The sequence below is a fragment of the Heterodontus francisci genome, chromosome 7, assembly GCF_036365525.1.
Source record: "Heterodontus francisci isolate sHetFra1 chromosome 7, sHetFra1.hap1, whole genome shotgun sequence".
Classification (NCBI taxonomy): Eukaryota; Metazoa; Chordata; class Chondrichthyes; order Heterodontiformes; family Heterodontidae; genus Heterodontus; species Heterodontus francisci.
Window position 1 is genome coordinate 10788421 of NC_090377.1, and position 1106834 is coordinate 11895254.

General features: G+C 50.8%; 6 protein-coding genes and 1 long non-coding RNA gene across 11 annotated transcripts; 2 read left to right on the plus strand and 5 right to left on the minus strand.

The window, feature by feature from the left end:
- Nucleotides 1-562: 562 nt before the first annotated feature.
- stk11ip (serine/threonine kinase 11 interacting protein) lies at nucleotides 563-62849 on the minus strand. Its single transcript, XM_068034686.1, has 29 exons — nucleotides 62681-62849; nucleotides 60390-60456; nucleotides 59750-59806; nucleotides 58007-58209; nucleotides 54501-54575; nucleotides 53656-53751; nucleotides 51869-51976; nucleotides 43814-43885; nucleotides 43400-43529; nucleotides 41066-41169; nucleotides 40353-40442; nucleotides 35720-35761; nucleotides 30168-30323; nucleotides 29600-29681; nucleotides 25981-26373; nucleotides 19739-19923; nucleotides 17520-17663; nucleotides 15034-15220; nucleotides 13965-14143; nucleotides 11645-12068; nucleotides 10127-10242; nucleotides 9444-9584; nucleotides 8342-8488; nucleotides 7002-7047; nucleotides 6617-6678; nucleotides 6409-6454; nucleotides 4498-4591; nucleotides 4274-4338; nucleotides 563-711 (listed from the first exon to the last, which is right to left on the minus strand). Exons 1-29 carry the CDS (start codon nucleotides 62846-62848, stop codon nucleotides 563-565), a joined length of 3828 nt encoding a protein of 1275 aa, XP_067890787.1. The 5' UTR covers nucleotide 62849.
- Nucleotides 62850-92117: 29268 nt separating this feature from the next.
- LOC137371845 (anion exchange protein 3-like) lies at nucleotides 92118-654456 on the plus strand. Of its 3 annotated transcripts, XM_068034785.1 has the most exons (23): nucleotides 92118-92160; nucleotides 132375-132523; nucleotides 494472-494625; nucleotides 497247-497500; nucleotides 513630-513733; nucleotides 514827-515050; nucleotides 571747-571883; nucleotides 572572-572752; nucleotides 575774-575909; nucleotides 577281-577473; nucleotides 580242-580353; nucleotides 582367-582551; nucleotides 583309-583528; nucleotides 592824-593033; nucleotides 596027-596175; nucleotides 598593-598787; nucleotides 599750-599947; nucleotides 601613-601702; nucleotides 635353-635519; nucleotides 637871-638124; nucleotides 640465-640634; nucleotides 651497-651670; nucleotides 653165-654456. In XM_068034785.1, the coding sequence occupies exons 2-23, from the start codon at nucleotides 132470-132472 to the stop codon at nucleotides 653240-653242; spliced, it is 3639 nt and encodes a 1212-aa protein (XP_067890886.1). In that variant the 5' UTR covers nucleotides 92118-92160; nucleotides 132375-132469; the 3' UTR covers nucleotides 653243-654456. The 3 variants fall into 3 exon arrangements, with proteins under 3 accessions (XP_067890886.1, XP_067890888.1, XP_067890887.1); XM_068034787.1 differs by lacking the exon at nucleotides 640465-640634 and having other exon boundaries at nucleotides 653165-653257; XM_068034786.1 differs by lacking the exons at nucleotides 92118-92160; nucleotides 132375-132523 and adding an exon at nucleotides 470127-470188.
- Nucleotides 654457-688525: 34069 nt separating this feature from the next.
- LOC137371667 (uncharacterized) lies at nucleotides 688526-691782 on the plus strand. Its single transcript, XR_010975264.1, has 2 exons — nucleotides 688526-688665; nucleotides 691522-691782. It is a non-coding gene; the product is annotated as an uncharacterized lncRNA (long non-coding RNA).
- Nucleotides 691783-699038: 7256 nt separating this feature from the next.
- On the minus strand, nucleotides 699039-749367 carry catip (ciliogenesis associated TTC17 interacting protein). Its single transcript, XM_068034465.1, has 10 exons — nucleotides 749260-749367; nucleotides 733151-733470; nucleotides 730338-730523; nucleotides 716168-716223; nucleotides 713474-713560; nucleotides 711522-711689; nucleotides 707976-708100; nucleotides 706909-706985; nucleotides 704359-704447; nucleotides 699039-699282 (listed from the first exon to the last, which is right to left on the minus strand). Exons 2-10 carry the CDS (start codon nucleotides 733452-733454, stop codon nucleotides 699073-699075), a joined length of 1302 nt encoding a protein of 433 aa, XP_067890566.1. The 5' UTR covers nucleotides 733455-733470; nucleotides 749260-749367; the 3' UTR covers nucleotides 699039-699072.
- A 9350-nt stretch (nucleotides 749368-758717) lies between these two features.
- On the minus strand, nucleotides 758718-797518 carry pnkd (PNKD metallo-beta-lactamase domain containing). The gene is made up of 9 exons (XM_068034789.1): nucleotides 797364-797518; nucleotides 788929-789044; nucleotides 784910-785022; nucleotides 781236-781294; nucleotides 777542-777634; nucleotides 768790-768953; nucleotides 764081-764167; nucleotides 762871-762986; nucleotides 758718-759062 (listed from the first exon to the last, which is right to left on the minus strand). Exons 1-9 carry the CDS (start codon nucleotides 797516-797518, stop codon nucleotides 758889-758891), a joined length of 1077 nt encoding a protein of 358 aa, XP_067890890.1. The 3' UTR covers nucleotides 758718-758888.
- Nucleotides 797519-817009: 19491 nt separating this feature from the next.
- tmem198ab (transmembrane protein 198ab) lies at nucleotides 817010-969074 on the minus strand. Of its 3 annotated transcripts, none has more exons than XM_068034790.1 (7): nucleotides 968748-969074; nucleotides 930546-930712; nucleotides 888132-888208; nucleotides 843130-843366; nucleotides 840754-841329; nucleotides 835444-835601; nucleotides 817010-825305 (listed from the first exon to the last, which is right to left on the minus strand). In XM_068034790.1, the coding sequence occupies exons 2-7, from the start codon at nucleotides 930641-930643 to the stop codon at nucleotides 825159-825161; spliced, it is 1293 nt and encodes a 430-aa protein (XP_067890891.1). In that variant the 5' UTR covers nucleotides 930644-930712; nucleotides 968748-969074; the 3' UTR covers nucleotides 817010-825158. The 3 variants fall into 3 exon arrangements, with proteins under 3 accessions (XP_067890891.1, XP_067890893.1, XP_067890892.1); XM_068034792.1 differs by lacking the exon at nucleotides 968748-969074 and adding an exon at nucleotides 844169-844391 and having other exon boundaries at nucleotides 930546-930557; XM_068034791.1 differs by lacking the exons at nucleotides 930546-930712; nucleotides 968748-969074 and adding an exon at nucleotides 923878-923904.
- A 60038-nt stretch (nucleotides 969075-1029112) lies between these two features.
- LOC137371848 (desmin-like) lies at nucleotides 1029113-1063747 on the minus strand. Its single transcript, XM_068034793.1, has 9 exons — nucleotides 1063108-1063747; nucleotides 1046902-1046962; nucleotides 1045778-1045873; nucleotides 1040235-1040396; nucleotides 1037669-1037794; nucleotides 1034856-1035076; nucleotides 1033962-1034005; nucleotides 1033738-1033823; nucleotides 1029113-1031333 (listed from the first exon to the last, which is right to left on the minus strand). Exons 1-9 carry the CDS (start codon nucleotides 1063635-1063637, stop codon nucleotides 1031292-1031294), a joined length of 1368 nt encoding a protein of 455 aa, XP_067890894.1. The 5' UTR covers nucleotides 1063638-1063747; the 3' UTR covers nucleotides 1029113-1031291.
- Between the last annotated feature and the right edge of the window lie 43087 nt (nucleotides 1063748-1106834).

Below are 1106834 nucleotides of genomic sequence, written 5' to 3' on the forward strand. Positions count from 1 at the left end.
GGTTCAGTGGGTAGCATACTCACCACAAAATCTAGGCGGTTACTCCAGCGCAGCACTGCGGGAGCACTGCAACTGTTGGAGGTGCCGTCTTTCGGATGGCACATTAAAAAAAACATGGTGGACGCAAAAGACCCCATGACACTATTTTGAAGATGAGCAGGGGAGTCATCCCCGGTGTCCTGGCCAATATTTACCTCTCCAGCAACATCACAAACAGATCATCTGTCCGTACAAAACATACAAAGGAGTAGGAGTAGGCCCCTCGAGTCTGCTCCGCCATTCAACACGATCATGGACCAGCTGATTGTAACCTCGACTCCACATTCCCACCTACTCCCGACAACCTTTGCACCTTCTTTATCAAGAATCTATCTACCTCTGCCTTAAGAATATTTAAAGGCTCTGCTTCCCTTGGAAGAGTTCTAAAGACTCCCGACCCTCAGAAAAAATTTCTCCTCATCTCTGTCTTAAATGGGCGACCCTTTGATCACATTGCTGTTTGTGGAGATTGCTGTATGCGAATTGACTGCTGTGTTCCCTACATTACAACAGTGACTGCATTTCAAAAGTATTTCATTGCCTGTGAAGAGCTTTGGGATGTCCTGAGGTTGTGAAAGGCGCTACAGAAATGCAAGTTCCTTTCTTTCACTCCACTGAGGATGATTATGTTCTCAAGCTCCAGGGTGGGTTTGAATGCACCACCTTCAGACTCTGTCAGAGAATGAGGCAAACAAACAGCTGAACCAGACTGTGTTAAGAAATACCAGTTGACATGTTCCAGTTTACACATTCCTCCATCCCGCACAAATGAACAGATCCCCTCTCTTGGTCACAGTTAGGCTTGTTTATCTAGGAGATATGTTACAGATGTGACACCAGGGAATACAATGTGCCAAAATCTCTAAGTTAAAACCAACTGTTTGGCCTTTCTAGCTAACTTACTCATGGTGAACTACAAAATACAACTCTGGTGACAAAGGAATGAGGACCAGAAAAGTTTAAAAGAGCAGCAAAGCTTTGTGATAAAATATCTCCCCCTCCTTTGCAGTGGTGGAAAGAACCTTGTACTGGTGGAGACGCAAGTCTCAACCTTGAGGTCAGCTGTCTCATTAAAGACTGTTCCAGGCTGGATGCACCACTTATCTCCCTCCTCCAAATCTCTCACTTGGCAAAGATTTCATTCTCGATTGTTTAAAAACAAAGCTGTAATTACCAATGACCCTGCAAAACACACACATTTCAAATAGAGAGGTAGAGGAGGGGGAAAAAAACACCAATACACTTTCCAGTGACACTCGTCACTCCTGAATCCAAAACTAAAACGTAACACCGATTCATAGCTGGTGGAGGGTGAGGTCACAGAAAGCGCCACTGTTACCACACGCCTGTCCCCATACTGGGTAATTTTTTTTTAAATTCTTTCATGGGATGTGGGCATCACTAGCAAGGCCAACAGTTGCTGCCCTTTCCTAATTGCCCTCTAGCAACTGAGCGGCTTGCTAGGCCATTTCAGAAGGCAGTGCGTCTGGAGTCACACGTAGGTCAGACCAGGTAAGGACAGCAGATTTCCTTCCCTAAAAGGACATTAGTGAACCCGATGGGTTTTTATGACATAAAAACAAAGTGCTGGAAATTCTCAGCAGACCTGGCAGCAACAGGTTCTGATGAAAGGGCACAGACCTGAGACGTTAACTCTGTTTCTCTCTCCACAGATGCTGCCAGACCTGCTGAGTATTTCCAGCACTTTCCTATTTCAGATTTCCAGCATCTGCAGTATTTTGGTTTTATTATGAGTTTTCTATGACAAATCAACGATAGTTTCGTGGCATAATTACTAAGACTAGCTTTCAATTCCAAATCTTTCTTATTTAATTAAATTTATTAACTGAATTTAAATTCCACCAGCTGCCGTGCTGGGATCTGAACCAGTGTCCCAGATTAGCATGGGCCTCTGAATTACTTGTTCAATGACACTGACACTGTGCCATTGTCTCCCCTTTATATCTGCAGGACTAGAATACAAGGGAGTAGAAGTCATCTTTCAGCAATACAAAGCCCTGGACCACACCTGGAGTTACCGTGAGCCGTTCTGGGCACCACACCTTAGGGAGGATATATTGGCCTTGGAGAGAGTACAATGTAGATTTACCAAAATGATACCTGAACGCCAAGAGTTAAATTACCAGGAGAGATTGCACAAACTGGGGTTGTATGTCCCTGGAATTTAGAAAGTTAAGGGGTGATCTGATTGACATTTTCAAGATATTAAGGGGAACTGATAGTTTCTCTCTATCCACCCTATTTCCCCTGTTGGGGAGTCCAGGACTAGGGGGAAGAGTCTAAGAATTAGAGCCAGGCCTTTCAGGAATGAAATTAGAAAACACTTCTTCGCACAAAGGGTGGTAGAAGTTTGGAACATTCTTCCTCAAAACAGCAACTGAAACTAGATCAATTTTTAATTTTAAATCTGACTGATAGATTTTTGTTAACCAAGGTATTAAGGGATATGGGGCAAAGGTATATGGAGTTAGGTCACAGATCAGCCATGATCTCACTGAATGGCAGAATAGGCTTGAGGGGCTGAATGGCCTCCTCCTACGCCTATGTGTGCAAGGCATTTTCTACTGAAATCAGTGCATGCAATTGCACATCGGTAGCTAGTCAGCTATTTCTATTGGACACTTTTGTAACTTGAAAGGTTGTGAATGTTTGGTCACTAGGCAAGTGTAGGATTGGCCTCTCTTCCATTCCTGGCCCCTTCACCCCTGATGATAGAGAATGGGCATTCAGCTGCTGTACTGGAGACTATCTAGGCTGTAGAAGTCTAGTCTAGTATGAATCAGCACTCCTTCAGAGAAGGGGACCAAATAAAATGGAAGGTTTCCAAAGAGGGAGGTTTCTCCTGCTGGTTAGTCACTCTGGGCGTCACCGATTGCAGAATCCAATTTCCCGGCCTGTAATTCACTTTTTGCAGTTGCAGGGGTTCCTGGCCCAATTTCCTATTGCCTGCACACCGACACCCCATTCACATCAATGGAACAGTCAGATGGGAGAAAGTGGAACACAATGGGCCTCAGAGTGAGTAACAAAGCTGGCATTCCAGTAAAACCCACACTTCAGAACTTTGCAAACAAAGTACCTACAGGATTCTCAATTCACAAGTTAACACTTGATTGATCACGCAGAGTCTGTGGATTTCAATTCCAAGAGAAGCTTGCATCCACCGGGGCGTTTAAAGGGACAGTTTCAACATCATTCTTAACAGTTTAAATTTCCCTCCCCGTCCCCACTTCCCAGCCCCAACATTTTTTCTTGTGTTCAGTGAGAAGTCAGCTTACTTAACTGCAGAGTCTCTTCGCAGTTCACCTCTGGCTATACAATTGGCGGTGGGTTACGTTAACTGACACATGGCACCTTATTAACCCTTGAGTGGTGGAAAATCACGCAGCAGAACATGTAGCATGTCCACCATGTGCACTGGTCTCTTCACAACCACAACTCGCATTTATATAGCCTCTTTAGTGTAGCAAAAATGACCCAAGGTGCTTCACAGGAGCATTAACAACATCTGACACCGAGCCACATGGAGATATTGGGACAGGTGACCAAAAGCTTAGACAAAAAAGGTAGCTTTTCAGAAGCAGCTTAAAAGGAAGAAAGTGAGGTGGAGGGGTTTAGGGAGGGAATTCCAGAGTTTGGGGCCCAAGCTGCTGAAGGCATGGTCACGAATGGTGCAGCAATGGAAACTGGGGATGTGCAAGAGGCCAGAATTGGAGGAGCGGAGAGATCTCAGAGGGCTGGAGATTACGGAGATAGAGCGGGGAGAGGCCATGAAGGGACTTTAACACAAGGATGAGAATTTTAAAATCGTGGTCTTGCTGGGCCAGGCGCCAATGTAGGTCAATGAGCACAACGGGTGATGGGTAAATGGGAATTGGTGAGAGTTAGGATGAAAGCAACAGAGTTTCAGATGAGTTCAAGTTGATGGAGCATGCGAGGTGAGAGGCCAGCCAGGATAACACTGGCATTGTGAAGTTTAGAGGTAACAAAGCCATGTATTAAGGGTTCAATAGATGAACTGAGGCAGGGGTGGAGACAGGCAACATTATGGAGGTGGAAGCAAGTTGGAAGATATTATGTTACACAACCACAGAGCGTAGACTAAAACTCCTGCTCACGTTTAAGGATAAGGAGCTGAAAGATGGAAGAGTTGCAATACAGTAAAACCTACACCACTGTCAATGAGTTTCCTTTTTGAAAACCATTGGCTCACTTGGACTGGTGGGCTCATTTAAAATCAAGCAGTTGCTTTTAAGTTTAGCACACAGGATTAGATCCCTATAAGCACACAAACAATACTTGGCAATGTATATTCAATCCAGTAGCTGGGGTTAGATAAAGTTAGCAACAAAAATCTGCATACCATTCCAATTTGAGACGATGAAGTTTGTCCCTATGATCCAGAGAGGAAATTGGAAAAGAATGATTTTTCCTCACCAAGCAAAGTGCATGGACTTAATTGAACAGATCTTGTGGGTGCCACATGAGGCGATTTCAGATGACAGATTGTGTCTGAAGCTGGGGCTGTTCTCTTTAGAGAAGAGAAAATTAAGGGGAGATTTGATATTGGTGTTCAAAATCATGAAGGGTCTGGACAGAGAGAGAAAGCACTGGTGGAAGGACTGAGAAGGATACTGATTTAAGGTCATTGGCAAAAGAACCAGAGGCGACATTGAGGCAAAACCTTTTCACGCAGCAAGTGGTTCGGATCTGGAATGCACTGGCCGCGAGTGTGGTGGAGACAGATTCAATTGAGACTTTCAAAAGGGACTTGGATAACGGCCTGCAGAGAAAATATTTGCAGGGCTACAGGGAAAAGAGGAGGGAGTGGGACTCTTGCAGGGAACAAGCACAGACACAATGGGCCGAATGGCCTCCTTCAGTGCTGTAACCATTCTATGACAGACACAATGAGGGGTCTAACTGCTACAGCCCTGAGTCACACTATTGTAGAGAAAGATATTGGGCAGTCACAGTAAACTCCAGAGAGTAGGGGACACTAATGGAACAGATCAGTGACAATGAATCCAATGGAATATCTAGGACATACTTGAAATTTGTAACAACCACACGCAAACTGGGTTGAATGTTTAAACCAAGTCTTGTGACTTTTACTGCTCCTCATTGTATTGTTAAACACTGTCTGATGGTAATTACACAAGATTAGTTCTTATAGCTATAATCACCTGTAAAAGCACGACACCCTCACCCTCTCAGAACCACAGGTCATCATGCCCCACCCCACCAAAACCAGAACTCACCCTCCACTATAACTACACCCCCACGCCCCACAGTCACAACCAGAACTGCACACTCCCTCTACACTACACCAGGCAACACCACAACCACTAGACCCTTTGTCATCAACATCGCCACAGCCACCATTGCCCCTGCATTCATATAGCACCTTAAACTTAGAAAAGCAACACAAGGCTTTTCAGAGGAAGGAGGAAAAAGATACATGCTGAGCCAAAAGAGGTGAGTTTTATGGACAATGAGCTCAGAGAGGGCATAGGGTGGGAGGGGCGAGAAACTGGCATGGGTTCAGGGCTAGGGTTGGTCCGGGGTGGGGTGGGAATGGGGGATGGGGGAGGTTTGTCTTTGTGGAAAAGGGGAAGGCAAGATTAGCAGAGGCATGACGACCTTCTCAATCTAAGTGACAACAAATCAATGACCTCCTCTGTCCCGTTTCCCACAATACAACAGTGACTACACTTCAAAGGTACTTCATTGTGAAGTGTTTTGGGATAGCCAGGGGTTGAGAAAGGTCCCATGTAAATGCAAATCTTTCTTTGTAATTGAACGTGGTGGAGGGGGCAGGGGATTTTCTTGGTTGTCTGGGATGATCCTGGAGCACTGGGTGGTTTTGGCAGAGGAGAGATGAGCCCTGATGGTGCTTGATGTGGTCCAGCCAGATGTAGCAGTAGAAATGATTAAACCAGTTATGCAACAGATACCCTCAAGTCTGCACCCCAGGGACTCGAGGGTGAGGGCTGATATTGGGGGCCATACCAGGGGATACAACTAGAATGAATGAGAGGGGAATTACTAGGGGAGAAGGGCATCAAATGTGGAGGTAAGGTGGTGAGGCGGAAGCAAAATTGACTGCAGTCGAAGTTTAACAGTGATTAGGTGGTCAAAGACTAGGCGGCTCGTAGCTTGAAAGTCGAATTGCAAGTAGGTGAGAGCTTCTGTTCCCAGAGGCATGGCAATTTAGAGGACTAAATATCTCAAGATTGCCCCGGGATTATAAGGACACCTTTTCCTTTGAAGTTGAAACTGGTTTCCTTGAAGACGACATTGTCCATTTGCAGTGACTGAATTAACTAAATAATAATGTCGTGTTACCTCGCAGCAGCCGTGCAACTCCTAAATCACACTTTGTGATGAAGAGCTGTTAAAATCCAGGAGTTCAAATACGATCTCAACCACCACAGAAATCACTTTCTCCCACCTACCAAGTAGCATATATGCGCATTGTTTAAAAAGTGATTGTCCCAATCCATGTATCTTGACCGTAATAAAATAATAAGCTTGATCATTTTTGCAAACTGACCGGACAAACCGACCTGCCTGCTAGCTGGAGTGCCCGTGCGGCGTCCATATCAACCTTCACCACTTTAAAAATCACAAGTTTTCCCGACAAAGTCAAAAATTACTTCATTGGCTGTAAAGCATTCCAGGCCATCCAGAGGTCACAAAAGGCCTCACTAGAAAGATCTTTCTTTAAGACAAGATTTTCAGTTTTCATCACATCAGCGTGGGTGAACCATCACAATAGAGATCTTATCAGCAACGTTGCTGTTAAGCAGCTTTTGACAATAAAAAAAAACTGCAGCCTGCAGAATTTAAAAGACTCAGTTTATTCTAGATAAGTAAAAACAGGATAAAATCTCTCTCGCAAACTCAAACCAACACCTGTATCACGGGCATGCACTCACCTAAATGCATCTTGGCTTTGGAGGGATTCTCTCCCAACTTCATTTCCTGCATTACAACAGTGACTACATTTCAAAAAAAAAAGTACTGCATTGGCTGTAAAGTGTTGAGAGATTGGAGGTCATGAAAGGCGCTATATAAATGCAAGTCTTTTTCCTTTTTCATCTCCAGACCAGTGCTGGGGTGCAGGATTTCACAGGTTAGCACTAATCTTGGATATTGTATCAGTGTCCATATTTGATGCAAGCTGAAGCAATGAAGGTTGGCTATTTAAACTGGGCCTTGGACACAGTAGAGAAACCCTGACGTCCAATTTGGATCCTGTCTGCACTTGATCTTCCACACACGAGCAACTTCAGGAAGGAGGCTTTTAAATTGAAGGGTTTTATTTTTTATTTATTTATTTTTTATTTAGAGTTACAGCACTGACTCAGCCCACCGAGTCTGTGCTGAGCATCAACCACCCATTTATACTAATCCTACACTAATCCCATATTCCTACCACAACCCCACCTTCCCTATATTACCCTACCACCTACCTATACTAGGGGCAATTTACAATGGCCAATTTACCTATCAACCTGCAAATCTTTGGCTGTGGGAGGAAACCGGAGCACCCGGCGGAAACCCATGCGGTCACAGGGAGAACTTGCAAACTCCGCACAGGCAGTACCCAGGATTGAACCGGGGTCGCTGGAGCTGTGAGGCTGCGGTGCTAACCACTGCGCCGCTAAGGCAGCCTGCTGGTTAAGGAATCAGTGACGAGGGGCCTGCAACATAAAGTGGTCAGAGAGAGAGCGAGGAGACGGGTTATAGAAACTTCTTTATGCAGAACACTTTGTGCGAGAGTGCAGTTAAGGATGGAACTATTGGGAAGAGTGGATAAATGTTTTAATGAGTCAGGGCTTTGGAAGGACAGCAGGGCAGTGGGATGGGTTTCGGATGCTCTAGCATACAAGATGGGCTCAATGGCCTCCTTCCGTGCCTTAAGCATCTATGGAATCGCCAGATAGTGATCACAAGCTCACTGACTTTTCCTCAACCACCCCAGGAGATAATAGTGCCTATCGTATAATTATAGCGCCCCTATCAGATAATCTAAGGCAGGAAGTAGACGGCGGCCTCCCTGGGTTGGATGGTGCAGTACCACTGTTTGATATAGCTGCGCAGATACCAGGGACAAGGACCTGTTTCTCCTTTTCATCATTCCTGTGGGGAAGAAAAGCTGGGAAAGGAAGACTTGCATTTATATAGCACCTTTCCCGCCCTCAGGACAGCCAATGAAACACTTTCGAAGTGGCAGCCCTGTTGTAATGTAGGAAACACGGCAGCCAATTTGTACACAGCAAGCTCCCACAAACTGCAATGTGACAACGACCAGATAATCTGCTTGCTGGCGATCTTGGTTGACGAGTAAATATTGAGCCAGGACACCAGGAAGAGCTCCCCGGCCCTTCAAAATAGTGGCCTTTGGATCTTTCACATCCACCTGGGAGGGCAGATGGCACATCCCTTTAACATCTCACCCGAAAGGCGGCACCTCTGACAGTGCAGTGCTCCTCTGTACTGGCAGAAGTGTCAGCATCTGTTTTGTGTTCATGTCTATGGAGTGGACATTCTGATTCCTGCTGAACCACAGTAAACCAGATACCTGCATCTAGCTTTCCTCACAGGCATCCTCTATAACTAGAGTCCAACTGTTTACTAGACCACACCTTGTGTTTAGTTCTGGGCAGGAAGGATATATCGGCTTTTGAGGACGTGCAGTGTAGATTTACCAGAATGATACCTGGACACTAAGAGATAAGTTACAAAGTGAGATTACACAAACTAGGGTTATATACTTTGGAATTTAGAAGATTAGGGGGTGATTGATCAAGGTTTCCAAGACATTAAAAGGGTTCAGACAGGGTAGATAGAGAGGAAACTATTTCCGTTGGTTGGAGTCAGTGCCTGGCCTTTCATGAGCGAAATTAGGAAACACTTCTGCACACATAGGGGTGGATTTTAAGCGCCCGCCACTGGGAACGGCAGCAGGCGAGAAAAATGGCAGCCCGTGTGAGCCGCGCGCTGCCAGGCCACCACGGTCTACTGTGCGGTGGCTCATTTAAATTAGTCGGTCTGCCTGTCCCCCCCGCCAATCACATGGAGGGGGTGGGCTCTCCAACACCAGCAAGGGCATCAGCTGCCTATGTGCAGGCACTGGTGCCATTTTTAAAGGGCAGTCAGCCCTGCTGGCCAATTTAAATTTCTAAAGGGAACTGCACCCCCCCCCCCCACCGACCCCAACTGCTCATATCAAATTTCCATCGCCCTTTCCCCCTCCCCCACAACAAAAATAAAAGCTGTTTTTGGGTGGGGGGGGGGGGGGGGGGGGGGGCATTCACCTTTTAAATATGACCTCCCTCCGCCACAAAAAACGCAACAGAGTTCACTGGCCACACCTTCCCACCATCCTTGACACCAATGATGGAAGTTCGACCCTGTCCCCCGCCCTGCACTAAAAATCTCAGATTCCCTACTTCCCCAGATGGGAAAGTGAAGGCGTGGGAGTGCCAGCCGCCGCTCTGAAGATCGCGGCCTGACTGTTAGATTGCAGGTAAATTCATTTAAATTTATTCATTTACATTTTTAAATCCAGTCCCATTGCCCACCTGGGAGAGGCGGGGGGGAGGGGGGGGATGGGGGAAGAGGGAGGGGCCATGGAGCCACACCACTGCCGGGAAGATCGGGCTGGGCGCTCTTGGCATCGGGCTCCATGGCGGGCTGCTGCCAGAATGATTCTCTGGCCCCAACACCCCGCACCACTCCCCTCCCCCCCCCCAATGAGCCAGACATCAGGAGCCCTGTAAAATCCAGGCCAAAGGGGGTTAGAAATTTGGAACTCTCTTCCACAAACAATTGGTGACCGGTCAGTTGTTAAACCGCTAAATTTAACAGATTTTAGTTAATCAAAGGTATTAAGGGATAAGGGGGCAAAGGTGGGTATATGGACTTAGGTCACAGATCAACCATGATCTCACTGGATGGTGGACAGGCTGGAAGGGCTGAATGGCCACCTCCTGTTCCTGTGTTTCTCCCGCTGCGTCATTCCACTGTGTAAAGCTCCAGCCCCCAGATGCCTTACCTTGATGAAACACTGATACTCCTCCTTATCTTCACTGAAAACCTCAACATCGAGGAACAGCTTCAGCCTGTGGTCAATGGTCTGAAAATCTTCAATGGACAGATTGAACTCGGCTCCTGGAAGAGGCAAAAAGTAAACTGAGCCACAAAAACTGCAGCGAGGAAGAGAAAAAAAAAAAAATCAAGCAAGTGAGATTGTGAACAGGCGACATTAATACTGACAGGTTGTTCATTTGGGTCAAGGACTCGAGTGACAGGGGACGCAAGACAAAGTATTCGGAGTTAGAAGCACAAAGAAAAGTCAGGTGGAAGTTTATAAGTGGTCCCTCCACTACCTAAAATTAGCCTTGATGAAGGATCTTGAATGTAGTAAGACGTCCCAGGGTGCTTCACAATAGTGTTAACAAACTCTGACACCGAGCCGCATGGAGATATTAGGACAGGTGCCCAAAATGTCTATTCAAAGAAGGAAGTTTTAATGGGGCATCTGAAAAGGAGGAGAGGGGCGGAGAGGTTTAGGGAGGGAATTCCTCGGGTCCAGGCAGCTGAAGGCACAGCCACCAAATGGTGGAGGGTCGAAAGAAATGGGGATGCTTGGATCGGAGCTTTAACGTTGATTCATTCTCCACACATGCTGCCCGAAATGCTGAGAGTTTCCAGCACTTTCTGTTTCAATTTCAGATTTCCAACATCCGCAGAGTTTTGCCTGGTGTACAAAACCCTTTGTGCCACAGGGAAATTCTCAATAAATGTGTGGCAATGCAACTGGGATTTTTTAAAATTTTATTAAAGCTACACAGCCCTTCCTGCCCCTGGACACTGAAGCATACCAAGCCAATCAGGACAGTTAAGGTATTTTTTGCAGAACGAAGTGACTGAGGGATGTGGCAAGAAGTAGTGGAGGTAGGTGAAATGAATCGTGTTTATATAGCAGCTGCTTTCAAACACTTCAAAGCGTTGTGTGTAAAACGAATGACTTTGAAACAATGTGACTTTTGTCGGAAAGCAAATTCTGCAGCCATTTTTCACACAGCGAGACCCCACAACGGTGAATCCAATCGATTTTTGGTTGCGGGAGCCCGGGGAGAACTCCCACGCTCTTCTCCCAATACTGGCTGTGGGAGCTTTGAGGATCAAGCTGAACCACTGGAAGAGGGGGTTACTGGCAGGAGTGGGGGGGAAAAAGAGTGGTTTAGTATCTCATCCCAGCAACAGCGTTGAGATCAACAAGGGATGGATTTGTTGCTGCCAATTCAGGGATAGGGGTTTACAAAATCAGCCATGATGATGTTGAAAGGCAGAGCAGTCTCGAGGGGCAGTATGGCCTACCCCTGCTCCTATTTTATAAAACAAAATTTATAAAAATTTGCAGGGCTACAGGGAAAAAGCAGGGGAGTGGGACTAGCTGAGCTGCTCTTAGAGGGCTAGCAGAAATGACGGGCCGAATGGCCTCCTTCTGTGCTGCAACCATTCGATGATGCTGTTCCTTGTGTTGTCAAACACCTGCGACATTGCTAACCTTTACTGGGTGCCGAGGTATTGTCCCCGCATTCAGAGTGCGGTGAGCTTGGCGTCAGCGTGGATCCCACAGGAGTGCCGTAGCGGTAGCTCCAAGTCAGGCTGCCACTGTGCGAGGTGGGGCTTCCCCTCTGGCTGAAGCTGTTGCCATGCAAACCAGGACTGGAGCCGGCCCTGGGCACCTTGGACATGGACTGCTCCAAAGCCACCAGACGGGAGTCCACGTCCCCCAACGAGCTGTCTGACATCCGGCTCCCCTCCCTCACGCTGCTGCTGCAGCTCTGGTCGCACTCGAAGTAGAAACTGGCGCTTTTGCCGGTGGTGAAGGAGTAGTTTTCTGGCTCCATGCTCAATGCTCCGGCAGCTCCATCTCCTGATGCTCCTCGCTCAGCATCCAAACTCACTCCACTCGGGGATTCAATGCTCTGCGAAACAGAAACAAGACCAGCTGTATGTTTTAAAGCATTGAGCGGATAGAAACAGACCATTCGGCCCAACATTCCAGTGTTTATTCTCCACACGAGTCTCTTCCCACCCCTTCTTCATCTCACCTCAACATACCCTTCTATTCCTTTCTCCGTCCAGTTCCCCCTTAAATGTATCAATACTATTCACCTCAACCACTCCCTGTGGTAGCGAGTTCCACATTCTCACCACTCTCTGGGTAACGACGTTTCTCCGGAATTCCCGATTGGATTTATTAGTGACTGACATATTTATGGCCCCGAGTTCTAATCTCCCCTGCAAGTAGAAGCATCTTCACTCTCTACCCCAACAGGCCCTCTCATTATCTTAACAGACTATCAGGTAACCTCCTCAGCCTTTTTTACTAGAGAAAAGAGCCCCAGCCTGTTCAATCTTTCCCAAGAGGTATGGCCTCTCAGTTCTGGTATCTTTCCAGTAAAACATGTTTGCAGCTTCTCCAGTCCCTCTATACCCTTTGTATAATAATGGAGACCAGAACTGTGCACAGTACTCCAAGTGGGATCTATATCCAAGGTTCTATACTTCCAACACTAGCCTTTCGCCTCTGGGATATCGGATCATATTCCTGCCCAGGCTGATCGCATTTCAGTAGGACTTGGAACCTACGTGCAACGTGATTGATGCTGTGAGTCTATTCCCCCGAAGCATCCCCAAAATTTGGTCCTAAATCATAATCGCAGGCTACAGGAAGGTTAGTCGGGGAAATGTGAAGCTGTCACTCTAGGACAATAGAGAAAACTCTTCTGAGATCCACTGTCACAACACTTGCTGAATCTGAGCCAGACTGGTCAGGCAACAGCAGAACAGGAAGAGGAAGAGGCCATTCAGCCCCTCGAGCCTGCCCCACCATTCAGTGAGATCTGCATCTTAACTCCATCCAACAGCCTTGGCTCCATATCCTTTTATATCCTTGTCGGGCAAAAATCTATCAATCGCTGATTTAAAATGATAAATTGGGTTAGCATCTCCTGATTTTTGGAGGAGAGTTCCACTCTTTGTGAAGGGTTTCCTAATTTCTCTCCTGAATGGCCTGGCTCCGATTTTAAGGTTATGTTCCCTTGTCTTAGACCCTCCCACCAGTGGAAAAAGTTCCTCTCTACCCCTATAAATTCCTTTCAAAAATTCTCAAAACATCAATCTAATCGCCCCTTAACCTTTTACTTTCCAGGGAATACAAGCCGAGTTAATGTAATCACTTCTCAATCTAACCCATGGAGCCCAGGTAACATTCTGGGGAATCTGAAGCCACTGTCTGGGCACAGGGGCTCGGCTCGCAGTTTTCCTCCTTCTCTTGATCCACATGGAACCGTAGCATAGCGGAGCAGTAATCCAGAGGCCCAGACTAATGATCCAGAGACATGAGTTTGAATATCACCATGGGAGCTGGGGAATTTAAATTAAATTTAAAAAAATTTTATAAGTTAAATTTCAGTAATGGTGACCATGAAATTACCAGGTTGTTGGAAAAATCCATCTGGTTCACTACTGTCCTCCAGGGAAGGAAATCTGCCACCCTTACCCGGTCTGGCCTACATGTGATTCCAGACCCACAGCAATGTGGCTGACTCACAACTACCCTCTGAAAAGGCCGAGCAAGTCACTCAGTTGCATCAAACCACTACAGAAAAGTTGAAGAATAATCAATGTGGGTGTACGTACACCACGTGGACTGCACAAGTTCAAGACGGCAGCTCACCACCTACTCCAGGGCAATTAGGGATGGGCAATAAATGCTGGCCTGGCCAGCGACACCCACACCCCATGAACAAATGACAAAAAATTCTCTGACTCTCGCTCCTGATGACAGAATTCGGGATACATTCATCGTGGCTCACCTTCAAGCTCCCAACGGTGCTGCCATCCGTGAAAGCGTTCTTTAAAACGTCTGCTTTGAGGGCCTCATCCTCGGGCAGGACGGGCGTGCTGGTGCGTGTCTCCATCTCGGTCGGCAGCATGACCACTATTTCGCTCGCACACTTGGGGCAGGCGGGTGAGGCCTTCAAAGGTTCCTCGACTACGGAAGAAAACACTGTTCAGATCAGAGAGGATCAGGCAATTTTTGATCAAGTTGCTGCCGTGAATCTCCATGTCCCCTCCATGTTTTAAAGCTAACTCATTAACACAGGTGACTGATAACAATGACCCACTTTTATTTACGTAGAGCCTTTAATATGGAAAAACATCCCGAGGTGCTGCACGGGAGGATTACAACGCAAAGTTTAACACATCAGGAGATATTGAGACAGGTGGCCAAAAGCTTGATCAAAGAGGTGACATTTTACGAAGCGTCTTAAAAGGAGGAAAGAAAGACAGACGTTTAGGGGGGGAATTCCAGAGTTTACTGCCCAAGCAGCTGAAGGCATGGCCGCCAATGGTGGGGCAATTAAAGTCAGAGATTCACATCTGGTCCCTCACAACATCTCCAGTGCTTTATAAGTGAATCGCTGACTTTAATTGACTCACTGAGATGTTGTAAGGGACCAGATAAATTCAACTCTTTGCGAATACCATTCGAAGGCAGTGAGCTACCCCCACCTGTCGGCAGTACATGGTACTGCAACAGTGCAGCCTGCCTGAATGACCATTCCCCAGGAAGGGGGGGGGGGGGTGGGGGAGAGAGAGAGGGGGGGGTGGGGGAGAGAGAGAAGGGGGGGTGGGGGAGAGAGAGAAGGGGGGGGCGAAAAGAGGGGGAGAGAGAAGGAGGAAAGGAGAGACACACAAATATAGAGAGAGATAGAGGGGCAGGCACAGTATTTTACAGTGGGCACCCTCACATTCTCTCCTTTCTCCCTGCGACTGGGATCTGGGAACAAAGAACCACTCGGTGACATTAGGGATCATCCCGCATGGTACGGCTGCAGCCCCTCTAGGAGGGGAGAGGAAGGGTACCCTCATATTACTCACTCTGCAGGTAATCAGTGTCGTCCACTTGTCCCACACCCGAGCCCTCCGAGTGCAGCCGCCCAGCCTGGCCCTCCTGTGCGGGCATACTGAACTCGTGCTGGCATTTCAGGCACTGGAGTTTGGGGAAATCCTCTTGCATCGCCTGCTGATTGGCTTCCAGTGCGTTGCTCAGGATCTTAACCAACATCTGAAACAGCAAGAGATAAAATCCAGAAGGTTAAGAGATGGGAACCGGGCGAAGAGGCCGAGACAGGTGACCAAGGACCTCGATCAGTATAAACAATAAATTCATATTTGAGGGAAAAGAGTTCTACCTCAAGCAGAGAAGGTGAAGAGGAGATTTAATAGAGTTGCCCACAGTTATGAGGGGTTTGGTAGAGCAAATAAGGAGAAACTGTTCCTCGTGGCAGGAGGTTCGGTAATCAAAAGGACACAGATTTATGATAATTGGACTAAAGAGACAGAGGGAAGATATTGATGATCTGCAATGCACTGCCTGAAAGGGCTTTTTCTCTTCATTCATGGGACATAGTTATCACTGATAAAGGTCTTTATTTATTGCCCATCACCAATTGCCTTGAGCTCCTGCCTTGACAACTGAATGGCTTGCTAGGCCATTTCAGAGGGCAGTTAAGAATCAGCCACATTGCTGTGGGTCTGGAGTCACATACATGCCAGACCAGGTAAGGACAGCAGATGTCCTTCCCTCAAGGACATTAGTGAACCAGCTGGGTTTTTACAACAATCCAGTAGTTCCACAGTCATTAATACGGAGACCAGCTTTTCACTCCAGATTTTACTGAATTGAATTTAAATTCCCCAGCTGCCATGGTGGGATTTGAACTCATGTCTCTGGAGTATTAGTTCAGGCTTCAGGTTTACTGATCCAGCAATATAACCATTATAGCCCTTATACAAGGGCTGTGAAAGCACATTTAATATCAACTGCCAAAGGGGAACTGTATAAATATTTGACAAGGAACAATTTGCTGGGCTATGGAGAAGGAGCAAGGGTACGGGACTAACTGGATAGCTCTTTCAAAGAGATAGCATGGCATGATGGGCTGAAAGGATTCCTTCCTGACTGTATGATTATTTATAGAGAACTTTGGTGCTGTACCAGAACTGTGTCCCACTGAGAGTTAGCACCCTGAGGGGAGGAAGTTTTTTTTAAAAATCAATTGAATAGGTCAGACCCACTTTGCGTGCAAGCAGAGGCAGAAATTTATTTTGATGGCGTAGTGGTTATGTTGCTGGTCTACAAATCCAGAGAACGGGAGTTCAAATCCGACTGTGGCAACTTGGCTGTTGCATGCCAGCATGGACACGATGGGTCGAATGGCCTTCTTCTGTGCCATAATGATGCTGTTTCCTACATTGCAAAGTAGATATTTCAATATAAAGTGCTAACTGGCTGTAAAGTGTTTCTGGCCAGAGCAGCCTCCTAGGGCTTTTTTGTCCACGATCTGAGCAGCATTACATTGCTGTTTGTGGGAGCTTACTGTGAGCAAATTGGCTGCCATGTTTCCAATATTTCAAAATCAGTTGTAAAGCACGTTAAAAAAAAAATTCATTCACGGGATGAGGGCATTGCTGGCAAGGCTTGCATTCATTGCCCATTCCTAATTGCCCCTGAGAAAGTAGTGGCGAGCTGCCTTTTGAATAGACCTTATTGCTAGGGTAGTTAAGAGTCAACCACATTGCTGTGGGTCTGGAGCCACACATAGGCCAGACCGGGCAAGGACAGCAGATTTCCTTCCCTAAAAGGACATTTGTGAACGAGATGGGCTTTTAACAACAATCTGGTAGTTTCGTGGTCACCATACTGAGACTAGGTCTTTATTTCAGATTTTTTTTTTAATTAATTGAATTTAAATTCCCCAAGGATTCGAACTCATTAGTGCTATTGTGTCCACTTTGGGATGTCCAGAGGTGATGAAAGGTGCTATAGAAATGCAAGTTTGTTCTTTCTAGGAACACAGCAACAGGAGGAGACAGTTTAGTCTCTTGAGCCTGTTCCGCCATTCAATGAGATCATCCATATCCCTTAATATCTTTGGAGAACAAAAATCCATCAATCATTCTCTGATTTAAAATTTACAACTGACGCAGCATCCATTGCCATTTGTGGGAGAGAGTTCCAAACTTCTACCACCCTTTGTGTGAGGAAGTATTTCCTAATTTCACTCCTGAAAGGTCTGACTCTAATATTTAAGTCTCCGTCCCCTAGTCCGAGACTCCCCAACCAGTCGAAATAGTTTCTCTCCATCTACCCCATCTGTTCCCCTTAATATCTTGAAAACTTTGATCAAATCACCCCTTAACCTTCTAAATTCCAGGGAATACAACCCTAGTTTGTGTAATTTCCCCTCGTGATTTAACTCAAAGTCCAGGTATCATTCTGGTAAATCTACACTGCACTCTGTCCAAGGCCAATATAGCCTGCCTAAGGCTTGATGCTCGGAAACACACTTTTCCATACTCACCTCAGAAGCCTCCTGAGGGTTTTTGTCCAAGATCACGTACTTCCTCCTGCGTTTGTCCCTGCGGATGTAACTGAAGCAACACTCCACTGCGGGGAGAGCCCGGCCTCTACTCTGCCGAGAAAGGCAAGACTCAGAATTATTTTCCTGGAATAAAGAAGATCTTGTTATGAGGGGGTCTTGGCTTCCAGGAGAAAGAGCTGGGGGTGGGGCTAAAAACAGCACGCACCTCGTAAAAGCCGTCATGTGCAGGCGAATCTGGGAGGTTGTGCCCACTTATACAAGGAACCCCCCTTGCCCAAGAAATGGGCAAAAAACAGAAAGCAGGAGCCTCAGCAGGAGGTTCAATGTGGAGGCGGTGTATCTTCTGGGGAGGCAATGGACAAAGACTGGAAAGGTTCAGGGGTCAGGCGCTGAATCAGCCACTCAGATGGGTGAGCAACATTTAGCCTCAGCACTCTTTACCTTGGATTACCCTGGTTTTGGGGCAGAACGGGCTCATAAAAGGGAGAAATAGACCACGGTATTTGCACTCCTGAACGCTCCCCAACCAACTGCCTTCGTCTCCCCCCCACTCCCACCACATTAGCCACCCATATATCCAGGCTCCTCATCACCAAAACACTCCCTCCACCACCGACGCACAGTGGCAGCAATGTGTACCATCTGGAAGATGCACTGCAGAACTCGCCATGGCTCCTTAGACAGCACCTTCCAAACCCGTGACTTCTACCAACTAGAATGATAAGGGCAGCAGATGCATGGGAACACCACCACCTGCAAGTTTCCCTCCAAGTCACACCATCCTGACTTGGAACGATATCGCCGTTCCTTCACTGTCGCTGGGTCAAAATCCTGGAACTCCCTCTCTAACAGCACTGTGGGTGTACCCACCTCACATGGACTGCAGCGGTACAAGGCGGTTCACTACCACCTTTTCACGGGCAATCAGATGGGCAATAAATGCTGACCTAGCCAGCAATGCCTACAACCCAAGAATAAATAAAGAAAACAAAAATAAGCCCAGCTCAGTGTCAGAGATCCTCCCTTCCTCAATAATGGCTTGCCCAGCTTATACGTGGTACGTTACTGTACATAAGTTGGACATACAAGGGTGGGTGAGAGTGAGAAGTTACCTTTTCCCCAGTGCACTATACCAGAGGTAACACACGTGTCAGTGCGTGCCCACATACACATATACCCGTGACAGTGACAGACAGGACCCCTTTTCCCCCACTGTGCACTAGCCATCCTTTATGGTTGCTCTTGGCGAGATAGTGGGAGTGGACACCTGCGAGTCTCGATAGGAAGCTGCTCTCGGTCCTCAGCGCCACAGGCCTAAAAAGGGAACTAAATGTACAATTGAATACAAAATGCCAGCGTAGCCTCTCCTCGTCATCAGCAATGCCACAGCGAATCCGCCAGTGTTTTACTAAAATTGATCAACTTAAACAATCATTCTGTGCCTAGTCACTGGAAGACGGCAAAGTAGTCGAGTGCCAGGGTGCTCTTCACTGGAAGCCTGTGTTCGAGGAATGGAAAACATTTAACTTGGTGCAAGTGAGGCGTTACTTTAAGCAGCGTGTAGTGATAGAGGCCCCGTCTAATGCACTCCCACAAAGCAAGAACACACACGCACACACAGCAAGCAAACCCTGTGAAAAGAATGAAATATACTGCCAATGCAAACAAGAGGAGTTCACTATCAGGATCTACTCAGAATGAAAGTCCTGCAATTTCCTTGAAGTCTGTTTAGATTTATAGGGCAATAGGAGGAAAAAAGAGCAGATTAGTGACTCTTGGGGAAGTTACTGAGGGGTTGAGGGCACTGCCTGTGATCCCCAGAGAACGAGGAGGGAGATGAGGAGAATTATTTATTTATTTATTTTTTACACAGCATTTTATGATGACCTGGAATGCACTGTCTGAAAGGGAGGCAGAAGCAGATTCAATTGTAACTTTCAAAAGGAAATTAGATAGAAAGAAAAAAAAAAAAAATCGCAGGGTAACAGGTAAAGAACCGGGAGGAGAAAGTGGAACTAATGGCATAGCTCTTTCAAACAGCATATACAGGGACAATGAGCTGAACACTCTCCTCCTGTGCTGTACGAATCTACGTGCTACATGAGTTTCTAAGCCAAGATCCTGATGGAGACTCTCAAGTCTTCAACCATGACTGCCCCCAGCGTTAAGCCTGGTGGTCAGTCCAAACCTCAACTTACCTCCCAGAACTCCTCGGAGGTGTGGATGGAAGTCAGGCTGCTCAGCTCCAACCTCTCGAGGATGTCCGCATTCATCAGGTCCACCTCCAGGAGCCTGTCCTCTGTCACTCGCAGGAACATCCAGCTGTTTTCCAGTTCGGGCTCCTCCTCCACCAAACGCCCGACGATGAAGGGCTGGCAGACGTCTGCAGCACAGAGGACAGACTTTTTTTTAAAAATCCGTTTGTGGGATGTGGGCATCACTGGCATTTGTTGCCCATCCTCAAATACCCTTGACAACAGAGTGGCTTGCTAGGCCATTTCAGAGGGCAGTTAAGTGTCACATTGCTGTGGGTCTGGAGTCACATGTAGGCCAGACCAGGTAAGGATGGCAGATTTCCTTCCCTAAAAGAAAATTAGTGAACCAGATGGGTTTCTACAACAACCGACAATGGTCTCATGGTCACCATTAGCTTTTAATTCCAGATTTATTGAATTCAAATTTCATCTGCCGTGGTGGGATTCGAACCCAAGCCCACAGAGCATTCACCTGGGTTCTGGATTACTAGCCCAGTGACATTACCACTATGCCACCACCTTCCCTTTTACTTATACAGTGACTTCCACAACGTCAGGAGGTCCAAAGGCACTTTACAGCCAATGAAGTACTTTTGAAGTGTGGTCACTGTTGTAATGTAGGAACCATGACAGCCAATTTACGCACAGCAATCTCCCACCACAGCAACTTGATAAATGATCAGGTAATCTTTTTAGATGTTGGTTGAGGGATAAATGTTGGCCAATGCCCCCCTACTCCTCTGACAGCAGCCTCAGGTTGTCCAGAGGCTCAGTGCTCTATGAGATCCATGGAAAATGTGGGGTTAAACCACGCGAGCGTAGACAATGCCTTTCAAATCCTTCCATGGTCTCAGCCCCTTTCCACCGGTCACCTCTTCAGCCCTCCGAGATCTCTGCACTCGTCCAATTCTGGCGTCTTGTACATCCCAGATTTTAAATCCTTCCGCCACTGACAGCCGCAACCTTCACCTGGCTGGGCTCTGGAAATTCCTCTCTAAACACCTCTGCCTCTCTCTACTCCTTTAAGACGCTCTTTAAAAACCTTCGTCTTTGGCCAAGCCGTCCTAATATCCCCTTATGTGGCTCAGTGTCACATTTTATTTAATAATCTTTGAAATTCCTTGGGACATTTTACTGCGTTATTTATTTTTATTTTTTATTTTTATTTTTTTACAGATACAGCACTGAAACAGGCCCTTCGGCCCACCGAGTCTGTGCCGACCATCAACCACCCATTTATACTAATCCTACACTAATCCCATATTCCTACCACATCCTCACCTGTCCCTATATTCCCCTACCACCTACCTATACTAGGGGCAATTTATAATGGCCAATTTACCCATCAACCTGCAAGTCTTTTGGCTGTGGGAGAAAACCGGAGCACCCGGAGGAAACCCACGCAGACACAGGGAGAACTTGCAAACTCCACACAGGCAGTACCCAGAATTGAACCCGGGTCGCTGGAGCTGTGAGGCTGCGGTGCTAACCACTGCGCCATTGTGCCGTTAAAGATGCTATATAAATGAAAGTTCTTGTTGTTTCACCCCACCACCTCAGAACATCCCAAAGTGCATTAGTCAGATTTGTTTTGAAGTGTAGTCACTGTTCCGATCTAGGAAACGTGGCAGGCGGTTAGTGCACAGCAAGATCTTGCAAACTGAAAACGCAATAACTATCAAATAATCTAGTGCAGTGGGATATATTATGTCCACCTGAGGGGACAGATGGGGCCTTCGTCTAATGTCTCATCCGAAAGACTCCACTTCCAACAGTGCAGCACTCCCTCAGTACCGCAAGTGCCAGTCTGGGTTATGGGGCTCAAGTCTCTGGAATGGGATTTGAACCCACAACCTTCTGACTCCCAAGGCAAAATGCATGCATGCGGAAATAAGGACAGGTGAAGCATGGCGAGGCAGCGATGCCCTTTCATAGTCGAACAGCCCGACACTCACCATTAAGGGACTAAATTCAAAACCAGAACCTAAAAAGGTAATAATCTCTGGACTGCCACCTGAAACCCGAGCAAATTGGCATTGGGTAAATAAGATTAGAGTCTCAAAGACTGGTGTGGGAGAAATGAGTTTCAATTCATGGGGCACTGGCATCAGTACTGGGGCAAGTGGGAGCTGTACTGTTGGAACGGTCTTCACCTGAACTGTGCTAGACCAGTGTTCTGGTGAGTCGTGTAACTAGAGCAGTAGAGAGGGCTTTAAACTAGAAGAGGGAAGTGATCATTTGAGAGGAGATGTGGTAAATCAAAGGGAAACAAGATAACGGAACAGGGTAGTGATTTGGGTAATGAAAACCAGAGTGTGGAAGGAAGAGACAGAGCATATAAACTTAAGAATGTACTAGCAGATAAGGCCAAAGATTGCTGAATTGGTAAAAAGTGTGTTAAAGGCTCTGTATCTGAATGTGCACAGCATTCATAACAATTTAGGTGAATTGTTAGCACAAATAGAAATATGTCTGACCTGATAGCCATTGCAGAGACATGGTTGCAAGGTGACAAAGGCTAAGATTGGAATATTGAAGGGTATGACATTTTGAAAAGACAGGAAGATAGGAAAAAGGTGGTGGGGTAGCTCGGTTAATTAAGGATGTCAACAGTACTGTAGTGAGAGATGACCTTAGCTTGGAAGAACACGATGTAGAATTAGTATGGGTAGAGATAAGAAATAGGAAAGATAAGAGGTCACTTGTGGGAGATTATTGGCCCCCCAACAGTTGCTACACTGTAGATCGGAGTATACAGGAAGAAATGGGGCGTGTAAGAAAGGTACCACAATAGTCATGGGTGACTTAAATCTACATATAGATTGGGCGCATCAGATTGGCAAAGGTAGCCTGGAAAATGAGTTCATAGAGCATATTTGGGACAATATCTTATAGCAGTATGTTCTAGAGCCAGCTAGGGAGCAGGCTATTCTAGACCTGGTAATGTGCAATGAGACAGGATTAATCAATAACCTCATGGCAAGGAGTCTCTAGGCGACAGCAATCATAACATGATGAATTTCACGTTTAGTTTGAAAGGGAGAAGTGTAAGTCTAAGATTATTTTAAACCTAAAAGGTAATTACAAGGGTATGAAGGCAGGACTAAAGTGAACTGGGAAATTAGGTTAAAAGGTAGGACAGTCGAGATATAGTGGCAGACTTTTAAGGAGATACTTAATAACACTCAGCAAAGATTTATCCCAGTGAGAAAGATTCTTTGAGAAGGATGCATCATCCATGGCTGAATAAGGAAGTTAAGGATAGTATCAAACTGAAAGAAATACCGCACAAATTTGCAAAGATGAGTGGTAGATGAGAAGATTGGACAGATTTTAAGAACCACAAAGAATGATGAAAAAAAATAAAGAGGGCGAATGTAAAATATAAGAGAAAACTAGCTAGTAATATAAACAGATAGTAGGAGTTTCTACAAGTATTTAAATAGGAAAAGAGTAACTAAAGCTAGCATTGGTTTGTTAGCGTGTGTCTGGGAATTGATAATGGAAAACAAGGAAATGACAGAGGTGTTGAACTGTAGAAGAGTTAGAAAACCTCCCAAAGATACTTGAAAATCAAGAGGTGAAAGGGAGGAACTTAAAACAATCACCATCACCACGGAAAAGGTACTGCGAAAACTACTAGACCTAAAGGCTGACAAGTCCCCAGGACCAGATGGCCTGCATCCTATGGTATTAAAAGAAGTGGCTGCACAGATAGTAGAGGCTATGGTTAAGATCTTCCAACATTCCTTAGATTCTGGAAGGGTCCCAGAGGATTGGAAAATAGCAAATGTAACACCTTTATTCAGGAAAGGAGGGAGACAAAGCAGGAAACTATAGGCCAGTTACCCCAACATCTGTCATATGGAAATTACTAGAATCCATTATTAAGGATGGGATCAGACAGAGTCAAAATGGTTTTGTGAAAAGGAAATAATGTTTAACTAATTTATTAGCATTCTTTGAGGAAGTAACAAGCAAGGTGGATAAAGGGAAATCTGCAGATGTGCTGTACTTGGATTTCCAAAAGGCATTTGATAAGGTGCCACATCAAACGTTACTACACAAGATTGGAGCACATGGTGTAGAGGTATCATAGCTAACTAGTCCTTTATGCAGGCTAACAGGAAGCAGAGAGTAGGGATAAATGGGTCTTTTTCAGGTTGGCAAACTGTAACTAGTGGAGTGCCACAGGGATCAGTGTTGGTGCCTCAGCTATTTACAACTTACATCAATGACTTAGATGAAGGGACTGAATGTATGGTAGCTAAATTTGCCAGTGACACCAAGATTGGAATGTAGGTTGTCAAAAGGAGGTTGAGAGTCTACAAAGGGATTATAGATAGGCTAAGTGAGTTGGAAAAAAATTGGAGATAGAGTATAATGAGAGGGAAAATGTGAACTTGTTCACTTTGGCAGGTAGAATAGAAAAGCAGGATACTATTTATTTGGAGGGAGATTGCAGAACTCAGTGGTGCAGAGAGAACTCGCATAGCATGCGATTAGGAAGCAGAATGGAATGTTGGCATTTATTGCAAGGGGAATCGAGCATAAAAGTAAGCAAGTTTTACTGCAGCTGAACAAGACCTTGGTGAGACCACATCTGGAGTACGGCATACACAGTTTTGTTCTCCTTATTTGAAAAAGGATATAATTGTGTTAGTTCAGAGAAGGTTCACTTGACTCAATCCAGGAATGAAGGGCCTATCTTATGAAGAAAGGTTGAACAGGTTGGGCCTTTACCTGTTGGAGTTAAGAAGAATGAGAGGGGATCGTATTGAAACATATAAGATCCCAAGGAGACTTGATACAGTGGATACTGGGAAGATGTTTCCTCTTGTGGGGGAGACTAGAACTAGGAGAGACAGTTTAAGAATAAGAAGGTCTCCCTTTTAAGATGAGGAGGAGAATTTTTTTTTCTCAAAGGGTTGTTAGTCTGTGGAACTCAGATTTTTGATTGACAAGAGAGTCAAAGGTTATGGGGATGGGGGGTGCAGACAGGTAGGTGGAGTTGAGACCACAACCAGATCAGTTATGATCTTACTGAATGGCGAAACAGGCTCAAAGGGCCAAATGTCCTACTCCTGCTTCCAAGTCCTGTATTCCTATCAAGGCACAGACAAGAATGGGAATCCATGGAATTGTACTCTGGCAAATGTCAGTATCTGAAATATTGCCTGACCCAAGTCTTTGCCTTCCAGCTTGATAAAGGCAAGCTCGAGGAACAGCACCTCATCTTACCATTAGGCACTCTACAACCTTCTGGACTCAACATAGAGTTAAACAACTTCCAGAGCATGACTGCCTTTTTAAATTTTATTTTTTAAACCATGTGCATGTCTTAAACTTGTTTCTCATGTATTTGCTTTCGGACACAGCTGTTCATTATTCGTAGGTAAAAGAGCAGGTATTACACCTCCTGCGATTGCATGGGAAGGTGCCGTGGGAAGGGGATGAAGTGCCGGGGTAATGGAGGAGTGGACCAGGGTGCCGCGGAAGGAACAATCCCTTCGGAATGCTGACAGAGGAGGGGAGTGGAAGATGCGTTTGGTGGTGTCACCATGCTGGAGGTGGCGGAAATGGTGGAGGATGATCCACTGGATGTGGAGGCTGGTGGGGTGCAAGTGAGGACAAGGGGAATCCTGTCTCGGTTCTGGGAAGGAGGGGAAGGGGTGAGGGCAGAAGTGCGGGAAATGGGCCGGACACGGTTGAGGACCCTGTCAACCACATTGGGAGGGGAATCCTCGGTTGAGGAAAAGGGAAGATATATCAGAGGTGCTGTTGTGGAAGGTGGCATTATCATAGCAGATGCGTCGGAGACGGAGAAACTGGAAGAATGGAATGGAGTCCTTACAAGAGGCAGCGTGTGAAGAAGTATAGTCGAGGTAGCTGTGGGAGTCGGTGGGCTTATAATGAATATTAGTGAATAGATTATACTTTTCAGTCTATTTACTTAATCCTAGTCAGCTGTCCCCTCATATCTATGTAATTGGCTTTAAGTTTAAGATTCTTATTTTGGACTGGAGTATGTCGCTCTCAAACTTAGTATGGAATTCAATTGTATTATGGTCACTTTTTCCCAGATGACCATTTACTATGAGATTACTAATTAATTCTGTCTCATTACACAATACAAGATCTAAAAATAGCTTTGTTTCTGACACTTCGCACAGTGCTCTCTGTACCTCTCACAGGCTCTTCCACCGCTGCCTCCTCCTCCTCCCGCTTTTCCATGAGAGCCACAGAATCGTTCAAATAAGTCCCTTCTTCGGGGACGAGGTAGCTAGAGGAGACACATTCATCCCGATTGCCGCTGAGCGGGGCAATTAGAGTGACCTCATCCCCTGTAGTGGGGTCACCTGAATCCTCAGAGGCACCATCCAGGCTGTTGCTGCGCAGGAAGATGCTGGTGGAGCTGTCGGCTTCATCCTTGACAGAGACGTTGGCTGTTTCAGAGTACCCCACTTCCTCCTCCTTGGGGCTGTTCAAGTGATGCTGGTAACGGAGCCAGTCATGCCCAATCTGACCACGGAGTTCATCCATCCTCTTGATGTCCTCCTGATGTTGCAAGACAATGCCTGCAGAGTGAAGATAGGGATTTGAAAAATTGGGAACATGAAGTGGTTTTACAAATGGGAAAATTGGCCAACTTGCCTAGTCACTAAGTTATTTCTTTTTCCCTGTTATTTATTCCCAAAACCAGACATTCCTTTGAGAGTGAAGAGTCATAGGAACAGGAGTAGGCCATTCAGCCCCTCAAGCCTATTCTGCCATTCAATAAGTTCATGGCTGATGCATACAAATGTGAAAGGTAAAGACCCTCTACATTGCTTTCATTGATCTCACCAAAGCCTTTGACCTCGTCAGCAGACGTGGTCTCTTCAGACTACTAGAAAAGATCGGATGTCCACCAAAGCTACTAAGTATCATCACCTCATTCCATGACAATATGAAAGGCACAATTCAACATGGTGGCTCCTCATCAGAGCCCTTTCCTATCCTGAGTGGTGTGAAACAGGGCTGTGTTCTCGCACCCACACTTTTTGGGATTTTCTTCTCCCTGCTGCTTTCACATGCATTCAAGTCTTCAGAAGAAGGAATTTTCCTCCACACAAGATCAGGGGGCAGGTTGTTCAACCTTGCCCGTCTAAGAGCGAAGTCCAAAGTACGGAAAGTCCTCATCAGAGAACTCCTCTTTGCTGACGATGCTGCTTTAACATCTCACACTGAAGAATGCCTGCAGAGTCTCATCGACAGGTTTGCGTCTGCCTGCAATGAATTTGGCCTAACCATCAGCCTCAAGAAAACGAACATCATGGGGCAGGATGTCAGAAATGCTCCATCCATCAATATTGGCGACCACGCTCTGGAAGTGGTTCAAGAGTTCACCTACCTAGGCTCAACTATCACCAGTAACCTGTCTCTAGATGCAGAAATCAACAAGCGCATGGGTAAGGCTTCCACTGCTATGTTCAGACTGGCCAAGAGAGTGTGGGAAAATGGCGCACTGACACGGAACACAAAAGTCCGAGTGTATCAGGCCTGTGTCCTCAGTACCTTGCTCTACGGCAGCGAGGCCTGGACAACGTATGCCAGCCAAGAGCGACGTCTCAATTAATTCCATCTTCACTGCCTTCGGAGAATACTTGGCATCAGGTGGCAGGACTATATCTCCAACACAGAAGTCCTTGAAGCGGCCAACATCCCCAGCTTATACACACTACTGAGTCAGCGGCGCTTGAGATGGCTTGGCCATGTGAGCCGCATGGAAGATGGCAGGATCCCCAAAGACACATTGTACAGCGAGCTCGCCACTGGTATCAGACCCACCGGCCGTCCATGTCTCCGTTATAAAGACGTCTGCAAACGCGACATGAAATCGTGTGACATTGATCACAAGTCGTAGGAGTCAGTTGCCAGCATTCGCCAGAGCTGGCGGGCAGCCATAAAGACAGGGCTAAATTGTGGCGAGTCGAAGAGACTTAGTAGTTGGCAGGAAAAAAGACAGAGGCGCAAGGGGAGAGCCAACTGTGCAACAGCCCCAACAAACAAATTTCTCTGCAGCACCTGTGGAAGAGCCTGTCACTCCAGAATTGGCCTTTATAGCCACTCCAGGCGCTGCTTCACAAACCACTGACCACCTCCAGGCGCGTATCCATTGTCTCTCGAGATAAGGAGGCCCAAAAAAAGAAAGACCCTCTAGTCCATCTAGCCTGTCCCACACAGTTGCAATATCTTGTGTATCACAACATATACACCACCCCCCCCCCATTCCACACTGAGATCATTTGATCCCCTAGAAAAGAGGTGAAAAACCAGATAAAAACCCAGGCCAATTTTGATTGAAAAAATCCTGGAAATTCCTCCCCCACCCATCTGGGCAATCAAAAACTAGTTCAGGAGATCACTCTGGCTCTGAATTCCCAGCAGTACCCAGCTTTTAGAAGAGGTCTTGTCTGCCCTAACTAGAAATAGGTCCAGCTTTCGCCTGAAGGAATTCAGTGAGCCAGCATCCACTGCACGAGCTGGCTGCCTGTACCTTAACGATCTAGACCATCTCCAAGCTACAAGTGGTGAATGCGATGGAATACTCTCCACTTGCCTGGCTGAGTGCAGCTCTAACAACATTCAAAAGGTTTGACATTAGCCAGGATAAAGCAGCCACTTGATTGGAACCTTATCCACTACTGGCTCACAGTGGCTTCCCTCCTCACTGGTTGATTTTTAAATCCCATACCCCCCTTGGGACCTGAACCCTCCACGAGGGAGTCCTGCACTTTTTGAAGGTGCTGTCTTTTGCATTTGACCATTTCTACCCTGCCCCCATTCCCACAAAGGATCCAGATAAGGAGATTTTACATGAAACTCATTTAGGAACAGGCTGAATGCACAAGGCAGTAGGACTCCAAGCTGTGCACCTGATTACAGACTGGAGAGTCAAGGATTATTGAGGAAAGACTGGACAGCATCTGAGGTGATCTTAGAGGGATACAAGATAGTTAAGGTTATAGAAAAGATTAACTCGCTGGTGTAGAACTTGGGGACACAGGTAAAAACTACAGAAGGATACCAGGAAGTTCTTCCCACGCAACAATTTCCACCTTTAAGGTAGTAAAGCATCCCAAGTTTATGGAACCAAGGCAGCTAGATGGAGTTAAGATACAGATCAGCCATGATCTAATTGAATGGCGAACAGATTCAATGGGCTGAATGGCCTCCGCCCATTCCTATGCTTCAAAGGTACTTCACAGGAGTGTAATCAGATAAAATTTGACATCGAGGTACATCAGAGGATATTAGAACAGGTGACCAAAAGTTTGGTCAAAGGGGTAGGTTTTAAGCAGCATCTTAAAAGGAGGAGAGGGGGGCGAAAAGGCTCAGGGAGGGAATTCCAGAACTGAGAACCTAGATAACTGAAGGCCACCAATGGTGCAGCAATGAAAATTGCGGATGCACAAAATGATCAGCGTGTGGAACACAGTGGAGGTAAAAATTAAAAAAAACACGAACCATTCAAGGAGGGATCGATGCTACAATATGGGACCACTGGGTCTTTCTGTATGGATGAACATATTTGCATCAGCAGGGTGATGTGACATGGGAAGAGAGGAAGGAATAAACATTCAACTGATCAGGTGCAACATATTCACAAAGTGCCTCCTCCGAGCACCCAGTCTGCTAGTGAGCTACACTGTCGCCTTGCCCACCCCCATCACAATTCTAGCACTCAGAGGAACATTTCCAACACCGCATCTCTCAGTTTCCCCTCGATCGGATCCTGCCGCGGATCTGTGAAGTACTCACATGACGAGACCGGTGTGACGTGCGTGTCCGCGTCACTGTCACTTGGCTCCGAGATGCTGGCAGTCCGCACTTTTATCTTGCTCTGCAATGAGGGTGGGTTTGGTATTCAGAAACAAAAAAAGTGAAACTTTGTCATTTTGATTATACAGAACCTTGGGGCATTCAATCTGCAGCACAGAAACAGGCCATTCAGCTCAACTAGCCCATGCTTGTGTTTATGCTCCACATTAGCCTCCCCCCCCCACCTTTATCAACATATCCTTCTATTCCTTTCTCCCTCATATGTTTATCCAGCTTCTCCTTAAATGCATCTATATTATTCACCTCAACCACACTCTGCAAGCTAATTCCAGAGTCTCATCATTTTCTGGATAAAGAAGTTTCTCCTGAATTCCTTATTGTATTTATTAGTGACTATATTTATGACCTTGCTTTCTGCACTCCCAAGTGGAAACATCTTCTCTACATCTACCCTATCGACCCTTTTAATCATAAAGATATTGGTTAAGGGACACACCAGGTTGCTATATAAATGCAGGTCCTTTACGTATCAAGTTGAAGAGTTTACCTTTTTGCGAGTGATTGGACCTGCACTGCTGTCTGACAGATATACCAAATCACTGTGGTCACCAGCCAGCGAGGATTCCAGAACGTTCCTGAGCGTGCTGTTCCGAGCAGGGCGGCGCATTGAATATCCGATCAGCCGGCCAGACTTTGGGAGGTACTGCAAGGGTGGAAGTTATGATGCTGTTTAAGGATTACAGCAGACGTTGTGTGAACACCAACTTCTGAATATTTGGACACAGGCGCGCAAGTACTGCGGCTGCTACAGGATCCTGCATAACCCTACTGCGTCCTCGCGGTTCACCGTGCCACCCCAATGTGTCTCCTTGCAGATCACTGGCTCTGAACTCCACCAAACTGCCACCCCCAATCCCCATCCCAGCAACTGCCCATCACCCCAACCCCACCATCCTACTCCATCCTTCCCTGCCCAATGCAACCAGGTCCTTGCGAGGCACTGTGGACTCCCAGTGGGACCTCATACAGGCACATGTGTGAGGTACTAGGGGACCTGTGAAATTATACAATGCTTTACAGAGGGTGCAGGAAAGATTTGAGAATGGTTCCAGGGATGAGGGACTACAGTTAGGTGGCTAGATCAGAGAAGCTGGGGCTGTTTTCCTTGGAGAAGGTTGAAAGGAGATTTGATAGTTATTCAAAATCATGAGGGATCTGGACAGAGTAGAGAGAAACTGTTCCCATTGATGGAGGAATGTAGATTCAGGAGGACACAGATTTAAGGTGAATGGCAAGAAGAACTGAAGGTGACATGAGAAAACATTTTTTACGCAAGTAGTTAGGATCTGGCATGCACTGCCCGAGAATGGTGGAGGCAGATTGAATAGTGGCTTTCAAAAGGGAATTGGATAAGAATCTCAAGGGAAATAATTTGCAGGGCAGTGGGAAAAAGGCGGGGAGTGTGACTAGCTGAGCTGCTCTTAAGAGAGCCGCCACAGATACGATGGGCTGAATGGCTTGCTTCTGTGCTGTAACCATTCTATACAAGGAATTAGCACCTTTCAGAAAGGCAAGAGGGGGGTAGATTAAATCAGGTTCTGACATTGAGAGGGAGCTAAACCGTGTGGACATCAGTGTCTTTATCAATGTGCCCTGTTCACCCATTGCGTGAATGAACACTAGGTGCACCCTCAGGGTTTAAAAGATATGTATCTCACTTGTCTTTCAGTCAATTCAACTTTTTTTAATATAGTGATAACGATTAATTCTTTCCAGAAACCTGTTAAACTGTTGGGCCTTAATGAATGAATCGCACTCCCCCACCCCGTCTGAAAGGGAGAGCGCCAAGTGATTTTTGAAACATTGGAATGCTCTAAATCCGGGAATTACATTCCACAGTCCAGAACAAAGGGCTTAATCTTACAATAAGAGCCAGGCCATTCAAGGGTGATGTCATGAAGCACTTCACACAAAGGGTGTGGAAATCTGAAACTCTCTCCTTCAAAAAAAGGGTTCAACTGAAAATTTCCAGATAGATTTTTGTTACTCAAGGGTTTTAAGGGATATGGAACCAATGTGAATTTAGGCAACGATCTGCCATAATTTAATTTAATTTAATGGCCCATGTTCCACCCAGGGTAATGTAAATACACCTCCCCATCGTAACGCTGGGATTGAGGAGTCTGTCGGCAGCAACTCCATGGTACAGCTCTGTCAGTGTACATACACATATAGATTTGATATATTTATTGATTATATTCTTGGTTCTATTGACTGCCCCAGTGCTTATGAAGGCCAACACTGGGAATTTCCTCAGGGCTTCCCCTAATCCACTGCCATAACCACGGTAGGAATGGAGTTTCCATGCGTAACCCCTGCCAAGCGTGGTCTCGAGGTCAAGTGGAGTTAGATGGGTGGGGATGGTAATTAGAACAGGGCCCACGGACACAACACAATCCCCATTTTATCTACATACATTCTGTCCTTAATTTAAATTTGCATTACAAGATCCCATGACCAGTCAGAATGGAAACAGCTAATCTAAGATTGTTGTGTTAAGATTTCAGGTTAAACAACCCTTTGTCAGTATCTGTTTCTTTTCTGTCCCCCAGGAACAGACAGATTAGGTGGAGGACAGGAGATGATTTAATGACAGAAGAGACAACAGTGAAAGACTGAAGGGAGGCAACCAGAGAAATTAAATAAAAAGGCGTGGTCAGCCTGGAAGGAGGTGTGAATGGTCACAGCAAATAGCAGAGGGGAAGAGAAACATGGAAAATCTGGCAAGTGGAGTTGGCCAAAGCGGAGCAGGAGTGTGGATGAAGAATAAAGTAGATATCAGAGAGGTTCCGAAGAAGGGTCACTGACCCGAAACGTTAACTCTGCTTCTCTTTCCACAGATGCTGCCAGACCTGCTGAGTGATTCCAGCATTTCTTGTTTTTGTTTCAGATATCAGAGAGGGGTTGAGGGGAGAAGGGGTGTGTGGACCACTCCACCAGCCATGGGAATACTAACCCAAGCACCTATCCAGAACCTCCACAGTCCCAGGAACACCCCATCCTTATGAAAGGTCATAGATCTCAAATGTGAACCCTTCCTTTTTCAGCTCATTGAGGCAAGTGCTAACAGTCAGTCATTTATTCACTATCTCAAACTCACACTGAACCTGCCCTGGGAGTGTTTAATGGGGACAGTGCAGAGGGAGCTTTACTCTGTATCTAACACCTTTTTTTTTTAAAAAAAAAGGGTGGCCTTTATACCCCAGGCCCTTTTCTGTACTTTTGTCAAGGGGGCCTTTATTTCTCAGGCCCCCTGAGGCAGTGGTATCACTAGACTAGTAACCCAGAGACTCAGGTTACTGCTCTGGGGACATGGGTTCAAATTCCACCATGGCAGATGGGGAAATTTGAATCCAATTAATCTGTGAATTAAAAAGCTAGTCTAATGGTGACCATGAAACCATAGTCGATTGTTGTAAAAACCCATCTGGTTCACGAATGTCCTTTCGGGAAGGAAATCTGCCGTCCTTACCTGGTCTGCCCTACGTGTGCTTCCAGACCCACAACAATGCGGTTGACTCTTAAATGCCCTCTGAAATGGCCTAGCAAGCTGCTCAGTTCAAGGACAATTAGGGATGGGCAATAAGTGCAGGCCTAGCCAGCGACGCCCACATTCCACAAACCAATAATAAAAATTTAAGAGCAGATAAATAAACAAAACTCAAATTAAAAAGCAATTCTCGGCATCGATGATGCCCTCCAGCCCCTGCGGCGCCCACCGATCACAGAAAGCCTCAAGCGAACCAGCAGACACCGCATGCTCCTTCTCCAAGGACTCCCAGGCGCGAACTTAACCTCGGAAGAGGGGCAGGCAATCAGGGCGGACAGAAACCCCGACAGCCTGCAGCCTGGACCTGTGAATTGCCACCTTGGCTAGGCACAGGAGCAGACAGATGAGGAGATCCTCCTCACGGTCCACCCTCCTCGCCACTGGATGCCCAAAGATCAGGAGCGCGGGACTCAAGTGCAACCAAGTACGGGTCCGTGTTCCACGTACATATGGACTGTGTGAGGTTGATGCCCCCTTTGTCATAGAGTCGTACAGCATAGAAACAGGCCCTTCGGCCCACCGCGTCCATGCTAACCACAATGCCTATCTATACTAATCCCACCAGCCTGCATTAATTCCATATCCATCTATGCCTTGCTCATTCAAGTACCTGCCCAGATGCCTCTTAAATGTCGCTACTGTTCCTGCCTCCACCACCACCTCAGGCAGCTCATTCCAGATACCCACTATTCTGAAAAATTTACCCCTTGGATCCCCTTTAAACTTCCTTCCTCACCTTAAATCTATGCCCTCCAGTTTTAGCTACCCCGACCATGGGAAACAGACTGTCTATCTACCTATCTATGCCTCTTATAATTTTATATACCTCGATCATGTCCCCTCTCAGCCTCTTTCGCTCCATGGAAAACAGACCCAGCCTATCCAATCTCTCTTTATAACTCAAGCCCTCCAAACCAGGCAACATCCTAGTGAATTTTTTCTGCACCCTCTCTAGCTTAATCACATCTTCCCTGTAGTGCGGCGACCAGAACTGCACACAGTACTCCAAATGCGGCCTAACCAACGTTATGGACAACTGTAACATGATGTCCCAACTCTCGTACTCAATGCCTCGGCCGATGAAGGCAAGCATGCCATACGCCTTAAATATGCCTCCTTAACCACCCAGTCTACCTGTGTTGCCACTTTCAGGGAACTATGTACTTGCACCCCAAGGTCTCTCTGCTCAACAACACTCTCCAGGGCCCTGCCATTCACTGTATATGTCCTGCCCTGGTTTGACTTCGTAAAATGCATCACTTTGCACTTGTCTACGTTAAATTCCATTTGCCAATCCCTTGCCCACTTTCCCAGTTGATCTATATCCTGTTGTAACCTTAGACAACCTTCTTCACTGTCCACTATACCACCAATTTTGGTGTCATCTGCAAACTTACTAATCATGCCCCCTACATTCACATCCAAGTCATTAATATATATGACAAACAACAGAGGGCCCAGCACCGATCCCTGCGGCACACCACTGGTCACCGGCCTCCAATCTGAAAAACAACCCTCCACTACCACCCCCTGCATCCTATTCCCAAGCCAATTTTGTATCCAATTGGCTAGCTCACCCTGGATCCCATGTGTTCGAACCTTCTGGACCAGCCTAATATGCAGGACCTTGTCAAAGGCCTTGCTAAAGTCCATGTAGACAACGTCTATCACCCTGCCCTCGTCAATCCTCTTGGTCACCTCCTCAAAAAAGTTCAATCAAATTCGTGAGACATGATTTCCCACGCACAAAACCATGCTGACTATCCCTAATCAGACCTTGCCTTTCCAAATGCATATAAATCCTGTCTCTCAGAATCCCCTCCAATAACTTTCCCACCACTGATGTAAGGCTCACCGGCCTGTTGTTCCCTGGCTTACCCCTGCTGCCCTTCTCAAATAAAGGCACAACATTAGCTATCCTCCAGTCTTCCAGTACCTCACCCGTGGCTAACGATGATACAAAAATCTCTGCCAGGGCCTCAGCAATCTCCTCCCTTGCTTCCCATAGCATCCTAGGATACACCTGGTCAGGCCCTGGGGATTTGTCCACCATAAGGCGCTTCAAAACCTCCAACACCTCCTCCTTTGTAATGTTGATATGCTCCAGGATATCGCTGTTCCCTCCCGTACACTCATTAGCTTCCATGACCTTCTCCACGGTAAATACAGATGAGAAGTATTCATTTAAGACCTCGCCCATTTCCCGTGGCTCCATACATAGATTACCACACTTAAGGGGACCTACTCTCTCCCTAGCTACCCTTTTACTCTTAATATACTTATAGAATCTTTCAGGATTCTCCTTTATCTTATTGTGTATTTAAGGGGGCTGTACCTAACCCAGTGCTGTACCTGCCCTGGGAGTGTTTGATTGGACAGTGTAGAGGGAGATTTACTCTGTATTTAACTCTATAACCACACTCTTAAAGCATCCAATGGATGAGCAAAGGATCAATAATAAAAGCTTGTGTGTGAGCGGGGATACTTACTGCGAGTTCTGGCATAGTGAGTGGCTCTCCATCCAAAACCAGCTGTAAGGAAAGAAACAGATAAGAGTCACCATCAGTGTAATGATGCAATTGAAAGGGGTCAGTTTGAAACCACATTCTCTGCTTCACACACTGCCACTTTGTCCCCAAGGCACTGACTCCAACTGTATACAGCAGGTCCCATGGCACCCCTTTCTACCTAGACTAGCTGAGTGCAAGCAAAAAAAACTCGACAGGTATTGTGGAGGGGGGGGGGGTGGGGAAAGAGATGGCAGGAAGGGACATGTCAAAAATAAAGAGAGACAGACAGTGCATCAACTGAATGGGAATCAATCGCATTCTCTCCCGACAGGACTGAACAGCACTTGTCAGACTGTGTTACCGGTTTGCTATCAGATGCAGAAAATAAAACCAGGAAATCTGGAACTCTCTCCGCTCTTTCTCCTCCCCGGCAAAGGACGTGGACTACAGGAGGCCAATTGAAGCTTTCAAGTCTGAGGTTAACAGGTTGAAAGGTGACAGACCTGAAACATTAACGGTTTCTCCTTCCATAGATGCTTCCAGACCTACTGAGTATTGCCATCATTTTCTGTTTTTCTTTCAGACTTCCAGCATCTGGAATATTTTGCTTTTGTGTTGATAGACTTTTGTTGGGTAAGGGTTTTGAGGGATATGGAGCAAAGATGGGTAAATAGGGTTGAGATACATGTTAGCCACGGGCTAGCTGAATGGGGGAAGCAGACTCAAGGGGCTGAATGCCCTCCTCTTGTTCCTACAGGGAAGTTAACACCACTCTGAAAATTCAATGGGGTTGATGTCTAACTCCCCTCTGACCCAGTAGCAAACCACTCAGTTGCATCAAATTCCCACAAAGTTCACAGTGGCAACCCACCATCACCAGCTCAGGGGCAAATACCAGCATTGCCAGCAGCAAACTCACCTCAATAATGAATAATTTTTAAACAAGACCACAGGGACGTTTCTGCAATAATTGGGACACTGTCTCTCTCGCTGACGTCACTAACGCCTGCTCACAGAATCACAGAGCTAGATGGAAACGAAGGAAGCCAGTGTACCTCTTTGAAACAGCTATCCAATTAGTTCCACTTCCCCCCTGCTCTTTCCTCACAGCCCTGCAAATTTTTCCATTTCAGGTATTTAATCCAATTCTCTTTTGAAAAGTTAATATTGAATCTGCTTTCACCGCCCTTTCAGGCAACGCATTCCAGCTCAACATCCCGCTGTGTAAAAAAAAAAGTTCTCATGATGTACAACTCTGAGTTGGTGCAAAGGTGCAGGCTTTGCCCGACGTCAGTTTGTGAGCAGACGGCTGGCAACCAGACAGGTCAGCTCCCATTCCACCAAAAATGTGAGGTCATCCACTTTGGTAGGAGGAACAGATGTGCAGAGTATTTCTTAAACGGTAAAAGATTAGAAAGTGTAGACGTACAAAGGGACCTGGGTGTCCTTGTCAATAAGTCATTGAAAGCTAACATGCAGGTGCAGCAAGCAATTAAGGCGGCTAATGGTATGTTTGCCTTTATTGCAAGAGGATTTGAGTACAGAAGTAGTGAAGTCTTGCTTCAATTGTACAGAACCTTGGTTAGACAGCACCTTGAGTAGTGTGCAGTTTTGGTCCCCTTATCTTAGGAAGGATATTATTGCCATAGAGGGAGTGCAACGAAGGTTCATCAGACTTGCTCCTGGGATGGCGGGACTGTCCTATGGAGAGAGACTGGGGAAACTGGGTCTGTATTCTCTGGAGTTTTGAAGAATGAGAGGTGATCTCATTGAAACCTACAAAATACTGAAAGGGATAGACAGGGTAGATGCAGCTAAGATGGTTCCCCTGGTTGGGGAGTCTAGAACCTGGGGACACAATTTCAAAATAAAGGGGGAAACCACTTACGACAGAGATGAGCAGAAATTTCTTTACTCAGAGGGTTGCGAATCTTTGGAATTCTCTACCCCAGAGGGCTGTGGAAGCTCAGTCATTGAGTATGTTAATGAGGATAGTGTGGGGGGGGGAAAGGCATTGAAGTGGATGATCAGCCATGATTGTACTGAATGGCAGAGTAGCCTCGATGGGCTGAAAGGAATGCAGGAGTAGGCCAATGTTCCAGCAGACCCAAAATGGCAGTCAGCACAGTTACTGGAAAAACCCACTGCAAGGAGAGGTCTCACTTCATCGACACAGTGGCCTTACTGACTGAAGGAGACTGCAGTATGAAGGTAGTACGCTGTTATTCCAATAGTAACTGCTACATAAAACGTACAACACAGAAACAGGGCATTCAGCCCAACCAGTCCATGCTAGCTTTTAAGCTAAACTCGAGCCTCTTCCCATCCTTCCTCATCTAACTATCAACATATCCTTCTATTTCCTTCTCCCTCAGGTGTTTATCCAGCTTCCCCTTAAATGTATCTATACCACTCCCTGCGGTAGTGAGTTCAACATTCTCACCACTCTCTGGGTAAAGAAGTTTCTCCTGAATTCCCTGCTGGATTTACTGGTGGCTTTGTTACATCGATGGCCACAATAAAACAAATGCAAAATACTGCAAATGCCGGAAATCTGAAACAAAAACAGAAAATGCTGGAAATATTCAGGTTAGGCAGCTTCTGATGAAAGGTCACAACCTGAAATGTTAACTCTGTTTCTCTCTCCACAGATACTGCCAGACCTGACGATTTCCAGAACTTTCTGTTTTATGTTGTAATCATGGCCTCCAGTTTTCCTCCAATAGTCACTACTCTGAGAGAATATGCTTACCGGATGCACACGCCCAGTTTGTTTCACACCCCCAGCACATCCCAGGATCAAAACCCACAACAACCCGCTAAATCTAATTTCCACTTCAATCGCCACTGTGCTTGGATTATAAAGTGCAGGAATTTAGCAGCCGCTGTTCAAAAGGGAGCAGTTTCATATTTAAATGTGCTCCCCATCCCACCCCGAAACCCTGACACCATCAGAAACAGTAGCACCATGGAAAGCAGCCTGCAGGCAGGTGGAGCACTCAACCCACCCACACAGACATCACATTGCTCCCATGTACAGACCATCCTCCAACTCCAGGGGAAGAACAGCTAGAAGTTAAAGGCAGTGTCACAACTCTTGCTATTCTCATCCTCGTATTCTATTCCCTCCATGGCCTCACCCCTCCCTACCTCTGCAGCCTCCTCCTACAACCTTCCGACATCTCTACGCTCCTTCAATCCTGGCTTTTTGCACATCCCCGATTTTCATTGCTCCACCATTGGCGGCCGTGCTTTCAGCTGCTCAGGCCAAAAGCTCCGGAATTTCCTCTCCATCTCTCTCTCCTCAAAAATCATTGACCGAATTTTAGGTCACCTGTCCTCACAGCTTATGCAGTCGGTGTCAAAGCTGGTTAGATAATGCTCCTGTGAAGCACCTTGGGATGTTTTACTACATTAAAAGGTGCTATCTAACTGCAAGTTGTTAGTGGTTTTGCTATTGGGCACCAGTTGTGGTCACAGCAAAGAGCACAGTTTGGACGAGAGAGAATGAGGTAAAGCAGGAAAATGTGATTAGGCAATGTTAGACTTGCCAAAATCCCTTTGCTCCACCACATCACCTATTCACCCACCATAGAGGAAATAATCCAATTCGTCTTTCGCAGATCGAGAGTAGGCGACCTCACAATTCCTCTCAGTGAATGCCAGGAGTATTAACAAAATTGGACATTGAGCCACCTAACGCGATATTAGGACAGGTGATCAAAAGCTTGGTCAGAAGTAGGTTTTAAAGGAATGTCTTAAAAGGAAGAAGAAGTAGATGCATGGAGGTGTGTAGGGTGGTAATTCCATACATTAGGGCCCAGGCAGCTGAAGGCATGGCTGCCAATGGTGGAGCGATTAGAATCGGAGGTGTGCAGGAGGCCAGAATTAGATGAGCAGAGAGATCTCAGGGGGTTGTTGAGCTGGAAAAGATAACCGAGACTGTGGGGGGAGGTGGGGCGGGGGCGAGACTGTGGAGGGATTTAAACACAAGGATGAGAATTTTAAAATTGGAGGTTTTGCTTCATCCGGAGCCCCTGTCGGTCAGCAAGCACAGGGAATAATGGGTGGGCAGGACTCTGTGCAGGTTAGACATGGGCAGCAGAGTTTTGGATGACCTCAAGTGTTTGGAGGGTAGAATATGGGAGGCCAGCTAAGAGCTCGCTGAACAGTCAAGTCTAGAGGTAACAAAGGCACGGATAAGGATTTCAGCAAGAGATGAGCTGAGGCAAGGTCGGAGTTGGGAGATGTTACGGAGGTGAAAATAGGCGGTTTAAGTAATGGCGCGAAGGTGTGGTGGGAAACTCAGCTTAGGGTAGGAAGAATTGACCCCAGAGATGGCACTGAAATTGGCAGAAGGGCAAAATGTGAAACACTGCAGCAAATGAATCATTTCACCGGGCGCAGAAAAGGATCAGAACAGCACAAAAACATCAAAGGTGCAGAAAGTGTGTGGATTGGCAGATCCCAAAACCAGCTCCCAGCAGCATCACAGCATAAACCCCGCCCCCCCCCCACTGCCTCCTGAACCACCCCAGCCCCAGGAACAGGCCACTGAGCCACATTCAGAGTCCCCACCATACCATCTAACAAAGTTACCACGGATACTCACACGCATGAAGGCAGCTTTGGGGGAAAGGTGATAGATGGTGCAGGGTCGGTGGCCTTTCTGGTAATACACTGGGTTCCCTTCAAGGAAGAGCTGCAAGATAAGACACCACCTGTTACACACCTAGTCTGTAGTTTTGTGGGACCGGGGAGGTATCGGGAAGAGGCAAATTAATTTTACAACTTACAAAACATTGATACTGAGAAATATCAGCATTGGGGAATGAAACAGACACAGAGTAAAGCTCCCTCTACACTGTCCCATTGGATTTGGACTTTACTCTCAGAAGGGCACCACATGCTGTACAGTACTGCCATTTCTTCTCTGTCTGGAGCAGTTTAGGACCGATTATAATCTACACCATCACCAAAGTAACAGAGCTCTACTTGTACTCAGTTCACATAGCACTTACAGCAAATCCACAAGGCAGCCTTTCATCCCAGAAAATCAATGCCAACCCTGGAATTCGCTGGTATAGCAAACATCCACATAACCCCAACATAAGGAATCTCCCAACTCAGTTACACAGACTTTCGGCTAAAGCCCCCATTGAAATATGGATTCCGTCCGATCACCGGACCTCATTTGCAACAGACAAGGCTCAGTCCCTGTATTAAAAGCACGATGCAGGTGTGTGGTAGCTGCCCAAACTTACCACTTCCCAACTCCTCCCACCCACCCCTGCCATACCTTGCCAACCCCACACCCACACTCACCTCCTTAAGGCTGTGTAGCTGGGAGAGAGGAGCAAGCTGTGCATGCTCCGAGATCATGTTATAAGCCAGGTCCAGGTGCTTCAGGTGCGATAAATGTTCCACTCCTAGAAACAGAGAGAGATATCGGAAGACCAAAAGCAAGAAAAAGCTATAGCGCCTTTCACAACCTCAGGACATCCCAAAATGCTTTACAGCCAATGAACCACTTTTGAAGTGTAGTCACTATTGTAATGTAGGAAACACGGCAGCCAAAATGTGCAGAGCAAGCTCCCACAAAAAGCAATGTGATAATGACCAGATAATCTGTTGTTGTGACGTTGATTAATAAATATTAGCCAGGACATTGGGGGGGGGGGGGGGGGGGGGGAAACTCCCCCGCTTTTTTACGAAATAGCGCCATGGGATCTCTTATGTTCACCCAAGGGAGACAGAGCCTCAGTTTAACATCTCATCTGAAAGATGGCACCTCTGACAATGTCACACTCCCTCAGTACAGCACTGGAAGTCTCAGTCTAGATATCTCGAGTCTGAGGGGACATCCTAACCTTTTGACTCAGCAAGTGTACTACCACTGAATCATAGAATCATACAGCACATGAGGCAGCCATACAGTCCATTGTGCCTGTACCAGCTCTCTGAAAGAGCTGTCCAATTAGACCTGCTCCCCTGCTCTTTCCCCATAGCCCTACACATTTTTCCCCATTCAAATATACTTGTTAGCAAAATTAAAGCCTATGGAATTAAAGGGACAGTGGCAGCGTGGATATGAAATTGCCTGAGGGTCAGAAAGCAGAGAGTAACGGCTGGTTAACGGTTGTTTCAGAGAGGATGGAAGTCTGCACTGATGTCCCCTAGGGGTCAGTATTAGGACCATTGCTCATTTTAACGTATACTATATAAATAACCTGAACCGGGTAATGACACAAAACTTGGAAATGTAGTAAACAGTGACGAGGATAGCAAGAGATGTTAGGGGAGGCAGAGACAGGCTCGTGAAATGGGCAGAGACAGGCTCGTGAAATTTAATGTAGAGAAGTGTGCAGTGATTCTTTTTAGTGTACAGAACAAGGAGAGACAATATGAACTGAATGGTAACAATTTTAAAGGGGGAGCAGGAACAGAGACACAAGAACAAAGAACGAAGAACAGTACAGCACAGGAACAGGCCATTCGGCCCTCCAAGCCTGCGCCGATCTTGATGCCTGTCTAAACTAACACCTTCTGCACTTCCGGGGCCCATATTCCCTCTATTCCCTTCCTATTCATATATTTGTCAAGATGTCTCTTGGGGGAGTATGGATACAAATCTTTGAAGGAGAAAGGACACGTTGAGAAGGCTGTTTAAAAAAAGGCACACAGGTTCATTGGTTTTATTAACAGAGGAGTAGAGCACAAAAGCAAGGAAATTATGCTAAAACTTTATAAACCACTAGTTAGGCCCTAGCTGGAGAACTGTGTCCAATTGTGGTCATCACGCTTTAGGAACGATGTCAAGGCCTTGGAGAGGGTGCGTTGGAGATTTACTAGCATGGTACCAGGGATGAGAAAAAGAGTTCAGTTATGTGGGGGAGACTGTAGACGCTGGGATTGTTCTTCCTTAGAGCAGAGAAGGTAGAGATTTAATTGAGGCACTCAAAATCATGAACAGTCAATAAGAAACTGTTTTCACTGGCAGAAGGGTCAGTAACCAGAGGATAATTTTAAAGTAACTGGGAAAAGAACCAAAAGGGAAGATGAGAAAACTTTAAAAAAAATAAACGCGAGTTGTGATCTGGAATGCGCTGCCGAAAAGGGCGGCAGAAGCAGAATCAATAGTAACTTTCAAAAGGAAATTCGCTAAATAATTGAAATTGAAAAAAGTTACAGGGCAACGGTGAAAGAGCAAGTGATGTGGAACTAATTGGATAGCCCTTTCAAAGAGCTGGCACAGGGATGATGGGACAAATGGCTCTTTCTTTTCTGTATGATTCTATATAATCGAATTTCCCTTTGAAAATTTCCCTTCAATTTGTTTGTACCAACCTTTCATGCAGTGCATTTCCAGATCACAAATCGTGGCATAAAAAAACACCAATGTGACTTTAAAACCTCATGTTAAACCCGCTCTTAGTCTAAGTTCCCACATCAGGAGATATCTTCCTGTAGTATCCTGGCTGCTAGCAGGGGGCGCCATTGTGCCGTGCAAACCAACTTTGTGTGGCACAACTTTGGCAAGTAATGGCAAAGTTAGGGCATGACAGATTGAATTTATAACCCCCCTCCCCCCCACCCAATGCCATGAAAGCCCCTGCCTCGGGGATCTCGTCTCATCCAACACTGCAGTGCCAACCTTACCATTGATATTGTCCAATTCATTGTTGCGCAGGAGCAGGGTGACGAGCTGCACTCGGGAGCAGGAGCTGAAGATGGGTGCTTTCTCCAGAACATTGTAGCTCAAGTTGACGTATTCTAGTTCAGACAGGGGCTGGCGGAGGGGAGGGGAGAGTTAGAGAGAGCAGCATGATTTAGAAGAGAGCACAGATGGCGGCTGGGCTATTTGGCCAAGTGTAGCATCATGGACAGGTTTGATCGTATCTTCAACAAGCATCCACTTTCCAAGCAAGCGTTAGCAATCAGGACCCCATTACCACGCAATGCCCGCCTCACCCAACTTATAATCGTAAATGCAGCCCTCCCTTCAAATGGAACCCCCCAATGCCAGAGCTGCCCGTGTAGTGTGCAGTCCCCATGAGGAATGGTACCCCTCACCTTCAGATACTCCACACAGTCCCGGATTTGATTGTGACTCAGGTCCAGAATTCGTAGCACACTAAGCAGGGCCTGCCAGAAGTGGGGGAAGAAGAAACAGGACTCAGGTCTGAGAAATGGTTGGTACAGTAGAGAGATCATCGTGGGTTAATCAGCACCAGTCAAGCGAGTGCAATAGCATTGTAGTTATGTTACTGAACTCGTAATCCAGAGACGGGGACAATGATCTGGAAACACGAGTTCAAATCCGAGCATGGCAGTTAACTTAAATTCAGTTCATTAATTAAATAAATCGGGAATTAAAAGCCAGAATCAGTAATGGTGACCATGAAACTACTGGATTATCATAAAAACCCATCTGGTTCCCTAATGTTCTTTAGGGAAGGAAATCTGCTGTCCTTACCCGGTCTGGCCGACATGTGACTCCAGACCCGCAGCAATGTGGTTAACTCTTAACTGCCCTCTGAAATGGCCTCGCAAATCACTCAGCTGAATTCAAGAGGGTGACTCACCATCACTTTCTCAAGGACAATTAGGGATGGGCAATAAATCCCAGCCTTGCCGGTGATGCTCACATCCAATGAATTAATTAAAAAAATTAAAGTTACCCTTAGTACCTCATCAATGTTGGTGGAGGGGCGGGGCATCAGGGACATTCCTTTCAGCATTTCACTCTCAGGAACAAAAGTAGACCAATCAGCCCCTCAAACTCATTCCACCATTCACGTAGCCCTGGGAGCATTTGATGGGGACAGTGTAGAGGGAGCTTTACTCTGCATCTAACCCCGTGCTGTACCTGTCCCTGGGAGTGTTTCATGGGGACAGTGTAGAGGGAGCTTTACTCTGCATCTAACCCTGTGCTGTACCTGTGCCTGGGAGTGTTTGATGGGACAGTGTAGAGAGAGCTTTATTCTGGACTGAACCCCCTTTTTTGGGGGTTTTTGTCGTCAAGAGGGCCATTATTCCTCAGGCCTCCTTTAATTTATTTTAAAAATATGTATATAAAAACAGATAAGTAAAACAAAAACTCAAATTAAAATGTCATTCTCGGCGTCAACATTGCACTCCAGTCCCTGCAGTGCCCACCGGACGCGGAAGGCCTCAAGCGTACCGGCGGACACCGCATGCTCCTTCTCCAGGGACACCCGGGCACGAACGTAACCGCGGAAGAGGGGCAGGCAATCAGGGAGGAAGGACCCCCCCGACGGCCTGCAGCCTGGACCTGTGAATTGCCACCTTGGCCAGGCCCAGGAGAAGACAGACGAGGAGATCCTCCTCCCAGCCCACGCCCCTCCGTACCGGGTGCCCAAAGATCAGGAGCCTGGCACTGAAGTGCAGCCAAAACCTGAGGAGCAGCCCCTTCAAATACTTAGAGGGGCTGCAACCTCGCACACTCCATACATACTTGGAACACAGACTCATCCAGGCCGCAGAAAGTACAGCTGGCCTGGGAGTCCGTGAACCTACTTAGAAGTCTATTGCACGGGACTGCCCTGTGCAGCACCCTCCACCCCAGGTCCCCGATGTAAAGGGGGAGGACTCCTGCGTAGAGAGACCTCCATCGGGGTCTCCCTTCGCCACCAGATGGCAACGCGGACCACCAGGGCGTGTCCGGCCGGCTGACGAGGGCGAGGAAGTGGAGAGTGTGCAGGAGCAGCCCATACAGGAAACCCCTCCACCCTGATTGGAATGGCACGGAGGGCATTTCCAAGAGGCGGCTCGGGTTGTGCGGGACCGGCTCCCGAGGAGGGTTTCGGGGCCTGGGTCCAATTAGCAGTTATGGCCGAGCGGAGGTCAGCTCGGCCGGGACCGCTCCACGCTCCCGAGCCCCCTCACCACTCGCAGTGAGGGGCGTCCCAGGGGCTTCGGCTACTCTTCTGCCCATCGGTCCATCCCTGGAGCCGGCCGCCCAGACAGCTGAGGCGCTCACCTCCACCAGTGGTGGAGGCGCCCTGATTGGAGGCGACCATGTTCCAGACTCGGAATAGATCCCGGTAAAAGACAGGCAACTCCCTCAGAGAGGCGCGGCTAACGGACTCCACCGGGAGCTGCATGTCGTCTTGAAGGCAGTGACACTGGCAGAAAAAACATGTCACCAGCGCACACCATCTAGGAGGACGCTCGATGTACAGGTATCTCTGCAGGGTCCGAAGGTGGAGAGTTGCAGCCTGGGTGCGGACGCACACCAGCGACTGACCGCCCTCCTCGATCGGGAAACTCAGCTCTGCGGCAGAGACCCAGTGTTTCCTCTTGCCCCAGAAGAAATCGACGAGTTTCTTCTGGATCTTGTTGGCAAATGCAGAGGGCAGGGCCAAAGTGACCAACCGGTACCACAGCATCGAGGCCACCAGTTGGTTCATGACCAGCGCTCGGCCCCTGTAGGAAAGCACTCGAAGCAGTCCTGTCCAGCACCCCAGCCGAGCGGTGACTTTTGCCTCCAACTCCTGCCAGTTTGCCGGCCAGGCTTCCACAGCGGGGCTAAGGTGGACTCCCAGATAGAGGTGGTGCATGGTGCTCCATGCAAAAGGTGTCAACTCCTCCGGCAGGGAGTCCACCTGCCACTGACCCACCAGGAGACCGGAACATTTCTCCCAATTGATCTTCGCAGAGGACGCGGCAGAAAAGGTCTGCTGGCAGTCGTGCATCCTCTGCAAGTCAACGGGATCTGTGACCGCGAGGAGCACGTCATCAGTGTAAGCCGAGAGGATGACCCGCATGGCCGGCTCGCGCAGAGCCAATCGCATCAACCTCCTGCGAAGCAGCACAGGAATGGCTCCACGCAGATGGTATACACATGGCCAGACATGGGGCATCCCTGACGTACTCCTCTCCCAAAGCGAAGGGACGCCATCAAGGACCCGTTAACTTTAACCAGCCACTCTGCAGCGACGTATAGAAGTTGGACCTGGGACACAAAATTCGGCCTGGGTCCGAAAGCTTGCCGAATCCCAAAAAGGTATTCGTGACCCACTCTGTCGAACGCCTTCTCCTGATCGAGCGAGAGAAAGACTGACCAGTTCTCTGGGAAAGATGGATCAGGTCCTGGACCAGGTGGATGTTGTCCTGGATGGACCAGCCCAGGACCGTGTAGGACTGGTTGGGGTGGATCATGTGGGCCAGCACGGAGCCCAGGCGGGTAGACATAGCCCGGGCAAAGATCTTATAATCCGTGGTGAGGAGCTAGACCAGACGCCAGTTTTTAAGCAGGCGGAGATCGCCCCTCTTCGGCAGCAGGACAATGACCGCCCTGTGTGACGAGAGGGGCATCTCCCCGGTCGCCAGGCTTTCCCCCAGGACCCGCGCGTAATTGTCCCCCAGGATGTCCCAGAACGCCCTGAGGAACTCCATGGTCAGCCTGTCCAGCCCTGGGGATTTTCCCTTCGAGAGCTGGTGGAGGGCGCCAGTCAGCTCCGCCAACGTGAGCGGAGCCTCCAATCATTCGGCGCACTCCGGGCTGACCTGCGACAGGTCCTCCCACAAAACTCTGCACGCGTCCTCGCTGGACAGATCCAGAGAGAACAACGCACTGAAATAAGTACGGACCAGGAGACCCATTCCCTCCGGATATATGATGGAGGATCAGTCGTCGACCAGCAGTTCAACGAGCTGCTTACGGACCTCCCGCCATTTTTCAAGCAAGTAGAAGAAGGGTGAGGCACAGTCAAATCTTCCAGGATCTGGATCCGTGACCTCAGGTATGCGCCTCGGGACCCTATGAGCTGCAGTTCCCTCAGCACGCCCTTCTCTTTATACGCCTGCAACAGGGGCGGGTCCGCGACGGCATGACCAAGGCGGGACTCCAAGTCGAGTACCTCCCTCTCTAGATGCCCGATCTCGGCTTCCCGCCTCTTGGTCGAACCTTTCGTGTATTCCTGACAGAAGACATAGATGGGAGTTTTGCCCACATCCCATTATAGCCTCAACGAGGGAAAGCCCCCCCTGCTTCCTTCTCTAATCGGCCCAGAATCGAGGGAACGAGTCCCAGAATCGCTCGTCCTCCAGCAGCCAGTTGTTAAATTGCCAGCACGCGGACTCCACCCGCATGCAGAGCGGAATGAACTCTGCCCACACCAGGTGGTGGTCCGAGCACGGCACCAGCCGCATGGAGGCCGCCAACACGCGGGAGATGTACACCTGCGAAAAGTAGAGGCGGTCGATCCGGGACCACCCTCCTCCAGACCTCCATGTGAAGGCGCTGGAGTCAGGATGGAGATTCGGCCAGATGTCCACCAAGTTGAGGGAGCTGATCAGTTCCCTCAACTTCTCCACCGACGCTTAGCCGCGCTGGGGACCGGAGCGATCCCCCACCTCGAGGGTGCAGTTAAAATCCCTCCCCCCACAGAGGATGATGCACTCGCCACTATCGATGGAACTCAAGACAGCGGGCACTCCTTCAAAGAAGCGCGCTTGAAACACGCCGGGCCTGGGCGCGTACACGTTCACAAAGTGGAGCGGCACGCTATCCAGGCTAACGGCGAGGTGGAGCAAGTGGCTCGGCACTAGCTCCTTGACCCCCCAAGATCTCCGGCTGAAAAGTCGGGGCCAACAAGATAGCCACCCCGCTAGAAATAGGGTGATTCATGTAGACCCCACCCTGCCACTCCAGAAGCCAGGTGGCTTCGTCTCCCGGAACGGTGTGGGTTTCCTGCAGAAAGCTCACTGCATATCTCCCTTCCCCGAGCACTGAGAGATTGTGAAATCTGCAGTGAGACCCCCTGCTGCCGTTGATGTTGAGGCTGGCTATGGTTATCTTCATGTCAAAGGTAATTAAAACCCGTCACCAACATCTCACTGTGAGGAGGGAGCGGAAGTGCACCTGGTCTTCCACTCCCCCAGCAACCCATTGAGGAACACATTAAAACTGCGCCTCTCAACCAGTTTCACGCCCGTGCCCTTGCCTGCTTTCTTGAGGTTGGTACGGACGGACTAAATGATCAGCGCCAGACTCGACCAACATCCGAGGGCCAACTGAAGTTTATTGCGGCAACCCCTGCATGCCGTGAGGAAATCCCGGAGTTCCGCTGTGGGGATGAGAGACGAGACTCGGTGGGAGGCACGAGGGACTCCATCACCTCACTGGCGATGGAATCAAGGTCGTCCTCCATGCCCCACACCGAATCCCCATCCTCCTCCAGGTCGTCACCGCCAGCATCCGACACACCCACCACACACTGTGGGGCGGACATCCCAGCCGTACCAGCTGGTCCCACCTCCATCACGATCCCACCCCCAGGATCGATGGCAGAGGGGTCTTCTCTGGGTTCTAGAATGGAACTGGACACCACCCCCCTCCCCAGGCCAATGAGCGGTCCAGGGGAGATGGAAGTGCCCAACTCCAGAATTCAAACCGAAGCAGAGACCGGAGGTGGAGAGAGGATGCCATCTCCTGCTCCACCAGCTCCCAAAGACCCAGCAGTTGGGGCAGAATTTTCGATTATAACCAGGTCGGGTGTCTCCTGGTTGTTGGTAGCTTTTGGCTGGTTCGGCTCCACTCCCACTCCCAGACTGGGAGGCTTCTCCAGGAGCGTTCTCAGGCACCCCCACCACAAGCAGGGCTCCACTGGCTCCCACTGGAGGGGCCAGTTGTATAGGGGTCTTCCCCTCCCCTCCATCCCGAGGGGTAGGGAGCTCCTGCTCAGGCTTTACAGACTTGATGGTGATGGTGGCAGGGGGAACCTGGGGACCCAGAACAGGAGACAGCTCCCCTCTAACAGATGGACCCTGCACCTCAGGACCCTGTGTTATCTCTGTGGAGGGGTGCCTTCTCCTCTTTCTCTCACTAGGGCGCGGAGGCTCAGAGACCTCCATGTCATCAGATGCCTCCGCCTCCTTTTTTTTCTTAGTTACTCTGGGTCTGAGCCCAGCCCTGGGACAGGTGGATTCCCTGGGAACGGGATTGGGCTGAGCTCAGGCTCGGGTTGTGTCATGATGTCCAGGGGATTCGTCTCAGTGTTTATTTTTTCCCCGCACCTTCCTTCCACTTAGACGGGCAATCCCCTCCCCGGTGGAGGCTGCGAAAACCACAGCCTCCGGAACTGCCTGAGCGGTGTCTGTAGGATGTATAGGAGGAGTGGGAGGAGGTGCAGTGGCGCCACACTGGACCACCAAGGTGGAGTTGGTGGCCGGGAGGTTGGGGCAGCTCTTACAAACATGCCACATCCCCTTGCAGACATGGCACCACACCCCGTCCGAGGTCCAGAAGACGGGGTAGGCTGTCCCCTGGAACACTACATTAAAATGGGCCAAGACCTCTTCCCGCGCCAGCTGCATAAATAGCTGGCGGCGGAAGGAGCAGACATGTCGGAGGCTGTGCTCCCGAAGACTGAGCGGGATTGGGGTGATCCCCAACCTCACCTCCCCCAGATGGTGCAGGTGAGGGAGGAGCAGCTCACTGGAAATGAAAGACGGAACATTTGATATTATCCGCTGCGTGGTGGCCCCCAGAGGGTCCACCGGCAAGAAAGTCCCCCCCACAGTGAGCCCCTTATTCAGGGCCAGGGACACCGCCCGCTCGGTCTTCAGGAAGAACACAGCCTTCCCGTCCATTTTTGAGGCGGCCATAATGGCCGAGGGGCCGACAACCTCAGCCATTGCCTTTATGCAGGGCGGCACAGTGGAGCACTGGTTAGCACCGCAGCCTCACAGCTCCAGTGACCCGGGTTCGATTCTGGGTACTGCCTGTGTGGAGTTTGCAAGTTCTCCCTGTGACCGCATGGGTTTCTGCCAGGTGCTCCGGTTTCCTCCCACAGCCAAAGACTTTCAGGTTGATAGGTAAATTGGCCATTGTAAATTGCCCCTAGTGTAGGTAGGTAGATGGTAGGGGATGTGGTAGGGAATATGAGATTGATGTAGGATTAGTATAAATGGGCGGTTGTTGGTCGGCACAGGCTCGATGGGCCGAAGGGCCTGTTTCAGTGCTGTATCTATGACTCTATAGACATATTGGGTTGGGGATAGCTCTCTACCCCATGGCTCGATGTAATTAATTTAAAAGGCGACGGGGTCACACGGCGGCCACAGAGGCTACAGCCGCACAGGTCTGAGAGGGCCCCGCCACCGGTGATGATGGGTTCAGGAGCCAAACCCATCCCCAAATTGCAGGCGAACAAACAAAACAAAAAACAAACAAAAGTTTCCAAGAAAAAGCAACTAGGTTTGGCGAGAGGCTGAGGGTACAGGAAAGGGGAAAGACCGGCTGCAAGTGATGACTTTACTTTTTTACCTGAAGGGTAGTACTCTGAGCACTCTAACCACTCCTGGTCTTCTGCTTGTGTTTGTGGGAGGGGTCTTCACTTGGGTCAGCCAAAAGCTGCCCAGGCATTAGCTAGATCCTTCTGTCTCTATAGCCAGGGAGCTTCAGCTGACCCAGGCTGGGCAATTCGGGTGGGGAGGGAGCTTCCTTGTGTAGTCAAATGGAATTGCACAGCAACCTGTAGAATTGTACAGCCCCCACCCCTTGTTGTTCCGGCCTCTTCCACCTCCCACAACAGTCCAAATGAAATAAAAGTCTGGTGCTCGACACCCACCTCGAAATACAGCCTTATTCCAAAAGTCTCTTCCTCCTCTACAGCAAATGTTGTCCAAAAAATCTTGCAACTCTCTCCTCAGCTCTCCCTCTCCAGCAGCACCTCCAGCAACTGACTGCAGCACTGTCAGCTGCACCTCGTTGAGGCACTCAGCATTCCCAACCAGAGAGCAGCCAATCCCATTTTTTTTTTCTGTATCTAACCCCCCCCGTACTGTACCTGTCCTGGGAGTGCTTGATGGGGGACAGTGTAGAGGGAGCTTCACTCTGTATCTAACCCCGTGCTGTACCTACAGCCGAGACTGGCTCAAGTGAAACATTTGTTAAGATTGCAGAACATAAACTGCTTGAAGAGAGATTGTGAAGAAAAATGCAACTGTATTTACGAGCACTCCTAGTGCCTCACCAGCTGAAATCAGTCAACTCCACACAGACCAGGGGTCAAAACTGATCTGCATCACCATCCAACCCTTTAAATAGATGACGCAGGGACAGCCTCATAAGGAGGCAAGCTCAGCGAATCACCTTACCAGCGAGTTGTCCAGCGAGGTGATGAAGTTATTGCTGAAGTTCAGAGTGTGCAAATCCAGCCAGGGGAGGGCAGAGCTCAGATCTCCACCGCAGACAGAGATAATCTCCTGATCCAGAGACAGACAGACAGAGAGACACAGATTTAGGGCCCAACGGCTCATTCAATCAGCGTCACACCCTCCTAGAGATACTCACTCAGCCGAGAGGAATTCCCACAGGCACCTCAGCCTAAATCACCATTGCTCATGCATGTACCCAGTCAGCACTGCCGGACTAGCGTGGAGAGAATCACAGCAGAGTCTGATCCAGTCTTCACATGAAGCCTGCCCACACGCCCAAAGGAAAAGCAGGAGGCCATGCAGCCCCTCGACGCTGTTCCACAATTCAGTTAGTTCCTGGCTGATCTGCATCTCACCTCCATTTACACACCTTTGCTCTAATCCCCTGGATATCCTTACTCAAAGAACCTATCAATCTCAGTCTTGAAAGCTTCAACTAACCTGCCACCCCTACAGCAACCATAGCCTCTGTGAGGCGAGCACTCCAGATTTCCACTACACTTTGTGTGAAGAGGTGCTTCTTGGCATCAGCCCAGAATGGCCATGCTTAATTTTAAGGTTTGTCCCCCTTGTTCTGGACTCCCCCAACCAGAGGAATCTCCATCTAACCGATCAAATTCGGTTAGCATTTTAAGTATCTTAATGAAATCACCTCCCCAACTTCTAAACTCAAGGGAATAAAAACCAAGTCTATACAGATTGTCCTCATAAAATTAACCCTCTTAGGAGCAGAAGGAGGCCATTCAGCCCCTCAACACTATTGCACAATCAGATCATGGCAGATCCACATCTTAATCCATCGACCTGCCTTTGCTCCATATCCCTCAATACTGATGGAGAGCAACAACCCTTCCTGATTTCCATGCTTTGCACTCCCCTCCCCACCCACCGTTAGCTCAGAGGCAGAGGTCAACTGATGCAACCCTACCAGCACTCTGACTTAATTGACTCAAAGACTCCCCATTGAGGATGGGTCTTCCCCAGCTGGTCGGCTCACTACCACACGAGTGCTTTCCCCTGTTTGCTATTTATCGGTATCAGCTGGGTAGCACTCTTGCCTCTGAGCCAGAAGGTTGAGGGTTCAAGTCCCATGCCAGAGACTTGAGCTCGTAATCTAGGCTGACACACAGTGTGGCATTGCCAGAGGGCAGGGCCGCACTGTCGGAGGGCAGGCGCTGGGGAGGGGAGGGCCGCACTGTTTTTCCAGTTGAGACAGTGAACCCAATGCCCCGTGCACCCTCCCAGTTGGACCTAAAAGATTCCATGGCACAACTTTATAGCAAATAGAAGCAAAAGTTGGCCATTCACCATTTTGAGCCTGACTCTGCCATCCAACACGATCATGGTTGGATGCTGTATGGCCAGCACAGACACGATGGGCTGAAGGGCCTGTTTCTATGCTGTATAACTCCATGGACTTTATGGTTGATTTATTCCCAAGGGAGAAGAGAGAGGAATTCGCTATGTCCTGGCTAATATTTACCCCTCCTGTTTGCGGCAGCTTGCTGTGCACAAATTGGCTACCCTGTCTCTTACATCAGAAAAGTGACTACACGTCAAAAATACAGTATTTAACTGGCTCTCGCTTTGGGGGAATACTGAGAATGTGAAAGGCACTTTTTAATTGCAAGTTTGTTCTTTTTATAAAGTATTAAGTGTCACCCATTTGAGATGACTGATGGGTACACGTTCAACATGCTTATGTTTGATAGAGGATGTGGACTCACCTCAATGGTGTTGATGCAGCTCGAACAGACAAGGATTTCCAGCCGTGTGTAGACCCCCCGCAGCCCTTCCAAACAGTGAGGAGGGACCCTCTTCAGCTGGAACACCAAACAGCAGACACAGGTGAGGGCTTTGCCTCTTGAGCTACAGAAATGCAACAGTCTATTCCATCCACGCACTACCAGAACTCCTAGATCTGGTCAATATCAAGCAGTGCAACTTGCACATTGACAATATATCACTCAGATAGGGTACCTGTTGTAGTAGAGCATCCAACCCTACATCAGTGTGGAACCTCCATGATCCATGGCCACTTCAGAGATCAGATCCCACAGACAGATCCAGATGACCAGCATGAGAGCCAACCAGCCAGAGAGCACAGAAGAGCGAGTGCAAGATCAGGTCCCATAAATACACTGTATTTTATAAAATCTACCCCTTTGGCCAAGCGTCCCAGTAGATTTTTATCTCCTAGTGTCTGGTTTTTTTCTCTCCTGTTTCACCAAGTTAAAGGTTTTTTTGTTACATAATCGCAAGCATTTGCTGAAGTTTATTGTGGCTGAATACAATCCAGTCACACCTAATAGTCACACGCGCACATTTCCCACCAGGGATACCCATCAGGACCTACACATCAACCTCCGTCACCATCCCCAGCCCACGTCTCTTCCGCGCCCGCCCAGCCCTGGGAGGCTGAAGCTGAAGTCAGTTGCGCCTCCATCTCCAGCCGAGTACGGGTAACTGAATGACTGTCTAGTTCAGATGGACGTTTGCTTTCAGCAGCAGAGGTGAGGAGAGCTGCCCACCCACTAACCCAAATTGGAAGGGAACACAGTCATAGACGTACCTCTAAGAATCGGAGGGATTTGAAAGCAAAGATCCTCACAGGAGTCTGGAGTTTGGGTCCTGGGGGATGGACCAACTGCAACAAAAGAAATGGAGTTAGAGGCAGACAGACAGTCACACAGAGACCCCCCACTTCATTCCCTACCCCCACCACACACACACCCCTCCCTCCCACAGAGACCCCCCCCTTCATTCCCTACCCCCCCAGACACACACCCCCTCCCTCCCCCACAGAGACCCCCCCCTTCACCCCATCCCCCCAGACACACCCCCTCCCTCCCCCAGAGACCCCCCCTTCATCCCCTGCCCCCCCCCCAGACACACACACCCCTCCCTCCGAGACCCCCCTTCACGCCCTCCCCCCCCCCCCAGACACACACCCTCCCTCCCCCCCAGAGACCCCCCCTTCATCCCCTAGCCCCCCCCAGACACAGACCCCTCCCTCCCCCAGAGACCCCCTTCATCCCCTAGCCCCCCCCAGACACACACCCCCCCCTTCACCCACTGCTGCCCCAGACAGACCCCTCCCTCCCCCAGAAACCCCCTTCATCCCCTATCCCCCCAGACACACACCCCCACCCTCCCAGAGACTCCCCCTTCACCCCTTACCCGGCCAGACACACAGCCCCTCCCTCCCCCAGAGACCGCCCCTTCATCCCCTACCCCGCCAGACACACCCACTCCCTCCCAGAGACCCCCCCCTTCATCCCTTACCCTCCCCAGACAGATGCCCCACACACACACCCCTTCATCTCCTACGCACCCCACAGACACACAGATGCTCCACCCTCACACACAGACCCTCCTCCCCCCAACACTGAGTCCCCCTCCCTCCCCTCACCCCACACAGACACACATTCTGACCAAGGGGCCTACACCCGAAAAATGAACCCACTTCTCTTTCAGACGCTGCACATTTCTAGCATGTGAGAGCGCAAGAAATAGGAGGAGTAGGCCATCCGGCCCCTCGAGACTGTTACACCACTCAATAAGATCATGGCTGATTTGATAGTGACCATAACTCCACTTTCCTGCCTGTTCCCCATAACCCTTAACTCCCCTATTGTTCAAAAATCTGTCAACCTCAACCTTGAATATATTCAATGACCATGGCTCACTGGGGTAGAGAATTCCAAAGATTAACAACCCTCAGGGAAGAAATTCACATCTCCGTCTGGTGTCTCCCCTCAACCCATTTTATCTCGCATCTTTGGACAGAAACCATTTAATTTCTGCTTTACACTCTTCAAGGGTTCTACAGCTTGTCCTATTTGATTCAGTCTCCTTCCAGAGATTTAGTTGCTGGATTTTTTTTTTCCAAGCATGCATTTGCCTGAAGTCCGCATGCCAGTCCCAGAGGCAAGATAAAATTGGAGCCACTGCAAAGCCACTCTCAAACACAGGCAAATTAGGATTCCTGTACTTGGAGCTGAAAAGACTAAGAAACACCCCGGATCCATGGAAACGGTTAGCATGAGACAAAGGTCCTACAATTTCACTTGTTTTGTCACTTAGCCCCACTTAACTCCTGGATTGTTAGATTCTGCACTGGTTTCTGATTTTGATCAGTCATCATTTGTGAAGATGCATTCTACCATTTCAACCGGAATTATTCCTGCAATGGCCCATCCAGCCTTCCATCCCACCTCAATGGAGCACCACTTCCAGGTAAAACCGAGCAGAATCGGACAGGACCAAAGGTGTTATCTTTCAGAGGAAATGGGGAGCTGTCCCCAATGTCCTGGCTTTCAGATCAGGGCACTGTTTACCCTTTCAGGTGGACATAAAAGACTCCAAGGCACTCTTCAAAGAAGAGGAGATTTCTCCTCAGTGTCCTGGCCAATATTTAACCAGAAACCAAAATCACTTAGATTATGTGGTAATTATCATATTGCTAGATACTATAGAGGGAGCTTTACTCTGTATCCAACCCCGTGCTATACCTGTCCTGGGAGTGTTTTTTTTAAGAATTAGAACATTACAGCGCAGTACAGGCCCTTGGGCCCTCGATGTTGTGCCGACCTGTGAAACCATCTGACCTACACTATTCCATTTTCATCCATATGTCTATCCAATGACCACTTAAATGCCCTTAAAGTTGGCGAGTCTACTACTGTTGCAGGCAGGGCATTCCACGCCCTTACTACTCTCTGAGTAAAGAAACTACCTCTGACATCTGTCCTATATCTATCACCCCTCAACTTAAAGCTATGTCCCCTCGTGTTTGCCATCACCATCCGAGGAAAAAGACGCTCACTATCCACCCTATCTAACCCTCTGATTATCTTATATGTCTCTATTAAGTCACCTCTCCTCCTCCTTCTCTCCAACGAAAACAACCTCAAGTCCCTCAGCCTTTCCTCGTAAGACCTTCCCTCCATACCAGGCAACATCCTAGTAAATCTCCTCTGCACCCTTTCCATAACTTCCACATCCTTCCTATAATGCGGTGACCAGAACTGCACGCAATACTCCAGGTGCGGTCTCACCAGAGTTTTGTACAGCTGCAGCATGACCTCGTGGCTCCGAAACTCGATCCCCCTACTAATAAAAGCTAACACACCATATGCCTTCTTAACAGCCCTATTAACCTGGGTAGCAACCTTCAGGGATTTATGCACCTGGACACCAAGATCTCTCTGTTCATCTACACTACCAAGAATCTTCCCATTAGCCCAGTACTCTGCATTCCTGTTACTCCTTCCAAAGTGAATCACCTCACACTTTTCCACATTAAACTCCATTTGCCATCTCTCAGCCCAGCTCTGCAGCCTATCTATGTCCCTCTGTACCCTACAACATCCTTCGGCACTATCCACAACTCCACCGACCTTCGTGTCATCTGCAAATTTACTAACCCACCCTTCTACACCCTCTTCCAGGTCATTTATAAAAATGACAAACAGCAGTGGCCCCAAAACAGATCCTTGCGGTACACCACTAGTAACTAAACTCCAGGATGAACACTTGCCATCAACCACCACCCTCTGTCTTCTTTCAGCTAGCCAATTTCTGATCCAAAGCTCTAAATCACCTTCAACCCCATACTTCCGTATTTTCTGCAACAGCCTACCGTGGGGAACCTTATCAAACGCCTTACTGAAATCCATATACACCACATCCACTGCTTTACCCTCATCCACCTGTTTGGTCACCTTCTCGAAAAACTCATGTTTGATGGGGACAGTGTAGATGGGAGCTTTACTCTGTATCCAACCCCATGCTATACCTGTCCTGGGAGTGTTTGATAGGGGCAGTGTAGATGGGGGCTTTACTCTGTATCCAACCCCGTGCTATACCTGTCCTGGGAGTGTTTGATGGGGACAGTGTAGATGGGAGCTTTACTCTATCTATAAGAAACTGCACTCCATCCAAGTGGAACAGAAAGACAAAAGACATTCCCTGGTGCCAGAAAATATGGTGAATAACATTATCTATGGAAATTCAACCCGCAGTTTTAAATTGAGCCATGAACACACCCAAATTAAAGAGCAAAGCTCCACCAACCTTCAGTGAGATAGTTTTCTGTAGCACGTCGAAAAGGAACTGCACCTCTAGGACGGAGGCAGTGTCAGAGGGGTGAGAGGGCAGTGCAACGAATCCATGCTGGTACTTGCGTGCCAGGAGATGTTGCTCAAAGAGCTGATGGAGGAGCTGCAGGCCAATGGTCAACAGCGACAGAGTACTTGTCCCACTCAGCACAGAGTCACCTGGATGAAGGATGCCAGAGATTCAATCACACAAGTAAAGCTTCCCACCGTTAGCAGAACATCCCCATTAACCAACCTGGTGCCCCTCTGTTTCTTGAGGGGTAAAATCCCCTGCCCCCATTAGGAGGGGGCGGCCAACAGCAGGAGTAGGTCATGCAGTCCTTCAAGGCTGCTCCACCATTCACGAAGATCCTGGCTGATCATCTAACTCAAACTCTACTTTCCCACCCGATCCCCATATCCTCGACTCCCTTCGATTCCAATAATCTATCAATCTCAGTCTTGAATATAATCAACCATTGAGCCTCCACAGCTCTCTGGGGCAGAGAATTCCAAAGATTCATCTCAGTCTTAACTGGCGCAACCTGAACCTGAAACTATGTCTCCTAGTTCTGTCAATTGCACATTTCCTGTCCATTTTGAAGCACCAGAGGAGACAGTTTTACAATAATTGGCAACAGTACCAGAGGAGACAATTTTAACAAAATGATGATCATCTGGAATGCACTGCCTGAAAAGGCGGTGGAAGCAGATTCAATAGTAACTTTCAAAGGGGAATTGGATAAATATTTGAATGGGAAATATTTACAGGGCTATGGGACTAAATGGATAGCTCCTCCGAAGAGCTGGCACAGGCTTGATGGGCTGAATGGCCTCTTATGCTACATCATTTTATGATTCTAGGTTTCAGTCATGGCTCAGTGAATAGCACTCACTCCTCAGTCAGAAGGTCATGGGATCAAGCCACACTCCTGAAACTTGAGATCATAAACCAGGCTGACGCTCCCAGTGCAGTACTGAGGGATGGCAGCACTGTCAGAGGTGCCTTCTTTTGGATGACACGTTAAACCAAGGCCCCACCTTCCCCGTCAAGTGGAGACCAAAGATCCCATGGCACTATTTTGATGAAGTGCAGGAGAGAGTTCTCCCCGGTGTCTTGGCCAATATTTATCCCTCAACCAATTTCACTAAAGAGAGATTATCTGGTCATTATCACATTGCTGTTTGTGGGAGCTTGCTGTGCGCAAATTAGCTACCGTGCTTCCTATATTACAACAGTGACTTCATTTTAAAAGTATTTCATTGGCTGTTAAATGCTTTGGGACATCTTGAGGTGGTACAAGATGCTATTTAAATGTAAGCCTGTCTTTCAATAACCAAGATACATTCGCACCAATTGAAGTAAACACTATTTTTAAAAAAGGAACTCATGAGCTTGTGTGACCTAGAAAGACTTGCATGCATTTGCCATCTTTCATGACGCCAGGACGTCTCAAAGTGCTTTACAGCCAATGAAGTGCAGTCGCTGCTGCAATGTAGGAAACACGGCAGCCAATTTGTGCACAGCAAGTCAGGCCAGGAGTCCAATCGCATTTGCAGTACACCAGATACTGTTCCTATCCTTGCTGGCATTGCAGGAGTTCAGGCACAGGGGATGCACAGAGTGCTAACAGTTCACAATAAGAGCACAAGGCATTTAAGGAACAGGAAAAAGACCTTTAAACTCAACAAGCTTTTTGAGAGATCAATTCCCACCTACCTAGCTTCTTGCTAAGGTCCTTCTCTCCAGGAAATGCATTAATTATCTGCTGCAAACCTAGTAACACATTACACAATTTCATTACCCTTTGGGTTAAAAAAAAAGTTGTCCGATTTCCTTCTTTTTTGACCTTAACATCTTAGTTTCTAAACCAGCGTCCTCTAGCATTTCAACAATTGTCCGCAATGTGCTTATTTCATTAAACAGTCACCCTCGTATAATTTTGAAAACTTCAATCACCTGCTGTACCCCCTGGTCTCCATGGCTCAGTTATTTGCAATGCAGCCATCAAGGCAGCTTCAAATTTAAACGAAGCTCCTGACACAGGAACAGGAGGCCATTCAGCCCTTCGAGCCTGGTCTGTCTTTCCAATAGTTAACGATTGTTCTGTACCTCATTTACACACCTTAGTCCCACATCCCTAAACACACTCACCCAACAAAAAAAAAGTCCATCTGGGTCCTGAGAATTTCAACTGGGGGTGGGGAAAGAAAACAAGATATCTACTATCCTTTGTGTGAAGAACTGCTTCCTGATATCACTCCTGACGACCTGGGTTCTAATTTTAAGGTCGTGCCCCCTTGTTCTGGATTTGCCCACCTGAGGAAATAGCTTAACAATCCTATTGAATCTGACTTACCGTAGCTCCGGAGCAGTTTAGCCAAACTCTGCACAAACTCATCTTCCGCCGCTCTGGATGCCATTGTCTAGGAGACAAAGGAGGAAAACAGGTTAGGACACTACCACATTTTAGCCTACGAATATATTAAAATTGCTGCTCCAAAGGACAGTCTATGGGCACAGGATGAGGGGACCCAAACAAAGCACTGACTAGTTTCGCAAAACTGCTCAGTATTAAGTAGGCACCAACATCTTCCCCATCCCAAGCATTTATGATCAGTCAGACCATTCGCTTTTGACATTTAAAGACATCCACCTATAAATCCGATTCACTCCATGTGACATCAAGAAACGGCTGAAGGCACTGGATACTGCAAAGGCTATGGGCCCTGACAGCCTTCTGGCAATAGTACTGAAGACTTGTGCTCCAGAACTAGCCACACCCCTAGCCAAGCTGTTCCAGTCCAATAATCAATCCATACCAGGATATTACCCCCAATCCCATGTGCTCTAATTTTGTTTACTAACTTCCTGTTTGGGGCCTTATCAAAAGCATTCTGAAAATCTAAATACACCACATCCACTGGCTCTCCTTTATCTATGCTACAGGTAACATCCTCAAAAAACTCCAACAGGTTTGTCAAACATGATTTCCCTTTAATAAAAATATGATTGGGCAGAGCCAACATGGATTTAAGTGTCTAGTTATCACATCCTTTATAATAAATTCTAACATTTTCCCTACTACTGACATCATACTAACAGGTCTGAGGTTCCCTGCTTTTTCTCGCCCCTCTCTCTTAACTGGTGGGGTTACATTTTCTATATAAAACACAAATTTTTTTTTGCAGAAGTGGAAACGGGAAGTAGCAATTGGGAGATTGTGATGTCTAAAACCAAGCTCGTGATTGAACAGGACTTTGAGGCTGCACACATACTGGCTCAGTCTGGGAGAGTGGAGCCAGAGGGGAGTATATCCAGGTTGCAGTGAGGGCTGGAGATGATAGCTTCACTTTGCCCAGTAGTTAACTAGAGGAAGTTGTGACTCATCCAGGAACGGGCATCAAACAAAGCAGTGTGAGAGTACAGATGCAGCTGAGGGAGCCAGAGTTGGGATCAGTGACGCACAAGCAGAAAATGATGGCGTGTCAGGGAACAATGTCACTGAGGGACAGCATGTGGGCGAGGAAACGGGGGGCTGGAGCAAAGGATAGATTCTTGGCAGGCTGCGGAGAAGATGGTTTGCGGATAGGAACAGGGAGGGTGAACATGCACACTCGGATCAGCAGGTGAACATTACAGAGAGGTGGATATCACCTGTGAAGGACAGATACCACATGAATATCCAAATGCACAGTCTTATATTGAAGGCCCAGAGAATTTCATCCAAACACATTACATGCTCGAGGAATGAATTGGAATCTCAGAGCAGAGGAGGAGGTGGTCATTCGGCCCGTCGCACCCATGCCAGCTCTTTGAAAGACCTCACCAATAAGTCCCATTCCCCAAGATGGACCAAGAAGGAACAGCAGTCCTCCCAATTCAGCAAGTGGCTTTGCCACACAGACCAGGAAGGTTGCGAGGCTGGTGCCTGTTCCTAGCCGAGTTGGGGGCAGTGGAGAAGTAGGGATGAAGCAAACTTGGGACCTTTTCGGACTACATCAGGCAGTTACAACAGTGTATTGGCCCAGCAATCGGCAGTGTACAAGTACAGAATGCGGGGTACAATAACCCTGCAGACCCAACAACATGCATCCATATCGTGCCTCTAATGTAGGAAAACGGCCCAAGGAACTTCATAGGAATGCTAACAGAATTGGTCACACAAGGAGATATTAGGGCAGGTGAGCAAAAGCTTGGTCAAAGAGGTAGGTTTGAAGGAGCATTTTAAAAAGAGAGAGGGGGGTGGGTTTAGGGAGGGAACTTCTACACAACAGTGGAACAATGGAAATCAGGAAAGTTCAAGAGGCCACAGTTGGAGGAGCGCAGAGATCTCAAAGTTAAAGGGCTGGAGGAGGTTACAGAGATAGGGAGGCTGTGACATCACAGTGCAACAGACACTGGGAAGGCAGGAGGGGGAGGGGAGGGTGTGAGAAATTCAATTCATCTCAATGCCATCCAACAAACTTGAATTAAAGCTTTGAAGAGCTGTAGTTTTAAAAAAGTTGGGGGAAGGGGCAAGACAGAGAATTCATGGGACAATAGCCCACCCCAAAGATCTGTCTCAGTCAACATCTCACTGCTCTGAGCTGTACCAGCCAACAAAACCGAGAGGCTACAAGCAAAAACAAACAAGCAAGAGACACTTACAACTGCATACTGGCTGCCAGAGTAAACCGCTTTGCAAGGACGAATCTTTTGACTGGGGTACCGCTCAGCACTTTCAGTCTCTTCTAACCAAGCCACTTTCAGGGGTTTCTGAGTGAACAGACGCCAGGCCAGTTTGAAATACTGGCTGTACATCTTCACCGGATACATCCTCAGATGTTTCCTCTGGGTTTCAGTGTATGTGTGGGCAGACTCGCATGCCTCAATTCACAGTGAGGCTGCAGTCACTGCCCTATCAGGTGTTAATAGCACCAGTGTACATAGTAGAGGCCCCATGATTGCTAATACAATTAACCTGCCCAATCAAGGCAAATCCGCACCTCCAGAGTAGGGTGGGATGGTCGAAAGAGAACAAACCAGTTATCTTCACACTCGAGTTCTTGCAGGAAGCACGGAAGATTTAAGTATATCATAAACTCCCACCTCCGCTCAAGACACCCCTTATCAGAACAATCACAGTCCACCTCGGTCTAATCAGCCATTGTTCACAGACCAACAGCACATGCCTCACATCATGTGAGAGAGATGATTACTGCCGCATTATTTTAGACGCAGTGCAGTACTGAGGGATCGCTGCACTGTCAGAGGTGCCGTCTTTCACCTGAGATGTTAAATCGAGGCCCTTTCTGCCCTCTCGGGTGATCAAAAATTCCATGGCCGCTATATTGAAGAGAGCAGGGGAGTTCTCCCCTGTATGCAGGACAATATTTATCCTGCAAACATGACAAAAAAATAATGATCTGGTCATTATTACATTGCTGTTTGTGGGAACTTGCTGTGCGCAAATTGGCTGCTGTGTTTCCTACATCACAACAGTGATTACACTGAAATGCACTTAATTCGTTGTAAAACACTTTGGGATGTACTGAGCTCATTAAAGGCACTATATAAATGCAATCCTTTCTTTTTTTTAGAAATAGACGAGTCTCTGAAGCTCAGTGAGTCAATGCCTGACATGCACGCACACACACTGACAATGTTCCAGTATGGCACTGGAGCATCAGCCTAGATTTTTGGGATGTCCTGAAGTTGAGAGAGGTGCTATATAAATGCAAATCTTTCTTTCATTTAGATGTGATCCCTGATCCATGCAAAGTTTATAGTTGCCAATCTGGTTGGTCATGTCCCTGGAGGTTTTAATCGCATGAGCTCACACCTCAACTGCCCCATCCAGTCAAACAACATTGAGACTCGGGAATGGATTTGTAGGGGCAGGGGGGAGATTAAGGAAGGAAACCAGCTAGCATCACTGCTGCCCAGTGACCATTTGGCCCATCATACCTGTGCCAGCTCTTTTGTAGAGCCACCCAACTAGCCCTGCGCTTTTCTGATAGTCCAGTAAATTTTTCCCCTTCAAGTATTTATCCAATATCCTTTTGAAAGTTACTATCGAATCTGCTTCCACTGCCCTTTCAGACAGCGCATTCCAGATCACAACAACTCCGCTTAATTTTTTTTTCCCTCCTTGCCTCGGTTTCTTTTGTCAATTACCTTAAATCTGTGTCCTCTGCTACTGACCCTTCTGGCACTGGAAACAGTTTCTCTATTTACTTTATCAAAACTCTTCCTGATTTTCGACACATGTTGACATCAAGGGAGCATGAGGCTGATCTGAATTGCGATATCCCTGCTACCCAACCTCAAGAATAGCCACGCAAGTGCAGCATTCCTAAGCATCCAGGTCAAGTCTGCCATGAATATGCATCTTAACACTTGCCGACGTGTCTTGGCAAAGCCACACTGATCTCACGCACTGCGATTTGCCAGCAAAATGCCACTTTTTCGCAATGAAGCTCCCAGAGGTGAAAATGTCAATTTCTGAGAAGAGAGAGAGTCAGGTAACCCAGAGGTAGCAGTGCAAAACCTGCATACTGGACTCTCAGAAGCTCAATTTCAACAGCTCTCCTAGTCACCTGACCTCTGTCACTGTACAAAGCCCAATCACAAATGTAAACATTCCACAAACTGTACATGCAAAACCCACTCTGGGGTATACACAGAGCAGGAGACACACACAAGGAATCTCAACAATGTTGCAGCACTGCTCTCACTGGGGTCAAAGAGTGTGAATTGGCGGTTTTTGGAACTTGGCTCCAGTTCCAAGTCCTCGTTAAAATAAAAGGGTTGAATGGACTCCACTGCACAACCTCTGACCCAGACTAAAAGGGACAGACCCCACCATTTACAGCTATAATTTTTCCACCATCTCATCATAATAGAGCTGGAAACCACACTTTAGCAAAGGACAGCTCCCGGCCGGCAATTTAATCTCACCGTCCTTTCAGCTCGGAGGAAAAGGCCACCTCTCTGCATAAAAACAGCAAAGTTAACCTTTAATCCTAGGCCAAACTAGGTCTCATTAACCATTCACAGGCGACACCATGTCTTTACTTAAGAGAGATGCAACCCAATCTACACAGTACTGACAACACAAATTACCTCTCCTGAGGGCTCAGCAAGCAAAAGTACTGCCCAGCATGGTGGTGAGCCTCCTTCCATAGTCTGTGCTCATAGGAACAGGAGTAGGCCATTCAGCTCCTCAAACCCATTCCACCATTCAAGTGGCCAAGTCAGTCAAAGCTCAGTGGATAGCACTCTTACTGGAGTCAGAAGGTTGTGGGTTCAAGGCCCATTCAAGAGATATGGACAAAGAGGAAATCCAGGCTACCAGTCCCAGTGCAATACTGAGGGAGTGCAGCACTGCTGGAGGTGCCGTCTTTCAGATGAGACGTTAAACCGAGGCCCCGTCGGCTCTCAGGTGGATGCAAAAGATCCCATGGTACTATTTCAATGAAGAGCAGGGGAGTTCCCCCCAGTGTCCTGGGTAATATTTATCCCTCAAGAAACATCACCAGAAACTGATCTGGGTCATTCTCACATTGCTGTTTGTGGGAGCTTGCTGTGTGCAAATTGGCTGCTGTGTTTCCTACATTACAACACAAGAAATAGGAGAAGTGGACGATATAGCCCATCGAGCCTGCTCCAGCATTCAATACGATCACGGCTGATCTTGGGCTTCAATTCCACTTTCCTGCCCACTCCCCATATCCCTTGATTCCCTGCGAGACCAGAAATCTATCTATCCCAGCCTTAAATATATTCAATGATGGAACATCCACAGCCCTCTGGGGTAGAGAATGCCAAAGATTCACAACCCTTTGAGTGCAGTAATTTCTCATCTGAGTCCTAAATGATCAGCCTCTTATCCTGAGACTGTGTCCCCGTGTTCTAGATTCCCTGACCAGTGGGAACAATCTTCAGCTTCTACCCTATCAAGCCCTTTCAGAATTTTGTATGTTTTAATTAGATTGCCTCTCATTCTTCTAAACTCCAGAGAATATAGGCCCAATTTACTCAGCCTCTCATTATAGGACAACCCCCTCATCCCTGGGACCAATTTAGTAAATCTTCAGTGCACTGCCTCCAGTACAAGTATATTCTTTCTTAAATGTGGAGACCAAAACTGCACACAGTATTCCAGGTGCGGTCTCAGCAAAGCCAGGCACAATTTCACCAAGACTTCTTTATTCTTGTACAATCCCCTTGCAATAAAGGCCAACATGCCACTTGCCTTCCTAATAGCCTGCTGCACCTGCATGTTAACTTTGTGCGTTCCTTGCACGAGTTCCCCCAAGTCTCTCTGAACAACAATTACCAGTTGAACACCTTTTAAAAAATATTCTGCTTTTCTATTTTTACGACCAAAATGAACAACAGTACTTCATTGGCTGTAAAGCACTTTGGAACGTCCAAAGGTCATGAAAGCTGCTATAGAGATGCAAGTTTTTCTTTCTAGATCATGGTTAATCTTCAGTCAAAGTGTTTCAAGCTGGGACACCAAATAACCTTAGTAAATTTGGTTAGGGAGGTTCTGTCAGCCTTACTCATCACTACCCAATCATTCCAGTGGGAAGAGGCAAGAATGGAATTGGGTTCAAACGTGATGCTTCCTCTGGCCAAGCAGCCTGGCAATATTCACCGCAGTCTCCGCCAGCCCTACAACTCAGATTTCTGTGCTCCTCCAATTCTGTCCTCTTGCGCATCCCTGATTTTCATCGCTCCATGCATCGCAGCTGAAGGTCTAAACTCTGAAATTCCCTCCCGAAACCTCTCCACCTCTCTCTCCTTTAAGACGCTCCTTAAAACTTCTCTTTGACCTAGCTTTTAGTCACCTGCTAATACCTCATGTGGCTCGGTGCCAAATTTTGTCTGATAATATTCTTGTGAACATCTTCAGATGTTTTACTATGTTAAGGATGCGATATAAATGAAAGTTGTTTTGAGTTATAAAGACTCCCATAAAGAATGGTCACTTGGTACCAGAGGGTGAAGAGACCACACACAGATAACAGTCAGAACCTTTCGGAGGTCAGGCGGGTGATAAAGATTATTCTAATAAAATAAATCCACTTACTTGACAGTACAGATGATAAACAGCTCAAACAGTAGTTCTGCACACACCTGCTTGCAAGGAGTTATACCCTGGGGACTGCCCCAATATAGCTCCTCATACTCAGTTTCAGACTCCTAGTTCCTCTGAAGCTACACATGTCTGACACATACTTTCCTGCTGGTCCCTGGTACTTCCCCATTCAGATGGTACGGTTTCACAAACAGCTGGGCTGTTCCATAGGCAGTGAAAGGTGCTATACAAATGTTAGGATTGCAGAAAGAATAAAAACTAACATCTAAAGTCAGGTAAATGCATTTAAATGATGCAAGTGACGGTCTCCCCGACTGGCACTGTCCTGCGTGCCAATACGTGCTGTCTGCATACCCCAAGCTCCCGGGTTTGAGCCGGCTGCAGGGATTAGTGACGGGGAGAGGTGGACACTGGGATTGGGTGCAATACTGTAGGACTTGAGAGGGGAAAGGAAGCTTCCAGGTCAGCAGAGTTACAACTTATTTTCTCAAGCCAACTTTCCCCTCCTCCTCTCCCGAAGGCACTAACTGTACTGTACGGCAGTCTCACAGATACCAGCCACTCTCCAGCATTTCCTGACCAAATATCTCATGTGGCTTGGTGTCATATTTTATTCTATAACGATTGTGTGAAGTTTTATTACGTTAAAGGCACTCTATAAATACAAACTGTTATTGTTTCAGTTCCTGCTCCAAACTCTGTTCCCTAGCTACCGACTCCATCCTACTCCCTGGCATCAGTCTGAGATTAAGCCAGTCTGTTTGCAATCTTGGTGTAATATTTGACACCGAGATCAGCTTCCGACCACATATTCGAGCCATCACTAAGTCCGCCGATTTCCATCTGAGTCTTAGATAGAGAGAGTCAGATTCATGTACGGCACAGGAGGCGGCCATTTGGCCCGTCAAGGCTTTGCTGGCTCTCTGCAGAGCAATCCAGTCAGTCCCATTCTCCCACTCTGTCCTCGTAGCCCTGCAAGCTTATTTTCTTCAAGTGCCCATCCCATTTCCTTTTGAAATCTTCAATCCACTCCACTTTCATCACTCCCATAGACAGTGAGTTCCAGGTCATTACCACTCACTGTGCAAAAAAAAAGTTCTTGCTCACATCTCCCCCCTCCGTGTCTCTTGCCCAAAACCTTAAATCTGTGTCCCGAGTTCTTATACCTCAGCTAATGGGAACAGTGTGTCTTTGTCTTAATTTTCTAAGCCGATCATAATGTTGTACACCTCTATCAAATCTCCCCTCAATCTCCTTTGCTCTCAAGAGAACCCCAGCTTCTCCAACCTAACCTTGTAACTAAAATCCTCCATCCCTGGAACCATTCTAGTAAATCTCCTCTGCACCCTCTCAAGGGCCCTCACATCCTTCCATCGCTTCACACTTCTCTGCACTAAATCCCATTTTCCACTTGCCTGCCCATTTTGCTAACCTATTTATATCATGTCGCAGCTAATTTGTATCATCCTCACTGTCTGCCGCTCCTCCAAGTTTTATATCAGAAGCAAATTTTAAAATGTTAAACGTTCCAAGATCCAAGTCACTTACATACATCAAAGGCGGCAGTGGTCCTAGCACTGACCCTGAGGAACATCACTGGCTACCATCCTCCAGTCTGAAAAACATCCATTTACCATGACTCCCTCTAAACCTCCATCCCCCACCAGGATGGTTTGAGGGCTCTCCACTTCTTCCTTGACCAGAAGCCCAACCAGTCCCCATCCACCACCACCCTCCTCCGCCTGGCTGAACTTGTTCTCACATTGAACAACTTCTCCTTCAACTCCACTCACTTCCTTCAAGTAAAAGGTGTTGCTATGGGTACCCGCATGGGTCCTAGCTATGCCCGTCTTTTTGTGGGATGTGTCGAACATTTCTGGTTCCAGTCCTACTCAGGCCCCCACCCTCAACTCTTTTTCCGGTACATTGATGACTATATCGGTGCCATTTCCTGCTCCCGGCCGGAACTGGAAAACCTGAGCAACTTTGCTTCTAATTTCCACCCTTCTCTCACCTTCACATGGTCCATCTCCAACACTCCCTTCCTCGACTTCTCTGTCTCCATCTCTAGGGATAGGCTGTCTACTAATATTCATTATAAGCCACACAGCTACCTCAACTACACTTCTTCACACCCTGCCTCCTGTAAGGACTCCATTCCATTCTCCCAGTTTCTCCGTCTCCGACGCATCTGCTCTGATGATGCAACCTTCCATGGCAGTGCTTCTGATATGTCTTCCTTTTTCCTCAACTGAGGATTCCCCCCCACTGTGGTTGACAGGGTCCTCAACCGCGTCCGGCCCATTTCCCGCACCTCTACCATCACCCCTTCCCCTCCCTCCCAGAACTGCGACAGGGTTCCCCTTGTCCTCACTTTCTACCCCACCAGCCTCCAGATCCAAAGGATCATCCTCCGCCACATCCAGCGTGATGCCACTACCAAACGCATCTTCCCCTCCCTTCCCGTCAGCATTCCAAAGGGATCGTTCTCTCCGTGACACCCTCGTCCACTCCTCCATTACCCTCATCCCCTTCCCACGGGCACCTTCCCCTTCAATCGCAGGAGGTGTAATACCTGCCCATTTACCTCCTCTCTCCTCACTATCCAAGGCCCCAAACACTCTTTTCAGGTGAAGCAGCAATTTACTTGTACTTCTTTCAATGTAGTATACTGTATTCACTGCTCACAATGTGGTCTCCTCTACATTGAGTGACCGCTTTGCGGAACGCCGCTGCTCAGTCCGTAAGCATGACCCCAAGCTTCCGATTGCTTGCCATTTCAACACTCCCCCCACACCCCCCCCGGCTCTAATATCCTGGGATTGCTGCAGTGTTCCAGCGAACATCAACACAAGCTCGAGGAACAGCATCTCATTTCCCATTTAGGCACACTACAGCCGGCCGGACTGAACATTGAGTTCAATAATTTCACAGCATGACGGGCCCCTCCCCACCCCCCACTTAGTACGTTTCGTTACTTTTTCTTTTTTTCTAAAATTTTTTTTAAAAATGTTTGTACTTGGAGTGCTTTGTGCTTTACGGTCTATTCACACCCTCTCTGTACTAACGCTTTGTCTTTCAGCACACCATTAATATACCGTTTGCCTTTGTTCCAAGACCTTCTGGTCAGTTACTCTGTGACCTTGTCCTATCAACACCTTCTCCTTTGTTATCTCTTGCTCCACCCCACCCCCGCCCTACTTGCTTAAAATATTTTACCATTTTAATATGTCAGTTCTGATGAAGGGTCACTGACCTGAAACATTAACTCTGCTTCTCTCTCCACAGATGCGGCCAGACCTGCTGAGTATTTCCAGCATTTCTTATTTTTATTTACCATGACTCGCCTTTTTCTGTTCTTAAGCCAATTGTTTTTATCCAATTGGACACTGACCCTCCTATTCCATGAGCCTCAATTTTGTTAACCAGCCTTTTATGTAGTACTTTGTCAAACACTTCTTTATTTAGACAACATCCATTGCATTCGCTCCACCAACATTCTCTGTTACTTCTCCAAAATGTTCAATTAGTCAAGCACGATCTTCCTTTTACAAATCTACGCTGACTCTCCTTAATTAACTTGAACCTCTCCAAGCGTGTGTTGATTTTTTTCCCCTTTCTTGAATAACAGCGTCACATTTGCCACTTTCCAATCCTCGCCCCCATATCTAGGGAAGATTGAAAGATTATGGTGAGCCCTTGCACTATCTCCATCCCCACTTCCTTTAGCAACCTGGGTTGCAAGCCCTCTGGACCAGGTCACTTATCCACTCTAAAGCATAGTCAGCCTTTTTTTTTTTATTCATTCATGGGATGTGGGCGTCACTGGCCAGGCCAGCATTTATTGCCCATCCCTAATTGCCCTTGAGAAGGTGGTGGTGAGCTGCCTTCTTGAACCACTGCAGTCCATTTGGGGTAGGTACACCCACAGTGCTGTTAGGAAGGGAGTTCCAGGATTTTGACCCAGCGACATCCTGCCTCTCAATTTTCACCCAATCTATTACCTCCACCATCTCCACTTCTACTGATATTTTGTCAGCATCCTCTTCCTTAGTAAACACCGGTACAAAGTACTCATTCAATATTCTAGCCTTGTGCCTCTTAGCATGCATCACCCTGTTTGTCCATAATAGACTCCACCCCGCCTCTTACGACCCTCTTACTATTGACATGCTGGTGGAAGATTTTTGGGTTCCAATTTATGCCTCCATGCTATTCACATCCTCTCTTTGCCAGTCTTATTTTCCTTTTCACTTCCCCTCTCAACTTATTTTATTTGACCTGGTTCTCACTTGAAAAACTCACCTGACGCACATCACACATCCTCTTTTTTTGTTTCGTCATATTCTCTATCTCAAGATTAAGACTGGGGTTGATCGGGTAGACATAGAGATAGTTCCACTGTGGGGGGGGGGGGGGGGGGGGGGGGGTGGCGGAGACCAGAACTAGGGGCTATAAAAATGGAAGAGTCACTAATAAATCCAATAGAGAATTTAGGAGAAATCTCTTTAGCCAGAGAGTAGGCAAGTGTGGAACGCGCTGCCACAGGGAAGCAGAAATACATTCACGCAGAAAGTAGATAAACGTATGAGGGAGTAAGGAATAGACTTATGGCTAGACGAGTAGGGTGGGTGGAGATTCATGTGGATTATAAAGACAGACCAGTTGTGCTGAACGGCCTGTTTCTGTGCTGTAAATCCCTATGTAGGACTATGTAAATTGATTGGATCAGGAGCAGGAACCCTGACTGGCATTTTCTCCTCCCAATTCTAGGCACTGAAGCTATCTTCTGAAATGACTAACTGCACAGACTGAACTCTGAGTTCTTAGTTTCCACTCAGAAACACTGGTTCGTCATCAGACCTGGTTCTCTCATCGGAAGATCACTGATAATTCACGTGAAAAAACAGCAACATACTCATTCCAGAAGCACCAATAATAAATATTTTGTAACAGGCCTGCATCAGCTTCATAGCTCACACCTCAGCACAACACCCGACCATAGCTAGACAGCAGTACAGCAATAACCTGCATTTATCTAACACCTTTAAAACACAGTAAACATCCCAAGGTGCTTCACAGGAGCGTTAAACAAATCTTTGACACTGAGCCACATAAGGAGATATTAGAACAGGTGACCAAAAGCATGGTCAAGAGATAGGTTTTAAGGAGCGAGTTAAAGGAGGAACGAGATGATCAATGACTTCAAAGCGACGCTGGATGGCCACCTGACAAACAGACTTGCAGGGCTACAGGGATCGAGCCAGGGAATGGGACTAACTGCATAGCTCCATGGAGAGTCAGCATGGACTTGATGGGCCAAATGGCCTCCTTCTGTGCTGTAAATGACCGAGAGGTTTATGGAAGGAATTCAAGATCTGAAGAGCCCAGGCAGCTGAAGACAGAACTGTCAATGGAGGAAAATTCTTTGTCCTTTCATGGGATGTGAGCAATACTGGCAAGACCAGCATTTGCTGCGCATCCCTAATTACCCATGAGGTGGTGGTGGTGGTGGAGCCGCCTTCTTGAACCGCTGCAGTCCATGTGGTGCGGGTACACCCACTGTGCTGTCAGGGAAGGAGTTCCAGGTTTTTGACCCAGAGACAGTGAAGGAACGGCAATATAATTCCAAGTCAGGATGGTGTGTGACTTGGAGGGGAACTTGCAGGTGGTGTTCCCATTCATTTGCTGCCCTTGTTCTTCTAGGAGATAGAGGTTGAAAATTTGGAAGGTGCTGTCGACGGAGCCTTGGTGAGTTGCTGCAGTGCATCATGTAGATGGTACACACGGCTGCCACTGTGCGTTGGTGGTGGAAGGAGTGAATGTTGAATGTGGTGGGTGGGGTGCAGATCAAGCAGGCTGCTTTGTCCTGGATGGTGTCGAGAATTGAGAGTGTTGTTTAAGCTGCACTCACCCTGACTTGTGCCTTGTAGATGGTGGACAGGCTTTGGGGAGCCAGGAAGTGAGTTGCTCGCCACAGAATTCCCAATCCCTGACCTGCTCTTGTGGCCACAGTATTTAAATGGCTACTCCAGTTCAGTTTCTGGTCAATGGCAACCCCCAGGATGTTGATAGTGGGGATTCTGTGATGGTAATGCCATTGAATGTCAAAGGGAGATGGTTAGATTCTCTCTTGTTGGAGGTGGTCATTGCCTGGCACTTGTGTGGCACAAATGTTACTTGCCACTTAACGGCCCAAGCCTGAATGTTGTTCAGGGGATGTTGCAGAGGACAGAATTGTAGAAATGCAGATTATCCCAGAGTTGTAGAGTTGGCGGAGATTACAGAGATCGGGAGGGGTGAGGTCATGGAGGGATCAGAAAACAAGAAAATCTCAGAGAGGTGCAATAATAATAGGGTAATAATAGTAGGGGATTTCAACTTCCCCTATATTAGAGGGGATAGCATTAGTGCAAAAATGTTAAAGGGGGCAAAATTCTTCAAGTGCATTCAGGAGAGCTTTTTGAGTCAGCACGTGGAGAGTCCTACAAGAGGAGGGGTAGTACTGGACTTAATCCTAGAATGAAGCCAGACAAGTGGTAAGACCCTAGGGAGTACAGAGGGTCAGAGGGACCTTGGGGTGCTTGTCCATAGATCACTGAAGGCAGCAGCACAGGTAGATAAGGTGGTTAGGAAGGCATACCTGCCTTTATTGGCTGAGGCATAGAGTATAAGAGCCAGGAGGTTATGATGGAGCTGTATAAAACACTAGTTAGGCCACAGCTGGAATACTGTGTACAGTTCTGGTCACCACACTATAGGAAGGATGTGATTGCACTGGAGAGGGTGCAGAGGAGATTCACCAGGATGTTGCCTGGGCTGGAGAATTTCAGTTATGAAGATAGACTGGAAAGGCTGGGATTGTTATCCTTGGAGCAGAGAAGGCTGAGGGGGGACCTGATTGAGGTTTACAAAATTATGAGGGGCATTGATAGGATAGATAGGAAGAAACTTTTCCTCTTAGCGGAGGGGTCAATAACTAACCATAGATTTAAGATAATGGGCAGGAGGTTTAGAGGGGAGTCGATGAAGAATTTTTTCACCCAGAGGGTGGTTGGAATCTGGAACACACTGCCTGAAGAGGTTGTTGAGGCAGGAACCCTCTCAACATTTAAGAAGTATTTAGATGAGCACATGAAACACCATAGCATACAGGGCAACGGACCAAGTGCAAAGAAATGGGATTAGTTAGGACGGATGCTTGATGGCTGGTGCAGGCGCTTTGGGCCGAAGGGCCTGTTTCTGTGCTGTAAAACTCTATGACTCGAAGAACAAGAATCTTTTTTAAAAAGTGTTGCTGGACTGGGAGCCAATGACAGACAGGGAGCACAGGCGTGATAGATGTATGGGTGCGAGTTAGGAAATGGGCAACAGCAATTCTCCAAGCTAACAGATCACATTACCTATCTCCAGCATTGCAATACTTTTTCGCTCACACACAGAAGGAATAAAAAAAAATTATACACAAATACATCACATTGCTAAACCTTTAAACTCAATGCCAATCCTTGATCGATATAGAATTTAAACCAGAGAACCATCAGCTACCTGCAGTGGGCTCTATCTTCCCCCTGCACACACCCGCCCACATTACCTGCAGTGGGCTCCATCTTTCCACCCCCCACCCCACCACATTACCTGCTGTGGGCTCTATCTTCCCCCCCCACCCGCCCCCCCCATCCCATTACCTGCAGTGGGCTCTATCTTCCCCCCCACCGCCCCCCCCCCATCCCATTACCTGCAGTGGGCTCTATCTTCCCCCCCCACCACCCCCCCCCATCCCATTACCTGCAGTGGGCTCTATCTTCACCCCCACCCCCCCCCCCCCATCCCATTACCTGCAGTGGGCTCTATCTTCCCCCCCACCCACCCCCCCATCCCATTACCTGCAGTGGGCTCTATCTTCCCCCCCCCATCCCATTACCTGCAGTGGGCTCTAACTTCCCCCCCCCCCACATCCCATTACCTGCAGTGGGCTCTATCTTCCCCCCCACCGCCCCCCCCATCCCATTACCTGCAGTGGGCTCTATCTCCCCCCCCTCCCCCCATCCCATTACCTGCAGTGGGCTCTATCTCCCCCCCCACCCCCCATCCCATTACCTGCAGTGGGCTCTATCTCCCCCCCCCACCCCATTACCTGCAGTGGGCTCTATCTCCCCCCCACCCCCCATCCCATTACCTGCAGTGGGCTCTATCTCCCCCCCACCCCCCCCCCCATCCATGACCTGCAGTGGGCTCTATCTATCTTCCCCCCCCCACCCCATTACCTGCAGTGGGCTCTATCTTCCCCCCACCCCATTACCTGCAGCGGGCTCTATCTTCCCCCACCCCCCCCCCCCCCATCCCATTACCTGCAGCGGGCTCTATCTTACCCCCCACCCCCCCCCCCATCCCATTACCTGCAGTGGGCTCTATCTCTCCCCCCCCCCCCCCCATTACCTGCAGTTGGGCTCTATCTCCCCCCCCCCCCCCCCCATTACCTGCAGTGGGCTCTATCTCCCCCCCCCCCCCCCCCCATTACCTGCAGTGGGCTCTATCTCCCCCCCCCCCCCCCCCCATTACCTGCAGTGGGCTCTATCTCCCCCCCCCCCCCCCCATTACCTGCAGTGGGCTCTATCTCCCCCCCCCCCCCCCCCCATTACCTGCAGTGGGCTCTATCTATCTTCCCCCCCCCCACCCCATTACCTGCAGTGGCTCTATCTTCCCCCCCACCCCATTACCTGCAGCGGGCTCTATCTTCCCCCACCCCCCCCCCCCATCCCATTACCTGCAGCGGGCTCTATCTTAACCCCCACCCCCCCCCCCCCCCATCCATTACCTGCAGCGGGCTCTATCTTACCCCCCACCCCACCCCCCATCCCATTACCTGCAGCGGGCTCTATCTCCCCCCCCCCCCCCCCCCCCCATCCCATTACCTGCAGTGGGCTCTATCCTCCCCCCCCCATCCCATTACCTGCAGTGGGCTCTATCTCCCCCCCCCCCCCCCATCCCATTACCTGCAGTGGGCTCTATCTCCCCCCGCCCCCCCCCCATCCCATTACCTGCAGTGGGCTCTATCTCCCCCCTCCCCCCCCCATCCCATTACCTGCAGTGGGCTCTATCTCCCCCCCCCCCCCCCCATCCCATTACCTGCAGTGGGCTCTATCTCCCCCCCCCCCCCCCATCCCATTACCTGCAGTGGGCCTCTATCTCCCCCCCCCCCCCCCATCCCATTACCTGCAGTGGGCTCTATCTCCCCCCCCCCCCCATCCCATTACCTGCAGTGGGCTCTATCCCCCCCCCCCCCCCCATCCATTACCTGCAGTGGGCTCTATCTCCCCCCCCCCCCATTACCTGCAGTGGGCTCTATCTCCCCCCCCCCCCCATTACCTGCAGTGGGCTCTATCTCCCCCCCCCCCCCCCCCCATTACCTGCAGTACATTACCTGCAGTGGGCTCTATCTCCCCCCCCCCCCCCCCCATTACCTGCAGTGGGCTCTATCTCCCCCCCCCCCCCCCATTACCTGCAGTGGGCTCTATCTCCCCCCCCCCCCCCCCCATTACCTGCAGTGGGCTCTATCTCCCCCCCCCCCCCCCATTACCTGCAGTGGGCTCTATCTCCCCCCCCCCCCCCCCATTACCTGCAGTGGGCTCTATCTCCCCCCCCCCCCCCCATTACCTGCAGTGGGCTCTATCTCCCCCCCCCCCCCCCCCCCCCCCATTACCTGCAGTGGGCTCTATCTCCCCCCCCCCCCCCCCCCCCCCATTACCTGCAGTGGGCTCTATCTCCCCCCCCCCCCCCCCCATTACCTGCAGTGGGCTCTATCTCCCCCCCCCCCCCATTACCTGCAGTGGGCTCTATCTCCTCCCCCCCCCCCCCCCCCCCATTACCTGCAGTGGGCTCTATCTCCCCCCCCCCCCCCCATTACCTGCAGTGGGCTCTATCTCCCCCCCCCCCCCATTACCTGCAGTGGGCTCTATCTCCCCCCCCCCCCCCCCCCCATTACCTGCAGTGGGCTCTATCTCCCCCCCCATTACCTGCAGTGGGCTCTATCTCCCCCCCCCCCCCTCCCCCCCCCCCCATTACCTGCAGTGGGCTCTATCTCCCCCTCCCCCCCCCCCATTACCTGCAGTGGGCTCTATCACCCCCTCCCCCCCCCCCATTACCTGTAGTGGGCTCTATCTCCCCCCCCCCCCCCCCCATTACCTGCAGTGGGCTCTATCTCCCCCCCCCATTACCTGCAGTGGGCTCTATCTCCCCCCCCCATTACCTGCAGTGGGCTCTATCTCCCCCCCCCCCCCCTCACCTGCAGTGGGCTCTATCTCCCCCCTCCCCCCCCCCCATTACCTGCAGTGGGCTCTATCTCCCCCCTCCCCCCCCCCCCATTACCTGCAGTGGGCTCTATCTCCCCCCTCCCCCCCCCCCCCATTACCTGCAGTGGGCTCTATCTCCCCCCCCCCCCCCCCCCCCATTACCTGCAGTGGCTCTATCTCCCCCCCCCCCCCCCCATTACCTGCAGTGGGCTCTATCTCCCCCCCCCCCCCCCATTACCTGCAGTGGGCTCTATCTCCCCCCCCCCCCCCCCCCCCCCCATTACCTGCAGTGGGCTCTATCACCCCCCCCCCCCCCATTACCTGCAGTGGGCTCTATCTCCCCCCCCCATTACCTGCAGTGGGCTCTATCTCTTCCCTCCCCCCCCCCCCCCCCCCCATTACCTGCAGTGGGCTCTATCTCTTCCCCCCCCCCCCCCCCCCCCCCCATTACCTGCAGTGGGCTCTATCTCCCCCCCCCATTACCTGCAGTGGGCTCTATCTCCCCCCCCCATTACCTGCAGTGGGCTCTATCTCCCCCCCCCATTACCTGCAGTGGGCTCTATCTCCCCCCCCCCATTACCTGCAGTGGGCTCTATCTCCCCCCCCCATTACCTGCAGTGGGCTCTATCTCTCCCCCCCCCCCCCCCCCCATTACCTGCAGTGGGCTCTATCGCTTCCCCCCCCCCCCCCCCCATTACCTGCAGTGGGCTCTATCGCTTCCCCCCCCCCCCCCCCCCATTACCTGCAGTGGGCTCTATCTCCCCCCCCATTACCTGCAGTGGGCTCTATCTCCCCCCCCCCCCCATTACCTGCAGTGGGCTCTATCTCCCCCCCCCCCCATTACCTGCAGTGGGCTCTATCTCCCCCCCCCCCCCCCCCCCATTACCTGCAGTGGGCTCTATCTCCCCCCCCCCCCCCCCCATTACCTGCAGTGGGCTCTATCTCCCCCCCCCCCCCCCCATTACCTGCAGTGGGCTCTATCTCCCCCCCCCCCCCCCCCCCCATTACCTGCAGTGGGCTCTATCTCCCCCCCCCCCCCCCCCCCCATTACCTGCAGTGGGCTCTATCTCCCCCCCCCCCCCCCCCCCCATTACCTGCAGTGGGCTCTATCTCCCCCCCCCCCCCCCCCCCCCCATTACCTGCAGTGGGCTCTATCTCCCCCCCCCCCCCCCCCCCCCCATTACCTGCAGTGGGCTCTATCTCCCCCCCCCCCCCCATTACGTGCAGTGGGCTCTATCTCTCCCCCACCCCCCCCCCCCATTACCTGCAGTGGGCTCTATCTCCCCCCCCCCATTACCTGCAGTGGGCTCTATCTCTCCCCCACCCCCCCCCCCATTACCTGCAGTGGGCTCTATCTCCCCCCCCCATTACCTGCAGTGGGCTCTATCTTCCCCCCCCCCCCCCCCCCATTACCTGCAGTGGGCTCTATCTTCCCCCCCCCCCCCCCCCCCATTACCTGCAGTGGGCTCTATCTTCCCCCCCCCCCCCCCCCCATTACCTGCAGTGGGCTCTATCTTCCCCCCCCCCCCCCCCCCCCATTACCTGCAGTGGGCTCTATCTTCCCCCCCCCCCCCCCCCCCATTACCTGCAGTGGGCTCTATCTTCCCCCCCCCCCCCCCCCCATTACCTGCAGTGGGCTCTATCTTCCCCCCCCCCCCCCCCCCCATTACCTGCAGTGGGCTCTATCTTCCCCCCCCCCCCCCCCCATTACCTGCAGTGGGCTCTATCTCCCCCCCCCCCCCCCCCCCCATTACCTGCAGTGGGCTCTATCTCCCCCCCCCCCCCCCCCCCCCATTACCTGCAGTGGGCTCTATCTCCCCCCCCCCCCCAACCCCCCCATTACCTGCAGTGGGCTCTATCTTCCCCCCCCCCCCCCCCCCCCCACCCCCATTACCTGCAGTGGGCTCTATCTTCCCCCCCCCCCCCCACCCCATTACCTGCAGTGGGCTCTATCTTCCCCCCCCCCCCCATTACCTGCAGTGGGCTCTATCTTCCCCCCCCCCCCCCCCCATTACCTGCAGTGGGCTCTATCTTTCCCCCCCCCCCCCCATTACCTGCAGTGGGCTCTATCTTTCCCCCCCCCCCCCCCATTAACCTGCAGTGGGCTCTATCTCCCCCCCCCCCCCCCCCCATTACCTGCAGTGGGCTCTATCTCCCCCCCCCCCCCATTACCTGCAGTGGGCTCTATCTCCCCCCCCCCCCCCATTACCTGCAGTGGGCTCTATCTCTCCCCCCCCCCCCCCATTACCTGCAGTGGGCTCTATCTCTTCCCCCCCCCCGTTATCTGCAGTGGGCTGTATCTCTCCCCCCCCCCCCCCCCCCATTATCTGCAGTGGGCTCTATCTACCCCCCACCCCCCCCATTACCTGCAGTGGGCTCTATCTTTCCCCCCCCCCCCCCCCCCCATTACCTGCAGTGGGCTCTATCTCCCCCCCCCCCCCCCCATTACCTGCAGTGGGCTCTATCTCCCCCCCCCCCCCCATTACCTGCAGTGGGCTCTATCTCCCCCCCCCCCCCCATTACCTGCAGTGGGCTCTATCTCTTCCCCCCCCCCCCGTTATCTGCAGTGGGCTGTATCTCTCCCCCCCCCCCCCCCCCCCATTATCTGCAGTGGGCTCTATCTACCCCCCACCCCCCCCATTACCTGCAGTGGGCTCTATCCCCCCCCCCCCCCATTACCTGCAGTGGGCTCTATCTCCCCCCCCCATTACCTGCAGTGGGCTCTATCTCTCCCCCCGCCCCCCCCCCATTACCTGCAGTGGGCTCTATCTCTCCCCCCGCCCCCCCCCCCATTACCTGCAGTGGGCTCTATCTCTCCCCCCCCCCCCATTACCTGCAGTGGGCTCTATCTCTCCCCCCCCCCATTACCTGCAGTGGGCTCTATCTCTCCCCCCCCCCCATTACCTGCAGTGGGCTCTATCTCTCCCCCCCCCCATTACCTGCAGTGGGCTCTATCTCCCCCCCCATTACCTGCAGTGGGCTCTATCTCCCCCCCCCCATTACCTGCAGTGGGCTCTATCTCCCCCCCCCATTACCTGCAGTGGGCTCTATCTCCCCCCCCCCATTACCTGCAGTGGGCTCTATCTCCCCCCCCATTACCTGCAGTGGGCTCTATCTCCCCCCCCCATTATCTGCAGTGGGCACTATCTCTCTCCCCCCCCACCCCCCCCATTACCTGCAGTGGGCTCTATCTCTCTCCCCCCCCACCCCCCCCATTACCTGCAGTGGGCTCTATCTCTCTCCCCCCCCCCCCCCCCCCATTACCTGCAGTGGGCACTATCTCTCTCCCCCCCCCACCCCCCCCATTACCTGCAGTGGGCTCTATCTCCCCCCCCCCATTACCTGCAGTGGGCTCTATCTCCCCCCCCCATTACCTGCAGTGGGCTCTATCTTCCCCCCCCCCCCCCCCCCCCCCCATTACCTGCAGTGGGCTCTATCTTCCCCCCATTACCTGCAGTGAGCTCTATCTTCCCCCCCCCCCCCCCCCCCCCCATTACCTGCAGTGGGCTCTATCTTCCCCCCCCCCCCCCCATTACCTGCAGTGGGCTCTATCTTTCCCCCCCCCCCCCCCCCCCATTACCTGCAGTGGGCTCTATCTTTCCCCCCCCCCCCCCATTACCTGCAGTGGGCTCTATCTTCCCCCCCCCCCCCCCCATTACCTGCAGTGGGCTCTATCTTCCCCCCCCCCCCCCCCCCCCCCCCCCATTACCTGCAGTGGGCTCTATCTTCCCCCCCCCCCCCCCCCATTACCTGCAGTGGGCTCTATCTTCACCCCCCCCCCCCCCCCCCATTACCTGCAGTGGGCTCTATCTTCCCCCCCCCCCCCCATTACCTGCAGTGGGCTCTATCTCCCCCCCCCCCCCCCCCCATTACCTGCAGTGGGCTCTATCTTCCCCCCCCCCCCCCACCCATTACCTGCAGTGGGCTCTATCTTCCCCCCCCCCCCCACCCCCATTACCTGCAGTGGGCTCTATCTTCCCCCCCCCCCCCCCACCCCCATTACCTGCAGTGGGCTCTATCTTCCCCCCCCCCCCCCACCCCCATTACCTGCAGTGGGCTCTATCTTCCCCCCCCCCCCCATTACCTGCAGTGGGCTCTATCTTTCCCCCCCCCCCCCCATTACCTGCAGTGGGCTCTATCTTTCCCCCCCCCCCCCCATTACCTGCAGTGGGCTCTATCTCTTCCCCCCCCCCCCCATTACCTGCAGTGGGCTCTATCTCTTCCCCCCCCCCCCCCCCCCCATTACCTGCAGTGGGCTCTATCTCTTCCCCCCCCCCCCCCATTACCTGCAGTGGGCTCTATCTCTTCCCCCCCCCCCCCCCCCCCCCCCCCATTACCTGCAGTGGGCTCTATCTCTTCCCCCCCCCCCCCCCCCCCCCCCATTACCTGCAGTGGGCTCTATCTCCCCCCCCCCCCATTACCTGCAGTGGGCTCTATCTCCCCCCCCATTACCTGCAGTGGGCTCTATCTCCCCCCCCATTACCTGCAGTGGGCTCTATCTCTCCCCCCCCCCCCCCCCCATTACCTGCAGTGGGCTCTATCTCTCCCCCCATTACCTGCAGTGGGCTCTATCTCCCCCCCCCCCATTACCTGCAGTGGGCTCTATCTCCCCCCCCCCATTACCTGCAGTGGGCTCTATCTCCCCCCCCCCATTACCTGCAGTGGGCTCTATCTCCCCCCCCCCATTACCTGCAGTGGGCTCTATCTCCCCCCCCCCATTACCTGCAGTGGGCTCTATCTCCCCCCCCCCCATTACCTGCAGTGGGCTCTATCTCCCCCCCCCCATTACCTGCAGTGGGCTCTATCTCCCCCCCCCCCCATTACCTGCAGTGGGCTCTATCTCCCCCCCCCCCATTACCTGCAGTGGGCTCTATCTCCCCCCCCCCCATTACCTGCAGTGGGCTCTATCTCCCCCCCCATTACCTGCAGTGGGCTCTATCTCTCCCCCCCCCCCCCCCCATTACCTGCAGTGGGCTCTATCTCTCTTCCCCCCCCCCCCCCCCCCCCCATTACCTGCAGTGGGCTCTATCTCTCTTCCCCCCCCCCCCCCCCCCCCATTACCTGCAGTGGGCTCTATCTCTCTTCCCCCCCCCCCCCCCCCATTACCTGCAGTGGGCTCTATCTCTCCCCCCCCCCCCCCCCATTACCTGCAGTGGGCTCTATCTCTCCCCCCCCCCCCCCCATTACCTGCAGTGGGCTCTATCTCTCCCCCCCCCCCCATTACCTGCAGTGGGCTCTATCTCCCCCCCCATTACCTGCAGTGGGCTCTATCTCTCTTCCCCCCCCCCCCCCCCCATTACCTGCAGTGGGCTCTATCTCTCTTCCCCCCCCCCCCCCCCCATTACCTGCAGTGGGCTCTATCTCTCCCCCCCCCCCCATTACCTGCAGTGGGCTCTATCTCCCCCCCCATTACCTGCAGTGGGCTCTATCTCTCCCCCCCCCCCCCCATTACCTGCAGTGGGCTCTATCTCTCCCCCCCCCCCCCCCCCCCATTACCTGCAGTGGGCTCTATCTCTCCCCCCCCCCCCCCCCCCCCATTACCTGCAGTGGGCTCTATCTCTCCCCCCCCCCCCCCCCCCCATTACCTGCAGTGGGCTCTATCTCTCCCCCCCCCCCCCCCCCCATTACCTGCAGTGGGCTCTATCTCTCCCCCCCCCCCCCCCCCCATTACCTGCAGTGGGCTCTATCTCTCCCCCCCCCCCCCCCCCCCATTACCTGCAGTGGGCTCTATCTCTCCCCCCCCCCCCCCCCCCATTACCTGCAGTGGGCTCTATCTCTCCCCCCCCCCCCCCCATTACCTGCAGTGGGCTCTATCTCTCCCCCCCCCCCCCCCCCATTACCTGCAGTGGGCTCTATCTCTCTCCACCCCCCCCCCCATTACCTGCAGTGGGCTCTATCTCTCTCCACCCCCCCCCCATTACCTGCAGTGGGCTCTATCTCTCTCCACCCCCCCCCCCATTACCTGCAGTGGGCTCTATCTCTCCCCCCCCCCCCCCCCCATTACCTGCAGTGGGCTCTATCTCTCCCCCCCCCCCCCCCCCATTACCTGCAGTGGGCTCTATCTCTCCCCCCCCCCCCCCCCCCCATTACCTGCAGTGGGCTCTATCTCTCCCCCCCCCCCCCCCCCCATTACCTGCAGTGGGCTCTATCTCTCCCCCCCCCCCCCCCCATTACCTGCAGTGGGCTCTATCTCTCCCCCCCCCCCCCATTACCTGCAGTGGGCTCTATCTTCCCCCCCATTACCTGCAGTGGGCTCTATCTTCCCCCCCATTACCTGCAGTGGGCTCTATCTCTCCCCCCCCCCCCATTACCTGCAGTGGGCTCTATCTCTCCCCCCCCCCCATTACCTGCAGTGGGCTCTATCTCTCCCCCCCCCCATTACCTGCAGTGGGCTCTATCTTCCCCCCCATTACCTGCAGTGGGCTCTATCTCTCCCCCCCCCCCCATTACCTGCAGTGGGCTCTATCTCTCCCCCCCCCCCCATTACCTGCAGTGGGCTCTATCTCTCCCCCCCCCCCCATTACCTGCAGTGGGCTCTATCTCTCCCCCCCCCCCATTACCTGCAGTGGGCTCTATCTCTCCCCCCCCCCCCCCATTACCTGCAGTGGGCTCTATCTCTCCCCCCCCCCCCATTACCTGCAGTGGGCTCTATCTCTCCCCCCCCCCCATTACCTGCAGTGAGCTCTATCTCTCCCCCCCCCCCCCATTACCTGCAGTGGGCTCTATCTCTCCCCCCCCCCCCATTACCTGCAGTGGGCTCTATCTCTCCCCCCCCCCCCCATTACCTGCAGTGGGCTCTATCTCTCCCCCCCCCCCCATTACCTGCAGTGGGCTCTATCTCTCCCCCCCCCCCCCCATTACCTGCAGTGGGCTCTATCTCTCCCCCCCCCCCCCATTACCTGCAGTGGGCTCTATCTCTCCCCCCCCCCCCCCATTACCTGCAGTGGGCTCTATCTCTCCCCCCCCCCCCCCATTACCTGCAGTGGGCTCTATCTCTCCCCCCCCCCCCCCATTACCTGCAGTGGGCTCTATCTCTCCCCCCCCCCCCCCCATTACCTGCAGTGGGCTCTATCTCTCCCCCCCCCCCCCATTACCTGCAGTGGGCTCTATCTCTCCCCCCCCCCATTAACCTGCAGTGAGCTCTATCTCTCCCCCCCCCCCCCATTACCTGCAGTGGGCTCTATCTCTCCCCCCCCCCCATTACCTGCAGTGAGCTCTATCTCTCCCCCCCCCCCCCATTACCTGCAGTGGGCTCTATCTCTCCCCCCCCCCCCATTACCTGCAGTGGGATCTATCTCCCCCCCCCCCCATTACCTGCAGTGGGCTCTATCCCACTCTGCCGCTTCCTCCATCACCTGACGCCGCTTCCCTAAACATTGCTCAGAGGTCACGACCTCTGCAGATCCGGCCGTGATGACGTCACGACCGTTTAAAAGATTATTGATCCATCTGGGGAAATAATACCAAAAAGCGGGTTCGGACCATCTCACCCGCGGAAACGAACCACGAAAATTATATTTTTTCGTTATAATTCCGAGCAGCTTTATATTCCCAAACGCCATGGAGGTTCAGACTGCGAACAAGAGCATCCCCCCCCCACCCGTTCCCGCCTGCTATAGCGCCACTCACTGGCCTGGAGGACCCAATACAAAGCACAGCTCCACATCACCTGGTGCTGGTTCAAAGATATCTACTGGCTGGGTTGCATTATAATATCTCTGGTCTTGAAGTAGATATATTTTTATTACTTAGAATTGCATAGACCCACACCTGGAGTAGTGTGTGCAGTTTTGGACTCCTTAGCAAGGGAAGGACGTTGCCCGAGAGGGAGGGCAACAAAGGATGAATGGTCCTTGGGATGATGGGATTGTCCAACGAGGAGAGATTGAGTAGACTCGGCCTATATTGCCTGGAGTTTCGTAGAATGAGAAGTCGCACATAAAGTTCTTAAGCATCTTTACAGGATGGATGCTGAGAAAATATTTCCCCCGGCTGAAGAATCTAGAACACGGGGCCACAATCTCAGGATAAGCAGTTGGCCATTTGGGACTGAGACACGGAGAAATTTCTTCACTCAAAAGGTTGTAAACCTTAGTAATTCTCTACCCCAGAGCACCACAGTTATTCAGTATATTCAAGAAAGAGGTCGATAGAGTTTTGGATACAAAGGAAATTAAAGGATATGAGGATACGGGAAGGTGGAGTTGAGGCAGAAGATCAGCCATAGAAACATGGAAAATCGGAGCAGGAGTAGGCCATTCGGCCCTTCGAGCCTGCTCTGCCATTCATTATGATCATGGCTGATCATCCAACTCAGTAACCTGTTCCTGCTTTCACCCCTATACCCTTTGATCCCTTCAGACCCAAGAGCTATATCTAACTCCTTCTTGAAAACATACATTGTTTTGGCCTCAACTGCTTTCTGTGGTAGCGAATTCCACATCTTGTTGAATAGCAGAGCAGGCTTGAAGAGCCAAATGGCCAACACCAGCTCCCATTTCTTATGTTCTTACACAGCACAGAAACAGGCCATTCGGACAACTAGTGGTGGTGTTTATTCTCCACGTGTCTCTTCCATCGACCTCATCTCAGCCTTTCAGCATAATCTTTCTAGTTCCTTTTTCTCTCATGCGCTCGTCTAATTCCTTTATGAATCTGAATTTCTGAGGCCTAAGGCAATTGCCTGTCTTTAAATGCCAATTGGGGTTTGATTTCCCCTGAATTCCTTATTGGATTTCTTGCTGACTGTCTTAAATGGATGTCTTCTAGTTATGCTCCTCCCCACAAGTGGAAACATTCTCTCTGTGTCTACTCTAGCAAAACCTTTCATAACCTCTATTAGATCAGCCCCTCAACTATCTCTTTGTAAGAGGAAAGAACCGCAGCGTGTTCATTCCTTCCTGATAGGAATAACCTCTCAATTCTGGTCACATCTTTGTAAATCTCTTTTACACCCTCACCAGTGCCTCCAAATCATTTCTATAATTTGGCGACCGGAACTGTACATCGTATCCCAACTGTAGTCAAACCAACATTTGATACAAGTTTAACATAACTTCACTACTTTTCAATTCTATCCCTCTGAAATGAAACCCAAATGCTTGGTTTTTTTTTATGGCCTTATTAAACTGTGTGGCAACTTTTAGCAATTTGTGTATTTATATTCCCAGATCCCTTTGGTGTTCTATCCCATTCAAATTCATATTTTCCAGGTAATATGTGACCTCCTTATTTTTCTTAGCTTAAGGGTTAAAGATGGTTACTCAGACTAGTAAAAGGTGGGAAGTGGTGTTCCATAGGGATTGGTGCTGGAATCACTGTTGTTCACCATTCACATAAGCAGACGAGATATTAAACTGAGGTCCCATTGCCCACTCAAATGGACGTAAAAGATCCCATGGCCACTATTGGAAGAAGAGCAGGGGAGTTCTCCCCAGTGTCCTGGCCAACATTTATCCCTCAACCAACGCTAAAACAGATGATCTGTCATTATCACATTGCTGTTTGGATTTGTGTAACACTTTTCATAAACACAGGACGTCTCAAAGTGCTTAACAGCCAATGAAGCAGTGTTCACTGTTGTAATGTAGGAAATGTGGCAGCCAATTAGTGCACAGCAAGCTCCCACAAACAGCAATGAAGTCAATGACCTATTAAAATATTGCAGTGATGTCCATTGAAGGGTAAATATTGGCCAAGGTACCTTGCTCATCTTCAAATAGTGACATAGTCTTTTACAACACCTCAAAGGGCAGATTTGTCCTCTTCATTTAACTTCTTATTCAAAAGATAGCACCTCCAACAGTGTAGCGCTGCATTGAAAGTCAGCTGAGATTATGTGCTTGGAATGGGGGTTTGAACCCATGACTTTCTGACGCAAAAAATGCTATCCATCGAACCATTGAACATAAGAAATGGGAACTGGAGTAGGCCACTTGGCCCTTCAATCCTGTTCTGCCACTCTGTGAGATTATGACTGATCTTCTACTTCAACTCCACCTTCTCACACTATCCCCTTAATTCCCTTACTATCCAAAAATCCATCGATCTCAGTCTTGAATATACTCAATGACTGACCATCCACAGCTCTCTAGAGTAGAGAATTCCAAAGATCCACAACCCTTTTAGTGCAGAACTCTTTGAGCTAAAGCTGGCACCTTTAAATAGCTCTTCATTTGCTTTCTAACCCGTGCTATACCTGTTCCGTGTATCTATCTAAATCTTACTTGACCAGCAAGAAATAACCTACCCATTGGAGAAATGGGTTCAGGGCCACCTGGAGCAATGCTGGAAGTATCCTAGCCTCCAACAACAGGTTTACCCCTCCAGGTTCCACTCATGAGCAAGCCACTCACTGTGTTGACCTACATGGGCTCCCAGTCTGGCAACATCTCAATTTGAAACTCCTCATCTTTGCTTTCAAATTCCCCCCTCCCCATTGTCTCACCCTTTCCTAGTTCTGTAACGTCCACCAGCTCTACAGTCCTCGAGATTTCTGCACTCCTCAACTTCTGAGCTCTTGCTTTTTCCCGATTTTAATCGCTCCACCATTGGCAGCCTTGCCTTCAGCTTCTTGGGTCCTAAAGTCTGGAATTCCCTCCCTAATCCTCTCCTCCTCTCTACCTCTCTCTCTCCTCCTTTAATACCTCCTTAAAATCTACCTCTTTGACCAAGTCTTTGGTCACCTGTCCTATGTGGCTCTTTCTGTGGCTCTGTGTCGAAATTGAATGCAGAATGCAGAATACAGGCTTAAAGACAGGATTCTTGGTAGTGTGGAGGAACAGAGGGATCTTGGGGTCCATGTCCATAGATCGCTCAAAGTTGCTACCCAAGTTGATAGGGTTGTTAAGAAGGCGTATGGTGTGTTGGCTTTCATTAACAGGGGGATTGAGTTTAAGAGCCGCGAGGTTATGCTGCAGCTCTATAAGGCCCTGGTTCGACCACACATGGAATATTGTGTTCAGTTCTGGTCGCCTCATTATAGGAAGGATGTGGAAGCTTTAGAGAGGGTGCAGAGGAGATTTACCAGGATGCTGCCTGGACTGGAGGGCATGTCTTACGAAGAAAGATTGAGGGAGCTAGGGCTTTTCTCATTGGAGCGAAGAAGGATGAGAGGTGACTTGATAGAGGGGTACAAGATGATGAGAGGCACAGATAGAGTGAATAGCCAGAGACTTTTTCCCAGGGTGGAAAGGGCTATCACCAGGGGGCATAATTTTAAGGTGATCGGAGGAAGGTTTCGGGGAGATGTCAGAGGTAGGTTCTTGACACAGAGAGTGGTGGGTGCATGGAATGCACTGCCAGCGGTGGTAGTAGAAGCAGATACATTAGGGGCATTTAAGTGACTCTTGGATAGGTACATGGATGATAGTAGAATGAAGGGTAGGTAGTTAGTTTGATCTTAGAGTAGGTTAAAGGTTCGGCACAACATTGTGGGCCGAAGGGCCTGTACTGTGCTGTACTGTTCTATGTTCTATGTGTCAAATTTTGCTTGGTAATCGCTCCTGTGAAGCACCTTGGGACATTTTACTCGGTTAAAGGTGCTATATAAGTGCAAGTTGTTGTTGTTGTCCCAATTACCATTCTCCCTGCAAGGGGAATAATTGTTTAGTGGTTATCAAATAACTGATAAACACTTCTTCACACCCTGCCTCCTGTAAGGACTCCATTCAATTCTCCCAGTTTCTCTGTCTCCGATGCATCTGCTCTGATGATGCTACCTTCCATAACAGAGCTTCTGATATGTCTTCCCTTTTTCCTCACTGGACTCCCCCCCCACTGTGGGTGACAGGGCCCTCAACCATGTCTGGCCCATTTCCCGCACCTCTACCCTCAGCCCTTCCCCTCCCTCCCAGAACCGCGACAGAGTTCCCCTTGTCCTCACTTTCCACCCCACCAGCCTCCACATCCACAGGATCATCCTCCGCCATTTCCACCACATCCAGCGTGATGCCACTACCAAACGCATCTTCCCCTCCCTTCTGCTGTCAGCATTCCGAAGGGGTCGTTCCCTCCGCGACACCCTGGTCCACTCCTCCGTTACCCTCACCACCTCGTCCCCTTCCCACAGTACCTTCCCCTGCAATCGCAGGAGGTGTAATACCTGCCCATTTACCTCCTCTCTCCTCACTATCCCAGGCCCCAAACACTCCTTTCAGATGAAGCAGCAATTTACTTGTACTTCTTTCAATGTAGTATACTGTATTCGCTGCTCACAGTGTGGTCTCCTCTACATTGGGGAGACCAAACGCAGAGTGGGTGACCGCTTTGTGGAACATCTCCGCTCAGTCCGCAAGCAGGACCCTGAGCTTCCGGTTGCTTGCCATTTCAACACTCCCCCTTGCTCTGATGCTCACATCTCTGTCCTGGGATTGCTGCAGTGTTCCAGTGAACATCAACGCAAGCTCGAGGAGCAGCATCTCCTTTACCGATTAGGCAAGCTACAGCCTACCAGACTGAACATTGAGTTCAATAATTTCAGAGCATGACGGGCGTCCCATTTTATGTTTAGTTATTTTTTTCTCTTTTTCCTTTTCTTTTTTTCTTCTTCCTTTTTTATTTGGTTATTTTATTTTAGGTTTTTTTTAGCTTGTTTAGTTTGTTTTTACTGTGCATACACACTGTTTTGGTTTTAAAATTTTTTTAAATGTTGGTGCTTGGAGTGCTTTGTGCTTTACAGTCTATTTACACCCTCTCTGTACTAACGCTTTGTCTTTCAGCACACCATTAATATACGTTTGCCTTTGTTCCATAACCTTCTGGTCAGTTATTCTCTGTGACCTTGTCCTATCTACACCTTCTCTTTTGTTATCTCTTGCCCCACCCATGCTGTACTTGCTTAAAACCTTTTACATTTCCAGTTCTGATGAAGAGTCACTGACCTGAAAGGTTAACTCTGCTTCTCTCTCCACAGATGCTGCCAGACCTGCTGAGTATTTCCAGCATTTCTTGTTTTTATTATAACTGATAAATAATGGTTTGATTCAAACTTATTTACAATAATTTTTGGCCTTCCTGTCAGGAGTAGAGTTATTCCAGACTATCTGTTCCTGATTTTACAGTAATTCCCAGTCTCCCTGGGAACCAGTAGATTAATCTTTGATTTTACTATAATTCCCAGGACTGAATGGGCTATTCTCAGACTCTACATTTGGTTTTCTTGAAATTCCCAGATCAGAGTCGTTTATAATAAAAACAGAAAGTGCCGGAAATACTTAGCAGGTCAGTCAGCATCTGTGGAGAGAGACACAGTTAACATTTCCCAGTCGGATATGACTCATCTTCAGTGGTTTATTCCTAGATTCTATCCCTGATTTTACCACAATTCCCAGGGCAGAGTAGGTTATTCCCAGACTCTATCTCTGATTTTAGTGTAATTCCCAGGACAAAATGGATTATTCCCAGAATTTAACCCTGATTTTACAGGCATTTCCAGTACAGAGTGAGTTATTCCCAGATGCTATCTGCAATTTTACAAAAATTCACACGAATGTGTAGGTTATTCATAGAATTTATCCATGATTTTGCTGAAATTCCAAGGAAGGAATAGGCTATTCCCAGAATTTATCCCTGATTTTACTGAAATTTCCAGGGCAGAATGAGTTACTTCCAGACTCTATTGCTGATTTTACAGTAGTTCCCAGGACAGAGTGGGTTAATCCCCGAAATTATCCATGATTTTACAGTCATTCCCAGGACAGAGTGGGTTAATATCAGAATTTATCCATGATTTTACAAGTAGTTCTGAGGACAGAGTGGGTTAATCCCAGAATTTATCCTGATTTTACAGTAGTTCCCAGGACAGAGTGGGTTAATATCAGAATCTATCCATGATTTTACAGTCATTCCCAGGACAGAGTGGGTTAATATCAGAATTTATCCATGATTTTACAGTAGTTCTCAGGACAGAGTGGGTTAATCCCAGAATTTATCCTGATTTTACAGTAGTTCCCAGGACAGTGTGGGTTAATATCAGAATTTATCCATGATTTTACAAGTAGTTCCGAGGACAGAGTGGGTTAATCCCAGAATTTATCCTGATTTTACAGTAGTTCCCAGGACAGAGTGGGTTAATATCAGAATCTATCCATGATTTTACAGTAGTTCTCAGGACAGAGTGGGTTAATCCCAGAATTTATTCATGATTTTACAGTAGTTCTCAGGACAGAGTGGGTTAATATCAGAATTTATCCTGATTTTACAGTCATTCCCAGGACAGAGTGGGTTAATATCAGAATTTATCCTGATTTTACAGTCATTCCCAGGACAGAGTGGGTTAATATCAGAATTTATACTGATTTTACAGTAGTTCCCAGGACAGAGTGGGTTAATATCAGAATCTATCCATGATTTTACAGTCATTCCCAGGACAGAGCGGGTTAATATCAGAATTTATCCATGATTTTACAGTAGTTCCCAGGACAGAGTGGGTTAATCCCAGAATTTATCCATGATTTTACAGTAGTTCCCAGGACAGTGTGGGTTAATCCCAGAATTTATCCATGATTTTACAGTAGTTCCCAGGACAGTGTGGGTTAATATCAGAATTTATCTTGATTTTCCAGTAGCTCCCAGGTCAGAGTGGGTTATTCCCTGAACTATTCCCGGTTTTACAGTCATTTCGGGATGAGTGGGAGGCCACACACACACACACACGTGATGAGATGCTGCATTCGTTGCATGGCTCCGCTGCTCAGCCTGTTGTCCTGCCGGGGTCTCCTTGCAGCTCGAAGCTCGGTCAGTGACAGGTAGGTGAGAGCCAGCGGCCGGGGTGCGGGGGGGGGGAACCTGGGACTACAGGTGAGAAGCGCAGACACTGGGGCGGTCATGGTGGGAAGAACCTGTACATAAGCAGCCCGGCACAGTGCAGCCTGCAAAGAGCAGAGGCAGCTAGGGCGGATTAAGGGGAAATCCTGGAACCTGCATTAAACAGAAAACATGCAGGGGGCTGGGATGCAGATTGGAAAAAAAACACAGTTTGCAAATATCATTTTTTTAAAAATCCACACCAACTTTCCTTGCCTCCTGCAATCTCAAACATTGTAATATTTATTTGCATTTCTCCTATAAAATGTACCGTTGTTTTTTTTAAATTATTATTTTAATTATCAGTTCATTTGTTCACTGCTTCCATCAGGGCTCTCTCCCAGCTACCGGCAATTTTGTATTGCAATCGATTATGTACATTGAGTTCACTGAGATTTCTCTTAATTCCCAATCCTTTCGGGCTCCAGGTCGGCTTTCTAAAACCCGTCTTGCTGCCAGAAGCCTTTTTCCTGTTTTTGTTCATGCTTTTACATATTGGCAGACCGATTAAATTATAGAAACGCAGCCCAGCAAGAGGCCTTTCAGCCCATCATGCCTCTACTGGCTCTTTGAAAGAGCTTTCCAATTAGTCCCACTCCCCGTTCTTTCCCCAAAGCCCTGCAAATTTTTCCCTTTCATGTATTTATCCAATTCTCTTTTGAAAGTTACTACTGAATCTGCTTCCACCGTCCTTTCAGGCAGCGCGTTCCAGATCACAACAACTCGCTGTGTAAAAAAAAATTCTCATCTTGTGTCAACTTCCTTTGCTAATTATCTTAAATCTGTATCCTGTGGTCACTGACCCTCTTGCCAATTGAAACAGTTTCTCCTTATTTACTCTTTCTAAACCCTTCATGATTTTGAACACCTCGATTAAATCTTCTCTTAACCTTCTCTGCTCTAAAGAGAACAATCCCAGCTTCTCCAGTCTCTCCACATTAACTGAAGTTCCTCATCCCTGGAACCATTCCAGTAAATCTCCCCCGCACCATCTCCAAGGCCCTGACATCCTTCCGAAAGGCTGTTTTCCGTGCCTTCAGCTACCTAGGCCCTAAACACTAGAATTCCCTCCCTAAACCTTTCCGCCTCTCTCTGTTCCTTAAATCCCAACACTTCCCTGTTCTGATAACCCTTTATGTGACTTGGTGTTAAATTTTGTTTGATAACTCTCCTGCAAAGCACCTTGGGAAGTTTTGTGACTTTAAAGGCACAAAATAAATACAAATTGTTATAATAGCAAAATACTGCGGATGCTGGAAATCTGAAATAAAAACAAGAAATGCTGGAACCACTCAGCAGGTCTGGCAGCATCTGTGGAAAGAGAAGCAGAGTTAACGTTTCTGGTCAGTTCCGATTAAGGGTCACTGACCCGAAACGTTAACTCTGCTTCTCTTTCCACAGATGCTGCCAGACCTGCTGAGTGAATCCAGCATTTCTTGTTTTTAATACAAATTGTTGTTGTTGTAAACTGGCTGCTCTGGGTCTGTTGGCTTTAATTGTTAGTGATTGATGACATCATGTGCAATTGGAGTAAATAGAATCAAAATCAGGGAGTGAAGGAGGCAGCCACTTTTTACTGAGACAGGAAAACAATGCATATACTGGGTGCTGGAAACATTTACTGAACAGGTATGTGAAGGCAGACTGACCCCAAACTACCCGAATGAAATAATTAATTTACCATTAAACCAACCTCTTCTGATTTAGAAAGGAATTTTATTTAAAGAACGTTTCTTAATGGTTTCTTTGTTTGGTTGATTAGTGAGGGCGTGGTTTGGACAAGGAGAACAGATGGTTTAATGAGAGGACACAGATTTAAGGTGATTGGCAAAAGAACCAGAGGGGGAGATGAGAATCTTTTTTTTTACACAGTGAGTTGTTGTGATCTGGAATGCGCTGCCTGAAAGGGCGGTGGAAGCAGATTCAAGAGTAATTTTCAAAAGGAAATTGGAGTCATTGGGCTGAATTTACCTGGCTTATTGGAACCAGCTGGGTGGCGAGAGGGGAGCCCGACGTCATCCCATGTTGCCAGTGGCGGGAAGCCTGATGGCCAATTAAGGACCACTTCCCACTTCTACAAGCATTTTGCCAGTGTGAGGAGGGCCTGCCACTGTGTGGGGAGACTACCTGGCAAACCCTGAAGGCCTCCTAGCGGATTCTGGGGGGTGGAGGGAGGGGGGTCCCTCCTTGGTGGACGCTCCGTGACCCACAGAGGGGAGCCCCCCCACAGTGGCAATGGCCGCTCTGGCAGGAATGGCGCCGCTGATGCATCACAGCCCCTCCCCCACCCGATCACTAGGGCGGGCGCATGTGGGGCCGGGCCACTATCCTCAATTGGATGGCAACCCTGGAAGAAGCCTCTTAATTGGCTGCTGCCGGCAAGAAGCTGACCCATTACCCTGCTGCCCACTCAAGTGGAGTCGCCTCCCACTTTCGACCTGGTGCTGAGAATTCAAGAACCCCCCCAAAAATGCAGCCTATAGAATTATAGAATGGTTACAGCACAGAAGGAGGCCATTCAGCCTTTTGTGCCTGTACTGGCACTTTACAAGAACGACTCAGCCAATCCCCGTCCCCTGCCTTTTCCCTGTAGCCCTGCAAAATTTGGATAAATGCTTGAAAGAGAAAAAATTTGCAGGGCCATGGGGAGAGAGCAGGGGGAGTGTGACTAGTTGCATAGCACTTTCAAAGAGCCAGCACAGGCACGATGGGCTGACTGGCCTCCTTCTGTGCTGTAAGATTCTATGGTGAGTGGGGAGGGATATCAAGGAGTGTGTGTGTGTGTGTCCGCTACAAGCTCCCAGTTAGTTTAGTGATAAAAGGCCTCTCCGAATACATTGAAAGCAATAAAGCATGATTTCTAACATACCCACACAGAGCCTCGCCAGGAGATTTCGCTGGTTAAAGGCAGTGTGTGTATCCCACAGCCCCATGAGGCAGGAAGACTCCCGGTTTTGATTCCTGGTTGGTGTGTATCTCGGAAGACAAGGAGAGAGCTTTGTTGTACTGCCATCTAGTCAGAGAGAGGAATAAACAGTCAACACGAATCCTTCTTCGGTTGCTGTGGCTCCTGGATATCATATGCTTTCCTTTTTGGCCATGTCTCAGTGGGTAACACTCTTGCCTCTGTGTCAGAAAGTTATAGGTTCAAATCCCACTCCAGAGGCTTGAGTGTAGAATCCAGGCTGAAGCCCCCAGTGCAACACTGAGGGAGTGCTGCACTGTCAGAGGTGCCATCTTTCAGATGAGACATTGAACCGGGGTAAAGCCTGGCTACCCAACCTGAACCCGACTAGACCCGGCTACATGTGTCGGGTTCGGGTCTATATTCCGAGTCCAGCATTTGGGCTCGGGTCGGGTCGGGCTGGACACTGCTGCTTCTGGGAAGTCATGGGATCAGGCATACCCATGATTGCCCACAACTCCATCTGCAGGAATAGCCTGCTGCCGGAGCGGATGAAGGAGATTCATGGGTCAGGTCGGGCGTGTAAAAAAAAAAAAAATTAAAGGACTCGGGCTGGGTCGGGCTCAGGTCGGATGTGGTTCTGTCGGGCTCGGGTCCGGTTTCATTTGTAGACCTGAGCAGGCCTTTACTCCGCAGTGACTGGGCCAATATTTCACCCTCAAACAATAGCACTAAATAATAAAAAAAGGGTGTAAAGATAAGCCCAGCAGTTACAGGCCAGTCAGTTTAACTTCGGTGGTGGGGAAAATTCTAAAAGGAATAATTCGGGACAAAATTAATAGTCACATGGACAAATGCAGGTTAGTTAAAGAAAGCCAGCATGGATTTCTTAAAGGAAAATCATGTTTAACTAACTTGCTGGAGTTTTTTTGAAGAGGTAACAGAGAGGGTTGATGGAGACAGTGCAGTTGATGTGGTGTATATGGACTTTCAGAAGACATTTGATACAGTGCCACACAACAGACTTGTTAGCAAAGTTATAGCTCCTGGAATAAAAGGGACAGTAGCAACATGGATACAGAATGGGCTGTGTGACAGGAAACAGAGAGTAATGGTTAATGGATGGTTTTTTGGGCTGGAGGAAGGTTTGTAGTGGAGTTCCCCAGGGGTCAGTGTTGGGACCCTTGCTCTTCCTAATATATATTAATGACCTAGACCTTGGTGTACAAGGCACAATTTCAAAGTTTGCGGATGATACAAAACTTGGAAGCATTGTGAACTGTGAGGAGGATATAGACAAGTTGGTGGAATGGGCAGACAGGTGGCAGATGAATTTCAATGCAGAGAAATGTGAAGTGATTCTTTTTGGTAGGAAGAACATGAAGAGACAATATAAAATAAAGGGTACAATTCTAAAGTGGGTGCAGGAACAGAGGGACCTGGGGGTATATGTGCATAAGTCATTAAAGATGACAGGACAGGTTGAGACAGCGGTTAATAAAGTATACAGTGTCCTGCGCTTTATTAATAGAGGCACAGAGTACAAGAGCAAGGACGTTATGGTGAATTTGTATAAGGCACTAGTTCGGCCTCAGCTGGAGTATTGCGTCCAGTTCTGGGCACCGCACTTGAGGAAAGACGTGAGGACATTGGAGAGAGTACAGAAAAGATTCACGAGAATGGTTCCAGGAATGAGGAATTTCAGTTATGAAGATAGATTGGAGAAGTTGGGACTGTTTTCCTTGGAGAAGAGAAAGCTGAGAGGAGATTCAATAGATGTATTCAAAATCATGAGGGGTCTGGACAGAGTAGATGGAGAGAAACTGTTCCCACTGGTGAAAGGATTGAGAATGAGAGGGCACAGATTAAAAATATTTGGTAAGAGAAGCAGAAGTGGCATGAGGAGAAACTTTTTCACGCAGGGACTGGTCAAGGTCTGGAATCCGCTGCCTGAGAGTGTGGTGGAGGCAGGTTCAATTGAAGCATTCAAAAAGGGAATTAGACTGTTATATGCAAAGGAAGAATGTACAGGGTTACGGGGAGAAGGCAGGGGAGTGAAGCCACTAGTTGAATTGCTCTTTCAGAGAGCTGGTGCAGTAACAATGGGCTGAATGGCCTCCTTCTGCACTGTAACAATTCTGTAAGATTGACTGGTCATTGTCACATTGCTGTTTGTGGGAGCTTTCTGTGCACAAATTGGCTGCTGCATTTTCCTACATTACAACAGTGACTACCCTTCAAAAAAGAACTTCATTGGCTGTAAAGCACTTTGGGGGTGTCCTGAAGTCATGAAAGGCGCTACAGAAATGCAATTATTTTATTGTCTGTTTATCTTAACATTCAAGATATGATTGAATACCCAATGGGAATGGGAAGTGCCAGCCTGTTTGCCAGGAAGTTTGGGGTTGGTGTTGGGAGGAATGACTGTACTCCAGCATGAATCAGTACAGGCAGGAGAGAGAGAGGAAAGGACAAAAGCTGTTAAATGTAGATTGCATGTAGAATGGTGCATGGTTGGAGAAATGAAGTGGCCAACTTTTTTTTCTGCTGATTCCTATCCCTTCCTCACTCTTGGCTGGTGTAGAGTTTCCTGCACCTCATTCAAATGATTAGGCAGGGAGTATTGACTAGCTATTTGACTGTGGAGGCATCGTAGCTTAGGCCAGTCGTGTCATCAACCATCACTTGTGTATATTTACAATGGGATTCACTGGATGAGGCGTGCTGACTCTTCAAACCAGGCAGAGAGACTCCCAAGGTGGCAGGGAATTGCAGTCCCACAACTCACCAACTTTCCTCAGAGTTTGATGAACATCACTCTGTGAGAATTACATCAAAGTCGCTGGCCCGAGCCTGAAGTGTCGAGCTCTTTTGCCCCAACATGACTTGCTTTTCAAACTGACCAGCTCCCTTGTCCTGACCAGGCCTGACTCTAAAGCGTCAGGTCAGACTGAGTGCTCTAGTCTCTGGAGCAGGACTTGGACCCCCGACCTTCTGACTCAGAGATGGGAGTGCTACCCGCTGAGCCATGGCTGACAGCTGTCATGCTGGAACCCAAGTCTGCATAATTCAGTGGAACATGAGGTAATGAGCCCACTGTAGGGGAGCTGGGTGACGCAGTGTAATTGGGCATGTGTCTTCAAAGAGAGAGGATTTTAATCCCTTACTGTAACAATTAGTTCTTGGAGCCGTTTCTATGTTTGAAGCACTAATGTCACGCTGTTTATCTGAAAGCTGAGGCCAGCTGTCGACGGGGACAGACTGTCAGAATTTTGGCGTCGGCCTTTCTGATCAACTGGGATTATTATAATCCCATCAAATTCCCTTAATTTTCCTTTGTTTTGTTTCTTTGCCCACCTGATACCCACTCTGAAGATACGGAACGTTCTCTGGGAGCAGGACAGGAGAAAGGGGGCTGATTTTATTTAAGATATTGGCGAGAGGGAATGTGGGGGAGAACCAGTCCTGATCCAGAGGGAGCTGTGATCGTTGCTGAGGCCTCTGCCTGTGTGGAAGCCTAGACTCTCACCAGGCTGTTTTGCCACAAAGGGCATCACAGCCTGAGCCAGACTCACCTAACATTGGGGACAGGCAGGCGGTTCATATCATCCCGCAGGACGTTGATCAGGTGTGGGGGGGACCTCTGCTGATTTACTCCCCACTCCTCACGCCCCAGTGGTGTAAAAACTCCAGCCTGAGCAGCACTGGACCATTTGGGAATCAAGGAATCTGGGGATAGGGCAGGAAAGTGGATTTGAGGTAAAAAAAAAATCAGCCATGATCTTATTGCATGGTGGAGGAGGGTCAAAGGGCCAACTTGCCTATTCCAGCTCCTACTTGGAGTGATGGAGTCATAATGGCACAGAAGGAGGCCATTCAGCCCACCGTCCATGCTGGCTCTTTGTAGAGCAATCCAATCAGTCCCATTCCCCGGCTCTCTTTCCCCTAGCCCTGTGAGTTCCAGGTCATTACCACTTGCTGCGTTAAATAGTTCTTCCTCAAATCCCCCCCTGCATCTCCGGCCCAAAACCTTAAACCTGTGTCCCCTAGTCCTTGTACCATCAGTTACTGGGAACAGCTTTTCTTTGTCTACCTTATCCAAATCCCGTCATAATCTTGTACAATAATAATAATACATAATATAATCTTGTACACCTCTATTAAATCCCCCCCTCAATTTCCTTTGCTCCTAGGAGAACAACCCCAGCTTTTCCAACCTAACCTTGTAACCAAAATCCCTCATCCCTGGAACCATTCTGGTAAATCTCCTCTGCACCCTCTTGAGGACCCTCACATCCTCCAAAGGTGTGGACACAATACTCTAGTTGGGGCCTAACCAGAGCTTTATACAGATTCAGCATAACTTCCCTGCTTTTGTACTCAATGCCTCTATTTTTGAAACCCAAGATCCCATATGCTTTGCTAACCACTCAATATGTCCTGCCATCTTCAAAAATCAATACACGGGTCCCTCTGTCCCTGCACACTCTTGGAAAATGTGTGATTTAGTCGATATTGCCTCACCCTAACCCTTTTACCAAAATGCATCAACTCACATTTCTCTATTAAATTCTATCTGCCACCACTCTGCCCATTCTGCTAGCCTATCTACGTCCTGTTGCAGGCAGTTCCTATCATCCTCCCTGTTTGCCACTCCTCCACGTTTGGTACCATCAGGAAATTTTAAAATTTTACTCTGTATTCCAATATCCAAGTCATTTATATATATCAAAAAAGCAGTGGTCCTAGCACTGACCCTTGGGGAACACCACTGTCTACTATCCTCCAGTCTGAAAAAACAACCATTTACCATGACTTCCTGTTTTCTATCCTTGAGCCTTTTTTTATCCTGAGCCTCAATTTTGCTAGCCAGCCTTTTATGTGGTACTTTGTCAAACACTTTCTTTAAATCCATATAAACAACATCCACTGCATTCTCTTCACCAATCTTCTCTGTTTCTTCATCCAAAAAAACAATTAGATTAGGCAAGCTCAATCTGCCTTTTACAAACCCATGCTGGCTCTGCCCAATTATGCTTGCACTGTCAGTCCCATGTTTGATGTTCAGTGCCTACTTTAGTCGGTGGAACCCAGTGTGTAATTAATTACAGAGGAGCTGTTGGAGGGTGGGGCCCATGCTATGAACACCATCAAATTCACTGGGGGATCTAGAATTACAGAGAATCACATAGAATTTACAGCACAGAAACAGGCCATTCGGCCCAACTGGCCTAGGCTGGCATTTATGCCCCACACGAGCCTCCTCCCACCCTATCAGCATAACCTTCTATTCCTTTCTTCCTCATGTGTTTATCCAGCTTCCCCTTAAATGTATCTATACCATTCACCTCAGCCAGTCCCTGGGGTAGCGAGTTCCACATTCTCCCCACTCTCTGGGTAAAGAAGTTTCTTTTGAATTCTCTATTGGATTTATTAGTGACTATCTTATATTTATGACCCCAAGTTCTGGACTCCCCCACAGGTGGGAACATCTCAGCCTCACAGCTCCAGGGACCCGGGTTCAATTCTGGGTACTGCCTGAGCGGAGTTTGCAAGTTCTCCCTGTGACCGCGTGGGTTTCCGTCGGGTGCTCCGGTTTCCTCCCACCGCCAAAGACTTGTAGGTTGATAGGTAAATTGGCCATTGTAAATTGCCCCTAGTGTAGGTAGGTGGTAGGGAATATGGGATTACTGTAGGGTTAGTATAAATGGGTGGTTCTTGGTCGGCACAGACTCGGTGGGCCGAAGGGCCTGTTTCAGTGCTGTATCTCTAAATAAATAAGTAAATCTCCACATCTACTGTATCGTGTCCTTTCATAGATTTAATGACCTCAGTCGTGTCACCAATTTGGATGGGGTGGGGGCAGGGTGGGTTTGGGGTGGGAAGGGGTTGGGGTGGAAGTGGGGTAGGAAGGGAGTGGGGTGGGGAAGGAGCTCCCTGATTTCAACTTCAACGGATTTCCAACAGCAGCAATGTGGAGCCCACATCATGTTACTGTTCCTGCTTTCACCAAGATCCTCATAGACTGATGGGAGTTTCCATGTTGTCACTTTTGGGGGAATTATGTTCACATCATTTCTTCCCTTTCCTCTCCAACTCAGTGGTTTTGCCTAGAAAACAAATGAAAGAACTTGCATTTCTGTAGCGCCTGTCACAACTTCAGAATGTCCCAAAGTGCTTTACAGCTAATTTAGTACTTCTGAAATGTAATCATTGTTGTAATGTAGGAAACGCAGCAGCTAATTTGTGCACAGCAAGCTCCCACAAGCAGCAATGTGGTAATGACCCTGTAATTTTTTTTAAGTGATGTTGCTTGAGGGATAAATATTGGTGCAGGACAACAGTGAGAAACTCCCTTGGTCTTCTTCAAAATAGTGCCATGGGATCTTTTATGTCCACCCGAGGAGGCGGAAGGGGCTCGCAGTCTTATCCTAGATTACGTGCTAAAGCCACCGTATTGGAACGTGAAACCATGAATTCCGGTCTTGGAGGCAAGAGTGCTTCCCGCTGAGTCACGCCTGACATCACTAACAAACTGAAGTACAATTCTGTCTCTAACACAGATCAAAGAGATATTTCACATTCCAGTAATTTCACATTCCAGCAATTTCCAATCATAGGGAAAATGTTAGAAGCTACTATTAAAGACATTATGTCAGGGCAGTTAAAAAAAATTCAAGGTAATCAGGCAGAGTCAACATGGCTATGTGAAAGGGAATTCATGTTTATCCAATTTATTTGAGTTCTTTGAAGAAGTAACATGTGCTGTTGATAAAGGGGAACCGGTGGATGTACTGTACTTAGATTTCCAGAAGGCATTTGATAAGGTGCCACATCAAAGGTTATTGCAGAAAATAAGAGCTCGTGGTGTAGGGGGTAACATATTGGCATGGATAGAAGATTGGCTAGCTCACAGGTAAGAGAGTAGGCATAAATGGGTCATTTTTTGTTGGCAAGATGTAATGAGTGGTGTGCCACAGGGATCTGTACTGGGGTTCAACTTTATACAATTTATATAAATGACTTAGATGAAGGGACCAAAGGTATGGTTGCTAAAGTTGCTGATGGCACAAAGGGCGGCACAGTGGCGCAGTGGTTAGCACCGCAGCCTCACAGCTCCAGCGACCCGGGTTCAATTCTGGGTACTGTCTGTGTGGAGTTTGCAAGTTCTCCCTGTGTCTGCGTGGGTTTTCTCCAGGTGCTCCGGTTTCCTCCCACAATCTAAAAGACTTGCAGGTTGGTAGGTAAATTGGTCATTATAAATTGCCCCTAGTATAGGTAGGTGGTAGGGAAAATATAGGGACAGGTGGGGATGTGGTAGGAATATGGGATTAGTGTAGGATTAGTATAAAATGGGTGGTTGATGGTGGGCACAGACGCGGTGGGCTGAAGGGCCTGTTTCAGTGCTGTATCTCTAAACTAAACTAAAGATAGGTAGGAAAGTAAGTTGTGAGGAGGACATAAGGAGGCTACAAAGGGTTATAGATAGGTTAAGTGATCGGGCAAACATTTGGCAAATGGAATATAATGTGGGAAAGTGTGAAATTGTCTATTTTGGCAGGAAGAATAAAAAAGAAGCATATTATCTAAATGGTGAGAGATTGCAGAGCTGTGCGATGCAGAGGGATTTGGGTTTCCTAGTGCATGAATCCCAAAAGGTTAGTATGTAGGTACAGCATGTAATTAGGAAAGCTAATAGAATGTTATCAATTATTGCAAGAAGAATTGAATACAAAAGTAGGGAGGTTATGCTTCAATTATATGGAGCATTGGTGAGACCACATCTTGGGTACTGTGTATAGTTTTGGTCTCCTTATTTAAGGAAGGATGTAAATATGTTGGAAGCAGTTCACAGAAGGTTTACTAGACTAATACCTGGATTGGGCGGGTTGTCTTATGAGGAAAGATTGGACAGGCTTGGCTTGTATCTGCTGGCGTTTAGAAGAGTAAGAGGTGACGTGATTGAAACATATAAGATTCTGAAGGGTCTTGACAGGGTGGATGTGGAAAGGATGTTTCCTCTTGTAGGAAAATCTAAAACTAGGGGTCACTGTTTAAAAATAGGGGGTCGCCCATTTAAGACAGAGATGAGGAGAAATTTCTTCTCTTAGAGGGTCATGAGTCTTTGGAATTCTCTTCCTCAAAAGGTGATGCAAGCAGAGTCTTTCAATATTTTTGAGGCAGAAGTAGATAGATTCTTGTTAAGCAAGAGGGTTAAAGGTTATTGGGAATAGGCAGGAATGTGGAGTTGAGGTCACAATCAGATCAGCCATGATGTTTTGGAATGGTGGAGCAGGCTCGAAGGGCTGAGTGGCCTACTCCTGCTCCTAATTCATATGTTCGTATGTATTTATCGTCGTAAAAAAAAAAATGTCTGGTTCACGACTGTCCTTTAGAGAAGGAAATCTGCCATCCTTACCTGGCCTGGCTGACATGTGACTCCAGACCCACAGCAATGTGGTTGACTCTTAACTGCCCTCTGAAATGATCTAGCAAGCCACTGAGTTGTGGAGGGCAATTAGGGTTGGGCAACAAACGCTGGCCTTGCCAGTGATGCCCACATCCCATGAAAGATTTAAAAAAATCATTTTATATGTCTTTACATATATAATGTAGAGTTAAATGCGTCTTTGTTAGCAGTAGGTGAGACACAATGGCTCTTTAGCTCTGCGTCCTAAGGATAATCAATACACAAATCTGTCCAGAGATATCCACATTTGCCTAGGGAACCATCTAGCCTTGCTGGCTTCCTTAGTTTGATACTGTTGATTGTACTGAAATGCTAATTGTGTTGGACGAATACTTGATATCCTTTGAGATGTTTAATGCATACGAGTTTGCAGACTATCAGATGTAGAAAAATTCATAACCTCATAAGCTAATCCATTAAGGATGCTGCACTCTCGCCAAACTTCAAACTTACATTGCTCTGGGCCTTGGCGTGCGCGAGACCCAGAACTCTAAAGAGCATCTTTGATCTTTAGGTGATAAGATCTGCCTCTGGAGTGCCAGAAAAATGTGTAAGAGTTGTCAATCCTCCCTAAATCTTTAGTTCCTGGCTAAGAGGATATCCGTGGAGTAAATGATCACAAAACATTGCAACAGAGGCAAGATCAAACCCTAAAAGGACAGTTATAAACTCAGACTTCATATTGTTTATTACAAAGTTTATTTGCCATATCTTGCTGTATTTCCCTGCTTCTGTATAATTCTTTTACTTGTAAATAAACCTTACTGTCAGATTTAATCTTCACACAACAAACTAATATTGTAGCATTTACCACTTTTCAAAGTAGACCAGAGAGAGGGATGGGCACCGAACTTGGTCTCTGGTGCGTAATATCTCTGGTCCTCTTTCAGATGAGACGGTAAACCAAGATCCTATCTGTCCTTTCAGTTTGGTGTAAAAGATCCCAAAGAAGAGTATGCAGGTTGTCCTGGGTATCATCCCACAACAAACCTGCTTGAAAGTATCTGGCCATCACTTATTCTTGTTTGTGGGAGCTTGCTGTGTGCTAAGGGATATTTCCTACTTTACAATAGTGGCAAAATCTTTGCGGTTAAAAGTTCCAAACTCCTCCCATTTGCAATGGGTTGGATCTCCCAAACCTTTTCAAAATCGGTGTTTTCTGAGCACTTTTGACCTGGACGTTCATGAAAAAGGTGATTCTTGGTGATCCTGTTGGGCTTTTACTTCTCCACAAACTTCAACTTTCAAAACAGTTTCCAATCTTCGCAGGTTTCCGCTGTGTCAGGCTTCTGAGAGCAGGCGTTCCCTCTCTCTCTCTCTCTCTCTCTCTCTCGAGGCTGCCACCACTGGTTGCCTTCCTTCTTATAGCCTGTCTGCCTTCACAAAGTCTGTGAAATTTATCTGGATTCAAAAGTCAATAGTTTGTTGTTCTATTCAATATGAAAAGTCCAGAAATCTGGTTTCACAGAGCCACCTGGGCCTTCCGTTATTCCCAGATGTTAACAGCTGCCTGGTACATTTGCATCTTCAGAATCACTGACTCCTATCTTATAGCTCTGAGTTGTTTGCCTCCATTATACACTTTATTTAAATTCTGGACAGCGCATCAACAATTACATTGCTCTTTCCTGCTACATGTGCAATCTTTAGGGTAAATGGTTGTAACATTAAACTCCACCAAAATAATCTGACACTCTTGGTTTTGAACTTTTCTAGAAACGGTAATGGATTATGATCAATATAAACTGTTATTGTCCCCTTGGCCCAATGTCACCATATACTTCAAAATGTTGAAGGGCCAATACGAGACCTAAAGCCTCCTCTTCAATAGTGGAGTACGTCTTCTGGCATCACCGGTGAACACAGCTACTCTGACTTACATCAGTGGTGGGAAAGTTATTGGAAGGGATTCTGAGAGACAGGATTTATTTGCATCTGGAAAGGCAAGGTCTGATTAGGGATAGTCAGCATGGCTTTGTGCATGGGAAATCATGTCTCACGAATTTGAGTTTTTTGAAGAGGCGAACAAGAGGATTGACGAGGGCAGGGCGATGGACGTTGTCTACATGTACTTCAGCAAGGCCTTTGACAAGGTCCCGCATGATAGGCTGGTCCAGAAGGTTCGAACACATGGGATCCAGGGTGAGCTAGCAAATTGGATACAAAATTGACTTCGTGATAGGAGGCAGAGGGTGGTAGTGGAGGGTTGTTTTTCAGATTGGAGGCCAGGGACCAGTGGTGTGCCGCAGGGATCAGTGCTGGGCCCTCTGTTATATAAATGACTTGGATGTGAATGTAAGGGGCATGATTAGTAAGTTTGCAGATGACACCAAAATTGGTGGTATAGTGGACAGGGAAGAAGGTTGTCTAAGGTTACAACAGGATATATAGATCAACTGGGAAAGTGGACAAGTGTGAAGTGATGCATTTTGGGAAGTCAAACCAGGGCAGGACATATACAGTGAATGGCAGGGCCCTGGGGAGTGTTCTCGAACAGAGAGACCTTGGGGTGCAAGTACATAGTTCCCTGAAAGTGGCAACACAGGTGGACAGGGTGGTGAAGGAGGCATTTGGCATGCTTGCCTTCATCGGCCGAGGCATTGAGTAAAAGAGTTGGGACGTCATGTTGCAGTAGTACATAACGTTGGTTAGGCCGCATTTGGAATACTGTGTGCAGTTCTGGTCACCGCACTACAGGAAAGATGTGATTATGCTAGAGAGGGTGCAGAAAAGATTCACAAGGATGTTGCCTGGTTTGGAGGGCTTGAGTTCTAAAGAGAGATTGGATAGGCTGGGTCTGTTTTCCCTGGAGCGAAGGAGGCTGAGAGGGGACATGATAGAGGTATATAAAATTATGAGAGGCATAGATAGGGTAGATAGCCAGATTCTGTTTCCCATGGTAGGGGTGACTAAAACTAGAGGGCATATGAGCTGCCTGAGGAGGTGGTGGAGGCAGGAACAGTAGTGACATTTAAGAGGCATCTGGACAGGTACTTGAATGAGCAAGGCATAGAGGGATATGGAATTAATGCAGGCAGGTGGGATTAGTATAGATAGGCATTATGGTCGGCATGGACGCGGTGGGCCGAAGGGCCTGTTTCTATGCTGTACGACTCTATGACTCTAATTATATCGTTCTTTAGCATATATTGAACCTCCTCCATGACCTGAGCCAATTTATCAGAATTGAGGCAATAAGAGTTCTGTTTAATGGGTCTAGCTGCTCCTACACCAACCCATGAATAGTCAGAGGGGTTTGACCTGGCTTATCTACACATATGGTTTAAAACTCTTTTACTAGTTCAGCTATGTCCCTTTTATGCTGTTCAGAGAGATGATGTAGAACTGTATCTAAATTTTCTAACACCTCTGTGTTTGATGGTTTCACCGCAGGGAGTTTAATATGAGAGTTCTCAGTCTCTGCCCCTGCTTCTAGTTCATCAAAAGTAACACTATCCTTAACCTCCCCTTCTGTCATTTGACATACATTTACCGGCTGACAAGGTTCAGGTTCATTGTATCTTTTCAATGTATTCACGTGACATGCTGTTTGACCTTTTGGTTTGTCTGGGGTGCTAACCAGATAGTTCACCTCACCGAGTTTCCTCTTAATGAAGTAAGATCCACTGAACCTAGCTTTCAATGGTTCCCCAGGAAACAGCAAGAAAACTACTACCTTGTCTCCAAGGGATTGATCAAGAAGGGGAAAATAGAACACGAGAGCAAGCTTGCGGGGAACATAAAAACTGACTGTAAAAGTTTCTATAGGTATGTGAAGAGAAAAAGATTGGTGAAGGCAAATGTAGGTCCCTTACAGTCAGAACAGGGGAATTTATTATGGGGAATAAAGAAATGGCTGACCAACTAAATGCATACTTTGGTTTTGTCTTCACAAAGGAGGACACAAATATAATACCAGAAATGTTGGGGAACACAGGGCTTAGTGAGAGAGAGGAACTGAAGGAAATCAGTATTAGTAGAGAAATGGTGTTGGGGAAATTGATGGGATTGAAGGCCGATAGAATCGGACAGAGTCAGCATGGATTTATGAAAGGGAAATCATGCTTGACAAATCGATTAGAATTCTTCGAGGATGTAACTAGTAGAGTTGATGAGGGGGAGCCAGTGGATATGGTTTATTTAGACTTTCAGAAGGCTTTCGACAAAGTCTCATATTAGAGATTAGCATGTAAAATTAAAGCGCATGGGATTGGGGGTAGTGTATTGCGATGGATAGAAAATTGGTTGGCAGACAGGAAACCAAGAGTAGGGATAAATGGGTCCTTTTCCGAAGGGCAGGCAGTGACTAGTGGGGTACCGCAGGGATTGGTGCTAGGACCCCAGCTATTCACAACATACATTAATGATTTAGATGAGGGAACTAAGTGTAATTTCTCCAAATTTGCAGATGACACAAAACTGGGTGGGAGGGTGAGTAGTGAGGAGGATGCAGAGAGGCTTCAAGGTGATTTGGACAAGTTGAGTGAGTGGGCTAATGCATGGCAGATGCAGTATAATGTGGATAAATGTGAGGTTATCCACTTTGGTAGCAAAAACAGGAAGGCAGATTATTATCTGAATGGCTATAAACTGAGAGAGGGGAATATGCAACGAGACCTGGGTGTTCTCGTACACCAGTCGCTGAAGGTAAGCATGCAGGTGCAACAGGCGGTAAAAAAGGCAAATGGTATGTTGGCCTCCATAGCGAGAGGATTCGAGTACAGGAGCAGGGGTGTCTTGCTGCAATTATACAGGGCCTTGGTGAGGCCACACCTGGAATATTGTGTGCAGTTTTGGTCTCCTCATCTGAGGAAGGATGTTCTTGCTATAGAGGGAGTGCAGCGAAGGTTTACCAGACTGATTCCTGGGTTGGCGGGACAGACGTATAAGGAGAGATCGAGTCGGTTAGGATTATATTCACTGGAGTTCAGAAGAGTGAGGGGGGCTCTCATAGATATCTATAAAATTCTAACAGGACTTGACAGGGTAGATGTAGGAAGGATGTTCCCGATGGTGGAGAAGTCCAGAACCAGGGGTCATAGTCTAAGGATACGGGGTAAACCTTTCAGGACTGAGATGAGGAGAAATTTCTTTACCCAGAGAGTGGTGAGCCTGTGGAATTCGCTACCTCAGAAAGCAGTTGAGGCCAAAACACTGAATGTTTTCAAAAAGGAGTTAGATATAGCTCTTGGGATTAAAGGGATCAAAGGGTATGGGGCGAAAGCGGGAACATGTTACTGAGTTGGATGATCAGCCATGATCATAATGAATGCCGGAGCAGGCTCGAAGGGCCGAATGGCCTACTCCTGCTCCTATTTCCTACGTTTTCTATGTCTCCAGGCTGCAAACTGTGTGCCGTAGCTGTTCTATCCTCTTGGGTTTTCATCACTTACTGAGAAATCTTGAGATGTTTTCTGGCCATCTCACACGGTTTAATGAGTCTCTCTTAAAATTATTGAGGTTATTGAGAGGAGTTATGGGGAGGTAGTCACACCTCAGGTAAAAGAAGTAGGTAGATGGGTTACCGTCAGGGGAAGGAGAGGGAACCAGCAGGCAGTGCAGGGATCCCCTGTGGCCGTTTCCCTCAACAACAGGTATACCGTTTTGGGGGACGACTTACCAGGGGTAAGCAATGGGGTACAGGTATCTGGCACAGAGTCTGTCCCTGTTGCTCAGAAGGGAAGGGGGAAGAGGAGCAGAACATTAGTCATTGGGGACTCCATAGTTAGGGGAACAGATAGGAGGTTCTGTGGGAACGAGAGAGACTCACGGTTGGTATGTTGCCTCCCAGGTGCCAGGGTTCGTGATGTCTCGGATCGTGTTTTTGGGATACTTAAGGGGGAGGGGGAGCAGCCCCAAGTCGTGGTCCACATAGGCACCAACGACATAGGTAGGAAGAGAGATGGGGATTTAAGACAGAAATTCAGGGAGCTAGGGTGGAAGCTTAGAGCGAGAACAAACAGAGTTGTTATCTCTGGGTTGTTGCCCGTGCCACGTGATAGCGAAGCGAGGAATAGGGAGAGAGAGGAGTTGAACACGTGGCTGCAGGGATGGTGCAGGAGGGAGGGTTTTGGTTTCCTGGATAATTGGGGCTCTTTCTGGGGTAGGTGGGACATCTACAAACAGGATGGTCTTCACCTGAACCAGAGGGGTACCAATATCCTGGGGGGGAGATTTGCTAGTGCCCTTCGGGGGGGTTTAAACTAATTCAGCAGGGGAATGGGAACCTAAGTTGTAGTTCCAGTGTACAGGATGTTGAGAGTAGTGAGGTCAGGGATATGGTTACAAGGACGCAAGAGGGCACTGGCAAGCAAGAACCTGGTATAAAGTGTGTCTACTTCAACGCCAGGAGCATCCGGAATAAGGTGGGTGAGCTTGCAGCATGGGTTGGTACCTGGGATCTCGATGTAGTGGCCATTTCGGAGACATGGGTAGAGCAGGGGCAGGAATGGATGTTGCAGATTCCGGGATTTAGATGTTTCAGTAAGAACAGAGAAGATGGTAAAAGAGGGGGGGGGGTGTGGCATTGTTAATCAAGGAGAGTATTACAGCGACAGAAAGGACGTTTGTGGACTCGTCTACTGAGGTAGTATGGGCCGAGGTTAGAAACAGGAGAGGTGAGATTACCCTGTTGGGAGTCTTTTATAGACCTCCGAATAGTTCCAGAGATGTAGAGGAAAGGATAGCGAAGATGATTCTCGAAAGGGGCGAGAGTAACAGGGTAGTTGTTATGGAGGACTTTAACTTTCCAAATATCGACTGGAAATACTATAGTTCGAGTACTTTAGATGGGTCAGTTTTTGTCCAGTGTGTGCAGGAGGGTTTTCTGACACAGTATGTAGACAGGCCAACCAGGGGTGATGCCACATTGGATTTGGTACTGGGAAATGAACCCGGCCAGGTGTTAGATTTAGATGTAGGTGAGCACTTTGGTGATAGTGATCACAATTCGGTTAGGTTTACCTTAGCGATGGGCAGGGACAGGTATATACCGCAGGGCAAGAATTATAGCTGGGGGAAAGGAAATTATGATGCGATTAGGCAAGATTTAGGATGCGTAGGATGGGGAAGGAAACTGCAGGGGATGGGAACAATCGAAATGTGGAGCTTATTCAAGGAGCAGCTACTGTGTGTCCTTGATAAGTATGTACCTGTGAGGCAGGGAGGAAGTTGTCGAGCGAGGGAGCCGTGGTTTACTAAAGAAGTTGAAGCGCTTGTCAAGAGGAAGAAGAAGGCTTATGTTAGGATGAGACGTGAAGGCTCAGTTAGGGCGCTTGAGAGCTACAAGCTAGCCAGGAAGGATCTAAAGGGAGAGCTAAGAAGAGCAATGATAGGATCAGGGAAAACCCTAAGGCTTTCTATAGGTATATCAGGAATAAAAGAATGACTAGAGTTAGATTAGGGCCAATCAAGGATAGTAGTGGGAAGTTGTGTGTGGAATCAGAGGAGATAGGGGAAGTGTTAAATGAATATTTTGCGTCAGTATTTACAGTAGAGAAAGAAAATGTTGTTGAGAATACTGAGATTCAGGCTACTAGGCTAGATGGGATTGAGGTTCACAAGGAGGAGGTGTTATCAATTTTGGAAAGTGTGAAAATAGATAAGTCCCCTGGGCCAGATGGGATTTATCCTAGGATTCTCTGGGAAGCTAGGGAGGAGATTGCAGAGCCTTTGTCCTTGATCTTTATGTCGTCATTGTCGACAGGAATAGTTCCGGAAGACTGGAGGATAGCAAATGTTGTCCCCTTGTTCAAGAAGGGGAGTAGAGACAGCCCTGGTAATTATAGACCTGTGAGCCTTACTTCGGTTGTGGGTAAAATGTTGGAAAAGGTTATAAGAGACAGGATTTATAATCATCTTGAAAAGAATAAGTTCATTAGAGATAGTCAGCACGGTTTTGTGACGGGTAGGTTGTGCCTTACAAACCTTATTGAGTTTTTCGAGAAGGTGACCAAACAGGTGGATGAGGGTAAAGCAGTGGATGTGGTGTATATGGATTTCAGTAAGGCGTTTGATAAGGTTCCCCACGGTAGGCTATTGCAGAAAATACGGAAGTATGGGGTTGAAGGTGATTTAGAGCTTTGGATCAGAAATTGGCTAGCTGAAAGAAGACAGAGGGTGGTGGTTGATGGCAAATGTTCATCCTGGAGTTTAGTTACTAGTGGTGTACCGCAAGGATCTGTTTTGGGGCCACTGCTGTTTGTCATTTTTATAAATGACCTGGAAGAGGGTGTAGAAGGGTGGGTTAGTAAATTTGCAGATGACACTAAGGTCGGTGGAGTTGTGGATAGTGCCGAAGGATGTTGTAGGGTACAGAGGGACATAGATAGGCTGCAGAGCTGGGCTGAGAGATGGCAAATGGAGTTTAATGCGGAAAAGTGTGAGGTGATTCACTTTGGAAGGAGTAACAGGAATGCAGAGTACTGGGCTAATGGGAAGATTCTTGGTAGTGTAGATGAACAGAGAGATCTTGGTGTCCAGCTGCATAAATCCCTGAAGGTTGCTACCCAGGTTAATAGGGCTGTTACGAAGGCATATGGTGTGTTAGCTTTTATTAGTAGGGGGATCGAGTTTCGGAGCCACGAGGTCATGATGCAGCTGTACAAAACTCTGGTGAGACCGCACCTGGAGTATTGCGTGCAGTTCTGGTCACCGCATTATAGGAAGGATGTGGAAGCGATGGAAAGGGTGCAGAGGAGATTTACTAGGATGTTGCCTGGTATGGAGGGAAGGTCTTACGAGGAAAGGCTGAGGGACTTGAGGTTGTTTTCGTTGGAGAGAAGGAGGAGGAGAGGTGACTTAATAGAGGCATATAAGATAATCAGAGGGTTAGATAGGGTGGATAGTGAGCGTCTTTTTCCTCGGATGGTGATGGCAAACACGAGGGGACATAGCTTTAAGTTGAGGGGTGATAGATATAGGACAGATGTCAGAGGTAGTTTCTTTACTCAGAGAGTAGTAAGGGCGTGGAATGCCCTGCCTGCAGCAGTAGTAGATTTGCCAACTTTAAGGGCATTTAAGTGGTCATTGGATAGACATATGGATGAAAATGGAATAGTGTAGGTCAGATGGTTTCACAGGTCGGCGCAACATCGAGGGCCGAAGGGCCTGTACTGCGCTGTAATGTTCTTAAAAAAAAAAAAAAAAAAATTCTGACACATAATCTAAGAGTAGCTTCCTCTTCCTGTGCTAAACATCACTCCTTAATGAGTTTAAGGGGACCTCTAACCAAATGCCCATGGATCAATTGAAATGGACCGAAACCAATGGACAATTTTTTTAGTTTGTTTGGAGGATGTGGACTTCGCTGGCTTGGCCAGCATTTATTGCCCACCCTAATTCCTTTGGGAAGGTGGTGGTGAGCTGCCTTCATGAACCACTGCAGTCCATGTGGGGTAGGTACACCCGCAGTGCTGTTAGGAAGGGAGTTCCCCCAGGATTTTGACCGAGTGACAGTGAAGGAATGGTGATATAGTTCCAAGTCAGGGTAGTGTGTGGCTTGGAGGTGGTGGTGTTTCCATGCATCTGCTGCCCTTGTCCTTCTAGTTGGTAGAGGTCATGGGTTTGGAAGGTGCTATCTCAGGAGCCTTGGTGAGTTGTTGCAGTGCATCTTGTAGATGGTGCACGCTGCTGCCACTGTGCATCGGTGGTGGAGAGAGTGAATGTTTGTAGATGGGGTCCTAATCAAGTGGGCTGCTTTGTCCTGGATGGTGTCGAGCTTCTTGAGTGTTGTTGGAGCTGCACCCATCCAGGCAAGTGGAGAGTATTCCATCACATTCCTGACTTGTGTCTTCCAGATGGTGAACAGGCTTTGGGGAGTCAGGAGGTGAGTTACTCGCTGCAGGATTCCTAGCCTCTGACCTGCTCTTGTAGCCTTAGCATTTATGTGGCTGGTCCAGTTCAGTCTCTGGTCAATGGTGACCCCCAGGATGTTGATAGTGGGGGATTCAGCGATGGTAATGCCATTGAACATTAAGGAGAGATGGTTAGATTCTCTCTTGTTGTAGATGGTCATTGCCTGGCACTTGTGTGGTGCAAAAGTTGTGTCCCTGGTGGCAAATAATAAAAATGATATCCCCTTATCCCAATCATAAGGATACTCAAAACAATAAGCCTTTCTCATACATTTTAGGGTTTGTCGATACCTTTCCAAAGCAACGTGTGACTGTTTTGTGTTCCTGGAACCTCTGTGAACAGAGAACAAAGAACAGTACAGCACAGGAACAGGCCATTTGGCCCTCCAAGCCTGCGCCGATCTTGATGCCTGCCGAAACTAACACCTTCTGCACTTCCGGGGCCCATATCCCTCTATTCCCTTCCTATTCATATATTTGTCAAGATGTCTCTTAAACGTCACTATCGTATCTGCTTCCACCACCTCCCCCGGCAGCAAGTTCCAGGCACTCACCACCTTCTGTGTAAAAAAACTTGCCTCGCACATCCCCTCTAAACTTTGCCCCTCGCACCTTAAACCTATGTCCCCTAGTAACTGACTCTTCCACCCTGGGAAAAAGCTTCTGACTATCCACTCTGTCCATGCCGCTCATAACTTTGTAAACCTCTATCATGTCGCCCCTCCACCTCCGTCGTTCCAGTGAAAACAATCCAAGTTTTTCCAACCTCACCTCAGAGCTAATGCCCTCCAGACCAGGCAACATCCTGGTAAACCTCTTCTGTACCCTCTCCAAAGCCTCCACGTCCTTCTGGTAGTGTGGCCACCAGAATTGCACGCAATATTCTAAGTGTGGCCTAACTAAGGTTCTGTCCAGCTGCAGCATGACTTGCCAATGTGTTTGTATAGACTGTACAGAAGGACTGATCACGCAAGATGGGATCAGTAACGCAATATTGTGGGTTCTTTATTGATTACTGAGAGAGCGGCAATTACATTGAGATGGTAATTGTATAGGTGTATCCTCAAAATGACTAACACTCAGAATCACATGGTGCGTTACATCATAGCTCTTACATGACTAACCTGATCTTGTAGTCACACCTCTTAAAGGTGTACACACACAACATCCCTCTTTTTTTTCCAAAAGAAAAAGAGGAATGTATTTATAAATTTAACCACCTCCTTAATGCAAGTCGAAATTAACTAGATACATGTACAGAAAAGTATCAGGAGATAATACAAAAAAGACAATAAGAATATGTAAAAACATCAATCGTGAAAGTAGAAAGGTGGTTTGATAATTCTGGCAGAATTTGAAGTAGCAGTTTTCAGATACTGGAACCAATGTTTGTGAATTGGATTTCACAGAAGAAGAGTGACTCTGAGATCTAGTCTTCAATCTTGTATGTGTTGCAATGGAGTTTTCCATGGACTTGGGATAATGAACAGTTCTGATTTGACGATGCAGTGCAGCGCCAGTCGGTGTAGCTACTTTGTAAGAACGTGGCTCTGGTCTGACTTTGTATACTGTTGCAGAATTCCATGTACCAGTGATAGGGATTTGGATGGTAACCCGCTGGAAGTTCACTCCCAGTGTGATTGTCCTGCATTGGTCTAGAGGACCATCTCTGACGTCATGCACTGGATACAGTTCGCACTGGAGGCGCTGTATGTTGGATATAACAGGCTGTGCCTCATCCTCGTTCTCACCCTTGGGAATCTTGAAACCACAAGATGTTCATTAGTTGAAAAGAGCTTCTATCTTCTGACCACAATGTGGGCAGAACTGGAAAATCATTGAAAAACCAGGGGAACCACAGTTCACATTGCACGCCTTTGTTGCAAGGCTCCTGGTTAGCGTCTGAGGACTGGAGGGAGACGGTGCTTGATGTCTCCAGATGCCTTGGATGGTTATCAACGTTGGGTCACCACATGTTCACACTCCAGCAATAGCAGGCCCACTTGTTTGAACAACATAGAAGAGTTGGGGTATCCAATCAGAATCATTATAACGGCACTTAATCATAATGGATCCGAGCGAGACATGAGATTGTAAACAGTTTGCTGAACATTGGTCGAAGCTACCTTGGAATGTCATTTACCCGGATACAGGCGTTTTAAGATGTGTCGGGGTAAAATGTTTGCCTGGAGCAAGTGTGTACCCTCTTTTCCGAGAGAGGAAATACGAATGGATGCAAATGTTTCGAGTGGAGTAATCGAATCAATGTGCTCGGTAACATTGACAACATGGAATGTCTGTTCCGCTGGCTCACTCACGCTCCCACCCTGATCTCCAGGATCAGTAGTGTTAGCGTCACCCGAAACCTCCTGGATGCATCGGTCGGGTCGTGATGGAGAATTGTGAAGCTCGTCAAGGCACGAAGCTGTCCTGCGGTTCATCTGTTTGTGTTCAAGACTCTTGCCCACGGTGTCTGTCTCGGTTTTGCGACATTGCCACTTCCAGTGGCCCCTGACACCGCGTGCTTTGCATATGGATTTTAGTGCTGGACAGGTTTTAGATGAATGTAACAACCCACACCTTGTGCATAGTGACTTGGATTCGGAAACCCTATTCAATGCACTGATGGTCTTCGTAACACATAAAGATCGAAGGCTTTGTTGACCCACGATGATGGAGTCAAATTTGCGGAATCCTTCAATAAGGCGTCAACTGTGTAATCTTTTGGGTTTGTCCAAAAGATCCTTCTGGTAGAGTTCCATTAGTGTAGATGCAATCACAAGTTCAATGATGCGATCTGCCAGTTCGGTGTCAGTAAAATCAGACTCTCGGCCTTTAACTGGCAACGACTGACAAACTGGTCTAAGGATTTCCTCGGCTGCTGTCTGTAAGACAAGAATTCAAGTCGGTGCACTTGAAATTTGAGCGTGAGATGTAATTGGTCTTCCAGAGTGGATCAAATCTTTGTGGGATCCTTCTGCTCTTCATTAAGACCAGATGTGTAGAGACAATGTAGAGCAGGGTTTTATATTTTTATTTATTTAGAGATACTGCATTGAAACAGGCCTTTCGGCCCACCGAGTCTGTGCTGACCAAGAACCACCCATTTATACTAACCCTACAGTAATCCCATATTCCCTACCACCTACCTACACTAGGGGCAATTTACCTATCACCTGCAAGTCTTTGGCGGTGGGAGGAAACTGGAGCACCCGGCGAAAACCCACGCGGTCACAGGGAGAACTTGCAAACTCCGCACAGGCAGTACCCAGAACTGAATCCGGGTCCCTGGAGCTGTGAGGCTGCGGTGCTAACCACTGCGCCACTGTGCCGCCCAAAGGTTGTCCAACCTTTTCGGGCGGAGGGCTGCATTGCGATTTTTGCTCGGCCCAGGGGACCGGTGAGCAAATTTCGAAAGATAAAGGCATTAAGAATTTATCTTACTAATAAAAATAACAACAAATGAGCATTTTTGTAAAGGAATTTTAATTGAAAAGACTAATGAACTTACATTCACATCATGATGTTGAACACTGATTTAGTGAGATGCCTGGCATTGTTTTTGCTTGACAGGTCTTCAGTGTCTTCCCGCACACTTGATGTAGCGATGCAGAGTATTCCAGAGAGATGTCCACCTGTCAGGAGCTACAAGAAATAGGCTATACTGGGTTTTAAAAAATAACCAGATTTTATTCAACAATTCCTCCCTTCACCCACTGGGCACAAAGAGCAGAAACTCACCTCCCTCCACACATTCCCTGGAGCTCCCTTCCCCCCCCATTCGCCAACTTCTCGACTCTCCTCCCCCCACTCGCCGACTCCTCGACTCTCCTCCCCCCACTCGCCGACTCCTCGACTCCCCTCCCCCCGCATCCCCGACTCCTCGACTCCCCTCCCCTCACACCCCCGACTCCTCGACTCTCCTCCCCCCACACTCCCCAACTCCTCGAGCTGTCCTCCTCCCCCTACCCCTCCGACTCCTCGAGCTCACCTCTTCACTGCTGCCTCAATGAGTTCACCTGTCTTGCCCAACTCTTTTTATTGGCCAGTGCCCATGATTGACAGCACCAGGATTGACAAGCCAGAATGAAGCGCATGTCTTGATTGGTGGGCTGGATCGAAACCTTCGGCAGGCCAGAGTGTGGCCCGCGGGCCGTATGTTGGACAACCTTGATGTAGACCTTCATTACCAATAGCTATGCATGTCATTATTGCTTGCTTTTGTGGATCAGTAATGTCTAAGTCGTCGAAACAAAGCTTGACTCTCTGCTTGAAAAGACGAAACTCTGAAAGCAGGTCAGATGCTTTCCAATTAATTGAAGGGAAAGGTGTTGCCATGATTGCAATGACTCTGTGTTGTTGCACCTCCGGAAGAAAATAACAAAGACTTGCTGTACCACTTCTGAACAGATTTGGATGGTGTGGTGCTGTTGTTTGCTGTGGAGACTGTTGGTAGTACCACTAAGAACTGGCTTGGAGGTTGTGGTGCTGTTGCCGAATTCATGGACTTTTGGCTTAGCCCTGCCCATGAAAGGTGGATTTGGTGTGAAGAAAAACCGAAGGCCCAAATCGATAATGGTGCTGTTACCTTGAAAAATAGCAACAGCAATTGCTCCTCCTGAAACTGCAACCAAGGAATTCCCTCTGTTCAGTGTTTTGACTGTCGTCTGTTTCACTGTTCAGCAACAGATCGTGGGCACTGCACTTACTGAAAATATGACTATTTCGTGCTCGACCCGGTAGCCCACTGAACCATCCGCCAGACCCCGTAAAAGTAATGGCGTCTGTCACCTCAGTACAGCATTTGCTCGCCCAGACTGCCTCAGGTTGCTCCCATACTGACCTGGGAATCCCCATTTCAATCGGGTCAACCGGACTCTGCAGCCACCCGACCTCACAGCCCCGGACTGAAAATCACCTTACCCAGTTGCTGCTGACTGCACTGATTCGTAGGTAAGAAAGCTGGATGGGTTGGGGTGTTGGAGATCCAGATCATTGCTGAGTAGATTTGAGAGAAAAAAAAACGTGCAACTCCTGATCCTTCAAGAGTTTCAAAAAATGCTCTCTTCAGGATCGTAGTGCTTCAGAAATCTCACCGCTGCCAACATACTGCCCATTTTTTGAACCTCTGCGTTTGTATAGACCAGGATCGTCCAATATACGGCCAGAATCCGGCCTGTCAAAGGTTTCCATCTGGCCTGCCAATCTGCCTGTGGCTCAGCTCTGATTGAGGACTCCCTTGAATGTAGAGTGGAGGGTGTAATAAAATCTGGAATTAAAAGCTAGTCTAATGATGGCCATGAAACCATTGTCGATTGTTGTAAAAACCCATCTGGTTCACTAATGTCCTTTAGGGAAGGAAATCTGCCGTCCTTACCTGGTCTGGCCTACATATGACTCCAGACCCACAGCAATGTGGTTGACTCTTACATGCCCTATGAAATGGCCTAGCAAGCCACTCAGTTGGCAGCTCACCACCACCTTCTCAAGGGCAATTAGGGATGGGCAATAAATGCTGGCCTGGCCAGCCACGCCCACATCCCATTAATGAATTTTTTAAAAAGGTGGGACTTGTGTCTGATGGGCAGAGGGACCCCTGTCTGTGATTGGTCACTCCCCGTGACTGACAGGGGCTGCCCAGGCAACATCAGTGCTGATTGGTGGAATGTGACACAAGCACCCCGGGATCGGCTGCCCCTGTCGCTTCCACACGATTCTGTAAATGTCCTGTATCCTACACACTGGGCAGGTTCCCTCCTCCACTCACCTCAACTTAAATAATACAGGCATGGTAAGTATCCGGTTGTGGGAATGGCTGCTGCAGGGAACACTGAGCAGGGAACGGGAAACACTGAGTGGGGAAGACTGAGCGGGGAGTGGGGAGCACGGAGCAGGGCACATGGAAGACACAGTGGGGTGGAGACAAAGAGAGAGGGGAGAGAGAGAGGTGGGGGGAGAGAGACAGCAAGAGACGGGGGGGGGGCGGTGGAGAGAGAGAGACGTGGGGGGAGAGAGAGAGACGTGGGGGGAGAGAGAGAGACGTGGGGGGAGAGAGACAGAAAGATGGGGGAGAGAGGGACAGAGAGATGGGGGGGAGAGAGAGAGACAGAGAGATGGGGGGGAGAGAGAGAGACAGAGAGATGGGGGGGAGAGAGAGAGACAGAGAGATGGGGGGGGAGAGAGAGAGAGAGGGCAGAGAGAGGGGAGGGGAGAGGGACTGAGGGAAGAGACAGAGGGGGGAGAGAGAGAGACAGAGAGAGGGGGGAGAGAGACAGACAGAGAGAGAGAGAGAGAGGGGAATGAGAGGGTGGAAGAGAGATCAAGGTCTCTCCTGACAGATGGACATCTTTCCAGAATACTCTGCATCGCTACATCAAGTGTCCAGGCAGAGATTGACTACTCATGCAAGCTAAAACAATGCCAGGTATGTCATTAAATCAGTTTTCAATATAGTGACGAGAAAGTAAGTGAATTAATTAATCTTCTCATTTCAAGCTTCTTCACAAAAATGCACATTTTTGTTCTTTATTAGTAACATAAATTTTTAATGCCTACATCTTTCAAAATCTGCTCATGGCCCCCTGGGCCGAGCAAAAATCATAATGCGGCCCTCTACCCGAAAAGATTGATCACTCAAGATGGGATCAGTAATGTAATATTGTGGGTTCTTTATTGATTACTGACAGATCGGCAATTACATTGAGATGGGAACTGTACAGGTGTGTCTTCAAGACTGACAACACTCAGAATCAGAGGGTGTGTTACATCATAACTCTTACATGACTAACCTGATCTTGTAGCCACACCTCTTAAAGGTGTACACACACAACAGTGACTGCAGGTGATTAGTGGACAATTTGAGCTGTTTCACTTCAAAATTACTGACGACCTCTTAAAATACCCCTCACATGAAATTTGACCCCTGGTCTGAATTTCTTTTGGCAATCCATACATAGTGATAAACTGTATTAACCCCTCAATCATAACTTTAGCTGTGATCTTTCTCAAGGGTATTGCCCCGGAAACCCAGTGGACAAATCCATGATGATTCGGAGAAACTTGTGACCTGACTTAGTTGTGGGTAAGGGTCCGACACATTCCACAAGAGCCTTACTAAATGGTTTGTCAGAAGCAGGTATCAGTATCAGTGGAGCTGGCTGAATCAAAGGCCATGGCTTCCCAACTACCTGACATGCATGGCAAGTTCTGTAAAATTCAACCCCATTTTTATGCAAGCTTGGCCAATAAAAATACTGTCTTATTCTGGCCTAAGGTGCAGTGGTTAGCACCGCAGCTTCACAGCTCCAGCAACCCGGGTTCAATTCTGGGTACTGCCTGTGTGGAGTTTGCAAGTTCTCCCTGTGTCTGCATGGGTTTTCGCCGGGTGCTCCGGTTTCCTCCCACAGCCAAAAGACTTGCAGGTTGGTAGGTAAATTGGCCATTAGCAATTGCCCCTAGTATAGGTAGGTGGTAGGGAAATATAGGGACAGGTGGGGATGTGGCAGGAATATGGGATTAGTGTAGGATTAGTATAAATCCCCCGGTCAATAATGTTCTGTCCCGCCACAGTCTGCCTGCTTCAATGGGTGCTTAGAGCTCAGGGTCATTGCCCGAAAGGTGGACTGATACACCGCACCAAACAACATGAAAAAAGGAAAGAAGGTACCAGCCCTTCGCTTTGCAAGCTGGAACGTCAGAACTATGTGTCCTGGCCTATCGGAAGACCTTACACAAATCAACGATTCTCGGAAGACCGCCATCATTAACAAAGAGCTCAGTAGATTCAATGTGGACATTGCAGCACTTCAGGAGACTCGCCTCCCCGCGAGTGGCTCTCTAGCAGAGCAAGACTACACCTTCTTCTGGCAGGGCAGGGATCCTGAAGAACCAAGACAGCATGGAGTGGGCTTCGCCATCAGAAACTCCTTGCTCAGCATGATAGAGCCTCCCTCAAATGGCTCGGAACGCATACTGTCCATCCGACTGCTCACCGCCTCTGGTCCAGTACACCTACTCAACATCTATGCTCCAACACTCTGCTCCCCACCTGAAGCTAAACACCAGTTCTATGAACAACTCCATAACATCATTAGCAGCATCCCCAACACCGAACACCTATTCCTGCTGGGGGACTTTAATACCAGGGTTGGGGCCGACCATGACTCATGGCCCTCCTGCCTTGGGCGCTATGGCGTTGGAAGGATGAATGAGAACGGGCAGAGACTGCTTGAGTTGTGTACCTATCATAACCTCTGCATCACCAACTCATTCTTTCACACTAAACCCTGTCACCAGGTTTCATGGAGGCACCCAAGATCGCGTCGTTGGCACCAGCTAGACCTCATCGTCACAAGGCGAGCCGCCTTAAACAGCGTTCAAATCACACGCAGCTTCCACAGTGCGGACTGTGACACCGACCACTCCCTGATGTGCAGCAAGGTTAGACTCAGACCAAAGAAGTTGCATCATTCCAAGCAGAAGGGCCACCCGCGCATCAACACGAGCAGAATTTCTCACCCACAGCTGTTACAAAAATTTCTAAATTCACTTGTAACAGCCCTTCAAAACACTCCCACAGAGGATGCTGAGACCAAGTGGGCCCATATCAGAGACGCCATCTATGAGTCAGCTTTGACCACCTACAGCAAAAGTGCGAAGAGAAATGCAGACTGGTTTCAATCTCATAATGAAGAGCTGGAACCTGTCATAGCCGCTAAGCGCATTGCACTGTTGAACTACAAGAAAGCCCCCAGCGAGTTAACATCCGTAGCACTTAAAGCAGCCAGAAGCACTGCACAAAGAACAGCTAGGCGCTGCGCAAACGACTACTGGCAACACCTATGCAGTCATATTCAGCTGGCCTCAGACACCGGAAACATCAGAGGAATGTATGATGGCATGAAGAGAGCTCTTGGGCAGATCGCCCCCCCTCAAATCTAAATCGGGGGACATAATCACTGACCAACGCAAACAAATGGACCGCTGGGTTGAGCACTACCTAGAACTGTACTCCAGGGAGAATGCTGTCACTGAGACTGCCCTCAATGCAGCCCAGCCTCTACCAGTCATGGATGAGCTGGACATACAGCCAACCAAATCGGAACTCAGTGATGCCATTGATTCTCTAGCCAGCGGAAAAGCCCCTGGGAAGGACAGCATTACCCCTGAAATAATCAAGAGTGCCAAGCCTGCTATACTCTCAGCACTCCATGAACTGCTATGCCTGTGCTGGGACGAGGGAGCAGTACCCCAGGACATGCGCGATGCCAATATCATCACCCTCTATAAGAACAAGGGTGACTGCAACAACTACCGTGGAATCTCCCTGCTCAGCATAGTGGGGAAAGTCTTTGCTCGAGTCGCTCTGAACAGGCTCCAGAAGCTGGCCGAGCGCGTCTACCCTGAGGCTCAGTGTGGCTTTCGTGCAGAGAGATCGACCATTGACATGCTGTTCTCCCTTCGTCAGATACAGGAGAAATGCCGTGAACAACAAATGCCCCTCTACATTGCTTTCATTGATCTCACCAAAGCCTTTGACCTCGTCAGCAGACGTGGTCTCTTCAGACTACTAGAAAAGATTGGATGTCCACCAAAGCTACTAAGTATCATCACCTCATTCCATGACAATATGAAAGGCACAATTCAACATGGTGGCTCCTCATCAGAGCCCTTTCCTATCCTGAGTGGTGTGAAACAGGGCTGTGTTCTCGCACCCACACTTTTTGGGATTTTCTTCTCCCTGCTGCTTTCACATGCGTTCAAATCCTCTGAAGAAGGAATTTTCCTCCACACAAGATCAGGGGGCAGGTTGTTCAACCTTGCCCGTGTAATAGCGAAGTCCAAAGTACGGAAAGTCCTCATCAGAGAACTCCTCTTTGCTGACGATGCTGCTTTAACATCTCACACTGAAGAGTGCCTGCAGAGTCTCATCGACAGGTTTGCGTCTGCCTGCAATGAATTTGGCCTAACCATCAGCCTCAAGAAAACGAACATCATGGGGCAGGACGTCAGAAATGCTCCATCCATCAATATTGGCGACCACGCTCTGGAAGTGGTTCAAGAGTTCACCTACCTAGGCTCAACTATCACCAGTAACCTGTCTCTAGATGCAGAAATCAACAAGCGCATGGGAAAGGCTTCCACTGCTATGTCCAGACTGGCCAAGAGAGTGTGGGAAAATGGCGCACTGACACTGAACACAAAAGTCCGAGTGTATCAGGCCTGTGTCCTCAGTACCTTGCTCTATGGCAGCGAGGCCTGGACAACGTATGCCAGCCAAGAGCGACGTCTCAATTCATTCCATCTTCGCTGCCTCCGGAGAATACGTGGCATCAGGTGGCAGGACTATATCTCCAACACAGAAGTCCTTGAAGCGGCCAACACCCCCAGCTTATACACACTACTGAGTCAGCGGCGCTTGAGATGGCTTGGCCATGTGAGCCGCATGGAAGATGGCAGGAGCCCCAAAGACACATTGTACAGCGAGCTCGCCACTGGTATCAGACCCACCGGCCGTCCATGTCTCCGCTATAAAGACGTCTGCAAACGCGACATGAAATCGTGTGACATTGATCACAAGTCGTGGGAGTCAGTTGCCAGCATTCGCCAGAGCTGGCGGGCAGCCATAAAGACAGGGCTAAATTGTGGTGAGTCGAAGAGACTTAGTAGTTGGCAGGAAAAAAGACAGAGGCGCAAGGGGAGAGCCAACTGTGCAACAGCCCCGACAAACAAATTTCTCTGCAGCACCTGTGGAAGAGCCTGTCACTCCAGAATTGGCCTTTATAGCCACTCCAGGCGCTGCTTCACAAACCACTGACCACCTCCAGGCGCGTATCCATTGTCTCTCGAGATAAGGAGGCCCAAAAGAAAAGAAAAAAAGAAGTATAAATGGGTGGTTGATGGTCAGCACAGACTCAGTGGGCTGAAGGGCCTGTTTCAGTGCTGTACCTCTAAATAAAAAAAAAAATTAAAAATGACCTGTCACTGGGATCTCATGGGCAATTCTTAAAACCTCACTGCGGTACCCCGGGTGAATAGCAACCTGATGAACTATGGTCCAGTCTTCATCAGCGGGACTCTGGAGAAATCTCCACTTCCTCATCAGAATGTCATTCTTAATATAGTAACAGGAACATTTTCAGCTTCTGCCTCAGAACATGCTTTTTGAGACAAACCTCTTCAATCAGGGTCTGCTGCTGTGCCTCAATCACAGACACTCTGCTAAACAATTCACCATTGCTCACCCGAACCTTTTTCTACCACCATCCACAAACAAATCCTTGAAAAAATTCTCAACCGACCAAACACCCGAATTGTGCACCACAACAGCTAAATCCTTCTCATCATGTTTAATCTTATGAGCCTGGGATCTCGTCACTACATAATCTGGGAATATTCCAGGAAATTCCTCCTGCAAAACGTCAGTTTCAGCAACTTCAGCTGGCTTTTCCGAAACTACTGGAGACAGCAATACCTCATCCCCAGCTAAGTCATTCCCAAGCAACAAATCCACCCCTTCAATATGCATATCCGGGAAAATTCCCACTGTTACTGGACCGGATACTAAATCACATTGCAAATTAACGTTATACAATGGAATGGATAAATAACCCCCCTCAATACCCCACACCATGACTTTCACATTCATAGCACTATTTGGAGGAAGACTACATCCCTTGCTACCATTAATCTCTAAACAGCACAATCGGCATGCCTGCTTCATCTGACAAATATGGGGACACCGTACCCCGACAAAAAAATTCTACACCCTTCATGGTCCAGACTTAATTCATTAGCACACAGGGGAGAACATTTCTGGTCACTGTCCAACATCTCCAAAGCCACTGGCTTGTCAACAGGGGCACCTATTGGGCATCCATTTCAGGAAAGGCTTTCGGTAAACCTACTTGAGCCACTGACTTGCCTTTTAACTTCCAACATTCTAATTTTATATGCCGTCTTTTATTAAAAAAAACCACTTTTGTTCTTTTGACTCAACCCTAGTCTTCTGACTATCACTTTTACTACTCTCAGTGTTATCTGTATCCTTTCTCTCACTAAAACCGAACCTCCCCTCATTATCCAGCCTCCTATCCTTCCAGCTCCTCTGAAAGTTCCCAAACTGAGGCCTGTTAATACTGCTTTTGTGGGTCAATTCATTATTATCTGCTATTTCTGTGGCAATCCTTATTTTACCGACTTTGTTCTTCCAGGTGGGACCTTATTCCTGAATGGATATTATTTTAAAATTCTTCCATTAGGATTATTTCCCTAAGGCTTCCAAAGTCTTGTTCAACCTTCATGGACCAATACTAACGATCAAATATCATTTCCTTTCAAATTCCATAAATGTCTGACCCTATTTCTTTCTTTTTTAAATTTCTGAATTTTTGCCTGTAAACCTCTGGTACCAACTCATAAGCATTAGAACTGCAGTTTTAACCACTTCATAAGCACTTGACTCTTCCTCTGGATGTGTTGAATATACCTTTAATGCTTTTCCCACTTTTCTTTCCTTCTGCCATTGCAACTTCGTAGCAATTTTTTCAAAGGACACAACGTACATTTCACTGCTTCCTCACTGAATTTAAGCATTGAACAAATATTCTTTGCTGAATCAAAACCAGGAGTCAAATCGGATTCATCCTCAAACCTTCCTGTCACTCCCTGTCCACGTAATCTGTTTTTCTCTGGCCAGTGCAAACTTCCAGGTTTCTCTTTCTTTTTGAACTTTTTCTTTCTGTTCGCTTTCTCTTTCGAATTCAGTTTTTCTCATTTCAAATTGAAATTGTCTGTCCCTTTTCCTGTCTTCCTCTTTTTCCTCTTTCCTTTTCTTTCTCTAATCTCAGCTTCTCCAACTTGATTTTGGCTCGCTCCACTAGAACATTAATGGGAACAACCTCTTCTTTTACCATCTTCAAATGAGGAACCAATCCTTGGATTATCTCCACTTTCCTAGCCCCTGGACTTAGACGAACCCCCATCTGTGCTAATATCGTGACCGAATCGGCCTTTCTTAACAGCTGAGAGTCAAATCTTCTCTCTTAACAAAATCTGTTGCAGTAATGGTCCTCATGTTGATTTCCCACTGAACCCAGCTAAAAGAAATGTGAAATTTTGTTTGTTTAAAACTCTGGAAAATTCCAGTGAACCCATTTTACAGCATCTGAATTTGTATCCCAGATCCAAGTCCCCAATTTGTTACGACCTCAGTGAGACTGTTAACGTTAAAAATACGAGATATGAATCCCCAGATCATTTTAAAGAATTACACGACAAGGTTTCACATAGAGTCATAGAGTCATATATGACACAGAAGGAGGCCATTCGACCCATCGACTCCATGCCGGCTCTCCACAGAACTATACAGTCAGTCCCACCCCCTGGCTCGATCACCGTAATCCTGCAAGTCTATTTTTCTCAAGTGATCATCCAACTTCCTCTTGAAGTCATTGATTGTCTCTGCTTCCACCACCCTCGTGGGCAGCGAGTTCCACGTCATTACCACCCGCTGTGTAAAAAAAGTGCTTCCTCATATTCCCCCTGCATCTTTTGCCCAAAATTTTCAATCTGTGTCCCCTAGTCCTTGTACCATTAGTTAATGAGAACAGTTTCTCCTTGTCTAACTTATCTAAGCCAGTCATAATCTTGTACACTTCTGTTAAATCTCCCCTCAATCTCCTTTATGCTAAGGAGAACAAACACAGCTTTTCCAACCCAACCTTGTAACTAAAATCCCTCATCACTGGAACCATTTTGGTAAATCTCCTCTGCACCCTCTCAAGGATCCTCACATCCTTCCTAAAGTGTGGTGACCAGAACTGGACACAATGTTCCAGTTGGGACCTAACCAGAGCTTTATAAATGTTCAGCATAACTTCCTACTCAATACCTCTATTTATGAAGCCCAAGATCCTATATGCTTTACCAACCACTCTGTTCATGTTCTGCCACCTTCAAAGATCGATGCACATGCACCCCCAGGTCCCTCTGTACCTGCACATGCTTTAGAACTGTGTCATTAAGTATATATTGCCTCTCCCTATTCCTTCTGCCAAAATGCATCACCTCACACTTGTCAGTATTAAATTCCATCTGCCACCTCTCTGCCCATTCTGCCCACGTTTTAAGATTTATTATAACAACTAAACTAAAAGAAACCCCCCATTAACTACATAGTACTTTGTAAGTAGATGATACCCCAGATTACAAAGAAAAAGTATTGTCATTCACCATGGCAACGCTTCTGCCAATCAGAATTCACTTGCCAACCAATCAGCATTCTCTTCTCATGCAGTATAAGTTTTTGTTTTCCCTTACATTGGTTATTCTTGTGGTTGTCCTGATGAGTGCAAGATGAAAAGCTTTGACAACATGTCTCTCTTTTCAGCAAAGAAGTATTTTCTTTTAACTGCAACTTTTCTTTGCTTATTAAAATACTTGAAAACCTCACACCATACTTATTAGTTACACAGTCCTCTTTGATGGAAAATCTTTGCAGTTAAAAGTCCAAACTCCTCCAGTTGCAGTGGCTTGGATCTCAGACATTTTTCAAAATCAATGTCTTCTTCGTTCACTTCTATTAGCACTTTTGACCTAGAGCTCTGTGAATAAGGCGATTCCTGGTGATCCTGTTGGGCTTTTACTTCTCTGCAAACTTCAACTTTTAAAACAGGTTCCAGTCTTTGCAGCCTTTCTCTGTATCAGGCTTCCAAGAGCAGATATTCCCTCTCTCCCTCTCGAGGCTGCTGCCTCTCGTTGTCTTCCTTGCTGCCTGCTCTGAGGCTGCAACTACTGAGCTGCCTTTTTAACTGCCTGTCTGGCTTCAGAAAATCTGTTAAATTTATCTGGACTCAATAGCTTATTGCCTTGTTCCACTATGCAAAGTCCAGAAGTCTGGTTTCACAGAGTCATCTGGGCCTTTCATTGTTAACAGCTGCCTGGTACATTTGCATCTTTCGAATCATTGTGCTTGAAATTGAGTGGGAGGCAGGGGAGGTGGTGCTGCCCATCGCCTTCCCGCCCCTGCTGCAATAATATGGGTGGTGGAGGAGGTGGCAAATAGCCCACCCTCCCCAGACCAATTAAGGCCCATAAATAGCCAATCCATTGCCACTTGAGGGCCTCCTCCTGCCACCGCTGGTATCGGACTAGAAGCTCAGCATCTCAGGAAGCCACCCAGTAAAACCTTGCAGCCTCCTTGTGGGCTTGTGCCCCATGAAGGCACCCACCCACGGCGCAGACTGCCCTCACTGGAGCACCTCGCCACCTCCCCCTCTTCCCCCCGCCCCCCCCACCCAAAACCTCGACCGACCGCAGCCTACACTTCCCGTCTTGCCGGGGCCCAGTCAATAGTCTCCGGTGAGGCCCCCACTTAATTCTGGGGCCTCCTCCATTGCTGCTCCTCTCGCTCGGTGCGGTCCCAGCAGTAGTCAGCACTCACAGTGGTGCTGCTGGGACTGAAGGGCTGCCAGCCGAGTGATTGGCTGACAGCTCTTGGAGGCAGGACTTCCTGCCTCGGGTCAGAAGTCCTGCAAAAGGCCAATTAAGGGACAGGGCCGCTTGGTTTCCAGACCCGGCAGTGGCGGGCTTGCCCACGAATTTCTGGCCAGTGGGCGGGGCTTCATCCTGACATAAAAGTCCGACCCTTGTTTATTACCTGAATGTCTGCGAGGGTGTTCAGGTGTTACCTCTGCAGTCTCTGCATTTTCAGAAAAAGTCTTTGATTTGTGTTCTCTGCTGTCCTGCTAACCAAGAATTCTCTGTTGTCCTTTCACAGAATGTGAGGTCACCTGACTTTGCGGACTCCATCTTAAACTTTTAAAAATCATAGTTCTAAACCATAATCATGTTACAAACTCCAGCGTACATAACACCCTGAATAAACAGAGACTGTGTACAGTTACACAGTGAGAGACCCTGAATAAACAGTGACTCTGTACATTTACACAGTGAGTGACCCTCACCCTGAATAAACAGTGACTCTGTACAGTTACACAGTGAGTGACCCTCACCCTGAATAAACAGTGACTCTGTACAGTTACACAGTGAGTGACCCTCACCCTGAATAAACAGTGACTCTGTACAGTTACACAGTGAGTGACCCTCGCCCTGAATAAACAGTGACTCTGTACAGTTACACAGTGAGTGACCCTCGCCCTGAATAAATAGTGACTCTGCACAGTTACACAGTGAGTGACCCTCACCCTGAATAAACAGTGTCTCTGTACAGTTACACAGTGAGTGATCCTCACCCTGAATAAACAGTGACTCTGTACAGTTACACAGTGAGTGACCCTCGCCCTGAATAAACAGTGACTCTGTACAGTTACACAGTGAGAGACCCTGAATAAACAGTGACTCTGTACAGTTACACAGTGAGTGATCCTCACCCTGAATAAACAGTGACTCTGTACAGTTATACAGTGAGTGATCCTCACCCTGAATAAATAGTGACTCTGTACAGTTACACAGTGAGAGACCCTGAATAAACGGTGACTCTGTAGAGTTACACAGTGAGTGACCCTCACCCTGAATAAACAGTGACTCTGTACAGTTACACAGTGAGAGACCCTGAATAAACAGTGACTCTGTACAGTTACACAGTGAGTGACCCTCACCCTGAATAAACAGTGACTCTGTACAGTTACACAGTGAGAGACCCTGAATAAACAGTGACTCTGTACAGTTACACAGTGAGTGACCCTCACCCTGAATAAACAGTAACTCTGTCCAGTTACACAGTGAGTGACCCTCACCCTGAATAAACAGTAACTCTGTACAGTGACACAGTGAGTGACCCTCGCCCTGAATAAACAGTAACTCTGTCCAGTTACACAGTGAGTGACCCTCACCCTGTTGAATAATTAAGGAACCCATGTTGAATGATTAGTACAATTTTTGCACATTTTTGTTGTCAAGGGAATGTGGTGAACTGTGGCTCATTTTCGCAGCTATGTCACTCATAATTTAACAGACTGAAGCGTTTGAAAGCAGTTTACTGTGATGTTCCACGTGCTGTGGCACAGGCTTGGGTACAATTATATATTTATTCCATGAAAGCAGAGTCCCTTTCAGAGATCCTTAACCTGTATGATTAATTAACGTGCGAGTCTGATTTTGGGTGATAGGTACACAAGGTGCTCTTGTGTACAGGGTGACTCATTACCCAGGCAAGGGGCCAGCATCTTCATTGCCCAGGCTGCAAAAAAAACCCTTGTGTTGATTGGTACGTGAGCATTTGCAGGGTATTGCAATTATTTGTTATTGTCCATTAAACTCTCAGAAGGCTCAGTTCCAGCAGTCTCTAATAAAATAATGAAAGCAGCAATGTTATCTCTTACAGCTCTAACATGCAGAAGAAGGGAATTATTCATTCTTCCTTTGTCTCTGTCTGTCTCTCTCTCTTTCTCTGTTACTCTCACTCTCTCTGTCTCACTCCCCCATTATATACCCATGTCTCAGTGTTCTCTCTTTCTCTTTCTCAGCTGCTTTCACTCTCTCTGTCTCTCTACCTCTTTTTTTTAATTCTTTCATGGGATGTGGGCGTCGCTGGCCATGCCAGCATTTAATGCCCATCCCTAATTGCCCTTGAGAAGGTGGTGAGATTTTCTCTCTCTCTCTGTTTCTGTCATTCACACTTGGTCTGTCTCCCTGTCTCTGTCATCATCTGTCATTCTGTATCTCTCACTCTCTCTGTCTCCCTACCCCGTCTTATACCCATGTCTCAGTACTCTCTCACTCCCCCCCTCTGTCACTCCCCCATTACATATCCATGTCTCATTACTCTCTCACTCCCCCCCTCTGTCACTCCCCCATTATAAATCCATGTCTCAGTACGCTCTCTCTCTCTCTCTCCCCCATTATAAATCCATGTCACAGTACTCTCTCTCTCTCTTCCCCCACTGTCTGTCCCCCATTATATATCCATGTCTCATTACTCTCTCTCTCTCCTCCCTCTGTCTCTCCCCCATTATATATCCATGTCTCAGTACTCTCTCTCTCTCTTCCCCCTCTGTCTCTCCCCCATTATATATCCATGTCTCAGTACTCTGTCTTTCCCCCCTCCCCCGTTATAAATCCATGTCTCAGTACGCTCTCTCTCTCTCTCTCACCCCTCTGTCTCTCCCCCATTATATATCCATGTCTCAGTACTCTCTCTCTCTCTTCCCCCTCTGTCTCTCCCCCATTATATATCCATGTCTCAGTACTCTGTCTTTCCCCCCTCCCCCGTTATAAATCCATGTCTCAGTACGCTCTCTCTCTCTCTCTTCCCCCTCTGCCTGTCCCCGTTATATATCCATGTCTCATTACTCTCTCTATCTTCCCCCTCTGTTTGTCCCCCGTTATAAATCCATGTCTCAGTACTCTCTCTCTCTCTCACCCCTCTGTCTCTCCCCCATTATATATCCATGTCTCAGTACTCTATCTCTCTCTCTTCCCCCTCTGCCTGTCCCCGTTAAATATCCATGTCTCACTGCACTGTCTTTCCCCCCTCCCCCGTTATAAATCCATGTCTCAGTACGCTCTCTCTCTCTCTCTCTTCCCCCTCTGCCTGTCCCCGTTATATATCCATGTCTCATTACTCTCTCTATCTTCCCCCTCTGTTTGTCCCCCGTTATAAATCCATGTCTCAGTACTCTCTCTCTCTCTCACCCCTCTGTCTCTCCCCCATTATATATCCATGTCTCAGTACTCTATCTCTCTCTCTTCCCCCTCTGCCTGTCCCCGTTAAATATCCATGTCTCACTGCACTGTCTTTCCCCCCTCCCCCGTTATAAATCCATGTCTCAGTACGCTCTCTCTCTCTCTCTCTTCCCCCTCTGCCTGTCCCCGTTATATATCCATGTCTCATTACTCTCTCTCTCTTCCCCCTCTGTTTGTCCCCCGTTATAAATCCATGTCTCAGTACTCTCTCTCTCCTCTCAGGTTATGCCACCATTAAGGTTTGTGGTGAAGACAATAGTGAAGGAGAAGGGCTGACTGGGCAGTGCCCTGAGCTCCCTGTGCCGTCAGAGTGAACCATGGCAGCAGGTGGGAGCAGAGAACCAGCAGATGTTCCCTCGTGTTTACATCTGGTGAGTAATGACTGATGGCACAGGTAAGGAAAATATTAGGAGGAGACAGTATAGGGAGTGTTTGATGGGACAATGTAGAGGGAGCTTTACTCTGTATCTAACCCCAGTGCTGTACCTGTCCTGGGAGTATTTGATGGGGACAGTGTAGAGGGAGCTTTACTCTGTATCTAACCTGTGCTGTACCTGTCCTGGGGAGTATTTGATGGGGACAGTGCAGAGGGAGCTTTACTCTGTATCTAACCTGTGCTGTACCTGTCCTGGGAGTATTTGATGGGGACAGTGTAGAGGGAGCTTTACTCTGTATCTAACCCCCGTTTTTTTTTTTTCCTTTTTTTTTTATAAGGTGGCCTTTATACCCCAGGCCCCTTTTATATATTTCATGTCGAGGGGACCTTTATTCCTCAGGCCCTCTTTATAAACATACTTATATTTTTAAAATAACTTTATTAAAACCAGAAATAAACAAAAACTCAAATTAAAATGCCATTCTCGGCGTCGACAGTGCACTCCAGTCCCTGCGGTGCCCACCGGTCGCGGAAGGCCTCAAGTGTACCGGCGGACACCGCATGCTCCTTCTCCAGGGACACCTGGGCACGAACGTAACCGCAGATGAGGGGCAGGCAATCGGGGAGGATGGACCCCCCGATGGCCCGCAGCCTGGACCTGTGAATTGCCACCTTGGTCAGGCCCAGGAGCAGACCGACGTGCAGATCCCCCTCCCGGCCCACGCCCCTCCGCTCCGGGTGCACAAAGATTAGGAGCGTGGGACTGAAGTGCAGCCAGAACTTGAGCAGCCCCTTCAAATATTCAAAGAGGGGCTGCAACCTCGCACACTCCGTATATACGTGGAACACGGACTCGTCCAGGCTGCAGAAAGTACAGGCGGCCTGGCAGTCCGTGAACCTACTTAAAAGTCTATTGCACGGGACTGCCCCGTGCAACACGCTCCACCCCAGGTCCCTGATGTAAAGGGGGAAGACTCCCGCGTAGAGAGACCTCCATCGGGGTTTTCCCTCGCCGCCAGATGGGAACACGGACCGACAGGGCGTGTCCGGCCGGCTGACGAGGGTGAGGAAGTGGAGAGTGTGCAGGAGCAGCCCGTGCAGGAATCCCCTCCGCGCTGATTGGAATGGCACGGAGGGCATTTCCGAGAGGCGGCTCGGGTTGTGTGGGACCGGCTCCCGAGGAGGGTTTCAGGGCCTGGGTCCGATGAGCAGTTCCGGCCGAGCGGGGGTCAGCTCGCCACCCGCAGTGAGGGGCGTCCTGGGGGTTTCGGCTACTCCTCCGCCTGCCGGACTGTCCCCGGAGCCGGCCGCCGAGGCGCTCTCCTCCGCCGGCGGGGGAGCGCCCTGACTGGAGGCAACCATGTTCCAGACTCGGAATAGATCCCGGTAAAAGACAGGCAACTCCCTCAGAGAGGCGTGGCTAACAGACTCCACCGGGAGCTGCGTGTTGTCGTGAAGGCAGTGACAGTGGCGGAAAAAATACGTCGCCAGTGCACACCATCCAGGAGGACGCTCGACGGACAGGTATCTCTGCAGGGTCTGAAGGCGGAGAGTCGCAGCCTGGGTGCGGATGCACACCAGCGACTGGCCGCCCTCCTCAATCGGGAGACTCAGGACTGCGGCAGAGACCCAGTGTTTCAAAGAACAAAGAACAAAGATAATTACAGCACAGGAACAGGCCCTCCGGCCCTCCAAGCCTGCGCCGATCCAGATCCTCTCTCTAAACATGTCGCCTATTTTCTAAGGTTCTGTATCTCTTTTCTTCCTGCCCATTCATGTATCTGTCTAGATACATCTTAAAAGACGCCATCGTGCCCGCATCTACCACCTCCGCTGGCAACGCGTTCCAGGCACCCACCACCCTCTGCGTAAAGAACTTTCCACGCATATCCCCTCTAAACTTTTCCCCTCTCACTTTGAACTCGTGTCCCCTAGTAATTGAATCCCCCACTCTGGGAAAAAGCCTCTTGCTATCCACCCTGTCTATACCTCTCATGATTTTGTACACCTCAATCAGGTTCCCCCCTCAACCTCCGTCTTTCTAATGAAAATAATCCTAATCTACTCAACCTCTCTTCATAGCTAGCACCCTCCATACCAGGCAACATCCTGGTGAACCTCCTCTGCACCCTCTCCAAAGCATCCACATCCTTTTGGTAATGTGGCGACCAGAACTGCACGCAGTATTCCAAATGTGGCCGAACCAAAGTCTTATACAACTGTAACATGACCTGCCAACCCTTGTACTCAATACCCCGTCCGATGAAGGAAAGCATGTCGTATGCCTTCTTGACCACTCTATTTACCTGCGTTGCCACCTTCAGGGAACAGTGGACCTGAAAAGCCAAATCTCTCTGGACATCAATTTTCCCCAGGACTTTTCCATTTACTGTATAGTTCACTCTTGAATTGGATCTTCCAAAATGCATCACCTCGCATTTGCCCTGATTGAACTCCATCTGCCATTTCTCTGCCCAACTCTCCAATCTATCTATATTCTGCTGTATTCTCTGACAGTCCCCTTCACTATCTGCTACTCCACCAATCTTAGTGTCGTCTGCAAACTTGCTAATCAGTCCACCTATACTTTCCTCCAAATCATTAATGTATATCACAAACAACAGTGGTCCCAGCACGGATCCCTGTGGAACACCACTGGTCACACGTCTACATTTTGAGAAACTCCCTTCTACTGCTACTCTCTGTCTCCTGTTGCCCAGCCAGTTCTTTATCCATCTAGCTAGTACACCTTGGACCCCATGCGCCTTCACTTTCTCCATCAGCCTGCCATGGGGAACCTTATCAAACGCCTTACTGAAGTCCATGTATATGACATCGACAGCCCTTCCCTCATCAATCAACTTTGTCACTTCCTCAAAGAATTCTATTAAGTTGGTAAGACATGACCTTCCCTGCACAAAACCATGTTGCCTATCACTGATAAGCCCATTTTCTTCCAAATGGGAATAGATCCTATCCCTCAGTATCTTCTCCAGCAGCTTCCCTACCACTGATGTCAGGCTCACCGGTCTATAATTACCTGGATTTTCCCTGCTACCCTTCTTAAACAAGGGGACAACATTAGCAATTCTCCAGTCCTCCGGGACCTCACCCGTGTTTAAGGATGCTGCAAAGATATCTGTTAAGGCCCCAGCTATTTCCTCTCTCGCTTCCCTCAGTAACCTGGGATAGATCCCATCCGGACCTGGGGACTTGTCCACCTTAATGCCCTTTAGAATACCCAACACTTCCTCCCTCCTTATGCCGACTTGACCTGGTGTAATCAAACATCTGTTCCTAACCTCAACATCCGTCATGTCCTTCTCCTCGGTGAATACCGATGCAAAGTACTCGTTTAGAATCTCACCCATTTTCTCTGAGTCCAAGCATAACATTCCTCCTTTGTCCTTTAGTGGGCCAATCCTTTCTCTAGTTACCCTCTTTCTCCTTATATATGAATAAAAGGCTTTGGGATTTTCTTTAACCCTGTTTGCTAAAGATATTTCATGACCCCTTTTAGCCCTCTTAATTCCTCGTTTCAGATTGGTCCTACATTCCCGATATTCTTTCAAAGCTTCGTCTTTCATCAGCCGCCTACACCTTATGTATGCTTCCTTTTTCCTCTTAGCTAGTCTCACAATTTCACCTGTCATCCATGGTTCCCTAATCTTGCCATTTCTGTCCTTCATTTTCACAGGAACATGTCTCTCCTGCACGCTAATCAACCTCTCTTTAAAAGCCTCCCACATATCACATGTGGATTTACCTTCAAACAGCTGCTCCCAATCTACATTTCCCAGCTCCTGCCGAATTTTGGTATAGTTGGCCTTCCCCCAATTTAGCACTCTTCCTTTAGGACCACTCTCGTCTTTGTCCATGAGTATTTTAAAGCTTACGGAATTGTGATCACTATTCCCAAAGTAGTCCCCTACTGAAACTTCAACCACCTGGCCGGGCTCATTCCCCAACACCAGGTCCAGTATGGCCCCTTCCCGAGTTGGACTATTTACATACTGCTCTAGAAAACCCTCCTGGATGCTCCTTACAAATTCTGTTCCATCTAGATCTCTAACACTAAGTGAATCCCAGTCAATGTTGGGAAAATTAAAATCTCCTATCACCACCACCCTGTTGCTCCTACATCTTTCCATAATCTGTTTACATATTTGTAACTCTATCTCACGCTCGCTGTTGGGAGGCCTGTAGTACAGCCCCAACATTGTTACCGCACCCTTCCTATTTCTGAGTTCTGTCCATATTGCCTCACTGCTCGAGGCCTCCATAGTGCCCTCCTTCAGCACAGCTGTGATATCCTCTTTGACCAGTAATGCAACTCCTCCACCCCTTTTACCTCCCTCTCTATCCCGCCTGAAGCATCGATATCCTGGGATATTTAGTTGCCAATCATACCCTTCCCTCAACCAAGTCTCAGTAAACCAAGTTTCCTCTTGCCCCAGCCCCAGAAGAAATCGAAGAGTTTCTTCTGGATCTTGTTGGCAAATGCAGGGGGCGGGGCCAGAGTGACCAACTGGTACCACAACATGGAGGCCACCAGTTGGTTTATGACCAGCGCTCGGCCCCTGTAGGAAAGCACTCGGAGCAGTCCTGTCCAGCGCCCCAGCCGAGCGGTGACTTTTGCATCCAACTCCTGCCAGTTTGCCGGCCAGGCGTCCTCAGCGGGGCTAAGGTGGACTCCCAGATAGAGGAGGTGCGTGGTGCTCCACACTAAAGGTGTCATCTCCTCCGGCAGGGAGTCCACCCGCCACTGACCCACCAGGAGTCCGGAACATTTCTCCCAATTGATCCTCGCGGAGGACGTGGCAGAAAAGGTCTGCTGGCAGTCGCGCATCCTCCGCAAGTCAACGGGATCTGTGACGGCGAGGAGCACGTCGTCGGCGTAAGCCGAGAGGACGACCCACATGGCGGGCTCACACAGAGCCAATCCCGTCAACCTCCTGCGAAGCAGGTACAGGAAGGGCTCCACGCAGATGTTATACAATTGGCCGGACATGGGGCACCCCTGACGCACTCCTCTCCCAAAGCGAAGGGGCGCCGTCAAGGACCCGTTAACTTTGACTAGACTCTGCGGCGGCGTATAAACGTCCGACCCGGGCCACGAAATGTGGCCTGAGTCCGAAAGCGCGCAGAGTCCCGAAAATGTATTCGTGATCCACCCTGTCGAGCGCCTTCTCCTGATCGAGGGAGAGAAAGGCGACCGACTGACCAGTCCTCTGGGAAAGATGGATCAGGTCCCGGACCAGGTGGATGTTGTCCTGGATGGACCGGCCCGGGACCGTGTAGGACTGGTCGGGGTGGATCATGTGGGCCAGTACGGAGCCCAGGCGGGTAGACATAGCCCAGGCGGGTAGACATAGCCCGGGCAAAGATCTTATAATCCGTGCTGAGGAGGGAGGCCAGACGCCAGTTTTTAAGCAGGCAGAGATCGCCCCTCTTCGGCAGCAGGACGATGACCGCCCTGCACCACGAGAGGGGCATCTCCCCGGTCGCCAGGCTTTCCCCCAGGAGCCGCGCGTAATCGTACCCCAGGACGTCCCAGAACGCCCTGAGGAACTCCACGGTCAACCCATCCAGCCCTGGGGATTTGCCCCTTGAGAGCTGGTGGAGGGCGCCAGTCAGCTCCGCCAACGTGAGCGAAGCCTCCAATCCTTCGGCGCTCTCCGGGCTGACCTGCAGCAGGTCCTTCCACAAAACTCTTCGCGCATCCTCGCTGGACGGATCCGGAGAGAGCAACGCACTGTAATAAGTACGGACCAGGAGGCCCATTCTCTCCGGATCCGTGATGGAGGATCCGTCATCGGCCAGCAGCTCGATGAGCTGCTTACGGACCCCCCCGCCATTTTTCCAGCGAGTCGAAGAAGGGTGAGGGGCGGTCCAAATCTTCCAGGATCTGGATCCGCGACTTCACGTACGCGCCTCGGGACCCTATGAGCTGCAGGTCCCTCAGCGCGCCCTTCTTCTCTTTGTACGCCTGCCACAGGGCCGGGTCCACGACGGCATGACCGAGGCGGGACTCCAAGTCGAGCACCTCCCTCTCAAGGCGCCTGATCTCGGCTTGGTCGACCCCTTCGCGTACTCCTGACAGAAGACGCGGATGTGAGTCTTGCCCACATCCCACCATAGCCTCAAGGAGGGGAAGCCCCCCTGCTTCCTTCTCCAGTCGGCCCAGAATCGACAGAATGAGTCCTGAAATCGCTCGTCCTCCAACAGCCGGTTGTTAAAGTGCCAGTACGCGGACCCCGTCCGCGTGCGGAGCGAAGTGAACTCCGCCCACACCAGGCGGTGGTCCGAGCACGGCACCAGCCGCATGGAGGCTGCCGAGACACGGGAGACGTACGCCTGCGAAAAGTAGAGGCGGTCGATTCGGGACCCTCTTCCTCCAGACCTCCACGTGAAGGCGCTGGAGTCGGGATGGAGATTCCGCCAGAAGTCCCCCAAGTTAAGGGAGCTGATCAGTCCCCTCAACTTCTCCACCGACGCTTGGCCGCGCTGGGGACCGGAGCGATCCCCCACCTCGAGGGTGCAGTTAAAATCCCCCCCGAGGATGATGCACTCGCCGCTATCGATGGAGCTCAAGAGAGCGGACACTTCTTGAAAGAAGCGCGCTTGCAACGCGCCGGGCCTGGGCGCATACATGTTCACAAAGTGGAGCGGCACGCTACCCAGGCGAACGGCAAGGTGGAGCAAGCGGCCCGGCACTAGCTCCTTGACCCCCAAGATCTCCGGTTGAAAAGTCGGGGCCAACAAGATAGCCACCCCACTAGAAATAGGGTCTACTCATGTAGACCCCACCCTGCCACTCCAGGAGCCAGGTGGCTTCGTCTCCCGGAACGGTGTGGGTTTCCTGCACAAAGCTCACCGCGTATCTCCCTTCCCTGAGGACTGAGAGATTGTGAAATCTGCGGTGAGACCCCCCTGCTGCTGTTGATGTTGAGGCTGGCTATGGTTATCTTCATGTCAAAGGTACTTAAAACCCGTCACCAACACCTCACTGTGAGGAGGGAGTGGAAGTGCACCTGGCCCTCCACTCCCCCAGCAACCCATTGAGGAACACATTAAAATGGCGCCTCTCAACCAGTTTCACGCCCGAGCGCTTGCCCGCTTTAAGGGCGGCACGGACGGACTGGATGATCAGCGCCAAATTCGACCAACGGTCGAGGGTCAACTGAACTTTATTGCAGCAACCCCTGCAAACCGCGAGGAAATCCCGGAGTTCCGCCATGGGGATGAGAGGAGATTCGGTGGGAGGCACGATGGACTCCACCACCTCACTGGCGATGGAATCAAGGTCATCCTCCGTGCCCCACACCGAATCCCCATCCTCCTCCGGGTCGTCACCGCCAGCGGCCGACACATCCACCACACACGGTGGAGCGGACGTCCCGGCCACGCCAGCTGGTCCTGCCTCAGTCAAGATCCCACCCCCAGGATCGATGGCGGAGGAGTCGTCTCTGGGTTTTACTGTGAAACTGGAGCCTGTGGGCACCAGCAGTTCAGGACCCCCCTCCACCTCCGTCCTCAGGCCAATGAGTGGTCCATGAACAGACGTTCCCGACTCCGGAAATCCAGCCGGAGCCGAGACCGGAGGCGGAGAGAGGAGGCCATCTCCCGCTCCGTCAGCACCCACAGGCCCAGCAGATGGGGCAACATTCTCAGTTATAACTGGGTCGGGTGTCTCCTGGTTGGTGGTGGACTCCGGCTGGGAGGGCTGACTCTCTGGGGCGTCGCCCTCCCCTTCACTCACGGCACCCGACCCAGTAGCAGTGGCAGAATGGGCGGCGTCCCCAGGCTCCCCCACCACAAGCAGGGCCCCACTTCCTCCTTCAGGAGGGGCCTCATGCACCAGGGCCTTCCCCTCCCCTCCATCCTGAGGAATAGGGAGCTCCTGCCCGGACTTTGTAGCCTTGGTGGTGGCGGTAGGGGAAACCTGGGGACCCGAAACAGGAGACAGCTCCCCTCCAACAGATGGGCCCTGCTCCTCAGGGCCCCTCGTTACCTCTGTGGAGGGGTGCCCTCCTCTTTTTCCCACTAGGGCGCAGAGGCTCAGAGACCTCCATGTCATCAGACACCTCCGCCTCCTCCTTTTTGGTCACCCTGGGCCTGAGCCCAGCCCTGGGACAGGTGGATTCCACGAGAATGGGCTTTGGGCTGAGCTCAGGCTCGGGTTGTTTCAATGTGTCCAGGGGACGCGCCTCTTGATGTTTCTTTTGCCTCCGCGTTTTCCTTCCACTCGGATGGGCACTCCCCTCCCCACTGGAGGCTGTGAAAACCACTGAGCGGTGTCTGTTGGATGTGTGGGGGGAGTGGGAGGAGGTGGTGTGGAACCACTCTGGGCCGCCGAGGTGGAGCTGGCGGCCGGGAGGTTGGGGCAGTTCTTACGAACATGCCCCACCCCCTTGCAGACGTGGCACCGCGCCCCGTCCGAGGTCCAAAAGACACGGTAGGCCGTCCCCTGGAACTCCACATTAAATTGGCCTTCCAAGTCCTCCTCCCGCGCCAGCTGCATAAATAACTGGCGGCGGAAGGAGTAGATATGTTGGAGGCTGTGTTCCCGAAGACCAAGCCGGACTGGGGTGATCCCTGACCTCACCCCCCCCAGATGGTGTAGGTGGGGGAGGAGGAGCTCACTGGGAATGAAGGGTGGGACGTTTGATAACATTATCCGCTGCGCAGTGGCCCCCAGAGGGTCCACCAGCAGGAAAGTCCCACCCACAGTGAGCCCCTTACTCAGGGCCAGGGACACGGCCCGCTCAGTCTTTAGAAAAAACACAGTCTTCCCATACATCTTTGAGGCCGCAACAATGGCCGAGGGGCCGACAACCTCGGCCATTGCCTTCACACAGGCCTCAATGGACATGTTGGGGTGGGGATAGCTCTTCACCCCATGGCTGGATGTTATTAATTTAAAGGGTGATGGGGCCACGTGGGCAGCTGCAGAGGCTGCAGCTGCATAGGCTGTAGAGGGCCCCACCACCTGTGATGAAGGGCTTGCCATGGGTCTGAGAGCTAACCCACCCCAAATTGTAGGCTTGAAAATAACTTTATGCACAAAACAAACAAACAAACAAACAAACAACAGGTTAGGGGAGAAGCTGAGGGAATAGAGGAGAGGGAAAGACAGGCTGTAAGGGATGACTTTCTTTTCCTTTCTGGAGGTGGTGCACACAGCACACTTAAAACAGTCTCTGCCAGCACACTTGGTCTTACGGTCTTCTGGTTGGGGGAGGCGTCAACACCTGGGCCAGCTGAAGCTGCCCAGGCACTATTTATCCCCTTCTGTATATTAGCCAGGCAGCTTCAGCTGACCCAGGCTGGGCAATTGGGGTGGGGAGGGAGCTTCCCTGCAACTTTAGTGCAACTGCACAGCTCCCTGCAGAATTGTATAGCCCCCACCCCTTGTTCTTCTGGTCTCTTCCACCTCCCACAACAGTCCAAATGAAATAAGTCTGGTGCTCAACACCCACCTCCAAATACAGGCTTATTCCAAAAGTCTCTCCTCCTCTGCAGCAAATGTTGAAAGTTTTTGCAGTTCCCTCCTCAGTTCTCCCTCTCCAGCAGCACCTCCAGCAACTGACTGCAGCACTGTAAGCTGCACCTCGTGGAGGCACTCAGTATTCCCAATCACAGAGGAGCCAATCCCAGTGCTGTACCTGTCCTGGGAGTGTTTGATGGGGACAGTGTGGAGGGAGCTTTACTCTGTATCTAACCCCATGCTGTACCTGTCCTGGGAGTGTTTGATGGGGACAGTGTGGAGGGAGCTTTACTCTGTATCTAACCCCATGCTGTACCTGTCCTGGGAGTGTTTGATGGGACAGTGTAAAGAATCACAGAATTGTTATAGCACAGAAAGAGGCCATTCGGCCCCTCATGTCTGCACCAGCTCTTCAAAAGAGCATTTCACTTAGTGCAATTCACCTGCCTTCTCCCCATAACCCTGCACATTCTTCCTTTTCATATAAACTGTCTAATTCCCTTTTGAATGCTTCAATTGAACCTGCCTCCACCACGTTCTCAGGCAGCGCATTCCAGATCTTAACCACTTGCTGCCTGAAAAAGATTTTCCTCATACCACGTTTGCTTCTCTTACCAAATACTTTAAATCTGTGCCCTCTCGTTCTCGATCCTTTCACCAACGGGAACAGTTTCTCTCCATCTACTCTGTCCAGACACCTCATGATTTTGAATACATCTATCAAATCACCTTTCAGTCTTCTCTTCTCCAAGGAAAACAGTCCTAACTTCTCCAATCTATCTTCATAACGGACGTTCTTCATCCCTGGAACCATTCTCGTGAATCTTTTCTGTACTCTCTCCAATGCCCTCATGTCTTTCCTAAAGTGTGGCGCCCAAAACTGGATGCAATACTCCAGCTGAGGCAGAACTAGTGTCTTATACAAGTTTAACAAAACCTCCTTGCTCTTGTACTCTATGTCTCTATTAATAAAGCCCAGGATACTGTAATCTTTATTAACTGCTCTCTCAACCTGTCCCACCACGTTCAATGACTTCTGCACATATACACCCAGGTCCCTCTGCTCCTGCACCCCCTTTAGAATTGTACCCTTTATTTTATATTGTCTCTCCATGTTCTTCCTACCAAAATGAATCACTTCACATTTCTCTGCTTTGAACTTCATCTGCCACCTGTCTGCCCATTCCACCAACTTGTCTATGTCCTTTTGAAGTTCTACACTGTCCTCCTCACAGTTCACAATGCTTCCAAGTTTCGTATCATCTGCAAATTTTGAAATTGTGCCCTGTACACCAAGGTCTAGGTCATTAATATATATCAGGAAAAGCAAGGATCCCAACACTGACCCCCTGGGGAACTCCATTACAAACCTTCCTCCAGCCCGAAAAACATCCATTAACCGCTACTCTTTTTTTCCTGTCATTCAGCCAATTTCGTATCCATGTTGCTACCGTCCTGTTTATTCCATGAGCTATAACTTTGCTCACAAGTCTGTTGTGTGTCATTGTATCAAACACCTTTTGAAAGTCCATGTACACCACATCAACAGCATTGCCCTCATCAACCCTCTCTGTTACCTTCTCAAAAAACTCCAGCAAGTTAGTTAAACACGATTTTCCCTTAAGAAATCCATACTGGCTTTCCTTAATTAACCCGCATTTGTCCATGTGACTATTAATTTTGCCCTAAATTATTGTTTCCGGAGGTTTCCCACCACCATCACTTTCCACCGTATGCAGAACTGAGTTGGAGAGTGAGATGAACTCAGGGGTCTCCTGCACTACCTGCCTGTTTATTCTTGACTGTCTAGTGGTCACCCATTCCCTCTCTCCCTGCATACTCTTCAGCTGTGGGGTGACCATATCTATAAACGTGCTGTCCACAAAGCTCTCAACCTCACGGACGTGCCACAGTGATGCCAGCTGCTGCTCAAATTCCAAAACCTGGAGCTCAAGTTACTGCAACTGATGGCACTTCCTGCACATATATTTATCCAGGACAAGGGAAGTGTCCTGGAGTTCCTACATAGCACAGGATGTGCACTGTAGAGGAGAAAGCAGCCCTACCTTTCCTCTATCTGCTAGTTAATAAACCTTGCTTCTGCAATAAAACTTACTCTGCTCATAATACATCTCACTATTAATAAACCTTACCAATACTAGTGAACTTTACCACTATTAATAAACTTTACTAATAGTAATAAACTTCATTTAAAAATATATAATATATATACAATATAAGACTCACGAGCTAACTACTTGTTATTAATACTTAATATTTTTAACGTTTTTAAACTGCTAAATTAAAGAGGGAGCTTGACTGAATGGAGTGGGACCGAGGGGGAAGGGTGATTTTCTGTGAAAGAATATTCGTACACTGAGTCTGGGTGGAGTGACTTTCTTGCTCTGGATTTTTATTAAATTACATGGTATGATCATTGCTTAGCAGTACAGAACTTGAGTATTGCTGAAAAAAGAGACATGATGTCAAAGCTTTTTGTCTTGCACTCATCAGGACGGACGCAAGAATGCCAAATTTCAAAGGGAGCAACAATTTATACTGCATGAGGAAAGACAGTTGATTGGTTGGCAAGTCGACTCGGATTGGTTGAGGTATTGCCATGGTGAATGGACCAGGGAACTATTGTCCCCTCCGCTTTTGTTTGATTCAAAAAGGCCTAACGCCTGGCGGAGGGGATCAAACAGCACATCCCTGAAGCTGTTGGCAATAGGCAGAGTACAGACCGTACTCAACCAGCCCGAACTTGCAAAACTCAGAATACAATGTCTAACGTTAGATGTGATTCCATGATTGGACAGCACTAACCGAACAATCCCGAGTGTGATCAGAATTACACTGACAACCAATTTAAGATTATCACAAGAACACAAGAAATAGGAGCAGAAGTAGACCATTCGGCCCATCGAGCCTGCTCCGCCACTCAATAAGATCATGGCTGATCTTGGGCTTCAATTCCACTTTCCTGCCTGCTCCCCATATCCCTTGGTTCCCTGCGTGACCAAAAATCTAACTATCCCAGCCTTAAATGTATTCAGTGATGGAGCATCCACAACCCTCTGGGGTAGAGAATTCCAAAGATTCACAACACTTTGAGTGTAGTAATTTATCCTCATCTCAGTCCTGAATGATTGGCTCTTTATCCTGAGACTGTGTCCCCGTGTTCTAGATTCCCTGACCAGTGGGAACAATCTCTCAGCTTCTACCCTACAAGCCCTTTCAGAATCTTGTATTTCTCAATTAGATCACCTCTCATTCTTCAAAACTCCAGAGAATATAGACCCAATTTACTCAGCCTCTCATCACAGGACAACCCCCTCATCCCAGGGACCAATTTAGTAAATCTTCGCTGCACTGCCTCCAGTGCAATTATATCCTTTCTGTACTTAGCAAAGGTCTCAGTTTTATCCCCTTACGCCCCCACCTCAATGAATTTTGTGCTCGGCATGATGTTGAGCTGTTCCGTCGCCTCCGCCTCCGGGCTCATTTCTTTGACCAGGAGTCCTCCCCCTGACCAGCGGACCCATTCACCCGCCTCCAGCATTCTCCCTCTACCTGGACCCCTCCCCCTGGCCTCTTACCCGCTCTTGATCTCTTCATTGAAAACTGTCGGCGAGACATTGGTCATCTCAATTTCTCTGCCCCCCTCACTCACTCTAACCTGTCCCCCTCTGAACTTGAGGCACTCCATTCTCTCAGGTCTAACCCCGACATGGTCATCAAACCGGCAGACAAGGGTGGTGCTGTTGTTGTCTGGCGTACCGACCTCTACCTTGCAGAAGCTCAACGCCAACTCACAGACACTTCTTCCTACCTCCCTCTGGACCATGACCCCACCACCGAACATCAAGCCACTGTCCAAAGGACTGTCACTGACCTCATCTCCTCTGGATATCTTCCCTCTACAGCTTCCAACCTCATAGTCCCGCAACCCCGGACAGCCCGCTTCTCCCTCCTTCCCAAAATCCACAAACAGGACTGTCCCGGCAGACCCATTGTGTCAGCCTGCTCCTGCCCAACTGAACTTATTTCTTCCTATCTTGAATCTATCTTTTCTCCGCTGGTCCAGTCTCTTCCCACCTACATCCGTGACTCTTCTGACGCCCTACGTCATTTTGACAATTTCCAGTTTCCTGGTCCCAACCGCCTCCTCTTCACTATGGACGTCCAATCGCTCTACACTTCCATCCCACAGCAGGATGGTTTGAGGGCTCTCCGCTTCTTCCTTGAACAGAGGCCCAACTAGTCCCCATCCACCACCACCCTCCTCCGCCTGGCTGAACTTGTTCTGACGTTGAACAACTTCTCCTTCAACTCCGCTCACTTCCTTCAAGTAAAAGGTGTCGCTATGGGTACCCGCATGGGTCCTAGTTATGCCTGTCTTTTTGTGGGATATGTCGAGCATTCTTTGTTCCAGTCCTACTCAGGCCCCCTCCCCCAACTCTTTTTCCGGTACATTGATGACTGTATCGGTGCCGTTTCCTGCTCTCGCCCCGAACTGGAAAACTTTATCAACGTTGCTTCCAATTTCCACCCTTCTCTCACCTTTACATGGTCCATCTCTGACACTTCCCTTCCCTTCCTCGTCTTCTCTGTCTCCATCTCTGGGGATAGGTTGTCTACTAATTTTCATTATAAGCCCACCGAGTCCCACAGCTACCTCGACTACACTTCTTCACACCCTACCTCCTGTAAGGACTCCATTTTATTCTCCCAGTTTCTCCATCTCCAACGCATCTGCTCTGATGATGCTACCTTCCATGACAGCACTTCTGATATGACCTCCTTTTTCCTCAATCAAGGAATTCCCCCCACTGTTGTTGACAGGGCCCTCAACCGTGTCCGACCCATTCCCCGCACCTCTACCCTCACCCCTTCCCCTCCCTCCCAGAACCGTGACAGGGTTCCCCTTGTCCTCACTTACCACCCCACCAGCCTCCAATTCCAAAGGATCATCCTCCGCCATTTCCGCCACCTCCAGCGTGATGCCACTACCAAACGCATCTTCCTGTCCATTCCCCTGTCAGGATTCCGAAGGGATCGTTCCCTCCGCGACACCCTGGTCCACTCCTCCGTTACCCCCAACACCTCATCCCCGTCCCATGACACCTTCCCCTGCAATCGCAGGAGGTGTAATACCTGCCCATTTACCTCCTCTCTCCTCACTATCCCAGGCCCTAAACACTCCTTTCAGGTGAAGCAGCGATTTACTTGGACTTCTTTCAATTTAGTATACTGTATTCGCTGCTCACAATGTGGTCTCCTCTACATTGGGGAGACCAAACGCAGACTGGGTGACTGCTTTGCGGAACACGTCCGCTCAATCCGCAAGCAGGACCCCGAGCTTCCGGTTGCTTGCCATTTCAACACTCCCCCCTGCTTTCATGCTCACATCTCTGTCCTGGGCTTGCTGCAGTGTTCCAGTGAACATCAACGCCAGCTCGAGGAACAGCATCTCATTTACTGATTAGGCACACTACAGCCTGCCGGACTGAACATTGAGTTCAATAATTTCAGAGCATGACGGGCCCCCCATTTTACTTTTATTTTTAGTTATTTTTTCTTTTTTTCTTTTTTAAATTTTTTACAATTTTTTTTTGTTTATTTCATTTCATCTTAGTTTGTTCAGTTTGCTTACCCATTGTTTTTTTCATGTTTGTACTTGCTGCTGTTTAATCTTCAGTCCGTTAACACCCTATCTGTACTAATGCTTTGTCTTTCAACACACCATTAACATATTGTTTGCCTTTGCTCCACGACCTTCTGGTCAGCTATTCGGTGACCTTGTCCTATCGACACCTTCTCCTTTGTTATCTCTTGCCCCACCCCCGCCTCACTTGCTTATAACCTGTGACATTTCTAATATTTGTCAGTTCCGAAGAAGGGTCACTGACCCGATACGTTAACTCTGCTTCTCTCTCCACAGATGCTGCCAGACCTGCTGAGTATTTCTAGCATTTCTTGTTTTTATATCCTTAAATGTGGAGACCAAAACTGCACACAGTATTCCAGGTGCAGTCTCACCAAAACCCTGTACAATTTTAGTAAGACTTCTTTATTCCTGTACTCCAATCCCCTTGCAATAAAGGCCAACATGCCATTTGCCTTCCTCATAACCTGCTGTACCTGCATGTTAACTTTGTGCGTTCCTTGTACGAGTTCCCCCAAGTCTCTCTGAACATCAACACTTACCAGTTTCACACTTTTTAAAAAATATTTTGCTTTCCTAGTTTTACAACCAAAGTGAACAACTTCACACTTCCCTACATTATACTCCATTTGCCATCTTGTTGCCCACTCACTTAACCTGTCTATATCTCTTTGCAGCCTCTCTACATCCTCGCTGCAGCTTACCTTTCCACCGAGCTTTGTATCATCAGCAAACTTAGATACATTACTCTGTGTCTCTTCATCCAAGTCATTAATATGGAGTGTAAATAGCTGAGGCCCCATCACTAATCCTTGCGGCACCCCACTATTCACTGCCTGCCAACTTGAAACTGCCCTATTTATGCTCACTCTCTGCTTCCTGTCTGTTAACCAGTCCTCTATCCACGCTAATATATTACCCCCAATACCCTGAGCCCTTATCTTTTATTAATCGATTAATCTTTTATGTGGCACCTTATCGAATGCCTTTTGAAAATCCAGGTATACTACATCCACTGGTTCCCCTTTACCCTACTGGTTACATCTTCAAAAAACTCGAATAAATTTTGCAAAATTTATTAATCAGTCAGGCTCGCAATGTGGTAAACGTACGCTTGCTAGAAGCTACATATATTCATACACAGGGACCTGTCCTCCGCAGGCTAAAGGAACATGTCCAGCTGCTGCATCTTTTTTGAATTAAACTAAAGCGAGGGGATCAGTAGTTCCCTGGTGCAGTCTCCATGGCAATACCTCAACCAAGCAGAGTCAACTTGCCAACAAATCAGCACCCTTTTCTCGTGCAGTATAAATTGTTGCTCCCTTTGAAATTTGGCAGTCTTGCGTCAGTCCTGATGAGTGCAAGATGAGCAGCTTTGACATCATGTCTCTTTTCTCAGCAATACATTTTAGTAGGTGACTCACTGACCTTGTGTGTGTAGGGATTCGAAAGTAAATACAGCTTCCCAACACTCCCAAATATTCAGTAATCAGTCTGCCCACACTCGACACATCCCCTCACCTCATCAGCCCTTTCTCATTACCCTCAGATGCCTTACCAACTGCAAAACTGGGACAAAGAGGTAGCAACTAAACACTGCGCCTCTTTCCTCAATGGGAATGGTGCACAAGGGGTTAAAAATCAAATTCCCTCTTTTTCCTGATGACGGCATCTGTCAACACTCATTGCGATGGTGATGAACATGTCAGCAACTCAATAAATCCTGCTTCCCCTGCCCCCGGTCACACAGTGACAGGGCCACATTATCGAGGGGTCAGTCAGTCACACAGTGACAGGGCCGCACTATCGTGGGGACAGACAGTCACACAGTGACAGGGCCGCACTATCGAGGGGTCAGTCAGTCACACAGTGACAGGGCCGCACTATCGTGGGGACAGACAGTCACACAGTGACAGGACCGCACTATCGAGGGGTCAGTCAGTCACACAGTGACACGGCCACATTATCGAGAGGTGAGTCAGTCACATGGTGACAGGGCCGCACTATCGAGGGGTCAGTCAGTCACAGAGTGACAGGGCCGCACTATCGAGGGGTCAGTCACACAGTGACAGGGCCGCACTATCGAGGGGTCAGTCTGTCACACAGTGACAGGGCCGCACTATCGAGGGTCGGTCACACAGTGACAGGGCCGCACTATCGAGGGGTCAGTCAGTCAGTCACACAATGACAGGGCCGCACTATCGAGGGGTCAGTCAGTCACACAGTGACAGGGCCGCACTATCGAGGGGTCAGTCAGTCACACAGTGACAGGACCGCAGTATCGAGGGGTCAGTCAGTCACACAATGACAGGGCCGCACTATTGAGTGGTCAGTCACACAGTGACAGGGCCGCACCATCGAGGGGTCAGTCAATCACACAGTGACAGGGCCGCGCTATCGAGGGGTCAGTCAGTCACACAGTGACAGGGCCGCACTATCGAGGGGTCAGTCAGTCACACAGTGACAGGGCCGCACTATCGAGGGGTCAGTCAGTCACACAGTGACAGGGCCGCACTTTCGAGGGGTCAGTCCGTCACACAGTGACAGGGCCGCACTATCGAGGGGTCAGTCGCACAGTGACAGGGCCGCACTATCGAAGGGTCAGTCAGTCACACAGTGACATGGCCGCACTATCGAGGGGTCAGTCAGTCACACAGTGACAGGGCCGCACTATCGAGGGGTCAGTCAGTCACACAGTGACAGGGCCGCACAATCGAGGGGTCAGTCCGTCACACAGTGACAGGGCCGCACTATCGAGGGGTCAGTCGCACAGTGACAGGGCCGCACTATCGAGGGGTCAGTCAGTCACACAGTGACAGGGCCGCACTATCGAGGGGTCAGTCGGTCACTCAGTGACAGGGCCGCACTATCGAGGGGTCAGTCAGTCACACAGTGACAGGGCCGCACTATCGAGGGGTCAGTCGGTCACTCAGTGACAGGGCCGCACTATCGAGGGGTCAGTCAGTTACACAGTGACAGGGCCGCACTGAGGGGTCAGTCAGTTACACAGTGACAGGGCCGCACTGAGGGGTCAGTCAGTTACACAGTGACAGGGCCGCACTATCGAGGGGTCAGTCGCACAGTGACAGGGCCGCACTATCGAGGGATCAGTCAGTCACACAGTGACAGGGCCGCAGTATCGAGGGGTCAGTCAGTCACACAGTGACAGGTCCGCACTATCGAGTGGTCAGTCAGTCACACAGTGACAGGGCCGCAGTATTGAGCGGTCAGTCAGTCACACAGTGATAGGGCCGCAGTATCGAGGGGTCAGTCAGTCACACAGTGACAGGGATCGAGGGGTCACAGTCACACGGTGACAGGGCCACACTATCGAGGGGTCAGTCAGTCACACAGTGACAAGGCCACAATATCGAGGGGTCAGTCAGTCACACAGTGACAGGGCCGTACTATCGAGGGGTCAGTCAGTCACACAGTGACAAGGCCACAATATCAAGGGGTCAGTCAGTCACACAGTGACAGGGCCACACGATCGAGGGGTCAGTCAGTCACACAGTGACAAGGCCACAATATCTAGGGGTCAGTCAGTCACACAGTGACAGGGCCGCACTATCGAGGGGTCAGTCTGTCACACAGTGACAGGGCCGCACTATCGAGGGTCGGTCACACAGTGACAGGGCCGCACTATCGAGGGGTCAGTCAGTCACACAATGACAGGGCCGCACGATCGAGGGGTCAGTCAGTCACACAGTGACAGGGCCGCACTATCGAGGGGTCAGTCAGGCACACAATGACAGGGCTGCACTATCGAGTGGTCAGTCACACAGTGACAGGGCCGCACCATCGAGGGGTCAGTCAATCACACAGTGACAGGGCCGCGCTATCGAGGGGTCAGTCAGTCACACGGTGACAGGGCCGCACTATCGAGGGGTCAGTCAGTCACACAGTGACAGGGCCGCACTATCGAGGGGTCAGTCAGTCACACAGTGACAGGGCCGCACTTTCGAGGGGTCAGTCCGTCACACAGTGACAGGGCTGCACTATCGAGGGGTCAGTCGCACAGTGACAGGGCCGCACTATCGAAGGGTCAGTCAGTCACACAGTGACATGGCCGCACTATCGAGGGGTCAGTCAGTCACACAGTGACAGGGCCGCACTATCGAGGGGTCAGTCAGTCACACAGTGACAGGGCCGCACAATCGAGGGGTCAGTCCGTCACACAGTGACAGGGCCGCACTATCGAGGGGTCAGTCGCACAGTGACAGGGCCTCACTATCGAGGGGTCAGTCAGTCACACAGTGACAGGGCCGCACTATCGAGGGGTCAGTCAGTCACACAGTGACAGGGCCGCACTATCGAGTGGTCAGTCGGTCACTCAGTGACAGGGCCGCACTGAGGGGTCAGTCAGTTACACAGTGACAGGGCCGCACTGAGGGGTCAGTCAGTTACACAGTGACAGGCCCGCACTGAGGGGTCAGTCAGTTACACAGTGACAGGGCCGCACTATCGAGGGGTCAGTCGCACAGTGACAGGGCCGCACTATCGAGGGATCAGTCAGACACACAGTGACAGGGCCGCACTATCGAGGGGTCAGTCACACGGTGACTTGGTCACACGGTGACTTGGCCACACTATCGAGGGGTCAGTCAGTTACTCAGTGACAGGGCCGCGCTATCGAGGGGTCAGTCAGTCACACAGTGACACGGCCACATTATCGAGAGGTGAGTCAGTCACATGGTGACAGGGCTGCACTATCGAGGGGTCAGTCACACAGTGACAGGGCCGCACTATCGAGGGGTCAGTCAGTTACTCAGTGACAGGGCCGCACTATCGAAGGGTCAGTCAGTCACACAGTGACACGGCCACATTATCGAGAGGTGAGTCAGTCACATGGTGACAGGGCTGCACTATCGAGGGGTCAGTCACACAGTGACAGGGCCGCACTATCGAGGGGTCAGTCACACAGTGACAGGGCCGCACTATCGAGGGGTCAGTCAGTCACACAGTGACAGGGATCGAGGGGTCACAGTCACACGGTGACAGGGCCACACTATCGAGGGGTCAGTCAGTCACACAGTGACAAGGCCACAATATCGAGGGGTCAGTCAGTCACACAGTGACAGGGCCGCACTATCGAGGGGTCAGTCAGTCACACAGTGACAAGGCCACAATATCAAGGGGTCAGTCAGTCACACAGTGATAGGGCCACACGATCGAGGGGTCAGTCAGCCACACAGTGACAAGGCCACAATATCGAGGGGTCAGTCACACAGTGACAGGGCCGCACTATCGAGGGGTCAGTCAGTCACACAGTGACACGGCCACACTATCAAAGGGTCAGTCAGTCACACAGTGACAGGGCCGCACTATCGAGTGGTCAGTCAGTCACACAGTGTCAGGGCCGCACTATCGAGGGGACAGTCAGTCACATGGTGACAGGGCTGCACTATCGAGGGGTCAGTCGGTCACACAGTGACAGGGCCGCACTATCGAGGGGTCAGTCAGTCACAGTGTCAGGGCCGCACTATCGAGGGTCGGTCACACAGTGACAGGGCCGCACTATCGAGGGGTCAGTCACACAGTGACAGGGCCGCACTATCGAGGGGTCAGTCAGTCACACAGTAACAGGGCCGCACTATCGAAGGGTCAGTCAGTCACACAGTGATACGGCCGCACTAGTGAGGGGTCAGTCAGTCACACAGTGACACGGCCACACTGTCGAGGGGTCAGTCAGTCACACAGTAACAAGGCCGCACTATCAAGGGGTCAGTCAGTCACAGAGTGACAGGGCCGCACTATCGAGGGGTCAGTCACACAATGACAGGGCCGCACTATGGAGGGGTCAGTCAGTCACACAGTGACACGGCCGCACTCTCGAGGGGTCAGTCTGTCACTCAGTGACAGGGCCGCACTATCGAGGGGTCGGTCACACAGTGACAGGGCCGCACTATCGAGGGGTCAGTCAATCACACAGTGACAGGGCCGCGCCATCGAGGGGTCAGTCAGTCACACAGTGACAGGGCCGCACTATCGAGGGGTCAGTCAGTCACACAGTGACAGGGCTGCACTATCGAGGGGTCAGTCAGTCTCACAGTGACAGGGCCGCACTATCGAGGGGTCAGTCGCACAGTGACAGGGCCGCACTATCGAGGTGTCAATCAGTCACACAGTGACAGGGCCGCACAATCGAGGGGTCAGTCCGTCACACAGTGACAGGGCCGCACTATCGAGGGGTCAGTCACACAGTGACAGGGCCGAACTATTGAGGGGTCAGTCAGTCACACAGTGACAGGGCCGCAGTATCGAGGGGTCAGTCAGTCACACAGTGACGGGGCGCACTATCGAGGGGTCAGTCAGTTACACAGTGACAGGGCCGCACTGAGGGGCCAGTCAGTTACACAGTGACAGGGCCGCACTGAGGGGTTAGTCCGTCACACAGTGACAGGGCCGCACTGAGGGGTCAGTCCGTCACACAATGACAGGGCCGCACTATCGAGGGGTCAGTCACACGGTGACTTGGCCACACTATCAAGGGGTCAGTCAGTTACACAGTGACAGGGCCGCACTGAGGGGTCAGTCAGTTACACAGTGACAGGGCCGCACTGAGGGGTCAGTCAGACACACAGTGACAGGGCCGCACTATCGAGGGTCGGTCACACAGTGACAGGGCCGCACTATCGAGAGGTCAGTCAGTCACACAGTGACAGGGCCGCACTATCGAGGGGTCAGTCATTCACACAGTGACAGGGCCGCACTATCGAGGGGTCAGTCAGTCACACAGTGACAGGGCCGCACTATCGAGGGGTCAGTCAGTCACACAATGACAGGGCCGCACTATCGAGGGGTCAGTCAGTCACACAGTGACAGGCCCGCACTATCGAGGGGTCAGTCAGTCACACAGTGACAGGGCCGCACTATCGAGGGGTCAGTCAGTCACACAGTGACAGGGCCGCACTATCGAGGGGTCAGTCACACAGTGACAGGGCCGCACTATCGAGAGGTCGGTCAGTCACACAGTGACAGGGCCGCACTATCGAGGGATCAGTCACACAGTGACAGGCCCGCACTATCGAGGGGTCAGTCAGTCACACAGTGACAGGGCTGCACTATCGAGGGATCAGTCACACAGTGACAGGCCCGCACTATCGAGGGGTCAGTCAGTCACACTGTGACAGGGCTGCACTATCGAGGGATCAGTCACACAGTGACAGGCCCGCACTATCGAGGGGTCAGTCAGTCACACAGTGACAGGGCCGCACTATCGAGGGGTCAGTCAGCCACACAGTGACAGGGCCGCACTATCGAGTGGTCAGTCACACAGTGACAGGGCTGCACTATCGAGGGGTCAGTCAATCACACAGTGACAGGGCCGCGCTATCGAGGGGTCAGTCGCACAGTGACAGGGCCGCACTATCGAGGGGTCAGTCAGTCACACAGTGACAGGGCCGCACTGAGGGGTCAGTCAGTCACACAGTGACAGGGCCGCACTATGGAGGGTCGGTCACACAGTGACAGGGCCGCACTATCGAGAGGTCAGTCAGTCACACAGTGACAGGGCCGCACTATCGAGGGGTCAGTCGCACAGTGACAGGGCCGCACTATCGAGGTGTCAGTCAGTCACACAGTGACAGGGCCGCACTATCGAGGGGTCAGTCAGTCACACAGTGGACAGGGCCGCACTATCGAGGGTCGGTCACACAGTGACAGGGCCGCACTATCGAGGGGTCAGTCAGTCACACAATGACAGGGCCGCACTATCGAGGGGTCAGTCAGTCACGCAGTGACAGGGCCGCACTATCGAGGGGTCAGTCAGTCACACAGTGACAGGACCGCACTATCGAGGGGTCAGTCAGTCACACAATGACAGGGCTGCACTATCGAGTGGTCAGTCACACAGTGACAGGGCCGCACTATCGAGGGGTCAGTCAATCACACAGTGACAGGGCCGCGCTATCGAGGGGTCAGTCAGTCACACAGTGACAGGGCCGCACTATCGAGGGGTCAGTCAGTCACACAGTGACAGGGCCGCACTATCGAGGGGTCTGTCAGTCACACAGTGACAGGGCCGCACTATCGAGGGGTCTGTCAGTCACACAGTGACAGGGCCGCACAATCGAGGGGTCAGTCCGTCACACAGTGACAGGGCCGCACTATCGAGGGGTCAGTCGCACAGTGACAGGGCCGCACTATCGAGGGGTCAGTCCGTCACACAGTGACAGGGCCGCACTATCGAGGGGTCAGTCCGTCACACAGTGACAGGGCCTCACTATCGAGGGGTCAGTCAGTCACACAGTGACAGGGCCGCACTATCGAGGGGTCAGTCAATCACACAGTGACAGGGCCGCACTGAGGGGTCAGTCAGTTACACAGTGACAGGGCCGCACTGAGGGGTCAGTCAGTTACACAGTGACAGGGCCGCACTATCGAGGGGTCAGTCGCACAGTGACAGGGCCGCACTATCGAGGGATCAGTCAGTCACACAGTGACAGGGCCGCAGTATCGAGGGGTCAGTCAGTCACACAGTGACAGGTCCGCACTATCGAGTGGTCAGTCAGTCACACAGTGACAGGGCCGCAGTATTGAGCGGTCAGTCAGTCACACAGTGATAGGGCCGCAGTATCGAGGGGTCAGTCAGTCACACAGTGACAGGGATCGAGGGGTCACAGTCACACGGTGACAGGGCCACACTATCGAGGGGTCAGTCAGTCACACAGTGACAAGGCCACAATATCGAGGGGTCAGTCAGTCACACAGTGACAGGGCCGTACTATCGAGGGGTCAGTCAGTCACACAGTGACAAGGCCACAATATCAAGGGGTCAGTCAGTCACACAGTGACAGGGCCACACGATCGAGGGGTCAGTCAGTCACACAGTGACAAGGCCACAATATCTAGGGGTCAGTCAGTCACACAGTGACAGGGCCGCACTATCGAGGGGTCAGTCTGTCACACAGTGACAGGGCCGCACTATCGAGGGTCGGTCACACAGTGACAGGGCCGCACTATCGAGGGGTCAGTCAGTCACACAATGACAGGGCCGCACGATCGAGGGGTCAGTCAGTCACACAGTGACAGGGCCGCACTATCGAGGGGTCAGTCAGGCACACAGTGACAGGACCGCACTATCGAGGGGTCAGTCAGTCACACAATGACAGGGCTGCACTATCGAGTGGTCAGTCACACAGTGACAGGGCCGCACCATCGAGGGGTCAGTCAATCACACAGTGACTGGGCCGCGCTATCGAGGGGTCAGTCAGTCACACAGTGACAGGGCCGCACTATCGAGGGGTCAGTCAGTCACACAGTGACAGGGCCGCACTATCGAGGGGTCAGTCAGTCACACAGTGACAGGGCCGCACTTTCGAGGGGTCAGTCCGTCACACAGTGACAGGGCTGCACTATCGAGGGGTCAGTCGCACAGTGACAGGGCCGCACTATCGAAGGGTCAGTCAGTCACACAGTGACATGGCCGCACTATCGAGGGGTCAGTCAGTCACACAGTGACAGGGCCGCACTATCGAGGGGTCAGTCAGTCACACAGTGACAGGGCCGCACAATCGAGGGGTCAGTCCGTCACACAGTGACAGGGCCGCACTATCGAGGGGTCAGTCGCACAGTGACAGGGCCTCACTATCGAGGGGTCAGTCAGTCACACAGTGACAGGGCCGCACTATCGAGGGGTCAGTCAGTCACACAGTGACAGGGCCGCACTATCGAGTGGTCAGTCGGTCACTCAGTGACAGGGCCGCACTGAGGGGTCAGTCAGTTACACAGTGACAGGGCCGCACTGAGGGGTCAGTCAGTTACACAGTGACAGGCCCGCACTGAGGGGTCAGTCAGTTACACAGTGACAGGGCCGCACTATCGAGGGGTCAGTCGCACAGTGACAGGGCCGCACTATCGAGGGATCAGTCAGACACACAGTGACAGGGCCGCACTATCGAGGGGTCAGTCACACGGTGACTTGGTCACACGGTGACTTGGCCACACTATCGAGGGGTCAGTCAGTTACTCAGTGACAGGGCCGCGCTATCGAGGGGTCAGTCAGTCACACAGTGACACGGCCACATTATCGAGAGGTGAGTCAGTCACATGGTGACAGGGCTGCACTATCGAGGGGTCAGTCACACAGTGACAGGGCCGCACTATCGAGGGGTCAGTCAGTTACTCAGTGACAGGGCCGCACTATCGAAGGGTCAGTCAGTCACACAGTGACACGGCCACATTATCGAGAGGTGAGTCAGTCACATGGTGACAGGGCTGCACTATCGAGGGGTCAGTCACACAGTGACAGGGCCGCACTATCGAGGGGTCAGTCACACAGTGACAGGGCCGCACTATCGAGGGGTCAGTCAGTCACACAGTGACAGGGATCGAGGGGTCACAGTCACACGGTGACAGGGCCACACTATCGAGGGGTCAGTCAGTCACACAGTGACAAGGCCACAATATCGAGGGGTCAGTCAGTCACACAGTGACAGGGCCGCACTATCGAGGGGTCAGTCAGTCACACAGTGACAAGGCCACAATATCAAGGGGTCAGTCAGTCACACAGTGATAGGGCCACACGATCGAGGGGTCAGTCAGCCACACAGTGACAAGGCCACAATATCGAGGGGTCAGTCACACAGTGACAGGGCCGCACTATCGAGGGGTCAGTCAGTCACACAGTGACACGGCCACACTATCAAAGGGTCAGTCAGTCACACAGTGACAGGGCCGCACTATCGAGTGGTCAGTCAGTCACACAGTGTCAGGGCCGCACTATCGAGGGGACAGTCAGTCACATGGTGACAGGGCTGCACTATCGAGGGGTCAGTCGGTCACACAGTGACAGGGCCGCACTATCGAGGGGTCAGTCAGTCACAGTGTCAGGGCCGCACTATCGAGGGTCGGTCACACAGTGACAGGGCCGCACTATCGAGGGGTCAGTCACACAGTGACAGGGCCGCACTATCGAGGGGTCAGTCAGTCACACAGTAACAGGGCCGCACTATCGAAGGGTCAGTCAGTCACACAGTGATACGGCCGCACTAGTGAGGGGTCAGTCAGTCACACAGTGACACGGCCACACTGTCGAGGGGTCAGTCAGTCACACAGTAACAAGGCCGCACTATCAAGGGGTCAGTCAGTCACAGAGTGACAGGGCCGCACTATCGAGGGGTCAGTCACACAATGACAGGGCCGCACTATGGAGGGGTCAGTCAGTCACACAGTGACACGGCCGCACTCTCGAGGGGTCAGTCTGTCACTCAGTGACAGGGCCGCACTATCGAGGGGTCGGTCACACAGTGACAGGGCCGCACTATCGAGGGGTCAGTCAATCACACAGTGACAGGGCCGCGCCATCGAGGGGTCAGTCAGTCACACAGTGACAGGGCCGCACTATCGAGGGGTCAGTCAGTCACACAGTGACAGGGCTGCACTATCGAGGGGTCAGTCAGTCTCACAGTGACAGGGCCGCACTATCGAGGGGTCAGTCGCACAGTGACAGGGCCGCACTATCGAGGTGTCAATCAGTCACACAGTGACAGGGCCGCACAATCGAGGGGTCAGTCCGTCACACAGTGACAGGGCCGCACTATCGAGGGGTCAGTCACACAGTGACAGGGCCGAACTATTGAGGGGTCAGTCAGTCACACAGTGACAGGGCCGCAGTATCGAGGGGTCAGTCAGTCACACAGTGACGGGGCGCACTATCGAGGGGTCAGTCAGTTACACAGTGACAGGGCCACACTGAGGGGTCAGTCAGTTACACAGTGACAGGGCCGCACTGAGGGGCCAGTCAGTTACACAGTGACAGGGCCGCACTGAGGGGTTAGTCCGTCACACAGTGACAGGGCCGCACTGAGGGGTCAGTCCGTCACACAATGACAGGGCCGCACTATCGAGGGGTCAGTCACACGGTGACTTGGCCACACTATCAAGGGATCAGTCAGTTACACAGTGACAGGGCCGCACTGAGGGGTCAGTCAGTTACACAGTGACAGGGCCGCACTGAGTGGTCAGTCAGACACACAGTGACAGGGCCGCACTATCGAGGGTCGGTCACACAGTGACAGGGCCGCACTATCGAGAGATCAGTCAGTCACACAGTGACAGGGCCGCACTATCGAGGGGTCAGTCATTCACACAGTGACAGGGCCGCACTATCGAGGGGTCAGTCAGTCACACAGTGACAGGGCCGCACTATCGAGGGGTCAGTCAGTCACACAATGACAGGGCCGCACTATCGAGGGGTCAGTCAGTCACACAGTGACAGGGCCGCACTATCGAGGGGTCAGTCACACAGTGACAGGGCCGCACTATCGAGAGGTCGGTCAGTCACACAGTGACAGGGCCGCACTATCGAGGGATCAGTCACACAGTGACAGGCCCGCACTATCGAGGGGTCAGTCAGTCACACAGTGACAGGGCTGCACTATCGAGGGATCAGTCACACAGTGACAGGCCCGCACTATCGAGGGGTCAGTCAGTCACACTGTGACAGGGCTGCACTATCGAGGGATCAGTCACACAGTGACAGGCCCGCACTATCGAGGGGTCAGTCAGTCACACAGTGACAGGGCCGCACTATCGAGGGGTCAGTCAGTCACACAGTGACAGGGCCGCACTATCGAGGGGTCAGTCAGCCACACAGTGACAGGGCCGCACTATCGAGTGGTCAGTCACACAGTGACGGGCTGCACTATCGAGGGGTCAGTCAATCACACAGTGACAGGGCCGCGCTATCGAGGGGTCAGTCGCACAGTGACAGGGCCGCACTATCGAGGGGTCAGTCAGTCACACAGTGACAGGGCCGCACTGAGGGGTCAGTCAGTCACACAGTGACAGGGCCGCACTATGGAGGGTCGGTCACACAGTGACAGGGCCGCACTATCGAGAGGTCAGTCAGTCACACAGTGACAGGGCCGCACTATCGAGGGGTCAGTCGCACAGTGACAGGGCCGCACTATCGAGGTGTCAGTCAGTCACACAGTGACAGGGCCGCACTATCGAGGGGTCAGTCAGTCACACAGTGACAGGGCCGCACTATCGAGGGTCGGTCACACAGTGACAGGGCCGCACTATCGAGGGGTCAGTCAGTCACACAATGACAGGGCCGCACTATCGAGGGGTCAGTCAGTCACGCAGTGACAGGGCCGCACTATCGAGGGGTCAGTCAGTCACACAGTGACAGGACCGCACTATCGAGGGGTCAGTCAGTCACACAATGACAGGGCTGCACTATCGAGTGGTCAGTCACACAGTGACAGGGCCGCACTATCGAGGGGTCAGTCAATCACACAGTGACAGGGCCGCGCTATCGAGGGGTCAGTCAGTCACACAGTGACAGGGCCGCACTATCGAGGGGTCAGTCAGTCACACAGTGACAGGGCCGCACTATCGAGGGGTCTGTCAGTCACACAGTGACAGGGCCGCACTATCGAGGGGTCTGTCAGTCACACAGTGACAGGGCCGCACAATCGAGGGGTCAGTCCGTCACACAGTGACAGGGCCGCACTATCGAGGGGTCAGTCGCACAGTGACAGGGCCGCACTATCGAGGGGTCAGTCCGTCACACAGTGACAGGGCCGCACTATCGAGGGGTCAGTCCGTCACACAGTGACAGGGCCTCACTATCGAGGGGTCAGTCAGTCACACAGTGACAGGGCCGCACTATCGAGGGGTCAGTCAGTCACACAGTGACAGGGCCGCACTGAGGGGTCAGTCAGTCACACAGTGACAGGGCCGCACTGAGGGGTCAGTCAGTCACACAGTGACAGGGCCGCACTGAGGGGTCAGTCAGTCACACAGTGACAGGGCCGCACTGAGGGGTCAGTCAGTTCCACAGTGACAGGGCCGCACTGAGGGGTCAGTCAGTTACACAGTGACAGGGCCGCACTATCGAGAGGTCAGTCGCACAGTGACAGGGCCGCACTATCGAGGGGTCAGTCAGTCACACAGTGACAGGGCCGCACTATCGAGGGGTCAGTCACACGGTGACTTGGCCACACTATCGAGGGGTCAGTCAGTTACTCAGTGACAGGGCCGCGCTATCGAGGGGTCAGTCAGTCACACAGTGACAAGGCCACAATATCGAGGGGTCAGTCACACAGTGACAGGGCCGCACTATCGAGGGGTCTGTCAGTCACACAGTGACAGGGCCGCACAATCGAGGGGTCAGTCCGTCACACAGTGACAGGGCCGCACTATCGAGGGGTCAGTCGCACAGTGACAGGGCCGCACTATCGAGGGGTCAGTCCGTCACACAGTGACAGGGCCGCACTATCGAGGGGTCAGTCCGTCACACAGTGACAGGGCCTCACTATCGAGGGGTCAGTCAGTCACACAGTGACAGGGCCGCACTATCGAGGGGTCAGTCAGTCACACAGTGACAGGGCCGCACTGAGGGGTCAGTCAATCACACAGTGACAGGGCCGCACTGAGGGGTCAGTCAGTCACACAGTGACAGGGCCGCACTGAGGGGTCAGTGAGTCACACAGTGACAGGGCCGCACTGAGGGGTCAGTCAGTTCCACAGTGACAGGGCCGCACTGAGGGGTCAGTCAGTTACACAGTGACAGGGCCGCTCTATCGAGAGGTCAGTCGCACAGTGACAGGGCCGCACTATCGAGGGGTCAGTCAGTCACACAGTGACAGGGCCGCACTATCGAGGGGTCAGTCACACGGTGACTTGGCCACACTATCGAGGGGTCAGTCAGTTACTCAGTGACAGGGCCGCGCTATCGAGGGGTCAGTCAGTCACACAGTGACAAGGCCACAATATCGAGGGGTCAGTCACACAGTGACAGGGCCGCACTATCGAGGGGTCAGTCAGTCACACAGTGATAGGGCCACACGATCGAGGGGTCAGTCAGCCACACAGTGACAAGGCCACAATATCGAGGGGTCAGTCACACAGTGACAGGGCCGCACTATCGAGGGGTCAGTCACACAGTGACAGGGCCGCACTATCAAGGGGTCAGTCAGTCACACAGTGATAGGGCCACACGATCGAGGGGTCAGTCAGCCACACAGTGACAAGGCCACAATATCAAGGGGTCAGTCAGTCACACAGTGACAAGGCCACAATATCAAGGGGTCAGTCAGTCACACAGTGATAGGGCCACACGATCGAGGGGTCAGTCAGCCACACAGTGACAAGGCCACAATATCGAGGGGTCAGTCACACAGTGACAGGGCCGCACTATCGAGGGGTCAGTCACACAGTGACAGGGCCGCACTATCGAGGGGTTAGTCAGTCACACAGTGACACGGCCACATTATCGAGAGGTGAGTCAGTCACATGGTGACAGGGCTGCACTATCGAGGGGTCAGTCAGTCACACAGTGACAGGGCCGCAGTATCGAGGGGTCAGTCAGTCACACAGTGACAGGGATCGAGGGGTCACAGTCACACGGTGACAGGGCCACACTATCGAGGGGTCAGTCAGTCACACAGTGACAAGGCCACAATATCGAGGGGTCAGTCAGTCACACAGTGACATGGCCGCACTATCGAGGGGTCAGTCAGTCACACAGTGATAAGGCCACAATATCAAGGGGTCAGTCAGTCACACAGTGACAAGGCCACAATATCAAGGGGTCAGTCATTCACACAGTGATAGGGCCACACGATCGAGGGTTCAGTCAGCCACACAGTGACAAGGCCACAATATCAAGGGGTCAGTCAGTCACACAGTGACAAGGCCACAATATCAAGGGGTCAGTCAGTCACACAGTGATGGGGCGACACGATCGAGGGGTCAGTCAGCCACACAGTGACAAGGCCACAATATCAAGGGGTCAGTCAGTCACACAGTGATAGGGCCACACGATCGAGGGGTCAGTCAGCCACACAGTGACAGGGCCGCACTATCGAGGGTCGGTCACACAGTGACAGGGCCGCACTATCGAGGGGTCAGTCAGTCACACAATGACAGGGCCGCACTATCGAGGGGTCAGTCAGTCACACAGTGACAGGGCCGCACTATCGAGGGGTCAGTCAGTCACACAGTGACAGGACCGCACTATCGAGGGGTCAGTCAGTCACACAATGACAGGGCTGCACTATCGAGTGGTCAGTCACACAGTGACAGGGCCGCACCATCGAGGGGTCAGTCAATCACACAGTGACAGGGCCGCGCTATCGAGGGGTCAGTCAGTCACACGGTGACAGGGCCGCACTATCGAGGGGTCAGTCAGTCACACAGTGACAGGGCCGCACTATCGAGGGGTCAGTCAGTCACACAGTGACAGGGCCGCACTTTCGAGGGGTCAGTCCGTCACACAGTGACAGGGCTGCACTATCGAGGGGTCAGTCGCACAGTGACAGGGCCGCACTATCGAAGGGTCAGTCAGTCACACAGTGACATGGCCGCACTATCGAGGGGTCAGTCAGTCACACAGTGACAGGGCCGCACTATCGAGGGGTCAGTCAGTCACACAGTGACAGGGCCGCACAATCGAGGGGTCAGTCCGTCACACAGTGACAGGGCCGCACTATCGAGGGGTCAGTCGCACAGTGACAGGGCCTCACTATCGAGGGGTCAGTCAGTCACACAGTGACAGGGCCGCACTATCGAGGGGTCAGTCAGTCACACAGTGACAGGGCCGCACTATCGAGTGGTCAGTCGGTCACTCAGTGACAGGGCCGCACTATCGAGGGGTCAGTCAGTTACACAGTGACAGGGCCACACTGAGGGGTCAGTCAGTTACACAGTGACAGGGCCGCACTGAGGGGTCAGTCAGTTACACAGTGACAGGGCCGCACTGAGGGGTCAGTCAGTTACACAGTGACAGGCCCGCACTGAGGGGTCAGTCAGTTACACAGTGACAGGGCCGCACTATCGAGGGGTCAGTCGCACAGTGACAGGGCCGCATTATCGAGGGATCAGTCAGTCACACAGTGACAGGGCCGCACTATCGAGGGGTCAGTCACACGGTGACTTGGTCACACGGTGACTTGGCCACACTATCGAGGGGTCAGTCAGTTACTCAGTGACAGGGCCGCGCTATCGAGGGGTCAGTCAGTCACACAGTGACACGGCCACATTATCGAGAGGTGAGTCAGTCACATGGTGACAGGGCTGCACTATCGAGGGGTCAGTCACACAGTGACAGGGCCGCACTATCGAGGGGTCAGTCACACAGTGACAGGGCCGCACTATCGAGGGGTCAGTCAGTCACACAGTGACAGGGATCGAGGGGTCACAGTCACACGGTGACAGGGCCACACTATCGAGGGGTCAGTCAGTCACACAGTGACAAGGCCACAATATCGAGGGGTCAGTCAGTCACACAGTGACAGGGCCGCACTATCGAGGGGTCAGTCAGTCACACAGTGACAAGGCCACAATATCAAGGGGTCAGTCAGTCACACAGTGATAGGGCCACACGATCGAGGGGTCAGTCAGCCACACAGTGACAAGGCCACAATATCGAGGGGTCAGTCACACAGTGACAGGGCCGCACTATCGAGGGGTCAGTCAGTCACACAGTGACACGGCCACACTATCAAAGGGTCAGTCAGTCACACAGTGACAGGGCCGCACTATCGAGTGGTCAGTCAGTCACACAGTTATAGGGCCGCGCTATCGAGTGGTCAGTCAGTCACACAGTGTCAGGGCCGCACTATCGAGGGGACAGTCAGTCACACAGTGACAGGGCTGCACTATCGAGGGGTCAGTCAGTCACACGGTGACAGGGCTGCACTATCGAGGGGTCAGTCAGTCACAGTGTCAGGGCCGCACTATCGAGGGTCGGTCACACAGTGGCAGGGCCGCACTATCGAGGGGTCAGTCACACAGTGACAGGGCCGCACTATCGAGGGGTCAGTCAGTCACACAGTGATAGGGCCGCACTATCGAAGGGTCAGTCAGTCACACAGTGATACGGCCGCACTAGTGAGGGGTCAGTCAGTCACACAGTGACACGGCCACACTGTCGAGGGGTCAGTCAGTCACACAGTAACAAGGCCGCACTATCAAGGGGTCAGTCAGTCACAGAGTGACAGGGCCGCACTATCGAGGGGTCAGTCACACAGTGACAGGGCCGCACTATGGAGGGGTCAGTCAGTCACACAGTGACACGGCCGCACTCTCGAGGGGTCAGTCTGTCACACAGTGACAGGGCCGCGCCATCGAGGGGTCAGTCAGTCACACAGTGACAGGGCCGCACTATCGAGGGGTCAGTCAGTCACACAGTGACAGGGCCGCACTATCGAGGGGTCGGTCACACAGTGACAGGGCCGCACTATCGAGGGGTCAGTCAGTCACACAGTGACAGGGCCGCACTATCGAGGGGTCAGTCAGTCACACAGTGACAGGGCTGCACTATCGAGGGGTCAGTCAATCACACAGTGACAGGGCCGCGCCATCGAGGGGTCAGTCAGTCACACAGTGACAGGGCCGCACTATCGAGGGGTCAGTCAGTCACACAGTGACAGGGCTGCACTATCGAGGGGTCAGTCAGTCTCACAGTGACAGGGCCGCACTATCGAGGGGTCAGTCGCACAGTGACAGGGCCGCACTATCGAGGTGTCAATCAGTCACACAGTGACTGTGCCGCACAATCGAGGGGTCAGTCCGTCACACAGTGACAGGGCCGCACTATCGAGGGGTCAGTCACACAGTGACAGGGCCGAACTATTGAGGGGTCAGTCAGTCACACAGTGACAGGGCCGCAGTATCGAGGGGTCAGTCAGTCACACAGTGACGGGGCGCACTATCGAGGGGTCAGTCAGTTACACAGTGACAGGGCCACACTGAGGGGTCAGTCAGTTACACAGTGACAGGGCCGCACTGAGGGGCCAGTCAGTTACACAGTGACAGGGCCGCACTGAGGGGTTAGTCCGTCACACAGTGACAGGGCCGCACTGAGGGGTCAGTCCGTCACACAGTGACAGGGCCGCACTATCGAGGGGTCAGTCGCACAGTGACAGGGCCGCACTATCGAGGGGTCAGTCAGTCACACAGTGACAGGGCCGCACTATCGAGGGGTCAGTCACACGGTGACTTAGCCACACTATCAAGGGGTCAGTCAGTTACACAGTGACAGGGCCGCACTGAGGGGTCAGTCAGTTACACAGTGACAGGGCCGCACTGAGGGGTCAGTCAGACACACAGTGACAGGGCCGCACTATCGAGGGTCGGTCACACAGTGACAGGGCCGCACTATCGAGAGGTCAGTCAGTCACACAGTGACAGGGCCGCACTATCGAGGGGTCAGTCAGTCACACAGTGACAGGGCCGCACTATCGAGGGGTCAGTCAGTCACACAGTGACAGGGCCGCACTATCGAGAGGTCAGTCAGTCACACAGTGACAGGGCCGCACTATCGAGGGGTCAGTCAGTCACACAGTGACAGGCCCGCACTATCGAGGGGTCAGTCAGTCACACTGTGACAGGGCTGCACTATCGAGGGATCAGTCACACAGTGACAGGCCCGCACTATCGAGGGGTCAGTCAGTCACACAGTGACAGGGCCGCACTATCGAGGGTTCAGTCAGCCACACAGTGACAGGGCCGCACTATCGAGGGGTCAGTCAGTCACACAATGACAGGGCTGCACTATCGAGTGGTCAGTCACACAGTGACAGGGCCGCACTATCGAGGGGTCAGTCAATCACACAGTGACAGGGCCGCGCTATCGAGGGGTCAGTCGCACAGTGACAGGGCCGCACTATCGAGGGGTCAGTCAGTCACACAGTGACAGGGCCGCACTGAGGGGTCAGTCAGTCACACAGTGACAGGGCCGCACTATGGAGGGTCGGTCACACAGTGACAGGGCCGCACTATCGAGAGGTCAGTCAGTCACACAGTGACAGGGCCGCACTATCGAGGGGTCAGTCGCACAGTGACAGGGCCGCACTATCGAGGTGTCAGTCAGTCACACAGTGACAGGGCCGCACTATCGAGGGGTCAGTCAGTCACACAGTGACAGGGCCGCACTATCGAGGGTCGGTCACACAGTGACAGGGCCGCACTATCGAGGGGTCAGTCAGTCACACAATGACAGGGCCGCACTATCGAGGGGTCAGTCAGTCACGCAGTGACAGGGCCTCACTATCGAGGGGTCAGTCAGTCACACAGTGACAGGACCGCACTATCGAGGGGTCAGTCAGTCACACAATGACAGGGCTGCACTATCGAGTGGTCAGTCACACGGTGACAGGGCCGCACTATCGAGGGGTCAGTCAATCACACAGTGACAGGGCCGCGCTATCGAGGGGTCAGTCAGTCACACAGTGACAGGGCCGCACTATCGAGGGGTCAGTCAGTCACACAGTGACAGGGCCGCACTATCGAGGGGTCTGTCAGTCACACAGTGACAGGGCCGCACTATCGAGGGGTCTGTCAGTCACACAGTGACAGGGCCGCACAATCGAGGGTCAGTCCGTCACACAGTGACAGGGCCGCACTATCGAGGGGTCAGTCGCACAGTGACAGGGCCGCACTATCGAGGGGTCAGTCAGTCACACAGTGACAGGGCCGCACTATCGAGGGGTCAGTCCGTCACACAGTGACAGGGCCGCACTATCGAGGGGTCAGTCCGTCACACAGTGACAGGGCCTCACTATCGAGGGGTCAGTCAGTCACACAGTGACAGGGCCGCACTATCGAGGGGTCAGTCAGTCACACAGTGACAGGGCCGCACTGAGGGGTCAGTCAGTCACACAGTGACAGGGCCGCACTGAGGGGTCAGTCAGTCACACAGTGACAGGGCCGCACTGAGGGGTCAGTCAGTCACACAGTGACAGGGCCGCACTGAGGGGTCAGTCAGTTCCACAGTGACAGGGCCGCACTGAGGGGTCAGTCAGTTACACAGTGACAGGGCCGCACTATCGAGAGGTCAGTCGCACAGTGACAGGGCCGCACTATCGAGGGGTCAGTCAGTCACACAGTGACAGGGCCGCACTATCGAGGGGTCAGTCACACGGTGACTTGGCCACACTATCGAGGGGTCAGTCAGTTTCTCAGTGACAGGGCCGCGCAATCGAGGGGTCAGTCAGTCACACAGTGACAGGGCCGCACTATCGAGGGGTTAGTCAGTCACACAGTGACACGGCCACATTATCGAGAGGTGAGTCAGTCACATGGTGACAGGGCTGCACTATCGAGGGGTCAGTCACACAGTGACAGGGCCGCACTTTCGAGGGGTCAGTCACTCAGTGACAGGGCCGCACTATCGAGGGGTCAGTCAGTCACACAGTGACACGGCCACATTATCGAGAGGTGAGTCAGTCACACGGCGACAGGGCCGCAGTATCGAGGGGTCAGTCAGTCACACTGTGACAGGGCCGCAGTATCGAGGGGTCAGTCAGTCACACAGTGACAGGGCCGCAGTATCGAGGGGTCAGTCAGTCACACAGTGACAGGGATCGAGGGGTCACAGTCACACGGTGACAGGGCCACACTATCGAGGGGTCAGTCAGTCACACAGTGACAAGGCCACAATATCGAGGGGTCAGTCAGTCACACAGTGACATGGCCGCACTATCGAGGCGTCAGTCAGTCACACAGTGATAAGGCCACAATATGAAGGGGTCAGTCAGTCACACAGTGACAAGGCCACAATATCAAGGGGTCAGTCAGTCACACAGTGATAGGGCCACACGATCGAGGGGTCAGTCAGTCACACAGTGACAAGGCCACAATATCAAGGGGTCAGTCAGTCACACAGTGATGGGGCCACACGATCGAGGGGTCAGTCAGCCACACAGTGACAAGGCCACAATATCAAGGGGTCAGTCAGTCACACAGTGACAAGGCCGCACTATCGAGGGGTCAGTCAATCACACAGTGACAGGGCCACACGATCGAGGGGTCAGTCAGCCACACAGTGACAAGGCCACAATATCAAGGGGTCAGTCACACAGTGACAGGGCCGCAGTATCGAGGGGTCAGTCACCCAGTGACAGGGCCGCACTATCGAGGGGTCAGTCAATCACACAGTGACAGGGCCGCGCCATCGAGTGGTCAGTCAGTCACACAGTGACAGGGCCGCACTATCGAGGGGTCAGTCAGTCACACAGTGACAGGGCCGCACTATCGAGGGGTCAGTCAGTCACACAGTGACAGGGCCGCACTATCGAGGGGTCAGTCGCACAGTGACAGGGCCGCACTATCGAGGTGTCAGTCAGTCACACAGTGACAGGGCCGCACAATCGAGGGGTCAGTCCGTCACACAGTGACAGGGCCGCACTATCGATGGGTCAGTCACACAGTGACAGGGCCGAACTATTGAGGGGTCAGTCAGTCACACAGTGACAGGGCCGCAGTATCGAGGGGTCAGTCAGTCACACAGTGACGGGGCGCACTATCGAGGGGTCAGTCAGTTACACAGTGACAGGGCCACACTGAGGGGTCAGTCAGTTACACAGTGACAGGGCCGCACTGAGGGGCCAGTCAGTTACACAGTGACAGGGCCGCACTGAGGGGTTAGTCCGTCACACAGTGACAGGGCCGCACTATCGAGGGGTCAGTCAGTCACACAATGACAGGGCCGCACTATCGAGGGGTCAGTCAGTCACGCAGTGACAGGGCCGCACTATCGAGGGGTCAGTCAGTCACACAGTGACAGGACCGCACTATCGAGGGGTCAGTCAGTCACACAATGACAGGGCTGCACTATCGAGTGGTCAGTCACACAGTGACAGGGCCGCACTATCGAGGGGTCAGTCAATCACACAGTGACAGGGCCGCGCTATCGAGGGGTCAGTCAGTCACACAGTGACAGGGCCGCACTATCGAGGGGTCAGTCAGTCACACAGTGACAGGGCCGCACTATCGAGAGGTCAGTCGCACAGTGACAGGGCCGCACTATCGAGGGGTCAGTCAGTCACACAGTGACAGGGCCGCACTATCGAGGGGTCAGTCACACGGTGACTTGGCCACACTATCGAGGGGTCAGTCAGTTATTCAGTGACAGGGCCGCGCAATCGAGGGGTCAGTCAGTCACACAGTGACAGGGCCGCACTATCGAGGGGTTAGTCAGTCACTCAGTGACACGGCCACATTATCGAGAGGTGAGTCAGTCACATGGTGACAGGGCTGCACTATCGAGGGGTCAGTCACACAGTGACAGGGCCGCACTTTCGAGGGGTCAGTCACTCAGTGACAGGGCCGCACTATCGAGGGGTCAGTCAGTCACACAGTGACACGGCCACATTATCGAGAGGTGAGTCAGTCACACGGCGACAGGGCCGCAGTATCGAGGGGTCAGTCAGTCACACTGTGACAGGGCCGCAGTATCGAGGGGTCAGTCAGTCACACAGTGACAGGGCCGCAGTATCGAGGGGTCAGTCAGTCACACAGTGACAGGGATCGAGGGGTCACAGTCACACGGTGACAGGGCCACACTATCGAGGGGTCAGTCAGTCACACAGTGACAAGGCCACAATATCGAGGGGTCAGTCAGTCACACAGTGACATGGCCGCACTATCGAGGGGTCAGTCAGTCACACAGTGATAAGGCCACAATATCAAGGGGTCAGTCAGTCACACAGTGACAAGGCCACAATATCAAGGGGTCAGTCAGTCACACAGTGATAGGGCCACACGATCGAGGGGTCAGTCAGCCACACAGTGACAAGGCCACAATATCAAGGGGTCAGTCAGTCACACAGTGACAAGGCCACAATATCAAGGGGTCAGTCAGTCACACAGTGATAGGGCCACACGATCGAGGGGTCAGTCAGACACACAGTGACAAGGCCACAATATCGAGGGGTCAGTCACACAGTGACAGGGCCGCACTATCGAGGGGACAGTCACACAGTGACAGGGCCGCACTATCGAGGGGTCAGTCAATCACACAGTGACAGGGCCGCGCCATCGAGGGGTCAGTCAGTCACACAGTGACAGGGCCGCACTATCGAGGGGTCAGTCAGTCACACAGTGACAGGGCCGCACTATCGAGGGGTCAGTCAGTCACACAGTGACAGGGCCGCACTATCGAGAGGTCAGTCAATCACACAGTGACAGGGCCACACGATCGAGGGGTCAGTCAGCCACACAGTGACAAGGCCACAATATCGAGGGGTCAGTCACACAGTGACAGGGCCGCACTATCGAGGGGTCAGTCAATCACACAGTGACAGGGCCACACGATCGAGGGGTCAGTCAGCCACACAGTGACAAGGCCACAATATCGAGGGGTCAGTCACACAGTGCCAGGGCCGCGCCATCGAGGGGTCAGTCAGTCACACAGTGACAGGGCCGCACTATCGAGGGGTCAGTCAGTCACACAGTGACAGGGCCGCACTATCGAGGGGTCAGTCAGTCACACAGTGACAGGGCCGCACTATCGAGGGGTCAGTCGCACAGTGACAGGGCCGCACTATCGAGGTGTCAGTCAGTCACACAGTGACAGGGCCGCACAATCGAGGGGTCAGTCCGTCACACAGTGACAGGGCCGCACTATCGATGGGTCAGTCACACAGTGACAGGGCCGAACTATTGAGGGGTCAGTCAGTCACACAGTGACAGGGCCGCAGTATCGAGGGGTCAGTCAGTTACACAGTGACAGGGCCACACTGAGGGGTCAGTCAGTTACACAGTGACAGGGCCGCACTGAGGGGTCAGTCAGTTACACAGTGACAGGGCCGCACTGAGGGGCCAGTCAGTTACACAGTGACAGGGCCGCACTGAGGGGTTAGTCCGTCACACAGTGACAGGGCCGCACTATCGAGGGGTCAGTCAGTCACACAATGACAGGGCCGCACTATCGAGGGGTCAGTCAGTCACGCAGTGACAGGGCCGCACTATCGAGGGGTCAGTCAGTCAAACAGTGACAGGACCGCACTATCGAGGGGTCAGTCAGTCACACAATGACAGGGCTGCACTATCGAGTGGTCAGTCACACAGTGACAGGGCCGCACTATCGAGGGGTCAGTCAATCACACAGTGACAGGGCCGCGCTATCGAGGGGTCAGTCAGTCACACAGTGACAGGGCCGCACTATCGAGGGGTCAGTCAGTCACACAGTGACAGGGCCGCACTATCGAGGGGTCTGTCAGTCACACAGTGACAGGGCCGCACAATCGAGGGGTCAGTCCGTCACACAGTGACAGGGCCGCACTATCGAGGGGTCAGTCGCTCAGTGACAGGGCCGCACTATCGAGGGGTCAGTCAGTCACACAGTGACAGGGCCGCACTATCGAGGGGTCAGTCCGTCACACAGTGACAGGGCCGCACTATCGAGGGGTCAGTCCGTCACACAGTGACAGGGCCTCACTATCGAGGGGTCAGTCAGTCACACAGTGACAGGGCCGCACTATCGAGGGGTCAGTCAGTCACACAGTGACAGGGCCGCACTATCGAGGGGTCAGTCGGTCACACAGTGGCAGGGCCGCACTGAGGGGTCAGTCAGTTACACAGTGACAGGGCCGCACTGAGGGGTCAGTCAGTCACACAGTGACAGGGCCGCACTGAGGGGTCAGTCAGTCACACAGTGACAGGGCCGCACTGAGGGGTCAGTCAGTTACACAGTGACAGGGCCGCACTATCGAGAGGTCAGTCGCACAGTGACAGGGCCGCACTATCGAGAGGTGAGTCAGTCACATGGTGACAGGGCTGCACTATCGAGGGGTCAGTCACACAGTGACAGGGCCGCACTTTCGAGGGGTCAGTCACTCAGTGACAGGGCCGCACTATCGAGGGGTCAGTCAGTCACACAGTGACACGGCCACATTATCGAGAGGTGAGTCAGTCACACGGTGACAGGGCTGCACTATCGAGGGGTCAGTCAGTCACACTGTGACAGGGCCGCAGTATCGAGGGGTCAGTCAGTCACACAGTGACAGGGCCGCAGTATCGAGGGGTCAGTCAGTCACACAGTGACAGGGATCGAGGGGTCACAGTCACACGGTGACAGGGCCACACTATCGAGGGGTCAGTCAGTCACACAGTGACAAGGCCACAATATCGAGGGGTCAGTCAGTCACACAGTGACAGGGCCGCACTATCGAGGGGTCAGTCAGTCACACAGTGATAAGGCCACAATATCAAGGGGTCAGTCAGTCACACAGTGACAAGGCCACAATATCAAGGGGTCAGTCAGTCACACAGTGATAGGGCCACACGATCGAGGGGTCAGTCAGCCACACAGTGACAAGGCCACAATATCAAGGGGTCAGTCAGTCACACAGTGACAAGGCCACAATATCAAGGGGTCAGTCAGTCACACAGTGATAGGGCCACACGATCGAGGGGTCAGTCAGCCACACAGTGACAAGGCCACAATATCAAGGGGTCAGTCAGTCACACAGTGATAGGGCCACACGATCGAGGGGTCAGTCAGCCACACAGTGACAAGGCCACAATATCGAGGGGTCAGTCACACAGTGACAGGGCCGCACTATCGAGGGGTCAGTCAATCACACAGTGACAGGGCCGCGCCATCGAGGGGTCAGTCAGTCACACAGTGACAGGGCCGCACTATCGAGGGGTCAGTCAGTCACACAGTGACAGGGCCGCACTATCGAGGGGTCAGTCAGTCACACAGTGACAGGGCCGCACTATCAAGGGGTCAGTCGCACAGTGACAGGGCCACACGATCGAGGGGTCAGTCAGCCACACAGTGACAAGGCCACAATATCGAGGGGTCAGTCACACAGTGACAGGGCCGCACTATCGAGGGGTCAGTCACACAGTGACAGGGCCGCACTATCGAGGGGTCAGTCAATCACACAGTGACAGGGCCGCGCCATCGAGGGGTCAGTCAGTCACACAGTGACAGGGCCGCACTATCGAGGGGTCAGTCAGTCACACAGTGACAGGGCCGCACTTTCGAGGGGTCAGTCAGTCACACAGTGACAGGGCCGCACTATCGAGGGGTCAGTCGCACAGTGACAGGGCCGCACTATCGAGGTGTCAGTCAGTCACACCGTGACAGGGCCACACTGAGGGGTCAGTCAGTTACACAGTGATAGGGCCGCACTGAGGGGCCAGTCAGTTACACAGTGACAGGGCCGCACTGAGGGGTTAGTCCGTCACACAGTGACAGGGCCGCACTGAGGGGTCAGTCCGTCACACAGTGACAGGGCCGCACTATCGAGGGGTCAGTCGCACAGTGACAGGGCCGCACTATCGAGGGGTCAGTCAATCACACAGTGACAGGGCCGCACTATCGAGGGGTCAGTCCGTCACACAGTGACAGGGCCGCACTATCGATGGGTCAGTCACACAGTGACAGGGCCGAACTATTGAGGGGTCAGTCAGTCACACAGTGACAGGGCCGCAGTATCGAGGGGTCAGTCAGTCACACAGTGACGGGGCGCACTATCGAGGGGTCAGTCAGTTACACAGTGACAGGGCCACACTGAGGGGTCAGTCAGTTACACAGTGACAGGGCCGCACTGAGGGGCCAGTCAGTTACACAGTGACAGGGCCGCACTGAGGGGTTAGTCCGTCACACAGTGACAGGGCCGCACTATCGAGGGGTCAGTCAGTCACACAATGACAGGGCCGCACTATCGAGGGGTCAGTCAGTCACGCAGTGACAGGGCCGCACTATCGAGGGGTCAGTCAGTCACACAGTGACAGGACCGCACTATCGAGGGGTCAGTCAGTCACACAATGACAGGGCTGCACTATCGAGTGGTCAGTCACACAGTGACAGGGCCGCACTATCGAGGGGTCAGTCAATCACACAGTGACAGGGCCGCGCTATCGAGGGGTCAGTCAGTCACACAGTGACAGGGCCGCACTATCGAGGGGTCAGTCAGTCACACAGTGACAGGGCCGCACTATCGAGAGGTCAGTCGCACAGTGACAGGGCCGCACTATCGAGGGGTCAGTCAGTCACACAGTGACAGGGCCGCACTATCGAGGGGTCAGTCACACGGTGACTTGGCCACACTATCGAGGGGTCAGTCAGTTATTCAGTGACAGGGCCGCGCAATCGAGGGGTCAGTCAGTCACACAGTGACAGGGCCGCACTATCGAGGGGTTAGTCAGTCACACAGTGACACGGCCACATTATCGAGAGGTGAGTCAGTCACATGGTGACAGGGCTGCACTATCGAGGGGTCAGTCACACAGTGACAGGGCCGCACTTTCGAGGGGTCAGTCACTCAGTGACAGGGCCGCACTATCGAGGGGTCAGTCAGTCACACAGTGACACGGCCACATTATCGAGAGGTGAGTCAGTCACACGGCGACAGGGCCGCAGTATCGAGGGGTCAGTCAGTCACACTGTGACAGGGCCGCAGTATCGAGGGGTCAGTCAGTCACACAGTGACAGGGCCGCAGTATCGAGGGGTCAGTCAGTCACACAGTGACAGGGATCGAGGGGTCACAGTCACACGGTGACAGGGCCACACTATCGAGGGGTCAGTCAGTCACACAGTGACAAGGCCACAATATCGAGGGGTCAGTCAGTCACACAGTGACATGGCCGCACTATCGAGGGGTCAGTCAGTCACACAGTGATAAGGCCACAATATCAAGGGGTCAGTCAGTCACACAGTGACAAGGCCACAATATCAAGGGGTCAGTCAGTCACACAGTGATAGGGCCACACGATCGAGGGGTCAGTCAGCCACACAGTGACAAGGCCACAATATCAAGGGGTCAGTCAGTCACACAGTGACAAGGCCACAATACCAAGGGGTCAGTCAGTCACACAGTGATAGGGCCACACGATCGAGGGGTCAGTCAGCCACACAGTGACAAGGCCACAATATCGAGGGGTCAGTCACACAGTGACAGGGCCGCACTATCGAGGGGACAGTCACACAGTGACAGGGCCGCACTATCGAGGGGTCAGTCAATCACACAGTGACAGGGCCGCGCCATCGAGGGGTCAGTCAGTCACACAGTGACAGGGCCGCACTATCGAGGGGTCAGTCAGTCACACAGTGACAGGGCCGCACTATCGAGGGGTCAGTCAGTCACACAGTGACAGGGCCGCACTATCGAGAGGTCAGTCAATCACACAGTGACAGGGCCACACGATCGAGGGGTCAGTCAGCCACACAGTGACAAGGCCACAATATCGAGGGGTCAGTCACACAGTGACAGGGCCGCACTATCGAGGGGTCAGTCAATCACACAGTGACAGGGCCACACGATCGAGGGGTCAGTCAGCCACACAGTGACAAGGCCACAATATCGAGGGGTCAGTCACACAGTGACAGGGCCGCGCCATCGAGGGGTCAGTCAGTCACACAGTGACAGGGCCGCACTATCGAGGGGTCAGTCAGTCACACAGTGACAGGGCCGCACTATCGAGGGGTCAGTCAGTCACACAGTGACAGGGCCGCACTATCGAGGGGTCAGTCGCACAGTGACAGGGCCGCACTATCGAGGTGTCAGTCAGTCACACAGTGACAGGGCCGCACAATCGAGGGGTCAGTCCGTCACACAGTGACAGGGCCGCACTATCGAGGGGTCAGTCACACAGTGACAGGGCCGAACTATTGAGGGGTCAGTCAGTCACACAGTGACAGGGCCGCAGTATCGAGGGGTCAGTCAGTTACACAGTGACAGGGCCACACTGAGGGGTCAGTCAGTTACACAGTGACAGGGCCGCACTGAGGGGTCAGTCAGTTACACAGTGACAGGGCCGCACTGAGGGGCCAGTCAGTTACACAGTGACAGGGCCGCACTGAGGGGTTAGTCCGTCACACAGTGACAGGGCCGCACTATCGAGGGGTCAGTCAGTCACACAATGACAGGGCCGCACTATCGAGGGGTCAGTCAGTCACGCAGTGACAGGGCCGCACTATCGAGGGGTCAGTCAGTCACACAGTGACAGGACCGCACTATCGAGGGGTCAGTCAGTCACACAATGACAGGGCTGCACTATCGAGTGGTCAGTCACACAGTGACAGGGCCGCACTATCGAGGGGTCAGTCAATCACACAGTGACAGGGCCGCGCTATCGAGGGGTCAGTCAGTCACACAGTGACAGGGCCGCACTATCGAGGGGTCAGTCAGTCACACAGTGACAGGGCCGCACTATCGAGGGGTCTGTCAGTCACACAGTGACAGGGCCGCACAATCGAGGGGTCAGTCCGTCACACAGTGACAGGGCCGCACTATCGAGGGGTCAGTCGCTCAGTGACAGGGCCGCACTATCGAGGGGTCAGTCAGTCACACAGTGACAGGGCCGCACTATCGAGGGGTCAGTCCGTCACACAGTGACAGGGCCGCACTATCGAGGGGTCAGTCCGTCACACAGTGACAGGGCCTCACTATCGAGGGGTCAGTCAGTCACACAGTGACAGGGCCGCACTATCGAGGGGTCAGTCAGTCACACAGTGACAGGGCCGCACTATCGAGGGGTCAGTCGGTCACACAGTGGCAGGGCCGCACTGAGGGGTCAGTCAGTTACACAGTGACAGGGCCGCACTGAGGGGTCAGTCAGTCACACAGTGACAGGGCCGCACTGAGGGGTCAGTCAGTCACACAGTGACAGGGCCGCACTGAGGGGTCAGTCAGTTACACAGTGACAGGGCCGCACTATCGAGAGGTCAGTCGCACAGTGACAGGGCCGCACTATCGAGGGGTCAGTCAGTCACACAGTGACAGGGCCGCACTATCGAGGGGTCAGTCACACGGTGACTTGGCCACACTATCGAGGGGTCAGTCAGTTACTCAGTGACTGGGCCGCGCAATCGAGGGGTCAGTCAGTCACACAGTGACAGGGCCGCACTATCGAGGGGTTAGTCAGTCACTCAGTGACACGGCCACATTATCGAGAGGTGAGTCAGTCACATGGTGACAGGGCTGCACTATCGAGGGGTCAGTCACACAGTGACAGGGCCGCACTTTCGAGGGGTCAGTCACTCAGTGACAGGGCCGCACTATCGAGGGGTCAGTCAGTCACACAGTGACACGGCCACATTATCGAGAGGTGAGTCAGTCACACGGTGACAGGGCTGCACTATCGAGGGGTCAGTCAGTCACACTGTGACAGGGCCGCAGTATCGAGGGGTCAGTCAGTCACACAGTGACAGGGCCGCAGTATCGAGGGGTCAGTCAGTCACACAGTGACAGGGATCGAGGGGTCACAGTCACACGGTGACAGGGCCACACTATCGAGGGGTCAGTCAGTCACACAGTGACAAGGCCACAATATCGAGGGGTCAGTCAGTCACACAGTGACAGGGCTGCACTATCGAGGGGTCAGTCAGTCACACAGTGATAAGGCCACAATATCAAGGGGTCAGTCAGTCACACAGTGACAAGGCCACAATATCAAGGGGTCAGTCAGTCACACAGTGATAGGGCCACACGATCGAGGGGTCAGTCAGCCACACAGTGACAAGGCCACAATATCAAGGGGTCAGTCAGTCACACAGTGACAAGGCCACAATATCAAGGGGTCAGTCAGTCACACAGTGATAGGGCCACACGATCGAGGGGTCAGTCAGCCACACAGTGACAAGGCCACAATATCAAGGGGTCAGTCAGTCACACAGTGATAGGGCCACACGATCGAGGGGTCAGTCAGCCACACAGTGACAAGGCCACAATATCGAGGGGTCAGTCACACAGTGACAGGGCCGCACTATCGAGGGGTCAGTCAATCACACAGTGACAGGGCCGCGCCATCGAGGGGTCAGTCAGTCACACAGTGACAGGGCCGCACTATCGAGGGGTCAGTCAGTCACACAGTGACAGGGCCGCACTATCGAGGGGTCAGTCAGTCACACAGTGACAGGGCCGCACTATCAAGGGGTCAGTCGCACAGTGACAGGGCCACACGATCGAGGGGTCAGTCAGCCACACAGTGACAAGGCCACAATATCGAGGGGTCAGTCACACAGTGACAGGGCCGCACTATCGAGGGGTCAGTCACACAGTGACAGGGCCGCACTATCGAGGGGTCAGTCAATCACACAGTGACAGGGCCGCGCCATCGAGGGGTCAGTCAGTCACACAGTGACAGGGCCGCACTATCGAGGGGTCAGTCAGTCACACAGTGACAGGGCCGCACTTTCGAGGGGTCAGTCAGTCACACAGTGACAGGGCCGCACTATCGAGGGGTCAGTCGCACAGTGACAGGGCCGCACTATCGAGGTGTCAGTCAGTCACACCGTGACAGGGCCACACTGAGGGGTCAGTCAGTTACACAGTGATAGGGCCGCACTGAGGGGCCAGTCAGTTACACAGTGACAGGGCCGCACTGAGGGGTTAGTCCGTCACACAGTGACAGGGCCGCACTGAGGGGTCAGTCCGTCACACAGTGACAGGGCCGCACTATCGAGGGGTCAGTCGCACAGTGACAGGGCCGCACTATCGAGGGGTCAGTCAGTCACACAGACAGGGCCGCACTATCGAGGGGTCAGTCACACGGTGACTTGGCCACACTATCAAGGGGTCAGTCAGTTACACAGTGACAGGGCCGCACTGAGGGGTCAGTCAGTTACACAGTGACAGGGCCGCACTGAGGGGTCAGTCAGACACACAGTGACAGGGCCGCACTATCGAGGGTCGGTCACACAGTGACAGGGCCGCACTATCGAGAGGTCAGTCAGTCACACAGTGACAGGGCCGCACTATCGAGGGGTCAGTCAGTCACACAGTGACAGGGCCGCACTATCGAGGGGTCAGTCAGTCACACAGTGACAGGGCCGCACTATCGAGGGGTCAGTCAGTCACACAGTGACAGGGCCGCACTATCGAGGGGTCAGTCAGTCACACAGTGACAGGGCCGCACTATCGAGGGGTCAGTCAGTCACACAGTGACAGGGCCGCACTATCGAGGGGTCAGTCAGTCACACAGTGACAGGGCCGCACTATCGAGGGGTCAGTCAGTCACACAGTGACAGGGCCGCACTATCGAGGGGTCAGTCACACAGTGACAGGCCCGCACTATCGAGGGGTCAGTCAGTCACACAGTGACAGGGCCGCACTATCGAGGGGTCAGTCAGCCACACAGTGACAGGGCCGCACTATCGAGGGGTCAGTCAGTCACACAATGACAGGGCTGCACTATCGAGTGGTCAGTCACACAGTGACAGGGCCGCACTATCGAGGGGTCCGTCAATCACACAGTGACAGGGCCGCGCTATCGAGGGGTCAGTCGCACAGTGACAGGGCCGCACTATCGAGGGGTCAGTCAGTTACACAGTGACAGGGCCGCACTATCGAGAGGTCAGTCGCACAGTGACAGGGCCGTGCCATCGAGGGATCAGTCAGTCACACAGTGACAGGGCCGCGCTATCGAGGGGTCAGTCAGTCACACAGTGACAGGGCCGCACTATCGAGGGGTCAGTCAGTCACACAGTGACAGGGCCGCACAATCGAGGGGTCAGTCAGTCACACAGTGACAGGGCCGCACTATCGATGGGTCAGTCACACAGTGACAGGGCCGAACTATTGAGGGGTCAGTCAGTCACACAGTGACAGGGCCGCAGTATCGAGGGGTCAGTCAGTCACACAGTGACAGGGCCGCACTATCGAGGGGTCAGTCAGTCACACAGTGACAGGGCCGCACTATCGAGGGGTCAGTCAGTCACACAGTGATACGGCCGCACTCGTGAGGGGTCAGTCAGTCACAGAGTGACAGGGCCGCACTATCGAGGGGTCAGTCAGTCACACAGTGATACGGCCGCACTCGTGAGGGGTCAGTCAGTCACACAGTGACAGGGCCGCACTATCGAGGGGTCAGTCAGTCACACAGTGATACGGCCGCACTCGTGAGGGGTCAGTCAGTCACAGAGTGACAGGGCCGCACTATCGAGGGGTCAGTCACACAATGACAGGGCCGCACTATGGAGGGGTCAGTCAGTCACACAGTGACACGGCCGCACTCTCGAGGGGTCAGTCTGTCACACAGTGACAGGTCCGCACTATCGAGGGGTCGGTCACACAGTGACAGGGCCGCACTATCGAGGGGTCAGTCAATCACACAGTGACACGGCCGCACTATCGAGGGGTCAGTCACACAGTGACAGGGCCGAACTATTGAGGGGTCAGTCAGTCACACAGTGACAGGGCCGCAGTATCGAGGGGTCAGTCAGTCACACAGTGACGGGGCGCACTATCGAGGGGTCAGTCAGTTACACAGTGACAGGGCCACACTGAGGGGTCAGTCAGTTACACAGTGACAGGGCCGCACTGAGGGGCCAGTCAGTTACACAGTGACAGGGCCGCACTGAGGGGTTAGTCCGTCACACAGTGACAGGGCCGCACTGAGGGGTCAGTCCGTCACACAGTGACAGGGCCGCACTATCGAGGGGTCAGTCGCACAGTGACAGGGCCGCACTATCGAGGGGTCAGTCAGTCACACAGTGACAGGGCCGCACTATCGAGGGGTCAGTCACACGGTGACTTGGCCACACTATCAAGGGGTCAGTCAGTTACACAGTGACAGGGCCGCACTGAGGGGTCAGTCAGTTACACAGTGACAGGGCCGCACTGAGGGGTCAGTCAGACACACAGTGACAGGGCCGCACTATCGAGGGTCAGTCACACAGTGACAGGGCCGCACTATCGAGGGGTCAGTCAGTCACACAGTGACAGGGCCGCACTATCGAGGGGTCAGTCAGTCAAACAGTGACAGGGCCGCACTATCGAGGGGTCAGTCAGTCACACAGTGACAGGGCCGCACTATCGAGGGGTCAGTCAGTCACACAGTGACAGGGCCGCACTATCGAGGGGTCAGTCAGTCACACAGTGACAGGGCCGCACTATCGAGGGGTCAGTCACACAGTGACAGGGCCGCACTATCGAGAGGTCGGTCAGTCACACTGTGACAGGGCTGCACTATCGAGGGATCAGTCACACAGTGACCGGCCCGCACTATCGAGGGGTCAGTCAGTCACACAGTGACAGGGCCGCACTATCGAGGGGTCAGTCAGCCACACAGTGACAGGGCCGCACTATCGAGGGGTCAGTCAGTCACACAATGACAGGGCTGCACTATCGAGTGGTCAGTCACACAGTGACAGGGCCGCACTATCGAGGGGTCAGTCAATCACACAGTGACAGGGCCGCGCTATCGAGGGGTCAGTCGCACAGTGACAGGGCCGCACTATCGAGGGGTCAGTCAGTCACACAGTGACAGGGCCGCACTGAGGGGTCAGTCAGTCACACAGTGACAGGGCCGCACTATGGAGGGTCGGTCACACAGTGACAGGGCCGCACTATCGAGAGGTCAGTCAGTCACACAGTGACAGGGCCGCACTATCGAGGGGTCAGTCGCACAGTGACAGGGCCGCACTATCGAGGTGTCAGTCAGTCACACAGTGACAGGGCCGCACTATCGAGGGGTCAGTCAGTCACACAATGACAGGGCTGCACTATCGAGTGGTCAGTCACACAGTGACAGGGCCGCAATATCGAGGGGTCAGTCAATCACACAGTGACAGGGCCGCGCTATCGAGGGGTCAGTCGCACAGTGACAGGGCCGCACTATCGAGAGGTCAGTCAGTCACACAGTGACAGGGCCGCACTGAGGGGTCAGTCAGTGACACAGTGACAGGGCCGCACTATGGAGGGTCGGTCACACAGTGACAGGGCCGCACTATCGAGAGGTCAGTCAGTCACACAGTGACAGGGCCGCACTATCGAGGGGTCAGTCGCACAGTGACAGGGCCGCACTATCGAGGTGTCAGTCAGTCACACAGTGACAGGGCCGCACTATCGAGGGGTCAGTCAGTCACACAGTGACAGGGCCGCACTATCGAGAGGTCAGTCGCACAGTGACAGGGCCGCACTATCGAGGGGTCAGTCAGTCACACAGTGACAGGGCCGCACTATCGAAGGGTCAGTCAGTCACACAGTGACAGGGCCGCACTATGGAGGGTCGGTCACACAGTGACAGGGCCGCACTATCGAGAGGTCAGTCAGTCGCACAGTGACAGGGCCGCACTATCGAGGTGTCAGTCAGTCACACAGTGACAGGGCCGCACTATCGAGGGGTCAGTCAGTCACACAATGACAGGGCTGCACTATCGAGTGGTCAGTCACACAGTGACAGGGCCGCAATATCGAGGGGTCAGTCAATCACACAGTGACAGGGCCGCGCTATCGAGGGGTCAGTCGCACAGTGACAGGGCCGCACTATCGAGGGGTCAGTCAGTCACACAGTGACAGGGCTGCACTGAGGGGTCAGTCAGTCACACAGTGACAGGGCCGCACTATGGAGGGTCGGTCACACAGTGACAGGGCCGCACTATCGAGAGGTCAGTCAGTCACACAGTGACAGGGCCGCACTATCGAGGGGTCAGTCGCACAGTGACAGGGCCGCACTATCGAGGTGTCAGTCAGTCACACAGTGACAGGGCCGCACTATCGAGGGGTCAGTCAGTCACACAGTGACAGGGCCGCACTATCGAGAGGTCAGTCGCACAGTGACAGGGCCGCACTATCGAGGGGTCAGTCAGTCACACAGTGACAGGGCCGCACTATCGAGGGGTCAGTCACACGGTGACTTGGCCACACTATCGAGGGGTCAGTCAGTTACTCAGTGACAGGGCCGCGCAATCGAGGGGTCAGTCAGTCACACAGTGACAGGGCCGCACTATCGAGGGGTTAGTCAGTCACACAGTGACACGGCCACATTATCGAGAGGTGAGTCAGTCACATGGTGACAGGGCTGCACTATCGAGGGGTCAGTCACACAGTGACAGGGCCGCACTTTCGAGGGGTCAGTCACTCAGTGACAGGGACGCACTATCGAGGGGTCAGTCAGTCACACAGTGACACGGCCACATTATCGAGAGGTGAGTCAGTCACACGGCGACAGGGCCGCAGTATCGAGGGGTCAGTCAGTCACACTGTGACAGGGCCGCAGTATCGAGGGGTCAGTCAGTCACACAGTGACAGGGCCGCAGTATCGAGGGGTCAGTCAGTCACACAGTGACAGGGATCGAGGGGTCACAGTCACACGGTGACAGGGCCACACTATCGAGGGGTCAGTCAGTCACACAGTGACAAGGCCACAATATCGAGGGGTCAGTCAGTCACACAGTGACATGGCCGCACTATCGAGGGGTCAGTCAGTCACACAGTGATAAGGCCACAATATCAAGGGGTCAGTCAGTCACACAGTGACAAGGCCACAATATCAAGGGGTCAGTCAGTCACACAGTGATGGGGCCACACGATCGAGGGGTCAGTCAGCCACACAGTGACAAGGCCACAATATCAAGGGGTCAGTCAGTCACACAGTGATAGGGCCACACGATCGAGGGGTCAGTCAGCCACACAGTGATAAGGCCACAATATCAAGGGGTCAGTCAGTCACACAGTGACAAGGCCACAATATCAAGGGGTCAGTCAGTCACACAGTGATGGGGCCACACGATCGAGGGGTCAGTCAGCCACACAGTGACAAGGCCACAATATCAAGGGGTCAGTCAGTCACACAGTGATAGGGCCACACGATCGAGGGGTCAGTCAATCACACAGTGACAGGGCCGCACTATCGAGGGGTCAGTCAGTCACACAGTGACAGGGCCGCACTATCGAGAGGTCAGTCGCACAGTGACAGGGCCGCACTATCGAGGGGTCAGTCAGTCACACAGTGACAGGGCCGCACTATCGAGGGGTCAGTCAGTCACACAGTGACAGGGCCGCACTATGGAGGGTCGGTCACACAGTGACAGGGCCGCACTATCGAGAGGTCAGTCAGTCACACAGTGACAGGGCCGCACTATCGAGGGGTCAGTCGCACAGTGACAGGGCCGCACTATCGAGGTGTCAGTCAGTCACACAGTGACAGGGCCGCACTATCGAGGGGTCAGTCAGTCACACAATGACAGGGCTGCACTATCGAGTGGTCAGTCACACAGTGACAGGGCCGCAATATCGAGGGGTCAGTCAATCACACAGTGACAGGGCCGCGCTATCGAGGGGTCAGTCAGTCACACAGTGACAGGGCTGCACTGAGGGGTCAGTCAGTCACACAGTGACAGGGCCGCACTATGGAGGGTCGGTCACACAGTGACAGGGCCGCACTATCGAGAGGTCAGTCAGTCACACAGTGACAGGGCCGCACTATCGAGGGGTCAGTCGCACAGTGACAGGGCCGCACTATCGAGGTGTCAGTCAGTCACACAGTGACAGGGCCGCACTATCGAGGGGTCAGTCAGTCACACAGTGACAGGGCCGCACTATCGAGAGGTCAGTCGCACAGTGACAGGGCCGCACTATCGAGGGGTCAGTCAGTCACACAGTGACAGGGCCGCACTATCGAGGGGTCAGTCACACGGTGACTTGGCCACACTATCGAGGGGTCAGTCAGTTACTCAGTGACAGGGCCGCGCAATCGAGGGGTCAGTCAGTCACACAGTGACAGGGCCGCACTATCGAGGGGTTAGTCAGTCACACAGTGACACGGCCACATTATCGAGAGGTGAGTCAGTCACATGGTGACAGGGCTGCACTATCGAGGGGTCAGTCACACAGTGACAGGGCCGCACTTTCGAGGGGTCAGTCACTCAGTGACAGGGACGCACTATCGAGGGGTCAGTCAGTCACACAGTGACACGGCCACATTATCGAGAGGTGAGTCAGTCACACGGCGACAGGGCCGCAGTATCGACGGGTCAGTCAGTCACACTGTGACAGGGCCGCAGTATCGAGGGGTCAGTCAGTCACACAGTGACAGGGCCGCAGTATCGAGGGGTCAGTCAGTCACACAGTGACAGGGATCGAGGGGTCACAGTCACACGGTGACAGGGCCACACTATCGAGGGGTCAGTCAGTCACACAGTGACAAGGCCACAATATCGAGGGGTCAGTCAGTCACACAGTGACATGGCCGCACTATCGAGGGGTCAGTCAGTCACACAGTGATAAGGCCACAATATCAAGGGGTCAGTCAGTCACACAGTGACAAGGCCACAATATCAAGGGGTCAGTCAGTCACACAGTGATGGGGCCACACGATCGAGGGGTCAGTCAGCCACACAGTGACAAGGCCACAATATCAAGGGGTCAGTCAGTCACACAGTGATAGGGCCACACGATCGAGGGGTCAGTCAGCCACACAGTGATAAGGCCACAATATCAAGGGGTCAGTCAGTCACACAGTGACAAGGCCACAATATCAAGGGGTCAGTCAGTCACACAGTGATGGGGCCACACGATCGAGGGGTCAGTCAGCCACACAGTGACAAGGCCACAATATCAAGGGGTCAGTCAGTCACACAGTGATAGGGCCACACGATCGAGGGGTCAGTCAATCACACAGTGACAGGGCCGCGCCATCGAGGGGTCAGTCAGTCACACAGTGACAGGGCCGCACTATCGAGGGGTCAGTCAGTCACACAGTGACAGGGCCGCACTATCGAGGGGTCAGTCAGTCACACAGTGACAGGGCCGCACTATCGAGAGGTCAGTCAATCACACAGTGACAGGGCCACACGATCGAGGTGTCAGTCAGCCACACAGTGACAAGGCCACAATATCGAGGGGTCAGTCACACAGTGACAGGGCCGCACTATCGAGGGGTCAGTCAATCACACAGTGACAGGGCCACACGATCGAGGGGTCAGTCAGCCACACAGTGACAAGGCCACAATATCGAGGGGTCAGTCACACAGTGACAGGGCCGCACTATCGAGGGGTCAGTCACACAGTGACAGGGCCGCACTATCGAGGGGTCAGTCAATCACACAGTGACAGGGCCGCGCCATCGAGGGGTCAGTCAGTCACACAGTGACAGGGCCGCACTATCGAGGGGTCAGTCAGTCACACAGTGACAGGGCCGCACTATCGAGGGGTCAGTCAGTCACACAGTGACAGGGCTGCACTATCGAGGGGTCAGTCGCACAGTGACAGGGCCGCACTATCGAGGTGTCAGTCAGTCACACAGTGACAGGGCCGCACAATCGAGGGGTCAGTCCGTCACACAGTGACAGGGCCGCACTATCGATGGGTCAGTCACACAGTGACAGGGCCGAACTATTGAGGGGTCAGTCAGTCACACAGTGACAGGGCCGCAGTATCGAGGGGTCAGTCAGTCACACAGTGACGGGGCGCACTATCGAGGGGTCAGTCAGTTACACAGTGACAGGGCCACACTGAGGGGTCAGTCAGTTACACAGTGACAGGGCCGCACTGAGGGGTTAGTCCGTCACATAGTGACAGGGCCGCACTATCGAGGGGTCAGTCTGTCACACAATGACAGGGCCGCACTATCGAGGGGTCAGTCAGTCACGCAGTGACAGGGCCGCACTATCGAGGGGTCAGTCAGTCACACAGTGACAGGACCGCACTATCGAGGGGTCAGTCAGTCACACAATGACAGGGCTGCACTATCGAGTGGTCAGTCACACAGTGACAGGGCCGCACTATCGAGGGGTCAGTCAATCACACAGTGACAGGGCTGCGCTATCGAGGGGTCAGTCAGTCACACAGTGACAGGGCCGCACTATCGAGGGGTCAGTCAGTCACACAGTGACAGGGCCGCACTATCGAGGGGTCTGTCAGTCACACAGTGACAGGGCCGCACAATCGAGGGGTCAGTGAGTCACACAGTGACAGGGCCGCACTATCGAGGGGTCAGTCGCTCAGTGACAGGGCCGCACTATCGAGGGGTCAGTCAGTCACACAGTGACAGGGCCGCACTATCGAGGGGTCAGTCCGTCACACAGTGACAGGGCCGCACTATCGAGGGGTCAGTCCGTCACACAGTGACAGGGCCTCACTTTCGAGGGGTCAGTCAGTCACACAGTGACAGGGCCGCACTATCGAGGGGTCAGTCAGTCACACAGTGACAGGGCCGCACTATCGCGGGGTCAGTCGGTCACACAGTGGCAGGGCCGCACTGAGGGGTCAGTCAGTTACACAGTGACAGGGCCGCACTGAGGGGTCAGTCAGTCACACAGTGACAGGGCCGCACTGAGGGGTCAGTCAGTCACACAGTGACAGGGCCGCACTGAGGGGTCAGTCAGTTCCACAGTGACAGGGCCGCACTGAGGGGTCAGTCAGTTACACAGTGACAGGGCCGCACTATCGAGAGGTCAGTCGCACAGTGACAGGGCCGCACTATCGAGGGGTCAGTCAGTCACACAGTGACAGGGCCGCACTATCGAGGGGTCAGTCACACGGTGACTTGGCCACACTATCGAGGGGTCAGTCAGTTACTCAGTGACAGGGCCGCGCAATCGAGGGGTCAGTCAGTCACACAGTGACAGGGCCGCACTATCGAGGGGTTAGTCAGTCACTCAGTGACACGGCCACATTATCGAGAGGTGAGTCAGTCACATGGTGACAGGGCTGCACTATCGAGGGGTCAGTCACACAGTGACAGGGCCGCACTTTCGAGGGGTCAGTCACTCAGTGACAGGGCCGCACTATCGAGGGGTCAGTCAGTCACACAGTGACACGGCCACATTATCGAGAGGTGAGTCAGTCACACGGTGACAGGGCTGCACTATCGAGGGGTCAGTCAGTCGCACTGTGACAGGGCCGCAGTATCGAGGGGTCAGTCAGTCACACAGTGACAGGGCCGCAGTATCGAGGGGTCAGTCAGTCACACAGTGACAGGGATCGAGGGGTCACAGTCACACGGTGACAGGGCCACACTATCGAGGGGTCAGTCAGTCACACAGTGACAAGGCCACAATATCGAGGGGTCAGTCAGTCACACAGTGACAGGGCTGCACTATCGAGGGGTCAGTCAGTCACACAGTGATAAGGCCACAATATCAAGGGGTCAGTCAGTCACACAGTGACAAGGCCACAATATCAAGGGGTCAGTCAGTCACACAGTGATAGGGCCACACGATCGAGGGGTCAGTCAGCCACACAGTGACAAGGCCACAATATCAAGGGGTCAGTCAGTCACACAGTGACAAGGCCACAATATCAAGGGGTCAGTCAGTCACACAGTGATAGGGCCACACGATCGAGGGGTCAGTCAGCCACACAGTGACAAGGCCACAATATCAAGGGGTCAGTCAGTCACACAGTGATAGGGCCACACGATCGAGGGGTCAGTCAGCCACACAGTGACAAGGCCACAATATCGAGGGGTCAGTCACACAGTGACAGGGCCGCACTATCGAGGGGTCAGTCAATCACACAGTGACAGGGCCGCACTATCGAGGGGTCAGTCAATCACACAGTGACAGGGCCGCGCCATCGAGGGGTCAGTCAGTCACACAGTGACAGGGCCGCACTATCGAGGGGTCAGTCAGTCACACAGTGACAGGGCCGCACTATCGAGGGGTCAGTCAGTCACACAGTGACAGGGCCGCACTATCGAGGGGTCAGTCGCACAGTGACAGGGCCACACGATCGAGGGGTCAGTCAGCCACACAGTGACAAGGCCACAATATCGAGGGGTCAGTCACACAGTGACAGGGCCGCACTATCGAGGGGTCAGTCACACAGTGACAGGGCCGCACTATCGAGGGGTCAGTCAATCACACAGTGACAGGGCCGCGCCATCGAGGGGTCAGTCAGTCACACAGTGACAGGGCCGCACTATCGAGGGGTCAGTCAGTCACACAGTGACAGGGCCGCACTATCGAGGGGTCAGTCAGTCACACAGTGACAGGGCCGCACTATCGAGGGGTCAGTCGCACAGTGACAGGGCCGCACTATCGAGGTGTCAGTCAGTCACACCGTGACAGGGCCACACTGAGGGGTCAGTCAGTTACACAGTGATAGGGCCGCACTGAGGGGCCAGTCAGTTACACAGTGACAGGGCCGCACTGAGGGGTTAGTCCGTCACACAGTGACAGGGCCGCACTGAGGGGTCAGTCCGTCACACAGTGACAGGGCCGCACTATCGAGGGGTCAGTCGCACAGTGACAGGGCCGCACTATCGAGGGGTCAGTCAGTCACACAGACAGGGCCGCACTATCGAGGGGTCAGTCACACGGTGACTTGGCCACACTATCAAGGGGTCAGTCAGTTACACAGTGACAGGGCCGCACTGAGGGGTCAGTCAGTTACACAGTGACAGGGCCGCACTGAGGGGTCAGTCAGACACACAGTGACAGGGCCGCACTATCGAGGGTCGGTCACACAGTGACAGGGCCGCACTATCGAGAGGTCAGTCAGTCACACAGTGACAGGGCCGCACTATCGCGGGGTCAGTCAGTCACACAGTGACAGGGCCGCACTATCGAGGGGTCAGTCAGTCACACAGTGACAGGGCCGCACTATCGAGGGGTCAGTCAGTCACACAATGACAGGGCCGCACTATCGAGGGGTCAGTCAGTCACACAGTGACAGGGCCGCACTATCGAGGGGTCAGTCAGTCACACAGTGACAGGGCCGCACTATCGAGGGGTCAGTCAGTCACACAGTGACAGGGCCGCACTATCGAGGGGTCAGTCAGTCACACAGTGACAGGGCCGCACTATCGAGGGGTCAGTCACACAGTGACAGGCCCGCACTATCGAGGGGTCAGTCAGTCACACAGTGACAGGGCCGCACTATCGAGGGGTCAGTCAGCCACACAGTGACAGGGCCGCACTATCGAGGGGTCAGTCAGTCACACAATGACAGGGCTGCACTATCGAGTGGTCAGTCACACAGTGACAGGGCCGCACTATCGAGGGGTCCGTCAATCACACAGTGACAGGGCCGCGCTATCGAGGGGTCAGTCGCACAGTGACAGGGCCGCACTATCGAGGGGTCAGTCATTTACACAGTGACAGGGCCGCACTATCGAGAGGTCAGTCGCACAGTGACAGGGCCGCGCCATCGAGGGGTCAGTCAGTCACACAGTGACAGGGCCGCACTATCGAGGGGTCAGTCAGTCACACAGTGACAGGGCCGCACTATCGAGGGGTCAGTCAGTCACACAGTGACAGGGCCGCACTATCGAGGGGTCAGTCAGTCATACAGTGACAGGGCCGCACTATCGAGGGGTCAGTCGCACAGTGACAGGGCCGCACTATTGAGGTGTCAGTCAGTCACACAGTGACAGGGCCGCACAATCGAGGGGTCAGTCCGTCACACAGTGACAGGGCCGCACTATCGATGGGTCAGTCACACAGTGACAGGGCCGAACTATTGAGGGGTCAGTCAGTCACACAGTGACAGGGCCGCAGTATCGAGGGGTCAGTCAGTCACACAGTGACAGGGCCGCACTATCGAGGGGTCAGTCAGTCACACAGTGACAGGGCCGCACTATCGAGGGGTCAGTCAGTCACACAGTGATACGGCCGCACTCGTCAGGGGTCAGTCAGTCACAGAGTGACAGGGCCGCACTATCGAGGGGTCAGTCACACAATGACAGGGCCGCACTATGGAGGGGTCAGTCAGTCACACAGTGACACGGCCGCACTCTCGAGGGGTCAGTCTGTCACACAGTGACAGGTCAGCACTATCGAGGGGTCGGTCACACAGTGACAGGGCCGCACTATCGAGGGGTCAGTCAATCACACAGTGACAGGGCCGCGCCATCGAGGGGTCAGTCAGTCACACAGTGACAGGGCCGCACTATCGAGGGGTCAGTCAGTCACACAGTGACAGGGCCGCACTATCGAGGGGTCAGTCAGTCTCACAGTGACAGGGCCGCACTATCGAGGGGTCAGTCGCACAGTGACAGGGCCGCACTATCGAGGTGTCAATCAGTCACACAGTGACAGGGCCGCACAATCGAGGGGTCAGTCCGTCACACAGTGACAGGGCCGCACTATCGAGGTGTCAATCAGTCACACAGTGACAGGGCCGCACAATCGAGGGGTCAGTCCGTCACACAGTGACAGGGCCGAACTATTGAGGGGTCAGTCAGTCACACAGTGACAGGGCCGCAGTATCGAGGGGTCAGTCAGTCACACAGTGACGGGGCGCACTATCGAGGGGTCAGTCAGTTACACAGTGACAGGGCCACACTGAGGGGTCAGTCAGTTACACAGTGACAGGGCCGCTCTGAGGGGTCAGTCAGTTACACAGTGACAGGGCCGCACTGAGGGGTCAGTCAGACACACAGTGACAGGGCCGCACTATCGAGAGGTCAGTCAGTCACACAGTGACAGGGCCGCACTATCGCGGGGTCAGTCAGTCACACAGTGACAGGGCCGCACTATCGAGGGGTCAGTCAGTCACACAGTGACAGGGCCGCACTATCGAGGGGTCAGTCGCACAGTGACAGGGCCGCACTATCGAAGGGTCAGTCAGTCACACAGTGACAGGGCCGCACTATCGAGGGGTCAGTCAGTCACACAGTGACAGGGCCGCACTATCGAGGGGTCAGTCGCACAGTGACAGGGCCGCACTATCGAGGGGTCAGTCAGTCACACAGTGACAGGGCCGCACTATCGAGGGGTCAGTCAGTCACTCAGTGACAGGGCCGCACTATCGAGGGGTCAGTCAGTCACACAATGACAGGGCCGCACTATCGAGGGGTCAGTCAGTCACACAGTGACAGGGCCGCACTATCGAGGGGTCAGTCAGTCACACAGTGACAGGGCCGCACTATCGAGGGGTCAGTCAGTCACACAGTGACAGGGCCGCACTATCGAGGGGTCAGTCAGTCACACAGTGACAGGGCCGCACTATCGAGGGGTCAGTCACACAGTGACAGGCCCGCACTATCGAGGGGTCAGTCAGTCACACAGTGACAGGGCCGCACTATCGAGGGGTCAGTCAGCCACACAGTGACAGGGCCGCACTATCGAGGGGTCAGTCAGTCACACAATGACAGGGCTGCACTATCGAGTGGTCAGTCACACAGTGACAGGGCCGCACTATCGAGGGGTCCGTCAATCACACAGTGACAGGGCCGCGCTATCGAGGGGTCAGTCGCACAGTGACAGGGCCGCACTATCGAGGGGTCAGTCAGTTACACAGTGACAGGGCCGCACTATCGAGAGGTCAGTCGCACAGTGACAGGGCCGCGCCATCGAGGGGTCAGTCAGTCACACAGTGACAGGGCCGCACTATCGAGGGGTCAGTCAGTCACACAGTGACAGGGCCGCACTATCGAGGGGTCAGTCAGTCACACAGTGACAGGGCCGCACTATCGAGGGGTCAGTCAGTCACACAGTGACAGGGCCGCACTATCGAGGGGTCAGTCGCACAGTGACAGGGCCGCACTATCGAGGTGTCAGTCAGTCACACAGTGACAGGGCCGCACAATCGAGGGGTCAGTCCGTCACACAGTGACAGGGCCGCACTATCGATGGGTCAGTCACACAGTGACAGGGCCGAACTATTGAGGGGTCAGTCAGTCACACAGTGACAGGGCCGCAGTATCGAGGGGTCAGTCAGTCACACAGTGACAGGGCCGCACTATCGAGGGGTCAGTCAGTCACACAGTGACAGGGCCGCACTATCGAGGGGTCAGTCAGTCACACAGTGATACGGCCGCACTCGTGAGGGGTCAGTCAGTCACAGAGTGACAGGGCCGCACTATCGAGGGGTCAGTCACACAATGACAGGGCCGCACTATGGAGGGGTCAGTCAGTCACACAGTGACACGGCCGCACTCTCGAGGGGTCAGTCTGTCACACAGTGACAGGTCCGCACTATCGAGGGGTCGGTCACACAGTGACAGGGCCGCACTATCGAGGGGTCAGTCAATCACACAGTGACAGGGCCGCGCCATCGAGGGGTCAGTCAGTCACACAGTGACAGGGCCGCACTATCGAGGGGTCAGTCAGTCACACAGTGACAGGGCCGCACTATCGAGGGGTCAGTCAGTCTCACAGTGACAGGGCCGCACTATCGAGGGGTCAGTCGCACAGTGACAGGGCCGCACTATCGAGGTGTCAATCAGTCACACAGTGACAGGGCCGCACAATCGAGGGGTCAGTCCGTCACACAGTGACAGGGCCGCACTATCGAGGTGTCAATCAGTCACACAGTGACAGGGCCGCACAATCGAGGGGTCAGTCCGTCACACAGTGACAGGGCCGAACTATTGAGGGGTCAGTCAGTCACACAGTGACAGGGCCGCAGTATCGAGGGGTCAGTCAGTCACACAGTGACGGGGCGCACTATCGAGGGGTCAGTCAGTTACACAGTGACAGGGCCACACTGAGGGGTCAGTCAGTTACACAGTGACAGGGCCGCACTGAGGGGCCAGTCAGTTACACAGTGACAGGGCCGCACTGAGGGGTTAGTCCGTCACACAGTGACAGGGCCGCACTGAGGGGTCAGTCCGTCACACAGTGACAGGGCCGCACTATCGAGGGGTCAGTCGCACAGTGACAGGGCCGCACTATCGAGGGGTCAGTCAGTCACACAGTGACAGGGCCGCACTATCGAGGGGTCAGTCACACGGTGACTTGGCCACACTATCAAGGGGTCAGTCAGTTACACAGTGACAGGGCCGCACTGAGGGGTCAGTCAGTTACACAGTGACAGGGCCGCACTGAGGGGTCAGTCAGACACACAGTGACAGGGCCGCACTATCGAGGGTCAGTCACACAGTGACAGGGCCGCACTATCGAGGGGTCAGTCAGTCACACAGTGACAGGGCCGCACTATCGAGGGGTCAGTCAGTCAAACAGTGACAGGGCCGCACTATCGAGGGGTCAGTCAGTCACACAGTGACAGGGCCGCACTATCGAGGGGTCAGTCAGTCACACAGTGACAGGGCCGCACTATCGAGGGGTCAGTCAGTCACACAGTGACAGGGCCGCACTATCGAGGGGTCAGTCACACAGTGACAGGGCCGCACTATCGAGAGGTCGGTCAGTCACACTGTGACAGGGCTGCACTATCGAGGGATCAGTCACACAGTGACCGGCCCGCACTATCGAGGGGTCAGTCAGTCACACAGTGACAGGGCTGCACTATCGAGTGGTCAGTCAGCCACACAGTGTCTGGGCCGCACTATCGAGGGGTCAGTCAATCACACAGTGACAGGACCGCGCTATCGAGTGGTCAGTCACACAGTGACAGGGCCGCACTATCGAGGGGTCAGTCAGTCACACAGTGACAGGGCCGCACTATCGAGGGGTCTGTCAGTCACACAGTGACAGGGCCGCACAATCAAGGGGTCAGTCAGTCACACAGTGACAGGGCCGCACTGAGGGGTCAGTCAGTCACACAGTGACAGGGCCGCACTATGGAGGGTCGGTCACACAGTGACAGGGCCGCACTATCGAGAGGTCAGTCAGTCACACAGTGACAGGGCCGCACTATCGAGGGGTCAGTCGCACAGTGACAGGGCCGCACTATCGAGGTGTCAGTCAGTCACACAGTGACAGGGCCGCACTATCGAGGGGTCAGTCAGTCACACAGTGACAGGGCCGCACTATCGAGGGGTCAGTCGCACAGTGACAGGGCCGCACTATCGAGGGGTCAGTCAGTCACACAGTGACAGGGCCGCACTATCGATGGGTCAGTCCGTCACACAGTGACAGGGCCGCACTATCGATGGGTCAGTCCGTCACACAGTGACAGGGCCGCACTATCGATGGGTCAGTCCGTCACACAGTGACAGGGCCTCACTATCGAGGGGTCAGTCAGTCACACAGTGACAGGGCCTCACTATCGAGGGGTCAGTCAGTCACACAGTGACAGGGCCGCACTATCGAGGGGTCAGTCAGTCACACAGTGACAGGGCCGCACTATCGAGGGGTCAGTCGGTCACACAGTGACAGGGCCGCACTGAGGGGTCAGTCAGTTACACAGTGACAGGGCCGCACTGAGGGGTCAGTCAGTCACACAGTGACAGGGCCGCACTGAGGGGTCAGTCAGTCACACAGTGACAGGGCCGCACTGAGGGGTCAGTCAGTTCCACAGTGACAGGGCCGCACTATCGAGGGGTCAGTCAGTCACACAGTGACAGGGCCGCACTATCGAGGGGTCAGTCAGTCACACAGTGACAGGGCCGCACTATCGAGGGGTCAGTCGCACAGTGACAGGGCCGCACTATCGAGTTGTCAGTCAGTCACACAGTGACAGGGCCGCACAATCGAGGGGTCAGTCAGTCACACAGTGACAGGGCCGCACTATCGATGGGTCAGTCACACAGTGACAGGGCCGAACTATTGAGGGGTCAGTCAGTCACACAGTGACAGGGCCGCAGTATCGAGGGGTCAGTCAGTCACACAGTGACAGGGCCGCACTATCGAGGGGTCAGTCAGTCACACAGTGACAGGGCCGCTCTATCGAGGGGTCAGTCAGTCACACAGTGATACGGCCGCACTCGTGAGGGGTCAGTCAGTCACAGAGTGACAGGGCCGCACTATCGAGGGGTCAGTCACACAATGACAGGGCCGCACTATGGAGGGGTCAGTCAGTCACACAGTGACACGGCCGCACTCTCGAGGGGTCAGTCTGTCACACAGTGACAGGTCCGCACTATCGAGGGGTCGGTCACACAGTGACAGGGCCGCACTATCGAGGGGTCAGTCAATCACACAGTGACAGGGCCGCGCCATCGAGGGGTCAGTCAGTCACACAGTGACAGGGCCGCACTATCGAGGGGTCAGTCAGTCACACAGTGACAGGGCCGCACTATCGAGGGGTCAGTCAGTCTCACAGTGACAGGGCCGCACTATCGAGGGGTCAGTCGCACAGTGACAGGGCCGCACTATCGAGGTGTCAATCAGTTACAGAGTGACAGGGCCGCACAATCGAGGGGTCAGTCCGTCACACAGTGACAGGGCCGCACTATCGAGGGGTCAGTCACACAGTGACAGGGCCGAACTATTGAGGGGTCAGTCAGTCACACAGTGACGGGGCGCACTATCGAGGGGTCAGTCAGTTACACAGTGACAGGGCCACACTGAGGGGCCAGTCAGTTACACAGTGACAGGGCCGCACTGAGGGGTTAGTCCGTCACACAGTGACAGGGCCGCACTGAGGGGTCAGTCCGTCACACAGTGACAGGGCCGCACTATCGAGGGGTCAGTCGCACAGTGACAGGGCCGCACTATCGAGGGGTCAGTCAGTCACACAGTGACAGGGCCGCACTATCGAGGGGTCAGTCACACGGTGACTTGGCCACACTATCAAGGGGTCAGTCAGTTACACAGTGACAGGGCCGCACTGAGGGGTCAGTCAGTTACACAGTGACAGGGCCGCACTGAGGGGTCAGTCAGACACACAGTGACAGGGCCGCACTATCGAGGGTCAGTCACACAGTGACAGGGCCGCACTATCGAGGGGTCAGTCAGTCACACAGTGACAGGGCCGCACTATCGAGGGGTCAGTCAGTCAAACAGTGACAGGGCCGCACTATCGAGGGGTCAGTCAGTCACACAGTGACAGGGCCGCACTATCGAGGGGTCAGTCAGTCACACAGTGACAGGGCCGCACTATCGAGGGGTCAGTCAGTCACACAGTGACAGGGCCGCACTATCGAGGGGTCAGTCACACAGTGACAGGGCCGCACTATCGAGAGGTCGGTCAGTCACACTGTGACAGGGCTGCACTATCGAGGGATCAGTCACACAGTGACCGGCCCGCACTATCGAGGGGTCAGTCAGTCACACAGTGACAGGGCCGCACTATCGAGGGGTCAGTCAGCCACACAGTGACAGGGCCGCACTATCGAGGGGTCAGTCAGTCACACAATGACAGGGCTGCACTATCGAGTGGTCAGTCACACAGTGACAGGGCCGCACTATCGAGGGGTCAGTCAATCACACAGTGACAGGGCCGCGCTATCGAGGGGTCAGTCGCACAGTGACAGGGCCGCACTATCGAGGGGTCAGTCAGTCAAACAGTGACAGGGCCGCACTATCGAGGGGTCAGTCAGTCACACAGTGACAGGGCCGCACTATCGAGGGGTCAGTCAGTCACACAGTGACAGGGCCGCACTATCGAGGGGTCAGTCAGTCACACAGTGACAGGGCCGCACTATCGAGGGGTCAGTCACACAGTGACAGGGCCGCACTATCGAGAGGTCGGTCAGTCACACTGTGACAGGGCTGCACTATCGAGGGATCAGTCACACAGTGACCGGCCCGCACTATCGAGGGGTCAGTCAGTCACACAGTGACAGGGCCGCACTATCGAGGGGTCAGTCAGCCACACAGTGACAGGGCCGCATTATCGAGGGGTCAGTCAGTCACACAATGACAGGGCTGCACTATCGAGTGGTCAGTCACACAGTGACAGGGCCGCACTATCGAGGGGTCAGTCAATCACACAGTGACAGGGCCGCGCTATCGAGGGGTCAGTCGCACAGTGACAGGGCCGCACTATCGAGGGGTCAGTCAGTCACACAGTGACAGGGCCGCACTGAGGGGTCAGTCAGTCACACAGTGACAGGGCCGCACTATGGAGGGTCGGTCACACAGTGACAGGGCCGCACTATCGAGAGGTCAGTCAATCACACAGTGACAGGGCCGCACTATCGAGGGGTCAGTCGCACAGTGACAGGGCCGCACTATCGACGTGTCAGTCAGTCACACAGTGACAGGGCCGCACTATCGAGGGGTCAGTCAGTCACACAGTGACAGGGCCGCACTATCGAGGGTCGGTCACACAGTGACAGGGCCGCACTATCGAGGGGTCAGTCAGTCACACAATGACAGGGCCGCACTATCGAGGGGTCAGTCAGTCACGCAGTGACAGGGCCGCACTATCGAGGGGTCAGTCAGTCACACAGTGACAGGACCGCACTATCGAGGGGTCAGTCAGTCACACAATGACAGGGCTGCACTATCGAGTGGTCAGTCACACAGTGACAGGGCCGCACTATCGAGGGGTCAGTCAATCACACAGTGACAGGGCCGCGCTATCGAGGGGTCAGTCAGTCACACAGTGACAGGGCCGCACTATCGAGGGGTCAGTCAGTCACACAGTGACAGGGCCGCACTATCGAGGGGTCTGTCAGTCACACAGTGACAGGGCCGCACAATCGAGGGGTCAGTCCGTCACACAGTGACAGGGCCGCACTATCGAGGGGTCAGTCGCACAGTGACAGGGCCGCACTATCGAGGGGTCAGTCAGTCACACAGTGACAGGGCCGCACTATCGATGGGTCAGTCCGTCACACAGTGACAGGGCCGCACTATCGAGGGGTCAGTCCGTCACACAGTGACAGGGCCTCACTATCGAGGGGTCAGTCAGTCACACAGTGACAGGGCCGCACTATCGAGGGGTCAGTCAGTCACACAGTGACAGGGCCGCACTATCGAGGGGTCAGTCGGTCACACAGTGACAGGGCCGCACTGAGGGGTCAGTCAGTTACACAGTGACAGGGCCGCACTGAGGGGTCAGTCAGTCACACAGTGACAGGGCCGCACTGAGGGGTCAGTCAGTCACACAGTGACAGGGCCGCACTGAGGGGTCAGTCAGTTCCACAGTGACAGGGCCGCACTGAGGGGTCAGTCAGTTACACAGTGACAGGCCCGCACTATCGAGAGGTCAGTCGCACAGTGACAGGGCCGCACTATCGAGGGGTCAGTCAGTCACACAGTGACAGGGCCGCACTATCGAGGGGTCAGTCACACGGTGACTTGGCAACACTATCGAGGGGTCAGTCAGTTACTCAGTGACAGGGCCGCGCAATCGAGGGGTCAGTCAGTCACACAGTGACAGGGCCGCACTATCGAGGGGTTAGTCAGTCACACAGTGACACGGCCACATTATCGAGAGGTGAGTCAGTCACATGGTGACAGGGCTGCACTATCGGGGGTCAGTCACACAGTGACAGGGCCGCACTTTCGAGGGGTCAGTCACTCAGTGACAGGGCCGCACTATCGAGGGGTCAGTCAGTCACACAGTGACACGGCCACATTATCGAGAGGTGAGTCAGTCACACGGTGACAGGGCTGCACTATCGAGGGGTCAGTCAGTCACACTGTGACAGGGCTGCAGTATCGAGGGGTCAGTCAGTCACACAGTGACAGGGCCGCAGTATCGAGGGGTCAGTCAGTCACACTGTGACAGGGCTGCAGTATCGAGGGGTCAGTCAGTCACACAGTGACAGGGCCGCACTATCGAGGGGTCAGTCAGTCACACAGTGATACGGCCGCACTCGTGAGGGGTCAGTCAGTCACAGAGTGACAGGGCCGCACTATCGAGGGGTCAGTCACACAATGACACGGCCGCACTATGGAGGGGTCAGTCAGTCACACAGTGACAGGTCCGCACTATCGAGGGGTCGGTCACACAGTGACAGGGCCGCACTATCGAGGGGTCAGTCAATCACACAGTGACAGGGCCGCGCCATCGAGGGGTCAGTCAGTCACACAGTGACAGGGCCGCACTATCGAGGGGTCAGTCAGTCACACAGTGACAGGGCCGCACTATCGAGGGGTCAGTCAGTCTCACAGTGACAGGGCCGCACTATCGAGGGGTCAGTCGCACAGTGACAGGGCCGCACTATCGAGGTGTCAATCAGTCACACAGTGACAGGGCCGCACAATCGAGGGGTCAGTCAGTCACACAGTGACAGGGCCGCACTATCGAGGGGTCAGTCACACAGTGACAGGGCCGAACTATTGAGGGGTCAGTCAGTCACACAGTGACAGGGCCGCAGTATCGAGGGGTCAGTCAGTCACTCAGTGACAGGGCCGCACTATCGAGGGGTCAGTCAGTTACACAGTGACAGGGCCACACTGAGGGGTCAGTCAGTTACACAGTGACAGGGCCGCACTGAGGGGCCAGTCAGTTACACAGTGACAGGGCCGCACTGAGGGGTTAGTCCGTCACACAGTGACAGGGCCGCACTATCGAGGGGTCAGTCAGTTACACAGTGACAGGGCCACACTGAGGGGTCAGTCAGTCACACAGTGACAGGGCCGCACTATCGAGGGGTCAGTCAGTCTCACAGTGACAGGGCCGCACTATCGAGGGGTCAGTCGCACAGTGACAGGGCCGCACTATCGAGGTGTCAATCAGTCACACAGTGACAGGGCCGCACAATCGAGGGGTCAGTCAGTCACACAGTGACAGGGCCGCACTATCGAGGGGTCAGTCACACAGTGACAGGGCCGAACTATTGAGGGGTCAGTCAGTCACACAGTGACAGGGCCGCAGTATCGAGGGGTCAGTCAGTCACTCAGTGACAGGGCCGCACTATCGAGGGGTCAGTCAGTTACACAGTGACAGGGCCGCACTGAGGGGCCAGTCAGTTACACAGTGACAGGGCCGCACTGAGGGGTTAGTCCGTCACACAGTGACAGGGCCGCACTGAGGGGTCAGTCCGTCACACAGTGACAGGGCCGCACTATCGAGGGGTCAGTCGCACAGTGACAGGGCCGCACTATCGAGGGGTCAGTCAGTCACACAGTGACAGGGCCGCACTATCGAGGGGTCAGTCACACGGTGACTTGGCCACACTATCAAGGGGTCAGTCAGTTACACAGTGACAGGGCCGCACTGAGGGGTCAGTCAGTTACACAGTGACAGGGCCGCACTGAGGGGTCAGTCAGACACACAGTGACAGGGCCGCACTATCGAGGGTCAGTCACACAGTGACAGGGCCGCACTATCGAGGGGTCAGTCAGTCACACAGTGACAGGGCCGCACTATCGAGGGGTCAGTCAGTCAAACAGTGACAGGGCCGCACTATCGAGGGGTCAGTCAGTCACACAGTGACAGGGCCGCACTATCGAGGGGTCAGTCAGTCACACAGTGACAGGGCCGCACTATCGAGGGGTCAGTCAGTCACACAGTGACAGGTCCGCACTATCGAGGGGTCAGTCACACAGTGACAGGGCCGCACTATCGAGAGGTCGGTCAGTCACACTGTGACAGGGCTGCACTATCGAGGGATCAGTCACACAGTGACCGGCCCGCACTATCGAGGGGTCAGTCAGTCACACAGTGACAGGGCCGCACTATCGAGGGGTCAGTCAGCCACACAGTGACAGGGCCGCACTATCGAGGGGTCAGTCAGTCACACAATGACAGGGCTGCACTATCGAGTGGTCAGTCACACAGTGACAGGGCCGCACTATCGAGGGGTCAGTCAATCACACAGTGACAGGGCCGCGCTATCGAGGGGTCAGTCGCACAGTGACAGGGCCGCACTATCGAGGGGTCAGTCAGTCACTCAGTGACAGGGCCGCACTGAGGGGTCAGTCAGTCACACAGTGACAGGGCCGCACTATGGAGGGTCGGTCACACAGTGACAGGGCCGCACTATCGAGAGGTCAGTCAGTCACACAGTGACAGGGCCGCACTATCGAGGGGTCAGTCGCACAGTGACAGGGCCGCACTATCGAGGTGTCAGTCAGTCACACAGTGACAGGGCCGCACTATCGAGGGGTCAGTCAGTCACACAGTGACAGGGCCGCACTATCGAGGGTCGGTCACACAGTGACAGGGCCGCACTTTCGAGGGGTCAGTCAGTCACACAATGACAGGGCCGCACTATCGAGGGGTCAGTCAGTCACGCAGTGACAGGGCCGCACTATCGAGGGGTCAGTCAGTCACACAGTGACAGGACCGCACTATCGAGGGGTCAGTCAGTCACACAATGACAGGGCTGCACTATCGAGTGGTCAGTCACACAGTGACAGGGCCGCACTATCGAGGGGTCAGTCAATCACACAGTGACAGGGCCGCGCTATCGAGGGGTCAGTCAGTCACACAGTGACAGGGCCGCACTATCGAGGGGTCAGTCAGTCACACAGTGACAGGGCCGCACTATCGAGGGGTCTGTCAGTCACACAGTGACAGGGCCGCACAATCGAGGGGTCAGTCCGTCACACAGTGACAGGGCCGCACTATCGAGGGGTCAGTCGCACAGTGACAGGGCCGCACTATCGAGGGGTCAGTCAGTCACACAGTGACAGGGCCGCACTATCGATGGGTCAGTCCGTCACACAGTGACAGGGCCGCACTATCGAGGGGTCAGTCCGTCACACAGTGACAGGGCCTCACTATCGAGGGGTCAGTCAGTCACACAGTGACAGGGCCGCACTATCGAGGGGTCAGTCAGTCACACAGTGACAGGGCCGCACTATCGAGGGGTCAGTCGGTCACACAGTGACAGGGCCGCACTGAGGGGTCAGTCAGTTACACAGTGACAGGGCCGCACTGAGGGGTCAGTCAGTCACACAGTGACAGGGCCGCACTGAGGGGTCAGTCAGTTCCACAGTGACAGGGCCGCACTGAGGGGTCAGTCAGTTACACAGTGACAGGGCCGCACTATCGAGAGGTCAGTCGCACAGTGACAGGGCCGCACTATCGAGGGGTCAGTCGCACAGTGACAGGGCCGCACTATCGAGGTGTCAATCAGTCACACAGTGACAGGGCCGCACAATCGAGGGGTCAGTCCGTCACACAGTGACAGGGCCGCACTATCGAGGGGTCAGTCACACAGTGACAGGGCCGAACTATTGAGGGGTCAGTCAGTCACACAGTGACAGGGCCGCAGTATCGAGGGGTCAGTCAGTCACACAGTGACAGGGCCGCACTATCGAGGGGTCAGTCAGTTACACAGTGACAGGGCCACACTGAGGGGTCAGTCAGTTACACAGTGACAGGGCCGCACTGAGGGGCCAGTCAGTTACACAGTGACAGGGCCGCACTGAGGGGTTAGTCCGTCACACAGTGACAGGGCCGCACTGAGGGGTCAGTCCGTCACACAGTGACAGGGCCGCATTATCGAGGGGTCAGTCGCACAGTGTCAGCGCCGCACTATCGAGGGGTCAGTCAGTCACACAGTGACAGGGCCGCACTATCGAGGGGTCAGTCACACGGTGACTTGGCCACACTATCAAGGGGTCAGTCAGTTACACAGTGACAGGGCCGCACTGAGGGGTCAGTCAGTTACACAGTGACAGGGCCGCACTGAGGGGTCAGTCAGACACACAGTGACAGGGCCGCACTATCGAGGGTCAGTCACACAGTGACAGGGCCGCACTATCGAGGGGTCAGTCAGTCACACAGTGACAGGGCCGCACTATCGAGGGGTCAGTCAGTCAAACAGTGACAGGGCCGCACTATCGAGGGGTCAGTCAGTCACACAGTGACAGGGCCGCACTATCGAGGGGTCAGTCAGTCACACAGTGACAGGGCCGCACTATCGAGGGGTCAGTCAGTCACACAGTGACAGGGCCGCACTATCGAGGGGTCAGTCACACAGTGACAGGGCCGCACTATCGAGAGGTCGGTCAGTCACACTGTGACAGGGCTGCACTATCGAGGGATCAGTCACACAGTGACCGGCCCGCACTATCGAGGGGTCAGTCAGTCACACAGTGACAGGGCCGCACTATCGAGGGGTCAGTCAGCCACACAGTGACAGGGCCGCACTATCGAGGGGTCAGTCACACAATGACAGGGCTGCACTATCGAGTGGTCAGTCACACAGTGACAGGGCCGCACTATCGAGGGGTCAGTCAATCACACAGTGACAGGGCCGCGCTATCGAGGGGTCAGTCGCACAGTGACAGGGCCGCACTATCGAGGGGTCAGTCAGTCACACAGTGACAGGGCCGCACTATCGAGGGGTCAGTCAGTCACACAGTGACAGGGCCGCACTATCGAGGGTCGGTCACACAGTGACAGGGCCGCACTTTCGAGGGGTCAGTCAGTCACACAATGACAGGGCCGCACTATCGAGGGGTCAGTCAGTCACGCAGTGACAGGGCCGCACTATCGAGGGGTCAGTCAGTCACACAGTGACAGGACCGCACTATTGAGGGGTCAGTCAGTCACACAATGACAGGGCTGCACTATCGAGTGGTCAGTCACACAGTGACAGGGCCGCACTATCGAGGGGTCAGTCAATCACACAGTGACAGGGCCGCGCTATCGAGGGGTCAGTCAGTCACACAGTGACAGGGCCGCACTATCGAGGGGTCAGTCAGTCACACAGTGACAGGGCCGCACTATCGAGGGGTCTGTCAGTCACACAGTGACAGGGCCGCACAATCGAGGGGTCAGTCCGTCACACAGTGACAGGGCCGCACTATCGAGGGGTCAGTCGCACAGTGACAGGGCCGCACTATCGAGGGGTCAGTCAGTCACACAGTGACAGGGCCGCACTATCGATGGGTCAGTCCGTCACACAGTGACAGGGCCGCACTATCGAGGGGTCAGTCTGTCACACAGTGACAGGGCCTCACTATCGAGGGGTCAGTCAGTCACACAGTGACAGGGCCGCACTATCGAGGGGTCAGTCAGTCACACAGTGACAGGGCCGCACTATCGAGGGGTCAGTCGGTCACACAGTGACAGGGCCGCACTGAGGGGTCAGTCAGTTACACAGTGACAGGGCCGCACTGAGGGGTCAGTCAGTCACACAGTGACAGGGCCGCACTGAGGGGTCAGTCAGTTCCACAGTGACAGGGCCGCACTGAGGGGTCAGTCAGTTACACAGTGACAGGGCCGCACTATCGAGAGGTCAGTCGCACAGTGACAGGGCCGCACTATCGAGGGGTCAGTCAGTCACACAGTGACAGGGCCGCACTATCGAGGGGTCAGTCACACGGTGACTTGGCCACACTATCGAGGGGTCAGTCAGTTACTCAGTGACAGGCCCGCGCAATCGAGGGGTCAGTCAGTCACACAGTGACAGGGCCGCACTATCGAGGGGTCAGTCACACAGTGACAGGGCCGCACTTTCGAGGGGTCAGTCACTCAGTGACAGGGCCGCACTATCGAGGGGTCAGTCAGTCACACAGTGACACGGCCACATTATCGAGAGGTGAGTCAGTCACACGGTGACAGGGCTGCACTATCGAGGGGTCAGTCAGTCACACTGTGACAGGGCCGCAGTATCGAGGGGTCAGTCAGTCACACAGTGACAGGGCCGCAGTATCGAGGGGTCAGTCAGTCACACAGTGACAGGGATCGAGGGGTCACAGTCACACGGTGACAGGGCCACACTATCGAGGGGTCAGTCAGTCACACAGTGACAAGGCCACAATATCGAGGGGTCAGTCAGTCACACAGTGATAGGGCCACACGATCGAGGGGTCAGTCAGCCACACAGTGACAAGGCCACAATATCAAGGGGTCAGTCAGTCACACAGTGATAGGGCCACATGATCGAGGGGTCAGTCAGCCACACAGTGACAAGGCCACAATATCGAGGGGTCAGTCACACAGTGACAGGGCCGCACTATCGAGGGGTCAGTCACACAGTGACAGGGCCGCACTATCGAGGGGTCAGTCAATCACACAGTGACAGGGCCGCGCTATCGAGGGGTCAGTCAGTCACACAGTGACAGGGCCGCACTATCGAGGGGTCAGTCAGTCACACAGTGACAGGGCCGCACTCTCGAGGGGTTAGTCAGTCACACAGTGACAGGGCCGCACTATCGAGGGGTCAGTCGCACAGTGACAGGGCCGCACTATCGAGGTGTCAGTCAGTCACACAGTGACAGGGCCGCACAATCGAGGGGTCAGTCCGTCACACAGTGACAGGGCCGCACTATCGATGGGTCAGTCACACAGTGACAGGGCCGAACTATCGAGGGGTCAGTCAGTCACACAGTGACAGGGCCGCAGTATCGAGGGGTCAGTCAGTCACACAGTGACGGGGCGCACTATCGAGGGGTCAGTCAGTTACACAGTGACAGGGCCACACTGAGGGGTCAGTCAGTTACACAGTGACAGGGCCGCACTGAGGGGCCAGTCAGTTACACAGTGACAGGGCCGCACTGAGGGGTTAGTCCGTCACACAGTGACAGGGCCGCACTGAGGGGTCAGTCCGTCACACAGTGACAGGGCCGCACTATCGAGGGGTCAGTCGCACAGTGACAGGGCCGCACTATCGAGGGGTCAGTCAGTCACACAGACAGGGCCGCACTATCGAGGGGTCAGTCACACGGTGACTTGGCCACACTATCAAGGGGTCAGTCAGTTACACAGTGACAGGGCCGCACTGAGGGGTCAGTCAGTTACACAGTGACAGGGCCGCACTGAGGGGTCAGTCAGACACACAGTGACAGGGCTGCACTATCGAGGGTCGGTCACACAGTGACAGGGCCGCACTATCGAGAGGTCAGTCAGTCACACAGTGACAGGGCCGCACTATCGAGGGGTCAGTCAGTCACACAGTGACAGGGCCGCAGTATCGAGGGGTCAGTCAGTCACACAGTGACAGGGCCGCACTATCGAGGGGTCAGTCAGTCACACAATGACAGGGCCGCACTATCGAGGGGTCAGTCACACAGTGACAGGGCCGCACTATCGAGGGGTCAGTCAGTCACACAGTGACAGGGCTGCACTATCGAGGGGTCAGTCAGCCACACAGTGACAGGGCCGCACTATCGAGGGGTCAGTCAGTCACACAGTGACAGGGCCGCACTATCGAGGGGTCAGTCGGTCACACAGTGACAGGGCCGCACTGAGGGGTCAGTCAGTTACACAGTGACAGGGCCGCACTGAGGGGTCAGTCAGTCACACAGTGACAGGGCCGCACTGAGGGGTCAGTCAGTCACACAGTGACAGGGCCGCACTGAGGGGTCAGTCAGTTCCACATTGACAGGGCCGCACTGAGGGGTCAGTCAGTTACACAGTGACAGGGCTGCACTATCGAGAGGTCAGTCGCACAGTGACAGGGCCGCACTATCGAGGGGTCAGTCAGTCACACAGTGACAGGGCCGCACTATCGAGGGGTCAGTCACACGGTGACTTGGCCACACTATCGAGGGGTCAGTCAGTTACTCAGTGACAGGGCCGCGCAATCGAGGGGTCAGTCAGTCACACAGTGACAGGGCCGCACTATCGAGGGGTTAGTCAGTCACACAGTGACACGGCCACATTATCGAGAGGTGAGTCAGTCACATGGTGACAGGGCTGCACTATTGAGGGGTCAGTCACACAGTGACAGGGCCGCACTTTCGAGGGGTCAGTCACTCAGTGACAGGGCCGCACTATCGAGGGGTCAGTCAGTCACACAGTGACACGGCCACATTATCGAGAGGTGAGTCAGTCACACGGTGACAGGGCTGCACTATCGAGGGGTCAGTCAGTCACACTGTGACAGGGCCGCAGTATCGAGGGGTCAGTCAGTCACACAGTGACAGGGCCGCAGTATCGAGGGGTCAGTCAGTCACACAGTGACAGGGATCGAGGGGTCACAGTCACACGGTGACAGGGCCACACTATCGAGGGGTCAGTCAGTCACACAGTGACAAGGCCACAATATCGAGGGGTCAGTCAGTCACACAGTGATAGGGCCACACGATCGAGGGGTCAGTCAGCCACACAGTGACAAGGCCACAATATCAAGGGGTCAGTCAGTCACACAGTGATAGGGCCACACGATCGAGGTTTCAGTCAGCCACACAGTGACAAGGCCACAATATCGAGGGGTCAGTCACACAGTGACAGGGCCGCACTATCGAGGGGTCAGTCACACAGTGACAGGGCCGCACTATCGAGGGGTCAGTCAATCACACAGTGACAGGGCCGCGCTATCGAGGGGTCAGTCAGTTACACAGTGACAGGGCCGCACTATCGAGGGGTCAGTCAGTCACACAGTGACAGGGCCGCACTATCGAGGGGTTAGTCAGTCACACAGTGACAGGGCCGCACTATCGAGGGGTCAGTCGCACAGTGACAGGGCCGCACTATCGAGGTGTCAGTCAGTCACACAGTGACAGGGCCGCACAATCGAGGGGTCAGTCCGTCACACAGTGACAGGGCCGCACTATCGATGGGTCAGTCACACAGTGACAGGGCCGAACTATCGAGGGGTCAGTCAGTCACACAGTGACAGGGCCGCAGTATCGAGGGGTCAGTCAGTCACACAGTGACGGGGCGCACTATCGAGGGGTCAGTCAGTTACACAGTGACAGGGCCACACTGAGGGGTCAGTCAGTTACACAGTGACAGGGCCGCACTGAGGGGCCAGTCAGTTACACAGTGACAGGGCCGCACTGAGGGGTTAGTCCGTCACACAGTGACAGGGCCGCACTGAGGGGTCAGTCCGTCACACAGTGACAGGGCCGCACTACCGAGGGGTCAGTCGCACAGTGACAGGGCCGCACTATCGAGGGGTCAGTCAGTCACACAGACAGGGCCGCACTATCGAGGGATCAGTCACACGGTGACAGGGCCGCACTATCGAGGGGTCAGTCAGTTACACAGTGACAGGGCCGCACTGAGGGGTCAGTCAGTTACACAGTGACAGGGCCGCACTGAGGGGTCAGTCAGACACACAGTGACAGGGCCGCACTATCGAGGGTCGGTCACACAGTGACAGGGCCGCACTATCGAGGGGTCAGTCAGTCACACAGTGACAGGGCCGCACTATCGAGGGGTCAGTCAGTCACACAGTGACAGGGCCGCACTATCGAGGGGTCAGTCAGTCACACAATGACAGGGCCGCACTATCGAGGGGTCAGTCAGTCACACAGTGACAGGGCCGCACTATCGAGGGGTCAGTCAGTCACACAGTGACAGGGCCGCACTATCGAGGGGTCAGTCAGTCACACAGTGACAGGGCCGCACTATCGAGGGGTCAGTCACACAGTGACAGGCCCGCACTATCGAGGGGTCAGTCAGTCACACAGTGACAGGGCCGCACTATCGAGGGGTCATTCAGTCACACAATGACAGGGCTGCACTATCGAGTGGTCAGTCACACAGTGACAGGGCCGCACTATCGAGGGGTCAGTCAATCACACAGTGACAGGGCCGCGCTATCGAGGGGTCAGTCGCACAGTGACAGGGCCGCACTATCGAGGGGTCAGTCAGTCACACAGTGACAGGGCCGCACTGAGGGGTCAGTCAGTCACACAGTGACAGGGCCGCACTATGGAGGGTCGGTCACACAGTGACAGGGCCGCACTATCGAGAGGTCAGTCAGTCACACAGTGACAGGGCCGCACTATCGAGGGGTCAGTCGCACAGTGACAGGGCCGCACTCTCGAGGTGTCAGTCAGTCACACAGTGACAGGGCCGCACTATCGAGGGGTCAGTCAGTCACACAGTGACAGGGCCGCACTATCGAGGGTCGGTCACACAGTGACAGGGCCGCACTATCGAGGGGTCAGTCAGTCACAAAATGACAGGGCCGCACTATCGAGGGGTCAGTCAGTCACGCAGTGACAGGGCCGCACTATCGAGGGGTCAGTCAGTCACACAGTGACAGGACCGCACTATCGAGGGGTCAGTCAGTCACACAATGAAAGGGCTGCACTATCGAGTGGTCAGTCACACAGTGACAGGGCCGCACTATCGAGGGGTCAGTCAATCACACAGTGACAGGGCCGCGCTATCGAGGGGTCAGTCAATCACACAGTGACAGGGCCGCTCTATCGAGGGGTCAGTCAGTCACACAGTGACAGGGCCGCACAATCGAGGGGTCAGTCCGTCACACAGTGACAGGGCCGCACTATCGAGGGGTCAGTCGCACAGTTACAGGGCCGCACTATCGAGGGGTCAGTCAGTCACACAGTGACAGGGCCGCACTATTGAGGGGTCAGTCCGTCACACAGTGACAGGGCCGCACTATCGAGGGGTCAGTCCGTCACACAGTGACAGGGCCTCACTTTCGAGGGGTCAGTCAGTCACACAGTGACAGGGCCGCACTATCGAGGGGTCAGTCAGTCACACAGTGACAGGGCCGCACTATCGAGGGGTCAGTCGGTCACACAGTGACAGGGCCACACTGAGGGGTCAGTCAGTCACACAGTGACAGGGCCGCACTGAGGGGTCAGTCAGTTCCACAGTGACAGGGCCGCACTGAGGGGTCAGTCAGTTACACAGTGACAGGGCCGCACTATCGAGAGGTCAGTCGCACAGTGACAGGGCCGCACTATCGAGGGGTCAGTCAGTCACACAGTGACAGGGCCGCAGTATCGAGGGGTCAGTCAGTCACACAGTGACAGGGATCGAGGGGTCACAGTCACACGGTGACAGGGCCACACTATCGAGGGGTCAGTCAGTCACACAGTGACAAGGCCACAATATCGAGGGGTCAGTCAGTCACACAGTGACAGGGCCGCACTATCGAGGGGTCAGTCAGTCACACAGTGATAAGGCCACAATATCAAGGGGTCAGTCAGTCACACAGTGACTAGGCCACAATATCAAGGGGTCAGTCAGTCACAAAGTGTTAGGGCCACACGATCGAGGGGTCAGTCAGCCACGCAGTGATAAGGCCACAATATCAAGGGGTCAGTCAGTCACACAGTGACAAGGCCACAATATCAAGGGGTCAGTCAGTCACACAGTGATAGGGCCACACGATCGAGGGGTCAGTCAGCCACACAGTGACAAGGCCACAATATCAAGGGGTCAGTCAGTCACACAGTGATAGGGCCACACGATCGAGGGGTCAGTCAGCCACACAGTGACAAGGCCACAATATCGAGGGGTCAGTCACACAGTGACAGTGCCGCACTATCGAGGGGTCAGTCAGTCACACAGTGACAGGGCTGCACTATCGAGGGGTCAGTCAGTCACACAGTGACAGGGCCGCACTATCGAGGGGTCAGTCGGTCACACAGTGACAGGGCCGCACTGAGGGGTCAGTCAGTCACACAGTGACAGGGCCGCACTGAGGGGTCAGTCAGTCACACAGTGACAGGGCCGCACTGAGGGGTCAGTCAGTTCCACAGTGACAGGGCCGCACTGAGGGGTCAGTCAGTTACACAGTGACAGGGCCGCACTATCGAGAGGTCAGTCGCACAGTGACAGGGCCGCACTATCGAGGGGTCAGTCAGTCACACAGGGACAGGGCCGCACTATCGAGGGGTCAGTCACACGGTGACATGGCCACACTATCGAGGGGTCAGTCAGTTACTCAGTGACAGGGCCGCGCAATCGAGGGGTCAGTCAGTCACACAGTGACAGGGCCGCACTATCGAGGGGTTAGTCAGTCACACAGTGACACGGCCACATTATCGAGAGGTGAGTCAGTCACATGGTGACAGGGCTGCACTATCGAGGGGTCAGTCACACAGTGACAGGGCCGCACTATCGAGGGGTCAGTCAGTCACACAGTGACAGGGCCGCAGTATCGAGGGGTCAGTCAGTCACACAGTGACAGGGATCGAGGGGTCACAGTCACACGGTGACAGGGCCACACTATCGAGGGGTCAGTCAGTCACACAGTGACAAGGCCACAATATCGAGGGGTCTGTCAGTCACACAGTGACAGGGCCGCACTATCGAGGGGTCAGTCAGTCACACAGTGATAAGGCCACAATATCAAGGGGTCAGTCAGTCACACAGTGACAAGGCCACAATATCAAGGGCTCAGTCAGTCACACAGTGATAGGGCCACACGATCGAGGGGTCAGTCAGCCACTCAGTGACAAGGCCACAATATCAAGGGGTCAGTCAGTCACACAGTGACAAGGCCACAATATCAAGGGGTCAGTCAGTCACACAGTGATAGGGCCACACGATCGAGGGGTCATTCAGCCACACAGTGACAAGGCCACAATATCAAGGGGTCAGTCAGTCACACAGTGATAGGGCCACACGATCGAGGGGTCAGTCAGCCACACAGTGACAAGGCCACAATATCGAGGGGTCAGTCACACAGTGACAGGGCCGCACTATCGAGGGGTCAGTCACACAGTGACAGGGCCGCACTATCGAGGGGTCAGTCAATCACACAGTGACAGGGCCGCGCCATCGAGGGGTCAGTCAGTCACACAGTGACAGGGCCGCACTATCGAGGGGTCAGTCAGTCACACAGTGACAGGGCCGCACTATCGAGGGGTCAGTCAGTCACACAGTGACAGGGCCGCACTATCGAGGGGTCAGTCGCACAGTGACAGGGCCGCACTATCGAGGGGTCAGTCAATCACACAGTGACAGGGCCACACGATCGAGGGGTCAGTCAGGCACACAGTGACAAGGCCACAATATCGAGGGGTCAGTCACACAGTGACAGGGCCGCACTATCGAGGGGTCAGTCACACAGTGACAGGGCCGCACTATCGAGGGGTCAGTCAATCACACAGTGACAGGGCCGCGCCATCGAGGGGTCAGTCAGTCACACAGTGACAGGGCCGCACTATCGAGGGGTCAGTCAGTCACACAGTGACAGGGCCGCACTATCGAGGGGTCAGTCAGTCACACAGTGACAGGGCCGCACTATCGAGGGGTCAGTCGCACAGTGACAGGGCCGCACTATCGAGGTGTCAGTCAGTCACACAGTGACAGGGCCGCACAATCGAGGGGTCAGTTCGTCACACAGTGACAGGGCCGCACTATCGATGGGTCAGTCACACAGTGACAGGGCCGAACTATTGAGGGGTCAGTCAGTCACACAGTGACAGGGCCGCAGTATCGAGGGGTCAGTCAGTGACACAGTGACGGGGCGCACTATCGAGGGCTCAGTCAGTTACACAGTGACAGGGCCGCACTGAGGGGCCAGTCAGTTACACAGTGACAGGGCCGCACTGAGGGGTTAGTCCGTCACACAGTGACAGGGCCGCACTATCGAGGGGTCAGTCAGTCACACAATGACAGGGCCGCATTATCGAGGGGTCAGTCAGTCACGCAGTGACAGGGCCGCACTATCGAGGGGTCAGTCAGTCACACAGTGACAGGACCGCACTATCGAGGGGTCAGTCAGTCACACAATGACAGGGCTGCACTATCGAGTGGTCAGTCACACAGTGACAGGGCCGCACTATCGAGGGGTCAGTCAATCACACAGTGACAGGGCCGCGCTATCGAGGGGTCAGTCAGTCACACAGTGACAGGGCCGCACTATCGAGGGGTCAGTCAGTCACACAGTGACAGGGCCGCACTATCGAGGGGTCTGTCAGTCACACAGTGACAGGGCCGCACAATCGAGGGGTCAGTCCGTCACACAGTGACAGGGCCGCAGTATCGAGGGGTCAGTCGCACAGTGACAGGGCCGCACTATCGAGGGGTCAGTCAGTCACACAGTGACAGGGCCGCACTATCGAGGGGTCAGTCCGTCACACAGTGACAGGGCCGCACTATCGAGGGGTCAGTCCGTCACACAGTGACAGGGCCTCACTATCGAGGGGTCAGTCAGTCACACAGTGACAGGGCCGCACTATCGAGGGGTCAGTCAGTCACACAGTGACAGGGCCGCACTATCGAGGGGTCAGTCGGTCACACAGTGACAGGGCCGCACTGAGGGGTCAGTCAGTTACACAGTGACAGGGCCGCACTGAGGGGTCAGTCAGTCACACAGTGACAGGGCCGCACTGAGGGGTCAGTCAGTTCCACAGTGACAGGGCCGCACTGAGGGGTCAGTCAGTTACACAGTGACAGGGCCGCACTATCGAGGGGTCAGTCGCACAGTGACAGGGCCGCACTATCGAGGGGTCAGTCAGTCACACAGTGACACGGCCACATTATCGAGAGGTGAGTCAGTCACATGGTGACAGGGCTGCACTATCGAGGGGTCAGTCACACAGTGACAGGGCCGCAATTTCGAGGGGTCAGTCACTCAGTGACAGGGCCGCACTATCGAGGGGTCAGTCAGTCACACAGTGACACGGCCACATTATCGAGAGGTGAGTCAGTCACACGGTGACAGGGCTGCACTATCGAGGGGTCAGTCAGTCACACTGTGACAGGGCCGCAGTATCGAGGGGTCAGTCAGTCACACAGTGACAGGGATCGAGGGGTCACAGTCACACGGTGACAGGGCCACACTATCGAGGGGTCAGTCAGTCACACAGTGACAAGGCCACAATATCGAGGGGTCAGTCAGTCACACAGTGACAGGGCTGCACTATCGAGGGGTCAGTCAGTCACACAGTGATAAGGCCACAATATCAAGGGGTCAGTCAGTCACACAGTGACAAGGCCACAATATCAAAGGGTCAGTCAGTCACACAGTGATAGGGCCACACGATCGAGGGGTCAGTCAGCCACACAGTGACAAGGCCACAATATCAAGGGGTCAGTCAGTCACACAGTGACAAGGCCACAATATCAAGGGGTCAGTCAGTCACACAGTGATAGGGCCACACGATCGAGGGGTCAGTCAGCCACACAGTGACAAGGCCACAATATCAAGGGGTCAGTCAGTCACACAGTGATAGGGCCACACGATCGTGGGGTCAGTCAGCCACACAGTGACAAGGCCACAATATCGAGGGGTCAGTCTGTCACACAGTGACAGGGCCGCACTATCGAGGGACAGTCACACAGTGACAGGGCCGCACTATCGAGGGGTCAGTCAATCACACAGTGACAGGGCCGCGCCATCGAGGGGTCAGTCAGTCACACAGTGACAGGGCCGCACTATCGAGGGGTCAGTCAGTCACACAGTGACAGGGCCGCACTATCGAGGGGTCAGTCGCACAGTGACAGGGCCGCACTATCGAGGGGTCAGTCAATCACACAGTGACAGGGCCACACGATCGAGGGGTCAGTCAGCCACACAGTGACAAGGCCACAATATCGAGGGGTCAGTCACACAGTGACAGGGCCGCACTATCGAGGGGTCAGTCACACAGTGACAGGGCCGCACTATCGAGGGGTCAGTCAATCACACAGTGACAGAGCCGCACTATCGATGGGTCAGTCACACAGTGACAGGGCCGAACTATTGAGGGGTCAGTCAGTCACACAGTGACAGGGCCGCACTATTGAGGGGTCAGTCCGTCACACAGTGACAGGGCCGCACTATCGATGGGTCAGTCACACAGTGACAGGGCCGAACTATTGAGGGGTCAGTCAGTCACACAGTGACAGGGCCGCACAATCGAGGGGTCAGTCCGTCACACAGTGACAGGGCCGCACTATCGATGGGTCAGTCACACAGTGACAGGGCCGAACTATTGAGGGGTCAGTCAGTCACACAGTGACAGGGCTGCAGTATCGAGGGGTCAGTCAGTCACACAGTGACGTGGCGCACTATCGAGGGGTCAGTCAGTTACACAGTGACAGGGCCACACTGAGGGGTCAGTCAGTTACACAGTGACAGGGCCGCACTGAGGGGCCAGTCAGTTACACAGTGACAGGGCCGCACTGAGGGGTTAGTCCGTCACACAGTGACAGGGCCGCACTGAGGGGTCAGTCCGTCACACAGTGACAGGGCCGCACTATCGAGGGGTCAGTCACACAGTGACAGGGCCGCACTATCGAGGGGTCAGTCAGTCACACAGACAGGGCCGTACTATCGAGGGGTCAGTCACACGGTGACTTGGCCGCACTATCGAGGGGTCAGTCAGTTACACAGTGACAGGGCCGCACTGAGGGGTCAGTCAGTTACACAGTGACAGGGCCGCACTATCGAGGGGTCAGTCACACAGTGACAGGCCCGCACTATCGAGGGGTCAGTCAGTCACACAGTGACAGGGCCACAATATCGAGGGGTCAGTCACACAGTGACAGGGCCGCACTATCGAGGGGTCAGTCACACAGTGACAGGGCCGCACTATCGAGGGGTCAGTCAATCACACAGTGACAGGGCCGCGCCATCGAGGGGTCAGTCAGTCACACAGTGACAGGGCCGCACTATCGAGGGGTCAGTCAGTCACACAGTGACAGGGCCGCACTATCGAGGGGTCAGTCAGTCACACAGTGACAGGGCCGCACTATCGAGGGGTCAGTCGCACAGTGACAGGGCCGCACTATCGAGGGGTCAGTCAATCACACAGTGACAGGGCCACACGATCGAGGGGTCAGTCAGCCACACAGTGACAAGGCCACAATATCGAGGGGTCAGTCACACAGTGACAGGGCCGCACTATCGAGGGGTCAGTCACACAGTGACAGGGCCGCACTATCGAGGGGTCAGTCAATCACACAGTGACAGGGCCGCGCCATCGAGGGGTCAGTCAGTCACACAGTGACAGGGCCGCACTATCGAGGGGTCAGTCAGTCACACAGTGACAGGGCCGCACTATCGAGGGGTCAGTCAGTCACACAGTGACAGGTCCGCCCTATCGAGGGGTCAGTCGCACAGTGACAGGGCCGCACTATCGAGGTGTCAGTCAGTCACACAGTGACAGGGCCGCACAATCGAGGGGTCAGTTCGTCACACAGTGACAGGGCCGCACTATCGATGGGTCAGTCACACAGTGACAGGGCCGAACTATTGAGGGGTCAGTCAGTCACACAGTGACAGGGCCGCAGTATCGAGGGGTCAGTCAGTGACACAGTGACGGGGCGCACTATCGAGGGCTCAGTCAGTTACACAGTGACAGGGCCACACTGAGGGGTCATTCAGTTACACAGTGACAGGGCCGCACTGAGGGGCCAGTCAGTTACACAGTGACAGGGCCGCACTGAGGGGTTAGTCCGTCACACAGTGACAGGGCCGCACTATCGAGGGGTCAGTCAGTCACACAATGACAGGGCCGCATTATCGAGGGGTCAGTCAGTCACACAGTGACAGGACCGCACTATCGAGGGGTCAGTCAGTCACACAATGACAGGGCTGCACTATCGAGTGGTCAGTCACACAGTGACAGGGCCGCACTATCGAGGGGTCAGTCAATCACACAGTGACAGGGCCGCGCTATCGAGGGGTCAGTCAGTCACAAAGTGACAGGGCCGCACTATCGAGGGGTCAGTCAGTCACACAGTGACAGGGCCGCACTATCGAGGGGTCTGTCAGTCACATAGTGACAGGGCCGCACAATCGAGGGGTCAGTCCGTCACACAGTGACAGGGCCGCACTATCGAGGGGTCAGTCAGTCACACAGTGACAGGGCCACACTATCGAGGGGTCAGTCAGTCACACAGTGACAGGGCCGCACTATCGAGGGGTCAGTCGGTCACACAGTGACAGGGCCGCACTGAGGGGTCAGTCAGTTACACAGTGACAGGGCCGCACTGAGGGGTCAGTCAGTCACACAGTGACAGGGCCGCACTGAGGGGTCAGTCAGTCACACAGTGACAGGGCCGCACTGAGGGGTCAGTCAGTTCCACAGTGACAGGGCCGCACTGAGGGGTCAGTCAGTTACACAGTGACAGGGCCGCACTATCGAGGGGTCAGTCGCACAGTGACAGGGCCGCACTATCGAGGGGTTAGTCAGTCACACAGTGACAGGGCCGCACTATCGAGGGGTCAGTCGCACAGTGACAGGGCCGCACTATCGAGGGGTCAGTCAATCACACAGTGACAGGGCCACACGATCGAGGGGTCAGTCAGCCACACAGTGACAAGGCCACAATATCGAGGGGTCAGTCACACAGTGACAGGGCCGCACTATCGAGGGGTCAGTCACACAGTGACAGGGCCGCACTATCGAGGGGTCAGTCAATCACACAGTGACAGAGCCGCACTATCGATGGGTCAGTCACACAGTGACAGGGCCGAACTATTGAGGGGTCAGTCAGTCACACAGTGACAGGGCCGCACTATTGAGGGGTCAGTCCGTCACACAGTGACAGGGCCGCACTATCGATGGGTCAGTCACACAGTGACAGGGCCGAACTATTGAGGGGTCAGTCAGTCACACAGTGACAGGGCCGCACAATCGAGGGGTCAGTCCGTCACACAGTGACAGGGCCGCACTATCGATGGGTCAGTCACACAGTGACAGGGCCGAACTATTGAGGGGTCAGTCAGTCACACAGTGACAGGGCTGCAGTATCGAGGGGTCAGTCAGTCACACAGTGACGTGGCGCACTATCGAGGGGTCAGTCACACAGTGACAGGGCCGCACTATCGAGGGGTCAGTCAATCACACAGTGACAGGACCGCGCCATCGAGGGGTCAGTCAGTCACACAGTGACAGGGCCGCACTATCGAGGGGTCAGTCAGTCACACAGTGACAGGGCCGCACTATCGAGGGGTCAGTCAGTCACACAGTGACAGGGCCGCACTATCGAGGGGTCAGTCGCACAGTGACAGGGACGCACTATCGAGGGGTCAGTCAATCACACAGTGACAGGGCCACACGATCGAGGGGTCAGTCAGCCACACAGTGACAAGGCCACAATATCGAGGGGTCAGTCACACAGTGACAGGGCCGCACTATCGAGGGGTCAGTCACACAGTGACAGGGCCGCACTATCGAGGGGTCAGTCAATCACACAGTGACAGGGCCGCGCCATCGAGGGGTCAGTCAGTCACACAGTGACAGGGCCGCACTATCGAGGGGTCAGTCAGTCACACAGTGACAGGGCCGCACTATCGAGGGGTCAGTCAGTCACACAGTGACAGGTCCGCCCTATCGAGGGGTCAGTCGCACAGTGACAGGGCCGCACAATCGAGGGGTCAGTTCGTCACACAGTGACAGGGCCGCACTATCGATGGGTCAGTCACACAGTGACAGGGCCGAACTATTGAGGGGTCAGTCAGTCACACAGTGACAGGGCCGCAGTATCGAGGGGTCAGTCAATCACACAGTGACAGGGCCGCGCTATCGAGGGGTCAGTCAGTCACACAGTGACAGGGCCGCACTATCGAGGGGTCAGTCAGTCACACAGTGACAGAGCCGCACTATCGAGGGGTCAGTCACACAGTGACAGGGCCGAACTATTGAGGGGTCAGTCAGTCACACAGTGACAGGGCCGCACTATTGAGGGGTCAGTCCGTCACACAGTGACAGGGCCGCACTATCGATGGGTCAGTCACACAGTGACAGGGCCAAACTATTGAGGGGTCAGTCAGTCACACAGTGACAGGGCCGCACAATCGAGGGGTCAGTCCGTCACACAGTGACAGGGCCGCACTATCGATGGGTCAGTCACACAGTGACAGGGCCGAACTATTGAGGGGTCAGTCAGTCACACAGTGACAGGGCTGCAGTATCGAGGGGTCAGTCAGTCACACAGTGACGTGGCGCACTATCGAGGGGTCAGTCAGTTACACAGTGACAGGGCCACACTGAGGGGTCAGTCAGTTACACAGTGACAGGGCCGCACTGAGGGGCCAGTCAGTTACACAGTGACAGGGCCGCACTGAGGGGTTAGTCCGTCACACAGTGACAGGGCCGCACTGAGGGGTCAGTCCGTCACACAGTGACAGGGCCGCACTATCGAGGGGTCAGTCACACAGTGACAGGGCCGCACTATCGAGGGGTCAGTCAGTCACACAGACAGGGCCGTACTATCGAGGGGTCAGTCACACGGTGACTTGGCCACACTATCAAGGGGTCAGTCAGTTACACAGTGACAGGGCCGCACTGAGGGGTCAGTCAGTTACACAGTGACAGGGCCGCACTGAGGGGTCAGTCAGACACACAGTGACAGGGCCGCGCTATCGAGGGTCGGTCACACAGTGACAGGGCCGCACTATCGAGGGGTCAGTCAGTCACACAGTGACAGGGCCGCACTATCGAGAGGTCAGTCAGTCACACAGTGACAGGGCCGCACTATCGAGGGGTCAGTCAGTCACACAGTGACAGGGCCGCACTATCGAGGGGTCAGTCAGTCACACAGTGACAGGGCCGCACTATCGAGGGGTCAGTCAGTCACACAGTGACAGGGCCGCACTATCGAGGGGTCAGTCACACAGTGACAGGCCCGCACTATCGAGGGGTCAGTCAGTCACACAGTGACAGGGCCACAATATCGAGGGGTCAGTCACACAGTGACAGGGCCGCACTATCGAGGGGTCAGTCACACAGTGACAGGGCCGCACTATCGAGGGGTCAGTCAATCACACAGTGACAGGGCCGCGCCATCGAGGGGTCAGTCAGTCACACAGTGACAGGGCCGCACTATCGAGGGGTCAGTCAGTCACACAGTGACAGGGCCGCACTATCGAGTGGTCAGTCAGTCACACAGTGACAGGGCCGCACTATCGAGGGGTCAGTCGCACAGTGACAGGGCCGCACTATCGAGGGGTCAGTCAATCACACAGTGACAGGGCCACACGATCGAGGGGTCAGTCAGCCACACAGTGACAAGGCCACAATATCGAGGGGTCAGTCACACAGTGACAGGGCCGCACTATCGAGGGGTCAGTCACACAGTGACAGGGCCGCACTATCGAGGGGTCAGTCAATCACACAGTGACAGGGCCGCGCCATCGAGGGGTCAGTCAGTCACACAGTGACAGGGCCGCACTATCGAGGGGTCAGTCAGTCACACAGTGACAGGGCCGCACTATCGAGGGGTCAGTCAGTCACACAGTGACAGGTCCGCCCTATCGAGGGGTCAGTCGCACAGTGACAGGGCCGCACTATCGAGGTGTCAGTCAGTCACACAGTGACAGGGCCGCACAATCGAGGGGTCAGTTCGTCACACAGTGACAGGGCCGCACTATCGATGGGTCAGTCACACAGTGACAGGGCCGAACTATTGAGGGGTCAGTCAGTCACACAGTGACAGGGCCGCAGTAGCGAGGGGTCAGTCAGTGACACAGTGACGGGGCGCACTATCGAGGGCTCAGTCAGTTACACAGTGACAGGGCCACACTGAGGGGTCAGTCAGTTACACAGTGACAGGGCCGCACTGAGGGGCCAGTCAGTTACACAGTGACAGGGCCGCACTGAGGGGTTAGTCCGTCACACAGTGACAGGGCCGCACTATCGAGGGGTCAGTCAGTCACACAATGACAGGGCCGCATTATCGAGGGGTCAGTCAGTCACGCAGTGACAGGGCCGCACTATCGAGGGGTCAGTCAGTCACACAGTGACAGGACCGCACTATCGAGGGGTCAGTCAGTCACACAATGACAGGGCTGCACTATCGAGTGGTCAGTCACACAGTGACAGGGCCGCACTATCGAGGGGTCAGTCAATCACACAGTGACAGGGCCGCGCTATCGAGGGGTCAGTCAGTCACACAGTGACAGGGCCGCACTATCGAGGGGTCAGTCAGTCACACAGTGACAGGGCCGCACTATCGAGGGGTCTGTCAGTCACACAGTGACAGGGCCGCACAATCGAGGGGTCAGTCCGTCACACAGTGACAGGGCCGCACTATCGAGGGGTCAGTCGCACAGTGACAGGGCCGCACTATCGAGGGGTCAGTCAGTCACACAGTGACAGGGCCGCACTATCGAGGGGTCAGTCCGTCACACAGTGACAGGGCCGCACTATCGAGGGGTCAGTCCGTCACACAGTGACAGGGCCTCACTATCGAGGGGTCAGTCAGTCACACAGTGACAGGGCCGCACTATCGAGGGGTCAGTCAGTCACACAGTGACAGGGCCGCACTATCGAGGGGTCAGTCAGTCACACAGTGACAGGTCCGCCCTATCGAGGGGTCAGTCGCACAGTGACAGGGCCGCACTATCGAGGTGTCAGTCAGTCACACAGTGACAGGGCCGCACAATCGAGGGGTCAGTTCGTCACACAGTGACAGGGCCGCACTATCGATGGGTCAGTCACACAGTGACAGGGCCGAACTATTGAGGGGTCAGTCAGTCACACAGTGACAGGGCCGCAGTATCGAGGGGTCAGTCAGTGACACAGTGACGGGGCGCACTATCGAGGGCTCAGTCAGTTACACAGTGACAGGGCCACACTGAGGGGTCAGTCAGTTACACAGTGACAGGGCCGCACTGAGGGGCCAGTCAGTTACACAGTGACAGGGCCGCACTGAGGGGTTAGTCCGTCACACAGTGACAGGGCCGCACTATCGAGGGGTCAGTCAGTCACACAATGACAGGGCCGCATTATCGAGGGGTCAGTCAGTCACGCAGTGACAGGGCCGCACTATCGAGGGGTCAGTCAGTCACACAGTGACAGGACCGCACTATCGAGGGGTCAGTCAGTCACACAATGACAGGGCTGCACTATCGAGTGGTCAGTCACACAGTGACAGGGCCGCACTATCGAGGGGTCAGTCAATCACACAGTGACAGGGCCGCGCTATCGAGGGGTCAGTCAGTCACACAGTGACAGGGCCGCACTATCGAGGGGTCAGTCAGTCACACAGTGACAGAGCCGCACTATCGAGGGGTCAGTCACACAGTGACAGGGCCGAACTATTGAGGGGTCAGTCAGTCACACAGTGACAGGGCCGCACTATTGAGGGGTCAGTCCGTCACACAGTGACAGGGCCGCACTATCGATGGGTCAGTCACACAGTGACAGGGCCGAACTATTGAGGGGTCAGTCAGTCACACAGTGACAGGGCCGCACAATCGAGGGGTCAGTCCGTCACACAGTGACAGGGCCGCACTATCGATGGGTCAGTCACACAGTGACAGGGCCGAACTATTGAGGGGTCAGTCAGTCACACAGTGACAGGGCTGCAGTATCGAGGGGTCAGTCAGTCACACAGTGACGTGGCGCACTATCGAGGGGTCAGTCAGTTACACAGTGACAGGGCCACACTGAGGGGTCAGTCAGTTACACAGTGACAGGGCCGCACTGAGGGGCCAGTCAGTTACACAGTGACAGGGCCGCACTGAGGGGTTAGTCCGTCACACAGTGACAGGGCCGCACTGAGGGGTCAGTCCGTCACACAGTGACAGGGCCGCACTATCGAGGGGTCAGTCACACAGTGACAGGGCCGCACTATCGAGGGGTCAGTCAGTCACACAGACAGGGCCGTACTATCGAGGGGTCAGTCACACGGTGACTTGGCCACACTATCAAGGGGTCAGTCAGTTACACAGTGACAGGGCCGCACTGAGGGGTCAGTCAGTTACACAGTGACAGGGCCGCACTGAGGGGTCAGTCAGACACACAGTGACAGGGCCGCGCTATCGAGGGTCGGTCACACAGTGACAGGGCCGCACTATCGAGGGGTCAGTCAGTCACACAGTGACAGGGCCGCACTATCGAGAGGTCAGTCAGTCACACAGTGACAGGGCCGCACTATCGAGGGGTCAGTCAGTCACACAGTGACAGGGCCGCACTATCGAGGGGTCAGTCAGTCACACAGTGACAGGGCCGCACTATCGAGGGGTCAGTCAGTCACACAATGACAGGGCCGCACTATCGAGGGGTCAGTCAGTCACACAGTGACAGGGCCGCACTATCGAGGGGTCAGTCACACAGTGACAGGCCCGCACTATCGAGGGGTCAGTCAGTCACACAGTGACAGGGCCACAATATCGAGGGGTCAGTCACACAGTGACAGGGCCGCACTATCGAGGGGTCAGTCAGTCACACAATGACAGGGCCGCACTATCGAGGGGTCAGTCAGTCACACAGTGACAGGGCCGCACTATCGAGGGGTCAGTCAGTCACACAGTGACAGGGCCGCACTATCGAGGGGTCAGTCACACAGTGACAGGCCCGCACTATCGAGGGGTCAGTCAGTCACACAGTGACAGGGCCACAATATCGAGGGGTCAGTCACACAGTGACAGGGCCGCACTATCGAGGGGTCAGTCACACAGTGACAGGGCCGCACTATCGAGGGGTCAGTCAATCACACAGTGACAGGGCCGCGCCATCGAGGGGTCAGTCAGTCACACAGTGACAGGGCCGCACTATCGAGGGGTCAGTCAGTCACACAGTGACAGGGCCGCACTATCGAGGGGTCAGTCAGTCACACAGTGACAGGGCCGCACTATCGAGGGGTCAGTCGCACAGTGACAGGGCCGCACTATCGAGGGGTCAGTCAATCACACAGTGACAGGGCCACACGATCGAGGGGTCAGTCAGCCACACAGTGACAAGGCCACAATATCGAGGGGTCAGTCACACAGTGACAGGGCCGCACTATCGAGGGGTCAGTCACACAGTGACAGGGCCGCACTATCGAGGGGTCAGTCAATCACACAGTGACAGGGCCGCGCCATCGAGGGGTCAGTCAGTCACACAGTGACAGGGCCGCACTATCGAGGGGTCAGTCAGTCACACAGTGACAGGGCCGCACTATCGAGGGGTCAGTCAGTCACACAGTGACAGGTCCGCCCTATCGAGGGGTCAGTCGCACAGTGACAGGGCCGCACTATCGAGGTGTCAGTCAGTCACACAGTGACAGGGCCGCACAATCGAGGGGTCAGTTCGTCACACAGTGACAGGGCCGCACTATCGATGGGTCAGTCACACAGTGACAGGGCCGAACTATTGAGGGGTCAGTCAGTCACACAGTGACAGGGCCGCAGTATCGAGGGGTCAGTCAGTGACACAGTGACGGGGCGCACTATCGAGGGCTCAGTCAGTTACACAGTGACAGGGCCACACTGAGGGGTCAGTCAGTTACACAGTGACAGGGCCGCACTGAGGGGCCAGTCAGTTACACAGTGACAGGGCCGCACTGAGGGGTTAGTCCGTCACACAGTGACAGGGCCGCACTATCGAGGGGTCAGTCAGTCACACAATGACAGGGCCGCATTATCGAGGGGTCAGTCAGTCACGCAGTGACAGGGCCGCACTATCGAGGGGTCAGTCAGTCACACAGTGACAGGACCGCACTATCGAGGGGTCAGTCAGTCACACAATGACAGGGCTGCACTATCGAGTGGTCAGTCACACAGTGACAGGGCCGCACTATCGAGGGGTCAGTCAATCACACAGTGACAGGGCCGCGCTATCGAGGGGTCAGTCAGTCACACAGTGACAGGGCCGCACTATCGAGGGGTCAGTCAGTCACACAGTGACAGGGCCGCACTATCGAGGGGTCTGTCAGTCACACAGTGACAGGGCCGCACAATCGAGGGGTCAGTCCGTCACACAGTGACAGGGCCGCACTATCGAGGGGTCAGTCGCACAGTGACAGGGCCGCACTATCGAGGGGTCAGTCAGTCACACAGTGACAGGGCCGCACTATCGAGGGGTCAGTCCGTCACACAGTGACAGGGCCGCACTATCGAGGGGTCAGTCCGTCACACAGTGACAGGGCCTCACTATCGAGGGGTCAGTCAGTCACACAGTGACAGGGCCGCACTATCGAGGGGTCAGTCAGTCACACAGTGACAGGGCCGCACTATCGAGGGGTCAGTCGGTCACACAGTGACAGGGCCGCACTGAGGGGTCAGTCAGTTACACAGTGACAGGGCCGCACTGAGGGGTCAGTCAGTCACACAGTGACAGGGCCGCACTGAGGGGTCAGTCAGTCACACAGTGACAGGGCCGCACTGAGGGGTCAGTCAGTTCCACAGTGACAGGGCCGCACTGAGGGGTCAGTCAGTTACACAGTGACAGGGCCGCACTATCGAGGGGTCAGTCGCACAGTGACAGGGCCGCACTATCGAGGGGTCAGTCAGTCACATAGTGACAGGGCCGCACTATCGAGGGGTCAGTCACACGGTGACTTGGCCACACTATCGATGGGTCAGTCAGTTACTCAGTGACAGGGCCGCGCAATCGAGGGGTCAGTCAGTCACACAGTGACAGGGCCGCACTATCGAGGGGTTAGTCAGTCACACAGTGACACGGCCACATTATCGAGAGGTGAGTCAGTCACATGGTGACAGGGCTGCACTATCGAGGGGTCAGTCACACAGTGACAGGGCCGCACTTTCGAGGGGTCAGTCACTCAGTGACAGGGCCGCACTATCGAGGGGTCAGTCAGTCACACAGTGACACGGCCACATTATCGAGAGGTGAGTCAGTCACACGGTGACAGGGCTGCACTATCGAGGGGTCAGTCAGTCACACTGTGACAGGGCCGCAGTATCGAGGGGTCAGTCAGTCACACAGTGACAGGGCCGCAGTATCGAGGGGTCAGTCAGTCACACAGTGACAGGGATCGAGGGGTCACAGTCACACGGTGACAGGGCCACACTATCGAGGGGTCAGTCAGTCACACAGTGACAAGGCCACAATATCGAGGGGTCAGTCAGTCACACAGTGACAGGGCTGCACTATCGAGGGGTCAGTCAGTCACACAGTGATAAGGCCACAATATCAAGGGGTCAGTCAGTCACACAGTGACAAGGCCACAATATCAAAGGGTCAGTCAGTCACACAGTGACAAGGCCACAATATCAAGGGGTCAGTCAGTCACACAGTGACAAGGCCACAATATCAAGGGGTCAGTCAGTCACACAGTGATAGGGCCACACGATCGAGGGGTCAGTCAGCCACACAGTGACAAGGCCACAATATCAAGGGGTCAGTCAGTCACACAGTGATAGGGCCACACGATCGAGGGGTCAGTCAGCCACACAGTGACAAGGCCACAATATCGAGGGGTCAGTCACACAGTGACAGGGCCGCACTATCGAGGGGACAGTCACACAGTGACAGGGCCGCACTATCGAGGGGTCAGTCAATCACACAGTGACAGGGCCGCGCCATCGAGGGGTCAGTCAGTCACACAGTGACAGGGCCGCACTATCGAGGGGTCAGTCAGTCACACAGTGACAGGGCCGCACTATCGAGGGGTCAGTCGCACAGTGACAGGGCCGCACTATCGAGGGGTCAGTCAATCACACAGTGACAGGGCCACACGATCGAGGGGTCAGTCAGCTACACAGTGACAAGGCCACAATATCGAGGGGTCAGTCACACAGTGACAGGGCCGCACTATCGAGGGGTCAGTCACACAGTGACAGGGCCGCACTATAGAGGGGTCAGTCAATCACACAGTGACAGGGCCGCGCCATCGAGGGGTCAGTCAGTCACACAGTGACAGGGCCGCACTATCGAGGGGTCAGTCAGTCACACAGTGACAGGGCCGCACTATCGAGGGGTCAGTCAGTCACACAGTGACAGGGCCGCACTATCGAGTGGTCAGTCGCACAGTGACAGGGCCGCACTATCGAGGTGTCAGTCAGTCACACAGTGACAGGGCCGCACAATCGAGGGGTCAGTCCGTCACACAGTGACAGGGCCGCACTATCGATGGGTCAGTCACACAGTGACAGGGCCGAACTATTGAGGGGTCAGTCAGTCACACAGTGACAGGGCCGCACTATCGATGGGTCAGTCACACAGTGACAGGGCCGAACTATTGAGGGGTCAGTCAGTCACACAGTGACAGGGCCGCAGTATCGAGGGGTCAGTCAGTGACACAGTGACGGGGCGCACTATCGAGGGCTCAGTCAGTTACACAGTGACAGGGCCACACTGAGGGGTCAGTCAGTTACACAGTGACAGGGCCGCACTGAGGGGCCAGTCAGTTACACAGTGACAGGGCCGCACTGAGGGGTTAGTCCGTCACACAGTGACAGGGCCGCACTGAGGGGTCAGTCCGTCACACAGTGACAGGGCCGCACTATCGAGGGGTCAGTCACACAGTGACAGGGCCGCACTATCGAGGGGTCAGTCAGTCACACAGACAGGGCCGTACTATCGAGGGGTCAGTCACACGGTGACTTGGCCACACTATCAAGGGGTCAGTCAGTTACACAGTGACAGGGCCGCACTGAGGGGTCAGTCAGTTACACAGTGACAGGGCCGCACTGAGGGGTCAGTCAGACACACAGTGACAGGGCCGCGCTATCGAGGGTCGGTCACACAGTGACAGGGCCGCACTATCGAGGGGTCAGTCAGTCACACAGTGACAGGGCCGCACTATCGAGAGGTCAGTCAGTCACACAGTGACAGGGCCGCACTATCGAGGGGTCAGTCAGTCACACAGTGACAGGGCCGCACTATCGAGGGGTCAGTCAGTCACACAGTGACAGGGCCGCACTATCGAGGGGTCAGTCAGTCACACAATGACAGGGCCGCACTATCGAGGGGTCAGTCAGTCACACAGTGACAGGGCCGCACTATCGAGGGGTCAGTCACACAGTGACAGGCCCGCACTATCGAGGGGTCAGTCAGTCACACAGTGACAGGGCCACAATATCGAGGGGTCAGTCACACAGTGACAGGGCCGCACTATCGAGGGGTCAGTCAGTCACACAATGACAGGGCCGCACTATCGAGGGGTCAGTCAGTCACACAGTGACAGGGCCGCACTATCGAGGGGTCAGTCAGTCACACAGTGACAGGGCCGCACTATCGAGGGGTCAGTCACACAGTGACAGGCCCGCACTATCGAGGGGTCAGTCAGTCACACAGTGACAGGGCCACAATATCGAGGGGTCAGTCACACAGTGACAGGGCCGCACTATCGAGGGGTCAGTCACACAGTGACAGGGCCGCACTATCGAGGGGTCAGTCAATCACACAGTGACAGGGCCGCGCCATCGAGGGGTCAGTCAGTCACACAGTGACAGGGCCGCACTATCGAGGGGTCAGTCAGTCACACAGTGACAGGGCCGCACTATCGAGGGGTCAGTCAGTCACACAGTGACAGGGCCGCACTATCGAGGGGTCAGTCGCACAGTGACAGGGCCGCACTATCGAGGGGTCAGTCAATCACACAGTGACAGGGCCACACGATCGAGGGGTCAGTCAGCCACACAGTGACAAGGCCACAATATCGAGGGGTCAGTCACACAGTGACAGGGCCGCACTATCGAGGGGTCAGTCACACAGTGACAGGGCCGCACTATCGAGGGGTCAGTCAATCACACAGTGACAGGGCCGCGCCATCGAGGGGTCAGTCAGTCACACAGTGACAGGGCCGCACTATCGAGGGGTCAGTCAGTCACACAGTGACAGGGCCGCACTATCGAGGGGTCAGTCAGTCACACAGTGACAGGTCCGCCCTATCGAGGGGTCAGTCGCACAGTGACAGGGCCGCACTATCGAGGTGTCAGTCAGTCACACAGTGACAGGGCCGCACAATCGAGGGGTCAGTTCGTCACACAGTGACAGGGCCGCACTATCGATGGGTCAGTCACACAGTGACAGGGCCGAACTATTGAGGGGTCAGTCAGTCACACAGTGACAGGGCCGCAGTATCGAGGGGTCAGTCAGTGACACAGTGACGGGGCGCACTATCGAGGGCTCAGTCAGTTACACAGTGACAGGGCCGCACTGAGGGGCCAGTCAGTTACACAGTGACAGGGCCGCACTGAGGGGTTAGTCCGTCACACAGTGACAGGGCCGCACTATCGAGGGGTCAGTCAGTCACACAATGACAGGGCCGCATTATCGAGGGGTCAGTCAGTCACGCAGTGACAGGGCCGCACTATCGAGGGGTCAGTCAGTCACACAGTGACAGGACCGCACTATCGAGGGGTCAGTCAGTCACACAATGACAGGGCTGCACTATCGAGTGGTCAGTCACACAGTGACAGGGCCGCACTATCGAGGGGTCAGTCAATCACACAGTGACAGGGCCGCGCTATCGAGGGGTCAGTCAGTCACACAGTGACAGGGCCGCACTATCGAGGGGTCAGTCAGTCACACAGTGACAGGGCCGCACTATCGAGGGGTCTGTCAGTCACACAGTGACAGGGCCGCACAATCGAGGGGTCAGTCCGTCACACAGTGACAGGGCCGCACTATCGAGGGGTCAGTCGCACAGTGACAGGGCCGCACTATCGAGGGGTCAGTCAGTCACACAGTGACAGGGCCGCACTATCGAGGGGTCAGTCCGTCACACAGTGACAGGGCCGCACTATCGAGGGGTCAGTCCGTCACACAGTGACAGGGCCTCACTATCGAGGGGTCAGTCAGTCACACAGTGACAGGGCCGCACTATCGAGGGGTCAGTCAGTCACACAGTGACAGGGCCGCACTATCGAGGGGTCAGTCGGTCACACAGTGACAGGGCCGCACTGAGGGGTCAGTCAGTTACACAGTGACAGGGCCGCACTGAGGGGTCAGTCAGTCACACAGTGACAGGGCCGCACTGAGGGGTCAGTCAGTCACACAGTGACAGGGCCGCACTGAGGGGTCAGTCAGTTCCACAGTGACAGGGCCGCACTGAGGGGTCAGTCAGTTACACAGTGACAGGGCCGCACTATCGAGGGGTCAGTCGCACAGTGACAGGGCCGCACTATCGAGGGGTCAGTCAGTCACATAGTGACAGGGCCGCACTATCGAGGGGTCAGTCACACGGTGACTTGGCCACACTATCGATGGGTCAGTCAGTTACTCAGTGACAGGGCCGCGCAATCGAGGGGTCAGTCAGTCACACAGTGACAGGGCCGCACTATCGAGGGGTTAGTCAGTCACACAGTGACACGGCCACATTATCGAGAGGTGAGTCAGTCACATGGTGACAGGGCTGCACTATCGAGGGGTCAGTCACACAGTGACAGGGCCGCACTTTCGAGGGGTCAGTCACTCAGTGACAGGGCCGCACTATCGAGGGGTCAGTCAGTCACACAGTGACACGGCCACATTATCGAGAGGTGAGTCAGTCACACGGTGACAGGGCTGCACTATCGAGGGGTCAGTCAGTCACACTGTGACAGGGCCGCAGTATCGAGGGGTCAGTCAGTCACACAGTGACAGGGCCGCAGTATCGAGGGGTCAGTCAGTCACACAGTGACAGGGATCGAGGGGTCACAGTCACACGGTGACAGGGCCACACTATCGAGGGGTCAGTCAGTCACACAGTGACAAGGCCACAATATCGAGGGGTCAGTCAGTCACACAGTGACAGGGCTGCACTATCGAGGGGTCAGTCAGTCACACAGTGATAAGGCCACAATATCAAGGGGTCAGTCAGTCACACAGTGACAAGGCCACAATATCAAAGGGTCAGTCAGTCACACAGTGACAAGGCCACAATATCAAGGGGTCAGTCAGTCACACAGTGACAAGGCCACAATATCAAGGGGTCAGTCAGTCACACAGTGATAGGGCCACACGATCGAGGGGTCAGTCAGCCACACAGTGACAAGGCCACAATATCAAGGGGTCAGTCAGTCACACAGTGATAGGGCCACACGATCGAGGGGTCAGTCAGCCACACAGTGACAAGGCCACAATATCGAGGGGTCAGTCACACAGTGACAGGGCCGCACTATCGAGGGGACAGTCACACAGTGACAGGGCCGCACTATCGAGGGGTCAGTCAATCACACAGTGACAGGGCCGCGCCATCGAGGGGTCAGTCAGTCACACAGTGACAGGGCCGCACTATCGAGGGGTCAGTCAGTCACACAGTGACAGGGCCGCACTATCGAGGGGTCAGTCGCACAGTGACAGGGCCGCACTATCGAGGGGTCAGTCAATCACACAGTGACAGGGCCACACGATCGAGGGGTCAGTCAGCTACACAGTGACAAGGCCACAATATCGAGGGGTCAGTCACACAGTGACAGGGCCGCACTATCGAGGGGTCAGTCACACAGTGACAGGGCCGCACTATAGAGGGGTCAGTCAATCACACAGTGACAGGGCCGCGCCATCGAGGGGTCAGTCAGTCACACAGTGACAGGGCCGCACTATCGAGGGGTCAGTCAGTCACACAGTGACAGGGCCGCACTATCGAGGGGTCAGTCAGTCACACAGTGACAGGGCCGCACTATCGAGTGGTCAGTCGCACAGTGACAGGGCCGCACTATCGAGGTGTCAGTCAGTCACACAGTGACAGGGCCGCACAATCGAGGGGTCAGTCCGTCACACAGTGACAGGGCCGCACTATCGATGGGTCAGTCACACAGTGACAGGGCCGAACTATTGAGGGGTCAGTCAGTCACACAGTGACAGGGCTGCAGTATCGAGGGGTCAGTCAGTCACACAGTGACGTGGCGCACTATCGAGGGGTCAGTCAGTTACACAGTGACAGGGCCACACTGAGGGGTCAGTCAGTTACACAGTGACAGGGCCGCACTGAGGGGCCAGTCAGTTACACAGTGACAGGGCCGCACTGAGGGGTTAGTCCGTCACACAGTGACAGGGCCGCACTGAGGGGTCAGTCCGTCACACAGTGACAGGGCCGCACTATCGAGGGGTCAGTCACACAGTGACAGGGCCGCACTTTCGAGGGGTCAGTCAGTCACACAGACAGGGCCGTACTATCGAGGGGTCAGTCACACGGTGACTTGGCCACACTATCAAGGGGTCAGTCAGTTACACAGTGACAGGGCCGCACTGAGGGGTCAGTCAGTTACACAGTGACAGGGCCGCACTGAGGGGTCAGTCAGACACACAGTGACAGGGCCGCGCTATCGAGGGTCGGTCACACAGTGACAGGGCCGCACTATCGAGAGGTCAGTCAGTCACACAGTGACAGGGCTGCACTATCGAGGGGTCAGTCAGTCACACAGTGACAGGGCCGCACTATCGAGGGGTCAGTCAGTCACACAGTGACAGGGCCGCACTATCGAGGGGTCAGTCAGTCACACAATGACAGGGCCGCACTATCGAGGGGTCAGTCAGTCACACAGTGACAGGGCCGCACTATCGAGGGGTCAGTCAGTCACACAGTGACAGGGCCGCACTATCGAGGGGTCAGTCACACAGTGACAGGCCCGCACTATCGAGGGGTCAGTCAGTCACACAGTGACAGGGCCGCACTATCGAGGGGTCAGTCAGCCACACAGTGACAGGGCCGCACTATCGAGGGGTCAGTCAGTCACACAATGACAGGGCTGCACTCTCGAGTGGTCAGTCACACAGTGACAGGGCCGTACTATCGAGGGTCAGTCAATCACAGTGACAGGGCCGCGCTATCGAGGGGTCAGTCGCACAGTGACAGGGCCGCACTATCGAGGGGTCAGTCAGTTACACAGTGACAGGGCTGCACTATCGAGAGGTCAGTCGCACAGTGACAGGGCCGCACTATCGAGGGGTCAGTCAGTCACACAGTGACAGGGCCGCGCCATCGAGGGGTCAGTCAGTCACACAGTGACAGGGCCGCACTATCGATGGGTCAGTCAGTCACACAGTGACAGGGCCGCACTATCGAGGGGTCAGTCAGTCACACAGTGACAGGGCCGCACTATCGAGGGGTCAGTCAGTCACACAGTGACAGGGCCGCACTATCGAGGGGTCAGTCGCACAGTGACAGGGCCGCACTATCGAGGTGTCAGTCAGTCACACAGTGACAGGGCCGCACAATCGAGGGGTCAGTCCGTCACACAGTGACAGGGCCGCACTATCGATGGGTCAGTCACACAGTGACAGGGCCGAACTATTGAGGGGTCAGTCAGTCACACAGTGACAGGGCCGCAGTATCGAGGGGTCAGTCAGTCACACAGTGACAGGGCCGCACTGAGGGGTCAGTCAGTTACATAGTGACAGGGCCGCACTATCGAGAGGTCAGTCAGTCACACAGTGACAGGGCCGCACTGAGGGGTCAGTCAGTCACACAGTGACAGGGCCGCACTGAGGGGTCAGTCAGTTCCACAGTGACAGGGCCGCACTGAGGGGTCAGTCAGTTACACAGTGACGGGGCCGCACTATCGAGAGGTCAGTCGCACAGTGACAGGGCCGCACTATCGAGGGGTCAGTCAGTCACACAGTGACAGGGCCGCACTATCGAGGGGTCAGTCACACGGTGACTTGGCCACACTATCGAGGGGTCAGTCAGTTACTCAGTGACAGGGCCGCGCAATCGAGGGGTCAGTCAGTCACACAGTGACAGGGCCGCACTATCGAGGGGTTAGTCAGTCACACAGTGACACGGCCACATTATAGAGAGGTGAGTCAGTCACATGGTGACAGGGCTGCACTATCGAGGGGTCAGTCACACAGTGACAGGGCCGCACTTTCGAGGGGTCAGTCACTCAGTGACAGGGCCGCACTATCGAGGGGTCAGTTAGTCACAGAGTGACACGGCCACATTATCGAGAGGTGAGTCAGTCACACGGTGACAGGGCTGCACTATCGAGGGGGTCAGTCAGTCACACTGTGACAGGGCCGCAGTATCGAGGGGTCAGTCAGTCACACAGTGACAGGGCCGCAGTATCGAGGGGTCAGTCAGTCACACAGTGACAGGGATCGAGGGGTCACAGTCACACGGTGACAGGGCCACACTATCGAGGGGTCAGTCAGTCACACAGTGACAAGGCCACAATATCGAGGGGTCAGTCAGTCACACAGTGATAAGGCCACAATATCAAGGGGTCAGTCAGTCACACAGTGACAAGGCCACAATATCAAGGGGTCAGTCAGTCACACAGTGATAGGGCCACACGATCGAGGGGTCAGTCAGCCACACAGTGACAAGGCCACAATATCAAGGGGTCAGTCAGTCACACAGTGATAGGGCCACACGATCGAGGGGTCAGTCAGCCACACAGTGACAAGGCCACAATATCAAGGGGTCAGTCAGTCACACAGTGATAGGGCCACACGATCGAGGGGTCAGTCAGCCACACAGTGACAAGGCCACAATATCGAGGGGTCAGTCACACAGTGACAGGGCCGCACTATCGAGGGGTCAGTCACACAGTGACAGGGCCACACGATCGAGGGGTCAGTCAATCACACAGTGACAGGGCCGCGCCATCGAGGGGTCAGTCAGTCACACAGTGACAGGGCCGCACTATCGAGGGGTCAGTCAGTCACACAGTGACAGGGCCGCACTATCGAGGGGTCAGTCAGTCACACAGTGACAGGGCCGCACTATCGAGGGGTCAGTCAATCACACAGTGACAGGGCCGCGCCATCGAGGGGTCAGTCAGTCACACAGTGACAGGGCCGCACTATCGAGGGGTCAGTCAGTCACACAGTGACAGGGCCGCACTATCGAGGGGTCAGTCAGTCACACAGTGACAGGGCCGCACTATCGAGGGGTCAGTCGCACAGTGACAGGGCCGCACTATCGAGGGGTCAGTCAATCACACAGTGACAGGGCCACACGATCGAGGGGTCAGTCAGCCACACAGTGACAAGGCCACAATATCGAGGGGTCAGTCACACAGTGACAGGGCCGCACTATCGAGGGGTCAGTCACACAGTGACAGGGCCGCACTATCGAGGGGTCAGTCAGTCACACAGTGACAGGGCCGCACTATCGAGGGGTCCGTCAGTCACACAGTGACAGGGCCGCACTATCGAGGGGTCAGTCGCACAGTGACAGGGCCGCACTATCGAGGTATCAGTTAGTCACACAGTGACAGGGCCGAACTATTGAGGGGTCAGTCAGTCACACAGTGACAGGGCCGCAGTATCGAGGGGTCAGTCAGTCACACAGTGACGGGGCGCACTATCGAGGGGTCAGTCAGTTACACAGTGACAGGGCCACACTGAGGGGTTAGTCCGTCACACAGTGACAGGGCCGCACTGAGGGGTCAGTCCGTCACACAGTGACAGGGCCGCACTATCGAGGGGTCAGTCGCACAGTGACAGGGCCGCACTATCGAGGGGTCAGTCAGTCACACAGACAGGGCCGCACTATCGAGGGGTCAGTCACACGGTGACTTGGCCACACTATCAAGGGGTCAGTCAGTTACACAGTGACAGGGCCGCACTGAGGGGTCAGTCAGTTACACAGTGACAGGGCCGCACTGAGGGGTCAGTCAGACACACAGTGACAGGGCCGCACTATCGAGGGTCGGTCACACAGTGACAGGGCCGCACTATCGAGAGGTCAGTCAGTCACACAGTGACAGGGCCGCACTATCGAGGGGTCAGTCAGTCACACAGTGACAGGGCCGCACTATCGAGGGGTCAGTCAGTCACACAGTGACAGGGCCGCACTATCGACTGGTCAGTCGCACAGTGACAGGGCCGCACTATCGAGGGGTCAGTCAGTCACGCAGTGACAGGGCCGCACTATCGAGGGGTCAGTCAGTCACACAGTGACAGGGCCGCACTATCGAGGAGTCAGTCACACAGTGACAGGCCCGCACTATCGAGGGGTCGGTCAGTCACACAGTGACAGGGCCGCACTATCGAGGGGTCAGTCAGCCACACAGTGACAGGGCCGCAATATCGAGGGGTCAGTCAGTCACACAATGACAGGGCTGCACTCTCGAGTGGTCAGTCACACAGTGACAGGGCCGCACTATCGAGGGGTCAGTCAATCACACAGTGACAGGGCCGCGCTATCGAGGGGTCAGTCGCACAGTGACAGGGCCGCACTATCGAGGGGTCAGTCAGTTACACAGTGACAGGGCTGCACTATCGAGAGGTCAGTCGCACAGTGACAGGGCCGCGCCATCGAGGGGTCAGTCAGTCACACAGTGACAGGGCCGCACTATCGATGGGTCAGTCAGTCACACAGTGACAGGGCCGCACTATCGAGGGGTCAGTCAGTCACACAGTGACAGGGCCGCACTATCGAGGGGTCAGTCAGTCACACAGTGACAGGGCCGCACTATCGAGGGGTCAGTCGCACAGTGACAGGGCCGCACTATCGAGGTGTCAGTCAGTCACACAGTGACAGGGCCGCACAATCGAGGGGTCAGTCCGTCACACAGTGACAGGGCCGCACTATCGATGGGTCAGTCACACAGTGACAGGGCCGAACTATTGAGGGGTCAGTCAGTCACACAGTGACAGGGCCGCAGTATCGAGGGGTCAGTCAGTCACACAGTGACAGGGCCGCACTGAGGGGTCAGTCAGTTACATAGTGACAGGGCCGCACTATCGAGAGGTCAGTCAGTCACACAGTGACAGGGCCGCACTGAGGGGTCAGTCAGTCACACAGTGAAAGGGCCGCACTGAGGGGTCAGTCAGTTCCACAGTGACAGGGCCGCACTGAGGGGTCAGTCAGTTACACAGTGACAGGGCCGCACTATCGAGAGGTCAGTCGCACAGTGACAGGGCCGCACTATCGAGGGGTCAGTCAGTCACACAGTGACAGGGCCGCACTATCGAGGGGTCAGTCACACGGTGACTTGGCCACACTATCGAGGGGTCAGTCAGTTACTCAGTGACAGGGCCGCGCAATCGAGGGGTCAGTCAGTCACACAGTGACAGGGCCGCACTATCGAGGGGTTAGTCAGTCACACAGTGACACGGCCACATTATAGAGAGGTGAGTCAGTCACATGGTGACAGGGCTGCACTATCGAGGGGTCAGTCACACAGTGACAGGGCCGCACTTTCGAGGGGTCAGTCACTCATTGACAGGGCCGCACTATCGAGGGGTCAGTCAGTCACACAGTGACACGGCCACATTATCGAGAGGTGAGTCAGTCACACGGTGACAGGGCTGCACTATCGAGGGGTCAGTCAGTCACACTGTGACAGGGCCGCAGTATCGAGGGGTCAGTCAGTCACACAGTGACAGGGCCGCAGTATCGAGGGGTCAGTCAGTCACACAGTGACAGGGATCGAGGGGTCACAGTCACACGGTGACAGGGCCACACTATCGAGGGGTCAGTCAGTCACACAGTGACAAGGCCACAATATCGAGGGGTCAGTCAGTCACACAGTGATAAGGCCACAATATCAAGGGGTCAGTCAGTCACACAGTGACAAGGCCACAATATCAAGGGGTCAGTCAGTCACACAGTGATAGGGCCACACGATCGAGGGGTCAGTCAGCCACACAGTGACAAGGCCACAATATCAAGGGGTCAGTCAGTCACACAGTGACAAGGCCACAATATCAAGGGGTCAGTCAGTCTCACAGTGATAGGGCCACACGATCGAGGGGTCAGTCAGCCACACAGTGACAAGGCCACAATATCAAGGGGTCAGTCAGTCACACAGTGATAGGGCCACAATATCAAGGGGTCAGTCAGTCACACAGTGATAGGGCCACACGATCGAGGGGTCAGTCAGCCACACAGTGACAAGGCCACAATATCGAGGGGTCAGTCACACAGTGACAGGGCCGCACTATCGAGGGGTCAGTCACACAGTGACAGGGCCGCACTATCGAGGGGTCAGTCAATCACACAGTGACAGGGCCGCGCCATCGAGGGGTCAGTCAGTCACACAGTGACAGGGCCGCACTATCGAGGGGTCAGTCAGTCACACAGTGACAGGGCCGCACTATCGAGGGGTCAGTCAGTCACACAGTGACAGGGCCGCACTATCGAGGGGTCAGTCGCACAGTGACAGGGCCGCACTATCGAGGGGTCAGTCAATCACACAGTGACAGGGCCACACGATCGAGGGGTCAGTCAGCCACACAGTGACAAGGCCACAATATCGAGGGGTCAGTCACACAGTGACAGTGCCGCACTATCGAGGGGTCAGTCACACAGTGACAGGGCCGCACTATCGAGGGGTCAGTCAATCACACAGTGACAGGGCCGCGCCATCGAGGGGTCAGTCAGTCACACAGTGACAGGGCCGCACTATCGAGGGGTCAGTCAGTCACACAGTGACAGGGCCGCACTATCGAGGGGTCAGTCAGTCACACAGTGACAGGGCCGCACTATCGAGGGGTCAGTCGCACAGTGACAGGGCCGCACTATCGAGGTGTCAGTCAGTCACACAGTGACAGGGCCGCACAATCGAGGGGTCAGTCCGTCACACAGTGACAGGGCCGCACTATCGATGGGTCAGTCACACAGTGACAGGGCCGAACTATTGAGGGGTCAGTCAGTCACACAGTGACAGGGCCGCAGTATCGAGGGGTCAGTCAGTCACACAGTGACGGGGCGCACTATCGAGGGGTCAGTCAGTTACACAGTGACAGGGCCACACTGAGGGGTCAGTCAGTTACACAGTGACAGGGCCGCACTATCGAGGGGCCAGTCAGTTACACAGTGACAGGGCCGCACTGAGGGGTTAGTCCGTCACACAGTGACAGGGCCGCACTGAGGGGTCAGTCCGTCACACAGTGACAGGGCCGCACTATCGAGGGGTCAGTCGCACAGTGACAGGGCCGCACTATCGAGGGGTCAGTCAGTCACACAGACAGGGCCGCACTATCGAGGGGTCAGTCACACGGTGACTTGGCCACACTATCAAGGGGTCAGTCAGTTACACAGTGACAGGGACGCACTGAGGGGTCAGTCAGTTACACAGTGACAGGGCCGCACTGAGGGGTCAGTCAGACACACAGTGACAGGGCCGCACTATCGAGGGTCGGTCACACAGTGACAGGGCCGCACTATCGAGAGGTCAGTCAGTCACACAGTGACAGGGCCGCACTATCGAGGGGTCAGTCAGTCACACAGTGACAGGGCCGCACTATCGAGGGGTCAGTCAGTCACACAGTGACAGGGCCGCACTAGCGAGGGGTCAGTCAGTCACACAATGACAGGGCCGCACTATCGAGGGGTCAGTCAGTCACACAGTGACAGGGCCGCACTATCGAGGGGTCAGTCAGTCACACAGTGACAGGGCCGCACTATCGAGGGGTCAGTCACACAGTGACAGGCCCGCACTATCGAGGGGTCAGTCAGTCACACAGTGACAGGGCCGCAATATCGAGGGGTCAGTCAGCCACACAGTGACAGGGCCGCACTATCGAGGGGTCAGTCAGTCACACAATGACAGGGCTGCACTATCGAGTGGTCAGTCACACAGTGACAGGGCCGCACTATCGAGGGGTCAGTCAATCACACAGTGACAGGGCCGCGCTATCGAGGGGTCAGTCGCACAGTGACAGGGCCGCACTATCGAGGGGTCAGTCAGTTACACAGTGACAGGGCCGCACTATCGAGAGGTCAGTCGCACAGTGACAGGGCCGCGCCATCGAGGGGTCAGTCAGTCACACAGTGACAGGGCCGCACTATCGAGCCGTCAGTCAGTCACACAGTGACAGGGCCGCACTATCGAGGGGTCAGTCAGTCACACAGTGACAGGGCCGCACTATCGAGGGGTCAGTCAGTCACACAGTGACAGGGCCGCACTATCGAGGGGTCAGTCGCACAGTGACAGGGCCGCACTATCGAGGTGTCAGTCAGTCACACAGTGACAGGGCCGCACAATCGAGGGGTCAGTCCGTCACACAGTGACAGGGCCGCACTATCGATGGGTCAGTCACACAGTGACAGGGCCGAACTATTGAGGGGTCAGTCAGTCACACAGTGACAGGGCCGCAGTATCGAGGGGTCAGTCAGTCACACAGTGACAGGGCCGCACTATCGAAGGGTCAGTCAGTCACACAGTGATACGGCCGCACTAGTGAGGGGTCAGTCAGTCACACAGTGACACGGCCACACTGTCGAGGGGTCAGTCAGTCACACAGTAACAAGGCCGCACTATCAAGGGGTCAGTCAGTCACACAGTGACAGGGCCGCACTATCGAGGGGTCAGTCACACAATGACAGGGCCGCACTATGGAGGGGTCAGTCAGTCAAACAGTGACACGGCCGCACTCTCGAGGGGTCAGTCTGTCACACAGTGACAGGGCCGCACTATCGAGGGGTCGGTCACACAGTGACAGGGCCGCACTATCGAGGGGTCAGTCAATCACACAGTGACAGGGCCGCGCCATCGAGGGGTCAGTCAGTCACACAGTGACAGGGCCGCACTATCGAGGGGTCAGTCAGTCACACAGTGACAGGGCCGCACTATCGAGGGGTCAGTCAGTCTCACAGTGACAGGGCCGCACTATCGAGGGGTCAGTCGCACAGTGACAGGGCCGCACTATCGAGGTGTCAATCAGTCACACAGTGACAGGGCCGCACAATCGAGGGGTCAGTCCGTCACACAGTGACAGGGCCGCACTATCGAGGGGTCAGTCACACAGTGACAGGGCCGCAGTATCGAGGGGTCAGTCAGTCACACAGTGACGGGGCGCACTATCGAGGGGTCAGTCAGTTACACAGTGACAGGGCCACACTGAGGGGTCAGTCCGTCACACAGTGACAGGGCCGCACTGAGGGGTCAGTCCGTCACACAGTGACAGGGCCGCACTATCGAGGGGTCAGTCGCACAGTGACAGGGCCGCACTATCGAGGGGTCAGTCAGTCACACAGTGACAGGGCCGCACTATCGAGGGGTCAGTCACACGGTGACTTGGCCACACTATCAAGGGGTCAGTCAGTTACACAGTGACAGGGCCGCACTGAGGGGTCAATCAGTTACACAGTGATAGGGCCGCACTGAGGGGTCAGTCAGACACTCAGTGACAGGGCCGCACTATCGAGGGTCAGTCACACAGTGACAGGGCCGCACTATCGAGGGGTCAGTCAATCACACAGTGACAGGGCCGCACTATCGAGGGGTCAGTCAGTCACACAATGACAGGGCCGCACTATCGAGGGGTCAGTCAGTCACACAGTGACAGGGCCGCACTATCGAGGGGTCAGTCAGTCACACAGTGACAGGGCCGCACTATCGAGGGGTCAGTCAGTCACACAGTGACAGGGCCGCACTATCGAGGGGTCAGTCACACAGTGACAGGGCCGCACTATCGAGAGGTGGGTCAGTCACACTGTGACAGGGCTGCACTATCGAGGGATCAGTCACACAGTGACAGGCCCGCACTATCGAGGGGTCAGTCAGTCACACAGTGACAGGGCCGCACTATCGAGGGGTCAGTCAGCCACACAGTGACAGGGCCGCACTATCGAGGGGTCAGTCAGTCACCCAATGACAGGGCTGCACTATCGAGTGGTCAGTCACACAGTGACAGGGCCGCACTATCGAGGGGTCAGTCAATCACACAGTGACAGGGCCGCGCTATCGAGGGGTCAGTCGCACAGTGACAGGGCCGCACTATCGAGGGGTCAGTCAGTCACACAGTGACAGGGCCGCACTGAGGGGTCAGTCAGTCACACAGTGACAGGGCCGCACTATGGAGGGTCGGTCACACAGTGACAGGGCCGCACTATCGAGAGGTCAGTCAGTCACACAGTGACAGGGCCGCACTATCGAGGGGTCAGTCGCACAGTGACAGGGCCGCACTATCGAGGTGTCAGTCAGTCACACAGTGACAGGGCCGCACTATCGAGGGTCGGTCACACAGTGACAGGGACGCATTATCGAGGGGTCAGTCAGTCACACAATGACAGGGCCGCACCATCGAGGGGTCAGTCAGTCACGCAGTGACAGGGCCGCACTATCGAGGGGTCAGTCAGTCACACAGTGACAGGACCGCACTATCGAGGGGTCAGTCAGTCACACAATGACACGGCCACATTATCGAGAGGTGAGTCAGTCACACGGTGACAGGGCTGCACTATCGAGGGGTCAGTCAGTCACACAGTGACAGGGCCGCAGTATCGAGGGGTCAGTCAGTCACACAGTGACAGGGCCGCAGTATCGAGGGGTCAGTCAGTCACACAGTGACAGGGATCGAGGGGTCACAGTCACACGGTGACAGGGCCACACTATCGAGGGGTCAGTCAGTCACACAGTGACAGGGCCGCACTATCGAGGGGTCAGTCAGTCACACAGTGATAAGGCCACAATATCAAGGGGTCAGTCAGTCACACAGTGACAAGGCCACAATATCAAGGGGTCAGTCAGTCACACAGTGATAGGGCCACACGATCGAGGGGTCAGTCAGCCACACAGTGACAAGGCCACAATATCGAGGGGTCAGTCACACAGTGACAGGGCCGCACTATCGAGGGGTCAGTCAGCCACATGGTGACAGGGCCGTACTATCGAGGGGTCAGTCACACGGTGACAGGGCCACACTATCAAGGGGTCAGTCAGTCACACAGTTATAGGGCCGCGCTATCGAGTGGTCAGTCAGTCACACAGTGTCAGGGCCGCACTATCGAGGGGTCAGTCAGTTACACAGTGACAGGGCCACACTATCGAGGGGTCAGTCAGTCACACAGTGGCAGGGCCGCACTGAGGGGTCAGTCAGTTACACAGTGACAGGGCCGCACTGAGGGGTCAGTCAGTCACACAGTGACAGGGCCGCACTGAGGGGTCAGTCAGTTCCACAGTGACAGGGCCGCACTGAGGGGTCAGTCAGTTACACAGTGACAGGGCCGCACTATCGAGGGGTCAGTCGCACAGTGACAGGGCCGCACTATCGAGGGGTCAGTCAGTCACACAGTGACAGGGCCGCACTATCGAGGGGTCAGTCACACGGTGACTTGGTCACACGGTGACTTGGCCACACTATCGAGGGGTCAGTCAGTTACTCAGTGACAGGGCCGCGCTATCGAGGGGTCAGTCAGTCACACAGTGACAGGGCCGCACTATCGAGGGGTCAGTCAGTCACACAGTGACACGGCCACATTATCGAGAGGTGAGTCAGTCACATGGTGACAGGGCTGCACTATCGAGGGGTCAGTCACACAGTGACAGGGCCGCACTATCGAGGGGTCAGTCAGTCACACAGTGACACGGCCACATTATCGAGAGGTGCGTCAGTCACACGGTGACAGGGCTGCACTATCGAGGGGTCAGTCAGTCACACAGTGACAGGGCCGCAGTATCGAGTGGTCAGTCAGTCACACAGTGACAGGGCCGCAGTATCGAGGGGTCAGTCAGTCACACAGTGACAGGGATCGAGGGGTCACAGTCACACAGTGACAGGGCCACACTATCGAGGGGTCAGTCAGTGACACAGTAACAAGGCCGCACTATCAAGGGGTCAGTCAGTCACACAGTGACAGGGCCGCACTATCGAGGGGTCAGTCACACAATGACAGGGCCGCACTATGGAGGGGTCAGTCAGTCACACAGTGACACGGCCGCACTCTCGAGGGGTCAGTCTGTCACACAGTGACAGGGCCGCACTATCGAGGGGTCGGTCACACAGTGACAGGGCCGCAGTATCGAGGGGTCAGTCAGTCACACAGTGACAGGGCCGCAGTATCGAGGGGTCAGTCAGTCACACAGTGACAGGGATCGAGGGGTCACAGTCACACGGTGACAGGGCCACACTATCGAGGGGTCAGTCAGTCACACAGTAACAAGGCCGCACTATCAAGGGGTCAGTCAGTCACACAGTGACAGGGCCGCACTATCGAGGGGTCAGTCACACAATGACAGGGCCGCACTATGGAGGGGTCAGTCAGTCACACAGTGACACGGCCGCACTCTCGAGGGGTCTGTCACACAGTGACAGGGCCGCACTATGGAGGGGTCGGTCACACAGTGACAGGGCCGCACTATCGAGGGGTCAGTCAATCACACAGTGACAGGGCCGCGCTATCGAGGGGTCAGTCAGTCACACAGTGACAGGGCCGCACTATCGAGGGGTCAGTCAGTCACACAGTGACAGGGCCGCACTATCGAGGGGTCAGTCACACGGTGACTTGGCCACACTATCGAGGGGTCAGTCAGTTACTCAGTGACAGGGCCACGCTATCGAGGGGTCAGTCAGTCACACAGTGACAGGGCCGCACTATTGAGGGGTTAGTCAGTCACACAGTGACACGGCCACATTATCGAGAGGTGAGTCAGTCACATGGTGACAGGGCTGCACTATCGAGGGGTCAGTCACACAGTGACAGGGCCGCACTATCGAGGGGTCAGTCACTCAGTGACAGGGCCGCACTATCGAGGGGTCAGTCAGTCACACAGTGACACGGCCACATTATCGAGAGGTGAGTCAGTCACACGGTGACAGGGCTGCACTATCGAGGGGTTAGTCAGTCACACTGTGACAGGGCCGCAGTATTGAGGGGTCAGTCAGTCACACAGTGACAGGGCCGCAGTATCGAGGGGTCAGTCAGTCACACAGTGACAGGGATCGAGGGGTCACAGTCACACGGTGACAGGGCCACACTATCGAGGGGTCAGTCAGTCACACAGTGACAAGGCCACAATATCGAGGGGTCAGTCAGTCACACAGTGACAGGGCCGCACTATCGAGGGGTCAGTCAGTCACACAGTGATAAGGCCACAATATCAAGGGGTCAGTCAGTCACACAGTGACAAGGCCACAATATCAAGGGGTCAGTCAGTCACACAGTGATAGGGCCACACGATCGAGGGGTCAGTCAGCCACACAGTGATAAGGCCACAATATCAAGGGGTCAGTCAGTCACACAGTGACAAGGCCACAATATCAAGGGGTCAGTCAGTCACACAGTGATAGGGCCACACGATCGAGGGGTCAGTCAGCCACACAGTGACAAGGCCACAATATCAAGGGGTCAGTCAGTCACACAGTGATAGGGCCACACGATCGAGGGGTCAGTCAGCCACACAGTGACAAGGCCACAATATCGAGGGGTCAGTCACACAGTGACAGGGCCGCACTATCGAGGGGTCAGTCAGTCACACAGTGACAGGGCCGCACTATCGAGGGGTCAGTCGGTCACACAGTGACAGGGCCGCACTGAGGGGTCAGTCAGTCACACAGTGACAGGGCCGCACTGAGGGGTCAGTCAGTTCCACAGTGACAGGGCCGCACTGAGGAGTCAGTCAGTTACACAGTGACAGGGCAGCACTATCGAGGGGTCAGTCGCACAGTGACAGGGCCGCACTATCGAGGGGTCAGTCAGTCACACAGTGACAGGGCCGCACTATCGAGGGGTCTGTCAGTCGCACAGTGACAGGGCCGCACTATCGAGGGGTCAGTCAGTTACTCAGTGACAGGGCCGCGCTATCGAGGGGTCAGTCAGTCACACAGTGACACGGCCACATTATCGAGAGGTGAGTCAGTCACACGGTGACAGGGCTGCACTATCGAGGGGTCAGTCACTCAGTGACAGGGCCGCACTATCGAGGGGTCAGTCAGTCACACGGTGACAGGGCCACACTATCGAGGGGTCAGTCAGTCACACAGTGATAGGGCCACACGATCGAGGGGTCAGTCAGCCACACAGTGACAAGGCCACAATATCGAGGGGTCAGTCACACGGTGACAGGGCCACACTATCAAGGGGTCAGTCAGTCACACAGTGACACGGCCACACTATCAAAGGGTCAGTCAGTCACACAGTGGACAGGGCCGCACTATCAAGGGGTCAGTCAGTCACACAGTTATAGGGCCGCGCTATCGAGTGGTCAGTCAGTCACACAGTGTCAGGGCCGCACTATCGAGGGGTCAGTCAGTTACACAGTGACAGGGCCGCACTGAGGGGTCAGTCAGTCACACAGTGACAGGGCCGCACTGAGGGGTCAGTCAGTTACACAGTGACAGGGCCGCACTGAGGGGTCAGTCAGTCACACAGTGACAGGGCCGCACTGAGGGGTCAGTCAGTTCCACAGTGACAGGGCCGCACTGTGGGGTCAGTCAGTTACACAGTGACAGGGCCGCACTATCGAGGGGTCAGTCAGTCACACAGTGACAGGGCCGCACTATCGAGGGGTCAGTCACACGGTGACAGGGCCGCACTATAGAGGGGTCAGTCACTCACACAGTGACAGGGCCGCGCTATCGAGGGGTCAGTCAGTCACACAGTGACAGGGCCGCACTATCGAGGGGTCTGTCAGTCACACAGTGACAGGGCCGCACAATCGAGGGGTCAGTCCGTCACACAGTGACAGGGCCGCACTATCGAGGGGTCAGTCGCACAGTGACAGGGCCGCACTATCGAGGGGTCAGCCAGTCACACAGTGACAGGGCCGCACTATCGAGGGGTCAGTCCGTCACACAGTGACAGGGCCGCACTATCGAGGGGTCAGTCCGTCACACAGTGACAGGGCCTCACTATCGAGGGGTCAGTCAGTCACACAGTGACAGGGCCGCACTCTCGAGGGGTCAGTCAGTCACACAGTGACAGGGCCGCACTATCGAGGGGTCAGTCGGTCACACAGTGACAGGGCCGCACTGAGGGGTCAGTCAGTTCCACAGTGACAGGGCCGCACTGAGGGGTCAGTCAGTTACACAGTGACAGGGCCGCACTATCGAGGGGTCAGTCGCACAGTGACAGGGCCGCACTATCGAGGGGTCAGTCAGTCACACAGTGACAGGGCCGCACTATCGATGGGTCAGTCGCACAGTGACAGGGCCGCACTATCGAGGGGTCAGTCAGTCACACAGTGACAGGGCCACACTATCGAGGGGTCAGTCAGTTACTCAGTGACAGGGCCGCGCTATCGAGGGGTCATTCAGTCACACAGTGACAGGGCCGCACTATCGAGGGGTTAGTCAGTCACACAGTGACATGGCCACATTATCGAGAGGTGAGTCAGTCACATGGTGACAGGGCTGCACTATCGAGGGGTCAGTCACACAGTGACAGGGCAGCACTATCGAGGGGTCAGTCACACAGTGACAGGGCCGCGCTATCGAGGGGTCATTCAGTCACACGGTGACAGGGCTGCACTATCGAGGGGTCAGTCAGTCACACAGTGACACGGCCGCACTCTCGAGGGGTCAGTCTGTCACACAGTGACAGGGCCGCACTATCGAGGGGTCGGTCACACAGTGACAGGGCCGCAGTATCGAGGGGTCAGTCAGTCACACAGTGACAGGGCCGCAATATCGAGGGGTCAGTCAGTCACACAGTGACAGGGATCGAGGGGTCACAGTCACACGGTGACAGGGCCACACTATCGAGGGGTCAGTCAGTCACACAGTACCAAGGCCGCACTATCAAGGGGTCAGTCAGTCACACAGTGACAGGGCCGCACTATCGAGGGGTCAGTCACACAATGACAGGGCCGCACTATGGAAGGGTCAGTCAGTCACACAGTGACAGGGCCGCACTATCGAGGGGTCAGTCAGTCACACAGTGACAGGGCCGCACTATCGAGGGGTCAGTCAGTCACACAGTGACAGGGCCGCACTATCGAGGGGTCGGTCAATCACACAGTGACACGGCCGCACTCTCGAGGGGTCAGTCTGTCACACAGTGACAGGGCCGCACTATCGAGGGGTCGGTCACACAGTGACAGGGTCGCACTATCGAGGGGTCAGTCAATCACACAGTGACAGGGCCGTGCTATCGAGGGGTCAGTCAGTCACACAGTGACAGGGCCGCACTATCGAGGGGTCAGTCAGTCACACAGTGACAGGGCCGCACTATCGAGGGGTCAGTCAGTCACACAGTGACAGGGCCGCACTATCGAGGGGTCAGTCGCACAGTGACAGGGCCGCACTATCGAGGTGTCAGTCAGTCACACAGTGACAGGGCCGCACAATCGAGGGGTCAGTCCGTCACACAGTGACAGGGCCACACTATCGAGGGGTCAGTCACACAGTGACAGGGCCGAACTATCGAGGGGTCAGTCAGTCACACAGTGACAGGGCCGCAGTATCGAGGGGTCAGTCAGTCACACAGTGACGGGGCGCACTATCGAGGGGTCAGTCAGTTACACAGTGACAGGGCCACACTGAGGGGTCAGTCAGTTACACAGTGACAGGGCCGCACTGAGGGGTCAGTCAGTTACACAGTGACAGGGCCGCACTGAGGGGTCAGTCCGTCACACAGTGACAGGGCCGCACTGAGGGGTCAGTCCGTCACACACTGACAGGGCCGCACTATCGAGGGGTCAGTCGCACAGTGACAGCGCCGCACTATCGAGGGGTCAGTCAGTCACACAGTGACAGGGCCGCACTATCGAGGGGTCAGTCACACGGTGAATTGGCCACACTATCAAGGGGTCAGTCAGTCACACAGTGACGGGGCGCACTATCAAGGGGTCAGTCAGTTACACAGTGACAGGGCCGCACTGAGGGGTCCGTCAGTCACACAGTGACAGGGCTGCACTATCGAGGGTCGGTCACACAGTGACAGGGCCGCACTATCGAGAGTTCAGTCAGTCACACAGTGACAGGGCCGCACTATCGAGGGGTCAGTCAGTCACACAGTGACAGGTTCCGCACTATCGAGGGGTCAGTCAGTCACACAGTGACAGGGCCGCACTATCGAGGGGTCAGTCAGTCACACAATGACAGGGCCGCACTATCGAGGGGTCAGTCAGTCACACAGTGACAGGGCCGCACTATGGAAGGGTCAGTCAGTCACACAGTGACAGGGCTGCACTATCGAGGGGTCAGTCACACAGTGACAGGGCTGCACTATTGAGCGGTCAGTCAATCACACAGTGACAGGGCCGCGCTATCGAGGGGTCAGTCAGTCACACTGTGACAGGGCCGCGCTATCGAGGGGTCAGTCAGTCACACAGAGACAGGGCCGCACTGAGGGGTCAGTCAGTCACACAGTGACAGGGCCGCACTATGGAGGGTCGGTCACACAGTGACAGGGCCGCACTATCGAGATTTCAGTCAGTCACACAGTGACAGGGCCGCACTATCGAGGGGTCAGTCAGTCGCACAGTGACAGGGCCGCACTATCGAGGTGTCAGTCAGTCACACAGTGACACGGCCGCACTATCGAGGGGTCAGTCAGTCACACAGTGACAGGGCCGCACTATCGAGGGTCGGTCACACAGTGACGGGGCCGCACTATCGAGGGGTCAGTCAGTCACACAGTGACAGGGCCGCACTATCGAGGGGTCAGTCAGTCACACAGTGACAGGACTGCACTATCGAGGGGTCAGTCAGTCACACAATGACAGGGCTGCACTATCGAGTGGTCAGTCACACAGTGACAGGGCCGCACTATCGAGGGGTCAGTCAATCACACAGTGACAGGGCCGCGCTATCGAGGGGTCAGTCAGTCACACAGTGACAGGGCCGCACTATCGAGGGGTCAGTCAGTCACACAGTGACAGGGCCGCACTATCGAGGGGTCAGTCAGTCACACAGTGACAGGGCCGCACTATCGAGGGGTCTGTCAGTCACACAGTGACAGGGCCGCACAATCGAGGGGTCAGTCCGTCACACAGTGACAGGGCCGCACTATCGAGGGGTCAGTCACACAGTGACAGGGCCGCACTATCGAGAGGTGAGTCAGTCACACTGTGACAGGGCTGCACTATCGAGGGGTCAGTCACACAGTGACAGGCCCGCACTATCGAGGGGTCAGTCAGTCACACAGTGACAGGGCCGCACTATCGAGGGGTCAGTCAGCCACACAGTGACAGGGCCGCACTCTCGAGGGGTCAGTCAGCCACACAGTGACAGGGCCGCACTATCGAGGGGTCAGTCAATCACACAGTGACAGGGCCGCGCTATCGAGGGGTCAGTCAGTCACACAGTGACAGGGCCGCGCTATCGAGGGGTCAGTCAGTCACACAGAGACAGAGCCGCACTGAGGGATCAGTCAGTCACACAGTGACAGGGCCGCACGATGGAGGGTCGGTCACACAGTGACAGGGCCGCACTATCGAGAGGTCAGTCAGTCACACAGTGACAGGGCCGCACTATCGAGGGGTCAGTCGCACAGTGACAGGGCCGCACTATCGAGGTGTCAGTCAGTCACACAGTGACACGGCCGCACTATCGAGGGGTCAGTCAGTCACACAGTGACAGGGCCGCACTATCGAGGGTCGGTCACACAGTGACAGGGCCGCACTATCGAGGTGTCAGTCAGTCACACAATGACAGGGCCGCACGATCGAGGGGTCAGTCAGTCACACAGTGACAGGGCCGCACTATCGAGGGGTCAGTCAGTCACACAGTGACAGGACCGCACTATCGAGGGGTCAGTCATTCACACAATGACAGGGCTGCACTATCGAGTGGTCAGTCACACAGTGACAGGGCCGCACTATCGAGGGGTCAGTCAATCACACAGTGACAGGGCCGCGCTATCGAGGGGTCAGTCAGTCACACAGTGACAGGGCCGAACTATCGAGGGGTCAGTCAGTCACACAGTGACAGGGCCGCACTATCGAGGGGTCAGTCAGTCACACAGTGACAGGGCCGCACTATCGAGGGGTCAGTCAGTCACACAGTGACAGGGCCGCACTATCGAGGGGTCTCAGTCACACAGTGACAGGGCCGCACAATCGAGGGGTCAGTCCTTCACACAGTGACAGGGCCGCACCATCGAGGGGTCAGTCGCACAGTGACAGGGCCGCACTATCGAGGGGTCAGTCAGTCACACAGTGACAGGGCCGCACTATCGAGGGGTCAGTCAGTCACACAGTGACAGGGCCGCACTATCGAGGGGTCAGTCAGTCACACAGTGACAGGGCCGCACAATCGAGGGGTCAGTCCGTCACACAGTGACAGGGCCGCACTATCGAGGGGTCAGTCGCACAGTGACAGGGCCTCACTATCGAGGGGTCAGTCAGTCACACAGTGACAGGGCCGCACTATCTAGGGGTCAGTCAGTCACACAGTGACAAGGCCGCACTATCGAGGGGTCAGTCGGTCACACAGTGACAGGGCCGCACTATCGAGGGGTCAGTCAGTTACACAGTGACAGGGCCACACTGAGGGGTCAGTCAGTTACACAGTGACAGGGCCGCACTGAGGGGTCAGTCAGTCACACAGTGACAGGGCCGCACTGAGGGGTCAGTCAGTTCCACAGTGACAGGGCCGTACTGAGGGGTCAGTCAGTTACACAGTGACAGGGCCGCACTATCGAGGGGTCAGTCGCACAGTGACAGGGCCGCACTATCGAGGGGTCAGTCAGTCACACAGTGACAGGGCCGCACTCTCGAGGGGTCAGTCACACGGTGACTTGGCCACACTATCGAGGGGTCAGTCAGTTACTCAGTGACAGGGCCGCGCTATCGAGGGGTCAGTCCGTCACACAGTGACAGGGCCGCACTATCGAGGGGTCAGTCAGTCACACAGTGACACGGCCACATTATCGAGAGGTGAGTCAGTCACCTGGTGACAGGGCCGCACTATCGAGGGGTCAGTCACACAGTGACAGGGCCGCACTATCGAGGGGTCAGTCACACAGTGACAGGGCCGCACTATCGAGGGGTCAGTCAGTCACACAGTGACAGGGCCGCAGTATCGAGGGGTCAGTCAGTCACACAGTGACAGGGCCGCAGTATCGAGGGGTCAGTCAGTCACACAGTGACAGGGATCGAGGGGTCACAGTCACACGGTGACAGGGCCAGACTATCGAGGGGTCAGTCAGTCACACAGTGACTAGGCCACAATATCGAGGGGTCAGTCAGTCACACAGTGACAGGGCCGCACTATCGAGGGGTCAGTCAGTCACACAGTGACAGGGCCGCACTATCGAGGGGTCAGTCAGTCACACAGTGACAGGGCCGCACTATCGAGGGGTCAGTCAGTCACACAATGACAGGGCTGCACTATCGAGTGGTCAGTCACACAGTGCCAGGGCCGCACCATCGAGGGGTCAGTCAATCACACAGTGACAGGGCCGCGCTATCGAGGGGTCAGTCAGTCACACAGTGACAGGGCCGCACTATCGAGGGGTCAGTCAGTCACACAGTGACAGGGCCGCACTATCGAGGGGTCAGTCAGTCACACAGTGACAGGGCCGCACTATCGAGGGGTCTGTCAGTCACACAGTGACAGGGCCGCACAATCGAGGGGTCAGTCCGTCACACAGTGACAGGGCCGCACTATCGAGGGGTCAGTCACACAGTGACAGGGCCGCACTATCGAGAGGTCAGTCAGTCACACTGTGACAGGGCTGCACTATCGAGGGGTCAGTCACACAGTGACAGGCCCGCACTATCGAGGGGTCAGTCAGTCACACATTGACAGGGCCGCACTACCGAGGGGTCAGTCAGCCACACAGTGACAGGGCCGCACTATCGAGGGGTCAGTCAGCCACACAGTGACAGGGCCGCACTATCGAGGGGTCAGTCAATCACACAGTGACAGGGCCGCGCTATTGAGGGGTCAGTCAGTCACACAGTGACAGGGCCGCACTATCGAGGGGTCAGTCAGTCACACAGTGACAGGGCCGCACTATCGAGGGGTCTGTCAGTCACACAGTGACAGGGCCGCACAATCGAGGGGTCAGTCCGTCACACAGTGACAGGGCCGCACTATCGAGGGGTCAGTCACACAGTGACAGGGCCGCACTATCGAGAGGTGAGTCAGTCACACTGTGACAGGGCTGCACTATCGAGGGGTCAGTCACACAGTGACAGGCCCGCACTATCGAGGGGTCAGTCAGTCACACAGTGACAGGGCCGCACTATCGAGGGGTCAGTCAGCCACACAGTGACAGGGCCGCACTCTCGAGGGGTCAGTCAGCCACACAGTGACAGGGCCGCACTATCGAGGGGTCAGTCAATCACACAGTGACAGGGCCGCGCTATCGAGGGGTCAGTCAGTCACACAGTGACAGGGCCGCGCTATCGAGGGGTCAGTCAGTCACACAGAGACAGAGCCGCACTGAGGGATCAGTCAGTCACACAGTGACAGGGCCGCACGATGGAGGGTCGGTCACACAGTGACAGGGCCGCACTATCGAGAGGTCAGTCAGTCACACAGTGACAGGGCCGCACTATCGAGGGGTCAGTCGCACAGTGACAGGGCCGCACTATCGAGGTGTCAGTCAGTCACACAGTGACACGGCCGCACTATCGAGGGGTCAGTCAGTCACACAGTGACAGGGCCGCACTATCGAGGGTCGGTCACACAGTGACAGGGCCGCACTATCGAGGTGTCAGTCAGTCACACAATGACAGGGCCGCACGATCGAGGGGTCAGTCAGTCACACAGTGACAGGGCCGCACTATCGAGGGGTCAGTCAGTCACACAGTGACAGGACCGCACTATCGAGGGGTCAGTCATTCACACAATGACAGGGCTGCACTATCGAGTGGTCAGTCACACAGTGACAGGGCCGCACTATCGAGGGGTCAGTCAATCACACAGTGACAGGGCCGCGCTATCGAGGGGTCAGTCAGTCACACAGTGACAGGGCCGAACTATCGAGGGGTCAGTCAGTCACACAGTGACAGGGCCGCACTATCGAGGGGTCAGTCAGTCACACAGTGACAGGGCCGCACTATCGAGGGGTCAGTCAGTCACACAGTGACAGGGCCGCACTATCGAGGGGTCTCAGTCACACAGTGACAGGGCCGCACAATCGAGGGGTCAGTCCTTCACACAGTGACAGGGCCGCACCATCGAGGGGTCAGTCGCACAGTGACAGGGCCGCACTATCGAGGGGTCAGTCAGTCACACAGTGACAGGGCCGCACTATCGAGGGGTCAGTCAGTCACACAGTGACAGGGCCGCACTATCGAGGGGTCAGTCAGTCACACAGTGACAGGGCCGCACAATCGAGGGGTCAGTCCGTCACACAGTGACAGGGCCGCACTATCGAGGGGTCAGTCGCACAGTGACAGGGCCTCACTATCGAGGGGTCAGTCAGTCACACAGTGACAGGGCCGCACTATCTAGGGGTCAGTCAGTCACACAGTGACAAGGCCGCACTATCGAGGGGTCAGTCGGTCACACAGTGACAGGGCCGCACTATCGAGGGGTCAGTCAGTTACACAGTGACAGGGCCACACTGAGGGGTCAGTCAGTTACACAGTGACAGGGCCGCACTGAGGGGTCAGTCAGTCACACAGTGACAGGGCCGCACTGAGGGGTCAGTCAGTTCCACAGTGACAGGGCCGTACTGAGGGGTCAGTCAGTTACACAGTGACAGGGCCGCACTATCGAGGGGTCAGTCGCACAGTGACAGGGCCGCACTATCGAGGGGTCAGTCAGTCACACAGTGACAGGGCCGCACTCTCGAGGGGTCAGTCACACGGTGACTTGGCCACACTATCGAGGGGTCAGTCAGTTACTCAGTGACAGGGCCGCGCTATCGAGGGGTCAGTCCGTCACACAGTGACAGGGCCGCACTATCGAGGGGTCAGTCAGTCACACAGTGACACGGCCACATTATCGAGAGGTGAGTCAGTCACCTGGTGACAGGGCCGCACTATCGAGGGGTCAGTCACACAGTGACAGGGCCGCACTATCGAGGGGTCAGTCACACAGTGACAGGGCCGCACTATCGAGGGGTCAGTCAGTCACACAGTGACAGGGCCGCAGTATCGAGGGGTCAGTCAGTCACACAGTGACAGGGCCGCAGTATCGAGGGGTCAGTCAGTCACACAGTGACAGGGATCGAGGGGTCACAGTCACACGGTGACAGGGCCAGACTATCGAGGGGTCAGTCAGTCACACAGTGACAAGGCCACAATATCGAGGGGTCAGTCAGTCACACAGTGACAGGGCCGCACTATCGAGGGTCGGTCACACAGTGACAGGGCCGCACTATCGAGGGGTCAGTCAGTCACACAGTGACAGGGCCGCTCTATCGAGGGGTCAGTCAGTCACACAGTGACAGGGCCGCACTATCGAGGGGTCAGTCAGTCACACAATGACAGGGCTGCACTATCGAGTGGTCAGTCACACAGTGCCAGGGCCGCACCATCGAGGGGTCAGTCAATCACACAGTGACAGGGCCGCGCTATCGAGGGGTCAGTCAGTCACACAGTGACAGGGCCGCACTATCGAGGGGTCAGTCAGTCACACAGTGACAGGGCCGCACTATCGAGGGGTCAGTCAGTCACACAGTGACAGGGCCGCACTATCGAGGGGTCTGTCAGTCACACAGTGACAGGGCCGCACAATCGAGGGGTCAGTCCGTCACACAGTGACAGGGCCGCACTATCGAGGGGTCAGTCACACAGTGACAGGGCCGCACTATCGAGAGGTCAGTCAGTCACACTGTGACAGGGCTGCACTATCGAGGGGTCAGTCACACAGTGACAGGCCCGCACTATCGAGGGGTCAGTCAGTCACACATTGACAGGGCCGCACTACCGAGGGGTCAGTCAGCCACACAGTGACAGGGCCGCACTATCGAGGGGTCAGTCAGCCACACAGTGACAGGGCCGCACTATCGAGGGGTCAGTCAATCACACAGTGACAGGGCCGCGCTATTGAGGGGTCAGTCAGTCACACAGTGACAGGGCCGCGCTATCGAGGGGTCAGTCAGTCACACAGAGACAGAGCCGCACTGAGGGGTCAGTCAGTCACACAGTGACAGGGCCGCACGATGGAGGGTCGGTCACACAGTGACAGGGCCGCACTATCGAGAGGTCAGTCAGTCACACATTGACAGGGCCGCACTATCGAGGGGTCAGTCGCACAGTGACAGGGCCGCACTCTCGAGGTGTCAGTCAGTCACACAGTGACACGGCCGCACTATCGAGGGGTCAGTCAGTCGCACAGTGACAGGGCCGCACTATCGAGGGTCGGTCACACAGTGACAGGGCCGCACTATCGAGGTGTCAGTCAGTCACACAATGACAGGGCCGCACGATCGAGGGGTCAGTCAGTCACACAGTGACAGGGCCGCACTATCGAGGGGTCAGTCAGTCATACAGTGACAGGGCCGCACTATCGAGGGGTCAGTCAGTCACACAGTGACAGGGCCACACTATCGAGGGGTCTCAGTCACACAGTGACAGGGCCGCACAATCGAGGGGTCAGTCCTTCACACAGTGACAGGGCCGCACCATCGAGGGGTCAGTCGCACAGTGACAGGGCCGCACTATCGAGGGGTCAGTCAGTCACACAGTGACAGGGCCGCACTATCGAGGGGTCAGTCAGTCACACAGTGACAGGGCCGCACTATCGAGGGGTCAGTCAGTCACACAGTGACAGGGCCGCACTATCGAGGGGTCAGTCAGTCACACAGTGACAGGGCCGCACAATCGAGGGGTCAGTCCGTCACACAGTGACAGGGCCGCACTATCGAGGGGTCAGTCAGTCACACAGTGACAGGGCCGCACAATCGAGGGGTCAGTCAGTCACACAGTGACAGGGCCGCACTATCGAGGGGTCAGTCAGTCACACAGTGACAGGGCCGCACTATCGAGGGGTCAGTCAGTCACACAGTGACAGGGCCGCACTATCGAGGGGTCAGTCAGTCACACAATGACAGGGCTGCACTATCGAGTGGTCAGTCACACAGTGCCAGGGCCGCACCATCGAGGGGTCAGTCAATCACACAGTGACAGGGCCGCGCTATCGAGGGGTCAGTCAGTCACACAGTGACAGGGCCGCACTATCGAGGGGTCAGTCAGTCACACAGTGACAGGGCCGCACTATCGAGGGGTCAGTCAGTCACACAGTGACAGGGCCGCACTATCGAGGGGTCTGTCAGTCACACAGTGACAGGGCCGCACAATCGAGGGGTCAGTCCGTCACACAGTGACAGGGCCGCACTATCGAGGGGTCAGTCACACAGTGACAGGGCCGCACTATCGAGAGGTCAGTCAGTCACACTGTGACAGGGCTGCACTATCGAGGGGTCAGTCACACAGTGACAGGCCCGCACTATCGAGGGGTCAGTCAGTCACACATTGACAGGGCCGCACTACCGAGGGGTCAGTCAGCCACACAGTGACAGGGCCGCACTATCGAGGGGTCAGTCAGCCACACAGTGACAGGGCCGCACTATCGAGGGGTCAGTCAATCACACAGTGACAGGGCCGCGCTATTGAGGGGTCAGTCAGTCACACAGTGACAGGGCCGCACTATCGAGGGGTCAGTCAGTCACACAGTGACAGGGCCGCACTATCGAGGGGTCTGTCAGTCACACAGTGACAGGGCCGCACAATCGAGGGGTCAGTCCGTCACACAGTGACAGGGCCGCACTATCGAGGGGTCAGTCACACAGTGACAGGGCCGCACTATCGAGAGGTGAGTCAGTCACACTGTGACAGGGCTGCACTATCGAGGGGTCAGTCACACAGTGACAGGCCCGCACTATCGAGGGGTCAGTCAGTCACACAGTGACAGGGCCGCACTATCGAGGGGTCAGTCAGCCACACAGTGACAGGGCCGCACTCTCGAGGGGTCAGTCAGCCACACAGTGACAGGGCCGCACTATCGAGGGGTCAGTCAATCACACAGTGACAGGGCCGCGCTATCGAGGGGTCAGTCAGTCACACAGTGACAGGGCCGCGCTATCGAGGGGTCAGTCAGTCACACAGAGACAGAGCCGCACTGAGGGATCAGTCAGTCACACAGTGACAGGGCCGCACGATGGAGGGTCGGTCACACAGTGACAGGGCCGCACTATCGAGAGGTCAGTCAGTCACACAGTGACAGGGCCGCACTATCGAGGGGTCAGTCGCACAGTGACAGGGCCGCACTATCGAGGTGTCAGTCAGTCACACAGTGACACGGCCGCACTATCGAGGGGTCAGTCAGTCACACAGTGACAGGGCCGCACTATCGAGGGTCGGTCACACAGTGACAGGGCCGCACTATCGAGGTGTCAGTCAGTCACACAATGACAGGGCCGCACGATCGAGGGGTCAGTCAGTCACACAGTGACAGGGCCGCACTATCGAGGGGTCAGTCAGTCACACAGTGACAGGACCGCACTATCGAGGGGTCAGTCATTCACACAATGACAGGGCTGCACTATCGAGTGGTCAGTCACACAGTGACAGGGCCGCACTATCGAGGGGTCAGTCAATCACACAGTGACAGGGCCGCGCTATCGAGGGGTCAGTCAGTCACACAGTGACAGGGCCGAACTATCGAGGGGTCAGTCAGTCACACAGTGACAGGGCCGCACTATCGAGGGGTCAGTCAGTCACACAGTGACAGGGCCGCACTATCGAGGGGTCAGTCAGTCACACAGTGACAGGGCCGCACTATCGAGGGGTCTCAGTCACACAGTGACAGGGCCGCACAATCGAGGGGTCAGTCCTTCACACAGTGACAGGGCCGCACCATCGAGGGGTCAGTCGCACAGTGACAGGGCCGCACTATCGAGGGGTCAGTCAGTCACACAGTGACAGGGCCGCACTATCGAGGGGTCAGTCAGTCACACAGTGACAGGGCCGCACTATCGAGGGGTCAGTCAGTCACACAGTGACAGGGCCGCACAATCGAGGGGTCAGTCCGTCACACAGTGACAGGGCCGCACTATCGAGGGGTCAGTCGCACAGTGACAGGGCCTCACTATCGAGGGGTCAGTCAGTCACACAGTGACAGGGCCGCACTATCTAGGGGTCAGTCAGTCACACAGTGACAAGGCCGCACTATCGAGGGGTCAGTCGGTCACACAGTGACAGGGCCGCACTATCGAGGGGTCAGTCAGTTACACAGTGACAGGGCCACACTGAGGGGTCAGTCAGTTACACAGTGACAGGGCCGCACTGAGGGGTCAGTCAGTCACACAGTGACAGGGCCGCACTGAGGGGTCAGTCAGTTCCACAGTGACAGGGCCGTACTGAGGGGTCAGTCAGTTACACAGTGACAGGGCCGCACTATCGAGGGGTCAGTCGCACAGTGACAGGGCCGCACTATCGAGGGGTCAGTCAGTCACACAGTGACAGGGCCGCACTCTCGAGGGGTCAGTCACACGGTGACTTGGCCACACTATCGAGGGGTCAGTCAGTTACTCAGTGACAGGGCCGCGCTATCGAGGGGTCAGTCCGTCACACAGTGACAGGGCCGCACTATCGAGGGGTCAGTCAGTCACACAGTGACACGGCCACATTATCGAGAGGTGAGTCAGTCACCTGGTGACAGGGCCGCACTATCGAGGGGTCAGTCACACAGTGACAGGGCCGCACTATCGAGGGGTCAGTCACACAGTGACAGGGCCGCACTATCGAGGGGTCAGTCAGTCACACAGTGACAGGGCCGCAGTATCGAGGGGTCAGTCAGTCACACAGTGACAGGGCCGCAGTATCGAGGGGTCAGTCAGTCACACAGTGACAGGGATCGAGGGGTCACAGTCACACGGTGACAGGGCCAGACTATCGAGGGGTCAGTCAGTCACACAGTGACAAGGCCACAATATCGAGGGGTCAGTCAGTCACACAGTGACAGGGCCGCACTATCGAGGGTCGGTCACACAGTGACAGGGCCGCACTATCGAGGGGTCAGTCAGTCACACAGTGACAGGGCCGCTCTATCGAGGGGTCAGTCAGTCACACAGTGACAGGGCCGCACTATCGAGGGGTCAGTCAGTCACACAATGACAGGGCTGCACTATCGAGTGGTCAGTCACACAGTGCCAGGGCCGCACCATCGAGGGGTCAGTCAATCACACAGTGACAGGGCCGCGCTATCGAGGGGTCAGTCAGTCACACAGTGACAGGGCCGCACTATCGAGGGGTCAGTCAGTCACACAGTGACAGGGCCGCACTATCGAGGGGTCAGTCAGTCACACAGTGACAGGGCCGCACTATCGAGGGGTCTGTCAGTCACACAGTGACAGGGCCGCACAATCGAGGGGTCAGTCCGTCACACAGTGACAGGGCCGCACTATCGAGGGGTCAGTCACACAGTGACAGGGCCGCACTATCGAGAGGTCAGTCAGTCACACTGTGACAGGGCTGCACTATCGAGGGGTCAGTCACACAGTGACAGGCCCGCACTATCGAGGGGTCAGTCAGTCACACATTGACAGGGCCGCACTACCGAGGGGTCAGTCAGCCACACAGTGACAGGGCCGCACTATCGAGGGGTCAGTCAGCCACACAGTGACAGGGCCGCACTATCGAGGGGTCAGTCAATCACACAGTGACAGGGCCGCGCTATTGAGGGGTCAGTCAGTCACACAGTGACAGGGCCGCGCTATCGAGGGGTCAGTCAGTCACACAGAGACAGAGCCGCACTGAGGGGTCAGTCAGTCACACAGTGACAGGGCCGCACGATGGAGGGTCGGTCACACAGTGACAGGGCCGCACTATCGAGAGGTCAGTCAGTCACACATTGACAGGGCCGCACTATCGAGGGGTCAGTCGCACAGTGACAGGGCCGCACTCTCGAGGTGTCAGTCAGTCACACAGTGACACGGCCGCACTATCGAGGGGTCAGTCAGTCGCACAGTGACAGGGCCGCACTATCGAGGGTCGGTCACACAGTGACAGGGCCGCACTATCGAGGTGTCAGTCAGTCACACAATGACAGGGCCGCACGATCGAGGGGTCAGTCAGTCACACAGTGACAGGGCCGCACTATCGAGGGGTCAGTCAGTCATACAGTGACAGGGCCGCACTATCGAGGGGTCAGTCAGTCACACAGTGACAGGGCCACACTATCGAGGGGTCTCAGTCACACAGTGACAGGGCCGCACAATCGAGGGGTCAGTCCTTCACACAGTGACAGGGCCGCACCATCGAGGGGTCAGTCGCACAGTGACAGGGCCGCACTATCGAGGGGTCAGTCAGTCACACAGTGACAGGGCCGCACTATCGAGGGGTCAGTCAGTCACACAGTGACAGGGCCGCACTATCGAGGGGTCAGTCAGTCACACAGTGACAGGGCCGCACTATCGAGGGGTCAGTCAGTCACACAGTGACAGGGCCGCACAATCGAGGGGTCAGTCCGTCACACAGTGACAGGGCCGCACTATCGAGGGGTCATTCGCACAGTGACAGGGCCTCACTATCGAGGGGTCAGTCAGTCACACAGTGACAGGGCCGCACTATCGAGGGGTCAGTCAGTCACACAGTGACAGGGCCGCACTGAGGGGTCAGTCAGTCACACAGTGACAGGGCCGCACTGAGGAGTCAGTCAGTTCCACAGTGACAGGGCCGTACTGAGGGGTCAGTCAGTTACACAGTGACAGGGCCGCACTATCGAGGGGTCAGTCGCACAGTGACAGGGCCGCACTATCGAGGGGTCAGTCAGTCACACAGTGACAGGGCCGCACTATCGAGGGGTCTGTCAGTCACACAGTGACAGGGCCGCACAATCGAGGGGTCAGTCCGTCACACAGTGACAGGGCCGCACTATCGAGGGGTCAGTCACACAGTGACAGGGCCGCACTATCGAGAGGTCAGTCAGTCACACTGTGACAGGGCTGCACTATCGAGGGGTCAGTCACACAGTGACAGGCCCGCACTATCGAGGGGTCAGTCAGTCACACAGTGACAGGGCCGCACTACCGAGGGGTCAGTCAGCCACACAGTGACAGGGCCGCACTATCGAGGGGTCAGTCAGCCACACAGTGACAGGGCCGCACTATCGAGGGGTCAGTCAATCACACAGTGACAGGGCCGCGCTATCGAGGGGTCAGTCAGTCACACAGTGACAGGGCCGCGCTATCGAGGGGTCAGTCAGTCACACAGAGACAGAGCCGCACTGAGGGGTCAGTCAGTCACACAGTGACAGGGCCGCACGATGGAGGGTCGGTCACACAGTGACAGGGCCGCACTATCGAGAGGTCTGTCAGTCACACATTGACAGGGCCGCACTATCGAGGGGTCAGTCGCACAGTGACAGGGCCGCACTCTCGAGGTGTCAGTCAGTCACACAGTGACACGGCCGCACTATCGAGGGGTCAGTCAGTCACACAGTGACAGGGCCGCACTATCGAGGGTCGGTCACACAGTGACAGGGCCGCACTATCGAGGTGTCAGTCAGTCACACAATGACAGGGCCGCACGATCGAGGGGTCAGTCAGTCACACAGTGACAGGGCCGCACTATCGAGGGGTCAGTCAGTCACACAGTGACAGGGCCGCACTATCGAGGGGTCAGTCAGTCACACAGTGACAGGGCCACACTATCGAGGGGTCTCAGTCACACAGTGACAGGGCCGCACAATCGAGGGGTCAGTCCTTCACACAGTGACAGGGCCGCACCATCGAGGGGTCAGTCGCACAGTGACAGGGCCGCACTATCGAGGGGTCAGTCAGTCACACAGTGACAGGGCCGCACTATCGAGGGGTCAGTCAGTCACACAGTGACAGGGCCGCACTATCGAGGGGTCAGTCAGTCACACAGTGACAGGGCCGCACTATCGAGGGGTCAGTCAGTCACACAGTGACAGGGCCGCACTATCGAGGGGTCAGTCCGTCACACAGTGACAGGGCCGCACTATCGAGGGGTCAGTCGCACAGTGACAGGGCCTCACTATCGAGGGGTCAGTCAGTCACACAGTGACAGGGCCGCACTATCGAGGGGTCAGTCAGTTACACAGTGACAGGGCCACACTGAGGGGTCAGTCAGTTACACAGTGACAGGGCCGCACTGAGGGGTCAGTCAGTCACACAGTGACAGGGCCGCACTGAGGAGTCAGTCAGTTCCACAGTGACAGGGCCGTACTGAGGGGTCAGTCAGTTACACAGTGACAGGGCCGCACTATCGAGGGGTCAGTCGCACAGTGACAGGGCCGCACTATCGAGGGGTCAGTCAGTCACACAGTGACAGGGCCGCACTATCGAGGGGTCAGTCACACAGTGACTTGGCCACACTATCGAGGGGTCAGTCAGTTACTCAGTGACAGGGCCGCGCTATCGAGGGGTCAGTCCGTCACACAGTGACAGGGCCGCACTATCGAGGGGTCAGTCAGTCACACAGTGACACGGCCACATTATCGAGAGGTGAGTCAGTCACCTGGTGACAGGGCCGCACTATCGAGGGGTCAGTCACACAGTGACAGGGCCGCACTATCGAGGGGTCAGTCACACACTGACAGGGCCGCACTATGGAGGGGTCAGTCAGTCACACAGTGACAGGGCCGCAGTATCGAGGGGTCAGTCAGTCACACAGTGACAGGGCCGCAGTATCGAGGGGTCAGTCAGTCACACAGTGACAGGGATCGAGGGGTCACAGTCACACGGTGACAGGGCCACACTATCGAGGGGTCAGTCAGTCACACAGTGACAAGGCCACAATATCGAGGGGTCAGTCAGTCACACAGTGACAGGGCCGCACTATCGAGGGGTCAGTCAGTCACACAGTGATAAGGCCACAATATCAAGGGGTCAGTCAGTCACACAGTGACAAGGCCACAATATCAAGGGGTCAGTCAGTCACACAGTGACAGGGCCACACGATCGAGGGGTCAGTCAGACACACAGTGACAAGGCCACAATATCGAGGGGTCAGTCAGTCACACAGTGACAGGGCCGCACTATCGCGGGGTCAGTCAGTCACTCAGTGACAGGGCCGCACTATCGAGTGGTCAGTCAGTCACACAGTGACAAGGCCACAATATCGAGGGGTCACTCAGTCACACAGTGACAGGGCCGCACTATCGAGTGGTCAGTCAGTCACACAGTGACAGGGCCGCACAATCGAGGGGTCAGTCAGTCACACAGTGACAGGGCCGCACTATCGAGGGGTCAGTCAGTCACACAGTGACAGGGCCGCACTATCGAGGAGTCAGTCAATCACACAGTGACGGGGCCGCACTATCGAGGGGTCTGTCAGTCACACAGTGACAGGGCCGCACAATCGAGGGGTCAGTCCGTCACACAGTGACAGGGCCGCACTATCGAGGGGTCAGTCACACAGTGACAGGGCCGCACTATCGAGAGGTCAGTCAGTCACACTGTGACAGGGCTGCACTATCGAGGGGTCAGTCACACAGTGACAGGCCCGCACTATCGAGGGGTCAGTCAGTCACACAGTGACAGGGCCGCACTATCGAGTGGTCAGTCAGCCACACAGTGACAGGGCCGCACTATTGAGGGGTCAGTCAGCCACACAGTGACAGGGCCGCACTATCGAGGGGTCAGTCAATCACACAGTGACAGGGCCGCGCTATCGAGGGGTCAGTCAGTCACACAGTGACAGGGCCGCGCTATCGAGGGGTCAGTCAGTCACACAGAGACAGAGCCGCACTGAGGGGTCAGTCAGTCACACAGTGACAGGGCCGCACGATGGAGGGTCGGTCACACAGTGACAGGGCCGCACTATCGAGAGGTCAGTCAGTCACACAGTGACAGGGCCGCACTATCGAGGGGTCAGTCACACAATGACAGGGCCGCACGATCGAGGGGTCAGTCAGTCACACAGTGACAGGGCCGCACTATCGAGGGGTCAGTCAGTCACACAGTGACAGGACCGCACTATCGAGGGGTCAGTCATTCACACAATGACAGGGCTGCACTATCGAGTGGTCAGTCACACAGTGACAGAGCCGCACTATCGAGGGGTCAGTCAATCACACAGTGACAGGGCCGCGCTATCGAGGGGTCAGTCAGTCACACAGTGACAGGGCCGCACTATCGAGGGGTCAGTCAGTCACACAGTGACAGGGCCGCACTATCGAGGGGTCAGTCAGTCACACAGTGACAGGGCCGCACTATCGAGGGGTCAGTCAGTCACACAGTGACAGGGCCGCACTATCGAGGGGTCTCAGTCACACAGTGACAGGGCCGCACAGTCGAGGGGTCAGTCCTTCACACAGTGACAGGGCCGCACCATCGAGGGGTCAGTCGCACAGTGACAGGGCCTCACTATCGAGGGGTCAGTCAGTCACACAGTGACAGGGCCGCACTATCGAGGGGTCAGTCAGTCACACAGTGACAGGGCCGCACTATCGAGGGGTCAGTCAGTCACACAGAGACAGGGCCGCACAATCGAGGGGTCAGTCCGTCACACAGTGACAGGGCCGCACTGTCGAGGGGTCAGTCGCACAGTGACAGGGCCTCACTATCGAGGGGTCAGTCAGTCACACAGTGACAGGGCCGCACTATCGAGGGGTCAGTCAGTCACACAGTGACAGGGCCGCACTATCGAGGGGTCAGTCGGTCACACAGTGACAGGGCCGCACTATCGAGGGGTCAGTCAGTTACACAGTGACAGGGCCACACTGAGGGGTCAGTCAGTTACACAGTGACAGGGCCGCACTGAGGGGTCAGTCAGTCACACAGTGACAGGGCCGCACTGAGGGGTCAGTCAGTTCCACAGTGACAGTGCCGTACTGAGGGGTCAGTCAGTTACACAGTGACAGGGCCGCACTATCGAGGGGTCAGTCGCACAGTGACAGGGCCGCACTATCGAGGGGTCAGTCAGTCACACAGTGACAGGGCCGCACTATCGAGGGGTCAGTCACACGGTGACTTGGCCACACTATCGAGGGGTCAGTCAGTTACTCAGTGACAGGGCCGCGCTATCGAGGGGATCAGTCCGTCACACAGTGACAGGGCCGCACTATCGAGGGGTCAGTCGCACAGTGACAGGGCCTCACTATCGAGGGGTCAGTCAGTCACACAGTGACAGGGCCGCACTATCGAGGGGTCAGTCAGTCACACAGTGACAGGGCCGCACTATCGAGGGGTCAGTCGGTCACACAGTGACAGGGCCGCACTATCGAGGGGTCAGTCAGTTACACAGTGACAGGGCCACACTGAGGGGTCAGTCAGTTACACAGTGACAGGGCCGCACTGAGGGGTCAGTCAGTCACACAGTGACAGGGCCGCACTGAGGGGTCAGTCAGTTCCACAGTGACAGTGCCGTACTGAGGGGTCAGTCAGTTACACAGTGACAGGGCCGCACTATCGAGGGGTCAGTCGCACAGTGACAGGGCCGCACTATCGAGGGGTCAGTCAGTCACACAGTGACAGGGCCGCACTATCGAGGGGTCAGTCACACGGTGACTTGGCCACACTATCGAGGGGTCAGTCAGTTACTCAGTGACAGGGCCGCGCTATCGAGGGGTCAGTCAGTCACACAGTGACACGGCCACATTATCGAGAGGTGAGTCAGTCACCTGGTGACAGGGCCGCACTATCGAGGGGTCAGTCACACAGTGACAGGGCCGCACTATCGAGGGGTCAGTCACTCAGTGACAGGGCCGCACAATCGAGGGGTCAGTCAGTCACACAGTGACAGGGCCGCAGTATCGAGGGGTCAGTCAGTCACACAGTGACAGGGCCGCACAATCGAGGGGTCAGTCAGTCACACAGTGACAGGGATCGAGGGGTCACAGTCACACGGTGACAGGGCCACACTATCGAGGGGTCAGTCAGTCACACAGTGACAAGGCCACAATATCGAGGGGTCAGTCAGTCACACAGTGACAGGGCCGCACTATCGAGGGTCGGTCACACAGTGACAGGGCCGCACTATCGAGGGGTCAGTGAGTTACACAGTGACAGGGCCGCACTATCGAGGGGTCTCAGTCACACAGTGACAGGGCCGCACAATCGAGGGGTCAGTCCTTCACACAGTGACAGGGCCGCACCATCGAGGGGTCAGTCGCACAGTGACAGGGCCGCACTATCGAGGGGTCAGTCAGTCACACAGTGACAGGGCCGCACTATCGAGGGGTCAGTCAGTCACACAGTGACAGGGCCGCACTATCGAGGGGTCAGTCAGTCACACAGAGACAGGGCCGCACAATCGAGGGGTCAGTCCGTCACACAGTGACAGGGCCGCACTATCGAGGGGTCAGTCGCACAGTGACAGGGCCTCACTATCGAGGGGTCAGTCAGTCACACAGTGACAGGGCCGCACTATCGAGGGGTCAGTCAGTCACACAGTGACAGGGCCGCACTATCGAGGGGTCAGTCAGTCACACAGTGACAGGGCCGCACTATCGAGGGGTCAGTCAGTTACACAGTGACAGGGCCACACTGAGGGGTCAGTCAGTTACACAGTGACAGGGCCGCACTGAGGGGTCAGTCAGTCACACAGTGACAGGGCCGCACTGAGGGGTCAGTCAGTTCCACAGTGACAGTGCCGTACTGAGGGGTCAGTCAGTTACACAGTGACAGGGCCGCACTATCGAGGGGTCAGTCGCACAGTGACAGGGCCGCACTATCGAGGGGTCAGTCAGTCACACAGTGACAGGGCCGCACTATCGAGGGGTCAGTCACACGGTGACTTGGCCACACTATCGAGGGGTCAGTCAGTTACTCAGTGACAGGGCCGCGCTATCGAGGGGATCAGTCCGTCACACAGTGACAGGGCCGCACTATCGAGGGGTCAGTCAGTCACACAGTGACACGGCCACATTATCGAGAGGTGAGTCAGTCACCTGGTGACAGGGCCGCACTATCGAGGGGTCAGTCACACAGTGACAGGGCCGCACTATCGAGGGGTCAGTCACACAGTGACAGGGCCGCACAATCGAGGGGTCAGTCAGTCACACAGTGACAGGGCCGCAGTATCGAGGGGTCAGTCAGTCACACAGTGACAGGGCCGCACAATCGAGGGGTCAGTCAGTCACACAGTGACAGGGATCGAGGGGTCACAGTCACACGGTGACAGGGCCACACTATCGAGGGGTCAGTCAGTCACACAGTGACAAGGCCACAATATCGAGGGGTCAGTCAGTCACACAGTGACAGGGCCGCACTATCGAGGGTCGGTCACACAGTGACAGGGCCGCACTATCGAGGGGTCAGTCAGTCACACAGTGACAGGGCCGCACTATCGAGGGGTCAGTCAGTCACACAGTGACAGGGCCGCACTATCGAGGGGTCAGTCAGTCACACAATGACAGGGCTGCACTATCGAGTGGTCAGTCACACAGTGACAGGGCCGCACCATCGAGGGGTCAGTCAATCACACAGTGACAGGGCCGCGCTATCGAGGGGTCAGTCAGTCACACAGTGACAGGGCCGCACTATCGAGGGGTCAGTCAGTCACACAGTGACAGGGCCGCACTATCGAGGGGTCAGTCAGTCACACAGTGACAGGGCCGCACTATCGAGGGGTCAGTCAGTCACACAGTGACAGGGCCGCACAATCGAGGGGTCAGTCCGTCACACAGTGACAGGGCCGCACTATCGAGGGGTCAGTCACACAGTGACAGGGCCGCACTATCGAGAGGTCAGTCAGTCACACTGTGACAGGGCTGCACTATCGAGGGGTCAGTCACACAGTGACAGGCCCGCACTATCGAGGGGTCAGTCAGTCACACAGTGACAGGGCCGCACTATCGAGGGGTCAGTCAGCCACACAGTGACAGGGCCGCACTATCGAGGGGTCAGTCAGCCACACGGTGACAGGGCCGCACTATCGAGGGGTCAGTCAATCACACAGTGACAGGGCCGCGCTATCGAGGGGTCAGTCAGTCACACAGTGACAGGGCCGCGCTATCGAGGGGTCAGTCAGCCACACGGTGACAGGGCCGCACTATCGAGGGGTCAGTCAATCACACAGTGACAGGGCCGCGCTATCGAGGGGTCAGTCAGTCACACAGTGACAGGGCCGCGCTATCGAGGGGTCAGTCAGTCACACAGTGACAGGGCCGCACGATGGAGGGTCGGTCACACAGTGACAGGGCCGCACTATCGAGAGGTCAGTCAGTCACACAGTGACAGGGCCGCACTATCGAGGGGTCAGTCGCACAGTGACAGGGCCGCACTATCGAGGTGTCAGTCAGTCACACAGTGACACGGCCGCACTATCGAGGGGTCAGTCAGTCACACAGTGACAGGGCCGCACTATCGAGGGTCGGTCACACAGTGACAGGGCCGCACTATCGAGGTGTCAGTCAGTCACACAATGACAGGGCCGCACGATCGAGGGGTCAGTCAGTCACACAGTGACAGGGCCGCACTATCGAGGGGTCAGTCAGTCACACAGTGACAGGACCGCACTATCGAGGGGTCAGTCATTCACACAATGACAGGGCTGCACTATCGAGTGGTCAGTCACACAGTGACAGGGCCGCACTATCGAGGGGTCAGTCAATCACACAGTGACAGGGCCGCGCTATCGAGGGGTCAGTCAGTCACACAGTGACAGGGCCGCACTATCGAGGGGTCAGTCAGTCACACAGTGACAGGGCCGCACTATCGAGGGGTCAGTCAGTCACACAGTGACAGGGCCACACTATCGAGGGGTCTCAGTCACACAGTGACAGGGCCGCACAATCGAGGGGTCAGTCCTTCACACAGTGACAGGGCCGCACCATCGAGGGGTCAGTCGCACAGTGATAGGGCCGCACTATCGAGGGGTCAGTCAGTCACACAGTGACAGGGCCGCACTATCGAGGGGTCAGTCAGTCACACAGTGCCAGGGCCGCACTATCGAGGGGTGAGTCAGTCACACAGTGACAGGGCCGCACTATCGAGGGGTCAGTCAGTCACACAGTGACAGGGCCACACTATCGAGGGGTCTCAGTCACACAGTGACAGGGCCGCACAATCGAGGGGTCAGTCCTTCACACAGTGACAGGGCCGCACCATCGAGGGGTCAGTCGCACAGTGATAGGGCCGCACTATCGAGGGGTCAGTCAGTCACACAGTGACAGGGCCGCACTATCGAGGGGTCAGTCAGTCACACAGTGACAGGGCCGCACTATCGAGGGGTCAGTCAGTCACACAGTGACAGGGCCGCACTATCGAGGGGTCAGTCGGTCACACAGTGACAGGGCCGCACTATCGAGGGGTCAGTCAGTTACACAGTGACAGGGCCACACTGAGGGGTCAGTCAGTTACACAGTGACAGGGCCGCACTGAGGGGTCAGTCAGTCACACAGTGACAGGGCCGCACTGAGGGGTCAGTCAGTTCCACAGTGACAGGGCCGTACTGAGGGGTCAGTGAGTTACACAGTGACAGGGCCGCACTATCGAGGGGTCAGTCGCACAGTGACAGGGCCGCACTATCGAGGGGTCAGTCAGTCACACAGTGACAGGGCCGCACTATCGAGGGGTCAGTCACACAGTGACTTGGCCACACTATCGAGGGGTCAGTCAGTTACTCAGTGACAGGGCCGCGCTATCGAGGGGTCAGTCCGTCACACAGTGACAGGGCCGCACTATCGAGGGGTCAGTCAGTCACACAGTGACACGGCCACATTATCGAGAGGTGAGTCAGTCACCTGGTGACAGGGCCGCACTATCGAGGGGTCAGTCACACAGTGACAGGGCCGCACTATCGAGGGGTCAGTCACACAGTGACAGGGCCGCACTATCGAGGGGTCAGTCAGTCACACAGTGACAGGGCCGCAGTATCGAGGGGTCAGTCAGTCACACAGTGACAGGGCCGCAGTATCGAGGGGTCAGTCAGTCACACAGTGACAGGGATCGAGGTGTCACAGTCACACGGTGACAGGGCCACACTATCGAGGGGTCAGTCAGTCACACAGTGACAAGGCCACAATATCGAGGGGTCAGTCAGTCACACAGTGACAGGGCCGCACTATCGAGGGGTCAGTCAGTCACACAGTGATAAGGCCACAATATCAAGGGGTCAGTCAGTCACACAGTGACAAGGCCACAATATCAAGGGGTCAGTCAGTCACACAGTGACAGGGCCACACGATCGAGGGGTCAGTCAGCCACACTGTGACAAGGCCACAATATCGAGGGGTCAGTCAGTCACACAGTGACAGGGCCGCACTATCGCGGGGTCAGTCAGTCACACAGTGACAGGGCAACAATATCGAGGGGTCACTCAGTCACACAGTGACAGGGCCGCTCTATCGAGTGGTCAGTCAGTCACACAGTGACAGGGCCGCACTATCGAGTGGTCAGTCAGTCACACAGTGACAGGGCCGCACTATCGAGGGGTCAGTCAGTCACACAGTGACAAGGCCACAATATCGAGGGGTCACTCAGTCACACAGTGACAGGGCCGCACTATCGAGTGGTCAGTCAGTCACACAGTGACAGGGCCGCACTATCGAGGGGTCAGTCAGTCACACAGTGACAGGGCCGCACTTTCGCGGGGTCAGTCAGTCACACAGTGACAGGTCCGCACTATCGAGGGGTCAGTCAGTCACACAGTGACAGGGCCGCACTATCGAGGGGTCAGTCAGTCACACAGTGACAGGGCCGCACTATCGAGGGGTCAGTCAGTCACACGGTGACAGGGCCGCACTATCGAGGGGTCAGTCAGTCACACAATGACAGGGCCGCACTATCGAGAGGTCAGTCAGTCACACTGTGAAATGGCTGCACTATCGAGGGGTCAGTCACACAGTGACAGGCCCGCACTATCGAGGGGTCAGTCAGTCACACAGTGACAGGGCCGCACTATCGAGGGGTCAGTCAGTCACACAATGACAGGGCCGCACTATCGAGGCGTCAGTCAGTCACACAGTGACAGGGCCGCACTATCGAGGGGTCAGTCAGTCACACAGTGACATGGCCGCATTCTCGAGGGGTCAGTCAGTCACACAATGACAGGACCGCACTATCGAGGGGTCAGTCAGTCACACAGTGACAGGGCCGCGCTATCGAGGGGTCAGTCAGTCACACAGTGACAGGGCCGCACTGAGGGGTCAGTCAGTCACACAGTGACAGGGCCGCACTATGGAGGGTCGGTCACACAGTGACAGGGCCGCACTATCGAGAGGTCAGTCAGTCACACAGTGACAGGGCCGCACTATCGAGGGGTCAGTCGCACAGTGACAGGGCCGCACTATCGAGGTGTCAGTCAGTCACACAGTGACAGGGCCGCACCATCGAGGGGTCAGTCAGTCACACAGTGACAGGGCCGCACTATCGAGGGTCGGTCACACAGTGACAGGGCCGCACTATCGTGGGGTCAGTCAGTCACACAGTGACAGGGCCGCACTATCGAGTAGTCAGTCAGTCACACAGTGACAGGGCCGCACTATCGAGGGGTCAGTCAGTCACACAGTGACAGGACCGCACTATCGAGGGGTCAGTCAGTCACACAGTGACAGGGCCGCACTATCGAGGGGTCAGTCAGTCACACAGTGACAAGGCCACAATATCGAGGGGTCAGTCAGTCACACAGTGACAGGTCCGCACTATCGAGGGGTCAGTCAGTCACACAGTGACAGGGCCGCACTATCGAGGGGTCAGTCAGTCACACAGTGACAGGGCCGCAGTATCGAGGGGTCAGTCAGTCACACGGTGACAGGGCCGCACTATCGAGGGGTCAGTCAGTCACACGGTGACAGGGCCGCACTATCGAGGGGTCAGTCAGTCACACAATGACAGGGCCGCACTATCGAGAGGTCAGTCAGTCACACTGTGAAATGGCTGCACTATCGAGGGGTCAGTCACACAGTGACAGGCCCGCACTATCGAGGGGTCAGTCAGTCACACAGTGACAGGGCCGCACTATCGAGGGGTCAGTCAGTCACACAATGACAGGGCCGCACGATCGAGGGGTCAGTCAGTCACACAGTGACAGGGCCGCACTATCGAGGGGTCAGTCAGTCACACAGTGACAGGGCCGCATTCTCGAGGGGTCAGTCAGTCACACAATGACAGGGCTGCACTATCGAGTGGTCAGTCACACAGTGACAGGGCCGCACTATCGAGGGGTCAGTCAATCACACAGTGACAGGGCCGCGCTATCGAGTGGTCAGTCAGTCACACATTGACAGGGCCGCACTGAGGGGTCAGTCAGTCACACAGTGACAGGGCCGCACTATGGAGGGTCGTTCACACAGTGACAGGGCCGCACTATCGAGAGGTCAGTCAGTCACACAGTGACAGGGCCGCACTATCGAGGGGTCAGTCGCACAGTGACAGGGCCGCACTATCGAGGTGTCAGTCAGTCACACAGTGACAGGGCCGCACAATCGAGGGTCGGTCACACAGTGACAGGGCCGTACTATCGAGGGGTCAGTCAGTCACACAGTGACAGGGCCGCACTATCGAGTAGTCAGTCAGTCACACAGTGACAGGGCCGCACTATCGAGGGGTCAGTCAGTCACACAGTGACAGGACCGCACTATCGAGTGGTCAGTCAGTCACACAATGACAGGGCCGCACTATCGAGTGGTCAGTCACACAGTGACAGGGCCGCACTATCGAGGGGTCAGTCAATCACAAAGTGACAGGTCCGCACTATCGAGGGGTCAGTCAGTCACACAGTGACAGGGCCGCACTATCGAGGGGTCAGTCAGTCACACAGTGACAGGGCCGCACTATCGAGGGGTCAGTCAGTCACACGGTGACAGGGCCGCACTATCGAGGGGTCAGTCAGTCACACAATGACAGGGCCGCACTATCGAGAGGTCAGTCAGTCACACTGTGAAATGGCTGCACTATCGAGGGGTCAGTCACACAGTGACAGGCCCGCACTATCGAGGGGTCAGTCAGTCACACAGTGACAGGGCCGCACTATCGAGGGGTCAGTCAGTCACACAATGACAGGGCCGCACTATCGAGGCGTCAGTCAGTCACACAGTGACAGGGCCGCACTATCGAGGGGTCAGTCAGTCACACAGTGACATGGCCGCATTCTCGAGGGGTCAGTCAGTCACACAATGACAGGACCGCACTATCGAGGGGTCAGTCAGTCACACAGTGACAGGGCCGCGCTATCGAGGGGTCAGTCAGTCACACAGTGACAGGGCCGCACTGAGGGGTCAGTCAGTCACACAGTGACAGGGCCGCACTATGGAGGGTCGGTCACACAGTGACAGGGCCGCACTATCGAGAGGTCAGTCAGTCACACAGTGACAGGGCCGCACTATCGAGGGGTCAGTCGCACAGTGACAGGGCCGCACTATCGAGGTGTCAGTCAGTCACACAGTGACAGGGCCGCACCATCGAGGGGTCAGTCAGTCACACAGTGACAGGGCCGCACTATCGAGGGTCGGTCACACAGTGACAGGGCCGCACTATCGTGGGGTCAGTCAGTCACACAGTGACAGGGCCGCACTATCGAGTAGTCAGTCAGTCACACAGTGACAGGGCCGCACTATCGAGGGGTCAGTCAGTCACACAGTGACAGGACCACACTATCGAGGGGTCAGTCAGTCACACAGTGACAGGGCCGCACTATCGAGGGGTCAGTCAGTCACACAGTGACAAGGCCACAATATCGAGGGGTCAGTCAGTCACACAGTGACAGGTCCGCACTATCGAGGGGTCAGTCAGTCACACAGTGACAGGGCCGCACTATCGAGGGGTCAGTCAGTCACACAGTGACAGGGCCGCAGTATCGAGGGGTCAGTCAGTCACACGGTGACAGGGCCGCACTATCGAGGGGTCAGTCAGTCACACGGTGACAGGGCCGCACTATCGAGGGGTCAGTCAGTCACACAATGACAGGGCCGCACTATCGAGAGGTCAGTCAGTCACACTGTGAAATGGCTGCACTATCGAGGGGTCAGTCACACAGTGACAGGCCCGCACTATCGAGGGGTCAGTCAGTCACACAGTGACAGGGCCGCACTATCGAGGGGTCAGTCAGTCACACAATGACAGGGCCGCACGATCGAGGGGTCAGTCAGTCACACAGTGACAGGGCCGCACTATCGAGGGGTCAGTCAGTCACACAGTGACAGGGCCGCATTCTCGAGGGGTCAGTCAGTCACACAATGACAGGGCTGCACTATCGAGTGGTCAGTCACACAGTGACAGGGCCGCACTATCGAGGGGTCAGTCAATCACACAGTGACAGGGCCGCGCTATCGAGGGGTCAGTCAGTCACACATTGACAGGGCCGCACTGAGGGGTCAGTCAGTCACACAGTGACAGGGCCGCACTATGGAGGGTCGTTCACACAGTGACAGGGCCGCACTATCGAGAGGTCAGTCAGTCACACAGTGACAGGGCCGCACTATCGAGGGGTCAGTCGCACAGTGACAGGGCCGCACTATCGAGGTGTCAGTCAGTCACACAGTGACAGGGCCGCACAATCGAGGGTCGGTCACACAGTGACAGGGCCGTACTATCGAGGGGTCAGTCAGTCACACAGTGACAGGGCCGCACTATCGAGTAGTCAGTCAGTCACACAGTGACAGGGCCGCACTATCGAGGGGTCAGTCAGTCACACAGTGACAGGACCGCACTATCGAGTGGTCAGTCAGTCACACAATGACAGGGCCGCACTATCGAGTGGTCAGTCACACAGTGACAGGGCCGCACTATCGAGGGGTCAGTCAATCACAAAGTGACAGGGCCGCGCTATCGAGGGGTCAGTCAGTCACACAGTGACAGGGCCGCACTTTCGAGGGGTCAGTCAGTCACACAGTGACAGGGCCGCACTATCGAGGGGTCTGTCAGTCACACAGTGACAGGGCCGTACTATCGAGGGGTCAGTCAGTCACACAGTCACAGGGCCGCACTATCGAGGGGTCTGTCAGTCACACAGTGACAGGGCCGCACTATCGAGGGGTCAGTCAGTCACACAGTGACAGGGCTGCACAATCGAGGGGTCAGTCCGTCACACAGTGACAGGGCCGCACTATCGAGGGGTCAGTCGGTTACACAGTGACAGGGCCGCACTGAGGGGTCAGTCAGTTACACAGTGACAGGGCCGCACTGAGGAGTCAGTCAGTCACACAGTGACAGGGCCGCACTATCGAGGGGTCAGTTGCACAGTGACAGGGCCGCACTATCGAGGGGTCAGTCAGTCACACAGTGACAGGGCCGCACTTTCGAGGGGTCAGTCACACGGTGACTTGGTCACACGGTGACTTGGCCACACTATCGAGGGGTCAGTCAGTCACACAGTGACAGGGCCGCGCTATCGAGGGGTCAGTCAGTCACACAGTGACAGGGCCGCACTATCGAGGGGTCAGTCAGTCACACAGTGACACGGCCACATTATCGAGAGGTGAGTCAGTCACATGGTGACAGGGCTGCACTATCGAGGGGTCAGTCACACAGTGACAGGGCCGCACTATCGAGGGGTCAGTCGGTCACACAGTGACAGGGCCGCACTATCGAGGGGTCAGTCAGTCTCACAGTGACACGGCCACATTATCGAGAGGTGCGTCAGTCACACGGTGACAGGGCTGCACTATCGAGGGGTCAGTCAGTCACACAGTGACAGGGATCGAGGTGTCACAGTCACACGGTGACAGGGCCACACTATCGAGGGGTCAGTCAGTCACACAGTGACAAGGCCACAATATCGAGGGGTCAGTCAGTCACACAGTGACAGGGCCGCACTATCGAGGGGTCAGTCAGTCACACAGTGATAAGGCCACAATATCAAGGGGTCAGTCAGTCACACAGTGACAAGGCCACAATATCAAGGGGTCAGTCAGTCACACAGTGATAGGGCCACACGATCGAGGGGTCAGTCAGCCACACAGTGACAAGGCCACAATATCAAGGGGTCAGTCAGTCACACAGTGACAAGGCCACAATATCAAGGGGTCAGTCAGTCACACAGTGATAGGGCCACACGATCGAGGGGTCAGTCAGCCACACAGTGACAAGGCCACAATATCAAGGGGTCAGTCAGTCACACAGTGACAGGGCCGCAGTATCGAGGGGTCAGTCAGTCACACAGTGACAGGGATCGAGGTGTCACAGTCACACGGTGACAGGGCCACACTATCGAGGGGTCAGTCAGTCACACAGTGACAAGGCCACAATATCGAGGGGTCAGTCAGTCACACAGTGACAGGGCCGCACTATCGAGGGGTCAGTCAGTCACACAGTGATAAGGCCACAATATCAAGGGGTCAGTCAGTCACACAGTGACAAGGGCACAATATCAAGGGGTCAGTCAGTCACACAGTGATAGGGCCACACGCTCGAGGGGTCAGTCAGCCACACAGTGACAAGGCCACAATATCGAGGGGTCAGTCGGTCACACAGTGACATGGCCGCACTATCGAGGGGTCAGTCAGTCACACAGTGACAGGGCCACACGATCGAGGGGTCAGTCAGACACACAGTGACAAGGCCACAATATCGAGGGGTCAGTCAGTCACACAGTGACAGGGCCGCACTATCGAGGGGTCAGTCAGCCACACAGTGAAATGGCCGCCCTATCGAGGGGTCAGTCAGTCACACAATGACAGGGCTGCACTATCGAGTGGTCAGTCACACAGTGACAGGGCCGCACTATCGAGGGGTCAGTCAATCACACAGTGACAGGGCCGCGCTATCGAGGGGTCAATCAGTCGCACAGTGACAGGGCCGCACTGAGGGGTCAGTCAGTCACACAGTGACAGGGCCGCACAATCGAGGGGTCAGTCCGTCACACAGTGACAGGGCCGCACTATCGAGGGGTCAGTCGCACAGTGACAGGGCCGCACTATCGAGGGGTCAGTCAGTCACACAGTGACAGGGCCGCACTATCGAGGGGTCAGTCAGTCACACAGTGACAGGGCCGCACTATCGAGGGGTCAGTCAGTCATACAGTGACAGGGCCGCACAATCAAGGGGTCAGTCCGTCACACAGTGACAGGGCCGCACTATCGAGGGGTCAGTCGGTTACACAGTGACAGGGCCACACAGGGGTCAGTCAGTTACACAGTGACAGGGCCGCACTGAGGGGTCAGTCAGTTACACAGTGACAGGGCCGCACTGAGGGGTCAGTCAGTCACACAGTGACAGGGCCGCACTGAGGGGTCAGTCAGTTCCACAGTGACAGGGCCGCACTGAGGGGTCAGTCAGTTACACAGTGACAGGGCCGCACTATCGAGGGGTCAGTCGCACAGTGACAGGGCCGCACTATCGAGGGGTCAGTCAGTCACACAGTGACAAGGCCACAATATCGAGGGGTCAGTCCGTCACACAGTGACAGGGCCGCACTATCGAGGGGTCAGTCGGTCACACAGTGACAGGGCCGCACTATCGAGGGGTCAGTCAGTTACACAGTGACAGGGCCACACAGGGGTCAGTCAGTTACACAGTGACAGGGCCGCACTGAGGGGTCAGTCAGTTACACAGTGACAGGGCCGCACTGAGGGGTCAGTCAGTCACACAGTGACAGGGCCGCACTGAGGGTTCAGTCAGTTCCACAGTGACAGGGCCGCACTGAGGGGTCAGTCAGTTACACAGTGACAGGGCCGCACTATCGAGGGGTCAGTCGCACAGTGACAGGGCCGCACTATCGAGGGGTCAGTCAGTCACACAGTGACAGGGCCGCACTATCGAGGGGTCAGTCACACGGTGACTTGGTCACACGGTGACTTGGCCACACTATCGAGGGGTCAGTCAGTTACTCAGTGACAGGGCCGCACTATCGAGGGGTCAGTCAGTCACACAGTGACAGGGTCTCGCTATCGAGGGGTCCGTCAGTCACACAGTGACAGGGCCGCACTATCGAGGGGTCAGTCAGTCACACAGTGACACGGCCACATTATCGAGAGGTGAGTCAGTCACATGGTGACAGGGCTGCACTGTCGAGGGGTCAGTCACACAGTGACAGGGCCGCACTATCGAGGGGTCAGTCACACAGTGACAGGGCCGCACTATCGAGGGGTCAGTCAGTCACACAGTGACACGGCCACATTATCGAGAGGTGAGTCAGTCACACGGTGACAGGGCTGCACTATCGAGGGGTCAGTCACACAGTGACAGGGCCGCACTATCGAGGGGTCAGTCACACAGTGACAGGGCCGCACTATCGAGGGGTCAGTCAGTCACACAGTGACACGGCCACATTATCGATAGGTGCGTCAGTCACACGGTGACAGGGCTGCACTATCGAGGGGTCAGTCAGTCACACAGTGACAGGGCCGCAGTATCGAGGGGTCAGTCAGTCACACAGTGACAGGGCCGCCGTATCGAGGGGTCAGTCAGTCACACAGTGACAGGGATCGAGGGGTCACAGTCACACGGTGACAGGGCCACACTATCGAGGGGTCAGTCAGTCACACAGTGACAAGGCCACAATATCGAGGGGTCAGTCAGTCACACAGTGACAGGGCCGCACTATCGAGGGGTCAGTCAGTCACACAGTGATAAGGCCACAATATCAAGGGGTCAGTCAGTCACACAGTGACAAGGGCACAATATCAAGGGGTCAGTCAGTCACACAGTGATAGGGCCACACGATCGAGGGGTCAGTCAGCCACACAGTGACAAGGCCACAATATCGAGGGGTCAGTCAGTCACACAGTGACAGGGCCGCACTATCGAGGGGTCAGTCAATCACACAGTGACAGGGCCGCGCTATCGAGGGGTCAGTCAGTCACACAGTGACAGGGCCGCACTGAGGGGTCAGTCAGTCACACAGTGACAGGGCCGCACTATGGAGGGTCGGTCACACAGTGACAGGGCCGCACTATCGAGGGGTCAGTCAGTCACACAATGACAGGGCCGCACTATCGAGAGGTCAGTCAGTCACACTGTGAAATGGCTGCACTATCGAGGGGTCAGTCACACAGTGACATAGCCGCACTATCGAGGGGTCAGTCAATCACAAAGTGACAGGGCCGCGCTATCGAGGGGTCAGTCAGTCACACAGTGACAGGGCCGCACTTTCGAGGGGTCAGTCAGTCACACAGTGACAGGGCCGCACTATCGAGGGGTCAGTCAGTCACACAGTGACAGGGCCGTACTATCGAGGGGTCAGTCAGTCACACAGTCACAGGGCCGCACTATCGAGGTGTCTGTCAGTCACACAGTGACAGGGCCGCACTATCGAGGGGTCAGTCAGTCACACAGTGACAGGGCTGCACAATCGAGGGGTCAGTCCGTCACACAGTGACAGGGCCGCACTATCGAGGGGTCAGTCGGTCACACAGTGACAGGGCTGCACTATCGAGGGGTCAGTCAGTTACACAGTGACAGGGCCGCACTGAGGGGTCAGTCAGTTACACAGTGACAGGGCCGCACTGAGGAGTCAGTCAGTCACACAGTGACAGGGCCGCACTGAGGGGTCAGTCAGTTCCACAGTGACAGGGCCGCACTGAGGGGTCAGTCAGTTACACAGTGACACGGCCGCACTATCGAGGGGTCAGTTGCACAGTGACAGGGCCGCACTATCGAGGGGTCAGTCAGTCACACAGTGACAGGGCCGCACTTTCGAGGGTCAGTCACACGGTGACTTGGTCACACGGTGACTTGGCCACACTATCGAGGGGTCAGTCAGTTACTCAGTGACAGGGCCGCGCTATCGAGGGGTCAGTCAGTCACACAGTGACAGGGCCGCACTATCGAGGGGTCAGTCAGTCACACAGTGACACGGCCACATTATCGAGAGGTGAGTCAGTCACATGGTGACAGGGCTGCACTATCGAGGGGTCAGTCACACAGTGACAGGGCCGCACTATCGAGGGGTCAGTCACACAGTGACAGGGCCGCACTATCGAGGGGTCAGTCAGTCTCACAGTGACACGGCCACATTATCGAGAGGTGCGTCAGTCACACGGTGACAGGGCTGCACTATCGAGGGGTCAGTCAGTCACACAGTGACAGGGCCGCAGTATCGAGGGGTCAGTCAGTCACACAGTGACAGGGCCGCAGTATCGAGGGGTCAGTCAGTCACACAGTGACAGGGATCGAGGGGTCACAGTCACACGGTGACAGGGCCACACTATCGAGGGGTCAGTCAGTCACACAGTGACAGGGCCACACTATCGAGGGGTCAGTCAGTCACACAGTGATAAGGCCACAATATCAAGGGGTCAGTCAGTCACACAGTGATAGGGCCACACGATCGAGGGGTCAGTCAGCCACACAGTGACAAGGCCACAATATCGTGGGGTCAGTCAGTCACACAGTGACATGGCCGCACTATCGAGGGGTCAGTCAGTCACACAGTGACAGGGCCACACGATCGAGGGGTCAGTCAGCCACACAGTGACAAGGCCACAATATCGAGGGGTCAGTCAGTCACACAGTGACAGGGCCGCACTATCGAGGGGTCAGTCAGCCACACAGTGACAGGGCCGCACTATCGAGGGGTCAGTCAGTCACACAATGACAGGGCTGCACTATCGAGTGGTCAGTCACACAGTGACAGGGCCGCACTATCGAGTGGTCAGTCAATCACACAGTGACAGGGCCGCGCTATCGAGGGGTCAGTCAGTCACACAGTGACAGGGCCGCTCTGAGGGGTCAGTCAGTCACACAGTGACAGGGCCGCACAATCGAGGGGTCAGTCCGTCACACAGTGACAGGGCCGCACTATCGAGGGGTCAGTCGCACAGTGACAGGGCCGCACTATCGAGGGGTCAGAGTCACACAGTGACAGGGCCGCACTATCGAGAGGTCAGTCAGTCACACAGTGACAAGGGCACAATATCAAGGGGTCAGTCAGTCACACAGTGATAGGGCCGCACGATCGAGGGGTCAGTCAGCCACACAGTGACAAGGCCACAATATCGAGGGGTCAGTCAGTCACACAGTGACAGGGCCGCACTATCGAGGGGTCAGTCAGTTACTCAGTGACAGGGCCGCGCTATCGAGGGGTCAGTCAGTCACACAGTGACAGGGCCGCACTATCGAGGGGTCAGTCAGTAACACAGTGACACGGCCACATTATCGAGAGGTGAGTCAGTCACACGGTGACAGGGCTGCACTATCGAGGGGTCAGTCACACAGTGACAGGGCCGCACTATCGAGGGGTCAGTCACACAGTGACAGGGCCGCACTATCGAGGGGTCAGTCAGTCACACAGTGACACGGCCACATTATCGAGAGGTGCGTCAGTCACACGGTGACAGGGCTGCACTATCGAGGGGTCAGTCAGTCACACAGTGACAGGGCCGCAGTATCGAGGGGTCAGTCAGTCACACAGTGACAGGGCCGCCGTATCGAGGGGTCAGTCAGTCACACAGTGACAGGGATCGAGGGGTCACAGTCACACGGTGACAGGGCCACACTATCGAGGGGTCAGTCAGTCACACAGTGACAAGGCCACAATATCGAGGGGTCAGTCAGTCACACAGTGACAGGGCCGCACTATCGAGGGGTCAGTCAGTCACACAGTGATAAGGCCACAATATCAAGGGGTCAGTCAGTCACACAGTGACAAGGGCACAATATCAAGGGGTCAGTCAGTCACACAGTGATAGGGCCACATGATCGAGGGGTCAGTCAGCCACACAGTGACAAGGCCACAATATCGAGGGGTCAGTCAGTCACACAGTGACAGGGCCGCACTATCGAGGGGTCAGTCAGTCACACAGTGACAGGACCGCACTATCGAGTGGTCAGTCAGTCACACAATGACAGGGCTGCACTATCGAGTGGTCAGTCACACAGTGACAGGGCCGCACTATCGAGGGGTCAGTCAATCACACAGTGACAGGGCCGCGCTATCGAGGGGTCAGTCAGTCACACAGTGACAGGGCCGCACTGAGGGGTCAGTCAGTCACACAGTGACTGGGCCGCACTATGGAGGGTCGGTCACACAGTGACAGGGCCGCACTATCGAGGGGTCAGTCATGCACACAATGACAGGGCCGCACTATCGAGAGGTCAGTCAGTCACACTGTGAAATGGCTGCACTATCGAGGGGTCAGTCACACAGTGACAGGGCCGCACTATCGAGGGGTCAGTCAATCACCAAGTGACAGGGCCGCGCTATCGAGGGGTCAGTCAGTCACACAGTGACAGGGCCGCACTTTCGAGGGGTCAGTCAGTCACACAGTGACAGGGCCGCACTATCGATGGGTCAGTCAGTCACACAGTGACAGGGCCGTACTATCGAGGGGTCAGTCAGTCACACAGTCACAGGGCCGCACTATCGAGGGGTCTGTCAGTCACACAGTGACAGGGCCTCACTATCGAGGGGTCAGTCAGTCACACAGTGACAGGGCTGCACAATCGAGGGGTCAGTCCGTCACACAGTGACAGGGCCGCACTATCGAGGGGTCAGTCGGTCACACAGTGACAGGGCTGCACTATCGAGGGGTCAGTCAGTTACACAGTGACAGGGCCGCACTGAGGGGTCAGTCAGTTACACAGTGACAGGGCCGCACTGAGGAGTCAGTCAGTCACACAGTGACAGGGCCGCACTGAGGGGTCAGTCAGTTCCACAGTGACACGGCCGCACTATCGAGGGGTCAGTTGCACAGTGACAGGGCCGCACTATCGAGGGGTCAGTCAGTCACACAGTGACAGGGCCGCACTTTCGAGGGGTCAGTCACACGGTGACTTGGTCACACGGTGACTTGGCCACACTATCGAGGTGTCAGTCAGTTACTCAGTGACAGGGCCGCACTATCGAGGGGTCAGTCAGTCACACAGTGACAGGGCCGCACTATCGAGGGGTCAGTCAGTCACACAGTGACAAGGCCACATTATCGAGAGGTGAGTCAGTCACATGGTGACAGGGCTGCACTATCGAGGGGTCAGTCACACAGTGACAGGGCCGCACTATCGAGGGGTCAGTCACACAGTGACAGGGCCGCACTATCGAGGGGTCAGTCAGTCTCACAGTGACACGGCCACATTATCGAGAGGTGCGTCAGTCACACGGTGACAGGGCTGCACTATCGAGGGGTCAGTCAGTCACACAGTGACAGGGCCGCAGTATCGAGGGTCAGTCAGTCACACAGTGACAGGGCCGCACAATCGAGGGGTCAGTCAGTCACACAGTGACAGGGATCGAGGGGTCACAGTCACACGGTGACAGGGCCACACTATCGAGGGGTCAGTCAGTCACACAGTGACAGGGCCGCACTATCGAGGGGTCAGTCAGTCCCACAGTGATAAGGCCACAATATCAAGGGGTCAGTCAGTCACACAGTGACAAGGGCACAATATCAAGGGGTCAGTCAGTCACGCAGTGATAGGGCCACACGATCGAGGGGTCAGTCAGCCACACAGTGACAAGGCCACAATATCGTGGGGTCAGTCAGTCACACAGTGACATGGCCGCACTATCGAGGGGTCAGTCAGTCACACAGTGACAGGGCCACACGATCGAGGGGTCAGTCAGCCACACAGTGACAAGGCCACAATATCGAGGGGTCAGTCAGTCACACAGTGACAGGGCCGCACTATCGAGGGGTCAGTCAGCCACACAGTGACAGGGCCGCACTATCGAGGGGTCAGTCAGTCACACAATGACAGGGCTGCACTATCGAGTGGTCAGTCACACAGTGACAGGGCCGCACTATCGAGTGGTCAGTCAATCACACAGTGACAGGGCCGCGCTATCGAGGGGTCAGTCAGTCACACAGTGACAGGGCCGCTCTGAGGGGTCAGTCAGTCACACAGTGACAGGGCCGCACAATCGAGGGGTCAGTCCGTCACACAGTGACAGGGCCGCACTATCGAGGGGTCAGTCGCACAGTGACAGGGCCGCACTATCGAGGGGTCAGAGTCACACAGTGATAAGGCCACAATATCAAGGGGTCAGTCAGTCACACAGTGACAAGGGCACAATATCAAGGGGTCAGTCAGTCACACAGTGATAGGGCCGCACGATCGAGGGGTCAGTCAGTCACACAGTGACAGGGCCACACGATCGAGGGGTCAGTCAGCCACACAGTGACAAGGCCACAATATCGAGGGGTCAGTCAGTCACACAGTGACAGGGCCGCACTATCGAGGGGTCAGTCAGCCACACAGTGACAGGGCCGCACTATCGAGGGGTCAGTCAGTCACACAATGACAGGGCTGCACTATCGAGTGGTCAGTCACACAGTGACAGGGCCGCACTATCGAGTGGTCAGTCAATCACACAGTGACAGGGCCGCGCTTTCGAGGGGTCAGTCAGTCACACAGTGACAGGGCCGCTCTGAGGGGTCAGTCAGTCACACAGTGACAGGGCCGCACAATCGAGGGGTCAGTCCGTCACACAGTGACAGGGCCGCACTATCGAGGGGTCAGTCGCACAGTGACAGCGCCGCACTATCGAGGGGTCAGTCAGTCACACAGTGACAGGGCCGCACTATCGAGGGGTCAGTCAGTCACACAGTGACAGGGCCGCACTATCGATGGGTCAGTCAGTCATACAGTGACAGGGCCGCACAATCAAGGGGTCAGTCCGTCACACAGTGACAGGGCCGCACTATCGAGGGGTCAGTCGGTTACACAGTGACAGGGCCACACAGGGGTCAGTCAGTTACACAGTGACAGGGCCGCACTGAGGGGTCAGTCAGTTACACAGTGACAGGGCCACACTGAGGGGTCAGTCAGTCATACAGTGACAGGGCCGCACAATCAAGGGGTCAGTCCGTCACACAGTGACAGGGCCGCACTATCGAGGGGTCAGTCGGTTACACAGTGACAGGGCCACACAGGGGTCAGTCAGTTACACAGTGACAGGGCCGCACTGAGGGGTCAGTCAGTTAGACAGTGACAGGGCCACACTGAGGGGTCAGTCAGTCACACAGTGACAGGGCCGCACTGAGGGGTCAGTCAGTTCCACAGTGACAGGGCCGCACTGAGGGGTCAGTCAGTTACACAGTGACAGGGCCGCACTATCGAGGGGTCAGTCGCACAGTGACAGGGCCGCACTATCGAGGGGTCAGTCAGTCACACAGTGACAGGGCCGCACTATCGAGGGGTCAGTCAGTCACACAGTGACAGGGCCGCAGTATCGAGGGGTCAGTCAGTCCGACAGTGACAAGGCCACAATATCGAGGGGTCAGTCCGTCACACAGTGACAGGGCCGCACTATCGAGGGGTCAGTCAGTCACACAGTGACAAGGCCACAATATCGAGGGGTCAGTCAGTCACACAGTGACAGGGCCGCACTATCGAGGGGTCAGTCAGTCACACAGTGATAAGGCCACAATATCAAGGGGTCAGTCAGTCACACAGTGACAAGGGCACAATATCAAGGGGTCAGTCAGTCACACAGTGATAGGGCCACATGATCGAGGGGTCAGTCAGCCACACAGTGACAAGGCCACAATATCGAGGGGTCAGTCAGTCACACAGTGACAGGGCCGCACTATCGAGGGGTCAGTCAGTCACACAGTGACAGGACCGCACTATCGAGTGGTCAGTCAGTCACACAATGACAGGGCTGCACTATCGAGTGGTCAGTCACACAGTGACAGGGCCGCACTATCGAGGGGTCAGTCAATCACACAGTGACAGGGCCGCGCTATCGAGGGGTCAGTCAGTCACACAGTGACAGGGCCGCACTGAGGGGTCAGTCAGTCACACAGTGACTGGGCCGCACTATGGAGGGTCGGTCACGCAGTGACAGGGCCGCACTATCGAGGGGTCAGTCATGCACACAATGACAGGGCCGCACTATCGAGAGGTCAGTCAGTCACACTGTGAAATGGCTGCACTATCGAGGGGTCAGTCACACAGTGACAGGGCCGCACTATCGAGGGGTCAGTCAATCACCAAGTGACAGGGCCGCGCTATCGAGGGGTCAGTCAGTCACACAGTGACAGGGCCGCACTTTCGAGGGGTCAGTCAGTCACACAGTGACAGGGCCGCACTATCGATGGGTCAGTCAGTCACACAGTGACAGGGCCGTACTATCGAGGGGTCAGTCAGTCACACAGTCACAGGGCCGCACTATCGAGGGGTCTGTCAGTCACACAGTGACAGGGCCTCACTATCGAGGGGTCAGTCAGTCACACAGTGACAGGGCTGCACAATCGAGGGGTCAGTCCGTCACACAGTGACAGGGCCGCACTATCGAGGGGTCAGTCGGTCACACAGTGACAGGGCTGCACTATCGAGGGGTCAGTCAGTTACACAGTGACAGGGCCGCACTGAGGGGTCAGTCAGTTACACAGTGACAGGGCCGCACTGAGGAGTCAGTCAGTCACACAGTGACAGGGCCGCACTGAGGGGTCAGTCAGTTCCACAGTGACACGGCCGCACTATCGAGGGGTCAGTTGCACAGTGACAGGGCCGCACTATCGAGGGGTCAGTCAGTCACACAGTGACAGGGCCGCACTTTCGAGGGGTCAGTCACACGGTGACTTGGTCACACGGTGACTTGGCCACACTATCGAGGTGTCAGTCAGTTACTCAGTGACAGGGCCGCACTATCGAGGGGTCAGTCAGTCACACAGTGACAGGGCCGCACTATCGAGGGGTCAGTCAGTCACACAGTGACAAGGCCACATTATCGAGAGGTGAGTCAGTCACATGGTGACAGGGCTGCACTATCGAGGGGTCAGTCACACAGTGACAGGGCCGCACTATCGAGGGGTCAGTCACACAGTGACAGGGCCGCACTATCGAGGGGTCAGTCAGTCTCACAGTGACACGGCCACATTATCGAGAGGTGCGTCAGTCACACGGTGACAGGGCTGCACTATCGAGGGGTCAGTCAGTCACACAGTGACAGGGCCGCAGTATCGAGGGTCAGTCAGTCACACAGTGACAGGGCCGCACAATCGAGGGGTCAGTCAGTCACACAGTGACAGGGATCGAGGGGTCACAGTCACACGGTGACAGGGCCACACTATCGAGGGGTCAGTCAGTCACACAGTGACAGGGCCGCACTATCGAGGGGTCAGTCAGTCCCACAGTGATAAGGCCACAATATCAAGGGGTCAGTCAGTCACACAGTGACAAGGGCACAATATCAAGGGGTCAGTCAGTCACGCAGTGATAGGGCCACACGATCGAGGGGTCAGTCAGCCACACAGTGACAAGGCCACAATATCGTGGGGTCAGTCAGTCACACAGTGACATGGCCGCACTATCGAGGGGTCAGTCAGTCACACAGTGACAGGGCCACACGATCGAGGGGTCAGTCAGCCACACAGTGACAAGGCCACAATATCGAGGGGTCAGTCAGTCACACAGTGACAGGGCCGCACTATCGAGGGGTCAGTCAGCCACACAGTGACAGGGCCGCACTATCGAGGGGTCAGTCAGTCACACAATGACAGGGCTGCACTATCGAGTGGTCAGTCACACAGTGACAGGGCCGCACTATCGAGTGGTCAGTCAATCACACAGTGACAGGGCCGCGCTATCGAGGGGTCAGTCAGTCACACAGTGACAGGGCCGCTCTGAGGGGTCAGTCAGTCACACAGTGACAGGGCCGCACAATCGAGGGGTCAGTCCGTCACACAGTGACAGGGCCGCACTATCGAGGGGTCAGTCGCACAGTGACAGGGCCGCACTATCGAGGGGTCAGAGTCACACAGTGATAAGGCCACAATATCAAGGGGTCAGTCAGTCACACAGTGACAAGGGCACAATATCAAGGGGTCAGTCAGTCACACAGTGATAGGGCCGCACGATCGAGGGGTCAGTCAGTCACACAGTGACAGGGCCACACGATCGAGGGGTCAGTCAGCCACACAGTGACAAGGCCACAATATCGAGGGGTCAGTCAGTCACACAGTGACAGGGCCGCACTATCGAGGGGTCAGTCAGCCACACAGTGACAGGGCCGCACTATCGAGGGGTCAGTCAGTCACACAATGACAGGGCTGCACTATCGAGTGGTCAGTCACACAGTGACAGGGCCGCACTATCGAGTGGTCAGTCAATCACACAGTGACAGGGCCGCGCTTTCGAGGGGTCAGTCAGTCACACAGTGACAGGGCCGCTCTGAGGGGTCAGTCAGTCACACAGTGACAGGGCCGCACAATCGAGGGGTCAGTCCGTCACACAGTGACAGGGCCGCACTATCGAGGGGTCAGTCGCACAGTGACAGCGCCGCACTATCGAGGGGTCAGTCAGTCACACAGTGACAGGGCCGCACTATCGAGGGGTCAGTCAGTCACACAGTGACAGGGCCGCACTATCGATGGGTCAGTCAGTCATACAGTGACAGGGCCGCACAATCAAGGGGTCAGTCCGTCACACAGTGACAGGGCCGCACTATCGAGGGGTCAGTCGGTTACACAGTGACAGGGCCACACAGGGGTCAGTCAGTTACACAGTGACAGGGCCGCACTGAGGGGTCAGTCAGTTACACAGTGACAGGGCCACACTGAGGGGTCAGTCAGTCATACAGTGACAGGGCCGCACAATCAAGGGGTCAGTCCGTCACACAGTGACAGGGCCGCACTATCGAGGGGTCAGTCGGTTACACAGTGACAGGGCCACACAGGGGTCAGTCAGTTACACAGTGACAGGGCCGCACTGAGGGGTCAGTCAGTTAGACAGTGACAGGGCCACACTGAGGGGTCAGTCAGTCACACAGTGACAGGGCCGCACTGAGGGGTCAGTCAGTTCCACAGTGACAGGGCCGCACTGAGGGGTCAGTCAGTTACACAGTGACAGGGCCGCACTATCGAGGGGTCAGTCGCACAGTGACAGGGCCGCACTATCGAGGGGTCAGTCAGTCACACAGTGACAGGGCCGCACTATCGAGGGGTCAGTCAGTCACACAGTGACAGGGCCGCAGTATCGAGGGGTCAGTCAGTCCGACAGTGACAAGGCCACAATATCGAGGGGTCAGTCCGTCACACAGTGACAGGGCCGCACTATCGAGGGGTCAGTCGGTCACACAGTGACCGGGCCACACAGGGGTCAGTCAGTTACACAGTGACAGGGCCGCACTGAGGGGTCAGTCAGTTACACAGTGACAGGGCCGCACTGAGGGGTCAGTCAGTCACACAGTGACAGGGCCGCACTGAGGGTTCAGTCAGTTCCACAGTGACAGGGCCGCACTGAGGGGTCAGTCAGTTACACTGTGACAGGGCCGCACTATCGAGGGGTCAGTCGCACAGTGACAGGGCCGCACTATCGAGGGGTCAGTCAGTCACACAGTGACAGGGCCGCACTATCGAGGGGTCAGTCACACGGTGACTTGGTCACACGGTGACTTGGCCACACTATCGAGGGGTCAGTCAGTTACTCAGTGACAGGGTCTCGCTATCGAGGGGTCAGTCAGTCACACAGTGACAGGGCCGCACTATCGAGGGGTCAGTCAGTCACACAGTGACACGGCCACATTATCGAGAGGTGAGTCAGTCACATGGTGACAGGGCTGCACTGTCGAGGGGTCAGTCACACAGTGACAGGTCCGCACTATCGAGGGGTCAGTCACACAGTGACAGGGCCGCACTATCGAGGGGTCAGTCAGTCACACAGTGACACGGCCACATTATCGAGAGGTGAGTCAGTCACATGGTGACAGTGCTGCACTATCGAGGGGTCAGTCACACAGTGACAGGGCCGCACTATCGAGGGGTCAGTCACACAGTGACAGGGCCGCACTATCGAGGGGTCAGTCAGTCACACAGTGACACGGCCACATTATCGAGAGGTGCGTCAGTCACACGGTGACAGGGCTGCACTATCGAGGGGTCAGTCAGTCACACAGTGACAGGGCCGCAGTATCGAGGGGTCAGTCAGTCACACAGTGACAGGGCCGCCGTATCAAGGGGTCAGTCAGTCACACAGTGACAGGGATCGAGGGGTCACAGTCACACGGTGACAGGGCCACACTATCGAGGGGTCAGTCAGTCACACAGTGATAAGGCCACAATATCAAGGGGTCAGTCAGTCACACAGTGACAAGGGCACAATATCAAGGGGTCAGTCAGTCACACAGTGATAGGGCCACACGATCGAGGGGTCAGTCAGCCACACAGTGACAAGGCCACAATATCGAGGGGTCAGTCAGTCACACAGTGACAGGGCCGCACAATCGAGGGGTCAGTCCGTCACACAGTGACAGGGCCGCACTATCGAGGGGTCAGTCGCACAGTGACAGGGCCGCACTATCGAGGGGTCAGTCAGTCACACAGTGATAAGGCCACAATATCAAGGGGTCAGTCAGTCACACAGTGACAAGGGCACAATATCAAGGGGTCAGTCAGTCACACAGTGATAGGGCCGCACGATCGAGGGGTCAGTCAGCCACACAGTGACAAGGCCACAATATCGAGGGGTCAGTCAGTCACACAGTGACATGGCCGCACAATCGAGGGGTCAGTCAGTCACACAGTGACAGGGCCACACGATCGAGGGGTCAGTCAGCCACACAGTGACAAGGCCACAATATCGAGGGGTCAGTCAGTCACACAGTGACAGGGCCGCACTATCGAGGGGTCAGTCAGCCACACAGTGACAGGGCCGCACTATCGAGGGGTCAGTCAGTCACACAATGACAGGGCTGCACTATCGAGTGGTCAGTCACACAGTGACAGGGCCGCACTATCGAGTGGTCAGTCAATCACACAGTGACAGGGCCGCGCTATCGAGGGGTCAGTCAGTCACACAGTGACAGGGCCGCTCTGAGGGGTCAGTCAGTCACACAGTGACAGGGCCGCACAATCGAGGGGTCAGTCCGTCACACAGTGACAGGGCCGCACTATCGAGGGTTCAGTCGAACAGTGACAGGGCCGCACTATCGAGGGGTCAGTCAGTCACACAGTGACAGGGCCGCACTATCGAGGGGTCAGTCAGTCACACAGTGACAGGGCCGCACTATCGAGGGGTCAGTCAGTCATACAGTGACAGGGCCGCACAATCAAGGGGTCAGTCCGTCACACAGTGACAGGGCCGCACTATCGAGGGGTCAGTCGGTTACACAGTGACAGGGCCACACAGGGGTCAGTCAGTTACACAGTGACAGGGCCGCACTGAGGGGTCAGTCAGTTACACAGTGACAGGGCCACACTGAGGGGTCAGTCAGTCACACAGTGACAGGGCCGCACTGAGGGGTCAGTCAGTTCCACAGTGACAGGGCCGCACTGAGGGGTCAGTCAGTTACACAGTGACAGGGCCGCACTATCGAGGGGTCAGTCGCACAGTGACAGGGCCGCACTATCGAGGGGTCAGTCAGTCACACAGTGACAGGGCCGCACTATCGAGGGGTCAGTCAGTCACACAGTGACAGGGCCGCAGTATCGAGGGGTCAGTCAGTCCGACAGTGACAAGGCCACAATATCGAGGGGTCAGTCCGTCACACAGTGACAGGGCCGCACTATCGAGGGGTCAGTCGGTCACACAGTGACAGGGCCGCACTATCGAGGGGTCAGTCAGTTACACAGTGACAGGGCCACACAGGGGTCAGTCAGTTACACAGTGACAGGGCCGCACTGAGGGGTCAGTCAGTTACACAGTGACAGGGCCGCACTGAGGGGTCAGTCAGTCACACAGTGACAGGGCCGCACTGAGGGTTCAGTCAGTTCCACAGTGACAGGGCCGCACTGAGGGGTCAGTCAGTTACACAGTGACAGGGCCGCACTATCGAGGGGTCAGTCGCACAGTGACAGGGCCGCACTATCGAGGGGTCAGTCAGTCACACAGTGACAGGGCCGCACTATCGAGGGGTCAGTCACACGGTGACTTGGTCACACGGTGACTTGGCCACACTATCGAGGGGTCAGTCAGTTACTCAGTGACAGGGTCTCGCTATCGAGGGGTCAGTCAGTCACACAGTGACAGGGCCGCACTATCGAGGGGTCAGTCAGTCACACAGTGACACGGCCACATTATCGAGAGGTGAGTCAGTCACATGGTGACAGGGCTGCACTGTCGAGGGGTCAGTCACACAGTGACAGGGCCGCACTATCGAGGGGTCAGTCACACAGTGACAGGGCCGCACTATCGAGGGGTCAGTCAGTCACACAGTGACACGGCCACATTATCGAGAGGTTAGTCAGTCACATGGTGACAGGGCTGCACTATCGAGGGGTCAGTCACACAGTGACAGGGCCGCACTATCGAGGGGTCAGTCACACAGTGACAGGGCCGCACTATCGAGGGGTCAGTCAGTCACACAGTGACACGGCCACATTATCGAGAGGTGCGTCAGTCACACGGTGACAGGGCTGCACTATCGAGGGGTCAGTCAGTCACACAGTGACAGGGCCGCAGTATCGAGGGGTCAGTCAGTCACACAGTGACAGGAAAAGCCGTATCGAGGGGTCAGTCAGTCACACAGTGACAGGGATCGAGGACTCACAGTCACACGGTGACAGGGCCACACTATCGAGGGGTCAGTCAGTCACACAGTGATAAGGCCACAATATCAAGGGGTCAGTCAGTCACACAGTGACAAGGGCACAATATCAAGGGGTCAGTCAGTCACACAGTGATAGGGCCACACGATCGAGGGGTCAGTCAGCCACACAGTGACAAGGCCACAATATCGAGGGGTCAGTCAGTCACACAGTGACAGGGCCGCACTATCGAGGGGTCAGTCAGTCACACAGTGACAGGGCCGCACTATCGAGGGGTCAGTCAGTCACACAGTGACAAGGCCACAATATCGAGGGGTCAGTCAGTCACACAGTGACAGGGCCGCACTATCGAGTGGTCAGCCAGTCACACAATGACAGGGCCGCTCAATCGAGGCGTCAGTCAGTCACACAGTGACAGGGCCGCACTATCGAGGGGTCAGTCAGCCACACAGTGACAGGGCCGCACTATCGAGGGGTCAGTCAGTCACACAATGACAGGGCTGCACTATCGAGTGGTCAGTCACACAGTGACAGGGCCGCACTATCGAGGGGTCAGTCAATCACACAGTGACAGGGCCGCGCTATCGAGGGGTCAGTCAGTCACACAGTGACAGGGCCGCACTGAGGGGTCAGTCAGTCACACAGTGACAGGGCCGCACTATGGAGGGTCGGTCACACAGTGACAGGGCCGCACTATCGAGAGGTCAGTCAGTCACACAGTGACAGGGCCGCACTATCGAGGGGTCAGTCGCACAGTGACAGGGCCGCACTATCGAGGTGTTAGTCAGTCACACAGTGACAGGGCCGCACTATCGAAGGGTCTGTCAGTCACACAGTGACAGGGCCGCACTATCGAGGGTCGGTCACACAGTGACAGGGCCGCACTATCGAGGGGTAAGTCAGTCACACAGTGACAGGGCCGCACTATCGAGGGGTCAGTCAGTCACATAGTGACAGGACCGCACTATCGAGGGGTTAGTCAGTCACACAATGACAGGGCTGCACTATCGAGTGGTCAGTCACACAGTGACAGGGCCGCACTATCGAGGGGTCAGTCAATCACACAGTGACAGGGCCGCGCTATCGAGGGGTCAGTCAGTCACACAGTGACAGGGCCGCACTATCGAGGGGTCAGTCAGTCACACAGTGACAGGGCCGCGCTATCGAGGGGTCAGTCAGTCACACAGTGACAGGGCCGCACTATCGAGGGGTCAGTCGCACAGTGACAGGGCCGCACTATCGAGGGGTCAGTCAGTCACACAGTTACAGGGCCGCACTATCGAGGGGTCAGTCAGTCACACAGTGACAGGGCCGCACTATCGAGGGGTCAGTCCGTCACACAGTGACAGGGCCGCACTATCGAGGGGTCAGTCGGTCACACAGTGAGAGGGCCGCACTATCGAGGGGTTAGTCTGTTACACAGTGACAGGGCCGCACTGAGGGGTCAATCAGTTACACAGTGACAGGGCCGCACTGAGGGGTCAGTCAGTTACACAGTGACAGGGCCGCACTGAGGGGTCAGTCAGTCACACAGTGACAGGGCCGCACTGAGGGGTCAGTCAGTTCCACAGTGACAGGGCCGCACTGAGGGGTCAGTCAGTTACACAGTGACAGGGCCGCACTATCGAGGGGTCAGTCGCACAGTGACAGGGCCGCACTATCGAGGGGTCAGTCAGTCACACAGTGACAGGGCCGCACTATCGAGGGGTCAGTCACACGGTGACTTGGTCACACGGTGACTTGGCCACACTGTCGAGGGGTCAGTCAGTTACTCGGTGACAGGGCCGCGCTATCGAGGGGTCAGTCAGTCACACAGTGACAGGGCCGCCATATCGAGGGGTCAGTCAGTCACACAGTGACACGGCCACATTATCGAGAGGTGAGTCAGTCACATGGTGACAGGGCTGCACTATCGAGGGGTCAGTCACACAGTGACGGGGCCGCACTATTGAGGGGTCAGTCACACAGTGACAGGGCCGCACTATCGAGGGGTCAGTCGGTTACACAGTGACAGGGCCACACAGGGGTCAGTCAGTTACACAGTGACAGGGCCGCACTGAGGGGTCAGTCAGTTACACAGTGACAGGGCCGCACTGAGGGGTCAGTCAGTCACACAGTGACAGGGCCGCACTGAGGGGTCAGTCAGTTACACAGTGACAGGGCCGCACTATCGAGGGGTCAGTCGCACAGTGACAGGGCCGCACTATCGAGGGGTCAGTCAGTCACACAGTGACAGGGCCGCACTATCGAGGGGTCAGTCAGTCACACAGTGACAGGGCCGCAGTATCGAGGGGTCAGTCAGTGCGACAGTGACAAGGCCACAATATCGAGGGGTCAGTCCGTCACACAGTGACAGGGCCGCACTATCGAGGGGTCAGTCGGTCACACAGTGACAGGGCCGCACTATCGAGGGGTCAGTCAGTTACACAGTGACAGGGCCACACAGGGGTCAGTCAGTTACACAGTGACAGGGCCGCACTGAGGGGTCAGTCAGTTACACAGTGACAGGGCCGCACTGAGGGGTCAGTCAGTCACACAGTGACAGGGCCGCACTGAGGGTTCAGTCAGTTCCACAGTGACAGAGCCGCACTGAGGGGTCAGTCAGTTACACAGTGACAGGGCCGCACTATCGAGGGGTCAGTCGCACAGTGACAGGGCCGCACTATCGAGGGGTCAGTCAGTCACACAGTGACAGGGCCGCACTATCGAGGGGTCAGTCACACGGTGACTTGGTCACACGGTGACTTGGCCACACTATCGAGGGGTCAGTCAGTTACTCAGTGACAGGGTCTCGCTATCGAGGGGTCAGTCAGTCACACAGTGACAGGGCCGCACTATCGAGGGGTCAGTCAGTCACACAGTGACACGGCCACATTATCGAGAGGTGAGTCAGTCACATGGTGACAGGGCTGCACTGTCGAGGGGTCACTCACACAGTGACAGGGCCGCACTATCGAGGGGTCAGTCACACAGTGACAGGGCCGCACTATCGAGGGGTCAGTCAGTCACACAGTGACACGGCCACATTATCGAGAGGTGAGTCAGTCACATGGTGACAGGGCTGCACTATCGAGGGGTCAGTCACACAGTGACAGGGCCGCACTATCGAGGGGTCAGTCACACAGTGACAGGGCCGCACTATCGAGGGGTCAGTCAGTCACACAGTGACACGGCCACATTATCGAGAGGTGCGTCAGTCACACCGTGACAGGGCTGCACTATCGAGGGGTCAGTCAGTCACACAGTGACAGGGCCGCAGTATCGAGGGGTCAGTCAGTCACACAGTGACAGGGCCGCCGTATCGTGGGGTCAGTCAGTCACACAGTGACAGGGATCGAGGGGTCACAGTCACACGGTGACAGGGCCACACTATCGAGGGGTCAGTCAGTCACACAGTGATAAGGCCACAATATCAAGGGGTCAGTCAGTCACACAGTGACAAGGGCACAATATCAAGGGGTCAGTCAGTCACACAGTGATAGGGCCACACGATCGAGGGGTCAGTCAGCCACACAGTGACAAGGCCACAATATCGAGGGGTCAGTCAGTCACACAGTGACAGGGCCGCACTATCGAGGGGTCAGTCAGTCACACAGTGACAGGGCCGCACTATCGAGGGGTCAGTCAGTCACACAGTGACAAGGCCACAATATCGAGGGGTCAGTCAGTCACACAGTGACAGGGCCGCACTATCGAGTGGTCAGTCAGTCACACAATGACAGGGCCGCTCTATCGAGGCGTCAGTCAGTCACACAGTGACAGGGCCGCACTATCGAGGGGTCAGTCAGCCACACAGTGACAGGGCCGCACTATCGAGGGGTCAGTCAGTCACACAATGACAGGGCTGCACTATCGAGTGGTCAGTCACACAGTGACAGGGCCGCACTATCGAGGGGTCAGTCAATCACACAGTGACAGGGCCGCGCTATCGAGGGGTCAGTCAGTCACACAGTGACAGGGCCGCACTGAGGGGTCAGTCAGTCACACAGTGACAGGGCCGCACTATGGAGGGTCGGTCACACAGTGACAGGGCCGCACTATCGAGAGGTCAGTCAGTCACACAGTGACAGGGCCGCACTATCGAGGGGTCAGTCGCACAGTGACAGGGCCGCACTATCGAGGTGTCAGTCAGTCACACAGTGACAGGGCCGCACTATCGAGGGGTCTGTCAGTCACACAGTGACAGGGCCGCACTATCGAGGGTCGGTCACACAGTGACAGGGCCGCACTATCGAGGGGTCAGTCAGTCACACAATGACAGGGCCGCACTATCGAGGGGTAAGTCAGTCACACAGTGACAGGGCCGCACTATCGAGGGGTCAGTCAGTCACATAGTGACAGGACCGCACTATCGAGGGGTTAGTCAGTCACACAATGACAGGGCTGCACTATCGAGTGGTCAGTCACACAGTGACAGGGCCGCACTATCGAGGGCTCAGTCAATCACACAGTGACAGGGCCGCGCTATCGAGGGGTCTGTCAGTCACACAGTGACAGGGCCGCACTATCGAGGGGTCAGTCAGTCACACAGTGACAGGGCCGCGCTATCGAGGGGTCATGTCAGTCACACAGTGACAGGGCCGCACTATCGAGGGGTCAGTCGCACAGTGACAGGGCCGCACTATCGAGGGGTCAGTCAGTCACACAGTTACAGGGCCGCACTATCGAGGGGTCAGTCAGTCACACAGTGACAGGGCCGCACTATCGAGGGGTCAGTCCGTCACACAGTGACAGGGCCGCACTATCGAGGGGTCAGTCGGTCACACAGTGAGAGGGCCGCACTATCGAGGGGTTAGTCTGTTACACAGTGACAGGGCCGCACTGAGGGGTCAGTCAGTTACACAGTGACAGGGCCGCACTGAGGGGTCAGTCAGTCACACAGTGACAGGGCCGCACTGAGGGGTCAGTCAGTCACACAGTGACAGGGCCGCACTGAGGGGTCAGTCAGTTCCACAGTGACAGGGCCGCACTGAGGGGTCAGTCAGTTACACAGTGACAGGGCCGCACTATCGAGGGGTCAGTCGCACAGTGACAGGGCCGCACTATCGAGGGGTCAGTCAGTCACACAGTGACAGGGCCGCACTATCGAGGGGTCAGTCACACGGTGACTTGGTCACACGGTGACTTGGCCACACTGTCGAGGGGTCAGTCAGTTACTCAGTGACAGGGCCGCGCTATCGAGGGGTCAGTCAGTCACACAGTGACAGGGCCGCCATATCGAGGGGTCAGTCAGTCACACAGTGACACGGCCACATTATCGAGAGGTGAGTCAGTCACATGGTGACAGGGCTGCACTATCGAGGGGTCAGTCACACAGTGACGGGGCCGCACTATTGAGGGGTCAGTCACACAGTGACAGGGCCGCACTATCGAGGGGTCAGTCAGTCACACAGTGACACGGCCACATTATCGAGAGGTGAGTCAGTCACACGGTGACAGGGCTGCACTATCGAGGGGTCAGTCAGTCACACAGTGACAGGGCCGCAGTATCGAGGGGTCAGTCAGTCACACAGTGACAGGGCCGCAGTATCGAGGGGTCAGTCAGTCACACAGTGACAGGGATCGAGGGGTCACAGTCACACGGTGACAGGGCCACACTATCGAGGGGTCAGTCAGTCACACAGTGACAAGGCCACAATATCGAGGGGTCAGTCAGTCACACAGTGACAGGGCCGCACTATCGAGGGGTCAGTCAGTCACACAGTGATAAGGCCACAATATCAAGGGGTCAGTCAGTCACACAGTGAGAAGGCCACAATATCAAGGGGTCAGTCAGTCACACAGTGATAGGGCCACACGATCGAGGGGTCAGTCAGCCACACAGTGACATGGCCACAATATCGAGGGGTCAGTCAGTCACACAGTGACAGGGCCGCACTATCGCGGGGTCAGTCAGTCACACAGTGACAGGGCCGCACTATCGAGGGGTCAGTCAGTCACACAGTGACAAGGCCACAATATCGAGGGGTCAGTCAGTCACACAGTGACAGGGCCGCACTATCGAGTGGTCAGTCAGTCACACAGTGACAGGGCCGCACTATCGAGGGGTCAGTCAGTCACACAGTGACAGGGCCGCACTATCGAGGGGTCAGTCAGTCACACAGTGACAGGGCCGCACTATCGAGGGGTCAGTCAGTCACACAGTGACAGGGCCGCACTATCGAGGGGTCAGTCAGTCACACGGTGACAGGGCCGCACTATCGAGGGGTCAGTCAGTCACACGGTGACAGGGCCGCACTATCGAGGGGTCAGTCAGTCACACGGTGACAGGGCCGCACTATCGAGGGGTCAGTCAGTCACACGGTGACAGGGCCGCACTATCGAGTGGTCAGTCAGTCACACAGTGACACGGCCACACTATCGAGGGGTCAGTCAGTCACACAGTAACAAGGCCACACTATCGAAGGGTCAGTCAGTCACACAGTGACACGGCCACACTATCGAGGGGTCAGTCAGTCACACAGTAACAAGGCCACACTATCGAAGGGTCAGTCAGTCACACAGTGACACGGCCACACTATCGAGGGGTCAGTCAGTCACACAGTAACAAGGGCACAATATCAAGGGGTCAGTCAGTCACACAGTGATAGGGCCACACGATCGAGGGGTCAGTCAGCCACACAGTGACAAGGCCACAATATCGAGGGGTCAGTCAGTCACACAGTGATAGGGCCGCACTATCGAGGGGTCAGTCAGTCACACAGTGACAGGGCCGCACTATCGAGGGGTCAGTCAGTCACACAGTGACAAGGCCACAATATCGAGGGGTCAGTCAGTCACACAGTGACAGGGCCGCACTATCGAGTGGTCAGTCAGTCACACAATGACAGGGCCGCTCTATCGAGGCGTCAGTCAGTCACACAGTGACAGGGCCGCACTATCGAGGGGTCAGTCAGCCACACAGTGACAGGGCCGCACTATCGAGGGGTCAGTCAGTCACACAATGACAGGGCTGCACTATCGAGTGGTCAGTCACACAGTGACAGGGCCGCACTATCGAGGGGTCAGTCAATCACACAGTGACAGGGCCGCGCTATCGAGGGGTCAGTCAGTCACACAGTGACAGGGCCGCACTGAGGGGTCAGTCAGTCACACAGTGACAGGGCCGCACTATGGAGGGTCGGTCACACAGTGACAGGGCCGCACTATCGAGAGGTCAGTCAGTCACACAGTGACAGGGCCGCACTATCGAGGGGTCAGTCGCACAGTGACAGGGCCGCACTATCGAGGTGTCAGTCAGTCACACAGTGACAGGGCCGCACTATTGAGGGGTCTGTCAGTCACACAGTGACAGGGCCGCACTATCGAGGGTCGGTCACACAGTGACAGGGCCGCACTATCGAGGGGTCAGTCAGTCACACAATGACAGGGCCGCACTATCGAGGGGTAAGTCAGTCACACAGTGACAGGGCCGCACTATCGAGGGGTCAGTCAGTCACATAGTGACAGGACCGCGCTATCGAGGGGTCAGTCAGTCACACAATGACAGGGCTGCACTATCGAGTGGTCAGTCACACAGTGACAGGGCCGCACTATCGAGGGGTCAGTCAATCACACAGTGACAGGGCCGCGCTATCGAGGGGTCAGTCAGTCACACAGTGACAGGGCCGCACTATCGAGGGGTCAGTCAGTCACACAGTGACAGGGCCGCGCTATCGAGGGGTCAGTCAGTCACACAGTGACAGGGCCGCACTATCGAGGGGTCAGTCGCACAGTGACAGGGCCGCACTATCGAGGGGTCAGTCAGTCACACAGTTACAGGGCCGCACTATCGAGGGGTCAGTCAGTCACACAGTGACAGGGCCGCACTATCGAGGGGTCAGTCCGTCACACAGTGACAGGGCCGCACTATCGAGGGGTCAGTCGGTCACACAGTGAGAGGGCCGCACTATCGAGGGGTTAGTCTGTTACACAGTGACAGGGCCGCACTGAGGGGTCAGTCAGTTACACAGTGACAGGGCCGCACTGAGGGGTCAGTCAGTCACACAGTGACAGGGCCGCACTGAGGGGTCAGTCAGTTCCACAGTGACAGGGCCGCACTGAGGGGTCAGTCAGTTACACAGTGACAGGGCCGCACTATCGAGGGGTCAGTCGCACAGTGACAGGGCCGCACTATCGAGGGGTCAGTCAGTCACACAGTGACAGGGCCGCACTATCGAGGGGTCAGTCACACGGTGACTTGGTCACACGGTGACTTGGCCACACTGTCGAGGGGTCAGTCAGTTACTCAGTGACAGGGCCGCGCTATCGAGGGGTCAGTCAGTCACACAGTGACAGGGCCGCCATATCGAGGGGTCAGTCAGTCACACAGTGACACGGCCACATTATCGAGAGGTGAGTCAGTCACATGGTGACAGGGCTGCACTATCGAGGGGTCAGTCACACAGTGACGGGGCCGCACTATTGAGGGGTCAGTCACACAGTGACAGGGCCGCACTATCGAGGGGTCAGTCAGTCACACAGTGACACGGCCACATTATCGAGAGGTGAGTCAGTCACACGGTGACAGGGCTGCACTATCGAGGGGTCAGTCAGTCACACAGTGACAGGGCCGCAGTATCGAGGGGTCAGTCAGTCACACAGTGACAGGGCCGCAGTATCGAGGGGTCAGTCAGTCACACAGTGACAGGGATCGAGGGGTCACAGTCACACGGTGACAGGGCCACACTATCGAGGGGTCAGTCAGTCACACAGTGACAAGGCCACAATATCGAGGGGTCAGTCAGTCACACAGTGACAGGGCCGCACTATCGAGGGGTCAGTCAGTCACACAGTGATAAGGCCACAATATCAAGGGGTCAGTCAGTCACACAGTGAGAAGGCCACAATATCAAGGGGTCAGTCAGTCACACAGTGATAGGGCCACACGATCGAGGGGTCAGTCAGCCACACAGTGACATGGCCACAATATCGAGGGGTCAGTCAGTCACACAGTGACAGGGCCGCACTATCGCGGGGTCAGTCAGTCACACAGTGACAGGGCCGCACTATCGAGGGGTCAGTCAGTCACACAGTGACAAGGCCACAATATCGAGGGGTCAGTCAGTCACACAGTGACAGGGCCGCACTATCGAGTGGTCAGTCAGTCACACAGTGACAGGGCCGCACTATCGAGGGGTCAGTCAGTCACACAGTGACAGGGCCGCACTATTGAGGGGTCAGTCAGTCACACAGTGACAGGGCCGCACTATCGAGGGGTCAGTCAGTCACACAGTGACAGGGCCGCACTATCGAGGGGTCAGTCAGTCACACGGTGACAGGGCCGCACTATCGAGGGGTCAGTCAGTCACACGGTGACAGGGCCGCACTATCGAGGGGTCAGTCAGTCACACGGTGACAGGGCCGCACTATCGAGGGGTCAGTCAGTCACACGGTGACAGGGCCGCAATATCGAGGGGTCAGTCAGTCACAGTGTCAGGGCCGCACTATCGAGAGGTCAGTCAGTCACACAGTGACAGGGCCGCACTATCGAAGGGTCAGTCAGTCACACAGTGACACGGCCACACTATCGAGGGGTCAGTCAGTCACACAGTAACAAGGCCACACTATCGAAGGGTCAGTCAGTCACACAGTGACACGGCCACACTATCGAGGGGTCAGTCAGTCACACAGTAACAAGGCCGCACTATCAAGGGGTCAGTCAGTCACACAGTGACAGAGCCGCACTATCGAGGGGTCAGTCACACAATGACAGGGCCGCACTATGGAGGGGTCAGTCCCACAGTGACAGGGCCGCACTATCGAGGGGTCAGTCAGTCACACAGTGACACGGCCGCACTCTCGAGGGGTCATTCAGTCACACAGTGACAGGGCCGCACTATCGAGGGGTCAGTCACACAGTGACAGGGCCGCACTATCGAGGGGTCAGTCAGTCACACAGTGACACGGCCGCACTATCGAGGGGTCAGTAACTCAGTGACAGGGCTGCACTATCGAGGGGTCAGTCAGTCACACAGTGACAGGGCCGCACTATCGAGGGGTCAGTCAGTCACACAATGACAGGGCCGCACTATCGAGGGGTCAGTCAGTCACACAATGACAGGGCCGCACTATCGAGGGGTCAGTCAGTCACACAATGACAGGGCCGCACTATCGAGGGGTCAGTCAGTCACACAGTGACAGGGCTGCACTATCGAGGGTCGGTCACACAGTGTCAGAGCCGCACTATCGAGGGGTCAGTCAGTCACACAGTGACAGGGCCGCACTATCGAGGGGTCAGTCAGTCACACAATGACAGGGCCGCACTATCGAGGGGTCAGTCAGTCACAGTGTCAGGGCCGCACTATCGAGGGTCGGTCACACAGTGACAGGGCCGCACTATCGAGTGGTCAGTCCGTCGCACATTGACACGGCCGCACTATCGAGGGGTCAGTCTGTCACACAGTGACAGGGCCGCACTATCGAGGGGTCAGTCATTCACACAGTGACAGGGCCGCACTGAGGGTTCAGTCAGTTACACAGTGACAGGGCTGCACTATCGAGGGGTCAGTCACACAGTGACAGGGCTGCACTATCGAGGGGTCAGTCACACGGTGACATGGCCGCACTATCGAGGGGTCAGTCAGTCACACAGTGACACGGCCACATTATCGAGAGGTGAGTCAGTCACACGGTGACAGGGCTGCACTATCGAGGGGTCAGTCAGTCACACAGTGACAGGGCCGCAGTATCGAGGGGTCAGTCAGTCACACAGTGACAGGGCCGCAGTATCGAGGGGTCAGTCAGTCACACAGTGACAGGGATCGAGGGGTCACAGTCACACGGTGACAGGGCCACACTATCGAGGGGTCAGTCAGTCACACAGTGACAAGGCCACAATATCGAGGCGTCAGTCAGTCACACAGTGACAGGGCCGCACTATCGAGGGGTCAGTCAGTCACACAGTGACAGGGCCGCACTATCGAGGGGTCAGTCAGTCACACAGTGATAAGGCCACAATATCAAGGGGTCAGTCAGTCACACAGTGATAGGGCCACACGATCGAGGGGTCAGTCAGCCACACAGTGACAAGGCCACAATTTCGAGGGGTCAGTCAGTCACACAGTGACAGGGCCGCACTATCGCGGGGTCAGTCAGTCACACAGTGACAGGGCCGCACTATCGAGGGGTCAGTCAGTCACACAGTGACAAGGCCACAATATCGAGGGGTCAGTCAGTCACACAGTGACTGGGCCGCACTATCGAGTGGTCAGTCAGTCACACAGTGACAGGGCCGCACTATCGAGGGGTCAGTCAGTCACACAGTGACAGGGCCGCACTATCGCGGGGTCAGTCAGTCACACAGTGACAGGGCCGCACTATCGAGGGGTCAGTCAGTCACACAGTGACAGGGCCGCACTATCGAGGGGTCAGTCAGTCACACAGTGACAGGGCCGCACTATCGAGGGGTCAGTCAGTCACACAGTGACAGGGCCGCACTATCGCGGGGTCAGTCAGTCACACAGTGACAGGGCCGCACTATCGAGGGGTCAGTCAGTCACACAGTGACAGGGCCGCACTATCGAGGTGTCAGTCAGTCACACAGTGACAGGGCCGCACTATCGAGGGGTCAGTCAGTCACACGGTGACAGGGCCGCACTATCGAGGGGTCAGTCAGTCACACGGTGACAGGGCCGCACTATCGAGGGGTCAGTCAGTCACAGTGTCAGGGCCGCACTATCGAGGGTCTGTCACACAGTGACAGGGCCGCACTATCGAGGGGTCAGTCACACAGTGACAGGGCCGCACTATCGAGAGGTCAGTCAGTCACACAGTGACAGGGCCGCACTATCGAAGGGTCAGTCAGTCACACAGTGACACGGCCACACTCTCGAGGGGTCAGTCAGTAACACAGTAACAAGGCCGCACTATCAAGGGGTCAGTCACACAATGACTGGGCCGCACTATGGAGGGGTCAGTCCCACAGTGACAGGGCCGCACTATCGAGGGGTCAGGCAGTCACACAGTGACACGGCCGCACTCTCGAGGGGTCAGTCAGTCACACAGTGACAGGGCCGCACTATCGAGGGGTCAGTCACACAGTGACAGGGCCGCACTATCGAGGGGTCAGTCAGTCACACAGTGACACGGCCGCACTATCGAGGGGTCAGTAACTCAGTGACAGGGCTGCACTATCGAGGGGTCAGTCAGTCACACAGTTACAGGGCCGCACTATCGAGGGGTCAGTCAGTCACACAATGACAGGGCCGCACTATCGAGGGGTCAGTCAGTCACACAATGACAGGGCCGCACTATCGAGGGGTCAGTCAGTCACACAGTGTCAGGACTGCACTATCGAGGGTCGGTCACACAGTGTCAGGGCCGCACTATCGAGGGGTCAGTCAGTCACACGGTGACAGGGCCGCACTATCGAGGGGTCAGTCAGTCACACAATGACAGGGCCGCACTATCGAGGGGTCAGTCAGTCACAGTGTCAGGGCCGCACTATCGAGGGTCGGTCACACAGTGACAGGGCCGCACTATCGAGTGGTCAGTCCGTCACACATTGACACGGCCGCACTATCGAGGGGTCAGTCTGTCACACAGTGACAGGGCCGCACTATCGAGGGGTCAGTCAGTCACACAGTGACAGGGCCGCACTGAGGGTTCAGTCAGTTACACAGTGACAGGGCTGCACTATCGAGGGGTCAGTCACACGGTGACAGGGCCGCACTGTCGAGGGGTCAGTCAGTCACACAGTGACACGGCCACACTATCAAGGGGTCAGTCAGTCACACAGTGACAGGGCCGCACTATCAAGGGGTCAGTCAGTCACACAGTGACACGGCCACACTATCAAGAGGTCAGTCAGTCACACAGTGACAGGGCCGCGCTATCGAGGGGTCAGTCAGTCACACAGTGACAGGGCCGCGCTATCGAGGGGTCAGTCAGTCACACAGTGACAGGGCCGCACTATCGAGGGGTCAGTCACACGGTGACAGGGCCGCACTATCGAGAGGTCAGTCAGTCACACTGTGACAGGGCTGCACTATCGAGGGGTCAGTCACACAGTGACAGGCCCGCACTATCGAATGGTCAGTCAGTCACACAGTGACAGGGCCGCACTATCGAGGGGTCAGTCAGCCACACAGTGACAGGGCCGCACTATCGAGGGGTCAGTCAGCCACACAGTGACAGGGCCGCACTATCGAGGGGTCAGTCAGTCACACAGTGACAGGGCCGCACTATCGAGGGGTCAGTCACACGGTGACAGGGCCGCACTATCGTCGGGTCTGTCAGCCCCATGGTGACAGGGCCGCGCTATCGAGGGGTCAGTCAGTCACACGGTGACAGGGCCGCACTATCGAGGGGTCAGTCAGACACATGGTGACAGGGCCACACTAACGTGGGGTCAGTCAGCCCCATGGTGACAGGGCCGCGCTATCGAGGGGTCAGTCAGTCACACGGTGACAGGGCCGCACTATCGAGGGGTCAGTCAGACACATGGTGAGAGGGCCACACTATCAAGGGGTCAGTCAGTTACACAGTGACAGGGCCACACTATCGAGGGGTCAGTCACACAGTGACAGGGCCGCACTATCGAGGGGTCAGTCAGCCACATGGTGACAGGGCCGCACTATCGAGGGGTCAGTCACACGGTGACAGGGCCACACAATCAAGGGGTCAGTGAGTCACACAGTGACACGGCCACACTATCAAAGGGTCAGTCAGTCACACAGTGACAGGGCCGCACAATCGAGGGGTCAGTCCGTCACACAGTGACAGGGCCGCACTATCGAGGGGTCAGTCATTCACACAGTGACAGGGCCGCACTGAGGGTTCAGTCAGTTACACAGTGACAGGGCTGCACTATCGAGGGGTCAGTCACACAGTGACAGGGCTGCACTATCGAGGGGTCAGTCACACGGTGACATGGCCGCACTATCGAGGGGTCAGTCAGTCACACAGTGACACGGCCACATTATCGAGAGGTGAGTCAGTCACACGGTGACAGGGCTGCACTATCGAGGGGTCAGTCAGTCACACAGTGACAGGGCCGCAGTATCGAGGGGTCAGTCAGTCACACAGTGACAGGGCCGCAGTATCGAGGGGTCAGTCAGTCACACAGTGACAGGGCCGCAGTATCGAGGGGTCAGTCAGTCACACAGTGACAGGGATCGAGGGGTCACAGTCACACGGTGACAGGGCCACACTATCGAGGGGTCAGTCAGTCACACAGTGACAAGGCCACAATATCGAGGCGTCAGTCAGTCACACAGTGACAGGGCCGCACTATCGAGGGGTCAGTCAGTCACACAGTGACAGGGCCGCACTATCGAGGGGTCAGTCAGTCACACAGTGAGAAGGCCACAATATCAAGGGGTCAGTCAGTCACACAGTGATAGGGCCACACGATCGAGGGGTCAGTCAGCCACACAGTGACAAGGCCACAATTTCGAGGGGTCAGTCAGTCACACAGTGACAGGGCCGCACTATCGCGGGGTCAGTCAGTCACACAGTGACAGGGCCGCACTATCGAGGGGTCAGTCAGTCACACAGTGACAAGGCCACAATATCGAGGGGTCAGTCAGTCACACAGTGACTGGGCCGCACTATCGAGTGGTCAGTCAGTCACACAGTGACAGGGCCGCACTATCGAGGGGTCAGTCAGTCACACAGTGACAGGGCCGCACTATCGCGGGGTCAGTCAGTCACACAGTGACAGGGCCGCACTATCGAGGGGTCAGTCAGTCACACAGTGACAGGGCCGCACTATCGAGGGGTCAGTCAGTCACACAGTGACAGGGCCGCACTATCGAGGGGTCAGTCAGTCACACAGTGACAGGGCCGCACTATCGCAGGGTCAGTCAGTCACACAGTGACAGGGCCGCACTATCGAGGGGTCAGTCAGTCACACAGTGACAGGGCCGCACTATCGAGGTGTCAGTCAGTCACACAGTGACAGGGCCGCACTATCGAGGGGTCAGTCAGTCACACGGTGACAGGGCCGCACTATCGAGGGGTCAGTCAGTCACACGGTGACAGGGCCGCACTATCGAGGGGTCAGTCAGTCACAGTGTCAGGGCCGCACTATCGAGGGTCTGTCACACAGTGACAGGGCCGCACTATCGAGGGGTCAGTCACACAGTGACAGGGCCGCACTATCGAGAGGTCAGTCAGTCACACAGTGACAGGGCCGCACTATCGAAGGGTCAGTCAGTCACACAGTGACACGGCCACACTATCGAGGGGTCAGTCAGTAACACAGTAACAAGGCCGCACTATCAAGGGGTCAGTCACACAATGACTGGGCCGCACTATGGAGGGGTCAGTCCCACAGTGACAGGGCCGCACTATCGAGGGGTCAGGCAGTCACACAGTGACACGGCCGCACTCTCGAGGGGTCAGTCAGTCACACAGTGACAGGGCCGCACTATCGAGGGGTCAGTCACACAGTGACAGGGCCGCACTATCGAGGGGTCAGTCAGTCACACAGTGACACGGCCGCACTATCGAGGGGTCAGTCAGTCACACAGTGACACGGCCGCACTATCGAGGGGTCAGTAACTCAGTGACAGGGCTGCACTATCGAGGGGTCAGTCAGTCACACAGTTACAGGGCCGCACTATCGAGGGGTCAGTCAGTCACACAGTGACAGGGCCGCACTATCGAGGGGTCAGTCAGTCACACAGTGAGAAGGCCACAATATCAAGGGGTCAGTCAGTCACGCAGTGATAGGGCCACACGATCGAGGGGTCAGTCAGCCACACAGTGACAAGGCCACAATTTCGAGGGGTCAGTCAGTCACACAGTGACAGGGCCGCACTATCGCGGGGTCAGTCAGTCACACAGTGACAGGGCCGCACTATCGAGGGGTCAGTCAGTCACACAGTGACTGGGCCGCACTATCGAGTGGTCAGTCAGTCACACAGTGACAGGGCCGCACTATCGAGGGGTCAGTCAGTCACACAGTGACAGGGCCGCACTATCGCGGGGTCAGTCAGTCACACAGTGACAGGGCCGCACTATCGAGGGGTCAGTCAGTCACACAGTGACAGGGCCGCACTATCGAGGGGTCAGTCAGTCACACAGTGACAGGGCCGCACTATCGAGGGGTCAGTCAGTCACACAGTGACAGGGCCGCACTATCGCGGGGTCAGTCAGTCACACAGTGACAGGGCCGCACTATCGAGGGGTCAGTCAGTCACACAGTGACAGGGCCGCACTATCGAGGTGTCAGTCAGTCACACGGTGACAGGGCCGCACTATCGAGGGGTCAGTCAGTCACACGGTGACAGGGCCGCACTATCGAGGGGTCAGTCAGTCACACGGTGACAGGGCCGCACTATCGAGGGGTCAGTCAGTCACAGTGTCAGGGCCGCACTATCGAGGGTCTGTCACACAGTGACAGGGCCGCACTATCGAGGGGTCAGTCACACAGTGACAGGGCCGCACTATCGAGAGGTCAGTCAGTCACACAGTGACAGGGCCGCACTATCGAAGGGTCAGTCAGTCACACAGTGACACGGCCACACTATCGAGGGGTCAGTCAGTAACACAGTAACAAGGCCGCACTATCAAGGGGTCAGTCACACAATGACTGGGCCGCACTATGGAGGGGTCAGTCCCACAGTGACAGGGCCGCACTATCGAGGGGTCAGGCAGTCACACAGTGACACGGCCGCACTCTCGAGGGGTCAGTCAGTCACACAGTGACAGGGCCGCACTATCGAGGGGTCAGTCACACAGTGACAGGGCCGCACGATCGAGGGGTCAGTCAGTCACACAGTGACACGGCCGCACTATCGAGGGGTCAGTAACTCAGTGACAGGGCTGCACTATCGAGGGGTCAGTCAGTCACACAGTTACAGGGCCGCACTATCGAGGGGTCAGTCAGTCACACAATGACAGGGCCGCACTATCGAGGGGTCAGTCAGTCACACATTGACAGGGCCGCACTATCGAGGGGTCAGTCAGTCACACAGTGTCAGGACTGCACTATCGAGGGTCGGTCACACAGTGTCAGGGCCGCACTATCGAGGGGTCAGTCAGTCACACGGTGACAGGGCCGCACTATCGAGGGGTCAGTCAGTCACACAATGACAGGGCCGCACTATCGAGGGGTCAGTCAGTCACAGTGTCAGGGCCGCACTATCGAGGGTCGGTCACACAGTGACAGGGCCGCACTATCGAGTGGTCAGTCCGTCACACATTGACACGGCCGCACTATCGAGGGGTCAGTCTGTCACACAGTGACAGGGCCGCACTATCGAGGGGTCAGTCAGTCACACAGTGACAGGGCCGCACTGAGGGTTCAGTCAGTTACACAGTGACAGGGCTGCACTATCGAGGGGTCAGTCATACGGTGACAGGGCCGCACTGTCGAGGGGTCAGTCAGTCACACAGTGACACGGCCACACTATCAAGGGGTCAGTCAGTCACACAGTGACAGGGCCGCACTATCAAGGGGTCAGTCAGTCACACAGTGACACGGCCACACTATCAAGAGGTCAGTCAGTCACACAGTGACAGGGCCGCGCTATCGAGGGGTCAGTCAGTCACACAGTGACAGGGCCGCGCTATCGAGGGGTCAGTCAGTCACACAGTGACAGGGCCGCACTATCGAGGGGTCAGTCACACGGTGACAGGGCCGCACTATCGAGAGGTCAGTCAGTCACACTGTGACAGGGCTGCACTATCGAGGGGTCAGTCACACAGTGACAGGCCCGCACTATCGAGGGGTCAGTCAGTCACACAGTGACAGGGCCGCACTATCGAGGGGTCAGTCAGCCACACAGTGACAGGGCCGCACTATCGAGGGGTCAGTCAGCCACACAGTGACAGGGCCGCACTATCGAGGGGTCAGTCAGTCACACAGTGACAGGGCCGCACTATCGAGGGGTCAGTCACACGGTGACAGGGCCGCACTATCGTGAGGTCAGTCAGCCCCATGGTGACAGGGCCGCGCTATCGAGGGGTCAGTCAGTCACACGGTGACAGGGCCGCACTATCGAGGGGTCAGTCAGACACATGGTGACAGGGCCACACTAACGTGGGGTCAGTCAGCCCCATGGTGACAGGGCCGCGCTATCGAGGGGTCAGTCAGTCACACGGTGACAGGGCCGCACTATCGAGGGGTCAGTCAGACACATGGTGACAGGGCCACACTATCAAGGGGTCAGTCAGTTACACAGTGACAGGGCCACACTATCGAGGGGTCAGTCACACAGTGACAGGGCCGCACTATCGAGGGGTCAGTCAGCCACATGGTGACAGGGCCGCACTATCGAGGGGTCAGTCACACGGTGACAGGGCCACACAATCAAGGGGTCAGTGAGTCACACAGTGACACGGCCACACTATCAAAGGGTCAGTCAGTCACACAGTGACAGGGCCGCACAATCGAGGGGTCAGTCCGTCACACAGTGACAGGGCCGCACTATCGAGGGGTCAGTCGCACAGTGACAGAGCCGCACTATCGAGGGGTCAGTCAGTCACAGAGTGACAGGGCCGCACTATCGAGGGGTCAGTCAGTCACACAGTGACAGGACCGCACTATCGAGAGGTCAGTCAGTCACACTGTGACAGGGCTGCACTATCGAGGGGTCAGTCACACAGTGACAGGCCCGCACTATCGAGGGGTCAGTCAGTCACACAGTGACAGGGCCGCACTATCGAGGGGTCAGTCAGCCACACAGTGACAGGGCCGCACTATCGAGGGGTCAGTCAGCCACACAGTGACAGGGCCGCACTATCGAGGGGTCAGTCAGTCACACAGTGACAGGGCCGCACTATCGAGGGGTCAGTCACACGGTGACAGGGCCGCACTATCGTGGGGTCAGTCAGCCCCATGGTGACAGGGCCGTGCTATCGAGGGATCAGTCAGACACATGGTGACAGGGCCGCACTATCGAGGGGTCAGTCAGACACATGGTGACAGGGCCACACTAACGTGGGGTCAGTCAGCCCCATGGTGACAGGGCCGCGCTATCGAGGGGTCAGTCAGTCACACGGTGACAGGGCCACACTATCAAGGGGTCAGTCAGTTACACAGTGACAGGGCCACACTATCGAGGGGTCAGTCACACAGTGACAGGGCCGCACTATCGAGGGGTCAGTCAGTCACACAGTGACACGGCCACACTATCAAAGGGTCAGTCAGTCACACAGTGACAGGGCCGCACAATCGAGGGGTCAGTCCGTCACACAGTGACAGGGCCGCACTATCGAGGGGTCAGTCGCACAGTGACAGGGCCGCACTATCGAGGGGTCAGTCAGTCACAGAGTGACAGGGCCGCACTATCGAGGGGTCAGTCAGTCACACAGTGACGGGGCTGCACTATCGAGGGGTCAGTCACTCACACAGTGACAGGGCCGCACAATCGAGGGGTCAGTCCGTCACACAGTGACAGGGCCGCACTATCGAGGGGTCAGTCGGTCACACAGTGACAGGGCCGCACTATCGAGGGGTCAGTCAGTTACACAGTGACAGGGCCACACAGGGTTCAGTCAGTTACACAGTGACAGGGCCGCACTGAGGGGTCAGTCAGTTACACAGTGACAGGGCTGCACTGAGGGGTCAGTCAGTCACACAGTGACAGGGCCGCACTGAGGGGTCAGTCAGTTCCACAGTGACAGGGCCGCACTGAGGGGTCAGTCAGTTACACAGTGACAGGGCCGCACTATCGAGGGGTCAGTCGCACAGTGACAGGGCCGCACTATCGAGGGGTCAGTCAGTCACACAGTGACAGGGCCGCACTATCGAGGGGTCAGTCACACGGTGACTTGGTCACACGGTGACTTGGCCACACTATCGAGGGGTCAGTCAGTTACTCAGTGACAGGGCCGCACTATCGAGGGGTCAGTCAGTCACACAGTGACACGGCCACATTATCGAGAGGTGAGTCAGTCACATGGTGACAGGGCTGCACTATCGAGGGGTCAGTCACACAGAGACAGGGCCGCAATATCGAGGGGTCAGTCACACAGTGACAGGGCCGCACTATCGAGGGGTCAGTCAGTCACACAGTGACACGGCCACATTATCGAGAGGTGCGTCAGTCACACGGTGACAGGGCTGCACTATCGAGGGGTCAGTCAGTCACACAGTGACAGGGCCGCAGTATCGAGGGGTCAGTCAGTCACACAGTGACAGGGCCGCAGTATCGAGGGGTCAGTCAGTCACACAGTGACAGGGATCGAGGGGTCACAGTCACACGGTGACAGGGCCACACTATCGAGGGGTCAGTCAGTCACACAGTGATAAGGCCACAATATCAAGGGGTCAGTCAGTCACACAGTGACAAGGGCACAATATCGAGGGGTCAGTCAGTCACACAGTGTCAGGGCCACACGATCGAGGGGTCAGTCAGCCACACAGTGACAAGGCCACAATATCGAGGGGTCAGTCAGTCACACAGTGACAGGGCCGCACTATCGAGGGGTCAGTCAGTCACCCAGTGACAGGGCCGCACTATCGAGGGGTCAGTCAGTCACACAGTGACAAGGCCACAATATCGAGGGGTCAGTCAGTCACACAGTGACAGGGCCGCACTATCGAGTGGTCAGTCAGTCACACAATGACAGGGCCGCACTATCGAGGCGTCAGTCAGTCACACAGTGACAGGGCCGCACTATCGAGGGGTCAGTCAGCCACACAGTGACAGGGCCGCACTATCGAGGGGTCAGTCAGTCACACAATGACAGGGCTGCACTATCGAGTGGTCAGTCACACAGTGACAGGGCCGCACTATCGAGGGGTCAGTCAATTACACAGTGACAGGGCCGCGCTATCGAGGGGTCCATCAGTCACACAGTGACAGGGCCGCACTGAGGGGTCAGTCAGTCACACAGTGACAGAGCCGCACTATGGAGGGTTGGTCACACAGTGACAGGGCCGCACTATCGAGAGGTCAGTCAGTCACACAGTGACAGGGCCGCACTATCGAGGGGTCAGTCGCACAGTGACAGGGCCGCACTATCGAGGTGTCAGTCAGTCACACAGTGACAGGGCCGCACTATCGAGGGGTCAGTCAGTCACACAGTGACAGGGCCGCACTATCGAGGGTCGGTCACACAGTGACAGGGCCGCACTATCGAGGGGTCAGTCAGTCACACAATGACAGGGCCGCACTATCGAGGGGTCAGTCAGTCACACAGTGACAGGGCCGCACTATCGAGGGGTCAGTCAGTCACACAGTGACAGGACCGCACTATCGAGGGGTTAGTCAGTCACACAATGACAGGGCTGCACTATCGAGTGGTCAGTCACACAGTGACAGGGCCGCACTATCGAGGGGTCAGTCAATCACACAGTGACAGGGCCGCGCTATCGAGGGGTCAGTCAGTCACACAGTGACAGGGCCGCACTATCGAGGGGTCAGTCAGTCACACAGTGACAGGGCCGCACTATCGAGGGGTCAGTCAGTCACACAGTGACAGGGCCGCACTATCGAGTGGTCAGTCGCACAGTGACAGGGCCGCACTATCGAGGGGTCAGTCAGTCACACAGTGACAGGGCCGCACTATCGAGGGGTCAGTCAGTCACACAGTGACAGGGCCGCACTATCGAGGGGTCAGTCAGTCACACAGTGACAGGGCCGCACAATCGAGGGGTCAGTCCGTCACACAGTGACAGGTCCGCACTACCGAGGGGTCAGTCGGTCACACAGTGACAGGGCCGCACTATCGAGGGGTTAGTCAGTTACACAGTGACAGGGCCGCACTGAGGGGTCAGTCAGTTACACAGTGACAGGGCCGCACTGAGGGGTCAGTCAGTTACACAGTGACAGGGCCGCACTGAGGGGTCAGTCAGTCACACAGTGACAGGGCCGCACTGAGGGGTCAGTCAGTTCCACAGTGACAGGGCCGCACTGAGGGGTCAGTCAGTTACACAGTGACAGGGCCGCACTATCGAGGGGTCAGTCGCACAGTGACAGGGCCGCACTATCGAGGGGTCAGTCAGTCACACAGTGACAGGGCCGCACTATCGAGGGCTCAGTCACACGATGACTTGGTCACACGGTGTCTTGGCCACACTATCGAGGGGTCAGTCAGTCACACAGTGACAGGGCCGCGCTATCGAGGGGTCAGTCAGTCACACAGTGACAGGGCCACATTATCGAGAGGTGAGTCAGTCACATGGTGACAGGGCTACACTATCGAGGGGTCAGTCACACAGTGACAGGGCCGCACTATTGAGGGGTCAGTCACACAGTGACAGGGCCGCACTATCGAGGGGTCAGTCAGTCACACAGTGACACGGCCACATAATCGAGAGGTGAGTCAGTCATACGGTGACAGGGCTTCACTATCGAGTTGTCAGTCAGTCACACAGTGACAGGGCCGCAGTATCGAGGGGTCAGTCAGTCACACAGTGACAGGGCCGCAGTATCGAGGGGTCAGTCAGTCACACAGTGATAAGGCCACAATATCAAGGGGTCAGTCAGTCACACAGTGAGAAGGCCACAATATCAAGGGGTCAGTCAGTCACACAGTGATAGGGCCACACGATCGAGAGGTCAGTCAGCCACACAGTGACAAGGCCACAATATCGAGGGGTCAGTCAGTCACACAGTGACAGGGCCGCACTATCGCGGGGTCAGTCAGTCACACAGTGACAGGGCCGCACTATCGAGGGGTCAGTCAGTCACACAGTGACAAGGCCACAATATTGAGGGGTCAGTCAGTCACACAGTGACAGGGCCGCACTATCGAGTGGTCAGTCAGTCACACAGTGACAGGGCCGCACTATCGAGGGGTCAGTCAGTCACACAGTGACAGGGCCGCACTATCGCGTTCAGTCAGTCACACAGTGACAGGGCCGCACTATCGAGGGGTCAGTCAGTCACACAGTGACAGGGCCGCACTATCGAGGGGTCAGTCAGTCACACAGTGACAGGGCCGCACTATCGAGGGGTCAGTCAGTCACACGGTGACAGGGCCGCACTATCGAGGGGTCAGTCAGTCACACGGTGACAGGGCCGCACTATCGAGGGGTCAGTCAGTAACACAATGACAGGGCCGCACTGTCGAGGGGTCAGTCAGTCACAGTGTCAGGGCCGCACTATCGAGGGTCTGTCACACAGTGACAGGGCCGCACTATCGAGGGGTCAGTCACACCGTGACAGGGCCGCACTATCGAGAGGTCAGTCAGTCACACAGTGACAGGGCCGCACTATCGAAGGGTCAGTCAGTCACACAGTGACACGGCCACACTATCGAGGGGTCAGTCAGTCACACAGTAACAAGGCCGCACTATCAAGGGGTCAGTCAGTCACACAGTGACAGAGCCGCACTATCGAGGGGTCAGTCACACAATGACAGGGCCGCACTATGGAGGGGTCAGTCCCACAGTGACAGGGCCGCATTATCGAGGGGTCAGTCAGTCACACAGTGACACGGCCGCACTCTCGAGGGGTCAGTCAGTCACACAGTGACAGGGCCGCACTATCGAGGGGTCAGTCGCACAGTGACAGGGCCGCACTATCGAGGTGTCAGTCAGTCACACAGTGACAGGGCCGCACTATCGAGGGGTCAGTCAGTCACACAGTGACAGGGCCGCACTATCGAGGGTCGGTCACACAGTGACAGGGCCGCACTATCGAGGGGTCAGTCAGTCACACAATGACAGGGCCGCACTATCGAGGGGTCAGTCAGTCACACAGTGACAGGACCGCACTATCGAGGGGTTAGTCAGTCACACAATGACAGGGCTGCACTATCGAGGGGTCAGTCACACAGTGACAGGGCCGCACTATCGAGGGGTCAGTCAATCACACAGTGACAGGGCTGCGCTATCGAGGGGTCAGTCAGTCACACAGTGACAGGGCCGCACTATCGAGGGGACAGTCAGTCACACAGTGACAGGGCCGCACTATCGAGGGGTCAGTCAGTCACACAGTGACAGGGCCGCACTATCGAGGGGTCAGTCGCACAGTGACAGGGCCGCACTATCGAGGGGTCAGTCAGTCACACAGTGACAGGGCCGCACTATCGAGGGGTCAGTCAGTCACACAGTGACAGGGCCGCACAATCGAGGGGTCAGTCCGTCACACAGTGACAGGGCCGCACTATCGAGGGGTCAGTCGGTCTCACAGTGACAGGGCCGCACTATCGAGGGGTTAGTCAGTTACACAGTGACAGGGCCGCACTGAGGGGTCAGTCAGTTACACAGTGACAGGGCCGCACTGAGGGGTCAGTCAATCACACAGTGACAGGGCCGCACTGAGGGGTCAGTCAGTTCCACAGTGACAGGGCCGCACTATCGAGGGGTCAGTCAGTCACACAGTGACAGGACCGCACTATCGAGGGGTTAGTCAGTCACACAATGACAGGGCTGCACTATCGAGTGGTCAGTCACACAGTGACAGGGCCGCACTATCGAGGGGTCAGTCAATCACACAGTGACAGGGCCGCGCTATCGAGGGGTCAGTCAGTCACACACTGACAGGGCCGCACTATCGAGGGGTCAGTCAGTCACACAGTGACAGGGCCGCACTATCGAGGGGTCAGTCAGTCACACAGTGACAGGGCCGCACTATCGAGTGGTCAGTCGCACAGTGACAGGGCCGCACTATCGAGGGGTCAGTCAGTCACACAGTGACAGGGCCGCACTATCGAGGGGTCAGTCAGTCACACAGTGACAGGGCCGCACAATCGAGGGGTCAGTCCGTCACACAGTGACAGGGCCGCACTACCGAGGGGTCAGTCGGTCACACAGTGACAGGGCCGCACTATCGAGGGGTTAGTCAGTTACACAGTGACAGGGCCGCACTGAGGGGTCAGTCAGTTACACAGTGACAGGGCCGCACTGAGGGGTCAGTCAGTCACACAGTGACAGGGCCGCACTGAGGGGTCAGTCAGTTCCACAGTGACAGGGCCGCACTGAGGGGTCAGTCAGTTACACAGTGACAGGGCCGCACTATCGAGGGGTCAGTCGCACATTGACAGGGCCGCACTATCTAGGGGTCAGTCAGTCACACAGTGACAGGGCCGCACTATCGAGGGCTCAGTCACACGATGACAGGGCCGCACTATGGAGGGGTCAGTCCCACAGTGACAGGGCCGCACTATCGAGGGGTCAGTCAGTCACACAGTGACACGGCCGCACTCTCGAGGGGTCAGTCAGTCACACAGTGACAGGGCCGCACTGAGGGGTCAGTCAGTTCCACAGTGACAGGGCCGCACTATCGAGGGGTCAGTCAGTCACACAGTGACAGGACCGCACTATCGAGGGGTTAGTCAGTCACACAATGACAGGGCTGCACTATCGAGTGGTCAGTCACACAGTGACAGGGCCGCACTATCGAGGGGTCAGTCAATCACACAGTGACAGGGCCGCGCTATCGAGGGGTCAGTCAGTCACACACTGACAGGGCCGCACTATCGAGGGGTCAGTCAGTCACACAGTGACAGGGCCGCACTATCGAGGGGTCAGTCAGTCACACAGTGACAGGGCCGCACTATCGAGTGGTCAGTCGCACAGTGACAGGGCCGCACTATCGAGGGGTCAGTCAGTCACACAGTGACAGGGCCGCACTATCGAGGGGTCAGTCAGTCACACAGTGACAGGGCCGCACAATCGAGGGGTCAGTCCGTCACACAGTGACAGGGCCGCACTACCGAGGGGTCAGTCGGTCACACAGTGACAGGGCCGCACTATCGAGGGGTTAGTCAGTTACACAGTGACAGGGCCGCACTGAGGGGTCAGTCAGTTACACAGTGACAGGGCCGCACTGAGGGGTCAGTCAGTTACACAGTGACAGGGCCGCACTGAGGGGTCAGTCAGTCACACAGTGACAGGGCCGCACTGAGGGGTCAGTCAGTTACACAGTGACAGGGCCGCACTATCGAGGGGTCAGTCGCACATTGACAGGGCCGCACTATCTAGGGGTCAGTCAGTCACACAGTGACAGGGCCGCACTATCGAGGGCTCAGTCACACGATGACAGGGCCGCACTATGGAGGGGTCAGTCCCACAGTGACAGGGCCGCACTATCGAGGGGTCAGTCAGTCACACAGTGACACGGCCGCACTCTCGAGGGGTCAGTCAGTCACACAGTGACAGGGCCGCACTATCGAGGGGTCAGTCGCACAGTGACAGGGCCGCACTATCGAGGTGTCAGTCAGTCACACAGTGACAGGGCCGCACGATCGAGGGTCGGTCACACAGTGACAGGGCCGCACTATCGAGGGGTCAGTCAGTCACACAATGACAGGGCCGCACTATCGAGGGGTCAGTCAGTCACACAGTGACAGGGCCGCACTATCGAGGGGTCAGTCAGTCACACAGTGACAGGACCGCACTATCGAGGGGTTAGTCAGTCACACAATGACAGGGCTGCACTATCGAGGGGTCAGTCACACAGTGACAGGGCCGCACTATCGAGGGGTCAGTCAATCACACAGTGACAGGGCCGCGCTATCGAGGGGTCAGTCAGTCACACAGTGACAGGGCCGCACTATCGAGGGGACAGTCAGTCACACAGTGACAGGGCCGCACTATCGAGGGGTCAGTCAGTCACACAGTGACAGGGCCGCACTATCGAGGGGTCAGTCGGTCTCACAGTGACAGGGCCGCACTATCGAGGGGTTAGTCAGTTACTCAGTGACAGGGCCGCACTGAGGGGTCAGTCAGTTACACAGTGACAGGGCCGCACTGAGGGGTCAGTCAATCACACAGTGACAGGGCCGCACTGAGGGGTCAGTCAGTTCCACAGTGACAGGGCCGCTCTATCGAGGGGTCAGTCAATCACACAGTGTCAGGACCGCACTATCGAGGGGTTAGTCAGTCACACAATGACAGGGCTGCACTATCGAGTGGTCAGTCACACAGTGACAGGGCCGCACTATCGAGGGGTCAGTCAATCACACAGTGACAGGGCCGCGCTATCGAGGGGTCAGTCAGTCACACAGTGACAGGGCCGCACTATTGAGGGGTCAGTCAGTCACACAGTGACAGGGCCGCACTATCGAGGGGTCAGTCAGTCACACAGTGACAGGGCCGCACTATCGAGTGGTCAGTCGCACAGTGACAGGGCCGCACTATCGAGGGGTCAGTCAGTCACACAGTGACAGGGCCGCACTATCGAGGGGTCAGTCAGTCACACAGTGACAGGGCCGCACAATCGAGGGGTCAGTCCGTCACACAGTGACAGGGCCGCACTACCGAGGGGTCAGTCAGTCACACAGTGACAGGGATCGAGGGGTCACAGTCACACGGTGACAGGGCCACACTATCGAGGGGTCAGTCAGTCACACAGTGACAAGGCCACAATATCGAGGGGTCAGTCAGTCACACAGTGACAGGGCCGCACTGAGGGTTCAGTCAGTCACACAGTGACAGGGCCGCACTGAGGGGTCAGTCAGTTCCACAGTGACAGGGCCGCACTGAGGGGTCAGTCAGTTACACAGTGACAGGGCCGCACTATTGAGGGGTCAGTCAGTCACACAGTGACAGGGCCGCACTATCGAGGGCTCAGTCACACGGTGACTTGGTCACACGGTGCTTTGGCCACACTATCGAGGGGTCAGTCAGTTACTCAGTGACAGGGCCGCGCTATCGAGGGGTTAGTCAGTCACACAGTGACAGGGCCGCACTATCGAGGGGTCAGTCAGTCACACAGTGACACGGCCACATTATCGAGAGGTGAGTCAGTCACATGGTGACAGGGCTGCACTATCGAGGGGTCAGTCAGTCACACAGTGACAGGGCCGCAGTATCGAGGGGTCAGTCAGTCACACAGTGACAGGGCCGCAGTATCGAGGGGTCAGTCAGTCACACAGTGACAGGGATCGAGGGGTCACAGTCACACGGTGACAGGGCCACACTATCGAGGGGTCAGTCAGTCACACAGTGACAAGGCCACAATATCGAGGGGTCAGTCAGTCACACAGTGACAGGGCCGCACTATCGAGGGTCAGTCAGTCACACAGTGATAAGGCCACAATATCAAGGGGTCAGTCAGTCACACAGTGATAGGGCCACACGATCGAGGGGTCAGTCAGCCACACAGTGACAAGGCCACAATATCGAGGGGTCAGTCAGTCACACAGTGACAGGGCCACAATTTCGAGGGGTCAGTCAGTCACACAGTGACAGGGCCGCACTATCGAGTGGTCAGTCAGTCACACAGTGACAGGGCCGCACGATCGAGGGGTCCGTCAGTCACACTGTGACAGGGCCGCACTATCGCGGGGTCAGTCAGTCACACAGTGACAGGGCCGCACTATCGAGGGGTCAGTCAGTCACACAGTGACAGGGCCGCACTATCGAGGGGTCAGTCAGTCACACAGTGACAGGGCCGCACTATCGAGGGGTCAGTCAGTCACACGGTGACAGGGCCGCACTATCGAGGGGTCAGTCAGTCACACGGTGACAGGGCCGCACTATCGAGGGGTCAGTCAGTAACGCAATGACAGGGCTGCACTATCGAGGGGTCAGTCAGTCACACGGTGACAGGGCCGCACTATCGAGGGGTCAGTCAGTCACACGGTGACAGGGCCGCACTATCGAGGGGTCAGTCAGTCACAGTGTCAGGGCCGCACTATCGAGGGTCTGTCACACAGTGGACAGTGCCGCACTATCGAGGGGTCAGTCATACAGTGACAGGGCCGCACTATCGAGAGGTCAGTCAGTCACACAGTGACAGGGCCGCACTATCGAAGGGTCAGTCAGTCACACAGTGACACGGCCACACTATCGAGGGGTCAGTCAGTCACACAGTAACAAGGCCGCACTATCAAGGGGTCAGTCAGTCACACAGTGACAGAGCCGCACTATCGAGGGGTCAGTCACACAATGACAGGGCCGCACTATGGAGGGGTCAGTCAGTCACACAGTGACACGGCCGCACTCTCGAGGGGTCAGTCAGTCACACAGTGACAGGGCCGCACTAACGAGGGGTCAGTCACACAGTGACAGGGCCGCACTATCGAGGGGTCAGTCAGTCACACAGTGACACGGCCGTACTATCGAGGGGTCAGTAACTCAGTGACAGGGCTGCACTATCGAGGGGTCAGTCAGTCACACAGTGACAGGGCCGCACTATCGAGGGGTCAGTCTGTCACACAATGACAGGGCCGCACTATCGAGGGGTCAGTCAGTCACACAATGACAGGGCCGCACTATCGAGGGGTCAGTCAGTCACACAGTGTCAGGACTGCACTATCGATGGTCGGTCACACAGTGTCAGGGCCGCACTATCGAGGGGTCAGTCAGTCACACGGTGACAGGGCCGCACTATCGAGGGGTCAGTCAGTCACACAATGACAGGGCTGCACTATCGAGGGGTCAGTCAGTCACAGTGTCAGGGCCGCACTATCGAGGGTCGGTCACACAGTGACAGGGCCGCACTATCGAGTGGTCAGTCCGTCACACATTGACACGGCCACACTATCAAAGGGTCAGTCAGTCACACAGTGACAGGGCCGAACTATCAAGGGGTCAGTCAGTCACACAGTTATAGGGCCGCGCTTTCGAGTGGTCAGTCAGTCACACAGTGTCAGGGCCGCACTATCGAGGGGTCAGTCAGTCACACGGTGACAGGGCTGCACTATCGAGGGGTCAGTCGGTCACACAGTGACAGGGCCGCACTATCGAGGGGACAGTCAGTCACACGGTGACAGGGCTGCACTATCGAGGGGTCAGTCAGTCACAGTGTCAGGGCCGCACTATCGAGGGTCGGTCACACAGTGACAGGGCCGCACTATCGAGGGGTCAGTCACACAGTGTCAGGGCCGCACTATCGAGAAGTCAGTCAGTCACACAGAGACAGGGCCGCACTATCGAAGGGTCAGTCAGTCACACAGTGACACAGCCGCACGATCGAGGGGTCAGTCAGTCACACAGTGTCAGGACTGCACTATCGAGGGTCGGTCACACAGTGTCAGGGCCGCACTATCGAGGGGTCAGTCAGTCACACGGTGACAGGGCCGCACTATCGAGGGGTCAGTCAGTCACACAATGACAGGGCCGCACTATCGAGGGGTCAGTCAGTCACAGTGACAGGGCCGCACTATCGAGTGGTCAGTCCGTCACACATTGACACGGCCGCACTATCGAGTGGTCAGTCCGTCACACAGTGACAGGGCCGCACTATCGAGGGGTCAGTCAGTCACACAGTGACAGGGCCGCACTGAGGGTTCCGTCAGTTACACAGTGACAGGGCTGCACTATCGAGGGGTCAGTCACACGGTGACAGGGCCGCACTATCGAGGGGTCAGTCAGTCACACAGTGACACGGCCACACTATCAAGGGGTCAGTCAGTCACACAGTGACAGGGCCGCACTATCAAGGGGTCAGTCAGTCACACAGTGACACGGCCACACTATCAAGAGGTCAGTCAGTCACACAGTGACAGGGCCGCGCTATCGAGGGGTCAGTCAGTCACACAGTGACAGGGCCGCGCTATCGAGGGGTCAGTCAGTCACACAGTGACAGGGCCGCACTATCGAGGGGTCAGTCAGTCACACAGTGACAGGGCCGCACTATCGTGGGGTCAGTCAGGCACATGGTGACAGGGCCGCGCTATCGAGGGATCAGTCAGTCACACGGTGACAGGGCTGCACTATCGAGGGGTCAGTCAGGCACATGGTGACAAGGCCACAATATCGAGGGGTCAGTCAGTCACACAGTGACAGGGCCGCACTATCGGGGGGTCAGTCAGTCACACCGTGACAAGGCCACAATATCGAGGGGTCAGTCAGCCACATGGTGACAGGGCCGCAGTATCGAGGGGTCAGTCACACGGTGACAGGGCCACACAATCAAGGGGTCAGTCAGTCACACAGTGACACGGCCACACTATCAAAGGGTCAGTCAGTCGCACAGTGACAGGGCCGCACTATCAAGGGGTCAGTCAGTCACACAGTTATAGGGCCGCGCTATCGAGTGGTCAGTCAGTCACACAGTGTCAGGGCCGCACTATCGAGGGGTCAGTCAGTCACACGGTGACAGGGCTGCACTATCGAGGGGTCAGTCGGTCACACAGTGACAGGGCCGCACTATCGAGGGGACAGTCAGTCACATGGTGACAGGGCTGCACTATCGAGGGGTCAGTCAGTCACAGTGTCAGGGCCGCACTATCGAGGGTCGGTCACACAGTGACAGGGCCGCACTATCCAGGGGTCAGTCACACAGTGACAGGGCCGCACTATCGAGCGGTCAGTCAGTCACACAGAGACAGGTCCGCACTATCGAAGGGTCAGTCAGTCACACAGTGACACAGCCGCACTAGCGAGGGGACAGTCAGTCACACAGTGACACGGCTACACTATCGAGGGGTCGGTCACACAGTGACAGGGCCGCACTATCGAGGGGTCAGTCAGTCACACAGTGACAGGGCCGCGCTATCGAGGGGTCAGTCAGTCACACAGTAACAAGGCCGCACGATCAAGGGGTCAGTCAGTCACACAGTGACAGGGCCGCACTATCGAGGGGTCAGTCACACAATGACTGGGCCGCACTATGGAGGGGTCAGTCAGTCACACAGTGACACGGCCGCACTCTCGAGGGGTCAGTCTGTCACACAGTGACAGGGCCGCACTATCGAGGGGACAGTCAGTCACACGGTGACAGGGCTGCACTATCGAGGGGTCAGCCAGTCACAGTGTCAGGGCCGCACTATCGAGGGTCGGTCACACAGTGACAGGGCCGCACTATCGAGGGGTCAGTCAGTCACACGGTGACAGGGCTGCACTATCGAGGGGTCAGTCAGTCACAGTGTCAGGGCCGCACTCTCGAGGGGTCAGTCTGTCACACAGTGACAGGGCCGCACTATCGAGGGGACAGTCAGTCACACGGTGACAGGGCTGCACTATCGAGGGGTCAGTCAGTCACAGTGTCAGGGCCGCACTATCGAGGGGTCAGTCACACAGTGTCAGGGCCGCACTATCGAGAGGTCAGTCAGTCACACAGAGACAGGGCCGCACTATCGAAGGGTCAGTCAGTCACACAGTGACACAGCCGCACTATCGAGGGGTCAGTCAGTCACACAGTGTCAGGACTGCACTATCGAGGGTCGGTCACACAGTGTCAGGGCCGCACTATCGAGGGGTCAGTCAGTCACACGGTGACAGGGCCGCACTATCGAGGGGTCAGTCAGTCACACAATGACAGGGCCGCACTATCGAGGGGTCAGTCAGTCACAGTGTCAGGGCCGCACTATCGAGGGTCGGTCACACATTGACAGGGCCGCACTATCGAGTGGTCAGTCCGTCACACATTGACACGGCCGCACTATCGAGGGGTCAGTCTGTCACACAGTGACAGGGCCGCACTATCGAGGGGTCAGTCAGTCACACAGTGACAGGGCCGCACTGAGGGTTCCGTCAGTTACACAGTGACAGGGCTGCACTATCGAGGGGTCAGTCACACGGTGACAGGGCCGCACTATCGAGGGGTCAGTCAGTCACACAGTGACACGGCCACACTATCGAGGGGTCAGTCAGTCACACAGTGACAGGGCCGCACTATCAAGGGGTCAGTCAGTCACACAGTGACACGGCCACACTATCAAGAGGTCAGTCAGTCACACGGTGACAGGGCCGCGCTGTCGAGGGGTCAGTCAGTCACACAGTGACAGGGCCGCGCTATCGAGGGGTCAGTCAGTCACACAGTGACAGGGCCGCACTATCGAGGGATCAGTCAGTCACACGGTGACAGGGCTGCACTATCGAGGGGTCAGTCAGGCACATGGTGACAAGGCCACAATATCAAGGGGTCAGTCAGTCACACAGTGATAGGGCCACACGATCGAGGGGTCAGTCAGCCACACAGTGACGAGGCCACAATATCGAGGGGTCAGTCAGTCACACAGTGACAGGGCCGCACTATCGAGGGGTCAGTCAGTCACACCGTGACAAGGCCACAATATCGAGGGGTCAGTCAGCCACATGGTGACAGGGCCGCACTATCGAGGGGTCAGTCACACGGTGACAGGGCCACACAATCAAGGGGTCAGTCAGTCACACAGTGACATGGCCACACTATCAAAGGGTCAGTCAGTCACACAGTGACAGGGCTGCACTATCAAGGGGTCAGTCAGTCACACAGTAATAGGGCCGCGCTATCGAGTGGTCAGTCAGTCACACAGTGTCAGGGCCGCACTATCGAGGGGTCAGTCAGTCACACGGTGACAGGGCTGCACTATCGAGGGGTCAGTCGATCACACAGTGACAGGGCCGCACTATCGAGGGGATAGTCAGTCACATGGTGACAGGGCTGCACTATCGAGGGGTCAGTCAGTCACAGTGTCAGGGCCGCACTATCGAGGGTCGGTCACACAGTGACAGGGCCGCACTATCGAGGGGTCAGTCACACAGTGACAGGGCCGCACTATCGAGCGGTCAGTCAGTCACACAGAGACAGGTCCGCACTATCGAAGGGTCAGTCAGTCACACAGTGACACAGCCGCACTAGCGAGGGGACAGTCAGTCACACAGTGACACGGCCACACTATCGAGGGGTCGGTCACACAGTGACAGGGCCGCACTATCGAGGGGTCAGTCAATCACACAGTGACAGGGCCGCGCTATCGAGGGGTCAGTCAGTCACACAGTAACAAGGCCGCACGATCAAGGGGTCAGTCAGTCACACAGTGACAGGGCCGCACTATCGAGGGGTCAGTCACACAATGACTGGGCCGCACTATGGAGGGGTCAGTCAGTCACACAGTGACACGGCCGCACTCTCGAGGGGTCAGTCTGTCACACAGTGACAGGGCCGCACTATCGAGGGGACAGTCAGTCACACGGTGACAGGGCTGCACTATCGAGGGGTCAGTCAGTCACTGTGTCAGGGCCGCACTATCGAGGGTCGGTCACACAGTGACAGGGCCGCACTATCGAGGGGTCAGTCACACAGTGTCAGGGCCGCACTATCGAGAGGTCAGTCAGTCACACAGAGACAGGGCCGCACTATCGAAGGGTCAGTCAGTCACACAGTGACACAGCCGCACTATCGAGGGGTCAGTCAGTCACACAGTGTCAGGACTGCACTATCGAGGGTCGGTCACACAGTGTCAGGGCCGCACTATCGAGGGGTCAGTCAGTCACACGGTGACAGGGCCGCACTATCGAGGGGTCAGTCAGTCACACAGTGTCAGGACTGCACTATCGAGGGTCGGTCACACAGTGTCAGGGCCGCACTATCGAGGGGTCAGTCAGTCACACGGTGACAGGGCCGCACTATCGAGGGGTCAGTCAGTCACACAATGACAGGGCCGCACTATCGAGGGGTCAGTCAGTCACAGTGTCAGGGCCGCACTATCGAGGGTCGGTCACACATTGACAGGGCCGCACTATCGAGTGGTCAGTCCGTCACACATTGACACGGCCGCACTATCGAGGGGTCAGTCTGTCACACAGTGACAGGGCCGCACTATCGAGGGGTCAGTCAGTCACACAGTGACAGGGCCGCACTATCGAGGGTCGGTCACACATTGACAGGGCCGCACTATCGAGTGGTCAGTCCGTCACACATTGACACGGCCGCACTATCGAGGGGTCAGTCTGTCACACAGTGACAGGGCCGCACTATCGAGGGGTCAGTCAGTCACACGGTGACAGGGCCGCACTGAGGGTTCCGTCAGTTACACAGTGACACGGCCGCACTATCAAGGGGTCAGTCAGTCACACAGTGACAGGGCCGCACTATCAAGGGGTCAGTCAGTCACACAGTGACACGGCCACACTATCAAGAGGTCAGTCAGTCACACGGTGACAGGGCCGCGCTGTCGAGGGGTCAGTCAGTCACACAGTGACAGGGCCGCGCTATCGAGGGGTCAGTCAGTCACACAGTGACAGGGCCGCACTATCGAGGGGTCAGTCACACGGTGACAGGGCCGCACTATCGTGGGGTCAGTCAGGCACATGGTGACAGGGCCGCGCTATCGAGGGATCAGTCAGTCACACGGTGACAGGGCTGCACTATCGAGGGGTCAGTCAGGCACATGGTGACAAGGCCACAATATCAAGGGGTCAGTCAGTCACACAGTGATAGGGCCACACGATCGAGGGGTCAGTCAGCCACACAGTGACAAGGCCACAATATCGAGGGGTCAGTCAGTCACACAGTGACAGGGCCGCACTATCGAGGGGTCAGTCAGTCACACCGTGACAAGGCCACAATATCGAGGGGTCAGTCAGCCACATGGTGACAGGGCCGCACTATCGAGGGGTCAGTCACACGGTGACAGGGCCACACAATCAAGGGGTCAGTCAGTCACACAGTGACACGGCCACACTATCAAAGGGTCAGTCAGTCACACAGTGACAGGGCCGCACTATCAAGGGGTCAGTCAGTCACACAGTTATAGGGCCGCGCTATCGAGTGGTCAGTCAGTCACACAGTGTCAGGGCCGCACTATCGAGGGGTCAGTCAGTCACACGGTGACAGGGCTGCACTATCGAGGGGTCAGTCGGTCACACAGTGACAGGGCCGCACTATCGAGGGGACAGTCAGTCACATGGTGACAGGGCTGCACTATCGAGGGGTCAGTCAGTCACAGTGTCAGGGCCGCACTATCGAGGGTCGGTCACACAGTGACAGGGTCGCACTATCGAGGGGTCAGTCACACAGTGACAGGGCCGCACTATCGAGCGGTCAGTCAGTCACACAGAGACAGGTCCGCACTATCGAAGGGTCAGTCAGTCACACAGTGACACAGCCGCACTAGCGAGGGGACAGTCAGTCACACAGTGACACGGCCACACTATCGAGGGGTCGGTCACACAGTGACAGGGCCGCACTATCGAGGGGTCAGTCAATCACACAGTGACAGGGCCGCGCTATCGAGGGGTCAGTCAGTCACACAGTGACAGGGCCGCACTATCGAGGGGTCAGTCACACAATGACAGGGCCGCACTATGGAGGGGTCAGTCAGTCACACAGTGACACGGCCGCACTCTCGAGGGGTCAGTCTGTCACACAGTGACAGGGCCGCACTATCGAGGGGTCAGTCAGTCACACGGTGACAGGGCTGCACTATCGAGGGGTCAGTCAGTCACAGTGTCAGGGCCGCACTATCGAGGGTCGGTCACACAGTGACAGGGCCGCACTATCGAGGGGTCAGTCACACAGTGTCAGGGCCGCACTATCGAGAGGTCAGTCAGTCACACAGAGACAGGGCCGTACTATCGAAGGGTCAGTCAGTCACACAGTGACACAGCCGCACTATCGAGGGGTCAGTCAGTCACACAGTGTCAGGACTGCACTATCGAGGGTCGGTCACACAGTGTCAGGGCCGCACTATCGAGGGGTCAGTCAGTCACACGGTGACAGGGCCGCACTATCGAGGGGTCAGTCAGTCACACAATGACAGGGCCGCACTATCGAGGGGTCAGTCAGTCACAGTGTCAGGGCCGCACTATCGAGGGTCGGTCACACATTGACAGGGCCGCACTATCGAGTGGTCAGTCCGTCACACATTGACACGGCCGCACTATCGAGGGGTCAGTCTGTCACACAGTGACACGGCCACACTATCAAGGGGTCAGTCAGTCACACAGAGACAGGGCCGCACTATCAAGGGGTCAGTCAGTCACACAGTGACACGGCCACACTATCAAGAGGTCAGTCAGTCACACGGTGACAGGGCCGCGCTGTCGAGGGGTCAGTCAGTCACAAAGTGACAGGGCCGCGCTATCGAGGGGTCAGTCAGTCACACAGTGACAGGGCCGCACTATCGAGGGGTCAGTCACACGGTGACAGGGCCGCACTATCGTGGGGTCAGTCAGGCACATGGTGACAGGGCCGCGCTATCGAGGGATCAGTCAGTCACACGGTGACAGGGCTGCACTATCGAGGGGTCAGTCAGGCACTTGGTGACAAGGCCACAATATCAAGGGGTCAGTCAGTCACACAGTGATAGGGCCACACGATCGAGGGGTCAGTCAGCCACACAGTGACAAGGCCACAATATCGAGGGGTCAGTCAGTCACACAGTGACAGGGCCGCACTATCGAGGGGTCAGTCAGTCACACCGTGACAAGGCCACAATATCGAGGGGTCAGTCAGCCACATGGTGACAGGGCCGCACTATCGAGGGGTCAGTCACACGGTGACAGGGCCACACATCAAGGGGTCAGTCAGTCACACAGTGACACGGCCACACTATCAAAGGGTCAGTCAGTCACACAGTGACAGGGCCGCACTATCAAGGGGTCAGTCAGTCACACAGTTATAGGGCCGCGCTATCGAGTGGTCAGTCAGTCACACAGTGTCAGGGCCGCACTATCGAGGGGTCAGTCAGTCACACGGTGACAGGGCTGCACTATCGAGGGGTCAGTCGGTCACACAGTGACAGGGCCGCACTATCGAGGGGACAGTCAGTCACACGGTGACAGGGCCGCACTATCGAGGGGTCAGTCAGTCACAGTGTCAGGGCCGCACTATCGAGGGGTCAGTCACACAGTGACAGGGCCGCACTATCGAGGGGTCAGTCACACAGTGACAGGGCCGCACTATCGAGGGTCGGTCACACAGTGACAGGGCCGCACTATCGAGGGGTCAGTCAGTCACACAGAGACAGGTCCGCACTATCGAAGGGTCAGTCAGTCACACAGTGACACAGCCGCACTATCGAGGGGTCAGTCAATCACACAGTGACAGCGCCGCGCTATCGAGGGGTCAGTCAGTCACACAGTAACAAGGCCGCACGATCAAGGGGTCAGTCAGTCACACAGTGACAGGGCCGCACTATGGAGGGGTCAGTCAGTCACACAGTGACACGGCCACACTCTCGAGGGGTCAGTCTGTCACACAGTGACAGGGCCTCACTATCGAGGGGTCGGTCACACAGTGACAGGGCCGCACTATCGAGGGGTCAGTCACACAGTGTCAGGGCCGCACTATCGAGAGGTCAGTCAGTCACACAGAGACAGGGCCGTACTATCGAAGGGTCAGTCAGTCACACAGTGACACAGCCGCACTATCGAGGGGTCAGTCAGTCACACAGTGTCAGGACTGCACTATCGAGGGTCGGTCACACAGTGTCAGGGCCGCACTATCGAGGGGTCAGTCAGTCACACGGTGACAGGGCCGCACTATCGAGGGGTCAGTCAGTCACACAATGACAGGGCCGCACTATCGAGGGGTCAGTCAGTCACAGTGTCAGGGCCGCACTATCGAGGGTCGGTCACACATTGACAGGGCCGCACTATCGAGTGGTCAGTCCGTCACACATTGACACGGCCGCACTATCGAGGGGTCAGTCTGTCACACAGTGACACGGCCACACTATCAAGGGGTCAGTCAGTCACACAGAGACAGGGCCGCACTATCAAGGGGTCAGTCAGTCACACAGTGACACGGCCACACTATCAAGAGGTCAGTCAGTCACACGGTGACAGGGCCGCGCTGTCGAGGGGTCAGTCAGTCACAAAGTGACAGGGCCGCGCTATCGAGGGGTCAGTCAGTCACACAGTGACAGGGCCGCACTATCGAGGGGTCAGTCACACGGTGACAGGGCCGCACTATCGTGGGGTCAGTCAGGCACATGGTGACAGGGCCGCGCTATCGAGGGATCAGTCAGTCACACGGTGACAGGGCTGCACTATCGAGGGGTCAGTCAGGCACTTGGTGACAAGGCCACAATATCAAGGGGTCAGTCAGTCACACAGTGATAGGGCCACACGATCGAGGGGTCAGTCAGCCACACAGTGACAAGGCCACAATATCGAGGGGTCAGTCAGTCACACAGTGACAGGGCCGCACTATCGAGGGGTCAGTCAGTCACACCGTGACAAGGCCACAATATCGAGGGGTCAGTCAGCCACATGGTGACAGGGCCGCACTATCGAGGGGTCAGTCACACGGTGACAGGGCCACACATCAAGGGGTCAGTCAGTCACACAGTGACACGGCCACACTATCAAAGGGTCAGTCAGTCACACAGTGACAGGGCCGCACTATCAAGGGGTCAGTCAGTCACACAGTTATAGGGCCGCGCTATCGAGTGGTCAGTCAGTCACACAGTGTCAGGGCCGCACTATCGAGGGGTCAGTCAGTCACACGGTGACAGGGCTGCACTATCGAGGGGTCAGTCGGTCACACAGTGACAGGGCCGCACTATCGAGGGGACAGTCAGTCACACGGTGACAGGGCCGCACTATCGAGGGGTCAGTCAGTCACAGTGTCAGGGCCGCACTATCGAGGGGTCAGTCACACAGTGACAGGGCCGCACTATCGAGGGGTCAGTCACACAGTGACAGGGCCGCACTATCGAGGGTCGGTCACACAGTGACAGGGCCGCACTATCGAGGGGTCAGTCAGTCACACAGAGACAGGTCCGCACTATCGAAGGGTCAGTCAGTCACACAGTGACACAGCCGCACTATCGAGGGGTCAGTCAATCACACAGTGACAGCGCCGCGCTATCGAGGGGTCAGTCAGTCACACAGTAACAAGGCCGCACGATCAAGGGGTCAGTCAGTCACACAGTGACAGGGCCGCACTATGGAGGGGTCAGTCAGTCACACAGTGACACGGCCACACTCTCGAGGGGTCAGTCTGTCACACAGTGACAGGGCCTCACTATCGAGGGGTCGGTCACACAGTGACAGGGCCGCACTATCGAGGGGTCAGTCAATCACACAGTGACAGGGCCGCGCTATCGAGGGGTCAGTCAGTCACACAGTGACAGGGCCGCACTATCGAGGGGTCAGTCAGTCACACAGTGACAGGGCCGCACTATCGAGGGGTCAGTCAGTCACACAGTGACAAGGCCACAATATCAAGGGGTCAGTCAGTCACACAGTGATAGGGCCACACGATCGAGGGGTCAGTCAGCCACACAGTGACTAGGCCACAATATCGAGGGGTCAGTCAGTCACACAGTGACAGGGCCGCATTATAGCGGGGTCAGTCAGTCACACAGTGACAGGGCCGCACTATCGAGGGGTCAGTCAGTCACAGTGACAAGGCCACAATATCGAGTGGTCAGTCAGTCACACAGTGACAGGGCCGCACTATCGAGGGGTCAGTCAGTCACACAGTGACAGGGCCGCACTGTCGCGGGGTCAGTCAGTCACACAGTGACAGGGCCGCACTATCGAGGGGTCAGTCAGTCACATAGTGACAGGGCCGGACTATCGAGGGGTCAGTCAGTCACACAGTGACAGGGCCGCACTATCGAGGGGTCAGTCAGTCACACGGTGACAGGGCCGCACTATCGAGGGGTCAGTCAGTCACAGGGTGACAGGGCCGCACTATCGAGGGGTCAGTCAGTCACACAATGACAGGGCTGCACTATCGAGGGGTCAGTCAGTCACACAGTGACAGGGCCGCACTATCGAGGGGTCAGTCAGTCACATAGTGACAGGGCCGCACTATCGAGGGGTCAGTCAGTCACACAGTGACAGGGCCGCACTATCGAGGGGTCAGTCAGTCACACGGTGACAGGGCCGCACTATCGAGGGGTCAGTCAGTCACAGGGTGACAGGGCAGCACTATCGAGAGGTCAGTCAGTCACACTGTGACAGGGCTGCACTATCGAGGGGTCAGTCACACAGTGACAGGCCCGCACTATCGAGGGATCAGTCAGTCACACAGTGACAGGGCCGCACTATCGAGGGGTCAGTCAGTCACACAATGACAGGGCAGCACTATCGAGGCGTCAGTCAGTCACACAGTGACAGGGCCGCACTATCGAGGGATCAGTCAGCCACACAGTGACAGGGCCGCACTATCGAGGGGTCAGTCAGTCACCACAATGACAGGGCTGCACTATCGAGTGGTCAGTCACACAGTGACAGGGACGCACTATCGAGGGGTCAGTCAATTACACAGTGACAGGGCCGCGCTATCGAGGGGTCAGTCAGTCACACAGTGACAGGGCCGCACTGAGGGGTCAGTCAGTCACACAGTGACAGGGCCGCACCATGGAGGGTCGGTCACACAGTGACAGGGCCGCACTATCGAGAGGTCAGTCAGTCACACAGTGACAGGGCCGCACTATCGAGGGGTCAGTCGCACAGTGACAGGGCCGCACTATCGAGGTGTCAGTCAGTCACACAGTGACAGGGCCGCACTATCGAGGGGTCAGTCAGTCACACAATGACAGGGCCGCACTATCGAGGGGTCAGTCACACAGTGACAGGGCCGCGACATTGGGGGGTCAGTCAGTCACACAGTGACAGGACTGCACTATCGAGGGGTTAGTCAGTCACACAATGACAGGGCTGCACTATTGAGTGGTCAGTCACACAGTGACAGGGCCGCACTATCGAGGGGTCAGTCAATCACACAGTGACAGGGCCGCGCTATCGAGGGGTCAGTCAGTCACACAGTGACAGGGCCGCGCTATCGAGGGGTCAGTCAGTCACACAGTGACAGGGCCGCACTATCGAGGGGTCAGTCAGTCACACAGTGACAGGGCCGCACTATCGAGGGGTCAGTCCGTCACACAGTGACAGGGCCGCACTATCGAGGGGTCAGTCAGTCACACAGTGACAGGGCCGCACTATCGAGGGGTCTGTCAGTCACACAGTGACAGGGCCGCACAATCGAGGGGTCAGTCCGTCACACAGTGACAGGGCCGCACTATCGAGGGGTCAGTCACACTGTGACAGGGCTGCACTATCGAGGGGTCCGTCAGTCACACAGTGACAGGGCCGCACTATCGAGGGGTCAGTCAGTCATACAGTGACAGGGCCGCACTATCGAGGGGTCAGTCAGTCACACAGTGACAGGGCAGCACAATCGAGGGGTCAGTCCGTCACACAGTGACAGGGCCGCACTATCGAGGGGTCAGTCGCACAGTGACAGGGCCTCACTATCGAGGGGTCAGTCAGTCACACAGTGACAGGGCCGCACCATCGAGGGGTCAGTCAGTCACACAGTGACAGGGCCGCACCATCGAGGGGTCAGTCAGTCACACATTGACAGGGCTGCATTATCAAGGGGTCAGTCACACAGTGACAGGGCCGCACTATCGAGGGGTCAGTCGGTCACACAGTGACAGGGCCGCACTATCGAGGGGTCAGTCAGTTACACAGTGACAGGGCCACACTGAGGGGTCAGTCAGTTACACAGTGACAGGGCCGCACTGAGGGGTCTGTCAGTTACACAGTGACAGGGCCGCACTGAGGGGTCAGTCAGTTACACAGTGACAGGGCCGCACTATCGAGGGGTCAGTCGCACAGTGACAGGGCCACACTATCGAGGGGTCAGTCACTCACACAGTGACAGGGCCGCACTATCGAGGGGTCAGTCACACGGTGACCTGGTCACACGGTGACTTGGCTACACTATCGAGGGGTCAGTCAGTTACTCAGTGACAGGGCCGCGCTATCGAGGGGTCAGTCACACGGTGACTTGGTCACACGGTGACTTGGCTACACTATCGAGGGGTCAGTCAGTCACACGGTGACAGGGCTGCACTGTCGAGGGGTCAGTCACACAGTGACAGGGCCGCACTATCGAGGGGTCAGTCACACAGTGACAGGGCCGCACTATCGAGGGGTCAGTCAGTCACACAGTGACACGGCCACATTATCGAGAGGTGAGTCAGTCACACGGTGACAGGGCTGCACTATCGAGGGGTCAGTCAGTCACACAGTGACAGGGCCGCAGTATCGAGGGGTCAGTCAGTCACACAGTGACAGGGCCGCAGTATCAAGGGGTCAGTCAGTCACACAGTGACAGGGATCGAGGGGTCACAGTCACATGGTGACAGGGCCACACTTTCGAGGGGTCAGTCAGTCACACAGTGACAAGGCCACAATATCCAGGGGTCAGTCAGTCACACAGTGACAGGGCCGCACTATCGAGGGGTCAGTCAGTCACACAGTGATAAGGCCACAATATCAAGGGGTCAGTCAGTCACACAGTGACAGGGCCGCACTATCGAGGGGTCAGTCAGTCACACAATGACAGGGCCGCACTATCGAGGCGTCAGTCAGTCACACAGTGACAGGGCCGCACTATCGAGGGGTCAGTCAGCCACACAGTGACAGGGCCGCACTATCGAGGGGTCAGTCAGTCACACAATGACAGGGCTGCACTATCGAGTGGTCAGTCACACAGTGACAGGGCCGCACTATCGAGGGGTCAGTCAATCACACAGTGACAGGGCCGCGCTATCGAGGGGTCAGTCAGTCACACAGTGACAGGGCCGCACTATGGAGGGTCGGTCACACAGTGACAAGGCCGCACTATCGAGAGGTCAGTCAGTCACACAGTGACAGGGCCGCACGATCGAGGGGTCAGTCAGTCACACAGTGACAGGGCCGCACTATCGAGGGGTCAGTCAGTCACACAGTGACAGGGCCGCACTATCGAGGGTCGGTCACACAGTGACAGGGCCGCACTATCGAGGGGTCAGTCAGTCACACAATGACAGGGCCGCACTATCGAGGGGTCAGTCACTCAGTGACTGGGCCGCACTATCGAGGGGTCAGTCAATCACACAGTGACAGGGCCGCGCTATCGAGGGGTCAGTCAGTCACACAGTGACAGGGCCGCACTATCGAGGGGTCAGTCAGTCACACAGTGACAGGGCCGCACTATCGAGGGGTCAGTCAGTCACACAGTGACAGGGCCGCACCATCGAGGGGTCAGTCAGTCACACAGTGACAGGGCCGCACTATCGAGGGGTCAGTCGGTCACACCGTGACAGGGCCGCACTATCGAGGGGTCAGTCAGTTACACAGTGACAGGGCCGCACTGAGGGGTCAGTCAGTTACACAGTGACAGTGCCGCACTGAGGGGTCTGTCAATCACACAGTGACAGGGCCGCACTGAGGGGTCAGTCAGTTCCACAGTGACAGGGCAGCACTGAGGGGTCAGTCAGTTACACAGTGACAGGGCCGCACTATCGAGGGGTCAGTCGCACAGTGACAGGGCCGCACTATCGAGGGGTCAGTCTGTCACACAGTGACAGGGCCGCACTATCGAGGGGTCAGTCACACGGTGACTTGGTCACACGGTGACTTGGCTACACTATCGAGGGGTCAGTCAGTTACTCAGTGACAGGGCCGCGCTATCGAGGGGTCAGTCAGTCACACAGTGACACGGCCACATTATCGAGAGGTGAGTCAGTCACATGGTGACAGGTCTGCACTATCGAGGGGTCAGTCACACAGTGACAGGGCCGAACTATCGAGGGGTCAGTCAGTCACACAGTGACAGGGCCGCAGTATCGAGTGGTCAGTCAGTCACACAGTGACGGGGCGCACTATCGAGGGGTCAGTCAGTGACACAGTGACAGGGCCACACTGAGGGGTCAGTCAGTTACACAGTGACAGGGCCACACTGAGGGGTCAGTCAGTGACACAGTGACAGGGCCACACTGAGGGGTCAGTCAGTTACACAGTGACAGGGCCACACTGAGGGGTCAGTCAGTTACACAGTGACATGGCCGCACTGAGGGGTCAGTCAGTTACACAGTGACATGGCCGCACTGAGGGCTCAGTCAGTTACACAGTGACAGGGCCGCACTGAGGGGTCAGTCCGTCACACAGTGACAGGGCCGCACTATTGAGGGGTCAGTCGCACAGTGACAGGGCCGCACTATCGAGGGGTCAGTCAGTCACACAGTGACAGGGCCGCACTATTGAGGGGTCAGTCACACGGTGACTTGGCCACACTATCAAGGGGTCAGTCAGTTACACAGTGACAGGGCCGCACTATCGAGGGTCGGTCACGCAGTGACAGGGCCGCACTATCGAGAGGTCAGTCAGTCACACAGTGACAGGGCCGCACTATCGAGGGTCGGTCACGCAGTGACAGGGCCGCACTATCGAGAGGTCAGTCAGTCACACAATGACAGGGCCGCACTATCGAGGGGTCAGTCAGTCACACAGTGAGAGGGCCGCACGATCGAGGGGTCAGTCAGTCACACAGTGACAGGGCCGCACTATCGAGGGGTCAGTCACACAGTGAAAGGGCCGCACTATCGAGGGGTCAGTCCGTCACACAGTGACAGGGCCGCACTATCGAGGGGTCAGTCGCACAGTGACAGGGCTGCACTATCGAGGGGTCCGTCAGTCACACAGTGACAGGGCCGCACTATCGAGGGGTCAGTCAGTCATACAGTGACAGGGCCGCACTATCGAGGGGTCAGTCAGTCACACAGTGACAGGGCAGCACAATCGAGGGGTCAGTCCGTCACACAGTGACAGGGCCGCACTATCGAGGGGTCAGTCGCACAGTGACAGGGCCTCACTATCGAGGGGTCAGTCAGTCACACAGTGACAGGGCCGCACCATCGAGGGGTCAGTCAGTCACACAGTGACAGGGCCGCACCATCGAGGGGTCAGTCAGTCACACATTGACAGGGCTGCATTATCAAGGGGTCAGTCACACAGTGACAGGGCCGCACTATCGAGGGGTCAGTCGGTCACACAGTGACAGGGCCGCACTATCGAGGGGTCAGTCAGTTACACAGTGACAGGGCCACACTGAGGGGTCAGTCAGTTACACAGTGACAGGGCCGCACTGAGGGGTCTGTCAGTTACACAGTGACAGGGCCGCACTGAGGGGTCAGTCAGTTACACAGTGACAGGGCCGCACTATCGAGGGGTCAGTCGCACAGTGACAGGGCCACACTATCGAGGGGTCAGTCACTCACACAGTGACAGGGCCGCACTATCGAGGGGTCAGTCACACGGTGACCTGGTCACACGGTGACTTGGCTACACTATCGAGGGGTCAGTCAGTTACTCAGTGACAGGGCCGCGCTATCGAGGGGTCAGTCACACGGTGACTTGGTCACACGGTGACTTGGCTACACTATCGAGGGGTCAGTCAGTCACACGGTGACAGGGCTGCACTGTCGAGGGGTCAGTCACACAGTGACAGGGCCGCACTATCGAGGGGTCAGTCACACAGTGACAGGGCCGCACTATCGAGGGGTCAGTCAGTCACACAGTGACACGGCCACATTATCGAGAGGTGAGTCAGTCACACGGTGACAGGGCTGCACTATCGAGGGGTCAGTCAGTCACACAGTGACAGGGCCGCAGTATCGAGGGGTCAGTCAGTCACACAGTGACAGGGCCGCAGTATCAAGGGGTCAGTCAGTCACACAGTGACAGGGATCGAGGGGTCACAGTCACATGGTGACAGGGCCACACTTTCGAGGGGTCAGTCAGTCACACAGTGACAAGGCCACAATATCCAGGGGTCAGTCAGTCACACAGTGACAGGGCCGCACTATCGAGGGGTCAGTCAGTCACACAGTGATAAGGCCACAATATCAAGGGGTCAGTCAGTCACACAGTGACAGGGCCGCACTATCGAGGGGTCAGTCAGTCACACAATGACAGGGCCGCACTATCGAGGCGTCAGTCAGTCACACAGTGACAGGGCCGCACTATCGAGGGGTCAGTCAGCCACACAGTGACAGGGCCGCACTATCGAGGGGTCAGTCAGTCACACAATGACAGGGCTGCACTATCGAGTGGTCAGTCACACAGTGACAGGGCCGCACTATCGAGGGGTCAGTCAATCACACAGTGACAGGGCCGCGCTATCGAGGGGTCAGTCAGTCACACAGTGACAGGGCCGCACTATGGAGGGTCGGTCACACAGTGACAAGGCCGCACTATCGAGAGGTCAGTCAGTCACACAGTGACAGGGCCGCACGATCGAGGGGTCAGTCAGTCACACAGTGACAGGGCCGCACTATCGAGGGGTCAGTCAGTCACACAGTGACAGGGCCGCACTATCGAGGGTCGGTCACACAGTGACAGGGCCGCACTATCGAGGGGTCAGTCAGTCACACAATGACAGGGCCGCACTATCGAGGGGTCAGTCACTCAGTGACTGGGCCGCACTATCGAGGGGTCAGTCAATCACACAGTGACAGGGCCGCGCTATCGAGGGGTCAGTCAGTCACACAGTGACAGGGCCGCACTATCGAGGGGTCAGTCAGTCACACAGTGACAGGGCCGCACTATCGAGGGGTCAGTCAGTCACACAGTGACAGGGCCGCACCATCGAGGGGTCAGTCAGTCACACAGTGACAGGGCCGCACTATCGAGGGGTCAGTCGGTCACACCGTGACAGGGCCGCACTATCGAGGGGTCAGTCAGTTACACAGTGACAGGGCCGCACTGAGGGGTCAGTCAGTTACACAGTGACAGTGCCGCACTGAGGGGTCTGTCAATCACACAGTGACAGGGCCGCACTGAGGGGTCAGTCAGTTCCACAGTGACAGGGCAGCACTGAGGGGTCAGTCAGTTACACAGTGACAGGGCCGCACTATCGAGGGGTCAGTCGCACAGTGACAGGGCCGCACTATCGAGGGGTCAGTCTGTCACACAGTGACAGGGCCGCACTATCGAGGGGTCAGTCACACGGTGACTTGGTCACACGGTGACTTGGCTACACTATCGAGGGGTCAGTCAGTTACTCAGTGACAGGGCCGCGCTATCGAGGGGTCAGTCAGTCACACAGTGACACGGCCACATTATCGAGAGGTGAGTCAGTCACATGGTGACAGGTCTGCACTATCGAGGGGTCAGTCACACAGTGACAGGGCCGAACTATCGAGGGGTCAGTCAGTCACACAGTGACAGGGCCGCAGTATCGAGTGGTCAGTCAGTCACACAGTGACGGGGCGCACTATCGAGGGGTCAGTCAGTGACACAGTGACAGGGCCACACTGAGGGGTCAGTCAGTTACACAGTGACAGGGCCACACTGAGGGGTCAGTCAGTGACACAGTGACAGGGCCACACTGAGGGGTCAGTCAGTTACACAGTGACAGGGCCACACTGAGGGGTCAGTCAGTTACACAGTGACATGGCCGCACTGAGGGGTCAGTCAGTTACACAGTGACATGGCCGCACTGAGGGCTCAGTCAGTTACACAGTGACAGGGCCGCACTGAGGGGTCAGTCCGTCACACAGTGACAGGGCCGCACTATTGAGGGGTCAATCGCACAGTGACAGGGCCGCACTATCGAGGGGTCAGTCAGTCACACAGTGACAGGGCCGCACTATTGAGGGGTCAGTCACACGGTGACTTGGCCACACTATCAAGGGGTCAGTCAGTTACACAGTGACAGGGCCGCACTATCGAGGGTCGGTCACGCAGTGACAGGGCCGCACTATCGAGAGGTCAGTCAGTCACACAGTGACAGGGCCGCACTATCGAGGGTCGGTCACGCAGTGACAGGGCCGCACTATCGAGAGGTCAGTCAGTCACACAATGACAGGGCCGCACTATCGAGGGGTCAGTCAGTCACACAGTGAGAGGGCCGCACGATCGAGGGGTCAGTCAGTCACACAGTGACAGGGCCGCACTATCGAGGGGTCAGTCACACAGTGAAAGGGCCGCACTATCGAGAGGTCAGTCAGTCACACTGTGACAGGGCTGCACTATCGAGGGGTCAGTCACACAGTGACAGGCCTGCACTATCGAGGGGTCAGTCACACAGTGACAGGCCCGCACTATCGAGGGGTCAGTCAGTTACACAGTGACAGGGCCGCGCTATCGAGGGGACAGTCAGTCACACAATGACAGGGCCGCACTATCGAGGGGTCAGTCAGTCACACAGTGTCAGGACTGCACTATCGAGGGTCGGTCACACAGTGTCAGGGCCGCACTATCGAGGGGTCAGTCAGTCACACGGTGACAGGGCCGCACTCTCGAGGGGTCAGTCAGTCACACAATGACAGGGCCGCACTATCGAGGGGTCAGTCAGTCACAGTGTCAGGACCGCACTATCGAAGGTCGGCCGCACTATCGAGGGTTGGTCACACAGTGACAGGGCCGCACTATCGAGTGGTCAGTCCGTCACACATTGACACGGCCGCACTATCGAGGGGTCAGTCTGTCACACAGTGACAGGGCCGCAGTATCGAGGGGTCAGTCACACGGTGACAGGGCCGCACTGAGGGTTCAGTCAGTTACACAGTGACAGGGCCGCACTATCAAGGGGTCAGTCAGTCACACAGTGACACGGCCACACTATCAAGAGGTCAGTCAGTCACACAGTGACAGGGCCGCACTTTTGAGGGGTCAGTCAGACACACAGTGACACGGCCACTCTATCCAGGGGTCAGTCAGTCACACAGTGACACGGCCACACTATCAAGAGGTCAGTCAGTCACACAGTGACAGGGCCGCGCTATCGAGGGGTCAGTCAGTCACACAGTGACAGGGCCGCACTATCGAGGGGTCAGTCACATGGTGACAGGGCCGCACTATCGAGGGATCAGTCAGTTACACAGTGACAGGGCCACACTATCGAGGGGTCAGTCACACAGTGACAGGGCCACACTATCGAGGGGTCAGTCAGCCACATGGTGACAGGGCCACACTATCGAGGGGTCAGTCACACAGTGACAGCGCCACACTATCAAGGGGTCAGTCAGTCACACAGTGACACGGCCACACTATCAAAGGGTCAGTCAGTCACACAGTGACAGGGCCGCACTATTGAGGGGTCAGTCGCACAGTGACAGGGCCGCACTATCGAGGGGTCAGTCACACAGTGAAAGGGCCGCACTATCGAGAGGTCAGTCAGTCACACTGTGACAGGGCTGCACTATCGAGGGGTCAGTCACACAGTGACAGGCCTGCACTATCGAGGGGTCAGTCACACAGTGACAGGCCCGCACTATCGAGGGGTCAGTCAGTTACACAGTGACAGGGCCGCGCTATCGAGGGGACAGTCAGTCACACAATGACAGGGCCGCACTATCGAGGGGTCAGTCAGTCACACAGTGTCAGGACTGCACTATCGAGGGTCGGTCACACAGTGTCAGGGCCGCACTATCGAGGGGTCAGTCAGTCACACGGTGACAGGGCCGCACTCTCGAGGGGTCAGTCAGTCACACAATGACAGGGCCGCACTATCGAGGGGTCAGTCAGTCACAGTGTCAGGACCGCACTATCGAAGGTCGGCCGCACTATCGAGGGTTGGTCACACAGTGACAGGGCCGCACTATCGAGTGGTCAGTCCGTCACACATTGACACGGCCGCACTATCGAGGGGTCAGTCTGTCACACAGTGACAGGGCTGCAGTATCGAGGGGTCAGTCACACGGTGACAGGGCCGCACTGAGGGTTCAGTCAGTTACACAGTGACAGGGCCGCACTATCAAGGGGTCAGTCAGTCACACAGTGACACGGCCACACTATCAAGAGGTCAGTCAGTCACACAGTGACAGGGCCGCACTTTTGAGGGGTCAGTCAGACACACAGTGACACGGCCACACTATCCAGGGGTCAGTCAGTCACACAGTGACAGGGCCGCACTATCAAGGGGTCAGTCAGTCACACAGTGACACGGCCACACTATCAAGAGGTCAGTCAGTCACACAGTGACAGGGCCGCGCTATCGAGGGGTCAGTCAGTCACACAGTGACAGGGCCGCACTATCGAGGGGTCAGTCACATGGTGACAGGGCCGCACTTGGAGGGATCAGTCAGTTACACAGTGACAGGGCCACACTATCGAGGGGTCAGTCACACAGTGACAGGGCCACACTATCGAGGGGTCAGTCAGCCACATGGTGACAGGGCCACACTATCGAGGGGTCAGTCACACAGTGACAGCGCCACACTATCAAGGGGTCAGTCAGTCACACAGTGACACGGCCACACTATCAAAGGGTCAGTCAGTCACACAGTGACAGGGCCGCACTATTGAGGGGTCAGTCGCACAGTGACAGGGCCGCACTATCGAGGGGTCAGTCAGTCACACAGTGACAGGGCCGCACTATTGAGGGGTCAGTCACACGGTGACTTGGCCACACTATCAAGGGGTCAGTCAGTTACACAGTGACAGGGCCGCACTATCGAGGGTCGGTCACGCAGTGACAGGGCCGCACTATCGAGAGGTCAGTCAGTCACACAGTGACAGGGCCGCACTATCGAGGGTCGGTCACGCAGTGACAGGGCCGCACTATCGAGAGGTCAGTCAGTCACACAATGACAGGGCCGCACTATCGAGGGGTCAGTCAGTCACACAGTGAGAGGGCCGCACGATCGAGGGGTCAGTCAGTCACACAGTGACAGGGCCGCACTATCGAGGGGTCAGTCACACAGTGAAAGGGCCGCACTATCGAGAGGTCAGTCAGTCACACTGTGACAGGGCTGCACTATCGAGGGGTCAGTCACACAGTGACAGGCCTGCACTATCGAGGGGTCAGTCACACAGTGACAGGCCCGCACTATCGAGGGGTCAGTCAGTTACACAGTGACAGGGCCGCGCTATCGAGGGGACAGTCAGTCACACAATGACAGGGCCGCACTATCGAGGGGTCAGTCAGTCACACAGTGTCAGGACTGCACTATCGAGGGTCGGTCACACAGTGTCAGGGCCGCACTATCGAGGGGTCAGTCAGTCACACGGTGACAGGGCCGCACTCTCGAGGGGTCAGTCAGTCACACAATGACAGGGCCGCACTATCGAGGGGTCAGTCAGTCACAGTGTCAGGACCGCACTATCGAAGGTCGGCCGCACTATCGAGGGTTGGTCACACAGTGACAGGGCCGCACTATCGAGTGGTCAGTCCGTCACACATTGACACGGCCGCACTATCGAGGGGTCAGTCTGTCACACAGTGACAGGGCCGCAGTATCGAGGGGTCAGTCACACGGTGACAGGGCCGCACTGAGGGTTCAGTCAGTTACACAGTGACAGGGCCGCACTATCAAGGGGTCAGTCAGTCACACAGTGACACGGCCACACTATCAAGAGGTCAGTCAGTCACACAGTGACAGGGCCGCACTTTTGAGGGGTCAGTCAGACACACAGTGACACGGCCACACTATCCAGGGGTCAGTCAGTCACACAGTGACAGGGCCGCACTATCAAGGGGTCAGTCAGTCACACAGTGACACGGCCACACTATCAAGAGGTCAGTCAGTCACACAGTGACAGGGCCGCGCTATCGAGGGGTCAGTCAGTCACACAGTGACAGGGCCGCACTATCGAGGGGTCAGTCACATGGTGACAGGGCCGCACTATCGAGGGATCAGTCAGTTACACAGTGACAGGGCCACACTATCGAGGGGTCAGTCACACAGTGACAAGGCCACACTATCGAGGGGTCAGTCAGCCACATGGTGACAGGGCCACACTATCGAGGGGTCAGTCACACAGTGACAGCGCCACACTATCAAGGGGTCAGTCAGTCACACAGTGACACGGCCACACTATCAAAGGGTCAGTCAGTCACACAGTGACAGGGCCGCACTATCAAGGAGTCAGTCAGTCACACAGTTATAGGGTCGCACTATCGAGTGGTCAGTCAGTCACACAGAGTCAGGGCCGCACTATCGAGGGGTCAGTCAGTCACACGGTGACAGGGCTGCACTATCGAGGGGTCAGTCGGTCACACAGTGACAGGGCCGCACTATCGAGGGGTCAGTCAGTCACAGTGTCAGGGCCGCACTATCGAGGGTCGGTCACACAGTGACAGGGCCGCACTATCGAGGGGTCAGTCACACAGTGACAGGGCCGCACTATCGAGAGGTCAGTCAGTCACACAGTGACAGGGCCGCACTATCGAAGGGTCAGTCAGTCACACAGTGACACGGCCGCACGAGCGAGGGGTCAGTCAGTCACAGTGCCACGGCCACACTATTAAGGGGTCAGTCAGTCACACAGTAACAAGGCCGCACTATCAAGGGGTCAGTCAGTCACACAGTGACAGGGCCGCACTATCGAGGGGTCAGTCACACAATGACAGGGCCGCACTATGGAGGGGTCAGTCACACAGTGACAGGGCCGCACTATCGAGGGGTCAGTCAGTCACACAGTGACACGGCCGCACTCTCGAGGGGTCAGTCTGTCACACAGTGACAGGGCCGCACTATCGAGGGGTCGGTCACACAGTGACAGGGCCGCACTATCGAGGGGTCAGTCAGTTACACAGTGACAGGGCCACACTGAGGGGTCCGTCAGTTACACAGTGACAGGGCCGCACTGAGGGGTCAGTCAGTTACACAGTGACAGGGCCGCACTATCGAGGGGTCAGTCGCACAGTGACAGGGCCACACTATCGAGGGGTCAGTCACTCACACAGTGACAGGGCCGCACTATCGAGGGGTCAGTCACACGGTGACCTGGTCACACGGTGACTTGGCTACACTATCGAGGGGTCAGTCAGTTACTCAGTGACAGGGCCGCGCTATCGAGGGGTCAGTCACACGGTGACTTGGTCACACGGTGACTTGGCTACACTATCGAGGGGTCAGTCAGTCACACGGTGACAGGGCTGCACTGTCGAGGGGTCAGTCACACAGTGACAGGGCCGCACTATCGAGGGGTCAGTCACACAGTGACAGGGCCGCACTATCGAGGGGTCAGTCAGTCACACAGTGACACGGCCACATTATCGAGAGGTGAGTCAGTCACACGGTGACAGGGCTGCACTATCGAGGGGTCAGTCAGTCACACAGTGACAGGGCCGCAGTATCGAGGGGTCAGTCAGTCACACAGTGACAGGGCCGCAGTATCAAGGGGTCAGTCAGTCACACAGTGACAGGGATCGAGGGGTCACAGTCACATGGTGACAGGGCCACACTTTCGAGGGGTCAGTCAGTCACACAGTGACAAGGCCACAATATCCAGGGGTCAGTCAGTCACACAGTGACAGGGCCGCACTATCGAGGGGTCAGTCAGTCACACAGTGATAAGGCCACAATATCAAAGGGTCAGTCAGTCACACAGTGACAGGGCCGCACTATCGAGGGGTCAGTCAGTCACACAATGACAGGGCCGCACTATCGAGGCGTCAGTCAGTCACACAGTGACAGGGCCGCACTATCGAGGGGTCAGTCAGCCACACAGTGACAGGGCCGCACTATCGAGGGGTCAGTCAGTCACACAATGACAGGGCTGCACTATCGAGTGGTCAGTCACACAGTGACAGGGCCGCACTATCGAGGGGTCAGTCAATCACACAGTGACAGGGCCGCGCTATCGAGGGGTCAGTCAGTCACACAGTGACAGGGCCGCACTATGGAGGGTCGGTCACACAGTGACAAGGCCGCACTATCGAGAGGTCAGTCAGTCACACAGTGACAGGGCCGCACGATCGAGGGGTCAGTCAGTCACACAGTGACAGGGCCGCACTATCGAGGGGTCAGTCAGTCACACAGTGACAGGGCCGCACTATCGAGGGGTCAGTCAGTCACACAGTGACAGGGCCGCACTATCGAGGGGTCAGTCAGTCACACAGTGACAGGGCCGCACCATCGAGGGGTCAGTCAGTCACACAGTGACAGGGCCGCACTATCGAGGGGTCAGTCGGTCACACCGTGACAGGGCCGCACTATCGAGGGGTCAGTCAGTTACACAGTGACAGGGCCGCACTGAGGGGTCAGTCAGTTACACAGTGACAGTGCCGCACTGAGGGGTCTGTCAATCACACAGTGACAGGGCCGCACTGAGGGGTCAGTCAGTTCCACAGTGACAGGGCAGCACTGAGGGGTCAGTCAGTTACACAGTGACAGGGCCGCACTATCGAGGGGTCAGTCGCACAGTGACAGGGCCGCACTATCGAGGGGTCAGTCTGTCACACAGTGACAGGGCCGCACTATCGAGGGGTCAGTCACACGGTGACTTGGTCACACGGTGACTTGGCTACACTATCGAGGGGTCAGTCAGTTACTCAGTGACAGGGCCGCGCTATCGAGGGGTCAGTCAGTCACACAGTGACACGGCCACATTATCGAGAGGTGAGTCAGTCACATGGTGACAGGTCTGCACTATCGAGGGGTCAGTCACACAGTGACAGGGCCGAACTATCGAGGGGTCAGTCAGTCACACAGTGACAGGGCCGCAGTATCGAGTGGTCAGTCAGTCACACAGTGACGGGGCGCACTATCGAGGGGTCAGTCAGTGACACAGTGACAGGGCCACACTGAGGGGTCAGTCAGTTACACAGTGACAGGGCCACACTGAGGGGTCAGTCAGTGACACAGTGACAGGGCCACACTGAGGGGTCAGTCAGTTACACAGTGACAGGGCCACACTGAGGGGTCAGTCAGTTACACAGTGACATGGCCGCACTGAGGGGTCAGTCAGTTACACAGTGACATGGCCGCACTGAGGGCTCAGTCAGTTACACAGTGACAGGGCCGCACTGAGGGGTCAGTCCGTCACACAGTGACAGGGCCGCACTATTGAGGGGTCAGTCGCACAGTGACAGGGCCGCACTATCGAGGGGTCAGTCAGTCACACAGTGACAGGGCCGCACTATTGAGGGGTCAGTCACACGGTGACTTGGCCACACTATCAAGGGGTCAGTCAGTTACACAGTGACAGGGCCGCACTATCGAGGGTCGGTCACGCAGTGACAGGGCCGCACTATCGAGAGGTCAGTCAGTCACACAGTGACAGGGCCGCACTATCGAGGGTCGGTCACGCAGTGACAGGGCCGCACTATCGAGGGGTCAGTCAATCACACAGTGACAGGGCCGCGCTATCGAGGGGTCAGTCAGTCACACAGTGAGAGGGCCGCACGATCGAGGGGTCAGTCAGTCACACAGTGACAGGGCCGCACTATCGAGGGGTCAGTCACACAGTGAAAGGGCCGCACTATCGAGAGGTCAGTCAGTCACACTGTGACAGGGCTGCACTATTGAGGGGTCAGTCACACAGTGACAGGCCTGCACTATCGAGGGGTCAGTCACACAGTGACAGGCCCGCACTATCGAGGGGTCAGTCAGTTACACAGTGACAGGGCCGCGCTATCGAGGGGACAGTCAGTCACACAATGACAGGGCCGCACTATCGAGGGGTCAGTCAGTCACACAGTGTCAGGACTGCACTATCGAGGGTCGGTCACACAGTGTCAGGGCCGCACTATCGAGGGGTCAGTCAGTCACACGGTGACAGGGCCGCACTCTCGAGGGGTCAGTCAGTCACACAATGACAGGGCCGCACTATCGAGGGGTCAGTCAGTCACAGTGTCAGGACCGCACTATCGAAGGTCGGCCGCACTATCGAGGGTTGGTCACACAGTGACAGGGCCGCACTATCGAGTGGTCAGTCCGTCACACATTGACACGGCCGCACTATCGAGGGGTCAGTCTGTCACACAGTGACAGGGCCGCAGTATCGAGGGGTCAGTCACACGGTGACAGGGCCGCACTGAGGGTTCAGTCAGTTACACAGTGACAGGGCCGCACTATCAAGGGGTCAGTCAGTCACACAGTGACACGGCCACACTATCAAGAGGTCAGTCAGTCACACAGTGACAGGGCCGCACTTTTGAGGGGTCAGTCAGACACACAGTGACACGGCCACTCTATCCAGGGGTCAGTCAGTCACACAGTGACACGGCCACACTATCAAGAGGTCAGTCAGTCACACAGTGACAGGGCCGCGCTATCGAGGGGTCAGTCAGTCACACAGTGACAGGGCCGCACTATCGAGGGGTCAGTCACATGGTGACAGGGCCGCACTATCGAGGGATCAGTCAGTTACACAGTGACAGGGCCACACTATCGAGGGGTCAGTCACACAGTGACAGGGCCACACTATCGAGGGGTCAGTCAGCCACATGGTGACAGGGCCACACTATCGAGGGGTCAGTCACACAGTGACAGCGCCACACTATCAAGGGGTCAGTCAGTCACACAGTGACACGGCCACACTATCAAAGGGTCAGTCAGTCACACAGTGACAGGGCCGCACTATTGAGGGGTCAGTCGCACAGTGACAGGGCCGCACTATCGAGGGGTCAGTCACACAGTGAAAGGGCCGCACTATCGAGAGGTCAGTCAGTCACACTGTGACAGGGCTGCACTATCGAGGGGTCAGTCACACAGTGACAGGCCTGCACTATCGAGGGGTCAGTCACACAGTGACAGGCCCGCACTATCGAGGGGTCAGTCAGTTACACAGTGACAGGGCCGCGCTATCGAGGGGACAGTCAGTCACACAATGACAGGGCCGCACTATCGAGGGGTCAGTCAGTCACACAGTGTCAGGACTGCACTATCGAGGGTCGGTCACACAGTGTCAGGGCCGCACTATCGAGGGGTCAGTCAGTCACACGGTGACAGGGCCGCACTCTCGAGGGGTCAGTCAGTCACACAATGACAGGGCCGCACTATCGAGGGGTCAGTCAGTCACAGTGTCAGGACCGCACTATCGAAGGTCGGCCGCACTATCGAGGGTTGGTCACACAGTGACAGGGCCGCACTATCGAGTGGTCAGTCCGTCACACATTGACACGGCCGCACTATCGAGGGGTCAGTCTGTCACACAGTGACAGGGCTGCAGTATCGAGGGGTCAGTCACACGGTGACAGGGCCGCACTGAGGGTTCAGTCAGTTACACAGTGACAGGGCCGCACTATCAAGGGGTCAGTCAGTCACACAGTGACACGGCCACACTATCAAGAGGTCAGTCAGTCACACAGTGACAGGGCCGCACTTTTGAGGGGTCAGTCAGACACACAGTGACACGGCCACACTATCCAGGGGTCAGTCAGTCACACAGTGACAGGGCCGCACTATCAAGGGGTCAGTCAGTCACACAGTGACACGGCCACACTATCAAGAGGTCAGTCAGTCACACAGTGACAGGGCCGCGCTATCGAGGGGTCAGTCAGTCACACAGTGACAGGGCCGCACTATCGAGGGGTCAGTCACATGGTGACAGGGCCGCACTTGGAGGGATCAGTCAGTTACACAGTGACAGGGCCACACTATCGAGGGGTCAGTCACACAGTGACAGGGCCACACTATCGAGGGGTCAGTCAGCCACATGGTGACAGGGCCACACTATCGAGGGGTCAGTCACACAGTGACAGCGCCACACTATCAAGGGGTCAGTCAGTCACACAGTGACACGGCCACACTATCAAAGGGTCAGTCAGTCACACAGTGACAGGGCCGCACTATTGAGGGGTCAGTCGCACAGTGACAGGGCCGCACTATCGAGGGGTCAGTCAGTCACACAGTGACAGGGCCGCACTATTGAGGGGTCAGTCACACGGTGACTTGGCCACACTATCAAGGGGTCAGTCAGTTACTCAGTGACAGGGCCGCACTATCGAGGGTCGGTCACGCAGTGACAGGGCCGCACTATCGAGAGGTCAGTCAGTCACACAGTGACAGGGCCGCACTATCGAGGGTCGGTCACGCAGTGACAGGGCCGCACTATCGAGAGGTCAGTCAGTCACACAATGACAGGGCCGCACTATCGAGGGGTCAGTCAGTCACACAGTGAGAGGGCCGCACGATCGAGGGGTCAGTCAGTCACACAGTGACAGGGCCGCACTATCGAGGGGTCAGTCACACAGTGAAAGGGCCGCACTATCGAGAGGTCAGTCAGTCACACTGTGACAGGGCTGCACTATCGAGGGGTCAGTCACACAGTGACAGGCCCGCACTATCGAGGGGTCAGTCAGTTACACAGTGACAGGGCCGCGCTATCGAGGGGACAGTCAGTCACACAATGACAGGGCCGCACTATCGAGGGGTCAGTCAGTCACACAGTGTCAGGACTGCACTATCGAGGGTCGGTCACACAGTGTCAGGGCCGCACTATCGAGGGGTCAGTCAGTCACACGGTGACAGGGCCGCACTCTCGAGGGGTCAGTCAGTCACACAATGACAGGGCCGCACTATCGAGGGGTCAGTCAGTCACAGTGTCAGGACCGCACTATCGAAGGTCGGCCGCACTATCGAGGGTTGGTCACACAGTGACAGGGCCGCACTATCGAGTGGTCAGTCCGTCACACATTGACACGGCCGCACTATCGAGGGGTCAGTCTGTCACACAGTGACAGGGCCGCAGTATCGAGGGGTCAGTCACACGGTGACAGGGCCGCACTGAGGGTTCAGTCAGTTACACAGTGACAGGGCCGCACTATCAAGGGGTCAGTCAGTCACACAGTGACACGGCCACACTATCAAGAGGTCAGTCAGTCACACAGTGACAGGGCCGCACTTTTGAGGGGTCAGTCAGACACACAGTGACACGGCCACACTATCCAGGGGTCAGTCAGTCACACAGTGACAGGGCCGCACTATCAAGGGGTCAGTCAGTCACACAGTGACACGGCCACACTATCAAGAGGTCAGTCAGTCACACAGTGACAGGGCCGCGCTATCGAGGGGTCAGTCAGTCACACAGTGACAGGGCCGCACTATCGAGGGGTCAGTCACATGGTGACAGGGCCGCACTATCGAGGGATCAGTCAGTTACACAGTGACAGGGCCACACTATCGAGGGGTCAGTCACACAGTGACAGGGCCACACTATCGAGGGGTCAGTCAGCCACATGGTGACAGGGCCACACTATCGAGGGGTCAGTCACACAGTGACAGCGCCACACTATCAAGGGGTCAGTCAGTCACACAGTGACACGGCCACACTATCAAAGGGTCAGTCAGTCACACAGTGACAGGGCCGCACTATCAAGGAGTCAGTCAGTCACACAGTTATAGGGTCGCACTATCGAGTGGTCAGTCAGTCACACAGAGTCAGGGCCGCACTATCGAGGGGTCAGTCAGTCACACGGTGACAGGGCTGCACTATCGAGGGGTCAGTCGGTCACACAGTGACAGGGCCGCACTATCGAGGGGTCAGTCAGTCACAGTGTCAGGGCCGCACTATCGAGGGTCGGTCACACAGTGACAGGGCCGCACTATCGAGGGGTCAGTCACACAGTGACAGGGCCGCACTATCGAGAGGTCAGTCAGTCACACAGTGACAGGGCCGCACTATCGAAGGGTCAGTCAGTCACACAGTGACACGGCCGCACGAGCGAGGGGTCAGTCAGTCACAGTGCCACGGCCACACTATTAAGGGGTCAGTCAGTCACACAGTAACAAGGCCGCACTATCAAGGGGTCAGTCAGTCACACAGTGACAGGGCCGCACTATCGAGGGGTCAGTCACACAATGACAGGGCCGCACTATGGAGGGGTCAGTCACACAGTGACAGGGCCGCACTATCGAGGGGTCAGTCAGTCACACAGTGACACGGCCGCACTCTCGAGGGGTCAGTCTGTCACACAGTGACAGGGCCGCACTATCGAGGGGTCGGTCACACAGTGACAGGGCCGCACTATCGAGGGGTCAGTCAGTCACACGGTGACAGGGCCGCACTATCGAGGGGTCAGTCGCACAGTGACAGGGCCGCACTATCGAGGTGTCAGTCAGTCACACAGGGACAGGGCCGCACAATCGAGGGGTCAGTCCGTCACACAGTCACAGGGCCGCACTATCGAGGGGTCAGTCACACAGTGACAGGGCCGAACTATCGAGGGGTCAGTCAGTCACACAGTGACAGGGCCGCAGTATCGAGGGGTCAGTCAGTCACACAGTGACGGGGCCGCACTGAGGGGTCAGTCAGTTACACAGTGACAGGGCCGCACTGAGGGGTCAGTCAGTTACACAGTGACAGGGCCGCACTGAGGGGTCAGTCCGTCACACAGTGACAGGGCCGCACTGAGGGCTCAGTCAGTTACACAGTGACAGGGCCGCACTGAGGGGTCAGTCCGTCACACAGTGACAGGGCCGCACTATCGAGGGGTCAGTCGCACAGTGACAGGGCCGCACTATCGAGGGGTCAGTCAGTCACACAATGACAGGGCCGCACTATCGAGGGGTCAGTCAGTCACACAGTGTCAGGACTGCACTATCGAGGGTCGGTCACACAGTGAAAGGGCCGCACTATCGAGAGGTCAGTCAGTCACACTGTGACAGGGCTGCACTATCGAGGGGTCAGTCACACAGTGACAGGCCTGCACTATCGAGGGGTCAGTCACACAGTGACAGGCCCGCACTATCGAGGGGTCAGTCAGTTACACAGTGACAGGGCCGCGCTATCGAGGGGACAGTCAGTCACACAATGACAGGGCCGCACTATCGAGGGGTCAGTCAGTCACACAGTGTCAGGACTGCACTATCGAGGGTCGGTCACACAGTGTCAGGGCCGCACTATCGAGGGGTCAGTCAGTCACACGGTGACAGGGCCGCACTCTCGAGGGGTCAGTCAGTCACACAATGACAGGGCCGCACTATCGAGGGGTCAGTCAGTCACAGTGTCAGGACCGCACTATCGAAGGTCGGCCGCACTATCGAGGGTTGGTCACACAGTGACAGGGCCGCACTATCGAGTGGTCAGTCCGTCACACATTGACACGGCCGCACTATCGAGGGGTCAGTCTGTCACACAGTGACAGGGCCGCAGTATCGAGGGGTCAGTCACACGGTGACAGGGCCGCACTGAGGGTTCAGTCAGTTACACAGTGACAGGGCCGCACTATCAAGGGGTCAGTCAGTCACACAGTGACACGGCCACACTATCAAGAGGTCAGTCAGTCACACAGTGACAGGGCCGCACTTTTGAGGGGTCAGTCAGACACACAGTGACACGGCCACTCTATCCAGGGGTCAGTCAGTCACACAGTGACACGGCCACACTATCAAGAGGTCAGTCAGTCACACAGTGACAGGGCCGCGCTATCGAGGGGTCAGTCAGTCACACAGTGACAGGGCCGCACTATCGAGGGGTCAGTCACATGGTGACAGGGCCGCACTATCGAGGGATCAGTCAGTTACACAGTGACAGGGCCACACTATCGAGGGGTCAGTCACACAGTGACAGGGCCACACTATCGAGGGGTCAGTCAGCCACATGGTGACAGGGCCACACTATCGAGGGGTCAGTCACACAGTGACAGCGCCACACTATCAAGGGGTCAGTCAGTCACACAGTGACACGGCCACACTATCAAAGGGTCAGTCAGTCACACAGTGACAGGGCCGCACTATTGAGGGGTCAGTCGCACAGTGACAGGGCCGCACTATCGAGGGGTCAGTCACACAGTGAAAGGGCCGCACTATCGAGAGGTCAGTCAGTCACACTGTGACAGGGCTGCACTATCGAGGGGTCAGTCACACAGTGACAGGCCTGCACTATCGAGGGGTCAGTCACACAGTGACAGGCCCGCACTATCGAGGGGTCAGTCAGTTACACAGTGACAGGGCCGCGCTATCGAGGGGACAGTCAGTCACACAATGACAGGGCCGCACTATCGAGGGGTCAGTCAGTCACACAGTGTCAGGACTGCACTATCGAGGGTCGGTCACACAGTGTCAGGGCCGCACTATCGAGGGGTCAGTCAGTCACACGGTGACAGGGCCGCACTCTCGAGGGGTCAGTCAGTCACACAATGACAGGGCCGCACTATCGAGGGGTCAGTCAGTCACAGTGTCAGGACCGCACTATCGAAGGTCGGCCGCACTATCGAGGGTTGGTCACACAGTGACAGGGCCGCACTATCGAGTGGTCAGTCCGTCACACATTGACACGGCCGCACTATCGAGGGGTCAGTCTGTCACACAGTGACAGGGCTGCAGTATCGAGGGGTCAGTCACACGGTGACAGGGCCGCACTGAGGGTTCAGTCAGTTACACAGTGACAGGGCCGCACTATCAAGGGGTCAGTCAGTCACACAGTGACACGGCCACACTATCAAGAGGTCAGTCAGTCACACAGTGACAGGGCCGCACTTTTGAGGGGTCAGTCAGACACACAGTGACACGGCCACACTATCCAGGGGTCAGTCAGTCACACAGTGACAGGGCCGCACTATCAAGGGGTCAGTCAGTCACACAGTGACACGGCCACACTATCAAGAGGTCAGTCAGTCACACAGTGACAGGGCCGCGCTATCGAGGGGTCAGTCAGTCACACAGTGACAGGGCCGCACTATCGAGGGGTCAGTCACATGGTGACAGGGCCGCACTTGGAGGGATCAGTCAGTTACACAGTGACAGGGCCACACTATCGAGGGGTCAGTCACACAGTGACAGGGCCACACTATCGAGGGGTCAGTCAGCCACATGGTGACAGGGCCACACTATCGAGGGGTCAGTCACACAGTGACAGCGCCACACTATCAAGGGGTCAGTCAGTCACACAGTGACACGGCCACACTATCAAAGGGTCAGTCAGTCACACAGTGACAGGGCCGCACTATTGAGGGGTCAGTCGCACAGTGACAGGGCCGCACTATCGAGGGGTCAGTCAGTCACACAGTGACAGGGCCGCACTATTGAGGGGTCAGTCACACGGTGACTTGGCCACACTATCAAGGGGTCAGTCAGTTACTCAGTGACAGGGCCGCACTATCGAGGGTCGGTCACGCAGTGACAGGGCCGCACTATCGAGAGGTCAGTCAGTCACACAGTGACAGGGCCGCACTATCGAGGGTCGGTCACGCAGTGACAGGGCCGCACTATCGAGAGGTCAGTCAGTCACACAATGACAGGGCCGCACTATCGAGGGGTCAGTCAGTCACACAGTGAGAGGGCCGCACGATCGAGGGGTCAGTCAGTCACACAGTGACAGGGCCGCACTATCGAGGGGTCAGTCACACAGTGAAAGGGCCGCACTATCGAGAGGTCAGTCAGTCACACTGTGACAGGGCTGCACTATCGAGGGGTCAGTCACACAGTGACAGGCCCGCACTATCGAGGGGTCAGTCAGTTACACAGTGACAGGGCCGCGCTATCGAGGGGACAGTCAGTCACACAATGACAGGGCCGCACTATCGAGGGGTCAGTCAGTCACACAGTGTCAGGACTGCACTATCGAGGGTCGGTCACACAGTGTCAGGGCCGCACTATCGAGGGGTCAGTCAGTCACACGGTGACAGGGCCGCACTCTCGAGGGGTCAGTCAGTCACACAATGACAGGGCCGCACTATCGAGGGGTCAGTCAGTCACAGTGTCAGGACCGCACTATCGAAGGTCGGCCGCACTATCGAGGGTTGGTCACACAGTGACAGGGCCGCACTATCGAGTGGTCAGTCCGTCACACATTGACACGGCCGCACTATCGAGGGGTCAGTCTGTCACACAGTGACAGGGCCGCAGTATCGAGGGGTCAGTCACACGGTGACAGGGCCGCACTGAGGGTTCAGTCAGTTACACAGTGACAGGGCCGCACTATCAAGGGGTCAGTCAGTCACACAGTGACACGGCCACACTATCAAGAGGTCAGTCAGTCACACAGTGACAGGGCCGCACTTTTGAGGGGTCAGTCAGACACACAGTGACACGGCCACACTATCCAGGGGTCAGTCAGTCACACAGTGACAGGGCCGCACTATCAAGGGGTCAGTCAGTCACACAGTGACACGGCCACACTATCAAGAGGTCAGTCAGTCACACAGTGACAGGGCCGCGCTATCGAGGGGTCAGTCAGTCACACAGTGACAGGGCCGCACTATCGAGGGGTCAGTCACATGGTGACAGGGCCGCACTATCGAGGGATCAGTCAGTTACACAGTGACAGGGCCACACTATCGAGGGGTCAGTCACACAGTGACAGGGCCACACTATCGAGGGGTCAGTCAGCCACATGGTGACAGGGCCACACTATCGAGGGGTCAGTCACACAGTGACAGCGCCACACTATCAAGGGGTCAGTCAGTCACACAGTGACACGGCCACACTATCAAAGGGTCAGTCAGTCACACAGTGACAGGGCCGCACTATCAAGGAGTCAGTCAGTCACACAGTTATAGGGTCGCACTATCGAGTGGTCAGTCAGTCACACAGAGTCAGGGCCGCACTATCGAGGGGTCAGTCAGTCACACGGTGACAGGGCTGCACTATCGAGGGGTCAGTCGGTCACACAGTGACAGGGCCGCACTATCGAGGGGTCAGTCAGTCACAGTGTCAGGGCCGCACTATCGAGGGTCGGTCACACAGTGACAGGGCCGCACTATCGAGGGGTCAGTCACACAGTGACAGGGCCGCACTATCGAGAGGTCAGTCAGTCACACAGTGACAGGGCCGCACTATCGAAGGGTCAGTCAGTCACACAGTGACACGGCCGCACGAGCGAGGGGTCAGTCAGTCACAGTGCCACGGCCACACTATTAAGGGGTCAGTCAGTCACACAGTAACAAGGCCGCACTATCAAGGGGTCAGTCAGTCACACAGTGACAGGGCCGCACTATCGAGGGGTCAGTCACACAATGACAGGGCCGCACTATGGAGGGGTCAGTCACACAGTGACAGGGCCGCACTATCGAGGGGTCAGTCAGTCACACAGTGACACGGCCGCACTCTCGAGGGGTCAGTCTGTCACACAGTGACAGGGCCGCACTATCGAGGGGTCGGTCACACAGTGACAGGGCCGCACTATCGAGGGGTCAGTCAGTCACACGGTGACAGGGCCGCACTATCGAGGGGTCAGTCGCACAGTGACAGGGCCGCACTATCGAGGTGTCAGTCAGTCACACAGGGACAGGGCCGCACAATCGAGGGGTCAGTCCGTCACACAGTCACAGGGCCGCACTATCGAGGGGTCAGTCACACAGTGACAGGGCCGAACTATCGAGGGGTCAGTCAGTCACACAGTGACAGGGCCGCAGTATCGAGGGGTCAGTCAGTCACACAGTGACGGGGCCGCACTGAGGGGTCAGTCAGTTACACAGTGACAGGGCCGCACTGAGGGGTCAGTCAGTTACACAGTGACAGGGCCGCACTGAGGGGTCAGTCCGTCACACAGTGACAGGGCCGCACTGAGGGCTCAGTCAGTTACACAGTGACAGGGCCGCACTGAGGGGTCAGTCCGTCACACAGTGACAGGGCCGCACTATCGAGGGGTCAGTCGCACAGTGACAGGGCCGCACTATCGAGGGGTCAGTCAGTCACACAATGACAGGGCCGCACTATCGAGGGGTCAGTCAGTCACACAGTGTCAGGACTGCACTATCGAGGGTCGGTCACACAGTGTCAGGGCCGCACTATCGAGGGGTCAGTCAGTCACACGGTGACAGGGCCGCACTCTCGAGGGGTCAGTCAGTCACACAATGACAGGGCCGCACTATCGAGGGGTCAGTCAGTCACAGTGTCAGGGCCGCACTATCGAGGGTCGGTCACACAGTGACAGGGCCGCACTATCGAGTGGTCAGTCCGTCACACATTGACACGGCCGCACTATCGAGGGGTCAGTCTGTCACACAGTGACAGGGCCGCAGTATCGAGGGGTCAGTCAGTCACACAGTGACAGGGCTGCACTATCGAGGGGTCCGTCAGTCACACAGTGACACGGCCACTCTATCCAGGGGTCAGTCAGTCACACAGTGACAGGGCCGCACTATCAAGGGGTCCGTCAGTCACACAGTGACACTGCCACACTATCAAGAGGTCAGTCAGTCACACAGTGACAGGGCCGCACTATCGAGGGGTCAGTCACACGGTGACAGGGCCGCACTTTCGAGGGGTCAGTCAGACACACAGTGACACGGCCACACTATCCAGGGGTCAGTCAGTCACACAGTGACAGGGCCGCACTATCAAGGGGTCAGTCAGTCACACAGTGACACGGCCACAATATCAAGGGGTCAGTCAGTCACACAGTGACAGGGCCGCGCTATCGAGGGGTCAGTCAGTCACACAGTGACACGGCCACACTATCAAAGGGTCAGTCAGTCACACAGTGACAGGGCCGCACTATCAAGGAGTCAGTCAGTCACACAGTTATAGGGCCGCGCTATCGAGTGGTCAGTCAGTCACACAGAGTCAGGGCCGCACTATCGAGGGGTCAGTCAGTCACACGGTGACAGGGCTGCACTATCGAGGGGTCAGTCAGTCACACGGTGACAGGGCTGCACTATCGAGGGGTCAGTCGGTCACACAGTGACAGGGCCGCACTATCGAGGGGTCAGTCAGTCACAGTGTCAGGGCCGCACTATCGAGGGTCGGTCACACAGTGACAGGGCCGCACTATCGAGGGGTCAGTCACACAGTGACAGGGCCGCACTATCGAGAGGTCAGTCAGTCACACAGTGACAGGGCCGCACTATCGAAGGGTCAGTCAGTCACACAGTGACGCGGCCGCTCTAGCGAGGGGTCAGTCAGTCACAGTGCCACGGCCACACTATCGAGGGGTCAGTCAGTCACACAGTAACAAGGCCGCACTATCGAGGGGTCAGTCACACAATGACAGGGCCGCACTATGGAGGGGTCAGTCACACAGTGACAGGGCCGCACTATCGAGGGGTCAGTCAATCACACAGTGACACGGCCGCACTCTCGAGGGGTCAGTCTGTCACACAGTGACAGGGCCGCACTATCGAGGGGTCGGTCACACAGTGACAGGGCCGCACTATCGAGGGTTCAGTCAGTCACACGGTGACATGGCCGCACTATCGAGGGGTCAGTAGCACAGTGACAGGGCCGCACTATCGAGGTGTCAGTCAGTCACACAGTGACAGGGCCGCACAATCGAGGGGTCAGTCCGTCACACAGTCACAGGGCCGCACTATCGAGGGGTCAGTCACACAGTGACAGGGCCGCACTATCGAGGGGTCAGTCAGTCACACAGTGACAGGGCCGCAGTATCGAGGGGTCAGTCAGTCCCACAGTGACGGGGCGCACTATCGAGGGGTCAGTCAGTTACACAGTGACAGGGCCACACTGAGGGGTCAGTCAGTTACACAGTGACAGGGCCGCACTGAGGGGTCAGTCAGTTACACAGTGACAGGGCCGCACTGAGGGGTCAGTCCATCACACAGTGACAGGGCCGCACTGAGGGCTCAGTCAGTTACACAGTGACAGGGCCGCACTGAGGGGTCAGTCCGTCACACAGTGACAGGGCCGCACTATCGAGGGGTCAGTCGCGCAGTGACAGGGCCGCACTATCGAGGGGTCAGTCAGTCACACAGTGACAGGGCCGCACTATCGAGGGGTCAGTCACACGGTGACTTGGCCACACTATCAAGGGATAAGTCAGTTACACAGTGACAGGGCCGCACTGAGGGGTCAGTCAGTTACACAGTGACAGGGCCGCACTGAGGGGTCAGTCAGTCACACAGTGACAGGGCCGCACTATCGAGTGGTCAGTCAGTCACACAGTGACAGGGCCGCACTATCGAGGGGTCAGTCAGTCACACAGTGACAGGGCCGCACTATCGAGGGGTCAGTCAGTCACACAGTGACAGGGCCGCACTATCGAGGGGTCAGTCAGTCACACAATGACAGGGCCACACTATCGAGGGGTCAGTCAGTCACACAGTGACAGGGCCGCACTATCGAGGGGTCAGTCAGTCACACAGTGACAGGGTTGCACTTTCGAGTGGTCAGTCCGTCACACATTGACACGGCCGCACTATCGAGGGGTCAGTCTGTCACACAGTGACAGGGCCGCACTATCGAGGGGTCAGTCAGTCACACAGTGACAGGGCCGCACTGAGGGTTCAGTCAGTTACACAGTGACAGGGCTGCACTATCGAGGGGTCAGTCAGTCACACAGTGACAGGGCCGCACTATCGAGGGGTCAGTCACACGGTGACAGGGCCGCACTATCGAGGGGTCAGTCAGTCACACATTGACACGGCCACACTATCAAGGGGTCAGTCAGTCACACAGTGACAGGGCCGCACTATCAAGGGGTCAGTCAGTCACACAGTGACACGGCCACACTATCAAGAGGTCAGTCAGTCACACAGTGACAGGGCCGCGCTATCGAGGGGTCAGTCAGTCACACAGTGACAGGGCCGCACTATCGAGGGGTCAGTCACACGGTGACAGGGCCGCACTATCGAGGGTTCAGTCAGCCACATGGTGACAGGGCCGCGCTATCGAGGGATCAATCAGTCACACGGTGACAGGGCCGCACTATGAAGGGGTCAGTCAGTTACACAGTGACAGGGCCACACTATCGAGGGTTCAGTCACACAGTGACAGGGCCGCACTATCGAGGGGTCAGTCAGCCACATGGTGACAGGGCCGCACTATCGAGGGTTCAGTCACACGGTGACAGGGCCACACTATCAAAGGGTCAGTCAGTCACACAGTTATAGGGCCGCGCTATCGAGGGGTCAGTCAGTCACACGGTGACAGGGCTGCACTATCGAGGGGTCAGTCGGTCACACAGTGACAGGGCCGCACTATCGAGGGGTCAGTCAGTCACACGGTGACAGGGCTGCACTATCGAGGGGTCAGTCGGTCACACAGTGACAGGGCCGCACTATCGAGGGGACAGTCAGTCACACGGTGACAGGGCTGCACTATCGAGGGGTCAGTCGGTCACACAGTGACAGGGCCGCACTATCGAGGGGTCAGTCAGTCACAGTGTCAGGGCCGCACTATCAAGGGTCGGTCACACAGTGACAGGGCCGCACTATCGAGGGGTCAGTCACACAGTGACAGGGCCGCACTATCGAGAGGTCAGTCAGTCACACAGTGACAGGGCCCCTCTATCGAAGGGTCAGTCAGTCACACAGTGACACGGCCGCACTAGCGAGGGGTCAGTCAGTCACACAGTGCCACGGCCACACTATCGAGGGGTCAGTCAGTCACACAGTAACAAGGCCGCACTATCAAGGGGTCAGTCAGTCACACAGTGACAGGGCCGCACTATCGAGGGGTCAGTCAAACAATGACAGGGCCGCACTATGGAGGGGTCAGTCACACAGTGACAGGGCCGCACTATCGAGGGGTCAGTCAGTCACACAGTGACACGGCCGCACTCTCGAGGGGTCAGTCTGTCACACAGTGACAGGGCCGCACTATCGAGGGGTCGGTCACACAGTGACAGGGCCGCACTATCGAGGGGTCAGTCAATCACACAGTGACAGGGCCGCGCTATCGAGGGGTCAGTCAGTCACACAGTGACAGGGCCGCACTATCGAGGGGTCAGTCAGTCACACAGTGACAGGGCCGCACTATCGAGTGGTCAGTCAGTCACACGGTGACAGGGCCGCACTATCGAGGGATCAGTCGCACAGTGACAGGGCCGCACTATCGAGGTGTCAGTCAGTCACACAGTGACAGGGCCGCGCAATCGAGGGGTCAGTCCGTCACACAGTCACAGGGCCGCACTATCGAGGGGTCAGTCACACAGTGACAGGGCCGAACTATCGAGGGGTCAGTCAGTCACACAGTGACAGGTCCGCAGTATCGAGGGGTCAGTCAGTCACACAGTGACGGGGCGCACTATCGAGGGGTCAGTCAGTTACACAGTGACAGGGCCACACTGAGGGGTCAGTCAGTTACACAGTGACAGGGCCGCACTGAGGGGTCAGTCAGTTACACAGTGACAGGGCCGCACTGAGGGGTCAGTCCGTCACACAGTGACAGGGCCGCACTGAGGGCTCAGTCAGTTGCACAGTGACAGGGCCGCACTGAGGGGTCAGTCCGTCACACAGTGACAGGGCCGCACTATCGAGGGGTCAGTCGCACAGTGACAGGGCCGCACTATCGAGGGGTCAGTCAGTCACACAGTGACAGGGCCGCACTATCGAGGGGTCAGTCACACGGTGACTTGGCCACACTATCAAGGGGTCAGTCAGTTACACAGTGACAGGGCCGCACTGAGGGGTCAGTCAGTTACACAGTGACAGGGCCGCACTGACGGGTCAGTCAGTCACACAGTGACAGGGCCGCACTATCGAGGGTCGGTCACACAGTGACAGGGCCGCACTATCGAGTGGTCAGTCAGTCACACAGTGACAGGGCCGCACTATCGAGGGGTCAGTCAGTCACACAGTGACAGGGCTGCACTATCGAGGGGTCAGTCAGTCACACAGTGACAGGGCCGCACTATCGAGGGGTCAGTCCGTCACACAATGACAGGGCCACACTATCAAGGGGTCAGTCAGTCACACAGTTGTAGGGCCGCGCTATCGAGTGGTCAGTCAGTCACACGGTGACAGGGCTGCACTATCGAGGGGTCAGTCGGTCACACAGTGACAGGGCCGCACTATCGAGGGGTCAGTCAGTCACACGGTGACAGGGCTGCACTATCGAGGGGTCAGTCGGTCACACAGTGACAGGGCCGCACTATCGAGGGGACAGTCAGTCACACGGTGACAGGGCTGCACTATCGAGGGGTCAGTCGGTCACACAGTGACAGGGCCGCACTATCGAGGGGTCAGTCAGTCACAGTGTCAGGGCCGCACTATCAAGGGTCGGTCACACAGTGACAGGGCCGCACTATCGAGGGGTCAGTCACACAGTGACAGGGCCGCACTATCGAGAGGTCAGTCAGTCACACAGTGACAGGGCCCCACTATCGAAGGGTCAGTCAGTCACACAGTGACAGGGCCGCACTATCGAGGGGTCAGTCAAACAATGACAGGGCCGCACTATGGAGGGCTCAGTCACACAGTGACAGGGCCGCACTATCGAGGGGTCAGTCAGTCACACAGTGACACGGCCGCACTCTCGAGGGGTCAGTCTGTCACACAGTGACAGGGCCGCACTATCGAGGGGTCGGTCACACAGTGACAGGGCCGCACTATCGAGGGGTCAGTCAATCACACAGTGACAGGGCCGCGCTATCGAGGGGTCAGTCAGTCACACAGTGACAGGGCCGCACTATCGAGGGGTCAGTCAGTCACACAGTGACAGGGCCGCACTATCGAGGGGTCAGTCAGTCACACGGTGACAGGGCCGCACTATCGAGGGGTCAGTCGCACAGTGACAGGGCCGCACTATCGAGGTGTCAGTCAGTCACACAGTGACAGGGCCGCACAATCGAGGGGTCAGTCCGTCACACAGTCACAGGGCCGCACTATCGAGGGGTCAGTCACACAGTGACAGGGCCGAACTATCGAGGGTTCAGTCAGTCACACAGTGACAGGGCCGCAGTATCGAGGGGTCAGTCAGTCACACAGCGACGGGGCGCACTATCGAGGGGTCAGTCAGTTACACAGTGACAGGGCCACAGTGAGGGGTCAGTCAGTTACACAGTGACAGGGCCGCACTGAGGGGTCAGTCAGTTACACAGTGACAGGGCCGCACTGAGGGGTCAGTCCGTCACACAGTGACAGGGCCGCACTGAGGGCTCAGTCAGTTACACATTGACAGGGCCGCACTGAGGGGTCAGTCCGTCACACAGTGACAGGGCCGCACTATCGAGGGGTCAGTCGCACAGTGACAGGGCCGCACTATCGAGGGGTCAGTCAGTCACACAGTGACAGGGCCGCACTATCGAGGGGTCAGTCACACGGTGACTTGGCCACACTATCAAGGGGTCAGTCAGTTACACAGTGACAGGGCCGCACTGAGGGGTCAGTCAGTTACACAGTGACAGGGCCGCACTGACGGGTCAGTCAGTCACACAGTGACAGGGCCGCACTATCGAGGGTCGGTCACACAGTGACAGGGCCGCACTATCGAGTGGTCAGTCAGTCACACAGTGACAGGGCCGCACTATCGAGGGGTCAGTCAGTCACACAGTGACAGGGCCGCACTATCGAGGGGTCAGTCAGTCACACAGTGACAGGGCCGCACTATTGAGGGGTCAGTCAGTCACACAATGACAGGGCCGCACTATCGAGGGGTCAGTCAGTCACACAGTGACAGGGCCGCACTATCGAGGGGTCAGTCAGTCACACAGTGACAGGGCCGCACTATCGAGGGGTCAGTCACACAGTGACAGGGCCGCACTATCGAGAGGTCAGTCACACAGTGACAGGGCCGCACTATCGAGGGGTCAGTCACACAGTGACAGGGCCGCACTATCGAGAGGTCAGTCAGTCACACTGTGACAGGGCTGCACTATCGAGGGGTCAGTCACACAGTGACAGGCCCGCACTATCGAGGGGTCAGTCAGTCACACAGTGACAGGGCCGCACTATCGAGGGGTCAGTCAGTCACACAATGACTGGGCTGCACTATGAGGCGTCAGTCAGTCACACAGTGACAGGGCCGCAATATCGAGGGGTCAGTCAGTCACACAATGACAGGGCTGCACTATCGAGTGGTCAGTCACACAGTGACAGGGCCGCACTATCGAGGGGTCAGTCAATCACACAGTGACAGGGCCACGCTATCGAGGGGTCAGTCAGTCACACAGTGACAGGGCCGCACTGAGGGGTCAGTCAGTCACACAGTGACAGGGCCGCACTATCGAGGGCCGGTCACACAGTGACAGGGCCGCACTATCGAGAGGTCAGTCGCACAGTGACAGGGCCGCACAATCGAGGGGTCAGTCCGTCACACAGTGACAGGGCCGGACTATCGAGGGGTCAGTCACACAGTGACAGGGCCGAACTATCGAGGGGTCAGTCAGTCACACAGTGACAGGGCCGCAGTATCGAGGGGTCAGTCAGTCACACAGTGACGGGGCGCACTATCGAGGGTACAGTCAGTCACACAATGACAGGGCTGCACTATCGAGTGGTCAGTCACACAGTGACAGGGCCGCACTATCGAGGGGTCAGTCAATCACACAGTGACAGGGCCACGCTATCGAGGGGTCAGTCAGTCACACAGTGACAGGGCCGCACTGAGGGGTCAGTCAGTCACACAGTGACAGGGCCGCACTATCGAGGGCCGGTCACACAGTGACAGGGCCGCACTATCGAGAGGTCAGTCGCACAGTGACAGGGCCGCACAATCGAGGGGTCAGTCCGTCACACAGTGACAGGGCCGGACTATCGAGGGGTCAGTCACACAGTGACAGGGCCGAACTATCGAGGGGTCAGTCAGTCACACAGTGACAGGGCCGCAGTATCGAGGGGTCAGTCAGTCACACAGTGACGGGGCGCACTATCGAGGGTACAGTCAGTTACAGAGTGACAGGGCCACACTGAGGGGTCAGTCAGTTACACAGTGACAGGGCTGCACTGAGGGTTCAGTCAGTTACACAGTGACAGGGCCGCACTGAGGGGTCAGTCCGTCACACAGTGACAGGGCCGCAAAGAGGGCTCTGTCAGTTACACAGTGACAGGGCCGCACTGAGGGGTCAGTCCGTCACACAGTGACAGGGCCGCACTATCGAGGGGTCAGTCGCACAGTGACAGGGCCGCACTATCGAGGGGTCAGTCAGTCACACAGTGACAGGGCCGCACTATCGAGGGGTCAGTCACACGGTGACTTGGCCACACTATCAAGGGGTCAGTCAGTTACACAGTGACAGGGCCGCACTGAGGGGTCAGTCAGTTACACAGTGACAGGGCCGCACTGAGGGGTCAGTCAGTCACACAGTGACAGGGCCGCACTATCGAGGGTCGGTCACACAGTGACAGGGCCGCACTATCGAGAGGTCAGTCAGTCACACAGTGACAGGGCCGCACTATCGAGGGGTCAGTCAGTCACACAGTGACAGGGCCGCACTATCGAGGGGTCAGTCAGTCACACAGTGACAGGGCCGCACTATCGAGGGGTCAGTCAGTCACACAATGACAGGGCCGCACTATCGAGGGGTCGGTCAGTCACACAGTGACAGGGCTGCACTATCGAGGGGTCAGTCAGTCACACAGTGACAGGGCCGCACTATCGAGGGGTCAGTCACACAGTGACAGGGCCGCACTATCGACGGGTCAGTCACACAGTGACAGGGCCGCACTATCGAGAGGTCAGTCAGTCACACTGTGACAGGGCTGCACTATCGAGGGGTCAGTCACACAGTGACAGACCCGCACTATCAAGGGGTCAGTCAGTCACACAGTGCCACGGCCACACTATCGAGGGGTCAGTCAGTCACACAGTAACAAGGCCGCACTATCAAGGGGTCAGTCAGTCACACAGTGACAGGGCCGCACTATCGAGGGGTCAGTCACACAGTGACAGGGCCGCACTATCGAGGGGTCAGTCACACAGTGACAGTGCCGCACTATCGAGGGATCAGTCACACAGTGACAGGGCCGCATTATCGAGAGGTCAGTCAGTCACACAGTGACAGGGCTGCACTATCGAGGGGTCAGTCACACAGTGACAGACCCGCACTATCGAGGGGTCAGTCAGTCACACAGTGACAGGGCCGCACTATCGAGGGGTCAGTCAGTCACACAGTTACAAGGCCACAATATCGAGGGGTCAGTCAGTCACACAGTGACAGGGCCGCACTATCGAGGGGTCAGTCAGTCACACAGTCACAAGGCCACAATATCAAGGGGTCAGTCAGTCACACAGTGACAAGGCCACAATATCAAGGGGTCAGTCAGTCACACAGTGATAGGGCCACACGATCGAGGGGTCAGTCAGCCACACAGTGACAAGGCCACAATATCGAGAGGTCAGTCAGTCACACAGTGACACGGCCACACTATCAAGGGGTCAGTCAGTCACACAGTGACAGGGCCGCACTATCAAGGGGTCAGTCAGTCACACAGTGACACGGCCACACTATCAAGAGGTCAGTCAGTCACACAGTGACAGGGCCGCGCTATCGAGGGGTCAGTCAGTCACACAGTGACAGGGCCGCACTATCGAGGGGTCAGTCAGTCACACGGTGACAGGGCCGCACTATCAAGGGGACAGTCAGTCACACGGTGACAGGGCTGCACTATCGAGGGGTCAGTCGGTCACACAGTGACAGGGCCGCACTATCAAGGGGACAGTCAGTCACACGGTGACAGGGCCGCACTATCGAGGGGTCAGTCAGTCACAGTGTCAGGGCCGCACTATCAAGGGTCGGTCACACAGTGACAGGGCCGCACTATCGAGGGGTCAGTCACACAGTGACAGGGCCGCACTATCGAGAGGTCAGTCAGTCACACAGTGACAGGGCCGCACTATCGAAGGGTCAGTCAGTCACACAGTGACAGGGCCGCACTAGCGAGGGGTCAGTCAGTCACACAGTGCCACGGCCACACTATCGAGGGGTCAGTCAGTCACACAGTAACAAGGCCGCACTATCAAGGGGTCAGTCAGTCACACAGTGACAGGGCCGCACTATCGAGGGGTCAGTCACACAGTGACAGGGCCGCACTATCGAGGGGTCAGTCACACAGTGACAGGGCCGCACTATCGAGAGGTCAGTCAGTCACACTGTGACAGGGCTGCACTATCGAGGGGTCAGTCACACAGTGACAGACCCGCACTATCGAGGGGTCAGTCAGTCACACAGTGACAGGGCCGCACTATCGAGGGGTCAGTCAGTCACACAGTTACAAGGCCACAATATCGAGGGGTCAGTCAGTCACACAGTGACAGGGCCGCACTATCGAGGGGTCAGTCAGTCACACAGTCACAAGGCCACAATATCAAGGGGTCAGTCAGTCACACAGTGACAAGGCCACAATATCAAGGGGTCAGTCAGTCACACAGTGATAGGGCCACACGATCGAGGGGTCAGTCAGTCACACAGTGACAAGGCCACAATATCGAGGGGTCAGTCAGTCACACAGTGACAGGGCCGCACTATCGAGTGGTCAGTCACTCACACAGTGACAGGGCCGCACTATCGAGGGGTCAGTCACACAGTGACAGGGCCGCACTATCGAGGGGTCAGTCACACAGTGACAGGGCCGCACTATCGAGAGGTCAGTCAGTCACACTGTGACAGGGCTGCACTATCGAGGGGTCAGTCACACAGTGACAGACCCGCACTATCGAGGGGTCGGTCAGTCACACAGTGACAGGGCTGCACTATCGAGGGGTCAGTCAGTCACACAGTGACAGGGCCGCACTATCGAGGGGTCAGTCACACAGTGACAGGGCCGCACTATCGACGGGTCAGTCACACAGTGACAGGGCCGCACTATCGAGAGGTCAGTCAGTCACACTGTGACAGGGCTGCACTATCGAGGGGTCAGTCACACAGTGACAGACCCGCACTATCAAGGGGTCAGTCAGTCACACAGTGCCACGGCCACACTATCGAGGGGTCAGTCAGTCACACAGTAACAAGGCCGCACTATCAAGGGGTCAGTCAGTCACACAGTGACAGGGCCGCACTATCGAGGGGTCAGTCACACAGTGACAGGGCCGCACTATCGAGGGGTCAGTCACACAGTGACAGTGCCGCACTATCGAGGGATCAGTCACACAGTGACAGGGCCGCATTATCGAGAGGTCAGTCAGTCACACTGTGACAGGGCTGCACTATCGAGGGGTCAGTCACACAGTGACAGACCCGCACTATCGAGGGGTCAGTCAGTCACACAGTGACAGGGCCGCACTATCGAGGGGTCAGTCAATCACACAGTTACAAGGCCACAATATCGAGGGGTCAGTCAGTCACACAGTGACAGGGCCGCACTATCGAGGGGTCAGTCAGTCACACAGTCACAAGGCCACAATATCAAGGGGTCAGTCAGTCACACAGTGACAAGGCCACAATATCAAGGGGTCAGTCAGTCACACAGTGATAGGGCCACACGATCGAGGGGTCAGTCAGCCACACAGTGACAAGGCCACAATATCGAGAGGTCAGTCAGTCACACAGTGACACGGCCACACTATCAGGGGGTCAGTCAGTCACACAGTGACAGGGCCGCACTATCAAGGGGTCAGTCAGTCACACAGTGACACGGCCACACTATCAAGAGGTCAGTCAGTCACACAGTGACAGGGCCGCGCTATCGAGGGGTCAGTCAGTCACACAGTGACAGGGCCGCACTATCGAGGGGTCAGTCAGTCACACGGTGACAGGGCCGCACTATCAAGGGGACAGTCAGTCACACGGTGACAGGGCTGCACTATCGAGGGGTCAGTCGGTCACACAGTGACAGGGCCGCACTATCAAGGGGACAGTCAGTCACACGGTGACAGGGCCGCACTATCGAGGGGTCAGTCAGTCACAGTGTCAGGGCCGCACTATCAAGGGTCGGTCACACAGTGACAGGGCCGCACTATCGAGGGGTCAGTCACACAGTGACAGGGCCGCACTATCGAGAGGTCAGTCAGTCACACAGTGACAGGGCCGCACTATCGAAGGGTCAGTCAGTCACACAGTGACAGGGCCGCACTAGCGAGGGGTCAGTCAGTCACACAGTGCCACGGCCACACTATCGAGGGGTCAGTCAGTCACACAGTAACAAGGCCGCACTATCAAGGGGTCAGTCAGTCACACAGTGACAGGGCCGCACTATCGAGGGGTCAGTCACACAGTGACAGGGCCGCACTATCGAGGGGTCAGTCACACAGTGACAGGGCCGCACTATCGAGAGGTCAGTCAGTCACACTGTGACAGGGCTGCACTATCGAGGGGTCAGTCACACAGTGACAGACCCGCACTATCGAGGGGTCAGTCAGTCACACAGTGACAGGGCCGCACTATCGAGGGGTCAGTCAGTCACACAGTTACAAGGCCACAATATCGAGGGGTCAGTCAGTCACACAGTGACAGGGCCGCACTATCGAGGGGTCAGTCAGTCACACAGTCACAAGGCCACAATATCAAGGGGTCAATCAGTCACACAGTGACAAGGCCACAATATCAAGGGGTCAGTCAGTCACACAGTGATAGGGCCACACGATCGAGGGGTCAGTCAGTCACACAGTGACAAGGCCACAATATCGAGGGGTCAGTCAGTCACACAGTGACAGGGCCGCACTATCGAGTGGTCAGTCACTCACACAGTGACAGGGCCGCACTATCGAGGGGTCAGTCACACAGTGACAGGGCCGCACTATCGAGGGGTCAGTCACACAGTGACAGGGCCGCACTATCGAGAGGTCAGTCAGTCACACTGTGACAGGGCTGCACTATCGAGGGGTCAGTCACACAGTGACAGACCCGCACTATCGAGGGGTCAGTCAGTCACACAGTGACAGGGCCGCACTATCGAGGGGTCAGTCAGTCACACAGTTACAAGGCCACAATATCGAGGGGTCAGTCAGTCACACAGTGACAGGGCCGCACTATCGAGGGGTCAGTCAGTCACACAGTCACAAGGCCACAATATCAAGGGGTCAGTCAGTCACACAGTGACAAGGCCACAATATCAAGGGCTCAGTCAGTCACACAGTGATAGGGCCACACGATCGAGGGGTCAGTCAGCCACACAGTGACAAGGCCACAATATCGAGAGGTCAGTCAGTCACACAGTGACACGGCCACACTATCAAGGGGTCAGTCAGTCACACAGTGACAGGGCCGCACTATCGAAGGGTCAGTCAGTCACACAGTGACACGGCCGCACTATCGAGGGGTCAGTCAGTCACACAGTGACACGGCCACACTATCGAGGGGTCAGTCAGTCACACAGTAACAAGGCCGCACTATCAAGGGGTCAGTCAGTCACACTGTGACAGAGCCGCACTATCGAGGGGTCAGTCACACAATGACATGGCCGCACTATGGAGGGGTCAGTCCCACAGTGACCGGGCCGCACTATCGAGGGGTCAGTCAGTCACACAGTGACACGGCCGCACTCTCGAGGGGTCAGTCAGTCACACAGTGACAGGGCCGCACTATCGAGGGGTCAGTCACACAGTGACAGGGCCGCACTATCGAGGGGTCAGTCAGTCACACAGTGACACGGCCGCACTATCGAGGGGTCAGTAACTCAGTGACAGGGCTGCACTATCGAGGGGTCAGTCAGTCACACAGTGACAGGGCCGCACTATCGAGGGGTCAGTCAGTCACACAATGACAGGGCCGCACTATCGAGGGGTCAGTCAGTCACACAATGACAGGGCCGCACTATCGAGGGGTCAGTCAGTCACACAGTGTCAGGACTGCACTATCGATGGTCGGTCACACAGTGACAGGGCCGCACTATCGAGGGGTCAGTCACACAGTGACAGGGCCGCACTATCGAGAGGTCAGGCAGTCACACAGTGACAGGGCCGCACTATCGAGGGGTCAGTCAGTCACACAGTGACACGGCCGCACTATCGAGGGGTCAGTCAGTCACACAGTGACACGGCCACACTATCGAGGGGTCAGTCAGTCACACAGTGACAGTGCTGCGTTATCGAGCGGTCAGTCACACAGTGACAGGGTTGCACTATCGAGTGGTTAGTCCGTCACACATTGACATGGCCGCACTATCGAGGGGTCAGTCTGTCACACAGTGACAGGGCCGCACTATCGAGGGGTCAGTCAGTCACACAGTGACAGGGCCGCACTGAGGGTTCAGTCAGTTACACAGTGACAGGGCCGCACTATCGAGTGGTCAGTCAGTCACACAGTGACAGGGCCGCACTATCGAGGGGTCAGTCAGTCACCCAGTGACAGGGCCGCACTATCGAGGGGTCAGTCAGTCACACAGTGACAGGGCCTCACTATCGAGGGGTCAGTCAGTCACACAATGACAGGGCCACACTATCGAGGGGTCAGTCAGTCACACAGTGACAGGGCCGCACTATCGAGGGGTCAGTCAGTCACACAGTGACAGGGTTGCACTATCGAGTGGTCAGTCCGTCACACATTGACACGGCCGCACTATCGAGGGGTCAGTCTGTCACACAGTGACAGGGCCGCACTATCGAGGGGTCAGTCAGTCACACAGTGACAGGGCCGCACTGAGGGTTCAGTCAGTTACACAGTGACAGGGCTGCACTATCGAGGGGTCAGTCAGTCACACAGTGACACGGCCACACTATCAAGAGGTCAGTCAGTCACACAGTGACAGGGCCGCGCTATCGAGGGGTCAGTCAGTCACACAGTGACAGGGCCGCACTATCGAGGGGTCAGTCACACGGTGACAGGGCCGCACTATCGAGGGGTCAGTCAGCCACATGGTGACAGGGCCGCGCTATCGAGGGATCAATCAGTCACACGGTGACAGGGCCGCACTATCGAGGGGTCAGTCAGCCACATGGTGACAGGGCCACACTATCAAGGGGTCAGTCAGTTACACAATGACAGGCCCACACTATCGAGGGGTCAGTCACTCAGTGACAGGGCCGCACTATCGAGGGGTCAGTCAGCCACATGGTGACAGGGCCGCACTATCGAGGGTTCAGTCACACGGTGACAGGGCCACACTATCAAGGGGTCAGTCAGTCACACAGTGACACGGCCTCAGTATCAAAGGGTCAGTCAGTCACACAGTGACAGGGCCGCACTATCAAGGAGTCAGTCAGTCACACAGTTATAGGGCCGCGCTATCGAGGGTTCAGTCAGTCACACAGTGTCAGGGCCGCACTATCGAGGGGTCAGTCAGTCACACGGTGACAGGGCTGCACTATCGAGGGGTCAGTCAGTCACAAAGTGTCAGGGCCGCACTATCGAGGGGTCAGTCAGTCACACGGTGACAGGGCCGCACTATCGAGGGGACAGTCAGTCACACGGTGACAGGGCTGCACTATCGAGGGGTCAGTCGGTCACACAGTGACAGGGCCGCACTATCGAGGGGTCAGTCAGTCACAGTGTCAGGGCCGCACTATCAAGGGTCGGTCACACAGTGACAGGGCCGCACTATCGAGGGGTCAGTCACACAGTGACAGGGCCGCACTATCGAGAGGTCAGTCAGTCACACAGTGACAGGGCCGCACTATCGAAGGGTCAGTCAGTCACACAGTGACACGGCCGCACGAGCGAGGGGTCAGTCAGTCACACAGTGCCACGGCCACACTATCGAGGGGTCAGTCAGTCACACAGTAACAAGGCCGCACTATCAAGGGGTCAGTCAGTCACACAGTGACAGGGCCGCACTATCGAGGGGTCAGTCACACAATGACAGGGCCGCACTATGGAGGGGTCAGTCACACAGTGACAGGGCCGCACTCTCGAGGGGTCAGTCTGTCACACAGTGACAGGGCCGCACTATCGAGGGGTCGGTCACACAGTGACAGGGCCGCACTATCGAGGGGTCAGTCAATCACACAGTGACAGGGCCGCGCTATCGAGGGGTCAGTCAGTCACACAGTTACAGGGCCGCACTATCGAGGGGTCAGTCAGTCACACAGTGACAGGGCCGCACTATCGAGGGGTCAGTCAGTCACACGGTGACTGGGCCGCACTATCGAGGGGTCAGTCGCACAGTGACAGGGCCGCACTATCGAGATGTCAGTCAGTCACACAGTGACAGGGCCGCACAATCGAGGGGTCAGTCCGTCACACAGTCACAGGGCCGCACTATCGAGGGGTCAGTCACACAGTGACAGGGCCGAACTATCGAGGGGTCAGTCAGTCACACAGTGACAGGGCCGCAGTATCGAGGGGTCAGTCAGTCACACAGTGACGGGGTGCACTATCGAGGGGTCAGTCAGTTACACAGTGACAGGGCCACACTGAGGGGTCAGTCAGTTACACAGTGACAGGGCCGCACTGAGGGGTCAGTCAGTTACACAGTGACAGGGCCGCACTGAGGGGTCAGTCCGTCACACAGTGACAGGGCCGCACTGAGGGCTCAGTCAGTTACACAGTGACAGGGCCGCACTGAGGGGTCAGTCCGTCACACAGTGACAGGGCCGCACTATCGAGGGGTCAGTCGCACAGTGACAGGGCCGCACTATCGAGGGGTCAGTCACACGGTGACTTGGCCACACTATCAAGGGGTCAGTCAGTTACACAGTGACAGGGCCGCACTGAGGGGTCAGTCAGTTACACAGTGACAGGGCCGCACTGAGGGGTCAGTCAGTTACACAGTGACAGGGCCGCACTATCGAGGGGTCAGTGAGTCACACAGTGACTGGGCCGCACTATCGAGGGGTCAGTCACACGGTGACTTGGCCACACTATCAAGGGGTCAGTCAGTTACACAGTGACAGGGCCGCACTGAGGGGTCAGTCAGTTACACAGTGACAGGGCCGCACTGAGGGGTCAGTCAGTTACACAGTGACAGGGCCGCACTATCGAGGGTCGGTCACACAGTGACAGGGCCGCACTATCGAGTGGTCAGTCAGTCACACAGTGACAGGGCCGCACTATCGAGGGGTCAGTCAGTCACACAGTGACAGGGCCGCACTATCGAGGGGTCAGTCAGTCACACAGTGACAGGGCCGCACTATCGAGGGGTCAGTCAGTCACACAATGACAGGGCCACACTATCGAGGGGTCAGTCAGTCACACAGTGACAGGGCCGCACTATCGAGGGGTCAGTCAGTCACACAGTGACAGGGCCGCACTATCGAGGGGTCAGTCACACAGTGACAGGGCCGCACTATCGAGAGGTCAGTCAGTCACACTGTGACAGGGCTGCACTATCGAGGGGTCAGTCACACAGTGACAGGCCCGCACTATCGAGGGGTCAGTCAGTCACACAGTGACAGGGCCGCACTATCGAGGGGTCAGTCAGTCACACAATGACTGGGCTGCACTATCGAGGCTTCAGTCAGTCACACAGTGACAGGGCCGCACTATCGAGGGGTCAGTCAGCCACACAGTGACAGGGCCGCACTATCGAGGGGTCAGTCAGTCACACAATGACAGGGCTGCACTATCGAGTGGTCAGTCACACAGTGACAGGGCCGCACTATCGAGGGGTCAGTCAATCACACAGTGACAGGGCCGCGCTATCGAGGGGTCAGTCAGTCACACAGTGACAGGGCCGCACTGAGGGGTCAGTCAGTCACACAGTGACAGGGCCGCACTATCGAGGGCCGGTCACACAGTGACAGGGCCGCACTATCGAGAGGTCAGTCGCACAGTGACAGGGCCGCACTATCGAGGTGTCAGTCAGTCACACAGTGACAGGGCCGCACAATCGAGGGGTCAGTCCGTCACACAGTGACAGGGCCGGACTATCGAGGGGTCAGTCACACAGTGACGGGGCCGAACTATCGAGGGGTCAGTCAGTCACACAGTGACAGGGCCGCAGTATCGAGGGGTCAGTCAGTCACACAGTGACGGGGCGCACTATCGAGGGTACAGTCAGTTACACAGTGACAGGGCCGCGCTATCGAGGGGTCAGTCAGTCACACAGTGACAGGGCCGCACTATCGAGGGGTCAGTCGCACAGTGACAGGGCTGCACTATCGAGGGGTCAGTCAGTCACACACTGACAGGGCCGCACTATCGAGGGGTCAGTCACACGGTGACAGGGCCGCACTATCGAGGGGTCAATCAGTCACACAGTGACACGGCCACACTATCAAGGGGTCAGTCAGTCACACAGTGACAGGGCCGCACTATCAAGGGGTCAGTCAGTCACACAGTGACACGGCCACACTATCAAGAGGTCAGTCAGTCACACAGTGACAGGGCCGCGCTATCGAGGGGTCAGTCAGTCACACAGTGACAGGGCCGCACTATCGAGGGGTCAGTCACACGGTGACAGGGCCGCACTATCGAGGGGTCAGTCAGCCACATGGTGACAGGACCGCACTATCGAGGGGTCAGTCAGCCACATGGTGACAGGGCCGCGCTATCGAGGGATCAATCAGTCACACGGTGACAGGGCCGCACTATCGAGGGGTCAGTCAGCCACATGGTGACAGGGCCACACTATCAAGGGGTCAGTCAGTTACACAGTGACAGGGCCACACTATCGAGGTGTCAGTCACACAGTGACAGGGCCGCACTATCGAGGGGTCAGTCAGCCACATGGTGACAGGGCCGCACTATCGAGGGTTCAGTCACACGGTGACAGGGCCACTCTATCAAGGGGTCAGTCAGTCACACAGTGACACGGCCACACTATCAAAGGGTCAGTCAGTCACACAGTGACAGGGCCGCACTATCAAGGAGTCAGTCAGTCACACAGTTATAGGGCCGCGCTATCGAGTGGTCAGTCAGTCACACAGTGTCAGGGCCGCACTATCGAGGGGTCAGTCAGTCACACGGTGACAGGGCTGCACTATCGAGGGGTCAGTCGGTCACACAGTGACAGGGCCGCACTATCGAGGGGACAGTCAGTCACACGGTGACAGGGCTGCACTATCGAGGGGTCAGTCGGTCACACAGTGACAGGGCCGCACTATCGAGGGGTCAGTCAGTCACAGTGTCAGGGCCGCACTATCAAGGGTCGGTCACACAGTGACAGGGCCGCACTATCGAGGGGTCAGTCACACAGTGACAGGGCCGCACTATCGAGAGGTCAGTCAGTCACACAGTGACAGGGCCGCACTATCGAAGGGTCAGTCAGTCACACAGTGACACGGCCGCACTAGCGAGGGGTCAGTCAGTCACACAGTGCCACGGCCACACTATCGAGGGGTCAGTCAGTCACACAGTAACAAGGCCGCACTATCAAGGGGTCAGTCAGTCACACAGTGACAGGGCCGCACTATCGAGGGGTCAGTCACACAATGACAGGGCCGCGCTATCGAGGGGTCAGTCAGTCACACAGTGACAGGGCCGCACTGAGGGGTCAGTCAGTCACACAGTGACAGGGCCGCACTATCGAGGGCCGGTCACACAGTGACAGGGCCGCACTATCGAGAGGTCAGTCGCACAGTGACAGGGCCGCACTATCGAGGTGTCAGTCAGTCACACAGTGACAGGGCCGCACAATCGAGGGGTCAGTCCGTCACACAGTGACAGGGCCGGACTATCGAGGGGTCAGTCACACAGTGACGGGGCCGAACTATCGAGGGGTCAGTCAGTCACACAGTGACAGGGCCGCAGTATCGAGGGGTCAGTCAGTCACACAGTGACGGGGCGCACTATCGAGGGTACAGTCAGTTACACAGTGACAGGGCCGCGCTATCGAGGGGTCAGTCAGTCACACAGTGACAGGGCCGCACTATCGAGGGGTCAGTCGCACAGTGACAGGGCTGCACTATCGAGGGGTCAGTCAGTCACACACTGACAGGGCCGCACTATCGAGGGGTCAGTCACACGGTGACAGGGCCGCACTATCGAGGGGTCAATCAGTCACACAGTGACACGGCCACACTATCAAGGGGTCAGTCAGTCACACAGTGACAGGGCCGCACTATCAAGGGGTCAGCAGTCACACAGTGACACGGCCACACTATCGAGGGGTCAGTCAGTCACACAGTGACAGGGCCGCACTATCGAGGGGTCAGTCACACGGTGACAGGGCCGCACTATCGAGGGGTCAGTCAGCCACATGGTGACAGGGCCGCGCTATCGAGGGATCAATCAGTCACACGGTGACAGGGCCGCACTATCGAGGGGTCAGTCAGCCACATGGTGACAGGGCCACACTATCAAGGGGTCAGTCAGTTACACAGTGACAGGGCCACACTATCGAGGGGTCAGTCACACAGTGACAGGGCCGCACTATCGAGGGGTCAGTCAGCCACATGGTGACAGGGCCGCACTATCGAGGGTTCAGTCACACGGTGACAGGGCCACTCTATCAAGGGGTCAGTCAGTCACACAGTGACACGGCCACACTATCAAAGGGTCAGTCAGTCACACAGTGACAGGGCCGCACTATCAAGGAGTCAGTCAGTCACACAGTTATAGGGCCGCGCTATCGAGTGGTCAGTCAGTCACACAGTGTCAGGGCCGCACTATCGAGGGGTCAGTCAGTCACACGGTGACAGGGCTGCACTATCGAGGGGTCAGTCAGTCACACAGTGACAGGGCCGCACTATCGAGGGGACAGTCAGTCACACGGTGACAGGGCTGCACTATCGAGGGGTCAGTCGGTCACACAGTGACAGGGCCGCACTATCGAGGGGTCAGTCAGTCACAGTGTCAGGGCCGCACTATCAAGGGTCGGTCACACAGTGACAGGGCCGCACTATCGAGGGGTCAGTCACACAGTGACAGGGCCGCACTATCGAGAGGTCAGTCAGTCACACAGTGACAGGGCCGCACTATCGAAGGGTCAGTCAGTCACACAGTGACACGGCCGCACTAGCGAGGGGTCAGTCAGTCACACAGTGCCACGGCCACACTATCGAGGGGTCAGTCAGTCACACAGTAACAAGGCCGCACTATCAAGGAGTCAGTCAGTCACACAGTGACAGGGCCGCACTATCGAGGGGTCAGTCACACAATGACAGGGCCGCACTATGGAGGGGTCAGTCACACAGTGACAGGGCCGCACTATCGAGGGGTCAGTCAGTCACACAGTGCCACGGCCGCACTCTCGAGGGGTCAGTCTGTCACACAGTGACAGGGCCGCACTATCGAGTGGTCGGTCACACAGTGACAGGGCCGCACTATCGAGGGGTCAGTCAATCACACAGTGACAGGGCCGCGCTATCGAGGGGTCAGTCAGTCACACAGTGACAGGGCCGCACTATCGAGGGGTCAGTCAGTCACACAGTGACAGGGCCGCACTATCGAGGGGTCAGTCAGTCACACGGTGACAGGGCCGCACTATCGAGGGGTCAGTCGCACAGTGACAGGGCCGCACTATCGAGATGTCAGTCAGTCACACAGTGACAGGGCCGCACAATCGAGGGGTCAGTCCGTCACACAGTCACAAGGCCGCACTATCGAGGGGTCAGTCACACAGTGACAGGGCCGAACTATCGAGGGGTCAGTCAGTCACACAGTGACAGGGCCGCAGTATCGAGGGGTCAGTCAGTCACACAGTGACGGGGCGCACTATCGAGGGGTCAGTCAGTTACACAGTGACAGGGCCACACTGAGGGGTCAGTCAGTTACACAGTGACAGGGCCACACTGAGGGGTCAGTCAGTCACACAGTGACAGGGCCGCACTATCGAGGGGTCAGTCAGTCACACAGTGACAGGGCCGCACTATCGAGGGGTCAGTCAGTCACACGGTGACAGGGCCGCACTATCGAGGGGTCAGTCGCACAGTGACAGGGCCGCACTATCGAGATGTCAGTCAGTCACACAGTGACAGGGCCGCACAATCGAGGGGTCAGTCCGTCACACAGTCACAGGGCCGCACTATCGAGGGGTCAGTCACACAGTGACAGGGCCGAACTATCGAGGGGTCAGTCAGTCACACAGTGACAGGGCCGCAGTATCGAGGGGTCAGTCAGTCACACAGTGACGGGGCGCACTATCGAGGGGTCAGTCAGTTACACAGTGACAGGGCCACACTGAGGGGTCAGTCAGTTACACAGTGACAGGGCCGCACTGAGGGGTCAGTCAGTTACACAGTGACAGGGCCGCACTGAGGGGTCAGTCCGTCACACAGTGACAGGGCCGCACTATCGAGGGTCGGTCACACAGTGACAGGGCCGCACTATCGAGTGGTCAGTCAGTCACACAGTGACAGGGCCGCACTATCGAGGGGTCAGTCAGTTACACAGTGACAGGGCCACACTGAGGGGTCAGTCAGTTACACAGTGACAGGGCCGCACTATCGAGGGGTCAGTCGCACAGTGACAGGGCCGCACTATCGAGGGGTCAGTCAGTCACACAGTGACAGGGCCGCACTATCGAGGGGTCAGTCACACGGTGACTTGGCCACACTATCAAGGGGTCAGTCAGTTACACAGTGACAGGGCCGCACTGAGGGCTCAGTCAGTTACACAGTGACAGGGCCGCACTGAGGGGTCAGTCAGTCACACAGTGACAGGGCTGCACTATCGAGGGTCGGTCACACAGTGACAGAGCCGCACTATCGAGTGGTCAGTCAGTCACACAGTGACAGGGCCGCACTATCGAGGGGTCAGTCACTCACACAGTGACAGGGCCGCACTATCGAGGGGTCAGTCAGTCACACAGTGACAGGGCCGCACTATCGAGGGGTCAGTCAGTCACACAATGACAGGGCCACACGATCGAGCGGTCAGTCAGTCACACAGTGACAGGGCCGCACTATCGAGGGGTCAGTCAGTCTCACAGTGACAGGGCCGCACTATCGAGGGGTCAGTCACACAGTGACAGGGCCGCACTATCGAGAGGTCAGTCAGTCACACTGTGACAGGGCTGCACTATCGAGGGGTCAGTCACACAGTGACAGGCCCGCACTATCGAGGGGTCAGTCAGTCACACAGTGACAGGGCCGCACTATCGAGGGGTCAGTCAGTCACACAATGACTGGGCTGCACTATCGAGGCGTCAGTCAGTCACACAGTGACAGGGCCGCACTATCGAGGGGTCAGTCAGCCACACAGTGACAGGGCCGCACTATCGAGGGGTCAGTCAGTCACACAATGACAGGGCTGCACTATCGAGTGGTCAGTCACACAGTGACAGGGCCGCACTGAGGGGTCAGTCAGTCACACAGTGACAGGGCCGCACTATCGAGTGCCGGTCACACAGTGACAGGGCCGCACTATCGAGAGGTCAGTCGCACAGTGACAGGGCCGCACTATCGAGGTGTCAGTCAGTCACACAGTGACAGGGCCGCACAATCGAGGGGTCAGTCCGTCACACAGTGACAGGGCCGGACTATCGAGGGGTCAGTCAGTCACACAGTGACACGGCCGCACTCTCGAGGGGTCAGTCTGTCACACAGTGACAGGGCCGCACTATCGAGGGGTCGGTCACACAGTGAGTGGGCCGCACTATCGAGGGGTCAGTCAATCACACAGTGACAGGGCCGCGCTATCGAGGGGTCAGTCAGTCACACAGTGACAGGGCCGCACTATCGAGGGGTCAGTCAGTCACACAGTGACAGAGCCGCACTATCGAGGGGTCAGTCAGTCACACGGTGACAGGGCCGCACTATCGAGGGGTCAGTCGCACAGTGACAGGGCCGCACTATCGAGATGTCAGTCAGTCACACAGTGACAGGGCCGCACAATCGAGGGGTCAGTCCGTCACACAGTCACAGGGCCGCACTATCGAGGGGTCAGTCACACAGTGACAGGGCCGAACTATCGAGGGGTCAGTCAGTCACACAGTGACAGGGCCGCAGTATCGAGGGGTCAGTCAGTCACACAGTGACGGGGCGCACTATCGAGGGGTCAGTCAGTTACACAGTGACAGGGCCACACTGAGGGGTCAGTCAGTTACACAGTGACAGGGCCGCACTGAGGGGTCAGTCAGTTACACAGTGACAGGGCCGCACTGAGGGGTCAGTCCGTCACACAGTGACAGGGCCGCACTGAGGGCTCAGTCAGTTACACAGTGACAGGGCCGCACTGAGGGGTCAGTCCGTCACACAGTGACAGGGCCGCACTATCGAGGGGTCAGTCGCACAGTGACAGGGCCGCACTATCGAGGGGTCAGTCAGTCACACAGTGACTGGGCCGCACTATCGAGGGGTCAGTCACACGGTGACTTGGCCACACTATCAAGGGGTCAGTCAGTTACACAGTTACAGGGCCGCACTGAGGGGTCAGTCAGTTACACAGTGACAGGGCCGCACTGAGGGGTCAGTCAGTCACACAGTGACAGGGCCGCACTATCGAGGGGTCAGTCAGTCACACAGTGACAGGGCCGCACTATCGAGGGGTCAGTCAGTCACACAGTGACAGGGCCGCACTATCGAGGGGTCAGTCAGTCACACAATGACAGGGCCACACTATCGAGGGGTCAGTCAGTCACACAGTGACAGGGCCGCACTATCGAGGGGTCAGTCAGTCACACAGTGACAGGGCCGCACTATCGAGGGGTCAGTCACACAGTGACAGGGCCGCACTATCGAGAGGTCAGTCAGTCACACTGTAACAGGGCTGCACTATCGAGGGGTCAGTCACACAGTGACAGGCCCGCACTATCGAGGGGTCAGTCAGTCACACAGTGACAGGGCCGCACTATCGAGGGGTCAGTCAGTCACACAATGACTGGGCTGCACTATCGAGGCGTCAGTCAGTCACACAGTGACAGGGCCGCACTATCGAGGGGTCAGTCAGCCACACAGTGACAGGGCCGCACTATCGAGGGGTCAGTCAGTCACACAATGACAGGGCTGCACTATCGAGTGGTCAGTCACACAGTGACAGGGCCGCACTATCGAGGGGTCAGTCAATCACACAGTGACAGGGCCGCGCTATCGAGGGGTCAGTCAGTCACACAGTGACAGGGCCGCACTGAGGGGTCAGTCAGTCACACAGTGACAGGGCCGCACTATCGAGGGCCGGTCACACAGTGACAGGGCCGCACTATCGAGAGGTCAGTCGCACAGTGCAGGGCCGCACTATCGAGGTGTCAGTCAGTCACACAGTGACAGGGCCGCACAATCGAGGGGTCAGTCCGTCACACAGTGACAGGGCCGGACTATCGAGGGGTCAGTCACACAGTGACGGGGCCGAACTATCGAGGGGTCAGTCAGTCACACAGTGACAGGGCCGCAGTATCGAGGGGTCAGTCAGTCACACAGTGACGGGGCGCACTATCGAGGGTACAGTCAGTTACACAGTGACAGGGCCGCGCTATCGAGGGGTCAGTCAGTCACACAGTGACAGGGCCGCACTATCGAGGGGTCAGTCGCACAGTGACAGGGCTGCACTATCGAGGGGTCAGTCAGTCACACACTGACAGGGCCGCACTATCGAGGGGTCAGTCACACGGTGACAGGGCCGCACTATCGAGGGGTCAGTCAGTCACACAGTGACAGGGCCGCAGTATCGAGGGGTCAGTCAGTCACACAGTGCCACGGCCACACTATCGAGGGGTCAGTCAGTCACACAGTAACAAGGCCGCACTATCAAGGAGTCAGTCAGTCACACAGTGACAGGGCCGCACTATCGAGGGGTCAGTCACACAATGACAGGGCCGCACTATGGAGGGGTCAGTCACACAGTGACAGGGCCGCACTATCGAGGGGTCAGTCAGTCACACAGTGCCACGGCCGCACTCTCGAGGGGTCAGTCTGTCACACAGTGACAGGGCCGCACTATCGAGTGGTCGGTCACACAGTGACAGGGCCGCACTATCGAGGGGTCAGTCAATCACACAGTGACAGGGCCGCGCTATCGAGGGGTCAGTCAGTCACACAGTGACAGGGCCGCACTATCGAGGGGTCAGTCAGTCACACAGTGACAGGGCCGCACTATCGAGGGGTCAGTCAGTCACACGGTGACAGGGCCGCACTATCGAGGGGTCAGTCGCACAGTGACAGGGCCGCACTATCGAGATGTCAGTCAGTCACACAGTGACAGGGCCGCACAATCGAGGGGTCAGTCCGTCACACAGTCACAAGGCCGCACTATCGAGGGGTCAGTCACACAGTGACAGGGCCGAACTATCGAGGGGTCAGTCAGTCACACAGTGACAGGGCCGCAGTATCGAGGGGTCAGTCAGTCACACAGTGACGGGGCGCACTATCGAGGGGTCAGTCAGTTACACAGTGACAGGGCCACACTGAGGGGTCAGTCAGTTACACAGTGACAGGGCCACACTGAGGGGTCAGTCAGTCACACAGTGACAGGGCCGCACTATCGAGGGGTCAGTCAGTCACACAGTGACAGGGCCGCACTATCGAGGGGTCAGTCAGTCACACGGTGACAGGGCCGCACTATCGAGGGGTCAGTCGCACAGTGACAGGGCCGCACTATCGAGATGTCAGTCAGTCACACAGTGACAGGGCCGCACAATCGAGGGGTCAGTCCGTCACACAGTCACAGGGCCGCACTATCGAGGGGTCAGTCACACAGTGACAGGGCCGAACTATCGAGGGGTCAGTCAGTCACACAGTGACAGGGCCGCAGTATCGAGGGGTCAGTCAGTCACACAGTGACGGGGCGCACTATCGAGGGGTCAGTCAGTTACACAGTGACAGGGCCACACTGAGGGGTCAGTCAGTTACACAGTGACAGGGCCGCACTGAGGGGTCAGTCAGTTACACAGTGACAGGGCCGCACTGAGGGGTCAGTCCGTCACACAGTGACAGGGCCGCACTATCGAGGGTCGGTCACACAGTGACAGGGCCGCACTATCGAGTGGTCAGTCAGTCACACAGTGACAGGGCCGCACTATCGAGGGGTCAGTCAGTTACACAGTGACAGGGCCACACTGAGGGGTCAGTCAGTTACACAGTGACAGGGCCGCACTATCGAGGGGTCAGTCGCACAGTGACAGGGCCGCACTATCGAGGGGTCAGTCAGTCACACAGTGACAGGGCCGCACTATCGAGGGGTCAGTCACACGGTGACTTGGCCACACTATCAAGGGGTCAGTCAGTTACACAGTGACAGGGCCGCACTGAGGGCTCAGTCAGTTACACAGTGACAGGGCCGCACTGAGGGGTCAGTCAGTCACACAGTGACAGGGCTGCACTATCGAGGGTCGGTCACACAGTGACAGAGCCGCACTATCGAGTGGTCAGTCAGTCACACAGTGACAGGGCCGCACTATCGAGGGGTCAGTCACTCACACAGTGACAGGGCCGCACTATCGAGGGGTCAGTCAGTCACACAGTGACAGGGCCGCACTATCGAGGGGTCAGTCAGTCACACAATGACAGGGCCACACGATCGAGCGGTCAGTCAGTCACACAGTGACAGGGCCGCACTATCGAGGGGTCAGTCAGTCTCACAGTGACAGGGCCGCACTATCGAGGGGTCAGTCACACAGTGACAGGGCCGCACTATCGAGAGGTCAGTCAGTCACACTGTGACAGGGCTGCACTATCGAGGGGTCAGTCACACAGTGACAGGCCCGCACTATCGAGGGGTCAGTCAGTCACACAGTGACAGGGCCGCACTATCGAGGGGTCAGTCAGTCACACAATGACTGGGCTGCACTATCGAGGCGTCAGTCAGTCACACAGTGACAGGGCCGCACTATCGAGGGGTCAGTCAGCCACACAGTGACAGGGCCGCACTATCGAGGGGTCAGTCAGTCACACAATGACAGGGCTGCACTATCGAGTGGTCAGTCACACAGTGACAGGGCCGCACTGAGGGGTCAGTCAGTCACACAGTGACAGGGCCGCACTATCGAGTGCCGGTCACACAGTGACAGGGCCGCACTATCGAGAGGTCAGTCGCACAGTGACAGGGCCGCACTATCGAGGTGTCAGTCAGTCACACAGTGACAGGGCCGCACAATCGAGGGGTCAGTCCGTCACACAGTGACAGGGCCGGACTATCGAGGGGTCAGTCAGTCACACAGTGACACGGCCGCACTCTCGAGGGGTCAGTCTGTCACACAGTGACAGGGCCGCACTATCGAGGGGTCGGTCACACAGTGACAGGGCCGCACTATCGAGGGGTCAGTCAATCACACAGTGACAGGGCCGCGCTATCGAGGGGTCAGTCAGTCACACAGTGACAGGGCCGCACTATCGAGGGGTCAGTCAGTCACACAGTGACAGAGCCGCACTATCGAGGGGTCAGTCAGTCACACGGTGACAGGGCCGCACTATCGAGGGGTCAGTCGCACAGTGACAGGGCCGCACTATCGAGATGTCAGTCAGTCACACAGTGACAGGGCCGCACAATCGAGGGGTCAGTCCGTCACACAGTCACAGGGCCGCACTATCGAGGGGTCAGTCACACAGTGACAGGGCCGAACTATCGAGGGGTCAGTCAGTCACACAGTGACAGGGCCGCAGTATCGAGGGGTCAGTCAGTCACACAGTGACGGGGCGCACTATCGAGGGGTCAGTCAGTTACACAGTGACAGGGCCACACTGAGGGGTCAGTCAGTTACACAGTGACAGGGCCGCACTGAGGGGTCAGTCAGTTACACAGTGACAGGGCCGCACTGAGGGGTCAGTCCGTCACACAGTGACAGGGCCGCACTGAGGGCTCAGTCAGTTACACAGTGACAGGGCCGCACTGAGGGGTCAGTCCGTCACACAGTGACAGGGCCGCACTATCGAGGGGTCAGTCGCACAGTGACAGGGCCGCACTATCGAGGGGTCAGTCAGTCACACAGTGACTGGGCCGCACTATCGAGGGGTCAGTCACACGGTGACTTGGCCACACTATCAAGGGGTCAGTCAGTTACACAGTTACAGGGCCGCACTGAGGGGTCAGTCAGTTACACAGTGACAGGGCCGCACTGAGGGGTCAGTCAGTCACACAGTGACAGGGCCGCACTATCGAGGGGTCAGTCAGTCACACAGTGACAGGGCCGCACTATCGAGGGGTCAGTCAGTCACACAGTGACAGGGCCGCACTATCGAGGGGTCAGTCAGTCACACAATGACAGGGCCACACTATCGAGGGGTCAGTCAGTCACACAGTGACAGGGCCGCACTATCGAGGGGTCAGTCAGTCACACAGTGACAGGGCCGCACTATCGAGGGGTCAGTCACACAGTGACAGGGCCGCACTATCGAGAGGTCAGTCAGTCACACTGTAACAGGGCTGCACTATCGAGGGGTCAGTCACACAGTGACAGGCCCGCACTATCGAGGGGTCAGTCAGTCACACAGTGACAGGGCCGCACTATCGAGGGGTCAGTCAGTCACACAATGACTGGGCTGCACTATCGAGGCGTCAGTCAGTCACACAGTGACAGGGCCGCACTATCGAGGGGTCAGTCAGCCACACAGTGACAGGGCCGCACTATCGAGGGGTCAGTCAGTCACACAATGACAGGGCTGCACTATCGAGTGGTCAGTCACACAGTGACAGGGCCGCACTATCGAGGGGTCAGTCAATCACACAGTGACAGGGCCGCGCTATCGAGGGGTCAGTCAGTCACACAGTGACAGGGCCGCACTGAGGGGTCAGTCAGTCACACAGTGACAGGGCCGCACTATCGAGGGCCGGTCACACAGTGACAGGGCCGCACTATCGAGAGGTCAGTCGCACAGTGCAGGGCCGCACTATCGAGGTGTCAGTCAGTCACACAGTGACAGGGCCGCACAATCGAGGGGTCAGTCCGTCACACAGTGACAGGGCCGGACTATCGAGGGGTCAGTCACACAGTGACGGGGCCGAACTATCGAGGGGTCAGTCAGTCACACAGTGACAGGGCCGCAGTATCGAGGGGTCAGTCAGTCACACAGTGACGGGGCGCACTATCGAGGGTACAGTCAGTTACACAGTGACAGGGCCGCGCTATCGAGGGGTCAGTCAGTCACACAGTGACAGGGCCGCACTATCGAGGGGTCAGTCGCACAGTGACAGGGCTGCACTATCGAGGGGTCAGTCAGTCACACACTGACAGGGCCGCACTATCGAGGGGTCAGTCACACGGTGACAGGGCCGCACTATCGAGGGGTCAGTCAGTCACACAGTGACAGGGCCGCAGTATCGAGGGGTCAGTCAGTCACACAGTGACGGGGCGCACTATCGAGGGGTCAGTCAGTTACACAGTGACAGGGCCACACTGAGGGGTCAGTCAGTTACACAGTGACAGGGCCACACTGAGGGGTCAGTCAGTCACACAGTGACAGGGCCGCACTATCGAGGGGTCAGTCAGTCACACAGTGACAGGGCCGCACTATCGAGGGGTCAGTCAGTCACACGGTGACAGGGCCGCACTATCGAGGGGTCAGTCGCACAGTGACAGGGCCGCACTATCGAGATGTCAGTCAGTCACACAGTGACAGGGCCGCACAATCGAGGGGTCAGTCCGTCACACAGTCACAGGGCCGCACTATCGAGGGGTCAGTCACACATTGACAGGGCCGAACTATCGAGGGGTCAGTCAGTCACACAGTGACAGGGCCGCAGTATCGAGGGGTCAGTCAGTCACACAGTGACGGGGCGCACTATCGAGGGGTCAGTCAGTTACACAGTGACAGGGCCACACTGAGGGGTCAGTCAGTTACACAGTGACAGGGCCGCACTGAGGGGTCAGTCAGTTACACAGTGACAGGGCCGCACTGAGGGGTCAGTCCGTCACACAGTGACAGGGCCGCACTATCGAGGGTCGGTCACACAGTGACAGGGCTGCACTATCGAGTGGTCAGTCAGTCACACAGTGACAGGGCCGCACTATCGAGGGGTCAGTCAGTTACACAGTGACAGGGCCACACTGAGGGGTCAGTCAGTTACACAGTGACAGGGCCGCACTATCGAGGGGTCAGTCGCACAGTGACAGGGCCGCACTATCGAGGGGTCAGTCAGTCACACAGTGACAGGGCCGCACTATCGAGGGGTCAGTCACACGGTGACTTGGCCACACTATCAAGGGGTCAGTCAGTTACACAGTGACAGGGCCGCACTGAGGGCTCAGTCAGTTACACAGTGACAGGGCCGCACTGAGGGGTCAGTCAGTCACACAGTGACAGGGCTGCACTATCGAGGGTCGGTCACACAGTGACAGAGCCGCACTATCGAGTGGTCAGTCAGTCACACAGTGACAGGGCCGCACTATCGAGGGGTCAGTCAGTCACACAGTGACAGGGCCGCACTATCGAGGGGTCAGTCAGTCACACAGTGACAGGGCCGCACTATCGAGGGGTCAGTCAGTCACACAATGACAGGGCCACACGATCGAGGGGTCAGTCAGTCACACAGTGACAGGGCCGCACTATCGAGGGGTCAGTCAGTCTCACAGTGACAGGGCCGCACTATCGAGGGGTCAGTCACACAGTGACAGGGCCGCACTATCGAGAGGTCAGTCAGTCACACTGTGACAGGGCTGCACTATCGAGGGGTCAGTCACACAGTGACAGGCCCGCACTATCGAGGGGTCAGTCAGTCACACAGTGACAGGGCCGCACTATCGAGGGGTCAGTCAGTCACACAATGACTGGGCTGCACTATCGAGGCGTCAGTCAGTCACACAGTGACAGGGCCGCACTATCGAGGGGTCAGTCAGCCACACAGTGACAGGGCCGCACTATCGAGGGGTCAGTCAGTCACACAATGACAGGGCTGCACTATCGAGTGGTCAGTCACACAGTAACAGGGCCGCACTGAGGGGTCAGTCAGTCACACAGTGACAGGGCCGCACTATCGAGAGGTCAGTCGCACAGTGACAGGGCCGCACTATCGAGGTGTCAGTCAGTCACACAGTGACAGGGCCGCACAATCGAGGGGTCAGTCCGTCACACAGTGACAGGGCCGGACTATCGAGGGGTCAGTCAGTCACACAGTGACACGGCCGCACTCTCGAGGGGTCAGTCTGTCACACAGTGACAGGGCCGCACTATCGAGGGGTCGGTCACACAGTGACAGGGCCGCACTATCGAGGGGTCAGTCAATCACACAGTGACAGGGCCGCGCTATCGAGGGGTCAGTCAGTCACACAGTGACAGGGCCGCACTATCGAGGGGTCAGTCAGTCACACAGTGACAGAGCCGCACTATCGAGGGGTCAGTCAGTCACACGGTGACAGGGCCGCACTATCGAGGGGTCAGTCGCACAGTGACAGGGCCGCACTATCGAGATGTCAGTCAGTCACACAGTGACAGGGCCGCACAATCGAGGGGTCAGTCCGTCACACAGTCACAGGGCCGCACTATCGAGGGGTCAGTCACACAGTGACATGTCCGAACTGTCGAGGGGTCAGTCAGTCACACAGTGACAGGGCCGCAGTATCGAGGGGTCAGTCAGTCACACAGTGACGGGGCGCACTATCGAGGGGTCAGTCAGTTACACAGTGACAGGGCCACACTGAGGGGTCAGTCAGTTACACAGTGACAGGGCCGCACTGAGGGGTCAGTCAGTTACACAGTGACAGGGCCGCACTGAGGGGTCAGTCCGTCACACAGTGACAGGGCCGCACTGAGGGCTCAGTCAGTTACACAGTGACAGGGCCGCACTGAGGGGTCAGTCCGTCACACAGTGACAGGTCCGCACTATCGAGGGGTCAGTCGCACAGTGACAGGGCCGCACTATCGAGGGGTCAGTCAGTCACACAGTGACTGGGCCGCACTATCGAGGGGTCAGTCACACGGTGACTTGGCCACACTATCAAGGGGTCAGTCAGTTACACAGTTACAGGGCCGCACTGAGGGGTCAGTCAGTTACACAGTGACAGGGCCGCACTGAGGGGTCAGTCAGTCACACAGTGACAGGGCCGCACTATCGAGGGTCGGTCACACAGTGACAGGGCCGCACTATCGAGTGGTCAGTCAGTCACACAGTGACAGGGCCGCACTATCGAGGGGTCAGTCAGTCACACAGTGACAGGGCCGCACTATCGAGGGGTCAGTCAGTCACACAGTGACAGGGCCGCACTATCGAGGGGTCAGTCAGTCACACAATGACAGGGCCACACTATCGAGGGGTCAGTCAGTCACACAGTGACAGGGCCGCACTATCGAGGGGTCAGTCAGTCACACAGTGACAGGGCCGCACTATCGAGGGGTCAGTCACACAGTGACAGGGCCGCACTATCGAGAGGTCAGTCAGTCACACTGTAACAGGGCTGCACTATCGAGGGGTCAGTCACACAGTGACAGGCCCGCACTATCGAGGGGTCAGTCAGTCACACAGTGACAGGGCCGCACTATCGAGGGGTCAGTCAGTCACACAATGACTGGGCTGCACTATCGAGGCGTCAGTCAGTCACACAGTGACAGGGCCGCACTATCGAGGGGTCAGTCAGCCACACAGTGACAGGGCCGCACTATCGAGGGGTCAGTCAGTCACACAATGATAGGGCTGCACTATCGAGTGGTCAGTCACACAGTGACAGGGCCGCACTATCGAGGGGTCAGTCAATCACACAGTGACAGGGCCGCGCTATCGAGGGGTCAGTCAGTCACACAGTGACAGGGCCGCACTGAGGGGTCAGTCAGTCACACAGTGACAGGGCCGCACTATCGAGGGCCGGTCACACAGTGACAGGGCCGCACTATCGAGAGGTCAGTCGCACAGTGACAGGGCCGCACTATCGAGGTGTCAGTCAGTCACACAGTGACAGGGCCACACAATCGAGGGGTCAGTCCGTCACACAGTGACAGGGCCGGACTATCGAGGGGTCAGTCACACAGTGACGGGGCCGAACTATCGAGGGGTCAGTCAGTCACACAGTGACAGGGCCGCAGTATCGAGGGGTCAGTCAGTCACACAGTGACGGGGCGCACTATCGAGGGTACAGTCAGTTACACAGTGACAGGGCCGCGCTATCGAGGGGTCAGTCAGTCACACAGTGACAGGGCCGCACTATCGAGGGGTCAGTCGCACAGTGACAGGGCTGCACTATCGAGGGGTCAGTCAGTCACACAGTGACAGGGCCGCACTATCGAGGGGTCAGTCACACGGTGACAGGGCCGCACTATCGAGGGGTCAGTCAGTCACACAGTGACAGGGCCGCACTATCGAGTGCCGGTCACACAGTGACAGGGCCGCACTATCGAGAGGTCAGTCGCACAGTGACAGGGCCGCACTATCGAGGTGTCAGTCAGTCACACAGTGACAGGGCCGCACAATCGAGGGGTCAGTCCGTCACACAGTGACAGGGCCGGACTATCGAGGGGTCAGTCAGTCACACAGTGACACGGCCGCACTCTCGAGGGGTCAGTCTGTCACACAGTGACAGGGCCGCACTATCAAGGAGTCAGTCAGTCACACAGTTATAGGGCCGCGCTATCGAGTGGTCAGTCAGTCACACAGTGTCAGGGCCGCACTATCGAGGGGTCAGTCAGTCACACGGTGACAGGGCTGCACTATCGAGGGGTCAGTCGGTCACACAGTGACAGGGCCGCACTATCGAGGGGACAGTCAGTCACACGGTGACAGGGCTGCACTATCGAGGGGTCAGTCGGTCACACAGTGACAGGGCCGCACTATCGAGGGGTCAGTCAGTCACAGTGTCAGGGCCGCACTATCAAGGGTCGGTCACACAGTGACAGGGCCGCACTATCGAGGGGTCAGTCACACAGTGACAGGGCCGCACTATCGAGAGGTCAGTCAGTCACACAGTGACAGGGCCGCACTATCGAAGGGTCAGTCAGTCACACAGTGACACGGCCGCACTAGCGAGGGGTCAGTCAGTCACACAGTGCCACGGCCACACTATCGAGGGGTCAGTCAGTCACACAGTAACAAGGCCGCACTATCAAGGGGTCAGTCAGTCACACAGTGACAGGGCCGCACTATCGAGGGGTCAGTCACACAATGACAGGGCCGCGCTATCGAGGGGTCAGTCAGTCACACAGTGACAGGGCCGCACTGAGGGGTCAGTCAGTCACACAGTGACAGGGCCGCACTATCGAGGGCCGGTCACACAGTGACAGGGCCGCACTATCGAGAGGTCAGTCGCACAGTGACAGGGCCGCACTATCGAGGTGTCAGTCAGTCACACAGTGACAGGGCCGCACAATCGAGGGGTCAGTCCGTCACACAGTGACAGGGCCGGACTATCGAGGGGTCAGTCACACAGTGACGGGGCCGAACTATCGAGGGGTCAGTCAGTCACACAGTGACAGGGCCGCAGTAACGAGGGGTCAGTCAGTCACACAGTGACGGGGCGCACTATCGAGGGTACAGTCAGTTACACAGTGACAGGGCCGCGCTATCGAGGGGTCAGTCAGTCACACAGTGACAGGGCCGCACTATCGAGGGGTCAGTCGCACAGTGACAGGGCTGCACTATCGAGGGGTCAGTCAGTCACACACTGACAGGGCCGCACTATCGAGGGGTCAGTCACACGGTGACAGGGCCGCACTATCGAGGGGTCAATCAGTCACACAGTGACACGGCCACACTATCAAGGGGTCAGTCAGTCACACAGTGACAGGGCCGCACTATCAAGGGGTCAGTCAGTCACACAGTGACACGGCCACACTATCAAGAGGTCAGTCAGTCACACAGTGACAGGGCCGCGCTATCGAGGGGTCAGTCAGTCACACAGTGACAGGGCCGCACTATCGAGGGGTCAGTCACACGGTGACAGGGCCGCACTATCGAGGGGTCAGTCAGCCACATGGTGACAGGGCCGCGCTATCGAGGGATCAATCAGTCACACGGTGACAGGGCCGCACTATCGAGGGGTCAGTCAGCCACATGGTGACAGGGCCACACTATCAAGGGGTCAGTCAGTTACACAGTGACAGGGCCACACTATCGAGGGGTCAGTCACACAGTGACAGGGCCGCACTATCGAGGGGTCAGTCAGCCACATGGTGACAGGGCCGCACTATCGAGGGTTCAGTCACACGGTGACAGGGCCACTCTATCAAGGGGTCAGTCAGTCACACAGTGACACGGCCACACTATCAAAGGGTCAGTCAGTCACACAGTGACAGGGCCGCACTATCAAGGAGTCAGTCAGTCACACAGTTATAGGGCCGCGCTATCGAGTGGTCAGTCAGTCACACAGTGTCAGGGCCGCACTATCGAGGGGTCAGTCAGTCACACGGTGACAGGGCTGCACTATCGAGGGGTCAGTCGGTCACACAGTGACAGGGCCGCACTATCGAGGGGACAGTCAGTCACACGGTGACAGGGCTGCACTATCGAGGGGTCAGTCGGTCACACAGTGACAGGGCCGCACTATCGAGGGGTCAGTCAGTCACAGTGTCAGGGCCGCACTATCAAGGGTCGGTCACACAGTGACAGGGCCGCACTATCGAGGGGTCAGTCACACAGTGACAGGGCCGCACTATCGAGAGGTCAGTCAGTCACACAGTGACAGGGCCGCACTATCGAAGGGTCAGTCAGTCACACAGTGACACGGCCGCACTAGCGAGGGGTCAGTCAGTCACACAGTGCCACGTCCACACTATCGAGGGGTCAGTCAGTCACACAGTAACAAGGCCGCACTATCAAGGGGTCAGTCAGTCACACAGTGACAGGGCCGCACTATCGAGGGGTCAGTCACACAATGACAGGGCCGCACTATGGAGGGGTCAGTCACACAGTGACAGGGCCGCACTATCGAGGGGTCAGTCAGTCACACAGTGCCACGGCCGCACTCTCGAGGGGTCAGTCTGTCACACAGTGACAGGGCCGCACTATCGAGTGGTCGGTCACACAGTGACAGGGCCGCACTATCGAGGGGTCAGTCAATCACACAGTGACAGGGCCGCGCTATCGAGGGGTCAGTCAGTCACACAGTGACAGGGCCGCACTATCGAGGGGTCAGTCAGTCACACAGTGACAGGGCCGCACTATCGAGGGGTCAGTCAGTCACACGGTGACAGGGCCGCACTATCGAGGGGTCAGTCGCACAGTGACAGGGCCGCACTATCGAGATGTCAGTCAGTCACACAGTGACAGGGCCGCACAATCGAGGGGTCAGTCCGTCACACAGTCACAAGGCCGCACTATCGAGGGGTCAGTCACACAGTGACAGGGCCGAACTATCGAGGGGTCAGTCAGTCACACAGTGACAGGGCCGCAGTATCGAGGGGTCAGTCAGTCACACAGTGACGGGGCCCACTATCGAGGGGTCAGTCAGTTACACAGTGACAGGGCCACACTGAGGGGTCAGTCAGTTACACAGTGACAGGGCCACACTGAGGGGTCAGTCAGTCACACAGTGACAGGGCCGCACTATCGAGGGGTCAGTCAGTCACACAGTGACAGGGCCGCACTATCGAGGGGTCAGTCAGTCACACGGTGACAGGGCCGCACTATCGAGGGGTCAGTCGCACAGTGACAGGGCCGCACTATCGAGATGTCAGTCAGTCACACAGTGACAGGGCCGCACAATCGAGGGGTCAGTCCGTCACACAGTCACAGGGCCGCACTATCGAGGGGTCAGTCACACAGTGACAGGGCCGAACTATCGAGGGGTCAGTCAGTCACACAGTGACAGGGCCGCAGTATCGAGGGGTCAGTCAGTCACACAGTGACGGGGCGCACTATCGAGGGGTCAGTCAGTTACACAGTGACAGGGCCACACTGAGGGGTCAGTCAGTTACACAGTGACAGGGCCGCACTGAGGGGTCAGTCAGTTACACAGTGACAGGGCCGCACTGAGGGGTCAGTCCGTCACACAGTGACAGGGCCGCACTATCGAGGGTCGGTCACACAGTGACAGGGCCGCACTATCGAGTGGTCAGTCAGTCACACAGTGACAGGGCCGCACTATCGAGGGGTCAGTCAGTTACACAGTGACAGGGCCACACTGAGGGGTCAGTCAGTTACACAGTGACAGGGCCGCACTATCGAGGGGTCAGTCGCACAGTGACAGGGCCGCACTATCGAGGGGTCAGTCAGTCACACAGTGACAGGGCCGCACTATCGAGGGGTCAGTCACACGGTGACTTGGCCACACTATCAAGGGGTCAGTCAGTTACACAGTGACAGGGCCGCACTGAGGGCTCAGTCAGTTACACAGTGACAGGGCCGCACTGAGGGGTCAGTCAGTCACACAGTGACAGGGCTGCACTATCGAGGGTCGGTCACACAGTGACAGAGCCGCACTATCGAGTGGTCAGTCAGTCACACAGTGACAGGGCCGCACTATCGAGGGGTCAGTCAGTCACACAGTGACAGGGCCGCACTATCGAGGGGTCAGTCAGTCACACAGTGACAGGGCCGCACTATCGAGGGGTCAGTCAGTCACACAATGACAGGGCCACACGATCGAGCGGTCAGTCAGTCACACAGTGACAGGGCCGCACTATCGAGGGGTCAGTCAGTCTCACAGTGACAGGGCCGCACTATCGAGGGGTCAGTCACACAGTGACAGGGCCGCACTATCGAGAGGTCAGTCAGTCACACTGTGACAGGGCTGCACTATCGAGGGGTCAGTCACACAGTGACTGGCCCGCACTATCGAGGGGTCAGTCAGTCACACAGTGACAGGGCCGCACTATCGAGGGGTCAGTCAGTCACACAATGACTGGGCTGCACTATCGAGGCGACAGTCAGTCACACAGTGACAGGGCCGCACTATCGAGGGGTCAGTCAGCCACACAGTGACAGGGCCGCACTATCGAGGGGTCAGTCAGTCACACAATGACAGGGCTGCACTATCGAGTGGTCAGTCACACAGTGACAGGGCCGCACTGAGGGGTCAGTCAGTCACACAGTGACAGGGCCGCACTATCGAGTGCCGGTCACACAGTGACAGGGCCGCACTATCGAGAGGTCAGTCGCACAGTGACAGGGCCGCACTATCGAGGTGTCAGTCAGTCACACAGTGACAGGGCCGCACAATTGAGGGGTCAGTCCGTCACACAGTGACAGGGCCGGACTATCGAGGGGTCAGTCAGTCACACAGTGACACGGCCGCACTCTCGAGGGGTCAGTCTGTCACACAGTGACAGGGCCGCACTATCGAGGGGTCGGTCACACAGTGACAGGGCCGCACTATCGAGGGGTCAGTCAATCACACAGTGACAGGGCCGCGCTATCGAGGGGTCAGTCAGTCACACAGTGACAGGGCCGCACTATCGAGGGGTCAGTCAGTCACACAGTGACAGAGCCGCACTATCGAGGGGTCAGTCAGTCACACGGTGACAGGGCCGCACTATCGAGGGGTCAGTCGCACAGTGACAGGGCCGCACTATCGAGATGTCAGTCAGTCACACAGTGACAGGGCCGCACAATCGAGGGGTCAGTCCGTCACACAGTCACAGGGCCGCACTATCGAGGGGTCAGTCACACAGTGACAGGGCCGAACTATCGAGGGGTCAGTCAGTCACACAGTGACAGGGCCGCAGTATCGAGGGGTCAGTCAGTCACACAGTGACGGGGCGCACTATCGAGGGGTCAGTCAGTTACACAGTGACAGGGCCACACTGAGGGGTCAGTCAGTTACACAGTGACAGGGCCGCACTGAGGGGTCAGTCAGTTACACAGTGACAGGGCCGCACTGAGGGGTCAGTCCGTCACACAGTGACAGGGCCGCACTGAGGGCTCAGTCAGTTACACAGTGACAGGGCCGCACTGAGGGGTCAGTCCGTCACACAGTGACAGGGCCGCACTATCGAGGGGTCAGTCGCACAGTGACAGGGCCGCACTATCGAGGGGTCAGTCAGTCACACAGTGACTGGGCCGCACTATCGAGGGGTCAGTCACACGGTGACTTGGCCACACTATCAAGGGGTCAGTCAGTTACACAGTTACAGGGCCGCACTGAGGGGTCAGTCAGTTACACAGTGACAGGGCCGCACTGAGGGGTCAGTCAGTCACACAGTGACAGGGCCGCACTATCGAGGGGTCAGTCAGTCACACAGTGACAGGGCCGCACTATCGAGGGGTCAGTCAGTCACACAGTGACAGGGCCGCACTATCGAGGGGTCAGTCAGTCACACAATGACAGGGCCACACTATCGAGGGGTCAGTCAGTCACACAGTGACAGGGCCGCACTATCGAGGGGTCAGTCAGTCACACAGTGACAGGGCCGCACTATCGAGGGGTCAGTCACACAGTGACAGGGCCGCACTATCGAGAGGTCAGTCAGTCACACTGTAACAGGGCTGCACTATCGAGGGGTCAGTCACACAGTGACAGGCCCGCACTATCGAGGGGTCAGTCAGTCACACAGTGACAGGGCCGCACTATCGAGGGGTCAGTCAGTCACACAATGACTGGGCTGCACTATCGAGGCGTCAGTCAGTCACACAGTGACAGGGCCGCACTATCGAGGGGTCAGTCAGCCACACAGTGACAGGGCCGCACTATCGAGGGGTCAGTCAGTCACACAATGACAGGGCTGCACTATCGAGTGGTCAGTCACACAGTGAAGGGGCCGCACTATCGAGGGGTCAGTCAATCACACAGTGACAGGGCCGCACTGAGGGGTCAGTCAGTCACACAGTGACAGGGCCGCACTATCGAGGGCCGGTCACACAGTGACAGGGCCGCACTATCGAGAGGTCAGTCGCACAGTGCAGGGCCGCACTATCGAGGTGTCAGTCAGTCACACAGTGACAGGGCCGCACAATCGAGGGGTCAGTCCGTCACACAGTGACAGGGCCGGACTATCGAGGGGTCAGTCACACAGTGACGGGGCCGAACTATCGAGGGGTCAGTCAGTCACACAGTGACAGGGCCGCAGTATCGAGGGGTCAGTCAGTCACACAGTGACGGGGCGCACTATCGAGGGTACAGTCAGTTACACAGTGACAGGGCCGCGCTATCGAGGGGTCAGTCAGTCACACAGTGACAGGGCCGCACTATCGAGGGGTCAGTCGCACAGTGACAGGGCTACACTATCGAGGGGTCAGTCAGTCACACACTGACAGGGCCGCACTATCGAGGGGTCAGTCACACGGTGACAGGGCCGCACTATCGAGGGGTCAGTCAGTCACACAGTGACAGGGCCGCAGTATCGAGGGGTCAGTCAGTCACACAGTGACGGGGCGCACTATCGAGGGGTCAGTCAGTTACACAGTGACAGGGCCACACTGAGGGGTCAGTCAGTTACACAGTGACAGGGCCACACTGAGGGGTCAGTCAGTCACACAGTGACAGGGCCGCACTATCGAGGGGTCAGTCAGTCACACAGTGACAGGGCCGCACTATCGAGGGGTCAGTCAGTCACACGGTGACAGGGCCGCACTATCGAGGGGTCAGTCGCACAGTGACAGGGCCGCACTATCGAGATGTCAGTCAGTCACACAGTGACAGGGCCGCACAATCGAGGGGTCAGTCCGTCACACAGTCACAGGGCCGCACTATCGAGGGGTCAGTCACACAGTGACAGGGCCGAACTATCGAGGGGTCAGTCAGTCACACAGTGACAGGGCCGCAGTATCGAGGGGTCAGTCAGTCACACAGTGACGGGGCGCACTATCGAGGGGTCAGTCAGTTACACAGTGACAGGGCCACACTGAGGGGTCAGTCAGTTACACAGTGACAGGGCCGCACTGAGGGGTCAGTCAGTTACACAGTGACAGGGCCGCACTGAGGGGTCAGTCCGTCACACAGTGACAGGGCCGCACTATCGAGGGTCGGTCACACAGTGACAGGGCCGCACTATCGAGTGGTCAGTCAGTCACACAGTGACAGGGCCGCACTATCGAGGGGTCAGTCAGTTACACAGTGACAGGGCCACACTGAGGGGTCAGTCAGTTACACAGTGACAGGGCCGCACTATCGAGGGGTCAGTCGCACAGTGACAGGGCCGCACTATCGAGGGGTCAGTCAGTCACACAGTGACAGGGCCGCACTATCGAGGGGTCAGTCACACGGTGACTTGGCCACACTATCAAGGGGTCAGTCAGTTACACAGTGACAGGGCCGCACTGAGGGCTCAGTCAGTTACACAGTGACAGGGCCGCACTGAGGGGTCAGTCAGTCACACAGTGACAGGGCTGCACTATCGAGGGTCGGTCACACAGTGACAGAGCCGCACTATCGAGTGGTCAGTCAGTCACACAGTGACAGGGCCGCACTATCGAGGGGTCAGTCAGTCACACAGTGACAGGGCCGCACTATCGAGGGGTCAGTCAGTCACACAGTGACAGGGCCGCACTATCGAGGGGTCAGTCAGTCACACAATGACAGGGCCACACGATCGAGGGGTCAGTCAGTCACACAGTGACAGGGCCGCACTATCGAGGGGTCAGTCAGTCTCACAGTGACAGGGCCGCACTATCGAGGGGTCAGTCACACAGTGACAGGGCCGCACTATCGAGAGGTCAGTCAGTCACACTGTGACAGGGCTGCACTATCGAGGGGTCAGTCACACAGTGACAGGCCCGCACTATCGAGGGGTCAGTCAGTCACACAGTGACAGGGCCGCACTATCGAGGGGTCAGTCAGTCACACAATGACTGGGCTGCACTATCGAGGCGTCAGTCAGTCACACAGTGACAGGGCCGCACTATCGAGGGGTCAGTCAGCCACACAGTGACAGGGCCGCACTATCGAGGGGTCAGTCAGTCAGACAATGACAGGGCTGCACTATCGAGTGGTCAGTCACACAGTAACAGGGCCGCACTGAGGGGTCAGTCAGTCACACAGTGACAGGGCCGCACTATCGAGTGCCGGTCACACAGTGACAGGGCCGCACTATCGAGAGGTCAGTCGCACAGTGACAGGGCCGCACTATCGAGGTGTCAGTCAGTCACACAGTGACAGGGCCGCACAATCGAGGGGTCAGTCCGTCACACAGTGACAGGGCCGGACTATCGAGGGGTCAGTCAGTCACACAGTGACACGGCCGCACTCTCGAGGGGTCAGTCTGTCACACAGTGACAGGGCCGCACTATCGAGGGGTCGGTCACACAGTGACAGGGCCGCACTATCGAGGGGTCAGTCAATCACACAGTGACAGGGCCGCGCTATCGAGGGGTCAGTCAGTCACACAGTGACAGGGCCGCACTATCGAGGGGTCAGTCAGTCACACAGTGACAGAGCCGCACTATCGAGGGGTCAGTCAGTCACACGGTGACAGGGCCGCACTATCGAGGGGTCAGTCGCACAGTGACAGGGCCGCACTATCGAGATGTCAGTCAGTCACACAGTGACAGGGCCGCACAATCGAGGGGTCAGTCCGTCACACAGTCACAGGGCCGCACTATCGAGGGGTCAGTCACACAGTGACAGGGCCGAACTGTCGAGGGGTCAGTCAGTCACACAGTGACAGGGCCGCAGTATCGAGGGGTCAGTCAGTCACACAGTGACGGGGCGCACTATCGAGGGGTCAGTCAGTTACACAGTGACAGGGCCACACTGAGGGGTCAGTCAGTTACACAGTGACAGGGCCGCACTGAGGGGTCAGTCAGTTACACAGTGACAGGGCCGCACTGAGGGGTCAGTCCGTCACACAGTGACAGGGCCGCACTGAGGGCTCAGTCAGTTACACAGTGACAGGGCCGCACTGAGGGGTCAGTCCGTCACACAGTGACAGGGCCGCACTATCGAGGGGTCAGTCGCACAGTGACAGGGCCGCACTATCGAGGGGTCAGTCAGTCACACAGTGACTGGGCCGCACTATCGAGGGGTCAGTCACACGGTGACTTGGCCACACTATCAAGGGGTCAGTCAGTTACACAGTTACAGGGCCGCACTGAGGGGTCAGTCAGTTACACAGTGACAGGGCCGCACTGAGGGGTCAGTCAGTCACACAGTGACAGGGCCGCACTATCGAGGGTCGGTCACACAGTGACAGGGCCGCACTATCGAGTGGTCAGTCAGTCACACAGTGACAGGGCCGCACTATCGAGGGGTCAGTCAGTCACACAGTGACAGGGCCGCACTATCGAGGGGTCAGTCAGTCACACAGTGACAGGGCCGCACTATCGAGGGGTCAGTCAGTCACACAATGACAGGGCCACACTATCGAGGGGTCAGTCAGTCACACAGTGACAGGGCCGCACTATCGAGGGGTCAGTCAGTCACACAGTGACAGGGCCGCACTATCGAGGGGTCAGTCACACAGTGACAGGGCCGCACTATCGAGAGGTCAGTCAGTCACACTGTAACAGGGCTGCACTATCGAGGGGTCAGTCACACAGTGACAGGCCCGCACTATCGAGGGGTCAGTCAGTCACACAGTGACAGGGCCGCACTATCGAGGGGTCAGTCAGTCACACAATGACTGGGCTGCACTATCGAGGCGTCAGTCAGTCACACAGTGACAGGGCCGCACTATCGAGGGGTCAGTCAGCCACACAGTGACAGGGCCGCACTATCGAGGGGTCAGTCAGTCACACAATGACAGGGCTGCACTATCGAGTGGTCAGTCACACAGTGACAGGGCCGCACTATCGAGGGGTCAGTCAATCACACAGTGACAGGGCCGCGCTATCGAGGGGTCAGTCAGTCACACAGTGACAGGGCCGCACTGAGGGGTCAGTCAGTCACACAGTGACAGGGCCGCACTATCGAGGGCCGGTCACACAGTGACAGGGCCGCACTATCGAGAGGTCAGTCGCACAGTGACAGGGCCGCACTATCGAGGTGTCAGTCAGTCACACAGTGACAGGGCCACACAATCGAGGGGTCAGTCCGTCACACAGTGACAGGGCCGGACTATCGAGGGGTCAGTCACACAGTGACGGGGCCGAACTATCGAGGGGTCAGTCAGTCACACAGTGACAGGGCCGCAGTATCGAGGGGTCAGTCAGTCACACAGTGACGGGGCGCACTATCGAGGGTACAGTCAGTTACACAGTGACAGGGCCGCGCTATTGAGGGGTCAGTCAGTCACACAGTGACAGGGCCGCACTATCGAGGGGTCAGTCGCACAGTGACAGGGCTGCACTATCGAGGGGTCAGTCAGTCACACAGTGACAGGGCCGCACTATCGAGGGGTCAGTCACACGGTGACAGGGCCGCACTATCGAGGGGTCAGTCAGTCACACAGTGACACGGCCACACTATCAAGGGGTCAGTCAGTCACACAGTGACAGGGCCGCACTATCAAGGGGTCAGTCAGTCACACAGTGACACGGCCACACTATCAAGAGGTCAGTCAGTCACACAGTGACAGGGCCGCGCTATCGAGGGGTCAGTCAGTCACACAGTGACAGGGCCGCACTATCGAGGGGTCAGTCACACGGTGACAGGGCCGCACTATCGAGGGGTCAGTCAGCCACATGGTGACAGGGCCACACTATCAAGGGGTCAGTCAGTTACACAGTGACAGGGCCACACTATCGAGGGGTCAGTCACACAGTGACAGGGCCGCACTATCGAGGGGTCAGTCAGCCACATGGTGACAGGGCCGCACTATCGAGGGTTCAGTCACACGGTGACAGGGCCACACTATCAAGGGGTCAGTCAGTCACACAGTGACACGGCCACACTATCAAAGGGTCAGTCAGTCACACAGTGACACGGCCACACTATCAAAGGGTCAGTCAGTCACACAGTGACACGGCCACACTATCAAAGGGTCAGTCAGTCACACAGTGACAGGGCCGCACTATCGAGTGGTCAGTCAGTCACACAGTTATAGGGCCGCGCTATCGAGTGGTCAGTCAGTCACACAGTGTCAGGGCCGCACTATCGAGGGGTCAGTCAGTCACACGGTGACAGGGCTGCACCATCGAGGGGTCAGTCGGTCACACAGTGACAGGGCCGCACTATCGAGGGGACAGTCAGTCACACGGTGACAGGGCTGCACTATCGAGGGGTCAGTCGGTCACACAGTGACAGGGCCGCACTATCGAGGGGTCAGTCAGTCACAGTGTCAGGGCCGCACTATCAAGGGTCGGTCACACAGTGACAGGGCCGCACTATCGAGGGGTCAGTCACACAGTGACAGGGCCGCACTATCGAGAGGTCAGTCAGTCACACAGTGACAGGGCCGCACTATCGAAGGGTCAGTCAGTCACACAGTGACACGGCCGCACTAGCGAGGGGTCAGTCAGTCACACAGTGCCACGGCCACACTATCGAGGGGTCAGTCAGTCACACAGTAACAAGGCCGCACTATCAAGGGGTCAGTCAGTCACACAGTGACAGGGCCGCACTATCGAGGGGTCAGTCACACAATGACAGGGCCGCACTATGGAGGGGTCAGTCACACAGTGACAGGGCCGCACTATCGAGGGGTCAGTCAGTCACACAGTGCCACGGCCGCACTCTCGAGGGGTCAGTCTGTCACACAGTGACAGGGCCGCACTATCGAGGGGTCGGTCACACAGTGACAGGGCCGCACTATCGAGGGGTCAGTCAATCACACAGTGACAGGGCCGCGCTATCGAGGGGTCAGTCAGTCACACAGTGACAGGGCCGCACTATCGAGGGGTCAGTCAGTCACACAATGACAGGGCCACACTATCGAGGGGTCAGTCAGTCACACAGTGACAGGGCCGCACTATCGAGGGGTCAGTCAGTCACACAGTGACAGGGCCGCACTATCGAGGGGTCAGTCACACAGTGACAGGGCCGCACTATCGAGAGGTCAGTCAGTCACACTGTAACAGGGCTGCACTATCGAGGGGTCAGTCACACAGTGACAGGCCCGCACTATCGAGGGGTCAGTCAGTCACACAGTGACAGGGCCGCACTATCGAGGGGTCAGTCAGTCACACAATGACTGGGCTGCACTATCGAGGCGTCAGTCAGTCACACAGTGACAGGGCCGCACTATCGAGGGGTCAGTCAGCCACACAGTGACAGGGCCGCACTATCGAGGGGTCAGTCAGTCACACAATGACAGGGCTGCACTATCGAGTGGTCAGTCACACAGTGACAGGGCCGCACTATCGAGGGGTCAGTCAATCACACAGTGACAGGGCCGCGCTATCGAGGGGTCAGTCAGTCACACAGTGACAGGGCCGCACTGAGGGGTCAGTCAGTCACACAGTGACAGGGCCGCACTATCGAGGGCCGGTCACACAGTGACAGGGCCGCACTATCGAGAGGTCAGTCGCACAGTGACAGGGCCGCACTATCGAGGTGTCAGTCAGTCACACAGTGACAGGGCCACACAATCGAGGGGTCAGTCCGTCACACAGTGACAGGGCCGGACTATCGAGGGGTCAGTCACACAGTGACGGGGCCGAACTATCGAGGGGTCAGTCAGTCACACAGTGACAGGGCCGCAGTATCGAGGGGTCAGTCAGTCACACAGTGACGGGGCGCACTATCGAGGGTACAGTCAGTTACACAGTGACAGGGCCGCGCTATCGAGGGGTCAGTCAGTCACACAGTGACAGGGCCGCACTATCGAGGGGTCAGTCGCACAGTGACAGGGCTGCACTATCGAGGGGTCAGTCAGTCACACAGTGACAGGGCCGCACTATCGAGGGGTCAGTCACACGGTGACAGGGCCGCACTATCGAGGGGTCAGTCAGTCACACAGTGACAGGGCCGCACTATCGAGTGCCGGTCACACAGTGACAGGGCCGCACTATCGAGAGGTCAGTCGCACAGTGACAGGGCCGCACTATCGAGGTGTCAGTCAGTCACACAGTGACAGGGCCGCACAATCGAGGGGTCAGTCCGTCACACAGTGACAGGGCCGGACTATCGAGGGGTCAGTCAGTCACACAGTGACACGGCCGCACTCTCGAGGGGTCAGTCTGTCACACAGTGACAGGGCCGCACTATCGAGGGGTCGGTCACACAGTGACAGGGCCGCACTATCGAGGGGTCAGTCAATCACACAGTGACAGGGCCGCGCTATCGAGGGGTCAGTCAGTCACACAGTGACAGGGCCGCACTATCGAGGGGTCAGTCAGTCACACAGTGACAGAGCCGCACTATCGAGGGGTCAGTCAGTCACACGGTGACAGGGCCGCACTATCGAGGGGTCAGTCGCACAGTGACAGGGCCGCACTATCGAGATGTCAGTCAGTCACACAGTGACAGGGCCGCACAATCGAGGGGTCAGTCCGTCACACAGTCACAGGGCCGCACTATCGAGGGGTCAGTCACACAGTGACAGGGCCGAACTGTCGAGGGGTCAGTCAGTCACACAGTGACAGGGCCGCAGTATCGAGGGGTCAGTCAGTCACACAGTGACGGGGCGCACTATCGAGGGGTCAGTCAGTTACACAGTGACAGGGCCACACTGAGGGGTCAGTCAGTTACACAGTGACAGGGCCGCACTGAGGGGTCAGTCAGTTACACAGTGACAGGGCCGCACTGAGGGGTCAGTCCGTCACACAGTGACAGGGCCGCACTGAGGGCTCAGTCAGTTACACAGTGACAGGGCCGCACTGAGGGGTCAGTCCGTCACACAGTGACAGGGCCTCACTATCGAGGGGTCAGTCGCACAGTGACAGGGCCGCACTATCGAGGGGTCAGTCAGTCACACAGTGACTGGGCCGCACTATCGAGGGGTCAGTCACACGGTGACTTGGCCACACTATCAAGGGGTCAGTCAGTTACACAGTTACAGGGCCGCACTGAGGGGTCAGTCAGTTACACAGTGACAGGGCCGCACTGAGGGGTCAGTCAGTCACACAGTGACAGGGCCGCACTATCGAGGGTCGGTCACACAGTGACAGGGCCGCACTATCGAGTGGTCAGTCAGTCACACAGTGACAGGGCCGCACTATCGAGGGGTCAGTCAGTCACACAGTGACAGGGCCGCACTATCGAGGGGTCAGTCAGTCACACAGTGACAGGGCCGCACTATCGAGGGGTCAGTCAGTCACACAATGACAGGGCCACACTATCGAGGGGTCAGTCAGTCACACAGTGACAGGGCCGCACTATCGAGGGGTCAGTCAGTCACACAGTGACAGGGCCGCACTATCGAGGGGTCAGTCACACAGTGACAGGGCCGCACTATCGAGAGGTCAGTCAGTCACACTGTAACAGGGCTGCACTATCGAGGGGTCAGTCACACAGTGACAGGCCCGCACTATCGAGGGGTCAGTCAGTCACACAGTGACAGGGCCGCACTATCGAGGGGTCAGTCAGTCACACAATGACTGGGCTGCACTATCGAGGCGTCAGTCAGTCACACAGTGACAGGGCCGCACTATCGAGGGGTCAGTCAGCCACACAGTGACAGGGCCGCACTATCGAGGGGTCAGTCAGTCACACAATGACAGGGCTGCACTATCGAGTGGTCAGTCACACAGTGACAGGGCCGCACTATCGAGGGGTCAGTCAATCACACAGTGACAGGGCCGCGCTATCGAGGGGTCAGTCAGTCACACAGTGACAGGGCCGCACTGAGGGGTCAGTCAGTCACACAGTGACAGGGCCGCACTATCGAGGGCCGGTCACACAGTGACAGGGCCGCACTATCGAGAGGTCAGTCGCACAGTGACAGGGCCGCACTATCGAGGTGTCAGTCAGTCACACAGTGACAGGGCCACACAATCGAGGGGTCAGTCCGTCACACAGTGACAGGGCCGGACTATCGAGGGGTCAGTCACACAGTGACGGGGCCGAACTATCGAGGGGTCAGTCAGTCACACAGTGACAGGGCCGCAGTATCGAGGGGTCAGTCAGTCACACAGTGACGGGGCGCACTATCGAGGGTACAGTCAGTTACACAGTGACAGGGCCGCGCTATCGAGGGGTCAGTCAGTCACACAGTGACAGGGCCGCACTATCGAGGGGTCAGTCGCACAGTGACAGGGCTGCACTATCGAGGGGTCAGTCAGTCACACAGTGACAGGGCCGCACTATCGAGGGGTCAGTCACACGGTGACAGGGCCGCACTATCGAGGGGTCAGTCAGTCACACAGTGACACGGCCACACTATCAAGGGGTCAGTCAGTCACACAGTGACAGGGCCGCACTATCAAGGGGTCAGTCAGTCACACAGTGACACGGCCACACTATCAAGAGGTCAGTCAGTCACTCAGTGACAGGGCCGCGCTATCGAGGGGTCAGTCAGTCACACAGTGACAGGGCCGCACTATCGAGGGGTCAGTCACACGGTGACAGGGCCGCACTATCGAGGGGTCAGTCAGCCACATGGTGACAGGGCCACACTATCAAGGGGTCAGTCAGTTACACAGTGACAGGGCCACACTATCGAGGGGTCAGTCACACAGTGACAGGGCCGCACTATCGAGGGGTCAGTCAGCCACATGGTGACAGGGCCGCACTATCGAGGGTTCAGTCACACGGTGACAGGGCCACACTATCAAGGGGTCAGTCAGTCACACAGTGACACGGCCACACTATCAAAGGGTCAGTCAGTCACACAGTGACACGGCCACACTATCAAAGGGTCAGTCAGTCACACAGTGACACGGCCACACTATCAAAGGGTCAGTCAGTCACACAGTGACAGGGCCGCACTATCGAGTGGTCAGTCAGTCACACAGTTATAGGGCCGCGCTATCGAGTGGTCAGTCAGTCACACAGTGTCAGGGCCGCACTATCGAGGGGTCAGTCAGTCACACGGTGACAGGGCTGCACCATCGAGGGGTCAGTCGGTCACACAGTGACAGGGCCGCACTATCGAGGGGACAGTCAGTCACACGGTGACAGGGCTGCACTATCGAGGGGTCAGTCGGTCACACAGTGACAGGGCCGCACTATCGAGGGGTCAGTCAGTCACAGTGTCAGGGCCGCACTATCAAGGGTCGGTCACACAGTGACAGGGCCGCACTATCGAGGGGTCAGTCACACAGTGACAGGGCCGCACTATCGAGAGGTCAGTCAGTCACACAGTGACAGGGCCGCACTATCGAAGGGTCAGTCAGTCACACAGTGACACGGCCGCACTAGCGAGGGGTCAGTCAGTCACACAGTGCCACGGCCACACTATCGAGGGGTCAGTCAGTCACACAGTAACAAGGCCGCACTATCAAGGGGTCAGTCAGTCACACAGTGACAGGGCCGCACTATCGAGGGGTCAGTCACACAATGACAGGGCCGCACTATGGAGGGGTCAGTCACACAGTGACAGGGCCGCACTATCGAGGGGTCAGTCAGTCACACAGTGCCACGGCCGCACTCTCGAGGGGTCAGTCTGTCACACAGTGACAGGGCCGCACTATCGAGGGGTCGGTCACACAGTGACAGGGCCGCACTATCGAGGGGTCAGTCAATCACACAGTGACAGGGCCGCGCTATCGAGGGGTCAGTCAGTCACACAGTGACAGGGCCGCACTATCGAGGGGTCAGTCAGTCACACAATGACAGGGCCACACTATCGAGGGGTCAGTCAGTCACACAGTGACAGGGCCGCACTATCGAGGGGTCAGTCAGTCACACAGTGACAGGGCCGCACTATCGAGGGGTCAGTCACACAGTGACAGGGCCGCACTATCGAGAGGTCAGTCAGTCACACTGTAACAGGGCTGCACTATCGAGGGGTCAGTCACACAGTGACAGGCCCGCACTATCGAGGGGTCAGTCAGTCACACAGTGACAGGGCCGCACTATCGAGGGGTCAGTCAGTCACACAATGACTGGGCTGCACTATCGAGGCGTCAGTCAGTCACACAGTGACAGGGCCGCACTATCGAGGGGTCAGTCAGCCACACAGTGACAGGGCCGCACTATCGAGGGGTCAGTCAGTCACACAATGACAGGGCTGCACTATCGAGTGGTCAGTCACACAGTGACAGGGCCGCACTATCGAGGGGTCAGTCAATCACACAGTGACAGGGCCGCGCTATCGAGGGGTCAGTCAGTCACACAGTGACAGGGCCGCACTGAGGGGTCAGTCAGTCACACAGTGACAGGGCCGCACTATCGAGGGCCGGTCACACAGTGACAGGGCCGCACTATCGAGAGGTCAGTCGCACAGTGACAGGGCCGCACTATCGAGGTGTCAGTCAGTCACACAGTGACAGGGCCACACAATCGAGGGGTCAGTCCGTCACACAGTGACAGGGCCGGACTATCGAGGGGTCAGTCACACAGTGACGGGGCCGAACTATCGAGGGGTCAGTCAGTCACACAGTGACAGGGCCGCAGTATCGAGGGGTCAGTCAGTCACACAGTGACGGGGCGCACTATCGAGGGTACAGTCAGTTACACAGTGACAGGGCCGCGCTATCGAGGGGTCAGTCAGTCACACAGTGACAGGGCCGCACTATCGAGGGGTCAGTCGCGCAGTGACAGGGCTGCACTATCGAGGGGTCAGTCAGTCACACAGTGACAGGGCCGCACTATCGAGGGGTCAGTCACACGGTGACAGGGCCGCACTATCGAGGGGTCAGTCAGTCACACAGTGACAGGGCCGCACTATCGAGTGCCGGTCACACAGTGACAGGGCCGCACTATCGAGAGGTCAGTCGCACAGTGACAGGGCCGCACTATCGAGGTGTCAGTCAGTCACACAGTGACAGGGCCGCACAATCGAGGGGTCAGTCCGTCACACAGTGACAGGGCCGGACTATCGAGGGGTCAGTCAGTCACACAGTGACACGGCCGCACTCTCGAGGGGTCAGTCTGTCACACAGTGACAGGGCCGCACTATCGAGGGGTCGGTCACACAGTGACAGGGCCGCACTATCGAGGGGTCAGTCAATCACACAGTGACAGGGCCGCGCTATCGAGGGGTCAGTCAGTCACACAGTGACAGGGCCGCACTATCGAGGGGTCAGTCAGTCACACAGTGACAGAGCCGCACTATCGAGGGGTCAGTCAGTCACACGGTGACAGGGCCGCACTATCGAGGGGTCAGTCGCACAGTGACAGGGCCGCACTATCGAGATGTCAGTCAGTCACACAGTGACAGGGCCGCACAATCGAGGGGTCAGTCCGTCACACAGTCACAGGGCCGCACTATCGAGGGGTCAGTCACACAGTGACAGGGCCGAACTGTCGAGGGGTCAGTCAGTCACACAGTGACAGGGCCGCAGTATCGAGGGGTCAGTCAGTCACACAGTGACGGGGCGCACTATCGAGGGGTCAGTCAGTCACACAGTGACACGGCCACACTATCAAAGGGTCAGTCAGTCACACAGTGACACGGCCACACTATCAAAGGGTCAGTCAGTCACACAGTGACACGGCCACACTATCAAAGGGTCAGTCAGTCACACAGTGACAGGGCCGCACTATCGAGTGGTCAGTCAGTCACACAGTTATAGGGCCGCGCTATCGAGTGGTCAGTCAGTCACACAGTGTCAGGGCCGCACTATCGAGGGGTCAGTCAGTCACACGGTGACAGGGCTGCACCATCGAGGGGTCAGTCGGTCACACAGTGACAGGGCCGCACTATCGAGGGGACAGTCAGTCACACGGTGACAGGGCTGCACTATCGAGGGGTCAGTCGGTCACACAGTGACAGGGCCGCACTATCGAGGGGTCAGTCAGTCACAGTGTCAGGGCCGCACTATCAAGGGTCGGTCACACAGTGACAGGGCCGCACTATCGAGGGGTCAGTCACACAGTGACAGGGCCGCACTATCGAGAGGTCAGTCAGTCACACAGTGACAGGGCCGCACTATCGAAGGGTCAGTCAGTCACACAGTGACACGGCCGCACTAGCGAGGGGTCAGTCAGTCACACAGTGCCACGGCCACACTATCGAGGGGTCAGTCAGTCACACAGTAACAAGGCCGCACTATCAAGGGGTCAGTCAGTCACACAGTGACAGGGCCGCACTATCGAGGGGTCAGTCACACAATGACAGGGCCGCACTATGGAGGGGTCAGTCACACAGTGACAGGGCCGCACTATCGAGGGGTCAGTCAGTCACACAGTGCCACGGCCGCACTCTCGAGGGGTCAGTCTGTCACACAGTGACAGGGCCGCACTATCGAGGGGTCGGTCACACAGTGACAGGGCCGCACTATCGAGGGGTCAGTCAATCACACAGTGACAGGGCCGCGCTATCGAGGGGTCAGTCAGTCACACAGTGACAGGGCCGCACTATCGAGGGGTCAGTCAGTCACACAATGACAGGGCCACACTATCGAGGGGTCAGTCAGTCACACAGTGACAGGGCCGCACTATCGAGGGGTCAGTCAGTCACACAGTGACAGGGCCGCACTATCGAGGGGTCAGTCACACAGTGACAGGGCCGCACTATCGAGAGGTCAGTCAGTCACACTGTAACAGGGCTGCACTATCGAGGGGTCAGTCACACAGTGACAGGCCCGCACTATCGAGGGGTCAGTCAGTCACACAGTGACAGGGCCGCACTATCGAGGGGTCAGTCAGTCACACAATGACTGGGCTGCACTATCGAGGCGTCAGTCAGTCACACAGTGACAGGGCCGCACTATCGAGGGGTCAGTCAGCCACACAGTGACAGGGCCGCACTATCGAGGGGTCAGTCAGTCACACAATGACAGGGCTGCACTATCGAGTGGTCAGTCACACAGTGACAGGGCCGCACTATCGAGGGGTCAGTCAATCACACAGTGACAGGGCCGCGCTATCGAGGGGTCAGTCAGTCACACAGTGACAGGGCCGCACTGAGGGGTCAGTCAGTCACACAGTGACAGGGCCGCACTATCGAGGGCCGGTCACACAGTGACAGGGCCGCACTATCGAGAGGTCAGTCGCACAGTGACAGGGCCGCACTATCGAGGTGTCAGTCAGTCACACAGTGACAGGGCCACACAATCGAGGGGTCAGTCCGTCACACAGTGACAGGGCCGGACTATCGAGGGGTCAGTCACACAGTGACGGGGCCGAACTATCGAGGGGTCAGTCAGTCACACAGTGACAGGGCCGCAGTATCGAGGGGTCAGTCAGTCACACAGTGACGGGGCGCACTATCGAGGGTACAGTCAGTTACACAGTGACAGGGCCGCGCTATCGAGGGGTCAGTCAGTCACACAGTGACAGGGCCGCACTATCGAGGGGTCAGTCGCGCAGTGACAGGGCTGCACTATCGAGGGGTCAGTCAGTCACACAGTGACAGGGCCGCACTATCGAGGGGTCAGTCACACGGTGACAGGGCCGCACTATCGAGGGGTCAGTCAGTCACACAGTGACAGGGCCGCACTATCGAGTGCCGGTCACACAGTGACAGGGCCGCACTATCGAGAGGTCAGTCGCACAGTGACAGGGCCGCACTATCGAGGTGTCAGTCAGTCACACAGTGACAGGGCCGCACAATCGAGGGGTCAGTCCGTCACACAGTGACAGGGCCGGACTATCGAGGGGTCAGTCAGTCACACAGTGACACGGCCGCACTCTCGAGGGGTCAGTCTGTCACACAGTGACAGGGCCGCACTATCGAGGGGTCGGTCACACAGTGACAGGGCCGCACTATCGAGGGGTCAGTCAATCACACAGTGACAGGGCCGCGCTATCGAGGGGTCAGTCAGTCACACAGTGACAGGGCCGCACTATCGAGGGGTCAGTCAGTCACACAGTGACAGAGCCGCACTATCGAGGGGTCAGTCAGTCACACGGTGACAGGGCCGCACTATCGAGGGGTCAGTCGCACAGTGACAGGGCCGCACTATCGAGATGTCAGTCAGTCACACAGTGACAGGGCCGCACAATCGAGGGGTCAGTCCGTCACACAGTCACAGGGCCGCACTATCGAGGGGTCAGTCACACAGTGACAGGGCCGAACTGTCGAGGGGTCAGTCAGTCACACAGTGACAGGGCCGCAGTATCGAGGGGTCAGTCAGTCACACAGTGACGGGGCGCACTATCGAGGGGTCAGTCAGTTACACAGTGACAGGGCCACACTGAGGGGTCAGTCAGTTACACAGTGACAGGGCCGCACTGAGGGGTCAGTCAGTTACACAGTGACAGGGCCGCACTGAGGGGTCAGTCCGTCACACAGTGACAGGGCCGCACTGAGGGCTCAGTCAGTTACACAGTGACAGGGCCGCACTGAGGGGTCAGTCCGTCACACAGTGACAGGGCCGCACTATCGAGGGGTCAGTCGCACAGTGACAGGGCCGCACTATCGAGGGGTCAGTCAGTCACACAGTGACTGGGCCGCACTATCGAGGGGTCAGTCACACGGTGACTTGGCCACACTATCAAGGGGTCAGTCAGTTACACAGTTACAGGGCCGCACTGAGGGGTCAGTCAGTTACACAGTGACAGGGCCGCACTGAGGGGTCAGTCAGTCACACAGTGACAGGGCCGCACTATCGAGGGTCGGTCACACAGTGACAGGGCCGCACTATCGAGTGGTCAGTCAGTCACACAGTGACAGGGCCGCACTATCGAGGGGTCAGTCAGTCACACAGTGACAGGGCCGCACTATCGAGGGGTCAGTCAGTCACACAGTGACAGGGCCGCACTATCGAGGGGTCAGTCAGTCACACAATGACAGGGCCACACTATCGAGGGGTCAGTCAGTCACACAGTGACAGGGCCGCACTATCGAGGGGTCAGTCAGTCACACAGTGACAGGGCCGCACTATCGAGGGGTCAGTCACACAGTGACAGGGCCGCACTATCGAGAGGTCAGTCAGTCACACTGTAACAGGGCTGCACTATCGAGGGGTCAGTCACACAGTGACAGGCCCGCACTATCGAGGGGTCAGTCAGTCACACAGTGACAGGGCCGCACTATCGAGGGGTCAGTCAGTCACACAATGACTGGGCTGCACTATCGAGGCGTCAGTCAGTCACACAGTGACAGGGCCGCACTATCGAGGGGTCAGTCAGCCACACAGTGACAGGGCCGCACTATCGAGGGGTCAGTCAGTCACACAATGACAGGGCTGCACTATCGAGTGGTCAGTCACACAGTGACAGGGCCGCACTATCGAGGGGTCAGTCAATCACACAGTGACAGGGCCGCGCTATCGAGGGGTCAGTCAGTCACACAGTGACAGGGCCGCACTGAGGGGTCAGTCAGTCACACAGTGACAGGGCCGCACTATCGAGGGCCGGTCACACAGTGACAGGGCCGCACTATCGAGAGGTCAGTCGCACAGTGACAGGGCCGCACTATCGAGGTGTCAGTCAGTCACACAGTGACAGGGCCACACAATCGAGGGGTCAGTCCGTCACACAGTGACAGGGCCGGACTATCGAGGGGTCAGTCACACAGTGACGGGGCCGAACTATCGAGGGGTCAGTCAGTCACACAGTGACAGGGCCGCAGTATCGAGGGGTCAGTCAGTCACACAGTGACGGGGCGCACTATCGAGGGTACAGTCAGTTACACAGTGACAGGGCCGCGCTATCGAGGGGTCAGTCAGTCACACAGTGACAGGGCCGCACTATCGAGGGGTCAGTCGCACAGTGACAGGGCTGCACTATCGAGGGGTCAGTCAGTCACACAGTGACAGGGCCGCACTATCGAGGGGTCAGTCACACGGTGACAGGGCCGCACTATCGAGGGGTCAGTCAGTCACACAGTGACACGGCCACACTATCAAGGGGTCAGTCAGTCACACAGTGACAGGGCCGCACTATCAAGGGGTCAGTCAGTCACACAGTGACACGGCCACACTATCAAGAGGTCAGTCAGTCACACAGTGACAGGGCCGCGCTATCGAGGGGTCAGTCAGTCACACAGTGACAGGGCCGCACTATCGAGGGGTCAGTCACACGGTGACAGGGCCGCACTATCGAGGGGTCAGTCAGCCACATGGTGACAGGGCCACACTATCAAGGGGTCAGTCAGTTACACAGTGACAGGGCTACACTATCGAGGGGTCAGTCACACAGTGACAGGGCCGCACTATCGAGGGGTCAGTCAGCCACATGGTGACAGGGCCGCACTATCGAGGGTTCAGTCACACGGTGACAGGGCCACACTATCAAGGGGTCAGTCAGTCACACAGTGACACGGCCACACTATCAAAGGGTCAGTCAGTCACACAGTGACACGGCCACACTATCAAAGGGTCAGTCAGTCACACAGTGACACGGCCACACTATCAAAGGGTCAGTCAGTCACACAGTGACAGGGCCGCACTATCGAGTGGTCAGTCAGTCACACAGTTATAGGGCCGCGCTATCGAGTGGTCAGTCAGTCACACAGTGTCAGGGCCGCACTATCGAGGGGTCAGTCAGTCACACGGTGACAGGGCTGCACCATCGAGGGGTCAGTCGGTCACACAGTGACAGGGCCGCACTATCGAGGGGACAGTCAGTCACACGGTGACAGGGCTGCACTGTCGAGGGGTCAGTCGGTCACACAGTGACAGGGCCGCACTATCGAGGGGTCAGTCAGTCACAGTGTCAGGGCCGCACTATCAAGGGTCGGTCACACAGTGACAGGGCCGCACTATCGAGGGGTCAGTCACACAGTGACAGGGCCGCACTATCGAGAGGTCAGTCAGTCACACAGTGACAGGGCCGCACTATCGAAGGGTCAGTCAGTCACACAGTGACACGGCCGCACTAGCGAGGGGTCAGTCAGTCACACAGTGCCACGGCCACACTATCGAGGGGTCAGTCAGTCACACAGTAACAAGGCCGCACTATCAAGGGGTCAGTCAGTCACACAGTGACAGGGCCGCACTATCGAGGGGTCAGTCACACAATGACAGGGCCGCACTATGGAGGGGTCAGTCACACAGTGACAGGGCCGCACTATCGAGGGGTCAGTCAGTCACACAGTGCCACGGCCGCACTCTCGAGGGGTCAGTCTGTCACACAGTGACAGGGCCGCACTATCGAGGGGTCGGTCACACAGTGACAGGGCCGCACTATCGAGGGGTCAGTCAATCACACAGTGACAGGGCCGCGCTATCGAGGGGTCAGTCAGTCACACAGTGACAGGGCCGCACTATCGAGGGGTCAGTCAGTCACACAGTGACAGGGCCGCACTATCGAGGGGTCAGTCAGTCACACGGTGACAGGGCCGCACTATCGAGGGGTCAGTCGCACAGTGACAGGGCCGCACTATCGAGATGTCAGTCAGTCACACAGTGACAGGGCCGCACAATCGAGGGGTCAGTCCGTCACACAGTCACAGGGCCGCACTATCGAGGGGTCAGTCACACAGTGACAGGGCCGAACTATCGAGGGGTCAGTCAGTCACACAGTGACAGGGCCGCAGTATCGAGGGGTCAGTCAGTCACACAGTGACGGGGCGCACTATCGAGGGGTCAGTCAGTTACACAGTGACAGGGCCACACTAAGGGGTCAGTCAGTTACACAGTGACAGGGCCGCACTGAGGGGTCAGTCAGTCACACAGTGACAGGGCCGCACTATCGAGGGGTCAGTCAGTCACACAGTGACAGGGCCGCACTATCGAGGGGTCAGTCAGTCACACAGTGACAGGGCCGCACTATCGAGGGGTCAGTCGCACAGTGACAGGGCCGCACTATCGAGGGGTCAGTCAGTTACACAGTGACAGGGCCGCACTGAGGGGTCAGTCAGTCACACAGTGACAGGGCCGCACTATCGAGTGGTCAGTCAGTCACACAGTGACAGGGCCGCACTATCGAGGGGTCAGTCAGTTACACAGTGACAGGGCCGCACTGAGGGGTCAGTCAGTTACACAGTGACAGGGCCGCACTGAGGGGTCAGTCCGTCACACAGTGACAGGGCCGCACTATCGAGGGGTCAGTCGCACAGTGACAGGGCCGCACTATCGAGGGGTCAGTCAGTCACACAGTGACAGGGCCGCACTATCGAGGGGTCAGTCACACGGTGACTTGGCCACACTATCAAGGGGTCAGTCAGTTACACAGTGACAGGGCCGCACTGAGGGCTCAGTCAGTTACACAGTGACAGGGCCGCACTGAGGGGTCAGTCAGTCACACAGTGACAGGGCCGCACTATCGAGGGGTCAGTCAGTCACACAATGACAGGGCCACACTATCGAGGGGTCAGTCAGTCAAACAGTGACAGGGCCGCACTATCGAGGGGTCAGTCAGTCACACAGTGACAGGGCCGCACTATCGAGGGGTCAGTCACACAGTGACAGGGCCGCACTATCGAGAGGTCAGTCAGTCACACTGTGACAGGGCTGCACTATCGAGGGGTCAGTCACACAGTGACAGGCCCGCACTATCGAGGGGTCAGTCAGTCACACAGTGACAGGGCCGCACTATCGAGGGGTCAGTCAGTCACACAATGACTGGGCTGCACTATCGAGGCGTCAGTCAGTCACACAGTGACAGGGCCGCACTATCGAGGGGTCAGTCAGCCACACAGTGACAGGGCCGCACTATCGAGGGGTCAGTCAGTCACACAATGACAGGGCTGCACTATCGAGTGGTCAGTCACACAGTGACAGGGCCGCACTATCGAGGGGTCAGTCAATCACACAGTGACAGGGCCGCGCTATCGAGGGGTCAGTCAGTCACACAGTGACAGGGCCGCACTGAGGGGTCAGTCAGTCACACAGTGACAGGGCCGCACTATCGAGGGCCGGTCACACAGTGACAGGGCCGCACTATCGAGGGGTCAGTCGCACAGTGACAGGGCCGCACTATCGAGGGCCGGTCACACAGTGACAGGGCCGCACTATCGAGGTGTCAGTCAGTCACACAGTGACAGGGCCGCACAATCGAGGGGTCAGTCCGTCACACAGTGACAGGGCCGGACTATCGAGGGGTCAGTCACACAGTGACAGGGCCAAACTATCGAGGGGTCAGTCAGTCACACAGTGACAGGGCCGCAGTATCGAGGGGTCAGTCAGTCACACAGTGACGGGGCGCACTATCGAGGGTACAGTCAGTTACACAGTGACAGGGCCACACTGAGGGGTCAGTCAGTTACACAGTGACAGGGCTGCACTGAGGAGTCAGTCAGTTACACAGTGACAGGGCCGCACTGAGGGGTCAGTCCGTCACACAGTGACAGGGCCGCAAAGTGGGCTCTGTCAGTTACACAGTGACAGGGCCGCACTGAGGGGTCAGTCCGTCACACAGTGACAGGGCCGCACTATCGAGGGGTCAGTCGCACAGTGACAGGGGCGCACTATCGAGGGGTCAGTCTGTCACACAGTGACAGGGCCGCACTATCGAGGGGTCAGTCACACGGTGACTTGGCCACACTATCAAGGGGTCAGTCAGTTACACAGTGACAGGGCCGCACTGAGGGCTCAGTCAGTTACACAGTGACAGGGCCGCACTGAGGGGTCAGTCAGTCACACAGTGACAGGGCCGCACTATCGAGGGTCGGTCACACAGTGACAGGGCCGCACTATCGAGAGGTCAGTCAGTCACACAGTGACAGGTCCGCACTATCGAGGGGTCAGTCAGTCACACAGTGACAGGGCCGCACTATCGAGGGGTCAGTCAGTCACACAGTGACAGGGCCGCACTATCGAGGGGTCAGTCAGTCACACAATGACAGGGCCGCACTATCGAGGGGTCGGTCAGTCACACAGTGACAGGGCCGCACTATCGAGGAGTCAGTCACACAGTGACAGGGCCGCACTATCGAGAGGTCAGTCAGTCACACAGTGAGAGGGCCGCACTATCGAGGAGTCAGTCACACAGTGACAGGGCCGCACTATCGAGGGGTCAGTCAGTCACACAGTGACAGGGCCGCACTATCGAGGAGTCAGTCACACAGTGACAGGGCCACACTATCGAGAGGTCAGTCAGTCACACAGTGACAGGGCCGCACAATCGAGGGGTCAGTCCGTCACACAGTGACAGGGCCGGACTATCGAGGGGTCAGTCACACAGTGACGGGGCCGAACTATCGAGGGGTCAGTCAGTCACACAGTGACAGGGCCGCAGTATCGAGGGGTCAGTCAGTCACACAGTGACGGGGCGCACTATCGAGGGTACAGTCAGTTACACAGTGACAGGGCCGCGCTATCGAGGGGTCAGTCAGTCACACAGTGACAGGGCCGCACTATCGAGGGGTCAGTCGCACAGTGACAGGGCTGCACTATCGAGGGGTCCGTCAGTCACACAGTGACAGGGCCGCACTATCGAGGGGTCAGTCACACGGTGACAGGGCCGCACTATCGAGGGGTCAGTCAGTCACACAGTGACACGGCCACACTATCAAGGGGTCAGTCAGTCACACAGTGACAGGGCCGCACTATCAAGGGGTCAGTCAGTCACACAGTGACACGGCCACAATATCAAGAGGTCAGTCAGTCACACAGTGACAGGGCCGCGCTATCGAGGGGTCAGTCAGTCACACAGTGACAGGGCCGCACTATCGAGGGGTCAGTCACACGGTGACAGGGCCGCACTATCGAGGGGTCAGTCAGCCACATGGTGACAGGGCCACACTATCAAGGGGTCAGTCAGTTACACAGTGACAGGGCCACACTATCGAGGGGTCAGTCACACAGTGACAGGGCCGCACTATCGAGGGGTCAGTCAGCCACATGGTGACAGGGCCGCACTATCGAGGGTTCAGTCACACGGTGACAGGGCCACACTATCAAGGGGTCAGTCAGTCACACAGTGACACGGCCACACTATCAAAGGGTCAGTCAGTCACACAGTGACACGGCCACACTATCAAAGGGTCAGTCAGTCACACAGTGACACGGCCACACTATCAAAGGGTCAGTCAGTCACACAGTGACAGGGCCGCACTATCGAGTGGTCAGTCAGTCACACAGTTATAGGGCCGCGCTATCGAGTGGTCAGTCAGTCACACAGTGTCAGGGCCGCACTATCGAGGGGTCAGTCAGTCACACGGTGACAGGGCTGCACTATCGAGGGGTCAGTCGGTCACACAGTGACAGGGCCGCACTATCGAGGGGACAGTCAGTCACACGGTGACAGGGCTGCACTATCGAGGGGTCAGTCGGTCACACAGTGACAGGGCCGCACTATCGAGGGGTCAGTCAGTCACAGTGTCAGGGCCGCACTATCAAGGGTCGGTCACACAGTGACAGGGCCGCACTATCGAGGGGTCAGTCACACAGTGACAGGGCCGCACTATCGAGAGGTCAGTCAGTCACACAGTGACAGGGCCGCACTATCGAAGGGTCAGTCAGTCACACAGTGACACGGCCGCACTAGCGAGGGGTCAGTCAGTCACACAGTGCCACGGCCACACTATCGAGGGGTCAGTCAGTCACACAGTAACAAGGCCGCACTATCAAGGGGTCAGTCAGTCACACAGTGACAGGGCCGCACTATCGAGGGGTCAGTCACACAATGACAGGGCCGCACTATGGAGGGGTCAGTCACACAGTGACAGGGCCGCACTATCGAGGGGTCAGTCAGTCACACAGTGCCACGGCCGCACTCTCGAGGGGTCAGTCTGTCACACAGTGACAGGGCCGCACTATCGAGGGGTCGGTCACACAGTGACAGGGCCGCACTATCGAGGGGTCAGTCAATCACACAGTGACAGGGCCGCGCTATCGAGGGGTCAGTCAGTCACACAGTGACAGGGCCGCACTATCGAGGGGTCAGTCAGTCACACAGTGACAGGGCCGCACTATCGAGGGGTCAGTCAGTCACACGGTGACAGGGCCGCACTATCGAGGGGTCAGTCGCACAGTGACAGGGCCGCACTATCGAGATGTCAGTCAGTCACACAGTGACAGGGCCGCACAATCGAGGGGTCAGTCCGTCACACAGTGACATGGCCGCACTATCGAGGGGTCAGTCACACAGTGACAGGGCCGAACTATCGAGGGGTCAGTCAGTCACACAGTGACAGGGCCGCAGTATCGAGGGGTCAGTCAGTCACACAGTGACGGGGCGCACTATCGAAGGGTCAGTCAGTTACACAGTGACAGGGCCACACTGAGGGGTTAGTCAGTTACACAGTGACAGGGCCGCACTGAGGGGTCAGTCAGTCACACAGTGACAGGGCCGCACTATCGAGGGGTCAGTCAGTCACACAGTGACAGGGCCGCACTATCGAGGGGTCAGTCGCACAGTGACAGGGCCGCACTATCGAGGGGTCAGTCAGTCACACAGTGACAGGGCCGCACTATCGAGTGGTCAGTCAGTCACACAGTGACAGGGCCGCACTATCGAGGGGTCAGTCAGTTACACAGTGACACGGCCGCACTATCAAAGGGTCAGTCAGTCACACAGTGACACGGCCACACTATCAAAGGGTCAGTCAGTCACACAGTGACAGGGCCGCACTATCGAGTGGTCAGTCAGTCACACAGTTATAGGGCCGCGCTATCGAGTGGTCAGTCAGTCACACAGTGTCAGGGCCGCACTATCGAGGGGTCAGTCAGTCACACGGTGACAGGGCTGCACCATCGAGGGGTCAGTCGGTCACACAGTGACAGGGCCGCACTATCGAGGGGACAGTCAGTCACACGGTGACAGGGCTGCACTATCGAGGGGTCAGTCGGTCACACAGTGACAGGGCCGCACTATCGAGGGGTCAGTCAGTCACAGTGTCAGGGCCGCACTATCAAGGGTCGGTCACACAGTGACAGGGCCGCACTATCGAGGGGTCAGTCACACAGTGACAGGGCCGCACTATCGAGAGGTCAGTCAGTCACACAGTGACAGGGCCGCACTATCGAAGGGTCAGTCAGTCACACAGTGACACGGCCGCACTAGCGAGGGGTCAGTCAGTCACACAGTGCCACGGCCACACTATCGAGGGGTCAGTCAGTCACACAGTAACAAGGCCGCACTATCAAGGGGTCAGTCAGTCACACAGTGACAGGGCCGCACTATCGAGGGGTCAGTCACACAATGACAGGGCCGCACTATGGAGGGGTCAGTCACACAGTGACAGGGCCGCACTATCGAGGGGTCAGTCAGTCACACAGTGCCACGGCCGCACTCTCGAGGGGTCAGTCTGTCACACAGTGACAGGGCCGCACTATCGAGGGGTCGGTCACACAGTGACAGGGCCGCACTATCGAGGGGTCAGTCAATCACACAGTGACAGGGCCGCGCTATCGAGGGGTCAGTCAGTCACACAGTGACAGGGCCGCACTATCGAGGGGTCAGTCAGTCACACAGTGACAGGGCCGCACTATCGAGGGGTCAGTCAGTCACACGGTGACAGGGCCGCACTATCGAGGGGTCAGTCGCACAGTGACAGGGCCGCACTATCGAGATGTCAGTCAGTCACACAGTGACAGGGCCGCACAATCGAGGGGTCAGTCCGTCACACAGTCACAGGGCCGCACTATCGAGGGGTCAGTCACACAGTGACAGGGCCGAACTATCGAGGGGTCAGTCAGTCACACAGTGACAGGGCCGCAGTATCGAGGGGTCAGTCAGTCACACAGTGACGGGGCGCACTATCGAGGGGTCAGTCAGTTACACAGTGACAGGGCCACACTAAGGGGTCAGTCAGTTACACAGTGACAGGGCCGCACTGAGGGGTCAGTCAGTCACACAGTGACAGGGCCGCACTATCGAGGGGTCAGTCAGTCACTCAGTGACAGGGCCGCACTATCGAGGGGTCAGTCAGTCACACAGTGACAGGGCCGCACTATCGAGGGGTCAGTCGCACAGTGACAGGGCCGCACTATCGAGGGGTCAGTCAGTTACACAGTGACAGGGCCGCACTGAGGGGTCAGTCAGTCACACAGTGACAGGGCCGCACTATCGAGTGGTCAGTCAGTCACACAGTGACAGGGCCGCACTATCGAGGGGTCAGTCAGTTACACAGTGACAGGGCCACACTGAGGGGTCAGTCAGTTACACAGTGACAGGGCCGCACTGAGGGGTCAGTCAGTTACACAGTGACAGGGCCGCACTGAGGGGTCAGTCCGTCACACAGTGACAGGGCCGCACTATCGAGGGGTCAGTCGCACAGTGACAGGGCCGCACTATCGAGGGGTCAGTCAGTCACACAGTGACAGGGCCGCACTATCGAGGGGTCAGTCACACGGTGACTTGGCCACACTATCAAGGGGTCAGTCAGTTACACAGTGACAGGGCCGCACTGAGGGCTCAGTCAGTTACACAGTGACAGGGCCGCACTGAGGGGTCAGTCAGTCACACAGTGACAGGGCCGCACTATCGAGGGGTCAGTCAGTCACACAATGACAGGGCCACACTATCGAGGGGTCAGTCAGTCAAACAGTGACAGGGCCGCACTATCGAGGGGTCAGTCAGTCACACAGTGACAGGGCCGCACTATCGAGGGGTCAGTCACACAGTGACAGGGCCGCACTATCGAGAGGTCAGTCAGTCACACTGTGACAGGGCTGCACTATCGAGGGGTCAGTCACACAGTGACAGGCCCGCACTATCGAGGGGTCAGTCAGTCACACAGTGACAGGGCCGCACTATCGAGGGGTCAGTCAGTCACACAATGACTGGGCTGCACTATCGAGGCGTCAGTCAGTCACACAGTGACAGGGCCGCACTATCGAGGGGTCAGTCAGCCACACAGTGACAGGGCCGCACTATCGAGGGGTCAGTCAGTCACACAATGACAGGGCTGCACTATCGAGTGGTCAGTCACACAGTGACAGGGCCGCACTATCGAGGGGTCAGTCAATCACACAGTGACAGGGCCGCGCTATCGAGGGGTCAGTCAGTCACACAGTGACAGGGCCGCACTGAGGGGTCAGTCAGTCACACAGTGACAGGGCCGCACTATCGAGGGCCGGTCACACAGTGACAGGGCCGCACTATCGAGGGGTCAGTCGCACAGTGACAGGGCCGCACTATCGAGGGCCGGTCACACAGTGACAGGGCCGCACTATCGAGGTGTCAGTCAGTCACACAGTGACAGGGCCGCACAATCGAGGGGTCAGTCCGTCACACAGTGACAGGGCCGCAAAGTGGGCTCTGTCAGTTACACAGTGACAGGGCCGCACTGAGGGGTCAGTCCGTCACACAGTGACAGGGCCGCACTATCGAGGGGTCAGTCGCACAGTGACAGGGCCGCACTCTCGAGGGGTCAGTCTGTCACACAGTGACAGGGCCGCACTATCGAGGGGTCAGTCACACGGTGACTTGGCCACACTATCAAGGGGTCAGTCAGTTACACAGTGACAGGGCCGCACTGAGGGCTCAGTCAGTTACACAGTGACAGGGCCGCACTGAGGGGTCAGTCAGTCACACAGTGACAGGGCCGCACTATCGAGGGTCGGTCACACAGTGACAGGGCCGCACTATCGAGAGGTCAGTCAGTCACACAGTGACAGGGCCGCACTATCGAGGGGTCAGTCAGTCACACAGTGACAGGGCCACACTATCGAGGGGTCAGTCAGTCACACAGTGACAGGGCCGCACTATCGAGGGGTCAGTCAGTCACACAATGACAGGGCCGCACTATCGAGGGGTCGGTCAGTCACACAGTGACAGGGCCGCACTATCGAGGAGTCAGTCACACAGTGACAGGGCCGCACTATCGAGAGGTCAGTCAGTCACACAGTGAGAGGGCCGCACTATCGAGGAGTCAGTCACACAGTGACAGGGCCGCACTATCGAGGGGTCAGTCAGTCACACAGTGACAGGGCCGCACTATCGAGGAGTCAGTCACACAGTGACAGGGCCACACTATCGAGAGGTCAGTCAGTCACACAGTGACAGGGCCGCACAATCGAGGGGTCAGTCCGTCACACAGTGACAGGGCCGGACTATCGAGGGGTCAGTCACACAGTGACGGGGCCGAACTATCGAGGGGTCAGTCAGTCACACAGTGACAGGGCCGCAGTATCGAGGGGTCAGTCAGTCACACAGTGACGGGGCGCACTATCGAGGGTACAGTCAGTTACACAGTGACAGGGCCGCGCTATCGAGGGGTCAGTCAGTCACACAGTGACAGGGCCGCACTATCGAGGGGTCAGTCGCACAGTGACAGGGCTGCACTATCGAGGGGTCCGTCAGTCACACAGTGACAGGGCCGCACTATCGAGGGGTCAGTCACACGGTGACAGGGCCGCACTATCGAGGGGTCAGTCAGTCACACAGTGACACGGCCACACTATCAAGGGGTCAGTCAGTCACACAGTGACAGGGCCGCACTATCAAGGGGTCAGTCAGTCACACAGTGACACGGCCACAATATCAAGAGGTCAGTCAGTCACACAGTGACAGGGCCGCGCTATCGAGGGGTCAGTCAGTCACACAGTGACAGGGCCGCACTATCGAGGGGTCAGTCACACGGTGACAGGGCCGCACTATCGAGGGGTCAGTCAGCCACATGGTGACAGGGCCACACTATCAAGGGGTCAGTCAGTTACACAGTGACAGGGCCACACTATCGAGGGGTCAGTCACACAGTGACAGGGCCGCACTATCGAGGGGTCAGTCAGCCACATGGTGACAGGGCCGCACTATCGAGGGTTCAGTCACACGGTGACAGGGCCACACTATCAAGGGGTCAGTCAGTCACACAGTGACACGGCCACACTATCAAAGGGTCAGTCAGTCACACAGTGACACGGCCACACTATCAAAGGGTCAGTCAGTCACACAGTGACACGGCCACACTATCAAAGGGTCAGTCAGTCACACAGTGACAGGGCCGCACTATCGAGTGGTCAGTCAGTCACACAGTTATAGGGCCGCGCTATCGAGTGGTCAGTCAGTCACACAGTGTCAGGGCCGCACTATCGAGGGGTCAGTCAGTCACACGGTGACAGGGCTGCACTATCGAGGGGTCAGTCGGTCACACAGTGACAGGGCCGCACTATCGAGGGGACAGTCAGTCACACGGTGACAGGGCTGCACTATCGAGGGGTCAGTCGGTCACACAGTGACAGGGCCGCACTATCGAGGGGTCAGTCAGTCACAGTGTCAGGGCCGCACTATCAAGGGTCGGTCACACAGTGACAGGGCCGCACTATCGAGGGGTCAGTCACACAGTGACAGGGCCGCACTATCGAGAGGTCAGTCAGTCACACAGTGACAGGGCCGCACTATCGAAGGGTCAGTCAGTCACACAGTGACACGGCCGCACTAGCGAGGGGTCAGTCAGTCACACAGTGCCACGGCCACACTATCGAGGGGTCAGTCAGTCACACAGTAACAAGGCCGCACTATCAAGGGGTCAGTCAGTCACACAGTGACAGGGCCGCACTATCGAGGGGTCAGTCACACAATGACAGGGCCGCACTATGGAGGGGTCAGTCACACAGTGACAGGGCCGCACTATCGAGGGGTCAGTCAGTCACACAGTGCCACGGCCGCACTCTCGAGGGGTCAGTCTGTCACACAGTGACAGGGCCGCACTATCGAGGGGTCGGTCACACAGTGACAGGGCCGCACTATCGAGGGGTCAGTCAATCACACAGTGACAGGGCCGCGCTATCGAGGGGTCAGTCAGTCACACAGTGACAGGGCCGCACTATCGAGGGGTCAGTCAGTCACACAGTGACAGGGCCGCACTATCGAGGGGTCAGTCAGTCACACGGTGACAGGGCCGCACTATCGAGGGGTCAGTCGCACAGTGACAGGGCCGCACTATCGAGATGTCAGTCAGTCACACAGTGACAGGGCCGCACAATCGAGGGGTCAGTCCGTCACACAGTGACAGGGCCGCACTATCGAGGGGTCAGTCACACAGTGACAGGGCCGAACTATCGAGGGGTCAGTCAGTCACACAGTGACAGGGCCGCAGTATCGAGGGGTCAGTCAGTCACACAGTGACGGGGCGCACTATCGAAGGGTCAGTCAGTTACACAGTGACAGGGCCACACTGAGGGGTTAGTCAGTTACACAGTGACAGGGCCGCACTGAGGGGTCAGTCAGTCACACAGTGACAGGGCCGCACTATCGAGGGGTCAGTCAGTCACACAGTGACAGGGCCGCACTATCGAGGGGTCAGTCGCACAGTGACAGGGCCGCACTATCGAGGGGTCAGTCAGTCACACAGTGACAGGGCCGCACTATCGAGTGGTCAGTCAGTCACACAGTGACAGGGCCGCACTATCGAGGGGTCAGTCAGTTACACAGTGACAGGGCCACACTGAGGGGTCAGTCAGTTACACAGTGACAGGGCCGCACTGAGGGGTCAGTCAGTTACACAGTGACAGGGCCGCACTGAGGGGTCAGTCCGTCACACAGTGACAGGGCCGCACTATCGAGGGGTCAGTCGCACAGTGACAGGGCCGCACTATCGAGGGGTCAGTCAGTCACACAGTGACAGGGCCGCACTATCGAGGGGTCAGTCACACGGTGACTTGGCCACACTATCAAGGGGTCAGTCAGTTACACAGTGACAGGGCCGCACTGAGGGCTCAGTCAGTTACACAGTGACAGGTCCGCACTGAGGGGTCAGTCAGTCACACAGTGACAGGGCCGCACTATCGAGGGTCGGTCACACAGTGACAGGGCCGCACTATCGAGTGGTCAGTCAGTCACACAGTGACAGGGCCGCACTATCGAGTGGTCAGTCAGTCACACAGTGACAGGGCCGCACTATCGAGGGGTCAGTCAGTCACACAGTGACAGGGCCGCACTATCGAGGGGTCAGTCAGTCACACAATGACAGGGCCACACTATCGAGGGGTCAGTCAGTCACACAGTGACAGGGCCGCACTATCGAGGGGTCAGTCAGTCACACAGTGACAGGGCCGCACTATCGAGGGGTCAGTCACACAGTGACAGGGCCGCACTATCGAGAGGTCAGTCAGTCACACTGTGACAGGGCTGCACTATCGAGGGGTCAGTCACACAGTGACAGGCCCGCACTATCGAGGGGTCAGTCAGTCACACAGTGACAGGGCCGCACTATCGAGGGGTCAGTCAGTCACACAATGACTGGGCTGCACTATCGAGGCGTCAGTCAGTCACACAGTGACAGGGCCGCACTATCGAGGGGTCAGTCAGCCACACAGTGACAGGGCCGCACTATCGAGGGGTCGGTCAGTCACACAATGACAGGGCTGCACTATCGAGTGGTCAGTCACACAGTGACAGGGCCGCACTATCGAGGGGTCAGTCAATCACACAGTGACAGGGCCGCGCTATCGAGGGGTCAGTCAGTCACACAGTGACAGGGCCGCACTGAGGGGTCAGTCAGTCACACAGTGACAGGGCCGCACTATCGAGGGCCGGTCACACAGTGACAGGGCCGCACTATCGAGAGGTCAGTCGCACAGTGACAGGGCCGCACTATCGAAGTGTCAGTCAGTCACACAGTGACAGGGCCGCACAATCGAGGGGTCAGTCCGTCACACAGTGACAGGGCCGGACTATCGAGGGGTCAGTCACACAGTGACAGGGCCGAACTATCGAGGGGTCAGTCAGTCACACAGTGACAGGGCCGCAGTATCGAGGGGTCAGTCAGTCACACAGTGACGGGGCGCACTATCGAGGGTACAGTCAGTTACACAGTGACAGGGCCACACTGAGGGGTCAGTCAGTTACACAGTGACAGGGCTGCACTGAGGGGTCAGTCAGTTACACAGTGACAGGGCCGCACTGAGGGGTCAGTCCGTCACACAGTGACAGGGCCGCAAAGTGGGCTCTGTCAGTTACACAGTGACAGGGCCGCACTGAGGGGTCAGTCCGTCACACAGTGACAGGGCCGCACTATCGAGGGGTCAGTCGCACAGTGACAGGGCCGCACTATCGAGGGGTCAGTCTGTCACACAGTGACAGGGCCGCACTATCGAGGGGTCAGTCACACGGTGACTTGGCCACACTATCAAGGGGTCAGTCAGTTACACAGTGACAGGGCCGCACTGAGGGCTCAGTCAGTTACACAGTGACAGGGCCGCACTGAGGGGTCAGTCAGTCACACAGTGACAGGGCCGCACTATCGAGGGTCGGTCACACAGTGACAGGGCCGCACTATCGAGAGGTCAGTCAGTCACACAGTGACAGGGCCGCACTATCGAGGGGTCAGTCAGTCACACAGTGACAGGGCCGCACTATCGAGGGGTCAGTCAGTCACACAGTGACAGGGCCGCACTATCGAGGGGTCAGTCAGTCACACAATGACAGGGCCGCACTATCGAGGGGTCGGTCAGTCACACAGTGACAGGGCCGCACTATCGAGGAGTCAGTCACACAGTGACAGGGCCGCACTATCGAGAGGTCAGTCAGTCACACAGTGACAGGGCCGCACTATCGAGGAGTCAGTCACACAGTGACAGGGCCGCACTATCGAGGGGTCAGTCAGTCACACAGTGACAGGGCCGCACTATCGAGGAGTCAGTCACACAGTGACAGGGCCACACTATCGAGAGGTCAGTCAGTCACACTGTGACAGGGCTGCACTATCGAGGGGTCAGTCACACAGTGACAGGGCCGCACTATCGAGGGGTCAGTCAGTCACACAGTTACAAGGCCACAATATTGAGGGGTCAGTCAGTCACACAGTGACAGGGCCGCACTATCGAGGGGTCAGTCAGTCACACAGTGACAAGGCCACAATATCAAGGGGTCAGTCAGTCACACAGTGACAAGGCCACAATATCAAGGGGTCAGTCAGTCACACAGTGATAGGGCCACACGATCGAGGGGTCAGTCAGCCACACAGTGACAAGGCCACAATTTCGAGGGGTCAGTCAGTCACACAGTGACAGGGCCGCACTATCGCGGGGTCAGTCAGTCACACAGTGACAGGGCCGCACTATCGAGGGGTCAGTCAGTCACACAGTGACAAGGCCACAATATCGAGGGGTCAGTCAGTCACACAGTGACAGGGCCGCACTATCGAGTGGTCAGTCAGTCACACAGTGACAGGGCCGCACTATCGAGGGGTCAGTCAGTCACACAGTGACAGGGCCGCACTATCGCGGGGTCAGTCAGTCACACAGTGACAGGGCCGCACTATCGAGGGGTCAGTCAGTCACACAGTGACAGGGCCGCACTATCGAGGGGTCAGTCAGTCACACAGTGACAGGGCCGCACTATCGAGGGGTCAGTCAGTCACACAATGACAGGGCCGCACTATCGAGGGGTCAGTCAGTCACACAGTGTCAGGACTGCACTATCGATGGTCGGTCACACAGTGACAGGGCCGCACTATCGAGGGGTCAGTCACACAGTGACAGGGCCGCACTATCGAGAGGTCAGGCAGTCACACAGTGACAGGGCCGCACTATCGAGGGGTCAGTCAGTCACACAGTGACACGGCCGCACTATCGAGGGGTCAGTCAGTCACACAGTGACACGGCCACACTATCGAGGGGTCAGTCAGTCACACAGTGACAGGGCTGCACTATCGAGGGGTCAGTAAGTCACACAGTGACAGGGTTGCACTATCGAGTGGTTAGTCCGTCACACATTGACACGGCCGCACTATCGAGGGGTCAGTCTGTCACACAGTGACAGGGCCGCACTATCGAGGGGTCAGTCAGTCTCACAGTGACAGGGCCGCACTGAGGGTTCAGTCAGTTACACAGTGACAGGGCTGCACTATCGAGGGGTCAGTCACTCACACAGTGACAGGGCCGCACTATCGAGGGGTCAGTCACACGGTGACAGGGCCGCACTATCGATGGGTCAGTCAGTCACACAGTGACACGGCCACACTATCAAGGGGTCAGTCAGTCACACAGTGACAGGGCCGCACTATCAAGGGGTCAGTCAGTCACACAGTGACAGGGCCGCACTATCAAGGGGTCAGTCAGTCACACAGTGACACGGCCACACTTTCGAGGGGTCAGTCTGTCGCACAGTGACAGGGCCGCACTATCGAGGGGTCAGTCAGTCACACAGTGACAGGGCCGCACTGAGGGGTCAGTCAGTCACACAGTGACAGGGCTGCACTATCGAGGGGTCGGTCACACAGTGACAGGGCCGCACTATCGAGGGGTCAGTCAGTCACACAGTGACAGGGCCGCGCTATCGAGGGGTCAGTCAGTCACACAGTGACAGGGCCGCACTATCGAGGGGTCAGTCAGTCACACAGTGACAGGGCCGCACTATCGAGGGGTCAGTCGCACAGTGACAGGGCCGCACTATCGAGGTGTCAGTCAGTCACACAGTGACAGGGCCGCACAATCGAGGGGTCAGTCCGTCACACAGTGACAGGGCCGCACTATCGAGGGGTCAGTCACACAGTGACAGGGCCGAACTATCGAGGGGTCAGTCAGTCACTCAGTGACAGGGCCGCAGTATCGAGGGGTCAGTCAGTCACACAGTGACGGGGCGCACTATCGAGGGGTCAGTCAGTTACACAGTGACAGGGCCACACTGAGGGGTCAGTCAGTTACACAGTGACAGGGCCGCACTGAGGGGTCAGTCAGTTACACAGTGACAGGGCCGCACTGAGGGCTCAGTCAGTTACACAGTGACAGGGCCGCACTGAGGGATCAGTCCGTCACACAGTGACAGGGCCGCACTATCGAGGGGTCAGTCGCACAGTGACATGGCCGCACTATCGAGGGGTCAGTCAGTCACACAGTGACAGGGCCGCACTATCGAGCGGTCAGTCACACGGTGACTTGGCCACACTATCAAGGGGTCAGTCAGTTACACAGTGACAGGGCCGCACTATCGAGGGGTCAATCAGACACACAGTGACAGGGCCGCACTATCGAGGGGTCAGTCAGTCACACAGTGACAGGGCCGCACTATCGAGGGGTCAGTCACACAGTGACAGGGCCGCACTATCGAGAGGTCAGTCAGTCACACTGCGACAGGGCTGCACTATCGAGGGGTCAGTCACACAGTGACAGGCCCGCACTATCGAGGCGTCAGTCAGTCACACAGTGACAGGGCCGCACTATCGACGGGTCAGTCAGTCACACAATGACAGGGCCGCACTATCGAGGCGTCAGTCAGTCACACAGTGACAGGGCCGCACTATCGAGGGGTCAGTCAGCCACACAGTGACAGGGCCGCACTATCGAGGGGTCAGTCAGTCGCACAATGACAGGGCTGCACTATCGAGTGGTCAGTCACACAGTGACAGGGCCGCACTATCGAGGGGTCAGTCAATCACACAGTGACAGGGCCGCGCTATCGAGGGGTCAGTCAGTCACACAGTGACAGGGCCGCACTGGGGGGTCAGTCAGTCACACAGTGACAGGGCCGCACGATCGAGGGTCGGTCACACAGTGACAGGGCCGCACTATCGAGAGGTCAGTCAGTCACACAGTGACAGGGCCGCACTATCGAGGTGTCAGTCAGTCACACAGTGACAGGGCCGCACAATCGAGGGGTCAGTCCGTCACACAGTGACAGGGCCGGACTATCGAGGGGTCAGTCACACAGTGACAGGGCCGAACTATCAAGGGGTCAGTCAGTCACACAGTGACAGGGCCGCAGTATCGAGGGGTCAGTCAGTCACACAGTGACGGGGCGCACTATCGAGGGGTCAGTCAGTTACACAGTGACAGGGCCACACTGACGGGTCAGTCAGTTACACAGTGACAGGGCTGCACTGAGGGTTCAGTCAGTTACACAGTGACAGGGCCGCACTGAGGGGTCAGTCCGTGACACAGTGACAGGGCCGCAAAGAGGGCTCTGTCAGTTACACAGTGACAGGGCCGCACTGAGGGGTCAGTCCGTCACACAGTGACAGGGCCGCACTATCGAGGGCTCAGTCGCACAGTGACGAGGCCGCACTATCGAGGGGTCAGTCACACGGTGACTTGGCCACACTATCAAGGGGTCAGTCAGTTACACAGTGACAGGGCCGCACTGAGGGGTCAGTCAGTTACACAGTGACAGGGCCGCACTGAGGGGTCAGTCAGTCACACAGTGACAGGGCCGCACTATCGAGGGTCGGTCACACAGTGACAGAGCCGCACTATCGAGAGGTCAGTCAGTCACACAGTGACAGGGCCGCACTATCGAGGGGTCAGTCAGTCACACAGTGACAGGGCCGCACTATCGAGGGGTCAGTCAGTCACACAATGACAGGGCCGCACTATCGAGGGGTCAGTCAGTCACACAGTGACAGGGCCGCACTATCGAGGGGTCAGTCAGTCACACAGTGACAGGGCCGCACTATCGAGGGGTCAGTCAGTCACACAGTGACAGGGCCGCACTATCGAGGGGTCAGTCACACAGTGACGGGCCGCACTATCGAGAGGTCAGTCAGTCACACTGTGACAGGGCTGCACTATCGAGGGGTCAGTCACACAGTGACAGACCCGCACTATCGAGGGGTCAGTCAGTCACACAGTGACAGGGCCGCACTATCGAGGGGTCAGTCAGTCACACAATGACAGGGCCGCACTATCGATGCGTCAGTCAGTCACACAGTGACAGGGCCGCACTATCGAGGGGTCAGTCAGTCACACAATGACAGGGCTGCACTATCGAGTGGTCAGTCACACAATGACAGGGCCGCACTATCGATGCGTCAGTCAGTCACACAGTGACAGGGCCGCACTATCGAGGGGTCAGTCAGTCACACAATGACAGGGCTGCACTATCGAGTGGTCAGTCACACAGTGACAGGGCCGCACTATCGAGGGGTCAGTCAATCACACAGTGACAGGGCCGCGCTATCGAGGGGTCAGTCAGTCACACAGTGACAGGGCCGCACTGAGGGGTCAGTCAGTCACACAGTGACAGGGCCGCACTATCGAGGGTCGGTCACACAGTGACAGGGCCGCTCTATCGAGAGGTCAGTCAGTCATACAGTGACAGGGCCGCACTATCGAGGGGTCAGTCAGACACACAGTGACAGGGCCGCACTATCGAGGGGTAAGTCAGTCACACAGTGACAGGGCCGCACAATCGAGGGGTCAGTCAGTCACACAGTGACAGGGCCGCACTATCGAGGGGTCAGTCGCACAGTGACAGGGCCACACTGAGGGTTCAGTCAGTTACACACTGACAGGGCCGCACTGAGGGATCAGTCAGTTACACAGCGACATGGCCGCACTATCGAGGGGTCGGTCACACTGTGTCAGGGCCGCACTATCGAGGGGTCAGTCACACAGTGACTTGGCCCCACTATTGAGGGGCAAGTCAGTTACACAGTGATTGGGCCTCACTATCGAGGGGTCAGTCACACAGTGACAGGGCTGCACAATCGAGGGGTCAGTCAGTTACACAGTGACAGGGCCGCACTGAGGGGTCAGTCCGTCACACAGTGACAGGGCCGCAAAGTGGGCTCTGTCAGTTACACAGTGACAGGGCCGCACTGAGGGGTCAGTCCGTCACACAGTGACAGGGCCGCACTATCGAGGGGTCAGTCGCACAGTGACAGGGCCGCACTATCGAGGGGTCAGTCTGTCACACAGTGACAGGGCCGCACTATCGAGGGGTCAGTCACACGGTGACTTGGCCACACTATCAAGGGGTCAGTCAGTTACACAGTGACAGGGCCGCACTGAGGGCTCAGTCAGTTACACAGTGACAGGGCCGCACTATCGATGCGTCAGTCAGTCACACAGTGACAGGGCCGCACTATCGAGGGGTCAGTCAGTCACACAATGACAGGGCTGCACTATCGAGTGGTCAGTCACACAATGACAGGGCCGCACTATCGATGCGTCAGTCAGTCACACAGTGACAGGACCGCACTATCGAGGGGTCAGTCAGTCACACAATGACAGGGCTGCACTATCGAGTGGTCAGTCACACAGTGACAGGGCCGCACTATCGAGGGGTCAGTCAATCACACAGTGACAGGGCCGCGCTATCGAGGGGTCAGTCAGTCACACAGTGACAGGGCCGCACTGAGGGGTCAGTCAGTCACACAGTGACAGGGCCGCACTATCGAGGGTCGGTCACACAGTGACAGGGCCGCTCTATCGAGAGGTCAGTCAGTCATACAGTGACAGGGCCGCACTATCGAGGGGTCAGTCAGACACACAGTGACAGGGCCGCACTATCGAGGGGTAAGTCAGTCACACAGTGACAGGGCCGCACAATCGAGGGGTCAGTCAGTCACACAGTGACAGGGCCGCACTATCGAGGGGTCAGTCGCACAGTGACAGGGCCACACTGAGGGTTCAGTCAGTTACACACTGACAGGGCCGCACTGAGGGATCAGTCAGTTACACAGCGACATGGCCGCACTATCGAGGGGTCGGTCACACTGTGTCAGGGCCGCACTATCGAGGGGTCAGTCACACAGTGACTTGGCCCCACTATTGAGGGGCAAGTCAGTTACACAGTGATTGGGCCTCACTATCGAGGGGTCAGTCACACAGTGACAGGGCTGCACAATCGAGGGGTCAGTCAGTTACACAGTGACAGGGCCGCACTGAGGGGTCAGTCAGTTACACAGTGACAGGGCCGCACTGAGGGGTCAGTCCGTCACACAGTGACAGGGCCGCAAAGTGGGCTCTGTCAGTTACACAGTGACAGGGCCGCACTGAGGGGTCAGTCCGTCACACAGTGACAGGGCCGCACTATCGAGGGGTCAGTCGCACAGTGACAGGGCCGCACTATCGAGGGGTCAGTCTGTCACACAGTGACAGGGCCGCACTATCGAGGGGTCAGTCACACGGTGACTTGGCCACACTATCAAGGGGTCAGTCAGTTACACAGTGACAGGGCCGCACTGAGGGCTCAGTCAGTTACACAGTGACAGGGCCGCACTGAGGGGTCAGTCAGTCACACAGTGACAGGGCCGCACTATCGAGGGTCGGTCACACAGTGACAGGGCCGCACTATCGAGAGGTCAGTCAGTCACACAGTGACAGGGCCGCACTATCGAGGGGTCAGTCAGTCACACAGTGACAGGGCCGCACTATCGAGGGGTCAGTCAGTCACACAGTGACAGGGCCGCACTATCGAGGGGTCAGTCAGTCACACAGTGACAGGGCCGCACTATCGAGGAGTCAGTCACACAGTGACAGGGCCGCACTATCGAGGGGTCAGTCAGTCACACAGTGACAGGGCCGCACTATCGAGGAGTCAGTCACACAGTGACAGGGCCACACTATCGAGAGGTCAGTCAGTCACACTGTGACAGGGCTGCACTATCGAGGGGTCAGTCACACAGTGACAGGGCCGCACTATCGAGGGGTCAGTCAGTCACACAGTTACAAGGCCACAATATCGAGGGGTCAGTCAGTCACACAGTGACAGGGCCGCACTATCGAGGGGTCAGTCAGTCACACAGTGACAAGGCCACAATATCAAGGGGTCAGTCAGTCACACAGTGACAAGGCCACAATATCAAGGGGTCAGTCAGTCACACAGTGATAGGGCCACACGATCGAGGGGTCAGTCAGCCACACAGTGACAAGGCCACAATTTCGAGGGGTCAGTCAGTCACACAGTGACAGGGCCGCACTATCGCGGGGTCAGTCAGTCACACAGTGACAGGGCCGCACTATCGAGGGGTCAGTCAGTCACACAGTGACAAGGCCACAATATCGAGGGGTCAGTCAGTCACACAGTGACAGGGCCGCACTATCGAGTGGTCAGTCAGTCACACAGTGACAGGGCCGCACTATCGAGGGGTCAGTCAGTCACACAGTGACAGGGCCGCACTATCGCGGGGTCAGTCAGTCACACAGTGACAGGGCCGCACTATCGAGGGGTCAGTCAGTCACACAGTGACAGGGCCGCACTATCGAGGGGTCAGTCAGTCACACAGTGACAGGGCCGCACTATCGAGGGGTCAGTCAGTCACACAATGACAGGGCCGCACTATCGAGGGGTCAGTCAGTCACACAGTGTCAGGACTGCACTATCGATGGTCGGTCACACAGTGACAGGGCCGCACTATCGAGGGGTCAGTCACACAGTGACAGGGCCGCACTATCGAGAGGTCAGGCAGTCACACAGTGACAGGGCCGCACTATCGAGGGGTCAGTCAGTCACACAGTGACACGGCCGCACTATCGAGGGGTCAGTCAGTCACACAGTGACACGGCCACACTATCGAGGGGTCAGTCAGTCACACAGTGACAGGGCTGCACTATCGAGGGGTCAGTAAGTCACACAGTGACAGGGTTGCACTATCGAGTGGTTAGTCCGTCACACATTGACACGGCCGCACTATCGAGGGGTCAGTCTGTCACACAGTGACAGGGCCGCACTATCGAGGGGTCAGTCAGTCTCACAGTGACAGGGCCGCACTGAGGGTTCAGTCAGTTACACAGTGACAGGGCTGCACTATCGAGGGGTCAGTCACTCACACAGTGACAGGGCCGCACTATCGAGGGGTCAGTCACACGGTGACAGGGCCGCACTATCGATGGGTCAGTCAGTCACACAGTGACACGGCCACACTATCAAGGGGTCAGTCAGTCACACAGTGACAGGGCCGCACTATCAAGGGGTCAGTCAGTCACACAGTGACAGGGCCGCACTATCAAGGGGTCAGTCAGTCACACAGTGACACGGCCACACTTTCGAGGGGTCAGTCTGTCACACAGTGACAGGGCCGCACTATCGAGGGGTCAGTCAGTCACACAGTGACAGGGCCGCACTGAGGGGTCAGTCAGTCACACAGTGACAGGGCCGCACTATCGAGGGGTCGGTCACACAGTGACAGGGCCGCACTATCGAGGGGTCAGTCAGTCACACAGTGACAGGGCCGCGCTATCGAGGGGTCAGTCAGTCACACAGTGACAGGGCCGCACTATCGAGGGGTCAGTCAGTCACACAGTGACAGGGCCGCACTATCGAGGGGTCAGTCGCACAGTGACAGGGCCGCACTATCGAGGTGTCAGTCAGTCACACAGTGACAGGGCCGCACAATCGAGGGGTCAGTCCGTCACACAGTGACAGGGCCGCACTATCGAGGGGTCAGTCACACAGTGACAGGGCCGAACTATCGAGGGGTCAGTCAGTCACTCAGTGACAGGGCCGCAGTATCGAGGGGTCAGTCAGTCACACAGTGACGGGGCGCACTATCGAGGGGTCAGTCAGTTACACAGTGACAGGGCCACACTGAGGGGTCAGTCAGTTACACAGTGACAGGGCCGCACTGAGGGGTCAGTCAGTTACACAGTGACAGGGCCGCACTGAGGGGTCAGTCCGTCACACAGTGACAGGGCCGCACTGAGGGCTCAGTCAGTTACACAGTGACAGGGCCGCACTGAGGGATCAGTCCGTCACACAGTGACAGGGCCGCACTATCGAGGGGTCAGTCGCACAGTGACATGGCCGCACTATCGAGGGGTCAGTCAGTCACACAGTGACAGGGCCGCACTATCGAGGGGTCAGTCACATGGTGACTTGGCCACACTATCAAGGGGTCAGTCAGTTACACAGTGACAGGGCCGCACTATCGAGGGGTCAATCAGACACACAGTGACAGGGCCGCACTATCGAGGGGTCAGTCAGTCACACAGTGACAGGGCCGCACTATCGAGGGGTCAGTCACACAGTGACAGGGCCGCACTATCGAGAGGTCAGTCAGTCACACTGCGACAGGGCTGCACTATCGAGGGGTCAGTCACACAGTGACAGGCCCGCACTATCGAGGCGTCAGTCAGTCACACAGTGACAGGGCCGCACTATCGACGGGTCAGTCAGTCACACAATGACAGGGCCGCACTATCGAGGCGTCAGTCAGTCACACAGTGACAGGGCCGCACTATCGAGGGGTCAGTCAGCCACACAGTGACAGGGCCGCACTATCGAGGGGTCAGTCAGTCGCACAATGACAGGGCTGCACTATCGAGTGGTCAGTCACACAGTGACAGGGCCGCACTATCGAGGGGTCAGTCAATCACACAGTGACAGGGCCGCGCTATCGAGGGGTCAGTCAGTCACACAGTGACAGGGCCGCACTGGGGGGTCAGTCAGTCACACAGTGACAGGGCCGCACTATCGAGGGTCGGTCACACATTGACAGGGCCGCACTATCGAGAGGTCAGTCAGTCACACAGTGACAGGGCCGCACTATCGAGGTGTCAGTCAGTCACACAGTGACAGGGCCGCACAATCGAGGGGTCAGTCCGTCACACAGTGACAGGGCCGGACTATCGAGGGGTCAGTCAGACAGTGACAGGGCCGAACTATCAAGGGGTCAGTCAGTCACACAGTGACAGGGCCGCACTATCGAGGGGTCAGTCACACAGTGACAGGGCTGCACTATCGAGGGGTCAGTCTGTCACACAGTGACAAGGCCACAATATCGAGGGGTCAGTCAGTCACACAGTGACAGGGCCGCACTATCAAGGGGTCAGTCAGTCACACAGTGACACGGCCGCACTATCAAGGGGGTCAGTCAGTCACACAGTGACAGGGCCGCAGTATCGAGGGGTCAGTCAGGCACACAGTGACAGGGCCGCACTATTGAGGGCTCAGTCAGTCACACAGTGACAGGGCCGCAGTATCGAGGGGTCAGTCAGGCACACAGTGACAGGTCCGCACTATTGAGGGGTCAGTCAGTCACACAGTGACAGGGCCGCAGTATCGAGGGGTCAGTCAGTCACACAGTGACAAGGCCGCAGTATCGAGGGCTCAATCAGTTAAACAGTGACAAGGCCGCACTATCGAGGGGTCAGTCAGTCACACAGTGACAGGGCCACACGATCGAGGGGTCAGTCAGTCACACAGTGACAGGGCCGCAGTATCGAGGGGTCAGTCAGTCACACAGTGACAGGTCCGCACTATCGAGGGGTCAGTCAGTCACACAGTGACAGTGCCGCAGTATCGAGGGCTCAGTCAGTCACACAGTGACAGGGCCGCAGTATCGAGGGGTCAGTCAGTCACACAGTGACAGGTCCGCACTATCGAGGGGTCAGTCAGTCACACAGTGACAGTGCCACACGATCGAGGGGTCAGTCAGTCACACAGTGACAGGGCCACACGATCGAGGGGTCAGTCAGTCACACAGTGACAGGGCCGCACTATCAAGGGGGTCGGTCAGTCACACAGTGACAGGGCCGCAGTATCGAGGGCTCAGTCAGTCACACAGTGACAGGGCCGCAGTATCGAGGGGTCAGTCAGTCACACAGTGACAGGTCCGCACTATCGAGGGGTCAGTCAGTCACACAGTGACAGTGCCGCAGTATCGAGGGGTCAGTCAGTCACACAGTGACAGGGCCGCACTATCGAGGGGTCAGTCAGTCACACAGTGACAATGATCGAGGGGTCACAGTCACACGGTGACAGGGCCACACTATCGAGGGGTCAGTCAGTCACACAGTGACAAGGCCACAATATCGAGGGGTCAGTCAGTCACACAGTGACAGGGCCGCACTATCGAGGGGTCAGTCAGTCACACAGTGACAAGGCCACAATATCAAGGGGTCAGTCAGTCACACAGTGACAAGGCCACAATATCAAGGGGTCAGTCAGTCACACAGTGATAGGGCCACACGATCGAGGGGTCAGTCAGCCACACAGTGACAAGGCCACAATATCGAGGGGTCAGTCAGTCACACAGTGACAGGGCCGCACTATCGCGGGGTCAGTCAGTCACACAGTGACAGGGCCACACTGAGGGGTCAGTCAGTTACACAGTGACAGGGCCGCACTGAGGGGTCAGTCAGTTACACAGTGACAGGGCCGCACTGAGGGGTCAGTCCGTCACACAGTGACAGGGCCGCACTGAGGGCTCAGTCAGTTACACAGTGACAGGGCCGCACTGAGGGATCAGTCCGTCACACAGTGACAGGGCCGCACTATCGAGGGGTCAGTCGCACAGTGACATGGCCGCACTATCGAGGGGTCAGTCAGTCACACAGTGACAGGGCCGCACTATCGAGGGGTCAGTCACACGGTGACTTGGCCACACTATCAAGGGGTCAGTCAGTTACACAGTGACAGGGCCGCACTATCGAGGGGTCAATCAGACACACAGTGACAGGGCCGCACTATCGAGGGGTCAGTCAGTCACACAGTGACAGGGCCGCACTATCGAGGGGTCAGTCACACAGTGACAGGGCCGCACTATCGAGAGGTCAGTCAGTCACACTGCGACAGGGCTGCACTATCGAGGGGTCAGTCACACAGTGACAGGCCCGCACTATCGAGGCGTCAGTCAGTCACACAGTGACAGGGCCGCACTATCGACGGGTCAGTCAGTCACACAATGACAGGGCCGCACTATCGAGGCGTCAGTCAGTCACACAGTGACAGGGCCGCACTATCGAGGGGTCAGTCAGCCACACAGTGACAGGGCCGCACTATCGAGGGGTCAGTCAGTCGCACAATGACAGGGCTGCACTATCGAGTGGTCAGTCACACAGTGACAGGGCCGCACTATCGAGGGGTCAGTCAATCACACAGTGACAGGGCCGCGCTATCGAGGGGTCAGTCAGTCACACAGTGACAGGGCCGCACTGGGGGGTCAGTCAGTCACACAGTGACAGGGCCGCACTATCGAGGGTCGGTCACACATTGACAGGGCCGCACTATCGAGAGGTCAGTCAGTCACACAGTGACAGGGCCGCACTATCGAGGTGTCAGTCAGTCACACAGTGACAGGGCCGCACAATCGAGGGGTCAGTCCGTCACACAGTGACAGGGCCGGACTATCGAGGGGTCAGTCAGACAGTGACAGGGCCGAACTATCAAGGGGTCAGTCAGTCACACAGTGACAGGGCCGCACTATCGAGGGGTCAGTCACACAGTGACAGGGCTGCACTATCGAGGGGTCAGTCTGTCACACAGTGACAAGGCCACAATATCGAGGGGTCAGTCAGTCACACAGTGACAGGGCCGCACTATCAAGGGGTCAGTCAGTCACACAGTGACACGGCCGCACTATCAAGGGGGTCAGTCAGTCACACAGTGACAGGGCCGCAGTATCGAGGGGTCAGTCAGGCACACAGTGACAGGGCCGCACTATTGAGGGCTCAGTCAGTCACACAGTGACAGGGCCGCAGTATCGAGGGGTCAGTCAGGCACACAGTGACAGGTCCGCACTATTGAGGGGTCAGTCAGTCACACAGTGACAGGGCCGCAGTATCGAGGGGTCAGTCAGTCACACAGTGACAAGGCCGCAGTATCGAGGGCTCAATCAGTTAAACAGTGACAAGGCCGCACTATCGAGGGGTCAGTCAGTCACACAGTGACAGGGCCACACGATCGAGGGGTCAGTCAGTCACACAGTGACAGGGCCGCAGTATCGAGGGGTCAGTCAGTCACACAGTGACAGGTCCGCACTATCGAGGGGTCAGTCAGTCACACAGTGACAGTGCCGCAGTATCGAGGGCTCAGTCAGTCACACAGTGACAGGGCCGCAGTATCGAGGGGTCAGTCAGTCACACAGTGACAGGTCCGCACTATCGAGGGGTCAGTCAGTCACACAGTGACAGTGCCACACGATCGAGGGGTCAGTCAGTCACACAGTGACAGGGCCACACGATCGAGGGGTCAGTCAGTCACACAGTGACAGGGCCGCACTATCAAGGGGGTCGGTCAGTCACACAGTGACAGGGCCGCAGTATCGAGGGCTCAGTCAGTCACACAGTGACAGGGCCGCAGTATCGAGGGGTCAGTCAGTCACACAGTGACAGGTCCGCACTATCGAGGGGTCAGTCAGTCACACAGTGACAGTGCCGCAGTATCGAGGGGTCAGTCAGTCACACAGTGACAGGGCCGCACTATCGAGGGGTCAGTCAGTCACACAGTGACAATGATCGAGGGGTCACAGTCACACGGTGACAGGGCCACACTATCGAGGGGTCAGTCAGTCACACAGTGACAAGGCCACAATATCGAGGGGTCAGTCAGTCACACAGTGACAGGGCCGCACTATCGAGGGGTCAGTCAGTCACACAGTGACAAGGCCACAATATCAAGGGGTCAGTCAGTCACACAGTGACAAGGCCACAATATCAAGGGGTCAGTCAGTCACACAGTGATAGGGCCACACGATCGAGGGGTCAGTCAGCCACACAGTGACAAGGCCACAATATCGAGGGGTCAGTCAGTCACACAGTGACAGGGCCGCACTATCGCGGGGTCAGTCAGTCACACAGTGACAGGGCCGCACTATCGAGGGGTCAGTCAGTCATTCAGTGACAAGGCCACAATATCGAGGGGTCAGTCAGTCACACAGTGACAGGGCCGCACTATCGAGTGGTCATTCAGTCACACAGTGACAGGGCCGCACTATCGAAGGGTCAGTCAGTCACACAGTGACAGGGCCGCACTATCGCGGGGTCAGTCAGTCACACAGTGACAGGGCCGCACTTTCGAGGGGTCAGTCAGTCACACAGTGACAATGATCGAGGGGTCACAGTCACACGGTGACAGGGCCACACTATCGAGGGGTCAGTCAGTCACACAGTGACAAGGCCACAATATCGAGGGGTCAGTCAGTCACACAGTGACAGGGCCGCACTATCGAGGGGTCAGTCAGTCACACAGTGTCAAGGCCACAATATCAAGGGGTCAGTCAGTCACACAGTGACAAGGCCACAATATCAAGGGGTCAGTCAGTCACACAGTGATAGGGCCACACGATCGAGGGGTCAGTCAGCCACACAGTGACAAGGCCACAATATCGAGGGGTCAGTCTGTCACACAGTGACAGGGCCGCACTATCGCGGGGTCAGTCAGTCACACAGTAACAGGGCCGCACTATCGAGGGGTCAGTCAGTCATTCAGTGACAAGGCCACAATATCGAGGGGTCAGTCAGTCACACAGTGACAGGGCCGCACTATCGAGTGGTCAGTCAGTCACACAGTGACAGGGCCGCACTATCGAGGGGTCAGTCAGTCACACAGTGACAGGGCCGCACTATCGCGGGGTCAGTCAGTCACACAGTGACAGGGCCGCACTATCGAGGGGTCAGTCAGTCACACAGCGACAGGGCCGCACTACCGAGGGGTCAGTCAGTCGCACGGTGACAGGGCCGCACTATCGAGGGGTCAGTCAGTCACACGGTGACAGGGCCGCACTATCGAGGGGTCAGTCAGTCACACAATGACAGGGCCGCACTATCGAGGGGTCAGTCAGTCACAGTGTCAGGGCCGCACTATCGAGGGGTCAGTCAGTCACAGTGTCAGGACCGCACTATCGAGGGTCGGTCACACAGTGACAGGGCCGCACTATCGAGGGGTCAGTCACACAGTGACAGGGCCGCACTATCGAGAGGTCAGGCAGTCACACAGTGACAGGGCCGCACTATCGAGGGGTCAGTCAGTCACACAGTGACACGGCCGCACTATCGAGGGGTCAGTCAGTCACACAGTGACACGGCCACACTATGGAGTGGTCAGTGACACAGTGACAAGGCCGCACTATCAAGGGGTCAGTCAGTCACACAGTGACAGGGCCGCACTATCGAGGGGTCAGTCACACAATGACAGGGCCGCACTATGGAGTGGTCAGTGACACAGTGACAGGGCCGCACTATCGAGGGGTCAGTCAGTCACACAGTGACACGGCCGCACTATCGAGGGGTCAGTCAGTCACACAGTGACAGGGCCGCACTATCGAGGGGTCAGTCACACAGTGACAGGGCCGCACTATCGAGGTGTCAGTCAGTCACACAGTGACACGGCCGCACTATCGAGGGGTCAGTAACTCAGTGACAGGGCTGCACTATCGAGGGGTCAGTCAGTCACACAGTGACAGGGTCGCACTATCGAGGGGTCAGTCCGTCACACAGTGACAGGGCCACACTATCGAGGCGTCAGTCAGTCACACAGTGACAGGGCTGCACTATCGAGGGGTCAGTCAGTCACACAGTGACAGGGTTGCACTATCGAGTGGTCAGTCCGTCACACATTGACACGGCCGCACTATCGAGGGGTCAGTCTGCCACACAGTGACAGGGCCGCACTATCGAGGGGTCAGTCAGTCACACAGTGATAGGGCCACACGATCGAGGGGTCAGTCAGCCACACAGTGACAAGGCCACAATATCGAGGGGTCAGTCAGTCACACTGTGACAGGGCCGCACTATCGCGGGGTCAGTCAGTCACACAGTGACAGGGCCGCACTATCGAGGGGTCAGTCAGTCACACAGTGACAAGGCCACAATATCGAGGGGTCAGTCAGTCACACAGTGACAGGGCCGCACTATCGAGGGGTCAGTCAGTCACACAGTGACAGGGCCGCACTATCGCGGGGTCAGTCAGTCACACAGTGACAGGGCCGCACTATCGAGGGGTCAGTCAGTCACACAGTGACAGGGCCGCACTATCGAGGGGTCAGTCAGTCACACGGTGACAGGGCCGCACTATCGAGGGGTCAGTCAGTCACACGGTGACAGGGCCGCACTATCGAGGTGTCAGTCAGTCACACGGTGACAGGGCCGCACTATCGAGGGGTCAGACAGTCACACAATGACAGGGCCGCACTATCGAGGGGTCAGTCAGTCACAGTGTCAGGACCGCACTATCGAGGGGTCAGTCCGTCACAGTGTCAGGACCGCACTATCGAGGGTCGGTCACACAGTGACAGGGCCGCACTATCGAGGGGTCAGTCACACAGTGACAGGGCCGCACTATCGAGAGGTCAGGCAGTCACACAGTGACAGGGCCGCACTATCGAGGGGTCAGTCAGTCACACAGTGACACGGCTGCACTATCGAGGGGTCAGTCAGTCACACAGTGACAGGGCCGCACTATCGAGGGGTCAGTCACACAGTGACAGGGCCGCACTATCGAGGTGTCAGTCAGTCACACAGTGACACGGCCGCACTATCGAGGGGTCAGTAACTCAGTGACAGGGCTGCACTATCGAGGGGTCAGTCAGTCACACAGTGACAGGGTCGCACTATCGAGGGGTCAGTCCGTCACACAGTGACAGGGCCACACTATCGAGGGGTCAGTCAGTCACACAGTGACAGGGCTGCACTATCGAGGGGTCAGTCAGTCACACAGTGACAGGGTTGCACTATCGAGTGGTCAGTCCGTCACACATTGACACGGCCGCACTATCGAGGGGTCAGTCTGTCACACAGTGACAGGGCCGCACTATCGAGGGGTCAGTCAGTCACACAGTGACAGGGCCGCACTGAGGGTTCAGTCAGTTACACAGTGACAGGGCTGCACTATCGAGGGGTCAGTCAGCCACATGGTGACGGTGCCACACTTTCAAGGGGTCAGTCAGTCACACAGTGACACGGCCACACTATCAAGGGGTCAGTCAGTCACACAGTGACAGGGCCGCACTATCAAGGGGTCAGTCAGTCACACAGTGATAGGGCTGCGCTATCGAGGGCTCAGTCAGTCACACAGTGACAGGGCCGCAGTATCGAGGGGTCAGTCAGGCACACAGTGACAGGGCCGCATATTCGAGGGCTCAGTCAGTCACACAGTGACAGGGCCGCAGTATCGAGGGGTCAGTCAGGCACACAGTGACAGGGCCGCACTATTGAGGGCTCAGTCAGTCACACAGTGACAGGGCCGCAGTATCGAGGGGTCAGTCAGGCACACAGTGACAGGTCCGCACTATTGAGGGGTCAGTCAGTCACACAGTGACAGGGCCGCAGTATCGAGGGGTCAGTCAGTCACACAGTGACAAGGCCGCAGTATCGAGGGCTCAATCAGTTAAACAGTGACAAGGCCGCACTATCGAGGGGTCAGTCAGTCACACAGTGACAGGGCCACACGATCGAGGGGTCAGTCAGTCACACAGTGACACGGCCACACTATCAAGGGGGTCGGTCAGTCACACAGTGACAGGGCCGCAGTATCGAGGGCTCAGTCAGTCACACAGTGACAGGGCCGCAGTATCGAGGGGTCAGTCAGTCACACAGTGACAGGTCCGCACTATCGAGGGGTCAGTCAGTCACACAGTGACAGTGCCGCAGTATCGAGGGGTCAGTCAGTCACACAGTGACAGGGCCGCACTATCGAGGGGTCAGTCAGTCACACAGTGACAATGATCGAGGGGTCACAGTCACACGGTGACAGGGCCACACTATCGAGGGGTCAGTCAGTCACACAGTGACAAGGCCACAATATCGAGGGGTCAGTCAGTCACACAGTGACAGGGCCGCACTATCGAGGGGTCAGTCAGTCACACAGTGACAAGGCCACAATATCAAGGGGTCAGTCAGTCACACAGTGACAAGGCCACAATATCAAGGGGTCAGTCAGTCACACAGTGATAGGGCCACACGATCGAGGGGTCAGTCAGCCACACAGTGACAAGGCCGCACTATCGAGTGGTCAGTCAGTCACACAGTGACAGGGCCGCACTATCGAAGGGTCAGTCAGTCACACAGTGACAGGGCCGCACTATCGCGGGGTCAGTCAGTCACACAGTGACAGGGCCGCACTATCGAGGGGTCAGTCAGTCACACAGTGACAATGATCGAGGGGTCACAGTCACACGGTGACAGGGCCACACTATCGAGGGGTCAGTCAGTCACACAGTGACAAGGCCACAATATCGAGGGGTCAGTCAGTCACACAGTGACAGGGCCGCACTATCGAGGGGTCAGTCAGTCACACAGTGTCAAGGCCACAATATCAAGGGGTCAGTCAGTCACACAGTGACAAGGCCACAATATCAAGGGGTCAGTCAGTCACACAGTGATAGGGCCACACGATCGAGGGGTCAGTCAGCCACACAGTGACAAGGCCACAATATCGAGGGGTCAGTCAGTCACACAGTGACAGGGCCGCACTATCGCGGGGTCAGTCAGTCACACAGTGACAGGGCCGCACTATCGAGGGGTCAGTCAGTCATTCAGTGACAAGGCCACAATATCGAGGGGTCAGTCAGTCACACAGTGACAGGGCCGCACTATCGAGTGGTCAGTCAGTCACACAGTGACAGGGCCGCACTATCGAAGGGTCAGTCAGTCACACAGTGACAGGGCCGCACTATCGCGGGGTCAGTCAGTCACACAGTGACAGGGCCGCACTATCGAGGGGTCAGTCCGTCACACAGTGACAGGGCCACACTATCGAGGCGTCAGTCAGTCACACAGTGACAGGGCTGCACTATCGAGGGGTCAGTCAGTCACACAGTGACAGGGTTGCACTATCGAGTGGTCAGTCCGTCACACATTGACACGGCCGCACTATCGAGGGGTCAGTCTGCCACACAGTGACAGGGCCGCACTATCGAGGGGTCAGTCAGTCACACAGTGATAGGGCCACACGATCGAGGGGTCAGTCAGCCACACAGTGACAAGGCCACAATATCGAGGGGTCAGTCAGTCACACTGTGACAGGGCCGCACTATCGCGGGGTCAGTCAGTCACACAGTGACAGGGCCGCACTATCGAGGGGTCAGTCAGTCACACAGTGACAAGGCCACAATATCGAGGGGTCAGTCAGTCACACAGTGACAGGGCCGCACTATCGAGTGGTCAGTCAGTCACACAGTGACAGGGCCGCACTATCGAGGGGTCAGTCAGTCACACAGTGACAGGGCCGCACTATCGCGGGGTCAGTCAGTCACACAGTGACAGGGCCGCACTATCGAGGGGTCAGTCAGTCACACAGTGACAGGGCCGCACTATCGAGGGGTCAGTCAGTCACACGGTGACAGGGCCGCACTATCGAGGGGTCAGTCAGTCACACGGTGACAGGGCCGCACTATCGAGGTGTCAGTCAGTCACACGGTGACAGGGCCGCACTATCGAGGGGTCAGACAGTCACACAATGACAGGGCCGCACTATCGAGGGGTCAGTCAGTCACAGTGTCAGGACCGCACTATCGAGGGGTCAGTCCGTCACAGTGTCAGGACCGCACTATCGAGGGTCGGTCACACAGTGACAGGGCCGCACTATCGAGGGGTCAGTCTCACAGTGACAGGGCCGCACTATCGAGAGGTCAGGCAGTCACACAGTGACAGGGCCGCACTATCGAGGGGTCAGTCAGTCACACAGTGACACGGCCGCACTATCGAGGGGTCAGTCAGTCACACAGTGACAGGGCCGCACTATCGAGGGGTCAGTCACACAGTGACAGGGCCGCACTATCGAGGTGTCAGTCAGTCACACAGTGACACGGCCGCACTATCGAGGGGTCAGTAACTCAGTGACAGGGCTGCACTATCGAGGGGTCAGTCAGTCACACAGTGACAGGGTCGCACTATCGAGGGGTCAGTCCGTCACACAGTGACAGGGCCACACTATCGAGGGGTCAGTCAGTCACACAGTGACAGGTCTGCACTATCGAGGGGTCAGTCAGTCACACAGTGACAGGGTTGCACTATCGAGTGGTCAGTCCGTCACACATTGACACGGCCGCACTATCGAGGGGTCAGTCTGTCACACAGTGACAGGGCCGCACTATCGAGGGGTCAGTCAGTCACACAGTGACAGGGCCGCACTGAGGGTTCAGTCAGTTACACAGTGACAGGGCTGCACTATCGAGGGGTCAGTCAGCCACATGGTGACAAGGCCACAATATCAAGGGGTCAGTCAGTCACACAGTGACAAGGCCACAATATCAAGGGGTCAGTCAGTCACACAGTGATAGGGCCACACGATCGAGGGGTCAGTCAGCCACACAGTGACAAGGCCACAATATCGAGGGGTCAGTCAGTCACACAGTGACAGGGCCGCACTATCGCGGGGTCGGTCAGTCACACAGTGACAGGGCCGCACTATCGAGGGGTCAGTCAGTCATTCAGTGACAAGGCCACAATATCGAGGGGTCAGTCAGTCACACAGTGACAGGGCCGCACTATCGAGTGGTCAGTCAGTCACACAGTGACAGGGCCGCACTATCGAAGGGTCAGTCAGTCACACAGTGACAGGGCCGCACTATCGCGGGGTCAGTCAGTCACACAGTGACAGGGCCGCACTATCGAGGGGTCAGTCAGTCACACAGTGACAATGATCGAGGGGTCACAGTCACACGGTGACAGGGCTACACTATCGAGGGGTCAGTCAGTCACACAGTGACAAGGCCACAATATCGAGGGGTCAGTCAGTCACACAGTGACAGGGCCGCACTATCGAGGGGTCAGTCAGTCACACAGTGTCAAGGCCACAATATCAAGGGGTCAGTCAGTCACACAGTGACAAGGCCACAATATCAAGGGGTCAGTCAGTCACACAGTGATAGGGCCACACGATCGAGGGGTCAGTCAGCCACACAGTGACAAGGCCACAATATCGAGGGGTCAGTCAGTCACACAGTGACAGGGCCGCACTATCGCGGGGTCAGTCAGTCACACAGTGACAGGGCCGCACTATCGAGGGGTCAGTCAGTCATTCAGTGACAAGGCCACAATATCGAGGGGTCAGTCAGTCACACAGTGACAGGGCCGCACTATCGAGTGGTCAGTCAGTCACACAGTGACAGGGCCGCACTATCGAAGGGTCAGTCAGTCACACAGTGACAGGGCCGCACTATCGCGGGGTCAGTCAGTCACACAGTGACAGGGCCGCACTATCGAGGGGTCAGTCCGTCACACAGTGACAGGGCCACACTATCGAGGCGTCAGTCAGTCACACAGTGACATGGCTGCACTATCGAGGGGTCAGTCAGTCACACAGTGACAGGGTTGCACTATCGAGTGGTCAGTCCGTCACACATTGACACTGCCGCACTATCGAGGGGTCAGTCTGCCACACAGTGACAGGGCTGCACTATCGAGGGGTCAGTCAGTCACACAGTGATAGGGCCACACGATCGAGGGGTCAGTCAGCCACACAGTGACAAGGCCACAATATCGAGGGGTCAGTCAGTCACACTGTGACAGGGCCGCACTATCGCGGGGTCAGTCAGTCACACAGTGACAGGGCCGCACTATCGAGGGGTCAGTCAGTCACACAGTGACAAGGCCACAATATCGAGGGGTCAGTCAGTCACACAGTGACAGGGCCGCACTATCGAGTGGTCAGTCATTCACACAGTGACAGGGCCGCACTATCGAGGGGTCAGTCAGTCACACAGTGACAGGGCCGCACTATCGCGGGGTCAGTCAGTCACACAGTGACAGGGCCGCACTATCGAGGGGTCAGTCAGTCACACAGTGACAGGGCCGCACTATCGAGGGGTCAGTCAGTCACACGGTGACAGGGCCGCACTATCGAGGGGTCAGTCAGTCACACGGTGACAGGGCCGCACTATCGAGGTGTCAGTCAGTCACACAGTGACAGGGCCGCACTATCGAGGGGTCAGACAGTCACACAATGACAGGGCCGCACTATCGAGGGGTCAGTCAGTCACAGTGTCAGGACCGCACTATCGAGGGGTCAGTCCTTCACAGTGTCAGGACCGCACTATCGAGGGTCGGTCACACAGTGACAGGGCCGCACTATCGAGGGGTCAGTCACACAGTGACAGGGCCGCACTATCGAGAGGTCAGGCAGTCACACAGTGACAGGGCCGCACTATCGAGGGGTCAGTCAGTCACACAGTGACACGGCCGCACTATCGAGGGGTCAGTCAGTCACACAGTGACAGGGCCGCACTATCGAGGGGTCAGTCACACAGTGACAGGGCCGCACTATCGAGGTGTCAGTCAGTCACACAGTGACACGGCCGCACTATCGAGGGGTCAGTAACTCAGTGACAGGGCTGCACTATCGAGGGGTCAGTCAGTCACACAGTGACAGGGTCGCACTATCGAGGGGTCAGTCCGTCACACAGTGACAGGGCCACACTATCGAGGGGTCAGTCAGTCACACAGTGACAGGGCTGCACTATCGAGGGGTCAGTCAGTCACACAGTGACAGGGTTGCACTATCGAGTGGTCAGTCCGTCACACATTGACACGGCCGCACTATCGAGGGGTCAGTCTGTCACACAGTGACAGGGCCGCACTATCGAGGGGTCAGTCAGTCACACAGTGACAGGGCCGCACTGAGGGTTCAGTCAGTTACACAGTGACAGGGCTGCACTATCGAGGGGTCAGTCAGCCACATGGTGACGGTGCCACACTATCAAGGGGTCAGTCAGTCACACAGTGACACGGCCACACTATCAAGGGGTCAGTCAGTCACACAGTGACAGGGCCGCACTATCAAGGGGTCAGTCAGTCACACAGTGATAGGGCCGCGCTATCGAGGGCTCAGTCAGTCACAGTGTCAGGGCCGCACTATCGAGGGTTCAGTCAGTCACAGTGTCAGGACCGCACTATCGAGGGTCGGTCACACAGTGACAGGGCCGCACTATCGAGGGGTCAGTCACACAGTGACAGGGCCGCACTATCGAGAGGTCAGGCAGTCACACAGTGACAGGGCCGCACTATCGAGGGGTCAGTCAGTCACACAGTGACACGGCCGCACTATGGAGTGGTCAGTGACACAGTGACAAGGCCGCACTATCAAGGGGTCAGTCAGTCACACAGTGACAGGGCCGCACTATCGAGGGGTCAGTCACACAATGACAGGGCCGCACTATGGAGTGGTCAGTGACACAGTGACAGGGCCGCACTATCGAGGGGTCAGTCAGTCACACAGTGACACGGCCGCACTATCGAGGGGTCAGTCAGTCACACAGTGACAGGGCCGCACTATCGAGGGGTCAGTCACACAGTGACAGGGCCGCACTATCGAGGTGTCAGTCAGTCACACAGTGACACGGCCGCACTATCGAGGGGTCAGTAACTCAGTGACAGGGCTGCACTATCGAGGGGTCAGTCAGTCACACAGTGACAGGGTCGCACTATCGAGGGGTCAGTCAGTCACACAGTGATAGGGCCACACGATCGAGGGGTCAGTCAGCCACACAGTGACAAGGCCACAATATCGAGGGGTCAGTCAGTCACACTGTGACAGGGCCGCACTATCGCGGGGTCAGTCAGTCACACAGTGACAGGGCCGCACTATCGAGGGGTCAGTCAGTCACACAGTGACAAGGCCACAATATCGAGGGGTCAGTCAGTCACACAGTGACAGGGCCGCACTATCGAGTGGTCAGTCAGTCACACAGTGACAGGGCCGCACTATCGAGGGGTCAGTCAGTCACACAGTGACAGGGCCGCACTATCGCGGGGTCAGTCAGTCACACAGTGACAGGGCCGCACTATCGAGGGGTCAGTCAGTCACACAGTGACAGGGCCGCACTATCGAGGGGTCAGTCAGTCACACGGTGACAGGGCCGCACTATCGAGGGGTCAGTCAGTCACACGGTGACAGGGCCGCACTATCGAGGTGTCAGTCAGTCACACGATGACAGGGCCGCACTATCGAGGGGTCAGACAGTCACACAATGACAGGGCCGCTCTATCGAGGGGTCAGTCAGTCACAGTGTCAGGACCGCACTATCGAGGGGTCAGTCCGTCACAGTGTCAGGACCGCACTATCGAGGGTCGGTCACACAGTGACAGGTGGGCACTATCGAGGGGTCAGTCACACAGTGACAGGGCCGCACTATCGAGAGGTCAGGCAGTCACACAGTGACAGGGCCGCACTATCGAGGGGTCAGTCAGTCACACAGTGACACGGCCGCACTATCGAGGGGTCAGTCAGTCACACAGTGACAGGGCCGCACTATCGAGGGGTCAGTCACACAGTGACAGGGCCGCACTATCGAGGTGTTAGTCAGTCACACAGTGACACGGCCGCACTATCGAGGGGTCAGTAACTCAGTGACAGGGCTGCACTATCGAGGGGTCAGTCAGTCACACAGTGACAGGGTCGCACTATCGAGGGGTCAGTCCGTCACACAGTGACAGGGCCACACTATCGAGGGGTCAGTCAGTCACACAGTGACAGGGCCGCACTATCGAGGGGTCAGTCACACAGTGACAGGGCCGCACTATCGAGGTGTCAGTCAGTCACACAGTGACACGGCCGCACTATCGAGGGGTCAGTAACTCAGTGACAGGGCTGCACTATCGAGGGGTCAGTCAGTCACAGTGTCAGGACCGCACTATCGAGGGGTCAGTCCGTCACAGTGTCAGGACCGCACTATCGAGGGTCGGTCACACAGTGACAGGGCCGCACTATCGAGGGGTCAGTCACACAGTGACAGGGCCGCACTATCGAGAGGTCAGGCAGTCACACAGTGACAGGGCCGCACTATCGAGGGGTCAGTCAGTCACACAGTGACACGGCCGCACTATCGAGGGGTCAGTCAGTCACACAGTGACAGGGCCGCACTATCGAGGGGTCAGTCACACAGTGACAGGGCCGCATATCGAGGTGTCAGTCAGTCACACAGTGACACGGCCGCACTATCGAGGGGTCAGTAACTCAGTGACAGGGCTGCACTATCGAGGGGTCAGTCAGTCACACAGTGACAGGGTCGCACTATCGAGGGGTCAGTCCGTCACACAGTGACAGGGCCACACTATCGAGGGGTCAGTCAGTCACACAGTGACAGGGCTGCACTATCGAGGGGTCAGTCAGTCACACAGTGACAGGGTTGCACTATCGAGTGGTCAGTCCGTCACACATTGACACGGCCGCACTATCGAGGGGTCAGACTGTCACACAGTGACAGGGCCGCACTATCGAGGGGTCAGTCAGTCACACAGTGACAGGGCCGCACTGAGGGTTCAGTCAGTTACACAGTGACAGGGCTGCACTATCGAGGGGTCAGTCAGCCACATGGTGACGGTGCCACACTATCAAGGGGTCAGTCAGTCACACAGTGACACGGCCACACTATCAAGGGGTCAGTCAGTCACACAGTGACAGGGCCGCACTATCAAGGGGTCAGTCAGTCACACAGTGATAGGGCCGCGCTATCGAGGGCTCAGTCAGTCACAGTGTCAGGGCCGCACTATCGAGGGGTCAGTCAGTCACAGTGTCAGGACCGCACTATCGAGGGTCGGTCACACAGTGACAGGGCCGCACTATCGAGGGGTCAGTCACACAGTGACAGGGCCGCACTATCGAGAGGTCAGGCAGTCACACAGTGACAGGGCCGCACTATCGAGGGGTCAGTCAGTCACACAGTGACACGGCCGCACTATCGAGGGGTCAGTCAGTCACACAGTGACACGGCCACACTATGGAGTGGTCAGTGACACAGTGACAAGGCCGCACTATCAAGGGGTCAGTCAGTCACACAGTGACAGGGCCGCACTATCGAGGGGTCAGTCACACAATGACAGGGCCGCACTATCGAGTGGTCAGTGACACAGTGACAGGGCCGCACTATCGAGGGGTCAGTCAGTCACACAGTGACACGGCCGCACTATCGAGGGGTCAGTCAGTCACACAGTGACAGGGCCGCACTATCGAGGGGTCAGTCACACAGTGACAGGGCCGCACTATCGAGGTGTCAGTCAGTCACACAGTGACACGGCCGCACTATCGAGGGGTCAGTAACTCAGTGACAGGGCTGCACTATCGAGGGGTCAGTCAGTCACACAGTGACAGGGTCGCACTATCGAGCGGTCAGTCCGTCACACAGTGACAGGGCCACACTATCGAGGCGTCAGTCAGTCACACAGTGACAGGGCTGCACTATCGAGGGGTCAATCAGTCACACAGTGACAGGGTTGCACTATCGAGTGGTCAGTCCGTCACACATTGACACGGCCGCACTATCGAGGGGTCAGTCTGCCACACAGTGACAGGGCCGCACTATCGAGGGGTCAGTCAGTCACACAGTGATAGGGCCACACGATCGAGGGGTCAGTCAGCCACACAGTGACAAGGCCACAATATCGAGGGGTCAGTCAGTCACACTGTGACAGGGCCGCACTATCGCGGGGTCAGTCAGTCACACAGTGACAGGGCCGCACTATCGAGGGGTCAGTCAGTCACACAGTGACAAGGCCACAATATCGAGGGGTCAGTCAGTCACACAGTGACAGGGCCGCACTATCGAGTGGTCAGTCAGTCACACAGTGACAGGGCCGCACTATCGAGGGGTCAGTCAGTCACACAGTGACAGGGCCGCACTATCGCGGGGTCAGTCAGTCACACAGTGACAGGGCCGCACTATCGAGGGGTCAGTCAGTCACACAGTGACAGGGCCGCACTATCGAGGGGTCAGTCAGTCACACGGTGACAGGGCCGCACTATCGAGGGGTCAGTCAGTCACACGGTGACAGGGCCGCACTATCGAGGTGTCAGTCAGTCACACGGTGACAGGGCCGCACTATCGAGGGGTCAGACAGTCACACAATGACAGGGCCGCACTATCGAGGGGTCAGTCAGTCACAGTGTCAGGACCGCACTATCGAGGGGTCAGTCCGTCACAGTGTCAGGACCGCACTATCGAGGGTCGGTCACACAGTGACAGGGCCGCACTATCGAGGGGTCAGTCACACAGTGACAGGGCCGCACTATCGAGAGGTCAGGCAGTCACACAGTGACAGGGCCGCACTATCGAGGGGTCAGTCAGTCACACAGTGACACGGCCGCACTATCGAGGGGTCAGTCAGTCACACAGTGACAGGGCCGCACTATCGAGGGGTCAGTCACACAGTGACAGGGCCGCACTATCGAGGTGTCAGTCAGTCACACAGTGACACGGCCGCACTATCGAGGGGTCAGTAACTCAGTGACAGGGCTGCACTATCGAGGGGTCAGTCAGTCACACAGTGACAGGGTCGCACTATCGAGGGGTCAGTCCGTCACACAGTGACAGGGCCACACTATCGAGGGGTCAGTCAGTCACACAGTGACAGGGCTGCACTATCGAGGGGTCAGTCAGTCACACAGTGACAGGGTTGCACTATCGAGTGGTCAGTCCGTCACACATTGACACGGCCGCACTATCGAGGTGTCAGTCTGTCACACAGTGACAGGGCCGCAGTATCGAGGGGTCAGTCAGGCACACAGTGACAGGTCCGCACTATTGAGGGGTCAGTCAGTCACACAGTGACAGGGCCGCAGTATCGAGGGGTCAGTCAGTCACACAGTGACAAGGCCGCAGTATCGAGGGCTCAATCAGTTAAACAGTGACAAGGCCGCACTATCGAGGGGTCAGTCAGTCACACAGTGACAGGGCCACACGATCGAGGGGTCAGTCAGTCACACAGTGACACGGCCACACTATCAAGGGGGTCGGTCAGTCACACAGTGACAGGGCCGCAGTATCGAGGGCTCAGTCAGTCACACAGTGACAGGGCCGCAGTATCGAGGGGTCAGTCAGTCACACAGTGACAGGTCCGCACTATCGAGGGGTCAGTCAGTCACACAGTGACAGTGCCGCAGTATCGAGGGGTCAGTCAGTCACACAGTGACAGGGCCGCACTATCGAGGGGTCAGTCAGTCACACAGTGACAATTATCGAGGGGTCACAGTCACACGGTGACAGGGCCACACTATCGAGGGGTCAGTCAGTCACACAGTGACAAGGCCACAATATCGAGGGGTCAGTCAGTCACACAGTGACAGGGCCGCACTATCGAGGGGTCAGTCAGTCACACAGTGACAAGGCCACAATATCAAGGGGTCAGTCAGTCACACAGTGACAAGGCCACAATATCAAGGGGTCAGTCAGTCACACAGTGATAGGGCCACACGATCGAGGGGTCAGTCAGCCACACAGTGACAAGGCCACAATATCGAGGGGTCAGTCAGTCACACAGTGACAGGGCCGCACTATCGCGGGGTCAGTCAGTCACACAGTGACAGGGCCGCACTATCGAGGGGTCAGTCAGTCATTCAGTGACAAGGCCACAATATCGAGGGGTCAGTCAGTCACACAGTGACAGGGCCGCACTATCGAGTGGTCAGTCAGTCACACAGTGACAGGGCCGCACTATCGAAGGGTCAGTCAGTCACACAGTGACAGGGCCGCACTATCGCGGGGTCAGTCAGTCACACAGTGACAGGGCCGCACTATCGAGGGGTCAGTCAGTCACACAGTGACAATGATCGAGGGGTCACAGTCACACGGTGACAGGGCCACACTATCGAGGGGTCAGTCAGTCACACAGTGACAAGGCCACAATATCGAGGGGTCAGTCAGTCACACAGTGACAGGGCCGCACTATCGAGGGGTCAGTCAGTCACACAGTGTCAAGGCCACAATATCAAGGGGTCAGTCAGTCACACAGTGACAAGGCCACAATATCAAGGGGTCAGTCAGTCACACAGTGATAGGGCCACACGATCGAGGGGTCAGTCAGCCACACAGTGACAAGGCCACAATATCGAGGGGTCAGTCAGTCACACAGTGACAGGGCCGCACTATCGCGGGGTCAGTCAGTCACACAGTGACAGGGCCGCACTATCGAGGGGTCAGTCAGTCATTCAGTGACAAGGCCACAATATCGAGGGGTCAGTCAGTCACACAGTGACAGGGCCGCACTATCGAGTGGTCAGTCAGTCACACAGTGACAGGGCCGCACTATCGAAGGGTCAGTCAGTCACACAGTGACAGGGCCGCACTATCGCGGGGTCAGTCAGTCACACAGTGACAGGGCCGCACTATCGAGGGGTCAGTCCGTCACACAGTGACAGGGCCACACTATCGAGGCGTCAGTCAGTCACACAGTGACAGGGCTGCACTATCGAGGGGTCAGTCAGTCACACAGTGACAGGGTTGCACTATCGAGTGGTCAGTCCGTCACACATTGACACGGCCGCACTATCGAGGGGTCAGTCTGCCACACAGTGACAGGGCCGCACTATCGAGGGGTCAGTCAGTCACACAGTGATAGGGCCACACGATCGAGGGGTCAGTCAGCCACACAGTGACAAGGCCACAATATCGAGGGGTCAGTCAGTCACACTGTGACAGGGCCGCACTATCGCGGGGTCAGTCAGTCACACAGTGACAGGGCCGCACTATCGAGGGGTCAGTCAGTCACACAGTGACAAGGCCACAATATCGAGGGGTCAGTCAGTCACACAGTGACAGGGCCGCACTATCGAGTGGTCAGTCAGTCACACAGTGACAGGGCCGCTCTATCGAGGGGTCAGTCAGTCACACAGTGACAGGGCCGCACTATCGCGGGGTCAGTCAGTCACACAGTGACAGGGACGCACTATCGAGGGGTCAGTCAGTCACACAGTGACAGGGCCGCACTATCGAGGGGTCAGTCAGTCACACGGTGACAGGGCCGCACTATCGAGGGGTCAGTCAGTCACACGGTGACAGGGCCGCACTATCGAGGTGTCAGTCAGTCACACGGTGACAGGGCCGCACTATCGAGGGGTCAGACAGTCACACAATGACAGGGCCGCACTATCGAGGGGTCAGTCAGTCACAGTGTCAGGACCGCACTATCGAGGGGTCAGTCCGTCACAGTGTCAGGACCGCACTATCGAGGGTCGGTCACACAGTGACAGGGCCGCACTATCGAGGGGTCAGTCACACAGTGACAGGGCCGCACTATCGAGAGGTCAGGCAGTCACACAGTGACAGGGCCGCACTATCGAGGGGTCAGTCAGTCACACAGTGACACGGCCGCACTATCGAGGGGTCAGTCAGTCACACAGTGACAGGGCCGCACTATCGAGGGGTCAGTCACACAGTGACAGGGCCGCACTATCGAGGTGTCAGTCAGTCACACAGTGACACGGCCGCACTATCGAGGGGTCAGTAACTCAGTGACAGGGCTGCACTATCGAGGGGTCAGTCAGTCACACAGTGACAGGGTCGCACTATCGAAGGGTCAGTCCGTCACACAGTGACAGGGCCACACTATCGAGGGGTCAGTCAGTCACACAGTGACAGGGCTGCACTATCGAGGGGTCAGTCAGTCACACAGTGACAGGGTTGCACTATCGAGTGGTCAGTCCATCACACATTGACACGGCCGCACTATCGAGGGGTCAGTCTGTCACACAGTGACAGGGCCGCACTATCGAGGGGTCAGTCAGTCACACAGTGACAGGGCCGCACTGAGGGTTCAGTCAGTTACACAGTGACAGGGCTGCACTATCGAGGGGTCAGTCAGCCACATGGTGACGGTGCCACACTATCAAGGGGTCAGTCAGTCACACAGTGACACGGCCACACTGTCAAGGGGTCAGTCAGTCACACAGTGACAGGGCCGCACTATCAAGGGGTCAGTCAGTCACACAGTGATAGGGCCGCGCTATCGAGGGCTCAGTCAGTCACACAGTGACAGGGCCGCAGTATCGAGGGGTCAGTCAGGCACACAGTGACAGGGCCGCTTATTCGAGGGCTCAGTCAGTCACACAGTGACAGGGCCGCAGTATCGAGGGGTCAGTCAGGCACACAGTGACAGGGCCGCAGTATCGAGGGGTCAGTCAGGCACACAGTGACAGGTCCGCACTATTGAGGGGTCAGTCAGTCACACAGTGACAGGGCCGCAGTATCGAGGGGTCAGTCAGTCACACAGTGACAAGGCCGCAGTATCGAGGGCTCAATCAGTTAAACAGTGACAAGGCCGCACTATCGAGGGGTCAGTCAGTCACACAGTGACAGGGCCACACGATCGAGGGGTCAGTCAGTCACACAGTGACACGGCCACACTATCAAGGGGGTCGGTCAGTCACACAGTGACAGGGCCGCAGTATCGAGGGCTCAGTCAGTCACACAGTGACAGGGCCGCAGTATCGAGGGGTCAGTCAGTCACACAGTGACAGGTCCGCACTATCGAGGGGTCAGTCAGTCACACAGTGACAGTGCCGCAGTATCGAGGGGTCAGTCAGTCACACAGTGACAGGGCCGCACTATCGAGGGGTCAGTCAGTCACACAGTGACAATGATCGAGGGGTCACAGTCACACGGTGACAGGGCCACACTATCGAGGGGTCAGTCAGTCACACAGTGACAAGGCCACAATATCGAGGGGTCAGTCAGTCACACAGTGACAGGGCCGCACTATCGAGGGGTCAGTCAGTCACACAGTGACAAGGCCACAATATCAAGGGGTCAGTCAGTCACACAGTGACAAGGCCACAATATCAAGGGGTCAGTCAGTCACACAGTGATAGGGCCACACGATCGAGGGGTCAGTCAGCCACACAGTGACAAGGCCACAATATCGAGGGGTCAGTCAGTCACACAGTGACAGGGCCGCACTATCGCGGGGTCAGTCAGTCACACAGTGACAGGGCCGCACTATCGAGGGGTCAGTCAGTCATTCAGTGACAAGGCCACAATATCGAGGGGTCAGTCAGTCACACAGTGACAGGGCCGCACTATCGAGTGGTCAGTCAGTCACACAGTGACAGGGCCGCACTATCGAAGGGTCAGTCAGTCACACAGTGACAGGGCCGCACTATCGCGAGGTCAGTCAGTCACACAGTGACAGGGCCGCACTATCGAGGGGTCAGTCAGTCACACAGTGACAATGATCGAGGGGTCACAGTCACACGGTGACAGGGCCACACTATCGAGGGGTCAGTCAGTCACACAGTGACAAGGCCACAATATCGAGGGGTCAGTCAGTCACACAGTGACAGGGCCGCACTATCGAGGGGTCAGTCAGTCACACAGTGTCAAGGCCACAATATCAAGGGGTCAGTCAGTCACACAGTGACAAGGCCACAATATCAAGGGGTCAGTCAGTCACACAGTGATAGGGCCACACGATCGAGGGGTCAGTCAGCCACACAGTGACAAGGCCACAATATCGAGGGGTCAGTCAGTCACACAGTGACAGGGCCGCACTATCGCGGGGTCAGTCAGTCACACAGTGACAGGGCCGCACTATCGAGGGGTCAGTCAGTCATTCAGTGACAAGGCCACAATATCGAGGGGTCAGTCAGTCACACAGTGACAGGGCCGCACTATCGAGTGGTCAGTCAGTCACACAGTGACAGGGCCGCACTATCGAAGGGTCAGTCAGTCACACAGTGACAGGGCCGCACTATCGCGGGGTCAGTCAGTCACACAGTGACAGGGCCGCACTATCGAGGGGTCAGTCAGTCACACAGTGACAATGATCGAGGGGTCACAGTCACACGGTGACAGGGCCACACTATCGAGGGGTCAGTCAGTCACACAGTGACAAGGCCACAATATCGAGGGGTCAGTCAGTCACACAGTGACAGGGCCGCACTATCGAGGGGTCAGTCAGTCACACAGTGTCAAGGCCACAATATCAAGGGGTCAGTCAGTCACACAGTGACAAGGCCACAATATCAAGGGGTCAGTCAGTCACACAGTGATAGGGCCACACGATCGAGGGGTCAGTCAGCCACACAGTGATAAGGCCACAATATCGAGGGGTCGGTCAGTCACACAGTGACAGGGCCGCACTATCGAGGGGTCAGTCAGTCATTCAGTGACAAGGCCACAATATCGAGGGGTCAGTCAGTCACACAGTGACAGGGCCGCACTATCGAGTGGTCAGTCAGTCACACAGTGACAGGGCCGCACTATCGAAGGGTCAGTCAGTCACACAGTGACAGGGCCGCACTATCGCGGGGTCAGTCAGTCACACAGTGACAGGGCCGCACTATCGAGGGGTCAGTCAGTCACACAGTGACAGGGCCGCACTACCGAGGGGTCAGTCAGTCGCACGGTGACAGGGCCGCACTATCGAGGGGTCAGTCAGTCACACGGTGACAGGGCCGCACTATCGAGGGGTCAGTCAGTCACACAATGACAGGGCCGCACTATCGAGGGGTCAGTCTTTCACAGTGTCAGGGCCGCACTATCGAGGGGTCAGTCAGTCACAGTGTCAGGACCGCACTATCGAGGGTCGGTCACACAGTGACAGGGCCGCACTATCGAGGGGTCAGTCACACAGTGACCGGGCCGCACTATCGAGAGGTCAGGCAGTCACACAGTGACAGGGCCGCACTATCGAGGGGTCAGTCAGTCACACAGTGACACGGCCGCACTATCAAGGGGTCACTCAGTCACACAGTGACACGGCCACACTATCGAGGGGTCAGTCAGTCACACAGTGACAAGGCCGCACTATCAAGGGGTCAGTCAGTCACACAGTGACAGGGCCGCACTATCGAGGGGTCAGTCACACAATGACAGGGCCGCACTATGGAGTGGTCAGTGACACAGTGACAGGGCCGCACTATCGAGGGGTCAGTCAGTCACACAGTGACACGGCCGCACTATCGAGGGGTCAGTCAGTCACACAGTGACAGGGCCGCACTATCGAGGGGTCAGTCACACAGTGACAGGGCCGCACTATCGAGGTGTCAGTCAGTCACACAGTGACACGGCCGCACTATCGAGGGGTCAGTAACTCAGTGACAGGGCTGCACTATCGAGGGGTCAGTCAGTCACACAGTGACAGGGTCGCACTATCGAGGGGTCAGTCCGTCACACAGTGACAGGGCTGCACTATCGAGGGGTCAGTCAGTCACACAGTGACAGGGTTGCACTATCGAGTGGTCAGTCCGTCACACATTGACACGGCCGCACTATCGAGGGGTCAGTCTGCCACACAGTGACAGGGCCGCACTATCGAGGGGTCAGTCAGTCACACAGTGATAGGGCCACACGATCGAGGGGTCAGTCAGCCACACAGTGACAAGGCCACAATATCGAGGGGTCAGTCAGTCACACTGTGACAGGGCCGCACTATCGCGGGGTCAGTCAGTCACACAGTGACAGGGCCGCACTATCGAGGGGTCAGTCAGTCACACAGTGACAAGGCCACAATATCGAGGGGTCAGTCAGTCACACAGTGACAGGGCCGCACTATCGAGTGGTCAGTCAGTCACACAGTGACAGGGCCGCACTATCGAGGGGTCAGTCAGTCACACAGTGACAGGGCCGCACTATCGCGGGGTCAGTCAGTCACACAGTGACAGGGCCGCACTATCGAGGGGTCAGTCAGTCACACAGTGACAGGGCCGCACTATCGAGGGGTCAGTCAGTCACACGGTGACAGGGCCGCACTATCGAGGGGTCAGTCAGTCACACGGTGACAGGGCCGCACTATCGAGGTGTCAGTCAGTCACACGGTGACAGGGCCGCACTATCGAGGGGTCAGACAGTCACACAATGACAGGGCCGCACTATCGAGGGGTCAGTCAGTCACAGTGTCAGGACCGCACTATCGAGGGGTCAGTCCGTCACAGTGTCAGGACCGCACTATCGAGGGTCGGTCACACAGTGACAGGGCCGCACTATCGAGGGGTCAGTCACACAGTGACAGGGCCGCACTATCGAGAGGTCAGGCAGTCACACAGTGACAGGGCCGCACTATCGAGGGGTCAGTCAGTCACACAGTGACACGGCTGCACTATCGAGGGGTCAGTAACTCAGTGACAGGGCTGCACTATCGAGGGGTCAGTCAGTCACACAGTGACAGGGTCGCACTATCGAGGGGTCAGTCCGTCACACAGTGACAGGGCTGCACTATCGAGGGGTCAGTCAGTCACACAGTGACAGGGTTGCACTATCGAGTGGTCAGTCCGTCACACATTGACACGGCCGCACTATCGAGGGGTCAGTCTGCCACACAGTGACAGGGCCGCACTATCGAGGGGTCAGTCAGTCACACAGTGATAGGGCCACACGATCGAGGGGTCAGTCAGCCACACAGTGACAAGGCCACAATATCGAGGGGTCAGTCAGTCACACTGTGACAGGGCCGCACTATCGCGGGGTCAGTCAGTCACACAGTGACAGGGCCGCACTATCGAGGGGTCAGTCAGTCACACAGTGACAAGGCCACAATATCGAGGGGTCAGTCAGTCACACAGTGACAGGGCCGCACTATCGAGTGGTCAGTCAGTCACACAGTGACAGGGCCGCACTATCGAGGGGTCAGTCAGTCACACAGTGACAGGGCCGCACTATCGCGGGGTCAGTCAGTCACACAGTGACAGGGCCGCACTATCGAGGGGTCAGTCAGTCACACAGTGACAGGGCCGCACTATCGAGGGGTCAGTCAGTCACACGGTGACAGGGCCGCACTATCGAGGGGTCAGTCAGTCACACGGTGACAGGGCCGCACTATCGAGGTGTCAGTCAGTCACACGGTGACAGGGCCGCACTATCGAGGGGTCAGACAGTCACACAATGACAGGGCCGCACTATCGAGGGGTCAGTCAGTCACAGTGTCAGGACCGCACTATCGAGGGGTCAGTCCGTCACAGTGTCAGGACCGCACTATCGAGGGTCGGTCACACAGTGACAGGGCCGCACTATCGAGGGGTCAGTCACACAGTGACAGGGCCGCACTATCGAGAGGTCAGGCAGTCACACAGTGACAGGGCCGCACTATCGAGGGGTCAGTCAGTCACACAGTGACACGGCTGCACTATCGAGGGGTCAGTCAGTCACACAGTGACACGGCCACACTATCGAGGGGTCAGTCAGTCACACAGTGACAAGGCCGCACTATCAAGGGGTCAGTCAGTCACACAGTGACAGGGCCGCACTATCGAGGGGTCAGTCACACAATGACAGGGCCGCACTATGGAGGGGTCAGTCACACAGTGACAGGGCCGCACTATCGAGGGGTCAGTCAGTCACACAGTGACACGGCCGCACTATCGAGGGGTCAGTCAGTCACACAGTGACAGGGCCGCACTATCGAGGGGTCAGTCACACAGTGACAGGGCCGCACTATCGAGGTGTCAGTCAGTCACACAGTGACACGGCCGCACTATCGAGGGGTCAGTAACTCAGTGACAGGGCTGCACTATCGAGGGGTCAGTCAGTCACACAGTGACAGGGTCGCACTATCGAGGGGTCAGTCCGTCACACAGTGACAGGGCCACACTATCGAGGGGTCAGTCAGTCACACAGTGACAGGGCTGCACTATCGAGGGGTCAGTCAGTCACACAGTGACAGGGTTGCACTATCGAGTGGTCAGTCCGTCACACATTGACACGGCCGCACTATCGAGGGGTCAGTCTGCCACACAGTGACAGGGCCGCACTATCGAGGGGTCAGTCAGTCACACAGTGATAGGGCCACACGATCGAGGGGTCAGTCAGCCACACAGTGACAAGGCCACAATATCGAGGGGTCAGTCAGTCACACTGTGACAGGGCCGCACTATCGCGGGGTCAGTCAGTCACACAGTGACAGGGCCGCACTATCGAGGGGTCAGTCAGTCACACAGTGACAAGGCCACAATATCGAGGGGTCAGTCAGTCACACAGTGACAGGGCCGCACTATCGAGTGGTCAGTCAGTCACACAGTGACAGGGCCGCACTATCGAGGGGTCAGTCAGTCACACAGTGACAGGGCCGCACTATCGCGGGGTCAGTCAGTCACACAGTGACAGGGCCGCACTATCGAGGGGTCAGTCAGTCACACAGTGACAGGGCCGCACTATCGAGGGGTCAGTCAGTCACACGGTGACAGGGCCGCACTATCGAGGGGTCAGTCAGTCACACGGTGACAGGGCCGCACTATCGAGGTGTCAGTCAGTCACACGGTGACAGGGCCGCACTATCGAGGGGTCAGACAGTCACACAATGACAGGGCCGCACTATCGAGGGGTCAGTCAGTCACAGTGTCAGGACCGCACTATCGAGGGGTCAGTCCGTCACAGTGTCAGGACCGCACTATCGAGGGTCGGTCACACAGTGACAGGGCCGCACTATCGAGGGGTCAGTCACACAGTGACAGGGCCGCACTATCGAGAGGTCAGGCAGTCACACAGTGACAGGGCCGCACTATCGAGGGGTCAGTCAGTCACACAGTGACACGGCTGCACTATCGAGGGGTCAGTCAGTCACACAGTGACACGGCCACACTATCGAGGGGTCAGTCAGTCACACAGTGACAAGGCCGCACTATCAAGGGGTCAGTCAGTCACACAGTGACAGGGCCGCACTATCGAGGGGTCAGTCACACAATGACAGGGCCGCACTATGGAGGGGTCAGTCACACAGTGACAGGGCCGCACTATCGAGGGGTCAGTCAGTCACACAGTGACACGGCCGCACTATCGAGGGGTCAGTCAGTCACACAGTGACAGGGCCGCACTATCGAGGGGTCAGTCACACAGTGACAGGGCCGCACTATCGAGGTGTCAGTCAGTCACACAGTGACACGGCCGCACTATCGAGGGGTCAGTAACTCAGTGACAGGGCTGCACTATCGAGGGGTCAGTCAGTCACACAGTGACAGGGTCGCACTATCGAGGGGTCAGTCCGTCACACAGTGACAGGGCCACACTATCGAGGGGTCAGTCAGTCACACAGTGACAGGGCTGCACTATCGAGGGGTCAGTCAGTCACACAGTGACAGGGTTGCACTATCGAGTGGTCAGTCCGTCACACATTGACACGGCCGCACTATCGAGGGGTCAGTCTGTCACACAGTGACAGGGCCGCACTATCGAGGGGTCAGTCAGTCACACAGTGACAGGGCCGCACTGAGGGTTCAGTCAGTTACACAGTGACAGGGCTGCACTATCGAGGGGTCAGTCAGCCACATGGTGACGGTGCCACACTATCAAGGGGTCAGTCAGTCACACAGTGACACGGCCACACTATCAAGGGGTCAGTCAGTCACACAGTGACAGGGCCGCACTATCAAGGGGTCAGTCAGTCACACAGTGATAGGGCCGCGCTATCGAGGGGTCAGTCAGTCACACAGTGACAGGGCCGCACTATCGAGGGGTCAGTCAGGCACACAGTGACAGGGCCGCACTATCGGGGGGGTCAGTCACACTGTGACAGGGCCGCACTATCGAGGGGTCGGTCACACAGTGACAGGGCCGCACTATCGAGGGGTCAGTCACACAGTGACAGGGCCGCACTATCGAGGGGTCAGTCACACAGTGACAGTGCCGCACTATCGAGGGGTCGGTCACACAGTGACAGGGCCGCTCTATCGAGGGGTCAGTCACACAGTGACAGGGCCGCACTATGGGGGGGTCAGTCACACAGTGACAGGGCCGCACTATCGAGGGGTCGGTCACACAGTGACAGGGCCGCACTATCGAGGGGTCGGTCACACAGTGACAGGGCCGCACTATCGAGGGGTCAGTCACACAGTGACAGGGCCGCACTATTGAGTGGTCAGTCAGTCACACAGTGACAGGGCCGCACTATCGAGGGGTCTGTCAGTCACACAGTGACAGGGCCGCACTATCGAGGGGTCAGTCACACGGTGACAGGGCCGCACTATCGAGGGGTCAGTCACACGGTGACAGGGCCGCACTATCGAGTGGTCAGTCACACGGTGACAGGGCCGCACTATCGAGGGGTCAGTCACACGGTGACAGGGCCGCACTATCGAGGGGTCAGTCACACGGTGACAGGGCTGCACTATCGAGGAGTCAGTCAGTCACACAGTGACAGGGCCGCACTATCGAGGGGCAAGTCAGTTACACAGTGCCAGGGCCGCGCTATCGAGGGGTCAGTCACACAGTGACAAGGCCTCACTATCGAGGGATCAGTCTGTCACACAGTGACAGGGCCGCACTATCGAGAGGTCGGTCACACAGTGACAGGGCCGCACTATCGAGGGGTCAGTCACACCGTGACAGGGCTGCACTATCTGGGGGTCAGTCACACAGTGACAGGGCCGCACTATCGAGGGGTCAGTCACACAGTGACAGGTCCGCACTATCGAGGGGTCGGTCACACAGTGACAGGGCCGCGCTTTCGAGGGGTCAGTCACACAGTGACAGGGCCGCACTATCGAGGGGGTCAGTCACACAGTGACAGGGCCGCACTATCGAGGGGTCGGTCACACAGTGACAGGGCCGCACTATCGAGGGGTCAGTCACACAGTGACAGGGCCGCACTATCGAGGGGTCAGTCAGTCACACCGTGACAGGGCCGCACTATCGAGGGGTCTGTCACACAGTGACAGGGCCGCACTATCGGGGGGTCTGTCACACAGTGACAGGGCCGCACTATCGAGGGGTCGGTCACACAGTGACAGGGCCGCACTATCGAGGGGTCGGTCACACAGTGACAGGGCCGCACTATCGAGGGGTCAGTCACACAGTGACAGGGCCGCACTATCGGGGGGTCAGTCACACAGTGACAGGGCCGCACTATTGAGGGGTCGGTCACACAGTGACAGGGCCGCACTATCGATGGGTCAGTCACACAGTGACAGGGCCGCACTATCGAGGGGTCGGTCACACAGTGACAGGGCCGCACTATCGAGGGGTCGGTCACACAGTGACAGGGGCGCACTATCGAGGGGTCAGTCACACAGTGACAGGGCCGTACTTTCGAGGGGTTGGTTCGTAACAATCTGTCTTCTCCTGACCTCTGATTTGCTCCTCTGTGGTTTTATAGTTGGTGATTTCGGGATCATGCTGATTGAGGGGGGTCAAAGGCCCTGAAGTGCCTCCAGTGTGAGTTTAAATCTTCAATGATGCCCTTGAATCTCGAATCAAACTTGTGAGAGTGTAATGGGCAGGGGGTCTCCTGGGTAGAGAAGGGCTGGAAAACGGTCAGTGGTAGTGTCCTCGGCCTCGGTGACATTGAGGAGCTCCTTAAGCTTTGAGCTCTGAATCCCCAAATAATCTTTGGCAGTGATTTTTCTCCAGTGAAGTCACAGTTGCAAGCAGCGAGTTGGTTGTGTGTCTGCCTCGCAGCCCAGATTATAATAACATCACTCCTGTCTTCTCTCATCATCTGGGCTGCCATTCCCTGCACAGTAGTGAGGGAGTGCTGCACTGTCAGAGCTGCTATCTTTTGGATGAGACCTGAAGCCAAGGCCCCATCTTCTGTTTCAGTCAGATGTGAAAAATCCCAAGGCCTCTATTTTGAATTAGAGCTGGGACGTTTCCCCGTGTCCTGCAGCCAAATTTTATCTCTCTATCAGCAACACTAAAAAATCGTTATCTCATTGCTGTTTGTGGGAGCTTGCTGTGCACATATTGGCTGCTGTGTCTCCTACATTACAACAGTGACGACACTTTCAAAGCTCTTCATTGGCTGTGAAGCACTTGGGACGTCCTGAAGTCATGAAAGAAATGTCGATTATTTCTCTTGGTGGCTAGCGCCATCAGTGAGTGACTTTTGGGAGTTGGAGCTCCCGCAGTCTTTTCCCTCTTTCGGCCAGATCAATACAGGCTTAACACAACTTCCCCACTTTTCAATTCTATCCCTCTTGAAATAAAGCCTCGTGATTGGGTTTGCTTTTTTTTCAATGGTCCTTGCTAACCTGTGGCACAACTTTTAGTGATTGGTGGATTTGTACTCTGAGATCCCATTGTTCCTAGACCTGCACCTTCGGATTCATAAGTGACCTCCCTATTGTTCCCACCAAAAAGTACCACATCACATTTATCTGTGTTGAACTTTGTTTTCCAATTATTTGCCCATTCTGCAAGTTTATTAATGTCCTCTTGTAGTTTGTTGTAGTCCTCCTCAGTATTGACTATCCCCTCAATTTGGTGTCATCTGCAAATTTAGAATTTGTGTTTTTGATTCCAAAATCCAAATCGTTGATGTAAATTATGAACATCAGTGATCCCAGCATTGATCCCACCTTCTGCCACTCTGAATAACTACCCTTTACTCCCACTCTCTGTTTTCTGTCTTGAAGCCAACTAGCAATCCATTCTGCCACCTGTCCACTGACTCCGCAGTCTCTGACATTATTCATTAGTCTATTATCACTCAGCACAGGCTAAGAACTGAACCTGGGACTTTCTGTTCCACGTCAGGCATGCATTTTAAAATTTAAAACATTAACAATATGGTGAACATTCTATTATATCACAAAATCACTCTTCACTACTTTCCAACAACAGAAACAGTCATAACTAAAACATCAACTACAACATCGACAGCACCTCCATTCCACTATCTACAGCACCTCCATTCCACCATCTACAGCACCTCCATTCCACCATCTACAACACCTCCATTCCACCATCTACAACACCTCCATTCCACCATCTACAACACCTCCATTCCACCATCTACAGCACCTCCATTCCACCATCTACAACACCTCCATTCCACCATCTACAACACCTCCATTCCACCATCTACAACACCTCCATTCCACTATCTACAACACCTCCATTCCACCATCTACAACACCTCCATTCCACCATCTGCAACACCTCCATTCCACCATCTACAACACCTCCATTCCACCATCTACAGCACCTCCATTCCACCATCTACAACACCTCCATTCCACCATCTACAACACCTCCATTCCACCATCTGCAACACCTCCATTCCACCATCTACAACACCTCCATTCCACCATCTACAACACCTCCATTCCACCATCTACAACACCTCCATTCCACCATCTACAACACCTCCATTCCACCATCTACAACACCTCCATTCCACCATCTACAACACCTCCATTCCACCATCTACAACACCTCCATTCCACCATCTACAACACCTCCATTCCACCATCTACAGCACCTCCATTCCACCATCTACAACACCTCCATTCCACCATCTACAACACCTCCATTCCACCATCTACAACACCTCCATTCCACCATCTACAACACCTCCATTCCACCATCTACAACACCTCCATTCCACCATCCACAACACCTCCATTCCGCCATCTGCAACACATCCATTCCGCCATCTGCAACACATCCATTCCACCATCTACAACACATCCATTCCACCATCTACAACACCTCCATTCCACCATCCACAACACCTCCATTCCGCCATCTGCAACACATCCATTCCACCATCTACAACACCTCCATTCCACTATCTACAACACCTCCATTCCACCATCTACAACACCTCCATTCCACCATCCACAACACCTCCATTCCACCATCCACAACACCTCCATTCCGCCATCTGCAACACATCCATTCCACCATCTACAACACCTCCATTCCACCATCTACAACACCTCCATTCCACCATCCACAACACCTCCATTCCACCATCCACAACACCTCCATTCCGCCATCTGCAACACATCCATTCCACCATCTACAACACCTCCATTCCACTATCTACAACACCTCCATTCCACTATCTACAACACCTCCATTCCACTATCTACAACACCTCCATTCCACTATCTACAACACCTCCATTCCACTATCTACAACACCTCCATTCCACCATCTGCAGCACCTCCATTCCACCATCTACAACACCTCCATTCCACCATCTACAACACCTCCATTCCACCATCTGCAACACCTCCATTCCACTATCTACAACACCTCCATTCCACCATCCACAACACCTCCATTCCACCATCCGCAACACATCCATTCCACCATCTGCAACACCTCCATTCCACCATCCACAACACCTCCATTCCACCATCTGCAACACATCCATTCCACCATCTACAACACCTCCATTCCACCATCCACAACACCTCCATTCCACCATCTGCAACACCTCCATTCCACTATCTACAACACCTCCATTCCACTATCTACAACACCTCCATTCCACTATCTACCACACCTCCATTCCACCATCTGCAACACCTCCATTCCACCATCTACAACACCTCCATTCCACCATCCACAACACCTCCATTCCACTATCTACAACACCTCCATTCCACCATCCACAACACCTCCATTCCACCATCTGCAACACCTCCATTCCACCATCCACAACACCTCCATTCCACCATCTACAACACCTCCATTCCACCATCTGCAACACCTCCATTCCACCATCTACAACACCTCCATTCCACTATCTACAACACCTCCATTCCACCATCTACAACACCTCCATTCCACCATCTGCAACACCTCCATTCCACCACCTACAACACCTCCATTCCACTATCTACAACACCTCCATTCCACTATCTACAACACCTCCATTCCACCATCCACAACACCTCCATTCCACCATTCACAACACCTCCATTCCACCATCTACAACTCCACCATTCCACTATCTACAACACCTCCATTCCACCATCCACAACACCTCCATTCCACCATCTACAACACCACCATTCCACTATCTACAACACCTCCATTCCACTATCTACAACACCTCCATTCCACCATCTACAACACCTCCATTCCACTATCTACAACACCTCCATTCCACTATCTACAACACCTCCATTCCACCATCCACAACACCTCCATTCCACCATCTACAACACCTCCATTCCACTATCTACAACACCTCCATTCCACCATCTACAACACCTCCATTCCACCATCTACAACACCTCCATTCCACCATCTACAACACCTCCATTCCACTATCTACAACACCTCCATTCCACTATCTACAACACCTCCATTCCACCATCTACAACACCTCCGTTCCACTATCTACAACACCTCCATTCCACCATCTACAACACCTCCATTCCACCATCTACAACACCTCCATTCCACCATCTACAACACCTCCATTCCACTATCTACAACACCTCCATTCCACCATCTACAACACCTCCATTCCACTATCTACAACACCTCCATTCCACTATCTACAGCACCTCCATTCCACTATCTACAACACCTCCATTCCACTATCTACAACACCTCCATTCCACCATCTACAACACATCCATTCCACCATCTACAACACCTCCATTCCACCATAGAACATAGAACATAGAACATAGAAAATACAGCACAGAACAGGCCCTTCGGCCCACGATGTTGTGCCGATCCTTTGTCCTCTGTCAAGGACAATTTAATCTATACCCCATCATTCTCCTTTATCCATATACCTATCTAAAAGCCTTTTGAAAGTCCCTAAAGTTTCTGACTCAACAACTTCCCCAGGCAAGGCATTCCATGCCCCGACCACTCTCTGGGTAAAGAACCTTCCCCTGACATCCCCCTTATATCTCCCACCCTTCACCTTAAATTTATGACCCCTTGTAACGCTTTGCTCCACCCGGGGAAAAAGTTTCTGACTGTCTACCCTATCTATTCCCCTGATCATCTTATAAACCTCTATCATGTCACCCCTCATCCTTCTCCGTTCTAATGAGAAGAGGCCTAGAATGTTCAGCCTTTCCTCGTAAGACTTATTCTCCATTCCAGGCAACATCCTGGTAAATCTCCTCTGCACCCTCTCCAAGGCTTCCACATCCTTCCTAAAATGAGGCGACCAGAACTGCACACAGTACTCCAAATGAGGCCTTACCAAGGTCCTGTACAGCTGCATCATCACCTCACGGCTCTTAAATTCAATCCCTCTGCTAATGAACGCTAACACCCCATATGCCTTCTTCACAGCCCTATCCACTTGAGTTGCAACTTTCAACGATCTATGCACATCGACCCCAAGGTCTCTCTGCTCCTCCACATGCCCAAGAACCCTACCGTTAACCCAGTATTTTGCATTCGTGTTTGTCCTTCCAAAATGGACGACCTCACACTTTTCAGGGTTAAACTCCATCTGCCACTTTTCAGCCCAGCACTGCAACCTATCCAAGTCCCTTTGCAGACGACATCTACAACACATCCATTCCACCATCTACAACACCTCCATTCCACCATCTACAACACATCCATTCCACAATCTACAACACCTCCATTCCACTATCTACAGCACCTCCATTCCACTATCTACCACACCTCCATTCCACCATCTACAACACCTCCATTCCACCATCTACAACACCTCCATTCCACCATCTACAACACCTCCATTCCACTATCTACAACACCTCCATTCCACTATCTACAACACCTCCATTCCACCATCTACAACACCTACATTCCACTATCTACAACACCTCCATTCCACCATCTACAACACCTCCATTCCACTATCTACCACACCTCCATTCCACCATCTACAACACCTCCATTCCACCATCTACAACACCTCCATTCCACCATCTACAACACTTCCATTCCACTATCAGATACACCTCCATTCCACTATCTACCACACCTCCATTCCACCATCTACAACACCTCCATTCCAACATCTTCAACACCTCCATTCCACCATCTACAACACCTCCATTCCACCATCTACAACACCTCCATTCCACCATCTACAACACCTCCATTCCACCATCTACAACACCTCCATTCCACCATCTACAACACCTCCATTCCACCATCTACAACACCTCCATTCCACCATTTACAACACCTCCATTCCACTATCTACAACACCTCCATTCCACCATCTACAACACCTCCATTCCACCATCTACAACACCTCCATTCCACTATCTACAACACCTCCATTCAACATTCAAAACACCTCCATTCCACTATCTACCACACCTCCATTCCACCATCTACAACACCTCCATTCCACTATCAGATACACCTCCATTCCACTATCTACCACACCTCCATTCCACCATCTACAACACCTCCATTCCACCATCTACAACACCTCCATTCCACCATCTACAACACCTCCATTCCACCATCTACAACACCTCCATTCCACCATCTACAACACCTCCATTCCACCATCTACAACACCTCCATTCCACCATCCACAACACCTCCATTCCACTATCTACAGCACCTCCATTCCACTATCTACAGCACCTCCATTCCACTATCTACAACACCTCCATTCCACCATCTACAACACCTCCATTCCACTATCTACAACACCTCCATTCCACTATCTACAGCACCTCCGTTCCACTATCTACAACACCTCCATTCCACCATCTACAACACCTCCATTCCACCATCCACAACACCTCCATTCCACTATCAGATACACCTCCATTCCACTATCTACCACACCTCCATTCCACCATCTACAACACCTCCATTCCACCATCCACAACACCTCCATTCCACTATCTACAGCACCTCCATTCCACTATCTACAACACCTCCATTCCACCATCTACAACACCTCCATTCCACTATCTACAACACCTCCATTCCACTATCTACAGCACCTCCGTTCCACTATCTACAACACCTCCATTCCACCATCTACAACACCTCCATTCCACCATCCACAACACCTCCATTCCACTATCTACAGCACCTCCATTCCACTATCTGCAACACCTCCATTCCACTAACTACAACACCTCCATTCCACTATCTACAACACCTCCATTCCACTATCTACAGCACCTCCGTTCCACTATCTACAACACCTCCATTCCACCATCTACAACACCTCCATTCCACTATCTACAACACCGCCATTCCACTATCTACAACACCTCCATTCCACTATCTACAACACCTCCATTCCACTAACTACAACACCTCCATTCCACTATCTACAACACCTCCATTCCATTATCTACAGCACCTCCATTCCACCATCCACAACACCTCCATTCCACTATCTACAGCACCTCCATTCCACTATCTACAACACCTCCATTCCACCATCTACAACACCTCCGTTCCACTATCTACAACACCTCCATTCCACCATCTACAACACCTCCATTCCACTATCTACAACACCTCCATTCCAGTATCTACAGCACCTCCATTCCACTATCTACAGCACCTCCATTCCACTATCTACAACACCCCCATTCCACTATCTACAGCACCTCCATTCCACTATCTACAACACCCCCATTCCACTATCTACAGCACCTCCGTTCCACTATCTACAGCACCTCCATTCCACTAGCTACAACACCCCCATTCCACTATCTACAGCACCTCCATTCCACCATCTGCAACACCTCCATTCCACTATCTACAACACCTCCATTCCACTATCTACAACACCTCCATTCCACTATCTACCACACCTCCATTCCACCATCTGCAACACCTCCATTCCACCATCTACAACACCTCCATTCCACCATCCACAACACCTCCATTCCACTATCTACCACACCTCCATTCCACCATCTGCAACACCTCCATTCCACCATCTACAACACCTCCATTCCACCATCCACAACACCTCCATTCCACCATCTGCAACACCTCCATTCCACCATCCACAACACCTCCATTCCACCATCTACTACACCTCCATTCCACCATCTGCAACACCTCCATTCCACCATCTACAACACCTCCATTCCACTATCTACAACACCTCCATTCCACCATCTACAACACCTCCATTCCACCATCTGCAACACCTCCATTCCACCATCTGCAACACCTCCATTCCACCATCTGCAACACCTCCATTCCACCACCTACAACACCTCCATTCCACTATCTACAACACCTCCATTCCACCATCTACAACTCCACCATTCCACTATCTACAACACCTCCATTCCACCATCCACAACACCTCCATTCCACCATCTACAACACCACCATTCCACTATCTACAACACCTCCATTCCACTATCTACAACACCTCCATTCCACCATCTACAACACCTCCATTCCACCATCTACAACACCTCCATTCCACTATCTACAACACCTCCATTCCACTATCTACAACACCTCCATTCCACCATCCACAACACCTCCATTCCACCATCTACAACACCTCCATTCCACTATCTACAACACCTCCATTCCACCATCTACAACACCTCCGTTCCACCATCTACAACACCTCCATTCCACTATCTACAGCACCTCCATTCCACTATCTACCACACCTCCATTCCACCATCTACAACACCTCCATTCACTATCTACAACACCTCCATTCCACCATCTACAACACATCCATTCCACAATCTACAACACCTCCATTCCACTATCTACAGCACATCCATTCCACTATCTACCGCACCTCCATTCCACTATCTACAACACCTCCATTCCACCATCTACAACACCTCCATTCCACCATCTACAACACCTCCATTCCACTATCTACAACACCTCCATTCCACTATCTACAACACCTCCATTCCACTATCTACAACACCTCCATTCCACCATCTACAACACCTCCATTCCACTATCAGATACACCTCCATTCCACTATCTACCACACCTCCATTCCACCATCTACAACACCTCCATTCCACCATCTACAACACCTCCATTCCACCATCTACAACACCTCCATTCCACTATCAGATACACCTCCATTCCACTATCTACCACACCTCCATTCCACCATCTACAACACCTCCATTCCACCATCTACAACACCTCCATTCCAACATCTTCAACACCTCCATTCCACCATCTACAACACCTCCATTCCACCATCTACAACACCTCCATTCCACCATCTACAACACCTCCATTCCACCATCTACAACACCTCCATTCCACTATCTACAACTCCTCCATTCCACTATCTACAACACCTCCATTCAACATTCAAAACACCTCCATTCCACTATCTACCACACCTCCATTCCACCATCTACAACACCTCCATTCCACTATCAGATACACCTCCATTCCACTATCTACCACACCTCCATTCCACCATCTACAACACCTCCATTCCACCATCTACAACACCTCCATTCCAACATCTTCAACACCTCCATTCCACCATCTACAACACCTCCATTCCACCATCTACAACACCTCCATTCCACCATCTACAACCCCTCCATTCCACCATCTACAACACCTCCATTCCACTATCTACAACACCTCCATTCAACATTCAAAACACCTCCATTCCACTATCTACCACACCTACATTCCACCATCTACAACACCTCCATTCCACTATCTACAACACCTCCATTCAACATTCAAAACACCTCCATTCCACTATCTACCACACCTCCATTCCACCATCTACAACACCTCCATTCCACTATCTACAACACCTCCATTCCACCATCTACAACACCTCCATTCCACCATCCACAACACCTCCATTCCACTATCTACAGCACCTCCATTCCACTATCTACAACACCTCCATTCCACTATCTACAGCACCTCCATTCCACTATCTACAACACCTCCATTCCACCATCTACAACACCTCCATTCCACTATCTACAACACCTCCATTCCACTAACTACAACACCTCCATTCCACTATCTACAACACCTCCATTCCACCATCTACAACACCTCCATTCCACCATCTACAACACCTCCATTCCACTATCTACAACACCTCCATTCCACCATCTAGAACACCTCCATTCCACTATCTACAGCACCTCCATTCCACTATCTACCACACCTCCATTCCACTATCTACAACACCTCCATTCCACTATCTACAACACCTCCATTCCACCATTTACAACACCTCCATTCCACTATCTACAACACCCCCATTCCACCATCTTCAACACCTCCATTCCACCATCTACAACACCTCCATTCCACTATCTTCAACACCTCCATTCCACCATCTACAACACCTCCGTTCCACTATCTACAACACCTCCATTCCACCATCTACAACACCTCCGTTCCACTATCTACAACACCTCCATTCCACCATCTACAACACCTCCGTTCCACTATCTACAACACCTCCATTCCACCATCTACAACACCTCCATTCCACTATCTACAACACCTCCATTCCACTATCTACAACACCTCCATTCCACCATCTACAACACCTCCATTCCACCATCTACAACACCTCCATTCCACTATCTACAACACCTCCATTCCACCATCTAGAACACCTCCATTCCACTATCTACAGCACCTCCATTCCACTATCTACCACACCTCCATTCCACTATCTACAACACCTCCATTCCACTATCTACAACACCTCCATTCCACCATTTACAACACCTCCATTCCACTATCTACAACACCTCCATTCCACCATCTACAACACCTCCATTCCACCATCTACAACACCGCCATTCCACTATCTACAACAGCTCCATTCCACCATCTACAACACCTCCATTCCACTATCTACAACACCTCCATTCCACCATCTACAACACCTCCATTCCACTATCTACAGCACCTCCATTCCACTATCTACCACACCTCCATTCCACTATCTACAACACCTCCATTCCACCATCTACAACACCTCCATTCCACTATCTACAACACCTCCATTCCACCATCTACAACACCTCCATTCCACCATCTACAACACCTCCATTCCACTATCTACAACACCTCCATTCCACCATCTACAAGCCCTCCATTCCACCATCTACAACACCTCCATTCCACCATCTACAACACCTCCATTCCACCATCTACAACACCTCCATTCCACTATCTACAACACCACCATTCCACTATCTACAACACCTCCATTCCACCATCTACAACACCTCCATTCCACCATCTACAACACCTCCATTCCACCATCTACAACACCTCCATTCCACTATCTACAACACCTCCATTCCACTATCTACAACACCTCCATTCCACCATCTACAACACCTCCATTCCACTATCTACAACACCTCCATTCCACTATCTACAACACCTCCATTCCACTATCGACAACACCTCCATTCCACCATCTACAACACCTCCATTCCACTATCTACAACACCTCCATTCCACTATCTACAACACCTCCATTCCACCATCTACAACATCTCCATTCCACCAGCTACAACACCTCCATTCCACTATCTACAACACCACCATTCCACCATCTACAACACCTCCATTCCACCATCTACAACACCTCCATTCCACTATCTACAACACCTCCATTCCACTATCTACAACACCTCCATTCCACTATCGACAACACCTCCATTCCACTATCTACAACACCTCCATTCCACCATCGACAACACCTCCATTCCACCATCTACAACACCTCCATTCCACTATCTACAGCACCTCCATTCCACCATCTACAACACCTCCATTCCACCATCTACAACACCTCCATTCCACCATCTACAACACCTCCATTCCACTATCTACAACACCTCCATTCCACCATCTACAACACCTCCATTCCACCATCTACAACACCTCCATTCCACTATCTACAACACCTCCATTCAACATTCAAAACACCTCCATTCCACTATCTACCACACCTCCATTCCACCATCTACAACACCTCCATTCCACTATCAGATTCACCTCCATTCCACTATCTACCACACCTCCATTCCACCATCTACAACACCTCCATTCCACTATCTACAGCACCTCCATTCCACCATCTACAACACTTCCATTCCACCATCTACAACACCTCCATTCAACATTCAAAACACCTCCATTCCACTATCTACCACACCTCCATTCCACCATCTACAACACCTCCATTCCACCGTCTACAACACCTCCATTCCACTATCTACAACACCTCCATTCCACCATCTACAACACCTCCATTCAACATTCAAAACACCTCCGTTCCACCATCTACAACACCTCCATTCCACCGTCTACAACACCTCCATTCCACCATCTACAACACCTCCATTCCACCATCTACAACACCTCCGTTCCACCATCTACAACACCTCCATTCCACCGTCTACAACACCTCCATTCCACCATCTACAACACCTCCATTCCACCATCTACAACACCTCCATTCCACTATCTACAACACCTCCATTCCACCATCTACAACACCTCCATTCCACTATCTACAACACCTCCATTCCACCATCCACAACACCTCCATTCCACCATCTACAACACCTCCATTCCACTATCTACAACACCTCCATTCTACCATCTACAACACCTCCATTCCACCATCTACAACACCTCCATTCCACCATCTACAACACCTCCATTCCACTATCTACAACACCTCCATTCCACTATCTACAACACCTCCATTTCACCATCTACAACACCTCCGTTCCACTATCTACAACACCTCCATTCCACCATCTACAACACCTCCATTCCACCATCTACAACACCTCCATTCCACCATCTACAACACCTCCATTCCACTATCTACAACACCTCCATTCCACCATCTACAACACCTCCATTCCACTATCTACAACACCTCCATTCCACTATCTACAGCACCTCCATTCCACTATCTACAACACCTCCATTCCACTATCTACAACACCTCCATTCCACTATCTACAACACCTCCATTCCACCATCTACAACACATCCATTCCACCATCTACAACACCTCCATTCCACCATCTACAACACATCCATTCCACCATCTACAACACCTCCATTCCACCATCTACAACACATCCATTCCACAATCTACAACACCTCCATTCCACTATCTACAGCACCTCCATTCCACTATCTACCACACCTCCATTCCACTATCTACAACACCTCCATTCCACCATCTACAACACCTCCATTCCACCATCTACAACACCTCCATTCCACTATCTACAACACCTCCATTCCACTATCTACAACACCTCCATTCCACTATCTACAACACCTCCATTCCACCATCTACAACACCTCCATTCCACTATCAGATACACCTCCATTCCACTATCTACCACACCTCCATTCCACCATCTACAACACCTCCATTCCACCATCTACAACACCTCCATTCCACCATCTACAACACTTCCATTCCACTATCAGATACACCTCCATTCCACTATCTACCACACCTCCATTCCACCATTTACAACACCTCCATTCCACCATCTACAACACCTCCATTCCAACATCTTCAACACCTCCATTCCACCATCTACAACACCTCCATTCCACCATCTACAACACCTCCATTCAACATTCAAAACACCTCCATTCCACTATCTACCACACCTCCATTCCACCATCTACAACACCTCCATTCCACTATCAGATACACCTCCATTCCACTATCTACCACACCTCCATTCCACTATCTACAACACCTCCATTCCACCATCCACAACACCTCCATTCCACCATCTACAACACCTCCATTCCACTATCTACAACACCTCCATTCCACCATCTACAACACCTCCGTTCCACCATCTACAACACCTCCATTCCACTATCTACAACACCTCCATTCCACCATCCACAACACCTCCATTCCACCATCTACAACACCTCCATTCCACCATCTACAACACCTCCGTTCCACCATCTACAACACCTCCATTCCACTATCTACAACACCTCCATTCCACCATCCACAACACCTCCGTTCCACCATCTCCAACACCTCCATTCCACTATCTACAACACCTCCATTCCACCATCCACAACACCTCCATTCCACCATCTACAACACCTCCATTCCACTATCTACAACACCTCCATTCCACTATCTACAGCACCTCCATTCCACTATCTACCACACCTCCATTCCACCATCTACAACACCTCCATTCACTATCTACAACACCTCCATTCCACCATCTACAACACATCCATTCCACAATCTACAACACCTCCATTCCACTATCTACAGCACCTCCATTCCACTATCTACCGCACCTCCATTCCACTATCTACAACACCTCCATTCCACCATCTACAACACCTCCATTCCACCATCTACAACACCTCCATTCCACTATCTACAACACCTCCATTCCACTATCTACAACACCTCCATTCCACTATCTACAACACCTCCATTCCACCATCTACAACACCTCCATTCCACTATCAGATACACCTCCATTCCACTATCTACCACACCTCCATTCCACCATCTACAACACCTCCATTCCACCATCTACAACACCTCCATTCCACCATCTACAACACCTCCATTCCACTATCAGATACACCTCCATTCCACTATCTACCACACCTCCATTCCACCATCTACAACACCTCCATTCCACCATCTACAACACCTCCATTCCAACATCTTCAACACCTCCATTCCACCATCTACCACACCTCCATTCCACCATCTACAACACCTCCATTCCACTATCAGATACACCTCCATTCCACTATCTACCACACCTCCATTCCACCATCTACAACACCTCCATTCAACATTCAAAACACCTCCATTCCACTATCTACCACACCTCCATTCCACCATCTACAACACCTCCATTCCACTATCAGATACACCTCCATTCCACCATCTACAACACCTCCATTCCACTATCTACAACACCTCCATTCAACATTCAAAACACCTCCATTCCACTATCTACCACACCTCCATTCCACCATCTACAACACCTCCATTCCACTATCAGATACACCTCCATTCCACTATCTACCACACCTCCATTCCACCATCTACAACACCTCCATTCAACATTCAAAACACCTCCATTCCACTATCTACAACACCTCCATTCCACCATCTACAACACCTCCATTCCACTATCTACAACACCTCCATTCCACCATCTACAACACCTCCATTCCACCATCCACAACACCTCCATTCCACTATCTACAGCACCTCCATTCCACTATCTACAACACCTCCATTCCACTATCTACAGCACCTCCATTCCACCATCTACAACACCTCCATTCCACCATCTACAACACCTCCATTCCACTATCTACAACACCTCCATTCCACTAACTACAACACCTCCATTCCACTATCTACAACACCTCCATTCCACTATCTACAGCACCTCCATTCCACTATCTAGAACACCTCCATTCCACCATCTACAACACCTCCGTTCCACTATCTACAACACCTCCATTCCACCATCTACAACACCTCCATTCCACTATCTACAACACCTCCATTCCAGTATCTACAGCACCTCCATTCCACTATCTACAGCACCTCCATTCCACTATCTACAACACCCCCATTCCACTATCTACAGCACCTCCATTCCACTATCTACAGCACCTCCATTCCACTATCTACAACACCCCCATTCCACCATCTTCAACACCTCCATTCCACCATCTACAACACCTCCATTCCACCATCTTCAACACCTCCATTCCACCATCTACAACACCTCCGTTCCACTATCTACAACACCTCCATTCCACCATCTACAACACCTCCGTTCCACTATCTACAACACCTCCATTCCACCATCTACAACACCTCCGTTCCAGTATCTACAACACCTCCATTCCACCATCTACAACACCTCCATTCCACTATCTACAACACCTCCATTCCACCATCTACAACACCTCCATTCCACCATCTACAACACCTCCATTCCACCATCTAGAACACCTCCATTCCACTATCTACAGCACCTCCATTCCACTATCTACCACACCTCCATTCCACTATCTACAACACCTCCATTCCACTATCTACAACACCTCCATTCCACCATTTACAACACCTCCATTCCACTATCTACAACACCCCCATTCCACCATCTTCAACACCTCCATTCCACCATCTACAACACCTCCATTCCACTATCTTCAACACCTCCATTCCACCATCTACAACACCTCCGTTCCACTATCTACAACACCTCCATTCCACCATCTACAACACCTCCGTTCCACTATCTACAACACCTCCATTCCACCATCTACAACACCTCCGTTCCACTATCTACAACACCTCCATTCCACCATCTACAACACCTCCATTCCACTATCTACAACACCTCCATTCCACCATCTACAACACCACCATTCCACCATCTACAACACCTCCATTCCACTATCTACAACACCTCCATTCCACCATCTAGAACACCTCCATTCCACTATCTACAGCACCTCCATTCCACTATCTACCACACCTCCATTCCACTATCTACAACACCTCCATTCCACCATCTACAACACCTCCGTTCCACCATCTACAACACCTCCGTTCCACTATCTACAACACCTCCATTCCACCATCTACAACACCTCCATTCCACTATCTACAACACCTCCATTCCAGTATCAACAGCACCTACATTCCACTATCTACAGCACCTCCATTCCACTATCTACAACACCCCCATTCCACTATCTACAGCACCTCCATTCCACTATCTACAACACCCCCATTCCACTATCTACAGCACCTCCGTTCCACTATCTACAGCACCTCCATTCCACTAGCTACAACACCCCCATTCCACTATCTACAGCACCTCCATTCCACCATCTGCAACACCTCCATTCCACTATCTACAACACCTCCATTCCACTATCTACAACACCTCCATTCCACTATCTACAACACCTCCATTCCACTATCTACCACACCTCCATTCCACCATCTGCAACACCTCCATTCCACCATCTACAACACCTCCATTCCACCATCCACAACACCTCCATTCCACTATCTACCACACCTCCATTCCACCATCTGCAACACCTCCATTCCACCATCTACAACACCTCCATTCCACCATCCACAACACCTCCATTCCACCATCTGCAACACCTCCATTCCACCATCCGCAACACCTCCATTCCACCATCTACTACACCTCCATTCCACCATCTGCAACACCTCCATTCCACCATCTACAACACCTCCATTCCACTATCTACAACACCTCCATTCCACCATCTACAACACCTCCATTCCACCATCTGCAACACCTCCATTCCACCATCTGCAACACCTCCATTCCACCACCTACAACACCTCCATTCCACTATCTACAACACCTCCATTCCACTATCTACAACACCTCCATTCCACCATCCACAACACCTCCATTCCACCATCCACAACACCTCCATTCCACCATCTACAACTCCACCATTCCACTATCTACAACACCTCCATTCCACCATCCACAACACCTCCATTCCACCATCTACAACACCACCATTCCACTATCTACAACACCTCCATTCCACTATCTACAACACCTCCATTCCACCATCTACAACACCTCCATTCCACCATCTACAACACCTCCATTCCACTATCTACAACACCTCCATTCCACTATCTACAACACCTCCATTCCACTATCTACAACACCTCCATTCCACCATCCACAACACCTCCATTCCACCATCTACAACACCTCCATTCCACTATCTACAACACCTCCATTCCACCATCTACAACACCTCCGTTCCACCATCTACAACACCTCCATTCCACTATCTACAACACCTCCATTCCACCATCCACAACACCTCCATTCCACCATCTACAACACCTCCATTCCACCATCTACAACACCTCCGTTCCACCATCTACAACACCTCCATTCCACTATCTACAACACCTCCATTCCACCATCCACAACACCTCCGTTCCACCATCTCCAACACCTCCATTCCACTATCTACAACACCTCCATTCCACCATCCACAACACCTCCATTCCACCATCTACAACACCTCCATTCCACTATCTACAACACCTCCATTCCACTATCTACAGCACCTCCATTCCACTATCTACCACACCTCCATTCCACCATCTACAACACCTCCATTCACTATCTACAACACCTCCATTCCACCATCTACAACACATCCATTCCACAATCTACAACACCTCCATTCCACTATCTACAGCACCTCCATTCCACTATCTACCGCACCTCCATTCCACTATCTACAACACCTCCATTCCACCATCTACAACACCTCCATTCCACCATCTACAACACCTCCATTCCACTATCTACAACACCTCCATTCCACTATCTACAACACCTCCATTCCACTATCTACAACACCTCCATTCCACTATCTACAACACCTCCATTCCACCATCTACAACACCTCCATTCCACTATCAGATACACCTCCATTCCACTATCTACCACACCTCCATTCCACCATCTACAACACCTCCATTCCACCATCTACAACACCTCCATTCCACCATCTACAACACCTCCATTCCACTATCAGATACACCTCCATTCCACTATCTACCACACCTCCATTCCACCATCTACAACACCTCCATTCCACCATCTACAACACCTCCATTCCAACATCTTCAACACCTCCATTCCACCATCTACCACACCTCCATTCCACCATCTACAACACCTCCATTCCACTATCAGATACACCTCCATTCCACTATCTACCACACCTCCATTCCACCATCTACAACACCTCCATTCAACATTCAAAACACCTCCATTCCACTATCTACCACACCTCCATTCCACCATCTACAACACCTCCATTCCACTATCAGATACACCTCCATTCCACCATCTACAACATCTCCATTCCACTATCTACAACACCTCCATTCAACATTCAAAACACCTCCATTCCACTATCTACCACACCTCCATTCCACCATCTACAACACCTCCATTCCACTATCAGATACACCTCCATTCCACTATCTACCACACCTCCATTCCACCATCTACAACACCTCCATTCAACATTCAAAACACCTCCATTCCACTATCTACAACACCTCCATTCCACCATCTACAACACCTCCATTCCACTATCTACAACACCTCCATTCCACCATCTACAACACCTCCATTCCACCATCCACAACACCTCCATTCCACTATCTACAGCACCTCCATTCCACTATCTACAACACCTCCATTCCACTATCTACAGCACCTCCATTCCACTATCTACAACACCTCCATTCCACCATCTACAACACCTCCATTCCACTATCTACAACACCTCCATTCCACTAACTACAACACCTCCATTCCACTATCTACAACACCTCCATTCCACTATCTACAGCACCTCCATTCCACTATCTACAACACCTCCATTCCACCATCTACAACACCTCCGTTCCACTATCTACAACACCTCCATTCCACCATCTACAACACCTCCATTCCACTATCTACAACACCTCCATTCCAGTATCTACAGCACCTCCATTCCACTATCTACAGCACCTCCATTCCACTATCTACAACACCCCCATTCCACTATCTACAGCACCTCCATTCCACTATCTACAGCACCTCCATTCCACTATCTACAACACCCCCATTCCACCATCTTCAACACCTCCATTCCACCATCTACAACACCTCCATTCCACCATCTTCAACACCTCCATTCCACCATCTACAACACCTCCGTTCCACTATCTACAACACCTCCATTCCACCATCTACAACACCTCCGTTCCACTATCTACAACACCTCCATTCCACCATCTACAACACCTCCGTTCCACTATCTACAACACCTCCATTCCACCATCTACAACACCTCCGTTCCAGTATCTACAACACCTCCATTCCACCATCTACAACACCTCCATTCCACTATCTACAACACCTCCATTCCACCATCTACAACACCTCCATTCCACCATCTACAACACCTCCATTCCACCATCTAGAACACCTCCATTCCACTATCTACAGCACCTCCATTCCACTATCTACCACACCTCCATTCCACTATCTACAACACCTCCATTCCACTATCTACAACACCTCCATTCCACCATTTACAACACCTCCATTCCACTATCTACAACACCCCCATTCCACCATCTTCAACACCTCCATTCCACCATCTACAACACCTCCATTCCACTATCTTCAACACCTCCATTCCACCATCTACAACACCTCCGTTCCACTATCTACAACACCTCCATTCCACCATCTACAACACCTCCGTTCCACTATCTACAACACCTCCATTCCACCATCTACAACACCTCCATTCCACTATCTACAACACCTCCATTCCACCATCTACAACACCACCATTCCACCATCTACAACACCTCCATTCCACTATCTACAACACCTCCATTCCACCATCTAGAACACCTCCATTCCACTATCTACAGCACCTCCATTCCACTATCTACCACACCTCCATTCCACTATCTACAACACCTCCATTCCACTATCTACAACACCTCCATTCCACCATTTACAACACCTCCATTCCACTATCTACAACACCTCCATTCCACCATCTACAACACCTCCATTCCACCATCTACAACTCCTCCATTCCACTATCTACAACAGCTCCATTCCACCATCTACAACACCTCCATTCCACTATCTACAACACCTCCATTCCACCATCTACAACACCTCCATTGCACTATCTACAGCACCTCCATTCCACTATCTACCACACCTCCATTCCACTATCTACAACACCTCCATTCCACCATCTACAACACCTCCATTCCACTATCTACAACACCTCCATTCCACCATCTACAACACCTCCATTCCACCATCTACAACACCTCCATTCCACTATCTACAACACCTCCATTCCACCATCTACAAGCCCTCCATTCCACCATCTACAACACCTCCATTCCACCATCTACAACACCTCCATTCCACCATCTACAACACCTCCATTCCACTATCTACAACACCACCATTCCACCATCTACAACACCTCCATTCCACCATCTACAACACCTCCATTCCACCATCTACAACACCTCCATTCCACCATCTACAACACCTCCATTCCACTATCTACAACACCTCCATTCCACTATCTACAACACCTCCATTCCACCATCTACAACACCTCCATTCCACTATCTACAACACCTCCATTCCACTATCTACAACACCTCCATTCCACTATCGACAACACCTCCATTCCACCATCTACAACACCTCCATTCCACTATCTACAACACCTCCATTCCACTATCTACAACACCTCCATTCCACCATCTACAACATCTCCATTCCACCATCTACAACACCTCCATTCCACTATCTACAACACCACCATTCCACCATCTACAACACCTCCATTCCACTATCTACAACACCTCCATTCAACATTCAAAACACCTCCATTCCACTATCTACCACACCTCCATTCCACCATCTACAACACCTCCATTCCACTATCAGATACACCTCCATTCCACTATCTACCACACCTCCATTCCACCATCTACAACACCTCCATTCAACATTCAAAACACCTCCATTCCACTATCTACAACACCTCCATTCCACCATCTACAACACCTCCATTCCACTATCTACAACACCTCCATTCCACCATCTACAACACCTCCATTCCACCATCCACAACACCTCCATTCCACTATCTACAGCACCTCCATTCCACTATCTACAACACCTCCATTCCACTATCTACAGCACCTCCATTCCACTATCTACAACACCTCCATTCCACCATCTACAACACCTCCATTCCACTATCTACAACACCTCCATTCCACTAACTACAACACCTCCATTCCACTATCTACAACACCTCCATTCCACTATCTACAGCACCTCCATTCCACTATCTACAACACCTCCATTCCACCATCTACAACACCTCCGTTCCACTATCTACAACACCTCCATTCCACCATCTGCAACACCTCCATTCCACTATCTACAACACCTCCATTCCAGTATCTACAGCACCTCCATTCCACTATCTACAGCACCTCCATTCCACTATCTACAACACCCCCATTCCACTATCTACAGCACCTCCATTCCACTATCTACAGCACCTCCATTCCACTATCTACAACACCCCCATTCCACCATCTTCAACACCTCCATTCCACCATCTACAACACCTCCATTCCACCATATTCAACACCTCCATTCCACCATCTACAACACCTCCGTTCCACTATCTACAACACCTCCATTCCACCATCTACAACACCTCCGTTCCACTATCTACAACACCTCCATTCCACCATCTACAAAACCTCCGTTCCACTATCTACAACACCTCCATTCCACTATCTACAACACCTCCATTCCACCATCTACAACACCTCCATTCCACTATCTACAACACCTCCATTCCACCATCTACAACACCTCCATTCCACCATCTACAACACCTCCATTCCACCATCTAGAACACCTCCATTCCACTATCTACAGCACCTCCATTCCACTATCTACCACACCTCCATTCCACTATCTACAACACCTCCATTCCACCATCTGCAACACCTCCATTCCACCATCTGCAACACCTCCATTCCACCATCTACAACACCTCCATTCCACCATCTACAACACCTCCATTCCACTATCTACAACACCTCCAGTCCACCATCTACAACACCTCCGTTCCACCATCTACAACACCTCCATTCCACCATCTACAACACCTCCATTCCACCATCTACAACACCTCCATTCCACCATCTACAACACCTCCATTCCACTATCTACAACACCTCCATTCCACCATCTACAACACCTCCATTCCACTATCTACAACACCTCCATTCCACTATCTACAACACCTCCATTCCACTATCTACAACACCTCCATTCCACCATCTGCAGCACCTCCATTCCACCATCTACAACACCTCCATTCCACCATCTACAACACCTCCATTCCACCATCTACAACACCTCCATTCCACTATCTACAACACCTCCATTCCACTATCTACAACACCTCCATTCCACTATCTACAACACCTCCATTCCGCCCCTGCTTAATCTCATCAAAACTGAAGATTAATTTGTCTCCAATGAGATATGTTAGTCTGTTGCGCTTTAAAAACTGATGAAATAAAATGCCAATGTTAAATTCCTTTCTGAATACAACTTCCAAAGCGCATTATAATCTTTTCTGCATGGATTAATTCACTGAGCCACTTTGATAATTCAATTTCCCTTCTGATTTTAATTTATTTATTTTTGTTCGCCTTATTATCATCTCTGCTTCATGTTCTATACATCTTTTGAGTTCTAACAGCGCAGGAGGAGGCCATTCAGCCCATCGAGTGTATGCTGGCTCTCTGTAGAGTAATCCACTCAGTCTCATTCCCCAACTCTATCCTCGTGGCCCTGCAAGTTTGTTTACTTCAAGTGTCCATCCAATTTCATTTCAAAATCATTCATCGTCTCTGATTCCACCACCCTGGTCGGCAGCGGGTTTTATCTCAGATGATGTGCAGGCAGATACGTGTGAATCTGGGAAACTGCTTATTCCTACAATGTCCCAAACTGCTTAAGGCAGTAAGCTAGACAACAACATGCATTTATATAGTGCCTTTAACGAAGTAGATTATCCCAAGGAGCTTCACAGGAGTGATTATCAAACACAATTTGGCATTGAGCCACAAAAGGCGATATTCGGACCAGGTGACCAAAAAGCTTTGTTAAAGAAGTAGGTTTCAAGGAGCATCTAACTAGAAGAGAGCGAGGCGGAGAGGTTTAGGGAGGGAATTCCAGAGCTTAGGGTCCAGGCAACTGAATCCATGGCATCCAAAGGTGCAGCAAGAAGCCAGAATTAGAGGAGCTCAGTGATCTCAGAGGGTTGCGGGGCTGGAGGAGATGACAGAGATGGGGGGTGGGGTGGTGGTGTTTGTGGGGTGGGGAGGGCGGCAGATGGTGGGTGGCAAGGCCTTGGAGGGATTTGAAAACAAGGATGAGAATTTTGAATTGTCAGACCGGGAGCCAGGGTAGGTCAGCGACCCTCGGTGTGATGGGTGAACGGGACGGTGGAGCGTGGCAGCAGAGCTTTGGAGGAGCTCAAATTTGTCGAAGTTGCCGGCCAGGAGCATGTTGGTAAACCCAGGGAGATCCCAGGGAGAGTTAGCAGATCTTGGTTGAAGGGGGTACTATAAGGTTTTGCCATTCCTTGGGATTGGGAGGGGAAAGGAATTGGCCATGGCTCCCACTCCTGATCTTGACCCCATGATTCCTGCTAGGAAGTGGGTGGTTGTTGAGTGAGAGCAGGGTCAGGATTGGCCGTGCTGTTCTGCTCGGTCAAGTAGGCTCCCAACACTCACACGTGAAGGTTGGTTGAGGTACTGGAGAGGAATGTCCAACTCCACTGGAGCTGGATTTCAGGAGAGCAATGGGAGAGGGGCTAAGGAGGACGCGCTTGCTTGAACATGTATGTGCATTGATCAGCAAACACGCGTGAGCAAGTGTCGATCATGTCACCAGTGCTAATTTTGGAGGGTGCCGATTGAATAACATGCTTTAGAGTCAGAGAGTCATGCACGTGAGGTGATGCGATCACTGCAGTAAGGTGCCTCAACCATTCCTCTTCACAGGCCGAAGATGAGGTCGAAAAGCCTAAGATGGATGAGGAAGAGGAAGAGGAAAAGGAGCTGGACAAATTGTTGGCCATTGAGAGGCTAAGCGATCTGATCAGTGAACGCCCTCCACGGGAACCTGAGAGAACCTACAACGAAAAGGATTTTGAATGTAAGTGTATGTGTGTGTCTCTCTCCTCCATGTCCTGGACCCTCCTCTCCCCGGATAGAACCTTCGTCATAGTGAACTATGTATAGATAGTGGTCATTGTGGACATCAGCCAGCTCCACCAGTCAGTCAACCCTATTTACTCGCCTTTGCTCCATATCCCTTAATCCCCTTACCCAAGAAAAATCTTTCCATCTCGGCCTTGAAAGCTCCAAATGACTCCCAACATCCATACCTTTCTGCAGGAAGAGAATTCCAGATTTCCACTAGCCGTTGAGTGAAAAGGTCCTTCCTGATTTCACTCCTAAAAGGCCTAGCTTTAATTTAAAAATCTTTCCCCCTTGATCTGGACTCCGTGACCAGAGGAAATTGTGTAATGGATAAAACAATGTCCTTCCATCTCCTTAGTTTCAAATCCAGCTCCGAGAGAGGGAGAGGGAGAGGTTTTTTAAATTCATGTGGGCTTCGCTGGCAAGTCCGGTGTTAAAAGTACATCCTAATTGCCCTGGAGAAGGTGGTGATGAACCAGATTTTTGAACCATTGCAGTCCATGTGGATTATAGCTTTTCGCAGTGCTTTTGATGGAACTGAGTGGCTTGCTAGGCCATTTCAGAGGGCAGTTAAGAGTCAACCATATCACTGTGGGTCTGGAGTCACATGTAGGCCAGACCAGGTAAGGACGGCAGATTTCTGGTCAGAGTCTGACCTCATGGCAGACTGGTCATGAAAGTAAAAGCACACGGAATCCTAGAGAAAGTGGCAATTTGGATCCAAAGTGGGTTCAGTGGCAGGAAGCAAAAGGCAATGGTTGACAGGTATTTTTGTGACTGGACGGCTGTTTTCATTGACGTCTCCTGGTGTTTGTGGTATACACTAAAGATTTCGATTTAAATGTTGCGCGTGTAATTAAGAAGTTTGCGGATAATACAAAAATTGGCTGTTTGCTCGATAGTGAGGAAGAAAGTTGTAGACTGCAGAAAGATATCAATGGACTAGTCAGGTGGGTCGAAAAATGGCAAATGGAATCCAATCTGCAGAGGTTTGAGGTAATGCATTTGGGGAAGGCAAACGATGCAAGAGAATGCACAATAAACGGTAGGACACTGAGAAGTACAGAGGAACAGAGGGACCTTGGACTGTATGTCCACAGATCCCTGAACAAGCAGGATAAGTTAGATAACGTGGTCAGGAAAGTATACAGGATACTTTCCTTTATTAGCCAAGGCATAAAATATTAGAGCAGGGAGGTTATTCTAGAACTATGTAAAACACTAGTTAGGCCACAGTTAGAGTACTGCAGTTCCAACCACAACATGACAGGGAGGATGTGATCACACTAGAGAGGGGTACTGAGGAGATTTATAAGGATGTTGCCAGGAATGGAGAATTTTAGCTATGAGGAAAGATTGGATAGGCTGGGGTTGTTTTCTTTGGAATAGAGGAGACTGAGGGGAAATTTAATTGAGGTGCATAAAATTATGAGGGGCCTAGATAGAGTATATAGGAAGGACCTATTTCCCTTAGCAGGGAGGTCAGTAAGCAGGGGGATGAGATTTAACATCATTGGTGGAAGGATTAGAGGGGAGTTGAGGAGTTTTTCACCCAGAGGGTGGTGGGGGTCTGGAACTCACTGCCTGAAAGGGTGGTAGAGGCAGAAAGCTTCATAACATTTAAATAGTACTTGAATATGCAGTTGAAGTGCTGTAGCCTAGAGAGCTATTGGCCAAGAGCTGGAAATTGGGATTAGGCTGGATTGCTCTTTTTTGGCCTGCACAGACGCAGTGGACCTAAGAGCCTCCGTCTGTGCTGTAAATTTCTATGATTCTATTTCCTCCCTTAAAGGACATTAGCGAACCAGTTGGGTTTTTAGGACAATCTGGTAGTTTCATGGTCATCATTACTGAGACTAGCTTTTTATTCTAGACTTATTCATTTAATTACATTTAAATTTCCCCAGCAGCTGTGGTGGGATTTGAACTCCTGTCTCTGGATCATTAGTCCAGGCCGCTGGATCACTCTGGAAGGGAGGGATGATCTCCTCCGGCTCTCATGGCTGGAAGAGACCTTCTTGAAATGACATGTCTTTTAAAAAGTCCTTATTGACTGACTTTAATTATCACAGAATTATAGAATGATACATTCGGCCCCTTGTCCCTGTGCTAGCTCTTTGAAAGAGCTATCCAATTAGTCCCACTCACCCTGCTCTTTCCACACAGCCCTGTAAACCTTTCCATTTCAAATATTTACCCAATTCCCTTTTGAAAGATACTATTGAATCTGCTTCCACCGCCCTTTCAGGCAGCGCATTCCAGATCATCACAATTCACTGTGTGAAAAAAAATCTCCTCATCTCCCCCTCTGCTTTTTTGCCAACCTTTGCCAATCTGTCTCCTCTAGTTAACGACTCTCCTGCCACTGGAAATAGTTTCTCCTTATTTACTCGATCACAATTCTTCATAGTTTTCAACCCATGAAGGAGAAAGGAATAGAAGGTTATGCTGATAGGGTGAGATGAAGTAGGGTGGGAGGAGGCTCGTGTGGAGCATAAACACCAGTATAGACCAGTTGGACTGAATGGCCTGTTTCTGTGCTGTACATTCTACGTAACTCTGTGTAATTGCCAGATCATCGACGCACGTCCCATCACATTCACCACCCACTCTCGACCCGCCTGCCACACCAAATGCGCTTCAGGAGGAAGGTCCCTCGCCCTGAGCGCAAGAAGAAGAGAAGGAGGAAAAAGAAAAAGACTTCAGTGCCTCCGTCTGAGGTGACACCCACCATTCAGGAGGTGGATGAGGAGGAAGAAGAGGGGTCGGAGGTCGAGACCCAGGACAAGGAGCTTTCGGCCAATGAGGAGATGCGCGACCCGCCAAAGGTGAGGATCAGGGGGAGCCGTCTGGAAAGTGCGTCAAGTGCACTGACCTCTGACCTCCGGCCTGCTATCCCAGCCAAATATGAGAAACAGGGGTTTACGGTTTCCCCCCTTAACTAGTGGAGCTGGAGGCAGAGTGCATTGCGAACCTTTCAGCATGGATGTGGGCTAAAAGCACCCAGACTGAATCTGCATCAGAGACATTTGGAGGGATTCAGATGGTTGATATATAGAATAACAGATACCCGGGAGTGAGTTACAGACTGCAATCTAATCGAGGGGTTCGGGGGGTTTATATGTAGAATAACAGATACCCGGGAGTGAGTTACAGACTGGAATCTAAACGAGGGGTTCGGGGGGTTTATATGTAGAATAACAGATACCCGGAAGTGAGTTACAGACTGGAATCTAATCGGGGGGTTCGGTGGGTTTATATGGAGAATAACAGATACCCGGGAATGAGTTACAGACTGGAATCTAATTGAGGGTTTGGGAGGGTTTACATATAGAATAACAGATACCCGAGAGTGAGTTACAGACTGGAATCTAACCGAGGGGTTCAGGGGTTTACATATACAATAACAGATACCTGAGAGTGAGTTATAGACTGGAATCTAATCGAGCAGTTCGGGGGGTTTATATAGAGAATAACAGATACCCGGGAGTGAGTTACAGACTGGAATCTAACCGAGGGGTTCGGGGGTTTACAGAAAGAATAACAGATACCCGAGAGTGAGTTACAGACTGGAATCTAATCGAGCAGTTCGGTGGGTTTATATATAGAATAACAGATACCCGGGAGTGAGTTACAGGCTGGAATCTAACCGAGGGGTTCGGGGGTTTATATATAGAATAACAGATACCCGGGAGTGAGTTACAGGCTGGAATCTAACCGAGGGGTTCGGGGGTTTATATATTGAATAACAGATTCCCAGGAGTGAGTTACAGACTGGAATCTAATCGAGGGGTACGGAGTGTTTTTATATGGAATAATAGATACCTGGGAGTGAGTTACAGGCTGGAATCGAACCGTGGGGTTCGGGGGATTTATATATAGAATAACAGATTCCCAGGAGTGAGTTACAGACTGGAATTTAATGGAGGGGCTGGGGGGGGGTCGACATATCGAATAGCAGATACCCGGGAGTGAGTTACAGACTGGAATCCAATTGAGGGGTTCAGGGGGTTTATATATAGAATAACAGATACCCTTGAGTGAGTTACAGACTGAAATCTAATCGAGGGACTCGGGGGGGGTTTACATAGAGAATAAAAGATAACCGGGAGTGAGTTACAGGCTGGAAACTAATCGAGGGACTCAGGGGGGTTTTATATATAGAATAACAGATACCCGGGAGTGAGTTACAGGCTGGAAACTAATCGAGGGACTCAGGGGGGGTTTATATATAGAATAACAGACACCCGGGAGTGAGTTACAGACTGGAATGTAATCGAGGGGTTCGGGGGTTTATATATAGAATAACAGATACCCGGGAGCGAGTTACAGACTGGAATCAAATCGAGCGGTTCGGGTGGTTTAAAGATAGAACAACAGATACCCGGGAGTGAGTTACAGACTGGAATGTAATCGAGGGGTTCGGGGGTTTATATATAGAATAACAGATACCCGGGAGTGAGTTACAGACTGGAATGTAATCGAGGGGTTCGGGGGTTTATATATAGAATAACAGATACCCGGGAGTGAGTTACAAACTGGAATCTAATCGAGCAGTTCGGGGGGGGTTTATATATAGAATAACAGATACCCGGGAGTGAGTTACAAACTGGAATCTAATCGAGCAGTTCGGGGGGTTTATATATAGAATACAGATACCCGGGAGTGAGTTACAGACTGGAATCTAATCGAGCAGTTCGGGGGGTTTATATATAGAATACAGATACCCGGGAGTGAGTTACAGGCTGGAAACTAATCGAGCAGTTCGGGGAGTTTATATATAGAATAACAGATACCCGGGAGTGAGTTACAAACTGGAATCTAATCGAGCAGTTCGGGGGGTTTATATATAGAATACAGATACCCGGGAGTGAGTTACAGGCTGGAAACTAATCGAGCAGTTCGGGGAGTTTATATATAGAATAACAGATACCCGGGAGTGAGTTACAAACTGGAATCTAATCGAGCAGTACGGGGGTGTATATATTGAATAACAGATACCCGGGAGTGAGTTACAGACTGGAATCGAATCGAGGAGTTCGGGGGGTTTATATATAGAATACAGATACCCGGGAGTGAGTTACAGGCTGGAAACTAATCGAGCAGTTCGGGGAGTTTATATATAGAATAACAGATACCCGGGAGTGAGTTACAAACTGGAATCTAATCGAGCAGTTCGGGGGGTTTATATATAGAATACAGATACCCGGGAGTGAGTTACAGACTGGAATCTAATCGAGCAGTTCGGGGGGTTTATATATAGAATACAGATACCCGGGAGTGAGTTACAGGCTGGAAACTAATCGAGCAGTTCGGGGAGTTTATATATAGAATAACAGATACCCGGGAGTGAGTTACAAACTGGAATCTAATCGAGCAGTTCGGGGGGTTTATATATAGAATACAGATACCCGGGAGTGAGTTACAGGCTGGAAACTAATCGAGCAGTTCGGGGAGTTTATATATAGAATAACAGATACCCGGGAGTGAGTTACAAACTGGAATCTAATCGAGCAGTACGGGGGTGTATATATTGAATAACAGATACCCGGGAGTGAGTTACAGACTGGAATCGAATCGAGGGGTTCGGGGGGTTTATATATAGAATAACAGATACCCGGGAGTGAGTTACAGACTGGAATCTAATCGAGGGGTTCAGGGGGTTTATACATAGAGTAACAGATACCCGGGAGTGAGTTACAGACTGGAATCTAATCGAGGGGTTCGGGAGGTTGATATATAGAATAACAGAGACCCGGGAGTGAGTTACAGACTGGAATCTAATCGATGGGTTCGGGGGGTTTATATATAGAATCACAGATACCCGGGAGTGAGTTACAGACTGGAATCTAATCGAGGGGTTCAGGGGGTTTATATACAGAACAACAGATAACCGGGAGTGAGTTACAGACTGGAATCTAATCCAGGGGTTCGGGTGTTTACATATAGAATAGCAGATACCCGGGAGTGAGTTACAGACTGGAATCTAATCGAGGGGTTCGGGTCGTTTATATATAGAATAACAGATACCCGGGAGTGAGTTACAGACTGGAATGTAATCAAGGGGTTCGGGGGTTTATATATAGAATCACAGATACCCAGGAGTGAGTTACAGACTGGAATGTAATTGAGGGGTTCGGGGGTTTATGTATAGAATAACAGATACCCGGGAGTGAGTTACAGACTGGAATCTAATGGAGGGGTTCGGGATGTTTCTCTATAGAATAACAGATACCCGGGAGTGAGTTACAGACTGGAATCTAATCGAGGGTTTGGGGGGTTTATATATAGAATAACAGATACCCGGGAATGAGTTACAGACTGGAATCTAACCGAGGTGTTCGGGGGTTTATATATAGAATAACAGAGACCCGGGAGTGAGTTACAGACTGGAATCTAATCGATGGGTTCGGGGGGTTTATATATAGAATCACAGATACCCGGGAGTGAGTTACAAGCTGGGATCTAATCGAGGGGTACGGAGTTTTTTTATATGGAATAATCGATACCCGGGAGTGAGTTACAGAGTGGAATCTAATCGAGGGGTTCGGGATGTTTATATATAGAATAACAGATACCCGAGAGTGAGTTACAGACTTGAATTTAATAGAGGGGCTGGGGGGCGGTTTATATATAGAATAAAAGATTCCCGGGAGTGTGTTACAGACTTGAATCTAATTGAGGGGCTCGGGGGGTTTATATATCGAAGAACAGATGCATGGGAGTGAGTTACAGACTGGAATCTAATTGAGGGTTTGGGAGGGTTTATGCATTGAATAACAGATACCCGAGAGTGAGTTACAGGCTGGAATCTAATCGATGGATTCAGGGGGTTTATATGGAGAATAACAGATACCCGGGAGTGAGTTACAGACTGGAAACTAATTGAGGGGTTCGGGGGGTTTATTTGGAGAATAACAGATACCCGGGAGTGAGTTACAGACTGGAATCTAATCGAGGGGTTCGGGAGGTTGATATATAGAATAACAGAGACCCGGAAGTGAGTTACAGACTGGAATCTAATCGATGGGTTCGGGGGGTTTATATATAGAATCACAGATACCCGGGAGTGAGTTACAGACTGGAATCTAATTGAGGGGTTCGGGGGGTTTATATATAGAATAACAGATACCCGGGAGTGAGTTACAGACTGGAATCTAATTGAGGGGTTCGGGGGGTTTATATATAGAATAACAGATACCCGGGAGTGAGTTACAGACTGGAATCTAATTGAGGGGTTCAGGGGTTTATATATAGAATAATAGAGACCCGGGAGTGAGTTACAGACTGGAATCTAATGGAGGGGTTCGGGATGTTTCTCTATAGAATAACAGATACCCGGGAGTGAGTTACAGACTGGAATCTAATCGAGGGTTTGGGGGGTTTATATATAGAATAACAGATACCCGGGAATGAGTTACAGACTGGAATCTAACCGAGGTGTTCGGGGGTTTATATATAGAATAACTGATACCCGAGAGTGAGTTACAGACTGGAATCTAATCGAGCAGTTCGGGGGGTTTATATATAGAGTAACAGATACCCGGGAGTGAGTTACAGACTGGAATCTAATCGAGGGGTTCGGGAGGTTTATATATAGAATAACAGATCCCCGGGAGTGAGTTACAGACTGGAATCTAATCGATGGGTTCGGGGGGTTTATATATAGAATCACAGATACCCGGGAGTGAGTTACAAGCTGGGATCTAATCGAGGGGTACGGAGTTTTTTTATATGGAATAGTCGATACCCGGGAGTGAGTTACAGAGTGGAATCTAATCGAGTGGTTCGGGTGGTTTATATATAGAATAACAGATACCCGGGAGTGAGTTACAGGCTGGAATCTAAGGGAGGGGTTCGGGGGTTTTTATATAGAATAACAGATACCCGGGAGTGAGTTACAGGCTGGAATCTAACCGAGGGGTTCGGGGGTTTATATATTGAATAACAGATTCCCAGGAGTGAGTTACAGACTGGAATCTAATCGAGGGGTACGGAGTGTTTTTATATGGAATAATAGATACCTGGGAGTGAGTTACAGGCTGGAATCGAATCGAGGGGTTCGGGATGTTGATATATAGAATAACAGATACCCAGGAGTGAGTTACAGACTGGAATTTAATGGAGGGGCTGGGGGGGGTCGACATATCGAATAGCAGATACCCGGGAGTGAGTTACAGACTGGAATCCAATTGAGGGGTTCAGGGGGTTTAAATATAGAATAACAGATACCCGGGAGTGAGGTACTGAATGGAATCGAATCGAGGGGTTCAGGGGGTTTACATATAGAATAACAGATCCCCGGGAGAGAGTTACAGACTGGAATCTAATGGAGGTGTTCAGGGGGTTCTTATATAGAATAACAGATACCCTTGAGTGAGTTACAGACTGAAATCTAATCGAGGGACTCGGGGGGGGTTTACATAGAGAATAACAGATACCCGGGAGTGAGTTACAGACTGGAATCTAATCGAGGGGTTCAGGGGGTTTAAAAATAGAATAAAAGATAACCGGGAGTGAGTTACAGGCTGGAAACTAATCGAGGGACTCAGGGGGGTTTTATATATAGAATAACAGATACCCGGGAGCGAGTTACAGGCTGGAAACTAATCGAGGGACTCAGGGGGGGTTTATATATAGAATAACAGATACCCGGGAGTGAGTTACAGACTGGAATGTAATCGAGGGGTTCGGGGGTTTATATATAGAATACAGATACCCGGGAGTGAGTTACAGGCTGGAAACTAATAGAGGAACGCGGGGTGGGGTTTATATATAGAATAACAGATACCTGGGACTGAGTTACAGGCTGAAAACTAATCGAGCAGTTCGGGGAGTTTATATATAGAATAACAGATACCTGGGACTGAGTTACAGGCTGAAAACTAATCGAGCAGTTCGGGGAGTTTATATATAGAATAACAGATACCCGGGAGTGAGTTACAAACTGGAATCTAATCGAGCAGTTCGGGGGGTTTATATATAGAATACAGATACCCGGGAGTGAGTTACAGGCTGAAAACTAATCGAGCAGTTCGGGGAGTTTATATATAGAATAACAGATACCCGGGAGTGAGTTACAAACTGGAATCTAATCGAGCAGTTCGGGGGTGTATATATAGAATAACAGATACCCGGGAGTGAGTTACAGACTGGAATCGAATCGAGGGGTTCGGGGGGTTTATATATAGAATAACAGATACCCGGGAGTGAGTTACAGACTGGAATCTAATCGAGGGGTTCAGGGGGTTTATACATAGAGTAACAGATACCCGGGAGTGAGTTACAGACTGGAATCTAATCGAGGGGTTCGGGAGGTTGATATATAGAATAACAGAGACCCGGGAGTGAGTTACAGACTGGAATCTAACCGAGGTGTTCGGGGGTTTATATATAGAATAACAGAGACCCGGGAGTGAGTTACAGACTGGAATCTAATCGATGGGTTCGGGGGGTTTATATATAGAATCACAGATACCCGGGAGTGAGTTACAAGCTGGGATCTAATCGAGGGGTACGGAGTTTTTTTATATGGAATAATCGATACCCGGGAGTGAGTTACAGAGTGGAATCTAATCGAGGGGTTCGGGATGTTTATATATAGAATAACAGATACCCGAGAGTGAGTTACAGACTTGAATTTAATAGAGGGGCTGGGGGGCGGTTTATATATAGAATAAAAGATTCCCGGGAGTGTGTTACAGACTTGAATCTAATTGAGGGGCTCGGGGGGTTTATATATCGAAGAACAGATGCCCGGGAGTGAGTTACAGACTGGAATCTAATTGAGGGTTTGGGAGGGTTTATGCATTGAATAACAGATACCCGAGAGTTAGTTACAGACTGGAATCTAATTGAGGGGTTCGGGGGGTTTATATATAGAATAACAGATACCCGGGAGTGAGTTACAGACTGGAATCTAATCGATGGATTCAGGGGGTTTATATGGAGAATAACAGATACCCGGGAGTGAGTTACAGACTGGAAACTAATTGAGGGGTTCGGGGGGTTTATTTGGAGAATAACAGATACCCGGGAGTGAGTTACAGACTGGAATCTAATTGAGGGGTTCGGGGGGTTTATACTTAGAATAACAGATACCCGGGAGTGAGTTACAGACTGGAATCTAATCGAGGGGTTCGGGAGGTTGATATATAGAATAACAGAGACCCGGGAGTGAGTTACAGACTGGAATCTAATCGATGGGTTCGGGGGGTTTATATATAGAATCACAGATAGCCGGGAGTGAGTTACAGGCTGGAATCTAATCGAGGGGTTCAGGGGGTTTATATACAGAACAACAGATAACCGGGAGTGAGTTACAGACTGGAATCTAATCCAGGGGTTCGGGTGTTTACATATAGAATAGCAGATACCCGGGAGTGAGTTACAGACTGGAATCTAATCGAGGGGTTCGGGTCGTTTATATATAGAATAACAGATACCCGGGAGTGAGTTACAGACTGGAATGTAATCAAGGGGTTCGGGGGTTTATATATAGAATCACAGATACCCGGGAGTGAGTTACAGACTGGAATGTAATTGAGGGGTTCAGGGGTTTATATATAGAATAACAGATACCCGGGCGTGAGTTACAGACTGGAATCTAATCGAGGGTTTGGGGGGTTTATAAATAGAATAACAGATACCCGGGAATGAGTTACAGACTGGAATCTAACCGAGGTGTTCGGGGGTTTATATATAGAATAACAGATACCCGGGAGTGAGTTACAGACTGGAATCTAAACGAGCAGTTCGGGTGGTTTATATATAGAATAACAGATACCCGGGAGTGAGTTACTGACTGGAATTTAATAGAGCGGCTGGGGGGCGGTTTATATCTTGAATAACAGATTCCCGGGAGTGTGTTACAGACTTGAATCTAATTGAGGAGCTCGGGAGGTTTATATATAGAATAACAGATACCCGGGAGTGAGTTGCAGACGGGAATCTTATCGAGGGGTTCGTAGGGGGTCTGTATATAGAATAACAGATCCCCGGGAGTGAGTTACAGACTGGAATCTAATCGTGGGGTTCAGGGGGTTTATATATCGAATAACAGATCCCCGGGAGTGAGTTACAGACTGGAATCTAATCGAGCAGTTCGGGGGGTTTATATAAAGAATAACAGATACCCGGGAGCGAGTTACAGGCTGGAATCTAATCGAGGGGTTCGGTGGGGGTTTATAGATAGAATAACAGATACCCGGGAGTGAGTTACAGGCTGGAATCTAATCGAGGGGTTCAGGGGGTTTATATAAAGAATAACAGATACCCGGGAGTGAGTTACAGACTGGAATCTAACCGAGGGGTTCGGGGGTTTATATATAGAATAACAGATTCCCAGGAGTGAGTTACAGACTGGAATCTAATGGAGGGCTTCGGGATGTTTATTTATAGAATAACAGATATCCGAGAGTGAGTTACAGACTGGAATTTAATGGCGGGGCTGGGGGGCGGTTTATATATCGAATAACAGATTCCCGGGAGTGTGTTACAGACTGGAATCTAATCGAGGTGTTCGGGGGGTTTATATATAGAATACAGATACCCGGGAGTGAGTTCCAGGCTGGAATCTAATCGAGGGGTTCAGGGGGTTTATATATAGAAGAACAGATACCCGGGAGCTTTTTAAAGACTGGAATCTAATCGAGGGGTTCGGGGGGTTTATATATAGAATAACAGTTACCCGGGAGTGAGTTACAGACTGGAATCTAATCGAGGGGTTCGGGGGGTTTATATATAGAATAACAGATACCCGGGAGTGAGTTGCAGACTGGAATCTAATCGAGGGGTTCGGGGGGTTTATATATAGAATAACAGATACCCGGGAGTGAGTTACAGGCTGGAATCTAATCGAGGGGCTCGGGGGGTTTATATATAGAATAACAGATACCCGGGAGTGAGTTACAGGCTGGAATCTAATCGAGGGGCTCGGGGGGTTTATATATAGAATAACAGTTACCCGGGAGTGAGTTGCAGACTGGAATCTAATCGAGGGGTTCGGGGGGTTTATATATAGAATAACAGATACCCGGGAGTGAGTTACAGGCTGGAATCTAATCGAGGGGCTCGGGGGGTTTATATATAGAATAACAGATACCCGGGAGTGAGTTACAGGCTGGAATCTAATCGAGGGGCTCGGGGGGTTTATATATAGAATAACAGATACCCAGGAGTGAGTTGCAGACTGGAATTTAATAGAGTGGCTGGGGGGCGGTTTATATATAGAATAACAGATTCCCGGGAGTGAGTTACAGACTGGAATCTAATCGAGGGGTTCGGTGGGTTTATATATAGAATAACAGATACCCGGGAGTGAGTTACAGGCTGGAATCTAATCGAGGGGCTCGGGGAGTTTATATATAGAATAACAGATACCCGGGAGTGAGTTACAGACTGGAATCTAATCGAGGGGTTCGGTGGGTTTATATATAGGATAACAGATACCCAGGAGTGAGTTACAGACTGGAATCTAATCGAGGGGTTTGGGGGGGTTTATATATAGAATAACAGATACCCGGGAGTGAGTTACAGGCTGGAATCTAATCGAGGGGCTCGGGGGGTTTATATATAGAATAACAGATACCCGGGATTGAGTTACAGACTGGAATCTAATCGAGGAGTTCGGGGGTTTATATATAGAATAACAGTTACCCGGGAATGAGTTACAGACTGGAATCTAATCGAGGGGTTCGGGGGGTTTATATATAGAATAACAGATTCCCGGGTGTGTGTTACAGACTTGAATCTAATTGAGGGGTTCGGTGGGTTTATATATAGAATAACAGATACCCGGGAGTGAGTTACAGGCTGGAATCTAATCGAGGGGCTCGGGGGGTTTATATATAGAATAACAGATACCCGGGAGTGAGTTACAGACTGGAATCTAATCGAGGGGTTCGGTGGGTTTATATATAGGATAACAGATACCCAGGAGTGAGTTACAGACTGGAATCTAATCGAGGGGTTCGGGGGGTTTATATATAGAATAACAGATACCCGGGAGTGAGTTACAGACTGGAATCTAATCGAGGGGTTCGGTGGGTTTATATATAGAATAACAGATACCCAGGAGTGAGTTACAGACTGGAATCTAATCGAGGGGTTCGGGGGGTTTATATATAGAATAACAGATTCCCGGGTGTGTGTTACAGACTTGAATCTAATTGAGGGGTTCGGTGGGTTTATATATAGAATAACAGATACCCGGGAGTGAGTTACAGACTGGAATCTAATCGAGGGGTTCGGGGGGTTTATATATAGAATAACAGATTCCCGGGTGTGTGTTACAGACTTGAATCTAATTGAGGGGTTCGGGGGGTTTATACATAGAATAACAGATACCCGGGAGTGAGCTAAAGACTGGAATCTAATGGAGGGGTTCGGGGGGGGGTCTATTAAGAATAACGGATACCCGTGAGTGAGTTACAGAATGGAATCCAATTGAGGGGTTCAGGGGGTTTATATATGGCATAACAGATCCCCGGGAGTGAGTTACAGACTGGAAACTAATCGAGGGGTTCAGGGGGTTTATTTTTAGAATAACATACCCGAGAGTGAGTTACAGAATGGAATCCAATTGAGGAATTGAGGGGGTTTATATATAGAATAACAGATACCCGGGAGTGAGTTACAGACTGGAATCTAATCGAGGGGTTCGAGGGGTTTATATATAGAATAACAGATACCCGGGAGTGAGTTACAGACTGGAATCTAATCGAGGTGTTCGGGGGGTTTATATATAGAATACAGATACCCGGGAGTGAGTTCCAGGCTGGAATCTAATCGAGGGGTTCAGGGGGTTTATATATAGAATAACAGATACCCGGGAGTGAGTTACAGACTGGAATCTAACCGAGGGGTTCGGGGGTTTATATATAGAATAACAGAAACCCGGGAGTGAGTTACTGACTGGAATTTAATAGAGTGGCTGGGGGGCGCTTTATATATAGAATAACAGATACCCGGGAGTGAGTTACAGACTGGAATCTAATCGAGGGGTTCGGGGGGTTTATATATAGAATAACAGATTCCCGGGAGTGTGTTACAGACTTGAATCTAATCGAGGGGTTCGGGGGGTTTATACATAGAATAACAGATACCCGGGAGTGAGCTAAAGACAGGAATCTAATGGAGGGGTTCGGGGGGGTCCATATATAGAATAACAGATACCCGGGAGTGAGTTACAGAATGGAATCTAATTGAGGGGTTCAGGGGTTTTATATATAGAATAACAGATCCCCGGGAGTGAGTTACAGACGGGAAACTAATCGAGGGGTTCAGGGGGTTTATTTTTAGAATAACATACCCGGGAGTGAGTTACAGACTGAAATCTAATCGAGGTGTTCAGGGGGCTCATATATAGAATAACAGATACCCGAGAGTGAGTTACTGACGGGAATCTAATCGAGCAGTTCGGGGGGTTTACATATAGAATACAGATACCCAGGAGTGAGTTGCAGACTGGAATTTAATAGAGTGGCTGGGGGGCGGTTTATATATAGAATAACAGATTCCCGGGAGTGAGTTACAGACTGGAATCTAATCGAGGGGTTCGGTGGGTTTATATATAGAATAACAGATACCCGGGAGTGAGTTACAGGCTGGAATCTAATCGAGGGGCTCGGGGAGTTTATATATAGAATACAGATACCCAGGAGTGAGTTGCAGACTGGAATTTAATAGAGTGGCTGGGGGGCGGTTTATATATAGAATAACAGATTCCCGGGAGTGAGTTACAGACTGGAATCTAATCGAGGGGTTCGGTGGGTTTATATATAGAATAACAGATACCCGGGAGTGAGTTACAGGCTGGAATCTAATCGAGGGGCTCGGGGAGTTTATATATAGAATAACAGATACCCGGGAGTGAGTTACAGACTGGAATCTAATCGAGGGGTTCGGTGGGTTTATATATAGGATAACAGATACCCAGGAGTGAGTTACAGACTGGAATCTAATCGAGGGGTTTGGGGGGGTTTATATATAGAATAACAGATACCCGGGAGTGAGTTACAGGCTGGAATCTAATCGAGGGGCTCGGGGGGTTTATATATAGAATAACAGATACCCGGGATTGAGTTACAGACTGGAATCTAATCGAGGAGTTCGGGGGTTTATATATAGAATAACAGTTACCCGGGAATGAGTTACAGACTGGAATCTAATCGAGGGGTTCGGGGGGTTTATATATAGAATAACAGATTCCCGGGTGTGTGTTACAGACTTGAATCTAATTGAGGGGTTCGGTGGGTTTATATATAGAATAACAGATACCCGGGAGTGAGTTACAGGCTGGAATCTAATCGAGGGGCTCGGGGGGTTTATATATAGAATAACAGATACCCGGGAGTGAGTTACAGACTGGAATCTAATCGAGGGGTTCGGTGGGTTTATATATAGGATAACAGATACCCAGGAGTGAGTTACAGACTGGAATCTAATCGAGGGGTTCGGGGGGTTTATATATAGAATAACAGATACCCGGGAGTGAGTTACAGACTGGAATCTAATCGAGGGGTTCGGTGGGTTTATATATAGAATAACAGATACCCAGGAGTGAGTTACAGACTGGAATCTAATCGAGGGGTTCGGGGGGTTTATATATAGAATAACAGATTCCCGGGTGTGTGTTACAGACTTGAATCTAATTGAGGGGTTCGGTGGGTTTATATATAGAATAACAGATACCCGGGAGTGAGTTACAGACTGGAATCTAATCGAGGGGTTCGGGGGGTTTATATATAGAATAACAGATTCCCGGGTGTGTGTTACAGACTTGAATCTAATTGAGGGGTTCGGGGGGTTTATACATAGAATAACAGATACCCGGGAGTGAGCTAAAGACTGGAATCTAATGGAGGGGTTCGGGGGGGGGTCTATTAAGAATAACGGATACCCGTGAGTGAGTTACAGAATGGAATCCAATTGAGGGGTTCAGGGGGTTTATATATGGCATAACAGATCCCCGGGAGTGAGTTACAGACTGGAAACTAATCGAGGGGTTCAGGGGGTTTATTTTTAGAATAACATACCCGAGAGTGAGTTACAGAATGGAATCCAATTGAGGAATTGAGGGGGTTTATATATAGAATAACAGATACCCGGGAGTGAGTTACAGACTGGAATCTAATCGAGGGGTTCGAGGGGTTTATATATAGAATAACAGATACCCGGGAGTGAGTTACAGACTGGAATCTAATCGAGGTGTTCGGGGGGTTTATATATAGAATACAGATACCCGGGAGTGAGTTCCAGGCTGGAATCTAATCGAGGGGTTCAGGGGGTTTATATATAGAATAACAGATACCCGGGAGTGAGTTACAGACTGGAATCTAACCGAGGGGTTCGGGGGTTTATATATAGAATAACAGAAACCCGGGAGTGAGTTACTGACTGGAATTTAATAGAGTGGCTGGGGGGCGCTTTATATATAGAATAACAGATACCCGGGAGTGAGTTACAGACTGGAATCTAATCGAGGGGTTCGGGGGGTTTATATATAGAATAACAGATTCCCGGGAGTGTGTTACAGACTTGAATCTAATCGAGGGGTTCGGGGGGTTTATACATAGAATAACAGATACCCGGGAGTGAGCTAAAGACAGGAATCTAATGGAGGGGTTCGGGGGGGTCCATATATAGAATAACAGATACCCGGGAGTGAGTTACAGAATGGAATCTAATTGAGGGGTTCAGGGGTTTTATATATAGAATAACAGATCCCCGGGAGTGAGTTACAGACGGGAAACTAATCGAGGGGTTCAGGGGGTTTATTTTTAGAATAACATACCCGGGAGTGAGTTACAGACTGAAATCTAATCGAGGTGTTCAGGGGGCTCATATATAGAATAACAGATACCCGAGAGTGAGTTACTGACGGGAATCTAATCGAGCAGTTCGGGGGGTTTATATATAGAATACAGATACCCGGGAGTGTGTTACAGGCTGGAATCTAATCCAGGGGTTCAGGGGGTTTATATATAGAATAACAGATACCCGAGAGTGAGTTACAGACTGGAATCTAATCGAGGTGTTCAGGGGGTTTATACATAGAATATCAGATACCCGAGAGTGAGTTACTGACGGGAATCTAATCGAGCAGTTCGGGGGGTTTATATAGAGAATACAGATACCCGGGAGTCAGTTACAGACTGGAATCTAATTGAGGGGTTCCTGGGGTTTATATATAGAATAACAGTTACCCGGGAGTGAGTTACAGACTGGAATCTAATCGATGGGTTCGGGGGTTTTATATATAGAATAACAGACACCCGGGAGTGAGTTACAGGCTGGAATAGGATCGAGGGGCTCGGGGGGTTTATATATAGAATAACAGATACCCGGGAGTGAGTTACAGACTGGAATCTAATCGAGGGGTTCGGAGGGTTTATATATAGAATAACAGATACCCAGGAGTGAGTTACGGACTGGAATCTAATTGAGGGGTTCGGGGGGTTGGTAGATAGAATAACAGTTACCAGGGAGTGAGTTACAGACTGGAATCTAATCGATGGATTCGGGGGGTTTATATATAGAATAACAGATACCCGGGAGTGAGTTACAGGCTGGAATCTAATCGAGGGGTTCAGGGGTTTTACATATAGAAGAACAGATACCCGGGAGTGAGTTACAGGCTGGAATCTAACCGAGGGGTTCGGTGGTTTATATATAGAATAACAGAAACCCGGGAGTGAGTTACAGACTGGAATCTAATCGAGGGGCTGGGGGGCGGTTTATATATAGAATAACAGATTCCCGGGAGTGTGTTGCAGACTTGAATCTAATCGAGGGGCTCGGGGGGTTTATATATAGAATAACAGATACCCGGGAGTGAGCTAAAGACTGGAATCTAATGGAGGGGTTCGGGGGGGGGGGTCTATATATAGAATAACAGATACCCGGGAGTGAGTTACAGAATGGAATCCAATTGAGGGGTTCAGGGGGTTTATATATAGAATAACAGATCCCCGGGAGTGAGTTACAGACTGGAAACTAATCGAGGAGTTCAGGGGGTTTATTTTTAGAATAACATACCCGGGAGTGAGTTACAGACTGAAATCTAATCGAGGGACTCGGTGGGGGTTCATATATCGAATAACAGATACCCGGGAGTGAGTTACAGACTGGAATCTAATCGAGGGGTTTGGGAGGTTTATATATAGAATAGCAGATACCCGGGAGTGAGTTACAGACTGGAATGTAATTGAGGGGTTCGGGTGTTTATATATAGAATAGCAGATACCCGGGAGTGAGTTACAGACTGGAATCTAAACGAGCAGTTCGGGTGGTTTATATATAGAATAACAGACACCCGGGAGTGAGTTACAGACTGGAATCTAAACGAGCAGTTCGGGTGGTTTATATATAGAATAACAGATACCCGGGAGTGAGTTACAGACTGGAATCTAATTGAGGGGTTCGGGTGTTTATATATAGAATAGCAGATACCCGGGAGTGAGTTACAGACTGGAATCTAATCGAGGGGTTCGGGATGTTTATATTTAGAATAACAGATACCCGAGAGTCAGTTACTGACTGGAATCTAATTGAGGGGTTCCGGGGGTTTGTTTCTACAATAAGAAAATCCTGGCATGAGTTTTTCTTCATCTCCTGCTCTGATTCTTTTGCCAATCACCTTTAATCTGTGTAGTCTGGTTACTTGCCACTGGAAACAGTCTCTGCTTATTTGCTCTATCACAAAGAATGATTTTGAACACCTCTATTAACACTTCCCTTAACCTTCTGTGCTCTAAGAAGAACAATCGCTGTTTCTCTAAGTCTCTTATCCCTATTGAAGTATTGAACAAGTAGGGACAAGGTATTGTGGTGGTGGAGAGAGGTTGGAAGAGAGAGGAGTGCGAGGCTGGTGTCAGCAGGATTGCTGTGAGGGTCTCAGTGGAGTGCGTTATCTGTTTGAAATTGTTGTTGATTTTTTGCTTCCTCTTTTCGCAGTTCCAGCTGGCTTCACCTGAATCAACCGAGTCTCTCCTGATTGAGCAGCAGATCCTGGATCCCTCTCACCAGCCACCTGAACCTTATTCAGGACAGACGGAAAGGTGAGGTACTGTCCCAGGGGAAGCCAGTCAGTGTATGTTACAGCAACAAGTTCACTGACCTCAGTTTGGGGTGCCAATGAGGTTTGCCCCCCGCCCCCCACCCCCTGGGGATAGTAAATATCAACCCCGTGATTCCTATCCCTGATCTCCATCCAGTGACCAGCGAAGAGCACGAGGCCAGGATTGGCTTCAAACGACCTGCTCGTGGTCACTTAATTTGCAGGGCTGTAGGGAAGCAGTTGAAGCAGTGGAACTGATCGGATAGTTCTTTCAAAGAGCTAGCACAGGCACGATGGGCTGAGTGGCCTCCTTCTCGAAATCTGTGACACTATGAGGGGTCATCAGGTAATTGCTATCCCTTTACAACTACAGAATCACAGAAAGATTACAGAACTGAAGGAAGACATTCGGCCCATCGTGTCCGGAATGGCTCTCTGCTGAAGCAGAGGGGAGACAGTGGTGTAATGGTAATGTCACTGGACTAGTAATCCAGAGCCCCAGGCTGATGCTCTGGGGGCATGGGTTCAAATCCCACCACGGCAGATGGTGAAATTTGAATTCAATTAATAAATCTGAAATTAAAAGCTATTCTAATGATGGCCATGAAACCATTGTCGATTTGTTGTAAAAACCCATCTGGGGAAGGGAATCTGCTGTCCTTACCTGGTCTGACCTACATGTGACTCCAGACCCACAGCAATGTGGTTGACTCTATGCTAGTCTCACTCCCCCGTCTTTTCCCCGCAGCCCTGCAATTCTTTTCTTATCCAATTCCCTTTTGAAAGCCTTGATTGGTTCTGTGACTTCTTTCCCCTACACCGTCAGGCAGTACATTCCAGATCCTAAACACTCGCTGTGTAAACAAGTTTTTCCGAATGTCGCCTTTGGTTCTTTTGCCAATCGTCTTAAATCAGTGTTGTCTGGTTCTCAACCCTTCCACCAATATAGTTAGCCCAGCGAGGTAACACTGGCAACCCACATTCCTTGCTACTCACCAATTAATATAACTGCATTGTCGCAGTGTTTCTGTTCCGTCAGACTCACTCCTGCACTGACGTGTATTGTTTAATATTTATTTTTACCCCTCTTGCAGTTTTCTGAAACCTCCCCAGCAGTCCCCGGAGTTCTCCCTGAGGAGCCGTGACAAACGGAAGCCCCTGCACCGGAGCGCGACTGGCCAGCGGGCACGTTATGATCTGCGGGAGCGGATCTGCATTGGGAGCATGACTGCGCTGGGAGCCACTGTGTATCAGAAAGTACCAACCGATGACGCAGAGGCACAGATGCTCGCCACCGCTGACCTGGACGACATGAAAAGTAAGAAACTGTCATTCCTGGAAAAAAGGGATTAACGAATGGGGATAACACACAGGGATAACACACAGGGATAACACACTGGGATAAAACACTGGGATAACACACTGGGATAACACACTGGGATAACACACTGGGATAACACACTGGGATAAAACACTGGGATAAAACACTGGGATAACACACTGGGATAACACACTGGGATAAAACACTGGGATAACACACTGGGATAAAACACTGGGATAAAACACTGGGATAACACACTGGGATAACACACTGGGATAAAACACTGGGATAACACACTGGGATAACACACTGGGATAAAACACTGGGATAAAACACTGGGATAACACACTGGGATAAAACACTTGGATAACACACTGGGATAACACACTGGGATAACACACTGGGATAACACACTGGGATAAAACACTGGGATAACACACTGGGATAACACACTGGGATAACACACAGGGATAACACACTGGGATAACACACTGGGACAACACACTGGGACAACACACTGGGATAACACACTGGGATAACACACTGGGATAACACACTGGGATAAAACACTGGGATAACACACTGGGATAACACACTGGGACAACACACTGGGATAACACACTGGGATAACACACTGGGATAAAACACAGGGACAACACACTGGGATAACACACTGGGATAAAACACTGGGATAAAACACTGGGATAACACACTGGGATAACACACTGGGATAAAACACTGGGATAAAACACTGGGATAACACACTGGGATAACACACTGGGATAAAACACTGGGATAACACACTGGGATAACACACTGGGACAACACACTGGGATAACACACTGGGATAACACACTGGGATAAAACACTGGGATAAAACACTGGGATAAAACACTGGGATAACACACTGGGATAACACACTGGGATAAAACACTGGGATAAAACACTGGGATAACACACTGGGATAACACACTGGGATAAAACACTGGGATAAAACACTGGGATAAAACACTGGGATAACACACTGGGATAACACACTGGGATAACACACTGGGATAAAACACAGGGACAACACACTGGGACAACACACTGGGATAACACACTGGGATAAAACACTGGGATAACACACTGGGATAACACACTGGGATAACACACTGTGATAACATACTGGGATAACACACTGGGATAAAACACTGGGACAACACACTGTGATAAAACACTGGGACAACACACTGTGATAAAACACTGGGATAACACACTGTGATAAAACACTGGGATAACACACCGGGATAACACACTGGGATAACACACTGTGATAACACACTGGGATAACACACGGGGATAACACACGGGGATAACACACTGGGATAACACACTGGGATAAAACACTGGGATAACACACTGGGATAAAACACTGGGATAACACACTGTGATAAAACACTGGGATAACACACTGGGATAACACACTGGGATAAAATACTGGGATAACACACTGGGATAAAACACTGGGATAAAACACTGGGATAAAACACTGGGATAAAACACTGGGATAAAACACTGGGATAACACACTGGGATAAAACACTGGGATAACACACTGGGATAACACACTGGGATAACACACTGGGATAAAACACAGGGACAACACACTGGGATAACACACTGGGATAACACACTGGGATAACACACTGGGATAAAACACTGGGATAACACACTGTGATAACACACTGGGATAACACACTGGGATAAAACACTGGGACAACACACTGTGATAAAACACTGGGACAACACACTGGGATAAAACACTGGGATAACACACTGGGATAACACACTGGGATAACACACTGGGATAACACACTGGGATAACACACTGTGATAACACACTGGGATAACACACTGGGATAACACACTGGGATAAAACACTGGGATAAAACACTGGGATAACACACTGGGATAAAACACTGGGATAACACACTGTGATAAAACACTGGGATAACACACTGGGATAACACACTGGGATAACACACTGGGATAACACACTGTGATAAAACACTGGGATAACACACTGGGATAACACACTGGGATAACACACTGTGATAACACACTGGGATAACACACTGGGATAACACACTGGGATAACACACTGGGATAAAACACTGGGATAACACACTGGGATAACACACTGGGATAAAACACTGGGATAACACACTGGGATAACACACTGGCATAACACACTGGGATAACACACTGGGATAACACACTGGGATAACACACTGTGATAGCACACTGGGATAACACACTGGGATAACACATTGGGATAACACACTGGGACAACACACTGGGATTACACACTGTGATAGCACACTGGCATAACACACTGGCATAACACACTGGGATAACACACTGTGATAGCACACTGTGATAGCACACTGTGATTACACACTGGGATAACACACTGGGATAACACACTTGGATAACACACTAGGATAACACACTAGGATAGCACCCTGGGATAACACACTGTGATAACAAACTGTGATAGCACACTGTGATAACACACTGGGATAACACACTGGCATAACACACTGGGATAACAAACTGTGATAGCACACTGTGATAACACACTGGGATAACACACTGGCATAACACACTGGGATAACACACTGGGATAACACACTGTGATAGCACACTGTGATAACACACTGGGATAACACACTGTGATAACACACTGGGATAGCACACTGGGATAGCACACTGGGATAACACACTGGAATAACACACTGTGATAACACACTGGGATATTGCACTGTGATAACACACTGTGATAACACACTGTGATAACACACTGTGATAGCACACTGGGATAACAAACTGGGATAACACACTGGGATAACACACTGGGATATTGCACTGTGATAAAACACTGTGATAAAACACTGTGATAGCACACTGTGATAGCACACTGTGATAGCACACTGTGATAACACACTGAGATAACACACTGGGATAACACACTGGGATAACACACTGTGATAGCACACTGTGATAACACACTGGGATAACACACTGTGATAGCACACTGGGATAACACACTGGGATAACACACTGTGATAGCACACTGTGATAGCACACTGTGATAACACACTGGGATAACACACTGTGATAGCACACTGTGATAAAACACTGGGCTAACACACTGGGCTAACACACTGGGCTAACACACTGGGATAACACACTGGGATAACACACTGGGATAACACACTGGGATAACACACTGGGATAACACACTGGGATAACACACTCGGATAACCCATTGGGATAACACACTGTGATAGCACACTGTGATAGCACACTGTGATAACACACTGGGATAACACACTGGGACAACACACTGGGATTACACACTGTGATAGCACACTGGCATAGCACACTGGCATAACACACTGGAATGACACACTGTGAAAGCACACTGGCATAGCACACTGGCATAGCACACTGGGATAACACACTGGGATAACACACTGTGATAACACACTGGGATATTGCACTGTGATAACACACTGTGATAACACACTGTGATAGCACACTGTGAGAACACACTGGGATAACACACTGGGATAACACACTGGGATAGCACACTGTGATAACACACTGAGATAACACACTGGGATATTGCACTGTGATAACACACTGTGATAACACACTGTGATAACACACTGTGATAGCACACTGTGATAGCACACTGTGATAGCACACTGTGATAGCACACTGGGATAACAAACTGGGATAACAAACTGGGATAACACACTGGGATAACACACTGTGATAACACACTGTGATAAAACACTGTGATAACACACTGGGATAACACACTGTGATAGCACACTGTGATAAAACACGGTGATAGCACACTGTGAGAACACACTGGGATAACACACTGGGATAGCACACTGTGATAGCACACTGTGAAAGCACACTGGGATAACACACTGGGATAACACACTGGGATATTGCACTGTGATAACACACTGTGATAAAACACTGTGATAGCACACTGTGAGAACACTGGGATAACACACTGGGATAACACACTGGGATAACACACTGGGATAAAACACTGTGATAGCACACTGTGATAGCACACTGTGAGAACACACTGGGATAACACACTGGGATAACACACTGGGATAACACACTGTGATAAAACACTGTGATAGCACACTGTGAGAACACACTGTGATAACACACTGTGAGAACACACTGTGAGAACACACTGTGAGAACACACTGTGAGAACACACTGTGAGAACACACTGTGAGAACACACTGGGATAACACACTGGGATAACACACTGGGATAGCACACTGTGATAACACACTGTGATAACACACTGTGATAACACACTGGGATAACACACTGGGATAACACACTGGGATATTGCACTGTGATAACACACTGGGATAACACACTGCGATAACACACTGGGATAACACACTGGGATATTGCACTGGGATAACACACTGGGATAACACACTGGGATAACACACTGGGCTAACACACTGGGATAACACACTGTGATAACACACTGGGATAACACACTGTGATAACACACTGGGATAACACACTGTGATAGCACACTGTGATAACACACTGGGATAACACACTGGGACAACACACTGGGACAACACACTTGGATTACACACTGTGATAGCACACTGGCATAGCACACTGGCATAACACACTGGGATAACACACTGTGATAGCACACTGTGAGAACACACTGGGAAAACACACTGGGAAAACACACTGGGATAACACACTGGGATAGCACACTGTGATAACACACTGAGATAACACACTGGGATAACACACTGGGATATTGCACTGTGATAACACACTGTGATAACACACTGTGATAACACACTGTGATAACACACTGTGATAACACACTGTGATAGCACACTGTGATAGCACACTGGGATAACAAACTGGGATAACACACTGGGATAACACACTGTGATAACACACTGTGTTAAAACACTGTGATAACACACTGGGATAACACACTGTGATAGCACACTGTGAGAACACACTGGGATAACACACTGGGATAGCACACTGGGATAACACACTGGGATAACACACTGGGATAACACACTGTGATAAAACACTGTGATAGCACACTGTGAGAACACACTGTGAGAACACACTGTGAGAACACACTGTGAGAACACACTGTGAGAACACACTGGGATAACACACTGGGATAACACACTGGGATAACACACTGGGATAGCACACTGTGATAACACACTGTGATAACACACTGTGATAACACACTGGGATAACACACTGGGATAACACACTGGGATATTGCACTGTGATCACACACTGGGATAACACACTGGGATAACACACTGCGATAACACACTGGGATAACACACTGGGATATTGCACTGGGATAACACACTGGGATAACACACTGGGATAACACACTGGGATAACACACTGTTAACACACTGGGATAACACACTGGGATAACACACTGGGATATTGCACTGTGATAACACACTGTGATAGCACACTGTGAGAACACTCTGGGATAACACACTGGGATACACACTGTGATAAAACACTGTGATAGCACACTGTGAGAACACACTGGTATAACAGACTGGGATAACACACTGGGATAACACACTGGAATAACACACTGGGATAACACACTGGGATATCACACTGGGATAACACACTGGGATAACACACTGGGATAACACACTGGGATAACGCACGGTGATAACACACTGGGATAACACACTGGGATAACACACTGATAACACACTGGGATAACACACTGGGATAACACACTGGAATATTGCACTGTGATAACACACTGTGATAAAACACTGTGATAGCACACTGTGAGAACACTCTGGGATAACACACTGGGATACACACTGTGATAAAACACTGTGATAGCACACTGTGAGAACACACTGGGATAACACACTGGGATAACACACTGGAATAACACACTGGGATAACACACTGGGATATCACACTGGGATAACACACTGGGATAACACACTGGGATAACACACTGGGATAACACACTGGGATATTGCACTGTGATAACACACTGTGATAACACACTGGGATAGCACACTGTGATAACACACTGTGATAACACACTGTGATAAAACACCGGGATAACACACTGGGATAACACACTGCGATAACACACTGGGATAATGCACTGGGATAACACACTTGGATAACACACTGGGATATTGCACTGTGATAACACACTGTGATAACACACTGTGATAACACACTGTGATAACACACTGGGAAAACACACTGGGATAACACACTGCGATAACACACTGGGATAACGCACTGGGATATTGCACTGTGATAACACACTGGGATATAGCACTGTGATAGCACACTGGGATAACACACTGGGATAACACACTGGGATAACACACTGGGATAACAAACTGGGATAACACACTGGGATAACACACTGTGATAACACACTGTGATAAAACACTGTGATAACACACTGGGATAACACACTGTGATAGCACACCGTGATAGCACACTGTGATAAAACACTGTGATAGCACACTGTGAGAACACACTGGGATAACACACTGGGATAACACACTGGGATAACACACTGGGATAGCACACTGTGATAGCACACTGTGAAAGCACACTGGGATAACACACTGGGATAACACACTGGGATAACACACTGGGATATTGCACTGTGATAACACGCTGTGATAAAACACTGTGATAGCACACTGTGAGAACACTGGGATAACACACTGGGATAAAACACTGTGATAGCACACTGTGAGAACACACTGGGATAACACACTGGGATAACACACTGGGATAACACACTGGGATAACACACTGGGATAACACACTGTGATAAAACACTGTGATAGCACACTGTGAGAACACACTGTGAGAACACACTGTGAGAACACACTGTGAGAACACACTGTGAGAACACACTGTGAGAACACACTGTGAGAACACACTGTGAGAACACACTGGGATAGCACACTGGGATAGCACACTGTGATAACACACTGTGATAACACACTGTGATAACACACTGTGATAACACACTGTGATAACACACTGGGATAACACACTGGGATAACACACTGGGATAACACACTGGGATATTGCACTGTGATAACACACTGCGATAACACACTGGGATAACACACTGGGATATTGCACTGGGATAACACACTGGGATAACACACTGGGATAACACACTGGGATAACACACTGGGCTAACACACTGGGATAACACACTGGGATAACACACTGTGATAGCACACTGGGATAACACACTGTGATAACACACTGGGATAACACACTGTGATAGCACACTGTGATAGCACACTGTGATAACACACTGGGATAACACACTGGGACAACACACTTGGATTACACACTGTGATAGCACACTGGCATAGCACACTGGCATAACACACTGGGATAACACACTGTGATAGCACACTGTGAGAACACACTGGGATAACACACTGGGATAGCACACTGTGATAACACACTGAGATAACACACTGGGATAACACACTGGGATATTGCACTGTGATAACACACTGTGATAACACACTGTGATAACACACTGTGATAACACACTGTGATAACACACTGTGATAGCACACTGTGATAGCACACTGGGATAACAAACTGGGATAACACACTGGGATAACACACTGTGATAACACACTGTGATAAAACACTGTGATAACACACTGGGATAACACACTGTGATAGCACACTGTGATAAAACACTGTGATAGCACACTGTGAGAACACACTGGGATAACACACTGGGATAACACACTGGGATAACACACTGGGATAGCACACTGGGATAGCACACTGTAATAGCACACTGTGAGAACACTGGGATAACACACTGGGATAACACACTGGGATAACACACTGGGATAAAACACTGATAGCACACTGTGAGAACACACTGGGATAACACACTGGGATAACACACTGGGATAACACACTGGGATAACACACTGTGATAACACACTGGGATAACACACTGGGATATTGCACTGTGATCACACACTGGGATAACACACTGCGATAACACACTGGGATAACACACTGGGATATTGCACTGGGATAACACACTGGGATAACACACTGGGATAACACACTGGGATAACACACTGGGATAACACACTGTTAACACACTGGGATAACACACTGGGATAACACACTGGGATATTGCACTGTGATAACACACTGTGATAAAACACTGTGATAGCACACTGTGAGAACACTCTGGGATAACACACTGGGATACACACTGTGATAAAACACTGTGATAGCACACTGTGAGAACACACTGGGATAACACACTGGGATAACACACTGGGATAACACACTGGAATAACACACTGGGATATCACACTGGGATAACACACTGGGATAACACACTGGGATAACACACTGGGATAACACACTGGGATATTGCACTGTGATAACACACTGGGATAACACACTGGGATAACACACTGGGATAACACACTGATAACACACTGGGATAACACACTGGGATAACACACTGGGATATTGCACTGTGATAACACACTGTGATAAAACACTGTGATAGCACACTGTGAGAACACTCTGGGATAACACACTGGGATACACACTGTGATAAAACACTGTGATAGCACACTGTGAGAACACACTGGGATAACACACTGGGATAACACACTGGGATAACACACTGGAATAACACACTGGGATAACACACTGGGATATCACACTGGGATAACACACTGGGATAACACACTGGGATAACACACTGGGATATTGCACTGTGATAACACACTGTGATAACACACTGGGATAGCACACTGTGATAACACACTGTGATAAAACACCGGGATAACACACTGGGATAACACACTGCGATAACACACTGGGATAATGCACTGGGATATTGCACTGTGATAACACACTGGGATATAGCACTGTGATAACACACTTGGATAACACACTGGGATATTGCACTGTGATAACACACTGTGATAACACACTGTGATAACACACTGGGAAAACACACTGGGATAACACACTGCGATAACACACTGGGATAACGCACTGGGATATTGCACTGTGATAACACACTGGGATATAGCACTGTGATAGCACACTGGGATAACACACTGGGATAACACACTAGGATAACACACTGGGATAACACACTGAGATAACGCACTGGGATATCGCACTGTGATAACACACTGTGATAACACACTGTGATAACACACTGTGATAACACACTGGGATAACACACTGGGATAACACTTTGGGATAACACACTTTGATAGCACACTGTGATAACACACTGGGATAACACACTGTGATAACACACTGGGATACCACACTGTGATATCACACTGTGATAGCACACTGTGATAACACACTGGGATAGCACACTGGGATAGCACACTGGGATAACACACTGGGATAACACACTGGGATAACACACTGGGATAACACACTGGGATAACACACTGGGATAACACACTGTGATAAAACACTGTGATAGCACACTGTGATAGCACACTGTGAGAACACACTGTGAGAACACACTGTGAGAACACACTGTGAGAACACACTGTGAGAACACACTGTGAGAACACACTGTGAGAACACACTGTGAGAACACACTGGGATAACACACTGGGATAACACACTGGGATAGCACACTGTGATAACACACTGGGATAACACACTGGGATATTGCACTGTGATAACACACTGGGATAACACACTGCGTTAACACACTGGGATAACACACTGGGATATTGCACTGGGATAACACACTGGGATAACACACTGGGATAACACACTGGGATAACACACTGGGCTAACACACTGGGATAACACACTGGGATAACACACTGGGATAACACACTGTGATAACACACTGTGATAACACACTGGGATAACACACTGGGATAACACACTGTGATAACACATTGGGATAACACACTGTGATAGCACACTGTGATAGCACACTGTGATAGCACACTGTGATAACACACTGGGATAACACACTGGGACAACACACTTGGATTACACACTGTGATAGCACACTGGCATAGCACACTGGCATAACACACTGGGAAAACACACTGGGATAGCACACTGGGATAGCACACTGTGATAACACACTGAGATAACACACTGGGATAACACACTGGGATATTGCACTGTGATAACACACTGTGATAACACACTGTGATAACACACTGTGATAGCACAATGTGATAGCACACTGGGATAACAAACTGGGATAACAAACTGGGATAACACACTGTGATAACACACTGTGATAACACACTGGGATAACACACTGTGATAGCACACTGTGATAGCACACTGTGATAGCACACTGTGATAAAACACTGTGATAGCACACTGTGAGAACACACTGGGATAACACACTGGGATAACACACTGGGATAGCACACTGGGATAACACACTGGGATAACACACTGGGATAGCACACTGTGATAGCACACTGTGAGAACACTGGGATAACATACTGGGATAACACACTGGGATAAAACACTGTGATTGCACACTGTGAGAACACACTGGGATAACACACTGGGATAACACACTGGGATAACACACTGTGATAAAACACTGTGATAAAACACTGTGATAGCACACTGTGAGAACACACTGTGAGAACACACTGTGAGAACACACTGTGAGAACACACTGGGATAACACACTGGGATAACACACTGGGATAGCACACTGTGATAACACACTGTGATAACACACTGTGATAACACACTGGGATAACAAACTGGGATAACACACTGGGATATTGCACTGTGATCACACACTGGGATAACACACTGGGATAACACACTGCGATAACACACTGGGATAACACACTGGGATAACACACTGGGATATTGCACTGGGATAACACACTGGGATAACACACTGGGATAACACACTGATAACACACTGGGATAACACACTGGGATAACACACTGGGATATTGCACTGGGATATTGCACTGTGATAACACACTGTGATAAAACACTGTGATAGCACACTGTGAGAACACTCTGGGATAACACACTGGGATACACACTGTGATAAAACACTGTGATAGCACACTGTGAGAACACACTGGGATAACACACTGGGATAACACACTGGGATAACACACTGGAATAACACACTGGGATAACACACTGGGATAACACACTGGGATAACACACTGGGATAACACACTGGGATATTGCACTGTGATAACACACTGGGATAACACACTGGGATAACACACTGGGATAACACACTGGGATAACACACTGATAACACACTGGGATAACACACTGGGATAACACACTGTGATAACACACTGTGATAAAACACTGTGATAACACACTGGGATAACACACTGTGATAGCACACTGTGATAAAACACTGTGATAGCACACTGTGAGAACACACTGGGATAACACACTGGGATAACACACTGGGATAGCACACTGGGATAACACACTGGGATAACACACTGGGATAGCACACTGTAATAGCACACTGTGAGAACACTGGGATAACACACTGGGATAACACACTGGGATAACACACTGGGATAAAACACTGATAGCACACTGTGAGAACACACTGGGATAACACACTGGGATAACACACTGTGATAACACACTGGGATAACACACTGGGATATTGCACTGTGATCACACACTGGGATAACACACTGCGATAACACACTGGGATAACACACTGGGATATTGCACTGGGATAACACACTGGGATAACACACTGGGATAACACACTGGGATAACACACTGGGATAACACACTGTTAACACACTGGGATAACACACTGGGATATTGCACTGTGATAACACACTGTGATAAAACACTGTGATAGCACACTGTGAGAACACTCTGGGATAACACACTGGGATACACACTGTGATAAAACACTGTGATAGCACACTGTGAGAACACACTGGGATAACACACTGGGATAACACACTGGGATAACACACTGGAATAACACACTGGGATAACACACTGGGATATCACACTGGGATAACACACTGGGATAACACACTGGGATAACACACTGGGATATTGCACTGTGATAACACACTGGGATAACACACTGGGATAACACACTGATAACACACTGGGATAACACACTGGGATAACACACTGGGATATTGCACTGTGATAACACACTGTGATAAAACACTGTGATAGCACACTGTGAGAACACTCTGGGATAACACACTGGGATACACACTGTGATAAAACACTGTGATAGCACACTGTGAGAACACACTGGGATAACACACTGGGATAACACACTGGGATAACACACTGGAATAACACACTGGGATAACACACTGGGATATCACACTGGGATAACACACTGGGATAACACACTGGGATAACACACTGGGATATTGCACTGTGATAACACACTGTGATAACACACTGGGATAGCACACTGTGATAACACACTGTGATAAAACACCGGGATAACACACTGCGATAACACACTGGGATAATGCACTGGGATATTGCACTGTGATAACACACTGGGATATAGCACTGTGATAACACACTTGGATAACACACTGGGATATTGCACTGTGATAACACACTGTGATAACACACTGTGATAACACACTGGGAAAACACACTGGGATAACACACTGCGATAACACACTGGGATAACGCACTGGGATATTGCACTGTGATAACACACTGGGATATAGCACTGTGATAGCACACTGGGATAACACACTGGGATAACACACTAGGATAACACACTGGGATAACACACTGAGATAACGCACTGGGATATCGCACTGTGATAACACACTGTGATAACACACTGTGATAACACACTGTGATAACACACTGGGATAACACACTGGGATAACACTTTGGGATAACACACTTTGATAGCACACTGTGATAACACACTGGGATAACACACTGTGATAACACACTGGGATACCACACTGTGATAGCACACTGTGATAGCACACTGTGATAGCACACTGTGATAACACACTGGGATAACACACTGGGATAGCACACTGGGATAGCACACTGGGATAACACACTGGGATAACACACTGGGATAACACACTGGGATAACACACTGTGATAAAACACTGTGATAGCACACTGTGATAGCACACTGTGAGAACACACTGTGAGAACACACTGTGAGAACACACTGTGAGAACACACTGTGAGAACACACTGTGAGAACACACTGTGAGAACACACTGGGATAACACACTGGGATAACACACTGGGATAGCACACTGGGATAGCACACTGGGATAACACACTGGGATAACACACTGGGATAACACACTGGGATATTGCACTGTGATAACACACTGGGATAACACACTGCGTTAACACACTGGGATAACACACTGGGATATTGCACTGGGATAACACACTGGGATAACACACTGGGATAACACACTGGGATAACACACTGGGCTAACACACTGGGATAACACACTGGGATAACACACTGGGATAACACACTGTGATAACACACTGGGATAACACACTGTGATAACACATTGGGATAACACACTGTGATAGCACACTGTGATAGCACACTGTGATAGCACACTGTGATAACACACTGGGATAACACACTGGGACAACACACTTGGATTACACACTGTGATAGCACACTGGCATAGCACACTGGCATAACACACTGGGAAAACACACTGGGATAGCACACTGGGATAGCACACTGTGATAACACACTGAGATAACACACTGGGATAACACACTGGGATATTGCACTGTGATAACACACTGTGATAACACACTGTGATAACACACTGTGATAGCACAATGTGATAGCACACTGGGATAACAAACTGGGATAACACACTGGGATAACACACTGTGATAACACACTGTGATAAAACACTGTGATAACACACTGGGATAACACACTGTGATAGCACACTGTGATAAAACACTGTGATAGCACACTGTGAGAACACACTGGGATAACACACTGGGATAACACACTGGGATAACACACTGGGATAGCACACTGGGATAACACACTGGGATAACACACTGGGATAGCACACTGTGATAGCACACTGTGAGAACACTGGGATAACACACTGGGATAACACACTGGGATAACACACTGGGATAAAACACTGTGATTGCACACTGTGAGAACACACTGGGATAACACACTGGGATAACACACTGGGATAACACACTGTGATAAAACACTGTGATAAAACACTGTGATAGCACACTGTGAGAACACACTGTGAGAACACACTGTGAGAACACACTGTGAGAACACACTGTGAGAACACACTGTGAGAACACACTGGGATAACACACTGGGATAACACACTGGGATAGCACACTGTGATAACACACTGTGATAACACACTGTGATAACACACTGTGATAACACACTGGGATAACAAACTGGGATAACACACTGGGATATTGCACTGTGATCACACACTGGGATAACACACTGGGATAACACACTGCGATAACACACTGGGATAACACACTGGGATAACACACTGGGATATTGCACTGGGATAACACACTGGGATAACACACTGGGATAACACACTGGGATAACACACTGATAACACACTGGGATAACACACTGGGATAACACACTGGGATATTGCACTGGGATATTGCACTGTGATAACACACTGTGGTAAAACACTGTGATAGCACACTGTGAGAACACTCTGGGATAACACACTGGGATACACACTGTGATAAAACACTGTGATAGCACACTGTGAGAACACACTGGGATAACACACTGGGATAACACACTGGGATAACACACTGGGATAACACACTGGAATAACACACTGGGATAACACACTGGGATAACACACTGGGATAACACACTGGGATAACACACTGGGATAACACACTGGGATAACACACTGGGATATTGCACTGTGATAACACACTGGGATAACACACTGGGATAACACACTGGGATAACACACTGATAACACACTGGGATAACACACTGGGATAACACACTGGGATATTGCACTGTGATAACACACTGTGATAAAACACTGTGATAGCACACTGTGAGAACACTCTGGGATAACACACTGGGATACACACTGTGATAAAACACTGTGATAGCACACTGTGAGAACACACTGGGATAACACACTGGGATAACACACTGGAATAACACACTGGGATAACACACTGGGATATCACACTGGGATAACACACTGGGATAACACACTGGGATAACACACTGGGATAACACACTGGGATAACACACTGGGATATTGCACTGTGATAACACACTGCGATAACACACTTGGATAACACACTGGGATATTGCACTGCGATAACACACTGTGATAACACACTGTGATAACACACTGGGATAGCACACTGTGATAACACACTGTGATAAAACACCGGGATAACACACTGGGATAACACACTGCGATAACACACTGGGATAATGCACTGGGATATTGCACTGTGATAACACACTGGGATATAGCACTGTGATAACAAACTTGGATAACACACTGGGATATTGCACTGTGATAACACACTGGGAAAACACACTGGGATAACACACTGCGATAACACACTGGGATAACGCACTGGGATATTGCACTGTGATAACACACTGGGATATAGCACTGTGATAGCACACTGGGATAACACACTGGGATAACACACTGAGATAACGCACTGGGATATTGCACTGTGATAACACACTGTGATAACACACTGTGATAACACACTGTGATAACACACTGGGATAACACACTGGGATAACACACTGGGATAACACACTGGGATAACACACTGGGATAACACTTTGGGATAACACACTTTGATAGCACACTGTGATAACACACTGGGATAACACACTGTGATAACACACTGAAATACCACACTGTGATCGCACACTGTGATAGCACACTGTGATAACACACTGGGATAGCACACTGGGATAGCACACTGGGATAGCACACTGGGATAGCACACTGGGATAACACACTGGGATAACACACTGGGATAACACACTGGGATAACACACTGTGATAACACACTGGGATACACACTGGGATAACACACTGGGATAAAACACTGTGATAGCACACTGTGATTACACACTGGGATAACACACTGGGATAACACACTGGGATAACTCACTGGGATAGCACACTGCGATAACACACTGGGATAACACACTGGGATAACACACTTGGATAGCACACTGTGATAGCACACTGGGATAACACACTGTGATAGCACACTGGGATAACACACTGGGATAACACACTGGGATAACACACTGTGATAGCACACTGGGATAACACACTGGGATAACACACTGGGATAGCACACTGCGATAACACACTGGGATAACACACTGGGATAACACACTGGGATAACACACTGGGATAGCACACTGTCATAGCACATTGGGATAACACACTGTGATAACACACTGGGATAACACATTGTGATAACACACTGTGATAACACACTGGGATAGCACACTGTGATAAAACACCGGGATAACACACCGGGATAACACACTGGGAAAACACACTGCGATAACACACTGGGATAACGAACTGGGATATTGCACTGTGATAACACACTGGGATATAGCACTGGGATAACACACTGGGATAACACACTGGGGTAACACACTGGGATAACGCACTGGGATATTGCACTGTGATAACACACTGTGATAACACACTGTGATAACACACTGGGATAACACACTGGGATAACACTTTGGGATAACACACTGTGATAGCACACTGTGATAACACACTGGGATAACACACTGTGATAACACACTGGGATACCACACTGTGATAGCACACTGTGATAACACACTGGGATAACACACTGGGATAGCACACTGGGATAGCACACTGGGATAGCACACTGGGATAACACACTGGGATAACACTCTGGGATAACACACTGTGATAATACACTGGGATACACACTGGGATAACACACTGGGATAACACACTGGGATAACACACTGTGATAGCACACTGTGATTACACACTGGGATAACACACTGGGATAACACTCTGGGATAACACACTGTGATAACACACTGGGATACACACTGGGATAACACACTGGGACAACACACTGGGATAACACACTGTGATAGCACACTGTGATTACACACTGGGATAACACACTGGGATAACACACTGGGATAACACACTGGGATAGCACACTGTGATAGCACACTGCGATAACACACTGCGATAACACACTGGGATAACACACTGGGATAGCACATTGGGATAACACACTGTGATAACACACTGGGATAACACATTGTGATAACACACTGGGATAACACACTGGAATAACACACTGGGATAGCACACTGTGATAACACACTGGGATAACACACTGTGATAACACACTGGGATAACACACTGTGATAACACACTGTGATAACACACTGGGATAACACACTGGGATAGCACACTGTGATAACACACTGTGATAACACACTGTGATAACACACTGTGATAACACACTGGGATAACACACTGGGATAGCACACTGGGATAACACACTGTGATAACACACTGGGATAACACACTGGGATAACACACTCGGATAACACACTGGGATAACACACTGTGATAACACACTGGGATAACACACTTGGATAACACACTAGGATAGCACCCTGGGATAACACACTGGGATAACACACTTGGATAACACACTGGGATAACACACTGGGATAGCACACTGGGATAACACACTGGGATAGCACACTGTGATAACACACTGTGATAACACACTGGGATAACACACTGTGACAACACACTGGGATAACACACTGGGATAGCACACTGGGATAACACACTGGGATAACACACTGGGATAGCACACTGGGATAACACACTGGGATAGCACACTGTGATAACACACTGTGATAACACACTCGGATAACACACTGGGATAACACACTGGGATAACACACTGGGATAGCACACTGGGATAACACACTGGGATAACACACTCGGATAACACACTGGGATAGCACACTGTGATAACACACTGGGATAACACACTGTGATCACACACTCGGATAACACACTGGGATAGCACACTGTGATAACACACTGGGATAGCACACTGTGATAGCACACTGTGATAACACACTCGGATAACACACTCGGATAACACACTGGGATAGCACACTGTGATAACACACTGGGATAACACACTGTGATCACACACTCGGATAACACACTGGGATAGCACACTGTGATAACACACTGGGATAACACACTGTGATAGCACACTGTGATAACACACTCGGATAACACACTGGGATAGCACACTGGGATAACACACTGGGATAGCACACTGGGATAACACACTGGGATAACACACTGGGATAGCACACTGTGATAACACACTGTGATAACACACTGGGATAACACACTCGGATAGCACACTGTGATAACACACTGGGATAACACACTGGGATAACACACTGGGATAACACACTGGGATAGCACACTGTGATAACACACTGTGATAACACACTGGGATAACACACTGTGATAACACACTCGGATAGCACACTGTGATAACACACTCGGATAACACACTGGGATAGCACACTGTGATAACACACTGTGATAACACACTGTGATAACACACTGTGATAACACACTGGGATAACACACTGTGATAACACACTCGGATAACACACTGGGATAGCACACTGTGATAACACACTGGGATAACACACTGTGATAACACACTCGGATAGCACACTGTGATAACACACTCGGATAACACACTGGGATAGCACACTGTGATAACACACTGTGATAACACACTGTGATAACACACTGTGATAACACACTGGGATAACACACTGTGATAACACACTCGGATAGCACACTGGGATAACACACTGGGATAACACACTGTGATAACACACTCGGATAGCACACTGTGATAACACACTGGGATAACACACTGTGATAACACACTCGGATAGCACACTGTGATAACACACTGTGATAACACACTGTGATAACACACTGGGATAACACACTGGGATAACACACTGTGATAACACACTCGGATAACACACTTGGGTAGCACACTGGGATAACACACTGGGATAGCACACTGGGATAGCACACTGTGATAGCACACTGTGATAACACACTGGGATAACACACTGTGATAACACACTCGGATAACACACTGGGGTAGCACACTGGGATAACACACTGGGATAGCACACTGTGATAGCACACTGTGATAACACACTCGGATAACACACTGGGATAACACACTGGGATAGCACACTGGGATAGCACACTGTGATAACACACTGGGATAACACACTGTGATAACACACTGTGATAACACACTGTGATAACACACTCGGATAACATACTGGGATAACACACTGGGATAACACACTGGGATAGCACACTGTGATAACACACTGTGATAACACACTGGGATAACACACTGGGATAACACACTGGGATAACACACTGGGATAACACACTGGGATAGCACACTGTGATAACACACTGGGATAACACACTGGGATAACACACTGGGATAGCACACTGTGATAACACACTGGGATAGCACACTGTGATAACACACTGGGATAACACACTGGGATAACACACTCGGATAGCACACTGTGATAACACACTGGGATAACACACTGGGATAACACACTGGGATAACACACTGGGATCGCACACTGGGATAACACACTGGGATAACACACTGGGATAACACACTGGGATAACACACTGTGATAAAACACTGTGATAGCACACTGTGATAACACACTGTGATAGCACACTGGGATAACACACTGGGATAACACACTGGGATAGCACACTGTGATAACACACTGGGATAACACACTGGGATAATACACTGGGATAGCACACTGTGATAACACACTGGGATAACACACTTGGATAACACACTTGGATAACACACTGGGATATTGCACTGTGATAACACACTGTGATAACACACTGTGATAACACACTGTGATAACACACTGTGATAACACACTGTGATAACACACTGGGATAACACACTGGGATAACACACTGGGATAACACACTGTGATAACACACTGGGATAACACACTGGGATAACACACTGGGATAACACACTTGGATAACACACTGGGATATTGCACTGTGATAACACACTGTGATAACACACTGTGATAACACACTGTGATAACACACTGTGATAGCTCACTGGGATAACACACTGGGATAACACACTGGGATAACACAGCACCCACTGTGTAAAAAAGTCCTTCCTCATATTCCCCCTGCATCTCTTGCCCCAAAACCTTCAATCTGTGTCCCCTAGTCCTTGTACCATCAGTTCATGGGAACAGCTTTTCCTTATCTAACCCTACATTGTGGTTACTGTTAGGGGGCCTGTAGACCACTCGCACTAGTAACTTCTTTCCCCGACTGTTTCTCATCTCCACCCAAACCGATTCTCCATCCTGATCTCCTGAACCAAGGTAATCTCTAACTATTGCACCAATGCCATCCTTGATTAACAGTGCTACCCCTCCACCTTTACCTAGCTTCCTATTCTTCTTGAATGTCATATACCCCTCAATATTCAGGACCCAATCTTTGTCATCCTGCAGCCACGTCTCCGTAATGGCTAAAGGATCATATTTATTTCCTTCAGTGTGTGATATCAGTTTGTCTACTTTATGACTGCTAGGTACATTCAGATACAGAACCTTTAGTTTTGTCTTTTTGTTATCTTTGTTATAGCTCTTCTTGACTGTTGGTGTGTTCTTAGGTTTTTCCTTTCTGTCCCTTCCTGCCATTCTCTGACCTTCATTTCCTTTATTACTATTCTGCTTTCTTGCCTTGACTCTACCCCTTGATTTACTTCAGCTACCCAGGCTTGATCCCTTACCCCTCTTGTTTAGTTTAAAGTCCTCTCTACTTTCCTAGTTAAACAGTTTGCTGGAACACTGGTCCCAGCACGGTTCAGGTGCAGACCGTCCCAACGGTACAGCCCTCACTTTCCCCAGTACTGGTGCCAGTGCCCCACAAACCGAAACCCGCTTCTCTCACACCAGTCTTTGAGCCCCGCATTCATTTCTCTAATCTTATGTGCCCTCTGCCAATTGGCAGAGATTATTACCCTTGAGGTTCTGCTCTTCAATTTGGTGCCTAACTCCTCATTCTGTCTAAGCAGAACCTCTTTCCTAGTCCTACCTAAATCGTTGATACCTACATGGACCACCTGATTCCCTCCCTAATTCTCCACCTCTGTATCTCTCTCTCCTCCTTTAAGATGCTTCGCTTTCGGCCACCTGTCCCAACGTCTTCTTATGTGACTTGGTCTTGTTTGTTAATCACACCTCTGAAGTTCCCTTGGGATGTTTTGCCACCTTAATGGTGTTATGTAAATGCGATGTGTTGTTGTAAAGCGTTTGTGGGGCCCTTTTGCACACTGAACCTCCAAAATGATGGCGTAGGTACGACTTGAGTTCCTACGCTGCTTCTCGTGTTTGGAGAGATCTCTCAGCGTAGCTTAGAGAGCAGAGAGTTAAGACTGAATACTAATATAATAGAGGGAGAAAGGGAAATGGAAAGGACAGGGAATGAAGGCAGGATCAAGAGAATGAGAAGTTTTAGGAGACATTTGAAACTATGATGGAAGATGAAGCAACAGAGAGGGTTTACTATTGGGGGTGGTGGGGGTGGGGTGGTGGGGCGGGGAAAAGGGGAGGGTTAAAGTTCTAACCTTTAGAGAGAGAGAGATATAAAGGGATAGAGAGACTCCGCAGAGCTGGTTACGAAAGGGTTATCTGTTGAGAATGCCAAATTGCTCTTCCTCGATCGAGAGGCAGGATATTGGATTGAAGTGTGACATCATGGAAATGGGCTGAAAGCCTCGAGGACAATAATGTCCAAAACAGTTGCTTTATCAGAGCAGCAGCGAGGATTCGCCTCTCATATCCACATCAGCTTGTTCGATGAGAATGCCACCAATTTCTGCTTCACCACTCTCAAGCCAGTTGTGAATCTCAAAGGACCAGCTCAGTGCTGTCCAGCTCACTCCCCTGGAGAGTTGTCACTTTCGTTACTGATGCCCTTGCTGTGCCCTCCTCCCATTTGAAGATGACGGCCACAGAGGAAGCTGGCGAGATCAGGAACGCTGGCACCAACGCCTTCGAACTCATGGGGAATGAAGACTTTGAAGAATTTGCCCTTGATTTCGATGATTGTGACCTTTGGGAGTCCATTAACAACAGTCTTCATAACAGAGGGACATCTTGTAAGTAGCAAGATTAGAAAGCTGGTTACTGTTGAGAGCAAGCTACCATAATCAATAATGCTCACAGATGTAATATTTATTTTGACACCTTTCGGAAATGCCTCAAAGTGCTTTATACACAATGAATGAATTTAGAGTTCAGTGACTGGTGTTCTGTACACAAATTTAGCATCAAATAGCAAAGTGAGGTGACCAGTTAATCTTTTCTTTTAGTTGAGGGAGGAGTGTTGCCAGGGCACCAGGAGAATTGTCCTGCTCTTCACAGAGAGACAGGGGATCTTAAACTCCAACTGAACCAGTGCAGCAAGACAGGGCCCAGCTTTATGTTCCAGTTGAGAGACAACAGCTCAAACAGTGCAGCTCTCCCTCACTACTGCCCCTCCAACAGTGCAGAGTTCCCTCAGTACTGACCTTCCAACAGTGCAGCGCTCCCTCAGTACTGACCCCCCCCCCTGACAGTGCAGCGTTCCCTCAGTACTAACCCTCCAACAGTGCAGAGTTCCGTCAGTACTGACCCTCTGCCAGTGCAGCACTCCCTCAATACTGCCCCTATGACAATGCAGCACTCCTTCACTATTGCCCCTCCGACAGTGCAGCGCTCCGTAGTACTGATTCTCCAACAGTGCAGTGCTCCCTCACTATTGCCCCTCTGACAGTGCAGCACTCCCTCACTATTGCCCCTCTGAAAGTGCAGCACTCCCTCAGTACTGATCTTCCGACAGTGCAGCACTCCCTCAGTACTGATTGTCTGACAATGCAGCACTCCCTCACTGTTGCTCCTCCGACAATGCAGCGCTCCTTCATTATGGCACTGCCTGGACTTTAAAGATCTGGAGTGAGGCTTGAACCCATGACATTCTGACTCGATGGGGAGAGTGCTACCCATTTAGCCAAGCTATGGGCCCGGACAGCATCCCAGCTGTGGTACTGAAGAGTTGTGTTCCAGTACAGCTATAACTGTCATCAACCCGGAAATGTGGAAAATTTCCCAGGTATATCCTGTCCACAAAAAGCAGGAAAAATTTGATCCTGCCAATTACTGCCCCATCAGTCTACTCTCAATCATCAATAAAGTGATGGAAGGTATCGTCAACAGTGCTTCCAATGCCACTTAAACTGCTAAAACTTGCTCAGTGACACTCAGTTTGGGTTCCGCCAGGGTCACTCAGCTCCTGAACTCATTACAGCCTTGGTTCAAACATGGATAAAAGAGCTGAACTCGAGGTGAGGTGAGAGTGACTGCTCTTGACATCAAGGCAGCATTTGACTGAGTATGGCATCAAACAGCCCTAGCAAAACTGAAGTCAATGGGAATCGGGGGAAACCTCTCCGCTGGCTGGAGTCATACCTAGTGGAAAGGAAGATGGTTGTCGTTGTTGGAGGTCAATCATCTGAGCTCCAGGACATCACTGCAGGAGTTACTCAGGGTAGTGTCCTAGGCCCAACCATCTTCAGCTGCTTCATCAATGACCTTCCTTCAATTATATTGGGTGGCACAGTGGCACAGTGGTTAGCACCGCAGCCTCACAGCTCCAGCGACCCGGGTTTGATTCTGGGTACTGCCTGTGTGGAGTTTGCAAGTTCTCCCTGTGTCTGCGTGGGTTTTCGCCGGGTGCTCCGGTTTCCTCCCACAGCCAAAGACTTGCAGGTTGATAGGTAAATTGGCCATTATAAATTGCCCCTAGTATAGGTAGGTGGTAGGGGAATTGAGGGAAGGTAGGGATGTGAGAGGGTAATTGGATTAATGTAGGATTAGTAGAAATAGGTGGTTGATGGTCGGCACAGACCCGGTGGACCGAAGGGCCTGTTTCACTGCTGTATCTCTAAATAAATAAAATAAATAAATATAAGGTCAGAAGTGGGGATGTTCGCTGATGATTGCACAATGTTCAGCACCATTTTTGACTTCTCAGATACTGAAGCAGTCCGTGTAGAAATGCAGTAAGACCAGTAAGTGGGGGAACTGCACTTGGGCTGGGTTCCATGGTGAGTACTCTGGACTCTGAATCCACCAATCTGAGTTCATATCCTGCTAGAGTGTGTTTTCTTATTGATTCTAATTCCCCCCATTTATTGGTTTTCTTCCTTATTTACCCCGTTTATTGGTGCCCCTCCCCCAAACCCCCAATTACTGGTGCCCCCATTCCTCCATTTACTGGTACCCTCCCCCTATTCCCCATTTATAGAATCATAGAGTTTTACAGCACAGAAACAGGCCCTTCAGCCCATCGTGTCTGTGCCAGCCATTCTATTCTAATCCCATTTCCCTGCACTTGGCCCGTAGCCTTGTATGCTATGGCTTTTCAAGTGCTCAGCTAAATACTTCTTAAATGTTGTGAGGGTTCCTGCCTCTACCACCCCTTCAGGCAGTGTGTTCCAGATTCCAACCATCCTCTGGGTGAAAAACTTTTTCCTCAAATCCCCTCTAAACCTCCTGCCCCTTAGCTTAAATCAATGCCCCCTGGTTATTGACCCCTCCGCTATGGGAAAAAGTTTCTTCCTATCTATCCTATCAATGCCCCTCATAATTTTCTATATCTCAATCATGTCCCCCCTCAGCCTTCTCTGCTCGAAGGAAAACAACCCCAGCCTTTTCAGTCTCTCTTCATAGCTGAAATGCTCCAGCCCAGGCAACATCCTGGTGAATCTCCTCTGCACCCTCTCCAGTGCAATCACATCCTTCCTATAGTGTGGTGCCCAGAACTGTACACAGGACTCCAGCTGTGTCCTAACTAGTGTTTTATACAGCTCCATCATAACCTCCCTGCTCTTATATTCTACGCCTCGGCTAATAAAGGCAAGTATCCCATATGCCTTCCTAACCACCTTATCTACCTGTGCTGCTGCCTTCAGTGATCTATGGACAGGTACACCAAGGTCCCTCTGACCCTCTGTACTTCCTAGGGTCCTACCATCCATTGTATATTCCCTTGCCTTGTTAGTCCTCCCAAAATGCATCACCTCACACCTTTCAGGAATAATTTCCATTTGCCACTGCTCCATCCATCGTGCCAGCCCATCTATATCATCCTGTAATCTAAGGCTATCCTCCTCACTATTTATGACACCACCAATTTTCATGTCATCTGCGAACTTACTGATCATACCTCCTAGATTTACGTCATGCCCCTATACAATTCCACCATTTACTGGTGCTCTCCCCCATTTCCCCCATTTACTGGTCCCCACCCCCCCCCCCCCCCCCAATTCCTCCATTTACTGGTAACCTCCCCCAATTTTCCCCATTTACTGCTGCCCCTCCCCCAATTCCTCCATTTATTGGTTCCCTCCCCATTTCCTCCATTTGCAGGTGCCTCCCCCAATCCTATTTTCTTGTCCCTCTGCAATTCTCCATGAAATAAAAGGGACAATGGCGGCATGGATACACAGTTGGCTACGTGACAGGAATGAGAGAGTAGTAGTGAACAGTTGTTTCTCAGACTGGAGGAAGGTAAATTATGAGTTCCCCAATATTAGGAGACTGCTTTTCTTGACCTAGACTTGGATGTACAGGGCACAGTTTCAAAATTTGCAATCACACTAAAACTTGGAAGTATAGTGAACTGTGAGGAGGATAGTGATAGAGTTCAAGAGGACATAGACAGACTGGTGGAATGGGCAGACAAGCGGCAGATGAAGTTTAATCCAGAGAAGTTGAAGTCATACATTCTGGTTGGAAGAAAAAGGAGAGACAATGTAAAATAAAGGGTATAATTCTAAAGGGGGAACAGGAGAAGAGGAACCTGGGAGTATATGTGCGCAAATCATTGAAGGTGGCAGGGCAGGTTGAGAAAACGGTTAATAAGACATACAGGATCCTGAGCTTTATAAATAGAGACATCGAGTACAAAAGCAAGGAAGTTATGATGAACTTGTATAAAATACTGGTTTGGGCTCAACTGGAGTATTGTGTTCAATTCTGGATAGCAAACTTTCGGAAGGATGTGAAGATATTAGAGAAGGTATTTACGAGAATTGTTCCAGGAGTGAAGGACTTCAGTTACATGGATAGATTGGAGAAGCTGGGGCTGTTCTCCTTGGGGAAGAGAAGGTCGAGAGGAGATTTGATAAAGGTGTTCAAAATCATGAGGGGGCTGGACAGAGTAGATAGGGAGAAACTGTTCCCATTGGCAAAATGATCCAGCACTAATGGACACTAATTTAAGATGATTGGCAAAGGGGCACGACAAAATGCTTTTTTACACATTGTGTGGTTGAGATCTGGAATGCACTGCCTGAGAGTGTGGTGGAGGCAGATTCAATCGAGGCTTTCAAAAGGGAATTGGATAATTATCTATAGAGGAAACATTTGCAGGGCTGCAGGAAAAGGTGGGGGAGTGGGACTACTGAGTTGCTCTTACAGAGAGCTGACTCTTTGAAAGGACTATCCAATTAGTTCCTGTTCTCTCCTCATAGCCCAACATATTTTCCCTTTTCAGGCATCTATTCAAAGTAATGTAGGAAGCACAGCAGCCAATTTGTGCACAGCAAGATCCCACAAATAGCAATGTAACAATGACCAGATAATCTATTTGGTAGTGATGTTGGTTGAGGGACGAATGTTGGCCAGGACTCAGGGGAGAACTCCCGTGTTCTTTTTCGTAATAGTGGATCTTTGACGTCCACATGAGAGGGAAGACGGGGCTCTGGTTTAATGTTTCATCGGAAAGACTGCACAGGGCATGAAAGGGTTTAGTTAATACTTCTTGGACTGTAACAGCACTGAGCTGCAGGTTTTGGCAGGCTGATTTGCTCTGCCTCCCCCCCCCCCCCCACCTCCTTGTTGAGTGGACGGAGACCATTGACTGACTGATGTTTGCACTGGGGGAATCAATGTGCAATCGATGGGTGAGTCTCTGTCTGACAGCTTGCTGCCTCTGGGTGTTAGATGGAAAGATGTGTGCTGGGACTGAATGGGACAGCTGAGGAGGTCACTGTGACTCACAGCAGGCAAGATCGATCGGATATCCAGTTTATTTTGAGAATTAATGGGTATCATGTGAATGAAATGGTGCCAGCCTCAGTGAACTTACTTCCAAACATCTCACGGATCCAAGGCCTCTAATCTTCCCATTGAATTGCTTCCTATCTGATCCCCACCATCCCCATTTTTAAACATCCTTTCATGGGATGTGGGCGTCACTGGCCAGGCCAGCATTTGTTGCCCATCCCTAATTGCCCTTGAGAAGGTGGTGGTGAGCTGCCTTCTTGAACCACTGCAGTCCTTGTGGTGCGGGTACACCCACGGTGCTGTTAGGAAGGGAATTCGGCAATAAGGTGCTTGCCGGTGTTCCATTCAGTTTTGTTCCTTTTCAACTTTTGCGCAGTAGTTTTGTATAACTTGAGTGGCTTGCTGGGCCATTTCAGAGGGCAGTTAAGAGTCAACCACATTGCTGTGGGTCTGGAGTCACATGTAGGCCAGACCAGGTAAGGACAGCAGATTTCCTTCCCTAAAGGACAATAGTGAACCAGATGGGTTTTTACAACAATTGATGGTAGTTTCATGGTCACCATTACTGAGACTAGCTTTTAATTCCAAAGTTTCATTAATTAATTGAATTTATTTACTAATTGAATTGAAATTCCCAGAATGGTATGTGAACCCGTGTCCCCAGAGTATTAGCCTGGGTCTCCAGATTATTAGTCCAGTGACATCACCACTACACCACCATCTCCCTGTGAAGGTGTTGCTCCCATCCTCGGACCCAATTCCACAGACAATGAGCACCGCAATATCTCATCCAAATGTTTATTCTTCATCCGTGAGTCCATACGGACAGAGTCGGTCACATATTCACCATCAACATCACAGCCTAGTCTGACCCTATTCTCATCTATAGAAAGACACGGACAGGGGCTGCATGTGAGTGAGTGTATTTGTGTCTGTGTGTGCATGTATGAACGTGCATACAAGCTCGTGTATGCGAGTGTGTGAGTGTGTATTCTGTGTGTGTGTATATTTACTTATGTGTGTCTCACAATTTTCACACTCACAGTCACACACACATGCACACGCAAACACAAAGACGTGTGCTCACAGAGAGGCACACACAAGCAGATACACCACGGTGGCCTAGTAGTGATGTCACGGGACTAGTAATCCAGAGTCCTTGCTAATGTTCTGGGGACATGGGTTTGAATCCCACCACAGCAGCTGGTGAAATTTAAATTCAGTTAATAAATCTGGAATTAAAAAGCTGGTCTACTGGTTGTCAGTTGTTGTAAAAACCCATCTAATTCACTAATGTCCTTCAGGGAAGGAAATCTGTCATCCTTATCCGGTCTGGCCGACATGGGATTCCAGACCCACAGCAATGTGGTTGACTTTAAACTGAAATGGCCAAGCAAGACACTCAGTTTCTCAACGGTAATTAGGGATGGGCAACAAATGCTGGCCTTGCCAGCGATGTCCACATCCCATGGATGAATTAAAAAAAAGGTGAATGGCAGGTTAATCTGCTCTTGGATGGTTCTGTCTGAGGGAGGAACCTTAAGCGTCTCGTCACATCCTCCTGTATTCGGTGTGAGATACTTCAGTGCTAAACCTGGTTCGCGCACCAGACGATCACAGTCCCTTCGTGACTTTCCCCATCCTTTTTCTCGCTGTCTGGCTAATCCAAGAACAGCAGAATGTTACACCACAACAGTGACGCCCACATCCCATGAATGAATAAAAAAAAAATCACTCCATCATTGGCGGCCATGCCTACAGCTGCCTGGACCCTAAGCTCTGGAATTCCCTCCCTAAACATCTCGGCTTCTCCCTCCTCCTTTAAGAGGCTCCTTAAAACCCACCACGTGACCTGTTCTAATATCTCATCGAAACATAGAAAATAGGAGCAGGAGTAGGCCATTTGGCCCTTCGAGCCTACTCCGCCATTCATTAGGATCATGGCTGATCATCCAACTCAGTAACCTGTTCCCGCTTTCGCCCCATACCCTTTGATCCCTTTAGACCCAAGAGCTATATCTAACTCCTTCTTGAAAACATACAATATTTTGGCTTCAACTGCTTTCTGTGGTAGCGAATTCCACAGGCTCACCACTCTCTGGGTGAAAAAATTTCTCCTCATCTCAGTCCTGAAAGGTTTACCCCGTATCCTTAGACTATGACCCCTAGTTCTGGACTCCCCCACCATCGGGAACATCCTTCCTGAATCTACCCTGTCAAGTCCTGTTAGAATTTTATAAGTTTCTATGAGATCCCCCCTCACTCTTCTGAACTCCAGTGAATATAATCCTAACGGACTCAATCTCTCCTCATATGTCAGTCCCGCCATCCCAGGAATCAGTCTGGTAAACCATCGCTGCACTCCCTCTATAGCAAGAACATCCTTCCTCAGATAAGGAGACCAAACTGCACACAATATTCCAGGTGTGGCCTCACCAAGGCCCTGTATAATTGCAGCAAGACATCCCTGCTCCTGTACTCGAATCCTCTCGCTATGAAGGCCAACATACCATTTGCCTTTTTTACCGCCTGTTGCACCTGCATGCTTACCTTCTCCTTATGTGGCACAGTGTTACATTTTGTTTGATAATCGCTCCTGTGAAGTGCCCTGGGAATGTTTAACTACATTAAAGGTGCTAGATAAATGCAGATTGTTGTTGTTGTTGGAGGCAAGTGTCCAGCATCGATCTGCAACAAATCATAGACTCTTACAGCACAGAGGTAGACCATTCAGCCCATCGTGCCTGTGCTGGCTCTTTGAAAGAGCTATCCAGTTAGTCCCACTCCCCCCTGTCCGTTCTGCAAAGCCCTGCAAATTTTAACTTTTCAAGTATTTATCCAATTCCCTTTTGAAAGTTACTATTGAATCTGCTTCCACCGCCCTTTCAGGCAGCGCATTCCAGATCACAACAACTCACTGTGTAAAAAAAAAAAAACATTCTCCTTCTCTTCCCCTCTGGTCCTTTTGCCTGTCACCTTAAATCTGTGTCCCTCTGGTTACCGACTCTCCTGCAGTGGAAACAGTTTCTGCCGATCCACTCTATTAAAATTCCTCATGATTATGCACACTTCTATCAAATCTCCTCTTAACCTTCAACAATCGCAGCTTCTCCAGTCACTCCACATTAACTGAACTCCCTCATCCCTGGTATCATTCCAGTAAATCTCCTCCGCACCCTCTCTAAGACCTTGACATCCTTCCTAAAGTGTGGTGATCAGAATTGGACACAATATTCCAGGTGAAGCCTGACGAGGCCAGTGATTTATAAAGGTTCAGCAATAATTTCTTTGCTTTTGTACTCTATTCCTCTTCATAAAGCCAAGGAATCCGTGCTTTTTTAGCAGCCTCCTCAACTTGTCCCGCCACCTTCAAAGATTTGTGTACATCCATCCCCAGTTCTCTCTGTTTCTGCACCCTGTTTAAAATCGGACCAATTAGTTTATTTTGCCTCACCTCATTCTTCCTACCAAAATATATCACTCTTCACTTCTCTGTGTTGAATTTCATCTGTCGTGTTTCTGCCCATTTCACCAGTCTGTCTATATCCTCCTGAAGTCTGTTACTATCCTCCTCACTGTTTACTACATGTACGAGTTTCGTACCAGCATACCATCTCCAAAGTTTGAAAGTATGTGGAACATCTCCGCTCAGTCTGAAAGCATGACCCCGAGCTTCCGGTTTCTTGCCATTTCAACACTCCCCCCTGCTCTCATGCTAATATTTCTGTCGTTGGCCTGCTCCAGTGTTCCAGTGAACATCAACTCAAGCTCGAGGAGCAACACCTGATCTTTCAATTAGGCACTCTACAGCCTTGTAGACTGAACATTGAGTTCAATAACTTCAGAGCATGACTGACCTTTTTTTCATATTTTATTTTTTAACCATGTGCCTGTTTTTCATGCAGTCAGAGCTTTTCATTATTTAGATATTTAGATTTAGAGATACAGCACTGAAACAGGCCCACCGAGTCTGTGCCGACCATCAACCACCCATTTATACTAATCCTACACTAATCCCATATTCCTACCACATCCCTCACCTGTCCCTATATTCCCCTACCACCTACCTATACTAGGGGCAATTTATAATGGCCAATTTACCTATCAACCTGCAAGTCTTTTGGCTGTGGGAGGAAACCAGAGCACCCGGAGGAAACCCACGCAGACACAGGGAGAACTTGCAAACTCCACACAGGCAGTGTGGAGAATTGAACCTGGGTCACTGGAGCTATGAGGCTGCGGTCCTAACTACTGCGCCATTGTGCCGCCCCAGCTATTCTGCTATTAACACTCTCTCTGGACTAATGCTTTGTCTTTCACCACAAGCATTAACACACTCTTTGCCTTTATCCCAGGACATCTCTCCTGCCCTCTGCCCTATCAAACACCTTCCCCTTTGTTCTCTCCCCAATGCCCTCCCCTTCACTTGTTTAAAACCTAATTCTTTTCTAAACTTTGCCAGTTCTGATGAAAGGTCACTGACCTGAAACGTTAATTCTGTCTTTCTCTCCACAGATTCTGCCAGACCTGCTGAGTATTTCCAGAACTTTTTGTTTTTATTTGAAATTATGCTGTGTGTACTCAAATCTAGATCATTAATATATTTCAAAATGAGCAGCCGTCCTAAGGCCGACCCTTGGGGAACACCACTGTACACTTCCCTCCTGTCTGAAAAACAACCGTTTATCACTACGCACTGCTTTCTGACTCACAGCTCATGTTGTATCCACGCTGTCTCTTTGATCCCACGGGCTTTAATGAAGTACTTTTGAAGTGCATAACTGCTGTATAAAACACGATGACAAATTTGCACATAGCATACTCCCAGAAACAGCAATGTGAACAGGTAACCTGTCTCAGTGATATTGATTGAGGGGGAAATATTGGCCAGAACACTAGGGAGAAACTCTTCTTTGAAATAATGCCATGGGATCTTTTAAATTTACCTGAGAGTGCAGACGGGGCCTTTGGTTTAATATCTCATCCAAAAGATGGCACCTCCGACAATGCAGCGTTCCTTCAGTACTGCACTGGAGAGTGTCCGCCTGCATTTTGTGCTCAAAGTCTCTGGAGTGGGACTTGAACCCACAACCTTCTGATTCAGAGGTGCCAGTGTTACCAGCTGAGCCACAGTGTAAAAGGAAGAAGAATACAGATCTAGGGCCAGAACACGTCAATGCCATTTTATCAATTCTAGCCGGTCATCAGACGGGTACAGCTTGCCAGTTTGAGCTCTGATCAGCAAGGCAACAGCTCAAGCAAATGGCACCAGATTGTCTGATATTGGCCGCTCAGGGTTAGGTCCAAGGAGTGAGTGAGTGCAACAAGCCTGGGTGCAGGTAACTTTCCTAATTTCAAAATAAAACTGCGTATCACAGCTCCCTTTAAAAGCTACTGTGGCCTTTTGGAAAGGAACCACTTAATTAGGAGCTATTGGACAGGCACTGACAAATCGAATGTGTGCTCAATGTCAAAAGGACAAGGGAACAAGCTCATGCTGATCTGTCGTTTGGGTTTGACATTGAGGTCCTGTCTGCATGTTCCTGTGATTCAGTCTAATCTGTTCATTGGCGATATTATTACAATATTCTGTCCCCAGTTTTAACTCAATTTCCCAGGCTTGGCATCATCAATTCAAGCGTTGCCCCTCACCTTTTACTGTTTCCCCCAACTCACTGTGGGCTCCTTCTATGTTTCTGCGAAAGGGTTAAATTATGAGGACAGGTCGCACAGACTAGGCTTGTATTCCCTCGAGTGTGGAAAATTAATGGATGATCGAATCGAGGTGTTTCAGATGATGAAAGGATTTGGTGGGGTAGTTAGAGAGAAGCTATTTCCTCTCGTGGTGGGGGGGGGGTGGGGGAGGAGTCCAGAACATGGGGCTGTTCTGGGGTGATGTACGGAAACACGTCTTCGCACAAAGGGTGGTGGAAATCTGGAACTCTCTCTCAAAATGCGGTTGACGCTGGCGGGGTTAATTGAAAATTTCAAAACAGAGATTGGTCGATTTATGTTGATAAGGGGATTAAGGGTTAAGGAACCAAGGTGGGGAGATGGAGTTGAGGTACAGATCAGCCATGATCTAATTGAATGGCGGAACAGCCTAGAGGGGCTGAATGGCCTCCTGCTGGTCAGATGTATCTCACTGCTTGAAGAAATAACTTGACGGTTTAAACAGTTGTCGCTCCCGATGACATAATGACCCATTATGACATTAGACTGGGTTAATGACATAATCAGTGACCTCAGTCAAGTTTGTGTGAGGTTAAGTAACCACACCCCATGTACAACAATATTGGGTTTCCCTCTCTGGGCTTGTTCGAATGACAGGCAAAAATATAAATAAAGGAAAGACATGTGGGCACATTACGCTTTGTCACACCTCTCCGATGTCCCAAAGAGTTTCACAGGCAATAGCTTAATGGTTGTGACACAGGAAAATGAGGCAGCCACTCGAAGGGAAGTTGAGATTGAAGATCCTATCACACCACCTTGAGGAAAATCAGGGAGCTCTCTCTGTCTCTCTCTGGTCAGGTTTTGACCAACATTCGTCCCTAACCCAACACCACCAAGAACAGAGTAGCTGGTCACTTATATCACTTGTTGTTTGTGGGATGGTTCTGTGCACAGGTTGGCTGCCATGTTTTGCCTACTTAACAGTGATTGCACTTCAAACGTAATTGATTGCGTATGGAATACTTTTGAGGCATCCTGAGGACGCAATGACCCCCTGAGTTTCCTCGGTATCCGTTGCACTGTTGTTGCACCGGAAAGTTACATCGCTCAACAGCAGAGGGAGGGAGTTGCACACACGTTTCCTGGGTAAGTTCATTTGTGTGTGAATTGATGTTAGTTCTGGAGTAATTGTGTTCTAAAAGGCGCAGTGAGCAGCTCCCTGAAAACTGCAGTCTTCATTGGGGCTCTTGGGGACAGACAGCCAGGGGAGGTTGCAGACTTTTCTTCTCAACCCCTTCATCCACTGGGATGTCTGTCATCCTCATTTGAAAACATACGAACATACAAAATTCACGGGCAGGAATGGACCAGGTAGTATTCGATCCGGCCCCACGCTACAATAGTTGGTATGTTTGTGACAGAACGTGACCTGGAGTGAGATGAGACTGTATTTCTGTGGGGTGTGCGGGGCTGGAGGGAGTCAAGACTCAAGTGAGCAAATCTAAGAAGAAAGTGGGTTGCAAAGTTGCCAGAACTCTGCAAGCAAAGATCGTCAACTCTACAAGGCCCTCACTCTTCTTACTTCTGCCTGAATCTGTGATGACCCCTGTTCTCTGTGGGTCTAAATTTCACCGTAGTGGCCTAAAAGCAGAAAATTCTTGGGCACAACAGTGCTGGGTCAATGGCATTCCTGGGCAAATGAACCTCGTGGAGATAGACTGGGCAAATCGCCAAAACGATAGAGGAAACCTGCGTCTAGCACGTCAATGGGCCGTAAGCAGGTTTAGGCACCAATATGTTGCACCACGGGCATTTGACACAATTATTGACTCAGCCATGGAGGTGGGGGCAATGAATCTGTCTATAATGTATAGCCAACCTAATGCCATCAAAACAGTCCGATTTAAAACACATTTCTTCCTATTTAGTGAGATACCTGGCATTGTTTTTGCCTCCATAAGTAGTCGATGTCTGCCCACAGACTTGATAAGATGCAGAGAATTCGGATAGATGTCTATCTGTCAGTGATCTTGATCTCTTTCTCTCTGTGCCCCCATCCCTCTCCCTCCTCTCTCCCCTTTATTCCCCCTCTCTCCCCTTTATTCCCCCTCTCTCTTCCTCACTCTCTCCTTCTCCCTCTGTCCCCTCTCCCTTTCTCCCTCTGCCCCCTCTCCCCCCACTTGCCCACTTCCCTCTTCCCCCTATTTGCCCCCTCTCCGTCTGGCCCCTCCCTCTCCCCCTGCACCAATCCCTCTTCCCCCCCCACCTCTGTCCCCCCTCTCTCTTTCTCCCCCTCCCTCTCTCCCCCTCTCTCTTTCTCACCCTCTCTCTGTCCCCTCTCTCCCTCTCTGTCCCCTCTCCCTCTCCTTCTCCCCCTCCCTCTCCCCCTCTCTCTTCCTCCCCCCTCTCCCTTGCTCTCCCATCCCCCTCTCTCTCCCGCCTCTCCCTATCTCTCCCACCCATTCCCTCTCTCTCTCTCTGCTGCCTCTCCCAACACCCCCACACCCCCCCGCCCCCCATGCACCAGGAGTTGAAACACATTGCCGCTCAGTGCCACTCCCAATACTCTGAGAGAAACAGGGTGTTTGGAGAGCTGAGAAAGTGGACTACCCGCCTATAAAAAAACCAGCTTGTTTAGTCTCAAAGCGGCCTTGCCTTTCCAGTTCTATCATTGGGTCCGGTGCATTATCCTATCTGTTCAGACATCACCAGGGAGCAACTGATTGACGGCTCCAGTCTTCCCAGTGAGTCCCGCCTCCCCCGTGCTCTGATTCGTCGGAGGTCCACGCACAGGCAAACCTTTTGATGGGCCGGCCAAATACGAAACTTTGGCGGGCTGTAGGATAGCCCGATGATCCCGATCCTTTGTAATTACTTTCACTCCTGATAATTATAAATGTCATGCTCTATGTTCTAAAACACGAGTTTAAAGGCTTGGAGGAAGACATTTAAAATTACCATGGACCTCAAAATGTTTACCACGGACACTGCCAACCCCTGGATATAAGTGTAATGCACTAAGCACGGGTTTTTATTTCAGTGCAATAATGGTGCTGAAGAGAGTGCTGAAGAGAGTGAGGAAACTCTCAGTTAATTGGGTTGGTGTCATGCGCTAAATGTGCATTTCCTCAATCCATTTTTAGTGCAATAATGGGGTAATAATTGGCTTAATATTTGGAGGTAGTGAGGAAATTTGGAGCTAATGGGGACAGTGACATAGTGGTAATGTTATGGGACTAGTAATCCAGAGGTCTGCACTAACGCTCTGGAGACATGAGTTCAAATCCCACCACAGGTGCTCCTTGAACCCTTCCTCTTTGACCAAGCCGAGGCATGAGAGAGGATGCAGAAAAGATTCATGAGAATGGTTCCAGGGATGAGGGAATTCAGTTATGTGGATAGATTGGAAAAGTTGGGCCTGTTCTCCTTAGAGAAGAGAAGGTTGAGAGGAGATTTGATGGAGGTGTTCAAAATCATGAGGGGCCCGGGCAGAGTAGATGGGGAGAAACTGTTCCCATTGGCGGAAGGATCGAGAACCAGAGGGCACTGATTTAAGGTGATTGGCAAAAGAAGCAACAGCGACATGAGGAAAAACTTTTTTTACGCAGCGAGTGGTTAGGATCTGGAACGCGCTGCCAGAGACTGTGGTGGAGGCAGATTCAATCGAGGCCTTCAAAAGAGATATGGATAGTTAGAACAATTTGCAGGGCTAAGGTGAAAGGCTGAGGAGTGGAACTAAGTGAGTTGCTGTTGCAGAGAGCCAGCATGGACAATGGGTCAAATGGCCTCTTTCTGTGCTGTAACCATTCTATGATCACCTGTTATCTCGTTATGTGGCTAGTGTCATATTTGTTTGATTGCACACCTGTGAAGTGCCGTGGGATGTTTTATTATGTTCAAGGTGCTAAATAAGTGCAAGTTGTTGACGAGCATGTGGAATTCACTGCCACATGGAGTGATTGAAGGAGATAGCATTGATACCTTTAAGAGGAGGCTTGTTGTGGGGAAAATAACCACTCTGGAGTCCACGGGATTAAAGTAAATAAAGGTTTATTCAAGCACGGTGCAAGGGAGAAGCTCTCTGGTTACCCAAACAGCTTCTCAGTGGAACAGAGTCTGTCGCACATATTTACAGAATACAATAACCATTCCTCATTTGTTCACACTATCCCGACACATTCCGGGTCTGCAGCTTGATCAATAACCTGGATTGTTTTGCCCCACAAACATTCTCCTGCTATCTCCTCCCAAACCTTGAAGCTGCCATCTTCCCTAGTTTACTGCTTGTATCATGTCCAGCCTTTCCCCTTATCTCTTTGATTAGTGAAGCAAGGACAGCATGTTTACACAGATGTGGAGGTGATTAAATAGAGTTGTACAGTTCCAGCATAGTGGTCAAGCAAGTATCCCATCATTCAGGCTAGATGCACACCGGAGGGAGAAGGGTTATGTGGCAGCATAGTGGGAAGAGGTAATGAGAGTGGAAGGAGGCTGGCGTGAATATAAACATCAGCATAGACCAGATGGGCCGAATGGCTTGCCATTCAAGCATTCAGATGCGAGATTGCACTGTTTACCATTGTCTCCCCGTTCCCCTTAGCCATGGCTCAGTGGGCAGCACTCTCACCCCTGAGTCATAGCATTGTGCATTCAACTCCCACAGCAGGGACTAGAGCAGGAAAATCTAGGTTGCCACTCCAGTGCAGTACTTTTGTATATGATGTTAAACCGAGGCACTATCTCTCCTCTCAGGTGGATGTGAAAGATCCCATGATGGTGGTGAGCTGCTTTCTTGAACCGCTGCAGTCCATGTGGTGTAGATACACCCACAGTGCTGTTAGGGAGGGAGTCCAGGATTTTGACCCAGTGATAATGAAGTAATGGTGATATAGTATAATGGCGACTCCTCTACCAATTAGAGTTCACTTGCCAACCAATCAGCACTCTCTTCTCATACAGTGTAAAGTTTTCCCTTACATTGATATCCTTGCGGTTTGTCCTGATGAGTGCAAGACGAAAAGCTTCGACAATATGTCTCTATTTTCAGCAATACTCTAGTTCCAGGTCAGGATGGTGTGTGATTTGGAGGGAAACTTGCAGGTGGTGGTGTTCCCAGTCCTCTGCTGCCCTTTCCCTTCTAAGTGGTAAAGGTCACGGGTTTGGAAGGTGCTGCCAAAGGAGCAATTCTACACACAAAGTGTGGAGAAAATCTGGAACTCCCTCCCCCAAAAAGCTGTTGAGGGCTGGGGATAAATAAAAAATGTCAAACCTGAAATTGATAGATTTTTGTTAGGTAAGGGGATTAAGGTACACTGAATCAAGATGGATAGGATGAAAACATAGAAAATTTATGGTACACAAGGAGACCATTCAGCCCATCATGTCTGTGCCATCCAGTAAAGAGTTAACCAGCCTAATCCCACTTTCCAGCTCTTGGTCCATAACCCTGTAGGTTATGGCACTTCAAGTGCAGATCTAAATGTTTTTTAAATGCAACAAGGGTTTCTGTCTCTACTACATTTTCAGGCAGTGAATTCCTGACCCCACCACACTCTGGGTGAAAACATTCTCCTCAACTCCCCTCTAATGCTTCCACCAAGTACTTTAAATCTCTGCCCCCTGCTTATTGACCTCTCTGCTAAGGGAAATAGGTCCTTCCTATATACTCTATCTAGGCCTCATAATTTTAAACACTTGAATTAAATCTACCCCCAGCCTCCTCTGTTCCAAAGAAAACAACCCCAGGCTCTCCAATTATTCCTCAAAGCTAAAATTCTCCATTCCTGGGAACATCCTTATAAATCTCCTCTGTACCCTCTCTAGTGCATTCACATCCTTCCTGTAATGTGGTGACCAGAACTGCACACAGTGCAGTAGCTGTGGCATAACTAGTGTTCTTAATAGAATAACCTCCCAGCTCTTGTATTCCATTCCTCGACTAATAAAGGGAAATATCTCATATGACCTTTTGACCACCTTATCTGCCTGTCCAGCCATCTTCAGTGATCTGTGGACTTGCAGTCCGAGGTCCCTCTGTTCCTCTACACTTCTCAGTATTCTACCATTTATTGTGTATTCCCTTGCATTGTTTGCCCTCCCCAAATGCATTACCTCACATTTCTCTGGACTGAAACGCCATTTGCCACTTTTCTGCCCACCTGACAAGTCCATTGATAGCTTCCTGCAATCTACAGCTTTCCTCCTCACTATGAACCACACAGCCAAACTTCTTAATCATACCCCCTACATTTAAGTCTACATCATTAATGTATACCACAAAAAACAAGGGACCCACTAAGCCCTGCGGAACCCCATTAGAAACAGCCGTCCAGTTGAACCATTACCCTTTGCTTCCTGCCTCTGAGCCAATTTTGGATCCAACTTGCCCCTTTCCCTTGGATCCCGCGAGCTTTTAATTTTCTGACCAGTCTGCATGTGGAATCTTATCAAAAGCTTTGCTAAAGTCCATAGAGATGACATCAAACATGCTACCCTCATCAACCCTCATGATTGTCTCCTCAAAAAACTCAATGGAGGTGGAGTTAAGGTATAAATTAGCCATGATCTAACTGAATGGTGGAACAAACTTGAAGGGCCGAATGGCCTCCTCCTATTACTCTGGCAAAGACATGGAGGATCTAGGTTAGGTACCAGCAGCTGAGGTACTGTTACGGTCATCAATGAGGATTGACAGCTTTGGCCACTGATACTGGAGAGAATGGAGTCTGACAATGGATAGAGAGACAATCTCCAACAACACCAGACGTCTTGACTTTGGACTGGACTGAGTTCAGGAGTAAGTGATGTGACCGTCTACAGGACCACGACATTATCCTACCGATTGGGGCAAATACTTTGTTGAACATTGCCGTTGCCAATGGTGACAAAGTAGGAAGACGTGTTCAAGACGATGCCAATTCCTTCACTAGTGTTTCAGGCACTGACCAATTATACATCGTGAGTAACTTCAATGAGCCTATTTTCAAACAGACCCACTAGCTTGACCTTATATAGAATTTACAGCACAGAACCAGGCCATTCGGTCTGACCACCACTACAACATTGCATTAGTATAGTGACTTTAACAAAGTAAAACATTCCAAGGCACTTAACCAATTCTCTGCCAGTGTTTATGCTCAAAACAAACCTCGTCGTGTCTTACTTCACTTTCCAGTATCCTTCCATTCTTTTCTCCCTCATATACTTATCTAGCTTCCCCTTATATGTATTTATCCTTTCTGTCTCAACCCCTCCCTGTGGTAGCGAGTTCCGTATTCTCCCCACTCTCTGGGTAAAGACGTTTCTCCTGAATTCCTATTGGATTTATTAGTGACTGTCTTATATTGATGGCCCCTAGTTTTGGTCTCCCGCACAAGTGGAAACATTCGCTACGTCGACCCTATCGAATCCCGTCATAATTTTAAGGACCTCTCTCTGGTCAGCCCTCAGCTTCTTTTTCCTAAAGAGTAGAGCTGCAGCCTGTTCAGTCTTTCCTGATCATTTTCATTGTGCTGGGTTGTTCAATAATCAATCAATACCCAGTCCTTCCTCTGGCTGCCAGCTTCAGAGGGATTGTCCACTTTGACAAAAACAACACCAGCTAGCAATTAACATAATATCCCAGGGTGCTTCACAGGAGCGATTATCAAACAAAATTCGACAACGAGCCACATAAGGAGATATTGGGATGTGTGACCAAAAGCTTGGTCAAAAAGGTAGGTTTTAAGGAATGTCTTAAAAGAGCCAAGTGATAGAGGCAGAGAGGTTTAGAGAGAGAATTCCCGAGCTTAGGGCCCAGGCAGCTGAAGGCATGGCTGCCAATGGTGGAGTAATGGAAATTGGGGATGCTCAAGAGGCCAGAATTAGAGGAGCGCAGAGATCTCGGAGGGTTGTAGGGCTGCAGGATAGTGAGATTTATGGCGGGGAGGAAGGGATGGGGAATGGAGGAGAGGCAGAGTCATGGAGGGATTTGAAACCAGGGATGAGAATTTTAATAAAAGCAGAATACTGCGGATGCTGGAAATCTGAAATAAAAACAAGAAATGCTGGAAATACTCGGCAGGTCTGGCAGCATCTGTGGAGAGAGAAGCAGAGTTAACGTTTCAGGTCAGTGACCCTTCATCAGAACTGGCAAAAAACTGAGAATTTTAATGGCTGACGAGGCTGGTGTCATCAGCAAGGAAAACAATGTCACTTTTTATGACATCAGTTGGGTCATTAATGAAGATGAAGAAACAGAGTGAGGACTAAGTGTACACCCCAGAGGGGATCTGACTAGAAAATGGGTCCCTGTTGACCCTCACCCAATGTTTACTTCTGAGGAAGTGACAGATCCCGTTCAACAGTCTGCCATACAGGAGGCAAGAAAGGGCTGAGGGCAAGATGGCAAATCCTGGCAAAGGTGCTAGAATACTCCAGGACTACTCCGCTGACAGTGCTGTCTATCAAGAGAGTCACTCTAGATCTCAAGGATGCGTTTGATGTTAACAAATTAATCCAAGCCAGGTTGGTGTAACTGCTGAGAGATTAGGATTTTGCAACTCTACATGTCCGTCAATGACTGGCATTGGCTTTTCCTTAAATGCCTGTTCTTTTCACGAGCATGGGACACAGTGACAGAATCAGGTGAACAAGTCTAGCTTTTGGGAACCTGACAAGCATCTTTTCAGAGAGTGCGAGAGATGTTTGAGCTTCTTGTGCACGGCTTACCCTTGGTCACTTGTAGAAAGTGCAGGAGCTAAACTTGGAGCTCAGGGAGATTCTCAACAACTGTCCTTATTCATAGAGGAAATCGAAGTCATTTCAACCTTCAAAGAAGGGCACGTCATGGAGGGGCTGATCACTGAATCATAACAAGTATTGAATGATACAACACAGAAGGTGGCCATTTGGCTGTTTCTGCATGTGTTGGCTCTTTGAAAGAGCTGTCCAGTTAATTCCCTGCTCTTTTCCCATAACCCCGCAATATTTCCTTTTCAAATATTTATCCAATTCCCTTCCGAAAGTGACTATTGAATCTGTTTCCACCACAGCTTTTAGGCAGCGTGTTCCAGATCACAACAACTCAGTACGTAAAAATTTCTCCTCATCTCCTCTTCCAGCTCCACCTACAGTCTGTGTCCCTCTGGTTACTGATCCTCCTGCCACTGGAAACAGTTTCTCCTTATTTACTCTATCAAAACCCTTTACCATTTTGAACATCTCAATTAAATCACCTCCTTAACCTTCTCTGCTCTAAGGAGAACAATCCCAGCTTCTCCAGTCTCTCCACATTAAATGAAATCCCTCATCCCTGGTATCATTCCAGTAGATCTCCTCCGCACCCTCTCCAAGGCCCTGACATCCTTCCTAAAGTGTGCTGCCCAGATTTGGATACAGTACACCAACAGAGGCCTAACCAGTGATTTATGAAAGTTTAACAGAGTTTGAGAGTTAAGGTCAAAAAGGAATAATGGCTAGCCGGACTGAGTTACAGGCTGGAACATAATCAAGAGGTTTGGGTGGTGTTTGCTTGTGTACTCCATGCTTCTATTTACAAAGCCAAGCATCCCGTTTGCTTATTTATCAGCCTTCTTAATTACCTCGCCACCTTCAAAGTTATGACAGGATTGTCACTTGGGTCTGTGAGATGTTCACAACATGTCCACTTGCAATGAGCCAAGTGCCCTGCCGAAACAACAGGGATTATGTCTGGAGAGAGCTGTATAGCACTTTAGTGAAGGGCTAATGATTACAGGTCTGTCACCAGGGATGTGAGCAATAGAATAAACTATCTAAATTTTTTTATATTCATTCATGGGATGTGAGCTTGACTGGCAAGGTCAGCATTTATTGCCCATCCCTAATTGCCCTTGAGAAGGTGGTGGTGAACTGCCTTCTTGAACCACTGCAGTCCTTGGGGTGTAGGCACAACCACAGTGCTGTTCAGAAGGGAGTTCCAGGATTTTTACCCAGCGACAGTGAAGGAACGGCGATATAGTTCCAACTCAGGATGGTGTGTGGCTTGGAGGGGAACTTGCAGGTGGTGATGTTCCCATGCATCTGCTGCCCTTGTCCTTCTAGTTGGTAGAGGTCGCAGGTTAGGAAGGTGCTGTTGAAAAACCCTTGGTGAGTTCAACGTAGGTATTAAGGAACAGTAGCTTACATGAGATTTTCTGACAGGGCTTCAGTACTGATATATGGAGCAGCAGATTTATGTCTGTCAGAGATTTTAATGTTTGAGAGTTAAAGGTTAAGAGTTATCGCAAAGAAGAATAACACCCAGGAGTGAGTTACAGACTGGAATCTAATCGAGGGGTTCGGAGTGGTTTATATAAAGAATAACAGATACCCGGGAGTGAATTACAGACTGGAATATAATCGAGGGGCTCGGGGAGTTTATATATAGAATAACAGATACCCAGGAGTGAGTTACAGACTGGAATATAATCGAGGGGCTCGGGGAGTTTATATATAGAATAACAGATACCCAGGAGTGAGTTACAGACTGGAATCTAATCGAGGGGTTCGGAGTGGTTTATATAAAGAATAACAGATACCCGGGAGTGAGTTACAGACTGGAATATAGTCGAGGGGCTCGGGGAGTTTATATAGAGAATAACAGATACCCGGGAGTGAGTTACAGACTGGAATATAATCGAGGGGCTCGGGGAGTTTATATAGAGAATAACAGATACCCGGGAGTGAGTTACAGACTGGAATATAGTCGAGGGGCTCGGGGAGTTTATATAGAGAATAACAGATACCCGGGAGTGAGTTACAGACTGGAATATAATCGAGGGGCTCGGGGAGTTTATATAGAGAATAACAGATACCCGGGAGTGAGTTACAGACTGGAATATAATCGAGGGGCTCGGGGAGTATATATATAGAATAACAGATACCCGGGAGTGAGTTACAGACTGGAATATAATCGAGGGGCTCGGAGAGTTTATATATAGAATAACAGATACCCGGGAGTGAGTTACAGACTGGAATATAATCGAGGGGCTCGGAGAGTTTATATATAGAATAACAGATACCCGGGAGTGAGTTACAGACTGGAATATAATCGAGGGGCTCGGAGAGTTTATATATAGAATAACAGATACCCGGGAGTGAGTTACAGACAGGAATCTAATCGAGGAGTTCAGGGGGTTTATATATAGAATAACAGATACCCGGGAGTGAGTTACAGATTGGAATCTAATCGAAGGGTTCGGGGGGGTTTATATATAGAATAACAGATACCCGGGAGTGAGTTACGGATTGGAATCTAATCGAAGGGTTCGGGGGGGTTTATATATAGAATAACAGATACCCGGGAGTGAGTTACAGACTGAAATCTAATCGAGGAGTTCGGGGGGTTTATATTTAGAATAACAGATACCCGGGAGTGAGTTACAGACTGAAATCTAATCGAGGAGTTCGGGGGGTTTATATTTAGAATAACAGATACCCGGGAGCGAGTTACAGGCTGGAAACTAATCGAGGGACTCAGGGGGGGTTTATATATAGAATAACAGATACCCGGGAGTGAGTTACAGACTGGAATCTAATCGAGGGGTTCGGGGGTTTATATATAGAATAACAGATACCCGGGATTGAGTTACAGACTGGAATCTAATCGAGGAGTTCTGGGGGTTTATCTATGGAATAATGCTTAAGGTGACCGCCTCCGTTCACCATCCGACCCCCCCACCACCCCCCATGCCCCTCTCAGCAATGCACTAAGGTGGGGTCCTTTCTGGGTCCGGCCAGCTTTTAGAATTAGGGATTTCCATCGCTGGTTGGACGCCTTTGTGGGATAATAACAGAGAATGCCGGAAGTACTCAACAGGGCTGGTAGCATTGTGGTGTGAGAAAGAATTAATGTTTAGCTCGATGACCTTTCATCAGAACTGGAAAAAGTCAGAGATGTAACAGGTTTTAAGCAAGTGCAGAGGCAGGAAAAGTGGGCGGGGGGGGGGGTGGGAAGAGTAAAAGGAAAGGTCTGTGATAGGGTGGAAGGCAGAAGAAATTGAATGACAAGAGGGCTGATGGTGCGAGGCAAAAACAGGTCACAAAATATCATGAAGAAGTAGATGGAGGCCAATTGACCATTGTCCTTCCGTCCAGAATGAAAAGAAACAGGTTCCAGAACATATCATTGGACTGGATTTTAGATGAATCTGAGGGTTTCCCCTCACCCTTAGCAACCTTGATCATCGTATCATCAGGTTTAGATTAGTAATGGAGAAGAGCAAGGAAGAATCTAAAGTAGAACTTCTAAATTGGAGGAGGGGGGATCTGGCCAGGGTAAAATGGTACCAGAGACTGTCAGGAAAATCTCAGGAGATGCTTCAGGTAGAGGCTAGGTACATTCCAATGAGGGAGAAAGATAAGGGAACCAATAACAGGGTTCCTTCGATAACAAAGGAGATGGAGGTTATGATGAAACAAAAAAAGAGGGTGTATGATGCATGTCAGCTGAATTCTTCAAGTGAGAACCCAGCCAAGTTAAGAGAGGAGGTAAAGAGGAAAATAGGTCTGGCAAAGAGAGAATGAGAATAGAATGGCAGTTAACATAAAAGAAAACCCAAAGAAATTCTACAGGCGTGTAAATATTAAGTGGGTAGTAAGAGGTGGAGCGGGTCCTATGAGGGACAGAGAAGATAATATATGCTTAGAGGCACAGGGAAAGGCTCTAGCTATATACTTTGAGTACTTTGTATCTGGTTTACTAAGGAAGAGGAATCTGACAAAATATCAATAGAAGCAGAGATGGTAGGGGTAATGGAAGGGGTGAAAATTGATAAGAAGGATGTACTGGAAAGGCTGGCCATGCTTAGAGCGGATAAGTCACCTGCTCCGGATGGCTTGCATCCCAGGTTGCTGAAGGCAAGTGGGGTGGAGATAGCAGAAGAGCTTGCCATAATCTTCCAATCTTCCCTGGATATGAGGGAGGTGCCAGAGGATTGCAGAGCGAAGACAGGATGTAAGGACATTCCTACTAACTACAGGCCAGTCAGTTTGGCATCAGTGGTGGGTAAGGTTTTAGAAACCATAATTAGGCAAAACAAATTGACAGGCACTTGGAGATTTTTGAGTTATATAAGGGCAGGCAGCATGGATTTGGCAGATCTTGATTAACTAATGTAATTGAATTTTTTTGATGAAGTAACAGAGAAGGTTGATGAAGGGAAAGCAATGGATGTTGTCTATATGGATTTTAAGAAAGCGTTCGACAAAGTACCACATAAAAGGTTGGTTAACAAAATTGAGGCTCATGGAATAGGAAGGTCCGTGTCCAGTTGGATAAAAAAATGGCTTGAGGACAGAAAACAGCGATTCATGGTAAATGATTGTTTTTCAGACTGGAGGATGGTAGACAGTGGTGTTCCCCAAGGGTCAGTGCTGGGACCACTGCTTTATTTGATATATATAAAAGACTTGGATATTGGAATACAGAGTAAAGTTTCAAAATTTGCCGATGATTTGAAACTTGGAGGTGTGGCAGTCAGTGAGGATGATACCAGTCAACTGCAACAGGACTTAGATAGGCTGGCAGAATGGGCAGACAAGTGGCTGATGGAATTTAATGCAGAAAAGTGTGAGGTGATGCATTTTGGCAGAAGGCATAGGGAGAGGTAATATAGAGTAAAAGGCACAGTTCTAAAGCATGTACAGGGACAGAGGGACCTCTGGGTTCATATACATCAATCTTTGAAGATGCTGGGACATATTGAGAGAGTGTTTAGCAAAGCATACGGGATTTTGGGCTTCATAAATAGAGGCTGAGTACAAAAGCAGGGAAGTTATGCTGAACCTTTATAAAGCTCTGGTTAGGCCCCAACTAGAGTATAGCATCCAGTTCTGGGCACCAGACTTTAGGAATGCTGTGAGGGTCCTCGAGAGGGTGCAGAGGAGATTAACCAGAATGTTTCCAGGAATGAGGGATTTTAGCTACAAGCTTAGGTTTGAGAAGCTGCAGTTGTTCTCCTTGGAGAAAAGGAGATTGAGGGGAGATTTGATAGAGGTGTATAAGATTCTGACAGGTTTAGATAAGGTAGACAAAGAAAAACTGTTCCTGTTAGCTGATGGTACAAAGACCAGGGGACACAGATTTAAGGTTTTGGGCAAGAGATGCAGGGGAAATATGAGGAAGAACTATTTTAGTAGTCGTTTGACAGTATGGAACTTGAGTATTGTTGAAAATAGAGACATGTTGTCGAAGCTTTGCGTCTTGCATTCATCAGGACAATCTGAAAGAATACCATGTAAGGCAAAACAACAACTTTATACTGTATGAGAAGAGAGTGCTGATTGGTTGGCTGGTGAACTCTGATTGGTAGATGCGTTGCCATGGAGAATGCACCAGTTTACAGTGACTGAAGAAGGTTAACTTCCAAGCTTTGTTTGAAATTTAAACCAGGCAGCTTGACTCTGATTGGCCAAGGCTTTACCCTGAGGAATGAACCAGTGAATAGCTGTCACTTATTTTTGTTTAGCTGAAACAGGCGCAATGTTTGTACATGTTCTTTCTGTCTGCAAAGAACAGGGTCCTATTGTATTAATATATGTAGCTTCCAGTATGTGCAAATGGGCCACTTTTTTATGTAGCGGGTGATGATGACCTGGGTGCTGGAAGTGGAGACGATGAATGATTTCAAAAGGAAGTTGGATAGGTACTTGAGGGAAATAAACTTGCAGGGGCTCAGGAATAAAGCGGGGAATGGGACTGACTGGATTGCTGTACAGAGAGCTGGCACGGACTCGATGGGCTGAATGGCTCCTTCTATGCCACAATGACTTGGTGAGTAAGAACAGGCTGTGAATTCAGGTCGTTAATACTCACTCGTCTGATGGGACTGTGCAGCAGAGCACGGTGACACTGCAGAGTACTGGCTGTATGAATTGCATGGTTGGGGAAAGCTGTTTTTTACCTGGCATGTGAACAAAGCGCTGGCACCACAACTTTAGATGTAGGAGGGGCGCCAGCGTATCTACAGAGCAGTGGCCGGAGTTTTACGGCCCTGCCAACAAGTGGGCTGGTGGCTGGGTGGGGGGCCATAAAATTCAGTGGGAGGCAAGGGGGAGGGGGCCGTTCCCCGACCACCTCCTGCCCCACTGCAATATTACGCGGAGTGGCAGCGGTGAGAAACAGTCCACCTGCCCTAGGCCCTGAAGTGGAAAATTAACTGGCATTTAAGGGCCTCTGCCCGTCGCCGCGGGTATTTTACCCACGGCAGCCGAATGGCACAAGCCTCAAGAACCCCACATGGTAAAACCTGGCGGCCTTCTTGCGGGCTGGAGGTTGGGGGGTGGGGGCCTCCTGATTGGGCACCCTGTGCCCCATGGAGGGCCGCCCCCGAAGCCCCACCTGCCCCCAATGCACAACACTTCCCCCACCCCCCTAACTGACCCCCCTTTCCTCGTGGGGGCCTGGCCAATTGTCCCTGACGAGGCCCTAAAAACTTACCTTGGTTCCGGGGCCATCCTTCATCTTGCTTACGATGGCTGGGTGTAGTCCCAGCAGTGACCACCGCTCCCAGTGGCGCCACTGGGACTAAGAGCTGCTGGCCCGCTGATTGGCCAGCAGCTCCAATAGGCGGGACTTCCTGCCTCAAGGAAGTGCAAGTCCCGCCCAAGACCAATGATGGGCCTGGGGACTGTAAAATCCCGGTCTGGCTCCCCAGGCTCGGCAGAGGCGGGCTCGCACAGGATGTTGCAGCCCAATTAAAAGTCCGGTCAGTGTGTTACACAGGGAGCTGTGTGTACTGAACAGGGCGATACACAGGGAGAGCTGTGTGTACTGAACAGTGTGTTACACAGGGAGAGCTGTGTGTACTGAACAGGGCGATACACAGGGAGAGCTGTGTGTACTGAACAGTGTGTTACACAGGGAGAGCTGTGTGTATTGAACAGGGCGTTACACAGTGAGCTGTGTGTACTGAACAGGGCGATACAGAGGGAGAGCTGTGTGTACTGAACAGGGCGTTACACAGGGAGCTGTGTGTACTGAACAGGGCATTACACAGTGAGCTGTGTGTACTGAACAGGGCGATACATAGGGAGAGCTGTGTGTACTGAACAGTGTGTTACACAGGGAGAGCTGTGTGTACTGAACAGGGCGATACACAGGGAGAGCTGTGTGTACTGAACAGGGCGTTACACAGGGAGCTATGTGTACTGAGCAGGGCGATATACAGGGAGCTGTGTGTACTGAACAGGGCATTACACAGTGAGCTGTGTGTACTGAACAGGGCGATACATAGGGAGAGCTGTGTGTACTGAACAGTGTGTTACACAGGGAGAGCTGTGTGTACTGAACAGGGCGATACACAGAGAGAGCTGTGTGTACTGAACAGTGTGTTACACAGGGAGAGCTGTGTGTACTGAACAGGGCGTTACACAGTGAGCTGTGTGTACTGAACAGGGCGATACACAGGGAGCTGTGTGTACTCAACAGTGTGTTACACAGGGAGAGCTGTGTGTACTGAACAGGGCGTTACACAGTGAGCTGTGTGTACTGAACAGGGCGATACACAGGGAGCTGTGTGTACTGAACAGAGCGATACACAGGGAGCTGTGTGTACTGAACAGAGTGTTACACAGGGAGAGCTGTGTGTACTGAACAGTGTGTTACACAGGGAGAGCTGTGTGTACTGAACAGGGCGTTACACAGTGAGCTGTGTGTACTGAACAGTGTGTTACACAGGGAGAGCTGTGTGTATTGAACAGTGTGTTACACAGGGAGCTGTGTGTACTGAACAGTGTGTTACACAGGGAGAGCTGTGTGTACTGAACAGGGCGTTACACAGGGAGAGCTGTGTGTACTGAACAGTGTGTTACACAGGGAAAGCTGTGTGTACTGAACAGTGTGTTACACAGGGAGAGCTGTGTGTACTGAACAGGGCGTTACACAGGGAGCTGTGTGTACTGAACAGTGTGTTACACAGGGAGAGCTGTGTGTACTGAACAGTGTGTTACACAGGGAGAGCTGTGTGTACTGAACAGGGCGATACACAGGGAGAGCTGTGTGTACTGAACAGTGTGTTACACAGGGAGAGCTGTGTGTACTGAACAGTGTGTTACACAGGGAGAGCTGTGTGTACTGAACAGGGCGATACACAGGGAGAGCTGTGTGTACTGAACAGTGTGTTACACAGGGAGAGCTGTGTGTACTGAACAGTGTGTTGCACAGGGAGAGCTGTGTGTACTGAACAGTGTGTTACACAGGGAGCTGTGTGTACTGAACAGTGTGTTACACAGGGAGAGCTGTGTGTACTGAACAGTGTGTTACACAGGGAGAGCTGTGTGCACTGAACAGGGCGTTACACAGGGAGAGCTGTGTGTACTGAACAGTGTGTTACACAGGGAGAGCTGTGTGTACTGAACAGTGTGTTACACAGGGAGAGCTGTGTGTACTGAACAGGGCGTTACACAGGGAGAGCTGTGTGTACTGAACAGTGTGTTACACAGGGAAAGCTGTGTGTACTGAACAGTGTGTTACACAGGGAGAGCTGTGTGTACTGAACAGGGCGTTACACAGGGAGAGCTGTGTGTACTGAACAGTGTGTTACACAGGGAGAGCTGTGTGTACTGAACAGTGTGTTACACAGGGAGAGCTGTGTGTACTGAACAGGGCGTTACACAGGGAGCTGTGTGTACTGAACAGTGTGTTACACAGGGAGCTGTGTGTACTGAACAGGGCGTTACACAGGGAGCTGTGTGTACTGAACAGTGTGTTACACAGGGAGCTGTGTGTACTGAACAGTGTGTTACACAGGGAGCTGTGTGTACTGAACAGTGTGTTACACAGGGAGCTGTGTGTACTGAACAGTGTGTTACACAGGGAGAGCTGTGTGTACTGAACAGGGCGTTACACAGGGAGAGCTGTGTGTACTGAACAGTGTGTTACACAGGGAGAGCTGTGTGTACTGAACAGGGCGTTACACAGGGAGAGCTGTGTGTACTGAACAGTGTGTTACACAGGGAGAGCTGTGTGTACTGAACGGTGTGTTAGGTTGCACATTGCTGACTTGCATGAATAAGTCGATGGGTTTAGATCATGAGGAGCCAGGGGATGTGAAGCATTAACACTGACTTGGAGCGGTTGGCAGACTGATCCCTCGAGCCTGCTCCACCATTCAATAAGATCGTGGCTGATCTATTCTTGGCCTCAACTCCCCTTTCCTGCCCGCTCCCAATGACGCTTGACTCACATTCAGATCAAAATTCTGTCTAACTCAGCCATGAGTATATTCGGTGACTCAGCTTCCACTGCTCTAAGTAAATAAATAAAACTTGTAATTATTTGCAAAAGAATAATGGATACATCGGAGTGAATTACAAACCGTAACTCACTCCCGGGTATCTGTTATTCTATATATAAACCACCCGAACCCCTCGATCAGATTCCAGTCTGCAACTCACTCCCGAGTATCTGTTATTCTATTTATAAACCCCCCAAACACCGCCATTAGATTCCAGTCCGTAACTCACTCAGAATCACAGAATAATACAGTGCAGAAGAGGCCCTTCGGCCCATCGAGTCTGCACCGATGCATTAAAACACCTGACCCGTCTACCTAATCCCATCTGCCAGCACTTGGCCCAAAGCTTGAATGTTATGACATGCCAAGTGCTCATCCAGGTACATTTCAAAGGATGTGAGGCAACCTGCCTCTACCACCCTCCCAGGCAGGGCATTCCAGACCGTCACCACCACTCCCGGGTATCTGTTATTCTATACATAAACCCCCCGAACCCCTCGATTAGATTCCAGCCTGTAACTCACTCCCAGGTATCTGTTATTCTATATATAAACCCCCTGAACCCCTCGATTAGATTCCAATCTGTAACTCACTCCCAGGTATCTGTTATTCTATATATAAACCCCCTGAACCCATCGATTAGATTCCAGTCTGCAACTCACTCCCGAGTATCTGTTATTCTATATATAAACCCCCCGAACCCTCGATTAGATTCCAATCTGTAACTCACTCCCAGGTATCTGTTATTCTATATATAAACCCCCCGAACCCTCGATTAGATTCCAGTCTGTAACTCACTCCCAGGTATCTGTTATTCTATATATAAACCCCAGAACCCCTCGATCAGATTCCAGTCTGTAACTCACTCCCGAGTATCTGTTATTCGATATATAAACCCCAGAACCCCTCGATCAGATTCCAGTCTGTAACTCACTCCTGGGTATCTGTTATTCTCTGTATAAACCCCCCGAACCCTTCGATTAGATTCCAGTCTGTAACTCACTCCCGGGTATCTGTTATTCAATATATAAATCCCCCGAACCCCTCGATTAGATTCCAGTCTGTAACTCACTCCTGGTATCTGTTATTCCATATATAAATCCCCCGAACCCCTCGATTAGATTCCAGTCTGTAACTCACTTCTGGATATCTGTTATTCTATATATAAACCCCCCGAACCCCTTGATTAGATTCCAGTCTGTAACTCACTCCTGGGTATCTGTTATTCTATATATAAACCCCCCGAACCCCTTGATTAGATTCCAGTCTGTAACTCACTCCTGGGTATCTGCTATTCTACATATAAACCCCCCGAACCCCTTGATTATATTCCAGTCTGTAACTCACTCCTGGGTATCTGTTATTCTATATATAAACCCCACCGAACCCTTTGATTAGATTCCAGTCTGTAACTCACTCCTGGGTATCTGTTATTCTATATATAAACCCCTCCGAACCCCTTGATTAGATTCCAGTCTGTAACTCACTTCTGGATATCTGTTATTCTATATATAAACCCCCCGAACCCCTTGATTAGAATCCAGTCTGTAACTCACTCCTGGGTATCTGTTATTCTATATGTAAACCCCCCCGAGCTCCTTGATTAGATTCCAGTCTGTAACTCACCCCCGGGTATCTGTTATTCTATATATAAACCTCCTGAACCCCTTGATTAGATTCCAGTCTGTAACTCACTCCTGGGTATCTGTTATTCTATATATAAACCCCCTGAACCCCTCGATTAGATTCCAGTCTGTAACTCACTCCTGGGTATCTGTTATTCTATATATAAACCCCACCGAACCCTTTGATTAGATTCCAGTCTGTAACTCACTCCTGGGTATCTGTTATTCTATATATAAACCCCCCGAACCCCTCGATTAGATTCCAGTCTGTAACTCACCCCTGGGTATCTGTTATTCTATATATAAACCTCCTGAACCCCTCGATTAGATTCCAGTCTGTAACTCACTCTCGGGTATCTGTTATTCTATATATAAACCTCCTGAACCCCTCGATTAGATTCCAGTCTGTAACTCACTCCCGGGTATCTGTTATTCTATATATAAACCCCCCGAACCCCTCGATTAGATTCCAGTCTGTAACTCACCCCCGGGTATCTGTTATTCTATATATAAACCCTCCGAACCCCTTGATTAGATTCCAGTCTGTAACTCACTCCCGGGTATCTGTTATTCTATATATAAACCCTCCGAACCCCTTGATTAGATTCCAGTCTGTAACTCACTCCCGGGTATCTGTTATTCTATATATAAACCCTCCGAACCCCTTGATTAGATTCCAGTCTGTAACTCACTCCCGGGTATCTGTTATTCTATATATAAACCCTCCGAACCCCTTGATTAGATTCCAGTCTGTAACTCACACCCGGGTATCTGTTATTCTATATATAAACCCTCCAAACCCCTTGATTAGATTCCAGTCTGTAACTCACTCCCGGGTATCTGTTATTCTATATATAAACCCCCCGAACCCCTTGATTAGATTCCAGTCTGTAACTCACTCCCGGGTATCTGTTATTCTATATATAAACCCTCCGAACTCCTTGATTAGATTCCAGTCTGTAACTCACTCCCGGGTATCTGTTATTCTATATATAAACCCTCCGAACCCATCGATTAGATTCCAGTCTGTAACTCACTCCCGGGTATCTGTTATTCTATATATAAACCCTCCGAACCCATCGATTAGATTCCAGTCTGTAACTCACTCTCGGGTATCTTATTCTGTATATAAACCCCCGAACCCCTTGATTATATTCCAGTCTGTAACTCATTCCCGGGTATCTGTTATTCTATATATAAACCCCTGAACACTTTGATTAGATTCCAGTCTGTAACTCACTCCTGTGCATTTATTATTCTTTTATGTAAACTCCAGTATTTGCCTGCATTCAGATCTGCTGAAAAGCCAAGTGACCTGAGTTCAATTACTCATTGCCAGTGACGAGAATCACTCCTTTCTTGCTTTAATTCGTTCCGCTCTCTAACAGACGTTTCAGTCCAATTCACTGCAGACGTACAGGTGTAGAGAGGAGGCACAGCAATCGTATTCAGGTTTATTCGTTTTCGGAGGTGCTTTATCAAAAAGTAGCATTAGTTTAAAACAACAATTTATTGTTCATTATGCCTCACTGTCAGCTCCTGTACATGTACAGTACACAGTGGGTAAAAGGGAATGATTCACTCAGTTTAATTGTCGGAGTGTTGAAGGAGTCAATTTGTTATTTACTTAATCAATCCAAATGTTGCCCTGAATTTAAGTCACTGTACCGTTAAGATGATCAGAATCATTTATTTTATGTGAAGGGCAATATTAACAGCACCATTTGCAATCTCCCACTTGCCTTCCCTACCCTTATTTCAGACCTAATGCCTTTTCCAATTTTTTGGAGTCTATCCACGTTGGCACAGAGAACTCAACGGATTGGGAGGTCCTTTCTGCCACCTGCTGTTTTAGCTGAAAAACTACAAGTGAAGTGATGGGTCTCATAATGCAGGGCACCATCGAGGGAGGCTGAGAAGAATAGGAAAGCAATTGGAAAGTGGATGGTGGAATTAAATGATGCCAGTCTTGTGTTGTAACAGTAGGAGGAAGGGGAGACTGAGGGAGAGAAGTACCTTGGAAATCTTGGAAAAGAATGAGTTAGACAAGGCGATCATAGTTGCATGCAGCAGAGAGGGAGACCATTTGGCCCATCGTGCCTGTGCCAGCTCTTTGAAAGAGCTATCCAATTAATCCCACTCCCCCTGCTCATTGCCCATAGTCCTGCAATTTTTTTCCATGCAGTGTGAATGAATGGGAATGGGTTTGATACATTGGGATTCTCTACAGCGGGAGCGAATGGGATGGGGTTTGATCCATTGGGATTGTGCACAATGGGTGTGAATGGGAAGTGATTTGATTCATTGGGATTGTGTCAAACGGGAGTGAATGGGAAGGGGTTTGGGTGCATTGGGATTCCGTACAATGGGAATGAATGGGAAGGGGTTTGATCCATTGGGATTCTGTACAGGGGGAGTGAATGGGAAGGGGTTTGGGTCCATTGGGATTCCGTACAATGGGAATGAATGGGAAGGGGTTTGATCCATTGGGATTCTGTACAGGGGGAGTGAATGGGAAGGGGTTTAATCTGTTGGGATTCTGTACAGTGGGAGTGAATGGGAAAGGGATTGATCCATTGAGATTCTGTATAGTGGGAGTGAATAGGAAGGGGTTTGAGTCCATTGGGATTCCGTACCATGGGAATGAATGGGAAGGGGTTTAATCCATTGGGATTCTGTACAATGGGAGTGAATAGGAAGAGGTTTGGATCCACTGGGATTCTGTACAGTGGGTGTGAATGAGAAAGGATTCGATCCATTGGGATTCTGTACATTGGGAGGGAATGGGAAAGGATTTGATCCATTGGGATTCTGTACAATGGGAGTGAATGGGAAGAGGTTTGGCCCATTAGGTTGGGTACAGTAGAATTAGATGTAGAGCAAAACTCCCTCTGCTCTGCCCTAAAGTGAACAAGAAGGGATGTATTTAATTCGGATTCCATGCGATGATTTACTGTGAAGCTTTTGGTCCATTGGGGGTTTGCATGGTGAACCCGTTAGGATCCTGGTAGTTGCTGGATTGTGACCATGCTTTCCCCGAACTGAAAAGCCCCACCTTAACCCATTCAACATCTCAACTGTGGAGGTCAACGTGATGTGTTAACTTGGGCGTGGGGAATTGAGAACACCATGGCAGGGGGCAGGAGGGAGGGACAGGGAGTTAAAAAAAGAAAGATTCACATTTATAGAACACATTTCGTGACTTTAGGACATTACAAATCTCTTCAGATTCAATGGGGTCTTTTGAAGAATAGTCACTGTTATAATGTAGGAAATCAGGCAGCCAGATTATGCACAGCAAGCTCCCACAATGAGATAAAAGATCAGATAATCTGTACTTGTGATGAGAGTTGAGGAATAAATATTGGCCAGAATATCAGGGATCCCCAAGAGGGCAGACGGGGCCTCGGTTTAAAATCTCATCTGCAAGACGACACCTCCAACAGTGCAGCACTCCCTCAGTACTGCACTGGGAGTGTCAGCCTAGATTTTTGTGCTCAAATCTCTGGGTGGACTTGAACCCAACCTTCTGACTCAGAGATGAGAGTGCTACCACTGAGGGGGTTAAAAAGACTGAATGCACACAAATCATGCCGATGCATACACTTAGGCAAAAGTTTTGATGTATCTAGAAGTTTCCCTACCCAACTTTCTACTTCGTCCACAGGCCATCGCTTTGAGGACAATCCTGGGGTTCGCAGGCATCTGGTCAAGAAACCATTGAGAAGTCAAATGAGTAAAGCTAGCGTGAAAATGCCCCCAACCAGCATGAAAAAGTATCGGCCCGACAGCAAACCTCATGAGGTATTCAACATCCTTCTACATCTTCACTCCCTCAGTGCTCAATTTATCATGAGACTTGCATTTATATAGCACCTTTCATGACCACAGGACATCCTAAAAAAAACTTACAGCCAATGAAGTTTTTTTTCCCGAATGTTGTCACTGTTGTAGGAAACACCGATTTGCGCACAGCAAGCTCCCACAAACAGCAACGAAATAATGACGAGATCATTTTTTTTTAAGTGATGTTGGTTGAGTGATAAATATTGGCCCAGGACACTGAGGAGAACTCCCCTGCTCTTCTTCAAAATTGTGGCTGTGGGATCTTTCGGTTTTAACATCTCATCTGAAAGACATCACCTCCGACAGTGTAGCACTCCCTCAGTACTGCACTGGGAGTGTCAGCCTGGATTATAGGGCTGAAGTCTCTGGAGCCGCAAGCTTCAGAGTTAGAGAGAAAAGTGCAATCCACTGAGCCATGGCGATGCAATAAAAGCCCAACACATGAGCCTTGGGTTAAGCCAGCATTGGGCATTTCTGTGGGTGGCACAGGAGGTTAGTAGCGCCAATGCCCGGCACTGTTAGCATCTCCTGCTCCCTAACCGCACCCACCCCACTCCCCCCCAGTCTCACATGGTTTGATTGGGCAGCTACACCTTTCTGAATATTAATTTCACTCCCCTCCCCCCACCCCCCATCGTTTACGCAGGTTTTCGTTGAGCTGAACGAGCTGGTGGTAGGCAAGAACAATGAAATGACATGGCATGAGACTGCTCGCTGGATCAAGTTTGAGGAAGATGTGGAATCAGAGACGGACAAGTGGGGAAAACCGCACGTGGCATCCCTCGCATTCCGCAGCCTCTTGGAGCTGAGGAAGACCATTGCACATGGTGAGTATCCTTACAAAGTGCATGTTCTGACTTGCCCACGTTCTTGCAGAAAGGCTGTAATTGTACTAGAGAGGGTACCGAGGAGATTTACAAGGATGTTGCCAGGACTGGAAAAATGCAGCTCTGAAGAAAGATTGGATAGGCTGAGGTAGTTCTCCTTGGAACAGAGAAGGCTGAGGGGAGATCTGATTGAGATGTACAAAATTCTGAGGGGCCTGGATAGAGTGGAGGTGAAGGATCTATTCACCTTAGCAGAGAGGTCAGTGATGAGGGGACATAGATTTAAAGTGATTGGTAGAAAAATTAGAGGGGAGATGATGAAAAACCTTTTCACCCAGAGGGTGGTGGGGGTCTGGAACTCACTGCCTGAAAGGGTAGTTGAGGCAGAGACCCTCAACTCACTTAAAAGGAGTCTGGATATGCACCTCAAGTGCTGTAATCTGCAGGACTACAGACCAAATGCTGGAAGGTGGGATTAGAATAGGTGGATCATTTTTTGGCCGGCACAGACATGATGGGCCAAGTGGACTCTTTCCGTGCCTTAAAATTTCTATGATTTTACTCTTCCTGTTTGATTCTAAGCTCAGAACACAGCAACAGGAGGAGGCCATTCAGCCCCTCAAGCCTGCTCCGCCATCTATTAGATCATGGCTGATCTATACCTTATCTCCAACTATCTGTCTTGGTTTGTAACCCTTAATACTGTTACCTAACAAAGTCCTATCAATCTCTGTTTTGAAATTTTCAGTTGACCCCCAACCTCAGCAGCTTTTCTAGGGGAGAGAGTTCCAGATTTCCACTCCCCTTTGTGTGAAAAAGTGCTTCCTGACGTCACCCCTGAACGGCCTGGCTCTAATTTTAAGGATTTTCCCCCTCGTACCCGACTCCCCCTACCAGAGGAAATAGTTTCTCTCGATCTACCCGATCAACTTTTAATCATCTTAAACATCTCGATTAGATCACCGCTTAATCTTCTAAACTCGAGGGAATACAAACCCAATGCAACCTGGCCTCATAATTTAACCCTTTTATCTCCGGCTGGTCCAAAGAAAGCTTCCAGCTGAATGCATTATCAGCTAAGCATCTTTGTCTGGTAACTTCTAATTCCCACTGAACATTGAAGAGTTAACCCTTTCCTTGCCAGTACAAACAGACCCTCGGGTCTCCCTAGGGATTCTGACCTGCAAAGTCAGCGGGGAGCAAGAGAAGAACATAAGAAATAGGAGCAGGAGGAAGCCACTCGGCCCTTTGAGCCTGCTCCACCATTCAGTAAGACCATGGCTGATCGTCTACATCAAATTCACCTTCCTGCCCTATCCCCGTATCCCTTACTTCCCTTTGAATCCAAAAATCTATTGATCTCTGTCTTGAATATACTCAACAAATGAGCATCCACAGCTCTCTGGGATAGAGAATTCCCAAAGATTTGCAAGCCTCTAAGTAAAGAAATTTCTCCTCATCTCAGTCCTAAATGGCCGACCCCTTTATCCTGAGTTTATGACCCTTAGTTCTAAACTCTTCAGCCAGGGGGAAACGCAAGAGGCCGGAACTTGAAAGGGAAGGAATTGGAAACCCATTGATCCCTGGGTCCTGCTCCTGGTTACTGTGTTGAGTGTGGAGATCCTGTTGCCTCTATGGGTGGAAATTATGAAATGGTTATCTAAAGCTCTGACTAGCATCTATTTAGAGAACCGAACCCAGTCTGGGCACCATATCTCAGGAAGGTTATATTGGCCTTGGAGAGGGTGCAGTGCAGATTCAACAGAATAATCCCGGGGCTAAAAGCATTAAATTATGAGGGCAGGTTACATAGACTGGGCTGGTATTCCCTTGAGTATAGAGCTTATCTAATTAAAGGAGTCGATAGGGTAGATCGAGAGAAACTATTTCCTCTGGTGGGATGTCCAGAACAAGGGGGCAAAGCCTTAAAATTAGAGCCAGGCTGTTCAGGGGTGATGACAGGAAGCACTTCTTCACACCAAGGGGAGTGGAAATCTGGAACTCCCTCCCCAAAAAGGTTGTTGAGGCTGGGGGCCAATTGTAAATCTCAAAACTGAGATTGGTAGATTTATGTTGGGTAAGGGGATTAAGGATCACAGAGCCCAGGTGGATAAATGGAGCTAAGATGCAGGTCGACCATGATCTAAGTGAATGGGGAAGTAGGCTGAAGGGGCCAAATGGCCTCCTGCCTGTTCTTGTGTTTCTATATCATTCCCCCGATCCCCCCCAACAATTTTCTCAGTCCTTTCTGAATGGGCTGGCAACTGTGTGGGTGATGGGGTGTGGCATTAAACCCAAGTACAGTTTTAACCCACATAGCCTTTCCATCAGGGATTGAGAGCTAACATTCAGGAGCAGCACCTGCTCTGTCCATCCCTACGCAGAGGAACAACAGCCAAATAGAACGCCTGTCACGAGGCTAACTCATTCAGTACGGTACGGCGATTAAACGCGAGGCCTGTGTGGTCTGTACATGCAGTTTACTCACCAACTGAGCCATCTATCTGTGACCCTTCACGGATGTGCTTTGTGTTATACAACTGCACTGTCCTCACACCACACCCCTGACCCCACTTGGCTTAACCGGGTGTCTGTGGGCCCCACCTTTTCATGGGTTTTCTACCCAGTGCCTGATGGAACATGGTGCTCAGAAAGGGCAAGGGGTCAGGAAAGGAGGCAGTGGAGGGACAGGGAATGGGGAATTGGGAGATGGGGTGGGGTGGGAGGAAATATCGACTAGAAAAGAGTGAGGCCGGGAGGTGCATTCAAGTGGGAGAGAGCAGCCGGAGGTTCTTCAATGAGTGGCTTGAGGGAAAGCGGCGGAGGTGGAGAGATTGGAGGGGTAAAAGGGGCAAGAAGAACCATGGGAATAGGAATAGGCGGGGGGGGGGGGGTGGTCAGGGGTCGTAAATGGGGTGAGAGGGGTCGTGGGTCAGGGGGAATGTAAATGGGGGTCAGGAGGGCTTCTACCTACCTCGAGATGGGAAGTGCTACTAAAGGCAATGTGTATATCTCCTGCAGGGGCTGTGTTGCTGGATCTGGAGCAGAAGACATTACCTGGAATTGCCCAGCTTGTCGTGGAAACCATGGTGATCACTGACCAAATCAAAGCTGAAGACAGGGCCAATGTACTGAGAGCCCTTCTAGTCAAACACAGGTATCCTCGACCCATCGCGGGGTGGGGGGGGGGGGCGTCTATCGGGGTCCCAGTGCACAGAGTTAGGGGTACCGGGCGAGTGAGTTGCAGGCTGGAATTTAATTGAGGGCTTCGGGTGGTTTATATAAAGAATGACAGATACCCAGGAGTGAGTTATGGGCTGGAATCTAATCAAGGGGGTGGTGTGCTTTATGTATATTTACTTATCCCTGAACCAACATTGCGAAAAAAGATTATCTGGTCATTATCACATTGCTGTTGGTGGGATCTTGCTGTGTGCAAATTGGCTGCTGCATTTCCTACATTATTGTGCAGGAATTGTGAGAGTATTGTGTCCAATTCTGGTCACCACACTTTAGGAAGGATGTCAGGGCCTTGGAGAGGGTGCGGAGGAGATTCACTGGAATGGTTCCAGGGATGAGGGAGTTCAGTTAATGTGGAGAGACTGGAGAAGCTGGGATTGTTCTCCTTAGAGCAGAGAAGGTTAAGGGGAAATTTAATGGAGGCATTCAAAATCATGAAGGGTTTTGATAGAGTAAATAAGGAGAAATTGTTTCCAGTGGCAGGAGGGTCAGTGACCGGAGGACACAGATTTAAGGAAATGGCAAAAATCCAGAGGGGAGATGAGGAGAATGTTTTCTTACACAGTCAGTTGTTGTGATCTGGAAGCAGATTCAATAATAACTTTCAAAAGTGAATTGGATAAATATCTGAAAAGGTAGTTTACAGGGTTATAAGCAAAGACTTGCATTTATATAGCGCCTTTCACATCCTCGGGGTGTCCCAAAGTGCTTCATCGCCAATGAAGTACTTTTTGAGGTCTAGTCACTGTTGTAATGTAGGAAACACAGCAACTAATTTGCACACAGCAAGATCCCACAAACAGCAATGTGATAATGACCAGATGATTTGTTTTATTGATATTGATTGAGGGATAAATATTGGTCCAGGATGCCAGGGAGTTCTCCCCTTACTCCTTCTCAACTTTGAAATAATGGCCATGGACCTTCTCGTCAACCTGAGGGGGAGATGGAGCCTCATCCAAAAGACAACATCTCTGACAGTGCAGCACTCCCTCGGGAGTGTCAACATGGAACAGGTGCTCAAGTCTCCGGAGTGGGACTTGAACCCATAACCTTCTGACTCTGAGGCAAGAGAGCTAGCCACTGAACCATGGCTGACTCATATGTAGAAAGACCTGGGGAGGGAGAGTGTGACTAATTATTTAACTCTGTCATGGACCGATTGGTAATGTTACCGAATTAGTGTCCCTCATCACTGGTACCATTCTGATAAATCTCTCTCAGACGGTTGACTTTGTGCTAAGCTGCACTGGGAGCAGTCAGATTAAGCTGCCGCATTATCTTGCAGCCACCCTAACGATGAAAAGGAAGGGATCTTTTTCCCTCGGAATGTCTCGGGCTCAGCCAAAACCTCCGCCTTGACCGTTCACAGTCTTCACCAGGAGCACAAGATGGTGAAAGACTCCTTCATCACCGTGCCCCTAATGGGGGAGGATAGCATCGAGGTGCAAGACCCCAAGAAGAAAGAGCCTGAACCTCAGGTGGGATGAGCTCTCGTGAGAGTGTCGACAATATTCGTCAGAGACAGTGGACAGGGGAGAGTTGTCGAGGAGGGAGGGAGACAAGGCGCCTATATCGTGACCTCTCCTGACCTCCACTTTCTGACAAAGCCGTTGAGGCCGGGAGTCAATTATATTGAAATACTGAGCTTGATAGATCTTTCTTGTGTAAGGGATACAGAACCCAAGGTTGGTAGACATAGTTAATAGAGTTAAGAAACAGGTCATTCATCAGTTGACTGAATGGCAGAGCAGGCTGACTTACCTATTCCTCTTCTGTTTCCCACCTGCACCCATCGGGGGAGGGGGGCATCTATAGGGGGTCCCAATCCACAGAGTAAGGGGTACCAAGTGGAGTGAGTTACAGGCTGGAATTTAATCAGGGGGTTTTGGGTGGTTTATGGAACAAGTTGTAACCATTGCCGGGACCAGGCATAAGCCTTTGATTGGGTTCCTGGAGTGTTCCTGGGCAGCAAGTGATGCTCAACACGGGGATGAGAAAGATCAGGAAATTACACTGGGCTGAACAGGGACACTCCTTCCCTGTCGCTGTGGCTCAGTTGGTGAATGTGCAGCCTGTGTATGAAACTGAGAGATGGTAACTCAGGAACAAGGCGGGTTCACCCTGTGCTGGTCTGGGGCCCTGGGCAAGATAGCTCCTTAGCACTGTCAGGTGACCAACTCCAGACTTGGTGCTTGATGCGGAAGGACATTGATAGCTTTTTCTTTGAGACACTCCCTGCTCTACAGTGTTAGCTTTGTTTAGAGACAATCCCTGCTCTACAGTGTTGGGTTTGTTTAGAGACACTTCCTGATATAGAGTGTTGTGTTTGTTTAGAGACACTCCCTGCTGTACAGTGTTAGCTTTATTTAGAGACACTCCCTGCTCCGCAGTGTTGGGTTTGTTTAGAGACACTCCCTGATATAGAGTGTTGTGTTCGTTTAGAGACACTCCCTGCTGTACAGCGTTAGCTTTACTTAGAGACACTCCCTGCTCCGCAGTGTTGGGTTTGTTTAGAGACACTCCCTGATATAGGGTGTTGTGTTCGTTTAGAGACACTCCCTGCTGTACAGCGTTAGCTTTATTTAGAGATACTCCCTGCTCCGCAGTGTTGGGTTTGTTTAGAGACACTCCCTGATATAGAGTGTTGTGTTCGTTTAGAGACACTCCCTGCTGTACAGCGTTAGCTTTATTTAGAGATACTCCCTGCTCCGCAGTGTTGGGTTTGTTTAGAGACTGTTACGACCCGGTGAGAAAGGTGTCTAGGGTTCCCTCTCAGCCTTCACCTGGTCTTACCGTAACAGGGTTTAATTTTAAACACAGTGTTTTTAGCTCCCTCTTGATGAATCCTTGTTCCAATTATAAGGCAAAGAAACCAGCACAAACAGGTTTTCTTAGGTTTAAGGATGAAAAGTTGAAATTTATTAAACTTAAACTCTAATTTGGTTAATGCCTACGGATACACGATGCGCTCACGCTAGCATGCATATACGATACACACATGCAAATAGAGACAGAAAGGAGCAGAAGAAAAATGAAGTAGAAAAATTTGAGGCAATATCTGAAGAGTTTTTGTTACGGTTCTTCGCGCTCACTGTAGAATCCTTGATTGTAGGTAGATCTTGCTTTTCGTTGGGGCCCAGTATTCTTCTTAAACCTTGTTCGCTGTAGGAGACTTTTCTCTCTTGGGATTCATGCGTCTTCAGCAGATTCAGAGGCTTGGGAGAAAGAGATGGGAGCAGACAGGAGAGATCTTCTCAGTCCAGGAGCAAACAGACACTCTCAGTTCAAACTCTCTGTGGCCAGTTCAAAAGAAAACCCTGGAATAGCCAGTTAGTCACGTGACCAGCTGATCTAACCAGTCCTGGCCCTTGTGGATTGTATCTTCCTTACCTTTGATGTTCTGTTAATATGTAAATGGTTTTTTCCAGCCACAGCTGATCTTTTTAACAAGTCATTTCCTCACTCCAACCACAGTTAAAAATCAATGTTCGTGACAAAATTGATGTGCCTCATTCTTTGCAGGTGGTCCTAGCATAACAAGACACTCCCTGCTCTCCAGTGTTTGGTTTGTTCAGAGACACTCCCTGATTTAGAGTATCAGGCTTATTTAGAGACACTCCCTGCTGTACAGTGTTGGGTTTCTTTTAGAGACACTCCCTGCGGTACAGGTGGGTTTGAGCTGGGGTTTTCCAATACTTTAGGAAGGATGTTAAGGCCTCGGAAAGGGTGAGGAGGAGATTTACTAGAATGGTACCAGGAATGAGGGAGTTCAGTTATTTGGAGAGACTGGAGAAGCTAGGATTGTTCTCCTTAGAGCAGAGAAGGTTAAGGGGAAATTTAATGGAGGGGTTCAAAATCATGAAGGATTTTGACAGAGTAAATAAGGAGAAACTGTTTCCACTGTTAGGAGGGCCGGTAACCTGAGAAAATAGATTTAAGGTAGTTGGTTAAAAAAAACGGAGGTGACTTAAGGAGACACTTTCTTACACAGCGAGTTGTTGTGATCTGGAACACGCTGCCTGAAAGGGCGGTGGAAGCAGATTTAATAGTAACTTTCAAAAGGGAATTGGATAAATAGTTGAAGAGGAAAAATTTGCAGGGCTGTGGGGAAAGGGCAGAGCAGAGTGGGACTAATTGGATGGCTCTTTCAAAGAGCTAGCCCAGGCACGATGAGCCGAATGTACAGTAGGGATAAAGGACACAGACCCAAATCCTCCACTTCCCTCAAATCTCTTTTTCTTTTCAGAAACGGTTAAAACATTCAAACATCCATCACAGTGAGAGGCATAAAAGGAAATCGGAACTGAGGCTCATGGAGCAGATCCCAGATAATGCAGAGGCTACTGTGGTCCTCATCGGTATGTTACACTCTGGCCAACGCAGAAATAATCAACAGTTTAAATCAAGTCCACATAGTATACAACAAGAAACCTGTTTCATTTCTAATAAACGTTGTGACTCAGATTAAGTGATGGGTGTTGGTGCCCCAAACACTGCCAACACTCCCAGGGCAGGTACAGCACAGGGGTTAGATACAGAGTAAAGCTCCCTCTACACTGTCCCCATCACCCGGTTTTCTCCGGGTGCTCCGGTTTCCTCACACAAGCCAAAAGACTTGCAGGTTGATAGGTAAATTGGCCATTATAAATTGTCACTAGTATAGGTAGGTGGTAGGGAAATATAGGGACAGGTGGGGATGTTTGGTAGGAATATGGGATTAGTGTAGGATTAGTATAAATGGGTGGTTGATGGTCGGCACAGACTCGGTGGGCCGAAGGGCCTGTTTCAGTGCTGTATCTCTAATCTAATCTAATCTAACACTCCCAGGGTAGGTACAGCACGGGGGTTGGATACAGAGTAAAGTTCCCTCTACACTGTCCCCATCAAACACTCCCAGGACAGGTACAGCACAGGGTTAGATACAGAGTAAAGCTTCCTCTACACTGTCCCCATCAAACACTCCCAGGACAGGTACAGCACAGGGTTAGATACAGAGTAAAGCTTCCTCTACACTGTCCCCATCAAACACTCCCAGGACAGGTACAGCACAGGGTTAGATACAGAGTAAAGCTTCCTCTACACTGTCCCCATCAAACACTCCCAGGACAGGTACAGCACAGGGTTAGATACAGAGTAAAGCTCCCTCTACACTGTCCCCATCAAACACTCCCAGGACAGGTACAGCACAGGGTTAGATACAGAGTAAAGCTCCCTCTACACTGTCCCCATCAAACACTCCCAGGGCAGATACAGCACAGGGTTAGATACAGAGTAAAGCTTCCTCTACACTGTCCCCATCAAACACTCCCAGGACAGGTACAGCACAGGGTTAGATACAGAGTAAAGCTTCCTCTACACTGTCCCCATCAAACACTCCCAGGACAGGTACAGCACAGGGTTAGATACAGAGTAAAGCTTCCTCTACACTGTCCCCATCAAACACTCCCAGGACAGGTACAGCACGGTGTTCGATAAAAATCTAGTGTTATGGGCCAAATGGACTCCTCCTGTGTTGTTTGATTCTAAGAGACAATTTTAATGTGTTTCTAGAGGGAGAAGGGATTGAGGGATGTAATGGTTACAACAACAACTTATATTTATATAGCACCTTTAACATAATAACGTGTGCCAAGGTGCTTCACAAGAGCATTATAAAACAAAATTACACATCAAGCCACATCAGGCGATATTGGGGCAGATGATCAAAAGCTTGGTCAAAGAGGTAGGTCTTAAGGAGTGTCTTACAGGAAGAAAGCAAGATAGAGAGACAGAGAGGTTTAGGGAGGGAATTCCAGAGCTCAGGGCCCAGGCAGCTGAAGGTTAGGCCGCCAATGGCGGAGCAATTAAAATCGGGGTGGCCAGGATTAGAGGAGTGCAGTGTCTTGGGAGGTTGTGGGGATTGAGGAGATTACAGAGATAGGGAGGGGCGAGGCCAGGAGGGATTTGAAAATGATGGTGAGAATTTTAAAATTGAAGTGTTGCTTAATTGGCAGCCAATGTAGGTCAGTGAGCACAGTGGGTAATGGGTGAATGGGGAGTAAGTGCGAGTTAGGACATGGGCAGCAGAATTTTGGATGACCTTAGGTTTATGGAGCGTAGAATGTGAGAGACCAGCCAGGAGAGTGCTGGAATAATCAAGTCTAGAGGTAACTAAGGCATGAATGAGGGTTTTAGCAACAGACGAGCTGACGCAGGGGTGGAGTTGTGTGACATTACGGAGGTGGAAATAGGTGGTTTTAGTGATGGCACGGATGTGTTTAATTGGTTAGATAGCATTGAAGTGCCAAAAAGGGACCAATTTGTTTTGAGGCCTCATGAGGTTTCCATGTTCCTAAAAATTCTTGTAATTGTTTCTTTTCTAATATTTTTAGGGACTCTTGCCTTCCTGGAACAACCCACCATGGCTTTTGTGCGTCTCAGTGAAGCAGTCTTCCTTGAATCTGTCTTGGAGGTCACAGTGCCTGTGCGATTCATCTTTATCTTGTTTGGGCCAATGCAATCCAGCATGGATTACCATGAGATTGGACGTAGCATCTCCACACTGATGTCAGACAAGGTAAGACTCTCAATAAGGGTCAAGGGATGACGTGATCAAAGTTTTCAAGTTGGGGAGTCTAGGACGAGGAGACAGAGTCGAACAATTAGAGCCAGACCTTTCAGGAGTGAAATTAGGAAACACTTCTTCACACAAAGGGTGGTCGAAGTTTGGAACTCTTGCCCACGAACAGCAATTGATGCCGGATCAATTGTTAGTTTTAGCGCTGAGATTGATGGATTTTGGTTAACCAAAGGTATGAAGGGATATGGGGCAAAGGCAGGTAAATGGAGTTAGATCACAGATCAGCCAAGATCTCATTGAATGGAGGAACAGACTCGAGGGGCTGAATAGGCCTACTCCTGTTCCTATTTTTCAAAGTTCCTATACGTGCATTGAAGTAGCACGTCCAATGTAGTAAAATGTCCTCCAGTGCTTCACAGCACCGATTTTCAAACAAAATTTGACACTGAGCCACTGAAGGAGATACGAAGAGAGATGAGGTAGGTTTACAGGAGTAAAGAGAGGTGGAGAGGCGGAGAGGTTTAGGGAGGGAATTCCAAATCTTAGGACCCAGACAGCTGAAGGCACGGCCGCAAATAGTGGAGCGATTAAAATTGGGGATGCGGAGGAGGCCAGGATTGGAGGAGTGCAGAGATCTCGAAGGATTGAAGGGCTGGAGTAGATTACAGAGAGAGGAAATCAGTAGAGTATAAGAAAAACAGAGGAGACATAAAGGACTGGGAGGATTGTTAACATTGCTGAATGTTTTCCGTAGGATTTCCATGAGGCAGCGTATCAAGCCGATGATCGACTGGACCTCTTAAATGCCATCAATGAGTTCCTGGACTGCAGCATTGTTATTCCACCATTGGAACTGGAAGGCAAGGACCTACTGAGATCTGTTACTGCGTTTCAAAAGGAGATGCTGAGAAAAAGAAAACTCAGAGAGCAAAGAAGATCATTGATGAAGGAGGAAACCATATTGGAGGCTAAAGGTGAGATATAGCTGAGCTAGCCACAGATATGTAATCATCTGACCCACTGAACAGAACAGCATAGATACAGAGTAAAGCTCCCTCTACACAGTCCCCATCAAACACTAAAAAAAAGAGAGAAGGAAAAGAGAAAAAAAAAGAATAAAAGAAAAAGGAAAACAGGGTTAGATACAGAGTAAAGCTCCCTCTACACTGTCCCCATCAAACACTCCCAGGACAGATACAGCACGGGGTTAGATACAGAGTAAAGCTCCCTCTACACTGTCCCCGTCAAACACTCCCAGGGCAGGGACAGCACGGGGTTAGATACAGAGTAAAGCTCCCTCTACACTGTCCCCATCAAACACTCCCAGGGCAGGGACAGCACGGGGTTAGATACAGAGTAAAGCTCCCTCTACACTGCCTCTGATGACATGGAGGTCTCTGAGCCTCTGCGCCCAACTGGGAAAAAGAGGAGAAGGCACCCCTTCACAGAGGTAACACAGGGCCCTGAGGTGCAGGGCCCATCTGTTGGAGGGGAGCTGTCTCCTGGTTCAGGTCCCAAGATTTCCCCTACCACCACCATCATCAAGGCTGCAAAGTCTGGGCAGGAGCTCCCTACCCCTCGGGATAGAGGGGAGGGGGAGGTTCCTGTACCTGAGGCCCCTCCTGAAGGAGGAAGTGGAGCCCTGCTTGTGGTGGGGAAGCCTGGGGATGCCTTCCATTCTGTCACTGACACTGGGTCGGGTGCCCTGAGTGGAGGGGAGGGCGAGGCCCCAAAGGGTCGGCCCTCCCAGCCAAAATCCACCACCAATCAGGAGATACCCGAACCGGTTATAATTGAAAATTTTGCACCAACTGCTGGGCCTGTGGGTGCTGGCAGGGCAGGAGATGGCCTCCTCTCTCCACCTCCGGTCCCAGCTCCGGCTGGATTTCCGGACTTGGGCACTTCCATCTCCCCTGGATCGCTCATTGGCTTGGGGATGGAGGGGGAGGGGGGGGTCCTGAACCGCTGGTACCCACAGGCTCCAGTTCCATTCTAGAACCCAGAGAGGACTCCTCCGCCATCGATTCTGGGGGTGGGATTGTGACGGAGGCGGGACCAGCTGGCGCGGCCGGGACATTCGCCCCACAGTGTGTGGTGGGTGTGTCGGCTGCTGGCGGTGACGACCCGGAGGAGGATGGGGACTCGGTGTGGGGCACGGAGGACGATCTTGATTCCATCGCCAGTGCGGTGGTGGAGTCCCTCGTGCCTCCCACCGAGTCTCCTCTCATCCCCATGGCGGAACTCCGGGATTTCCTCGCGGTTTGTAGGGGTTGCCGCGATAAAGTTCAGCTGGCCCTCGGCCGTCGGTCGAGTCTGGCGCTGATCATCCAGTCCGTCCGTGCCACCCGCAAGAATGCGGGCAAGAGCGCGGGCGTGAAACTGGTTGACAGGCGCTGATTTAATGTGTTCCTCAATGGGTTGCTGGGGGAGTGGAAGGCCAGGTGCACTTCCACTCCCTCCTCACAGTGAGCTGTTGGTGACGGGTTTTAGGTACCTTTGACATGAAGATAACCGTAGCCAGCCTCAACGGCAGCAGGGGGTCTCACCGCAGATTTCACAATCTCTCAGTCCTCAGGGAAGGGAAATACGTGGTGAGCTTTCTGCAGGAAACCCACACCGTTCCAGGAGACGAAGCCACCTGGCTCCTGGAGTGGCAGGGTGGGGTCTACATGAGTCACTTCACCCCTATTTCTAGTGGGGTGGCGATCTTGACCCCGACCTTTCAGCCGGAGATCTTGGAGGTCAAGGAGCTAGTGCCGGGCCACTTGCTCCACCTCGCCGTTAGCCTGGATAGCGTGCCGCTCCACTTTGTGAACGTGTACTTGCCCAGGCCCGGCGCGTTGCAAGCGCGCTTCTTTGAAGATGTGTCCGCTCTCTTGAGCTCCATCGATAGCGGCGAGTGCATCATCCTCGGGGGGGATTTTAACTGTACCCTCTAGGTGGGGAATCGCTCCGGGCCCCAGCACGGCCAAGCATTGGTGGAGAGGTTGAGGGGACTGATCAGCTCCCTCAACTTGGTGAACGTCTGGTGGAATCTCCATCCCGACTCCAGTGCCTTCACTTGGAGGTCTGGAGGAGGAGAGTCCCGAATCGACCGCCTCTACTTTTCGCAGGCGTACGTCTCCCGCGTCTCGGCGGCCTCCATGCGGCTGGTGCCGTGTTCGGGCCACCGCCTGGTGTGGGCGGAGTTCACTCCGCTCCGCACACGGGCGGGGTCCGCGTACTGGCACTTTAACAACCGGCTGCTGGAAGACGAACGGTTCCAGGACTCGTTCCGTTGATTCTGGACTGACTGGAGAAGGAAGCGAGGGGAGGGGTTCCCCTCCTTGAGGCTATGGTGGGATGTGGGCAAGACTCACATCCATATCTTCTGTCAGGAGTGCGCGAAGGGGTCGACCAAGAGGCGGGAAGCCAAGATCGGGTGCCTTGAGAGGGAGGTGCTCGACTTGGAGTCCCGCCTCGGTCATGCCGTCGTGGACCCGGCCCTGTGGCAGGCGTACAAAGAGAAGAAGGGCGCGCTGAGGCACCTGCAGCTCATAGGGTCCCGAGGCGCGTACGTGAGGTCGCGGATCCAGATCCTGGAAGATTTGGACCGCGCCTCACCCTTCTTCTACTCGCTGGAAAAATGGCGGGAGGTCCGTAAGCAGCTCGTTGAGCTGCTGGCCGACGACAGATCCTCCATCACGGATCTGGAGGAAATGCGCCTCCTGGTCCGTACTCATTACAGTGCGTTGTTCTCCCTGGATCCGTCCAGCGAGGACATGCGCAGAGTTTTGTGGGAGGACCTGCCGCAGGTCAGCCCGGAGGGCGCCGAAGGATTGGAAGCTTCGCTCACGTTGACGGGCTGACCGTCCCCTTCTGGGATGTCTTGGGGGACGATTACGCACGGGTCCTAGGGGAAAGCCTGGCGACTGGGGAGATGCCCCTCTCGTGGCGCAGGGCGTCCTGCTGCCAAAGAGGGGTGATCTCTGCCTGCTTAAAAACTGGCGTCCGGTCTCCCTCCTCAGCACGGATTATACGATCTTTGCCCGGGCTATGTCTACCCGCCTGGGCTCCGTGCTGGCCCACATGATCCACCCCGACCAGTCCTACACGGTCCCGGGAAGGTCCATCCAGGACAACATCCACCTGGTCCGGGACCTGATCCATCTTTCCCAGAGGACTGGTCAGTCGGTCACCTTACTCTCCCTCGATCAGGAGAAGGCGTTCGACAGGGTGGATCACGAATACCTTTTCGGGACTCATTTTGTGGCCCGGGTCCGACTTTTATACGCTGCCGCAGAGTGTCTAGTCAAGGTTAACGGGTCCTTGACAGCACCCCTTCACTTTGGGAGAGGAGAGCGTCAGGGATGCCCCATGTCCGGCCAATTGTATACCATCTGCGTGGAGCCGTTCCTGTGCCTGCTTCGCAGGAGGTTGACGAGATTGGATCTGCGCGAGCCGGCCATGCGGGATGTCCTCTCGGCTTATGCCGATGATGTGCTCCTCGCGGTCACAGATCCCGTTGACTTGCAGAGGATGCGCGACTGCCAGCAAACCTTTTCTGCCGCGTCCTCTGCGAAGATCAATTGGGAGAAATGTTCCGGTCTCCTGGTGGGTCAGTGGCGGGTGGACCCCCTGCCGGAGGAGTTGACACCTTTTGCATGGAGCACCACGCACCTCCTCTATCTGGGAGTCCACCTTAGCCCCACTGAGGAAGCCTGGCCGGCAAACTGGCAGGAGTTGGAGGCGAAAGTCACCACTCGGCTGGGGCGCTGGACAGGACTGCTTCGAGTGCTTTCCTACATAGGCCGAGCGCTGGTCATAAACCAACTGGTGGCCTCGATGCTGTGGTACCAGTCAGTCACTTTGGCCACACCCCCTGCATTCGCCACCAAGATCCAGAAGAAACTCGTCGATTTCGTCTGGGGCAAGAGGAAACACTGGGTCTCTGCCGCGGTCCTGAGTCTCCCGTTCGAGGAGGGCGGTCAGTCGCTGGTGTACGTCCGCACCCAGGCTGCGACTCTCCGCCTTCAGACCCTGCAGAAATACCTGTACGTCGAGCGTCCTCCCAGATGGTGTGTGCTGGCGACGTATTTTTCCGCCAGTGTCACTGCCTTCAAGACGACACGCAGCTCCCGGTGGAGTCCATTAGCCACGCCTCTCTAAGGGAGTTGCCTTTCTTTTACCGGGATCTATTCCGAGGTCGTCTCCAGTCAAGGCGCTCCCCCACCAGTGGAGGAGAGCACCTTGGCTGTCCGGGAGCCGGCTCCGGGGACGGACCAGCAGCAGAGGAGTCGCCGAAGCTCCCGGGACGCCCCTCACTGCGGGTGGCGAGGGGGCTTGGGAGTGCGGTGCGATCCCGGCTGAGCTGACCCCCGCTCGGCCGGAACTGCTCATCGGACTCAGGCCCTGAAACCCTCCTCGGGAGCCGGTCCCGCACAACCCGAGCCGCCTCTCGGAAATGCCTTCCGTGCCATTCCAATCGGTGCGGAGGGGTTTCCTGCACGGGCTGCTCCTGCACACTCTCCACTTCCTCGCCCTCGTCAGCCGGCCGGACACGCCTTGGCGGTTCACGTTGCCATCTGTCGGCGAGGGGAAACCCTGATGAGGTCTCTCTATGCGGGAGTCTTCCCCCTTTACATCGGGAACCTGGGGTGGAGGGTGTTGCACAGGGCAGTCCCGTGCAATAGACTTTCAAGTAGGCTCACGGACTCCCAGGCCGCCTGTACGTTCTGCGGCCTGGACGACTCCGTGTTCCATGTATATATGGAGTGTACGAGGTTGCAGCCCCTCTTTGAGTATTTGAAGGGGCTGCTCCTCAAGTTCTGGCTGCACTTCAGTCCCACGCTCCTGATCTTTGGGCACCCGGTGCGGAGGGGCGTGGGCCGGGAGGAGGATCTCCTCGTCGGTCTGCTCCTGGGCCTGGCCAAGGTGGCAATTCACAGTCCAGGTTGCGGGCCGTCGGGGGGGTCCGTCCTCCCTGATTGCCTGCCCCTCTTCCGCGGTTACGTTCACGCCCGGCTGTCCCTGGAGAAGGAGCATGCGGCGTCCGCCGGTACGCTTGAGGCCTTCTGCGATCGGTGGGCACCGCAGGGCCTGGAGTGCATTGTCGACGCCGAATGGCATTTTAATTTGAGTTTTTGGTTTATTCATCTGTTTTTAATAAAGTTATTTAATAAATATGTATATAAAGGGGGCCTGTGGAATAAAGGCCCCCTCGACATAAAATATATAATGGGCGGCACAGTGGCGCAGTGGTTAGCACCGCAGCCTCACAGCTCCAGCGACCCGGGTTCAATTCCGGGTACTGCCTGTGCGGAGTTTGCAAGTTCTCCCTGTGTCTGCGTGGGTTTTCACCGGGTGCTCCGGTTTCCTCCCACCACCAAAAGACTTGCAGGTTATTAGGTAAATTGGCCATTATAAATTGCCCCTAGTATAGGTAGGTGGTAGGAGAATATAGGGACAGGTGGGGATGTGGTAGGAATATGGGATTAGTGTGGGATTAGTATACACGGGTGGTTGATGTTCGGCACAGACTCGGTGGGCCGAAGGGCCTGTTTCAGTGCTGTATCTCTAATAAATAAATATAAAAGGGGCCTGGGGTATAAAGGCAAAAAAAAAGGGTTGGGTTAATAAAAAGGGGTTAGATACAGAGTAAAGCTCCCTCTACACTGTCCCCATTAAACACTCCCAGGACAGGTACAGCACGGGGGTTAGATACAGAGTAAAGCTCCCTCTACACTGTCCCCATTAAACACTCCCAGGACAGGTACAGCACGGGGGTTAGATACAGAGTAAAGCTCCCTCTACACTGTCCCCATTAAACACTCCCAGGACAGGTACAGCACGGGGGTTAGATACAGAGTAAAGCTCCCTCTACACTGTCCCCATTAAACACTCCCAGGACAGGTACAGCACGGGGGTTAGATACAGAGTAAAGCTCCCTCTACACTGTCCCCATCAAACACTCCCAGGACAGGTACAGCACGGGGTTAGATACAGAGTAAAGCTCCCTCTACACTGTCCCCATCAAACACTCCCAGGACAGGTACAGTACCAGTTTGAGCGACAGTTCTGCAAGGGTCAGTTTTAATTTGGGATGAGGCCTAACAGTCTTTGTGAGGAAGTGCATGTTGAAATTACTCTAAATATTCCGGCTGGTCTGAGAACATAGGGAGTAGCAACAGGAGGAAGCCATTCGGCCCCTTGAGTCTTTTCCTATTCAGTAAGATCGTGGCCGATCTTCTACTTCAACTCCGCTTTCCCGTCCAATCCCCATATCCTGTCCATCCCGAGAATTGTTTACCTGTTTAAGTTAAATAAAACTGTCTGATATTTCTAGCCTAAAGCTGACCCTGGTGGAGTATATATTCAATGATCTAGTGAACATGGCATCACAGGGAATCATGGGTGATGGAGTTCATTGGCTATAGGAACAGGAGAACGCCATTCAGCCCCTTGAGGCTGTACTGCCTCTATTAGACCACAGCTGATCTGTATCTTAACTTCATTTAGCTAGCTTTGACACTTAACCAACTGAAACCTATTCAGCTCAATCTTAACCCCCAACATCCACAGTCTTTTGGGGGAGACAGTTCCAGATTTCCACTACCCTTTGTTTGAAGTGCTTCCTGACATCACCCCTGAGTGGCCTGGTTGTAATTTTAAGGTTTTGCCCCCTTGTTCTAGACTCCCCCACCGGAGGAAATAGTTTCTCTCTATCCCTTTATTGCATTAAACACCTTGATTAGGTCACCCTTCAATGTCCTAAACTGAGACCTTGTCTGCCCTCTCTATTTAACATTGTACCCAAAAGACAGCACCTCTGGCATTGTAGCACTCCCTCAGTACTACACTGGCAGTGTTAGCCTCGCTTTTGTGCTCAAGTCTCTGGAGTGGAAATGGAACCCACAATTTTCTGACTTAGAGAAGAGAGTGAGATCTACTGAGCCACAGCGAACACTTGAGCTGTAGTGAAACGAGTGGTAGCCGTAACCCTTTCAAAGACGGGGGTGGCGAGGGGGCGCGAGGGGGCGAGGGGAATGAACCCGCAGGCTGGTGTCACCTCAGGGGGTAATTGTGAGCTCTGGGTGTGAGCTGTGCCTCAATGGGTAGCACTCCTGTCTCTGACACAGAAAGAATTTTGTGACTTCTCCTTATCAGCTCAAACACTGACTGGGAGGAGGTACTGGAAAAGCTGGCTATGCTTAGGGTAGATAAGTCACCTGGTCCAGATGGCTGTATCCCAGGTTGCCAAAGGAAGTGTCTTCACAAAGGAGGACACAAATATCACACCAGAAATGTTGGGGGAAACGGGGCTTGGCGAGAGAGAGGAACTGAAGGAAATCAGTATTAGCAGAGAAATGGTGTTGGGGAAATTGATGGGATTGAAGGCCGATAAATCCCCAGGGCCAGATGGTGTGCATCCCAGAGTACTTAAAGAAGTGGCCTAGAAACAGTGGGTGTATTGGTGGTCATCTTCCAAGATTCTATAGACTCTGGAACAGTTCCTACAGATTGGAGAGAGACAATGGCACCAGGGCTGCAACTGATGTTAGGAAGTTCTTTCTTCAAAGAAGAAGTTGAAAGGGTTTTAAGCCTATATTGCAAGAGGGAGTTGGAGTGTAACAGTAAGGAAGTCTGCTGCAATTGTACAGGGCTTTGGACAGACCACACTTGGAGTATTGTATACAGTTCTGGTCTCTTTACCTAAGGAAGGATATACTTGCCTTATAGGGGATGGAACAAAGGTTCATTCATTTAATATCTCAGCTGTTCCCCCTTCCTCCTTGCGTAAATCCCCCTTTTGGTCACTAATTGGCCCTACCCCACCTTTCACCACCTTTTTACTATTTATATCTATATGCCTATAGAAAACTTTAGGATTCCCTTTAATGCTAGCTGACATTCTCCTTTCATACTCTCCTCTTGGCTTCTCATTTGATTTTACACTTTTTCACTTCCCCTCTGAACCTTCTATATTCAGCTTGGTTCTCCATTGTATTGTCCACCTAACATCTGTCATAAGCAGACTTTTTCTTCTCTCCATTTCTATCTCTTTTGTCATCCAGGGAGCTCTTGATTTGTTTACCCTACCTTTCCCCTTCAAGAGAATACACCTTGATTCTGCCTGAACTACCTCAGCTTTGAAGGTACTGTTCAGCTACTGTTTCTCCTGCCAACCTTTGATTCCAATTTATTCAGCACAGATCCATTCTTACCCCATTGAAGTTGGCTTTCCCTCAGTTAATTATTCTTACTCCAGATTGTTCTTTGTCCTTTCCAATAGCCAACCTAATCCTTATGATAAAATGATCTCTGTCCCCTAAATATTCTCTTCTACTGACACTTGATCCACTTGACCCACCTCATTCCCAAGAACCAGGTCTAGCAGTGCCTCCTTTCTCATTGGACTAGCAACATACTGTTGTAGAAAATTTTCCTGAACACACTCTAGGAACTCTTGCCCCTCACTATCCTTTACACTTCTATTATCCCAGTCTATATTTAGATAAAGTCCCCCATTATAACTACCCTATAATTCCTGCATATCTCTGTAATTTCCTTGCAAATTTGTTCCTCCACGTCCTTCCCACTAACTGGTGGCCTATAGACAACACCGAGCAATGTAACTGCACCTTTTTTGTTCCTTAGCTCTAGCCAAATAGATTCTGTCCTCAACCCCTCTGGGACATCCTATCTCTCCAGCATTGCAATGCCCTCCTTAATCAATACCACCATCCCTCCCCCTTTTTTCCCTTTCCTATCTTTCCTGAACACCTTGTATCCAGGAATATCTAACACCCAGTCCTGCCCTTCTTTGAGCCAGGTCTCTGTTATAGCCACAACATCATATTTCCACATGAAAATCTGTGCCTGTACCTCACCATTATTAACCACACTCCGTGCATTCACATATATGCACATTAACCCTGATTTAGACTTTGTTACTTTCTCCCTTACTCTGACCCCACCTAATAACATACTATTCCTTACTCTAGTGCTACCTATCGCTCCCAGTATACTGTGCACCTTGTCTCCCAGTATTCTGTGCAATACTGAGGCATGCTATCCTACTGAAAGTGCTGTCAATAAACTGTCAGGTGGCTGTGGAAGATCCTATGGAAGCTGAATCTGGTGCTGACAGACAGCTGGGGGACAGCCTCCATGTCAGTCCGAAGGACACCAGCAAAGAGACTGAAAAGAACGGGTAGTGTGGAGGGGTAGCATGAGAATTAGGAAGTCTTGCTTGAGTTAAGTTCAGCTTTTCTTTGCTTCCTCCCTTAGACATGATCGAGGAGGAAAATGAGGAAAGTGAACATGACCCACTGGAGAGAACAAGAGTTCCGTTTGGGGGCTTGATCCGGGATGTCAAGCGGAGATACCCCAAATACCTGAGTGACATTCGGGATGCATTGGACTGTCAGTGCTTGGCTGCAATCATCTTCATTTACTTTGCAGCACTGTCACCTGCCATCACCTTCGGAGGATTACTCGGTAACTTATTACAGGTGTAGCACGGGGTTTAAAATCTGCAGAAAATGCATGTCACTACCATCGTCCCACCCTCTCTTATAGAGTCATAGAGTTATACAGCACAGAAACAGGTCCTTCGGCCCACCCAGTCCATGTCGGCCATCGAGCGTTTCAAGTGTTCATCTAAATGCTTCTTAAATGTTATGAGGGTTCCTGCCTCTACCACCCCTTCAGGCAGTGTGTTCCAGATTCCAACCATCCTCTGGGTGAAAATTGTTTTCCTCAAATCCCCCTAAACCTCCTGCCCCTTACCTTAAATCTATGCCCCCTGGTTATTGACACCTCTGCTAAGGGAAAAGGTTTCTTCCTATCTAACCTATCAATGCCCCTCATAATTTTGTATACCTCAATCAGGTCCCCCCTCTCAGCCTTCTCTGCTCCAAGGAAAACAAACCTAGCGTTTTCAGTCTCTCTTCATAGCTGAAATGCTCCAGCCCAGGCAACATCCTGGTGAATCTCCTCTGCACCCTCTCCAGTGCAATCATATCCTTCCTATAGTGTGGTGCCCAGAACTGTACACAGTCTTCCAGCTGTGGCCCAACTAGCATTTTATACAGCTTTCATCATAACCTCCCTGCTCTTATATTCTATGCCTCGGCTAATAAAGGCAAGTATCCCATATGCCTTCCTGACCACCTTTATCGACCTGTGCTGCTGCCTTCAGTGATCCTCCCTCCTTCCCTTCATCTGTCACACTCCGTCCCTCCCTCCTCCAACCCCAGGGAGACTCGGTTGGGAGATTGTAAAGTGCACGGTGTATTCCCAGTCTACACCATCCTCTGCAGTCTTTACATAGAACTTACAGTACAAAAACAGGCCATTCGGCCCAACTGGTCCATGCCAGTGTTTACGCTCCACACGAGCCTCCTTTCACCCCTCATCATCTCACCCCATCAACGTATCCTTCTGTTTCACCCTCATGTGCTTATCTGGCTTCCTCTTAAATGTATCTATATACTTGAAAATTGGTTATATGCTTCAAAAAGGAAGATTTTGCAGGGCTATGGAGAAAGAGCAGGGGCAGTGGGACTATGGGACTGCTCTCGCAGAGAGTTAGTATGAGCACAATGGGCTGCTTTCCATGCTGCATGGTGATGAGGGGAATTGACAGAATTGTTTGAACAAAGAACAGTACAGCACAGGAACAGGCCATTCGGCCCTCCAAGCCTGCACTGATCTTGATGCCTGCCTAAACTAACACCTTCTACACTTCCAGGGCCCATATCCCTCTATTCCCTTCCTATTCATATATTTGTCAAGATGTCTCTTAAACATCTCTATCGTATCTGCTTCCACCACCTCCCCTGGCAGCAAGTTCCAGGCACTCACCACCCTCTGTGTAAAAACTTGCCTCGCACATCCCCTCTAAACTTTGCCCCTCGCACCTTAAACCTATGCCCCCTAGTAACTGACTCTTCCACCCTGGGAAAAAGCTTCTGACTATCCACTCTGTCCATGCCGCTCATAACTTTGTAAACCTCTATCATGTCGCCCCTCCACCTCCGTCGTTCCAGTGAAAACAATCCGAGTTTTTCCACCCTCTCCTCATAGCTAATGCCCTCCAGACCAGGCAACATCCTGGTAAACCTCCTCTGTACTCTCTCCACGTCCTTCTGGTAGTGTGGCGACCAGAATTGCACGCAATATTCTAAGTGTGGCCTAACTAAGGTTCTGTACAGCTGCAACATGACTTGCCAATTTTTATACTCTGTGCCCCGACCGATGAAGGCAAGCATGCCGTATGCCTTCTTGACTACCTTATCCACCTGCGTTGCCACTTTCAGTGACCTGTGGACCTGTACACCCAGATCTCTCTGCCTGTCAATACTCCGAAGGGTTCTGCCATTTACTGTATACCTCCCACCTGCATTAGACCTTCCAAAATGCATTACCTCACATTTGTCCGGATTAAACTCCATCTGCCATTTCTCCGCCCAAGTCTCCAACTGATCTATATCCTGCTGTATCCTCTGACAATCCTCATCACTATCCGCAACTCCACCAACCTTTGTGTCGTCCGCAAACTTACTAATCAGACCAGCTACATTTTCCTCCAAATCATTCATATATACTACAAACAGCAAAGGTCCCAGCACTGATCCCTGCGGAACACCACTAGTCACATCCCTCCATTCAGAAAAGCACCCTTCCACTGCTACCCTCTGTCTTCTGTGACCGAGCCAGTTTGCTGAGGTTCCAAATAGCAGGGGACATGAGTTATGTTTCACAGGGTAATTGAGGTGAAGAACAAGTTCCCAGGGAAGGATATTGAGGGAAGATGTTAGAAATGGACAAGGGACAGTGAGATGTGTCTTGGTAAGGGACAGAAAGAGATTGTTAGAAGGTATGGTTGAGGCCATTCAAAGAGCAATAATTTCCCTATGTCTCTAAAAAAATCCCTTTTGCTCTTCCCACTATATGTTCCTATATCTGTCGGAGAGTATTTTTTTTCTTTCATGGGATGTGAGCATCACTGGAAATTCCAGTATTTGTTGCCCATCCCTAATTGCCCTTAACAACTGAGTGGCTTGCTCGGCCGTTTCAGAGGGCAGTTAAGAGTCAACCACATTGCTGTGGGTCTGGTGTCACATGTAGGCCAGACCAGGTAAGGACAGCAGATTTCCTTCCCTCAAGGACATTTCTGAGCTCAGATGGATTTTTTGCAACAATTGATGATAGTTCCATGGAACCGTTACTGAGACTAGCTTCCAATTCCAGATTTTTATTAATTAATTGAATTTAAATTGCTGCCATGGTGGGATTTGAATTCATATCCCTAGGGTATTAGCTGGGCCTCTGGACTACTAGTTCAGTGACATTTCCTCTACGCCACTGGGGGCGGGAGTGGGGGGGGGTGGGGGGATTGGTGAAGACTCTCTAAAAGGTTTGTAAGTCAGGTTTTACAGTGTGGTAAGCCTTGCTGCTTCTAACAATGTGATTTCCATCTTTCTCAGGTACAAAGACGGAGGGATTCATTGGGGTGTCGGAGTTAATCGTCTCCACATCAGCAACGGGCGTTGTCTTCTCTCTGCTGGGAGCTCAGCCACTGCTCGTGATTGGATTCACAGGACCTCTCCTGCTGTTTGAAGAAGCATTTTACAAGGTAAGGGTGTGACCAAGTCCCGTTCACCCATCACCTCCTGTGCTCGCTGACCTACATTGGCTCCCAGTCTGGCAACGCCTGAACTTTAAAATTCTCGTCCTTGTTTCAAATTCCTCCACAGCCTCACTCCTCCCTATCTCTGTCACCTCTTCCAGTCCCACAACCCTCCGAGATCTCTGCGCTCCTCCAATTCCGGCCTCTTGAGCATCCCCTGATTTCCATCACTCCACCATTGGTGCCCGCACCTTCAGCTGCCTGGGTCCTAAGCTCTGGAATTCCCTCCCTCAACCTCTCCGCCTCTCTGTCCTCCTTTAAGACGCTTCTTTTAAACTAACCTCTTTGACCAAGCTTATGATCACCCTGTCCTAATATCTCCTTATGTGACTCAGTGTCAAATTTTGTTTGATAATCGCTCCTGTGAAGCATCTTGGGATGTTTTACTGCACAAGAGGCCAGAATTGGAGGAATGTAGGGCTCTGGGAGGGTTTGTAGGATTGGAGGAGGTTCCAGAGATAGGGAGGGGTGGGGGAAGAAGCTATGGAGGAATTTAAACACAATGATAAGAATATTAAAATTGCCTCATCCAAATGGCTGTGCTTCAATTTTATCAAGAATAACTCACCACAATTTGTGATTCACGATCCCTTTACGGCAGCTGCCTAGGGAATAACAGAAAGAATTTTGTGACTTCTCCTTATCAGCTCAAACACTGACTGACTGGGACCATCACTCAGAGAAAGTCTCTTAAAAATCTAAAGATTCTTTCAACCTCCTACTGCTGCTGCTGGGGGCTGCTTTGGTGTTCTGACTGAGGCGGGAGCAATGCCCTGTCAATTCAGTCCCATCACTCCACAGGTCGCAGCATATTATTAAAGTTTTCCCACCCAACCGGAAAACAGCCAAATTAAACCCCCCAGAAAAAAAGAGACCAAACCAGGTATTTTTAGACAACAACAAATTAACTATTTACCAAAAAACTAGCTCCTTACAGAATTTTTGCTGAGAGAAAATAGCTCCTCAGTAGCATGCTTTGCTGGAGAGTCTCTCAAAAATCTAACTGATTTTTGCCAGATTTACACACAGCCAAATCAAAACATTATGCCATGTGATTTCTCTCTCAGTCTTAAAGGCACACTGTTTTAAACAGAGTCTTAAAGGCAAACACTTCTTTTAAATCTGAAGAGAAAATAAATACAAGTCAATTACATTACTAAAACTTAATTAAAATGCAACTTAGTGATGACAGTAACAAGTAGGCCGAGTCACATGGACCTTGGCAATTTCTCATGTGCTCCTAAACCCTCCACCCCATGGTGATTTGCTCCGATTGACACTGAGTGCTCAATTGGGTTTGAAGCTGATCTGGACCTTCTCTCAAAATGGAAATCAGAGGAACAGTTGGATAGGAGTATGCCATTTAGCCCCTTGAGCCTGTTCCACCATTCCGTTAGATCATTCTTTGAAGGGATCTGGGCATTGCTGGCAAGGACAGCATTTGTTGCCCATCCCTAATTGCCCTTGACAACTGAGTGTCTTGCTAGGCCATTTCAGAGGGCAGTTAAGAGTCAACCACATTGCTGTGGGTCTGGAGTCACATGTAGGCCAGACCAGGTAAGCACAGCAGATTTCCTTCCCTAAAGGGATATGAGTGAAGCAGATGGGTTTTTACGACAATCAGTGATAGTTTCATGGCACCATTACTGAGTCTAGCTTTCAATTCCAGATTTTTATTAATTAATTGAATTTAATTGCTGCTTTGGTGGGATTTGAACCCATGTCCCCAGGACATTAGCCTGGGTCTCTATATCACTCGTCCGTGACATTACCATCTGCCCCTTAGTGTCCTTCCCTAACAAGCAATCTCAGTTTTGAAATGGTCAATTCATTCCCCAGTCTCAAAAGTATTTTGGGGGCGAGAGTTCCAGATTCCCACTCCCCTTTGTGTGAAGAAATGCTTCCTGACATCACCCCTGAACGGCCTGGCTCGAATTTTAAGGCTGTGCCCCTTTGTTCTGGACTCCCCCTCCCCCCCCCCCCCCCACCCCACCAGAGGAAATAGTTTCTGTCTACCATATCAAATCCTTTAATTATCTTAAACACCTTATTTGGATCACCCCTTAATCTGCTATACTCAAGGGAATACAAGCCTGGTCTATGCAGCCCACTGTCCTCACCTTTTAACCCTTTTAGCCCCAGTATCGTTCTACCAAATCCCCCCCCACCCCACAAAAGGCTGAGTGAGTAACGGGACAAATCTTCCTCGGTCCTACACTATACATTGCCTCCAAAGAGTGTTTGGAATGAGTATTGTAGCATTGATCAGTTTGGAGAGGAGCTGTGATTGGCATCTTCAGGGTTAACTCATCCCTCCTTTTCCTTCCCCCTGCTTCCCCCTGCCTCTCCTCCCACATCGCCAGTTCAGCAAGACCCAGAATATTGACTACCTCACGGGTCGTGTGTGGATCGGCTTCTGGCTCATGATCATTGTGGTCGTCACGGTGGCTTTCGAGGGCAGTTTACTGGTACGCTACATCTCACTCTTCACCCAGGAGATCTTTGCCTTCCTCATCTCTGCCATCTTCATCTACGAGACCTTCCACAATCTTTATGAGGTAAGTGCTCACTCAGTTACGATAAAGGCCCCACAGTTGGAACATTGTGACCAACTCTGGGCGCCACACTTTAAGAAGGATGTCAAGGCCTGGGAGAGAGTATGGAGGAGATTTACTAGAAAGGTACAAGGGATGAAGGAATTATGTGAAGAAACTAGAAAATCTGGGGGTGTTAAAAAGCTTTGTATTTTTTCTCTATCATTCATGTGATGTGGGCGTCGCTGGCTAGGCCAGCATTTATTGTCCATCCCTATTGGCCCTTGAGAAGGTGGTGGTGAGCTGCCTTTTTTTAATGCAACTGAGTAGCTTGCGAGGCCATTTTAGAGGGTAGTTAAGAATCAACCACCTTGCTGTGGATCTGGAGTCACATATAGGCCAGACCAAGTAAGGACGGCAGATTTCCTTCCCTAAAGGACTTTGGTGAACCCGATGGGTTTTTGCAACATTCCAGTAGTTTTATGGTCATCATTACTAATGCTAGCTTTTTATTCCAGGTTTTATTCAATTATTTGAATTTAAATTTCCTAGTTACCATGGTGGTATTTGAGTCCCGACCTCTGGTTTACTTATCCACCGTGCGACTGTACCCACTGGGAAGCTGGTTCCAGTGGCAGAAGGGTTGGTGATCAAAGAACGCAGATTGAAAAAGAACTAGGAGTAACATTAGGATGAAAAATAATACACAGTGACCTGTTGTGACCTGGAACGCGCTGCCTGAAAGGGCGGTGGAAGCAGATTCAATAGGAACTTTCAAAAGGAAATTGGATGAATAGTTGAAAAGGAAATGTTTGTGGGACTATGGGGAAAGAGTAAGAGGAGTGGAATTACTTGGATGTATTTATAAGAGAGCCAGCACAGACACAATGGGCTGAAAGGCCTCCTCTTGTATAAATCGATGATTCTATGATGTCCTTGTGTTGTTCAGTGCTGTGCAGGGAGGTGCTAATATCTCCTATCTCTAGGTCTTTACCGAACACCCTCTCCTGAAGACGTACCCACCCAGCTCTCAGCAGAGGTCCAATATTACAGAGCAGATTATCCAGACTACACAGCAGATGCAACCCAACACAGCCCTGCTCTCTCTCGTCATGATGTTTGGCACTTTCTTCCTTGCGTTTTTCATGAGAAAATTCCGGAACAGCCGGTTCCTAGGAGGAAAAGTAAGTCTGTGGAGAGAATAATACTGCACACGCACAGACTTTCTGGCCTAGCCTTCCGTACACCACAACTGCCTCCAGCCACCTAAGGTGATATAAGGACAGGTGACTGAATGCTTGGTCAAAGAGGTCAGTTTTAAGGAGCATCTTAAAGGAGGAGAGAGTGGCGGAGAGGTTTAGGGAGGGAATTCCAGAGTGTTGTGTCCAGGCAGCTGAAGGCACGGCCTCCAATGGTGGAGCAAAGGAAATGGTCAATGTACGAAAATTGGGATTGGAGGGGTGCCGAGATCTCGAAGGATTGTAGGGCTAGAGGAGGTTACAGAGATAGGGTTGGAGGCCTGAGTGAGGTGCGACGCTATGGAGGGATTTAAAAACGAGAATGAGAATTTTAAAATTGAGGCTTTGCTAGACAGGGAGCCAATGTAGGTCAGCAAGCAGACAGGGTGATGTGTGAACGAGAAGTTGGTACGAGGTTTTAATAAGCTGATGTTAATGAAGGGTGAAAGGTGGGAATCCCATCCGGAAACGTTGGAATAGTCGATTCTGGATGTAAGAAACCCATGGATGAGAGGTTTCAGTAGCAGATAAGATAAACCAGGGCTGGGGTTGGATGATTTCTTTTTTTTAATCTTTCGTGAGATGTGAACGTCGCTGGCCAGGCCAGCATTTATTGCCCATCCCTAATTGCCCTTGAGAAGGTGGTGGTGAGCTGCCTTCTTGAACTGCTGCAGTCCATGTGGGGTAGGTACACCCACAGTGCTGTTAGGAAGGGAGTTCCAGGATTTTGACCCAGCGACAGTGAAGGAACGGCGATATAGTTCCAAGTCAGGATGGTGCGTGACTCGGAGGGGAACTTACAGCTGGTGGTGTTCCTATGTATTTGCTGCCCTTGTTCTTCTAGGTGGTAGAGGTTGCAGGTTTGGAAGGTGCTAGCGAAGGAGCCTTGGCAAGTTGCTGCAGTGCATCTTGTAAATGGTACACACTGCTGCCACTGTGCGTCGGTGGTGGAGGGAATGTTGAAGGTGGTGGATGGGGTGCTTATCAAGTGGGCTGCTTTGTCCTGGATGGTGTCGAGCTTCTTGTGTGTTGTTGGAGCTGCACCCATCCAGGCAAGTGGAGAGTATTCCATCACACTCCTGACTTGTGCCTTGTAGATGGTGGACAGGCTTTGGGGAGTCAGGAGGAGAGTTACTCACCGCAGGATTCCTAGCTTCTGACCTGCCCGTCTCGCCTCAGTATTTATATGGCGACTCCAGTTCAGTTTCTGGTCAATGGTAACTCCCAGGTTGTTGACAGTGGGGGATTCAGCGATCGTAATGCCATTTAACATCAAAGGGGAGATGCTTTCTCTTGTTGGAAATCATCATTTCCTGACATGAATGTTATTTGCGACTTATCAGCCAAGCCTGAATGTTGTCCAGGTCTTGCTGCAAGTGGGCACGGAGGTGGAAGTAGGTGGTCTTGGTGATAGAGAGGACACAGGTCAGAGCTCAGCTTAGGCTCCAATGGGACTCTGAGGTAGTGAACAGTCCAGTTCAGACTGAGACAGTGGTAGAGGTGGAGCTGAGCGTTGTCCTGTGTTTCCAGCTCCCTCGGAATCAGCATGCAGAAATAAAGCTCTCTGCCATTACTGAAAGATCTAGTGTTATTTTCTTTCCCTTGCTCCAGGCACGACGCATCATTGGAGACTTTGGGATTCCCATTGCAATCCTGGTGATGGTAATTGTGGACAGCTCAGTCCCAGACACCTACACCGAGGTAAATACGTGGGTATAAATTACAGTGTGTGTGTATGTGTGTGTGTGTGTCTGTATGTGAGTCTGTGTGTGTGTGTCTGTATGTGTGTCTGTATGTGAGTCTGTGTGTGTGATGGAGGGTAAACCAGTGTGATACTGAACCATGCAGGTCAGCAGGTCCTGGGGTGACTGATCTGTGTTGGGAATGTTACAGGTGAATAGTTAGGGGTAGAGAGGTTCTGCAGGGCTGTGCAGCGCCGGAGCCCGGGGAGGGCTGAGGATATCGGACAACATTCATGGGACTGTGTAAATGTGTGAGGGTGAGTGGGAGCTGACTGTCAGAGAGAGGAGGTGGGTGCTGGAATGGGAAGGGGGTGTTGGGTGACAGTGATTTTGTTTCACTTCCCAGTTTAGCCCAGGTCAGCCAGAGTGAAACAAAAGCACAAAAGTAGCACGGTAGAGATTGATACTTCAGAATAGGACAAGGCTAATGCAGTCTTTCACATCATGGTGAAACCTAGGACACGATGGATTCTCCAAGACCTGGTGCTCTCATTTTCTGATGCACGTATATAATGATTAGAGGTCTTTAAAATAATGAAAAATTTTGATAAGGCAGATACAGAGAGAATGTTTCCACTTTTTTTTTATTCATTCGTGGGATGGAGGCATCGCCAGTCAGGCCAGCATTTATTGCCCATCCCTAATTACCCTTGAGAAGGTGGTGGTGAGCTGCCTTCTTGAACCGCTGCAGTCCATGTGAGGTAGGTACACCCACAGTGCTGTTAGGAAGGGAGTTTCAGGATTTTGACCCAGCAACAGTGAAGGAACGGCGATATAGTTCCAAGTCAGGCTGGTGTGTGACTTGGAGGGGAACTTGCAGGTGGTGGTGTTCCTATATATTTGCTGCCCTTGTCCTTCTAGTTGGTAGAGGTCGCGGGTTTGGAAGGTGCTGTCCAAGGAGCCTTGGTGCATTGCTGCAGTGCATCTTGTAGATGGTACACACTGCTGCCACTGTGCGTCGGTGGTGGAGGGAGTGAATGTTTGTAGATGGGGTGCCAATCAAGTGGGCTGCTTTGTCCTGGATGGTGTCGAGCTTCTTGAGTCTTATTAGAGCTGCACCCATCCAGGCAAGTGGAGAGTATTCCATCACACTCCTGACTTGTGCCTTGTAGATGGTGGACAGGCTTTGGGGAGTCAGGAGGTGAGTTACTCGCCTCAGGATTCCGAGCCTCTGACCTGCTCTTGTAGCCACGGTATTTATATGGCTACTCCAGTTCAGTTTTTGGTCAATGGGAGCCCCTAGGATGTTGATAGTGGGGGATTCAGCGATGGTAATGCCATTGAATGTCAAGGGGAGATGGTTAGATTCTCTCTTGTTGGAGATGGTCATTGCCTGGCACTTGTATGGCACGAATGTTACTTGCCACTTATCAGCCCAAGCCCGGATATTGTCCAAGTCTTGCTGCATTTCTACACGGACTGCTTCAGTATCTGAGGAGTCATGAACGGTGCTGAACATTGTGCAATCATCAGTGAACATCCCCACTTCTGACCTTATGATTGAAGGAAGGTCATTGATGAAACAGCTGCAGATGGTTGGGCCTAGGACACTACCCTGAGGAACTCCTGCAGTGATGGCCTGGAGCTCAGATGATTGACCTCCAACAACCACAACCATCTTCCTTTGCGCTAGGTATGACTCCAACCAGCTGAGGGTTTTCCCCCTGATTCCCATTGACCTCAGTTTTGCTAGGGCTCCTTGATGGCATACTTGGTCAAATGCTGCCTTGATGTCAAGGGCAGTCACTCTCACCTCACCTCTTGAGTTCAGCTCTTTTGTCAATGTTTGAACCAAGGCTGTAATGAGGTCAGGGGCTGAGTGGCTCTTGTTAGGAAGAGCAAAACTCGCGGCCTTCAATATAAGATGGTAACCAAGAAATCAAACAGAGAAACCTACCTAGAGAGTGGTGTGAATGTGGAACTCGCAACCAGAAGGAATAGTTAGAATAATAGAATTGCCTAGTTTCACTTCCCTGTCTTTTCCCCAGAGCCCTGCAGATTTTTTCCCTTCAGATAATTATCCTGATCCCTTTTGAAAGCCTCGATTGAACCTGCCTCCACCACACTCTCAGACAGTGCATTCCAGATCCTAACCACTCGCTGAACCTGCCTCCACCACACTCTCAGACAGTGCATTCCAGATCCTAAACACTTGCTGAACCTGCCTCCACCACACTCTCAGACAGTGCATTCCAGATCCTAAACACACACTGAACCTGCCTCCACCTCACTCTCAGACAGTGCATTCCAGATCCTAAACACTCACTGAACCTGCCTCCACCACACTCTCAGACAGTGCATTCCAGATCCTAAACACTCACTGAACCTGCCTCCACCACACTCTCAGACAGTGCATTCCAGATCCTAAACACTCACTGAACCTGCCTCCACCACACTCTCAGACAGTGCATTCCAGATCCTAAACACTCACTGAACCTGCCTCCACCACACTCTCAGACAGTGCATTCCGGATCCGAACCACTCACTGAACCTGCCTCCACCACACTCTCAGACAGTGCATTCCAGATCCTAACCACTCACTGAACCTGCCACCACCACACTCACAGGCAGTGCATTCCAGATCCTAACCACTCACTGTACCTGCCTCCACCACACTCTCAGACAGTGAATTACAGATTCTTACCACTGACTGAACCTGCCTCCACCACACTCTCAGGCAGTGCATTCCAGATCCTAACCACTCACTGAACCTGCCTCCACCACACTATCAGACAATGCATTCCAGATCCTAAACACTCACTGAACCTGCCTCCACCACACTCTCAGACAGTGCATTCCAGATCCTAACCACTCACTGAACCTGCCTCCACCACACTCTCAGGCAGTGCATTCCAGATCGTAAACACACACTGTACCTGCCTCCACCACACTCTCAGGCAGTGCATTCCAGATCGTAAACACACACTGTACCTGCCTCCACCACACTCTCAGACAGTGCATTCCAGATCCTAACCACTCACTGAACCTGCCTCCACCACACTCTCATGCAGTGCATTCCAGATCCGAAACACACACTGAACCTGCCTCCACCACACTCTCAGGCAGTGCATTCCAGATGCGAAACACACACTGAACCTGCCTCCACCACACTCTCAGACAGTGCATTCCAGATCCTAAACACTTGCTGAACCTGCCTCCACCACACTCTCAGACAGTGCATTCCAGATCCTAAACACACACTGAACCTGCCTCCACCTCACTCTCAGACAGTGCATTCCAGATCCTAAACACTCACTGAACCTGCCTCCACCACACTCTCAGACAGTGCATTCCAGATCCTAAACACTCACTGAACCTGCCTCCACCACACTCTCAGACAGTGCATTCAAGATCCTAAACACACTGTACCTGCCTCCACCACACTCTCAGACAGTGCATTCCAGATCCTAACCACTCACTGAACCTGCCTCCACCACACTCTCAGGCAGTGCATTCCAGATCCTAACCACTCACTGAACCTGCCTCCACCACACTCTCAGACAGTGCATTCCAGATCCTAAACACTCACTGAACCTGCCTCCACTACACTCTCAGACAGTGCATTCCAGATCCTAAACATTCACTGAACATGCCTCCACCACACTCTCAGACAGTGCATTCCAGACCCTAACCACTCGCTGAACCTGCCTCCACTACACTCTCAGACAGTGCATTCCAGATCCTAACCACTCACTGAACCTGCCTCCACTACACTCTCAGACAGTGCATTCCAGATCCTAAACATTCACTGAACATGCCTCCACCACACTCTCAGACAGTGCATTCCAGACCCTAACCACTCGCTGAACCTGCCTCCACCACACTCTCAGACAGTGCATTCCAGATCCTAACCACTCACTGAACCTGCCACCACCACACTCACAGGCAGTGCATTCCAGATCCTAAACACTCACTGAACCTGCCTCCACCACACTCTCAGACAGTGCATTCCAGATCCTAAACACTCACTGAACCTGCCTCCACCACACTCTCAGACAGTGCATTCCAGATCCTAAACACTCACTGAGCCTGCCTCCACCACACTCTCAGACAGTGAATTCCAGATTCTTACCACTGACTGAACCTGCCCCCACCACACTCTCAGGCAGTGCATTCCAGATCCTAACCACTCACTGAACCTGCCTCCACCACACTCTCAGACAGTGCATTCCAGATCCTAACCACTCACTGAACCTGCCTCCACCACACTCTCAGACAGTGCATTCCAGTTCCTAACCACTCGCTGAACCTGCCTCCACCACACTCTCAGACAGTGCATTCCAGATCCTAACCACTCACTGAACCTGCCTCCACCACACTCTCACAGTGCATTCCAGATCCTAAACACTCACTGAACCTGCCTCCACCACACTCTCAGGCAGTGCATTCCAGATCCTAAACACTCACTGAACCTGCCTCCACCACACTCTCAGACAGTGCATTCCAGATCCTAACCACTCACTGAACCTGCCTCCACCACACTCTCACAGTGCATTCCAGATCCTAACCACTCACTGAACCTGCCTCCACCACACTCTCATGCAGTGCATTCCAGATCCGAAACACACACTGAACCTGCCTCCACCACACTCTCACAGTGCATTCCAGATCCTAACCACTCACTGAACCTGCCTCCACCACACTCTCATGCAGTGCATTCCAGATCCGAAACACACACTGAACCTGCCTCCACCACACTCTCAGGCAGTGCATTCCAGATCGTAAACACACACTGAACCTGCCTCCACCACACTCTCAGGCAGTGCATTCCAGATGGTAAACACACACTGTACCTGCCTCCACCACACTCTCAGACAGTGCATTCCAGATCCGAAACACACACTGAACCTGCCTCCACCACACTCTCAGACAGTGCATTCCAGATCCTAAACACTTGCTGAACCTGCCTCCACCACACTCTCAGACAGTGCATTCCAGATCCTAAACACTCACTGAATCTGCCTCCACCACACTCTCAGACAGTGCATTCCAGATCCGAACCACTCACTGAACCTGCCTCCACCACACTCTCAGACAGTGCATTCCAGATCCTAAACACTCACTGAACCTGCCTCCACCACACTCTCAGACAGTGCATTCCAGATCCTAAACACTCACTGAACCTGCCTCCACCACACTCTCAGACAGTGCATTCCAGATCCTAAACACACACTGAACCTGCCTCCACCACACTCTCAGACAGTGCATTCCAGATCCTAAACACACACTGAACCTGCCTCCACCTCACTCTCAGACAGTGCATTCCAGATCCTAACCACTCACTGAACCTGCCTCCACCACACTCTCAGACAGTGCATTCCAGATCCTAACCACTCACTGAACCTGCCTCCACCACACTCTCAGACAGTGCATTCCAGACCCTAACCACTCACTGAACCTGCCTCCACCACACTCTCAGACAGTGCATTCCAGATCCTAACCACTCACTGAACCTGCCACCACCACACTCACAGGCAGTGCATTCCAGATCCTAACCACTCACTGAACCTGCCTCCACCACACTCTCAGACTGTGCATTCCAGATCCTAAACACTCACTGAACCTGCCTCCACCACACTCTCAGACAGTGCATTCCAGATCCTAAACACTCACTGAACCTGCCTCCACCACACTCTCAGACAGTGCATTCCAGATCCTAAACACTCACTGAGCCTGCCTCCACCACACTCTCAGACAGTGAATTCCAGATTCTTACCACTGACTGAACCTGCCCCCACCACACTCTCAGGCAGTGCATTCCAGATCCTAACCACTCACTGAACCTGCCTCCACCACACTCTCAGACAGTGCATTCCAGATCCTAAACACTCACTGAACCTGCCTCCACCACACTCTCAGACAGTGCATTCCAGATCCTAAACACTCACTGAACCTGCCTCCACCACACTCTCAGACAGTGCATTCCGGATCCGAACCACTCACTGAACCTGCCTCCACCACACTCTCAGACAGTGCATTCCAGATCCTAACCACTCACTGAACCTGCCTCCACCACACTCTCAGACAGTGAATTACAGATTCTTACCACTGACTGAACCTGCCTCCACCACACTCTCAGGCAGTGCATTCCAGATCCTAACCACTCACTGAACCTGCCTCCACCACACTCTCAGACAATGCATTCCAGATCCTAAACACTCACTGAACCTGCCTCCACCACACTCTCAGACAGTGCATTCCAGATCCTAACCACTCACTGAACCTGCCTCCACCACACTCTCAGGCAGTGCATTCCAGATCGTAAACACACACTGTACCTGCCTCCACCACACTCTCAGACAGTGCATTCCAGATCCTAACCACTCACTGAACCTGCCTCCACCACACTCTCATGCAGTGCATTCCAGATCCGAAACACACACTGAACCTGCCTCCACCACACTCTCAGGCAGTGCATTCCAGATCGTAAACACACACTGAACCTGCCTCCACCACACTCTCAGGCAGTGCATTCCAGATCCTAAACACTCACTGAACCTGCCTCCACCACACTCTCAGGCAGTGCATTCCAGATCCTAAACACTCACTGAACCTGCCTCCACCACACTCTCAGACAGTGCATTCCAGATCCGAAACACACACTGAACCTGCCTCCACCACACTCTCAGGCAGTGCATTCCAGATCGTAAACACACACTGAACCTGCCTCCACCACACTCTCAGGCAGTGCATTCCAGATGGTAAACACACACTGTACCTGCCTCCACCACACTCTCAGACAGTGCATTCCAGATCCGAAACACACACTGAACCTGCCTCCACCACACTCTCAGACAGTGCATTCCAGATCCTAAACACTTGCTGAACCTGCCTCCACCACACTCTCAGACAGTGCATTCCAGATCCTAAACACTCACTGAATCTGCCTCCACCACACTCTCAGACAGTGCATTCCAGATCCGAACCACTCACTGAACCTGCCTCCACCACACTCTCAGACAGTGCATTCCAGATCCTAAACACTCACTGAACCTGCCTCCACCACACTCTCAGACAGTGCATTCCAGATCCTAAACACTCACTGAACCTGCCTCCACCACACTCTCAGACAGTGCATTCCAGATCCTAAACACACACTGAACCTGCCTCCACCACACTCTCAGACAGTGCATTCCAGATCCTAAACACACACTGAACCTGCCTCCACCACACTCTCAGACAGTGCATTCCAGATCCTAAACACTCACTGAACCTGCCTCCACCACACTCTCAGACAGTGCATTCCAGATCCTAAACACACACTGAACCTGCCTCCACCTCACTCTCAGACAGTGCATTCCAGATCCGAACCACTCACTGAACCTGCCTCCACCACACTCTCAGACAGTGCATTCCAGATCCTAACCACTCACTGAACCTGCCACCACCACACTCACAGGCAGTGCATTCCAGATCCTAACCACTCACTGAACCTGCCTCCACCACACTCTCAGACAGTGCATTCCAGATCCTAACCACTCACTGAACCTGCCACCACCACACTCACAGGCAGTGCATTCCAGATCCTAACCACTCACTGAACCTGCCTCCACCACACTCTCAGACTGTGCATTCCAGATCCTAAACACTCACTGAACCTGCCTCCACCACACTCTCAGACAGTGCATTCCAGATCCTAAACACTCACTGAACCTGCCTCCACCACACTCTCAGACAGTGCATTCCAGATCCTAAACACTCACTGAGCCTGCCTCCACCACACTCTCAGACAGTGAATTCCAGATTCTTACCACTGACTGAACCTGCCCCCACCACACTCTCAGGCAGTGCATTCCAGATCCTAACCACTCACTGAACCTGCCTCCACCACACTCTCAGACAGTGCATTCCAGATCCTAAACACTCACTGAACCTGCCTCCACCACACTCTCAGACAGTGCATTCCAGATCCTAAACACTCACTGAACCTGCCTCCACCACACTCTCAGACAGTGCATTCCGGATCCGAACCACTCACTGAACCTGCCTCCACCACACTCTCAGACAGTGCATTCCAGATCCTAACCACTCACTGAACCTGCCTCCACCACACTCTCAGACAGTGAATTACAGATTCTTACCACTGACTGAACCTGCCTCCACCACACTCTCAGGCAGTGCATTCCAGATCCTAACCACTCACTGAACCTGCCTCCACCACACTCTCAGACAATGCATTCCAGATCCTAAACACTCACTGAACCTGCCTCCACCACACTCTCAGACAGTGCATTCCAGATCCTAACCACTCACTGAACCTGCCTCCACCACACTCTCAGGCAGTGCATTCCAGATCGTAAACACACACTGTACCTGCCTCCACCACACTCTCAGACAGTGCATTCCAGATCCTAACCACTCACTGAACCTGCCTCCACCACACTCTCATGCAGTGCATTCCAGATCCTAAACACTCACTGAACCTGCCTCCACCACACTCTCAGGCAGTGCATTCCAGATCCTAAACACTCACTGAACCTGCCTCCACCACACTCTCAGACAGTGCATTCCAGATCCGAAACACACACTGAACCTGCCTCCACCACACTCTCAGGCAGTGCATTCCAGATCGTAAACACACACTGAACCTGCCTCCACCACACTCTCAGGCAGTGCATTCCAGATGGTAAACACACACTGTACCTGCCTCCACCACACTCTCAGACAGTGCATTCCAGATCCGAAACACACACTGAACCTGCCTCCACCACACTCTCAGACAGTGCATTCCAGATCCTAAACACTTGCTGAACCTGCCTCCACCACACTCTCAGACAGTGCATTCCAGATCCTAAACACTCACTGAATCTGCCTCCACCACACTCTCAGACAGTGCATTCCAGATCCGAACCACTCACTGAACCTGCCTCCACCACACTCTCAGACAGTGCATTCCAGATCCTAAACACTCACTGAACCTGCCTCCACCACACTCTCAGACAGTGCATTCCAGATCCTAAACACTCACTGAACCTGCCTCCACCACACTCTCAGACAGTGCATTCCAGATCCTAAACACACACTGAACCTGCCTCCACCACACTCTCAGACAGTGCATTCCAGATCCTAAACACACACTGAACCTGCCTCCACCACACTCTTAGACAGTGCATTCCAGATCCTAAACACTCACTGAACCTGCCTCCACCACACTCTCAGACAGTGCATTCCAGATCCTAAACACACACTGAACCTGCCTCCACCTCACTCTCAGACAGTGCATTCCAGATCCGAACCACTCACTGAACCTGCCTCCACCACACTTTCAGACAGTGCATTCCAGATCCTAAACACTCACTGAACCTGCCTCCACCACACTCTCAGACAGTGCATTCCAGATCCTAAACACACACTGAACCTGCCTCCACCTCACTCTCAGACAGTGCATTCCAGATCCTAACCACTCACTGAACCTGCCTCCACCACACTCTCAGACAGTGCATTCCAGATCCTAACCACTCACTGAACCTGCCTCCACCACACTCTCAGACAGTGCATTCCAGACCCTAACCACTCACTGAACCTGCCTCCACCACACTCTCAGACAGTGCATTCCAGATCCTAACCACTCACTGAACCTGCCACCACCACACTCACAGGCAGTGCATTCCAGATCCTAACCACTCACTGAACCTGCCTCCACCACACTCTCAGACTGTGCATTCCAGATCCTAAACACTCACTGAACCTGCCTCCACCACACTCTCAGACAGTGCATTCCAGATCCTAAACACTCACTGAACCTGCCTCCACCACACTCTCAGACAGTGCATTCCGGATCCGAACCACTCACTGAACCTGCCTCCACCACACTCTCAGACAGTGCATTCCAGATCCTAACCACTCACTGAACCTGCCTCCACCACACTCTCAGACAGTGAATTACAGATTCTTACCACTGACTGAACCTGCCTCCACCACACTCTCAGGCAGTGCATTCCAGATCCTAACCACTCACTGAACCTGCCTCCACCACACTCTCAGACAATGCATTCCAGATCCTAAACACTCACTGAACCTGCCTCCACCACACTCTCAGACAGTGCATTCCAGATCCTAACCACTCACTGAACCTGCCTCCACCACACTCTCAGGCAGTGCATTCCAGATCGTAAACACACACTGTACCTGCCTCCACCACACTCTCAGACAGTGCATTCCAGATCCTAACCACTCACTGAACCTGCCTCCACCACACTCTCATGCAGTGCATTCCAGATCCGAAACACACACTGAACCTGCCTCCACCACACTCTCAGGCAGTGCATTCCAGATCGTAAACACACACTGAACCTGCCTCCACCACACTCTCAGGCAGTGCATTCCAGATCGTAAACACACACTGTACCTGCCTCCACCACACTCTCAGACAGTGCATTCCAGATCCGAAACACACACTGAACCTGCCTCCACCACACTCTCAGACAGTGCATTCCAGATCCTAAACACTTGCTGAACCTGCCTCCACCACACTCTCAGACAGTGCATTCCAGATCCTAAACACTTGCTGAACCTGCCTCCACCTCACTCTCAGACAGTGCATTCCAGATCCTAAACACTCACTGAACTTGCCTCCACCACACTCTCAGACAGTGCATTCCAGATCCTAAACACTCACTGAACCTGCCTCCACCACACTCTCAGACAGTGCATTCCAGATCCTAAACACACTGTACCTGCCTCCACCACACTCTCAGACAGTGCATTCCAGATCCTAACCACTCACTGAACCTGCCTCCACCACACTCTCAGGCAGTGCATTCCAGATCCTAACCACTCACTGAACCTGCCTCCACCACACTCTCAGACAGTGCATTCCAGATCCTAAACACTCACTGAACCTGCCTCCACTACACTCTCAGACAGTGCATTCCAGATCCTAAACATTCACTGAACATGCCTCCACCACACTCTCAGACAGTGCATTCCAGACCCTAACCACTCGCTGAACCTGCCTCCACCACACTCTCAGACAGTGCATTCCAGATCCTAACCACTCACTGAACCTGCCACCACCACACTCACAGGCAGTGCATTCCAGATCCTAACCACTCACTGAACCTGCCTCCACCACACTCTCAGACTGTGCATTCCAGATCCTAAACACTCACTGAACCTGCCTCCACCACACTCTCAGACAGTGCATTCCAGATCCTAAACACTCACTGAACCTGCCTCCACCACACTCTCAGACAGTGCATTCCAGATCCTAAACACTCACTGAACCTGCCTCCACCACACTCTCAGACAGTGAATTCCAGATTCTTACCACTGACTGAACCTGCCCCCACCACACTCTCAGGCAGTGCATTCCAGATCCTAACCACTCACTGAACCTGCCTCCACCACACTCTCAGACAGTGCATTCCAGATCCTAAACACTCACTGAACCTGCCTCCACCACACTCTCAGACAGTGCATTCCAGATCCTAACCACTCGCTGAACCTGCCTCCACCACACTCTCAGACAGTGCATTCCAGATCCTAAACACTCACTGAACCTGCCTCCACCACACTCTCAGACAGTGCATTCCAGTTCCTAAACACTCACTGAACCTGCCTCCACCACACTCTCAGACAGTGCATTCCAGATCCTAACCACTCGCTGAACCTGCCTCCACCACACTCTCATGCAGTGCATTCCAGATCCGAAACACACACTGAACCTGCCTCCACCACACGGTCAGACAGTGCATTCCAGATCCTAAACACTCACTGAACCTGCCTCCACCACACTCTCAGGCAGTGCATTCCAGATCGTAAACACACACTGAACCTGCCTCCACCACACTCTCAGGCAGTGCATTCCAGATGGTAAACACACACTGTACCTGCCTCCACCACACTCTCAGACAGTGCATTCCAGATCCGAAACACACACTGAACCTGCCTCCACCACACTCTCAGACAGTGCATTCCAGATCCTAAACACTTGCTGAACCTGCCTCCACCACACTCTCAGACAGTGCATTCCAGATCCTAAACACTCACTGAATCTGCCTCCACCACACTCTCAGACAGTGCATTCCAGATCCGAACCACTCACTGAACCTGCCTCCACCACACTCTCAGACAGTGCATTCCAGATCCTAAACACTCACTGAACCTGCCTCCACCACACTCTCAGACAGTGCATTCCAGATCCTAAACACTCACTGAATCTGCCTCCACCACACTCTCAGACAGTGCATTCCAGATCCTAAACACACACTGAACCTGCCTCCACCACACTCTCAGACAGTGCATTCCAGATCCTAAACACACAATGAACCTGCCTCCACCACACTCTCAGACAGTGCATTCCAGATCCTAAACACTCACTGAACCTGCCTCCACCACACTCTCAGACAGTGCATTCCAGATCCTAAACACACACTGAACCTGCCTCCACCTCACTCTCAGACAGTGCATTCCAGATCCGAACCACTCACTGAACCTGCCTCCACCACACTCTCAGACAGTGCATTCCAGATCCTAACCACTCACTGAACCTGCCACCACCACACTCACAGGCAGTGCATTCCAGATCCTAACCACTCACTGAACCTGCCTCCACCACACTCTCAGACTGTGCATTCCAGATCCTAAACACTCACTGAACCTGCCTCCACCACACTCTCAGACAGTGCATTCCAGATACTAAACACTCACTGAGCCTGCCTCCACCACACTCTCAGACAGTGAATTCCAGATTCTTACCACTGACTGAACCTGCCCCCACCACACTCTCAGGCAGTGCATTCCAGATCCTAACCACTCACTGAACCTGCCTCCACCACTCTCTCAGACAGTGCATTCCAGATCCTAAACACTCACTGAACCTGCCTCCACCACACTCTCAGACAGTGCATTCCAGATCCTAAACACTCACTGAATCTGCCTCCACCACACTCTCAGACAGTGCATTCCGGATCCGAACCACTCACTGAACCTGCCTCCACCACACTCTCAGACAGTGCATTCCAGATCCTAACCACTCACTGTACCTGCCTCCACCACACTCTCAGACAGTGAATTACAGATTCTTACCACTGACTGAACCTGCCTCCACCACACTCTCAGGCAGTGCATTCCAGATCCTAACCACTCACTGAACCTGCCTCCACCACACTCTCAGACAATGCATTCCAGATCCTAAACATTCACTGAACCTGCCTCCACCACACTCTCAGACAGTGCATTCCAGATCCTAACCACTCACTGAACCTGCCTCCACCACACTCTCAGGCAGTGCATTCCAGATCGTAAACACACACTGTACCTGCCTCCACCACACTCTCAGGCAGTGCATTCCAGATCGTAAACACACACTGTACCTGCCTCCACCACACTCTCAGACAGTGCATTCCAGATCCTAACCACTCACTGAACCTGCCTCCACCACACTCTCATGCAGTGCATTCCAGATCCGAAACACACACTGAACCTGCCTCCACCACACTCTCAGGCAGTGCATTCCAGATCGTAAACACACACTGAACCTGCCTCCACCACACTCTCAGGCAGTGCATTCCAGATCGTAAACACACACTGTACCTGCCTCCACCACACTCTCAGACAGTGCATTCCAGATCCGAAACACACACTGAACCTGCCTCCACCTCACTCTCAGACAGTGCATTCCAGATCCTAAACACTCACTGAACCTGCCTCCACCACACTCTCAGACAGTGCATTCCAGATCCTAAACACTTGCTGAACCTGCCTCCACCACACTCTCAGATAGTGCATTCCAGATCCTAAACACACACTGAACCTGCCTCCACCTCACTCTCAGACAGTGCATTCCAGATCCTAAACACTCACTGAACCTGCCTCCACCACACTCTCAGACAGTGCATTCCAGATCCTAAACACTCACTGAACCTGCCTCCACCACACTCTCAGACAGTGCATTCCAGATCCTAAACACACTGTACCTGCCTCCACCACACTCTCAGACAGTGCATTCCAGATCCTAACCACTCACTGAACCTGCCTCCACCACACTCTCAGGCAGTGCATTCCAGATCCTAACCACTCACTGAACCTGCCTCCACCACACTCTCAGACAGTGCATTCCAGATCCTAAACACTCACTGAACCTGCCTCCACTACACTCTCAGACAGTGCATTCCAGATCCTAAACATTCACTGAACATGCCTCCACCACACTCTCAGACAGTGCATTCCAGACCCTAACCACTCGCTGAACCTGCCTCCACCACACTTTCAGACAGTGCATTCCAGATCCTAACCACTCACTGAACCTGCCTCCACCACACTCTCAGACAGTGCATTCCAGATCCTAAACACTCACTGAACCTGCCTCCACCACACTCTCAGACAGTGCATTCCAGATCCTAAACACTCACTGAGCCTGCCTCCACCACACTCTCAGACAGTGCATTCCAGATCCTAAACACTCACTGAACCTGCCTCCACCACACTCTCAGACAGTGCATTCCAGATCCTAAACACTCACTGAACCTGCCTCCACCACACTCTCAGACAGTGCATTCCAGATCCTAAACACTCACTGAACCTGCCTCCACCACACTCTCAGACAGTGCATTCCAGATCCTAAACACTCACTGAACCTGCCTCCACCACACTCTCAGACAGTGCATTCCAGATCCTAAACACTCACTGAATCTGCCTCCACCACACTCTCAGACAGTGCATTCCAGATCCTAACCACTCGCTGAACCTGCCTCCACCACACTCTCAGACAGTGCATTCCAGTTCCTAAACACTCACTGAACCTGCCTCCACCACACTCTCAGAGAGTGCATTCCAGATCCTAACCACTCGCTGTACCTGCCTCCACCACACTCTCATGCAGTGCATTCCAGATCAGAAACACACACTGAACCTGCCTCCACCACACTCTCAGGCAGTGCATTCCAGATCGTAAACACACACTGAACCTGCCTCCACCACACTCTCAGGCAGTGCATTCCAGATGGTAAACACACACTGTACCTGCCTCCACCACACTCTCAGACAGTGCATTCCAGATCCGAAACACACACTGAACCTGCCTCCACCACACTCTCAGACAGTGCATTCCAGATCCTAAACACTTGCTGAACCTGCCTCCACCACACTCTCAGACAGTGCATTCCAGATCCTAAACACTCACTGAATCTGCCTCCACCACACTCTCAGACAGTGCATTCCAGATCCTAAACACTCACTGAACCTGCCTCCACCACACTCTCAGGCAGTGCATTCCAGATCCTAAACACTCACTGAACCTGCCTCCACCACACTCTCAGACAGTGCATTCCAGATCCGAAACACTCACTGAACCTGCCTCCTCCGCACTCTCAGACAGTGCATTCCAGATCCTAAACTCTCACTGAACCTGCCTCCACCACACTCTCAGACAGTGCATTCCAGATCCTAAACACTCACTGAACCTGCCTCCACCACACTCTCAGACAGTGCATTCCAGATCCTAAACACACACTGAACCTGCCTCCACCACACTCTCAGACAGTGCATTCCAGATCCTAAACACACACTGAACCTGCCTCCACCACACTCTCAGACAGTGCATTCCAGATCCTAAACTCTCACTGAACCTGCCTCCACCACACTCTCAGACAGTGCATTCCAGATCCTAAACACTCACTGAACCTGCCTCCACCACACTCTCAGACAGTGCATTCCAGATCCTAAACACACACTGAACCTGCCTCCACCACACTCTCAGACAGTGCATTCCAGATCCTAAACACACACTGAACCTGCCTCCACCACACTCTCAGACAGTGCATTCCAGATCCTAAACACTCACTGAACCTGCCTCCACCACACTCTCAGACAGTGCATTCCAGATCCTAAACACACACTGAACCTGCCTCCACCTCACTCTCAGACAGTGCATTCCAGATCCGAACCACTCACTGAACCTGCCTCCACCACACTTTCAGACAGTGCATTCCAGATCCTAAACACACACTGAACCTGCCTCCACCTCACTCTCAGACAGTGCATTCCAGACCCTAACCACTCGCTGAACCTGCCTCCACCACACTTTCAGACAGTGCATTCCAGATCCTAACCACTCACTGAACCTGCCTCCACCACACTCTCAGACAGAGCATTCCAGATCCTAACCACTCACTGAACCTGCCACCACCACACTCACAGGCAGTGCATTCCAGATCCTAACCACTCACTGAACCTGCCTCCACCACACTCTCAGACTGTGCATTCCAGATCCTAAACACTCACTGAACCTGCCTCCACCACACTCTCAGACAGTGCATTCCAGATCCTAAACACTCACTGAACCTGCCTCCACCACACTCTCAGACAGTGCATTCCAGATCCTAAACACTCACTGAGCCTGCCTCCACCACACTCTCAGACAGTACATTCCAGATTCTTACCACTGACTGAACCTGCCCCCACCACACTCTCAGGCAGTGCATTCCAGATCCTAACCACTCACTGAACCTGCCTCCACCACACTCTCAGACAGTGCATTCCAGATCCTAAACACTCACTGAACCTGCCTCCACCACACTCTCAGACAGTGCATTCCAGATCCTAAACACTCGCTGAACCTGCCTCCACCGCACTCTCAGACAGTGCATTCCAGATCCTAAACACTCACTGAACCTGCCTCCACCACACTCTCAGACAGTGCATTCCAGATCCTAAACACTCACTGAACCTGCCTCCACCACACTCTCAGACAGTGCATTCCAGATCCTAAACACTCGCTGAACCTGCCTCCACCGCACTCTCAGACAGTGCATTCCAGATCCTAAACACTCACTGAACCTGCCTCCACCACACTCTCAGACAGTGCATTCCAGATCCTAAACACTCACTGAACCTGCCTCCACCACACTCTCAGACAGTGCATTCCAGATCCTAACCACTCGCTGAACCTGCCTCCACCACACTCTCAGACAGTGCATTCCAGATCCTAAACACACTGTACCTGCCTCCACCACACTCTCAGACAGTGCATTCCAGATCCTAACCACTCACTGAACCTGCCTCCACCACACTCTCAGGCAGTGCATTCCAGATACTAACCACTCACTGAACCTGCCAGCACCACACTCTCAGACAGTGTATTACAGATCCTAAACACTCACTGAACCTGCCTCCACCACACTCTCAGACAGTGCATTCCAGATCCTAAACACTCACTGAACCTGCCTCCACCACACTCTCAGACAGTGCATTCCAGATCCTAAACACACTGTACCTGCCTCCACCACACTCTCAGACAGTGCATTCCAGATCCTAACCACTCACTGAACCTGCCTCCACCACACTCTCAGGCAGTGCATTCCAGATCCTAAACACTCCCTGAACCTGCCTCCACCACACTCTCAGACAGTGCATTCCAGATACTAACCACTCACTGAACCTGCCTCCACCACACTCTCAGACAGTGCATTACAGATCCTAACCACTCACTGAACCTGCCTCCACCACACTCTCAGACAGTGCATTACAGATCCTAAACACTCACTGAACCTGCCTCCACCACACTCTCAGACAGTGCATTCCAGATCCTAAACACTCACTGAACCTGCCTCCACCACACTCTCAGACAGTGCATTCCAGATCCTAAACACACTGTACCTGCCTCCACCACACTCTCAGACAGTGCATTCCAGATCCTAACCACTCACTGAACCTGCCTCCACCACACTCTCAGATAGTGCATTCCAGATCCTAAACACTCACTGAACCTGCCTCCACTACACTCTCAGACAGTGCATTCCAGATCCTAAACACTCGCTGAACCTGCCTCCACCACACTCTCAGACAGTGCATTCCAGATCCTAAACACTCGCTGAACCTGCCTCCACCACACTCTCAGACAGTGCATTCAGGATCCGAACCACTCACTGAACCTGCCTCCACCACACTCTCAGACAGTGCATTCCAGACCCTAACCACTCGCTGAACCTGCCTCCACCACACTCTCAGACAGTGCATTCCAGATCCTAAACACTCACTGAACCTGCCTCCACCACACTCTCAGACAGTGCATTCCAGATCCTAAACACTCACTGAACCTGCCTCCACCACACTCTCAGACAGTGCATTCCAGATCCTAAACACTCACTGAACCTGCCTCCACCACACTCTCAGACAGTGCATTCCAGATCCTAAACACTCGCTGAACCTGCCTCCACCACACTCTCAGACAGTGCATTCCGGATCCGAACCTCTCGCTGAACCTGCCTCCACCACACTCTCAGACAGTGCATTCCAGATCCTAAACACTCACTGAACCTGCCTCCACCACACTCTCAGACAGTGCATTCCAGATCCTAAACACTCACTGAACCTGCCTCCACCACACTCTCAGACAGTGCATTCCAGATCCTAAACACTCACTGAACCTGCCTCCACCACACTCTCAGACAGTGCATTCCAGATCCTAAACACTCACTGAACCTGCCTCCACCACACTCTCAGACAGTGCATTCCAGATCCTAAACACTCACTGAACCTGCCTCCACCACACTCTCAGACAGTGCATTCCAGATCCTAACCACTCGCTGAACCTGCCTCCACCACACTCTCGGACAGTGCATTCCAGATCCTAAACACTCACTGAACCTGCCTCCACCACACTCTCGGACAGTGCATTCCAGATCCTAACCACTCACTGAACCTGCCTCCACCACACTCTCAGACAGTGCATTCCAGATCCTAAACACTCACTGAACCTGCCTCCACCACACTCTCAGGCAGTGCATTCCAGATCCTAAACACTCACTGAACCTGCCTCCACCACACTCTCAGACAGTGCATTCCAGATCCTAAACACACTGTACCTGCCTCCACCACACTCTCAGACAGTGCATTCCAGATCCTAACCACTCACTGAACCTGCCTCCACCACACTCTCAGACAGTGCATTCCAGATCCTAAACACTCACTGAACCTGCCTCCACCACACTCTCAGGCAGTGCATTCCAGATCCTAAACACTCACTGAACCTGCCTCCACCACACTCTCAGACAGTGCATTCCAGATCCTAAACACACTGTACCTGCCTCCACCACACTCTCAGACAGTGCATTCCAGATCCTAACCACTCACTGAACCTGCCTCCACCACACTCTCAGGCAGTGCATTCCAGATCCTAACCACTCACTGAACCTGCCAGCACCACACTCTCAGACAGTGCATTCCAGATCCTAAACACTCACTGAACCTGCCTCCACTACACTCTCAGACAGTGCATTCCAGATCCTAAACACACTGTACCTGCCTCCACCACACTCTCAGACAGTGCATTCCAGATCCTAACCACTCACTGAACCTGCCTCCACCACACTCTCAGGCAGTGCATTCCAGATCCTAAACACTCACTGAACCTGCCTCCACCACACTCTCAGACAGTGCATTCCAGATCCTAACCACTCACTGAACCTGCCTCCACCACACTCTCAGGCAGTGCATTCCAGATCCTAACCACTCACTGAACCTGCCAGCACCACACTCTCAGACAGTGCATTCCAGATCCTGAACGCTCACTGAACCAGCCTCCACCACACTCTCAGGCAGTGCATTCCAGATCCTAAACAATCACTGAACCAGCCTCCACCACACTCTCAGACAGTGCATTCCAGATCCGAACCACTCACTGAACCTGCCTCCACCACACTCTCAGACAGTGCATTCCAGATCCTAACCACTCACTGAACCTGCCTCCACCAGTCTCTCAGGCAGTGCATTCCAGATCCTAAGTACTCACTGAACCTGCCTCCACCACACTCTCGGACAGTGCATTCCAGATCCTAAACACACACTGAACCTGCCTCCACCACACTCTCAGACAGTGCATTCCAGATCCTAAACACTCACTGAACCTGCCTCCACCACACTCTCAGACAGTGCATTCCAGATCCTAACCACTCGCTGAACCTGCCTCCACCACACTCTCAGACAGTGCATTCCAGATCCTAAACACTCACTGAACCTGCCTCCACCACACTCTCAGACAGTGCATTCCAGATCCTAAACACTCACTGAACCTGCCTCCACCACACTCTCAGACAGTGCATTCCAGATCCTAACCACTCGCTGAACCTGCCTCCACCACACTCTCAGACAGTGCATTCCAGATCCTAACCACTCCCTGAACCTGCCTCCACCACACTCTCAGACAGTGCATTCCAGATCCTAACCACTCACTGAACCTGCCTCCACTACACTCTCAGACAGTGCATTCCAGATTCTTACCACTGACTGAACCTGCCTCCACCACACTCTCAGGCAGTGCATTCCAGATCCTAAACACTCACTGAACCTGCCTCCACCACACTCTCAGACAGTGCATTCCAGATCCTAACCACTCACTGAACCTGCCTCCACTACACTCTCAGACAGTGCATTCCAGATCCTAAACACTCGCTGAACCTGCCTCCACCACACTCTCAGACAGTGCATTCCAGATCCTAAACACTCGCTGAACCTGCCTCCACCACACTCTCAGACAGTGCATTCCAGATCCTAAACACTCGTTGAACCTGCCTCCACCACACTCTCAGACAGTGCATTCCAGATCCTAAACACTCACTGAACCTGCCTCCACCACACTCTCAGACAGTGCATTCCGGATCCGAACCACTCACTGAACCTGCCTCCACCACACTCTCAGACAGTGCATTCCAGATCCTAAACACTCACTGAACCTGCCTCCACCACACTCTCAGACAGTGCATTCCAGATCCTAACCACTCACTGAACCTGCCTCCACTACACTTTCAGACAGTGCATTCCAGATCCTAACCACTCACTGAACCTGCCTCCACCACACTCTCAGACTGTGCATTCCAGATCCTAAACACTCATTGAACCTGCCTCCACCACACTCTCAGACAGTGCATTCCAGATCCTAACCACTCACTGAACCTGCCACCACCACACTCACAGGCAGTGCATTCCAGATCCTAACCACTCACTGCACCTGCCTCCACCACACTCTCAGACAGTGCATTCCAGATCCTAAACACTCACTGAACCTGCCTCCACCACACTCTCAGACAGTGCATTCCAGATACTAAACACTCACTGAACCTGCCTCCACCACACTCTCAGACAGTGCATTCCAGATCCTAAACACTCACTGAACCTGCCTCCACCACACTCTCAGTCAGTGCATTCCAGATCCGAAACACTCACTGTACCTGCCTCCACCACACTCTCAGACAGTGAATTACAGATTCTTACCACTGACTGAACCTGCCTCCACCACACTCTCAGGCAGTGCATTCCAGATCCTAAACACTCACTGAACCTGCCTCCACCACACTCTCAGACAGTGCATTCCAGATCCGAAACACACACTGAACCTGCCTCCACCACACTCTCAGGCAGTGCATTCCAGATCCGAAACACACACTGAACCTGCCTCCACCACACTCTCAGGCAGTGCATTCCAGATCGTAAACACACACTGTACCTGCCTCCACCACACTCTCAGACAGTGCATTCCAGATCCTAACCACTCACTGAACCTGCCTCCACCACACTCTCATGCAGTGCATTCCAGATCCGAAACACACACTGAACCTGCCTCCACCACACTCTCAGGCAGTGCATTCCAGATCGTAAACACACACTGAACCTGCCTCCACCACACTCTCAGACAATGAATTCCAGATCCTAAACACTCACTGAACCTGCCTCCACCACACTCTCAGGCAGTGCATTCCAGATCGTAAACACACACTGTACCTGCCTCCACCACACTCTCAGACAGTGCATTCCAGATCCGAAACACACACTGAACCTGCCTCCACCACACTCTCAGACAGTGCATTCCAGATCCTAAACACTTGCTGAACCTGCCTCCACCACACTCTCAGACAGTGCATTCCAGATCCTAAACACTCACTGAATCTGCCTCCACCACACTCTCAGACAGTGCATTCCAGATCCTAACCACTCACTGAACCTGCCTCCACCACACTCTCAGACAGTGCATTCCAGATCCTAAACACTCACTGAACCTGCCTCCACCACACTCTCAGGCAGTGCATTCCAGATCCTAACCACTCGCTGAACCTGCCTCCACCACACTCTCAGACAGTGCATTCCAGATCCTAAACACACACTGAACCTGCCTCCACCTCACTCTCAGACAGTGCATTCCAGATCCTAAACACTCACTGAACCTGCCTCCACCACACTCTCAGACAGTGCATTCCAGATCCTAAACACTCACTGAACCTGCCTCCACCACACTCTCAGACAGTGCATTCCAGATCCTAAACACACTGTACCTGCCTCCACCACACTCTCAGACAGTGCATTCCAGATCCTAACCACTCACTGAACCTGCCTCCACCACACTCTCAGGCAGTGCATTCCAGATCCTAACCACTCACTGAACCTGCCTCCACCACACTCTCAGACTGTGCATTCCAGATCCTAAACACTCATTGAACCTGCCTCCACCACACTCTCAGACAGTGCATTCCAGATCCTAACCACTCACTGAACCTGCCACCACCACACTCACAGGCAGTGCATTCCAGATCCTAACCACTCACTGAACCTGCCTCCACCACACTCTCAGACAGTGCATTCCAGATCCTAAACACTCACTGAACCTGCCTCCACCACACTCTCAGACAGTGCATTCCAGATACTAAACACTCACTGAACCTGCCTCCACCACACTCTCAGACAGTGCATTCCAGATCCTAAACACTCACTGAACCTGCCTCCACCACACTCTCAGTCAGTGCATTCCAGATCCGAAACATTCACTGTACCTGCCTCCACCACACTCTCAGACAGTGAATTACAGATTCTTACCACTGACTGAACCTGCCTCCACCACACTCTCAGGCAGTGCATTCCAGATCCTAAACACTCACTGAACCTGCCTCCACCACACTCTCAGACAGTGCATTCCAGATCCTAACCACTCACTGAACCTGCTTCCACCACCACTCTCATGCAGTGCATTCCAGATCCGAAACACACACTGAACCTGCCTCCACCACACTCTCAGGCAGTGCATTCCAGATCGTAAACACACACTGTACCTGCCTCCACCACACTCTCAGACAGTGCATTCCAGATCCTAACCACTCACTGAACCTGCCTCCACCACACTCTCATGCAGTGCATTCCAGATCCGAAACACACACTGAACCTGCCTCCACCACACTCTCAGGCAGTGCATTCCAGATCGTAAACACACACTGAACCTGCCTCCACCACACTCTCAGACAATGCATTCCAGATCCTAAACACTCACTGAACCTGCCTCCACCACACTCTCAGGCAGTGCATTCCAGATCGTAAACACACACTGTACCTGCCTCCACCACACTCTCAGACAGTGCATTCCAGATCCGAAACACACACTGAACCTGCCTCCACCACACTCTCAGACAGTGCATTCCAGATCCTAAACACTTGCTGAACCTGCCTCCACCACACTCTCAGACAGTGCATTCCAGATCCTAAACACTCACTGAATCTGCCTCCACCACTCTCTCAGACAGTGCATTCCAGATCCTAACCACTCACTGAACCTGCCTCCACCACACTCTCAGACAGTGCATTCCAGATCCTAAACACTCACTGAACCTGCCTCCACCACACTCTCAGGCAGTGCATTCCAGATCCTAACCACTCGCTGAACCTGCCTCCACCACACTCTCAGACAGTGCATTCCAGATCCTAAACACACACTGAACCTGCCTCCACCTCACTCTCAGACAGTGCATTCCAGATCCTAAACACTCACTGAACCTGCCTCCACCACACTCTCAGACAGTGCATTCCAGATCCTAAACACTCACTGAACCTGCCTCCACCACACTCTCAGACAGTGCATTCCAGATCCTAAACACACTGTACCTGCCTCCACCACACTCTCAGACAGTGCATTCCAGATCCTAACCACTCACTGAACCTGCCTCCACCACACTCTCAGGCAGTGCATTCCAGATCGTAAACACACACTGTACCTGCCTCCACCACACTCTCAGACAGTGCATTCCAGATCCTAAACACTCACTGAACCTGCCTCCACTACACTCTCAGACAGTGCATTCCAGATCCTAAACATTCACTGAACATGCCTCCACCACACTCTCAGACAGTGCATTCCAGATCCTAACCTCTCACTGAACCTGCCACCACCACACTCTCAGGCAGTGCATTCCAGATCCTAACCACTCACTGAACCTGCCTCCACCACACTCTCAGACAGTGCATTCCAGATCCTAAACACTCACTGAACCTGCCTCCACCACACTCTCAGACAGTGCATTCCAGATCCTAAACACTCACTGAACCTGCCTCCACCACACTCTCAGACAGTGCATTCCAGATCCTAAACACTCACTGAACCTGCCTCCACCACACTCTCATACAGTGCATTCCAGATCCTAAACACACACTGTACCTGCCTCCACCACACTCTCAGACCGTGCATTCCAGATCCTAACCACTCACTGAACCTGCCTCCACCACACTCTCAGACAGTGCATTCCAGATCCTAAACACTCACTGAACCTGCCTCCACCACACTCTCAGACAGTGCATTCCAGATCCTAACCACTCGCTGAACCTGCCTCCACCACACTCTCAGACAGTGCATTCCAGATCCTAACCACTCCCTGAACCTGCCTCCACCACACTCTCAGACAGTGCATTCCAGATCCTAACCACTCACTGAACCTGCCTCCACTACACTCTCAGACAGTGCATTCCAGATTCTTACCACTGACTGAACCTGCCTCCACCACACTCTCAGGCAGTGCATTCCAGATCCTAAACACTCACTGAACCTGCCTCCACCACACTCTCAGACAGTGCATTCCAGATCCTAACCACTCACTGAACCTGCCTCCACTACACTCTCAGACAGTGCATTCCAGATCCTAAACACTCGCTGAACCTGCCTCCACCACACTCTCAGACAGTGCATTCCAGATCCTAAACACTCGCTGAACCTGCCTCCACCACACTCTCAGACAGTGCATTCCAGATCCTAAACACTCGTTGAACCTGCCTCCACCACACTCTCAGACAGTGCATTCCAGATCCTAAACACTCACTGAACCTGCCTCCACCACACTCTCAGACAGTGCATTCCGGATCCGAACCACTCACTGAACCTGCCTCCACCACACTCTCAGACAGTGCATTCCAGATCCTAAACACTCACTGAACCTGCCTCCACCACACTCTCAGACAGTGCATTCCAGATCCTAACCACTCACTGAACCTGCCTCCACTACACTTTCAGACAGTGCATTCCAGATCCTAACCACTCACTGAACCTGCCTCCACCACACTCTCAGACTGTGCATTCCAGATCCTAAACACTCATTGAACCTGCCTCCACCACACTCTCAGACAGTGCATTCCAGATCCTAACCACTCACTGAACCTGCCACCACCACACTCACAGGCAGTGCATTCCAGATCCTAACCACTCACTGAACCTGCCTCCACCACACTCTCAGACAGTGCATTCCAGATCCTAAACACTCACTGAACCTGCCTCCACCACACTCTCAGACAGTGCATTCCAGATACTAAACACTCACTGAACCTGCCTCCACCACACTCTCAGACAGTGCATTCCAGATCCTAAACACTCACTGAACCTGCCTCCACCACACTCTCAGTCAGTGCATTCCAGATCCGAAACACTCACTGTACCTGCCTCCACCACACTCTCAGACAGTGAATTACAGATTCTTACCACTGACTGAACCTGCCTCCACCACACTCTCAGGCAGTGCATTCCAGATCCTAAACACTCACTGAACCTGCCTCCACCACACTCTCAGACAGTGCATTCCAGATCCGAAACACACACTGAACCTGCCTCCACCACACTCTCAGGCAGTGCATTCCAGATCCGAAACACACACTGAACCTGCCTCCACCACACTCTCAGGCAGTGCATTCCAGATCGTAAACACACACTGTACCTGCCTCCACCACACTCTCAGACAGTGCATTCCAGATCCTAACCACTCACTGAACCTGCCTCCACCACACTCTCATGCAGTGCATTCCAGATCCGAAACACACACTGAACCTGCCTCCACCACACTCTCAGGCAGTGCATTCCAGATCGTAAACACACACTGAACCTGCCTCCACCACACTCTCAGACAATGAATTCCAGATCCTAAACACTCACTGAACCTGCCTCCACCACACTCTCAGGCAGTGCATTCCAGATCGTAAACACACACTGTACCTGCCTCCACCACACTCTCAGACAGTGCATTCCAGATCCGAAACACACACTGAACCTGCCTCCACCACACTCTCAGACAGTGCATTCCAGATCCTAAACACTTGCTGAACCTGCCTCCACCACACTCTCAGACAGTGCATTCCAGATCCTAAACACTCACTGAATCTGCCTCCACCACACTCTCAGACAGTGCATTCCAGATCCTAACCACTCACTGAACCTGCCTCCACCACACTCTCAGACAGTGCATTCCAGATCCTAAACACTCACTGAACCTGCCTCCACCACACTCTCAGGCAGTGCATTCCAGATCCTAACCACTCGCTGAACCTGCCTCCACCACACTCTCAGACAGTGCATTCCAGATCCTAAACACACACTGAACCTGCCTCCACCTCACTCTCAGACAGTGCATTCCAGATCCTAAACACTCACTGAACCTGCCTCCACCACACTCTCAGACAGTGCATTCCAGATCCTAAACACTCACTGAACCTGCCTCCACCACACTCTCAGACAGTGCATTCCAGATCCTAAACACACTGTACCTGCCTCCACCACACTCTCAGACAGTGCATTCCAGATCCTAACCACTCACTGAACCTGCCTCCACCACACTCTCAGGCAGTGCATTCCAGATCCTAACCACTCACTGAACCTGCCTCCACCACACTCTCAGACTGTGCATTCCAGATCCTAAACACTCATTGAACCTGCCTCCACCACACTCTCAGACAGTGCATTCCAGATCCTAACCACTCACTGAACCTGCCACCACCACACTCACAGGCAGTGCATTCCAGATCCTAACCACTCACTGAACCTGCCTCCACCACACTCTCAGACAGTGCATTCCAGATCCTAAACACTCACTGAACCTGCCTCCACCACACTCTCAGACAGTGCATTCCAGATACTAAACACTCACTGAACCTGCCTCCACCACACTCTCAGACAGTGCATTCCAGATCCTAAACACTCACTGAACCTGCCTCCACCACACTCTCAGTCAGTGCATTCCAGATCCGAAACACTCACTGTACCTGCCTCCACCACACTCTCAGACAGTGAATTACAGATTCTTACCACTGACTGAACCTGCCTCCACCACACTCTCAGGCAGTGCATTCCAGATCCTAAACACTCACTGAACCTGCCTCCACCACACTCTCAGACAGTGCATTCCAGATCCTAACCACTCACTGAACCTGCTTCCACCACCACTCTCATGCAGTGCATTCCAGATCCGAAACACACACTGAACCTGCCTCCACCACACTCTCAGGCAGTGCATTCCAGATCGTAAACACACACTGTACCTGCCTCCACCACACTCTCAGACAGTGCATTCCAGATCCTAACCACTCACTGAACCTGCCTCCACCACACTCTCATGCAGTGCATTCCAGATCCGAAACACACACTGAACCTGCCTCCACCACACTCTCAGGCAGTGCATTCCAGATCGTAAACACACACTGAACCTGCCTCCACCACACTCTCAGACAATGCATTCCAGATCCTAAACACTCACTGAACCTGCCTCCACCACACTCTCAGGCAGTGCATTCCAGATCGTAAACACACACTGTACCTGCCTCCACCACACTCTCAGACAGTGCATTCCAGATCCGAAACACACACTGAACCTGCCTCCACCACACTCTCAGACAGTGCATTCCAGATCCTAAACACTTGCTGAACCTGCCTCCACCACACTCTCAGACAGTGCATTCCAGATCCTAAACACTCACTGAATCTGCCTCCACCACTCTCTCAGACAGTGCATTCCAGATCCTAACCACTCACTGAACCTGCCTCCACCACACTCTCAGACAGTGCATTCCAGATCCTAAACACTCACTGAACCTGCCTCCACCACACTCTCAGGCAGTGCATTCCAGATCCTAACCACTCGCTGAACCTGCCTCCACCACACTCTCAGACAGTGCATTCCAGATCCTAAACACACACTGAACCTGCCTCCACCTCACTCTCAGACAGTGCATTCCAGATCCTAAACACTCACTGAACCTGCCTCCACCACACTCTCAGACAGTGCATTCCAGATCCTAAACACTCACTGAACCTGCCTCCACCACACTCTCAGACAGTGCATTCCAGATCCTAAACACACTGTACCTGCCTCCACCACACTCTCAGACAGTGCATTCCAGATCCTAACCACTCACTGAACCTGCCTCCACCACACTCTCAGGCAGTGCATTCCAGATCGTAAACACACACTGTACCTGCCTCCACCACACTCTCAGACAGTGCATTCCAGATCCTAAACACTCACTGAACCTGCCTCCACTACACTCTCAGACAGTGCATTCCAGATCCTAAACATTCACTGAACATGCCTCCACCACACTCTCAGACAGTGCATTCCAGATCCTAACCTCTCACTGAACCTGCCACCACCACACTCTCAGGCAGTGCATTCCAGATCCTAACCACTCACTGAACCTGCCTCCACCACACTCTCAGACAGTGCATTCCAGATCCTAAACACTCACTGAACCTGCCTCCACCACACTCTCAGACAGTGCATTCCAGATCCTAAACACTCACTGAACCTGCCTCCACCACACTCTCAGACAGTGCATTCCAGATCCTAAACACTCACTGAACCTGCCTCCACCACACTCTCATACAGTGCATTCCAGATCCTAAACACACACTGTACCTGCCTCCACCACACTCTCAGACCGTGCATTCCAGATCCTAACCACTCACTGAACCTGCCTCCACCACACTCTCAGGCAGTGCATTCCAGATCCTAAACACTCACTGAACCTGCCTCCACTACACTCTCAGACAGTGCATTCCAGATCGTAAACACACACTGTACCTGCCTCCACCACACTCTCAGACAGTGCATTCCAGATCCTAAACACTCACTGAACCTGCCTCCACTACACTCTCAGACAGTGCATTCCAGATCCTAAACATTCACTGAACATGCCTCCACCACACTCTCAGACAGTGCATTCCAGATCCTAAACACTCACTGAACCTGCCTCCACCACACTCTCAGACAGTGCGTTCCAGATCCTAAACACTCACTGAACCTGCCTCCACCACACTCTCAGGCAGTGCATTCCAGATCCTAACCACTCACTGAACCTGCCTCCACCACACTCTCAGACAGTGCATTCCAGATCCTAAACACTCACTGAACCTGCCTCCACCACACTTTCAGACAGTGCATTCCAGATCCTAAACACTCACTGAACCTGCCTCCACCACACTTTCAGACAGTGCATTCCAGATCCTAACCACTCACTGAACCTGCCTCCACCACACTCTCAGACAGAGCATTCCAGATCCTAACCACTCACTGAACCTGCCACCACCACACTCTCAGACAGTGCATTCCAGATCCTAAACACTCTCTGAACCTGCCACCACCACACTCTCAGACAGTGCATTCCAGATCCTAACCACTCACTGAACCTGCCTCCACCACACTCTCAGACAGTGCATTCCAGATCCTAAACACTCACTGAACCTGCCACCACCACACTCTCAGGCAGTGCATTCCAGATCCTGACCACTCACTGAACCTGCCTCCACCACACTCTCAGACAGTGCATTCCAGATCCTAAACACTCACTGAACCTGCCACCACCACACTCTCAGGCAGTGCATTCCAGATCCTAACCACTCACTGAACCTGCCTCCACCACACTCTCAGACAGTGCATTCCAGATCCTAAACACTCACTGAACCTGCCTCCACCACACTCTCAGACAGTGCATTCCAGATCCTAAACACTCACTGAACCTGCCTCCACCACACTCTCAGACAGTGAATTCCAGATTCTTACCACTGACTGAACCTGCCTCCACCACACTCTCAGGCAGTGCATTCCAGATCCTAAACACTCACTGAACCTGCCTCCACCACACTCTCAGACAGTGAATTCCAGATTCTTACCACTGACTGAACCTGCCTCCACCACACTCTCAGGCAGTGCATTCCAGATCCTAAACACTCACTGAACCTGCCTCCACCACACTCTCAGACAGTGAATTCCAGATTCTTACCACTGACTGAACCTGCCTCCACCACACTCTCAGACAGTGCATTCCAGATCCTAAACACTCATTGAACCTGCCTCCACCACACTCTCAGACAGTGCATTCCAGATGCTAACCACTCGCTGTACCTGCCTCCACCACACTCTCAGACAGTGCATTCCAGATCCTAAACACTCACTGAACCTGCCTCCACCACACTCTCAGACAGTGAATTCCAGATTCTTACCACTGACTGAACCTGCCTCCACCACACTCTCAGGCAGTGCATTCCAGATCCTAACCACTCACTGAACCTGCCACCACCACACTCTCAGGCAGTGCATTCCAGATCCTAACCACTCACTGAACCTGCCTCCACCACACTCTCAGACAGTGCATTCCAGATCCTAAACACTCACTGAACCTGCCACCACCACACTCTCAGACAGTGCATTCCAGATCCTAAACACTCACTGAACCTGCCTCCACCACACTCTCAGACAGTGCATTCCAGATCCTAACCACTCACTGAACCTGCCTCCACAACACTCTCAGACAGTGCATTCCAGATCCGAAACACTCACTGAATCTGCCTCCACCACACTCTCAGACAGTGCATTCCAGATCCTAACCACTCACTGAACCTGCCTCCACCACACTCTCAGACAGTGCATTCCAGATCCTAACCACTCACTGAACCTGCCTCCACCACACTCTCAGACAGTACATTCCAGATCCTAACCACTCTCTGAACCTGCCTCCACCACACTCTCAGACAGTACATTCCAGATCCTAAACACTCTCTGAACCTGCCTCCACCACACTCTCAGACAGTGCATTCCAGATCCTAACCTCTCACTGAACCTGCCTCCACCACACTCTCAGACAGTACATTCCAGATCCTAAACACTCACTGAACCTGCCTCCACCACACTCTCAGACAGTGCATTCCAGATCCTAAACACTCACTGAATCTGCCTCCACCACACTCTCAGACAGTGCATTCCAGATGCTAACCACTCGCTGTACCTGCCTCCACCACACTCTCAGGCAGTGCATTCCAGATCCTAAACACTCACTGAATCTGCCTCCACCACACTCTCAGACAGTGCATTCCAGATCCTAACCACTCACTGAACCTGCCTCCACCACACTCTCAGACAGTGCATTCCAGATCCTAACCACTCACTGAACCTGCCTCCACCACACTCTCAGGCAGTGCATTCCAGATCCTAACCACTCGCTGTACCTGCCTCCACCACACTCTCAGGCAGTGCATTCCAGATCCTAAACACTCACTGAACCTGCCTCCAGCACACTCTCAGACAGTGCATTCCAGATCCTAAACACTTGCTGAACATGCCTCCACCACACTCTCAGACAGTGCATTCCAGATCCTAAACACTCATTGAATCTGCCTCCACCACACTCTCAGACAGTGCATTCCAGATCCTAAACTCTCACTGAACCTGCCTCCACCACACTCTCAGACAGTGCATTCCAGATCCTAAACACTCACTGAATCTGCCTCCACCACACTCTCAGACAGTGCATTCCAGATCCTAAACACTCACTGAACCTGCCTCCACCACACTCTCAGACAGTGCATTCCAGATCCTAACCACTCGCTGTACCTGCCTCCACCACACTCTCAGGCAGTGCATTCCAGATCCTAAACACTCACTGTACCTGCCTCCACCACACTCTCAGGCAGTGCATTCCAGATCCTAACCACTCACTGAACCTGCCTCCACCACACTCTCAGACAGTGCATTCCAGATCCTAACCACTCACTGAACCTGCCTCCACCACACTGTCAGACAGTGCATTCCAGATCCTAACCACTCACTGAACCTGCCTCCACCACACTCTCAGGCAGTGCATTCCAGATCCTAAACACTCACTGAACCTGCCTCCACCACACTCTCAGACAGTGCATTCCAGATCCTAAACACTTGCTGAACCTGCCTCCACCACACTCTCAGACAGTGCATTCCAGATCCTAAACACTCACTGAACCTGCCTCCACCACACTCTCAGACAGTGCATTCCAGATCCTAAACATTCACTGAACCTGCCTCCACCACACTCTCAGACAGTGCATTCCAGATCCTAAACACTCACTGAACCTGCCTCCACCACACTCTCAGACAGTGCATTCCAGATCCTAAACACTCACTGAACCTGCCTCCACCACACTCTCAGACAGTGCATTCCAGATCCTAAACACTCACTGAACCTGCCTCCACCACACTCTCAGACAGTGCATTCCAGATCCTAAACACTCACTGAACCTGCCTCCACCACACTCTCAGACAGTGCATTCCAGATCCTAAACATTCACTGAACCTGCCTCCACCACACTCTCAGACAGTGCATTCCACATCCTAAACACTCGCTGCATGAAAACGTTTTTCCTCATGTTACCATTGCTTCTTTTGCCAATCATCTTAAATCACTGTCCTCTGGACCTCAACTCTTCCGCCAATGGGAACAGTTTCTGTCCATCTACTCTGTCCAGACTCCTCATGATTTTGAACATGGCTCCTTAGCACCTTCCAAACCCGCGACTTCTACCAACTGGAAGGACAAGGGCAGCACAAACATGGGAACACCACCAACTGCAAGTTCCCCTCCAAGTCACACACCATCCTGACTTGGAACTATATCGCCGTTCCTTCACTGTCGCTGGGTCAAAATCCTGAAACTCCCTTCCTAACAGCACTGTGGGTGTACCTACCCCACATGGACTGCAGCGGTTCAAGAATGCAGCTCACCACCACCTTCTCAAGGGCAATTCGGGATGGGTAATAAATGCTGGCCTGGCCAGCGACGACCACATCCCATGAATGAATAAAAAAAAAACTCTATGCCCCTATTGATAAAGTTGAGGGGAAGCTGGATAAATGCATGAGGGAGAAAGGAATGGAAGGATATGCTGATGGGGTGAAATGAAGAAGAGTGGGAGGAGGCTAGTGCGGAGCATAAACACTGCCGTGGACTAGTTTGGCTGAATGTTTCAATGTTGTAAATTTCAATGGGAGAGTCTGGAACGAGGGGTCATTCAAGGAGAGGAGTTAGGAAAACGTCATTACACAAAAGTGGGCAGAAATGTGGAACTCACCCACAAAAAGCAGTAGATGCTAGATGAATGAAGAATTCTAAATCTGATCAACTGATTTTTGATAGCCCAGGGTATAAGTAAGGATGTCAAGCTGCACGGATGGTACTCAGTTACAGATTAGCTACAATCTCTTTGAATGGTGGAACAGAAGGGCTGATGTGTGCTGTCCGTACAGACGGAGGAAGTTGTGATCTGTACTAACTGGTAGCACTGACCTGTCTCTCACTCCGCAGAAACTAGACGTCCCCCTGATATTTTCCGTCACATCTCCCAACAAGCGAGGCTGGTTCATACACCCCATGGGGAAGGGTCAGAGGTTCCCAACATGGATGATATTTGGCTCAGTGATCCCAGCATTGCTCCTCTTCATCCTCATCTTCATGGAGATGAACATTACTACGTGAGTAAAACCCCATCGCACCTCCCCTATCTTCCTTAGTCAGGCCACACTTAGAATATTGCGTGCAATTCTGGTCGCCACACTACCAGAAGGACGTGGAGGCTTTGGAGAGGGTACAGAGGAGGTTTACCAAGATGTTGCCTGGTCTGGAGGGCATTAGCTATGAGGAGAGGTTGGATAAACTCGGATTGTTTTCACTGGAACGACGGAGGTGGAGGGGCGACATGATAGAGGTTTAGAAAGTTATGAGCGGCATGGACAGAGTGGATAGTCAGAAGCTTTTTCCCAGGGTGGAAGAGTCAGTTACTAGGGGGCATAGGTTTAAGGTGAGAGGGGCAAAGTTTAGAGGGGATGTGCGAGGCAAGTTCTTTACACAGAGGGTGGTGAGTGCCTGGAACTTGCTGCCAGGGGAGGTGGTGGAAGCAGGTACAATAGCGACGTTGAAGAGGCATCTTAACAAATACATGAATAGAATGGGAATAGAGGGATACGGTCCCCGGAAGTGCAGAAGGTTTTAGTTTAGGCAGGCATCAAGATCGGCGCAGGCTTGGAGGGCCGAATGGCCGTTTCCTGTGCTGTACTGTTCTTTGTTTGTTCTTTGTTCCACTGCGCCTTTATCCAGGATACTCCTTTGAAATAACAACAGCTTGCGATGTGTCACTTTTTATGCAGTAAAATGTTCCAGGGTGCTTCACAGGAGCCTAATCCAATAGACATTTAACACCAAGCCAAATAAGGAGATATTAGGTCAGGTGACCAAAAGCTTGGTCAAAGAGGTAGGTTTTAAGGAGCATCTTAATGGAGGAGAGAGAGGTGGGGAGGTTCAGGGAGAGAATTCCAGAGCCGAGGGCCCACGCAGCTGATGGCACAGCCACCAATGGTAGAGCGATGGGAATCAGAGATGGACAAGGGGTCAGAATTAGAGGAGTGCAGAGATCTCAGAGGGTTGTGGGGCTGGAGAAGGCTACAGAGATAGGGAGGGGGGTGGGGGGTGGGTGAGGCCATGGAGGGATTTGAAAACAAGGATGAGAATTTTAAAATTGAGGCTTTGACGGACCGGGAGCCAATGCAGGTCATTGAGCACACTGGGGTTTGGGTGAACAGGACTTGGTACCAGTCAGGACACAGGCAGCAGAGTTTTGAATGATTACCTCTGCTATTTCAGAAATTGAAGGGAATTAAACTAATCTCACCCAAGGCATTAGGAGTCGCTTCAGTCAGTCTGAATAGGCTGGCACATTCGAGCATGAGCTTCCAAACCTGATCACTATCCAGTGACACATGCTGGAGATCATACAGAGAAAGACTTGCATTTATATAGCACCTTTCACAACCTCCGGACGTGCCACAATGCCTTACAGCCAATGAAGTACTTCTTGAAGTGCAGTCGTTGTTATCATGTAAGAAACACAGCAGCTAATTTGTGCACAGCAAGATCCCACAAACAGCAATGTGATAATGACCAGGTCGTCTGTTTTGATGACATTTGTCAGTTGAGGGACAAATTTTAACGAGGACACCAAGGAGAACTCCCCTGTTCTTCAAGATAACACCTGAGGGATGTTTTATGCCCAACTGAGAGAGCAGTTGGGGCCTCAGTTTAACATATCATCCAAGAGAGCACACCTCTGACAGTGCAGCACTCTCTCAATACTGCACTGGGAGCGTCGGCCTAGATTATGTGCTCAAGTCTCTGGAGTGGGACTTGAACCCACAGTTTCTGACTCAGAGGAGAGAGCGTTCCCCACTGAGCCGTGGATGGCTTTCCATAACCTGAATATACCTCCAGCTCTCCAGAGATTGATAAAGGGAGTTAATTAAAAGCATGACCCAGTCTCTGGTGATTAGCACAGATGATTGAGATAACCTCCGAAAACGAGGGACATTCCCAGTATATCACCCAGAGCTGCACAGGGCCCTGGTTTTGCCATAGGTCTGTGAAGGGTTAAGTTGGACTCAGGAGCTCTGTTCTAGGAAGAGGAAATAAAATCAGAGAAGGTTTCCCCGCCCTTAGCCCACTCGCAGCCCAGTCAATCCTGTAACTGTCACAGGCTGGGTAAGAATGGGGATCAGGTGCAGCCAGTGATGCCTACCACAGTCGAACAGACATTTGTATTTGCAAGTGGGGAGTGGCTGTTTGGCAGGCAAGCACCCGAGAGACTGTCTGCCAGCCACAGTGGGGAGGGGTGTGTGTGTAAGAGAGTGTGGGGAGGGGTGTGTGTGTAAGAGAGTGTGGGGAGGGGTGGGGAGGGGTGGGGTGGGGTGGAGTGGAGTGGGAGGAACCCCCTTTCCTAAAACTGTTAACAGATTCCTTGTCGTTCTGTTTACCCCCTGTTTCCACCCCCCCCCAGTCTCATCGTGAGTAAGAAGGAACGCCGGCTGGTGAAGGGCTCAGGTTTCCACCTGGACCTGCTGCTCATTGGTTTGGCGGGTGGCGTCTGCGGCATCTTCGGGCTCCCGTGGCAGACAGGCGCCACCGTGCGGACCATCGCCCACGTCAACGCCCTGACGGTAATGAGCAAGAGCACGGCGCCAGGAGAGAAGCCGAAGATCGAGGAGGTGAAGGAGCAACGCGTCACTGGGACCACAGTGGCATTGCTCGTTGGTGAGTCACCTACTGGTCTGCTTCAGGCCGGCCCCCTCCTCCTTCGCAGAGAGAGCCAAGGGAGGCTGGTTGACCATGGGAGGCAGCGCCTACAACATACTACACTCGTGCAGACATGTAGGGAGACACAGATAATCAGTCAGATCAGGCAAAGTCTAGCACACAGGAAAATAGTTGACAATAAAGTAAGGTAGGGGAGATGGTTGTGGTAATGCCGCTGGACTAGTCATCCAGAAGCCCAGGATAATGCCCTGAGGACGCGTGTTCACATCCCAACACGGCAGCTGGTGGAATTGAAAGCTCGTCTCAGTTTCATGGCACCATTACTATCATCGATTGTCGTAAAAAGCCATCTGGTTCACGAATGTCCTTCAGGGAAGGAAATCTGCTGTCCTTACCTGGTCTGGCCTACATGTGACTCCAGACCCACTGCAATGTGGTTGACTCTTAACTACCCTCTGAAATGGCCTAGTAAGCCGCTCAGTTGTCAAGGGCAATTAGGGATGGGCAACAAATGCTGGCCTTGCCAGTGACGCCCACATCGCATAAAAGAATCAAATAAAATGGCCCACTGATGTGTATGGCATGTTTGTTATTTTGTATTATTATTAAGATAGTATCACACCTTTCACAACATAGCGACAGCCCAAAGCACTTTACAGCCAATGACGTACTTTACAAAGTGTAGTCATTGTTGTAATGTCGGATACCTGGCTGCCAATCTGCACACAGCAAGATCCCACAAACAGCGCTGATATGATTTGTTTCAATGATGTTGGTTGAGGGATAAGGATTGGCCAGGACACTGGGAAGAACATCCCTGCTTTTCTTTGGAATTGTGCTGTGGGATCTTTTATGTCAACAACAATAACAACAACCTGCATTTGTAAAACACCTTGAATGCAGCAAAATATCCCAATGTTCGTCAAAGGAGTGTTATGAGACAATTTTTGTTAGGACAGGTAACCAAAACATTGGTGAAAGGTTTTCAGGAGCATCTTAAAGGAGGAGAGTGAGAGGCTGAGAGGGAATTCCAGAGCTTAGGGCCCAGGCAGCTGAAGGCATGTCCGCCATCGGTGGATTAAAATCAAGGAGGCACAAGACGGCCAGAATTGGAGGAGCACAGAGATCTCAAGGAGGTCAGTAGATGCCCACTCAAGGGGGCAGTCAGGACCTCAGTTTAACTCCTCATCTGAAAGACAGCACCTCTGACAGTGCAGCACCCTCTTAGTACCCCCTACCTCCACTGCTTCTTTCCCTTTACCCCCCGCCCCTCCCCCCCCATGGTGGCAGTGGTTTGAGGGGTGGGTGGTAGTGGGACTCAGGTCTCTGGGCGGTTCCCTGCCCTCCTGCCCACTCATGATACTCAGGGCCCCTGTGGTGAAGATAATGGTCCTTGGGAGCTTTCGGAAATGGTCCTGAGGCTTAACCATGGAGGTAAAGGGCCTAGTAGCAGCCTCCTCTCCCTCAACCTAATCCTCGACTCTCAAAACCAAACTCTCCTCTCCCTTACCCTTGTAACCACCTCCGAACCCTAAGCCTAATGTTTCTGCCTTTTTAACCTTGAATTTAACCTCAACTACAACCACTGACCCTCACTCTAACCATTAACCCTAGTTCTAATACTAATGCTAACCCTAACCATTAACCACAACGGGGCGGCACAGTGGCGCAGTGGTTAGCACCGCAGCCTCACAGCTCCAGGGACCCGGGTTCGATTCCGGGCACTGCCTGTGTGGAGTTTGCAAGTTCTCCCTGTGACCGCGTGGGTTTTCGCCGGGTGATCCAGTTTCTTCCCACAGCCAAAGACTTGCAGGTTGATAGGTTAATTGGCCATTGTAAATTGCCCCTAGTGTAGGTAGGTGGTAGGGAATATGGGATTACTGCAGGGTGAGTATAAATGGGTGGTTGTTGGTCGGCACAGACTTGGTGGGCCGAAGGGCCTGTTTCAGTGCTGTACCTCTAAATAAAATAACTACATAAAAATAAAAACAACTGCTGATGCTGACTCTAACCATTGACCCTCACTTTAACCACTAACGCTAACCCTAATCATTAACCCTAACTCTAATGACCCTAATAACTTTAACCATGAATCACAACTCTAACCACATGGACTGCAGCGGTTCAAGAAGGCAGCTCACCACCACCTTCTCAAGGGCAATTAGGGATGGGCAATAAATACTGGCCTGGCCAGCGACGCCCACATCCCATGAATGAATGCAAAAAAAACGCACTAAACATAAACCCTAACTCATGTGGGGGTAATAAACAATAAGGGAGGGGAGTGATTGACAGTCTGAGTGCTTGCTGATGCCGTGCCTCTCTCATTTCCTCCAGGTCTCTCCGTGGTCATGAGTAGGATTCTCCAGATGATTCCGATGGCGGTTTTGTTTGGGATCTTCCTGTACATGGGCGTGACGTCACTGACGGGAATCCAGCTGTATGAGCGTCTGCAGCTGATGTTCATCCCGTCTAAACACCACCCAGATCACATCTATGTGACAAAAGTGAGTGTGTCTCTTTATGTTTGTTGTGTGATGTTTGCACCTGCCCCTACGCTGGGCTACAAGTTTCCCCGTACAGATTCGTTACTCATTGCCCATGATCACAGTGGATGGTTGCTGGCAGGAATCTCAACCACTGGAGACTGATCCCAGCCTCACCCAACATCCACTTTATACCAGAGCTCAGGGGCTGTGCAGTTTTGGTCTCCATATTGAAGGAAGGAGGCAGTACAGAGAAGGTTCACTAGATTGGTCCTTGTGGTGAGAGGATTGTCCTGTGATGAGAGGCTGAGTAAACTGGGCCAATACTCTCTGGAGTTTAGGAGATTGAGATGTGATCTCATTGAAACATACAGGATTCTGAGGGGGTTTGACAGGGGACACAGGGCTGAGAGGTTGTTTTCCCCAGGCTGGGGAATCTAGAACACGGGGGCACAGTCTCAGGATAAGGGGATTATGACTCTTTGGAATTCACTACCCCAGAGGGTTGTGGGTGCTCCATCATTGAGTATGTTTAAGGCAGGGATAGACAGATTTTTGTTCTTTGGAATTAAGGGATATGGGGAGTGGGCGGCACAGGGGAATTGAGGCAGAAGATCAAACATGATCGGATTGAACGGTCTACTCCTGCTCCTGTTTTTTATGTTCTATGACCCTCATTCATTTTCTTCCCTGCTCTAAACCAGGGCATTGAAACCAGTCATGTTGCTATTCCTGATCAGCTCAGTTGATGAGAGCTTTACACAGCTGGAGCATAACTTCAACCCGTTTGTATTTCTGTCCCCTTCTGAGATAAAGGCCAACAATGTGAAGGCATTGGAGAGAGGGCAGAAAAGATTCATGAGAATGGTTCCAGGGATGAGGAATTTCAGTTATGAAGATAGATTGGAGAAGTTGGGGCTGTTTTCCTTGGAGAAGAGAAGGCTGAGAGATGATTTGATAGAGGTATTCAAAATCATGAGGGGTCTGGACAGAGTAGACAGAGAGCAACTCTTGTGAAAAGATCGAGAACGAGAGGGCACAGATTTAAAGTATTTGGTAAGAGAAGCAGAAGTGACAGGAGGAAAAACTTTTTCACACAGCGAGTGGTTAAGGTCTGGAATGCACTGCCTGAGAACGTAGTGGAGGCAGGTTCAACTGAAGCATTCAAAGGAGAATTAGACTGTTTTATGAAAAGGAAGAATGTGCAGGGTTACGGGGAGAAGGCGGGGGATGGAACTGAGGGAATTGATCTTTTGGAGAGCCAGTGCGGACACAGTGGGCCGAATGGCCTCCTTCTGTGCTGTAACAGTTCTGTGATTCCACAGACACAGAAGAAGGCCATTCAGCCCCTCATGTCTTTTATGCCATTCAATAAGATCATGGCTGATCTGTGATCTAACTCCATATATCCGTCTTTGCCATATATTCTTAATACATATGATTAACAAAAATCTATCAATCTCTGATTTAAAATTAATCATTGATCCAGCATCAATTTCCATTTGTCGGAGTTCCAAACTTCTACCACCCTTTGTGTAGAAATATTTCCTAATTACATTCCTGAAAGGTCTGTCTTTAATTTTTTTGTCTATGTCTCCCTAGTCCTGACTCCCCAACCAGCAGAAAGGGTTTCTACAGACCCTGTTTGCCTTTTCATTTTTTTAAAAAATTCATTCATGGGATGTGGGCATCGCTGGCTAGGCCAGCATTTATTGCCCATCCCTAATTGCCCTTGAGAAGGTGGTGGTGAGCTGCCTTCTTAAACCGCTGCAGTCCATTTGGGGTAGGTACACCCACAGTGCTGTTAGGAAGGAGTTCCAGGATTTTGACCCAGCGACAGTGAAGGAACGGCGATATAGTTCCAAGTCAGGATGGTGTGTGACTTGGAGGGGAACTTGCAGGTGGTGGTGTTCCTATATATTTGCTGCTCTTGTTCTTCTAGTTGGTAGAGGTCGCGGGTTTGGAAGGTGCTGTCTAAGGAGCCTTGGTGCGTTGCTGCAGTGCATCTTGTGGATGGTACACACTGCTGCCACTGTGCGTCGGTGGTGGAGGGAGTGAATGTTTGTAGATGGGTTTCCAATCAAGCGGGCTGCTTTGTCCTGAATGGTGTCGAGCTTCTTGAGTGTTGTTGGAGCTGCACCCATCCAGGCAAGTGGAGAGTATTCCATCACACTCCTGACTTGTGCTTTGTAGATGGTGGACAGGCTTTGGGGAGTCAGGAGGTAAGGTACTCACCGCAGGATTCCTAGCCTCTGACCTGCTCTTGTAGCCACGGTATTTATATGGCTACTCCAGTTTCTGGTCAATGGTAGCCCCTGGGATGTTGATAGTGGGGGATTCAGCGATGTCAATGCCATTGAATGTCAAGGGGAGATGGTTAGATTCTCTCTTGTTGGAGTTGGTCATTGCCTGGCACTTGTGTGGAGCAAATGTTACTTGCCACTTATCAGCTCCAGCTTGGATATTGTCCAGGTCATGCTGCATTTCTACATGGACTGCTTCAATATCTGAGGAGTCACGAATGGTGCTGAACACTGTGCAATCATCAGCGAACATCCTCACTTCTGACCTTATGATTGAAGGAACGTCATTGATGAAGCAGCTGAAGCTGGTTGGGCCTAGGACACTACCCTGAGGAACTCCTGCAGTGATGTCCTGGAGCTCAGATGATTGACCTCCAACAACCACAACCATCTTCCTTTGCGCTAGGTATGACTCCAACCAGCGGAGAGTTTTCCCCCTGATTCCCATTGACCTCAGTTTTGCTAGGGCTCCTTGATGCCATACTCGGTCAAGTGCTGCCTTGATGTCAACAGCAGTCACTCTCACCTCAACTCTTGAGTTCAGCTCTTTTGTCCATGTTTGAACCAAGGCTGTAATGAGGTCAGGAACTGAGTGGCCCTGGCGGAACCCAAACTGAGCGTCACTGAGCAGGTTATTGCTAAGCAAGTGCCGCTTGATGGCACTGTTGATGGCACCTTCCATCACTTTACTGATGATTGAGAGTAGGCTGATGTGGCGGTAATTGGCCGGGTTCAACTTGTCCTGCTTTTTGTGTACAGGACATAACTGGGCAATTTTCCACATTGCAGGGTAGATGCCAGTGTTGTAGCTGTACTGGAACAGCTTGGCTAGGGGCACGGCAAGTTCTGGAGCACAGGCCTTCAGTTGCTGGACTGTTGTCAGGGCCCATAACCTTTGCAGAATCCAGTGCCTTCAGTCGTTTCTTGATATCACGCGGAGTGAATCGAATTGGCTGAAGTCTGGCATCTGTAATGCTGGGGACTGCAGGAGGATGTCGAGATGGATGATCAACTCGGCACTTCTGGCTGAAGATTGTTGCAAATGCTTCAACCTTATCTTTCGCCTCTTTCGCACTGATGTGCTGGGCTCCCCCATCATTGAGGATGGGGATATTTGTGGAGCCACCTCCTCCTGTTAGTTGTTTAATTGTCCACCACCATTCACGGCTGGATGTGGCAGGATTGCAGAGCTTATATCTGATCCGTTGGTTATGGGATCGCTTAGCTCTGTCTATTGCATGCTGCTTACGCAGTTTGGCATGCAGATAGTCCTGTGTTGTAGTTTCACCAGGTTGACACCTCATTTTGAGGTATGCCTGGTGCTGCTCCTGGTATGCCCTCCTGCACTCTTCATTGAACCAGGGTTGGTCTCCTGGCTTGATGGTAATGGTAGAGGGGGGGATATGCCGGGCCATGAGGTTACTGATTATGGTTGAGTACAATTCTGCTGCTGATGATGGCCCACAGCACCTCATGGATGCTCAGTTTGGGATTGCTAGATCTGTTTGAAATCTATCCCATTTAGCACGGTGATAGTGCCACCCCAACACGATGGAGGGTATCCTCAATGTGAAGGCGGGACTTCGTCTCCACAAGGACTGTGGGGTGGTTACTTCTACCAATACTGTCATGGACAGATGCATCTGCGGCAGGCAGATTAGTGAGGATGAGGTCAAGTATGTTTTTCCCTTGCCACCTGCCGCAGATTCAGTCTAGCAGCTATGTTCTTTCGGACTCGGCCAGCAGTAGTGCTACCGAGTCACTCTTGGTGATGGACATTGAAGTCCCCCCCCCCCCCACCCAGAGTACATTCTGTGCCCTTGCCACCCTCAGTGCTTCCTTCAAGTGGTGTTCAACATGCAGGAGTACTGATTCATCAGCTGAGGGAGGGCAGTAGGTGATAATCAGCAGGAGGTCTCCTTGCCCATGTTTGACTTGATGCCTTGAGACTTCATGGGATCCAGAGTCGATGTTGAGGACTCCCAGGGCAACTCCCTCCCTACTGTAGACCACTGTGCCGCCACCTCTGCTGGGTCTGTCCTGTCGGTGGGACAGGATATAACCAGGGATAGTGATGGCAGTGTCTGGGACGTTGGCTGTAAGGTATAATTCTGTGAGTATGACTATGTCAGGCTGTTGCTTGACTGGCCTGTGGGACAGTTCTCCCAACTTTGGCGCAAGCCCCCAGATGTTAGTAAGGAGGACTTTGCAGGGACGACAGGGCTGGGTTTGCCATTGTCAGTGTCAGGTGGTCTGTCCAGTTTCATTTCTTTTTATTGACTTCATAGCGGTTAGATACAATTGAGTGGCTTGAGTGGACAATGGAATGGAGTCCTTACAGGACTTTGCTTCACATGGTCCATCTCTGACACTTCCCTTCCCTTCCTCGACTTCTCTGTCTCCATCTCTGGGGATAGGCTGTCTACTAATATTCATTATAAGCCCACCGGCACCCACACGTACCTCAACTACACTTCCTCACACCCTGCCTCCTGTAAGGACTCCATTCCATTCTCCCAGTTTTTCTGTCTCCGACACATCTGCTCTGATGATGCTACCTTCCATGACAGCGCTTCTGATATGTCTTCCCTTTTGCTCAACCGGGGATTCCCCTCCACTGTGGTTGACAGGACCCTCAACCGTGTCTGGCCCATTTCCCGCATCTCTACCCTCACCCCTTCCCCTCCCTCCCAGAACCGTGACAGGGTTCCCCTTGTCCTCACTTTCCACCCCATCAGTCTCCATATCCAAAGGATCATCCTCCGCCATTTCCGCCACCTCCACCGTGATGCCACTACCAAACACATCTTCCCCTCCCTTCCCCTGTCAGCATTCCGAAGGGATCATTCCCTCCGCGACACCCTGGTCCACTCCTCCATTATCCCCACCACCTGGTCCCCTTCCCCCGGCACCTTCCCCTGCAATCGCAGGAAGTGTAATACCTGCCCACTTTCCTCCTCTGTCCTCAATATCCAAGGCCTCAAACACTCCTTTTCAGGTGAAGCAGCGATTTACTTGTACTTCTTTCAATGTAGTATACTGTATTCACTGCTCACAATGTGGCCTCCTCTACATTGGGGAGACCAAGCGCAGACTGGGTGACCGCTCTGTGGAACACCTCCGCTCAGTCCGCAAGCAGGACCCCGAGCTTCCGGTTGCTTGCCATTTCAACACTCCCCCCTGCTCTCATGCTCACATCTCTGTCCTGGGATTGCTGCAGTGTTCCAGTGAACATCAACACAAGCTCAAGGAACAGCATCTCATTTACCGATTAGGCAAGCTACAGCCTGCCGGACTGAACATTGAGTTCAATAATTTCAGAGCATAACAGGCCCCCCATTTTATGTTTAGTTATTTTTTTCTTTTTTCTTTGGTTATTTTATTTTAGTTTGTTTCTACTGTGCCTGTTTCACTGTTTCTGTTTTTAATTTTTTTTTTATAATGCTTGCGCTTGGAGTGTTTGTGCTTTACAATCAATTCACACCCTCTCTGTACTGACGCTTTGTCTTTCAGCACACCATTAACATACCATTTGCCTTTGTTCCCTGACCTTCTGGTCAGTTATTCTCTGTGACCTTGTCCTATCAACACCTTCTCTTTTGTTATCTCTTGCCCAACCCCGCTTTACTTACTTAAAACCTTTTATATTTCTAATATTTGTCAGTTCTGTTGAAGGGTCACTGACCTGAAACATTAACTCTACTTCTCTCTGCACAGTTCTTTGAGGAAGTGACAAAGTTGATTGATGAGGGAAGGGCTGTCGATGTCATATACATGGACTTCAGTAAGGCGTTTGATAAGGTTCCCCATGGCAGGCTGATGGAGAAAGTGAAGGCGCATGGGGTCCAAGGTGTACTAGCTAGATGGATAAAGAACTGGCTGGGCAACAGGAGACAGAGAGTAGCAGTAGAAGGGAGTTTCTCAAAATGGAGACGTGTGACCAGTGGTGTTCCACAGGGATCCGTGCTGGGACCACTGTTGTTTATGATATACATTAATGATTTGGAGGAAAGTATAGGTGGACTGATTAGCAAGTTTGCAGATGACACTAAGATTGGTGGAGTAGCAGATAGTGAAGGGGACTGTCAGAGAATACAGCAGAATATAGATAGATTGGAGAGTTGGGCAGAGAAATGGCAGATGGAGTTCAATCAGAGCAAATGCGAGGTGATGCATTTTGGAAGATCCAATTCAAGAGTGAACTATACAGTAAATGGAAAAGTCCTGGGGAAAATTGATGTCCAGAGAGATTTGGGTGTTCAGGTCCACTGTTCCCTGAAGGTGGCAACGCAGGTAAATAGAGTGGTCAAGAAGGCATACGGCATGCTTTCCTTCATCGGACGGGGTATTGAGTACAAGAGTTGGCAGGTCATGTTACAGTTGTATAGGACTTTGGTTCGGCCACATTTGGAATACTGCGTGCAGCTCTGGTCGCCACATTACCAAAAGGATGTGGATGCTTTGGAGAGGGTGCAGAGGAGATTCACCAGGATGTTGCCTGGTATGGAGGGCGCTAGCTATGAAGAGAGGTTGAGTAGATTAGGATTATTTTCATTAGAAAGACGGAGGTTGAGGGGGGACCTGATTGAGGTGTACAAAATCATGAGAGGTATAGACAGGGTGGAATAGCAAGAGGCTTTTTCCCAGAGTGGGGGATTCAATTACTAGAGGACACGAGTTCAAAGTGAAAGGGGAAAAGTTTAGGGGGATATGCGTGGAAAGTTCTTTACGCAGAGGGTGGTGGGTGCCTGGAACGCGTTGCCAGCGGAGGTGGTAGATGCGGGCACGATGGCGTCTTTGAAGATGTATCTAGACAGATACATGAATGGACAGGAAGAAAAGAGATACAGACCCTTAGAAAATAGGCGACATGTTTAGATAGAGGATCTGGATCGGCGCAGGCTTGGAGGGCCGAAGGGCCTGTTCCTGTGCTGTAATTTTCTTTGTTCTTTGTTTTGTTCTGGATGCTGCCAGACCTGCTGAGTATTTCCAGCATTTCTTGTTTTTATATACACTATAGGTATTGGGTGTACACTGTAGGGCTGGGTACACACTATGGGTGTTGGGTATGCACTAGAGGGGCTGGGTATATGCCATGGGGGTTGGGTAAACACTATTAGATAGAAAATTGGTTGGCAGACAGGAAACAAAGAGTAGGGATAAATGGGTCTTTTTCCGAATAGCAGGCAATGACTAGTGGGGTACCGCAGGGATCGTTGCTAGGACCCCAGCTATTCACAATATACATTAATGATTTAGAGGAGGGAATCATATGTAATATCTCCAAATTTGCAGATGACACAAAACTGGGTGGGAGGGTGAGTAGTGAGGAGGATGCAGAGAGGCATCAGGGTGATTTGGACAAGTTGAGTGAGTGGGCAAATGCATGGCAGATGCAGTATAATGTGGATAAATGTGAGGTTATCCACTTTGGTAGCAAAAACAGGAAGGAAGATTATTATCTGAATGGCTATAAACTGAGAGAGGGGAATATGCAACGAGACCTGGGTGTTCTCGTACACTAGTCGCTGAAGGTAAGCGTGCAGGTGCAACAGGCGGTAAAAAAGGCAAATGGTATGTTGGCCTTCATAGCAAGAGGATTCGAGTACAGGAGCAGGGATGTCTTGCTGCAATTATACAGGGCCTTGGTGAGGCCACACCTGGAATATTGTGTGCAGTTTGGTCTCCTTATCTGAGGAAGGATGTTCTTGCTATAGAGGGAGTGCAGCAAAGGTTTACCAGACTGATTCCTGGGATGGCGGGACTGACGTATGAGGAGAGATTGAGTGAGTTAGGATTATATTCACTGGAGTTCAGAAGAGTGAGGGGGGATCTCATAGAAACCTATAAAATTCTAACAGGACTTGATAGGGTAGATTCAGGAAGGATGTTCCCGATGGTGGGGGAGTCCAGGACCAGGGGTCATAGTCTAAGGATACGGGGTAAACCTTTCAGGACTGAGATGAGGAGAAATTTCTTCACCCAGAGAGTGGTGAGCCTGTGGAATTCGCTACCACAGAAAGCAGTTGAGGCCAAAACATTGTATGTTTTCAAGAAGGAGTTAGATATAGCTCTTGGGTCTAAAGGGATCAATGGGTATAGGGGCGAAAGCGGGAACATGTTACTGAGTTGGATGATCAGGCATGATCATAATGAATGGCGGACTCGAAGGGCCGAATGGCCTACTCCTGCTCCTATTTTCTATGTTTCTATGTATTGGCGTTGGGTATGCACCACAAGGAAGCAGCTGAGCTGATGGCTAGACGAGCATCTGTCCAAATCCACTGTCTATCTGAGCTGGAGATACATCCATGGGGTTAACACTCTCGCTGTTCCCCAACGCACCTTGGGACATTAAAATAAAAGCAAAATACTGCAGATGCTGGAGATCTGAAATAAAAAGTGCTGGAAATACTCAACAGGTCTGGCAGCATCTGTGGAGAGAGAAACAGAGTTAAAAATTCAGGACAATAACCTTCTCATGAAGGGTCACTGACCTGAAACGTTAACTCGGTTTCTCTCTCCACAGATGCTGCCGGACCTGCTGAGTGTTTCCAGCACTTTCTGAATTTTCTTACACCTCAGGACAGTGCGTGCCCTTTGCTGGGTGACTCATCACACCAGCACAGCCTGAGTCCCAGAGAACACACTGCAAGCTGGTCAACACAATGAAAGGTTACAGATCCACTCTTTCCGAAACAACCTTTCATAAAAGGAGCTGTTTCCAATGGCAGATGCACAGCTTTGAGGTGATGTCCAAAATAAAAACAGAGCTGACGTGAGGATAAACAATTTTTTACACGAGTGGTTAGGATTTGGAATGCAATGCCTGATAGGGTGGTGGAAGCAGACTCAATAGTAGCTTTGAAAACAGAACTGGATAAATACTTGATGGAGAAAAAATTTCAGGGCAATGGGGAAAGAGCTGGGGAATGGAACAAACTAGGCTGCTCTTTGAAAGAGCGGGCACAGACTCAAGGGGCCGAATGGCCTCTTACTGTGCTGTAATGTTCTATGATTCTGTATAGATATGGTCTGTATGTTGCTCCTTGATATTTCATGGTCATTTAAGGTAAAGACATGGTAGGAGTCCTTCAGTCCATGCGGGTCTCTGATTTGGTCCCAAATCTGTTCTGACCTGGCTGTCCTCAGCTTTGGGAGGGGTGGGGGTAAACTATAGTTGCCCTCAGCGCCCTTAAATTGGGCAATGCCAATTCAACCAGTGTTCTTGCTCCTGATCGCTACCCGTTGAGGACAGTATCAAGGTAGCAGTGTAACCACCGTGATGAAATTGCCTCCCAACACTCACACATGAAGAATGAGAGCCTCAGTGGGGTACAAACCTAAATGTAAAAACTTTATAAAGCTCTGGTTTGGCCACAACTGCAGTATTGTGTGCAGTTCTGGTCACCACGCTTTAGGAAGGATGTGAGGGTCCTTGAGAGGGTGCAGGGGAGATTTACCAGAATGGTTCCAGGGATGAGGGATTTTGGCTACAAGGTTAGGTTGGAGAAGCTGGGTTTTTCTCCTTGGAGCAAAGGAAATTGAGGGGGAGATTTGATAGAATCATCGAGTGATTACAACACAGAAGGAGGCCATTTCGCCATCGTGTCCATGCCGGCTCTCTGTTAGAGATAGAGGTGTACAAGATTCTGACAGGTATAGATAAGGTAGACAAAGAAAATCTGCTCTCATTAGCTGATCGGACAAGGACTAGGGGACACAGATTGAAGGTTTTGGGCAAGAGATGCAGGTGGGGATGTGAGGAAGAGTGGTAATGACCTGGAACTGACTGCCCACCTGGATGAATTTCAAAAGGAAGTTGGATGGGCACTTAAGGGAAATAAACTTGCAGAGCTACAGGGATAGAGTGGGGGAATGGGACTGACTGGATTGCTTTTTACAGAGAGCTGGCATGGACTCGATGAGCCGAATGGACTCCTTGACTCTATATTCTTAGAATCATAGAGACTTACGGTGCAGGAGGCCATGCAGCCCTTCATACCTGTGCTGGCTGTTTGTCCCACACCCACACCTTTTTGTCTGGAACTCTGCAAGTTTGTCATTCTCATGTTCCCAATCCCGACACCTCTGAGTGAAAAACTATCTCCTCATCTCCCCTCTAGACTGTTTGTCAATGATTTTAAATCTATGATCTCTGGTTATTGAGCCACTCCCCAGAGGGAATAGTTTTTCCCTATCAAAACCTTTCATCATCTTGAAAACCTCTATTAGGTCACCTCTTAATAGGATTGGAGGTTACAAAAATGGGGAGTGGGCGAGGCAATGGAGGGATTTGAGAACAAGGATGAGAATTTTTTTTTAAATCGAGGTGTTGGGGGACCAGGAGTCAATGTAGGTCATTGAGCACAGTGGGTGATGGGTGAACGGGACTGGGTGCGAGTTAGGGTACGGGCAGCAGAGTTTTGGATGAGCTCAGGTTTATTGTGGGTGGAAGCTGGGAGACCGGCCAAGAGAATGTTGGAATAGTCGAGTGCGGAGGTAACCAAGGTATGGGTGAGGATTTCAGCAGCTGATGAGCTGGTGTGTTTCACGCTACCTCCTTATGTTTGACTGCAGGTGAGGACCTGGAGGATGAACCTGTACACCTTTATCCAGCTGATCTGTATCATCATTCTTTGGGTCATCAAATCCACCATCATCTCCCTGGCATTCCCATTTTTCCTGATCTTGACAGTACCCACGCGGCTCTACCTGCTGCCGAGAATTTTCAAAGAGCAGGAACTGATGGCGGTGAGTAATTTTCGCGAGTTGCTATTTTGTGTCAATTGGGCCTGTTCTCACTGGACAAGAGAAGGTTTGTGTGATGATATGATTGTTGATTGTCAGCTTCTCAAGGGACTGGAGAATTTAGACTATGGATAGTCTCTTCTACTTTGTCTGGAACAGTAGAACCAGAGGACACGGCCTGAGCTTGAGGGGGGGAAATCTGCAGAAATTTTTCAGTGAGTGAGCGGCTAGTCTATGGAACAGACTCCTTCGGGAGATGGTGCCGGCAGTTAGTATTGATGCATTCCAATGTAAATTAGATAGATTTCTTTCAGAAAATGACATTCTGGCATTACAGTACGGGAGTAATTTGAGATCTGACATATGGCTCAGGAGGAACGATGTTTGAATCGATGTTTGTCAAAGTTCTCCAGCACTGGGGGTTTTCCTCAGCTCAGTCTGGGTCTGTTGTCGACTCACTGATAGAGATCGATCGCTGTCATTGGTCAACAACCCCCATTATCGTTGTATCATGTGACTACATGGATGGTTAGAAGGTGAACAAGATGGACCTTGGTCTGTTTTCTTCCAACAATTCCAAGGCTCCCATGTTCTGTTCTCTTCCCTTCCCATGCTACTTCCTGTAACAGGGTTCAAGTGGCATATATCTGCCGCCCGGTATTTCCACCATTCCTCATCAGCACCAATTTGCATTGAGAGATCCTTTCCAGAAAGTAAGATTATTTAGATAGCACCTTTCACAACATCAAGATATCCCAAACTGCTTCACAGCCAATGAAGCCACCTGAAAATTCCCTTCCAAGTCACACACCATCCTGACTTGGAACTATATCGCCGTTCCTTCACTGTCGCTGGGTCACAATCCTGGAACTCCCTTCCTAACAGCACTGTGGGTGTACCCACACCACACGGACTGCAGTGGTTCAGGAAGGCAGCTCACCATCACCTTCTCAAGGGCAATTAGAAATGGGCAATAAATGCTGTCCTAGCCAGTGACGCCCACATCCCATGAATCAAGAAAAAGCAATTTTTTTGAAGTGTAGTTACTGTTGTAATGTCAGAAAAATGGCAGCCAATTTGTGCACAGCAAGATCCCACAAACAGCAATATGATAATGACTAGATACTCCCTTTTTTTAAAGATGTGGGTTGAGGAATAAGTATTGGCCCCAGGGAGAACTCCTCTGGAAAATACAATCTGTCATTTATTTTATGCCACCTAAGGGGGTAGATGGGGCCTCAGTTTAACATCGCATCTGAAAGGCAGCACCTCTGACAGTGCAGCACTCCCTCAGTACTGTACTAGGAATGGTTAGCCTGGATTTTATGTCTCTAAAGTGGGTTTTGAACCCACAACCTTCTGATCTAGAGGTAAGAGTGCTACCCACTGAGCCACCATTGAATTAATTGGCAGCAGGAAAGCAGCTGTGAGCATGTAGCCCTTTGTCGCTCATTAAAAAAATGCTTTACTTGTTTTTTGTATCCGCCCCCCTCACAGCTGGATTCTGAAGAAATACATCCAAACTTCGATGAAGATGGACAGGATGAATACAGTGAGTTGCACATGCCCCTGTGACATGGAGCGAGGGATGGACCTCCGCCTCCCCTCTACTCCCTCAACACATCCCCCTCCTCCCCTCCCCCTCCTCCCCTCCTCCTGACCCACCTAATTCCTTCCTATTCCTCCTTCCCCGCAACCCCAGCTATTTCTCACACCCCCACTCCTCCTCCGACCCACTCTCTCCTCCCAGACCGCCTGCCCCTACCCCCACTGCTCCTCCTCCTCACCCTCTTCTCCCCTTCCTCCTCCCTCACCCCTTCCACCTCCTCCTCCACCCTCCACTCCCTCCTCCTCTCCCCACCTGCCCATCATCTGCTGCCGCTGGGACAGAGTGGGTGACTGCAGTACAGCTGAATCTCCATTATCCTCTGCGACGAGTTCATGTGAGCTGGAAGGAGAAGGAGAGAGAGTGAGAGAGACAGAGTGAGACGGAGAGAGAGAGAGGGAGAGAGAGAGCGCCTGCCGGTACTGACCAATGACCTCCCTCAAGAGGGTCAACAGGAGATCTCAGTCCCTGCATGAGGAACGTTGAAGAAGATCCCAAAACAAAAGCCAAGATGGGCAGCAGTCGTATTTTCCTAATTGCAACTGTTGGTTTATTTTATATTAAGTATAAACTCTTGATTAGCAAAACAGAACAAAAATCTCCTCACGCACAAACTTTACTTGCTATAAAAATATAACTGAGTGTCTTATATAAATGGCTGACTGGTAATGTCCATTCAGGTCATTACTCCTTGGATATAGCAGTTGAGGATGTGGAGCTCGGCTGTTCAGCCCCACTCGATGGGAAAGATTCTCCATCTCTGACTTGTACTTGCATTGATCGAGCATCCTTGACCAGTAAAACACCTCAAGTTGCTTCCCAGGAACGTTACCAGTCAAAAATGTGACACTGAGCCACGTATGGGATATTAGGACAGGCGACTTTGACCAAGGTTGGTTTTAATGAGCGTCTTAAAGGAGGAGAGAGCGGCAGAGAGCGGTGAAGAGGTTTAGGGAGGGAATTCCAGAGCTTAGGGCCCAGGCAGCTGAAGGCACGGCCGCCAATGGTGGAGCGATTAAAATCGGGGGATGGGCAAGAGGCCAGAATCAGAGGAATGCAGACATCTCGGAGGGTTGTGAGGCTGGAGGAGATTACAGAGATAGGGAGGGGCAAGGCCATGGAGGGATTTGAAAACAAGGATGAAAATGTTAAAATCGAGCTTTTGTCGGACTGGGGGCCAATGTAGGCCAGCGAACACAGGGGGGGGTGATGGGTGAACGGGACTCTGTCTGAGTTAAAACGGGAGGGGGGGGGGGCGGGGGAGGGAGGTGAGGTGGCAGCAGAGATTTAGATGAGCTCATGTTTATGGAGGGTGGAAAATGGGAGGCTGGTTCAGATAGCATTGGAATAGTCTCTTGACAACCTACCACACTCCGTTATTTCAGTCCCATCTTTAGGTAATTTAAAGGGTCAGACTATCTCAGTGTGGATAATGAATTGAATGAAGCTCCTGTTATACATAACAAGAAATAGGAGCAGAAGGAGGCCATTCGGCCCTTCGTGCCTGCTCCTCTATTCCCGCTAGCTCCTGCACTCTGACTATCTTCTTTGGCTTTCCATTTCCGAGAGGGATGGGCAGACGAGGGAGAGAAACACTAAAGGTTCTCTCCCGGGGTTGAACTGTCACTTTGGGAGAGGCTCTCTCCGTGGGCTGACTCTTTCAATGCCTCCTGGATTTCTGTATGGGATTGGGAGTGATGCTGGTTCCACGACCCGATGGCAATTGCTCCTTATTTTCAACAGGATTGGATTGAGCAAGTGCAAATAGCCTGGCTGCTCCAGATAGATTCTACACCTCGTCACCTCACTCAATGTTCCCTCAATCATTCCATGGCTTTTCCCTCCATCTCTCTACCCAGAGATAGAAGAACATAAAACATAGGAACAGGAGGAGGCCATTCAGCCCCTTGAGCCTGTTCCACCACTTAATTAGATCGTGGCTGATCCTCAACCCCATTTACCCACTTTAGCTCCCTATCCCTTTACCTAACAAAAACCTGTTGACCTCAATCTTGAAAACTCCAATTCTCTCCCAACCTCCACATAAGAATGCCATAAGAAACAGGAGCAGGAGTAGGCCATTCGGCCCTTCGAGCCTGCTCCACCATTCAATAAGATCATGACTGATATTCTACCTCAACGTGGTGGAGGCAGGTTCTATTGAAGTATTCAAAAGGGAATTAGACAGTTATATGAAAAGGAAGAATGTGCAGGGTTACAGGGAGAAGGCGGGTGAATGGAACTGAGAGAATTGCTCTTTCGGGGAGCCAGTGCAGACACGATGGGCCGAATGGCCTCCTTCTGCCCTGTAACAATTTTGTCTTGCTGTGAACTCCACTTTCCTTCCCTATCCCCATATCCATAACTCCCTTAATACACTATAATCTAGCAACCTCTGTCTTGAATATACTCTATGACTGAGCATCCAGCTCTGTGGGGTAGAGAATTACAAAGATTCACAACCCTCTGAGTGAAGAAATTTCTCCTCATTTCAGTCCTAAGTGGCTGATCTTTTATTCTGAGACTGTGACCCCTGGATCTAGATTCTCCAGCCCTCTAAGAATCATATATATTTTAATGAGATCACCTATCATTCTTCTAAACTTCAGAGAATATATGTCCTCATCAAACAGCCTTCTCAGCCCAAGAATCAGTCGAATGAACCTTTGTTCCATCCCCTATAAGGCAAGTATATCCTTCCTTAGGTAAAGAGACCAGAACTGTATACAATACTCCAAGTGTGGTCTGTCCAAAGCCCTGTACAATTGCAGCAGACTTCCTTACTGTTACACTCCAACTCCCTCTTGCAATATAGGCTTAAAACCCTTTCAACTTCTTCTTTGAAGAAAGAACTTCCTAACATCAGTTGCAGCCCTGGTGCCATTGTCTCTCTAGTACAATTTAATTCAAAGTACTTTCTATTCTCTTTATTACCTAAATACCTCTGTAAGATTATATATATACCTGTCAGTCACCTTTAATCCAGGTTTCTCTGATCTTTCCCCGTGACTTTGTTTTAAAAAAAAATATTCTCGGGTTGTGGACATTTCTGGCAAGGCTGGAATTTTATTGTCCCTTCTTGGTGGTAATTTGATGCAAATTGAGGGGCTTTCTAGGCCACTTTGGAGGGCAGTTAACAGTCAACCAGGTTGGGTCTGGAGTCACATAAAGACCCAGACTGGGTAGTCATAGAATCACAGATGGTCCTTCGGCCCATCTTGTCTGTGCCGGCCATAAAGCACCTATCTATTGTAATCCCATTTTCCAGCACTTGGCCCGTAGCCTTGTATGCTATGGCATTTCAAGTGCTCATCTAAATACTTCTTAAATGTTGTGAGGGTTCCTGCCTCTACCACCCCTTCAGGCAGTGCGTCCCAGATTCCAACCACCCTCTGAGTGAATTTTTTTCCCCTCAAATCCCCTCTAAACCTCCTGCCCCTTACCTTAAATCTATGCCCCATGGTGATTGGCCCCTCCACTAAAGGAAAAAGTTTCTTGCTATCTAGCCTTTCTATGCCCCTCATAATTTTGTATACCTCAACAGATACCCCCCTCAGCCTTCTCTGCTCGAGGGAAAACAACCCTAGCCTATCCAGTCTGTCTTCATAGCTGAAATGCTCCAGCCCAGGCAACATCCTGGTGAATCTCCTCTGCACCCTCTCCCGTGCAATCACATCTTTCCTATAGTGTGGTGCCCAGAACTGTACACAGTATTCCAGCTGTGGCCTAACAGCAGGTTTCCTTTCCTGAAGGGACATTAGTGAACCAGTTGGGTTTTTATAACAATCTAACAGCTTCCAACAGTTGCTTTGCGTTGAGTGCAAAGAGTGTGAAGAAGGGAGTTTGGTGAGTGACGAGATTTTAAGGATTAATCTCTCTCTAAAGTCTAGTTTTTGTTTACATTTAGGAATTAACTAAAATTACTGTTTAAGTTAAAAGGCAAGTTAAGTTTCTTCACAGTTTTGAACAGGAATATACCAGCTCTCTGAGAGGAGCTGTAGCTAGTTAATTAGGTAGCTAGATTAAACTGGTTTCTGAGCTCTAGCAGAGGTCTAGCAAAGCTGACTCATTGTTTTTTGAGAGTATAAATTCAGGGGTCTCTGAGTGCTGCTTGTCTGCACTGAATGCTGCTTGAATGCAGTGTGAAGAAGGGAGTTTGGTGAGTGAGGGAGTTCAGTGAAGAGGGCAACTATAAATTATTTAAGAAAAATAAATTTAATGTAATTAGCACAATAAAGCTGTCAGGACAGGTGCTGTGTTACAGCTGCAGTATATGGGAGCTCCTGGATGCCACAGCATTCCATGGCAAACATGTCAGTAGTGTGTGAGGCTGGAGGAGCTTCAGCTCAGAGTAGATGAACTGGTGGCTGAGCTGCAGACATTGCAATGCATCAGGGAGGGGGAAAGTTACCTGGATACTTTGTTCCAGAAGGCAGAAGGCAGACCTTAGGATAAGGTCGTCTGATTTGATCAGTGGACTGGAGGGTATGTCTGCGAGACAGGCAGGTAAGGGAATTGTGAAGGTGGGAGTGGAGGAGTCTCAGCCCTTGCAATTGAGCAACAAATTTGAGGTCTTTGAAGCCTGTATGGACAAGAGCGAGGGCTGTAGTGTGGATGAGGAGACTGACCATAGCACCGTGGTACAGGAAGCCGTTCAAGTTGGGTGAGTTAAAAGGGATGTAGTGGTGGTAGGGGACAGTATAGTCAGGGGATTGACACAGTTCTCTGCAACTGAGCGTGAGAGTCCAGAAGACGGTGTTCCTGCCCAGTGCCAGGGTTCAGGACATATGCTCGGGGCTGGAGAGGAACTTGCAGTGGGAGGGGGAGGATCCAGTTGTCATGGTCCACGTAGGTACAAACGACATAGATAGGATTAGGGAAGAGGTTCTGCATGGCACTGTGAGGAGTTAGGCATTAAATTAAAAAACAGAACCTCAAAAATAATAATCGCTGGATGCGGGGATTAATGTAATATTTCCAAGTTTGCAGATGACACAAAACTAGGTGTAAGTGTAAGTAGTGAGGAGGATGCAAAGACACTTCAAGGAGATTTGGAGAGGGTAAGCGAGTGGGCAAAAGTTTGGCAGGTGGAATACAATGTGGAGCAGTGTGAGGTTATCCACTTTGGTAGGAAAAACAAATACAGAGTATTTCTTAAATGGTGAGAGGCTGGGAAGTGTTGAACTTCAAAGGGACTTGGGTGTCCTTGTTCATGATTCACTGAAAGCTAACATGCAGTTACAGCAAGCAATTAAGGCAAATGGTATGTTGGCCTTTATTACAGGAGGATTTGAGTAGAAGAGTAAAGATGTCTTACTGCAGTTATATAGAGCCTTGGTGAGACTGCACCTGGGGTATTGTGTGTAGTTTTGGTCTCCTTACCTAAGGAAAGATATATTTGCCATAGAGGGAATGCAACAAAGATTCACCAAACTAATTCCTGGGATGGAGGGATTGTCCTGTGAGGAAAGATTATTCTCTGCAGTTTAGAAGAATGAGAGGTGATCTCATTCAAACATACAAAATTCTTACAGGGCTCAACAGGGTTGATGCAGGAAGGATGTTTCCCCTGGCTGGGAGTCTAGAACCAGGGGACACTGTCACAGAATAAGAGGAAGGTCATTAAGGACTGAAATTAGGAGGAATTTCTTCAATCAAAGGGTGGTGAATCTTTGGAATTCTCTGCCCCAGAGAGCTGTGGTGGCTCAGTCATTGAGTATGTTCAAGACAGAGATTGATAGATTTCTACATATTAAAGACATCAAGGGATAGGGGATAGTGTGGGAAAATGGTGTTGAAGTAGAAGATCAGCCATCATTTCATTGAAAGGTGGAGCAGTTTCGAAGGGCTGAATGGCCTACTCCTGCTCCTATTTCTTATATTCTTATCTTCACAGTCACTTATACTGAGACTAGCTTTTTATTTCTTGATTTTTAAAAAAAGCTACATTCAATTTTATGAATTACCGTGGTGGGATTTGAACTCGTGTTCTCTAAATTATTGGTCCAGTAACTAATATTAATAGTTACTGTCCTTTTATATTATCTATATATCTCCATTAACAGGAGGGTCAGTGACCAGAGGACACAGAGTTATTATACAGGTAATTGGCAAAAGAACCAGAGGGGGAGATGAGTAGAATCTGTTTTTTTACACAGTGAGTTGTTGTGATCTGGAATGCGCTGCCTGAAAGGGCGGTGGAAGCAGATTCAATAGTAACTTTCAAAAGGGAATTGGATAAATATTTGAAGGGGAAAAGTTTTCAGGGCTCTGGGGAAAGGGCAGGGGGAAGTGGGACTAATCGGATAGGACTTTCAAAGAGCCAGCACAGGCATGATGGGCCAAATGGCCTCCTTCTGTGTTGCATAATTCTATGGACTGAAGTTTTATTCCCTTTGAACAAACAAAGAACAGTACAGCACAGGAACAGGCCATTCGGCCCTCCAAGCCTGCGCCGATCTTGATGCCTGCCTAAACTAAAACCTTCTGCACTTCCGGGGACCGTATCCTTCTCTTCCCATCCTATTCATGTATTTGTCAAGAGGCCTCTTAAACGTCTCTATGGTACCTGCTTCCACCACCTCCCCTGGCAACAAGTTCCAGGCACTCACCACCCTCTGTGTAAAGAACTTGCCTCGCACATGCCCTCTAAACTTTGCCCCTCTCAACTTAAACCTATGTCCCCTAGTAACTGACTCTTCCACCCTGGGAAAAAGCTTCTGACTATCCACTCTGTCCATGCCGCTCATAACTTTGTAAACCTCTATCATGTCGCCCCTCCACCTCCGTCGTTCCAGTGAAAACAATCCGAGTTTATCCAACCTCTCCTCATAGCTAATGCCCTCCAGAAGAGGCAACATCCTGGTAAACCTCTTCTGTACCCTCTCCAAAGCCTCCACGTCCTTCTAGTAGTGTGGCAACCAGAATTGCACACAATATTCAAAGTGTGGCCTGACTAAAGTTCTGTACAGCTGCAGCATGACTTGCCAATTTTTATACTCTATGCCCCGACCGATGAAGGCAAGCATGCCGTATGCCTTCTTGACTACCTTATCCACCTGCGTTGCCACTTTCAGTGACCTGTGGACCTGTACGCCCAGATCTCTCTGCCTGTCGATACTCCTAAGGGTTCTGCCATTTACTGTATACATCCCACCTGCATTAGACCTTCCAAAATGCATTACCTCACATTTGTCCGGATTAAACTCCGTCTGCCATTTCTCCGCCAAAGTCTCCAACCGATCTATATCCAGCTGTATCCTCTGACAATCCTCATCATTATCCGCAACTCCACCAACCTTTGTGTCGTCCGCAAACTTACTAATCATACCAGCTACATTTTTCTCCAAATCATTTATATATACTACAAACAGCAAAGGTCCCAGCACTGATCCCCGCGGAACACCACTAGTCACATCCTTCCATTCAGAAAAGCACCCTTCCACTGCTATCCTCTGTCTTCTATGACTGAGCCAGTTCTGTATCCATCTTGCCAGCTCACCTCTGATCCCATGTGACTTCACCTTTTGTACCAGTCTGCTATGAGGGACCTTGTCAAAGGCTTTACTGAAGTCCATATAGATAACATCCACTGCCCTTCCTTCATCAATCATCTTTGTCACTTCCTCAAAAAACTCATTCAAATTAGTGAGACACGACCTCCCCTTCACAAAAATATGCTGCCTTTTCCGAATAAGTCCATTTGTTTCCAAATGGGAGTAAATCCTGTCCCGAAGAATCCTCTCTAATAATTTCCCTACCACTGACGTAAGGCTCACCGGCCTATAATTTCCTGGATTATCCTTGCTACCCTTCTTAAACAAAGGAACAACATTGGCTATTCTCCAGTCCTCTGGGACCTCAAGTTTCAATCAATCAGTAACAAATAGAAGTCTGGGTAGATTAGAATAAATTTGAGGGTAATTGTAGAGCCATAGAATCATTTACAGCACAGAAGGAGGCCATTCAGCCCCTCAAGTCTATGCCTACTCTCCACAGAGCAATCCAGTCAGTCCCACTCCCCCGCTCGATCCCCGTAGCCGTATAAGTCTATTTCCTATAAGTGCCCATCCAATTTCCTTTTGAAGTCGTTGATTGTCTCCGCTTCCACCACCCTTGTGGGCAGCGAGTTCCAGGTCATTATCACCCGCTGCGTAAAAAGCTTCTTCCTCACATTCCCCCTGCATCTCTTGTCCAAACCTTAAATCTGTGTCCCCAGTCCTTGTATCATCAGCTAACAGGAACAGTTCTTCCTTGTCTAAATGATCTAAACCTGTCATAATCTTGTACACCTCTATCAAATCTCCCCTCAATCTCCTTTGCTCCAAGGAGAACAACCCCAGCTTCTCCAACCTAACCTTGTAACTAAAATCTCTCATCCCTGGAACCATTCTAGTAAATCTCCTCTGCACCCTTTCAAGGACCCTCATATCCTCCCTAAAGTGTGGTGACCAGAACTGGGTGCAATACTCTAGATGGGGCCTAACCAGAGCTTTATAAAGGTTCAGCATAACTTCCCTGCTTTTGTACTCAATGCCTCTATTTATGAAGCCCAAGATCCCATTTGCTTCACTAAACACTCTCTCAATATGTCCTGTCACCTTCAAAGATCGATGCACAAGCACCCCCAGGATCCTCTGTTCCTGTACACTCTTTAGAACTGTGCCATTAAGTCTACATTGCCTCATCCTTCTGCCAAAATGCATCACCTCACACTTGTCAGTATTAAATTCTATCTGCCACCTGTCTGCCTATTCTGCTAACCTATCTATGTCCTGTTGCAGGCAGTTCCTATCATCCTCACTGTTTGCCACTCCTCCAAGTTTGGTATCATCAGGAAATTTTGAAATTCTACCTTGTTTTCCAAGATCCAAAAGCAAAATCCAAATAGCAAAGAAAAGCAGCGGTCCCAGCAATGACCCTTGGGGAACACAACTATCTACCATCCTCCAGTCTGAAAAACGATTTACCACGACTCGCTATTTTCTGTCTTTATGCCAGTTTATTATGCAATTGGACACTGACCCTCCTATTCCATGAGCCTCAATTCTGTTAACCGGCCTTTCATGCGGTACTTTGTCAAACGCTTTCTTAAAATCCATATAAACAACAACCACCACATTCCTTTCATCAATCTTCTCTGTTACTTCATCAAAATATTTAATTAGATTAGTTAAGCATGATCTCCCTTTTACAAATCCATGCTGGCTCTTCTTAATTGATTGGAACCTCTCTAACTACCTGTTGATTGTTTCCCTGATTATTGTTTTCAAAACCTCACACACCACTGATATTAAACTAACTGGTCTGTAGTTGCTGGACTGTCCTTCACCCTTTCTTGAATGAGGGTGTCACATTTGCCACTCTCCAATCCTCTGGTACCTCCCCCATATCCAGGTAAGACTGGAAGATTATGGCAAGCTCTTCTGCTATCTCCATCCCCACTTACATAGAAACATAGAAAATAGGATCGGAATCGGCATTTGATCCTTTGATCCTGTTCCGCCATTCATTATGATCATGGCTGATCATCCAACTCAGTAACCTGTTCCCACTTTCGCCCCATACCCTTTGACCCCTTTGGACCCAAGAGCTATATCTAACTCCTTCTTGAAAACAGACAATGTTTTGGCCTCAACTGCTTTCTGTGGTAGCGAATTCCACAGACTCACCACTCTCTGGGTGAAGAAATTTTTCCTCAACTCAGTCCTGAAAGGTTTACCCCGTATCCTTAGACTATGACCTCTGGTTCTGGAATCCCCTACCATTGGGAACATCCTTCCTGCATCTACCCTGTCAAGTCCTGTTAGAATTTTATAGGTTTCTATGAAATCCCCCCTCATTCTTCTGAACTCCAGCAAATATAATCCTAACGGACTCAATCTCTCCTCATACGTCAGTCCCGCCATCCCAGGAATCAGTCTGGTAAACCTTCGCTGCACTCCCTCGATAGCAAGAACATCCTTCCTCAGATAAGGAGACCAAAACTGCATGCAATATTCCAGGTGTGGCCTCACCAAGGCCCTGTATAATTGCAGCAAGACATCCCTGCTCCTGTACTCGAATCCTCTCGCTATGATGGCCAACATACCATTTGCCTTTTTTACCGCCTGTTGGACCTGCATGCTTACCTTCAGTGACTGGTGTACGAGAACACCCAGGTCTCGCTGCATATTCCCCTCTCTCAGTTTATAGCCGTTCAGATAATAATCTGCCTTCCTGTTTTTGCTACCAAAGTGGATAACCTCACATTTATCCACATTATACTGCATCTGTCATGCATTTGCCCACTCACTCAACTTGCCCAAATCACCCTGATACCTCTCTGCATCCTCCTCACAATCACTCTCCCACCCAGTTTTGTGTCATCTGCAAATTTGGAGATATTACATTTAGTTCCCTCATCTAAATCATTAATACATATTGTGAATAGCTGGGGTCCTAGCACTGATCCCTGCGGTACCCCACTACTCACTGCCTGCCATTCGGAAAAAGACCCATTAATCCTTACCCTTTGTTTCCTGTCTGCCAACCAATTTTCTATCCATCGCAATACATTACCCCCAATCTATGTGCTTTAATTTTACACGCTAATCTCTTATGTGGGACTTTGTCGATAGCCTTCTGAAAGTCCAAACAAACCACATCCACTGGCTCCCTCTCATCAACTCTACTAGTTACATCCTCGAAGAATTCTAGTAGATTTGTCAAGCATGATTTCCCTTTCGTAAATCCATGCTGACTCTGCCTGATTCTACCACTGTTTTCCAAGTGCTCTGCTATAAAATCTTTGATAATGGACTCTAGAATTTTCCCCACTACCGACGTCAGGCTGACTGGTCTATAACTCCCTGCTTTCTCTCTACCTCCCTTTTTAAACAGTGGGGTTACATTAGCTACCCTCCAATCTGTAGGAACTGTTCCAGAGTCTATAGAATCTTGGAAGATGACCACCAATACACCCACTGTTTCTAGGCCACTTCTTTAAGTACTCTGGGATGCAGACCATCAGGCCCTGGGGATTTATCGGCCTTCAATCCCATCAATTTCCCCAACACCATTTCTCTGCTAATACTGATTTCCTTCAGTTCCTCTCTCTCGCCAAGCCCTGTTTTCCCCAACATTTCTGGTGTGATATTTGTGTCCTCCTTTGTGAAGACACTTCCTTTGGCAACCTGGGATACAGCCATCTGGTCCAGGTGACTTATCTACCCTAAGCATAGCCAGCCTTTCCAGTACCTCCTCCATCTCAGTGTTTATTCATAGCCTCTCTCTGCTTCTACTGATATTTTGTAATTATAATAAATTGTCTATGATTAAGTGTGACCGGCGGAGGGTGACTGAAAAGTGTGACAGAAGTAAGTGTTACATGGCTTGGAAGTGCTTGACTCTAACTGGAGAATCTCAGTATTGCCACAGGGAGCCTAAGCACCTCACAGAATCACAGAATAATACAGTGGAGAAGAGGCCCTTCGGCCCATCCAGTCTGCACCGATGCATTAAAGACACCTGACCTGTCTACCTGATCCCATTTGCCAAAACTTGGCCCATAGCCTTGAATGTTATGATGTGCCAAGTGCTCATCCAGGTACTTTTTAAAGGATGTGAGGCAACCTACATCTACCACCCTCCCAGGCAGGGTATTCCAGACCGTCACCACCCTCTGGGTAAAAAAGTTCTTCCTCAAATCCCCCTTAAACCTCCTGCCCCTCACCTTAAACTTGTGTCCCCTCATAACTGACCCTTCAACTAAGGGGAACAGCTGCTCCCTATCCACCCTGTCCATGCCCCTCATAATCTTGTACACCTCGATCAGGTCACCCCTCAGTCTTCTCTGCTCCAGTGAAAACAACCCAAGCCTATCCAACCTCTCTTCATAGTTTAAATGTTCCATCCCAGGCAACATCTTGGTGAATCGCCTCTGCACCCCCTCCAATGCAATCATATCCTTCCTATAATGTGGCAACCAGAATTGCACACAGTACTCCAGCTGTGGCCTTACCTCGATTGGAACATAGAAACATAGCAACAGGAGGTGGTTGTATAGTGGTAGTTTCACTGGATTTAGTAAACCAGTCTGCCCCCCCAACCAGGTTAATGATATGTGGGTTCAAATCCCACCACAGCAGCTCTTGAAAGTTGAACTCAATTAATAAATCTGGAATTAAAAGCTAGTCTAATGATAACCATTGTCAATTATTGTTAAAAACCATCTGGTTCACTACTGTCCTTTAGGGAAGGGAAATCTGCCATTCTCACCTGCTCTGGCTTACATGTGACTCTGAAATGGCCAAGCACACTGCTCAGTTTAAGGGCAATTAGGGATGGGCAACAAATGCCTCGCCAGCAACACCTACATCCAATGAACAATTTGTTTTTAAAGCAGGCCATTCGGCCCCTGGAGCCTATTCTGCTGTTCGATACGATCATGGCTGATTGGATTGTGGTCTCAATTCCACTTTCCTGTCTGCCCCCATAACCCTTGTTTATTGAAAATCTATCTAACTCAACCTTGATTAAATTCAATGACCTAGCCTCCACTGCTGAAGAGAATTTCACAGACTGTTGACCCTCTGAGAAAAATTTCTCCTCATCTTCATCTTAAAAGGGAGGTCTCTTATTTTTAAACTGTGTTCTAAACTCCCCTACAAGAGGAAACATCCTCCCGGTTGATATTTAAATTCCACAAGGAGTATTATCATGAAGTAGACAGATTTCAGACAGCTGCCCCAGAGACCTACAAGTTGGCTTGCATTTCAATCCAAACTGTTGCTCAAGTTCCCTCAGGATCCTATATGTTTCAATGTGATCACCTCTCATTCTTCTAAACTCCCAACCTGTCTAACCTTTCTTTATATGTTAAGTCCTTCGACCCAGGAATCAGTCAAGTGAACCTTCTCTGAACTGATTCTCATGCAATTATATTCTTTTTCAAATAAGGAGACCAAAACTCCAGATGTGGTCTCACCAAGGTCCTGTACAGCTGCAGTAAAACATTTTTATTTTTATACTGGATTCCCCTTGCAATAAATGCCAACATTCCATTTGGAGATTGTGGTGATCCCAGATTGGTGGAGATGCACTGATTTGGCATTTTGGCACAGTGATAAAAAGGGTTTAAACACGAGAAAGAAAGAAAGAACTTGCATTTATATAGCACCTTTCACAACCTCAGGATATCCCGAAGCAATTCACAGACAACAAAATACCTTTTGAAGAGTAATCACTGTTGGAATGTAGGAAACACTGCAGTCAGTGTGCCCATGGCAAGTTCTCACAAACAGCAATGAATTAAATGATTAGATCATGTCAATCCCTCACTGTAACTCAGTCCCTACAACCTAGTTAGCACCCTGATGAATCCTGTCTGGACTGTGTCCAAGGTCAGTGTATTCTTTCCAAGATGGAGTGCCCAGAACTGAACACAATGGGCCTGATATAAAACCATTCAAAACTGCCCCTTGTGCACAGTTGAAATCGGGCCCACTTGCTATCTTAGATGCGGTGTGAACAATGCTCTACATAACTGCCTTGCCTTTATATTCTATACCTCTTGTGCAAAAAAGAACTTGTATTTATATAGCGCCTTTCATGACCTCAGCACATCCCACAGTGCTTTACAGCCAATGAAGTACAGTTTCAAGTGTAGTCACTGTTATAATGCGGGAAATGCGGCAGCCAATTTGTGCACAGCAAGCTCCCACGAACAGCAATGTGATAATGACCAGATAATCTGTTTTAGTGATGTTAGTTGAGGGATAAGTATTGGTCGAGGAGAGACTCCCCTGCTCTTCTTCAAAATAGTGCCATGGGGATCAATTATGCCCATCCCATAGGCAAGGTGGTGTCTCACTTTAACTTAATGCAGGAACTGCTCACTATTAAATTTGCTTCATTCATCCCCTGACAGATTAAGTATCCATTAAATGTAGCAAGTGTACATGGGGTCTGCGGGACTCTGCAGTGTGTACGTGGACCTCCATGGCTGGGTCATGCAGGACTCTGGTGACTATAGATGGAGCTCCAAGGCTGGACCACAGCGTTCTCAGCTGTGACTAGGTGGAGCTCCAAGTCTGGACCACAGCGTTCTCAGCAGTGACTGTAGGTGGAGCTCCAAGTCTGGACCACAGCGTTCTCAGCAGTGACTGTAGGTGGAGCTCCAAGGCTGGACCACACAGGATTCTGCAGTGAGTGTTCATGGAACTCCATGGTTGGACCACACAGAGTTCTGCACTGACTGTATATGGATCCCCAGGGCTGTACCACACAGGGCTCTATGCTGATTGTTCACAGAGCTCTAAAGTTTCAAATGATGTAACCATCAGTAATGCTTGTTTCAGGTACCTGGTCAGATTTTAACTCCATTCCTACTGAGCTTGCTGCCCATGGGTCTGCTACGGCAGAACATTTATCAAATGCTACTCAGAATATGATATGTTTCTTTTCTCAGTGTGTCACATATTATTGCACTTGGAAGCTCACTTCTGCAGAACACTAGCAAAGTAAAGAACTGTGGCAAACTCAAGAGGCTCAGTCCAATGTGATTGTATACAATAGGAGTGAATGGGAAAGGATTAGTTCATTGGGATTCTGTACAATGGGAGTGAATGGGAAGGGGTTTGATCCAATGGGATTCTGTACAGTGGGAATGAATGGGAAGGGGTTTGATCCAATGGGATTCTGTACAGTGGGAGTGAATGGGAAGGGGTTTTATCCATTGGGATTCTGTACAATGGGAGTGAATGGGAAAGGGTTTTATCCATTGGGATTCTGTACAGTGGGAGTGAATGGGAAGGGGTTTGATCCATTGGGATTCTGTACAATGGGAGTGAATGGGAAAGGGTTTAATCCTTTGGGATTCTGTACAGTGGGAGTGAATGGGAAGGGGTTTGATCCATTGGGATTCTGTACAATGGGAGTGAAAGGGAAGAGGATTGATCCATTGTGATTCTGTACAATGGGAATGAATGGGAAGGGGTTTGATCCATTTGGGAATCTGTACAATGGGAATGAATGGGAAGGGGTTTGATCCATTGTGATTCTGTACCTTGGGAATGAATGGGAAGGGGTTTGATCCAATGGGATTCTGTACAGTGGGAGTGAATGGGAAGGGGTTTTATCCATTGGGATTCTGTACAGTGGGAGTGAATGGGAAAGGGTTTTATCCATTGGGATTCTGTACAGTGGGAGTGAATGGGAAGGGGTTTGATCCATTGGGATTCTGTACAATGGGAGTGAAAGGGAAGAGGATTGATCCATTGTGATTCTGTACAATGGGAATGAAGGGGAAGGGGTTTGATCCATTGGGAATCTGTACAATGGGAGTGAATGGGAAGGGGTTTGATCCATTGTGATTCTGTACTGTGGGAATGAATGGGAAGGGGTTTGATCCATTGGGATTCTGTACAATGGGAGTGAATGGGAAGGGGTTTGATCCAATGGGATTCTGTACAGTGGGAGTGAATGGGAAGGGGTTTTATCCATTGGGATTCTGTACAGTGGGAGTGAATGGGAAGGGGTTTGATCCAATGGGATTCTCTACAATGGGAGTGAATGGGAAGAGGGTTGATCCATTGGGATTTTGTACAATGGGAATGAATCGGAAGGGGTTTTATCCATTGGGATTCTGTACAATGGGAGTGAATGGGAAGGGGTTTGATCCATTGGGATTCTGTAGTATGGGAGTGAAAGGGAAGAGGATTGATCCATTGGGATTCTGTACAATGGGAATGAATGGGAAGGGGTTTGATCCATTGGGAATCTGTACAATGGGAGTGAATGGGAAGGGGTTTGATCCATTGTGATTCTGTACAATGGGAGTGAATGGGAAGGGGTTTTATCCATTGGGATTCTGTACAGTGGGAGTGAATGGGAAGGGGTTTTATCCATTGGGATTTTATACAATGGGAATGAAGGGAGTGAATGCTCAAGAAAAATAATTTTACTCGGGGAATACCAACCTCTGTTTATAACCATATTTGTATCTTAATCGCTTAGTGTCTCCTCAGTTGTTGGATTGTGGTAGATCAAGATTGGCAGAGATGTGCTGTGGGTGGGAGAAACATGGTCAAATATTGGAGAGCTAAACCGGTGCCTCATTTCCCAGAGCACGCAGCAGGAAGGTGTAGCTCTGGTGAGCGCATATTGTAACCAAAGGGTGTCCCTTTGTAGAGAATGGGTTTTGGAAATTGTTAGTGCCACACAGAGGTATATGGCCCTCAGTTCTCACACCCAGGCAATGATCCTGTGCCCCAGCCCTTACAATGTTTACATGACCTGAGGCACACATGGAAAAATGGCGAGGGGTTTGCTCAAGAGAAAGTCTTTCGACTTGCATTTCTATAGCAGCTTTCACCTCAGGATGTCCCTAAAGCGCTTTACAGCCAGTGAATACTTTTGAAATGTAGTCACTGTTGTATTGTAGGAAATGTGGCAGCCAATTTGTGCACAGCAAGCTGCCACAAATAGCAATGTGATTAAAAAACCTGTTTTTTTTTTGTGCTGTTGGTTGAGGGGTCAATGTTGACCCAGGTCATCGGAGAGAACACTCCTGGTTCTTCTTTGTAATGGTCCCATGGGATCTTTTATGTCCGCCTGAGAAATCCTCGGTTTAACGTCTTGTCTAAAAGATGGCACCTCCAACAGTGCAGCACTCCCTCAGTGCTACGCTGGGAGTGAGGTTTGAAACCTACAACCTTCTGACTCAGAGGTGAGGGTGCTACCCACTGAGCCATGACTAAAACTGGCATGTGTTAAGGTTAATAATTAATTGATTTTTTAAAATCAGGTACAAACATAAAGTGCCAAGCAATTCAGGGGAAATCCTGGGACAGGCAGGTCCTGTATTGATGCTGTCTGATGCCAGTCCTTACTACTGGCAGGTAGAAGACAGGCGTGCAATATTGAGTCACGAAGATAGGGGGCGGGGGGGTGGCGGGGGGAAGCAATTATCAATGGACTCTAGCATCAAGCAGGGCGTATAATGGGTGGGCACCAACTCTCTGCCAGCTCCCAGATGACCTACTCTAAACTTACTGAGGTCGTCTGATGACATATGAGCAGAAACACCAGCATGGACCAGTTGGGCTGAATGGCCTGTTTCTGTGCCATAACATCTGTGTAATTCTTTGTAAGTGAAAACATAGACTCGCCAAGGACCAAATTCAACCCTCCCTCCCAGACCCTTCCCTGGATTACTGCCTGAAACTGACAGCGGTGTCTGCTGTATCCCCCAGCCCAGCCTTGTTAGATTAGGGACTGTCGATGATCAGTCTGGCCTAAATAGAATCGAGCAGTGCCCCTCAGACCAACATGTTACCAATCAGGGACGTAGAACTGGTGAGAGTTACCGGCAGGGCGAGTGATTTGGCACGCTTGGCAGAATTTGGTGCACATATTGTGGCATAAATAGAACCCAGGTGCGTGGGGGCATGGGTGAATGAAAACGAGGGCTTACAAATCACACCAACAACCGCACATTCACCAGGACTGAATAAATAGAAACCCCCTCCATACAACCGAATGAAATCCTCAGATCTTTGCTGGTCTGTTTTTTTTGGAGGGGGAGTCTCATTTTTGCAATTCCCTCTTTTTTTTTATTGAAAAGAAATTGTTCTGTTTTTTTTAAAAAGGCAAACTAGTGCTCTCGCTGAAACGCAGGAGCAATGATCCCTCTAATTGCTGTGCACTGTGTGCAGCCTGTGTATTGCACTGCGTAGTCCCTTTAAGATTGCTGTACAGCTGTGCATGCACATATCTTAAAGGGAACATTGCTGTGCATGGTACATTCCAGATTCTAGGATGGCCGCACTGGGAGCACAGCCTAGCGGGAACATTGCACAGGGGGTTGCCATTCCCTCTAATCAGGGGCCATTATGGGGGGAAGGGATGGAGTAGAGGATGGGGGAAGCTGAACAAATCACATTCCAATTTTATGACCTTGGACTCCCGAGATATTTTTGTTTTAACCGTTCGGTGGTTTCTTCCAGCGATTTGTTTTTCTTTTGTAGCCTGTTAAAAGCCGTAACCTTGTCCTCATGAGCAGATGCACAGATCCTTGTAAAAAGTGATCCAACTTAATGTTTTCAAACCCTGCACTTTCCGCTGTGTACAGTAACAGATTTTTTTATATTCCCTGCTCCCACTGCTGCTCACTTGATGGGGTGTTGGGTATTTGTGTATATGAGCGTACATTTATAAATTATTTTATTGAGAATTGATGTAATAATTTAAAAAACAAAGCAAAAAAAAAATGATTGAAATTATTGGTAAGAAGTACCTTGGCTTTTGTAGTGTGAACAATGAGATGTCTGAAAGTTCCTTTTTTGTGCCAATGATTTTACATATTTCCCAACCTTCTGTATATTTGAAGCTGTGAACTTCAGAATGAGCTGTCTGCTTTATATTCTAACCACAGGAAGGATTCCTTTTTTCCACACTGATCTGACACCGTCAACTGTTTAATAAAATTTAGCGTGTTACAATCCCTGGCTCCTTGGTGTCTCATTTTAATCATTAATTTGAGTGGTTCAATAGGGACGAGATCACACACAGGAAGATTATGAACAGGCTGGAGGCCATTCAGTCCCTCTTGAGCGTGCCTTGCCCTCTGCCATATTAGATTAGGTATTGTTTGTTGTACCTTATTACCTGCCTTCGCTCATAATCCCTTGATACCCTTAACCAACAAAAAATGTCAGTCTTGAAAGCTCTAATTAGTCCCCAGTATCCACAGCCTTTTGGGGGTGGGGGGTGCAGAGAGTTCCAGATTTCCACTACCCTTTGTGTGAAGAAGTGCTTCCCAACATCATCCCCCTGAACGGCCTGGCTCTAATTTTAAGATTGACCGTGTTCTTAACCCGCCCCACTAGAGGAAGTAGTTTCTTTGTATCTACCCGATCAAATTCTTTTTTTTTAATGCTTTCCTGGAATGTGGGCGTCGCTGACAAGCCCAGCATTTGTTGAGCATCCCTAATTGCCCATGACACCTGAATGGCCATTTCAGGGGGCAATTAACGGAGTCACATGTAGGCCAGACCAGGTAAGGACAGCAGGTTTCTTTCCCTAAAGGGCATTAGTGAATCAGATGGGTTCTTATGCCAATCAATGATAGTTTCATAGCACCATTACTGAGACTAGCTTTCAATTCAAGATTTTTATTCATTGAATTCATTAATTAATTGAATTTAAACTCCATAAACTGGCATGGTGGGATTTGTACCCATGTTTTCCAGGGCCTCTAGATTATTAGTTCAGTTATATTAGCACAACACCACTGTATTTTATCATTGAAATGCCTTAATAAGATCATCCCATCAATCCTCTATACTCAAGAGAATACAAGGCAAATTTATGCAACCTATTTTAACCCTCTAAGCTCCAGTATCATTCTGGTGATGATGACTGTGGCTTTAGTTCGATGCTTCCAATGTTTGAATTGGGAGACAAGTGTCTCTAGTTTTGGCCTGGGTTAAAAGTGAGCACAAAATGACAAAGTTGAGAGTTACCTCTGGCGATGAGAGTGCTATGCGTTTGGGGTCAGTTGCAATCCAAACTCCATGGGTTGTGGACCCACAGCACAAAACTGCCCCTCGCCCTTTTTCTTGCAAGGCTAAAACAGCTTAATAATTTGCTCGGCCACATCAGAGGGAAGAGGAGCATGGGAACACCACCAACTGCAAATTCCCCTCCAAGTCACACACCATCCTGACTTGGAACTATATCACCGTTCCTTCACTGTCGCTGGGTCAAAATCCTGGAACTCCCTTCCTAACAGCACTTGGACTGCAGCGGTTCAAGAAGGCAGCTCACCACCAACTTCTCAAGGGTAACTAGGGATGGGAAATAAATGCAGGCTCTGTCAATGAAGCTCACATCCTGAAAATAAATAAATAAGAAAAATGTTTTTAATTTATGAGAACTGCATATTGTAGAACTGAGTCACGTATGTGTCACGCGGGCTAAGGACGACGGTTTCCCTTTCCTGAAGTGAGCCAGATGGGCTTTTTACAACAATTGAAGGACATTTAGTTTGGTGCCAGACCACAAATTATTAGTTTTATCATACAGTCAGTGACAGGTTGCAGCAGTGAAGGAGGCCATTGAGTCTGTGCCAGCTCTCTGCAAAAGCGTTTTAGCTGGTCCCACTCTCCTACCTTTTCCCCATAGCCATGCAAATTTTTTCTCTTCAGGTGCTTATCCAATGTTTTTTTGAGAGCCTCGAGTGAAGCTGCCTCCACTACACTCTCAGACAGTACATTCCAGATCCGAACCACTCGCTGAACCTGCCTCCACCACACTCTCAGACAGTACATTCCAGATCCTAAACACACACTGAACCTGCCTCCACCACACTCTCAGACAGTGCATTCCAGATCCTAAACACTCGCTGAACCTGCCTCCACCACACTCTCAGACAGTGCATTCCAGATCCTAACCACTCGCTGAACCTGCCTCCACCACACTCTCAGACAGTGCATTCCAGATCCTAACCACTCGCTGAACCTGCCTCCACCACACTCTCAGACAGTGCATTCCAGATCCTAAACACTCACTGAACCTGCCTCCACCACACTCTCAGACAGTGCATTCCAGATCCTAACCACTCACTGAACCTGCCTCCACCACACTCTCAGACAGTGCATTCCAGATCCTAAACACACACTGAACCTGCCTCCACCGCACTCTCAGACAGTGCATTCCAGATCCTAACCACTCGCTGAACCTGCCTCCACCACACTCTCAGACAGTGCATTCCAGATCCTAAACACTCACTGAACCTGCCTCCACCACACTCTCAGACAGTGCATTCCAGATGCTAACCACTCGCTGAACCTGCCTCCACCACACTCTCAGACAGTGCATTCCAGATCCTAAACACACACTGAACCTGCCTCCACCACACTCTCAGACAGTGCATTCCAGATCCTAAACACTCACTGAACCTGCCTCCACCACACTCTCAGACAGTGCATTCCAGATGCTAACCACTCGCTGAACCTGCCTCCACCACACTCTCAGACAGTACATTCCAGATCCTAAACACACACTGAACCTGCCTCCACCACACTCTCAGACAGTGCATTCCAGATCCTAACCACTCGCTGAACCTGCCTCCACCACACTCTCAGGCAGTGCATTCCAGATCCTCAACACTCGCTGAACCTGCCTCCACCACACTCTCAGACAGTACATTCCAGATCCTAAACACACACTGAACCTGCCTCCACCACACTCTCAGACAGTGCATTCCAGATCCTAACCACTCACTGAACCTGCCTCCACCACACTCTCAGACAGTGCATTCCAGATCCTAAACACTCCCTGAACCTGCCTCCACCACACTCTCAGACAGTGCATTCCAGATCCTAACCACTCGCTGAACCTGCCTGCACCACACTCTCAGACAGTGCATTCCAGATCCTAAATACTCACTGTACCTGCCTCCACCACACTCTCAGACAGTGCATTCCAGATCCTAACCACTCGCTGAACCTGCCTCCACCATACTCTCAGGCAGTGCATTCCAGATCCTAAACACTCACTGAACCTGCCTCCACCACACTCTCAGGCAGTGCATTCCAGATCCTAACCACTCACTGAACCTGCCTCCACCACACGCTCAGACAGTGCATTGCACATCATAAACACTCGCTGAACCTGCCTCCACCACACTCTCAGACAGTGCATTCCAGATCCTAAACACTCGCTGAACCTGCCTCCACCACACTCTCAGGCAGTGCATTCCAGATCCTAAACACGCACTGAACCTGCCTCCACCACACTCTCAGGCAGTGCATTCCAGATCCTAACCACTCGCTGAACCTGCCTCCACCACACTCTCAGGCAGTGCATTCCAGATCCTAAACACTCACTGAACCTGCCTCCATCACACTCTCAAACAGTGCATTCCAGATCCTAAACACTCCCTGAACCTGCCTCCAACACACTCTCAGGCAGTGCATTCCAGATCCTAAACACTCACTGAACCTGCCTCCACCACACTCTCAGACAGTGCATTCCAGATCCTAAACACTTACTGAACCTGCCTCCACCACACTCTCAGACAGTGCATTCCAGATCCTAAACGCTCACTGAACCTGCCTCCACCACACTCTCAGACAGTGCATTCCAGATCCTAAACACTCACTGAACCTGCCTCCACCACACTCTCAGGCAGTGCATTCCAGACCCTAAACACTCACTGAACCTGCCTCCACCACACTCTCAGGCAGTCCATTCCAGATCCTAAACACTCACTGAACCTGCCTCCACCACACTCTCAGGCAGTGCATTCCAGACCCTAAACACTCACTGTACCTGCCTCCACCTCACTCTCAGGCAGTCCATTCCAGATCCTAAACACACTGAACCTGCCACAAACACACTCTCAGACAGTGCATTCCACATCCTAAACACTCGCTGAACCTGCCTCCACCACACTCTCAGACAGTGCATTCCAGATCCCAAACACTCACTGAACCTGCCTCCACCGCACTCTCAGACAGTGCATTCCAGATCCTAAACACTCACTGAACCTGCCTCCACCACACTCTCAGACAGTACATTCCAGATCCTAAACACCCACTGAACCTGCCTCCACCACACTCTCAGACAGTACATTCCAGATCCTAAACACTCACTGAACCTGCCTGCACCACACTCTCAGACAGTGCATTCCAGATCCTAAACACCCACTGAACCTGCCTCCACCGCACTCTCAGACAGTGCATTCCAGACCCTAAACACCCACTGAACCTGCCTCCACCGCACTCTCAGACAGTGCATTCCAGACCCTAAACACCCACTGAACCTGCCTCCACCACACTCTCTGACAGTGCATTCCAGACCCTAAACACCCACTGAACCTGCCTCCACCACACTCTCAGGCAGTGCATTCCAGATCCTAAACACTCCCTGAACCTGCCTCCACCACACTCTCAGACAGTGCATTCCAGACCCTAAACACCCACTGAACCTACCTCCACCACTCTCTCAGGCAGTGCATTCCAGATCCTAAACACTCCCTGAACCTGCCTCCACCACACTCTCAGACAGTGCATTCCAGACCCTAAACACCCACTGAACCTACCTCCACCACTCTCTCAGGCAGTGCATTCCAGATCCTAAACACTCACTGAACCTGCCTCCACCACACTCTCAGACAGTGCATTCCAGATCCTAAACACACACTGAACCTGCCTCCACCACACTCTCAGACAGTGCATTCCAGATCCTAAACACACACTGAACCTGCCTCCACCACACTCTCAGACAGTGCATTCCAGATCCTAAACACTCGCTGAACCTGCCTCCACCACACTCTCAGACAGTGCATTCCAGATCCTAACCACTCGCTGAACCTGCCTCCACCACACTCTCAGACAGTGCATTCCAGATCCTAACCACTCGCTGAACCTGCCTCCACCACACTCTCAGACAGTGCATTCCAGATCCTAAACACTCACTGAACCTGCCTCCACCACACTCTCAGACAGTGCATTCCAGATCCTAACCACTCACTGAACCTGCCTCCACCACACTCTCAGACAGTGCATTCCAGATCCTAAACACACACTGAACCTGCCTCCACCGCACTCTCAGACAGTGCATTCCAGATCCTAACCACTCGCTGAACCTGCCTCCACCACACTCTCAGACAGTGCATTCCAGATCCTAAACACTCACTGAACCTGCCTCCACCACACTCTCAGACAGTGCATTCCAGATGCTAACCACTCGCTGAACCTGCCTCCACCACACTCTCAGACAGTGCATTCCAGATCCTAAACACACACTGAACCTGCCTCCACCACACTCTCAGACAGTGCATTCCAGATCCTAACCACTCACTGAACCTGCCTCCACCACACTCTCAGACAGTGCATTCCAGATCCTAAACACACACTGAACCTGCCTCCACCACACTCTCAGACAGTGCATTCCAGATCCTAACCACTCGCTGAACCTGCCTCCACCACACTCTCAGACAGTGCATTCCAGATCCTAACCACTCGCTGAACCTGCCTCCACCACACTCTCAGACAGTACATTCCAGATCCTAAACACACACTGAACCTGCCTCCACCACACTCTCAGACAGTGCATTCCAGATCCTAACCACTCGCTGAACCTGCCTCCACCACACTCTCAGGCAGTGCATTCCAGATCCTCAACACTCGCTGAACCTGCCTCCACCACACTCTCAGACAGTACATTCCAGATCCTAAACACACACTGAACCTGCCTCCACCACACTCTCAGACAGTGCATTCCAGATCCTAACCACTCACTGAACCTGCCTCCACCACACTCTCAGACAGTGCATTCCAGATCCTAAACACTCCCTGAACCTGCCTCCACCACACTCTCAGACAGTGCATTCCAGATCCTAACCACTCGCTGAACCTGCCTGCACCACACTCTCAGACAGTGCATTCCAGATCCTAAACACTCACTGAACCTGCCTCCACCACACTCTCAGACAGTGCATTCCAGATCCTAACCACTCGCTGAACCTGCCTCCACCACACTCTCAGACAGTGCATTCCAGATCCTAAACACTCACTGAACCTGCCTCCACCACACTCTCAGACAGTGCATTCCAGATCCTAACCACTCACTGAACCTGCCTCCACCACACTCTCAGACAGTGCATTCCAGATCCTAAACACACACTGAACCTGCCTCCACCGCACTCTCAGACAGTGCATTCCAGATCCTAACCACTCGCTGAACCTGCCTCCACCACACTCTCAGACAGTGCATTCCAGATCCTAAACACTCACTGAACCTGCCTCCACCACACTCTCAGACAGTGCATTCCAGATGCTAACCACTCGCTGAACCTGCCTCCACCACACTCTCAGACAGTGCATTCCAGATCCTAAACACACACTGAACCTGCCTCCACCACACTCTCAGACAGTGCATTCCAGATCCTAAACACTCACTGAACCTGCCTCCACCACACTCTCAGACAGTGCATTCCAGATGCTAACCACTCGCTGAACCTGCCTCCACCACACTCTCAGACAGTACATTCCAGATCCTAAACACACACTGAACCTGCCTCCACCACACTCTCAGACAGTGCATTCCAGATCCTAACCACTCGCTGAACCTGCCTCCACCACACTCTCAGGCAGTGCATTCCAGATCCTCAACACTCGCTGAACCTGCCTCCACCACACTCTCAGACAGTACATTCCAGATCCTAAACACACACTGAACCTGCCTCCACCACACTCTCAGACAGTGCATTCCAGATCCTAACCACTCACTGAACCTGCCTCCACCACACTCTCAGACAGTGCATTCCAGATCCTAAACACTCCCTGAACCTGCCTCCACCACACTCTCAGACAGTGCATTCCAGATCCTAAACACTCACTGAACCTGCCTCCACCACACTCTCACGCAGTGCATTCCAGATCCTAAACACACACTGAACCTGCCTCCACCACACTCTCAGACAGTGCATTCCAAATCCTAAACACTCACTGAACCTGCCTCCACCACACTCTCACGCAGTGCATTCCAGATCCCAAACACTCACTGAACCTGCCTCCACCACACTCTCACGCAGTGCATTCCAGATCCTAACCACTCGCTGAACCTGCCTGCACCACACTCTCAGACAGTGCATTCCAGATCCTAAACACTCACTGTACCTGCCTCCACCACACTCTCAGACAGTGCATTCCAGATCCTAACCACTCGCTGAACCTGCCTCCACCATACTCTCAGGCAGTGCATTCCAGATCCTAAACACTCACTGAACCTGCCTCCACCACACTCTCAGGCAGTGCATTCCAGATCCTAACCACTCACTGAACCTGCCTCCACCACACGCTCAGACAGTGCATTGCACATCATAAACACTCGCTGAACCTGCCTCCACCACACTCTCAGACAGTGCATTCCAGATCCTAAACACTCGCTGAACCTGCCTCCACCACACTCTCAGGCAGTGCATTCCAGATCCTAAACACGCACTGAACCTGCCTCCACCACACTCTCAGGCAGTGCATTCCAGATCCTAACCACTCGCTGAACCTGCCTCCACCACACTCTCAGGCAGTGCATTCCAGATCCTAAACACTCACTGAACCTGCCTCCATCACACTCTCAAACAGTGCATTCCAGATCCTAAACACTCCCTGAACCTGCCTCCACCACACTCTCAGGCAGTGCATTCCAGATCCTAAACACTCACTGAACCTGCCTCCACCACACTCTCAGACAGTGCATTCCAGATCCTAAACACTTACTGAACCTGCCTCCACCACACTCTCAGACAGTGCATTCCAGATCCTAAACGCTCACTGAACCTGCCTCCACCACAGACAGTGCATTCCAGATCCTAAACACTCACTGAACCTGCCTCCACCACACTCTCAGGCAGTGCATTCCAGACCCTAAACACTCACTGAACCTGCCTCCACCACACTCTCAGGCAGTCCATTCCAGATCCTAAACACTCACTGAACCTGCCTCCACCACACTCTCAGGCAGTGCATTCCAGACCCTAAACACTCACTGTACCTGCCTCCACCTCACTCTCAGGCAGTCCATTCCAGATCCTAAACACACTGAACCTGCCACAAACACACTCTCAGACAGTGCATTCCACATCCTAAACACTCGCTGAACCTGCCTCCACCACACTCTCAGACAGTGCATTCCAGATCCCAAACACTCACTGAACCTGCCTCCACCGCACTCTCAGACAGTGCATTCCAGATCCTAAACACTCACTGAACCTGCCTCCACCACACTCTCAGACAGTACATTCCAGATCCTAAACACCCACTGAACCTGCCTCCACCACACTCTCAGACAGTACATTCCAGATCCTAAACACTCACTGAACCTGCCTGCACCACACTCTCAGACAGTGCATTCCAGATCCTAACCACCCACTGAACCTGCCTCCACCGCACTCTCAGACAGTGCATTCCAGACCCTAAACACCCACTGAACCTGCCTCCACCGCACTCTCAGACAGTGCATTCCAGACCCTAAACACCCACTGAACCTGCCTCCACCACACTCTCTGACAGTGCATTCCAGACCCTAAACACCCACTGAACCTGCCTCCACCACACTCTCAGGCAGTGCATTCCAGATCCTAAACACTCCCTGAACCTGCCTCCACCACACTCTCAGACAGTGCATTCCAGACCCTAAACACCCACTGAACCTACCTCCACCACTCTCTCAGGCAGTGCATTCCAGATCCTTAACACTCCCTGAACCTGCCTCCACCACACTCTCAGACAGTGCATTCCAGACCCTAAACACCCACTGAACCTACCTCCACCACTCTCTCAGGCAGTGCATTCCAGATCCTAAACACTCACTGAACCTGCCTCCACCACACTCTCAGACAGTGCATTCCAGATCCTAAACACACACTGAACCTGCCTCCACCACACTCTCAGACAGTGCATTCCAGATCCTAAACACACACTGAACCTGCCTCCACCACACTCTCAGACAGTGCATTCCAGATCCTAAACACTCGCTGAACCTGCCTCCACCACACTCTCAGACAGTGCATTCCAGATCCTAACCACTCGCTGAACCTGCCTCCACCACACTCTCAGACAGTGCATTCCAGATCCTAACCACTCGCTGAACCTGCCTCCACCACACTCTCAGACAGTGCATTCCAGATCCTAAACACTCACTGAACCTGCCTCCACCACACTCTCAGACAGTGCATTCCAGATCCTAACCACTCACTGAACCTGCCTCCACCACACTCTCAGACAGTGCATTCCAGATCCTAAACACACACTGAACCTGCCTCCACCGCACTCTCAGACAGTGCATTCCAGATCCTAACCACTCGCTGAACCTGCCTCCACCACACTCTCAGACAGTGCATTCCAGATCCTAAACACTCACTGAACCTGCCTCCACCACACTCTCAGACAGTGCATTCCAGATGCTAACCACTCGCTGAACCTGCCTCCACCACACTCTCAGACAGTGCATTCCAGATCCTAAACACACACTGAACCTGCCTCCACCACACTCTCAGACAGTGCATTCCAGATCCTAAACACTCACTGAACCTGCCTCCACCACACTCTCAGACAGTGCATTCCAGATGCTAACCACTCGCTGAACCTGCCTCCACCACACTCTCAGACAGTACATTCCAGATCCTAAACACACACTGAACCTGCCTCCACCACACTCTCAGACAGTGCATTCCAGATCCTAACCACTCGCTGAACCTGCCTCCACCACACTCTCAGGCAGTGCATTCCAGATCCTCAACACTCGCTGAACCTGCCTCCACCACACTCTCAGACAGTACATTCCAGATCCTAAACACACACTGAACCTGCCTCCACCACACTCTCAGACAGTGCATTCCAGATCCTAACCACTCACTGAACCTGCCTCCACCACACTCTCAGACAGTGCATTCCAGATCCTAAACACTCCCTGAACCTGCCTCCACCACACTCTCAGACAGTGCATTCCAGATCCTAACCACTCGCTGAACCTGCCTGCACCACACTCTCAGACAGTGCATTCCAGATCCTAAACACTCACTGTACCTGCCTCCACCACACTCTCAGACAGTGCATTCCAGATCCTAACCACTCGCTGAACCTGCCTCCACCATACTCTCAGGCAGTGCATTCCAGATCCTAAACACTCACTGAACCTGCCTCCACCACACTCTCAGGCAGTGCATTCCAGATCCTAACCACTCACTGAACCTGCCTCCACCACACGCTCAGACAGTGCATTGCACATCATAAACACTCGCTGAACCTGCCTCCACCACACTCTCAGACAGTGCATTCCAGATCCTAAACACTCGCTGAACCTGCCTCCACCACACTCTCAGGCAGTGCATTCCAGATCCTAAACACGCACTGAACCTGCCTCCACCACACTCTCAGGCAGTGCATTCCAGATCCTAACCACTCGCTGAACCTGCCTCCACCACACTCTCAGGCAGTGCATTCCAGATCCTAAACACTCACTGAACCTGCCTCCATCACACTCTCAAACAGTGCATTCCAGATCCTAAACACTCCCTGAACCTGCCTCCAACACACTCTCAGGCAGTGCATTCCAGATCCTAAACACTCACTGAACCTGCCTCCACCACACTCTCAGACAGTGCATTCCAGATCCTAAACGCTCACTGAACCTGCCTCCACCACACTCTCAGACAGTGCATTCCAGATCCTAAACACTCACTGAACCTGCCTCCACCACACTCTCAGGCAGTGCATTCCAGATCCTAAACGCTCACTGAACCTGCCTCCACCACACTCTCAGACAGTGCATTCCAGATCCTAAACACTCACTGAACCTGCCTCCACCACACTCTCAGGCAGTGCATTCCAGACCCTAAACACTCACTGAACCTGCCTCCACCACACTCTCAGGCAGTCCATTCCAGATCCTAAACACTCACTGAACCTGCCTCCACCACACTCTCAGGCAGTGCATTCCAGACCCTAAACACTCACTGTACCTGCCTCCACCTCACTCTCAGGCAGTCCATTCCAGATCCTAAACACACTGAACCTGCCACAAACACACTCTCAGACAGTGCATTCCACATCCTAAACACTCGCTGAACCTGCCTCCACCACACTCTCAGACAGTGCATTCCAGATCCCAAACACTCACTGAACCTGCCTCCACCGCACTCTCAGACAGTGCATTCCAGATCCTAAACACTCACTGAACCTGCCTCCACCACACTCTCAGACAGTACATTCCAGATCCTAAACACCCACTGAACCTGCCTCCACCACACTCTCAGACAGTACATTCCAGATCCTAAACACTCACTGAACCTGCCTGCACCACACTCTCAGACAGTGCATTCCAGATCCTAAACACCCACTGAACCTGCCTCCACCGCACTCTCAGACAGTGCATTCCAGACCCTAAACACCCACTGAACCTGCCTCCACCGCACTCTCAGACAGTGCATTCCAGACCCTAAACACCCACTGAACCTGCCTCCACCACACTCTCTGACAGTGCATTCCAGACCCTAAACACCCACTGAACCTGCCTCCACCACACTCTCAGGCAGTGCATTCCAGATCCTAAACACTCCCTGAACCTGCCTCCACCACACTCTCAGACAGTGCATTCCAGACCCTAAACACCCACTGAACCTACCTCCACCACTCTCTCAGGCAGTGCATTCCAGATCCTAAACACTCCCTGAACCTGCCTCCACCACACTCTCAGACAGTGCATTCCAGACCCTAAACACCCACTGAACCTACCTCCACCACTCTCTCAGGCAGTGCATTCCAGATCCTAAACACTCACTGAACCTGCCTCCACCACACTCTCAGACAGTGCATTCCAGATCCTAAACACACACTGAACCTGCCTCCACCACACTCTCAGACAGTGCATTCCAGATCCTAAACACACACTGAACCTGCCTCCACCACACTCTCAGACAGTGCATTCCAGATCCTAAACACTCACTGAACCTGCCTCCACCACACTCTCAGACAGTGCATTCCAGATCCTAAACACTCACTGAACCTGCCTCCACCACACTCTCAGACAGTGCCTTCCAGATCCTAAACACACACTGAACCTGCCTCCACCACACTCTCAGACAGTGCATTCCAGATCCTAAACACTCACTGAACCTGCCTCCACCACACTCTCAGACAGTGCATTCCAGATCCTAAACACACACTGAACCTGCCTCCACCACACTCTCAGACAGTGCATTCCAGATCCTAAACACTCACTGAACCTGCCTCCACCACACTCTCAGACAGTGCATTCCAGATCCTAAACACTCACTGAACCTGCCTCCACCACACTCTCAGACAGTGCATTCCAGATCCTAAACACTCACTGAACCTGCCTCCACCACACTCTCAGACAGTGCATTCCAGATCCTAAACACTCACTGAACCTGCCTCCACCACACTCTCCGACAGAGCATTCCAGATCCTAAATACTCGCTGTGTAAAAAGGTTTTTCTTAACATTGCCTTTGGTTCCTTTGCCAATCGTCTAAAATTGGTGTCCTGTGTTTCTCAACCCTTTGCTAATGGAAACAGTTTACTCTGTCTGGATTCCCCCCACCCCCATGATTTTGAACAGATCTATCAAATCTCCTCTCAACCTTCTCTATTATTGAATTCAATTTCACAGCTTGCCCTGACAGGATTTAGCACAGAATCTCTTGATTTGCTAGTCCAATACCAAAACACTGCACTCACCCAGAGACTGTCGGACTATGGGTTGGAGGGATGATTGTAAATGATTGTGCTACATCATACATCAGCAAGTTAATGCTCAACATTCCGATACATCCTGCAGGTGGAGAGCTGTTCCAGTTGACGCAACTGAAGATCCTCCAACCTGCTTGCCACCTTTAATGCATTACCAGTTAATCTGTCCTTTTGGTAATGTTGGTCAAGGAAGTGACTTGGACTCGGAGTGTTGCACAGAGCCGTTCCATTAAAGTCACTTCACGGACTCCCAGGTCTGCCGTAACTTTTGCGGGTTGGATGAGTCCTTATTTCACATTTTGTGTTGCACGTGAGAGGCTGCAGCATACCCCGCCGCTTCTCCCACTAATTGATAGGGTTGAGCTTCAACATCTGGCTCCTGATCTTTGGCTATCTGGTGTCGAGGGAAGGGTTTGGGCATAGCGGGCAGGTGGGGGAGTGGGGGGGCTGCGGTGTGGGGACGCGATGGGAAAGGACCTACTTACGGGTTTGCTCCCAGGCATGTCCATGATAGACAGGGCCAAAAAGGATGGGCAGGGATGGCTCCCGCCTTGTCCACACCCAGGTGGCCCTGGAGAAGGAGGTCATTGTCCTCCTGTCCTCCTGAGACTTTCTGCGGCTGGTGAATATTGCAGGGATTAGAGGGCGTAGTGAATAGTACAGATAATATTGTCATTCATAGGTTGCCTTTGTGTCAGTGTCAGCCATGATCGATTCAAGAAATGGGGGGCTTGACTTATGAAGAGAGATTGAGCAGTTTAGGCCTTTACTCTCTAGAGTTCAGGAGAATGAGACGAGATCTAATTGAGGTATATAAGATGATTAAGGGGATTGACAAAGTAGACATGGAGAGGATGTTTCCTCTGGTGGGGCAATCTAGAACAAGAGGTCATAGTTTTAGGATAAGGGGTAGCAGATTTCAAACAGAGATGAGGAGAGATTACTTCTCTCAAAGGGTCGTGAGTCTGTGGAATTCACTACCCCAGAGTGCGGTGGATGCCGGGACATTGAGTAAATTTAAGGAGGAGATAGACAGATTTTTAATTAGTAAAGGGTTGAAGGGTTATGGAGAACGGGCAGGAAAGTGGAATTGAGGCCGAGATGAGATCAGCCATGATCGTATGGAATGGCGGAGCAGGCTCGAGGGGCTGAATTGCCTACTCCTGCTCCTAGTTCTTAAGTTTTTATGTTCTTATGACTCAGTGGGAGGCCCTGTCATCGGAGTCAGAAAGTTGTAGGTTCAAGTCCCACTCCAGAGACGTCAGCACATGATCCAGGCTGATGCTGCCAGTGTCAGTACTGAGGGAGTGCTGCACTGCCGGATGTGCCGCCTTTCAAATGAGACGTTAAACTGAGGGCCCTGTCGTTCTCTCAGGTAAAAGATCTTGAAGAAGTGCGGAGGAGTCATCCCCAGTGTCCTGGCTAATACTTATCCCTTCATCAACATTTCTGAAAAAAAAGCAGTTTCTTGGGTCATTGTTTGTGGGATCTTGCTATGTGCAAATTGACTGCTGCATTTCCTACATTACAACAGTGACAGTTCAAAAACACTTCATTGGTTGTGAAGCAATTTGGGACTGCCTGAGGTTGTGAAAGGTGCTAAATAAATGCAAATCTTGCTTTGTTTTTGTTGAGTTCTCTACTAGTTCTGCTTCCTCTAAAACGGGGGCACTTTTTGTTAGTTTTTTTTGTTCAATGACATTTAGGAAACTCAGTGACTCAAGGGTTTACTAAGAAAAGGCAACATAAGAACATAAGAAATAGGAGCAGGAGTAGGCCATTCGGCCCCTCGAGCCTATTCTGCCATTCAGTACGATCATGGCTGATCATTTGCCTCAGCTTCACCTTCCGGCCATTCCCCATATCTCTTGATTCCTTTAGTGTCAAAAAAAAGTATCAATCTCAGTCCTGAATATATTCAATGTTTGAACATCCACAACCCTCTGGGGTAGGGAATTCCAAATATTCGCTACCCACCTTGTGAAATTTCCCTGCATTTCAGTCCTAAATGGATGCCCTTTATCCTGAGATCCTTGTGTTCTAGACTGTCCAGCCAGGGGAAACAGACACTCAGTATTGACCCTGTCACACCCCCTCAGAATATTACACACTTCAATGGGATTACCTTTCATTTTCTAAACGCTAGAGATTATAGACCCACTCCCCTCAACCACTCTTGTTCCAGGAAACAATCTGGAGAAGCTTTGCTGAACTGTTCAAAACTGTACACAGTACTCCAGGCGGTCTCGCCAAAGCCTTGTAGCAAGACTTCCTTACTCCTGTACTCCAACCCCCTTGCAATAAAGACCAACATGTCATTTGCCTTCCTGTTACGATGCTGCACCTGCATGCTAACTTTCTGTGTTTCTTATACAAGGACACCCAAATTTCTCTGAAAGTTTCTCACCATTTAAAAAAATATTCTGCTTTCCTTGGCTAGGATCTCCAAAAACTCCCTGCTAACTTTTCAAGGAGTTCATGAGTCAGAGGCCACGATCTCAATTCCATGCTCTTCTATCTCATTAGGAAAAAGTCAATTTAAACTTGTTTACTTTAATAGTGACAGTGAAAATGTCACAAGTATGTTGTGATTATTTAATTCAAACACAAATTGTTCTAATTGGGTCCAGGTGATTGCAGAGTAATAAAAGCAGATTGTGGAGCTAGTGAGAGCTATTGGAGAACTGAATTAGAAAGTCTTTGGACTGTGGGTGTTATTTGTAGAATCTAGTTGATAATGAAATCAGTTACTCCTATTGTTAAGCCCAAGCACTCTGCAGAGCTGGGTAAAGCTAAGAAGAAGAAGACGACTAGCTTCAAGCGAAAGACCAGATACTCAACTTATATCTATAAAATGCTGAAACAGGTAGGAGTATGATCTGTCTGGAGCTGAACTTTGTGTTGGGATGTGCATTTATTGAATTGGGAGGGATGGTCATATCTACAGTTGAAAATGTAGAAACATTTCCTCTGTAAACATCTCCTACCAAGGATCAGGGACTTGTAGAGATCCCATGGAGTAAAATTAACTACCATTTTTTTTGTAGTATACTAACTTTGAAACTATTTCCAATTCTATAAGAATAGATCCTCTTTGCTAGAGAATCTCTCTTTGTATTTGTAAACTTAAACCCCATGTGATTTAATGAGAATTAGAAACAATTTGGTTAGGAAACTTTCTCTGGGGTGGGGGATCATTTAAGACAGTTTTCAAACTATAATTAAAAAATGGTGGAAATACTCTTCAGATTATGCAACATCTGAAGAGAAGCAGTTAATAGTCATAGAAAGATACAGCACTGAAACAGGCCCTTTGGCCCACCAAGTCTGTGCTGACCAACAACCACTCATTTATACTAATCTGACATTAATCCCATATTCCCCTACCACATCCCCACCATTCTCCTACCACCTACCTACACTAGGGACAATTTACTGATCAACCTGCAAGTCTTTGGCTGTGGGAGAAAACCGGAGCACCTGCTGGAAACCCACGCAGTCAGAACTTGCAAACTCCACACAGGCAGTACCTAGAACTGAACCCAGGTTGCTGGAGCTGTGAGGCTGTGGTGCTAACCACTGTGCCACTGTACAATGTTTCAGGTCTCTAATTTCCTGTCAACTTGGATCTCGAATGCTAGTTTCCTCAAACATTTCCCTGCTGTAGTGAGTCTCAAAGTTTTGTGGCTTCTGTTTAAATTGTTTTTAGTGGCCATGCATTTATGGCCCCTAATTTCTGTCTAACAATTATATATTTAACTTTCCTTTTAAATGCAGCTATTCACCCACTCTAATACCAATGTTTGTTTCTGTGTAAACTCCTTTTGAAGGGTTAATTTTATTTTTGGGTGGGACTATTCACTCACACTTCCAACTTTGTATCCATTTGTGCCAGCACCACCCTCCTATGAATGGAAGATCCCAATGGGGGAGAAACCATTGTTGGAATTGACCCCCTTGCAATACTGGTATAGTCTGCCCTCAATGGGATATGAAAGGCAAAGCCTTGAGGGCCTGAGCTGAGCACAGTTCTTCTGCTAACTAGCTATTTGCAGAGATATCCTAGGGTGTAATCTCAAGATTGTGTGCAGTAAAGAAAATCCTGTGTTTGGAGTAACTAGCTTTGCTGCTGTAAGTATAACTCTTGGAGTCCAAATAACTTGTGTCTATTGTTCCAAATGGAACAGAATCATCTACAATTACTTCTAATACTTCCAGTTAATATTTGGAAATAACCTTCCAGGACCCTCTAATCTATTGTCAAAGTAATTGGTTATTAACAGATCAATTGCTTTATAATCCTACCATCTCTGCCTTTTTGTTTTGGGTGGGGCGGGGGGATTGTTTCTGCTCTGGCAGTAATGTCTTGCCTGTTTTGCTACTAGTTCAATTAAATTAGTTGGCACAAGTTTTTCACTTGGCTAGTATTCTGCTGAGCCTCTTAACAAATTAATCAGATGTTCCCACTTTTCTGTGCATGGCCATGGAAGTTGAGGTGTAGTAAGGTTTGTTTTTAAAAAGGGAAGCTAGATAAGCATATGTGGGTGGAGGAAAATAGAATAGGGTGATGAGAAGGTACATAAACACTGTGGGCTAGTTAGCCTGAATGACTTAATTATGCTGTAAATTTTTTACATAAGTATGATAACCTTACTATTACAACTGAGGTGGGAGGAGTGCATTCTTCACATATCTAAAATTCAATATTTAACCATATTAGTAACTGGTCAATCATACTCTGCATCCCAGAATAAAATACACCAACCAGATTTCTTTAAATGACAATTTGCAATATTGTAAAGCAAGTCATTTACAGTCAAAAAGTAAGACATTAACAGACACTCTCGGCCAAAGTATTCTTTTGTAAGACACTTCTGCAAAGTAATTGCTAATTCTTGAAGGGGATAAAGATATGGAAGGATGGCAGTTATCATTCTTGGTCTGGCATCTGGGTCCACTGAGATGGGTCACTGGCCGCTTTTTTTTTTTCAGAAGTGTAATATTCTGGAGATGTCCAGAATTAGTCTAGTAGGATTTCCAGCAGAAATGTGGCATCTGGTTCCAGTTATCTCTCTCTGGATTCATGGGTTTTTTTTTCAGAAGTCGAGGAAAGAGGAGCTGGCATTGGATTTCTTTGGGTCTCTTAGAGGTGCAGGGAAGATGAACTGGTGTTTTTTTTTCAACAGGTTACAAAACCTCTGCTGTCTACACCTTAACTAAACCAAATCTACCTCCTGACCCTCAAGTCTTTACATGTCACTCTATTTATTTAGAGATACAGCACTGAAACAGGCCCTTCAGCCCACCAAGTCTGTGCTGACCATCAACCACCCATTTACACTAATCCTACATTAATCCCATTACCCTCTTGCATCCCCACCTTCCCTCAATTCCCCTACCTAATACTTCTCTGTAAACATCTCCCACCCCCAAGTCACCAAGGTTTCTGTTTATTCAGCTTGAGGCATGTGATAATCCAGTAAAGGTTCTCTTCAAAGAAGACTGCTGTCCTTTCAACAAAGTCCAGCATCTCTGAAATCTTCAGTCTACCCAAATGAGTCCTCAAATATTTAATACAAATGGAAGCACCTTCATGAAACCATTTTAATTCCTTTCTAAGGCTAGAATTTTCAAGCTTGTAACCTTCAACTCAAATACAAGAACTTGAGTTTTTAAAAACAAGCTCCACATCTCCAAGATTCCAGATGAATCCGTCCATAATTCAACTAGCCCTTCAAACATGTGTTTTTACAAAAGCATTCTTGTAACCCTTGTATTCTAGGAACACCATTCATCCCCCTCAAGCCTGCCCTGCCATTCAATAATATGGTTGATCCACTTCAATGCCTTTTCCCCACACTATCCTCCTATCCCCTTGTCATTTGTATTTAGAAATGTCAATCTGTATTTTAAACATACTCTGAGCTCCCACAACCCTCATCCTTGGGAATTATGGGCACCCCAAAATTAGATCAACTTGTCCACTTCCACAATTGCTCTATTAATAAAAAAAAAAAAAAAAGCTGGCTTTTGTGGGATGTGAACATTGCTGGCAAGGCCACATTAAACCACTGCAGTAATGCTGGCTTGAGATGGCTTGGCCATGTGAGCCGCATGGAAGATGGCAGGATCCCCAAAGTCACATTGTACAGAGAGCTCGCCACTGGTATCAGACCCACCGGCCATCCATGTCTCCGCTATAAAGACATCTGCAAACACGACATGAAATCCTGTGACATTGATCACAAGTCGTGGGAGTCAGTTGCCAGCATTCGCCAGAGCTGGCGGGCAGCCATAAAGACAGGGCTAAATTGTGGCGAGTCAGAGACTTGGTAGTTGGCAGGAAAAAAGACAGAGGCGCAAGGGGAGAGCCAACTGTGCAACAGCCCCGACAAACAAATTTCTCTGCAGCACCAGTGGAAGAGCCTGTCACTCCAGAATTGGCCTTTATAGCCACTCCAGGCGCTGCTTCACAAACCACTGACCACCTCCAGGCGCTTACCCATTGTCTCTCGAGATAAGGAGGCCCAAAAGAAAAGAAAGAAGTAATGCTGGGTAGGGAGCTCTAGGGTTTTGACCCCCCAGTGATGCATTCATATTTGGAAATGTGTGACGGAGCTAAGTTCCCATGGCATAGCTGCCTTTTTCCTTCTAGGTGGTTTAATAATAAAAAAATTTTGGATGAGGCTGTTAAAGCCTTGGCAAGTTGCTATCGTGCGTCCTGATGGGACATGGCTATGTTGCACCAGTGTTAGAGGGAGTGCTGGTCAAGTAGACTGTTTTGTCCTGGATTATCAAGCTTTGTGTTGGAGCTGCACTCGTCCAGACAAGTGGAGGGTATTTCATCACTCTTGACTTCTACTTGTAGATAGTAGACTAGCTTTTTGCAAGAGTGCACTTCTGTTTTGGTATTCAATGTTGATTTCAATACGTTTTGCCTGCTGGTTCTCTTTTGGCTTTAACAGAATAATGGCATCTGGTTTACAGGTACATCCAGAACATGGAAGCTCCATGAAGTTTGTAAGGATGAATTCCTCCTGGCTTTTTGACCAGATAGCTGCTGAGGCTGCCAGGTTGTCCCTCTATAACAAGAGACGTACTATCACCAGCTGTGAAGTTCAGAGTGCTCTGGATCATGTACTCCCCAGAGGACTTGAAGATGCTACTAAATAAATTCCCATTGTAAATTCTACCACAATGTAACTCTACAAAGTTTATATTTTTTCAATAAAGTTTGATATATCTTTCTCCTGTTGGGTAGTGACTTGACCTTGTTGAATTATTTAAATTTCTGGTCCTTGTACAACAGTTAATAACTCAACCATTGACAGTTGTCAGTTAACTGTCCAAATTTGTTTCTCTTTCCCAGTATCAAATTAACTTTTTTTTAAATTGAAACACCTTGACTTTAAGGTGATCGAAATGCAAGTTGTTGGGTTTTGGTTCAATGAGCAGGGCAGGAGGGCATGCCAGGAACAACACCAGGCATACCTGAGGTGGCAGCCTGGTGAAGCTATAAACCCAGGACCACTTGCATGCCAAACATTGTAAACCACATGTGATAAAACGAGCTAAGCAATCTTCAGTTCTGCCAAATCCAGTTATAAATGGTGGTAGACCAGTAACAGGAGGAAGTGGTTCCACAAATATCTCCATCCTCAGTGAGGGGGAGCCCAGCACATCTCTGCTAAAGCATTTGCAACAATCTTCAGAAGTGCTGAGTTCATGACTCATCTCAGTGTCCTTATGGAAGTCCCTAGCACCACAGATGCCAGTCTTTAGACAATTTGGTTCATGTCACATGCCTTCAAGAAATGACTGAAGGCACTGGATTCTGGAAAGGCATAGGCCCTTCCAACATTCTGGCAATAGTACTGAAGCCCTGTGCTCCAGAACTGGCCATGTCCCTAGCCAAGCTGTTCCAGTACAGCTGCAACATTGGCACCTACCCAGTAATGGAAAACTGCCCAGGTATATCCTGTATACAAAGCAGGACAAATCCAACCTGGCCAATTACTGCCTTTTCAGTAATATGGTGGAAGGTGTCTTTGACAGTACTATATCAAGTGGCAATCACCTGCTCCTGACCTCATTACAGCCTTAGGCCAAATGTGCTCAAAAGAACTGACGTCAAAAGGTGAGAATGACTGTTCTTGATATCAAGGCAGCATTTGACTGAACATGGTATCAAGGAGCCCTAGTAAAATGGAAAACACTCTGGTTAGAACCATACTTGGTGTAAAGGAATGTGGTTGTTGATCAATCTCAGCTCCAGGACATCACTGCAAGAGTTCATCAGGGTAGTGTCCTAGGCCCAACTATCTTCAGCTGCTTCATCAATGACCACCTTTCAATCATAAGGTCAGAAGTGGGGATGGTCACTAATTGCACAATGTTTAGCACTATTCGAGAATCCGCAGATACTGAAGCAATCCATGTAGAAAAGCAGCAAGACCTGAAAAATATCCAAGCTCTGGCTAAGTGGCAAGTAACATTCAAGCCATACAAGTGCCAGGCAATGACCATTTCCAACAAGAGAGAATCTAACCATCTTCCCTTGACATTCAACAGCATTACAACTGCTGAATCCCCCACTATCAACATCCTGGAGGTTACTATTGACCAGAACTGGAGTAGCCATGTAAATTCTGGTCAGAGGCTAGGAATCCTGTGGCGAATAACTCACCTGCCTCCCCAAAGCCTGTCCACCATCTACAAGGCACAAAGAAAATTACAGCACAGGAACAGGCCCTTCGGCCCTCCAAGCCTACGCCGATCCAAATCCTCTATCTAAACCTGTCGCCTATTTTCTAAGGGTCTGTATCTCTTTACTTCCTGCCCATTCATGTATCTGTCTAGATACATCTTAAAAGACGCTATCGTGCCTGCGTCTACCACTTCCGCTGGTAATGCGTTCCATGCACCCACCACCCTCTGCGTAAAGAACTTTCCACGCATATCCCCCCTAAACTTTTCCCCTTTCACTTTGAAATCGTGTCCCCTTGTAATTGAATCCCCCACTCTGGGAAAAAGCTTCTTGCTATCCACCCTGTCTATACCTCTCATGATTTTGTAGACCTCAATCAGGTCCCCCCTCAACCTCCGTCTTTCTAATGAAAATAATCCTAATCTACTCAACCTCTCTTCATAGCTAGTGCCCTCCATACCAGGCAACATCCTGGTGAACCTCCTCTGCACCCTCTCCAAAGCATCCACATCCTTTTGGTAATGTGGCGACCAGAACTGCACGCAGTATTCCAAATGTGGCCGAACCAAAGTCCTATACAACTGTAACATGACCTGCCAACTCTTGTACTCAATACCCCGTCCGATGAAGGAAAGCATGCCGTAACAAGTCGGGAGTGTGATGGAATACTCTCCACTTGCCTGGATGGGTGCAGCTCCACCAACACTCAAAAAGCTCAACACCATCCAGGACAAAGCAGCCCGCTTGATTTATGGCTGGGGTGCCAAATATTCCCTCCTTCCACCACTGCCACACAGTGACAGCAGTGTGGACCATCTACAAGATGCAATGCACCAAGGATACTCAGGCAGCACTTTCCCAAACCCACTACCTCTACCATCTAGAAGGACAAGGGCAACAGATGCGTGGGAATGCCACCGTCCTGACTTGGAACTATATTGCCATTCCTTCACTGTCGCTGGGGCAAAATCCTGGAATTCCCTTCCTAATAGCATTGTGGGTGTACCTACCTCACATGGACTGCAATGGTTCAAAAAGGCAGCCCACCACCACCTTCTCATGGGAAATAGGGATGGGTAATAAATGCTGGCCTGGCCAGTGACACCCATGTCCCACGAAACAAGTAAAACAAAAAGTCTTCAATGCTTAATATTAAGCAGTTTTAGAGTCATAGAGAGATACAGCACTGAAACAGGCCCTTCGGCCCACCGAGTCTGTGCTGACAAACAACCACCCATTTATACTAATCCTACATTAATCCCATATTCCTTACCACATCCCAACCATTCTCCTCCCACCTACCTACACTAGGGGCAATTTGCAATGGCCAATTTAACTACCAACCTGCAAGTCTTTGGCCGTGGGAGGAAACCAGAGCACCAAGCGGAAACCCACGCAGTCACAGGGAGAACTTGCAAACTCCGCACAGGCAGTACCCAGAACCCAGGTTGCTGGAGCTGGTGGGCTGCGGTGCTTGCAGGATCTGACGAACATTACTAAATTGCGTTATCATCCCAAGAATGATTGTAGTATTCAGTTATCTAAGTAAATCTTGTCTGTGGGGCTGTGGGATTTTTACCTACTGGGAACACAAATTGGAAATTTGAGCACGTAGTTAGTATATCCAAATGATCAACACTTCCCTATCTTTCTGATGAGGAGCCTTCCCCAGCAAGGGTGCAGTCAGAAGAATTCAGAGCAGAAGTAAGTCCCTTGAGCCTGCTCCACCATTCAATAAGTTCATGGCTGAACTGATTACTCCACATTCCCACCTACCCCCGATAACCGTCCGCCCTCATACGAATGAGGAATTAATTACCCCTTTATATTTTAAATACTTTGACAAGACTTGTTATATCAACGTTGCTCTCAAAGATACTTCAATTTATGAAATAACTGAAATAATCATGGGAGTTGAACGATCTTCCTTTTGAAGTAGGGATCACTAGCTAGCAAGGCTGGTATCCCCAGCCCATCCCGAGTTTGTGGTAGAGCCTTCACCTTCCTTTGCTGTCTGAAGAAGGTACATCCCAGTGTGAGGACATTCTGGGATTTTTTTTTACCTCTAACTATGGAGGGATGGCTGTTATGTCCAAGTCCCATGTGGAGGGGAACCTGTGGGCTTAAGATCTGCTGGACTCAATGGGAGTCTGCTTTCACACAATTGTAAAGTATGAGCAATAGTTTCCACTAAGTTCTAAGCTAATTTGCATTAATTATCACCAGCATGATGCTGGGGCTTAGTTAGATTTAAGGCAGGTTGCATAAACTGAGCTCCTAATTCCTTGGTTGTAGAAGATGTGGGGGAATGACCTGATTGAGTGCTTAAAATGTTGAAAGGATCCAATGGGGGAGAGAAACACATTCCTCCAGGAAATCAACAAGGGATGTAATCTTAAAGCAGGAGTAAAACCACGAAGCACTTTTTTTCATGGGTTATGAGGAATCTTTCCCCAAAAGGCCATGGATATTGGGGGTCAATTGGTGCTTTCAAGATTGGACTTAAGTATCAATGCAAGTAAATGGAGTTGAAGTACAGATGCCCCATAATCTGATCAACCAGGGAACAGGTCAGTATCTCTGCCCCAGGTGACAGATTGACATAGAACATAGAACAGTACAGCACAATACAGGCCCTTCAGCCCACGATGTTGTGCCGAACATTTAACCTACTCTAATATCAAACTAACTACCTACCCTTCATTCTACTATCATCCATGTACCTATCCAAGAGTCGCTTAAATGTCCCTAATGTATCTGCTTCTACTACCACCGCTGGCAGCGCATTCCACGCACCCACCACTCTCTGTGTAAAGAACCTACCTCTGACATCTCCCCGAAACCTTCCTCCGATCACCTTAAAATTACGCCCCCTGGTGATAGCCCTTTCCACCCTGGGAAAACGTCTCTGACTATCCACTCTATCTATGCCTCTCATCATCTTGTACCCCTCTATCAAGTCACCTCTCATCCTTCTACGCTCCAATGAGAAAAGCCCTAGCTCCCTCAATCTTTCTTCGTAGGACATGCCCTCCAGTCCAGGCAGCATCCTGGTAAATCTCCTCTGCACCCTCTCTAAAGCTTCCACATCCTTCCTATAATGAGGCGACCAGAACTGAACACAATATTCCAAGTGTGGTCGAACCAGGGCCTTATAGAGCTGCAGCATAACCTCGCGGCTCTTAAACTCAATTCCCCTGTTAATGAAAGCCAACACACCATAACGCCTTCTTAACAACCCTATCAACTTGGGTGGCAACTTTGAGCGATCTATGGACATGGACCCCAAGATCCCTCTGTTCCTCCACACTACCAAGAATCTTGACTTTAAGCCTGTATTCCGCATTCAAATTCGACCTTCCAAAATGAATCACTTCACACCTTTCCAGGTTGAACTCCATCTGCCACTTCTCAGCCCAGCTCTGCATCCTGTCACTGTCCCGTTGCAACCTATAACAGCCTTCCACACTATCCACAACTCCAGCCTTCGTGTCATCGGCAAACTTGCTAACCCAGCATTCCACATCCTCATCCAAGTCATTTATAAAAATCACAAAGAGCAAAGGTCCCAGAACAGATCCTTGTGGAACACCACTGGTCACCGAGCTCCATGCTGAATACTTTCCATCTACCACCACCCTCTGACTTCTATGGGCCAGCCAATTTTGTATCCAGACAGCCAGCTTTCCCTGAATCCCATGCCTCCTTACTTTCTGAATGAGCCTACCATGGGGAACCCTATCAAACGCCCTGCTAAAATCCATATACACCACATCCACTGCTCTTCCTTCATCAATGTATTTTGTCACATCTTCAAAGAATTCAATAAGGCTTGTGAGGCATGACCTGCCCCTCACAAAGCCATGCTGACTGTCTCGAATCAAACCATGCCTTTCCAAATAATCATAAATCCTGTCTCTCAGAATCCTCTCCAATAATTTGCCCACTACTGACGTAAGACTGACTGGTCTATAATTCCCAGGGTTATCCCTATTCCCTTTCTTGAACAAGGGAACAACATTTGCCACCCTCCAATCATCCGGTACTACTCTAGTGGACAGTGAAGACGCAAAGATCATCGCCAAAGGCGCAGCAATCTCTTCCCTCGCTTCCCGTAATATCCTTGGGTATATCCCATCTGGCCCCGGGGACTTATCTGTCCTCATATCATTCAAAATTTCCCGCACATCCTCCCTCTTAACCTCAACCTGTTCCAGCATATCAGCCTGTTCCACGCTGTCCTCACAAACGACCAGGTCCCTCTCACTAGTGAATACTGAAGCAAAGTATTCATTTAGGACCTCCCCTACCTCCTCTGACTCCAGGCACAAGTTCCCTCCACTATCCCTGATCGGCCCTACCCTCACTCTGGCCATCCTCTTGTTCCTCACATAAGTGTAGAACGCCTTGGGATTTTCCTTAATCCTACCCGCCAAGACTTTTTCATGTCCCCTTCTAGCTCTCCTAAGTCCATTCTTCAGTTCCTTCCTGGCTACCTTGTAACCCTCTAGAGCCCTATCTGATCCTTGCCTCCTCAACCTTAAGTAAGCTTCCTTCTTCCTCTTGACTAGCTGTTCGACATCTCTTGTCATCCAAGGTTCCTTCACCCTACCATCCCTTCCCTGCCTCATCGGGACAAACCTATCCAGCAGTTGCAGCAAGTGCTCTGTAAACAACCTCCACATTTCTGTCGTGCATTTCCCTGAGAACATCTGTTCCCAATTTATGCTCCCCAGTTCCTGCCTAATAGCATTGTAATTCCCCCTCCCCCAATTAAATATTTTCCCATCCCGTCTGCTCTTGTCCCTCTCCATGACTATAGTAAAGGTCAGGGAGTTGTGATCACTATCACCGAAATGCTCTCCCACCGACAGATCTGCCACCTGGCCTGGTTCGTTGCCAAGCACCAAGTCCAACACACTCTCTCCTCTAGTCGGCCTATCTACATATTGAGTCAGGAACCCTTCCTGGACACACCTGACAAAAACTGCTCCATCCAAACTATTTGCACTAAGGAGGTTCCAATCAATATTACGGAAGTTGAAGTCACCCATGACAACAACTCTGTTACTTCTGCACCTTTCCAAAATCTGCCTCCCAATCTGTTCCTCCGTGTCTCTGTTGCTATTGGGGGGTCTATAGAAAACTCCCAACAAAGTGACTGCCCCTTTTCTGTTTCTGACTTCCACCCATAATGACTCAGTAGACAAACCCTCCTCGACAACCTCCCTTTCTGCAGCTGTGATACTATCCCTGATTAACAGTGCCACTCCCCCACCTTTTTTACCTCCCTCCCTATTCCTTTTGAAACATCTAAACCCCGGAACATCCAACATCCATTCCTGCCCCTGAGATATCCACATCTCCATAATGGCCACAACATCGTAGCTCCAAGTACTGATCCATGCTCTAAGTTCATCACCCTTATTCCTACATTAACACGATCTACATAATCTACATTAACTCCTGTTTGGCCGATGCCTTGATCTTAAAATTCTTACCTTGGTGGTTTTTTTGGTAACCACCTAAAAGCTTCTGATCGCTGCACACCTCTAATTCTGGTCTCTGAGCATCCACCATTTGTAGTTGTGCCTTCAGTTACCTACAGGCCATAAGCCTGTCCACCACCACCTTTTAAGAGGCTCCTTAAGACCAAGTTTTTGGTCATCTGTACTAATATCTCCTTATGTGGCTTGGTGTCAAACATTTTTTGGATAACACTCCTGCAAAGTACCTTGGGATATTTTGTGATTGTCAGATGTGCAAGTTGTTAAAAAAAATTACAGTGGCCTCACAGTTCAGTATTAAACTTTTAATTTAAATCTTAAGGTTTAAGGTTCTTTGAAGGGACTTGACTTGTTAGAGGTCAGGAAGGGTGTTTGCTCTGCGTGGACGGTGGAGAACGAGGCAAAATATTCTGCAGCGAAGGTGATGACATTTTGCGGTTTGCGGAGGAGGAGGAACTCGAGGAAGTCGGCCATTAAGGCCCTCAGCTCTGGGTGGTGTCGAACGTAGCTGCTGTAGTCTGCTTTAAGCGCCTCCTGCAAGACGAAAGAATTCATCAACAAGCCTTCCAGGCACCGTTAAATAACGTTACAAGTTTTCAAAAATGTGTGCGTGTCTGTGATATGACAAAAGCAGGTGCCAGATAAGGTCACATCTGGTTTACTCTTCTTCAATCATACAGGACCTGTTGAAGTTTTCAAGTGTTAGCTGTGCCTCAGTGGATCTCGCCTCCTGTGTCAGAATGTCCTGAGTTTGAGACATACTCCAGAGACTTGAGTGCAAAATTCAGGCTGACACTTTGGTGCACTACTGAGGGAGTGCTGCACTTTTGGAGGTACTGTCTTTCAGATGAGACATTTTTCGAAGAACGGTAGGAGAGTTCTCCCTGCTGTCCTCAGCCAATATTTATCACTCAACAAACATCACTAAGACAGATCTTGTCAGCAGAATGTTGCTCTTTGTGCACTGCAGCACTGACCTACTGAGATCTGCATTTCTCTTGCATATTTCACTAGCCTCAAGATGTTCCAATGTGCTTTACAGCCAATGAAATACTTCTGAAGCAAAGTCAATGTTATAATGGAGGAAGCTTAGCAGTCAATTTCTGCACAGCAAAATCCCACAAACAGCAAATGAGAAAATGAGCAGATAATCTGTTTATGACATTGGATCAAGAACAAATGTTGGCATTGACACTAGGAGAACACCCTGCTCTTTGAATAGAACCAATGGGATCTTTCATGCCACCTGAAAGAGGCAGAAATCTCATCCAAAATGCAGTGCCTCTGGCAATGCAGCACTACTTCAGTAATGGGACTGAGTCTTTGAAGAAACAGTGCAGGTGGGCATACAATACGAATTAGGAGCAGGAGTAGGTCGCTCGGCAAGTCGAGCCTGCTCCACCATTCAACAAGATCTGAGTGTAACCTCAACTCCACATTCCTGCCTACCCCTGATAACCTTTCACCCTCTTGCTTATCAAGAATCTGTCTACCTCTGCCTTAAATATTGAAAGACTCTGCTTCCACTGCCTTTTGAGGAAGAGAGTTCCAAAGACTCACGACCCTCAGAAAAAAATTTCTCCTCATCTCTGCCTTAAATGGGCGACCCTTTATTTTTAAACAGTGACCCCTAGTTCTAGATTCTCCCACTAGGGGAAACATCCTTTCCACATCCACCCTGTCAAGACCCCTCAGGATCTTATATGTTTCAATCAGGTCGCCTCTTACTCTTCTAAACTCCAGCGGATACAAGACCAATCTTTCCTCGTAAGACAACCCACCCGTTCCAGATATTAATCTAGTAATCCTTTTCTGAACTACTTCCATGTATTCACATCCTTCCTTAAATAAGGAGACCAGTACTGTACACAGTACTCCAGATGTGGTCTCACCAATGTCCTGTATAACTAAAGCATAACCTCCCTACTTTTGTGTCCAATTCCCCTCACAATAAATGATAACATTCTATTAGCTTTCCTAATTACATGCTGTACCTGCATACTAATCTTTTGCGATTCCTGCACTAGGACACAGGGATCCGTGCTGGGACCACTGTTGTTTGTGATATACATAAATGATTTGGAGGAAAGTATAGGTGGTCTGATTAGCAAGTTTGCAGACGACACTAAGATTGGTGGAGTAGCAGATAGTGAAGGGGACTGTCAGACAATACAGCAGAATATAAACAGATTGGAGAGTTGGGCAGAGAAATGGCAGATGGAGTTCAATCAGGGCAAATGCGAGGTGATGCATTTTGGAAGATCCAATTCAAGAGTGAACTATACAGTAAATGGAAAAGTCCTGGGGAAAATTGATGTACAGAGAGATTTGGGTGTTCAGGTCCATTGTTCCCTGAAGGTGGCAACGCAGGTCAATAGAGTGGTCAAGAAGGCATACGGCATGCTTTCCTTCATCGGACGGGGTATTGAGTACAAGGGTTGGCAGGTCATGTTACAGTTGTATAAGACTTTGGTTCGGCCACATTTGGAATACTGCGTGCAGTTCTGGTCGCCACATTACCAAAAGGATGTAGATGCTTTGGAGAGGGTGCAGAGGAGGTTCACCAGGATGTTGCCTGGTATGGAGGGCGCTAGCTATGAAGAGAGGTTGAGTAGATTAGGATTATTTTCATTAGAAAGACGGAGGTTGAGGGGGGACCTGATTGAGGTGTACAAAATCATGAGAGGTATAGACAGGGTGGGTAGCAAGAAGCTTTTTCCCAGAGTGGGGGATTCAATTACTAGGGGTCACGAGTTCAAAGTGAGAGGGGCAAAGTTTAGGGGGGATATGCGTGGAAAGTTCTTTACGCAGAGGGTGGTGGGTGCCTGGAACGCGTTGCCAGCGGAGGTGGTAGACGCGGGCACGATAGCATCTTTTAAGATGTATCTAGACAGATACATGAATGGGCAGGAAGCAAAGAGATACAGACCCTTAGAAAATAGGCGACATGTTTAGATAGAGGATATGGATCGGCGCAGGCTTGGAGGGCCGAAGGGCCTGTTCCTGTGCTGTAATTTTCTTTGTTCTTTGACACCCAGATCTCTCTGCATCTCAGAGCTCTGCAATCTCTCACCATTTAGATAATATACTTTTTATTCTTCGTGCCAACATGGACAATTTCACATTTTTCCACATTAGAATTAGAATTAGAACATTACAGCGCAGTACAGGCCCTTCGGCCCTCGATGTTGCTCCGACCTGTGAAACCATCTGACCTACACTATTCCATTTTCATCCATATGTCTATCCAATGACCACTTAAATGCCCTTAAAGTTGGCGAGTCTACTACTGTTGCAGGCAGGGCGTTCCACGCCCCTACTACTCTCTGAGTAAAGAAACTACCTCTGACATCTGTCCTATATCTATCACCCCTCAACTTAAAGCTATGTCCCCTCGTGTTTGCCATCACCATCCGAGGAAAAAGACTCTCACTATCCACCCTAACTAACCCACTGATTATCTTATATGTCTCTATTAAGTCACCTCTCCTCCTCCTTCTCTCCAACGAAAACAACCTCAAGTCCCTCAGCCTTTCCTCGTAAGACCTTCCCTCCATACCAGGCAACATCCTAGTAAATCTCCTCTGCACCCTTTCCATAGCTTCCACATCCTTCCTATAATGCGGTGACCAGAACTGCACGCAATACTCACCAGAGATTTGTACAGCTGCAGCATGACCTCGTGGCTCCGAAACTCTTGCCTATACAGCCCTCTCAGTGACCAGGACACATGGGATCATCATCCCATAATTTCAGCCTGTATTCAGACCCAGATTTCAGATCCAACGTATACCTTTGCAATGGTGAAGGATGTAAATGCTGGGAAATGCAACACTATCCACTTCAGGAACTCAATGTTGGCATTGAACACTCATTGGCCAAATATGGGATGAAGCATAGGAACAGGAGGAGACCATTCAGCCATCCAAGCCTGTTCAGTCATTCAGTTAATTCATGGCTGATCTGTATCCTAACTGCATCTACCCACCTTGGTTCCATATTTATTAATACCCTTACCTAACAAAAATCTATCAATCTCAGTTTTGAAATTTTCAATTGGCCCCCAGTCTCAACAACTTTTTGGGGAAAGAGTTCCAGATTTCCACTACCCTTTGTGTGAAGAAGTGCTAACATCTACCCTGAATGGACTGGCTCTAATTTTAAGGTTCTGCCCCCTTGTCCTGGACTCCCCCACCAGGGGAAATAGTTTTTCTCTATCTACTCTATCAAATCCTTTACTCAAATATCTCGATTATATCACCCCTTAATTTTTTTACACTGAAGGGAATACAAGCCTAGTCTATGTAAGTTGTCCTCATAATTTAACCCTTTTCGCCCTGGTATCATTTTGGTGAATCTACGCTGCACCTCCTCCAAGGCCTGTATATCCTTCCTGAGGTGCGGGGCCCAGAACTCAACATAGTTACTCCAGATGGGGTCTAACCAGAGTTTTATATAAGTAACATAATTTCCAATGTCAGATTTAATAAAGTTCCTTCTCCACACCTGCAATGTGTCTCAGCCCCAATCGCAAAAGAATGCTCCCTACTGTACCATGCAGCAGTCTCTGTTGAATGAGATGGACATTTAGGGGTAGTTTTGTAGTTTGTGCCCATTCCTCCCAGGAACTGACATGATACCATCAAAATTCACTTCACATCTGACCCTTGCAGTCAGCAGACAGAGTCTTTCATTCCATGAATCTCTACTGAACTCGTACCAAGTCATGCTCACCTGTCACCTCCTGCACTTGCTGACCTACTTTGGCTCCCAGTTTCCCAATGCCTCAATTTAAAATTCTCATTCTTATCTTCAAATCCCTCCATGGCCTCCCCCCTCCCTATCTCTGTATCCCCCTCCAGCCCCACAATCCTCCGAGATCTCTGTGCTCCTCCAGTTCTGGCCTCCGGAGCATCACTCCACCAATGGCGGCCGTGTGTTCAAATGCTTGTGCCCTAAACTCTGGAATTCTCTCCCTAAACCTCTCTAACCTCTTTTTAAGGCGCTCCTTAAAAGATTGCCTCACCTGTCCAATATTTCCTGATGTGGCTTGGTGTTAAATTTGGTAACAGTCCTGTAAAGCACCTTAGGCCCTTTTACTACATTAAAATTGCTATATAAATGCAAGTTTTTGTTGAATTCAAAACCAAGCCTCAGCGGTGAAAGATTTGCTAACTCACCCAGTAGCAAGTTTTAAAACAGGATTCTCTGGTGTCCTTGTTAGATCTTCCCACAGCAACTGCCACCCTTTATGGGATGGTAACATATTCTTGGTCTTTTTAACTGGCCACCAGGAAGTGCACATGTTGCAGGGGAGACGTGGTTGGTCACCATCCTTTTGAAAGGGAAGCGACTAAACTCCAATACAGGCACTGAGGACTGAGAGTGAGTAGTGTGCTTGGAGTCTCAGTGAACCAGTATGCTGCAACTCAATGCACTGAGCAGGGACGGAGAATCTGCAACTCAATGTATTGCAACACTGTGCACCTGTGGCTTTTTTTTAGTTTTATCTTTCTAGATGGATAGGGGTTTTAAAAAAAAGGAACAAAATCTCAGCATTTTTGTCCAATTTGAGTTCAGGCCCTGATCTAAGTAGTTATTAGCTGGTACCGTTTTGTCGATAAATTTAAAGTATAGCTGCATGTCCTGCTCCCAGTTCAAGGGCTTCTTCTCAAAGACTGGTTTGGGGTCCTCTTCATCTGCAAAAAATAAGAAACAAATGAACATTTCTAAAATCGATAATTATCTAAAATTCTCATGTAAATCCAGTTGAAGACACAATGAAGGTAGGACCTCAGCGAGGGGACTGAATGCTGTGCCAATCAAAAGGAGCTAGATAACTATCTGGAACATTACTGGAGATTAATGAGCTGGGTGTAGATGCAGGTGGATAAGTGCGGGGAATGTTATCTGCAGGAGGAGCAAGTGGGCCAGGGTTGAATGATGGAACCCACCTTGGTTCCATGACCATTAATCCCCTTACTCAACAAAAATCTATCAAACTCTGTTTTCAAATTTTCAATTGAACCACCCCCCCCCCACCCCACCCCCACAAAAACCTCAACAGCTTTTTGGGGGACAGAGTTCCAGATTTCCACTCCCCTTGTGTGAAGGTGTGCTTCCTGACATCACCCCTGAATGGCCTAGCTCTAATTTTAAGGTTAAATCCCCTTGTTCTTGACTATCCCATCAGAGGAAATAGTTTCTCTCTATCTAACCTAACAACTCCTTTAATCATTTTTAACACCTTGATTATATCACCCCATAGTCTTCTATACTCAATGGAATACCAGCCTAGTCTATGCAACCTGCCCTCATAATTTAATCCTTTTAGCCCCAGTATCATTCTGCTGAATCTGCCCTGCTTCCCATCCAAGACCAATATATCCTCCTGAGGTTCAGTGCCCAGAACTGACCACAGTTACTCCGGATGTGGTCTAACAAGAGCTTTGTATAACAGTAGCATAACTTCCATCTCTTTGTATTCCAGCACCCCCCTTAAGACGAAGGCCAACATTCCATTAGCCTTTTATTTTTTTGTACCTGTCCCCTAGCTTTTAGTGACGTCTGTACACAGAACCCTAAATCCCTCTGCTCTTCCGTAGTTCCTAGCTTCTCACCATTTAGAGAGAGCTTGATTGATTGAATGGCCGGTTGGCATTCAATATGATAACCCAAACCTTGACCAATGCACATGTGTGGTCCATGGTACTGGTAATATCAGTGTTATTTTTGATCTGGGCCACCTTGTTCAAGTGGCTGAGAGCTTCGAACCCTGAATCCGCTTAATTGGCACTTCATCGACCACCTTAAACATTCACTTCTTCCACCAATATGGCTACAGTATGAACTACCTACAAGATGCACTGCAGCACCTCCCCAACCTGCCCTCTCAGGTGGGCATAACAGATTCCACGGCACTATTTCAAAGAAGAGAAGGGAGTTCTCCTGGATTGTTCTCCTTCGAGCAAAGGAAATTGAGGGGAGCGTGCTAGCAGTGTACAAGATTATGACAGGTTTAGATAAGGTAGACAAAGAAAAGTTATTCCCATTAGCTGATGGTACAAGGACTAGAGGACACAGATTTAAGGCTTTGGGAAAGAGATGTAGGGAGGGATGGGAGGAAGAACTTTTTAATCAGTGAGTGGTAATGGCCTGGAACTCACTGCCTATGAGGGTGGTGGAAGTGGAGATGATGAATGATTTCAAAAGAAAATTAGATGGGCACTTGAGGGAAATAAACTTATAGGACTATGGGATAAAGCCAGGGAATGGGACTGATTGGATTGCTCTAGAAAGAGCTGGCATAGACTCGATGGGCTGAATGGCCTCCTTCTGTGCCATTATGACTCTATGACTCTGTCTTGCTCAATAATTATCCCTTAATCAACATCACTAAAAAAAATCTTGTCATCATCACATTGCTGTTGGTGGGAGCTTGCTAAATTGGCTATTGTGTTTCCTACAATACACTTTCAAAATTATTTCATCGGCTGTTACGCACTTTGGGATGTTCTGAGGTTGCGAAAGGTGCTATATAAATTTAAGGTCTTTCACTCTAATGAATCAGTGCATGGCATCTAATGAGGGGAATGCTGGGTATTGAGCAGGAAGCTGGAGATAGGTTATGGAGCTAACCAAAAGCATGGTCGAAGAGATAGATTTTGAGGAGGTTTTTTGAAGGAATGGAAAGAGATAACATGGTAGAGGGGTTTTGAGAGAGTTTCAGAGCCCGATCATGGCAGTGGTTGGCACTGTCACTGTTAGGGCAGAGCAGGAAGGATGGATCCCAAACAGCGAGATAATGGAGCTCCATATCAATGTGGTACTCTTCCTCTAGTTACTGTACATTGTGTAGTGCATATGGAATATTTGTTTATAAAAGTGAAATAGCAGATCATTGAATAGAATTTTACAGCCAGAAGGAGGCCATTCAGCCCATCGGGTCTGTGCCAGCTATTTGAAGGAGCTTTCAATTAGTCCCAATTCTCAGCTGCCAATGAGTCCTATTCAAGTACAGGTCCAATTGCTTTTGAAGGCTCTTTTGGAATCTGCTTTCACTGCTCTTTCCATTAGTACATTCCAGATCACAACAGCCCTCTGTGTGAAGAAGTTTCACCATTCCCTCAACCGACGTAGCATGTCTAAAAATCACGGTACCTATTTGTCTGATGTGAGGTATCTGGGTCAGCTTCATTGTAACAGGAGAACCCACTTGCACCCTGCTTGCTAAATGTCTGCAAGAGGAATGAATTGCACAGAGACATCAGTGAGAAATGAGCAGAGGCAACATCAAACTAACAGAAACAACAACATAGTTAAAAAAAGGTCCCAAGGTGCTTGGCAGGAGCATTATCAAACATATTTTGACGCTGCAACATAAGGAGATGTTAGGACAGGTCAAACAAGAGGGATTTAAGGAGTGCCTTTAAAGGGGTGGAGAAGCAGAGTGGTTCAGGGAAGGAATTCTAGAACTTAGGGCCTGGGCAGCAGAAGGCACAGCTGGCAATGGTGGCCTGATGGAAACTGGGGATAAGCAGGAGGCCAGAATTACACTCATAACTAGGTTTATCCTGGAATCACATAGCACAGCAGGAGGCCATTCAGCCCATCATGCCTGTGTTGTCTCTTTGATAGAGTTATTCAATTAATCCCACTTCCCTTCTCTTACCCCATATTCATGCATACCGCAGACTTGTTTTGGGTCAATCTTCCAATTGCATGCCCCAGTCCGGAATCTGGGAACTAAGTAAATCGGAAACGGCATAGAAGATAGTGGCCTGTGCATGCCCGGTTGTCCGTTGCCAAGGTTACATCCCTCCCCCTGTGACCTCACCCACCGAGAGGAATGACAGCACCTCCGCGATTCCCTTCAAAGTAGCACAGCATCCCGAGTTGGACCTATGTCTCTGTTCCTTCACCGTCCCTGGTCAGAATCTGGGATTAACCTACTTGACAGCATCCTGGAGCCCCCAACATTCATCCATACCCCATAACCTATTGAGCCAGGGCAAGAGAGCTACTGACGTAGCCCAGCTGGTTTTCATATGGAGTGTCAGAGAGAAGGAATAAGTACACAAACATGAAAGAGCAATTAATTTAACTTAAACGCTCAGTATTTTGTTGCGATTCCCTGTTGGTGTTACAATGGGCCTTAAGCACCCAAACTGGCAAATAAATATTAAAAATGAATTAATTAAACATGTCAGGGCTTCTCCAGCACTCACCCATCCGACAGGAAGTTGCACTGCCAGCTCATGGGACTGTTTTGCTCCGAGTGAATCAACCTTTGGATGCCAAAAACCTCCTGTTCACCTTTCCCGATCTTCATCATTCTGTGACCCAGATCCATCTGTTGAAAAGAATTACACAGGACGAGGAATAAATCAAAAGACCTGCAATTGCTGCCACCAAATATCTGTGGGATCATTTGAGGATATCAAACGATTGGATGGTTCTACACATCAAAGGAAATAAAGACTTGCACTTACACAGTGCCCTTCACAACCTCAGGACATCCCAAAGCGCTTTACATTAGTAGCGGTCACTGTTGTAATGTAGGAAACGCAGCAAGCTCCCATAAACAGCAATAATGATAAACACCTGATAATCTGTTTTTTTATTTGATGTTGCTTGACACCACGATGAACACCCCTGCTGTTCTCAAAATAATGCCGTGGGATCTTTAACATTCACCTGAGAAGGCTGACGAGGGCCTGAGCTTAACAGCTCATCCGCAAGACGGCGCGTTTAACAATGCAGCACTCCCTCAGTACTGTACCGGGAGCATCAGTTTGGTGTGGGATTACAAACGTGGAACTTTCTGACTCACGGGCAAGAGTGCACAGCTGACACACTGTACAATCATAGACCATTGGGCCCATCGTGCCTGTACTGGCTCTTTGAAATAGCCATCCAATTAGTCCCACTTCCCCACTCTTTATCCATAGCACTGCTTATAATCAAATAACTACTGATAAAACTTTATAGGTGATTTTTATTAAATCTGAAAAATTTCATCTTTAATTTTTTGTTATAACTTCCCACCATCATTCCCCTAATGGTTACAGTCATGCTGGATCCCCACCTGCCAAGAATTTACAATTTATATAAATGAATTAGATGAAGGGACCAAAGGTATAGTTGCTAAATTTATTGAAACAGGCCCTTCGGCCCACCGAGTCTGTGCCGACCAACAACCACCCATCTGCAGTAATCCCATATTCCCTACCACCTACCTACACTAGGGACAATTTACAATGGCCAATTTTACCTATCACCTGCAAGTCTTTGGCTGTGGGAGGAAACCGGAGCACCCAGTGAAAACCCACGCGGTCACAGTGAGAACTTGCAAACTCCGCACAGGCAGTACCCAGAATCGAACCCGGGTCCCTGGAGCTGTGAGGCTGCGGTGCTAACCACTGTGCCACCCCTATTTTACTGATGAAACTAACTTGTGAAGAGGACATAATGAGGCTACAAAGGGATATAGATAGGCTAAGTGAGTGGGCAAAGATCTGGTAAATGGAGTATAATGTGGGAAAATGTGAAATTGTCCACTTTGGTAGGAAGAATAAAAAAGAAGCATATTATCTGGACTGGAGGGCATGTCTTATGAAGAAAGGTTGAGGGAGCTAGGACTTTTCTCATTGGAGCGAAGAAGGATGAGAGGTGACGTGATAGAGGTGTACAAGATAATGAGAGGCATAGATAGAGTGGATAGCCAGAGACTTTTTCCCAGGGTGGAAAAGGCTATCACCAGGGGGCATAATTTTAAGGTGATTGGAGGAAGGTTTAGGGGAGATGTCAGAGGTAGGTTCTTTACACAGAGAGTGGTGGGTGTGTGGAATGCACTGCCAGCGGTGGTAGTAGAAGCAGATACATTAGGGACATTTAAGCGACTCTTGGATAGGTGCATGGATGATAGTAGAATGAAGGGTATGTAGGTAGTTTGATCTTAGAGTAGGTTAAAGGGTCAGCACAACATCATGGGCCGAAGGGCCTGTACTGTGCTGTACTGTTCTATGTTCTATGTTCTATCTAAATGGTGAGGGATTGCAGAGCTCTGAGATGCAGAGGGATCTGGGTGTCCTTGTGCATGAATTGCAAAAGGTTAGTATGCAGGTAGAGCAAGTAATTAGGAAAGCTAATAGAATGTTATCGTTAATTGCGAGGGAAATTGAATACAAAAGTAGGGAGGTTATGCTTCAGCTATACAGGGCATTGGTGTGTACAATACTAGTCTCCTTATTTAAGAAAGGATGTAAATGCATTGGAGGCAGTACAGAGAAGGTTTACTAGGCTAATATCTAGAATGGGTGGGCTCATGTATCCGCTGGAATTTAGAAGAGTAAGAGGTGACTTGATTGAAACATATAAGATCCTGAGGGGTCTTGACAGGGTGGATGTGGAAAGGATGTTTCCCCTTGTGGGAGAATCTAGAACTAGGGATCACTGTTTAAAAATAAGGGGTTGCCCATTTAAGACAGAGATGAGGAGACATCTTTTCTCTCAGAGGGTCGTGAGTCTTTGGAATTCTCTTCCTCAAAAGGCAGCGGAAGTAGAGTCTTTGAATATTTTTAAGGCAGAGGTAGATAGATTCTTGATAAGCCAGGGGGTGGAAGGTTATCGGGGGTAGGTGTAAATGTGGAGTAATCAGTTCAGCTACTAACTTACTGAATGGAGGAGCAGGCTCGAGGGGTCGAGTGGCCTACTCCTGCTCCTAATTCGTATGTTCGTATGTAATGAGGCATATTAATTTTGCCATATGGACATTAAATTTCAAATTGTTGATGAGAAGAAGAGAAGGTCTTATACAAGGGCTGCCAGACACTTGGCTGGAGTACATTTGCATACCAATAGGGACAAGAGAGGTTACTTCCCTTATCCACTTATCCTAAAATGAATTTTGATCACCAGATATTGTGTGCAAGAGGAGACATTCCAGGGTCTGCTAGGATAAGAGAATCCACAGACACAGAAGTGGTTACACCAGTTGGTCACGTGACTAACCTGCTGGACAATTTGGGGGTTTTTGAATTGTACAGACAGTTTGAACTGGAGAGAGAGACTGTTTGTTTGCTCCTGGACTGAGAAGACCTCTCCTGTCTGCTCCCATCTCTTTCTCACAAGCCACTGGCCCCACTGAAGACACATGAATCTCAGAGAGAAAAGTCTTCTACATCGAACAAGGTTTAAGAAGAATACTGGGCCCCAATGAAAAGCAAGATCTACCTACAATGAGCTTGAAGAACAGTAATCAAAACCATCTTCAGATATTGCCTCAAGCCTTTCCACTTTATTTTTCTGCTCTTTTCTGTCTCTATCTGCCTGTGTGTTTATCGCGTGTACATACTAGTGTGGGCGCATCGTGTATCCGTAGGCGTTAACCGAATTAGAGATTAGTTTAATAAATTTCAACCTTTCTCCTTTAAACCTAAGAAAACCTGTTTGGCTGGTTTCTTTGCCTTACAATTGGAAAACAGTGAACAAGGATTCACAAAAGGGGGAGCTAAAAACATGGTGTGTTTAAAATTATACCCTGTTACGGTAAGACCAGTTGAAGGCTGAGAGGGAACCCCTAGACCCCTTTCTCACCTGGCCGTAACAGTTACACTGTAGAAAAGTGGGGGTGGTGTGGGAGGTGCAGAGTTTATTGAAACTCAAAGCCAGACTGGCTGTGACATTTTAAAATTGCTGGTAGCCCATGCTCCCCTCCACCCTTGCTCTTTCAGGCTCTCTGCTGCTTAAAGGACCCCAGTCTTGGTACTTACATATGTGGAAATGGAAAGTTTCATTTCGTTGTCAAAAGAGAGGAAGACCATGTTGTCAGGGACCTTGTTTAGTCGTGCCAAAATTCGTAAAAGGATCAGGTTACTGGCCTCTGACACGAACCCACTCATATCCTCCAGCTTGAAGGTCAAAGTCTCAAACTTCATGTTCTGATCAAATACAATGAACATAAGAGTGTTTACTATGCAACTGTATTACAAAGATTTACATTGAGCCTACAGCACAGAAACAGGTCATTCGAAGTAGTGCCGCGAGATCTTTATATCCACCCAAGAGAGCGGATGGGATCTCGATTTAACATCTCATCCGCATGGCAGCACCTCCGACAGTGCAGCACTCAATCAGTGTCAGCTTGGATTTTGTGCTCAGCTCTCTGGATTGGAGGTAGTTTTGCCAGTGCCTGGGATATGGTTGGTGGTCTCCTGGCAGGTCCAGCCAATCAGGCTACGCTGGCAATCGGCCACCTTTCACTCTGTACCACTGAAGGTGCGCATACCGTGATAGGGCTACTTTCAGGGAAACATGCAACATTACTTGATAGGGTAGATAGAGAGCAGCTATTTCCTCTGGTGGGGGGACTTAGAATAAGGGGCCACAACCTTAAAATTAGAGCCAGGCCATTCAGGGGTGACATCTGGAACTCTCTCACAAAATGTTGTTGAGGCTGGGGATCATTTGATAATTTCAAAACTAAGATTGATAGATAACCTGGGTTTGTTGTTGGGTAAAGAGTATTAAGGGTTAAGAACCAATGTGGTGCATAGAGTTAAAATACAGATCTTTCACCACAAGCATTACTACACGCTTTGCCTTTGCCCCAGGACAGCTTTGTTATTAATCTCTCCTGCCCTATCAAACACCTTCCCCTTTGGTCTCTCCCCCACCCCCCTCCCCTTCACTTGTTTAAAACCTAATTCTTTTCTAATCTTTGCCGATTCTGATGAAAGATCACAGACCTGAAATGTTAACTTTGCTTCTCTATCCACAGATGATGCATGACCTGGTGAGTATTTCCAGCACTTTTTGTTTTTGTTTCAGATTTCCAGCATCTGCAGTATTTTGCTTTTATTATTACAGATCAACCATGATCTAATTGAATTGTGTAACAAGCTTGAGGGTATAAATGGCCTCCTCCTATTCCTATCTTCCTACTTCCAGCTGTCCCAACTCCCTTTGGAGAAAGGAGCCTCTGCACACATTGTGCCTCCGTCACAGTGGGGCATGTTCACCTCTGCCTGCAGGTGTGGGTATGAGGGATATGAGTGCATCTCTCATGCAGCCTGACCCAGCCTAGCCAATCCTCAAAGACACAATTCCCCTATAATTGAGCTGAGCCTAACCAGAAATAGACTCATTGATCTCTGGCTGCTTTCTACTTATAGTGACTGGACGTTGTGAACTTAAAAGGACCATGCATCCTCCATCCAGTAATCCAGAATCCTGGACGAATGATCCGGAGACATGAGTTCAAATCCCACCAAGGCAGCTGGGAATTTAAATTCAATTAATTAAATACATCTAGAATTATAAAGCTAGTCTCAGTAATAGTTACCATGAATCTGTCAGATTGTCGTAAAAACCCATCTGGTTCACTGATGTCCCATGAGGGTAGGAAACCTGCCTTCCAAGCCTATACTTGATTCCGGACCCACAGCAATGTTGCTGACTTTTAACTGCCCTCTGAAATGGCTGAGCAGGACACTCTGTTGTGTTCAAGAAGGCAGCTCACCACCTCATGGGCAATTAGTGATGGGCAATAAATGCTGGCCTTGCCAGCAATGCCCACATCCTGTGAATGATTTAAGAAAACCCCATACAACTGTATGCTATGCGATTATAATGATCTTGTCCTTTTGGAACAGTGAATCCTTTGACTTGCAATGTGCTGGTACACTGTCACAAGTTATTGCAGCTAATCTTTGCATGTACTGACCTGTCCGGTCGTGATTTCCCTCGTCACAACATAACCATCGCTTTGTTTTTTCATGTCTGTCTTCCTAACCAGAGGTTGTTCCTTCAGCTGTACAGGAGCAGCCCAAAAGAAAACACAAGTGAAAGAATTTCTGTCAACATCTATCGATCATACAAGGATGTTTTGAGACACTCAGCGTGCTTCAGAACCAATAATTTGGAGCTAAAACCTCAAAGGTGTGAACATCAGAGAAAGGGTGCCAGAAACAACATCCAATCAGCAAACATTCCTCACCAGACAACAATTAAACTCTTGAGTTACTGAGAATAATGTCAAAGGAGTCATAGTGGTCCCACTTCAGAGACTTGAGTACAAAAATCTAAGCTGACACTCCAGTGCAGTACTGAGGGAGTGCTGCATTGTCGGAGGTGCCATCTTTCAGATGAGACGTTAAACCAAGGCCCCAACCGGTCTCTCAGGTGGATGTAACAGATCCCATGGCACTATTTCGAAGAAGAGCAGGAGAATTCGCCCCAGTGTCCTGGCCAATATTTATCCCTCAATCAACATAAAAAACAGGGCGGCACAGTGGCGCAGTGGTTAGCACCGCAGCCTCACAGATCCAGCGACCTGGGCTCAATTCTGGGTACTGCCTGTGTGGAGTTTGCAAGTTCTCCCTGTATCTGCGTGGGTTTTCTCCGGGTGCTCCGGTTTCTTCCCACAGCCAAAAGACTTGCAGGTTGGTAGGTAAATTGGCCATTATAAATTGCCCCTAGTATAGGTAGCTGGTAGGGAAATATAGGGACAGGTGGGGATGTGGTAGGAATATGGGATTAGTGTAGGATTAGTATAAATGGGTGGTTGATGGTCGGCACAGACTCGGTGGGCCGAAGGGCCTGTTTCAGTGCTGTATCTCTAAACTAAACTAAAGATGATCTGGTCATTATCACATTTCTGCTTGTGAGAGCTTGCTGTGCACAAATTGGCTGCCTCATTGCCTACATTTGAACAGTGACTACACGTCAAAAGTACTTCATTGGCTGTAAAGCGCTTTGGGGTATCCGATGTTTGTGAAAAGTGTTATATAAATGCAAGTTTTTCTTTTTATAGGAGAATCACTAGACAGGAAGAAAGACTTGCATCTTTAAAGGCCTCAGGACACCCCAAATCATATTAAAGCCTATGTTTGAAATAAAGTTATATTGTGGGAAACGCACCAGCTAATTGGTGCACAGCAAGATCTCACAAACAGAAATCACGAGATAATCTTTTGTATTGATGTTGATTGAGAGACAAACTTTGGTTAGGACACTGGGGACAACGTCCTTACACTCCTTCAAACAGCAGCCATGGGATCTTTTACAACTGCCTGAAAAGTCAGATAAGGCCCTCAGTTTAATGTCTCATCCGAAAGACGGCACTGTCAACAGTGTGGCACTCCCTCAGTGCTGAGGACCAGAGGAAATAATTTCTCTCTGTCTACACTACGGCACACGGAGTGTAGCTGAGATTTTGTGCTCAAGTCTCTGGAGTGGGGCTCAAACCCACAAGCATCTAACTCAAAGGCAGGAGAGCCAGACACTGAGCCACAGCTAACACTTGCAGCTGTTAGGGTGGTAAGTAGTACAATAGGCAGAATGCAACATGGCTGACAAAAAAAATTTGAGTAGTTTGATTTTGAGTTCAATATTAATTCTTGACTGGCAGCTCAGACAAAAATGTGAGCGATTTGATTGGTTTTAAACAGCTTCCTCATTCCTGCTTGTGGGTATACAGATATTTAAGCCAATCGTTCACATATAAGGTATGGCAACTGTTAGACCCAAGGCTTTTAATTAGAGAGAACACCAAGCACTGAAGTTGAAAGTTGCAGGAATTGTTACTGGAGATTTGCACACGGACTTTGAGAGGTATCTTCAGTCTATTTCAATAGAAATACATTGAATTTGCAGGACAGAAATAGCCATTCGGCCCAACTGGTCTGTCTGGCAATAATGCTCCACAAGCCTCCTCCCTCCCCTCTTCATCGCACTCTATCAGCATATCCTTCCATTTGTTCACCTATCACCCCATTGGCTCCTTGGTAAACATCTCGATTTTGAAATTCTCATCTTTGTTTTCAAATCCTTCTGTGGTCTTGCCCCTCCCTATCTCTGTGATCTCACCCAGCCGCACAATCCTCCGAAATCTCTACATTCATCTAACTCTGGCCTCTTGGGCAGCCTGATTTTAACTGCTCCATCATGGGCAGCTGTGCCTACAGCTGCCTGTGCCCTAAGCTCTGGAATTCCTTCCCTAAACCTCTCTGCCCTTCTTCCTAAGGCACTCCTTTAACCAAGATTAACCTCTTTGACCAAGCTTCTGTCCACCTGTCCTAATATCTCCTTACATGGTTCAGTGTCAAATTTTGCTTTACAATGCTCCTGTGAAGTACCTCGGGTGTTTTATTACATTAGAGGCGATATATAAATACAAGTTGCTGTTATTGTTGCTGTTATTCCCTTCTCTCTCATTTGCTTAAATAGCCTCCCCTTAAATGTATCAATGATATCTGCCTCAACTACTCCCTGTGGTAGCAAGTTCCATTCTCACCACCCTGGGTAAAGGTGTTTCTCCTGAATTCCCTATTGGATTTATTGGTAACTATGACCCCTGGTATTAATCTTCCTGACAAGTGACAACAGCAAAACAAAAAGTAGTAAGGCAATGAATTACCTTTACATACTCATAGTGATGTTGCTCCAATGTTTCAAGACCTTGAGAGATGTAAGCTGTAAAATAAAGCTGTGTTATAAGAGTTGCCTGAGAGAGGAAAATGCACAGTGTAGCATCACACTGAGACTAGGCCACAAGCTCTGCCTCTAGTCTCCCTGAGCTGGAAGAAATCAAACAAATCAGCCACGGTTCCAACTCTGGATCACCACCAGCAATTCGGAATTCAGTTAAAAAACACTCTTGAAATAAAAGTCCAGTGTCAGTAACAGTGACCATGAAAACTGTCTAGTTGTTGTAAAAACCCACCTGGCTCACTGGTGCCCTTTAGGGGAAGGATACCTGCCGTCCTTAGCCTGAATGGGCCGATGTGTGACTCCAGCCCCATACCAACCTGAATGCCCTGTGAAGTAGCCCAGCAAGACACTCAGTTGTACCGCTACCCCAACAGATTCACAAAGAAGGCCCACCATCACCTTCTCAGGGCAACCAAGGCATGGGCAATAAATGGCCAGCCTTGCCAGCAACGCCCACGCCCCAAGATTGAATTGTTAAAAGATGATCAGCAACTGAATTAGCCAAACTATTGTCCTGCAGCAGTCTGGTTGAGGCCAACTTTCTACCATGCACTGAACAGGAACTTGTTGGGGGAGAGAATTTGTCCGAATTACTACTTAAAGAAAGAACAAACTTGCATTTCTATGGCGCCTTTCATAACCTCAGGCCATCCCAAAGCGCTTTTGAAGTGTAGTTGGTGTTGTATTGTAGGAAACACAGAAGCCAATTTAGGCACAGCAAATTCCCATAAAAAGCAATGTGATAAATGATCAGATGTTAGTTGAGGGATAAATATTGACCAGGTCATCAGGGAGAATTCCCCTACTCTCCTTCGAAATAGTGCCTTGGGATCCTTTACATTCACCTTCTTGTGTTTAATGTCTCATCCAAAGGTCGGCACCTCCAACAGTGTAGCATTTGCTCAGTACTGCGCTGGAGTGTCAGCCTAGATTTTGTGCTCGTGTCTGGAATTGGACTTAAAGGCACAACATTTCAACTGATGATTAACGTTATCAATCCCATCTTACTAACTAAAATCAATAAAAATTGATATAAACTGCTGCAGGTTTGATGCTGGCCTTTCACCTCTGGGGCTGCTACGTTTCCTACATTACAACAATGACTGCACTTCAAATGTACTTCATTCACTGTAAAGCGTTTTTGGATGTCCTGAGGTTGTGAAAGGCGCTATATAAATGCAAGACGTCCTTTCTATTATTAAGGCCTGAGTCAGGTTTCCGCAACTCTGGATTTGCAAGTTATGGTTTTGCAAGCGGAAGGCTCTGCGTTAGTCTCAGAGATGCCACAGCTGCCCCCAATGAAACAATATGGTACATGCATCAAATAGTGCAGCATCGAGCCATTCAGAACAGATCTGATTCTTGGTCAGTGCTGATCTCAGCCAGAATGACAGTAGTTAGTACTCAGCAACTGGACTGGGATTTTGGCAGTGAGGGGACAAGAAGATACAGTTGCCTGAGTGAGACATTTGCCAGAGTGAATTTGGTGCATGTGGGAATTCGGTGCAGAGGGGGAAAGAGGGGCTCCTTTTCCTGTCTTCTTCCTTTGACTCCAAAGTATCCAACTTTCCATTACTTCAGCTTAAATTATTAACTAATTGTCTAATTAAAAAATAAGATTGTACAGAGATGGCAGGCAGGTGGCGCGCTGCAACTGCAGCATGTGGGAATCTGTGGAATTCACTGTAACCCCGGACAACCATGTCTGCAGTAAGTGTCTGCAGCTTGCACGACTTCAGCTCAGACTTGCTGAGCTGGAGACTGAATTTCAGACATTGCGGAACATCAGGGAGGGGGAGAGTTACCTGGATACTTTGTTCCAGGAGGCAGTCACACCCCTTAGAGTAGGGAGAACATTAGAGATGGCCAATGGTCAGGGACAGGAGGGTGTGACTGCAAGTGAGGCAGGTAGGGGGAATCAGCATGTAGTGATGGTGGAGCCTCAGCCCCTGACCTTGTCCAACAGGTACCAGGTACTTGCTACCTGTGTGGATGAAAAGAAGGGCTGCAAGGTGGATGAGCAGACTGACCATGGCACCATGGTGAAAGATGCCATTCCAGTGGGAGGAGTGAAGAGGAATGTGGTAGTGATAAGAGACAGTATAGTCAGTGTAGCCGAACTGGGAGCTCCGACAGCTGCATTGCCTGCCCAATGCCAGGGTTAGGGACATCTGCTCGCGGCTGGAAAGGAACCTGGAGTGGGAAGTGGAGGATCCAATTGTGGTGGTCCATACAATTCAAAGGGTTCAACAAAAGTACATTCCGTTCAAAAACAAAAACTCGTCAAGAAAGACCCATCCGTAGCTCACTCAGGAGGTTAAGGAGAGTATTAGACTAAAAGAAGAGGCTTACAATGTTTCAGAAGATAATAGCAAGTCTGAGGATTGGGAGTGTTTTAGAAACTAGCAAAGGGCCACCAAACACTTGATAAAAAGGGAAAAATAGAATATGAGAGTAAACTAGCCAGCAATATAAAAACAGATTGCAAGAGCTTTTATAAGTACATGGAAAGGAAGAGAGTAGCTAAAGCAGACGTTGGTCCCTTCGAGGCAGAGGCATCATGGGGAATGAGGAAATTGCAGAGGCATTGACCAAACATTTTGTGTCTGTCTTTACAGTAGAAGACACAAATTCCATACCAGAAATAGGCAGTAAACTAGGGGCTAAAAAGAGTGAGGAAATTAAGGATATTGATATCAGCCAAGAAAAAAGTATTGGAGAAACTTGAGGCACTAAAATCTGACAAGTCCCTGGGACCAGGTGGCCTACATCCTAGGGTTCTACTAGAGATAGCCGCAGAGATAGTGGATGTGCTGACTATGATTTTCCAGAATTCCTTAGATTCAGGAATAGTCCCATCAAAATGGAAGTTGGCAAATGTTACACTGCTTTTCAAGAAAGGAGGTACAAAGAAAACAGGGAACAGGCCAGTTAGCCTAACATCAGTCATTGGGAAGATGCTGGAAACTATTGTTGAAGAAGTCTTAACATTGCACTTGGAAAAGCATAGTATGATTAGAACAAGTCAGCATGGTCTTACTAAAGGGAGATCCTGTTTGACAAATTAATTAGAGTTTTTTGAGGATGTAAATAGTAGGGCAAATAAAGGGGAACCAGGTGCGGTCCGAGAGCTTCAAATCAGCTCGAGAGGGGAGCGGTCCGAGAGCTTCAAATCAGCTCGAGAGGGGGAAGCGGTCCGAGAGCTTAAGAACAGCGCGAGAGGGGAGCGGTCCAAGAGATTCAGAACAGCGCGAGCAGGGAGCGGTCCGAGAGCTTCAAATCAGCTCGAGAAGAGAGTGGTCCGAGAGCTTCAGAACAGCGCGAGAGGGGAGCGGTCCGAGAGCTTCAAATCAGCTCGAGAGGAGAGTGGTCCGAGAGCTTCAAAACAGCGCACGAGGAGAGTGGTCTGAGAGCTTAAAATCAGCTCGAGAGGAGAGTGGTCCGAGAGGAGAGCGGTCCGAAAGCTGGGGCTGGGGCTCAGTCTGTGAGCGCACCACATTCAGAGAAAAAATAAAAAGTGACATCACAAGGAAACAGGTAAGTGATTATTTGGTGAGTATTTTGTTATTTTCCTCATTTATCTTTCAAAACTCAGGTAATTTATCAGTAATTGTAAGGATTTATTAGTATTCGTAAAGTTCATTAGTGGCATTAAACCTTATTGGGAGTAGGGTAAGGTCTACAGTTTTTTATATAAGTAGTGTTTTTTTTAAGGAATCAAGATCCCTAGTGTAAATAATATCTAATTTTTGAGTAATTTAAGGAAGTAAATTAAGGGTAAGTCATGGCAGGGCAGCTCGGCAGAGTGGAGGGCTCCTCCTGTGCAATGTGGGAAGTCAGGGACACTTCCAGTGTCCAGGGCAAACACGTATGCAGGAAGTGTCTCCAGCTGCAGCTACTCGAAATCTGTGTTTCAGATCTGGAGTGGCGGCTGGGGACACTGTGCAACATCTGCGAGGTTGAGATCATTGTGGATAGCACGTACAGGGAGGTGGTCACACCGCAGGTAAAGACTGTTCAGGCAGAAATGGAATGGGTGACCACCAGGCAGAGTAGAAGAACTAGGCAGGTAGTGCAGGAGACCCCTGGGTCCATTTCCCTCTCTAACAGCTTTTCCACTTTGGATACTGTTGGGGGAGATAGCTTCTTAGGGGAATGCAGCAAGAGCCAAGTCTGTGGCACCACGGGTGGTTCAGCTGCCCAGGAGGGGAGGAAATAGAGTGGGAGAGCTATAATGATAGGGGATTCTAGCGTAGGGGTACAGCTAGGCGTTTCTGTGGCCACAAATGTCACTCCAGAATGGTATGTTGCCTCCCTGATGCTAGGGTCAAGGATGTCACGGAGCGGCTGCAGAACATTCCAAAGGGGGAGGGTGAACAGTCAGAAATCGTGGTTCACATTGGTACCAACGATATAGGTAGAAAGAGGGATGAGGTCCTGCAACAAGAATTTAGGGAGCTAGGTAGCAGATTAAAAAGCAGGAACTCAAAGGTTGTAATCTCTGGATTACACCTGGTGCCACGTGCTAGTGAGTATAGGAATAGGAGGATAGAGCAGATGAATGCGTGGCTGAAGAGATGGTGCAGGAGGGAGGGCTTTAGTTTCCTGGATCACTGGGTCTGTTTCTGGTGAAGGTGGGACCTGTACAAGTGGGACGGGTTGCACCTGAACGGGAATGGGTTCAACATCCTTGCAGGGGGGTTTGCTAGTGCTGTTGGTGGGGGGGGGGGGGAGGTTTAAACTAATTTGGCAGGGAGGTGGGATACAGAGTGGAGGTACAGTACGGGGTGATGCACAGCCAAATATAGAAGAGAAACTAAGTCAGTCTGGAAGGCAGAGCAACTATAGACCTGTTTAGGCACAAGCGAATAATGCAAGGCTGGATTGCATCTAATTTAATGCAAGGACTCTTACAAGTAAGGTAGATGAATTGAGGGCATTGATTACCATATGGGAATATGATATTATTGCTATCACAGAGACATGGTTGAGGGAAGGGCAGGACTGGCAGCTCAATATTCAAGGTATAGAATCTTCAGGCGTGATGGGGGTGGAGGGGGGGGGGTTGTAAAAGAGGAGGTGGCATTGCACTATTGATCAAGGAGTCAATTACTGCAGTAAGGAGGGATGATATCTTAGAAGGTTCCTCAAATGAGGCCATATGAGTAGAACTTAAAAACAAAAAAAGTCAATCACTTTGCTGGGAGTGTACTACAGAACTCCAAACTGTCAGGGAGAGATAGAGGAGCAGATATGTAGGCAAAGCTCAGAGAGGTGTAAAAGTAATAGGGTAATAATAGTCGGGGATTTCAACTTCCTGAATATTAACTGGGATAGTCTTAGTGCAAAGGGCTTAAAGGGTGCAGAATTCTTAAAGTGCATCCAGGAGAGCTTTTTGAGCCAGCATGTAGAAAGTCCTACAAGAGAAGGGGCGGTACTGGACCTAATCCTAGGGAATGAAACTGGACAAGTGGTAGAAGTGTCAGTGGGGGAACATTTCGGGAATAGTGACCATAACTCTGGAAGATTTAAGGTAGTTATGGAAAAGGACAAAGATGGACCAGAAATAAAGGTACTGAATTGGGGGAAGGCTGATTTCAATATGATAAAACAGGATCTGGCCAAAGTGGACTGGGAGCAACTACTTGTAGCAAAGTACATCAGACCAGTGGGAGTCATTCAAAAAGGAAATAGTGAGAGTTCAGGGCCAACATGTTCCCATAAAGATGAAGGGTAGGACTAACAAGTCCAGGGAACCCTGGATGTAAAGGGATATAGAGGATTGGATGAATTAAAAAAGGAGGCTTATGGCAGATTCAGAGGGCTGAAAACAGCGGAGGCCCTAGAGGAGTATAGAAAGTGGCGCACAGTGGTGAAGTGGGCGGAACAGTGGCGCAGTGGTTAGCACCGCAGCCTCACAGCTCCAGTGACCCGGGTTCAGTTCTGGGAACTGCCTGTGCGGAGTTTGCAAGTTCTCCCTGTGACTGTGTGGGTTTCTGCCGGGTGCTCTGGTTTCCTCCCACAGCCAAAGACTTGCAGGTTGATAAGTAAATTGGCCATAGTAAATTGCCCCTAGTGTAGGTAGGTGGTAGGAGAATGGTGGGGATGTGGTAGGGAATATGGGATTAATGTAGGATTAGTATAAATGGGTAGTTGTTGGTCAGCACAGACTTGGTGGGCCAAAGGGCCTCTTTCAGTGCTGTATCTCTAAATAAAAAAAATAAATAAATAAAGTGTCAGGGGGTACTTGAAAAAGTAATTAGGAGAGCAAAGAGGGGGCATGAAAAAACACTGGCGAGCAAGATAAAGGAAAATCCCAAGGTGTTTTATAAGCATATTAAGGGTAAGAGGATAACCAGGGAAAGATTAGGGACCAGTGTGGCAATCTGTGTGTGGAGCCGGAGGACGTAGGTGAGGTGTTAAATGATTACTTTTCATCTGTGTTCACTATGGAGAAGGACGATGTAGGTGTAGAGATCAGGGAGGGGATTGTGATATACTTGAACATATTAGCATTGAAAGGGAGGAAGTATAAGCAGTTTTAGCGGGCTTAAAAGTGGATAAACCCTCAGGCCCAGGCTGCTATGTAAGGCAAGGGAGGAGATTACAGGGTCTCTGACACAAATTTTCAAATCCTCTCTGGCCACAGGAGAGGTGCCAGAGAACTGGAGGACAGCGAATGTGGTACCATTATTCAAGAAGGGTAGCAGGGATAAACCAGGTAGTTACAGGCCAGTGAGTCTAACATCAGTGATAAAGAAATTATTGGAAAAAATTCTGAGCGACAGGATTAATCTCCACTTGGAGAGGTGGGGATTAATCAAGGATAGTCAGCATGGCTTTGTCGGGTAAGATTATATATAACAATTTGATTGAATTTTTCGAGGAGGTGACTAGGTGTGTAGATGAGGGTAAAGCAGTTGACGTAGTCTACATGGACTTCAGTACGGCTTTTGATGAGGTCCCGCATGGGAGATTGGTCAAGAAGGTATGAGCCCATGGGATCCAGGGCAATTTGGCAAATTGGATCCAAAATTGGTTTGTGGCAGGAGGCAGAGGGTGATGGTCGAGGGTTGCTTTTGCGATTGGAAGCCTGTGACCAATGGTGTACTGCAGGGATCGGTGCTGGGACCCTTGCTGTTTGTAGTGAACATTAATTATTTAAACGTGAATATAGGAGGTATGATCAGTAAGTTCGCAGATGAAATGAAAACTGGTGGTGTCGTAAATAGTGAGGAGGAAAGCCTTGGATTACAAGACGATATAAATGGGCTGGTAAGATGGGCAGAGCAGTGGCAAATGGAATTTAATCCTGAGAAGTGTGAGGTGATGCATTTTGGAAGGACTAACAAGGCAAGGGAATATACAATGGATGGTAGGACCCTAGGAAGTACAGAGGTCAGAGGGACCTGGGTGCACCTGGCCATAGATCACTGAAGGCAGAAGCACAGGTAGATAAGGTGGTTAGGAAGGCATATAGGATACTTGCCTTTATTAGCCGAGGCACAGAATAGAAGAGCAGGGAGGTTATGATGGAGCTGTATAAAATGCTAGATAGGCCACAGCTGGAGTGCTGTGTACAGTTCTGGGTACCACGCTGGAGGAAGGATATGATTGCACTGGAGAGGATGCAGAGGAGATTCACCAGGATGTTGCCTGGGCTGGAGCATTTCAGCTATGAAGAAAGGTTGGATATGCTAGGGTTGTTTTCCTTTGGGCAGAGAAGACTGACAGGGGACCTGATTGAGGTATACAAAATTAGGAGGGGCATAGATAGGAAGAAACTTTTTCCCTTAGCGGAGGTGTCAATAACCAGGGGGCATAGATTTAAGGTAAGGGGCAGGAGGCTTAAGGGGATTTGAGGTAAAATGTTTCCACCCAGAGGGTGGTTGGAATCTGGAAAGCACTGCCTGAAGGGCATTTAACATTTAAGAAGTATTTAGATCAGCATTTGAAATGCCATGGCATACAAGGCTACGGGCCAAGTGCTGGAAAATGGGATTAGAGTAGATAGGTGCTTCATGGCCGGCATGGACATGATGGGCCGAAGGGCCTGTTTCTGTGCTGTATAGCTCTATGACTCTATACCTGGATTTTCAAAAGACATTCGATAAGCTGCCACATAAAAGATTAATAGGCAAGATAGGGCTCATGGTGTTGGGGTAATATCGTCGCATGGATAGAGGATTGGTTAACAGACAGGAAGCAAACAGTGGGCATAAATGGGGCATTTTCAAGTTGGCAGGCAGCGAATAGTTACATGCCACAAGGATTAGTGATGGGGCCTCAGCTATTTACACTCTATATTAATGACTTGGGTGAAGAGACTGAGAGTAATGTATCTAAGTTTGCTGATGATACAAATCTCGGTAGAAAGGTAAACTGTGGGGAGGATGTAGAGAGGCTGCAAAGAGGTATAGACAGGTTAAGTGAGTGGGCAACAAGATGGCAAATGGAGTATAATGAAGTGTGAAGTTGTTCACTTTGGTCGTAAAAACAGAAAATCAGAATATTTTAAAAAAGGGATTAAACTGGTAAGTGTTGATGTTCAGAGAGACTTGGGGGTACTCGTACAAGGAACGCACAAAGTTAACATGCAGGTGCAGCAGGTTATTAGAAAGGCAGATGGCATGATGGCCTTTATTGCAAGGGGATTGGAGTACAGGAATAAAGAAGTTTTACTAAAATTGTACAGGGTTTTGGTGAGACTGCACTTGGAATACTGTGTGCAGTTTTGGTCCCACATTTAAGAAAGGATATAGTTGCACTGGAGGCAGTGCAGCGAAGATTTACTAAATTGGTCCCTGGGATGAGGGGGTTGTCCTATGATGAGAGGCTGAGTAAATTAGGCCTATATTCTCTGGGGTTAGAAGAATGAGAAGTGATCTAATTGAGACATACAAGATTCTTACCTTCCGGGAGTGGAGCAGAGAGGAGCAGAGCGGACCTGTGGGGAGAACGCTGAGAGCAGAGCCTATAAATCGAACCCAAGGATCGAGGCCCAGTCTCTTACCTTCCGGGAGCGGAGCTGAGTGGACCTGTGGGGAGAACGCCGAGTGCGGAGCATATAAATTGAACCCGAGGATCGAGGCCCAGTCTCTTACCTTCCGGGAGCGGAGTGGAGAGCAGTCGGACCTCTTCCAGCACGCCGGAGTTTTGAAAAAAAAGTTAACAGTGATGTTTCAGGAGAGCTGCAAGGTGATTGGTTGGTGAGTCACTGCTGTTAGGGAATAGCTCTAAATAGCTGGGTAAGTATCTCAGGTAAGAAAAGTTTAAAAGTTTAAAGTTTATTTCAAATATAGTCAGTAGAGTTTTTTTTTAGGGAGTTCTGTAGTAACGAAGACCAGGGAAGAAGGGCCCTCGAGTAACTGATATTATTGGACATTAAGATCTTCCAGAAGGTTTAATTTAATTTAAAGGATTAAGTCATGGCAGGAGAGCTCAAAGCCGTGGTGTGCTCCTCGTGCTCCATGTCGGAAGCCGGGAACATTTCCAGTGCCCGGGACCAGCATGTGTGCAGGAAGTGTCTCCAGCTGCAGCTCCTGGAAGCCCGGGTTTCGGAGCTGGAGCGGTAGCTGGGGACACTGTGGAGCATCCACGAAGTGGAGAATATCGTGGATAGCACGTATAGAGAGGTGGTCACACAGCAGGCTCAGACCCCACAGGCAGGAGGGGAATGGGTGACCACCAGGCAGAGCACTAGGCAGGCAGTTCAGGAATCTCCTGTGGCTATTCCCCTGCAAAACAGGTATACTGATTTGGGTACTGTTGGGGGGAATGGCCTCTCAGGAGAAAGCAGCAACAACCCAATTTGTTGCACCACTGTTGGCTCTGCTGCACAGGGGAGGAGTAAAAAGTGTGGGAATGCAATAGTTATAGGGGATTCAATTGTAACAGGAATAGATAGGCATTTCTGCGGCCACAAAAGAAACTCCAGGAATGGTATGTTGCCTCCCTGGTGCTAGGGTCAAGGATGTCTCAGAGCGGTTACAGGACATTCTGAAGGGGAAGAGTGAACAGCCAATGGTCATGGTACACATTGGTACAAACAATATAGGTTAAAAAAAAGGATGAGGTCCTAAAAGCAGAATATAGGGAGCTAGGAAGTAAGTTGAAAAGTAGGACTTCAAAGGTAGTGATCTCAGGATTACTACCAGTGCCACGTGCTGGTCAGAGTAGAAATAGCAGGATATATCGGATGAATACGTGGCTGAAGAGATGGTGTGAGGGGGAGGGTTTTAGATTCCTTGGACATTGGGACCAGTTCTGGGGGAGGTGGGACCAGTACAAACTGGACGGGTTACACCTGGGCAGGACCGGGACTGATGTCCTCGGGGGAGTATTTGCTAGAGCAGTTGGGGAGGGTTTAAACTAAAATAGTAGGGGGATGGGAACCTTTGCAAGGAGTCAGAGGAGCGGGGATCAAAGACAAGAACAAAAGACAGTAAGGGGAATAAGAAAAGTGATAGGCAGAGAAATCAAGGGCCAGAATCAAACAGGGCCACAGTGAAAAATAGTGGGAAGAGGACAAGTAATGTTAAAAAGACAAGCCTTAAGGCTTTGTACCTTAACGTGCGGAGCATTTGCAATAAAGTGGATGAATGGATCGCGCAAATAGATGTAAAAGGGTATGATATAGTCGGGATTACGGGGACATGGCTGCAAGGTAACCAGGGATGGGAAATGAACATCCAGGGATATTCAGTATTGAGGAAGGACAGACAAAAAGCAAAAGGCGGTGGAATTGCATTGCTGGTTAAAGAGGAAATTAGCACAATAGTGAGGAAAGATATTAGCTCTGACGATGTGGAATCTGTATGGGTAGAGCTGAGAGACACTAAGGGGCAAAAAACGTTAGTGGGGGTTGTATATAGACCCCCAAACTGTAGTGGTTATGTTGGGAATGGCATTAAACAGGAAATTAGAGATGCATGCGATAAAGGAACATCTGTAATTATGGGTGACCTTAATCAGCATATAGATTGGGAAAATCAAATTAGTCACAATACCGTAGAGGAGGAATTCTTGGAGTGTATACGGGATGGTTTTCTGGACCAATACGTTGAGGAACCAACGAGAGAACAGGCCATCCTAGACTGGGTATTGTGTAATGAGAGAGGAATAATTGACAATATAGTGGTGCGAGACCCCTTGGGGACGAGCGACCATAATATGATAGAGTTCTTCAGCAAGATGGAGAGTGAGGTAGTTAACTCTGAGACAAGGGTCCTGAATCTTAGTAAAGGAAACTATGAAGGTATGAAGCATGAGTTGACCATGACGGGTTGGGAAATGTTACTTAAAGGGATGACGGTGGACAGACAATGGCAACCATTTAAAGAGCGCATGGATGAACTGCAACAATTGTTTATCCCTGTCTGGCGAAAAGTAAAACGGGAAAGGTAGCCAAACCGTGGCTTACAAGGGAAATTAGAGACAGCATTAGATCCAAGGAAGAGGCATATAAATTTGCCAGGATAAACAACAGACCTGAGGATTGGGAGCAGTTTAGAATTCAGCAAAGGGGGACCAAGGGATTGATTAAGAAGGGGAAAATAGAGTATGAGAGCAAGCTTGCAGGGACCATAAAAACTGGCTGTAAAAGTTTCTATAGGTATGTGAAAAGAAAAGGATTGGTGAAGACAAATGTAAGTCCATTACAGTCAGAAACATGGGAATTTATTATGGGGAATAAAGAAATGGCTGACCAACTAAATGCATACATTGGTTCTGTCTTCACAAAGGAGGACACAAATATCATACCAGAAATGTTGGGGAACACAGGGTTTAGTGAGAGCGAGGAACTGAAAGAAATCAGTATTAGCAGAGAAATGGTGTTGGGGAAATTGATGGGATTGAAGGCCAATAAATCCCCAGGGCCTGATGGTATGCATCCCAGAGTATTTAAGGAAGTGGCCCGAGAAACAGTGGGTGCATTGGTGGTCATCTTCCAAGATTCTATAGACTCTGGAACAGTTCTTACAGATTGGAGGGTAGCTAATGTAACCCCACTATTTAAAAAGGGAGGTAGAGAAAAAGCAGGGAATTATAGACCAGTCAGCCTGACGTCGGTAGTGGAGAAAATTCCATTATCAAAGATTTTATTTTTATAGCAGAGCACTTGGAGAACAGTGGTAGAGTCAGACAGAGTCAGCATGGATTTACGAAAGGGAAATCATGCTTGACAAATCTACTAGAATTCTTTGAGGATTTAACTAGTAGAGTTGATGAGGGGGAGCCAGTGGATGTGGTTTATTTGGACTTTCAGAAGGCTTTCGACAAAGTCCCACATAAAAGATTAGCATTAAAGCGCATGGGATTGGGGGTAGTGTATTGCATTGGATAGAAAATTGGTTGGCGGACAGGAAACAAAGATATAAATGGGTAACAAAGGATAGATGGGTCTTTTTCCGAATGGCAGGCAGTGACTAGTGGGGTACCATAGGGATCGGTGCTAGGACCCCAGCTATTCACAATATCCATTAATGATTTCGATGAGGGAACTAAATGTAATATCTCCAAATTTGCAGATCACACAAAACTGGGTGGGAGGGTGAGTAGTGAGGAGGATGCAGGGAGGCTTCAGGGTGATTTGGACAAGTTGAGTGAGTGGGCAAATGCATGGCAGATGCAGTATAATGTGGATAAATGTGAGGTTATCCACTTTGGTAGCAAAAACAGGAAGGCAGATTATTATCTGAACGGCTATAAACTGAGAGAGGGGAATATGCAGCGAGACCTGGGTGTTCTCGTACACCAGTTGCTGAAGGTAAGCATGCAGGTGCAACAGGCGGTAAAAAAGGCAAATGGTATGTTGGCCTTCATAGCGAGAGGATTCGAGTACTGAAGCAGGGATGTCTTGCTGCAATTATACAGGGCCTTGGTGAGGCCACACCTGGAATATTGTGTGCAGTTTTGGTCTCCTTATCTGAGGAAGGACGTTCTTGCTATAGAGGGAGTGCAGCGATGGTTTACCAGACAGATTCCTGGGATGGCGAGACTGACGCATGAGGAGAGATTGAGTAGGTTAGGATTATTATCGCTGGAGTTCAGAAGAGTGAGGGGGGATCTCATAGAAACCTATAAAATTCTAACAGGACTTGACAGGGTAGATGCAGGAAGGATGTTCCCGATTGTGGGCGAGTCCAGAACCAGGGGTCATAGTCTACGGATACGGGGTAAACCTTTCAGGACTGAGATGAGGAGAAATTTCTTCACCCAGAGAGTGGTGAGCCTGTGGAATTTGCTACCACCGAAATCAGTTGAGGCCAGAACATTGTATGTTTTCAAAAAGGAGTTAGATATAGCTCTTGGGTCTAAAGGGATCAAAAGGTATGGGGCGAAAGCGGGAACAGGCTACTGAGTTGGATGATCAGTCATGATCATAATGAATGGTGGAGCAAGTTCGAAGGGCCGAATGGCCTACTCCTGCTGCTATTTTCTATGTTTCTATGGAAGGGCTTGGTAGGGTAGAAGCTGAGAGATTGTTTCCAGTTGTCGGGTAATCTAGAACACGGGGCCACAGTGTCAGGATAAGAGGCCAATCATTCAGGACTGAGATGAGGAGAAATTACTGCAGTCAAAGGGTTGTGAATCTTTGGAATTCTCTACCTCAGAAGGTTGTGGATGCTCCATCACTGAATACATTTAAGGCTGGGATAAATAGATTTTTGGTCTCACAAGGAATCAAGGGATATGGGGAGCGGGCAGGAAAGTAAAATTGAAGCCCAAGATCAGCCATGATTGTATTGAATGTAGGAGCAGGCTCGATGGGCCATATGGTCTACTTCTGCTCCTATTTCTTGTGTTCTTGTGTTCTGCTCCTGAACATTATCCAATGAGCCCTGTTGAAGATGGGCACATCAAGCTCAGCTGCAATACCCTCTGAAGACAAATAGTCTCCTGACATTCGCTGCCTAAGCTGGCACATGAATAATTGCTTGAGCAAGCATGGTATGCCAATGCCAACAGAAGTGCAGCCCAGCCAAAGCCAGCAGTTGCAGGTGGGAAGGGTAAAAATGAAGAATGGGTGAAGGAGAAGGATTTATATGCATTTGCACTGCTTTAGAAGCTCGGGAATTGCGGCCATGGCCTACCTGAGATGGATGTTCCACATGGAATAGTGTCAATGGAGCCGTGGCTGTTGGCGTAAAGACTGAAACATGGAAATCCATGATACAGGATGGGCTGAATCGTGATGGTAAATTCACCAAGCTCTTTCCCTGTATCGGAAAACGTCACCAGGGAGTCCGTGAAGTAAATCATCTCGAAATCCTCCGCCACTGAAACACATAATTCATCATCTCGGAAATCAGCAGATTTATTAAAAATAGACATTGCAGTACTCTTTCAGCCCTGGGATCTAAGTTCAATTGCAACCCCGACTGGTGCACAACAAATTGCATTTATATAGCATCTTTAATGTCGCAAAAATGTTCGAAGGTGCTTCACAGGAGTGTCACCAGATCATGTTTGGCACCGAGCCACATAAGGAAATACTAGAACATGTGACCGACAGCTTTGTCAAAGACGTAGGTTTTAAGGAGCGTCTTAAAGGATGAGAAATAAAGAGACGAGGAGTTTAGGGAGTTTAAGTATCTAAACTGTGCTGTACCTGTCCTGGGAGTATTTGATGGGACAGTGTAGAGGGAGCTTTACTCTGTATCTAACCCCATGCTGTACCTAAACTGGGAGCGTTTGCTAAAACTGTGTAGAAGGAGCTTTACTCTGCATTTAACCTGTTCTGTACCTGTTTTGGCTCTACCTTGTTTCCAAATCCCTCCCTACCTCTGCAATCGCCTCACAGAATCACAGAATAATACAGTGCAGAAGAGGCCCTTCGGCCCATCGAGTCTGCACCGATGCATTAAAACACCTGACCTGTCTACCTAATCCCATTTGCCAGCACTTGGCCCATAGCCTTGAATGTTATGACGTGTCAAGTGCTCATCCAGGTACTTTTTAAAGGATGTGAGGCAACCTACCTCTACCACCCTCCCAGGCAGGGCATTCCCGACCGTCACCACCCTCTGGGTAAAAAAGTTCTTCCTCAAATCCCCCGCCCCTCACCTTAAACTTGTGACCCCTCGTAACTGACCCTTCAACTAAGGGGAACAGCTGCTCCCTATCCACCCTGTCCATGCCCCTCATAATCTTGTACACCTCGCTCAGGTCACCCCTCAGTCTTCTCTGCTCCAGTGAAAACAACCCAAGCCTATCCAACCTCTCTTTATAGCTTAAATATTCCATCCCAGGCAACATCCCGGTGAATCGCCTCTGCACACCTCCAATACAATCACATCCTTCCTATAATGTGGTGACCAGAATTGCACACAGTACTCCAGCTGTAGCCTTACCAAAGTTCCGTACAACTCCAACATGACCTCCCTGCTTTTGTAATCGATGCCTCGATTGATAAAGGCAAGTGTCCCAAATGCCTTTTTCGCCACCCTATTAACCTGCCCTTCTGCCTTCAGAGATCTATGGACAAACACGCCAAGGTCCCTTTGTTCCTCGGAACTTCCCAGTGTCAGTCCATTTATTGAATACTTACGTGTCACATTACTCCTTCCAAAGTGTATCAGCTCACACTTTTCAGCGTTAAATTCCATCTGCCACTTTTCTGCCCATTTGACCATCCCGTCTATATCTTCCTGTAACCTAAGACATTCCACCTCACTGTTAACCACTCGGCCAATCTTTGTGTCAAAGATTGTATCCTCCAGGCCCACAACCCTCCAAGATACCTGTATTCATCTAATCCTGGCCTCTGGCCTCTTCAGCAGCCCCCAATTTTAATTGCTCCACCATTGGCGGCCCTGCCTTCAGCTGCCTGGGCCTTAAGCTCTGGAATTTCTTCCCTAAACCTCTCCACCTCTCTCCTCATTTAAGGTGCCCCTTTAAACCCACCCTTTTGGTCAAGCTTTTGTTCATCTGCCCTAATATCACCTTATGTGGCTTAATGTCAAATTTTGCTTTATAACGTTCGTGGTAAGTTTTACTGTGTTATAAATGCTATGTAAATACCAGTTATTGTTGCACAAGACCTGGAAGTACTTGAAGCTGACAGTCTACACCTGATGTGGCAAATGTTAACATCACAGCTTAATGAAAGGATGCACGTTCATATACACAAACAAACACGCACATATGCACACAACTCTAACTAACTGCCGAGTATCGTGACACAGTATAAGCCACAAAATGTCAGCATTTCCTTTTCCATACTTTCCCTCAAAACGCTTCTAATGTCAGCTATCCCCCTCCGGCTAGAAAGGAGGAAGAGGTAGTCAGTCAATGGAAGGTGTCATCCAATCAGGTAGGAACCCAGGAAGTTCTAACCCTTGCCAAACACTGCTCATGCAGGTTTAATATCGGATACCATGCACACACACACATATATGTACATCACTGTTATCTGATAGAAATCGCTGACAAGCCCCAGGTGTGGCATTTTAACCATAACTTAGTAGAAAATGCCTGACACACAAAACAAGTAAATGTACTTCAGACATGGGTGTATATTTACTGAACATCTACCACCATTCAGTAACCAAAGATCTAAAGTCCTCACAGCAATCAAAAAACACTCACACATTCTGCTTTTCCTCTTACCATCTTACCGATAAATGCACAAAAATTTCACCTGAACATGTGCCAACATGAGTATTGAGGCCACACGCCCAACGACAGTGTCTATGCCTTTTTTTTTATTCACCAATCAGGGATGCAATTAGCCCCGTTGGATTCCCTGTTAGCCACATGTGGATAGTGTATGGGACAACGGTGATGAACAGACACATATATCTGAGTTGTTGGTCAGTGGAAGGGACACATGACAGGACAATGCCATATGTACAGTTCTGGCTGAGATTGGCACTATCTTCAGCCGTGGAAGAAGAACACTTACTGAATGAAGCCAGGAACTTAATGGCTTCAGGACTGGCTGTTGGCAAAGGCTCTGGTGGTGGCTGCTCTGGAGGTGGCGGCTGCTCTGGAGGTGGTGGCTGCTGTGGGGGTGCCGACTGGTCTTCTGCCTCAGGCTGATCTGGGGTTGCTAGCTCTGTAGGCTGATCCAACGATTCCTGGTCCACCAGATGTGTCTGAGAGAATTCCACCTCTGGAGCTTCCAGCTCTCCCAGGGATGTTGACTCTCCAGAGGATGCAGACTCTCGCGAGGATGTTGGCAGTGCTGGAAATTCCGAGGTCGACATTCTGCAATGTCCTTCCCTACAACACAAAACGAAAACTTCAGGCGAATGAATCCATTCACTTTGTGTAGCTCAAAAAGAGTAATTTTATCCTGTGCCCATCAAAAAAACAACATTTCGCCCATCCCACGGTTTTCCTCGCCCTCACACTCCCTCTCCTTTTGCGAAGGTGTTGACACGTGCCAGGCTCTGTTTCTGCAGTAACTCACCATTGCCTATCATGAAGCAGGCATCCAAGGAAATATCTCTCAGAAGAACCGATACCTTCCAGCAAGCAGATGAGATCTCAAAGTTGCTGATCTCCAGAGGGACCAGAACTTTGCATTCACCAGAATGGCACCGGGGCTAAAAGGGTTAAATTATGAGGATACTTTGCAAAGACTCGGCCTGTATTCCCTCAAGTGTAGAAAATTAAGGGGTGGTCTAATTGAGATGTTTAAGATGATTAAAGGAGTTGATAGGGTAGATAGATAGAAACTATTTCCTCCGGAAATGTCCAGAACAAGGGGCACAACCTTAAAATCAGGGCTGGGCCGTTCACGGGTGATGTCAGGAAGCACTTCTTCACACAAGGGTAGTGGAAATCTGGAACTCTCTCCCCCAAAAACTGTTGAGTCTCAGGTGTCAACTGAAAATTTCAAAACTGAGATAGACAAATTTGTGTTAGACAAGGGTATTAAGAGATATGGAACTAAGATGAGTAAATGGAGTTAAGATACAGATCAGCCATGGTCACACTGAATGTCAGAACAGACTCAAGGGGCTGAATGGCCTCTAGTTGTTCCTATGAGACTGGCTTTTTTCTTTGTCCTGATGGTCAATGGGGTACAGTTGTACAGGTGCTGGAAATCACAGCGACCTGGCCCCATTTTATTTGTATTCGTTCATGGGATGTGAGCATCGCTGGCTAGGCCAGCTTTTATTGCCCATCCCAAACTGCCCTTGAGAAGGTGATGGTGAGTCACCTTCTTGAACCGCTGCAATCCAGGTGGTGTAGGTACTGTTACGATCACCTTGTTCATGGCAATGTGTTAATTTTCTAGAAGTAACATTTAATTTGGGGAATTGATTTTTTTTTTAATGCAAGGCAAATGAAAACACCTGGTTTGAGAAGCTGGTTACAAATCAAAGGATGGCCCAAGTTTATCTAGTAAGGTTATAATGGGAAGTGTGAAGATCCTAAACAATGGGAATCTCTTGGAACCTCTTGATGGAGACAGTGTGTCTGCAGCTGCCTCAATCAGGGGTTTAAATTATTAATATAATTTTCCAGAACAAAGAAAAGATTTGGAGTTGGAAATAGTTTGTTTAAATTGCTATCTGGGACATCCTACTTGTACCACATTGCTATAGCGATAGATGATGCAGGGGATGCCTGTTAGTGTTTTGATCTGTGTGCTTGCTGCCAGACAAGCTATTGGTCACAGTTGGCTTTTGGAAAGCTGTTGGCTCTGGGAGCAGCTGGACTCAGGAGCAACGAAGCCGTCGAGAACAGGGGTGGTTCTGTTTGGAGGCAGGCTCATGCTCAACCTGGGAAGTTCAGATCTTGGAGATTTTATACCTCAAAAGAGCGCTGAGAAATTAAGGAAATCAAAGTGAATTCCTAAGAGCTATTGGTACATTTTGGATTCGTCCCAGGAGAATTGAACCAAACCGCCAAGATCCTGTAACATATAGATGAATTCTTGGGTGGACGTAACAGTCAAACAGGAGTATTCTGTTGAGATTTAGAGTTTAAAATATTTGCTTTTGTGTTCTGTTAAGATTTTAAGTTTAAAATATAAATTTTTCCAAATTGTAGTGTTAAATTAGTAGTGTTTTGCTTTATTTAACTCTTGTACAGTAAAGTTTTTTGTTTAAAACCTGAAATCATGCGGCATAATTCTTTCAGCAATAACTGGGAATCCGACTTTCTCTTTTTAAAAGTTAACGGTCTCTAACGGGATTGTAACAGTAGACCTACAGTGAAGTCAGGGAGGGGTGTTCCAGGATTTTGACCCAGTGACAGTGAAGGAACGGTGATATAGTTCCAAGTCAGGATGGTGTGTGACTTGGAGGGGAACTTGCAGGTGGTGATGTTCCCATGCATCTACTGCCCTTGTCCTTCTAGGTGGTAGAGGTCACAGGTTTGGAAGGTGGTTTTGAAGAAGCCGTGGCAAGTTGCTGCACTTTTTGTAGATGGTACACACGGCTGCCACTGTGTGCTACTGGTGGAGGGAGTGAATGTTTAAGGTGGCGAATGGGGTGCTGCTCAAGTGGGCTGTTTTGTCCTGGATGTTATTGAGTGTGTTGAGTATTACTGGAGGTGCACTCATCCAGGCAAGTAGAGAATATTCCATCACACTCCTGACTTGTGCCTTGTAGATGAGGAGTCAGAAGGTAAGTTACTCACTACAGAATTCCCAGCCTCTGATCTGCCCTTGTAGCGACAGTATTTATATGGCCGATCCAATTCAGTTTCTGGTCAATGGTAACCCCCAGCATGTTGATGGTGGGGTATTCAGCAATGGTAGGGGGAGAAGGTTAGGTGGTGCCATTAGCCAAAGTCTGTTTTCACCCACAGTCTGTCACATGTATGCACTTTCCAGGAGGAAATGAAACACTTGCATTCCTAAAATCATAGAATCACACAGCACAGAAGGAGACCATTTGGCCCCTTGTGCCTGTGCTTGCTCTTTGAAAGAGATATCCAGTTAGTGTCTGACCTCCCCTGCTCTTTCCCCCAAGCCCTATACATTTTTCCGTTTCAAGTTGTTATGACTGACAGCTCAAGTCAAAGCTCCCATTCAAAATATACGATTCTGATGGTGGGAGAAACGCACTATTATTTAAATTCGGTCCCTCCACAGATCGCCCAACATATCATTTTAAACTTTCCAAATTAAAGAAAGACCCAGCCAAATTGTACCATCTATTAACCCCCGAATGACGTGAACCAAACCAAATGTCTTTAAATCACAGAATCACAGAATCAAAGAATAATACAGTGCAGAAGAGGCCCTTCGGCCCATCAAGTCTGCACCAATGCATTAAAAACACCTGACCTGTCTACCTAATCCCATTTGCCAGCACTTGGCCCATAGCCTTGAATGTTATGACGTGCCAAGTGCTCATCCAGGTACTTTTTAAAGGATGTGAGGCAACCTACATCTACCACCCTCCCAGGCAGGGCATTCCAGACCGTCACCACCCTCTGGGTAAAAAAGTTCTTCCTCAAGTCCCCTATAAACCTCCCGCCCCTCACCTTAAACTTGTGACCCCTCGTAACTGACCCTTCAACTAAGAGGAACAGCTGCTCCCTATCCACCCTGTCCATGCCCCTCATAATCTTGTACACCTCGATCAGGTCACCCCTCAGTCTTCTCTGCTCCAGTGAAAACAACCCAAGCCTATCCAACCTCTCTTCATAGCTTAAATGTTCCATCCCAGGCAACATCCTGGTGAATCGCCTCTGCACCCCCTCCAATGCAATCATATCCTTCCTATAATGTGGCGCCCAGAATTGCACACAGTACTCCAGCTGTGGCCTTACCAAAGTTCTGTACAACTCCAACATGACCTCCCTGCTTTTGTAATCTATGCCTCAATTGATAAAGGCAAGTGTCCCATATGCCTTTTTCACCACCCTATTAACCTGCCCTTCTGCCTTCAGAGATCTATGGACAAACACACCAAGGTCCCTTTGTTCCTCGGAACTTCCCAGTGTCAGGCCATTCATTGAATACTTCCGTGTCACATTACTCCTTCCAAAGTGTATCACCTCACACTTTTCAGCATTAAATTCCATCTGCCACTTTTCTGCCCATTTGACCATCCCGTCTATATCTTCCTGTAACCTAAGACACTCCACCTCACTGTTAACCACTCGGCCAATCTTTGTGTCATCCGCGAACTTACTGATCCTACCCCCCACATAGTCATCTATGTCGTTTGTATAAATGACAAACAATAGGGGACCCAGCACAGATCCCTGTAGTACGCCACTGGACACTGGCTTCCGGTCACTAAAACAGCCGTCTGTCATCACTCTCTGTCTCCTACAGCTAAGCCAATTTTGAATCCACCTTATCAAGTTACCTTGTATCCCATGTGCATTTGCTTTCTTGATAAGTCTCCAATGTGGGACCTTGTCAAAGGCTTTGCTGAAATCCATGTAAACTACATCAACTACACTACCCTCATCTACACACCTGGTTAAATGCTCAAAAAATTCAATCAAATTTGTTAGGCATAACCTCCCTCTGACAAAGCCATGCTGACAATTCCTAATCAAATTTTGCCTCAAATCAACAAATTAACTTTTTAATTAGAAAAATTAAATTCTACTGAGACATAAACAACATTTAAAATAGAAAAAATTTAGAGTCCTTGCAGATTTACGCTCTTGCTGGAGGTGGAGCAGTCCAAGGTTGCTTGAAGTCCTCACAGCCGTTCGATGGGGAGAAAAAAGGTTCTTCAACAGTAGAACAGTCTGTAGTCTAATTTAGAAGTTGAAATTGATGCTTTTTCTCCAGCAATGAATTTTAACAATTAACAACTTGCAAACACTTTTTAATGAATCAATTTGGCTTTAGAATTTTTTGAGGGATAAAAGATTGTCACAGTCTAACTTCCCTTTCTTAAGTTTAAATTATCAGAGATCTCTGTTTTGGCTTGACCTTTTTCGAATTTTGAGAGAGAATAATAAATAAACAGACTAAATTATCTTCCTTCAGTTTAAATAGCCTGAGAGCCCTCCTTTCAGGTGCTAACACACAACTGCCTGTCTGTTTTTTCTGAGTTAGAACAGTCTGTTTCCACTATAAGCCAATTCAAAATTAAATTGTAACAATGTATCTCTCGCTCTCTGGTCCTGAATGGCTGTATCCCAGGCAACAAGAATGCATTCTTTGACTCAGTTTTTGCAACTTACTGCGTTAAAGCAGTACCGTTCCCTTTCCAGCCTTAAAGGCACAGCGCATTCTTCCCAAAAAACAAAAATTACAAGATCATAACAAAGTAATTAACTAATTCCCTGTTGAAAGTTACTATTGAATTTTCTTCCACCACCCTTTCATTTGAGTGCATTCCAGATCACAACAATTCACTGCTTAAAAACATTCTCCTCATCTCCCTCCTGCCTTAAATCTGTATTCCCTGGTTACTACAATCCTGTCAGTATAAACAGTTTCTCCCTGTCTACTTCAACAAAACCCCTCTTGATTTTGAACTCCATTAAATCTCCCCTTAACCTTCTCTGCTCTAAGGAGAATAATCCCAGTCTCTCCACACAACTGATGTCCCTCATCCCTGGTACCATTTTAGTAAATCTCCTCTGTACCATTACCAATGTTATATTCTAGAAAGTCAGCTGGTGAAAGATAGTACTGGAGCCAATCATTACTCAGTCTAATATTTATCTACACAGTGAAACATTACAAGCATACACCTCCTAACTCAATCATACCATATTATCTAAATGGTGAGAGATTGCAGTACTCTGAGTTGCAGAGGGATCTGGGTGTCCTAGTGCATGAATCGCAACAGGTTAGTATGCAGGTTCAGCAAGTAATTAAGAAAGCTAATCAAATGTTATAGTTTATTGTGAGGGGAATTGAATACAAAAGTAGGGAGGTTATGCTTCAATTATACAGGGCATTGATGAGACCACATCTGGAGTACTGTGTACAGTATTGGTCTCCTTATTTAAGGGAGGATGTAAATTCGTTGGAAGCAGTTCAGAGAAAGTTTACTAGACTAATAGCTGGAATGGGTGAGTTGTCTTACGAGGAAAGGTTGGACAGGCTATGCTTGTTTCCGCTGGAGTTTAGAAGAGTAAGAGGTGACTTGATTGAAATATATAAGATTCTGAGGGGTCTTGACAGGATGGATGTGGAAAGGATGTTTCCCCTTGTGGAAGAACCTAGAACTAGGGGTCAATGTTTAAAAATAAGGATTCGTCCATTTAGTATAGAGATGAGGAGAATTTTTTTTCTTTCAGAGGGTTGTGAGTCTTTGGAACTCTCTTCCTCAAAAGGCAGTGGAAGCAGAGTCAGAGTCATAGAGTCATACAGCACAGAAACAGGCCCTTCGCCAGAAACTGCCTGAAGGGGAGGTAGAGGCAGGAACCCTCACAACATTTAAGAAGTATTTAGATGAGCACTTGAAATGTCATAGCATGCAAGGCTACGGGCCAAGTGCTGGAAAATGGGATTAGAATAAATAGGTGCTTGATGGCCGGCATGGACACGATGGCAGAAGGGCCTGTTTCTGTGCTGTATAGCTCTATGACTCTATGACTAAGACACTAGTTTGGCCTCAGCTGGAGTATTATGTCCAGCTCTAGGCACCACACTTTAGGAAAGATGTGAGGGCATTGGAGAAAGTACAGAAAAGATTCACGAGCACAGTTCCAGGGATGAGGAACTTCAGTGATGAAGATAGATTGGAGAAGTTAGGACTGTTTTCCTTGGAGAAGAGAAGGCTGAGAGGCGATTTGATAGACGTATTCAAAATCATGAGGGGATTGGACAGTGTGGAGAGGGAGAAACCGTTCCCACTCGTGAAAGGATCGAGAACGAGAGGGCACAGAGTTAAAGTAATGGGTAAGAGAAGCAGAAGTAACATGAGGGAAAACTTTTTCACGCAGCGAGTGGTTAAGGTCTGGAATGTGCTGCCTGAGAGTGTGGTGGAGGTAGGCTCAATTGAAGCATTCAAAAGGGAATTAGACTGTTATATGAAAAGGAAGAAATTATTGGAATCTATTCTGAGACAGGATAAACTGTCACTTAGAAAGGAACAGGTTAATCAAGGATAATCAGCATGGATTTGTTAAGGGAAGATCTTGTTTGACCAACTTGATCGAATTTTTTGAAGAAGTAACAAGGAAGATAGATGAGGGTAGTGCAATTGATGTGGTCTGTACGGATTTTAGCAAAGCTTTTGACAAGGTCCCATATGGCAGACTGGTTAAAAAAATAAAATCCCATGGGATCCAGGGAAATGCAGCAAGGTGGATACAAAATTGGCTCAGTGGCAGGAAACAAAGGGTAATTGTTGATGGGTGTTTTAGCGACTGGAGGGCTGTTTCCAGTGGCGTTCTGCAGGGCTCAGTACTGGGTTCCCTGCTTTTTGTAATATATATTAAGGTAAATATAGGGAGCATGATCAAGAAGTTTGCAGACGGCACAAAGATTGGCCGTGTGGTAGATAGCAAGGAGGATAGCTGTAGGCTGCAGGAAGTTATTGATGGTCTGGTCAGATGGGCAGAAAAGTGGCAAATGGAATTCAACCTGGAGAAGTGTGAGGTGACACATTTGGGAGGTCAAACAAGGCAAAGGAATACATGATTAATGGGAAAATACTGAGAAGTGTAGAGGAAGTGAGGGACCTAGGAGTGAATGTGCACAGATCCCTGAAGGTAGCAGGACAGGTCGATAAGGTGGTTAAGAAGGCATATGGAATCCTTTCCTTTATTAGCCGAGGTACAGAATATAAGAGCAGGGAGGTTATGCTGGAACTGTATAAATCATTGGTTAGGCCACAACTTGAGTACTGTGTGCAGTTCTGGTCACCTCATTACAGAAAAGATGTAATTGCACTAGAGAGGGTAGAGAGGAGATTTACAAGGATGCTGCCAGGACTGGAAAAATGCAGCGATGAGGAAAGATTGGATATGCTGGGGTTGTTCTCCTTGGAACAGAGAAGGCTGAGGATTGAAATGTACAAAACTTTGAGGGGTCTGGATAGAGTGGAGGTGAAGGGTCTATTCATCTTAGCAGAGAGGTCAGTGACAAGGGAGTATAGATTTAAAGTGATTGGTAGAAAAATTAAAGGGGAGATGAGGAAAAACCTTTTTACCCAGAGGGTGGTCGGGGTCTGGAACTCACTGCCTGAAAGGGTAGTTGAGGCAGAGACCCTCAACACATTCAAATGGAGTCTGGATCTGCACCTCAAGTGCCGTAATCTGAAGGACGATGGACCAAATGCCGGAATGTGGGATTCGAATAGGTGGATCGTTTTTCAGCCAGCACAGACACAATGGGCCAGGTGGCTTCTTTCTGTGCCTTAAACTTTCTATGATTCTAAGAATATGCAGGGTTATGGGAGAAGACAGGGGCATGGTACTAAGTGAATTGGTCTTTCAGAGAGCCGGTGCGGAAACGATGGACCGAATGGCCTCCTTCTGCACTGTAACAATTCTGCAATTCTGTGATATAATTGACTTGGATCTCAGAATACAGAGTAAAATCTCAAAATTTGCTGACAACACCAAACTTGGAGGTGCGGCAAAACAGTGAGGATGATATGAACCGCCTGCAACAGGACATAGATAGGCTAGCAGAATGGGCAGAGAGGTGGCAGATGGAATTTAATATTGACAAGTGTGAGCTGATGCTTTTTGGCAGGAGGAATAGGGAGAGGCAATATATACTTAATAGCACCGTGCTAAAGAGTGTGCAGGAACAGAGGGACCTGAGAGTGCACGTGCATCGATCTTTGAAGGTGGCAGAACATATTGAGAGAGTGTTTAGTAAAGCGTATGGAATCCTGGCTTCATAAATAGAGGGACGTTATGCTGAACCTTTATAAAGCTCTGGTTAGGCCCCAACTTCAGTATTGTGTGCAGTTCTGGTCACCACATTTCAGGAAGGATGTGAGGGTCCTTGGGAGGGTGCAGAGGAGATTTACCAGAATGGTCCCAGGGATGGAGGATTTTAGTTACAAGGTTGGGTTGGGAAAGCTGGGTTTGTTCTCCTCAGAACAAAGGAGATTGAGGGGAGATTTCATAGAAGTGTACAAGATTATGACAGACTTAGATAAGTTAGACAAGGAAAAACTGTTCCCCTTAACAAATAGTAGTCGGACTAGGGGACACAGATTTAAAGTTTTGGGCAAAAGATGCAGGGGAAATATGAGGAAGCACTTTTTTTACGCAGTGGGTGGTAATGATCTGGAACGCGCTGTCCACAAGGGTGGTGGAAGTGGCGACAATCAATGACTTCAAGAGGAAGTTGCATGAACACCTGAGAGAAATAGACTTTCAGGGCTACGGGGATCGAGCCAGGGAGTGGGACTGACTGTATAGCTCTGTGGAGAGCCGGCATGGAGTCGATGGGCCGAATGGCCTCCTTCTGTGTTGTAAATGACTCTATGACTTTATGTGGCTGGTCCAGTTAAGTTTCAGCTCAATCATAACCTCTAGGATGCTGGTGATGGGGGATTCAGTGATTGTAATGCCATTGGATGTCAAGGGCAGATGGTTAGATTCTCTCTTGGAGATAGTCATTGCCTGGCACTTGTGTGGCATAAATGTTACTTGCCACTTAATCAGCCTGAATATTGTCCAGGTCTCACTTCCTTTGAGCACAGACTGCTTATTATCTGAGGAGTTGTGTATGGTGCTGAACATTGTGCAATCATCAGCGAACATTCCCACTTCTGACCTTATGTTGGAGAGAAAGTCATTGATGAAGCTGCTGAAGATGGTTGGGCCTAGGACACTACCCTGAGGAACTCGAGCAGCAGGTGGAATTTGAATTCAATTAATAAATCTGGAATTAAAAGCTGGCCATGAAACCATTGTTGATTGTTGTAAAAACCCAACTGGTTCACTAATGTCCTTTAGGGAAGGAAATCTGCTGTCCTGACCGGATCTGACCGACATGTGACTCCAGACCCACAGCAATGTGGTTGACTCTTACATGCCTAGCAAGCCACTTAATTGTATTTAACCACTACGAAATCAATAAAACAGAATGAAACCAGACGGACCACCCGGCATCGACCTAGGCAATGGAAATGACAATGGCAAACCCAGCCCTGTCGACCCTGCAAAGTCCTCCTTTACTAACATCTAGGGGCTTGTGCCAAAGTTGGGAGAGCTGTCCCACAGACTAGTCAAGCAACAGCCTGACATAGTCATACTCATGGAATCATACCTTACAGACAATGTCCCAGACACTGCCATCACCATCCCCGGGTATGTCCTGTCCCACCAACAGGACAGACCCAGCAGAGCTGGTGGCCCAATGGTATACAGTCGGGAGGGAATTGCCCTGGGAGACCTCATCATCGACTCCAGACCCCATGAAGTCTCATGGCATCAGGTCAAACATGGGCAAGAAGACCTTCTGTTAATTACCACCTACTGCCCTCCCTTAGCTGATGAATCAGTACTCTTCCATGTTGATCACCACTTGGAGAAAGCAGTGAGGGTGGCAAGGGCGCAAAATGTACACGGGGGGGGGGGGGGGGGGGGGGGGAGACTTCAATGTCCATCACCAAGAGTGGCTCGGTAGCACCACCACTGACCGAGCTGGCTGAGTCCTAAAGGACACAGATGCTAGACTGGGTTTGTGGCAGGGTGGTGAGGGAACCAACAAGAGGGGAAAACAGACTTGACCTCATCCTCACCAATCTGCCTGCCGCCGATGCTTCTATGCATGACAGTATTGGTAAGAGTGAACACCGCACAGTACTTGTGGAGACGAAGTACCGCCTTCACATTGAGGATACCCTCCATCGTGTTGTGTGGCACTACCACTGTGCTAAATGGGAAAGATTTCGAACAGATCTAGCAATGCAAAACTGGGCATCCATGAGGCGCTGTGAGCCATCAGCAACAGCAGAATTGTACTTAACCAGAATCTGTAACCTCATGGCCCGGCATATCCCCCACTCTACCATTACCATCAAGCTGGGAGACCAACCCTGGTTCAATGAAGAGTGCAGGAGGGCATGCCAGGAGCAGCACCAGGCATACCTCAAAATTAGGTATTAACCTGGTGAAGCTACAACACAGGACTACTTGTGTGCCAAACTGCATAAGCAGCATGCAATAGACAGAGCTAAGCGATCCCATAAGCAATGGATCAGATATAAGCTCTGCAGTCCTGCCACATCCAGCCGTGAATGGTGGTGGGTAATTAAACTACTAACTGGAGGAGGTGGCTCCACGATTATCCCCATCCTCAATGAGGGAGGAGCCCAGCACATCAGTGCAAAAGATAAGGCTGAAGCATTTGCAACAATCTTCAGCCAGGAGTGCTGAGTTGATGATCAACCTCAGCCTCCTCCCAAAGTTCCCAGCATCACAGATACCAGACTTGAGCCAATTCAATACACTTCACGTGATATCAAGAAACGACTGAAGGCACTGGATACTGCAAAGGCAATAGTACTGAAAACCTGTGCTCCAGAACTTGCCGCGCCCCTAGCCAAGCTGTTCCAGTACAGCTACAACTCTGGCATCTATCTGGCAATGTGGAAAATTGCCCAGCTATGTCCTGCACACAAAAAGCAGGACAAGTCCAACCCGGCCAATTACTGACTCATCAGTCTACTCTCAATCATCAGTAAAGTGATGGAAGGTATCATCGACAGTGCTATCAAGTGGCACTTGCTTAGCAATAACCTGCTCAATGACACTCAGTTTGGGTTGCGCCAGGGCCACTCAGCTCCTGACCTCATTACAGCCTTGGTTCAAACATGGACAAAAGAGCTGAACTCAAGAGGTGAGGTGAGAGTGACTGCCCTTGACATCAAGGCAGTATTTGACTGAATATGGCATCAAGGAGCCCCAGCAAAACTGAAGCTAATGGGAATGCTGGTTGGAGTCACACAGAGCACAAATTAAAATGGTTGTGATTGTTGGAGGTCAATCATCTGAGCTCCAGGACATCACTGCAGGAGTTCCTCAGGGTAGTGTCCTAGGCCCAACCATCTTCAGCTGCTTCATCAATGACCTGCCTTCAATCATAAGGTCAGAAGTGGGGATGTTCGCTGATGATTGCACAATGTTCAGCACCATTCGCGACTCCTCAGATACGGAAGCAGTCCGTACAGAAATGCAGCAAGACCTGGACAAATTCCAGGCTTAGGTGGCAAGTAACATTCGCACCACACAAGTGCCAGGCAATGAACATCTCCAACAAGAGAGACTCTAACCATCTCCCCTTGACATTCAATGGCATTACGATCGCTGAATCCCCCACTATCAACATCCTACGGGTTACCATTGACCAGAAACTGAACTGGAGTAGCCATATAAATACCGTGGTTACAAGAGCAGGTCAGAGGCTAGGAATCCTGCAGCAAGTAACTCACCTCCTGACTCCCCAAAGCCTGTCCACTATCTACAAGGCACAAGTCAGGAGTGTGATGGAATATTCTCCACTTGCCTGGATGGGTGCAGCTCCAACAACACTCAAGAAGCTTGAAACCATGCAGGACAAAGCAGCCCACTTGATTGGCACCCCATCTACAAACATTCACACCCTCCACCACCGACGCACAGGGCAGCAGTGTGTACTATTTACAAGATGCACTGCAGCAATGCACCAAGGCTCCTTAGACAGCACCTTCCAAACCCGCGACCTCTACCAACTAGAAGGACAAGGGTAGCAAATGCATGGGAACACCACCACCTGCAAGTTCCCCTCCAAGTCACACACCATCCTGACTTGGAACTATATCTCTGTTCCTTCACTGTCGCTGGGTCAAAATCCTGGAACTCCCTTCCTAACAGCACTGTGGGTGTCCCTACCTCACATGGACTGCAGCGGTTCAAGAAGGCAGCTCACCACCACCTGCTCAAGGGCAATTAGGGATGGGCAATAAATGCTGGCCTAGCCAGCGATGTCCACATCCCCTGAATGAATTTAAAAAATGTGCTGGGGCTGAGATGATTGGCCTCCAACAACTACAACCATCTTGCTTTCTGTTAGGTGTGACTCTAACCAACAGAGAGTTTTCCTCCTGATCCCCATTGACTTCAATTTCGCGAAGGCTCCTTGATGCCACACTCAGTCAAATGCTGCCGTGGTGTCAAGGGTCGTCACTCTCACCTCATCTCTGGAATTCAGCTCTCTTTTGTGCATGTTTGGACCAAGGCTGTGATGAGGTCAGGAGCTGAGTGGTCCTGGCAGAACATAAACTGAGCATCAGTGAGCAGGTTATTGCTGAGTAAGTGCCGTTTGATAGCACTGTCAATGACACCTTCCATCACTTTTCTGATGATTGAGAGTAGATGCTGGGTGGCCCATTCAGTTAGGCGGTTTGATACAACAGAGTGGCTTGCTAGGCCATTTCAGACGCTCATTAAGAGTCAAGCACATTGCTGTGGGTCTGAAGTCACACATAAATCAGGGTAAGGACATTAGATTTCAAGAACACAACACAAGAAATAGGAGCAGAAGTAGACCATATAGCCCATCGAGCCTGCTCCACCATTCAATAAGATCATGGCTGATCTTGGGCTTGAATTCCATTTTCCTACCCAATCCCCATATCCCTTGATTCCTCGCAAGACCAAAAATCTATCTATCCCAACCTTAAATGTATTCAATGATGGAGCATCCACAACCCTCTGGGATAGAGAATTCCAAAGATTCACAACCCTTTGAGTGAAGTAATTTCTCCTCATCTCAGTCCTGAATGATTGGCCCCTTATCCTGACACTGTCTCCCCGTGTTCTAGATTCCCTGACCAGTGGGAACAATCTCTTAGCTTCTACCCTACAAGCCCTTTCAGAATCTTGTATGTCTCAATTAGATCGCTTCTCATTCTTCCAAACTCCAGAGAATATAGGCCCAATTTACTCAGCCTCTCATCATAGGACAACCCCCTCATCTCAGGGACCAATTTAGTAAATTCCTTCCCTAAAGGGCATTCGTGAACCAGATGGGTTTTTACACATTTTAATGATCACCATTACTGGTGAGTAGCTTTTTAATTCCAGATATATTTAATTGAATTTAAATTCCCCAGCTGCTGTGGTAGGATTTGAACTCCTATCTCTAGATCGTTATTCCAGACCTTTGGATTATAAATCCAGTAACATAACCACTATGCTAAAACCACTTTTGTTCATTCATTAGTGTCATCTTCTTCCCAGAAGATTGACTGCCATAGATCTCCACCTCTGTCTGTCCTGTGCTATCCTTACACATTCTGCACAGGTCAACTGCATCCAGTCCATTATATCTGTCATTCATTTTCTTCCCTGCTTCCCTCTCCTACATTTTCCGTCAATCCTTCCCTCCAATAATTGTCGCTGTCTTCCTTCTGCTTTAATGATGTGATCAAAGTATTGTATCTTTCTCTCTTTGATGTTATGCACGAATTTAATCTTTTCTCCAGCCATCTCCAGCACTTCCTAATTAGTCTTTCTGTCTGTGTAGGATATGTGGAACATCCTCCGATATGTCCACAGGACGATGTTCCGCTAACCGCTTCAGAGGTACAACAAACTATAAATGTAAGTCTTTCTTCAATGAGTGGGGAGGTCAATACCTTCGGCAGTCCAACAATAAAATTTATGCCTTCAATATGCTCCATGTCACACACAACAATCTGTTTCCTGATACTGAAAAGTACTGAAGAACAAAATAAGGAGCTGAGACAGGAAAATTGCTGCAACATTTTTTTACTTGAAATAGCAGACATGGCCTCAAGCTGTAACTGCAATTGTTTCTGCGCTCGCAGTGAGCAAGGCCCTGGGCTCCAAAAGTGTTGTAATTATAGCAGATATAATTGTTTCAGATGCAGGCAAGCCTCAGAATCAGTGGCTGCCCTCCTAGTGTGATGCTCTGCACTGAATACAAATTAGGCTGTAACATTATTTTAACCACTATTTCAAGCTGGGAGTGTATGTAAAGTGCGTAATTTTAAAATGCTGTCTCCTGTTCTATTTGCTGACTTGTAATCTTTGAAAATAGATGGACTCGCTTGTAGGAAAAGCAGATTAATCTGTTTTTGATGCATCATCCCTTTAAGAAACTTCCTGCATCTGGGGATGGCAGGATAGCACTTAGCTGTGATGCACCCCACAGTTCAATTACCTGCTGGTAACTGTCAGGACCTGCAGAGGAGGAATGGCCATTGCAGGTTAGGTGCTGGAGTGTGGCTGGTGCAGGTGCAACCATAACCCAGCCAAAATCAACATCACTGTGGCACAGTGGTTAGCACCACAGCCTCACAGCTCCAGTGACCCGGGTTTGGTTCTGGGCACTGCCTGTGTGGAGTTTGCAAGTTCTCCTTGTGACTGTGTGGGTTTCCACCGGGTGCTCTGGTTTCCTCTAACAGCCAAAGACTTGCAGGTTGATAGGTAAATTGGCCATTTTAAATTGCCCCTAATGTAGGTAGGTGGTAGGAGAATGGTGGGGATGTGCTGGGAATATTGGGATTAATGTAGGATTAGTATAAGTGGGTGGTTGTTGGTCAGCACAGACTCAGTGAGCTGAAGGGCCTGTTTCAGTGCTGTGACTCACTATGACACTGGGCTAGGGAAGGCCAAAGGGATGGAAAGGCTCCTAAATCTGGTGCACAGCCCTCCAGAAAACATACCTCCCCACTGAGAATAGGGCCCTTTACATTTTCACCAATCAGAGAGCAGTTGCTAGGACAACCCTCCCCTTGACAGACAGCCAATCCTGCCAATGAATCACGAGGGCGGTCCAACCCCCTTGACTGACAGGCAACCAGCCAATGGGTTGCTAGGACGAGCTTCCTTGACTGACAGTCAACGTAGCCAATGAAGAGGCAGGATTTTCGCAGCGCACCCGCCTTCCTCTGTCAGTCAATCAACGCGCGGCCAGAGGGCGATGCCAACGATGATGGACCGCTCTGTTAACCAATTAGTGGACAGGTCGGTCGCCGGGGGAACTAATTCAACCAATTGGCAACCGGCCAACGCCGAGATCCCATCACTGTCAAGCGATCGAGAAAATGTTGATTATAAACGAGTTAATTTGCGTTTTTTTTTTGCTTCAAATACTAAAATGGCCGGGAGAGTCTGATTTTTATATTTGATAATAAAGTTTCTCACCGCCGAGTTGTTGAGGAATCCGCTTCCGCAGCGAGTTAACGGCTCTGAAGTGGCTCGAGCCTCTCAGCCCGTTGCCCGGAGCATCTCCAAAACACCTGTTACCATGGAGACGGCGACGCCTCCGCTCCAGCACCCTTCCCCCTGCATAGTTGTCTTCTCCACTGCCTGCAATCACCAGAGCAACAAGGGCTTTTCAGGTGGACACGCAAAACAGGCCATTCAGCCCATCCAGTCCATGCTGGTGTTTGGCCAGGACTTGAGAATTATAGCCGATAGGCTGGGGTTGTTTTAATTTGGAACAGAGGAGACTGACCAGAGATTTACTTGAGGTGTATAAAATTTTGAGGGGTCCTGGACAGAGGAAAAAAGGCTTTATATAGCGCCTTTCGCCACTTTACAGCCAATCATAGAAGGTTTAACAGCACAGAAAGAGGCCACTTGGCCCACCATGTCTGCGCCAACCAAAAAACAATCCATCCATTCTAATCCCACCTTCCAGCATGTGGTCCGTAGCCCTGCAGATTACGGCACTTGAGGTGCATATCCAGATTCCTTTTAAATGAGTTGAGGGTTTCTGCCTCAACTACCCTTTCAGGCAGTGAGTTCCAGACTCCCACCACCCTCTGGGTGAAAAATCTGTTCCTCATCGCCCCTCTAATCTTTCTACCAATCACTTTAAAGCTATGCCCCTTATGAAGCCAATGAAGCCTTTTTAAATGTAGTCACTGCTGTAGGAAACATAGAGTGGATAGAAAGGACCAGTTTGCAGATGACACCAAAATTGGTGGTATAGTGGACAGTGAAGAAGGTTGTCTAAGGTTACAACAGGATATAGATCAACTGGGAAAGTGGGCAAGGGATTGGCAAAGGGAATTTAATGCAGACAAGTGCGGACTGATGCATTTTGGGAAGTTAAACCAGGGCAGGACATATACAGTGAATGGCAGGGCCCTGGGGAGTGTTCTTGAGCAGAGAGACCTTTGGGGTGCAAGTACATAGTTCCCTGAAAGTGGAAACACAGGTAGACAGGGTGGTGAAGAAGGCGTGTGGCATGCTTGCCTTCATCGGCCGAGGCATTGAGTACAAGAGTTGGGACGTCATGTTACAGTTGTACATAACGTTGGTTAGGCCGCATTTGGAGTACTGTGTGCAGTTCTGGTCGCCGCACTACAGGAAAGATGTGATTAATCTAGAGCGGCTGCAGAAAAGATTCACAAGGATGTTGCCTGGTTTGGAGGGCTTGAGTTATAAAGAGAGATTGGATAGGCTGGGTCTGTTTTCCCTGGAGCGAAGGAGGCTGAGAGGGGACATGATAGAGGTATATAAAATTATGAGAGGCATAGATAGGGTAGATAGCCAGAGTCTGTTTCCCATGGTAGGGGTGACTAAAACTAGAGGGCATAGATATAAGGTGAGAGGGAGGAAGTTTAAAGGGGATCAAAGGGGTAAATTTTTCATACAAAGAATAGTGGGTATCTGGAATGAGCTGCCTGAGGAGGCGGTGAAGGCAGGAACAGTAGTGACATTTAAGAGGCACCTGGACAGCTACTTGAATGAGCAAGGCATAGAGGGATATGGAATTAATGGAGGCAGGTGGGATTAGTATAGATAGGCATTATGGTCAGCATGGAAGCGGTGGGCCGAAGGGCCTGTTTCTACGCTGTATGACTCTATGACCTATTTCCCTTAGCAGAGAGGTCAATAACCAGGGGGAAGAGATTTAAAGTCATTGCTGGAAAGATTAGAGGAGAATTGAGGAGTAGGTGGTAGGAGAATAGAGGTACAGGTGGGGATGTGGTAGGAATATGGGATTATTGTAAATGGGTGGTTGATGGTCGGCACAGACTCGGTGGGCCGAAGGGCTTGTTTCAGTGCTGTATCTCTAAAAAAAAAAATCTCCTCTCAACCTTCTCTTCTCAAAGGAGAACAGCCCCAGCTTCTCCAATCTATCCATGTAACTGAAGTCCCTCATCCCTGGAACCATTCTGGTAAATCTTTTCTGCATCCTCTCTAAAGCCTTCGCATGCTTCCTAAAATGTGGTGTCCAGAATTGGACTCAATACTCCAGTTGAGGCTAAACCAGTGTTTTATACAGGTTTATCATAACTTCCTTGTTTTTGTATTCTATGCCTCTGTTTATTAAGTCCAGGATCCCATATGCTTTAGGAACTGCTTTCTCAACCTGCCCTGCAACCTTCAATGATTTACGCACATATACCCCCAGGTCCCTCTGCTCCTGTAATTCCTCCTTTGGAATTGTACTCTATTTTATATTGCCTCTGCTTGTTCTTGCAACCAGGATCAATGACTTCCCACTTCAGTATGAAATGATTGGCTTTCTTTCTCTCGATGCATTTGACACTATGAAGTGTGACATAGGAAGGCTAAATGCAAGATTTTTTTTTAATAGAAATTTGATAGTACAGCATTCTTAGGAGCACATTATAGATTTGACATCAAACCTTGACAAAGAAAAACCCAAAATCTTTACACCTGAATTTGCAGCAGTGATTTTATGTTCATTTCCAGTGATGTAAATAAAATTAATATTTTATACCGAGGTAGCCACTGCAATTCCAAGACCAGCTTCCTGCTGTGTGAAAGAACGAGGTCTGTTAATGTCTCACAGTTCCAGAGTATGTGTTCAGAATAGTGTCCCAACACAGAGGGCACAACTTTACATAGAGCACTGCCTTCCTGTCTCTCCAGTTCAGGGACAGCATGTAGCCTGGGACTGATACTGGGAGAAGTCCCATCCTCTTACATAAAATGCAATCCAATGCAGGAAACCTCTTGTTTTTTTATGTTCATGCAGTTGAGAGACAGGTGTTAGTGCTGGGGATGCAATTTTCCCATTTCAGGCACCCACTGTCCCATCAAACACTCCCAGGACAGGGTACAGCACGTGGTTAGATAGAGTGTAAAGCTCCGTCTACACTGTCCCATCAAACACTCCCAGGTCAGGTACAGAACAGGGTTAGATACAGAGTAAAGCTCCCTCTACACTATCCCCATCAAACACTCCCAGGATAGGTCCAGCACGTAAGCTGCTGCCTAATTGGATTGCTGAGTGCTGACTGCAGCAACGAGGTGCAGCTCACTGCCGCAGTCAGTCAGTTGGAGGAGTTGCTGCTGGGGAGAGAAGCTGCCACGGGAGAAGCAAGTGCTACAGTTTTAAGAAAAAAAAAATGGGGTTAGAGTAAAGCTCCCTCTACACTGTCCCCATCAAACACCCCCAGGACAGGTACTGCATGGGGTTAGATCCAGGCAATTCACAGGTCCAGGTTGCGGGCCGTCGGGGGTTCCGTCCTCCCCGACTGCCTGCCCCTCTTCCGCGGTTACGTTCGCGCCCAGGTGTCCCTGGAGAAGGAGCATGCGGTGTCCGTCGATACGCTTGAGGCCTTCCGCGATCGGTGGGCACCGCAGGGACTGGAGTGCATCATTGACGCCGAAAACGGCATTTTAATTTGAGTTTTTGTTGATTTATCTGGTCTTAAAATAAAGTTATTTTAAAAAAAAATTGTAAATATGTATATAAAGGGGGCCTGAGGAATAAAGGCCCCCTCAACATGAAAATATAAAAGGGGCCTGGGGTATAAAGGTCACCTTAAAAAAAAAAGAAAAAAAAAAAAACAGGGTTCGATACAGAAAAAAAAAGAAAAAATGGGGTTAGATACAGAGTAAAGCTCCCTTTACACCCACTGCCTGAAAGGGCTCTTGCCTGGTCTCTACCTTATCACAACTTCCCCAATTTCATCCCATTCAGTTTAAAACCCTCTGCCCTTCCCTAGTTATGCGGCTTGCTAGAACACCAGCCCCAGCACGGTTCAGGTGTAGACTGTCCCAATGGTACAGCCCCCACTTTCCCCAGTACTGGTGCCAGCGCCCCACAAACTGGAACCCACTTCTACTACACGGATCTTTAACTATGCATTCATTTCTCTAATCTTATTTGCCCAATGCCAATTTGCACATGACTTAGGTAATAAGCCAGAGATTATTACCATTGAAGTTCTGCTTAATTTGGTGCCTAGCTCCTCACACCGACTATGCAGAATATCTTTCCTTGTCCTGCCTATGTTGTTGGTATTTCCCGCTCCCACTATAAGTGCCAGTCCAGTCCTGAGCATATGTCCCGAACCCCGGCACCAGGCAGGCAACACAGACATCTGGACTCTCGCTCTTTGCTGTAGAGAACAGTGTCAATCCCCCTCGCTATACTGTCCCCGACTACCACTACATTCCTTTTTGCTACCCCAACTTGAATGGCTTCCTGTACCACGGTGCCGTGGTCAGGTTGCTCATCCACCCGACAGCCCCCGCTCTCATCCAAACAAGCTGAAAGAACCTCAAACCTGTTGGACAATCGCAAAGGCTGAGATTCCTGCCCTCTGGATCCCCCTACCTACCTCAGCCGCAGCCACACTCTCCTGTCCCTGACCACTGAGCAAATTAGACGACCCTATCCTAAGGGGTGTGACCGTGCTCGCACGCAAGTTTGTGTACCATGTTTATACGGATTTTGCGAGGTTGCAGCCCCTCTGAGTATTTGAAGGGGCTGCTCCTCAAGTTTTGGCTGCACTTCATCCCCACACTCCTGATCTTTGGGCACCCGGTGCGGAGGGGGTGGGCCAGGGGAGGATCTCCTCGTCTGTCTGTTCCTGGGCCTGGCCAAGATGGTGATTCACAGGTCCAGGCAGCAAGCCGTCAGGGGGGGTACGGTCACGCCCTAATTGCCTGCCCCCCTTCCGAGGTTATGCTTGTGCCCAGGTGTCTCTGGAGAAGGAACATGCGGTGTCCGCCAGTTCACTTGAGGCCTTCCGCGACCGGTGGGCACTGCAGGGGCTGGAGCGCATCACAGATGCTGAAAATTTCATTTTAATTTTTGAGTTTTGTTTTATTTATCTGTTTTTAATAAAGTTATTTAACTGATTAAAGTATATAAAGGGGGCCTGAGGAATAAAGGCCCCCTAAAAAAAACAAAAAAGGTTAGATATAGAGTAAAGCTCTGTCTATTTTGCTCCAAACATCAATTCAGTGCCAAACAAGCAGCAACTCGGTGCTATGACATGTGCAAACTAGAAATTCACATTGTTTTCAACCTTACAGCAAGCAGATGAGATTTTACATTCAGACTTTAATCGTTGTCTCTATAACTATCCCTCCTTGGTTAAAAAAATAACTCAGGACACATTGGCAGGCACATCCTGTATTTGAGTTTCTAGTGGTAAAGGCTTCATGTACAATATATTTTAGGCAATCCTCGTACCTTCACGGAACTTTGTTTGTTTTTGGTGATCTATAAATAAACGGAGAGCAACTTTGACATTAGCGTGCCTCATTATTCTGGGGAAATAAGCTCTGAACAGCAACATTGATAATGAAGCAAGTTACACACACACACACACACACCTGATATTACAGTACATCACATAAAAATTTGTTAGAATTGATATTTACACTCTAGAGAGAATGAAACAGCAGCAAAAATTCCTTAATTGATTAATCTTGTTGATTGATCAATCACAAGGAGGACCAGAATGGTGCTGATGGACTGTGCTCAGGGTCTCATGCAACCTTTTGGATTGTTCTTCGCTCAAGTTTCCCTAGGATTCTCAGTTGCATGTTGTTGACGTTTCCTGTACAAAAAGGACTTGGGGGGTGGGGGGGGGGGGGTGGGCGGGATTTGGAAGACAGAAAGAGCAAAAGCATGAGTGGGGAAAAGGAGATAAAAGGAAAAGGATGGTGAGGGGAGAAAGAGCGAGCGAGAGAGGGGAGAAACAGCGAGCGAGCGAGGGGAGAAAGAGCGAGCGAGAGAGGGGAGAAAGGGCGAGCAAGAGAGGGGAGAAAGAGAGAGCAAGAGAGGGGAGAGAGAGCGAGCGAGGGGAGAAAGAGAGAGAGAGTGCGAGAGAGAGAGAGCGAGGGGAGAGAGAGAGAGAGAGAGAGAGAGAGGGGGGAGAGAAAGAGAGAGAGCGCGAGGGGGGAGAGAAAGAGAGAGAGCGCGAGGGGGGAGAGAAAGAGAGAGAGCGCGAGGGGGGAGAGAAAGAGAGAGAGCGCGAGGGGGGAGAGAAAGAGAGAGAGAGCGAGGGGGGAGAGAAAGAGAGAGAGAGCGAGGGGGGAGAGAGAGAGAGTGAGAGAGCGAGGGGGGAGAGAGAGAGAGTGAGAGAGCGAGGGGGGAGAGAGAGAGAGTGAGAGAGCGAGGGGGGAGAGAGAGAGAGTGAGAGAGCGAGGGGGGAGAGAGAGAGAGTGAGAGAGCGAGGGGGGAGAGAGAGTGAGAGAGCGAGGGGGGAGAGAGAGTGAGAGAGCGAGGGGGGAGAGAGAGTGAGAGAGCGAGGGGGGAGAGAGAGTGAGAGAGCGAGGGGGGAGAGAGAGTGAGAGAGCGAGGGGGGAGAGAGAGTGAGAGAGCGAGGGGGGAGAGAGAGTGAGAGAGCGAGGGGGGAGAGAGAGTGAGAGAGCGAGGGGGGAGAGAGAGTGAGAGAGCGAGGGGGGAGAGAGAGTGAGAGAGCGAGGGGGGAGAGAGAGTGAGAGAGCGAGGGGGGAGAGAGAGTGAGAGAGCGAGGGGGGAGAGAGAGTGAGAGAGCGAGGGGGGAGAGAGAGTGAGAGAGCGAGGGGGGAGAGAGAGTGAGAGAGCGAGGGGGGAGAGAGAGTGAGAGAGCGAGGGGGGAGAGAGAGTGAGAGAGCGAGGGGGGAGAGAGAGTGAGAGAGCGAGGGGGGAGAGAGAGTGAGAGAGCGAGGGGGGAGAGAGAGTGAGAGAGCGAGGGGGGAGAGAGAGTGAGAGAGCGAGGGGGGAGAGAGAGTGAGAGAGCGAGGGGGGAGAGAGAGTGAGAGAGCGAGGGGGGAGAGAGAGTGAGAGAGCGAGGGGGGAGAGAGAGTGAGAGAGCGAGGGGGGAGAGAGAGTGAGAGAGCGAGGGGGGAGAGAGAGTGAGAGAGCGAGGGGGGAGAGAGAGTGAGAGAGCGAGGGGGGAGAGAGAGTGAGAGAGCGAGGGGGGAGAGAGAGTGAGAGAGCGAGGGGGGAGAGAGAGTGAGAGAGCGAGGGGGGAGAGAGAGTGAGAGAGCGAGGGGGGAGAGAGAGTGAGAGAGCGAGGGGGGAGAGAGAGTGAGAGAGCGAGGGGGGAGAGAGAGTGAGAGAGCGAGGGGGGAGAGAGAGTGAGAGAGCGAGGGGGGAGAGAGAGTGAGAGAGCGAGGGGGGAGAGAGAGTGAGAGAGCGAGGGGGGAGAGAGAGTGAGAGAGCGAGGGGGGAGAGAGAGTGAGAGAGCGAGGGGGGAGAGAGAGTGAGAGAGCGAGGGGGGAGAGAGAGTGAGAGAGCGAGGGGGGAGAGAGAGTGAGAGAGCGAGGGGGGAGAGAGAGTGAGAGAGCGAGGGGGGAGAGAGAGTGAGAGAGCGAGGGGGGAGAGAGAGTGAGAGAGCGAGGGGGGAGAGAGAGTGAGAGAGCGAGGGGGGAGAGAGAGTGAGAGAGCGAGGGGGGAGAGAGAGTGAGAGAGCGAGGGGGGAGAGAGAGTGAGAGAGCGAGGGGGGAGAGAGAGTGAGAGAGCGAGGGGGGAGAGAGAGTGAGAGAGCGAGGGGGGAGAGAGAGTGAGAGAGCGAGGGGGGAGAGAGAGTGAGAGAGCGAGGGGGGAGAGAGAGTGAGAGAGCGAGGGGGGAGAGAGAGTGAGAGAGCGAGGGGGGAGAGAGAGTGAGAGAGCGAGGGGGGAGAGAGAGTGAGAGAGCGAGGGGGGAGAGAGAGTGAGAGAGCGAGGGGGGAGAGAGAGTGAGAGAGCGAGGGGGGAGAGAGAGTGAGAGAGCGAGGGGGGAGAGAGAGTGAGAGAGCGAGGGGGGAGAGAGAGTGAGAGAGCGAGGGGGGAGAGAGAGTGAGAGAGCGAGGGGGGAGAGAGAGTGAGAGAGCGAGGGGGGAGAGAGAGTGAGAGAGCGAGGGGGGAGAGAGAGTGAGAGAGCGAGGGGGGAGAGAGAGTGAGAGAGCGAGGGGGGAGAGAGAGTGAGAGAGCGAGGGGGGAGAGAGAGTGAGAGAGCGAGGGGGGAGAGAGAGTGAGAGAGCGAGGGGGGAGAGAGAGTGAGAGAGCGAGGGGGGAGAGAGAGTGAGAGAGCGAGGGGGGAGAGAGAGTGAGAGAGCGAGGGGGGAGAGAGAGTGAGAGAGCGAGGGGGGAGAGAGAGTGAGAGAGCGAGGGGGGAGAGAGAGTGAGAGAGCGAGGGGGGAGAGAGAGTGAGAGAGCGAGGGGGGAGAGAGAGTGAGAGAGCGAGGGGGGAGAGAGAGTGAGAGAGCGAGGGGGGAGAGAGAGTGAGAGAGCGAGGGGGGAGAGAGAGTGAGAGAGCGAGGGGGGAGAGAGAGTGAGAGAGCGAGGGGGGAGAGAGAGTGAGAGAGCGAGGGGGGAGAGAGAGTGAGAGAGCGAGGGGGGAGAGAGAGTGAGAGAGCGAGGGGGGAGAGAGAGTGAGAGAGCGAGGGGGGAGAGAGAGTGAGAGAGCGAGGGGGGAGAGAGAGTGAGAGAGCGAGGGGGGAGAGAGAGTGAGAGAGCGAGGGGGGAGAGAGAGTGAGAGAGCGAGGGGGGAGAGAGAGTGAGAGAGCGAGGGGGGAGAGAGAGTGAGAGAGCGAGGGGGGAGAGAGAGTGAGAGAGCGAGGGGGGAGAGAGAGTGAGAGAGCGAGGGGGGAGAGAGAGTGAGAGAGCGAGGGGGGAGAGAGAGTGAGAGAGCGAGGGGGGAGAGAGAGTGAGAGAGCGAGGGGGGAGAGAGAGTGAGAGAGCGAGGGGGGAGAGAGAGTGAGAGAGCGAGGGGGGAGAGAGAGTGAGAGAGCGAGGGGGGAGAGAGAGTGAGAGAGCGAGGGGGGAGAGAGAGTGAGAGAGCGAGGGGGGAGAGAGAGTGAGAGAGCGAGGGGGGAGAGAGAGTGAGAGAGCGAGGGGGGAGAGAGAGTGAGAGAGCGAGGGGGGAGAGAGAGTGAGAGAGCGAGGGGGGAGAGAGAGTGAGAGAGCGAGGGGGGAGAGAGAGTGAGAGAGCGAGGGGGGAGAGAGAGTGAGAGAGCGAGGGGGGAGAGAGAGTGAGAGAGCGAGGGGGGAGAGAGAGTGAGAGAGCGAGGGGGGAGAGAGAGTGAGAGAGCGAGGGGGGAGAGAGAGTGAGAGAGCGAGGGGGGAGAGAGAGTGAGAGAGCGAGGGGGGAGAGAGAGTGAGAGAGCGAGGGGGGAGAGAGAGTGAGAGAGCGAGGGGGGAGAGAGAGTGAGAGAGCGAGGGGGGAGAGAGAGTGAGAGAGCGAGGGGGGAGAGAGAGTGAGAGAGCGAGGGGGGAGAGAGAGTGAGAGAGCGAGGGGGGAGAGAGAGTGAGAGAGCGAGGGGGGAGAGAGAGTGAGAGAGCGAGGGGGGAGAGAGAGTGAGAGAGCGAGGGGGGAGAGAGAGTGAGAGCGAGGGGGGAGAGAGAGTGAGAGAGCGAGGGGGGAGAGAGAGTGAGAGAGCGAGGGGGGAGAGAGAGTGAGAGAGCGAGGGGGGAGAGAGAGTGAGAGAGCGAGGGGGGAGAGAGAGTGAGAGAGCGAGGGGGGAGAGAGAGTGAGAGAGCGAGGGGGGGAGAGAGAGTGAGAGAGCGAGGGGGGGAGAGAGAGTGAGAGAGTGAGGGGGAGAGAGAGAGAGAGAAGGAAAAAGGGAGTCTCTTCAGAATGCTATCTATAATTGAAAATATCTTTACGCTTGCGGACCTCCTCCAGAACCCTGGATCTGAAGGAAGTCAAGTCTTCGTCAAGTTCCCGCTCAATCCCAAGGGCGTCGTGCAAATCGCTGCAGTGAGTTCGCAAGAACGGATTGTACTTTTTCTCTTCCCCAATCGTCGATGGGCACTACAGAAAAACAAAGAATCGTGGCTTAGAACGACAGACAGAGTTGGCTAATTACACTCAGCTAGAAATGGGAACGTTAGGCAGTATTTCCCCATTCCTTTTCATATTCCAATGACTCCTGCTGAGAAAAAACACCTGTACTAATTGGGACAGGCGATGCCTTCTGTGGCCGAATGTCCCCACAATTCTCAGTTGCACGCACTTAATATCAACACGTACATGTCACACTAGACGGTGATCAAGGAACAACAGAATCAGCACTTTCAGCAGTGGGACAGAGCATGGGCGAGTGTGGAGACAGGGATGGGAAAGACAGAAACACACCAGGGTAAACAAATGCTGGCAACACCAACAATTTTCAGTTATTATAGCACCTTTAACATAGTAAAATGTTCCAAGGTGCTTCACAGGAAGTTTATCAGGACAAAATGCGACACTGAGCCACATAAGGAGATGTTAGGACAGGTGACCAAAAGCTTGGTTTTAAGGAGTATCTTAAAAGGAGGAGAGAGGTGTAGAGAGGTTTAGCGAGGGAATTCTAGAGCTTAGGACCCAGGCAGCTGAAGCTAGGATTGGCGATAGTGGAATGATGGAAATCTGGGGTGCGCTAGAGACCAGACAGGAGGAGTGCAGAATCTTGGAGGGTTGTAGGGTTGCAGGAGATTGCAGAGATGGGGAAAGTCAGTCAGCAGCTAGAAGGGAAAAGGCAGCTTTAATGTTTCGGGTGAACACCTGGACCTCTACTGTGTTATTTTAGGACAGGAGTTAGCGTTTGGCTCAGTCGTTAGATTCCCACCTGAGTCTGAAGCTGCAGTGTTCATTCCTATGTGGGTTAGTGGGGACAAGGGCTCTGGCTCCCAATTCTACTTCATATTCCAGTGGGATACACAAACCCTGCAACTATGGGTGGCACTCCCCCTCGGCCCCCACCAGTGTATGGATCTGTGGCAACCCTTAAAAAAAACTCCACTGTATTGGACTAACCACCTTATTGCTGGTATACAAGGTCACAGAGGAAGCATTGCCAGCCTATTGCACTGTAAATCGGCCACAAGATTCTCTAACAGATAGATGTAAAGATATGAAAACAGTAACATTGACATTTTGTCAGACTGCGATTCTTTCCACTAATTCACTTTATATTATGAGAGGAGTGTGAAGATACAAAAACAACCACCTTGGGACAGTTTTTCAGCTTCAAGGTACTGAAGGAGTGCTGTGCCATCTGAGGTGTCACTCTACTTCAAAGAGCAAGGGGAGTTCTCCCTGGTGCCATGGACACTATTTAATTCTGAATTATCACCTTCCAAGCCCTTGTCTCCACTAACCCACATAGGAATGAACACTGCAGCTTCAGACTCAGGTGGGAATCTAACGACTGAGCCAAACGCTAACTCCTGTCCTAAAATAACACAGTAGAAGTCCAGGTGTTCACCCGAAACATTAAAGCTGCCTTTTCCCTTCTAGCTGCTGACTGACTTTCCCCATCTCTGCAATCTCCTGCAACCCGACAACCCTCCAAGATTCTGCACTCCTCCTGTCTGGTCTCTAGCGCACCCCAGATTTCCATCATTCCACTATCGCCAATCCTAGCTTCAGCTGCCTGGGTCCTAAGCGCTAGAATTATCTGGCCATCATCACATTGCTATTTGTGGGAGCTTGCTGTGCACAAATTGGCTGCCATGTTTCCCACATGACCGCACTTCAAAAAGAGAAGCATTTCATTGGCTGTAAAGCGTATTGGGACATCTTGAAGTCACGAAAAACACTGTATTTGTGTTTCTAGAGGAACAGAGTTGAAAAACGAGGAGTTAGAATTTAGAATCAGTCTCAGAGTAGGCTGTTGGCCATTTAGGACTGAGATGAGGAGAAACTTATTCACTCAAAAGGGTTGTGAATCTTTGGAATTCCCTACCCCAGAGAGCTGTGAATGCTCAGTCGTTGAGTATATTCAAGACAGAGATCGATAGATGTTTGGGAAGTAAGGGAATTAACGTATATGAGGACAGTGTGGGAAAGTGGGAGTTAAGATAGATAATCAGTCATGATCTTACTGAATGGTGGAGCAGGCTCGAAGAACCAAATGACCTCCTCCAGATCCTATTCTCGTGTTTTTACGTTAAAGTTATATAGAAACTTGGTTGGACCACAATTAATAGTAATCTGGTCTGCATATTATGAAAATATTATGAAAAATAAACCCTGCACAACATAAAAAGGATACAGAGGGACTGGAGAAGGTGCAAAAATGATGCAAATGGATTATACTAGAACTGAGAGTTACAACCATCAGGAAAGACTGATACAGATAAAAAGAGGCCAGTCAGCCCATTGTGTCGGTGCTAGCTCTTTGAAACAGCTATCCAATTAACCCCAGTCTCCCGCTCTTTCCCCTGTAATTTTTTCCCTTGCAACTATTTATTCAATACCCCTTTTGAAAGTTACTTTTGAATCTGCTTCCACCGCCCTTTCAGGCAGCGCATTCCAGATCACGTCATCTCGCGGCGTCAAGAAAGTTTCCTCATATCATCTTTGGTTCTTTTGCCAATCACCTTAAATCTGTGTCCACTAGTTTCCGACCCTTCTGCCACTGCAAACAGTTTCTCAAAACAATTCATAATTCTGAACACCTCTATCAAATCTCCCCTTACTGCTCGAAGAAGAACAATCCCAGCTTCTTCAGTCTCTCCATATAACTGCCCTCATCCCTGATACCATTCTAGTAAATCTCTCCTGCAACCTCTCCAAGGCCTTGACATCCTTCCTAAAGGGTGGCGACCAAAATTGAACACAGCATTCCAGCTGGAACCAAACCAAACCAGTGTCTTGTAAGAGTTTAGCATTACTTCCTTGCTTTTGTACTATATTCCTTTAATATAAAGCCAAGGATCTCATTTTTTTTTTTTAAACATTCTTGCCACCTTCAAAGATTTGTGTACATTCACCCCCAGGTCTCTCTGTTCCTGTACCCCCTTTAAAATTGTGCCATTAAGTTGATATTGCCTCTCCTCATTCTACCAAAATATATTACTCTGCACAAAAAATTTCATCTGCTGTCAGTTCATTTTACCAGTCTCTGTCCTCTTGACGTCCGTTACCAACCATCTCATTACTCACTATATTTCTGAGTTTTGTATTATCGGCAAATTTGAAAAATATACCCTGTAAAGCCAAGTCCAGTTCATTAATATACATCAAAAAGATCTGTTGTCCTAATACTGACCCCTGGGGAACACCACTGTACACTTCCCTCCAGTCTGAAAAACAATCAATCATTCAGCACTACTCTCCACTTTCTGTCCCTTCGCCGATTTTGTATCCATGCAGCCACTTTAATCTCATGGTCTTTAATTTGCCAATAAGCCTATTAAGTGAAACTTTGTCAAATGCCTTTTGAAAGTCCATTTCTCTAGAAAAGAGAAGGCTGAGGGGTGACCTGATGGAGGTCTTTAAAACCATGAAAGGGCTCAATAGGGTAAACATAGAGAGGATGTTTCCACTTGTGGGAAGGTCAAAAACTAGTGTCTGTAAATACAAGACAGTCACTAATAAATCCAACCAGAAATTCAGGAGAAACTTCTTTACCCAGAATGGTGCGAATGTGGAACTCGCTACCACAGGGAGTGGTTGAGGTGAATTGTATAGATACATTTAAGGGAAAGCTGGATAGGCACGAGGACGAAAGAAATAGAAGGGTATGCTGATAGGGCGAGATGAAGTGTGGAGCATGAACACTGACATGGAGCTGCGGGGCTGAATGATCGGTTTCTGTGCTGTGGACTCAATGTAAAGTCATTGTGTTACTCACTGTGCAATGCTTCTGGTGCCTCTGGTGTAGCACCCAGTCAAGTTTGTTGAAGATAGCAGGATTATCAGGTTCAACTGAAGCAGCAAACATAAGATTATCTTGTGCATATTCGTGACCTGGAGATGGAAGGATGAACAATTCTCAATCACGTGAGCTATCAAGCATACTTCTACACAAACTATATCTTTTCGATACTGTGGCAAAACCGTCTCTATTTAAGATTATATTTTCACACTGGCTTGCTCTGGTGCCACTACAAAAGACTGGCAGCTTGGAAGGAGCTGTACCTGCCGTGGGAGTGTTTGATGGGGACAGTCTAGAGGGAGCTTTACTCCATATCTAACCCCTAGATACATGATTTTTGTGGGGAGGAGGGGCAAAGGGTCAATAAATCAGAGGAGGGAATAAAAAAACTCTCCTGACTGTGGCATTGAAAAAAGTGCCCAGAATTCTGCTCAGTAACCCTCATGCTTGAAAATAAAAAGCCTGTGCTGCTTGAGCTGAAAACTCAAGACACGTAATGGCGCAGCAGATACCAGTGGCAGGAGTGCAGACAGTGGGGGAATGGCGGGGGGAGGGGCGAACGTCATTGAGTCTGATGGGGGGCATGCTGAGTGTGTATATTGGAGGGACGATTCTGTTTTCAGACCTGCTACCCTGCAGCATTGTTAAGGACCATTAATGGCAGATTTCCCCCAGCATAGCTCCAATGGGCTGAGCAGCCTGCTGCGCTGTAAAATTCTACCGCCAAATTAAAAGCCAGGCTTTTCACAGAAGGCTTTACAGTGTCAAAAATAAAGGAGTGAGAGTCAGAGGGGGGTGGGTGGAAAAAAAAACTGGATTCCTAGAAAGCCCATTAGTTTTAAAAAGCAAGAGAGAAGAGAGAGTTATAAATTTCGAAAATGGAACACTTAAGCTGATTGAAAACCCACAATTATTTACACAACTCAAAGGCAAACAGTCTTACAGACCTAAAGTTTAGAAAGGATATGCTTGTAGTTTGTGTTAGGCCACATTTGGCAGGTGTCCAATCTTGGCTGATAACGCTCCTGTGACGCACTTTGGAATGTTTTATGACACTAAAGATGCGATATAAATGCAAGTTGTTGTTGTTGTAGGCCATCCTTACCCCACCAGCAACACTGTCCTCCACTAAAATCAGTGAACCCAGAGCAGTTGCAAAGGATCAAAAGTTTTTAGTTCTGCATACCTGGCCATAGCAGTGTCTCGTCCCCTAGTGCAGCCACAACGTCCAGCGATGACAGCATCAATGAGGAACTCCCCTCGAAAATCCGGCCTACGTTTTAACAAAAGGCACACAACAGCAAGTGGGCATCACAAGAAGAGAGCAGCAGAGATGAACACTGCACATGTACAAGAACTTGGTCAGCCCTTATTTGGAATACAGTGTCCAATTTTTTTGTCTCCTCACATGGTGGGTGATATTGAGGCTGTGGAAAGGGTACAGAGAAGGGCCACTAGACTAATTCTCAGCTTACAGCATCTTAATTACAAGATAGGCTCAAAGAGCTGGGACTCAAGACACTTTACAGAAGCTTACAGTGAGTGATAATTTGATTAAGGTTTACAAGGTGATAAAGCGAATACATTGGGTTTCAGTTGTTACTCCAATGTGTTTTGTTGAATGATAGTTTTTTTTAATCCACTGATTAAAAAAATATATAAATTCAGATTTCCAAAGACATTTTAAAAAGACAGCTGCCAGCAAAGTCATCCTTTCAGCTTAAGAAGATCACCTAATTTGCAACACTGCATTCTAAACTGGAATGCTTGTGAGGAGGGAGACAAAATGTCTGCCAAGTCCCCAGCAAGAACCAAGATCCAGGAAGGGGAAAGGAACTACCTGTTCTCTCTGCAAAAAGAAATACTAACTCCTATGTTTGAATCACTGAGTGACTGTCATGCGACAAACCCCTTCCCATCTGTGGTTTTAAGCTGGTGTTTTCTCTGCAGCACAGGAGAAGCAACTGGATTTTGACACGTGCAGACCTAAGTGGGGGTCCCTCTCTCTCACCATTACAGCTTGAAAGTTTTCAAATCCTGCTTGTTGACTGACCACCTTTGTATACTCTGGCTACAATCAGAAACCCTGTTGGAGGAAATTATCTGCATCGCTGTCTCCAAGAAACCAGTCATCTACCTCTTCAAACTAAAAGCCTCAGGGCCACCGAATTCAGCTAGAAGCCAGCCGAATCACCAAACGTCACAGACTGCATACCCCCTTTTCTATGGACTCTAACTCAACCAACCTACCCTTCCTCCCTCTGTAGCCTATTTGTGTGTGTGTGTGTGTGTGTGAAAGTCGGCACGTTGCTTATTATTTTATTAGTTCGGTAAAGGTAGAATAAAGTTAACCTCTTTCTTTGTTAACTCAAGAAAACCTGCCCGATTGGTTCTTGTTATGATCGTAACAAGTAAGTAATTAAACACTGACTGAATTGGCCAGAACATTCACTTTAAAGAACGAAATAAACCTGTTATGGTCCAACAAGGAGAGGGAAAAGAGGAAGCCCTTCAACCTCTCCTCACTTGACCGTAACACAGTTGATAATTGGTTCCAAGTAATTAGGGAGGGAAAAGTTTTAAGTTGTGCAATGCCAGTTTCTGCTCGGGTGGAGATCCCCTCTTACAAAAAATAAGATTCTGCAAGAAATCATTAGGGTTAGAGTGATCTCCTGGTGGGGTAGCAACAAATTTTCCAGATTTCCACCTCCCCACTCCCCTAAATTGGCCTGGGCTTTTATCTAGTTTTTCACCTCTCCCAGTGTTAACGGTATATTAATTGAGTGTTTAATTGTATTCAGGTGATTCACTTGTACTCCTATATATAGCAGCAGACTGAAACTGTGGTGGTTGGGGTTTGGAGGTGCATGTTTATAATGTGTGCCACTGTAAATAAAAACTTATAGAAGTGTGTAAAGATTTAGCTCCAGTTCTATCCTTCATCATCTGTCTATCTGGAGTAGAACACCCAGGAGATCACATGGTTTTGAGTCGGGTGGACAGTGTATAAATTGTGATGCACCAGGTATCATCAATGTGTGGAAAAGCTGGATGAACCAGACAGTCTTTTCCTGTCAGTCATTACTGCTGCACAACGGCTCAGATTTTCCTGCCAAATGGTATGTTTAATGGCGCTCGCCATTATGAATGTGTAAATTATCCAGCAAACTTGCGGTGAGGGAGACATCCTGCCAAGCTGCCAGACGATTTACACCAATCTGCCGTCACCTTGGGGAAAAATGGCAGCTCATTCTCAACCTCCCCATGGGTTTGAAGAATCTGCTGCATTTGCGCATCAACTGCCCATTAAACCTGTTGGGCTGATGCTTAACATCGCGAGGACCCTGTTAATGATGAAATTATATTCCTGCAATGCCACTCAACCTCTCTGGCCCAGCACGGGAACAAGTGAAACTGTTAAGTGATTTTTTCTTTTACATTGTAAATGGGACACTCACTTCAACAAATGAGTGTTAGCAATGCAAAGTTCAGACCTTTGGGTGGACATTCCTGCATCCATCCAGGCCTTTCGAACATTTCTCCTTTTCCCAAAATAGAGTCAAACCCTTTATTTTTGTCAATCATTCACTTAGAGGGATTGGAGAGTAACTTGCCCCCTAATTTGCCTCGGGTTTTGCTGTCCGCCTCTCCCAGGCAATTAGATGGCAGCTAGTGGGTAGAGGCCGTCTTGCTAAGTTGGCCTTTTGCCTGTCAGACATTTATTTGTTCTCCCCATTATCCCTCAAAGGCACGACAGATTGTCCTGGGGCTGCACAGATGCTGACTGTACCTACCTTTCCCCCGCACCCTGCCAGCACAATGTCCGATTGGGCTTTGTTTCTGAGGGAGTCTGGACAAGGGTGTGTTTGGGGGGGGGGGGGGAACGTTGAACCTGCTCTGACCTGCACCCAGCAGCAACACAGGGCAGCGATACTGGTTGATTCTCCCTCCCCCTTCCCACTTAACCTTCTATTGCCAGCCTATTAGAGGATCAGCTAACGCAACACAGTCTGGTGATCAAAGCTGCAGCCCTCTGCAGCAGTTTTACATCAGATAGTGCTTTGACAGAATTCAGCCAATGAGTGATAGAAGGGGTTGTTGACAGGGCTATCAAGCGGCACTTGCTCAGCAATAACCTGTTCAGTGACGCTCAGTCTGGGTTCCGCCAGGGCCACTCAGCTCTAAACCTCATTACAGCCTTGACTCAAACATGGACAGAAGAACTGAACTCCAGAGGTGAGGAGAGAGTGACTGCCCTTGACATCTAACCGAGTATGGCATCAAGGAGCCTTAGCAAAACCGGAGTCAATGGGAATCAGGGGGAAAACTCTCCGCTGGTTGGAGTCATACCTAGCACAAAGGAAGATGGTTGTGGTTGTTGGAGGTCAATCATCTCAGTCCCAGGATATCAATGCAGGAGTTCCTCAGGGTAGTATCCTAGGCCCAACCATCTTCAGCTGCTTCATCAATGACCTTCCCTCCATCATAAGGTCAGAAGTGGGGATGTTTGCTGATGATTGCACAATGTTCAGCACCATTCGTGACTCCTCAGATACTGAAGCAGTCCATGTAGAAATGCAGCAAGACCTGGACAATATCTAGGCTTGGGCTGATAAGTGACAAATAATATTCGTGCTACACAAGTGCCAGGCGATGACCATCTCAAACAAGTGAGAATCTAACCATCTCCCCTTGACGTTCTATTGCATTACCATTGCTGAATTACCCCGATCAACATCCTGGGGGTTACCATTGAACAGAAACTGAACTGGAATAGCTGTAGCTATAACAACAGGTTAGAGGCTGGGAATTCTGCGGTGAGTAACTCGCCTCTTGACTCCCCAAAGCCTGTCTACAAGGCACAAGTTAGCAGTGTGATGGAATACTTTCACTTGTCTGCACGGGTGCAGCTCCAACAACACTCAAGAAGCTCGACACCATCCAGGACAAAGCAGCCCGCTTGATTGGCACCCCATCTACAAACATTCACTTCCTCCACCACCGACGCACAGTGGCAGCAGTGTGTACCATCTCCAAGATGCACTGCAGCAACTCACCAAGGCTCATTCGACAGCACCTTCCAAACCCGCGACCTCTACCACCTAGAAGGACAAGGGCAGCAGATGCATGGGAACACCACCACCTGCAAGTTCCCCTCCAAGCCACACACTATCCTGCTTTGGAACTATATCACCATCCCTTCACTGTCGCTGGATTAAAATCCTGGAATTCCCTTCCTAACAGCACTGTGGTATTTCACTGTACTTCTGAAGGGCAATTAGGGATGGGCAATAAATGCTGACCTAGCCAGCGACCTCTACATCTCCCGAACGAATAACAAAAAAAGACAGAACCAAGTGTTCACTGACAGATTTACAAAGGATAATATTAAAATTTAGAGTTTATAACTGATCAGACTGAGGTGTGGTCTTAAAAAGAGATCTTAAAATTACGAAAGGGGTTGATATGGAGGAAATAAAGATGTTCCCACTTGTGGAGGATTTGAAAACTAGGGGCCATAAATGGAAAATTGTCACTAATAAATCCAATAGAGAATTCAGCAGAATCTTCATTATCCAGAGAGTGGTGAGAATGTGGAACGTGCTACCACACTGAGTGGTTGAGGCGAATAGTATAGATACATTTAAGAGTAAATTAGATCAACACACGAGGGACAAAGGAGTAGAACGATATGGTGATGGAGTGAGTTGAAGTAGAGTGGATGGAGACTCGTGTGCAGCATAAACACCGGCATAGAGCTGGTGGGCTGAATTGTCTTTTTCTGTACTGTTAAATACTAAGTAATTAACTTCAATTATTTTTAACAAAATAAACTCTCGTGCAGGTTTTGTGTGCTCGAACAGCAGTACGGTACCTCATGGAACTTGTGCTTACCGCAGCCAGAGAGGAAGACCAGGTCTCCGGAGAAGAGGCAAGCAGGTCTGCTCAGAGCTTTCCCATCTAGCACGTAGATCATGTGACCTACCGTGTGGCCCGGAGTTAAATAGGCCTGAAACCGCAGGTTTCCCACTTCGATTGTCTCTTTATCTAGAATGGGGCTGAAGAGGAGGAAAAGCGTCAAGCATTAATCTCAAACTGCAGTATAACACCATCCACCCCCACCTCTTACGAGGCCAACTCCAATCAGGAGACACAAACCTCTCTAATCGACCTATGCCAATCCAGTGTCCCTATTTTCTCTGGTGGGGGGAGTCCAAAACAAGGGGGAATAATCTTAAAATTAGAGTTAGGCCATTTGGGAAGGCAGTGGCGCAGTGGTATTGTCACTGGACTAGTAACCCAGAGACCCAGGGTATTGCTCTGGGGACACGGGTTCAAATCCCACCACAGCAGAAGGTGGAATTTGAATTCAATTAATAAATCTGGAATTAAAAAGCTAGTCTAATGATGGCCATGAAACCATTGTCGATTGTTGTAAAAACCCATCTGGTTCACTAATGTCCTTTAGGGAAGGAAATCTGCTGTCCTTACCCGGTCTGGCCTACATGTGACTCCAGATCCACAGCAATATGGTTGACTCTTACATGCCCTCTGAAATGGCCTAGCAAGCCACTCAGTTGTATCTAACTGCTACGAAGTCCAAATGGACTGCAGTGGTTCAAGGGCAATTAGGGATGGGCAATTAATGCTGGCCTAGCCAGCGACGCCCAAATCCCATGAATGAATAAAAAACAAAAAAAATTGGGGTGATGTCATGAAGCACTAAGGGGACTGGACTCTTCTCCCCAAAAATTTGTTGAGTCTCCGGGTCAACTGAAAATGTAAAAATGCAGATTGATAGATTTTTGTTTGGCAAAGCAGGTAGATGGAGTTAATGTACACATCAGCCATGATCTTACTGAATGGTGTAGCAGGCTCAAGGGACCAGATGGCCTACTCCTACTTCTTATGTTCTCAAGGACTTCTCTCCCCAAAAGACTTCAGATGCTGGATATCAATCTAATTTTTTAAGATTGAGATCCACAGATTTCTGACTATATTAGGTAAGAATATCAAAGGATATGGAGCAAATGCAGGTAAATGGAGTAAAGGACACAGATCAGCCATGATCTAATGGGATAGTGGCCCAGGCATGAGGGGCTGAGTGGCCTACTCCTGATCCTATGAACTGACTCCTGTTTCCACACAGTGAAAGGACCCCAGAATCTGACGAGTACCCTTCGGAGAATGCAGTCAGAGGAAGGTACAGTCTGGCACTGAGTGGTGGGGTTGGTGGAGTTGGCGGGGTGTGTTGCTCCGGGGGCTCACAGGATGTTGAGGTGCCAGACTGGCAGTAATCTAGCAGTTCACAGAAGGTTCACTAGGCTGATTCCTGGGATGAGGGGTTTGTCTTATGAAGAAAGGTTGAGCAGGTTGAGCCTATACTCATTGGGGTTTTACAAGAATGAGAGGTGATATAGAAACATAGAAAATAGGAGTAGGCCATTCGGCCCAGCTCCACCATTCAAAAAAGATCATGGCTGATCGTCTAATTCAGTACCCTGTTCCCACTTTCTCCCCATATCCCTTGATCCCTTTGGCATTAAGAAATATATCTAGCTCCTTCTTGAATATATTTACTTGGCCTCCACTGCCTTCTGCGGTAGAGAATTCCACAGGTTCACCACCCTCTGAGTGAAGAAATTTCACCTCATCTCCGTTCAAAATGACATACCCCGTATCCTGAGACTGTGACCCCTGGTTCTGGACTCCCCAGTCATCAGGAACATCCTCCCTGCATCTAGCCTGTCTAGTCCTGTTAGAATTTTATAGGTTTCTATGAGATCCCCTTTCATTCTTCTAAACTCTAGTGAATATAGGACTAGTCGACCCAATCTCTCCTCATATGTCAATCCTGCCATCCCAGGAATCAGCCTAGTAAATCTTCTTTGCACTCCCTCCAAGGCAAGAACATCCTTCCTCAGATAAGGAGACCAAAATTGCATACAATACTCCAGATGTGGACTCACCAAGGCCCTGTATAACTGCAGTAAGACATTCTTGTTCCTGTACTCAAATCCTCTTGCAATGAAGGCCAATATACCATTCGCCTTCCGACCTACTTGCTGCACCTGAATGCTTGCTTTCAGCGACTGGTGTACAAGGACACTCAGGTCTCGTTGCACCTCCCTATTTCCCAATCTATCACCATTCAGATAATAATCTGCCTTTCTGTTTTTACAACCAAGGATAACCTCACATTTATCCACGTTATACTGCATCTGCCATGCATTTTCCCACTCACCCAACTTGTCCAAATCACATTGCAGCCTCTTTGCATCCTCCTCACAGCTCACTTTCCCCCCCAGCTTTGTGTCGTCTGCAAACTTGGAAATGCTACATTTAGTTCCCTCATGAATATATATTGTGAATAGCTGGGGCCCAAGCACTGATCCCTGCGGTACCCCACCAGTCACTGCCTGCCACCCGCAAAAAGACCCGTTTATTCCTACTCTCTGTTTCCTGTCTGTCAACCAATTCTCAATCTCAATATTATCCCCAATCCCATGTGCTTTAATTTTGCACATTAACCTCTTATGTGGAACCTGATCATCGTGAAGCATAAGATTCTGAGGGGGCTTGACAGGGTAGATGCTCGAGGGGGAACCTAGAACTAGGGGACACAGTTTCAGATTAAGGGGTTTTCCATTTAAGACAGAGATGAGGAGGTATTTCTCCTCTGAGGCTCGTTAGCATTTGGAATTCTCATCCCCACTGAACTGTGGAGGTTGGGTCATTGAGTATAATCAAGGTAGAGATAGACAGATTTTTGATCTACAAGGGAATCAAGGATTATGGGAGCAGGCAGGGAAGTGGAGTTAAGGCCATGATCTTATTGAATGGCGGAGCAGGCTCGAGGGGTTGAGTGGCCTACTCCTGCTCCTATTTCTCATGTTCTTAACTCAGAGACATGGTAAGAATCAGGAAAGCAAAGAAACCATGGAATCGTACAGCACAGGAGGGCATTCAGCCCATCGTGACTGTGCTGGGTCTTTTAAAAAGCTATCTAATTAGTACCACTTCCCTATGTGGTGCCCAGAATTGGCCACAATAATCCAGCTGGAGCCTAACCAGATTTTCTTTTAAAAGCAACATCTGGCAAGAAAGTTTTGCAGAGAATGAGACCGGTGCAGATCTGAAACAGGTCACAGCCGCAAGTAAACGCCCCCACAGTACCAACATTGGCCTCTACCGAGGGGAAATGGGCATAAGTCTGCGAGCAGCTAAATCAAGAGAGAAGCTACAGCAATAGAGTGTAGCACTGCTAACCTTCCTGGATTTTCCCGAAATCTCCAGGAATTAATCTCCGCTCCAAACAGCCCGGGCATGTATAAATATATGTAATCACGGCGATGGGAAAGAAGGCTGCTGGACTGACAGCCAAGAATCCTCCAATCGGGGATTCCCTATTGGCCCTGGGGAGGCGGTGGGCACCACACATTAAGAAGGAAGTCAAGGGCTTGGAAAGGGTGCAGACGAGATTTCCGAGAATGGTTCCAGAGATGAAGAACTTCAGTTCCATGGAGAGACTGGAGAAGCTGGATCACTCACCTTGGAGCAGAGAAAGTTAAGAGGGAGATTTTATAGAGGTGTTCAAAATCATAAAGGGTTTTGATAGAGTAAGTAAGGAGAAACAGTTTCTACTGACAGAAGGGTCAGTAGCCAGAAGCCTGAGTTTCAGATTATTGACAAAACAACCAAAGCAACGTGGAGGAATTTCTTTACACATTGATCTGAAATGCACTGTTTGAAAGGGCGATGGAAAGAGATTCAGGAGTAACTTCCAAAAGGGAACCGAGGATATACTTGAAGGGGAGCAATTTGTAGGGCTACATAGGGAAGTGGGACTAATAGGATATATTTTTTTAAAAAGAGCCAGCACAGTCACGATGTGCCAAATGTCCTTCTGTGCTGTAGAATTCCATGGTTTCCCTCTGCTCTCCTGATTCTTGATGTGCCTGAGTTGAAGCCACAAAGATGACATATCAGGCGACCAATGATCGGGGCATGTGGAAGGGGCTGCTGCAGATCTTCTTCATTCGTTCATGGGATTGGGTGTCGCTGCATTTATTGCCCTTTCCGAATTGCCTCGAGAAGGTGGTGGCGATTGGCTTGCTAGACCACTTCAGAGGGAAGTTAAGAGTTAACCACATTGCTGTGGGTCTGGAGTCACGTGTAGGCCAGACCAGGTAGGGACGGAAGAGTTCCTTCCCTAAAGAACATTAGTGAACCAGATGGGTTTTCACAACACCACCATCACCATTACTGATACTAGCTTTTTAATTCCAGATTGAATTTAATTTCCCCAGCTGCTATGATGGGATTTGAACTCATGCCACTGGCCTCTGGATTGCCAGTCCAGTAACATAACCAGTATGCTACTGTACCCATGTGACAAAACCTTCAGGAATAACATCCAACCAGAGTTGGGAACCCTCAAGATGCTCCCACAGAGACAGGAATAATGCTGTCCCAAGTAGTTGCCAGGCCGCTTACTTTTAATTACCCACCCATCACCCCCTGTCCCCTCCATTCCCCTGTCTCACTCATACCAAAACCCATGACATCTCCTAGCTTCTGAATCAACTGCGTATTCTCTCCTCTTTCTGCGCTTGATGTTTGCGCTGTGGGCCTTGGGTTTTTCAGTATAAAAGCAATTAATTAAAAGAAGGGGAATGGAAACTCTGTAAGATGCCAGAACGGCAGGTTCAATAAATCTTATGGGAGTCAGCTTTTAAAGATCAGGAGAGTGAAACACCCAATTTGCAACAGAGCTGGGAGAACAATACATGGATTGAAACTTCAGCAACAAAAGAACAAAGCTGTCAATAAAAGCAGCACATTTTTGGACACTTTACAACTCCCTCCCCTTGGTGTCCTCAAAGCACCATGTTGAAAACTAGTTGCTTAATTGTGCCCCAGTGCACTCAATTTAGGGCAGGTGGGCATGGGAGAAGAAGGGTAAAAGTTTAGTTCTTCCTCTTCCTCTCCCCCTCCCCTCATTAGAATTTAATGTTTAGTAACAACAGGGCGCTCCTTGTATCTCTCCCCTGCCCCAGGGCAGCCAGCCCAAACAAAACAAACCAGTTATAAAGCGAAACTCAAATGCCTGAGCCAGAACACCAGCTCCAGTTAAGATCAGATTTATTGCCTTAATTAGCAACAGAGAAAACGCTGGAGAAACACATCAGAGCTAGACTAATACCTGGAATGGGCAGGTTGTCATACGAGGAAAGGTTGGACAGGCTATGCTTGTATCTGCTGGAGTTTAGAAGAGCAAGAGGTGACTTGATTAAAACATGCAAGATCCTGAGGGGTCTTGACAGGGTGGATGTGGAAAGGATGTTTCTTCTTGTGGGAGAATCTAGAACTAGGGGTCACTGTTTAAAAATAAGGGGTCGCCCATTTAAGACAGGGATGAGGAGAATTTCTTTCTCTGAGAGTCATGAGTCTTTAGAGTCACAGAGTTATACAGCACAGAAACAGGCCCTTTGGCCCATCTTGTCCATGCCGGCCATCAAGCACCTAACTATTCCAATCCCATTTTCCAGCACTTGGCCCGTAGCCTTGTATGCTATGGCATTTCAAGTGCTCAACTAAATACTTAAATGTTCTGAGGGTTCCTGCTTCTACCACCTCTTCAGGCAGATTCCAACCACCTTCTGGGTGAAATTTTTTTTCCTCAAATCCCCTCTAAACCTCCTGCCCCTTACCTTAAGTCTATGCCCCCTGCTTATTGACCCCTACGCTAAGGGAAAAGTTTCTTCCTATCTAACCTATCAATGCCCCTCATAATTTTGTATACCTCAATCATGTCCCCCCTCAGCCTTCTCTGCTCTAATGAAAACAACCCTAGCCTTTTCAGTCTCTCTTCATAGTTGAAGTTCTCCAGCCCAGACAACATCCTGGTCAATCTCCTCTGCACCCTCTCCAGTGCAATCACATCCTTCCTATAGTGCAGTGCCCAGAACTGTACACAGTACAGAACTTTCTTCCTCAAAAGGCAGTGGAAGCAGAGTCTTTGAATATTTTTAAGGCAGAGATAGATAGATTCCTGATAAACAAGGGGGTGAAAGGTTATCCAGGGTACGCGGGAATGTGGTGTTGCGTTTACAATCCCAAAAGCCATGATCTTATCGAATGGTGGAGCAAGCGGCAGACTCTGCTCCTAATTCGTATATATGTTCATATGTAGCCCCAATGAAAAAGGATAGCTTCAGGGCTTTAGGTCACCCATGGCTCAGTGGCTAGGGCTCTCTTGACTCTCGAGTCAGAAGGTCATGGGTTCAAACCCCACTCCAGAGAATTGAGCACCCCGGTGCCAGTACTGAGGGAGTGCTGCATTGTTAGAAGTGCCGCCTTTGGTATGAATGGTTAAACCAAAGCCCTGTCTCCCCTCTCAGGTGGATGGAAAAGATCCTACAACCACTATTTGAAGAAGAGTAAGGGGACTCTGGGCCGAAATGTATCCCTTGCCCAACATCTACGAAGGATTATTTGGTCATTTATTTCATTGCTGTTTGTGGGAGCTTGTGTGTGCAGACTGGCTGCTGCATTTCCCCACATTATAACTGTGAATACACTTCAAATGTACTCATTGCCTGTGAAGTGCTTTGGGACATCCTAAGGTGCTGAAAGACACTGCAGAAATCCATGTCTTCCTTTCTAACCTTCCGTCAGACGGCAGGGCACTTCTAAACCGTGCTGGTGCCACAGACTCTCAATACATGGTTCCCACTCACGCACCGACACTGAAGGTCAATACATCAGATATTGTGGAATCCGCCTGCGTGACCCTGGGTTTTTTTTCTATATAGGGTTTTAGTGAATGCAGCTTGGTGATGGACCTGACTCAGCGATGGTGTGATTCAGAGGTCTGTGGTATTGGAATCCATTCGTAGATTCAGGCAGAACAGGAGCAAGCCATCTGGCCCATCCAGCTGGTGCCAGATCTCTGAAAAAACCATCCAATTAGTGCTACGCCCCCCAGTTCTTTCAGCATAGCCCTCAACAACAACCTATGTTAATGTACCATATTTAACATAATAAATCATCCCACAGCACATACAGGAGCATTATAAAACAAAATTAGATACCAGGCCACATAAGGTGATATTAAGGCAAATGGCCAAAGGTTTTTAAAAAGGTTACAAACAATGTCTTAAAAGAGGAGAGAGGTAGAGAAGTGAAGCAGTTTATGGAGGGAATTCCACAGCTTAGGACCCAGGCAGCTGAAGCCACAGCCGCCAATAGTGGAGCGATTAAAATCGGGGATATTCAAGAGGCCAGAATTGGAGAAACGCTGAGATCTTGGAGTGTTGCAGGGCGGGAGGAGGCTACAGAGATGGGGAGGATCAAGGACTTGCAGGGATTTGAAAACAAGGATGACAATTTTAAAATTGAAATATTGCTGTACCGGGAGCCAATGGAGCTCTGTAAGCACAGGAGGTGATGGGTGAACGGGACTTTGCAGCAGAGTTTTGGATGAGGTCAAGCTTATGGAGGGTGGAAGTTGGGAGGCCGGGCAGGAGCAACAGATTGTGAGTATCCCATTGTACTCCTGGCCTAAGCCTTGTAGATGACGGAAAGTCTTTGAGAAGGGAGACAAGACAATTGTCACAAGAGTACCAGCCTCTGTCCTGCAATTGTTGAAATGGCTGCCCAGTTACACTGTTGGCCAATGGTGACCCATGAGGATTTGATGATGGCGGTTCTGTTAAAGGTCAGAAGAGATATTGGGGCTTTCTCTTGTTTGAGATTGTCATTAACTGGCACTTTTTTGGGTTACGAGTTATCTGCCACGTCAACCCAAGCCTAGATGTTGCCTGGATCCTGCTGTAGACAAGCATGGGCTATTTCATTGGGAGAGGAATTATGGATGGAGCTGAACTTTGTGGCATTGTCACCCACTCCTGAACTCACAGACATCACTAATGAAGCAGCTGGAGATGGTTAGGTCAAGGATACTTCCAAGAAAGCCCCAAGTATATCTTATTCCTCTAACAACCATGACCAACTTACAATGCACCAAGAATGAGTCCAACATCTGGTGGCTTTTCCCTTCAATCCTAATGGATCTCAATTTTACCAGGGCTCCTGAAGAAAACGCATGGCTGAAGAAGGTTAGCAGTCACAAAGGAATTTATCAGCGAGGATTTTCACTTCAATGTTTTTGGGGGGGCAGAAACGGTCAACAAGTACGGGCGAGCTGGACATACTGTGGGACAGTGACGCAACTGGCAAAGTTCTAGATAGGCTGGGAATTGGGTTAAGTGGAACGCTGGAGGGAGTTGAAGTCGAGCCTGGAGGAAGCAAAAGACTAGGGTACTGGCAGTTATAGAATGGTTACAGCACAGAAGGAGGCCATTCGGCCCACCATGTCTGTGCAGCTCTCTGCAACAGCAAATCAGCTAGCTCCACTCCCTCACCCTTTTCCTGTAGCCCTGTGAATTATTTCTCTTCAGACAATGCCAGGTGATGTTATGAAGGACAAAATAAGCGGTGTTGGAAATGATCGGGTGGATGGATTTTAAAAATCAAAATCACTCTTGATCCAGTTACAGATAGTAAGCTTCCCTTGTACTCCACAAGTGTTCCCATCTCTCAGTGCCCTTCTCAGTATCAGAAGACACACACAAGTACTTACTTCGTGAGCTCAGGAATGTTATCTCTGGAAGTACCATACACTCTACAAGATTTGTAGATTTTCTTCAGTACCTTGTTTCCGCCACTGTGATCCCTAGAGAAATGAAAAAGTGGAAGAGGAGGAGAGCTCCATCAATTATTAATTTTAAACTGAGTTTGATAATGTTTGTTTATCAAAAATATTAAGAGACATGGGACAAAGGCAGGTATACAGATCCAGCCAGGATCCCAGTGGGGGACGAAATGGCCTATTTCCTGTTCCTTTAAGAGGCAGGCAGGCAGAAAGAACAAGGAGAGAAAGGGAATTAATTAGAAATAAGTCTTACTCCGTTGCTACTCAGATTCAGGGTTCATTAGTCGCAGAGACATTGTGACACTGACCAGCCCATCGGACCCATGTTGGCTCTGTAGAGAAATCCATTCAGTCCAGTTCCTGGCTCTATCCCTGTAGGACTGCAAGTTTATTTCCTTCGTGGCCATCCAATTTCCTTTTGAAATCATTCATCGTCTCTACTTCCACCACCCTCATAAGCAGTGAGTTCCAGGTCACGAACACTCGCTGTGTAAAAAACGTTCTCCCTTACATTCCACCTACATCTCTTGCCCAAAACCTTAAATCTGTGTCGCCTAGTCCTTGTACCATCAGCCAATGGGAACAGCTTTTCTTTGTCTAAACCTGTCATAATCTTAGACACCTTTATCAAATCTCCCCTCAATCTCCTTTCTTATGTACACTAGAAGTACGAAGGTACAACAATCATGGATTAACTCTGGAGAGTTATGAACACACTTTGTTTTTTAAACATTAACCTTTATTTTAAAAAGTGAACAATGGTCCAAAATGGCCACCGCAAAGGAGATTGGCCTTTTGATTAATCGAATTGTCTGACAAAGACAAAAGGACCCACCACCCAACCTAATCTAAATAATTTAAAAGGTGTCTGGATATGCACCTCAAGTACTGTAACCCTGTAGGGCCACGAACCAAATGCTGGAAGGTGGGATTAGACTGGGTGGCTTGTTTTTCGGCCAGCACAGACACGATGGGCCAAGTGGCCTCTTTCCATGCTGCATACTTTCTATGGTTCTATGATTCTAGGAGCTGTGAAGTAGCCATGTCCTGGGCCATTGTGCAATCACCATAAGGAAGGACAGGAGTAGGTTTCCTACCAGGGAGTGAAAGGTGACACATTTTGCCTTAAAAAAAGACAGCCAGAGAGAGAAAAAGAGAGACCGACACAGTAGGTGAAGCTACTTGTAATAGCTTGAGTTCTAGCCAAGCCAGTAAGCACAGTGCCCTGCTGAAAAAAATCCAATATCTACATTATACAGCACTGAGAGCTAGAAGTAACCCACCATCTTCACCAGAACCTTAATGAGGGGAATCTACAATCATCTCAGGCCTGCATCCATCGAGAACTCGATTCTCAAGAGAATTCAACAGGTTTATCGGAACCTTTCCCCGCCACTAAAAACTACCTTCCTCCTTCCCTTTTCTATCTGTTTCTTCTTGGGTGTGTTTGTGATCACACGGTGTAAGGGGCAATTTATTAGCTTGGATAGAGGATTGGCTAACCAACAGAAAGCAGACAGTAGGGTTAAATGGGTCTTTTTCTAGTTGGCAAGATGCAACTAGTGGGGTGCCACAGGGTTTGGTCCTTGGGCTCCAACTATTTGCAATCTATATTAATGACTTGGATGCAGAGATAGAAGGTACTATAGCCAAATTTGCAGATGACACTAAAATAGGTGGGATAGTAAGTTGCAATAAAGAAATAAGGAATTTACAAATGGAAATGGATAGGTTAGGTGAATGGGCCAAAATTTGGCAGATGAAGTTTAACGTGGATAAGTGTGAGGTTATCCATTTTGGTCGGAAGAATAGTAAGGCAAATTATTATCTAAATGGAGAGAAACTTCAGGGTGCTTCGGTGCAGAGGGATCTGGGTGTCCTCGTGCATGAATCGCAGAAAGCTACTTTGCAGGTACAGCAAGTAATAAGGAAGGCAAATGGAATTTTGGCATTTATTGCTAAAGGAATAGAATATAAAAGTAGGGAAGTGTTGTTGCAACTGTGCAAAGCATTAATGAGACCGCACCTGGAGTATTGCGTACAGTTTTGGTCCCCTTACTTGAGGAGGGATGTAGTTGCATTGGAGGTAGTTCAGAGGAGGTTCACTAGATTGATTCCAGGGATGAGGGGTTTGTCTTATGAAGAGAGAATGAGCAATTTAGCCTTTACTCTCTGGAGTTTAGAAGAATGAGAGGAGATCTAATTGAGGTATATAAGATGACTAAGGGATTGACAAAGTAGACATAGAGAGGATGTTTCCTCTTGTGGGGCAATCTAGAATGAGGTGTCAGTTTTAGGATAAGGGGTAGCAGATTTAAAACAGAGATGAGGAGAAATTACTTCTCTCAAAGGGTCGGGAGTCTGTGGAATTCACTACCCCAGAGTGCGGTGGATGCCGGGACATTGAGTAAACTTAAGGAGGAGATAGACAGATTTTTAATTAGTAATGGGTTGAAGGGTTACGGAGAGCGGGCAGGAAAGTGGAGTTGAGGCTGAGATGAGATCAGCCGTGATCGTATTGAATTGCGGGGCAGGCTCGAGGGGCTGAATTACCTACTCCTGCTCCTATTTCTTATGTTCTTATGCTCTTGTGTGTGTAAGAAAATACGTGAGTGAATGAGGTTGTGACAATTTTGGGATAAGGTGTATTGCTCAATAAACCAGTGACTTTCCGTTTTTTGAAACCTACAAAAAAACCTGTCGCTGTTTATTTCCTCTTGTGGGAGAGACTAAAATTAAGCGGCACAGTTTAAAAATAAGGACTCTCCCAATTAAGACAGAGATGAGGAGAAATTTTTTCTCTCAGAGGGTCAGGAGTCTGTGGAACTCTCTTCCTCGGTGAAGGCAGGGCCAAATAGCCTACTCCTACTCCTAGTTCGTATTTGAGAAATAAAGCACCAAGGCCGTAAACTCGAATACAAATACACTTGCTGCAGTCAGGTGGGGAGCTGAACAGTGGGAGCCACCCATTTCACACCATGTGGCCATAACACCCCTGTTCTAATAATAACCCCAGATTCTCCAACCTAACGTTGTAGCTAAAATCCCTCATCCCTGGACTTCTCTCAAGGGCCCTCACATCCTTCCTGAAGTGCAGAGACCAGAACTGGATGCAATAATCTAGTTGTGGCCTAACCAGAACTTTAGAAAGGTTCAGTTAGTAAGAGTGTGTCATTTCTCCTAATGGGAAAAGCAGTATACAGTGTAGCATGAACCCAAACAGCCCACATGGTCCTGTGTTCATTCCCATTCTGCACTTAATTACCTGATCTCAAGTCATCAGCAGCTGAGGCAAAACAATTGTCCTCAGCACCCGTGGGTGAGGGGTGGAGGGGAGTGGGAGGGAAAAATCAAGTAGGGCATCTAACTTTGATCTCCGTACAGCAACCCCTGGCTGGAAAATAGGCCTGTGACAGCGCAGGCCCAGTTGTGATGCCCTATACAGTCCAACAGCCCATCAGCCCTAACTACTGAGGCTTGCAGACAAAGAATAAGCCGCTGGAGTTACCTGACTGTAGCTCAACACAAGTTGCTGCCTTCAGGACAGGATGGAGAAATAAAATCACAGAAAATAGAACTAAGAATAAAAAGTGAGAGAAACTCTCAGCAGCTCGCAACTCACCAGTGCTTGTGTGTCGTCAGAATTGCTTCCAGAGTCGCACCTTCCTGTTCAAGACAGGCCTGAAAACCAAAATAAAATGGGGGAAAACAACACATTATACTGTTCGTTTCTTTTGGGACACTTGTGGGTATAATGTGATTCCACCCAGCATCAGCATAAAGCACACTAGACAAAAGCTCCTTCTACACTGTCCCCATCAAACACTCCCAGGACAGGTACAGCATGGGGTTAGATAGAGTAAAGCCCCCTCTACACTATCCCCATCAAACACTCCCAGGACAGGTACAGCATGGGGTCAGATACAGAGTAAAGCCCCCTCTACACTGTCCCCATCAAACACTCCCAGGACAGGTACAGCATGGGGTTAGATAGAGTAAAGCCCCCTCTACACTATCCCCATCAAACACTCCCAGGACAGGTACAGCATGGGATAAAAACAAGAAATGCTGGAAATACTCAGCAGGTCTGGCAGCATCTGTGGAGAGAGAAGCAGAGTTCTTCAGAACTGGCAAATATTAGAAATGTGAAAGATTATAAGCAAGTAAAGCGAGGGTGGGGCAAGAGATAACAAAGGAGGTGTAAATCGGACAAGGTCACGGAATAGCTGACCAGAAGGTCGTGGAGCAAAGGCAGACAATATGTTAATGGGGCGTCGAAAAACAAAGCATTAGTACAGATAGGGTGTTAACGGACTGAAAATTGAACAGCCGCAAGTACAAACATGAAAAAAAAGTGGGTAAGCAAACTGAACAAACTAAGATGAAAGAAAATAAAATACACACAAAAAAAACATAAAAAAAGAAAAAAACCCCTAAAATAAAAGTAAAATGGGACCGTCATGCTCTGAAATTATTGAACTCAATGTTCAGTCCGGCAGGCTGTAGTGTGCCTAATCGGTAAATGAGATGCTGTTCCTCGAACTTGCGTTGATGTTCACTGGAACACTGCAGCAATCCCAGGACAGAGATCTGAGCATTAGAGCAGGGGGGAGCGTTGAAATGGCAAGAAACTGGAAGCTTGGGGTCCTGCTTGCGGACTGAGCAGAGGTGTTCTGCAAAGCGGTCACCCAGTCTGCGTTTGGTCTCCCCAATGTAGAGGAGACCACATTGTGAGCAGCAAATACAGTATACATTGAAAGAAGTACAAGTAAATCGCTGCTTCACCTGAGGAGTGTTTGGGGCCTGGGATAGTGAGGAGGTAAATGGGCAGATATTACACCTCCTGCGATTGCAGGGGAAGGTGCCATGGGAAGGGGACAAGGTGGTGGGGGTAATGGAGGAGTGGACCAGGGTGTCACGGAGGGAACGATCCCTTCGGAATGCTGACAGCAGAGGGGAGGGGAAGATGCGTTTGGTAGTGGCATCACGCTGGAGATGGCAGAAATGGCGGAGGATGATCCTTTGGATATGGAGGCTGATGGGGTGGAAAGTGAGGACAAGGGGAACCCTGTCGCGGTTCTGGGAGGGAGGGGAAGGGGTGAGGGTAGAGGTGCGGGAAATGGACCGGACACGGTTGAGGGCCCTGTCAACCACAGTGGGGGGGAATCCTCGGTTGAGGAAAAAGGAAGACATATCAGAAGCGCTGTCATGGAAGGTAGCATCATCAGAGCAGATGCGTCGGAGTTGGAGAAACTGGGAGAATGGAATGGAGTCCTTACAGGAGGCAGGGTGTGGAGAAGTGTAGTCGAGGTAGCTGTGGGAGTCGGTGGGCTTATAATGGATATTAGTAGACAGCCTATCCCCAGAGATGGAGACAGAGAAGTCGAGGAAGGGAAGTGTCAGAGATGGACCATGTAAAGGTGAGAGAAGGGTGGAAATTAGAAGCAAAGTTGATAAAAGTTTTCCAGTTCGGGGCGAGAGCAGGCAACGGCACTGATACAGTCATCAATGTACCGGAGAAAGAGTTGGGGGAGGGGGCCTAAGTAGGACTGGAACAAGGAATGTTCGACATATCCCACAAAAAGACAGGAATAACTAGGACCCATGCGGGTACCCATAGCAACACCTTTTACTTGAAGGAAGTGAGTTGAGTTGAAGGAGAAGTTGTTCAATGTGAAAACAGGTTCAGCCAGGCAGAGGAGGGTGGTGGTGGATGGGGACTGGTTGGGCCTCTGTTCAAAGAAGAAGTGGAGAGCCCTCAGACCATCCTGGTGGAGGATGGAGGTGTAGAGCGATTGGACATCCATAGTGAAGAGGAGGCGGTTGGGACCAGGAAACTGGAAATTGTCAAAATGACGTAGGGCGTCAGAAGAGTCACGGATGCAGGTGGGAAGAGACTGGACCAGCGGAGTAAAGATAGAGTCAAGATAGGAAGAAATAAATTCAGTGGGGCAGGAGCAGGCTGACACAATGGGTCTGCCGGGACAGTCCTGTTTGTGGATTTTGGGAAGGAGGTAGAAGTGGGCTGTCCAGGGTTGCGAGACTATGAGGTTGAAAGCTGTAGAGGAAAGATCTCCAGAGAAGATGAGGTCAGTGATAGTCCTGTGGACAGTAGCTTGATGTTCGGTGGTGGGGTCATGGTCCAGAGGGAGGTAGGAAGAAATGTCTGAGAGTTGGCGCTGAGCCTCTGCAAGGTAGAGGTACAGGCCCCCCATTTTACTCTTATTTTTAGGTTTTTTTTAAAATATATATTTTTGTGTGTTTATTTTATTTTCTTTCATCTTAGTTTGTTCAGTTTGCTTACCCACTGTTTTTTTTCATGTTTGTACTTGCGGCTGTTCAATCTTCAGTCCGTTAACACCCTATCTGTACTAATGCTTTGTCTTTCAACACACCATTAACATATTGTCTGCCTTTGCTCCACGACCTTCTGGTCAGCTATTCTGTGACCTTGTCCTGTCTACACCTTCTCCTTTGTTATCTCTTGCCCCACCCTCGCTTTACTTGCTTATAACCTTTTACATTTCTAATATTTGCCAGTTCTGAAGAAGGGTCACTGACCTGAAACATTAACTCTGCTTCTCTCTCCACAGATACTGCCAGACCTGCTGAGTATTTCCAGCATTTCTTGTTTTATTTCAGATTTTTGGCATCCGCAGTATTTTGCTTTTATACAGGTACAGCATGGGGTTAGATACAGAGTAAAGCTCCCTCTACACTCTCCCAGGGCAGGTACAGCATGGGTGAGATACAAAATGATGTTCCTTCTACACTGGCCCCCAATCTGTTTCAGTCCCAACTTCAGAAGAGGGCTTCCTAGTGCCTTTATGTGACATTATTGCAGGTCCAACCTTGTGGCCTTAAATGAAATTAGCAGTTCATGTGATATACAGGCAGTTTTGTTCTGGAAGCCCAAACCCAACTAGGATTGGACTGAAGATCTCAAAATACTCCACATGATTTTTTTCAGTCAGTAGATAGTGGGGAATCAGTCCACTGCTTCAAACTCAGCCCCCATGATTGAAAGGTACCTAGTCTAATGCAACCCAATATCCAGCACCACTTTCACACAACTTGTTCCATGTGCAGTGAGTAGGTCAGGCACTTCCCCAGGTCCCGGGAGAGAATTCACTCTCGTCCCTGCTACCACACACCTCCCAGCAATAGAAGGAACCATGGACAAGAGTCCGCTGGCACATGTTGACTCTGTATGCTTGGATAGGGAGGGTGCGTTGCAGGATTAATGACGCCTGTGAGGAGCCAACAGCTACTTACAGAGAACATGGGGCAGCTTACCTGGACAATTAATGGATCGGAAGGATCGACTGCAACGGCAATGTTTGTGTCCATATCGATGATCACGTAGCCATAATTGTCTGTCAGTATCGGGACTGGAAGAATTTTCACACCTGAAGTCAAAATGAACAGATCATCACACGGACAGAAATGGTGAAGACCCTGGACACACACTCCCCTGCTCCCCACCCCATATTCACCCACCCCATCAATTCCAACACAGGAGTACAGGTCTTTCCCTATATCATAGAATCATAGAATGTTTAAGGCACAGAAAGAGGCCACTTGGCCCATCGTGTCTGTGCCAGCCAAAAAACGATCCACCTATTCTAATCCCACCTTCCAGCATTTGGTCCGTAGCCCTGCAGCTTACGGCACTTGAGGTGTATATCCAGACTCCTTTTGAATGAGTTGAGGGTCTCTGCCTCAACTACCCTTTCAGGCAGTGAGTTCCAGACCCCAACCACCCTCCGGGTGAAAAAGTTTTTCCTCATCTCCCCTTTAATTTTTCTACCAACCACTTCAAATCTATGCTCCCTCGTCACTGACCTCTCTGCTTGGGTGAATAGACCCTTCACCTCCTCTATCCAGGCCCCTCAACATTTTGTACATTTCAATCAGATCGCCCCTCAGCCTTCTCTGTTGCAAGAACAACCTCAGTCTATCCAATCTTTCCTCATAGTTGCATTTTTCCAGTCCTGGCAACATCCTCGTAAATCTCCTCTGTACCCTCTCTAGTGCAATTACATCTTTTCTGTAATGAGGTGACCAGAACTGCACACAGTACTCACGTTGTGGCCTAACCAATGAGTTAAACAGTTCCAGCATAACCTCCCTGCTCTTATAGTCTGTACCTTGGCTAATAAAGGAAAGGATTCCATATGCCTTCTTAACCAACTTATTGACTTGTCCTGCTACCTTCAGGGATCTGTGCACATTCACTCCAAGGTCCCTCGCTTCCTCTATACGTCTCAGTATTTTCCCAATAATTGTGTATTCCTTTGCCTTGTTTGACCTCCCCAAATGCATCACCTCACACGTCTCCAGGTTGAATTCCATTTGTCGCTTTTCTGCCCATCTGACCAAACCATCAATAACTTCCTGCAGCTTACAGCTATCCTCCTCGCTATCTACCACATGGCCAATCTTTGTGTCATCTGCAAATTTCTTGATCATGCCCCCTACATTTACTTCCAAATTGTTTATACCACAAAAAACAGGGGACCCAGTACTGAGCCCTGCAGAACGCCACTGGAAACAGCCCTCCAGTCGCTAAAACAGCCATCAACAATTACCCTTTGTTTCCTGCCACTGAGCCAATTTTGTATCCACCTTGCTGCATTTCCCTGGATCCCATGGGATTTTATTTTTTTAACCAGTCTGCCATGTGGGACCTTGTCAAAAGCCTTGCTAAAAGCAACTGGGGTGCAGTACTGGTGGGTACGGGTCTATCACTGTATCATGGGTACAGTACTGGTGGGTATGGGTCTGGCACGGTATACAGGGTACAGTACTGTGGGTACGGGTCTGTCACTGTTACAAGGGTACAGAACTGGTGGGTACGGGTCTGTCACTATATAACACTGGGATATAGTACTGGGGCCTCAACTTTTTACAATTTATACCAATGACTTTGATGAGGGGAGCGATGGCATGCTAGCTAAATCTGCAGATGACACAAAGATAGGTAGGAAAGTATGTTGTGAAGAGGACATAAGGAGCTTGCAGACTGATATAGATAGGTTGAGTGAATGGGCAAAAGTCTAGCAGATGGGAGTATAATGTGGGAAAATGTGAAGTTGTTCACTTTGGCAGGAAGAATAAAAAAGCAAAGCATTACTTAAATGGAGAATGACTGCAGAATTCCAAGGTGCAGAGGGATATAGGTGCTCTAGTGCATGAGTCACAAAAAGTTAGTATACAGGTACAACAGGTAATAAAGATGGCTAATGGAATGTTACCCTTTATTCGGACAGGAATTGAAAATAAAAGTAAGGATGTTGTGCTTCAGTTATAAAGGGCATTGGTGAGACCACATCTTAAATACTGCGTGCAGTTTTGGTCTCCTTATTTAAGGAAGGATGTAAATGCGCTGGAGGCGGTTCAGAGGAGGTTTACTAGATTGATAGCTGGAATGAACAGGTTGTCTTGAGGAAAGGTTGGACAGACTGGGCTTATGAGTTTAGAAGAGTGAGGGGAGACTTGATTGAAGCATACAAGATCCTGAACGGTCTTGACAAGGTGGATGTGGAAAGGATGTTTCCTCTTGTGGGCAAGTCCAGAACAAGGGGGCACTGTTTTAAAATTAGAGGTCACCCTTTTAGGACAGAGATAAGGAGAATTTTTTTTCTTTCAGAGTTGTGCGACTCTGGAACATCTCTGCCTCAAAAGGTAGGTGGGGTCAATAAATATTTTTAAGGCGGAGGTAGATAGATTCTTGTTAGGCAAGAATCGCTTTACAGTTAGGTACTTTCGAAATGTGTTGTGATGAACGAAACACGTCAACAAAAATAACCCACAAGGAGCAGTGTGATATGGCCAGGCAATTTGTTTTTAACAATGTTGGTTGAGGGAATAAGTAATGGACAGGACACCAGGGAGAACTTCCCTGCTCTTCTTTGAAATAGTGCCGTGGGATCTTTTACATCCTCATGCGAGGGCAGACAGGATCTCAGTTTAACATCTCATCTGAAAGACAGCCCTTCTGACAGTGCAGCACTCCCTCAGTATGGTACCGGTGTGTCAGCTGAGATTTTTTTTTTTTTTAGTTTAGAGATACAGCACTGAAACAGGCCCTTCGGCCCACCGAGTCTGTGCCGAACATCAACTACCCATTTATACTAATCCTACACTAATCCCATATTCCTACCAAACATCCCCACCTGTCCCTATATTTCCCTACCACCTACCTACCTACACTAGTGACAATTTATAATGGCCAATTTACCTATCAACCTGCAAGTCTTTGGGCTTGTGGGAGGAAACCGGAGCACCCGGAGAAAACCCACGCAGACACAGGGAGAACTTGCAAACTCCACACAGGCAGTACCTGGAATCGAACCCGGGTCCCTGGAGCTGTGAGGCTGCGGTGCTAACCACTGCGCCAGAAGTCTCTGGTGTGGGGCTTGAAGAGGCAACCTTCTGACTCAAGAGGTGAGTGTCTACCCATTGAGCCAGGACTAACTGGTTAATTCACCCTTCTGCACCCAGAGGTCTTGTCAAGTGGATGCTAACAGGAGCACATCAAAGACTGTTCTCAGTAAGTGGAAACACCCATTTGCAAACTGGTTCTTCTTGTAATCACAGAATTATGAAAATAAAAGCATCAGAGATTAGGTGTTTCAGGAGTGACTGTGCCTCCAATGCAAGCGTGACAGAACCTGAAGCTTTTTGTGGAGATTCAGGCCAATCCCCACCATCCAAGACTACTGCAGCTTCCAGGAGTTCTCAGGCTGTGATATTAAAACAAGATCTCACATTTATATAGCACCTTTTCTGACATCAGGGTGTCCCAAAGCGCTTCACAACTTCAAAGATTACTGCAGAAGTGCAGTCACTGTTGTTTTGTAAACATGGTAGCTGATTTGCACATAGCAAAATCCCATACGAGATGCGTGACCTGTTCATCTGTCTCAATTGCTTGGCCAGGACAACTCGCCTGTTCCTCCCTCAAAGATGTGCTGTTTCTTTACACTCAACCAGGCAGGCAGACAGGGCCTTTGAGACATCTCAGACAGTGCAGCGCTCCGTCAATACTGCACGGTCAGTCTAGATTATGGGCTCAGGTCTTTGGACTGGGGTATTCAGTCTCTGAAGGAAACTTGACTTAGTGCTAATAAGACCATTTGGATCTTGAGTTAACAGGTTAAATGCTCACTTCCTTTGACCCCAACCACCAGCTTGTAGGCCAGCAAACTTCCACCAAACCTGATTGGCAATGTCTTCAAGAAAGCAACTGAGCAGGCGGGTGGGAGAGGTGGGGAGTTGGTCTCCCCTCAATCAATCAACAGAGAACTTACCGCTCATGACCTTCGGACAGACAACGGAATGGCCAGTGGGAAAACTATCTCGAGTCTTCTTCAACTGCTTCTTGTGAAAGATGTACCCTAGTCTAGTCCTTGTATACAATGTGTACCTGAAACAGAAAGTTGAATATTAGCAGCTGGGGAGGGCAAAAGAGAAACAGGGAGTATCACACGTGAGTCACATTCAAGGATTATCTCTGGACTCGTTAGGAGTGAAATGAGTCACTGCTACATAACAGCAATTTGTCAATTTGCAGGTACAGTATTACTGCGGCTATGTTACTGGGCTAGTAATCCAGAGGCCTGGACTAATGATCCAGAGACACGAGTTCAAATCCCACCATTGCAGCTGGGGAACTTAAATTCAATTAAATAAAATCTGGAATAAAAAGCTAGTAACTTGACCACGAAACTACCTGATTGTCGTAAAAGCCCATCTGGTTCACTAATGTCCTTTAGGGAAGGAAATCTGCCGTCTTGACTTGGTGTGGCCTACATGTGACTCCAGTGGCTGACTCTGAAATGGCCTAGCAAGCCACTCAGCTGTATTCAAGAAGGCAGCTCACCACCAACCTCTCAAGGGCAATAAATGCTGGTCTTGCCAGCGATGCACACATCCCGACTGAGCAATTTAAAAAAAATCAAGTGCTCCAAGTCAGGGGCAGCATGTTTTAGATGCAGCGCAGGATTTCCACTACGTTGCCTTCACTTTATAGCTCTAGTCCAATCTCCGAAACCTGCCAGCACACACAAGGTCTGCCAAAGTCTATTATCGAAACTTAATCTGACTGACCGGCTCTGTATTTTCCAGCATAATCTGCTTTTAATTTCAGTTTCCAACATGTTGCAATTTTTAAAATTTGTCCAGAGACTGCTGGTGTTCACTGCATCTAATTGAATGATCCAAGTTAATATATGATTAAAGCAGCCTGAGACTGTCACTCACATTCCTACCGAATCAGGGTTTTGCTGGGATCATTTTTCACAATCAACATCACATGGTCAGCGAGTGTGAGACAGCAAACTGCTGTTAACAATAGCAACTTGCATCCAAAAGTCGGCAACTCAGTCAGTGTAGCACTCCCTCAGCACTTTTTTCCTTTCATGGGATGTAGGCATTGTTGGCAAGGCCAGCATTTGTTGTCCATCCCTAATTGCCCTTGACAACTAGCTAGGCAGTTAAGAGTCAACCAGACTGCTGTTGGTCTGGAGTCACATGTAGACCAGACCAGGTAAGGACAGCAGATTTCCTTCCCTAAAGAAACCAGATAGTTTTTTTTAATGACAATCGATGATATTTTCATTACCGAGACTGGCTTTCAACAGCAGATTTTTAAAAATTAATTGCATTTTATTAATTAATTGAATTGAAATCCCACCAGCTGCCATTGTGGGTTCTAAACCATATCTAGAGGGCATTAGCCTGGGTTTCTGGGTTACTAGTCCAGTGAATGTACATGCAGGTGGAATATTAAACAAACATTCACAGCTGATTGAGTAGCCCGAGCACCCAGCTTAGAGGCTCGGAATAAAGCAGAGAACCAGCAGCTTTTTGTAGAAACAGAATTCCTGGATCCATGGGCGTGTTTGTTGCAGATAACATGAGCAACCGTCTTAATAACAGCTGGGACAGGTTTGAAGCAATCTCCTCAATCCTATTCTTACCTGTGGTCACATCTTTACAGAGCAATGTATGGGACTAGATAGCGTCGGGCAGAGAGTCACTAGTCCAGTGACATCACCACTATGCTACCGTTTTCCACTGAACTAGGGCTTCAGTCGAGAATTTTGCGCTCAAGTCCTGAAGTGGGACCCATAACCGTCTGACCCAGAGGCGATAGTGCTAACCCCTGGGCCATGGCTGTCAAGTGGACAAAGAGCACGGTGGCAGGGGGAGCGAGAGAGAGCATAATAGAAAAAAACAAGCTTTATGCCAGAGAGATGATCAATCTCTCATCTCAAACCTTCTGTCCATCCCAACCTCTGCCTGTCTCCATTTTATTGATATTACTCACATTAGCATTCTTCTGAACTTTCCTCCATCATTCCCCTCAGCAACAACGCCACAAGTCATTCCTCTTCCTCATTTTGGAATATGCCTCACAGACCATCTCCTACCCAAGTCATGCAGTCTCAGGCCTCAAAACTATGAAACTCCTCCTTCTCCCTTAGTCTCCCTTTCCTGCTACTAGCTACAGGCTTTAGAACTGTCGGAACAGTGAACACATGCTGGGAGAATGCCTACTGTTCCTGCATGGCTGCATCATGAGAACAAAAACAAACTCATTGGGCCAATACATTGGATTATTACCAGGCACAAGTGTTTGCCAAATCCATTCATGTGATAGAAAACAATCAGGGCTCATCATACGACCACTTGTGTGTCTGCACTTCGACCTCTCTATCTGCCCCATGAGAGGATCTGTGAGCAAAGTTCTCCATCTGCTTTATCTTGAAAGGGTTGAGGGTGTTCAGCTGATATTAGTCAGACAGCCTGTAACTTTGAGAGCCATTTAACTGTGACGAATATTCCTCTGATCAGTGCCAACTTCAAGATTGAAAAGGTTTTTAAAAAAATTCATTCATTCATGGAATCTGGGCGTCGCTGGCTCGATCGCAGATCCCAACCAAACTAAGTATATTATTACACTCTTTAGCCCCGTCTTTATGGCTGCCCACCAGCTCTGGTGATCACTGGCAACTGACTCCCATGACTTTTGGTCAATGTCACAGGACTTCATGTCGCGTTTGCAGATGTCTTTAAAGCGGAGACATGGATGGCCGATGGGTCTGATACCAGTGATGAGCTCGCTGTACAATGCATCCTTGGGGATCCTGCCATCTTCCATGCGGCTCACATGGCCAAGCCATCTTAAGCGCCGCTAGCTCAGTAGGGTGCATATGCTGGGGATGTTGGCCGCTTCGAGGACTTCTGCGTTGGAGATACGGTCCTGCCACCTGATGCCAAGGATTCTCCGGAGGCAGCGAAGATGGAATGAGTTGAGACGTTGCTCTTGGCTGACATACGTTGTCCAGGCCTCGCTGCCATAGAGCAAGGTACTGAGGACATAGGCTTGAAACAGTCGGACCTTTGTGTTCCGTGTCAGTGCACCATTTTCCCACACCCTCTTGGCCAGTCTGGCCATATCAGCGGACGCCTTTCCCACGCGCTTGTTGATTTCTGCATCGAGAGACAGGTTACTGGTGATAGTTGAACCTAGGTAGGTGAACTCTTGAACCACTTCCAGAGCGTGCTCGCCAATATTGATGGATGGAGCATTTCTGACGTCATGTCCCATGATGTTCGTTTTCTTGAGGCTGACAGTTAGGCCAAATTCGCTGCAGTCAGCCGCAATGCTGTTGATGAGTCTCTGCAGACACTCTTCAGTGTGGGATGTTAATGCAGCATCGTCAGCAAAGAGGAGTTCCCTGATGAGGACTTTCCGTACTTTGGTCTTCGCTCTAAGACGGGCAAGGTTGAACAACCTGCCATCTGATTCAGTGTGGATGAGAATTCCTTCTTCTGAAGACTTGTATGCATGAGAGCAGCAGGGTGAAGAAGATCCCAAACAGTGTAGGTGCGAGAACACAGCCCTGTTTCACGCCACTCGGGATAGGAAAGGGGTCTGATGAGGCTGAATTGTGCCTTTCATATTGTCATGGAATGAGGTGATGATACTTGGTAGCTTTGGTGGACATCCGATCTTTGCTAGTAGTCTGAAGAGACCATGTCTGCTGACGAGGTCAAAGGCTTTGGTGAGATCTATGAAAGCAATGTAGAGGGGCATTTGTTGTTCGCGGCATTTCTCCTGTAGCTGGTGAAGGGAGAACAGCATGTCAATGGTGGATCTCTCTGCTCGAAAGCCACACTGTGCCTCAGGGTAGACACGCTCAGCCAGCTTCTGGAGCCTGTTTGTAACGATTCAAGCAAAGACTTTCCCCACTATGCTGAGCAGGGAGATTCCATGGTAGTTGTTGCAGTCACCGCAGTCACCCTTGTTCTTATAGAGGGTGATGATATTGGCATCGCGCATGTCCTGAGGTACTGCTCCCTCGTCCCAGCACAGGCAAAGCAGTTCATGTAGTGCTGAGAGTATAGCAGGCTTGGCACTCTTGATTATTTCAGGGGTAATGCCGTCCTTCCCAGGGGCTTTTCCACTGGCTAGAGACCCAATGGCATCACTGAGTTCTGGTTTTGTTGGCTGTTCATCCAGCTCATCCATGACAGGCAGAGACTGGGCTGCATTGAGGGCGGTATCAGTGACAACATTTTCCCTGGAGTACAGTTCTAGGTAGTGCTCAACCCAGCGGTCCATTTGGTTGCTTTGGTCAGTGATCGTTTCCCCTGATTTAGACTTGAGGGGGGCGATCTTCTTGACGGTTGGCCCAAAAGCTCTCTTAATGCCATCATACATTCCTCTGATGTTTCCGGTGTCAGAGGTCAGTTGAATACGACTGCATAGGTGTTACCAGTAGTCATTTGCACAGTGCCTGGCTGTTCTTTGTGCAGCGCTTCTGGCTACTTTAAGTGCTACGGATGTTAACTCGCTGGGGGCTTTCTTGTAGTTCAACAGTGCAGTGCACTTAGCGGCTATGACAGGTTCCAGCTCTTCAAAGTGAGATTGAAACCAGTCTGCATTCTGCTTCTCACGTTTGCCATTGCGGAGTCACAGATGGCGTCTCTGATGTGGGCCCCCTTCGTCTCTGTATCCCCTGCAGGAGGGTTTTGAAGGGCTTTTTCAAGTGAATTTAGAAACTTATATAACAGCTGTGGATAGGAAATTCTGTTAGTGTTGATGTGCGGGCGGCCCTTCTGCTTGGAGTGATGTAGCTTCTTTGGTTTGAGTCTAACTTTGCTGCACACCAGGGAGTGGTCGGTGTCGCAATCCGCACTGTGGAAGCTGCGTGTGATTTGAACCCTGTTTATAGAGGATCACCTTGTGACGATGAGGTCCAGCTGGTGCCAACGACGTGATCTTGGGTGTCTCCGTGAAACCTGGTGACAGGGTTTAGCATGAAAGAACGAGTTGGTGATGCAGGGGTTGTGATAGGTACACAACTCAAGCAGTCTCTGTCCATTCTCATTCATCCTTCCAACGCCATAGCGCCCAAGGCAGGAGGGCCATGAGTCATGGTTGGCCCCAACCCTGACGTTAAAGTCCCCCAGCAGGAACAAATGTTCGGTATTAGGAATGCTACTAATGATATTATGGAGTTCCTCGTAGAACTGGTCTTTAACTTCAGGTGGGGAGCAGAGTGTTGGAGCATAGATGTTGAGTAGGTGTACTGGACCAGAGGCGGTGAGCAGTCGGATGGACAGTATGCGTTCTGAGCCATTTGTAGGTGACTCTATCATGCTGAGCAAAGAATTTCTGATGGCGAAGCCCACTCCATGCTGTCTTGGATCTTCAGGATCCCTACCCTGCCAGAAGAAGGTGTAGTCCTGCTCTCTTTGAGATCCGCTCGCAGGGAGGCATGTCTCCTGAAGTGCTGCAATGTCCACATTGAGTCTACTGAGCTCGATGTTAATGATGGCGGTCTTCCGAGAGTCGTTGATTTGTGTAAAGTCATCCGACAGGTCAGGACACATTGTTCTGACGTTCCAGCTTGCAAAACGAAGGGCTGGTACCTTCTTTCCTTTTTCTGTTGTGCTGTTTGGTGCAGTGTTGCAGTCCACTTGTCGGGCAATGACCTTGAGCTCCAAGCACCCATTGAAGCAGGTGGACTGTGGCGGGACAGAACCTTCCTGACCGGGGCTTGCCCGGTTTGAGGCGGGCAGTAGCTGTCCAGTGAAATGCGATGACCTCACCCACCAACAAAGGCAACCCGTGGCGCTCAATCTCTTACGCCAATTGAGCTGGACTGATAACCCGTAACTGTTGCCTTCCGTGTTGTTTTGGTCGCTGTGAGGCGATTATGGAGTGACCTCTCCATGGTGCATGCCTGGGCTGAATGTATGGAAGTTGTGAGCTGCCCAAGCGTCAAAACCCCCGTCTCGGCCTTCCTAGTGGGGTCCAAATGAGTGCAGAACATGACTTTCGGCACCGGTATGGCTGCAGGAACTGCCGGAAACATGCCAAAGCTGACACATGACCGCCTTAGGGGTTCCGCTCCAGATTTTCTGTTAGGGTTTACTCCCTTAGCCTTGGTCTCTCCCGAGACGCCCACGAGGCAGTGGGGCTGTTAGCTCCTATCCCTGAGCAGGGGCCCTAACAAGTAAACTGTGCGATTTCATGGAGGGAAAGGGGGCGCGAGGAGCGAGGGGTTGGGGGGAAAGGGGTGCAAGGGGGAAGGGAGAGCTGGGAGTGCAAGGAGGGGAGGGGGGAAGGGGGTGCGAGGATGGGAGGGGGGTGCAAGGGGGAAGGGGGTGTGAGGGGGGAGGGGATGCGAGGGGGGAAGGGGTCTGACCTCCTACTCAACTGAAAACATGAGTATGGGAACAAGCAACATAAACACTGAACTTTCAGTGACAGCGCCTGTGCAAAATTTTCGAATGGGTGCTACGCAGAGAAGCGCTTTCCCTATGCAGCCCTGACATCCATACGTGCATAGACTCTCCAGGAATCACTGATTGGCAAGCATGACCAGGAACCCTGGCTGAGTGTAATTCAAGGGTGCCAAGACTGACTGCAGCACCTCAACTGCTATCCCAGGAGATGCAGGTGCAGGGCAGAGACTGGAGGCCTTCCAGAACTGCATGATCTGGTATTGCCCTATATGAGGCAGTGCATTTTTTTTATTCATTCATGGGATGTGATGGTGAGCTGCCTTCTTGAACCACTGCAGTCCATGTGAGGTAGGTATACCCACAGTGCTGTTAGGAAGGGAGTTCCAGGATTTTGACCCAGTGACAGTGAAGGAACGGCAGTATAGTTCCAAGTCAGGATGGTGTGTGACTTGGAGGGAAACTTGCAGGTGGTGATGCTCCCATGCATTTGCTGCCCTTGTCCTTCTAAGTGGTAGAGGTTGTGGGTTTGGAAGGTGCTGTCTAAGGAGCCTTGGTGCATTGCTGCAGTGCATCTTGTAGATGGTACACACTGCTACCACTGTGCGTCAGTGGTGGAGGGAGTGAATGTTTGTGGATGGGGTGCCAATCAAGCGGGCTGCTTTGTCCTGGATGGTGTTGAGCTTCTTGAGTGTTGTTGGAGCTGCACATCCAGGCAATTGGAGAGTATTCCATCACACTCCTGACTTGTGCCTTGTAGATGGTGGACAGGCTTTGGGGAGTCAGGAGGCGAGTTACCCGCCGCAGGATTCCTAGGTCTCTGACCTGCTCTTGTAGCCACGGTATTTATATGGCTACTCCAGTTCAGTTTCTGGTCAATGGTAGCCCCTAGGATGTTGATAGTGGTGGATTCAGCGATGGTAATGCCATTGAATGTCAAGGGGAGATGGTTAGATTCTCTCTTGTTGGAGATGGTACTGGCCTGGTGTGAATGTTACTTGCCACTTATCAGCCCAAGCCTGGATATTGTCCAGGTCTTGCTGCATTTAACTACTCGGTGTCAGTTTTGGCACTCGCCTCAGAGTCAGGGATCAGAGCACAAAATCCAGACTGATAGTCCCGGTGCTAGTACTGAGGGAGGACTACCTGTCAGAGGTTCCGTCTTTCGGACGAGATTTTAAAACCATTTGTCATCTCAGGTGGATGTAAAAGATCCCACAGTACTATTTCAAAGAGCAGGGGAGATCCCCCCCAGTCGCCTGTGCTAATATTTACCACTCAACCAACATAAGAAAAAAAAAAATCATAGAAGCATAGAAAGTTTAGGCACTTGGTCATCATCACATTGCTGTTTTTGGGAGTCTGCTGTACTAACGTTAACTACTGCGTTTCCTACATTACAACAGACCTTCATTGACTGCAAAGCGCTTTGGGACTTCCTGAAGTCAGAACAAAACATAAATAAACGCAAATCTTTCTTTCACTGAAATAAAAACAAGAAATGCTGGAACCACTCAGCAGGTCTGGCAGCATCTGTGAAAAGAGAAGCAGAGTTAACGTTTCGGGTCAGTGACCCTTCATCTTTCTTTCACTGGTTCATGTGCACAGCCACATTTGCATTGGTTCCAACCCACGGCACAACCTGCACGGTATTTAAGCATGACTCTAGACGAGTTGGTTACAGGGATTTACACTGCACAGGCTTCTAATCTTGAATCTGCCTGCGAGGGTGAGGGGGGGGGCGGGGGGGGGAATATTTGCATCGGTTGCAAAACATCGCTTCGGCAGCAGTTCCCATGACTGTGCAGCCTCTGGAAGCTGGCGCTGGCGCGGACCCGGCTATTGATTGACAGCTCGCCCTTGATTGACAGTTCGAGCTCCCCTGCCCGCGCGTGCGCTCCCTCGTCTCCCCTCCTCCAGAGGCCCTCCCGCCAGCATCAACCCGCCCCCCCCCCCGAGGAGGCCTCGCCGGGCAGCCACTTACGCGATCCTGAAGAACGGCTTCTCGGTCCGAGCCATCAGCCCTCTTCTACAGCCCAGCCACCGGCAGAACCGTGCGCCCGGCCAGCCAAGTGCGAGGAACAGCAACGTCCCGATCGCCAGCACCACCAGCCCACAACCCAGCGCCCAGCTCAGCATCACCGCGCACGCGCGTCTTTCAACATGGGCCCCGCCCCCTCCCCGGAGCCTTATAAGGCGATTGGTGGGCGGGGCTTCAGGTGATTGACAGTGCCACTCACAAACCACAAGAAAGAACACGCCTCCCCCGCCAAATAAGGAGCTGAGGGGGCTGACAGACAGCATGACGCAACACAGTTGGGTTGGAACACGCTCCCTCACCGCCAAATAAGGAGCTGAAGCGGGGCGGGGCGAAGGAAGATTTACAGGATCGCTCAACCTGCAGCGAGAACCCGCCCACCACTCGGGGGCCGGGCCCCCAGGGGATGATTGACAGGGCTACTCATTTAGGGACAGTGGCTAAAGTCCTCACCTATAATGTGAGGAAAAGGGGGGAAATTGATTACATGGGATTCACAACAGAATCGAGTGATTCACAAGAGAACTAATGATGAGCTGTTAAACTGTGGCCCCACTGTACCCCCTCAGAGAATCATAGAATAGTTACAGCACAGAAGGAGGCCATTCGAACTGTCGTGTCCGTGCTGGCTCTCTGCAAGAGTAACTCACCCAGTCGCACTTCCCTGTCTTTTCCCCCAGCCCAGCAAATTTTTTCTCTTCAGATAATTATCCAGTTCTCTTTTGAAGCCCTCGATTGAATCTGCCTCCATCACACTCTCAGGCACTGCATTGCAGATCCTAACCATTGGCTGCGTAAAGTTTTTCCTCGGGTCGCCTTTGGTTCTTTTGCCAATCAATTTGAATCAATATTGCTGAAAATAGAGACATGTTGTCGAAGCTTTTCGTCTTGCACTCATCAGGACAACAGCAAGAATAACCTGGGGGGCCCTTGTTAAAAGGCATTTAGTGTCTGAATGATGGACCCGGCATCGGGAAGGGGAAGGATCCTGCTCAGATCAACCCCACCCCTGCCCCTGCTGCCAATCCCCGTGACCCCCACTCCACGAGACCCCTCGCCCACTGAACTACTTGCAGCCTAGGCAGTGGGTACTCCACGGGCAGCAGCCACTGCCTCCACAGTGGCACTGCTCTGTTAGAGAGCTGTCAGCCTCTGATTGGCTGGCAGCTCTCAGACGGTGGGACTTGCATCACTGGGGTCCTTGATCCCGTGGAAGGCCCCCCACTGTCCAGCTGTGTCTAAATAGTGGATGCATTGGTGGTCATCTTCCAAGATTTTATAGACTCTGGAACAGTTCTTACAGATTGGAGGGTAGCTAATGTAACTCCACTATTTAAAAAGGGAGGTAGAGAGAAAGCAGGGAATTATAGACCAGTCAGTCTGACGTCGGTAGTGGGGAAAATTCTAGAGTCCATTATCAAAGATTTTATAGCAGAGCACTTAGAGAACAGTGGGAGAATCGGACAGAGTCAGCATGGATTTATGAAAGGGAAATCATGCTTGACAAATCTACTAGAATTCTTCAAGGATGTAACTAGTAGAGTTGATGAGGGGGAGCCAGTGGATGTGGTTTATTTGGACTTTCAGAAGGCTTTCGACAAAGTCCCACATAAGAGATTAGCATGTAAAATTAAAGCGCATGGGATTGGGGGTAGTGTATTGCGATGGATAGAAAATTGGTTGGCAGACAGGAAACAAAGAGCAGGGATAAATGGGTCTTTTTTCGAATGGCAGGCAGTGACTAATGGGGTACTGCAGGGATCGGTGCTAGGACCCCAGCTATTCACAATATACATTAATGATTTAGATGAGGGAACTAAATGTAATATCTCCATATTTGCAGATGGCAGAAAACTGGGTGGGAGGGTGTGTTGTGAGGAGGATGCAGAGAGGCTTGAGAGTGATTTGGACAAGTTGAGTGAGTGGGCAAATGCATGGCAGATGCAGTATAATGTGGATAAATGTGAGGTTATCCACTTTGGTAGCAAAAACAGGAAGGCATCTGAATGGCTATAAACTGAGAGAGGGGAATATGCAGCGAGACCTGGGTGTTCTCGTACACCAGTCGCTGAAGGTAAGCATGCAGGTGCAACAGGCGGTAAAAAAGGCAAATGGTATGTTGGCCTTCATAGTGAGAGGATTCGAGTACAGGAGCAGGGATGTCTTGCTGCAATTATACAGGGCCTTGGTGAGGCCACACCTGGAATATTGTGTGCAGTTTTGGTCTCCTTATCTGAGGAAGGATGTTCTTGCTATAGAGGGAGTGCAGCGAAGGTTTACCAGACTAGTTAGGATTATATTCGCTGGAGTTCAGAAGAGTAAGGGGGGATCTCATAGAAACCAATAAAATTCTAACAGGACTTGACAGGGTAGATTCAGGAAGGATGTTCCTGATGGTAGGGGAGTCCAGAACCAGGGGTCATTGTCTAAGGATACGGCTTAAACCTTTCAGGACTGAGATGAGGAGAAATTTCTTCACCCAGAGAGTGATGAACCTGTGGAATTCGCTACCACAGAAAGCAGTTGAGGCCAAAACATTGCATGTTTTCAAGAAAGAGTTAGATATAGCTCTTGGGCCGAAAGGAATCAATGAGTATGGGACGAAAGCGGGAACAGGTTACTGAGTTGGATGATCAGCCATGATCATAATGAATGGCGGAGCAGGCTCGAAGGGCCAAATGGCCTACTCCTGCTCCTATTTTCTATGTTTCTATGTATCTAATTGGCACTTGATTTGGTGGGTCGCCCACAGAAGAGGCAACATGAGGTTCTCAGCGTCGCATTTGCCGGACGTCGAGACCCCTGTCAGCCGGATAAAATCCCAGCCATCGTATCCAAAAATCTATCAATCTAAGGAACTTAAGAGTTATGGCGATAATTCTGGAAGGTGGAATTGAGTTAGAAGATCAGCATTGATCGTATTGAATGGTGGAGCATGCTCGAAGGGCTGAATGGCCTACTCCTGCTTGTATTTCTATTTCTTATTTCTTGATGCAAGGGGTAAACAACAACTTATACTGCATGAGAAGAGACTGCTGATTGGTTGGCACTTATTTTGTTCAGCTGAAACAGGCACAACGTGTGTACATGTTCTTTCTGTCTGCAAAGAACAGGGCCCTGCGTATTAATATATGTAGCTTCCAGTATGCGCAAATGTGCCACACTGCGAGCCCTACTGACAATCTTAAATTGGTTGTCAGTGTAATTCTTAGCACACTGTGGATTATTTAGCAAATGTTGTTCAATCGCGGAATCACATCTAATGTTGGACACTGTTTTGAGTTTTGCAAGCACGGACTCGTTGGGTACGGCCTGTACCTTGCCTGTTGCGAACAACAGAAGTTGTTTGATACGATCCACCAGTTTTTAGGACGTACGGCCTATATACCTAGCATCACACTGGCATTGAAATTTATCTATCATATTACTCATTTGTGTGATTTCTTTTTGGCTTGACGGCAGCATCTGTTAGTGACGAACACCACACGTGTTGCTACTGCATAGTAGCAGCATGAAACAGCTAGCTTTACCTGTAGTTCAAATTTTTGGGATACATTACCCTTCCAGGGTAATTTGAGATAGACTGGACACTTTTCAGGGCCGAAAATGACAACCTTAGGCCTGTTCATAAGTTTCCACGATATACAGCAAGAAATGATCTGATCAGGGTAGCCATTGTCACGCAGGATGTCTTTGATTTGCCCTATTTCAGCATCAAGCTTGCATGGTGAGCAAATGGCTCAGGCCCTGTTTATAAGGTTGCCGATAAGGTCAATCCTATAGCGTGTGGAAGTGTAAGAATCCCAACGCGTGTATTCACCAGTGAAGGTAGGTTTGCGGTAGACCGTGGTAGAGAACCCCTTAACAGATTTCTCAACGAGTACGTCAAGGAAAGCCAGCGCATTTGACTGCTCCATTCCAAAGGTGAATTTGAGCGCAGGATGGAGCCCATTAAGACGTGCAAGGAAATTATCGCATACAGCTGCGGATTCAAATATAGCAAAAGACAAGTGACAGCCATTCACTGGTTTATTCCTTAGGGCAGTGCCTTGACCAATCAGAGTCATGCTGCCTGGTGTAAATTTCAAACAAAGCTTGGTAGTTAACTGTCAGTCACCGTAAACTGGTGCATTCTCAATGGCAATGCCTCTACCAATCAGAGCTCACTTGCCAGCTAATCAGCACTCTCTTCGCATACAGTATAAGTTGTTGTTTTCCCCTTACACTGGTTATTCTCGTGGATTGTCCTGATGAGTGCAAGATGAAAAGCTTCGACAACTTGTCTCTATTTTCAGCAATTCTCAAGTTCTGTACGACTATTTAAATCAGTCTCCTCTGGTTCCCTGCCCTTCCACTAATGGTAACTGTTTCTCTGTATCTGCTCTGCTTGTGATTCTGAACACCTCTATCAACTTCTCCAATCTATCCACGTAACTGAAGTCCCTCATCCCTGGAACCATTCTCCTAAATTTTTTCTTCACCATCTATAAAGCCTTCACATCCTTCCTAAGTTGTGATGACCAGAATTGGCCACAATAATCCAGCTGAGGCTGAACCAGTGTTTTATATCTTCCTTGCTTTTGTACTCTACACCTCCATTTATAAAGCTCAAGATTTCGTATGCTTTTTTAACCACTTTCTTAACTAGTCTTTTAGTAGTACAAAACTTGAGAATTGCTGAAAATAGAGACATGTTGTCGAAGCTTTTCATCTTGCACTCATCAGGACAATCCACAAGAGTAACCAATGTAAGAGAAAACAACAACTTTTACTGCATGAGAAGAGCGTGCTGATTGGTTGGCAAGTGAACTCCGATTGGTAGAGGCATTGCCATGGCGAATGCACCAGTTTATGGTGACTGACAGTTAAATGCCAAGCTTTGTTTAAAATTTAAACTCTGATTGGTCAAGGCATTGACCTGAGGAATGAACCAGCAATTGGCTAAGACTTATTTTGTGCAGCTGAAACAGGCGCAGTGTTTGTACATTTTCTTTCTGAACAACATTTGCAGTTTTCCAGTCCTTTGACAGCACTAGCTGTATGTAAGGCGGATTGGAAGGTTATGGCCAGTGCCTCTGCAATTTTTTTTATATAAATGCAAGTCTTTCAGTCGTTCTAGTGCTGTGAGGATGGGTCAGGAATTGCCCATTTATCATCAGAGGCCAGCGAGAAGGTGACAGGCTCGTGGGACCATGCCTGCAAAGGATTCCGAGGACCATCGTACCAACATGCAGACTCAAAGGACAATCACCAAGGATGAAAGAAATTTAAAAAAAAGCAAGACTTGCATTTCTATAGCACCTTTCATGGCCTCAGGACGTCCCAAAGGTCTTCACAACCAATGAAGTACTTTTGAAATGTAGCCACTGCTGTAATGTAGGAAACACAGCAGCCAATTTGTGCACAGCAAGCTCCCACAAACAGCAATGTGACAATGACCAGATAATCTGGTTTTGTGATGGTGGTTGAGGGACAAATATTGACTAGGGAGAACTCCCTGCTCTTCTTTGAAATAGTGGCTGTGGGATCCTTTACACCCACCTGAGAGGACAGACAGGGCCTCGGTTTAATGTCCGATCTGAAAGACAGCACCTCTGGCAGTGCAGAACTCCCTCAGTACTGCACTAGCGTGTCAATATTAAGCTTACGCTGGGTTACTGGGTTTAATTTTGATATCTGATTTAACTCTGAGCAATGCAGATATCACACTGTGTCAAATAACCAAATGGTTTATTTAAAGCACATTAATATTAACGAGAAAGATCTGACTGAATTTGGCACGTCCTGACAGCAGCCTGTGGCTGTGAAAGCAGATTCAAAACTATGATTTCCAGAAGCTTCTGGTCTCTCTAGCTCTACCCAGAGGCTTAAGCAAACAAACACAGTGAACAGACCAAAACCGTCAAACTCAGATCAATCAAACACTACAGACAGCCTGGATTATGTGCTCAGGTCTTGAACCTTCAGACTCAAAGGTAAGAATCCTACTCACTGGCTGACACTTAACGCATTGATTGAAATGTACGCCAGACCATCTCACCTGAGACCTGGCCAGAGGCCAGTCATTGACTCCACCCCATGGCATGCACTTGCTCTGTTGGCAGTACGGGAGATATTTGACAGCCTCTTGCCACCTTAGGATGACAGGATACAGGTAGCAGTTGCCAACTCAGGCTAGATGTAATCTTGGAGAGGCGGAGAGGTTTATGGAAGGGATTCCAGAGTTTAGGACCTCAGCAGGTGAAGACACTGTCACCATTTGTGGAGAAATTAAAATTGGGATGCACAGAATTGGACGAATGCAGAGATCTTGGAGGGTTGTGGGGCTGGAGGAGATTGCAGAGATAGGGAGGGGGTGAGTTTGTGCAAGACACTACATAAATACAAGTTCTTTCTTTCCCTATGGCCAGTGTAGATAGTTTGTTGGTGAAGTATCAGAGAGTATTGATGAGGAGAGTGTACTGGATGTTTTCTATATGGACTTTCAAAAGGCATTTAATAAAGTACCACATAACAGACTTCGTCAGAAAATAGAATCATGTAGTATTAAAGAGATGATAGTAACTTGGGTATGTGATTAGCTAAGGGATAGGTGGCAGGGAGTTGTGGTGAACAAATGCTTTTCTGATTGGAGAGAAGTATGGAGTGCAACCCTCCCCCCGCACCCCCCCCCCCCCCCCCCCCCACTGGGGGTCATAGGAACATTTTTTAAAAATTCATTCATGGGACTTGGGCGTCACTGGCTAGGCCAGCATTTATTGCCCATCCCTAATTGCCCTTGAACCTCTGCAGTCCATTTCGACTTCGTAGCGGTTAGATACAACTGACTGGCTTGCTAGGCCATTTCAGAGGGCATGTAAGAGTTAACCACATTGCTGTGGGTCTGGAGTCACATGTAGGCCAGACCGGGTAAGGACAGCAGATTTCCTTCCCTAAAGAACATAGGAACAGGAGTAGGCCATTCAGCCCATCGAGCCTGCTCCGCCATTCAATATGATCATGGCTAATTATCCACTTCAATGCCTTTTTCCCACGCTATCCTCATATCCCTTTATGTCTTTGGTATTTAGAAATCTGTCAATCTCAATGACTGAGCTTCCACAGCCCTCTGGGGTAGAGAATTTCAAAGATTCACAACCCTCCGAGTAAAGGAATTTCTCCTCATCTCTGTCCTAAGTCACCTCCCACTTATTTTGAAATTGTGTCCCCTGGTTCTAGTCTTCCCAACCAGGGGAAACATCTTAGCTGCATCTACCCTGTCTATCTCTTTCAGTATTTTGAGGGTCGGTATTTGGACCATTGCTTCCTTGTTATGTAGAAATGACCTGGATTTGGGGACAGGGATTACAGTTTTGAAGTTTTTGATGATTCTATGAAACAAAACATAGTAAATGGCGAAGAGGATAGGAGCAGATGTCAAGAGGGCTTAGACAGACTGGTGAAGTGGGCAGGCACATGTCAGATACAGTTTAATGTGGAGATGTACTTAAGTGATGCACTTTGGGAGGAAAAACATGGAGAGACAGTAATCTAAATGACATTATTTCGGGGGGTGGGGGTGGGGGGCGCAAGGGAGCAGATGGACCTGGGGGTCCATATTCACAGATCCTTGTTGGGGGCAGGACAAGTTGATAAAGTGGTTAAGAGAGGGTGTGGGATGCTTGGCTTTGCAAATGGGGCTTTGAATGCAACGAGGATGTGATGCTAAATATTGGTTAGGCCTCAGCTGGAATATTGTGTCCAATCTGGGCTCCACACTTTAGGAAGGATGTCAAGGCCTTGGAGAGGGTGCGGAGGGGATTTGCTCGAATGGTACCAGGCATGAGGGACTACAGCTATGTGGAGAAACTGAAGAAACTGTGATTGTTCTCCACAAAGCAGAGAAGGTTAAGGGGAGATTTAGTAGAGGCATTCACAATCATGAGGAACTTTGATAGAATAAGTCTCTTGAGACAAGGAGGCCAAAAGGAAGGAAAGGAAGTCGGGGGAAACTGTTTCCAGTGGCTGGAAGGTCAGCAATCAGAGGACAGAGATTTAAGATAATTGGGGAAAAAATTGGGGTGTCTTGTAGCCACCTTGAAACATCTGGATCAGTGGCTGAGTTTCTAACGTACGCCCCTACCCATCCGCTCAAAACTGGCCCAGAGTTAAAATTGGGCCTGTGTGTCTGTAATTCGGCTGAAAGGTTGGAGTACAATGCCATCAGCTCTTCTGCCTTTGTTACCGCCAGAGTTGACTCCCCACCGGCCTCTCACATTCTCTCCTCTGTAAACGTGAGCTCATCCAAACCTCTGCTGCCTGTATTCTAACTCACACAAAGTCCAGTTCACCCATCACCCCCTGTGCTCGCTGACCTATACCGATCAAGCAATGCTTCAATTTTAAAATTCTCAAATCCTTTTCCTCCTTTAAGTCGCTCCTTAAAATCTACCTCTTTGACGAAGTTTTTGGTCACCTGTCCTAACATCTCTTTATGTGGCTCAGTATCAAATTTTATTTTATAATGCTCCTGTGAAGCACCTTGGGTCATTTTATTACATTAAAGGCGCTATATAAATATAAGTTGTTGTTGTTTTCAAATCCCCCCATTGCCTCCCCCCTCCCTATCTCTGTAATCACCTCCAGCCCTACAACCCTCCGAGATCTCTGCGCTTCTCCAATTCTGGCCTCTTGCACATCCCTCGATTTTAATCGCTCCACCATTGGCGGCCGTGCCTTCAGCTGCCTGGGCCCTAAGCTTTGGAATTCCCTCCCCAAACCTCTCCGACTCTCTCTCCTCCTTTAAGTCGTCCCTTAAAACCTCTCTGAACAAACGTTTGGTCACCTGCCCTAACATCTCCTTATGTGGCTTGGTGTCAAATTTTGTCAGATAACACTCCTCTGAAATGGCTTGGGACATCTCATTCTGTTGAAGGCGCTGTATAAATGCAAGTTATTGTTGTAATTTGGATAATAGACATTTTCAACAAGGACAGCGATGTGATGCCATTTAACACACTCGATACTTTCCTGCTAAGATGAATCTGCATATCTTTAAAACTAAATGTTGTTAAGTAAGCGCAACCTTAGGTCAGTTAGAGGGCAATTGTTTAGTGATGGTACTGTGTAGATCGGAAAACAGTTGTACGTTTCAGGCACCGGGTCAGAACATCCAACAATAAGTGACAAGGTTTCCTGATGAGTGTTTTGCACCCCGTATGGGTAATCAGAGGGTACCGGACATTGTCCTGTTCCTTTGTTCCAAGAATTGGCATATTTTAACTCCCAGAAATATTGCATGATCCCAGAGATATGACCTCTGAGGACTAAGTAATTGGGATTTGCCTGTCCCTTTGGTGGGGGTGTGGGGAGGGAGGGGTAGTTTCAATGCAGAAGACAGGAAGTGGCGAGAGGGGAAAAAGAATGCACAGCAAAGCAGGAGACCTAAACTTGCCTTGTGAAGCCTGGAGGTGACTTGCACTGGGCTGGGCTTGGGGGGAAACTCATTCAGGCCGGCAAGCTACAATCATGGTTGGGGCTTGATGACATCATCAAGATCCAACATGCCTACGTAATGAAAGGACCCTGCCAGCTTTGGCCATCTGCTCCGGCCGCCTACTGGGTTAAGCAGCTTAAAAACCCAAACGGTCAACTCTCAGCTGTTCAGGGTGCGAGTAACCCCAGTAACTGCCCATCATCTGGTTCCTGTCAGGTGAGTAAGGGTTAAAAGCGCTGCCTTCCTAACCCCACCCCTCAGTATTTCCTTCCACTAACCTTGAGCAGACCTAAGGAAAGACTGACTGACAGACAGACAGACATTTATCCTCTATCTTTCACAAACACCAGACGTCCTAAACTGCTTTACGGCCAATGAAGTACCCTTGAAGTTATAATGTCGGAAACATGGCAGCCAATTTGCGCACAGCAAGCTCCCACAAACAGCAATGTGATAAATGACTAAATAAACATCCGATGTTAATTGAGGAATAAATATCGTCCGGGACACCAGGGGTAACTCCCCTCCTCTTCTTCAAAATAGTGCCACGGGGATCTGTTACATTCATCTGAGAGGGCCTCGTTTTAACATCTCTTTCAAAGGACAGCACCTCTGACAGTGCTGCACTCCCTCCGCACCTGATTTTTTTGTGCTGAACTTGCAGATGAGAGTGCTACCTACTAAGGCACAGCTGAGATACAGAGTGCGTCTGTAGAAATAGTATTGTGTACATGTATACATTTCCTGTGTTTGTTCATCTCCTTCCTGCTGCCTGTGCTGAATTTAAGCCCCTCTTGTGGGTGTAAAACCCCCATTTCCTCCATTGCCCTGAAACATTCTCCTCTCCGGGATTATCCCGAAGCTTTTTGACAGCTGTAATCAACTGAAGCAATGATTACCACACGCGACAAAGTAATTCCGACCCCAGTATTAAGAACAGAAAATTCTAGAAATATTTAGCAGCATATGTGGAAAGAGAAACCGAGAATGTGACTGAACGGAAACGTTAACTCTGTTTCTCTCTCCACAGATGGTGCAGGGTATTTCCAGCACTTTCTATTTTTACTTCAGATTTCCAGCATTCGCAGTATTTCACTTTTGGCTGTGTGTTGTAATCAATAGTAAACGGGAAACAGCAGAGTTGAGAATGATAGATTTGTGTCAGGCAGGGGCAAAACAGGTAGATGGAGTTAAAATACAATTCAGCCGTGATCTACTGGAGCTGAATGGCCAAGACTTACTACGTAAAGCTCTCTGATATCCGAGCAATGGGAGTAAGTCATTTCCTGTCCTGTCGGAAAGCACTGTCTAGCCCTCGGCAGAAATTAAATGCCCCCCCCCCTGAAATTTGGGCAACTGTCATTCTCTGTTCTCGCACAGGGTGGCAGGACTACCTCCAACATCAATGTTACAAGAACTCCAGACCCAGCTCATTTCTTCTCCTGTCCCCGTTTATGTATCTGAAGCTTATCTTCGGGTCACGGTTTGTTGGATTTACATCACCGATAGTGGAAATTATTGTGGAACGAAAGTTGTGATTGAAACAGCAACATTAAATAATAGATTACATAGAAGATTGAGGAAAGGAAATAACCTGTAGGGAGCTTTACTCTGTATCTAACCCCATGCTTTAATCTCTTTTTTCTTTTTTCTATCTAATCCTGTTGTTTTAATACATTTTAAAATAACTTTATTAAAAAGAGATAAATAAAACTAAAACTCAAATTAAAACGGCATTTTGTCTGCATCGATGACGCACTCCAGTCCCTGCGGTGCCAACCAGTCGCGGAAGGCGTTATGCATACCAGCAGACACCGCATGCTCCTTCTCCAGGGACAGTGGGCGCGAACGTAACCGCGGAAGAGGGGCAGGCAATCAGGCCCGACGGCCCGCAGCCTGGAACTGTGAATTGCCACTTTGGCCAGGTCCTGGAGCAGACAAGGAGAGCCTCCTCCCGGCCCACGCCCCTCTGCACCAGGTGCCCAAAGATCAGGAGCGTGGGACTGAAGTGCAACCAAATCTTGAGGAGCAGCCCCTTCAAATACTCAAAAGAGGGGCTGCAACCTCGTACACTCCATATGTACGAGGAACATGGACTAGTCCAGGACGCAGGAATGACAGGCGGCCTGGGAATCTGTGAACCTCCTTAAAAGCCTATTGCATGGGACTGCCCTGTGCAACACCCTCCATCCCAGCCCCCCGATATAAAGGGGGAGGACTCCTGCATAGAAAGACCTCCACCCGGGTTTCCCCTCACCTTGAGATGGCAACACAGACCACCATGGCGTATCCGGGTGGCAGACGAGAGCGAGGAAGTGGAGAGTGTGCAGGAGCAGCCCATAAGGAAACCTCTCCGTGCCGTGTGGAATGGCACGAAGGGCATTGCCGAGAGGCGGCTCAGGTTGTGCGGGTCCAGCTCCCGAGGAGGGATTCGAGGCCCGGGTTCGATGTGCAGTTCTGGCCGAGCGGGGGTCAGCTCAGCCGTGAGTGCTCCACGCTCCCGAGCCCCCTCATCCCCCGTAGTGAGGGGCACCCAGGGGCTTCGGCTATTCCTCCGCCCGTCAGTCCGTCCCCGGAGCCAGCCACCCGGACAGCTGAGGTGCTCTCCTCCGCCGGCGGGCGAGCACCCTGACTGGAGGCGACCATGTTCCAGACTCTGAATAGATCCCGACCTGCAGAGTCAAACCCATCAACCTCCTGCAAAGCAGGCGCAGGAAGGGCTCCAGGCAGATGGTATATAATTGGCCGGACATGGGGCATCCCTGACGCACTCCTCTCCCAAAGTGAAGGGGCGCCGTCAAGGACCCATTAACTTTAACCAGACACTCTGCGGCAGCATATAAAAGTTGGATCGGGCCACAAAATGCGGCCCGAGTCTGAATGCATGCAGAGTCCCGTAAAGATATTTGTGATCTACCCTGTTGAAAGCCTTCGCCTGATTGAGGGGGAGAAAGGCAGCCGACTGACCAGTCCTCTGGGAAAGATGGATCAGGTCCCGGAGAAGGTGGATGTTGTCCTGGATGGACCGGCCCGGGACCGTGTAGGACTGGTCAGGGTGGGTCATGTGGGCCAGCACGGAGCCCAGGCGGGTAGACATATCACCGACAAAAATCTTATAATCCGTGCAAGCGGAGATCGCCCCTCTTCGGCAGCAGGACAATGACCGCCCTGTGCCACGAGAGGGGCATCTACCCGGTCGCCAGGCTTTCCCCCAGGACCCGTGCATAATCGTCCCCCCAGGATGTCCCAGAATGTCCTGAGGAACTCCACAGTCAGCCCATCCAGCTCCGGAGATTTGCCCCTCGAGAGCTGGTGGAGGGCACCGGTCAGCTCTGCCAACGTGAGCGGAGCTTCCAATCTGTTGGCGCCCTCCGGGCTGACCTACAGCAGGTCCTCCAACAAAACTTTGTGTGATTCCTCACTGGACAGATCCAGAGAGAACAATGTAATAGGTACAGACCAAAAGGCCCATTAGAGTCATAGAGACCTAGAGTCGTACAGCACAGAAACAGGCCCTTCGGCTCACCGCGTCCATGCTGACCGTAATGCCTATCTATACTAATCCCACCTGCCTGCATTAATTCCATATTCCTCTATGCCTTGCTCATTCAAGTACCTGTCCAGATGCCTCTTAAATGTTGCTACTGTTCCTGCCTCTACCACCTCCTCAGGCAGCTCATTCCAGATACCCACTATTCTTTGTGTGAAAAATTTACCCCTTTGATCCCCTTTAAACCTTCTCCCTCTCACCTTAACTCTATGCCCTCTAGTTTTCGACACCCCTACCATGGGAAACAGACTCTGTCTATCTACCTTATCTATGCCTGTCATAATTTTATATACTTCTATCATGTCCCCTCTCAGCCTCCTTCGCTCCAGGGAAAACAGACCCAGCCTATCCAATCTCTCTTTATAACTCAAGCCCTCCAAACCAGGCAACATCCTTGTGAATCTTTTCTGCAGCCGCTCTAGCTTAATCACATCTTTCCTGTAGTGCGGCGACCAGCACTGCACACAGTACTCCAAATGTGGCCTAACCAACGTTATGTACAACTGTAACATGATGTCCCAACTCTTTTACTCAATGCCTCGGCCGATGAAGGCAAGCATGCCATACGCCTTAAATAAAAACAAGAAATGCTGGAACCACTCAGCAGGACTGGCAGCATCTGTGAAAAGAGAAGCAGAGTTAACGTTTCGGGTCAGTGACCCTTCTTCAGATTTCCAGCATCCGCAGTATTTTGCTTTTATTTTAATGCCTATGCCTTCTTCACCACCCTGTCTGCCTGTGTTGCCACTTTCAGGGAATTATGTACTTGCACCCCAAGGTGGCTCTGCTCAAGAACACTCCCCAGGGCCCTGCCATTCACTGTATATGTCCTGCCCTGGTTTAACTTCACAGTTGTCTGCATTAAATTCCATTTGCCAATCCCTTGCCCACTTTCCCAGTTTATCTGTATCCTGTTGTAACCTTAGACAACCTTCTTCACTGTCCACTATACCACCAATTTTGGTGTCATCTTCAAACTTACTAATCATGTCCCTTACATTCACATCCAAATCATTAATATATATGACAACCAACAGAGGGCCCAGCACTGATCCCTGAGGCACACCACTGGTCACTGGCCTCCAATCAGAAAAACAATCCTCCACTACCACCCTCTGCCTCCTATCACCAAGCCAATGTTGTATCCAATTTGCTAGCTCACCCTGGATCCCATGTGTTCAAACCTTCTGGACCAGCCTACCATGCGGGACCTTGTCAAAGGCCTTGCTAAAGTACATGTAGACAACGTCCATCGCCCTGCCCTCGTCAATCCTCTTGGTCACCTCCTCGAAAAACTCAATCAAGTTCGTGAGACATGATTTCCCACGCACAAAGCCATGCTGACTATCCCTAATCAGACCATGTCCTTCCAAATGCATATAAATCCTGTCTCTCAGAATCCCTTCCAATAGCTTTCCCACCACTGATGTAAGGCTCACCGGCCTGTAGTTCCCTGGCTTATCCCTGCTGCCCTTCTTCAATAAAGGCACAACATTAACCATTGCCTCCGGATCTGTGATGGAGGATCCGTCGTCAGCCAGCAGCTCAACGAGCTGCTTACAGACCCCCCGCCATTTTTCCAGCGAGTCGAAGAAGGGTGAGGCGTGGTCCTAATCTTCCAGGATCTGGATCTGCGAACTCATGTACGCACCTTGGGACCTTAAGAGCTGCAGGTCCCTCAGCACACCCTTCTTCGCTTTGTACGCCAGCCACAGGGCCGGGTCTGTGACGGCATGACCGAGGCGGGACTCCAAGTCGAGCACCTCCCTCTCTAGGCGCCCGATCTCGGCTTCCCGCCTCTTGGTCGGCCCCTTCGCGTACTCCTGACAGAAGACACTGATGTGAGTCTTGCCCACATCCCACCATAGCCTCAAGGAGGGGAAGCCCCCCTGCTTCCTTCTCCAGTTGGTTCAGAATTGACGGAACGAGTCCTGCTCGTTCTCCAGCAGCTGGTTGTTAAAGTGCCAGTACGTGGACTCCGCCCACACCAGGTGGTGGTCCGAGCACAGCACCAGCTGTGAGACGCGGGAGACGTACGCCTGTGAAAGGTAGAGGCGGTCGATTCGGGACCCTCCTCCTCCAGACCTCCATGTGAAGGCACTGGACTCGGGATGGAGATTCCGCCAGATGTCCACCAAGTTGGGGGAGCTGATCAGTTCCCTCAACTTCTCTGTCGACGCTTGGCCGCACTGGGGACCGAAGTGATCCCCCACCTCGAGGGTACAGTTAAAATCCCCCCCCGAGAATGATGCACTTGCCACTTTCGATGGAGCTCAAGAGAATGGACACTTCTTCAAAGAAGCGCGCTTGCAACGCGCCGGGCCTGGGCGCGTACACGTTCACAAAGTGGAGCGGCACGCTACCCAGGCGAACAACGAAGTGGAGCAAGCGGCCCGGCACAAGCTCCTTGACCCTCAAGGTCTCCGGCTGAAAAGTCGGGGCCGACAAGATAGCCACCCCACTAGAAATAGGGGTGAGGTGACTCATGTAGACCCCACCCTGCCACTCCAGGAGCCAGGTGGCTTCGTCTCCTGGAACAGTATATGTTTCCTGCAGAAAGCTCACCGCGTATCTCTCTTCCCTGAGGACTGAGAGATTGTGAAATCTGCGGTGAGACCCCCTGCTGCCGTTGATGTTGAGACTGGCTATGGTTATCTTCATGTCAAAAGTACTTTGATTCCATCACCAACACCTCACTGTGAGGAGGGAGCGGAAGTGCACCTGGCCTTCCATTCCCCCAGCAACCCAGAGGAACGCTTTAAACCGGCGCCTCTCAACCAGTTTCACGCCCGCGCCCTTTGCTCCCTTCTTGAGGGCGGCATGGACGGGCTGGATAATTAGCGGCAGACACGACCACCGGCTGAGGGCCAGCTGAGCTTTATTGCGGCAACCCCTGCATGCCGTGGTAGGCCGCACCCACCTCCCCGGGATCTCCATGTCAAATTGGCCTTCTGTAACTGCCTCCTGTCCCAGCTGCATTAAGAGCTGACGGCAGAAGGGGTACACATGCCAGAGGCTGCTCTCCCGAAGACCGAGTGGAACTGGGGTAAGCCCTGTCTTTACCTCTCCCAGATGGTGCAGGTGGGCAAGGAGGAGCTCACCAGGAATGAAGGGCGGGATATTTGACAAGGTGACCCACTGTGCAGTGGCCTCCAGGGGGTCCACTGGCAGAAAGGTCCCGCCCACAGTGAGGATTACATTAAATACCCTTAGACACGAAAAATAATTAGCACGCAAATTAATTTAATGAGAGCACAAAAACTAAAGTACATCCATTGCAAACTGTCAGAAATCTTCTAATATCTGGCCTCCAGTATTTCACAGCTTTACTTTGGCCGACAGAATTAAAGTATATTTCAGTGGGTAATGTGATTAATGTGACAATGGAATCTTTCCCTCCATGTAAACTCCTCAGCCCATATTCACAGCCACAACCCTTTCCCCTCCAATTCTACTTCCTTCTGTATCTGCTCCTGGTAAAAACTAGCCCCAATTCAACTTTGAAAATCTCTACTCACTAGCCTTTGGCCCTCCGTTCACCATGACATCTCTGCAGTTACTGATCTGTTCATCCAGACCCTCACCTCCACCTGTGATGCCCTAGACCCCATCAAAAGCATTACTTTCTCTCACCCTTGCCATTTCCCCGGTATGCCCTTCATCTCTGCTCCCTTAAGTCCAAGGGATGCAGACTTGAAAGGATTTGGTGCCCAACTGGTTTAGCCATCCACTGCCAAATCTGGCTGGACCACTTCAAATGCTTTCAGGTTCTGCTGTCGTCAGCTAAAACTGCTCACTAATCCAGGATCGCTCTGTAATGCGAAGATAACCCCACCCCGGCTTCTTCTGTCCGCTGAAAACCAACTTCTTAAACTCGTCTCTCCTGTCTCTTCCACCCTCACCTCCAACAAGGCCAAGGAGTTCATTGACTTCTTTGTCACTAAGATTGAGACCATCCAATCAGCTGCCTTTGCCATGCCCATCCCTTCCACAAGCCCACCTGGCCAAACTTCAAATACTGGTCCCCAACACCCCCGCCACCAACCCCCTGCCCCAACCCTGAACTCGCATCTTTCTCTAGTTTCTCTCCTATCTCCCCTCGTGCCCTCTCTGAGCTCATACTGTCCATGAGACCCACCTCCTGCTCCCTCAACCCTATTCCCACTAAACTGTTGATCACCCAATTCCTTTCCTGGCTCCCATGTCAGCTGGTATCGCTAATGGTTGTGATCTCCAAGTTCTGTCTCAAGGCAAGACTTCTCATCTTCCCAACACCAACATCAATCACCTTAGTGAGCTTCCAACAGATGGGAAAATCAATCGAGAGGCATCTACCTGTACCACACCTGTACCACACCTGTGCCACATGTGCCTTACCCGTACCACATCTGTATCACACCTGTACTACCTGTACTACCTGTGCCACCTGTATTTCACCTGTATCACACCTGTACCACCTGTTATCACACCTGTATCTTACCTGAATCACACCTGTACCACATGTATCACACCTGTATCACATGTTATCGCACCTGCATTTCAACTGTATCACACCTGCACCACACCTGTACCACATGTGCCATACCTGTACCACACCTGTACCACCTGTACCACATGTATCACACCTGTATTTCACCTGTACCCACTTGTATTTTACCTGTATCACACCTGTACCATTTCTGTATCACACCTGTACCACTTCTGTATCACATCTGTACCACACCTGTATTTCATCTGTATGACACCTGTACCACATGTACCACGCCCGTACCACATGTACCACACCTGTACCACATCTGTACCACACCTGTATCATACCTGTACCATCTGTACCACACCTGTACCACATGTACCACACTTGTACCGTCTGTCTCATACCTGTACCACATCTGTACCATATGTACCACACTTGTACCACACCTGTATTACACCTGTACTACCTGTACCACACCTGTGCCACATGTGCCATACCTGCACCACACCTGTACCACATGTATCACACCTGTATTTCACCTGTATCACACCTGTACCATCTGTACCACACCTGTACCACATGTGCCACACCTGTATTGCACCTGTACCACAAAGTGTTAAGTCTAGAATGCTCCCCACATGAAGTGAGTTTCTTCAATGTGCCATGACCTCAGTCAATGAAGTTCTTTTATGAGGTGTAGTCAGTGTTGTAATGTAGGAAACACAGCAAGCTCCCACACACAGAAAGGTGATAATGACCAGCTAAGCTAAATTTTGTAGCGATGTTGATTGAGGGTTAAATATTGGCTCAGCACACAGGGGAGAACTCTCCTGCTCATTTTTGATATAGCAGCCTTGCGATATTTTATGTCTGCCTGAGACAGGACTCTGTTTAGCAGCTCATCTGGAAGACGGCACCTCTGCCCATACAGCACTCCCTCAGTACTGACCCTGGAAGTGTCAGCCTAGATTTTGTGCTCAAGTCTCTAGAGTGGGACTTTGAACTCACAAGTTTCTGACTCAGAGGCGAGAGGGCGAGACGGCAAGAGGGCTACCCACTGAGCCATGGCTGGCCCCTGTATTTGAGCTGATTGGTGGGGTATTGACGGCAGGGGTGGGTTTGGAAGCGCGGATGAGAAGCTTGAAAACAGTGTGTTGGGTCATGAGAGGCCAAGCAGAGCTTTACGATTATTGGGTACAAAGAACACAGGCTGTGGTTTCCGGGGGAGTCAGGGACATGGGTCTGAGGTTCCTGCGAGGTCACGAGATAAAGGTGAGGATCAAAGAGTCAGTTTTATCTGCCCACCCAACTCTGTCCCCCTGCTTGGAGAGAATGGTGCATGTTGGGGGTTTGGGGGGCGGAATAAAATGGAGGATGTGTAAATATGCAGGATTGGGGGGTGGGGGGGGTGGTTTCTGGCCTGTGAATGAGACCCAAACGCCATTTTAATGCACAACTGGTGCCCAATACAGGACCCACTGGAGAATCCATGAGGTTTGGGTTCGACCCCACTTCCCATGACGGTCATTGTCGTTAATTGCATCTTAACTGAGTGTTCAATTGAATTCAGCTGTGGGCATTAACTGGAGATTCACTTGTGCTCCTATTAATAGGAGCATGACCAAACTGTGGTTGTTGGATTTGGAGATGCATGCTTGTAATGAGTGTCTCTGTAAATAAAAGCTTACAAGTATGTAAAGATTGGCTCCAGTTCTATCTTTCACCTCCTGGTTATCTGAAGTGTAGATATCGTCGATGCACCCTGGTCGTTCCCACAGCCAAAGTGGCAGTCTCTCAACCCCATTCCCAGCCTGCAATCGAAATCCCGCTCCCAAAGCTGACCGCATAAAGATTCCCGCAGGGATTAGGCGGGAGACTCACCTGGGAGATGGTGGGAAGGGCCAGGGAGGTAAAATGTCCCCTAGGGCTTCCACCTTACAGTCTTGGCCGTGCATGCTCGTCGCTTGAACCTTCCCACATACCCACCCTGCTCACACAGGTTAAAACCGCAGCTTAAGATGTCATCAATCGGGACAAACAACAAGAGCACTGCAGAGTTCAAATAAATATTTTTTTTTAATGAACACTTAGCTAATATTTTATCACTAATTCCAATATTTTGGCACATCCGAAAGAAACTGAAACTCGAACACGTTGACAGGGGAAGGTCAGCATGTCAAAATCAGAACAACACGCCTTCAACACGGAACATGCTGCTTGTACAATCAAAGTAAAGGAGAGATGGTGACAAGACACGCGTTCTCTCTACATAGAAAAGCAAACTGGAGCAAGACAGGAAGAGCCGCCACCAATGTGTGTCCACGTACTGAACTACAGGGAGCGAACCTGCTGACTGTTACATACACACGCACACACACCAGCATTGTATCCCATTCCCCCATACATTATGTGCACAGTATATGCACATACGCGTATAGTACACACACGTGTACAGTACACTATTCCACGGTAGACTGGCCCTCAGGAGATCCCTGCTCCCGTCTCCCTAAATCCCAAATCCTTCAGTGGCCAACTTCTCTCCCAGCCTAACTCAACAAACCCAAACCTTGACCCTTAACACGCACAGTCTTAAAGGTAATGTGTTTGGCTAAAAGAAAAGTGCAAGAGGCTGGGAAACGAAGGTTGCACCAAAACATGCACATCTTGATGATGTCATGCACTATGATGCATTCCAACACAGTCAGGCATTGGCTATGGAGGGTAACCCCGCCCCCTCAGTGAGACACCACACCCCTTTAATCTGTTGCCAGAAATGTAACCACCCCTTCCCCTCACTCTCAATTCTCTGACCACAGCTTGCATTTATATAGGACATCCCAAAGTGCTTTACAGCCAATGAAGTACTTTTGAAATGTAGTCACTGTTGTAATGTAGGAAACACAGCAGCCAGTTTGCACACAGCAAGATCCCACAAACAGCAATGTGTTAATGACCAGATAACTACGGAGGCACTCCCCTGCTCTTCATTGAAATAGTGGCCATGGGATATTTTACATCCACCTGAGACGGCAGACGAGGCCTTGGTTTAATGTCTCATCTGAAAGATGGCACCTCTGACTGTGCAGCACTCCCTCAGTCCTGCACTGGGAGCGTCAGCCTGGATAATGTGATCAAGTCTCTGGAGTAGGACTTGAACCTTATAATTCAGAGGTGGGTGTGAGGGGAGGAAATGTGAGGGGGGAGGGGTGATGCTAGCCCTACGGTGAACGGGTCCAGTGTCTTGCCCTTAGCAATCCTGCGTTACACCATATTCAAGCAGTTTAACACTCTCTGTGTAAAGAAGCCACATTAATGCCGTGGCTACAAGAGCAGGTCAGAGGCTAGGAATCCTGTGGCGAGTAACTCACCTCCTGACTCCCCAAAGCCTGTCCACCATCTACAAGGCACAAGTCAGGAGTGTGATGGAATACTCTCCACTTGCCTGGATGGGTGCAGCTCCAACAACACTCAAAAAGCTTGACACCATCCTAGACAAAACAGCCCGCTTGATTGGCACCCCATCTACAAACATTCACTCCCTCCACCACCGACGCACAGGGGCGGCAGTGTGTACCATCTACAAGATGCACTGCAGCAACGCGCCAAGGCTCCTTCGACAGCACCTTCCAAACCTGTAACCTCTACCAACTAGAAGGACAAGGGCAGCAGATGCATGGGAACACCACCACCTGCAAGTTCCCCTCCAAGTCACACACCATCCTGACTTGGAACTATATCGCCGTTCCTTCACTGTCGCTGGGTCAAAACCCTGGAACTCCCTTCCCAACAGCACTGTGGGTGTACCTACCCCACATGGACTGCAGCGGTTCAAGAAGGCAGCTCATCACCACCTTCTCAAGGGCAATTTTGGATGGGCAATAAAGGCTCGCCTGGCCAGCGACGTTCACATCCCATGAATGAATAAAAAGAAATAGTATTTACAGCACAGCGCCCAACTGGTCCGTGCAGGTGTTTATGCTCCACATGAGCCTCCTCCAAATCCTTCATCTCACCTGATCAGCACTTCCTTTTATTCTTTTCTCCCTCATGTGTTTATCCAACTTCCCTTTAAATGTATCGATACTATTCACCTCAACTCCTCTCTGTGGTCTCAGGTTCCACATTCTCACCACTCTCTGGGACAAGAAGTTTCTCCTGAATTCCCTATTGGATTTATTAGTGACTGTTTTATATTTATAGCCCCTATTCTGGTCTCCCCGACATGTAGAAACTTTTTGTCTAAATCTACCCTATCAAACCCCTTCATAATTTTAAAACTTCTATCAGGTCACCCTTCAGCCTTCTCTTTCCGAGAGAAAAGAACCCCAGCCTGTTCAATCTTTCCTGAGAATTACAACCTCTCAGTTCTGATATTGTTCTTGTAAATTCTGGTATCTTTAAACTTGCCCATCTTGACCCTGTGCCCTCTTGACCTGAGATATCCGAATGCATTGTTTATTATATTTTCTTTCTCTGCCGCGTGTTTTATGGGCTAAATGCTGCAGATGCCATGCCTGGGAATGAAAGCACATGCTCACTTTAGGACAATTAAACCCGCCATTTGCATTTACTCCAACCATTTCCTTCAACAACCTGAGCTGGGATTCTTAGTGAATTTTTTTTTTTAAAAAGCTGTCGCTTAAGGAATTAAAAATTTAAGGCCTACACCGATCCTGTCTACCCGAGGCCTACACCAATCCTGTCTCTCTGAGGCCTACACCAATCCTGTCTGTCTGAGGCCTACACCAATCCTGTCTGTCTGAGGTCGACACCAGGCCTGTCTGTCTGAAGCCTACACCAATCCTGTCTGTCTGAGGCCTACACCAGGCCTGTCTGCCTGAGGCCTATACCAGGCCTGTCTCTCTGAGGCCTACACCAATCCTGTCTGTCTGAGGCCTACACCAATCCTGTCTGTCTGAGGCCTACACCAGGCCTGTCTGTCTGAGGCCTACACCAGGCCTGTCTGTCAGAGGCCTACACTGACCCTGTCTACCTGAGGTCTACACCAATCCTGTCTACCTGAGGCCTACACCAATCCTGTCTGTCTGAGGCCTACACCAGGCCTGTCTACCTGAGGCCTACACCAATCCTGTCTGTCTGAGGCCTACACCGATCCTGTCTACCTGAGGCCTACACCGATCCTGTCTACCTGAGGCCTACACTGATCCTGTCTACCTGAGGTCTACACCAATCCTGTCTACCTGAGGCCTACACCAATCCTGTCTGTCTGAGGCCTACACCAGGCCTGTCTACCTGAGGCCTACACCAATCCTGTCTGTCTGAGGTCTACACCAATCCTGTCTACCTGAGGCCTACACCAATCCTGTCTGTCTGAGGCCTACACCGATCCTGTCTACCTGAGGCCTACACCAATCCTGTCTGTCTGAGGCCTACACCAATCCTGTCTGTCTGAGGCCTACACCAGGCTTGTCTGTCTGAGGCCTACACCAGGCCTGTCTACCTGAGGCTTACACTGATCCTGTCTACCTGAGGCCTACACCAATCCTGTCTGTCTGAGGCCTACACCAATCCTGTCTGTCTGAGGCCTACACCAGGCTTGTCTGTCTGAGGCCTACACCAATCCTGTCTGTCTGAGGCCTACACCAGGCTTGTCTGTCTGAGGCCGACACCAATCCTGTCTGTCTGAGGCCTACACCAGGCCTGTCTGTCTGAGACCTACACCAATCCTGTCTGTCTGAGGCCTACACCGATCCTGTAAATGAGGCCTACACCAATCCTGAGGCTTCTGTCAATTCCTTCTGCCTGTCCCTATTGTCAGTAGGGCTGAGCGATACCCTCACCTCCTGCGTCAGAAAGTTATGTGGTTCAAACCCAGTGTCGGCTTTGAGCAGATAATGTGAGCTGACACTTCAAAGCTGGCTGTGGTTTGCTACCTGTAACTTTTTAAAAATGCCTTTGCGTAAAGTTCATGAAAATAATTATTTAATAAATGATCTTTAGACCCCTCCCCTGTTGAACTGGCGATCTGAGGAAAGTAAGTTGCTGCATTTAGTGACTGGAGTAAAATTTAAGATTAAAAGGGGTGACATGGGGGAGTGGGGAGAGAGGTTGACAACCCTTGCTGCATGTTTCCCTGGAGATTTCGTCACATGATTTCCTGCCTCCAACTGTACCACCTGGTCAAAGGGTCTTAACCCTACACTCAACAATATTTTTATAATCATTAAAATTATTGAAAGAAAGAGAGAGAAAAGCTCGCAATGTTTTAAATTTACCCCCCATCTCCATCATTTTTTTTTCTCCTGAGTATTTTTTGCTGTCAGCATGTGTCCTTTACTCTCTCGACAGTCCAGGACAATGGTGGAGGGTTGGAAAACCCTAAAGGTTTAAAATGATTAAAGGATTTGATGGGATAGAGAGAAACTCTTTCCTCTGGTAGAAGACTCTAGAACAAGGGAGCATAACCTTAAAATTAGAGCTAGACCATTCGGGGGTGATGGCAGGAAGCACTTCTTTACAGAAAGGGTAGCGGAAATCTGGAACTCCCTCCCCTAAAAATCTGTTGAGGCTGGAGGTCAACTGAAAATTTCGGAACTGAAATTGATAGATTTTTGTTGGGTCAGGGGATTCTGGGTCACGGAACGAAGGCAGGTCAATGGAATTATGATCCAGATCAGCCATGATCTCGTTAAATGGTGGGGCAGGCTTGAGGGGCCGAATGGCCTCCTCCTGCTCCTGTTTCTTATGTCCTCGTGTTGCCCTTCACAATCACTTGCTGGAGGCTCAGAGACCCTGCAGATTGCGGCCAACGTTGGAAATCGCTCACTTGTGCGGGAGGTGGCCCCTGGGGAGAGGATGGTGAGGAAGGGTCTAACGGCAAGTTTTTACTGTTTTCCTGGAATCCCACACACGATAGGCTATTTGGGAAAGAACGTGGGGAGAATTCGACTAATTGGACAGCTCCTTCAAAGAGCCGGCAGGGGGACGATGGGCTGAATAGCCGCCTTCTGTTCTGTGAGATACAAGAAAATCTCACCGCACACCCCCAGTGTCCGTGTGATATTTGGAGATCAAGAGAGGACAAATCAAGAAGCAACGTCATGGGCAGAGGGAAGTCATGTGGCAGAATATTCCAGAATATCTCCAACCAGAGATTGGCAACCCCACGGTCCTACTACGTATGTTCTAGATTTCACTAAGTCTACCCACTCAGGTCAGTTCACAGATGATGGCTTAAACCTCCAACTGAGATACTTTCCCCCAGGCATCAATGAACTTGCATTTATATAGCGCCTTTCATTATCTCAAGACGTCCCAAAGCGCCTTACAGCCAATGTAGTCATTGTTGTAATATAGGAAATGAGGGAGCCAATTTGCTCACCGCACGATCCCATGAACAGAATCACAGAATTGTTACAGCACAGAAGGAGGCCATTCGGCCCATCGTGTCTGCACCTGCTCTCCGAATGAGCAATTCACCTAATGCCATTCCCCTGCCTGCTCCCCATAACCCTGCACATTTTTCTGTTCAGATAACAGTCTAATTCCATTTTAAATGTTTCAATTGAAAACCTGCCTCCACCACATTCTCAGGCAGAGAAATGTGAAGTGATTCATTTCGGTAGGAAGAACATGGAGAGACAATATCGAATAAAGGGTGCGTGAAAAGTTTTCCCTCATGTCACTTTTGCTTCTCTTATCAAATACTTTAAATCTGTGCCCTTTCATTCTCGATCCTTTCACAGTGGGAACAGTTTCTCTCTATCTGCTCTGTCCAGACCCCTCATGATTTTGAATACCTCTATCAAATCACCTCTCAGTCTTCTCTTCTCCAGTCCTCTGGCACCACCCCTGAGTCTAGGGAAGACTGAAAAATTATGGCCAATGCCTCTGCCATTTCCACTCTCACTTCCCTCAGCATCCTTGGATGCATTTCATCTGGTCTTGGTGCATTATCAACTTTAAATATAGACAGCCTAATACGTCCTCCTTATCAATTTTAAATCCTTCTTAGTGTCTAATTACCTCCTCTTTCATCGTGGCCTGGGTTGCATCTTCTTCCTTGGTAAAGACAGATGCAAAGTATTCATTTAAGACCATTTAAAAGAAGTGTGAAAATGTTATTTACTTATTATTAAATTTATAATATAACACCCGCAGAGCTATAGGTGCCAGCTTTGGAAGGTGGGGAAATAGGGGGAAAAAATTGGAATTACAGACAAAATGGCAGAACCTTATCCGGCTTGATTCTGGAGGACGTGTCCAGTAACACTTCGATTATAAACTCCCCCATCCTTGTTGCCAAATACCAACCTCCTTCCTGGTCATGGCCTTGACCCCTCCCTATCTCTGTAACCTCCTCCAGCCCTACAACTCTCCAGGATCTCTGCACTCCTCCAATTCTGGCCTCTCGAGCATCCCCGATTTCCATCGCTCCACCATTGGCGGCCGTGCCTTCAGCTGCCTGGACCCTAAGCTCTGGAATTCCCTCTCTGCCTCTCTCTCCTCCTTCAACATGCTCCTTAAAAACCTAACACACTTGACCCAATATCTCCTTACGTGGCTCGGTGTCATATTTCTTTGGATAATGACTCCTGTGAAGCGCCTTGGGACATTTTACTATGGTGAAGGTGCTATATAAATGCAAGAACTTGTTGCTGTAGTTGGACACTGAGATTACTAAATGCAGGGAGCAGGGGTGGGAGTTCGGTAGATCCCGCCATCTTAAAGGACACAATACACACACACACATGTACACACACATACACCCATACACACACTTACACAGGTCCACATGTGCGCGCATGCACGCACACTCAAACACACACACACACATGCATACTCACGCGTGCACACACGCACATGCATACACATGGGAAGCTACCTCCAGTTCTCCAATTAGATTGCATTAAAGATAGGGGTTGCCAATTCTCCTTGCATGTATTTCCGGAGATGTCATCCCACGACCTTCCACCTCTGACCTCTCTGCTCCCCTACACTGCCTGCTATTGGTCAATCTTCTCAGTTACCCACAGCCAATTACAAATCGAACAGACTCTTTGTTAACCAATTGGATGATTCTGAACCATCCATCAAAATCCCTACAACACTGCCAACTCCCCAATTTCCAATATTTTCAGAACTAATAAACAAAATCAAACCAAAAAATGAGAAACCAACACCCATTTTTAAAAAAATAAACTTGCCCTACGATTATTTTCTCCTGGGTTTTGTTTCATAAGATGATTACCCGACAGAATAATCTTTAATTCCTGGAGAATCCAGGGCAATCCTTGTGAGATGTAACCCGAGTCAAAATCTTTGATCCTCGCTGGACACAGTAACGGGAGGCAGATTCAACCATGCTGCCTTCTGATGGCTACAGAAACATAAAGTCAATATTTATACAGATGGCTTAATATGGCAGAGATAGCCCCACGTTCTCTCCTAATGCCAGGCCACTACCATTTTTAAAAAATGTGACCAAATAAAAAGATTCACGTTTAACAGTTCATATTTACAGGCACATTTCCCTCCACACGCACACACACATGGCTTGGTAACATGCAAAAAAACTCCGCCTGGCGACAGTGACTGGGAATGTCCATCGGAGGTCCCTCATTCCCTTCGAGTTACTGGGGGTTTGGGTGTCGGAGGGGAGTTACAGGCTGAATGAAGTGTTGGAAGGTGTTGCCTTATCGGGGAATCTCCTCCGTTCTGGTATCTGTGCCACGTACTCGCAGTCTTCTCCATTATGGGGTAAGGAGCGAGAGACGGGGAGACAGTGGAGCAAAATGAAAGCCTGTAGCATCGACCCCCAATCCGGACTCGTTTTCTCTCTCTGCGAATTTTTTACGCTCAACGCTATTTATTTTCTTGCTTTGTTCTGTAAAACATCCGCCACCCACAATGGATTAAAACGTAGACCTTGTAAAAAAAAAGGATCTATTGAGTTATGAGATCCATCACCATTCTTCTCTGCTCAGGTTTTTGTTTCAGGAATTGGTAGGCCCGAACAGCCTGCGTAAATTTGCGTCTGCTTTTCAGAAACGTCCAAAGGGAGCAACGGCGGGGAAGAGGCAAAATCCTAGCCCGCTTTCAATCGTGTCAGACAGATATATATGTATATATTACTTTTTTTGCTGATGAAAGGTTCACATCGATTGTGTTTTTGTGGCAAGATTTATGTTTTTTTTATCTCACTGCACTCACTCCCTTCCCTCCTTTAATGCGGCACCGACAGCGAGAATTCTTTTTTTCTGCCTCCTCTTCCGTGTGGCCTCACACGCGGACAGCTGGGGCGGAAGCTGTGAGGGGTACGGTGGAGCCGCAGTCGTAGTCTACATCGATCATGGTCTGCGCGCTTACGCTGAATCCGCCAGAGGAGGCTCCCCCGGTCTGGCGGTCTCGAAAATTCTGAATGTAGCTCTGAGGGACAAGAAACAGAGAAGTGACAAATAAAAAGATAAGCACTTGCATTTCTATAGCGTCTTGATCGGCCACAGGACACTTACAGCCCATGAAGTACTTTCTTTATGATGTGTCCTGACTGTCGTAATGCAGGAATAGCAGCACCCAATTTACGCACAGCAAGTTCCCACAAATAGCAATGAGATAATGACCAGGTAATCTGTTTTTGTGATGTTGGTAGAGGGATAAATATTGGCTGGGACACCGGGGAGAACTCCCCTGCTCTTCTTCAAAATAGTGGCCTTGGGATCTTTTACATCCACCTGCGAGGGCAGACGGGCCCTGGGTTTAATGTCTCATCCACATTATGGCACCTCCAACAGTGCAGCTCTCCCTCAGTACTGCACTGGAGGGTCAGCCATGATTTTCGCACTCGAGTCTCTGGAGTGGGACTTAAACCCACAACCTTTTGACTCAGAGGTGAGAGTGCCACCCATTGAGCCACAGGTGATGGCCACCCTGGTGTTAGCGTGATGTTTTATAAAATAAACAAATAGGAAATAACAGATCCCCGACACAACACAGAAGAAGTCATCTGCTCACATGAGGCTTGCCAACTGTAGGTGGGCTGATTCCTGGAGGTTTTTATCATGTGACCTCTGCCAGAGGCATGATCTCCTTCTGCTGAATGATCTCCTTCTGTGCCAGAATTAACTCTATGACTCTAATATATAACTTTCAATGAAAGTGAAAAAAATATAGAATTAATGCCTTTTCCAGGCATTGCTTGCAGCAGGGTCCAGGATATAAATCTTGAATTTCGGGAGACTCAAGGAATCTCCTGTCCAAACTCCAATGGATTCTCGAATGGCAAGGATGCATCAAATGTTTTATCAGATAAATCTTATAAATTATCATGTCCGGGGCATGACAAACTCCGGGGACCCCCTGTAAATACTGACACTCTCCCGAGGACCCTCCTGTAAATACTGACACACTCCCGAGGACCCTCCTGTAAATACTGACACACTCCCGAGGACCCTCCTATAAATACTGACACACTCCCGAGGACCCTCCTGTAAATACTGACACACTCCCGAGGACCCTCCTGTAAATACTGACACACTCCCGAGGACCCTCCTGTAAATACTGACACACTCCCGAGGACCCTCCTGTAAATACTGACACTCTCCCGAGGACCCCCTGTAAATACTGACACACTCCCGAGGACCCCCTGTGAATACTGACACTCTCCCGAGGACCCTCCTGTAAATACTGACACACTCCCGAGGACCCCCTGTAAATACTGACACACTCCCGAGGACCCCCCTGTAAATACTGACACACTCCCGAGGACCTCACTGTAAATACTGACACACTACCGAGGACCCCCTGTAAATACTGACACACTCCCGAGAACCCCTGTAAATACTGACACACTCCCGAGGACCCTCCTGTAAATACTGACACACTCCCGAGAACCCCTGTAAATACTGACACACTCCCGAGGACCCTCCTGTAAATACTGACACACTCCCGAGGACCCCCTGTAAATACTGACACACTCCCGAGGACCCCCCTGTGAATACTGACACTCTCCCGAGGACCCTCCTGTAAATACTGACACACTCCCGAGGACCCTCCTGTAAATACTGACACACTCCCGAGGACCCCCTGTAAATACTGACACACTCCCGAGGACCCCCCTGTGAATACTGACACTCTCCCAAGGACCCTCCTGTAAATACTGACACACTCCCGAGGACCCCCTGTAAATACTGACACACTCCCGAGGACCCTCCTGTAAATACTGACACACTTCCGAGGACCCCCTGTAAATACTGACACACTCCCGAGAACCCCTGTAAATACTGACACACTCCCGAGGACCCTCCTGTAAATACTGACACACTCCCCGAGGACCCTCCTGTAAATACTGACACACTCCCGAGGACCCCCTGTAAATACTGACACACTCCCGAGGACCCTCCTGTAAATACTGACACACTCCCGAGGACCCCCCTGTAAATACTGACACACTTCCGAGGACCTCCTGTAAATACTGACACACTCCCGAGGACCCCCTGTAAATACTGACACACTCCCGAGGACCCTCCTGTAAATACTGACACACTCCCGAGAACCCCTGTAAATACTGACACACTCCCGAGAACCCCTGTAAATACTGACACACTCCCGAGGACCCCCTGTAAATACTGACACACTCCCGAGGACCCTCCTGTAAATACTGACACACTACCGAGGACCCCCTGTAAATACTGACACACTCCCGAGAACCCCTGTAAATACTGACACACTCCCGAGAACCCCTGTAAATACTGACACACACCCGAGGACCCCCCTGTAAATACTGACACACTCCCGAGGACCCCCTGTAAATACTGACACACTCCCGAGAACCCCTGTAAATACTGACACACACCCGAGGACCCCCCTGTAAATACTGACACACTCCCGGGGACCCCCCTGTAAATACTGACACACTCCCGAGGACCCCCTGTTAATATTGACACACTCCCTAGGACCCTCCTGTAAATACCGACACACAGCCAGGGACCCCCTGTAAATACTGACACACCCCCAGATCCCCCCAGTAAATACGGACACACTCCCGAGGACCCCCTGTAAATACCGACACACACCCAGGGACCCCCAGTAAATACGGTCACACTGACAGGGACCCCCAGTAAATACTGACACACTCCCAGGGACCCCCTGTAAATACTGACACACTCCCGAGGACCCCCTGTAAATACTGACACACTCCCGAGGACCTCCCTGTAAATACTGACACACTACCGAGGACCCCCTGTAAATACTGACACACTCCCGAGAACCCCTGTAAATACTGACACACTCCCGAGAACCCCTGTAAATACTGACACACACCCAGATCCCCCCTGTAAATACTGACACACTCCCAGGGACCCCCTGTAAATATTGACACACTCCCAGAGCCCCCCTGTAAATACTGACACACTCCCGGGGACCCCCTGTAAATACTGACACACTCCCAGATTCCCCCAGTAAATACTGACACACTCCCAGATTCCACCAGTAAATACTGACACACTCCCAGATTCCCGCCAGTAAATACTGACACACTCCGAGATTCCCCCCAGTAAATACGGCCCCCCCCCCAGATCCCCCTTGTAAATACTGACACACCCCCAGATCCCCCCAGTAAATACTGACACACCCCCAGGGACCCCCTGTAAATACTGACACACTCCCAGATCCCCCCTGTAAATACTGACACACTCCTAGGGTTCGCCTGTAGATACTGATACACACCCCAAGACCCCCTGTAAATACTGACACACTCCTAGGGTTCGCCTGTAGATACTGACACACACCCCAAGACCCCCTGTAAATACTGACACACTCCCGAGGACCCCCTGTAAATACTGACACACTCCCAGGGACCCTCTGTAAATACCGACACACACCCAGGGACCCCCAGTAAATACTGACACACTCCCAGGGACCCTCTGTAAATACTGACACACAGCCAGGGACCCCCAGTAAATACTGACACACGCCCAGGGACCCCCTGTAAATACTGACACACTCCCAGGGAGTCCCTGTAAATACCGACCACACCAAGGGACCCCCTGTAAATACCGACACGCACCCAGATCCCCCCCAGTAAATACTGACACACTCCCAGGGACCCCCTGTAAATACTGACACTCCCAGATCCCCCCAGTAAATACTGACACACTCCCAGATCCCCCCAGTAAATACTGACACACCCCCAGAGCCCCCCTGTAAATACTGACACACTCCCAGGGACCCCCTGTAAATACTGACACACTCCCAGGGACCCCCTGTAAATATTGACACACTCCCAGAGCCCCCCTTTAAATACTGACACACTCCCGGGGACCCTCCTGTAAATACTGACACACTCCCGAGGACCCCCTGTAAATACTGACACACTCCCGAGGACCCTCCTGTAAATACTGACACTCTCCCGGGGACCCTCCTGTAAATACTGACACACTCCCGAGGACCCCCTGTAAATACTGACACACTCCCGAGGACCCTCCTGTAAATACTGACACACTCCCGAGGACTCCCTGTAAATACTGACACACTCCCGAGGACCCTCCTGTAAATACTGACACACTCCCGAGGACCCTCCTGTAAATACTGACACACTCCCGAGAACCCCCTGTAAATACTGACACACTCCCGAGGACCTCCCTGTAAATACTGACACACTACCGAGGACCCCCTGTAAATACTGACACACTCCCGAGAACCCCTGTAAATACTGACACACTCCCGAGAACCCCTGTAAATACTGACACACTCCCGGGAACCCCTGTAAATACTGACACACACCCAGATCCCCCCTGTAAATACTGACACACTCCCAGGGACCCCCTGTAAATATTGACACACTCCCAGAGCCCCCCTGTAAATACTGACACACTCCCGGGGACCCCCTGTAAATACTGACACACTCCCAGATTCCCCCAATAAATACTGACACACTCCCAGATTCCACCAGTAAATACTGACACACTCCCAGATTCCCGCCAGTAAATACTGACACACTCCGAGATTCCCCCCAGTAAATACGGCCCCCCCCCCCAGATCCCCCCAGTAAATACTGACACACCCCCAGGGACCCCCTGTAAATACTGACACACTCCCAGGGCCCCCCTGTAAATACTGACACACTCCCAGGGACCCCCTGTAAATACTGACACACTCCCAGGGACCCCCTGTAAATACTGACACACTCCCAGATCCCCCCTGTAAATACTGACACACTCCTAGGGTTCGCCTGTAGATACTGATACACACCCCAAGACCCCCTGTAAATACTGACACACTCCTAGGGTTCGCCTGTAGATACTGACACACACCCCAAGACCCCCTGTAAATACTGACACACTCCCAGGGACCCCCCGTAAATACTGACACACCCCCAGAGCCCCCCTGTAAATACTGACACACTCCCAGGGACCCCCTGTAAATACTGACACACTCCCTGGGTTCCCCTGTAGATACTGACAAACTCCCCGGGACCCCCTGTAGATACTGACACACTCCCAGGGACCCCCTGTAGATACTGACAAACTCCCCGAGACCCCCTGTAAATACTGACACACTCCCAAGGACCCTCTGTAAATACTGTCACACTCCCAGGGATCCCCTGAAAATATTGACACAGTCCCCGGGACCCCCTGTAAATGCTGACACACTCCCAGGACCTCCTGTAGATACTGACACACTCCCAGGGACCCCCTGCAGATACTAACACACTCCCCAAGACCCCCTGCAGATACTGACACACTCCCAGGGATACCCTGTAAGTACTGACATACTCCCAGGGCAGGGCAGGGCAGTCCCATGCAATAGACTTTTAATTAGGTTCACTGACTGCTGCCTGTAAATTTTGCGGCCTGGACGTGTCGGTGTTCCATGTATATACGGAGTGTGCGAGGTTGCAGCCCCTATTTGAGTATTTAAAGGCGCTGCTCCTCAAGTTCTGGCTGCACTTCAGCCCCACACTCCTGATCTTTGGGCACCTGGTGCGGAGGGGCTTGGGCCGGGAGGAGGATCTCCTCGTCGGTCTGCTCCTGGGCCTGTCCAAGGTGACAATTCACAGGCCCCGACTGCGGACCATCGGGGGGGGGGGGGGGGGTCCGTCCACCCTGATTGCCTGCCCCTATTCCGTGGTTACGTTTGCACCCAGTTGTCCCTGGAGAAGGAGATGCAGTGCCCGCCGGTACGCTTGAGGCGTTCCGCAACCGCTGGGCACCGCAGGGGCTGGAGTGCATCATCGATGCCGAGAATGCTATTTTAATTTGAAGTTTTGTTTTATTTATTCAATTTGAATAAAGTTATTTATTTATAAAATGTATATAAAAGGGGGGCCTGGGGAATAAATGCCCCCCTTGACAAATAATGTATAAAAGGGGCATGGGGTATAAAGGCTTCCTTAAAAAGAAAGAAAAAAAAGGGGTAAGATACAGAGTAAAGCTCCCTCTACACGATCAGGAGTATATTTGAATCAGCGAAGGGGAAGTGAATCCTTTTTAAGATTTAAATAATTGGCAAAGTAACCAGAGGGGGAGATGAGAATTTTTTCTACTCAGCGAGTTGTTGTGATCTGGAATGCACTGCCTGAAAGGGCGGTGGAAGCAGATTCAATAGTAACTTTCAAAAGGGAATTGGATAAATACTTGATGGGGAAAAATTTACAGGGCTCTGGGGATAGAGCAGGGGGGAGTGGGACTAATTGGATAGCTCTTTCAAAGAGCCAGTACAGGCACAATGGGATGAATGGCCTCCTTCTGTGCTGTAAGATTCTCCGGGTGCTTGAGTTCAAGAGTAAAATGCCTTCGGTTGACGAACTGACATGTACTTTACACTGACTGGTTCCGCTGACCCCCGATTCCTAATTTGTTGGTTGTATGTTCTTAAACTCTCACTCAGGGGGACAATCGTGTTCTTCTACACTGACCCCATTGGTCAGTTGCTGCAGGCTAGTTCTCCCTGTGCGGGAAGGCACAAGCCTTCTCTCGGCCTAAGCCTTGCCAGCTCTGGTCAGCATGTATTCCTGGAGCTTTCAAAATGGAGGCCACAAAATGCGGCCCGAGTCCGAACGCGCGCAGGATCCCGAAATGATATTCTTGATCCACTCTGTCGAATGCCTTCTCCTGATCGAGGGAGAGAAAGGCGACCGACTGACCAGTCCTGTGGGAAAAATGGATCAGGTCCCGGACCAGGTGGATGTTGTCCTGGATGGACCGGCCCAGGACCGTGTAGGACTGGTCGGGCTGGATCATGTGGGCCAGCACGGAGCCCAGGTGGGTAGACATAGCCCGGGCAAAGATCTTATAATCCGTGCTGAGGAGGGAGACCAGATGTTAGTTCTTAAGCAGGCAGAGATCGCCCCTCATGCGCAGCAGGACGATGACCGCCCTGCGCCACGAGAGGGGCATCTCCCCGGTCACCAGGCTTTCCCCTAGGACCCGCGCGTAATTGCCCACCAGCACATCCTAGAATACCCTGAGGAACGCCATGGTCAGCCCGTCTAGCTCCGGGGATTTGCTCTTCAAGAGCTGGTGGAGGCCGCCTGTCAGCTCCGGCAACGTGAGCGGAGCCTCCAATCCTTCAGCACCCTCCATTCTGACCTTTGGCAGGTCCTCCCACAACTCTGTGCACGCCCTCGCTGGATGGATCCAGAGAGAACAATGCACTGTAATAAGTACGGACCAGGAGGCGCATTCCCTCCGGATCCGTGATGGAGGATCCGTCGTCGGCCAGCAGCTCAACGAGCTGCTTACGGACCCCCCGAATTTTTTTACGGCAACCCCTGCATGCCATGAGGAAGTCACGGAGTTCTGCAGTAATGATGAGATGAGACTCGGTGGGAGGCACGAGGGAGTCCACCGCCTCACCGGCGCCGGATTCAAGATCATCCTCCGTGCCCCACACCGAGTCCCCATCCTCCTCCGGGTTGTCACCGCCAGTGGCCGGCAGACCCACCACACTGTGGGGCGGACGACTCGGCCGCGCCAGCTGGTTCTGCCTCCATCACGATCCCAACCCCAGGATCAATGGCGGAGTCCTCCTCTCTGGGTTCTTGAATGGAACTGGAGCCCATGGGCACCAGCGGTTCAGGAACCTCCTCCACCTCCGTCCCCAGGCCAATGAGCGGCCCAAAGGAGACGGTAGATCCCGACTCCCAGAAATCCAGCCGGAGCCGAGACCGGAGGCAGTAAGAGGAGGCCGTCTCCTGCCCCGCCAGCGCCCACAGACCCAGCAGTCGGGAAATTACACAAATTGACTTCTGGGTCGGGCACATCCTGGGCAGCAGCATCAGGCTGCTGGGAGGGTTGACCCTCACAGGGCTCGTCCCCACCCAGGAAACTCGACCCAGTGGCAGATGGAATATTTTTCACCCAGTGGGTCCACAGCCTCCCCCGCCATGGTTGGGCCCCCACCTCAGGAGTTGCCGAGATTACAGGGGCATCTCCCCCACTTCCATTCTGAGGGGCAGAGGCTTCCCGCCCAGGGCTCAAGGCCCTCGTGACGCTGGTGGTGGGGGAAGCCCGAGGACCGCACCAGAAGTTGGGCCCTACAACTCACTGCCCTCTTCAGAGGAGGGACACCTCCTCCTCTTATTTCAGGAGGGGCACAGAGGCTCAGAGACCTCCATCTCAGCAGAGGCCTCTGCTTCTCCCTCTGCGTCCCCTTGCCCAGGTTTCTTGGGCCCGAGCTCAGCCGTGGGGCAGGTGGGCTCCCCTGGATCAGCCAGTTCAGGGCTGAGTTCAGGCTCAGGACTTTTTTCCATGTTCAGGGGGTGCACCTTCAGGTGTTTTACGCCACACCATCCTTCCACCTCAGAAGACGACAGCCTCTGGAACTGCCTGAGCGATGGCTGATGGCAGTGTAGTGGGAGTGGGAGGAGGTGCAGCGGTGCCACCCTGGGACGCCAAGGTGGAGTTGGCGACTGGGAGGTTGGGGCAGTTCTTACGAACGTGCCCCACCCCCATGCAGACATGGCACCACGCCCCGTCCGACGACCAGAAGACGCGGTAGGCCGCCCCCCGGAACTCCACATTGAAGTGGCCCTCCAAAACCTCCTCCCTCGCCAAAGAGCTGGTGGCGGAAGGAGTACACATGCCGGAGGCTGTTCTCCTGAAGACCGAGCGGGACTGGCGTGATCCCCGACTTCACCTCCCCCAGATGGTGCAGTTGGGGGAGGAGGAGCTCACTGGGAATGAAGGGCGGGACATTTGATAGCGTGATCCGCTGCGCAGTGGTAGACACACCCTAAATCATCATCACACACACACACCCTAAATCATCATCACACACACACACTGGTGGACACCGCATGCTCCTTTTCCAGGGACACCCGGGTGCGAACGTAACCGCGGAAGAGGGGCAGGCAATCGGGGAGGACGGAACCCCCGACGGCCTGCAACCTGGACCTGTGAATTGCCACCTTGGACAGGCCCAGGAGCAGACCGACGAGGAGATCCTCCTCCCGGCCCACGCCCCTCTGCACCGGGTGCCCAAAGATCAGGAGCGTGGGACTGAGGTGCAGCCAGTATTTGAGGAGCAGCCCCTTCAGATACTCAAAGAGGGGCTGCAACCTCGCACACTCCGTATAAACGTGGAACAGGGACTCGTCCAGGCCGCAGAAAGTACAGGCGGCCTGGGAGTCCGTGAACCTACTTAAAAGCCTATCGCACGGGACTGCTCTGTGCAGCACCCTCCACCCCAGGTCCCTGATGTAAAGGGGGAAGACTCCCGCGTAGAGAGACCTCCATTGGGGTTTCCCCTCTCCGCCAGATGGCAGTGCGGACCGCCAGGGCGTGTCCGGCCGGCTGACGAGGGCGAGGAAGTGGAGAGTGTGCAGGAGCAGCCCGTACAGGGAACCCCTCCGCGCCGATTGGAATGGCACGGAGGGCATTTCCGAGAGGCGGCTCGGGTGGTGCGGGACCGGCTCCCAAGGAGAGTTTCGGGGCCTGGGTCCGATGAGCAGTTCCGGCCGAGCAGGGGTCAGCCAACCCGTGCTGTATCTGTCCTGGGAGTGTTTGATGGGACAGTGTAGAGGAAGCTTTACTCTGTATCTGACCCCATGCTGCACCTGTCCTGGGAGTGTTTGATGGGACAGTGTAGAGGGAGCTTTACACTGTATCTAACCCATTTTTTCCCCTTTTTATTTCCTTTTTCCTCTCAGCTCTCAGCTCTCTCCTCTCCAGTTCCAGCTCCCACGGGAGCAGCTGCTTCAGCTGATTGCACACAGGAAGTGCTCCAAACTCTCCAGCCAATCCCGTGCTGTACCTGCCCTGGGAGTGTTTGATGGGACAGTGTAGAGGGAGCTTTACTCTGTATCTAAACCTGTGCTGTACCTGTCCTGAGAGTCATAGAGTCATTACAGGACATAAGGAGGCCACTCAGCCCATCAAATCCATGCTGGCTCTCTGGGAGTGTTTGATGGGACAGTGTAACCCTGCATGCTGCCCCATAAAGAGATGCGAGAGGTAAATGTAGAGGCGGAAATGCAGAGTGGTGGCTTAGGGCAGACAAAGGAAGACAACACAGACAGTTAACCCCTGACAAGCGGAATAAACAGAGACGAGAAATGGCGACTCACCGGAGAAAGCACGTCTCCATCATAGCGACGTATGGGGTTGGGCTTTCTGCGGTACGCAGGCTCCTGGTACTTTTTCTGGTGCTTTCTCCTCTTTTTCTTATTCTCCTTCTGTCGTATTCTCATCAGCTGAACACGTCTCTGCCTCCTGCTGATAATGACTGGATGGGGGTGGGGGGGTAAGTGGGGGGGAAACGCCGGGTGGGAAAACAAGAAACAAATGGGGGTCAATCAGACTCAGTTTCATGGCCAGATGTTTAGGCGTTTGCCCAGGCCCCCATGTTGAACAGACACACACAGTGCAACTGACAGCTTTCCCCCACCCCGAACTCCCGACCTTCCCCTCTCCCTACGAGAATGGATAAAAGGATGGCAGTCAGGGACGTTGAGTTTCTGGAACTTTCCATTTTCTTTATGAGCAGTAGGCCAACTAGTGTTTGCAGCCGAGCCAAACCAGACCAGCAAAGGCGAGCTAACTTGCCTCAGCTGTAGAGGGTGGGGCAATGATTTTGGGATTACATTAATATTCACACCCTCAGTGCCTCTCACAACACCTCACAGTCAATAACTTTGTTTTTCAACTGTAGTTGCTGTTGTAATGTAGAAAACACAGCAGCCAATTTGCACACAGCAAGATCCCACAAACAGCAATGTGGTAATGACCCAGATCATCTGTTTTCTTCGTGATGTTGGTTGAGGGATCAATATTGGCCCCAGGACACTGGGGAGGACTCCCCTGCCCTTCAGGGTGGGGCTGTTCTACATTTGCCTGAGAGGGTAAACAGGGCCTCAGTTTAATATCTCAGCTGAAAGACTGTACCTTCAACAGTGTCAGTGCTGCCCTGTGGCCAATCAAAGCTGTGGGGCTGAGTCTGATCATTCTAACATGAAGCATATCCTCTCAGTGACCTTTAGCTGTCAGCCGTGGCTCCGGAGGAAGCACTCTTGCCTGTGAGACAGACGATTGTTGGCTCATGTCCCACTACTGAGACTTAAGCACGTCTATGCTGACTCCTCACTGAGGAGTGCTGAGGGAGTGCTGCACTGTTGGGAGTGCTGTCTCTCGGATGAGATATGAAACCAAGGCTCTGCCTGCTCTTTCAGGTGGGCTTTTGTTTATTCTTTCAAGGGATGTGGGCGTCACTGACAAGGCCAGCATTTGCTGCCCATCTCTAATTGCCCTTGACAACTGAATGGCTTACTGGACCATTTCAGAGGGCAGTTAAGAGTCAACCACATTGCTGTGGGTCTGGAGTCACATGTAGGCCAGACCGGGTAAGGACGGCAGATTTCCTTCCCTGAAGGACATTAGTGAACCAGATGGGTTTTGACGACAATCGATCGTCTCATGGCACCATTACTGAGACTAGCTTTCAATTCCAGGTTTTTATTAATGAATTACATTTATTGATTGAATTTAAATTCCACCAGCTGCCGTGGTGGGATTTGAACCCGTGTCCCCAGGGTTGTTAGCCTGGGCCTCTGGATTACAAGCCCATTGAGATTACCACTGTGCATCCCCGACACAATTTTCAAGAAAGAGGCAGGGAGTTCCCCCCAGTGTCCTGGGGCCGATATCAGTTCCCTCAACCAACGTCACCAACAAAACAGATGATCTCCTTATTATCACGTTGCCGTGGGATCTTGCTGTGCACAAATTGGCTGCTGCATTTCCTACATTACAACAGTGACTACACTTCCAAAGTACTTCATTGGCTGTAAAGGCTTCGGGACATCCTGAGGCACTATATAAATGCAAGCCTTCCATTCTATAAATGTGGTCAATGGAATTTGAAATGGCCAGGGAGTGTGACAACAGGAACTAACGTTCCGTAGACAGGTAATGAGCAGCTGCAATGTTTTTAACATATTAAAGATACTTTGTGATTTCTTTCCTTGATTAATATTACAGGCATATTCTTTACCTGCAAGGAATTGATGACTGAAATAAATTCTTCTGTTTTATTGCTCGGTGATTTACATCAATCTGAGGCAGAAATGGCCGAAGCAGCACAAACACTGTGCAATTTTACACGTGAGTTATACCCAGAGACCACATATGCTTGTATTTTCTGCAATTTTTCACTGATTCAAGATTCAATTGGCTTGCGTCACGCCCTGCCCACAAAATTGTCCCCAGTTCCTCATTACCTTCGCTGAATCCCACACTATCAATATCCTGGGTTACTATTGACCAGAAACTGAACTGGAGCAACCATATAAATACCGTGGCTACAAGAGCAGGTCAGAGGCTAGGAATCCTGAGGCGAGTAACTCACCTCCTGACTCCCCAAAGCCTGCCCACCATCTACAAGGCACAAGTCAGGAGTGTGATGGAATACTCTCCACTTGCCTGGATGGGTGCAGCTCCAACCACACTCCAGCAGCTCGACACCATCCAGGACAAAGCAGCCTGTTTGATTGGCACCCCGTCCACAAACATTCACTCCCTCCACCACTGACGCACAGTGGCAGCAGTGTGTACCATCTACAAGATGCACTGCAGCAACGCACCAAGGCTCCTTAGACAGCACCTTCCAAACCCGCGACCTCGACCAACCAGAAGGACAAGGGCAGCAGATGCATGGGAACACCACCACCTGCAAGTTCCCCTCCAAGTCACACACCATCCTGACTTGGAGCTATATCGCCGTTCGTTCACTGTCGCTGGGTCAAACTCCTGGAACTCCCTTCCATCAGCACTGTGGGTGTACCAACACCATATGGACTGCAGTGGTTCAAGAAGGCAGCTCACCACCACTTTCTCAAGGGCAATGAGGGATGGGCAATAATTACTGGTCTTGCCAGCGAAGCTCAAAATTTATGAATGAAAAAATATAATTTTGAGATTGCATTGGTTTGGGCTTTTCTGAGGCCCGAAGGCACAAGTCAGCACATTTTAAAAGCTTTTTCAAAGTAAGTTAAGTATTTTTTGACAAGAAACTGGCTAGTGTATCATTAAAACTATTACTTTTTGCACATGAAGGGAATCAAGGGGCATAGAGACAAGGTGGGAAGGTGCAGGTGAGGTAGGAGATGGACCATGATCTTGCTGAATGGTGCAGCAGGCGAGAGGGGCCGAATGGCCTACTCTTGCTCTTATCTCTTATGTTTTTATTAAATGGTTCAGGATACTATTTTGGTCATTTTCAGTGATTTTTAAATCAGGTTACTGACAGACTGAATGCCATTATTAAAAATGTTTACTTTTGCTGGTTAAACCTATTTTCTGCTGCATCAACAAGGTTACTGTGCCTAAATACGAACATACGAACTAACAGCAGGAGTAGGCCACTTGGCCCCTCGAGCCTTCTCTGCCATTCAATAAGTTAATGTCTGAACTGATTACTCCCTATTCCTGTCCACCCCCAATAACCTTTCACCCGCTTCTTATCAAGAATCTATCTACCTCTGCCTTAAAAATGTTCAAAGACTCTGCTTCCACCGCCTTTTGAGGAGGAGAGTTCCAAAGACTCACAACCCTCTGAGAGAATAAATTTCTTCTTATCTCTGTCTTAAATGGGCGACCCCTTATTTTTAAACAGTGACCCCTAGTTCTAGATTCTCCCAAACATCCTTTCCACATCCACCCTGTCAAGACACCGCGTGAACTTATATGTTTCAATCAAGTCGCCTCTTACTTTTCTAAACTCCAGAAATACGAGCATAGCCTGTCCAATCTTTCCTCCTAAGACAACCGGCCCATTCCAGGTATTAGTCTAGTAAACCTTCTCTGAACTGCTGCCAGCATTTACATCCTTCCTTAAATAAGGAGACCAGTACTGTACACAGTACTCCAGATGTGGTCTCACTAATGCCGTGTATAGCTGAAGCATAACCTCCCTACTTTTGTATTCAATTCCCCTCCCAATAAATGATAACATTCTATTAGCTTTCCTAATTACTTGCTGAACCTGCATATTAACCTTTTGCGATTCATGCACTAGGACACTCAGATCCCTCTGCATCTCAGAGCTCTGCAATCTCTCACCATTTAGATAATATGCTTCTTTTTTAGTCTTCCTGCCAAAATGGACAATTTCCCACTTTCCCACATTATACTCCATTTGCCAGATCTTTGCCCACTCACTTAACCTAACTATAATCCCTTTGTAGCCTCCTTACATCCTCTTCACAAGTTACTTTCCTACCTATCTGCTTACAAATTTAGCAACCATACTCTTGGTTCCTTCATCCAGGTCATTTATACAAATTGCAAACAGTTGAGGCCCCAGCACTGATCCCTGTGGCACATCATTCATTACATTTTGCCAACCAGAAAATTATCCATTTATGCCTACTCTCTGTTTCCTGTTAGTTAGCCAATCTTCTATCCATGCCAATATGTTATCCCCTACACCATGAGCTTTTATTTTTCGCAATAACCTTTGATGTGGCACCTTATCAAATGCCTTCTGGAAATCTAAGTACAGTACATCTACTGGTTCCCCTTTATCCACAGCACATGTTACTTCCTCCAAGAACTCCAATAAATTGGTTAAACATGATTTCCCTTTGACAAAACCATGTTGACTCTGCCTGATTACCTTGAATTTTTCAAAGTGCCCTGCTACAATGTAATTAATAATAGCTTCTAACATTTTCCCTATGACTGATGTTAAGCTAACTGGCCTGTAGTTTCCTGCTTTCTGTCCCCCTCCCTTTTTGAATAAAGGAGTTAGATTCTCTGTTTTCCCATCTTAATGGAACCTTCCCTGAATCTAGGGAATTTTGGAAAATTAAAACCAACGCATCAACTATCTCACTAGCCACTTCTTTTAAGACCCTAGGATGAAGTCCATTCGGACCCGAAAACTTGTCAGCCCACAACTCCAACAATTTGTTCAGTACCACTTCCCTGGTGATTGTAATTTTCTTGAGTTCTTCCCCCCATTCCATTTCCTGACTTACAGCTAATTCTGGGATGTTACTTGTATCCTCAATAGTGAAGACCGATGCAAAATATCTGTTCAATTCATCTACCATCTCCTTATTATCCATTAATTCCCCAGACTCACTTTCTATAGGAACAACGCTCACTTTGCTAACTCTTTTCTTTTTAAAATATCTATGGAAACTTACTGTCTTTATATTTCTAGCTAGCTTTCTCTCATACTCTAATTTTCCCCTCCTTATCAATCTTTTAGTCATTCTTTGCTGTTTTTTATATCCTGTCCAATCTTCTAACTTGCCACCTATTACATCAAGGAATACTTCTTAAAAATCTACCTTCCCCACCCCACCACCCTACTTTATTCAAGGTCTGGCTCAGCCAGGTTCTATAGGCCCATTGCCCGCGGTTATCATGCCTACCTTCTGTATGTGAGTAGCCTTCTGCTGTGACTTTGAACTGCACCAGAACGCCGAGGGCAGTCAGCACTGGCCAGACGCCTAAGATGACCCAGCTGTACCAGCAGACGGACTGCACGGGAGCCACCTTGATCCTCTCGTAGACATACTGGACCAACAGGAAGAGCTCAATGAAGTAGTCCACCGTCACGGTGATGATGGCACTCCCGAATACGGCGGTTGACAGCACGGTGAAGAAACGTTGCCATTGCAGGGTCAGCACCGCGAAGAACATTCCGGCACCCAGCAGCAGGCCAATGGGGACCCAAATGGTGCGGGGGTGGTAGAACTGCTCCAGGACCACCAGGGTGGCCACGGCGACTAGCAGGCCCAGCAGCAAGCCCACCATGAAGAGCCCGACGCTACGCACTAGCATGGTGACCAGGCCGCAGAGGATGCCGATAGCTAGGCCGATTCCCACGCTGGCCTCCATGCTCAGCTGCGTGTCCAGGACCCTCTCCTTGTAGCACAACATGAAGATGACAATGGAACCAAACATCAAGCCGGTCAGGAACATGATGGCTTTGAAACAGCGGTAGCCTAAAACAGGAGAGACAATAACAAAGGGAAAATCTTTCTGTGGTAAAAAGGCGGTGCAGGCTTGGAGGGCCGAATGGCCTCTTCCTGTGCTGTACTGTTCTTCTTTGTTCACAGAACCACAGAATTGTTACAGTACAGAAGGAGGCCATTTGGCCCATCAAGTCTACACTGGCTCTCTGAACAACCAATTCACTTAGTTCAATTCTCCCATAACCCTGCACATTCATCCTTTTCAGAAAACAGTCTAATTCTCCTTTGAATGCTTCAATTGAACCTGCCTCCACCTCACTATCAGGCAGTGCATTCCAGACCTTAGCCACTTGCTGCATGAAAAAGTTTTTCCTCATGTCACTTTTGCTTCTCTCACCCATTACTTTAAATCTGTGCCCTCTCGTTCTCAATCCTTTCACGAGTGGGAACAGTTTCTCTCTATCTACTCTGTCCAGACCCCTCATGATTTTGAATACCTCTATCAAATCACCTCTCAGCCTTCTCTTCTCCAAGGAAAACAGTCCCAATTTCCCCAATCTATCTTCATAACTGAAATCCTCATCCCTGGAACCATTCTGGTGAATCTTTTCTGTACTCTCTCCAATGTCTTCATATCTTTCCTTAAATGCGATGCCCAGAATTGGACGCAATACTCCAGCTGAGGTCGAACTAGTGTCTTATACAAGTTCAACATAATCTCCTTGCTCTTGCACTCTATGCCCCATTAATAAAAGCCCAGGATACTGTATGATTTATTAACTGCTCTCTCAACCTGTCCTGCCACCTTTAATGACTTATGCACATATACCCCCAGGTCCCTCTGCTCCTGCACCCCCTTTAGAATTGGACCCTTTTTTAACCACTTTCTCTGTGGCATTGTTTATGTTGGTAGCACTCTTGCCTCTGAGGGGGTTCAAGCCCCACTCTAGAGACTTGAGCACAAAATCTAGGCGAACCCTTCCTGTATAGTACTGAGGGAATGCTGCACTGTCAGAGGTGCTGTCTTTCAGAGGAGACATTAAACTGAGACCCTGTCTGCCCCCTCAGATGGATGTAAAAGTTCCCACAGCAGGATATGAAGAGCAGCGTACTTCTCCATGCTGTTTTGATTAATATTTATTCCTAAATCAACATCACTAAGAATGCGGATTATCTGGCCATTGCCATATTGCGGTTTGTGGGAGCTTGCTGTCCGCAAATTGGCTGCTGCTTTTCCTAAATCACAGCAGTGACTACACCTCAGAAAAGTACTTCATTAGTTGCAAAAGAAATTTGAAACTTCCTGAAGTCATGAAAGGTGCTATAGAAATGCAAGTCTTTTTTTCTGCCTGAGAGAGAATTCCATATCGTTAGTTGTCTTTTTTTTTTTGGTGAGGTCAAATTTATTTACTCTAGTCACTGACCTACTGACCAGCAAAATTAGCTTTTTTTCTGGATTACCAAAACCCAATATAATTTTCAACATGTGCACCAGGGCAACCAGGGTGGCCGTGGCAACCAGCAGGCCCATCAGCAAGCCCTCCATGAAGAGTCTGATGCTCCACACCGCCATGGTGACCAGGCTGCAGAGGATGCCAATGTCCAGTTCAAGAAGAGGCTCAAGACGGCAGCTCACCACCACCTTCTCAAGGACAATGAGGGACCGGCAACAAGTGCTGGCCTTGCCAGTGACACCCGCATGCCGAGAATGAATTACTAAACCTTCTTCCAACCATCCAACAGTCACTCTGCCCACTCCAAGGAGTTGGGAGAGGAAACAATAAATTTAATAAACCTCAAATCATTGTCCGCCAGATCCCATTCACTTACCAAAGAAACAGTAAATGATCCCGAAGAGGCAACACATAGCACAGATGACAGAGGGTACGATGTCATACTTCCGGTCAATCTCCTGATCACAGGTATGGATTGCACCCTGACCCGTGCCGTGAGTCAAGAGTTTAAAGTGCAAAGTTCGAAGTGTCGCGGTCATGGCTTTGTGATGTCTGTAGCAGCAGCCAGTCAGAGCAAAGGGAAAAGGATGGCTTCCATTCAAAGTCAGAGTAGCTGAAAAAAAAATGACAGAAGGCATCACGCAAAGAACGGAATACATCGAGGGGCAGCACAGAGAGACGGCTGGTGCCTCATCAAGAAACGAGCTGCAAGCTCCTCCAGCTCCGAGATCTCTGTGCTCCTCCGATCCCTGATTTCCATCGCTCCAACATTGGTGGCTGTGGCTGCAGCTGCCTGGGCCGTAAGCTCTGGAATCTCCTCCTTAAACCTCTCCACCTCTCTCTCCTCCTTTAAGACACTCCTTAAAACCTACCTCTTTGACCAAGCTTTTGGTCACCTCTCCTAATATATCCTTACGTAGTTCAGTGTCAATTTTTGTTTCCACATTAAAGGCACTATAGAAATGTGTGTACAAAATCATGAAAGGTTTTGACAGAGTAAATAAGGCGAAACAATTTCCAGTGGCAGGAGGGTCGGTAACCAGAGGGACACAGATTTAAGGCAACTGGTAAAAGAATCAGTTGGGGGACGAGGAGAAATTTTATTTTACACAGCGAGTTGTTGTGATCTGGAACGCGCTGCCTGAAAGGGCGGTGGAAGCAGATTCAATAGTAACTTTCAAAAGGGAGTTAGGTAAATACTTCAAGGGGAAACGTTTGCAGGGCTCTGGGGAAAGAGCTGGGGTGTAGGATTAATTCAAAGAGCCAGCACAGGCATGATAGGCAGAATGGCCTCTTTCTGTGCTGTAAGATTGTATAACTGAGTTCCCTCAATGAGTTTGGTTTTAAATGAGGGGTCTCCCTCCCCCAAATGTCCTGTACAAGACCAGAGACGGTTACCAGGAGCGAATGCTCACCTGCTCGATGCTTAAGCCGGTTTTCAGCCTTCTCCCTCTTAGTGTGTAGACGATGCCCGCAGTGACCATTCTACTGGCACAGTCTGCACTGAGGTGTGTCCAGGAGATTTCCCTGCTGACCAGGCCCTGAGTCGTCTCATTTGAAAGCCAGTCGCTCTTGGTCGCTGACTTGCACGAGTGAAGATCTCAGCCGGCTGATCTGTCCGAGATGGTACAGTATTCCCTAGAAAATCAAATCACACCTTCGATAGACTTCAGGCACTTGCGCGTTTGATTTTCTTACACTTTTCTGGATAGTGTTGAAGGCACCGGAGGTGGGGGGTTGCAGAGGAGCAGAAGGAGTAATTTTACCAGCCTGTGCCTCCTGCCTTGCCCAAGTATCTGTCTCCCATCACTGACTCCCAATACCTTTATCCTGATTGTTACACTGGCACTTTGCTGGGAGCTTTACTCTGTATCTAACCCTGTGCTGTTCCTGCCACCTCCATTCCCCCGAGGAGAACCCCGCCCCCTCCCTTCATCCCCAATTCAAAAGCTGCCTTCAGTTTCCCACTGCCTTTCCTCAGCCACTCACTCGCGACTTCGGCCATTCACTTCTCCCCTCAGCCACTTGCTCCCACCCTCACAGATTGCCCCCTCCCTGTCCGATCACTCCCTGCAGCGCTGCCCGAAAAAAGCAGCAGAGGTGAGGGAACGAGCCGCCAAGTGCAAGGCAGGAAGCGAGAAGCCGAGGGGGGTGGGGGCGACACTGGAGCAAGTGGCCGAGAGGCGGGGGGAGTGGCGAGGTGGGGAGTGAGTGGCTGAGGGGAGGCAGCAGCGAGGTGGGGAGTGAACAGCAAGCAGACGGGCATGGGAGGGAGCGGTGAAAAGAAGTGCGATGGCAGGAGGGAGTGGGGTACTGTTGCAGCTTGAATGGAAGCAGTGATCACAGACATTGAGGGGGTTTGGGTTTAATTTGTTTTTTGTGATAAATTGAACAGTGCCATCTTTATTACTGGTAGCTGCCTGAGACATCGCAGACATTGACCTTTCAGTGGATGAGGCTGCATTTACACATATGCCATTACTGCTCCACCTAGTCATTGAGTTGGCAGCAAACACAGCCTGAATAAAAAACCTACGTGTTCTTTGGATATTATTTGGAGTCCTTTGAATAGTACAGTAGACTACATACAAGCAACAAGTAATATTACACTTGTCCTGGGAGTGTTTGAAGGGGACAGTGTAGAGGGAGCTTTACTCTGTATCTAACCCCATTTTTTTTTGAAGGGGACAGTGTAGAGGGAGCTTTACTCTGTATCTAACCCCATTTTTTTTTGATGGGGACAGTGTAGAAGGAGCTTTACTCTGTATCTACCCCCCCATGCTGTCTCTGTCCTGGGAGTGTTTGATGGGGACAGTGTAGAGGGAGCTTTACTCTGTATCGAACCATGTTTTTTTTTTCTTTTTCTTTTTTTTTGTGGCCTTTATACCCCAGGCCCCTTTTATATTTTTCACGTCGAGCTGGCCTTTATTCCACAGGCCCGCTTTATATACATATTTACAGTTTTAAAATAACTTTATTAAAACCAGATAAATAAACAAAAAACTCAAATTAAAATGCCATTCTCGGCGTCGACAATGCACTCCAGTCCCTGCGGTGCCCACCGGTCGCGGAAGGCCTCAAGCGTACCGGCGGACACCGCATGCTCCTTCTCCAGGGACACCCGGGCGCGAACGTAACCGCGGAAGAGGGGCAGGCAATCGGGGAGGACGGAACCCCCGACGGCCCGCAACCTGGACCTGTGAATTGCCACCTTGGCCAGGCCCAGGAGCAGACCGACGAGGAGATCCTCCCCCCGGCCCATGCCTCTCCGCTCCGGGTGCCCAAAGATCAGGAGCGTGGGACTGAAGTGCAGCCAGAATTTGAGGAGCAGCCCCTTCAGATACTCAAACAGGGGCTGCAACCTCACACACTCCGTATAAACGTGGAACACGGACTCGTCCAGGCCGCAGAAAGTACAGGCGGCCTGGGAGTCCGTGAACCTACTTAAAAGCCTATTGCACGGGACTGCTCTGTGCAGCACCCTCCACCCCAGGTCCCCGATATAAAGGGGGAAGACTCCCGCGTAGAGAGACCTCCATCGGGGTTTCCCCTCACCGCCAGATGGCAACGCGGACCGCCAGGGCGTGTCCGGCCGGCTGACGAGGGCGAGGAAGTGGAGAGTGTGCAGGAGCAGCCCGTACAGGAAACCCCTCTGCGCCAATTGGAATGGCATGGAGGGCATTTCCGAGAGGCGGCTCGGGTTGTGCAGGACCGGCACCCGAGAAAGGTTTTGGGGCCTGGGTCCGATGAGCAGTTCCGGCCGAGCGGGGGTCAGCTCGGCCGGGATCGGTCCGCACTCCCGAGCCCCCCCGCCACCCGCAGTGAGGGGCATCCCGGGGGTTTTGGCTACTCCTCCGCCTGCCGGACCGTCCCCGGAGTCGGCTGCCCGGACAGCCGAGGCACTCTCCTCCGCCGGCGGGGGAGCGCCCTGACTGGAGGTGACCATGTTCCAGACTCGGAATAGATCCCGGTAAAAGACAGGCAACTCCCTCAGAGAGGCGCGGCTAACGGACTCCACCGGGAGCTGCGTGTCATCTTGAAGGCAGTGACACTGGCGGAAAAAATACGTTGCCCGCGCACACCATCTGGGAGGACGCTCGATGTACAGGTATCTCTGCAGGGTCCGAAGGCGGAGAGTCGCAGCCTGGGTGCGGACGCACACCAGCGACTGGCTGCCCTCCTCAATCGGGAGACTCAGGACCGCGGCAGAGACACAGTGTTTCCTCTTACCCCAGAAGAAATCGACGAGTTTCTTCTGGATCTCGTTGGCAAATGCAGGGGGTGGGGCCAAAGTGACCAACCGGTACCACAACATGGAGGCCACCAGTTGCTTTATGACCAATGCTCTGTGCTGTACCTGTCCAGGGAGTGTTTGATGGGGTCAGTGTAGAGGGAGCTTTACTCTGTATCTAACCCCATGCTGTACCTGTCCTGGGAGTGTTTGATGGGGACAGTGTAGAGGGAGCTTTACTCTGTATCTAACCCCCGTGCTGTACCTGTCCTGGGAGTGTTTGATGGGGACAGTGTAGAGGGAGCTTTACTCTGTATCTAACCCCCGTGCTGTACCTGTCCTGGGAGTGTTTGATGGGGACAGTGTAGAGGGAGCTTTACTCTGCACCTTTCCCTTCAGTTTTTCTTGATGTTAACCCTCGGTGTTACAACATGTAATGTTACACAATTCCCACATTCTGATGAGCACAAGGCCATCTCAATGTGGCCCGTTGAGGCCCAAAGAGGGTTGGGAATCACATCCTGAAGATCCTCCCACCGCTGGAACAAAGCGAGGTTGGAATGTAAGCTGCAGGAAGGGCACAAAGAGGCTGCAAAGAGATATCAACAGGTTCAGTGAGTAGGCAACAAGATGGCAGATGGAGTATAATATAGGGAAGTGTGAAGTTATTCACTTTGGTCGTAAGAATAGAAAAGCAGAATATTGCCTGTAGACTTGGGTGTACCTGCAGAAGAAACACAGAAAATTAGCATGCAGGTACATGGCCAGTTAGGATTTATTGCAAGCGGATTGGAGTACAGGAATAAAGTGTTGCTACCATTAATAGGTTTTTTTTATTTGCTCATGGGATGTGGGCATCACTGGCGAGGCCAGCATTTATTGCTATCCCTAATTGGCCTTGACAACTGAATGGCTTGCTAGGCCATTTCAGAGGGCATGTAAGAGTCAACCATGTTGCTGTGGGTCTGGAGTCACATGTAGGCCAGACCAGGAAAGGACGGCAGATTTCCTTCCCGAAAGAGCATTAGTAACATCATTGCATCCTCATTGGCTACAGGTGAGGTCCCAGAGAACTGGAGAATAGCCAATGTTGTTCCTTTGTTTAAGAAGGGTAGCAAGGATAATCCAGGAAATTATAGGCCGGTGAGCCTTATGTCAGTGGTAGGGAAATTATTAGAGAGGATTCTTCGGGACAGGATTTACTCCCATTTGGGAGTATTAGCGAGAGGCAACATGGTTTTGTGAAGGGGAGGTCGTGTCTCACTAACTTGATTGAGTTTTTTGAGCAAGTGACGAAGATGATTGATGAAGGGCAGTGGATGTTGTCTCTATGGACTTCAGTAAAGCCTTTGACAAGGTCCCTCATGGCAGACTGGTACAAAAGATGAAGTCACACGGGATCAGAGGTGAGCCGGCAAGATGGGTACAGAACTGGCTCTGTCATAGAAGACAGAGGGTAGCAGTGGAAAGGTGTTTTTCTGAATGGAGGGATGTGACTAGTGGTGTTCCGCAGGGATCAGTGCTGGGACCTTTGCTGTTTGTAGTATATATAAATGATTTGGAGGAAAATGTAGCTGGTCTGATTAGTAAGTTTGCGGATGACACAAAGGTTGGTGGAGTTGCGGATAGTGATGAGGATTGTCAGAGGATACAGCAGGATATAGATCGGTTGGAGACTTTGGCGGAGAAATGGCAGATGGAGTTTAATCCGGGCAAATGTGAGGTAATGCATTTTGGAAGGTCTAATACAGGTGGGAGGTATACAGTAAATGGCAGAACCCTTAGGAGTATTGACAGGCAGAGAGATCTGGGCGTACAGGTCCACAGGTCACTGAAAGTGGCAACGCAGGTGGATAAGGTAGTCAAGAAGGCATACGCCATGCTTGCCTACATCAGTCGGGGCATAGAGTATAAAAATTGGCAAGTCATGCTGCAGCTGTACAGAACCTTAGTTAGGCCACACTTGGAATATTGCGAGCAACTCTGTTCGCCACACTACCAGAAGGACGTGGAGGCTTTAGAGAGGGTACAGAAGAGGTTTACCAGGATGTTGCCTGGTCTGGAGGGCATTAGCTATGAGGGGAGGTTGGATAAACTCGGATTGTTTTCACTGGAACGACGGAGGTGGAGGGGCGACATGATAGAGGTTTACAAAGTTATGAGTGGCATGGACAGAGTGGATAGTCAGAAGCTTTTTCCCAGGGTGGAAGAGTCAGTTACTTGGGGGCATAGGTTTAAAGTGCGAGGGGCAAAGTTTAGAGGGGATGTGCGAGGCAAGTTCTTTACACAGAGGGTGGTGAGTGCCTGGAACTTGCTGCCGGGGGAGGTGGTGGAAGCAGGTACGATAGCGACGTTTAAGAGGCATCTTGACAAATACATGAATAGGATGGGAATAGAGGGATACGGTCCCCGGAAGTGCAGACGGTTTTAGTTTAGACAGGCGTCAAGATCGGCGCAGGCTTGGAGGGCCGAATGGCCTGTTCCTGTGCTGTACTGTTCTTTGTTCTTTGTTCTTTGTCGTGAACCAGATGGGTTTTTACAACAATCGACAATGATTTTGGTGAGACTACAGCTGGAATACTGTATGCAGTTTTGTTCTCCATATTTAAGAAAAGATCATCGAACGATTACAGCACAGAAGGAGGCCATTCAGCTCGTCGTGTCTATGCTGGCTCGCTGCAAGATCAACTCAGCTAGTCCCACTCGCCTGTCGTTTCCTCGTCGCTCTGCAAACCTTTTCTCTTCAGATAATTACCCGACTTACTTTTGAATTTGAATCTGCCTCCACCACACTCTCGGGCAGTGCATTCCAGATCCTAACCACTCGCTGCATTAAAATGTTTTTCCTCATGTCACCTTAATCACCTTAAATCACTGATGTCTGGTTCTAGATGCTTCTGCCAATGGAAACAGTTTCTCCCTATCTACTCTACCCAGACCCCTCACGATTTTGAACACCTCTAGCAAATCTCCTCTTAATCTTCTCTTCTCCAAGGTAAACAGCCCCAGCTTATCTAATCTATTCACATAACTGATGTTCCTCATCCCTGGAAACATTCTCGTAAATACTTTCTGCACCCTCTCCAAAGCCTTCACATCCTTCCTAAACTGTGGTGCCCAGAACTGGACACAATACTCCAGTTGAAGCTGAACCAGTGTTTTATACAGGTTTATCATAACTTCCTTGTTCTTGTACTCTATTTATAAAGCCCAGGATATACTTGCATTGGAGTCAGTACATCAAAGGTTCGTTAGATTGGTCTCTGGGCTGAAAGGTTGTCGTTTGATGAGAGGCTGAGTAAATTGGGTCTATATTCTCTGGAGTTTTGAAGAATGAGAGGTGATCTCATAGAAACTTACAAGATTCTGAAGGGGCTGGATAACATAAAGACTGAGAGTTTGTTTCCTCTGGCTGGGGAATTTCAGACATGGGGGTACAGTCTCGGGATAAGCACTGAGATGAGGTGAAATTACTTCACTCAGAGGGTTGTGTATCTTTGGAATTCTCTACCTAGAGGGTCGTGGATGCTCCATCGTTGAATACATTTAGGGCTTTGGTCTCTTCGGGAATCAAGGGCTATGGGAAGTGGGCAGGGAAGTGGAGTTGAAGCAGATGATCAGCCGTGATTGTATTGAATAGATGGTCTGTATGGACTACTCCTGCTCCTATTTCTTCTGTACTTACGTTGGGTAGTACAGAACTTGAGTATTGCTGTAAATAGAGACATGTTGTCGATGCTTTTCGTCTTGCATTCATCAGGGCAATCCGCAAGAATACCAATGTAAGGGAAAACAACAACTTTATACTGTATGAGAAGAGAGTGTTGATTGGTTGGCAAGTGAACTCTGATTGGTAGAGGCGTTGCCATGGAGAATGCACCAGTTTACGGTGACTGACAGTTAACTGCCAAGCTTTGTTTGAAATTTAAACCAGCCAGCTTGACTCTGATTGGTCAAGGCATTGTCCTGAGGAATGAACCAGCGATTGGCTGTCACTTATTTTGTTTAGTTGAAACAGGCGCAATGTGAGTACATGTTCTTTCTGTCTGCAAAGAACAGGGCCCTGTGTATTAATATAGGTAGCTTCCAGTACGTGCAAATGCGCCACATTGCGAGCCCTACAGACAACCTTAAATTGGTTGTCAGCGTAATTCTTAGAACACTGTGGATTATTTAGCAAATGTTGTCCAATCACAGAATCACATCTAATGTTGAACACAGTGTTTTGAGTTTTGCAAGCACGGGCTGGTTGGGAACGGCCCATACTTTGCCCGATGTGAACAGCAGAAGGGACACGTTGTTCGATATGATCCACTGGTCTTTGGGACGTATGGCCTATATACCTAGCATCACACTGGGATTGAAATTCATATATCACATTACTCATTTGTGTGATAGGCAGACGTCTTTTGGCTTGACGGCAGCATCCTGTTAGTGGCAAACACCACACATGTTGCTACTGCACAGTAGCAGCGTGAAACAGCCGCTGCTCAACTTTTTGGGATACATTCCCCTTTAAGGTAGACTGGGCACTTTTCATGGCCAAAAATGACAGCCTTAAGACCATTCATATCAAACAACGTATCCCTTCCGCTCTTCGCAACAGACAAGGTACAGGCTGTAACCAACCAGCCCATGCTTGCAAAACTCAAATCACAATGTCCAACATTAGATGTGATTCTGCTAAGAATTACGATGACAACCAATTTGAGATTAAGTAGGGCTCGCAGTGTGGTGCATTTGCGCGTACTGGAAGTTACATATATTAATACACAGCTAGAAAGAACATGTACAAACATTGTGCCTGTTTCAACTAAACAAAGTAAGTGACAGCCATTTGCTGCTTCATTCCTCAAGGCAATGCCTTGACCAATCAGAGTCCAGCTGGCTGGTTTAAATTTCAAACAAAGCTTGGCAGTTAACTGTCAGTCACCATAAACTGGTGCATTCTCTATGGCAACGCCTCTACCAATCAGAGTTCACTTGCCAACCAATCAGCACTCTCACTTCTCATACAGTATAAAGTTGTTGTTTTCCCTTACATTGGTATTCTTGCGGACTGTCCTGATGAGCGCAAGACAAAAAGCTTTTGACACTTGTCTCTATTTTCAGCAATTCTCAAGTACTTATGTTATGTTCCAACTGCAAAAGCAGCAAGAAATATTTCTCGAGCTCCCCTTGAAATAGCCAACCCTTACAACTTTCTGGCAAATCATGCGAGATAGCAGGATCTCACTGATTAGATCTGTTTCCACTCTTTAATTAATTCAGTTTGCAAAGTGTAAGAATCCAACACTTGGGAAATCATTAATCTGTAGAAATTTGCATATATTTGCACAGGTTAATTAGGTACAATATTTATCAAATGAGGGCATCATGATGAAGTGAGAGGGGAGATTAGTTCCTTTTCGGTGGAGACATCTTGCTTTCCCTCAGGATAATTGCTCAGAATTCTTTCATAAAAAAGTAACTATTTATTGCCTCCAATCTTTGAAGGACAGACTGGCATTTTCCATTGCGTATCCTCTCAAAGCTCTTCGCAAATCATTGTCCTTGCGCCATTTTTGCACGCAGCAAGACCTAGTGAGGAACAATTTTCTGGCTGACAGTTAGTCTGATGGTGGCAGGACTTTCTGCCCTTCTTTGAAAACTGTCCCAACACCTTGAACACTGCAAAAGGAACAGTGCTAAAGGACTGGGATATTGACTGCCTCTCAATTTGGCCATCCCTCAGCTAGGGGTTGCCAACTCTGGTTGGGTGCATTCCCGGAGGTTTTGTCACATGACCGGCCCTGCTCCCCCCAATTGGTCGTCCAGCATGCTCATCCTCCTGGAGCCTCACCTGCCCACAGCCAATCAGAAAGCAGAAAGGACGTTATGCTACCTGATTGGATGACTCTTGACTGTCAATCAAACAACCTTTTTCTCTCCCAACTCCAACATTTTTATAACTAATAAGCTAAAGTGTTGTAAGAAGGTGATTATTACCTTTTTAATTTCCCTACAATTTTTCTCCTCGGTTGCCTGGGAGATTAATCTTCAATTCCTGTAGTCTTGGCCACTCTATTCTCAGTTCAAAAGAATCCCAGCCTACTCCTTATGAAGACTCTTAAAGCTACAGCCTTCTGCTCCTGAGAGAGCTGGGACAATCCAGGATGACGTGTGTTCAGTGGGTACTTCTCTCTCCTCTGGGTTAGATGGTGCTGGGTTCAAATCCCACTCCATAGACCTGAGCCCCTAATCCAGGCTGACACTCCCAGTGCAGTACTGAGGGAGTGCTCCACTGTTGGAGGTGCCGTCTTTCAGATGAGACGTTAAACTGCGGCCCCATCTGCCCTCTCAGGTGGATGTAAAAATCCCCCCAGTCACTATTTTGAAGAAGAGCAGGGGGAGTTCTCCTCGGTGACCAGGGACAATACTTGTCCCTCAACCAACATCCCAAATAAAAATGATCTTGTCATTTATCTCATTGCTGTTTGTGGGATCTTGCTGTGTGTAAATTGACTGCTGCATTTCCTACATTACAACAGTGACTACACTTCAAAAATAGCTGTAAAGCACTTTGGGAGGTCTTGATGTTGTGAGGGGGGGCGCTACAGAAATCTTTTCCTGAGTATATGCAAGACTGAGATCACTAAATCTTTGGACACTGAGGTTATCGAGGGATATGGGAATAGGGCAGGAAAGAGGAATTGAGGTAGAAGATCAGCCGTGATCTTATTGAATAACGAAGCAGGCTTGAGGGGCTGAATGGCCTCCGGCTGCTCCTATTCAGGATGTTCTTGCAAAGGACAGGAGCGTGAGATCAGTTCTGTCCTCCCTCACCCTGGGATGATCCATTTGCCTGGGATCTCTGTACGGCTTTGTTACACATCACGGGGTGGGGGTGGAATTTTATTCTCTCCCCTGCAGCAAGTTTGGAGGCAGGGAGAGCATGGAATCGGGCGGGATGGTTTCGGGTGGAGTCCACACTTTCCCGCCTCCACCCCAATTAAGTCCATGGCAATAAGGCCCAAGGACGTCTTCCTGTCCCGCTGCTAATTGAGGCCTTTAAGTGGGCAACTAATGCTCAAATAGGGTCTCATCTCAACACTGCCGGAATTAGCCCAATGGTGGGTGGACCTGTTGCTGCACGGGGAGCACGCCAAGCAATCCCATGCGTGTTGCTTGCCGGCTCCAGGGTGGTATGGAGGGGGGCGGTGGAGGGGAGCGGGAGGGGGGTGCGTGGAAGGGAGCAGGGGGTGGGGTGTGTGAAGGGGAGCTGGGGGGGTATGCGGTCCCTCATTAAAAGGCACTTCTTGCCTGATCAAGGGACCCAGCGTCAGGAAGGGGGGGGGGGGCGGGGGTGGTGTTCACTGGGAGCCACCCCCTGTCCTTGCTACTAAACCCCCCCCCAAACCCCTCCCCCATGCCCCGCACTCCACAAAATCCCTCCCGCCCTGATTCAGCTGTGGTCTAGGTCCCTCACCTCTAGTAGGTCCATCACAAGCAGCAGCCACTGCCTCCACAGTGGTGATGCTCAGTGAAAGAGCAGCCGGGATCAGTTCGGTGAAAGACGCTCTTTGGTCTGCCCGAAACTTTCTGGTCTTCCAGGACAAAGAGTTGTCCACGACCCAGTGTTGCAGACTGGCACATTCCAAGGTCCAGGACTACGTGCTGAGGGACGCACTAAAGATTGGGGCTGCTGCTGTAATGGCTGAATGGTGAAAGACCACAGTGTAAGGTCCTCCCGCTATAGTGAACTGAGGGGCTGGACCCATGGGAAACCCCTCGGGCTTTATACACCAAATATGGGTTTGCTGTAAAATGGACATGGAAGGGTTGTGAGGCAACTCACTCCTGTATTGAAGAAAACTGATTTTTTTGCACTTTCTGGAATGTCAACTTGGAACTGTTTTATAATGTATTTTTTTTAAACAGATTTTTATGAATAAAGTATATTTTTGGGAAAAAAAAGCTGCTGGTCTCTGATTGGCCCCACAGCTTTCAAAAGCTGGACTTCCGTCGTCTGGGTGCTTGGTTCCAGGGAAAGCCCACCGCTGTCCACTTAACTGCCTAATTGACATGTAATGTGTTGGGCCTTCCCCAGAGGAGGTGAGGCGGGGCTCTCACCGGCTCGTCAGCTGGTGGCCGAGACCCCCGTCACTCGTATAAAATCCCCCCCTGCCCCAAGTGTTGTAGTTCCTTCACGGGTCTGCTCTCAGCAGCAGCAGGTACAGTAGAGCAAGTTGAACCGCACAGTTTGTAAAGAATCCCCTCGCTTGTCCACCATCACCCCCTGTGCTCGGTAACCTACATTGGTTGCTGGCCCGGCGATGCCTCGCTTTTAAAATTCACATCCTCGAGTTCAATTTCCTCCACGGCCTTGTCGACTCCCTATCTCTGTAACCTCCTCCAGCCCCACAACCCTCCGAGATCTCCCCATTCATCCAGTTCTGGCTTCTTGTACATCCTGATTTTAATCGCCCCACCATTGGTGGCCGTGCCTGGGCCCTAATCTCTGGAATGCTCTCCACAAACCTCTCCGCCTCTCTCCCCTCCTTTAACACACTCCTTAAAACCTCCCTCTTTGACCAAGCTTTTTGCCACCTGTCGTAATATCGTTTTGTGTGTCTTGGTGTTAATTTTTGTTTGGTTACAGTCCTGCGAAGCGCCTTGGGACATTTTACTATTTTAAAGGCGCTATATAAATGCAGGTTGTTGTTATTGTTAGGTACTGACCCCAGAGGAATCCTAACTAGTGTTAGAAATGCTTATTCAACAATTCGATACGTCAGCGTTTGATATTATCTCAGAGGTTACCAACGCACAGGAATCAGAGTATTGAACCAATCGAGGATCAGTCAGCGATCGATAGAGGCTGCTTTCGGAAGGAGAGAGAGGGAACGGCAGAAGGGGTCGGGGGGGTGTGGGGGGCTGGCTGAGAGAGAAAGTTATACGTTTGGAGGGAAATAACACAAACTGGAAGCTGTATGCTTCTGCAAACTCCTGTCAATAGAGGAGAGAAATCTTGTCCAACTTAAAATGCTTCATTCATTTTCATTTCCGGAGTTGCTTTCAAGACGAAAGCGGATGAGATGAAGGAATGGAATGGTACGCTGAAAGGCTGAGATGAGGTAGCTGGAATGGGAGGAGACTAGTGTGGATTATGAACACGAGAACAGACTAGTTGGGCTGAATGGCCTGTTTTTTTTGTACTGTATATTCCATATAAGATTGCACAAAGTCGGCTTGTAATCCCTTGAGTTTCAAGGGTTGAGGGTTGGTCTGATCGAAGTGTTTAAAATGTTAAGGGATTAGGGTGAATACAGGGAAAGTATTTCCTCTGGTGAGGGAGCAATGGGGCATAACCTTAAAATCAGAGCCAGGCTGTTCAGGGGTGATGTCAGGAAGCACTTTTTCACACAAAGGGGAGTGGAAATCTGGAACTCCCTCCCCTAAAGACTGCGTCAGTGCTGAGGGACCTCCACATTGACGAGGGTGTTGTCTTTTGGACGAGGCTCCGCCTGCCCTCTCAGCTGGGTGTAAAAGATCCCACTGCACCATTTTGACGAAGAGCAGGGGAGTCCTCCCCAGTGTCCTGGGCCATCATTGATCCCTCAACCCACATTGCCAGCACAGATGATCTGGCGATCATCACATTGCATGTTTGTGGGATCTTGCTGTGCGCAAATTGGCTGTTGTGTTTCCTATATTACAACAGCAACTACACTTCAAAAAGTGCTTCATTGGCTGTAAAGTCCTGAGGTCCTGAAAGGCACTATATAAATGCAAGCTTTTTTTTCTGTACGCCAGCTGCACTCGGGACCATATTTTATCAACCATAACTCAACAAAATGAGGACAGAAAAGGACAACAATAGACTGAGGCTGAAATATTTACAGGTTATCAATGGTGAGTGTATGTATTGTTATGTTACTCAAGTAAGGCCTCAGTAAGTAGCCACCCCTCCTCACTGCGTTAACCCGTCCGCATGTTGCCTGAACGTTTCCGGCGATTTCTCTTCTTATTTTATGTCACCCACAACTTCAAGCAGATTTGGGGTGTTGCCAACCCCTCCAGGATTGCTCTGGAATGTCCAGGAGTTAAACATTAATTCCCTGGAAACTGCTGTGAGCTAAAGCCAGGGGAAACATCAGTTAGTAACGTTAAACTATAGAGGGTGTTCTCATTTTCTTCAACACTTTGGTTCAGTTACAAAAATAATCAGAAATGGGACTAAAAATCCATTGGATTGGCAGCCTAGAGTCATCCAATTGCAGAATGAAAACTCTATCTGCTTTCTGATTGGCCGTGTGAAGGCATGTGCGGTGAAGATGGGCATGTCAGCCAACCAATGGCAGAAGTGTGGGGCGGGGCAGGTGGCGGCAGAAGGACGTGTGACAAAATCTCCAACCAGAGTTGACAACCCTAAAAAGACCAGCATAAAGATAGAGAGACCCAGCGCCCGGTCAATTATGAACAGAGGAACAGGAGGAGGCCATTCAGCCCCTCGAGCTTGTTCCATCATTCAATGAGATCATAGCTGATCTGTATCTTAACTCCAATGACCCACCTTGGTTTTTTAGCCCTTAATCGCCTTACCCAACAACAATACATCAATCTCAGTTTTGAAATTTACAATTGACCCCCAGCCTCAAGAACCTTTTGGGGGAGAGGGTTCCAGACTCCCACTTCCCTTTGTGTGAAGAAGTGCTTCCCGACATCACCCCTGAACGGCCCGGCTCTAATTTTCAGGATACGCCCCCACAAGATGAAATAATTTCTCTCTAGCTACCCAATCAACTGCTTTAATCATTTTAAACGTCTCGGCTATGTCACCCCTTAATCTTCTATAGTCAAGGGAATTCAAGCCAAGTACATGTACTTATAATTTAACCCTTTCAGCCCCAGTCTCGTTCTGGTGCCTAAATTCCATCTCTGCACACTCGACACAAGAGGCTAACTGAGGAACAGCTATTAGTTGTGGATAAGCGCGTTGACTCTATCAAAAACTCAGCAGACGGTCCAAGTGCTCAATCTAATCCACTGGAAATCCGATTGAAATGCAAGCCAGCAGTGCATAAACCTCAGCGACAGTAACTACAGTGTAACAGGAATGAGCCCAGAGGAGCCCCAGGCATTGTTAAATGTCAGCAGTGACTACGAATTGCTAAAGACACTTTTGTGATAGCCTAGTTCAATTTCCAACAGTTTGAAGTAGCCCCCTTTGTGGATCGATGCTGTCGAAAAATTCTCCCATCTCCGAAACAGGGAGAATCGATGGGAGATTCTGTCCTTTTTTTTCACAACGCGAACTTTGAAAGGCCTTGTCATCGAAAACTCTGCTGCCTGTTTCCTAACCCCCACCAAGTCCCATTCACCCATCACCCCGGTGCTCGCTGATCTACCCTGCTTCCTGGTCTGGCAGCTCCTCAATTTTAAAAGTTTCATCCTTGTCTTCAAATCCCTCCAAGGCCTTGACCCTCCCGATCTCTGTAACCCCTTTGAGCCCCTCAACCCTCTGAGATCTCTGCGCTCCTCTAATCCTGGCCTCTTGTGCATCCCTGATTCCAATCGTTTCACCATTGGCGGCCGTGCCTTCAGCCTCCTGGGCCCTAAGCTCTGGAATTCCCTCCCTAAACCTCTCCACCTCTCTACCTCCTCCTTTAAGACACTTCTTAATGTACCCCTTTGATCAGGTTTTTGGTCACCTGTCCTGATATCTCCTTCTTTAGCTTGGTGTCACAGTTAATTTCATAATGCTCCTATGAAGTATGTTGGGATGTTTTACTACATTAAAGGTACTATATAAATGCAGGTTGCTGTTGGTGTAGCTGTGTTTGACTCCTGGCCACGCAGCTTTCAAATGATGTCCCTAAAAATTCATCCTTTTCAAGTTTAAAATTATTAGCCACGGGTCTAATGCTGCCAATTAGAGGACAGACTGACTTCACTAGCCCTTCAAGTAGATACATTTACAAATAACTACAAAGCTGAGTTCACTGGGGAAATGAAAAGTCTCTGGAAATGAAAGAAAGTCTCGTAATTAATTCTCGAGTCTCTTCAGGTACAGTGAACTGTTTGAAAGTGTGATAACTGTTAAGTGGGTAAACATGGAAGCAATCTTGAGCTGAATGGCCCAGTTAATCTGAATTTTTACTTCTTGCAGGGCTGGTTACGGGAAAACATTGGCCAGTGCACATGTCCTTGTCACTGGCACTGACACTGTCCTTCCGTAGAATGAGAGGATTAATATCTGATCTCATCACTGCACCTCTGATAATATGACGTTTCATTTAAAAAAAAGACTTGCATTTCTATAGCGCCTTTCACAATCTCGGGATGTCCCAAAGCGTTTTCCAGGCAATTAACTACTTCTGACGTGTAGTCACTGTAATAATGTAGGAAAGGTAGCAGACAATTTACGCACAGCAAGATCCCACAAATAAAAATCTGATAATGACCAGATATTCTATTTTTTTAAAGAGATGTTGGATGAGAAATTAATGTTGATCCAGGACACCGGGGAGAAAGCCGTCATTCATCTACAAAATAGCGGCTGGGGGGGTATCTTTTACGTCCACCTGAGAGGGGAGATGGGATCCCGGTTTAACACCTCATCCAAAAGGTTGCACCTCTACTGCAGTGGAGTATCAGCTGACATTTTGTTCCCAAGTCCTGGAGTAGAATTTGAACCCACACCCATCTAACTCAGACCCCAGAGCAGCACCCACCGAGCCACTAGAGAGCAAGAGCAACTTAAAGGGCTTACATCTATAGTTGCCAACACTCCAGGAGAGACATGGAGACTCAGAATTTGAAAATTATTCTCCAGTACATAGCTGTGAGCCAAAGTCCTGAGAGAATAATCAGAGGGGGCATTAAATACATTGTGTGCTCTTTTTTCATTCTCTCTAAATATTTTCCTTTGTCAATTATTAAAATATTGGAGATGGGGGTTAAAAGTCATTTGACTGAGAGTTGAGAATCATCCAATCAGGTGAGGAGGAGTCTGAGGGGCTGGGAGGAAGGCAATGATGGACGTTTTTGTTGACCAATGGCGGGACCCTGGGAGACGGAGCTGTTGGCGGTGGGAGGTCATGTGATGAAACCTCCAGAACTATGTACAACCACAGTTGGCAACTTACTCAAGTCCCAATCTGTTTCTTGAACTCACAACTTTACAGCTCAGAGGTGAGAGTGGGTGGCAACTGAGCCGAGTTTATACACAGGATGAATCCAGTCCCATTGGTTTGGTTTTCTTTTAGGAAATGTTTCAAAGCCAAATGTTAATATTTTTCCCCAAAGCCTCTGAGACATCTTTCCATTTGTTTCTGTTAACTGGGCGGCATTGGCAACGGCTGAGGAAGTGGAAGTGGGAACTCATCAAATGACATTAGATAGGGACTCGGAGAATCATAGTACAGAAGGTGTCCATTCAGTCCTACGAGCCTGTACCGGCTATCCAATTAATCCCACTCCCCCACTCCTTCCCCCATAGTCATGTAAGTGTTTCCCTTGAAGTATTATCCAATTCCCTTTTGATAGTTACTATTGAATCTGCTTCCACTGCCCTTTCAGGCAGCGCGTTCCAGATCACAACAACTCACTGTGTAAAAAAAAGATTTCCTCATGTTGCACCTGATTAAGGTGCCAATCACCTTCAATCTGTGTCCTCTGGTTACCGACCCTCTTGCCATTGGAAACAGTTTCTCCTTATTTACTCTATCAATACGCTTTATTATTTTGAACACTGCTATTAAACCTCCCTTTAACCTTCTCTGCTCCGAGGAGAACAATCCCAGCTTCTCCAGTCTCTCTACATTAACTGAAGTCCCTCATCTATGACACCATTTTAGTAAATCTCTCTTGACCCTCTCTAAGGTAATCTCTGTTGTTCATTATCCATTTCTTAAATAAGCAACTGGCCTATAACACGGAATTGTTTGGGAAAATATCAGTGTCTTGAGGTTGCCATGGAAACTGATATCCTCCTGGTCTTCATGGGAGGTTACCTAGATTTCTACAGAATTAGTCATCACTAGTAACTCACCTCCTGACTCCGCAAAAACCTGTTCACTATCTACAAGGCACAAGTCAGGAGTGTGATGGAATACTCTCCACTTGCCTGGATGGGTGCAGCTCCAACAATACTCAAGAAGCTCAACACCATCCGGGACAAAGCAGCCCGCTTGATTGGCACCCCATCTACAAACATTCACTCCCTCCACCTCCGACACACAGTGGCAGCAGTGTGTACCATCTACAAGATGCACTGCAGCAATGCACCAAGGCTCCTTAGACAGCACCTTCCAAACCCGCAACCTCTACCAACTAGAAGGACAAGGGCAGCAAATACATGGGAACACCACCACCTGCAAGTTCCCCTCCAAGTCACACACCATCCTGACTTGGAACTACATCGCCGTTCCTTCACTGTCACTAGGTCAAAATCCTAGAATTCCCTTCCTAATAGCACTGTGGGTGTACCTACACCCCAAGGACTGCAGCGGTTCACGAAGGCAGCTCAACACCACCTTTTCAAGGGCAATTAGGGATGGGCAATAAATGCTGGCCTTGCCAGTGATGCCCACATCCAATGAACAAATTACAAAAAGGATGTGTTTGCTGACAATGCAACCACTAGGTGGCACAGTACTAGCACATGCACAAATGCAGCCTCTTCCACTGAAATGTCCACTGTCTGCGATGTTCAGGCAGCTGCCAGGATTAAAGATGGCGCTGCTCCATTTATCACAAAAAACAAATTGAACCCAAAAATCCCCTCAATGGCTGCCATCGCCACCTCCATCCCACCCTCAACAGTCTCCCACTCCCTCCTGCCATTGTGCTTCTCTTTGCCACTCCCTCCTGCACCTATCTTCTTGTCGCTCACTCCCCGATGCCTTCCCTTAGCTATTTGCTCCAGACCTTGCCAATGCTCCACCCTCCCCTCAGCTGATTGTTCACCGCTCCCCGCTCTCCGTCCCCTACCCGCCCCTGGGCCACCCGGCTCTCCAGCCTCTCACTCCAGGCCGGGCCACTTCCCTCCTCTCGCTCCCACATTCGATCGTTCTCTGCCCCGTCGCCCAAAGATGCAAGGTGGGCCGCGAGGGGTGACGGGGCGATGAATGAGCGAGTGGCGGGGAGGAGGGAAGTGGCACGACCTGGAGCTAGCGGATGGAGTGGGGAGGAAGTGGAGATCCAGTGACCAGAGAGCGGGGTGGCAGGGGGTGGGTGGGGGGAACAGTGGCGAGGTTTGGAGCGAGTGGCTGAGGGAGAGAAGCGGCCGCTGGGGAGGAGTGGGGTATGGGGAAAAAAGTGTCAAGGGTGGGACCAAATGGCTAAGGGGGGGAAAGCGGGGAGACTTGGAGCAAGTGGCCAAGGGGGGAGCGCGGCCAGTGGGGCAGGAGCGAGTAGCTCGGGGAGGGTAAGCGGATGTGGGGAGCAAGTGGCTGAGGGGGGGGCAAGCAGGTGGAAGGAATGAGTGACTGGGGGGAGTAAGCGGGTGGGGGTAGCGAGTAGCTCGGGGAGGGTAAGCGGATGGGGGGAGCGAGTAGCTGAGGGGGGGCAAGCGAGTGGGGGGAGCGAGTGGCTGAGGGAATTATGTGCCCAAGTCTCTGGAGTGGGTCTTGAATGGATTGAGAATGGACCTGGAAATCTATCTCCAGGTGCCTCACTCTGACTGAAAATCAGGAAGACCAAACCTATAGCATCGAATAGAAACCAGGGTGACTAGGTGGGTAGGTGGGAACGTAGGAACGTAGGAGCAGCAGTAGGCCATTCAGCCCTTCAAGCCTCCTCCGCCATTCTAGATCATGGCTGATCGTCTACCTCAACACCACATTCCCGCACTATCCCCATATCCCTTGATGTCATTAGCAACTAGAATTTTTATCGATCTCTGACTTGAACTTACTCAGTGACTGAGCTTCCACCGCCCTCTGGGGCAGAGAATTCCAAAGATTCACCACCCTCTGAGTGAAGAAGTTCCTCCTCATCTCAGTCCTAAATGGCTTGCCCCTTATTCTGAGATTGTGTCCCCTGGTTCTAGACGCCACAGCCAGGGGAAACATCCTTTCTGCATCTACCCTGTTTATCCCTTTAAGAATTTTGCAAGTTTCAATGAGATCACCTCTCACTCTGCTAAACTCCAGAGAATCCAGGCCCAGTCTCCTCAATCTCTCCTCATAGGACAAACCCTCCATCCCAGGAATCAGTCTGGTGAACCTCTGCTGCACTCCCTCTATGGCAAATGTATCCTTCCTCAGGTAAGGGGACCAGACCTGCACACAGTATTCCATGTGCAGCCTCACTAATGCGCTATATAATTGAAGCAAGACTTCTTTGCTCCTGTACTCAAATCCTCTTGTGATAAAGGTTAACATATCATTTGTCTTCTTATTTCACAGGGTGGTGAAGAAGGCGTATGGCATGCTTGCCTTCATCGGCCGAGGCATTGAGTACAAGAGTTGGAATGTCATGTTACAGTTGTACATAATGTTGGTTAGGCTGCACTTGGAGTACTGTGTGCAGTTCTAGTCGCCGCACTACAAGAAAGATGTGATTAAGCTAGAGAGGGTGCAGAAAAGATTCACAAGGATGTTGCCTGGTTTGGAGGGCTTGAGTTATAAAGAGAGATTGGATAGGCTGGGTCTGTTTTCCCTGGAGCGAAGGAGGCTGAGAGGGGACATGATAGAGGTATATAAAATTATGAGAGGCATAGATAAGGTAGATAGCCAGAGTCTGTTTCCCACAGTAGGGGTGAGTAAAACTCGAGGGCATAGATTTAAGGTGAGAGGGAGGAGGTTTAAAGGGGATCAAAGGGGTAAATTTTTCACACAAAGAATAGTGGGTATCTGGAATGAGCTGCCTGAGGAGATGGTGGAGGCAGGAACAGTAGCGACATTTAAGAGGCATCTGGACAGGTACATGAATGAGCAAGGCATAGAGGAATATGGAATTAACACAGGCAGGTGGGATTAGTATAGATAGGCATTATGGTCGGCATGGACGCAGTGGGCCGAAGGGCCCGTTTCTATGCTGTACGACTCTATTTGCTTGTTACACCTGCATGTTAGCTTTCAGTGACTTATGAACAAGGACACCCAGGTCCCTTTGGCCATTAACACTTTCACAACTCTCACCATTTAAGAAATACTCTGCACCTCCGTTCCTCCTACCAAAGTGAATAACCTCACACTTATCCACATTATATTCCATCTGCCATGTTCTTGCCCACTCACTCAGCCTGTCCAAGTCCCCTTGAAGCCTCTTTGCATCCTCCTCACAACTCACATTCTCACCAAGTTTTGTGTCATCCGCAAACTTGGAAATATTACAATTGGTCCGCACATCCAAATCATTGATATATATTGTGAACAACTGGGGCCCAAGCACTGATCCTTGCGGTATCCCCACTGATCACAGCCTGCCAACCTGAGACCTATCTATTCCTACTCTCTGTTTTCTGCCTGTTACCCAATCCTCAATCCATGCTAGTATATTACCCCCAATCCCATGCACTTTAATTTTGCTTAGCAACCTCTTGTGTGGGAACTTATCAAAAGCCTTCTGCGAATCCAAATACACCACATCCACTGGTTCCCCCTTATCCACTCTGCTATTAACATCCTTAAAAAACCTCAAACAAGTTTGGCAAACATGGAGGATATGGGGAGGAGGTGGGTGGGTGGGTCTAAATGATATGGGGTGAAGGTGGGTGGGTGGGTCTAAATGATATGGGGTGAAGGTGGATAGGTGGGGTTGGCGGCTATGGGGAGGAGGTGGGTGGGTGGGTCTGAATGATATGGGGAGCAGGTGGATAGGTGAGCTCTATCAAATGGGAAGCAGTCTATTGGTCTTAATTCCCTTTTCCAGTTTTAAAAATTCCGAATGGATAAATCCTTAGCACAATGTAAGGTTATAGTCGTCCCATTTTTAAACATTGACATTAACTTGGTGACTTTACAATAGTCGACTGAAGAATGTCTTACCAACACAGGGAGCACACCTGCCCTAGCACCAAGCAGTGTACCATCCACATGTAACCAGGAAACATATACCTCCTTTGCATATCTGTAGACTCTCAGAGATAATCATTGGTGGTCAACTAGTGTAAGGAACAGGGCGAGGCGATGTGATACAAGTAGTTAACAGAAACACAACGCGTGGAAAAAAATCCAAATTCACATCGATATCATCATATCGAGGGAAGCACAGAGGAAGAATCCTTGGAGTTGAAGGAAATTCCAATAAATAGAGTCATAGAATGATACAGCACAGAATGAGGCCATTCAGCCCATCATGCTTGTGCTGGCTCTTTGATAGAGCTATCCAATTAATCCCACACCGCTGCTCTTTTCCCATAATCCTGCAAATCGATGGCAAGACTGAAGATGTACGAATCAAGAATCATCGAGTCAATGGAATGAGACTCAGCAAAGAAACAACAAAGTTCTGAATTAAAAGAGTTACCCAGATATAGAACAAACTTTCAGACTAAATGATGTCCTTTTGCATTGACTCTCCTGTAATTAGTGTAGCTTCTGTCCCGTTTAAGATACACCTTTAATTTGGAAATAAATATGAGCCTGCAGCTCTTTCCTGCAGTGCGGGAGGTTGGTGACAATTTTTTAAACAAACAAGGAAACATTAAAATCCTCTATGAATCTAAATTATTTCTCTCGAGGTGCACAAGGTATTTTTTTTTAAGGATTGGTATATTTAGCTGCCAGCTGCAGCTTGATGGGAAGCATTCAGGAAGGATGTGACGATATTTGAGAGGGTGCAGAGGAGAGTTACCAGGTGGTTCCAGGAATGGGGGATTTTTAGTCTCAACATTAGGTTGGGAAAGCTGGGTTTGTTCTGTTTAGAGCAAAGGAGCATGAGGGGAGATTTCATAGGTGTACAAGATTATTACAGGCTTGGATTAGTTAGATAAGGAAAAACTGTTCCCATTAACAAATGTACAAGGACTAGGGGACACAGATTGAAGATTTTGGGCAAGGGGTGCAGGGGGGAATGTGAGGAAGAACTTTTTTACACAGCGGGCGGTAATGACCTGGAACTCACTGCCCACCAGAATGGTGGACGCGTAGCCAATCAATGACTTCAAGGGGAAATTGAATAGCCACTTGAAGGAAATAGACATGCAGGACTACGGGGATCGAGCTGGGGAGTGGGACTGACTGCATAGCTCTGTGGAGAGCTGGCATGGACTCGACGAGTCGAATGGCCTCCTTCAGTGCCATAAATAACTCTAAATGACTCTTTAAAAAGGTTATAGAAATTGCTAGATATTAACAGATTTGCATACACTTGGAGCATGCTGCTTTTAGATGCAATTAATTATGATCTCGTGCCTGTCTGGGGTGTCAATGTCTGGGTCTAACTCACCAGAAGGAATTACGATAGATTCTAATGGTGAAGTAACCATGTCTACTCGGCTGGTTCTCACCCTCCCCTCTCTCGGATCAACTGTCAGTCAACCACCTTCTTTCTCACAATGAAAGGTTTTACTGACAGGTTGACAAGCCCTGGGGACATATCGCCTATAGTGGCATTGATTTTTACATCAGTCAAAACATATACACTCTCCCCCCTCACTTTACATGGCAGGAGACAGGCATTTTCACTGAAGCGATTAAGCACTTTGAAGTGGAGTTGATATTTGTGCATGACGCTCCATTTGCTAAGATGTCCTTCTGAGTGCCCAAGGCTGGGAAAGCTCCCCTCCCCCATTCTGCTGGAAGCTGTACACTAGGAGATATCGCAATTGCATGGGAGCCACAAGACGGTACATACATCTGTACAAGCTAGGGGTGTATTAACAGCAATTACTGTTATTCAAAAAAAATTCTCAGACATCAGACATTCGGGGCGGCACAGTGGCGCAGTGGTTAGCACCGCAGCTTCACAGCTCCAGGGACCCGGGTTCAGTTCTGGGTACTGCCTGTGAGGAGTTTGCAAGTTCTCCCTGTGACTGTGAGTTTCTGCCGGGTGCTCCAGTTTCCTCCCACAGCCAAAGACTTACAGGTTGATAGGTAAATTGGCCATTGTAAATTGGCCCGAGTGTAGGTAGGAGAATGGTGGGGATGTGGTAGGGAATATGGGTTTAACGTAGGATTATGATAAATGGGTGGTTGTTGGTTGCCACAGACTCGGTGGGCTGAAGGGGTTTTTTCAGTGCTGTATCGCTAATAAAAAATAAATAAACTTGTACTTAAACGTCACAGCTCAAAATGCCACAAAAGGGGGGGGTGACATAGTGGTAATGTCACTGAACTAGTAATTCAGAGGCCCAGGCTAATGCCCTAGGGACATGGGTTCAGATCTCACCACAGCAGCTGGTGGAATTTAATTAATTAATAAAAAGTCTGGAATTGAAAGCTAGTCTCAGTAATGGTGCCACGAAACTATCAATCGTCGTAAAAACCCATCTGGTTCACTAATGTCCATTTAGGGAAGGAAATCTGCCGTCCTTACCCGGTCTGGCCTACATGTGACTGCAGACCCACAGCAATGTGGTTGATTCTTAACTGCTCTCTGAAATGATCTAGCAAGCCGCTCAGTTGTCAAGGGTAATTAGGGATGGGCAACAAATGCTGGCCTTGTCAGCGACGCCCTTATCTCAGGAAGAATTTTTAAAAACTCAAAATGTCACGCTTGAAAGTGTATTGTGATTTGCTCATTATCTACAAACCGATCTAACATTATAACAGTGAGTACACTTCAAAAAGAACTTCATTGGCTGCAAAGCACTTCGGGACATCCTGACATTGTGACAGACTATATCATAGAATGATCCAGTACAGAAAGGGACTGTTCGGTCCATCGTGCCTGTGCTAGCTCTATCCAAATAATCCCTCTTCCCTGCAGCTCTCAATAAAAGAGAGGAAAAATTCCTCTAAATACTCTTGATCATTCTTTCAGGTGCTGTCGTGCTTTCCTCCCCAAGATGAAGATTTACTACTGGAAGTAGAGCTGGTAGCATGAGAGAGTCATGAACAATTACAACCCTCACAAGAAAATAACTAAACTTACCTAAACAATAACAATTTCTCTGATTACTCACTCCCATTCTACAGAATCCCAATGGACCAAACCCCTTCCCATTCACTCGCATTGTACAGAATCCCAGTGGATCAAACCCCTTCCCATTCACTCCCATTGTACAGAATCCCAGTGGATCAAACCCCTTCCCATTCACTCGCATTGTACAGAATCCCAGTGGATCAAACCCCTTCCCATTCACTCCCATTGTACAGAATCCCAGTGGATCAAACCCCTTCCCATTCACTCCCATTGTACAGAATCCCAGTGGATCAAACCCCTCCCCATTCACTCCCATTGTACAGAATCCCAGTGGATCAAACCCCTTCCCATTCACTCCCATTGTACAGAATCCCAGTGGATCAAACCCCTTCCCATTCACTCCCATTGTACAGAATCCCAGTGGATCAAACCCCTTCCCATTCACTCCCATTGTACAGAATCCCAGTGGATCAAACCCCTTCCCATTCACTCCCATTGTACAGAATCCCAGTGGATCAAACCCCTTCCCATTCACTCCCATTGTACAGGATCCCAGTGGATCAAACCCCTTCCCATTCACTCCCATTGTACAGAATCCCAGTGGATCAAACCCCTTCCCATTCACTCCCATTGTACAGAATCCCAGTGGATCAAACCCCTTCCCATTCACTCCCATTGTATAGGATCCCTGGTTGAAGCATTACCATTAAATATGGATACTTGAACCAAATATCCCAAGGATATTCTAATATTTGACAAACTATTGTTGAGCAGTGGGTTTTGAATAGAAACAAAAACAAGAAATGCTGGATTCACTCAGCAGGTCTGGCAGCATCTGTGGAAAGAGAAGCAGAGTTAACGTTTCGGGTCAGTGACCCTTCTTCGGAACAGTTCCGAAGAAGGGTCACTGACCCGAAACGTTAACTCTGCTTCTCTTTCCACAGATGCTGCCAGACCTGCTGAGTGAATCCAGCATTTCTTGTTTTTGTTTCAGATTTCCAGCATCCGCAGTATTTTGCTTTTATTTTAGGGTTTTGAATAGAGTTGGGTCCTCATTCACTCTTACTTTCTGTTATTTACAGCTCAGACACTAGTTCTGTACATGGGAGAAGTGTCCCTTCTGGATCAGTTTCTGCACAAATCTGATTTTGGCAAGAAACAGAAACATATTTGCAGATTCTAATCACTGTTCAGTCAATGAGATCATTATTCATTGATTACAGTTTTAATCTGGATTGTAATGCGCATGAGAGATTAACTGTGTTGTGGGAGACAGATTTTCAAATGAGTTATTCCTCTCTGCAGATTGTATAATTTTCCAAACACAGAGCAAATCCTCGTTCTGTTAGGAGTCTTTTTCCCTTGGCACTGTGTAAACACAGTGCAAAATGGCAAGAAACACCTGTTGCATCGGCTGCAAGCGACAGAAACGAAGCATTCACATGTCCCTACATTCATAGAATTGTGCAACACAGAAGGAGGCCATTCGGCCTATCCCTTCTATGCCGGCACTTAGAAAGACCCAATCTGAAAATGCTTCCTCAGTCTGGCAATGTAGGCTCACTCTGGGAATGCTGTCTCAGTCTGGGAATGCTATTTCACTCTGGGAATGTAGTCAGTCTGGGAATATAGTCAGTCTGGGAATATAGTCAGTCTGGGAATGTAGTCAGTCTGGGAATGCTATTTCACTCTGGGAATGCTATTTCACTCTGGGAATGTAGTCAGTCTGGGAATATAGTCAGTCTGGGAATGTAGTCAGTCTGGGAATGCTATTTCACTCTGGGAATGCTGTCTCAGTCTGGGAATGCTATTTCATTCTGGGAATGTAGTCAGTCTGGGAATATAGTCAGTCTGGGAATGCTGTCTCAGTCTGGGAATGCTATTTCAGTCTGGGAATGCTGTGTAGCTCTGGGAATGTAGTCTCAGTCTGGGAATGCTGTCTAACTCTGGGAATGCTGTCTAACTCTGGGAATGCGGTCTCCGTCTGGGAATGCGGTCTCCGTCTGGGAATGCGGTCTCCGTCTGGGAATGCGGTCTAACTCTGGGAATGCTGTCTAACTCTGGGAATGCTGTCTAACTCTGGGAATGCGGTCTAACTCTGGGAATGCGGTCTCCGTCTGGGAATGCGGTCTCCGTCTGGGAATGCGGTCTCCGTCTGGGAATGCGGTCTCCATCTGGGAATGCAGTCTAACTCTGGGAATGCTGTCTCCGTCTGGGAATGCTGTCTCCGTCTGGGAATGCTGTCTTCGTCTGGGAAAGTGGTCTCCGTCTGGGAATGCAGTCCAACTCTGGGAATGCTGTCTCTGTCTGGGAATGCGGTCTCCGTCTGGGAATGCAGTCTAACTCTGGGAATGCTGTCTCCGTCTGGGAATGCTGTCTCCGTCTGGGAATGCTGTCTCCGTCTGGGAATGCTGTCTTCGTCTGGGAAAGTGGTCTCAGTCTGGGAATTTAGTCTCAGCTGGGAATGCAGTCTCAGCTGGGAATGCAGTCGCAGTCTGGGAATGCAGTCTCAGTCTGGGAATGCAGTCTCAGTCTGGGAATGTAGTCTAACTCAGGGAATACTGTCTCAGTCTGGGAATGCAGCCTCAGTCTGGGAATGCAGCCTCAGTCTGGGAATGCAGTCTAACTCGGGGAATGCAGTCTAACTCGGGGAATACTGTCTCAGTCTGGGAATGCTGTCTCCGTCTGGGAATGCTGTCTCCGTCTGGGAATGCTGTCTCCGTCTGGGAATGCTGTCTCCGTCTGGGAAAGTGGTCTCAGTCTGGGAATTTAGTCTCAGCTGGGAATGCAGTCTCAGCTGGGAATGCAGTCTCAGTCTGGGAATGCAGTCTCAGTCTGGGAATGCAGTCTCAGTCTGGGAATGCAGTCTCAGTCTGGGAATACTGTCTCAGTCTGGGAATGCTGTCTCAGTCTGGGAATGCTGTCTCAGTCTGGGAATGCTGTCTCAGTCTGGGAATGCAGTCTAACTCGGGGAATACTGTCTAACTCGGGGAATACTGTCTAACTCGGGGAATACTGTCTCAGTCTGGGAATGCTGTCTCAGTCTGGGAATGCTGTCTCAGTCTGGGATTGTTGCTGAGTCTTAATCAAAACGTTGAGTTGCTGGGAGCTAATTTTTCTAATCAGAAGGCTGTGAGCTGCCCCTAGCAACAGATTCTTAGCCAATCCTTATGGGAGCTCAATCTAACTGTTAGCTTTCCACGGGAGGGCAGAGTTGTCAGGCCAGGTGGATTATCTCAGCTTTTTAACCGTTCAAGAGCTGAAAAACCAATTTTCTGCAACTTTGCAGCTGTCTATCTAATTAGGGAGATGTGAGGAGACAGAATAATAGTTAAAGGAAGCTCAGATTGAGTTGAGCTACAATTCGACTCCAGCTGGTTTGACACTAGTGGCTCGGGGGTAGCACGCTTGCTTTTGAATTTGTGGGTTCAAATCCCTCTCTAGAAAACTAGGCACGTTGTCTAGGTTAACGTTTACAGTGCTGAGGGAGTGCTACATTGTCTCTCACATAATTTGTTAAACTAAAGACCCTGCCTATCCTCTCAGGCGAATGTAAAAGATCTCATGGCACTGCTTTGAAGAGCAGTGGCGTTTTACCTGGGCAATATTTATCACTTAACTTAAAAAAAAAAGTCTATCTGACTATTGTCATGTTGCTGTTTGTGGGATCTTGCTGTGTACAAACTGGCTGCTGCATTGGCTGCATTACATCAGTTAGGGGCTGAGGCAACGCTTCAAAATTGCTTTGGGACATCTTGAGGTTGTGAAAGGTGCTATGTAAATGCAGGCCTTTCTTTTATGCATCGACCCTAAACTTCTAACCTTCTCACCACTGTCCCACAATCCTTTCTTTTCTTTTTTATTCATTCTCAGGATATGTTTATCACTGGGCATTCATTGTCCAATCGCCTGTTGCCCTGACTGAGTGTCTTGAAAGGCCAATTCAAAAGAGACTGTTACAATCACCTGGTTCATGGTTTGTATTAATTTTCTAGAGGTAACTTTTAATTTAGGAATTGAATTTTTTTTAATGGAAGACTAATGAAAATATCGGGAAAGCAAACTTAGGGAGGTTACAAATCAAAGGGTGGCTCATGTTTATTTAGTAAGGTGATATTGGAAGAAGACTCTGCACAATGGGAATCTCTCTGAACATTGTGATGGAGATGGTGTGTCTGCAGCTGGCTCAGTCAGGGGTTTAAATTATTCATATGATTTCCCAGAACAAAGAGAAGATTTGGAGTGGAAATAATTAGTTCAAATTGCTATCTAGGACATCCCACGTGTACTAAATTGCGATGGCGATAGATGTTGCTAGGGAAATGCCTTTTGAGTCAGGTGTTTTTTGGGTGTTTGCTGACACAGATCGGCAGTTGGCTTTTGGAGCAGCAAGCTGGCTTTTGGAAATCTGTTGGCTTTGGGAGCAGCTGGACTGAGGGGCAGAGAGGCTATCAGGAACCAGGGGTGTTTCTGTTTTGAGCTAACAGAAGCTGGGAAGTCCAGATCTGAGAGATCTGATACCTCAGAAGATAGCTAAGAAATTAAGGAAATTGGAGTGAATTCCTAAGAGTTGTGGTACACTTTGGATAGTCCCAGGAGAAGTGAACAAACCCCCAAGGATCTGTAACATAAAGGGGACTCTTGGGGTGGAAATAACAGTCAAACAGGAGTGTTCTGTTGAGATTTAGAGTTTAAAGCAAATGACTTCATGTTCTGTTAAGATTTTAAGTTTAAAAGATAAATGTTTCCAAGGTTAGTAGGGTTTTGCTTTGTTTAATTCTTGTACTTAACAGTTTTTGTTTAAAACGTAAAATCTTCTGGTGTAATTCTTTCAGTAATAACTGGGAATTTGACTTTCTCTTTTTAGAAGTTAACGGACCCAACGGAATCCTAACAAGGGTGAAGAATGAACATCGTCAGTGTAGGGCTGGAGTTAGAGGGTACAGTGGCCAGTGATTATATTACTGGTCTAGTAATCCAACGGCCTGAACGATAATCCAGAAGCACTGAGTTCCAGATGTTCCCTGGTGCTCAGTTACCAGGTGATTTAATGATTTGTAGATGTTCCCTGGTCCTTAGTTACCAGATGTGTTAGTGATTTGTAGACGTTCCCTCATCCTCAGTTACCGGGTGGTTTAATGATTTGAAGACGTTCCCTGGTGCTCTGTTACTGGGTGCTTTAATGATCTGGAGACGTTCCCTGGTTCACCTGTTACCGGGTGGTTTAATGATTTGGAGACGTTCCCTGGTTCCCCTGTTACCGGATGGTTTAATGATTTGGGGACATTCCCTGGTCCTCAGTTACCAGATGTGTTAGTGATTTGTAGACGTTCCCTGGTGCTCTGTTACTGGGTGGTTTAACGATTTGGAGATGTTCCCTGGTCCTCAGTTACTGGGTGGTTTAATGATTTGTAGACATTCCCTGGTCCTCAGTTACTGGATGTGCTACTGATTTGTAGATGTTCCCTGGCGCTCTGTTCCTGGGTGTGTTAATGATTTGGAGACAGTCCCTGGTGATCTGTTCCTGGGCGGTGTATTGACTTGGAGACGTGCCCTGGTGCTCTGTTACCGGGCAGATTATTTATTCAGTGCGATGCTGATAAAAACTCTGGAAATAATGGACTTTGCAGCAAAACTAAATTTCCGACAGCTGCTTAAACTGTTACTGGTCGGTACCTGGTTCATGTTGAATTAAACATTTTACAACCAAATCTATGCAGATGGATTAATGAAGCCATTAATTAGTAATGAGCTTTCTTCGCAACAATCAGATGCTCCATCAATAACAGATTAGTATTTCAGCACAACAAACAGTCAATGGTATTCAAGACATTTCCCGCAAAATCCTGTCAAACATTCTGGAGGAGTCCCTGAGGGTGTGCTGGTATTTACAGGGGTTCTCTGGGAGTCTGTTGGTATTTACAGGAGACCCATGGAAAAGGTTGTCACTGTCATAATGGAAGAATATAAGAAATGTACTCATTAATATGTGCACAGCAAGCTCCCACAAACAGAAATATGATAAGTGACCAGACAAACTGTTGATGTTGACTGAGGGCAAAAGATTGGCCGCACACCAGGGAGGGCTTCACCGCTCTTCGAAATATTCCTGTGGAATCTTTCACGCCGAGTTGCGAGGACAGATGGAGCCTTTGTAGTAAAGAAGAGAAGGTAGTGGGGACTCTGTATTTGTTAACGTTCCTAAATGGCCATCTGTGTTCTCTGTCATGGAGCACGTCCTAAGTTGAAATGCATTATTGGAGCCCTTGCCCAAAGAACATTGCGGTCTCAACGCAGACCGTGGGTCAGCTGACATGATGTGACCTTTACATCCCAACAAGAGGAGGTGGCTGCATTAAGATCAATCCATATTCAGGAAGACCAGCGAGCGGTCAACCGGGAATGGTGGCGGAAACTGAATCATAGAATAAATTCATAGAATGGTTCCAGCACAGAAGGAGGCAGTTCAGCCCATCGTGTCCGTGCCAGCTCTCTGCGAGAGCAACTCAGCTCGACCCACTCCACAGCTCTTTCCCCGCAGACCTGCAAATCTTTTCTCTTCAGGTAATTATCCATGAAAGTCATGATCGAACCTGACTCCACCACACTCTCAGACAGTGCATTCCAGATCCTAAACACTCACTGAACCTGCCTCCACCACACTCTCAGACAGTGCATTCCAGATCCTAAACACTCACTGAACCTGCCTCCACCACACTCTCAGACAGTGCATTCCAGATCCTAAACACACACTGAACCTGCCTCCACCACACTCTCAGACAGTGCATTCCAGATCCTAAACACTCACTGAACCTGCCTCCAATGCACTCTCAGACAGTGCATTCCAGATCCTAAACACTCACTGAACCTGCCTCCGCCACACTCTCACACAGTGCATTCCAGATCCTAAACACACACTGAACCTGCCTCCAATGCACTCTCAGACAGTGCATTCCAGATCCTAAACACTCACTGAACCTGCCTCCGCCACACTCTCACACAGTGCATTCCAGATCCTAAACACACTGAACCTGCCTCCACCACACTCTCAGACAGTGCATTCCAGATCCTAAACACTCTCTGAACCTGCCTCCACCACACTCTCAGACAATGCATTCCAGATCCTAAACACTTGCTGAACCTGCCTCCACCACACTCTCAGACAGTGCATTCCAGATCCTAAACACTCACTGAACCTGCCTCCACCACACTCTCAGACAGTGCATTCCAGATCCTAAACACACACTGAACCTGCCTCCACCACACTCTCACACAGTGCATTCCAGATCCTAAACACTCTCTGAACCTGCCTCCACCACACTCTCAGACAGTGCATTCCAGATCCTAAACACACACTGAACCTGCCTCCACCACACTCTCACACAGTGCATTCCAGATCCTAAACACTCTCTGAACCTGCCTCCACCATACTCTCACACAGTGCATTCCAGATCCTAAACACTCACTGAACCTGCCTCCAATGCACTCTCAGACAGTGCATTCCAGATCCTAAACACTCACTGAACCTGCCTCCACCACACTCTCAGACAGTGCATTCCAGATCCTAAACACTCACTGAACCTGCCTCCACCACACTCTCGGGCAGTGCATTCCAGATCCCAACTACTCTCCGTGTAAAAAAGTTGCTCCTCAATTTCCCTTTTTTTTGTCTTCGAATCGCCTTAAATCGGTGTCCTCTGGTTCCCGACCCTTCTGCCAGTGGGAGCAGTTTCTTCCTATCTACTCTGTCCAGATCCCTCATGATTTTGAATACCTCTATCAAATCTCCTCTTAATCGTCTATTCTCTCTAAGGAGAACTGCCGAGAACTTTTGACTGTCCTGAATGACTCATTGACACAATCAGCAGAATTCAGCCTAATGGATGAGGAAGGCAGCAGTGTAACTGGTCGTGCGATCCTGATCCATTTTCCAGTTTGCAGCTTCTCAACGTGACTTTTGATTGACCTTGTCTGGGATGGATTGTCCCCCACCTTCAAACTCTTCACCTGAACGGACTGGGTTTATGAGGAACCTGAATGCGGTTGAACATTGCACCCAGCCTGTTCTTACAGATTAGTGACAAAGCTTGGTTAGAACAGGGGTGGAGGTTAGGGACAGGAGAAGGCCATTCAGCCCCTCAAACGTGTTCCGTCATTCAGTGAGATAATGACTGGTGTGCATCTTAACTACATCTACCTGCCTTGGCTCTTAATTCCCCTATCCAACAAAAATCTATCAATCTCAGTTTGAAATTTTTAATTGACTCCCAGCCTCAACAGTATTTTGGGGGAGAGAGTTCCAGATTTCCACTCCCCTTTGTGTGAAGAAGTGCTTCCTGACATCACCCCTGAACGGCCTGGCTCTAATTATAAGGTTATTCCCCCTTGTTCTGGTCTCCCCCCACCAGAGGAAATAGTTTCTCTCTATCTATCCTATCAACTCCTTTTGTCATCTTAAACACCTCGATTAGATCATCCCTTAGAATCATACAGCAGAGAAGGAGGCCATTTGGCCCACTGTGCCTCTGCTAGCTCTTTGAAAGAGCTGTCCAGTTAGTCCCACTCCCGCCCCCTGCTCTTTCTCCATAGCCCTGAATGTTTTCCTTTTCAAATATTTATCCAATTTCCTTTTGAACGTTGATCCAGTGCAAATCCAGATCACAATAACTCGCTGCCTAAATTGTTTTTCCTCATGTTGTCTCCACTTCTTTTGCCAACTACTTTCAATCGTAAAGTCAAGGGAATACAAGGCTAGTTTACACAACCTGCCTGCATAATTTTTCCCTTTCAGCCCCAGGATCATTTCAAGGCTACTTTTGATTGAAACGTTTAATCTCCCACCTTCACACTCTTCGTCTGAATGGGCTGTGTTTATTAAAAAGCGGAATGCATCTGAACATTGTGCCCAGGCTATCCTAGCAAATGAAGAGGAAAGATTTATCTGGTCCAGGGGTTGAAGATATTCTGTCTCACATCTGGCAGCTGTTAAGGGTGAACTTGCAATTATATAGCACCTCTCCGGCCTTCAGGACTTCTCAAGTGTGTCACAGTCACCAAAATACTTTTCAAATGTAGCTACTGTTATGTTGGAAAACACAGCAGCCAATTTGTGCACAGCAAGCTCCCACAAACAGGAATGATGGATAAATATTGGCTAAGACATTGGAGAAACTCTCCCGCTCTTTGAATTGTGGCCGTGGGATCTTTCATGTCCACTCGAGAGGGGAGAAGGAGCCTTGGTTTAACAACTCATCGGAAAGCTAGCTGGAAGCAGGATCGCCTCCTTGGCTCAGTGGACAGCATGTGTTATGAAGGCTGTGGGTTCAAGTCCCAATCTAAAGACCTGAGTGTAGAATTTAGACTGATGATCACAGTGTAATATTGAGGGAATGCTGCACTGTCAGAGGTGTCATCTCTCAGATGGGGGTCTAAACTAAGACCCCATCTGCCCTCTCAGGTGGATGTAAGAGTTCTCCTGGTGTCCTGTCCAGTATTTAACCCTCAATTGACCTCATTAAAACAGATTAGCTGGTCATTATCACATTGGTGTTGTTGGGAGCTTGCTATGCACTATTCGACTCCTGAGTTTCCTACATTTCAGCAATGATTACATTTCAGAAGTACTTCATTGGCTGGAAAGCACTTTGGGAGGTCATGAAAGGTGCTATAGAAATGCAAGTTCTTTCTCTCTTCCTGCTGAATGCCAAGGGGTGACTTGATAGGGCAGATGTTTCTACTTGTGGGGGAGACGAGAGGTAGAGGATATAATATAAGATAGTCACTAATAAATCCAAAAGTGGGAAATCAGGAGCAATTTGTTTACCCAGAGAGTGGGTGAGAATGTGGAGGGAGTAGTTGAGGTGAATAGCGTAGATACATTTAAACGGAAGCTGGATAAACGCACGGGTGGGGGGAAGGAACAGCAGGATATGCTGATGGGGTGAGATGAAAAGGGGTGGGAGGAGGCTCGAGCGAGAGTTGGGCCGAATGGCCTGTTTCTGTGCTGTAAATTTGATGTAACCCATTGGAGCGCCTGTGTGTTGAGACACTGTGAACCTGTAAATGAAGAGTCATAGCATCAGTGAATGAGATAGATGGGGAGTGCTGCTGCTTTAAATCAAGCCTGTTTACCCATCTGAAGGATGACGCACTACATCTGCTCAAACAGTGACAACTATGATTAGGTATAAAGAGAATGACAGCTCGAGGCAGTTCTTCGTTTAAAACCTCAGTTAAGCCGCTGTAATAGATCACATTATGCTGTGCGTCTCACATTAACCTCCCTCACCAGTGACCAGAAATAGGAACTGTAGCATTCCTCTTCTGCCCCTGCATGTTACAGTCTCACACTGACTCTCATCCAAGATGAGCTTCTATAAGAAGCCCTGCTTCATCGACACTTGCAGCACAGAGGAAAATCATTCATCTCTCCGAAAGAGCTTTTCAATTAGTCTCCCCAAACCCTGCACTTTCCCCATAGCCCTGCAAATATCTCTTTTTCAACTATATGTCCCAATTCTCTTTTGAAAGTTACCATTGAATCTGCTTCCACCGCCCTTTCAGGCAGCGCATTCCAGATCACAACAACTCACTGTGTGAAAAAGATCTGTGTCGGATCCCTCAGTCCTTCGAACTCAAGGCCCAATCCAGAGACGTGAGCTGACACTCCCAGTGCAGTACTGATGGAGTGCTGCACTGTTGGAGGTGCCGTCTTTCAGATGAGAAGTTAAATTGTAGCTCCAGCTGCTCTCTCAGTGGATATAAAACTTCCCACTGAACTAGTTCGAAGAAGAGCAGGGGAGTTTCTCCCCAAGTGTCCTGTCCAATATTTATCCCTCAAACAACATCACTGAAAACAGATTATCTGGTCATTCTCACATTGCTGTTTGTGGGAGCTTGCTGTGCGCAAATTGGCTGCTGTGTTTCCTACATTACCATGCTTCAAAAGTACTTCATTGGCTGTAAGTCGCTGTGGGATGCCCTGAGGTGGTGAAAGGTGCTATAAAAATGCAAGCCTTTTTTTGTACTGAGGCTACATTTTTGTGGAAGTCATTTTTGTTATTGTGCTAATGACTCTTGGAGGATTTTTTTGGGGATGTAAGCTATACTGGCAAGACTGCATTTCTTGCCCATCCCTATTGTGGTGGAGCTTCTCCTCGAAGCTCTCCAGTTATCAAGTGATTGTACTCCCATGAGGAGGTTATACTTCCTCGTGGCTTTGAATTGGAGGATGCGGCAGAGGTTTGTGAGAGACCTTCCCAAGAAGACGACATTGGGATGTGTACATAGGAACATAGGAAATAGGAGCTGGAGTAGGCCATTCAGCCCCTCGAGCCTGCTCCACCATTCAACTAGATCATGGCTGATCTTCTCCCTCAACACCATTTTCCCGCACTGTCCCCGTATCCCTTAATATCTTTAATATCTAGTTTGGTCAAAGAGGTAGGTTTTAAGGAGGGTCTTAAAAGAGGAGAGAGAGGTAGAGAAATGGATAGCTTTAGGGAGGGAATTCCAGACCTTAGGGACAAGGCAGCTGAAGGTACAGCCGCCAATGATGGAGCGATTAAAATCAGGGCTGTGCAAGAGTTCAGAATTTGAAGGAGTGCAGAGATTTTGGAGGGTTGAGGGAGGTGACCGAGATAGGGAGCAGTGAGACTGAAACAGGGGAATTTTAAAATAGAGGTGTCCAGGGACAGGGAGCCATTGTGGGTCAGTGAGCTCAGTAAGTGATGTGCAAACGGGACTCAGCACCAGAGCAGGTACATGGCCACTACCACTGGCTGCTCCCCTGTAAAAATTAGTTATCCTGATAATAACCGGGTGAGAACACTCGCGAATTAGATTAGTCTCTTGTGCAGCTCGGAACACACATCACAAGCTCCAACACGCAACCCCCTGATCACACAGATTCTCTCACATCCTCTCCTACACACTGCTGTCAAAATGTCTTTCCTTTTCTAACTCGAAACACAGCAGGTTACAATTAGCACTTCAATGGTTTCTGTGTAATTAATGTTTTCTTGTGGTTGTGATGATATTAGCAGTTCATCGATGCTCAAATAACTACCCAGAAACCATGCGCGGATTAATTTTTAAATAGCTTCAGAGCTACTTAAAGCAATACTGATACACGTGGGACCGTGTAGGACGTCTAACCAGAATGTAAGTGTTAAAACAATTGCAGATAAACCAAGAAACATATTTGAGTAGAATTCTGCACCAGGGATAGAATGCCTGTGGATTAAACACCTATTCCTAATTCATCTGAATGTGCTAAATCACAATGAGTCAAACTCCCTTCGTTATTCATTTCCATTGTACAGGATCCTAATAATGAAACATATCCCATTCACTCTCATTCTTCAGAATTATGACTGAAAGAAGGATAGAAATGAAAAAAGTCAGGCAGACAAAAAGAATGAACTTGCATTTATAGTTGGTAACGCTCTCACCTCTGAATTACAAAGTTCTACGTTCAAGTCCCAGTCCAGGACTTGAGCTCAAAAATCAAGGCTGACACTCCAGTGCAGTACTGAAGGAGCTCTACACCCTTAGATGTGCCGTCTTTCGGATGAGACATTAAACCAAGACCCTGTCTGCCCTCTCAGCTGGATGCAAAAGATCCTGTGGCACTATTTCGCAGAGCGGAGGAGTTCCACCTGGTGTCCTGGCCAATATTTGTCCTTCAGGGTTACTGTACATGTATATGAATGCGCAGAGTGTGGTAAATAAGGTTAGTGAGCTGCAGGTGCAGATTGCCATGTGGAAATATGATGTTGTGGAGATAACAGAGACCAGGCTCAAAGAAGGGCAGGATTGGGTGTTAAATATTCCTGGATATAAGGTGTTCAAGAAGATAGGGAAGGAAAGAAAGGGGGAGGGGTGGCAGTTTTGATTAAGGAGAGCATTGCAGTGCTGGAGAGCGAGGATGTCCCACAGGGGTCGAGGACAGAATCTATTTGGCTAGAGCTGAGGAACAATAAAGGTGCAATTACGTTCCTCGGTGTAGTTTATAGGCCACCAATTAGCGGGAAAGATGTAGAGGAACAAATTTGCAAGGAAATTACTGAGAGGTGCAAGAATTATAGAGTGGTTATAAGAGCAACTTTAATTATTTGAATATAGACTGGGATAGTACTAATATAAAGGGCAGAGAGGGGCAAGAATTCCTAGAGTGTGTTCAGGAGAATTTTCTACATCAGGATGTTTCCAGTCCAATGAGAAAGGAGGCATTGCTGAACCTGGATCTTGGGAATGAGGTGGGCCAAGTGGATCAAGTGTCAGTAGGGGAACAATTAGGAGACAGTGATCATTGTATCATAAGATTTAAGTTAAGGACAAGTAACAATCCAGGGTAAGAATAATTAACTGGGGGGAAAGCCAACGACAGTGGGTTAAGAATGATCTGAGCCAGATAAATTGGAACCAAAGGTTGGCAGGAGAAACGGTAACTGAACAATGGGCTGCCTTTAAAGTTCGGGCACTGTCAAGGTATATTCCGATCAAGGGGAAAGGTAGGGTAAACAAAGCCAGTGCCCCCTGAATGATGAAAGAGATAGAGATTAATATGGAAAAAAATGTGCTTATGACAGCTGTCAGGTGGATCATACAATGGAGAACCAGGCTGAATATAAAAGGTTCAGAGGGAAAGTGAAAAAGCAAATAAGAGGAGCAAAGAGAGAAGCTAATATAAAAGGGAATCTAAAAGTGTTCTATAGGCATATAAGTAGTCAAAGGGTGGTTGAAGGAGGAGTGGGACTGAAAAGGGGATTTACGCATGGAGGCAGGGGGCACGGCTGAGGCATTAAATGAATATTTTGCATCGATCTTTACCAAGGAGGAAGTTGCTGCCCAGGTCATGATGCAAGAGGAGATAATTCAGCCATTTGAAGGATTTAAAATTGATAAAGAGGAGGGATTGGGTAGGCTGTCTGTACTTAAAGTGGATAAAGCACCAGGGCCAGATGAGATGCATCCAAGGATACTGAGGGAAGTGAGGGTGGAAATTGCGGAGACACTTCCTTAGACTGAGGGGTGGTGCCAGAGGACTGGAGAATTGCAAATGTTACACCCTTGTTCAAAAAAAGGATGTAAAGATAAGCCCAGCAACTACAGGCCAGTCAATTTAACCTTGGTGGTGGGGAAGCTTCTAGAAAAGATAATTCAGGACCAAATTAACAGTCACATGGGAAAATGCAAGTTAATTAAAGAAAGCCAGCATGGATTTGTGAAGGGAAAATCATATTTAACTAACTAGCTGGAGTTTTTTGAGGAGGCAACAGAGAGGGTTAATGAGGACAATGCTGTTGATGTGGTGTACATGGACTTTCAAAAGGCATTTGATACAGTGCCACACTGTGAGCAAAGTTGTAGCTCATGGAAGAAAATGGACAGTAGCAACATAGATACGAAATTGGCTGAGTGACAGGAAACAGAGAGAAGTAGTTAATAGATGTTCTTCGGGCTGGAGGAAGGTTTGTAGTGGAGATCCCCAGGGGTCAGTACTGGGACCCTTGCTCTTCCTGATATATATTAATGACCCACATCTTGGTGTACAGGGCACAATTTCAAAATTTGCAAATGACATGAAACTTGGAAAAATTGTGAACTCTGAGGAGGATAGTGTAGAACTTCAAAAGGACATAGACAAGTTGGTGGAATGGGTGGCAGATGGGGTTCAATGCGGAGAAATGTGAAGTGATTCATTTTGGTAGGAAGAACATGGAGACACAATATGGAATAAAGGGTATAATTCTAAAGGGGGTGCAGGAACAGAGGGACCAATACATTGAGGAACCAACTACAGAACAGGCCATCCTAGACTGGGTATTGTGTAATGAGAGAGGAATAATTGACAATCTAGTTGTGCGAGATCCCTTGGGGATGAGCGACCATAATATGATAGAATTCTTCATCAAGATAGAGAGCGATGTAGTTGATTCTGAGACAAGGGTCCTGAATCTTAGTAAAGGAAACTATGAAGGTATGAGGCGCGAGTTGGCTATGATGGATTGGGAAACGTTACTTAAAGGGATGATGGTGGACAATGCAAACATTTAAAGAGCGCATGGATGAACTGCAACAATTGCAATTTATCCCTGTCTGGTGCAAAAGTAAAACGGGAAAGGTAGCCAAACCATGGCTAACAAGGGAAATTAGAGATAGCATTAGATTCAAGGAAGAGGCATATAAATTCGCCAGAAAAAAACAACAGACCTGAGGATTGGGAGCAGTTTAGAATTCAGCAAAGGAGGACCAAGGGATTGATTAAGAAAGGGAAAATAGAGTACGAGAGCAAGCTTGCGGGGAACATAAAAACTGACTGTAAAAGTTTTTATACGTATGTGAAGAGAAAACGATTAGTGAAGACAAATGTAGGTCCCTTACAGTCAGAAACAGGGGAATTTATTATGGAAACAAAGAAATGGCTGACCAACTAAATGCATACTTTGGTTCTGTCTTCACAAAGGAGGACACAAATATCATACCAGAAATGTTGGGGAACACAGGGCTTAGTGAGAGAGAGGAACTGAAAGAAATCAGTATGAGTAGAGAAATGGTGTTGGGGAAATTGATGGGATTGAAGGCCGATAAATCCCCAGGGCCTGATGGTCTGCATCCCAGAGTACTTAAGGAAGAGGCCCTAGAAATAGTGGATGCATTGGTGGTCATCTTCCAAGATTCTATAGACTCTGGAACAGTTCCTACAGATTGGAGGGTAGCTAATGTAACCCCACTATTTAAAAAGGGAGGTAAAGAGAAAACAGGGAATTATAGACCAGTCAGCCTGACGTCGGTAGTGGGGAAAATTCTAGAGTCCATTATCAAAGATTTTATAGCAGAGCACTTGGGAGAACAGTGGTAGAATCGGACAGAGTCAGCGTGGATTTACGAAAGGGAAATCATGCTTGACAAATCTACTAGAATTCTTCGAGGATGTAACTAGTAGAGTTGATGAGGGGGAGCCAGTGGATGTGGTTTATTTGGACTTTCAAAAGGCTTTCGACAAAGTCCCACATAAGAGATTAGCGTGTAAAATTAAAGTGCATTGGATTGGGGGTAGTGTATTGCGATGGCTAGAAAATTGGTTGGCAGACAGGAAACAAAGAGTAGGGATAAATGGGTCTTTTTCCGAATGTCAGGCAGTGACTAGTGGGGTACCACAGGGATCGGTGCTAGGACCCCAGCTATTCACAATATATATGAATGATTTAGATGAGGGAACTAAATGTAATTTCTCCAAATTTGCAGATGACACAAAACTGGGTGGGAGGGTGAGTTGTGAGGAGGATGAAAAGAGGCTTCAAGGTGATTTGGACAAGTTGAGTGAGTGGGCAAATACATGGCAGATGCAGTATCATGTGGATAAATGTGAGGTTATCCACTTTGGTAGCAAAAACAGGAAGGCAGATTATTATCTGAACGGCTATAAACTGAGAGAGGGGAATATGCAACGAGACCTGGGTGTTCTCGTACACCAGTCGCTGAAGGTAAGCATGCAGGTGCAACAGGCGGTAAAAAAGGCAAATGTTATGTTGGGGGATTTCATAGAAACCTATAAAATTCTAACAGGACTTGACAGGGTAGATGCAGGAAGGATGTTCCCAATGGTGGGGGAGTCCAGAACCAGGGGGTCATAGTCTAAGGATACGGGGTAAACCTTTCAGGACTGGGATAAGGAGAAATGTCTTCACCCAGAGAGTGGTAAGCCTGTGGAATTCGCTACCACAGAAAGCAGTTGAGGCCAAAACATTGTATGTTTTCAAGAAAGAGTTAGATATAGCTCTTGGGTTTAAATGGAACAAAGGGTATGGGGGGGGGGGGGGGGAAAGCGGGAACAGGTTACTGAGTTGGATGATCAGCCATGATCATAATGAATGGCGGAGCAGGCTCGAAGGGCCAAATGGCCTACTCCTGCTCCTATTTTCTATGTTTCTGTGTTTCTAAACAGCATCCTAGGCTTCATTATTAGGGGCATAGAGTACAAAAGCAAGGAAGTTATGTTGAACTTATATAGAAGGCTAGTTTGGCCTCAACAGGAGTACTGTGTCTAGTTTTGGGTGTCACACTTTAGAAAAGATGTTAAGCTTCACAGAGAGTGCAGAAAAGATTCACGAGAATGGTTCCAGAGATGAGGAACTTCATTTACGAGGATCGATTAGAGAAGTTGGGACTGTTTTCCTTGGGGAAGAGAAGACTGAGAGGAGATTTGATGGAGGTGTTCAAAATCATGAGGTGTCAGGACAGAGTAGATAAGGAAAATCTATTCCCATTGGTGGAAGGATCGAGAACGAGAGGGCACAGAATTAAGGTAATTGGCAAAAGAAGCAATGGCAACATGAGGAAAAGCTTTTTCACTCAGCGAGCGGTTAGGATCTGGAATGCACTGCCTGAGAGTGTGGTGGAGGCAGATTCAATCCAGACCTTGGGAATTGGATTATCTGAAAAGGAAGAATATGCAGGGCTACAGGGAGAAGGTGGGAGAGAGACAGTAGGTACATTACTCTTTCAGACAGCCAGTGCAGACAAGACGGGCCGATGGCCTCTTTCTGTGCTGTAACAATTCTGCGAAATTCTGTGCAATTCAACTAAAACAACAAAAACAGATTATCTGGTCATTAACACATTTCTATTTGCAGGAGCTTGCTGTGTGCAAATTGGCTGCTGTGTTTCCTACATCACAACAGTGACTACACCTCTAAAGCACATCACGGCTGTAAAGCACTTTAAGATGTCTGATGCTTGTGAAAAGTGCCATATAAATACCAGTCTTTCTTTCCCTTTCCTGGCTTCAGGACACCCAAAACACATTACCACCAACGAATTACTTTTTGAATTCTAGTTGTAATGGAGGAAAGCTGGCAGCTAATTTGCATATGTGCCTTGCCTCTAATTAATCAATTACTGTATTCCAAATTACCCATAGTTTGTATTCTAAATTACTCAGCGATGATATCCCTAGATTCATGAACAAAGATGATCTGCATGACCTTTCTCATCTATAATAATTGATCAAAAACTTGACACTAATGACTGACTAAACTCGGGCCATATGGATTGTCACAGTCGACACAATTGTGGGGGATTGTTCGCCTAAATGTTGTTGCGTATCCTGAGTTGGGAGTCATGTTGTTCTACAGAGCAGAACTTGGTACGGCCCGGCTGATTGCTGACAGACAGGTCAAGAACCGAGGGAAGAAGGGATTATCTGAATGACCAACTTATCTAGGCTAGAGTTAGGAACATAGGACACAGGACAAGGCCAGTCAGCAACTTGCACCTGTTTCGTCATTCAATGAGATCACGGCTGATCTGTATCTTACTCTATTTTACCCTCCTGTACAAAATTTGATACCGAGACATCTAAGGCAATATTAGCACAGATGGCAATAAGCTTGGTCAAAGAGGGAGGTTTTAAGGGGCATCTTAAAGGAGGAAAGAGAGATTGGGAGGCAGAGAAGTTTCGGGAGGGAATTCCAGAGCTTAGGGTGTCCATTATTCCTCATCCTCCCCTTCTCTTCACCTTCCTTCAATTTGGATTGAAGCCTTGTGGCTATGCTACAAGACCAGTAATCTAGAGATCAGGAGTTCATAGAAAATTGGGAAATTGGATTAATTAATTCAATTTGGAGATTTATGGGTTGACACCATGGTAGGTACTAAGGCTAGAGGGATCTCCAGACTGGCTTTGATCACCTGAGAAGTGAGAGGAGCCAGAAAGGAATTTCTCCACTCTTTCCTTCCCCAAATTGGTCTGGATTGAAATTGGGGTTTCACCTCTCCCAGGAGATCACAGGTTCTTCGGGTGGCCTGGGGACAAGGCATCACAGTTATGTGGGACAGGCTGGATGGACCAGGCAGTCTTTACCTGTCCATCATTGTTTGTATGTTGGTAATTGTGGTAAAACTCCAACTATTTCCGGGAAAGAGGAAGCTGCCATTTTTACCTGGTCTGGCCTACACGTGACTTCAGTCTCTGACTACATGGTGACTTCTGATGCCGTCAAGACAATTAGGGAAGGGCAATAAATGCTGGCCTTTCCAGCATCACTCACATCCCGAGAACAAATAAATAAGAATTTAAGAAAAAAATGAGGATCCTTAAGAGGGTGCAAAGGAGATTTACCAGAATGGTTCCAGGGATGAGGGATTTTAGCTACAAGGTTAGGTTGGAAAAGCTGGGGTTGTTCTCCTTGGAGCAAAGGAGATTGAGGGGAGATTTGATAGAGGTGTACAAGATTATGACAGGTTTGGATAGGGTGAAAGAAAATCTGTTCCCAGTAGCTGATGGTACAAGGACTAGGGGACACAGTTTGAAGGTTTTGGGCAAGAAATGCAGGGGAATTTGAGGAAGAACTTTTTTACACAGCAAGTGGTAATGACCAGGAACTCACTGCCCATGTGGATGGTGGGTGGAGACAAGGAATGACTGATTGGATTGGCACATGAGGGAAATAAACTTGCAGGGCTATGGGTATAGAGCGGGGATATGGGACTGATTGGATTGCTCTGCAGAGAGCTGGCATGGACCCGATGGGCCGAAAGGCCTCCTCGTCTGCCATAACTCAAAAATTTAAAAAAGAAAACCAATATGATTATGTATAAATCCTCCCTGAAGCAGGACTCTGAGCCAGATGTGTGATTTATTGGCGAGTCATTAAGTGAATTTTAGATGCAACAATAACTTCCAAAAGGGAATTGGATAAATGCCTGAAGGGAGAATAACCGAATGGCCACCTTCAAATTCACATTTCGTACCCTTTGTGCTGAGGGATTTGATCGAGATCTGCCAGGGGTCTTCCAGAGTAGTTGGCAAAGCATGTGAACCAGACGGGATATTGTTCACCTGACAACCCTGTCACCTGGGATTTCTGCACACGCTCCATTTAGAACACCCAGTGCCTATCTCATGTGTCACAACACATAATGGACCGACAGAAAAGAAAGCCAGCTCTGTCGCGATCCCAGGCCCTGGGCACGGAGCCTGGGCTAAGCTCACTCAGCAGTCACTTCTTCCCTCGTCTCTTCCTCCGTCAGATGGTCTGATCCCTGAGGTGATTCAAGGTCACCTGGTCTCATTCTCAAACTCCAAAACTGAGGCTCCGACAGAAAACAAAGGCACAACTCACCAACAATTTGTCTTCTGCCTCTAATCAGATCGTGAGCCTCCAATGTCCAACGTCCCATCGGTGTCTGGCAGAGGAAACTGTTGGAAAACAGGGGCTTGATCAGTAAAACAGAACGTCACACACCTCACGTTGTACATCAGACACCTGAGATCTAAACTTGTCCTTTGATAGCTGGTGTTAACCGTGGCTCAGTGGGTAGCACTTTTACCTTTGAGTTAGAAGGTTGTTGGTTTGAGTCCTACTCTAGAATCTTTAGTGTAAAAGTCTTGGCTGACACTGCCAGTTAGGGTAGTTTTGGAAAAGGACAAAGATAGACCAGGAATAAAAAGCTCTCAGTTGGGGAAAAGCTATTGTACTAAACTGAGATGTGATTTAGTTAAAGTGAACTGGAAACATATACTTGAAGGTAGATCAGTGGGAGGTTTTCCAAGAAGACATAGAGAGGGTTCAGAGCAGCGATAGATACCAACATGCTGCACCACGGATATTTGACAAAATTATTGACTCAGCCATGTACTTGGGGGCAATTAATTTGTATATAAAGTGTGTAGCCATCAAAACACAGTCCAATTTAAAATGCATTTCTCGTTATTTAGTGAGATACCTGGCATTGTTTTTGCTTGCACAAGTAGTTAACGTCTGCCCGCATACTTGATGTAGCGATGTGGAGTATTCAGATAGATGTCCATTTGTCAGGAGTAATCGTGATCTCTTTCTCTCCCCTCTCTCCCTCACTTTCCCCCTCTCTATCTGTCTCTCTCCTCTCTCTGTGTCCACCTTCCTTCCCTCTATGTGTCCGTCTAAACTTTCTCTCCCCTCTCCCTCCCACCCCCCCCCACTCTGTGTCCATCCCTCTCCTCTCTCTCTCCCCTCTGTGCTCATCCCTCTCCCATCTCTATGTCCAGCTCTCTCCCCTCTCTGTGTCCGTCTAATCATTAATTAGGCCACAACGTGAGTACTGTGTGCAGTTCTGGTCCACTCATTACAGAAAGAATGTAATTGTACTAGAGAGGGTACAGAGGAGATTTACGAAGATATTGCCAGGACAGAAAAAATGCAGCAATGAGGAAAGATTGGATAGGCTGGGGTTGTTCTCCTTGGAACAGAAAAGGCTGAGGGGAGATTTGATTGAAATGTACAAAATTGTGAGGGGCCTGAATAGAGCGGAGGTGAAGGGCCTATTTACCTTAGCAGAGAGGTCAGTGACTAGGGGGCATAGATTTAAAGTGGTTGGTAGAAAGATTAGCGGGGAGATGAGGAAAAGGTTTTTTTCACCCAGAGGGTGGTGGGGGTCTGGAACTCACTGCCTGAAAGGGTAGTTGAGGCAGAGACCCTCAACACATTCAAAAGGAGTCTGGATATGAACCTCAAGTGCCGTAATCTGCAGGGCTACGGACCAAATGCCGGAAGGTGGAATTAGGCTGGGTGGCTCACTTTTTGGCCAACACAGACATGATGGGCCAAGTGGCCTCTTTCTGTGCTGTAGACTTTCTATGATTCACCTCCCTCCCCTCTCAATATCTCCCCTTCTGTGTCCCTCTCTCTCTCTCTCTCTCCTTCCTCTCTCTCTCTCTACCATCTCTGAGGCTATCTAGTCTACCTCACTCTCATTCTCTCTCCCTTCCTCTGCTCCCTGGGTTGGTTTAAAGGGCTGCCTTTGCATTGTGGGCTGTGTGTTCCCTCAGCTCCGTTCCATTCCTCTGGCCTGCTTCCTGCTCTCCCCTCGGCCTCTCTCTCCCTCCCCTACACAGCAGCCATTCCCACTCACTCTCTAAACCTCGTGAAAACAGCAGAGGCGGCCAATGCCAGTGTGCCTGTGCCGTGACCTGCCAATCAGTGCTCACCCTCCCTGGGCAGCCTGTTGTCAGTCACAGAGGATTGACAGGCCAGATGGAAAGCTTCGGCGGTCCAGATTCTGGCCACTAGGATATTTTAAAACACACGTTTAAAAAGCTTGGAGCAAGACAATTAAAATTACCAAGGACCTCAGAATTTTTACCATGGACACTGGCATCTGTGTATGGACATGTTGCCGACCTCTGGTTCAGAGCAAGTCTGTTCCCTTAAAGAGAAAGGGTGGGACTAACAAATCCAGAGTCCCCTGGATGTCAAGGGGTTTAAAGAAGAGGATAAAGGAAAAGAGGGATGCTTATGACAGAGCAGGAAAATGGTGTTGAGATAGAGGATCAATCATGATCTAGTTGAATGGCAGAGCAGGCTCGATGGGCTGAATGGCCTACTCCGTCTCCTATTTCCTATGATACTGAGGGCTCAATACTGCAGAAAACCTAGAAGAGTATCAAAATTGTAGCGGCGAAAATAAAAAGGTAATTAGGAAAGCAAAGAGAGGGCACTGAAAAAAAATTGGCAAGTAAGATCAAGGAAAACTTAAAGATTTTTTATAAATACATAAAGTGCAAGAGGATAAGAGGGCAAGAGGGCATAGCCTCAAGATTAGAGGGAGAAGATTTAGGACTGAATTAAGAAGGAACTTCTTCACCCAGAGGGTTGTTAATCTATGGAATTCCTTGCCCAGTGAAGTAGTTGACGCTTCTTCAGTAAACGTTTTTAAAGCTAAGGTAGATATCTTTTTGAACAATAAAGGAATTAAGGGATACGGTGAGAGCGCAATAAATGGATCTGAGTCCACGAAAAGATCAGCCATGATCTCATTGAATGGCGGAGCAGGCTCGAGGGGCCGGACGGCCTACTCCTGCTCCTAGTTCTTATGATCTTATGATCTATAACCAAAGAAAGAGTAAAGCCTATTAGGGACCGGTACGGTGGCGCAGTGGTTAGCACCGCAGCCTCACAGCTCCAGCGACCCGGGTTCAGTTCTGGGTACTGTCTGTGCAGAGTTTGCAAGTTCTCCCTGTGACTGCATGGGTTTCCACCAGGTGCTCTGGTTTCCTCCCACAGCCAAAGACTTGCAGGTCGATAGGTAAATTGACCATTGTAAATTGCCCCTAGTGTAGGATGGTGGGGATGTGGTAGGGAATATGGGATTAATGTAGGATTAGTATAAATGGGTGGTTGATGGTCAGCACAGACTCAGTGGGCTGAAGGGCCTGTTTCAGTGCTGTATCTCTCTATGATAAGGGTAACCTGTGTGGAGGCAGAGGTTGTGGGTGTGGTTTGCAATGAATACTTTGCATCTATTTTCACAAGAGAGGGATGATACAGACATTACAATCAGGGAGGAAGAGTGTGCAATATTAGATAAAATTAACATAGAGGAAGTATTAAAGGGTTTAACATATTGGAAAGTGGATAAATCCCTAGACCCAGATGAAATGTATCCTCGGCCGTTAAGGGAAGCAAGAGAAGAAACAGCAGAGGCTCTGACCATCATTTTCCAATCCTCCCTGGCTACAGTTGTAGTACCAGAGGATTGGAGGACAGCTAACGTTGTACCATTGTTTAAAAAGACAGAAAGGGATAGACCGAGTAATTACAGGCCAGTCAGCCTAACCTCGGCGATGGGAAAATTATCAGAAAAAATTCTGAGGGACAGGATAAATCTTAATTTAGAAAGACGCAGATTAATCAAAGACAGTCAACAGGGATGGTCATGTCTGACTAATATGATTGAATTTTTTGAGGAGGTAACAAGGAGGGTAAGGAGGAGGGTAAGGAGGAGGGTAAGGAGGCGGGTAAGGAGGCGGGTAAGAAGGAGGGTAGTGCATTTGCTGTAGTCTATATGGATTTTAGCAAGGTTGTTGATAAGGTCACACATGGCAGACTGGTGGAAAAAGTAAAAGCTCATGGGATCTAAGACAAAGTAGCAAGTTGAATCCAAAATTGGCTCAGAGGCAGGAAGCAGAGGGTAATGGTTGATGGGTGTTTTTGTGACTGGAAGGCTGTTTCCAATGGGGTTTCGCAGGGCTCAGTACTGGGTGCCTTGCTTTTTGAGGTATATATCAATGATTTAGACTTAAATGTAGGGGGTATGATTAAGGAGTTTGCAGATGATACAAAAATTGGCCATGTGGTTGATAATGAAGAAGGAAGCTGTAGATTGCAGGAAGATATCAATGGACTAGTCAGGTGGGCGGAACAGTGACAAATGGAGTCCAATCCGGAGAAGTGTGAGGTAATGCATTCGGGGAAGGCTAACAAGGCAAGGGAATACACAATAAATGGTAGAAGACTGAGAAGTGTAGAGGAACAGAGGGACCTTAGAGCGCATGTTCACAGATCCCTGAAGGTGGCTGGACAGTTAGATAAGGTGGTCAAGAAGGCATACGGGATACTTGCCTTTATTAGCTGAGGCATAGAATATAAGAGCAGGGAGGTTATGATGGAACTAGTTCGGTCACAGCTGGGGTACTGCATGCAGTTCTGATCACCGCAATATAGGAAAGATGTGATTGCACTAGAGAGGGTACAGAGGAGATTTATAAAGATGTTTTCATGGGATGTGGAGGTCACTGGCTATGCCAGCATTTATTGCCCATCCTTAAATACCCTTAAAATGTTGGTGGTGAGCTGCTTTCTTGAAACCGCTGCAGTCCATGTGGGGTCACAGTGCTGTTAGGAAGGGAGTTCCAGGATTTTGACCCAGCGACAGTGAAGGAACGACGATATGGTTCCAAGTCAGGATGGTGTGTGACTTGGAGGGGAACTTGCAGGTGGTGAGGTTCCCATGCATCTGCTGCCCTTGTCCTTCTAGGTGATAGAGGTTGTAGGTCTGGAAGGTGCTGTCAAATGAGCCTTGGTGAGTTGCTGCAGTGCATCTTGTAGATGGTACACACTGCTGCCACTGTGCGTCGGTGGTGGAGGGAGTGAATGTCGAAGGTGGTTGATGGGGTTGCCAATCAAGTGGGCTGCTTTGCCCTGGATGGTGTCAAAGCTCTTGAGTGTTGTTGGAGCTGCACCCATCCAGGCAAGTGGCGAGTATTCCATCACACTCCTGACTTGTGCCTTGTGGACAGGCTTTGGGGAGTCAGGAGGTGAGTTACTCGCCTCAGAATTCCCAGCCTCTGACCTGCTCTTATAGCCACAGCATTTATGTGGCTGGTCCAATTTGGTTTCTGGTCATTGGTAACTCCCAGGGTGTTGATAGTGGGGGATTCAAAGGATCATAGGAAATAGGAGCAGGAATAGGCCATTCGGCCCATCAAGCCTGCCTTTATTCTGAGACTGTGTCCCCTTGTTCTGGACTCACCAGCCAGAGGAAACGTCCTATCCACATCTACCCTGTCATGCCCTGTAAGAATTTTGTAAGTTTCAATGAGATCACCTCTCATTCTTCGAAACTGTAGATAATACAGGCCCAGTTTCTGCAATCTCTGCTCGTAAGACAATCCTGCCATCCCAAGGATTAGTCTGGTGAACCTCTGTTGCACTCCCTCGATGGCAAGTATATTCTTCCTTAGATGAGGAGACCAAAACTGTACACAATACTCCAGGTGTGGTCTCACCAAGGCTTTATACAATTGCAGCAATATATCTTTACTTTGGTACTCAAATCCCATTGTAATGAAGGCCAACATATCATTTGCCTTAATTGCTTGCTGCACCTGCATATTAGTTTTTCGTGACTCTTGAACAAGGACTCCCAGGTCCCACTGGACATCAACACTTCCCAACCTCTTATTTAAGAAATACTCTGACTTTTTGTTTTTTCTACCAAAATGGATAACTGCACACTAATTCACATTATATTCCATCTGCCACGTTATTGTCCATTCATTTAGCCTGTCCAAATCCCCTTGAAGCCTCCTTGCACCCACCTCACAACTTACATTTCCTCCTAGTTTTGTGTCATCTGCAAATTTGGAAATATTACAATTGGTCCCCATATCCAAATCATTTCTATAGATTGTGAACAGCAGTGGCCCCAGCACTGATCCTTGCGGTACCCCACTAGTAACAGCCTGCCATCCTGAGAATGACCCATTTATTCCTACTCTCTGCTTTCTGTCTGTTAACTAATTCTTAATCCATGCCAGTATATTACCCCCAATCCCATGTGCTCTAATTTTGTTTACTAACCTCCTGTGTGCGACCTTATCAAAAACTTTCTGAAAATCCAAATACACCACATCCACTGGTTCTCCTTTATCTTTGCTATAAGTAACATCTTCAAAAACCTCCCAACAGGTTTGTCAAACATGATTTCCCTTTTATAAATCCAGTGTCCAGTTATCTCATCCTTTATAATAGATTCTAACATTTTCCCTACTACTGACATGAAACTAACAGGTCTGTAGTTCTCCGTTTTCTCTCCCTCTCCCTTCTTAAATAGTGGGATTACATTTGCTACTTTCCAGTCTGCAGGAACCCTTCAGAATCTATAGAATTTTGAAAGATAACCACTAGCGATGGTCATGCCATTGAATGTCAAGGGGAGATGGTTAGATTCTCTCTTGTTGGAGATGGTCATTGCCTGGTACTAGTGTGGCACGAATGCAACTTGCCACTTATCAGCCCAAGCCTGGATATTGTCCAAGTCTTGCTGCATATGGACATGGGCTGCTTCAGTATCTGAGGAGTCACGAATGGTGCTGAACATTGTGCAATCATCAGCAAACATCCCCACTTCTGACCTTATGATGGAAGGAAGGTCATTGATGAAGCAGCTGAAGACGGTTGGACCTAGGACATTACCCTGAGGAACCCCTGTAGTGATGTCCTGGGACTGAGATGATTGACCTCCAACAACCACAACCATCTTCCTTTGTGCTAGGCATGACTCCAACCAATGGAGAGTTTCCCCCCCTGATTCCCATTAACTCTAGTTTTGCTAGGGCTCCTCAGTCAAATGCTGCCTTGATGTCAAGGACAGCCATTCTCACTCTCACCTCTGGAGTTCAGCCCTTGCCCTTGTTTGGACCAAGGCTGTAATGAGTTGAGTGGCCCTGGCGGAACCCAAACTGGCATCAGTGAGCAGATTATTGCTGTGCAAGTGCAGCTTGATAACACTGTCGACGACGCCGTCCATCACTTTACTGATGATTGGGAGTAGACTGATAGGGCGGTAATTGGCCAGGTTGGATTTGTCCTGCTTTTTGTGCACAGGACATGTCAGGGCAATTTTCCACATTGCCGGGTAGATGCCAGTGTTGTAGCTGTACTGGAACAGTTTGGCTAGGGGTTGCAGCATGTTCTGGAGCACAGGTCTTCACAGTATTCAGTGCCTTCAATTGTTTCTTCATATCATGTGGAGTGAATCAGATCGGCTGAAGTCTGGCATCTGAGATGCTGGGGACCTCAGGAGGAGGCCGAGATGGATCATCCACTTGGCACTTCTGGCTGAAGATTGTTGCAAATGCTTCAGCCTTATCTTTCGCACTGATGTGCTGGGCTCCCCCATCATTGAGGATGGGGATATTTGTGGAGCCACCTCCTCCTGTCAGCAATTGTTCACCACCATTCATGGCTGGATGTGGCAGGACTGCAGAGCTTAGATCTGATCCGTTGGTCATGGGATAGCTTAACCCTATCTATGGGAGCTTGCTGTGCGCAAATTGGCTGCTGTGTTTCCTACAAAAGTGACTGCACTTCAATAAAAAAGTACTTTATCGCTGTAAAGTACTTTGGGCCATCCTGAGGTCGTGAAAGGTGCTATAGAAATGCAAGTTTTCTTTCTTTATTTTGTTCTTTGCTGCCCTCTCCCCTTCCCCTATCTTTGTACTCGTTTTAAAACCTGTTACATCCCTAACCTTTGCCAGTTCTGATGAAGGGTCAATGCCTTAAACCAGAAACAAGGGATATGGGGATAGGGCAGGAAACTGGAGTTGAGGTTAAAGCCTGGCTCGGGTATAAAATTAAAACCCGACCTGACCACAGCCAACCCGAACCCAACCCTAGCCCAAGCCCTTTAATTTTTTTTTCACGCCCGACCCGACCCGAATCTCCTTTATCTGTTGCGACAGCAGGCTATTCCTGCAGCTGGAATTGTGGGGTATCATGGATGGGCCTGATCCCGTGACTTCCCGGAAGCAGCGCTATCCAGCCCGACCCGACCCGACTCCGAATGCTGGACTCGGAATTTCAACCCGACCCAACCCAACCCGAACCCGGCACATGTAGTCGGGTCCTGTCGGGTGCGGGTCAGGTAGCCAGGCTTTAGTTAAGGTAGATCAGTCATGATCTTATTGAATGGCAGAGCAGGCCCAAGGAGCCGAATGGCCTACTCCTATGTTAACTCGTTAACTCTACCCCTCTGTCCCTCCATAGATGCTGCCGGACTTGCCGAGTATTTCCAGCATTTTCTGTTTTTATTTCAGATTTCCAGCATTCGGCAGCCTGTTGCTTTGGTCTGAGTGCGCTCTGCAATCTATCAACTATGATTAAAATGACCAGGAGAGTTTTATTCCAATAAATCACTCACTGAACTCGGCCCATTCCTGTGAAGGAGCTTCAATTATGATTGTGGGAATTGTGGTAATTCTCCCAGCAGGGACCAGTCCCTCTCCAACACACACTACATGATGGGAAATGCTACCAAGCAACCTTGTTACTGCCGCTATTTATTTTATATGCTTGCTACAGTTGTACAGGGATTTGGTGAGACTGTACCTAGAGTACTGTGTACGGTTTTGGTCTCCGTACTTAAGGAGGGATATATTTGCATTGGAAGCAGTTCAGAGAATGTTCACTCGGCTTATTCCTGGGATGAAGGGGTTGTCTTATGAGGAAAGGTTCAACAGGTTGGGCCCATACTCATCGGAGTTTAGAAGGATGAGAGGTGATCTTATTGAAACATAGAAGATTCTGAGGGGGCTTGACAGGGGTAGATGCTGAGAGGATGTTTCCCCTCGTGGGGGAATCTAGAACTAGGGAGCACAGTTTCAGAATGAGGGGTCTCCCATCTAAGACGGAGATGAGGAGGAATTTGTTCTCTCAGAGGGTCGTTAATCTTTGGAATTCTCTTCCCCAGAGAGCAGTGGAGGCTGGGTCATTGAATATATTCAAGGCTGAGTTAGACAGATTTTTGATCTGCAAGGGAGTCAAGGGTTATGGGGGGAGGAGGGGGGGGGTGGGGGGAGGAAAGGCAGGAAAGTGGAGTTAAGGCCACAATCAGATCAGCCATGATTTTATTGAATGGTGGAGCAGGCTTGAGGGGCTGAATGGCCTACTCCTGCTCCTATTTCTTATGTTCTTATGTTCTATATTTACATGCTCAGTGAGGTGAGGGATGATGGTGCCTGGAAATAGATACAGCCTCATAGCTCTTCCAGGTCAGAGACAGCAGCAGCAGACTCAGTGTAAAGCTCGTACTATACTCTCCAGAATCGGCCTGGAGTCTCCCAGAATTAAAGATTAATCTCCAGGACAGCTGAAAGCAAAACCCAGTGGACAATTATAGGGGCCTTAAAAAAAAAACCAGCACAGCTTTTTCATCTTCTTTGAGAACTTCCATTAATTAGTTGTAAAAATGTCGACGATCGGAAGATTGTCTGTTTAATGGATAGTCAAGAAACATCCGATTGCCTTGCAAAGAGTCTCAGCACTTTACACACGGTGTGGAAGGTGAGTGATGTGGGAATGGGAATGTTGCTTTCTCGTTTCCCACACTGGCCTCTCCCAGTCTTGTTCACCTGTTAGTGCGCTCACTGGCTCCCGGTTCGGCCACGCCTCAATTTAAAAATTCTCATCCCCCTCCCTATCTCGTAATATCCTCCATGGCCTCCCCCCCCCTCCCTATCTCGTAATATCCTCCATGGCCTCCCCCCCCTCCCTATCTTGTAATATCCTCCAGCCCTTACAACCCTCCGAGATCTCTACGCTCCTCCAATTCTGGCCTCTCACACATCCTCAATTTTAATTACCCCACCAATGGCGGCCGTGCCTTCAATTGCTTAGCCCTTAAGCTCTGGAATTCTCCCCCCCCCTAAACCTCTCCTCCTCTCCACCTCTATCTCCTCCTTTAAGACCTCTTTGACCACCCTTTTGTTCATCTGACCTACTATTGCATGTGGCTCGAGGCCAAATTTTCTTTGCTAATGTTCCCCTGAAGCACCTTGGGACATTTTACCTCACTAAAGGCGCCATATAAAAGCAAGTTGTTGTTGCTACTGCACAGCCAGTGTGAGAATGACGCTGCTATTCAGAGCCAGGGAAGTGCTTACATTAATTCTGCCGGCTGATATGTTGCAGGCTGAAGATTTTCAGATCGCGTGACACAAAGAGCCTTGTACCAAATGTTAAATAGCGGATTAAATGAAAGCAGACAATGCCGGAGTCTGTAAAACACCCAGAGACACTCCTGTTATCACAGTCGCTGTATATGTCACTTGAGGGCTTCAATTACTGCACCAATGGGTCTACTGAACAGTGAGCGAGTTACATTAACATTACTAAGAGACCTTAAAGGGTCCACAGTCACTGCAGATGTAAATCTGTTTGTACCTTGTCTGTGGCACCACGTGATACGAACGTACAGACACTTGGATAAATGAATAATCCTTTGTAAAGCTGGTGTGCAATATCATCTGAACATGATAAATACTCACAGCACGAGTTACAATAGATCCCTGTACAGAAGCATTTGCAGGAAACTGACTCCCCTCTGTTGCACTCATCCCCTTGCCCATTAACAAAACCTTGCAATTATATCACAAGCTCAGGATGTTCTAAAGCACTTCACATCCAATGATGTACTTCGGAACTGTTCCAATGTGCACAGGAAGCTCCAGCAAACAGAACAGTGATAATGGCCAGATATTGATGGAGGGACACCAGGGAATCCACCCTCCCCCCCACAACCCCCACCCCCCCCTACCCCACCCACCCCCCTTCTTCAAAACAGTGGCCGTGGGATCTTATATGTTCACCTGAGAGGGCAGATGGGGCCTTGGTTTAACAGCTCATCTGACAATGCAGCTCTAAGCGGGAGAATGGCTCCAGGTGAATTGCTCATCCGGAGAGCTGGTGCAGACACGATGGGCCGAATGGCCTCCTTCTGCGCTGTAACAATTCTGTGATTCAGCGAGTGCCAGCCCAGACTTTGTGCTCAACTCTCTGGAGTGGGACGTGAACCCACAGCCCTGCAACTCGGAGGCGAGAGTGCGACCCACTGAGTTTGGTGAGGCAGCCTAATAATGAACAAAGAGATGTTAATCGGAAAGGTGACATCCTGCTTACTGAGTCTATGCAATCTGTTCCATCTCAAATTCTACCCAACTAAATGAATCTTCCAAGGGACGATCCCAGGATAACGCTACACTGACGACGGAACCTTGTGCTTTACATTATTCATCCTCAGCCAGCTGTCTAACTTGGCCTGATACTGTCAGGTCCTGGCAGCTGAGAAACCATCAATCCCTTTACCTCTAGCATTATCCTCTCATCCTTCAATCCTCTTCCAAGCCAGGTATTTATCTAGCTCTTTCTTTGTAAATTGTAGTCGCTTTTAAAACCCAGTTTTAACCCTGCCCGCCCAGCAGACACTGGGTGAGCGACAGAGTTACCAACCCTCCAGGATTGCCCTGGGATTTCTGGGAATTCAAGATTCATCTCCTGGAACACGGACAAGAAACACCGGAGGAAATTCACGGTGGGCATTAACAAAGTTAATGTAGTTAGTTTCCAATGTATCGGTTAAACGAGGCCTCGTCTGCCCTCTTGGGGAATGTAAAAGATCCCACAGCCTCTATTTTGAAGAAGTGCAGCGGAGTTCTCCCCGGTGTCCCGAACAATATTTATCCCTCGATCAATATCACCAAAACAATGATATTGCCTGGTCATTATCGCATTGATGTTTGTGGGATCTTGCTTTGCGCAGATTGGCTGCTGCATTTCCTACATTACAACAATGAATCACAGAATCGTTACAGTGCAGAAGGAGGCCATTCGGTCCATCGTGTCTGCACCGGCTCTCTGAAAGAGCAATTCACTCAGTTCCATTCCCCTGCCTTCTCCCCATAACCCTGCACATTCTTCCTTTTCATGTAACTGTCTAATTCCCTTTTGAATGCTTCATTTGAACCTGCCTCCACCACGTTCTCAGGCAGTGCATTCCAGACCTTAACCACTCACTGTGTGAAAAAGTTTTTCCTCCTGTCACTTTTGCTTCTCTTACCAAATACTTTAAATCTGTGATTTCTCGTTCTCGATCCTTTCACAAGTGGGAACAGTTTCTCTCTATCTACTCTGTCCAGACCCCTCATGATTTTGAAATCCTCTATCAAATCACCTCTCAGCCTTCTCTTCTCCAAGGAAAACAGTCCCAATTTCCCCAATCTATCTTCATAACTGAAGTTCCTCATCCCTGGAACCATTCTCGTGAATCTTTTTTGTACTCTCTCCGATGCCCTCACGTCTTTCCTCAAGTGTGGCGCCCAGAATTGGACGCAATACTCCAGCTGAGGCTGAACTAGTGTCTTATACAAGTTCAACATAACTTCCTTGCTCTTGTACTCTATACCCCTATTAATAAACCCAGAATACTGTCTGCTTTATTAACGACTCTATTGACTAGACTTCTCCATTGGCTGTGAAGCACTTTGGCACATCCTGAGCTCATGAACTATGCTACATAAATGCAACTCTGTCTTTTATTTTTCCCGGATTGTTCTGGAGTCTCCACGAATTAAAGGGGAATCTCCAGGCCACTGCTCCAAGGAAAAAAAACACGGGAGAAAAAAAATTGTGGGGGCGTTGTTAAAAATTTAATTTTTCCTGAAGTCTTTTGTCTACAAAATTATTGCAGCTGGGAGGAGAGGAAAAAAAAAAGGCTGTTCAACCAAGTGAGGCAGTTGACATTCACGTGGTGAAGCTTCCAGGAATACACCCAATCAGAGTTGGCGACACTGTTTTTAGGAGTCCCTCCTCACGACAGTAACAGTCTCTGGATTCCACCCACTGAGTCATACTGCTAGGGAGCCATTCCCACAGACCTATGCTGACACCATCAGGAACACTTCAAGCCCCCGCATCCCCACCTCCAGTTAAAATGTGGGCTCACGTGTCCTGGAATCACAGCTGTCTCCGAGCTCTTTCCATTAATGTCCTAGAGATGGTGAGCAACAACAACTCGCCTTTATATAGCCCTTTAACAAAGTCAAACATCCCAAGGTGATTCACAGAAACAATTATTGAACAAAATTTGACATTGAGCCATGTGAAGAGATAGATGACTGAAAGCTTGGTCAAAGAGGCAGGTTTTAAGAAGCATCTTAAAGGAGGAGAGAGAGGTGGAGAGGTTTAGGGAGGGAATTCCAGAGCTTAGGGCCCAGGCAGCTGAAGGCATGGCCACCAATGATGGAGCGATGGAAATCAGGGATGCTCAAGAGACCAGAATTGGAGGAGCACAGAGATCTCGGGGGGCTGTAGGGCTGCAGCAGGTTACAGAGATGGGGGTGGGGAATGGGGCGATTGAGGCCCTGGAGGGATTTGAAAACAGGGAAGAGAATTTTTAAATTGAGGTGTTGCTGGACTGGGATCTTAGGTAGATCAGCAAGCACAGGGATTTTTGGGACTTAGTGTGAAGAAAGAAACAAAGCAAGAGTTGCATTTATATAGTGCCTTTCACAGCCTCAGGCCATTCCAAGGCATTTTACAGCCAATAAAGTACTTTTTGAAAGTGTAGTCACTGTTTAATGTAGAAAACACGGCAGCCATTTTTATGCACAGCAAGATCGGAAGGGCGGCACAGTGGCGCAGTGGTTAGCACCGCAGCCTCACAGCTCCAGGGACCCGGGTTCGATTCCGGGTACTGCCTGTGTGGAGTTTGCAAGTTCTCCCTGTGTCTGCGTGGGTTTTCTCCGGGTGCTCCGGTTTCCTCCCACAAGCTAAAAGACTTGCAGGTTGATAGGTAAATTGGCCATTATAAATTGTCACTAGTATAGGTAGGTGGTAGGGAAATATAGGGACAGGTGGGGATGTTTGGTAGGAATATGGGATTAGTGTAGGATTAGTATAAATGGGTGGTTGATGTTTGGCACAGACTCGGTGGGCCGAAGGGCCTGTTTCAGTGCTGTATCTCTAATCTAATCTCACAAACAACAATGTGATAAAGACCAAATAATATGTTTTGGTGATGTTATGCAAGGAATAAATATTGAACCAGGAGATCTATGGTTGTGCACAATCATGCAAATGATGATCATTAACAGTAACAAGCTTAGCAATAATTTGTTTCCATTGGAGTTGAATGCCCCTCCCCAAGTTGTCCAGAACTTCACAACCTCCGTAAACTGTATTCTCCTCTCTCACATCCCCTCCTCATGATAATCACCCAACTGAGTCCATCTGTCACCAAAGGTGAGTAGATTTCTCCCAGAAAATGTGGCATGGATTCCTCAGAAAAGAAGGATTGGGATCGATACACTTGCACTGCAGTTGAAAGGGGGGTTGGGAGAGAAACAGGGATGAAAGGGGACAGAGAAAGCTCTACCTTTCTGGGACAAAATCTGGCTGGCAAATGAGATCCAGCAGAGAGAACTTAGATAAAGCTATTGAATGAGCATCACTGCAGGAGGCCATTCCGCCCATCATACCCATGTCAGCTCTTTCAAAAAACTATTGAATTATTCCCACTTTCTGGTTTGGGAGCACAGGGTATGATGGGTGAAAGGGACTTGGCATGAGTTAGGATACAGGCAGCAGAGTTTTGGATGACCTGGAGTTTACGAAACATGCAAGGTGGGACCCAGGCCATTGTCTGTACATAAGACAAAGCACAGATGTTCTTTGAAAAGTTGGGGAACAGAGTTAGGGTGTACATTTATAAATCCAATTGTAGAAGATGGTGGGCCCCGCCCTTTTTTTTCATTCATTCATGGGATGTGGGTGTCACTGGCCAGGCCAGCATTTATTGCCCATCCTAAATTGCCCTTGAGAAGGTGGTGGTGAGCTGCCTTCTTGAACCGCTGCAGTCCTTGTGAGGTAGGTAGACCCACAGTGCTGTGAGGAACGGAGTTCCAGGATTTTGACCCAGCGACAGTGAAGGAACGGCGATATAGTTCCAATATAGTTATGGGCGGCACAGTGGCGCAGTGGTTAGCACCACAGCCTCACAGCTCCAGGGACCCGGGTTTGATTCTGGGTACTGCCTGTGCGGAGTTTGCAAGTTCTCCCTGTGTCTGCGTGGGTTTTCGCCGGGTGCTCCGGTTTCCTCCCACATCCAAAAGACTTGCAGGTGATAGGTAAATTGGCCGTTGTAAATTGCCCCTAGTGGAGGGAGGTGATAGGGAATATGGGATTACTGTCGGGTTAGTTTAAATGGGTGGTTGTTAGTCGGCACAGACTTGGTGGGCCGAAGGGCCTGTTTCAGTGCTGTATCTCTAAATAAAAAATAAATAAATAAATAAGTCAGGATGGTGTGTGACTTGGAGGGGAACTTGCAGGTGGTGGTGTTCCCAGGTATTTGCTGCCCTTGTCCTTCTAGTTGGTAGAGGTCGCGGGTTTGGAAGGTGCTGTCTAAGGAGCCTTGGTGCGTTGCTGCAGTGCATCTTGTAGATGGTACACACTGCTGCCACTGTGCATCGGTGGTGGAGGGAGTGAATGTTTGTAGATGGGGTGCCAATCAAGCGGGCTGCTTTGTCCTGGATGGTGTCAAGCTTCTTGAGTGTTGTTGGAGCTGCACCCATCCAGGCAAATGGGGAGTATTCCATCACACTCCTGACTTGTGCCTTGTGGACAGGCTTTGGGGAGTCAGGAGGTGAGTTACTCACCTCAGGATTCCTAGCCTCTGACCTGCTCTTGTAGCCACAGTATTTATTTGGCTACTCCAGTTCAGTTTCTGGTCAATGGTAGCCCCTAGGATGTCGATAGTGGGGGATTCAGCGATGCAAATCATTACCCCTCTAACTTGAATGGGTGACACTGATATAAAATCTGTCAATTTCTGATATGAGGACACTATGTACAGTGACCTCAACATCACTGGGAATTGCTAACCTGTCCTGATATATTTCACTCCAGTGGATTGAATTTGTCTTGCGTAGACTTGCTCAGCCCCAGTACCTTTACAGTTAAATACAGAAATCACAAGGTTGCACTAACACAGTGACGTTAATTAGAGAATACAGCCAATGACAAGGGACTGTGCCCTTCAACCAGTCCAAAACACTGCTCCCATTTGGACTGATTAAATAGAAACGAGCATGACAGACTTCATACATTTAAAAAGCAGCTTGTCACATTTCAAGAGTGTTTCACACAGACTGAATTATTGTAAATGCTTTTGCATCTGTAAATGTCTCAGTGATTTTGCACACTCTTTCAGTACTGACCCTCTGACAGTGCAGCACTCCCTCAGTACTGTCCCTCTGACAGTGCAGCACTCCCTCAGTACTGTCCCTCTGACAGTGCAGCACTCTCTCAGTACTGACCCTCAGACAGTGCAGCACTCATTCTGTACTGTCTGTCTAATAGTGCAGCACTCCCTCAGCACTGACCCTCTGACAATGCAGCACTCCCTCAGTACTGCCCCTCCGACTGTCCAGCACTCATTCTGTACTGTCCCTCTGACAGTGCAGCAAAGCCTCAGTACCAACCCTCTGACAGTGCAGCACTCCCTCAGCACTGTCCCTCCGACAGTGCAGCCCTCCTTCAGTACTGACCATCTGACAGTGCAGCACTCCTTCAGTACTGTCCCTCTGACAGTGCAGCACTCCTTCAGTACTGACCCTCTGACAGTGCAGCACTCCCTCAGTACTGACCCTCTGACAGTGCAGCGCTCCCTCAGTACTGACCCTCTGACAGTGCAGCACTCCCTCAGTACTGACCCTCTGACAGTGCAGCACTCTCTCAGTACTGATCCTCTGACAGTGCAGCACTCCCTCAGTGCTGTCCCTCTGACAGTGCAGCGCTACCTCAGTACTGACCCTCTGACAGTGCAGCGCTACCTCAGTACTGACCCTCCGACAGTGCAGCACTCCTTCAGTACTGTCCCTCCGACAGTGCAGCACTCCTTCAGTACTGACCCTCTGACAGTGCAGCACTCCTTCAGTACTGACCCTCTGACAGTGCAGCACTCCCTCAGTACTGACCCTCTGACAGTGCAGCACTCCCTCAGTGCTGTCCCTCCGACAGTGCAGAACTCCCTCAGTACTGACCCTCTGACAGTGCAGCGCTCCCTCAGTACTGACCCTCTGACAGTGCAGCACTCTCTCAGTACTGACCCTCTGACAGTGCAGCACTCCCTCAGTGCTGTCCCTCCGACAGTGCAGTACTCCCTCAGTACTGACCCTCGGACAGTGCAGCGCTCCCTCAGTACTGACCCTCTGACAGTGCAGCACTCTCTCAGTACTGACCCTCTGACAGTGCAGCACTCCCTCAGTACTGACCCTCTGACAGTGCAGCACTCCCTCAGTACTGACCCTCTGACAGTGCAGCACTCCCTCAGTACTGACCCTCTGACAGTGCAGCACTCTCTCAGTACTGACCCTCTGACAGTGCACCACTCCCTCAGTACCACACTGACAAATCAATCAGGTACAGCACGGGGTTAGAGACAGAATAAAGCTCCCTCTACACTGTCCCCATCAAACACTCCCAGGGCAGGTACAGCAGCATGGGAAATGGTTGGGATTCTGGGAAAAAGGGATCAGCCAGGAATGAGGGACTTCAGTTCTGTGGAGAGACTGGAGAATCTAGATTTGTTCTTCTAGGAGCAGAGAAGGTTAAGGGGAGATTTGATACATGTGTTCAAAATTATGAAGGGCTTTGATAGAATAAATAAGGAGAAACTATTTCCACTGGTAGGAGGGTCAGTAACCAGGGGACACAGACTGAAGAGGGAAATGAGTGAAAAATTAATGCAGTGAGTTGTTGTGATCTGGAACGCACTGACTGAAAGGGCAGTGGAAGCAGATTCAATAGTAACTTTCAAAAGGGGAACTGGATAAATACTTGAAGGAGAAAAATTTGCAGGGTGATGGGGAAAGAGCTGGGGAGAGTGGGAGTAATTGGATAGCTTTTTCACAGAGCTGGCACAGGCACGATGGAGCGAATGGCCTCCTTCTGTCCTGTACGATTTCGCCTTCTTCATCTGAACCTAACTTATAATTTCAAAAAACCCGGGGGACCTGAGGTCACGTGGCATCACCCAGAGGAAAAGGCTGCAGTCTCAAATCACTTCCCTCCATCCGCGAAACACCTGCTTTAAGGTTCCATTTAGTGCTCGTGGTTAAAACTCTGCTGTAAAGTCGGAAACTGCCTTAGAGGAAGGCAATATCGAATTGCTGGTGTAATCAAAGCTAGTTCTCAAGCAAACAGCACTCAGCAGCTATCTGACTTTAGAAGTAATCCCTATCGAATTACCAAACACGGATACAAAACCAAATTAAAGTTAAACCAATCTTTCCAGTGGTTTGCTGGTTCTTGCAAGGAAGGACAGACTTGGTGTAGGGGGTATCCAATTCCAGGATTGGTCTGGAGTATCCAGGATTTCACCATGCTCCCTCAGCACTGCACTGGGAGCGTCAGGCTGGGCTTTTGGTGCTCGGGCCCCACAGAGCCACAAGCCAAACTGGCAGCACCCCCTGACTTGAAGCTGTGATTACAGCCTTCCCAGTGTAACTTATGACAGACCAGGTACCGTAAGACTTGTTACACATCAATTTGATCCGTGGCGAAGAAAAAGATAGGGAAACACTTGCATTTCTATAGCACCTTTGACAGTCTCAGGAGATCCCAAAGGGCTTTGCAGCCAATGGAGACTTCTTGACGTGTCGTCACTATTTTCATGCAGGAAAGTCAACACAGTGACAAAGACTATACTCACCCCAGCGACATCCTCACTGAGTATTTTAATGTCGGAAACTCAACACACTGACAAACTCTATATTCACCCCTGCTACATCCTCACTGAGTATTTTAATGTCGGAAACTCAACACACTGACAAACTCTATACTCACCCCTGCTACAACCTCACTGAGGACTTTAATTGTGGAAACTCAGCACAATGACAAACTCTATACTCACCCCTGCTACAACCTCACTGAGTACTTTAATTATGGAAACTCAACACACTGACAAACTCTATACTCACCCCTGCTGCATCCTCACTGAGTACTTGAATTAGAACATAGAACATAGAACAGTACAGCACAGTACAGGCCCTTCGGCCCACAATGTTGTGCCAAACCTTTAACCTACTCTAATATCAAACTAACTACCTACCCTTCATTCTACTATCATCCATGTACCTATCCAAGAGTCGCTTAAATGTCCCTAATGTATCTGCTTCTACTACCACCGCTGGCAGTGCATTCCACGCACCCACCACTCTCTAACCTACCTCTGACATCTCCCCGAAACCTTCCTCCAATCACCTTAAAATTATGCCCCCTGGTGATAGCCCTTTCCACCCTGGGAAAAAGTCTCTGACTATCCACTCTATCTATGCCTCTCATCATCTTGTACCCCTCTATCAAGTCACCTCTCATCCTTCTTCGCTCCAATGAGAAAAGCCCTAGCTCCCTCAATCTTTCTTTGTAGGACATGCCCTCAAGTCCAGGCAGCATCCTGGTAAATCTCCTCTGCACCCTCTCTAAAGCTTCCACATCCTTCCTATAATGAGGCGACCAGAACTGAACACACTATTCCAAGTGTGGTCGAACCAGGACCTTATAGAGCTGCAGCATAACCTCGCGGCTCTTAAACTCAATCCTCCTGTTAATGAAAGCCAACACACCATACGCCTTCTTAACAACCCTATCAACTTGGGTGGCAACTTTGAGCGATCTATGGACATGGACCCCAAGATCCCTCTGTTCCTCCACACTACTAAGAATCCTATCTTTAAGCCTGTATTCCGCATTCAAATTCGACCTTCCAAAATGAATCACTTCACACCTTTCCAGGTTGAACTCCATCTGCCACTTCTCAGCCCAGCTCTGCATCCTGTCAATGTCCCGTTGCAACCTACAACAGCCTTCCACACTATCCACAACTCCAGCAACCTTCGTGTCATCGGCAAACTTGCTAACCCAGTCTTCCACTTCCTCATCCAAGTCATTTATAAAAATCACAAAGAGCAGAGGTCCCAGAACAGATCCTTGTGGAACACCACTGGTCACCAAGCTCCAGGCTGAATACTTTCCATCTACTATCACCCTCTGTCTTCTATGGGCCAGCCAATTCTGTATCCAGACAGCCAACTTTCCCTGTATCCCATGCCTCCTTACTTTCTGAATGAGCCTACCATGGGGAACCTTATCAAACGCCCTGCTAAAATCCATATACACCACATCCACTGCTCTTCCTTCATCAATGTGTTTTGTCACATCTTCAAAGAATTCAATAAGGCTTGTGAGGCATGACCTGCCCCTCACAAAGCCATGCTGACTGTCTCTAATCAAACCATGCTTTTCCAAATAATCATAAATCCTGTCTCTCAGAATCCTCTCCAATAATTTGCCCACGACCAACGTAAGACTGACTGGTCTATAATTCCCAGGGTTATCCCTATTCCCTTTCTTGAACAAGGGAACAACATTTGCCACCATCCAATCATCCGGTACTACTCCAGTGGACAGTGAAGACGCAAAGATCATCGCCAAAGGCGCAGCAATCTCTTCCCTCGCTTCCCGTAATATCCTTGGGTATATCCCGTCTGGCCCCGGGGACTTATCTGTCCTCATATCATTCAAAATTTCCAGCACGTCCTCCCTCTTAACCTTAACCTGTTCGAGCATATCAGCCTGTTCCATGCTGTCCTCACAAACGACCAGGTCCCTCTCACTAGTGAATACTGAAGCAAAGTATTCATTTAGGACCTCCCCTACCTCCTCCGACTCCAGGCACAAGTTCCCTCCACTATCCCTGATCGGCCCTACCCTCACTCTGGCCATCCTCTTGTTCCTCACATAAGTGTAGAACGCCTTGGGATTTTCCTTAATCCTACCCGCCAAGACTTTTTCATGTCCCTTTATAGCTCTCCTAAGTCCATTCTTCAGTTCCTTCCTGGCTACCTTGTAACCCTCTGAGAGCCCTGTCTGATCCTTGCCTCCTCAACCTTAAGAAAGCGTCCTTCTTCCTCTTGACTAGCTGTTCCACATCTCTTGTCATCCAAGGTTCCTTCACCCTACCATCCCTTCCCTGCCTCATCGGGACAAACCTATCCAGCAATTGCAGCAAGTGCTCCCTAAACAACCTCCACATTTCTGTCGTGCATTTCCCTGAGCACATCTGTTCCCAGTTTAAGCTCCCCAGTTCCTGCGGAATGGCATTGTAATTCCCCCTCCCCTAATTAAATATTTTTCCATCCCATCTGCTCCTGTCCCTCTCCATGACTATAGTAAAGGTCAGGGAGTTGTGATCACTATCACCAAAATGCTCTCCCACCTGATCTGCCACCTGGCCTGGTTCGTTGCCAAGCACCAAGTCCAACATAGTCTCCCCTCTAGTCGGCCTATCTACATATTGAGTCAGGAAAACTTCCTGGACACACCTGACAAAAACTGCTCCATCCAAACTATTTGCACTAAGGAGGTTCCAATCAATAGGAGGGAAGTTGAAGTCACCCATGACAACAACTCTGTTACTTCTGCACCTTTCCAAAATCTGCCTCCCAATCTGTTCCTCCGTGTCCCTGTTGCTTTTGGGGGGTCTATGGAAAAATTGTGGAAATGTACGCACTGACAAACTCTATTCCCATCCCTGCTACATCCTCACTGAGTACTTTAATGTAAGAAACTCTGCACACTGACAAACTCAAGACTCACCCCTGCTACAACATCACTGAGAACTTTAATTGTGGAAACTCAACACACTGACAAACTCTATACTCACCCCTGCAACAACCTCACTGAGAACTTTAATTGTGGAAACTGCTCACACTGACAAACTCTATTCTCATCCCTGCTGCAACCTCTCTGAGAACTTTAATTGTGGAAACTGCTCACACTGACAAACTCTATTCTCATCCCTGCTACAACCTCACTGAGAACTTTCATTGTGGAAACTCAACACTATGACAATCACTATAGTCACCCCTGCTAATTCGTCACTGAGTACTTTAATGGAGGAAACTCTGTACACTGACAAACTCTATACTCACCCCTGCTACATCCTCTCTGAGCACTTTAAAGTAGTAAACTCGACACACTTACAACTCTTTACTTACCCCTGCGACATCCTCACTGAGAACTTTAATTGTGGATTCTTAGCACACTGACAAACTCTATATTCAGCCCTGCTACAAACTCACTGAGAACTTTAATTGTGAAAACTCAACACACTGACAAACTCTATTCTCACCCCTGCTTCATCCTCACTGAGTACTTTAATGGCGGAAACTCAATACACTGAGAATCTCTATACTCACCCCTGCTGCAACATGACTGAGTAATTTAATGTATGAAACTCTGCACACTAACAAACTCAATACTCACCCCTGCTACCACCACTTATATACTTTAATGTAGGAAACTCAACACACTGACAAACTCTTTCGTCACCCGTCCTACAATCTCAGTGACTAATTTAATGCCGGAAACTCCGCTCACTGGTTTTCAGTAGATTTGTTGGGAATTTCGAATAGTGGGAATGGAGGTTAAGGCAGTTGAATGTTCCTCCTGCAGAATGTGGGAGGTAAGTGTCGCCAAGAGTGTCCCTGCTGACTGCATCTGCGGGAAGTGCACCCAACTCCAGCTCCTCGAGAACCGCGTTAGAGAACTGGAGCTGGAGCTGGATGAACTTCGGATCATTCGGGAGGCGGAGGGGGTTATTGAGAGGAGTTATTGGGTGGTAGTCACACCTCAGGTAAAAGAAGTAGGTAGATGGGTTACTGTCAGGGAAAGGAGAGGGAACCAGCAGGCAGTGCAGGGATCCCCTGTGGCCGTTTCCCTCAACAACAGGTATACCGTTTTGGATACTGTTGGGGGGGACAACTTACCAGGGGTAAGCAATGGGGTACAGGTCTCTGGCACAGATTCTGTCCCTGTTGCTCAGAAGGGAAGGAGGAAGAGGAGCAGAGCATTAGTCATTGGGGACTCCATAGTTAGGGGAACAGATAGGAGGTTCTGTGGGAACGAGAGAGACTCACGGTTGGTGTGTTGCCTCCCAGGTGCCAGGGTTTGTGATGTCTCGGATAGTGTTTTTGGGATCCTTAAGGGGGAGGGGGAGCAGCCCCAAGTCGTGGTCCACATAGGCACCAACGACATAGGTAGGAAGAGAGATGGGGATTTAAGGCAGAAATTCAGGGAGCTAGGGTGGAAGCTTAGAGCGAGAACAAACAGAGTTGTTATCTCTGGGTTGTCACCCATGCCACATGCTAGCGAAGCGAGGAAAAGGGAGAGAGAGGAGTTGAACACGTGGCTGCAGGGATGGTGTAGGAGGGAGGGTTTTGGTTTCCTGGATAATTGGGGCTCTTTCTGGGGTAGGTGGGACCTCTACAAACAGGATGGTCTTCACCTGAACCAGAGGGGTAGCAATATCCTGGGGGGCAGATTTGCTGGTGCTCTTCGGGGGGGTTTAAACTAATTCAGCAGGGGGATGGGAACCTAAATTGTAGTTCCAGTGTACAGGATGTTGAGTAGTGAGGTCAGGGATAAGGTTACAACGACGCAAGAGGGCACTGGCAAGCAAGAACTTGGTTTAAAGTGTCTACTTCAACGCCAGGAGCATCCGGATTAAGGTGGGTGAGCTTGCAGCATGGGTTGGTATCTGGGATTTCGATGTTGTGGCCATTTCGGAGACAGAGGGTTAGATAGGGTGGATAATGAGAGTCTTTTCCCTCGGATGGTGATGGCAAACACGAGGGGACATAGCTTTAAGTTGAGGGGTGACAGATATAGGACAGATGTCAGAGGTAGTTTCTTTACACAGAGAGTAGTAGGGGCGTGGAACACCCTGCCTGCAACAGAAGTAGACTCGCCAACTTTAAGGGCACTTAAGTGGTCAGTGGATAGACATATGGATGAAAATGGAATAGTGTAGGTCAGATGGTTTCACAGGTCAGCGCAACATCGAGGGCCGAAGGGCCTGCACTGCGCTGTAATGTTCTATGTTCTAACTCTATTCTCACAACTTCTACTTCCTCATTGAGATCTTTAATGTGGGAAACTCATCTCACTGACAAACTCTATACTCACCCCCGCTACATCCTCACTGAGTACTTTAATGTAGGAAACTCAACACACTGATAAACTCTATACTCACCCCTGCTACATCCTCACTTCGAACATTAATTGTGGAAACTCAACACACTGACAAACTCTATACTCACCCCTGCTTCATCCTCACTGAGTACTTTAAAGTAGTAAACTCGACACACTGACAAACTCTATACTCACCCCTGCTACATCCTCACTGAGAACTTTAATGTGGGAAACACAACACACTGACAAACTCTATACTCACCCCTGCTGCGTCCTCACTGAGTACTTTAATGGGGGAAAATGAACACACTGACAAACCTGATACTCACACCTGCTACAACCTCACTCATTATTTTAATGTAGAAAACTCAACACACTGACAAACTTTATACTCACACCTGCTACAACCTCACTCATTATTTTAATGTAGAAAACTCAACACACTGACAAACTCTATACTCACCCTTGCTACATCCTCACTGAGTACTTTCATGGAGAAATCTCAACACACTGACAAACTCTATACTCAACCCTGCTACAACCTCACTGAGAGCTTTAATGTGGGAAACACAACACACTGACAAACTCTATACTCACCCCTGCTACATCCTCACTGAGAACTTTAATGTGGGAAACATAACACACTGACAAACTATGTACTCACCCCTGCTATATCCTCACTGAGTACTTTAATGTGGGAAACACAACACACTGACAAACTCTATACTCACCCCTGCTACATCCTCACTGAGTACTTTAATGTGGGAAACACAACACACTGACAAACTCTATACTCACCCCTGCTGCATCCTCACTGAGAACTTTAATGTGGGAAACACAACACACTGACAAACTCTATACTCACCCCTGCTACATCCTCACTGAGTACTTCAATGTGGGAAACACAACACACTGACAAACTCTATACTCACCCCAGCTACATCCTCACTGAGTACTTTAATGTGGGAAACACAACACACTGACAAACTCTATGCTCACCCCTGCTACATCCTCACTGAGTACTTTAATGTGGGAAATACAACACACTGACAAACTCTATACTCACCCCTGCTACATCCTCACTGAGTACTTTAATGTGGGAAACACAACACACTGACAAACTCTATACTCACCCCTGCTACATCCTCACTGAGTACTTTAATGTGGGAAACACACGAGGATAACTAAGGATAGAGTTCTTTTGGGCCTCCTTATCACGAGAGACAATGGATACGCGCCTGGAGGTGGTCAGTGGTTTGTGAAGCAGCGCCTGGAGTGGCTATAAAGGCCAATTCTGGAGTGACAGGCTCTTCCACAGGTGCTGCAGAGAAATTTGTTTGTTGGGGCTGTTGCACAGTTGGCTCTCCCCTTGCGCCTCTGTCTTTTTTCCTGCCAACTACTAAGTCTCTTCGACTCGCCACAATTTAGCCCTGTCTTTATGGCTGCCCGCCAGCTCTGGCGAATGCTGGCAACAAACACAACACACTGACAAACTCTATGCTCACCCCTGCTACATCCTCACTGAGTACTTTAATGTGGGAAACACAACACACTGACAAACTCTATACTCACCCCTGCTACATCCTCACTGAGTACTTTAATGTGGGAAACACAACACACTGACAAACTCTATGCTCACCCCTGCTACATCCTCACTGAGTACTTTAATGTGGGAAACACAACACACTGACAAACTCTATACTCACCCCTGCTACATCCTCACTGAGTTCTTTAATGTGGGAAACTCAACACACTGACAAACTCTATGCTCACCCCTGCTACATCCTCACTGAGTACTTTAATGTGGGAAACACAACACACTGACAAACTCTATACTCACCCCTGCTACATCCTCACTGAGTACTTTAATGTGGGAAACACAACACACTGACAAACTCAATATTCACCGCTGCGACATCCTCACTGAGTACTTTAATGTGGGAAACACAACACACTGACAAACTCTATACTCACCCCTGCTACATCCTCACTGAGTACTTTAATGTGGGAAACACAACACACTGACAAACTCTATACTCACCCCTGCTACATCCTCACTTCGAACATTAATTGTGGAAACTCAACACACTGACAAACTCTATACTCACCCCTGCTTCATCCTCACTGAGTACTTTAAAGTAGTAAACTCGACACACTGACAAACTCTATACTCACCCCTGCTACATCCTCACTGAGAACTTTAATGTGGGAAACACAACACACTGACTAACTCTATACTCACCCCTGCAACAACCTTACTGAGCACTTTAATGGGGGAAAATGAACACACTGACAAACTCTTTTCTCACCACTGCTACAACCTTACTGAGCACTTTAATGGGGGAAAATGAACACACTGACAAACTATATTCACCCCTGCTACTTCCTCACCGAGTACTTTAATGTAGAAAACTCTGCACACTGACAAACTCTATACTCACCCCAGCTAAAACCACACTGAGAACTTTAATGCAGGAAACTCAACACACTGACAAACTCTATACTCACCCCTGCGACAACCTCACTGAGTACTTTAATGCAGGAAACACAACACACTGACAAACTTTATACTCACACCAGCTACAACCTCACTGAGTACTTTAATGTGGGAAACACAACACACTGACAAACTCTATACTCACCCCTGCTGCGTCCTCACTGAGTACTTTAATGGGGGAAAATGAACACACTGACAAACTCTATACTCACCCCTGCTGCGTCCTCACTGAGTACTTTAATGGGGGAAAATGAACACACTGACAAACCTTATACTCACACCTGCTACAACCTCACTCATTATTTTAATGTAGAAAACTCTACACACTGACAAACTTTATACTCACACCTGCTACAACCTCACTCTGTATTTTAATGCATGAAACTCAACACACTGACAAACCCTATTCTCACCCCTGCTACAACCTCACTCATTATTTTAATGTAGAAAACTCAACACACTGACAAACTCTATACTCACCCTTGCTACATCCTCACTGAGTACTTTAATGTAGAAATCTCAACACACTGACAAACTCTATACTCAACCCTGCGACATCCTGACTGAGTACTTTAATGTAGAAAACTCTACACATTGACAAACTTTATACTCACACCTGCTACATCCTCACTGAGAACTTTAATGTGGGAAACACAACACACTGACAAACTCTATACTCATCCCTGCTAAATCCTCACTGTGAACTTCAATGTGGGAAACACAACACACTGACAAACTCTATACTCACCCCTGCTACATCCTCACTGAGAACTTTAATGTGGGAAACACAACACACTGACAAACTCTATACTCATCCCTGCTAAATCCTCACTGTGAACTTCAATGTGGGAAACACAACACACTGACAAACTCTATACTCATCCCTGCTAAATCCTCACTGTGAACTTCAATGTGGGAAACACAACACACTGACAAACTCTATACTCACCCCTGCTACATCCTCACTGAGACCTTTAATGTGGGAAACACAATACACTGACAAACTCTATACTCACCCCTGCTACATCCTCACTGAGAACTTTAATGTGGGAAACACAACACACTGACAAACTCTATACTCACCCCTGCTACATCGTCACTGAGAACTTTAATGTGGGAAACACAACACACTGACGAATGCTTTTCTCACCCCTGCTACAACCTCACTCAGTATTTTAATGCATGAAACTCAACACACTGACAAACTCTATACTCACCCCTGCTACATCCTCACTGAGTTCTTTAATGTGGGAAACTCAACACACTGACAAACTCTATACTCACCCCTGCTACATCCTCACTGAGTTCTTTAATGTGGGAAACTCAACACACTGACAAACTCTATACTCACCCCTGCTACATCCTCACTGAGTACTTTAATGTGGGAAACACAACACACTGACAAACTCTATACTCACCCCTGCTACATCCTCACTGAGTACTTTAATGTGGGAAACACAACGCACTGACAAACTCTATACTCACCCCTGCTACATCCTCACTGAGTTCTTTAATGTGGGAAACTCAACACACTGACAAACTCTATACTCACCCCTGCTACATCCTCACTGAGTACTTTAATGTGGGAAACACAACACACTGACAAACTCTATACTCACCCCTGCTACATCCTCACTGAGTACTTTAATGTGGGAAACACAACACACTGACAAACTCTATACTCACCCCTGCTACATCCTCACTGAGAACTTTAATGTGGGAAACTCAACACACTGACAAACTCTATACTCACCCCTGCTAAATCCTCACTGAGTACTTTAATGTCGGAATTACAACACACTGACAAACTTTATACTCACCCCTGCTACATCCTCACTGAGTACTTTAATGTCGGAAACTCAACACACTGACAAACTCTATACTCACCCCTGCTACATCCTCACTGAGAACTTTAATGCAGGAAACTCAACACACTGACTAACTCTATACTCACCCCTGCAACAACCTTACTGAGCACTTTAATGGGGGAAAATGAACACACTGACAAACTCTTTTCTCACCACTGCTACAAGCTTACTGAGCACTTTAATGGGGGAAGATGAACACACTGACAAACTATATTCACCCCTGCTACTTCCTCACCGAGTACTTTAATGCTTGAAACACAACACACTGACAAACTCTATACTCACCCCTGCGACATCCGCACTGAGTACTTTAATGTAGAAAACTCTACACACTGACAAACTCTATACTCACCCCTGCGACAACCTCACTGAGTACTTTAATGCAGGAAACACAACACACTGACAAACTTTATACTCACACCAGCTACAACCTCACTCTGTATTTTAATGCATGAAACTCAAAACACTGACAAACTCTATACTCACCCCTGCTACATCCTCACTGAGAACTTTAATGTGGGAAACACAACGCACTGACAAACTCTATACTCACCCCTGCTGTGTCCTCACTGAGTACTTTGATGGGGGAAAATGAACACACTGACAAACCTTATACTCACACCTGCTACAACCTCACTCATTATTTTAATGTAGAAAACTCAACACACTGACAAACTCTATAGTCACCCTTGCTACATCCTCACTGAGTACTTTAATGTAGAAATCTCAACACACTGACAAACTCTATACTCAACCCTGCGACATCCTGACTGACTACTTTAATGTAGAAAACTCTACACACTGACAAACGTTATACTCACACCTGCTACAACCTCACTCATTATTTTAATGTAGAAAACTCAACACACTGACAAACTCTATAGTCACCCTTGCTACATCCTCACTGAGTACTTTAATGTAGAAATCTCAACACACTGACAAACTCTATACTCACACCTGCTACAACCTCACTCTGTATTTTAATGCATGAAACTCAACACACTGACAAACCCTATTCTCACCCCTGCTGCGTCCTCACTGAGTACTTTAATGGGGGAAAATGAACACACTGACAAACCTTATACTCACACCTGCTACAACCTCACTCATTATTTTAATGTAGAAAACTCTACACACTGACAAACTTTATACTCACACCTGCGACAACCTCACTCAGTATTTTAATGTAGAAAACTCAACACACTGACAAACTCTATACTCACCCTTGCTACATCCTCACTGAGAACTTTAATGTGGGAAACACAACAAACTGACAAACTCTACACTCATCCCTGCTAAATCCTCACTGTGAACTTCAATGTGGGAAACACAACACACTGACAAACTCTATACTCATCCCTGCTACATCCTCACTGAGAACTTTAATGTGGGAAACACAACACACTGACAAACTCTATACTCACCCCTGCTACATCCTCACTGAGACCTTTAATGTGGGAAACACAACACACTGACAAACTCTATACTCACCCCTGCTACATCCTCACTGAGACCTTTAATGTGGGAAACACAATACACTGACAAACTCTATACTCACCCCTGCTACATCCTCACTGAGAACTTTAATGTGGAAAACACAACACACTGACAAACTCTATACTCACCCCTGCTACAACCTCACTGAGAGCTTTAATGTGGGAAACACAACACACTGACAAACTCTATACTCACCCCTGCTACATCCTCACTGAGAACTTTAATGTGGGAAACACAACACACTGACAAACTCTATACTCACCCCTGCTACATCGTCACTGAGAACTTTAATGTGGGAAACACAACACACTGACGAATGCTTTTCTCACCCCTGCTACATCCTCACTCAGTATTTTAATGCATGAAACTCAACACACTGACAAACTCTATACTCACCCCTGCTACATCCTCACTGAGAACTTTAATGTGGGAAACACAACGCACTGACAAACTCTATACTCACCCCTGCTACATCCTCACTGAGTTCTTTAATGTGGGAAACTCAACACACTGACAAACTCTATACTCACCCCTGCTACATCCTCACTGAGTACTTTAATGTGGGAAACACAACGCACTGACAAACTCTATACTCACCCCTGCTACATCCTCACTGAGTACTTTAATGCAGGAAGCACAACACACTGACAAACTCTATACTCACCCCTGCTACATCCTCACTGAGTACTTTAATGTGGGAAACACAACGCACTGACAAACTCTATACTCACCCCTGCTACATCCTCACTGAGTACTTTAATGTGGGAAACTCAACACACTGACAAACTCTATACTCACCCCTGCTACATCCTCACTGAGAACTTTAATGTGGGAAACACAACACACTGACAACCTCTATACTCACCCCTGCTACATCCTCACTGAGTACTTCAATGTGGGAAACTCAACACACTGACAAACTCTATACTCACCCCTGCTACATCCTCACTGAGAACTTTAATGTGGAAACACAACACACTGACAAACTCTATACTCACCCCTGCTACATCCTCACTGAGAACTTTAATGTGGGAAACACAACACACTGACAAACTCGATACTCACCCCTGCTACATCCTCACTGAGAACTTTAATGTGGGAAACACAACGCACTGACGAACTCCATTCTCAACCCTGCTACATCCTCACTGAGAACTTTAATGTGGAAACACAACACACTGACAAACTCTATACTCACCCCTGCTACATCCTCACTGAGAACTTTAATGTGGGAAACACAACACACTGACAAACTCTATACTCACCCCTGCTACATCCTCACTGAGAACTTTAATGTGGGAAACACAACACACTGACCATCTCTAAACTCACCCCTGCTACATCCTCACTGAGAACTTTAATGTGGGAAACTCTACACACTGACAAACTCTATACTCACCCCTGCTACGACCTCACTGAGAACTTTAATGCATGAAACTCAACACACTGACAAACTCTATACTCACCCCTGCTACATCCTCACTGAGTACTTTAATGCAGGTAACACAACACACTGACAAACTCTATACTCACCCCTGCTACATCCTCACTGAGTACTTTAATGTGGGAAACACAACACACTGACAAACTCTATACTCACCCCTGCTACATCCTCACTGAGAACTTTAATGCGGGAAACACAACACACTGACAAACTCTATACTCACCCCTGCTACATCCTCACTGAGAACTTTAATGTGGGAAACACAACACACTGACAAACTCTATACTCACCCCTGCTACATCCTCACTGAGACCTTTAATGTGGGAAACACAATACACTGACAAACTCTATACTCACCCCTGCTACATCCTCACTGAGAACTTTAATGTGGAAAACACAACACACTGACAAACTCTATACTCACCCCTGCTACAACCTCACTGAGAGCTTTAATGTGGGAAACACAACACACTGACAAACTCTATACTCACCCCTGCTACATCCTCACTGAGAACTTTAATGTGGGAAACACAACACACTGACAAACTCTATACTCACCCCTGCTACATCGTCACTGAGAACTTTAATGTGGGAAACACAACACACTGACGAATGCTTTTCTCACCCCTGCTACATCCTCACTCAGTATTTTAATGCATGAAACTCAACACACTGACAAACTCTATACTCACCCCTGCTACATCCTCACTGAGAACTTTAATGTGGGAAACACAACGCACTGACAAACTCTATACTCACCCCTGCTACATCCTCACTGAGTTCTTTAATGTGGGAAACTCAACACACTGACAAACTCTATACTCACCCCTGCTACATCCTCACTGAGTACTTTAATGTGGGAAACACAACGCACTGACAAACTCTATACTCACCCCTGCTACATCCTCACTGAGTACTTTAATGCAGGAAGCACAACACACTGACAAACTCTATACTCACCCCTGCTACATCCTCACTGAGTACTTTAATGTGGGAAACACAACGCACTGACAAACTCTATACTCACCCCTGCTACATCCTCACTGAGTACTTTAATGTGGGAAACTCAACACACTGACAAACTCTATACTCACCCCTGCTACATCCTCACTGAGAACTTTAATGTGGGAAACACAACACACTGACAACCTCTATACTCACCCCTGCTACATCCTCACTGAGTACTTCAATGTGGGAAACTCAACACACTGACAAACTCTATACTCACCCCTGCTACATCCTCACTGAGAACTTTAATGTGGAAACACAACACACTGACAAACTCTATACTCACCCCTGCTACATCCTCACTGAGAACTTTAATGTGGGAAACACAACACACTGACAAACTCGATACTCACCCCTGCTACATCCTCACTGAGAACTTTAATGTGGGAAACACAACGCACTGACGAACTCCATTCTCAACCCTGCTACATCCTCACTGAGAACTTTAATGTGGAAACACAACACACTGACAAACTCTATACTCACCCCTGCTACATCCTCACTGAGAACTTTAATGTGGGAAACACAACACACTGACAAACTCTATACTCACCCCTGCTACATCCTCACTGAGAACTTTAATGTGGGAAACACAACACACTGACCATCTCTAAACTCACCCCTGCTACATCCTCACTGAGAACTTTAATGTGGGAAACTCTACACACTGACAAACTCTATACTCACCCCTGCTACGACCTCACTGAGAACTTTAATGCATGAAACTCAACACACTGACAAACTCTATACTCACCCCTGCTACATCCTCACTGAGTACTTTAATGCAGGTAACACAACACACTGACAAACTCTATACTCACCCCTGCTACATCCTCACTGAGTACTTTAATGTGGGAAACACAACACACTGACAAACTCTATACTCACCCCTGCTACATCCTCACTGAGAACTTTAATGCGGGAAACACAACACACTGACAAACTCTATACTCACCCCTGCTACATCCTCACTCAGTACTTTAATGTAGAAAACTCAACACACTGACAAACTCTATACTCACCCCTGCTACATCCTCACTGAGAACTTTAATGTGGGAAACACAACGCACTGACGAACTCCATTCTCAACCCTGCTACATCCTCACTGAGAACTTTAATTTGGGAAACACAACACACTGACAAACTCTATACTCACCCCTGCTACATCCTCACTGAGAACTTTAATGTAGGAAACTCGACACATTGACAAACTCTATACTCATCCCTGCTACATCCTCACTGAGAACTTTAATGTGGGAAACACAACACACTGACAAACTCTATACTCACCCCTGCTACATCCTCACTGAGTACTTTAATGTGGGAAACACAACACACTGACAAACTCTATACTCACCGCTGCTACATCCTCACTGAGAACTTTAATGTGGGAAACGCAACACACTGACAAACTCTATACTCACCGCTGCTACATCCTCACTGAGTACTTTAATGTGGGAAACTCAACACACTGACAAACTCTATACTCACCCCTGCTACATCCTCACTGAGTACTTTAATGTGGGAAACTCAACACACTGACAAACTCTATACTCACCCCTGCTACATCCTCACTGAGAACTTTAATGTGGGTAACACAACACACTGAGAAACTCTATACTCACCCCTGCTACAACCTCACTGAGAACTTTAATGTGGGAAACACAACACACTGACAATCTCTATACTCACCCCTGCTACATCCTCACTGAGAACTTTAATTTGGGAAACACAACACACTGACAAACTCTATACTCACCCCTGCTACATCCTCACTGAGAACTTTAATGTGGGAAACGCAACACACTGACAAACTCTATACTCACCCCTGCTACATCCTCACTGAGAACTTTAATGTGGGAAACACAACACACTGACAAACTCTATACTCACCCCTGCTACATCCTCACTGAGTACTTTAATGTGGGAAACACAACACACTGACAAACTCTATACTCACCCCTGCTACATCCTCACTGAGAACTTTAATGTGGGAAACGCAACACACTGACAAACTCTATACTCACCCCTGCTACATCCTCACTGAGAACTTTAATGTGGGAAACTCAACACACTGACAAACTCTATTCTCACCCCTGCTACATCCTCACTGAGAACTTTAATGTGGGAAACACAACACACTGACAAACTCTATTCTCACCCCTGCTACATCCTCACTGAGAACTTTAATTTGGGAAACACAACACACTGACAAACTCTATACTCACCCCTGCTACATGGTCACTGAGAACTTTAATGTGGGAAACACAACACACTGACAAACTCTATACTCACCCCTGCTACATCCTCACTGAGAACTTTAATGTGGGAAACACAACACACTGACAAACTCTATTCTCACCCCTGCTACATCCTCACTGAGAACTTTAATGCAGGAAACACAACACACTGACAAACTCTATCCTCACACCTGCTACATCCTCACTAAGTATTTTTATACATGAAACTCTACACACTGACAAACTCTATACTCACCCCTGCTACATCCTCACTGAGTACTTTAATGAAGGAAACTCCGCACACTGACAAACTCTTTACTCACCCCTGCTACAACCTTACTGAGAACTTTAATGCAGGAAACACAACACACTGACAAACTCTATCCTCACACCTGCTACATCCTCACTGAGTACTTTCATGTCGAAAACTCGACACATTGACAAACTCTATTCTCACCGCTGCTGCATCCTCACTGAGAACTTTAATTTGGGAAACACAACACACTGACAAACTCTATACTCACCCCTGCTACTTCCTCACTGAGTACTTTAATGTAGAAAAGTCTACACACTGACAAACTCTATCCTCACCCCAGCTCCATCCTCACTGAGTAATTTAATGCAGGAAACACAACACACTGACCAGCTCTATACTCACACCTGCTACATCCTCACTGAGTACTTTATTCTCAGAGTGCAGATTGTAATTTTGACCATCTCGAGTGTAACCATTGATCCGAATTTCATCGCCACGCTCAGTTAAAATGATGTGATCTGGAATGTGCTGCCTGAAAGGACGATGGAAGCTGATTCTCGACTGACATTGAAAAGCGAATTGGAGAAATACTTGAAAAGGATAAATTTACAGGTTTCGAGGAAAGACCAGGGAGAGTGGGACTAATTGGATTGGTCATTCAATGAGCCAGTACAGGCTGGATGGGCCTAATGGCCTCCTTTTGTGCGGTCGGATTCTATGAATCTATGGAGAAGCAAGTGTGCGATGCAGTCGAAGAGTTGGTGATCAGTTCATCACATTATCTTTGTGTTTGCCACACAGAGCAAGTGGAAAACAATTATATTTATAGAATATTTTCTTTGCTGCTGCTTTGCAAAAGGGGAACACCTCCATGATAGATTAATAATAATTACAGCATCAGCCAAATTTTAATTGAATACTCACCGCCCTCACATTTGTTCTTGTAAAGGGATATATTTGAAAGCATCATCTCCAATGTGAAAACACTGGTGTCTATATTTACAACCAGCTCTGCTTGCTGCTGCCAAGTATTCCGGAGTCAGAATAGCTTATATCTTCGTAATAGGGCTCATCGGCACGGCTGCGGGCAGCACTGCTTCCTATTCTGTGGGTTCCAGTCCTCTTGGATTGCACAATGACCTATTTGTCCAGGTCACTGACCTGAAACGTTAACTCTGTTTCTCTCTCCACAGAAGCTGCCAGACCTGCTGAGTATTTCCAGCATTTCATGTTTTTTATTTGTCCAGGCTGTCTTTCTCCAGAGAGATCCCAGTGTTAGTACTGAGGGAGTGCTGCACTGTTGGGGGTGTCGTCTGTCAGATGAAATGTTAAAACAAGGCCCTGTCTGCTGTCTCAAGTGGTCAAGATCCCACTGCCTCTATTTCAGACTTCTCCCCCGGTGTCCTGGGCCAATATTTATCCCTCGATCAACATCACCAAGAAGCGGATGATCTGGCTGTTCCATGCTGTTTCTGGGAGCTTGCTGTGCGTAGATTGGCTGCTTTGGTTCCTATATTGCAACAGTAACAACATTTCAAAAGGCAACACATTCTTATTTCTACACGGAGTGTCAAGAATTGTCTGTTGTCCAGTGTATTTCTGCTTGAGCAGGAGAGGATTAGATCTGGGGTTCTGTCGGCTCCAGTGATTAACGCACTCACTATCACTCCCTACCAGGCTCAAACATGGGGAAGGGGCCACTCTTTGGCTAGATGAGTGCAAAGGGAGTTGTCACGTTTAATCCAGCACTCTGGAGTTCCGCCACGGTGCGCCACCTCGATTTTTAGCTTGGTAACCACAGTGGAAGTAGTATTGAAAAGAAATACTTGCATTGCTGTCGTCTCTTTCATGACGTCCCTGGTTGAAGGTTAATTATTAGCCCAGGACAGTAGGGAGAACCTCCCTGCCCTTCGAAATTAGTGCCATGAGATCTTTTATGTCGACCTAAGTGGGTAGATGGAGCCTCAGTTTAACATCTCATCAGCCAATTGGCTGCCGTGTTTCCGACATTACAACAGTGACTACATTTCAACATGCTCTTAATTTGTTGTAAAGGGCTTTGGGATGCTCTGAGATCATGAAAGGTGCTATAGAAATGCAAGTTCTTTCTTCCTTTCATCTGAATGAGAGCACAGTCCTGCACTGGGAGTGTCAGCCTAGATTCTGTGCTCACGCCAAGTGGGAGTTCAAATCCATGGCTTTCTGAATCAGAGACACAAGTGCTATTACTGAGTCTGGGCTGACACTGTGGTAACATAATGAAGCTTTCCAAGGTGACTTCTTTCCCGTACAAGAATAAAAATTATGGTAGTGAAAGCAACTCCTCATACAGGAGGAATGAAGAGGAAACTCTCAGGCGGCGCAGTGGTTAGCACCGCAGCCTCACAGCTCCAGCGACCCGGGTTTAGTTCTGGGTCCTGCCTGTGTGGAGTTTGCAAGTTCTCCCTGTGACTGTGTGGGTTTCTGCCGGGTGATCCGGTTTCCTCCCACAGCCAAAGACTTGCAGGTTGATTGGTAAATTGGCCATTGTAAATTCCCCCTAGTGTAGGTAGGTGGTAGGGATTAATGTAGGATTAGTATAAATGGTTGGCACAGACTCAGTGGGCTGAAGAGCCTGTTTCAATGCTGTCTCTCTCTATGAATAGATCTGTTGGTTTTCTGCAATGACAGTTTGATATCCAGTGAAAGTAGACTCTTCTGAAAGGGTTAACATTTGACAAACATCCATAGAAATTCCCATGACCTTGGGCTGGGAAGTAACCAAGTCATTTTCCTCCAATTACAATGGGATGGTGGCCCTTTGAGAAAAAAATGAACTGAACCCAATTGTGTCTTGTCACATGATACAGCAGTCAATCTCATTCTCCCAATTGAAGTTAAGTGCCCTATTTCTGAACCAAACCCTCGGCCTTGACAAATGCTGAAGCCCCCTTCTATGGCAACTGTTAAACAGCCATTCTACTCACGAGAAGCTGCAAGCCTAGGGTTTTCCATGGATCAGAGTGATATAAATGCACTCAACTGGTTTTATTACTCTTTGGTGAAAGAAGCATCTAATGATCTCATAAAGGGCCCATTGATGAGACTATTGCGATCAGCCTTGGATCGTGAGGAAAGCTTTGTCTGGGAACAAAGGATTCTATAAAATGAAGAGCGGTCTGGGATTGCCTCCTACAAAAAGTTTCATGGCATCAACTTCTGCATAAATCTGTGAGGTAGTGGGACTTGCTGTTAGCATTCTGGATATCTCCATGGGGATATCTTTTCCATTCTTGTTCATTTCCCACCCCCCAATTCCACTCCCCCCACCCCCACTCCCCATGATCCTTAGGTCAACGAACTTTCAATCAAATGCATCATTTTGCTGACAAATTATCAGAATTCTACTGGATCACCCCCATTATACACTCATTCTCCCAGCTGATCTCCCTCCTTGCACCCTCTGTAAACTTCTGTAAACACCCTCTGTTTCCTAACTTGTATCAAGTCCCATTTACCCATCAGCCTTGTGCTCGCTTGACCTACATTGGCTCCCTCGCTTTTAAAATTCTCGTGCTTGTTTTCAAATCCCTCCATGGCCTCGCCCCTCCCTATCCCTGTAACCTCCTCCAGCGCCCCCCGTGCTCCTTCAACTCTAGCCTCTTGCGCATCCCCGATTTTAATCCCACCACTATTGGCGGCTAAACCTTCAGCTGCCTGAGTCCCAAGCACTGGAATTCCCTCCCTACAACTCTCCACCTCTCCACCTCACTTTCCTCATTTAAGACGCTCCTTAAAAGCTCCGTCTTTGATCAAGCTTTTGGTCACCTGACCCAATATCTTCTTATATGGTGTCAATTTTTGTTTGATAATGCTCCTGCAAAGCGCCTTAGGATGTCTTGCTACATTAAAGGTGCTATATAAATGCAAGTTCTTGTTATTGCTGTTCTGGGTAAGAGGTCAGAATTTATCCACTTTATCCAGTGTTCATGTGAAAAAGCCACTCCATGTTTTTCTTTGCCTGTAGGTTCCAACAATTCCAATCCTCATCATTCCAACAATTGTGGAAATGGCTGCAATTGGGAAGAGCTCTCTAATGAGGTTACTGTGTAAATAGATGTGATTTATTTGGCATTTAGAGTGTAATTTGAATCATGGCTCTTAGCCTAGATCTGGGTATTAACATCACCAATGAATTCATTTGAAAGTTTGTAATTATATAGAGAGGATCCTGGAATGATTAGGCAAGGGATAGATGAGGGAGTGTTACAATGATGCAACTGTTTAAGTGCCACTCTCAACATGTGCATTTGCTCAAATACCCCCAGGGTTAGGTATCTTACAAATACTAGAGGAGAGGGAAAAGAAAGAGAGAGAAAGAAAGACTTGCTTTTATTTAGCGTCTTTCATGACTCACAGTAGGGCTTCACAGCCAACTACCAACTAGAAGGACAAGGGCAGCAAATGCATGGAACACCACCACCTGCAGGTTCCCCTCCAAGCCACACACGTGGAACTATATCGCCGTTCCTTCACTGTCACTGGGTCAAAATCCTGGAACTCCCTTCCTAACAGCACTGTGGCTGTACCTACCCCACATGGACTGCAGCGGTTCAAGAAGGCAGCTCACCACCACCTTCTCAAGGGCAATTAGGGATGGGCAATAAATGCTGGCCTGGCCAGTGATGGTCACATCCCATGAATGAATTAAAAAAAAGAAATACTTTTGAAGTGTAGTCGCCAACTTCTACACAGCAAGATCCCACAAACAGCAATGTGATCATGACCAGATAATGTGTTTTAGTGATGTTGGTTGTGGGATAAACCAGAGAGAACTACTCTGCTCTTCTTCAAAATAATCCCGTGGGACCGTTTAACTCCACCCGAGAGGGCAGACAGGGCCTTAGTTTAAGGTCTCATTAGAAAGATGGCACCTCCGACAGTGCAGCACTCCCTCAGTATAGCACTGAAGTGTCAGCCTGGATTTTTTAGCTCTAGTCCCGGAGTGAGATTTTGACTTACAACCTTCTGACTTAGAGGTGACAGTGCTAACAACTGAACCAGAGCCGACAGACAGAGTGAATAAAGTAGAGAGAAAGAGAGAATTTTTTCTTTTAAAAAGGTAAACTAACAGCGGTATTGACAATGATAATACAATTCAGTGTAGATAAAGTGAAACTATTTCCTCTGGTGGGGCCCGGCCAGAACAAGGGGTATAGCTTTAAAACTGAAGCTAGGCTGTTCAGGGGTGATATCAGGAAACACTTCTTCACACAAAGCATAGCAGGAATCCAGAACTCTCTTCCTTAAAAGGATATGGATGTTAGGGGACAATTGAAAATTTCAAAACTGAGATTGATAGATTCTTAGTGCTGCACTGTCGGAGGTGCCGTGTTTCGGATGAGATGTTAAACTGAAGCCCCAGCTGCCTGCTTGGGTGAATGTAAAAGATCCCATGGCACTATTCTGAACAACAGCGGGGGAGTTCTCCCCGGGGTCCTGGCCAATATTTATCCCTCAACCAACATAACAAAAACAGACTATCCGGTCATTATCACATTGCTGATTGTGGGAGCTTGCTGTGTGCAAATTGGCTGTCGCATTCCCTGCATTGCAACAGTGACTATACTTCAAAAGTATTTCATTGGCTGTAAAGCATCGAGAGATGTCCGATGGTCATGAAAGGCGCTATATAAATGCAAGTCTTTTTTAAGTGTTTCAGGGGATATATGCCAAAGGTGGATAAATGGAGTTGAGGTATAGATCAGCCACAAGCTAATTGAACAACAGAGCAGGTTTTGATAGGCCGAACAACCTCCTCCTCTTCCTCTAATCTATTATTGAGGAGCATGTCATACTACAATTAGAATGTAAACCCTTAACCTCGCTATAGTGTTAGATAAGTAACACTCTTGTACTATATTATTTCTTCCCACAAACCCTACCGCCTTTGGTCACACTTATCGATCAACATTTACCATTGTAAATTGCAATGTAAATATTAACTATTCAATTTTACTATGTCAACTGTCACAGTGAAGTTTCAGGCTCTGGTCACTAGGTGACTCTGTGGAATGAGTTTCCAAAGGCTCTCTCCCAGCTTTGCTGCCATTTTGTACATAAAAGAAGCTTTACATAGAATGCACAGTGGAGAACAGGCCATTCGGCCCAACTGGTCCCTGCTGGTCTTCATGCTATTGCCTCAGCCATTTACGCAGTAACAAGTTCCACATTCTTACTATTCTCTGGATAAAGAAGTTTCTCCTGAATTTCTTACTGGATTTATGAGTGACTATCTTATTTTGATGGCCCTTAGTTAATTCATCAATCTATATACTGCACCTGAACAGCAGCATGCCAAGGATCTGTTGCTGATTATAAAACTGGATCTCTTTTCAAGCTCTTGGAATATTCTTCTGAATTCATTTTACATTCCCACCAACTGCACTTTGAAAAAAACTGCAACTTGCAAAGTAAGGCCCAATAATTATATTTTTATTATTCATTCTCGTGATGTGGGCATCGTTGTCGAGGCCAGCATTTATTGCCTATCCCTAGTTGCCCTTGATAAGGTGGTGCCTTCTTGAACCACTGCAGTTTGTGTCGTGAAGGTGTTATTAAGTGGGGAGTTCCAGGATTCCACCCAGCGACGAGGAAGAAACGGGCGATACATTTCCAGGTTGGAATTGTGTGTGTGACTTGGAGGAGAACTTAGGGGATGATGGTGTTTCCTGTTCACTTGCGGCTGTGTCCTTCTAGGTGGTAGAGAAGGAAATGGGCAGCTGGTGCTGAGAATTACAGGACAGATCTCCTCACACTGTTGTGCGAGACAGAAAGCAGGAACTGCACTGGAAAATTAATTCAACAAACTGTGGCAGACCCTGCCTCCAGTCTGGCTACTAGAAGCACTTAAGCAGCAGGAAATGAACACTATTTAGGAGTCATTACACTGCTCAGTCGTTCTAAGGTATGTCCTGGACACCTGCTGTATTCCCTCAAGGAACGTGTTCCAAGAAAATTGGAAATCCTCGATAGGCAACTTGTACTGTCCGTTGCTGATGAGTTAAATCACCAAAACTGTCACAGCAGCTCATATACTGTTACAGATGTTATTCACAGAATTATGCAGTGTGGAAGGAGGTCAGTCAGCCAGCTCATCACAGCTGTACTGGCTCTTTGAAAGAGCCAACCAATTAGCAAGATTTTCCTTTCTGAGTATTTATCCAATTCCCTTTTGAAAGTTACTATTGAATCTGCTTCCACCGCCCTTTCAGGCAGCACGTTCCAGATCACAACAACTCGCTGCATTAAAAAATAAATCCTTATCTCCCCCTCTGCTTCTTTTGCCAATTATCTTAAAACCGTGCCCTCTGGTTACCGACTCGACAGCCACTGGAAACAGTTTCTTCCTGTACGCTCTATCAAAACCTTTCATGATTTTGAACACCTCTATTAAATCTCCTCTTAACTTTCTCTGCTCTAAGGAGAACAATCCCAGCTTCTCCAGTCTCTCCACATTAACTGAACGCCCTCATCCCTGGTACGGTTCCAGTGAATCTCCTCCGCACCCTCTCCAAGGCCCTGACATTCCTTATTTGAAGGTTTAAATGTTTTAAACTTACTGAGGCCAGCCATTGGCTGGTGTTGGAGATCTTGTCAGTAGTCTCCTTTGCCCAGATGATGTCACAAGGCTTAGCGTTAGCTTGGACCAATCGCACATCTGTATATGTCTTCAGTCAATGCATGCTGGTTACTGACATCCATGATGCTTGTTTTGTCTGTTTAATCTCTGTAAAACAAAACATAATAAATGGATATTTATTTTCTCACAATCTGCATTCTGCCATTTTGTTCTTATAAAGTCTGCCTAAGGCCATTGTGCAGGCTAGATGACAGGGAGTGACCACTGCCAATACTGCTCAGTAATTGGCCATCAGGAGGAATATGACATCAGCTACCAGCAATGATCCCCCTTTCTCCTTTCCCCATGCACCTGCAAATGTTTCCCCTTCAAGTATTTATCCAATTCCCTTTCAAAAGTTACTATTGAATCGGCTTCCACTGCCCTTTCAGGCAGCGCATTCCAGATCACAATAACTGAGTGTAAAAAATATTCTCCTCATCCCCCCCTCTGGTTTTTTTGCTAATTATTTTAAATCTGTGTCCTCTGGTTACTGATCCTCCTGCCACTGAAAACAGTTTCTCCTTATTTACTCTATCAAAAACCTTCATGATTTTGAACACCTCGATTAAATCCTTCTCTGCTCTAAGGAGAACAATCCCAGCTTCTCCAGTCTCTCCAAATAACTGAAGTCCCTCACCGCTGGTGCCATTCTAGTTTTCACTCTTATCATCGTATGAAACAAAGACAGAATGAAGGAGAATGATGAGAGTGCCAATGGAAACAATCGAAGAGTGTCGGTCATGGTATTTTGGGCTGGTCTCTACTTTGACTGATTTGGGTTGGTTGTGTCTGACCTCCAAAACTTCATTGCTGCTTCCATTCAAGAGATGTAATTTCTCAAGGCTCCAACTTTTCCTCTCGTTCTTTTGCCAAATAACTTAAACTGAAATTAATCCACTGACTTCATTTTTCCATCTCCATTGATTTCTATTTTGAGTGCTGCATAATAGAAAGAACATTAAATCCTGAGGGAGTGTAGAGTGTGGATTCGCCAGGATGTTGCCAGGGTTGGCAAGCTATAATTATGAGGAGAACCTTGAAATACTGGGACAGTTTGCACTGGAGCAGAGGAGAGACTCGGAGGAGAGTTAATAAAAAATTTTGAAATTTTGAAGGGTTTTGACAGAGTAAATAGGGAAAGGCTATATCCTCTGGTTAGATCACAAGGGGGTAATCAATCAAAAATGATAACTAACGGAGTGAGGAGATGGGTTAAGGGAGATTTCTTTATACTGAGGGTTGTTGGAGAATGGAATGTTTTGTCACAGACTGAGGCCATTGCACCTTTCAAGAGAAAATCCGACAAATATTTGAAACCGAGGACGGTACAGGATTGTGAAGGGGGAGAGAGAGAGAGAGGGAGCAGAGCAGGGCAGTGGGATAGGATTTAGATTGTTCTGGACCCTTATCCTGCATCAACAAGATGGGCCGAATGGCCTCCTCTCTGCTCTAAATTTCACTGGTTCTATTGGAACTCTATTGGGCTCCACCAGTCGATGAGTGACACCAATTCCGCAAGTTCTCCGTGGGGACGAGAAGGTTAAGAGGAGATTTAATTGAGGTGTTTACAACCATGAAGCATTTAAATAGATAATGAGAAACTGTTTCCAATGGCTGAAGGGTCAATAACCAGAGGGCACGGATTTAAGGTGATTGGCAAAAGAACCAGAGGTGACAAGAGGAGAAACATTGAAATGCAACAAGTGGTTAGGATTTGGAATGCACTGCCTGAAAGGGTGGTGGAAACCGACTCAATAGTAGCATTCAGAAAGGAATTGGATAAATACTTGAAGGAGAAAATATTGCAGGGGAAAGAGCGGGGTGGGGGTTAGTGGGATAAACTGGATTGCTCTTCAAAAGAGCCAGCACTGACTCAATGGGTTGAATGGCCTCCTTGTGTGCTGTACTCTAAGATTCTAAGAGTAGGTGAGTCAGTTACACACATCAGCTTCAGCTGCCACCTGTCTGCATTAATACAACAGGATAACTCCGATACCAACATGACCCAAAATATCCATTACCATCTCCAACCTCTCTTCCCTCCCCAAAGGCCTTGATTGTGTTGCTCCCTCCTCAATCTGTGCCCACCTTTCTCCACAACTCCATGTGTGAACCTCTCCAATCAGACCCCCGCCCATGCCACAGAACCGTAGCTCATGCAAAACTCTGCTGCCATCTCCGAACTCGCACCAAGTCCCATCCATCACCCCCTGTGCCCTTTGCCCTATATTGGCTCCCGGTCCGGCCTTGGTTTTGAAATTCTCAGCCTCATGTTTAATTCCGTCCAAGGCCTTGAACCTTCCTATCTCTATAACCCCTTTTAGTCCTCTAGCCCTCCAAGACATCTGCACTCCTTCAATTCTGTCCCCTTGCACATCCTCAATTTTCATCACTCCGCCATTGGCCACTGTGCCTAAACCCTCTCAAAACCTCCCAACTACTTGTATTTATATAACACTATTAATATAGTAGAATGTCCCAAGATGCTAAAGCTAAATTTGGCACTGAGCCACGTAAGGAGATATTAGGGCAGATGATCAAAAGCTTGGCCAAAGAGGTAGGTTTTAAGGAGCGTCTTAAAGGAGGAACGCGCAGTCGAGAGGTGGAGAGGTTTAGGGAGGGAATTCCCTAGGCTAGGACATGGCAGCTGAAGGCACAACCACCAATAGTGGAGCAATTAAAATCCACTCCTTCATTAATACACTCCTTAAAATCTACCTCTGACCAAACCTGTAGTCACCTGCCCTAACCCTTTGTGTCAGTTACAAATTTTGACTGCTGATGCCCCTGTGAAGCATCTTGAGACGTTTTAGCACGTTGAAGGCGCTATATAAATGCAAGTTGCTGTAAATGCTGAAACTGAGATTCACATTAGGTAATGGTCAGCCGTTGCTCAATGTGTCGCACTTTAAGTCAGAAGGTTGTGAGTGCCCCATTCCAAAGACTTGAGCCCAACATCTAGTGTGACACTCCGGTGCAGTACTGAGGGAGTGCTGTACTGTCAGAGGTGCTGTTTTTAGGATGAGACATTAGTAGGTGCCCTGTCTGCTCTTACAGACGGATGTAAGAAGAGCGGGGAGAGGGTTTCTCCCTGGTGTCCTGGGTCAATAGTTATCATGCAATCAATACATCAAAATTGGTTGCTGCGTTTCCTACATTTCATTAGCTGTAAAGCACTTTTAGATGACATGAGATCATGAAAGGCGCTATAGAAATGCAAGTTATGTAATCATGGAATAGCACAACACAGAAGGCCATTCTGCCCATCAAGTCTGTGCTGGGTCTTTTGATGAGCAATCCAGTTAGTCCTACTCCCCCCCGCTCTTTCCTCACATCCCTGAAACATTTCTCCTTGAGGTATTTATCCAATTCCTTTTGAAGGCTCCTATTGAATCTATATCCACTACTCTGTCAGGCAGCACATTCCAAATCCTAATCCCTCGCTGGGTAAAAAGCTTTTCCTCATTTTGCCTCTGGTTCTTTTGCCAGTCACCTTAAATCTGTGTCCTCTGGTCATCAACCCTTCATCCATTGGAAACAAGTTCTCTTTATTGACTCAATTGAAACCCTTCATGATTTTAAACACCTCTATCAAAGTCTCCTCTTTACGTTCAGTATACATCGCAGGCTAACAGAGTAACACAAGAGAGGTACAGCTGACGAGGCCATTAGACCCATGCTAGTTCATCAATCCAGACCGACTCTCCGGTCACTCTTCTGAACATTTGCTGCAAAACTCGGGGTTATCTCTTCTATTCCCTCACCTAAAGCCCATTGCATGAGTTGATCACTCATTATGTGAAGATGATCTCAGCTCTAAATTAACCTTTTGCTACTTTAAACGTGCCAAAAAAAAACAGCCAATACAAAGAACAAAGAACAGTACAGCACAGGAACAGGCCATTCGGCCCTCCAAGTCTGCGCCGATCTTGATGCCTGCCTAAATTAAAACCTTCTGCAGTTCCGGGGCCCATATCCCTCTATTCCCATCCTATTCATGTATTTGTCAAGATGCCTCTTAAACGTCGCTATCGTACCTGCTTCCACCACCTCCCCCGGCAGCAAGTTCCAGGCACTCACCACCCTCTGTGTAAAGAACTTGCCTCGCACATCCCCTCTAAACTTTGCCCCTCGCACCTTAAACCTATGCCCCCTGGTAACTGACCCTTCCACCCTGGGAAAAAGCTTCTGACTATCCACTCTGTCCATGCCACTCACAACTTTGTAAACCTCTATCATGTCGTCCCTCCACCTCCGTCATTCCAGTGAAAACAATCCGAGTTTATCCAACCTCTCCTCATAGCTAATGCCCTCCAGACTAGGCAACATGCTGGTAAACCTCCTCTGTACCCTCTCCAAAGCCTCCACGTCCTTCTGGTAGTGTGGCGACCAATACATGTTACATTTTGTTGCTTAAGCACTAAAACCGAGACCTCGTGTTGCTTCATCCATCACCAGCCACTGTTGAAAGCTCCACAGGCATAAATGACATTAGCACAAATATGACCTGCTAATCTAATGAGACAGAATAATTCCTCGGAGCGGCAGCAGGGAGATTTAAATAACGAGCTACAGCAGGAAACCATGATAAGAAAACACTGGAATCTAAACAGCTCCACTCTTCATAATCCTGATTTCAGCACATCCTCACCAGCACCTATTTCCACCCCTGTAACATCGCTCATCCCCACTCCTGCCACAGCTCATCTGCTGCTAAACCTTATCCATGTCTTTGTTACCTCTAGACTCAGCCATTCCAATGCACTCCTGGCCAGCTTCACAACTTCCAGCCTCTGTAAACTTGAGCTCATTCGAAACTCTACTGCCCCTCTCCTTACTCACCCATCACCCCCTGTGCTCGCTGACCTACACTGGCTCCTGGTCAAGCAACACCTCGCTTTTAAAATTCTCATCCTTGTCTTCAAATCGCTGCATGGCCTCACCCCTCCCCTCCCTATCTCTGTTACCTCCTCTGGGCCCTACAACCCTCCCTATCTCTGTAACCTCCTCCAGGCCCCACATCCCTCCCTATCTCTGTAACCTCCTCCAGGCCCCACATCCCTCCCTATCTCTGTAACCTCCTCCAGGCCCTACAACCCTCCCTATCTCTGTAACCTCCTCTGGGCCCTACAACCCTCCCTATCTCTGTAACCTCCTCCAGGCCCCACATCCCTCCCTATCTCTGTAACCTCCTCCAGGCCCTACAACCCTCCCTATCTCTGTAACCTCCTCCAGGCCCTACAACCCTCCCTATCTCTGTAACCTCCTCCAGCCCCACAACTCTCCTATCTCTGTAACCTCCTCCAGCCCTACAACCCTCCCTATCTCTGTAATCTCCTCCAGCCCTACAACCCTCCCTATCTCTGTAACCTCCTCCAGCCACTACAACACTCCCTATCTCTGTAACCTCCTCCAGCCCCTACAGCCTTCCTTATCTCTGTAACTTCCTCCAGCCCCACAACCCTCCTATCTCTGTAACCTCCTCCAGCCCCACAACTCTCCTATCTCTGTAACCTCCTCCAGCCCTACAACCCTCCCTATCTCTGTAATCTCCTCCAGCCCTACAACCCTCCCTATCTCTGTAACCTCCTCCAGCCACTACAACACTCCCTATCTCTGTAACCTCCTCCAGCCCCTACAGCCTTCCTTATCTCTGTAACTTCCTCCAGCCCCACAACCCTCCTACCTCTGTAACCTCCTCCAGCCCCACAACTCTCCTATCTCTGTAACCTCCTCCAGCCACTACAACACTCCCTATCTCTGTAACCTCCTCCAGCCACTACAACACTCCTTATCTCTGTAACCTCCTCCAGCCCCACAACTCTCCTATCTCTGTAACCTCCTCCAGCCACTACAATACTCCCTATCTCTGCAACCTCCTCCAGGCCCCACATCCCTCCCTATCTCTGTAACCTCCTCCAGGCCCTACAACCCTCCCTATCTCTGTAACCTCCTCCAGGCCCCACATCCCTCCCTATCTCTGTAACCTCCTCCAGGCCCTACAACCCTCCCTATCTCTGTAACCTCCTCCAGGCCCTACAACTCTCCCTATCTCTGTAACCTCCTCCAGCCCCACAACTCTCCTATCTCTGTAACCTCCTCCAGCCCTACAACCCTCCCTATCTCTGTAATCTCCTCCAGCCCTACAACCCTCCCTATCTCTGTAACCTCCTCCAGCCCCACAACTCTCCTATCTCTGTAACTTCCTCCAGCCCCACAACCCTCCTATCTCTGTAACCTCCTCCAGCCCCACAACTCTCCTATCTCTGTAACCTCCTCCAGCCACTACAACACTCCCTATCTCTGTAACCTGCTCCAGCCACTACAACACTCCTTATCTCTGTAACCTCCTCCAGCCCCACAACTCTCCTATCTCTGTAACCTCCTCCAGCCACTACAATACTCCCTATCTCTGTAACCTCCTCCAGGCCCCACATCCCTCCCTATCTCTGTAACCTCCTCCAGGCCCTACAACCCTCCCTATCTCTGTAACCTCCTCCAGGCCCTACAACCCTCCCTATCTCTGTAACTTCCTCCAGCCCCACAACCCTCCTATCTCTGTAACCTCCTCCAGCCACTACAACCCTCCCTATCTCTGTAACCTCCTCCAGCCCCGACAACCCTCCTATCTCTGTAACCTCCTCCAGCCCCACAACCCTCCTATCTCTGTAACCTCCTCCAGCCACTACAACCCTCCAAGATCTCGATGCTCCTCCAATTCTGGGCTTTTGAACATCCCTGATTTTAATCGCTCCGTCATTGGTGGCAATGCCTTCAGCTGGCAGAATCCTAAACTCTGGAATTCCCTCCCTAAACCTCTCCGCCTCTTTCTCCACCTCTCTCTCTTCTCCTTTAACTCACTCCTTGACCAAGCTTCTAGTCACCTGTCCTAGTGTTTCGTTATGCAGCTCAGAGCCAAATTTTGTTTGATAATCACTCTAGTGAGCTGCAGTGGGACATTTTGATGAGGTTAAGGGGGCTACATAAGTACAAGTTGTTGTTGTTGATAGATACAGGAAAACAAAAGGAAAGTTTGCATTTCTATAGTGCCTTTTACAGCCACACGACGCCCCAAAGCACTTTACAGCCAATGCTGTATTTTTGAAATGTAGTCACTGTTCCAACGTACAAAACGCAGTGGCCAATTTACACACAGTAAGATCCCACAAACAACAATGAGATAATGACCGGTTAATCAGTTTTAGTGCTGTTGGTTAAGGGATTTATATTGACCAAGACAGCAACGACAGATAAAAAAGAGAGCGCATTCAACAGATTCAATATCTAAACATTCGGGATCAATAGTAAATGGAAAGCATTAGCCTGGCAAGCTCATTCTGAACAAATCAAAACAGCTACTGCTGTCACATTGACGGGGCACACTAACCTTTCCTGATCAACCCACTGTCACACAGATTGTCTTTTGCTCTTAGCAGATTCCAAGTGTAAGATGATGCCAAGTGAGAAAAGCCCATTCGGCCCATCAAACCACCAGCTTTCACAGGCAGTGCACAATCTATCCAATCCCGAGGGAGGCTTCTGTGTGGATCCCACCATCCTCACTCTTGGCAATTCCCGAATGGGAATAAATGAGTCATCAGAAAATTCATCCATCCTCACATCACTGCCATTCAATCCTGGTCTACCATCCTGCTACAGGCGGGAAAACATTTACAGGCAGGAACTCAATCTGAACATAGGATATAGGCACATAGGAACAGTAGGAGGCCATTCAGCCCCTCAAGCCTGTTCCGCTATTCAATACGACCACGGCTGATCTGAGAAATACACATCCCAACTTGCTATAGAAGTACACAGAAGGTATAACATGGGAACAGGCCATTTGGCCCACTCAGTCCCTATTAGCTTTCACCCTCCACACTGGCAAATAGTCCCAATCACATTTACCCACTAGGTTCCCATATCCCTTGACTCCCTTTTCCACTGGCCTTATCTCAATGGTGCTTCAGTTGTACAAAGCCTTGGTTAGACCCCACCTGGAGCAACTACATTCAGTCTGGGCACCGCACATAAAAGAAGGATATATTGGCCTTGGAGGGGGTGCAGTAAAGATTCAACAGAATGATACTAGGTCTGAAAGGATTAATTTAGGAGGACAAGTAGCATAAAATGATGAAGTGAAACTATTTCCTCTAGCGAGGGAGTCCAGAATAAGAATCTTCAAATTACAGCAGGCAATTCAGGAGACAAAATCAGGAAGTATTTCATCACAAAGGGTTAGTGGAAATCTGTCTTTAAACTGTGGATGCTGAGGGTCAGTTGAAATTTTCAAGAGTGAGGTTGATAGATTTGTGTTGGGCAAGGGTATCGAGGGAAGTGGAGCAAAGGTGGGTAAGTGGGGTTGAAGCACAGATTAGCAAAGATCTCAATAAATGGTGGCACGGACTTGAGGGGGCTGAATGGCCTCCTCATGCTCCTCCATTCCTCCATCTTATCAGCTTTCCTGCCTCCAATGGGTTTATTGACTGAAAACCCCAATTCCCTCTCTTGCTCTGTTATCTCAAGCATGTTATCACTGAATAAGCAATTCACTTTGTCATTTCTACTTCCTCATCTCATGACTTTACACTTAACGATGTTGAAAAGAAAAAAAAAGTCTTGCATTTATATAGCACCTTTCACGACCACTGGATGTCTCAAAGCGCTTTACAGCCAATGAAGTACTTTTTGAAGTGTAGTCACTGTTGCAAGGCAGGAAATGCGGCAGCCAGCCGTCAATTTGCACACAGCAAGCTCCTGCAAAAAGCAATGTGATCATGAGCAGATAATCTGTTTTAGTGATGTTGATTGAGGGATAAATATTGACCGGGACACCGGGGAGAACTCCCCTGCTCTTCTTCAAAACAGTGCTATGGGATATTTTACATCCATCCAAGCAAGGAGGCCTCAGTTTAACATCTCATCTAAAAAACAGCACTTCTGACCCTGCAGCCCTCCTTCAGTACTGCTTAATTTTTATGCTCAAACCCTGGAGCGGGAGTTGAACCGAGAACCCTGTGCCTCTGAAGTGCGAGTGCTAACAGCTGACATGCAGATGAGCTCCGTATGGCACCTGTCTGCCCATTGCTTGAGCTTGTCCTGATCCCTTTGGTGTATTATATGTTGGTGACTATTGTTGATCTCTTTACCTAACCTAGTGTCGTCTTGATACACAATGACATGGGCTACTTGTATAAACAATCACTCCAGTAGAAGGTCCATCACTACTTTCTCTGGGCAACTAAGGATGGGCCTTTAAAGTGTCACTCACATCCCGAGCGAAGACCTTTCCTCTCTTTTTTAAATTTGTTCATGGGATGGGGGCATCGCTGGCCAGGCCAGCATTTACTGTCCATTCCTAATTGCCCTTGAGAAGGTGGTGGTGAACTGCCTTCTGGAACCGTTGCAGTCCATGTGGGGTTATTACACCCAGAGTGCTGTTAGGAAGGGAGTTCCAATATTTTGACCCAGCGATAGTGAAGAAACGGCGATATAGTTCCAAGTCAGGATGGTGTGTGGCTTGGAGGGTGGTGTTTCCTTCTAGTTGGTAGAGGTCGTGGGTTTGGAAGGTGCTGTCAAAGGAGCCTTGGTGCGTTGCTGCAGTGCATCTTGTAGATGGTACACACTGCTGCCACTGTGCGTCGGTGGTGGAGGGAGTGAATGTTTGTGGGTGGGGTGCCAATCAAGCGGGCTGCTTTGTCCTGGATTGTGTCGAGCTTTTTGAGAGTTGTTGGAGCTGCACTCATCCAGGCAAGTGGAGAGTATTCCATCACACTCCTGACTTGTGCCTTGTAGATGGTGGACAGGCTTTGGGGAGTCAGGAGGTGAGATACTCACCTCAGGATTTTTAGCCTTTGACCTGCTCTTGTAGCCACGGTATTTATATGGCTATTCCAGTTCAGTTTCTGGTCAATGGTAACCCCTAGGATGTTGATAGGGGGATTCAGTGATGGTAATGCTGTTGAATGTCAAGGGGAGATGGTTAGATTCTCTCTTGTTGGAGATGGTCATTGCCTGGCACTTGTGTGGTGTGAATGTTACTTGCCACTTATCAGCCCAAGTCTGGATATTGTCCAGGTCTTGCTGCATTTCTACACGGACTGCTTCAGTATCTGAGGAGTTGCGAATGGTGCTGAACATTGTGCAATCATCTGCGAACATCCCCACTTCTGACCTTATGATTGAAAGAAGGTCATTGCTGAAGCAGCTGAAGATGGTTGGGCCCAGGACACTACCCTGAGGAACTCCTGAAGTGATGTCCTGGAACTGAGGTGATTGATCTCCAACAACCACATCCATCTTCCTTTGCACTAGGTATGACTTCAACCAGCAGAGAGTTTACCCCTGATTCCCATTGACTCCAGTTTTGGTAGGGCTCCTTGATGCCATACTCAGTCAAATGCTGCCTTGATGTCAAGGGCAGTCACTCTCACCTCGGACGGTATCCTCAATGTGAAGGCGGGACTTTGTCTCCACAAGGACTGTGCGGTGGTCACTCCCAACCAATACTGTCATGGACAGATGCATCTGCGGCAGGCAGATTGGTGAGGACGAGGTTAAGTATGTTATTCCCTCTTGCTGGTTCCCTCACCACCTGTCCCTCCTAAACTCCAACTGCTCTGTCCTACATGCTACTCCTCCTGAACCCCTCATTCTCACTACTGAAATTAAGACTAATTGCATTGCCCCTTCTGAGGTGTAACAATACTGTGATTCTGTGAAGTTGCTTTCTTGATGTATCAGCTGTGGCTCAGTTCGTAGCACTCATGTCTCTAAGTCTCTGGGTTCAAGTCCCACTCCAGGATTTGGCACGAAAGTCAAAAATTGACACTGCAGTGCAATGTTGAGGGAGTGCTGCACTGTTGGAGGTGCCGTGTTTTGGATAAGGTGTTAAACTGAGACCCCGTCTGCCTTCTCGGGTGGATGGAAACGATCCCATTGCATTATTTCGAGGAAGAGCCTGGGAGTTCTCCCCGGCGTCTTGGCCAATATTTATCCCCAATCAAGAACTAGAAGCAGATTAAGCGGTCATTTTCTCATTGCTGTTTGCATGATTTTGCTGTGTGCAAATTGGCTGCTCTGTTAAGAATGCTGGACTTAGTAACACGATTATGTTTTAAAACCCGTGACTTTTTAAAGTTTAAGATGGAGTCTGAGAAGTCAGGTGATCTCACATCCACTCTGCATAGGGACAAGACAGAAATTTTGGTTACCAGGACAACAGAGAACACCAATCAAAGATTTTTTTTTGAAAAACAGAGACTGCAGGGGTAGCACCTGAAAAACAATGGGTTTCACCCTCACAGACTTTCGGATCGTAAACAAGGAGTCAGTGATTCTGAGGATGCTAATGTACCAGGCAGCTGTTAACACCTGGAAACAATGGAAAACCCAGCTGGCTCTGTGAAACCAGACTTCTGGACCTTGCTTATTAGAAAAGGACATGGACTATTGATGTTTGTTTCCAGATAAATTTAACCGATTTTCTGAAGGCAGACAGGCTGTACAGAAGACCAGCGGTTACAGCCTCAGAACAGGCTGTAGAAAGGAAGACAACCAGCAGTGGCAGCCTCGAGAGAGAGAGAGATAGAGGGAGAGAGAAAGAGAGAGAGAGAGAAAACACGTACTCTCAGAAGCCTGATACAGCGAACGGCTGCAAAGACTTGAATCTGTTTTGAAATTGGAAGTTTGCAGAGAAGTAAAAGCTCAACAGATCACCAGAAATTGCCTTATTCATGGACATGCAGGTCGAAATGCTTGGCGAAGAGGACACTGATTTTGAAAAAGACTTTGAGATCCAAGCCATTGCAACTGGAAGGAGAGTCTGGGACTTTTAACCGCAAAGATTTTGCTATCAAAGAGGACTGTGTAATGTATAAATGTGGTGTGAGGTTTACAAGTCTTTTAATAAGTAAAGAAAATACCTTTCTTTGTATTTTGGGGCATTAGCTACTTATGAAGTACTATTTAAAGTCTTAAAATGTGAAATCTTGTCGTGTAATTCTTTAAATTGGTTTGGGGGTTCATATCTCGTATTTTTAATGTTAACAGTCTCACTGAGGTCATAACTCTAACCTACAAAATATACAAGCAGTAAAAGCACAGCTGGTCCATCAAGCTGCCTCGCACTCATCCCTGCAGCATTGTGAATAAACACTTTGTCCGACTGCCATCCATCTTCTCCCATCCCCACAGACATGTTATCACTTTGGAGAGGCAAAAAACCCAGGGGCAACAAGGAAAAAAAAGTCTTTACAAAATTCCTCTTCAGCCCCCTCAGGACATCACACAGACCAAGTGTTATTTATCTATGTGAATGTGACCGCGGTAAATTTTCCTTCCTCATGCTTCTCGACCTGTCTGCAGCCTTTGACACAGTTGACCACACCATCCTCCTCCGACACCTCTCCACTGGGTGGGACTGCTCTCTCCTGGACCATTCTTATCTATCCAGTCGTATCCAGAGAATCACCTGCAACGGCTTCTCTACCCACTCCCTCATTGTTCCAACTGGTGTGCCCCAAGGATCTATCCTTGGTCCTTCTCCTATTTATCATTGATGCTGCCCCTTAACGGCATCATCTGAAACAATTGAACACGTCCAAAACTCTGCTGCCTGTATCCCAATTCGCAGCAACTCCCGTTCGCACATCACCCCTGGGGTAGCTGCCTTACATTGACTCCTAGTCTGATAATGTTTGATTTTAAAATCTTCATCCTCGTTTTCAAATCCCTCCATGGCTTTGCCCCTCCCTACCTCTAATCTCCTCCAGCCTCACACCCACCAAGATATTTGCATTCTTCCAATTCTGGCCTCTTGCTCATCCCTGATTTTAATCACTCCACCAGTGGTGGCCGTGCCTTCAGCTGCCTGGGCCCTAAGCTCTGGAATTCCCTCCCTAAACGTCTCCACCTCTCTCTCCTCCTGTAAGATGTTTCTTAAAACCTCCCTCTTTGACCAAGCTTTTGGTTGTCTCCTACTATCTCATTATGTGGCTCAGTATCAAATTTCTTTTGCTAATGGCTCATGTGAAGCACATTAGGAAATTTTACTACTTTTAAGGTGCTATATCAATGCAATTTGTTATTTAAATGTTATCCCTTCACTGTGAACATCCTGCTTGCCCCCTGTATTCTGAACATTCTGCTTGGAACATCTTCCTTCCGATCTCTTACAGATATGACAAACCATAATGGTGGGAGGTCTGATCTTGTGAGGGTCTCTGTAGATCACAGTTGGTCAATTTGGATTGTCCCTGTTGATCAGTAGCCTCTCCCTTTAACCACTAAACAATCCAATTTAACCCCAAGAGCTTTCACTGAGCAAAGAAGCGAGTTGGCGTGTACTTACCCAGTGTTTCCTGCAAGTCAAGCTATATTCATCAACCACTCTGTAACTATCTGCCAACTGTATTACATTCCTTCAAGAACTACAATAAATTGGTCCCTTGTCTACATTCACTTGGAATTATTGCTTTTATGCTCCTGTTAGGTTTGCTTCACTGGGTTCTTAAAGAATGGACTCCAATATATCTCCCACTGCAGACATTACATTCACTGCCCTAGAATTCCCTCTTTAGAAGATTGGACTAACATTGATCGATCCTTTAAATCTTCTGGCATTGCGTTCAATGAGGTACAACTCCTCCTCGCAGTCTTTCTGCCCCAACCCCCAGCCCGCCCGTCTCCGTCACTTCTTGTCTGATTTCATCACTGAGCGGTCCGTCTGGGCACTGGCACCCTATAAACGGCAGCTCCAATTGTGTTTTATTAATGATGCTGGCAGGCATTTCAATAGCATTCCCTCGGCATGGTAGCACAGTGGTTATGTCACTGTACTAGTAATCCTGGATTAAACATCTGGAGATATAAATTCAAATCCTGTTCATGGCAGTTTGTGAATTGGAGTTCAGTTAACTAAATAAATCTGGAATAAAAAGAATCAGTAATAGGGGCCAGGAAACTATTGGATTGTTGTTAATGTTTCACTGATGTCCTTTAGGGAAGGAAATCTGCTGTCCTTACCCGGTCTGGCCTACATGTGACTCCAGACCCACAGCAATGTGGTTGACTCTTACCTGCCCTCTGAAGTGGTCTAGCAAGCCACTGAGCTGTATCAAGCCACTCACCACGTGGACTGTAGAGGTTCAAGAAGGCAATCTTCTCAAGGGCAACTAGGGATGGGCAATAAGTGCTGCCCTTGCCAGCAATGCCCACATCCCATGAATGGATATAAACAAATGCACAAGCTACGTAGAGTTAGGGCAGAGAAACTCGATCCCATCTGGTCTCGGGTGGCTCCTGAACATCTGTGTGTTTTTGCTCTAGCCTGGATGGCCATTTATAAGAGGAGAAAGGAAAGAAAGATGTGCATTTATATAGAGCCTTTCACAACCTCGGGATGTCCCAAAGAGCTTTACAACCAACGAGGTACTCTTGAAGTGCAGCCACTGTTGTAATGTAGGAAACACGGCTGCCAATTTGTGCACAGCAAGATCCCACAAGACAGCAATGCGATAATGACCAGATAATCTGTTTTAGTGATGTCAATGGAGGGATAAATATTGGTCAGGACACTGGAGGACTCAAAAGGTGCTATCTCAATGCAAGTTTTTGTCTTTCATTCTTTTTAATCAGCAGAAAGTCCATCTGGGATTGATATTATCAAAGGGTGGACTTTATTTCAGTGAATCAGCGGAGTGTCAGCTGTGAATATGTACGTTATAAATGGAAAGAAAGGATTCAGATGATGGCAGAAGAGAATAGGCAGTGTCAGGGGAGGAGGGGTTTGAGAGGGAGGGAGTGGGTTTTGAGAGGGTGGGAGTGAGTTTTGAGAGGGTGGGAGTGAGTTTTGAGAGGGAGGTAGTGAGTTTTGAGAGGGAGGGACTAGGTTTTGAGAGGGTGGGAGTGGGTTTTGAGAGGGAGGGAGTGGGTTTTGAAAGGGAGGGAGTGAGTTTTGAGAGGATGGGAGTGAGTTTTGAGAGGGTGGGAGTGGGTTTTGAGAGGGAGGGAGTGGGTTTTGAGAGGGAAGGAGTGGGTTTTGAGAGGGAGGGAGTGGGTTTTGAGAGGGAGGGAGTGGGTTTTGAAAGGGAGGGAGTGAGTTTTGAGAGGATGGGAGTGAGTTTTGAGAGGATGGGAGTGGGTTTTGAGAGGGAGGGAGTGGGTTTTGAGAGGGAGGGAGTGGGTTTTGAAAGGGAGGGAGTGAGTTTTGAGAGGGTGGGAGTGAGTTTTGAGAGGGAGGGAGTGAGTTTTGAAAGGGAGGGAGTGAGTTTTGAGAGGATGGGAGTGAGTTTTGAGAGGGTGGGAGTGGGTTTTGAGAGGGAGGGAGTGAGTTTTGAGAGGTGGTAGTGGGTTTTGAAAGGGAGAGAGGGAGTTTTGAGAGGGTGGAAGTGAGTTTTGAGAGGGTGGGAGTGAGTTTTGAGAGGGTGGGAGTGAGTTTTGAGAGGGAGGGAGTGGGTTTTGAGAGGGAGGGAGTGAGTTTTGAGAAGAAGGGAGTGAGATTTGAGAGGGAGGGACTGGGTTTTGCGAGGGTGGGAGTGGGTTTTGAGAGGGAGGGAGTGGGTTTTGAGAGGGAGGGAGTGAGTTTTGAGAGGGAGGGAGTGGGTTTTGAGAGGGAGGGAGTGAGTTTTGAGAGGGTGGGAGTGAGTTTTGAGAGGGTGGGAGTGGGTTTTGAGAGGGAGGGAGTGGGTTTTGAGAGGGAAGGAGTGGGTTTTGAGAGGGAGGGAGTGGGTTTTGAGAGGGAGGGTTTTGAGAGGGTGGGAGTGAGTTTTGAGAAGAAGGGAGTGGGTTTTGAGAAGAAGGGAGTGAGATTTGAGAGGGAGGGAGTGAGTTTTGAGAGAGAGGGACTGGCTTTTGAGAGGGTGGGAGTGAGTTTTGAGAGGGAGGAAGTGAGTTTTGAGAGGGAGGGACTGGGTTTTGAGAGGGTGGGAGTGAGTTTTGAGAGGGAGGAAGTGAGTTTTCAGAGGGAGGGACTGGGTTTTGAGAGGGTGGGAGTGAGTTTTGAGAGGGAGGGAGTGGGCTTTGAGAGGGTGGGAGTGAGTTTTGAGAGGGAGGGAGTGTGTTTTGAGAGGGAGGGACTAGGTTTTGAGAGGGTGGGAGTGGGTTTTGAGAGGGAGGGAGTGGGTTTTGAGAGGGAGGGAGTGAGTTTTGAGAGGGCAGGAGTGAGTTTTGGGAGGGAGGGAGTGAGGTTTGAGACGGTGGGAGTGAGTTTTGAGAGGGAGGGAGTGAGTTTTGAGAGTGTGGGAGTGGGTTTTGAGAGGGAGGGAGTGAGTTTTGAGAGGGAGGGAGTGAGTTTTGAGAGGGAGGGTATGGGTTTTGAGAGGGAGGGTTTTGAGAGGGTGGGAGTGAGCTTTGAGAGGGAGGGACTGGGCTTTGAGAGGGTGGGAGTGAGTTTTGAGAAGAAGGGAGTGGGGTTTGAGAGGGCGGGAGTGAGTTTTGAGAGGGAGGGACTGGGCTTTGAGAGGGTGGGAGTGGGTTTTGAGAGGGAGGGAGTGAGTTTTGAGAGGGAAGGAGTGAGTTTTGAGAGGGTGGGAGTGAGTTTTGAGAGGGAGGGAGTGGGCTTTGAGAAGGAGGGTTTTGAGACGGTGGGAGTGAGTTTTGAGAGAGTGGGAGTGAGTTTTGAGAGGGAGGGAGTGGGTTTTGAGAAGGAGGGTTTTGAGAGGGTGGGAGTGAGTTTTGAGAGAGTGGGAGTGAGTTTTGAGAAGGAGGGAGTGGGTTTTGAGAGGGCGGGAGTGAGTTTTGAGAGGGAGGGAGTGAGTTTTGAGAGGGAGGGAGTGGGTTTTGAGAAGGAGGGTTTTGAGAGGGTGGGAGTGGGTTTTGAGAGGGAGAGAGTGGGTTTTGAGAAGGAGGGTTTTGAGAAGGAGGGTTTTGAGAGGGTGGTAGTGGGTTTCGAGAGGGAGAGAGTGGGTTTTGAGAGGGAAGGAGTGGGTTTTGAGAGGGAGGGAGTGGGTTTTGAGAGGGAGGGAGTGAGTTTTGAGAGGGAGGGAGTGGGTTTTGAGAGGGAGGGAGTGGGTTTTGAGAGGGAGGGAGTGGGTTTTGAGAGGGGGAGTGTGTTTTGAGAGGGAGGGAGTGGGTTTTGAGAGGGAGGGAGTGAGTTTTGAGAGAGAGGGAGTGAGTTTTGAGAGGGAGGGAGTGGGTTTTGAGAGGGAGGGAGTGGGTTTTGAGAGGGGGAGTGTGTTTTGAGAGGGAAGGAGTGGGTTTTGAGAAGAAGGGAGTGAGATTTGAGAGGGAGGGAGTGGGTTTTGAGAGGGGGAGTGGGTTTTGAGAGGGAAGGAGTGGGTTCTGAGAAGAAGGGAGTGAGATTTGAGAGGGAGGGAGTGGGTTTTGAGAGGGAAGGAGTGGGTTTTGAGAGGGAGGGAGTGGGTTTTGAGAGGGAGGGTTTTGAGAGGGTGGGAGTGAGTTTTGAGAAGAAGGGAGTGGGTTTTGAGAAGAAGGGAGTGAGATTTGAGAGGGAGGGAGTGAGTTTTGAGAGAGAGGGACTGGGCTTTGAGAGGGTGGGAGTGAGTTTTGAGAGGGAGGGAGTGGGTTTTGAGAGAGTGGGAGTGAGTTTTGAGAGGGAGGAAGTGAGTTTTGAGAGGGAGGGACTGGGTTTTGAGAGGGTGGGAGTGAGTTTTGAGAGGGAGGAAGTGAGTTTTGAGAGGGAGGAAGTGAGTTTTGAGAGGGAGGGAGTGAGTTTTGAAAGGGAGGGAGTGGGCTTTGAGAGGGTGGGAGTGAGTTTTGAGAGGGAGGGAGTGTGTTTTGAGAGGGAGGGACTAGGTTTTGAGAGGGTGGGAGTGGGTTTTGAGAGGGAGGGAGTGGGTTTTGAGAGGGAGGGAGTGAGTTTTGAGAGGGCAGGAGTGAGTTTTGGGAGGGAGGGAGTGGGTTTTGAGAGGGAGGGAGTGAGTTTTGAGAGGGAGGGAGTGAGTTTTGAGAGGGTGGGAGTGAGTTTTGAGAGGGAGGGAGTGGGTTTTGAGAGGGAGGGAGTGAGTTTTGAGAGGGCAGGAGTGAGTTTTGGGAGGGAGGGAGTGAGGTTTGAGACGGTGGGAGTGAGTTTTGAGAGGGAGGGAGTGAGTTTTGAGAGGGAGGGAGTGGGTTTTGAGAGGGAGGGAGTGAGTTTTGAGAGGGAGGGAGTGAGTTTTGAGAGGGAGGGAGTGAGTTTTGAGAGAGAGGGACTGGGTTTTGAGAGGGTGGGAGTGAGTTTTGAGAGGGAGGAAGTGAGTTTTGAGAGGGAGGGACTGGGTTTTGAGAGGGTGGGAGTGAGTTTTGAGAGGGAGGAAGTGAGTTTTGAGAGGGAGGGACTGGGTTTTGAGAGGGTGGGAGTGAGTTTTGAGAGGGAGGGAGTGGGCTTTGAGAGGGTGGGAGTGAGTTTTGAGAGGGAGGGAGTGGGTTTTGAGAGGGAGGGAGTGGGTTTTGAAAGGGAGGGAGTGAGTTTTGAGAGGATGGGAGTGAGTTTTGAGAGGATGGGAGTGGGTTTTGAGAGGGAGGGAGTGGGTTTTGAGAGGGAGGGAGTGGGTTTTGAAAGGGAGGGAGTGAGTTTTGAGAGGGTGGGAGTGAGTTTTGAGAGGGAGGGAGTGAGTTTTGAAAGGGAGGGAGTGAGTTTTGAGAGGATGGGAGTGAGTTTTGAGAGGGTGGGAGTGGGTTTTGAGAGGGAGGGAGTGAGTTTTGAGAGGTGGTAGTGGGTTTTGAAAGGGAGAGAGGGAGTTTTGAGAGGGTGGAAGTGAGTTTTGAGAGGGTGGGAGTGAGTTTTGAGAGGGTGGGAGTGAGTTTTGAGAGGGAGGGAGTGGGTTTTGAGAGGGAGGGAGTGAGTTTTGAGAAGAAGGGAGTGAGATTTGAGAGGGAGGGACTGGGTTTTGCGAGGGTGGGAGTGGGTTTTGAGAGGGAGGGAGTGGGTTTTGAGAGGGAGGGAGTGAGTTTTGAGAGGGAGGGAGTGGGTTTTGAGAGGGAGGGAGTGAGTTTTGAGAGGGTGGGAGTGAGTTTTGAGAGGGTGGGAGTGGGTTTTGAGAGGGAGGGAGTGGGTTTTGAGAGGGAAGGAGTGGGTTTTGAGAGGGAGGGAGTGGGTTTTGAGAGGGAGGGTTTTGAGAGGGTGGGAGTGAGTTTTGAGAAGAAGGGAGTGGGTTTTGAGAAGAAGGGAGTGAGATTTGAGAGGGAGGGAGTGAGTTTTGAGAGAGAGGGACTGGCTTTTGAGAGGGTGGGAGTGAGTTTTGAGAGGGAGGAAGTGAGTTTTGAGAGGGAGGGACTGGGTTTTGAGAGGGTGGGAGTGAGTTTTGAGAGGGAGGAAGTGAGTTTTGAGAGGGAGGGACTGGGTTTTGAGAGGGTGGGAGTGAGTTTTGAGAGGGAGGGAGTGGGCTTTGAGAGGGTGGGAGTTAGTTTTGAGAGGGAGGGAGTGTGTTTTGAGAGGGAGGGACTAGGTTTTGAGAGGGTGGGAGTGGGTTTTGAGAGGGAGGGAGTGGGTTTTGAGAGGGAGGGAGTGAGTTTTGAGAGGGCAGGAGTGAGTTTTGGGAGGGAGGGAGTGAGGTTTGAGACGGTGGGAGTGAGTTTTGAGAGGGAGGGAGTGAGTTTTGAGAGGGTGGGAGTGGGTTTTGAGAGGGAGGGAGTGAGTTTTGAGAGGGAGGGAGTGAGTTTTGAGAGGGAGGGTATGGGTTTTGAGAGGGAGGGTTTTGAGAGGGTGGGAGTGAGCTTTGAGAGGGAGGGACTGGGCTTTGAGAGGGTGGGAGTGAGTTTTGAGAAGAAGGGAGTGGGGTTTGAGAGGGCGGGAGTGAGTTTTGAGAGGGAGGGACTGGGCTTTGAGAGGGTGGGAGTGGGTTTTGAGAGGGAGGGAGTGAGTTTTGAGAGGGAAGGAGTGAGTTTTGAGAGGGTGGGAGTGAGTTTTGAGAGGGAGGGAGTGGGCTTTGAGAAGGAGGGTTTTGAGACGGTGGGAGTGAGTTTTGAGAGAGTGGGAGTGAGTTTTGAGAGGGAGGGAGTGGGTTTTGAGAAGGAGGGTTTTGAGAGGGTGGGAGTGAGTTTTGAGAGAGTGGGAGTGAGTTTTGAGAAGGAGGGAGTGGGTTTTCAGAGGGCGGGAGTGAGTTTTGAGAGGGAGGGAGTGAGTTTTGAGAGGGAGGGAGTGGGTTTTGAGAAGGAGGGTTTTGAGAGGGTGGGAGTGGGTTTTGAGAGGGAGAGAGTGGGTTTTGAGAAGGAGGGTTTTGAGAAGGAGGGTTTTGAGAGGGTGGTAGTGGGTTTCGAGAGGGAGAGAGTGGGTTTTGAGAGGGAAGGAGTGGGTTTTGAGAGGGAGGGAGTGGGTTTTGAGAGGGAGGGAGTGAGTTTTGAGAGGGAGGGAGTGGGTTTTGAGAGGGAGGGAGTGGGTTTTGAGAGGGAGGGAGTGGGTTTTGAGAGGGGGAGTGTGTTTTGAGAGGGAGGGAGTGGGTTTTGAGAGGGAGGGAGTGAGTTTTGAGAGGGAGGGAGTGAGTTTTGAGAGGGAGGGAGTGGGTTTTGAGAGGGAGGGAGTGGGTTTTGAGAGGGGGAGTGTGTTTTGAGAGGGAAGGAGTGGGTTTTGAGAAGAAGGGAGTGAGATTTGAGAGGGAGGGAGTGGGTTTTGAGAGGGGGAGTGGGTTTTGAGAGGGAAGGAGTGGGTTCTGAGAAGAAGGGAGTGAGATTTGAGAGGGAGGGAGTGGGTTTTGAGAGGGAAGGAGTGGGTTTTGAGAGGGAGGGAGTGGGTTTTGAGAGGGAGGGTTTTGAGAGGGTGGGAGTGAGTTTTGAGAAGAAGGGAGTGGGTTTTGAGAAGAAGGGAGTGAGATTTGAGAGGGAGGGAGTGAGTTTTGAGAGAGAGGGACTGGGCTTTGAGAGGGTGGGAGTGAGTTTTGAGAGGGAGGGAGTGGGTTTTGAGAGAGTGGGAGTGAGTTTTGAGAGGGAGGAAGTGAGTTTTGAGAGGGAGGGACTGGGTTTTGAGAGGGTGGGAGTGAGTTTTGAGAGGGAGGAAGTGAGTTTTGAGAGGGAGGAAGTGAGTTTTGAGAGGGAGGGAGTGAGTTTTGAAAGGGAGGGAGTGGGCTTTGAGAGGGTGGGAGTGAGTTTTGAGAGGGAGGGAGTGTGTTTTGAGAGGGAGGGACTAGGTTTTGAGAGGGTGGGAGTGGGTTTTGAGAGGGAGGGAGTGGGTTTTGAGAGGGAGGGAGTGAGTTTTGAGAGGGCAGGAGTGAGTTTTGGGAGGGAGGGAGTGGGTTTTGAGAGGGAGGGAGTGAGTTTTGAGAGGGAGGGAGTGAGTTTTGAGAGGGTGGGAGTGAGTTTTGAGAGGGAGGGAGTGGGTTTTGAGAGGGAGGGAGTGAGTTTTGAGAGGGCAGGAGTGAGTTTTGGGAGGGAGGGAGTGAGGTTTGAGACGGTGGGAGTGAGTTTTGAGAGGGAGGGAGTGAGTTTTGAGAGGGAGGGAGTGGGTTTTGAGAGGGAGGGAGTGAGTTTTGAGAGGGAGGGAGTGAGTTTTGAGAGGGAGGGAGTGGGTTTTGAGAGGGAGGGTTTTGAGAGGGAGGGAGTGAGTTTTGAGAGGGAAGGAGTGAGTTTTGAGAGGGAGAGAGTGGGTTTTGAGAGGGAGGGAGTGAGTTTTGAGAGGGAAGGAGTGAGTTTTGAGAGGGAGGGAGTGAGTTTTGAGAGGGAAGGAATGAGTTTTGAGAGGGAGAGAGTGGGTTTTGAGAGGGAGGGAGTGGGTTTTGAGAGGGAGGGAGTGAGTTTTGAGAGGGAAGGAGTGAGTTTTGAGAGGGAGAGAGTGGGTTTTGAGAGGGAGGGAGTGGGTTTTGAGAGGGAGGGAGTGGGTTTTGAGAGGTTAAATGTTCAATTAAAATTGAGTCCCACATTAAGTGCTCCAATTATTTACACTGGATTCTAAAGTAATTATTATGAATGGATTAAAATCAGGATGAAAAGGCATCTGTTCTCCCTTATTTGTAGAAGCAGGAAAGTTCCCGGTTATTGGAAAGATTTTATTCGAATTCTAAACTGTAGAAAATCAAATACCGGAGGCAGTGACATCACCAACACTTGGTGAATCGCAAGCAGGGGTGCTGAATCCCAACACTCCAGCCCGCTGGGATTCTGGGGAAAAACACAACTAATTCTGTATAAATAACAAATATGTGGAGAAATCAGTTCAGCCATGAATTTATTGAATGTCGGAGCAGGCTCGAGGGGCTGAGTGGCCTACTCCTGCTCCTAATTCATATGTTCGTATGAACTAAGTGGAGTTCACTCACCAAGCCTTCACTTACGTCGAGACCTAAGAACAGGAGGAGACCATTCACTCCCTCAGGTGTGTTCCACCATTCATGGCTGATCTGTATCTCAACTCCATCTGCCCACTTTGCTTCCATAACCCTTAATCCCCTTACCCACCAAAAACCTATCAATCTCAGTTTTGAAATTTTCAATTGCCCTCCAGCCTCAACAGCTTTTTGCGGGAGAGAGTTGTAGATTTCCACTAGACTTTGTGTGAAGTGCTTCCTGACATCACCCCTGAATGGCCTGGCTCTAATTTTAAAGTTATGCTCCCCTTTCCTGAACTCTCCCACCAGAGGAAATAGTTTCTCTTGATCTACCCTATCAATGCCTTTAATTAGGTTAGCCCTTAATCTCCACACTCAAGAGAATTCAAGCCCTGTCGATGCAACCTGTCCTCGTTACTTAACCCTTTTTAAGCCCTTATTCCCCTCTCATCTATTCTCCCAATGAAGCACTTTCGAACATTTTGCATTGCTGCTGTATTCCGGCTGCTCAAAGCTATATCACATTAGATTCTGGCAGTCAGCAATGATTGGAGACGTTTTGCCCCAACAGTCTGGCCAAGGCCGGGACACTGGAGACACGGGCTAAAAGGAAGCATTTAAAAGACATTTAAGATGTTCCTGCGGGTCACAAGTTCCACTCTTAATATGGTAAATCGTAAGGTTGAATTCAATAGATTTGTAGGACGAGCAGAAAGGTTGCCAGCAATCTGCTAGACTGTTGTTAAAAGACTGACAGGATCTTTATAAAGGCTTCAAGGAAGGGAAGCCATCCTAGCCTGGTCTTTGTGACTAGTTGAGGTGAATAGTATAGGTACATGGAAGGGGAAACTGGATACTGGATAAAAACATGAGGGAGAAAGGATCAGAAGGATGTGGTGATAGGGTGAGATGCAGTAGGGTGTAAGAAGGCTCGTATGGAGCATAAACACTGGCATGGAGCAGATGGGCTGAATGGCCTGTTTCTGTGCAGTAAATTCTGTCATTCTATAACTCTTCAAGCCCTCTGAAAGAGCCCAGTAAAATACGACTTCTCAGGGTGAATAGACATGGGGTAAAAAAGGGGGTCCAGCCTTGTATTCCCCAAGCCCTGAGAGTAATAGCAAAAGGCATTTGATACAGTGCCACACAAAAGACTTGTGAGCAAAGTTATAGCTCATGGAATAAAAGGGACGGTAGCAACATGGATACGAAATTGGATGAATGACAGGAAACAAAGAATAGCGGTTAATGAATATCTTTCGCGCTGGAGGAAGGTTTGTAGTGGAGTTCCCCAGGGGTCAGTGTTGGGACCCTTGTTTTTCCTGATATATATTAATGACCTAGACCTTGGTGTACAGGGCACAATTTCAAAGTTTGCAGATGATACGAAACTTGGAAGCATTGTGAACTGTGAGGAGGATAGTGTAGAACTTCAAAAGGACATAGACAAGTTGGTGGAATTGGCAGACAGGTGGCAGATGAAGTTAAATGCAGAGAAATGTGAAGTGATTCATTTTGGTAGGAAGAGACAATATAAAATAAAGGGCACAATTCTAAAGGGGGTGCAGGAGCAGAGGGACCTGGGGATAGTTGTGCATAAGTCATTGAAGGTGGCAGGACAGGTTGAGAGAGTAGTTAATAAAGCATACAGTATCCTGGGCTTTATTAATAGGGGTATAGAGTACAAGAGCAAGGAAGTTATGTGGAACTTGAATAAGACACTAGTTTGGCCTCAGCTGGAGTATTGCGTCCAGTTCTGAGCGCCGCACTTTAGGAAAGATGTGAAGGCATTGGAGAGAGTACCGAAAAGATTCATGAGAATGGTTCCAGGGATGAGGAACTTCAGTGATGACGATAGATTGGAGAAGTTGGGACTGTTTTCCTTGGAGAAGAGAAGGCTGAGAGGTGATTTGATGGAGGTATTCAAAATCATGAGGGGTCTGGACAGAATAGATAGAAAGAAACTGTTCCCACTCAAAAAAAGATCAAGAACGAGAGGGCACAGCTTTAAAGTAATTGGTAAAAGAAGCAGAAGTGACATGAGGAAAAACTTTTTCACACAGTGAGTCGTTAGGATCTGGAATGCACTGCCTGAGTGTGTGGTGGAGGCAGGTTCAATTGAAGCATTCAAAAGAGAATTAGACATTTATATGAAAAGGAAGAATGGGCAGAGTTATAGGGAGAAGGCGGGGGAAAATGGCATTAGATGAAATGCTCATTAGGAGAGCTGGTGCAGACATGATGGGCCGAATGACCTCCTTCTGCGCTGTAACAACTCTGTGATTCTGAACTCTTCTCTTACTTATTTTTCTTTCCTGTTGAGAGTTTTCAGACAGTGCCACCGTCAAGTCCAGGTTCAACGCAGGCCAGGTGTTAAGAATAAACTCCCTCACCTGTGCCAGTATTGTGGCTTGACTGCAAACTCTGATCACTGTACAGTAACCCCTTAGACAGATCATGTACATGATCCCATGTTGTGATTGGCAGTGATTTCTTACACACCTGCACACGCACCTACACACGCATGTGCGGCACGCACACACACATGCATGCACGCAGAAGAACGCATTTGCACACACATGCGCACATGCACAAACACGCACCCAAACATCTGGCAACTCTCCAGAAGAATGAGCATTTGGACGGGGCATTGAGGGAAGACAGCTGATGGCCATGCCCATATTCCAACACTGGTCAGCACCCTCAGGACTGGAGAAGTCATAGGAACATGAGAAATTGGAGCTGGAGGCCATTTGGCCTTTCAAGCCTGCTCCACCATTCAACTAGATCATGCTGATCTTCCACCTCCACTCCATTTTCCCACATATTCCCCACATCCCTTGATATCTTCAATATCTAGAAATCTATTGGTCTCTGTCTTGAATATACTAAATGACGGAATCTCCACAGCTCCCTCAAGTAGAGAATTCCACAGATTAACCCCCCTCTGAGTGAAACAAATTCCTCATCTCAGTCCCATTCTTATTCTGAGACTGTGTCCCCTGGTTCTAGACACCCCCCATCCCCCGCCTTCCTGCACCTACCATGTAAGAATTTTGTGTGCTTCAGTGAAATCACCGTTCTTTCTTCTAAACTCCAGCAAATACAGGCCCACTCTCCTCAATCTCTCCGGATAGGGCAATCCTGTCATCCCAGGAATCAGTCTGGTGAACCTTCGGTGCACTCCCTCTATGGCAAGTATATCCTTCCTTAGATGAGGAGACCAAAACTGTACACAATACTCCAGGTGTGGTCTCACCAAGGTTCTATACAATTGCAGCAAAACTTCTTTACTCCTGTACTCAAATCCTCTTGCAATAAAGGCCAGCATACCATTTGCCTTCCTAATTGCTTGCTGCACCTGCATGTTATCTTTCAGTGACTAATGAACAGAGACACCCAGGTCCTTTTGGACATCAACACTTCCCAATCTCTCACCATTTAAGAAATACTCTGCATTTCTGTTTTTCCAACCAAGGTGGATAACTTCACATTTTTCCACTTTATATTCCATCTGCCATGTTCTTGCCCACTCACTTGACCTGTCGAAATCCCCTAGAAGTTTCTTTGCATCCTCCTCAAACTCACATTCCCAACAAGTTTTGTGTCATCAGCAAACTTGGAAATATTACATTTGGTCCCCATATCCAAATCATTGAATAGCTGGAACCCAACCACTGATCCTTGAGGTACCCCTCTAGTCACAGCCTGCCAACCTGGGAATGACCCATTTATTCCTACTCTCTGTTTTCCATCCATTAACCAATTCTCAATCCGTGCCAGTATATTACCCCAATCCCATTTGCTCTAATTTTGATTACTAATGTCTTGTGTGAGACCTTATCGAAAGCCTTCTGAAAATCTAAGTACACCACATTCACTGGTTCCCCCTTAACTGTTCTGCGAGTTACTCCTCAAAAGACTCCAACAGATTTGTTAAACATGATTTCCCTTTCATAAATCCATGTTGACTCTGCCCAATCCCACCATTATTTTCTAAATAAATAAAAGCAAAATACTGCAGATGCTGGAAATCTGAAATAAACACAAAAAGTGCTGGAAATACTCAGCAGGTCTGGCAGCATCTGTGGTGAGAGAAGCAAAGTTAATGTTTCAGGTCTGTGACCTTTCATCAGAACCAGTCTGATGAAAGGTCACAGACCAGAAACATTAATTTTGCTTCTCTCTCCACAGATGCTGCCAGACCTGCTGAGTATTTCCAGCACTTTTTGTTTTTATTTTCTAAGTGTTCAGTTATCATAACGTTTATAATAGATTCGAGCATTTTCCCTACTTTTGATGTCAGGCTAACAGGTCTATAGTTCCCCATTTTCTTTCTGCCTCCTTTCTTACATTTCCTACCTTCCAACCTTCAGGAACCGTTCCAGAATCTATAGAATTTTGGAAGATGATCACCAATGCATCAACTATCTCTACAGCCACCTCATTCAACACTCTGGGATGTAGATCATCAGGTCCAGGGGATTTATCAACTTTCAGTCCCATTAATTACAAATACTAATTTCTTTCAGTTTCTCATTCATGCTAGTCCCTTGGATCTTTAGTATTTCTAGGAGGATTTATAAAAATCTTCCTCCATGAAGCCAGGCAAAAAATATTTGTTTAATTTCTCTGCCATTTCCTTATTCCCCATTTATAAATTCCCCCGTCTCTACCTGTAATGGGCCCACATGTGTCTTTGCTAATCTTTTCCTTCTTACATACCAATAGAAGCTTTTACAGTCCATTTTTATGTTCCTCGCTAGTTTACTTTCATATTCTATTTTCTCTTTCTTTATCAGTTTCTTGGTCTTCCTTTGCTGAATTCTAAAATGCTCCCAATCCTCAGGGTTACTATTTTTTTGGCAACTCTCTAAGTCTCTTCCTTTGATCTAATACATTCTTTAACTTCTATTGTTAGCCATGGTTGGATCACCTTTCCTGCTGGGTTTTTGTGCCTCAAAGAAATGTAAATTTGTTGTAAACCGTGTATTAATTCTTTAAATGTGAGCCATTGCCTGTCTACCATCATACCCTTTAATCTAGTTTCCTAATCTACCACAGCCAACTTTCCCCTCATACCTTTGTAGTTTCCTTTGTTTAGATTTAAGACCCTAGTTTCAGATTGAACTACATCACTTTTAAACTTAAAGTAAAATTCTATCATATTGTGCTCACTCTTCCCTAAAGGCTCCTTTACAATGAGATTATTAATTAGCCTTTTCTCATTGCACAATTTCAGATCTAAAATAGCCATTTTATTTGTGCTGTTAATTCATCTACCTTGTTGCAAATGTTGCGTGCATTTAGATATAGTGCCTTTAATTCTGTCTTGTTATGATTTTCACAACATCTAGCCTTATCTGCTGGCATGCTCTTAAATTTGTACACTCTGTCCCTTCCTGCCACACTCAGATTATCAATTCCCTTATTGCTACCTTGCTCTCTTGCCTTCTCCTCTTAAATTATCACATCGTCCTTCACTTGATCCCTCGCCCTTAGTATTTAGTTTAAAGCCCTCTCTACCCCTCTAGTTATACGACTCACCAGAACACTGGTCCCAGCATGGTTCAGGCGAAGACCGTCCCAACAGTACAGCTCCCACTTTCCCCAGTACTGGTGCCAGTGCCCAAAAGCTATTTCTCCCACACCAATCTTTAAGCCAAGCTTTAACTCTCTAATCTCATTTACAGACTAGATACTTTAAAGTGATGACAGTGGGAAATGGAGGAGGCTGATATTGACAGCCTGGAAATCAGCAAGAGTCAAATTGGCAGCGATGAGGGAGTGTAGAGTGTGCATCTGTTCCCCACTTTCTCTCCCGCCTCCCTCCCACTGTCCCGAGCAGACGCTCTGTTCCCCCCCCTGGGGGGAAGGGGGAGAGAGAGGGCAGAGAATTCCACTGCCTTCAGACACTGACTGCTCAAGGTTGGGAGCCAAGCAGGGCCTCTCAGCAGCAATTCAACCTGCCTCCTTGGATGGCAGCCAAGGACAGAATATGGCGCACTGGGGAATCTGGTCTATCGAAGAGACTTGCCGGCAGTTTATTGAATTAGCCAGAAGAGTACAGTTTTGCAAGCTTTTTAACTGCGGAAACTCACAGGGAATAAAACCAAGAGGCAATGAACGCTCATTACTTTGATACTAGTCTCACGTCTGCAAACGTGACATGAAATCGTGTGACATTGATCACAAGTCGTGGGAGTCAGTTGCCAGCATTCGCCAGAGCTGGCGGGCAGCCATAAAGACAGGGCTAAATTGTGGCGAGTCGAAGAGACTTAGTAGTTGGCAGGAAAAAAGACAGAGGCGCAAGGGGAGAGCCAACTGTGCAACAGCCCCAACAAACAAATTTCTCTGCAGCACCTGTGGAAGAGCCTGTCACTCCAGAATTGGCCTTTATAGCCACTCCAAGCGCTGCTTCACAAACCACTGACCACCTCCAGGCGCGTATCCATTGTCTCTCGAGATAAGGAGGCCCAAAAGAAAAGAAAGAAGTCTCACCAACAACAGTTCCTCAGTCTCCAAGAGCCCAAGTGCTGACAGGCAGTGAGTGACACCCAGCTATTCGACCATGGTGAGCATCACAGGCAGGCGGGAACATTTCAGTAGTGGGTGGGTGGGCGATTCAGTTTCTGGTGGGTGGGTGCTGGAAGCAATTGATGACACACCCTGGTCGATGTTCAATCGGAAAAATCCCCATGGGAATTCCCACCAGCCGTCCCTAATTTGGGTGAAGGAGGTACCAACTCCCCAACACCCCTCACCACTGCTTCCAGCATTTCAACATGGGAAATCATGGAAATCATTCATCTGTTTCTCTCACTGAGTCACAGAGTCTGGCATTACTGGAAATGCTGATTCAGGAGAGAGAGACGTGAAAACACTTACACCATCATCACTGCACCCCCACCATGAAAGAACAAACTTGCATTAATATAGCACCTTTCATGACCTTAGCACGTTTCAAAGTGCTTATCAACCACTGAAATACTGTCACTATTGTAGGAAACACAGCAGCTAATTTGCACACAGCAAGATCCCAAATATAGCAACATGATAACGACCAGATAATCTGTTTTGTTTTTATTGATGTCGGTTGAGGGACCCCCTGCTCTTCTTTGAAATAGTGGCCATGGGATCTTTTATGTCCACCAGAGAAGGCAAATGGATGCTCGGTTTATCATCCCATCCAAAAGACGGCACCGTCAACAGTGCAGCACTCCGTCAGTGTATAGCAAAGACCTACCTCAAACATTCAGGACCATTTTACACACAAGTGAACGACACTAGGAGTATCAGCCTGGTTTTATGCTCAAAGCTCTGGGCTGGGACTTGAACCTGAAACCTTCTGACTCAGAGGTGAGAGCTGCCTATTGAGTCACAGCTAACACTTGCTTTAACAGCCCAGAGTAACAAACTCAGCTAACCCTTTGAGTAGAAGGTTCATTTTCTCCAGCTGTTGCCTTTTTTCTCCACCGGTCCCTTGCACATTGAGTAAGATTCTTGTGTCTTCATATGATGCTATCTTGCATGGTACAAGAACAAAGAACATGCATTCATATAGTACCTTTCACATCCTCAGTACGTCCCCAAACCCTTTATAGATAATTAAGCGCTTTTTGAAGGGTAATCACTTGCTATGCAGGAGAACGTGGCAGTCGATTTGAACACAGCAAGATCCCACATACAACAAGATAAATGTTGGTCATATTGGTTGAGAAATGTATATTGGCCCAGGACACTGAGGAGAACTCCCGTAATCTTCTTCAGAATAGTGACCATGGGATCTTTTATATCCACCTGAGGGGGCAGATGGAGCCCGTTTTAACATCTCATCCAAAAGACAGCTTCCCTGACAGTGCAGCACACCCTCAGTACTGACCCTCCGACAATGCAGCACACCCAGGGGATGGGAACAATTGAAATGTGGAGCTTATTCAAGGAGCAGCTACTGCGTGTCCTTGATAAGTATGTACCTGTGAGGCAGGGAGGAAGTTGTCGAGCGAAGGAGCCGTGGTTTACTAAAGAAGTTGAAGCGATTGTCAAGAGGAAGAAGAAGGCTTATGTTAGGATGAGACGTGAAGGCTCAGTGAGGGCGCTTGAGAGTTACAAGCTAGCCAGGAAGGATCTAAAGGGAGAGCTAATAAGAGCAAGGAGAGGACACGAGAAGTCATTGGCGGATAGGATCAGGGAAAACCCTAAGGCTTTCTATAGGTATATCAGGAATAAAAGAATGACTAGAGTTAGATTAGGGCCAATCAAGGATAGTAGTGGGAAGTTGTGTGTGGAATCAGAGGTGATAGGGGAAGTGTTAAATTAATATTTTGCGTCAGTATTTACAGTAGAGAAAGAAAATGTTGTCGAGGAGAATACTGAGATTCAGGCTACTAGGCTAGATGGGATTGAGGTTCACAAGGAGGAGGTGTGAGCAATTTTGGAAAGTGTGAAAATAGATAAGTCCCCTGGGCCAGATGGGATTTATCCTAGGATTCTCTGGGAAGCTAGGGAGGAGATTGCTGAGCCTTTGTCCTTGATCTTTATGTCGTCATTGTCGACAAGAATAGTGCCGGAAGACTGGAGGATAGCAAATGTTGTCCCCTTGTTCAAGAAGGGGAGTAGAGACAGCCCTGGTAATTATAGACCTGTGAGCCTTACTTCGGTTGTGGGTAAAATGTTGGAAAAGGTTATAAGAGACAGGATTTACAATCATCTTGAAAAGAATAAGTTCATTAGCGATAGTCAGCACGGTTTTGTGACGGGTAGGTCGTGCCTCACAAACCTTATTGAGTTTTTCGAGAAGGTGACCAAACAGGTGGATGAGGGTAAAGCAGTGGATGTGGTGTATATGGATTTCAGTAAGGCGTTTGATAAGGTTCCCCACGGTAGGCTATTGCAGAAAATACGGAAGTATGGGGTTGAAGGTGATTTAGAGCTTTGGATCAGAAATTGGCTAGCTGGAAGAAGACAGAGGGTGGTGGTTGATGGCAAATGTTCATCCTGGAGTTTAGTTACTAGTGGTGTACCGCAAGGATCTGTTTTGGGGCCACTGCTGTTTGTCATTTTTATAAATGACCTGGAAGAGGGTGTAGAAGGGTGGGTTAGTAAATTTGCGGATGACACTAAGGTCGGTGGAGTTGTGGATAGTGCCGAAGGATGTTGTAGGGTACAGAGGGACATAGATAGGCTGCAGAGCTGGGCTGAGAGATAGCAAATGGAGTTTAATGTGGAAAAGTGTGAGGTGATTCACTTTGGAAGGAGTAACAGGAATGCAAAGTACTGGGCTAATGGGAAGATTCTTGGTAGTGTAGATGAACAGAGAAATCTTGGTGTCCAGGTGCATAAATCCCTGAAGGTTGCTACCCAGGTTAATAGGGCTGTTAGTAAGGCATATGGTGTGTTAGCTTTTATTAGTAGGGGGATCGAGTTTCGGAGCCACAAAGTCATGCTGCAGCTGTACAAAACTCTGGTGAGACCGCACCTGGAGTATTGCGTGCGGTTCTGGTCACCGCATTATAGGAAGGATGTGGAAGCTATGGAAAGAGTGCAGAGGAGATTTACTAGGATGTTGCCTGGTATGGAGGGAAGGTCTTATGAGGAAAGGCTGAGGGACTTGAGGTTGTTTTCGTTGGAGAGAAGGAGGAGGAGAGGTGACTTAATAGAGACATATAAGATAATCAGAGGGTTAGATAGGGTGGATAGTGAGAGTCTTTTTCCTCGGATGGTGATGGCAAACACGAGGGGACATAGCTTTAAGTTGAGGGGTGATAGATATAGGACAGATGTCAGAGGTAGTTTCTTTACTCAGAGAGTAGTAGGGGCGTGGAACGCCCTGCCTGCAGCAGTAGTAGACTCGCCAACTTTCAGGGCATTTAAGTGGTCATTGGATAGACATATGGATGAAAATAGAATAGTGTAGGTCAGATGGTTTCACAGGTCGGCGCAACATCGAGGGCCGAAGGGCCTGTACTGCGCTGTAATGTTCTAATTCTAATTCTAATTCTAACCCTTTGTACTGACCCTCCGACAGTGCAGCACACCCTCAGTACTGGCCCTCCGACAATGCAGCACACCCTCAGTACTGACCCTCCGACAATGCAGCACACACTCAGTACTGACCCTCCGACAATGCAGCACACCCTCTGTACTGACCCTCCGACAATGCAGCACACTCTCAGTACTGACCCTCCGAAAATGCAGCACACCTTCAGTACTGACCCTCCGACAGTGCAGCACACCCTCAGTACTGACCCTCCGACAATGCAGCACACCCTCAGTACTGACCCTCCGACAATGCAGCACACCCTCAGTACTGACCCTCCGACAATGCAGCACACCCTCAGTACTGACCCTCCGACAGTGCAGCACACCCTCAGTACTGACCCTCCGACAATGCAGCACACCCTCAGTACTGACCCTCCTACAATGCAGCACACCCTCAGTCCTGACCCTCCGACAATGCAGCACACCCTCAGTACTGACCCTCCGACAATGCAGCACACCCTCAGTTCAGACCCTCCGACAATGCAGCACACCCTCAGTACTGACCTTCCGACAATGCAGCACACCCTCAGTACTGACCCTCCGACAATGCAGCACACCCTCAGTTCGGACCCTCCGACAATGCAGCACACCCTCAGTACTGACCCTCCGACAATGCAGCACACCCTCAGTACTGACCCTCCGACAATGCAGCACACCCTCAGTTCGGACCCTCCGACAATGCAGCACACCCTCAGTACTGACCCTCCGACAGTGCAGCACACCCTCAGTACTGACCCTCCGACAGTGCAGCACACCCTCAGTACTGACCCTCCGACAGTGCAGCACACCCTCAGTACTGACCCTCCGACAATGCAGCACACCCTCAGTACTGACCCTCCGACAATGCAGCACACCCTCAGTACTGACCCTCCGACAGTGCAGCACACCCTCAGTACTGACCCTCCGACAATGCAGCACACCCTCAGTTCGGACCCTCCGACAATGCAGCACACCCTCAGTTCGGAACCTCCGACAATGCAGCACACCCTCAGTACTGACCCTCCGACAATGCAGCACACCCTCAGTACTGACCCTCCGACAATGCAGCACATCCTCAGTACTGACCCTCCGACAATGCAGCACACCCTCAGTACTGACCCTCCGACAGTGCAGCACACCCTCAGTACTGACCCTCCGACAATGCAGCACACCCTCAGTACTGACCCTCCGACAGTGCAGCACACCCTCAGTACTGACCCTCCGACAGTGCAGCACACCCTCAGTACTGACCCTCCGACAGTGCAGCACACCCTCAGTACTGACCCTCCGACAATGCAGCACACCCTCAGTACTGACCCTCCGACAGTGCAGCACACCCTCAGTACTGACCCTCCGACAATGCAGCACACCCTCAGTTCGGACCCTCCGACAATGCAGCACACCCTCAGTTCGGAACCTCCGACAATGCAGCACACCCTCAGTACTGACCCTCCGACAATGCAGCACACCCTCAGTACTGACCCTCCGACAATGCAGCACATCCTCAGTACTGACCCTCCGACAATGCAGCACACCCTCAGTACTGACCCTCCGACAGTGCAGCACACCCTCAGTACTGACCCTCCGACAATGCAGCACACCCTCAGTACTGACCCTCCGACAGTGCAGCACACCCTCAGTACTGACCCTCCGACAATGCAGCACACCCTCAGTACTGACCCTCTGACAGTGCAGCACTCCCTCAGTACTGACCCTCCGACAATGCAGCACACCCTCAGTACTGACCCTCCGACAGTGCAGCACACCCTCAGTACTGACCCTCCGACAGTGCAGCACACCCTCAGTACTGACCCTCCGACAATGCAGCACACCCTCAGTACTGACCCTCCGTCAATGCAGCACACCCTCAGTACTGACCCTCCGACAGTGCAGCACACGCTCAGTACTGACCCTCCGACAATGCAGAACACCCTCAGTACTGACCCTCCGACAATGTAGCACACCCTCAGTGCTGACCATCCGACAGTGCAGCACACCCTCAGTACTGACCCTCCGACAGTGCAGCACACCCTCAGTACTGACCCTCCGACAATGCAGCACACCCTCAGTACTGACCCTCCGACAGTGCAGCACACCCTCAGTACTGACCCTCCGACAATGCAGCACACCCTCAGTACTGACCCTCCGACAATGCAGCACACCCTCAGTACTGACCCTCCGACAGTGCAGCACACCCTCAGTACTGACCCTCCGACAATGCAGCACACCCTCAGTACTGACCCTCCGACAGTGCAGCACACCCTCAGTACTGACCCTCCGACAATGCAGCACACCCTCAGTACTGACCCTCCGACAATGCAGCACACCCTCAGTACTGACCCTCCGACAGTGCAGCACACCCTCAGTACCTGACCCTCCGACAATGTAGCACACCCTCAGTGCTGACCCTCCAACAGTGCAGCACACCCTCAGTACTGACCCTCCGACAATGCAGCACACCCTCAGTACTGACCCTCCGACAGTGCAGCACACCCTCAGTACTGACCCTCCGACAATGCAGCACACCCTCAGTACTGACCCTCCGACAGTGCAGCACACCCTCAGTACTGACCCTCCGACAATGCAGCACACCCTCAGTACTGACCCTCCGACAATGCAGCACACCCTCAGTACTGACCCTCCGACAGTGCAGCACACCCTCAGTACTGACCCTCCGACAATGCAGCACACCTTCAGTACTGACCCTCCGACAGTGCAGCACACCCTCAGTACTGACCCTCCGACAGTGCAGCACACCCTCAGTACTGACCCTCCGACAGTGCAGCACACCCTCAGTACTGCATTGGGAGTATCAGCCTGCATTAAGGGCGCAAGGAGGTTTTGGCGAATCTTTATAAAACACTGGTTTGACCTCAACTGGAGCATTGAGTCCAATTTCCAGCCCAACACTTTTGGAAGGATGTGAAGGCATTCGAGAGGGTGCAAAGGAAATTTACGAGAGTTGTTTCAGGGATGAAGTCTTCAGTTCCGGGAATAGATTCGAGAAGTTGTCCTTAGAGAAGAGAAGGCTGAGAGGAGATTTGATCAAGGTATTCAAAATCATGAGGGATCTGGACAGAGTAGATAGAGAGAAACCGTTCCTACTGGCAGAAGGGTCGAGAACCAGAGGACACCGATTTAAGGTGAATGGCAAAAAGTTGACATGAGAAAAATCTTTTTCACGCAGCGAGTGGTTGGGATCTGGAAGGCTCCGCCTGAGAGTGTGGTGGAGGCAGATTCAATCGAGGCTTTCAAAAGGGAATTGGATAATTATCTGAATAGAAAAGATTTGCAGGGCTATGGGGAAAAGGCGGGGGAGTGGGACTAGCTTTTACCCAGAGCCAGCATGGACAGGACCGGCTGAATGGCCTCGCTCTGTGCTACAACTATTCTGTGAGTCTCTGGTGTAGAGCTTGAAGCTACCACCTTGCAACTGGGAAGCAATGGAGCGATATCTTGGAACAATACAGCACAGGAACTGCAACCCTTCTTCCTGGTCTCTTAATTTGGCATTTCAGTGACCACCTACATTCACCCCTCCCCGACCACCCTGTGCTCTCAGCGGGTGAAGATTCAGCCATTGTTGACTCCACAACGAAGATTCAAACTCATAAAAGACAAATTTTGGGCTAATAATCAGGGTTCGTCACATATGGGATGAACTCGCTGATAGATTATTGGAGATGCAGATTGTGGAGTCATTCGAAGACCATTTGGATGCTATAACTGGGACACTACAACATTCATCAAAATCAGGGTAGAGTTCTACAAGGGATCAGTAAGAGCCACCGTACCATCTGTTCCTAGTATCTCTGCTGTTTGGCTTTGTTACAGATACAGTTGGTCGCATCCCCTCTGAGTCAGGATGTTGCAGATTCAAGAAAACTGACCACATAATCCAGACTAACACTCCAGTGCAGCACTGAGGCAGTGCAGCACTGCCAAAGGTGCTGTCTCTCGGATAGGAGGTTAAACCGAGGCCCCGTCTGCCCTCTCAGGTGGCTGGAAAAGATCCCATGGCCATTATTTCGAAGAAGTGCAGGGGAGTCTCTCCCTGGTGTCCTCGCCAATATTCATCCCTCAATCAACATCACTAAAAATCACATTATTGGTCATTATCACATTGCTGTTTGTGGGAGCTTGCTGTGCACAAATTGACTGCTGAGTTTTCTGAAACAGTGACTACACTTCAGAAACCATATTTCATTGGCTATGAAGTACTTTGTGATGGCCTGAGGTGTGAAAGGCACTATAGAACTGTACAGCTCGTCTTTCAATTTACTTGGTTTGGTGATAAGAAGCATGTCACATGACTAAGGTACTAACTGAGAAGATGGTAAGAGAACATTCTTTGAAACATAATTATTTTGTTTTTCTGTGAAGTTGGTTCGGGTGTAGTTATTGGGGAGAACTCCCCTGCTCTTCGTCAAAATTGTAACTGTTAGATCCTTTACATTCACATGAGAGGGCAGACGGGCGCCTCATCCAAAAGACAGCACCTCTGACAGTGCAGCTTTCCCTCAGTACTGCACTGGGAGTATCAGCCTAGATTCTGGAGTGAGCCTTGAACCCACAACCTTCTGATTCAGAGGGGAGAGCACTAGCAACTGCTAATGTCTTACCACCCTGCAATTAGCCTCAGGCAATGAGAGAGGGGAAAGTACATCATCCCAGGATCCAGACCCTTTCTCATTCAACTGGAAATTCCCAATGAGGACACCCACCCACCTCGTGAGCAGCGAACCTGGTAATGGGAGAATTGGTGCCACATATGCCCAGAGGGAAAATACTCCCTGACCAGGAACCAAACCCACACAGAGATGGGAGGAAGACAACAGGAGAGAGATTCAATGTGTTGAGCTTTGTTTTTTAACATGATACAGGGAGGAAAGTGAGGAGGCGCAAAATCATGAAAAACAAACCCCTACCTCAGTCGGTGCCTTTCAGAGTGACACAGCGGTCCAACTGTCAAAGAAGGGGCAATGAACAGCTCGGGGAGCGATGGATGGAGACAGTGCAAAGGAATCAAAGGGTATTCAGCTCTAGGGATTCCCCTGTCCCCCACTCTTACCCTCCCTCTCTCCCACACACACACATACAGATAACATTCTCCATTATCATTATATTGCATTAATCTCTCATTCCCTCTGTCCTGCACATCCTTTCTCTCCCTCTCTTCCTTTTCCACACTCTCTCTCTCTCAAAACGCAGATACCTTTCCCATCTTTTCAACATTATTTTAATCAGTTACAATGAAAAAGCAATGATTTCGTCAATCCCATTGAACCGAACAATAGGACGATTGGCACTGTGCGTTTTGGAGACAGAATAATAAGTAGAACAATGAGCCTAAAACAAGATTTGCACTGCATTTAAACTAAAACCTCTTTTGTTTTTTCTGCCCTCGGTCCGTTCTGATTCAGATTTGAAGAGCAGTCAGCACACGACTCTCTTTGCAACTCCTTTCCGCTGCCGTTGTCTCTCTTTCTCTCCCCACACCCACTCCCTCCCCACCAACACTCGCTGTCAAACCTTCACCCTCTGAGCGTTAGCTGAAAACAAAAGCTGGCCGATTGTATTGTGAGCGGCAAGGCATCGTCAGAATACAGAGAAAAGAAAACTGAACCCTGATTTCCATCACCTTGCATCTACTCCCCTGCTTGTTACAGTGGCTCTCACTGTAGCCAGCCCCTCAGAACATTAATAACATTACAAAAACAATTGTCGGTCGATACTTCATTGCACCACATGACTGATTTGACATCGGGTGTCCCAGCTGGCACCCAAGCTTTGTGGAATAGGGTATGCAAAGTACAGAGCCAGCCCTATCCCTTACCCCTTGCTCCCCCCATTCAAAGACCCCCAGGGTTTCCAAATCTGATGATTTTTCCTATCACACTGAGGCAGAGCATTGAAGAGGTACCCACCAGTATTCACACTCCATGCAGCTCCTTCTGTCTCCTGGATGGGAGGCCAGTCCCTTTACCTCTTGGTTGTGGAGTGTTCACGTTGTCTAATGTTGCTATATCTCCATTCCGCTCCAACTTCCCTTCTGCAGCCCCAGCACTGGGGGAATTGTCCCGTTGCTTCCTCAGTAGCCCAGTGCTTTGTTTCTCACTGTGATGCACTCAGAGATCATTCCCTTTCCTATCCAACCTGCACTCAGCACTGCCCTCCTCATTCCTCCATTCTTCCTGACAGTCTCTCATCCCTCTGCTCTGAGGCTAGGCTTCCATCACACAAACAACAGAAAAAAAAACCTCAACAGGACCAAACATTGGGACATTACCTCACTCTCACAGACCCTACCAACTAGCTGAAGGAGCAGAGAGAGAGGGGGAGTCCCCGTGACTGAGTTGCTTCACGCCACGTCCTAATCTCCCAGTAAACACCCCTCACCTTCCTTTACCTTTGTCTGTACCCTGTCAGAAACTGGCTTCCGGGGGGGGTGGGGGTGAAATAAGACAACAGCAACAGCCTCCACGCGTGTGCCTAAAGGAAACCCTTTTCTTCACAACCACCCCTCTGTCTGTAATGCAATTCATTACGCCTCCTTTTATGTTTTAAATGACCCACTCCAGTGCTGAGACTCTCTCAGTGGCAGACACAAGGCATTAACCATTGCAGTGCTGAATGCCTCTCAGTAACAATGTCAGCGCTCCTGCCCCCTTCCAAATATGGCTATCAGCTGTAAAAAAAATTATAATCAACAGGCATGAATTCAGGGGGGGTAAAAAAAAACACATATTGATTTGCAGCCTTCATTTTCCATCGTTGTTTGATGCAGCATTTTGTCAAATATCCGATATCTGATCAGAAAAGGTGGCTGGGCTTTCACACAAAGAACTTGCATTTCTATAGCACCTTTCACAGCCTCAGGACATCCCAAAGCGCTTTACAGCCAATGAAGTCTTTATTTTTGCAGTGCGGTCACTGTTGTAACGCAGGAAACGCGGCAGCCAATTTGCGCACAGCAAGCTCCCACAAACAGCTGAGTGATAAAGACCAGATAATGTTTATTTTTGTGCGATGTTGGTTGAGCGATAAATATTGGCCCCAGGACACCAGGGGAGAACTCCCCAGCTCTTCTTCGAAATTGTGGGATCTTTAACATCCACCTGAGAGGGCAGGCGGGGCCTCGATTTAACATCTCATCTGCAAGACGACACCTCTGACAGTGCAGCACTCCCTCAGTACTGCCCTGGAAGTGTCGGCCTGGATTATGTATGCAAGTCTCTGACGTGGGACTTGAGCCCACGACCTTCCCGCTAGCGACAACAAGTGAAGCAAATTTAACCAGAGTGGGGGGTGGGGGGGAGCACTGTCTCCATGAGCAGTGTTTTCTGGGACAACTGATCACCAGGCACATTCCAATAAAGGGTTAAAAAGACATTCGATTTTAATCTTAGCTCATAAACAAATGGATCTAAATTATACTTTCTGGAGCCTAAAGTCTGCAAGCAGTTATAAAGCACAACTCTAGAGTCTGATGTATAAAACACATTCATGGAGTCATTACCAATAATAACAAAGGAGACAATGGGAGCTCTCTGTGCAAAAAAAAAGGAAGTAGAGAGAAAGCAGGGAATTATAGACCAGTCAGCCTGACGTCGGTAGTGGGGGAAATTCTCGAGTCCATTATCAAAGATTTTATAGCAGAGCACTTAGAGAACAGTGGTAGAATCGGACAGAGTCAGCATGGATTTACGAAAGGGAAATCATGCTTGACAAATCTACTAGAATTCTTCGAGGATGCAACTAGTAGAGTTGATGAGGGGGAGCCAGTGGATGTAGTTTATTTAGACTTTCAGAAGGCTTTCGACAAAGTCTCACATAAGATATTAGCATGTAAAATTTAAGCGCATGGGATTGGTGGTAGTGTATTACGATGGATAGAAAATTGGTTGGCAGACAGGAAACAAAGAGTAGGGATAAATGGGTCTTTTTCCGAATGGCAGGCAGTGACTAGTGGGGTACTGCAGGGATCGGTGCTAGGACCCCAGCTAGTCACAATATACATTAATGATTTAGATGAAGGAACTAAATGTAATATGGGTGGGAGGGTGAGTTGTGAGGAGGATGAAGAGAGGCTTCAGGGTGATTTGGACAAGTTGAGTGAGTGGGCTAATGCATGGCAGATGCAGTATAATGTGGATAAATGTGAGGTTATCCACTTTGGTAGCAAAAACAGGAAGGCAGATTATTATCTGAACGGCTATAAACTGAGAGAGGGGAATATGCAGCGAGACCTGGGTGTTCTCGTACACCAGTCGCTGAAGGTAAGCATGCAGGTGCAACAGGCGGTAAAAAAGGCAAATGGTATGTTGGCCTTCATAGCGAGAGGATTCGAGTACAGGAGCAGGGATGTCTTGCTGCAATTATACAGGGCCTTGGTGAGGCCACACCTGGAATATTGTGTGCAGTTATGGTCTCCTTATCTGAGGAAGGATGTTCTTGCTGTAGAGGGAGTGCAGCGAAGGTTTACCAGACTGATTCCTGGGATGGTGGGACTGACGTATGAGGAGAGATTGAGTAGGTTAGGATTATATTCGCTGGAGTTCAGAAGAGTGAGGGGGGATCTCATAGAAACCTATAAAATTCTAACAGGACTTGACAGGGTAGATGCAGGAAGGATGTTCCCGATGGTGGGGGATTCCAGAACCAGGGGTCACAGTCTAAGGATACGGGGTAAACCATTCAGGACTGAGATGAGGAGAAATTTCTTCACCCAGAGAGTGGTGAGCCTGTGGAATTCGCTACCACAGAAAGCAGTTGAGGCCAAAGCATTGTATGTTTTCAAGAAGGAGTTAGATATAGCTCTTGGGTCTAAAGGGATCAAAGGGTATAGGGGGGAAAGCGGAAACAGGTTACTGAGTTGGATGATCAGCCATGATCATAATGAATGGCGGAGCAGGCTCGAAGGGCCGAATGGCCTACTCCTGCTCCTATTTTCTATGTTTCTAAATCCAAACAGTTGATCAAAGTGCCTGTTTTAGCAGCTCCAGGGAACATTGCTGAATATATTTGCATTGTCGGGCAGTTCCACCAGGCGAGTGATCGAGGGAGGGATTGGGTTCCTGTTGAGAGGCCGGTTTTAAACCTGTGAGAGAGGGAGAGAGAGAGAGAAGCCAGGGAGGGGGTGGGGGATAGGGGGAGAAGGAGAAAGAGGAGAGACAGAATAGGACTGACTGGGCGAAAGGGAGATAGAGAAAGGAATTGAGAGGGGAAGGTAGGAGGAGCGAGAGGAGAGAAAGGAGAGAGTGAGAATGAAGAGAGAGCAAGAGAGATCTGAGTGAGGCAATAGACTGAGCAGAGGGTTACCGAGGAGTGGGGGGGGGAGGGTTGCTAGAATTGGCTTTCCTGCTTGGAGGGGGTGGAATATGGCTGGGATTCTACCACTCAATACCATCCAAAGGGAGACCTTCCCTGTCTTTTCCTGGAAGGTTGTTTCCAAGAGTTGAGCTACGTGCAGTCATCTTTTTTCTCACAAGAGCTGTTGCCCCCCATACAATCTCCAACATCAGACTAACGGTGACTTAGTAAGCTTGAGGCTAAGCTGTGGCTCAGTGCATAGCTCTCCCATCTCTGAGACAGAAGGTTGGGTGGTTAAGTCCCACCCCAGTCTAGGCTACCACGCCAGTGTCAGTACTGAGAGAGTGCCACATGGTTGGAGGTGCCATCTTTCAGATGAGATGTTAAACTGAGGCCCCATCTGCCCACTCCGATGGATGTAAGAGATCCCGTGGCACTATTTGAAGAAGAGTAGGGAGACCTCCCTGGTGTCCTGGCCAATCAGTGAAAAGATTGTTTGGTCATTGCTGTTTGTGGGAGCTTGCTGTGCACAAATTGGCTGCTGCATCTCCTTCAGTACAACATTTTAAAAGTACTTAATTGGCTGCATTGCTTTGTGATGTCCTAGGGTATGATAGAAAGGCAAGTCTTTGTTAGTTCAGAGACAGTACTGAATCACTGTCTGAGATAGTTTCTTTCTGTGACCTAGTTTCCTGACCACTGCAGTTAAGCCAGTGAATAGCAGTCATTAGTGTAAAGTCCTACACGTCTTCAATAACCTTGGCAGGTCTGGGAATAAAGAATTCTTTGTGCCGATTGGCAACATCTCCCAGTCAGTGCTGTTCGCTGCTCCGACTCTGGTTTCCATCCACCAATATCCCCCTCTCCACCCCAACATCTCTCTCTCCACCCCAATATCCCCCTCTCTCCCTACCCCAATATCCCCCTCTCCTCCCCAACAACCCTCTCTCCACCCCAATATCCCCCTCCCTCAACCCCAATATCCCCCTCTCTCTCCAGCCAAATATCCCCCTCTCCTCCCCATCTCTCTCTCCACCCCAATATCCCCCTCTCTCCCCACCCCAATATCCCCCTCTCCTCCCCAACAACCCTCTCTCCACCCCAATATCCCCCTCCCTCAACCCCAATATCCCCCTCTCTCTCCAGCCAAATATCCCCCTCTCCTCCCCATCTCTCTCTCCACCCCAATATCCCCCTTCCTCCACCCCAATATCCATCTCCCTCTCAATCCCAATATCCCTCTCTGTCTCATCCCCAACATCTCTCTCTCCACCCAAAATCCTCCTCTCCATCCAATATCCCCCAATCATAGAATCATCGAATGGTTACAGCACAGAAGGAAGCCATTCGGCCCATTGTGCCCATGCTGGCTCTCTACAAGAGCAACTCACCTGGTCCCACTCCTTCGCCTTTTCCCCTGCAAATGTTTTCTCCCAAAAATCCCCCTCTCCATCCAATAACCGCGCACCCCCCCCCTTCTCCACAATATTCCAATTTCTCCCCCCCCCCCCACATATTCTCTCTGATCATTCATACAGCATCTAACGTTCACACGGCCGGTATCAATCCACTATCCAGATGGAGCAAAACATGGGACGTGTGCAGCATTTAAAATCCAACACCTCAGCGCTGTCCCGACAGCAGAGGTCCCTGCCTCCAACCTCACTGGAAGACACCGGACAGTGCTCAGCCGAATCCACACAGGACATGGACAACGCTCCATAAATCGAAGATGAGGGACAGCCCGAAGTGCAACTGAGGCCATGAATCTCAGATCATGGAACAGATGACAGCAACCTGCCCAACAAGATCTATTGTAGGAGGCATCTCATTTCTCCACTCACTATCTCAGGAGGCCATCGAATAGATTGTAAATCTAGATATCCAGACATCCTGGAATAAGCTTTTCCCCTCATACAAAAGTAGTCCCCACTCAATATCCTTCTCTCTTGCCCATATCTCCCTCTCCTCCAGAATGTTCTTCTCCCCTTCCTTCTCTTTGCTCTGGGATGCTTGTGTGTGGGAAGGCATTGTAGAAATTCAAAATCGTATGTGGCTTAAGTTACATCACAAGACCAACTATAGAGAACCTAGGCAGTAGATTGGGTTAGACACTGGCCTTGCACATCTGGGACCTGGGCTTAAATCTAGCCTGGGAGTGATGGGGTGAAAGGTGATCTCTGTCTGCTAAATGTAAGGATTCTATCTGAAGTGAGTTTGCTCAGTCTCAGCCCAGATGCCAGCTGGCATGAGCTTATGGCACTAAACTGGCAGCAATTGGTAATTTCACTCAGGGAGAGCCCTGATTGGATGATGAGGGAATCAGAGAGAAAGACCACACTGAATTTGAAGCTGAGGCAGATTGGGGAGAATACAAGGACTGTTACCCTTCAGCAATTCTACATCTGCCTTGGGATATCTTCACGCTCACAACAGCTGTGAGAAATGGGCAGAAATCTAAGCCCTGATGTTAACTGGAGCATGAATTGGGCAGGGGGCAAGCCCTTATGCTATCGCTTGATGCCATTTTAACTTCTGGGCATCAATTATCACAAGAAGGGCACAGAATTGGGCAGCTCACCCACATGACCTGGGTAACATTCCAGTATGTTGCCCAAATCTACTTAAAGCAGTGATGGCAAAGGTTGTGGGTTCAAGTCCCACTTCTGAGACTTGAGCACGTAATTTAGACCGGCACTTCCAATGCAGTACTAAGAGAGTGCTGCACTGTCATAGGTGCCAACTGTTGGCCCTCTCAGGTGGATGTTAAAGATCCCAGGAAACTATTTTGAAGAAGAGCTGGGGAGTTTCTCCCCCGCTGTCCTGTCCAATATTTATCCCTCAATTAACAGCACTAAAAACTGATGATCTGGGTCATTCATCACATTGCTGTTTTTGGGAGCTTGCTGTGCACAATTTGACTGCCAAGTTTCCTTCAGGGACAAAGTTAACAGTCATTTGGACAAATGTGGATTAATTAAGGAAAGCCAGCATGGATTTGTTCAGGGCAAATCATGTTTAACTAACTTGATTGAATTAATTTGATGCGGTAACAGAGAGGGTTGATCAGGGTAATGTGGTTTATCTGGTGTACAAGGACTTCCAAAAGGCATTTGATAAAGTGCCACATAACAGGCTTGTCAGCAAAATTAAAACTCATGGAATAAAAGGGACAGTGGCAGCATGGGTATGAAGTTGGCTGAGTGACAGGAAACAGAGTGCAGTGGGAAATGGTTCTTTTACAGACTGGAGGAAGATCTCTAGTGGGGTTCCCCAGGGGTCAGTACTAGGACCGCTGCTTTTCTTGATCTACATTAATGAGCGAAACTTGGGTGTGCAGGGCTCAATTTAAACATTTTCAGATGACACAAATCTTGGAAGTATTGTGAACTGAGAGGAAACATAGAAACTTAGAAAATGGGAGCAGGAGTAGGCCATTCGGCCCTTCGAGTCTGCTCCGCCATTCATTATGATCATGGCTGATCATCCAAATCAGTAACCTGTTCCCGCTTTCGCCCCATACCTTTTGATCCCTTTAGACCCAAGAGCTATATCTAACTCCTTTCTTGAAAACATACAATGTTCTGGCCTCAACTGCTTTCTGTGGTAGCAAATTCCACAGGTTCACCACTCTCTGGGTGAAGAAATTTCTCCTCATCTCAGTCCTGAAAGGTTTACCCCGTATCCTTAGACTATGACCCCTGTTCTGGACTCCCCCACCATCGGGAACATCCTTCCTGCATCTACCCTGTCAAGTCCTGTTAGAATTTTATAGGTTTCTATGAGATCCCCCCTCACTCTTCTGAACTCCAGCGAATATAATCCTAACCGAGTCAATCTCTCCTTATACGTCAGTCCCACCATCCCAGGAATCGCTTCCTCAGATAAGGAGCCCAAAACTGCACACAATATTCCAGGTGTGGCCTCACCAAGGTCCTCTTTAATATATCCAGCAAGACATCCCTGCTCCTGTACTCGAATCCTCTCACTATGAAGGCCAACATACCATTTGCTTTTTTTAGCGCCTGTTGCACCTGCATGCTTACCTTCAGCGACTGGTGTACGAGAACACCCAGGTCTCGCTGCATATTCCCCTCTCTCAGTTTATAGCCGTTCAGATAATAATCTGCCTTCCTGTTTTTGCTACCAAAGTGGATAACCTCACATTTATCCACATTATACTGCATCTGCCAGGAGGATAATGATAGCCTTCAAGAGGGCATAGACAGGCTGGTGAAATGGGCAGACAAGCGGCAGATGAATTTTAAAGCAAAGAAATGTGAAGTGATACATTTTGGTAAGGAGAAGGAGGAGAGGCAATATAAAATAAAAGGTACAATTCTAAAGGGGGTGAGGAGCAGAGGAATCTAGGGGTATATGTGCACAAATCATTGAAGGTAACAGGGCAGGTTGAAAGTGGTTAATAAGCCAGGTGGGATCCTGGGCTTTATGAACAGAGGCACAGAGTGCAAAAGCAAGGAAAGTATGGTGAACCTTCATAAAACACTGGTTCAGTCTCAAATGGAGTATTGTGTCCAATTCTGGGCACCACACTTTAGGAAGGATGTGAAGACGTTCGAGAGGGTGCAGAAAAAAATTACGAGAATGGTTCCAGGGATGAAGGACTTCAGTTATGTGGATAGATTGGAAATGCTGGGGTTGTTCTCCTTAGAGAAGAGAAGGTTGAGAGAGGATTTGATGGAGGTGTTCAAAATCATGAGGGGTCTGGACAGAGTAGATAGAGAGAAACTGTTCCCATTGGAGGAAGGGTTGAGAACCAGAGAACACTGGTTTAAATTAATTGGTAAAAGAATCAAAGCTAACATGAGGAAAAGCCTTTTTTGCACAGTGAGTGGTTGGGATCTGGAATGCACTGCCTCAGAGTGTGATCGAGGCAGATTCAATTATGGCTTTCAAAAGGGGATTGGATAATTATCTGAAGGGAAAAAAGTTGCAGGGCCAATGGGAAAGGGCAGGGGGGATGGGAGTAGCTAAGTTGCTTTTTTCAGAGAGCTGGCATGGAAATGACGGGCCGAATGGCCTAATTTTGTGCTGTATTCATTCAATGATTCTATGATTAAAACAGTGACTTCAAAAAGTACTGAATTGGCTGTGTAGACCTTTGAAAAGGAGCTATGGAAAAGTGAGTCTGACTTTCAATTGCTCAGCATTGAGCTCGCAACGATCTCGCTCTCCGGCTTCTCAGTATAATGTTACCTACAGCGTGAAAATGTGCAGCTTCTTCAGGAAAGGAAAGGGTGAATGGTATTTCCAACGCACTTATCCCAGCTGATTCACATTACACAAGCCCCTCGTACATTCCAGTCTGCAAACAAAATTGAATTATTTTTGATTATCTTATGAAACATTCTCCCTTGGTGGTTTCTCATCATGCATCATGTCTTGTGATTACAAATTTGTTGTTGCTCCCGTGCCCAGAGTTAGAGAATTGTGCAGCACAGAAAGAAGGCATTCGGCCCATCGTGCCTGTGCTGGCTCTTAGTAAGAGCTATCCAATTAGTCCCACTCTCCAGCTCTTTCCTTGGAGCCATACAAATATTTTCCTTTACAAGTACATATGCAATTAAAGTTACGATTGAATCTGCTTCCACCGCCCTTTCAGGCAGCGCATTCCAGATCACAACAACTCACTGTGTAAAAATATTTCTCCTCCATCTCCCCCTCTGTTTTTTTTGCCAATTATCTTAATTCTCTGTCCTCTGGTCACCAACAACCCACCCTCTCCAGTGAAAACAGTTTCTCCTCATTTACTCCATCAAAACCCTTCATAATTTTGAACATCTCTATCAAATCTCCCCTTAACCTTCTCTACTCTAAGGAGAACAATCCCAGCTTCTCCAGTCTCTCCACATAGCTGTATTCTCTCATCCCTGGTACCATTCCAGTAAATCTCCTCCGCACCCTCTCCAAGGCCTTGCTAAAAGTGTGATGACCAGAATTGAACACAATTTCTAGCTAGGCCTAACTTTTCTAAAGGTTTTGTACAACTTCCTTGCTTCTGTACGCTATGCCTCGATTAATAAAGTCCAGGATCTCATATGCTTTCTTAACAGCCTTTCTTAACTTGTCCTGCCACCTTTTTTTTTATTATTCATTCATGGGATGTGGGCGTCACTGGCTAGGACAGCATTTATTGCCCATCCCGAATTGCCCTTGAGAAGGTGGTGGTGAACTGCCTTCTTGAACCGCTGCAGTCCATTTGGGGTAGGTACACCCACAGTGCTGTTAGGAAGGGAGTTCCAGGATTTTGACCCAGCGACAGTGAAGGAACGGCGATATAGTTCCAAGTCAGGATGGTGTGTGACTTGGAGGGAAACTTGCAGGTGGTGGCGTTCCCATGTATTTGCTGCCCTTGTCCTTCTTGTTGGTAGAGGTCACGGGTTTGGAAGGTGCTGTCGAAGGAGCCTTGGTGCATTGCTGCAGTGCATCTTGTAGATGGTACACACTGCTACCACTGTGTGTCGGAGGTGGAGGGAGTGAATGTTTGTAGACCTTCAAAGATTTGTCTACATACACCAAGCCACTTTAAAATTAGATAATTTAGTTTATATTGCCTCTCCTCATTCTTCCTACTAAAATGCATTGTTTTGTACTTCTCTGTAATTAATGTGGCACATTCACAAAGAATCTGTTCTTAAAAGAAATGAAAAACTTGCATTTATTTATCAAGAAGTCCCAAAGTGCTTCAGTTGATAGTTTTTTGTTGGGTCAGGGTATTAAGAGATAAGAAACCAAGGCGGGTGGATGGAGTTAAGATAGAGATGAACCATGATCTCATTGAATGACAGCACAGTCTGGAGGGGATAAATGGCCTCCTCCTGTTACTGTGTGATGAGGTGATATATAAAAGAGAGCACTTTCAGTGTTATCATTCTTTCTGGCAAACACCAAAACCTCATGATTTCCTGACAGATATCTCTAGGGCAAGAGGAGGTTACAGAGATCAGGAGGGGCTGAGGCCGAGGAGGGATTTGAAAACAAGGATGAAAATTTTAAAATCAATGCATTGATTGGCCAGGAGCCAGCGGTCAGGGAGCAGAGGGTATGAGAGGGGAAGGGGGCTTGGTGCAAGTTAAGACAAAGGCAGCAGAGTTTTGGATGGTCTCAGGTTTATGGAGGGTAGAATGTGGGAGGCCAGCCAGGAGTGTGGCGGAATAGTCAAATCTGGAGGTGGAAGTAGGTGGTCCTAGTGAAAGTGTGGATATGTGGTCAGAAGCTCATCTCTAAAGAAACAATTTAGCATTTTTATAGCACCTCTGCTCACCATTCCATTAGATGGTGGGAAATTAAGCATCTTTTTAGAATTATAGGATGACACAACAGAGAAGGAGGCCATTTGGCCCATCACGCTTCTGCTGGTTCTTTGAAACAGCTATCCACTTCCACTTCCCCTGCTCTTTCCTCATAGCCCTGCAAATGTTTTCTGTTTAAATATGTATCCAATATCCTTTTGAAAGTTACGATTGAATCTGCTTCAGCACCCTTTGAGGCAGCGCATTCCAGATCACAAAAACTCACTGCGTTAAACAAAAATTCCCCTCGTCTTTCTCCTCTGGTTCTTTTGCCAATTATCTTCAATCTGTGTGCTTTATATTTGAACAACGTGACTCATCTGCAAGATAAAACTCACATCGCCCCCATCTTCTATTTTTATCCTCCATTAGCTGCAGGCTTGTGTACATTTGCCAGGTATTTAGCAGCACTGACTAATCAGTAGCTGGGAAGGAGAGTTAGAAACTGCTAAAAGCTCAGCAAAATATTGACCTCTTGCGAGCAGAAATTATTAAATTATTGAGCTGCTAAGGAAATAGTCATGATTTAGTCATCAGCTAATGTAAAGCATTCACTCTCTCAAGACTTCAGCAAAGGGAGGTCAACTTGACAATGGCAAAACACGCACGTGGCACAAGGGCATTCACATGCGTAATTAAAGGTTCGCAGCCAATTTGCGCACAGCAAGCTCCCACAAACTGCCATTTGATAATCTGTTTCAGTGATGTTGGTTGAGAGATAAATGTTGGGAAGAACTTCCCTACTCCTTGAAATAGTGGCCATGGGATCTTTTACTTCCACCTGAGAGGGCAGACGGGACCTCATTTTAACATCTCATCCCAAAGATGGCACCTCTGACAGTGCAGCATGTAATGCACGGGGAGTGTGAGTGTGGAATTTGTGCTAATGTCTGTGGAGTGTTGCTTGACTTCTTGTTCTATTCCAGAAAGCCAGTTGGTAAAGGATAGAACTGGAGCCAATCTTTACACACTTTTATATTTATTTACAGAGTTACACCTTACAAGCATACACCTCCTAGCCCAGCAAGCAGAATTTTACTCTGTGTCTATTTATAGGGGCTCAAGTGAATCCCTAGTTAATGCCCACTATCTGCATACAATTAAACACAATTAATAGACAATTAGCACTTCTGATGCGGAAGTGAGAGTGCTGCCTAATGAGCCATGACTAACAGCATGGTGTAGCCATAGCATAGCCGGTAGCATGGTAATAATGTTACTGGACTAGTAATCCAGAGGTCCAGACTAATGCTCTGGAGACAGGTGTTCAAATCCCACCACAGCAGCTGGGGTAATTTATATTCAATTAATAAATCTGGAATAAAATGCTAGTCCCATTAATAATGATCATGAAAGTACCAGATTGTTGTAAAAACCCATCTGCTTCATTAATGCCCTTCAAGGGAGGAAATCTACCGTCCTTACCTGACGTATTTTACACATGACTCCCAACCTGCAGCAATGTGTTTGAGCCACACAAACCACTACAGCAATGTTGAATACTGACACCACATGGACTGCAGTGGTTCAAGAAGGTGGCTCACCACCACCTTCTCAAGGGAAATTAGGGATGAGCAATAAATACATCCAAAGAATGAATAAAAGAAAACTCTACTCCTTTCCGGCTTGACAGTATTTTGACTGCCCTGAGAGCTCGGTGCATTTTATGCCTTATCCAGAAAGAATGAACAGAAAACCTTCCTTTCGATTTTTGCTCAGTCGAGAAAACACGAGACCCCAGTTCTACACTTTAACAGCTAAGTGAATTTATTGAACAATGGACGAACAACTCAGTAAATCACTGTAACATATTTGAAGTAGGTGTTGGAATATTCTAACCCCTTGAAGCAATGGAAATGATAAATGGTTCAGAATCTCCATAGTTACCTATTCATTTTATGACTAACATAAATATATGCAATTATTCTGATATTGTCAGAGCTGTCTAATGTATTTCCTTACATTTCCAGACCAACTCACTCTCAGATATTATTCCAATGCTCTCTCTGGCTGCCCTCCCACCTTCCATCCTTCATAACTTGAGCTGCCCCAAAACTCTGCTGCCCTGTATCCTAACTTACACCAAAAAAGGTAAAGGCAGTCAACCGTGGTGAACAAAGGAAGTTAAGAATTGTATAAGATTAAAAGAAAAGGCCTTTAAAGTTGCCAGAAATAGTAGTAAACCTGAGGATTGGGAGGATTTTAGAATATGGCAAAGGAGGACCAAGAAACTGATAAAGAAAGGGAGAATAGAATATGAATGTAAACTAGCAAAAAATGTAAAAATGGATTGTAAAAGCTTTTAAAGGTATGTAAAAAGGAAACATTTGGCTAAGACAAATGTGGGTCCGTTACAGGCAGTCAGGAGAATTTATAATGGGGAATAGAGAAATGGCACAGAAGAAATATGATTACTTTTTGTCTGTCTTCACTGAGGATGATACAAAAAAATCTCCCAGAATTAGAAATCCAAGGAACTAGGGGGAATGAGGAATTGAAGGAAATTAGTATTAGTAAGAAGGTTGTATTGGAGAAATTTATGCGGCTGAAGGTTTATCAGTCCCCAGGACCTGATATTCTACTTCCCAGGGTGTTGAAAGAAGTAGCTATGGAGATAGTGGATGCATTGGTGATCATTTTCCAAAATTCTATGGATTCTGGAACAGTTCTTGCAGATTGGAAAGTAACAAATGTCACCCCACTATTTAAAAAGGAAGGGAGAGAGAAAACAGGCCTGTTAGCCTTACATCAGTAGTAGGGAAAATGATAGAATCTATTCCGAAGGATGTGATAAATGGACACCCGGATAGTAATGGTTTGATTGAGCATAGTCAATATGGATTTATGAATGGGAAATCATGTTTGACAAAACTGTTGGAGTTTTTTGAGGATGTTACTAACAGAATTGATAAAGGGGAGTCGGTGAACGTGGTATACTTGGATTTTCAGAAAGCTTTTGATAAAGTCCCCCACAGGAGGTTGGTTAGCAAAATTAAAGCAAAAGGGAGAGGAGATAATATACTGGCATGGATTAAGGATTGGTCAACAGGCAGAAAACAGAGAGTAGGAATAAATGGGTCATTCTTGCATTGGCAGGCTGTTACTAGTGGGATACCGCAGGGATCAGTGCTTGGGCCCTAGCAGTTCGCAATATATATCAATGATTTAGATGTGGGGGCCAAATGTAATATTTCCAAGTTCACGGATGACACAAAACTAGGTGGGAATGTCTGTTGTGAGGAAGATGCAAAGCAGCTTCAAGGGGATTTGGACAGACTTAGTGAGTGGGCAGATGGAATATAATGTGGAAAAATGTGAGATTATCCACTTTGGTAGGAGAAATAGATGTACAGAGTATTTCTTAAATGGTAAGAGATTAGAAAGTGTAGATGTACAAAGGGACCGGGGTGTCCTTGTCAATAAGTCACTGAAAGCTAACATGCAGGTGCAGCAAGCAGTTAAGAAGGCTTAATGGTATGTTAGCCTTTATCGCAAAAGGATTTGAGTACAGGAGTAGTGAAGTCTTGTTTCAATTATACAGAACCTTGGTTAGACCACACTTGGAGTACTGTGTGCAGTTTTGGTCCCCTTACCTTAGGAAGGATATTATTGCCATAGAGAGAGTGCAACGAAGGTTCATCAGACTTGTTCCCGGGATGGCGGGACTGTCCTATGAGGAAAGATTGGGGAAACTGGGTCTGTATTCTCTAGAGTTTCGAAGAATGAGAGGTGATCTCATTGAAACCTACAAAATACTTAAAGGGATAGACAGGGTAGATGCAGCTAAGATGTTTCCCCTGGTTGGGGAGTTTAGAACCAGGGCACACAATTTCAAAATAAGGGGGAAATCACTTAGGCCAATAATGAGGAGAAATTTCTTTACTCAGAGAGTTGTGAATCTTTGGAATTCTCTAACCCAGAGGGCTGTGGAAGCTCAGTCATTGAATATGTTTAAGGCAGAGATTGACAGATTTCTAAATACAAATGACATAAGGGGATATGAGGATAGTGTGGGCAAAGGCATTGAAGTGGATCATCAGCCATGATCGTATTGAATGGCGGAGCAGGCTCGATGGGCTGAATGGCCTACTCCTGCTCCTATGTTCCTAAGTCCCATTCACCCCTGGTGCTCGCTGACCTACGCTGACTCCTGGTCCAGCAATGCCTCGATTTTAAAATTCTCATCCTTGTTTTCAAATCCCTCCATGGCTTTGCCCCCTCCCTATCTCTGTAATCTCCTCCAGCCCTGCATTCCTCTGGGATCTCTACGTTCCTCCAATTCTAGTCTCTTGCGCTTCCCCGATTTTCATCGCTCCACTGTTGGTGACCACGCCTTCAGCTGCCAAGGCCCAAACTCTAGAATTCCCTTCCTAAGCCTCTCTGCATCTCTACACTCCTTTAAGACACTTCTTAAAATCTACCTCTTTGACCAAGCTTTTGGTCGCCTAACCTAATATCCCCTTACATGGCTGCCCACGAGGGTGATGGAAGTGGAGACAATCAATGATTTGAAAAGTAAATTGGATGGGCATTTGAAGGAAATAAACTTGCAGAGCTACAGGGATCGAGCAGGGGAGTGGGACTGACTGGATTGCTTTGTGGAGAGCTGGCACAGCCTCCTTCTATTCCATAAATAACTCTATGGCTCGGTGTCAAATTTATTGCCTCAACCCTCATTGCCTTGAGCAGAAGATGGTGGGCTTCTTCTTGAACCATTGAGTGGGTTGCTGAGCCACTTCAGTTCAGGACTGGAGTCACGTATAGGCCAGACCAGGTAAGGAAGGCAGATTTCCTTCACCAAAGGACATTCGTGAACCAGATGGATTTTTGCACAATCCAGCAGCTTCATGGTCACTTCCACTGAGACCAGTTTCTTTACTCTAGATTTGTTTTCAGTGAAATTCAAATTCTGACACTGCTGTGGTGGGATTTGAACTCATGGTCTAACACTGGCCCAGACCTTCTTAACTACTAGTCTAGTAACATTACCAATACACTACATAGCACAGTGAATTGAAAGCATTCACATGCGTTCCCAGTGGCACAGTGGTTAGCACTGCAGCCTCACAGTGCCAATGACCCGGGTTCAATTCTGGGTACTGCCTGTGCAGAGTTTGCAAGTTCTCCCTGTGACTGCATGGGTTTCCGCTGGGTGCTCTGATTTTCTCCCACAGCCAAAGACTTGCAGGTTGATAGGTAAATTGGCCATTGTAAATTGCCCCGAGTGTAGATAGATGGTGGGGATGTGGTAGAGAATATGGGATTAATGTAGGATTAGTATAAAATAGGTGGTTGTTGGTCAGCACAGACTCAATGGGCCGAAGGGCCTGTTTCACTGCTGTATCTCTCTATGCCTATGTAGCTGAAGTAACAAATATGCATTTATCTGTATCCTAGGAGACAAATACTGATGGAAACAGCAATACAAATATGGTGAGAGCTGAAGAAATCAATGGGAGGGAGACAGAGGCAGTCAGCGAAAGAGAGTTACTGGAGAGATTTAATACTTAATTAGTCTAACGTATTCCTGGTAGACTTCTTCTAAAAACATTAATGATTCATGTTCTCGGCCCATGCTTCATTCACTTAGCAACATGGCTATTCCAATTAATGGCGTATCTCATTATACAATTCCTTTCATTATAACATTGAACTAACTCTCAGATAAGAGACTTAAGACAAAATATGTCAATCCCCCATCATGAAGCACATATCATAAGAGCAGGAGGAGGCCATTCAGCCCCTCCAGCCTATTCCTCCACAGTGGCGCAGTGGTTAGCACCACAGCCTCACAGCTCCAGGGACCTGGGTTCGATTCTGGGTACTGCCTGTGCGGAGTTTGCAAGTTCTCCCTGTGTCTGCGTGGGTTTTCGCCGGGTGCTCCGGTTTCCTCCCACATCCAAAAGACTTGCAGGTGATAGGTAAATTGGCTGTTGTAAATTGCCCCTAGTGTAGGGAGGTGACAGGGAATATGGGATTACTGTAGGGTTAGTATAACTGGGTGGCTGTTGGTCGGCACAGACTCGGTGGGCCGAAGGGCCTGTTTCAGTGCTGTATCTCAGAGCCCTGCAATTTTCTCCTCTTCAAAATATTTATCCAATTCCCTTTTGAAAGTTACTGTCGAATCTGCTTCCACCACCCTTTCAGGCAGCACATTCCAGATCACAACAACTCACTGCATTAAAAAAAATTCTCATCTCCCCACTGGTACTTTTACAACTATGTTAAATCTGTTTCGTCTGGTTACCAATTCTCCTGCCAGTGGAACAAGTTTCTTCTTATTTACTCTCTTTATCTTGAGTTCCCCTGAGGGCCTGGTGATCTCCTCCTTGAATAAAACCTGCTCCAGTCCTTGTGTTGATGGTACCTTCACAATGGTAGGGGATTCCATGATATTGGCCCATTGAACATGCAGAAACATCTATCTATATCCATGTCTATGTCTATATCCTGCAGCATTCATAGACTCATAGAATTTTACAGCACAGAAAGCAGCGATTCAGCCCATCGTGCCTGAGCTGGAACTGTCCAATTTAGTCCCACATGGCAGAATTTTTCCCCATAACTTTGCATATGAGTCCTCTTCAAGTCCATGCACAGTTTTGTCTGTTGATGGTTACTCTGGAATCTGCCTCCAGCACCCTGTCAGTTAGCGTCACCCAGATTTTAGCCTCCTTCTGTCTGAAGAAATTTCTCCTCGTTTACCCTGTAGTTCCTTTACAAATTATTTTAAATCCAGGTCCTCTGGTTACTGACCCGTTTACCACTGGAAGCAGTTTCTTCCTGCTTGCTCTATCAAAACCCCTGATAATTTTGAAAACCTCTATTAAATCTCCCCTCACCCTCCTCTGCTCGAAGGAGAACAATCCCAGCTTCTCCAGTCTCTCCACATAACTGAGGTCCTCATTCACAGTGGTAGAGGTCACAGGCCTCAGCTGTAATATTGTGTCCAGTTCTGATCACCACACTTTAGGAAGGATGTCAGAGCCTTGGAGAGGGTGCGGAGGAGATTCACTGGAACGGTACCAGGGATGAGGGCGTTCAGTTAATGTGGAGAGACTGGAGAAGCTGGGATTGTTCTCCTTGGAGCAGAGAAGATTAAGAGGAAATTTAATGGAGGCGTTCAAAATTATGAAGGGTTTTGATAGAGTAAATAAGGAGAAACTGTTTCCAGTGGCAGGAGGGTCGGTGACCGGAGGACATGGACTTAAGGTAATTGGCAAAAGAACGAGGTGTGGAAACTTTTCTTTACAAAGTGAGTTTTTCTAATCTGGAATTCACAGGTGGATATGAAAATCCCACAACACTATTTTGATGAAGAGCAGGGGAGTTCTCCTGGGTGTCCTGGCCAATGTTTATCCCTCAATCGACATCACAAAAGAACAGATTATCTGGTCATTATCATGTTGCGGTTTATGGGATCTTGCTGTGCCCAAACCAACTGCAGTGTTTCCTGCATTACGCCAATGACTACACATCAGAAGTACCTCAACGGCTGTAAGGCACTTTGAGACGTCCTGGGGTCTTGAAAGGCGCCGTATGAATGCAAGTTCTTCCTTTCTGTCTTTCTAAGGAACTGCTGCAGGTTCGGGGCACAGACGTTGACATGAGCCTAGTGCCCCGCCAACCTGCTTTGTTGAACGATAATTTTTTTAAATTCACCAGCTGGAGACCTGAATTTATTTTCTTTAAGAAACCAAAAAGGAACAGATAAAAGGTGACTTTGCTGGCAGCTTAAGATGGCCACCTGATGTGCAATACTGCATCCTACACTGCAAGGCCTGAGAGGTGGAGACGAGGAGCCTGGCCTGTCCCAGCAAGAACCAAGATCCAGGAAGTTTAAGGGAACTGCCTGTTCCCATTAGCAAGGCATCAAGACTATCACTTGAACAATGGGACCCTGGCTGTGAGAAAGGAATCCCCAGATATGGGCTGTTTTCGTTGCAAGAAGAAATACACTGCTAACTACCGTGCTTGAATCACTGTCATGTGACAAGAACCCCGCCACCCACCCCCCCACCGCATCTAGGTTTTAAACTGGTGTTTCTCTCCAGCAGGCTGACAAGCATCAGGACTCTGACAAGTACAGACCCAAGTGGGAGGTCCCTTCTTTCTCTCTCTCTCTCTCTCTCTCCATTCCAGCTTGCAAGCTTCGAACCCTGCCTGCTGACAACAAAACAAAGAACAAAGAACAAAGATAATTACAGCACAGGAACAGGCCCTTCGGCCCTCCAAGCCTGCGCCGATCCAGATCCTCTCTCTAAACATGTCGCCTATTTTCTAAGCTTCTGTATCTCTTTGCTTCCTGCCCATTCATGTATCTGTCTAGATACATCTTAAAAGACTCCATCGTGCCCGCATCTACCACCTCCGCTGGCAATGCGTTCCAGGTGCCCACCACCCTCTGCGTAAAGAACTTTCCACGCATATCCCCCCTAAACATTTCCCCTTTCACTTTGAACTCGTGTCCTCTAGTAATTGAAACCCCCACTCTGGGAAAAAGCTTCTTGCTATCCACCCTGTCTATACCTCTCATGATTTTGTACACCTCAATCAGGTCCCCCCTCAACCTCCGTCTTTCTAATGAAAATAATCCTAATCTACTCAACCTCTCTTCATAGCTAGCGCCCTGCATACCAGGCAACATCCTGGTGAACCTCCTCTGCACCCTCTCCAAAGCATCCACATCCTTTTGATAATGTGGCGACCAGAACTGTACGCAGTATTCCAAATGTGGCCGAACCAAAGTCCTATACAACTGTAACATGACCTGCCAACTCTTGTACTCAATGCCCCGTCCGATGAAGGAAAGCATGCCGTATGCCTTCTTGACCACTCTATTTACCTGCGTTGCCACCTTCAGGGAACAGTGGACCTGAACACCCAAATCTCTCTGGACATCAATTTTCCCCAGGACTTTTCCATTTACTGTATAGTTCACTCTTGAATTGGATCTTCCAAAATGCATCACCTCGCATTTGCTCTGATTGAACTCCATCTGCCATTTCTCTGCCCAACTCTCTAATCTATCTATATTCTGCTGTATTCTCTGACAGTCCCCTTCACTATCTGCTACTCCACCAATCTTAGTGTCGTCTGCAAATTTGCTAATCAGTCCACCTATACTTTCCTCCAAATCATTAATGTATATCACAAACAACAGTGGTCCCAGCACGGATCCCTGTGGAACACCACTGGTCACACGTCTCCATTTTGAGAAACTCCCTTCTACTGCTACTCTCTGTCTCCTGTTGCCCAGCCAGTTCTTTATCCATCTAGCGAGTACACCTTGGACCCCATGCGCCTTCACTTTCTCCATCAGCCTGCCATGGGGAACCTTATCAAACGCCTTACTGAAGTCCATGTATATGACATCGACAGCCCTTCCGTCATCAATCAACTTTGTCACTTCCTCAAAGAATTCTATTAAGTTGGTAAGACATGACCTTCCCTGCACAAAACCATGTTGCCTATCACTGATGAGCCCATTTTCTTCCAAATGGGAATAGATCCTATCCCTCAGTATCTTCTCCAGCAGCTTCCCTACCACTGACGTCAGGCTCACCGGTCTATAATTACCTGGATTATCCCTGCTACCCTTCTTAAACAAGGGGACAACATTAGCAATTCTCCAGTCCTCCGGGACCTCACCCGTGTTTAAGGATGCTGCAAAGATATCTGTTAAGGCCCCAGCTATTTCCTCCCTCGCTTCCTTCAGTAACCTGGGATAGATCCCATCCGGACCTGGGGACTTGTCCACCTTAATGCCCTTTAGAATACCCAACACTTCCTCCCTCCTTATGCCGACTTGACCTAGAGTAATCAAACATCTGTTCCTAACCTCAACATCCGTCATGTCCCTCTCCTCGGTGAATACCGATGCAAAGTACTCGTTTAGAATCTCACCCATTTTCTCTGAGTCCAAGCATAACATTCCTCCTTTGTCCTTTAGTGGGCCAATCCTTTCTCTAGTTACCCTCTTTCTCCTTATATATGAATAAAAGGCTTTGGGATTTTCCTTAACCCTGTTTGCTAAAGATATTTCATGACCCCTTTTAGCCCTCTTAATTCCTCGTTTCAGATTGGTCCTACATTCCCGATATTCTTTCAAAGCTTCGTCTTTCATCAGCCGCCTACACCTTATGTATGCTTCCTTTTTCCTTTTAGCTAGTCTCACAATTTCACCTGTCATCCATGGTTCCCTAATCTTGCCATTTCTATCCCTCATTTTCACAGGAACATGTCTCTCCTGAACGCTAATCAACCTCTCTTTAAAAGCCTCCCACATATCACATGTGGATTTACCTTCAAACAGCTGCTCCCAATCTACATTTCCCAGCTCCTGCCGAATTTTGGTATAGTTGGCCTTCCCCCAATTTAGCACTCTTCCTTTAGGACCACTCTCATCTTTGTCCATGAGTATTTTAAAGCTTACGGAATTGTGATCACTATTCCCAAAGTAGTCCCCTACTGAAACTTCAACAACCTGGCCGGGCTCATTCCCCAACACCAGGTCCAGTATGGCCCCTTCCCGAGTTGGACTATTTACATACTGCTTTAGAAAACCTTCCTGGATGCTCCTTACAAATTCTGCTCCATCTGGACCTCTTAACACTAAGCGAATCCCAGTCAATGTTGGGAAAATTAAAATCTCCTATCACCACCACCCTGTTGCTCCTACATCTTTCCATAATCTGTTTACATATTTGTACCTCTATCTCACGCTCGCTGTTGGGAGGCCTGTAGTACAGCCCCAACATTGTTACCGCACCCTTCCTATTTCTGAGTTCTGTCCATATTGCCTCACTGCTCGAGTCCTCCATAGTGCCCTCCTTCAGCACAGCTGTGATATCCTCTTTGACCAGTAATGCAACTCCTCCACCCCTTTTACCTCCCTCTCTATCCCGCCTGAAGCATCGATATCCTGGGATATTTAGTTGCCAATCATGCCCTTCCCTCAACCAAGTCTCAGTAATAGCAATAACATCATACTCCCAGGTACTAATCCAAGCCCTAAGTTCATCTGCCTTACCAACTACACTTCTTGCATTAAAACAAATGCACCTCAGACCACCAGTGCCTTTATATTCATCATCTGCTCCCTGCCTGCTCTTCCCCTTAGTCACACTGACTTCATTATCTAGTTTCTTACAGGCTTTTGTTACTACCTCCTCACTGTCAACTGACCTCAATTGGTTCCCATCCCCCTGCCACATTAGTTTAAACCCTCCCCAACAGCGTTAGCAAAAGCACCTCCAAGGACATTGGTTCCAGTCCGGCCCAGGTGTAGACCGTCCAATTTGTAATAGTCCCACCTCCCCCAGAACCGGTCCCAATGTCCCAAAAATCTGAACCCCTCCTTCCTGCACCATCTCTCAAGCCACGCATTCATCCTGACTATTCTTTCATTTTTACTCTGACTATCACGTGGCACTGGTAGTAATCCTGAGATTACTACCTCTGAGGTCCTACTTTTTAACTTGGCTCCTAACTCCCTAAACTCTGCTTGTAGGACCTCATCCCGTTTTTTACCTATATCATTAGTGCCTATGTGCACAATGACAACTGGCTGTTCACCCTCCCCCTTTAGAATGTTCTGTAGCCGATCTGAGACGTCCCTGACCCGTGCACCTGGGAGGCAACATACCATTCGGGAGCCTCGTTTTCGACCACAGAACCGCCTATCTACTCCCCTTACAATCGAATCCCCTACGACTATAGCCCTTCCACTCTTTTTCCCGCCCTTCTGAGCAGCAGAGCCAGCCACGGTGCCATGGACCTGGCTACTGCTGCCTTCCCCTGGTGAGCCATCTCCCTCAACAGTATCCAAAACGGTATACTTGTTTTGGAGGGAGATGACCGCAGGGGACTCCTGCGCTGCCTTCCTGCTCTTTCTCTGCCTTTTGGTCACCCATTCCCTTTCTCCCTCAGCAATCCTAATCTGCGGTGTGACCAATTCACTAAACGTGCTATCCACGACCTCCTCAGCATCGCGTATGCTCCAAAGTGAGTCCATCCGCAGCTCGAGAGCCGTCATGCGGTCTAACAAGAGCTGCAGCTGGACACACTTCCTGCACGTGAAGGAGACAGGGTCATCAGCCATGTCCCTGAGCTCCCACATTGAGCAAGAGGAGCATGATACGGGTCTGAGATCTCCTGCCATTTTTAATCTTAAGTTTAAACTTAGTTAAATGAAAAAGGAACGAAAAGTTTTTACCAATCACAATAAAACCAGAGAAATCGAAAAAGCCTTACCTTATAAACACCCCACCGAGTCCTTTTTTTTTGGTTAGAGCAGGAGGGCGGGTGGGAGACACTACAAGTGTGGTGTCTCGGGTTCAGAAACCGCCCAAATATATAGTGTTTTACTTACCCAGCAGCCCCAGCCCCTGGCCTCCGCCGAAAAACAAAAGGAAATTAAATTTACTTTCAAACTGACTTTCCCTGCTGCTCACTCGCTCACGCGCTGCTCCCGAAAAAGCTGCTGCACTGAAAGTGACCTCTGCATACTCCAGCTGCAATCTTGGGGGAAATCATCCGCATCGCTGCCTCCAAGAGACTCACCGAATGAGCCATCTATCTCTTCAACCGGAAGCCTTAAGATCCCCAAATTCATTTAGAATCCAGCTGAATCACCAAACTCCGCAGACTGTATATCCCATTTTTTCTATGGACTCTGACTTGACCAATCCACTCATCCCCTCTCTGTAACCTATTTGGGTATGTGTGAAAGTTGGAGAGTTGTTTATTATTTTTACTTAGTTTTGTTTAAGTACAACAAAGCTAACCTCTTTGTTAAATTCAAGAAAACCTGTCTGATTGGTTCTTTTTATGCTCAGAGCACATAGAATAATCAAATACTCACTGAATTGACAAGTACACCCACTTTAAAAAATAATTAACCTGTTGTGGTCAAACAAGGAAAGGGAAAAGGGGGAAGCCCTTCGACCCCTCCTCACCTGACCGTAACACGAGACTGTGAACACTGGCAGGCTATTCAACTGTGCACTGCATCACCACCAGGCCTGCTCCTGACTTCAACCGATGCCGGTGCATTTTCTAACTTGGGGTTCCTGGACAGCAGTCGGATGTGGGAACTCTGACTGATTCCCTGGAAAAGCCGAAATTTCCTTTAATTCTGTGGCGGTTAGATTTGTTTTTCTATTTCTCAGTAACCTATCTCACCTTCAGACCCGATCTTTGTCGTGAATTTTTTTTTAGACTTCACACTAACTGTAGGACTAATCACTATTTGTATTTGTGATCCCTGCTTTGAAGGTTTAATTACTGCAGTAAAATCAATAGCAATATTGCTGCCACTCGCAATGTCTACCAGCATTGGGTCTCAAAGGGCTTAAACTACAGCAGTGTAAACCGCCCTGCGATAGAAACTCCTGAGAGTTACTCTGAAACTAATTAGATTTTTTTAGATTAGAGATACATCACTGAAACAGGCCCTTCGGCCCACCGAGTCTGTGCCGACCATCAACCACCCATTTATACTAATCCTACACTAATCCCATATTCCTACCAAACATCCCCACCTGTCCCTATATTTCCCTACCACCTACCTATACTAGTGACAATTTATAATGGCCAATTTACCTAGCAACCTGCAAGTCTTTTGGCTTGTGGGAGGAAACCGGAGCACCCGGAGAAAACCCACGCAGACACAGGGAGAACTTGCAAACTCCACACAGGCAGTACCCGGAATCGAACCTGGGTCGCTGGAGCTGTGAGGCTGCAGTGCTAACCACTGCGCCACTGTGCTGCCCTAGGGACAGAACCAACCTAGTTTGGGTCTCACCATCAACACACAGGGTAAGGGGTCAGTGTGTCTTAGATAATAGCACTCTTGTTTTTATGACCACTTCTGAATTCATAGAATCTTACCACACAGAAGGATGCCATTGTGCTTGTGCCCCCTCTTTGAAAGAGCTATCCAATTAATCCCAGTGCACCCAACCTCACTCCACTTCCTCCCCGAGAGCCCTGCGCTGCCTGAAAGAGCAGTAGATACAGATCAATAGTAACTTTCAAAAAGGAATTGGATAAATACTTGAAGAGTAACTAATATACAGGGATATGGGGGGGGGGGGCAGGGGGAGTGGGATTAATTGGATAGCTCTTTCAAAGAGCATACACAGGTACAATGGGCCAAATGTCCTCCTTCTGTGCTAAAAGATTCGATGACGCTATATTGTCCTGTGGCTTCAGACCTTGTTTGGACAAGAGTAAAGCTCCCTCTACACTGTCCCGTCAAACAGGTACAGCACGGGGCTATTTGAGTATTTGAAGGGGCTGCTCCTCAAGTTCTGGTTGCACTTCAGTACCACGCTCCTGATCTTTGGGCACCCGGTGCGGAGGGGCTTGGGCCGGGAGGAGGATCTCCTCGTCGGTCTGCTCCTGGGCCTGGCCAAGGTGGCAATTCACAGGCCCCGACTGCGGGCCGTCGGGTGGGGGGGGTCCGTCCTCCCCGATTGCCTGCCCCTCTTCCGCGGTTACGTTTGCCCCCGGGTGTCCCTGGAGAAGGAGCATGCGGTGTCCGCCGGTACGCTTGAGGCCTTCCGCGACCGGTGGGCACCGCAGGGACTGGAGTGCATCATCGACACCAAGAAAGGCATTTTAATTTGAGTTTTTTGTTTATTTATCTGTTTTTAATAAAGTTATTTTAAAATTATGTATATAAAGGGGGCCTGAGGAATAAAGGCCCCCTCGTCAAAAAAAAATGAGAAAAAAAAACAGGGTTAGATACAGAGTAAAGCTCCCTCGACACTGTCCCCATCAAACACTCCCAGGACAGGAACAGCGCGGGGGTTGGCTGTTCTCTGATTGGGAAGCCTGAGTGCCTCAACGAGGTGCAGCTGACAGTGCTGCAGTCAGTTGCTGGAGGAGAGGGAGAGCTGAGAACAGACTGCAAAACTCTGAACAATTTTTGCTGCAGAGGAGGAAAGACTTTGACAAAAAGGCTGTATTTCGAGGTGGGTATCGAGCACCAAACTTTCATTTCATTTGGACTGTTGTGGGAGGTGGAAGAGGCCGGAACAACAAGGGGTGGGGGCTGTATAATTCTATAGGGAGCTGTGCAATTGCACTGAATACACAAGGAAGCTCCCTCCCCACCCTAATTGCCCAGCCTGGGTCAGCTGAAGCTGCCTGGCTATAGAGACATAAGGGTTGAACGAGAGCCTTGGCAGCTTTTGGCTGACCCAGGTGAAGACCCCTCCCCCAACCAGAAGACCAGAAGTGTTTACAGTGCTCTGAGTACCACCCTTTAAGGAAAAAAAAGCAAAGTCATCGCTTGCAGCCTGTCTTTCCCCTTTCCTGTATACCCTCAGCCTCTCCCCAAACCTCCTAGTTGGTTACTTTGTTTGTTTGCTTGCTTGCCTGCAATTTGGGGGTGGTTTTGGCTCTTGAGCCACGGCAAGCCCATCATCACCGGTGGCGGGGCCCTCTCATACCTATGCGGCTGTAGCCTCTGTGGCCGCCCGTGTGACCCCATCACTTTTCAAATTAATTACATCGAGCCATGGGGTAAAGAGCTATCCCCACCCCAATATGTCTATTGAGGCCTGTGTAAAGGCAATGACCGAGGTTGTCGGCCCCTCGGCCATTGTGGCAGCCTCAAAAATGTACGGGAAGGCTGTGTTCTTCCTGAAGACCGAGCGGGCCGTGTCCCTGGCCCTGAATAAAGGGCTCACTGTGGGTGGGACTTTCCTGCCGGTGGACCCTCTAGGGGCCACTGCGCAGCGGTTAATGTTATCAAACGTCCCGCCCTTTATTCCCAGTGAGCTCCTCCTTCCCCACCTGCACCACATGGGGGAGGTGAGGTCGGTGATCACCCCAGTCCGGCTTGGTCTTCGGGAACACAGCCTCCAACATGACTACTCCTTCCGCCGCCAGTTATTTATGCAGCTGGCGCGGGAGGAGAACTCGGAAGGCCAATTTAATGTGGAGTTTCAGGGGACAGCCTACCGCGTCTTTTGGACCTCGGACGGGGCGCGGTGCCATGTCTGCAAGGGGGTGGGGCATGTTCGTAACAACTGCCCCAAACTCCCGGCCGCCAGCTCCACCTCGGCGGCCCAGGGTGGTTCCACAGCACCTCCTCCCATTCCCCCCACACATCCAACAGACACCGCTCAGTCGGTTCCGGAGGCTGTGGTTTTCACAGCCTCCAGCGGGGAGGGGAGTGCCCGCCGAGTGGAAGGAAGACGCAGAGGCAAAAGAAACATCAAGAGGCGCGTCCCCTGGACACATTGAAACAACCCGAGTCTGAGCTCAGCCCAAAGCCCGTTCTCACGGAATCCACCTGTCCCAGGGCTGGGCTCAGGCCCAGGGTGACTAAAAAAAAGGAGGAGGCGGAGGCCTCTGATGACATGGAGGTCTCTGAGCCTCTGCGCCCTAGTGGGAAAAAGAGGAGAAGGCACCCCTCCACCGAGGTAACAAGGGGCCCTGAGGCGCAGGGCCCATCTGTTGGAGGGGAGCTGTCTCCTGTTTCGTGTCTCCAGGCTTCCCCTACCACGGCTACAAAGTCCGGGCAGGAGCTCCCTATTCCTCAGGATGGAGGGGAGGGGAAGGCCCCGGTACATGAGGCCCCTCCGGAAGGAGTAAGTGGGGCCCTGCTTGTGGTGGGGGAGCCTGAGGACGCCGCCCATTCTGCCACTGCTACTGGGTCGGGGCCCCAAAGGGTCGGCCCTCCCAGCCGGAGTCCACCACCAACCAGGAGACACCCGACCCGGTTATCACTGAGAATGCTGCCCCATCTGCTGGGCCTGTGGGTGCTGGCGGAGTGGGAGATGGCCTCCTCTCTCCGTCTCGGCTCCGGCTGGATTTCCGGAGTCAGGAACTTCTGTCTCCCCGGGACCACTGATTGGCCTGGGGACGGAGGTGGAGGGGGGTCCTGAACTACTGGCGCCCACAGGCTCCAGTTTCACAGTAGAACCCAGAGAGGACTCCTCCGCCATCGATCCTGGGGGTGGGATCGTGACGGAGGCGGGACCAGCTGGCGCGGCCGGGACGTCCGCCCCACAGTGTGTGGTGGATGTGTCGGCCGTTGGCGGTGACGACCTGGAGGAGGATGGGGATTCGGTGTGGGGCACTGAGGATGATCTTGATTCCATCGCCAGTGAGGTGGTGGAGTCCCTCGTGCCTCCCACCGAGTCTCCTCTCATCCCCACGGCGGAACTCCGGGATTTCCTCGCGGTTTGCAGGGGTTGCTGCAATAAAGTTCAGCTGGCCCTCGGCCGTTGGTCGAATCTGGCGCAGATCATCCAGTCCGTCCGTGCCGCCCTTAAGAAAGCGGGCAAGCGCGCGGGCGTGAAACTGGTTGAGAGGCGCCGTTTTAATGTGTTCCTCAATGGGTTACTGGGGGAGTGGAGGGCCAGGTGCACTTCCACTCCCTCCTCACAGTGAGATGTTTGTGACGGGTTTTAAGTACCTTTGACATGAAGATAACCATAGCCAGCCTCAACATCAAAGGCAGCAGGGGGTCTCACCGCAGATTTCACAATCTCTCAGTCCTTAGGGAAGGGAGATACGCGGTGAGCTTTCTGCAGGAAACCCACACCGTTCCAGAAGACAAAGCCACCTGGCTCCTGGAGTGGCAGGGTGGGGTCGACATGAGTCACCTCACCCCTATTTCTAGCGGAGTGGCCATCTTGTTGGCCCTGACTTTTCAGCCGGAGATCTTGAGGGTCAAGGAGCTAGTGCCGGGCTGCTTACTCCACCTCGCCATTCGCCTGGGTAGCGTGCCGCTCCACTTTGTGAACGTGTACGCACCCAGGCCCGGCGCGTTGCAAGCACGCTTTTTTGAAGAAGTGTCCGCTCTCTTGAGCTCCATCGATAGCGGCAAGTGCATCATCCTCGGGAGGGATTTTAACTGCACCCTTGAGCTGGGGGATCGCTCCGGTCCCCAGCGTGGCCAAGCGTCGGTGGAGATGTTGAGGGGACTGATCAGCTCCCTTAACTTGGTGGACGTCTGGCGGAATCTCCATCCCGACTCCAGCGCCTTCACGTGGAGGTCTGGAAGAGGAGGGTACCGAATCGACCGCCTCTACTTTTCGCAGGCGTACGTCTCCCGCGTCTCGGCGGCCTCCATGCGGCTGGTACCGTGCTCGGACCACCACCTGGTGTGGGCGGAGTTCACACCACTCCGCACGCGGGCGGGGTCCGCGTACTGGCACTTTAACAACCGGCTGCTGAAGGACGGGCGATTTCGGGACTTGTTCTGTCGATTCTGGGCCGACTGGAGAAGGAAGCAAGGGGGCTTCCCCTACTTGAGGCTATGGTGGGATGTGGGCAAGACTCACATCCGCGTCTTCTGTCAGGAGTATGCGAAGGGGTCGACCAAGAGGCGGGATGCCGAGATCGGGCGCCTTGAGAGGGAGGTGCTCGACTTGGGGTCCCGCCTCAGTCATGCCGTCGCGGACCTGGCCCTGTGGCAGGCGTACAAAGAGAAGAAGGGCACGCTGAGGGACCTGCAGCTCATAGGGTCCCGAGGTGCGTACATGAGGTCGCGGATCCAGATCCTGGAAGATTTGGACCGCGCCTCACCCTTCTACTCGCTGGAAAAATGGCGGGGGGTCCGTAAGCAGCTCGTCGAGCTGCTGGCTGACGACTGATCCTCCATCACGGATCCGGAGAGAATGGGCCTCCTGGTCCGTACTTATTACAGTGCGTTGTTCTCTCCGGATCCGTCCAGCGAGGATGTGCGCAGAGTTTTGTGGGAGGACCTGCCGCAGGTCAGCCGGGCGCCGAAGGATTGGAGGCTCCGCTCACGTTGACGGAGCTGACTGGCGCCCTCCACCAGCTCTCCAGGGGCAAATCCCCAGGGCTGGATGGGTTGACCGTGGAGTTCCTCAGGGCGTTCTGGGATGTCCTGGGGGACGATTACGCGCGGGTCCTGGGGGAAAGCCTGGCGACCGGGGAGATGCCCCTCTCATGGCGCAGGGCGGTCATCGTCCTGCTGCCGAAGAGGGGCGATCTCCGCCTGCTTAAAAACTGGCGTCCGGTCTCCCTCCTCAGCTCGGATTATAAGATCTTTGCCCGGGCTATGTCTACCCGCCTGGGCTCCGTGCTGACCCACATGATCCACCCTGACCAGTCCTACATGGTCCCGGGCCAGTCCATCCAGGACAACATCTACCTGGTCCGGGACCTGATCCACCTTTCCCAGAGGACTGGTCAGTCGGTCGCCTTTCTCTCCCTCGATCAGGAGAAGGCGTTCGACAAGGTGGATCATGAATACCTTTTTGAGACTCTGCGCGCTTTCGGACTTGGGCCGCATTTCGTGGCCCGGGTCCGACTTTTATACGCCGCTGCAGTGTCTAGTCAAAGTTAACGGGTCCTTGACGGCGCCCCTTCGCTTTGGGAGAGGAGAGCGTCAGGGATGCCCCATGTCCGGCCAATTGTATACCATCTGCGTGGAGCCATTCCTGTGCCTGCTTCGCAGGAGGTTGACGGGATTGGCTCTGCGCGAGCCGGCCATGCGGGTCGTCCTCTCGGCTTACGCCGACGACGTGCTCCTCGCAATCACAGATCCCATTGACTTGCAGAGGATGCGCGACTGCCAGCAGACCTTTTCTGCCGCGTCCTCTGCGAAGATCAGTTGGGAGAAATGTTCCGGTCTCCTGGTGGGTCAGTGGCGGGTGGACTCCCTGCCGGAGGAGTTGACACCTTTTGCATGGAGCACCACGCACCTCCTCTATCTGGGAGTCCACCTTAGCCCCGCTGAGGAAGCCTGGCCGGCAAACTGGCAGGAGTTGGAGGCGAAAGTCACCACTCGGCTGGGGTGCTGGACAGGACTGCTCCAAGTGCTTTCCTACAGGGGCCGAGCGCTGGTCATAAACCAACTGGTGGCCTCGATGCTGTGGTACCAGTCGGTCACTTTGGCCACATCCCCTGCATTCGCCACCAAGATCCAGAAGAAACTCGTCGATTTCGTCTGGGGCAAGAGGAAACACTGGGTCTCTGCCGCAGTCCTGAGTCTCCCGATCGAGGAGGGCGGCCAGTCACTGGTGTGCATCCGCACCCAGGCTGCGACTCTCCGCCTTCGGACCCTGCAGAGATACCTGTACAGCGAGCGTCCTCCCAGATGGTGTGCACTGGCGAAGTATTTTTTATGCCAGTGTCACTGCCTTCAAGACGACACACGACTCTCGATGGAGTCCGTTAGCTTCACTTCTCTGAGGGAGTTGCCTGTCTTTTACCGGGATCTATTCCGAGTCTGGAACATGGTCGTCTCCAGTCAGGGCACTCCCCCATCGGTGGAGGACAGCGCCTCGGCTGTCTGGGTGGCCGACTCCAGGGACAGATCGACGGGCGGCGGAGTAGCCGAAGCCCCCAGGATGCCCCTCACTGCGGGTGGCAAGGGGGCTCGGGAGTGTGGAGCGATCCCAGCTGAGCTGACCCCCGCTCGGCCGGAACTGCTCATTGGACCCAGGCCCCGAAACCCTCCTCAGAAGCCGGTCCCGCACAATCCAAGCTGCCTCTCGAAAATGCCCTCCGTGCCATTCCAATTGGCGCGGAGTGGTTTCCTGTATGGGCTGCTCCTGCACACTCTCCACTTCCTCGCCCTCGTCAGCCGGCCAAACACGCCTTGGCGCTCCGTGTTGCGATCAGCGGTGAGGGGAAACCTCCATGGAGTTCTTTTTAAGCGGAAGTCCTCCCCCGTTACATCGGGGCCCTGGGGTGGAGGGTGTTGCACAGGGCTGCCCTGTGCAATAGACTTTTAAGTCGGCTCACGGACTCCCAGGCCGCCTGTACGTTCTGCGGCCTGGACGACTCCGTGTTCCATGTATATATGGAGTGTACGAGGTTGCAGCCCCTCTTTGAGTATTTGAAGGGGCTGCTCCTCAAGTTCTGGCTGCACTTCAGTCCCACGCTCCTGATCTTTGGGCACACGGTGCGGAGGGGCGTGGGCCAGGAGGAGGATCTCCTCGTCGGTCTTCTCCTGGGCCTGGCCAAGGTGGCAATTCACAGGTCCAGGCTGCGGGCCATTGGGGGCCCTGTCCTTCCTGATTGCCTGCCCCTCTTCCGCGGTTACGTTCACGCCCGGGTGTCCCTGGAGAAGGAGCATGCGGCGTCCGCCGGTACGCTTGAGGCCTTCCACGACCAGTGGGCACCGCAGGGACTGGAGTGCATTGTTGACGTCGAGATTGGCATTTTAATTTGAATTTTTGTTTTATTTATCTGTTCTTTAATAAAGTTATTATTTTAAAATGTCTATAAAGGGGGCCTGGAAGATAAAGGCCTCCTCAACATAAAATACATAAAAGGGGCCTGGGGTATGAAGGCCAAAAAAGCCAAAAAAATACTGGGGTTGGCTGCTGCCTCATTGGGAAACCTGAGTGCAGCAACGAGGTGCAGCTGACAGTGCTGCAGTCAGTTGCTGGAGAGGGTGGCAACCCAGAGGAGGATGGGGATTCGGTGGGGGGCACAGAGGACGATCTTGAATCCATCGCCAGTGAGGTGGTGGACTCCCTCGTGCCCCCCACCAAGTCTCCTCTCATCTCCACCACGGAACTCCGGGATTTCCTCGCAACATGCAGGGGTGGCTGCGATAAAGTTCAACTGGCCCTCGGCCGTTGGTCGAATCTGGCGCTGATCATCCGGTCCGTCCGTACCGCCCTCAAGAAAGCAGGGACGGGCGCGGCTGTGAAATTGGTTGAGGCTCCAGTTTAAAGCGTTGCTCAATGGTTTGCCGGGGGAGTGGAAGGCCAGATGCACTTCTGCTCCCTCCTCACAGTAAGGTGTTGGTGACGGCTTTTAAGTACTTTTGACATGAAGATAACCATAGCCTCAGCCTCAACATCAACGGCAACAGGGGGTCTCGCCGCAGATTTCACAATCTCTCAGTTCTCAGGGAAGGGAGATACGCGGTGAGCTTTCTGCAGGAAACCCACACCATTCTGGGAGATGAAGCCACCTGGCTCCTGGAGTGGCAGGGTGGGGTCTACATGAGTCACCTCACCCCTATTTCTGGTGGGGTGGCTATCTTGTTGGCCTCGACTTTTCAGCCGGAGATCTTGGGGGTCGAGGAGCTAGTGCCGGGCTGCTTGCTCCACCTCGCCGTTCACCTGGGTAGCGTGCCGCTCCACTTTGTGAACGTGTACGTGCCCAGGCCCGGCGCATTGCAAGTGCGCTTCTTTGAAGAAGTGTCCGCTCTCTTGAGCTCTATGGAGAGCAGTGAGTGCATCATCCTCAGATGGAGATTTTAACAGAGAATCTCCATCCCAACTCCAGTGCATTCACGTGGAGGTCTGGAGGAGGAGGGTCCCGAATCAACCACCTCTACATTTCGCAGGCGTACGTCTCCCATGTCTCGGCGGCCTCCATGCGGCGGGTGCCGTGCTCGGACCACCTCCTGGTGTGGGCGGAGTTCACTCCACTCAGCACACGGGCAGGGTCCGCGTACTGGCACTTTAACAACCGGCTGCTGGAGGACGAGCGATTCCGGGACACGTTCTGTCGGTTCTGGGCCGACTGGAGAAGGAAGCGGGGGGGCTTTCCCCTCCTTGAGGCTATGGTGGGATGTGGGCAAGACTCACATCCGCGTCTTCTGTCAGGAGTACGCGAAGGGGTCGACCAAGAGGCGGGAAGCCGAGATCGGGCACCTAGAGAGGGAGGTGCTTGACTTGGAGTCTCGTCTCTGTCATGCCGTTGTGGACCCGGCCCTGAAGCAGGTGTATAAAGAGAAGAAGAGCACACTGAGGGACCTGCAGCTCACAGGGTCCCGAGGCGCATATGTGAGGTCGCATAAAATACATAAAAGGGGCCTGGTGTATAAAGGCCCCCTTATTCTATTAAAAAATGGGGTTCTATACAGAGTAATGCTCCCTCTACACTATCCCATCAAACACTCCCTGCTTTGCACGGTTATCCATGGAGTTGAGTGTCAGTTGTGGCTCCGAGTCAGGAGGGCATGGGTTCAAGTCTGCACTCCAGAGGTTGGAGCTGGTATTGCAAGCTGACCCTCCCTCTGCAGTATTAAGGGTGTGCTGCACTGTTCGATGTGTCGTCTGTCAGTTAAGACTTTAAACTGAGGTTTCAGGTGGATGTAACGATCCCATGGCCACTATATCAAGGAAGGGCAGGAGAGTTATCCCCTGGTGTCCTGGGCCAATCTTACCATCCAACATCACGAAAGATCAGAGTACCTGGTCATTATCACATTGCTGTTTCCTCCAGCAGAAATGATGATAGTTTTATCCAAACGGGTGTGGAATTAAAGGAGGGAGAAGGTGACCGCTGGCTGAAGACTCGACAGTCCTGTGAAGAAGCAGAAGTGTTTCTGTGCTCAAAGCAAGATTGACCTTCCTGCCTCACAGTTAAATGGAGACAAACCCCAGTCGAAGGCAGCTTCAGGGAAGCAATGATTTCCCACAGAGAAAGCTTCGAACTCACCAGAAAAATCAAACAACAGCAAGGAGATATCCAACTGCTTCCTGTAATAGGAGCAGCTGCTGTCCTCCAGTTTCACACTGCATCAAAACCCAAGATAAACAACAGCAGAGTAGAGATAAATATTTAAAGCTTTTCATTCTTTGATCATCAATTGTGACCTGCGAGTCATATTTAATAGTAAATACAAATGCAATCAACCAAATACCATGCACTTCACTGCTGCCTCCATCCACATTGCCTTCACCCTTCGGACAAAGGATTCTTTAGACTCCCAACTTACAATTGCCTCTTTTTTTTTTAGCCAATCCCATTTTTTTTTAGGTGGCCTTTTATCTATTTTATGTCGAGGGGGCCTTTATTCCTCAGGCCCCCTTTATATACATTCTTTTAAAATAACTTTATTAAAAACAGATAAACAAACCAAAAACTCAAATTAAGATGCCATTCTCCGCGTCGACAATGCACTCCAGTCCCTGCGGTGCCCACCGGTCACGGAAGGCCTCAAGTGTACCAGCGGAAACCGCATGCTCCTTCTCCAGGGACACGCGGGCGCGAACGTAACCGCAGAAGAGGGGCAGGCGATCGGGGAGGACGGAACCCCCGACAGCCCGCAACCTGGACCTGTGAATTTCCACCTTGGCCAGGCCCAGGAGCAGAACGACGAGGAGACCCTCCTCCCGGCCCAAGCCCCTCCGCTCCGGGTGCCCAAAGATCAGGAGCGTGGGACTGAAGTGCAGCCAGAACTTGAGGAGCAGCCCCTTCAGTTACTCAAAGAGGGGCTGCAACCTCGCACACTACGTATATACATGGAACACAGACTCGTCCGGGCTGCAGAAAGTGCAGGCGGCCTGGGAGTCCGTGAACCTACTTGAAAGCCTATTGCGCAGGACTGCCCTGTGCAACACCCTCCACCCAAGGTCCCCAATATAAAGGGGGAGGACTCCCACCTAGAGAGACCTCCATCGGGGTTTCCCCTCGCCGCCAGATGGCAACACAGACCGCCAGGGCATGTCCGGCCGGCTGACGAGGGCAAGGAAGTGGAGAGTGTGCAGGAGCAGCCCGTACAGGAAACCCCACCGCGCCGATTGGAATGGCACGGAGGGCATTTCCGAGAGGCGGCTCGGGTTGTGCGGAAACGGCTCCCGAGGAGGGTTTCGGGGCCTGGGTCCGATGAGCAGTTCCAGCCGAGCGGGGGTCAGTTCGGCCGGGAGCGCTCCACACTCCCGAGCCCCCTCACCACCCGCAGTGAGGGTCATCCCATAGGCTTCGCTACTCCTCCGCCCACCAGTCCTTCCCCGGAGTTGGCCGCCCGTCGAGCCGAGGCGCTCTCCTCCGCCGGTGGGGGAGCACCCTGACTGGAGGCGACCATGTTCCAGACTCGGAATAGAACCCGGTAAAAGACAGGAAACTCCCTCAGAGAGGCGCGGCTAACGGACTCCGCCGGGAGCTGCTTGTCGTCTTGAAGGCAGTGACACTGGCGGAAAAAATACGTCGCCAGAACACACCATCTAGGAGGACACTCGATGTACAGGTATCTCTGCAGGGTCCGAAGGCGGAGAGTCGCAGCCTGGGTGCGGACGCACACCAGCGACTGGCCGCCCTCCTCGATCGGGAGACTCAGGACCGCGGCAGAGACCCAGTGTTTCCTCTTGCCCCTCCTCTTATTCCGGGAGGGGCGCGGAGGCTCAGAGACCTCCATCTCAGTCTCTGCTTCTACCTCCGCACCCCCTGCCCAGATCCCTTGGGCCCGAGATCTGTCGCGGGGCAGGTGGGCACCCCTGGACCAGGCCTAGGGCTAAGTTCAGGTGGTTTTTCTGTGTCCAGGGAACGCGTCTTCAAGTGTTTTGACTTGCGATGTGCCTTCCTTTCACCCGGACGGGCTGTGTAAACCACAGCCTCCGGAAACGCCTGAGCGCTGGTTGTTGCGGGTGTCGGAAGAGTAGGGGGAGGTGCAGCGCTGCCACCCTGGGCTGCGGAAGTGGAGTTGGCAGCCCGGAGGTTGGGGCAGCTCTTACAAACATGCCCCACCTCCTTGCAGATATGGCACCAAGGTCCAGAAGATGCGTTAGGCCGCCCCCTGGAACTCAACATTAAATTGGCCTTCTGTATCCTCCTCCCGCGCCAGCTGCATAAATAATTGGTGGCAGAAGGAGTACACATGCCGGAGGCTGTTCTCCCGAAAACCGAGCGGGACTGGGGTGAGCCCTGTCTTTACCTCCCCCAGATGGTGCAGGTGGGGAAGGAGAAGCTCACCAGGAATGAAGGGCGGGACATTAGATAAAATGACCCGCTGTGCAGTGGCCTCCAGGGGGTCCACTGGCAGAAAGGTCCCTCCCACGGTGAGCCCCTTGCTCAGGGCCAGGGACACCACCCACTCGGTATTCAGGAAAAACACCGCCATCCCGTACATTTTAGAGGCAGCAACAATGGCCGAAGGGCCGACAACCTCAACCATTGCTTTCACACAAGCCTCTATTGACATATTGGGGTGGACGTAGCTCTTGACCCCATGCTTAGATGTTATCTGCACAAACGGTGACGGGGCAACAGGTGCAGCTGCAGCAGCTTACGTGCGAGAAGGCCCCGCCACTGGCGAAGAGGGGCTTGCCATGGGGTCGAAGAGCCACGCCCACCCCGCAAAACAAGCAAATAACAGTTTTTTTTTTAAACTTAGGCAATATGATGAGGGGGTGAGAGTAGAGGAGAAGGGGTGGAGAGGAGAGGAGAGGATAGGCAGCTTTATGGTGGAAGGGAGAGAAAAACTGCGAGGATATTGCTGTACGATCGGTGGTTGCAGCACCTTACCGCAGAGTCCAAAGTCCTGTCTTTCAGCCAGGGGAGGGTTTTTCGCCCGGGCCGGCTGGAGCTGCCCAGTTCTCTCCTTTTCCTGCTGTAAGACTTTCTTCAGTCAGGCAGCTCCAGCCGTCCCAATCCACGCAGTTGGGCTGTTGGTACAATTTTCCCCTGCGCCCACCACGGATCCCGATGTCAGGACCTCAAGAAAATCCAGCCCTAAGTGTGCACAATCCAGGCAACAACGAGTGACACAGTGTCCAGTGAGAGTGGGATGTTGGGGAACGGAGGAAAGTAGTCGTAAATTCACAGTGTAAATCTCAGCTCACCCCTGGGAGCCTGTTCACCAACTGCAATTGAATCTTGATGAGCAGATCCCAGTAACTGGTTTGGTGGCTGATTATTCCTGCTGAAAGCACTATAAATCCTTGGATGAAAATAACCAGTTCCTGAATCGTTACCTTTCTCAGGCTTGTTGGAAAGTGAATCAATATCTGAAAAAAGAAATCGACACAAAACACTGCGGAAAGAATATGCTTTAATCGAAAGATAGGGCTGGATTTTACCAATCCTTTGGGGATGGGTTCAGAGGTGGGAAGGCTGGCAAAGTGAGAAGGCGGTGGGTGCACGCCCATCGTCTTCCTGCTGCTGTGCCATCTTGGAAAGGTGGCAGATGGCCTGCCAGCCCGGCGCCCAGTTGAGCCACATAAACTGCCAACTAAAGGCCTTTTACCAGCGGAGGGGGTGGGGGGGGGGTCTCCGCCCATGTGGGCAGACGGCCAGATGAACCCTTACGGCCTCCCGGTGGGCGCTGAAGTGGGGGCAGGGGCCCTCCTTTTCTGGTACTCTTTGGCCCACAGAGAGGGTCCCGTGGCAATGGTGCCACCATCCCTGCCTGACTGGCCCCAGAACCCTCAGACTCCACTTACCTGACTTTGAGGGGTGCAAGACCATCGATTCAGCCTCAGCTTCCGGATGCAGGTCAGCATTGGCCACCGCTAGCAGTGGCAGTGCTGAGCTGTCGGCCCTCTGATTGGGCCAGCAGCTCTTGGGGGCGGGCCTCCGTCTTTAATAGGGACGGCTGCCCCCGGGGGCTGCCACTAAACTGGCTGCCGATGACAAAATGTGGCCCCAGGTCCTGCTGTTCGCTCCTCTTGCTTTCGGTCATGGCGGTGGGACCCCTGCCATACCCATAAGAGCCAGCCCAAAGATTACATTTATAAAATATCTCATCTGTCTCTCCCTCAGAAAAATGTGGCAGGAGCTTTGATTGCCAGTCCAGTTATCCTGTGTTGCCTCACCAGATAGGAGCAAAGCTCAGAGTCGGCTTATCTGTCTATTCCGGTGATTACTTGACTACCACCCTTGCCCCCCAGTGAGGGTCCGAGCCAGAAGCTCATGGGTTCATGCTTCACTCGAGACTTGAACTCATGATCTAGTCTGCAACTCAGGGCTCTGCAGTTGCCCGTGGCTCTTCAACATCTCATTTGCAGCTCCCGACCTTTTTCAGTCGGGCCACATTAACATGAAAAGAGCCTAAAAAAAATTCGGTCAAGAAAATGACAAGTCAAAGGACTAGGCATCAACGCAATTTTCCTTACTGAGTTATTCATTTGCTCAATCAAAAATTTATTTTCTGCAACTGATCACAGTTGATCTCATGATTCAATTCACAGATATAAAGGAATTCAGCAATCATAATTATGTCATGCTCGAATTTACTAAATTATATAAAGGAAATTTAAGATCTGGGTGCATGGCATCAAGATTCAACTGTGAAAACAAAAATAACAGTTTTTACCTACTCCTGGGATGTTAAAACTGCATTTTTGTCTGATCGACACACAAGATTGAAATTACATTAAATTCAGTAGTAACTGTGGCCATTCTTATAAGCACTGGAGTGAAGTTAAAGCAAACAATGTTTTACAGAATCAAGTAAGTGCATAATCTTCCTTCGTTTCTCAATAAACAATTTTTTCCTCTTAAGATACGCTTACGCTGTTGCTCCATTCTTTAATTTTTTTCATCTTGCACTCCCAATAGTTTTTATTTCAGGCAATTTTGAAAAATGGCTCTTCAGGTAATGAAGTTAGCCGACCCCTGATCTGCAATGAGATTTCCAGTTGTTACGACCAGGTGAGAAAGGGTCTAGGGGTTCCCTCTCAGCCTTCGTTTGGTTTAACCGTAACAGGGTTTAATTTGAAAACACCATGCTTTTAGCTTCCCCTTCAGTGAATCCTTGTTCACTGCTCCAATCGTAAGGCAAAGAAATCAAACAGGTTTCCTTAGATTTAAACAAGAAAAGTAGAAGTTTATTAATCTTCAGCTCTAATCCGGTTAACGAATACGAATATAGGATGTGACCATGAAAGCATGTATATGCGATAATCTCACACGCAGATAGAGGCAGATAAGGTGGAAGGAATAAAGGGGAAAAGTTTGAGGCAATATCTGGTAGTTATAGTCCTTTAAGTTCAATGTGCAGTCTTTGGTTGCCGGTAAGTCTTGCAATTCGTTGGGGCCCAGTTCACGCTTCAACTTGTTCCGATGTCGGAGTCTTTTCTCTCTTGAGCTGTACGTATATTCCGTGGGTCTGTTGGCTTGGGAGAAAGCGAGAGAGAGAAAGAAAGACAGCTAGGCAAGAGATTTGCTTATTTCAGCTTCAGTTGCACACTGCCTTCTGAATTCAAACTGTCCAGTGGCTAGTTCAAACATCCTGGACCAGTCAGTTAGTCACGTGACCAGCTGGTTTAACCAGTCCTGGCTCTGTGGATTGTATCATCTTAGCAGGGCCTGGAATGCGCTTCCTTACACTTTCAATGTCTGGTGATCAAAATCCATTTGTGTTAATTGGAGCAGGGAATAGCCCTTTGTCTCCACAAGCAGCATCTCTTATTATGCAAATGTCCTTTCAGCCCAGTGTCTGGTGATCTTCAAACAAGTCATTCACTCCAGCAACAGTTTAAAATCAATGTTCATGTGACAAAAATTGCCTCTAGTATAGGTAGGTGGTAGGGGAATTGAGGGAAGTTGGGGACGTGGTAGGAACATGGGATTAATGTAAGATTAGCATAAATGGGTGGTTGATGGTCGGCCGAAGGGCCTGTTTCAGTGCTGTATCTCAAAAATAAAAATTAAAAAATTAAATTAAATTAACATGCTTCATTCATGGCAGGTGAGGGTCTGCATGACACAGTGCAGTACTGAGGGACTGCTGCACTGTCAGAGGTGCCGTCTTTCGGCTGAGACGTTGAACCCCCTCCTCCAGCCTTCTGACTTGGAGGCACGAGAAGTGCCACTGAGCCAAGGTTGACACCAGTGAATGGGAAGGTGTTTGGCCCCATTGGAATTGCCTGTTTGGGCTTATAATGGACTCAGACGAGTGCCACACATTTAGACAAGGGGAGGGTGCTGGTAATCTGCAGGGAACTGAGCCAGAAAGTGTGTCTAATTAATAGACAGTTAGCAAGTTGTAGTGAGTTTAGCAACGGGACACTGGTGAGAATGTAAAGCAGAGTCTGTAAATCCTCCAATATGTGTACACTAGGAATCACCCAATCAGTGATGTTTCGTGTACAGCTCCTCCTGTAGAAGTGATATTGGACAGTCAATCAGTTAGCGGAATGAGTTCAGACAGAGACAGAGAGTAAAAAAATGGAGCATGGGTTTCTCTTCAAGCCAAATGGAACGGATTAGGATTGACTTTCACCTGCACTTAAACAGACTGCTTAATGGAGCCTCGACCTCAGTGAATTATTAGAAACAGTAGATCTTGTTGCCTTATTACAGTGCTCAACTGAAAAGCCATGTAATCCGCCCCTGCTTCTGCTGTCCCACCTAATCCCTGCTCCCTCTTCATCCTTCTTTCTCTCTTCTTCCCCCTCTCCAATTCTCCTTCCTCATTTTCCTCCTCCTCCTTTCTGTCCCCGCTGTGCCTTACTCCCTCCTTCATTGTTTTTCTATTCCATTTCCCTCCCAACTTCTTCTACCCTATTCTCACTCCTCAATTCTTTTCTGTCTTTCATTATGTTTTCTCCCTTCTCCCTTCCACTCCGATCTTGCTCTAATCCATCTTCCCTCCTCCCCCCATCTTCCCTTCTCCATCCCCCATTCTCCTTTAGACCTGAACTCGATACACTGCAGGCCGGCTGGAGATAAATAGGAAGGGAGTGGGGGGCAACGGGGGGGTTGATGGGGGCTGGTGCGGGAGATGGTGTGACAGTCTTCTTCAAAGTGTTGTTGTGTGAATTAGCCATCTCGCTTGTCCCAGAGCCAGCTGTGACCCTCGCGTTGGCTGAGAACCAGAGTGGATTTGTCATGGGTTTGTCATGTCTAACATGTGAACATACAAAGGCGAAAGCCAAGAATGGTCACCTAGTCCATCCACTATGATAACCAGACTGATACGGTTATACACTATGATGACCAGACTGATACGGTTAAACACTTCTTCCCTCTCTTCCTCTTCTCCTCCCCGTCCCTCCACAGCTATCTGAACTCCTGGAAGAGGCAGTAAAACAGAGAAAAACCCCAGGGACAGTAAGGAAAACAGTACTCGGGGAAATTCCTTTCCAACTCCCTCAGGTGATCGAACCCCAGTTCAGGAGCTCACGCAGATCAAGTGTGAGCTATAAAGACAGCTGCTTTCTCGATGATGTGATCTCTGCCCAGTCAGGAACCGGTCCAGCTGCCTCTCGAAGAGATACAGAGAGTCAGCACCCAGCAGCTGATAGCATGGTCCAGAGGTTCACCATTTACTGGGATCAAAGGAACCGCCCAAACCTCATTTATTACAACTCTTACAGAGTTCAAGTGCTTGCCTCTGAGAGGCCCCTGGGGAAAAAGAAGGGAGAGAACTTTGGAATAGCTGTGTCCGGAGATAACAAAAAATAGAGCGTAGGGGTGGGGGAGGAGTTGTTCCTCCACGGAGGGTGAAGGAAGACCCTCACTCAGCTGAGGGGCATCTCGGACCCAGATCTCAGCGACTCAATAAGCTGGGAGCATCGATCTCACGGGTAGGCTTTGGAAGACGGTTTCTACTCATCGGTGAGGGGGGAATGGGACTAATTGGATAACTCTTTCAAAGAGCCAGCACAGGCATGATGGGCTGAATGGCCCCCTTCTGTGCTGTAAGATTCTATGACTCTATAAGTAGGTGTCCGAATGACTGCACAGATGAGTCAATGTTCTTGAATACTAATTAATGATAAAATATTCATTGTGAACAGAAACTTGGACAGAAATAATTTACTGAAAACCTGCCACTTCCCCTTCGAGGTTGCCAGGAGGAATTGTAAGAAAAATGGAGAGAGCAATTTTTGTGTGTGATTTTTCTGAGGTGTTTTATTCCTGTCACAGTGCCGATGCCAGAAAGTGGAACCCAGGTGACAGTTTTGGACTGACTTTCTGAAGGCACATTACCATCAGCCTCACAAGCTGGCAGCTCACGGCTTTCAATGCCAATGAAAATGGCAATCACAGTGGTACTGGGGCTAAAAGGGTTAAATTATGAGGCTAGACTAGGCTTGTGTTCCCGAGTGTAGGAGATTAAGGGGTGATCTCATTGAGGTGTTTAAGATGATTGAAGGATTTGATAGGGTCAATCGGGGGAAACGATTTCCTCGGGTGGGACGAGTCCAGAACAAGGGGGAATAACCTTAAAATTAGAGCCAGGCCGTTCAGGGGTGATATCAGGAAGCTCTTCGTCTCACAAAGGGTGGTGGAATTCGATTGAAAACTGAGATAGGTAGATTTGTGTTGGGTAGGGGGATTGAGGGTTACGGAACCAAGGCAGGTAGATGGAGTTAAGGTACACATTTCATTGAATGGATAGAACAGACTCAGGGGGTTGAATGGCCTCCTCCTGTTACTTTGGTTTCTGAGCCATTGAAAACCCCATCCTCCAGCGTTGGTGTAAAGCACTCCAAGGTCAGGTGTGATAAGGTTAAGCAGCCAGTGTTGTGCACCACCGTGCACTTCTGGGAATTCTACCCGGAATATCTCCTAGACTGTCAGTCTCCAGGGACTTCTGTGCAGCATGCCACATGTTCCAGATCTAAATGGCGAAGCCCACTCACTGATGAGTAGAAACCGTCTTCCAAAGCCTACCCGTGAGATCGATGCTCCCAGCTTATTGAGTCGCTGAGATCTGGGTCCGAGATGCTCCTCAGCTGAGTGAGGGTCTTCCTTCACCCTCCGTGGAGGAACAACTCCTCCCCCCACCCCTACGCTCTATTTTTTGTTATCTTTGTTATCTCCGGACACAGCTATTCCAAAGTTCTCTCCCTTCTCGCACCCTCTGTAAACTTGAATTTATCCAAAACTCTGCTGCTGTGTCCGAACTCACAACAAGCCCCATCACCCACTGTGCTCCCTGACTTACATTGGCTCCTGGTCCACCAACGTCTCCATTTTATAATTCTCAATCCTTGTGATCATGTCCCCTCCATGACCTCACATTCCCTATCTCCGTAACCTTCTTCAGCCCTACAGCCCTCTGAGATCTCCATATTCCTCAAATTCAAGCCTCCTGCACATCCCTGCTTATCATTGCTCCACCATTGGCGGCACTGCCGTCAGCCTCCTGGACCCTAAGCTCCGGAATCCCATCCCTAAACCTCTCCGTTTCTCCCTCTTCCTTCAAGATGCTCCTTAAAGCCTATTGCTTTGACTAGGCTTCCCTCCTAATATTTCCTGATGAGGCTCAGTGTCAAATATTTTCAGATAACGGCTCCTGTGAGGCACCTTGGGACGTTAAAGGTGCTATATAAATGCAAGTTGCTGTTGGTGTCACCATAGTATCCTTCAGACACAGTTTGCAGGAGTCCCTCTGAGAATGTAAAATATCTGCCGACCCTGGATATAGGATTAGGGTCACAGCGGGATTGGTGACGGAGGGTGGAATTCCCATCCTCAATCTTTCCTGAGGTGGGAAAATGTATATCAGAGTATGAAATCATAGTGGTTATGTTACTAGGACGGTAAATCCAGGGAACGTAAACTCAAATCCCACCACGGGTGTTTGAGAATTTTTTGAATGTAATTTTAATAATTTGGAACTGAAATGTTGGTTATCAGTAAAAGCGACCATGAAGGTGTCAGATTGTTGTAAATAAAATCCATCTAATGTCCTTCAGAGGGACGGAAATCTGCCATTCTTAACCTTTTTGGCCTATAGGTGACTCCAGTCCCACATCAACGAGGTTCGCTCTTAACTGCCATGTTAAGTTACCCATCCTTTGAAGAAGCTCCATCATTACCACCTTCTCAGGGGCAAGTAGGGATGGGCAATAAATGCTGGCCTTGCCAGCGGTGCCCACAACTCGAGAATTAATTCTTAAAAAGAATTCCAGCCCATGGAATTTAAACAATGAAAGACTTGCATTTATATAGCGCCTTTCACAGCAAGTCCCAAAGCGCTTTACAGCCAATGAAGTACTTTTTGAAGTGTAGTCACTTTTGCAATGTAAGAAACACAGCAGCCAATTTGTGCACAGCAAGCTCCCACAAGCAGCAATGCGACAATGACCAGATCATCTGTTTTTCGTCATGTTGGTTGAGGGATAAATATTGGCCCAGAACACCGGGAAGACTTCAGCTTCTCTTCTGAAAAATAGCGACCGTGTGACCTTCTACGCCCACCTGATGGGGCCTCGGTTTAATGTCTCATCCAAAAGCTGGCATCTCTGACAGTGCAGCACTCACTCAGTATGAACTCAAAGTGTCAGACTGGATTATGTGCTCTAGTCTCAGGAGTGGTGTTCGGAACCCACGATCATCTGCCGCAGAGGCAAGAGTGTTACGCACTGAGCCAGGACTGATGCACTTTTCAGGAAGGGTTATGGGACTGTGCTCAGGATCCTTCCATCTCTCTATCCAAGGGCAATCTAGTTTGCTTGCTGCTACAAAGGAAGCCACTTGAGGTCGCTGGATGTGTAAACATTCAGTAACTGTTTGTCAGATCTGATTTATTGGCACATTCTGCCTGCTTCTGTTACTGTGACGGAATGGAACGAGAAAGTCAATAATTGCCCAGTGAACTCCCCAGAGATTAATGGCATATGAAACATTTCAGGAGGTTGAGAACTGACCCATAGCATGAACTTTATCTCTCAGACTGAGGGTCGACAGGCTAATAGCTGAAGTAATTGAAATAGGGCTGACCCTTTCACCCCAAGCAGTGATTGAAATGCGAAAGGATTGGGTGATTGGGAATGCAGCAGAATCCAGTTGCCAGGCTTTGTGTCTCCAGTGCGTGAATGGATAATTTTGTTCTGTGTGTGTAGGTATCCGTCCATCCAAATTGCTTTGATTCCCAGATGCTAAGCGACAACTTGATCAGACAAATGCCTCGACAGCTAAAGATTTGAGCAGAATAAATTGGAACTGGTTGCAGTGTTCCAGTCGTGAATGGTGGACAATTAAACAACTGACAGGAGGAGGAGTCTCCACAAATATCCCCCAATGATGGGGGAGCTCAGCACATCAGTGCAAAAGATAAGGCTGAAGCATTTACAACAATCCTCAGCCAGAAGTGCCGAGTTGATGATCCATCTCTGCCTCCTCCAGAGGTCATCAGCATCACAGATGCCAGTCTTCAGCCAATCTGATTCACTTCACGTGATATCAAGAAGCGGCTGAAGGCACTGGATACTGCAAAGGCTATGGGTCCTGACAATATTCCGGCAATAGTACTGAAGACCTGTGCTCCAGAACTTGCCGTGCTCCTAGCCAAGCTGTTCCAGTACAGCTACAACACTGGCATCTACCCAGTAATGTGGAAAATTGCCCAGTTATGTCCTGTGCACAAAAAGCAGGACAAGTCCAACCCGGCCAACTACCGCCCCATCAGTCTACACTCAATCATCAACAAAGTGATGGAAGGGGTTGTCGACAATGCTACCAACCGGCAATTGCTGAGGAATGACCTGCTCTCTGACGCTCAATTTCGGTTCCGCTAGGGCCAGTAAGCTCTCGACCTCATTACAGCTTTAAAGTCATAGAGAGTCAAAGCGTTACACAGCACTGAAACAGGCCCTTCGGCCCATCGTATCTGTGCCAGCCATCAAGCACCTATCTATTCTAATCCCATTTTCCAGCACTTGGCCCACAGCCTTGTAACTTATGTCATTTCAAGTGCTCATCTAAATACTTCTTAAATTTTGTGAGGTTTTCCTGCCTCTACCACCCCTTCAGGCAGTGTGTTCCAGATTCCAACCACCCGCTAGGTGAAAAATGTTTTCCTCAAATCCCCTCTAAACCTCTTGCCCCTTACCTTAAATCTATGCCCCCTGGTTATTGACACCTCCGCTAAGGGAAAAAGTTTCTTCCTATCTAACCTATCAATGCGCCTCATAATTTTGTATACCTCAGTCAGTTCCCCCTCAGTCTTCTCTGCTCTAAGGAAAACAACCCTAGCTTTTTCGGTCTCTCTTCATAGCTGAAATGCTCCAGCCCAGGCAACATCCTGGTGAATCTCCTCTGCACCCTCTCCAGTGCAATCACATCCTTCCTATAGTGTGGTGACCAGAACTGTACACAGTAATCCAACTGTGGCCTAACTAGTGTTTTTTACAGCTCCACCATAGCCTCCCTGCTCTTATATTCTATGCCTCGGCTAATAAAGGCAAGTATCCCATATGCCTTCCTAACCACCTTATCTACCTGTGCTACTGCCTTCAGTGACCTATGGACAAGTACACCAAGGTCCCTCTGACCCTCTGTACTTCCTAGGGTCCTACCATCCATTGTATATTCCCTTGCCCTTGTTAGTCCTCCCAAAATGCATCACCTCGCACTTCTCAGGATTAAATTCCATTTGCCACTGCTCCACCCATCTTACCAGCCCATCTATATCGTTCAAACATGGACAAAAAAGCCAAACTCAAGAGGTGAGGTGCGAATGGCTGTCCTTGACATCAAGGCAGCATTTGACCGAGTATGGCATCAATGAGCCCGAGCAAAACTGAAGTCAATGGGAATCAGGGGAGAAATTCTCTGCTGGTTGGAGTCATCCCGAACGCAAAGGAAGATGGTTGTGGTTGTTGGAGGTCAATCATCTCAGTCCCAGGACATCACTGCAGGAGTTCCTCAGGGCAGTGTCCTAGGCCCAACCATCTTCAGCTGCTTCATCAATGAACCTCCCTCCATCATAAGGTCAGAAGTGGGGATGTTCGCTGATGATTGCACAATGTTCAGCAGCATTCGCGACTCCTCAGATACTGAAGCAGCCTGTGTCCATATCCAGCAAGACCTGGACAACATCCAGGCTTGGGCTGAGAAGTGGCAAGTAACATTCGCACCACACAAGTGCCAGACAATGACCATCTCCAACAAGAGAGAATCTGACCATCTCCCCTTGACGTTCAACAGCATTACCATCACTGAATCCCCCACTATCAACATCCTAGGTGCTACCATTGACCAGAAACTGAACTGGAGTAGCCATATAAATACCATGGCTACAAGAGCAGGTCAGAGGCTAGGAATTCTGCGGCGAGTAACTCACCTCCTGACTCCCCAAAGCCTGTCCACCATCTACAAGGCACAAGTCAGGAGTGTGATGGAATACTCTCCACTTGCCTGGATGGGTGCAGCTCCAACAACACTCAAGAAGCTCGACACCATCCAGGACAAAGCAGCCCATCCACCATCTTCAACCTTCACTCCCTCCACCACCGACGCACAGTGGCAGCAGTGTGTATCATCTACAAGATGCACTGCAGCAACTCACCAAGGCTCCTTAGACAGCACCTTCCAAACCCACGACCTCTACCAACTAGAGGACAAGGGCAGCAAATGCATGGGAACACCATCACCTGCAAGTTCCCCTCCAAGTCACCCACCATCCTGACTTGGAACTATATCGCCGTTCCTTTACTGTCGCTAGGTCAAAATCCAGGAACTCATCTGCAGGAAGCGTCACTGGCTGCAGAAGCTTGAGCTCCGGGTTTCGGAACTCGAGCGGTGGCTGGAGTCACTGTTGTGCATCCGCGAGGCAGTGGACTATGTAGATAGCACGTTTAGGGAGGGAATCACACCGCAGGTTAGGAGCATGCAGGCAGAGAGGGAATGGGTGACCGCCAGGCAGTCTAAGAGAACCAGGAGTCCCCTGAGACGATCTCACTCGCTAATCAGTTTTCTGTTTTGGATGTTGATGAGGATGATGGTTCCTCAGAGGAGTGCAGTCAGAGCCAAGTTTGTGGCACCACAGGTGGCTCAGCTGCACAGGAGTGGAGGAAGAGGAGTGGAAGAGCAGTAGTGATAGGGGATTCATTGGTTAGAGAAACAGACAGGTCTTTCTGCAGCAGTAAACATAACTCCAGGACGGTGCATTGCCTCCCTGGTGCCAGGGTCAGGGATTTCATGGAGCGGCTGCAAGACTTTCTTCTGGGGGAGGGTGAACAGCCATAGATTGTGGTCCACATTGGTACTAGTGACATAGGTAAGAAAAGGATGAGGTCCTGAAAGCTGATTTTAGGGAGCTAGGAGGAGATTAAAAAGCAGGACCTCAAAAGCAGTAATCTCAGGATTACTCCCAGTCCCACGAGCAAGTGAGCATAGGAATAGGAGAATTGAGTGATTGAACATGTGGCTGGAGAGCTGGTGTAGGAGGGAGGGCATCAGATTTCTGAGACATTGGAACTGGTTCTGGGGCAGGTGAGACCTGTACAAGATGGACGGGTTGCATCTTAGCAGGACTGGGACTAATATCCTTGCAGGGATATTTTCTAGTGCTGTTGGGGAGGGTTTAAACTAGATTGGTAGGGGGATGGGAACCTGAGAGGGAGCTCAGATTGGAGGGAAGCAAAACTGGTAACTAGTCAGGGGGTGTGGGAGCCAAGAGCAAGTATTAGAGAGGAATACCAAGGTGCACTGAATACTGGGGGAGACAGCACGAGAGTAAGGAATAGTATGTTATTAGGTGGGGTCAGAATAAGGGAGAAAGTAATAAAGTCTAAATCAGGGTTAATGCACATGTATGTGAATGCACAGAGTGTGGTTAATAATGGTGAGGTACAGGTGCAGATTGCCATGTGGAAATATGATGTTGTGGCTATAACAGAGACCTGGCTCAAAGAAGAGCAGGACTGGGTGTTAGATATTCCTGGATACAAGGTGTTCAGGAAAGATAGGAAAGAGAAAAATGGGGGAGGATTGGCAGTATTGATAAAGGAGAGCATTGCAGTGCTGGGGGATGTCCCGGAGGAGTCGAGGACAGAATCAATTTAGCTAGAGCTAAGGAGTAAAAAAGGTGCAGTTACATTGCTCGGTGTTGTCTACAGGCCACCAACTAGTGGGAAGGATGTGGAGAAACAAATTTGCAAGGAAATTACAGAGAGATACAAAAATTATAGGGTGGTTTTAATGGGGGACTTTAATTATCCAAATATAGACTGGGATAATAGTAGTGTAAAGGGCAGTGAGGGGCAAGAGTTCCTAGAGTGTATTTAGGAAAATTTTCTACAACAGTATGTTGCTCGTCCAATGAGACAGGAGGCACTGCTGGACCTGGCTCTTGGGAATGAGGTGGGCCAAGTGGATCAAGTATCAGAAGGAGAGCATTTAGGAGATGGTGATCATCGTATCAAAATGTTTAGGCTGACTATGGAAAAGGGCAAAGAACAATCCAGGGTAAGAATAATTAACTGGGGGAAGGCCAACTTCAATTGGGTAAGAATGGAGCTGGGACAAATAAACTGGAGTCAAAAGCTGGCAGAAAAACCAGTAGATGAACAATGGGCTACCTTCAAAGAAGAGATAGTTCGGGCACAGTCAAGGTATGTTCCCTTGAAGGGGAAAAGTAGAGGAAACAAATCCAGAACTCCCTGGATGACAACAGAGGTAGAGATTAAGATAAAGATGAAAAAGTGTGATGACAGATGCCAGGAAGTGAAAAAGCAAATAAGAGAAGCAAAGTGAGAGCATGAGAGGAGACTGGCAGCTAGCATTAAAGGAGATTCCAAAGTTTTCTATAGGCATGTAAATAGTAAAAGGGCGGTAAAAGGAGGAGTGGGGCCAATTAAAGACCAGAAAGGGGGATTTACGCATGAAGGCAGAGGGCATAGCTGAGGTATTAAATGAATACTCTGCATCTGTCTTTACCAAGGAAGGAGATCCAACCCAGGCCATGTTGAAAGAGGAGGTAAGTCAGACACTAGCTGTGTTTAAAATTGATAAAGAGGAAGTATTAGATAGGCTGTCTGTACTTAAAGTGGATAAAGCACCAGGGCCAGATGAGATGCATCCAAGGATACTGAAGGAAGTGAGGGTGGAAATCACAGAGGCACTGGCCATAATTTTTCAGTCTTTCTTAGACTCAGAGATGATGCCAGAGGACTGGAGAATTGCAAACATTAGACCCTTGTCCAAAAAAGGGTGTAAAGATAAGCCCAGCAACTACAGGCCAGTCAGTTTAACTTCGGTGGTGGGAAAACTTCTAGAAAAAATAATTTGGGACAAAATCAATAGTCACATAGACAAATGCGAGTTAAATAAGGAAAGCCAGCATGGATTTCCTAAGGGCAAATCATGTTTAACTAACTTGCTGGAGTTTTTTGAGGAGGTAGGGGCGGCACAGTGGCGCAGTGGTTAGCACTGCAACCTCACAGCTCCAGGGACCCGGGTTCGATTCTGGGTACTGCCTGTGTGGAGTTTGCAAGTTCTCCCTGTGTCTGCGTGGGTTTTCTCCGGGTGCTCCGGTTTCCTCCCACAAGCCAAAAGACTTGCAGGTTGGTAGGTAAATTGACCATTATAAATTGTCACTAGTATAGGTAGGTGGTAGGGAAATATAGGGACAGGTGGGGATGTTTGGTAGGAATATGGGATTAGTGTAGGATTAGTATAAATGGGTGGTTGATGGTCAGCACAGACTCGGTGGGCCAAAGGGCCTGTTTCAGTGCTGTATCTCTAATCTAATCTAATCGTAACAGAGAGGGTTGATGAGGACAATGCTGTTGATGTAGTGTACATGGACTTTCAAAAGTCATTTGATACAGTGTCACACAACAGACTTGTGAGCAAAGTTGTAGCAACATGGATACGAAAATGGCTGAATGACAGGAAACAAAGAGTAGTGGTTAATGAATGTTTTTCAGGCTGGAGGAAGGTTTGTAGTAGAGTTCCCCAGGGATCAGTGTTGGCACCCTTGCTTTTCCTGATATATATTAATGACCGAGACCTTGGTGTACAGGGCACAATTTCAAAGTTTGCGAATGATACAAAACTTGGAAACATTGTGGACTGTGAGGAGGATAGTGTAGAACTTCAAAAGGACATAGACAAGTTGGTGGAATGGGCAGACAGGTGGCAGATGAAGTTCAGTGCGGAGAAATGTGAAGTGATACATTTTGGCAGGAAGAACATGGAGAGACAATATAAAATAAACGGTACAATTTTAAAGGGGGTGCAGGAGCAGACGGATCTGGGTGTATATGTGCAGAAGTCATTGAAGGTGGCAGGACAGGTTGAGAGAGCGGTTAATAAAGCATACAGTATACTGGGCTTTATTAATTGAGACATAAAGTACGAGAGCAAGGAAGTTATGTTGAACTTGTATAAGACACTAGTTCAGCCTCAGCTGGAGTACTGCGTCCAATTCTGGGCGCCGCACTTGAGGAAAGACATGAGGGCATTGGAGAGAGTACAGTAAAGATTCATGAAAATGGTTCCAGGGATGAGGAATTTCAGTTATGAAGATAGATTGGAGAAGTTGGGACTGTTTTCCTTGGAGAAGAGAAGGCTGAGAGGTGATTTGATAGATGTATTCAAAATCATGAGGGGTCTGGACAGAGTAGATAGAGAGAAACTGTTCCCACTGGTGAAAGGATTGAGAACGAGAGGACACAGATTTAAAGTATTTGGTAAGAGAAGCAAAAGTGACATGAGGAAAAACTTTTTCATGCAGCGAGTGGTTAAGATCTGGAATGCGCTGCCTGAGAACGTGGTGGAGGCAGGTTCAATTGAAGCATTCAAAAGGGAATTAGACAGTTATATGAAAAGGAAGAATGTGCAGGGATACGGAGAGAAAGTGGGGGAATAGGTCTGAGTGAATTGCTCTTTCAGAGAGCCAGTGTGGACACAATGGGCTGAATGGCCTCCTTCTGCACTGTAACAATTCTGTGATTCTGTGAACTCCCTTCCTAACAGCACTGTGGGTGTACCTACACTACATGGACTGCAGCAGTTCATGAAGGCAGCTCACCACCACCTTCTCAAGGGTAATTAGTAATGGGCAATAAATGGTGGTTTGGTCAGTGACGCCCACATCCCCATGAATAAATATAAAAAAATAAAGATGGGAATAGCAACGCCAGTAATCACTGACCCAGAGAGTTACTCTTGTCCCATCACTGGTGGATAGTAGCCCAGAGAAAGAAAGGTTTGCATTTATATAGCGCCCATTGTGACCTCAGGATGTTCCAAAACGCTTTACAGCTGATGAAATCTGTTTGAAGTGTGGTCACTGTTGTAATGTAGGAAACACGGCAGCCAGTTTCTGCGCAGCAAGATCCCACTAACAGCAATGCGATAATGACTGGAGAATCTGTTTTTAGTGATGTCGGTTGAGGGATAAATATTGACCAGGACACTGGGGAGAAACTCCCCTGATCTTCTTCGAAATAGTGCCATGGGATCTTTTACAACCACCTGAGAGGACCTCAGTTTAACGTCTCATCCAAAGAACAGCACCTCTAAAAGGCTCAATTTTTGCACGTAAGCCCTGGAGCGGGTCTTGAACCCACAGAAGCAAGAGTGTGACTAACTGAGCCACAGATGACACCTTGTAGCAATGGATCAGAGTGTTTACTAAATGGTGAGAAGCTGGAAATGGGAGAAGCAGAGAGATTTACAGGTCCCTGTACTGAAATCATTAAAAACTAGGGAACGGGGACAAAAAAAATGTTTTAAAAACTTAATGGAATGTTGGACTTTATTTCAAGGGGGCTGGAGTACAAAAGGGTGGAAGTTGTGCTCCAGTTGTATAAGGTTCTCGTCAGACCCCGCCTGGCGTAACTGTGTTCAGTTCTGGGCCCCGAGCCTCGAGAAGGATATACTGGCCTTGGAGAGGGGTCAGCGGAGGTTCACCGGAATGTAACCAGGGCTAAAAGGGTTAAATTATGAGGACAGGTTGCATTGACTGGGCTTGTATTCTGTTGAGTATCGGAGATTAATGGGGTGATCTAATTGAGGTGTTTGAGATGATTGAAGAATTTTATATGGTAAATAGAAACAATTTCCTCTGCTGGGGAAAGTCCAGAACAAAGGGGCAGAGCCTTAAAATTCGAGCCAGGCTGTGCAGGGTGAAGTGGAAATCTGGAACTCTCTCCCCCAAAACGCTGTTGAGACTGAGGGTCAATTGAAAATGTCAGAGTTGAGATTACTGCATTTTTGTTGGGTAAGGGGATTAAGGTTTATAGAACCAAGTCGGGTAGATGAAGCTAAGATGCGGATCAGACATGATCGAATTGAAAGGCTCGAATTGCTGAATGTCCTCCTCTTCCCATATTTCTCTGATTTAGGACATATATTGACCAGGGCACTGGGATTAAAGACCGCTACCTGACCCGAAGCCGACAGGAGCCGACGACATGTGTCAAGTTCAGGTCGGGTCGGGTCGTTCCTCCGGGTCCGGCTTTCGGGCTCAGGTCGGGTCGGGTCGGGTCGGGCCAGGACCGGGTCAGTCACACACATCAAGAGGTGTTAAAAATTAAAAACCTACCTGAGCTGGGAGTCCGGGACCTCAAAGAGGGAAACTCCGAGTCTGCGCAGTGAGCGAGTGAGCGTCTCTATGACGTCATCGCGCTCATGTTGCAGCTTCCTGCAGATTGAGAGTTGCAGGGTTGGTAAAGGGAACATTCCGGTGGTCGTGTCGGGTCGGGTCGGACTCGGGAAAAAACTGGAGGGACACTGGCCGGGTTGGGCTTGGGTCTGATGTGGTTCTGTCGGGTTCGGGTCGTGTTTTCTTTTCGTGACCTGATCAGGCCTTCTTCAAAATATTATAAATTATAAATTGCCCCTAGTATAGGTAGATGGTAGGGTAATATAGGAACAGGTGAGGATGTGGTAGGAATATGGGATTAGTGTAGGATTAGTATAAATGGGTGGTTAATGGTCGGCACAGACTCGGTGGGCCGAAGGGCCTCTTTCAGTGTTGTATCTGTAAATCTAAATCTATAGCAGCAGATCTTTTACGTCCACCGAGGGAAACAGATTTAATGTTTCACCTGAAATACGGCACCTCTGACAGTGCAGCATTCCCTCATTACTGCACTGGGAATGCCAGCCTGGTATGTGTTCTTAAGTCTCTGGAGTGAGTCTTGAACCCACGATCTTTTTCCTTCGAGTTTCGGGTCACAGCATAAACTTACCTTTCTTCTTTCGAACTGGCCTGCTGCGGTTCTTTAAGGACTGCTGGTGACGCCAGCCTACACTAAGTACCGAAGGATGGAGCGTGCACGGCCTCCCACTACTCACTGAAAATTGCATCAGGGGTCCTGTGAATGTCCCCTGCCACCTCACACAATTGCATAGATTAATGAGGTGCCACTCTTTAACAGGAACAGACGATTAACAGGAGCGGGGCAATGCCATCTCTACAACTTCGAAACGGGGAGGGAGGAAAATCCGCCCCAAATATTTCACTGCTGTGCACAATCTGTAGGTTTGTGGAGGGCGAATGTTGAGCTGAACAGTAAGGGGCATTAGTCGTGTTCAGTCGTCTAGAGCCTTGGCTGAAGCTCCAAAGAGTGACTTCCCTCCTGTTGACAGCACTAGTTTGGTACCCAGTACTCAACCTGCTGTGTTATGTCTCCCCCTCTTGATAAAGATCTGAACTGCATCTCAATCAACCCCAAGAACATCCGGACAACAAAGTTCAACAATTTCGGATCATAAAAGCTGAACCCACTTTTTTGGATGGCCGCTGTTGGTAATGATTCCGCCGTCCCATTTACACCTTCTCTGGACCCACCTTTTGTTTCTTTACTTGTCCCATTGCCATTCCTCTTTTGCCTTGCACCATCTTCCCTTTTGTCATCTAATTTCTCCTGCCTTCCACTCTCTTTTCCCGTCTCTGTACTTTATTTAAAACCTGTTAGGTCACTGACCTGAAACGTTAGCTCTGTTTCTCTCTCCACATATGCTGCCAGACCTGCTGAATGTTTCCAGCATTTTCTGTATTTATTTTAGATTTCCAGCACAGACACAGGCCATTCAGCCCAACTGGTCCGTGCTGGTGTTTATGCTCCACATTAGCCTCCTCCCACCCCTACATCATCTCATCCCATAAAATATCCCTCTATTCCTTTCTCCTTCATGTGTTTATCCAACATCCCCTTAAATGTATCTATACAATTCACCTCAACCATTCCCTCTCTGTGGTAGCAAGTCCCACATTCTCTCCACTCTCTGGGTAAAGAGGTTTTTCCTGAATTCCCTATTGGATTTATCTTATATTTACATCCACTAGTTCTGGTCTCCCCCACAAGTAGAAACTCCTTCTCTGTGTCTACCCTAATGAACCCATTATACTCTGGTTTTACAGAAATATACAATGGAATATCAAAAACTTTAACCCACCCTTCCGTTCATTTCACAATACCTCCAGTCGCTGATATGAATGGAGCTCAGTGTCCAACATCACTGAAAAGAAAAACCCAGATGACGTGCTCATTTACCACCTTGCTGTTTTGGGATCTTGCTGTGCTTCAATTGGCTGCAGTGTTTCCCTACATTACATTACATCACACTTTAAAAAGCTGCTGAAGTGGCTGTAAAGCACTTTGGGACATCCTGGGATCATGAAAGGTGCAGCAGAAAAAAAATTCCTTCTTTCTGATTTTGGACTGATCGACCAAGGAGGCAACAACACTGAGAACAGGCTCATTGCGAAACTCCAGGGCACATGGAATGGAAGCAAACAGCCAGCTTACCTGGGACTGAGGGTGGGGAAGGGGCGCGAATGTACCTCACGGGAAAAGTTCAATGGGCTAAACAAACCTGTTCCTGTCTGAGGGATTTTCCTGAAGATCTTCCTGATTATCCCTCTAATTTCCTCATACAAAATTACCTACAAACCAGGATCAAGAACAGGCGCCTTTAACATAGGTGCTCCAAGGTGCTTCACAGGAGCGTTTTAAATCAAAATTCGACACTGAACCACCTAAGGTGATATTAGGGCAGATGACCAAAAGCTTGGTCAAGGAGGTAAGTTTTAATGAGGAAAGCAAGGTAGAGAGTTGGAGAGGTTTAGAGAGGGAATTCCAGAGCTTCAGGCCCAGGCAGCTGAAGGCACAGCTACCGATGGTGGAGTGATTGAAATCGGGGATGCACCAGAGGCCAGAATTGAAGGAGTGCAGAGATTTCAGAGGGTTTTTTATTATTCATTCATGGGATGTGGGCATCGCTGGCTAAGCCAGTATTTATTGCCCATCCCTAATTGTTCTTGAGAAGGTGGTGGTGAGCTGCCTTCTTGAACCGCTGCAGTCCATGTGGGGTAGGTACACCCACAGTGCTGTTAGGAAGGGAGTTCCAGGATTTTGACCCAGTGACAATAAGGGAACGGCGATATAGTTCCAAGTCAGGATGGTGTGTGACTTGGAGGGGAACTTACAGGTGGTGGTGTTCCCATGCATTTGCTGCCCTTGTCCTTCTAGGTGGTAGAGATTGGAAGGTGTTGTCTAAGGAGCCTTGGTGCATTGCTGCAGTGCATCTTGTAGATGGTACACACTGCTGCCACTGTGCATCGGTGGTGGAGGGAGTGAATGTTTGTGGATGGGGAGCCAATCAAGCGGGCTGCTTTGTCCTGCATGGTGTCAAGCTTCTTGAGTGTAGTTGGAGCTGCACCCATCCAGGCAAGTGAAGAGTATTCCATCACACTCCTGACTTGTGCCTTGTAGATGGTGGACAGGCTTTGGGGAGTCAGGAGGTGAGTTACTCGCCACAGGATTCCTAACCTTTGACCTGCTCTTGTAGCCACATTATTTATATGGCTATTCCAGTTCAGTTTCTGGTCAATGGTAACCCCTAGGATGTTGATAGTGGGGGATTCAGCTATTGTAATGCTGTTGAATGTCAAGGGGAGATGGTTAGATTCACTCTTGTTGCAGATGGTCATTGCCTGGCACTTGTGTGGCGCGAATATTATTTGTCACTTATCAACCCAAGCCTGGATATTGTCCAGGTCTTGCTACATCTGGACACGAGTTGCTTCAGTATCTGAGGAGTCACGAATGGTGCTGAACATTGTGCAATCATCCACACTTCTGACCTTATGATTGTTGGGGCTGGAGGGGATTACAGATGTTGGGAGGGGCAAGGCCTTGGAGGAATTTGAAAACAAGGATGAGAATTGTAAAATCGAGGCGTTGTTTAATCAGGAGCCAATTTAGGTCAGTGAGCACAGGGGTGATGGGTAAATAGGACTTATTGTGAATTAGGACATGGGCAGCAGAGCTTTGGATGACCTCAAGTTTTCAAGGGGGTAGAATGTGGGAGAGTAGCCCAGAGTGCGTTAGAATAGTAAAGTCTAGAGGTAATGAAGGCATGAATGAGGGTTTCAGCAGCAGATGAGCTGAGACAGGGCGAAGTCAGGCGATGTTACAGAGGTGGGAATAGTGATCGTGCAAACTTGTGGCCTGGGAACTCTGGGAAAATTCTCCACGGATCCCCTCAGGTGATCGAAACCCAGCCCAGGAGATCACACGGACCATATGTGATCTATGTGATCTCTGCCCTTGTCAGGAACCAGTTCATCTCTCAAAGGGACAGAGAGTCAGTAGCCAGCTGACAACATATCCCCGAAGCTCACTGCTCTTAGGGAACAGAATCATAACCCATGAACCCCCTCCAGTCTGACACTTCACCACAGTAACAATTTGCCTGGATCGACCTCGTTAACCATGATCTTCAAAATTGCAATGAGTTCACCTCAACACCTCCTCACAAGACTGATTCGAAAAGGCCCAGCTGGTCTACCCCCAGTTTAAAGATGTGTTCAGAATTGGCATTTCCCGCTAAAGGAACGACAGTGAGATGTTTTAACCCCAAGAGATTTTCTTTTCCCAACGAATGCGGGTGATGGCAAGTGGTGATGTTGTACAGAACTGGGGACGCAGCTGACCGAGAGGTCGAGAACACAGGGAAGAAAAATAGATGGAAAAGTTCTCCGCTCCACTCCAGGGTCTGAATTGTGCCTCAATGCCAAGAATCTCTCCATGCAACCCCCCCCTACACCCTCAACTATCTCTGTAACCTCCTCCAGCCTTACAACCCTCTGAGATCTGGAGTGCGCTGCCTGAAAGGGCAGTGGAAGCAAATTCAATAGTAATTTTCAAAAGGGAATTGGATAAATACTTTAAAGGAGAAAGATGTGCAGAGCTATGGGGGTAAGAGCAGGGCAGTGGGACTAACTGGATTGCTCTGTCAAAGAGCCAGCACAGGCACATTGGGCCAAATGGCCTCTTTCTGAGCTGTATCCTTTTATGATTCTATGATCTGTGCATCATTAGCAAGGCCAGTATTTATTGGCCGTCCATAATTGCCCTTGAGGAGGTGATAGTGAGCCTCCTTCTTGAACCGCTGGAGCCTGTGTGGTGAAGGTACACCAACAGTGCTGTTAGGGAGGGAGCTCCTTGAATCTTGCCTCAGTGACAATGGAGGAATGGGTGGTATATCTCTAAGTCAGGATGCTGTGTGATTTGGGAGGGGATCTTGCAGCTGCTGGTGTTCCCATGTGCCTGCTGCCCTTGTCCTTCTAGGTGGTGGAGGTCATGAGCTTGGCCTAGATGTCCGTCCACTTCCTTTTTTCAATACTTCAACTGAAATATGGATTGAACTTGGCAGACGAGGCCACCACATAGTCTCCAACTGTAACTGTGAGATAGTTACTCCACGTTACATTCAGCTTGAGGTTCCCTTCAGTTGTCGGCCTACCCCCTTATTTCCACCCTCAGCGCTCAGATTGTTTCAAAGCTGATCTCTCACTAGGTCAGGGTATTAAGGGTTATGAAGCCAAGACGGATTGAAGGAGTTAGGATTCAGATCAGTCGTTGTCTAATTGAATGGCGGAACAGGATCAAAGGGCTGAATGGCCTCTTCCTGCTCCTTTGTTCCTAAGCTAATAATAACAAATCCTCACTCATTCTCATCCTCTCTCTCTAGTTGTTCTAGTGCATCGCTGGCCAAGCCAGCATTTATTGCCCATCCCTAATTGCACTTGAGAAGGTGGCGGTGAGCTGCCTTCTTGAACCTCTGCAGTCCATCTGGTGCGGGTACACCCACAATGCTGTTAGGAAGGGAGTTCCAGGATTTTGACCCAGCGACAGTGAAGGAACGGCGATATAGTTCCAAGTCAGGATGGTGTGTGGCTTGGAGGGGAACTTGCAGAGGGTGGTGTTCCCATGCATCTGCTGCCCTTGTCCTTCTAGTTGGTAGAGGTTGCGGGTTTGGAAGGTGCTGTCTAAGGAGCCTTGGTGAGTTGCTGCAGTGCATCTTGTAGATGGTACACGCTGCCGCCCCTGTGCGTCGGTGGTGGAGGGAGTGAATGTCTAAGGTGGTTGATGGGGTTCTGATCAAGCGACTGCTTTGTCCTTGATGGTGTTGAGCTTCTTGAGTGTTGTTGGAGAGTTTTTCTGTGAATTTGTATATCGCTACCACGGAGAGTTGTGGTTGCTCAGTTGTTGAGTATATTCAGGGAATTAAGGGATATGGAGATAATGTGGGAAAGTGGAGCTGAGGCAGGAGATCAGCCATGATCTTGTTAAATGGTGGAGCAGGCTCGAGGGGCCGAATGGCCTACTCCAGCTGCTATTTCTTAGGCAACATATAAGATAAGTCAACGGGGTTTCTGCAGTGATACAACCCATAATAGAAAATCCCAACAAGTCTCACTGCCTCTATGTTCATCTCCTCAGGTTTTTCACAATTTCACGAATTGTACAATCTTACAAAAAGGAAAATGTAAAGCAGGGAAGGTTAAGGGGAGATTTGATTGAGGTGTTATGAGGGGTTTTGATCGAGTAAATAAAGAGAAGTTGTTTCCATTGGCAGGAGGGTTGGAACAGAGGACACAGATTTAAAATAATTGCCAAAAGAAAGAGGCGAGATGAGCAAATCTTTTTTTACCCAGTGAGTTGTTGTGATCTGGAACGCGCTGCCTGAAAGGGCAGTGGAAGCAGATTCAATAGTAACTTTCAAAAAGGGAATTGGATAAATAGTTGAAGGGGAAAGATTTGCACAGCTGGGGAAAGAGCAGGGGAGTGGGACTAATTGGAAAGCTCTTTCAAAGAGCCAGCACAGGCACGATGGACCAAATGGACTCCTTCTGTGCTGTATGATTCTAAAATATTTCAGCCAGTACAGAGAGAATGCTGAGTGCTTAATAAATAGTGTTGTATTGACCTGGAATTTTTTTTTTAGTTTTCCCCTATATTTTGAAAGCAGTGCTTCAAAAGGAAAAAGTAAATAGATTTTAATCCATGAATTTTTATTCAGGCACCTTTAACGTCTAGAATTCTGGGAGAAGCGATGTGATAGGTTGACTTATTGTCCCATATAACAATGCTGCAGGGTCAGTGAGAAAGAACAAAAATGCAGAAAGAATTCACATTTAACCCTTTTCAACCCCAGTGAACAGTGAAATATCTTTAATGACACATAAAGGCCACAGAGGAAGCTGTTGGCTTATATCAGTAACTGCTCAGACCAGACTTCAGAACAACTGGTTAAGGGGAGAGAAATGAAGCATCGAATGTTTCTGCCAACCCGATCTTTCTATTTTGTTCGACGGTTGGGATGATGGGCTGAAAGGCATCAATATAGTTTGCATCTTAGTGAAAAGAAGGTGGGGGAATGGGGCAGATTAAAAATGTTGCCCATTCAATTTAAATCCATCCCACTCAGAATTGAGCAAAAGCCATATCTGTGATCCATTCTGCGTTCAGGAGAAACTTCTCTACCCAGAGAGTGGGGAGAATGTGGAACTCGCTGCCACAGGGAGTGCCTGAGGTGAATAGTATCGATACATTTAAGGGGAAGCTGGATAAACAGATGAGGAAGAAAGGAATAGAATGATATGCTGATGGGGTGAGATGAAGTGGTAGGAGGAGTCTCCTGTGGAGCATAAAAACTGTCACAGCCCAGTTGGGCTGAATGGCCTGTCTCTGTTGTGTAAATGATACGTGATAAAGATAAAGATACTGTCGCAATCTACTTCTGAACTGGTGGCAGCAAAACCGCCCTAAATAATCCACATCCAACAAACAAGCAAGACTCACAAGTTAACCAATGAGTACAAATGTCAGTTAATCCAGCCCAGCGCATGGGCCTTGTACACAAGTTATTGGTTTGGAGCAGATTCTATGAGGGGGAGGGAGGAGGGATGTTAAAATGTCCAACCTGAGACCTCACACCTCTTTGGTAGTCCGGCAAGACACTGCAACAACAGAATCTCTTTGTTGTAGGTATGCTGGTCCATCCACTGTTGTGGAGATCCATCTCGGTGTTAGAGAAACTTTGCAGGGAGCCTTAACACCACAAACGTAGGAACAACTGCCAGGTAACATGAGCGGAGGGACACTTTGGGATATAACATTCCTCAGACCACCATTCTGGCGGAGGATTTAGGGATGAAATCAGGGGTGGGGGACAAGGGCGAGTCATCAGCCCACTCTACATCCCCGCCCCAACTTTCATTTCAATGGTTCCTATGACTTCGATGGAGAGGAGAATTAGGCGAGATTAGGTGATGAGGTCCAGATTCACCTCACCAAAGTCACTTGAAATAAAATGGTCATTACAGAAACAAGAGAGAGGGAGATATCAGAGTTTGTATTGATTCATTCGCTGGATGTGAGCATTGCTGGACAAGCCAGCATTTATTGCCCATCCCTAATTGCACTTCGCAAGGCAACAAATGATGGCCTTGCCAGTGACGTCTACACCCCATGAAAGAATGATGAAAGATGGTTGTAGATGCCTTTGAGAACCTCTGCGGTCCATGTGGATTATAGTTTTCCATAGCGATTTTGGTACAATTGAGTGGCTTGCGAGGCCATTTCAGAGGGCAGTTAAGAGTCAACCACATTACTGTGAGTCTGGATTCATATGTAGGCCAGACCGGGTAAGGTCAGCAGATTTCCTTCCCTAAAGGACAATAGTGAACCAGATTTTTTTTTACAACAATCCAGTAGTTTCATGGTCATCATTAATGATACTAGCTGATCTGAAAATTGAAGTTATGATTACTAACCTATCTGTGCACAATACTTGATTCTCTATATCACACACACTGTGGACAAAAATACGTGTCAGAAAATTCCTGTGTCCCACCTAGTTACACAGTACATCTGTAATGATGCAAAAGAGTAACCATTCTTCTCAAAAGGAAGCAAGCTATATTTTGCGATCCCGCTGTCTCTGTTCAGTTGAATTCTTCACTTGGACTCTCCAACACTACATGACATACTATCATTTGGTAAAAGTGTATCAGGGTTTCGACTGGCTGGGTTCCAAGGCACTTTTTTTCCTGGTACATGCACTGTCGCTGTTCACCCGGTAGATGGGTGGTTGTGGGGGAGATGGGGAGGGGAAGGAGCTCGTGGTAAGGCCAAGCGTTGGGTCATGCTCTCTGTGCGTCTCTCCCTGGATTTAAGCAATCTCCTGTTGATGCTGTGAAGACTCGCTAATCACCTGGTAGGAAGTAGAAGCAGATAACGTCAGTGGGGAATCTTCATTGCCTCCAGCAAGCATTCATGCCCATTTACAAGTAACATAACATTTCTTACGTTACTACAGTGACCACACTTCAAAACGTGCCTCATTGGCTACAAAGCACTTTGGAAAGTCCTGAGGTCATGAATCTTGCTACGCAAAGGCAAATCCTTTCTTTTCAAACATACGAGGAAAGTTAACTGGGTATCCTCTGTGACACAACCCATAATGCCAAATCGCAACAGCCTCATCACCTTTGTGTTCGTCTCCCTGTGTATGCCACAATTGCACTAATTACACAAACTTACATGTGGGAAAAAGTGAGGCAAAAAGGAAAGCACAGAAGGTTAAGAGGAGATTTAATAGAGGTGTTCAAAATCATGAAGGGTTTTTTGATAGAGTAAATGGGGAGAAACTGTTTCTAGTGGCCGGAGGGTCGGCAACCGGAGGGGGAGATCTGGAGAATTATTTTAACACAGTGAGTTGTTGTGATCTGGAACGCGCTGCCTGAAAGGACGGTGGAAGCAGATTCAATAGTAACTTTCAAAAGGGAATTGGATAAATACTTGAAAAAGGAAGCTTTGCAGGGCTATATGGAAGGAGCAGGAGGGAGCGGGACTAATTAGATTGGCTGTATAAAGGGCTGGCACAGGTACGATGGGCAGAATGGTCTCCTCCTATATCATGCTGTATCATTCTATATTTCAACCCGTAGCAAGAAAATACTGAGTGAATAACGAAAGACTTCTGAATTCACTGAAAAAATGTTTTTCGACGGCTGCTGTGTTTTAAGGTCAGTTGCCCAAGAAGAAAAGGATGCGTGTGATTGGTTGATGTAAAATGGGCACAACACACAGCAACATGGCAATGGGACTGACTGTGCCCAATCTGCGCAGCCGTTGGTCCACACTTCTATATTCGTGAGGCGCCTTTTGCTTCCTAAATGTGCCAGGCATCAGGGCTTTTAAATTAGGGGCCAAGGGGTTTGCTCAGGGAATTCTGAACTTGCGGAACACGCTGCTGGCTCGATAGACGGACACCTGTTCACTGAATTCCTTGCCGGATGCTGCAAATCTAAAATAAAAACAGAAAATGCTTGGAAATACTCAGCAGGTCAAGCAGCATCTGTGGAGAGAGAAACAGTTAACATTTCAGGTCTGATGACAGTTTTGTTGAAACGTTAACTCTGTTTCTCTCTCCACAGATGCTGCCTGACCTGCTGAGTATTTCCAGCACTTTCTGTTCCCTTCTAGTGTGAGCCGGGCCAGTATCCAACTGGGAGCAGACGTCACCTTGTATAAAAGGTCGGTACTGCATGGAATTTAGAGCCAGAGTGATCTCCTGTCACCTGGGTGCTCGGAGAGGGATTTTCCAAGTTTCCTTTCCACAAACAGTCCTGGTTTTTCTCTGGTTTCTTGCCTCTTCCAGGGATGTCACGCTGCGCTGTCCACATTGTGACACAGCAGGAATAGCAATAGTGTGGGACAGGTTGGGTGAACTAGAAGGTATTTACCTCTCTGTCATTTTATTTCAGTTTGAAAGAGCCCATCATTGGGGAAAGAGCAGGGGGAGTGGGACTAATTGGACAGCTCTTTCAAAGAGCCAGCACAGACACAATGGACCAAATGGCCTCCTTCTGTGCTGTAGGATTGATCCAGCAATTATTCAGCAGGTGTTGGGCTTTGCTTGGGTTTGTCTAGCGGGCCCTGCGATCAGGAATGGTTCTCCCCCAACGCCGACTGCAATGGAGTTGTGATCACTCCCCACCCTCCACTGTTATCTCCCCCAAACCCTCCCTACCCCAGCACACACCCCCCAACAACCCCCACTCCACTCCCACGTCTTAGCCGCCGCTGACGCAGGGCCGCCCATCATCGATCTCCCTCTGCTTGGGGTGGGCTGCATGGACACTGAGGAGGTGCGAGGTCACATTGCTATCAATGACGGGGATGGTCTCTCAGACCAGGTGTAAAACACAGGGCCCCCCGCCCCAACAACCACCCCCGCACCGTCTATCCTCTCTCAGGTGAGATGTGAAAGGATCCCACACCCCACTATTTTGAAGAAGAGCTGGGAAGTTCTCCCCAGTGTCCTGTTCTACATCTGAACCAACACCTATGATCCAGTCAATTATCTCAGTGGTATTGGTGGGATCTTGCTGTGTGTAAATTGACTCCATATTTTCTACATGACAACAGTGACTACGCTTCAAAAAACGAGTATTAAATTGGTTGTAAAGCACTTTGGGAAGTCCAGAGGTCATATATCATGCTATAGAGATGCAAGTCCTTTCTCACTCATGTGACCACCCACCACCCCCCCCCCCCCCTTCTCTTTCTCTCTCTCCCCGCCCCTCCCACCCCGGGCGATTTGCTGCTCTCACCTCCCCATCCCTTGTTTCGTAAGTCTTGATGGTCACGGTCTTTTTGGTGTGTACTTCACCGAGACGTGGCTGCTCAGGGCTGGTCTCTGGAACAAAGACATCGCAAAGTTACTCACGTGCCCCTGACTCACAGGTCGGAGGTGGGGGGTGGGGTGTGGGGGTGTAGAACTAGCACGACATTGGGAAGTGAATCCCTCGGGAAATGAGGGCAGTGCTTTACCTACCTCTGAAACTCAGAGTCGAAAAAGCCTGGACCGGCATCACAATCCTAAAGCAAAAGAAAAATCACAAAGCATCATTACCCACAGGTCAAAGGGTCAACAACTAAACAGAGCCCTCACGATGTAAGGAACTTCGGTTCAGGATCTTTGAAAAGTATTTTGTTTCTTCATGAATCGGAACCCTCTAAAGTTTTGTTCAGAATACTTAAGAAATTTTAGGAACAGGAAAAGGCCATTTGGCCCATTAAGTTCACAATTCCTCTCCTTTCACGTCCTCAGCAAACCATTAAACCACGTCCATTGGAGGGTCAGTACTGAGGGGGTTCTGCACTCTCTGAGGGCAGTACTGAGGGGGTTCTGCACTGTCAGAGGGGCAGTACTGAGGGGGTTCTGCACTCTCCGAGGGCAGTACTGAGGGGGTTCTGCACTCTCCAAGGGGCAGTACTGAGGGGGTTCTGCACTCTCCGAGGGGCAGTACTGAGGGGGTTCTGCACTCTCCGAGGGCAGTACTGAGGGGGTTCTGCACTCTCCGAGGGCAGTACTGAGGGGGTTCTGCACTCTCCGAGGGCAGTACTGAGGGGGTTCTGCACTCTCCGAGGGCAGTACTGAGGGGGCTCTGCACTGTCAGAGGGGCAGTACTGAGGGGGCTCTGCACTGTCAGAGGGGCAGTACTGAGGGGGCTCTGCACTGTCAGAGGGGCAGTACTGAGGGGGCTCTGCACTGTCAGAGGGGCAGTACTGAGGGGGTTCTGCACTCTCCGAGGGCAGTACTGAGGGGGTTCTGCACTCTCCGAGGGCAGTACTGAGGGGGTTCTGCACTCTCCGAGGGCAGTACTGAGGGGGTTCTGCACTCTCCGAGGGCAGTACTGAGGGGGTTCTGCAATGTTGGACTCTGCACCTGCTCTCTTCACCCTCCAGCAGCTTCCTGTAGGTAGCGATCTCCACGTCCAGCGCCATCTTCACGTTGAGCAAGTCCTGGTACTCGCGCAGATGGCGCGCCATCTCGTCCTTCAAGTGGCGGATCTCCTCCTCCAGCCGGGTGATTGTGTCGGTGTAGCCTGTTGCCTCGCCCGCAAACCTCTCCTCCATTTCCCGCATCTGCCGCATCAACGACTCGTTCTGCCAATGAAAGAGCCATTTCAGTGCGCAGCAGTTACTGAGGCTGAGTGCTTGTTAAGAGCAGATAGTCCATAGGATTTAGGTTGGCCCAGATTTTGCTGTCTAAAAAATAAATAGTGTCTTAATGATAGACGCCCTTAGAAATGGGCAAAACACCGAGCGACTTGGAGTGAGGGAGAGATATCCCGTCAACTGTGAATTGCCACAGGTTGCTGGATAATTTGTGCTGTTAGCCTCGTGAAAACGGCATCTCGCACTTAACCTCCCTGTAATTTCCATGAAGTTGCTGCATTTGCATATTAATTAGGCTTTAAACACATCACAGAAAGTTAAGTCTAATAACTAACAGCCTAAGTTCCCTTGTAATGACGTGATAATTGTTATTAGCTGCTCATCAATCTCTCCAGCCCAGTAAGTGAACAACTATAAGTGTGGAATCTCATTCCTTTAGGTTGTGAATTGTTTTAGGAGAGTTTAAAAATGTCAAATTTTAAATTTTCACTTTTTTTTCTTACTTTTCCTTTCTGTCCCTTTTTCTCTCACTCTCTTAATCCAATCTTTCTTCCACTCCCTTTATTTCTCTTTCTGAACCTGATTTGGTTTTAATTCACTTTCCTTCTTAGCCCCTCCTCTGTTTTTATTTCTCAATCCTTCAATCTTGCTGGTTCAGGGGACAGACTATCGGTCCTGTTGTTCATTGAGGTCCCAGCTGACCTGTTGCTTTCACTGTGCACGTGCCATTTATCAGCTCACACTTTCAACAAACTACAGTGCAAACATTTTAAAACCTAAACATGTACAAACAAGTTGAATTAACAGGGCATGATGTTAATTGTATGTTAATTGAGTGTTTAATTGTATTCAGGAGCTGGTCATTAACTGGAGGGAAGGGAAAGTGGTGGCTTAGTGGTAATGTCACTGATCTAGTAATCCAGAGACCCAGGCTAATGTCATGGGGACATGGGTTTAAGTCCCACTATGGCAGCTGGTGGAATTTAAATTCAATTAATAAAAATCTGGAATTAAAAGCTAGTCTCAGTAATGGTGCCATGAAACTAGCATCGATTGTCATAAAAACCCACCTGGTTCACTAATGTCCTTTAGGGAAGGAAATCTGCCGTCCTTACCTGGTCTGGCCGACATGCATCTCCAGACCCACAGCAATGTGGTTGACTCTTAACTGCCCTCTGAAATGGCCCAGCAAGCTGCTCAGTTGTCAAGGGCAATTAAGGAAGGGCAACAAATGCCCGCCTTGCCAGCGATGCCCACATCCCATGAAAGAATTAAAAATAAACTGGAGATTCACTTGTGCTCCTATATGTAAGAACAGACTGAAACTGTGGTTGTTGGGTTTGGCGGTGCATGCTTGTAAATTGTATCCCTGTAAATATAAGTCCGTAAAGATTGGCTCCAGTTCTATCCTTCTGGCTATCTTTAGTGTAACACATGACATAAAATGCCCCACGCCAGCAAAACCTGTGCCATAGTATTTACAAACCAGAAACAGGCCATTCAGCCCAACTGTCCACGGCAGTATTTACACTCCGCACAAGCCTGCTCCCTCCCTACTTTATCACACTTCATCAACATATCCTTCTGGTCCTTTCTCCCTCGTGTTTATCTAGCTTAAATGTATCTATATTATTCACTACTACTCCCTGTAGTAGTGAGCTCCATATCTCACCACTCTCTGGGTAAGGAAGTTTCTCCTGAATTCCCTGTTGGATTTACTAGTGACTATCTTATATTTATGACCCTAGTTTGGTCTCCCCCACAACTGGAAACAGCTTTTCTACATCTACACTGTCAAACCCCTTCATAATTTTAAAGATCTCTGTCGTGTCACTCTAGAAAAAAGAGCCCTAGTCTGTTCACTCTTTCCTATAATTATATCCATTTGGTTCTGGTGTCATTCTTGTGATTTTTTTTAGCACCTTCTCCAGTGTCTCTGTATTACTTTATAATATAGAGAACAGACTGTGCACAGTGCTGTAAATGTCCAGGTGAATTTGATAACTAACCCTTTACAGATATTCCATCTACTTTTGATTGTTGTTGATAAAGTTATGAATGGGGTAATTAACCCTTTACAGGTGTCAGCTGCGGCTCAGTGGGTAGCACACTCGACTCTGAGTCAGGAGGTCGTGAAGGCTTGAGCACGTATTTGAACACTCCCAGTGCAGTACTGAGGGAGTGCTGCACTGTCGAAGATGCTGTCTTTCAGGTGAGACATTAAAGAGAGGCCTCATCCACCCTCTCAGGCAGAGATAAAAGATCCCACGACCACTATTCGAAGATGAGCAGATGGGTTCCCCCCGGTGTCCTGCTCAATATTTATCCCTTAATTAACATCAGTAAAACAGATTATCTGGTCATTATCACATTGCTCTTTGTGGGATCTTGCTGTGCACAAGTTTGGCGGTCGGGTTTCCTACCTTACAATGGTGATTACACTTAAAACAAAGTACTTCATTGGTTTTAAAGAGCTTTGGGACATCCTGAGGTTGTTAAAGGATCTATTGAAATGCAAGTTCTTTCTTTCCTTTATAATTGCAGGTGGGGATTTAGCGCCAGGCATCATCAAACACTCACAGATCCTTTGAGAGCATCGATCTCGCAGGTGTAGCTCTGAACCTGGTGTCGGTACTCCATCACTTCCTGTTTGGCCTGTCGCAAGGCGTCATTGTTTTTGGCTGCACTCTGATTCAAATCGGACACCTGGAATGGAAGTGGAAAGCACTCAGTTAATGAGTCATCCTATGACCATAAGCCCCACTCTTTAGATAGTCACAGTAATGCCACTGGACGTTAATGTTCCCTTCAATTGTCATGTGACCATGCAGGTAAACATGGCCGCCACACCTACACCATAGTCCATGTGTTGTGGGGATGGAGTGGGGTGGCGGATGGATTAATTCATTCTTCGGGTGTGGATGTTGCTGACAAGACTGGCATTTATTGTCCATCCCCTCACTGCCCTTGAGAAGATGGTGATGGGCCCTTCTTCTTGATCCGCTAGCAGCGGTTTGATACAACTGAGTGGCCTGCTGTGCCACTTCAGAGGGCAGTTAAGGGTCAACCACATCAGTGTGGGACTGGAGTCACATACAGAGTCCGCCCGGGTAAGGACGGTAGGTTTCCTTCTCCAAAGGGACATTGGTGAACCTGGTGGGATTTTAATGACAATCCAACATGGTCACTTTTACTGAACTGAAACTCTCAAAATGCTCACGATGGGATTTGGAATCATGTCCTCGTGGATTATTAGTCCAGTAACACAACCCCATACCCTCCTGTACCCCACATTGAATTGCAAGTTAAGGTGATTCTGAGGGTGCATATGGCTGCCACTGCGGTATCACCGTTCATGTGTTGTGGTGCGGAGGATGGGAAACTCTGGGAACATTCTCAGACGTGGCCAGGAAGGGTGAGCCTGCTTATCGACTGTTTTGATCCAGATAGACAGATACACTGAAGCCCCTGCTGATGTTTCGCCATCTGATTGGGTGGGAAGGGGGTTGAAACGACTAAAAATGTATCCAGTTTAACATTTTCTACGCTCTCATAGAATGGTACAGCAGAGAAGTAGGCCATTCGACCCATCGGGACTATGCTGGAAAAGCAGCTCTCGAACAGGGACGTGAAGCCCGGACCCTCAGCTTAAATCTGAACCTCTACCAACTGAGCCAACAAACAACAGTAGGGAACGCTGGCAGCATTCCCACTACCTCACACTGTACCATTTGAGCTAATCCCCAACACTCTCGAATTGCTTGTCATGTCCAGAACCCCCCTACCCCACACTACTCCTGACCCCTGTCCCCAACCCTGCGCTGGAACACAACATAAGAACATAAGAAATAGGAGCAGGAGTAGGCCATTCAGCCCTTCGAGCCTGCTCCGCCATTCAACGAGATTGTGGCTGATCTTCTACTTCAACACGCATGTAAAATTTAAGCGCATGGGATTGGGGGTAGTGTATTGCAATGGATAGAAAATTGGTTGGCGGACAGGAAACAAAGAGTAGGGATAAATGGGTCTTTTTCCAAAGGCAGGCAGTGACTAGTGGGGTACCACAGGGATCGGTGCTAGGACCCCAGCTATTCACAATATACAGTAATGATTTAGATGAAGGAACTAAATGTAATATCTCCAAATTTGCAGATGACACAAAACTGGGTGGGAGGGTGAGTTGTGAGGAGGATGAAGAGAGGCTTCAGGGTGATTTGGACAAGTTGAGTGAGTGGGCTAATGCATGGCAGATGTAGTATAATGTGGATAAATGTGAGGTTATCCACTTTGGTAGCAAAAGCAGGAAGGCAGATTATTATCTGAACGGCTATAAACTGAGAGAGGGGAATATGCAGCGAGACCTGGGTGTTCTCGTACACAAGTCGCTGAAGGTAAGCATGCAGGCGCAACAGGCGGTAAAAAAGGCAAATGGTATGTTGGCCTTCATAGCAAGAGGATTCGAGTACAGGAGCAGAGATGTCTTGCTGCAATTATACAGGGCCTTGGTGAGGGCACACCTGGAATATTGTGTGCAGTTTTGTGTGCATAGAAACCTATAAAATTCTAACAGGACTTGACAGAGTAGATGTAGGAAGGATGTTCCCGATGGTGGGGGAGTCCAGAATCAGGGGTCATAGTCTAAGGATACGGGGTAAACCATTCAGGACTGAGATGAAGAGAAATTTCTTCACCCAGAGAGTGGTAGCCTGTGGAATTCGTTACCACAGAAAGCAGTTGAGGCCAAAATATTGTATGTTTTCAAGAAGGAATTTGATATAGCTCTTGGGTCTAAAGGAATCAAAGGGTATGGGGTGAAAGCTGGAACAGGTTACTGAGTTGGATGATCAGCCATGATCGTAATGAATGGTGGAGCAGGCTCGAAGGGCCGAATGACCTACTCCTGCTCCTATTTTCTATGTTTCTATGTTACACCATTTTCCTGCACTATCCCCATATCCCTTGATGTTTTTAATATATCTATCGATCTCTGTCTTGAACATACTCAATGACTGAGCAGCCACAGCTCTCTGGGGCAGAGAATTCCAAAGATTCACCACCCCCTGAGTGAAGAAATTTCTCCTCATCTCAATCCTAAATGGATATTTATCCTGGAGCCGTGTAACAGAGAGAACCGCCAGCCACGAACCTTCGACTTGTACCACTCCTCGGCCTCCTGGACATTCTTGGCCGAGATGGTCTCGTACTGTGCACGGATATCACGCAGAGCAGCGGTGAGGTCAGGCTTGGACATGTCCACCTCCACCTGGATCTGTTGTTCCTGGAGTTGAGCCTGCAGCTCGCGCAGTTCCTTCAAACAAGTGAAGAAGAAGAGCGAATGAAACAGATAATCAAAAAGCAATAACAAAATCATTTCCAGATCTCCCGTGGCATTGCTCAGTTCTAGTAGGAAGGACGTGCAGCTTTACAAGGGCAGCAGTCTAGTACTCGTCTTCCACCTTGCCATGAACAAGGCCACAGGGTATGTAAACATTTTAAGTTGTCACAGTTAAAATGTCACGCTATCCAATATACAAATTTCACAACTTTTTTATTGAACAGAACTTTCAAAAGAGGAAGGAAATCAACAATTTCTTCTGATGCCTTTAACAGCCCTGGAGATTTTGCAGCTTTAGTTTCTCTCAGGAAGACACAACAGGAATATCTTACAGGGGAATGCCAAGTCACTGTAACTGACCTGGGAGTGTTTGATGGGGACAGTGTAGAGGAAGTTTTATTCTGTATCTAACCCCGTGCTGTATCTGTCCAGGGAGTGTTTGATGGGGACAGTTTAGGGAGAGCTTTAATTTGTATCTAACCCCGTTTTTTTTTCTTTTTTTTTCTTTTTTTTTACTAGGCTGATTCCTGGGATGAAGGGGTTGTCTTATAAAGAACAGCTAAACAGGTTAGGCCTTTATTCATTAGAGTTTAGAAGAATGAGAGGTGATCTTATAGAAACATATAAGATTTTAAGGGGGCTTGACAGGGTAGATTTTGAGAATATGTTTCCACTAGTAGGGGAATCTCGAATTAGGGGATATAGTTACAGAATAAGGGGGCACACATTTAAAACTGAGATGCAAAGGAATGTCTTCTCTCAGAGGGTGGTGAATCTCTGGAATTCTCTACCTCAGAGAGTTGTGGAGGCTAGGACACTAAATGTATTTAAGGAGGAGGTAGATAGATTTTTGAAATCTCGGGGAGTCGAGGGGAATGTGGAGCAGGCCCGAAAGAGGAGTTGAGGCCTGGGACAGATCAGCCATGATCTTATTGAATGGCGAGGCAGGCTTGAGGGGCTGAATGGCCTACTCCTGTCCCTATTTCATATGTTCTTATGTTTCTTAACCCCCGTGCTGTACCTGTCCTGGGAGTGTTTGATGGGGACAGTGCAGAGGGAGCTTTACTCTGTATCTAACCCCGTTTTTTTTTCTTTTTTTTCAAGAGTGTTTGATGTGGACAGTATAGAGGAAGAGTTCCTCTGTGTCTATCCCCGTGCTGTATCTGCCCAGGGAGTGTTTGATGGGGACAGTTTAGGGAGAGCTTTAATTTGTATCTAACCCTGTGCTGTACCTGCCTGTGAGTGTTTGATGGGGACAGTGTAGAGGGAGATTTACTCTGTATCTAACCCCCGTTTTATTTTGTAGAGGGAGCTTTACTCTGTACCTAACCCCAATTTTTTTGATGGGGACAGTGTAGAGGGAGCTTTACTCTATATCTAACCCCGTGTTGTACCTGCCTGTGAGTGTTTGATGGGGACAGTGTAGAGGGAGCTTTACTCTGTATCTAACCCCGTGCAGTACCTGTCCTCGGAGTGTTTGATGGGGACAGTGTAGAGGGAGCTTTACTCTATATCTAACCCCGTGTTGTACCTGCCTGTGAGTGTTTGATGGGACAGTGTAGAGGGAGCTTTACTCTGTATCTAACCCCGTGTTGTACCTGCCTGGGTGTGTTTGATGGGACAGTGTAGAGGGAGCTTTACTCTGTATCTTACCCCCGTTTTCTTTTGTAGAGGGAGCTTTACTCTGTATCTAACCCCATTTTTTTTGATGGGGAGAGTGTAGAGGGAGCTTTACTCTGTATCTAACCCCGTTTTTGGGTTTTTTCAGTGGTTTAATGTAACTTTATTGATACAGAAATAGTAACTGCTCAATTCTTGTATCCACGACTCGCTCTGTGACCTCGAGCTCGTTCAAACTTCCGACCCTTGGAGGAGATGTAGGGCTTGGTGTGGCTGTGTGGCGTCCCAGGAGCTGACCCAAAATGTCTGTAAACTTCCCGACCTTTGCGAGGTCTGACAGCAGCACTGTACCATTACCCTTGGGAGCAGCCAGGGCTAACTGGTCAAAGGTCATGATCTGGCCTCCGGCTTTCAGAATGCGATGTCTAACCCCGTGCTGTACCTGTCCTGAGAGTGTTTGATGGGGACAGTGTAGAGGGAGCTTTACTCTGTATCTAACCCTGTGCTGTACCTGTCCTGGGAGTGTTTGATGGGACAGTGTAGAGGGAGCTTTACTCTGTATCTAACCCTGTGCTGTACCTGTCCTGGGAGTGTTTGATGGGACAGTGTAGAGGGAGCTTTACTCTGTATCTAACCCTGTGCTGTACCTGTCCTGAGAGTGTTGGATGGGGACAGTGCAGAGGGAGCTTTACTCTGTATCTAACCCCGTTTTTTTTCCTCTTTTTTTCTTGGGAGTGTTTGATGGGGGACAGTGTAGAGGGAGAGTTACTCTGTATTTAACCCCTTTTTTTTTGTAGAGGGAGCTTTACTCTGTATTTTTTGTCCCCATTTTTTTTGATGGGGACAGTGTAGAGGGAGCTTTACTCTGTATCTAACCCCGTGCTGTACCTGCACTGGGAGTGTTGGATAGGGACAGTGTAGAGGGAGCTTTACTCTGTATTTAACCCCTTTTTTTTGTAGAGGGAGCTTTACTCTGTATTTTTTGTCCCCATTTTTTTTGATGGGGACAGTGCAGAGGGAGCTTTACTCTGTATCTAACCCCTTGCTGTACCTGTCCTGGGAGTTTTTGATGGGACAGTGTAGGGGCAGCTTTACTCCATATCTAACCCCGTTTTGTTTTAATAAGGTGGCTTTTATACCCCAGGCCCCTTTTATATTCTTCATGTCGAGGGGGCCTTTATTGCTCAGGCCCCCTTTATATACATACTTATATTTTTAAAATAACTTTATTAAAAACAGAAATAAACACAAAACTCAAATTAAAATGCCATTCTCGGCGTCGACGATGCACTCCAGTTCCTGCGGTGCCCACCGGTCGCGGAAGGCTTCAAGCGTGCCGGCGGACACTGCATGCTCCTTCTCCAGGGACACCCGGGCACGAACGTAACCGCGGAAGAGGGGCAGGCAATCGGGGAGGACGGACCCCCCGACAGCCCGCAGCCTGGACCTGTGAATTGCCACCTTGGCCAGGCCCAGGAGCAGACCGACGAGGAGACCCTCCTCCCGGCCCACGCCCCTCCGCACCAGGTGCCCAAAGATCAGGAGCGTGGGATTGAAGTGCAGCCAGAACTTGAGGAGCAGCCCCTTCAAATACTCAAAGAGGGGCTGCAACCTCGCACACTCCGTATATACATGGAACACGGACTCGTCCAGGCCGCAGAAAGTACAGGCGGCCTGGGAGTCCGTGAACCTACTTAAAAGCCTATTGCACGGGACTGCCCTGTGCAGCACCCTCCACCCCAGGTCCCCGATGTAAAGGGGGAAGACTCCCGCATAGAGAGACCTCCATCGGGGTTTCCCCTCGCCGCCAGATGGCAACGCGGACCGCCAGGGCGTGTCCGGCCGGCTGACGAGGGCAAGGAAGTGCAGAGTGTGCAGGAGCAGCCCGTACAGGAAACCCCTCCGCGCCGATTGGAATGGCACGGAGGGCATTTCCGCGAGGCGGCTCGGGTTGTGCGGTACCGGCTCCCGAGGAGGGTTTCGGGGCCTGGGTCCGATGAGCAGTTCCGGTCTAACCCCGTTTTTTTTTTTTTTTTTTTTTTTTCTTTTTTTTTTACCCCCGTGCTGTACCTGTCCTGGGGAGTGTTTGATGGGGACAGTGTAGAGGGAGCTTTACTCTGTATCTAACCCTTTTTTTTTTAACCCCGTTTTTTTTTTTTCTAACCCCGTTTTTTTTTTTTCTTTTTTTTCTAGAGGGAGCTTTACTCTGTATCCAACCCCCATCCTTTTCTTTTCTTTAAGGTGGCCTTTATACCCCAGGCCCCTTTTATATTTTTCACATCGAGGGGGCCTTTATCCCTCAGGCCCCCTTTATGTACATATTTACAGTTTTAAAATAACTTTATTAAAACAGATAAATAAACAAAAAACTCAAATTAAAATGCCATTCTCGGCGTCGACGATGCACTCCAGTCCCTGCGGTGCCCACCGGTCGCGGAAGGCCTCAAGCGTACCGGCGGACACCGCATGCTCCTTTTCCAGGGACACCCGGGCGCGAACGTAACCGCGGAAGAGGGGCAGGCAATCGGGGAGGACGGAACCCCCGACGGCCCGCAACCTGGACCTGTGAATTGCCACCTTGGCCAGGCCCAGGAGCAGACCGACGAGGAGATCCTCCTCCCGGCCCAAGCCCCTCCGCACCGGGTGCCCAAAGATCAGGAGCGTGGGACTGAAGTGCAGCCAGAATTTGAGGAGCAGCCCCTTCAAATACTCAAAGAGGGGCTGCAACCTCGCACACTCCGTATATACATGGAACACGGACTCGTCCAGGCCGCAGAAAGTACAGGCGGCCTGGGAGTCCGTGAACCTACTTAAAAGCCTATTGCACGGGACTGCCCTGTGCAGCACCCTCCACCCCAGGTCCCCGATGTAAAGGGGGAAGACTCCCGCATAGAGAGACCTCCATCGGGGTTTCCCCTCGCCGCCAGATGGCAACGCGGACCGCCAGGGCGTGTCCGGCCGGCTGACGAGGGCAAGGAAGTGCAGAGTGTGCAGGAGCAGCCCGTACAGGAAACCCCTCCGCGCCGATTGGAATGGCACGGAGGGCATTTCCGCGAGGCGGCTCGGGTTGTGCGGTACCGGCTCCCGAGGAGGGTTTCGGGGCCTGGGTCCGATGAGCAGTTCCGGTCTAACCCCGTGCTGTACCTGTCCTGGGAGTGTTTTATGGGGACAGTGTCGGGGGAACTTTACTCTTGTATCTAACCCCGTGCTGTACCTGTCCTGGGAGTGTGGGCTGATGACATTCGTTGTTTGCTCCTCGAGGTGCATGCACAAAAATCATTTCAACCAAAGAGTTGACAGAATCAGAGAAACCAACATCACAGAAGGAGGCCATTCAGCCCATTGTGCCTGTGTGCTGGCTCCTTGAGAGACCATGCCTATTTATAGTCCCACTCTTTGTCCAGAACCCTTAAGTTCCTCATTCTCAAGATCCTGTCCAACCTCTGTTCAAATTATTTTTATGGAATCAGCTTCCACCACCTTTAGATCTTTGCCAATGATTTTCAACCTGTGATCTCTGGTTATTTACCCACTCACTAAAGGGAATAATTTTTCTCTGTCTACTCTATCAAAACTGCTCATCCTCCTAAAAACCTTTATTAATCACCTCTTCACATTTCCTGTTCCAAGGAGAAGAATCCTCCCTTTTCCAACTTCTCCTAATAACCCGAGAAAGTGACTGGGGAATGGAGGAATTAAGGAACTGTTGCGTTGACTCACTCGCTGTGACTCACCTCCTCGTGCACCTTTTTGAGGAATGCAATCTCCTCTTGGAGGGCCTCAATCCTACGCTCGAGGTCGAGGCGAGCAAGTGTGGCTGCGTCAACATCCTGTAAATGGAAAAGACACCTGCTGAAGCGGGGATTAACTGCAATTGTTCCATCATTCGGTAAGATGATTCCTACTGCCAGCTGTCTGTGAGGCTTTTAAAAATAACACATAAAGGCCCTCTGTATCAAAGGAGAAAGCAGACTGCCTGGAGTTGCATTGCTTTACCTACACCCCACTGAGCAACTGACAGCAAATCCCATCTTTCACTCCCTTTTCTCCCAGAATTTTGCCATGAAGGCGGATCACCACCATCTTCTCACGGGCAGCTGGGGATGGGCAATAAATGCCTGCCTTGCCGACGATACCCACACCTCAAGAATTAATTAAAAACTAGGTAAGATTGACAGCGATATGATCCACAATCTCATCATAATGCTTTCTCAAAATGTGTTCCTTCACTGTCACTGGGTCAAAATCCTGTACCTACCACCCATGGACTGCAGTGGTTCAAGAAGGCAGCTCACCAACACCTTCTCAAAGGCAATTACGGATGGGCAATAAATTCGGGCCTAGCCAGTGACGCCCACATCCCATGAAAAGGAGTTTTGAAGAAGCTACAGTTAGTGGATTCAGGATCTCAGGGTGAGGGCTTCTCAACATTTGGGTAGCACTGACTTGCAGTTAGTGGAGGGAGAGCATGAGCTCTTCAGTCATTAGACCCTCTCTGCCCTTCCCCACCCCTGCATCGGATAACATAGCCTGAGTAGGGTCACCAACTCTGATTGGACGCATCACCACATGATCTCCCGCCTCCAACCGCCACGCCCCCACACTCCTGCCATTGGTCAGCCTACATGTCAGTCCTCGCGACGCCCCACTACCCAGGCCCAATCGGAAAGAAAACAGAGTCTTCATTACCTTATTGGATGATCTTTGACTGCCATTCAAGCAGCCTTTCCCCCCTCCTCATTTCGAAACATTTTTACAACCAATAAACTAAAGTGTTCAAAGAAAATTTAAATAAGCAATTTTTTTAATGCCCCCTCTGATTTTACTCCTGGGAACAGGATCAGATTGCAAGACTTACGTGCCGGAATGCAGCTAGGTTATTCTCAGCCTCCTCTTTCAGTTGGATCTCATCTTGTAATCTGCAAAAGAAGATAAAAGCACAATGGTCGCTTTGTGAATCTCACTGTTTGTAGACTGACCATCCAGTTTGTTTCTTTTGAATGACATTCCTCTTTTCCTCATGTCGACCATGGCTCAGTGAGTAGCATGCTTGCCTCTGAGTCGCCACACCCTCCTCATACATTAAAAGTATGGGTGTTACTCCCTCCTCACCTTGTCCTAGGCCTCACCATAGCCCTTGTCCTCGGCCTCACCCTATCCCTTGTCCTAGGCCTCACCACCCTATCCCTTGGCCTCAGCCTCACCATATCCCTTGTCCTAGGCCTCACCCTAACCCTTGTCCTAAGCCTCACCATATCCCTTGTCCTAGGCCTCACCCTATCCCTTGTTCTAGGCCTCACCCTATCCCTTGTTCTAGGCCTCACCCTATCCCTTGTTCTAGGCCTCACCCTATCCCTTGTCCTAGGCCTCACCCTATCCCTTGACCTAGGCCTCACCCTATCCCTAGTCTTGAGCCTCATGCTACTCCTTGTCCTAGGCCTCAGCCTACTTCATGTCAGGTGACCATGTGCAATTATCTTTGGTGATCATGCACTCGCTTAGTAACTTGATCGTAACTTCCCCTTGGTATTCCAAATTGGAATTTGCTTTCAGGTTCTTCCAAATGCCCTTGAAGCAGATCCTATTTTTACCTTTGTTCTCAGCTGCTCACAGTAAATCTTCTGCTCTTGTCTCAGCAATTTACAGTTTCTGGCTCAGATGCGCCTTTCTAAACTAGAGGGACGCAGTTACCATATGTGCAACTGGCTGTGTTTACAACCTTCTTACACTGTTGGCCATGGATCCGTGGGTAGCATTCTCACCTCAAAGTCAGAAAGTTATAGATTCAAATCCCAATCCAGAGATTTAAGGACAAAACTGAAGGCTGGCAGTACCAATGCAGTACTGAGGGAGTGCGGCACTGTCAGAGATGCCATTTACCAGTTGAGATGTTAAACCAAGGCCCTTGCTGCTCACTCAGATGGATATAAAAAATCCCATTTTATTATTTCAAAGAAGAGTAGGGGAGTTCTCCCTGGTGTTTTGGCCTCTGTCAATTAACATCACTAAAATAGATTATTTGGTCATTTATTTCATTGCTGTTTGTGGGAGCTTGCTGTGCGTAAATTGGCTGCCGTGTTTCCTACATTACAACAGTGACTGCACTTCATTAGCAAAGTCCCACAAACAGCAATGAGGTAAGTGAGCAGTTTAACTGTTTTAGTCATGTTGGTTACGGGATAGATATTGGACAGAACACGGGAGAGAACTCCCTTGCTCCTCTTCACAACAGTGGTCATGAGATCTTTTACATTCACCTGAGAGGGCAGATGGTTTAACGCCTCATCTGAAAAATGGCACCACTGACAGTGCTGAACTCCCTCAGTACTACGCTGGAAGCATTAGCCTTTGTAATGGGACATGAACCACAAGCTTCTAACTCAGAGGTGAGATTGCTTTCATGGAGCCAAGCCTGACACTGAAACAGGGGGGAAAGTTAGCAGAACAAAAAGTTAGCGTGAGGTAAAGTGTCCTGTGCTGGTTCTTTGACAGAGCTGTCCAATTAGTCCCACTCCCCTGCTCTTTTCCCAGAGCTCTGCAAATTTTTCCTTTTCAAGTTTCTTTTATTCGTTTCATGGGATGTGGGCGTCACTGGCAAGGCCAGCATTTGTTGACCATCCCCAATTGCTCTTGACAACTGAGTGGCTTGCTAGGCCATTTCAGAGAGCAGTTAAGAGTCAACCACATTGCTGTGGATCTGGAGTCACATGTAGGCCAGACCGGGTAAGGACAGCAGATTTCCTTCCCTAAAGGACATCAGTGAACCAGATGGATTTTCATAGCAATCGATGATGGTGCAACAAAACTATTACTGAAACTAGCTTTTCATTCCAGATTTTTTTTTAATTAATGAATTGAATTTAAATTTCACCAGCTGCCATAGTGGAATTCGAACCCATGTCCCCAGTACATTGGTCTGGGGCTCTGGATTACTAGTTCAGTGATATTACCACTATTTATCTAATTCACTTTTGAAAGTTACTGTTGAATCTGCTTCCACCGCCCTTTCAGGCAGCGCATTCCAGATCACCTCTGATTCTTCTGCTAATTACCTTCAATCTGTATCCTTTGCTTACTGACCCTCCTGCGAGTGGAAAGATTTTCTCCCCACCTACTCCATCAAAATCCCTCCTAAAGCTTCTACTAAATCTCCCTTACCCTTCCCTGCTCTGAGAACAATCCCAGCTTCTCCAGTCTCTCCACATAACTGAACTCCCTCATCCCTGGAACCATTCCAGTAAATCTCCTCCGCATCCTCTCCAAGGCCCTGACATCCTTCCTAAAGTGTGGTGACCAGAATTTAGATACAATACTCCAGTTGAGGGCTAACCAGTGATTTATAAAGATACTGCTTTGCTTTTGTACTCTGCCACTATTTATAAATCGATGGATCCCCCGTACGCTTCTCAACTCACCCAGTCACCTTCGAAGACGTGGCAATGATGAGCGGACAGTCCACATATAACGGTGCAGCTGAGGTGGTAACGCGTAAATCAGCAAGCTGGTTGTAAATTGTGTCCAGGACTGTGAGACACATTGAGGTGTTGCAGAGTTTTGGCTGACCTCAAGTTAATGAATGGGAAGATGCAAGTATAAACAGATTGATGGGAAGGGGGAGGGATGGTATTATGGGGCCTATAATCCGTCTGTTCTTTAAGAGTATTGACAGTGAATTACTTTTTACACTACCAACTATGAAGATAAGCATTCAAACTAATCAGAAACAATATCAGTGCCGAGCCTGAGAGTAACAGAGCTGCTCAATAATGTTCCTATTCATTGGGCCTAGTGATCTGTTCCCAATCCTGATACATTCCTATGTACTCTGCTGCCTATATCCCAACTCACACCAAGACCCATTCGCCCATCACCCTGTGCTCGCTGGCCTACACTGCCTCCTGTTCTGGCAAGGCTTCAATTTTAAAATTCTCATCCTTGTTTTCAAATCCCTCCATGGACTCGCCCCCTCCTTATCTCCGTAACCTCCTCCAGCCCCACAACCCTCCGAGATATCTCCATTCCTCCAACTCTGACCTCTTGCACATCCTCAATTTTAATCGTTCCACCATTGGCGGCCGTGCCTTCAGCTGCCTGGGCCCTAAGCTCTGGAATTCCCTCCCTAAACCTCTCCATCTCTCTCTCGCTCCCACTTTAAGACGTCCCTTAAAAGCTACCTCTCTGACCAAGCTTTTCGTCATCTGTCCCTAATATCAACTTATTGTGGCTCAGTGTCAAATTTTATTTGATTATCATTCCTGTGAAGCATCTTCGGATGTTTTACCGCATTAAAGGAAGCACCTTTGGAATTCGCTACCGCAGAGGCCTGTGGATGCTCAGTCATTGAATATATTCAAGACTGAGAGCGATAGATGTCACGACACTGATGGAATCAAGGGATATGGGGACCAGGCGGGAAAGTGGAGTTGAGGCAGAAGATCAGCCCTGATCTTATTGAATGGTGGAGCAGGCTCGAGGGGTCATATGGTCTACTCCTGCTCCTATTTCTGTTGTTCTTATATAAATGTAAGCTGCTGTAATCATATCTGTTGCTAAGGAAGTGGATGAAGTAGCAATGCAGACAGAGTCGATATTATTTTACAGGGCTGCACTCCAGGAACTGCTTCCTGTATCCTTGGCCCTTCCTGTCGTCTGGTCAATGTACGTCTGCCCTGCGTCCAAACTCCATCTGTCACATAAATAACATCTTGCTCCTTGGAACATCTGGAGGATCCCCTCACCAGAAAAAAAAGGTCTAAGCCTCAACTCATCTTCCCCCTTAAAGTAAATGCTCCAAACTGGAATCTTCGACTGATAGTTGATTGAAAAGAAAGATCACACCCCTTGCGAATTGGGGGATGTCCGTTGTCATGGCAGCCCACACAAAACCTTTCTGTCCCTTTTTGTGTGGAATAAAAAGGTGGCAGCGACCAGAAATGGTGAGCAATGACCTGTTGCCTTGGCAATGAACACCTCTTCCCCCACCCCAGGCATCAGACGGGAGGTAGGAAATGGAAAGCAAATTCCTAATAAACAACTTGCATTTCTATAGCATCTTTCACAACTTCAGACCGTTCCAAAACGCTTTACAGCCAATGAAATACTTTTTTTTTTAAGTATAGTCACTGTTGTAATTCAGGAAACACAGCAGCCAATTTACACACAGCAAGATCCCACAAACAGCAATGTGATAAAGACCAGATAATCTTTTTTTTGTGATGTTGGTTGAATGATAAATATTGGCCCCAGGACACTGGGGAGAACTCCCTTGCTCTTCTGCAAAAGAGTAGGCATGAAATCTCTGACATCCACCTGAGAGGAAAGACAGGGCTTTGGTTTAACACCTCATGAATTAGACAGCACAGACAACAGTGCAGCACTCGCTCAGTGAGTACTCCATTGGACACGTCAGGCTGGTTTTAGTGCTGAAGCTTCTGGAGTGGGACTTAAACCCAGAACCTTCTAACTCATAGGTGAACAGGCTACACACTGAGACACACCTATCACAGCAAGCTATAGTGGTGACTAAGCCACTGGGACAATCATTGTTAATTCATATCCCACTGGATTGAACCAGGGACTCATATTCAACAAAGACCCCATGGGAGGAGGGAGTATAAGACTCTTTAGTTGCCTTTCAGTGCATTACAAATTAACGGAAATTTAAACTCCAGTTCTGCTATTTTTCTGACTGGCTTTTTCTCATTGTCCCTCAACAGGATTATTTTCCTTTATTTTTCCAGCCTGTGTTGCTTGATGGAATCTCTTAACACTCTTCCCCACCCCACCGCCCCCCCCCCCACCCCCCTTCCATTCCTCCAGCCAATTCTCTATATATGGTCAACAATGCAGTCTTAAAGCCTTTAAATGGCTTGACTTAAAATAATCTGACACTTCCTCTCAGAGACGTGCTGCAGAGAGGGAGGAACAGCAGTCTGTGGGTGGAATTCACATAAAATACTTTTCCTTTTATCTCTTAGCTGTCCTCCTCTAGTAGTGCTTAATCATGCTGAGATATGGTTACGAGAGTGATGTCGGTCACTTGACCAACCTTCATTGTGTGAGTCTAGACATCGAGTATATCTGTATAGATGAACAGGAAACCTAGTTGGTTTTCCCTTCTAACTCAGAGGATCCCAGATCAGGATTCAAAGCTGAAACAGCTTCGGATCGATTAAGCAGGCAAGTTATGCTAAAACTTTATAAAGGCTACAAATGGAGTATTGCGTCCAGTTCTGGTCACCACACTTTAGGAAGGATGTGAGGGTCCTTAAGAGGGTCCAGAGGAGATTTACCAGAATGGTTCCAGGGATGAGGGATATTAGCTACAAGGTTAGGTTGGAGAAGCTGGGGTTGTTCTCCTTGGAGCAAAGGAGATTGAAGGGAGATTTGATAGAGGTGTACAAGATTCTGACAGGCTTAGATAAGGTAGACAAAGAAAATCTGTTCCCATTTGCTGATCGGACAAGGACTAGGGGACACAGATTTAAGGTTTTGGGCAAGAGATGCAGGGGGAATGTGAGAAGGAAATATTTTACACAGCGAGTGGTAATGACCTGGAACTCACTGCCAACGAGGATGGAAGCAGAGACAATGATTTCAAAAGGAAATTGGATAGGCACTTAAGGGAAATAAACTTGCAGGGCTACAAGGATACAGCAGAGGAATGGGACTGAATGGATTGCTCTACAGAGAGCCAGCTTGGACTCGATGGGCTGAATGTGCTTTTATGACTCTATAACAGAGTGCAAAGGAGCACTGAGTGTTTTTCCACAGTTTACTCACTCTGACACCAGAGTTGGAGAGACTAGAGAAGCTGGAATTGTTCTCTTAGCCTTAGAACAGTGTGGTACCAGAAAATGAGGGACTTTATTTCTGTGGAGAGACTGGAGAAACTGGGATTGTTCTCCTTAGAGCAGAGAAGGTTAAGGGAAGATTTAATATCGGAGTGCAAAATCATGAATGTTTTTGACAGAGTAAATAAAGAGAAACTGTTTCCATTAGCAGGAGGGTCTGTAAACACAGGATACAGATTTCAGGTGATTGGCAAAAGGCAGATGAGGACAATCTTTAGAGACAGTGAGTTGTTGTGATCTGGAATGTGTTGCCTGAAAGGGCGGTGGCAGCAGATTCAATAGTAACTTTCAAAAATGGAACTGGATAAATACTTTTTCATTCTTTTATGGGCTGTGGCTGTTGCTGGCAAGGCCAGCATTAATGGGCCACCCTTAATTACCCTTGTCAAGTGAGTGGCTTGCTCACTTCAGAGGGCAGTGAAGTGTCAACAACATTACCGTGAGTTTGGAGTCACACCAGGTAAGGATGGCAGATCTCCTTCCCTCAATGGAATTATTGAACCAGGTAGGTTTTTATGAGAATTAATGATAGCTTCATAGTACCATTACTGAGACAAGCTTCCAACTCTAGATTTTTAACTAATTAACTGAATTCAAATTCCAGCAGCCGCCATTTGAACCTGTGTCTCTAGGGGATGTAGGCAGGACCAGTAGCTCAGTGACATTACCACTATGTCACTGTCTTCCCCTTGTGGACGTAATACAGGGCTATGGAGAAAGAGCAGCAGAGAATGGGACTAATTGGCTAACTTTTTCAAAAAGCTGGCACAGGCACAATGGGCCGAATGGCCTCCTTCTCTGTTGTATGATTCTATGAAGTGAAGGTATCTCAGTATTTCTCTATCTCTTCCACAATGAAACATGATCTGGCTATCACATTATAACGGGTGCTTCACCCACTTACTGGCCTAAGGCATAATGATGCTCCGCCAATTCCAATCAAAATTGCCACTTTACTATGTTTTTTTATTATTTGTTTCATGGGATGTGGGCGTCGCCAGCAAGGGCAGCATTTGTTGCCCATCCCTAATTGCCCTTGAGAAGGTGGTGGTGAGCTGCCTGCTTAAACCGCTGCTGTGCATGTGGGGTAGTTACACCCACAGTGCTGTTAGGAAGGGAGTTCCAGGATTTTGACCCAGCGGCAGTGAAGGAACGGCGATATAGTTCCAAGTCAGGATGGTGTGTGACCTGGAAGGGAACTTGCAGGTGGTGGTGTTCCCATGCATCTGTTGCCCTTGTTGTTCTATGTGGTAGAGCTCGCAGGTTTGGAAGGTGCTGTCTAAGGAGCCCTGGTGCGTTGCTGCAGTGCATCTTGTAGATGGTACACACTGCTGCCCTGTGCATCGGTGGTGGAGAGAGTAAATGTTTGTGGATGGGGTGCCAATCAAGCGGGCTGCTTTGTCCTGGATGGTGTTGGGTGTCTTGAGTGTTGTTGGAGCTGCACCCATCCAGGCAAGTGGAGAGTATTCCATCACACTCCTGACTTGTGCCTTGTAGATGGTGGACAGGCTTTGGGGAGTCAGGAGGTGAGTTACTTGCCGCAGGATTCCTAGCCTCTGACCTGCTCTTGTAGCCACGGTATTTATATGGCTACTCCAGTTCAGTTTCTGGTCAATGGTAACCCCCAGGATGTTGATAGTGGGGGATTCAGCGATGGTAATGCTGTTGAATGTCAAGGGGAGATGGTTAGATTCTCTCTTGTTTGAGATGGTCTTTGCCTGGCACCTGTGTGGAGCAGATGTTGTCCAGGTCTTGCTGCATCTGGACACGGGCTGCTTCAGTATCTGAGGATTTGTTGAAGTAGAGACTCATTCCCTGTCTAACTCATTCTTTTCCAAGGGCACCCTGTATTCCTCCTACAATCTGCTTGCTTTCCATCAGATACTTAATAATGAGGAAGGCCATTCAGCCCATCTTAATCTATCCCTCTACACTATCCCAGGACGGGTACAGCACGGGTGCGATACGGAGTAAAGCTCCCTCCACACTGTCCCATCAAACACTCCCAGGGCAACCCATAACCTCTTGAGACAATGCCTGAGGATTACACTGAAGGGTATTAACTTGCCAAGACACTCCTGCCTCTGAATCTGAAGGCTGTGGGTTCAAGTCCCACTCCAAAGATCTGAGCCCATAATCTACGCTGATTAGGGAGTGCTGCGCTGTCAGAGGTGTCGTCTTTCGGATGAGAAATTAAACCAAGACCCTGCTTACGGGTGGATGTAGCAGATCCCATAGCCATTACTTCAAAGAGGAACAAGGGAGTTCTCCCCATTATCCTAAACAATATTAATCTCTCAACTAACATCATTAAAAATAGGTGAGCAGGTAATTTATCTCACTGCTGCTTGCACGATCTTGCTATGTGCACATTGGCTGCTGTGTTTCCAACATTACGACAGTGACTATCAAGAACATAAACTCTAGCACACACAAGTTGGATCAAATAACCTGTTTCTATGCTGTAAATTCTCTGTAATTCTACACTCAAGAAAGTACTTGAGTGTTTGTAAAGTGCTTTAGGGCATCTTAAGTGTGTGAAAGGCGCTACAGAAATGCAAGTTCTTCCTTTCTTGTATTGTAAGGACACTACATGATCCTGACGGGTGAGGGTCCACATTGGGAGCATACACCAGGAAAACTTACCCTTTGGATTTTGAGGAGTCTTTTGAAGATGAGGGGAGAGGTGGAATAGAGAGAGGTGCTCAGAAAGGTCTCACAATCCCAGCATTGAGCCAAGTTTACAGGGAGTTGGGGATTGTAGCCCCATTTGTAACCTGGGAATTCCCTGGGAATGATGGAGTCTCCACTTGCAATCCGTCAAATCAGGAACCACATGACACTTGGTAAAGCATCTTTACAACAACTTGCATTCATATAGCATCTTTAACATAGCAAAATTACCCAAGGAGCGTCACAGGACCATTATCAATTGCAATTTGACACTAGGTCACATAAGGAGATATTAGAACAGGTGACGGTCACAGAGGTAGGTTTTAAGGAGCACCTTAAAAGGAGAGAGAAAGAGAGATAAAGAGGCAGAGAAGATTAGGGGCTCAGGCAGCCAAAGGCATTACCATCAACATGGTTGCGCAAAAGGCCAGAATTGGAGGAGCGCAGAGATCTTGGAGACCAGTCGGAAACAGGAGGAGACCATTCAGCCCCTCTGGCCTGTTCAGTCATTCAATTAGATCATGGCTGATTGTATCTCAGCACAATTTACCCACCTTTTGCTCTATTCCAAAAGCCATTTGGTGGAGGATAGAACTGGAGCCAATCTTTACACACTTTTATGTTTATTTGCAGAGTTACACATTACAAGCCTGTGTCTCCTAACCCCAACAACCACAGTTTCAGCCTATGTCTATTTCTAGGGGCTCAAGTGAATCCTCAGTTAATGCCCACCCCCTGCATACGATTAAACACAACTAATATACCATTAACACATTTGCTTCATATTCCTTGACACCCTTATCTAAGTTTCAATCAACCTCCCAACATCCACAGCCTTCTGGCGGAAACAGTTCCAGACTCCTGTTAACCTGTGCGTGAAAAAAAATGCTCCTGAATGGCCTGTCTCTAGGTTGAAGATTATGCCTCTCGCTCTTGATTCCCCCAACCCAAATGAAATATTTGCTCCAGCTCTACCCGTTTAAATGGGCGTTCGGTTACATCAGAACAGCTGTCTATTTAAATTCCCCGGCACTCCAGTTGGTAGTGAGACTGCTGCTGTCTGCTGGCAAGTAGGATTCGAATGACGATCAGCAATCAGATCAAGATTACGTAGCATTCCATAGAATTTGCAGAACAGAAACAGACATAACTGGTCCATGCTAGTATTTATGCTCCACATGAACCTACTCCCACCTTACTTCATCTCACTCCATCAACATAACCTTCTATTCCTCTCTCCCTCATGTCTTTATCCAGATTCCCCTTAAATGTATCTATGCTATTTGCCTCAACGACTCCCTGTGGTAGCGAGTTCCACATTCTCACCACTCTCTGGGTGAAGACGTTTCTCCTGAATTCCCAATTGGATTTATTAGTGACTGTCTTACATTTATAACATCTCTATGTCTTCCCTATCAAGGCCCCTTCATAATCTTAAAAACCTCTATCAGGTCACCCCTCCGCTTTCTCTTTTCTAGAGAAAAGAGCTCCAACCTGTTCAGCTTTTTCTGATAGTTATAACCTCTCAGTTCTGGTATTTTCCCTGTGAATCTTTTTTGCATTTGCTCCAGTGGCTCTATATCATTAATACAATATAGAGACCAGACGTGTGCACAGTGCTCCAAGTGTGGGCTAAACAATTTTTTACACATGTTTAACAAAACTACTCTGCTTTTCAATTCTATCCCCCAGAGTTCATTTTTACACAGTGTGTTGTTGTGTGATCTGGAACGCGCTGCCTGAAAGGGCGGTGGAAGCAGATTCAATAGTAACTTTCAAAAGGGAATTGGATAAATACTTGAAAAGGAAATTTTTGCAGGGCTATGTGGAAGAACAGGAGGAGTGGGACTAATTGGATAGGACTTTCAAAAAGCTGACACAAGCACGATGGGCCGAATGGCCTCCTTTTGTACGCAATGATTCCATGATATTAGATTCAGTGTATGTAATATTCTCTTATTAAAGATTCATTACCAGACAGCCCTACAGATAATTACTTTCAATATTTTTCAATATAAAATGAAGTTGAAGTTAATGTATTTATACATTTGCAGTTATAGCCTCTGGTCCTGCAGAGAACTCAGGGATTCTGCCAGCATGCCATGTTTCCGAGATGGTGCAGGAGATTTTAAAACCAAGGATGTTGACAGCACGGAAGTTGGCCATTCAACCCATCATGTCTGGGCTGGCTCTTTGCTAGCTCAATCTAAAACTAATCCCACTCCCCTGTCTCACCATAATCCCTCTATCTTCCTCTGCTTCACAGCTTATCTGTTGTTCCAATGAAGTGGTCTCTGCTTCAACTACTCCCTGTGACAAAGCATTCCATAGTCCCCTGAGTAATGAAATTCCTCCTAACTCTCATCCATGCTTTTGTTGCCTCTAGACTTGACTATTCCAATTCCCTCCTAGCTGGCCTCCCATCTTCCATTCTCCATAAACTTTGCTGCCCATATCCCAACTCTCACCAAGTCCCACACCCCTGTGCTTGCTGACCTACATTGACCCCCAGTCCAGCAATGTCTCGATTTTAAAATTCTAATCCTTGTTTTCAAATCCCTCCATGGCCTTACCCCTCCCTAAATCTGTAAGCTCCTCCAGCCCTACAACCCTCCGAGATCTCTGTGTTCCTCCAATTCTGGCCTCTTGCACATCCCCCACATCCTTTTCTCCACCATTGGCAGCCGTGCCTTCAGCTGCCTGGGCCCTAAGTTCTGGAATTCCCTTCCCAAACCTCTCCTCCTCCTCTCTCCTCCTTTTAAGATGTTCCCTTAAAACCTACCTCTTTGACCAAGCTTTGGGTCACCTGTCCTGATGTCTCTTTACATTGCTCAGTGTCAAATCTTTATTTGATAACGCTCCTGTGAAGCACCTTGGGACATTTTTACTCCTTCAAAGGTACCATGTGAATGCATGTTGTTGTTGTAACCTCTTAGTGACAATTTGAAATTGATGATGCTCCCTGAAGTGTCGAATGAGGTAAGGATATGAAAAACATCCCAGGACTCTTGAAGTGGAATCAAACAAAATTTGACAGCGCACCATACGAGATATTAGGACAGGTGATTAAAACCTTGGCCAAAGACTTAGGTTTTAAGGAGCATTTTAAAGGAGAAAAGGGAGGTAGAGAAGCGGAGAGGTTTCGGGAGGAAATTTCAGAGCTTAGGGCCCATGCAGCTGAAGGCAGAAACGGTCATGGTGAAGTGGTTACAATCAGGGATGCCCAAGAGGCCAGAATTAGAGGAGTGCAGGTATCTCACCTTGAGTGTTGTGACCTGTTTGGAGTAAAGTCAGTGACTGCGAGTACATTGCAGACCCTGTAATGGGGCACTCCTGGTCTGACAGCAATGGAATCCGAGATTCCCAGTATAGCCAATGGACATTCACCCCGAATGGATAAAGACTACGTCAACTTCTCTCTAACATCACACTGCCGAGGTTAGAAAGCAGAGCATAAATGGAGGCTAGTGCCCAGTGGAAAAGAGGTGAAATGTAATTAACAAGCCGCTACATCAAAGGCTGATTAAATTACAGAGTGAAACTCTGTGCCAAGTGTTCGACATGGTTATAGTGACAGCAGGCGTCTTTCAGTTTAATTCTTGATTTATTTTTAACTGTAATGATCAGGGCAGTGAAGGGGCCGCATCAACAGACCTGATCCCACAAGCATTCCAAACCCAGGCACACTAACCCAATCTCACCCTCACTCACTATCCCAATCTCTCCCTCACTCACTATCCCAATCTCTCCCTCACTCACTATCCCAATCTCTCCCTCACTCACTATCCCAATCTCTCCCTCACTCACTATCCCAATCTCTCCCTCACTCACTATCCCAATCTCTCCCCCACTCACTATCCCAATCTCTCCCTCACTCACTATCCCAATCTCTCCCTCATTCACTATCCCAATCTCTCCCTCACTCACTATCCCAATCTCTCCCTCACTCACTATCCCAATCTCTCCCTCATTCACTATCCCAATCTCTCCCTCACTCACTATCCCAATCTCTCTCTCACTCACTATCCCAATCTCTCCCCCACTCACTATCCCAATCTCTCCTCCACTCACTATCCCAATCTCTCCCTCACTCACTATCCCAATCTCTCCCCCACTCACTATCCCAATCTCTCCCTCACTCACTAACCCAATCTCTCCCTCACTCACTATCCCAATCTCTCCCCCACTCACTATCCCAATCTCTCTCTCCCTCACTCACTATCCCAATCTCTCCCTCACTCACTATCCCAATCTCACTCTCCCTCACTCACTATCCCAATCTCTCCCTCACTCACTATCCCAATCTCTCCCTCACTCACTATCCCAATCTCTCCCCCACTCACTATCCCAATCTCTCCCTCATTCACTATCCCAATCTCTCCCTCACTCACTATCCCAATCTCTCCCTCACTCACTATCCCAATCTCTCCCCACTCACTATCCCAATCTCTCTCTCCCTCACTCACTATCCCAATCTCTCCCTCACTCACTATCCCAATCTCACTCTCCCTCACTCACTATCCCAATCTCTCCCTCACTCACTATCCCAATCTCTCCCTCACTCACTATCCCAATTTCTCCCCCCCTCACTATCCCAATCTCTCCCTCACTCACTATCCCAATCTCTCCCTCACTCACTATCCCAATCTCTCTCTCCCTCACTCACTATCCCAATCTCTCCCTCACTCACTATCCCAATCTCTCCCCCACTCACTACCCCAATCTCTCCCTCACTCACTATCCCAATCTCTCCCTCACTCACTATCCCAATCTCTCTCTCCCTCACTCACTATCCCAATCTCTCCCTCACTCACTATCCCAATCTCTCCCCCACTCACTACCCCAATCTCTCCCTCACTCACTATCCCAATCTCTCCCTCACTCACTATCCCAATCTCTCCCCCACTCACTATCCCAATCTCTCCCTCATTCACTGTCCCAATCTCTCCCTCACTCACTATCCCAATCTCTCCCCCACTCACTGTCCCAATCTCTCCCTCACTCATTATCCCAATCTCTCCCTCACTCACTATCCCAGTCTCTCCCTCACTCACTATCCCAATCTCTCTCTCCCTCACTCACTATCCCAATCTCTCCCTCACTCACTATCCCAGTCTCTCCCCCACTCACTACCCCAATCTCTCCCTCACTCACTATCCCAGTCTCTCCCCCATTCACTATCCCAATCTCTCCCTCACTCACTATCCCAATCTCTCCCCCACTCACTGTCCCAATCTCTCCCTCACTCACTATCCCAATCTCTCCCCCACTCACTATCCCAGTCTCTCCCCCACTCACTACCCCAATCTCTCCCTCACTCACTATCCCAGTCTCTCCCCCATTCACTATCCCAATCTCTCCTGCACTCACTATCCCAATCTCTCCCTCAGTCACTATTCCAATCTCTCTCTCACTCACTATCCCAATCTCTCCCTCACTCACTATCCCAATCTCTCCCTCACTCACTATTCTAATCTCCCTCACTCACTATCCCAATCTCTCCCTCACTCACTAACTAATCTGCCAGTCACTCACTATTCCAATCTCTCTCACTCACTATCCCAGTCTCTCCCTCTCTCACTACGCATTCTCCCAGTCGCTCACTATCCCAGTCGCTCCTCACTCACTATCCCAATCTCTCCCTCATTATCCCAATCTCTCCCTCTCTCACTATCCCAATCTCTCCCCCACTCACTATTCCAATTTCTCTCTCACTCGCTATCCCAATCTCTCCCTCACTCACTATTCCAATTTCTCTCTCACTCGCTATCCCAATCTCTCCCTCACTTACTATTCCAATTTCTCTCTCACTCGCTATCCCAATCTCTCCCTCACTCACTAACCAATCTCCCAGTCACTCACTATTCCAATCTCTCTCTCACTATTTTAGTCTCTCCAATTTGCACACATTCCTGCAGTCTCTCCTCCTTTTCCTAGACGCATGTGTCTTGTCAACTCTTCCCCAATTCTATCAGCCCAAGGGCATTGAACCCCCCCGCCACGCATCGCCCGCCCCCTCCATCCTGCTTAGCTCACAGTTTCACATCCACTTTGCCAAGATCAGAGCCCCAGGTCCCAGCACCTTCTCCCCAAATCCTCGGTCACTCGATTCTGGTGCAAAATCCATTTAAGCCAAGTCTAGCCCACGGCGTGTCACTAAGAACCTAAACAAGAACATTACTCCACATCCTAAAGACACAGTTCACGTCTCTACAGTGATTTACCCGAGCCCTTTTTCACAAGTCTTGTTCCACAACTTTTTCCCTTATATTTGTATTTAATGTCCATCCATAGTGTGGGACTGGAGTCATGTGTAGGTCAGACAGGGTCAGGGTGGCAGGTTCTCTTTCCTGAAGGGCATCGTTGGGTATAGAAGGAGAGCTTGGTAGCATTCATGGTGATTTACTGATGCAAGTTAGTTCAGTTTCACACACTTTGCCATGGTGGAATTACGATCTCAAGGCCTCAGGGATAGTCATCAAGGAGCATAATCACCACACCCATCAAACCCATCAACCAATGTCAAAACCCTTGTCTAAAGCCACTTAGCTAACGAAAACCTCAATCTGCAGTCCCAAGCTCAAGAAAAGAAAAACTTGCATTTATATAACAGGTGCACAGTGGTAGCAGTGTGTACCATCTACAAGATGCACTGCAGCAACGCACCAAGACTCACTTCGACAGCATCTTCCAAAACCCACGACCTCTACCACCTAGAAGGGCAAGGGCAGCAGTTACATGGGAACACCATCGCCTGCAAGTTCCCCTCCAAGCCGCACACCATCCTGACTTGGAACTATATCGCCGTTCCTTCACTGCTGCTGGGTCAAAATCCTGGAACTCCCTTCCTAACAGCACTGTGGGTGTACACCTACAGCCCAAAGAGTGCAGTGGGTCAAGAAGGCAGCTCACCACCACCTTCTCAAGGGCAATTAGGGATGGGCAACAAATTCTGGCCTTGCCAGCGATGCCCACATCCCATGAAAGAATTTTTTAAAATGTATTTTATGACCTCAGGACTACTCAAAGCACTTTAGAACCAATGAAGTGTAATGTAGGAAACGCAGCAGCCAATTAGCGCAGAGCAAGCTGCCACCCACACCAATGTGACAATGACCAAATCATCTGTTTTTTGTGATATTGGTTGAGTGATAAACATTAGCCAGGATACCAGGGAGAACGCCCCTGCTCTTCTTCAAGCTAATGGGATCTTTTACATCTACCCGAGATGGGAGACGCAGCCCATGGTCTCATCTGAAGGATGGCATCTCTGACAGGGCAGGACTGGGAGAATCAGCCTGGAAGACCTGCACAATCTCTGGAGTAGGAGTTGAACAAACAACTTTCGAACTCAGAGGCAAGAGTGCTACCCACTGAGCCAGGTCTGACATGGAGGGATAGGGGGAATGAGTGATATTTATGATGGTACAGAGTGGGAGGGGTCTGAACGCTGGATTGAGAGTGAAATATGTGAGTGAGATACAGCCACATCTGTCAACCCAACTGAGGTGGGTGGAGCTGTTATCTCACTGTCCTACCTCTGCTTGAGTTTCTGGAGGTCATCTGCCAGATTGTCCTTCTCTACTTCCACGCGGACCTTCTCATTGGTCAGCACGTCGATCTGTCGCCGGAGGTCCCTCATCTCCTGCTCATAGAGATCGTTCACTCGTCCTGGCTCCTGCCCCTTTAGCCGGTTCACGTCGGCCAGCAGCACCTTGTTCTGCTGCTCCAGGAAACGGACCTTCTCAATGTAGCTGGCAAAGCGGTCATTCAGGTGCTGCATCTCCGCCTTCTCGTTGGTCCTAGTCTGGATGAACTCCTGGTTCAGGGCATCGGCGATGTTGAAGTCCACCACCTCATAGCTTCTGCTGGGGACCTTGGTCCGGTAGCTGGAGTAAGAGGGCAGGACGGTAGACTTGGACATCAGCAGCCTGGAGGACAAGTTGCTGCTCCCTCCGCCAAACCGACCACTGGAGTAGGAAGCTCTGGACATCTGGGGGGAACTCATCAGATTCCCTCCAAAGGTCCTTCTGTAGGAGCTGGAGGACGAGGCGGTTGCAAAAGACATGGTGTACTGCTTAGGTCTCTGACTGTCTTCCTTTCTTCCCTTCCCTTTCCTTTCTGTCTCTCTCTCTGTCTCTCTCCTTCTCTCCCCTCCTAACTACAGCACTGCTATTGAACTGACAGCGGCTGCAGTCCCAACCTCCCACTATAAATATGCTGCTCAGAGTGGCACTGTTCGTAACTACTAGGTCCTAGTGCCCTGTGCATCGAACTATCATCTCTGCACTTGAGTCCTGGTCAATATTTATCCCTCGACCAACACGACTAAAATTAGATTACCTAGTCATTATCACACTGTAGTTTGTGCCCTTTGTGATGACAGGTCATCGACCTGAAACGTTCACTCTTCTTCTCTCTCGACAGATGCTGCCAGACCTGCTGAGTATTGCCAGCACTTTCTGTTTTTATTTCAAAAGTTCTTCCTTGGCTGTAAAGTGATTTGGGATGTCCAGACGTTTTGAAGGGTGCTGTATATGTTATGAACAAAGAACAAAGAACAGTACAGCACAGGAACAGGCCATTCGGCCCTCCAAGCCTGCGCCGATCTTGATGCCTGCCTAATCTAAAACCTTCTGCACTTCTGGGGACCGTATCCCTCTATTCCCATCCTATTCATGTATTTGTTAAGATGCCTCTTAAACGTCGCTATCGTACCTGCTTCCACCACCTCCCCCAGCAGCAAGTTCCAGGCACTCACCACCCTCTGTATAAAGAACTTGCCTCGCACATCCCCTCTAAACTTTGCCCCTCGCACCTTAAACCTATGTCCCCTAGTAACTGACTCTTCCACCCTGGGAAAAAGCTTCTGACTATCCACTCTGTCCATTCCACTCATAACTTTGTAAACCTCTATCATGTCGCCCCTCCACCTCCGTCGTTCCAGTGAAAACAATTCGAGTTTATCCAACCTTTCCTCATAGCTAATGCCCTCCAGACCAGGCAACATCCTGGTAAACCTCTTCTGTACCCTCTCCAAAGCCTCCACGTCCTTCTGGTAGTGTGGCAACCAGAATTGCACGCAATATTCTAAGTGTGGCCGAACTAAAGTTCTGTACAGCTGCAGCATGACTTGCCAATTTTTATACTCTATGCCCCGACCAATGAAGGCAAGCATGCCGTATGCCTTCTTGATGACCTTATCCACCTGCGTTGCCACTTTCAGTGACCTGTGGACCTGTACGCCCAGATCTCTCTGCCTGTCGATACTCCTAAGGGTTCTGCCATTTACTGTATACTTCCCACCTGCATTAGACCTTCCAAAATGCATTACCTCACATTTGTCCGGATTAAACTCCATCTGCCATTTCTCCGCCCAAGTCTCCAACTGATCTATATCCTGCTGTATCCTCTGACAATCCTCAACACTATCCGCAACTCCACCAACCTTTGTGTCGTCCGCAAACTTACTGATCAGACCAGCTACATTTTCCTCCAAATCATTTATATATACTACAAAGAGCAAAGGTCCCAGCACTGATCCCCGCGGAACACCACTAGTCACAGCCCTCCATTCAGAAAAGCACCCTTCCACTGCTACCCTCTGTCTTCTATGACTGAGCCAGTTCTGTATCCATCTTGCCAGCTCACCTCTGATCCCATGTGACTTCACCTTTTGTACCAGTCTGCTATGAGGGACCTTGTCAAAGGCTTTACTGAAGTCCATATAGATAACATCCACTGCCCTTCCTTCATCAATCATCTTTGTCACTTCCTCAAAAAACTCAATCAAATTAGTGAGACAGGACCTCCCCTTCACAAAACCATGCTGCCTCTCGCTAATAAGTCCATTTGTTTCCAAATGGGAGTAAATCCTGTCCCGAAGAATCCTCTCTAATAATTTCCTTACCACTGACGTAAGGCTCACCGGCCTATAATTTCCTGGATTATCCTTGCTACCCTTCTTAAACAAAGGAACAACATTGGCTATTCTCCAGTCCTCTGGGACCTCACCTGTAGCCAATGAGAATGCAAAGATTTCTGTCAAGGCCCCAGCAATTTCTTCCCTTGCCTCCCTCAGAATTCTGGGGTAGATCCCATCAGGCCCTGGGGACTTATCTACCTTAATGCTTTGCAAGACACCAACACCTCCTCCTTTTTGATAATGAGATGACTGAGACTATCTACACTCCCTTCCCTAGGCTCATCATCCACCAAGTCCTTCTCTTTGTTAAATACTGATGCAAAGTACTCATTTAGTACCTCGCCCATTTCCTCTGGCTCCACACATAGATTCCCTTCTCTGTCCTTGAGTGGGCCAACCCTTTCCCTGGTTACCCTCTTGCTCTTTATATACGTATAAAAGCCTTGGGATTTTCCTTAATCCTGTTTGCCAATGACTTTTCATGACCCCTATTAGCCCTCCTGACTCCTTGCTTAAGTTCTTTCCTACTGTTTTTATATTCCTCAAGGGATTCGTCTGTTCCTAGCCTTCCAGCCCTTACAAATGCTTCCTTTTTCTTCTTGATTAGGCTCGCAATATCCCGTTATCCAAGGTTCCCGAAACTTGCCAAACTTATCCTTCTTCCTCACAGGAACATGCTGGTCCTGGATTCTAATCAACTGACGTTTGAAAGACTCCCACATGTTAGATGCTGATAGGGTTAGATGAAAAGGGGTTGGAGGAAGCTCATGTATCCATTATTTGATATATAAACCACCCCGAACATCTAGGTTAGATTCCAGTCAGTAACGCACTCCCAGGTACCTGTTATTTTATATGTAAACCCCTGAACCCCTCGATAAGATTCTGGCCTGTATCTCACTCCTGGGTATCTGTTATTCCATGTATAAACCACCCGAACCCCTCAATTAGGTTCCAGTCTAAACTCACTCGCGAGCATCTGTTATTCTATATATAAACCCCCGAACCCCTCAATTAGGTTCCAGTCTAAAACTCACTCCCAAGTATCTGTTATTCCACAGATAAACCCCCCGAGCCCCTCGATTAGATTCCAGCCTGTAACTCACTTCCGGGTATGTATTATTCTATATATAAAACCCCCGAGGCCCTCGATTAGATTCCAGGCTGTAACTCACTCCCGAATATCTGTTATTCTATATATAAACCCCCCGAGCCCCTCGATTAGATTCCAGCCTGTAACTCACTCCTGGGTATCTGTTATTCCATATAAAAAACCCCCGAACTCCTCAATTAGATTCCAGTCTGTAACTCACTCCCGGGTATCTGTTATTCTATAAAAAACCCCCGAACCCCACGATTAGATTCCAGTCTGTAACTCACTACCGGGTATCTGTTATTCTATCTATAAACCCCCAGAACCCCTCAATTAGATTCCAGTCTGTAACGCACTCCTGGGTATCTGTTATTCTATATATTAAACCCCCTGAACCCCTCGATTAGATTCCATTCTGTAACTCTCTCCCAGGTATCTGTTATTCTATACATAAACCCCCCAAACTCCTCGATTAGATTCCAGTCTGCAACTCACTCCCGGATATCTGTTATTCTATATAAATAAACCCACGAACACCTTGATTAGATTCCAGTCTGTAACTCACTCCCGGGTATCTGTTATTCTATACATAAATCACCCTGAACCCCTCGATTAGATTCCAGACTGTAACTCACTCCCGGGTATCTGTTATTCTATATATATAAACCCACGAACACCTTGATTAGATTCCAGTCTGTAACTCACTCCCGGGTATCTGTTATTCTATACATAAACCCCTCGAATCTCACGATTAGATTCCAGTCTGTAACTCACTCCCGGGTATCTGTTATTCTATATATAAACCCCCGAACCCCTCAATTAGGTTCCAGTCTAAAACTCACTCCCGAGTATCTGTTATTCTACATATAAACCCCCCGAGCCCCTCGATTAGATTCCAGCCTGTAACTCACTCCCGGGTATCTGTTATTCTATATATAAAACCCCCGAGGCCCTCGATTAGATTCCAGGCTGTAACTCACTCCCGAGTATCTGTTATTCTATATATAAACCCCCTGAGCCCCTCGATTAGATTCCAGCCTGTAACTCACTCCCGGGTATCTGTTATTCTATCTATAAACCCCCCAAACCCCTCTATTAGATTCCAGACTGTAACTCACTCCCGGGTCTCTGTTATTCTATATATAAACCCCCCCGAACCCCTCGATTAGATTCCAGACTGTAACTCACTCCCGGGTATCTGTTATTCTATATATAAACCCCCCCCGAACCCCTCGATTAGATTCCAGCCTGTAACTCACTCCCGGGTATCTGTTATTCTACATAAAAACACTCCGAAGCCAATGATTAGATTCCAGTCTGCAACTCACTCCCGGGTATCTGTTATTCTACATATAAACACTCCGAACCCCTCGATTAGATTCCAGTCTGTAACTCACTACCGGGTATCTGTTATTCTATCTATAAACCCCCCAAACCCCTCAATTAGATTCCAGTCTGTAACTCACTCCCGGGTATCTGTTACTCTATATATAAACCCCCCGAACCCCTCGATTAGATTCCAGTCTGTAACTCATTCCCGGGTATCTGTCATTCTATATATAAACCCACCCGAACCCCTCGATTAGATTCCAGTCTGTAACTCACTCCCGGGTATCTGTTATTCTATATATAAACCCCCCCGAACCCCTCGATTAGATTCCAGTCTGTAACTCACTCCCGGGTATCTGTTATTCTATATATAAACCCCCGAACCCCTCGATTAGATTCCAGTCTGTAACTCACTCCCGGGTATCTGTTATTCTATATATAAACCCCCCCGAACCCCTCGATTAGATTCCAGTCTGTAACTCACTCCCGGGTATCTGTTATTCTATATATAAACCCCCCCGAACCCCTCGATTAGATTCCAGACTGTAACTCACTCCCGGGTATCTGTTATTCTATATATAAAGCCCCGAACTCCTCGATTAGATTCCATTCTGTAACTCACTCCCAGGTATCTGTTCTTCTCCATATAAACCATCTAACACCTTAGTCATATTCTCGCCTATAACTCTTTCATTTCTGTTTATGTTTTTTTGACATATTTTGTCACTACTGTGTATTTCCGTTTTAATCTATGAGCCATGTGACTGAATATTTATCTCAGCTATGTGGACTCCCTCCAGGCAAAAGTAGATCTTGGAATCAGACGTCAAGAGGGTGTCAGTTCAATCTGAGCAGTGTCTCGGGTACATGCTGAGCTGGTAGACCTGATCTAGGAGCAGAGAAATATTAAATATATCAAAGCTCTTTCTCCACCTGAACCTATCTTGAAGGTTGATGGCAGTGGGTGGTGATATTTGGGGGCCTTTGGGTTTGTAGCAAGATCTTTGGGTTAAGGAAGGAGATAGTTACAGTTTTCATATGAACATACAAATTAGGAGCAGGATTAGGCCACTTGACCCTTCGAGCCTGCTCCGCCATTCAATAAGATCATGACTGATCTGATTGTAACCTCAACTCCACATTCCTGCCTCCCGCCAATGACCTTTCACCCCTTGCTTATCAAGAATCTATCTACTTCTGCCTTAAAATTATTCAAAGACTCTGCTTCCACTGCCTTTTGAGGGAGAGAATTCCAAAGACTCATGACCCTCTGAGAGAAATAATTTCTCCTCATCTCTGTCTTAAATGGGCGACCCCCTTATTTTTAAACAGTGACCCCTAGTTCTAGATTCTCTCACAAGAGGAAACATCCTTTCCACATCCACCCTATCAAGACCCCTCAGGATCTTATATGTTTCAACCAAGTCGACTCTTACTCTTCTAAACTCCTGTGAATACAAGCCTAGCCTGTCCAGTCTTTCCTCATAAGACAACCTGCCCATTCCAGGTATTAGTCTAGTAAACCTTCTCTGAATTGCTTCCAATGCATTTACATCCTTCCTTATATCAGGAGACCAGTACTGTACACAGTACTCCAGATGTGGTCTCACCAATGCCCTGTAAAACTGAAGCATAACCTCCCTACTTTTGTATTCAATTCCCCTCGCGATAAACAATAACATTCTATTAGCTTTCCTAATTACTTGCTGTACCTGCAGACTAACCTTTTGCAATTCATGCACTAGGACACCCAGATCCCTTTACATCTCAGAGCTCTGCAATCTCTCACCATTTAGATAATATGCTTCTCTTTTATTCTTCCTGCCAAAATGGACAATTTCACATTTTCCCACATTATACTCTATTTGCCAGATCTTTGCCCACTCACTTAACCTATCTATATCCCTTTGTAGCCTCCTTATGTCCTCTTCACGGGTTACTTCCAAACCTATCTTTGTGTCATCAGCAAATTTACCATCCATACCTTTGGTCCCTTCATCCAAGTCATTTATATAAATTGTAAAAAGTTGAGGCCCCAGCACTGATCCCTGTGGCACACCACTCATTACATCTTGCCAACCAGAAAATGACCCATTTATGCCTACTCTCTGTTTCCTGTGAGCTAGCCAATCTTCTATCCATGCCAATATGTTACCTCCTACACCATGAGCTTTTATTTTCTGCAATAACCTTTGATGTGGCACCTTATTAAATGCCTTCCGGAAATCCAAGAACAATACATCCACCGGTTCTCCTTTATTCACAGCACTTGTTACTTCTTCAAAGAACTCCAAAACATTTGTTAAACCTGCTTTCTCTTTCACAAGACCATGTTGATTCTGCCTGATCAATTGAGGTTTTCTAAGTGCCCTGCTGTAATGTCTTTAATAATAGCTTCTAACATTTTCCCTATGAGAGATGTTAAGCTAACAGGCCTGTAGTTTCCTGCTTTCTGTCTCCCTCCCAGATTCCACTCATGAATCCACCTGGATAAGGGTATCTACTATGTGAGCATGTGTAGAACTCAGGTGAAGGAAGCCCTTGCTTGGCATTCATAATCTGTCAGTACCTGCTGTCTAGGATGGTGAATGGGCAGGGTATCATAGGGCTGATGGCAGCTACGGTACAGTACCACAGGTTAGGGAGCTGTCAGTCATGGCTCAGTTAGTGGCACTCATGTGTTCAAGTCGCACTCCAGAGACATGGGCACAAAACCTAGGTCGACACTCCCAGTGCAGTACTGAGGTAGTGCTGCACTGTTGGATGAGACGTTCAACTGAATACCCTGTATAACATCTCAGGGGTCATAAAAGATCCCATGATCACTATTCAACGAAAAGCAGGGCAGTTTGCCCCAGCAAACTGGACCAATATTTATCCTTCAACCAACGTCACTAAGAGAGAAACAGATTATCTGGTCATTATAATTTTGCTGTTTGTGGGAGCTTGCTGTGCACAAATTGGCTGTTGTGTTTCCTACATTACAACAGTGGCTACACTGCAATTGCCTGGAAAGTGCATTGGGACATCCTGAGGTCAAAAAAGCTTGTTGTATAAATGCAAGTCTTCCTTTCGGAAATACATCTACTGCATTGATTTATCAGAAGCAATGAGAAGGTTGGAATATAAGAGTGAAGAAGTCTTGCTGCAGTTGTACAGGGCTTTGGTGAGACCACACCTAGAGCACTGAGTACAGTTTGGTGTCCTTACCTAAGGAAGGATATACTTGCCTTCGAGGGCGTGCAACAAATGTTCACAAAATTGAATGAGAGAGCTGTTCTATGAGGAGTGATTAATAAAAGAGGCCTAAATTCTTTTGAGTTTAAAAGAATGATGAGAGGCTGCTCCCCTGCCTTGAGAGTCTAGAACTAGGGATCACAGTCTCAGGTTAAGGGGGTGGCCATTTTGGACTGAGACAGGGAGAAATTTCTTCACTCTGAGGCTAGTGAAAGTTTGGGCTATGGATGCTCAGTTTTTGAACTTTATTCAGGGCTAATAGCAATAGATTTTTGGACACTAAGGGAATTGAGGGATACAGGAATTGGGCGGGAAAGTGGAGTTGGGTGTAGTAAATCAGCTATAATCTTATTGAATGGTGGAGCAGGATCGAGGGCTCGCCTGGCCTAGTCCTGCTCCTATTTCTTTGTAAATGTTGTCACCGATATTTCGCACACTCATCTGATTTAAGATCAATTCTTTGTTCTATGTTCTCTTGCTTTTTAAGGTGCGGACTGGGTGGGCAGTGGCACAGTGTTTCCACTTGTTTGGTCACCCAGTATCAGTATCAAACCTTCGCAGGTCAAGTGTAGCAAAAATAAAAGCAAAGCCCCCTCTCTCAGCTCCACCAATGCACCTTGACCCTCCAGCTGAGTGGAGCATCCCCTACCTGTACCCAGTGTGACATTTCTACTTCCTGTACCTTGTCTTGTGTCCTCTCTGAGTGTCTTGCCCAGCTGGTGCTAATCTGTGCGTAAACTTGGCATTTGTATCCCTTTGAGATTAGGAGATCGTGGGGGTGATCTGCTCAAGGTGTTGAAAATATTAAAGGGCTTTGATAGGGTAGATATGGAGGAACTATTTCCTCTGGTGGGGGGGAATCAAGAACAAGGGGGCATAATCTTAAAATTCGAGCCAGGCCGTTCAGGGGCGATGTCAGGAAGCACTTCTTCACACAAAGGGGAGTGGGAATCTGGAACTCCCTCCTCCCACCACCCCCCCCCCCCCACCCCGCGCCCCCCACAATAAACTGTTGAGGCTGGAGGTCAATTGAAACTTTCAAAACTGAGATTGCTGGATTTTTGTTAGGCAAGAGCGTTAAGGGTTAGGGAACCAGAGGCTGATAAATGGAGTTACGATACAGATCAGCCACGGTCTCATTGAATGGCTGATCAGGTCCGAGGGGCTGAATGGCCTCCTCCTGTTCCTGTGTTCAATCAGACACACATTCTTGGGAAGCGGTTGTCAGGGTTAAATAGATTCTTCTCTGAAGGACGTCTCTTACCTCTTCCAACAACTCGAAGGGTCCTTCAGTCAACATAATTTGTCCTATGGGAATCGGCAGTGCCAAGTGTAATGGAATCCCTTTGAAAGATTAATGGGATTGATTTAGAAAGAAATACTCGAATAATCCTGCTTAAAGTGCCAATCCTTGTAAAGGACTGTGATGATGCTGAAGAAGAACAGGGGAGTTTTCCCCTGGTGGCCTGGACAATCTTTACCCCTTAACCAACATCACTAAAAAGAGATTACCTGGCCATTACTACATTACTGTGTGTGAGAGCTGGCTGTGTGCAAATTGGCTCCTGTGTTTTCTACATGGCACCACTTTAAAAGTGCTTAATTGGGTGTAAAGCACTTTGGAACAACAATCCCAGGCAGCGGAGGCACTCAGGTCAAAACCTCCCTGTACATGGATGACGTCGCCGTCTTCTGCTCGGATCCGCTGTCCGTGCGCAGACTGATGAGCATCTGCGACCAGTTCGAACTGGCCTCGGGAGCCAAAGTTAACCACGGCAAGAGCGAGGCCATGTTCTTTGGGAACTGGGCTGACCGATCCTTTGTCCCCTTCACCGTCAGGTCAGATTACCTGAAGGTGCTGGGGATATGGTTCGGAAGGGCCGGGGCGTGCACCAAAACATGGGAGGAGCGAATAGCCAAGGTACGACAAAAGTTGGGCATGTGGGGGCAGCGATCTCTCTCCATTGTGGGTAAGAACCTGGTCATCAGGTGCGAGGCGCTCACGTTGTTGCTCTACGTGGCGCAGGTCTGGCCCATACCCCACTCCTGCGCCGTGGCAGTCACCCGATCCATTTTCCGCTTCGTCTGGGGATCTAAAATGGACCGGGTCCGGAGGGACACGATGTTCAAATCTCTGGACATGGGCGGGAAAAATGTACCCAACGTGGCCCTCATCCTGATGACCACCTTCGTGTGCGGCTGCATCAAGCTATGTGTAGATCCCCAGTACGCAAACTCCAAGTGTCACTACGTGCTGAGGTTCTATCTGTCCCCGGTGTTGCGAAGGATGGGCCTGGTCATATTGCCGCGGAACGCTCCGTGCAGTTGGGCGGCGCCGTACCACCTATCCTTCGTGGAGCAGTTTCTGCGGAAAAACACCTTTGACCACCGGTCCATCAGGCAGTGGTCTGCACGGAATGTCCTCAAGGCCCTACGGGAAAAGGAAACGGTGGATCCTGTCGGATGGTTCCCCGAGCAGACCGTCAAAGTCATTTGGCGGAATGCCTCATCACCAGAACTTTCAAACAAGCACCAAGACGTAGCTTGGCTGGTGGTGAGAAGGGCCCTCCCCGTCAGATCCTTCATGCACACCCGAAGTCTCGCCCCCTCCGCACAGTGCCCCCGCGTTGGCTGTAGTGGGGAAGAGACGGTCGCACACCTCCTCCTGGAATGTGCCTTTGCAAAGCAGGTGTGGAAAGAGATGCAGTGGTTTTTGTCAAGGTTCATCCCAAGCAGCTCTGTAACACAGGAGTCTGTGCTCTACGGGCTGTTCCCAGGGACGCACACCGAGACAAACATCAACTGCTGCTGGAGGACTATCAATTCAGTGAAAGACGCCCTTTGGTCTGCCCGAAACTTGCTGGTCTTCCAGCGCAAAGAGTTGTCCACCACCGAATGTTGCAGACTGGCACATTCCAAGGTCCAGGACTACGTGCTGAGGGACGCACTAAAGCTTGGGGCAGCCGCAGCAAAGGCTCAATGGGGAAAGACCACAGTGTAAGGTTCCCCCACCAAGCTGGACTGAGGGGCTGGAACCATGGGAAGCCCCTCGAACTGTATCGTTAATATTCTCAATTGCTGTAAATGTAAAACTGTAATTGACATGACAATTGTGAAACGGAAGGGTTGGGAAGAAACTCATGACATTATTGAAAGAAACTGATCTCTTTTGCAATGTTTGTATTTTTTCGTGCTGTTTGGAAACTGTTTGGCAATGTAATTTTTACAGATTTTTATGAATAAAGTATATTTTGGAAATAAAAAAAAAAGCACTTTGGAACAAAAGGTGCTATATAAATGCAAATCTTTTTATTTGGTTATTGGTTTCAATTCCACGCTAGTGTGTTATAGATTGTCCCAGCACTGAAACAGACCATTTGGCCCATTGAGTCTGTACTAGTGTTTTTTTCCACATGAGCCACTTGCCTCCAAAGATATTGTCCTGCTCACTCCGGATACCCTTTAATATTCCTCTACATTATTAACTTGTGTACAAATGGTCCCATTAAAGGAATGACATTGAGTGAGCCCTTCAAAGCGGGAAGCTCCATCCATAACAAATTTGGTACAATTTTAAAGGGCGTGCAGGAATAACGAGACCTGGGGGTGTGGGTCGACAAATCCTTGAAAGTGGCAGGGCAAGTTGGGAAGGCTGCTAAAAAAATCCCATGGGATCCTTGGCTTTATTCATAGAGCAATAGAAGACAAAAGGAAGGAATTTATGGCTAAACCTTTATAAATGACTGGTTAGGCCCCAGCTGTAATATTGTGTCCCATTCTGGTCACCACACTTTAGGAAGGGTGTCAGGGCCTTGGAGAGGGTGCGGAGGAGATTTACTAGAATGGCACCAGGGATGAGGGAGTTCAGTTAATGTGGAGAGACTGGAGAAGCTGGGATTGTTCTCCTTAGAGCAGAGATGGTTGAGGAGATTTGATAGAGGTGTTCAAAATCATGAAGGGTTTTGATAGAGTAAATAAGGAGAAACTGTTTCCAGTGGCAGGAGGGTCAGTGACCGGAGGACACAGATTTAAGGTGATTGGCAAAAGAATCAGTAGGAAGACGAGGAGAGATTTTATTTTACACAGTGAGTTGTTGTGATCTGGAATGCACTGCCTGAAAGGGCGGTGGAAGCAGATTCAATAGCAGCTATCAAAAGAGAAATTCTTGAGGAGAAAAAATGTGCAGGGCTATGGAGAAAGAGCAGAGGAGTGGGACTAGTTGCATAGACCTTTCAAAGAGCCAGCACGGGCACGATGGGCTGAATGGCCTCCTTCAGTGCTGTTTAACTCTGTGAAATCAAGTCAGTCAGGGAAGGGGAGTAGGCTGAGCCCACAGGCAGCCTGTGGCCTAGTAACAAGAAGAGCATTAGGACCCTGAACGTGTCTGCGGAACCAATCACTCCCCTCCCCCCATACACCTGACCTAGTATGTAAGGAGCAGTCAGGACATTACACCATGAACCAAAATAAAGCTTCCCAACTTAGCATCTGAGGCAAGGCAGGCTCCGGAATCTTCTATCAGGCCTCTATTTCAAGGCAGTCAATGTCAGCAGGTCCTGATATATCATCCCCCCCAACACCCCCCCAACCATCTCCTTTGCCAGAATGTTGCAGTTATCTCCTATATATATATATATATATACAACTGAGTCCAACACTACTCTAAACTTATCTTTACTGAATGCAGGCCCCACCCTAGAGTCAGGTTCCAGTGTGTCAAAAGAACATTAAAATATAACTGGGTTGAACACTGATTCATAGATGCTGAGAAAGGATTTTTAAAAAATTCCATCTGCATCCCACCACCCCCCCCCCACCCCCTTCAGTCAGATGCTCTATTCGAGAAAAAAAAATTGGACATCACAGAAAATATTCCTCTTAGCTGGCAGTGTAATTGGTCCCTTCTTCGATCCAAGGTCTATACTGAGTTATAGAGAACAACATAGAATCTATAACACAGAAAATAGGCCCAAATATGCTCCACATGAGCCTCCTCAGGCTCGGCTCGGGCTCAAGTCGGACACGCTCTATCACAGGTAAGTGGCTCCAATGTTCATGTAATTTTTTGACTAGAAAGATGGTTTTGTTACAATTATTTCAAGCTTGTGCAGATCAGCAACAAAGTGAAAAACGGAAGTGATAAAAGGTCGGGTCGGGCGCGGGAAAAAGTGAAAGGACTCGGACCGGGTCGGGCACGGGTCAGGCCCGAGCAGGCCTTTACCTCCCACCCCTCTTCATCTCACCCTATCAGCATGTCCTTCCATTCCTTTCTGCCTCATGTGTTTATCAGGCTTTGGTGTCAGACACAGCTCAATTGGTAGCACCCGTGCCACTGAGCCTGTGGGTTCAAATCCCACTCCAGGACTTGAATGCAAAGATTAAGGCTGGCACTCCAGTGTCGTACTAATGGAGTGCTGCAGGGGTGATCTTTTGGATGCGATGATAAACTGTGGCCATATCTGCCTTCTCAGGTGGATGTATAAGATCCCCTGGCCACTATTTTGAATTAGAGCAGGGGAGATCTCTCTGGTGTCCAGGCCGCTATTGATCTCTCAATCAAGAACATAAGAAATAGGAGCAGGAGTAGACCATTCAGCCCTTCGAGCCTGCTCCACCGTTCAAACGAGATCGTGGCTAATCTTCCACTTCAACACCATTTTCCTGCACTATCCCTGTTTTTAATATGTAGAAATCTATCAATCTCTGTCTTGAACATACTCAATGATTGAGCTTCCACAGGCGTCTGGGGTAGAGAATTCCAAAGATTCACCACCCTCTGAGTGAAGAAATTCCTCCTCGTCTCAGTCCTAAATGGCCTGTGCCCTATTTTGTGATCAACATCACAAAAAAACAGATGATCTGGTCATCATTACATTGCTGTTTGTGGGAGCTTGCTGTGCGCAACTTGGCTGCCTTGGCTACATTACTACAGTGACTACACTTCAAAAGTACTTCATTGGCTGTAAAGCGCTTTTTGGGACATCCAGTGGTTGTAACAGGCGTTGTATTAATGCAAGTCTTTCTTTGTTCTCCTTAAATAAGTAATGAAACAAGGAAGTGTTTCGCCAGTCAGAGGTCTCAGTGTTGATTATGTATTATACCAGTTTACTGGCCCTGGCGTCTTGATCAAATACATCGTCTTGTGCAAATATAAATCACTGCACAGTACTTGCATCAGATGTAAAGTGTTTTGGAATTTAAAAAATAAATTGTTTTTCACGTTCTGTGAACCTACTTGACTTTTTTTTTTAAATGAATACCTAATAAGGTAAATATTTCTGTATTGACTAAACATGAAGATGATGGTGCCTGTGGAAAACCAAAGTGGGTCACCAGTTCAAGAACTCATTCCTAATAAGCTGAGAGCTCTCAGTGCCAAAGTGGTTATCCACTTAATTGTGTGCCTCCTGTAATGTGTACATACTTAAAAGCATAGAATCATAGAATGATGCAGCACAGAAAGAGGCCATTCAGCCCATTGTGCCTGTGCTGGCTCTTTGAAAGAGCTATCCAATATGTCCCACTCCCCCCTGCTCTTTCCCCAGAGCCCTGCAATTTTTCCTCTTCAAGTATTTGAAGTTTTTTGAAAGTTACTATTCAATCTGCTTCTACCACCCTTTCAGGCAGTGTATTCCAGAGCACAATAACTCACTGGGTAATATTTTACCAACTGCCCTGCCAGTTTCTCCTTATTTACTGTATCAAAAACCCCCTAATAATTTTGAAAACCTCTATCAAATCTCCCCTTAACCTAAGAGGCACAACCCAGTTTCGTGAGTCTCTCCACATCGCTGAAGTCCCTCATCCCTGGTACCATTCTGGTAAATCTCTTCTGCATTGTCTCTAAGGCTTGGACATCTTTCCTGAAGTGTGATGTCCGGAGTAGAACACAATATTCCAGCTGAGGCCTCATCAGCGATTTAGAAAGGTTTAGCATAACCTCCTTGCTTTTGTACTCTATGCTTCTATTTATAAAACTAAGGATCCCATACACTTCTTTAACTGCCTGTCTCAACTTATCCTGCCACCTTCAAAAATATGTGTATGTAAACCTTGGGTCTCTTTGTTCTTGACCCACGTTAAAATTGTACCTTTTCGTTTAAATCGACTCTACTCATTCTTCCTCCCAAAATGAATCACTTCACACTTCTCTGCATTAACCTTCATCTGTCACACGTCTGCCCATTTCACCCATCTCTCTATGACCTCCTGAAGTCTGTTACCATCCTCCTTACTGTTTACTACATTTCCTTGCTTTGTACCATCTGCAATCTTTGAAATTAAGCCCTGTATATCTAAGTACATGCCATTAATGTTTCCAGGATGAGGATTTCATTTATGAAGATAGATTGGAGAAGTTAGGACTGTTTTCCTTGGAGAAGAGAAGGCTGAGAGGTGATTTGATAGAGGAATTCAAAATCATGAGGGGTTTGGACAGAGTAGATAGAGAGAAACTGTTCCCACTCGTGAAAGGATCGAGAACGAGAAGGCACAGATTTAAAGTATTTGGTAAGAGAAGCAAAAGTGACCTGAGGAAAAACTTTTTCACGCAGTGAGTGGTTAAGGTCTGGAATGCGTTGCCTGAGAACGTGGTGGAGGCAGGTTCAATTGAAGCATTCAAAAGGGAATTGGACAGTTATATGAAGAGGAAGAATGTGCAGGGTTACGGGGAGAAGGCGGGTGACTAGCAAGTCACAGGGAGCTACTCTCATCATATTTCCCAACGTCCTTTAACAGCCCAGGTTTTACTGCCAGAATAATGTCATGTTTAATGGTGCTTATGTTATTAATTTGCAAATAATCCAACAAATTTGCAGCAAGGTAGAGATTCCCTGCAAACTTGCCACAAGTTCCCGTATGATTTTGCCACTCTGCTGTTAGCCTCATGAAAACAGCAGCTCACATTCAACCTCCCCATGAGTTTGAAGAAGTTGCTGCATTTTCACATTAATTGCCCGTTAAACTTGCCCCAGAAAGTTAGGCCTGGTACTTAACAGCATCAGGACACTTTTAATGACCAGATTTATGCTCTTGTCATGCCACACAGCCTCTCCATCCCGAAAAGGGAGCAATTGAAATCGTGGAGTCTCATTTGGGCAGGTAGTTAATAGTTCTTCGAAATTAATTTTTTAAAAATAACTTCTTACTTTTCCTGTCTGTTTCTTTTTCTCTCTCTCTTTTAAACCACCTTGGAAGTGTAGTCATTGTTGTAATGTAGGAAAAACAGCAGCCAATTTGTGCACAGTAAGCTCCCACAAACAGCAATGTGACAATGACCAGATCATCTGCTTTTAATGATGTTGGTCGAAGGATAAATATTGTGCAAGGAGAAAATAGGATGTCTTCTAGTTAATGGCCATAAATACAACCAGCACCTTATTCACTATTGTGGCTTAACACACCGATCCTTGGAATTACTGTGAAGCAGAAGTACAGATCCCATAGGGTTAATCCCTGCATCTGCACTCAATCTTAGTTTCCCCCTCGTCACTCCCCCATCAGTTCCTTTCCCCAGCAGTAATCTGACTGTAATCTACAAATCACATTGGTTACACATGTCTCTCATACCCGGCAGCAACTACTGATCTATTCAATTGTAAAAGGCTGATGATCCTTTGGATGTGGAGGCTGGTAGGGTGGAAAGTGAGGACAGGGGGAACCCTGTCGCAGTTCTGGGAGGAAGGGGAAGGGGTGAGGGTAGAGGTGCGGGAAATGGGCCGGACATAGTTGAGGGCCCTGTCAATCACAGTGGGGGCGAATCCGCGATTGAGGAAAAAGGAAGACATATCAGAAGTGCTGTTGTGGAAGGTTGCATCATCAGAACAGATGGGACGGAGATGGAGAAACTGGTAGAATGGAATGGAGTCCGTACAGGAGGCAGGGTGTAAGGAAGTGTAGTTGAGGTAGCTGTGGGAGTCAGCAGGCTTATAATGAACATTAGTATACAGCCTATCCCCAGAAATGTAAGACAGAGAAGTCGAGGAAGGGAAGTGTTGGCGATGGATGATGTGGAAGGTAAAAGAAGGGTGGAAATTGGGAGCAAAGTTGAAGTTTTGAAGTTAGAATAGAATCATAGAATGGAGGCCATTTGGCCCATCGTGTTCGTGCTGGCTCTTCGCAAGAGTAACTCACCTAGTCCCTTCTTACTGTAGCTCTGCAAATCTTTTTCTCTTCAGATGATTATCCAATTCTCTCTTAAGGCCTCGATTGAATCTCAGGCAGTGCATTCCAGATCCTGACTACAAGCTATGTAAAAAAATTTCCTCATGTCTTTGTTGCTTTTTTTCCCAATCAGTTTAGGGCAAGAGAAGGAAACGGCACCGATATGGTCATCAGTGTACCAGGGAGGGTGCCTGAGTAGGACTGGAACAAGGAATGTTTGACATGCTCCATAAACAGACAGACATAACTAGGACCTATAGTGTGACAGAAACCACACCCCAAATGGAAACATATTAATTTTGTCAGATGGAACACGACTTGAACCCTTTTGCTGGATATTGCACAGAAATTGTTTTTAAAAAAAGACAACAGAGTTGGACAGCTGAGACATGGCTGCACATTTGCATTCTGAGAGACAGTTGAATGGAGAGTCAATGGGAGTGCTCACTGATTCAATTAGCGAAATTGGTCTGGGCAATCATAATAATCAATCTTCTTTATCTGTGTAAGAGCCAGAGCTCCACACCCCACTGAGTGTGACTGGAGAACTTTGAGTATCAACAACCCTCGCAGAAGATGCTGTTTCAAACAAAGAGCTGGTCACATGACTTACCTACTGGACAGACTGAGTACTGTTTGAATTATGCCTCACAGAAAGGTTTGGGGCAGACTGCAATTTGAAGGCAAAAGAGAAGGAAGGTCTTTCCCTGTCTCTCTCTCCAGCAAAGTTCCAGGGACCCACGGCAGCAGCTTAAGCCTCAAGACTGAGCACCCCTTTAGCCTTCTGCTAACAGAGAAGTAAGTTTGAAAGTGTGCATTGGGTCCCAGCGAGAACTCCAAGACCGCAATTTCAACCAAGGACTTTACAGCAAAACTAAAGATGGTTACTGAATTCCATTTACTACTCCAACCCACCCCACCCCCCCCCCACCCCAAACCGAATTCTTTCTCCCCACTGCATCTAATTTGTTTATGTGTGTGTTACCCTCCTATGCATGCCAGCGTGATTGTGTCACGTAGTTTAATCATTTTAACCGAGTTGGAGTGATAAGGTTAATAAACTTACATCTTTCTTGTTTAAACCTAAGAAAGCCTGTCTGATTGGTTCATTTACAATTACAATTAGAGAGCCATGAGCAAGGGCTCACTGAGGTGTTAAGCTAAAACACTGTGTTTTAAAAGATAAGCCCTGTTACATCCAAACCAGGAAAGGGGCAAGAGGCCTGAGACCCCTTCCTCACCTGGTCATAACAATAGCAACACCTTTTATTTGGAGGAAGTGAGTGGAGCTGAATGAGAAGTTGTTCAATGTGAGAACAAGTTCAGCCAGGGGGATGAGGGTGGTAGTGGATGGGGACTGGTTGGGCGTCTGTTCAAGGAAGTGGAGAGCCCTTAGACCATCCTGATGGGGGATAGAAATTGGAAGCAAATTGGACGTCCATAGTGAAGAGGAGGCAGTTAGGGCTAGGAAACTGGAAATTGTCAAAATGATATAGGGCGTCTGAAGAGTCATGGATGTAGGTGGGAAGAGACTGGACAAGGAGAGAAAAAATAGAGTCAAGATAGGAAGAAATAAGTTCAGCGGGGCAGGAACAGGTTGACACAATGGGTCTACCAGGATAGTCCTGTTTGTGGATTTTGGGAAGGAGGTAGAAGCTGGCTGTCTGGGGTTGTGGGACTATGAGGTTGGAAACTGTAGAGGCAAGATCTCCAGAGGAGATGAGGTCAGTGACATGGCTTGATGTTCGGTGGTGAGATCATGGTCCAGGGGGAGGCAGGAAGAGGTGTCTGAGAGTTGGCGCTCAGCTTCCGCAAGGTAGAGGTTGGTATGCCAGACAACGACAGCACCACCCTTGCCTGCAGGTTTGATCACAATGTCGGGGTTAGACCTGAGAGAATGGAGTGCAACACGTTCAGAGGGAGACAGGTTAGAATGAGTGAGGGGAGCGGAGAAATTAGAACAGCCAATGTCACAACAACAGTTCTCAATGAAAAGATCAAGAGTGGGTAAGAGGCCAGAGGGAGGGGCCAAGTGGAGGGAGAATACTGGAGGCGGGTGAATCATAGAATCATAGAAAGTCTACGGCACTGAAAGAGGCCACTTGGGAGGCCAATGGGTCTACTGGTCGGCAGGGGGACTCTTGGTCAAAGAATTGAGCCCAGAGGCAAAGGCGATGGAAGAAGAGCTCAACGTCATGTCGTGGACGAAAATCATTGAGGTGGAGGCGTAAGGCGATAAAACTGAGACCTTTGTTAAGTACAGATGGTTCAGAGTCAGAGAGGGGAAGGTCAGAGGGTATTGTAAATACACAGCAAGGGGTGAGATTAGAAGAAGGGATGAGATCAGAGGAAAGTGAAGGGGAAGAAGGATCTGGAGGGGTGTTGGTACCCATGAGCTGCTGGAGCTTGTGTTCCTTAACACCTGAAAGGAAGAGAAAATGTTTTTTATGAAAGCGTCAGATAAGACAAAAGATGAAATGAAACTGCGGAGCAGGACAGCTTTGAGATAAGGTGAGGCGGTGCTTCTGGAGAGAGAGGTCCAGTGTGTACATGTGGTGGCGTGTGGCACTGAGTGTGGATCTCAGGATACGGCAAGAACAGCAGTCGAGGAATGTTTTATATCTCGGAGATACCTGTAATCCTGGGTGGATTCAAAACATGATGGGTGAAACTTCAGTTGGAATCTACGTGGAATAAGTCGGAGCCGGAGACAGTCACTGAGGAAGATGTGGCTGTGAAAACGAGTTTTGGTAGACACTTTATCAAATACCAGGAGGGAAATAGAAAGCAATGAAGGTGAACAAGGTAAAAGAGACAAACGAAAAACCCGTCGAGAGAAGAGCGGAACTTCTTCAGGGTAGGCATTCCTGGAAGAGAAGTGGTGGCGAATTAAACACTAAAATAAAAGCAAAATACTGCAGATGCTGGAAATCTGAAATAAAAACAGAAAGTGCTGGAAATACTCAGCAGGCCTGGCAGCATCTGTGGAGAGAGAAGCAGAGTTAACGTTTCAGTCTGTGACCCTTCATCAGAAGATTATTGACCTGAAACATTAACTCTGCTTCTCTCTCCACAGAGACTGCCAGACCTGCTAAGTATTTCCAGCACTTTCTGTTTTTATTTCCTATTTCCAGCATCTGCAGTATTTTGTTTTTACCCTGTGGGATATGTTCACTGCTACACAGGACTTTCCTACGGAGTCCTTCCATGTGTCTACAATCACTAAACTGCCCAGTACTCATACTTTCTTCCCTTTCGCTGACTCTCTCCAGAAAACAAGCAGCTTTGTATTCAATATTTTCTAAATATTTATTTCCCCTCGGGACCTCTTGTACGAATCAGTAGCTGAGCTGCAGTTACGACCTCGTCTACATCCCCTTAGGTTGTAGTCTGGCAGCACTGTGGGACCCGTAAGCCACTCGGATAAGCAAGATAGCAGGGGGTGTTCTGGTAAATGTCATTTCAGGGCTGAATTCCTGATGCTAGACATCACCAGTGAGCTCATCCAACATCATTGCAGTGCAGATAAAGGTCCTAAAACAAGGCCAGTCCAGATAGAAAGCACTTAACAGTGCTTTGTCGGTTGGGAACCTTGAGCTCAGCTGTATCTGGCTATGTAGTCAACAGGAAGCTTGATTTATATATGTCTGATAACAAACACTTACTGAGCTCCAGCACATTGAGGGTCAGATAATATTATTAAACAAAACACAAGGACACAGTCCAAATGGTTTACAAATGTTAATCTCAGCACAGAGATTGCCCTAGAGAAAGAAAGACTTTCATTTATACAGCATCTTTCACCAGCCCAGGACATCCCAAAACCCTTTACAGTCAATAACATACTTGTGTAGTCACTGTTGTAATGTAGGAAACATGGCAGCCAATTTGTACACAGCAAGATCCCACAAACAGCAATGTGATAATGACCCAATAATCTGTTTTTTGTGATGTTGATTGAGGGATAAATATTGGCCAAGACGTTGGCTCTTCTGCAAAATAATGGCCACTGGATCTTTTATATCCACCTGAGAGGGCAGATGGGGCCTCAATTTAATGTCTCATCCAAGAGATGGCACGTCTGACATTGCAGCACTCCCACAGCACTACACAGGGGGTGTTGGCCTAGAGTTTTGTGCTCAAGTCACTGGATTGGTGCTTGAAGCGGCAGACTGGTGACTCAGAGGTGAGAGTACCACCCACTGAGCCACAGCTGACTCGCAACCGAGATGTCAACGGCTTGGTGAGGCCATGCTCAGTTTCCAATATTCTCTGTTGCTGTAGCTCACTAACCTGAACAGAGACTGTCTTCACCTTTGTTGCTCTTTCTTCCTTCCACAATGTGCCTTCCCCTTCTCTCTAGCACACTGTGTACCTCCTTTCCACTTCCCTGAGACTACCCTGTAGCCCCTTCCTCTTTCCCCACCCTGACAGGGGGCATGGGGCAGGGTGGGAGATGGGAAGAGGGGAAACCCTCGCACTTGGACTCTGCATTATTATTGACCCTCTCCACCTGGTGCTAATTTCAAAGAAGACGTTTGCATTGATAGTGAGCTTTTTGCATCCTCAGGACCTCTGCATGCATTTCACAGCATTTTAACTATGTTTCAAATGGTGTTACTGCTGATTTTGTAGATCAAATACCACAGCCAATAAAGTCAGACAAACATCAATGAGATAAATCACTAGTTGCTCCACTTTTGCATGTTAAATATTGGACTGGGCCCCTTTCCATACTTCAAGATAGTGCCATGGGATTTTTCCTGTCCACCTGAAATGATAGCCATGATCTCGGTTTAATGTATTATCTGAAAAACAGCACCTCCAACAGTGCAGCATTCCCTCAGTACTGGCACTGCGTGCGTCAGTCTGGATTATGTGCTCAGGTCTCCTGGAGTGAGGATGGAACCAACAACATTCTGACTCAGAAACCAGCGGGCTGCTCACTGAGCAACAAATTGCACTTGAGCAGATATTAAGTCTGTCATCTCTCATAAAAGCACAGCTGTGTTATATGGTGCTATGGTGGGCTGATGGTTTGAGATTTGTGCCTTCTTTACTCACGTTCCACCTTCTGATTCAGTCCAGCTGAATTTCCTTGAAGGTCAAAACCCCTGCCGAAGGAATTGATCCAAATATCGGATGTTTAGTTATGCCTCAGCTGAATAATTTCCATCTTCGCTGTTTGCGACACATCATGGGTATATCCTGGCAGGACTATATTACAAATGCTCAAGGGCAATTAGGGATGGGCAATAAATGCTGGCCTGGCCAGCGACACTTACATCCCATGAAAGAATAACAAAACTCCCCTTAACCATCACTGCTTTAAGGAGAACAATGAGAACTTTGAGTCCTCTCAAAGGCAGAGCTCCCAAGTGTGTTGGCACTAATCAAACAGAGGCAGCTTCAGTGGATCGGACATGTCCACAGGATGGAAGACGGTCGCAAACCCGAGGACCTTCTGTATGGTGAGGTGGCCGGGGCCAGACAACCAGTGGGGGCGCCCAAAGCTCCGCTTCAAGGATGTTTACAAGCGTGACATGAAGGTCCTAAACGTTGACTATCACACCTGGGAGTCACTAGCTGGTGAAAGAGGGAAATGGCAACACAGCCTGTGGACTGATATACACTACTACCATGACCAGTTGCTACAGCAGCTTAGCAACAGTCGCCAAAAAGCAACAACTCACAGCATCACTTGGCAGCTTCACGTGAAGCACTTGTGGCAGAACCTGCCTCTCAAGGATTGGCCTTTACAGTCAGCAGCAAAGGTGCACCAAGAGAAGACACCCCACCTAAATGGATTGTTTGCTGTGTGTCCATCATTTTTCATAGATGGAAGGATGACAACCATAGGTTAGGCCTGAGCTGGAATATTGTGTCCAGTTCTGGGCACCACATCTGAGGAAGGATGTCAAGCCCTTAGAGAGGCTGCAGAGGAGATGTACTAGAGTGACATCAGGGATGAGGGACTTCAGTTATGTGTAAAGACTGGAGAAGCTGGGATTGTTCTCCTTAAAGCAGTGATGGTTAAGGGGAGTTTTGTTATTCTTTCATGGGATGTGGGCGTCGCTGGCCAGGCCAGCATTTATTGCCCATCCCGAATTGCCCTTGAGAAGGTGGTGGTGAGCTGCCTTCTTGAACCGCTGCAGTCCATGTGGGGTCGATACACCCACCGTGCTGTTAGGAAGAGGGAATAGAGATGTTCAAAATCATGGAGGGTTTTATTAGGGTAAATAAGGAGAAACTGTTTCCACTGGCAGGAGGGTGGGTAAGCGGAGACACAGAGATTTAAGGTAATTGATTGTGCGACCAGAGGGGAGATCAGGAGAATTTTTTTTGCACAGGGAGTTGTTGTGATCTGGGATGTTCTGCTTGAAAGGGCAGTGGAAGCAGATTCAATAATTACTTTCAGAAGGGAATTGAATAAATTCTTGAAAAGGAAAAAAATTGCTGGGAGAAAGGGAGAGTGGGACTAATTGGAAAGCTCTTTCAAGGAGCCGGTACAGGCTTGATGGGCTGATTGGCCTCCTTCTGTACTGCATCATTCTATGATTCTATTATAAAGTGTGTTAACCTAACAATAACACCTGCCCCCTTCCCTGTGATAGATTGTGCCATGTGATATTCCTTTCAGTTGGAAATCCTCATTCATTATTTTGGGGATTTCTTCGTTTTGGCTGAGCTCCCTCCAGTGGATGCTAACCTGTGAGATCAACAACAACAATGTGCCATGGTATAGCGCCTGTAATGCAGCAAGACGACCCAGGGTCTTCCTAAAAGGAGACGATGTGGTCAGTTGGGGGGGAGGGGCAGGGGTTTCAGAGTTAGGTTTTAAGGGGCTTTTGGAGCTGGGGAGAGGGAAATAGAAGAGCAAGAAAAGAGGACTTGCATTTATATAGCGCCTTTCACGACCTCAGGACGTCTCCAAGCACTTTACAGTCAATTAAATGCTTTTTTTTTTAAGCCAATTTACACATAGCGATGTTCCATGAATCGTAATGTGATAATGACCAGATAATCTGTTTAGTGATGTTGGTTGATGATTAAAAATCAGGCCAGGATAACAGGGAGAACTTCCCCGCTCGTCTTCGTGAGAGTGTGCCCAGGGATCTTTTACATTCACCCGGGGAGGGGAGACAGGGCCTCAATTTACAGAAAGACACCACCTGCGACAGTGCAGCACACCCTCAGTACTGCACTTTGTGTCGAGTCTGATTGTTGAAGGGGGCCTTGATACTGCTCCGGCCACGGATTTAGGAACCAAACCGTTCCCGTACGTGCAGGCTGCACGCCGCAGAGCCGCCATGATCCCCGGCACCATGTCTCATTTAAATAGTGGGCTTGGCCCGCCCCCGTAATCATGTGGAGGGGACGGGCTGTCTGACGGCTGTAATGGCACTGGCGCCACTTTTATCGGGCAACAAGCCCTGCCGGCTAATTTAAATGTTTAAAGAGACACCCCCCCCAAAATGTACCAAATAAAATTCTAACGCCCGTTTCCCATCCCCCCAATAACAATTACATTAGGTATTTGCCTTCCCCCCCAAAACACTTACCTTTAAAATATGACCTTCCCCCACCCAGACTGTACAAAGTTTAAAGTTCACCCCTTCCCACCATTCCCTGCATTCATATAGAATATAGAACATTACAGCGCAGTACAGGCCCTTCGGCCCTCGATGTTGCGCCGACCTGTGAAACCATCTGACCTACACTATTCCATTTTCATCCATATGTCTATCCAATGACCACTTAAATGCCCTTAAAGTTGGCGAGTCTACTACTGTTGCAGGCAGGGCATTCCACGCCCCTACTACTCTCTGTGTAAAGAAACTACCTCTGACATCTGTCCTATATCTATCACCCCTCAACTTAAAGCTGTGTCCCCTCGTGTTTGCCATCACCATCCGAGGAAAAAGGCTCTCACTTTCATTACGATTATTTGACCCTTTTCCCCCACCCACACTTTAAATCTTAACTCCCCCCTCCCCCTCCCCCCCCTACTACCAGTGTCACGCCTTGTTTCCCCAGGCGGGGACGTGAAGGCTCGGGAGCGTCGGCAGCCGCACTGAATATTGCTGCGGGTCCGGAAGATTTAGGGTGAGTGTATTTAAATTGATTCATTTACATATGTAGATGTAGGTCCCGTTGCCCAGCGGCGGGAGGGGGAGGGGCCGCCATGGTGCCTCGCCACTGGAAGGATCGGACCCGACCCTCCTGACATCGGGCTCCGTGGCAGGCCTCTGCCAGAATGATCTTCTGCCCCTCCCCTCCCCCCCACCTAACCCCCCCCCCCCTACCCCCACCCCCTGCCACGGAGCCCAACATCAGGGGTCCAGTAAAATCCCGGCCGTTGTGTCCAGGTTAGAACACTGTATACAGTGTGGGCGTCCCACAGACGTTTCAGTCAGTTACTCACTTGGACATTGAGGCAGCTGTCGTCTTCATTCAAAGTATCACTTGCTCTCAAATTAAAGTGAGGAATTATGTTGCTTGCTGCCAGTTAAAGGAGCCAGGCCACGAAACAGCCCACCACTGGAGATCTGTTGCTAGCCCTGCGTTGAAGACCTTCTGCTGTGCATGTGTCTGCTGCATGACATAGACACCAGTCACTCAACGGGAATGGACTCTGTGCTGTCAACTGGAGCCATTCCCAGCAAAGATACCAGTCCCCCGCTCCCCCACACAAATACCAGAGCAACAATCCCATGGCTCTATTTGGGAAAGAGCAGTGAGATCTCCCGGCCAACATTCCTCCTTCAAGCAACATCATCATCTTTTCAGAGCCTATTCAACCTTGACTCTCGCTTCTGAGTGTGGTCTAACCAAGGTTTGACACGAGTTTGACCGAGCTCCCTTGCTTTTCAATCCTATCCCTCTCAAATTGAAACCCAGTGCTTGGTTTGCAGATTTTAATTTCTGGCCTCCTTGAAGGCCGCATTTATTGCCCATCCTTTGTATGTTGGGTGGGAGAAAGGGTTTAAACCCTACTCCAGAGCCTTGACCTGGCCAACACTCCTAACGCCGCACTGAGGGAGTGCTACACTGTCGGAGGTGTTATCTTTCGGATGAGACTTTAAACCGAGGCCCCGACGTAAAGATGTAAAGATCCCACAACCACCATCTGGAAGAAGAGTGGGGAAGTTCTCCCCAGTGTCCTGGGCCAATATTGATCCCGTAACCAACATCACTAAAACGGGTTATCTGGCCACATTGCTGTTTTTGGGATCTTGCTGTGTGAAAATTAGCTGCTGCATTTTCTACTTTACAACAGTGACTACACATCAAAAGTCCTTCATTGGGTGTAAAGTGCTTTGAAACATCCTGAGATTGTGAAAGGCGCTTTATAAATGCATGTCTTTCTTTTCTTTTTAATTTTGAACACCCCTCTAGTTTTTCTGCCCCAAGAAGAACAATCCCAGCTTCTCCAGTCTCTCCATTAGTAGTCACTTGGTTAATATTACGTGACTCCCTACCTAACAATATGGTGGCAGCAGCATCTCCACACGGACTGCAGTGCTTCCAGGTGACGGCCTAGCATAACGTCCTCAGGACTACAAGGACTACTTCCTCATCCCTGGAACCATTCTCATGATTCTTTTCTGAACTCTCTCAAATGTCTTCACGTCCTTCCTAAAGTGCGGCGCCCAGAATTGGATGCAATACTCCCGCTGAGGCTGAACTAGTGTCTTATACAAGTTCAACATAGCCTCCTTGCTCATGTACTCTGTGCCCCCTATTAATAAAGCCCAGAATACTGTATACTGTACTGTATACTTGCTACCACAGGGAGTGTTGAGATGAATATCATAGATGCATTTAAGAGAAATCTAAATAAACACATGAGGGAGAAAGGAATAGAAGGATATGTTGATAGTGTGAGCTGAAGAGGCGTATGTGGAGCATAAACACCAGCATGAAGCAGTTGAGCCGAATGGCCTGTTTCTGTAGACTTGCTGCAACACAATGAAATTCCTCAGTCTATTTTAATCTTCAGATAGTAGAATCTCGACTTTGAACACGACATACCCTGGGCTGCATCTTCTGTGCCGGCTGCCGAGGTCGTCGGCGGGCGGGAAAAAGGGCGGCCCACTCGCGTCGGCCGCATGTCGCGGGGCTGCCGCGATCGTCTGTGCGGCGGCTCATTTGAATGGCCGGTGCGGACCCCCCCGATCACGTGGAGGGGGCGATCTGTCCGTCCCCGGCAATGGGGTCAGCCGCTTGTGCGCAGGCACTGATGTCATTTTTAAAGGGCTTTGAGCCCTTCCGTTAAGTTTAAAGATTTAAAGGTAAAGTTTAAAAAATAAATAACTATATTAATTTTGCCCCTCTCCCATCCCCCTCAGTTACCATAAAGTTAATTACCTTCCTCTCCCCCCAAAACAATTACCTTGTCCACCTGACCTCCCCCTCCTCCCCTGCCTTTCCCAAAGTGCATAAACGTTACACTTCTCACCATCCCCTACACCAATGATGTCTCTTTCACCTGGTTTTCCCCCCACTCACCGCACTGATAAACTTACCTCCTCACCCCCTCCCCACCAGTATGGTGCCTCATTTCCCCGGACGGGGAGTCAAAGGCGTGGGAATGCTGGCCAGCGGCACGAAGATCACACAGGCACCGACGGGGGGGGGGGGGGGGGGAACATAAGCGTAATTCATTCATTAATTTTAATTGATTTAAATATTTAAATGGGGGTCCCATTGCCGAGCAGCAGTGGGGGGGTGGGGGGGGGGCGCCACGAGGCCTCGCCACCGCCGGCAATATTGGGCTGGACCCTCCCGGCTTTAGGGCGCATGGTGGCCCTCTCCCGGAGGCACCCTGCCTACAGACCCACACGCCTGGGAGAAAACTAAATCCAGCCCACTGTGTGGCTAATTTAGGTTAATGTGGTTAAAAATGTTCAAATCCCTTCATGGTTTTTCCTCCTGCCCATCTCTGTATCTCTGTAACATCCTCCAGCCCTACAACCCTCCAGCAACTCGACTACATTCCTCCAATTCTGGCCTCTTGTGCTTCCTGATTTCCTTCACTCCAGTGCACCCGCAAACCCCTCTCCCCCTCATCGCCCAAGCCATTGGTGGCCATGCCTTCAGCAGTCTAGGACGTAGGTTCTGGAATCCCCTCCCTGACTCTCACCACCTCCCTCTCTCTCTCATCCACCGAAGAATATGGCAGGAGTCCCAGGTATTCCGTCAGAAGCAATGTAACGTCAATGAGTAGTTAGTTGGTAATCCCGAGCGTACTACTCACAAACAGAACAACAGCGGTTGTCGAGGGAACACACAATTAGGCATAATTGTGATGACACCATGACCAAAGCCTGACTGCCCCATGGTACCTCAGATGAGTCGTTAAACAGAGATCCCCCACTCAGGTGAATGAAAACGATCCCACGGAGTGTATTCCCATTGATATCCTGCCCAGCATTAATCACTCAACTAATATCACTAAAAACACAGATTAACTGGTCATTTGCATAGAAATGCATGCCTACCATTGGTCTGATTTCCTTCTGTTTGCAGAGATTGATTGGTGGTTTGAGACATGAAGGTGCCCGGAATCCATTGCCCGAGTGGAAGCTCTGATTGGTTGGAGCCCCCTGAAGTTTTAAATATTTTGTGCGCGAGTTCCTTGGATATATATTATCCTTATAGGGATCTAGCATCAGAATTTAACCAAATTAGATACCGTGTACACTTTAAATATCAAGGTTTATTGATATAAACTGTCAGAGGGATTGTATCTTGAATTAAGATAATTGAGCAGCTTTATTATTCAGATGAACCTGCAAAGTATTATTTTCTTGGAAGACTTTTCCTGACACAATGGTGACAGCTTTCTCCATATTACACATTGAGGTGTTCGTGGTCCAATGGGTAGCACTCTCCTCTCTGACTCAGAAGTCCCACTCCAGAGACCTGAGTACGTAATCCAGGCTGAGACTCCCAGTGCAGTACTGAGGGAGTGCTGCAGTGTTGGAGGTGCCATCTTTCAGATGAGACGTCAAACCATGGGCCCCATCTGCCCTCTCAGGTGGATGTAAAAAAAAAAATCCATGACACTATTTCTCAAGTAGAGCTGTGCCCAATGTCCTGCCCAATATTTATTCCTCAGCCAATGTTATTGATGAAAAACTGATTGTCTGGTCTTTTATCTCATTGCTGTTTGTGGGAGCTTGCTGTGCACAAATTGGCTAATGGGGTTCCTACATTTCAAGGGTAAATGCACTGCAAAAGTCTTTGGGATGTCCTGGGGTTGTGAAAGGCGCTATGTAAATGCAAGTTCTTTCTTTCTTTAACATAGGAAAATGACCCAAGACGCTTCGGAGAAGCATAATTAGAGAGAAATTGGCAGCGAGCCAAAGAAGGAGACATTAGGACAGGTGAACAAGGGCTTAGTCAACAAGGTAAGTTTTAAAGAGGGTCTTAAAGAAGGAGAAAGAGGTAGAGAGGCGGGGAGGATTAGGGAGGGAATTCCAGAGCTTCGGGCCCAGACAGCTGAGGAAGGCATGATATAAACAGACTGTGCATTAAATCACAAACTCCACCTTCCTCTCCTCTGACCTTGTACAGGGCAGTTTACTGGGCTGAAGCCAGAGATATCTCTACTCGCCTGGAAGAATTCCAGGGAAGTTTTGCAATCGCCATTTATTCACTATGTCACCTGGCTTCTGTTCAGTTATCTGCCAGATAATATGAAGCTTTTGTTTTATTCATTTTCTAATTGCCTTCAGGGAAGAAACCAAAGCAAGAGCAAAGTGTCCTCTGTTTTCTCAAGCTAGTTTCACTCTTTCCAATTGATGTCTGGGATGTGGGTGTCACTTGCCAAGCCAGTAGTTATTGGCCATTCCTAAATGACTTTGAGAAGAAGAGCAGAGGAGTAAAGGCCTGCTCCATTTTTTCCCGATCCGACCCGACCCGACCCGACCCGACCCGCGCCCGACCCGACCCCGACCATAGTGCACTCACTGTACTTACCACTTTTGGATGGAATGGAAGGACTCTGCAGCATGAGCGCGATGACGTCATAGAGACGCTCACTCGCTCACTGCGCATACTCAGAGTCTGTGGAGTACTGTATCGGCCCAGCCCGACCCGGACACAGCCCAACCTGGACCTGGCCCAACCCGACCTGAGCCCGAAAGCCACATCCAGAAGAGCGACCCAACCCAACTCGAACCCGACAATGCCGTTGGGTCCCGTCGCATTCAGGTAGGGTAGCAGGCCTTTACAGAGGAGGTCTCCCTGGTCCCCTGGGTGATATTAATCCCTCAACCACATCAGTACAACAGACTATTTGGTCTTTACCATATTTCTGATTGTGGGATCTTGCTGTGCACAAATTGGTTGCTGTGGTTCCTACTTTTTTTTATTCATTCCTGGGATGTGGGCATCACTGGCCAGGCCAGCATTTATCGCCCATCTCTAATTGCCCTTGAGAAGGTGGTAGTGAGCTGCCTTCTTGAACCACTGCAGTCCATGTGGGGTAGGTACACCCACAGTGCTGTTAGGAAGGGAGTTCCAGGATTTTGACACAGCGACAGTGAAGGAACGGCGATGTAGTTCCAAGTCAGGATGGTGTGTGACTTAGAGGGGGACTTGCAGATGGTGGTGTTCCCATGCAGTCTGCCCTTTTCCTTCTAGGTGGTAGAGGTTGTGGGTTTGGAAGGTACTGTCGAAAGAGCCTCGGTGAGTTGTTGCAGTGCATCTTGTAGATGGTACACACTGCTGCCACTTTGCGTCGGAGGTGGAGGGAGTGAATGTGTGTAGATGGGGTGCCAATCAAGTGGGCTGCTTTGTCCTGGATGGTGTCGAGCTTCTTGAGTGTTGTTGGAGCTGCACCATCCAGGCAAGTGGAGAGTATTCCATCACACTCCTGACTTGTGCCTTGTAGATGGTGGACAGGCTTCGGGGAGTCAGGAGGTGAGTTACTCGCCACAGAATTCCCAGCCTCTGACCTGCTCTTGCAGGCGCAATATTTATATGGCTGGTACAGTTCAGCTTCTGGTCAATGGTAACCCCAGGATGTTGATAGTGTAAATGCAAATGTAAAGGTTTTTTTATGGTAGTTATAAGAACACAAGGACATAAGAAATAGGAGCAGGAGTAGACCATACGGCCCCTGGAGCCTGCTCCGCTATTCAATAATATTTTCTATATCAATTCCACTTTCCCATTCACCGCCCATATCCTTTGATTCCCTGAGAGATCAAATATCTATCAATCCCTGCCTTGAACAGAGTCAATGATGGAGCATCTACAACCCCTTATGCTACTAGGTCAATAGCCCAAGAGATTCATAGAATCAGAGAATCATAGATTTATACAGCACAGAATGAGGCCATTCTGCCCATCATGCCTGTCCTGACTCTGTGAAAGAGCTATCCAATGAGCTATCCCCCCTGCTCCTTCCCTATAGCCCTGCAAATTTTTCCTTTTCAAGTACTTATCCAATTCCCTTTTGAAAGTTACTATTGAATCTGCTTCCACTGCCCTTTCAGACAGCGCGTTCCAGATCACAACAACTCACTGTGTAATGAAAAAAATCATCTCTTCTATGGATCTTTTGTCAATTACCTTGAATCTGTGTCCTCTCTTCATGATTTTGAACGCCTCTATTAAATCTCTCCTTAACCTTCTCTGCTCTAAGGAGAACAATCCCAGCTTCTCCAGTCTCTCCACATTAACTGAAGTCCCTCATCAATGAACAGAAAGAGTTTTGTGCCTTTCACGACCTCAGGACATCCCAAAATGCCTTACAGCCAATGAAGTACTTTTGAAGTGTAGTCACTGGTGTGATGTAGGAAACACAGCAGCCAATTTGCGCACAGCAAGCTCCCACAAACAGCAATGTGATAATGACCACCACCTCACAGGGCCACAGCTTACCATCTGATCTGAAAGACGGCACCTCCAACAGTGCAGCACCTCCTCAGTACTGCATTGGGAGTGTCCGCCTGGATTTTTGCACTCAAGTCCTGGAGTGGGACTCGAAGCCACAACCTCCAGACTCAGAGGCAAGAGTATCACAGCTGACACTTCAGCAGAGATGGAATGCCGTGGCTTCAGTCTTCCTTGTACTTTAATTAGCAAAAACTTCAGCTCATGCAGGACTGGATGTCGGACAAGCAGTCTGTCGCTAATCAAAGTTACTATTAATCGGAATGAGAGCTCTGCTGGGAAATGACTTGTAAGCTGTGAGTTACACAAACAGCCTTCCCGCTCATCATAAATCACTTGGCAAAACCTCCCTCCATGTGTTTGTTTAGAGGCAGCTGTGGAAACTCAGGGTGATTTGTGTCCCAGTGTTAGATTTTCAAATAGACACAGCAATCCAATGCTCCTCTTTCACCCACCTCAGAAAACAATTATGGGTTTTTCACCTTTGTCCTTGAAACGTTCCTCACACTGAGATTAATATCTAGTCTGCATCTTTTATAAGCTCAGCAGGGGGCTAACTGTTTTGTCATTGACACTCAACCCACTGCGTGCTCCGTTTAAACCCACTGACCCAGGCTCTTCCCAGTTACGTTTCTTACTGTCACTACCCTCCTCTAGCTTTCCATCCCTTTCAAAGAATTAGACACTTGCAAAGGATTCTCGCAAACTGTTAACAAATTGGCCGGGGCTGTTTTTTGCCAGAGCTCCTTTTCTAGAATCTTCTGCACTCACCAGCGTGCAATTCTTTTTTACTGTCCAATGAAATGTTTCTTTAAAATTTAGTTTTCGGCTTTGGGCTCAGCTGATCACATTCACAGGCCATTAGAGTCAAGTAGGTAGTGAGAGACCGAAGTCATACGTAGGCTTGACTGGAGGGTATTAGGGAAAACCCTTCTTTTATCCTTTAGCCACTTCCTTAGACAAAAGAAGGAAAGGACTTGCATTTATATAGTGCCTTTTACAACCACAGGACATCCCAAAGCGCTTTACAGCCAATGAAGTACTTTTGAAGTGTAGTCACTGTTGTAATGTAGGAAACACGGCAGCCAATTTGTGAACAGCAAGATCCCACAAATAGCAACATGGTAATGACCAGATAATCCTTTTTAGTCATATTGATTGACAGATAAATATTGATCAGGGCTCTGAGGAGGCCTCCCCTTGCTCTTCTTCGAAATAGTGCCATGGGATCTTTTAGGTTAACTTGAGCCAGGACCTTGATTTAACACCTCATTCGAAAGACCGCAGCTCCAATAGCTGGGGGGCTTGATGTGTGTATGAGGGAGAGGGGAATAGAGGGGCAGTGGGGGAGTGTGATGGAATAAGCAGGGTGGGAGAGGGCCCATGGGGCTCATTAAAACTAGCATAGACCAGTTGGGCCGAACGGCCTGTTTCTGAGCTGTACGTAAAGTGTTATTCTATGCTGAGGTAAAAAGCGGAGGAGGGAAGAGTGAAACTGTACAGCAGCAGAGAAGGACGTGAGAGAATTAGGGAGGGGCAGGGGACGGGACTGATAAACAACAAACCATTGTGTTGGTCTGGGAAAGCATGTGATTAGAATTCTTGGTAGTGATGCAGGAACTGCAGAGATAGAGTCATCGAATTATACAGCACAGAAACAGGCCCTTCAGCCCATCGTGTCCGTGCCGGCCATCAAGCACCTACCTATTCTAATCCCATTTCCAGCACTTGGCCCGTAACCTTGTATGCTATGGCGTTTTAAGTGCTCATCTAAATACTTCTTAAAGTACTTGTGAGGGTTCCTGTCTCTACCACCCCTTCAGGCAGTGTGTTCCAGATTCCAACCACCCTCTGGGTGAAAAATGTTTTCTTCAAATCCCCTCTAAACTTCCTGCCCCTTACCTTAAATCTGTGCCCCCTGGTTATTGACACCTCTGCTAAGGGAAAAAGTTTCTTCCTATCTATCTTATCAATGCCCCTCATAATTTTGTATACCTCAATCATGTCCCCCCACCTATCAGCCTTCTCTGCTCTAAGGAAAATAACGGTAGCCTATTCAGTCTCTCTTCATAGCTGAAATGCTGTTGATGTGTTGGTTGCAGCAGATTGCAGAAAGCACTGTGTTGGAGTCTGTTCACGAGCTGTTAACAGGCTGCCAAGCCTTCACAGATTAGGCCCATTTTAGGAAACCCTGGTCATGTTTTCTCCCGTTTCCCTGTCATGTCTTCCTTCTTAGGGCGATGGTGAAATGGGTTGTTTTGACAAGACTCCCACTGCTTGACAAATACCTTTGACATGTATGCTGATGTCATCCTACTCCCAGAATGCCATGCAAGTCACCAAATGAGAGGCTGAGATCCTGTGTTCATCCTTGTTTGGTTTTGAGCAAATGTCACCTCAGCATATTATAGGAAAGCGGGTTTCCAACCCTCCAGAATTGGTCTAGAGTCTCCAGGAATTGAAGATTAATCTCCAGATCACTGCTGTGAGCAAAAACCCAGGAGAGAAAGAACCCAGCAGAATGAAAATAAAATGTGTATTCTTTTCATTTACGTTGGGAAAAAAAAAGAAAGATTTGAATTTCTATAGCACCTTTCATGACTCAGGACATTCCAAACACTTTACAGCCAATTTTTTGAAGTGTAGTCACTGTTGTAGTGTAGGAAACGCAGCAGGCAATTTTCACACAGCAAGATCCCACAAACAGCAATGATATAAGGACCAGATAATCTGTTTTTGTGATGTTGCTTGAGGGATAAATATTGGCCAGGACACCAGGAGAATGTCCCTGCTCTTCTTCAAAGAAGTTCACCTGAGAGGATAGACACAGTCTCAGTTTAATATCTCATCTGAAAGATGGCACTGCAGCACTCGCTCAGTGCTGCACTGGAATGTCAGTCTGGACTTTTGTACTCAAGTCGTAGTGTGGGACTTAAACTCACAAATGGCGCACTGACACGGAACACAAAAGTCCGAGTGTATCAAGCCTGTGTCTTCAATACCTTGCTCTACGGCAGCAAGGCCTGGACAACGTATGTCAGCCAAGAGCGACGTCTCAATTCATTCCATCTTCGCTGCCTCCGGAGAATACTTGGCATCAGGTGGCAGGAGCATATCTCCAACACAGAAGTCCTCGAGGCGGCCAACATCCCCAGCATATACACCCTACTGAGCCAGCGGCGCTTGAGATGGCTTGGCCATGTGAGCCGCATGGAAGATGGCAGGATCCCAAAGACACATTGTACAGCGAGCTCGCCACTGGTATCAGACCCACCGGCCGTCCATGTCTCCGCTTTAAAGACGTCTGCAAACGCGACATGAAGTCCTGTGACATTGATCACAAGTCGTGGGAGTCAGCTGCCAGCGATCGCCGGAGCTGGCGGGCAACCATAAAGGCGGGGCTAAAGTGTGGCGAGTCGAAGAGACTTAGCAGTTGGCAGGAAAAAAGACAGAAGCGCAAGGGGAGAGCCAACTGTGCAACAGCCCCGACAACCAATTTTATCTGCAGAACCTGTGGAAGAGCCTGTCACTCTAGAATTGGCCTTTATAGCCACTCCAGGCGCTGCTCCACACACCACTTACCACCTCCAGGCGCTTACCCATTGTCTCTCGAGACAAGGAGGCCAAAGAAGAAGAAGATCCACAGCTGTTTTGGGAGAGAGAGTTCCCCTTTGTGTGACGAAGTGCTTCCTGACATCACCCCTGAACAGTCTGGCTCTAATCTTACAGATTGTGACTGTTTCTTCTGGACTCCCCTCACCAGTGATATTCGACCAATACAAAATCTTTCACACATAGTTGCTGCACCTCCAAACGGACGTTTTAAGCAACGTCTTACAGGGGGAGAGAGGGGCGGAGAGGTTTAGACAGGAAATTCCGGAGTTTAGGATCTAAGCAGCTGAAGGCACAGCCGCCAATAGTTCAGTGTAAGATTTCCAAGAGGCAAAAATTGGAGGAGAGCATAGATTTCAGGGGACTGTCGGACTGGAGGCATAATGCCTCTAACCAAGCTGTGAGGGACACTGAGCCACAGTCCTATAGAAAAAAAAAGATTTGCATTTAGTTACGTCTCATTCGAAAGACCTCCAACAGTGCAGCGCTCCCTCAGTACTGACCCTCTGACAGTGCAGCACTCTCTCAGTACTGCCCCTTCAACAGTTCAGCGTTCCCTCTAATGTTCTCTTTTAAACCTCCGTAGTTTTGGTTCTACTGGACAGGTGAACGTTTTTCATGCTAAGGGGCAATGAGCCCTGAAATTCCTCTGATTTTCTCCCTCCAGAGACTTGACAGCTCTGTGTGGACAATGAGACACCCCATCAAACACCTTCTGCCCCTCTAACAGTGCAGCACTCCCTCAGTACTGACCCTCCGACAGTGCAGCACTCCCTCAGTACTGACCCTCTGACAGTGCAGCACTCCCTCAGTACTGACCCTCCAACAGTGCAGCATCCCTGAGTACTGACCCTCCGACAGTGCAGCACTCCCTCAGTACTGACCCTCTGAGTGCAGCACTCCCTCAGTACTGACCCTCCAACAGTGCAGCACTCCCTCTGTCCTGACCCTCTGACAGTGTAGCATTCCCTCAGTACTGACCCTCTGGCAATGTCGCACTCCCTCGGACTGACCCTCTGACAGTGCAGAGCTCCTTCAGTACTGACCGTCTGACAGTGCAGCACTCCCTCAGGACTGACCTTCTGACAGTGCAGCACTCCCTCAGTACTGACCCGCCGACAGTGCAGCACTCCCTCAGTACTGACCGTACAACAGTGCAGCACCCCCTCAGGACTGACCTTCTGACAGTGCAGCACTCCCTCAGTACTGACCCGCCGACAGTGCAGCACTCCCTCAGTACGGACCCTCCAACAGTGCAGCACTCCCTCAGTACTGCACTGGAGTGTCAGCCTGAATTTTGTGCTCGAGTCCCGAGTGGGAATTAAATGCACAACTTTCCGATTCAGAGGGGGAGAGGCTGCCTCCCATTGAGACCAGGTTGACATGGCTAAAAGGACAGGGTGTGTGTTTGACACTCATTATATGAGATGGGTGTGTGCATTAACAGCTGCTGAAATGAAGACTGCGGTCGTATCTAAATACCATCTGTGAAGGACATTCCTTTTGGTTTTCCTCTCCTATTTAAAGAAGTTTTGTTGCCAAATCAAGGGGAATGTTCAAGGCTGGGCTGAGACAACCAAGAATAGGCATCTCTGTATGCTGTAGCACTGACACATGACACACCAGATTAGGCTTGTGTTATAAAGGGGCAGCTGTCTGTGTCACAACGACCTTTCTGAGCTTTATTTTAAAGGTGTGTCTGAGTGGGTAGCACTCTCATCTCCAAATGAAAAGATCTGGCTTTAATTCTCCATTCCAGCGACATGAACACTAAATCCACACCTTCGCTCCCAGTACAAAGAACAAAGAACAAAGAACAGTACAGCACAGGAACAGGCCATTCGGCCCTCCAAGCCTGCGCCGATCTTGATGCCTGCCTAAACTAAAACCTTCTGCACTTCCGGGGCTCATATCCCTCTATTCCCTTCCTATTCATATATTTGTCAAGATGTCTCTTAAACGTCACTATCGTTCCTGCTTCCACCACCTTCCCTGGCAGCAAGTTCCAGGCACTCACCACCCTCTGTGTAAAAAACTTGCCTCGCACATCCCCTCTAAACTTTGCCCCTCGCACTTTAAACCTATGTCCCCTAGTAACTGACTCTTCCACCCTGGGAAAAAGCTTCTGACTATCCACTCTGTCCATGCCGCTCATAACTTTGTAAACCTCTATCATGTCGCCCCTCCACCTCCGTCGTTCCAGTGAAAACAATCCGAGTTTTTCCAACCTCTCCTCATAGCTAATGCCCTCCAGACCAGGCAATATCCTGGTAAACCTCTTCTGTACCCTCTCCAAAGCCTCCACGTCCTTCTGGTAGTGTGGCGACCAGAATTGCACACAATATTCTAAGTGTGGCCTAACTAAGGTTCAGTACAGCTGCAGCATGACTTGCCAATTTTTATACTCTATGCCCCGACCGATGAAGGCAAGCATGCCATCTGCCTTCTTGACTACCTTATCCACCTGCGTTGCCACTTTCAGTGACCTGTGGACCTGTACGCCCAGATCCCTCCGCCTGTCAATACTCCTAAGGGTTCTGCCATTTACTGTATACCTCCCACCTGTATTAGACCTTCCAAAACGCAATGCCTCACATTTGTCCGGATTAAACTCCGCACTGTCAGAGGGTCAGTACTGAGGGAGTGCTGCACTGTCAGAGGGTCAGTACTGAGGGAGTGCTGCACTGTCAGAGGGTCAGTACTGAGGGAGTGCCGCACTGTCGGAGGGTCAGTACTGAGGGAGTGCCGCACTGTCAGAGGGTCAGTACTGAGGGAGTGCTGCACTGTCAGAGGGTCAGTACTGAGGGAGTGCTGCACTGTCAGAGGGTCAGTACTGAGGGAGTGCTGCACTGTCGGAAGGGCAGTACTGAGGGAGTACTGCACTGTTGGAGGGTCCGTACTGAGGGAGTGCTGCACTGTCGGAGGGTCAGTACTGAGGGAGTGCCGCACTGTCAGCGAGTTAGTACTGAGGGAGTGCTGCACTGTCAGAGGGTCAGTATTGAGGGAGTGCTGCACTGTTGGAGGGTCAGTTCTGAGGGAGTGCTGCATTGTCGGAGGGTCACTACTGAGGGAGTGCCACACTGTCAGAGGGTCAGTACTGAGGGAGTGCTGCACTGTCGGAGGGTCAGTACTGAGGGAGTGCCGCACTGTCAGAGGGTCAGTACTGAGGGAGTGCTGCACTGTCAGAGGATCAGTACTGAGGGAATGCCGCACTGTCAAAGGGTCAGTACTGAGGGAGTGCTGCACTGTCGGACATGCCATCTTTCAGATGAGACATTAAACCGAGGCCCCGTTTGCCTCCTCAGGTCAGATTCTCTCGCGTTATTCTGAAAAAGAGAAATGGAGTTCTCCCCAGTGTCTGGGCCAATAGTTATTGCACAACCAACATCACTAAAACAGATGACCCAACTATTATGCGTGGAGTCAGAGAAAATGGGTGAGATTCTTAACGAGTACTTTGCAACGGTATTCACCGAGGAGAGGGACATGACGGATGTTGAGGTTAGGGACAGATGTTTGATTACTCTCGGTCAAGTCGGCATAAGGAGGGAGGAAGTGTTGGGTATTCTAAAAGGCATTAAGGTGGACAAGTCCCCAGGTCCGGATGGGATCTATCCCAGGTTACTGAGGGAAGCAAGAGAGGAAATAGCTGGGGCCTTAACAGATATCTTTGCAGCATCCTTAAACACGGGTGAGGTCCCGGAGGACTGGAGAATTGCTAATGTTGTCCCCTTGTTTAAGAAGGGTAGCAGGGATAATCCAGGTAATTATAGACCGGTGAGCCTGACGTCAGTGGTAGGGAAGCTGCTGGAGAAGATACTGAGGGATAGGATCTATTCCCATTTGGAAGAAAATGGGCTTATCAGTGATAGGCAACATGGTTTTGTGCAGGGAAGGTCATGTCTTACCAACTTAATAGAATTCTTTGAGGAAGTGACAAAGTTGATTGATGAGGGAAGGGCTGTAGATGTCATAGACAAGGACTTCAGTAAGGCGTTTGATAAGGTTCCCCATGGTAGGCTGATGGAGAAAGTGAAATCGCATGGGGTCCAGGGTGTACTAGCGAGATGGATAAAGAATTGGCTGGGCAACAGGAGACAGAGAGTAGCAGTGGAAGGGAGTTTCTCAAAATGGAGATGTGTGACCAGTGGTGTTCCACAGGGATCCGTGCTGGGACCACTGTTGTTTGTGATATACATAAATGATTTGGAGGAAAGTATAGGTGGTCTGATTAGCAAGTTTGCAGACGACACTAAGATTGGTGGAGTAGCAGATAGTGAAGGGGACTGTCAGAGAAAACAGCAGAATATAGATAGATTGGAGAGTTAGGCAGAGAAATGGCAGATGGAGTTCAATCAGGGCAAATGCGAGGTGATGCATTTTAGAAGATCCAATTCAAGAGTGAACTATACAGTAAATGGAAAAGTCCTGGGGAAAATTGATGTACAGAGAGATTTGGGTGTTCAGGTCCATTGTTCCCTGAAGGTGGCAACGCAGGTCAATAGAGTGATCAAGAAGGCATACGGCATGCTTTCCTTCATCGGACGGGGTATTGAGTACAAGAGTTGGCAGGTCATGTTACAGTTGTATAGGACTTTAGTTCGGCCACATTTGGAATACTGCGTGCAGTTCTGGTCGCCACATTACCAAAAGGATGTAGATGCTTTGGAGAGGGTGCAGAGGAGGTTCACCAGGATGTTGCCTGGTATGGAGGGCGCTAGCTATGAAGAGAGGTTGAGTAGATTGGGATTATTTTCATTAGAAAGACGGAGGTTGAGGGAGGACCTGATTGAGGTGTACAAAATCATGAGAGGTATAGACAGGGTGGATAGCAAGAAGCTTTTTCCCAGAGTGGGGGATTCAATTACTAGGGGTCACGAGTTCAAAGTGAGAGGGGAAAAGTTTAGGGGGGATATGCGTGGAAAGTTCTTTACGCAGAGGGTGGTGGGTGCCTGGAACGCGTTGCCAGCGGAGGTGGTAGACGCGGGCACGATAGCGTCTTTTAAGATGTATCTAGACAGATACATGAATGGGCAGGAAGCAAAGAGATACAGACCCTTAGAAAATAGGGGACATGCTTAGACAGAGGATCTGGATCGGCGCAGGCTTGGAGGGCCGAAGGGTCTGTTCCTGGGCTGTAATTGTCTTTGTTCTTTGTTCTTTGTATTATCCCATTATTGTCTGTGGGAGCTTGCTGTGCACAAATTGGCTGCCGCACTTCCTACATTGCAACAGTGACTGCACTTCAGAAACACTTCATTGGCTGTGAATCACTTCAGGATGTCCTGAGGTTTTTTTTTCTGTGTATATTGAATGTAAGAATACAAAGAAGAGGCCATTGGGCCCATGGACTCACTCCTTTTACAGACTTTATCAATCTCACTTTCATTTTTTTTATATTCAGTCAGGGGATGTGGACGTCACTGGCTAGGCCAGCATTTATTGCCCATCCCTAATTGCCCTTGAGAAGGAGGTGGTGAGCTGCCTTCCTGAACCGCTGCAGTCCGTGTGAGGGCTGCACACCTACAGTGCCTACCTTCTCACCATTTCCCAGCTTCCATACCTTCTTCTTCGGCAGTCCCTCGGGATTGAGGATGACTTTCTTCCATTCCAGGGTTGTGGGTCCTTAGGTAACTGAATAGTCCAATTCTGGATCCCCACACTCTGCCACAGGTGAGGCAGGTGGTGTTTGGTGAGGTGAGTGCATGGGATGCTCGAAATTCTGAACGCTGCTTCCGCTGTTTGCACTTGGTCGCTGCCTGGGCATGCCGATGTTGTTCGAACTGGCTGGCGTCATCGCGGAAGCTTCATTTTGGCTGGTCTCGGGCAGGAGATTCCCACGTGAGCTTCCATACCGCCAAAGCCATGAGCAGCTGTCTTCCATGGCATCACATTTCTGAGGGTCCCAGAAACTTGAATGTGCCAGCTCCTGTTCTGTTGGAACCTTGGCAACGTCCTCCCAAGGATGGCACTTTATTTTTCAAACAACGAAGCAATTGCTCTCTAAATGCAAGTTCTTTCTATCTTTCTTTTGAACCTCCATGGCTTTGCGTTTTCTGGGTAAGTGAAACTTTTTCACCCAAAGGGCCAATGAGCCCTGAAATTTCTCCAACTTTCTCCCTCCAGAGACTTGACAGCATTGTCTAGCTCCATTGGACAGTGAGACACCTCCTCAAACACCTTCTGAAAACACATATACACCACATCCACCACATTTCCCTCTATCAATCCGATCAGTCGCTTCTTCAGAAACCCTGGGCAGGATTTTGGGTCAAATGGGGGTCGCACCCCCGCACTGTGTGGGAAACAGTCAACTGGCAGTGATATTCCCTGAATTGGCCAATTATTGGCCAGAGGGTGGGCCTGTTGTCCAATTAAGGATGGTGAGAGGGCTCTCGAAGCTGGAGGGCCAATAGGAGGCCCTCCAGCACGGAAGAGGCAGTAGCCTGCCGTTTCAGGTAAGGGAGAGAGAGGGGGCTTCAAGATGGAGGTGCCGTCCCGCCAACTTTTGAAATTTTCAAATAGAAAATAGCAACAGCAGACAGGCTCCATCATGGAGGGAAAGCCCTCCACAGGGTGGCCTGCGGCTGCAGCTATGTCCAGACAGACGGAAGGGAACTCAAAGCCTGCCAGGAGCATCACCACCTTGCCACCCCAGTCTTCTGCCTCTGAAGGCCAAACAGGCCAACTGGCAAATTCTAGTTGGCGTCTAATGATAGGCCTTAACTGGCCTTTAATTTCAATTACTCGGCTACACACTGCTTGCAGACGGATAGCCCTGTCATCACCCCCTCCCCTCCCCATCCTGCCTCCAGAAAATAGCTCGAGGGTGAGTTGGCATGGGCAAACTGGCTCCCTGGCTGACGGCATGAGTTTTCGTGCCAGCCACAGTGCTCACCCCCAACAGGGGTGAAAAATTCTGCCCCTTATTTGCAGGAGTGTGTTTGTATTTGCACCGGGTCCCTGGGAGTATGTCAGTATTTACAGAGGGTCCCTGGGAGTGTGTCAGTTGTCATGCAGACCCCACCCCGCACCCCCCCCCCCCACACCTGCCAAGAATGAGGCATATCAATTTTGTCATATAAATATTGATGTTAAACTGTTGAAAGTGTGAAAATAGATAAGTCCCCTGGGCCAGATGGGATTTATCCTAGGATTCTCTGGGAAGCTAGGGAGGAGATTGCAGAGCCTTTGTCCTTGATTTTTATGTCGTCATTGTCGACAGGAATAGTGCCGGAAGACTGGAGGATAGCAAATGTTGTCCCCTTGTTCAAGAAGGGGAGTAGAGACAGCCCTGGTAATTATAGACCTGTGAGCCGTACTTCGGTTGTGGGTAAAATTTTGGAAAAGGTTATGAGAGACAGGATTTATAATCATCTTGAAAAGAATAAGTTCATTAGCGATAGTCAGCACGGTTTTGTGACGGGTAGGTCGTGCCTCACAAACCTTATTGAGTTTTTTGAGAAGGTGACCAAACAGGTGGATGAGGGTAAAGCAGCGGATGTGGTGTATATGGATTTCAGTAAGGCGTTTGATAAGGATCCCCACGGTAGGCTATTGCAGAAAATACGGAAGTATGGGGTTGAAGGTGATTTAGAGCTTTGGATCAGAAATTGGCTAGCTGAAAGAAGACAGAGGGTAGTGGTTGATGGCAAATGTTCATCCTGGAGTTTAGTTACTAGTGGTGTACCGCAAGGATCTGTTTTGGGGCCACTGCTGTTTGTCATTTTTATAAATGACCTGGAAGAGGGTGTAGAAGGGTGGGTTAGTAAATTTGCGGATGACACTAAGGTCGGTGGAGTTGTGGATAGTGCCGAAGGATGTTGTAGGGTACAGAGGGACATAGATAGGCTGCAGAGCTGGGCTGAGAGATGGCAAATGGAGTTTAATGCGGAAAAGTGCGAGGTGATTCACTTTGGAAGGAGTAACAGGAATGCAGAGTACTGGGCTAATGGGAAGATTCTTGGTAGTGTAGATGAACAGAGAGATCTTGGTGT

Excerpts from the sequence above, each read along its gene's own strand:
- pnkd (XM_068034789.1), bottom strand. The coding sequence starts at position 797,518 with ATGCTGAGCTGGGCGCTGGGTTGTGGGCTGGTGGTGCTGGCGATCGGG. Across the intron at positions 789,045-797,363 it reads AAGCCGTTCTTCAGGATCGC|GTACACATTGTATACAAGGA; the intron begins GTAAGTGGCTGC and ends TTTCTGTTTCAG. Across the intron at positions 781,295-784,909 it reads CCGATCCATTAATTGTCCAG|GCCTGTCTTGAACAGGAAGG; the intron begins GTAAGCTGCCCC and ends TTTGGTTTTCAG.
- tmem198ab (XM_068034790.1), bottom strand. The coding sequence starts at position 930,643 with ATGTGCGATTGGTCCAAGCTAACGCTAAGCCTTGTGACATCATCTGGG. Across the intron at positions 841,330-843,129 it reads GATCATTTACTGTTTCTTTG|GCTACCGCTGTTTCAAAGCC; the intron begins GTAAGTGAATGG and ends CTCCTGTTTTAG. Across the intron at positions 835,602-840,753 it reads AGGCTACTCACATACAGAAG|TCATTATCAGCAGGAGGCAG; the intron begins GTAGGCATGATA and ends ACCCCCATCCAG.
- catip (XM_068034465.1), bottom strand. The coding sequence starts at position 733,454 with ATGTCGACCTCGGAATTTCCAGCACTGCCAACATCCTCGCGAGAGTCT. Across the intron at positions 713,561-716,167 it reads ATCACTATGAGTATGTAAAG|CTGAAGGAACAACCTCTGGT; the intron begins GTAATTCATTGC and ends GCTCCTGTACAG. Across the intron at positions 699,283-704,358 it reads TTAAATTTATCGACAAAACG|GAGGCGCTTAAAGCAGACTA; the intron begins GTACCAGCTAAT and ends TTCGTCTTGCAG.
- stk11ip (XM_068034686.1), bottom strand. The coding sequence starts at position 62,848 with ATGTATCCGGTGAAGATGTACAGCCAGTATTTCAAACTGGCCTGGCGT. Across the intron at positions 19,924-25,980 it reads GGTGGAAGAGCCTGTGAGAG|ACGTCTGCCAGCCCTTCATC; the intron begins GTACAGAGAGCA and ends TCTGTGCTGCAG. Across the intron at positions 10,243-11,644 it reads TACCTCGGCACCCAGTAAAG|GAGCCGAGTTCAATCTGTCC; the intron begins GTTAGCAATGTC and ends TGCCTCTTCCAG.
- LOC137371845 (XM_068034785.1), top strand. The coding sequence starts at position 132,470 with ATGGCAGCAGGTGGGAGCAGAGAACCAGCAGATGTTCCCTCGTGTTTA. Across the intron at positions 571,884-572,571 it reads CCGACAGCAAACCTCATGAG|GTTTTCGTTGAGCTGAACGA; the intron begins GTATTCAACATC and ends TCGTTTACGCAG. Across the intron at positions 635,520-637,870 it reads ATGGAGATGAACATTACTAC|TCTCATCGTGAGTAAGAAGG; the intron begins GTGAGTAAAACC and ends ACCCCCCCCCAG.
- LOC137371848 (XM_068034793.1), bottom strand. The coding sequence starts at position 1,063,637 with ATGTCTTTTGCAACCGCCTCGTCCTCCAGCTCCTACAGAAGGACCTTT. Across the intron at positions 1,035,077-1,037,668 it reads TCGATGCTCTCAAAGGATCT|AACGAGTCGTTGATGCGGCA; the intron begins GTGAGTGTTTGA and ends TTTCATTGGCAG. Across the intron at positions 1,034,006-1,034,855 it reads CTGGAGGGTGAAGAGAGCAG|GATTGTGATGCCGGTCCAGG; the intron begins GTGCAGAGTCCA and ends CTTTTGCTTTAG.